We start from the raw sequence: 1153433 nt of genomic DNA on the forward strand, positions 1-1153433 counted from the left end.
CAGGTTATTCCATCACACTTCGGGAGTGGGCATCCCAGATGAGATCTTCCCAGGAGCCACCTACCCTTTCCAGATGTTTCATGCTTGTCTGCTGCTAGGTTGTTAAGTGCATTACCTCTGCTTGTAGTTCAAGCCTATCAACACTGCACATACACACCACAGACGTGTTCTTGCACCTTAATAAAGTGCTGGTTCACTCTGAGGTCAGTAGCTGGCATAATTTTAAAAATCTGCAGTACTACCTTTGTCAGACAGCTGTTATTGCTGTTTCCTCACTTGGCTTGAGGACAATTTATCTGCAAATGATTATGGAGTTTGAAGGCAGAAAAAAGGTAATCATCACAGTAAGATCATTTACTCATCTACCACAAAAATTTTTGCTATTGTTACAAGCTGTAGAATAATTATATATTCAGTTGTACCCACACAACAGTGATTTATTGTGTTTCCATCAGTGTTTTGGGGGCTGCTGACTAAAAGCACTCTGTCTACACTGCGTGATTCCCATCAGATGTGTAACCAGGCTACAGTCGTACTGGCATTTGGTGTAAGTCAATGAAATTTATTTGCATACTAGTAAGTGGTTTTGGAGAATTCTCTCATATTTTTCACTCACAGCCTCACCACCCCCTCATGTGTTCTAACTTTTACAGATCAGTTTGATATCCCTCAATGATATTACTGATTGAATGTTTAAATAACTTGGATATATATACATGCTTATATACCTAAATACATCTATATGTATATGAATATTTCCCAGCTTATGTAGAACTTATTTATATGTTATTAAAACACAGAAAAGGAGATATTTGAGGAAAATAATTTTTGTGAAAGTGCAGACAAAAATTAAGCAAGCCCACAGTGGTTGTTTAGATTAAAACCACTAAAGATATAGCTTACCACAAATGGAGTTATCATTTGCAAATAAGGATGAAGACTTGCAGAATAAACACACAGTTTAATTTTTGCAGATTCAGGTCAGGCAGAAGCAGCTTATTTCTACAGCTATAGGAGGGAACGTGTAGCAACAGAGGTTCAGCCCTCTACCGATGTGAATTCTGACTTAAACCAAAAGTAGTAGGGCTTGTAGAAACTGATGGTAGATCTAAGCTGCCCTGTGAGGGAGCCTGATACAGCAGAGCAGCATCTGCATGGATGGAAATGTTGTCATTGCAGATGTGCCTGTGTTCCTGATAGCTCAGAGCATGCAGCCAGGAGGCCTCAGCGTACATCTGTCCAGCTCATCTCGTCCTCACTTGTGATGATTCTGTGCCCTTCACCAACTTCTAGGCCTAGCAAGGCCTGCTTCCAGAAAACAATGTTGGTAAAAGGGATTATTTAGGCCTGTTTCCAGAAAATGCTGAACTACTGAAAATGCTGAGCTCTCTCAACTGACGGACAAAAATGACATAAATGTTTCTCTTTAGGAGACACCCTCTCAACTGATCTATATAAACTACTTGCAGCTTCTGCTCTTACAGAAATAAAAAAACAATCTACCATCACTTCATCACTTACATCTTCTCAAGGCTGACCTGTGTTTCAGCACTCTTTCAGCTGGTTTATTTAATTTATTTTTACATTCTGATTAAAGCATGTATTTAAGAAGCAACCAAACTGAAGTAGAAGTCCTCTGAGATGAAGAATTGTCTGTTGTTCCTACTCCTTGCTAGGAATCCACTTAAGGCCACTGTTTTGATTGTTTTGGGGTTGGGGTTTTTCTCTGTTTAAGGATAAGACCAGCATTTATTTCATAGAATCACAGAAAAATTTAGGCTTGAAGGGATTGCTGAAAGCCATGTAGTCCAACACTCCACTCACAGCATAGCCAACTCTGAAGCTACACCAAGTTACTCAGACTCTTGTCCAGTTGGGTTCCAAACACCCGAGGGATGGCGGTTGCATGGCCTCCCTGGGCTAACCATGACCAGTGTCTGACCACGTGCATGGTTAAAAAAAATAATTTAAAAAGTCTTTCTATTGACTTACAACAACACTGCTTGAAAAAAGAGTGTCACTCTCCTTTGTAAAACTGTTTTTTAGTTCCTTGTAAGTCTTGCCTATATCCACATAATTCAGTGTTATCTGTTTACCTGAGCCCAACCTATCATGGGTCTAAAACAATGTTTAGGGTCCTCTCCACCTGCCCAAACCATGTTATGACACCCTCATCCATCTACACTACATGTGCAAATGTCATTCTCATTGTTTGGAGAGAGGAACTCTCCCCCATTTGTGCACAGCTTGTCTCTCCTCCAGGTTCTCTTTTTTTTGTCAATGGAGAAAGGAATGAAGAGCAGGCAAGTGAGAAGTTGGGGTCACAGAGTTCCTAAATAGATGTTGTGCTAGAAACTACCATGTGTGACATTTCCAGAGATACTCCAGAGCTAAGCGAGGCCAAAAAGCAAACCCATCTTCCAGGACTGTGCTGGACAGGGCTGCCACTACCTAAACACAATGTTCACTATGAATTTATTCTATGAAGGTCTGTGGCCTTCAGCATATTAAAGGTTGATTCATGATAAGCATACACATGACAGTACCTGAGAAAGCAAGTTAATTAGCTCCAACGGGGCTGGCACTCAGCAAGTTCTGGAAGAGCTAGCTCAGGGGAAGAACTGTGCACCATGGAATGCACCTTTGCTAGATTTAACATGGTTAGAAATTTTCTATGTGAAAGTCAAGCTGCAGAAGGTTTTTAGCATTGATTAGGAAAGTGATGAATAAATAATATACTGCCAGATTATATTCAGAAAGTCTAACAGCTGTTTCACTGAGAAGTTGGAAGTTTCACTGAGAACATGGGTGTTCACTGTTCTAAAACAGGTGCTGGAAATTTAGTGAGACCATTTTTCTTTTGGTTTGTCACACTACCGGTGCAGAAATGCAGTTCATCCCTCCCATAGCTCAGGAGCCAGTACTGGGGGATGCAGCCAGCCCTCCCCTCCCCAGATGTGGAATGAGCCTCACCTGCAGACAGCCACCTCTGCCAACAGGGCATCTCTCTGACTACAGCAGTCAGTCACTCTGTCACAATTAACAGTCAAAATGAAGTATGAAATGTGACATAAAAGGGAAGACTTTTAAGCTTCAAAATGATAGCTTTTAGGCCTTATTTTTCCATTTTTGAATATTGCTATCAACCACCTAACTAGAAGCCCCAGTGACCGCAAGCTCTCCCGGCGTGTCCGGCAGGGCCAGCCCCGAGGCCTGCCTGCACAGCCCAGGCGGTGCCTGCGCCGCCGCCTCGCGCGCCCCCGTCGCTGCCGCCTGGGCCCAGGCCGCGGCCGCCGCCGCTCCCGGGGTGACGGAGCGGCAGGAGAGCGTGTGCTCCTTCTTCCTGACAGGAGACAGGAGATGGAGTCGGGGGAGGTCGCGGGTCACAACCAATATGATCACAACAACATGAAACACCTTTTAATAATTAAACTGGTAAAGCAAGATAACCAAGCTGTTAGAAGCCCTTCTCCTCACGCCCGCCGCCCCCAGCCCCAGACAGCGCTGCCGAGGGGCTCCCGCCCGCCGCGGGCGCCTCCCCTGCCCAGAAGCCACCACGGGCCCGCCGGCTCCCAGCTGCCGCCGCAGCCCCTCGGCGGCCGCCGCCCCCCGTCCCGCTCCGCCCCCGCCACGGGCGCTCGGTGACGTCCCAGTCGCGTGCCGGCGGCCCCGCCCGCTGCCGCCTGACCCGTGAGGTGGCGGCGCAGGCGGCCCGGGCCGGGGTGCGGCGCGGCTCGGCGCGGCGAGCGGGGCCTGGCGCGGTGAGCGCGGCCGCGGGGTCGGCCCTTCCCGGGCTGGCGGGGGCTCCTCCCGGAGAAGTGCGGGGGGGGGGGGGGGCGGTGCTGCGGTCAGCGCGGGGCGGGGGTGGCGGCGTGAGCGGCGGGGAGCCAGGGCGCGGGCCCGGGCAGGGCCTGGGGGGGTGGTGGTGACGGCGCCCGGGTCCTCTGGCTGCAGGAGCGGTGGAGGCCGGCCGGCAGGCGCGGCGGCCCCGCATCTCGGCGGCCCCGCATCTCGGCGGCGCGGTCGGGCTGGCCCCGGAGGAGCTGGGAGTCTCCGTGCCCCTGCGCTGCGGGGCGAGCGGCGGTCGGGGCTGGTGAGGGGAAGGTGCCGCCTCACCAACGCGAGCTCTGATGCCAGGGAGAGACGGGGGAGCAGCGGCGGGGGGGTGTGATTAGGCCAGGTTAAAGTAGCCATGATAAATAATTTTTCGAGTGTCTCCTCGTGGAACTGAGAGGTTACTTGTCAAAATACTTTGGAAAACCGCGCCTTGTATTTTGTCTTTTTTGAAAAGATTCATGCCGGACAGTTTGGGCTTGAGTTGTCTGAATATGGAAAAATTGGCAGAGATTGGAAGCTGGCAGGCACACAGTTAATGAAAAAGTATTAAATAGCAATCTTGCGTAAAACTAAATTTTCCATGATGTTGACAGAATCTTTGGCCACAGATGGTAGATAGTGACCATGTCTTTGGACTTCAGTGCTGTGAAAAATACAAGTGCTGGACAGCACAGCTGCATGATGAAGAGAATTATCTGCCCTACTGGTTTTTCACTTTCGTTTTTAGGGAAGTGCCAGGTAGGCACTCAAAGCCTAAAAGCTCTGTGTTCGAGAGCATGTGATGGAAATACAGACCAAGGAGTTAGGAGGGAAGTCCATTTATTTGGACAAAAAATTGCTTGAGATAGCAGTAGTGGGTGGGTGAATGTAGGTGCTGGGGTACCAGCCTGAGAAGATGGTATGTGTTGAAATGTCAGAAGATGGGAGTTTATTGAAGTCTTTAGTAATTTTGAAAGTAAGAATTATCATGTTAGATCAGATCACTGACTTTCTCTGCTATCTAGTCAGTGATACTATCTAGCCTTAGCTGCGTAAAAACTAGCAGTAGGCCACCACTTAATGAAAAATTTAAGGTCTACTTTAAACAATTAAATAAACTAAAAGAAAAAAAGTGTGAATTTATCAGCTAGTACCTGGCTTGTATTGGTTTAAATCCTTTATAACATTTGTTTTAATTCAGCTTGTTCTCAATTCTTGAAAGTTACTAAGGCTTTCTTAATTGCTCTTTCCCTACAGCAATAAGGCTTAAACAATTCTGTCGGCATGTAGTTCTCCTTCATCCTCTTCACCTTTGAAATCAGTGGCTGATAGAAAAACTGTTGTCATATAGGGAGAGCTATTGGATTAAGGGGCTTGTTTTGGTTTTGCTTTTTCCTCCCCAACGCCACCCAGGTTTCAAAAATAGCGAGTTGGAAAGAGTGTCCTACCTCTGTCAGTCAGGATATTTAATCCTCTTAATAAGCTTTAGGCTTAATGTTTACCTTCTGGCAGTAAGATCTACCATTGAGCTACTTCTTTTTAAAATATACATTATTTTTTAATGAAGTAGGGTTTGCTGCTTCAGAGGAAGGATGGTCAGCCCGATAGTTGAGATGCTAACTTACAGTATCAAACTGAACTCAAGTTTCCCTGTTGCACTGTAGCCTCCCTTGGTCTAGTCACTTAAAACCACAGAGTATATCTGTACTGATAAATGAAAAAGGGCCAAGGAATGAGCTCGAGCACAGGATTAATCTGTGATTATCTACAGTGCCCATTAGCTCTTTTCTTAGTGCTGTTTTGGACCAGCTTTCTCCAGGACAAGTTCCTCTAAATCTTATTCAGCACTACGTGGTACAGATCTGGGCCAATCTGTACCAGCTGCAGGACCAAAGGTTGGTTTGTGGTGCTCTCATATGCACTTTGACATTCATTCCAGCTTTAAAACAGAGGAAATAAGACTCTGCGTTGTGCAGAGAAATGGATTACAGATAAATATTAAAACATGCAGGGCACTTAAATACCGTATTAAGAGCATACATTGAAAATAACACTGACTGAGGATCTTCCTTGCATATGAACAGATTGCTTCGTAAATGTTCTGTTTCAGAGAATACTTCCTGTGTTGTGAGGGAGCAATCCAGTTTGCTTATTTACCTTATACCATCCGTTATTTTGTATTAATTTTAATAAATTAATGACTGAATTAAATTCAGCTCTTCAGGATGACTTTCTGTTATCTCTTGTTAAACTTAAAATCTACTGTGAATTCCTTCCTCCATTTCCGAGTGCACCCAAATGCATAGTTGGGTGGTAATTGTACTGTACATACACTGTAAACTTGGGATGTTTCAATCAATCAGAGATGAGTTTCAACACTTGCACTCTTCTGAATTGCTGAGACAGCTTTTGTATCTCTGCCACGTACTAGTGCTGTATATACACTGATCATGCTGACATCTCCATTTTCTCAGACCTTTTCTAGTGTTAATAAAGACTGAGCTTTAGCAAGAACAGTGGTGTTGGCAGTATGATGAGCGTAGAGTGAATAGTAAATTAATTCACGATTAAGATGAAATGTAGCTATGCCTTTAGAATTTTACCTGATGTCTCTTCTTGGGGGTTGAAACTAGATGATCTTTAAGGCCACTTCTAACCCAAACCATTCTATGATTATATAATAATGATCACTAGCAAAAGAATTATTTAAAATCTGTAAAGTATCTTTGCCTTAGCCGCCCACCAGCAAAAACAAATCAAAAAACGTGAGACAGAGTAGACTATTGTGTACTGCAGTTGTGTTCAAACAAATGAATTGTTCACTGTAAGCCTTAAGAACAGACTTTTTACAGAATTGGATACACAGGCACTAAAAATGTCAGAACACTAAATTTTGCTCATAAAGAAGTAAACTGTGATGATAGGTTAAACTTGTCTGTCTCAGTCTTCTAAACATTTTCTGTGTTTTGGAAACCTACAATAATTTTTAAATCAGAGTTCTTTACTGTTAAATTGTTTTTCACCTTTAAACCCTTCTTAAAAGGACAAAGGGATTTTTCATTAGCAAATACAAGTGTTGACCCAATATGATGTGGTTTGGGAGTCCCTAGGTTTTTTTGCTAGCAAATAATTTGACTATGTATATCTTAAGTGGTCGATGTCTAGATCATAAAATATATATCACATAGTTAAGTATAATCTTTCATGTAAGGATCGAGCTGTATTTGCAAACTTGTTAGAGTTCTTTCCAGTTACTTCCATTATAATTGCTTGTTGTTGTGCTGGTGAGTATGCTTCTAACTTCTGAACTTGATGTCCTTGGTGGCTATTAACTATACGCTTATTTTTATGCTGGTAGCATTCTTCAGCTTTAATCAAAGATGCCGAGCCTGTTGGCAGCAAGTGACTGCAGTCAACCAGAAAAATCCCCTCCAGCCCAAGATCTGTTTTTCTGCTACGTGATGGGGAATGGGCAGTGAGCCTGGTGGCTTGAGTCACTGCTGATCTGCTCCACATGGGCTGCCTTCTCAAGCCATCCCTGTCATATTCCTATGACCTGTCTGTCATTGGACTGAAATCACACATTTTGTCTTTTGCATGAAATTGGATTCTGTCGCATCATAAAAATACAGATGTGTTCCAGATTACATGGCACTTCTGTCATGTGACTGCAGATGCATTAGTCACATAAGTACTGTATGCATTTTCATCATAAAGGATGTGGGAGTAGAGCACGGTATTCCATCTTGGCCTCCTTAAAATATTTTTATAACCTGCAGTTCTTAAGTTTCTCTGTTTTTGTTGGCATAGAAGGAGGATATTTTCCAGATTATATATATATATATTTACTTTATTGATAGTTAGACTAAAACAAGAAGAGACGTTAAATAAACTTAAATGTAGATACTATTTCAGGATTTTATTAAAAGTTTGGACTTCAATAGTTCTTTTCTTCTTTCCTGATTTACTTTCTTCTTTTCATCCAGTATATTTATAGAGACTAATCCAATTTGATTTAGTGGTTTATTGGGTTGGTAAGCCAAACTTACCTCTCTCAAAGGAAAAGTAATTGATTCAGCAGAAAAAATCAGTAACCTTCTGCACACCTTTTCCTATTCTGGTGCAGCTTTCTTGAATGTGGCTCAGCATTGTGTGAGGTCTCACCAATGCTGTGTTCAGTGGCATTAATGGTGTATGTGTAATGGAAGTATTTTTATTTTTTCACTTTGGATTTTACTTACCCCCATGTTTTCTGTAGCTTGCTATCATTGTGATTGACAGATGTCGCTAGATTTTTCTCCTTTCTTCCATCCAGCTTACAGCAGAGAATCATTGGTTTCTTGAAAATGCATGCTCTTTCATTTTTATATAGTATCCTATTTTTGTTGTTCATGATCATTATTCTCTTCTAGTATAATAACCTGATTTTTCTGAACTGACAATGCCTCTCAACATTGTCAGGAAAAAATACCACTGGAATTTTGTACATTGCGTGTTGTAAACACTGTCTTAGTCCAAGAATGATTTGTATTTGCTGCATTTGGCTAAGACTGAAGACCTGCATTCAGTTGAAACAGTGATTTTACGCGTTTTAGAGTTCAGATAAAACTATTGGATTATTTTTGGCTCTTCAGTTGTTGAAGTACACATGAGGCAGTTTGAGGAATACATTCCAAGATAGACAGAACCTGCAACCTTTTGTACATCTTGATACTTCCAAGTTTTTGTCACCCGGGGAGCAAGGAAGGGAAAACACCAGTTGTCTTTCTCACTTTATAAACACTGTAAAGGAAATAAGTAATTCCCTATTTTCATTTTGTAAAGCACAGCTTTAACTGTTCAGAGTATTTTCTTGCCGGTTCTGTGTGTTGATGTTAGTTGAAGTTTATCAAAATATGTTTAAATCTGTTGAGTGCTTTCCCTTAAATTATTTAAATAAAAATGTACTGAGTTCATCTTTTATTTAAATAGACAAAATGTTAACTGAACTTTTTTAATACCTTAGAGATTTTTTAAAAAATATTATCAAAAGTTAAGTTAGATTTTTAAATTATTTTTTTACTCTACTATTTCCTACTGATTTAATACTTTTTAAGATGGAAAGTTTAGTATCAGGCATGTCCGTATTCTCCAGATGTTTAACATTTAAGAAATACATGTCTGTGATGTAACTAGATGTGATGATTATAAATTCCTTGCTGTCTTGGAATCATGTATTCTAAATCTGAAGGTTGAGATTACCATAACTTACCAGACACTGTACCAAGCAACTAGATAGCTTTCTGCTAATATATACAGTATGGTCATCATTAGAAACCAATTGGAAGGAATTTTGTTCTAAGGTAAACTTTGTTTGGCTTCATCTTATGGATACTCTTACTAATTTTTATTCTAATTTGCAGTAATGGAACAACTGCAGGGTCCAGTTATGCAAGAAGATGCAAATATTAAAGCTATTAATGAAGAGTACAGGAAAGCCTTTATTTTTATCAATAAAGGACTGAATACAGATGAACTGGGTCAGAAGGAAGAGGCAAGAAGTTATTATAAGCAAGGGCTTGACCACTTGCTCCGAGGAGTTAGCATTCCATCGCAGGGCCCTGCATGTGTCGGGTCCCAGTGGGAGTCTGCCAGGCAAATGCAACAGAAGATGAGGGAGACGCTCCGAAACGTTCATGCTCGACTCGGCATTCTAGAACAAAACACCCCACCCGTACAAGCAAGTCCTGCTGCAATGGATGCCCCTGCTGGGGTGTCCAAGCTGTACCCATCCATTCCTTCCAAAGAAAAGCCAGAAAGACCCCCAGCCCCTAATTCTCTGTTCCTACCACGTCAGCCACCTGCAGCAGATGGAAGTGTTGCAACTGTGAGCCAGGGGCAAACTGCAGCTATGAGTCCATCATCTGCAAAACCTCTTTGTCTGCCAAATGAAGCACCTCCTGCCTATACTCCTCAAGCTACCAATGGCCATTTTACTGTGTCTTATGGCACAGACTCTGGGGAGTTTTCTTCTGTAGGTGAGGACTACTACAGTAAGTGTACTCAGCCACCTCCCCTTGAAAACCTGGGAGTGGATGCAGATGAGCTGATCTTGATTCCCCAAGGAGTACAGATATTCTTTGTGACTCCTGATGGGCAGGTTAGTGCTCCTTCGTATCCTGGATATCTACGCATTGTGAAGTTCTTGGATACAGATAGTGAGACGGCCCAGAATCGTCCACCTGCATTTCTTCAGGTAACAGGAAGATAATTTTCTCCTTTAATTAAATTTCAAGAACTGTCATAAAACTTTAAAAGGCAATCTTCTTAAGTTCTTGCTCTTCTGAGCCTAAATCTCTGTGTGATAATATGAAGGATGTTATAGCTGTTGGAAAAATGGTTTTCTGTAAATGTACACTTTTATGACTTCTTCTGTGAAAATCACCTCTGTGTCTTCCCAAGGTTGTCGATGCTGATTGTTCTGGTGAATTCTGTTTTCCAAAGGAGTTGACTTAACATGTATTTTCATTTCATAAAATTAACTTCCCTTTCCTCACATAGAGAAGACATGTTGATTCACCTATTGTAACACGTCAGTGTAAAACAGGGTTGTGCACTACCCACTCCAGTCTCAACTAGAGATAAGCTGTTGCAGTTAGGACAACTTGATAATTTGAAACTTGAGGGCCCGAGTTAATCCAGACTCTGAGCTACAAATAAAAAAGATGCATTATTTGGATTTTTTCAGTCCGTGCTTGCTTCATGTGGGCATGTTCTGTAACATACATTGTGTTTCTGGTCTGGTTTCTGACTTTGGATCTCCTTGTTGCTGCTAAGATTGGCTGTCGGAAGTCTCATCAGCAAAGGGGAAACTTGGAGGGAAAATAAAAACTGCTTCCTGGTTTTGGGTCTGCTGGTTCACCTCCACCTGTGTTAGCAGCTTTCAACAGTCAGCCAGTGACAGCCATACGTTCTCTTTATCCTGTCACATAAACCTGTCCTGAGATCTACAGGAAGTTGCAGGTGATGTGAATCCTGACTTGTTTGGCAGTGCCTTTCATCTACTTCTACATCTGGGCCTCAAGACTAGACCTCAGTTAAGAGAATACCAGACTGAATTCTAGTCCTGTGAAAATTAGTATTTTTTCAATATTAGACTGTCAGAACTAATCAAGAATGATATTTCCACAGTCATGTAGATTTTTTGTTTTTTCCAAGATAGTATAAGGCTTTTTTATTTTTCTTATTCAACTTTATGGAAAATCAAGTTTGTGGTGCTTATCAGTACGTTCTGCCTTTCTTTTTAAAAGGATCCTTTAATTCCTTTATGTACTTATCTTTTCTAGGTTTGTGACTGGTTGTATCCTCTAATGTGTAACCAGTCTCCTGTTCTGTGCTGCAATACTGGAGTCTACATGTTCCCTGACACGATGTCCCAGATACCAGGGTCCTACGTGGGAGTAGTGCTGTCTTCAGAACTTCCAGCAGCTGACAGAGAGCTGTTTGAGGATCTCTTAAAACAGATGTCTGACCTTCGAATCCAAGTAAATCTCTGGGCTGCCTGTTCTAAGCCAATAAGAAAAGGTGTAAATGGTCTATATTCTTCCATTTACAGTTGTGTAAAACTACAGAGTTCTGTGTCTTGCTTGTTAAGATCACCAGTTGAGAAGTACCTAAAGAGTCAAGATTAAGCAACCTAGTAATGAAACTGTGATCCCTGTGAGATGGGAGGACAGAAATTTTAAAATACTAAGTTGTAAGCGCAGAGAGGAATTGGAGACCATTTTGTGTATTCTGCCTATTTTTCCAAAAGATAATATAGGACCCAAAATGAAAATCTGTGTTCAGGAGAAAGCACATTTCTTCCTGTGTGTGTGCAGACACATGCACACGCTTTATGTGTAGTTTTGATGATACCATTCTTGGAATATTGTGCCCAAATGTGTTTACAGTTCAAGAATGTTAAGCCACTCCAGAGAAGACCTGTGAAAGTAGTGTGTACCTCAAAAATCTGCCTTCAAATGGGATCTCAAAATAAGATAATCTAGTGCCGTATTGCAGTAAGATGTTGACAGAGTAAATAGAAAAAAAAAGTAGTCTTAACAAAGGTGCAATAAGATACAGCGAACAGAAAGAAGGTGAAAATGTTACTGTAAGAGCACTGGAGCACCATTTTTCAGGAAGAATGGTAATCAATAACTACTTAAAAGCTCATAGCAAGATTATATCTTTTCATGAAAAATAGAATTTTGTTGAATCACCAAGATTTCAATGCAGTGATGATGAAGGACCAGTTTTCAGCATGCCATGTGGGCAGAGTTCTATTGAGTTCAGCAGGGAATTTCACTAGCACAGGAAGCCACTAATTTTTACTTCAAAGGAAAAAATACAACAGAATTATGTGATGTTTCCGTGCAGGACTTACTGGATAAAATTCTGTCATCTTTCCTGCATACAAATAGTTCAAATTTGATATCTCATTAGTTCCTTATTGTCCTAAAATTCCCTGTTTTTGTTAATGTTCCCTGATATGATGTCACAGGTGCCAGGATCCCATGAGAGAGTAGGGTTATCTTCAGAGCTCCCAGCAACTGAGAGAGCGCATTTTGAAGATAAATTTAAACAGATGTCTGGCCACAAAGTCCAGGTAAATTCCAGGACGGTGATTCAAACATTCTGTAGTAAAAAAAAAAAAAAAAAAAAAAAATTGTCACTGAAATACATGTTAGAACTGCTGAGATTCCAGACTTGATTGACAGCGGCAATGTATGCTGTGCTCTGTGGTGGTCTTTTTTTTGTTGTTGTTGGTTTTGTTTGTTTGTTTTGTTAGGAGCTGATTCAGTTACTGCAGGCTACCACGTTTTGCGAACTAGCAGATTTCTGGTGTTTTAAAAACTGTGATATAGCACAAATATTTCAGAGCCTAGTCTGATGGCCACTTCATATGTCTGTTTTACATAGTACTCATGAGGATCTAATTAACAACTATATTTAATGTAATTATAGTACTGAGTCACCTGTCTTACTAGAGAATCCATTTCTGCTCCTTGGTATAGTCCTTAGAAGTCTTGTTGACTGTTTTTCCATAGTGACCCAAACTGTGCTGTAACTAAATTATGTCTGGAACATAGTTTGTTGGGGTTTTGTTATTGGGATTTTTTTGTTTGTTTTGCAGCTGTAGGTGTGTATTAAGGTTATTTCTCCTGCCCACCCCCCACAGTGTTTTGGTCACATGCTGAAAACATTTTTTGAACATGAGATTTCACACTGCTGTTAGGCAGTAATTGATGATAGGGTACCTGTCAGTGATACATTGTTAACCACCTGCGTAGCAACCTTCTAAGTCTTAATCTACTCTTTTCCGTTAATGTTGGTTTTGTTTTGTATGTTGGTTTTGTTTTGTTTTATTGCAACAGTCATCTTTGTGCAATACCCTGCTTTTATTTCCAGTAAATATTTCAGGGGAATCTAAGAATTCCATGTAATATCAAATATTATATTGTGTATTATATTTTGCTTATAGGTTTCACCCATGAATGCTTTCATTTAGCCTCTTCTGGACTAAACAGAAAGGTTTTTTTCTTTCTATCCATCATTAACCACTTGAAGTGTTAGGGTTTCTTACTTTTACATTGGAAAAGTCCTAAAAATAGAATCTTAACAAAATCCTAAATCTATTACATTTTTTTTGCTTTCTGTAATTAAAGTTTAATTATACATTGTCTGTGAACTGTGTGATGTTACGCATTTTAGAAGCACTAACCAGACTGTAGTGGTGGTTGCTATATTTGAATAATTAACATCTACTCCAGACACTAGTATTTGACATGAAATCACACAGAACCTATCCACCCAGCTTTAAATGGGGAGCAGTATCATGCACAGCTTGATGTCTTCCTTGGCTGTGCCAGTCTGCAAAAGCATCAACAGCACATAGAATGAATAATGTCTTTTCTTTTTGAATTTGGGAGGAGAGGATGAGGCACAAAACAACGAGAACAGCTGCATTCTTTTAGTGCAGCTGGATTCTCTGACCAAAGACTGCAGTTCCCATATTTAATAACAACAGAGTTGACTTCCCTCTGAGAAGATAAAAATGGTAGATGCACAAGTCTTGTCTCTTTTTTGCTAGTTAACTTGCACCATAAGTTTTCCCTACTTAGCTACTTGACCATATGGCCATACTGGCAAGCAAATCTTTTCATTGTAACTGGATGAAGAAAGTGTACAGAAAATGCTGAGCTGTCTCATAAGCTTTTTTGAATGCATAGCATTTCTGTGCAAAAGTAATTGAATCACAAATTTCCCTTGGGTTTCTGTACACTTACCCAAGGAATATGCAACATTAGCATTATTTGATAATGGAGCTGTATGATTTAAACCAGAAATCCTGATGATATGTTGTGAAGTAGGTTCTCATGTATTTACTTTCACTTGTTAGCCTTCAGAAGCCTCTAGTGATACAGTTAACTTGCCTCAGACTGTACGTATCCAACCACAACCTGAAGGAGCAGAAAATCAGAAAGAGTTGCCAGAGTGGAGTGAGAAAGTTGCCCATGGAATCTTGTCAGGTACTGTTGTAATAAGAGGATTGTGTTGAATATAAACGTCTGTAAGTAACATTTAAAACTCCTAAATGCATGTGTGCTGGTAGAAGCTGAGTGGTCAGAAGTAGTTGTTCACCAGTTCCAGTTGTGATCATCTAAAGGATACTTTAAGCTTTATAAAAACAGTGCAGAATTTAAATCCATTCCCAACAGTCTTGTTCACTGCGAATGAGTTAGGCTCCTCATTTGACTGTATGTTAAGATATTACCCCCTGTGACTCAAACCACTATGATAGAACAATTTTACTCCTGTATGAGCAGTTATATTAAAGCAGGCATCTATTGTGATTTCTGCAGATAAACACTCTCTTACTTCTGAGAACCGTTGGAATACACTAATGACCAACTGTAGTACCCATGAACCTGCTAGGAGGGCTAGAGGGTTGGGTTGTACATTTTCAGAATGTTAATAGCATTGAGATGTGCAGTTCTGTCCCTTGTGACCCAGCTGGACCTTGGATAGCTATTAAAAAACTGAGTATCTCTATGAAGCTGACATTTGGATGAGGGCTGGCTGTATTAAACTTAACTAAAGTGAATTGAAAAAACGTGGGTGGTGTAGGAGCAGAAATCACTGCAGGAATTCATGCTGGCCCATTCAGGGAAGATTATAATTGCAGACTGTGTCATCAGGAATCTTTCTAAAGTCAGTGTTGCAGAGGCAGAGGAGGGAAAGCTGTAGGAATCATTGTCTGTAAAATTGTACATTCTAAGAAAAAACAATTTTTGCCTTGAAGGTGCATCTTGGGTAAGCTGGGGCCTAATAAAAGGAGCAGAATATACTGGCAAAGCTATCCACAAAGGAGCTTCTAAACTGCGAGAACACATTCAACCAGAAGAAAAACCTCTAGAAGTCAACCCAACTGTGGCAAAGGGACTTCATGTAGCAAAACAGGCTACAGGAGGAGCTGTGAAAGTCAGCCAGTTCTTAGGTAAAAATTTCCATCTCATAGTATGTTGTACTTTTGCCTTAAATAATAAATATTCTGTAAAATGAGAGCTGGTTTCTCTAGCCAATGAACTAAATAGATTGACCTGATGAAATCCAGAGATCAGTAGTTTGTGCCTAGTTACCCCCTGTGAGAGACGTGCTTTAGGACTAGTATTTATTATATAGCCTTGAGGCATCTTTTCCTTTCCTAAAAGAATAGTCCGTACATTCTTCAGTTCAGCACGCTTTTCTAAGTTTTAGACAGTTGATTCAAAATGGTGTGTCTCTTTTCTTCTTAAGTTGATAACTATGTACTGTCACTGATTACTAACATATTGTACCACTAGAGAACGTGTGTGCACATATTTTTAACTATGCACATCGGAAACAAGTCTATTAGACTATGTATAAACTTTCAGATAGAAACAGCTTGGTGTTCACAGGTGCTTGGTAACCCTAGCAGCTCTCAGTAACTTCATTCTGTTATTTATCTGCATTAATGTTTATACTTAGCGACTAGTGACTCATCCAAGTTTAAAAGCAAATTGTGCTGGATGTTATAAAACTACTTTGAAGAGCTGGAATGGTGGTAAGAAAGACTTCTCCAGAAGGCCAGTCAGGAAAGAAACAGCTTGTTCCCCATCTGCAAGTTGGGAATAACAAAGCAATAGAAACAGTTTCTTGAAATTTGAGTGCGAGACGTGTATGTATTTCTTTTCAAGTGTTTTAGCCGTAAGACCAACCTTATTTGTTTCTTAGGAATTGGAGCTGTGCAGAATCGGAAAAATAAGGTTGCTTCGGTATCAGTTGGGTAGTTAAGCATGGGTTAAAGTCTGTCTTTCAAATAAGCGTATTTAAATAAAAGTAACACTTAAGACTTCAGTGAAGCTTACTTTTAATTAGGAGTAAGGGCTCTTAAAGAAAGATGTTCTATGTTCTTACTAAATAATCTGCATACTGTTGTTTTATGGTAGTTGAGGGAGTGTGTTCCATAGCAAGCTGTGTCGGAAAGGAGCTGGCTCCACACATGAAGAAGCATGGCAGCAAATTAGTTCCAGAATCCCTTAAGAAAGATAAAGATGGCAAATCCACTTTTGATGGTGCTCTGGTGGTAGCAGCAAGTGGAATTCAAGGTAATAAAAATTCCTTATACTTTTTTAATTGCATACTTTTCAACGCTATGAACTCAAATAAGCTGTTAATTTTTTCAGGGTTTGCAACAGTGTGGCAAGGTTTAGAAAGTGCAGCGAAGTGCATTGCTAAAAGTGTTTCAACCGAGACTGTAAAAACTGTCAAATACAAGTAAGTTATGTTTTGATTGGTTTCATTTTCTACAGCATATTGTCATTGTGTTTGAATACTGGAAAAAAAAAGCTTATGGAAGTGTAGGGAAGCTAAGTGATGAAATAGCAGCTTATCACATGCTGCATAATTAGAGCAAAGCAGATAAGTGTTCAGTAATGAGCACCTCCTGTAAGTAAAAATATGAAATACGTAAATGATTGTGGTAAGTATTTTTTTAGCTCTCTTCGAAAAGTATTACAGCTTCAGGCTATCTTACAAATAATGTTCAGATTTATATCTTTGCTCTACAGTATAATGTCATGGTAAAAAAGGTTACTGGTTTAAACCTCTCAGCTCTGAACCTGAATTTATGTAAACTTGGCTAAATTTAATAAAGATGGAAGAATTTCATCTATCAGCAGGTTTGACTAAAGTGAGGAGGTATAGAAAAGAAAATTGGTAAGGAAATATATGGCATAAATAGCAATAACAGCAGTAATAGGATAGCCTCAACTTGCAAAACGCGGATGTTCTTAGAAAAAGATAATAGGGGAAGAACATAATAACAGTTGCGATTAAGATGTTACTAAGATGATGGAAAGACCAAAGTTGAGTGCATGTAGTGGAAGATGCTGTGGAGAATAAGGGAATATATTGAAGTAACTGCAAAACGTATGAAATGCACCCCTCAAAAAAGTGCAATAGTAGGTTAAATGGAATCGGTGGTAAGTGTAGCAAAAGAGACATTAAAAAGGATCGCTGAAAGTGCATACAGGCTACTAGCAGAAGGCAACAAGGTAAACATCAGCATACAGTATTAAGTGGACTGGCATTCGGGGTTGTGTTGTGGTGCATTTCAAATAGGAGGCTAGACAGTGAAGTTCTAGTCAGTGCTGCTTTATTAATAATGTTTGTTTTCAGTAGGAATGTCAGAAGGTATTGTACTGGTACTCGTTTCACATAAATTCACATTAATGTTTTTGTTTTAGATATAAAAATAGGAAATGTGGAGATCTGCAGTCAACAGCCACTAAGAGTGAAAAACAATAAGTAATTAAACTGCAGTTAATTACAGTTAGAAATATTTGATATGTGATCTTTAAAATCTGTCTATATAAATGTATTAAAATTCTACATCTCTTTTGGAAGCTAATTTTTGCTTCAGTGACAAAGGTTTCTGCCACTCAAAATACTTCAGTGAATAAGCTAAATTCCACTTAATGGAAACAAAGCTAAAGGGGTATCATCAGAGTGTCTCTAAATCAACAAAAAACTGAGCTAAAACTTAGCTACAATACCTTTGTGGATGGAATTATAAAGAGATGCTTATCATATGATCAGAATTGGGAGAAAATGTAGCTTCAGAAGTAATATTTCTGCCAAAGTATCATGCTTCTACCTTGGTGGGTTTTTTATGGCAGTTTAAATAACTGCAGTATCAACATCTGCCCAACTTTTTTCTTAAAAAAAGAAGTAAAGTTACAAATGATGCAATTGAGGTGGGCAAACTGAAAAATCCATTATCAAATATTAAGAAATTGTTAATCTAACTGTATTGGATAAGCTGTAGTCTTACTTTAAATGAGGTTACCTATTTTACTAATGCTATATAAAACTGGCTTCTGATGTTCCTGAGGTGAAAATAACTAATAAATTGACAAATACTACATTTTGCTGTGAGATTAATTCTGTGATCTGCAGATCTGATGTTGGTGATTCAAGGCTGTTACTCTATGAGAGAATTAAAACCAACCAAACAAAAAAGCACTAATTCTTTTTATTAGGTTTCATTGTTGGTTCCAGCTATTATGCTGTGGCTACTGCACTGATAATGTGATAGATTTTTGGATTCTTTGATGTTCTGTGCTTCTCTCTAGCCTTATTTTGAGGTCCTCAAAGAATCTCTGGTCATAAGAAGCACAGGGAAAAAGTAACTCTGCTAACTACTGGGATGCTGATGCTGCCAGAAATACTTCCCTTTGGCCTGGTTCGTCCAATTACAGTGCGCTCTGGGGAAATGTCTGGCTGCCTGGAACAACTGGAGTTACTCTTGTCCTCCTTCAGTATGCTCTCTATACTGGTGTAGATGTGCACCTTTCTTCACTGTTTAGTAATTAATATGAGACCGCTGACTTGCCCCCTAGAGCATAAAGAAGCTGAACGCACAGCCCAGTGGAGAGACCAGAGGTTTTATCTCTTAGTAATTTTTATTATATCCTTAAGATAGCTTTCTTGAGCCTTCAGGGGTTTCGTATCTCCTTTCCTCCCGCGCTTCGCTTCTTCCCCTTTGCCACTCTATTGATTCCCGGTTACTTCAGATAAGCTTTCACTGCACAACGGAATTTTTTTGTAGGCACCTTGCTACGTCCAACATACGAGCATAGCTGTGTCAGCAATTCTGTGTACCCAGGAGACCTGTTAGACTGCCTTGAGTTAATTTGCTTGAGCACAGTGGTGCGCTACCTCAGTGAGTCTACTTCTGTGACTTTGAACTAACGTGCCAACGTGTTGCTGTTACACCAGACATGGTATCATGTTAAGCCATGTAGACACAGGCAGAGGTGATACAGGACAAGTACTGACCAAGCACTATTCTGGCAGTGGTGGTACCAGTTCACAAAAAATATGCCTGAGGTGGTTCTGGTCCCTTTTTCTGTACAGGTGAGGAGGTAGGACAGTGTTTGCCCTCCCTCCTCAGTGCTGCCACCTTTGATGCAGACTGAGAAGGTTTAGCAGCTGCAAGGGTCTAGCTGTGCAGACTTAACATGGTGATATAGAGGGTATCAGGAATTTTACCTAAGAACTTAAGTGAAAAAGTACTTGGGGGTTATTGCACACAACTTCTCCCACGCTTATGGTTCTATAGATAAGCCTTCTACTCTTCAAAATGAGAGAGGAAGGAGGGAGAAAGACTGGAAGGTTTTTTGAGGAAAAAGGGCAGAAGCATATTGGTATCTTTAAAGAATAATCTGCCTGATAGAGGAGCAGCCCTTGCTCACATGGCTTGGTAATTTTTAATTTTATTCTTTAAGCATTCAGGCTGTGTGCTCATTATTTGTTCTTGGTAATGCTTGCATTTTTGCTTTCAAAAGAATTCCAGTGAAGATTAAAATACTAAGTATACAAATCTACAAAACTGCTGTTTTTCTTAAGGTACGGAGATGATGCTGGCCATGCTACAGACAACGCTGTGAATTCTGCAATCAATGTTGGTGTGACAGCATTTAACATTGACAATATTGGTATCAAAGCTGTTGTAAAGAAAACTGCAAAGGAAACCGGCCATGCTGTGTTAGATGAGTATAATGTATTGGATGATGAGGATAAAAAATTACACTGATGAAATACTTCTCAAAGCCTTACATTAGAGATGAAACTTCCTATTTAGAAGTAACTATATTGCTAATCCGCGATTTAACACAAATCACACTGTACTTTTCAAGCAACTATTACTTAATTTGACATGAAAATGTAAAAGTAGGGAGGGCATTTGTAGAAGGACAAATGAAAGTTGTCTTAACTCCTTGTGTATTGAACAAGGGTTTTAAACAACTGATCAGGGCTTTAGAGAACTGGAATGATAGGAGTTTGCAGTTAATAAACTTGCCTCTGTAAGCACTTTTTCAAAATATAATGTGGAATAATAAATTAATATAGAAATACTGTTGTGAATATTTTTGTAATACTTTATATTTATAAAGAAGGTGGTGATATAGAACAAATAGGCTTACTAATTCTGGAACAAGTAAGATTACTAGTTTTGGTTTTTAACCATCCTTAAGAATTAGTTTTACTAAAACAGCCTTGTCTTATTTAATATGCACTACTAAAATAAGCTTTGTGTTTCATTGTTTGGTAGAGAATTGCCCTTTTCAGCTACCAAACAGCTAATCTCACCCAAAATTCATGTTAGAAAGATGAAAGATGAACCTCAGGTTACTAGGTAGTTAATCCCTTTAAAACTTTTTTCCCTCCAGCATATAAGCAAACCAAAGATACCAAGGATTTCTTCTAAAAGAGGGTATTTACAACTCTAGAAAAATGTATTCTCCAGTTGACTCCGTAAGGAATATACAAATTTTCTTTGAAACTGAGATTTTTATTAAGAGAGGATAAGTATGTTTTTTTCATAAATTAAAGTATTTTTCTGTAAAAAGTTTCTATAGAGGACACTAGGAACTTCTATGCATTCTGTACTTTTTGGCCAATCCAGAAAGATTCAGAGTATATATCATGGCCTCCTAATGGAAGACATTATGTATTTGCTTCAACAAGTAGTTCTAACAGTCAGCATCTTTATTCCATTAAATTCATAGTTGCACAAGGTAGGTTTTTAGAGAGTATGAAGACAAGCCCTTCTAATGAAGAGATGTGTGTGGAATAGAATAGACACTACTGTGTAGGTTTTTCATCCTGTTCCTAGTGCAGTGTGAAATAACTCCATACGTAGAACCCTTGAGATGCTTTTACACTGCTACTTTAACAGTTCGGTATTGAGTTTTAAAGCTGCTACACATCATAATATTGGCTGGACCTGCAGCAAACAGAACACCATCAATTTACAACTTATCTCCATTTCATGTAAATGGAGAACATAACTATAAATGGTTGTTAGCAAATGATATTTGCATCATATTGAAAAAATACAGTAACAACTAATGTCTATTAGAATGGTAATAGGTGCACATTTTGTGGTAGCTACTGTAGGTGTGTACTTAGGCTGAGAAATGTGAAACAAAGGGTCTAACCACTTAAAATGTACCTTTGATTTGTGGAAATAAAGATGAAATTAAAGTTGGTTAATCTGTGCTTGGCCTTTTTATGATGTGAAGCTACTGTATGGATCAGTGAGTGGAAAGACTCGGACTTCTGAAGTAATAAAAGAACAGTATTGAGGTATGCCTACTAGAAACAAGCTCATCAATTAGAGTTTAAAATATTTCAGACTAAAAAGGTCCATGAAAAGTACACTACAACAATTTCTGTTACTACAGTCTGTCACTTGCCAGCAAGTGTAACCAGTTCAAGGCTACTTCACAGTAGCAGAAGCATTTTTGTTATGAACTGCATTTACAATCAGGATGTATGCATTTGTATCTTCCTTCTCCCTCCCATTTTGGTTTTGCATATAACTCATGCCCTTTAGTTTCATCTATAAACCATCAGAACAGTAAGTTCTATTAAAACAACAGTTAAGATCAAAGTGTTACTGTCCTCAAGAGACCAAGTTGTAGCATACTGAGGAAAAAAAGACTTAAATGCCCTCAGTATCAGGCAAGCATTGTTGTCCTGTTCAACCTGCTGTTCTCTTCACATGGACTCTCAAATTTGTCTCAAAGTAGATTAAAGCTTTTTTTTTTTTTAAATAATACTACCCCATTTTACAGTTTTCTCTATGATACACCCTTTTACATTGTTCTAAAGTTCAGTTAATTCTCACTGCTGAAAGTATTATGCTGTTGAACTTACCCTGCTACAGCTGTCACTACTTGGGCCCAGGTCAGCAAATCCATAGGCTTCTCCCCACTTCCTCCACCATATACAACAGCCTTCGCACACTTACTGCCTTATCTCGGCTCTCCCTTTTACACACTATACACACTAAGCTCCCTAAGCCTCATATCTTAGGTTTGTTTTCTACTCCCAGCTGGGGTTTGTTTCTTCTTTGAACACTGAACATCTGATGTATGGCAGTCCTAAAAGTAAGTCTTCCTAATGCTGTTTACCAAGTGAACTGCTACCCAATTTCCTAATGCATTGCTATTTCTAAATTAATTTATTCAGAGTCTTTTCTTCTAGGATATTGATCTCAAATCCTGTCTTGAGAAGGTTACTCTTAATGACCTCCAAGTCATTCTAAACTACTGCTGTCTCTGGCATCTTCATCATTCTGTAGGTATAAACCACTGTTGCCTCAAGTCTAAAACCCTGCATTTGAATGGATTTCTCTAGATTCCAAGGGTTGGTTAGTTTGTTTAATGCTGATTTAAAAACACCTTGGGATAGCCTATTTCTTAATATTCCCTAACAAACTAAATCTGTAATCCTTTAAAAAGAATTGGTAAAACTACCTTCTAGTAAAACTACCTTCCACTAAAACATGCTGACCAGCTGACGTGGTTTAACCCTAGTCAGCAACTAAGCCCCATGCTCGCTCGCTCCCCTCCTGGTGAGATGGGGGAGTAAATGGGAAGGGTAAAAGTAAGAAAACTCATGCGTTGAGATAAGAACAGTTTAATAATTGAAATAAAATAATAAATTTAATGAAAAGGAAAATAACAAAAAGAGAGAAATAAAACCCAAGAAAAACAAGTGATGCAAATGAAAAACAATTGCTCACCACCAATGGACCAATGCCCAGCCAGTGCCTGAGCAGGTTTCCACCCAGTTGATATGCTGAGCACTATGTCATATGGTCTGGAATATCCCTTTGGTCAGGTGGGGTCAGCTGTCCTTGCTGTGTCCCCTCCCAAGTTCTTGTGCCCCCAGCAGCCTCATTGGCAGGGCAGCACGAGAAGCTGAAAAGTCCTTGACTTAGTGTAAGCACTGCTCAGCAACAGCTAAAACATTGGTGTGTTGTGAACGTGATGCTCATCCTAAATCCAAAACACAGCACTATACCAGCTACTAGGAAGAAAATTAACTCTAACCCAGCTGAAACCAGGACACCAGCTCACTACAGAATGGTGTAGGTTGGAAGGGACCTCCAGAGGTCCCAGACTACAGAGGTCTGTATCCCACCCTCCTTCTCAAAACAGGTCCAGCTGGAGCACAGTGCTGTGCACTAATTCTGCTCATGTTTTGATTATCTGCAAGGATGGAGATTACAGTCTCTCTGGGCAACCTTTGCCAAGTTTAAGTCTGGTAAAGTTAAATATTTCTCCCTTATACTGGGCCAAAAATTTTTATATGCACTCGGGTGCATTGCTGCTTATCCTTCCGTAGTGCATACTGGTGAAAACTCTGGCTTCTCTGTCTCCTCTACACCCTCCTCTTATGTAGCTGTTGACAGCACTATCTCCTTATGCCTTCTCTTTTCCACACTGAACATAGGCCACGTGTGCCAGCCCCTGACCTAAGGCAGCCCTTAGGATTTGTGTGGGAGCCCAAAGCTGCAGCACTCCAGCATGTGGTCCCACGGGCGCTGAATGGAGTGGAAGAACCACCTCCTTCAACCTCCTGGCTATGCTCTTGCTAACGCAGCCCAGGAGGCTGTTGGCCTTGTTTGCTGCAGGGTGCATTGTGGCTCGTGGTCAGCTTGTTCACTGGGGACCCCTGTGCCTTTTCCTGTAAAGTTGCATTCTAGTTACTACCCCCAGCCTGTACTTATCCATGGGCTTTTCCCACCCCAAATGCCAGACTCATTTGCTTTTTGTTGAATTTCATTAGGTTCCTTTCAGCAGCCTGTTTCTCCAGGCTGTATACCCCACTCTGAATGGCAACCCCACCCTCCTGCATAGTGACCGCTCCCCCACAATTCAGCATCATCAGCAAACTTGCTGAGAGTGCGCTCAGTCTGTCAGGATGTTAATAAAGAATTAAGAGTATCGGCTCAGGTATTGAGCCCAGAGTCAAGCAGTCATACTGCGGATCGCCACACTTTAAGCCTGATGGCCCAGCCAATTTTCCAGCAACTTTATTTCTCAGTTACCCAATCAATAACTCACCAATTCGGCTATAAAGGTACTATGGGACACTACATCAAAATCCTTGGTAAAGTCAAAATACACAACATCCACCAGTTTCCCCTTGTACACACAGCCAGTCATCATACCCTAGTTACTGGTGCCACAGAAATAACTACTTTGTAAAAATTAATTTATGTCATAATCCAAATGTTTGTCTTCAGCAACAGGTCTACCTTGCTTTTAAGCAACTGTTTATTGAATTCACATAATCCAAAGATACGTATTTAAGTATAAAATTCTGTTTTCAAACCACATTGTGTTGTGATCAAGTTTCCTAAGTTTTCTTACTAAAAATTTCCATCTCAAAAATAACATTAAAAGCCTTATAACAATGAAAGTACCTTTATAGGTATCCATATATCTAATTTTAACTGATTTATTTGGTATAAAGAAATGGAGGAAAAATCTCATGTGTTGCAAGTGTAGCTATGTTACTGCTGTGATTGTTAAAAATAGTGATGTTTTGAAGTTTTACACACTCACACAAGACCTCAGTCCACAAAACACTTTCACTCTTCTCCCACTCCAGTTCCCAAACCATGTGGCAAAGCACGCAGTTATACCAGCTGTCCTGTGCCAACCCAACCCGTGTGGCCTGGGCTCATCCTTATATGCACTGTGACCTAGTTCCTGAGAGCTTACCTACTTAGTTTACCTAGTAATCCCGGAGTTGAGGCTGGGACCTGAAAGTATCCTGGAGAGGAGGTCAAAGAAAAGTCTCCTGGGGCAGAGAGAGTACACTGTGGCCGGGATACAGCCCTCAGTTACTCTGTGCATTCTGTTCTCAGACTTCCTTGTGATTCCAGGGATCTTTCTAAGTTCTCTAAATGTGCCCTCCAGTTGAGAACTATTCGGAAGGCTGGTTAAGTTAATCTTGAAGCAGTTCTTCACAAAAACTAGTAACAAGAAAAATGGTTACTGATTAACACCTTTGCTGTTAAGATTCAGCACACTCAGTTATGAATGCTAACCTAGTTCCAAGTCATTACTTAAATTATTGGTTTGGTATGGAATGTGTTTTCAATATGTATCATAAAAAGGTAGCATTCAGTAAATCCTGAAGGCAAAATGAGCAGCTAAATTTAAATGCAGTTACACTGCAGCACTCTTCTAAAGTTGCTTCTTGATTAAAGTATTTCAGATAATTTTTAATTCGAACCACACCTCAAGTGGTAATTCACTGATTAGATGATAGAATCAGTTATAACTTGAGACTGTCAAAAATCACCTCCTGCTCTAATATGTATCACCAAACAAAATTAAAATGACAACTTCTTATGATCAAGCTTCTCACTCTCCATCCTTCTGTTTTACCCCCAGACACTAGATCCTGCCGGATCAGTGACCCTGCTGTTGCAGTATCAGTAAGGTGTTGGACTGGCCCATTCAGTGTCACACACTACCACTTTAGGACTAAAATTCAGGACTGACTTTTGGATGGCAATGCTGATTTATGCTATGTTAAAATAATGCTAATACATAACTCCTGTTTTAATCTTTGAAAGCAATGCCTCTGTTACCCAACAAGCTGTAGGGCTATTGCATTTGGCTTGCTACTCATGCAGTGGAATTCCTTGAACTGAGAAACTACACCCTTTGTTTTTTCACAGTATACCGGTAAAGCAAAATTACAGTCTATCTCCTTCCTGAGAAAGTGAACTGCTAGTTCCTCTAGTGAGCACTAGGGCCCATGAAATCGTGAGTTGATCTAAGAGCACACTAATCCTTCCCAGTTTGTCCCTCTTATCAACTCTGGTGCTTTTCTGAGCAGCTGGTGAACCATGTCAGCTCACTCATCAACAGAAACTGCAAACATTAAACATTTTTCCTGATGTAAGTTTTCTAGGTTTCATGAGCTGTACTGGCTTGTTGGGGAGTTACCTGAATGTCAGAGCTGGCACTGAAGCAGACAGAGAAGGTAACAGGGAGAACCTGACAGCAATGCCACTCTTGTGGCATTAAGCTGTTAGATTAATGCAATCCACCCCATAAAGCTTTACCTTGAGAAAGCCATGAACCCAGATGAAATCCCTTGTTTGAAAAATGCAGTTTCAAAGCATGAATCCAGACCATTGCAAGACAATTAAAATATTAGTATAGATTGACTAATTGACTCCATTGACTTGATCAGTGATGATTAAGATCCATTATTCTAAACTCTTCTGTCCTGTCTCAAGTTAGGTTCTTGCAAACTAGTTTATGCACAGCACAGATCACAATTATCAAGGGTGATAAAATACAGGCTAGGCACTCTTTTAAGACCAGGCCTCGCAGTGCTGTGCCTGCCTTCACATGTGGGTCAAAGCATTTATTTAAAACCGTGCTACTTTCCATCCAAAAGAAGTGTTTAAAAAAAAATCTGCACATAATTGTGTTTCCCAGGTCATGAAAAACTTGGCCTACACGGTCGAAACTCTTTTATTGGGCCAAAACTGTATTGTATTTGTCCCATTAATTTCTGGTGCTGCTCCAGCCACATGGTGGGGATTTCCCTGGACAGAGGGAAGGAAAAACCCATCGAACGAGAGGCAGTTAACAGCGACGGACGAGAGCTGCTACAAACGCGGGCAGGTTGAACGGCAACGGCCACAGGAGGACAAGGTGATGCCGGCTGCCAGGCGGGCGTTTGCGCCGGCCCCCGCCTGCCCCGAGCAGCGGGAGTGCCACGGCGGCTACGGACACTGGGGTCGCCCGCCCCGAGGGGTGATCGGGCCGCGGCCCGGGACCACCACCCGCCTCTGGCCACACCGCCGCCGCGGGAGGGCGGCCGGGCCGCGCCGCTCCCTCAGGCCTCCGCCGGGCGCCCGTTACCCCGCGCAACGGCCACCGGCGCCGGGGCTGCGCGCGGGGCGGGGGCCGGCGGCGCCATGGGGGAAGACGGCGGCCGCCGGGCGGCGGATCCCGACCGCCTGGGGCTGGAGCTGGGGCGGGAGAGGCGGAAGAAGTGAGTGCCCGGCGGGGGACGGGGCTGCGGCCGGGCACCGCAGTGGCCGGCGGCTCCGGGCAGCCGTGCCGCAGGACTGCCCTGCCCGGGGCTCCTGCCGCCTCCCTGCGGCAAAATGGCGGCTGTGGCCTTGGGCGGGTGCTGCGGCTGATGCGGTGGGTGGGGAGCGGCCGGGGAGGCCGTGGGTGCCCGGGAGATCCCACAGCTCGGCTCGGCTGTGCCGGGAGCTCGGTTGGGATTGGTGAGGTGGCGTGGGGCAGAGGGCGCGGTGGGCAGTAGGAACAGCTGGCCGAAGGGCTGGGACTGGCACAAGGAGCCTGAAGAGGTGGGATAAATAATTTTCTGAACAGGCAAGGAAGATAGGACAGGGTGTCGAGGTTTAACTGCAGTAAGCCACTAAAGACTACAGAGCCACTCTCATACTCCCTTCCCAGTGGGATGGGGGAGAGAATCAGAAGGTTAAAAGTGAGAAAATCTGTGGGTTGAAACAAAGACAGTTCAGGCAGTAAAAAGAAAAAAAGGAAACACAAAACCCCAAGAAAAGCAAGGAATGCAAGAAACCCAAGTTTTTCACCATCAGCTGACCAATGCCAATCCCCAAGCAAGGCAGCCCCAGCAAACCTCACCCTCCCAGTTTTTATTTCTGAAGATGACATTCCATGGTATGGAATATCCCTTTGGTCAGTTGGGGTCAGCCGTGTCCCCTCCCAACTTGTGCATCCCGAGCCTGCTTGCTGGCAGGGCAGTGTGGGAAGCAGAAAAGGCCTTTCTACTATATAAGCACTGCTCAGCAATAGCTAAACATCAGTGTATTATCAACACTGTTTTCATTACAAATCCAGAACAGCACCATATGAGCTGCTGTGAAGAAAAGTAACTGAGCCAAAACCACTGGGCCAAAACCAGTACACAGGGACTGGAAGCCACGATGGGGTAAGAACAGAAAAGACCTTACGTGGGTGTGTGACTGTTTGTGGGAAGAATCAAATGGATAATGAGGTGCTCTTTAAACACACCTTTCCACGATGTTGAATAAAACTGGAAAGCTGGATTTCGCTCTTACTCTGCTATCAGTAAATAACAGAAACCTACAGGGAAGGTACATTATCTCTAGAGCAGTTTGCAGAAAACATGAGAACTTGTTAGCGCTATCAGTTAGTCCCCTTGCTTAAGCAGCAAATGTTTCAGTGCTCTGATGATTGTTGATGCTCATGCAGTGGTGGGATTCTAGGTAGGGGTTTTTTCCCAATTTGCTTAGGAAGTTACACATTTTTCCCTGTGTTAAAGAATATGATTGCCTTTTGAATGTTAATAAATTAAAAGTTAGAAAATGTTAGAAGCTCCTGTGCTGCCTTAAGTTGAACCCTTAATAATTACATTTCCATACTATTTTTAAACATTGTATTCCATACTGATTTTTCCCCTGAACAGTGTTTCTTTCTGTGTCTGGGCTGCAGATTCTCTTCAAACTAGTCCTGCCATTGTAGACTTTATAAAATGTTTATTCACTAATGGAAAGGGGGAAGCCAAAATTAACAGAGACAAAATAGGCAGCTTCTGTGTTCAGAATGGCATAAAAAGGAGCTTGCACCAATGTGTAAGTAAAAGTTACTAAGTCTCTTGAACAGTAGCGTGTCAGTGTAATATATCAATTATCCTCTGCATACACCAATTCTTTTACCTAGCACACAGTCCTGGTATTACAGGTATTCAGGTAAAAAGCAGAATGTTAGTTGCTTTGTTTCACTGCCCCGATTTTTTTTTTAATTAGTAAAAACCTAGATTCTTTGTGCACCTTAAGTTCTTGCTAATAGCCCTGAGAATCTTATGCAAGTCTGGGCCCAAAGCCCAGCACACATTGTGAAGTGGTGACTTATTTGATGATGAAAGGAAAATATATATTTAATGAAAACCTTTATTTTGATGGCATGACAGTAAAAGACTTGCAGCTCCAGGTGAATTCTGCACCTGTTTCCCGTGTGTATCTTGTCTGTACAAATAGACTATACCATTATTGTCGATTTCACAGAAGTTATTTATTCAACCTAACTGATAATGACCAGGCTCGTTAGACATCTACATGTAAATCAGTGGCATGTGTAGTCAATGAATACAGAAGGGCTCTTTGAAGGTGTGACTCATCTGGCCTACTTTGGCTGGCTGTTCTAGCCTGAGATGACTCACACCCTGGGAGGTGCCTGTTTCTCTCCATTGGGTATAAAGCAAGTTGAGGATGACTGGCTTGCAGATAGATGGCTGCATTCCTTCACAGCCATCTCACCCTTGTCTTTTTACTTACTTTGGTTATTGTGCCAGTAGGGCAGTTTGCTAACAGCCCACCTACCACTCTCATTTAACACTCATGAAGAGGTTTTTACTTTGAAGGGTAGATTGAATCATCCATGTCCATAAGGGGTCTGTAGCTAAAGTACCTGCTGATTCTCAATGATTGTGGATGTAGTACTGTGAAATCTTTCAAAGGCTTTAATGAAAGTCAGTTTAACTGTGACTCCAAATTACTGTAATCAAGATTCAGTACAGGTTTTGATTAGGAAATGTCATAGCAAATGTTTCTGAGAGAGAGAGAAGGCATGTAATACTGCAGTATACTTCTTAATAGCCAAAGAGGTCTTAAAGCCATATATTTATGCATGTCAGCTACGTTGATGGAGTTTTGTGTTAATTCAGCTTATGAGATTTCAGCTTCTGTGGCTTTCCCAGCAAGGAAAGCTGCAGCATTTTCCTCACATACTGCTGACTGCAAGTCTCAAAAGTCTTTCAATACTGTATATGCTCTTCCCTGTGGTGCCTTTCGCACTGCGCAGTATTGTTTCTGCTTTGTTCATAGGTTCTAAAGGCATCTATATATTTTGTCTTCTACAGGAATCAGTAAAGATCTGCCATGTTATAGAGCTGGTGCCGTATGACTAATGATTTGCCTTGAGCTTCTTCTGTAATGTTTCACTGGTTTCTCTCTCCACTATAGAAAACGGCTTCAAGCAGCCTTTTGCCTGATACATGTATCACATATCCAGATATGGATAGCAAAATGTGCAGGAAAATGGCTTTCATCCTAAATGGCTGTCACTTTCAAGTGAAATAACAGCTGTACACTGTCTTAAAAAGTGTCGTGGTTTAACCCCAGCTGGCAACTAAGCACCACGCAGCCACTCGGTCACTCCTTACCACTCTGGTAGGATGGGGAGGAGAGTCAGAAAAAGTAAAATTCGTGGATTGAGATAAGTACAGTTTAATAATTGAAATCAAATATAATAATAATAATAATAGTAATGAAAAGGAAGATTACAAAAAAAGAGAGAAATCAAACCCAAGAAAGAGAAGTGATGCACAATGCAGTTTCTCACCACCCACTGACCAATGCCCAGACAATCCTCAAGCAGCGATCAGCTCCTCCCAGCCAACTCTCCCCGGTTTATGTATTGAGCATGACATCCTATGGTATGGAATATCCCTTTGGCTAGTTCGGGTCAGCTGTCCTGGCCATGCTCCTTCCCAGATTCTTGTACATCTCCTTGCTGGCAGAGCATGGGAAATTGAAAAATCCTTGACTTAGGATATGCACTACTTAACAACAACTAAAACATCAGTGTGTTATCAACATTATTCTCATTTTAAATCCAAAACACAGCACTGTACCAGGTACTAAGAAGAAAATTAACTCCGTTCCATCCAAAACCAGGACAATATCCACCCCTATTCTATACCATTTACATCATGCCCGGGTCCCACACTTCCAATACATCCACCACCACTTTTCCTGTCTCTTGATATATACACACACAGATATCATTCCCTTAGTTGATGGGCCATCCCTATAAATGTCCATTGAGTTAATTTAGTTCATGACTTTGGGCTCCATCTGTCATAACAGTCTTTCAGAGCAGGAAAGATGGTGTGTGGTGTTGCATGCTGAAGCCGGTTCTGGTTCCATCACTGCTGCGCTTGTCTTGTTCTATCATCACTGCACTTTGCTTGTTGCATCAAAGTTAATTCTTCATTAATCTGGGTGATATTACTGTAATACCCTTGATATGGCATGCAGCCACCACAGAAGTGATGATATATAGTGTTATATAGGAATTAGCATCATACCATTTAATTCAGTGTCTTTTCTCACCCAAAATCAAATCCCTTTGAGGCACACATCAGACTTCCCCATCCTCCCGCATCGCCCACCAAGTGCACCCAGGTCCTTGAGCAAAAGCCATCCCATGAATGCATTTGCCTTTTCCTGAGGCAGGAATAACCCAGACTGTCTTCCCCAACATATATTTTATGTGTACTACAGGGACTTTATCCCCTTCTACAGTACGTGGAAGTTTTGATTGGGCAGGGCCAGCCCAATTGGCAGATCTAGTGTTCACTCACACGGTGGCTTTTGCTAAATGTGTATCCCAATGTTTGAAGGTCCCACCCCTCATTGCTCTCAGTGTAGTCTTCAGCAGTCCATTGTATCATTCCATTTTCCTGGAGGCTGGTGCACAACAGGGGATGCAATATGTCCACTCAATGCCATGCTCTTTGGCCCAGGTGTCTATGAGGTTGTTTCGGAAATGAGTCCCATTGTCTGACTCAATTCGTTCTGGGGTACCATGTCACCTTAAGACTTGCTTTTCAAGGCTCAGGATAGTGTTTCAGGCAGTGGCATGGGGCATCGGATATGTTTCCAGCCATCCGGTGGTTGCTTCCACCATTGTAAGTACATGGTGCATGCCTTGCCCGCCAAGGCATACTTAGCAATTTTTTTCTTTTGTCATTTCAATCACAACCTTCTTATCTGAACTGTGCTTTTTTCTCCTTCACAAGAGCTTTCTTGTTATGCTTAGTATGCAAGGATGTAGTTAAGTTCCCCTGATGACTTAAACGTGAGCTTCCAGAATTTTTGGGCTTTCTTTTGTGATGACTATAAATTGTCCATTGACATGGCAGAGATTCATAGGCCTTGAATGTGTCTTGATTATGTTTAACCCTGTGAGGTTGCAGGTTAAGTCACGCCACAATCTCTCTAAGTACAGACCAAGGCTCTGGTCAGGCACCTATACACAGCTGCATTAAATTCACAGCAACAGATACATGGCGTGACCATCACTTCCTATCACAATTAGATGTAACTCCAGAAATGCAAAATACTCCAATACATTAAGAAGCTGAAGTATTTACCAAGTTAGCCAAAGTGATTTATTGCTACATCCCTTCTCTGTCAGGGCAGGGACTGTAATTTACTGCATATACACTGACTAAAATAGAGAGGTTCCACCCTGACTACTTTCTGGGTGCTATTGGAGTATTAAATGTTTAATAATAATTAGATTTTTAAAAAAACTGTTTTCAGTTGCCAAATGAAAATAAGACTCTCTGTCAGGGTAGCAATTACAGTCTGACACCTGACAATTTATCATTTCTGTACACATTTTCATCAGGACAAAATATAATTGGAAGTTGGCTGGCAGTTTTGCTAATGGTGCAGAAAGAATAATAAAATCTAATGTAAGAAATGTTGTATATAGTCTAGGAATGGTAACATAAATTAAAAACTGAAAACACTGGATTTAAAGAACTCATTCTTCCTGTGTTATCCCTCCGCATCCATCTAAGCACCAAGTATAGGGTTTCTTTGAAAAGGAAAACAATTTCATTTTGATGCAGCCCAGCTCTAGTTACACCTTTGACTGTGTCTAATTTTCAGTGTTATTTCCTTCCAAAAACCCCATTTTAGCACTCACTGTCATCATAATTTTCTTTTCCAAGCACTGAGAGGTTGATAGAAATCTACTTTACAGAAACCTTATCTACTTGTATTGGAATGACACCAGCAACGTAGTAAGATTTTGTCTTCTTCCTAGCCATCTGCTTCTTTCATTTGGAGTGGGAGCAAACAGGCAGCAGCAATCAGGTTTCCTTTCTTGCATCTAAGCTTTTTGACTCACGTGTTTCATGCCTATCTTTTGCTGAGGCTTTCAACACATCCTTTTTGTCTCCAGCAAGTTACCAGTACGTTCATGATTTCTTTCCTATGCCCCCCCTCTCTAATTTAACATTCATAGGGACAAAAAGCGTTGGAAGACCCAGCTCTCCCCTGCCATTCAAGATATCTGTCTTACTGTGCTCCAGTGTGTTTCTTGCACTGAAAACTTACTTGAATTACCTTAAATTACTCTTCTTTACATTTCTTTGCTATTTCAGCTCTTCAGCCCTCCTTATTCCAGGCATACCTCTTCTGTTTCTTAAGATTGGTTGGTTTGCTTCTGCAGCTTGCAGTTGAAATCTGATGTTTCAAGCTATGGAAAATAAATGTCACCAATTGAATGTGAACATCAGGAGTGCAACAAGTGATACCATTTCTCAGTAATCAGTTCTATCATCAGAGTTTTGATTTCTCGTGGGCTAATTAACTATCTCTTGAAGGACATTCCTCATTATGAACATGCTCAGAAAGAGAAGATTCATGTTGACATGGAAGGTCCCCTTTAAAAAAAAACCCAGACAACAGGACAGCACAATGATTTTCTCTCTTGCATGTTTTAATGAACTAGCCTAAGATTTAAAAGATATCTATTGTCATATTGGTACTGTAAAGCATTTTCCAAAGGGCCTTATTTGCAGAGTTGTGTTGTCAGTTCTTTTTAAATATCTCAATTTGGGCACTGAAAAATGGAGGCACCCAAGAACCATTGGGTTTTTTTGAAATCTTGGCCTTTCAGACTTAACTGTAAAGGACAAAACCACAAACTGTGCTTGCACTGTGTTGTGCTGTGTTTTGCTTGCACCTATGCTGATGTGGGCTGACTTCCTGAGATCTCACAGGCAGGAGCATTTCTCCATAGACATCTCTGAAAAGAACCGGGCTCTTGGCACAAATATGATCAATAATTTAGTTAACAGTAATTTCCTCTTGGCATGGTCAAGATCATAAGATTCATTGTAGCACACTAAACTGTCATCTTACCACTTACAAGGATGAGAGTCATTCAGCAAGTTGTCTGGTTCATGCAGCTGGGTTGTGCTCTCATCAAAGTCCTCTGTTAGCTTCTGCTTCTGGTCATACCGTCCAAGGCAGAAAGAGCCCAGTTTCTGTGGTACTTGTCAGCTGTCTGGCTGCCTGACCAGTATACAGAGGTAATCAATGGACAAAAATATATTTTCCCACAAGATTAACTTTAAGGTACTGAAAAAAAATGGTGGCTTTAGTGCCCATTTTTTTTTTTTTCGTAACGCTCATCTTTAATCACTGGCTTTCTTTTCTGATAATCATAATACATGGTATGCTTTGGTTGGTTTTGTTATGGGTACAATTTAGAAGATGATTATTAATCATTGAGCAGTGAGTCAAAATGAAGAATTAATTCAGAATTTCAAATAGCACATCTCTCAGGCATATTCTTTTTTCAGAAAACATATTCCTTGGATACCTTCTTTTGAATTAAAAATTAAGGCCAGTGTCTTCTCTACATTTGTTTAATTCTGATGATCTGTTACACAGTTATTAAATTTTAGGAAAAGTTGGTCTTGTTTTTTTATGGAGGTAATTTTATTCACAAACTAGAAATGCTTCATTTGTTTTTAAGGCACTGTAGTATCCATAAAGAAAAATACGTTAAAAAGACATGGGCAAGATGGTGTAATTACATGGAAAGACCAATAAATGCTTCATTTGAAAATATATTCAATTTATTCTTTTTCATTTTAATAATAGGATTAATGCAATAGCCAATTTATTGACTTCTCTAAATACCACAGGCAAATGCTTGAAAACTCAATACTTGAACTGAGAACCACTGTAACAGAACTGGAGAAAAGACTTAGCAGTGTTGAAGATGAAGGTAAGTGAATTACAACAGTCTTGCTAATTGATTAGGAAACACAGAAAATTAATTCTTTTGGGTAGGCCCTACAGAGATACAAACTTTTATTTAGAAATTTGTGATGCTGGAAATGTGAAATTAAGGAATGCTACGTGCTGCCATGTTAGCTTTTTTGGTAAATTATTGATGGAACTATAGATAACATGAATTCATAGAGTTGGCTAATATTCTGGCCACAGTAAGCTCAGTGAAAAATTCCCTTGATTTATATTTTCAAACTTTTTTGTATGCAAAGGTCCTCATTATGAGGATTGCTAACTGAAGACTTTCTCAGTCTCCAGAAGAAAGTGGGAACAGCTTAGCATTGAGAAAATGCTAACTTTTACTTGAAATGGCATGAAATAATCTGGGGAATAGAATAACCCTGTATTTGTTTTTAAGGTGATGAATGGAAAACCAGATATGAGACACAAGTAGAATTGAACAAACAGCTGGAAAGGCAAATTAATATTCTTCAAGGCAGGATGGAGCTTATTCGTGGAAATCCAGCAGGTGGAAATGGGTATTCATAACTGTTTTTCAATAGAATTAGTGATTATATGTTGAAATGATATCAATGGGTCAAATTTTCTGCTTATTTGTAGATAAATTGTCCATTGTTCGCACCTTTGATCAAATGCCTGTGGTGAGTACTATGGCATTTGGTTGGTTAACAACAAATTGCAGTGTAATTGAAGAACTTGTATAATCTTTGTTTTTTCATGACAAAAAATAACAGCAGCCTGGTATAGAAACCAAAACAATCAGTCCTGCTTACTTTTTTATTGTTTCAGATATGAAGTTGCTTATAAATTTATAGAGTAAAATCGTTAAGTAAGACCTGAATGTTGGGAAGAATTACGTAGTGAAATTTTTAACTGAGTGAAGGTGATTGAATGTGCAGTAAGGCGTATGAGATGGAGTAGCTGAGTTCTATGATTAAATGGAAAAATGTTAAACCTTGATCACAAAATCATGGGATTATTTAGTGTTTGGCCACTCTCACAGTAAAAAAAAGTGCTTTCTTCTGATCAGATGGAATTTCGCATGTTTCAGTTTGTGCCCAATGCCTCTTGTCCTGTCACTGGGCACCACTGAGTGGTGCCTGGCTTCCTCTTCTTCATTCCCTCCCATCACGTATTTATATGCATTGCTGAGATCCCCCTGGGCCTTTTCTTCTGCAGGCTGAACACTCCCAGCTTTCTCAGCCTCTCCTCATCTGTCACATGCTCCAGTCTCTTAATCATCTTCATATCCCTGCGCTGGACTGGCTCCAGGAAGTCTGTATCTTTCTTGTACTGGGGAGTCCAGAACTGGATCCAGCACTTTGATTATGCCTCACCAGTGCTAAGGAGAAGTGATGGATCACCTCCCTCAATCTGCTGGCAGTGTTCTTGCTAATGGAGCCCAGGCAGCCATTGGCCTTTTTTGCAACAAGAGTGCATTGCTGGCTTGTGGTCATCTTGTCCACCAGGACCCCAAGGTCATTCTCTGCCAAGCTGCTCCCTAGCCAGTCGGCCCCCCACTGGTGCCTGGGGTTGTTATTTCTCCCCAGGGGCAGGACTTTGCATTTCCCCCTGTTGAACTGAACTTCATGTGATTCCTTTCTGCCTATTTTACCAGTTTATCGAGGCCGCCCTGAACGACAACACAATCTTCTGGTGTATCAGTCACTACTCCCAGTTTTGTATCAGCTGTGATAACATAGATTAATAGTTGCTGTAACATTTTGCATAATATGGTTACAGGAAAATTCCTTATTGTACAGTAAATTTTTGGAACACCAAAGAAAGTATCTGTTTTCATTTTTTAAATTTTATCCCTTAATACACTCATATTTCATGACCTATTAGTGGAAATGATTATTTGTTGTAAACAGGGTGTGAATTATTAACTGCTCTTTTGGATCTGATCCATGGTTTTCAGATAGTAAACATTCTTGCCAGTTTTAATACTGTCGTAAAGACCATGGTGTTTTCTAGGTTGGCAGGGTATTTTTTTTTAAACAGCTAATTAAAAAGAGAACAAAATCTTTCCTATCCCACTTTCCTGTTTCATGGAGTTGATTTGAACATAAATTGGGATTATGTTTGAAGAAAAGTCTTGAAGACAGAACACTGATCTAGAAAATTTACAGTAGAGTCTGCTTCAGACAATATTATTCCTGTCAGCCCGTAAATCACAGACTGACATGCATGCTTATAGTATCAGAGGTGTTTATTTCTGTCCAGTTGCTAGTACTCTCTTAACCAATCCAATTACACCTTGCCAAGCACTTGAAGAGTCATTATCAGTGAGATAATCTCCTTTACCAGCAGCTGGACTGCACCAATCCAGTTTTTCTAATCCCTACTAAATACTGCTTTGCCTCCTCACCTATGAGCTATGGTTCTGAGAGGTTTGATTACTGTTCCCATAAAGGAAAGAATGTCAGCACAGCTGAAAGATTCATACTGCCAGAAGGAGTCTAGAAGACAGTTTGGAGAGTCCTAGACTTACTCAGTGACACCTAGTTCTTCTGTTTGCTAGCCAGAGGGGGGAAAAAAGTGCTTAGGGATTTAGTGAAATGTTTCATTTTTCCTTGTTTTGATTTTTGGGAGATGGAAAGAGGGGAAGAAAGTAGATGTATTTTGTGGGCTTTGCTGTTTTTTTTCACTGAAGCTATCAGAAGAGTCAGTGTATTTTTACAGATACTCTTGGAGAATGCAGAGCTGTGGGGTTTTTTTTCTTCTAAATTCTAGGAGATAAAACATTGGTAAAAAAATACACAGATTATTTTGTGGTGTTTAAGCATATAGGTTTATCCAAATCCTTTTTATGTTTTTGAGAGTTGTTCATGGAAATAGGGGGGAATATTTAGCTTTTCCGCAGATGAGAATAAAGAGCAGATGTGGTGAGTGGGTGAGAAAAAGCAAATAGCTTTGCAGCCAGTCATCTATCTACGTTTGCTCAAAGTAAAAATGCTGAGAGTGGATATATATAAAATCATGTGTGTGTGTGTTAAATCAGAAGTACACTATGATATTCAGCTTTCAACTTGCAGTTCCATATGAAGTTCTGTGGAAAGATAGCATAATTATTCTTCCAGCAAGATGATACAATTTCTATAATGGCAACTGTAGACAGTAGATTTTGTTTTGAGCAACATATTTAGAAAATTAAATAGTATTTGCAAGTCTTTTTAACCTATGTTCACAAGGAAGTTAGACTTATGCAGTTAGAGTTATTAGAAGGACCTTTAATAATTCTTAACTTCCTAAGGAATCTCAGCTGTATTTAACAGAGAAGATATCTCAAAGATGCTAAAGAGATTTATCTCACTCTGCTAGTCATTTAAGGTCCTACCATAATCAACAGAAGGAGAAAAACATGTCCGTAGAGTAATTCATCCCATTTAGAGATAGGTAGCATAAAATATTTTCTCAATATCAAGCACTACAGGGAAAATAAAAAAAGATTAGTCATCAGGGACCCTGGCAGTCAGCAAGCTATAAAAACCTGAATGAAGGAGAAGAATACAAATGCAAATTCTGGAGTGATGAACAAGGAAGCACAGAGGATTTTCTGTGTTGATAAATTGCAATAATTGTTGCAGATGGTTTGCACTATTTTTGCTTTAGAATTGTATTGTGAATGATGTCTTGCTATTAAAAACACCCCTAAACCATTTAAATATACAATTATCATTCTGAAGTCCTTTCACTGACTTGAGATAATCCTTTTTCTCATTTCAGAAAAATCATTTAGGTGTTACATGACAGTAAATGCAGAACCCATACCTTGAACACACAAATTTTACAGCCAGGTTTTAGAAAATAATTTTTGTGTACTGAGGGGTGATTAAAAATAACCTAAACAGTGACAAACACAGGGGAGTTCCAACAGTGAAAACTGTTTAGTCAGTAATTTCCTTTATGTCCCAATGAATAATACAAATGTCATATAGTACTTCAGAAATAATTACAGAAGGATGCCTTCTCTCTAAAGTATAACATGATGTGAATTTTACTTGCCTCTCCTAAACATGCTGCATTCTCAGTTTTCGTTAAATGAGTTTTGGTGAAATACATGCTCTCTGTTAAGCATAATTTCCCATAAAAGGAAAAAGAAAATTATTCCTTTCTCTTTCAACATTTCTGCAAGAAAGAATCCCTAGATAGCGGCTTTAGTATGCAAATACTGAAAAGCATACTGCAAATTCAGTTCAGAAGAGCACACTCCTGATAGCATTGCCTTAGCAACGCTCTAGTTAAGATTAGCCAAGGAACCAAGGTTTCTGTGATAAATCACCATTTTCAGGAATGTCCAGCAGCACAGCTGAGGAAATTCTGACATTAAGGGCCAGATACTTGCTTTGCAAAGCTGCCTTTCTGAGAGCAGTGACCACAGAACTAAGACCTTCACACAACCACCGCAGTGTTTTTTCTGTCAGTTTTAAACTGTAAGCAGAATGTGTGGCAGTGTCACACTGGAGAAAGCACTGGCAACATGACAGGAGGGGAATCTTGGGTTTATGAAAACATGCAATGTAGACTTTGTATTTCAGTAGGTGTTGATAACTGCCTATAGGGAACATCAGCACTTTATAATGGCATAGGAAATGTTGACAATTCTCCTAGCAGGTCACTGTTAGATGAACCTTGTTGCTCTCGCTGGATTAAGTCACCAGTAGATCTATGGAAAGAAGAAGTCTGGTATTGTCTTTTTGTGAAACTTGTAAGTATTTTGGAGAAAGTTCTGTAGTCTGGTCTAACTGCCCTAAACTGTATCTTGCCTTCTCACAGACTTCCCTGTCCTACTCCTTTCATCTGACCTCAGACAAGTATTTTGGATGCCTCCAAGAGGCCTCTTTGATTTGCATTTCTGCCTTTACTTGTCATGTTGGTATTAGTTGTTCCTTCTGGTGGCCTTGCACAAACCAGCAGATTATTTTACTCAGATCACTTTGTGGTATTCCCAGAGGCAGAATACACTTTGTATTTCAAAGAAAACGATCAGGGAAAAATCTTGCAGTCAAGTGGCATTATTAGCTGGCTGTTCTCAAGGATTCCTTAGCAATTGGTTGGGACCCTGAGATCTCTTCCAGAGAAAATGTATAAGGAAGCAATCTCCAGCCTTTTTCAGGCCTACCAGGAGAGATACTAAATGAAATGTTTCAAAGTCAGCAACAACTTGTTCTGTTAATCTGAACCACAGCAATGGTGGTCTCAATTTTAACTTCCTTCTCCCCAGGTCAGCAGATAACCTCTATGAGCAATGCTGTGGAGACCATCGACATAAGGATTTAGGGTAGCAGTGTCCCACTCCTATTACACTGAAAGAGCCTGAACTTTCCAACAAGTCTCCAGGTTGATTTCTTTACCCTGGGCATTGCCAATGTCTGGTGCGAACAGGACACGCTGGGTTCATGTAGTTCAACTCTCGGTCTGGTTTCGCCTATAAAGATGCTGCTAACCACAAGGGGGCACTTGGCATTTAGACAAGTGCAGGGAGCCTTTCTTCAGCTGCACTGAAGCCCTTCTAGGATGTAGTGTATATATATCAAGTGCATATTGTATGTAGAAATGCTAAATAATTTTTATGTATCAGTTTTTCAGTAATACATGATGAGTGAGTTTATTGATACCAGCTTAAAATCAAATTCTGTTACAGTAAAACTAAAGATGTGGTATTGCTTTTTGCCTTGATGAGTTTAAAATGATATGTTAAAAGATGCAGCTAAATCAGCTGATGAATGTCAGCTCCTAGTGTTGGAGAGAAGGGAGTTTATTTTCTAAACAAAACTTCACTTGATTTAAAATGTCATGTAGAATGGATTGCAAAGGCTTCTTGTGTTGTTTTTTTTCTATACGACTAACACATATTGCTTCTGTTCTAACTCATGGAGAAAAGTTAAAGAGGATTAGAGCTGAAGCAAATTGCCCTAAGGGTCAATAGTCTGCATGAGCTGGACTCTGATGAAGGCAAGTTTGAGCATCTTGATGATGTCATGGATTTGTCACCTTGTCTGTTGTGAAATGATTGATAGAAATTTTCACCTCTGTTGCCACTGGTAGCAGGGCAAGGAAAAATCCAGAATGAGAGCAACTTATGTGGGTGGCCTTAAAATTCAGCTGCAGTATCATTCTGTATAATTTCATTTTCTGGCAAGTGTTAAGCCAAATATGTAACTTCAGTCGAATGAAAAGGAAATTGTGTGAAAAAAAGAAGAACTGGAGAATTGGTGTTCCCTTTGTGAAACTCTGGGCTTTGGTCACTGCTGGACACAAGACTTAATGTATCATTGCTCTGAGAGTGAATCTTGCTAAGCCCTGCAAAATTCTGTTACATAAAGAAAGTATTCATTTAAAATCTCAATGTGTCTTTTAGTTTACCAGCTTGCTCAGAGTGGTTTGACATGGACGACTTATTGAAAACTAAGGATCTTAAATTCAGGTTAAATCCCGTAGTCAGCTTATGTCTCCTTTTCAGGAATACATTGTCCAGCTATTCAAGGCTTAATAGAAGAAACTGTAATAAATCTAACTTAAAAAAACATTTGAATATTCAGTTAAAGCACTTCTAAAAAGCTTTTTCAGAATTTATCTTACTGGTTCATCCTGGAGTTTTGTTGGCAATTTCTCCTTCTGGGGGAGTGCTGCATAGCTGGGAGGCTTGTTCTGGTCTCTTGAGCTCTCACAGGCCCTTGCTTTGTATTGAGGCTTTTCTATGCTCCAAGAACTGCTACAAGTCTGTGTTACTCTACGCTTTAAGCTCTGTTTTCTGTGAGCTTTTGCTTTTGTGTTGCTTTACCCTATTAAGCACTAAGCTGATCATACAAACATGAGCATCAAGAATTGATTCTGTTTCAGTGAGGTTTCTTTCTGCTTTCTTCCCACAGAATTCAGGAAAGGCAAATCCAGACCATAATGATTTGGCTGAGTTCATATGCTGGGGTTTCTCACTTCTTGATTTGTATTGTTGTGCAGCAGCTAAAGACTTCAGATATATAAGGTCTCAGCTAGTTCTTCAATTACTTCCTTGAAAGGAAGGGTGGGAGGTAACTTACAACCAGTCCTGGCTAAAGTGGGACTCTAGAACCGCTTTGAAATGTTACTATTTAAAATTTTCTTGTGTCTGACATTGCATTTTATAGTGATTGGGGTCTTAGAGAGATCTTTTAGTTGAGTAGGAACATCTGTGTTGCTAGATTCCCATGAGAACTTCAGTATTGCCACAGAGCTCTGCATCATCAATTAGGTGCATGGATCCAGAAACAGAAGTCAGAAGGCTGAGTTAGCTGCCTAAGTTTCCTGGGTATTAACTGGGAGAAAGGCAGCTAGATTGGGATTCACAACAGAGTGCGTAATAGAGATGGAGAACCAATGGGAAATTGGTAAGAAACACCCAGGAATTCTGTCTGAAACCCTGCCTGCTTTCCAGAAGTAGACATGGCCTTCCAGCCTTTCTCACGTGTTCCTTCTCCATCCATATAAATTTTGCATTTCTGACTGGTTAATGGCCTAACTTCAAAAATTATCTCAGCACTAGTTAAGTATGATGACAAGGGCACTTTCAGGATATGAGATGCTATGAATTCAGGCTCTTAGGGTGGCAGAGGACTAAAATGTAACTCATCTAACTTTCTATGTGCATTAATTTTGAGGCTGTTAGACAGAAGAGGATTCCTTCCTCGTGTAATATGGGTGGTTGTCATGCTTCTCAGGTTGTGCCCCATTAGGGAGATGACAACCAGGAAGCTTTGCTTTGAGACTCAATACAGGCTTTCAGCAACAAACTAAACAGCTTTATTAAGCTTGTACTTATGGGCAACCACACTAGCAACAGCTCAGATGCCTGCCTAAGTTATACGACAAAACCAGATGTGAAGAATGAAAGACATTGCATACATTGCTTTATTAGCATTAAGGTGTTAAATTCTGCCTGAAATGCGATTTAGACTCTAGTCCCTTTTTGATTTTGGGCTTCACTTCCCAATATGTAAATTGGGAGTAGTTTATAACTTTCTTATTTCACAGGAGAATTGTAAGCATAGGTACATTACAAATTATGATGGTAACTGTATCCTTTAGTCACATTATCGATCTATTTCTGTCTGCTTGCTCATCAGAAGCAGTGTAGTGCACCGTTTACTTGTGGTTGGATATCATCCTTGCTCCAGAGCTGAATGATTGCCGAGACATCTGCACTGGACCAGCTGCATTGGCAGCAAAAAATAGACAGCGCTCTGAAAAGATTAAATTAAAAAAGATCTAAAAGTAGTTTAGTTCATAGGTGAAAGAACTCAAAGAAATTAGATGAGTACCATCACCAAGGAGATACCAAATTGCTGTGTTGTGAGTAACAGCTGCAACACCACATCTTGCCATCTTATATAACACTGATGGACAATCTAGTGAGGAAATAAATAGTGGGCTGTGGATTTACATAGAACAGATCTGGAGAGCAGCATGAACTTCTGTATTTACTGTATTTAAGCTTACTGTGGTGGTACAAAATATGTTGTAGGTGGTAAAAAATATGTTGTACAAGATATGCTGTCACATGGCTATAATCTTTAATGTGCAGTCAGGTCAAGAAGGCAAAAAAACCTAGTTTACTAGCTTGACAGTGCTGAGGCCTTCTCTATCTGTCTTGTTTAATACTGTACAGACACTGATGTTATAATGAAACAGCACATGACCCTAGCGGAATTTAGCCAGATCTCTTTAATCTGCAGCTTACTTTTTCTCCTTGAATTGGCCAATGTTGACTGTAGGAACCTTCTGTATTAGGACAAAGTTTTCATCTGCATCCAATGTACTTCTGATTTAATTAGGATAAAACCATAAAAAACCCAATTCTTTTAATGTCTCCAGTGTGTCTGTTATAACAGATTAAAGTTAATAACAGTTCAGTCATGTGTGAAACATTCTTGAAAGATACAACTCTTCTGTATCTCTTTTTTTTTTTTTTTTCTTTGAACAGTGGGAGGGGTTCTTCTCTCTTGGCAACATCTTTTAAAGGTGCTGTGTCTTTTGCCATGCTCCTGCAAAATCTTGACTTTAATGGAAATAATTTCTAGGGAAATCTCAGTAACAGCCAGAAATGTTTTTGTGAAAAATAAAATTTGGAGCCGAATAAGTAATGTGTTGTACAGAAAATTATGAAAAAGAATAAAAGATGCAATGATCTGCAGATGTTAGAAAGGAGAAGACTGGAGATTTCAAACAGACAGGTGTTAAGAGGCAGATGTATATGTTTGGTGGCTATCTATTAGAAACCATTGGTAGGATTATCACTTTATACATCCAGAAGATAGAATGGCTTGATGATGTCCAGAGTCAAAGATATAAGTTATGGCCATGAGATGAAAATGCTCTTATAAGAATGACATAATCTTTCATGTAATGACAAATGGCATTTTCAAGACTGACTGGATGCCCAGAAAAGTGGAAGCTGAACTGGTCTGACCAAGGTACTGACTGAGAGATGAAAGACACAGTTGTAACAATAAAATGAAGGTCACAGAATTGTTGAGGTTAGAAGGGTCCTCTGGAGGTTGTCTTGTTGAACCCCCCTGCTCAAGCAGGACCACCTGAAGCCAGTTGCCCAGGATCATGTCTAGATGTTTTTTTCACTCTAAGGAGGAAGACTCCACAACCTCCCTGGGCAACCTATTCCACTGCTCAGTCACTCTCACAGTAAAAAAGTGATTCCTCATGTTCAGAGAGAACCTCCTGTGTTTCAGCTTGTGCCCACTGTCTCATGTCCTGTCACTGGGCACCACTGAAAACAGCCTGGCTCCATCCTCTTTTCACCTTCCCTCCAGGTAATTCTATATATGAATAAGATCCCCCCTCAGCCTTGTCTTCTCTAGTCTGAACCGTGCCATCTGTTTCAGCCTTTCCTTGCAGTAGAGGTGATCCAGTCCTGTCATCATCCTTGCGGCTGTTCATTGAACTCTCTCCAGTATGTCCACGTCCCTCTTGTATTGGGGAGCCCAGAACTGGACATAGTATTCCAAGTGTGGCCTCACCAGCTCTGAGCAGAGGGGAAGGATCACCTCCTTTGACTTGCTGTCAGTGCTTTGCCTAATGCAGCCCAGGATAACATTGGGCTTCTTTGCAACAAGGGCGCACTGTGGACTGATGTTCAATTTGTTGTCCACCAGGACTTCCAGTCCCTTTCTACCATGCTGCTTTCCAGCTGGGCAACCTCCAGCATATATCAATTCATGAGATTGTTCCTCCCCAGGTACAGGGCTTTGGACTTATTCAACTTCATGAGGTCCCTGTCAGCCCATCCATTTTTCCAACCTGTTGAGGTCCCTCTGGATGGCAGCACAACCCTTTGGCATATCAGCCACTCCTCCCAGTTTGGTGTTATCTGTAACTCTCCTGAGGGGACACTGCCCCATCATCCAGATAATTAACAAAGATGTTAAACAGGACCAGACCCAGTATTGATTCCTTAAGGCTTAAATTAGGTTTGGGATTTTTCACCATTAGCAACCATTCATAAACTCTGAAAAATAGACCATATATGGATACTGGCCTTCTGGATCTGAGGTTTGCATGATAACTAGGGAAAAAACCCCTAAATTTCCATGGAAAAGAATGGAAGAATATTTGGAGAGAGTCACATTATCTTCCTTTCCATGTTTACCAGGAAAATCTGGTAAATAAAGGCATAGCAAAGCATTAAGGTCATGAGAAGAAATAACTGATTATTAAAGCAGTGATCAGGTAATCAGTACAGAAAGTGAAAGGATTCAGCTATTCTGACTAGGGAGATGCCTGAGTTAGAAATAAAAAGAAACAAAAATTCTGAGACAGATACTTATTTTACATAGGGGACCTAAGCAGACAAATGGAAGAACCTGACTGGCCTGAAATGTAATAACATTGATAATGAAAACATGAAGGGATAACAAGTATTAAAGGTATGCACTTGGCAGAAAAGATCAAAACAGAGATAGATGTGTTATGTAGTAGATGTGAGAGACTTTTACATCAATGTTTTTTGTTCTTTCTTCATCACCTCTTTGGATTAATTAATCTTGATGATGGATAGGAAAACAAACTTCAGCCCCAATAATATTTGAAAATAATATTAAAATCTATATTGAAACAATATGACTTGAATATTAGGACACCAATATTTTATTTTCTGTATATAGATGTCTACCTCTTGGCTAGGTCTTTAATTCCTACTACAGGCAGTGCAGGTCTCATTAATACAGTCAGCTGAGTACAGAGATTTGTTTTCTAGATTTATCTGAGTAGGCATCTTCAGTGAAATAGTTGTGTAAACAAAGAGACTTGCACATGTTTCAATGCAGAATAGCCCACCGCTGCTCCGGAAGGACATGTGTCTCCTGTAAAACATGTCATATCTGCCACACATGAATGTCTTGGACCCTCTAGGGCATCTCAGATGGCAACTGAGTTGAGCTCTTTGGCTGCTCAGCTGAATGAATTGCTGCACATCATTGATTGTATTGACTGTGACTCTTAGTAGGAGCTTAGTTCACATATGGACACTCAAATGTAGATATCCTCACCTCAGACTGAATGCCATCCATACAGTCAAATATAGATATAAATGTAAAATTTGGATGGATGATTTTGGATATAATATTATATTACTTTCAGAAATTGTATCATATGTGATACTTGTAAGTAAAGACTAAAAACCAAGTGCTCGTAATAATGATGAGGCACAGATCTCAGTGGATGTGATAGTTAGCACATTTTATCAGAAAATACTGGATAAAATGGCGGGAATACTGGTTTAGATTTTGAAAATCTAGAACATTTCAGAAAAGTCAGTCAAAAAACCTGTCAGATCAAGTGATCATGAATTAATTCCTTTTAAATTAAACATGTATATATTGCCTTAAGTTTTCAGTAAAGGCAGAAATAATAAAATGCAAGACAAAGGAAGAAATACCTAATGTCAGCAAGTGCCTGGAAGAGGAAATGACAGCAACCAAATCCTAAGGAAAACTCAGGAGCTGGATATGCTTAAACTGAGCAATATTTGTAATCTGTACTTTAGGATTCTGAAAGAACTGGCTTGCTACATCACTGATCTGGTATCAGGTGGTTTTAATAAAGCTGTGGATGATGGCATTATGTGCATTGGGGAAAAGCAAATATGTTTTTTTAGTTTTAAGAGAGAGAAAGAGAGGAATAATTATTGAGAATCCAGACTGAAATACAGGTTTATTCAAAGTGGCTCGTGGTGGGCAAACCCATTGACATCCTGTGATGAGACAATAGATTTGTTGTCACAATAAATATAGTAATCTTGCTCACTGTGACCTCTGATAAAGATACCATGTCACGTGGGAAGCAACTGATTAATTTGGAAAAAATAAAAAATAGCAGATTTGTTAAAGGAGTAGAACTGGCAAATGGAACATGATAGCGGTGACTAGTGAAGGAGGCTGCTGAGAGAGTACAAGTGGAGTTCTTCCAGGACTAGGTTTAGGACTAATCTTAACATTTAATACATGACCTTGACACATAAAGTAGAAATAGATTATGATATATTTTTTCTGATACAAATTATGTAATATAATAGGGATTTGGATGTTGTTTAGAAAAAGAATGACACTGAAGACTAAATTATTAAAAATAGGATTAAAATTTAATAGTGTAGACCGAAGGATTTAGGAAACAGTAAACAAATTCTGTTATGAATTGAGAGCTGATCATCTGGACTTAGATGCAGAGGAGAATCTGAGTATTCTAGCTGATCCCTTGTTGACTGTGAGCCATCACTGTGCACCTGTGAAAAAGGAAAACACAAGCCTAAAATTTCTCTATACAGACAAAGAAGTATTCCTGACGTTGTTCAAGGTAGTGAGATGGCTTCTGGAGTAGTGCATACTCTGGTACAGTTCTGTTCTCCAACCATAAGAAGGTTGAGCTCCAGGCTGGTGTACAAAGGGGTTACTATGATGGTTAGATGAAAGAACAGCCTGCTGTGTGAGAGACCATTTTTAAAAGCTCACCTTATTTATCCTAGTAAAATGAATGTTGAAAAAAGATGTTCCTGTCTTCTGTCTATACATGCTGGGGGCAAACACCGGGGAGAAAGAACAGTTATCTTAAAAATAATTTGAATACAAGAACCAACAGGTATAAACTGACCTTGAATAATCTGAGGCAAGGAATTAAAAAAAAGCCATCTACTATTAGAGCCTCCCAATAAGAATGGGATGAAGTGAATCTATTTATGAAAGGGATTATAAGAAGCAGTTTTCTTTGTTAGAAGTGGAGGAGGACCTGCTTGGGTATGCATTCTGCTTCCACTACACAGCAAACAAAGAACTGGCCAGTGCCACTAACCAAAAATGAGCTCTTCACTGTTGCTCTAGCTCATCCCAATTGTAGACAAGATAAATGGCTACATACCTAAGACAGTCTCCCCACAAAGTGTTGCTTTCTAGCCAAGTTGTTATGGGTTACCTTTGACATCCCATGTGCCACTTCAGCCAGTCCAGCAGCTCTCTTGGAAAGTGGTTTGAAAACGGATGTGCAGTTGAGATCTGAAATCTTCCTCCCGCTAAAAAGGAGCCATCAGAGTGAACTTTGGTTAGAAGTAAGGAGCAATTCTGGCTGGTCACCACAGGGTGACTTTGCTAATCTATCAACGAGCAGCCGTGTGGAAAACATTATCTGTATCATTTTAACACAGTGAAAATGTGTAGTGCATAACTGATAACTGCAGCATATAGTTAATCGCTTTTCTCTCTGCAGTGTGCCAGCCAGAACCATGTAAACAAAAAGTACACAAGAAGCAAATAGAATGACAAACATCATAATGCCCAAAGAATAAGGACTATGGTGATGATATCTTTATGCAGAATGGAAATATTTGTAAAACATTTTTTTATTTACTATAACCACAGAGTTCCTTAAAGGAGGTTCTTAAACAACTAGAAGAGGAGAAGCAAAGTCTCCAGAATCAGTTAAAAGACTATGAACTTAGACTGGAACAAGAAACAAAGGTTTGTAATCACTCTATGCCTCTAATCTGTAAAAGCCATTATGTTGTCTGACAAACAGATAATGTGTGTGCAACACACAACAAAATAGTTCCACAAAATATGTCAATGGAAAAAAGCTCTGCTGTATATTTGTTTCATCCTGTATGACTCAACTTTTAAAAGATTTTGCTTAATGGTAGCCTATATCCCTTATTTTAACTGTAGGCTTACCACAAAGCTACTGATGAGCGGCGCATGTACCTCTCAGAGATCTTACAGGTAAGAAAAATGTGCGATTCAGTAACTTTTAAAAATCATTATTCTTTCTTAATATAGCAACAGCATCTGTTAATGCCATTAGGTCAAAGTCTTTTATCACTTAATTCATGTACCAAATACATTACAAAAGCTGCTTTTTAAAAATTTTAAGAGCTAGAAATTGAAAGATTACTACAGTTTATTTATTTTTAAATACTTTTTTTGCTTTTGTATCAATTGGAGTTTCATTGTTCTCAAGGATAGTCAAAGTGCCCTTAGCTGAGAAAGCTGAAGCGATTTTCTGATACTTGCTTGTCCATCCATTAGTCACAAGACTGCTGTGCTAGTTTAATGTTTCAGTTGAAAAGAACAGAACCAAATTATTAGCAGTAGTGAAACCCACCTTAGGAGCAATTCCTTTTTCATATTTCCCCTTTTTTTCTTTTAAAGACAAACGAGCCAGCCAGCTCAGAATGACAATACAGCACATATTTCAATTAAATTTATAAGGGATAAGATACCTTGGTTTTGTGAAATCAGAGGTTAAATTTTATTGCTGCAAATTATATAATACATAAAAATTGATACTACAAACTGGAGGAACCTGTAGAGGAACCTGTAAAGATTTCTAGTATTTATTCTGTAAGAGCTCTTAATTCCTGAATAATGTAAAAGTAATAGTTTAGTGTGATACTCAAGAATGGCTGTCACTGAATCCCTGTCACAGCTAACTGGGGCAAAAGGCTGTAATTAGCAGTGTTTCCATGTGTTTGCACAGTGGGCAACTGATTCTTTTATGTGGTTCATTGCTGCACATCTGAAAGAATTGCTTAAACTAACTTTCCAGCATGAAACCAAGAAAAAGCCCAGGAAATGCCCATAGCTGTTAATATGTATTAGCAGTGAAACTGGGAACTGCTGGAGGAAGAAGGTACAAAATAAAAGATGATTTTATTACTGAACATGCTAGCAAGAGGTGTGCCTATGTTCAGCTGCCTAGAATATCACTTAAACATGCTTAAAACATTATTTGAAGTGAGGTATATGCACTGATATGTTGCTTAAATGGGCATTAGGAACTAGGATTTTGCCACCAACACACAAGGTAGTTAGTGCATTGTATTTTCAGTAATCAGTTATTTGCCCCTATGATCTCAGGATCATATGAGAGCAAAATAATCATCTTCAGATTAATCTCCTAATTTTTAGATCTCTGAATGTTAAACAGCCAATCTAAAGAGGCTGCAGAGGGATCCTCTGTGGAGATCTATGGAGCAAGAAGCATGTTTAAGGTGCAAGCCATCTCACCTGTTTTAGATGAGGATGAAATTAATTTCTCAGGGACTTATCTGTCCCTCTTCCTGAGCTATAAGCAGAGCCTAGGTGAGTAGTTTAGATTAGACATCTACCTTTTACGTTGCTAATCTGAACATGGCAGTCAACCTAATCATGGTTGACTGTTGGCCGCAAAAGAATCTGCCTCATCTGGTCCCTTCAGGTCCTGTTTTACTATGACTTTGATTTGATTGTTGCTTTTACATTATTTTAAAATCTGCGTATGTATGCCCACCCATTTAACAGTTCATTTTTTTAACAATATGACAGAAGTAAACTTGTATTCAGTGCAGACTTTTTCAGCTGTATTAAAATTTCACTATTCTAGAGTCTGCACAGTAATGTTGGCAGCAGTTGAGTTAGAAAGATTTACCCGTAGGCTAACATTTTCCATACATCCCAAAGTAAATATACTACAGGATATTGTTATCCTGTGACAATATATTCCAGTGACACTCTTAGCTGCAGAGAATGGATATAATGTCTTTTTAGGCCTTTTTTTCCTTATTATGTTTGTGTTTTTCTGTAGCTCCCAGTTAAAAAAATAATCATAGAATAGAAGTTTTTACTGGTGGGTGTTAAAAAATTCCAGATGCTCTGGGTTTTTTTCTACTTTGTTTTGGATCCCTCCTGAAGCCTGCGGCAGAAGCAAAAGAGAGAGATGCTTCTGAACAGCCATTTCTTTTATTTACCTTTTTTATTATCAAGTGCTTGTCTGCTTTTTTACAAAATATTTGTATCTTCTGAGTGCTTTTGTTGTTTGTCTTGTCTGGATCCATAAGGATATAGTCAATTTTAAATGATAGTTTTAAAATAAATTAAAGATTTCACAAACTTGAGAACTCATGCTAGAGGCCCTGATGGTTTATGGTGTATTCTTGTTTGCTTTTTTTGTTTTGTTTTCAGTCTGAAAAATGTTGGTTTGGGATTTGGACTCCACAAATCTCAAAGCACTTTCTGGTGGTATTCAGAAATCTGTCTGAGAAGCAGGCAAAGAAGAATGATAGCAGATCTTTAAAAGGGCCATTCTTCCAGATTTTTACCAGAGACTTTTACTAGTGTAGTAGAGTCTGACATGTGACTGGGATTTCTTTGCAGAAAAAGCCCACAGTTATAGATAGGTACAGCTGGAAAGCTGCTTGTGCAACAGCAGCTCATTTTAGTTGGAATAGGCCTGGAGTAAACTGTACCAGCAAAAACAGTGCTATGGATAATAATCGTATATATTGGCACTCTATATTCATATAAATTGAAAAAATAGTGAAGGCAATCGTAGCATAGGTCTTGCCTTGCATCACAGAATCCCATCTGCTCAGAAAGATGATAAATTATACTAGCCGTCATCTTTTGTACTGGAGTTCCTTGAGTGCAAACAATGTCTTGCCTTCAAGAAAGTGAATCTGTGCAGATCCTATTCCATTTTTACATTTGCACTCTGAAAAGAGTCTGCTTTAGTTATAGCTGACTTTGCTATGACTGGGCCAGGAATACTTGCCTAGTGCATTGTATATGTGGAAACACAGTAGAAACCATTGTCTTATAAGCAGTGAGACAGTCTTTTTTTCAGTGCCAGATTTTTTTCTCACAAATGCAAGATGTTTTCACACATGCTATAAAATGTAATGTTGTGTGGTAAGGTAATGTAATATAATAATCCAAACCTTGTCCCAAGGTCTAGCTCTAGACTTTCACAATATCTTCACTGGTCTGGTGTAGCTGATACTTTGAATATCAAGATTATCATACATTTATTATATGTTCCTGATGGATCTGTTTAAAAGGGTTGTGAAAATCCCATTCACTTACACTAGACACCCAAGTGTGCACAGCAGCCAGACAAGCCCTAAAACTTCTGCGTTTTCTGGTTTTCTGTCCCTCTGAGAGGTAGCTCTAGTAAAGGCAGCTGGATGAGCCAGCAAGTGCTGGGTGAGAAGGAAGCCCTGTCAGCTAAGGAATAGGAGAACCAACTGATTTAATCCTGCTCAGATTCTGTTAAATGCAATACCAAGGGTAACAACTGGAATTTCTTCAGTATGTCCAGTAATACAGACTTCCAGAGCATGCAGAGATTTCCATGCTGTGTTAATTTTTTTAGAAGTAGTTCCTGTTCTTAATGGTCTAATAATTCAAAAGTACAAATAAGTGACTATAATTTGTTTTGTTTCTCATTCAGGGAAGTATGTTAGAAATATAATGCTTCTTCATTGAAAATACGGAGTTATAGGCAGTATGACCAAAAATATGGTGATTGAAATTACATATTCTCTGATTGTCTAGCTTAATAACTAATGGTATTTTTGCACAGCAAAGGATTTTGGCATGGTATCAGTATAATATGTGCTTAAAGTACTTTATGGCAGTAAGACCATCAATGGGTCAAAATTAGTTTGGAACTATTTTACTTCCTTAACTGTGATTGTGGCTAGGATTTAACTTGTTTTGTAAAAATTTGGCTATTGCAGACCTCAGCTACACTTAAAATTGTTGAAAGGCAAAAATCAGATGCTCTGACATGCAAGGGAGAAAACCGGATACTGAGGTAAATTTCCTTTATATTCTCTCTGTTTTCTGGTTTATTAGTTTTTACTAAGTACTATGTTTTGAATATTGCAACTTCCTCTTCATGGTAAATATCACTGAGAATAATCTTATTAACAAAGTATTAATCTTAACATCATTTTTCATACTGCTTTTCAAGCAGTTTGGTTGAAGTTGGGTGCAACAAGTATACCCTTTAGTCCATTAAAGGTAATTCAATTAAAATAAAAGCCTTGCTTGGTCCTTTTTAGCAAATAGATATTGTAAAGCTTTTTGTGGATGATAATGTGAGTGATTTTAGATGACAACCTATAAAGGCTGCATTGTTTAACAGATTTCTGTTTATATGGGTTAGAAATTTAAATTTGAAAAGAGCCCACCTGCTCAGAGCCATATAGAAATAAAATGAATTTCTGATTGTGGTGCTTTTGAGAAAGCTTGAAATTGGAGGAGATTTATTTTTTAACTGAACTGAATATGTTAAGAATATAAAGTATGAAGAATATAGGCAATCACATCAAAAGTGTGTTGGACCCAGTATCCTGCCTCCAGTGGCTGTAAGTAGATGCCTACAAAAGTGTGTAAGCAGGCAGATAGAATATTTGCTTTTGGAACTCTCCCAAATACTTTATATTTGGAGACTTCCTGAGCTTTCTATGTATTTAGTATCTCAGTGAATACTCTTCCATTAACCCACTTACCTATATTATTAAAATAAGCATACACAATACATATTGGGAACATCTGAAAATGTAATGAATAAATTATAAGCATGAAATTGTGTAGACATATTTGCTTACCAGCTTTATCCTTTCATTGTGTGTAAGCACAGAATCACAGGATTTCATAAATCGAAACACTGGATCTTCATGCTCCAGGAGAGGATGTTAATAGAATATGAATTAATATAGTACAATATGAATTAAAGTCTATAACTGAAATTTCTCAATACAGAAAAAGCGCTGTATGGGTCTGAGGTACTCCACCTGTAGCCAGCGTATCCCTTCTGGCCCCAGTGATGTTTAAAATAGTTCATGTGGAAAAGGTCAGGAAGCTAGAACTAGGAGAATTCACTGTCTCTGCTGGGAGATTAAATATCATCAGCCAGATATTGAGATTTGTTGAGGGTTAGCACTGATCTGTGATTATGTTGGAGTTTTTTTGTAATTTATTTTAGTGAACCATTACTTACCCTGACATTATATGACAGTGTGTTTCTGTAATATTCTTTATATCAAACAAAAGAAAATAAAGTGTCCTGTAATTGCTGGTCTCAGAAGAGTTAAACAAAACAGTGTTATACAAAACAAAACATCTCCTTTCAACCCCTTTCTCCTCAGAGGATTTGTTTTTTTGACTTTCCAAAGTGCTTTATGCACATGAAGGGAATTGTTCATCTTTTAAATTGTCCTCAGTAGCTAAGGACCCGGTTTGCAAAGCATTGGCTTTTATAACCAGTGACTTAGAACTTTCAGGTCACTGAAAGGACTTTGGTCTTAGTTGCCAACATGGAGATAAGAATGGGAATTTGGCATAGTTTGTATTTTAAGGAAATACTAGAATGTAAGTAAGCACTCCTTGGTCATCACAAGGTTAACACAGCCATTGTTATATTATTCCTTTTTAATTATGTTTTGATTTACAGCCTGAAGGTTGTTCATTCAAGCTGACATTAATGAGAAATAATTTCATTCAAATAAGAGAAGACCTCCATGACTGAAAATAAATGTGTTCTTGAGAATAATTTGAAAATTTTCTGTCCAGAGTTCTTACCTTACTTTTGCTGGCTTTTCAGAAAACACCTGCCTTCACTGGATTTCAAACCATACTAAGAAACTATGCTTAATGCTTGTTTTAACTATAGGTACAGGTATGGAAAACCTAACCTGTATATTAAAGCAACACTGAAACATTTTTGAGTAGTAATTGTGAACAGTAATTGTTGATGTATTAAGTTTCCTGGCCATGCAAACATAGAAGCCAAGTTCAGTAGAGGTCCTTTTAATGTTATTTCACAGGACAAGAATAAGATACGCTAGCTGAGAATTAGGAAAAACATGGATGCCTTGATGACTCATTTCTCTGATGCAATCTGAGCGCCAATGTACTGTCATTCTGAGCCCTTACTGTTAGACTGAGGCATATAGCAGGGCTTATTAGCTCAGCTGCAACTCTGCACTGGCTGCAGCTACCTGGCTCCTAAGTCCATAAATCCATCTGGTTTTGAGTGGAAGGAGGTTTTGCTGCCTGCAGAATTCCATACAGACACACACTGTCTGCTTGGTCCAGCTCTACAGTGATCTACAGATTAATCACTTGATTTTGAGTAATCTATTGATTTGAATTTGAATAATCAATTGATTATTGAGCAAACTGGGGCCTTGGGTTCTGATCTTCCAAGTTCTGAGTAGAAGTAGCTCCTTACCTCTATGGGGGCAGGTCTCCCTTCAAGACCATGACTGATTGTAAGAGCTGGAACAAAGGATGCGTCAGTCTCTAGAAGACTAGCTAGCCCTATAGACAACTTTGTTGGCTGTTTGCCTAGAAATTTGAAACTTACACAGATCGTGTCATCACAGCTTCTACTCCATAACAAAATATTTCTCTGGCTATCATCATGAATATAATTGTGTGATGTTGTGATATATTTTCCTTCAGAGTGCCTATTGCTTGAGAAAGACATTGAAACCCTGTATATTGTCATTAGAGTATGTGAAGTGCTGTTCTGTCCACTGTAGTAATTAACAGGGAGAGGAACAAATGTATGTTGCATAAGAGCAGAGATGCATGCTGCTTGATCATAAGAGTTTGTGGAATCACCATTCCCCGCCTGGAGATTTGTTTACATTCCTGCTGATTTCTCTTAGAAGATCAAGATGAAAACAGCTCTAGTAGGTTTCATGTAGATGGTGTATGTATCCATGATGAGTACCACTTCAGAAGTCGGCTGACAGAATTTCCTCTGTAAGATCATGGGCTCAAGAGCATGGGTCTCCAGAGTGGAATACCTTGCAGAGAACTGTAACTACATGAAGTGTTTTTCCATTTCCTAATGGGGACACAAAAATGTCTCCTTAGCCAGTTATCATTCTCTTTGTGCGAATGTTTAGTATTCTAATCATGTTCTTCAAATGCCATCATTTAGGTAACAGGAAGTAGTCAGGAATTGAGATGAGGCTTGAGTTTGTATGCAGAATAATTAGATGCTCTGCTAGCCTGCAAAGCCAGAAATATACTTGTTTTTCCTCTCTCAGGTTTATTAATTCACAATAGTAATCAGTTATGCAAATATAAAAAGTATGCAAATTTCTAGCAGTTGAAGCTTACAGGGAATGTGACACTTGATGACTAACTTCACCCATTTCATTTCAGAGGGAGATACAGTGTTCCAGGAAACCCGAAGATGGTTAATCCTCAAAAAGGATCGATTAAAAAGACTGTAGGAGTGAAGCAGCTTCCAAAACTAAAGCACTGATTTAATATTAATGCCAAGAATTTCCAATCACTTTAAAAAAAATTTAATTTAACTGAAAGTTTCTAAATTGAAAATGAATGTATTTGTGCTTTATTATAATACCAAACCCAGGCTGGCATGTATTCTTGGCAGCCTTAATGTAAGTGTTCGTCTGCCTAACAGAATTGTTCTTCTAGTTGACATCTTTGTGCTGGTGATCTCTGACCCTTTCCATTCTGGTTCTCATGAGTGATTCTGGGTGTCAGGGAGTTGGAAGCCTTAGAGAACATTTAATGTCTTGATACACTAGGTAGATCCTTGAACTCTTTGACTGCACAGCAACCACTGAAAACAAATAAGCCTCTAAGATTTTTGACCTCTCAGCCAAGAAGAAGAAAAAACCAAACTGATGTAACCTGAAGTGTTATTTCACCATCCAAAACAGTAAATCTCAAATAAAATTCCATCCAAGAACATCCCCATTCACTACAGGCAGCAAAGAGAGACTCTGAAGTAGTCTGATGTTGGTACAGCTGATCATGCCTTTCATTTGGCTTTAAAAAAGAACGACAGCATAGTTTACTAGTCAGTCTGATTTCTTACATGATACCATACAGTAGAGTCCCTTTACAGTATAAAGTTGGTTTATATTCCATGATCTTTCTTACTATAGCAGAGAAGACAAAACACCTCCAAATGTAACTTTTTTAAAAGCTGGCTTGCCACAGATCCTGTTTTGACCATCACTTTCTGTCTGCATGGTTTAGAAGCATAACACTGTTTCCAGCTACTTTAGACACTAGTAATGGGTAGAACTGAAAGAAAAATTGAGCACTTTTTATTAACGATTCTTCAGAGCCTATCTTGTGGAGGGGTTGTTTCTTTTAAACACTACATACACAGTATGTTTCCTTGTACTTGTATGTTGCTATTTGAAATCTCAACTCTCAGTCTGGGTTCCATAAAATTCTATGTGTATTCTCCAGTGGCACCGATCCATGTATTTTTAGGATCCAAAATAGTGCCAGTCTTTAAAGTCATCTCTTCAATGAAAGTAGAACTACTTTGTATTTTCATTCTTAAGTGTGCAATTATTGTTGCAGTTTCATTACCTACATTTTAGTCATTAAACTTCAGCAGAATTTTTTTAAGTGGCAACAGGAAAAATGTTTTGGTAATGAAGTTTCAAGCCTCTGGGTTATGTCTTAAAAGCTCTTGGCAGAGCAAATGTGATTGATTGACTACCCTTTATTATTTTTAAGAGCATACCTAGCTCTTTGCAGTATCTAATAAAGCTTTTTGCCTCTTTAAGAGCAATACTAATAGTTCCTTATTACTGGCAGCATTAAAGTGAGGCTGTAATTAAAGTCATACAAAAAGATCAATTATGTTATTCTAAAATTCAGGGAAAGAAGACCTACAGTATTGTACAGCATATTCAGTGTGGAAACCCCATTTTTTTCCTCTTACATAGCATGTATTACAGATTTATTACAGATATTTCTAATGTCACCATGATGCACCTCGTATTATTCTTTCATAAGCAGGGTGCTCTGCCTGGCAATTTTTTTCCTCACAGTTACAGTTGAAAGCATAGCACAGCTGATTAGGTTAGCACTCTTCTGTTCCTGTTTTTCACATGGAAAATTTCCAGACTTTGATTGTGCTGGCATTTGTCATTGTGGAGAAGGAGAGGGAAAAAAATCACCATAATGGTCCTGTTGGCATAAGAGACAAGGGACATCTGCAGGAGTGAAGAATATCCAGTTCTTGGATTCATGCAGCAGACATTTACTACTGCTGCCTCTGAATCAAATGTTGGTTAATGCACTCAAGTCCTGTAGCGCCTCAAAATAACTAGAAACATTCCACAAATGTGGCAGAACAGCATTTATTCACAGCAGGAGACATGGACACCTTCCTCATGGGTAGTCCTCACTGAGGACTTAAACAGAGACATTTTTTTCTGAAGGCCAAGAAGATACATTTATTGGTACAGTTTGGTACAGTAAGGACCTGAGGAGAGGAGCCTATGTCCTATTTAGTTTCAGCTTGCCAGGAACAAGCTCAGGATTTGAAACTCCGTAGCATGATAATTAATCTCTAAAACACGTGTTTGACCGTTCTAATTGTGTGTCCAGCTGTAATGTTTTCTGTGCAAAATGGCTATAGTTCTGTACTCTTTAAATTACTTGGCAATTCATTTTCGTCCTGCCTTTCTGAAAATAAGGACACCCTGATGATTAAGTATGATGACTCAAGTTTCTTTGCAACAGCAGAAAGGTAGTTTTTAGTTTCAAAAGTGTGTATTTCTTTGGACCTGAATAAAATTCCCAAACCATATTGGATTGTTTGGTTTGGTGATTTTGGATGGATGAGTGTTTTGAAACTCCTGGATTTATCTTGCATGGATGTTTCTCACTACTATTATGCTGTGCTGTGAAATGGGGTTTGTTTACATTTGCAGCAATGAACAGCTACATGTCTTTACACAATATCTTCTATATGAGTATTTCAGCACATTTAGGAGTAATTCATCCTTCAAAGCACAGTACGTAGTATTATTCTCATTTTAGGCATAGAAAACTGAATCACAGAGCTAGGTTTATTTAAATTAGAGATGAGAGTGTAGTGATGTCTGGCTTTTCCCTGATTTCATGGCAGAGTGATCTTTTGTAATGTCGGTAGAAGGTAAATTTTGTCTCCTCTAAAGTCTCTGTGCATCATATTTTAAACAGTGGACAAATCCAAAGACAAAAATGGGAAACTGAATTGCTGACAGTTGTGGTCAGTGAGCAAATGGAGCTAAACATCAGAGGAAGATAGAGCTGAAGGTCTGAATCTGACCAAACTTCTTCCTGCAGCACAGAATGTAATTGGGATTCCAGATGTACTGGTTGTAGTGTAAGTGCCTTTAATTGATGGACTGAGAAATTTGATATCCTAACTCTTGGGACTTGAGAGTATGCTTCCCTTACATGGTTACTCATCTAACTCCACTGATTCCAGATGAGTCATGGTTTTGAGGTAACTGTGGCATTTTAAGTATTTACCTGTATTGTTGCTGGAAAATATGAATTAAAAAACTCACATGCTGGTAAGCAAACATTTCTTATTTCCTGAAATACCTTTTTTTTAAGACTCATGGTTTAAGAGGGTATTGAGTTGTGATTTTTCTTTTAAATAAATCAGTGTAGCACCGCTGTATTCCTCTATGACAGAATAATATTAAAATGTTTACTGGATAGGCATTGACTGTGTGGTTGATTATTATGTAATTATGCAGCATAACCACAGACTCCAGAGAACTTGGGTGATGAGCTTCCTCATATTCAGGATATTATTAACAATAAGCAAAATATTTCATTGCTTAAATACTTTGTTTAATGGGTTCTCCATATAAATAACTGACTAGGTGGTACAGTTCACAGCTTCCCCAATTCCTATGATATTTATTCTTCACTGGTAAAGATGAGACGCATAATTTAGTCTTAATACATTTCCAGTAGTGGAAGATGCTGCACAGGCATTTTTAGAAATGTGATGCTGACACAGTAGCAAGCAAAAAAATAAATAAATGAATAAACAAACCTCTGTGTTATTAAGCTTCTGCTGTTGCTGCTGGACTGGTGTCAAACATCGTGATTTGAACTAACTCTGGTTGGAAGCAGAAGCAAAGTGCGTGGATGAAAATCACAGCTAATGGCAACAGTTTTATCTCTTTACATACAGGTGTCACACTAATGGCAGACAGCTCTAGATCGGATAATGAGGCTTTTCAAAGCTGGCAGTATGTCATTTAGCTTGGCAGATCGATTTAACCCTCCCTTTCAAAGATGCAAACATTGTATGCAGTTCCTTGTAGGTTGGAGCTACTAATCTGTGCCATAAACTGGTGACTAAGAACAATGTAGAGCCCAAATGAGTATCTCACATCTACAGGAGCAGCATGCGGATGGGACCAGGCTTTCCCTCTGGTTCTGCGTGCAAACCGATGCACCACTCCACAGAAAGGGCTCGCCCAGGCTCTGCTGTTCTTCCAGCAAGAACCATCAACAGCTGAGCTATTGGAATGGGTTTAAACTCTGAAGCCATTTTGGGCGCTGCCTGTCACACAGGTGGCTTCCCCCACAGTCCTATCCTCCATGTGGCAAGCTCTGTGTAGCTGGCAGCATCCTCTTAAGACTGTCAAGACTCCAGAAGTTTTCTCATGAAGGAGAATCAAGGTGTGTTTTGTGTCCTCTGGCTGGCAGAACAGGTAACAGCTGTCTGGCTTAGCTGTGCCCTTGACATTATTTTATAGAGATTTCCCATGGTGCTTATGACTCTCTTTACCAAGCTCTCAGACATCCTTTCCATGACCAGAGGTGTTGGCATATGACCTGATAGCAATGGGAAGAGCAATGTATGCCTGGTGGTAGTAGCACAGTAACAGGAGTTGCACTCTGTCCACCCACAGGATAGAACTGAGGGCTGAGAGGGACACTAGTCTGCTCCCCTTAGCCCAGTACTGGTTTGAGCATCTTCAGTTCTCCCTCTAGAAAGGCAGGTTATTTGAGGGGGACTACACCCAGCTGAAGTTCCTTTGCCCATTATGATCAGGGACAAAAGAGGGCTGAGAACACAGTACTGACTCGTTGCAGATGCTTCAGTGCACCTAGCTAGGAGAGGCTCATCAGCTGCTTGTGCTCGTGCCCAGGGGTATGTGGGCAGTTCCTAAGTTAGAGCTGGGCTTCCAGGTGTAGGCAGTGCAATTTCTTCAAATTTTGCAGCTAGGAGTGCTCTGTTGCTGCAGTCTGGCCCATGTTTGAGGATTGCCACTACTCCATCAGGTTTCCATATCAAAGACTTCCTTGGTGCTGTCTGGCCTGATGAAAGCAGCAGAGCTTCATTTCCAGGCTGGTAAAGTTCCAACGCTCTGGTTCCCATGTAACTTCCTCATCCCTCCCTTTGTTGCCTGGGAGATGAACTCTGCTTCAGGAACCCATCTGTAAAGTGGGGAGAATAGGATGTTTCTGGTGCTAAAAAAGTGATACAAAGATAAATACACCAGTGCTGGAAGGAGGCCAACTGGTAAAAACACAATTAGCCTAAGTAAGCCTGACCTAAATCAAATGGGTTTTCTTTTGTCTTACAATGAAAATGAGTAACTTTGGTGCTGTGTTGGCGCAGAAACTTAACAGCTGTGGCTGCTGCATCTTACTGAAAAGAATTACCAGTGAAGATTCATGTCGGGGTATTTCCCAGTGAACACAGATCAGCAGTGTCACCAGTTGCTGTGCAAATCTTGTCAAAAGAAACAGTGTCAACCACAAAAAGAGAAGGACCCCTTGTGAGGTGTGGCCAAGGGTATGCCTTGGTCCCCCACCACTTTGTACAACAGACGCTTCCTCCTGCAGCTGTCTAATCCCTCCTCACAACTAGCAAGTGTCCCACAGGGAATCTGCTGAGGAATGATGTGGTGTAATGGAGCAATGCAGGCTGGGGAGCAGAGAAATCATGCACAGCTGAAGGGTTATTTTGGGGGAAGGATGAAGCAACAAGGGTGTGCCTCCTTGACTCGTCCTGTGCTGATTAGGAAGAGGATACTGAGACATCTTTTTTAAGAGAGCAGAAGAGGAAAAGGTAGAAATATAAGCGTGGGAATCATCTGTCCCAGCTTGGGGCTTAAAAGTCATACATCTAAGTCTGAACAAATCACTGTGTACTCCATGTGCAGTCAATGGGAAAAAACAGACACCTTCAGAGAGCAGTTCCTCTCATTCGAACAAAGATGCTTAAAATGGATCAGATGACACATCTACTGGATTTCTCTCCACTGACTAGAAAGAGAATATAGGATGACAAATTCAGAATAACCTGTCTAGCATGTAACTAGGTACACTGAATCCTGTTCATGAAAATGTCTTTATTTTTCTTGCTCTGGTTAGGGAGAGTGACACCCAAGATCAGTAGAGGGTCTGAGCCAAGAAGAAATACTGAGCTGCAATTTGATTCTCTGTTGGATTGATCTTTTCCTCTTGCAGCAGCCCAGCACACAACAGAGGACCTGTTCTTTAAGCACCGTATTTACAAGGCCCACAGATCTATTCTCATGTTGCATCAGCACTTACAAGGACAAATTACCTTTTTTTTTCCTTCCCTTTGAAGAAAGTTGGCAAGCTCCATGCTCTTGTGAAATCAAAGCAACAAGCTGCTGCATTATTCTAAAAAGCTCTCCCTAAAACCTATGGACCTCCAATATACAGGTGGGAAAATATAGCCCATAGATCAATTTGCTACAGACCTTAGAAGAAATCTGACGCAATCGTGATAAGAATCAATAACCTAGAGATCAATACTTTTTTGTGTGCCTGTCTCTTAAAAAGCTGAGCTAGGAATTTACTAATGAGAAGTCAAGTTATTGGCTGGGCAAATATGTTCTTGGAGGATTAAAATAGTTTGCAATTCCTGCCAGGCCTATAATGGTTGACAGCATAACTTAATTAGTATAATATATTTCTAGGGCAAGAATAATTTGTACAAATACACTTAAAATGTTCAGATTAAATCATCTGCCTTGCCTTAGACTGCCGCCAGAAATCACATCTCAGTCCAAGCCTCTGGTTTCTCATTGGTGAGGACGAACGCTGCTCCTGTGCCACTGTGGCCATCCTGGCTTGGAGGGGTACGAGAACCATGTGTCCTTCACATGGCTCATGAGGAGACGAGAAGAGTGGAAGACCATATGTCTGTGCTGTGTTTTCTGCTCTGGACATCTGCAGTGAAGCATCAAGCCTGAAAACTTACTGTGTTGTCCTGTGCGCATTGCTGCCTTGGCTAATGTTTCTTAATTTGTATGAATACTTCTCCAGTGACTGGTGTTTCTGGGTGTGCCCACAGAAGTGCTAAACTGGGCAAAATAATGGGAATTCCTAACAATCCAAATCAACAAAAAGCTTGCCAGAGACAGAAACAATACCTCTTTCCAACCCAATCAAAATTAGAAGACCAAAAACTTGATACTACAAAGCCATACTCAAATTCCTTGGCTATGCTTTGATGCCTCAGCCATCCTGGGCTGGGTCTGACCCTGGTTCCCCTCTCCAGGCCTGATCCCCAACCCCGCCTGCGGGCAAATGTCCTGTCCTTGCCTCAGCTGTCCCTGTCCCCAGGGAAGTGCCTAGTGCTCAGGTCTGGGGCTGTCCCTGGTGTCACCCCACCTGCCCTGCTCCTGGCTGGGGTGGTGGGACGGTCCCTGCCTGCCCTGCCCTGCCTGCCCTGCCTGCCCAGGGATCCCCTGCAGCTCCCAGCCCTCTGTAGCAGAGGTCACTGGCTGCCACCAGTCCTGTCAGATTTGCACTTGTTGATAGCGGTGACATAAATAACAACTCACTAAAATGCAAGAGTGATTTACTTTAAGCACTTTAGCACCTGCTGTTGCTCATTAAGGGATTATCATGCCCCAGATTGTTCCTGGCAGTCCAGGGTTTACAGTTTTAGCACATGGCACGTGTGTACAAGTTACCTTACCGTGGTGGGCTCATGCTCTTACTCTGTCCTCCCTCCGCCCCCCTCCGCTGGCCTTCATGTTAAGATCTCACATGTAACTTGAAGCCACACATTTTGCAGGTGGGATGATTAGGAGAAAATCCAACAATTCAACATGCATGCTTTTAATGTTATATATGAGCATTTGACAGTATCTCATGATTCAGAACAGTAGAGCATTCTCCATTGTTGGCTTGTTTTATCACTGTGTGGACATCATAGCATTTCCTGAAACGGCAAAGAAGAATACAGAGGTGGAAGAGTTGTGAACTTGTGCTAAAGCCTCTTCAGAGATCTGGCATTTCACACTGTCCCCCTGGGCTGGCATTTGGTGGGGGGAGTTGTAGCAGTTTTCATGGTGGATATTCCAAAAACCTTGGCAAAAATACTTGTCTCACTTCTCCTAGCAGTCTCCCCTGCTTGCTTAATTGCTTTAATTGCTTGTTCTTCTCTGGTATCTGCAGCACATACTTTCTCACTATAGCATTTCACAGTACGGCAAACTTACTCCTTCATCACATTTTATTAAAATTGGTCACCTGCAAACCTGAGCCATAGTAGAGTTCAATTATTATTTCCTGGCCTGGTTATTTCCCAGCACCATCTGTTTCCTAATGTCAGCACTGGCTGCGGCAGTGCCTGCTATGCCCTTTTTGAACTGTCTGCCCTCTTTCCTCTCACCATCAAAACTTTAAATGGAAATTACTTGAATTTTACTGCTTAGTATTTGTCTGGTCTCAGGGAACCATAATTTAGGAGTAGTGCCCATGGCATTTCCAAGAAGGAAAGAAGGAATGGTCTGTGCCCAAAGATACAGAAAATGGAAAAAAGAACATGTTAACACTACAGAGGACAAACAGTACCCTGCTGCTTTCGCAGCCAAAACTCTGAGGATGTGCAAAAAAACTCCCTACCACCACCAAATAAAACCCCAATCCAAACCAATCCCCCCTAAAATCTAAATAACATATTTATGCAATGAAAGACAAAACTGGTCCATACAAGCTTTGGCTTGAGTTATTCTGAGGGAAAGTTCAGCATTTCTATAAAAACATTGTAGTATCAAACTTCATATGAACTTCAATTTAAAACAAGCATTGGTACAAAGCAGAGGGAGAGGCGTAAGTTTGCCCTATAAAAGCCTTTGAAAGATTTACTTAAGAAATACCTTTGACAGACTACTTTAAATCTAAAATTGTGCTCAGAGGCAAGGAAGATACTTCTGCTACAGAAGAAAAGAGGCTTGCTGAGGGTATCATTTATTTACTTGCAAAGATACAGCTTAACAAGTTTAATGGACTGATTGAATTCTCATATAAAGAAAAAAGAGAGAGAAGATGTTCTGAAGTATGCCTGCATGCTTTTGGCATTCCTTTTGAGCTGTGGAGTGTAAGCATAGCTGAGGTATTTGCCCAATATATCTGTGCAAAGACTGTCTAGCGGTATCCAGATTCCTGGACCTTAAAAAGAGGGCAAACCAGAAAATAATACAGAATGTGTTGTTAAGGTTTACATTAAGAGCCAGATTTTCAAAGGACTTTACAGAGTAGATTCAAAGAGGCCCCAAATTATATAGGACTTGAAAGTTAAGTTCCAGGAAGGGAATCTGCCACTGATGCTCTCTGTACATTAAATGGGAAAAGTTAGAAATCAAAGGATGAGATCTGTAGCACTCAGATGCTGAATGGGGGGGACTCTAAACCAGCAATCATCAGCATGATGACCAGGAACAGTGGAGAGCTCCCATCGACTCTGCTTTATCTTATTTCAAAGTAGGGAAGCTATTTCTGGGGAAAGCTTCCATTTCAGTTACTGGCCACTTCATGATGAAGTGCAGTTTAACCAGAAAATTCTGTGCTGTACTCCATTTCAAATCCTTCAAATGTCTTCAGAACAGTTCAGCCTTTTGATGATTTCTTTTTAATAGAATTTTCTGCAGTGCAGAAATAAATGCATCACTGATGTCATTGCATGTACATCACAACATACATGTATTCTACAGTCATCCAGAATTCATCAGTGTTTTACAAACAGAAAACACTCTGATGAAATGGTTAAATAAAATAGGTTGTTTTTTTTTAAATACCACTTTATGTTATGAAATGTATATGTACAAGAAGACTGAGAGTAATCATAATCAAGTGAAAGGAAAAGATGTCATTTTAGGAGGAGATAGGAATGCTGAAGAGGTTTTGTGTAACCTTTTCACCCTCTCCCTGGCAAATTGACATTTCTAATATGTACATCTCGGGGGTGATGCTCTTACCACGTTAGTTCTTTCTCTTTCTTGTTGTCTATGAAGCATTACTGTAAATGTAACAGGTCAGTCTCCCTCTTCTGCTTTTTCACTGACCGTAAACACAACTGATATTAAAGACCCTGAAGTGATTGTGACAGTTTTAACAAAGCCAGTGATATCAAAAGTACTCTGTCTATGAGCTGATTAGTCAAGCTGGTGACTTCCAGGAAGGATAAATTTAGGCTCCTTCAGTATGTGCAGAAATAACAGAAGATCTTCTCTCCAGGTATGACACTGCTATCAAATAAGCTTTTTCTTTTTGTACATGTTGACCTCCAGTTTTAAACCAAGACTGTGCTGAAAGCATTAAAGGTACTATTATCATAGTTGCATGCTAAAGTTACTTTGAGGCACCTGGCTCTTAAATGGGTAGTGGAATCACAAACCTGAGAAATGTAGATGTTTTTTGAGAAAAGCTGCTTGAATTTTCTGGTAGGAAATCAAAGTCAGCCTACAGGATATGTGCCATGTCTATGGTTGCAGCTTCCCTGGAATAAGGACACTATTTGCTATGGAAAAAAAATGGAAACACACTACCAAATGTTAATGCTTGTTCTTCTAATACAGGTATTTTACTTTCAACAAAAAAACCATGATGAGAAATCTGTGGGAAATACTTCGTACCAAAGTTTTTTGATGACTTTGAATGACTTGTATTCTATTTGTGAGTCTTGTTGTCTTTGAATTTTCAGGTAGAAGGCACCATGTCAGCTGCTGAAAGCTCTGTTTTCAGCATGGAGGAATACAGGTATTGCTTTCTGTGAGTATTGATCGCCATCACTGTTACCAATGTTCCCAGTGCAATAGCGCTTGGCGGGGAGCACACATTCAGCATGCCTGAGCACTTGGAAGAGATTTGCGCCGTATGAGAAAACCTGAGGCTAATATATGACAAACCACAGAAATCTGCAATACCTGTAATTTTGTTCTTAGGTGACAGTTATCTAACCAAACAAGGATTTTCTTGGGTTTGTAATATGAGGATTTTCTTTCTTTTTGCTGTATTGTACCTTTAACTACCATGTACCTTCTGCAGGACAGTGGGTGGAAATTATGAAAGGCAGGTCCTGCCTGACAAACCTGATCTCCTTCTATGACAAAATGACCTGACTATTGGATGAGGGAAAAGCTGTGGATATTGTCTACCTGGATTTTTGAAAAGCATTCGACACAGTTCCCCATAGGATTCTCATAGAAAAACTGGCTCCCCATGGCCTGGATGAGCGAATGGTCTGCTGGGTCAAGCACTGTCTGGATGGACGGTCCCAGGGAGTGGTGGTCAATGGAGCTAAATCCAGCTGGCGGCCGGTCACAAGTGGTGTTCCTCAGGGCTCGGTGTTGGGACCATTTCTGTTCAACATCTTTATTGATGATCTTGATGAGGACATAGAGTGTATTATCAGTAAATTTGCAGATGACACCAAGTTGAGCGGGAGTGTCGATCTGCATGAGGATAGGGAGGCTCTGCAGAGAGACTTGGATAGATTGGATCGGTGGGGCAACGTCAACAGGATGAGCTTCAACAAGGCCAAGTGCCAGGTCCTGCACTTGGGCCACAACAACCCCATGCATCGCTACAGGCTTGGGGAGGTGTGGCTGGAGAGCTGTCTGGAAGAAAAGGATCTGGGGGTTCTAATTGACAAGCAGCTGAACATGAGCCAGCAGTGTGCCCAGGTGGTCAAGAAAGCCAACGGCATCCTGGCTTGTATTAGAAATAGTGTGACCAGCAGAAGTAGGGAGGTGATAGTCCCCCTGTACTCTGCACTGGTGAGGCCACACCTGGAGTACTGTGTCCAGTTTGGGGCACCTCAATACGAGAGAGATATCGAGGTGCTGGAGCGAGTGCAGAGGAGGGCAATGAAGCTGGTGAAGGGCCTGGAGAACAAATCCTATGAGGAGGGATTGAAGGAGCTGGGACTGTTCAGTTTGTGGAAGAGAAGGCTGAGGAGAGACCTCATCACTCTACAACTACCTGAAAGGACATTGTAGAGAAGTCGGTGCTGGTCTCTTCTCACAGGTAATTAGTGACAGAACAAGAGGGAATGGCTTTAAACTGCAACAGGAGAGGTTTAGACTGGACACTAAGAAAAAAATTTTCACAGAAAGAGTGGTCAGACAGTGGAATAGGCTGCCCAGGGAGGTGGTGGAGTCACCATCCCTGGATGTGTTTAAGGGTCATTTAGATGAGATGTTGGGGGATATGGTGTAGGGGAGAACTTGTAGAGTAGGGCTGATGGTTGGACTCGATGATCCCAAGGGTCTTTTCCAACCTGAATGATTCTGTGATTCTGTGAAATTGCAGGCAAGCCGTACAGCTCCATGGACAACATCTCATTCATCTGAGCTGAGCTCTTGGTAAAACATTTTTGAAAGGAGAAATGGTTCAGCTAAGAATAGGTGATTACTTTTAAATTTTACTTTCTAAAGGCCATTAAGTAATCAAATTAGCTCCTTTGATTGGGAGGAAATCTCAGTAAACCTATGTAGCACTGGGTCAGTATGTGTAGTGAACAGAAGGGAGGGAGCTCTTCATGGCTGGGTGGAAGGTTCCCAGAGATGGCCATGCCCTGTTTGCTTCAGGATAAAGCAATTCATCGGGTGAATATTGAACAACCCCTGCTTTGGCCTACAGTACCTCCTGAGGTCATCTTGAAGGTCATGATCTAGCCTAGATGTCCATAATATAAATGTGAGACAACTTGTTGTGCTGGCAAGGCTCCGCAATACTACAGAGGTACTTACCTTTAAGGCTTCATTTTAGTTAGATGATTCTGAATAGGGAATGATGTTATAATTAGGACACTCGGCTGGGCTGTAGGAGATGATGATGATGATACGGTGACTCAATTTCTCACTTGCCTGTGGGATAACAAGTGTTTCCTGTGGGTGTTGTAAGCACTGTAGTTCTGTCGTGTTCTAGAGGTGTCTCCATCTCAGCGTGACAGGCATCACTGATAAAAATCTGCAAATGAATCTGTGCCTTCTAACTCAGAAAGTTGAAACAAGAAAATTGAATGAATGGTGCAAATTGTGCATGCTTACAGTTTTTGTCCACCAAAAAATAGGATTATTTGAGTTTATTGACTGGCCATCCAGCAAGGTGTAATAGCCAGATTTATACAATGACAAGTTCCCTGCAGGCTATTCAGGCCATAGACTGCTTCTGCAGCACAGCAGAGTCCTGATCCTGTTTCTTTGTGACAGCCATTTCTACTGTCAGTCTAGACCAAGTGAGTGAGAGAAATAGTGGCAAGTTAATCAGTATTTTTCATTCTCCCTTCCTGAAGACTAAACCTCTTGTCTGTAGGCAGAAAGACCCTCCAATGGGTAAAACAGACCAGTCTGCCTTTGCAAGCAAAAGGACAGCCACAAGTGGAAATCCTTACTCTCTTCTGCAGCATGCCACAGGCATAATTTTGAATTAATGGCTTCAAAATCTGTCATGTTCTGCTTCAGAAATTGATGGAGGAAAGGGACCTTTTATCTTCCTTTTTTTTTTACTGGCATGAGAACTGGACAAAATGTGCTATTTTGTCCTAGCCGAGATTGTTACAGAACATCTATTATGACTGAATCATTGCCAAACAGCTTTGGATTAGAGAGACAAGCCTGAATGAAGCTGTTGACTGTACTGGGAATATTTTGAGTTCCCTTCTCATGACTGGCTCCCCTGCTCTGCCTTTCTCCATAAATTTTCAAGGAAAAAGATCCGATATTTGGTTCAGATTTCAGATTTCATCCAGCTAGATGCAGTGATGGAAACCTCTTCTTATTGCCCAATGTGAGACAAGCACAAAAATTAAAATACAGAGAATATTTGTATGTTATAACTGCTTGGGAGCAAATGGAAAGAGGTAATAATGATATGTAAAGTGACTTCACTTTGTAAGTGGTTCTTCGCTTGAAGAACTTTTAAAATAAGAGTTTATGCCTTAGCTATAGCTGATTTCAGTTTAAATTCTGCAGGCTTCTCAATCTAAGCTCAGAGATCCACCCACAAGAAACAGCTTGTAGACTCAGACCTTTAGCTGGAAGTGTTAGCTGACTTATGTCAATCTTAAAATAGCAATAGCTAGTTGAAAATTTATTTTCATGGGGGTGGGGAGGTGATAGGAATAATAAAATGAATTCATAAGCCTAGCTGTGCATCATGAAATATATCTCTTGATTCTTATGTATATTAGCCATTCACATATGGTATATGACTGCAGAGTTCACAGTAAATGCCATTCAAATGGATTTTGACATTTAAAGGTCAAGTAGCACCAACACTCATTGAGAGAGCATGATCAGAAAAAAATGTATGTAAAAGTGAGCCTCAGAAAGAGAAATTAGGAGAATGATAGTGTGATAGCTTGCTATTTTGCTTGTAAGTTGTTTTGAAGATCAGTAGGGAAAGTTTGTCTTGCCATTCACTATGAAATATAGTTCTAAAAGTGGCATATAAAGATAAACCTTTTGCTGAAAAATGGCTACAGCACCTATCTGCTAGTTATCAAATAGCCAAGGCACTTTGAAAAGCAGAGTAAACAACAAAAAAATTATATGACACAGCTCTCCTTTTGCTGTCTTCTGCTTCCTTCTTCAAAGAGCCGGCAAGTGAACTAACCTTGTCTATGGTCCATGCTTTCCTCCCTCTTTGCTTCTTTCTTTTCCTTTGATTTTTTTTTTTGTTAGACAGATAAATGGGTAGTTTTAGGAGAATGTGGTTATTAAGCAAGAAGAACCAACTGAGTTGTAAAGGGCCTCTTATTCAGCTTAAAACTCACTGAGTTGTGCTGGCAGAGGGGACTGGATATCCACACAGTGCTGTCATTTGCACAACATAAGGGAAATGAAACATTATTTTCTAAGCTCTTGTTGTTATAGCAGTTTTATAATAGCCATAGTCAGAGCAAAAACCTTCAGGAAGAAATGTAAACATTTTTCTAAAACTGTTCTGTCGCATAAGAACTGAAAGGTGAAACCAACTTTTCCCTCATTCCAGAACAAAAATAGACCAAAAGTACAAAGAGGAGATTAAACTTTTCTTGAAGTTCATTTGTGATTAACAGAGGAGTGTGGTTTCTCAGCTTCATGGTCTCCATGTTTTTATGTCTGTAAGTCTCTATTTGACATCCACTTTCCCACACCATCCATCTCACCTGAGAATCTGCCTTTGACACTTGTTGTTAAAATGAAACTTTAAGCCGGATTTTTAAAAGGCTGACATTCAGCTAGATGGGAAGAAGAAATGCATGACTGTGATGATAGTACACACTCTTTCTTCCTCAACTTTTGGAAGGATGAAAGGAGAGGGCTGTCATCTTTCAAGGCATTTTCAAACTTCCAGTAATGAGTTAGCAGGAAATGTATCTCCACGAACAAAACACCATGACTGCCACTGCAGAGTTCCTTACAGAACTGCCATGTAAATCAGCAGGACTGGTTTGAAACTTTACCACATGTTGACAGGGAAAAGAGACAATGCACCTTAAATAACTTCCAATATGCAAGACTTCTAGGGGGAAAAAAAATTCACAGTGAAAGGTGTCCCACTGATAGATTATGATTTGTCACGGAGCATGTAAAATGAAGGATAAAGTATTTTCAAACTCATAATTGATATGGCTGTTATTTTTACAAAGTTTCTAAATGCTGGTTTTACAATACCATTATTTAATAATGAAATGGTGAAGAGCAAACACTACAGATGAATGTTTCAATATTAGTGTCTGCTTTGTATAAGACATAGAAGAGGAAGCAATATATTTAAGTTATCTTGAAAACTGTGGATCATGCTGAGTAGGGAAAAAAGCAGTAAAATACATGGAAACAAAGTAAAAGAGGAGTAACGAGCAATTCTTCTAGAGGGTAAATGTTTACTTTTTCTTATAACAGCGGACTCACTTTGCTTTCTGATTTTCTGATGCATCTCCTCAATTTTAAGACTTATGCCTGGATGAATTAAAGAAAATATTACCAATAACTAGTTAATTCAAATATTGTAATGTACAACTCCTATGAACTTTAGTTTTCAAGGAACATAACAGTTTTATCTATGAGCTTCTCCACTGTGGTACAAAGCCAGGCACATGAAGTGAGATGGGACTGTGTTCCTTGGGAAGAGCTCGTGCTGCTTTCCTCCTACCAGAAGAAGCCAAGATGGTGAGTATTGTTAATGTATTAAGCAACTACTGCAACACAGCTTGCTTTCAAGGGAAATATACATTCTTCTAACTATTTTAACTAGACAACAAATTAAGTTATTACCATGAACAGCTGTTTAATCTCCCGCAGTAAATAAAGGGGGGAAAATTGTGTTATATGAATTCTTCAGGCACTATCTGGTTATACAAGGTATATCTTGGATTTCTCAGGCACTCTGAACTGCTTCTAGGATGCTTTACAGTGTTGTACACCTACCTAAAAATACTTCCCTGTGCTTAACTGATTTTTTTTCCCATATTTACACTGCACAAACACTTCAAAGTGATGAAAGGACTCATGAGAGGCATCTAATGCTTGGACATCCATCACCACCAGCCTGTGTCATGGCACAGAGGTATTCCTGACAGATGTGGGTCCTTCAGGACTGATATCTCAGTCATTCGTCTTCACTTCTGAGTGTCAATACACCAAGTGTATGTAACATGCACAAGAAAAGAATCTTGGCAAGTATATAACTTGTCCCTTGTCCCTTGTCAGGAGAAATTTTTCTTAATCTTATAATAACCTGGATCACTGGTCTTCTGAATGCTGTTTGTGTGGCTATACATGACATTATAAAGGCACCAAATATATGTAAATCTATCGTAGATGCTCTCTGAGACCAAGTCCCTTGGCACCCTGCTATGAGTTACCTGGAGGTACTCCCACGAGCAGCTCTGACAATTGTATATTTATGTGTGCACGGTGCTTTGCTCTCCAGAAACCGGGGCCAGACTTCTGTCTCAGGATTATCTATCTACCTTCTCCAACAAGCTGGAACACACACTCGAATACAGCACTTGGAAATTTAGTAGAAAATGACCATGCAAAAGCCACCAAGGGAGATTTTTCACTCATCACAGCTGCCAAAGGAGCTGCATGCCAACAAGAAAGGCAGTGTGAGACTGCAGCAAGTCACTAGCAATACCCTAGTCAATGTTGGTAGTTTACAGCACTACTTCATGAGACTCAAACCAGATTTGACTTAAGTGACCTTTTGCTTTCCATTCATGAACAAGCAGGAATAATCAAATTTAAAGATGCTTTGAGTACTGGTCTGGGCTTTCAGATGTCCTGAGGATCTTGCTGAGGACCTTGGCAGGGCTGGTTTATAGGCAGTGGGTGGCTGTCTTTTATTCTTTACGTGGGCGCCTATCTTCACTTTCCCATCAGCTCAGCCAGTCAGCTTGCAGCCAAGCTCTGTGGGAATACGGAGAGAGGAGTAAAGCAGTTGCAGTTAAAAAGACTGTAAGTTACTCTTTACTCTGGTGGTGGGTGAGTGCGGGTTGCACTGATCCAGTTCTTCATTCCAGAATCCCATTTTCCTCAATGACTGTCTTAACTTCACCCCTCACCCCTGCCTTTCACAGGCAGCTTTTAAAGGATGCAGAACTACAAAGCAAAATCTTCTTGTTTCTCCATATTTGCAAGTTGAGCTTTACTAAGACAGAGTTTTTCATGAATGAAGGCACTCTGTGACTCCAGCATGACACAGTTGTCAGGGATATGCCAATATCTGACCGGTCAGGATTTGGTTGCTTGATAGTTTTTTCTGAGGCTTTAAGCAGAGATGCACCATACTCACCATTGGGGCTGGGGTGGGGGATCAATGTAAGGTTCAGAATATGGAGGGAACGCTACTTCACACTGCTGCAAGGTCTGCTCATCATTCAAAGGCAAATATCTTGCTGGTCTGAATCTAGTTGTTCACAGCTCTTGCTAAGTTTCTGCAGCAATGTGATTCAGGAAGGAGAAGGACTGCTTGGGACATGCATCTGGAAAGAGTGAAGGGAAGAAAAAAACTGTTCATGTACAAGAAGAGTGGAAGGGTTCTGGATCAACCACATGAATACGCTGTCAAATTTCCAACCGCCAGGCCAGAGTGACTTGCACTATAAACAAGGAAGGTAACTATTTTGTTATGCCATAGACTTCTCTTGGCTAAATACTGTTACATTAAATCATGTTTCAAATATAACTTTGGTGAACTCCAGAAATTTTAGAGTTAGAAAATCTGGGTTGTTTTATTTTATTTTATTTTTATTTTTCCCATGTTCAGGAAATCATCCAAATTATCAGCCTGTAAGAGACATGATCCCTCCCTAAGTGGGGGAAATAGTTTTAAGATTCCCTCTCAAGACAAGAAAGAGAGAGTTGCTCCTAGAAACTGTTTCAGTTTTGAGGCAAGTGCATTCTTCACTGAAATTTCCCTCTCACCTTTGACTATAGAGAAAACTCAGTTGAGTGCCTAAAATTATTGGTCATAGGATGTGTGGAATGAAAGGGTATATGCAAGGTAAAAGACACAGGGAAGGTAATGGCTTTGTAAGTACCTGGCACGGAAGGACATCTGTTTTGTGGGGATATCTGGTTAATTGTTATTCAGCATAAAAAACAAGAGTGAGAGACATGAGAAGTAATAAACCACACCCAGATACACAGACCCTAAAGAATAGGAGATAACAGAAACAATCCTGAAGACTAAAATGCTCAGATCACTGATGGATGGGACACACAGGAGTTTCAACCAGGACTTTGTAAGTGATAAGAAGACGTGGGGAACAGGTTTTCTGTGGGTCTCGTGGGAAACAGCAAACTTATTTTGGGATATCTGAGGGGGCTTGTGAGATTGTGTAAAACTTCTTATGGGATGCTGAAAAGGAATTGTGGAAAAGTGTGACATTTATTATGGGATGTTTAAGGGAAAGGACAAAGGTGAGAAAAGGAGGGACCAAGATGAATGTGGAAGGAACAGGCATGTGCAAATGGAGAGGAGAGGTGGATAATAGGGGCCAGCTGTGTATAAATAAGTTGTTGGTTGTATCCCCGTCTGCACAAGCCCAGCAGCTGATCACTGCAGTCTGTCCTGTATTCTTATTAATCACTATTCATAACTATTTTTTCTGGCTGAGGGTGCTCTCCATTCTGTTTTTGTGTGTTTGTGTGTGTGAGACACCAGGGAACTACAAGCCAGAACAGGGTGAGAGGTCTGGGAGCCAGCTGCTGGAAAGGCCATAGGTCTGGGGACCAGGCATTGAGAGCCTGGGGGTCTGAGAGCTGGCTACTGGAGGGACCATAAGTCCAGATTTGTGTTTGTGTGAGTCTGGGTGTGAGCTCTGCTGGCAAGTAGAACAGGATCAGATCATTTGCATCGTGTGTGTGTGAGAGCTGTTTGTGGTGGGCTGTGTCAGCAGCGCGTGTGTGCAGCGGGGACACTGCTCAGCCTGGCTGCTAGCTGTCCCCGAGGTCAGGGAGTGTATCAGCTTGGCTGTAGGCACAGGGACTGGGACGGGGTGACTCCTCAGTCCTGAAGCCATCAGATTCAGCTTCCATCTAGCAATCACAGCCCAGATGCCTACAGACACACAAGCCACAGGAATGGACTCGTACAACGCAAGGGTTCTCAGGAGAAGGTGAGACAATGTTCTGCACAGGTTAGACCATCTCCACCAGAGTTCATGCCATGCGTGGGGTATGCACAGAAAGGACTGCAGCCATAGTTTCTAGTATAGTATATAGTTTGCTCTGAATTATTTAACAACAGGAAGAGTAAGAGTGAAAGTGGAATAAACAAAAGGTAACAAAAACACACAGTCTCTGTCCTGAGGCTTCAGCTAGGCACAAAAATGTAAGCATTAGTAAGAGGTTATGAGATCACTTAATTCTGCTTCTTCTGGTGCTGCCAGCAGTTCTTGTCATTTGAAAATGCCTCACCAGTGTCTCTCAAGGACCTTCCTTCTCCCTTTGTTCTCCTCAGGGAATACCTCTTCTCACTAACCTTTAAATGGCCTTACATCTTTCCGCAGTCAATGTTTTGAAGCACTGTAGAACAGTATGAAATATGCATATGCATAGAGAGAGAGTTTATAAGAGTAAAGCAAATTTTGCAATTTGCTAAATTAAATTCTTAGACATTATCATATAGATGTGTTATGTTAAATGTCTGACTACCTGGGCAGGGTAAAATATTATGGTTTTTGGTTTACTCAGTTTATATATGGCATTACCAACCTGAATATAAACCAAGAGCCAGATTTTAAAATGTATTGAATTTTCATTAAAGTAATGGAATTATATGCCTAAATTAATCTTAAATGTAGCTTACTATTTGGGTAACTTTTTTTTTCAGTTGAGGTTTATCTAAGTTAAGGAGTTCAGGAGTTGTCACTTGACATCTTTTAATACACTGAATGAGAATTAAGTGTGTGGGTTTCCATCACCTTGATTACCCTTGCCATCAGCAGGAGAAACTGTGCTGCAAGTAATAATAGCGATAATAAGACCATTTCCTTTTTTTTTTTTTCATTTCAGGCACAGCATTGTCAGTTTGCAGAGGAGTATAATTCATGCCAATAAGAAGATTAAAGGCTGTTTAGACTACCATCATTTGTAGTCCATGGAGAACTTGAAAGCAATATATTCTGCTGGTGATACCTGCATAACTGGGATTAAAATACTAGTAACGTCTTGTTTTCCTGAAATGGTTGTAGCTACCCATGCCTACAGGCAGTAAATAAAGCTAAGTATCACAAAGGAGAACAGACATCAGGTTCACAAATAAGAATGTCTGCTTTCAGTATGAAAATGCCTGATTTGACATTTCAAAAAATAGTTGAGATTTATTCAGCCCTACATTTCCTCCTGAAATTAAGTATCTTTACACACGTGCCTTGTCAAAGCAAAATAGTGTGTTTGATGCTAAACTAAAGAAATGTATCTGAGTTACTGACCTCCTATCAGTTGAAAATACTTATCGCATGGGGAGCTCCAAGGGTTATTTATTAGACTCACCAGTTTCATTCAGACATTACTCAGTGGTAAGTAGAATGCAGCCCTGCAGGTTTGCAATTCTTCCAAGAATGATCTGAATGAAAATCTCTTTCCATTGCTTTTATTATTTTTTTTTTCAAATCTATGAAGAATTCGGTTCATTCAGGGTTGAATATAATTTGACTTAGGGATTTAAAAGAACATCAGGAAGTTCAACAAAAGCAAAGGCAATCTCCAACCTCTGAAATAGAAAAACCCCAGGCTGGGCACCAACAGCTGGAAAGCAGCTTTGCAGAGAAGGACGCAGGGGCTCTCGTGGACAACAAGTTGACCAAGAGCCAGCAATGCACCCTGGTGTCAAAAAAGGCCACCAGCCCCCTGGGCTGCATCGGCATGCGAGTCCAGGGAAGAAAATCTGCCCATCAGTTTGGCACTTGTGAAACCACATCTACAGTACTGTGTCCAGTTTTGGGCTCTCCAGGACAAGAAGGACATGGACATACTGGACTTGGAGAAAAAAGGAATACTGTAGGATGGAATCCATCTCACTTTCCCTACCCTGAAAGTCTGCATGGAATTCAGGTGCCCACCATGGTTCTGAATGAAGTTTACATAGTTCTCTTTAAAGAGGGTTTTCTAGCTGTTAGGGTTTGAGCTTTTTGAAGGAAACCCAGTGCTCTACCCAGTTTGATTTATCTAGAAGAACTAATCACACTAGAAATGACATTCATCGTCAATGCACCAGCTCGTACTGGTGTTCAGACTTTCTTTCCTTCGTGACTGTTTTGTGTCCTTTGCTTTTGGCTGATTCGTTGCACACTGGCAATCTGTTTACTATCACTGAGTCCTCTTTCAGTTCTAATAGCTGTTGTCCTGTTTCTTCAATTAACTTCTATTCTGGACTTAGCTCTTCAACTACTCTAAATAGGGATAGTACCATTTGATTACAAAAGCTATGTGATTACAGCAAAGGCGGACTATCTAAGCATTTTTCCTCCCTCTTCCTTTCACTGTTGAAGACTTTCACACACCAGTTATGTGTGCAAAGGCTCTGACATTTCCATGAGCTAATCAGAATATGCATAAGGAGACTCAGAGGATTTTCTTCCCTTTACAAATGTTTAAGTGACACAATCACATTGGGGTGTTTTATTCTAAGAAACAGAAAAGAGTACCTGAAAAAGTAGTTTATTTCTCATACTCCAAAATGTTACAATAATGATTTTCTGTTTAAAAATATTCAAGAGGAATTCTTGCTGTTGTAGGGTGAAGTCAGTCGTTAATTATTTACATTTTCTCCTTTATTCAGCTATTCTTTCTACATAATTAAAAATTCCTTCCCATCCAACAAGTAGTCTGCATTCCAGCTGAGTTTGAGTCTCCTAGAGGGAAAGGGTTTTTTTGTTATTGCTGGTTTTTAGTCATCCCCTGCTGATATCCTGTCGTCCAGTCAAAACAGAATGAATTTGCAAGAGGCTTCCAACAGCAGAAAAGTCTCCGAAGCTTTGCTGTAAAATAATGCATACAACGTACTGGAAAACAATTGAGCTCACAGTGCTGGAATATAAAATCATACTAACAAACCACTAATCAGTACAACACAATCCAATATTGATTTGAAACAATTTCATGTAGTTCTTGTGCATCATCAAAGTGGAAGTAATAAAGAGGCTAACACAATTAACTTATAAAAGTGTATAGAGCGAAGCAAATAACACAGAAGTTTTAAATGACCGATAAATATTTGGTCAGGTTTCATCTTACCATGGTGAAAGCCTTGTCTGTTTTGTCTGAGAATATTGTGAAATGCCTAAGAGCAATTAAGTATCTAAAATGACTTAGTATCCAAAGGAAGAATTTTTTTAAAAAATACATTTCCTAATTAGTTTAACTCGCTAGATTGCCTGTGGACTGTCAGTGCTGAGGTGAGGAATTGGCAGTTTCACATACAGGTAGATATGGATTCTTCTAGAAGACACTGAAATGGAATCTGAAAATAGTCTACAGTTATGTACAGCATTGTCACTACTGAATCCTGTGGAAGTCATCATGAAAGCCGGAAGGGCACAAAAGACAATCTGGTTGGAATGCAGGATGGAAGGCTAATCCGAACATTACCTGCATTTTAAAATCAGTTTAATTCAATTCATGAACACAGTTGAATGGACACCTTTTTTTTTTTTTTTTTAGTATATAGATAAGGCAGTATGGTAACACCAGTCAGAAAAGTAATGTGGGAGTCTCATATATACAGCATGTTTATGCATCTATCATGTTCCAGGGAATGTGGATCCAATACTATTGAGTACATCTATTCCTTGTGACATTGTGATGGGTGCTTTTTTGATCTTTTTTTGCTGTAATATTGTAGACCACGGTCAGAGATATCAATATTTATTTTGATGTCTCCTACATGGAGTCCCTATCAGAAAACAGCATTAGCAGGATGTTCTCAAGGGGCTGCTTCTGAACGGGCTGCCAATTTAAGATAGCCAAAAGGACATACTCTCTATTATCTTATGTATTATTGTGAGCCATTTTATTCAAATGAAAAGTTCGTTATCCTGTTTATTCTGTATTATCTTTCTGTCTTTCTGTCTTACTGCTTTGCAAAGCTTTTTATATACTTCTCATCCTTTTTTAAAGATTTGTGTGAAGAATATACTCTACAGAATACTGTTGTACTGAAAGTTTTACTAAAATATTAAGATTTTTGTGGTTTGTGGCCAATTCAGACAACTAACCTGTTACACTAAATATTCATTTCAAATTGTTTCATACAACCAAAACATTTGGAATACACAAATGCTTTTCAAGGATCAACTGATACTTGGAATAGGCTGCCCAGGGAGGTGGTGGAGTCACCATCCCTGGATGTGTTTAAGGGTCATTTAGATGAGATGTTGGGGGATATGGTGTAGGGGAGAACTTGTAGAGTAGGGCTGATGGTTGGACTCGATGATCCCAAGGGTCTTTTCCAACCTGAATGATTCTGTGATCTGTGATTCTGTAATTAGTTATCAAATTATTTTTCTGTCCCTGTTAGACTGTAAGCTTGAAAGTGTATGTTAAGAGCCAAACACATTTATGGTATTAGACAAAAGCAACAGGCCAAATTCTCCCAGATGACGCTCAGCCAGATTGTTGTGTATGGCTCGGTCAGCTGTTATTGTCTAATATGTAAAATATATCATTTAACAATGTTACTCTATTAATCTTTTTACAAATCTTCCTTTTCAAATGTGAAATTGTTCTTTTCTCTCTGGGGACCACATAAGCATAGATCTGAGTTATTGGGAAACAAAGCTAAGCTTTTGTTAAGAAAAACTACAATGGAAGAGTGCATGTTAATGATTAAGAAATGTAGGGGTTCTGCTAATCTAAATTACAGCCAATCTGTTATCCAAACCTGATATCAGTTACGTGAGAAATTGTATCTCGAGCCACCTGATTTACTCCACTTTTTACAATGCTGGATTAATCTGAAATACAGATATTTTGTTGGTGTCACATCTGGTCACAAGGTTGGAAGTTGAATACTATCATATACAATTTAAATTCTCATTACCTTATTTTATTCCTGAACCATTCTTGATTTGGGGACTGGAATAGCCCCTGAAACTGTTGAATAATCCAGTAAAGAAATCATTATCTCTCTTTTTTTTTTTTTTTTTTTCCCTGTAGTGAAAGTCTAGCATGAACAAGCAACTCTCTAAATTATTTTTTAAGTTATTCAAGCACAGCTTCATTTATCTGAGATTTAATCTGGGGAAACCACAATTTTCAAACAGTTCATAATAGCACGGAAGTTCACATGCTCCATAATGTGTAATCATTTTTGCCTTAAGACTGGTTTCTCTAAATGTTGTTTTCTATAAATATTGCTTCATCTAATGGAACTTATTTTAGAGCTCTACTGGAACAAATCAATTACCTCTTGAAATTTTTTCCAGTATGTAGCATACTAAAAACATCAATTTTAGTTTCTAAAATAGATCATTTTGTATAGTGCTCTAACAGTTTCTGAAGATTTCTGTAGTAACTATAGCAGAACTTCCCTTTATAAAACAAATTATTTTTACTCTCCAGTGGGGCCTTGTTCTGCTAAAATAGTCAATTTGATAACAAGAGTTTTTATTAGGAAATAAATTTTCAGTAACTTTGAAATATGTGAATTAAATTTGCTCTGTAAGGACTTGATTCACAAAACTTTTACCTAATTGGTAAAACATGAACATTTAGGACCAGCTTTTAATAAGATTACAGTTCTGTTATGCTAGGAAACATTATTACTTAAATGCTCCTGAGCCTGAAGGACTTTTTTTTAGTTTAATTTTATTTTATTTCATTTTTTTATATAACTGTGAAATACAGTATCAAAGAACACAGTCAGTTGTGTTTCTGCACCTGTGGTATGTAGTTAAAAGCTTTTTTTCTGTAATCTACCCCATCTCTCTTGAATTCCTTGACAATGCTGCTTGTTTTCTCACAGGTCACAATGGTTTTTCTTTAGTCAGTCTTCTCCTCTCATTGAGTATGTGGAGGACAGAAAGAAATCCTGATCCCAGCAACCCCCTGTTCAGCTGCCTTTTAAACACTGAGACACCTAAAGCTGACTAACATCCTTTCTCTTTGGCGTGCAGTGCTTTCAGTGCATATCGATAATACCCCGTGTCACTGCATGTCTGGAAGTATCAGCCTTCACCGGGCCAAGTACCCCAGCATGGCTCATATGGAAAACCTACAGAGGTCTAGAAACTTAGCATGAAATTAATTTCACCTAACTTTGCAGTCTGTTTTGATGTTCCTCATTCCCCACATGCACTTTCTGGGAAGCACAGGCACCTGTGAAAGGGTTCAGATGCCTGGAGCACAAACAACTGTTTAAGCTTCCACCTTCTGTATGACTACTATTCTTAGGTCTCCAGACAATGTGTTCCTACAGTTTTGAATGAAGTCAAGGGAGGATGTCCCAACACCAGGCTTACACCTTTTTGTGCTTCTCACACCTACTTGTATGAATAAATTAATTTTTTTACTTCTTGAAACAAGAGCTAAAATATTGCTTCTTATTCACACAACTGGTGAAGCTGAAACCTAGAACCCATGTGCTGTTTAAGTGGTTGATTCCAAACAATGTGACCAATGTTAAAGGAAACAATCGGAATTAATTTAGAGCAAGCCATTAAGCTTGATTTCTTTGCAATTGTATTTCTTGTTAAAAACCAGACTTAGCCTGTGATAAAAGGAGATGGCAAAATCATTTTTAAATGCATTTATTTTTCATACTAGAGAGACTGTCAGAGAGAGACTGTCAAACAAAAAGAATTTTACATGGCAGAAATTGAATGTCTGAGGAAGAGCAATAAGATTCATATTTCCATTTTTCACAGGTGACTTGTTTATATTTTTCCAGAGAGCTATTAGACTCTCTGAATGGTTAACAGAGAATTGTGTATTCATAATCTGTTCTCAAGGGGTACTTCCTAATTACCAAATATCTTAGTGCCCCAGTTGTCTTCTGGGTCTTGGCTCCCTGATCATCAATACTGTATACATTAGTTCAGTGGTAAGCACTCTTTTAGTCTGAAACATTTAGTTCCCCACAAAACAAAATCTAGGTGCAGTTCTGGGGATAATTCAGTCCAAAAACCATTCTCCAAAGATGTTTATATGAGCCTGCACAAGCTCTAACTCCTGCATTACATTCTCCAGCCCACTCTCAGTAGGCTTTGCAGCCTCAAGCAACCTTACATATCTCCCCCAGACAGGTAATACGTGCCTTCTGTGTCATGCTATAAAAATACTGCTCTTGATAGGCTGAAACAAGATCCTCATATTTTTTTCAGGCAATTTCAACTAGAAAATACAAGATATTAAAAAGCAATTACATCTCTGAGCAATCAGGACACCATATAGGTCCTTGAGGAGGAAGCCCAGGGCTAGTGTGGATGCACAGGAGAACCCTGAGTGTGGACATGAGCCATTCTGTACCATGTAGCATAGGCCCGGGGATCTCCCTGTAGTGAATGAATTTAGCAATGTAGGTACGGCCAAAGAAACTAAGCTTTACCAATTATTCAGGCAGCTGATGGCAAAACCAATTGTGTTAGTGGCAACAAACTACAATCAACAGAACTTCTGCCCTGCCCTGCACAAAATATGCCTGCTTTGGTCCCACCCATATTTTGTGTAAGTAAGTTTTTTGTAACTTGCTGAGGTATTCAAACACCTTAATGTGTATCATTTCACAAAAATGTTTAGACAAGTCTAAATATCTGTCTTTGGCATACACTTCTGCATATACATTAATGCCAATAATTAGCTTCATTTGGTCTCAGTGATTAACCATGTACTTATGCGTTTTTTGCACTGGGTCCCAAGCTGTGTTCAGAGTTTAAGTGAGCAAGACAACTTTGTATAGGCCTGCTCCACCATGACCTCTAAATAAAAATACCTGCAGTCTAGTGACTTCAAAGACCATTAGTCAGCCTCTTGGATACATTATACTTGCCTATAATAAAATAGATGTCTTTTTGATTTGGGGAAACAGTGTCCAGTCATAAACTACATTTTGCTATATCCATCTCCAGGTTTCATTCATATGTCAAAGGTCTACTGCTCCTGCAGCCCTTGAAATGATCAAGAATTTTGCTACTGTTAGCAATGCACTAAATCAGGATGAGATTTTCTTTAATAAAAATGTGCAAACCTAAGATGAATAGCTAAACACAGCTTTTCAGCTCTGCAAACTTGGCTATGCTTTAGTAAAGCTGAGTTCATTCATGAGAGCTGTTCTCACAGTTTTGAGCAGCACATGTATCTTTCCTTATGTAATTACACTTTTTTCTTCATTCCCTAGCACTGTCTTAAAACTACTCGAGTGTGTCCAGAGAAAGGCAACGAAGCTGGTGCAGGGTCTGGAGCACATGTCGTACGAGGAGCAGCTGAGGGAACTGGGGTTGTTTAGTCTGGAGAAGAGGAGGCTGAGGGGAGACCTCATCGCCCTCTACAGCTACCTGAAAGGAGGTTGCAGAGAGCTGGGGATGAGTCTCTTTAACCAAGTAATAAGTGATAGGACAAGAGGTAATGGCCTCAAGTTGCTCCAGGGAAGGTTTAGACTAGCTATTAGGAAGTATTTCTTTACAGAACGGGTAGTCAGGCGTTGAAATGGGCTGCCCAGGGAGGTGGTGGAGTCCCCATCCCTGGAGGTGTTCAAAAGGCGGATTGACATAGCACTTAGGGATATGGTGTAGTTGGGATCTGTCAGTGCTAGGTTAATGGTTGGGCTAGATGATCTTCAAGGTCCTTTCCAACCTAGATGATTCTGTTCTGTTCTGTTCTGTACTAGGCATACACAGTACTTTGTGTTATTTCTGAACACGGTAAAATTCCATGAATCTTACAGTTTAATTAAAGGAAGATATTAGGTGAGTACTTAAGTTTATTTATTTCTAGGGGGTTTAAGTATACACTTCAATTAGCATATAGGTAAATATGCTACTAAATCATAATCTTGGTTTGTTTGATAAGAATGGCATTATCTGTCCTGTATTAATCATGCCCAGCTCTCCTTCATCTCACCCCTCTAATATTTGTTCTCTATTTGTCTTGTACTGATTTAGAAACTGTTTCATTTACTTTTAGAAAACAAACCTTTCCATGATACAGATCCCCCACCTAAGCACTCTTCCCATGACTAGCTAAAGATAAAACATCAATATCTGTATTTACTGAGGAAGATGCTTCAAGTCTAAAGAGATTTGACCTGAGTTTTTTTATAATTAATGTGATCAGCAGCAATATTAATTTGCAGACATCTTCAGTCTGATGATATCTTTTTGCTGTTGTGGTCAAGATAAAACATGAAACATTAAACATGAACATAAAACATTAAACATAAAACATAGCTCCTCATCTCTCTTTCAAAACCAATCTTAGAAAGTAAACTTTCAACAAAGTTCTTTAGAAGATCCTTCATAGCAATCTGTAATGCAATCTCCAGAGAAATCCCTCCAGTCCTTGCAATTTCATAACCAAGGACTATTACAACAATCCCTAGGGGTGGAGTGGGGACTTACTTTCATTTCCTACTTAGTTTTAATTTGTCCCTTTTGGGTGAAATGAGACAATATTCAGAGCCTGTTATCACTGTTCTTTATTTTATAGTATGATGACCTGTGTCTGCACAGAAGGCAGCAGAGACCCTTTGAGCCTGACATCAAGGATACAGAGGAAGCCTGTGCTGACATATTCTACCTGGATGATAGAAGCAAGAGAGACAATCAGACAATGACTGAGGACCACAGAAGCACAGCAAGGTGATGGACAAGCTGAAGTATTAAAGTTTTATGAGTATTTAGGGTAGAAATTAAGCTGAGAAGGTACTGTCCATCATTACTTGAGACAGACCTGGTATCATGATTCTGTATTTAACTCCTTTAATTCAGAACTGTACCACCAGAAGGGTAAAGAGTTTGGCTTCTGCTGGTCATGGCAAGACACAACAATGTTCCCTCTGCCAAAGCCCGGGCATTTTGACTCAACAGGGTTTCCAGAGCACTTAGCAGGGAGAGGCAGAGACAAATGTGCAGACATAACCCTTTTCCTGTTATCACACAGTACTAATTTCCACAGGTTACTGGTCTGATTAACAGATAATGACAGTTTCCAATCGTCAGTATAATAGAACTGTTAATTTTGTAAATGCCTTAATACTCTACACATAACCTAATAATTGCAAGAGTAAGAACTCCCTGATTACAATCCAAACTGGGACTATAAAAAAAAGGATATCTTATATCATGTGACCCATTACATTCCCCTTCAGATTTTAAGGATTATTTATATGCCATTTGTGTTACAGTCACATGTGAAGGGCCACCACTGTACCTTCTCTCCACTGCACTACACTGAATCATACAATAAATGGCAGTGTCATGGTATAAACCCAGCTGGCTTTTTGCTAGAGACTCCAGGTAGGGCCATTCTCCCCAGCTGTGGTGTAAAGCACATTTTTAACATCTTGTCCTGCCAAGACTGGCCCAACGGCTGCTGCATTTCCTGTTCAATTTGTTCAAAAGCTCAGAGCCCCGTGTAAAATCATTCTTTTTTCGGGTCACTTGATAGAGAGGGCTTACAGTCTGACTGTAATTTGGAATATGCATTCTCCAGAATACCACAATGCCTAAGAAAGCTTGTGTTTCCTTTTTGCTAGTTGGTGGGGACATGGCCATTATTTTGTTAATCACATTCATTGGAATGGATGGTCTTTAAGGTCCCTTCCAACCTAAACCACTCTATGATTCTGTGAATCTGATGACATCCGTCTTGCCATTTTATTCCTAAAAACTAAATCGCCTGTGCAGGTCTCTCTTCACCTTTGCTTTATGGCAACACCAGCTCTCAGAAGGGTTTGGATTATTTTCTCCCCTTTCTCAAAAACTTCTCCATACGTATTACTCCATACGATGATATTATCAATGTATTGCAGGTATTCCATTTCTTCTTTCCAAGAAGAAAAAATAGCTCTATCCCAGCTGAAACCACGACAGGCAGTTTTTTCTTTCACAACATTAAGATAGAAAGCATATGCTTGCAAGTATTGCACAAATCACACCATGGCAAACATTTTCAAATGAAAGCCTGAGAAACCAATGGGCTGTACCTCTCAAAGAGCAGGTATATTGCATATGTTATAGGTTTCACCCTGGATCTCTGAGAGGTAAATTTATGATTGCTTGGAATAGGCTAAATTCCCTTTGAGGATGCTGCCACATATTTCTATTTTTTTAAAAACAAGGCAATTTGTTTTCCTACATTTTAGCTCATTCTTGTATCCAAGGGAAAAAAAAAATATACACAAGAAACTCACAAGAAAAAGAGGATGGAGAGGCTAGGATATACAACATAAGAAGATCTGTACAAACACTAAACAGTTAACCTCCCTTGACTTATTTTGCAGTGTGTCTGATGTGTGTACATGGGTGTATGTATATATCCTTTTATTTTCTCATTTGTCTTTCATTATCACTGAGTCTTCCAAAGTATATGTTCTTATATCTGGCTTGTAGGCAGTACCTTGTCTTTCATCTTTATATAACCATTCTCCCCCTCAGTTTTCAACACAGCAGCCTGTTTCTTCCTCTCAGCTCCCACATAGCAATCACCTCCCTTTGCTATATAGATATGCAGTCCCTCAATTCTCAGCTCATAAACTTATTTAACTTTTCTTAAACTTGGGAATATACCTGTTCTGCTTTTGTTTTACTGGGTTCTACTTCTGGGAAGATGTGCTAGGACTCCTTATGCACCTAAGGGAGAGTAGCAAGTATTTTAAGCTATATTGTCTTATAATAAAAAATCAGATACATTATTTGTTTAGGATATCATCACATAAACTTGCTCTACTTAGAGTTTGAAAGACATACTGCACCTTATTGTTTTAAGTTGGCACACTGTGAAATTAAGTGGGACAGATCAAACATGGGCAGTAATTAGTGCTCTTTAAAACCTGTAATCACAATTTTCATTTTATCTTGCACATAGCTATAAGAGAATACGATAGCAGTTTTATATAAGAGCATACATTCCCCCCGATAAGACCAGTGACTTTTTACACCCATATTATAATCAGACACAGTCATAATATAAGAACATGCAGCATATGTTTTAAAGGTCTATCTTTACCTTGTTTCTTCTTTTTCTTCACCTAGCTTTCTGTTTGTTTTATCCTTACTCACCCAGAAGCTTTGTTTCTCCTCTCTAATTTGAGAATGAAAAAGCATGAACACCAACAAACTCTGCAGGGAGTTCAGGAAAATCGCTATTACCACTTTGTTTCCTGCAGTTTTCATGGCTTCTTACACAGACAGAACCACAGAAAAGATGCTGAATCTATGGCAATTCTTCCAGCTTTGCGCTACGCACTATGTGGCAGTGGGGAAGCTGAAGGACTCACTATGCATGTCCAGCAACAGTGAAGCAATCTGTGTTTAATGAGAAAGGCGAAAAAAGCGTTTTTTATCCCAGATACTCAAGTATTCATCTTACTATGGAGTTTGGCCTTAATTTGTTTAGGGACAATTCAGTTCCCTTGCAAAATAAAACTGTCAACTTCTAACAGTATTATTTTATCTCATAAGCTTGCCAGAAGTACGTATTTTGCTATAGGTACATTTTTCAAAATTATTCACACAACTGAAAAATAATTATTATTCTGATTTTTTCTTTCTTTCTAATCCATCTTTGCCCTTTCTTTCCATTTCCCTCTTGCTCCCTATTTTCTTTTGAAAATGGAAAGGGGAGAAAACAGAAAACAACAAAACTTGTGGATGTCTTCTGGGTTGAGATACCCACTGTTTGCTGGACTATTTCTGTATCCAGCATTACCAGGGATCGGAAAAAATAGGGAATCCCTGGAAACCACAGTCTAGGAATTACATCTGAGTAGTAGGCAGTAGGGTTATGCTCCTGCATGCTTGTCATGGTTTGACTGGCAGCCAAACACTACGCAGCCACTCGCTCACCCTCCTCCTGCCCAGGGAATGAGGGAAAAAATTGGAGGTATAAAGGGAGACTCGTATGCTGAGATAAAAACCAGTTTAGTAATGCAATAAAATGAAACAATAACAATAATAGAAAGTGCAAATGGGTAATGCACAATGCGATTGCTCACCACACCCACCGACTGCTACCCAGCCTGTTCCTGGCTAGTGATCCCAAAAAACCAAGAACTCCTGGAAGCGAGAGAGAAGCCCCTTCCTTCCTGGCCGCCCCTCCTTTATATACTGAGCATGACGTTACATGATATGGAATATTCCATTGGCTAATTTGAGTCTGGTGCTCTGGCTTTGTCCTCTCCCAGCTTCTTGTACACCTACACATGGACAGGACATGGGGAGTTGGAGAGACCATGATCTCTTAGCAACAGCCATAAACATCAGTGTATTGGCATTCTTCTCATACCAAATCCCATACTAAATCCAAAACATAGCACTATTCGAACTACTAAGATGAAAAATTAACTCTATTCCAGCCAAAACCAGGACAATGCTATCTTCCTGTAAACATACCTTCAGCATGCAAGAGGGGAGTGTTGAGTATTCTGTAGTTTCGTTCTGGAATATGAAGTAGCATAAGAAGACAATTTTCCTGCTAAGACTACAGATGTTTGGGGAATATGCTGAGCTGCCCAAGGAACAAGCAGGCATTGCATAAATGGATGTGCCTAGCAGACATTTGACAAGACAGAGGTTTTCTGCACTGGTTTAGCTTTGTTTTCTAAGGATGTGAAACCCAGATAATTCAGTGAGGCTCAATGCAAAATTAGCTCCTCTAAAGTACGGAGCAAGTACTGGCAACCTGAGCACCTACATTTCATTGTCTGAACTTTCAATATGTTTTTGGCAGTGCTGAGGTGGTGAGCATCCATCCTACCCCAGAGGCTCTTCAGACTCAGAGGATCACTGCCAGCCTGCTGCCTTTGGTGAGCAAGTCATATCCATCAGCTGCCTTCTGATCATTTGCCACCACTGGAAATTATAATCAAATTGGACAAGAGGAGAGAGCTCAGGTACGCTGAATTCCTTAAAATGTTATGAAATTAGACAGCTGAGTAGAGAGAAAGAGTATTTGTATCCGTGCTGAGGAAAAGGTTAAGAAGCTCATTCACCACTGAGCATCAAAGAATCAATACAGGCAAGATGTGCTATTGACTGAACTCCATTCGTTCTTGTGCTCTGGGAACAATTTTTTTCAGCATCTGTCTTAAGTGTGAGGGAACTTTCTGCATCTGATGATAAATTGTGTTTAATCCCTTTTACATTATTGGTGACTTTCACCTAGCTAAAGAGATCATCATGGTATTGCACAATGGATTTATCAGTTCTGGATTTATTCCTTTTTGCAGGTTTGATATAGTGTTTTACTTAAAACAAAAAGTATAGGTTCTTTACTAAGACTGCAAATTTAAATAATTCCTGGCTAGTACTTTTCTTTTGCTTTTGAGGCATATTTTTTTTCCACTGTTCCTTGAAACATATTTAAATAGCTCAACTAATATGAAAAACAGGTAAAAATGTTGTAATTCCTCACAGCTGCTATCAACCAACTTCTGTTGTGTACCAGCTTATATAATCCTCAAATCTAAGATGCTGAAACTGGAACTAATACTCCTCATAACATATGTAAGATATTTTAAATATCAAACCAATAATGCTAAAGGCCATTATATGTAAGTACTTAAGAATAAAGAAAAGTGTTTTTTCTGAAAGATCAGCTGAAAAATTTTACATTGTTTCAATTTTCAAAAAAAGGCTTTAGACCACTGCCAGACAGCTATGCTGACTTTAAGAAGGAAGCTAGAACAGAGGAAATAGTATTCACTTAGTAACTTGAAAGAATCATAGCTAAACCATCTGAAACTAATACATACACAGAATACTGAGGTTGCATGTTTTTCTCTGCTGTGTATAAGAAATAATAACTTATATTAAGTTACTTGCCATCTTAAAATGATTGAGCCTCATGTTTTCTGCATGGTTTAGTACTTTCAAAGTGGGACAAGTAATTATCTCTTACGTAATAAACCATCTGCATGGATATAATTAAACATTTGCTCAGTTGTATTTGATATTAAACCAGAAAAATAATGTGGTTAAGTAGCATTTATCATGAAAAAGATGCCAAAATCAGCTGAAAATCCATCTATAACATCCTGGTTAGTTGCTAAGCTTTTGAAGGGGTCTTGAATAGATCTCAAATGTGATGCTGCATAACTCAGGTTGACATGGTAACATGCATAGTAAGGAAAATCTTAGCTTTATTAGCAACTTCATTTTAATTCCCTCCTCTTTTCATATGTTACCCTCAGTTTCTGGAGTAAATGTATCTTAAGAGTCTGATTATAACTTGTAATTATTTGGCATAATTAAGAAGGTGTGCTAGTCTTTTATTTCGCAGGCAGCAAAATAGTAGCAGGTCTATGAGATGAATTCCTAGCAGCATTTTTTAATGACCATGTTAAATTTAGTGCTGTTCTGAGAGAGATTATGTGTATTGCTTAGTTAATGGGATGTTTGCTATATTAGGACTGATCTGGCAGCACTCTGGCAGAGGAAACAGGCACAAAAGAAGAAATTTTCTCAATATAGCTACTCCAACAAGCATAGAAGCCGTTAAGGGTCAATGGCCAGACCCATAGGCCCTGAAGACTCTTGATGAGCAGACAAGACAAGGACCATAGCTTGAGAACACAGGCTAAAAGAATGATAGCAGGGTAAAAAAGAAACCTGTAAGACAGAGGCAAGAGCAAGTTTGCAAGAACAAAACTGACACATAATCAACACTTTTGGGATATTTGTATAAATCTGAGTTTTTATGAGTAATATAAACACATCTTTAGATTGTTTTAAAATAATTCTCTCTAAAAGCTTTATTTCTTCTGCAAAGTAAACCATACTTTGTTTTTAACAAGGATTCACATCTTTATGCATTCCTTAATTATCTTCTTCTGTGCATGAGGGAGCACTACAGATTGGTGTATGGTGTGGGATGTGTCTGGCACCTTATAGCATGTGATTGAGAGGAGGGAGGGAGGGAAGGAAGGAACGGCAGAGCTAGGATATCATCTGAGGAACATGATAGAGCAGGAAAGCAAAGTGCTACGCTGCATGAATGCATGAGGTACGGACAGAGCTAAAGAGGAGAGGCAGGATCTGTTTTACCATGTGACACTTGACAGGTCTACTGGATACAGAGTTGTAAAGGTACTCACTCATCAGACCTTTTGGGTAAGTCATGGATGATATATACAGTATTTCAGCTCCAAGGCTGATTGAGGGATATGAGAACAGCAAGATTCCACAGAGGATAAATAAAGGCAAACTTGGAGTGACCAAAAAAAACCTTAGCTGAAGCTTCCCCTGCAACCATGTCCTTGGTCACTATTTAAGCCTCAAAATAACTTGCCACTTACAAACATGAGATGTTATCATCACATAAGGCAGCAGTGTTATGGAGTGAGAAATGCGTATTTGTCACCTGGCTTTACAGGGGAACCTTGATTTACCATGAAATACTGACATCACTGTGAGAGATCTCTGACAAAGGAAATCTAATCAAGGAATTAGAAATACCTGAAAAGAAGCCTGACATATGATATAACAGAAAAAAATCTTCCTCTTCTCTGATAACTGTGTAATTAACAAGATTGAAAAATGGTTGAAACTGGCTTTCATGAGAGCTTCTGGGTCCATGGTAGCTCCACACGTCTACCTGATGTCTGATTTCTTCTAAACTGGCATTCCAGAGCATCAAAAAACCCAGCCATTTTTAAACCGACAAGCAGGTTTTCTGTTGTTCAGATAATTCTAAATCTAATAAGCCTGATAAAATTAAAGTGAGGAGACAAAACAAGAATAATTGTTTGGAGGCAGTTTCCCCGAGGCCTACACCATCCAAAAGGGAAGAGAGAAAAGAGGAATTTTAATGTCACTGTCTACTGCAATATCATCAATTGTTAAGCTTAAAAAATTCTTGTTTTCCACATTGATTTGCTTTACTGAAGCTTCACAAACTTAAAGCATGCATTATTTAAGGTTCTTTATTTTAAAGCTATAAAGAGGTCTAATTCTGTTTATGTAAAACAGCCCTTCATAAATTTTCAAGAGATTTGTTACACTAAACTTTCCTATACTAAAGCAAAATTAATTAGTTCCTCAAAACAGGAGACTGTGAATTCCACTTTCATGGCAAATTAGGTTTTGCTTTGTTACCATCTAAGAGCATGTGGATTAACTTGCTTAATACTACTTTCCTTCCTATAAACAATGGTTTGAATGTAATCTTAAAATTTGTGTTTGAGTTCTTTCTGGATATTAATGGAAACAGCCTCTTTTTATCAAAATTCATGTTTAAGGCCATATGTGAATATATTTCACACTGACTGCACCTAAACTTTCAAAATGTAACCTCATGTACAAGCAGAAGAAGAGTTATCTGGTCATGCAAAACTGTCAGCTACCCTATTCTCTTCTAGGTCTCATTAGTTTCCCCAAAAAACATAGTTACTGTATAGATAACAATGGCCCTATTTCTTATCAAAGGACTGAGCTGACAATCCACAGAGTTTTAAAATTCAGAAAACATCTATCTACCCCAGCCCAGAGATTTTGCCTTACATTTTCTAATGAGTAATTCTAAATAGCTGCTCTTAAATATATTTAATTTTGTATCATTGCAGATCATTGTCATTTAGACTGGCTGAAGAGTTTTCAAGGTCAAGTTTTTAATGAATTTTGGTGTAATTCTGGTTTGGTGCAGTAGAACTGGAGGTACCTGGAACTGCCTCGAAGGGTAGTGTGTTGGGCAGATTCCAGTTTTGTATTTAGGCTTGTAAAGTATGAGTCCAGTTCTAGGCATTTAAATTCTTTCTTTGGGGGAAGGGGAGAAGACTGTCAGTTATGTTTACTTGCCTTCTCTGTTTACTAGCTGCTTAGTTTATCTCAAAGACAGGCTCTAACTTTCATTCTTTTTCCTCTGTGTATACTGTTTTGGTTATCAGTGCATCCCTGACACAATCCCTAACTACTGTGGGAATATTATACTTTGATCCGATTTTACCTTGAGCCATGTTACCACAAGAGTCACAATACACTTACAGTATCATTGCTAATTAAAACAGTCTGCTCTATCAGACATAAAACTATTTCCGCCTGTATATTTACCTTCATTTTTCTTTAGCAATAAGGCATTTAAGATTGATACCTGTGATCATTTTGTTTGTCTTTTACCTGATGAACCTTACAGCAGTGCACAACCTTATGATGGCTAAGCATAACTGAATTAGCATCAACAGAGATGTTATTAAAGAGTACTTCTCTAGACCTTATATTTTCAATAATTTGGAGATAAACTTATTTGCTGCTCAGCATCTTAAAACAATACTCACTATTTATCTGTGCATACTCACTATTTATCTGGGCACTAATTGTACTAGACAGTCGGGCTGAAATCTTGAAGATTACCACAGTAGTTTGGAGGTTGAATGTCCTCTAAATTAATGAGAATTAGACTTCTAGCCATATTTTAGATAAATCTTTAATTAAATGTCATGAAATCAATTCTACCTGCTGCTGTGCTTAGCCATAGGCTGGTCGAGTGGAAGGACCATCAGCAAAGGGGCCATTTCAGACCACATAAGCAGTAGACCAGGATCCCTCCATAGTACACAACCTGCATGAGGAGAGAAGTCTAGTTAAAGAAACAGCCAGTGCCTTACACCCCTAACCTGCGAACGATCTGTGGCAGAGGATGGCATCCAAATCCTCACTCAGAAAAGATATATGCTGCCCAAAGGGTTTGATTCTGGTTGTTAACAGGTGTGGAACCCAGCAGATGTTGCTTGACAACCTCATAGTGCATCACAAAAAATAGCATCTAGAAGGTGAAAAACTACTCTTAATATAGTGAAAATTTGAGACACCTCTCAGGTCACTATTGTTTTCCCACTTCACTTCTCCTCTTTGAATGACCTGAGATTTCCCCCGTTGTTTCCTGTTTTCTGCCCTCAGACATCCTTTAGTGATCTGGGACACACTGGCTGATTACTTTCTTGAGACTGAGCTAAGGTCTGTCCCTCCCTCTCCTCGCAAAATCCTGCCTCAGCTACTGTGATGTTCCAGCCCTCTTCTGACTGTCAAGACCCACATGGCAAAAAAATTATTTGGGGATTTACTTCAAAAGTGCCAATAGTTGGTGTAGAATTTCACCCTCTAAATTCTTTTGGGAAGCAGGCCCTTCTTAAAAATAATGTTTGTAAAAATTGTGTCCCAACCCTAGCTCCTCTAACTTATTTTTAAAACACTGGTAAACAAAACTACCCCATATGTTGTTCTTAGGTTGTTCAAAAAACTGTGTACAGTTTGTGCATTTATATTCATAAAACATTCCAGCTTTCTCTCAAAATGAAAAAGATGGTCCTGAAATCCTCAGTTTAGAGCATGTGAATACTATTGAGATTGACTTGAGGTTATTGTGAACATACATATTCTAAATTATTTAAAATGCTTCTGCCAAAGGTTAGCAGTCAGCAAAGAGTATCAATTTACTTTAATTAGTTTGAACTAAAGACCAGCAAAAATTCAGATCCTGCACTTCAGAATTATTCTAATTCAGCTTCTCGGCAATCTGGAAAGGAGAAAGATTATAGTAACAGTTTACTTGGATATACATCTTGCTATACTACATGACGATGTAGAATATTTTGGAGATGGATAGAGTTGTTTCACAGGTAGTATTTGGCCTGCCACACGGATAGTTCATTTATAATTGGTAATCCCAAATGACAGGGGTTTATGTTCAATTTGTTAACCAATACGGGCAAGCAAATCAAATCAGACAAACAGCTTTTTAAACATGCCCTTAATAATATCTGAAATAATCGTACCTGGAACATATCTGAACAATATCTGAAAGAAAAAGAATTGAGTCATAAGTCTGACGAACCATGCTGGAGGTCTTTTGTTGACTTAGTTAAAATATCCATGGAGTATCAAAAAGTGAAATACCATAATTTTCCAATACAAAACATGTTCACTTTACAATGGGACCTCTTTCCAGTGGACTAACATGTAGAAATAAATTTAAGAATGTTTTACCCATAGACCAGCATGTATTTATATCTACTGTATGCAAAGAGAGTTAAGTCCTGGTCTATAGCCTGTTTTTAAAAGGATTAATTTCTTGAAGAATTCAGTTATAAGCAAATAAACGAGACAAAAAAGAGTCTTTATCAGTGAATGATTTTACCAGATTCAGAAATCCAGTTGTGCACTTAGAGAGAATAGTGTCTTTTGTTAAAAATATCCTCACTGAAGAGAAATACAGAAGGACAGATAATACGGCAAAAACTTTTATTTACTTGTTAAGTCTGGACAAGTGAAATATGAACAACAGACAAATGAGAAATCATCAGTGAGAAATTTTACAGCCAGAAATACTAAGGACAAAGAGGAATTAAAAAAAAAAAAAAATTGTGGACAAAATTAATCCTAGAAAAGTCATAGGTCTGTTATTAGAAACGAACAGTTGAAATTGTCAATAACAGATAGAAGTATTCAATGAATATTTCTGCATAATGGAGTCTCATCCCAGCCATGAATGCCATATGTTTTTGCCTAAAATAAGATGGCAAATGATTTTTAATACACGGGTAGTTTAACCCTAAAAAGAATTTATTACGGGGCTGCCTGAAGGATTAATGTTGCTATTCAAGAAATTAAAGAATAGTAAGGAAGTATTAAAAGCCTGGATAAAGCCAGGGTTACATTTGGACAACATAAAAATATATATAAAAATATTATATAATTCTAGCTATCCTGGAATCAGTAGCAGGTAAAAGAACTGAAGGCCTGATAGGTGATGTAATCAATACAGAAAATGATTGTGTAATTAGTGCCAGTGAGCATGTCAAATTGGGTAGCTTTCTGGGTGAGATTGCGGAATATGATTGATAAAGGTGACTGCATCGACATGTGCTTCTGTAAAGCAACAGACATACAGCAGTACATCAATCTAATTAAGTGATAAGCGTTACACAAAATCAGTGTAACACATAGTAATTAATTAAAAAACGGCTAAATGACAGATCTCCAAAAACAACTATAAACAGCTAATCATTATCCCTTGGGTAGTTCTTGAGGAATTCGTAGAGTTCTGTCATTTTTCATGAGCGAGTTTTTCCCAGCGCGTCTCTGGTGCGTGGCGCCAGGGCTGGGTTGCCCCACCCAGGCCTCTGCAGTGCCCAGCTGGCTGGTGCAGCTCCAGCTGCTCAGAGCCCTGCTGGGAGCTGGCACAGGCTGTTTGCTGAAAGGGGCACACGCCACCACTCTCGCACCAGTTCCGTGGCCTGGTTTGGCACCCTGAGAGCTGCCGGCCTCTCTGACACAAAGTGGAGTGAGCTCTAAACACACCCCTGACACCACTGCCTTGGGGGATAGAGCCCCACATGTTAGAAAACGCTGTCCTCTGCTACTCCATAAATTTATGAGTGATCTGCAGAAATACTTAACAGCATTAATGGTAAAATTTGCAGATGACATAAAATGCATAAAGCACTAAATAATGCAAAGAAAAGACAGTATTTCTGTGGGGAAATTGACATCCTTTAGTAAGCCAGGATCATTTGAACATGCTTTTTGAGACAGCTGAATGCAAGGTCATTCAGCAGGAACAAAGAATGTAGGTCACGTTTAGAAGACTGGAGACTGTGTCCTGGAAAGCAGTGACTCTGAAAAGGATTTAGGGGTCACAGTGGTTAGCCAACTAAAGAGAAGCTCCCAGAACAATGTTCCAAGGCATTTGGTACAGCCTTCAGATACGGGAGCATTGGGTAGTGCCATAACTGTATCCAATTCTACTGTACACTTTTGACAAAGGTGCTTAAAAATTATAAATGTTCAGAACAGCACTGTTGGAATACTGTTAGATCTGAAAAACCTGATTAACAATAACAGAGATGAGAAGTCCAAGTTACTTACTTTATCCAAACTGGGATTAAGAAGTGACTGTATTGTGGTTTATAAAGATGTGTTACAAAGGGATCAGGAAACACACAATATTCTGAAGTCTGTCCAACGAGGAAAGACAATTTTGCATTAGTAAAACAGTATGCCGTTTTACAGGGTGACTATATAACTGTTGAAACAATTCACGCAAGCTTTGTTTCTATTTAGAATTGCATTGTTTTAATTTGAGGACAAATACATGAAAAAGGTGAAGGAAAAGCATCTTTTAAAGTGCTTTAAAAAGAAAGGCACGGCAAGCATGCATGACAGGCAAGCAGATTGTACAGTATTGTGTTGTGTCTTCATGTTAAATACAAAACTCTAAATGAGCAAAATAACACATTTTAAATGATACTTTCTTATTGGGTTTATGTTGTATTGTGTAGTATTATGTTGTATTCTTTTGACTTTTTTTTTAACATAATCAGAGTGAAGGTCTTTCTTGAATATCTGTGAAACATTTTGCACACTTAGGCTAGACATAAATAATACATGTCAGAGAGATGTAAACACCAATGGGAGAAATAAATTATGTACGTGAACACAGGGCACTATAGCTAAAGTAATGAGCTGAAACATAAGAAACTTCCATTAACCTGATCGTCAGAAGAAAATTCCTTACAATTGGAGGAATTCAACTTTGAAGAGATGTCTCCTTTGGGAATTAGAAGCCCCATTACATTTAAAATGAACTGGACAAAACAGCACTGAAGAATGCTAAAGAACAATCCTTTGTCAGGACCATAATAGTCTTTTCTATCTCTAAGCTTTGTGATCTCCTGTTTTTTCTTATCATTTAAGACTGTCATGAATATTTTATTTGATTGTTGACCTACAAAAGAAGTGGTTTAAATAGAATTTTATTGAAAGATTACCAGAATTCTTCTAAAATTAGTTTCCATTCTCCTGTCAAGTATACCAACATTACCATTATCGCCGTATTATCTGTTAGGTCTAAACACAGACCAAGAGATTTGCAGAAACAATAGACTAAAAAGCAACATGGCTGGTGAAATACTCAGTGTGGAGGTGCTCAATTTTTAGGAACTCGAATCTGAAAAATGACAATCCTTAGCAAAGTGCCTCAGCACCCCATTGACCATAGGGGAAGAATCAAGTGCCTTAGAACAAGATCCACGAAAGCTAAGCTAGGCGCTAAGAGCGTGCTGAGGACAGAGCTGTATATTGAATTATGAATCTTCAGTGTTTGGGTATTTTAATGCTATTACTCCTTTGAGCAGAGGTTTTCCTGAAGGTTTCAGGTGTTTGTTTCTCTTTCAAAAACTAACGAAAGAAGTGTAGCCGCCAGAAGACTCCTGTCTCTGCTCTGTACTTCGTGATTAAAAACCTCCTCCAGGATGATGAAGACAGCAACAATTAATTTTTCTCCTTTAGGGAATCTCCTGCCTTCTAAGACCCTATCTGTGGATGATTCTAGGGGAATAGAAAAGGACTGTTCCATTCCCTTCTTCTTTTGAGCCTCTTACAGGTTTTGTAGACTGAAGGCTTCGTTTGCCTTCAAACAGATTAAGCAGGAGCCTCTATTCTGATTAGAAGTCTATCACTGGGAGCAGGGCACCATGGGCTTAAGTCCCTGCTCCACTGATTGTTTCTGGATTTATGGATATAAAACACATAAACGGTCCGTAATACAGACACACAAAGCCATCTTTTGTCCTTCCCAAATGAGTGCCATAACCACGAGGTTACAGACTAATTCCTTCTCTCTGATCTAATGCATTTTTAATTCTTTCAGAGTATGAAGTGGAGCAGCTTCAACAGAAGGGATGGGCTGTGTTTTCTTCCCTTCTACGTCCCCCTGGACTGCGGGCTGTTTGCCTGACAAGTAGAAGAGAGTTGAAGTCTTTGTTGCACAAAGGAAAGCAAACCAGGTGCTTCACCTCGAGAATGTTTTAACCACTGAGATTTTTATATTAAAATGAACAGTAACCAAGCCTTTGAGAAGAAAGCATCAGTTCAGGCTGAATTTTTGTGTGGAGGTTGACCTAGCAAATGCAGTCTAAGACCTGAGGGGCTCGGGCATAGGAGGAGCGAGTCAGACGAAGCCTGAGACGCTTTTGGGCAAATACATCTTCTGGGAAATTTAAGCATAAAAACTACAGCATCTCTGGAGGTTAGTGACCTCCAAGGTGAGCTGTAACTAAGTCAGTGGTGTGAGGAGGCCTGGCTCCAGATTTACTACCTAAATTCCATGTCAATCCCACCTTCAGCACCCAAGCCCAGTCATAGGGCTCTGGGGACCGGGTGGGCTTTCAGTACTTCGGGACCAGGCAAACCTCACAGAAATGCCAAGCGACACATTTGGTAAAAATACATCTAAAGGCGTTTTCTGGACTCCGGGCCAGGGCCTCGTAGGGCCAACTGCTGTCCCCCGCCAGGCACGGCCCTGCCCCGCGCAGTCAGGCCCCGCGCGGGCACATCTCAGCGGCCGGGGCTCTCCGGGGCGGCGGGAGGCGGCGGGCGGGCAGCCGCTCGCGGTGCGGCCAGAAATTACCTCAGGGGGAGCCCGCTGGGAGCGTAACCGACCGTCCCAGCGCGGCCTCCCCCGCCCGGGGCTGACGGCGGGGCGCAGGCGGACGGCGGCTCCACTCGCCCCCCCCGCTCCGCGGCAGGGCGCGCTGCCGGGGGCGGCTCCGGCGGTCGCCCCGCAGCGCCCGGGGAAGAGCGGGCCCGCAGAGGGAGAACGAGAGGGGGAGACGGCGGCGGCGCCGCCCTCTGGAGAGAGCGCCAGGGAGAGGCTGGTGTGAAGAGCCGCATTTCAATGAGGGCCGGGCTAATGCAAATCACTGCAATCGGCAGCAGCGGCGGCGGCAGAAGAAAGGCGAAGCAGCTGCAGCCCGGGCTCCCCAGCAGCGCGCTCCAGCCAGGGGAGGCGTAACAAAGGCAGCGGCGCCGCTTTCTGCGGCAACTCCTGCGCTTAAAGCCGGGTGGTCGCCGGGGGGGGGGGGAGGGGGGAGCTGCCCCTCTTTGGCCGCTTCCCGTTCCGAGCCGCCGTTTTCCCTCCGCGCCCCGCCGGCAGGTCTGAGGGAGGAGGTTGGTCGCCAGGCTGCGGACAACAGGTAAGGGCCGGGGCTGGGTCCGTCCGTCTCCCGCGCGGGGGCTGCGGCGCGTGGGGCCGCCGGGGCGCGGCCGCGGTGCACCTGTGCCCATTGTGTGGGGCGGCTGCGGCTCCGCCGAGCGCCCGCGGCGCCTTCCCCGGGCGGCTGCGGCCGCCGGTGGCGTGGGCCGGGGTGTGTGCCCGGCCGCGGGAGCGTGGGGCGCCCGGCCGCGCCCCGGCAGCCCGGGGGAGCGCGCGAGGTGCTTCCCCCTGCGCCCGGGGGCGAGTGCGCCTCGGTTTTGTCACCGTGCGGTTCGCGCTGCGCCGCCCGCCCGCCCGCAGCGGGGCTCAGGTGCTTGATGCCGCTTGCAGCGGGGCTGGTCCTGTTTCAAGCACGTTTCCCCTACCCCCAGCAGCATAAACCCTCTTTTTTCTTGGAGCCGCTGCCGCATGTACCCACGTTTCCCCCCCGCCCCCCGCCATGACTAGTAGTCAGTCTGCTGCTTAGTCTCTGAATGATCTTCGCCGGGTCCTAGTCACATCGCTGCATGATGTATTCTTTTTTTATGTCAGCATGTATGATTGTTTTATGTAATTGCTCACCCACACCTGCATTATAAATAATTCTTTAGCAGATGTATAGGGTGTGAAGTGTTGGGCATGGTGGTTTTCCAGGGGTGTGTCCTTTCATTTTTCTGTATCTGTATGGATATGGATATATATTTATACACACAGGGAAACGTCTGATCAGATCAAATTATTTAGGATTTCTTTGTCTGCTCTGACCTTGTGGTTTGAACATGCTTTTCTGTAAATAGCAGGACTGTGGTGTTCAAGGGGAGCTCTATTTCTGTTTTAAAGGGCGTGATTGGGAATTACAGCCGTTATTGATTAAAGCGTAAGTGTGCGGAAGAAAGGGCAGTGACTCGCAATTCTTCCTCCCCCCATCCAAAATTGGTAAAGCTGAAAGTATCTTAAAAAAGTATATCTTCATGTAAACTTGCTTTTCTTTTTTTGTGTGTGCGTTTGAGATGGTTTGAGCAAATGGAACAGCAGACCTAAGAAAAATCCATTTGTCTTGATACAGGCATTGCTTTTGAGATACAGTTTCTGAATTGTGAGTTCTGGGATTATTTAAATCTGAATAACAGGTTCTAATTGGAATCAGAAATGAAGTAAAACAACTGGCATAATTTTTTTAACATGGAGACGGTAGTGGTGTAATCTTGATCCTAAGCTGTGGCCACTAGGTGATATTTTGTATTTAACCTATAAAGAAGTGTCAGTGAAATGTCACAGCAAATGTTCTTTCAATTGAAGTGAGGGGGGGGGTGTGTGTATTTATGCTGAGGAGGAAAACGTAGATTAGTCTTTTTCTTTTATGTGTGTGTGTTTATATATGTGTACACGCACACAGATACTGCACCATAGGTACCTTTTAAAGTATTTACAAATATAAATCTTGCATATATACATAAGCACATGATACTGTGCCAATGTAACAAAACAAGTTGTGAGCTGTAACTGAAGCAGGGTAAATAATTTCCACCAAGGCCCTGCAATGGCAGTGCTTAGCCTTAGGTGCTTGTTCTAGTCAAGCACGTGAATTGCTCTGAGAAGTTGTTGAGCACATCCCCTACAGCTTTGCAGCATCAGGGTCTAGCTGTATAATTATTGGTTTAATACAAACTTCTGTAAACTAAAGAGCATCCATAAGTCTTTCTGTATTTCCTCCTACTGTTTTACAGCTGGTCTGAATATATTTTTTTTTTCTTAATGGTCACACAATTATGAGTGGTTGAAACAAAGCTTCTGCTTGCTAGTTTTTTTTTCTTTCTGTTGGAAATCAATAAGAGAGACCACTTCTAAATTAGATCTGTGTATGTGTGCTATAAATAAACTTACTGTGCTTTGCTGTTCTGGAGACAGCTGCAAACCTAGGTGGCTCCTAAATTAAAAGAAGTGTGTTTTCAACATAATGACCTTTTGATCATTGTTTGTTTTTTTTTGTATTTTTGTTTCTTTTATTTGAGAAGATTAGTGAGCAATTTGTTGTATTTACTCTTGTGTTGGTCACAGAAAGGAACAGAAGTATCTACCTCCTTGATTATATTTCAGAACACGAGAACTTCCAATTATGTGAACTATATTGAGAAACGGATCATTTTGGCCAGAGCTGATGGGTTTTTGTCACTGTCAAGTATGGGAGACACCAATAGTGAATTTGCCCATTGACACTGAATTTATCACTCCTTCAGTGATAGTTTTGTAGGCAAAAAAAGCTGTCAGCCTTAATCAATTTGAAGATCGGGCCTAGGATATTAATAATACGTCTTGCAAATGTTACAGAGCACTAAAGTAGCTTGCTCATTGAAAAATACCAGTTTCCTGTCTCCCTCTAATAATTTTTTTAATTTCATGACATTTGAGCACTCCAGTTAGTTCAGAGTGTGCAGAGTATTTGCAAAAGGACAACTGAAGTAATTTATTACAAATCTTAGACTGTAGGGAAACTGGTGGTTGGAATACACAAGGACTTTTGAACAGTGGTCTTGACCCACAGAGTGGTAGTCCTGATTTTCATCACCAACCTGCGACATCTGTTTCTCTGAGAAGTTCTTAATTGCTTGATTTTTGGCGACTGGTTGCCCTTCTGAAATGGTACCTCTTGAGATCACAGTTGGAACAAACAGTTTAGTGGGGCTGAACAGTCTAGAAGGTAGACCGGACTCAAATAGCACCTGAATATAACATGAGAAAAAGTAGAAAGCTTATGTGTTTGTCCTCTTTTTCCAGTAGCTCAATTTTGTCTCCTCATTTTCAGAGTTCGTACTGAATTTGAACTAGCACTTTTAAATGTTTGCATATTGCTAGCAGTTGGTTTCGTAAGTGGCATTTCCATGGTGTATAAAAGCCTAACTTATAAACTAGGTATTATGGCATGGCAAGAGCGTTAGCGGTAAAATTAACATGTGAATATAGCACAGTTTCATTAAAATATTCTTCCCAACCTGGAAGGCAGTCCTCTGTAAGTGCCGTGTATAGAATGTGAAGTCTCAAAGTGAGGTCCCTTAAAATGTGTCAGTTTCTTAAACTTTTTCTTTTCTCTTGTTCATCCCTTAGGTTGAACTTCAAGATGTCCTTTGGGAGAGATATGGAGCTGGAGCATTTTGATGAGCGTGATAAAGCGCAGCGATATGGCAGAGGGTCCCGGGTAAATGGTTTGCCCAGCCCTACTCACAGTGCCCACTGCAGCTTTTACCGAACCCGTACTCTACAGACCCTGAGTTCTGAGAAAAAAGCCAAGAAAGTTCGTTTCTATCGTAATGGAGACCGGTATTTCAAAGGGATTGTATATGCCATCTCCCCTGACCGATTTAGATCCTTTGAAGCTCTCCTGGCTGATCTGACCCGAACTCTGTCTGACAATGTGAATCTGCCCCAGGGAGTGAGAACAATCTACACGATTGATGGCTCCAAGAAGATTTCCTCATTGGACCAGCTAGTGGAAGGTCAGCAGTAAGATTTGGAAGTGTAAATTTATGTTTGAGTCAGTGTTTGTTTGTCTAATCTGTTAAGTCTTCTGCAAATAGGTAATGGTATTGTTGTTCTTATTGATAAAGAAAGGATCTTCAATGGTATAACTAGAATTGTGAATATCTTAAATTGTGCCATGAAATGTTGTTGCCTTGCTACTTATTTCCCTCTTGTTGAAAGTGTCTGACCTTCCCCTTATCTGTTAACCTAGCGTTGATAGTCCTAGATCTCAAAGATCACATCTGCTGCTTTTGAACTTGCGTATTTAAAAATGTCAGTGAGTTAAACTCAACAAGGTCCCTGGTGCTGATGAAACCTACATGAAATTCAGTTCTGATTTTTTTTTTTTTTTTAAAGTCTCTTGGTACCTCTAGTGAAGAGTTCCAATTCTTCCCTACAAGTAAATATGCCTTAAGTAAAATATTCGCCTCTCATGGAGTGACATAAATGTAGGCAGTCTGTTAAAAGAGTAATGTTGTAGCCATGGTCAGCTGGGGTAGACTGTAAACTTTTCTCCCATGTAGCATTTCCCTTTTCCTCTTCCTCAGTCCATTGGCATCCTTATGTTGTTTTTAGATAGGGCTCATGTACCTGTAGCATAATGCATTACCAGTGATTTGGTCAGAACTGGCAGGTCTTGGTCACCGGCAAACATTGGAGATGCCAGTCACTAATTTGCCCATCAACGCTGAATTTATCACTCCTTCAGTGGTAGTTTTGTTGGCAAAAGAGGCTGTCAGTGTTATCAATTTGAATATTAGACCTAGGATATACTAATATCTTTTACAAATTTTACAAATCGCTAAAGTAGCTTTTCCAACATAAAGTGCTTCTGGTTTGCAGTGGGTTTCTTTTTGTGTGTGTAGGCAGTAGTTCCTAGTATGAAACGTCAGAATGTATAAGGTCTGAAAGCTTTAATTAGCACGTGGCCATAAATGAGGCTGATTTTTATCTGTAAAGTTTAAATGCAGGTGCTTGACTGTACTCAAAGGAAATAAAGGTAGAAAAATTTTTTCATCATGCTTCCATCCTGCCCCTGGCCCCAGTGTGCCATGGGCAAACCTGGAAAGCATGGATCTATAGCCACTGGATAGCCAGTTTAGAATTGTAACAGAGATTGTAATTCCTTTATGATTTCCATTTTTAGAACCGGGTGAGAGAACTTGCAGTATCAATACGTAATGAGATGGTCAGAAGGCTAATGTGGGGAGAGAAGAAAAGGGTAGTGTTGAATAAGACTCCAGAAAGGGGAGCACATCTTGCATAGCAGCTGTTCAGCCACTGTTGACTCCTTTAGGTGTCATAGCAGAAGAAAGCTTTTTAAGGGGAAGTTTTGAGAAGAGGATGTTCTTGATTATCCTCGTTGCATAAAAAGGAGAGTAGGACACAACACGAAGATGCTCAAAAAGAAAATTGAAGTGGTGGAATTGTCCATGTAAGGGTTTTGGGGGTTAGGACTGTAGGTTTAGTGAAATGAAAAGCAAACTGGTCTTAAGATCAATGTTATGAATTCCAGACAGAGTTAGAACTGTATTTGTCAGGACAGTATTTAATTGGTGGAGAAAATCAATTTCTGGAAGGAAAGGCCAATATTAATCAACATCTGTTTAAAAGCAGTGTTTGTGCATTTTCTTCTCAGTAGTTGTATAAATAATTGTGCTTATTTGATTGGTATGCTCATCAAGAAGCAAGTATCATTGATGTTAATGTTGATTTGCACAGTCTTTTGCTGCCAGTCAGAACCAGCTTTTGAAAAGAAAGAACTGAATGCAGAAATAAATTCAGCAACCTATAAGATAGGGTGGGGTTTTTTTTTTGCAACCTAGGGAAGAATAATACCAGTTATAAATCAGTCAGTCAAAATGAATGACAGTACAAGAGCATAAATTTATTTTAAAGAAGGGATTTGGGAATTCTTTTAGTTCTGTGGGACTTTATTCCTTACCTTTTCAATGAACACATTCTCCCTTCCTGTGTATAGTTCAAGTTGGACAGTCTTATTTTCTTGTGCCATTAACACTGTGGGATTTACAGAAGTCAGTCTTTGTGTGCAAGTAGAGAGCTACATCCTTGTTTCACCTGAAAGAGGGCTTCTGTCTATTTGTACAAGGTGGGTTATTTTGTTCTGTTTCCCTCATAGAGCTTCACTGTAGAGTACAGGTTCATATATTGTTAGCTCAGGGATGGTTTTTATATAAGACCCTTCCACTCCACAGTACAAATTTATTAGAGTTTGGCTAGTCTGGTACAGCATTAATTAGCTTGAAGCTGTGCTTTGTGTTTAAATAGCTTGAAAATCACTTCATTTTTGCCTCTTGCCAAATGACATTTGTGCTCGAACTATTGAAATATGAAGCATTGCTTTCTTTGTGGTGAGACTATTCCTTTACTTTATGAATTCATTTAATGAGATTGGTATGAATTGAAATTGTTTTTTTAAATCTCTTTTTTTTGGGGGGGGGGGCGTGTCATTGATTTTAGTGTTTATGTTGTAAGGTAAAAGTGTAAGACTTTGATTTGGTGGTGGTTTTTTGCCTTTATGCCTGTGAGGAAGTTAGTGTACTCTTACCTTCCCACATGGCATGTGAAGACAGAGAAGCAACTAGCTCCTGGGGAAAACAAGACAGCAGCCACTGTCTTTCATCCCACAGCTAAATACATAGAACTGCATGAAAGATAGTCCCAAAGGAAAAAGATTGTAAAGGAGCTGTTTTGCTTCAGTAATATTTAGTTTATCATAAAGTTCAGAGTTGGCATGGCTCTATGCTGGTGCTGTAGATTATTTTGAGGTGCATGGACACATCTTCCCTTTATTTGAAACTAGTGGCTTCCCTAGTTTTTTGTTGTGGTCTTTTTGTTTGTTTGGTGGGGGTTTTTTGGTGGTGTTTTTTTTGTTGTCGTTTGTTTAGTGTTTTTTTTTTTTTTTTTTAAGACTTGGGGCATTGAGATTTGTTGGAATTTGATAACAAGGGGTATATACTGTTGTAAAAAGTTTCACATGCTCTACAACTTCTCCTGTCACCTTAGATGAAGGAAAGAATGCAGTGGATTCAGGTTACCTTCTTTTTTGTCAGCCCTGATGTTCAGGACCCTCTTACTTTTGAAGAATGGTTTCCATATGTGACAGGACTTTATTCCCTAGGGATGACATGTAATCAAAGCACATAGAAACAATAAAAATGAAGTTGCTATTAAGGCTAAATTGTCTAGCTGTAAACAAAGTCTCAGGAAAGGACTAAATGCCATTTGCTTTTCCAAAAGTGTACCATATTTAAAGCTGAAGGCAGAGGTCAACTAATGGGTTTTACCCCCAAAATTACCACTGAACAGTGTAATAAGAACAGTAGTAGATTGGAATAAGCAGGATAACTCTATTTCAGAGTATTATTTACAGTTTTTACTCATGGGGTCCTGTTATGTGGAGCAAAGACCACAGAATCAATCCATAGCCAGAACTGCATCCCTTTCTCATTAATTTTTATTATAATATTACCTCAGAGTCTTGGATATTAATCAGAATCAATTGTTTTAGGTTTCCACGTTACCTACCACAAAAGATGAACCCTGCAGCAGAGAACTGGCAGTCAATGACAAACCAAAAACCCCAAACCACAAGGCTGAGAGAGTACTGGAAAACAATATTGTCACATGTCAATATTGGGTGCACTGCCAAACTATTGTAGAGACTTGTATGCATGCGTGCACATTTTGTGTAAGCATAATGAGAAAAATGGGAATAATCTGAAAAAGAAAAATTAATGTCTCTCAGAGGTTATCTTGGAGCTGCAATCCTCATTGAAGGAGCAGTTTGAAAGAGCACAGATATACCAGTTTTAAAATCTGGGAGTAACTGGTTAATAACTTGGGAGATCTGGACCTCATTCCAGTAGCAGAGATGGTGGGTCACATGAGGACTGCGAGAAGGCTCTTGCAAGTCTTGGAGACTGGCAGTTTGTTTTATGCAGCAGAGAAACTGCCTGCCAGTGGAGGGTTTGAAAGGCAGTGTCTCCTTGCTAAAGTGGTGGGCTGTGACAGAGTTTTTGACTTTTTTTTTTGTATGTGGGTCTTTCTACTCCCACCGTCACCTCATTCTTCTTATCTCAGCTTTTCCCTCTCCTACCTGCTACTACTGCTGCCTCCTTGACTGCCACCCATTCCAGTGGTGCTGGTGAGAAGCCTAGCCAGGCCAGACTGTAGGAGCTGATTGATGTGGTTTCTGATGCGCTCTGGAGATAATGCTCTTTCTTCTAAGTCATGCCTGTCTCAGCAGCTGGGAATTAATGGGCTGGAAAGATTCATATGCATATGTAATATATCAAAATAATAATAGTAAAGTATCTGTTTAAATGTTTGTAGAGCTGGATCTATGTGGACATTTGTTTATAGGATTGAATTTACAGTGGATATTTACCATGGACTTGATCCAGCGCTATCAAAGTTAGTGAAACTTGGATTGGATCCTGTGGCAGAAATGCCTGCAATCCTTACATTGTTTAATAAACAAACAGCTGAATAATCCTGTTGGATAAAATGGTACAAGGTTGTTCTGGCACTGTTTATTTGATTATTTTATTTCATGACTTTGAGAAGATTCATCCATTAGCCAGTTGATTCACTTTGTCTTCCTTAACAACTCTTGGAAGGTCCCATGGTTTTTTATTCTAGGCGCTTTCCAGTTATTTTTTTTTTTTAAGCATGTACAATGCCTATCTTGCTTGTAGCAAGACTGAGGAAATTCATGGGGGCAGAGGGGGAGGAAGTATGTCTTTATTTTTTCATTTGGCTTTTGATGAGGGGGAAAAAATAGAATTTTTAGTCTGAACTGAGCAGAAAGAAGTCCTTTAAAAGGTCTGAGGTGATCTGATCTAAGGTTTCTGGTGCATCTGATTGCTAGGTGAACATGAGTAGGTCATATTTATTTTCTGTAGATGCTCCATCTCTTTTGCACTGTTGCATTTTTTCAGACACTGCAGAAAGACAAGGCAGCAGTAGTGTAGTTTAAGTAGGTTATTGCTCTATTAACTAACACATTTGGGAACTATCAGGTAGTAACTTATTTGGTTCAGGTCATCTTCCTTTTGCAATCTGCTCTGCATGGTGAGGGATAGTCAGAATTCTCTGTCCTTTCCCCTGAAAGATTGCTCTTCTGCCTTTTGTATGTACAAAAGCAAAGGGTGGAAGTGAAGAAGGGTAGGTTTGCCTGTTGCACAGGGTACTGGAGGTGCCAGTTCTGCCCCTGTTGTCTTCATCTGTTTCTTACCCCGTCCATTGGGGGAAATGGGACTGCAGCGAGTGCTGTGCTAAACACCGTCATCACCGAAGTGTGCAAGTACTGTGGTTCCTCCATCTCTGGTGGGCTTGTAGATCAACTTTTCCTTTCCTAGTACATACTCTACTACAAGGAATCAACAGTTTTCAATGAATTGGCTGTCCTGCTGCTTCCACAAAGAAGGGTTGGTTGTTCCCTTTCTGCTTGCATGATTCAAACAGGTTCTCTATTCCTTCTTCAGGGTTTTCACCTAAGACCAGCTGGCTTCTTTATGAAGCCATTTTAGGCCAAGTCGCTTTTAGTACAGAAGAGAAATGCAAGTAATTCCCTTCAAGAGATAACGCCTTGATCATGCTTGTAGTGAGAATATCAGCAAGCTGAAGGTAACAAGCTAACTGCTAATGTCAATATGCCAAAGAGGGAATCAACACTTGCATCAGGAAAGCTCCAGTACTTGGAGGCAGTGATTCAATGTCTCCTTAGCAGCCACCTTGTACACAGATATTATTTTTTAAATTATATTTTTAATACACGAAGCATGTCATGAAATTCTGTTGTGACCTATAAGAACTATCCTTCAGTGTTACATGGCTCTAGTGGTTCAGCCGCATTGAATTTTGACTGAGGTGTAATTGCAGGTAGTAGGCTTTTGTCTTTTTTTTAGCATAAACCATGTTTTGGGATCTGCCCTTCTACATGATTAGCTTTCTGACTAGCTTCTCAATGCTAAGATTTATTTCAGTTGTTCCACATGGAATTTCCTGAAGTGTTGTGCACTTACACAACTTAAATTGTAGGATTACTAGTTCGAAACTGGCAAACAAGCATTGTGTATCTTTTTTTTTTTTTTTTTGTTGAACATTTAGTGCTGTGCATTTCATTTGCACTGTTGCTGTGAAGAGGTAGGAGGGCTGTCAGGAAAGGGATTCTTTCTAAGGTTTTCGTAATTACTTTTTTCCTAGATGTCAGATATCCCAAAGCAGCTGCATGTCCCCCTTTTCTTTTTCTAATGGCTATTGATACTGTAATCAAGAGTCAAAATTTCATTAGTGACAGCTGACTGCACTGTGAAATGCTTGCTCCCCTCTCTTGGGGACCTTCGGTCAAATAGACACTTTAAAGGCTGTCTTTTCTATGCTTTTGTTTAATCCAGTTAGCTCCAAAGATTCCTTCTTCAACACATATGTTCTGTTACAAATCTAGTGTTTAGAGATTGTTACTTTCTTCCTCCAGCTGTCAGTTAATCAAAGCCGATGTTTGTGGGCTGTATTTGTGCTTAGGCCTGACCCACAGTAAGAGCTGATGGTGCGCACTGGGATTACCCCAGACGTGTATTTTCCTGGTGCTTTGGAATTGGGAAAACCAACTTGTTGCTGGTATTGCCTGTCTGCAGATCACAGCTTCTCTCTCCCCTCAGGTACAAGTCTTGGGGGTGAGGCTGTTGTCTGCGAGGCAAGTTGTTAAAAATAAAAAGAAGAAAATTGTGTTGTCACCTAATAGTTTTGTTGAGGAAGCAATGGTTTAGGGAGAAGGTGGATTTTATTGACTAGTAAGTCATGCCACTTGTGAAACTTCTTTGCAGTCTTCTCTCCTTAAGGTAACAGCACAAAGGAAAAGAGGATGAAAATCTAGGTGAAGGCTTTTTGTCCTTTTCTTTGAGACTTCCTCTGCGTACAAACACCATGGGCACTAAAGAATTAGGCTAGACATCGAAATTTCTGGCTGCTGTCAGGGTGGGTCCCATGTTCAGGAAACTTAAGCTTGTATTTGAGCGATGTAAGATACTTTTAGGACATAGGGGTTTTGTCCATTCACAGAATCACAGAATCAGAATCACAGAATCAGAATCAACTAGGTTGGAAAGGACCTTGAAGATCATCTAGTCCAACTGTTAACCTAGCACTGCCAGTTCCCATCTACACCATATCTCTCAGCGCTATATCAACCCTACTCTTAAACACCTCCAGGGATGGGGACTCCACCACCTCCCTGGGCAATCCATTCCACTGCCTAATAACCCGTTCTGTAAAGAAATACTTCCTGACATCTAGTCTAAACCTTCTCTGGCGCAACTTGAGGCCATTGCCTCTTGTCCTATCACTTGTTACTTGGTTAAAGAGACTCATCCCCAGCTCTCTGCAACCTCCTTTCAGGCAGTTGTAGAGGCCGATGAGGTCTCCCCTCAGCCTCCTCTTCTCCAGACTAAACAACCCCAGTTCCCTCAGCCGCTCCTTGTACGACGTGCTCCAGACCCTTCACCAGCTTCGTTGCCCTTCTCTGGACATGCTCGAGTAATTCAATGTCCTTTTTGTAGTGAGGGGCCCAAAACTGAACACAGTAATCAAGGTGCGGCCTTTGTTCTTACAGGCTTTTTGTTCTTACAGGCCTGGCCCTTAGGACCACCATGAATGAGAACTGCAGTCCGTGGCTAACATCCCTGAAGGTTTATAAGCCCCAGCAGTTTGCTTGAAGTATAAACAGTCTTAAATAACAGCATTATGGGAGAGCTGTCTGTATTTCTGTTTTTCTATATAAAATAGCTCTTACTAAAGGTATTTAATTAATCTTAGGTGACCTTGGATACTCTTACCTCCAAGATATTCTGTAGCTAAATATGAGCCTCTTCAATGAGAAAAAAATATATCTTGGTGCGAATACTTTACTAATGTAATATAGTACTATTGGAAATGAAGAAAGGGAAAAAAGTCTCATATTAAAGCAATCCTATAACTTCAGTGGTTGTCTTGGTCTTTTTTTAGGATCATTTACACAAAATTAGTTTTGTAATGTAGCACTGACATGTGCTCTTAGATGCTACGAGGAACCCAGCTGACCTTTAAATATAGCTGATATTAAAAATCATGTGGAATGCTATCCTTTCAAGAAGGGGAACCAAAAGAGTTCTTAATAAACTAAACGTAAATCTTCTGGGTACAACATGTATGGCCATTTATTTATGCACCTACCCTTTGAGAAGTAAGTTTTAATATGAAAGCTTTTTAAAAATAAATGTTATTTCATGCAATGAAACTGAACAGTTTCTCTGATAGCTTTGAACCTGAAAATCTGATTTTTATTCCCCCCCCCCGCCCCCCAGTTGTTATTGGATTTTAAGTCTTACAGCAAACACAAGTGGAGACAAGAATAATTTAAAATTATAAAAGAGACTTCTGTAAAGTATTTTATAGAACAGGTATTTATTGTATTGAATGCAGTCCTATTCATAGTAGGATCTTTTTTTTCCTCATTTTATTAATGTTTTTTAAAACTTGTTAATTTTATGGAGTGGTGTGGGTGCATTCTGACCTTGCAGTAATTGAGTAGCTAGTGCTAAAATATTGGACAGGGACATGGATAAAAGAGAGTACATACTGTTTGATCACTCTTGGATCATTACTGTGGCTAAGCCTTTCTGTTCTGATGTCACCCTATATATATATCTCTCTCATATATATACAGTGGATAAAAGGAAGAGCTTACCTTTGTCTCTTGTAAGGTTGATGTAAGTGTTCCATCTTAGATTCTTAACACTTCAGATGTTGCTGCAAAGTGCAGGTTAACTTGAATTTAAGTGACGACTAGTAAGCATTGGAATGTCTTACTTCATCTCCCACTCTGTATTTTGTTCTGCTTTAAAAGAATGATTAAAAAAGAAAAAGGAAAACCAAAAATCTTTTTATGGTTCTTGCTTGATCTTATGCTGTCATTGCATTTATCTTTTCTGCTCAGTGGTCCATCTTCACATGGTGCTCTGAATTCTTTGTCTTCTTTGGAGTCTTTCTGCTGCCTTTCTGGTAATCATGGTACAGTGTGTTACTGTCTCACCTTTGGATCATCATGCCAACAGACTTGAACCTCTGTTGCATCCAGGGCCTCGTGTCCCAGCAGATCTCCCCCCATTACTAACTGTGGTAACTCTGTATCTGCCAGCATTCCTTGTGTGCTGTATTGTCTGTGGAGTTGCATTGGGTGCCCCAAAACCTTAAAATTTGTGTCCAGAAGTAAAATTTAAATACTACTTTTTCTTTTAATAATTGAATTGTGAGTCCTCTTTCCTTCGGGTAGGGATCATTAGGAAAATCTTTAGTTCTTATGTGCTTTTTGGCATAGGAGGTACATCACTGAGATTTGCTTTGTTTTTATTTTAATACCTTGGGCAAAACTGCTAACATGAAGGCCTCTATGCTGTTAGCATACACTGAACTACTGAACCCAGAAGAATTAAAACATCTCAGATGTTTCTGTGCTATTGTTCAGGATAGGATTTTGCATTATTTGTAATGGAGTTTAACTGCAGGCTGCCAGAAGGTGTGGTCTTGCTGGATCTAGTATTGTTTTCCTTGGGTTTTTTTTTGCAGCCAGAGGGTGAACCAGATCAGCTTGTTGTAAAGTTAGTATTGTCTTTGTTATGTTCAGTCAGATCACCGAGCTGATCCGATTCACCCAGTGCGACTGGCAGTACAGTCACTCAGTCAAGCTCAAGGGAGAGGTTGGGAGCATCCAAGCAGGTGCCCCTTTCACAGCAGCCTGCAGCTGGACCCAATTAAGGTGTTAATCAACAGGGATGTGCTGATGTTTTCTGTCTATCTTCTAGTGCCCCAGAAATTGTGTGTGTGTGTGGTATTTGCAAAAATATTTTATTGTAGATAATGCTCCCATAGAAATATGAGCTATAATCCACTTTTTAAAGTATGGTAAATTTGTTGTGAGGAGAACTCTCTAATTATTATTCTTTGCCTTCCTTTCCCCCCTGTATTATATATTGAGTCAGTAGAATAATACATCGAGATTCCTTGCCTATACATATCCTGGGTTTATACTACTTAAAGCTTTAAACAACCAAATGTTAACAAATCTCCTGTGACACTTTCATCCACCTTTTACAGAAAGTTATTTGTAACCTATAGTTTTTGATAACAGTTTATATTATTTCCTCAGAAGTGTTTGGGGCCTGCTCTTTCATTAGGAGTGGGCCATTTAAGCATAAAGGCTGGGGGACTATTGGGATGATGTGCTGGGACTGGACAGCTGATTAGTTATGAACACTACTTACTGACAGCAGCAATCCCCACTGCAGATGGTGTTTTCTGAAAAGAAAATTGCTGCTTTCAAGGATTTTGTAACAGCATTTTCTGAACAGTTAGCTGATGAGTGATCTTTAAAAGATATTTTATAGTCTGTAGCATCTGAGAAGGGAAGAGATCAATACTGTATACACTGTAGATCAAGAACGATAAGAATAATGTTTAATAATTTGAGAAGGATTTGATTTAATATTTTTCTGGTTTTGTGGTGTGTTTTTTTCTTCCCTCTCCAATCTGACTTGCTGGTCTGGAATTTTTGTTTCTGCAGGGGAAAGCTACGTATGTGGTTCCATAGAACCCTTCAAGAAACTGGAGTACACGAAGAATGTAAACCCAAACTGGTCAGTGAATGTTAAGACAACTTCTACTTCTCGTTCAGTGCCGTCTCTTGCCACTGCTAAAGGAGGTACTCCAGATGCAAAAGAGAATAAGGATTTCATTAGGCCTAAACTAGTCACTATCATCAGGAGCGGAGTGAAACCACGGAAAGCAGTCCGGATTCTGCTCAACAAGAAGACAGCACATTCATTTGAACAGGTTCTTACTGATATAACTGATGCCATCAAGCTGGATTCAGGGGTGGTTAAACGCTTATACACACTAGATGGAAAACAGGTAAGAATTTTCATGATGCTCATTCTCATCATGAAGAAAATACAGTTTTCCAAAAGGAAAAGAATTGTACATTAGTAAAAAATTACTTTTTTCTAGAACATAGAACCAGGCCTTCCACTACTTACAGTGTACTTAAGATCTGTGAGCAGTTCAGGAACATATAATGAAGCATTAGTTGGCCTCAGTGACGGTCTTGTCATTTATGATAAATAATAACTCTAAATCTGTCAGTCGAAAGTGTGGTGTGGTTTTGGCTTTGCAGGCTAGAAACATAGGATGAAGGATGTCATTTTAAAGAAGCTCATTCTGTTAACTTGTTTCAGCTTTTTCTTGCAGCAGTTTTATGAATCATTGTACTTGCCTTTCCATGAACTTTAAGAACAGTGAGGACACATTCCACCATGATAAATGCAGGCCTGATGCTGTCCAGAGTGACCAAATGATGAATCTTACTGCAGCTAGAATGGACTATGAAGAAGGTGCAAGCTTACAAAATGAGTGAGCTTTTTCCCTTTTGCAGGAAAACAGGTAGGGTTATGTGTGGTGCCCACATTTATTGAGGAGTCTCTTGCAGGTTACGTGTTACTTCTTCTATGAAATAACTTCAAGCAGTGTCTCTTTTTTGCTGACTTATTAAATTGCAGTAGGGTGAGATTTTTGAGAGGCTTCTTATTGAACATGGGGATGGAGGGACAGGAAAAAATATTACAGAGTAATCCTACTTCTTTTTTGTCTTTCACTTTATTTGTAATTTATCTACGGACATATATTAATTATAGCAAAACTGGAGAAGCTGTTAACCTGGTGAAGGGCAAGACTAATTTCAGCATGACCTTAGACTAATTTCAGCATGATTTAGAGCAATGGTGACTCTAGAGAAATAGGCAGATACTTGCATTTAGAGATGTAACTTATTAAATCAAAGAAATGATAGAGGTATAAAATGTGGGTAGAAAGATAAGTGAGAAGCTTCTCCCTGAGAAGCTAGAGGCTGCTTGAGACCAAGATATCTCTGCTGTAATATAGCTGTGTTTTACAGATTCTAGGCTCAATGAATCACAGGTATACAACTAACAGTGTAGCTATCAGCAGATGCTGCAAACTATGCTTGATACAGGTAAATACTCAGCTAGATCTGGTGGTGATCCTAACATGGTCTGCAGTTACTGGGGTTAATATGCAGGCATAGCTCAGGGAACAGCTACAGCAGCACCCTCTGATCTCAGAGAGGGCTGGTTAATGGACAGGCTGCTTATTCAGAGCACTGGTTCAAGTCAGGGCCAAGTCTGGCTTGACCAGAGGTCCATTCCATCTTCTGTTTTGTATTAGTAACTGACACCAGACACAGACAGTAGTTCAGTTCCTGATGACTGCATACATGCCTGTAATGATCTCATTACTGTGACTTCGTTGGGAACTTTGACCTGGAGCAAAAATGTGCATGTGAAGTTCTTTTTGCCTGCAGCAAAGGTAAAGTGTGTGTCTGGGGAAACTCTCATTTCCTGTCCTCCTTACCTTGCCTCATGCTCCAGAGAGCACTAAGGCTACTAAATTTGAGGAAAGAGTTGGGATTTTAAAGCTGCAGAGATCAGTAGTGGTCTCTGCTGTGACCTTGACAGAAAATCTTGAGTGACTATTCCAGTTCCTGCAAACACTCAATAAAAAGGGATGCATATCTGTTTTGTATTGTATATGTAAATAAACTTGTGGTTTAAGTATGAAGAAGTGCAGCCTGGAAGGATGCCAATGTGGACTGTCTCCTGGATAACGTGCTCACTTTTTTTATATTCCAAAGTCCCCTTTAATGGTTGTGCATAAAATGGAAAAATACCTTTACACCTGTTTTAGAGCTCTAATTGCTAGAAGTAAATAGTACTATCCTACTACTGGGGGAAAAGGGAGGACCAGGTTTTCTTGGCCCTGAATCAGTGGTGTACTGGGATATTTGTTACCTACCTTGTAGCCTGAAACCCTTGTGTCTAAAGGCTTTTCTAGGAGACTGGTATCTCCACACTCCTTCCTTTTTTGGCTATGCAGTAAAAACTGCATAGCTCACTGCCTGACCCTACTGGTAAGGACAGGTTTTGAGGGAAGGTGTGTGTGTGTCCTTCCAGTGAAATGGAGACTTTGCTCACTGCACGTACAAAGCAGCTTTGCTGGCAGAAAGGGAAATGAACAATCCTGCGCTCAGCAGGAGTAGCCTGTTGCTCACCCCTGTGCAGGGAAGTCATTGATTTCCTGTGCTGCTAGACAATTGCTGCTCCATTTTTCTCTGCCAAAAGCCTGATCTCCCAGATGGCGTTTGGGGCACGATGATGGATTTCTTTATTGCTAAACTCAAGCTGTGAGTGATTACTAGGAGGAAATCCATGGTAAATCCAAAATTTTTCCAGCAGTGTTTATAGTTGGGAATTTCTACTGTGAGTCCTGCTGCAGCTTTGAAGGTTCTGGTAAAGCCTATGTTCAGTGGCTAAATCTAACAAATCTGTGATTAAATCTTTCATCACTAACTTAAAAAAGCAATAAAATCTTGAAGCTCTGAGCCAAGAAAAGTAATTTACTGTAAGGATAAAAGAATAAAGCTCTCCTAGGATTATTCTTTGGGAATGCAGCTTGGAGAAAGGCTATTCTGTACAGTCATCTCTTGTGAGTTATTTTATGAGGCCAACAATGGTCAATTTTTGCTATGGATGGACATGAGTCCCATGTGCAGGTGGGCAGTGAGGTATGTGTACTGTTGTTGGGTATTATCATTAGATGCCTCAGGCTAATAAAAAGAAAATAGTAGGAGTCGGAGTCTTAACTTGGGCATCCAAGTTACGTGGTTGTCTCATACTGACCCTACACATTGAGGAATTGAACTTAAATGCTCTCCCTCCAGCAGCTTGGTTAGTTGTGAAGTTTTGATTTGTGTCTCTAAAAGATGTTAATAAATATAATGTTCAGTTAAAAGGAATGTAAATGATGGCCTATAAAATTTGATGACAATGTAAAGAGCTTGTCTTGATGAGAGAGGTAGTGATTGAACAATCAGTTCCTGAGGAAAGTTATGATTACTAGGGAGAAAGCTCTTCCATGCCATCCAGTTGCTTCCCCCATCACAAAAATTCCTTCTTGGTTTTGGAAAATTCAGGATTTTTTGGTGCTCATGATGCTTTTTGGGTGTTCCTTAGAACTTGAGAGAGCTTGATTAAGCAAGTGTGTTGTAGTAGCCATTTCAATTTTTTAATGCTGGAATAGCAGAAGAAAGGGGGGGGAAAAGCCCAAACAAAACCCCAACAAAAAAACCCACAAAAACCACCAAGAAAACAACCTTCAAGAAAGCAAACCCCAACAAAATTAAGCAATTTTGTCTCATTGGGTCAGTGGCAGTTCAGGGACTGATACTTGATGTTTTCTAGTATTGAGTAGGTATTTACTTTGGATTTCATGCATTCAATTCAGTTTTCTTAAAATGTGTTTCTCCGTATTACAGAGTGACTAGTGGTTTATTTGCATTTCCTTATAACTTGTCCAAACCTGTATTTTGGCTATGAGGTTTCTGAAAGTTTATAATTTAATTTGTGCTAGAGGGGGGACAATATACAACTGCAATCTGGTTGTATAGCTTATCAGTGGCCTGTGTTTAGTGTACTCTTGCAGTTCAATTATTAATGATTCCTCAAAGCAGGATAGGTTTCATACCGTGTCTGGCATAGTATATTTTTATGGATATACTTATTTTTTCTACTGGTACAAGGAACTGATGGTGTTTAGAGGAAGAGATGGAATCACTGTCCTGTAACATACTCATGTATTTGAAGATGGTGGGACTCTCAGAAGTGTTTAACAGTCTTATGAGCTCAGGCCAAAATTAAAATCTTTCCAGGGAGAGGTCTTGAGGTGTTTTCCTTGCCAACTTTGCTGTGTTAAGAAAATAGATTGAGTAGGTTTAATGGCTGCCTGTAGGAATATGTATCATGAGGGCATGCTCTTACTGTATTTATCTTTTTTTTTTTCTTAGATCAAAAGGTTTTTTAAGTGCGTGAAAAGATAGTGTTTATGTTGACCCTTAATATTATCATGTACTTGTGCAGAGAAGGAACACCTCATAGCTAAAAATATCTCTTGCTTTACTGTAGCTGCACCGTTGCAGTTTGGTTTTTAACCTTCACTTAACAGAAGGTGTCATTTTTAGTTTGATGTGCATTAAAATATGGTTTTGTAAAAGACAGTGTGCGGAGACACAATGCAAACATTAAGGATACAAGCCGCCCATGGAGATAGAGCCTGGTTGCTGTGTTGCAAGCTTACTTCTCTGGTTTCTGTTTACTTGGTGCACTTCTAAAATGACACCAATGACTAAAATGGGAGAAAACTAATGAAGGTCACACGTAACAGCTAAATTGTGAAACAGTGTCATTTTTAGAAGTATTATGTGTGCATTTGTACAGGGTATTTACAGTTTGCATGTTTAGACAAAGACTAAAATTTGGACAAAGTGCTTTGTTACCTTGTAAGTCCTCCATTAGCTTTTGGTAGAACAAACATCTGGTTTATAATGGGACCTACTTATTTGAACATGTGGTTTGTTTAGCTTAGCAAGATGCAATCATGCAAATTATTTTTCAGTTTATGCGTTATGCTGTTGATTTGACTCCAGAGAGGTAAGTTGTCAGTGACAGAGATACCAGTCACTATCTGATTTTTTTTAATTTTATTTTATAAATATGTTATTACAAATCAAGTTACCTTTACAAATACGAAATACAGCTACTATTACTTAGGCATACCTTACAGAAGTGTGTGTGAGAGGTGTAGGATGTCTCTCAATAACCTTGCTTTAAGCCATTGAAATAGCTATTAGAAAAACTGGCTGCAAGGATAGGGAACATCATAGTGCTGAAAAGCTTGAAGCTTCCTCATTGAGTGTAATTGGGGTTTTTTTAATTGGAACCCCGCTTTAAAGGGCGTGTCTTATGTGATACAAACAAACTCTCTTTTCTGTGGACTCCTCTCTGTGAAGGCACCTAATATCTTAAGTTTTAAGAAAGTACTCTCAAGAAAAAGAAGGCAACGGTTTGCACCTACGCCTAAACTGAGCATGTGCTCTTTTTATTGTTTTGTTCTTAACAACTGGAAAACATTTGATAATAATGTCTGTATTCTAAAGTAAATTCTTGGCGAAATCTACCCTTTTGTAGGATGGATTAAAGATCTCAAATGTCTTTCTCTAGACCTGGATTGTCCTTGGTACAGAAAAGCCTACATAAAGCAAGGTAGGTATCATTCACAAAAAGACATTCTCTATTGAGCATTTGTGTAGCGTATGTTATACAACAATCTAGACAGAATGAATGTTAAACAAAATAAAATTTACGTGCAGCAAGTGACTCGTTTTGTGTGTGCTCTGTAATTTTGATTCACATCAGCATTTGTAATCAGTTCCATTCTTAATATAGAAGGTGCATTTAATTTTAAGGGTGACTGTACATGTTCTTTTTATTTGTTCTTCAGTTGTAGTAACAATCCACTCGAGATGTATGCAACTTAAAATTATTCCTAGTTTGAAAAATGTGGACAATAAAGTGCTATTTTATCTTCTGTATGACCTCTCTTGAGTGCAGTAACTTTAACTTCTCTCTTTTGTTGAAGGCTTTGGAGCTCGCTGCCAGCCCCAGGCACGCAGGGGTGGTGTTGCTCGAGCAGAGAACCGTGGTGAATTCTCTGAGAGATGTAGCTGTGCAGATACTGACTAATTGGGAGCAAACACTAAGTAAAATGGCTTCTGCAGCTCAGGCAAGCATTTTAACAGGGAAGCAACAGCTAAGGAGACTTATGCTTATGTTTTTGAGGTGGTACTTTAATACTGTGTTACCACCTGGGGACCTGCAACCCATTGTGCTTACATGGTACAAGCTGTTTCTTCCTAAGGGGCTTCTAATGTGAATGCTCGATGGTCACACCCCTCAGAAAATTCCCTAGCTGCTTAATTTTAGACATGAAGTTTAGTGCCCTTTCTGGAAGATGCTGACAGACCAGCACACTCTGTAGCTGTGAAACACTCGCCAAGAACAAAGAGTGTCTCCAGCTTTTAGTGCATCTCACTTTGCTTCCTTCCTGCCTGCAGTACATTTAATCAAAAACTTTTTTCTTCCTCTGGAAGATGTATCATTTCTGGCTTTGGTGTTTTGAAACTGATTTTGGGAAAGGACTTAAAAGATGAGGATTTTTTCTCAATGCTGGGGAAAGGGCCCCTTTTTGAAGATAAAATAGACTGGAAAAAAAATCAGTGCCTGTAAATTGGCTGTCTCAGCAGGTGGTGATGAGCTCTGGGGGTCTTGGAAGATTTTTATGATTCCTATTGAGAGAAGTGGCCTTCTACTACAAATTAGACTGTACTTTGAATTATTTTGAACCAGATTTTTATGCTTTTATTAAAGACATCCTAAGGTAGACAGTTTGCTGGCAATTGGTATTATCCTGGTGTTAGAGGAGGTGATAGGTCCTTGAACCCTTGTGACTCTGGGTACACTGTTTTGATGTCATGTTACGACATTGACTAACAATTTTAATTGTTACTTGAATAAAGTTCTGTAAAGGGGTGAACAGAAGCCCATTCCTAATTGAAAGCAGTGTGTTCATTCATTTGTCTAGGGTCGGTTCCTATTAAGCTTGAGACTAACTGTGTTGCTCTGTCTCTAAAAGGTCTCTGACAATAGGAGTTTCCAGGGTTGCTAACTGGCATCCCTTAGGAACTGTAGGCTGACTTTGAAAATTAAGAAGAGAAGATGCCATCTTCTCTTCTGTGACCTTTAGATTGGCTTTCATGCTGTGCAAAACAAAAGCTGTTATTAATTGAGTAAGACTGAAAACTTGCGCATCTGCTTCAGTATGCTTTAAGTATCATATAAGTTGATCTTAATGTCTTATAAGGATATCTAGCTACTCATTAGAGAGTTTATGTATAGTCAGAAGCCTTTTTTTTAAGGAAGAGTAATTTCCAAATCTTAAAAGATGGAGTATCATATTGTGTAAGTGTGAGGAAGGGTGTCTTAGTGGTAAGGAGATGGTGTGGTCATTCACAATGATCAGTTACTATAATAAATGTCCTTTTCCTCTACATCTGAACTTTGTTTCATTGCTTTAAATGCTCAATATACCTAAGAAGAGCCTCTCATCCATTTAAGTTCTGATTTGTGTATTGCTGACTAGTGGGGGCAAGAGGAAAGAAAATGGAAACATCCCCAACTGTATAGTCTTGTTGGGGGTGGCTTTGTGTGTGTCTTTTTTCCTTATTTGTTTGGCAAAAGAGGACTTGGAAAAATGCTTTCAGATTTCTCTGATGATGCTGTACGATTGTTTTGTGGAGACAGGCATGAGGTTATTGGTGATCATTGAAAAGAGTTTCCACTGCTCAGTAACACGCAGTCCTCAGGACCAGATAGGTTCTCTGTCAACAGCTGAAATCTTTTTGTGATGCTTTCAAATAGTGGTCATCCTAAACTTACTGTGTTCTGCTCCTCCATCCTGTTAAGATACTGCATTTCATGACTTTCACGGAACAAGCTCAGCTCAATAGTTTGAGAGTTTGACAGTGCACACTGTAAAGTCTTCATGTTCACTGGGACAATTTTATTTTTATTCTCTGAAACTGTTATTGTTAGTAATATATTTTTCATTGGCATAAGTAAGTGGTGTGTGTGTATTTCCTTTTTCTGAAGTGGTATGATGTAATAAGACTAAAAAGGATAATGAATCTTGGGTTTGCTGGGTTGTTTCCCGTTCCTTCCAAAACTAGTTGTTACAAAAGGTTGAAGATTTTCCAGCCGTTTAGCAGAATTCTAAGCATCATCAAAAGAGAGAACATTTTCCTCTCATATTTTTTCTTGCAGCACGTGTTTTTGCTAAGAAATTAAATTATACTATTCATAGGAAAAATTCTTAATACTGCATGCAGCTTATTAGAGTTTAAATATTTGCTTTTTAATGTAAGCATTTTAGTATAATTCTATTCTTGGATTGTTGGGCCTTGAATTTTTGCACAAACACTTGGAAAATCCTCACAATCTCTCTTTCGAAAAAGTTGAATTGATAAACTAAAGGCTGATAACTTTTTAATCAAACTCAAGTTTGAACAGCTACCTGACACTTAGTGCAAGTATGTCCTTGAATACTCACTCTTTCCACTTACTTGTCTCTTCAACACCTTTTTGCCAGGCTGTTGTGCAGAAGAAAATTCTTCTGTGAATGATGAATTTTGAGAGGGCAAACTACATAAATATTCTGTCACTAGATGTGTTTTTCTGGGAAATCTAATCCTTTCATTTTTCTTCAAGTTTATAGGAACCAAGATCTTTAAAACCACAAAACATAATTCATACTGGCAAAATAGTCCTGAAATTACTGATGGTGGAGGAGATGGTAGTGACAGCCCAATTTTGTACCTTGTTTTACTAATTAAGCTATTATGAACCCAGTTTCTTTTCTGAAACTGCAGTTAACTGTGAAGCATCTTAACTTCTTTTCAATACTTTCCAGCTTCTCAAGCCATGCATTTTACTGTCCCTTATAGAGAATGGCAAGAAACACAAATGTCTTTGGATATTCTACCTATTTGGTCTGGAATTGCCTCTCATGATTCTTTTTCTGTAGAAAGTGAGTCTAGGGCAATGACATACTTCTCAGGTGCTCATCAATTTAATCAAGATGAATCCAGGTCTCTATCTTTAGAAGGATTCTTTCTTAAATGAACCCTGCTGTGTATAGAAGTTGGAGATGCAATTCTGTTTCCTTGCTCTGTGTGTCTGACGATTTCTGCTGTGAATTTCAGTAGAGGTGGGACTGAGACTTAGAGGATCTTCAGGGACAACAATATTAAATACTATTAAATCAGTGATGTACAATGTATTCTGCCTCTTTCCCCCTCCATTCCTCTTTAAGCTTGAAACTAATTTGTTCAATCCTGTAGGAAGTACTGACTTAATCTCTTCTGAATCTATGTCCCCAATAATGTGTGGCAGTTCATGGGGGGAGAATGTCCAGACTCAATCAGATTTAGGAACTAATGCAATTGCTAGTAAGCTAAAATGTTTCCATTGTACTGAATGAAGCCAGTAGTACTCTGAAAATGGCTTTATTTACAAAAATAAACCAAACTCTTTGAGGCTGTTTTCCTGATGGTACTGGTTAATGGTATGCGAAAAGGTGTATATCACTTATAGTTTGTTCTTAAATTTTATTAAGTACTTTCTGTTACATTTTCCCCCAAAAAACTTTTGAAGTAGGTCAGACCACCTGCTACAAGGAGGTGTTTTTGCCTGAGAAGGCAGCTAAGGAGGGAATCGAGGTTCTTCCATAGGATTGAATTCTTGAAGTCATAGACAGAAGAGCAAAGAAGTCTCTGGGGACTTGAGGCATGCAAGACAGAATATGGCACTTCACACATAAATAAAATTTACACATAAATGCAAATGAGTGTGAAATTATCAGAGGGAAGTGAGTTAAAATTCAGAAAGCCAGACAGAAGACTGTAGTATGCTCACACTGGAACCAGCAAAGCATTATAGGTTTGGAATTCAGAGTTGGATGTTACTGAAAATAAAACTCCTGTTAAGTAGTTAAGGCTGACTGCCTCTCCCAAATCAGTTGTTCTGGTGGATTTGGTTTTCCATTAAATGTTGGATCTCAGAAACTTCTTTTATTTAAAACTCCTGAGTTTTAATAGCTTAAAACCATAAGAGACATTTACTCATTGAGTGAAATCTCAGTTTGAACTGCTTTTAATTATCTTTTTGGCTTGATTTAAGCAATGATTTTCTCAAAGCAGCCAGGCAGTAGGGGAAGATTGGGGGCATGTTGTGGAATAGCCAGGGCAGAGTGCCTTTGATTAAAAATGAGGGAAGGCAGAAGTTGCCTGAAATGCACATGCTGACTTTTTAAATAGAAAAATGTTTACTGTTCAAAATACCTTCACCTGCCTTTCCTTGCAGCCAGGTTATGTGTCTGTTTTGCATTAATTTGAATTGCAAACTGCAGCTGCTGCTATATATCATGCATCCAAAAGCTAAACCTTTGACACTTTCTTTATTCTAGTTGTCCCTGAAGTATCCCGCTGTCTCATGTTCCCTTTCTTGATTGCTTATATGCCTCTGAATCATTTGTCTGTTTCTGAAGGTTTTCTAGGAGACTCCTTCATTTTCTTTGAGTTTTTAACTACTTTTCTTGTGTATTTCGGTATTACCTCCTTTTTTGATTTCTAGTCACAACTCCTGTTCATTTAAAATCTAGCAAATTCTGACAAATGGTGTTTTCTGTGGAGCTTGTTCTGTGTGTGAAATGGTCTCCTGAGCACATCTAGACTCCATAGTCCAGCTCTTTTTGGTTCTGTTTGTATATCTTGTATGCTATAAGCATATCAAGATTTCTTTCACCTTCTGCTGTTTCTCCATGTATGAAATCTGTGTTTGCAACTTACACCCACACAAAATCTGAGTTAAAGCTAATGCAATATATGGAGTCTTTAAGTGGCATACTTACATGCTCCCTGGAGAGGAAATAACTTTGAGAAGGAGGTGAGTGTAACACGCGTGTGTTGTGGGAAATGATTCTGGCACACTAGACACTGATAATGAGAAACCCTGTGTTCACATGAGAATAAACTCATGCATGCTATAATTCTGTCTTGGTGCTTAAGAATAAAAAGGTTAAAAATATAGAAGTTCATGATCATAAAAAAGTCCATATATGACATTGTTCATTCTGATACAGAGTAGTTCATTTTCTGTCAACTTCTTACTATAGCTACATGAGCATGAATAGGGTCTGGTAGCAGAGTTTATAGCTGAGCATTTGGGTTTAGGGTGAGAGGACCTGGAATATAAAAAGGCACCCTATTATTTCCTGTTGTCTGAGTAGTCCATATTGCTATCTGAAATGCTATTGCACTTCTTTTATTCTTACTGCTTAAAAGTACCTCCTGTGCTCTAGCACATTCAGTTTTCTATACGTTTGTGAAACAGAAGGTGACTTATAGGTCTTAAAGAAAAAAAATGTATTTGGATGTTTCAGTTTCTAAACCAGAACACATCTGTTCTGGGGCAGATTGAGGAGCATTGCAAATACTCTGGAGGAATCTGTTTAAATAGTGTGATCTTGATGAATTGGGAACACAGACTGCAATCAGTGTAAAATTTAATAAGGTAAATATGAAGCAGTTAATGTAGGAAAGAATAATCAAATGGCCTATCAGAACTAGAGGAACAGAAACCAGATGAGAGTGCCGTAAGCATGACGTGAAGGTTTTTAACAGAAGGAGTGTTGAACATTTCATTGCTTGAGATGGTGGAAAAACCTATGTGTGTAGGAGAATGGGACATAGAAGTAGTAAGTGTTTAGTGGTTGTGTAATAGGATCTTTGTGAAAACAGTTGTTGACATTGCTTTTTTTCATCAGGGATAGGCATAGATAATTTCTGTACCTTATGTAAAGACAATTGGACTAATACTAGCATTGACTGCTCTCAGTAGGGTGAGCAAAGGTTGAGAGAGACATAGTATCTAAAGGGATGAAATAGGAAGAACAGGGCTATTCTAACTGGCTGAGAAGCAGCAACATTGATACTTGAGCTTTTTACTTTTTTAGTTAAATTTAGCAACAAATAAATTTGAGATGAACATTCAGTATCTGTAGTATGGAGATGCCAAGCAACTAGGTAAAGTCTGTCTGAGGCTCCTTTTCTATAACACAAGTTTGAAAGGAAGTAAAACCTTTATAGTCATGTATAAGTGTTCCATTAGTTAATAAAATGTCTGACATTTTCAGTTAAAGTATTTCTCAAAATGAATACATTTACCTAATAACTTCTGTTTTTGACAAAAACCTATTCAGTTGAATGTTTTTTTTAATTGGACAATTTCATTAAGACATGAGCAAGAAATAATGCCATGAAACTAAAATTAGTTTTAAAACATTTGCTAAATTTTAAATGTGAGACCAAAGGAGCAAATGGGTAAAGATGTATAGGAGTCATTAGGAGATGAATAGTATTTGCAGGAATAACACCTTCCTGAAAAATGCTTTCAACTGAACTTATATTGCAGCTTTATTTAAATCTTGTTTAAGCAGCAGTATCTTAATGAGGGGTCCTTGTATATAGCCTGCTGTGTTTTATACTTTGGTTGTTTGCGGGGGGAGGGAGGTGATGAGAATGAAAGGATGAGACTTTTCTTTCTCTGGCAAGTCTTCAATGACACTGTAGGAGGAGTAGCTTTTAAATGTGGCATCCCTGTAAAAAATGAACCCTTCTATCTGCAGATGGAGGAGGGCTGTCCTAGAAAAGAAAATTAAGCTCTGGTTTCTCTTGTGCTGAGTCCAAGTGAATGCCAGTCATCTCTCACAGCATACAGTAGGAACTGCTCTCTTAAATGTTACAGAAGGAAGGGGGAGAGGAACAACTGAATGTCACATTGTAACTCTGTAGGAAGAGGAAAGCTTTAACAGTGCTTCTTCTCTTATAGGCAAATAATCAGAAGGATCACTGAAATAAGAGGCGGATGCTCTGAAAAAATGACCTATATTGTGACTATACTGTTTGAAGCTCTTTACCACTGCCTCCAGCTCCTCCCCTGGGTATGGGAGGCCCTCTCTTGCCTTTAGTTTCAAACTGTGGCATCTTGTCCTGCTGCAGCATTGAAACAGGAATGTTATGATATTATGTGGTGATCAAGCTTACTTTTTTTTTCTTTTTTTTAAACAGCCTCTCATGACTTAACATCATCCTGAAAAGATAGGCAGCTCCAAATTTTCTCCTGAAGAACCTAGGTAGAGTGTGTGGGAAGTTTTTGTATCCCAAATCAATGGCAGTCTGTCTGTACAGTAAGTGTTTCCATTCTTTGGGAACAAAGCCTCGCTAAAAATGTATACCAACTTTCCTTAGCTTTTATTCTGTATTATTTTAGATTACTCCCTGGAAATAAGTCTTTAAACTTGGTACAAAAAGCTCTAAGCAGATTAGAAAAGGTGACAAGTCATTTTTAGCTTGTCAAATAGGGCTGGAACAGTCTTACAAGGTGCAGTGGGTGTGTGCTGCATTAGAAAGAACAAAGACACCACTTCTGCCTGCAGTCCTAATCAAGGTTAGGCAGCAAATGGTGGATAACAGTTAACTGAGAGGCTTATGCAAAATAGAACTTGAGATGTTTTGCCTTTAGTAAGGTGTATTGGGTTTGCATAGCACAGTTTTGGTAGTGGAGGGGCTACAGGCGTGACTTCTGTGAGAAGCTGCTAGAAGCTTCCCCCCATGTCTGATAGAGCCAATGCCAGCCGGCTACAAGATGGACCCACTGCTGGCCAAGGCCAAGCCCATCAGTGATGGTGGTAGCGCCTCCGGGATAACATATTTAAGAAGGGGAAAAAAACCAACCTGGGCAATAGTAGCTGGAGAGAGAAGTGAGAATATGTGAAAAAACTCTGCAGACACCAAGGTCAGTGAAGAAGGAGGGGGAGGAGGTGCTGCAGCTGCCAGAACAGAGATTCCCCTGCAGCCCGTGGTGCAGCCCATGGTGAGGCAGGCTGTGCCCCTGCAGCCCACGGAGGTTAACGGGGGAGCAGATCTCCACCTGCAGCCTGGGGAAGAGCCCACACCAGAGCAGGTGGATATGCCCAAAGAAGGCTGTGACCCTGTGGGAAGCCTGCACTGGATCAGGCTCCTGGCAGGACTTGTGGACCTGTTTTAAGATTTGATTTTTATTTCTCATTGTCCTACTGACTTGATTGGTAATATATTATACTAATTTCCCCAAGTCGATTCTGTTTTGCCTGTGACAGTAATTGCTGAATGATCTCTACCTCTCCTTATCTCGACCCACAAGCCTTTTGTTATATTTTCTCTCCCCTGTCCAACTGAGGATAGGGAGTGATAGAGAGGCTTTGGTGGGCACCTGGTGTCCAGCCAGGGTCAACCCACCACATAAGGTGTACATAATTCCTTTTTAAATTAGTAGTTAATCTCAATCACTTAGAAATAGAGATGTAGAGATGGAGATTATTTAGCAGTGGACAAGAAGATGATCATGAGACTGGATCATCTGTCCTTCATGAGGGGAGATACAGAAGTTGAGAGGACAACGTAAAGTTGTTATGGATGCTACTAGACTGGAATGGTGAGGCCAAACACAGCACAGAAGGAACAGCAAGGAGAGAAGAGTTTGTAGAAGGCAGTACACAGCTACTGAAGGGACTCGAAAAGATCACTTACTGCCTTTACACAGGAGCCTGTGTTACTTGTAGGTCAGGAAAAGGAACTTATTTATAATCCTGTGAAACTCTTATGGGAGCCCTGGGAGTAGAAGGGTTATTGGTAGGCATTGCAGAGGGAATAGTGGCTGTCTCCTGGCAAATCCCAAGTAATGCATCGCAAAGAAGGAAGAGAGGACTCCAGAAGGGTAGATGCTCCGCCATTTCCAAAAACATAACAAGTAATTTAGAGTCTTCTGCCATCTACATAAGCCGTGATGTAGCCAAGTATTTATGTTAGATCTTTAGCAAGTCTGAAAAAATTTTATTTGCAGACATATCTGAAGAGTTCATTTGGTGAAGCTGTAGAAGATTTTAGCAAACAAAAGATTTAGTAGCCTAAATTTGTTTTCTGTTGTTGGTGAAACCATAATTTGGGTTTTTTTTCCCTTTAGGCAGCTCTTTTCTGTACAACTTTAAAACTTTCCGTAGACTTTATGTTCTAACTTCCTTTCTCAGAAAAGATTTAAGCACTGTGAATAATACCATTCTGAGTCAACTGGCTAATGCTAACAAGTTTCAAGTATTGTGACACATCCTTCAACAGAACAATAAACTAAATTAACCAGGGTTTTTTTGGTATGGCTCTCATTCATAAAATTCATACCCTGTGAAAACTCTCTTCAGATGTCTTATCTCATTCACTTGCTTCTACATTGTCATGTGGAGGAGAAGCAGCACCATCAGCTACTTACCAACACTGCAAAACAGCTGGGGAAAATCTATTCTTCCTACTTTTCTCCCTTCCTATATGGAGGATGGTGTGTAGGAAGGGGCAGGGAGGCAAAGGGGAGATTGGTTAGGGGGTGCTTTTTCCTTCCCCCAGTAAATGTGAAGTTATTTCCTGAATGAGGATACAATGAATCTACACTGAAAAGAGTTGATTTTTTTTTTCCTTTCTTTTATGACCCTGCATAATTCAGGTTTTGTTTCTTCAGAGATGCTTCCGTAAATCTCTGCTACTTGGTAATTTGCCTATCTGGGAAGGGCAGGTTTGAGCTCTTTTATGTGTTTGTGTACTCATATACCCACGATCCAGCGCTAACATCACTTCTCTTGAGAAAAAATAAGGAGTTAGAATTTTTTCTGCCTTTTTTTTTTTTATTATTTTTACCTCTTCCAGTTGGTGGTGTCTGTGAACAAAAACTGTGCTATCCCAGTTATTTTTTCAGGTGGATTTTCACCCCTCATGTTCTCCCTTCCCCTTGCTAGTATGGCTCAGATTTCCCTCAGATTTGTGAAGCTTGGTCCTGCTGGGAACTAGTACTGAGCAGAGCCTGTCTGGACTAGTCCTTAACTATGGCAGCTGGCTTTATAAGGAAGTAGTTTTCATATATGGGATAGCATATACAGCTGTCTTTGGAGAGGAAAAATGATTTATCATTCTAGAACTAGAAAGTTTGGGGTGGTTCCTCCCTGATCTTGCTCCTTCTCATATAAATGCAAACAATCTGTCGCTTGTTTCAAAATATTTGTTAAAATCTTTTCAGGCTGTGGAAAAATTGTCACCAAGACAGTCATTATTTTAATGCCGTTGCTGATCTTTAGAGCTATTGGAGTGTGTTGCTTTCATATGAAAATGTGAAAGTTCTTACTTTCAGAGGTACTGGGTAAATGTTTTGCTTATAAAATCATAGAATCATTTAGGTTGGAAAAGACTTTGAAGATCATTGAGTCCAACCTAAACCGAACACTGCCAAGTCCACCACTATACCATGTCCCTAGGTGACACATCTGCATGTCTTTAAAATACCTCCAGGGATGGTGACTCAACCATTTCCCTGGGAAGTCTGTTCTAGTGCTTGATAACCCTTTCAGTGAAGAAATTGTTCCTAATATCCAATCTAAACCTGTCCTGGCACAACTTGAGGTTACTTCCTCTCATCCTATTGCTTGTTACTTGGGAGAAGAGACTGACCCCCAGCTCGCTACAACCTGCTTTCAGGTAGCTGTAGAGGGCGATGAGGTCTCCCCTCAGACTCCTTTTCTCCAGGCTAAACAACCCCAGTTCCCTCAGCCGCTCCTCATAAGTCTTTTGCTCTTAGACCCTTCACCAGCTTCGCTGCCCTTTGGACAAGCTCTAACACCTCAATGTCTTTCTTGTAGCGAGGGGCCCAAAACTAAACACAGTGTTCGAGGTGCGGCCTCACCAGTGCCGAGTACAGGGGGATGAGCACTTCCCTAATGCTACTGACCACACTGTACCTGATACAACCCAAGGATGCTATTGGCCTTCTTGACCACCTGGGCACACTGCTGTCTCATATTCAGCTGACTGTTGACCAAAATGTTTAGAATGATGAAGGATCCTTAATCTAAGGGATGTTTTAGGATGAAGAATGAAGAAACTGTTAAACAGTAAACTGCATATTCTTGATTTATCATATATCATGACAGATACCTTCTTCCAATAAGTTAATAGTTTGATGAGCAATTGGAGTTACAATCTTCTCTGTGGGCAAACTGAATTCATTTAGTCAGTGAAGAATGAATTTGTCACTTACCGTTTGGAAAATGTCTTCAAAGTATAATGCTGTCAGATATCCAGGCAGAGTTTAATTGATTGACTTCCTGAATTCAAGGGAAGTTTACTGGACTATCTCTTCAGCAGAAGAGAATTAGGACTGCTTCGTGGAGAGCGTATCTTCACCTGCCTCTTCAAAGAGCAGAGAATGTTCAGTGATGTATTTCAGTGACATGTTATTTAGCTGACGTGCTAATAAAAACTTCTTATGCTTTGGGATACAGCCTGTAAAGAGAGAAGAATGTATGCTACCCCCCTTTTATGGCTCTTTGCTAAGGTGATAGTGCCTCTAACTCTTTCAAGGCTTCTGACTGGCCAAATGATTGAAGTATAAAACCATTTCTGAGATAGCTGGGTAAGTTTCTTACGTTTCTTATGCTTCTGTCGAGTGATAAATTTGGTCTGCACTCATAAATCTTCTGCTGTTCAGTGTCTGGTTAAAAGAACTCAAATTCCTCATGCCTTGCTTTATGTTCCTGTTTTTTTTTGGAGGCTAACTCAAAAGTTACTGTAGCTCTGTTAGGGTACTGTGGTAGAGAGAACTTCATAGGCAGTATTTGGTACACCAACCCGTCAAGCTCTCCAGAGGAGCTGTGTGCAGTAGTGTTTGTCAGGTTATTAGGGTGAGTCTGTCTGTGGTGGGAAATAGGCTGTTGGTGCATAATGCAATACACTGGAGAAACTTCTTACACGCACCCTATAGCTCAGAAATGATTTCACTATTGCATTAAAATTAATGGAATCTCTACAGAATTTGTTTGTTTACATAGCAGGTAACATGTTAAACTAAGGGAACTCAGTTCAGTTGGGATGTATATTTATTTTCTTTTATAATTCATGATAACTGATTGGTATGCACCATTTCTCCAGAGCAGCTGCTTTGCTTAGCTCCACTGGGTTTTACACACCTGACAATCTTGGTGATAATCACCAGTAAGAATACTACTTTTCACAGTTCATTGAATAGCTGAGGATGAGTACGGTTGTATGACTGATTTCTTTCGTTTGCAGAAAGCATCAAGAGGATGGTTTTTCTTTTAAATTTGCTGGTGTCTTCAGTGCCAGTCTAGTTTCCCATGGGAATAAATTTTATGGACTATCTATTTCAGTCGTTGGCTAATACATTTTGAACCTATGGGTCTGCTTAAGTCAAACTTGAAAGAGCAATAGTAACTTTGAAGCAGTTCCAATGACTTTATGAAATTTTATGGTTGAATAAAGCAGGCTCAGGTTGGCGCCCTCGGTGCTGCAAGTGGACTTTTGCTCTTGTGGAGGTGAGGCAGCTGGGACTCTTGTCACTGATGCAGTGTTTGGCAGTAGCCAGCTGCTCAGCAGACAAATAGTTACTGTCTAAGCTAACTCTGTGGAGGTGTCATGGTGAATTGGAGAGTGATGAGGTTAACATGGCAGGAGGAGAATCCATCCTGTGCCCGTCAGTGGGAACCTGCCATCAGCGAGCCTGTCTCTGAGCAAATGTACTCAGGCTCTCTTCATCTCTCTCTCTCTTGAGTATATCATGCTGAGGAGTTAGGTTGCCTGGCTAGACAGCAGAACGTACTGGTTTTCTATTTGAAGATAGGACTTGTTGTTATATTGGTTTACTTTCCTGGGAAATGAAGCATGTGGTGGGGTTTCCCCCTCTTGTTCTCTAGTAAAAATGTATGCCTTGAGCCTGCTCTCCACACGTGCACATGCACAAAATGTAAGTGTGGTTAAAATGCATTAAGGAGATGGCTGTCTCTGGCATCTCTCTAATTACTAAAGAAGATAAAATATTTTCTATTAATAAATATTTGTTAATGAATAAGAAACTTGAATATGCGTTCCTTAACTCAAGTGAGCTATGATGTACAGTTCTGCCTTTTCACTATGTGAACACTTGCTTTATCCAGCTTGCAAATATTCTGGGCACACCCTTCAACAGTTGTTCTGTGCCTTTTTGCCTCAGCCCTCTTCTTCCCTGAAAGAGAAAACACTGTCTGAAATGGGAAGCATTCCTCTTTGACTGTGTTAGAAATCTTCAGGTATATTTGCCAACCTGAACTAAAGGGAGAAAGGGGCTACTCGCTGCTGATGCATTGAAACATTAGCTCTCTGTAAACCCAATTTTAGAGAAGGAATGAAAATTGCAACTAGTAATTTAGTGTGTTATTTGGTGATTTTTTTTTTTAATGGTGGGAATGCTGTAGGAAGTAATACAGAATATACCCACCCTATTTAGGGTTGCCTTTACAGTTGCTTTGTTTCAGAGTTTTTATAAATTAGTCTTTACCGTTTCCGTGGCAACTCAGTTGTCTGCATTGGTTGCCAAGGAACAGCTTCTGCCGCACAAAGGACAGGGACACTGCTACAGAGTGATTTCATTCTTGGCGCTAATAGGCAGTGGAAGCAAAAGCTTGATATTCGATGGAGTATGGCCTCCATATTGACTGTTAGCAGGAACTTTATTTTTTTAAAAATGTAATTGGGGTGTTGGCTTTTCTTTGTAATTCAGCCATCACGACCTCCTGTTATACGCAGCTACAGGACTCCTGTGGAAAGGTGTAATGGTTGCATAGACATAAAGCACTGGGAAATGCATGTTTTCAGAAGAGTTTACAATACAATTGTGTTATTCTCTGCTTAAAAAATGAATGCAAGATAAGTCCCAATTCTGTGATTTGCAGAGACCAATTAAATATTCTATTTCTATGTATACCAGCAAAGACAGGATTAAGAGTGAGCACTGTTAGGATAACTCTTGGGACACATGGCTCCCTACGCTCTCTGGAACTCCAGAAGTATTTTCTTATTTGACCTCTGGTAAAACTACAGTCTGGGTTCCCATCTGATCTTTCTTTTATGAAGCACAAATTGACACCTGTCATCAGCTCATCAGCTTTCTAAAATGAATGCAGATAGAGGGAGCATATTGTGAGTCATGATTCTGTGTTAGTGTAAAATTTTATTTTTGAGGCTGCCTTGCAGCCGTCAGTTCTATGGCTGTGAGTTTCTGAGTGCATGGTCTCAAAGTAGCTAAGGAATTAATTTGGAATTTGTTACAAAATAATATACATATTTTCAAAGGGAATATTAATTTGATTTTTAGTTTTGTAAGTGGTAATCAGGACAAAATATTGTACATCACACATAGACGCTAATAAATCCAGTTCTGTGAGAGTGAAATAGTGAGAGAATTGGACTCTTTCTCAGAGGCTGGTGTAGACACAGAAATAGGATCTTTTGATCTTAGTATAGAATCTGTAACTCAGATTTAGTCTACCTCTTCTCATTGATTCTCTAATGAAGTGCCGTTACTATACAGTGTTACATGAGTACTGCTCATAAGTATTTTTTGTCAGTATTTGGAATAGCTGCAAGGAGGGTGAAGTGAGTATTGTATAATGCAGATTAGTTTGTTATATGCAAAAATGCAGATACTTCTGTGAAAGAGAAAAGCTATTGCATAGTATTGTCTGTCCACAGGTGTGTAAGAAAAGAGGCCGAGAATAGTTCTTTTCACCCTTAGCTAAAATGCCAAGGGTTTGCAATCGCAATGCAGCTTACAGAGTACAAGGAGAAGCTGAGTGTTTACAAATTTGATAGCATCTCTAGTTCTGTGGCTTAGGCAAAAAGCTATATTACCTGCAGCCACTTTGCTGTTATAGATACTGAGCAGGGCATATCATCTTAGGATAAGTGTGGCCAAAAAGCACTGTTACTACTTTCTACTTTTTGGACACTTTTTAAAGCCCTTTGTCACCCAGTACTAGCCCTCCTTATGTGAACTGGCATGCCTGCAGGCTAAGTCACAGGAGTTCTTTTGGACTTGATTTAGTTTAGATTAGAAATGCTTTGGCCTTGGAAAACTGGAGTTCAGTCTCTGAAGCAAGTCAGTGCCTCCACATGGTATTCCCAGCTTGATGGATTACTGAGTGAAGTGCAGTTTTATTTCTGACTGTTGTTATCACCCTTATTACTGAATTTATTATTTTTTTATTTCTAATAAATATGGAGAACTGCTCAAACCTTTCCTGTGTTGTAATAAAAATAATCTGTTGTTTCATAGTGAAGATGTTTGTAATGAAAGCTATTATGCAGTCAGCACAGATAAACCTACTGGAAATCAGAGCGAGCAGTAACTTGATTTAGATTAATGTTTGAAAAGCTAGATGCCAGATTTCAAATATTGTATTGCACCTTAAGCAAATCAGATACATTTTGTAAATTAGGAATAAAGCAGTGGGTATGGTGGTGGTATTTCATAGTGCAAAACAGAGAGCCCTCAACCCCTTTTTTTGCTCCTAGTTAGCTGTAATCTCAAAGCTTTGAACAGAGAAGAGAGAATGCACTGGATAATAGAGGAGCAAGTTACCTATCTTTTAATGAATGCCATAAATAGTAGCCTATCCTTTGTACTTGCTCTCTCTTTCAGATACGGTATGCCACGACACAAGCCCTACAATGTTCTTTAAAAACCATTTGGGGATTATTAAATGGGGAACATTGAATTCTCTTTCTCTATAATGTACTTACAATAATTTGCAGTTGCCCAAATAGCTTTACAAGTCACTCGAGGCATGATTTACTTAAAAATTATATGAATCAATTAGATACTAAAACATACTTAATGTAAAAGATATAGCACAGACTGATAAAAGCCAGGCAACTAGATTAAATACTTGACCTAAACTTGTCCTTTTGAACCAGATGCAGGGCAGCACTCAGGCTGTAGGCTGAGTGTAGATATTCTGAACTGTACTGATGTTCTAATCTCCAACCAGATAGGTTGATTGGAGAGCCTGTGATCACTGTTTAAATATTTATTAAATAAAAATGTTTATTATAAATACCATTTACAAGGGAGTAAAGGACATTGCAATACAATTGAGCACTATTTCCTGAGTTGTTATTAGACCTTTATTTAAATGAGATCAGTCATCGATATTGTATAGAATCTGGCCAAACTGGGGATCTTTTTTTTTCCTTTTCTTATACATCAGACTTTAACATCCTGCTCTGATACAGCAAATCCACACAAATGTGTTATGTAAAGTGCATGTCCTATTCCATCTCTCTTTATTGCCTGCCCTGCCAAAATCAAATAAACTGCTGAATGCACACATGAATATCTATTTCTAAAAAAGTCCTTACTTTTGCTAGCTCTATAATGGCCGAAAAGAATGTATTCTAGAAGAGGGTTTGAATGGGGAAACTCTTTATTGTGCCCAGGTTGATGCAGCTTTGATGAGATGGGGTTGCTCTGTAACTTGTTTACAATTCCTGGTGTGCTCACATTGTCGGGGCTTGCTTTCCAGCCTGGCTGTGGCTCTGCAGCTGTAAGCACAAAAGCTAGCCCTATCCTGGATATTCCTCCCAGCTTTTGGTACTATCAGAGTATTCTTCTTGATTTGATTCTGGGTTGGAGAGAGTCTGTTTATGTTTAATAGTCCAAGTTGCTAATAATTCAGTCTCATAGGAAGGAACTGAATGATGGCTTTAAGGTGTTTGTGCTACCTAACGTAGTTTACAGTCATCCCAGTCTAAGCTAAAAAACAGTCTCTTTTTGCACTGCCTCCAAAGTATCTGGAAAGAGAAGGAGACACTAAATTTAACTGACTATTTCACATCATATCTTAAAACTAACAAAACTAAACCTTAGCTACAGTCTGTGCCATGTGTTGGAGCTGGGCTGTGAGAAAATTCTGTAAGCATACTAATATTGCCTTAAGAAAGGAGTTCATCTGACCAAGTAAATTTCCTAGAAATTTCATAGAAATCTCTTTGGGTAGATTTCCCTGTAAGGGTAATTCACAAGAATGTGTGAAGAATATGGTGGTGATTCGTGTTAAAATATGATGACTTTGTTAAGAATTTACCATGTACATAAGTTAAAGGAGATATGTCATAGTTTTATTGTTAAAAGGGGTTTGGAGGTTTTTTTCCCTCAGTGACAGATGCTAAGCAGGTGGAAAATTACCGGCGGGACCCCTGTCAGAAGTCCCCAGCAACACCGGATTGCGCAGGTGAAATATGATTGGAGGAATCCCTGCCAGGAGCCCCAGCAACATCAGAAAGCCCGGGAAAGTTTAGGGGGCTCTGCTGATTGGAGGAATCCCTGCCAGGAGCCCCAGCAACACCAAAAAGCCTGGGAAAGTTTGAGGGACCCTGCTGCGCATGTGAAGGAGGGACTATAAAAGAGAGTGACGTAGCACCACCCGGTGCTCATCGGTGCGGAGTGGGAAGCCCCCCCTGCCCCCCGGCGTGCCTAATTTTTTTTTTTTGCTTGTTCTTATTGCAAATAAATTTATTAAAGATATTTTCGCCTCTGCCTCGGCATTTATAACAAATGTTATCACAGAATTGAGACTTTTCTGAAGTATTGCTGAAAACCAGCAGGTGACTGGAATTTCCATTTAGTAAGTTGTCAGTACTTGCTGTCTAAATAGAGATTTACATAGTGCACCATTAAAAGAAAGTTACTCTCATACTATATTGCTGTTGATTTAACAAAGACATTGACACCAACTGTGTGATATGGGGAGTCTATACACTTAACAGGTTGTTGACCCTTTTTAGCCTTCAATGAGTAGACCAATCAAGCCTTGTGTTAGAAGAAGGTAGAGGATATAATACTGGGTTTGCATATGAATACACAAAATGGCACCAAAAAAAAGAAGTCCTGTTTTATTCTGCTCCTGCAAAGGGACTCTCTGCTTGAGGTTCTTACACCCCTTCTTTAGTCATTGCCTGTGTCCAGAGCTGCTCCGTTTTTTGGGGAAACTGTTTTGTCTATTTTTTTCTTAGACCAACCCTTCAAAAATTAGGTAAGCAAAGAGCATGGCTTCTGTGTTTCTTCGTGAGTTGCTGAAAGTCTCATGAGCCATACTTAGGTATTTTTTTTAGTATTTTTTTTCTTTGTGAGTCTGTTCTGTGTGCTACCTTGTTATTTAAAACTCTGCAAAAGTGTGTTGAACTTCTTTAGGTGTTCTATATAGAAGGACCTTCTATAAGTTCCTTAAATCTAGCCTGCCCAATGAATGCATACAGGTAAGTGTTAGTCTTGCTGGTTTTAAGTGTCACATAGTGACACTGATGTTCCTTTACCTATTACTCATTTTCCTGCCATTTTAAACAGCATCTAAAAGTTTGGGCTTTTATAAGACCTCTTGTTCTGATTAACAGAGACAATTCATAGTAAATTGGGATGCCTTTGGCAAGATAAAGAACAGGAGGACATAAATTTATTTTCTTACTATTAACTTGTGCAATTTTTGCCTTTGGGACTTTTTTTTTCTATATATACATTGTGAGGCCTTAATAGCTTTGGCTCATTAGTCACACAAGCTACACCTAGTAATAGTGACATTTGAAATATGCACACAAGGAGAATATAGTTCCTGGGGTTTGAAGTTGGTTTAGAGGGATTAAGCCTAGTTTAGTTCAACTTCCAGGGTTTATTAAAGTGTATGTATGTGGAAAAGCTCCAGGGTAGGGTATCATACTGCTGTGTATAATCACCCAAGCTGAAACCTATACTGCCCACAAACCTGATGCTTTGGCTGATGGAGCAACAGGTATTGGTAGTTTTTGTGCCCACTTTGAAAAGGAGCAGAGAAGGGTCACAGTCACTGCAAGACTTCAGAGATACTTGCTTTCTTTTGAACATGCACAGGCATGGATATATTTTCACTGCAGTGGCAGGATCCCATCCTGCGATTTGAAAGTGAAATTATATTTATTGTTCACAGCTGCTGTCAAGGAGAAATCTTGCAAGAATTGTGTTTTTCAGGCAAAATGCTCACTTTTCTCATTCACCCTTGTTTCTTAAGTTGGTGGATTTTTTTAATTGTGGTTTTAAATTTGTGGAGGACGCTAGCCTAGTACGCTGTGGCTCAGTTTGCTGAAGTTAGCAGCAGCAGGCTAGTCCCAGGAGCTATGCGGGGCAGCCTTCATGGGTACGGCTGCTTGCTGCATCTTAATAAGCACATCTGCAAGAGCTGAAGCCAGCTGCAGGGAGTTCTGGGGAGGGATAAGTTTTGGACTGTGTTCACCATCAGCAAATGGCAGCTTTGGGAGGGTGGTGTTGGCTCAGGCCGAGAAGCCCAGCGTGGAAGGGCAGTGAACATTCTGAGCAATCTGAATGTCCCTTGGCAAGGTGTCTGCAACTGCCTCTCGTGTTCGGGGTAGTCATCCTTGGAAGGTTTTTTGTATAGCTTCAGTGAGTTAAACTACATGGGTTATATGTGTATCTTTAGAGCTTGGGTTGGATATTTTTTTAGTTGGTTTACAGTTTCTTGTTTGCTGATACTAGAAAGGGAGAGCATTTTAATCTGTTGCTTTGTGTATTAAACATTAGTCATCATGTTTCTACATTAAATCGATCAGTTGTTTTACCTAGGGAAGAACAATAATTCAGCCTTGATTTGCCTTTGATCTATGCAGCAAACTGTAATGCATCTCTTGATTGCTTTCTTGTGATTGCTGTACAATATTTTGAGCATTCTTCTGCTGTGAATCATTGTTTGGCAGGTACATGGAGAACTGCAGGATCTAGCTGAAAACTGACAACTTTTCCACATCCTGCTGATCTTGGCCATATTGCGGAACAGTGGTGGTCTCTTGTACTTATGACTTTTGAGTCTTGTGTCATATCTTAGATAAGCTTTTAATCTTGGTTTTGGGCTTATCGTCAGAAAAAATATTTGGATTGAATAAAGTGTCTGTGCAATATATTAATGTATAATGTCTCTTGTTATAATGGTCCTCAGGTACAGTTCCAGGACAAGAAACTGTTTATATTAGCATGGCTACTTTCTCAGCATTCAAACTAGTAACTATATCAATATCTTTATCCCAAGCACTTGAAAATGAAGGACTAAATGATCACTATCAGCTTACAAACCTGTATGCTTATTTTAAAAATGGAAAAAAAGAAACTTCCACTTCCTTCCCCTGCCACCCCCTGCCTTTTTTTTTCCCCACCAGATGTTCTTCCAGACTCTCAGCTGCAGATAGTTAAGAGCTCCCTCATACTGCACACTTTATGCTGAAATCTGAATTGGACAAGTATCGCATAATTGCCTGAAACCAGGAGCGGACGCTTCAGGGAAATTACAAAATATTGCATGATTCCCAATTAAAATTGTGCATTGGCATTGAGGAGGAGTTAGATTCCCTAAAGTCCAAGCCAGGATTATGATATGGAAAATAAAGCATCCTGCATGTGCAGTGCAAAAATGAAAACCATATGTAATACTGCAGGGCCTTGAAACAATTGTAAGTGAGAACATGTGAGACTGCAGTAGAGTTTAAAATGTGTGTGAGTAAACATGGTGTGTTCTTCCATCTCCTGCTGGTAGAGTACCCCTTGATGCAATTTCATTTCATAAAGCAATTTGCAGTTTACAAGCCCAAATAATTATTTTTGTTTGACTTCATTTCTAAGTTTATCCCCTGTTCCCATGACTCTAAAATTTTGCTCTAGAGCAAGAAAGTTAGTGTCCAGTCAGAAACAAACTATTAAAGATTGCAGAGGTCTTGAAATGGTAACTTTAGGTACACCAGAAGCAAATGCTAATCAGGCAACACAGTGTTTGCAAACGGATTTGGTGGCAAATGCAGGATACATCAAGCCTAGTTAGTGACCTGTAAACTGATGCATAGGTGTGGAATTTATGAGAGTCTAGCAGCTACTTTTCAGAAACATCTCTACCCTCCTGGCAAGATTTTTTTAAAGGTGTTTATGTGAATATAGCTGCCCACAGCTAGTATTCATTGGAAAGCCTTAGCCACCTAAATACCTTTTAAACTGTTCATCTTTGCCAGAAGGATCACAGACTTTGCTGGGGTGGGTCTTTTGAACTCAACTTTAATGCTTAGCCTGTGCTAAGACAGGTAATGTCAGGTAGAAGATAAGTATAAGCCAAATCAGACATGGTTTTGGGAACAGTACGATGGGTTTTTTTTCAGGGTGTACTTCACAGAGACACTTGGACAAAGTACGGGATTTGCAAGTCTCAAAAGAGATTGTCAAGCAGTTTGTTCAGTGAGCCATATAAAGGCTCCCCTTCAGAGAAGCAAGTAAGGAAAGCCAGTAGGAAAACAGACAGGTCTTGGAGCTTCACAGAATCATTCAGGTTGGAAAAGACCCTTGGGATCATTGAGTCCAACCATCAGCCCTACTCTACAAGTTCTCCCCTACACCATATCCCCCAACATCTCATCTAAACGACCCTTAAACACATCCAGGGATGGTGACTCCACCACCTCCCTGGGCAGCCTATTCCATTGTCTGACCACTCTTTCTGTGAAAATTTTTTTCCTAATGTCCAGTCTAAACCTCCCCTGTTGCAGTTTAAAGCCATTCCCTCTTGTTCTGTCACTAATTACCTGTGAGAAGAGACCAGCCAGCACCAACCTCTCTACAATGTCCTTTCAGGTAGCTGTAGAGAGTGATGAGGTCTCCCCTCAGCCTTCTCTTCCTCAAGCTAAACAGTCCCAGCTCCTTCAATCCCTCCTCATAGGATTTGTTCTCCAGGCCCTTCACCAGCTTCATTGCCCTCCTCTGCACTCGCTCCAGCACCTCGATATCCCTCTCGTATTGAGGTGCCCAAAACTGGACACAATACTCCAGGTGTGGCCTCACCAGTGCAGAGTACAGGGGGACTATCACCTCCCTACTTCTGCTGGTCACACTATTTCTAATACAAGCCAGGATGCCGTGGGCTTTCTTGGCCACTTGGGCACACTGCTGGCTCATGTTCAGCTGCTTGTCAATTAGAACCCCCAGATCCTTCTCTTCCAGACAGCTCTCCAGCCACACCTCCCCAAGCCTGTAGCAATGCATGGGGTTGTTGTAGCCGAAGTGCAGGACCTGGCGCTTGTCCTTGTTGAAGCTCATCCTGTTAACGGCCCACTGATCCAATCTATCCAAGTCTCTCTGTAAAGCCACCCTATCCTCATGCAGATCGACACTCCCGCTTAACTTGGTGTCATCTGCGAATTTACTGATGATACACTCAATGTCCTTATCAAGATCATTAATAAAGATGTTGAACAGAAATGGTCCCAACACCAAGTTCAGTTCAGTTCTGAGTTCTGGTTCAAATATTCTGAATGAATGATGGTATGTCCATCGCACTTTCTGTAATAGGGTCAGGGGCTGTTTCTAGCCCTCTGCTCAACATTCTCACCATAGCAAGTGATTCCTAATCTTAACAGCAACATAGTACAATAGAAATAAGAGATTTTTTCAAAAAACAACCCATAGCGCTGAGCAACAGAAGCTCTTTAATACAAAGGGACCTCGGATAGCCACTTGACTTCATGGCATCTTCCCATTGGTTTCTACCTAGAAATTCCTGGAATATCCCAAAGTCTTCTCTCCTGCAGTTCAGCTTCTCAGCTCTGCTGCTTGCCTTCCCAGCCTTCCTCCACAGCCTCAACTCAAGCACTGCATGGGCACTGCAGACTTTCTACCAGACAAACTGCCTCCGTTTTTAGAAGAGGATGTAGGTTGTCTTAAGCAATGAATCACTTTGTATTTTTTCCAACATACATTAAGATTCATAATCCATCCCTAACCATGACCATTTAACAAAGCAACACATAATTTGATCATTTGCAGAGAGGTTTGCTGGAGAAACTTTTTTTAATGTGGGACATGAAGGATAACAAGAAAGGATCCTGCAAGTATGGTAGTTGCAAGAGAAAGTTCAGGGGAAATGCGGTGCTGTTCAAGGATGGAGGAAGGCAGCCCGATGACAGGTAACACACAAAAAGCTGAAGTACTCCTCCACTTCCCCATCAGTCTTTGTAGACAAAGTTTCTTTCCTAGCAAAGTGGTTTGGGAGGGAGAGGAGCAGCCTGCAGTTGGGGAGCAACAGTGTAAGGATTACTTCTCTTAAGTAGTTGGACACACCTAAATTGATGAGCCTGAAAGGCTCATCAAAGTCTGCGAAAAAGTAGTGTGAAGCAAAGTAGCAAGGGGAACAGCTCACTTGGGAAGTTCAGTTTGGACGTTAGGAAAAACATTTTCACTAGAAGCGTAGTACAGCACTAGAGCAGTTTGCTTGGAGTTTGTGTAATCTTCATCCCTAGAAGTTTTTGGAGCTTGACTGGATGGAAACCATCAGAAATGAATGGGGCTCTGGACTAAAGATCACCAGAGGTAATTTCCAACCAGATATCTATGGTTCTGTGAATACTTCCTAATTTTGTGTTTTGTTGCATCTATCCTTTATTTTTTATTGGCTGTTTGGATAGGCCAGCAAGCCGAGCTTCTGTCATGAACTGGTGGTGAATGGCAGTTTTCCATTCATAGCCCACAGTCAATGCGACGGACCATGTTCCTCAGCGAAGAGTGTGCCTTTGAATGTTAGGTACATGGCAGCTACTCATCTTGAATCCTGAGTATTAGCCATGTAATAATTCACCTATGCAGAGGTCTGATGGTCTTGAGATTTTATTCTCTTGTATGCTTTGTAAATCACAACTGTTGATACTTCCTTATTGTTTTGCTTGGGACTAATTTTCTTACTGGGATTAGTATTTCTCAGGAGACCTCAGTGATCTACATTACAACTCTGTTTGCTGATGGATGAACATGTGCAAAGATTCAAGATTTGTGCAGGTGTGTGTGGTAAAACTTTATGGAACATTGATCAAGTAAAAATAAGAGACAGCACAATAGCACTGGTGTTCTGTGATGCATCGATTCTTAGATTTTTTTTTTAAAGGTTATAATAAAAACTTCAGTCTTGCATTCTTTTTGAAAACTGTTTACCTTAGAAAGAAACAGCAACAGCTCTCTTTGCCTCAGAATCATAAAAATAATTATTTCAAATTCAGTGTAAATTTGACTTCTAGGCAGATGAGTTTCTGGTATTTGTTATTAAAGTCAAATATGTGTAAAATATTCCTTTTTTTTAATATGACCTCTTGACATAGTATGTTCATGTAAAAATAGAGAATACATAGATATATCTTGTACAGAACACCTTATGTTAAAGCTTGTTTGAATTATATATATAAGCATGAGATACACTGGTACCCATTTTCAGTGTATTATAGGAATATTGTAATTTTTATTTCTGTTTAAAAAATGTACATTTACACAATTTCTAGGAGATGGCATACACAGACGATAGTCTATCTCCCTTTCTTTTTCAAATGTTTCTGTGAATTTGTCTAGCTACCCTTCAGTCCTCTGCCAAAACTGTTTTGAATAAGTCTCTTGGACTAACTGTTGGTTAATAGTATGTCAGTTCCTAGATCTGGAGCATCATATGTTTATGCATCTTTCCCTTCATGCCATCCTTGTGGCCCTTCAGTATATTCTTATTTTTGTGCTTATCTTTATTTTCCTATTTATCTCTGAGTAGCTATGGTAGTCATTACAAATGTAATAGAGATTAGCCTGCTTTTGAAACTCAGGGTGATTTTTAAGATGCTAATGTTCGGTGTCATAGAGAGATGGGATTTTTTTATTACCAGCTCAAGCGAGCGTGGTATAATTAACATGTTTCATCCAGATCGAATCTCCAGAGCTTTGCTGTTGACACAGAGCAGCACTGTAGAAAGCAGTTTCCTGTTTGGCTGGGGGTCTGTTTGCAGCACTGCCAAAAGATGCAGTTGTGTTTCCTCCTGCCTCTTCTGTGCTAGCACCAGGACTCAGAGATGGCTGGCTGGGATCCCAAAAGTACTAATCCCAGTACAAACTGGGGGATGGGGAGAAAGTGCTACAGCTGGCCAGAGGTGGAAGGGTGAGATGTGACTAGCCACATGACTGCAGCACTAATGTGGGCTGGCTGCAGTTGTTCTTGGTGAAACCACATCCTAGCAGAAAGCTGCTGAATATATTTGAGTTATGTTCATTTCAGAAGCCTGTAATTTGGTCAAGTTCAAGAGGGTTTTCACAAGAATTTAAAAATTCATGAACTTGGCTTTAGCTTCCTAACCAAATGGCGAGTCTGTGCTCCAGATTGTACAATTATAAGAACTTCTCATTGAAACAAGTGTTCAAAGAATTTTAATATGAAGTAATCTCTTCATGTTGGACCTGTAGTTAATGAGGCTTCCCACATCAGTGTGATGTGAGACTGCTACATGGCATGGGAAGTTTTACTCCAGATACATCATACCTTGCCAAATTTTGGAGAAGTTTTCTATTTTTAGAAGTGGATTAGTATCATTGTTCCATATAAAAAGGGGAAACAAAGGGGAAAAAAGGCAGGAGGAAGGACAGGGTTCTTGTCACAATATGATATTAATCGGTCCCTTAGCCTTGATGGTGTGTTACATACCACTACTGGGCTCACCTCCATGTATGGAGGGTAAGCAGACTTTTCCTGCTGGGGAAGAGACACGCTTCCAACTCCATTCCCTTCAACTGCAACTTCTGAGGGGGGATTTCCCATGTGACTGCTAATGTTCAGTGTATGGTGAAGTCATGTGGGGTTTGCCTTTTATATAAAAGCTTCTTGTTTTCCTTTCATCGGTCTTCAAAAATTATCAGTTTATTCATCTATTTGTCACTTTGTGCCTTAGGGGAGAGGACTTCAATTTAGAGATACTGCTTATATGACCAAAACAAATAAAGGTTATTCAGCAACCTCTGTTTGCTAGCTGGGTGCCCTTTTCAGCTTCTGAAATGAAGTTGATGTGCTAGGTAAAGCATTGTACTGGGGTAGCAAATAACATTATTTTTAGAAGATTATGTTTTGGCAGCAGGAAAGTTACATGAAGATGGTCTTAGTTGTAATCTTGTCTCTAGATAAAGCAGTGTTTAAGTGATGAACAAGAAGGAAAAGTCTTCTATGGCTTCACAGAGCTCCCTTGTGGAAAGTTCTTTACTTGTGTGCATTTAATGGTTCTTGAAGCTCAGGGAGTTTGCAGCCCATTGGAATAGTTGTTTCTGCCTAGGCAGGAGAGCAAGTTGCCTGCCTTGGGCCACAAGCTGACGATGGCAGGATCAGCATGGTGTGGGTCAGGTAACAACAGGCATACGCTGTCAGGGCTTCATATGAACAGTTGCTTTCATGATTTACTTTTTATACCACTTGATCACCTCTGACTGTTACTGCAGCACATTGGGATTTTAAGGCCATATAAAAATCATTTTTCTGTTGCTAACATAGGAGACTGAAAAATGCATTGTGTGTGGCCTTTTGGGGTAAAACCATCTTGATCCAATATAATAACAAGAGTAAATTACAAAATACTTTAAAAGTTATAACCTTCTGTCCCCTGAAGAGAAAGGTAGTATCTGCTAGCATAATTTTTATTTAGATGTTTTAGTTTTCCCAGGGGTAAAAAAGTCTGTTTGGTTTTCTTGCTTCATTTTTAAACTTAAGGTGTTCTACAGAGCTGGGTTTGGTGGCTCTGTGCGGGATGTTTAGCTTTGAAGTTAGGAGTAATGGTTGTTTTTGTGATTGTTTTAAAGTTGTAGAATAATAAAAAATCAGGGAGTCCTTCCCTCTTCAGTTTTATAAAAACAGATATTTAAAGTAAATTTTACTTTGTTCTATTTTGAAAGTAAGAAAAGACAAAGCAAAAGGGAAAGCTAGCTTTCTGTAGTGGATAAATGGTGTGTAACAAAACAACTGCTGAAGGCTTTTCAATGGTTGTCTGCAACCTGTCTTGGCAGTGCAGCCTCTCTGATAAATGGCAGTGAGCTCCTATGCATTCTCCCCCTCCCAGGAGTTGTTTTTATATCTTTCTTTATTAAGAGTATCATACAATGAGGAGATATGTTAAATAGCTGAGACCTTTGCTTCTCTGTCAAATTTGAGTGAAGCCAATGATTTTAAATATTGTGGAGATAAAAATACGTGGTTTGTAATACACAGTATGTTTGCATAAGGCCTGTTTCCTTACAAGATTACATTGTTTAGGATTTTTGGATTTTTTTCTTTTTTTTTCTTTCCTGGTTTTACCCAATTACTTGAAAACCTCCAGGTTCAAGTGCATGTGGCCTTTAGTATTAGGTTGTACTTAGGTCTAACTTTGTATTCTAGATGTATGGTTTAGTGTTCTGTCACTGCTTTCTAAAACTGAAATAGCTGTGGACATGCTGCCATTGCTCTTGAAAAGGAGGGAGAGAACTGCATGCTGTTGAGAACCATGAGTTCACCATGGTTTTGACATTACGAAATCCCTACATTTCCTTTCTGCCTTCAGATTATTTATTACTTTCGAAAAGGTTTTGCTCTTTCTAATGCTGCTTGTGGCCCAAAACTTACCAAGTATTTTGGGGTCTTTGAAATTCAAACCAGAAGAGTAAAATGTTTCCCTGCGTGAGTGAGCAGAACCAGTTAACACAGAACCAGAGAATGGAATAGGTGGAGCACCTCTAGGAGTCTCACTGGCTGAGGATACAGACAACTGCATGTGTCTGCAGGTACCATATATGATAGTCAGAAAAAGTTCTCACAAGATAGGAGCTCTAACTACGATTTTTCAGTACACTCATTTTTCAGCACAGTTTCTCTAAGACGTTCAGAAAAAATACTGTATTAGGGCCCAAATAGTGGGGCCCTAATTAACTGTTGTGTTTTCTGCCCTTTAAAAATTTATATCTCCCTCTGGAGTATGTTGAACTGAGAAGTTACATTTTTGGGATGTGGACAGTCCATGACTCTCCAAAACTGGAATGTGAATGGAGGCGCAGTCAAGTGAGCATGGTGTTGGTGTTTGTTATTTGCTAGGTTATGATGTTTTATAGACAAAGGTGATTCCCATTTCAGGTAATAATACTGTTTGGGTAGAGAAATGAATCAAATAAGAGTTCCTTAGATGTATAGCAGAGTTGAGTAAGTCTTCAAGTAATTTTTGTGAACTACTACTTTGGTAATGCTTTGTGCTGATCTGCTGTTGTAGAAAACCACTTTTCTTTTGCTCAGAAACTCGGTGTAAAGGTCAGTAGCACAGCTGTGACAGGCCATCTCAGACAGGAGTGGCAGTTCCCGCAGTATCTGCTCTCCCTCTGTACCAGAAGGCTGGTGCATCTGCTCATCCCATTACCAGCTGCCCTTCTCACTCAGGAGCTTTTTAATACAGACCTCCAGCGACTGCAGCCTTTGTGGAAAGTTACCTGAGCTAGCAAACCGTAGGGGTTTCTGCTTCTTGCCATTTGTATATGTGGTATCAAAACATAAAGGGGGAAAAGAAACCCGTTGAAACTAGATCCTATGCTGCTCTTCTAATTCTTAAATAAGATATGCCATTCCTACTAACGTAGAGTGATTTTGCTGTTTCCACTTACTGGATTTCTGTGGCACTGAGGTATAGCCCTTAGCAAATTGCTCAGGATGTCATAATGTGGTTGTACTGTAATATCACCAATTTGTACTGTGAAACCTCAGCAGTATGTAAGGTGTCTGCAAAAATGTAGAAAATGTATCTGTTGATGTTAAAGGGAGGTGATCTTTTTACAGCTGTAAAAGTGAAGGCATTGGGGATGGGGTACTGTCTAACTTCGGCATTTAATTGATGTACTTTTGGTACAGCCTCTCACCTAGCTGTAGGAGACTAACTCCTGCAGTCCTGGACAAGAGACAAAGGACTGTTCAGAGCAGAAATTAACCAAGGTTCTGTTAATCTTTCTGACTTTTGGAATAGAATTTACAATTTTGTTTTGGATGTTGAAGTTTTCTAAATCAGAAAGGGGAAAATTAAAGTGGCAATGAATGGTATTGTCTACTGTATCAGAGGGTGGAGAGAAAGGGTCTTCTGAATTAGAGAGGGCAGAAAAAGCTTATATACAAAGTAAGCACTGCAGTGGAAGAGAGTGTTTGTGGTTTTGACAAGCAGACGAGAGAAGAGGATCAGTTAAAGGTAAAACAATGAAGTTCAGAAATAGTGAAACAATAGAGGAGTTGAGAGGAAGTTTCTTAAAGATTGATACCAGTGAACAAGAGGGGGACTGAGAAGTTACAGCTGTGTGTGATGTTTTGCTGAGACAAGAAAGAAGTGAAAAGGAGCAGAAGGTAGGATCTGGATAGTGCTGGATTTTTCAGGTAAGAGTACAGAGCTGAATCAAGCTCAGTATCTGTTGGATGACTGAGTCTTTATAAGGATGCTGGAGAAGACAGTTCAGTTCTGCCCTCTTCTTTAGAATAGGGTTCCTTTCTTGCTGTTGCTTGAAACGATTCAGTTGGTGGGAAGCACCCACCTTTAACCAGGAGTATTTCTGTTCTGATTGAAGGCCATTTTCCCCTCTTGTGACTAGACATATCTTTTTCCATTGCAAAGATAACCTAAGTTTAGCATACGATCAGGAACATGCTATCTCTGGTGACAACTCTTTCACTGAAGGGGGGCAGTTCCTACACTGTCTTGCCACACACCTTAGCAATGATCACTGGAGCTATTTCATAGGAAAAGCTCCTTCGTAAGCATCTCTCATAAGAAAACGCTGTTGAAAAGTCCTGTTCTGTTTAGATTCCCCTTCTTTCTTAACTGCCTGACAAAGTTCTATGTAATGTCAGATTATTACCTTGATTTGGTAATTTCTAAAGTACTCCCAGTGATGGTGGTAAGATACTGTTGACTTAAAAGCAGCAGAACTCCAGATAAGGTGCTGAATTTATGCTTCTTTGTGGGATTTGACTTGGTTTGCTTATTAAGGTGAAGTTACTGATTTGGGGGTGAGTACAACAGTGATAGTGGGAGTTAGCAAGTTCATTCCCTTAAATTGCTGTTTCATTTCCTTTTTCTAAACAGGAAACTTCAGATTATTTAATTCTGCCATGGATAAGCCCATTTATTTTAATACATACTTTTTTTGTACTTGATTCTTTATAATGGTTAACGAACTGGAATTTTTTATGAAACGAGGAGATCATTAAGGATTCAGCAAGGAGATCATTAAGAAGTTAAGTTCAGCTCCCATGATTTGTAGGCTGAGGACTGGCATATATCAGAGAATGCAAACAGGAGCTAAGGTAGCCCAGCCCAGAATAGGAAGGGAAGGAGCCATGCACAGCCGTGAGTCTGTCTCTTCAGGTGGGATTCATTTGCTTCACTTCAGGTGTTTGCTCCCTCTGTTTAAGCTAATTGTCTAGACTATTGTAATAGCCAGTGAAAAGACACAGGCATTTCTAAGGCATGACTCATGGGATCTTTTGTAAAATGAGATGAACTGGACCTGCAAGAGAGGATTGTTTCTTTGTGAAATGGAGCTTGAGGTAACCAGAGTACATGTAGATGTTTGCATCATGGAAAGCCACCTCTGGGGCAGAACATCACTGTGGGACACGCCTGGCACTTGACACTGCTAGAAACAAAACGAAGAGAAAGGGGCTGGAACTCTATGCTACCTGGGAATCCACCCCAAAACCAATGGTGTAATAGAGCTCTTAGATGAGCATAGCCTATCTGAAAAACTGTTGGTTTCTAGTTTTGAGGGTGTTGGGGTTTTTTTTAATCCCACTTGGGAGTGAGGAAGTTATATAACAGCCATGTCAGCACACCCACAGCGTCAGAGTGGTGACACAGTTACAGGGTGAGAAGAGCAAACCATAGATGCTGTTTGCCCAGAAATTTTAAACAAAATGGGCTGTTCAGAGGTGTTTAATTGCAGTGTTGGCAGCTCTAATTTTTCTGTCCTTAATTTTGTGGTAGTCATTGTCTGTCTTGAAAATGTGGCTTCAGAATTCTTGCAGCTTTGTGTGAGAATCTCTATTGCTTTTTTCTTCTAAGCTGCTAGATATTATGCTTTGGAAGCAATTCTAGAAATGTGATTCACAGCATTTTATTCACATGCTGTTTTTTATTAACCATTGAAGATCTTCCATTTGCTTCTTACCTTAGGAAGTTTGGGGCTGCCTTTGTGGATTTTGAGCATACTGATTTGACACTGTTGTGAGAATTGTAATTGATTTAATTACTTAGGCAGAATTAATTTGAATGGTTTAAATTTTTTGCCATGTATAGAGTAGCTTTTTGAGATGCTTTTGGGCAGATCACTCCAAACTGAGTAGAGCAGAAGAGAATGGAGATTGGGGATGGCTTGCTTTTTTTTGATACCATAAAAAAAGCTGGAAAAGTTTTATCTTTCAGTGGAAGAATAACAGGTAATAGGGTGGAGGTGTAGGTTATTTCAGAGTTTCAGTTTTTATTCACTGTGACTATATGTGTCTCAAAAGAGTAATTGACAACAAGTGAATTAGATTTTCTGGTAGCTTTTCTGGCCTGAGAACATCTAACTACATTTGTTAACCTGCAGTAAAAAACAATTGCCAGAACACAGGACATGTTGATGTAATTATTTTCACTGTTTATCTTGTGATAGGAAAATGCATACAGACAGATCAATATAACAATCCCTATTAAATGTTTCTGTTCTGTAAGACTTGGGGAATGATGCTAACGCAAATGCTCTTCTGAAACTATCCTGTTGATAGTTTCTCTCTTCTGAAACTACCCTGTTGATAGTTTCAGAAGTTTGCTGATTGTAGTGAAAGAGCCAAGGGTAGGGAGGGGAAATCTGCTAAGGGCTAAATTATGATCCATTTTTGCATGGTGAGTATCAGGGAAGGTACCCTGTAAACCAGCCTTTCTGGAGAAAGTTTCTGAAAGCTTTCCTTCAAACAGTTCTGAGTGTCCATCAGGCCTCAGATATTGTGGAGAGTAAAGTGTCGCTGAATTGATAATTCTTGCCTTGGGCTTTATTAGAGAATGATGTCCATGGACCACAAAATCATCTCTTCTTTGTCCTTTTGAAACTCTGTTAGGTGTTTATTGAAAATTATTTCCTATTTATTCCTGACACTTTATTTCCTATTTTAACCGCTTGCTGAGCAGGGGGCTGATATTTTCATGCAGCAGTCTATCATAGCTACCAAGATCTTACTGCTAACAGGTGATAGTTTACTCAAGCTCACAATTTTCTTTCTGAAGTTAGGATTGTTTTTCCTATGTGCATTATTTGAGATTTAATTACACTGAATGTTACCTGCTATTTTATTGTCTGTTCAGTCATTTTTCATAAAGTCTTTTTTTCTGTAGTTTGCCTTTGCATTTATTACCTTGACTGATGTCTTTGGTGGATGTTGTTGTCAGTGCACTCACCCCTTTATCTGGAGCAGAAAGGCTGTATGTCCTGTATGTTCCAGAACTCCACTGGTGACGGTAAAAATTGGAAACATGAGTAGGAGTATGTGGTCAATTGATTATTTGCCTGTGCAAGAAGGGCCTTTGCTCTTTTGCATACCTAGTCTCCTTAAAAGCCTTAATGAAGGTCTTTGTTGAAAGTCTTTTGAAATTTGAAGGAGAGGAACTGGATTAGCCTTCTCCACTGGCTTGTGGATAGAACTCCAGTAGACCTGTAAATCAGGATATCCCATTACAGAAACAAAGATGACTCTTCCCAACTGGATCATATTTACTCAGATATCTCCTAATTCCATTCTTCACTGCAGTTTTTATTAGTATGTACAGCACATATCTCAGGCTTAACATCTTGCCTGCAGTCTTTTAAAAGTCAGTTACCTCTGCCACTACACAGTCCTCTACTACCAAAATACTTGTAATTGAGAGGTGACATACTGTTGTGTTAGTAATTCACCAATTTCATGCTTGAGTTCCTTTAGGATTCCTGCGTTGAGTGCCTTCTGGTCCTGGTGAGTTGTTAGCACTTGTTTTGTTGGTTCCTGCTGTATCTGCTCATACAGTCATTGTAATTTCAAACACATCCTTGGAGTCCCCTGCAAAGAGGGGCCCTCATAGGGGAATCCTGAGAAACAGCATTACAATATTGTAGCAATAATGTGGCAAAACTCTGTGAGACTTTATAGGAGGGAAAAGTGATTTTATTTTAATACAAAGCAGGTTTCATTCCACACTTTCACACCTGTGTACCTGTAGGCACTAAGATACTTCTGCCCACGCAGTTTAGCATTCAGGCACCAAGATGTGTGTATCCACGTCTTTGGTCCAGGATTCCTTGCAGTAATGTGGAAGACAAGGGACTCCAGCTATTGAGTTCTCACCACAACTTCTGGATCCTTAGTTTGGCAGGCATGTGATTAGTCTCCATCTGGTTAGTGGTTAGTCCATTCTTTCTCACCTGCATCATTACGAATTAGTTGCAGTTCTTTGTTTTTAGACTTCTTTTGCTGATTTGAGTATCCCAAAACTCTACATATAAATGTGCTGCAGTTTTGCTGGTCTGCTAATCTTAAATGCCATGAACAAATGCCATTCTTATATTCCCTCTTCTGCTGCTTTTCCTGGTGTTTCTGTGCTCAGACATTACCATTTAGTCTCTATTCATACCAATGTTAGTATTTCTATCATAGTTCTTTACAGAGGCTCCCCAGTGGCTCATACTGTTGCCATCACTGCAGTGAATCTGGTGTATTTTCTGTAATGCCTTTATCTTCTGAGTGTGCCTTTACTACTCTGATCATGAGTTGCCTCCTGGAGTTTCTGGCAGGCTTCCTGTTCCTGATGTGCTTGAAGAAAGATTTATCATTAGTCTCTGCCAGTTGTTCATCAGATTTTTTTGTTTGTTTTGCCTGCCTTGCTGTGCTTTTACATTTGATTTGCCAGAGATCATGATCTATTGAGATATATTTTTCTATTTGTGCTTAACTTCGGCTTTTTTGAGGTTAACCTCACTCCTACACTGTTGTTCTAACTGTTATGTTTTCCTTTCTTCCTTTCTCAGGTTTTACTTAATAGGAAATATGTACCTATCTTGTCTTTTCAGTCTTATCACCATTTGTAATCTCCACAGTGCCTGCAAAGATCTAAATTCTTTATCTGGCCTTTCTGGATTCTCTTAACAAGCTTGCTTACGTTTCATGCTTGCACTCTCTGAAGCTGGGTGCAACTGTAGGTTGAGTTTTCGCTTCCACTGCTCCTGATGGGAAGCTATTGCGTGGAGGATTTTTCAAAATCTTGTAGTTGAAGAGCCACTCTATATTTAGGATGATATCGAGGGTTGCATTTTCTTTTGTGGGCTTCCTACCCAGCTGCTCTGTGAAACAGTCACTGATTTAATTCAAAAAAAAGTCACATCCTGATATGATGGGAAATTTGTGATCTACATTGAAAAGAAGTGAGCTGAAGTTTCCCATTACGATACTGTACTTTCATCATATCACATTAAGTGTTGCTATTCTGGTTGGGTGGTAGTAAGGACCAAATACCTTCCTGTTTCAGACTGAAATCTAGTCCATGAGGATGCTGCTTTAATTATGGAAATGATAGGTTTATATATTTGAAATAAGGGGAACTGAACATACTTGTAAATCAAAGTTGTACTTTATTAAGCATAATCATAGAATGGTTTGGGTTGGAAGGGACCTTATCTAGTTGCAACCCCCCCTGCCATGGGCAGGGACACCTTCCACTAGATCAAGTTGCTCAAAAGCCCCATCTAACCTGGCCTTGAACACTTCCATCCACAACTCTGGTCAACCTGTTCCAGTGTCTCACCACCCTCACAGTGAAGAATTTCTTTCTTGTGTCCAATCTAAATCTACCCTCTTTCACTTTAAAGCCATTACCCCTTGACCTATCACTACAGGTCTGGTAAAAAGTCCCTCTCCACCTTTCTTTAAGTATTGAAAAGTGACAAGAAGGTCTCCCCAGAGACTTCTCCAGGCTGAAGAACTCCAACCCTCTCAGCCTTTCTTCATAAGAGGGCTGTTCCAGCCCTCTGACCATTTTTGTGGCCTTCCTTTGGACCCGCTCTAACAGGTCAATGCCTTTCTTGTGCTGGGGACCCCAGAGCTGGATGCAGTACTCCAGGTGAGGTCTCATGAAAGCAGAATAGAAGGGGAGAATCACCTCCCTCGATCTGCTGGCAGCTCAAGTCAAGTAAGTGGAGTAATTTTTGTGACTGAAGTGCTGAATAAGTAGTTTACTTAAGGATAAACAAGGACAAGTAAGAGGAGAAATTATTCCTTTGTGTGTTAAAGATGCCTTTACTTAATCCACTAGGCAGTGCTGAAAGCCTTTAAAGGTACAATGAAGAAAACAGTGATGCTAGTTCTCTTTAGATTCCCCAAGTAGGCTATTTCTCATCCCTCTGTGTTTCCAAGTACAGGGTATAGTATTCAGGGGGACTTCAGCTACTCTGGCAACTTCCAGAAAATAGTGTTTTAACATGCACAGTCTAGCAAAATTTCAGCACTTCTTTTGATGAGCAGTGCTGAAAGCAACTCGGGGTGAAGGTCTTCTGTATTTGCTTCTGACTAAAAGGAAGGAATGGGTGGAGGAGGGTGGTGAATTGGATGAAAGTGGCTATTAAGCAATGTCCTGGAAAACATACTTCAGAAAATCAAAGAATTTGTTGAAGTCTGAGGACAGAAGATTTAGTGGTTTCTTAAAGACATGCTGTAAGGGCACAAGTACAAGCTGTTTTTTTGGGAAGAATAGATAGCCATAATTGCCACTGCCTAATTACAAATTACTCATTAGTCTGAAACTGAAGGAGCCATGCAAAAAAGGGATACTAGGTCAGCTTTTGAACATGTCTTATAAAAGAATAGTACTCATATGTAGAGACATTATTAGAAGGACTTGGTACAAAATAAGACAGAGCTGGCAAAGCTGCAGCAAAAGAAAGCACTAAATCACTAAAGAAGAACTTGTCTGTTAGGCAGAAAGGCTAGAAAGTTACCAACAGATATTTCTAAAGAAGTTGTAAGCACCATTTTTACTTTACTGATCAGGATTAACTGAGCAGACAAGCACAAGGGCTAAGATGTCAGAACACAGCCTAGCATACATACACAGAGGCTAAAGCTTGGGATCTTATGGCAGGTAGAAGGTTTAGGCAAATGACTAAAATAAGTTGATACTATTAGGGGACCTTATTTGAGAATGAACAGAAGGTAACTGAAATTCTGGAAAACTGAAAAAAGACCAACTTAGTGTTTCTAAAGGGAACAGAGTGTAGAAGTATAGAACAGAACTACAGGCCAGGCAGATTAATTCCTGGAAAAATACTGAAACAAACAATTTGTAAGCATTGGAAGAAAGTGAGGTGGTAAACAACAGTCAACATAGATTTGTCAAAGACAAGTAATTTTGAATCAATTTGTCTTCCTTTTGTGACAGAGCAACATGCCTGCTGGATATGGGAGAAGTAGATTAGATGTATCTTGACTGTAGGAAAGCTTTCAACACTTTCTTAGTGCTCCTATGAACAGGGTGTAAAAATACTATCTAGTTGAAGCTTTGTACAAAGGAGACATAGAACCAAGTTTAGTGTATGATTATGCTTGTTTGTTTTCAGCTGCAGAGAAATTCCCAGTTTTGGAGTAACCTGTCTCAAGTCTGCTACTAATTAATATTAATGCTGTTAACAATAAGATCTGTCCTGCAAATCATATCAGAGATTGAAGCTATCTTAGAGAACAGATTTAAAACTGAGGATTTCTTTTTTAACACTGTAAAAGCTAAGTGTGAATTTCTGAAGAATAATCAAATACCACATAGGAATTAGTTGCTAGTGAAGCAGGTCTGAATAATTTTGAGGTTGTAGTTGATTCCAGCTGAACACTAACTGGGAACGACATCTTGTTGGAAAACATTGCCATTGGCTGTATAAGCAGAGTGGTTATATGCAGCACTGGTCTGGCTCAGAAAATAGAGTAAGGAGTGAAATGAAATGTGCCCTGCATGGGGCTTCAGGCTTCAGAAAAGATGTTTGACTGATTGGAGACAAGCCAAATACAAGAGCACCAAGACTGAACAAAGATCTAGAAAACTTCCATGACATGGCCCATGGCTGTGGCAGTCTTTGTCTGCAGTTCTTGTTCATATTACTGAACTCCCTGTGCTACTGTTGACTGTGAGTTACAGTAAGTCTTGTATATAATCATGGGGTTTATTTTTACTTTTCATGTAATCTTCATAAAATTGCATTAAAAAGGAGCAGGGAAAAGTCCTTATTCTGAAAAGGTCCTTACTGAGGTTGCAAAATCTGGTACTTAATTTGAGAAAGGCCATTTCTCGTGTGCATAAGCATATTCAGCCTCAATGTGTGACCACAGGCTGTCTTTTTAGTTACGCAGTTGCATATCGTTTTCCTCATACAGGTTTCTTGTCTTATTTACTGCATGTCGTGAACGCACACAAAATCAGCAATGGTGTGTGGTCATCATTAACATATCTGCTATTGCCAGTGTTTGGTTTGGTGCAGTCCAGTGTTCTTAAGGTTTGGGGTTTTTTTTAATTCATGTGGTTCTACTTGTATAGCATCCAGTATGGATCAGTTCAGCTTACTGCAAGGCAGTAAAATGAGTTTTAGCGATTTAATATCCAGTTGTTCACGTTGGTCTTGTTGAAGCTCATCCTGTTAACGTTGCCCCACCGATCCAATCTATCCAAGTCTCTCTGTAGAGCCTCCCTGTCTTCATGCAGTTTGACATTCCCACTGAACTTGGTGTCATCTGCGAACTTACTAATAATACACTCTATGTCCTTATCAAGATCATCAATAAAGATGTTGAACAGAAATGGTCCCAACACCAAGCCCTGAGGAACACCACTTGTGACTGGGCACCAGCTGGATTTAGCTCCATTGACCACCACTCCCTGGGACCGTCCATCCAGCCAGTGCTTGACCCAGCAGACCGTTCGCTCATCCAGGCCATGGGCAGGCAGTTTTTCTATGAGAATTCTATGGGGAACTGTGTCGAATGCTTTTTGAAAATCCAGGTAGACAATATCCACAGCTTTTCCCTCGTCCAATAGTTGGGTCATCTTGTCATAGAAGGAGATCAGGTTTGTCAGGCAGGACCTGCCTTTCATAAACCCATGCTGACTGGGCCTGATCATCTGGCTGTCCATTATATGACTTTTAATGGCACCCGAGATGACCTGCTCCATGACCTTCCCTGGCACCGAGGTCAGACTGACAGGTCTATAGTTTCCTGGATCCTCCTTTCTCTCTTTCCTGTAGATGGGTGTCACATTTGCCACCCTCCAGTCCAATGGCACCTCCCCAGTTAGCCATGACTTCAGGTAAATCATGGACAGCGGCTTGGCGAGCACATATGCGAACTCCCTCAGCACCCTTGGGTGTAACCCACCCGGTGCCACAGACTTGTGTGCATCCAAGTGGTGTAGCAGGTCTCTGACCACTTCCTTTTTAATTGTGATGACCTTAATGACCATTTAAAAATAGAATGTTCACCACTTGCAGAAGATAAACTTGGTGTGATAGCTTTTGTTCTTCCTAGTCATGCCATAAATAATATTTCATTACTGTGGTGTAAGAAAATTAATTTAGTCATATGCTATGCTGATAAAAAGATGATTACAGTGATGTATATGAACTCATAGGTGAGCAAGGTCTTATTCTGATCTTTCTTCAGCTGATGTAACTCCAGTGTAACTGGAAAGAAGTCCTGGTATGTATTTTCTATATAGAAATGGATAACATTTGTAAGAGACACTTACGCTGTGTGCTGAAGGGCAGGGGCTGTATATTTTTGGAAGGTGACTTCTTGAACTGTGTGTTTTGAACTCTGTTTCAGTCTGACTCCCTGCAGAAGAGAGAATTTTCTGTTACCTTGTAAAAATGAATAATTTATACTTGCACTGTGCCATTCAGCTCAAAGAATCTTGAAGTACCTATAGAAATGCAAAGAGAATCAAAATTGCAGGTTACCATGAAAGTATACTAGTCTGAGCAAAAATTGGGAACAACTGCTCTATAGTTCACAGCTCTCCTGGATAAGCATATTTGAAAAAAAAAAGGCAAAAAGAGAATCTGTTTCCTCTTTACCCCTTATTATGTCAACCAGTTTCAAACTGGAGCTGTGCAGTGAGAGGCTATAATTGCTTGTCGTGAGGGATAGAGGAGTTTAAGGAATACCTTTCCTGTGAATCCTTTGTTGAGTAACCTAAATATTTCTGATTGTTAAACTGAAATCCCTAATTTCAACCATCTTCTGTATGAAATCCACAGACTGAAAAACTCAGGAGTGGCGGTGGTTACAGCCATGCATGTGCTCTCTCCAATATTTCTCTGTAAGCTTCCAGGGGGTTGTACTAATGAAAGCTCCTGGCATGTCTGCAATGCGGTCTGAAGTGTGACTGCAGTTCCTTATGCATACTGAGCTAACTCTAAGCCAGGTGGAGGCTGTTCTCTATCCACAGCAGCACAGGTTTTAACCACTCCTTGTAGCAGCCTCTGCTTTTCTTCCTTCCCAGTAAACTGCCTCTGGTGCAGGGAACTGGAGGCAGTGAACAGAAGACTGGAGCTTCTATCTTAGCAATGGAAATGGAGTGAGCATGCAGTGGAGAAACTCCCACACTGTCTCTGTTGGCAGGAAGAATTAGAAATTGTTGTATATTAAACAGCTTCCTTTCATTCCTTCTCTCCCTAAACTTACCTCTCCACAAACGTGCTTAAACTTTCTAATGGTTAAATACTAAGCTTCACTTATTCATGCAGATTGTGCATGAAGGCATTTTAATTAGCCTGTCAGCTGAGTGGCCTATGAGAAAAGGAACTGTGGCTGTTCTTGTAAGGTAACTTCATAGATTGTCCTGCAATAAACAACAGCTGAACAGAAGAGGATAGTGTTTGAGTCAATAATGCTGCTTGATTTTGTCAGCTGGCATATGGTATTTGTAGTCCTTAAATTGGTTTAAAACATAGATCTCCTGCTGTGCTGATAGTTAAATCTGATTATTCAATGATCTGGCTTTTCCTGTAAGATACCAGAATTAAACAAGGCAGCATATTTATTACGACATGCACCAGGACTGCGTCAGTGCATCCTTTAATGACGAATTTGTGAAACCAGCTTTGTGGGACTAGAGTACTGAAGGTGAGATTTGACTGTTCCAATGTGCCTGGCATTTATGAGGAGGTAATAAAAGGTGTCTAACTTGCTACCCTAGATTTTACTATAGCTTCACTCTGAAGCGGCAGCAAATATCTGCTTAGTGACTAACTGTAGTTTAGTAATCCTCACTGCAATATTTGACACAAAACTATTGCTGCAATATTTGACTTTCCTGCAGTGTTCAGAAAGAAAACGATGACTAAGTTCAGTTCTGGTTTCAGAAGAATTTGCAGACATGGAAAACATAGCATATTTGCAATTTAAAACACTTCAGACTATTTTTCTTCCACAGCATGTTGTGTTTCTCCAGTTATAAATTCATTGAAACTATATTAATCTTTTCTGTCTTTTTCTTATGTGTGGTAGGTATCTGATGGTATCCATCATCATCTGCACCTTAGAAATAAGAAACGTAATAGAAGTTTAGCTGCATAGATCAAAACTCAACAATGAATCATCTGTTCTCATGAGTTGCTGAACAGTTTCAACCCATTCAAGAAAAAAGTAGTATATCTCTAATGTGGGAAGTAAAAAGGATTTAACTAAAGAAAATGCTGTTTTCCAAATCAACTATTGATTATGCCCATTCACAGTATTTGGTTGGTAGTTTAAATCCTTTTAGTGTTAGAGAAGAGCTGCGTGGCATTCCTGCCACTTGGTAAACCCAGTGCATATCCACAGTGGTTTTGGATATATCGGATTTACAGGTCTTGACAGGGCATGTGTATTGCACCTCTACAGAAGAATGGTTAGTTCCTGCTTGCATGGGATTAACTACCTATTCACAGTACTGTTGTTCTGTGCTTGTATGACAGCTTCAGTGTTGCTGGGGGGCCGTGCAGGTGTAGGTTCCCAGTGACATGATAGGCTTGAGGGACTGCAAGAAGGCTCTATCCAGGTTAAGCTGATGCAGCAGCTGCCAGAGCAATGAATCCAGCCTTTGACCTGAAGACCCTTTTCTTACGCTTGCAAGTTGCCCTGAGGAAATGAAGCTGTCTGGAGTATAACTAAATGGATTCTCCTGGGGGACCAGATCTAGCCTCTGTACTGAAGGTTGAACAGAATGAAATCCATGTGTTTCTTCCAGCCTGTTTCTGTATAATATCTAAAGCTTGTAGTGAGCAGAAAGATTTGCAAATACTAGTTACAAAAAAGTATACAGGAGATAGAGGAAGCTGATAGTGATGTTGATTTTAACGTAAAATATCTGTGTATGCTCTGTGTGCCTGATAACTTCAGAGTATTTTTGCTGTTTCATGAGAATTTTTCCAGAGTTGGCTTTGGTCGATGACCGTCAACACTGAAGCTGTGTATCAGTTATGTGCTCAGGCTGAAACATTATGGCATTTTTTTCCTGCAGTGTTTCTAGCTTGTTTTGAAAGTAATCCAGGAAGCAATTGCTTCTTCTGCAAGGTTTGTACCATGATTCTGTGTGTGTTAGCACCAAGAAGTTATGACTGTATCTCTTCTCATGACTGTAGTTTGGAGAGACAGACATGAAATTTTATTTCTTTAGTGTGCATATAATTGCAAACTAGTTCTTCCTTGTATTAAAGAATGGGTTCTGAAGAGTGCAGCTGATGTTGATTGCAGACCTTTTTCTTATCAGATACTTCAAAAACTTGATTCCCTCTTCTGATATGTAGAAGATGTTTTCCATAGTTGGCCGTAATACCAGTTAAGGGACTTGTCCAATGCTGGACTCAGTGTCAGAGAGGGAGGGGGGGAGGAGACAACTTTTCTCCCAAATTTAGTTCCCCAAAACCAGAAAATACTCACCATATGAATCAAACCTACTCTTTTATAGTTCTGGGGAGAAGGAGAGGAGAAAATCCAGCGGCGCAGTCCTTTGGGACATTTGCTAGAGGTGCAGGTTTCTCAGGGTGAAGTCTCTGACGTGACTGACTGACACCAGTAATGGCTGTGCTGCATCCCTGTTAGAGACTCACCCCAGAATCCTTGTTTTCTCTGTTGAAACTCTCCTGCTGTGTTGCTCAGATCCCAGCTCCAAGTGCCTCACCTCGGTAGGGAGCATGTTCACTAGATAAGCAAGCACTTCACTCAGGAGGTGCAGACGTGTCGTGTCCAAACCCAGTGGGCAGCCCGAGTTAATAAGCCCTGCTGGATTGCTGCTGACTCTGTCATGAAGCACAGTTTGTAGAGATGAAAAAAACTGAAAAGTGAGACTCTGCAAAAATACATTGAGACTCTTGGCAGAGGAGTTTGTAGTCTAATTTGATATCTGTTAACTGAAACTGTTTCATTTTAAATAAACAGGAAAAACTGATCACCGAGGTTCCTTTCATGGTTGGGAGTTTTTTAGCATGCAGACTTACTGTAGGGAACCTAAACAGGATCAAAGTGGGTGCTCTTCACTTTCATCCATGTGTGATTCCTAGGTGCATATTGGATTTGGCCCATGAACGTGACCCCTTACTTCCAAGTATTTGATAGCAATTAAAATATTGGGGATGAGGAGGGAGGTTAGCAAAGATTGTTTACATTCAAAACAAGTTGGAGTGAAGAACTATGAACTAGATGACCTCTTAATTTGTTAAGTCTTTTAAAGTCCTTTATAAATATGGTGATAAACTTGTTTCATAACTTTCCCTGGTTGTTTCTGTGTTTGTGTGTGTTTTTTCTCCTGAAAACATTGAATTGCAGGAAATGGAAATACTATTCCTGAAATTGCCATTACAGTCTCAATAAATATAAAGACTTTCTGATAATCACAAGTAAAAACAAGGAAAAATTTAATGACAAAATGAGACTTGCTCATAGAAGGAATAGCATGGATTCTTGTACTGTGATTACAAAGAAGAAACCAAATTTACATTGCTTTAAGTCAGCCTAGGAGCCAAACACCATCCACTTATATTTTTAAAGGCTATATATCAGATGCAACACATCCAAATGTCTGCTGTTCAATTTCTTTTTTTGTCGTTCTGTAGAAGTAACATCCAGTTTTCAAAGGACAAATATTTATTTCCTGAAAATCAACAGAAAGGTATTAGTTACTCTGACATCTCTTCAGGTTATCTGAATCTATCAACATACTGTTCACTGTGGTTAGTAACACACTCAAGTTATTCATTGTGCAGTGGTGCATTTGCACAAATACCTTATGTTGAGGATTTGTGGACGTTAACAGGGGTATCACTCTAATAATGTAATGCCGTTGCAGTTCCCAGAATGACATGTCATGCTCTACAGTGTTGACATTTGTCATACAGCAGTGATGTTACAATCAACCAAACTAAATAAACAAGCTAAACTAGTTTAGTGTTTGTTTCTTCAGTTCAGTCAAAGAAGTAAGAACTTCTAAATAAGATCTGATATCAAAACATTTGCAAACTAATTTTGTTTCTATGCTGAAGTTTATTTTCAATGGCTCAGACATGGATCCAATTTTCTTGGGAACAGCCTCTAATTCCTTATCACTTTCCCACCCTTCTGACTGAAGTATTCCAGTTAAATTTTTCAAATGGAATTTCCAGTTGTGGGCAGGAGAAGTACGGTATGCCCAGCCTGCAATTGCTGTTCCCTCCTGGCCCTGATTATTGAGCGTACGCAATGTCTTACAGATTTAATGGAACTGAGAACCTCAGAAGAACATGGTCTGTGTGTCTGTCTGGGAACACCAGGACTGACACCTGCAACAAGGCTTTTGTGGTCTGGGGAAAAAAAGCAGTTAAGGAGAAAAATCAGAAGAATTAATGGGATTTGGTAGGTAATCCTCTCTCAGAAGAATCCTTGTAGGCTGAGGGGGAGTGTTGGTGGTTGTTGGAGGAGGTTACGGAAGTTCACTTTCCTTTGTGGAAAAAAACCCCTGATGGTTGACCCTTGGTGGTGCAGAGGTGCTGTTTGTGCTTCTCAGGAATCCTTCAACTTCTCTGAACCTTCTAAGATTTTGCAGGTGCTTACCATATGAAGCATCTCAGACCAAACCTACCTTCTGAACATCGTTTCTTTTGAAACACTTGGAGTTTTGCAGTTGTTGACGGGGGCTTCCTACTTCATTTAATAACATTGCGTTGAGTACTTGTTCTTTGCGTTTACGTATAGGGGTACTAATGAATTCATTTTGAAGATAGTCTGAATTGACAGGGCTCTTTTTATCCCCTAGAGCAGCGTGTTAAATATTCAGATTTCCTGATTGCTTTGAATATGTTTGCTTTAGTGATTATGCAATATTATTCTAATATTCCTGATATAAGGAAATAAAATTACATAGAAGTAAAGCAAGTGGCTTGGTGATGCAGTAGGAGACAGACATCTCTGGTGGAAATTATCTTATTGCAACCAATGCTGCCATTAAACTAATGTGTGCCTCCAGTCATGTCAGTTCTGTACATTCAGATATTATTAGGCAGGTCTGGCTGCCTGAACATCACTTCATTAAGAGTGAGAGTCCAAAGGTCAAAGCCAGCCTTTGAAAGAATATGGATTTAGGATCTACACCCCATGGAATTAATCAGAAATCAGGGTATTTTGAAACCTGTATTTCGTCTGCTGAAGATACTGTAGTGCTGCAGTTATTATTAAAAAGAAATATTTACTGATATTGTCTTCTTGGATTCAAAGTAACTCAGAAGGAAGAAACTAAGAAATACTATTTACAGAAATTTTTTGTCTTGCTTTTGATGCCTTCAGTTTCAAGGATGTATTAACATGGTATGTTTTTTGTACTGTAGTGAATGTTTCAGAGCAGAGAGTGATTGCTCCGTCTTCAGAGATAGGACTGCAGCATTTTAGCTGCTTGTCTATACATCTGCCTCTTGGCCATAGTATTTAGCTTAAAATAGCGTGTCACAGGGGTGAAATGAGTTATCATGTCTAATTATCTGTAAATCCTATCCATCCTTCTCAGTGCCTTTCAGAGAAAAGATGCTCATCTTTTAAACCCATCTAACTTTCCCCTCAAATACCATGAACAGAAAGGGTCCCATTCTCTCTCATTTCCACATGTGTTGACATGCCAAACTTGCTGGTTATTGTGAAGTTGCTCAGCATGACTTTACTGTGATGACTTCAACTTTCTTTTCCTTCTCTTTCATATTCTCAGTGTTTGCTTACTAAGCCCTGCATTTTAAGCATCAGTCCCACCAACACTGAGACACTTGAGTGTCATCACTCAGCAGGTACAGGACAACCAAGTGATCGGGCCCAGTCATTATGGGTTTATGAAAGTCAAGTCCTGCTTGACTAACCTGATCACCTTCTATGGCAAGGTGACCCGCTTAGTGGATGAGGGAAGGGCTGTGGATGTTGTCTGCCTGGACTTTAGTAAAACCTTTGACACAGTTTCCCACAGCATCCTCCTGGAGAAACTGGCTGCTCATGGCTTGGATGGGCGTAGACTTTGCTGGGTGAAAAACTGGCTGAATGGCTGGGCCCAAAGAGTTGGGGTGAATGGAGTTAAATCCAGTTGGCGGCCGATCACAAGTGGTGTTCCCCAGGGCTCAGTATTGGGGCCAGTTCTGTTTAATACCTTTATCAATGATCTGGGCAAGGCGATTGAGTGCACTCTCAGTAAGTTTGCAGATGACACCAAGTTGGGAGGGAGCATTGATCTGCTTGAGGGAAGGAAGGCTCTACAGAGAGACAGGCTAGATTTGAAGGGCTGAGGCCAATTGTATGAGGTTCAACAAGGCTCAGTGCCAGGTCCTGCACTTGGGTTGCAGCAAGACTACAGGCTTGGGGAAGAGTGGTTGGAAAGCTGCCCAGTGGAAGAGGACCTGGGGGTGTTGCTCAACAGTCGGCTGAATATGAGCTGGCAGTGTGCCCAGGTGGCCAAGAAGGCCAATAGCATCCTGGGTTGTATCAGAAGTAGTGTGTCCAGCAGCATTAGGGAAGTGGTCATCCCCCTGTACTCGGCACTGGTGAGGCTGCACCTCGAACACTGTGTTCAGTTTTGGGCCCCTCGCTACAAGAAAGACATTGAGGTGCTGGAGTGTGTCCAGAGAAGGGCAATGAACCTGGTGAAGTGTCTAGAGCACAAGTCTTATGAGGAGCAGCTGAGGGAACTGGGGTTGTTTAGCCTGGAGGAAAGGAGTCTCGAGGAGCCCTTATAGCTCTCTACAACTACCTGAAGGGAGGTTGTAGCGAGATGGGTCTTGGTCTCTTTTTCCAAATAACAAGTAAGAGAATGAAAGGAAATGGCATCAAGTTGCGCCAGGGGAGGTTTAGATTGGATATTAGGAGAAATTTCTTCACTGAAAGGGCTGTCAAGCATTGGAACAGGGTGCCCAGGGAGCGGTTGAGTCACCAGCCCTGGAGGTATTTAAAAGACGTGTAGATGTGTTGCTTAGGGACATGGTTTAGTGGGACTTGGCAGTGTTAGGTTAACAGTTGGACTTCATGATCTTAAAGGTATTTTCCAACCTAAATAATTCTATGATTCTGTAATTCTAAACTGCTGAATAAAATTACAATTCATTGCTTATATAAATTACCCATCCGAGAGGACCTGACTTGTAGACTCTGTTTGGCTTCAGATCCTAAGTCAAAAATGGTTGAATGTGATTCAGTCCTTGGTTTCCTCAATATCTGAGTCAGTTCTGAAAATGTGCATTAGGAGACTGTGGTAGTATTTCCTCTGGCCTTTATTTCATATTTACTATGTGCACTGCTACTCATGTAAAAAGCAACATAGTAATGAAAAATAAATATGGTAGTAGATGTGTCATTTTTTCAATAAAAAGTTCACATTATGGCATAGTACAAGTATTTTGTGATACATGAAAGTTTTTACTTGCTTCATGTATGCAATTTACTACTGACAAACTTTTTTTTATCTACTGATGGGGGGAACCCAGGTGTGAAAAAGTGATCTTTTACAGGTTTCATAAAGCTTGAGTTGCTACCCCCATTTCATAAATTTGCCCTCTGTGTGTTAACCAGGAAGGGTGAGTTCTGCCCGGATAATGTAACACAACAGTATTCAGGGTTCTTACTGGATTCTGGCCTCCTAGACAATCCTTGATTAGCTTGAGATACAATTGATTAACAATAACATACAGATAATGTTTATACTCTTTCCTCTCTAAAACAACTTCATCAGGAGTTACCAGTTTTGCCTTGGAAGTCAGTGGCTTTTGTCTAGGAAAACAGAAGCTTCATCTAATCTCAGCTTCGGGAGTAGATTTTAGGTAACCATGTTTGGTTTTTCCAAACTGCGAATCTGCAAGTCCTTCCCACACCCAGATCTGCACACACAGATATGTGAAAATCAAAGGGCATAATCTGGTAGAAATTCTGCTGTTACTATAGCATATACAAGACGATGACAGTTTTGGCTGAAGTACACTTTTCTAACAGGCAGCATCTGGCTTTTAGTATTAAAAGTAAGCCTGTGAATAAAATTCAGACTATTCACAATGTGTTATCATAAGACTATTTTTCAGCAACATTTGTCTTTTAGGTGCTGGTTGGAATGATTCATTTCTAATGATAAACATTTTGCCTCTTTTGCAAAATCCATTGTTTTAATTCTAAAAATGAATCAATGAGAACAGAGCTTTCTATTTACAGCTTGCCCAGCTCAGGTTAATGAGCCAAAACAAAAATATGCACGGTGTTGGCTGTGAAATAATCGTTCGCTTTGAACAGAAAGCACTCTTAGAAGCAAAGGAGTTGTTAGGACTAATCAGATACTTTTTTTTTTTTTTTCTTTTTATATAGAAAAGCTTTCATATAATTATAAGTCCCAGAATGAGGTATATACTAATTCAGGAATGAAATGAAAAATAGTCATGTGAGCTATGTATTTTGGAGGACAGTGTCTGCTCCATATTCTGACCTTATTTGCTTCATTTAAAAAAAAAAGAGAAAAGAAGAGTCTTACGCAACATGAAAGAAGATACTGTTGTCCTTTTGCTTCCCAATGCCTGCTAGTTTTGGGAAGGAAGAGGGCTGCAGGATCTTTTCTTAGGTTACAATTCTGAGTCTTTTTACTCTGACCTCCCAAACACCTTGTATAACGTTGTTTTGGGGGGTGGGTGGGGTGTGTGTCTGTGTGTGTGTCTGTGTGTGTTGTCTGAAGGTGCAAGATCCTTCACCAGTCAGTTTTGAGGCACTGTGTTTCAAACTACTGACAGCTGACTTTGGATGCCCCATCACTGGAAGTCTTCAAGGTCAGATTGGATGGGGCTTTGAGCAATGTGATCTAGTGAAAGATGTCCCTGCCCATGGCAGGAGTGATTGGACTAGGTATCTTTAAATGTCCCTTCCAACCCAAACCATTCTGTGATTCTATGACTTATTCGAAATATATAGCTCCTGTTCATTCATGGCAGTTTACATGAACCTCCCATCTCAATTTGACATTCAGTACTGCTGTAATACATTTTCAGAGTGATCTTAGGTTGACCTTTCTTATGGGACATTATAGACCATCACTTCTCTTTGTCAGTACTTTCACATTTAGATGCAGGTGAACCATTTTAACAGTAGTTTCTGTCTTCTCATTGATACCTCTGCTCAAAGGGCATTATCCATAGCTTTGTGCTCTGATTAAGTCTGCCCTCTTCTTGAGGTTAGGCACTTGAAACTAAAAGTGAGTAAGGAAATGAATGTGAATAGTTCTGCATACAACAAATAAATACTGTATCAGCAACTGTGAGTATTTAAACTACATCTTGGTCTAAGTAAGGTAGTTTATGCAGAGAAGTCTTGTTCTTCATTATGGCTGTTACCACAGTGAAGAGCTTGTCTGTGATGGAGATTGCGTTGCAAAATAGGGGAGGGGGGAGGAATAGGAAGAGATGTGTGTGGCAGGGTACTGTTACATTTCTGGGTCACATATGTAAATGTCTACACCTGAATTATCAGTGATTAGTTTACATTAAACTTTGGAGGAAAAAAGTTCATGTCAGTATCTCTAAAAAATTTCACTAGGGTCTTGCAGTAGGTTGTATTATCTTGCCATTAGTGAGACTGGAGACAATTATTCACTTTCTCCTGATTCATCCTTTTTAGACTTCCTCCAGGAAGTGAACTGCAAACAGGATTTTCACTTTGCCAGCAGTTTTTAAAATAGCTGCCTTTTCCATCCTCTTTTGATTGTAAAAGAAATCAGTCTGAGATGTCTGAGATAAGTTTGGGGTTTTTTTTAATTATTTTTTTGTTTTCTAAGATTCAGCATTTTAAATAGTACTCCAGTATGAGTCAGTGTTTGGTATCTGCCTTTTATCAGCACCTTACCTTGCTTAGAAAAAAGAAAAACTGAATTTATTGTGTCATGGATGCTAAATTTGCAGACGTGATACTGAGGGCTGAGCGCTTCCAGGTGATTTGTTAGCAGCACCTTATAATAACAAAAGAGTTTTTAACTGAAAGTTAATTTCAAAGACTGCTTAATAGAGTTACAGAAATATGAAGAGATGAAGGTGTCCCATGGGGTCCTTACAGGTAAGCTTGTGGTGGGTGTGAGCTGTGTGGCAGATCAGAGGCAGAGGACTTGTAAGAGCAGGGGGACTTCTGGCATGAACATACCATGTCATTACATAACGTTACCTGTGATGATGCTGCTTTTTTCTTTGTGGTTTTGTGGATGAGTCATCAGTTGCAAGTATGAAAATCAGATACTTCCCTGAAAATCTAGGGACAAATAAAAAAAAAAAAAGCACCTGATCTTCAGTTTTTCAACCCAGTACTCCCCGAGCATAGATGATTTGCATTTTTATGCATGACCAGAGCGCCACAGGCTTACCAAACTATAAATTAATAACAAAAGCATAACATGGGTATAAGTAACTGACATTTAGGTTTTCCTTGCTCTTGAGTATGCTAATATCTGGGCTGGAAAATTATGGTCCTTCATGTTAGCTGGCTTTCTAAACTAATAATGATCTGTGTTGTGCTTTGCAAAGCAAAACAGCTTCATTATGGGGCTAAGTGCTGCTGCCCAAAACAGTTTGACCTGGTGGTTAGAGCACTTCCCTGAGGAAAGGGAAATATTTTCTTTAACCATTAGAATATTGCTTGTCTGCTACCTTTGATGATTAAAAAGAAGTAGTCTTGCATTTCTTTCCCCTTATGGAAGGGCTTTAGCTTGTGGATAAATGCTCAGAGGAAGCATTTAAGATTGGCAGAGGTGGCATTTAAGGTACATCCTTCCCTCCCCCCAGTTCTTCATGTTTCCTGTTAATTGCTCATACTCCATTGAGTGCATTTATTCATTTCAGACCCTGTTCCTGAGAGATCTGATGAAGTAACGTAGAGACATCATACAGAGACTTCTATTCTTTCTACTCTGGAAGAGAAATGCCTCATTAGTCTCGGCCAAGGTTTATCTTTTCTTGAGTACACCCGAGTTTACTTTTGTATTCACAATTTTTGCCTGCCTACCATAAGCTTTCTTCTTGCATGCAGTTTCACTCCCCTCACCACATTAATAATTTTTTGTTTCCTTTGCCACTAAAGGCATAATCACCAAAACAATGCACTGAAGTCAAACTTGTCTGGTTCTGAGATATTGGAAGCCCAACACAGATCTTGGAAATACTGCAAGGATGGTATTTCTGTGAGTTGTCCATGATGTGCTTATGTACCCAGCAACATATGAGTTCATAGTTCCTACCTGCCAGTTCAATATCTGGAAAAAATAAATTGTTGCAACTAGGCAATGTACACTTGGGAGTGTGTTTATGTTCATAAAATCTAGAAATATTTTTACTACATTATAATTACACTATTATATTACAGATCTTGATCTCCTCCATGCAAATTTTCAGCAAAAATTTATACTGAAAGTATTATAGTTAGGGACATTCCAAAGTTGAGACATATCTAATATATTGTTTTCCATTTAAGGAAGATGGGGCATCATGACAAATGGATACCACAAAAATATTAGATTTTCACTATTCCTCTGAGTAGTCCCTGACCTTTATTTGGTGCATATTTTTGTAACTGTGCAGCACTGAAGTATTTTGGGTTTCGGATTCCATGTTAATAATGTCATATAATCATGGTATTAAAAGAAAAGGGAAAAAAAAAAAGTTGGAGGTAATTAACTGCCATTTACTTCTGTGACCCTTACAAAAGTTGTAATACTCCTGCTTCTGCAGTCTGCAGTGCTTGTTTCCTCTTGTGGAAACTCTTGCTGTTTGCTGAAAGTAGGAGCTGGAAACCTGTTCCCAAGCACTGATTATATCCCACAGATTCATCCAGTGCTATTTATCCAGCTCTGGTACAACAGCTGTGTACCTACATAAACCCTACCCTCAGCATTTCTTTTTCCAAAGCACAGGTCCATTAGTCAGTTGGCCTAGCAGGCCATGAAGAACTGTTACTACTTTAAAACTTCATTGACTTTTCACTGAGAAATCAGATGACTGTGCTTTATTGGGCCTATGATTAGACAGGAATGCAAATTCACTGTGACACTTAGCGAAGGGTTAAGAAAAGGTTTCAGTGTGGATAAAAGCAGGAAATAGAACCTACAGGAACTTGCTCAATGACACTGTTTTCTCCTAAACTAAAGAGCTGTCACTTTCTATATGTGAAATTTTTTAATATACAAAAGGCAGATGTGGCTATAGGGAGAGTGGTAAGACGTTTTAAGATAATTTGATCAAAATCTGATAGGCAGAGAAGTTAGGGCAACAGAATTCTTTCACAGTTGTTTGACTTTTAATCTGTTTACTGGTACATAGATATTTGTGCATTAATTGAATAATAAAAATTCAGCAAGGGATTTTTTAGATAACCAGGTCTGAATGTAGCTATATATATTTTCTGTTTGTTTCCTGAAATTGAATGTTTTCGTAAGCAAAATAGCAATATAGACTGAAGTTTTGCTTGTCTCAGCTACCTGCTCAGCTACCTCATTTGCAAAAGCCTGTGGGTAGTCTAGCTTCACTGGTTGACAGTCTTTGAAGAGGTACTTCCATTTGAAATCTCTGGGGGTTTTTTCCTTTGTGATGTTTGGAGATAGGGAAGAACACCTGTAGACTAATATTCTATGAACAGATGAGAAACTCAGTTACTGGGATTTTTTCATTTGGCATTACTGTTTTATAAAAACCAGCTATCTCTGTAGCCTTCTGGTTCCCTATAGGCTAGAGACACTCAGGGATTAATACACAAGAAACTTGAGATGTTGAGTAGCGTACAACATGAATTATAAAAAGGGACTATTTCTCTTATGTTTCAGCAGGCAAAGGGAGGTACAGAGGTAGAATAAAATAAAGGAAGGGGTGATTCATCTCACCTAGCTCTAACTGTCTAAAGTTCAGTGTCTAGTCTAAGCCAATTGTTTAGAGATAAGTAGGTATTTCCACAGGGCAATTCAGTTTCTCTTGAAACAAGCTGATACGACTGATGCAATGAATTACCCTTTCAGGTTTGCTGTTCTTCGTTAACTATGCTCTGCCTTCAAACAACAAACTGAGACCATTCTTGACTTGTGTGATAAATTGTTCTTAAAGTCATAGGGTAGTCTTTTAACTTCTAATTCTTTCATTCTTGAAAAACAACCCTCACTGCCCTCCCCCACACCCAACCCCAAAATACCCTGCCCCACCCTCTCCTGTAAGGTCTTATAAGTAGTGAAAATATTAAGCAGATCTTAAAATCTATGGTTGTATTGTTGTTTAAGCTCTGTTGGAACTGGATGCTTGAAATAGCATATTGGTCCTCTAATGGTAAGTAGTCCGAGTCTTCTATCTCTTTATTTGTTGGTAGGTTTTTTGTTTTGTTTGGAGAGCTGGGGAGGGATGGATCAAGGCATCTCCCTAGGCAGAGATGCAAATGCAGTGATGGCTCACTGCATGCTCTTAAGTCACTTTTTTAGTCACATTCTTTAGCTTTATCCAGAAATCTTAGTTTCACTATTGTTTCTGAAGGAAAGAGATGAGTTTTCAACCTTCATCATGATGAGCTGCAAAACTGGCACAACTACTCAAAGACCCTGGCACCTCTCTGAAAAGGTCTAATCCATACTCTGAACCCAGTCAAGGTGGCAGATTATGGGTTCCCCAAATAGGTCTCTTGCTGCTGCCTTGCTTGTGGCAAAAGACTGTTAATAAGGGGTACTAGGAAATCTCTTCTTAAAGCTTGTCAGCTCAGTATGAATAATTGCATGGAGAGCTTTGGGTTGAAAGGTCTGGAGGTAAATTTGCTCTGATGCTGCTGCATCCCTTGAGGTAAAGCTCGAAGCCATGCTGGAGGCCAAGAAAGATAAAAGGAAGCTCATACAGAATCAATTATCATGATCCAGTCATCTCATATATGCATAGTTGACTTATCATTCTACATCTTCATTACAGATCTGGACCTTGTCACAGACTGACTTTAGTGATCTGAAAGTATTTACAAAAAAAAGAAAAGAAAAATGTGCGGAAGATTTGATTATTAATTGTGACAATTATGTGTGTTATGTTGACTGATTATGTGGAGATAAGAAGATAAAAGGACTGTTTGGAACATAGTAGGAAATAAATAGTGAATTAAACTATAAAAAGAATTTCAAGAGAATATTTTTTAGATAGAATGTGTAGTAAGGGGGAGGAATGAAATGCTGCTTCCAAAGAGCAGTATTGTGGATTAAGGCAAGGGGCTCTGCTGGATGTCTGGGATATCCTGGGTGATAGAAGCCCTAAGAAAGGGGATGAGCTGGAAGCAAGTTCCAAGCATTATCTGCTTAACCTCTTTTCCTCTGCTTTTTCAGCGCTTTGGGGGAGGATGAACAATGTTGATTTGGAAGGAAGTTGCCATTTTGAACTGTTTAATCAGTCACTGGTAAGAGCTAAGCAAGTCTTACAGTTAGGCTTGTCACAGATTCCCCCAAGAGCTGTAGAGGTGCAAGGTGGTAGTTACAAAGATATAAAGGCAGAAGTTGTCTTTGAGGAGCATATTGATAACAGAATTCTTATTAGAAGTATGGCATCTAAACTATAGAGTTACACACAGAATCCCCAGCAGCAGTAAACAAAAGAACGCGGATCTGTATTTCTGTCGAACCTTCATGGCATCCACGCTGCCTCTGATGGTATCATGGTATATGAGTTAATTTCTCCTAGGGTCAAATTTGGTTCTCCATCTTCCCTCTTGCCTTGTCTGTTGACCTATGGGATGTATTTGAAAGAAGGGCATAAATGAATCTGGTCCTGAATTTAATGCAAAAATCTCCTGAAACAGAGACAAGATTTCTTAACAGGGCAATGTTGGTTTTTTTTTTTTTTTCTTCATGAAAGAAAAGATGTCTTCTAGCAAAGATGACCTTGAATTCTTTTGAAAATTCTTCTCTTACATGCTAATGTGGGATTCTGCATCCCTTATTCAAAACTTAGGGCATATTTGAAGTATTACAGATAATTAAAAATACATAATATTTCAAGGATTTTATGTCAGTCAGAGGAATGGCTCTTTAGAAGTTAGTCTTGTATATCAGTGCCTGTATGTATCACATTGTCCTCACATTGAAATAAATCACAGCATTATTACAAATATGACTTCTTTGCCACTATGGTACATTTTAAACAGTCATTTACACTCATATTTAATTTTTTATTGGTAAAAATTGTACAGTTTCTACAGTAGAATGAGAAAAACCATGAACCTGCCAAGTAATGCTTTTTTTTCCCTTTTTTTCTGCATGCACAAATCTGAAAGTTGTTCCCCTCAGCAGCTGTCATTTGGTTCATTTGTGTGTGTGTATCTTGAATGACAGTTGGCAACATTGAAATGTTTAAGTGAAGACTGTCTCCATCTTGCATGAATGGGGAACGTAAAAACCATCATTGTATCGTTTTACTCCCTTCCAGATACCAGAGTGCTGAATGACTAGCTATAACCAGGGCTGTGGTTACTCTCTCCTAAATCAACCCACCCTGTATCCAAAAAAACCCCACCCGAAAACCCTATAGATCCACAAATGGTAGAAGCTACCTTACTAGTGGGAACCTTCTTGTTTGCATGGACAAGACATCTATTGACAGAATTATTTAGCAGCAGTTCCTGTAATACTGTAGAGATTGACAAGCGGTGTAGCATAATGATGGGAACAATTCTGAAGCTGTTGGCTAACATGTCTTCTGCCCTTATTACATTTTGAGCAGTTTAGTTTCCAAGGCAACTGCTCATGTCAGCATACAGATGTGCTTAAAGCTATGGGAATACATTTCCCAACAAATCCTTAATTTAGTGACAAAACATAAAGGACTGACTTCCGACCTTCTTTCCAACATCTGCAGAGAATTCAAGATTTCCTGTGAGCCAGCAGCATGTCACGTTAACACAGAGATTTACCAGAGGGGAGTGATTGGGACAAATATCTAAGTGAGGCATGGTATTTACTGATGGAAAAAATGTACTTTTGATTACATCTCTTTACTGTGAGGACTAGAAAGTGAATAATGAATACATCGTAACCATTGTTGTTAAGACGTTGTTGTGGTGAGGTTTGGTCTTGGTCTTGATTTTGTCTTCCTGTTGAAAAGAGAAGACTGTATTATTGTAGAGAGGCACGTTGTGAACACTGTACACAGTGCCGTGGAAGGTGCAATGCTTGCTGATTTTGCCGGACCTATATTTCTCAGTCAGGTAGGTCACTTTCTAACTAACTGGGGCTGCTTTCTTGAGGGAGTAGAATAAGGCAAATAAGCATCCTAAAACTGTTGAGCTGATGAGCTGTTACCATAATGGTTTTAGTTCAAAACTGCAATGAAATACAGAAGAAATACTATTTTCCGTGCCTTGTGAACCAATCAGAGGACTTTGTAACAGAGCATAGTGGTTATCTATTAAAGAAAAAATTAGGGGAAATTATCCATGGGTGCAGAGATGAAAAGATCAGAATGATCTGTTGTGGTCACCTACCCTGATCTGCCATGTAAAGCAGAACAAAGGGGTTTGCTGTTCTCATTTTGGCTCCCAGGCTTGTAGCTATATTTGAATAGCATCCACTATGGCATAAACACTGATATTTAAAGAGTTCCCAGGGAGTGAAAAATCTACCATAACCCTTGGTAGTTACTATAAGTGGCTTAATATTTTCCTTTGTTGAGAAATATGGTGCACTTTTTATCTGAATTTATCTAGCTTCAACTTCCAGTAATTTGTCTTGATTAGGCCTTTGTCAGCTAGACAGAAATTCTTAAATAATTAAGTTTCTTTTTCAGGTGTAGCTGCTTCGTCTGTAGTCCTTTTTACCTTCTCTTTGACAAAATGAATGGATAGGTCTCCTTGAATGTTGTTGCAAAGGGGTATGTTCTGATCCCTCAGTTGTTTCACTGGCCATTCTCTAAACTCTCCAACTTACTGCCACTGTCCTAGAGCAGACAATGTGCCAGGAACATCTGTGTTAGACCAAAACACAAAAATATCATCATCGCCTCTATACCACTACTTGAGATCGCATTTTGTACATCCAAATGCTCTTTTTGCTCTTTTTGGCCTTAACATTACAGCAGGCACAAATATTTACCAGATCACCCATCAGAGGTAGCACACCTCATTTAAATCAACTATTTCCATGTTCACAAAATATCAGTGTAGTTTAACAAGACCAATTTTCCATAAATCTGTCCCAGTTGTCATTATTATATTTCCTTCTTGTACTTGCTTGAACCCCATACCAGCTACCATCTCATTTTCCAAGAACCTAGTGTCTGATTGACAAGACTTTTTAATTATCCAGATAACCCTGTTCAGTTCCCTTGATTGTTGGACTGGACCCTTTTCCCAGTCTTTCTGGACTTTCGTTGCTTCAGAGCACCTCATTCATCCTCTTTTACAGGTCTTAAATGTAAGTTATCCCCAAGTTTACTGATTTAAAACCCTTACTGGACCAGCTGTTGTTTAGCATCCTCCTTTGATGGTAATGGTAGGGGCATTATTTCATCTTTTATGATGAAATGTTTCAGACTATATCCTATTTTGTATCACTGACCTAGTTAAGAGCTTACTTGCAAAAATTCTTCCTTTTTGCCTTCTTTTTGCTTTGGCAGTAAAAAGGATTCTCAAAGAAATTCACTTTATTGTTCCTTTTTCATGGTATCTTCTGTTTCCATGCTGAACCAGGCTACTAGGTTGCAGATTGACTCATTTCTTAACCCTATGATGCTATTAGTTTGTAAACCTGCTTGTCAGAAAATTCTTCTATGGTTCTTGTAATGTTAGTTCTTATCCTTTCAAACATTAGTTGTCTTCTAATATATAGCCACTAGTCACTTCTCTTTTTGGTTACTGCCCAGCAGCATACTGAGAAGAGGAGGGAAGGCCTCCAACTCTGTATCCAACAAAGCTGTTTGCTGCTCTCATCCATCCCACTGCTCAAGCCAAAAGGGATGAGCAACTGGCAACTGTTCCAGTTATTGAGCATAGTCACCAGTAGTCAGGAGTACAGAATTTCAGGGATAGTTCTGGTATGTATGTTGCATTGTATCAAATACATATTTGAGAAAACCGATTACTAAAGAGGTGTTCCTCAAGGAAAACATCTGCCAGTTAACTAGAGGTATAGGTATGGGGTACTTGCTTTGGTTCCATCCAGTAGAGGAGCACATTCTTTTTCTGAGCAGATCAAGTTCTACAAGAATTCCTGTAAATCAGGAATGATCAGACTGCATCATCTTTGCTTCTAAGAACTTCACAAATGTACATTGGAAGATGGTTTTTAAATCCTTCTGTATCTGTTATACAAATATTTGCTAATGGAATGAAAAGTGTATTTCACAAGTGTCAGGGATATTAGGAAACATGTAATCAGTTGTACCAACTGCATCAGTTTACACTTATGAGAGGTAATGTCTATGAAATTATTCCTTCTGTTGAAGAACTCATTGAGGAAAAAAATGGCTTTAGGTATGGTGGGATGTTTGCTTTCAAGAGGGACAATTTTAGTGTCTTTCCTCAGAATATATGTGTACCATGCTGGGTGAAGGGTAAATTAAAGCCTAATTCCTATTCTTGGAAGAATCATACTTTGGTTATGATTAAATCCCACAAGAAATCCCAAAAGTTTGAATAATTGAAAAGGTAGTGCTCAGAATACTACGAGTAAGTAGAGTCTCAACATGAAGAGGGGTAGAGGGACTTCATGCCCCACATCTCTCCTAATGCTACTGGTACTGAATACTGTGATAGATTCAAGTTAAAACTTATAAAGGAAGGTAGAAAAAGACTTCCTAAAGTTGATTGTTGAGATTAGTTGAAATGAAAAAAGTCGATAAATTGAGATTATTTGAAATAATTTCAAATAATAATATAATTTCAAATAATTTGAAATAATCTCAACTATTTGATTTAAGTTGATAAAGTTGATAAATTGAGATTATTTGAAATGTTTAGGAAGTGGTGAACTTTTAAGAGTGTTTCACTATCATGTTTTGCTTTGCTGTGAAGATTGCATGGCTGTGTTAGTTAACATTTTGCCCTGTTCATTCCCTCAACTGCTGTAAGCTGGTGATTCAGGATGGTTCAGTAGTGTCACTGGAACAATCCTGTTTACAAATGTACAAAACTGAAGAGTCAATACTTTAAAAAATACATGCTTTTTTGGATTTTCTTGAAAGAAATCTTAGTTTTGCTGCAAATGGGATGTGGACCATTTTAATTTCGAGGAACAATAAAAATACTGTTGAAGAGCAGAGAGTTTACATTAAGTTATTTTTGTGGTGATTTTTTCCAAGACTTTTACTATTCATATACTTGAAGAATTTTTCTGCTGTAAATAAAAGTAAGTACCATTTGAAATGGATCATGACAACCACTTGCAGACTCAAGCTTCAAACCTGTAACTGATCATGGGGAATTTTCATTCAGCAGGAAATTCTGACATGTCAGAGTTCTGTGCTTAATTGGGAAAAAATATCAATCTCATTTGAGGATGGAGCACTTCAAAAACATTGGCACTGTTTTGGTTTAAAATATTGATGAAATGCCTACATTCTCAAAAAATGTTTTAATTAAACCAAATCCTCATTTCCCAATGATAAAAATTCCAATGTTTTTTCAGCCTGTTTTACACAAGAGCACGAAAAGTGAGTTAAAATTCACTTATTACAGTAGGAATTAATTTTTGCATGCATGACAGAATTTGGGTACTTAAGGAGAATCTCTTTATCATGCATAAAAAATAAACCATTCTGTTGCAGAGTTGTTGGCTTGCAAAACTAATATGACCAGGTTAGCATTTTGCTGTCTGTTTTGCACCTCTATCTTCAGTCCTTTATCAAATCAAATAAGATTAACTGAGCTCCTTTGGTTAGGAATCTCTCACTAATATAATGAATTTCCCTGAAAACAAACACCAGTGTGTTTTTTCAAGTCTTAAGCAAGTGGTGTTGAGGAAGCAGATCAGCAAAGCCCTGTTTGGAGCTGTTAGGTAGGCAGAGGGGTAGGACACATACCATTAGACTTTCGATGCAGCAGGGGTATGGAGAGAGAAATACAATCAGTTGGCACTGCTTCTGGAGTGTGTTATTGCTGAAGGCACCACTTCAGCAGACATCCTCAGCAGACATATTCAGAGTTGTGCCTGCTAAGTTTACTGACTAAAAATACATTCTTTATTTTCTTCTGGCTGTTAAAATTCAGGACTGAACCCAGCCATCCTGTGAGCAGGGAGAGGCACAGCGAGTACAGCACATCCACGCACCTGCAGCTTGCTGTCCCCTGAAGCTCATGGGCTGCCTGTCACTGATGGGCCCAGCTGGCTCGTAGCTGGGCATGTGTGCACGGGTCTGCTTTGGTTCGGCATTTGCAGTGAGATTGATGGCTCACATTCTAGCTGTAGGATCTCTTTGCCATCAAAGCAGGAACCAGAAATACTTGGATTTGATTATGTTTACAAGGTAACAGTTAGCAACAGTTTTCTGTTAGGTTAGGGGGAGATATTCTGGAAGTTTAAAGCAGCTTTAGGCATGAGTTTTAACTGTTCCAATACAAATGATATTGAACAACAAGGATTTTATAACATGAATCCAAACCATGCTACTGTTCTGCTTTGGCGTGTAACCATTGTAGCTAACCCTGTCTAGTCATGTTGTCCAATATAACAAAATCCATGCCAGGACAGCTTCCTGTAAAACTTTTGCCAGGGAGCGACGTCAGTGCCAGGATCATACTGTTTCTTCTATCTTAAGAGTAATTCAAGAGGCCGGAGCCTCTGCTTCTCTCTGCTGAAGCCTTCCCTGAAGGTAGAAATTTTTCATTTTCCTATTCCTTTGTAGATGTTCCTGCTTGCATATGTTTACCACATCTACTGGAAAAACATAATATCGCCAAGCATCAAGCAGCTGCTCTCTGTGCTCTTCTCCAGGCCACAGAAGGAGCAAAACTGGAGCTGAAAATTGTAGTGTTTAGGGACAGTCTCCAAGAATGGTTTGTCATTAAATGCAGATCAAGTAACTTTATTATAATTGCAAACTGCTGTTGAGGACTTCTGACATTCTTTAAACCTCCCTTGCCTGTGTAGTAAGGGGACCGGACCATATGGTCACTTGTTTCCTGTGTAGTTATGAAGACTTGATTATTTATTTTTCAAGCTACATCTCAACACTTTAGTTTTGTAAGCTTCAAAAAAAAAAAAAAAAAAAAGAAAAAGGGGAAAAAATAGGCTGGACCACCCAGTGGACTAATTTTTAGTTAGGCTAGGTTAAACAGGTCCACTCAGAAATAAAAATGTATTTTTTGATGACAAACCAAGGATTTGCTAGTGTATTATTCTTTTTTTTTTCCCTGTTAAAAATGTTTATTTGCATGTTGATTTTGCTGTGTAATGATAAGATCCACCTCTTCCACCTGCACGTATCAGATATTGGGCTATGCTTACACCACCTTTGCATTGTTTTGCTAGAATTTTTTTTCCTTTCTACTGTGCTCTTTGAGGGGTTAAGCCTTTGCTGAAATTATTTTTCATATATGCATAGTGGTGGTAATTTTTTTTTGGATGATACTACTCTTAAATCTTAGAAACAATGTGTCAAATTGCAAGGTTTAGATTTTTGGAGTCTTGGAAATAAGACAAAACTGTTGGGCAGTTTTTAAAGGAAGGCATATGGAGTGATGGTGTAAAGTGCTATGGAAGAGAGTATTCTTCCAGACTTGTATGCCAAGTAGCTGCTACCATTGATTTATTAATGTGATGCTGTGATTCAGTGCTGTCTTTTGGAAAACCAAACTGTGGCTTTGGGCTCCTTCTAGAGATCTGCACAGTTTAGCTTGTCAAAGAGTATGAAGAAGTTTTCTCTCAAAACTAAAACTAGTTGCCACTTTTCTTTGAAGGCGTGTGTAGGATTTGAAGGGACCAGTATTCTGGGTTTAGACCGAAAGCAGAAAGTTGCCTTAGACAGGGCTTCTGGAGAAGTACAAGACTGGGAATGGCACCCAAATTGGATGTGTAGCTGTTCTTCAACCACACAAGTGACAGTGCTTTGGACTGAGTTGAAATGCAGGCAGTCTGGCTACAAAATAATCACAATTAGAATCTCTTTGGAGTAGAACTGTTGTTCTGTGTTAATTCTTTGCACTTCTTAATATCCTTGTCAGCTACAGTGAACACCGCTGCAGATTAGCCTTGCTGCAGCTTTCTACACTGGCAGCATCTTCTTTTCAAGCTGGTGTTCAGAGTCTTGCTTTGGTAAAAAGCATAAGTTATTTGTGTACATAGTACTTAGAGGGACACTAAAGAGGGCCAGAGTTTGTGAAAGTCTTATAGACCTTCACATGCGATGGACTAGTTTAAAAGATAGCCATCCAGCATAGCTCAGCACCAAGGGTGAGGATTTGGGGTTAGTGGTGTTACCCAAGTTGCACAGTCATCATTCCTCTAATATCTTTTATATTTCATTTTCTGTCAAAAAAACCCCCACAAAACTGTCACATTTTTGTCATTGTTTTGGGGACTCTGGATTAAGTTTTTCTGTATTATTTCTGGCATAAAAGGTAGTCTTTTTAGACTTCAGAACTGCTGCAGTTGCACCTGTAAAAGTGATGGCTATGGCTGCACCCTGAGTTACTCAGTGGGTAGCAGTAGTTGATCACAAGCTGCCCTCGTGCATCCATTTTGAGACAGTGCTTTGTTTTAGAGCTTTGAAGTCTTTAATTTCATCCATAGTCTCTTGTTCTGACTGTGGACAGACAACGTAGAAAAGTCCTGGTAGACTGTTCATTGTTCAAATGTATGAAAGATGTGGGGTCTGCTAAAATACCTTTTTATTTTTACCTTGTCACGTGATATCTGTTTGTGTTAGTGGTCACTGTTGACTCCCCCTAGAAAAAAATGTGATTTGAGACCATCAGAAATAATAGTATTTTTCAAGTATCCATAAGCTGGACCTGACTAGTATACTTCGCAGTATTTTTTTAAGACTTCTTCCTGGGAGCTAAGAATTTTGAATTGATTTTGGAAGGTGCTGTTAGAGGGTAGTTACTAGTGGAAGTTCCAAGTAAAATGGAAGTTTCAATTATTCAGGCTTCTTGTAGGAGGCAAAGCTGTGGAGGAGGAATGGTTGTATTGGTAATTAGTATTTTTGAAAGACCATATAAAAATAGATAAAAATAGATAAAATGCTTTACAGAGTTACATATGGTGAATTTTGTAGCATTTGAAAGAAACAAGCTGTATACACCGATACTTTATTTAAATGTAAGCTTCAACTTTAATCCTGGTAATGCATTATTCTTACAAAATGATAGTGGGAGATACAGAGCATTAATTAGAGAGAAATATAAATACAATATGGAACTCAGGATGGTTAATTCTAAAAGGAATCTTGCCTTAAAACTTCCCCGCATTGCTGGAAACCAGTGGTTGTGAGGGTCATTTGAGTAACATCCGAAGCACAAGACACGCGTAATGAAAGATCAAAGAAAGAAGAAAGCTTGGGGAGAGAGAGAATGGGAAGGATTCTGTGCAGAGATGCTGACAAGTTTTAGGTGGAAGTGAGCAGGTAACAGGGGAATAAGGGAACTGGAAAAAGGCCTTTAATATGGATTTTGCTTTGAGGTAACACAGTAATCCAAGCCGTAGGCCTTCACCTGTGATGTTTCTGTGTGCAGAGGATTTGTCTCTGAGGTGGCAAGTTCTTAAGGAATGGATATAGGGCTAATGAAGGCTAAAACAGTTTAGTTTGAATTCCAGAAGTCAAGAAGTTCAGACTGAGCCAAGATTAAATTAAAACTAAGCCTGGAGTATGGATGGTTTCAAGATTTTAAAGATTTTTAGATTATGGTAATTGGGGTCGCTAGGAAGAGGTTCTGTACCAACAGCTATGCTGAGAAAATAGATTATTTTCGCCACAGGGGTGTTTCACGACCATCACCATTGAAGCTACAATGAAGAATGGTAACCGGCGATGAAAAGGAGAACCTTTCAAAATAAAATTATTGGCCTCTGCATTGATTAAAAAAAATAACCATTCCTGACTCCCATCAGCCTTTATTTTCTTTATCTTTTCCCTGTTTTATAGTTTTCTGTAGTTTTCGTAAATGTCATCGTCCACATCTTTTTGTAGCTCCTAGTGCTTTAGCAGGATTTTTGAATGTAGAATACGTTTCCAGGAAAGGATGAGCCATGCCTTCTCAGTGCTGTTAGACAAATAAAAATTATATTTATTCATTTTTTTAATACATTCCAAAAGTTATGTATCAAAGTGTAGCATGTCTGCGTTGGCTGCCTTCTTTATGAGACAAAGCTTGTTATTAATATTCCTCAGTCTATGCACGTGCCTGGGTTGGTTTTGGGATAGGTGGGACCTTAGGTGGTTTCATCTGTTCTTTGACACATCTTGATGTTCATTCTAGAAACACATGAAGTACATTTACTAAGCTATTGATGCTTTCAGTTTACTGCTTCAAGCAGTGTTTGTTCGTGTTCTGTGGAGCATTGATGAAAAGTCAGTCCATGTCAAGGTGAGAACAGCTTCCTGGCTTTAATGAAAAGTAGCAGTATGTGTCCAGGTCTAGTTTTGTTTTCAATGTTCCTCACACTTTACAAGATCAAGAAACATTTTCTATAAAAAGTGTCTGCCTCCAGAAAGTAGTGCTGTAGATAAAGCACTGGACCAGGCAAAATATGGGAAACTTCTCGGAACATACTTCCTTAACAAGTCAGTTCATTTGTCTTTCTGTTTCCTAAGTCACATATTATGTATATAAAAGGTTAGCTTTACAGACCAGAGGCTGTCCTATATATTTCTACAGAATTTAAAATACTTGTCATAATATAAACCCAATTAACTCATTTCTGGTTCAGTGCAATTCTAGGTTTGCAGGTTTTTTGCCTTTTCCTCTGTGTGGGCTTGTTGCCCTGAACTGGATGGGAAATGGATGTAAATTGTTCTGGAGTAAGATTTAGGAAAGTTGTTCTCTGACCAGATGCCATTTATATAAAACGTAACAGGGGTAGATTGTTCAGGACTACTTTTTGTAGTGCTCTGCTTAGCTCTTTACTGAAGTGCACAAAACCCCGAGTGCTTTTTTCAGGACTGTCCAGAGTGGGACACAACATATTAGGGCTTCTGCCCACCGCCTGCCTTCTCCCCTGTGCAACCTTCGTGGAATGAACCTGGCTCTTTGTTTAGCACAGGAGGGATCTCCACTGCTGTGCCCCTCTCAGGTTGGGGTAGGGGCTTCAGTGTTGCCCATGGAAATCTGTAACCAGAGTTGTGGGCTAAAACTGCAGTTATAAGAAAATAAAAACCTATTGTGAGCTGTAATTACTGACTAAACACCCTGCTTTTCTTTGGTTAGTTAAGTATGTTCTGTTCTGGCCTGTGGCTTTGAAATGTGTTGGGTATCATAAGGACTTTCCTCATAATTTGAATTGTAGAGAGTTGATTGCACCATTTCTGCTAAAATATGACATCTGCAACTTATATCCAAGGTTGTGCAAATGTTGTGGTCAGTGTTCAAAGTATTAGTTTTACAGGATTTTGTTAAGGCTGTCCGTTAAAGCTGCTCTTTCCCGTCATCGTAATGAGGTCTACAAACCTAAACTTCAGAAAACTTTTATCTTTGTGCTTTCTGAAATCAAGTAAAATCACAATTAAAAGCAGTTAGCTGATAGCCGGTGTTGAATGTTGTAATCTCTAGAGTTAAAAAATTCTCTGTAACCTTTCCTAGTACGTAGAAATCCAGAGTAAAACAGTGAGTGGGATGTGACTGTGACAGCTGACATATATCATAGTCTCAGGTCAGTCTTTTCACTTGGGTCCCTAGTGCTGTCCTCAACACCTGTGTTTATAGGCTTTTCTCTTGCCTGAAGCTCTGATAAGCTCAGCTGTCACACTCGAATATGTGGAGCATATAAATCTAAATGTTAATGGCAGTGTTTGGAAATTTTGTGAGCCTATCTTTTGACTGCCATGTTCTTCTTCTGATGTTACTGGGTCTGTCTAGCTAAGTTACCCTCCCTTGTTCTGCTCAATGAAGATCCAAACAAAATGTCATTTCTGCTTCCTACATCTTTCCTTCCCCTGGAACTAAAATAAATGCTACAGTATAATGTGTTTCAGTTACATAAACACTGTTCTTCATCTGGTTAATTTTACTCCCCTTCCCCACTTCCTACTGATCTCTTCACCAATTTCTGTCTCCAGGTAGAAGAATTTGTGACCTCCACTTCTTATCTGCAAGTTAGTTAATTATGGCCTAACATCTAAGAAGCAGGAATGCAACTAGAATAATTGCTCGCCTGCATTATTGTGGAAAGGTCTTGAAATGTGTGCCAACCTAATTTAAATGCTTTCCAAATAGGTTTAGTGTGCGATGTTGCAGATACACGATTACTTGGCATACAGCAGCAGCTTAGTGGTATGATGTTGGAGCTTGGCTTAGGTTCAACTAGTGCATTGTATTATCCTGGATCATGCTGATATGCCAATTGTCTTGCATTCCAAGCTGTGAATGCTTTTGAAATACAAGGATGATGCTCTAATGCAAAAGGATTTCTCTGTGCAATTCTAGCACAAAAATTTTAGTAACTTGTAGATGTCAATGGGATGATGAGAGCTGTACATTTAATTTCAGAATTTTTTAAAATGAAATTAAATCTACTTTTCATGTAAATTTCCTTATGATCATACAATGCATTTCAGCAGAGGGACTTCTGGTAACCATCCAGAAATTTAGGATCAGGGTTCAGTGTTGCTGCTGTTCTTTAAGTTTGTATGAGGTACAAAATGTGTGTGGACCACCCCACTACTCATAAATACACCATTGCATGCCTGGCCAGGTCTGTTAGCTGGGATGCAAGTGTCAAATATATCAATATGTATTTAGGAAAGACTAATCTACATTCCAGGAAGCAAAGAGATACTACATGGTATGTAGGCTGTGAAAAGTGTGGTGGCTACTTGCTCCATCTGTGCACTTGAGAAGGGTTGATCTGAATTTGGCATACTATGTACACTGTGGCATCTTGCAGGATGTCACATTGCTTGTGCTGACTCAAAGACTAATCTCAATAGCAATAGAATGGTCTTTATTTTCAGTTTTTTAAAAAATTGTTCTTATTGACTCCATTTGAATTTTATTCATAATTACAGAACTTTACCAATTAAAAAAAAAGCACATTACTTGTCTTTATCTCCAAATTTGTAATGTGTTACATTTTGAAAATCATATTTTGAATAAACATGCAAGATAAAAGAATGATAAACGAAATAGTAAGTAGCAATTTAAAAGTTAAAAAGAAAAGGATTACCTGCTAATCCATTGGATTAATCTAGGAGATGGCAGCAGTTTCAACTAGAATTAGGACTTTATATAGAAAATATACAAAAATTTCCCATTAATAAGATTCAGGAGGCAAAACTGCATTGCTCACATACTCAGAATGTAACAGCTTACAAGGTGTTGTAGGTCTGTTTTACAGACAGAAAGGATCATAAATTTGACACCCTTAAAATTGCCATAGGAGTAAAAAACCCAGGGGAATCTGTCAATCCTCTCTTTCTGTTTAGGAATGCCTGCATTTCTGAAAGCACATATCTACTTTTGTTTTGACTTTGGGATGTCAAGTGTTTCTAAGGATTGAGACATTTAAAGAGATAATTGGGGGTATAGCAAGGAGGACATGGATCATAAATAAGGGAAGCAGAAATTGCCAACAAACAGAGACAAAACCAGCAGTATTGTATGGAATTTTACTTGGTCAACATAGAAATCCCAATATAGGATGGAGGAAAAATGCTATTGTTTAAAGCAGGAAAAGCATACTGCCATACCAGTGAGTTTATACTCTTGGGGTGTTTCCCCTCTATGAGCACTGATGGGAAAATGTAGTCATGTGATGCTACTGAGCAAGAAAAAATGGTGAGTAGATACAGAAGAAAGATTTGCCTGCATTAAAGGACTGCCCTTCAGCAGGTTTTTTTTCAACAAGATTTTCATGTTAGATTTTACAGCTGAGTTAAGACTTTTCAGTAGGTAGCTGTTATTTCAGATAGGAAGGAATGGTCCTCCTGGATGTGCAATTTCTGTCACAGAGACATTTAATATAGTTCAGAATATACTTGGCAGAACTTTAGAATCAGTACTGACTTTTAATTTATTTTCCACTTTTGCATCAACTCTTACAGTGAGAGTTGATGAACCTATATTTCTTTATGCAGCCTGCAGCTTTCAAAGCTGTAGCTGTTTTAAAGTTCATCACAGAACTGATCCAGCCATCTCTGGAAAGGGACTGTATAATGGGGTGGTGGTTTCCCATGAGAGACACAGTTCATCCTGAAAGGCAAAGGTACATGTGCAGGGCAGCTTTTTCAGCAAGGGGTGGCCAACAGAGGACATTGCTGTCACGAGATCAGATGGCACTGTGTTACCCTCTCTCAAGACTGAAATACAAAAATGACTTTGAAGCCCCGTGCCCTAAGAAATGCATATTAGGGCCAAGTATCTGAAGCCTTTCTTGATAGGGCAGACAGTTACCAGGGAGAGAAGCTCTCAATTAGAACTGTGAAGGTAATTGGGTACTGGAGGGATAGGCATGGCATAAGTTGGCATTAAGAGTTGGAAGTGGTAGCTGTGGTGAAGCCTGGTGGGAGGCTTCCTTGTGGCTCTGATGGTGATGCCTAGGACACTTAATACAACTCTCTTTTCCTCTTTTCCTGTTTCAAAAACAATAAATGTTTCTTTCATGCTGCTGCTATTGTGAATGGCTCATGAGCTTCCTCTTCATATAAGGACTGTACCCCTTTCTTTCCAAGCAAAATGACAACAATTCAAGCCCTGTTCCCTGAGAAATCATCTACACAAAACTCTGGGTAAATGTGAAACGTGAGCTTCCTGTTGGCTGCAGATATTTTGTTTCTTGCTGGGGCTTGTGCAGTTTCTTTCCAGCTTTGCCTCACAAGAAGTCTTACTGCCTTCATTTTTGCTAGTATATGTACCCTTGACTAAGATAAAATGCCTTTGCATTGTTTTCTGATACCTGTCTGTGTACCTGGTATTATTTAAATAACCCTTATAAAATAAATACTATCACAGTGAGTCCGCTTTTCTGTCTGGTTAAAAAAAAAAAAAAGTTGATGAAATACCAATCCCTTTTTATCTCTTCTGCAGCCCAATTTACAAGCACTTTTAAATGGTGTTTACAAACCTTGCACGACTGCTTCTTGATGCAACAAATTATTAAGAAGATACAGTGATATGTAGAGGACGGATGGGGACAAGGAAGAGATCCTTCGAGAGTCTGGCAAGAGTGTGAAATTACGAATGTCAAGAGGCAAAACTGAAAGTGGAGTAGGCATGGAGATGGGGGTGGGAATTCCAGGACTGAACACAATGAGCAAATGCTTCCTGCCTGTGAACTTGAAGAAGGACAGAAAATGGAGTAGTTGCAGAGGCAAGAGAAACTAGGGTATTTGATTTTACCTTCTTTCTCTTCTTTTACTCTTTCTGGAATGCCCATTTCAGATCTTAAAACTAAAATCATCTGTTTACATGAGTTTAGTCTTTGTGTTCCTCTCTTTCTGAACTCCTGCCTTTGACAATGCTCCCTATGGAAGCTTCTCCATCTCAGAACCGCCCAGCCTTGGAGCAGGCAGGCAGTGGTAGCTGGTCACCTCCATTTCCCTGTTCCTGCCTTCTCCAATAGACCCCCTCCCCAGCATCCTCAGTCTTTTCTATTAAACAGCTTGAGAAATTTCACTGTTTAACCTCTACCTTGGTTAACTTTCCCCTCAGCAAAAGGGCAATTCATTTGACTTTTGTACTGTCCAGTTTCTCTGTAACTATATCCATCTTTTCTGATTGTCCTGATTCACCTTGGTATCCCCTAAGAATCTTCTGCCTCTGATCCTGTCAGTCAGCTTCTCTGTACCGTGTAGTCCTTCAGCTCTGTTGACTCCACTGCTGCTTTTAATTCTTCTTCCTTTGGTTATCCTGTAAGGGCAATTTGTTTAATCTTTTTCCCATTTAAAACTCCTTGTTCAGTATTAATTAAAAAGTAATGTAACACTTCGAGTCATGTGGCAGGCCTGGTTTTGGCTATTAAATTAATTTCTCTGGATCTTTGTTATTTAGTAGGTCTGAGCTTTCTTTTTTGGTCCAAAATGATGGTAAAGCATAAGACTATCAGGAGATACTGATAAAAGTGGAAGGTGAGGGAATATGCAGAGTTGAAAGCATTGGTTGCTACAGAACCAACAAAGCAACTTTCCCAAACCTCTTTATAAATAGACTGCAATTCAGTTCTTAAAACTTAAAGGTGGGTATGATTAAAGTGTCTATGTATAAATATAAGTGGTAACAACTAGTTGTAGTGTACCAGCTAGATACGAAAAAAAAAAAATTCTTTTTTTATTGGGGAAAAAAGTTTTCCTTTTTTTTTCACATGGGAAGACACAGAAAAACAATAGCTTGAAACAGCATTTCAAAAATTGTATTTATTTTTCTGAACAGTAAATGTACTCTATCAGAATTGAATGTTTCTGTGACAGAGTTTGAAATACACGATTACACAGACACATGCCCTGTGCCAGCCGTGTTACTTGTAAGCAATAAATCAGTTTATCTTCAAACAAATTAAATCTGACAGCTGGCCTTTCATCACTGCCTATCAAATGAACATGTCAGACTGTTCAACTCATTAACCTCCTGCTTAAGTCAGAATCCAGCCTGGGTTTCATATGAAGTGAGGTCATGGTAGCCTTTTAGCATCCATTCTTTAAGGAAGTTCCTAAGTGTTCTTCTAGGAAGAAAGATTTAAAATCCCCATCCCACTCAACCCCAATCCTTTAACCCTGTGGAGAAGTTTGTGAGGCTGTTAGAATACTTTGGTTGTAGTAACAACAGGGAAATTCAAGCAAATGGCTTTGGAAACGTGTGTGTTTATCTTGTTGTTGTCCAGATATGGAACTGTAGCATTATGATTTATGCTATTTAAAGAAAGGTTGAAAATAAATTATTTTGGAAGCTAAGCTCTGCCTGCTGAACACAGAACTTAGGCTGAGGAGTTTTATTTTGCAGTACCTGTTACCTAGACACTGGGCATATGGATCAATTGCCCCTTTTCTGTGGGCATATGTGGGTGGATGCTAGGGTACAGGGATATAACTTCTGCAGATGTGAAGAGGAAGCAGAGAGCACAAAGGAAAACGTATCTAAGAAATGATCTGGTTATAAAGAGTTTTCAGCTGAACTGTGTTGCACGTGGATCAAGCATTATTGACTTTATTGTGATAGGTTTTGGACAATACACAGAATAGTCTTTTCCCAAACCATTTGTAGACTAAACTGGAACACAGACTGATAAGATAAAGAAGTGGAGTATAGAGCGCTTCAAGTCTTTTACTGTACAAGTAAGACTTGCAGAACTGACTCCTATCTCACACTTCCCTGCAGTCCTCTGCACTGTTTTGTGTTCTTTGACCCTTCTGCTTTCACTTGACTCAACCTTCATCACAGACATGAGATCTAATGTGTGAGAAGATGCCTGAGAGGTCTGCAGGTAAGTCTGGAGAATAAAAACATGTAGAATTGTAGCAGGCAAAGAGTAGACTTGAATGCAACAAAACACTGCTTTTATTCCTGGCAGATGCCCCAGGTTAGCACAAGTAAATAAAACGTCATTGGTGAAAAAATAGAGGTAAACTTGATTAAAAAAAACAAAACCAAGAAAAAAAAAGGCAATTAGTTGACCTTTGGGAAGCTTGTTTCCATATCCAACATTTAAAAATCTTTAGTTATTTTGAAATTATAGCTCATAAACAAACAGGCTTATGGTTATGACTCTGTCATTTCTTGGACGTGAAATACCTGATATGAATTGCCCGTAAGTTTTCTTACCTTCTCCAAGTTCAGATTTCTTTTCAAGGTTCATTTTTATGGAGCTCTGTATGTCAGCCAAGAAACAGTGATCTGAATTATATTCAAAAGGTTGGAGTAATAGTTGGTTAAGTAAGGGAGCATCTAAGTAAGGGAGCATCATGGAAAGAACAGGTCTGCTTAGTCTGTAATTAATGAAAAAACGAGAAACAGATGGTGGGAGTAGGATCAGATTCATAATTAAGTCCCAGAAGGTTCTGTGCTAAGACTTGTCCTGTTCATCATGCTCATAAATATCCAGGAAGAGGGATGCGTGTTGGGTTGACGACGTGTTTTATATTGGGAAAGTCAGTACTAAAGCTTGTGGCAAAGACTTACACAGGTATTTTATGATATTAAACAACTGGCCAGGAAGAAAGCACAAATGTAACTTCTTGTCAGCAGGTGAAAAGTGATGCACCTAACTAGGTATTCAATCATTTCTAAATCGGCTGTTTCTGTTAGGGAAAAAGATCTTGAAGTTGAAATGCACTGTATTTTGAAAGCCTCAGCTACAATACTCAGCAGTGGTCTTGGGTGCAACTGGGGTATTAGAAGTGGTTTGGAGACAAAACAGCAGATGCTGCTGGTGCCCACAGCACTGTAGGGGCATGGACACTTCTCAATTTGTGCATGCAGTCCTGCCCAACCCTGTGTTTTCTCTGATATACAGAGAAGAGACCTGCAGCTTTTTCCAAGACTAAAACTTTTTAGCAAGGAGAGGAAAGACAACAAAAGGGAAATGGAGTTGAAGTCCATACAGTCATGAATAATGTGGGAACTTAAATAGGGAGTTACAGTTCACTGTTTCTCATTGCATCAGCAATAGGTGATAGATCGCAAATAGAAATAGGGAACAGTTTTTACATTTAATTCTGAAGTCTATTGTCATTTATCATAGAAAAATGTATGCAGATTCTAAACACTGTGTACTCTTAATGCAGTGAGTTAAACTAATGTGACAAGTGGACAGATAACTGTCATTCTGAGCTAGCCCAATTGATCATGGTTTTCAGTTCCTTCTTAGTTTCCATCTCAACTTTAAATTAAAATGCTTATGACTGTAATATACAGGTCTTATGTGATGCCTGTTCTTTAAGCTGAAGACATACTTGAAAAGTACTGAAAGTTACAGTTGTATGTATAAACAAGTGTGTGTGCATGTGAGGCTTAAAAGTCCTTTTTCTATTTACAGATAAGGCCAGAAATTTTATTTGAATGTAAAGCTACCTTCTCTCAGAGGCTGGACTCTAGGCTGCCCTAGTGTTATCAGTTTCAGAGTTACCAAGATCTAATAGGTTTAGACTGATTCTTCAGTGATGATACTCAGTTTCTCAGAGAGATTAGTATCTCTCATTAGCTTCATGTGGCATTAAAAATATGTTTTTTAATTGAGGTTGGGTATTCTGAGGGAAAAAGAACAGTTCCTGTTCTTACGTTGTTACAGGCATGCTGGCTTAGGAGATGCTGCTGTCATTTACGTACTCTGTGTGGCACAGAACGATGATTCAAAGCCCTTGGCTCTATTCTTTCCTTTTCTTTTAAAGATGAATTGTAAAAGGGGAATATGCAGGGTTGTTTGACATATCCGGGGAAGAGAGTCCAAATGTAGAAACAGACTCTGGCTTTACAAACTATGCCAAGTGTATCATGTTTATAATAGTCCTCTTAAGAGATGTAATAAATATTTTCTAAAACTTGTTCTAAATCTATGTTTTACTAGGAAAAATTACCTTGTGTACAAAAGGAAGAAGTTGCTGCATCCTGTCCTCTTTCTATCCAAAAAGTTTGTATTGTCAAGAAGAATAAGAATGTAAAACCGGTTTCTTTTTCACGCCTCATGTCTGCTTTACACATGGAAGCTGAAGATCAGCAAACACGAAGGTTGTCTTTGTTACGGATAACTTCATCTTTACAGATGAGGTGACCAAAAACCCCTCAATTTGGAGGTAGACTTTTCTCTGCACAACAAAATTGGGAGTATCTAGAGATCTAATCTCATGACTCAGAAAAGTGTCGAAGTCTGTAAATTATTTTCGTCAATACAAGAAGGTACTTGAGCAGAACTCACACGTTTCTATCTAGGCCTAGCGTTTCTGTGACTTTGCAAACATTCTTATCTGTGCTGGTTAAAAGATATGCCATAAATACGTTAGGTTTTGGCAACATAAGAGGGAGAAGGATATTTTCTCTCCCAGAGTAGGCAATTGTATTCATTTTTTGTGTGCATACTATAGTATTGGGGGAGAAAAATATTTGAAAGGGATCAGTGGCCTGTTGAGTCAGCCTTTCTTTTCCAAGGCAGGACCAACTCTTTGCATATGTCTGTCTAAACCTTCAACCACCACGAGATTCTGCAACTTGTCCATGGAATCTTTTATAGTATTTTACTGTTCTTCATATCAAAAAGTTTTTCCTGAATATTAACCTAAATCTTCCTTGCTTATAATTAAGTTTCTTCCTGTCTTAGCAACATATGCTTTTCCTATGCAGTAGTCCTTTCTATATACAAATGCTTATGACCAAGCCATTTTTTCCTTCCAGAGTAAACAATTCTAATTTGCTCAATTTTTTCCATATGTCACATTTCATACATTTTTCTTTCTTCTTTGTCTTTCTTGGACTCTACAGCATCCGCTGTCACTGCAACTCTGTTGTCTGTAACATTAAATGGTTTGAAGGCTCCCTAGAATGCTTTTTGGTCTGAGCTAACTAGCATACTCCTGCATTAGGGAAATGTTCAATTTACTTGTATAGATGTCACCTGAGGGTCCAAAGTAGCACTGCAGAATGATTAGAGATCTATGAAATGTAATTTGCAAGGCACTTCTTGCATATGCCTATCCTTGCCTCTTGCAAATCTCATCATCAATGACTTTATTATATTTATTTTGGGGTCATGGACTGAAAAAAAAATACTGTTAAACATCATCAGGCCCAGTGGATCCCTGCTGAAAATGATGCCTTTCATGGTGATTACCCAGTTGCAGCTACTGTTTGAGAACTGTTATTCAGCCACCTAATCCAATTATCATGTGCTTATATTGTAATTTTTGAATCAGAATGTAGTGCAATAACAAATGTCTCATCTAAGTTTGTCTGTAGCATCTATGTAGTTACCTTTATCAACCAAATCGTTATTTCATTGGAAAATAAAGCCAGATTTATTTGACAATGTAGATTTTTCCACAGAATTGCATTGACCAACACTAATGATATTCCCATCCTCTAGTTCTTTATTTCCCAAATGCATTAAATTTATCAGGACTGGTGTCAGGCTAACTAGAGTATATCTGCCAGTGTTATCAGAAATTACCTTTTGTTTTTTACTGGTACCCTTCCAGTCTTTAAAAGATTCTGTAGCAGCCAAAGATTTATGTATCAACAAGATAGACTATTTTTCAGCTAGTCTCTTCTAGGCTTTTGGATGATACTTACCCAGCTCTTCTGATTTTAAACGGTTTGTTTTTGTAGTAGATATTTTCTGATACTCTCTTCAGTTATCAAGGGACTGGAACACACTCTGTCATGACTTGATGCAGTAACTCTTCTGATACTTCTGAAATGCAGGATAGACAAACATTTCCTGCATCTTTATTAACAACTTTGCCATCCTGATCCATAGACAACCTGCACTATTGCTTTTGTTCTTAATTTGCTTGAATATTTTCAGTATCCTGAGTCCTTGGAGGTGAGATTTTCCTTTGTCTTCTTTCTTTACTGGTTTTCTGTCCTTTTACAGCTTTTACCATGCTACTATTTATTTCTCTTTTTTTCATTTGTGTGATTTGATAAAAGACACCTTAAATTGCTTTTGTTTAACCACCAGATGAAAGGTTTTTCGCCCATGTTATGTTGCTCAGCCAAGCCACAGGTTCTAGACAACTGAAAAAAATAGTTGTGATATTTTTTTCCAATCATTATGCTCACAGTTATGGAATAAATAGGTAGCCACTCAGAGCTGGGGAGCATCTTCTTTTGGAGCCACAAGTGTGTGCTCATGCGTTCAGTTCAGACTCATTTCAGTTCTCCAGTAATTTTCAGACTGTGGTTATTACTTCAAAGGTAAAGCGCTTACACTGTCAATTTACTGTTCTTTATACAAAAGGCAAATTTAGTATGCAGTAAGGTGTTTTTTTTTATTGGAAGGTTATTGTGTAAAATATTTTAAAAATGGATGCCATGAAATGCTGCTGTTGGTTTCACGAAAAATCAGTCATACGTTTCCTATCTTGAAGTGTGGGAAAGTGAAAGCTTGGTCACTGTGCAGTGGTGAAAAAGAGTATTGTTCATTCTAGTGGAAGGGAAGAAGAAGAAAATGTCAATGGAGATAAAGTCTGATTACATACTGATCTCTGGAGACTAAGTGTTTGGGTGGCTGGCAAGGCAGACAGACAAAGGAGCAAATGAGGTTGAGCTACACTAAAATGTCAGATGTACCTGGAGAGGTCTTGAATCAGAATGGCACTTTTTGGCATTTTAACTGCTCTTCTAGAAGAAATATTGCAGAGGGGAAAAAATGAGAATGAAAATGCCTTTCAGTAATGCTTTGTTGCCTGCAATTATGTTTTCAGTTAGGGTTGATCAGAAGCTAGTATTAGGGTTGCAATTAGATTACTTAACAAAACTGAATTTCTGTGCTTGGAAGTGTTTATTGCATTGGAAAAGAGTGTAGACCTCAGAACTGGGATGTATCACAAAGGCAGTGAAGAAAGATGAGTGCAAAGAAAATTGGCTAAACCTCACTTAAGGTATAGATGATTGAAGCCCTCACAACAGACTTCTGCTCCTTAAAGTAGCACAGATATATAGGAAGTTCCTCTTGCCAGTGCATAAATTAAGCTTCTTGTATGTGAAAGCAGTCAGGCCTGTAACATCTATGTGTGTTCTCACCAAGCCATTTATTGGCAGGCTGAAGGAGTGGAAAATCATGACCGTTTTCCTTGAGATGCTTGGATGAGATTGTTGCCTTGGGAAGTGTGAATTTGATGGCACTGTTTCACAAATCAACCATTTGAAAACTAGCAGATGAGCTCCCTAGTCCTCCAAAGGTCTGTGAAGGTGAAGAAGGAAGGAGTAGTCCTTCGGGAGCTGGAAGGACAGAACACAGCCTTCTGCTGTGGAGCCCCTGTCTCATGGGCCAGTCCTCGGTGCTGTTCTGTGTCTCTTTCCACATGAACTGTAATGGGACATGTCTGTCCTTCACAGGCACCGACTTGACACCTGTAGGAATTGTGGAAGGGCAGAGAATTACCAGTGTTTAAGTAGTTTAGCATACCCTCACACAGCAAAGCAATGTGTATTGTGCTGGAACGGTAGCTCACTGACAGCTACGGAAAATCTGCAAGTGCTCTCTGCCTCTTTCAGGCACACGGTAGTCACTGGGTAAGCTAAAGTCAGCAAGTTTAGGTGTTTTGAATTTATCATTGCCCGTGTACATAATGATGTGTAGGAGAGCTCTTCTGGCGTTGTCCTCCATATCCTGCTTTATTAAGAGTATTCTGGTCATAGGGGAAGAAACAACTCTATGATCAGCAAAATCCATCCAAATGCAACTGCCTCCACCCTCGTCCACAGTTTTACTATTGCATGAAAATTAAAATTGATGTAAGGATTCCATTTTGATCCTGTTTCCTCTAAAGGGTACCTTTTGGAAAATGCTATTTTGACATGCACGTGAGAGCCTCAGTATTTGCGCCGCCATCACAAGAGCACACAGTAGAGATTTCCACACTAGTTTTAAATTAACAAACTATTATTGGAAACGGTGTCTCAGCAGCAGCACAAGACTCGATAGGGGCCACTTTACCTTCCCAGGCAGTCACTGTTTCCACAGGGAGGCATGTTCCTGCTTACCACCGCAGACAGACAGTTGTGATGCTGTCTGCCACGGACTCTCAGCAATTCCTTTTCACCTATTGTGGTATCATATTTGGCAGAGTTAAATAAATATGGAAATTCCTTTGAAGCGGAAAAGTGAATGTACAGAAATTAAAACAGCCCTAAGTTCAGGGTCAATCAGTTAAGATCCAAATCTTATGCTTAATTGTATCAAAATAATGTCACACTTCTCTGTCAATGTATCAAGAAGTAGCTGGAAGCCTTACTGATAATGATGCTGAAATGCATAAGGAATACCTACTGCATGTGCTCTGTTTTGTTCTAGATTATCTCTCTAGCTATTTTAAACCTCATTATAACTGGAAAATTACCTTGCATAACAGCATGCACTGCAAGAACTGAAAGGGTTTATGAATAGCAAATGGCAGTTAAGTTCCATTGCAATCAGCAGTGCTGTTTTTAGGCCAGCTGAGTACTCCTCTCTGTGGTTAAAATGTGATTGCTATCAGTGTGATGGTAGAAGCTCACAGAAAGAAGTGAAATTTCTTCTGGCAATGCTTGAAACAGCTTTAAAATGCTCTTGCTGAACTGTGTTGGGAGTCCAAGCAGAATTTTGTGTCAGGTGATTAAACTCCATCCAAGTTTAACTTAGTGAAATGATCTCTTCTCTCACCATTTATATTCTTTTTAAAGAGAAACAGAGTCTTCACAAGAAACAACTGTTGCTCCTAATATTCCTCTCTTTGGGAAGCGTTGGAATTTGATAATATTCTGAACATCCCCCTCTTTAGGAAGACTTGGAGTTTGATAATGAACCTAGAGGCAGTATTTTCTGAATAGCTACCCCTTCTGTAGGAGATGAGCACCACTGTAGGTGCTTCTCAGGCCTGAAGATCATCTGAGGCACCTACACAGTCTGAGAACTGCAACCCATACCTACCAAGCAGAGGAAACTGCAGCATTTGTGCTTTTCTCCTGAAGCCTCCAGCTGCTCCGCTCAATCAAACAGTAACCACTTCTGGAAGGGTAGGTTGGGAGTCTCATTTTATAATCTGGTATACAGAGAAAATGTCAAGAAGATCAAGATCCCAGAGAGGGCTAAGTGGCATTCACTTATAGGGCTAGATTTCAATAGAAAATGCTTGGCAGTTACTCTTTCTGGTTTCTGATGTGGAGGAGGAGCCAAGACTGGAACTGTGTAGAAGTGAGAGCACTTGTTATTAAAGCATTGGTTTTCAGAAAGGTTGCATCCCATGGTAAAGAATTACTCCTTGAAAATGAACTTCTGACAAATGCAGTCCCTTGGTTGTGGTATGTTTCTTAGCTAGCAGCTGTCCCTTTTATTTCCAGAGACATGTTGCCTGGTCAACACTACAAAACTAACTTTTCTTTCCTTTATTGTGTAGGGATGTCTTTGTGGGAAGGTAAATTGAGCTCAAAATCTGATTCCCATGTCTCTTGTTCTGTCAAGAGACTCTGTCAAGAGGTTCCCTCATCAGCACACAAAAAGTGACACGTGTTTCTCTCTTTGGGGGTGGGGGCTTATTGCACTGAGTGGTTCCTACACAGTTCTTGACAGATGCAGTGCCCTGTACATGGCACTATCAATGTTTCTTCACCTCTTCCGAGAACATACTGCATGGACTAGATGAAGGTAGCTCCTGTCTCTCACTGACTAGTCTCTAATCCCATGTCCCCATGGATAGGGAAGGAACATTTCAGGTGATGTCTCCTGCTCTCTGTAGTCAGTATTATTTGCTCTCAGTTAGCAGCTTCCTTCTTATCACAGGTTTTCAGAGCAGCCATCCAGTACTTGTCCAAGAAGTAATGTCACAAAGCCTGTGGTCTCCAGTTTACTTTAGTGGAGGGGAATTGTGTACTATGCTGCAGAAACTGCTTCTGCCCTTGAGATCATTTGCTAGTTCATTTGACAGGACTTAAAACATTCACTGGATTGACCCCACCTAAGCAAAAAGCAGGCACTTATAATTTACTTCATTAGACTCTGCTTTTTCATGGTGGTTGCATCTATTTTACTACCAGACCAAAAGATTAAGTTCTGCTACCCTGTCCTGCTCAATATTACACTACTTTGTTTTGAATTACCCTGGTTTCAGTTCCAGCTGTGACTGTTTCTGGTGGCTTGGTTCCTCTCACTGTCCTGCCTTTGTGATCTTGAAAATTTGAAATTGGTAGGATCTCATGAGGACAAGTGTCCTAGCCATGCTTATGCAGTGATGGAGCTGATGACTTTTTCCACAGGGCAAGTGTTCAGATGGTTCAAGTTTTGAAGCCACTGAAAAACCCTAGGCTAGTTTAGGGCTTTATTTGAGCAAAACAATAAACTCCATATGTACTATGTTTAAGGTGTCAGTAAATTGTGATTTAGTAGAATAATAAATCCTATTATTATGTATATTATAATATATAAAATAAATTTTATTAATCTTTTATTAATAGAATAATCAGTAGATTAATCAATAATCAAAACTCAACCTGTGATGCATGTAGTTGTGATAATGTAGAGGAAACATTAAGATGCTGTTGCTGTTCTCTCTAAATACACATGAACTCACATTTATATTATCCTTTCATCCCCCTGCCTTTGTAAACTCACTGTGACTTACATCAGAAGAATAGTCTGCAAAACTTACTGAAGAAAGTAGAGTAGAGCTGTCCTGTTGCTTCAAAAAATCTTTTGAAACATTGGTAACATTCCAGATAAAATGATAAACGCTTTCCTTCTTAGTCAACCACAAGTCAGTCCTGACAGTAAGATCCAGATGAGTAATCAGTGGAAAATGTTACCAAACCTGAAATCATCCAGAAAGATCTTGGCCTTAGCATCCTCTTGTGCTTTTGAACAGCGATCTTTCACCCTATTGTCCCTTTCTATCTCACTCCTTGTCCTTCTTGTTCCTGTCCTTTACTCCATCCCAGTTCTGCACCCCTCAGCGCTGTGCTCCAGCCACTTGTACAGGCAAAAGCAATTCCTGATATTTGCTCTGGTTAGTGATGCCAATTTAGCAACATGCCTTTGAGAATCTATCCGAATGCTCTGTGGTGCAGAACAAACTGGCAAATACGTACGGAAAAGAAAAGGAGGAAACCTGGCCTGTGTCACAGGCTCCTGTTTTCTCTGATGGAGGAAAAGGGAGAAGATGAGAGGAGAGGTATCTGTGTGCCATACGTTTAAATGGCTGCAGGCAGGGCTGAAGCTCTGACAGTGCAGGACAGTTGCTGGAAGGCAGCAGACAGTAGGACAGCAGCCCTGCTTTGAGCTTGTGGGTTGACTGTGGTTCTGTAAAGGAGATGAGAATCAGGTGGGGGCGGGCAAAAGGACTTATGCTTGATGAAGGAAAAATGCTGTCTAAATTAAATGAGATTGTAGAAAGGGACTGTAGATTCTGCATGTTGAGCTTAAGTGTTTGAGCCTGATTGCTTATCAGGACATTGCAATCCTAAGATTAAAAAAAAAAAAAAAGAGAGAAAAAAGCATAATTTCTCTCTCTTGTGGTATGATTACCTTCAATTCAGTGATAAGATGACTTTGCTTTGAATGAGTTAAGCTACTAACTCAACCCCTGTGGCTCTCCTCCTTCCTTTTACCCTGTGGCAGCAGAGAGCATCCTCACAGACAGTTGCTGTTTTCCTGCTGAGCTCCTCTAGTGTGAGCAGGCATGGACTGCTATACAAAACACAGGTCTGGTCATGGAGAAAGGAAGAGTTGGAGGGGTTTTAGTTGTCTCATCTCTGCATGATTCAAACTCTTTGGTTGATGGTGCACAGACTTCAGGTTTTTGTTGTAGCAAATGGGGAAGGAGATAATGCAAAGATTATTGGGCATTCATTGAGGCTGCAACACAATGGGGAAAATGACTGCAAATGGCTGAAGGGTTAAGTATTAAATCTAGGCTTCCAGTGTAGTTTGGATAATTGTTTGAACTATTTACTGTGAACTTCCTCACCCATTCCTGTTCTCTGCACCCCATCTTCATAATGGCCTCAAGTTGCGCCAGGGAAGGTTTGGACTAGATATTAGGAAGCATTTCTTTACAGAACGGGTTGTTGGGCGTTGGAATGGGCTGCCCAGGGAGGTGGTGGAGTCCCCATCCCTGGAGCTGTTTAAGAGTAGGGTCGACATAGCGCTGAGGGATCTGGTGTAGTTGGGAACTGTCAATGTTAGGTTAATGGTTGGACTGGATGATCTTCAAGGTCTTTTCCAACCTAGATGATTCTGTGATTCTGATTCATTCTTGTCATCTGGCCATCCATAAGATACCATGGCCATCCTTCTCCTCATGCCAGGCAACCAGAGCTCACATTTTGTTGCAGTAAGGAAGCAGTGGCCATGGTGTGCTGTCTGCCTTACAGGTATCCAACTGGAGGGCCTCTCCTTAACCGTGGCTTCTGAATTTTCCTTCCAGTGTGCCTTGAAGGAGACTGGAGTTTAAGTTGTGTCTCTGCATTTTAAATATGTAACGTTGGATAGGTATCCTTTTTTGAGTTTTGTACATATTTGGCTTTTTTTAAAAAACAAAACAAAATTACCTGAATGACTGTATATTAAATAGCCATTTTTTTTCTTCTCTGTGTGCGATGCTGAGTCCTACTGCTATTAATAGTTCATGTATAAATGCATTAATGCGTTAGAACCACTATTTGTTTAATACTCTTAAAGTCACTTCAGAGACATTGCAGGGGTTATACCCATTTTACAGAGGAAACGGAAACATGGAGAGATGCAATACGGTGTCTCACGTATTTTCTGATTCTGGGTAGCCAGAACAGTGTGTCTGTATCCAGGCTCCCTATGCAGCCCTTTTCAACAGTCCCTTAACAGCACAGCTTCATTGTGTTTAGCAGCCTCAGCCGCAACACCCTCTTTTTCCCCTGCAGTGTCATTTTGTTCAATACATACCTGCTAACTTTTCTGCCAAATGAAGGAGGATCCTACAGATAACAGCTTTCTTCATTTTCCTTTTCCAAAGGACACCTGCTCGGGGAATGAGGTAGTGTATGATCATGTAATTAAAGACTATATACTGTCCGTTCCCCACTAGGGGACTATGGGGAGCGTGGCAGCCACAGCCCCTGGCTCCCATTCTAATGCCGCAGTAGCATCTGGTGGTTGGAGCAGCAATTACACATGCAAAAATGGGGCTTTTCTCTTTCTTGTGCCATAGAGCTGGGAGGGGCACATGCTTGTTAATGTTGCTTTGTGCTTTCTGGGGCTAAAAATTGGCCTATGGAGGCAGAGCATTAGAAAAAGAGATTGTCTGGTTATAATATGCTTCTATAGGATGCACATTTGAATAACGCACACCCACCTTAAAATCTGAGCAAATTGGAGTTTTCACAGGGAGAGAAATGATGCTTTTCTTTGACCTTGATGTAGTCCCTGCTCCAGAGAATGGAGGGGCTAAATATTCTGTATAAAGCACTTGAGTTGTTTGAGTTTTATCCTAGCTGATAACAGAGAAATGGCTGAATAGCTGCTGCTGTTTTCTGGGACTGACACTGGTGTGAAAAATGTCAAATGGTTTAAGAACTCAACATGATCATCAAGGATGTTGATACATAATACTATCTATACATAGTGCAGCCAGCTCTACACAGGCATAAATTCTCCCTTCTGCAGAGAAGAAATTAGGAGAAGCAGGTTTCATGTGACAAAAATGAGATCTCTTTCAGAAGAGAAGTAGTAATTTAAAATCTAAGTGATTCTTCCTTGCAGTGGTGCTTTGTCTGTTCTGGTTACAGTTCATCATCAAGCAGGTTGTAAACTGCAAAGAATATATGTATGTTCTGAAAATGCCCAGTGAGCTGCTTAGCCATGGAGCTTGACTTCAAAGCTGACAAAACACTGTGGTCAAAAGCTGTGTGCTTGGCCCAACTTATGCCTGGTGAGAATGGACTGTGTGAATGAGGGCTTGTGATTGCACTTACGGGAATGTCATAGACTCTGAGTTTCTCTCCCCTGGCTCTCCATAGGGCTTCTTCCACCATGAGATGGCAAGACAGTTTCAAGTCTGGTCCTTTGAGGGGCTTCAGAACTAACAGTACCATAGATAGCCCTGACCTTCCCATCCTGTTGCCACTTCTTCCACAATTTTTCAGCTGAGAGATCCTGAGTCCTTTACTTGCCAGCAGGTTGTGGGGGATCACCCCAAGTATTCAAGTTGGGAGTGAAAGCAGAAAAGTAGATAAGCTGCACTAATGTGGTCACTAGGTAGAAGCATAGGGGAAGAAATGCTGCAGTGTGGTTCTGCAAATGAGTAGTTCCTAGTTTCAGTATGTTTCTCCTGTTTTTATAAGTTTGGAAGGATCTTCGCAAAGTCATAGTTGAGCCTCTCACTTTTTCTGCCAAGCAGACATTGGTAGAAGGCTTTGGTTGCAATGCCCCATAGTTTTGATGGTGCTGCACACTGAGTTTGACTTCAGACTGTGGGAGGATGACTTCCCAGCGGTGTGACACAGCTTCTCTGGGCTGTCATCTGCCTTGTTAGGCCGTGTTGTATAGACACTTGCTGCTTTCTGTTAACTGTGCTTGGCTGAAGTGGGAGGAATAAGCCTATTTCTCCCCATGCAGTCTGACTTCAGCTTGAGTAAATCAGAGTTCCTATGCTTGAAATGCTGTTTTCTGCCCTAGTATCGCAGTACTGTACAACTTAACAATAAAAACTGTGTTCTGTGGACCTTAGTTACTTCCTAATAGGAAAAGGGATAATGTTAGTGCAAACTTTTTTTGAAGATCATGTGTTCTTGCTTTAATATCATGTCCTTGAACACAAGCCAAGTAGTTTTCAGTGATAAACTTTTCATATCTTATTCTAGGTTTAAAGCAGAAGATGTAGGTTCTTCTTCAGTGCTCAAGAAAAATTAACTTCCTTCTCTGCATTATGCTTTTACTGAACTCTCTCCAAACTCAGGACACTTTGTAAATGTGCAAAAAAATATACCTGTTTTGTGACACATTGACTAAACTGAAACAAATCATGTGGTGGCTTCTGGAAGGTCAGACTAAAATTGAACTTGGAACAGAACCTATAAGAGTGCATTCGTAGGCCTAGGGGTTAAATCTATATAGCCCAAATGCTACAGGGGTATGAACCTTTATTCCCTTTTAGGACTCAGTACATTAATTAGTTTGTTATGGCTGCTAATTATCCCTTCCTGAATCTAAGTTTCCAGTCCTGGATGGGCTGTGATTTTCAAACTTTGCTGTCACCTCAGAAATAGTCAGTTATATAAATGTATGTCTTCTTGTTTTCCCATGGACATAATTTAAACTTGCAGATTTTTTTTATGCTGTAAGGTATGTAAAAAAGTAGTAAATATAGGATTATGTTCATTAAATGAATTGGAAGCTGCAGATTTCAAAGGGTCAAGTGTATTGTGCATGACAGCATCCAATTGAAAATAATACTAGAGGAAGCTGTCAGACAGCAAGACTTCCTTCTGCACCAGGTGAAGTGGGCTGGCTGCAGTGACTTTCCTGCTGAAGGACTGGGTATGCTCGTTTATTAGTGGATTCGGGCTGTCTTGTGCTGTCTGCCTGCAGTTACTTCTCCATATCCTGTTGGAGAAGGTAAAGGCTGTAGCAGGAAACAGTGACAGTGACAGGCACACAGTGACAGGTTTATATAAATGCATGAGAGAGCAAGCAAAGAGAAATTATAGGTTAAATAAGTATTTGCAAATATAACACTTAATCACACTGTCTTTCAGAAGATCCAATGTACTCTATAGCAGGTTCATAGCAGTCATTTTTTAGCTCCAGTAAATATCATGAAAAGTATGTCTTTTGTGTGTTTATCTTAGGAAGTTACAAAAAAGTACTCCATGACATTTTATCTGGAACACAGTGTTCTACGCTGGGGTTCCTTGGTTTTCTTCTCAAGGAAAAAGAGTGCGTGTTTCACTCCATTGGTCATATAGCTCGATGCTGGAATCCTGACACTGCTGTGGTGAAAGGTTTCCATGGCTTTGTCTATCTGCCTGTTGCTTTTATTTCCTCAGAAAGTTACAATTTGTGCTTGTGTGTGAGAACATGCTGTCGTGGTTATTATGGATCTGTGCTCAGAGGCAAATGAAGAGCATGATGAAGACAGAGCTTTTCTCATTTCCTGCTAAATAAGAAAAGAGTTAGATCTGAGAGACAAATCCATTTTCTGACAGCCTGTGTCCCAAATGTCTCACTTCAAACCTTAGGCAGCTCCAGACCTTAACTACTGTGAATTGCAATAATGGACAGATTAAATTGCAACTTCTATTTTGAGTTCAGAATAGAAAAGCTCCCTAAATTAAATTTGGTGGATCAAATCCTCAGAGGTTGCAAAGGCTGGGCAGTGGTTTCCTCTTCTCCCCTTCTCCCCCATCCTCATCTGTGACAAAAAAAGACCCTGGCAAGTTTGTGTTTCTGCAGAAAAGGTCATTTAGGAGACGTGCTACTCCGTGTGAGGCAACCTGCACAGGAAGAGCTCAGTGCTTTGTCTAGACTGTCTGCATATTTCTTGCCATGAATAAGAGTTGGCCTTTATTGCTTGCTTCATCTCATCCCTATGTTATGCTTGCGTAAAGCCTCATCTGCGAGATAGGAAGAGACTTTATGGTGATGGCTGTTTGTGCAGTGGAGCATGTGGTTGTTCCAGGTTCATGTAATCTGAGAAAGTAAGTAAGATAGTAGTAGTATGAAAATGGCATGTAGGGTTAGTGGGAAAAATGAGCTACTGCTCATTGTCCCCTTTCCATATAACAAAGTAATCTCTGTTCATTATTTCTTGTTACCCTTTGACCTCTTGTCACACTGGTAATAAGCCTATTATGTGAATGAAATGTGTTCTGTAAACTCAGGTCAGTTCTTAATGGACAATAATTCAAATGATGAGACACGTAATTGGTTATAACTTACTCTAATTGACATGCTTTTCCCAAGACAACTCCAGTGCTCAGACAGCAGGAGCATGGATGTTATTAACCAGGACGAGTGTGAAGGACGTCCCACTTTTATATGTCCTGTTTTGTTTCCCTGGATCAGATGCATGATAACTTTCATCTGGACAAAATGTCTTTTAGATCATGTACATAGAAACACCTTCAACCTCAAAATCAGCCAGAAAATTCCTTCCTACCTTAATTATATTAAATTTGAATGCTGTTGCAGGCAATGACAGATAATAAGCAGGCAGTAAAAATTAGGTGGCACTGCAGTGCATGTGTCTGCTGTGTCTTTCAAGCATTGGTCACTTCTTCCAAAGAGGCTAGTCTTAGGCCAGCATTTAAGAAAGAGTATTTTATTTTCTTTGAATTACCAAAAATTTGAAGGCCTCAAATCTGAAAGGGCAGAAGATAGAATGTTTCTTTCAGAAGGTGCTACTTGTAGCAATAACAGTGCAGTGACTTTTTTCCTCCTTCTAGCCCGGGAGTAGAAGACTGAAAAAATGTTTTCAGATGATGGACTGCACTGATATTGTATGTTAACATAATTTCCCATCTTAAAATTGTACTGCCTTTAATTTATTTAAATAGAAGAATAAATATTTCTCTAAGTTGAGCAGACAAAAGTAGACATTTACTCCTGCAGAGTGGAAAGCTCTCATGAGCTTTAAAGTCCTTTTTTAAAAAATAACTGCAGCAACTACGAAGGTTTTTGGTTATGGAAAGACTGAAAATATTTTCTCCTTCTCTTTCTTAGACTCCCTCAGAGGTGCCAACGACTACAATCACCTGTCAGCCAATGATAAAAGAAAGATGTTTTCTTAATGGGAATCAGATACTGGTTTCATACACAGGAACAGTCAAAAAGCACAAAATTTTACATGTTCCTATTAAGCTATTAAGTCAAATTGTTGATGATTTATATTTGTGCCTGTTCATGAGTTTCTGAAAAGCATTTAGTTTCATTCTTACAGTGTGAAAAAGTTGAATGTCACCTACTGGTTTTTCCTCCTGAAAGTCCCCTTCCTGCCTGAATATTTAAAATATGTCTTAATTTCCACACTTTATGTAGGCACACTATTAATTGAGGGGAAAGTTTTTGTAGGCCTTTAGGACAGTTTCTAGGATCACTGTTTTAATCCCAGGCTGTTTTGTTCATTTTGTATGATGGCAAATGCACTTTCTTCTACACTGTATGCACAGATTTTAATCTGCTGTAATGCTCTGGGTTTCAGCCATTTCCTTATTGCAAATGAATAATGAATAAGCTGTGGTTTGAAAGCTAATGGTTCAAGATGAAATCAGAAGCTCATTGCAACATGGATGATATTCATTTGTCATCTCCATGGAAACATCTATTTATCAAGACACTGCAGCTAAGACTGTAACAAGAAAGTAAGCAATTGCTGGAATGCTGGGGTTTTGCTGAGAAGCAGATTTAGCAAACAAATGATCACATATAGGATTACACAGGAGTTCAGCGTTATTTTTGAAATTGGATTTTTTCTTAAAAATACATAAATCTTTTGCCTCAAAGGATATAGATTTTGTTGTGCTTTGAAAAGTTGAAAAATACCAGTAGAATGAGGAACAAGAAGTGTAGATACCCTGGAAGTTCTCTCCCATTCTCACCTGTTGTGGTCCATGTGCCTGAGAGCATGTGGTAGTTTCAGAGCTACAGAGTTACATGGTCCCCTTGCATCCAAACATGGCAGCATGGCCCCCTGCAGATAATATGCCAACTATAAATTTAACTGCATTTAACAGTGCTGCTTAGCAACAGGCAAAATGTTACATAAATTTGTGATAGAACAAACTTCAAAGTTCTCTTTAACTGAGTTTGGGTTCAATCCTTTATTTCTGTTAGCGGGAAACAGGGGCTTGTGGAAGAGGCACAAAGGTACAGTAGGTGTCATTCCTCAGGACCGGACTCACCATTTCTTCTCTCAAACAGATTATTCTTTTCTCATTTCAATAGCTATAATAGTGCAAGCCCCCATCTTGAAACACTGTTTAATATGTCATTCCATAACAAGCTTGAGTTTTTGGGTTTATGGATGTAATGCAGTGGACTCAATACTGTTTTAGTACTCTTAAGACAGCTTTAATTGTGTGCCAGGAGGTAAGCTCAGAGCTTGAGAGGCAACAGAAGGAGCATTGAAGGCTTTTTTTTAAACTTTTATTTATGTCATGTTTCTTCTTTTTGAAGCAGGAAAAGGTTTCCCGAGCTGGTGCTACTCTCTCCCAGGAATGCCACATGCCCTCGCTGAGGCAGGTGATGCAGGAGGGAAAACAGCCTGTTTTTTCTCCCCAGAGTTTCCACAGCCAGATTAAATAGTTACCCCTCTTCCTCAGGAACAGGGTCAGGGATAGTTTGGCTTCTGGGAGTGAGGTTAATGAAGACAGATAGGTTTGTCATTTGATGTCCAGGTAAAGTTGGTGAGGAAAATGTTCACAGGGCATAGGCAAAACTGAGAGGGATTGGTGGTAGTGAGGTTTGTCTCCTGTAAATTATGGACACACAATTCACACAATCTGTTCTGTTATTTATTTCTCTTCCACTTGCATTTATGAAAGTGACTTATACTGAGGTTGGGTTTTTATTTTTTTGCTTTTTTAAGGGAATGAGCTATTTTGGAGCATGCTCATAGCCCCCCTGTCAGGGGTTTTTGCTTCTAAACCTATATAAATTCTGCTTATTATCCTTTACAATTAGTTTCAAAAATCAGTTTGAAAAAAAAAATCAGAAATTTCAACTTGATTTTGCAGAATATTTACCATGTATGTGTCAGTTCCACAAATGAAGCATGCATTTACTTCCAGTGCGTTAGCAGTCCTTGTGACATAGGGAAGCATTTTTATGTTGATACAAATAGTGCAATTTACTGGTAACACAAGGTATGTATGATAGTATGTACACCTGAATCGATGGCCTCTAGCCATGCTGATGATGTTCTCCTGTAGTGCCTCTTGTCCCATGTTACTATAGAGATGGAAAATGCTTCAGTAGGACCTGATCGTTAGCTCCAATTGTCAAACATGTAGCCTCTCCTCTTACTTCCCAAGGGCAAAATATTCTTTCACTGTCCGAGAGTGAAAAACAAGAGTTGAAGAGTAAGCAGAGAGACAACAGGGTGGGAATAAGGCAACCGAGGCAGTGGGTATTAGCAGAGAAAAGAGCGAGAGAGTGATGGCATAAGAAAGTGAACTGAAGGAAAAAAATCACAAAATCAGAGTGGCTGAGGCTGGAAGGGACCTCCAGAGGTCATCTGGTCCAACGCCTCTGCTCAGGCAGGGTGACCTAGAGCAGGCTGCCCAGGACGTGTCCAGATGGCTTCTGAGTGTCGCTGAGGATGGAGGCTCTACAACCTCCCTGGGCAACCTGTGCCAGTGCTCAGTCACCCTCACGTTAAAATCTGTTTCCCGACGTTCAGAAGAAGTGGGAGAAAGTGTGAAAAACAAATTTCACACTATGAGCACTAGCTTGGGTGATTGCTCATAGGCGAGCATAGCTTTAAGAAGAGCTGAGTTCATGCATCTGAAGTGTTAGAAAGGGAGAAGGGCTTTCTCCTGGGTAGAAGCAATAGATTTCTCACCCTTTCAAAACCAGAATTCACTAGTTTTGAAGTTCTGCAATAAAAGCTCCCTTGAGGATGGAGTAGAGTTCGTTTATGATCCTTTTTCCCCCCTTTATTTCTCCATTTATGTGCTATTTTTCCTCTTAAGCCTCTCTGGATATAAAGATGCCGAGTACGAAGCTGTCTCTTTGCTAGAGAGTGTACAAAAGTAAAGTAAACCAAACCCAGCGGGTGCTCGGCTCTGCCCGCGGAAGGTGGGCGAGGAGCGGGCTGTGGCGCGGGGGAGCGGCGGGGCGGCGGCGGGGCAGGGGCGGGGCGGCGGCGGGCAGCGGCGGGGCAGCGGCCGGGGCTCGGCGGAGCCGCAGCTCCCCCGTGTGTGCAAGCGGGAGGTGGCAGCGGCGCCCGGGGGCTCCGCTCCGCTCCGCTCCGCTCCGCTCTGCTCCGGGCCGGCCGAGCGGCCGCCTCCGTTCCTCTCCAGCCTTTCTTGTACGGTACATCAGTGCGCCTGCGTTTTCTGAGAGTGCTGTCAACAGGCATCACTGCTTTCAAATAAATATTCAAATTTAAGAACGCTAACTTTTAACGTTAAATAAACTCATGATAAACTCATGATAAACCAAGCGAGTTTGTCATCTGTGGCTGAGCCTGAGTATGCAGAGCATTTGAAGTCTGCACTGATAATTAAAATTGAATGAAGACCTCTGGAGCCACTTCAGATGGACAAGGAACTATTTAGTCTCATTTAAAAGCAGTATTCAGTTCTCTGAATATTCAGGGCTGGTTAGGAGGGAAGGCAAGGCCTGCCATTAGGATGATGTCTCTTTCTCAAGAGTGAATTCATTCTGAAGTGGCCACTAATGAACTCAGTAAGGTAGATAATAATCTTTGTACAGGAAATATTTTAAAAGATGCCCCAGATAGTGATTTAGAGCTTTATGTTCTTCCGAGCCTTCAGGTTGGTTGAGTCATTGTGCCATTCCAAACAGTGGGTAGTTTTTCCCCTCTTGAATATTTTTCCACCAGCTTTTGGGTCACTTGAAAGAAATTAATACATTACTTGCATGATCAAGTTTCTATTTGCAGAGGCAAGTTCTAATCTTGTCTGGAGGATCTTTAGATATATCTTATGAATCTCTATTAGTGCTCCTTTCTTTTCCATTGCTGTGTCTCTATGTTGTCCCTCTCCTGCATTAATTTGCAGGTTTAGGAAGCTTTGAGACAATTAGGGATGCCCAGTGAGTGTATTTATTAAGGTTAACTAGTAGGCCTGTTTTTTACTGAGACTAAATTAGTACACTGTCAGCAGTGAGGAACCTCTTGAAGGCAATTCAAAGTGCTGAAAGTGTTGCTCCTGCTCTGAACCACCTCTTTAAAACTCTGTCTCCTTCCATCAAAGAACTTTCTGTCCATGAAGTTAACTTTTGGGAATACATTCCCTCTGTGTATAATAGCAGGAGAAAAGAAATACAATTTATTATAACTTAGTTTTAAAGGAATATTAATACTTATGCTATGTCCAAATCATATATTGCCAAGTAAAAAGACCTATAAAACACCTATCCGAGTCCTAACATTGGCCTGATAAAGACGCATCACTGGTGGTGCTAAAGTTTCTGGCTCCTACTAAGAGCTTATTCTGGGTCCTTGTAGGTTATTTCTATACCAAGTTACCTCTCTGAAGCAGACAAAAGGAATTTTGTATTCTTTCAGGTTCATTTTTATTATAAGAAGGGAAAACATGCCCACAGCCTCTTGGCTTCTGCAAAAAAGGGTTATACTAAAGGCTAACCATCTTGAAGAAAAGTCAAAGTAACTACCTCTATAAAAATGCAAAGTGATAGAAAGAAGTATCTTGGGGATTGAAAGAGTTAACTTGATTTCAAATGATGGGGAAAGCTCAAGTAAGGGTGTATGTTTGAGGTATTTTTGGCTAAGCGAGTCTGTTGCCTGTTATAAATTTGCTAGAAAACTGTAATTACGTAGTTAATACAAAACAAATGCATCTCATACATTGCTGCCTAATATACATTGCAAAGAGTTACTATGCCGAGTGCCCTTGAACAGTTATGCACTTGGCAGAGCACTGCAAGCATGGTTGTGAAACTCTGATTTTTCTGTGTTCATGTTCCCCTTTTTCAGGGTTTCCTTTAAGTGACAAAAAGAGTTAAAGTTTGGATTCAAATATCAAGTTGTTACTGCAGTATCTCTTAAGAAAGAAAAGCATCTCATATTTTTTCTGAAGCATTACCTGTGCTTGCTGAAAGTAATTAACAACAATTCCAAACTAATGAAGCCAGTTGGAGTAATTGGAGCCTTGCCATTAATATAAGTGAGAGTGCTTTTCCCCTGTCTCATACCTAATGCTTGTGAATATCGTTCAAGGACTCCTTGAAGAGTCCCAGGACTAAGACTGGCTCATAATTATTTCCATCCCCATCAGAGTGTGTCACCATCTGTGAGCTGTGTAGTCAGTTCCTTCTTGCTGCTTTTGTCTGACTTGATAATTATTTTTTTTTTTAATTCTGCACAAATGATCCAGCTTTGACAGTTAGTGTATCCACAGCTCCATCTTTGCTCTAAGGTGGTCAAGCTACTTGCCTTTTCCCCTTTTTGCTTCTGAACTGGCAACCCTGTTCTTTCAGTTCCTTGATTAACAAAAAAAAAGCCCCCCAAACCCAACAGCAACAAAACCGTATGCAAGCACAGGAGAGAGATTCAGACTATGACATTTCACAGACATACCTAAAATTAGGAGACATCACCAGTTTGGACAAACCTTCATGTGTTTTTTTTTCTTATAGGCCAGACATTTTGTGGTTCATTATGTTGGCAGTTACAAATTGTATCCTGGGATCTTTAGATCTGTTGATATTGATGCACATGGGATGTGTAGAGAAACGTATATGGTTTTAACTCAGTTTCCTGAGTCATTCTGGATGCAAACACTGAACGTGGGTGCAGTGCGAAGATCAGCTGTCCTTCTGGGGATCTGGCCCTTTGTGCTGCAGAAAAGTGTCAGTGAGTGAAATGGAAATTCAGAAATGCAGCAGGGCATTGTCACAGGTGAAATTGCTTTGGGTGCAAGTTTCCCTTCCCAACATGGTGCTGTTTTCTGTTATTGTAGCTTTCTCTCTCGAAGTTATCTGCGCCTAGCAGCCTTCTGAATCACAAATGCACTAAATTCTTCTTCGTTTTGTAGCCTGACTTCTTTCATGTTTCTTTATCGCATCATTCCCTAAAAGGTGCAGGATCTCAAAAGTAAAGGATTTTTAGCTGAACGCTGTTAGGTTTGAGTTCATAATAGGTAGTAGAATCAGAACATAGATGATACAAGTCGAAATATTGTAAAGTTGTGTAAGGAACAGCCGAAGTGCTGTATGGTTTGATGGACTTCTGGCCCTCCCATTAAAGTTCTTTGGCCCCAGATGAAGTTATTTGGGGCTGCAGTGCCTGAGCAGAGATTGCTTCATCTTTTTGATTTCATTTGGTTTTTGAGTCCGTTTTCTTCAAATGCATGTTAAATTGCATATTATTTCCAGGCGCATCTGGCAAATATTTTTGGTACGACTATTGCATGTAAGTGATGCACTGCCAGCAGAGATGTGCATCTGCATCAGGGTGTCAGTTTGATATATCTTATTATGTCAAAAAGAATCAAAACACTTCCAAATTCCTTTGGCAGTTATTACATCTCCACATGTTTCCTCTAAGCTCTGCTACAGCTTAAAATAAGTCACACTAAAGGTGCACAGATGAGGATGAACTTTCTAATAATTAAGCATGAATGCAATGCTCTTCGCTTGTGGAATCTATAAATATGCAGCTGTCAGGTCAGTGATGAATGCAAGAGGTTTTTATGGCAGCCAAAATTTTCCTTTACATTTTCTTAGGCAACAAGTATATTTTAACAATATTGGTATTGGTACCAGTATTTTCTAATAATTTTAATCTTAAAATTAAAAACTCTGGATATCTATTATTAATAAAAAGTACCTCCTTTCACAGTTTACAGCTGAGATTAAGATTACAGTTTAAATATTAAAATTTTTTTTCTAGCAAAATAGAAGGGATTTTGAAAGAATTGTTTTATGTGTCATTGTGCTAGAACTTTCTGATGTGCTTGAGAAAGCTCCTCTTCACTTTCCATTGCTATGTTAATTTATTCTGTGTTTTGCTGGCCTGGATTTATTTGATACTTTAACTGACTGCATCTTTTTGTTTAGGTATCTCTTAGCAGGTTTCTTTTTAATTCTCAAATCTTTGAGTAGTCAGTTGTGACTCTACCACTGCTTGTAAAATACTTTTTCCAAGTGTCAAATCTGAGTTTTTTGCTTGCTTTCTTTGATGACAGCTCTATTCCTGATGGTTCGTGTCATATTCATGGATTTGTAAACTCTATTCATTTTTTACTTACTAGATTTAGTAATGTCCCAGAACTCGCTGTACTGAAAGATTCACAAGCAATAGTCTGCATTTCAGTAAGAATCGTTTACATGAGAAAGCAATCTCCAGGTTCAGTGTACTTCAGAAAACTTAACGGTTGTAATCAGCCTGCCTGCGTAGTGGAGACACTGTTCTGACCGAGGTGTCTCTTCCACAGAGCTGGGCTTAAAATTCCAGATTTTTGTGATTATTGCTTGTGTCTGCTCTTTCTCCATCGTTAAGCTTTTGAACTCTTTCACATTGTAAATTTTTGTAAGTTAGATTCTCTCTGCACATTTCCTAGCTTTACTGCTCTGTCCTAAGGAACCAAAGCCCAGTGAAAACAGCTTTCCAGTTACGAGAATCACTTCACCAGAGTCCAGTTATGGATTGCACATGTAGACCCTATTTACGTTGCTTAGTAATTTTTCTGACGACACAGTCTTTGTTAATGGAATTACCTTGAATTTATAGCACTTACTAGCAAGACAAATTCTCTGATTAATTTCCCAATAAATGCTCTTGGGGAAGTATATAATTTGAACAGTGGCTTTGCTAGATAGATACTTATATATTAATTTTAATGTTTATTTAACATGCTCTCTATCCATCTTGTTAACATCTGTTGTAATAATGGAAACTATTGCCAAATAGTTTCAAGAGTGATGGTGATGAGACAGCATGCATCTGAATGTCTGTTTGGATTGGACTTTAGATTTATTGTCCATATTCTGCTCTTAGAAGAAAGAGAATCTCTCAATTTTCACTTTTCTTGAGCAGAAAGAGTTGAATCATTTGATCTGGTTATTGAAAGGATTACTATTATTGTTCAGCCCAACTGACCCTCTGGAATTTGAGGAAGGTGTTTAGCCATTTGAGGTTTTGCATTTTCTGCTATTTTATTGCCCTTATCGTTACATGAAATGCTACATTATCAGCATACTTGTGTTGTTTTTGTACTGGTTCCAGCTGCAGTGTGCAACGACTTGTTGAAACCTTGACATCTGTTTTCCCTTTTCCTCCTTTTTTTTTTAGAAGTCAACCATGTCGCTCTTTTTCAGTGTTGCATGCTGAGCCTTAACTAAGCATGTGTATCTAGCCAGAAGGCATCATACATCTCAGTTACATTCCAGACAGTATACGATGGAGTGCTGTCCCGCATACTTTTTATTAATGATTATGCCTGAAAGAAATGCAGTTTACAGCATTATCACCAGAGTCCACCATTAGTCAGTAAGCTAACATGAGAACATTGTGACATGGACATTAAGGTGATGCCTGCATTGTAGTACTGGGATTTTGGAATTAAAATGCTTTCAAAGAAGGAAAGATACGTTTCCCATCTCTAAGTGTATTTGGGTAGCTATATGTTATTGCACAGTCCATCTGCTACTTGAATCACTGGTTGAAATCTGGTGCTGCTGCAGGCATGAGGTATGATATGTTCAGTTCAGATATTAGTAACTCTTCCAAATTCCATGTTTCTACCTGCTTCTGCAGTGCACGCTCTCTCACAAGAACAAGAAAGCCAGAAATATTCCCACATTTGACAAAGACATACTGTGAGGCAGGTTGCTCTGAATCCAAAGACCGGTCCAAATGAAAGGAAATCTTTGGTTTTAGGGGGCTTTCCAGAAACTGCCTCCTTGAATGCCACCGGGTGGACCTGATGACATGGTAGTCTCTAACTTGGATGCTTTCATAATGGTGTGTAGACTATAACTTTGACCTTTTCGTGTATTAGTCAGTGATGTATATAATACAATTTCTGTTATACAGAAATTTGCAGTATCTAAAGCAAAATTACAAATTGAAGATTTCCATCTGGATTTGGATCCAGACAACTAGTAAATTTTATTCAGACCAATTCCCAGATAAGTGGTGTCTTCTGCAGTCTCCAGGAGAAGACTCTGTGATCTCCCAGGGTCTGAAAAAGCGATTGCAGCTTGCTGCCACAATTTGCAGCTGGGAAGGTAGAGAGCAGCATCTGGCCAGCCAAGTAGAGCAGGACCCAGCTCATAGCTTCCTGCTGAGCAGAATTTTGCAAAAATAAGAAAACCTCTAGAAAAATACGTAGTGGACTGTGGTGAAAAGTGAATCCAGTGCTTCTGCTCTCAGAGTTAATTTAAGGACTCATACTTGTCTTATAGCATGTGTTTGATAAATGTCTTAATTGAAAACAGAAATAATGGTATTGTACACTTTCAGGTAAAATGAGGAGAGAGCCTTTGGTTGAAAAATTGTATTGAATTCAAAGAATGATTGTGATCAGAACATTTTACTGATCTGCAAGTATTTGGAAAAAGCACATTTTGAGAAAAATTGATCATGTGCTCCTTATTTTTGAGATTTATGAATGAAATCCAAGTTTGCAAGATTTTTGGGGAAACACATTAACACTACTTCAGAAATGGCAGACCCACTAACTGCCTTAGGGGGAAATGAGCCAATATAATGCATTTATTAAACACAGTGAGCATGACTGAGTACAGTGTTTAATTTCATCAGCACTGGAGGCTTACCCTAAAAAATATTTTTATTTGTACTTTAAAAAGACATTTCCTTCTTGTCTCCAAACCTGTAATTATAATTTGCAGAAACTGGCACCTGACTACATTTTTCTTTTGAATTAATTCATTTTACCTAGCTGGTCTCTGCCCCCTCATTTACCTGCTCTAAGCAACTAGAAGTATAGGATTAAATCATCAGCTACAATTTGTCATGAAATATGAACAATGAAAATTCCTGATTGATTGTTCTGGCTTATTTTAGAAACTTTACACACAGACGTGCGAATGTATTCCAGTGCTCTGCTGTTGATTGCAAACATAACAAAGCTGTGGATTTTAATTTTTTAATACATCTGGCATGGTATTCTAAAAAGTAATATTATCCCAACCAATTAAAAAAATAGCATTTTCACTTGTAACATGATTGATGATTGAAAACCCACTTGGGTTTTCTACTACGTGGCCTTCAAATCATAGGTTTTTAGTTCGTAAGAGGTTTTGTCATACAAAGGCCTTCTTCAGCCAACAAGCTCTCAAGTATCACTGCTTTTTGAAGAATACACTGACAAGTGCTTAAGATCATTTAAGAGACTGCTCTGAAACCAGCAGCTTTTGTTCAAGTCCAGTTGCAGGAACGCGATGATTTGAATGGCAAATAAGTAAAAGTAAACACCATCTTGATACAGAGGATATTAGCCATACTAGTGTAAGTGGATGAACAAGCTTCCTTAGGATTCCTCATTCATTAGATCATGGGCAACATATTCTGTGCCTAATTTTTCTATTCCTGAGTCTTTAATGGTAGAATTCAGTAAAAATCATGAAATAAATAGCTCACAAGGGCATGGTACTGCATTTATTTTTTTTTTCAGCAACAGACAGCTTGTATAGTTGCATAAATTGTTTCCCTTGAAGATACACATTCTGAAATTCAGATACATTTCAACAGAAGTCCACAGAGTTGTGTGAGATAGTATAATGGGTTTCCTGGTAATGTTGCAAATGTTTCTGTTTTGTTTGCCTAGTCTTTGAAACTATTTTAGTATCTCTGACAAGGGTTTACTCAAACACCTAATATCAAAAAAAAATTATTTTGTTTAGTGATCAGAATAAAGTAGTAATATTAGAGTAATATTAATTTCCTGGTGCTTAGCATTATACGAATACACTATTTAGTCTTAAAATAATTGCTACCTGTTTGGACAAAAATACAGGAGGCCTGCTGGATTCTGCACTTTGTGTGTCTGACCACTAAATGGTGGTGTTGTATTGCAGCTGAAAAAGGAAAATACATGAATATGGCAGAGAGAAAAAAAAAGTCCAGATGTAGTTGAACTCTGCCATCAAAGTCTCAAGTGTTTTTCCACTGGCCCATTAATTACATCTTCTGCTGTTAAATCAGCCATTCTCTCAATGTTTGATTGTTCTGAGAAACCATCCTCTGTTTAACACTGATTTATTTTAAATGTGTGAGGAGTTTTTTCCTCTCTGTCCCTCTGTGAGCTTTGTTCTGCTGTTTGAATTGTCCATGACAAGCATGCTGATCTGTTGTGCAATTGCCATGGGATTAACAGGAGCATATTTTACGGTGACTAGCAGGATTCTGTTTCCTTTGATGCAAAAGAAGACTGTAGCTGATGTGGCGAAGTGATTCATTATTTAGGTGGAATGTTTAGCTGGCCTATGTTTGACTTTTATGAGCAAGATTGTCAGGAGTCTGGGACTGTGAAGTTATCTCTCTCTTAATTGTGGTGTAAGAATATGCATCGTGTATTTGACGGGGAAAAAGAATGCTTGGAGATGTGCTTGTGACAGATGGACATCCCACTTCTTAATCCAGCTGGACCTCTGAACCTGAAGGTTCACTTTCCTGTTTCTTTGCCAAAAACATTGCTTAGAAATTGCTGCAGTTTTTATATTGCTCATAAGTATGCCTTTCTGCTTACTTGCTTGAATAATCTGATAATTCAGCTTTATCTTTTGTGTTCTTTATTAAAAAAACCTTCATTATAATCAAAATATTAATTTAAATATAATGATAAATAATACTATGAATAATAATACATTTATTTTTGAGATAACATCTGTGGTGTTGGCTTTCCCTGTATGCGGGAGTAGTTCTGACTTGTGCTGCAGCGTACAGATACATGGCCAGCTGCTGCTCTCAGTAGGTGTTACTGAGCAGAGCTGCTGGGGTAAGAAAGCATGCCTCTATCCTTTCTCAGGACGAATACAAGAGGCAATAATAATGCCTGATCCTGCTTTCTGTATCACCCTGGGGCAGACAGTAGAGGACTTTTGCCTTACAGCTGCTTTTGCCTTGCTTTATGCTCTAGCAGCCTCCTGTCTTCCAGGAATATGCAACGGGCCGCGTGTTGGACCACAAAACACTAGGATACAGCTCTGATTCAGAACCTGGAGCCAATGTCTGTCTTTTTCTTGACTCTTTGGGGGAGTTGGATCAAGCATTGTGTGACTTGTTGTATGCAAGTCATTGCCTGTTTGTCATTGTGATTCACTAGACACTTTACAGTAGTTTAAGGAGTAGCCAATGCCGCAAGGTACTTCCAGTCAATATATAGGATATACCTGGCTGGAAATGCAATTCTCATTTTGTAGGAAATGCCAAACAATAAAAATTTTTAAGCCACAAAAGAAACAGAGTTAAAACTTGCTATTCAGAATTTTTAAACTATTTGTAGTCCTGGGATGTTGCTTTGGAGTTGAGCAAGATATGGGACCTTGAGTATCCATATAAACAAGTACCAGTGTGATGTTCTTAATGTGATGCTCTCCTTTGTCAGTTCATCTCATGCCTTATTGGCAACCAAATAAACATAAAATATAAAGAGAAAATGTACAAAACACAATGAAAAACTATTGCTTGCTATGTAAACTGTCCAGGTTTCCCTGATCTAAGTTGTGTATGATAGTCATTCTCAAAACAGATATTGCATAAATAAAAGTGGCTCTGAAGAAACTCTACTGAGAGTTGTGTTTTTCTGTAGATAACATGAACCTGCAATGCACTCCAGTTTTGCAAGGGCAAAAGCTCATGCTTCACTGGTCTTCAACCGTTAGAGGGTTGGGTGAAGCTCGTAAAAGTGTTCACCTCACATCTGATAACTGCAAGATCTGAAATACTCCTCTGAAATGCCTACTCTTAGTTGCCACAAGGCAGGAGCTGGATAGTTAAAAGTAAAAGATGTATACTGGCTTAAGGTTTCCATAATAGTAGCAAAGTATTTGAGACCCCTTTTATATACAGAGTTAAGGGGTGAAGTATTATCCTAAATTTAGGATGTAAAGAGAAAGAGGAACACAATAAGATTATGGACTTGGGAAGCCAGTAGTTTTACAGCTTGTAGTGTAGTCTCTGAAGTTAGAACTATAGAAGCTGTAGAGTTTCCTGATGGCTGTAATCAAGGACATAGTACAGAATAAGAGGAAGGAGCCAAAGACTAAGCCACTCCAGAAATGAAAGAGTAGTTTGAAACTGCAAAGAAATGCATTGACTTCAGTCTTTGTGAGCAGGAGAATAACTAAATACGGCACCATGAAAACCAGAAGGGAGGTTTCTGCAGAAATTGTGTGGCTCTGTTAAATTGGAGTTAAACTGAGAATGAGCGAAAAGCATTTCAGAAGGAGGCTGCTGTTGAATTTGCAAATGCTGTCCTTAGTGGATTGATGGAGAGATTGTAAAGAGCCACAACTTAATGCCTGTGGTGCTCTTTGGAGGATGCTGAAGAGGAGAATGTGGGAGGAAAATTACATTGTGTTGCTAGAGTATTGTAGCCAGGGTATGGAATTAATGAAAAGAGTGTGCTCAAAGAATTCGTATGTAGGAGAGAAAATGGAGTCTGGTAGAAAGGCAATGGGAGTTGCCTTGGGCAAGATATATTGTTGTGGTGTGTGGTGTAGAGGGCTGAGTCTAGAAGAGAGACTGAAGTGAGAGGGCAACAGTAGTGTTTGAAGTTAGAGGTGGGTGCGAGAACAGGCATCAGCGTTAGAGACTTTCAGAAGTAAGAGGTGCAGAGGGAAATGAAATTTTAGTTCACTGAAGGATTTGAATAGTGGAGTGAGGGGATGAAATAAGCAATGAGCTGGCTAGAAAACTGTAGAGCAGCAAGTTTGTATTTGATTCAGGTAATGAAAAAGTAGGTGAAAGGAGGAGATGCCCACTCTAGGCTTGATGATGCTGTCTCCACGTTTCCTCTTTCCCACGTGAATGTGTGGTATCTTGCTCCAAACTAACTAGTCAGCGCAATTGTACAATGGTGCAGCTGCCTAAGTAAGGTAACATTTGAGGAGTCATTTTTGGGTGTGGATAAGAGCCATGTTCTCACTGCTTTTATCTTGTCTGCCATGAAACAATTTTTGACAGAAGTTTGAACAGGCCATGTTAGTGGTTCCCACAGAGAAACCTTTCATGAAACTGAATACTAGTGCTTGTCAGCATTGCATTCATGCCTAAGCCCATGGGTTCCCTGTTGGGAAATATCCCCTGCTCTCCTCAAATTCTGTAATAAAGCAGCCTGTTTGCTAAATTAGTTTTAATCTAACAGAGAAATTGTTCAGGTCTCACCTCATGTTTCAGGCCAAGGTATAGCAGTTTCAGTGTATTAGAACTGCCAAGTTTCTCTTGTCTTTATCTGAACTTTAGAGGATTAATTTGGAAGTTTTTAAAAAGATCTGTCACAAATTAAACACATTCCTCAAAAAGGTGGTGATGGCACAGTTGCAAAACCTAGGATCTTAATTTAGATTGATTTTCTTTTATGCATGTCATCATTTAGTGCAACATAGAAAAACAAAACAGAGGATATTAAGATTAGTATATAAAGCATAGTGTGGAAAGGTTTTCTTGTCCTTATGTGAAAAGCCCTTACTGACCAAGACAGAAATATATATTTTAACTCATGAAAACAGATACTTCGTTCCTAGTGATTTATTTTCCAAGTCTTAGCTGGATAAAGATCATGAAGGCTCAGACATGTATAACACAGAATGGATGTTGGTGAATACACAAACTGTAGAATTAGACTGATACTGTATCTTCAACAATTAAAAAAGTAGAGCAACCTCAGTATTAGTGGCAGAAAGAACAAAACGAAGAGTAGTCAGTCCTGAGTCGGTGCTAATCAACAGGCAGCTGAGGCAGAAGGTGTTCATGGGGTGAAGCATGACTCCCCGGGGCACAAGGGTGCTGGCTTGCTTCCCATCTGCTCCTGTGAGGCAGCAGGAGAGCAAGATATTTTTGCTGTGTTTGAGTATGAAAATTTATGTTTTAACTATGATGGTGTCTTGTGTTCATCTGATTTGGGGGACACACATACTTGTTTCAGAGGCATTAATCTGCAATGTGGCCTCACAAGCCAGTTGGTAAAAACTAGGTTCAGCCAGTTTGAACCCCTACAGTAACATCTCTTCATTTACAGAAACCCCTACGGTAACATCTCCTCTTCATTTACAGAGGGCACTCTTGTAATGAGAATTTCTTGATAAAATGCTCTTCTTCACTGAAAAGTGCTCACAGCTTGATGATGCAGTTGTCACCATGGAGATTCCACTCTGACAGAAAAGAATGAATTAGGTGTCGTTCAACTTCAGAAATGTGTAGCAGATACCTCCCAATGCCTTTGGATAAGCTACCACCTGAGGAGACAACTTGGACTAGAAGCTGAGAAAGGAAGTATATATATGCTGATGATAAGTTATATTTTTTGTAGATGATCAGCACAGGAAAGACATGGATCTGTTGGAGTGGGTCCAGAGGAGGGCCACAAAGATAATCAGGGGGGTGGAACACCTCTCCTATGAAGAAAAGCTTGAGAGAGTTGGGGTCCGGCTCCAGGCAGAATTACTGTGGCCTTTTGGTACTTTAAAGGGGGTCTACAAGGAAGAAGAGGACAAACTTCTTAGCAGGGCCTGTTGCAGTAGTACAAGAGGTAACTGTTTTAAACTAAAAGAGAGTAGGTTTAGACTAAGTATAAGGAAGACATTTTTTACAGTGAGGGTGGTGAAACACTGGAATGAGTTGCCCAGAGAGGTGGTAGATGCCCCATCCCTGGAAATATTCAAGGTCAGGTTGGACGAGGCTCTAAGCAACCTGATCTAGTTGGAGGTCCCTGCTCATTGCAGGGGGCTTGGACTAGATGACCTTTAAAGGTCCCTTCCAACCCAAACTATTTGATGATTCTATGATTTATAAGCTCTTAGGAAAATCCATAGCTGTCACAAGACTTCTTACTGACTGCCAGTGGTAGATGGCAGTGAAATCAGTTCAGGATCTAATCTGAGATGTTCCTCCATGAAGCAACAGGCAAAGTGTGGGGAAATGGATAAGTACTGCAGAGGTGGTGGTTAGTGGAAAATATAGTTTGATTGAGAAAAACAGAGGGAAAATATCAATAAAGATCAATTCATATCTTAAAGCAAGGAGGGGCTTTGTTTTGTTGGAAAAATCAGTCAGAGGGAAAAAAGAAGAGAGAAGTAGTAGAACAGAAGTATAGCGAGCTTCTTTAACATATGAAGAACTAAAGAGACCTGCCTAGGAATTAAACATTAAGGCTGAGTGAACCAAAAGTAGCAGGAAAATGAAAAACAGTTCCGTAATTAAACTTGACACAAAATTAATGAGTCAGAGTCCTAAAATCATGAGTCATGTAAACACTGAGGTTTTTCCAAGGATAAAGTTTTTTTTTAAATGTCTTTTTCACCATCAGGGAAATGATAATCAAAACTCAACATGAGATTGTTTCAGGTTCAAAAAGGCTACTTTAAAATAGTTTTTAAACTTCCCAGCTGGCTGGCTACAGGATGAAGTCTAGAAGGTACTTGCCACTGACTCTCTGCCTGCCTCCTCCTTTGGGCTGCTCTTTCCCCACCAGCACTCCGTGTGTGCTCCTGCCTTGCAGCCCACGTCTCCTCCTTTCTTAATGCCTCATGTTTTCCTTTTGTCATCTTTAATTTCTCTTTTTCTTTTTAGAAAAGCCCTATATCCACTTATCATTTGAGTTCTTAAAAACTTCTGCCTCTTTTTTGTTTTACCACCTCATTTCTTTGTCCTCACTTTTCTTTCCAGCTCTTCAACAGCCCTGATGCCCGAGGGCACCCCAGCTGGAGGTTTTCTCATTGCTCATTCAAAATAGCTTTCATTTTTGAGTCTAATTAAGTCGTTGTTACTAAAAGAAAACAAACACACAGAACACCCCCCCTCCTTCTTTTCTGTCAAAGAACCCAGCATTATGAAAACTGTAATGAAAACGTGAGAGTTAGTAATCCTGGTGGTGGTGGTATACTGTGCTGGTGTTGTGAGCTATTCCTGAATGCAGAGGAAAATGTGAGTTTCTGATTATTTTTTATTTAAAAATTTCAGAGTTGGTATTAACTTGATACGTGGTCAATTTTAAAACAATAGGAAAGTATTCCATTTGCTGTGACTGACATATGCAAAGAATTTTGTTCTGGGTTGTTTTGTGCATGTGTTTGTTTTAAAACATGAATTCAAAAAGGTCCCTGATCCCACTTTAGCTAGAATACAACAATTATAAAACGTGATTTCATCTGTAGCTTTCAGTTCATGCTTTTAGAGAAAGGATTGATTCTGTCCCTCCCTCCTTCCCTCCCTCTTCTCCCTCTCCCTCTCTTCCCCTTGCGTTTCTCTCTCTTTTCCCTCCATTCCCCCTTCCTTCCCTCTCTCCCTCTGCACCTCCACACCACTATCAACTGCTCTTTCTCACTTGTAAGAGAATAAAACCAGGTAATGGCTCTACAAGCTGCTATTCTTACTCTCTGGTCATCTGTGCTCCAAAACCTAAGGCATAATTTCTCACATCTTTTGTAGATATAAGAAAGAGGGTCTTCATAACAATGTTACCAACTTCAAAGAGGTGAATATTGAGAGCTTAAATGTTTTGGGCCAGACAAGGGAAAACAAAAGGCTCCGCAACAGTTAGGAGATTTCTCATTGGTTCCAGGTACTTGTCTGTTTAAAAAAAGAAAGAAAAATGAAGGTAATTTTTAAGGTGCATATAGTGTCTGTGCTATAGTGCAAAGTCAGTCCTGAGGCTGGGCTGGAAGCCAAATTTGCTGCTCTGTTCCCTGTTCTCCTGGGGCAGTTCAACTGATCTGCTTCGTGCTCCCCCGGCGGCTGTGGGTGCCTGGTCCAGCTGGGTCCCTGTGTCCCCTCTTGAGCTTTTAGCAAAAGCGCCACAGCAACTGCTGAGATATGAAATAATTTGGGGTTCTTCCTAGGCAGACACCTGTGTTTCCCCCTGGAGGGGCATTGGAATGTTGTTTACTAGGACAAGGATTTGGGGGGGAGCCAGGCTTCAGCCTGTACAGCTTGCTCAGGTGAGTTCAGGCATGACAAATTCTTCTGCCTCTCCTCTGTTTTGCATCAGCTATGTACAGGTCAGGTAGTCTTTTTTATGTGACTTGCGTATAGCCCGAAGCCTGTACTAGCGATCGATTTTCTTTGCTGTTGCTTGTTGTTTTTCTTGCCACCGATGCAAAGGATTGTAATGCCTGAGACTCCCTGGTCTCTGGTAACATTCCCCTACAGAGTGTAAGAGAGACACCATTAACTTTAAATATCACCTCTTTGCCAGAAAGTTTTTTGTTTACAAATGTCACAATATATTTAGTATCAGGTGTGTGGTAGAAAACATTTATTTTTTCAGTTTCTTTTTTCTTAAGGAGTATATTTGACTGCTCCTGCATAGACTTTGTTTTCCCCACTGTGAGAAACACCCTGATGGAATATGGAACATAAAAACTCTTTTGTGAAAAAGGAAAAGATGGATTCTGTGATTTCAAAACAACAAAAATGTTAACAGAGGCTTTTATAATTCGCTATTTAAAAAATTTACTAATTTCAAAGCTGATCACATGCAATAGAGCACACTGGCCTCTTAAGCACTGGCACAGTCCAGTATAGGTGATACAAATCCTTGATCTTCTAAACCATAACTTCTGAGGAGCTGTGTTCTCCAGAAGTGAAAATGTGTAATAAAAAGCAGGTCCTGTTGCTTAGCTGATGACTGAGTGTGAATAAGAAAGTGCTTGCAGATTTCTCTCCAAAAAAGCCTGGAGGGGGGTGCTGTATATTTGTTAGATGCCTTCTGGAAAGGCCAAAGTAACTTCTGAGGAGTGTGAGCTGGGGAGTGGAGTGGGCCAGGAATGCTGAGACAGAAAGGATGGGAAATGCAGACAGTGAAGGACATCGCAAGGCTTCCAATAAATAATATAATAAGATACTGGAAGCCTGAAGAGAAGTTAGTCTGGAGTGGGATGGGTTTGGAGGGAACTTACACTCCTGCTATGAGATTTCTAAGAGCTAGAATTATAATTCCCAAATTAATAAAATCTCAGAAGGCAAGAAAAGCTGTAGGAAGTGTATGTAGTTTTAGTTAGAGTAGGAAACTGAGAGTCTGGAGAAAGAGGCAAGCATAAGAACACTTTATATTGTAAACGTAAAGTTTGATAAAACCCAAAGATATCTAAGTACAAATTATTTTTCTATTGTGCTAATCCTATTTTCTTTATTTGCATATAAATTACACTGATTGAACCCAAGATGCTTTAAATACTGGTGTAGTTGAGCCTGGTTATGTGTTGCTGCCTCAATTTTAATGTCTTGTTTAGGCTTGAATGACACCCTCTTAACTGGGGAGAGCCAAGCATTTTTGAGTTTTAGTAAATCCATACAATTTTTTGATTCAAATATGAATTTAATTTTCATTCATGCTTGTTGTCAAAATAATTCAACTTTGTGCCTAGGGTTGCTTATTATTCATTCAGTTCTAATAGTGTGCTTAGTATAAACACAAATGTAAAGGTTATCACTCCCCAGAAGTGTGTCAAACTTAGGAAGCAAACAGGAAATCACAGGATTTTTCGTGTCATTCTGCAAATTAGTAGTTTTGTACATTCTGTGGGAGAGGTGGCAATTTCAGAGGAACTTGACTGAAGGGAAGAGATGTTTGAAGCTTGGTGGGAGTATGGGGTGGGAAGACAGGCAGGATATGTCTTGTGGACCAAAAAAAAATGATGGGAAGTAAATGAGTTTATATAAAGGTTGCTGAGGCTGATACACTAATAGAACATAAACTGAGTAGGAACATGGTAAAAAGCTCCATCAAATATTTACATTTTTGATGCTGGTGTTCAGGTACTGTGTGGTGTTAAGATGACAATGATGATAGGAATAGGGTTGTGGTGGACCTGAATTTAAAATTACGTGCATTGCTTAAGAAAGGTTAATTTGGGGAGTACGTTTGTCCTGTTTTGGGTATTTATTTCATCTGGATCTTTTTCTCTCAATTTCCTGTTTTTTCATTTGCTACTGCTCTACCTTTAAAATAGTTTTAATGACAAATCTTACTCTGCAAGCAAGTCACGACATGTGCCACTGTTTTTCTTCCTTAAGGTTTTTCTAGCGTAGAGGCTCATAACTGTTGTAGATACTGAAGCCTTCAGGCATGTTTCTGGGAAGCATGAGATGAATTTTATAACCCCTAGACACCAGTCACTGCAGGTTGGAGGGGTGCTTATTTTTTTATGCCAAAGTCTGGTAAAATCTTATTAGCTAATTCTTTTACTTGTGTTTTTGTAGGCTTTAAATGCTGACTTCCCCCCCACTGCTTGTTATGAGGCTGGAGGTCTGGTTCAGCTGGACTGTTCTCAACTATTTTGTCAATTTGTAGAGATTCTTTATGTGTTACTTTCCTGTCTGTAGACTTGAAACTCTATTTCTGAAATTATCCTGTTCAAACATCAGTGCACTACTTCATTACAAAAAATATATAAAAAATAAGCAAAAATAGCCTTTTAAAATCTTGTAAATGTGAAGCAGGAACAGAATTTACCAAGTGTCTTTGTTTTTTATAGAGGTAGTCAGATATCTAATTTGGTTTTAAAATTTGTCAAAACTGGATCAGTAAGTCCAAAGTCAGGTTTTTGGAATGTTAATGATTTTTCTTTAAGAATATTAGTAAAAATAGTCATATGAATGGAAATATTAAACTGTTCAGTAGTGCCTTGCGAACTAAAAGCTGTTGTAAAGAAACCATAGAATCATAGAATAGTTTGGGTTGGAGGAGACCTTTAAAGGTCATCTAGTCCAACCCCCCTGCAATGACCAAGGACATCTTCAGCTAAATCAGGTTGCTCAGAGCCCCGTCCAACCTGACCTGGAATGCTTCCGGGGATGAGGCATCCACGATCTCTCTGGGCAACCTGTGCCAGTGTCTCACCACCCTCATTGGTAAAAAACTTGATCCTTATATCTTATCCATATATCTAGTTTAAAACCATTACCCTTTGTCCTATCACAACAGGCCCTGCTAAAAAGTTTATTCTCATTTTCCCTATAAGCCCCTTTAAATATTGAAAGGTTGCAGTAAGATCTCCTCGGAAATCTCATGTATGGACATAAAACTACACCAGCGTAATTCTGACTACTCATATTTGGGAGTAGAAGGGATTATCCTTTTACTCAGTATGAGAAGAATCATTCCGAGCTCACCTGATTGTTCACCTTGGTGCCTTTGAAGAGACTTCACATCGACTCTGTTGGCAAAGAGGAAGAGTGTGTGATGGAGCCTCAGTTCACCTGTATGAGTTTCATTCCCTATTAGGGAGATTTTGCTGAAATAACTACATTTCATTCTGCATACACAGCTGTAACCTCGTTTCATTGCAGTCAAAGGATAGAGATGTGGACTCAAAAGCAAATTAATTATCCACTAACTACTGAATGGTATCTTGGGCGTAAACAAAAGGCATTTACCTCATACACCACTGATGCATCATGTAATGAATGTGACAGTTATGGCTTTTTATCTTATCTCTCTCTTCCTGCAGTGTCCATGAAAGTGTTTCTCACTTGTAACAGATGGTCAGAGCATGGCTTTGAAATTTATCTGGAGGTGAAGCCCTGTTGATTCCATTAAAAGTGAAGAGTTTTCATGCAGATGGAGACAAAGAGGGATTTATTGTTCTGACAATTCTGATGATGAGGTATTTCATACAATGCCTTCCTTTCCTTTTTGCTTGTAGGTGATGTGCCTTCAGGATTTCTTTGGCGATGATGACATTTTTATTGCATGTGGACCAGAAAAGTTCCGTTACCAGGATGATTTCTTGCTGGATGAAAGTGGTAAGAAGATGTGCTTTTAAAATGTTTACAACCAGAGTAGAGGGCAGATTTTCATATCATGCTAATTAAGCCAAAACTTTATCACCTAAATTGATTTCAGAAAGAAGATAAATATTTTTATTCTTTAAATTCTGAATACTGAAAATAAGAAATAACTGAAAGCGATAATAAAGCTGCGATAATATGCAGCATAAAACTTAATTTCAGCCTGAATTTCATATACTGTAAGAAACAGTCTTGTGTTTGGTGGAACTCCTTTTTTGCAAGGTCTTTCTTAGTGTTTTGTCTTTATTTTCCCTTTGAATTTATTCTGCTTCTTTATCACAATCTTTCAACCTCATAGTTCTTACACCTGAGATTTAGATAATGCTTCATAGGTAATATGATAATGGAAGATAGATACAATTCTGTATGGAAGATAAATATATTCAGCAAATGCAGACAAAGTCATCTGAGAAAATTCAGGGAGTCATCTGTTTTCCGAGAGACTGACTAATACAATAATGTAATCAATGTACATAATCCTCTAAGGAAAACACTTGTTTGATTTGCAAATACCTTTACTGTTACAAAGAATATTCCTAATTTAGGAACCACAATAGTAAGAAAAAAAACGTAAGCTTTGTGCGTTTGGAAAAAAAAAAAAAAGAGCTACCATTTAAACTGCATTTATTTTTGTGTTGAGCAAGACCCAGCAAAGGTTTTATTGCCCCTGCACTCTCTCTCAGTCCAGGGTATGTTTGTAATCCATTGGTATCGGCTCCTCTCATCTTTTTTTGAGACATTAAAGGTCTCAAAGAACAGCTGACTGAAAAATTAGTCAGAAAAGAATTTGTTACAGTAGTAACTACTTCATAGTCATCATGTGCGTGCTTATTTAATTTCACCACTTCATCACTGTTTTTGATGCAAATATACATTCAAAATGAAAGATGGTGCACTTGTATTTCCCTGACTAACCTGTGAAACTGGAAGGCTTCTTGGTTTGCCTGGATGCAGAGAAATGCTTCATTAGCTTGTGTAGGAGCAGAGGAAGCCAGCTTGCACAGACCTTACATTGTGAGCTGAAGGATGAGTCTGAAAAAGGAGGTATCTTTGCTTCTGGGCGAGGGAATGGTGTTTTGTATCAGGCAAAGACAGAAGCAAGCACACATTCCACTTTCCTCTAGAGGACCTTATAATACAGAAATAAAAATCGAACAGTGCACCAGATTTGTTCTTTGCAATAATCAAATTGTTGTAGTTGCCTTTAAGGTAAAATGTACTAACCCTGGAAAAGTAACTTTAGCCATCTTTAGGACAGGAATTAGAAAGGTAAGAGAAACACATTTGTGCAGCAGGGGAGTTTCCCAGGTGGCATTGTGGCCAGCACAGCCGTCCTTGCCTTTAGTAAGAGGAGAGACAGGTAGTTGACAGCATCATCTGGATTCACTAGTGTCTTATCTGAAAAATGACACTGGCGGCTGCCCGGTGTCTCCTCACAGTGAATCCTGCAGCAGTTTTTCCAGAGCTGACTCAGGGAGAAACGCTGACAACAGATTTGTCTAAATCCCTTTTTGAAGTAGATAGTTCTTTTTTGGAGGTCTCGTGTCAAAGTACAGACATAGCCTGACTCTGCCTAGTCTTTATTTGTCTGACATATCGTCATCTCTTTGAGTAAGCACTATCTTTCTCTGGAACATTGGTGCTTAAAATCATATCATGCTGAGCTGAAAAAAAAAAAAAAAAAAGCTTAAAATCTAGGTTGAAAATACAACTTTAGCAATTTGTTGTGGTGTTTGCTTTTCTACTAGATAAAGCTTCAGTGAACATTGACTGTTTTGACTACAGGAGTGAAGAAAGAGCAGAAATTCAGACTCCAGACTGTGTCCCTAATTCCCTTTCAAAGTGTTCATCAACTTTGTTCTCTATTTTTAGGGAAGCTTGGTATCAGAAAGCTTGTTTAGGTTGCTTGTCATTAATAGCTGATGTACCAGCTGATGTGGATCTAGTCAGCCTTCTCTGAGGTAGGAGCAAGATTTGGAGAGATAACTAAAAAATAACTGAGCTTTTAGTTTGTTTTACTTGGCAAATGAAGTTTGTGTGATCATACTGTGTGTCTGTGTGTTCCTCATTGTTAATCTAAGGACATTAAAATTATTAGTTAGTGCTGTCCAACTGTGCAAGGCTTGGAAAGCCTGTCTGCTTTCCTGAAAAGCAGCTTGAAGCAACACTGTTAGTCTCTGTCACTACATCTCTCCAGTGTTTACCGGTTTCAGCCAGATGATAAGAATAACAGTTAAGTTGTTGCAGCTAAAGGAGTAAAGAAAAGCAAATTTTGAAGGTGGGAAAGAAAAAGCAGAGAGAATAAATACTTAAACAATAAAGGCTCCGGGCTTTTTGGAATTACATACCAGGGAGGAAGAATACCCTTGTTCTATATTCAGAGTTCAGAGCTCCTGATACTAGAGGTGAGCAAGAGACAAAGTTTTCTGGGATTGGAAATCACCTGTACTGGGATTCATTTTAGCTAACGCTAGATATCAAGAGAATAGGTACCTGCAACTGAGCCAGTCCCAGTAGCTTTCTTTCCCAGTAAATAAAATTTAGACCTATTGACAAAGTAGATGGTAGATGTTTGTTTGACTTAGTTGAAGGTGGATGTTTAGAACAGTTCATGTGACTTATACTGCAGAAGTGTCTGGTTTGCTTTTTAAAGGGATCTATATGCCTGATTTAGCTGTTCTTATCTACATTGTATTTCTCTGAAGTTGCTGAAAAAACTTTTAGGATGAGATTAATTCCACCTCATCAGAAAGGCAAAGTCTAAAGACTCGTCAGTCTGCATTGTTTCTAGTCATCTTTCTTTATCCTGCTCCCATGGCTTGCTCCTAGCATAGGATAACACCTTCTAAACACCACAGATTCAGAAATTTAGAAAAACCAATGTAGAAATCAGTGAATCAATCTCCCTAAGTGTGGGATTAACATTCCTCATTTAATTTCTGACATACGTGTCTAACGAACCCCTTTAACACCTCTGATGAGGAGGAATCTGTAACCTCCTGAGACATTCTGTGCCAGTGGTGAGTTCTCCTTATTGTTTTTCAGCTATCTTACCCCAGATTCCCTTGCTACAAATGAAGCCCATTACTACTTTTCTTATCTACTGTGAACATTGGAAACAGATGATTCCTTTTTCTTTGAAAAAATCTGTGGACTGCCATGAGCCTCATCAATTTTCTCTTCTTTGGGCTGAACTAATTGTTCAGCCTTTCTTTGTTTTGACTTCAGGCTCAAACCTGTCCTTGAAGGAGGGAGTGTTTTCCTTCTTTGTATCATCTCCCTTGTCTGTTTTATGTCTTTCAGGAAGATGCATTGCATATCCCCTTGGCAATCAGTTAAGAAAAGTCAGTTAATTAGGGATCCATCAAAGAGAAAAACAAGCAGTCAGCACTATACTTTGTAGTTTCTTTCTCTTCCTTGATGTACAGATGTTTTTCATATTAAACATGCTGTTTATTGCATGAAATACAGAATCAATAGGCACCACCCCCATCATAATTCCTAGCAATCATCTCCATATCTGACCTAATTGATAGATATAATAGCCACACACACTTCCATCAAGAGAACTGCAGGTGGGACATGAAGATCATGGGAATTACCATAAAATCAAGGAGTAAATACTCCTTGTTTGTCAAGCATCAGTGGCAATGCTATTTTCATAGAAAGTTTTTGTGGGAAATGTAAGCACAAAAACATTATATTAATGAAGCACACATTACATCAGCCAGCTTGTAAGAAGAAAAATTCCTCAGCGTAGAATATGGCAGTGTCTGCTTTAGGCATTGTTAGCTTGCAGTTCTGGAAACTTTCCCAGAAATCCCAGGTTTTCTTTAACTGATGATGGTTCAGTTTTCAAAGAAGATAAGTCAGAGGATGGTTTTCCATAGCCCTCAGCTGCACGTTGGCAGAGATTAAGGTTTAAGGGCCATGCTTACAAAAATATTTGCCATCAGATGTTATTTAGGCACCTAAATAGGATTTGGCAATTGAAATAACTCATGGGATAGGCCCCAAATGAGAACATCTTCTTGGCTTATATGGATATTTCTCTCTTAGCACTGTAAAATATGAGTGTTTTTGAGGCTGACAGTATCAGACTTAAAAAAAAATTTAATTTTTAAAAAATTATGTTTAGTTAATATTGACTGGGTGCTTTGGAAGCTTGAGTCGCACAAACCTAAGTATGACAGACTTCATGACAGACTGTGAGATGCATCATGTAAAAAGGCTGCCATGTCAGCTGACCAAAGCCAGTGTCTGCCTCTAAACAGAGCGTAACCAACGTAGAATGTCTGGATGTGAAAACAACTGCAGATCTCTTGTCAAGAGCACGTATTACTGTTGTGGAAACAATGACGAGAATTACTTTCTTCTAGGGGAAAATTAAGACTGGAATCTTTGAAACCCAATTTCACTTTGACTTTGCTGGCCTGTGTTAGTCCTCAGCTCGTCATCTCTGTGCCAGCAGTGTTACTGCTTCATCTTGCCAGCAGCAGACAACTTGCCAGGAAAATCTGAGTCCTGTGGCGTCCGCACACATGCGTGTGTCTGTAGAGGCATGCACACGCATCTGATTCAGTAACTGCGGTTAAGGTCAGGAGTCTCATGTTTATCCCTGTTAATAACTGTCAGGTTTCTGTAACCTCCATTACTCTGTCCTTCCTAAAAGACGGAGGAAGGGGAAATCAGTTATAGTCCTTGTCTACCCTGATTTATAAGACAGAGACTGATGTGTTAAGCAGCTTTTGGCTGGACTTAGGAGTGGAGAGCATGCTGGCTGACTTACTCTGCCCTCATCAAAAACTCGTGCTTTGGCAATTGGAAAGTAATGGTGGGTTCTGGGGACGTGGAGATATAACTTTGCTTTCAACAGAGGCATAAATATAAAGTGTTCCAGTGCAGGGTGATATTTTAAAATGTCAACAACTGGTGGGCCTTGGAGACAGATATTCTGTGTATGAGGCAGAAACAAACGAAGGCAGGAGGGACCAGTCCTCTGGCTGTGTGTACCATTTAGACTAATGGTTCAGAAAGGGCAGAAGGAAAGAAGCTATTTTTCCTGTGGGTTAGCATCCAGTGCCTCCTTTATTTTCCTACTCCAACACCTCCAGTTTAATCTCTACCCTCTTATCATGCCTTAGACACTTGCACATTACCCTCAGGTCCCTCCCGTTTGGCACGCTGCTGCCTGTGCTCATTCTCTTCCTCACAGTAAGGACGTTAACAGGATTTCTCTTTTATCCATCAGTGTGACAGTTGAACAACTTTCCCCAAACCGATGGGAATATCCCCTCACTGAGACCACCTGCATCCAGCTGCACTGCAAGTACCTCCATCCCTCAGCCCGGGCGCCAGGCTCCGCTCTGGCTGTGCGGAAGTACGCGGTCCTATGGTAGCATGCGAGTGACTCACCTGTTTCTGTTATGTTAAACTCTTAAAAGGAGGATGCTGTTCTGCAGTTAAATACTAAGAACAGGCTGTTAGCGTGATTATCAGGTGGCTGTTAATATAATATCATGTGGCGTTCATTAAATAAAATCTGTAGTAACACTTGAGTCAAATGAGCTGTTCACATGAAAAATACATTTACAGAACTTAATTTTTTTTCTGTGCAGGATTTCTTTTTTAATATTTGGCTTTTTTATAGATATGTTCTTGATTACGTAAGTCCATTTCTTTATCTGTTGTGTGCAAGCTATTTGCTCTGAATATTCTATATTCTGTCTCACAGGTCTACTTATTTGAGACATTGCTTCTCACCTTTCTGCCTTAGCATCTCTAGCAGTGAAAGTTGGGTCACTTAAATCATAATCTTTGCTCCCCCTGGCTGGCAGATTTATAGACATGAATAAGGATGGACATTATAGCTTTCAGGAAGATTACATATGTACTTTCCAGTCCAGATTTACATTGAAGTGCCTCTCTCTTCTTTCCCTTTCCCCACCTCCTCACCATGCATGCATGTATATTTGCATAGTTATCACTTTTCATCAATGTTGCTGTGAAAAACTTGCCTGTATGTATAACCAGGAAGAATCGTGATCACTTAAAACTTAAAAAACAGTCTCTCATTTAAACTAGCCAAACAGTAAGGCTGCAGTTGATGCTAATTCACTCTGCTCATTGAACCAAATGTTCTTCAATATGCTTTCTGCAGTATTTGCTTTCTCTGATGTCTATTAAAAATAGCATGAATGAAACACCATCCAATAAATTAGAACTGGTGGAAATTCCTACTTCATTTGCATAAGGAGTTTTGAGTGTGCATATTCCTTCAACATTTTTCCATGTTAGAGCTGATTTGTGATATAAAAATACTAAAAACTTTCAGTCCAAAACCATCAAGCTTTTCTCAATAATACGTGTGTATTATTTAAATAGCATTTTTATTGGGAATTTATAAATATAAACTTCATAAAACTTCAGCTTGTTTTAAATAAAAGAAAAATTGTTATTAAACATCAGTAGTATTATCTTAATGTACAGGTTTTAGTCATAACAGGTAGTGTTAATATGTAGTTAATAACAGAGTAGACAGAATGTGTTTATTGGTTTTATATAGCTCGATATTTTTGCTCTTTTATTTTATTTTTGTGTTGTAATTTCTTGAACTGAATCTTGCCAGGTTTGGATTGGTTTGGTTCAGGTTGGTTCAGGAGATTGGTTCAGGAGAATCAGATTGGTTCAGGAGAAAAGATTTTTCTTACAAGACATTTTAAGCTAGTTTCCCAAACTATGAACATCTCAGTTTTATATCCAAATGCTAAGGGTGCAATTCCAATTTTTATGACCAGTTTTATAAACAAACTTTCAGTTCTGGGGAATTAACACAGAAATGTGATAGACCTGACAGGCTAGATCTTGACGCTTGAGTTCTCTAATTTGACTGTGTCATATCTCTTCTTTCATTGAAGTTGCTTTATTTCACAGCCTTTGAGCATAGTCCACAGTTTGTATAATACTTCATTCTAGACCACAGGTTGAGTTTTGAGCTTGTACATTCAGTCTGTATCCTCAGAAGACAGCAGTTTCCAAAATATCAGCTTCCTTAGAGTGCTTTTTAGGAGAGACTATTTTTCACTTTTCCAGTTCTAGTGATGGTGGAAGCAGCAGATAGTAGCTGTATATTATAACCCCCCTCCACTGCATCTGTTAAGTAGTTTGATGACAAGTGTAGGGGAGTTTAATATCAGAGATGTTTAGAAATCACCTTTCCTATATGTTTATCTTTGCACTTTTCCTTGTCTTGTTAATTAGCTTGGTAAAGTGGAATGTACAGTGTTGGTAATCTTGGCAAGCCTATTTGTATTTGTATTTTTCACAGTTTGCAGATCCTTTCCAATGCTGGAAACTGTAGTCCTATTGCAGGAGATCCTTTGGGTGAGCAACATAGTCCCATCTTCTCCAGTTATTCCAAGGTTGTGAGACAGCTTTGAGATGAATAGTTGTTATAACATCAGTGCTTCATTATTCAGTTTGCGTACCCGAACGAACTGTGCCATCTGCTAAACTGTGTTAGGATGTGCCCTGGAGACCTGCCTGTTTGTTGGATAGTATGGTTGCATCAGAGAGATTTTGTATTGAGATTAGAGTCTACTCATCATCAATAAATTTGGACTGACTTGTTAAATGGACCATTGTAATTTTCTACTTCTCATACTAGATACAGGCACTATACCTGGAATTGTGTCACGTCTTGAGTAAGTATGTGCACACATTTTTAATGCCAGAGCTGTCCACAGGTTCTCTTATACTGGCAAAATCTTTTGAAAAGAGAATAATTATTCAAAATCCAGAGTTCATTAGCTTTTAGAAAGCAGAAACTTTCTGAAGGCATATGAGGAAATTGTATTCATCCTTAATATTCATTAAAAGCTTTTTCTGTTAAGAAATGTTATCAAACACAAACCACAGTACAGCAGCTGAGAGAGAATCAAAAACAGCCTGGATTATATTTCAATTTGGTAAAATCGGAAACTGAGTACCTCATATTTATATACTCATACATATTTAGTGAGATGCTGTGTATACAGACACAGATATATCAAGTATAAAGGGTTTTACTGTCCTGCAAGTACAGCCAGTAGACCTCTGTATAATGGCTGCGTTGGTCTGTACCGCAAAACTTATGGCTCACAATATATGCTGCAATAGTTGCTCAATGCTGTTATTTTCAAAATGTAACCTACAGAAATTTGCCAGTGAAAAACTCAGAAGTGTTACCTGACAGCTCGGGTTGCTTCTGTGAACAGTCACCTTCGAATAAACTTTTTTCATGGCATAGCTGCTTGCAGGAAGACTGGATGCTAATATTATGCATAAAGTAATCTAAGCCTGAGTAATCGTTAGGAAGTCTCATGTTGCCATGGAATTGAACACCCGTAGGTGGTAGGTCATGGAGCTCTGATTTGGATTCTTTTATTCTTCAGTCAGAGCTTTTTTTAAATTTTGTTCTAAAGGAATTGTAACACTTGGTTTTTTTTCTTCTGGAAGAATGTCTTCTAGGGTCTTAAAATTTATTGAAACAAGAAGAAAGGTAGCCTGAGATCTCATTCTTTTAAGTCCTCTGAAGGACCTGGGTCAAGGAAAGTTTTTGGAAGGTTGTTAATTATCCTAACAGACTGGAGGGTAGTTAGAAGATGAAGAAATTTAAATCGCTTAGTTTTTTCTGTTACTCTGGAATAGGAAGGAGAATTTTTTCACAGCTACTTAGAACTGCTCAGATTGTCTAGAAAAAATGGGAAGGCAACTTACAGAGCAAGGCAGTTTCTGATGAAGGCACCATGTTTAGGAAGAAGAAAATCCTGCAGTAGAACATATTTGATAAAGCTTTATAAAAAAGTATTTCTGTCTTGAACTTTACATGCTTTTTTTGTTTTGCAAGCACATATTAATGTCTACAGAATAAGTGACTTGAGAAAATGGAATAGATTGATTTTTGCATAGCAGTTGCTGTACTGCAGGGCTAGAAGATAGGATATATTGTTTTCTGCTTAAAATATAATTGGGAAACCATGGGGAAATACACACCAGGGAGCTTAACTTTAGGATCAAATAAATTGCTTGAAATTGTCATTAAAAATAGAATTTTTAAATCCATACATAAGCATTTAATAATAAGGACAAACCTATGCAAATAAAACAGGATTGATTTTTTTTAAATCACTTTGGGGAGGACTCTTCTCCTGAGATTCTGCTGGGAGTCTACTGGGATCACAGCTCAGACTGGATGCAGAGAGACAGCTGCATAGTTTTTACCAGTGGGACAAATACTAACATATTATGAGAAGCTTTAAACTTTCTAGATGCAGATTAGAGACAAAATGCTGCTAATGCTAACTGGGAACATTTATTCCACTTAAATTTAGTGCTGTTAATAATAATGATATTACGGAGAGCTGTCTTAGAAAGAGCATTAGATGTTGTAATTGTGTGTTGATTTCATTTATGTTCAATAGAGGATTAAAGAAAACCAAACCTGTCCTTCAATTAAGGGTTTTTTTATATTAAGAGAGAACACTTTGAAAAATCAAGAGAATTAGTCAGTGAAGACTGTTGGACTTAAGAATTTGGGGACTTGAACACTGGAGGAGGTTTGGAATTTCAATGAAAAACTAACCCAAAAGCTCTCTTAGGTTTGCATCTGTCCAAAATATATTGGTAAGGATCCAAATTCAACTGGCAGGAAATGGAATGCCTAAAAAGAATTGGTCAGTAAAGAAGTCTACACCAAAACATAGACATGAAAATGTTCACATAGTCACATTTGCCAAAATTATGCTGATATTGACCTTGCAAAAGAAATTAAACTAGATAAAGGTTTTAGCCAGATGAGGAGATTAAAAAAACCCAAATAAACCACCGTGAACTGAAGTAATGATACAGTGTGGTAATGACAGATATACTATTTCAATATTTTGGCTTCTGTATTCAGGGAGAATGAAATATGTAATGGGAGAAAAGCACCCTGTCTAATCAGAGTCTTTGGAGAAATGCAAATGACTGTCCCAGAGAAGAATGCAGAAGTCAGTCAGTTGCAAAATGCATCGTTTTGTGCAAGTAAGACCTGTCACGATGGAGGAAAAAATAAGTTTGTATGCACTATTAAGCTAGTAACAGAATTTAATGCTATGCACCTTCCTGTAAAGCACAAGAAACTGATATTAGTAACGCTTGTCTGTCATTTATGTACTGATCTGATTTCCCATACTCAATAAAATGAGTTTTCAGATAGGACATCAGCCTTATGAACAAACTCATCTGTAAACTTCAAACCACTCATCTGAACAATCTCTGAAGTATGCTGTGATATACAGAATGAAAGATGGTTTCATGGGCTATTTCCAGCCTAACATGCATTTTCAATCTGCGATTATTTAAACTTTCTCAGAAGAAAAAAAAGTCATTGAGACTTTACACACCTCAGTAAGTGTTGTGGTGTTAGCAGATATTCTTAGTAAAGCCACGTTTTCCAGATATCCCACTGTTAGCCTATTGCCAGGATGACTCAGCTTGTTTACTTTAGTTTTATCTAAATAATTATAGCAAAATTTAATTGCCTGAACCAAATAGTGTTGAAGGAGAACCCGTTAATATTAGAGGCAAAAGCTGCCTAGGGGCTTTTAAATTAGAGACAGTCCTGGAGTCCTTGGTATTTTTTAACTTAGGAAGCTAATTTTTGGATTTGCTGTTAATAGGTACAGTAATGTTGCACTAAGTCTGCTTCAGCTGAGGGCAGCGGTAGCATCGTGGAGGTAGAAGAGGCAAATATGTGGGTGGGCTGGCAACTGCATGTGCCTATGGGTGGCAGGCGGGTTTTGTTCCCCACATTGCTCAGTGTGCAAGGCATGTGTGTTCAGGTGTCAATGTTGATTTAACGTCTGCATATAAAAGTGTTTTGCTTTAGTAAGAGTGTTGTATTAAATTGTTTCATGCATGAGGATTTTATCTGTAAAAATACTGTTAGTGAGATCTGAATTGTGGTAGGCTTGTCTGAGTCTCCAGTTTTGCCTTTTTCCCTGCATCCATTTGTAGACTCCTTAGACTCTGGTTGATTTGATATTTCTCTTATGTCACAGCTCAATATTTTTCTTGCGTGTATGAAAATTTGATAAAAATATTCAAAATCATTAATATTTGACACTGTAGGCATTCTTTTTGTTAAGGGCATGCCAAGTAATGTTGTTATTTTAAATAGCCATTAGAACACCAGGTGGCTTTATTTCTTCAGACAACATCACTTTATGGTTTTCTTATTTGAAAATTGCTGCCTGCTAACTTTAAGTACTCTTATTACAGGCAGGTTTGAGACACTAACTAGAAAAAAAAAATCAGTCTGTAATATTCTGAATTCCTTGAGGTATGTTAAATAACTTTATCTGCTGCAAAAGACCCAGTGTGTGCCTGTTTAACTTTTTTTAAAACAAAACCTACTGCAGTGGACACTTACATAACAGATTGTGTTTAAATGGAACAAAAATACGGTTGTTATAATTCCTTCTCTATTTATTCCAACAATGTTGTGAGAGTTTCATCTCTTTTTCCTACCCATTACAAGCAATCTGCACTACTTACATGTTCCTGCCAACCAAAACCAAATTCAGACTGGTTACACAGGTCTGAATTTGGAATAATTGCATTCTTTAAGGAAGTGCGTGATTGGTGATTGGTCAGCTGGACTGGATTTGGATACAGCTTTTCATAGTGAAGACAGAGGAATGGTGTGAAAAGAGCCTACAGCTTCCACACACATGCACACACACACTTCCCGTGATATAACACTGTTTTAAGTGTATGTATAGATTATTGGTAAAGGACAAGATGAGAGGAAAACCTGCAAGAAATGCAAAGTAAGTATTGTAGGTACGTAGCAAGGTAGTGCAGAATAGCCAACATTTTTGACAGGGTTCCAAGGTACCTGCTATTCTTGTTATGGGCAAGTCTATAATTAGTCTAAAACCCTACACATTAATTGAGCTATACTACCAAAACCAATGACTTCCTGGTAGGCTAAAATAGTCTGATTCTTACTGGCACTGGTCCACATTTTCCACCTCCAAAACAAGTGTCTTGATATTTTGCATGCAGGAATACGAAAGCCATGAAACTGAAGAGGTAGGAAGCAAGAAGGAGCATGTGTCTACAGTCTAGGAAGTAAGGACATATACCAGGGAGAAGAAGCACTTCCATTCAGCTCCCTCCTTCCTGGAATAGTTTGTAGTGTCTGTATCCACCATAATTTATAAGCAAAAATGCATAGACATTAAACCTTAATTGTCATCTGTTTTAAGTTAGTGTCCTAAATGCCAGGTAATGGAACAAGGCACTGTTGCAGGTGCTCTTGCTCACCTGTGCTGTCCACATTGACTGGCATGGTCATGTCCCACGTCACTTTGTCATCCAGGTGAACCCCAGTCTGGGAACCTGTTTTGCATTCATGAATCCCCTTCAAGAGTGAAGGAACCTTAAACTTTGGAAATGACAATCCAGCCCCGGGAGGCTTCATCCTTTCTCAAGTTGCATCCATAAACCAAGATGCAATAGGCATAGCTCCTTAATCATGCCAGTGCTTTCAATTTTGTATTTATAGGTATCTGTCTCCTTATTATCAATGGACTTTAACTTAGTCATTTCACATATATTAAGTAAACAGTGATCTTCAGTTAGTACAATGCCTTTTTTTTTAGTGATAGCATCTTAAGTGACAAACAGAATATAGGGTTACTTTTACTTTTAAAACTGATTAGACAATTTCCCTTATGCTATGTTAGATAAACATTTTTCTCTAAGTTATTAAAATTGTTTCTAGTTTCATGATCTAGCCCTGTATTTGCTTCTCTGTGAGTCGGACTGCTTTGTTAGCAGGCCTTTGTGAGCCTATATCCAACTTTAAGTCATTTCTGTTGCAAAAAAAGCCCCACCAACACTAGAAAACTGTAAATTGTAAATGTCTTAAGAATGACCATGTTTCACATTATCATTACATAATCACATCTTGTCCAACGAGAATGTCACTATAGTAGTTATTTAACTGTTCTTACAACTCACTCAGACATTAATATTGCAAAGAAGGATTTCCTTACAAACTAGTGTTGTACAGATAGTCCAAAAATCTGTTACAGGTGATTTGAAGAAAGTTGTGCTTAAGCATTGAAAAAGTAAAATAAAGAGTCGAAACCTAATATAAATAGTGTGCTGTAATTCCTTTTCTACCTTATGATGTTTAAATACATACCTTACTCTTCGTCTCCCCATTTATGCCTAGAGTTTCTAGAGTCTGGGTCAGGTTGAAAGATGTAGTTTGCGTTTAAAATTCAGAACTTTTTTGGCACATGTGACCTTACTAAAAGACACAGAATTGTTGTTGCATTGCACTTATATTTCGTAACTGGTCTGAAGAGTGAAATAGCTTTGGAAGGAGCAAAGCCTTTGTCAGTTCATGTCAGGGTTGAAAGTTTCGTAAAGTGAAGAGTTGATGCATCAGCAGACTCTTTACACAAGAACATGGTTATTCATGAGGTCTGGTGCTGAGAGTCTTATCAGTTAACTGTGTGTCTGAACTCCAGCACTGCTAAAAAGTTTTCAGTCATCTCAAGTGCCCCAAGGATTTGTGGAGAACATGCTTTTTTTGTCATCTTGATCCTTTTCCTGGGTCCTCGGTTAAGCATAGCCTTCTCAGCCCCAGAGTTTGGTTCCAGTTGAGGTCAAAGTGGTTAACTCCCATTCCAGAAGTGATGCTATAGTTTTCTAGCTAAAATAAGAGGTTCATTGATACTGTGTATTTCTGTGTTGTGTTAGAGGTGAATCTAATGAATAGCTTTGTTACGAGATTTTGCATTCCTTGGATTTTTATTGCGTTGAGCTCTAATATAATTTGCATTGCATTGTGTGTAAGCTTTCATCTTTAGTGAGGTAGGATATCGAGTATTTCCTCTTCTTACTTTTATAATGTTATTTCCGACTCTGAATTTGATCCAGGTGCTTATTAGGTATTTTGAACTCTTTATAGATGACAGGCACTTATTGATGGAGATACAACTATATATAGCAGGAATTGCTTGTAGTACAGAGGTGCAATAGGACTTCTTTAAGTTGTGTAAAAGTAAGTAACTGGAGTATATGGGTACAGGGGATATTTACCAGCTTGTAGGCAACTCTGTTTCTGAGACCGAAACTCCATAGATAGTTACTTGTTCAATTGATATTGCTGAAGTCAAATGTAAGTGAGGTTTCCTTTTTAAAGCACATAAATAGTCTCCATTAAACTACAGGCATTTTGTTAGCTTTGGGAGTTTTTGCACTTTGGGGAGGGCTTTGCCTGCATAGGGCCTTATTTCTTCCAGCAAAACAGTCATCTGGAAGATTTCAAAAAATGCTTGCATTCTTATAACTCATGTTTCAAATTATCAGTACTGTATACTGAAGACCACTTGTACAGTTTTTATTGCTGTTCCAGAATATTGACATACCTGTGGGTTTTTTTCTTTATCATCAGAATGTATAAGGGGGGATGCGGGACACACCTTCTCCACCCTCTCAAATGGATGGCAAGAGACCAGCTTTCTGTGATGTATAGTAAATTGCAATAGCAATATCCATGTTTTCACATTAACTCTTCATGTAGTCTTTATATATTTGAATGGAACAATGAATCTCACTTTGCAGTAGTACATAAAGTTGTTCAAGAAACAACAGAATAGTTCAGTTGGAAGGGTGTGAACATTCCTGCTTTCCTAAGAGACCAAGTTTCTGCAACAGGTTTCCTGCTTACGTAGCAAGTTTGGAAAATAAGTCACTTGTGGACATAATTTGATAAAGGATGTCCATGATGAATAAAATTATTTAAGCATGTTAGCTATGACAGAGTTTCCAGATGAGCAGTTTCTCTTCTCAGCAGATAACAGGGAAAACTTCTAAACATGCTTACCTTACACTCACAGAATGGATTTTTTCTGAATGAGATAGATTAGAACATAACTCTCCTCTAAATGACTTAGAAGTCCCTTAAGAGCACCTGCCTTTCTTCTGAACAGCTCGTGATGTTACCTGCTCTTCCACAAGTATTCCTAGCTTTGCTGGCCATTTCATCCATATTTTCCAGAACTTTCTTTCCCTCTTCTCCCTCAAACATATGAAATAGCCTTCATGGACTCATCCATAAGACTTCTGTTTCAAATCTTCGTTCAGTGATACTACTTACCTTTCTTCTGGTGAACCTCATGATGCAGTTATGTGGACTGGCAACTGAAAATATTTGGTGATTAATGTGAGGGGCAGGTCTTTTTCTCCTCCTTTTAAAATAATCTACATGGATATTTCTCAAAAGTACTGAAAGCTGCTTCCATGTCTTTATCTCCCTTTTAGGGAATATTTCATGATGCTCCATCAAGTTCACCATGTCCTTTTTAATGACAATGATACTTTAAAATACCATTATTCAGCACTACCTACAATGAGCGGGGCTGTTCCTGTTTCAGGGCTCTGTACAAATTCAGGCAAACGTATTCAAATTATACATGGGTGTTTTCATGTCTGAGAAGGCTGACATGAAACTCTGGAATCATAGAATTGTAGAATGGTTTGGGTTGGAAGGAAACTTTAAAGGTCATCTAGTTCAATCCCCCTGCAATGAGCAGGGACATATTCAATTAGGTCAGGTTGCTCAGAGCCCTGTCCAACCTGACCTGGAATGTTTTCAGGAGTGGGACATCTACAACCTCTCTGGGCAACCTGTGTCAGTGTCTCACCACCCTCATTGAAAAAAATTTCTTCCTTATATCTAGTCTGAATCTACTCTCTTCTAGTTTAAAACCATTACCCCCTTGTCCTGTCAGCACAGGCCCTCTTAAAAAGTTTATCCCCATCTTTCTTATAAGCCCCTTTAAATATTGAAAGGCTGCAATAAGGTCTCCCTGGAGCCCAGGATACAGTTGGCTTTCTGGGCTGCAAGCGCACATTGCTGGCTCATGTCCAGAATTTTATCCACCAGTACCCCCAAGTCCTCCTCTGCAGGTCTGCTCTCAATCTCTTCATCCCCCAGTCTATATTGATACCGGGGGTTACCCTGATCCAGGTGCAGGACCTTGCACTTGGCCTTGTTGAACCTCATGCAGTACACATGGGCCCACTTCTCAAGCTTGTCCAGGTCCCTCTGAATTGGTCTTTTCAAGTGTACCCTTTAAATCTCTGTCTCCTTTCCATTATGCTCCAGCAAGAAGTAAAGAACAGAATTTGGCATGTGGGACACAATAAAAAATAGAGGATACTGAGTTCAATGGTCACAGATTACTGATGCCATTGCAAATTCACAGTAACAAACAGTTCTTGCCCATTTCCAGGCTCCAGTTTAGAAAACTATTTCCAGAAAGACAGCAGGTTCACTAAGTCTTGAGTAATTATTTCCTAAAAACACTTCCTAGAAGATGACTTGAGTGGTCTGTTCAAGGATCATCCATCACATTCATCCTGTGGGTTAGTCTTTTACTCCAAGTCTGAGGAAAAGATGATTTAGGTGGTATACATGGGACATCTGAACGCATTTATGTATGATTCTGTCTAGCCAGCTTATTACTTCTTTCCCTTACTGACAAATTCTTCGGGACAAAGATTGCGTATTTTTGTGGTTATGGTTAGCACCTCTTATATATGGGAATAACTTCAGTAAACTAGTAAACACCTGGACATATATGTTTAATGTTATTCTTGGATATACTGTGATGAGATCTGACACAACAGCTGTGCACGTATTGAGAATGGGAGAAGTGAGAGAAAAAAAGATCCTCATCCCCAAACATGATTTTTAAAAGTTCGAGTGCATTCTTCCTACTGCAGCATACACTTGCTGTGTATTTATCATGAGAAGTAGCATAGCTGTCAGGCCTCCCACTTGGAAAGTGATTAGATGCACATATTGTGTGTATTAGAAGTGCCTAACTAGGCAGAATATGTGACTTCCACCATTGCTACTGTAGTTGAAGTTGGCCTCATTTTCTTTAAAGTTGCCTGTGATCTGCAAACCCAGTAATGAAGAAGGAAAAAAGAAACAAAATGAAACAGTAATATGTATCTCCTGGGTATTTCAAAGCCACAGAGCACTAATTAAAATCTCAGACTTAAATATCTGATACTTGGGGGTATAAAACAGCGCATAGGTTAGCTAGAAACCATAACTTCACAGATAAACAGTGGCAAGATAGAAACATAACTGTCTGGGGCCAGTTGACTTGGGTGTTAGTAGAATTTGATTTGAATAACTGTTGGTTTATACATCTGAAAACTGTCGTTTATTTTTCCAGCATTTGCATATATTATCTGGGGTGTTAGATACTTGAGCTGTAAGATGCCAAGAGATTATCAAATTACTGGTGTGCTTTATGTACAATGTTCAAGCTGTGTCACCTTAGAATATAACTCCTCACGCAGGGAAAGCATCCCATCTTTGCTGGCTCACCTCGTCACAGGACAGGGGATGATTCATACTGTGCAGAAATGATAGTGAGAAGCTGTTAGAGCTTGATGCTCAAGAAATTTCATGCTAATACTTTTTAGCCTGTCTTCTTTACCTTCAGAGTATCTCCAAATAAATCAGTCAGTGCACTTGTTTTCCTCTACCCTCATGTTGTAACCAGCTGAGTGGTAATGTGTGGTCTGATAGAGAAGGGCAGGAATAGAAATGGTGTGTGAAAATAGCAAAAATGGACTATAATAAGAGCAGATACACTGTATGGAAAGAACTAAAAATACATTCTGGATAGATGTATGTGTGTGTGCATACACAGATGGGAACAAAACTTTAATGGTCAGTATACAGATTCTGTTGCTTGGGGGTTTTATTCCTTTAACGATGTATTGATTTCCACTTCCCCTTTTCAGAATTTTTTTGGGGGAGTTTGGTTTTGGGTTGTTTTTTTGTTGTTTTTTTTTTTTTTTTTTAACACCTGAAGTAATTTATTTCTTTACTGTTGTTTAAAAACAGTAAAATCTTAGCAAATAAAGATCTCTTTTATATAAGTACATGTAAAAATCCACATAAATGCTTCAACTAAACAAAAAAAGGAAGAAGGAAAAAACCTCTCAAAATCCAAAGCACTATGTAATAATACTGTGCAAATATTAAGCAAATCAGGCTCACATATGTTAGGGAATTCACAAGTTATGGTTGCCTATCAAACTATGTTTTACTTCATCATTATTTGGCTTCCTCAGTGCTTCAGCATGGCTGTTCCCTCCTTCCTCTGCCATCCCTTACAGGACAGCACTGGGAGTACAAAACAGAGAATCTCCAGTTCTCATTTCCGTGTCTGGAATAGCAGTAGCCTGTGGATATCAAGAAGGGAAATTGGAAAGAAAGTCCTGCTTCTCCCCCAATAGCTCCAAGTGGGAGATGCTCAGTGGTGGTTGTACAACATGGCACAACTAACCATGCAATCAGTGGGCAGAAGCTGTGGAGGTAGGTCCCCCATGATGCAGGCAGGATATTCAGAAAATATCTCTGTAAGGTCTGAAGACCTCTAAAGAAGTCTTTTAATCACATGAAAACATGTCTAGAGGTTTGTATTTTGTCTGGACCTTTGCTTTTCTGTGTAGCTGTGTAAATCACAGAAAAACTAAACTTGATCAGTAAGGAGTTTTATGGAATCAGATGGTTTTGGGTCTCTTCCAGTCCTGATTCCTCTGGTTTCTTTAACCTGACAAATAATAAACTTTCCCCTAACCATGTGTACCTTTTGGGAATCAACTGAGGACTTACAAGTTGTGTAAACTGGCCTGACGACAGACAGTAAACATGGAAAATTTCAACCCACAGTTAAAGTTTTCATGAAGTTATATAAGCAACTGGTAAACAACATTTTATAATGGGAGGTATCAAGCAGCTTCAACTATCAGTCAACTGTATTCAACTTCAAGTGAACTGTAATGTTCCACTTAATGTAAGCTCAATAATGTGTTTTGCAGTAGAAGGGAGGACTCACGATGTGATTGGTGTAGACAACATTATACACGTGAGTTGTGAAGAAACAGAAGTTCTTGGCACCAAATATCTTACCTTTTAGATGTGGCAATGTGCAATATGAGTCACAGAATGGAATAATTTAGTGTTTCTTTGTGCATTTCTTGACATGCACTTCAGCAGAAGTACAAAATTTTAAAATTGCTATTTTATTTTAAAAATTTATCTTAAATACTGCTACTAATTACAACAGCAAGAAAACCATTGCATGTTTTACATTGAGATACCTGTTAATCATGGTATTTGGAGAACAATGCAGCTGTGCTATCTAGGACTTCTCATGCAATTACTAGCCTGAGGGTCTAAGTCCTCACAAAAATCAGGTGCTCAGAGATGTCTGAACATATAAATCATTAAAGCAAAATTTAAAAAAATCAATAAAATTTACTGGATATCTTTTATGTCAAAGAATTTTATGAAAATGTTCAAAAATTTTCTATATGTTATCAAGATCTAGGAGTATGAGCTGGTTTTGGTAAAAATAAATTTTAAAAATACCTGTGTTATAAAAATATTTTATCTGGTATGACTTTATGGAAGGAAAAAAAAAATTTAGGTAGCTTGATGTTTGAACTGTTCAAGAAAAGGTCATTTTATAAACAAGCTACATTGAGCTAAAAGCCTTTGGAAGACTTAGAAATGAGAAGGTAAGTTAGAGCCATACAGATCATGTTATTAAATCTGGGCAAGCCTGGCATTTGGTTTTAAGCCAATAGAAGTTTCGGACTGAAAAAGTAAGTTACATCTGGCCCTCTACTGAACTTTGGTCTTTAGTACCCTTTCCCATATTGCAACATGGCATGCATTTGAAGCAATGAAAATTAGCTCCATGATGAAAGGAGACTGTGTTTTCTGTGCTGGCAGTAGACTTCAGCAAATACCTGTGGCAACCCAGTGGATTCAAAATAACACCAAAAGCAGTCAAAAAATCCTATAATAATAACAGCAGGAGAAAGCTTGATGTTTGCAGTCTTCTTAACTTGTACTGGGAAATGTAAAAGACTGGTATCTCCCTTAAACTGTGACGACTCCTTTGCCAGGACACCACTGGTCTTACAGCTGGCACTGGTGGTCTTCCCGTCATGGTCTTCTCAAATTCTCTATTTGGGGTCATTTCTTCATTCTCCAGCTGCAGCCCCAGTGTTGCTTGTGTTATTCCCAGCTCATCAAATGTGGTTTCTCAGGACTTCCTAATTGTCCATTCCTGGCAGGATCACGAAGCCTCTGCTGCATCCTTCTTCTCTTTGACCCTTTTCAGATTCTGCACTGTTTATCACACCTTCTACAGTAACATCTTCACCGTTAAGTCCTGTATTTTCCTCTCCCAGTTTCTCTTCCTACTCCCTCAGAGCTTCAGTGTATCATCACAAAAACAAACAAAACCCCCACCTACTCCTAGGGAAGAGGGGAGAGAGGTGATAGAATAAGCCTCAGGATGTGATAAGATGCTGGTAGACAATATTTTTGTTTCTAGCTGAGAAGTGCAGTTAAGGATGCTCTTCAAAATTGTTACTGGGTCCAAGCTTCTGTGTCCTGGAAATTTCTCAGGAATGCCATTTCTTAGATCCACTTCATTTTAACATATTACTGATCTTTGAAACAAAAGTATCCTGTGCCCCTTTCTTCTTACTGATGAAAACTAATTTGTTGGAAATGTGAAAATGGAATTATGGGAATATGTATTTATGTTGATGGGAGAAACTCTATTATCTCAAGGTCTTTCAGTGTTTTCTTTTTTTGTCCTGCAACTCTTAAATTAGATTGGGCCTTTGTTGTCTTTTGTGCTTTGACCTTGGAGGTCTTATGTGTTTGTAGTGACCACCAGGATTTCCTACTTATGCTGGTGGTACTGCTTGTGGTAGAAGCAAACTCACTGTCAAAAAAAGCAGAAACTTGATTACGAGATTGGACTACTTGACAAAGGTAGATATTTAGGCATTCACTCATACCCCTTAATTAAGATGTATTTTCAAATTTCATTTTTCCTGTCCTGTTCAGAGTAAAACCACATAATTAAAAAACCCTAAAATATCATTGCAAAAATATGTATGATTTATTTAAGAAAATATGTGGAAAATAGGAACTCTTGTTAGAAGGTTTGTGTGCAGCCAAATACAATTCAAGAGGAACATCATCAGCTAGTATATATTGTCATAGTCCTTTCACGGTAATTCAATTAAAATCAAGATGTACAAGCTGAGAATATGCACTGAAGTGTGCATATTAAACATCTGCTGTTCAAAAAAAAAAAGATTTAAACTATCTGAACAGTGAAATAAACTGTGAAAAATCTGTTTTCCCTTGTTTTGTCTTTTAAAACATTTAGCCCTCTATACCATATATTTAAATTGAAAATATATCAAGGTCATTTAATTAGAGAAACCATAAAACCTGAGATATAAGATATAGTATTAAAAGAAGGCTATCTGCTAAACCAATTCAGTCAGTTTCTTTCAGGTACTCAATATGATGTACAGGTAGAAAGTTATGGAAATTCCCAAGATATGAGGGGAACAGTTTTGTAAAAATGATGGAAAAAAAAATTCATAGGACCGGATTGCTTCTTGGTTTGTTTTTATAGCATGCTTTGAGAATAAATTTTCTTTACTGATGCATATACTAAAAGAATCCTTTGCTGCAGCCTCTCTGCATTGCTTCCCAGAATTTGAGGATGAAATACATAGCTCTGTTTTTCATACAGGTTTGTTTTAATAAGGGTGCAAAATGACTAGGTTTTTGGTCAGGTAGACTTGCAGAAAAATTACCCAGCTTAGGGAAGGTCAAGCTTCACTAGTGTGAGTACAGGAGTTCTCATTACTGTGTGCAACATGGTCCTTCTTACTTCACGTCATGTAGCTGATGGTTTCTGAGGTGAGCATCTTAATGTGAATCTAGGTCCTGTATCTGATAACAGCTTAAACCAGTTGTTTAGGTTCTTTCTGTGTAAGATGAAAAAGAGGAAAACAGGTAAGAATGTCCCTTGTCTCCTTTGTTGCTTAGTTGGTTGTAGAATAAATCCAGATAAGTGAAGCATAAGGCTTTTGCTTTATGTAGGTGTTCTCCACTTCTGTAGTACCAATACAGTAAAATCACCACATATTTTCCCACCCCCTACGTACATAAAGAAAAAATAGCTTATGCCTGAGATGTAAAATTAATCTTGTGGAGATCAGCAGCACGCTGCTATGCTCAAATTCTATTGCTTCCATAGAGATTCATTTTCCATTTCAAATTGCTAGGGGAGCCATAAAATATTTAGATACCTACATATGTATAAATCTTTTGTTGGATACAATTGTGTCCAAATATAGAAGATCTGCAGTTAACTTTGGGGGCTGGATCTATTCAGATTTTAAAAAAACCCAACAAACCAACAAACCAATGCTAACATCTAAAATTAATGCTGTAGAACTTTCCATGTTATTTAAACTAACCTTCAGATTAAAATGAAATTAATTGCTCATTTACCATAGTAATAAAAAGCAAAGTGTTGTATTAAACCAAGGATGGCTGTAGAGTTCTATTGATCTAAAAAGCTTCCTCACCAAGCTGAACTGGAAGAACAATGCACATCTCTTGTGTAACTTCTCCAGATTTTATTAGCTCCTTTATTCTCTCCATGGTGTAATTTAGCAAAAGGAAATGTAGCATACAGCCTCTTAAAATATATTAACATGTGGCAAGTTGTGCAGAGATAGGTGAAGATAACAGATCAGGCCAATTCTTTTTAGTACTCTTTGGACTACAGTCCATCCACCAAAGCCTTGCAGAAATTCTCCCATGAAAAGGGAGAATTTCTTCCCAGGTTCATCCCTACTTGCTTAGGTGATAGTTTATTTCTGCCCTTTCCCTCCAGTATAGAAGGTGGAGAGGAATACCACACTGCTGTGACAGCTGCTACATGCTTCACCAAGACTCTGGTATCAGTGGTAGATCTTCACACATCCAAGTAATACGATTAAATATCTGTCCCCAAGAATCACAGTTCTGCATTTGACTCCTTGACTTTCTCCTGTCCTTGCTCACATACACTAACCTCTCCTGTCTTAAGAGAAGTTGAATGTTTCCTGTGAATTTTCTTCAAACAATGAGTCCATTATTTAATCCAGTGCACCCAGATGTTCCAGTTGGACTCTGGGAGGGGGTGGGGGGTGAAGAGGAAGCAAGATTCAGAAACAGTAAAACTTTCATAAATGGCTGTTCTGTTGTTATGTCTTTTGAAAATGGTGTATGTGCCTGGTGTGTTCCATAAACACATGCATTGCATTAGGTACAAGCCAATGCATTTCATTCAAGGACATCTAAATATTAGAGGGAAACCATCAAGCAGTTATGGCTGAAGGGAAAAATTAGAGGGAAGAAGAAAGAGTTCTGCCTAGTTCAATGAGTAATAACTTGATTGGTAGACATTTATAGGGTAATATTGAAAGAGCAAACAAATGTAAGTCATCTAATTAGGAAACTGAAAAAAATAAGAATAAAAAAGAGGAACTGAAGAAGACGTATACAGTAACAGCTATAAAAGTGTCTGTTGAATTGCTCTTCATAGTGAAGAATGGGGAGGACAGTATCTGATTTACACAAGGGTTCTCTCAAGTTACAGAATGCAGTATTTGTGCCAGTGTAAAACTGGGAATTATGTTGGTGTTTGTGTTTGGCATACTTTGCGCAAAAGTTCTGAGCAGATGTTTGCAATAGTTTGTCATTAGTGGATGTATAACTTTCTCATAAAATGATTATGTTATCCTCACAATGAATTAAAATAAAATGTATCGGTCAGTGTATGTGTGTATGCTACAATATTAATAATAATTTGCAGGATGATAGAGATTGTTTCAGCTGCCAAATTCAATATGGAAAGTCAGTTCATGATCATAAATCATGGAACAAATTATCTTTTATCTTAAAAGAGAATGAAAACACTGCTGTTAGATTTATGTGAATGGACATATGCTCTTGCACCTAGCTGTTCTGAAAGAGAATTAGTCAGTTTTCCATACAGATGCATTTGAATTTTCAGATCAATAGTTAGAACAGCATTTATACTTTGTTGGGGTCCTTCTTCATTTTTTTGTTGTCATGTCACTCATTAAATTAATAAAATATTTTAAACCCCTTTAAATTCAATATTTTTATATTCTAAATTATTTGCTTGGCTGGTAGACTTTAAAGTTTGCATACACAAGCAATTTCAGTAGCTTGAAAAGTAATCGCACATCAACTCAGCTGTAGCAATTGTCCATGTGCACATAACTTCATCTTCTATTGTAGACTCAGCAAAGCCACGTTGCATTAACTCACTTTTACCATGCATATATGCAGATAATTTCTGTGACTCAGCTGACACTCAGTAACTCAGTAAGCTGCAGTAACCTGATCATCTGCTTGAGCCTTTTTTTTTGTTTTAATTACTGTTTTAAACAAGACCTAACAAAGTTTCTCTTTCTTTTGCTTTTTAAAAATACTATTTCTTGTTTGATTGGGCATGGATCCATTTTTTTTTTTTTTTGTGTGGTTGGATCAGCCAGGTTCTGCACATTAATTTGGGGCCACAAAGTGAGAGGGGTTGTAGAGACCTGTGTCCACAGCTGTGGCTCATACTGCTGTGAAAAGAGAAGTCAAAACTCCTTCTCTGTCAGAGACATGGGGAGCAAGAGCCCTCATCAACAAGCTCAGCACAGACGAGCACTTTGGAGCCACGAAACAATCTCCTGCCCACATGGGAGTCTGCAGGAAAGGGTGGGAGGTTGACGGCTTTTTGGATCTGGCCCCATTTCATCTTAATCTGCTCTGGCTCCTGATCTTTTCAAAGTCTCCCCATTGTGCGTGTGATTTCTGCTAAACACGCAGAGAAATTTTTAAGATCAAGACCATATGATATAGCAAGATTAATCTACCCTTTGGCCTTCACCTCTCCCTCCCACTGGGGGAGAGGTTTGGTTCTGCTAATTTGTCATGTTACTTTTTTTTTCTCCTGCCATCATTTTTTTCCTCCTCATGGTTCACCTAAATTGGGGATTTTGGCCCAAACACTCTCAGCATATAATGAAGATAAATAGAATTCTTCATGTCCACTACATGAATTTTGAAGAGATCATTGTTTATTTCACCCAGTTTTAATGTGGAGAATTTGTAACTCATTTGTAGAATATAAGTGTTTTTTCACTTTTATTATATATTGTAGCTGAGTGAATCCCTGTAGGTCTGTGAAGCAGATGTGTTAGTACAGCCAGTATAAAAGCTTCATTCCTTCCCTCATCTTCTGCAATGCAGTCAAGTTTCGAATTGTTATGATATGCAGTAATTAAATATGAATAAATAAAATATCACCAGATAATGAAGCTGCAGTCCCCTCTGTCATGTTAAATCATTGATGAGGTGCCTGTGAGTAGGAACTGTGTCTGATAGTGTCTTCTGACTTGAAGTCTCTGATTAGTTTTGGGAGCATTTGTGTAAATTTTTCCATCATCTTTGCATCAATAGCCAGAAAAAAAATATTTTGCCACAGTGAAACATACATGGATCCTTACATCCTCCTACCTCATCCATCCGATCCTTTCATGTCTTCTGTCACCGGAATAATAACTGGAAGTAGACCAATTTTGCAGATAACAACTATGTAATTCAACTGTGTTACCTTGTTAGGTACATAATTTGCAAGATTGTTAGAATAAAGAGTTAGGTTTTTGGGAATAGATGCAGAGTACTTCTATTTATCTATTTCCATTTTTGAAGTCATATATATGCCAGAAAAAATATTAATTTCAGTGACGGAATGGAAGAAATAATGAAGAAGATGAAAATCATTGCATTTGTCTGTTTCAAAGTGGCCCAGATGTTAATCCAGGTATTTTAGATCCTACAAATCCTACTCTGTGGGAAATAATGTATGAATTCAGTATTTGTACTCTTCTGAAAACTCCTCCTGTCCCCATAATGGCTTTCATCTAAAACATTGCTTCTGTATCTATTTCTATTACTTTTATATCTATAAATATCTCAGATTTATAATATTTAATTTCAGATTCTAGAGACCCAATTTCAGACTCCTCTGCTTGCACTGTATTCCTCTCACCCATGAGAGAGCTATAGAGTATCTAGTTTATAAGTTATGAGAAAGCTGTCATTTGGTTTCATCAGATGCGAGTACTACAGAAAGGAGCTTGTCTTTGAGCTGGAAGGTGATTTATGCATCAGGATGGCTACTTTAAAAGGTGCTGCTTGTTTGAAACAGTTCAGGCAGCTGCAATGCTACTGCTCTTCAGCTGTTTCAGTTGGTCACTTAAGATGTATAGCTCAGTCCATCAAGTGTTCCTTCCTCCCGGCTTTAGACCATAATTGCTGTGGAAACGCCATGGTCCAGTCGCAGTCTGTAGGGTGATGGGTTGAGACTGGACAATCAAAGCACTTGAGGGTTTGGTTTACCGTGTTCTGTTGGGATTTGTCATTGCATTTGCATGGGTGTATCTTTATAATACTTGTATCTTTTTTCCAATATTTCCTTATCGTTAGAATTACTTTTCTTTGAAGCAATGTCTCTGGTACTCTGCTTTTATATGGTTGATGAATTGCACCTTCTGTCACATAAAGATAGCATAGAATATAGTAATTAGGAAAGAAATTGGACTTGAACTGATTATTTTTCTTCAGTACCATCACAGAATTCCTCTTAATACTAGCTACGCCCAAGTGAGATTTAAATAAACCCTCTCACACAATCAAGCAGTCTGTTGTAGCAGCACAGAAGTTAGCATATGCTAATTTACCTTTGCAGGCTCCATTTTCCTGTAGCTAGGTTGCTACCAGTACTCAGGTTAAATCTAGGATGGTACCTCCAGATCTCTACACTGCAATCACAAAGTAAACATGCCTCGTTAAAAGACTCCTATTTGTTCGTAGCATTCTTTCAGCGTAGGAAGACACGCCTGATCTACACAACAGAGTGTTGGCATCCAGAATTATTTTTTATCTCCACAGGTTTGCATGCAGGCACATGTAAATGTGGAGTAAGCAAACAAAGCTCGGCTTGTGGCACCTAAATAGAACCACATGCCGCAAACCTCAGCCAGCAACGCAGCTGCCAGCAAAGCTTCAGCGTGCACACATCCCAGGAGCAATGTCAGCAGCTGTGAGCCCAACAACATTTCTGGCAGTGATGTTTTCCAGTTTAGGCCTGACCACGCTTTACATCTCTTGCCCATCTGTTTGTTTTGCATTGTGTTACATCATCCTGATTGCAATATTTAAACTATAAAATCATCGGGGGATCATACAGAGGGGGAAACTGCCTTGTGCAGGTTGCCTCAGGGAGAGCTTTCTATTCATAGAAGTTGGTGTCAGAGAAAGTGCAGAGGCTTTTTTGTGGGAGGAACAGACATATGGGAAGCTGGGGCTGACACAAAACCACGGGAAGGTTAGAAACAAATTGGAAAGTTAAGGCAAGGATATTTTGTCTTCAATATTCTACATTTTGGTTATGAGGGAGATTTATTATGTTCTTCATTAGCTTCTTGGGTTCCAGGTACTGGTAGAATGGAAATGAGGAATTCTAGGGACTATATTTCATCATCAGCATTGTTGTCTAATTCAGTATTTTGTGGCTTTGAACAACATTGCTATATATGTGCTTAAGTTTGTGAGAAAGAGGTCAGATTTTCTCTTAGAATGTCTAGAGGGAAATAGAATCACACACAGAATCACACAGAATCATCTAGGTTGGAAGGGACCTTGAAGATCATCCAGTCCAACCATTAACCTAGCACTGACAGATCCCAACTACACCATATCCCTAAGTGCTATGTCAACCTGACTCTTAAACACCTCCAGGGATGGGGACTCCACCACCTCCCTGGGCAGCCCATTCCAACACCTAACAACCTGTTCTGTAAAGAAATGCTTCCTAATATCTAGTCTAAACCTTCCCTGGTGCAACTTGAGGCCATTCCCTCTTGTCCTATCACTTATTACTTGGTTAAAGAGACTCATCCCCAGCTCTCTGCAACCTCCTTTCAGGTAGTTGTAGAGGGCAATGAGGTCTCCCCTCAGCCTCCTCTTCTCCAGACTAAACAACCCCAGTTCCCTCAGCCGCTCCTCGTACGACATGTGCTCCAGACCCTTCACCAGCTTCGTTGCCCTTCTCTGGACACGCCTGAGTCATTCAATGTCCTTTTTGTAGTGAGGGGCCCAAAACTGAACACAGTAATCGAGGTGCGGCCCTACCATATATAGGAGTATGTCCTGTGAATAAACCTGTTTTTTAAGTTAACTTTTGGGTTCAGCTGTGTTTGGAATTCTTGGTATTTGTTTATTTTCAGGTATATTTGAGTATATACATAAAAAGTATATTGGAATGACTTTCCACAGTAAATTAAGTGTCTTTTTGAGAATATTTATAGAAAATAAGTTAGTAAATGTTGGCTTTGCATCAGGTCTTTACCGGTAGCTGTTCCTTATCTGTTCAGAAACGGCTTCTGAATGTTGCATCCCTTCCAAGACTAGGAATACTCTTACTTTTAAATATTGAATCATCCCAAACTTCTCAATGCATGTTTGAGAGGAGTAAGACTTTAAATAAAGAACATATCTGAGAAGATTGTGGGTGACTCCCAAAGAATAATATGACAGAACTTGTTAAATTAATTATTTTTTCATCTTTCATAGTTGCTACACAGCTTCAACTCAAAAGCAGCACAGTGTTTTGTCAACCCATATGACAGACCTCTTCAAACACTTAGTACAATTTCATCTTTATTAAAAATATTAGCAATGGATATGGTTCCACATTTGAATTTCTTTAAAATGAATGGATGAGATACAGGGCTAGGAATGTTTCTTGGACACCGCCTTGAAGAACAAAAAATTACATGGGTCAAAGAATTAAAAAAATGAGACACCACTACAAAACATTCTTGTCTACTGCACTTTTAGGTTTAGCATACTTTCTCAGTCTTAGTAATGGCTTTCATTTCATGGAAGAAGGTCAGCTCCTCCTGTCCCCCTTTGCCTGCCCACTTTTTCTTGACTATCATTTAAGCATCAGCTACATATTAAGCTGTGATCCTTGCTTCAAATGTTGAGACTGCTTCAGAAGGTGGTGTGGACTAACATGTTTGTGGTTGGTTGGCTTTTATTTTGGTTTTTTATGACAGGTTTTCTTGAACTGTGTAGTGTGTGTGAGTTTCTGCTTTCATTTTGTTTTTTTCATCAGGACATGGGCTTAAGAATGAAAGACCTGTTTCTAGATTGAGTTGTGGAAGATGTAGATAGAGCCATGCCCCCTCAAGCAACTCTAGCATCACAAAATCAGTTTAGATCTGTCCAGTGAGAGTAAAAAAGGATGTAATCCATGAAGTCAGTAAGACATGTCTTCTCTCAGTATTAAGTTCCATCATATAGTTGGTTTGGAGGGAATGTACATACATTAGCCAACAAGATTCTGAATTGTCTGTGAAGGAGAAGATCTGTGGTTTTTGGGAGATACCAATCCTGCTAATGTCCTGCTGAGAGGAATTCTTACAGCTAATCAATCTGTCTTTTGAAGACAAATAAAAGATTTATATCTTAATAGTCACCGCACTCAGGAAATTATAATGATTTTAATTCACCCGTTAAGCAAGCACTTTTCCCTTGCTAAAATGTTCATGGACTTTCAACCAGTGCCTCTCTTCCTTTTACTTATCTTTCAGCTAAATCCAGACAGAAGTGCTGACAGTGGAAAACTTTTGAGTACCTTCTATGAGTCATACTAGGAAGACTTAATCAAAAGAATCATAGAAGGGATCTGAGAGGTCCCAAAGGAGGACCTGCTGTATCTAAATTGACTTTACAGGTTTCTGGCTAACCTGTCTGTGTGAAGTTGTAGTTAGGAAAATTCAACAGGTCCTCCACATGATCTGTTCCAGTACTTATCCTTGCTGTTAAAAACATGTTTCCTTATGTCTGAATTAATCTACCTTTTAGAAACTTAAGATCACTCTTTTTTGTCCTATTTGTGATACAACTTACAGTAGGAATTTATTTTCTTCTTTTTTTTGGCAGTCTGTTAAACATTGAAGGCTCCTATTTTGTCTCATCTCCTCTTTTCTGAACTAAAGATCCTATTTATGTTAGTTATCCTCCATTGGTCATGTTTCCCAGAGCTGTGATCTTCCTTGGTATTCTCTCAACCCTCTGAAGGTGAAAGCCTTGCTCCTAAATGGGAAACACAAAAGTGGATTTGTTGTGTAAGCTTACGCTGCAGTAGTCCTGAGGAGAACAGAGTAATTCAGGTGTCATCCACGGAGTGGTCCTGATCATAACAGCAGGATAATGATTTTGCTGCAGTAGTTTGCTTCAGATTCAGCATGTGACCCACTGCAAGACTTATGTCCCTCTTTGCAGAACTGCTGTTTAGTATTTATGCAACTGACTCATGTAGTGAGCTGGTTTCTACCTTTTTTCTGTTGCTTATTCTTTCCTGGTGGTAATATTTTGGACTTGCTGTGTCCTGTTTTTTCTAATGACTTCTCCAGTTTTCAGGATTCTTCTAAATGGCATTTATGTTCTTCTGTAATGCTTACAGCTTTACCTGTGGTAGTGTCATCTCCAGATTGAAAATGCTTACTCAATTTATTAATAAAAATATTGACTAGTACCAGTCTCAGAAACAAAATGCTGGTGAGCTCTTCCACTCATTCTCTCCTAGTTTGACAGTAAACCAATGGTAACTAGTGTGGTTTGGTTTTCCAATACCCATCTTAAAAGTGGTTTCTGTAGGTGGTATTTTACTAAGTTGCAGCTTGGCTTTCAAAATCCCAATTAGAAAAGTTTATCATCTATACTGTCCTCTCTGTTATCCTTTTATAGGAAGACTACGGTTTGTTCTTGACAAAACTATTTAGACTATTATATATAATTTTAATATCTTTATTGTTTTGTATTGTTACAGAATCACAGAATGGTTGAGGTTGGAAGGGACCTCTGGAGGTTATGTGGTCCAGCCCCCCTGCCCAAGCAGGGCCAGCAGGATCCTGGTGCCCAGGATCATGTCTAGATGGCTTTTAAATATCCCTAAGGCTGGAGACTCCACCACCTCTCTGGGCAGATGTTCCTCTGATGTTCAGAGGAAACCCTCTGTGTTTCAGTTTGTGTCCATTGCCTCTTGTCTTGCCACACCCAAAGGGAAAAGAGCCCAATTCTGTCTTCTTTATACCCTCCCTTTGGATAATTTTTTCCATAATCTCAAGTTAGGCTGACTGTTCTTCAACTCCCAGTTTTCTGATTGGTCTCTGTTTTAAAAATCAGCACTTGCTTTGACTTTTTCTAGTCTCTTGTAACTTTACTTGTCCTTCACAGTTCTCAAAAAATAGTGTCTGGTAGCTCAGAGATTGTCTCAGGTGTATCCCTAATTATTCTTTGCATCTAACTAATTTGAAAATGTTATCTAAGGACTCTGTCTAACCTGAACTCTTCTTAGTGTGTCATGTCTTCTATTCTTGCTAAAGTTATGTTCTCTGCCTTTTTAATGAAAATGGAAACAAACAAAAAAGATTAAACAGTTGGCTTCTCGTATTCATCTGTTTTTAATGGATAGTTTATATATCCTTTTTTTTTTTTGTGCAAGACTCCTTGCTAATCTAACTAATTAGCTGTGTAAGTGCCATTGGAATTTGGTTTATGCTTAACTGTTGTGACTATAATCTTTAGCCCAGGATAGTGTATTTTGTTTCTTTGAAGAAAAGAAAAAGGCTTTTAAAACTTAATGCTGCACAACAAAGTTGTTAGACTGGTAAATGCATTATAAATATGCAGATTTACTTGAGAAAAAGCATCAAAGCTGAAATAAATAGGACAATCAGTTTAAATACATATTTTGTCCCTCACCACAAATCAGTTAGAAAAATCTGGAACTTCAGGAGACCTGGTTAAAATGTCTTAAAAGTTAACTATTTTGAATGGAATTTTCTCGGTAATACCTTTAGCTGATGCTTTCCATGTGAAGCCAATGTTCTGCAAATGGGGATTTTTTCTTTTCTAACCATGGAAAGGACTTGAGCTTGTAAACTTCAAAAAGAGTAATTTGAAATGGAAGATGGTGGAACACAAGTGATACTCTTCAGAGAGGGAGTAGTAGTACCAAAAACCCAGAATCTGTTGGACTGCAACATTGTCACTTCTCAGACTGGAATAAAAAAAAGTGATGGAATGCCTCTGTACTTGATGCTTAGGATGATGTTAATATTTACCATATGGATTGGATAGGAGGTCTGTTTATTCTCAAAATAAAGAACAAGATGATTTTTAATGGGTAATACAATAAATATTACCTCTTTGTGTGGAACAGCAAAGTAAGCTGTTGACCTTGCTGAACAGAAAAGTTAAGAACTAATTAATTTGTACCATCCTCTCATTTAATCTCCAATTTCACGAATAAAACAATGCCAGGAAAAACGCCATCCAGATTGTGCATATAAAGTAAGGCACTTCAATGATGAATTTTTCCCCTGACTTCACCAGGGGTATTTGAGGGATATCTGCTGTTAGAGTATATGCCCAGTAAACAAGCTTTTGTTACAGAAAGAAAAAGAAAGCTGTAAGCAAAGGCATGACACATTTCTTTTTTCATTAAGAATAATGCTGAGGCCAGAAATAAAAATAATACAGTTGATTGAAATTATAATTAGTTGTGTCATCTTAACCATTTCCGGTTAAAAGTAACTCTCTGATATTTTGGTCAGTGCAGCTATTGTGGTAAACCTGCAGAAGTAGGGGCAGGGTTCTGAATATAGGTGCAAACTAATGAACATTTATATCAGCATTGAAACAACGTGGGTGAAGCATACTGAACAAACAGTGATAAATTAAAACTCTGGAAGTGAAGCAGAGTGTGTGGCAAGACATGCAAGACATACATATTAAAGATTACATGTGTGCTAGTGGTGTGTTTTAGCTAATGACAAAAGTCTTTTTTCAACTCAGTCTTCGAGTTTCTTAAAAATAATTTCTGATAATGCAATTTCAGTTTCAGAAATTAATACTTTACACATGCAAATTCATTCACATGGATTCAGTAGGAAATATTTCAAATTCATTTAGGCAAGCAGGTTTTAAGGAAGCCGCCTAATTTTGGCTGCCTACAAATGCAGAGTTGGAAAATAATTAGATATTGTACCTTGTCAGAGAAGCTGTTGCAGTAATGAAAAATGGTTTTTAACTCCTTATTATCACTGCTGTGGGGTGGAATTTTTCATGATAGCAGATTCCTTCTCTGTTGAAAAGTAAAATTTAACATCATAGTGTTTGTATAGCCAGAATATTAAAATGGAGGTTTGTGTGAGACGATTCTGACAAAAAGGTTAGCACTTGGAGAAGGCAGGAAGATAAAATATACTCATACACAGTAAGATCATGAAATATAGTAAAAATCTTGTGTTAATTTTTGTATTCAGTGAAAGAGCCCATCCCCATCCAAAGATACTGCTTCCAGTTAGGGTATGTTCACCACTACTCAAAATCTGTAATTTCTAGGTCATTCATGAATAAGAGTCATCTTTTCTAATTTACAGGTTCCTAAGATAGGTCACAGAAGTGAAGATGTTCCATTGCCTGTAGAAGGACCATGGGATGAACAGTTCATACATATACATCATATTTTTAGTTATCTAAATGATAGACTAGATGAGTTCAATTGTCTCAACAGTGTCTTTAAGTTACGTAGACAGGGGCATGTTTGAAGATAAAGGAGGAAATACCTGAAGAAAAGTTTTGATTATACCTAAAATCTATATACCTTTTTAGAAAAACTTTCTGGGTGACTTCACTGAATTTAGAAACAAATGAGGACTTTGAAAGTTATACAGGAAATAGTATAAAAAGTTATACAGGAAAGTTATACAGAAAGCAGGATGAGATATTAGTGACAATACATGAATTCATGAATACCGTCCTTATTTCTAACTTATAAGGCATTTTTGGAGTAGTACATACACCTGAAAGTATTCTTAGTTTGGGTGAAGCTATTTGGGTTCCCAGGAACTTGCAAGATTCTCTATTTAATTGATTTGCAATAAGGCATAGATGGCTTTAATTGTTTGTATTTTATTGTATGTAGGTTTTGCCTTGTCGGTGAATACTTATCCCAATTTCAGAATTGGAGAATGATTTTTCACATGAAAGAAAATCTAGCTTTTTCTATATTTTATACCGCAGTCAAAGCATGTTTCTTGGCAGAATAAAAAAAAAAAAAAAAAAAAAAAGGAGATGTAGATATTTGCTACCACAAATATCTGGCACACCGTTGAAATAGTATTCCTAATTGTTATCATGAGTGGAGGACTGGTTACTGGTAAGAAAACAAATCAGAAGATAAGATGCCTCAAAACCCCAGATAGCTTAGTGCATGGGATAAAACTTTAAGATTTTGTATTCTATGCACACATCACTGTCCATCTGCATCAGGAACATGCTGAACAGGAAGACATGCAGAACAAAATTGAAGTAGGCACAACCATGACGATAAAAGATTTGAAATTTCTTAAACCTCTGTGAAACACCCTGTTTTCCTTTCATTTCTAGAAACTGTTTGATAGTTACCCTTTCGAACATGTTGTAATTACAAGTCATAGCTGCCACTGATTCATCAGTAGGGTTGGGTGAATTGCAGTGTATATCAATGCCACTAGACAGGATGGTACCATTTTCCTTTTGCTGGAGAGAGTGAAACTTAGTTCTGCAAACAGAAGGTTACTGGTTTTAATTGAAGGCATGAATGCAACTGAAAAGTAAAATCTTATTAGCTGCATTAAGAATTAGCAACATGGAACAAATTACTCTTAACATTAAAAACTGAAATCAGTACTGCATTTGGGATAATGATCTGCTGACTGGCCTGAGAACATTGCTAGTGAGGCCAATGTCTTTAAGCAGTGGTAAAAGGTACCAGCCTAAGGCTTACAGTAAAGAAGTGGCTTACCAACGGCTGATATCCTTGATCCTCCCTCCTTGCTTATCTGGCGGATACAGCTGTTGCATGAAACTGATGTTCTCATCTTAGAGAAGCAGATTGGCAGGGATACTGGAAAAATAAATATCTGTCCCCTACACATAGACCTCAAAAAAAAAGCAAAACACAGCAGAGAGTGATATTTTAGCTCAGAAAGAACTCATGAAACCCATACAGTTAACTTCTGAGTATCTAAAAAGTAAGCCTTTTTTGATCTCCTGGTAATTTAGATAACTTTTCCCAATCTTCTCTAGAAACACATTAAATTTGTTCATTTTATGACACATTTTTTGCAGATTAGTTACTCTCTGTTGCTTTCTTGCCATTGCAAATTCTAATGAACGTAGAAGCTAATGAAACATTTCAGAAATGAAACATCACAGAGCCGGAAATTGGAGGTGTTATGATTCTGCGTGGTAGCATCCCTTAATTACCTCATAGTTACATTTTGTCCATTTGACAACAGGAAAAATCAAGAGCTCACAAGTGAGTATGTTGGGGTTCCTCCTAGTTGTACCAGTTCCTACTGCTCATTGACACCACCATGCAATCTCAGGAGCTTTGTGCTCCTTATCTTGTCCCTAAGGTGTCTCAATGATGTCAAATTGTAGCCTTGGGATATTTCCTCTTTTCTTCTCAGCCTTATTGTTGTTAATGTCCATTAAATGCCTCAGACCTCTGTGGTAATATTCAATGCTATAAAGGGACTGCAGTGTTGCATTGTTAGTCTTGTTGCCAATAGTCCGTACTTCTCTCTCCTACCTTGTAGTTCTTTCTGTAGTTATATAATACAACATCTTATTGCAAGATGTTTTGGCTGGAAAAAACATTCTTATTTATCTGGTATTACAAGTTGGAAAGCATTAAAGCTTGTAATCAGACCTTAAAATTGAGTTTCACATTACCACCTTTAGTCTTAGTCAGTGGTGAGAGGAAGGACTGAGGCTTCATGATACATTTATTTCCTCACTGAACATACTATAGAAGCACCTGGTGTTTCTTCTTGGCTGAGCATGCCCACATGAATGAGAAAGCCAGTATAACTCTCTTCTGTCAGGAGTTCAGATCTATTTCTGATATAGTTTTGGCATCAAAAGAAAATCAAGGGAAAAAATGCTCTTCTATTTCATGGTTTACGAAGGACCCATTGTAGAGTTATCAGAATACTGTTGGTGAGGAGAAGATATGTATTTATTTCCTTACCAGTATAGATTCTGTATAGAAAATACGGTTTTAAAAACCACGCATTTTGATTTTGTTTTTCCTTCCTCTTTAGGTACACATAGTTCTCCTACAGCAACAGGCAGATTATGGTAATGTCTTAGAGGAGACAAGCAGTGGTTGTGTGGTTACTGAGTGGGATATTTGCCTGCAGTAAAATTTTATTTTCCAAACTAAATGTGATAACAGAATTGCATAAATAAGCTGTTCATGGGAGCTGAGACCTACTTACAACAAGCAGCATGGTTACATTCTACCCATGACTGGAAATCGTTTTAAACTCTGTAAGTAGTCTTGCCACAGTCTTTGAAGACATGAGTTGCCTGACCCTGGTGTGCGCGGCACTGAAGGCTTGCCCACATGGTTGTCCACAGGCCATACCGTAGTCCGTGTCATTTATGAGTAAACTTGTAAACCCATAGGAAACATGGCACTTGACAAGATTTCCCTTAGGGTTCACAGTGGTATTTGAGCAGAGAGAATATATGCTCAATTCGAACTATGATCTTTTAAAACTTCACAACCTGTGAATTATTTTTGAGAGAAAAAAACAAAATTGTGCCAAAGAAGTTAATAACTGAGCTCAAAAGGGTTTGTACAAATAGAAAATAGGGAAAGACAAAATTTCTGTGACACAGACTGAAGAGTTGCCCTGACAGCAGAGACTGCTAACAGCATCCAGGGCTGTATGAACAGGAGTGGACTCAGTAGAGACAGGGAAGTAATTAGTCTCTACTCAGCACGTGTGAGGTCACATCTGGAATACTGTGTCCAGTTTTAAGTCCCCCAGTTCAAGGAAGACATCACTAAATCAGAGGCAGTTAGAGGAGGACCATCAAGATGGTGGGGAGCTGGAGCACTTGCACTGTGAGGAGAGGCTGATGGAGCTGGGCTTCTTCAGTCTGGAAAAGGAGATGGCTTCAGGGGGACCTGCCAGTAGCCCCCAGTGCCAGTGGGGCAGCATCTCTTCTCCATCAAGATGATGGAGTCAGGCTCCACACAATGATGCATGGTAACAGGATGAGAGGTGACAGGTATAAATTGAAACAAGAGGTTCAGACTGGATATAAAGAAAAACATTTTCACTGGAATGGCAATCAGGTACTGGAATGGGTTTTTCCGGGGGGCTGTGCAGTGTGTGGGGATTTTCCAGAAATAACTGGACAAAGCCCTGAGAATCACAGAATCTCAGAATGGTTGAGGTTGGAAGGGACCTCTGGAGGTCATCTGGTCCAACTCCCCTGCTCAGGCAGGGCCACCCTAGAGCCAGTTGCCCAGGACCATGTCTCCAAGAATGGAGATTTTACAACCTCTGTGGGCAACCAGTTCTAGTGCTCAGTCACCCCCACAGTAAAAAAGTTCAGACAGAACATCCTGTGTTTCAGTTTATGCCCATTGTCTCTTGTCCCATCACTGAACATTGCTGAAAGAGCCTGTCTCTGTCTTCTTTGCACTCTCCCTTTAAGTATTTATATACATTGATAATATTCCTCCTGAGTCTTTTCTTCTTTAGGCTAAACAGTCCCAGCTTCCTCATCTTTTCCTCATAGGAGAGATGCTCCAGTTGCTTAATCATCTTAATGGCCCTTTGCTGGACTCTCCCCAGTACCTCCATATCTGGGGAGCCCAGAACTGGACACAGTACTCCAGGTATGGCTTCACCAGTGCTGAGCAGAGGGGAAGGATCACCTGCTGGCAACGCTCCTCCTAATGCAGTCCAGGATACCATTTGCCTTCTTTGCAGCAAGAATGCATTGCTGGCCCATGGTCCTCTTGTCGTCTGCCAGGACACACTGGTGTTTTTCTGCAAAGCTGCTTTCCAGCTGAGTGATCCTCAGCATATATTGGTGCATGGAGTTGTTTCTCCCCAGGTGCAGGACTTCAGAGTTCTTGTTGCACTTTGTGAGGTCCCTCTGGATGGCAGCACAACCCTCTGGTGTATCAGCCACTCCTCCCAGTTTTATGTCATCAGCAAACTTGCTAAGGGTACACTCTACCCCATCATCCAGATCATTAATGAAGATGCTGAGAAGGACTGGACCCAGTGTTGACTCCTGGGGTACACTAATAGTCACTGGCCTCCAACTAGACTTCATGCTAGTGATCACCACTCTCTGGGCCCAGCCACTCAACCAGTTTTCAATCCACCAGTTTTCAGTTTCAGTCTGCTCATCAAGCCCATACATCAGCAGCTTGTCTACGAGGATTTTTTGGGAGACAACACTGAAAGCCTCACTGAAGTCCAGGTAGATGATATCCACTGCTCTGCCCTCATCTATGAAGCCAGTCATTTCATTGCAGAAGGTTGTCAAGTTGGTCAAGCATGACTTCCCGTTGGTGAATTCATGCTGACTAATTCTAATTATTTTCTTGCCCTTAATGTGCCTTGAAATTATTTTCAGGATTCATTGATCTGTCAGTTTCCCAGGGACTGATGTGAAGCACACCTGTCTATAGTTCCCTGGGTACTCCTTTCTGCCCTTTTTGAAGATATGAGTGACATTTGCTGGGTCTTCAAATGGCTATCCCAATCACCGTTATCATTCAAAGATTATTGAGAGTGACTTTGCAATGACATCAGACAACTCCCTCAGCACTTGTGGGGTGCATCCCACCAGGTCCCATGGACCTATGTATGTCTACTTAAGTATTCTCTAATCTGACTCTCTTCCACCAAGGGTAGATCTTCCTTTCTCCAGGCTTTCCTCCTGATTCTGGGACCTGGGATTCCTGAAAGTCAGTCTTGCTAGTAAAGACTGAGGCAAAGAAGCCATTCAATATTTTAACCTTTTCCATGTTCTGTGTCACCAGGGCCCTGCCTCGTTCAGCAGTGGGTGTGCATTCCCTAGTCTTCCTTTTGTTCCCTTTGTATGTAAAGAATCACTTCTTGTTGCCTTGACATCTCTCATCAGATTCAATTCCAGTTGGTCTTTGGCTTTCCTAACTGTCTCTGCATGCTCAGGCTTGCTGTATATTCCTTCCATGTTACCTGTCCCTGCTTCCACCTTTTTTATACTTCATTTTTGTGTTTGAGTTTTGCCAGGAGCAACCTGTTAATCAATGCAGACCTCCTGGCATTTTTGCCCAACTTCTGCTTGTTGAGATTTTGCTTGTTCTGGAGCACTAATCAGCTTTCTTGGGTCCCTCTTTCCTCCAGGGCTTTATCCAGTGGGACTCTTCCAAGCAGATACCTGAAGAGTTCAAAGTTTGCTCTCCTGAAGTCCAGAATTGTGATCTTGTTTTTTGCCCTGCTCCATCCCCTCACGATCCTGAACTCCACTGTCTCATGATCACTGCAGCCAAGGCTGCCTTCAGCCTTCACATCCCCAGTGAGCCCTTCCTTTTTTGTGAGTGTGAGCAGAGAGAGAGAAACCTCACTGGTTTCTCTATCACTTGGATCAGGAATTTGTCATGGATGGTTTCCAGGATCGTTCGGCACAGGTTATGCCTTGCTGTGTTGTTCCTCAGGTTGGTTGACATGTCCCCCAAGTGGACCAGGACTTCAAGCTTTGAGCAGAAAATTGAACCAGAGAACTTCTCATGTCCAGCCTGGATTATCCTATGATCCTGTGATGATTGTTCATTTCTGAAATCATCATTTGGACATATATTTTGTCTGTGTTTCTGCTCCAGTGGGGAGATGTTCAGCTAGCTGCGAGAGGTGGGTTCCTCATAGGATAATGTGCCACTAGTATAGGGTTACTCTGATAATAGGTCATGGTCTATATGTAGCCCATCAGAACAATTTGCAGACCACTCCTAACATCACCCTTTTTAAGGAGACTGTCAGCAGTGAGGGACTGTCAAATGCCCTAGTGGGTGCAGCCAGCTGCCATCCTTCCTCTTCTCCAGAAATGGTAGCACCTCTCCATACCATGTGAGCAGGAGCACTTCTTGCTGGGAGAGAAGGAAGATGGTGACAAGATGCTGTTAGCCTCTGCAGTTCAGGTCACCCACACTGTTCTTGCCCATGTGTGACAAAACCTCAGATGAAGAAGAATTACTCTTTATTAATTTTTTCATTCCTGAATGGGTTGGGTGAAAATGATATAAGGGCTGTCTTGAGTACTGTCCCTAACAGCATTATATCCGTAGGATGGAAAAATAACCTGGATGTGCATTTAGTTGCCTCTTCTTTCCTTTTGTACTGCTTTCCACCTGGTCCTTTCCAATACTATGAGAGGAAATATTCAAATATAGAATCATATCTCTAACATCATTCTAGCTCTGGCTGCTTATAATGTATCGAGAGAACTTGAATGAGTGTTAATACTTGCAACAAGAGAGTTAAGCTTTAGTGCATAACATGAATTGCAAGAGAGGGATGTAGATAAGTCAATCATGGGTTGGTATACAGGGCACCAGACCTTTTGGCATTAAATGGAATGCACCTGTCCCAGAGGGGGAAGAGGATCTTGGGGCAGGAGTTAGCTGGGCTCATTGACAGAGCTTTAAACTAGATTTGAAGGGGGAAGGGGGCAAAACATCAGCCCATCTGAAGTGCATGTATACCAATGCACACAGCATGGGTAACAAACAGGAGGAGCTTGAAGCCATGATGAAACAGGAAAATTATGATGTAGTGGCTATTACAGAAACATGGTGGGATGTCTCCCATGACTGGAGTGCGCCTGTTGATGGCTACAAGCTCTTTAGGAGGGACAGACAAGGAAGGAGAGGTGGTGGGGTGGCGCTGTATGTTAGGGACTGTTATGATTGCTTTGAGCACAAGTGTAGCGAAGACAGGGTAGAGTGTCTTTGCGTTAGAATCAGGGGGAAGGCCAACAGGGCAGATGTTGTAGTAGGAGTCTACTATAGGCCACACACCCAGGACAGAGAGGTGGATGAAATATTCTGTAGGCATTTAGGAGAAATCTCACGATCACTTGCCCTTGTTCTTGTGGGAGACTTTAACTTCCCAGACATCTGCTGGAAATACAACACAGCAGAGTGGGACCAGTCCCGGAGATTCCTGGAATGTGTGGGAGACAACTTCCTGATGTAACTGGTGAGAGAACCAACCAGAGAAGGTGCCCTGCTGGATCTCCTCTTTGTGAACAGAGAAGGACTGGTGGATGATGTGGCAGTCGGAGGATGACTAGGCACAGCGATCATGAAATAATAGAGTTCTCTATTCTTAGAGAGGCCAGAAGAGGGCTAAGCAGTACTGACATCCTGGACTTCAAAAGGGCTGACTTTGTCTTGTTTAGGCACCTGCTTGAAAGGATCCCTTGGGACATGATCCTGAAGGGTATAGGGGTCCAGGAAGGCTGGGCACTATTTAAGAAGGAAGTGTTTATGGCTCAGGAACAGGCAGTCCCCAGGTGCTGTAAGAGAAGCCGGTGCCAGAGAAGACCACCGTGGCTAAACAGGGAGCTTTGGCTGGAACTCAGGGAGAAAAGGAAAGTTTACAGCCTTTGGAAGAAGGGACTAGCCACTCACAGTGATTACAAAGAGGCTGTGAGGCTATGCAGGGCAGAAATCAGGAGGTCTAAAGCCCAGCTGGAAATTACTCTGGCTTCAGCAATCAAGGATAACAAGAAATGTTTCTATAAGTATGTCAGTAGCAAAAGAAAGACCAGGGAGAGCCTCCATCCCCTGCTAGATGCAGGAGGAAACATGGTAACAGGTGATGAGGAGAAGGCTGAAGTCCTTAATGCCTTCTTTGCCTCAGTCTTTAATAACAAGACTAGTTGTATTGAGGGAATCCAGCCTCCTCAGCCAGAAGACTGGGAGAACGACCCCCCGCAATCCAGGAGACAGTCAGTGACGTACTGCATCACATAGACACACACAAGTCTATGGGCCCTGATGGGATACACCCGAGGGTGCTGAAGGAGCTGGCTGGGGTGCTCGCCAAGCCGCTTTCCATCATTTACCAGCAGTCCTGGCTGACCGGGGAGGTCCCGACAGATTTGAAACTGGCCAATGTGACGCTCATCTATAAGAAGGGTCGGAAGGATGATCCAGGAAATTACAGGCCTGTCAGCTTGACGTCAGTGCCCGGGAAGCTGATGGAGCAGCTCATCCTGAGTACCATCACACAACACATGTGGGACAACCAGATGATCAGGCCCAGTCAGCATGGGTTTATGAAAGGCAGGTCCTGCTTGACTAACCTGATCTCCTTCTACGACAGGGTGACCTGCTTATTGGATGAGGGAAAGGCTGTGGGTATTGTTTACCTTGACTTCAGTAAGGCCTTTGACACCGTTTCCCACAGCATTGTCCTGGCAAAACTGGCTGCTCGAGGCTTGGATGATCGCACGCTTTGCTGGGTAAAGAACTGGCTGGATGGCTGGGCTCAAAGAGTTGTGGTGAACGGAGTTAAATCCAGTTGGCAGCCAGTCACGAGTGGTGTCCCCCAGGGCTCGGTTTTGGGGCCACTTCTGTTTAACATCTTTATTGATGATCTAGATGAGGAGATCGAGTGCACCGTCAGTAAGTTTGCAGACGACACCAAGTTGGGTGGGAGTGTTGATCTGCTCAAGGGTAGGGAGGCTCTGCAGAGAGATCTGGACAGGCTGGAGCGATGGGCTAAGGCCAACTGTAGGAGTTTCAATAAGGCCAAATGCCGGGTGCTGCACTTGGGCCACAACAACCCCCATCAGCGCTACAGGCTTGGGGAGGAGTGGCTGGAGAGCTGCCAGTCAGAGAGGGACCTGGGGGTGTTGATTGACAGCCGGCTGAACATGAGCCAGCAGTGTGCCCAGGTGGCCAAGAAGGCCAATGGCATCCTGGCTTGTATCAGAAATAGCGTGGCCAGTGTTGGGGTCACCATTAGCCAGGGTCCTTACTTCTCCGTGCAGGAACAGGAACAACACAACACCAATATGATGATCAGATTGTCCTCTGTTTATTTCCCAACCCTGGTTACGTTTATATTCCACTAAGTTCCGTACAGGCGCTCATCTATCTTCTAATAGGCTACAGGTTATCTGCATGCACTGTTCATACGCCTCTACAAGCATTTGCATTGGTTAATTGCAATTAGTACGTAAAGACCAAAACTTGCCAAAAATTCCCTTATCTCATACCCTGTTTTGCTCCGACTCGTGTGCTTTTGCTGACCACAGATGTTTCTCACTTATCTGCTATCTTCTGTGTTTTTGCCAGCCTTATTTTGCTGGCCTTGTCTTTGTCCTTGCATTCTTCTGCCTACACTAACTTCCCTCCAGCGTGGCCCAGACTCCTACAGGCCAGCAGGGACAGGGAAGTGATCTTGCCCCTGTACTTGGCACTGGTGAGGCCGCACCTTGATTACTGTGTTCAGTTTGGGGCCCCTCACTACAAAAAGGACATTGAATGACTCGAGCGTGTCCAGAGAAGGGCAGCGAAGCTGGTGAAGGGTCTGGAGCACATGTCGTACGAGGAGCGGCTGAGGGAACTGGGGTTGTTTAGTCTGGAGAAGAGGAGGCTGAGGGGAGACCTCATCGCCCTCTACAACTACCTGAAAGGAGGTTGCAGAGAGCTGGGGATGAGTCTCTTTAACCAAGTAACAAGTGATAGGACAAGAGGGAATGGCCTCAAGTTGCGCCAGGGAAGGTTTAGACTAGATATTAGGAAGCATTTCTTTACTGAACAGGTTGTTAGGTGTTGGAATGGGCTGCCCAGGGAGGTGGTGGAGTCCCCATCCCTGGAGGTGTTTAAGAGTCAGGTTGACATAGCGCTGAGGGATATGGTGTAGTTGGGATCTGTCGGTGCTAGGTTAACAGTTGGACTAGATGATCTTCGAGGTCCCTTCCAACCTAGATGATTCTGTGATTCTGTGAACAATTGTTTTCTTTACATGTTTGAAACAGGAAAGCTTTTTACACAGTAAAGTATATTACAGAAAGTAGCTGTCTTCTGCATGGACTCTTTAAGTTTTTCTATTACGCAAATGACCATAGTCATTTAGCTTGAGTGGGTCATTCTACTTTGGTCGTGTTTGTTGATGGTTAGAATATTCAGCTCCCTTCCTGACTGATTCCTGTGAATGGGGCCCACACTGGGATAATGTTATAGTTTTACAAGATCAAACAAGTTGTCTGTTAGGTGTTTGGACATTTAAATTCTTTGTTTACAAGAAAGGTAAAGAACCTGTTTACATTTGACCTGTATAGATGATTTCTGGAGCAGCTGTTTATGTCGATACATCAGTGTAAGGTTCTTGCTGCAGTTACCTAGTGGAATCTAATTGAAAGCTTTCATCTGATTCCTCCTGTTTTCAGTTGATAATTTCCTCTTACAACAGAGGAAATGTTTTTCTCCATTTCCACTCATCATTCAGTATAAAGTGAGAGTAGTCATCAATGAATCACATAAAATGTCAACAGAAAGAAATTAGCTGCTATTGGGCATTAGGAAGGTGGGAGAGTTTGGGAAGAAAAGCTTCTTTGGGAAGACCAAAGCATTTCTCTGGTCCTCTCAGCTCTCAGCTGTGCTGTATGTTCCCTCAGTAACGCATCAGTTCTTGCTTCTATTTCCTTCAACAGCTTGATGAAAGACAAACAGTTAAGGCAGCCAAGAGAAATACATTTCATGACATCATTCTCTGGTGGATACGTTTAAGTTAATTAGTTATGCTCAATTTTATTTCTTTGTTCTCTAATCTGTCTAAACTATGTTACAGGCTCCACTGATCATCTCTGTGAAGACTAAATAATGTGCAGGCTTGTACATGGTATTTTCTGACTAGGGAGAAAAAATTATTGTTTATTTCTCTTAACCTATGTTAAAGAACCTTAACCATGGGAAGAAAATGGGCAACAAAATTCTGATACAGAACTAAATGTTTACTGATGTATTTTTAAACAAGTGATGTATACTGACATCATCAGGTGAAGACAGCATAAACATTGCTGCAGGCTTCTAATTGTATATTGGCTAAGAAATCTTTTTTTTTTTTCCTTGTCTGTATGATATGCCTGGTGATTAATTTACTATCCATTATGAGTGCAAGACATCAGCATTATACACACTAAGTTCTTTCATCCTCAGGCCAAGAACCATTTTGCAGGTGTAATGCAAGGATGCCTGTGTGGGTGTATATAAACTCTAACCTGAACATCTTGCAGTGTTCTCAAGTGGGAGGGTAATTTCGCCTCTTCATTGATTTTACTGATGTCTCTTATGAGCAAGTAGTGCCATTTCCCTCAACCTGTGATGAATTGCGTGTGCTATACAATGTGGGCTGTTGCTCACCAGAGGATTAAGCAGGAGCAACAAACCTGCTTCACTTTCTTCAAAGCTTTCATGAGTGACAGACACCTGCGTCATCTTGTACAGTTTTAACATTTTGATATATAAAAGCAGCCTTCCAGTTCTTCTAGAGGAGACTGCCTAGGTTGACAAAAATGCTTACATTGCATTTGGATCGTTTACAAAAAAACCACTGCATTACTTGTGCTGAAATCTTCAAAAGCAAATTTTATGTGTAGTCTCAGCACTGTTAAATTAAGCTGTCCTAAGTACCTGCAGTAACCATGGTATTTAAAAGTCTGGATTACTGCAGCAGTTCTTTGTCTGGGATGTGGTACATACTGTACTTGGATTTTAATGGAGCCATTTATACAGATTTTATATTTTCCCATAAAACCCCTCAAGATGAATGAAAACAAGTGTGGGCTAGATGTTTGTGCTTTTCAGTGCTCTTTCTGTTACAGAATCTTGCTGACTTTCTTAATTGCTAACTTATGCAGTTTCTTTGTCTTTTAGAATGTCGGGTGGTGAAATCCACTTCCTATACCAAAATAGCTTCGACTTCACGTAGGAGCACCACCAAGAGCCCGGGCCCATCCCGACGCAGCAAGTCTCCTGCTTCTACTAGCTCAGGTAAAGCACTCAAGAAATCTTTCTTAACAGCAACCACTCTGTTTCAATACAGTGCGCAATGTACTTAAATGTACAAGTTTCTGTGGAAAACATTGTATGTATGAAACAGTTGATAGTAAAAATTCACTTGTTTTCTTAGTTGCATCTGAGATTAAGTCTTCCCAATACAAAATAATTCTTCGGTGTTTTATAAATCGTACTCTGGCATTACCATGGTTCAATTTACTTTATTTTCCATACATGATTTTGCTGCCAGTACCTAAAGAGTGACAAAAAGAGGTATTCTTTGTACTAGGAACTGAATAATCACAGTGCAGAAAGTAGTCGAAGTTATGCAGCATAGAATCTGTGTCTGCAAACGGCTGATTTCACAATCTTTTTCTGTATTTTGTTTCTGAGGGAATTAAGAGGTAGCAGTGAGGAAAGGAGAGGTTAAAGACAGTGAGGATATTGAGGAAAGGGGGGCAGGGAAGAGAAAGAATGCAATTACAGATGTGAATGTGAGGTGCAAAGATAGCTGAGGAAGAAATAGGTCAGAGTTGACCTAACAAGCCAGTAGTAAAGGCTGGAGAAGACACAGCAAAAAGCTTTAGAAAGTTCTGTCTGAAGGGCCTTGCTTTGGCTGCCTTTGCAGCTGCTCCCACTAAATAGTCTATGACTAGTTCCCCCCTGCAGCTTTTTCCCAAGCAAAACAAATAAATAAACAAGAAAAGTGCATTAGATAATTTGCCAGTATTGATGCCTGAAAGCACAAATAATACTTGGTGTGGGCCAGTTGAGTAAACCCAATCCAGCATTTGCAGCATTGCTTGTCAATATGGATTTTGCAAGAGGCAAAGATTAGAGCTGTCTGAAAGCCACCTCACTCTTTCTGCTGTAAGTCTTCTACCAACAGGGAAGCGAATGTCATAGTGGGACCTGTGTCCAGCACCAGTCTTTACGGGGAGGTGGTGATCAGAATGGCCCCGGCTGCTAGCAGGTTGCAAGGAGGGGAGGCATGCACTTAGTCTCTGTTTTTTCACAAGAGATGAAGCTGAGAAAAAAAGCATCCTTGCTCAGAGAAGGAGGGGAGTGGGAGAGACACAATGAAAGACAGAGGTGTGGGTAGCAAGCAACGTGCCTCCTACACATCCTAAGAACAGCTAAAATAGAGAAACCTGAAAAGAGGGAATGGGAAGAAGAATTGTGAGGAACAAGCCCAGAGTAGCTCTTCCTTAAACATGTATTAAGTAGCTTTATTTGTAGCTAGGTAGAACAGAGTTAAATTAAACTGTAGCAAGGGAGGCCCTGTTTAGTGTGTGAATGTTATGGAGTCTTTCTGTTTTTTCCCAACGAATATTCATTTGGGAGTATGAGTAATGGACACTGAACCTGTATATGTTCATTTCTATATGGAATAACTGTCCTGCTATGCATAACAAATGTTTCTGCCATGGGACTAGCAACATTTTTGTCATGTTGACTATGTGATACATTGTTGGGTTTGGTCCTGAGAGAATAGTACTGTTTTTACTTAAACGTGCAGGGGAAGCGTAGGTGAGTAAATCTTAATTTCCTGCAGTTCAGTTTTACAATAGTTTGAGCAGAATACCATTACATGTTCAGTCACTGCAAAAGATCAGGAGATTATTTCACAGCTTGTGAAAAAAAGGAATGTTTTCATTGTGCCACAATAATAATTAATATATCATTAAATTTATATCATGAAAAGAAACTGTGGTGGAAATATTAATGGTTGGTTCTCTTCTGATGACCGATTTACCCATCTTAAAAATATCTTATGTAAAAACAATAAATTTACAGGAAATAAGTACATAATAGTTTGTCAAAAGGTGGTCCATGACCTTGCCTATTTGACATATTCATTTGGACACTGTAATTAAGATTTTCTTAGAGAAAGACATCAGATGAATTCCTACAGGAATGTGTAGGTTGACAGAACAGACTGTCAGCTGGCAGGAGCCTAGGTGAAGAACTGGCTGAAGGGCAGGGCCCGAAGGGTTGTAGTCAATGAGGCTGCAGCGGTGTTCCTCAGTCCTTAATTCTAGGCCAGTTCTGTTCAATATTTTTATGAATGATCTGTATGAAGGAGTTGAGTGCACCATTAGCAAGCTTGCTGATGATCCCAAACTGGGAGATGCTGTTGACTCTCTCGAGGGACAAGAGGCCTTGCAGAGGGATATAGATAGATTGGAGCATTGGGCAATCATCAATGGGATGAAATTTAACAAGAACAAATGCTGGATTCTGTGCCTGGGCTGGAGTAATGCTGGGCACAAGTATATATGGGGAGAGTGACTGGAGAGTAGCCCTGCAGAAAGGGATCTGGGCGTGCTGGTCACCAGCAGGCTCCATAGCGGTCAGCAGTGTGCCCTGGCAGCCATGAGGGCAAACCACATCCTGGGGTACTTCAAACACAGCATAACCAGCCAGTCAAAAAGAGTGATTATCCCAATGTATTTAGTGTTGGTACAGCCTCACTTTCAGTACTGTGTGCAGATCTGGACCCCACAGTTTAAGAAGGATGTGAAGGTACTCAAACGCATCCAGAGGAGGGCAACAAAGCTGGTGAAAGGGCTGGAAGGAATGTCATATGAGAAGCAGCTAAGGACTTTGGGCTTGTCTAGTTTGGAGAAGAGGAGTCTGAGGGGTGACCTCATTGTTGTCTACAGCTTCCTGAGGAGGGGAAGTGGAGAGGGAGGTGCTGGTCTCTTCTCCCTGGTGATCGGGGATAGGATGTGTGGGAATGATTCAAATCTGCACCAGGGGAGGTTTAGACTGGACATTAGGAAGCATTTCTTTACCAAGCTGTTTGTCAAACATTGTGTGTTGGGTTGACCCTGGCTGGACACCAGGTGCCCACCAAAGCCACTCTATCACTCCCCTGCTCAGCTGGACAGGGGAGAGAAAATATAACAAAAGGCTTGTAGGTCAAGATAAGGACGGGGAGATCACTCACCAATTACTGTCACAGGCAAAACAGACTTGACTCGGAAAAATTAATTTAATTTATTGCCGATCAAATCAGAGTAGAGTAATGAGAAAATAAAAACAAATCTTAAAACACCTTCCCCCCACCACTCCCTTCCCAGGCTCTACTTCACTCCCAATTTTTTCCACCTCCTCCCCCTCAGCAGTGCAGGGGGATGGGGAATGACGGCTGCGATCAGTTCACAGAATCACAGAATTGTCTAGGTTGGAAAAGACCTTGAAGATCATCTAGTCCAACCATTAACCCAACATTAACAGTTCCCAACTACACCATATCCCTCAGCGCTATGTCTACCCGACTCTTAAACACCTCCAGGGATGGGGACTCCACCACCTCCCTGGGCAGCCCATTCCAACGCTTAACAACCCGTTTTGTAAAGAAATGCTTCCTAATATCTAGTCTAAACCTTCGCTGGCGCAACTTGAGGCCATTCCCTCTTGTCCTATCACTTATTACTTGGTTAAAGAGACTCATCCCCAGCTTTCTGCAACCTCCTTTCAGGTAGTTGTAGAGGGCGATGAGGTCTCCCCTCAGCCTCCTCTTCTCCAGACTAAACAACCCCAGTTCCCTCAGCCGCTCCTCGTACGACATGTGCTCCAGACCCTTCACCAGCTTCGTTGCCCTTCTTTGGACATGCTCGAGTTCATCAGATGTTGTCTCTGTCGCTCCTTCCTCCTCAGGGGGAGGACTCCTCACACTCTTCCCCTGCCCCAGCGTGGGGTCCCTCCCACGGGAGACAACCCTCCACGAACTTCTCCAATATGGGTCCTTCCTATGGGCTGAAGTTCTTCATGAGCTGCTCCAGCCTGGGTCCCTCCCACAGGCTGCAGTCCTCCCAGCGACAGACTGCTCCAACATGGGCTTCCCTCAGAACCTCGGGCTTCCCTCAGAACCTCGGCCTTCCTCAGGCACATCCACCTGCTCTGGCATGGGCTCCTCCCCGGGCTGCAGGTGGAGATCTGCTCCCCCGTTAACCTCCGTGGGCTGCAGGGGCACAGCCTGCCTCACCATGGGCTGCACCACGGGCTGCAGGGGAATCTCTGCTCTGGCGCCTTGAGCACCTCCTCCCCCTCCTTCTTCACTGACCTTGGTGTCTGCAGAGTTGTTGCTCTCACATATTCTCACTCCTCTTTTCTGACTGCTGCTGGTCTTGTGCAGGTTTTTTTTCCTCCTTCTTAAATATATCCCAGAGGCACTACCACTGTCACTGATGGGTTCAGCCTTGGCCAGCGGCAGGTGCATCTTGTAGCCGGCTGGCATTGGCTCTACCAAACATAGGGGAGTCTTCTATCAGCTTCTCACAGAGCCACCCCTGTAACCCTCCCACTGTCAAAACCTTGCCACGCAAACCCAATACAAACAGGCTTCATAGAGAAGGTGGTCGATGCCCCAAGCCTGTCAGTGTTTAAGAGGCATTTGGACAATGCCCTTAATCACATGTTTTAACGTTTGGTCAGCCCTGAATTGGTCAGGCCATTGGACTAGATGATCATTGTAGATCCCTTCCAACTGAACTATTCTATTCGTTCTAAGCTTGTTACCGCTTAAAAAGGATAAACAATTGAAAATGTTTCTATAGAAGTTAATTTTAGCAAGGACAATATATCTAATTTGTCTGTCTGTATCTCTTGTGTTTGGTTTCTGCAAAAAGTGAGGTCAAATTGTGTGAATGTTACAGGAAGCCTATTTCTACCTTTACATACATGAGTATTTACATCAGTATTACTGTCATAAAAGGAAACAATATTGTACTAAGTGGGCACTTGCCCTTGAGAATTGTTTTAGATCACGTAAAACTAAAAACAATTGATTAATAGATTTTTAAAATATGCAATTTGATATTAGACACTGCATTAAAAAAAAAACAACAGCGGAAAGAAAAAGAAATACTCGCTCTTAGATGTTAGACAAAAAACCAAGTTCTCCCATGAAATGCAGACAATATGTACACATTTCACTATTCTGCCATCCAGTAGGCCTAAAAATACTGCCTGTTTATTGGAATTATGTACCCATGACAGTAGCAGAATAGAGAAATTACCAGTACACATATGAGCAAATAATTTTTTTCATGTTGTCTACATTAAACATCTCAGTATTAGAGAGTCTCCTAAATGACTGGTGCACAACTGTAAGTTATGCTTTTGTTGTCATGTTGTTACTGCTAAGTGTATATATACGTGGGGTTTGTATTCTGTGCTTTTAAACTGCTTTCAGTTCATCTTTAAACTACTGTTAGGGGGTTTTCTTTCACTGGGGATAAACATAAAAAATACTTGAGAAAAACAGTAGATTCTTTGCTCAGGTCAAAGGTAATACCTACACATTCCAAAAATAAAAAGATGTATCATTTTGTGAAGAATTGTATGATAAAAGAAAGTTGAGAAAGGTAGGGATAAAGGGCAGGCAGAAAGAAAGCATTATTGATAGTGTACCCTTGAGAAAAAGCTAAGTGAGCTGTTTGGAGAACAGTGTGTTGCTAATTAGAAAGAATCTGATTACTCTTGTTTGATTCTTGCTGTGTTTTGAAAACTCTGTACATTCATGCAATGCAAAAGGATCCGATGCCTGCCTTGGTCATCAATTCGTGCCCATATCAAGATAATACACATAGATAACTACATGGGCCAAAAAAGGAAAGTTGCATAGACAAAGATTATGTTAAAAAAATGTAAAAATCTCAAAGTTGGATATTAAAACTGATGAAATCCTAAAATGAAGAGATATCCTTGAGTTACCCTTAATTCTCTCCTGTATGCATCTATAGTATGGTATTGTCTTTAATGTAGGTATTCAACATTATTTTTCTTCTCATCCAGCACAGGATTCATCATTTTTAGAGTTAATGAAGGTAGAGTCTTTGGGTCATTTTCCCATTGTTAGATAAATGGATGTGTAAATGAGGGTAGGAAATGTAGCCAGTCTGCTTTGGTTTAAATACCATCCTCAAGAACTGTTTCCCTTCTTTAACACAGAACTTCAAGTGGTAAGTGAATTAAGCCAAGCTTCGGCTTGAACTAAATGTTTATAAATGCAATAACGTCCATGAGTCCCTTGTTCTGAGGAAATTATGGGGTGATGAGCTTTCCCAAATTTGTCCCAATAGCTTCTGAAGTTGCTTACAGAAATCAAAGGGGTTATTTTGAGGGGTTGGTCAGTTTGTTGGTTTTCTTTAATGTCTGTGTCTCATTTTCACATCTCTAAGTTTGGAGCAATAACATTTTACCAAAACCAGTGCTTTGAAGATGAATTCCGTAATGTTAACAAATAATTTTCAGAAAAAATTCTGTTTGAAGGCCCTCACCCCTAATGTGTAGAGCTTTCTGTTTCAGTCTCACCTTGTGGTGGCTCTGGCTCCTGACTACGTGAGGGAGCAAAAGGACCCTGAGTGTCCCCTGTCCTTGGCAAGCCCCCAGCCACTGCTCATCTGGTGCTGGGGGCAAAGGGCTCTTAGTGGCATTCCCAAGGGTCTTGGATTACTTTCACCCTTTGGAGTTGCCTTTCTCCCTCCATGCCTGTAAAGGCAGCATCTTTGGTGAGCCTGAAAGCCCCATAACAACACTGTTGGGCTTTGCAGGTACATGGCCATGGGAATAACAGCATGGGAACAACAGGATAGAAAATACTGTCCCCCAGGCTTCAGGGTTGCAGAGAAAGACCCTTAGTGATACCAGAGGCTACACTAGTGCTCAGTGCCATGCAGGTTCAAATCTGTACTCTGGTTAACTGAGGGCAATGAAATATGTGTCAATTGGGAATGGGAGACACTGTCCTCACTGTTTCTTGAGCTATACAATCTACAGTGATCAAAAAGGCTACATCTGCTTTTACACCATTTCTTGACATATTTAAGAGGAATGTATGCCTCTCCATAGGTGATGTTCACCTTTCTTCTGTCCTTGCTTTTTCCTTTTTTTTCTTAACAGAGCATATGCTTAATGTGCTTATATTTTCCTGGTAACCTCCCTGGCTCCTGAGAGCAGATGCATCCTATTTTTATGTAAAAACACAGAATACTTTTTTCTTAAAAGAGTATGTGCGACCTAGGAAGGTCTGTGGTAAGAGCTGACTTCTCCATTTTTATATGTTTTGTTCAGTTTTTTATTTACATCTGACTCTGTTTCAAAACAGTACCACAAGACAGAAATCTCGCTGCAGGAGGATTGCTTTCTGTTTTTTTACAAATGCGTTTGAGGTATTATCTGCTTCAAAATGCTTTCAGTCTAGTTAGAGAAGAGAAGCAGGGAACAAGGCAAAGAAGAGAAACAGAGAAAGGTAGCGTGACCTCCCAGGCAGGCAGAGGGCTGAAGTCTGGTTCCAAGTGCAATAGATAATCCTGCCTCTATTTAATTTTCCTGATGCCTTCTTAAAGCCTGTAAAACACTTTGATGGGTTTTTTTGTTGGCAGCAAATATTATTCGGGAAAGGACATCATAAAAGAGACGTTGATTTTCAGTGAGACCGGGTATTGGCCTGTTGCTGGTAACTGAAATTTATGAATTTCTGACGGCTATTCAGTAACTGTAGGCTTCTGTCCAGCTACTAATTAACACCATTGGTGGCAGCCTCAGTGCAGGTAAAGAGGTAAGAGATTCAAAGAAAGCAGCGCTTACTTCTTCATGATCATTGCTTTTAATCAAATCAAGAGCAGCATGAGATGGCTGGAATTATTGTACTCTTGGTCCATTAAATTAAGAAAAGATACTGCATTTGGGTGAACTATGTTTTAGCCTCTGAATTCCCAACTCTAATTTTCAGGACTTGCTCTCAACAGAAGTAACTACTTTCTTTTTTTCAGTTGGAGCACCTCCTTCAAAATTATTTCCTTCTCAGTTCTCCTCACTTCTGAGCTATCTCCTATTGCCCTCAAAGTATAATCCAAAATATTTTGGATGCTTGAAATCTTATTTGTAACAGAGATTCAGGTTTGGTGTTAAGAAGAGTTATTTAGGAGTTTCAGTTATTTAGTGCACAAGTATCTATTTCAAGAGTAACGGGATTGATACATACCTATTCCGAATGATGAAGGGAATGTATGTGAAGAATGGATAGAGTAGGTTATATTACCAAAGGCTGTGTGTTTTTTTAAAAAATTGCACCTGGGAAAAGAAATTGTGAAACTACATGTCAAACTAAAGCCTGATCAAAACTGTAGATGGTCCCTAAAGAGAAAAGTGTTTTAGGATATGGAAATTGGATCTTACTGAAGGCTTCTCTAGAGCAGATGCTTGTGCTTTCCTCAACTAGTTAGAAAAAAAGAGGTAGATGTGTTCCTCTGCGAGAAGATATGTTTTCATTTAGTTTGATAGTTCATCCCCAGACCATTATCCAGAAACAACTCTTCTTCAGCCACCTGACTCAAGAAGGTCTTTTGGATCCCAAAGGAAGGAACATGATGTATCGTATTGTCTTTGGTGAGGTCACGTGTTTTTATTCACCCTGTTATAGGTACTCCACTGACAGCTTTCGTAATAAATACGCTGAAGTGAAAATTTCCTGAAGCCAAGAGTACAAACCCATGGGACCGATGGAGTCATCCTACAGACCCAGGAATTTCCAGATGATTTTTACTTTGATCCTGGCTTCCTTTTAATTTTTTATTTATGGTGTTTGTATTTGATACTAATAATTAAAAAAATAAGGTTTATCATTTTATAGCTTTCATAAGTTAGTAAGAGAAATAGATTTGGTTAGACTGAACAGTTTGACCCTCTTAAAGGATTAAAAAGTTAAATACTGAATGAAGAAACATCCTCAGAGTTGATACTTCATTCACACAGACTGATTTGCGAATCCTAGTCTTTCTGATTAGGCAAAACAATTCAAAAGAGACATTTTTATTAAATCTTACACACGTGTAGGTGCTCCTCAATTAGGTATTACATGAAATTAGCAGCCAAGATCATAGATATCAGCTGTACTCTGATGAAGTGCAGAGAAAAAAAACAAGAGGCACTTACCCACCTTCTGAGGCTACAAAAAAAAAATATTTGTGGATTCCAGGGAGTTGTATTTTCAAGGAAGGCTCCTGTCTTCTGAGATATTGGGCATGTCTGCAACGTCTATGTGTCTGCAGGACTTCTCTGCCTGATAGTGTGGACATGGCTGACTTCAGGATGAGATAGAAGTGCTATAGTGGGCACTCCATGGAGATCAGTGAGGGCTGAGCATGTGGCGGGTTTACAATCCCTGCTGAGCTCTGCACTGCTTGGGTTACATTGTGTGGCTACCACAGGTACCAGTTACTTACAGGGACTTGGGTGTTGGTGGTTCCTGGGATGCGAATGTAAACCTGACCTGAAGGTGATCCTTTCTGATGACATTTCTAATCTGTTGATCTGTTGATGCGGTGAAAGCTCTGTATGGGTCTGTTAAGCCTTGTCATCATGGCAGTTCTTCTTGTATCTGCCTAACTTCTTGACGTAAACTGTAGAAAAGATTGAATGTATAATGTGCAGTTTAGCACCAGTTAAAACTAAGGTAGTACTGATTATTTGGGATTTTTCTCAACCAGTTGCACGCTAAGGTAGAACCTACAAAGCCTTGTCTTTACTGGGGAGTGATAATGAGGGCACTTGCTTAATGTGGTGCTCTGGATAAACTGTCTTTTGGAGTGAAGACAAAAATGATGAGATGTATACAAGTACAAAAGCAGAAGGAACGAAAAGGCAAGGTATGGTTTGTTCCCCAACTACTCTGTAACTATATAATCTTGCTAACACAAAAATGTTTTGGAAATGACAGTGACAAACTACAGGAGTAATTGAGACAAGGTCAAGTAGTGATCTCACATCATCTTTTTCTAGCTAACAGTTGCTGACACACATTGTTGTGACTTCTGTAAATCATTTTTTAGTTTAGGCTGTCCTAGTCATGAGTAAGTTGTGGGTGCAAAAAAGCCTGCACCATTCCTTTCCCTTAGTCTCCTCTTTCCACCTCACACACACTTTTGTGTTTGGCAGACCACTTTTGTAAACTCACAGAGTCATCTCTACAAGTTTTATAGAGTACAAGATGCTAACACATCAACAGGCAGTTTTATAGAAGAGCATGATTTTAATACAGTGCAGTGACATTGGCAGCTTCTCAGACTGGCACTTGATACTTTAATTCAGCCTTTCTCACTTTTTGTTTTTATTACTTAACAAAAAGATACTGTATCAAAATTTATTTATTAGAATGCCATCAAAGTGCTTTTTTTACAGCATTTTCACTAGTTTATAAACAGTATGATATGAAGACCTATATTGCTTTTATCTCAGTAGATGATGGTATCCAGCTTTAGTGTTCTATATAGTGGGGTTTTCTACCTTCGTGTGTGTGCCAGGTGCTGGAAAAACAAATGCAAAGAGAGGTTCTTGCCCTGTTATGCATCCTCAGCAAGAGAGGACAGTAAGGAAAGGAGTTCACAGCTAAGCAGTTGTATACCGCTGCTCAGAGCAGCCACAATAATTTTGTTGTTGTTGTAGCTTTTTAATATATATTTCACCTGTGAAATTTTGAATGGATAAATGTTTTTCATGAGACGATGGGAGGGCGCTGTGTGTTAAGCTGAAGTCCCTGACCCCTGCAATTCTATGAATAAAAAGTGACAAGAAACCTCTTGCCTCACTTAATAACATGATTAATCACAACAGTGATTTACCAATTTCAAATGTCTTTATCTACATCAAGGTTCCTTGTGGGAACATGTGCTGTATCAGTCAGTGAGAAATGCAGTGCACATACCAGACAGGAATGCAGTTTCCAACCAGAATGCATTCAACCTAAAAATGGATTTTAGGTCAGTTTAGACTATATTCCTGTACTTGTCAGGAATGCATTATTATTAAACATTATAGATTTTATTCACATATTTGTTTCCGTGTTGTCTGGTCATGAGCGACATATGTGAGAATGGTGTTGTGTTTGTAAATGGAGTTCAGGAAGGGGATCAGAATCAGTCCAGTCTCTTTGTGCTACACAGCACCTAATACCAACTCTGCAACCAAATTTGCAAATTCAGTACAATGACTCACAAGGAACTAGAGACAGAGGTGGAATGGCCAGCAAGCCATAAACATGAAGATAAAAATGAAGGGCCCCTGGAGTGGACTGGGGAATTATTAGGAATTACCATTTCTTACCTGTTGTGATGTCTGTCTTAAGCATTACATTAATATCAGTAGTAATAGTTATATATATCTACAGGTATACAGAGCACCCAGAAGATAGACATGATGTCCACAGAAAGTTAATTCTGACAGAACTTAAAGCCTAAGTAGGCAAGTGGTAGAGATTACATGACTTGTCTGATGTTGTGCAGATGCATATAGAAAGCTGGGCATAGAACCCATGTCACCCAAGTCCCTGTTCAGGTTGACTCCAGTGTAGACTCTGTGTGTCCATCAGTCATCAGAGGTTATTTAATGGAGTTCTGCTCTTGGAATAAAATCCACCAAAATTGGTAGGTGGGGAGAATTTTGATGATTTTGCTTCATTACCAGCATATCCTAAACCTCTAGGTATGTGGGTTTGTATTCATCTTGCCTAGCTTTAGAAGTCTACACTGCAGTGGATGCTCGTAGTACATTCTTCATCAGGTCTGTTTTAGATGGTTGCTTGGGGATGATACAACTCATGCTATGACAACAGCTGGGTTAAAATAAGGTCTGGAAGACTACTTCAGATTGGTAAAAGTAGTCTCATCCCCAGTGCTAATTGTCATCTCTAGAGTTTCCCAAACAGTTCTCCACGGAGAGTCCTTGTATACTCATGGAAATCCTGGTATGCGTTTTAGGTACTTAGCACCTTTGTGTTTTGGATTTGGGTAAGGAGGTGAGCAAACTCCACTTAAATCTCCTGAGGGTCTTGATCCGTTAATTGTGCTCTTGATTTCACATATTACAGATGGCCTACAGAAGCACAACTATCATAATTTTCCTTTTTAAAAAGTGCTGTTGGGGAGAGCATTGGAACTTAGCTTAAATGCTCTGGATACTTTGGTGGTGGCAAGTGAGTAATTTTTAGGGTTTATGATACTTTGTGGTTTCATCTCAAATAGATACTCATTAACATGGTACATGTGGGAAATAGATCAAGAGTCAAAGACAAAATTGCATCTATTTGTCTGGTTCCAGTTGGTCGCCTCAAGTCTTTGTCTTCAGGACAGAATCACGGCAATAGCAATTCTAAGTAAAACTAATGTTGAAAGTTACGAGGAAGGAGTAGATCTCTAAGGAAAAGGAACCAGTACCTAGTGCTACAAGGTTTATTAAAGTGTATCTGTTATCTTAATTTTTCTCGTAATAATAAGATGTAAGAATATCTTCTTGGTTTAAAGAGAAGGCAGAGCACTAGTCTTGTTAATCAGCAGTCTTGAGGACTAGCTCCATGTGAATAGTAGTAGTTTAGTATTAGTTTCTAAATAATGTCATAATTGTTTATAAGAAGCCCTTTAAAACTTCAGAAGTTTGAGATTCCAGAAAGCTCATTTTTAATGTCCTCATCTTTCCCTTTTCCTAAATGATTTCAGAAGTATTGATAATAAATTTTATTTTAGTCATTATTGGCCAGACCTATGGGGTATTTTACTGAATACTGTATGAACATCAGTGACTGTGTCCATATGCATGTGCTTTCCCCCACATGCTTAGTACGATATTTGAATTAGTGCTGATAATGTGCAAACCATTGTCCTCTGTAGAAAGAGAATTTGAAGCCTAGATGAGTGGAATGGTTTTCTAGAAAAGCAGCCTATTTAATTCACTTAGTGTATCTTCTTGTTCCTATGTGTTCCAATTAGTGTATCTTGTTGTTCCTATGGTTATACAAATATATTGCACATTTACCTTAAATAATGCCTTGCACAAAGTGATGTTGAGATTACCTTAGCAGCTAAGCACTATTAAGTGATCATTATTTATCATGCAGTATAATGTGTTTTATTGATGTGTATGGTGTGGCACGTGTACATTATGTGTATGTGTACTTATAATGTGCGGGCCCAGTATTAGCCAGTGAGAACAATGTATTACGTAAAAAGTGAGAAAAATCTATTAAAAATACCTATTGTATTATCCAAAGGAATTAGCATTTGCTAGATTGCCAGTCAGCCAAGGTTTTACAAGAGTTATTGTCATTTTGATTTTCAGATGAGTCATTTGGTATATTGCCCCCAAAGGCACCTCATTATGATTCAGTGCACAGCATTAAAATTGCTTAGGCTTTCGGGGCTCCATGGAAAGCGAGTGGGGGTTGCAGTGGCTCAGCGTTGTGAAGCAGCAGCATTATGCTTAATTGACACCTTTGATGTAGCCCTAAGACAGCACCTGCACCTCCCACTGCTGCTCTGAAGACGTCAGCCTTACGCAGAAAAGGCTTCTGCTTATGAATCCTGCATCGCATTCAGCTCATTCTGTGAGCAGCCCCAGCTATCCTTAGCTAATCCCATTGCTTCTCAGTTTGGCTACAGCTTGGCTTAGTAGAGAGCAGGAATTTTGCTGCTTGCTCTTATCAGGTTAAACAGTAAGATTTTGTCCATGTTAGAACTCATAGAAGGTAAGTCAAATGCTTTGTTGATATCCTAGTATGTAAATATTCTCCTAAGATTCAGAATCTGGGAATCTGATTGTTGATTCTTTTTTTTCTGGTGCTGACAAATGTGGACTGTGATATAACAGTTGCTTGTTTAAGAATATTTACATACATATGTGATACACGCTTTGTAGTGTTTCTATCAGTGCTTCAGTGTGAACATTATTGATAGCCTCTTGTGTGATTAGTTTGTAGTAGAATTCTGTCCTCTGCTGGTATTGTTTTGTTAATTTAATGGATAATGTCACATGCATGCAAAAGATGCTTCTAAAATGATAGACACTGACATATATGAAGGAACCTACTTATTTGAGAAAGTGGTGCTTTGCTGTAAGTTAGACTTGAGGTGTTACATCCAGTTTATTTGCCTCTGGAAAGCTCTTCTGGGTTTAGTCTGAGGTGATGTTTGGGTCAGATAGTATTGCAAAAATCTCTTCAGATGAATGAGTGAGAAACAGCAAGCAGCTGATTTGTTCCTGCAAACAGTACTGCTTTTTATTTTTGGTGGGTAGCACTTCAAGCCATAACTAAATGGAATGCAAAGGTTTATATATGGCAAGTGTCTGTTAAGGTTAACAATGCACCTTGCTCCCCATCAGTTTCAAGCACAAGAACAATGCAGTTTAAGAAAACAGGATCATGTTCTCTGCCATTGACTAAACAGTCTTTTCAGGTTTGTTGATAATTTGCTTGCACTCTGTGTAAAAATTGGCTTCATGAGCCAAACTCTGAGGAAACAGTTCTTTTGTGAATTACTTTATTTAATGTTTAAAATACTAAGTAAAACCAAATTAATATATTCAACAAATAATTAAAAGAAATATGTTGATTTAACTGTTTCTTTGCTTTTAATAATGCCTTGTGTTTATTTTTTTCAATTTATCATCCTTTTAGTGAATGGAACCCCTGGTAGCCAGCTTTCTACTCCCCGCTCTGGGAAGTCTCCAAGCCCATCTCCCACCAGCCCAGGAAGCCTACGGAAACAGAGGGTAAGGAAATAAGGAAACTGATTTCTGAGCATGGCTGGGGAGAATCCGGCATAACCATTATCCAATAGCCTTCTCCCCACTGATTGCTTATGTGTAGAGTCATAGGGTGGAAGAGCATGGATACAGTCCTTGTTGTGTTTGTACAACACTCTGAAGTGGCATACATCTGTTCTGTGTCTGTCAAAATGATAAGTATGCTGGGACTTGGTTTATCCTTGAGGGGAAAAACAGGGGTACCTTTCTCCTTTGCAAAACGGGGGTTTTTTTGTTTTTCATTTTCCATGGGCATTATATCACTTGCAAAACCTACAAACAGCTTTGATTTTGAAGTGAGGTGAAAGAATGTGCTGCGGAATTTAGCTGTGGATTAGCTGTGATATCATAGCCTTGTGCAGTGAAGATACTATCAGTACCAAGGCAGCATGAGACTTGTCAGTCACTTTGCTGGACCAGAGTTGTTAGTAGCAGTAGGTTCCCTCTAGTTATCATGTATAGAGGAATCTACAGTGTACCTAAGCATCTAGAATTAAGGTAGTACCTATGTTATTGCTGTAACCCGCTGACAAAATATTACTTGTTCAACCCTAAAGGCTTCACATGTTGATTTAATTAATTGTATCTGTTCAAAAGCAATGGGACAGATGTCTATGTTATCTTCTCTTCTGCTATTTTCTAAACTGTGATCAGTTCTCAATGAAAGCTTCCCTAAGGCAGTACTCTGTATCTCAGACTTGTTTATAAACACAGTTTGAACACATGCTTTTTCTGCCTTTTCAGTTTTTAAATAAAGACATAATTTGCGTGTCTCAAAGTAAGAGGATTATGAACAAAATTGGCAGTGCTTGACTTTAGGGGCTGGTGCAGACGTGATTCTGCAGATATCGAGATCAGGAATAGCTGTAGCATGGCACGACTCCCTTGTAGCCTGTGTACCCTTCTTCATGTCTGGTGGATACCAGGGAGCTGAGGAATTGTGCCTGCCCAAGTCTTACCTCAGGCTGGGATACAACCATGGTTTATGCCATGTCTTAGTTTATAGTTATGGAAGCCAACTGTGATCTTGCAGTACAGAGATAGTGAGTGAGCGGCAACTTGAAGCCTCAGGGTAGTGTCATAGTTTTCATCATCTGGTACACAGAGAGTAAAGATGCAAGTTTCAGTTGGGTAAGCTGGTACTAAAACCCTCTTGAATGCAATGCCTTCCCTACACTTGTTTGTTCCTACTGTCAAAGCTTATTAATGAATCATTAATAAGTCACTGAAGAGGGAACAAAGTGTCTTCCAAATGAATTATACATTGGTGATGTAAGGGTGTCTGTTTAGATCGATGATACCAGTATACAGTGGATTTTCATTTGCTTTTCATTGGTAACTTTCCTAAACTTCCTTCCCCACTGCTGATGCTTCTCTTCCTGCAGTGAAGAAATATTTTTCTGTTAAGGTTTCTGGATGGGTGAGTGGGAACTATGTGGTCATCACCATTAGACACAAGAGGTTTTTGGCCACAAGATTTCTGACTTTCAAATGTGAAGAGGAGAGCATATGGGCTTCTTCTTACCCAGGTTCCCTGTGTGGAAGTGTAACAGGATCACTGAGTGGCAGTATTACGGATGCAAAGGGCTGTGTAGTGGTAACGTAATCACATTGCTAATGGTATAGAAAATAAATATTGAAGTAAACTACAGGAGAGACAAGACATTGTTAAAGAGTTTAATTCTCTTCTTGGATATTCATATCCAGTCCCCTTGACCTCGGTAGAGGACTTTTCGTGCTTGTCTGGCTTTATTTTAGACAGATTTTTTTCTTTTTACCTGACAAAACATGGAATACGTTAATGTAAAAATAGATTGCAATCATGTAAAAATGCATTGCAATAATATTATTTAGGTTACAAAATCAACTGCTCAGAAGTTCAGGGATGGAAACCTTACACTTGCTCTGAGAATTTATTTCAGCTCCTTTCATGTTTAACTTGTGAAGTGAATGAGCTAGAAGTTCAGTGTAAAAACATATGACTCTGGCATTATAGGTCATAATGTGTTTTCCAATGACTAAATTAGTTCTATGAACAGGCATTAAATAGTGTTTACTAATCTTAATTTTCTTGTTAGCAGTATAATTGGTGTTCTGTTTTGTCTTAGTACCATCTTTTGTATGTTGCTATTTAAATTTTATTTAGAGGATACGTTATTTTATGTACCATATTGTCATAAACCAAATTTGAACCCAAAGCATTTGGCTTTGTCTTCAATGGCTTCAGCTACAGGGCTGACAAGCCAGCTGCAGGAGAAGGTTTATTCCCTAGGAGGTTATGGAAGTGTTGGTATCATGTGATAGACCTACAAGAGAGAAGAGGAGACTGATTTCAGTGCCTGCCTTGTCCCCAGTGTTGAGAGGTGAGGTATTCCCGCCCCAAAAGAAACGCATTGACTGCTAGAGCCACAGTCTGGGGTTGAAGTTGATGGCTGGGTTTCTGACTGGTCTGGGTTTCCCTCTTTACATGGAATTTGAGGGAGCTACTGCTTTAGAACTGAAATAAGTTGCTGGGTCCTGGGAATGCTAGCTCAGTTGTGTAATTTGTTTTTTCTCTGCCCCCCCCCATACAGTTAGAGTTAGAGGAGTGCCTGTTCTCTTGTGCCGTCAGGTACATGGGGATGCCAGTGGTGCGTGCTGGGTCTGGAAGGCGATAGGGAACGTTGACTTTAGCATAGCCTGATTCCCCTTGACGTAACTAATCAACCAGCAATTCAGCATCCCCATCCGAGTGCTGTGAGGAGTTGTAGGCTTGGAATGATCAAACTGCTGAGGGGTCTGGGCAGGCTGCCAGCATTTTTCCTAGGAAGTACAGGTGAGGGCAAGTCATGCTTTTGAATTTAGAGGCACAAAAGCAAGGTATATCCACAAACAGAGACATTTCTCCCTGTGAATAGTAAGGAACTGTAAAAATAATGGAGATGGTAGAATTTTCTGAAGAAAATATTCCTTCTAACCTTGGAGTGCATTAGACAATTTAAAATAAGGATCAATCATCTTGCTGACATTTTATCACTCACCTTTTTAAAAAAATAAATTATGGCCTTTGATGTAAGCCTTTCCATTGATGTAAATAAAGCTAAAATGGTGCTGTGGTAGGTACATACTCAGGAAAACATCACTCTTGTAACCCTACAGATAAAATTTTGTACCCTCAAAAGCCAGAACATAAAAAGATAAAGTTTTATCCTTTCTCACTTGCATATGTATGTGGCTGAGTTGTTTCCAGAAATTCAGAAATCAGTGAAAGTTACAGTTTTATAATTTTGGGTGAAATTCAATCTATATTTGAGGGAAGTAAGATTTGAAAGATTAATTTCATGGGTGTAATATAAGGACTTGAAAGTGAACTAGAAACCATTTATCAGCTATCTGAGCTAACTGACAACCAGTTACCAGCTTCTGAACATTTTAACTTGCAGGCTGTGTACTATAGTTATGCTTTCTTGTAATTTAATTCTTTCTTTATTCTTAAATAGGAAGTTAAAATTTTTCTTTTAAAATTGTTATGTACTTAATTGTGTGTTTCCACAGAGGATTAAAACACCTGAAATTCAGGTTTATAGCAGTTGAAGTACAGCACTATTGTGTTGCACATTCACATAGTTCCTACCACAACACAGTACGGTTAATGACACAGACTCAGAAAAGGTGACGTGGCAATCATAACAATAAATATATACATAATAGCAACCCCCACATTTTATTTAACTAGACTTTATAATACTTTATGAGCTTACTTGCCTACTGTCTTGTGTTCAGAGTCATTACTTCAGTGGACACATTCTATACTTTATACCTGATTTTCTGTTGCTCAACATTATTTTAAGTGTTTTTTCTACTTCCCTAGAGATTAATCTATACAATAATAAAAACCTGGATTTAAGGTACCTCTTGACTAATTAGACAAAGAAGTTGAATTCTATGTATATAAGGATTTTTTGAGTTGTATCTGGCCAAGAAGTCTTACTGATTCAGCAAGTTTTGTCTTTTTATTAATCTATGCAAAATAATAAGTATATTCTCCTCATATTTTTCAGAAATACAGCTCTTTGGATAATTATAGGCAAGGAAAATTCTTGCAGAAAGGAAAACTTTAAAAACATTTGAAGTATTTAAAAGTATAAGAAAAAGCAGAGAATATGATCCTGATATCTTCTGCATGATTTTGCTTTAAAACAACCATAGAGTTATTAAAATAAACACAGAAATATTCCCTAAATATTTAAAGTCGGTTCTCACAAATATCTTCTTTGTAAGTTCTGAATGCATATTTTTTATATTCAGAGGAGTGAGCAGTCACCTGGAAGATACTATTCAAAAGTTTGGGGTGATACTCTCGCGAGCAAATCAAAAGAATTTTTTTCTGTACTATATATTAGAAATTCCCAAACTGTATATGCTCAAAATAAATTTTAATAATTAACTAGTTAGTATTCAGAATGAGATGGTCTTATCTGTTTAAAATTCTTCTTTTGTCTAGATTGTTCACAACAAAACAGAAATGTATTTAAGATCTGAATTTTCACTCTGCCAGTCTAACATGTCTGCTACTGTATGTACAGATGCCCATTGGCAGAATACATGCAGAATAAGCATTCTAAGGGAATTAAAAACCCCTTTAAGGGACTTAAATCTCCTTTATATCATGCCTGCAAGTAAAACATAAACCTGCATAGATTACTGAGATCCTTGTAAATTTGGAATTTGTAAAGCATTCATTTTAGGTAGTCCTTATTTTATAGTATAGCTTTTAGTTCTGTTTATTTTTTGTCTCAGTTATCTTTCTGTGATTTAAAAAAAAACAAAAACCCCCAAACGTCAACCCTAAAGCTGGATCCATCAGCCTTCCCATTCCCACGTGCTCTTGTATTTCGTCTTGTAGTTGTTTTGTTGTATTTCATAAATGTGTTCTGTACTTAAAAGATCCCCCAAAGCACCTTAAAGATATCAGAGCTTGGCTATGAGGTATGCTGGGCACCTGCCTACTTGGCACCCACCTACTTGGCACCCCTCTAAACTGTCAGTTATGCATAATTCACCTTAAAAAGATAGTACTCTGTCCTCTACCACATCTCTTTGCTGAACTTTCTCTTTCATTCAGTGCCACCGTGTATCTTGGCAAGAATTATTGTGCTGTGTAGGTTGGATAGGGCAATGTATCATTCCCTAACACCTCTGGCATTTGAGGATTATCTGATCCATCAGAGGATGCTCGGAGTGGGTGTTGAAAAAACGAAGAGGATCCGTACACTCAGACTCTCCCTCTGCTGTCATGAGCTGGTTGCTTGGCTACCATCAGAAAGAGCCAGTGACAGGGGGATTTTACACGTTGCCTTTTTACACATACACACAGAGACAGAAAAACTGTGGAAAAGAGATACCATTGTCAGTACAGTGTAGGTAACAGCAATATTCAGTATCAGCATTCTGGGGCTCAAATGTTGCTGGATCCATGATATATCACCAGTGGGTGGCAAGTTTTGATTACCTTATATACGGTAAGCACTTACTTTCCTACTGCTGTTTGCAAAACAGCAAAAAGGAAAATATATTCGCTTTAAGATTAAACTCATATTGCCAAGTTTCCAAACAATTAGGAGATTCTCCAGAATGGATAAATACTGTTTTAATAGTGTTTAGTAGGAAAGAATTAAAGAAAAAAAAATAATTGCCTCTTTGAATATGTTGTACGTTGAAACTACAGCTTTATTTACTAACCATCTATTTGTTGATTAAAAAATGATTATATGACATTAAGCTAAAAATCTGAGTATCTAGAATATGTGTATTTTATGTTAAACAATATCTTCTGGTCCACAGTAACAAAAAGAATGTAAGACAGTTGCAGTGCAACAAATCAAACACAATAAACAAATCTATACTGCACTTCATCTTACAGGACCTGTATCGCCCACTCTCTTCGGATGATATGGATTCAGTAGGAGACTCAGTGTAAAAGAGAAAATGGAACAATGTTTATGGTTTGTGATTTGGTGAAGGTTTAACATTTTTAAAGAGAATAGCTGCTAATTTACAGTAATAGTGAATCGCACAAAAGAGTTTTGCATATTTAATATTGAAAACATGGGGCCAAATTAATTCTAGTGTGTGGGGGTATTTTTGGCTTTACCTCTGCATTTTAATGCAAGAATTTGAAATGAACGAGCCATTGAATATGTCTATCAAATACAAAACAGCATTGTGCACACTTTAAGGAATGAAGATTGGATAAAGTGAATATAACGCACAAATCTGTAGTGGGCACATTTATGAATAGCACTCTCTTTATCATCTAAGGTACTGATTATATGTTCTGTTTTTACCATAGGTATCTTTATTCATTTTGGTATGAACAGTTAATGAATACTTTGCTTTTACCAACGAATAGGTAAAATGCAGAAAAGAAAAAACCTGCCATATTAAACTGCTTGCACCACGCTGTCTGATCCCAACATGCACATTTTGAGCACTCTAAATTTAGTCTTTTTATCTAAATGAAAACTAAGAAATCCCGTATGGTCACAGGACAAAGAGTAAATTCTTTCAAAGCAGTGTCCAAGTTCTGTTCACCGCATTACCATCTGACGACTGTAAACAGAAGGGTATTCACAGGCAACATGAATGTTTTACCTGGCAAGAGCTGATAATACTGATCATCTGTGTGTTGCAAGTAAATATGGACAGAATTCTAAATGAGGAAATACGGGGGCCTGCTGGCTAGCAGCGTCATCTGACACACGTATGATGACACCTTTTGGAAAAACACATTTTGCCTGAGAAACTAGTGATTATTTTCACTTAAGGACAGGAACATAATTTTTTATTTGCTGTAATAAGACATTTTATGCTTTTTAAAATGAAAGCCTGCAGAAATGATGGTACTGTAAATCATCCTCCTATTGACCTAATTTCTCTGTTTTCATGATTTCTAGAGGTGGTCATTTTGTACAGCATGAATATGCAAAACTCCTTTAGTGTTAAAGTAGGTCACGCATTATAACCAGTTGCTTAACAAATATTTACTAATTTTATTTGTTTTCTGCTGCTTTATTGTGAGAATCTTAGACTAATTTACATAATAGCAATATTTCCTGTCGTATATTGTATATTGCTTTAAAATTTATCTGTTGTATTTAAGCCCATAGTGTAATGATCACACACTTTTACTGTCTTATACCTTTCCTTTCAGTATCTCATATACTAATGATTTAAGAATTAGAAATTAGTGTGATTCTGATCCTCAACAAAAATCTATAGAGATTATATTTTTGAGCTGCTTAGTGTTAATATATTTTGAAATCAGCAAAATTTTCTTAATAGCAGAAAATGTTTAGCTGCCACATGCCAACTTTTAAATGTATTGAAATAATTCCTTTACACTGATCTGTCCATAATAAAATTCAACACCTGGAAAACGTTGGCATGTGATGTTATGGCTTCACTGTATCAATACCATTTTCTTTATGGAGGATATTTGCAAAGAGAACAAAAGGGCAGCAGAATACAAAACTTACCTTCTCTGTTTTCAATACTTGGTTCCAGTATCACCTGGAGAAAAAGTCATTGATCTGGCAGGTTTGCTGAAGCAGTTAGGTCATTCCCTTTTAAAATGCATGTTTCGCCATTCTTGCTTCAGACTTCAAATCTAAAACTGTTCCCAGCAGCAGGAACAATCCCCCCTCACCATCCATGATCCTAAGGCTGTCCTGTTCTACTGAAAAGGTTCGCAGCTGTGAAGTTACTTGCATTTTTGCCTGTTATGAGAGAATGTCTTTGTAAAATGCATTACTTAATCCCAAGAAATGCTTATTATGTAAAAGTGCATTGGGATCAGTTTCCAAAAATTCAGACGACTCCACCAGACTGAACAAAATACTTACTGACGTTTTGAAAATTGTTTTTTCCTGTAAAGAAAATAAATTGCAGGAATTTTATTTTTCCTCCCCTCTCCCATATAGGCTACTGCTGCTTAAGGCAGTTTATTAAGAATGTTTGTTCTGCGCAGGGAACACAGATCGCCAGCAAACCTGAATCCCATGGCTTTGCTTAGCTGTGGAAAAGAAAAATGGACCGTATATCAGTAATTGTTATCATAGCAAGTTCTCCATCAAGACTGTTTCAAAGAATATGCTAGTCCATAACATTTAATCATTTCAACATATGACTTGTATTAAGGGGCTATTCAGGGGCAATATGTATCATTAATATTTCATTTAAGGAATGAAAGTCCCTTAGAGATTGAAAAGGTACACTGTTTATAGACTTTGAGGTCCCTTTTGTGTGGAATGTAATTCCCATTATACATGAGCAGAAATGAAATGTTTCTTTTGAGCAAGACCAGAAGGTTTCAGTTTATGGGTGAAACTGAAATTGTGTTTCTTGATGCTGTAGTTCTGCTTGCAACAGCACAGGTTTTAGTTTGTTCCTAGATCTCATCAACTTCATTAAATAATGGAATAGCTTAAGCAACTTTATAGTGTTTGAACCTCTTATAGTTCTCTGTATGCTGCATTATTTATGCCTACTCTAAGGTGATTATGATGTAGCTGAAGAGTCTTATATAGATTTTGAATGCTTTGCTTCCCTCTGAGCTTTATGAATACTTGTGATTACTTCCCTCATGCTTTCTGCAACTTTCTGGGGTTTTTTTAATCTCTTTTCTTCTTCTCTTATGCAAGAAACAGTTCACATGTGAAGCACAGAATGTGTATGTTTATATTTATACACACACACACACATAGATAGATTAATGACTTTGAAACCCATGCACAGTTATGTCACATTTGTGGCTTTAAACAAACACATGGGGAAAATGTATTAATGGGATTATCTGGTGGGATTCGTATAGCTCTGTTAAAGTCAGTGGAGCTGCACCAACCTGTACTTGCTGAGGTTACTCCCCTGAGGAAGTCTGTACAATTTTAAGAGATCTCATGTACAAACAAGGGCTAAGTTCTGCTCAGTTTGAAGTTAGTGGCAAAGCAACAATTGACTCCAAGGTGAGAAGGATAGGACCTTATACACAAACACATATACAGAGACAAAATATTAATCATGAATCATAAATTTGAAATGGTATTATTTTGACATGCTCAGACTGTCTCCTCTTGAACTGCACTGTTCTGCAGTGTATTGTCATGCAATATTAGAAGTTCTTTTGTTGAAATCAGTAAAATCTTTAACATTCATTATCCAATGTGAAAATTGCTTTTCAATTTGTAAAATAATTCAGCAACAGCACGTTATATTTAGTTATTTTTCTCTTTAAACCATTTTCACAGGGCATATATGGCTGTCAAATGAAAATTCTGGGGCATTAATATTGTGGCTATAAATGTATATTATAAGAAAGGATACATAATGTTAAATAGCCTTGAAGAACACCTGAGTTGAGATTGTGTGGTGTAACAATTGAAATAAATAATAGCGTTTGCTTTTACAGTTTCATACTTCACAATGCAATGTGAACTTTGTATAGTGCAGTACGTTACAAAAAATGTCCTCCAACTCTAAATGTTAAAATGAATTAACAGTAATACAGAAAAGAACCTCTGATCAACCCGTTTACTGTTTTATCAAAAATAGGACAGAAATGAACAAACAGAAAATCTTCATGGTGCTAAATTACCTGGTCACTCGATGAATACTTAGACTGATTAATGTTGTCTGTGCTTTTTGTTGTATCCAGTAATGGTATACAACCAAATACAAGATTGTTCTTTATTTAATCTTCACTTTCAGTTTATCTGTTAGTGATGGTATAAGAACATGTAACTATGAGTGATCAATAGAAAAATAACCTTACTTCATGCAGCCAGCAGTAGCTTTACAGGCAGAGCAAAGCAAGCAAATCACGCTCTTTGGAAACGGGTGTGCTGTCCCCCCAGGAAGCCCCTCCATTCAGAGAGCAGGGCTTGCTGAGCAGAGCAGAGGCTATTCTGAGCCGTCTTTGATGTCGTAACACCTTTCAGCTGGCTTGGTTTGCCTCTTTCACCTTGCACCTGATCTCAGACTGGCTGAGCACCCTAACTCCCCACGGAAGGCAATGGATATGTAGATACATGTGTTGTGTGTGCACACATTAGCAAAGAGTTAAAAACACACGCAGTGGACACATACAAATTTGTATGCATTTTAATGTCTGTGTTTACGCATGTTGATTATATTCAAATTTGCTTAAATTAACCCTCAGCAGTGAAGTATGAAAAGAGCTGTACTGTATTCAGCATATACGTGTTGTCTGATGTTATATGAGGTAATTAGTTTGTGGTTTGCCCTTCAATACAGTGTTTTGGAATTTGGACTCTAGTGAAAGAGGAGCTAATGATGTTTGTGCTAAGGCCTCTTCATTTTGTTAGTTGCACTATGATATTGTAAATATTGGCACATTTACAACATAAGTTTAAGGTTTTACAAAGTTATGCATACAATTATTTTTTTTAAAGAAAAGCTCTTGGATATTTGCTTTTTAAAATATACCATTTTTGTATTAATGTGATGCAGGAAACCAAAAAGAAAGTTGTTGTTTTATCAACAAAAAATGTAAAACTTGCAAAAATAAATGCCGATGAATGTTTTATTTCATATAATCAGCCGAAGAAAATCACCGTCATTTTTATGCCATTTTTCATCATACTGTGTTGAATTTGTGTTTCATATTTGAACATGTCATCCTGGTTGCAATTTGTTGTTTCGCTAGATTTAACATAACTGTAGATTATTGTAAGCGATGTAATAAATATATTTAAAAAATACACACTGTTCAGTGAGTTTATTTTGGAAACGTGATTAACAGGCTTTAAAAAAATACTTTCAGGTGGTATTACTTGTTCATTTTGGATCAGCATTGTCCATCTAACAGTTCACTTAGTATAAACATATGGGATTCATGCATCCTAATGGGTTCCTTTAAATAGTAGATGCATTCAGTGCCTTTTTAAATAATAAGCTTTGGGCTTTAGTGTGTAGATGCAAAAGAACCTTCAAGGAAGAATTTGGTTTCTAATGGGTCTTTTGGAGACAGTAAATATACCTGCCTTGAATTGCTTATGGGTAAGTTCATGTGCATGCAACGGGATAGATCTGAAGTATGAAGTGGGAAATTAGTAGACTATCCAAAGCAAGGTACCAGCTCCCTGCTGACAACTCAGCTACAGCAGCACTACTCTTAAGACAAGTATTAGGAGAATAAGCCTGTGAAAAGCTAAGAGTACTGAAACATACCCATGTTGTTTTCTTGATATATCTTTCCACTCTTTAAAAATACATATCTATAGCTTAATTTTATTTTTTGTTTGGCGGGGGTGGCGGAAGAGAGACGTTACAATTTCTGACATGTCACCTGCCAGATTGATGCTTTAGCTGATGTTCAGTCACTATCCTAGAGGGATCTGTGACCCTGCTAAAAGTTCTAGTTTTGAAACCCTCTTGGTTGCTAGTAAGTAGGACTGCATAAATAAGGTATACAGACATGGAAAAGAAACAGTAATATAGGAATGAGGAAGAGTAGAAATAAAATAATTGAGGTTTCTGCCTCTACCAAGTAACAGTTAAGAATACCAGGAGAGCTTTTAAAATACAACTCAAATAGATTAAAAATAGAAGTGCTGATTTTGCTGTGCCCTTAAGCAGGTGGAACGGATAAGAACCTCTTTTGATGGCCTTTCAATTTTTATTCTGTAGTTGAGTGGAAAAGTCTACCTGTATATAACTTTAGAAAAGAAAAAAGGAAACATTCACATTGTATCACTGCACATGTAACTTTTTATGTTAACCGCAGTATGGATACAGTAATGACAGGACAATTTCTAATACCATGAATCTGATACTCTTTTTTTAGATCATCAGTCTTTTCTGGAGGATGACAAAGGTTGAGTGAGCCTACAGTCTGAATTATGGCTCAGCTTTGGAAACAGCTGTTAGGAGCTAGTGGAGGTTATGTTTAACTTTACTGTTAAATACCATATAGGAAACTGTGTTGGCCTTTCAGAATTGCCTTGTTACACAAATTGAATGAGTGTATAAGCAGTCGCTGCAGTTTGATAAGAGGATCCTAATAAAACAAAGTGCTCCAGCTTGAAAATTTAACTTCAGTCTGTCAACTCCATTTCCTTGCAAACTCTTCCATTTGTACCTCTATCCCTCAAAGAAGAAAGCCAACACAAGTTCCTGAATGACACATGCTGGATTCTTGCTTGTGTCATTTGAACTTATCTCTTCTCCAAGCTGTGTAAATTCTGAATTGCATAAATGAAAGAAAATCATTTCCCTAGTAGGGAAAGTGAAATCAAGTGTCTAACAAGAAAGGGCAGGATGTAGAATTGTGGATAAGTAGCAGGTTTGCATACATTTTTTATTGTTTCTTTCCAGATGAAACAGTTTATAAATAAATTTGGAGCTTATGTGTCAGGTTAGTATAGTGTCTGAATTTAAAAAGAAAACAATTGCATCATTTCTCTTTCTATACATTGAATTCCATTGGTTTCTATTATTTTGGCATGAAGATTGTGGATTTGATGTTTCTCCATGAAGTAATTTTTTTACCAGCTCTGTACTGTTTACGTGAAAAATTTTTTCCCTATCTCAGCTGAATGGGCCAAGAAATGAAAGCGATTAAACAGAAGAAAATCAGAAACATTTTTCTCTGGATAGATTTGGGAGAGGGAGTTTCAGTGTAACCTTTTGCTTCTCTCTAAATTGAATAACAACAAAAAAAAAGAGTGTGTTCTTAAAAGTTGCATCAAAATATTACTGTTTTAAACCAGCTGTCCTCCGCTTTACCTTTTGTTCTCTGGAGGTGTACCATTTTGTAGTATTGACTCACTTATTTCTTCAACACTGTTACATATGACAGGATTTTTTTGAGCCCTTCAAAGTCCTTCAAAGCGAATACCTGCACTGGACTGTTGTCTTTATTTTACCATTAACCATGATGATCTTTAGGCTAAGAAATTGACTGTGTCAGGAATTCATGATGGCTGTCTTGAAAAGGTTATTTATAATCAAACTTAATACTAGTATGGGCTCCAAAAGATGTGAGCATGGTTGCTTAACTGTTTAGTTTTGGTTTTAATGCTATTTCTCCTTGCTGAGTTTAACTTCATCTTACATGTATTACTGACACACATAGCTTTTTATGTTTTTTAAATTCTGTAGAATTCTTCGGAATAGGAAAAATCTTAGGAGGCATCATTTAAAGATATTAATAATTACCTTATCCTGAGCCTCCTTCCTGAATTTACAATTTGTTTACTAATTATAATCTTCACTTCATTAAGCCCACTTCTAAAAGAGCAGAACTCTGCATGAGATCCAAACTTAGTGTTACACCTGTGTGCATTTCTGTTACTTGCATTTCATCCAGATGCTTCCTTCATGCTAGGAAAATACAAAGGAATCTATTGTTGAGAGACTTTGTAGACTCCATGTGCTGTAATAAAGATTTTGAGAGGTTTAGAAAATATAGTGTAGTGTTTGGGGTTTAAGATTCAGGAATCTGAATTGCATTAACAAACTTCCTAGTCATACTAATTTCTAAAAAGTTTCTTTTCGTAACTGCTGATACTGGTAGTCCACAAGAATAATTACTGCTGTTTAGCTGGAGTGGGATTTTAAGATTAATTTACGACAAAGGTGAGTATGGGGAGAGAGAAATTACAGTAATATTTATTTTACTGCATTTTTTCCATGCATTTAGCACAATTTCCACTGAGATACAAACTATTTACAAAACAGTTGCTAAATAAATCTCCCAGTGAGACATGGATGAAACTCTATAGCACTAATGTTTCTATTCACATCAATGAGATGTGTGGTGTGCTGGCCATCTGTTATATAAACCTGAATAGGATCTGAAATCCTTACACCAACGATCTGATTTTTTTTTTATGCCATCGCTTTTATGGAGGTGTGCCATAAAAATGGCCATGTGCTGGCAACCTGTGCAACTGGACTCCTTTAAGACTGGGTAAAAGTGATGACATTTCAAGCACCTCAGCATCTCTTAAAATTAAAACAGCTAATTGCATTAAGGTCTGTGTGTTGAAGAGATTATACTCTTGCTTAGAGTTTGTTTTTCCCCCCTCCCCATCTGCAATATCCCTGATGGGGTCCACAGCTGTGAGAGGAACAGTGTGCACGACAGACTGCCTCACGATTGGCAAGCCAACTGGAAAGAACACTGAGACCCACAAGGATTGCTGGACCCGGAGGGCTTTCAGCGTGTGAGAACAACGAGCTAATTAAAGTCTAAATAAATGGAATGTCCTTCTAGCTGAAGTAAAGATAAATAAATAAATGCCTACGTTTGTTCCAGAGGACTGAATAAAGATTAAAATATTAGTGTTGTGTTTACCTAGTAATGTCTCTTTAATTGTTAAAGGAGGTCTGTCAGCAGACTTGGTGAATATATCCAAATGTACAGTTCCTGGTTTGTTTTTAATCTTCTGTTTTAATAGGAGGGGTTCAGCAAAGGTAATGAAAAATATGTGTTTTCTTCATAATTTTCAATTTGTTTAAAAATTTTAAAGCTTAACGTTTTAAAATCTCAGTATGTATTTTTAGCAAATGTCTTCTTAGCTACTGCTTCCTTGTCACTGGTGAGCTCTGCTTCTGCTCACATGCTGGTACTTCACACTCAGATCTCGCTGAAGGGGCTGTAGGCTTTGTTTGCACACCTATGGTATAGTATGTGCTACTAATGCATCACTTTAGTTCTTCAGTTATGAATATCACCTTAGCATTCCCATCTTTGTAGTGTCAATAAGAAAAGAAATACGACACTTAAAAAATTGATCTCATACTGATATTTTATTCCTTTTCAATTTTCTATGGGCCACTTTTTTTTTCAGTTTGTTTAACTAAACCTAGGTTAAATACATATTTAGGGAACTATACCTAAGGCAAATATTTAGGAGTGAATTTAATTTCAGTCGTGTGTAGGCCATTAAGGCTATTTGTATTTAAAGTCAAGCACTTGCTGAAGTTCTTTGCTGAAGTGAGCCCTCAAAGGAGTCTAATTTTGGAAGGTCTGAGCAATCGCAGTTCTCAGCTAAACCTTGTCTTGAGGGTTCTTGAGAAAGTAGGTTCCCAAATAGAAATTTGAGTCTCTCTAGGCACCCATTCTGAGAAGATGTGGCCACTGAGTTAGGTCTCGATTTTCACATCTCCCATTCTCACAACTGAGAACAATGGGTGCAAGACTCCATAGAGACCATCAGACTGCTGAATAAAGCTGCAGTGCTGTGTAGTCAGCAGTCTTGACCTAATATCTGTTGAAAAGTGTAATCTCACTATTTAAAATTTAAAAAAATGAATAAAGTAGTTGTTTGATAGTCTATTGAAAATTTAGCGCTAACCTTTTTGTGTTGTACCCCTTAAATGTTGTAAAGATTCATTCCTGGTTGTATATGTAACAAATATTAAACATTTAAATTGTAATTACTTTAAGAAAATACTGTGAAGTGGGAAAAGAAGTAAGAAATTGGATGCCTGGTCTAGGAAAACAGACACATTAGAATGGGTAGAGAAAATGTTTTTCTGCTTATTTTACAAGCAGGAGTGTAAAGGAAACAATTCTCTTATTACATGTGTATAAAAATAGACTTTGAGAGTGGCTTCTCCAGGCATGAGAACTCCTAGCATTTTCCTGTTACCTTGATCCTCATCTGCTCATTTGTTCAAAAATGAACCTGAGAGGTAAGTTTTTACTGAGACGTCCTGCAGAGTTTAGCACAGGAATAGCACATACATAAACACATCCTAATCATGAAACAAGGGCAGCAATATCTTAGTGAACTGTATAAAATCAGCCAGTGCTCACTTCTGTGGTCAAGAGGCAGCAAAAGTAGTCCAAAAACTGATTAATGCAACTTTTAATTCTGGTCAAAACTCAGAAGAAATGCTTGGATGGATGAAAAGAATGAGCTGGGATTGATTAAAAGAAAAAACTGGCAAAGAATCTCTTGGTAGATGGGATGTGCAAGCTCTCGGAATTATTTAGTGAAAAGTAAGCCAAGTTCAGCCTTTGTCTAAATCATCTGACCTTAGTCTATTGTGGGAGAAATTAAAAGTTAGTCTGTTCAAATGAACTCAGCATACTGGCCAGCTTTTAACTCTGCTGACTGCCTTCTCCCTGCCTCCGTACTCTGCGAAAATCCCAACTACTCCATTGTTAGTTATTCTTGCTCCAGTCATCGACTGTGCTTTGCAGTGGCAAAGGAGAGAGATCATTCCAATGAAGCTGTATTAAATTTGTAAAGTGGATTGGCACCCTGATTGTGGGCATCTAGATACCTTGCAAACACAGATAAGGAACTGATAGTGTTAGTTACATGCAGTACAGCCTGAAATTTATGTAATATATAGATTGAAGGAGGTAATTAAATACCGCAGCACTTTGTAACCTTTCAGCACGTGAACTATGTGAACCTGAGAAAGTTTTAGTTTTGGAAATCCTCTGAATACTTCTCACTTATCTTGCCACAGGAGGACCCGAGGAAATGCTCAGTTTTGCTGTAAGTTTAAAGGGCCACTATTACATTTGTAGCTTCTTCTGATTTCTTTTGAAGATGGGAGAATCCTGAAGATATGTTTGTATAATCGTTATGCAGCACAGGATAAAAGTTTTGGGTGAAATCCAGTCCATATCATATGTCTGTGTAGTTTCATCCATCTAGATGCGTGGTGAAGCAGTCTTCATAAAGTACATGCCTAGAGTCCATATGTAACTGATAGACATTGATAGGTGCTTTGGAAGGCTTCCCTAGTGAGATCCTGCCTGCTATACTTTTGGCATCCAAGCTGGGTGGCTACAAGTCTCCTTCTAGAGACTACAGACATACCGTCCTCCCCCCATTAACTGTATAGGCAGATATAGACACTTGCTGTACAAGTACTTAAAACAGAGGTACAGACTCGTGCCTCAAGTGAGTTATACACAATCAAATGCTTTTCCGAAAAAGCAAATGTTACTCACCCTGACCTTTTATTTTCTCCATACATTGCCATAATGATTTCTCCCTTCTAGAACTGGAAAGGATTTCACCAGAGGGAAGTTTGCAAAAGTGAGGAATTCTGCCCATAACAAAGCCAACTTCAGTCAAAACAGATGTTTGTGCTTCTAGTGCCTGCTGGGTTAATGGTGTCACTGAGAAAACAGTCTCCTGCCTGCAGAGGGCATAGAGCTCCTTAGTTTTCCCTGCCAAAATGTGTGTATAATAGGGAGAAAGTAATGGACCATACATAAAAGCATTGGATCGGGGATATCACCATGTACCAAAATGTGTAATTTCAGTGGAAAAATTGGACTCTTCCCAAGCATCCACATTTCCCTCCACCAGAATAAATTGATACTTTACATAGGGAACACTCTGGGATGTGTGTCCAGCAGGAATGTGCTGCAGATACTCATGCTTCTTAAAAACCATCTGTTTTCATTTGTGTCTCTCCATTTCCAGAGTTCCCAGCACAGTGGCTCCTCTACCTCATTAGCATCCACCAAAGTTTGCAGCTCTATGGATGAAAATGATGGACCTGCAGAAGGTAACATTCGAAGGCTGACATTTCAAAGCAGTCAATGTAGTGATAACAGCAGCTGTGTAGGAAATGAGTCATTCTTCCTGCCGGAGAAGGTGGGAGCGTTGCGGGCTGGATGACTCTCTTTGAGGAGGCTCATCGGTCTTAGCAAAGCAGTTAGGTTCACTCTGGATCAGATTTGGTCTGGACATTGCTAGTCAGAGGTGTTTTTGTTGCTGGATACTCAAGATCCTAGTTTTGCAGGTGACGTAGTGCTGACTGGATTATTCCAGTAATTTTTTGTCTCATCTGTTATGGTACTAAAGAACATACTGCAGTCCTGAGTCTTTACTTAAAAATGATTAGTCTCACCCCGTACTAAGGCTTTGAGCAAGTTGGCTAAGGGATACTGCCTGCTCGAATACTGCCAGTTCACACGTACATATATGTAAGTGTGTGTGTATATTCCCATCTGAGAGTAACTCTTCATGCTGCCTGTGAATTCAGGCAAATCCCAGCCTCCTTGTAGCATAACATTCACTTTTAATGCTAAAATGGAACAAAGGACAGATAAAGATACAGTTAAAAGTACTGTCTTAAAGAGTGTAAATTCAAGTCACATTTCTGAGAGGCATTTTTTTTACGTTACGATATTTATATAGTAGTTTGTATCAGCTGCAGTTTATAGTCAGCTTTTAGAGGCATGTTAGGTATTTGTAACACGCTATTTCAAATACATTTAAAAATAATAGTACATGAATGAGCACTAAAACACATGAAACTACAAGTTTTTCTTATGCTTAGACACTGTGTAATGCAATTTTACCTAAACATCTGGTGCCCAGGTTGCATGTGAGGTAGTATTATTGAGAACATTTGTTTAAAAACTAAATATTTAATATTGGGGGAGGGGGAGAACTAGCACTTAGCACATGAGGAGTTTTATGGATGTCTCAGTTTACAGGATGTAATAAAATAAGTGCTTGAGTGTTGGACTTCTTTGGTACATATATTTAATCATGCTGTGTCAAGGAGTTCCAACCCTTTTGGAGGCTGGTCTGCGCTTGTGCAGATCACAGAGGCCTTTTCATAATTAAAAAAATACAATTTTGGTTTTGTCCTGGGGGCATATTGCAGTGGGAACGGTAAACTATGTAACACTCGAATGGTGGTATGTTTGAGCCCCCAGAAGTCTTATTTTTCATTATTGTATCTGTGTGAAACCTGTTGAGTATATACAATGTCAGCAGCATGGTTTCACTGTACAGTAAGTGAGATACCGACTCTGAATGGTTTCCAGGCTCCTAAACCGTAGACTTAAAATGCATGTTATGTGCAACATCTGTGTTTCCTTCACTAACAATAAAAATGTACTAATGATTCTTTCAGAAGTGTTGGAGGAAGGTTTCCAGGTTCCAGCATCGATAGCAGAGCGATATAAAGTTGGAAGGACTATAGGAGATGGAAATTTTGCTATTGTGAAGGAGTGTATAGAAAGGTGAGGAGGATAATATGCTTATTACTGTAAAAATAATCATTAATGTCATGCTTTTTCTAGATCATGTCTTTATTTGTAGAATATAGGACATGTAATAAGGTAATGTCTCAATGCCAGATGGAGAAACTAGTCTAATGCCCTCTCGTATTAAAAAAAAAGTGAGTCCAGGGGACAACTATGAATTTAATACTTTGTGGGTTTTATATGGTTTGTTTTTTTTCTCCTGCACTCCACATGATTTTACCAGTTCTTTGCATTAAATCTTTCTTCTTGCACTGAAATAACATCTTTTCTTGCAGTATATTCTCACAACTCTCCCTTTAAATTAGACCAATGAAACATTTCACATGTAGGAGCATTCTGTAAAGATGTCAGGAAGTTTTTTATGTGCGGTGTAGTGGTGGTAGTCAGCACAAAGAGTTGACTTTGGATCCATCTATTCTGCCTCTGACACTGAGGAGTAACCTCCTCTATGTTTATCTTCAATTAAATGAGCACCTAACTCCTGCTTGCCTACTTTATGCCATTATATGAACTCTATCCAACTTTAGGAGCCTGCACTGCAGACATCAAAGTCTAACTTCTTGAGTGCCCTTTACTGTTAAGAGGTGAGAACAGTCACCCTTAAAGACTGATTTTAAACATCCTCCAGATTAGAGAAGTCACAAGTCACCTCAAATGGCAGCGTTGCTGAAAGTGTCCAGGTTGACTAGCTCAGGCGTCGGTTTCTAAATCTGGTCAGGCAGGTCATGAACCAGGTTTGAGCTGGCTCTACCCAACATTAAGAGTGTAAAAAATAGGGAACAAAGGCATAAATGCTCTGAGCAGAACTGCAGGTGATATTGTTAAAAATAGGAAAATACGGGGTAAAAGAAGGCAGAAAGTACCTGTATGTGAAATGATTGTAAGATTGCTCATGTTAGATCGTAGCAATGCAGAGAGGGCAAAAAACTGCCAGAGCTAGAGATATGCAAAAGAAAGAACAATAGAGATGTCAAGGTCTGATAATGAAATTCCACACGTGAAGTTTTATATTCCTTATTACCATTTCCTAGAGAGAAAACTTACAGAAGACTGTAACCTCACCTTTTGGCTCTAAGAAAGAACTTCTGCTCTTTAGCCTGTAAGAATGTGATATTAACCCTAGAGAGTAAGTCAAGATTAGATCTCATGGCAGATGATGATAAATTAGCTTGGCTGGTTTTAAAGTAGAGTCTCTTTGGAAAAAGACAGGACCTGCTCTGCATCTGAAAGAGTCTGGCAAGTCAGAGACCATGAAGACAGCTGTTGGGAGAAGGGGGAAGAGTGGATTTTGTATCAGTTGACAATGTGCTTGTGGGACTTGGCCAAAGCTCTTGTGAGGCCTTTAGAGCTCTGTCAGAGCGAGTTCATGGTGGAGCTGGTCATCTGGAGGGTGATAGCTGTTCAGATCAAACCCCAGAGTCTGAACACAGAACTGGGGAATATGGAAACCTAAAGGAAGCAAAGCAAAACAATATGAAAACAAGAAAGCACTGTAGAACCCTATGGAGAGTGCATGACTGATGAAAAACATGGGTGAAAACGTATTACTAAGAAAAGATGAAAAGGCAAGCTAAAAGTAAGTGAGTAGTGACAGAGAGAAACAGATTACAAGGCAAAATAAAAAACAGTTAAGGTTTTGATACACTGTCATTCAGCTGAAAATGCCAGTTGTGCTGAGAGACAGTTCAAATGTGCTAGTGTGCATTTTACAACTCTTTCTCAAGCTGAGAGAAAAGACATGAACAAAATTAAATACAGGTCCCACCACACCTAAAAATAGTACTGATTACAATATCCTCAAGAGCTTAAATGAAAACTGTTTCCTGTCCTCTTGTCTATCCCACTGGTCCCAGAAGTATCCGATAACACAACATATCTAATGAGTCTGTGCTCAAATAGCATGATTACTCAGGTATTCCCAGATATATACTCTTAAGCTCTCCATTGCGTAGATCCCATTCATATCAGAGAGTTACTACTTTGGGAGAGCTTGAAAATTAAAGTACAATTATTTCTGTTAAATTTCCACTTCTAAAGCAGTATACCCTTACCATCACAAGTGTGGAAAGAGAAATTAAAAGTTCAGAGAGTAAATTAAAGCCAGTACATGTAAAACCCCTTCAAAAACATTCTTCACAGTCTTTCTAAGCAAAAAACACTTCACTTCAAAGTCTGATATGTCCATCATTTGCAGAGCCAGAATTGATGGGGTGATATTTGGGACAGAGGACTTTTCCGCTTTCTTCTGATGTACAATTCCTGTGTGCATTACACTTCAAAGGAATAGTGCCATGAGGTGTTAAGCAAGTAGGAATGGGTCCTGTTACACATCTTCACTGATCACATGGATACTTCTACTCCATAGCTGTGGAGACCAGCCCATGTGCACTGGTTAGCCACTCTAACACTTCAGATGCGTTCACAGGCGTTTTCCTCTGGCAACAAACAGTCCAAATAGAAACAAATACCATCTTCAAAATTTTCACGTGAGGACTTCTGAATCCCATTCTATGTATGGATGAATGCATGGACATACACACTCACACACACACAAATACATTTAATGCACACACAAAAATAATGAAGATAGATTTTTGTCTCCAGTGCAATGGAAATCTCTGTGAATTTTGCAAAAAGTTAAAACAGCCAGGGAACATGGCACAGAGCCCTGTTATGAACTAGGGGTCTAACTCTGTGCCCTGCGGTAGTGCTGTGGGTCCAGAATTTTATCCAGCCATAATGTGTTTCCTACTTTGTGTGGCACCTTTTTATTGTTTGGGCTGAGTGATAGGTGAGAGGTGATATGCCTGTTTCACTGTGAGTTTCTGGCATGGCCATGCATATTTTTTGGCAGGTGTGTAACTTGCAGCACTGTTGACAGCCTGCGGTTCTGCAGCTTTTTAGGGGAAAGGATTTGCATTATCTTAGCTTTAATTTTCTTTTTACCAAAACAAAGAGCAGTCAGAGTTGTCATCTGCTTGTTACATATCTGCTCCGTCATATGTGCAATTTGTCCTGCGGTGTTTTCATATGTGTTCGTTTTTAACTTTCAGATACTTCCAAATTCTGACATTTCCTCACTAGCTCAGATTTCCCAGTGTTTTGGAGTACATGGAGTCTCCTATGGCCAACAAAAACCATCAATTTCCTTTCTCATGACAGAAAGGAAGCATTCCTAGGGCAACCAAGCAGCTTGAAAGAGACTCCTATTGAAAGAGGGCATATTTTATCTGAGTTTGAACCCCAGATATGTTAATTTCTAATATTCCTTCTCCTACCTCCTCCTTCCATTCCTCAAAAATAGTGTCCATATCTTTTCCAGTCCCCTCACTGAGCTGGGACTGTAGCCACCAAAGAGCAGCACCGGGAAGGGGCACCGCACATGGAGTGCAGCCCATTTCTGTGGCTGTAGCATTAAACCCATTTGTGGGGGAGTACAAATATGAGAAGTTTTGAATTTTTCTCTGCTTGTCTCAAACAGCCATGCTGTACTTTTTTCTCAAGTCATAAACTTAATGATCCAGTGTGATTTCTTTGCACGGCCTTTTAACTGATGTCTTAATACAGGCTGTCTTTGCTCCCTGATGACCTGGGAACTCAAACAGAGTTAATATTTTGGGGTTTTTTCTTTCTTTTCACTGAAGTCCCCATTTTCCTTTAATACCTACTGGTATATCATTGGCGGAGGAGTTCTCTATGCTTAAATGTGGCAATGAAAATGCCCAGTCATTTTCCTAATGCAGTGCTTTCAGTTTATGACTCACTTTGCATGTCCTGTTTGACAGACTGTGCACACTTTTAGGCATGTTTATTTATGTATTTAACTTATTATATATCAATATAATGTATCAGTTTAACTATGTTTTACTAAACAAAGAATGAAAAAAATCCCCCAATATGCTTCAGAGGTTATTTTTTTCTTTATTTTTAACCAAACGTATGCCTAAGGGCAATGTAATAGACTTTTGTAAACTGTTTAGATTTTTATTACAAAATGAAAGCGTTTCAGTAAGAGCTTTTCCTTATATTACCCATTCTCCATTTAACCTTATAGTGAAACTAGAGCTTGTGAACAGAGCTTATTGGTTTCATCCTTACAGACTTCTTTTGGTTTTCTAACTTGATCAAGAAATGGAAATTGATACTGTTAACTTGTACAAGCTTATTTTTCTATGTTAGCATTCTGCATAGTAAATATCCATATATATGTGGTAGTGATAAATATTATATGGTTTTAAAAAAAAACACTTAGAAGGAAATGTGTTTTCATCCTGAAATAATTCTCTATAATTTCTTACTGTCTCCAGAACCTTTCATATTCTGTCCTATAAACATTGTATTTAACTCTGCTAAATATCATAAACTTATGAATATATAAAACATTATTCTAAGGGCTGACTTTTTTGTCATTGCAGTTGTGAGTGCAGATATGCAAACAAATGAATTTTCATTTTAAGTAAAAAGTAAAACTATTTTCCATAGCTTGTGTTTTTTGTATAATACAAAAAAACCCTTTTTGTTTTTGAAAATACTTGGATCTGTAAATACGATATAATAGTTTTACATAAAACTGCAGAAGTAACAATTACCACTATAAAATTAAAAACTCAAGATACTTTGTTTTTAAAAAATTGAAATGATTTCATTTTTAAAAAAAAAATGCTTAATCCTTTTTTCTCAGGCACATGTATTCAACAAATTTGGCTTAAGTTCACAATTCCAGTCAAATCCAAGCTTCATTTCTTGACAAAACAAATACTTGGATAAAATTCTTGCCCAGACCTACTGTGCTCAAATGACAAATATAAACTCGACTGAGACAAATATTTAATGTGATTGAACATATGATTTTTTTCTTTTCTCTTTCCTTAGATCAACTGGTAGAGAATATGCTCTGAAAATAATCAAAAAAAGTAAATGTAGAGGAAAAGTAAGTACAAAAAAAATCATATAAAACCAAAAGATTTTTTTTTAAGAAACATTTTGTGAGAGAACAGTTTGGGAAGCTGTCAGTGTTTGTCTTCTTCCTGTCAAGTGTTAGAATCTTTTTGGTTGAAGCCTTTGCCTGCCCTCTGGAGACCCTTGGTGTATCAGTATAAAACACTGCAATGTGTCCTTCTAGATGCATGTGTTGATTCTCCAGTTGGTTCGTTGTGTGGGGGCACTCCCCTTGCTCTTCACCCCTGTAATTATCATAGAATCATAGAATGGTTTGGGTTGGAAGGGACCTTAAAGATCATCTAGTTCCAACCCCCCTGCCATGGGCAGGGACACCTTCCACTAGACCAGGTTGCTCAAAGCCCCATCCAGCCTGGTCTTGAACAACTTGTCTGGGCAACCTGTGCCAGTGTCTCACCACCCTCACAGGAAAGAATTTCTTCCTGATATCTAATCTGAATCTACCCTCTTTCAGTTTAAAACTGTTAACCCTCATCCTGTTACTACAGTCCCTGATAAAGAGTCCCTCCCCATCTTTCCTGTAGACCCCCTTTAAGTACTGGAAGGCCACTATAAGGTCTCACTGGAGCCTTCTCTAGATGGAACAACCCCAACACTCAGCCTGTCCTCATAAGGGAGGTGCTTCAGCCTCCCCAGTCATCTTCATGGCCCTCCTCTGGAACCACTCGAGCAGGTCCATGTCCTTCTTATATTGGGGGCCCCAGAGCTGGACACAGCACTCCAGGTGGGGTCTCATGAGAGCAGAGTAGAGGGGGAGAATCACCTCCCTAGACCTGCTGGTCACACTTCTCTTGATACAGCCCAGGATATGGTTGTCTTTTGGGGCTGCAAGCACACATTGCTGGCTCATAGTCAGTTTTCCATCCACTAATACCCCCAAGTCTTTCTCCACAGGACTGAACAACCCTGTCCTCTAACTTTCATAATTTCAGATGCTATAGAAAACAGAAAAATACACTAATTATAACAACACTGGTCACTATGTCTAAACAGTATGCAAGGTTAATCAAATCAATATCAGTTTTATACCAAGTGACTGTTAGCTTTTGAAATCTATAACAAAAGATTCTCTGAGAAGATGCTATCACATTTTTAAATCAGAAGATTCTGCATCAGAGAAAAAATTTTATAAAATTTTCCTGCGTCAGAAACATGTCTTTTCCTCCATCTCTTTTTCTGCATTCTACTCTCTGTTCTTTCAGTTATTACACTGATGTTATTTCTAGACATATTCCTTCCATATTTCTGGAGGAAACCTTCGTTACCTTTCCAAAAACCCTGGAGAATCCATGCAGGTCCAAATTCTCTCTGCTTTTTCCACTGTGAAAGTTTTTTTCTCACCAACCCATAGTCATTAAAGATTTCTTTTGTGTGACAGGAGCACATGATCCAGAACGAGGTATCTATTTTAAGACGAGTCAAGCATCCCAATATTGTACTTCTAATTGAGGAGATGGACATGCCAACTGAGTTGTACCTTGTCATGGAACTTGTAAAGGTGAGTATTTTAGAGACAAGCTGTTTATTAAGAATTCTTTCAACCATATTGAGAAATTTCATTGGTACTAACACTTACTAAAAATCATGTAATCACAGAATAATTTAGAATGAAAGGGGTCTCTGAAGGTAGTCTTGTCCAGCACCCTACTGAAATATGTGTAACCCACTGTCAGATATTTTTTTATAGCTTTCAAATATTTCAAATATTTGTCTAACTTTCTGTAGGACTGTCCTGGTTTCGGCACTCAGAAGTGCCCTATGGACAGTAGTTTGGAGATCACCAGTTTTATTTGCTCCCCCAAAAGAAGTCTCTAAAAAGTTTTATCTTAAAGAAAAGCATCTGCCTTGAGGTGAATTGAAAATAGACCCAGTCCAAATAGCCGTAAATGCCAGCCTTCAAAATTCAATATTCTCTAATAAAATAGTTTAATTGAATGTTATTAATTTATGTTAAATTTAAACAATATTACCTGTCTTTTTTCTCTCCTGATTTATATTAACACATTGTCAGGCTTGCCTCCTTGATAATAATCTAAATGTAAGCTGGAGGAGGGGAAAGTGAAAGAGAAAAACTTGATATTTAAAGCATGGTTCTATTCTGAAAAGTAGGTTTGCGAATGCAGTGTTTTACATTTGGGACCCTATTTATTTCTTCGTAGTAACTTTCAGATCTCATGCATTTATTTCACTCACTGGTGGAATTACATATTCAAAATGGATTATGAAACTCAGACCAGGTCATCTCTTGCCCCCATACTGTCAACAGTGCAGTGCAAGAAGTATGAATTTAGCTCTCAGTTCTGGTACTAATACACAAGTATGTCACCATGCATAAAAGGTAGTAAAATTCCATTTGAGTAAATTGTACAAATTAGGACAGAAAACTGTTGAGGACATCTTGTCCTCCATACTTACTTTAACAGAATACACCCGTTTTTCACATTCACTAGTGTGATTAGTGATTCTCCTTCCCTCCTCAACTATCCTGTGGGAAGGACATCTTTCCAGCAGCTACCTCCATTTCCGTATTTTGATCAGCATGTTCTTCTGGGGCAGCCTATCATGCCTACACCTGGGAAATCCACAGTTTTAAGTGATTAAGGACAAAGATTACAATAAAGCTGTGCAGCAGCGGCGTTTTTGTGCAGGCCTGTTGTATGTGCATGCTCAACACTTGTGAGTAAATCAGGCACTCTGAACCCTGACACCCTGATCAATTCCACTTAAATTAAAAGTGTGGTCACCTTCGGTAGACATCCTCTCTGTCCATGGTTAGAAACAGGCACCACAAGAAGTCATGAGAAAAAGTGATTTTGGCAAGCAGGATCGTTATCTTCTTTGCTGTGGTTGTAGGTGGAGATTAGGGGATGCTCTTAATGTAGGCACCTCATTGAGGTGTTAGATAGGATGATTCCAGGTCCAAGTATTTCTTAAAGAACTTCTCAATCGCTGGGCTGGAATACGAAAGCAAGGAGAATGAAAAGATTTTTGGTTTATTCCATTATCCCCTGTGCTCCATGGCAGCAATGGTGGTGCAAGCTGTGTTCCCAGTGCAGAGCTGGGTGGCTGTCAAGGGTGGCCTGTGGGTGGATGGCCACATATTTTTCCTGTCCTTTGTGGCAGGCTGGGACAGCCTTGTTATCCCTGAGAAGCTCAGCCCATGCCCCACAGCTTAGGAGATAGCAACATTGTCCTCTGTGTTTTGAGCCTGCCAGATGTCCTACATGGCTTAAGTGGTGCTATGGAGGTTATGGTCTCACTAACACTAGTGTCCACCATCTCCAAGCTCTGAGGAAGCACACTGGGACGTGCTGGTGGCAAGGACCTGACAGGGTGCCCAGCATCCCCATTTTGTCTGTGATGGAGAGGCTAAATCCTAAGAAAAATGGAAAGTACTGGCACTCTTCCATGCCACGAATCTCTCTGTGTAACCAGTCCCAGAAGAATTTCCCCATGTTCTTCGTAGTCACAGCCCTCTCTCGCACTGAGGAGTGCAATGTGGAATAGCACAGCTTCAGATCAGATGCCATTAGCCATCTAACACTATTTTAATCATAATTATTGCTCTTTCCTATGATAAGTAATCTCACTCTGAGATCGATGCTGCTGCGGATTTTTCCAGTGTCCATGAGAGCTTGTTCAAAGGTACCTCAGTACTCTTGCACAGCATTGCAATCTAATGTAGCCACAGCTTCAGCCTTCATTGAGAAATCCTTCATCTTGGCCCCATGAGGTGTGCTAAGAAGTAAAAGCTGTGCCTTGTCTAACATGCCAAGACATAAGCACATAGCTGGTTTTATGGGTGCAACCTGCTGTGCTGTTCATACTTGGAAAATATTCAAACTGTAGTCTCCAGTGGATTTTTAATCAAAGTCCTACACAGCTAAATAAGAGAGGAGGGGACTGACAACTCTTACAAAATAACTAGCCTAAAAGACGTATATAAATAAAACCACCTATTATATTCACTTTCTGGAAAAATCTGTCTTCTTGCACTCTTTCTTGTTTACTCTTCAGGGTTACTGCACATACTGAGATATTTGTGCTTTTAGTTATGCTATAGAAGGGTTTTATAGACATCTCTGTAGTACAGATATCCTAGAGAGCACTGTTTTAATGTTCTTTACTTTTATGTGGAATAATAGAAGAAATTTAGAAGTACCCTGATCCTGGGAAGTCAACTTTGTTTCTTTGAAGCAAACATCTATTCCTTAATGTTTAATCTGGAAAAAAAGCCTTGTTATACTCTATGGGCACCAGGGAAGGTATTTCTGGAAATACATTAATTGTTAATTCACCAATCCTGTCTGTTACCATTTCATAGCATGCACTGTTAGAATTGATTAACCATCTGTTATTGACTGACTTTTGAAGACCTGACTTTAAATCAAACTCACAGACAGGAAAGAAATTCAAGGAGAAAAGACTTGATACTGCAGAGCACGGTTTCAGTTAATACCACCCTGCATTAATTGGCAGTAACATGTTTGACATAAGTGGCTGCTGCAAATACTGCCCTCACTTCATGGCAGATAGGCCATTCATTGCTTTGTAAAGTGTAAGAAAAAGCACTTCATAAATACAAATATAAACACATTGCAAGTGGTGCTTGTAAAAGGAAGCAAGAACCTGGTTTCTGGCACGTTGCCTTTTTACACAGCGAAACAAAATTGTTATTCAAACCTAACAGGGGTTTGGCCAATTTAACAAGCAAGATTTATTGCAGAGTTTCCTTTACTGCTCCAGGATATGATTTCACTTTTGCAGAAGAAAAGAGAGATTATATCATTTACATAACAAGGTAATAAATAAATAATTGGTTACTGTACTTCCAAGTATACTTCCTCATGTGCACAGATGATAAAAACTGCATTCAGATGTTTCTGGTCCCATTTCACTCCAGAACAGGGGATTTAAGACTGAAATGTCATCCTGAACTCAACCCTTGTGCCTGAATAAATGATAGTGACCTGCTGTGTGAATTGGCTAAGCAGAACCTTCCAGGTTAAAGTGCTCTTCGGGGAAAGGGAAGTCTGAAAACAATTCTGCCTGATATAGCTGTCAGCTCTGTTAACTCTTTCCAGGATATTACCTCTCTTTTACCTGCAGAGAATCCCACAGACTAAATATATGCTCTCGTTCCTTAGCAGGCTACCTGGTAAGAAATTTTACTGAGTAAAGTAGACTGCTTAGATGGAGAAAATTATTCTGCTTCAGATTGGTTTGACTGTCTGTTAATGTGCTCTGCAGCCTCTATCTTGTTTTGAGTTTAGGTTTCTCCTGCACATGAACATTTGTACATTTGTACTTTTTCTTCTGACTTTAGGCCAAAATTTTACCTTCTCTTTTTAAGATTCAGCTTCATTCTTTCCTGCCTCTCATATCTCAGCTTGCACTGTTTTCTTTGTTTGGAGGCAGATCTTTTGCTGATGTTATTGACACTTCTTCTGAGCATCTGGAACATATTAGATAAGACCAACAATCTGTCTAATCCACTACCTCATGTTAAAAAGCAGCTGGTACAGGGTCTTCACAGGAAGGAGCTTAGGGAAGATAGATTATTTATCCCACATATTTTGCCACATGCTGATATCTAATACTTAGGGATCAGATAATGCCATGAAGTACATGGTATTGTACTTTTGCCAAATATTTGGCCTTGCTCTCTAATCCTCTATCTGGTTTAGCTTGGCCTTTTATCCCTCCTTTTCCTTGACACTATGTATCTTGACGTATCTTGATCAGTCACTAGCCAGAGCAAGAGGTTTTGATGTGGTCCAGATTTGACAATGGTTGGCTGCAAGCAGTTTCCAAAACTGGGGTTTTGCATCTGCAATGGGAATAAACATGCACTGGTAGACTTCAGCTGCACCTCAACAATGCAAAATTTACAATAGTTTGTTTGGGGTTTAACAGGTAATGTCTGCTTTCTCAGATTTGAGTCTTCGGTCTTTCCCTTTTTCTCTGTAGCTGTGATTCCTGGAAAAAAATCTGGTTTTGTTTCTTTCCCCTCCTCCTTTCACTAAGAATTGAAAACAGTGTTTACTCTGGAGCTGAGCCTTAAAAAAACCCCAGCAAATAAATTGAGGCTGTTGATAAAATCATGAGAGTTGGCAAAGCTGGGACTCCTCTGTTGCCTTCAGAAAATACCTACTTTTTTTAAAAAATACATTCTCCTGTGATTTTTTTTCTTCATGTTTTGACTGCAGCAGGGATTTTTTGCATTGTTTTTGCAGAATTATCTATCCCTCCTCTTTTTTTTTTCCATTGGTCTGTGTTTTCTTTGTGGTGCTGCTTTGATTTTGGATGAAGGCCCAATACTTGTGAGTAGTATCTCTCAAAAGATATTTGGTTTTTCCTCCACTCTGTCAGGCTTCCTTTTTAATCTCTTCTTTAAACTTATCTTTTGGTCTTTCTCCAAGTGCTTACATGTTCTTCTTCCCACTTGCCAGCTCAGCTCTGGAAATACAGTCCAAATGTCATGGCTGCCTCAGATCCTGGTGAAGATCATTTCAACTTTGACGACTTCCACTTAATTTTCCTTCTTTTCTTCTCTCTTGTTTTCTTGTGGTGGTTTGTTTTTTTTTTTTTTCACTGGCAGTAGCTTTTAGCTGAATTAAACAGCACAAGCTGGAAATGGCACAAGCTGCCATCTGTATTTGTAGCTGTGGTGCAATACTAATGTTAATTCTTAAGTGTCTTCTAGTATGATTGTCTGACAAAGATGCTGGAAAGTTCTTCAATATTAGCTGCAAGAAGCATTGCACTACCAAAAACTTCACATCTTATGTACAGCAAGTGTGTTCTAAAATCCACATTTCAAAGTTTTATGAGATGGAAACAGACTTTTAAAATACACTAGCAGTGATGACAGGTAGCTGGTTTGAGTTTTACTCAGAGTTCCTATATCCTTCTGGAGTTCAGTCAGGCTTTGGGCAAAAATTTGATATCAGCCTGTTTGTGATTATAATAAAGAGTGGCAAGAGCTGGTACACGGCATCATGACAGGCAAGCATGTAGGCATGCCAGAAATTTTCAACAGGGTCTCTGAACACACAGGTTGGCAAGTGCTGGACATGTTACAAAAGCAGCAGCAGGTGGGAACAGTTTGCAGTAGAGACTCTGGCCTCTTGGATAACCAACTAAGCCATGACAAATGGTTTTGAGTTAGTGATATGTTCAGCTGCCATTATGGGGGATGTCATCACAGTACCCATAGTTTATAGCTGCAAGGAAACTGTGCTGCTCCTCCCTCCTCCTGCTCCTCTATAAATGATGCTCCTTGATCTTCCCAAAATTTTCAGTCATTTCACAAGCAGTATTGCTCATATGCTATGGTCATTTTGCTCCAGGGAGGAGATCTTTTTGATGCTATTACTTCCACCAACAAATATACAGAGCGGGATGCCAGTGGGATGCTTTACAATCTGGCCAGTGCCATCAAATATCTTCACAGCCTGAACATTGTCCACAGGGATATCAAGCCGGAGAATCTACTGGTAAGTGAAGATTCAGCTTTCAGTACTGTTGATAACTTGGGAGTGTGTGAGAGAAGGCCTGCTCTTCTCCCTCCTTCCACATACCCACCAGGTTTATTTCAGTCTTTTAAGTCATTGGTCTTTTAATTTTAACCTTAGTATTGTAAAGCTCTCCTAAGAATAACAATTATCACAAAAACTACAGTAACATAAGCTGGTATGTCTAGACTGTTCCCCAGGAAACAGCAGCAGAGTTGTTCCAGTGATCACTAGAAGTGACCTTTTAGTAAGCTGCAGTATAATTTCGAGCTTCTCATAAATACAAAGGTGTTCTGTCCTCAATAGACTATTCTGTACTTCCGCAGCTACCTCAGTAATTAGCAGCAGTTCAGTTTTTACAAATATGGTGGGTGTAAATGTTGTGCCCTAATCATGTAGCACGTCAGAGCACAACCAGGAAGATACTTCAGTGTCCTTCCTTTCCATGCTCCATCTTCCAAATAATCCTATAGCACTTTTTATTAAGCCACTTTCCCAAATACACAGCCTAAATCTTCCTTTTCCTGACTGAATCTGTATGAGCCCTATCTACTGAAGACAATGAAAAACATACCCTGGCAGTTAGTCCTTCTTCTGAGAATTTTGCACTCGTGAATGCAGCAATTGTGTTCTCCAACTGACATAGTTTTATTTCTTCTGAGAAATTAATTTCCGATGATTATTTCACTGTTCTCTGAGCTTTCCTGAATTTGGTGACATGTTCCAGTATCAAGATGTCCCAATTATCCATATATTCAGCAACCATAAAACATTGTTTAAGATGCCTAGAATATCAGTTCTCTCAGTTGTGTGTTCTCTGCCATGAATTACTGCACTTAGTCCTGGTTGACCCTGAAGAGGTTTTATGGAAAAGTTGACTCAAGTAGATCTTACTAAACTTCCATTTCTATAGTTGAGGTTACTCTAGAGGCAGGTGCCTTTATAGTTCTGGGTGAGGAAGTAGCCTGCCCTCATTTTCCAGAAACTGCTAAAAACTTGTTGGGTAGAAGTTTCACTAGACGCTGACAACTGATACTCCTTTTGCAGCCCTTGTGCTGATGTTCATAGATGGCTGCATGCAGAAGTTATAGCAATCATATGCCAGGATTCATTTATGCTGTAACTTGGAACATGCAGGAGGGTCATGGTCAGGGGCAAGGCTTGCTCTGCTGCTGTCTTGGCACGTCTCTAAATGCCTGAAGTCTGACAACAATAGAGTTAAGCTTTTGGGGTAAGAGAGAAAGGTAGGCAGGAGATGGGAGCAGCAGGAAGAGGATTAGATTTGCATGACCAGCCATCTCTGGTAATTACCCATTACCAGGAATGATCACACTGTTTGCATTGTAGCTGAAATGTTTCTGAGTGATTTTTTCCAGTGTTGTGCATATGTAAAGGTCCTACATTGATATTGATACTGAGCAGTGAGGATACAGCGCTTAACCTCTGGCAGTATCCTAACTCTCAAAACCCAGCATTTGATTCATAGATTATATTAATTCTCTAAGGTTTATTGGGTCCTTGAAAGAAACGAACACTGTGTTAGAGGAGTGCTTAGGAACCAGCCTTACCTGAGTTCTGACCCTGTCTCTGATGTTTGCCTTAGTGTCTCTTGACCTTTCTACTCTTATCTTCATATCTGTGAAATGGGATGGGTAGTTCCTTCTATCGCAAGACTGCAATTAGGGTTATTTTCGTGGCATTTATAAAACACTTGCAAAATGCCATATGGGTCATAGCCTTTCTGTTGCTAAATACCTTCAACTTGCCTTCTGTAGCCTGCCTTTTGCTTGCAGCTCTGTAACCTCTCACCTGGTAGTATTTTTCCCTTGTTCTTGTGCTGTTGTTTTCACACCGTTACTGTCATGGTCTTGCACCTGCAAGCCCTGTAGTGTTGTTACAGCAGGTTCTTCTGACCACCGGTGTGAGAATCAGCCCTTTCCCAAGCTCTTTTCCTACCTGCGGGTTGTAGCTTTAGGTTTAGTGGAGCCTATAACAGACCTGCCCAAAGCGGAGCAACAAACCAGGGGGACAGCATCTGTCCTGATCAATGCATTTTCCAAGGCTAACAGCCCCATTATTAGGAAAAAGCAAGGGGGATGAGCAAGGCCTGACAAAAGCTGTAGAGTTACTACAGGAAAAATATGGGAGGTGAAGTAGAACATGATGCTCTGGAGAGGGCGCCCAGAGGAGGATGCTCATGTAGAGCCTCCCCTTATAGCATCTCTTCCCGGGCTCCTGAGACAGCTTTCCCTTTCACCTCCCTCTTTCTTTTCATTTTTCATCTTCCCCAAGAGTAACTTTCATGCTAGAGATGATGTGTGCCATTGGCTATAGACCCTGCTGATAAATGTTCGTGTGTGTGACCCTGTCTCAATGTCCTATGTGCAACACCAGTTATTTCTGTAAGTGCTTAAATATTCGGTATCCTCAAAGCATGCAAAGCCCACCTAACAGTCAACTGTCCAAGAGTTTAGGGTATGCTGAATACCTGTGATTTTTTAGCATTTTTTTTGTTCTCTAGAGAGTGTCTTCCATGTTTTAATTGGAACATTTTTCATAATTGCTGCTATTTAGCACGTTTATTTTGTCAAGTCATGGGATGTCTTTATAGCCATATAATAAACCCTAGAGAACAACTTCTCTGACTGTTGCCATCTGCACTGATCACAAGAGCAGCTTAGAAAATACTGACAGTCTTTGTAGTAATAGGATACATATGGTGGCACACAATTATGTGTGGCTGCATTCAATTAGTGTTGTACAATTACACAGTTTTATTGCTTAGTTAAAACAGTGAAAGCACTACATAGTGGGTAATTTGCACTAATCCCCATTTCTTTAATTGCCCTTCAGTATTTAAATGCAGTGGAACATATATAGTGTTTGTTCTGAATAACATGAGCATTAAATTATCTTTCACATTCCTTGACTGGCAAGTAACATACCACAGCTTCACATTGGGCTCCTTTTTATATGGAGTTATAAAAGGGTGAGGAAAAGTTACTTTCTTCAGTTTTACAAGTCAACTGAAGTAGTTTTCAAAGGAAAGTAATTCCTGGAAACAGATGGGGCAAAATACTGGAAAATGCACAGTACAAAACCTTCTGCATTGGTAAACATTGCCAAACAAGCCTCTTCCATAATGAATTTCTAGGATATTTGAGTCATACAAGGTACGGTCTGTGGAAGGAAGGAACTTATGAATGTTCACTAGGTTAACACAACTCAGAGGGCTTTGTAAAAGATAACCACATGAAATAGAATATGAGATGCTAATTAGACTGGATTCAGCTCTTGATGTCTAAGTGTACACTTTACATTTTTCAGCATGTGAATATTTAAAGCTCTAGTCTCTAGCTTTTAATTAAAACTGTTGTTGAAATTAGATTTATTACTGCCATTTCAGAGAGCACTTTCTTTAGTTTCAGGAACCAGATGTATTTAACAATCTGTGTTTTTAATAAAACCATAATTGCTTTTTATCCGGTGCTTTTCTATAAGACTATCTTTTTTTCTGGCTTAGTAGCAGAGAAATGTGAATCCGTATCAAATTGCTGGTCCTCTTAAAGATCCAGTTGTAGTATTAAAAATAACATAAGGGGGAAGAATTTTGAGTATTCTGAATGTCTGCTTGTGGCTGTATCACCTGGTAGTAGGGATTCGGGACAGAGAGAGGTTTTCTCTCTAGACATGACTAACATTAACAAAGGAGAAACTGGGGGGACTTTATAATATAAATAATTATTAAGAGCTATAGCAGATCTGTAGCAAACAGTGTCAAGAAGCTTCAAGATTTCTTTTTTGTACCAAGTGAACTGTTCAGGTGTCCATTTTAGAATTCATTGTATTTTTGTAAGAAAAAAAAATCTAGGATTTTCCTCTGCAAACCGTTGTAGATAAATGTGATTTCTGTTGTAGGAGTAGCTGGTCAAGATGGGTATTAAGGATTATTTTGGTTTTGATTGTGAAGTATGATGTCTTCTGGTTTTGCACAGTGTTACTGCTAATTGTTGTCAGGATATCACTATTGGTGAGCCAGACTGCATGGAGCTTCGAATTGGGTTGCAAAATAATAAAGTGATGTATATATACTTTAAGAAGGCCTCCTGTAGACTGTTTCCATTTTCTAAGGTGCTGTTGTGGTAAACAGCATTAAATTGCATCATAAGCAATTCCAAAATGGGAAGCAAGAACCCAAACCAGCAGTTAGATTAAAGAAAGACTCACAGTCTAGTGTTTAATTTAGATATATTTTAGTCTTTTTTACTTTAAACATTTTTTGGTATTTTTTCAGTGTTTGCAGGTTTGGGGTTGTTCTTTTTCATTGACCCAGCTTTTAAAATTGTGTATTTTTTACTGATGTTCCTAGCTTTTTTCTTGTGACTGTACCTTAATCTCCCTTTGCACCCATTAAAACCCATGAAGGATCATGTTGCTGTGGTGAAGACCATGTCTTAAAACAGGATTTTCAGGTATACTCATTAACAGCCCTACCTATGTCTGTTGGTGATGGTAACATACCACTAAGACACTGATTGGTGTTTAACAGTCATCCAAGGAGAGGACAGTGTTTCTAGGTGAAATAGTCCACCCAGGTTTGCATCTTATTACTTCAATACACAGAGAAGAATCTGTTGCTGCTATCAGTGCAGTCACTGTTGTATTATCTAAGAAGTTGAAGTTCCTGTGCAAGCCTTTAAAGTCTGTGCAAGTAAAAGGTATAAACTCAAAAACCCTACACTCTGAATTGACTGTCAGTGGGGAGTTAACCTAGGAATGTCACTGCTGGAAGGTCAAACCTTTTCTTCTGGGCTTTAGATTCTAGCAAGTAGTATGTCCTTTGTTGGCCAGGTACCAAGGTAAGTCTTTCCCAAACATCCTGAGCGCATTCAAGGGAAGTTGTCAAAATTGTCTGTGAATTTTCAAAGCAGAGAAGTATGTTATAGGTAAGGAGAGAAAAAAGAATGTAAATTAGAAGGAACATTTCAGGCAGTTAGTAAATGATACAGTAGTTACCTTGATGGTATTGTGTTAAACCTTTGAATTTTCCTCCTGGTTTAGGTTTATGAACACCAAGATGGAAGCAAGTCCCTGAAGCTGGGAGACTTTGGCCTAGCAACAATTGTGGATGGACCTCTATATACTGTTTGTGGGACCCCAACATATGTAGCTCCAGAAATCATTGCTGAAACTGGGTAAATCAGTTCTAGTGATGATTCATTGATGTGTACACAGTGGAGCATGTTCTCGACAATGTGCCTGACAGGAGTTCTTGCAGTTAAGATTTTTATGCTACCTTTGCTTGGGTATGACGCAGAATGGTGGCTCCAGAGTTGGAAGGGTCCTCTGGAGGCTATCTTGTGCAAACCAGCTCAGAGCAGGACCAACTTTGGAGTTATATCAGGTTTCTCTGCCAGTTGTTGGCCTCAAACTTCTCAGCTTAACACTGAGTTATTAACTACACATTTGCAGATACATTAATTCTTAAGCTGTCCCCAGAGACTGCTAACTACTGTTAACTTAATTTTATTTTGTTATCACACACTGTCTTCTTCTGATTTGTTCCACAGAGTAAAATGCCTTCTGGCTTGAGCAGCCTGTGTCACCTTTGCAGGCTTCTTGTTGGTAGGCGTCACTGTCTGTCTCAGGAATACAGCACAATATCTTCTGTTCACTCCTATATTCTGATCTAATGTAGTTTTAAGATGTAAATGTTAAAAAGATTTGAAAATGGAATTAGATAGGTAGGTAGGACATAGAGAAAATTCAGATGAGAATATATAGGAAATTATTAATAATTCTGAAAATGTTTCCTCTGTTCTTGTACTGTAGTTCATAGGAGTCAAATGTCTCTAACCATGTCTCTCACACTTCTAGATATGGCTTGAAGGTGGACATCTGGGCAGCGGGTGTGATTACTTACATCCTGCTCTGTGGTTTTCCTCCATTCCGTGGGTATGGACTGATCTATTCAACGATCCTTGTTCTGTGAATTGGTCCCTGTGCTGCTTTTGCATTAAGCACAGGGATTCCCACTGGAAGAAGTTCTCTGCTTGTAGGGTTTGGTTTTTTCTGTGCTCTGCATAGTATTTGACACAAACCCCATAAATGTCTGTGATTTTACTGTAAAATCTCTGTCTCATGTTTGTTTATTTTAATTTAAACTTCATTGCATTACAAAACAAGAGCCTCCATTATGGGTTCTGGGTGCCTTTGCCTGATGTTTAAAATACACAGTGAAATAACCATCTTCTTTCATGGACCAAATACAACATATTTTGTGGTCGGTAAAGGTAATTAAAAAGTAAGCCACTTAATAAGGACATGTCAGATCTTTTGTCCCCTCAAAGCAATTGCAAAGTTGTCAACAATCCTAAAGACAAGCAGGTTACCTCAGAAAGAATGCACCAAATGCACTTTGTTTTATGATCTCGCCATTCACAGACATGGTTGCATGCCGGAGGGGAATCAACAGCTTCCAAAAGTATACTAAGGGATTGCCAGTTAAAACCAATTTCAAGAAGCCCATTGAATCCAGCTCTGGAAATAATTTCTTTGTGGGTTTTGTTGTTGTTTTTGTTTGGTTTTTACTTTACAGAAGTGGAGATGACCAAGAAGTGCTTTTTGATCAGATTTTGATGGGACAGGTGGATTTTCCATCTCCGTATTGGGACAATGTTTCTGACTCCGCAAAGGTGGGTTTTATAGTTGATGATACTTTCTTCTCCAATATTATTCCCAGTGCCAGTATCTGATGCGTGTTGTTCTTTCACAGTTCTGTATTTGACATGTCTCGTATATCTCCTGCTATACCCATAAGTTCCTCTGGGTCACCAAGTACGTTGTCGTTTGATCACTGGTCTGTTAGACTCCAGGTGGTTCTGAAATGGACCCCATCTCTTATGATGCCTCACACAACAGAGGCACCATCAGCCCTTACTGATCAAGAAGACATTTCAGTACCTTTGCTTGACCTACACTTCTTAGCTTGAAAGCTCTCTGGGACTTTGCTTTATATGTACTTACGATGGGGACCAGTTACCAACCTGGAGCCTTTGAATATTATATAATAATATTATAGGGATACTGTTTTCCCTTTATTAATCCTATTAGACAATCTGTCTGTTGTTTCTTTCTGTCAAAGAACCAGGCCTCGCATTGCCTGTAACTCCTTATTGTTGTCATTGTGGTATGAAATACAGACTTGTTCTGGCCACCAGTTCATGGGCCATAGGCTCTTAGAACATGACACAAAGGAGGTAGAGCTTGAAGTGTGCTAAGGCAGATACAATCCTTTTCAGGTACAGATCCTGACAGAGTTCATTATACTTGCAGAGCAGATCAAGTTTTTTAACTCTTATTAGTGCACTGGAGCAACAGTTTAACTCACAGAATTTCTAGGGACCTGACATTCACTATAGTTGGGGAAGGGGTGGAGAGAGAGAGAGAGAGAGAGAGAGACATACATGTATGGAAAAAAAATAAAAGCCAAAACCATAAAACTATTCATATGATCATCCTGTACATAAGTGCTTCATTTCTGCCAGTTTACTTCTGTAGCCTGTAAGGCAAAGCCAGGCAAAACTGTCTTCCTGTTTCTTTCAGTTTAATTAATCACAAAAAAAAAAAAAAAAAAAAAAGAAAAGGAAATTTGGAGGTAGATGCAGGTAATGAGAGTAGTGTTCTACATTCTGAATCTCCATTCTTTGGAGAGTTACATCCTGCTTTTACAGATATGTGGAGGGTGATCAGGACTAGTGTTTTAGCCTGTTAACTAATGAGGTTAACAAATGGGATACAGTCACGGAGTTGGAAGAAGTCCTCTAAACCACATCATTGTGTTGTAGCAGGCTTTATTTTGTAGCATCATTAATGAGAACTCTGCAAGTCCTTTGCCAATCGTGTTACCCTGTGAAACTCCTTCTTCCAAATAGTCCAGTCTAAAATTTCTGGTTTGAAGCATTAGCCTATTCATTTAACTTCTCCTTGTCACTCAGAATTATCAACTTTGGCCTTTGGTGATACCTCTTTATTTACTGTCATACTGCCCTCCTGTTTTCTGTGCACTGCACTCACTGGTGGAATTAGATATAGGTTTATTTACATGCTAGTTGAAAACTAGGTAATTGCAGAGAAAATCAGAGGATGAAAAATAATGTTTTTAAGTGGGTTTTTTTATTATCTTTTATGTCATTTATACAAGAGCTTAAAGTAAAATTCTAGATTTACTGGCTTTTTTCCTACTGAGGAATTGGCTTTTTCTTAATGGGAAGCTAACCTAATTTCATGCGACCATCTGTTTTGTAGATTATGTGTTAAGTGCTTTTCTCTTAAACAGTGGCTACAGAACTGTAACTCAGAACTGTCTTCTAGCTTTCCAAGATACTGTTAGATATTGATTTAAAAGTTCATCTTGAAGTTCAGCAGTTCATAGTTGTTCTTTTTTTAAAATAATCTTAATATATTTCTGCAGTTGGTAGTTCACTCTCTCTTCGAGCACTCTTACATAATCAGTTGAAGAGCACTTTAGTGAATTAAATGTTGATTTATTCTTTAAAAATGTTTAAATTTGACCCAGTATTCCATTTCTCAGGAACTTATCACAATGATGCTTCAAGTAGATGTAGATCTGCGATTCTCAGCCTTGCAAGTTCTTGAGCATCCATGGGTTAATGTAAGTATTTTTAGGCTTGTAGATGCTGCTTGTAATTTGGCATCTTTGAGCTCTTTTCTGTCAAATCCTTTCTGTGCCCTTCTGGAGCCAGTACATTCTAAAAATGCCATAGGTTTAACTGGAAATAAACTGGGTTACACACATACCTTGGAGTATTCACTGTTTTATGTATGCTCAGCTACATTTTCTCTGAAATATTTTGGGCCAGGTTTTCAACAAATTTCAACCACACTTGACAAATTTATACCTCCAACAATCAGCTTGTGGGTTCAGTGACACATTTTGCTCTCCTAAAATCAGATGGACTCAAAACTCTGACAGTTGTGATTAAGAACTATTGAAATATAGTCCATAGTGTTAAGCCTACTTGATCCAGAATGAAACAGGGAAACCTTTAGAATCATATTTAGCTTCTGATGTTGAAATATACATATATTTATTTGCAGCCATATCCATTTAATCTGAGTTACCATGAAATAGCTATTTATGTATCCTGGCTTGTCTCTAAGCAACTGGACTTTTGCCATAAAAGTCGTTATCAGTGAGGTGGCATACAGATAAATCTGGCAGAGAATAAAGAGATTTCTCTTTAGTTAATGTTGAGACAAGGACACTACTTAATATTGGTTAATTATTTCAGGCTATTTAATATGTCTTAAAATATTTGGGTGACAAGAAAGAAAAATTGGAGAAAATCCAGATTCAAATTCAGAAGGGAAGATTGAGAAAAGAAATACAATTGGGATGAACAGAGAAAAAAATAAAGAAGGAAGAAATAACATTTCATTTTGTTTGTTGCACGTTTGAGTGTGCAGTCTTCCTTGGAATACTATTCGGTCCCGTAGCTGCTGTATCCAAAACTGTTTTATCACTAAAACACTATTCTAAAAGTTCAAATATACAGTAATCTCAAATACTAATCTTTTTTATGAAAGTGTCCTCCAGATAGCCCAGAACAGTGGTGATCAGTTTTTTACCAAGTATATGCTTCTGTCTTGGAGGCTCCCTTTTTGCCCAAACCATTTTTTTAAAAATTGTAAATGCTATTATCATGCAGAGCACTTCTGCAGTGTACAAAGAGTGCAAGGATCCAGGACAATGTCTGATGAAAATCTTTTCATTTTCAAGATGACATTCAAGCAGCTGAAATATTAATTTTCCTTGGTGCCAGGTGCTGTCCTTGGATATAGCGTTCTGTCACAGTTTATAATGACTTCTGGTGACTGAGGTGTCTCTCTGTCTCCACGGGAGAAGGACGGGTGGGGATTTCTGGAGTGCTGCTGATGGAAGTGACTGATCAGAAGCCACAGAGAGGCCAAGTCACCCGTGGTATCACTCTGCATACTGCTGCTGAGGTTACTAAAACATCACTTGTTTACACCACCTGAGGATGTGGTCACTAATCTTCCTCTGTTTCTGAAAAATACATTGGAACTGTTAATGCTCCCCCCAGACACCTTTTTTTTTTTTTTTTTTTGGCTTCAGTTACACAGTGATGTCTTTTAGGAAGCCATTTTAGCAAGATGTATTAAGAAGAGATGCAGCTCTTTGTCAGTAACATGATGGTGATGATGTCCCTGCTGATGGGGAGGGACAGGGAGAGGGGCTGGGGGCTAAAGTCTTTTACCACTCGAGAGCTCCGTTAACCAAACCTGAGCTCTGGTTACTGGAGCACCCTGGAAAATTCCTGAGTTTCTGTGCAATAAGTTAAAATATGGAGCCCTTTACCAGAGGATGCTGTAGAGGCCAAGTATAAATGGATTCAAAAGGGAGTTTGATACATTTTTAGAGGATGAGCCCATTGGTGCCTATTAAATATGGGAGTCTGGATATAGCTCTTGGCTCACAATCTTCTTAAGTACTTGGTTGGCAGAAACTGGAGGATATACCAGGGAAAGTTCACAATCTACTTGTCTTCGTTAAATGTACTATTTCATAAACAGTGACTATGATGCACTGTTGGAAACAAGATACTGTGTTCAATTCACCTTTGGTCTAGCTCTGCTGCACTTCTCATAGTTTTGTGATGATTATAATTCTTTGCAATCAAAACCTATAGCAGTTCCGTCCATAAATAAGTGAAACAAATATTCCATGACAGCTCTGTAATTTCTTCTTTTCTGTCCAACTGCTGCTTTTAGCAACTGAGATGAACCAGTATTTTGTCTTCAGCAATACGCTAACGATAGTTCATAATGCAGATCAAAACCTCTTTTGAATTCCTCCAGATATTTTTTCTGGAAGGAGAAAGGCCAGCACTGGGACCAGTTCAGGAAAGTGCTTGAGCACATTCCAAACATTGCTCCTATTTCAAGGCATCACACATGGAAGCACTTAGTATTAGGCATAAAATTAACTAGATGGCACTAAAATTCTAGTTCACTTCAGGAGAAATGAGAACATGGCTGAGTTGAAACAGGTGCTTAAATGCTTTTGTGAAAAAGGACACTTTCCTGAAGTGGATCGGGGAAGTATGCAGTAGATAGCCTAGCAGGGACAGCCTGCCTGTGTACAGAGGCAGAATGATACCTGGTGTCAGATCTGACCTTGCATCCCCGTACCATGACCTGCTTGGGAGGTCACACAACCTCCCCGTACCTCATTTTCCCAGCTTCAGGACAGGGAATTAATATACTCAACCCTGTTTATAAAAGGCTCTGCCATCTATTTGTCATAATTACCTGATCAATTATCTGCAACTTCCATAAAATACTGTCTTTCTGAGAAGAAATGGCACATGGAGTTTTCACCTAACACTTCATTTTCACAGATAACCTGTTTAAATACTTTTCCATGGCATCAAATGCTGGACTTTACTTTCCCTTTTCTTATTTTAGTTTTGAAGCTATTAACAGAGTGGTAAACTTGCAGCTAAAATACTGCATAGGACAGCTGGCGTGAAAATCAGGCATGTGTTTTCTTCGACAATTTTAAGAAACATTTTCTCTCTTTGATCAAACTTTTGATAGAAGTGTTGTAACTGCTTACACTGTATAAAAGCGTTTTGTAGATTGTAAATAACCATTCTACTTTATAGCTGCTTACTATGTGATTACTTGGTAAATTGCTGAGATTCCTGGAATGTGCTTTGACAGTTTCAGTAGGAGCCAACCCTCATTTCAGTTTCAGTTTTTGCTATAAAAATAGCTGGAATCCTCTTGGAAACTGAAAAACTTGTTATGGTCAGAGTCAGACCAGTAAAGCAGTTCCTATGTCAATAATATCCCAGCTGTTTTCAATTCAAAAAAACAGAACCTGAAAAGATGTTGGCTACATGCCACTGCCACAGATGGAGATCTTGAATTCTAAATGCAATTCGGCAGCAGTTCCTTGCCCCCTCCCTTTAGTTTATTTGGATTTGTCTCTCCTATGCAGTATACCTGGAAACAAATCCATGAGTTTATACTTCCCCTACAGGGACCCCAGCTTTTTCCTTTACCTGCTCAAATTCATTGCAAAACCAAAGAATTATAAAAGAGGCTGGAAACTTGAGGTCTGGCATTTTAAACATTGATGCTATTGATAACCTGAATTGTACTATACAAGTTGCAGGACAAACCTACTCTTTTTATTGTAGAAGTAGTAAATATTTCCTGATACAGCACTGAGTAGTGAATGCTGAAAAGGATGGATTGCATTCTGTAAATCCTTCTCTGCTAAAATCATCAATATAAAATGTGGTGTGTTGTTGCTGGAGGAAAAAGATGGCACACACAAGCATAAAAGACAATTAGGGAAACTGGAGTTTTTACATATTTCCTTAACCATGTCTGCCTTGGAAATCTGTGTGCAAAAGAATTGAATAACCAAGTAATAAATAGTAATGAGCTGAACATTTGTAAGGAAGTTAATTTAAAAAGACATTTCTTATTTGGCAGCTGCACTACTTTTGGTTACACCCTAGGACACTGCCCAAAGAAAAATTCCTTGTAATCCTTAAAGGAAAAAGAGTCCAAAAGCTCTTCCAGCACTTCTATTTGCTCTAATTTTCTGCTGTTATTTATATAATGACCTGTTCATCTGATGCTTTTAGACCTGGAAAGTAAAGCTCTTGTGACAAGCTTGTGAAATGGATCTGAGTGCTTCAGGGCAATAGGAGTCTGGAAATCCTAAACTTCATTCCATCTTTTAACACTTCTTTTTTCTTTGAGTGGGAATGTCTCCTGCCATACAGAACAATGCAAATATGAAAACAGTGTTTATCAATTACTCAAATGATGCCAAGATCCTCTGCCTCTCTTTTTAAAATGTTGATTTCTTGCAAATAAACCATGAAAGGTCTTTTGTGGAGGCTGATCAAATAAAAAAGAAATCTTAAGATCCCAAGTAGTTTACATTGTCCAGGTGAAAACTCAAATTCTGGACCAGAGTTTTCAAACTGTCAAAGGATTTTGACTGCCCAACTTCTGAGACATGCTCGGGAGAGCGATTCTTTCAGACCATTAGCAGTCAACATTTTCTGAAGCTCATGACCCTTGAAGTTTCCCAGAGTTAAGCATGAAAAATCGCTAGTGATCTTTAAAAGATCTTGTCCTGTCTGCTAAATCTGAGATAAAATTCTGTGATCCTAACCCACTGCAAGAAGTAGTTCCTAATACAAAGGTTAAAATAGGGGAAAGGAGCAGTTAACCTCTTTGGGGACTGACATCCTTCCCATTACAGCAACCTGATGAAATTCTTGTCAGCAATGTTTAGCCTGTTCGCCAATTCTACAACTTACCCTGCTGATTCTGGTGAATCTGATGGGGTTTTTTTCACTTCTTGCCTTTTTAAACTGCAGAGCAGCTTGTTTTGTATGTAGTTAAACATCTGTCATCTTTCACCCTCAATATCTATCTATTTTATTGTTGGCTGAAGTGATTCCAGGAGCCAGCTAATGTATATTAGCTTGTTTCTAAAGCACGTTGGAATAAAAAAAATAGCTACTAAACATCAGGTAGCACCAACAGTAGTAAGAAAATTTAATAATGGTAGAGTAATTCCCATATATCCCTATGCTGCATCTTAAATGGAGCTGGAAGATATTTAATCTAAAAGCTGAAGCCCAAACTGTGTGTCTCTGGTACATTGCCACTGGAACGGTGAGTGTGGTACTTCAGCAATAAAATATTACCACAGTGTTGGTAACTATTGTCTTCTCCATAATTTAGTCTTTTGACAAGATGACATGAACGTTTGGCACACTTTCATGTCAAGAAAGCCAAGGGAATGATTTTTCTTCTTTTTTTTTTCCCCCTCTAGTGAAGAAGAGTTCACTTTACAGGCTAGCTTTCTTCTGGGAAAGGCAAGGTCAGCAGAAAGCAGGTTATTTTTAGGGGTCATATAGCCCTGAGCCAAGACTCCCCGGTGCTAGACAATAATCAGCTACTGGGTTGTATTGTTTTGTTTTGTGTTTTGCAGCTGTGTGCACTTGACCATATTTTGCCGGCTGAGACATTCTGTTAAGGGGTGAGTGAGGGATCTCTAAACACAAACTCCCCAAGCTAAATGAATAACAAACCCTAACCAACCTCCCTAAAATTCCCATATGCTTGCTGAGCTCATGATTTACTGCAGTGACTCTGTAACTCTTTAAGTGCACTCAGAATTGCTGCAAAGCCAGAAAAAAAAAAAAAAGTGCCTGTCATCTCTCTGTATTCTGATCTTGTCTCTTGCCTGTATTCTAGGATTTCTCTTAAGTGGAATTTAAGAACTTTTCCAACGATAGTTACACATACCATGCAGTACCAGCTTGGGTACTTTGTGGATGACCATTGCGGATGGCTAGTGACCTGATATCCTGCATATTCTGCCTATTTTGTGTTTTGTTGCCTATTCTGCCTATTCTGCATATTGTTGCCTGAAATCCTGCATATTCTGTTAGCAGAGAAGTCTCACCAAGCAGTGGCTTTTTGCACTTTTTTCAGGCAGAAGGATCTTATTTGCAATTTCTAAAAAAAACTCCTTTCTTCTCTTGGGCTTGAATTCAAGCCGCTGACTTGTGCAAAACTGCAAACTCCCTTCTGTCAGGGTTTCACTTCAGCAGCGAGGATGCCTGCATGCCTAGGTGCAGATAGACAGGTTTGCTCTGCACAGTGGGATGTCTCAGCCAGGAGAAGGCACCTCCCGGCCCAACCGCATGGTTCTGGGCTGGAGGTCACGCACAGCCAAATCGCTTGGTGCGCACAACAGCAGAACCTTGCAGAACCATCCTTGGCCATGCAGTTGTGTGCCTACTTTTAGCTCAGGTTAGCTCAAGTTGAGAACGTGTCTTTCGGCAAGGAAGAAGAGGCCATCCACAGCTGGCTCCAGCCCTTCCCTGCTTTCCCAGGCAGGTTGTACCTCTGTCTGTCCTTTCCCTGCAGCATCCCAGGCTTGTGTGCCTTGGGACTGGGGGAAGGAATTGCAGTCCCTTGTTATTAGTCAGTCAGAGATTCGATTTGCAGAGGTGGGTTTGTTTAACTATATGGTTTTAGTACGGTACAGTCATAGTCTGCGGGGAATGCCACAGCAAGCCGTGAGCCTGCACCTAACCTGGCCTGCAGCCATACACAATGATACACCCCGGTGTTGGTGAGGTCCTGTGCTCACCTGTCCCGAGGTCTCAGCTAGGATATGTCTCAGCTCCCATCTTGCCTGCGTTTCCTCACTGTGGGACTCACTGAGCCATGGCTGGAACATTCACCGAACACCATAGTCCCTGAGTTTGTCACCTTTATGACGAGGCAAGGACCTTATTGGTGTTTCTCAAGGCTTTTGGAGGTCCTTTCCTGCATCCTCCCAAAACACGGCCTCTGGTTTCCATAATCTCTTGGACGCTTTCTACTTTTGGGGTCATTATCTTTAAATTTATGTGATGAGTAAACAGAATCATAAACAGGTCCAAGCCTATCAAACTTTGAAATATTAATGAACCTAAAATAGCTAGGCAGTGGTAGTTAAGACATGGTAGAAAGAATAATAAAATGCTAAACAATTATTATTAATTAACATTCCCTAAAGTTTGAGAGGAAGATGTTGGGTAAAGAAGAAGTGAGAGGCTGGTTCGTGACATAATGTGATGTTCATCTTATAAATACCTTAGATATATCGATGGAGACAATGATTGACCCGTATTTCATTACAGACTTTTTGTAAACTTTTCTATATTGACAGGTGCTATCAGAATCACCTTGCAATTCCTTTATTTTTCCTTTTCTCACTGAAGTTTTGTTTTGCTTTATTTCTCTGCAGGATGATGGCCTTCCAGAGAATGAACATCAGCTCTCAGTAGCTGGGAAGATAAAGAAGCATTTCAACACAGGCCCTAAACCGAACAGCACAGCAGCTGGAGTTTCTGTCATAGCAGTAAGCATCTGAAATACACAGCTCAAACACTTAAATATGTGTCCACAAGGTAGTGTGTGTTTAGGACATGCCACCAAAAGAAACCGGAGAGGGTTAATCTTTAGGTAATTCTAGTGTTTAATTAATATAAACATAGTTAGACTGGTATTCTGCACAATTATCCATTGATTCTCCTTGTGAGTCATATTGTTATTTAACAGCCCTAGGAGATATAACTGTACACACACTTCCACATTTTACCAGAAGATCAGTGGACCTAACTCCAATGTAGATTCAACAATTTGAACTCTGGGATCATGACATTTTACTTGGCAGCTGAATCATCACATGGATTGAGGCCACACAGAAGTTGTAGCAGAAGGACAGCAGCACTTTAAAATGGAAATTAGTTCAAAATTTTAACAGAAAATATGTATGGCAGCCTTCTCTTCTCCGAAGACATCAAAGAGAGCTATGATGTCTCACTCCTACCTTCATAGTTGATATGAGTCTAGCCACTTCAGATTTAGCTGAGCAGCAGCATTTTATTGTACTGCCACATGCAAGCTGCTTCCCTTTAGGCAGAAGGACTTAACTGGGTAAAGACTTAATGGAGCTCCTTGTTGCCTTCTGTCATGTTGCAATTCCAGTCCAGGCTTTCCAGGTTAGAACGTGTTAGAGCTTCTGAAACCAAGCTTGACCAAACTTTTGACCAAGCTTTACTGAGGTTTCAGTGGCATCCTCAGTGTAGCATACATTGCATACATTTGTAATTTTTCCCCAAAGATGAACATGTGTATTAGATATACATGCACACAGAATATATTCAGTGTGTTATGAGATTATTCATACTAATGGCATTGAATAGTAACGCACATCCTTCACATTTTTGATACATCTGCCTGTGTTTGTAAGCTTTTCTTTATTACTCATGGTAGTGTTAACGCTCCAAATAGTCACTAAAAATAAGTGACACGTTAAGCATAACCATTCCCATATCAGATTACTCAGTGTTCATTCCCAGCTTCCATAAATTGCAGGTGGTGTGACTGCATATGTACACTTTCTTGTACTGTTTCCACTTTCATGTTTCTCAGCTCAGCCCCTCCAGTGGTGAGTTAAATCAGCATGAAGTAAACTCAGCTCAGCACATGCAATCTGGCTCACAGGTGTGAACTGTTTGTGCAGCAAAACGGATACTCTCTCAAAGTTACTTGGTATAAGTACTTAAAATTTCAAGCTGTGCCTCTCTCATATTTTTTCTTTACTCTTTCCAACCCTGAACGTCCTCAACATGGAAGCAAGTTGTTCCTCATGCTTTTCCTAGATTTTCTCAGTCATCAGCTAACATAGTCAGCATTTATTTATTTTCATTTTTAAGCAATAATACTGCAACAGCTCTCCCACAACTAAAACATCACATACCCATTGCTCATCTGAAATGCAGGTATGTTCTGTATAGACTAGCTGAAACCGTGTTCCTTTCGAATGGACTGCCAGCACGCTTGTCCATGAGAATTACTGCTCAGAACCTCCATGCTAATGACTTCAAAGCTTAAAAGTGAGAAATGATGCCTCTGTCCTCATCCATCCCTTGCCTCCTTTATGTTTTTAATTTCCCCACCCTCCTTTTCTTTTTCTTTGTCCCAGTTCCTCTGCCAAGGAATTGTTTACAGCAGTTTGACACTTGAGTAATGAAAAAGGCACTGTAGTGAATCTTTCCACTGCAAAGCATTATACATATATATAAAAAGTATATGTTTAATTATATTCTTAATGGCTTTTATTTATTTTTTAGTGTTTGGAAATTTAACAGATCATTTTTAGTGATCATCCCTATGAGTGAACATCATACTCTGGCATGATTAATCCTGCAACTTGGCCTATGAAGTAGAAATGTTTACAATATTTTCACAGAATTCAGAAAGTGGTTTCATTAGCTTATGTCAATTATTTTCTAAAAACTTGGAAGAGATGGGGAAGTATAGACCTCTTTAGTGTTTTGGTAATGTTCCAGAAAGCTAGATAATTTTGATTTTGATAATAAATTACCTTTATTTTCTACAAAACTAATAAGTAAAATAAAGCCAGAAGCAAAACAACAAAGCCTTTAACTGTTGTTTCTGCATTTGAAAGCATACTTAATATACATTTGACATGCATGTCATCAGGGTTTTATGTTTGGGAATCTTCCTTTAACTGTGCAATCTCAAATATCATAGAAGTAAATCTTATTAATGAAGACTGCTCTACATTTAGAATTTTCAAAGTATGTACAGATGCTGTAACATTGTTCAGCACTAAAGATGTGCACTAAGTATATTTTCTACAAAAATACTGTTTTATTGTGCCTGCCTGTATGTTTACTGTAACTTTTTGAGAGAGTGCTTGTGTATATAATATAGAGATGCCTTCTATATATTATATAACACATCTGTGTCTGTGTGTGTTTGTGAAAATGTGTTAATATGTGCATATATTTATATAGCTTACTTAATAGTATAAAAGAGAAATATTAGCATTATTTTGAGTTTTATAACTCTGTTTATGCACAAAGATAGCTAATCTGTGGTATTTAGTTCTTAATTTGTCCTCTCATTGGTATGATATTATATGCCTATTTTCTTCGGTGGTGAGAAGTAACACACCTCAAAGATCTCAAGCAGTATTTATCATGTGCACCAATTAAAACTATAATATAAAAACTAAGTTCCTAAAGATATGTTTGTGGTCAGTTTGACTGGGAGGAAGTTTGAAGCCACGTGTATTTTGTATATGTCTACTGTGGCTACTACTTCCTTCAGCAATGTCCAAATACATTGTACTGACTCCTTGGTTCAGACCTACATCTGCTTTGTTGATGTGGTAATCCTCAGTAAAAGTTGTCTCTGACTATTCAGGGCAGAGACATCCTACAAGTTCTCGTGCATGTGTCCAGACTTCAAGTTTGTCCACATTTGAAAGGATTTGTCAGTTTGGACAAACAACCATAATGAACACGTTGTGCCTGCCTAGCAGAGTAGTTCCTTTGCTGGTATAGCAGAAGATGATTCCTCAAACAAAATTAACTGTACAGGCAAAGAGACTTCTCTGTTGATACATTAATACATCATTAAAAGTTCTGCCAGCATAACTACGTCAGTTGGGAAAAAATTCCCTTAAATCAACATAGCTTTGCCAGCAAAATTTTAATTGGAGAACTAGCTTTTAAAACAGCAAGAGAATTAACAAGTCCCTGAAAAACAACCGCTTGCTGATGGGAGAGTAGAGATCAATTTACTTGCCCTATTCTTAAACTCTTGTCATGGGCACTGACAACCAGTCTCTGTAGGAGATGGGCTGGGCTAGTGCCTCCCCAGTCTGTGTCAGAATGGCCACGTTACTGTAAAGTCTATGCCAAAGTATTTGCAGAATCAGGTTTCTCATACAGCTTTCCAATAGGAACAGTATTCTGTAGTTCCATGATGGTGTTTATAAAAGATACTGCAGTAAAAACATAAAATCAGACTTTACTAAATAGTCTTTTTAAAATTTCAGGATAGATTTTTTCCTTCAAGTCTCCAAGGATGTTATCCCTTTTTTTTTTTTTTTCTTTTCCCCTTTGGCCACGAAACGATACTCTGTGGCTGTACCCTCTGGGTTTTAGTGACAGTGGCTAAAGGGACCAAGAGCCAAAATAATTTTTTAAGAATGCTTCTGCAATCCAGAGGTGTGCTGTAATTCTTTGTACAAACTGAACATCGTTGACTATGTGTTCATGTCTGAAGTGTTAAAGCTTTGCCTGCATGTTGTCACTTTTGTGCTTGTATTTTTGCCATTGTTAAGACAGAGGAAAGACTAATGATAATCTTCTGTTAAGGTTGTATGAGGTCTCTGTCTTGGCAATGGGAGCAAACTCCAGCTGGAGACTCAGAGGAATCAAGTAGGACAGCAAAAGAGAAAAGCTGCTGAGAAAGTTGGTGCAGCTCTCTGCCTTTTGCAGAGTCCTAGCTGGGCTGGTGAGGCTGCTGCAGGCAGTCCGGCAAGAGGAAGGCAGCGGATGGGTCATTGCCCTGCTTTCTGCCGATTTTAAGACAAAATTACAAAGTGTTATTTTTAGCGGTGGGATTTCTTGGGTCGTGTGGAAGAGAAGCCAAGTTTAGTCTGTGAGTTTTGCTTGGCTTAAAGATGAACCGGTGCCTAGGCTATCACTTCCCATCTATTGTTTGTGTTGTCCTGGGATCATTGTCCACAGTCAGGTTTCTCATGGCAGGATTTCCACACCAACGAAATTGTTTCAAGTCATGTTAGGAAGCAACTCTCCCGATCTTCTCTATATCACTTTTTAGCTGTCCAATTTTAGGGCAATATTTTTGATCTGCTTTTTAAGAAAACTTCCCTTTTGTGTATTTTATGTGCAGCATACAAGGAAGCCAGTAGATGGCAATAGTAGACCAGTGTAGTTAAGCCAACAGAAAATTAACTTTAGGTACAAGGTCCTCATGGTTTTAAACAGCAAACCTCCTTTAAATAATTCTAAATAAGATGAAAGAGGCATTGTTTTAACAAAATGGAATAAATTATTAAATTCTACACTTGCAGGAGAGTCGTCAAGAAAAATTTAAATTTGCAGTTAGCTCCTAGCTACCCTTGAAGTGCTTGGTAACTGGAAATGTGTTGAACTGCTTTTCTGAATTTAGAATTAGAAACTGTCATCAGTATTGGAAATACATGCCACGCTCTTATTGAAGCACAAAATGGCCTTTTCTCTTCATAGGGCAAAATGTGAAAATCATCGCAACTAACAATTTTAAAGCAAGCAGAGTGTCTCCCTCAAGATAATTTCCCCTAAATTTTATTTAACTCGGCTAAATGATGTCTCCATCGTCGGTTAGTGCAGCACAGAAGGGTTAGAGAAAACAACACATTTTCTTTGTTCCTATGCACATGATTCTGCTAATGATAAACTAAACTTAAAAGATCTCTATTGCTTAAGTAATGTCATGAGCATACTTTCCTGGACACAATGTTAAATTCATTTCCATTTTGACTTTAATTGGTGCAATTTTAAACCGAATAGTTTTGTGCTGTTATCTTTTTGAGCATGAGGTGTAAGCTGAAATGATAAACAATGTTATTCATGACTCTGAGTAGTCCTACTCTCCAAGGTTAACGCATTTTTAGAAATGAATTACCATGATTGATGGGGTATCAAAACCTGATTCTTTTCATCTTTACACATTCCATGATTATGAAGCAGTCTAATTTAAGCCTTGTGTAGTCTGTCTAGCCTGCTCCTTGTGATGGTTGCACTGCATTTTTTTAAAAATTATTAAACCTCTCAGTTTAATTGCAAAAGATAATTTTCCATTACTGGTATGTGCAACTTAAAGGGGCACTTCTGTCTTTGGAGGTAACAAGATAATTGTCAGACTTTTAAATGAGTGCATTATGCATTAAGTAACCTATTTCACAAACTCCATTTTAGTTTGAATAAATTGGCTTCTAATTTAGCAAGACCGAATCTAGAGTTAGTATCTTTTTCTTTTATTTCTTCACTTTTTTTTCTTTTTTGTCTGAGGTACGTAGCTTTAGGATGTTAGATAAGTGCCTTCTGAAAGTGAAAACAGTAAATATGCACTAAATAAGGAACAGCTTGCTCTGGAGTCTGAATTCTTTAGCCTAATGTCGATCCACTGAGTTGCCCCATTTCTCTCTGCTCAGCTGGACCACGGGTTTACCATCAAGAGATCAGGGTCTTTGGACTACTACCAACAACCAGGAATGTATTGGATAAGGTATGAGATGGTGCAGCGCCAACAGTCAGTGTTTCCATGGCAACGTGCTGGCAGTCTCCATTAACCAGTTCCTTCAGTGGATAAACATGCTTTTTGATTTGTTATCCGGTCCATATGCTGCTTTATCAGTTTCGTTTTAATCTTGATTGAGATGCCACACCCCCTCATTCCCTTTCTTCACCCATCCCTCACACCCACATCGCCAGCTTTCTCTTCATCGCACATGCTCAGTATCAATTTCCCCTATAGTTAAAAGGACAGTGTATATAGAAAATCTACTAGATATGCTGAAGTACGCACCCTCCCCCTCCTTATTGCTTGTTAAGGCATCTGCTTCGCCTGCGCTCCTGTGTTGAGACACATGGAGCAGCAACAGGCTCTCAGCATATATTTTCCTCTTTTTCCGTGTGAGATGTGGAACTATATACTGTCATTTTAAACCCACTAAACACAATCCTTACCTTAGATTGAACAATGCATTTACATAACACGGGCCGTAGAAACTCTCCCAAGTTCAATGAAATACAATGCATTGTATGTGCTGGTAAGCTTGTGTTTCTAACAATGCATTCTTTCTCTTTTCTTTTTAAAACCCTTCTGATACCTATTTATTTTGATTTTATTTTTTTAAATATTGCATGAGTCTTTTGAATATATTTTTCTTCATTGTGTAACTGTGCCAGGGTTGTCGTTAGCTGGCTTAACCTATATGATAAAAAGGGGGTCTGGGTGGGAGGGGGTTATTCTGGAGCTGGGGCAAGGAGGGATCCAGGTCTGATAGCCCACACGAGGCCCACACACCTCCTCAATCAATCCAGAGCCCCCGAATTTCCATCAAGTGGTTATTTGCTGGCTTTTTTCCTTCTTATTACTCACAAGACCCACATTTTGATAGCTGGAGAAATTTGTATAAGTTTGTTGCAAAACCTGCGTTTTCTAACACTGCAGTGATTGAAGCCTTTAAAAACTCCTCTGTGAGGTATTTGGAAAAACTCAGCAAATTAACCACATTAGTGAAACAATAAAGATGGTCACTGCAAGTGTTTCCAGTAAAGTAAAACTCCCACCCTGGATCATTTCACTGAATGCATGGATCAGGCTCCAGCACAGTTTCCTAGAGGTTCCCTGAGCACACACCAAGTGTTAAGTAGATTCTGATATGGATGTTCTGGGGAAAGAAAAAACAAAAGTAATCCTATTTTTTAGGCAAAAAGTAGAAAACTATTTCCCATCCATCAGCTGAACGCTGGCTAGCAAGAATTGAAAAACGCTTTCACGTCAAGTGCTCGAGTGTGCAGCAGGATGTGTAATTCCAGCCTATAGCACTTGCATTGGTGGCTATAAACCTACCGTGACCTGCAAGGACATAGCAAAACCTTCTTGGTCTGTGGTGTCACTTGGCATCACGCTTCGCAGGTTCCAGCCCTGTAACACAGCCGAGAGACAACAGCACAGCATCTCTGCTTTTTGGTTTTGAAGAAGGGGGGAACAGGGCCTGAGTGCCCAGCTTTAGCTGAGTGTGGGTTTGATGGTACTAGAGCAATTTTTCTTTTCTGCTTATGAAGTAAAGATGGCGTTTTGGGTCAAGCAGGACTTTGCCAAATAGTTGCAAATTTAATGCCTCCTCTGTAAACTGGGAGAAAGCTCTCATGAGCTTTATTTATCTTCCTGGAGTTTAGATGCTCTCCATGATCAGCTTATACTCCTTCTCTGCTTTACTATTTTTATTTTACACAAAAAAAAAAAAAAATCTGGCTTTCCATTTGCTATACACAATGTTTGGCTCTTTTAAAACCCCAGCTTCAGGGGGAGCAGACCACCAGAAACAGGAGCCTGTGATAAAAGCGAGCATCTCCTCTCAGATTGGCCTTGACTCAGTTTAACTGCATAGCCTAGATTTTGAAACAAACCATATGCATTTTGAGGAGGTAGGGGGGAAGACTCTAATTCTGCAAAGTGGTAAATAAATAAACGCTATAAAAAAAAAAAAAAAGGAGGGGGGGCATTTGACTAAAGCACTAGTAATGGCTGCCATCAGCATACAAAATGACACATCCCTGAATAATGGGCTGGAGCAGATGGGCGATAATCTCTCTTATTCATACATAAACTGCTCTGTTTTCCAGCTGGGGGCAGTAACAACAATGTTTATAATTAGTGCTTTCTAAACAGGGCACCTAGTGTGGAAAGGCAAATTGGGAGAGCAGGGCTCCTAGGTGTAGATGCTTAATTAGGAAACGCTGTAACAGGGTACCTCCGAACAAGCACTGCCTTGTGTTTGGTCCTCTTTCATCTCCAAGAAATAAGCAACTGCTGTAGTGACCAACATTTTAGTCTAAATAAAACCATTTCGATGTAGCAAGAGTTTACTTTTTAGTAGCGCAAATGCAAAGCATATGAAAAGGTTCATCAATTCCCATCTATAAAACAGTTAATTTATCACAGGCCCATGAAAATCAGCCTGAATTCACAAGTATAGCGAAAAATGAAAGCAGGTCCCGAGGAAAATGCAATGCTCCTTTTGTTAGTGTTAAACTATTCATCTCTCCTCCACTCTTTTCATCGTTTTCATCCCTAGTTTCTAGCAGTCTTCTAAAATATCTTTTTAAATGGCACTATATCCTCCCTCAATCAACCAGAAAACCTTTTCCTTTCTCTGCCTAAAAGACTTTCCTATTCAAAGTGCCTCAAAATCCTAGGTTTCTGAGCACTCATTCTACATCCTGTTTTATTCCCTTTCAGTAGGATAATATATGCAAAAGTGACATGACTTTTTGAGATACTAAAATAGAACAAACCTTATGTTCAGTAATAGTTGTTGTAGCAGGTATGAGATACAATGCCTGGAAAATCTTAGTGTTCCTTGAATATGAGGAACAGAAAGAAACACAGAGGCCAAATCAGTAAAATCATTTGGATCCTAGACTGATAAATGTTTTCAGGGCAGCCAACCTAATGCTGTCGAGACATCAGCACTGCAATCAGAAGTGCAGCAAAGGCCAAAGCAGCGTCAGTAAGGGATGAGACCTGGAGGTCTCAGTTAAACCCCTGCAGTCTGCTCTGCCCCAAGGCTGGTGAAACTTGTTCTTGATAGCCAGGAAAACCAGCCTTGGTTCAGGTGGGTAATGCCTATGGTGCAATCACACCTTCATTCACTCCTAATTATCAGTGTCAACTCAAGTCAAAGACAGCACAGATCACCCATCTCTGAGCAGATACTATGTTTGGGGTTTCTTTTTTTTTTTTTTCCCTCCAGTCAGCCCATTCTCTGATAGATCTCTTTAAGAAAGGGTTAAAGCCAATGCATTCATCTTTTTAATTTCCATCTACTGGAACTTAGCAACAGTGACCACGAAAAATCCAAATGGCACCTTCATTGTCCAGAAATATCATAACTGATAGATTTACTTTCTTATAAGGAACTTTTCTTTAAGATGCACTTAACTGAGACTTTTAACAGTTTGTTGCCTCCAGTTTTTTGGCTTTCTTGTAAGTAAGCCAGAATATTAAGAGTGAAAGTATTTCAAGCCTTTTCTTTAGCCCCAAGTGTTGCAGTGTCCTGCCCATAGCCTTCCTCAGCTGCTTTACCTGTTCCTCCTAATGGTAGCACATTTTGAAGACAATACTTGGCATAATTTACCAGTGTTTTCTTCGATCCTGAATTTCCTTTCTCGTTCTGGTTTATGTCTGAATCTTAACATTACTTTAATCTGCTTCTGACAGAGTGGCCTGAATTTTTTGCCTTTTCTGGGCTGATTCAGAATATCAGGGGAGCACTAGAATGGTTGTATCTAACATAAAATATTAGTACAGGTAGTATTGCATATAGGATTAGTATAAAATGTTAGTGTATGTTGTTTTCTAGATATCCACAGGCACTGTAGAAAAGCTAAAGGAGCAAAATAAAACCCAGGAAATGTACAGGAAAGTCATTAATGATCTTATCTATGTAATGACAATAGCAAGGAGATGAGTTACTTTGGATGCTTAACAAAGTCATCAATCCAGTCAGTACTGAATTAATAAAATATTGGATTTTTAAAATACAGTTGTCACTGTCACAGTTAAAAAGTATCTGAATAGCTCATTTGAAAACCCATAGTTCCATCCTCTGTGTTTGATTCCTAATTCCCATTACTTTGCATCTGTCGAGTTACTTAACACCTGTCCCAAGTGAATACAATACACTTTCAAGTCAAAAGTTACAGCCAGACAACTTGACAAAGGGACAAGGAAGTTGGGAATCAGACTTGCTATCTGTAAAGTGCCATTTTTAATACCGTAAAACCCTCTGTAAACTGAATATTGGTAAAAACAGGCAAACATCTAAACTCATTTAAAATATCTTCTGCTCTTTGACTAAGAAAACCACAACTGATTTACAAAATATAAATAAAATTCACCCATGCAAACAACTTGGCACTAACTCTCTCCCATCTATAATTGAAACCAGCTGAGGAATCGTGTCTCTAAAAAGGAGGGATGTCAAAGAGTAAACACGAACTTAAATATAGCAATATGAATGCAGCAGTTATATGTGTAGCATACTTGTCTTTGTATTCACTCACCAATACAGTACAAAGCATACATCAAATTGATTTGGTTTTCTTTCTTTTTTGCTTTCATTTTAGTTAAATTTCATGCCAGAAGTTACATGGTGTGCTAAAGCACTGGCCTTTTGCATTTGGAGGTCTAGGTTCAAATCCACTCGATTAATTTGTCCCCTCGATGTGGTCATTTGCATGTCTCCAAATCACCGTGTAACTTGACTTAGTTATAGCTTGTGCCTGAGAGGCTAAAAATAACATGTGTCTTTCACTCCTGGATTGAGGTGCATTGCTAAGTTTGAAGTACTCTCCAAAAAGTGTCTTGAATCATGAATCAATCACATGTGTATATATATATATATATATATATATATAACCTGAGGAACCCATGGAAAAAATAAAAAAAAATCAGACTGAAAGGCTGCCTGGCTCTGCCATGAGCATTGTTTAATGGTCATTTTTGCAGTAAGGAAACCTGCCGTTACATATCTCAATGTATTGAGGTCACTAGCCAGAAGCTTGAGGAAATAAGATAAAATTATCTAGGTGTGAACATTTAAATATGTACATACACATACATGCATATAAAACAATGCACTGGAAGAAAAATACCAGTGTTTCAATACATAGTCCATGCAGTTCCACACACTAAACAAAGCATCACAAAAACTGCAAACAAATTGCAAATATGCTCCTGCAGAATGAAAGCGAGTGAAGGGAAGGGTTTCTTAGATTAATGCATGAACAGCTGCATCCCCAGTTTGGTCTCCTGGCTGATATGAATAATGGATGGGCTAAGAGGCAAAATGCACAATAATGTTCTTTTATTAATGAAATGAATATATATCTATATTTGGTGACCAGCAGTAAATTAAGACAAGTGAAAAGAAAAACAGTCATTGCTCGCATTCATAAAATGCAGTTACTTCAATCCAATAATTACTGACCTGACAGAAAATATCACCCCACAGCTAAAATAAGGCGCTTCCCACTGCAAATCCAATATATGTATCAAAGCAGTTGTAGTTTTTGAATGTCTGTTCACAAACACAGAGTTCAACATTTTCCAAGATAAAAAACCGAATTTGCATGGCTCAGGAGTCCTGCAGCATCAAGAGGTAGAAATCAGAATAAAGACACTCCCTATGGCAAAATCCTGGGAAAATACTAACTGCACCTTAGTATATAGGTGACAGAAACAGTGATTTTAAAATAATGCTCTGTCACTTCAAATGAAATGCATATTCAAAAATGGCTTGTTAACCATTTGGTACTGAGTGTCAGGATTACTAAAGGTTGATGCAAAATACATTAGTGCTTAATGAAGTGCTTCAGACCCATCAGCACCAAACTATTAGAGGCAATCCACTTATCTGCTGCTGGATAAGAAGCTCTACATTTCCTCATATGGATTGTAGGAGGACAGTCTCATATCTTATTTAAGAACACTATCCTTACATTTTAGTTGCCATTACTATCATATAGTGCTCAAAGTTCTCACTCTCTCACCTCGAGCCGGGAAAAAAAATGTCAAAATGTGATAATGAAAATCTGGGATTTGCAGTCCTGTGAAGCATAAGTGCACTTCAGATCCTCTTATTATTTATTGAAAGAGAAGCTTAAAGTAGAAATGCCCTGGAAATCCATAATGGACTGGTTCATGCACCAGCGAACCACCCAGCTGAATAGTATATGAAATAATACAGCTATTAAACCAAGGCAATGTGTATAAGAGGCCTTTGTTACAAAACCAGTAATAATAATGAAAAAGCTGATTTTTGGAATATACCTATGTGCACAAGAGGGTACAGTGGGTGAAAATTACACTTTCAAAATGTATGCAGTCAATACTCAAATGTATCTTACCATCTGCCCTGCATTCCAAAGCACTAATCTATCGTATTTTGAAATTCTTTACAGGTAAAAAATAACCATGACCTCATTAAATGAAAAATAGCATTTGTGCAGAGTGACAGTACTGTCCAGCAGTGTATTAGTCACTGGAAGTGCAAAATGTCTTCATAATATTGAGCAGAATAAGCCTGCTCTTGCAAGGTCTGTAGGGCTTGTGAGTGCTCTGTCTGTGGCCAGAAGGGACCCATTTTGTGGTTCTGACATGTTAAATATTAAACGTTAGACTATGACCTATGTATTTTTGCTTTCACTAGATAAATACTCCCTTCTTTGGCTCTCTGTGACTTTATACATATTTATTCAATAAGTTCTTTGGGTGAGAAAGGCTCTGAATATCTCTCAGCCCAGGAGAGTGACCACAATAATGCCCCTGAGTCTACAAGCATGTCTTTACAGAAACCGATTGGATCAAATTCACGGGAGACTTTGGATAAAAATGCAAAGAAAAACAAAGTCTCAAAATATCTCAGGAAGTTTCTGAAAGGTTAGGAAGCCCGAAATATTTGGTCCTACAAACTACAGCATAAGGTGCTGGATTAGGTGAGATCATTGGGGGTTTTTTGCTTAACATTTTTTATTATTGAGGCAGGAAGCGCCTTTATGTATTCTTAAACAAATACTTTTAAACAAAAGCCCCCAGAGCTTCCCCAACAATAGTAGAAAACTGGTATCTTGGGGTTTATTTTTTAAAGGTATCTTTAAAAAGATGTCCTGATATTTAATTATCTTACTAGTTTTGCAATTTTAGAATTCTGTACTTTAAAAAAAGCAATATCCTAGGCTAAATTTCAAAACCAATCTTTTATTCAAGAGTATTCTCTTCTGTGTAACTTATCTGATTTTAAATACCTTCAGTTTTTATATATACATTTACCATTCCATGTAGTAGGTTTAAAAATAAATTTAGAATTTAATACAAGTATTTTAATTATTCGACTAGAAATGTTAAACTTTCTCAGAGGAGAGTATCTATTACCACAGGATGATGTGATGTGGTTTAAACTTTAAATAAATGCTTATTTCCTCTAAGCATAAAAAATCTTTTAAATGGAAATCTGTATTTTATAGAATGGTAATATATGCCATTCTTTGCAATTTTCACACAGCATTACATACTGTATGCAGTATATTCACTGTGTGTAAAAGATCTAGGAATTCTTCTGTTTCACATTAAAAAATAATCAAAACCTGAATTGGTTCAAGGCTAAGAAACGTAGAAGGCATTGAAAATACTAATTGGAGCTCTTAACCAAAATATTAGCAGTAAACAAAGAATTTCTCAGCAGATTAGAAGTGTTGGATTTTTTAGCAATTTTTGTTTAAAATACGGGGATGAACTTATCGAAGTTAATTATTTTACCCCTTTAAAGTAGTGATATGTAGGTCCTAAACACAAAAATAACAGTTCAGCAATTTAGCCTAACTAAATCCATTTGCTATAGTAGCTCTGTACTCTTGTCCATCTTTCTGTCTCTGTTACATCATTATTGAATGCTGATTGCATTATTTTAGAGCATGGATTGCTATAATGCTATTCTGCACTGGTATGATGGATTTAGTTTTCATTTTGTTCTCAAAAATATGTTTGCTATAAATACATCTCTGCTCTCCTATGAGGCTCACACTATAACTGGTAAATTTTCTAGAGAAATCAGTCATGTATATCTCAAGAGAAAACAATAAATCCTTTGAAGCAGAATAACCTTTTGGCTGCATTCTTTTAAATGAAGATTTTCATACTAGGGACAAATTTTACAAGCCTTAGCAGTTAAACCTATACAGTTCTCAAAGCTATCTTTGCCTCCAGTGCCATGATCAGATATTTGTTTGCATTTTGTATGTCATCTTACTAGCCACCTGCCTTTTCCCATTTTGCTTTTTCCAAAAAAATCATGGGCCATGTTTTAAGAAGGCAGCCCTGCTTCAGAAGGCAGTTAACTATGTGTCAAAGTGCTCTTGCTGAATCAAGGCCATCCTGTCGAACTTGTAATTTTACAGTGATTTCAGGGACTTCAGTCTAATGCCCCGTAATTATAAAAACAGCAAAACCCAGTCCTATGCTTGAAATCATTAGTCAGACTTGGGCTGCCCTTACCTGGGTTGCAGTTTCACCTTGTAAATGTGCCAGAAGAGCAGAAGAAAGGATGTGGCTAGAAGTTACAGCCATCTTATTAAGACTTGCATTCTCAATAGTGGCAGAAACTGATCAAAAAGTAAAGCCCATCAAGTAAATGTTCTTCTTTCCCATTCCTAGATACTCAAGATAGGCCTAGATAAAATTAGCGAAGCATTTCATTTGATAGACCTTGGTTAACAGGAGGAGACAGGGTGGTCAGGTTAAACGGGTCTTTCCGTCAGAGCTCTTCAGCGTTCTCCCTAAGAACATCCATTGAGTGGCATGAGGAGGTGTCAAAGAGCTGGACTAGCTCCCTTCGGTGTTTGTTTTTTTCTTGTCTGACAACTTCATCACAATCCATCTTTGTTAGCCAATTGCACTGACTTGAACATGGGTGAGTGTGTATCAGCCTTCATTAGGTCAAATCAAAGACAAGCGTACATCTCTGCCTTGCCTGTAGAAACAGATTTATACTTTGAGAAGGGTGGGGGGAAGGTCAGTTGGTATTTGGCTTGAAATTTGAATCTATTAAAGGATGAAGTTAATAGCATCCAGAAGTAGAACATATGGCATCCATATATATGGTACTGTATCTGCTTGATGATGTCACGCCACCTCTTAAGGTTTGGGAAATGCACTTTTTAAAGCATTTAGCTATGTTGTGGGCTCAACCTTTCAGACCTGACTGAGACAGAGCAGGTTTAATTTGGTCTGAACATTTATTATCCCTGATATTTGCAGGCCACATAAAAACTCATGGTTTTCATTAGCTTTGCATTTCACACACAGCCTAATTTCATTTATTCTTATTTTATGCCCCTGCCAGACCACCGCTCTTGATAAGGAGAGGCAGGTTTTCCGACGAAGACGCAACCAGGATGTGAGGGGACGTTATAAGGCACAGCAAGCTCCACCTGAACTCAACTCCGAATCGGAAGACTATTCACCAAGTTCATCCGAGACTGTTCGCTCACCTAACTCACCCTTTTAATAAAACACTTTTACTCAAAAGTCTTGGCTTTAACCCTTTGAGACCCTGAAAATCCTTCAGACCTGTGTGAAGTGATTAGAGCTGATCTATCCAGCAGTAAATGCTGGGATGGTGGAATACAAAAGGGTGCTCACAGAATCTTTGTAAGAATAATTTCCTAATTGATTGAAATACTTGTTCTCTGTTTAGATTGCAACTTGCTGCTAATATGATCCTCAAAGGGTTAAGGCTATTTTGCTTTTTTATTTCAAGATAGAAGCAGTGAATGTTTTCATCAGTGAAGCTAGGAACTGCAGTATGTAATTTTAGCACATGTTAACCCTCTGAGTAAACAATCAACTTATATCTTGACAACCCACATCAGGGCTTTATTCTGGCTTTTTTGCTTTTATACGCACATATCTTTTATAGTACCCTGAAGTTCCTTGCCTGTTTCTGGCCAAAACAATATCAAACACACTATTGCTTAGGGGTTACAAATATAGGCTTTAAAAATGAAAATAAAATTAAACAAACAGCATCTTCTACAGCAACTTGTTCTAAACTTGCATCATACTTCCGCAGGGACTGACTGTTGTTGGATGATATTATTCAGGCTAATTGGGATATTCAGTTCAGGGCAGCCTCATAGTTTACAGAAGATGACCATGATGATGGCCACAAAAGGTTGCTTCCATATCGTTTGCTGCTAATGACAATGCAGAGTCTTGGGAAATGGCTTGAGGACACATTCTGTCATGTAATGGTATGTAATGATCTAGTTAAGAAGTTCCTGGTTCCTTTGCCTCACACTCAGAAATGTACAGGGATCCTCTCAGCATGACCTGGTTATTCCTGGAGAGTCACTTTTAAAGATTAACATTGATGAGAATTACCCTTAAAATAGCTAGAGTACTTCTAAATCAGGGAAAATACAAGTAATTTAATATATATGTAAAGCGTAAACTGAATTAGCAAAAGTTTTGTCTTAGAATGGAGATCTAAAAATGAATCACCAGTTCTATTTGTAATATTTAATAAAATGGGCATTTACACAGAGTATACATATTTCTGGTTTGTTAAAACATCAGCACAGCATTATAGCATTTTATTTAACCATTATCCCAAAGTTGGGTACCACAGAAATATTACACTTTGTAGACTTTTGCTTCAGATGTGATAATTTAAAAGAAAAATTATTATAAAATAACTCGAAATTTCACTTGAATGAAAAAGGCAACTTTGAAAATCCTATTCTAAAATAAAAATCAACATTGTGAAATTTATACTTTTATTACTTATATAAAATGGAAATTTTATCCTCTAAAGTTAAAATTTTCTCAGTGTTTTTAAAAAGTCACATAAATATGACTCTCTCCTTGCATTTTTCCTTTTCTTTCTTTCCCTTCCTTCCTTCCTTCCTTCCTTCCTTCCTTCCTTCCTTCCTTCCTTCCTTCCTTCCTTCCTTCCTTCCTTCCTTCCTTCCTTCCTTCCTTCCTTCCTTCCTTCCTTCCTTCCTTCCTTCCTTCCTTCCTTCCTTCCTTCCCTTCTTTCTGTCTTTCTCCATTTTTCTTTCATATCATACAGAAATATTAATATGCTGCCCCAAAACATATGCAGACTTTTCTGATTTTGCTGGGAACTATAAATAAATTTTGGAGGAACGGGGCAAGTTGCCCACAGTGCCGTTTTCATTCTGAGTTGTGTGTGCTCATGGAACTGTCCCTACAAGTAGTTGTGGCAGCAAGTGTGTACCTGCAGCTTGTTAGAGCTAGTGTAATGCTCTTTTGCATTTCTAGTTGAACTGTATTACAAGAAACATTGAAATTCTTTTGTTTCTCCGTCCTTTAAAGTGCATCTTTCATTGCTTCAGTCATGAAAACTTATATATTAAAAGTTCTGAAGATTTTAAATACAGGAATTTGTACACAAGTGGTACAAGTATTTCATACAGAATGCTTTTGAATTTACCCAGTGTCAATAATCTAGAAGTGAGATATTTAGTAGAAGAAACTAGATCTCCAGACTTCCTTGGTAATAAAGAGAGGTGAGTGTTTCCAGGTTTGATTCATCTCACCTGTCATGGACATGCAGTTTAGACAGGACTCATGCTTTAATTCACCTGTTGCTCTCACTCCATTGACTGTAGAAGGAACTGCTGCCAAACTTCAGATTATGAATTTAGTAGAATGAATCTCACCCTAAATCATCAGGAGACTCTGATCTCTGAACGTATGTCCATGGGCAGAAGACCTGTGCACGGCCTCAGTTACTCTGTCTGTAACCTGAATAACAACCTAAGTTGACTCCTTTCTTCATTTCCCTTTTGAATCATTGCATCGTATTGGTGCTAAATGTGACAACAATTTTTTTTTTTTCATGCTTATTACATATACTAGGTTGTTAACAATCTTAACCTAAGTGAAGCAAATAGGTGTCTTGTTGGCAAAATCGACAGGGTCAAAAGGTGAAGGGATAAAGGAACTGCCTTACAAAAGTTCTCAGGTTTTGGGAAAGGGCTGCATCTGTGGCAGATCGTAGACCATGCCCTTCCAACCGTAGAATCATTGCAGAAAGAAAACCCTTGGTAGATAGGGCACAGCCACTGCCATTGTGATGTTAATGGTGTAGTTTGATAACATTTGGGTAGGACAAGGATTATTTTCCATAGGATCAAACCCTCAGCCAACATAAAGCCTCCCTTGCCACTTACCTACATCAACTTACAGTAGGTCAAGGCACATGTTCTTCCAGCATTGTCCTTCCCACATTATATCATAGCCTTCCCTTTAGAAGAGATAGAATTCAGCCATGTAAATGCAAGACATACATTTGGTAATAAAAAAGTGTCCATTAACATCACATGTTCCTTGACTATTGGGAAAATTTGGCAGTCTTAAAGCAAAGGCCAATGTTCATTCTTCTTAATTAGAGCGGGAAGTCAGGAGAAAAAAAAATAAAAATGCTTCACTTTATGCATGAGAAATATTATTCAAAAACCCATCTGGGATTTTCCTATCACCTTTTCTTTGCTTTGCTTTGGAATACAGGGTTATCATTAAAATAAGATGTTTGGCTCCTTCATCTTACACCATCTTGTACTACTTTAAATGTATGTAAAAATAATCCTAGATCCTGAAAACCCTACTCATCCCCAGCGTCTTATATGTTTCTGATCTTTGGTTCATGTTTTATGAACATAACTATAAAAATACTTTTAAAGTTATTTTTAGGTCTGTGAGAGATGAGGTTTCAAATTTCTGATAGCCTCTTTTCAGGCTTCAAGGAAAGGTATCTGAATATTTAAGCTGTTTAAAAAGAGTTTGCAATGATGGTTTTAAATACATCCATATATATTTTTTAATATAACCATATATATGAATATATATATGTATAGTTTCATGGAAATAATAATGGTTCAGGCTTGTTTGGCAGTGAGTGCCCTTTTTCTTGTCTAACCTCTGAATTCCTGGGGGTAAGTGAAGACAGAATATGCGGCCCTAAAAATACTTGAAATAGCAGTGAAAAAAAAAAGAAATCAAAGATAACAGGCTATTTCTAATGTGATAATCTGGGAGACCACATAGCACACTGTGGTCATTTTACGGTAAAACATACCAGTCCTCCTGACTCCTTTCTTCATTTCCCTTTTGAATCATTGCATCGTATTGGTGCTAAATGTGACAACAATTTTTTTTTTAATGCTTATTACATATACAAGGCCAACTTCCTACCACCAAGCCTGTGTAGTTATCTGACATGGAGGGCAGTTGTGGTAGGCACAGTCTATCATCAAGGAGATGGAGAGGAGTGCTTCCAAAGGATGATTCAGGTCATCTAATATCTAATAACATCTGGAGATGCCTGACAGTCTGATCTCAGTATTTACAGGAGAGTAGAACAGGGTCACTTCCAGCTTGATTCATCTCAAATATAAGTGGGGATAATATGGACCCCAACCTAAGTGCAATATTCTAGTGAGCTTACATGCAGTAAGCAAACTCTGATATGAAAATGTAGTACTGATAGGTGATAGCACACGATTGGTTAAACGGTACTGAGTTGGGCATTGTCTCATCTAGAGTTAAGCATCTAATTTAGCGCAATCATCTAAACTTCCCTTATAGTTGCTAGAGACTGGCTTCTCTAGTGGATAATTAAAATTCTAGGATGGATGACTCACTCACTAGATGAGTGCCTGGCCTAATATATTTAGAACATGATTTATTAAGTCATGACATATAAATTAATATTTCCATAAATTACAATTTTCATAGCATTAATGTACAAAAAATCCAGAATACTATGGTTCTACTCAGAGGGTTAACAGAAAAGCACTAGGCATGCTGATTACATTGGTGTATCCAAACTGCTTTGCTTTTTTAGCCAGTGTTTGCTGATTTTTTCAGAGAATTCTTGAAAAATTTCAAGTTTGAAATAATTTAAGTGTTGTTGTTTAAGGAATTTCTATAACCAAATTAATCTTATTTTTAGCTTAACTTATCACAGGAATAATATGTATCATTGATGCAGTGTAAGTCTGTAGTTATCAATTTTATTAATTCCACAAGTGATTCCAGAAATCTCTCTTTTTTTAAGTACTTACTATAGAGCTTACAATGGTGGCATAGGTGACTGAGACTGTCTTTCTTATTGGTAAACAAACAATATTGTAATTTCAAGAAAGTCCTAAGAATCAGCTTTTCAGTTTGGTAGTGTACTAGTTAGGGGAAAGCTATCTCATGACATGCATTGTGTAAATCATCTTTGTAGATGAAGACTGTTCATATTAATGAACACATTCTTTTTCCTTGACATTGTAGCAGAAACTGTTTACTTGTTAATGAACAACCAATACATTAATTTGCTTCAGACTGTTAGAGGGGAAAGTGAGATTCCAGTCATTGACAATGTTATTGCTTTACAGTAGCCCTCATCTAATTTAAATGTGGTGCATACTACAATAAGCAAAGCCAAACCTGTGAATAAACTCCTGAAAAAGCCTGGTCGGTCTTTATTCAGTTGGGTACTCGCATACAGTAGCGTATGACAGCAGGAAGGCTTTCAAGAATTGTTGAAATGAAAGCGATATATCCACAAATAAGAGCTAAATTGCAATCCTTTCCCTATAGGGCATATATGTTTAAAAAGAAAAAAAAAAAGAAAAGAAAAATTGGCTCAGAGGTTTGCAGTGCTACTATATTACCACAGGGCAAGTACATTAAATCATTGTTATTTGCTAGCCTGGGGTATATGTTAGAAAATGGCATCTTTTTTATTTAGTTTAGATTGTGGGCAGGGAGACCTTTCCTAATATTATTGCAGTGCCTGCTAGTGCTGCCATGGTTAAAGCTGTGAGTATTTCCATTATAAACTCTTAGTCTCAAAGGTTTTTAATTTGATCGTAAAAATTTGCTTCAGGCAGAAACTTGGCATACAATTTTTCAGCTCAGAGTGATTCTTTTCCTAAAATATGAGGGAAATCAGCTTGACCTCTTTGACATTTATTTTCTAAGTGTACACAAACGTTCACACACACAGACACAAAGGCGGGTTTTATGCAGCTCATTTCAGATGTGTTACATTTTTCAAGCATATCTCGCAGGTCTTAACTATGAAGGTGACAGCTCAGAACTTTTGGACATTTTGAAAACCAGGGAGAAAACTCAATGATCAAGAGCAAAATGTTCCACATGTGGGAGAGTTTTATTTCGACGTGACAAACATTTAAAGTTTGAGCAGTAACGGGTATGTATATATGCCCTGTTGAGTGCTTGTGTAATTCCTAAACCCATAAGTTTAAATCATTCCATGTCGGAAATGCACAAATAAATGTGAATATGCTGAATTTCCCTGTAAAACTGGGAGAAGAAGCAGGTTCATCTTGTGTTTTAGAGTAACACCACGGACAAAGCTGACATTACACCAGCCAAAGGGTCCACAAAAAGAAGAATCAAAGGAACATTTTCTCTTAAAGGGAAAAAAAAAATCCCCCGAATAAGACAGGGTTGAAAGCTTACACTGAAAAAGAGAGGTATTAAAAGAAGTTTAAAAAGCATAAGTATGGAATCATTTGAAAACTAGAGAAGTGCAAGGGAGCCACACAGTGTAATGAATCCATATGCGGAGCCAATCAACTACTAATCTGGAGCAAATTTACAGCTACAAACAGGCATAATTAATCTACAAATCAAACACACCCAGCAGCAGGTGGAATTGAAATCCTAGTTCTTTTAGCAAACATAATGCAGACCTCTTTCTCATATATTCACTAAATGAGACCGTGTGTAGCTGTTTGAAGTAGTGTTACATACACGTTAGTGGAGAAATCAGGTGTTTAAAAAATGACAGTAAATTAATTTTTTAATAAAAATTCTGCAGCATGCTTCTACCTTAATGGGTCCTTGGGAAATGACTGCTTTCAAAAAGTGATGTCTATGCATTTTATACTTGTCTACATATATACTTCGATAGCCCATGCCAGATAGCTTCAGTAAAAGTTGAGTTGCTATACTGAGGCTTCATATTACGTGCAGTTTTCTGCAGCAGGGGGCAGAGGAAGGAACAAAGCGTCCATGGAATAAAGAGTTCATGGAATGACCCACCTGTAATGGAGATGTCTTCCTTAATCCTTCTTAGTGGTTGACTTGAGTGATTAAGTACAGTGCTCAGTCATTTCCAAAGGTGTTAACCTTACCTAAGTGGGTGAGGAGGGTGTTGTGCCAATTTTCTTGGTGTCCACCTGCAGTGCTACGCATTTTGTCAAGCCATGAGTAAATATCAGTTTTGGGAAAATAGCTGTTTATGCTAAATGACAGAGACAGAAAAAAGCATATAGGTTGAGATTAGCCATGACAAATGTAGACTGGCATTTGGAAGATGGTTTCCGACCAACTAATCAAACAGATTTTGAGAGTTTTTTCCAGTAGAATCATTGGAGCCAAGAAACTCCAATTGATTTTCAGGTGGAACTTGATCTGTTGATGCGAAACTTTCTTCTTGAGGTGTTTCTGATATGTCTTCATATACATTTCCTGTTATAGGAGGACTTTGGACTCAGAAACCCATAAGATACCTTGTATTTCTATGTTCCTAGTAGATTTTAAAGCTAGTGATGAGTTATACACATCCAATTTTAAGTGCCTGGAGAAAAAAACAGTGATGAAGAAGAAGCGTAGATTACTTCTCTAGAGTAACTCTCAAGAAGAGCTGGCATTGCTACTATGACTGTTACTGTTACTGTTACTGTTACTGTTACTACTACTACTACTACTACCACCACCATTGCTGTTCAGAGGTAATTACTTTTACCTACTCATCTCCATTAGGTGCCTGGAATGCTTCAACATCTGCCAATAAGACCAGAAGGGTCTTAAATGAGTAACAGCACCTATAAATTTATTTTCTTTTCAAACAAAATGCCCAAAGCTATTGAAGCTGGGGTGCATAATATGGTAAGAGTTTGAGAATTGGTAATAGAGAAATTGGTAAATTGAGAGAGAGGATTACTTGTAAAATATAAATGCAATGGATCATATGTCCAAGGGAATTCCTGTTGCTGTATCTTGCAAAGCAGAGTGATAGATTTTTTTCTCTTCAGCATATCCAAGCACATAGGAAAAGGCAAATAAGCTTTTAAGTTATGAACTTCTGACAATCTGGTATTCATCATGAATCTTAACTAAGTGTAGTCTTCATGAAATTACCTTAGTGTGATAGGGAGTTAAAATTTAAGGTGGGTAACATCAGATCTTGACAATTTTTGCTATTGATAGTTAAGGGGTGGGAGGAATCAAATTGACTGACTGATGCTAAAACCAGAAGTAGTTCAGGAGAGGCATTTCCAGAGAGAGTTGATGTGAAAAAAGGGAGGAGGAGGACTCTTGAGTAATTCCCAGAGGCCCATTTATCACTTGCCATTTGTGGTGGTCTTCGGTGTCTTATCTGAGGGAGAAAAAATTACTCAAACTGCTCCAAGGTTAAGGACATATCCGCTATAACTTATTTTTTATTTTATTAAGGAATTAATAATAACCTTTTATATTCTGCCTGAAAGAAAATTGTTAAAGGATTAGTTGAGTGTGAAATTAAATAGAACTTTTGTCATGCATGCTAAAAAGCTATATAAAGAAGTGGTGACCTTTAAACAATTTTCTAAACTATTTCAATTTAGAAAAATTTTCAATTCTTTTGAAACTTAGGAATTACTATGTGGTTTGAATGGCATGGATGACTCTTTAATATTCAAGGTACTAATTAAATAATTTCTAGATGATACATATTCCTGCAAAAATAAGGAGGGAGGCCAAATGGCATTTTTCAAATCCTGCCATTTATGCTAATAAATGTAAATGATCAGGAATGAGATCTGATATTATCCCCTTAACTTATGAGCTAAGTTTTTAAGTTGTTGCTTAATTTTATGTAAAATATTTGCTCTATAATGGTAATAAAAGTGTAGAAAAGGGCAAATCACTTAATACTTCAGCTCTAGTCTCAACTTCTAATGAGCTCATGTTTCTCGAGCTGAGAAGCATTACAATATATTTCAATTCAGTCATCACAAGCAAGCCACTAAGGAGTTACATCCAGCTGCATTCCTGAGAAGCTGTGCACAGGCTTTAAAAATTAGTCATGCAGCCACATCCTAGTTTTCCCACATAAACCTCTGCACCAAAGTGAGTCTTGATGTACATGCTTATATAAAAAAAGAAGCAACTATTCAAAAAATTCACACTTCATGTGTTAATTTCCCAGCACAGGAGGTGAGTTTGGATAAGCGTATGGAAATATAGTTGTGGACTGACAGCCTTTGTATCTGGTGCCCTTCAACACTATACATACCAACTCTCATGAGAAATGTGAATACTATTTTACAGTGGAAGCCTGCTAAATCCCACTAATGACTGGAAGTTTCATTGTAAATGGCTGGATTTTGGAATTAGCAGGTGAATGAAGAAATACAATAAAAGACCAGAGGATAATGCATTGCATAGTGTACTTTTTCATTTGTTCTGACATTTGATTTAGTTTTAATTTCATACTTCATACATTATCAGCAAGTGTGCTGGAGTGTAAAAGCTACAAATAAGGAGTCTGAGTAATATGAGATCCCACCAGGGGTCTTTGATTATTTTTGCTGAAAGGCAGAAAAAGTGCTATTTTATCTGTTGATAAAAAGTGTGTATTTTATCCTACCTCATTTACAAGTTAATAGTTGCTATTTAACAGCTGGTTCATGGAACAATTCTTGATGCAGTAGATAGCTGCAAAACTAAAGAGTCTGTCAGAACATGTCTGTCTGTCTGTCTAGAAGATGAATTTTTATGTTCACAGAGATTATAAACTGACAACAGGGTTACAGGCATGTGGTACTTTCCCTTTTGGACTTTGTCTTCCCAAAGCGTGTGCCCTCCATCTTACTGACGGCACAAGTTTTTGGCATGCTGAAATGAAAGCTAGTGATTTGTGAACACAATAGACCTTCATGAACCTTCACTGTCTTCAAACAAAACAGCCCCCTTCTTCTGTACTCCTTTTCACACACCTCCAGCCCCTCCAGGCCCCTTGTTTCTTTATCCTTCCTACACTCCTCTCATGCAGTACAAATGTACATCCATGCAGTAAAACAGATCAGGGAAACTGCTCCAGTGGAATAAAAAAGTTTTACCCTGCATTAATTACCTGGTTCTGTTCATTGCTCCGATACAGCAGGATGCAAGGAAAAAGGGTATGAAAAAGGAACTGCTTCAGTGGGAAAATGGGACTACTTTCAACAGCAGTGGTGGCTTAAATTGTAAATGAAAGCAAGGGATAGGGTCTAAAAAGTGTGTATTGTGTCTGTTGGGATCAAGTTCTACATTGTTGTTCTTTATATCTGGATCTTTCAAAGCATTTTTATTTTGAATAAACTGAAAGAGTGGGGTAATGTGAAAAATATTACAATAACAAAAGAAGATAGTCTTGGAGGAAGTTGGGACACCACCACTTATGTGTAAACATTACATATGCTCAGTAAGACGGAATATGTGAAGAGGGGGCATCATGTGCTGCCTTCAGATTGCCTACATGATCTAGGTTTTTCTGATGCTTTCTAAAGGACAATGATGGAAGACACACACAGACTCTATCTTGCAGTCACTTGCCCCAAGGTGATAAATAACATATAACTTTATTATTTGTTGCCATTCAACCTTCAAGATGGGAAAAGTCGGTTGCTGGAAACCTTAAGCCTAGATGCTGTCCTGGTTGTAGCTTTTTGCTCTGTGAAAAAACACCAGTAGCCTATGAGGCTCCTCTGCACTGTACAGTCACCAGCAGCTTCCAACAAGGTAAAAATTTATGATGCCTTAAATACCATTTAGTCTGGCTGAATGAAGGCCAGTGAAATCCTCTTTTTGAAAGATAGTTGAACCAATGATAATTATGGAAGACACACTTCTGCAAAGGGACTGAAAAATGCAGCTATTGGGGTGCTGGTCTGTTGCTTCTATACTGGCTGTGAGCACATGCCAGGCATCAGGCAGCAAAGAGGGACCCTGTGGGCAGCTTGCAAATCAGTAATCATAACCAAATCTTCCCTGGAAAGCAGATGGATTTAGGGTTTGGGTTTTGCTTTCATTTTTCTAAACAGGAAACTTGTTCAAAACTCATACTTGCCTCCTGTTACTTGTTTCTGTTATATTCAGGGTAATGGGACTTTGAAAACATTAAAGAAAAAAAAATATTAGCAGCATTACATCAAAGAACTATCCAAATCTTATCGTGATTCTCCTGTTTGGGCAACAGGCAGATTGGGAAAATAGAATCTATATTATGTCTAGCTGCTCATTCTGAAGTACAGACATACTGTACTCCAGGCAGAGAAATCACCTGAATGGAAACCTTGGTAATTCATTATTTATTTCCCTTCATGTAACATGGAGCTTGGTATTGTTATTTTATGTGCAATTGCCACATAGTCAAATCTATCATACCACAACATTCCAGGATATCCCCAAATTGTATCTTTTTATACCACCTCTAGGTAGGAGAAATAAAATAGAGATGTAGCAAATTTAATGAATGACATTACAGTTAGAAAGTTAAACTTTTAGCACTGAGAGAGTTTCCTTTTGTCAGAGGTTGCCTGATTTTTGATCAAAAACATGATTTTGCATGTATTTGTTTGAGCAAATACTGAACTTTGAAATATAGCAAGTTTAATTATGCAATATGGTAAAAAAAAAAGACATCTCTGGTCCAAGACTTCTCAAATCACCTGCATAGAGAGAAATCAATTTATTCTTTTCTGTTAGACCCCTGAAAAGATAAATCCACTGACCCTGAAAATAGATCTCTTTTTATTCTTGGCCACATCCATAATCCTCCTTTCTTAATAGCTGAAAAGAAAGTCATAATTAATATGCCACTAGAGAGTTTTCATTATTTCCTCAGAATTACCTCTTAATTTACTAGATTAGCTTGATTAAGTAATGAATTTGTCAGTTCCAGTTTTTCCCTAAGAATATGAAATATCTCATTTTTGACCAAGTGATGCTGAATTAAACTGCAACTGAGGAAGACATTTTGGCCTAGATTTCTTTTGTTAAAAATTCTTTAAAACCATTTTCTTAATGCACACTTAATTACTGAAGGCTACAGAGCCCCACAGGCCCTCTCTACCTGCAGACTTTGCAGCCACAGAGCTGGAAGCAAAGCACAGTGGCCCAGCAAGCTGTTTCCCTGCGCTGAGAGCCACAACACAAAGGGAGGAAGGGTGTTCTAGACCACAATCCTGCTGCTATGTCACAGCAATTTGGTCATTTACTGAAATGCTGGGTTGAAGTGCCACTAAAGATAAACAATCACTCTCCTGCAGAAGTGGTCTCTTCCATTGGCTGGAGAAGAAGAAAATCCTGATTTTCTGACTAATATAGGTCAAATTTTCTGTACATCAGTGAAGAACACCACCCTTCCTTCACCAGTGCGTAGCAGAAAAGTTTCGTGTTGTTTCTGGGTTCATTTTTTGAGAACTGTGGACTTTTCTCTTTGGTGTTTTTGTTGCTAAGTAAACACCTGTCAGTAATTAATTGTAATATTTTCTTCTAATTGTGAGTCTGTAACAGATCAGAAAGTGTCAACCTCTCCTCTTTACATGTCAAGAGAGACTGGTCCTCATTCCTTGCAGTCCTTCCCATTTCACCCAAATGAATCAGTTAAGTAGCTAACTCACTGACTGCATATATTAATGTGCTCAGTAGCCTAATTTGTGTAAAATATGCAGTGGTTGCCATTAAAATGTCAACCTTTACCCTTATAGCAGTTATAAAGGAAGGGAGAATTGTAGATTCCTGCCTGCAACTCGAGGTTGATAGTACCATAATTGTCATAGGTAGAAATTTTCTGAGGCCATTGGAAGGGTTTAATGACCGTCTCTGTGCCTGTATGGGAATACAGACTGGCAGAAACTGGCTTGTTCTGCCCTGAGGCCGCTGGTAAAAACGCTAAGAGAGGCTGAGAAGTCAGTCAGTCTTAGGAGCTGGAGTAGGATGGAGACAGGTATACATATATATATATATATATATATAAAATGATAGCCGGAGAAAACCAAACCGCAAATAACCATGTGGCACTGAAATTCCTAGAGACCAGCAGTCCACAAATCAAGAGAACATACCCAGTGAAGAGTGATGAGCTGAAAAGGAGAGCACAAAAGCCTGACACGCCATGAGCCAAGCAAAAGTTTCCAGACTGTAGGATTTCAGTGACTCACAGTCTAAAATGTTTGGCGGTGCAGGAGCTGGTGAGAGCCAGCCAGCTGCTCTGGTTGCAGGGAGTTTCACACTGCACAAGCATGCAAATGATGTAGTGATGACGAAGTGTAATGCTATAAGGGGAGAAGTGGTCAGCTGGCTCATGTGGACTGTGCCAGCATGGGGGCAGGAGCTGGCTGTCCCACTTCCCCACTTTGAAGGACTAAACTTCGTGTTTTCTGCTTGATTCCCAAACCTGTGGATTTTTCTTTTAAACCAAATGAAGAGATGACAGCTGCTTTTATTTTAACCTCCTGTCTGCAACTCTGATGTTGTGTCTCCGCTACAGGGTTATGCTCTGCTCAGGGGAGACTTCACTGCAGCTGGCACAGAGGAAGCCCTGAAACACATCAAACCAATGAAGATTTTTAGAAGTAAAGCTCTAACAGCCTCCGGTGTGCATGTGCAACTATTGGTGTCCAGAAACTTTTCAAGTTGCCCAAATCACAGGAGGAGCATGTGGCCTCTCTCTGACCCCAGCATCAGCTTAGTGGCCAATTTTATGTCCTTGCAGCAGAGCACAGAGGTACTAGAACTCTTCAAAGAAACAACAGGAAAATAACCCATCAGTTTGAAAAGCCAAGGCCTATGTGATGGCCTAGATCTGGTTTATTTGTTAATTTTTAGCTTGCATGAGGTGTTCTTTAGAGAGGTGGTGGTCTGTGTGAAAGGGGGTGGCAGCCAACTCCTCTGGGAGCAGTGCAGGCTGCTCTACCAAGCCATGGAGCTGGCAGAAACGGGGTAGCTGATGAAAGCAGCAAGGAACAGACACGGCCCAAGCTCGGGAGTGATGGCAAGAGCATCCAGAGGAACAAAATGGGCTGAGCAGAGTTTGCTACAACCAAAAAGCCATGGAGTTGGCTGAAGTGGAGGTTGAGAGAAAGGATCTGTCTGCAATGACACAATGGACAGGGGGAGGTGCATTAATTAATCCTTTTTTTTCTAGTCTGTCTGGCATAATCAGTCGGAGCTTAAAACAAGTTGACTGTCTGAGTTTGTGTTTGAATATAGCCTATCTGGGTGGTTCAAGGTCCCCTTCTGGGGTCACTTCCTGAAAAGAGTAAGTTTTGGTGGGGCTAGCTCAATGCTGTGCCTGACTTGAGACAGAGACATTAAGGGAGACCTTGACTGTCTTTAAAAGTTGCTCACTTTCAAGCCCTCGTGCCCTGTTCTCCTCTCTGCCATCCCAGTGACTGGATGCCCCTGCCCAGTTCAGGGAGAGGAGCAGGAGAGTGTTTCTTTGCTCTCCCATTTCTGAAATAAAAATGGAAATCAGACGAGGGCAAAGCTTTCAAGGCCTGTTCAGCCCAAGTGCTTTCAACTACAGCAAAGCACAAGGGACAGAGGGGCGATGCACGCAGGCTACTGTGCGAAGAGGATAAATTCAAAGCACTTTTCCAGAAAGTATTACAGTACCAGGAGAGCTAATGAGGAAAAAAGTAACAGAGATGAGTAATACAGAGAAAAAATGAAACAAAATCACAAGAATTTGGAGGCAAACTGGCCACACATTTCAATGTGGACACACAAAAGGCCTGCTGTGCCACAGTCCCTCACCCAGGCATTTCCCTGGGACACCGGGGCTCTGTGCTTATTGCTCCAATGATTTGGGTTACACTGTAAATGAGGTAATGGAAATGTGGGCCAGTCAGAAAATTGAATGGGATATCCAGAAATCAAGTGTCAAACTTACTTTACTACTTACTTGAGGTCCAAATGTGGAAGAAAAATCTCCCATAGGACTTTCATTCAGTCTCCTGTGTGCTGCCTTTCATGTGTGTCTTAAATTACACTCAAATGAGGCTCCTGTGCCCACAGAGCTGTCAATGTAACACCGCTTGCCTGCGTCTGTGGAGAAAAATTCATTAGTTTGGGTGCCAGAATACCATTAGTTAAAACCTTACCTCTTTTCCTCTCTAGATGTCCCACTGACATCAGCCTGCTCCTCACCCACTCCTCCTTTCACAACTTCTGTGTCTGTTGGCTGATTTCAACCAATTTGGAGAGAAGAGGCAGAATTCTCAAAAATAGTTAAGGATGTACATGTATAGTGACAAACAGCTCAGTAGCTGAGAGAAGCCTAAATTAGCTGTTGGCCCTTGTGCCAGAGAGAAATGGACGGGAGCTGGCAGTGGTCCTGTCTAAAGGGGCAGCTTGGTGGTCGTATCTGGCTGCCTTTCTGCAAGGGGTGCTGGGCTGTGGTGGCTGAAGGGATGGGTGGAGAGCTGACTTGATGCTGCTTTGAGCGTTGGGCAGTACAATGGACAGCACTGATGTCACCTTTTCACACTTCCAGCTGGAGTACTTGATCTCACTGCCCTGCAATATAGCTGAATGGCTGGAAAACCCTGAGAGGAAGCAGCAGGTCTCTCATCTTCTTCCCTTCTGCCTCCTACCTCTGCTTCATCCTTCATTTTAAAGGGATGTTATTATCCCTTCTCTTTTTCTGCAAGAGAGAGGAGTACCCTTTTGCCTTCCCTTTTTTTTCTCTTGATGCACTAAAATTAGAAGTGAAAATGGCTGCTCCTAGGCTTTCTGTCCTAGGTTGAGTTGTATAATTTTGATCTTTTTAATACAAAATATTCTGTTCTGAAATCTGTGATGATGAATGTAGCTCCCATTGAAACAGAACTCTTCAATATTTGAGTCCGGTGAATATTTTTGGAAAAAAACATTCCCTTATTTCATAATTCTAATTTTCTTCTCAGAAGAAACATTGATTTTCCAGTTAGCTTTCCTTAGAATCTATTATTCAGCTTCTAAGCTTATAGAAGAAAAGATCTTACCAAGAAAATAAAAAGATTATGGGAGGAGGGAAACCAACACAAAACCCATCCCCTGAATATTTTACACATCTTTAACATTATTCTTTAAAAAAAAAAAAAACACACAGACTGACTATGCAAGTGACACTGTCTTGCAAGTCTATGTGAACATTTCCTTGGCTAATGTTCATCAATCTGAGGAAGGAAACCAGGTGACACATGTGAAATGCTGATCCTGCTGCTTGTCCCCATGCCATATGGCAGCAGAAGCTGGCATTGTTCTTTGGCATTTAGACCAGAAAGCTCTTTTGCCCCAGTCCACTGCTGTTTACAGAAATAGTGCTTCAGCCCTGACCATTAATGATGTGCATGTGTCGGACGACAACGCTGTAACCTGCAATAACCTTGTAAAGCCGGGGCACAGCACAAACACTCTGAGGACAAACACATTGCAGCATTTAAGTAAAAAAGATTAAGTTTGATGTGGTTTAATTTACTGGAAAAAGGAATTCCATTCTGGTTTTTATAGGAGAAGATTGGCTGGAAAGAAACACAGCTCTGTCTAGCCTGGGCCGCTGGCTTTATCAGGGTGAATTCACCCCATATAGAAATGTTATAAGCCTCTCAATGCTTTTTGGTTCCAGTGTTAAATTCTTTGATAATTGTATCTTGAACTATTTCCCTTGCCAGCCTGATCTTTAACCCAATAACCTTTTAAGTCGGATTTTTTTTCCTGTCACTCAGTTTAAATCTCGTCTTCCTTAAATTTAAGTATATGTCTGTTTCCCTTGCCTATGTTTTTCCTGCTGAGCCCTCAGGTTTATAGGCTGAGTCATTCCTATGTGAGGTTTCTTCCCATTCTTTGCTTTGTTTGTTCTGCTAACTTAAGCAGTCTGTTTCTCTTTTGTTCATGTACAAGAATTTAAAATTTAAGAAACTCTTGTTATCCTCACCATTCATTTTCCCACTTCATCATCTGTCTAACCTGCCATGTAATTCAGTCCTTCTCCAGTGGCTTCAATTGTTTTTATAATGAAAAACTGTGTATGGGATGTGAATGATCCAGAGCTTCAAAAGCAATTTCTTGAATATTAATGACTGTGCTTTTTTTATCTCCAGGATTATAGACTGCCAATATCCATGTCTTTGAAAGCCTTCCTGACAGGAGGTTAACCATCCACTTCAGCTTGGCATTAATCATGCTAATTTGATGACTTTTGTTTGCTTGTTTACTTGTTTGCATAGTGGATCTTTTCCCTCTCTTCCCCTCCTTCCTTTTTTTTTTGACTACCCTTTTGATCAGCTGGTGGATTAATTAGACAACAATTGTTCCCCTGATTTTCAGCAAATCCACTGTTTTGGAATCATGATCTAATAGGTACATAGCACAGACTTGGGAGCATTTGAGTCTGTTCAGAGTTGCATAACTCAGCATGTCTTGTTCCTTTGTGCCCCCTTTTTTTCTACCTTCTGTAAGGTGTGAATTGGTCTACATGACTAATCTGAAGCAGTGGACAAAAGCTATTTTGGTCCTTAATCCAGTTTGAGCAAAGGATTGCTTTCCCTCACTAGTGTTCTTTAACAAAAATAGACCTTCAATCCCTGTCTTGTGATCTCCTGGTGTGCGACAGGTCAGAGCACCCACTTCCTTCTCATAATTAAATGAATGTGTCAACAAAATAGGGCTTTGTTACAAAGGGAAGAAAAATAACTAAATAGACAAAGCTTTCTGCTCAAAAGCAAACAAATAACCAATGAAACCAATTCTTCTTTCTTCTAAATCTATGAGCACCTACAAAGCTCAGAATATGGAGATGCATTTCCCCATTCTCACCTTCCTTTCTCAGATCCATGTGCAATATATGCCTCATCTTTCTCTGTAGATGTTCAGGACCAGTCACCCAAAACCCATTGCAGCCTCACTGTGATTGATTGCTGTCTTCTCTAGGCAAACATTAGTAATGAATTATATACAGCCAGCGTGCTACAAGCATGCAGGTTTCTAAGTACAAAATGATAGAGGATGCAGGGTTCAATGAAAGATGTATTCCTCACTGAGTCACACCAACAAGCTGCCAAGAGGAGAGGGCAAGAGGTTCAGACCACATTTAGCCACAGTCCTTTACTCACCAGTTAAGAACAGCAGGTGAGTCCTAATGTAGTATTCTTTGAAATACTAGTAAATTATTAATATAACTACTAATACACTATAACTGATCCGATAAATTACTAGTAAAACACAATAACAGACGGGTTGCTATAACATTGCTCTAGTTGGGAAGCAACCTTTATTCTGCTCATGAAGGTGAACAGCCTGTCTCCTACTTCAGGCACAAAAAGAAGCGTTTAGGGGTAAAAGATTAAGCCAGTCTTTACCGTTTAGGAGGTTTCAAAGGGCCTGTTGGCTATAAAAGCTGAGCTATCCTTTCAGAAAGGAGGCATGGGCAACAGCAGAAACTGTCATCTCATCAGGAGGTAAACAGCAAATCCGCTGAATAATGGAACGAGAGAACTTTCTCGTGTTACCTTAGTCTAAACAGATTAAGCATATTTTTGCTTTTATTTTTTCTGCCTACATCTTTTATAAACATTTGTGGCTGCATTGTCTGTTTTGAATATTATGAATAAATGCATGTTTGTGTTTTTGATTAGTCTGAGGTGAGGGAAGTGTAGCTGGCTCACACTGAGTTTCAGGTCACCTGCCAGCGGCAGAGAAGCGTTCTTCTCTCTGGCCTGTGGCAGGGCCATACTTGGCCCTCGACAAATGATCCCTCTCTCCTGCATCCTGCATCCAAGAGATCCAATAGAACAGGCCCACCTGAACCACACGGGGAACTAACACAGGGGTCAGGAAAGGCAGAAATACCTTCCCGCTCGCTGTCGGTGAGGCAAAAGCTCTCTGCTATGCTGGAGGGTGTCAACAACATCCCTCTAGCCCAGGCATCACTGTGGCAGAGAGCATTGCACTGGGAAATGAGAGGATCAAGTTTTTCTCCACCACAATAGTAAATTTATTAAATGGCTCAAAGCATAGACATACTTTGACGCCAGCCTGTGTGGGAGCATAGGTTGCCTGGCTAAGGGAGAAAAAAGACCCACAGGAGGCAGGGCACAAGGAGTAAATGCACAGTCCAGCCCTGCACCAAGCTGTGCTGCCTCACCGTGGGGATGTCAGACTTTGGCGCAGGCTGAAGAAACACTGACCGGTTGCAGCTGCTGCTAAATAAATTGGTGCTCGGTGGATTTAAGGAGGGGCCTCTAAAGGTAGAGGTGTACAACAGTCTTTTGGGAGGCTCTGTGGCCCAGCAGCAAGGTAGGTCTGACTGCTGCATGAGGCAGGATCATGGAGAAACACTGATCGGCAGTGAAGGAGAAGCCAGATGTGTGTTTACATCGGAGCCCGTCACTCCAATCAACATTTGTCCTCAATGCAGAGAAACGGGCACTTAAAAGACATGGCTTCTCATCCTAAGGTCACATGAAATATGTCAAATGAATCATTAGCTGTATGACCTGCTCAGATGTAGGCATCTGTAAGGCTAGAATTACTTGGGAATAATTCTTTCCAATTTCTCTGCTACAGTCCATTATACTGTTTATCTCCTGAACTCCTCCATGTTGTTCCCATAATGTTTTCCTGGTGACAGAATTCCTCCACATTTCTTGGTGTCAGGCATTGTGGCCTCAGTGTACAATCAGATAGAGCCTGTTCAAACCACCAATAGCTGAAAGCTTTATTTCAGGATTAAAATAATTTTGCATCCTCAGATGTGATATGTCATATGTGCAAATAACTAATATAATTCAGTGATTGATACTGATTATTTAGATACTAACAGGATTTCCTAAGCATTCAGTCAGCCAGTATTTTGAAAGCATGGTGTGAAAAATTCATATGTCTCAACCAAAGATCTCCAGAACAAATGACATTCACAAAGCTGTGGGTACTCGTTTGCTCAACTGCTTTCACCATAACTTGACTCTCTGTTTCTCCTTTGCTAGTGCATTTTAGGAAACCTAAAAAACCCCAAAACTAAAAACCTAAACAAGAAGGTTCTTCAATTCTGGAATTTCGAGAGCTCCGTCAAGGAAGGAAGAATAGCAGGAGCAGCTAGGATGTGCCAGCTGCCCTAGCCTGGGACACATATTGCAATGCAGTGAGACAGGGAGCTAATTGTGGGCATCTAAGTAGATCTGGTCCCTTAAATAAAAGTAAATTGGGTCCTTCTTGGAAAGAAATGCAGAAAAAAACACTTTTGGAACAGATACAGTGCACAAAGTAAAGGAGTGCTATGAAGGGGAATGGGGGAAAAAAGCAGGTAGTCATTTTCCTGATATCTCTGAAACAAGGCATGCACAAACCCAGGGAGAGACTTAGGAAGCAGTAGAGCTGTTTTGGGATCAGGGAACAGTATAATGTCTAGAGGACAAGCGAGGCAATGGGAAAGATGTGCTGTCCCGCTCACAGGTGTGACAGGCATGGCAACGCTCTGGTTACAAAGGGCAAAGGAGACACCGCTTGAGGTCTTGGATCTTGTCCTGAAACCCTTTCTGCCAGCAGTTCTGACAGGGCAAAAGTAGGCACCAAAATATTTGTGTGCAAGCCTCTGAAAGGAAACATGTGCTGAATAAGCCCTGTGTCAGTTAACACAAGAACCTCGTGCCAGTGAATTGCCCAGTAGCACTTTTGCCTTCTTTAATCATATTGGTTGGGTTAATAAAAAAGGTATGATTCCTGTATAAATACTACAGTAATTTCTGGCTCTCACAGCACTGATACCGAAATGTGGAGTTATTTCCTATCTCTTTAAGGCTCTTTCAAATATTTTTAAGATTTTTTCCTGTGTAATCTTATTTCACTCTTAACAGGTCATGACGTATGTTATATCCTGGCTGTACAAAGAGAAATAATACTATATCCTCTTCTACCAATGCATCAACATGTCATTTTCTCTCAAATAAAAACAGAAAGAAAAATTGTTAAATGAGAGAATTTGAAAGAGACTTCATCCATATTATCTAAGGTATACTTTTGTGAGGAAGGTATAGTTTCCCGCCACAAACATTCAAGGGAAGAGTACTTCTGCTTTATTATTTAGAGACCTACAAATCCTACAGCTCCAGGGACACTGGGGCTGGAAAAGGCATGCCAAGGGGAGCCCAGCATTGTACCAGCATTGGTCTCTCCATACATTTCTAATCCTTGCCACCCATGGTGTTGGGGACCTCAGCAGCATGACCTCTGACCCATGCAGCAACTAGAGCTAGGGTTAGGCTTAGGTTTAGGGCTGAGAGAGTCACAAAGCCTACAGCTCCAGGGACACTGGGGATGGAAAAGGCATGCCAAGGGAGGCACAGCACGTCAACAACATTGCAGCCGCCACACTTTTCTAATCTGGGACACCCATGGTGCTGGCAACCTCAGCTCCAAGATGCCATTAGGGTTAGGTTTAGGGTTCAGAGAGCCAGAAACCTTACAGTTCCAGGGACACTGCGGCTTTTCACATCTTGATCTGAGCAAAATGTTTCTTTGCAGAGGACACTGTGCTCATCTCCATGATGGAATTTTTTTTTTTCATAAACATGTTTAGCTACCCATTAGAAACTTTTGCTTGAAAACTGTCATACAGCAAGTTTTAGGGATAGATAGAGGAAATAACTTTAAGGCACTGCCTTAAACATCTTGGTTTGTACTTTATCTTGTGTTATATTGTATACTAAATTTCTATTGCAGAGATTCACTGGATCCAGAAACAGTAATTAAAACTAGTATCTAGAAAGTTTATTTTAGGGAAGGGGGGATGCGTGTCTCATATCCCTATAGATGCACCCAAGTCGCTATTGCTTGTACAGGCAGTTTGCAGAAACAGCTTGATGGGTGAGTACTGTAAAGTGCTTTAGTTGCCTCACAAGTTGATGAAGGTGGCAAGTTGTGGTCCATGATCAGTTAACCAAAGATGCTTTGTCAGACATTTTCATTAGTGAATGCCTCTGAGAGACTGAAAAACTTTTGAATGCTGAAGAGCCAGGTTTTGTTCACATATGATAATTAACTGCCTTCCCAAGTAATGAAACTCCCAGTGATTGGGTCAGACTAACAGAAATAGCAAAGATGTGTGGGTAATTCTCCCTTATCTCCTGGGGTCCTTTCTTCACGATTCATTTTCAGTCATCCCAGGGACTGTCTCTGTTGCTACCAGCCCTGCCCAGTGATCTCTGGTCCCTAGGAAAGATCCTCCTGTCATCTTGAAGGTTGGACTCTGTTTGTCCCTTGCAGCACTTTGTCTCCATGCTTGAAGACAAGCAGACTCACCTCCTGTCTGTGGCTCCTCTCATGCCAGCCGAAGCTTCAGGATGCTGGCCTGCAGCAGTGTCAATTTCTGCTCTCCTTGGGGGTCCTACTTGGTTCAGTCTCCTTACAGGAGTATCAAGGAGTTGTGGACAAGAAGGGAACAACCCCAAGTACTGTCTGTCACAGTACTTTTACAGTATAACTGTAACTTGTTTACAAAAAAGTAAAGAAACCATATTTTGTAGTCATCTGTTTCCTGATTATTTTATATAATAGCTACTGGGTATTGAGGGCAGAGACTATAAATGATCTAAACTTGAGAGGGTAACAAATAGTTTTAGGGAACGCAAAGGCCTCTGCACCTAAAGAGTATAAAATTAGCAAGGGAACGTTCATTTTAGCTGATATATTGTTTTGTGACAAGAATATGGCCTGATCTGAATGCTAAAGCTGAGACACGAAGCTACTTTCTTCAGTTACTGAAAGGTAGTTTTGAGCTTGGATTGTGTGTATCTCCTCATGAATGAGAAACAAACTCAAGTACATCTGGTCTAGTGTAAGGCTTAGGTTTCAAAAGGCATCTTCTTCATGACAATTTTTTTTTCTTTCTGTTAAAGTAATTTTTCAGATTGGCTTGCCCCTGTATCTCCAAACATAAAGGAGAAGATTGAGTTTTACAGTCCTTCCCAGGGTTCTAAGAGATTTGGAAAAACGTAGATAAATATTTCTTGTGATTTTTTAATCTTCATTCCTTAAAAACTATAAAAAATAACAACGAAAACTCCAGGCAAGTTCCATAAGGAAAACAAAGTTTCAGCAGCTTCTGGTGAACATGGGCTCACTTTTGTGAGTCAGCCATGGATGATTATGGTTTCATGTGGAAATTGGGCAAAACTCTGCTTTTCATGATGTCATGCTTCACACCTAGATTAACCACAATGTGTTTAGTTGAGTTTAATTTAGTTTCTGGTTTGTTCAGTTCTGAAGCGCTATAAAAACAAAGCACGACAAGGGGCATGACCCCCATAGAAAAGAAAACACAACAAGGTCTTGCACTAATAGCTGTAAAATACTACTGCTGAGTTCAACGTTGGTTTAACAAATTCCCTATACTTTACCAGTCCTTATTTATTAAAAAATAAATAAGGATAACTCTGTTCATTGCACCTGCTACTCCTTTGCAAGTAATATATATATACTTATACATGTGTGTATATATATACACACACATATGTGCATGTGCACACATACATGTTATCTATATGTATTGATTATATATATATGTATGTGTTTGTCTTTCTACTTGAGTAGATGGGCAAAACTCTTTGATTAAAACTTAAAGATTGGCATTAGAAGTTCACGTTAGCTATTGATGATCCAGCCTACAAAGAACAAATGGCCAAGAGAGGTACCTGGAGCACAGATTTCGGGACTGGAATACAGCTTGTGTGTTTAATACCTATAAAATGCCATGATATTTTTAACTGAATTCATACTCTGAACAACTGAGCAGTCATTTGGTTACCCTTTCCAACCATTACTTGGTCTATTTATCAATGATACATACAAACACACAAAAAAGAAGTGCTGACTTACATGTTGCAACTTCTTAAGTTTCTTGATGGCTTCTCTCAAATACATGTTATTTTGTTATGACTCTGGATTGATGCTGACTTTTCACACAAACTAGCTCTCTTGGTTCTAACTGAATTATTTCTCAGAGGAGGTTTTCAGTGGGTATATACCAAAAAGTTTGTAGTCTTACCCAGCATGTTTGAAGTGTGAACTAAATACTTAACGGTCTGTTCTGTTGATGATACACATGTGTCCTGGTTTAGCTAGGATAGGGTTAAGTTTCCCCAGAAGTGGGGTGGAAGCTCTAGCTGGGTTATTCAATACCATGCTGACGTCACCTCTGGGCTCCGAAGCGCGGGAGCCGGGAGAATCGGTGAACGCGTGTGTTATGTGATCTCTCTGCTCTCACTGCTGTATCGGTACATATCTTGCACTGTTCGTTGTTATTACTGTTCTTGTTATTGTTATTGTTGTTGTTTGTTCTGTTGCTGTTGCACTGTTGTATTAAACGTCTCCTTATCTCAGCCCTGGGGCTTTGTATTTCACTCCCTTTGTGGGGGAGGGGCAGCAGCCACGTGGTCTCAGACCCCGGCAGGGAGTAAACCACCACAACATGTATACTCCACTAAGACCATGAAGCCTACTAGAAAGTAAAATTGAGCTCAGGGGAAGCATCCATGTATCACATAGCAAACTGTAATGTTGCCTAAATTGGCTAAAAAATCCTCTGAAACAAATATGAAATGGGAAGCTTTTGCTATTGTCATAAAATAGTGCAAAGAAACACCAACAAAGCAGAACCTCGTTGCAACAGATGCTATAAAAGAGAATAAAAAGCTCATGACTGAGTTCTGAAAAAGTCAGAGGTAACTGTAAAATGAATGTTTTATTGTATATTTAAGTAGAAGTCTTGGAGCAGGGGACAACAGCTAAGAAAGAACTGAGATTTCAGTTTACTATGCAACTATTTGCTCGTTATTCTTCTCACATACAGCTTCTTTCACGCATCCTTTTCCTGCCCCATCCTCTTGTTACATTTGTTAAGACAAGGTTCTAGATTTAGAAGATCTGAACTTTGATTTCTTAGTAGTTTTTGTCTCATTTTGCTGATGCAGTGCTCTTTAAGGAGCAATAAGAGAAGTCATTTTTACATTAGTCATTGATTTCATATATATGCTTAGAGATGAGTGAAGTTGAAAAGGTGAGAAGAGCAGAAAGCTTCACTGCATCAGTGCATAAGGAGTGGAAAATCATAGTAGTTCCTCCCTGCATGCAAAGGAAAGGAAAATCTCTAGACTGCTGGAAAAAAAGGTCATTTGTAAGTAAGGGCTGGGGAAATAATTTTCAAAAGGAGAAATCATCAATACATGTTTATGTGCATGCATGTCAAGGCTCTGTATTTATCCTATTGGGATGGGTAGCTAAACTAATTAGAGTTTAAAAACTCTAATAAACTAATTCTGCAACTTTTTTTTGTTCCCAAATCGTCTGAAGAGTTATTTTTTATTACAATGGGGACTGCATCATTTATTGTGTTAGAGTGATGCTGTAGAGTAATGGACAAGTATAAGGGGGATTGAGTGAAGGCTGCGTCAATTTTCCTTATTTTTGCTACTTGACTTTGCAAGCTTACTTAGATTATTTTAATACCCCTTTTGCTTTGTTTTATCTATGTTTGCATCTTTTTAAAGATTTGATAAAAACACAGTGTTATGGTGCCCAGCACATCTCTGTTTTCCATTTCAGTCAGTAAGTTAAACAACAGTTTCCGTCTCTTCTAGCTAATATCAGAAAAGGCAGTAATGTTTTAGGAAACTTGGAGATCAGATGAAGAATGCTCTCTTGCCAAAACACCTGGCTTTGATGGAGTCTCAGCAAGCTTATGTAAAGATTTTTCACAGTTGCTTTTCGATCTGATAAGGAATAAGTTCAGTAACTCTAGAGAAAGTGGCTGTTTGCCATGTAAGAATTTAGCATTTAAGCTAAATCTAATAAATGCCCAGAATGTGATGCTTATTTCCTGATTTCACTAAGTAATGTAGATGTAAAGATTTTTATCAAGGATACTGGCCACTAGTCTTCAAGACACTATCAGAAAATCAATTCACCAAGACAAGATTGGTTATGTTCACCCCAGACATGTGTTCTGTAATGTCAGACACTTAATTAATATACCCCAGGTCTCCCGTAGATTTAATCTCCTCTCCGTCTGTGTCTCATCTCCACTGATGCTGAAGAAGTATTTGACAGTGAATTTCTATTTATAACTTTATACTCCTTTTCAGTTCCAGACTCATGTTTTGTTACCTGCAGGGTTTGTAATCTGAGACTATAAGCAGGAATCAAATGATTGTATCCCAGACCAATCTGGCTTTAGATAACCACATTGCATAATCTCTTCCCTGTATTTTTCTTGTAAAATTTACCTCAACAGTTAAAATAACTAACATTAGTTTGAGGGTTATGGCTTCTTCATTTACTTTTTTTATTTACACTAAAAAATATTTATCATCTGTTGCTCATTCTATACACCCAAAAGTCTAAGGTAGAGGAGGAGGATATACTTTTAAAAAATTTAATTGCTTATCAGGCAGCAAAGGCATGGAGCAGCTGACATACTCCACAGATCATTTTTCTGTATGTTTAAAAATGTCATAAAGTCATTTATGCACAGCCCTCAAGAGTATCTGGTTCTAAATGAAGTTTTAATTAGTCATACGCCTTGCTGAATTCTAAATTAACTCAGGAAAGACACCTGGGTACTATTATGGGAACATAATTATGACTTCTAGCCAATGTGCAAGACCAGTAAAAAACCACAACCTCAGCAATATTTTAGAAAAGGGACAATGATAATTTGGGAGGTATTAAGTCATCTACATAAACCAGTAGTTATTTTAGAACAGAAATATTACTATATAATATGTTTAGTTCAAGTTATCTCATCAGGAAGGGATGTATTCATGACAAGTATTTAGAAAAAGGAAAGTGGGTAATTCATACTCTGACCTGTTTTCTTTAGGGCAGAAGAGAGAGAAAAGTCATAATAAAAATGTACTAAGAAATAACTGATAAACACGAAGTAAACACTCAGTATTTTTACACCCATTCTCAGAAATAAGAGTATGTTCAATGAAATTGGGAGACGGTACATAGCAAATGGACACAAAAAAGTATTTCCTCTTGCTGCACAATCTTCAGCTGTTCTACAAGGTGAGAAATACCTGGAAAACCTGCAACGACTTTGGAAGTGGAGTTTACAAATCATCTCAAATAGAGTAGGAAGCTTTTAAAGAAATATCTGAAATTCTCTAGGGAACATTTTTAATAAGGTTTGAAGGCATATTTCTGTATGCTTCAAAGCATGAGCCAATTTTCAAATGGTGGTAGATAGAAATAAATGTCACCAGTAAGTTAGGCCATGACTGCTTCCCAGAAAGTTTCTTCTGTCTTTCTTGACTGGTATGGCCCTACCATCGATACAATCTGTTGATTAATTTCTTTCTAATCTTTCTAAGCCCCACCTGTCTTGAGAAAACCCAGAAGACTCAGTGAGTGAAGGAATTTGGTAAAATCATAGAGTCACACAATTGACTCCAGTGTTAGAGAATTTACTAGGATTCTACGAGAATTGACTATAAAAAATGTAAATACTATGCTTATTGTAGAAGAATTTGCTATAAATAATATCTGAAACTGTAGGAAAGGCATCCTATAGGTATTAGGTGGTATTATCAAGAGTTATTCAATATATATATCTTTTTACACAATTTCTTCTTTTCAAACCTCACAAAAGTACTCTGTGGTTGATTCTTTCCACATTACCATCAGATGTTGATGACAGTCCAGCATTAACTACCTCTGAATTATTTTGTTCAGAGGATACCCTCCTAACTTTTGTACACTATTTAAGCCTGTTTTCGTTTACCTAAAAAGGAAAGATTGAAAACTGATTAAGTTTGTACATCATAATTAGAGAACAAGGTTCACTGCTGTAGGATCTGCTGTAACTGTAGAACAGAAGTACAGAATACAGCTGCCTATTAATTGGAAATCCTTGCAGAAAGTACTCTACGCCTGTTCTCTGTAGCATTTACTAGTTTCCAAATTGTTTATAGCAGTATTGTAAGGAATTGTATTTGATGCTGTAAACTCCTTGGAAACCAACAATTCTGGTTATTCTGGGGATTGTTTTTTCTACCTGTCTGATTTCAGTATAGTTGCAACTCATTTAGCATGAGAAGTGACTGTTGGTGCATAAGAGTTTCTGATGAGGACTCTTTGATCTCAGACTTTTATCCCACCTTTTAATCCCATTGTGTCTTAGTTTGTTTACTTTGTTAGCTTGACAGCAGAATTTGCGTGCCTTTCCACATTTTCCTGAGTCAGTGAGATTTAAATAATGTTACTGGTTCTGTTTGAACAAGCAGTACCCATACATGACATTCAAACCCAAATTATTGACCTAGCCAAAGCCATTCCTTTGCAAGATACTTACCAAACCAGCAGCTCTAATGATGCATAATTAGTGCATCACCTTGCTGTCCTTTGCAGAATGGCACATTGGAGTAGTTTACTGAGAGCATAAGTAACTGATTATTTGATAACTCATTGTGGAGACTGTTAAAAAGGAAAAGATTCATCATGTAATTGCAGAAGTTAATTGAGGTGAGTAATGTGGAAGGCCCAACTTGCTTCTAATCAATGGAAATTCTTCCAGGGAGATATAATGGTTGTGAACATAAGGAAAAATGGGTAAAAATGAGGAAAATATTTATTAGAATTCTTAGTCATTCTTTTTCTGAAACATTCTACCCTGAGAAATGTGGAGGATAAACACTATACAGAAACTTTGAAACTATAAAGAGACTTTGTGTCATATAAGTACAGGAAAGTTTTGTCTAAAGTGCAAAAATATTTCCAAGCCAAGAAACTCACAAGTACCTGTTAGTGTTTAGAAAACTGCATGAGTGACTGTGCATTATTAGGCAATGAGGAGTCAGCTGGAAAGGAGGCTTAGCTAAGAGTGAAGTCAAACAAATTTCCTGCATCTGTGTTTTCCATGGAAGGTGCTATTCAGAGGGCATTTCCTATGGGAAATCAGACATTGGCCTTAAGAGAGATTGTAGTGTCTCAGGAGGAAGTTATGAAGCAACTTGAGAAAGACAAATGCAGTGAATTACCAGGAGCAGATGGTATTAATCTGAGGAATTTGAAGGAAATAAACTGTGAAATAGCAGAGATACTGATGAGGTCCTTCCATGTACAGTGTTTGTTCCGGGGGACTTCAAAGTAATTTGATTCAATTAATTTGATTTTTTTGCCTCATCAGAGGAGGGTTTGTTCCAGGATCTACTGCCTGGATGGGCTTCCTTGTGGTTTCTGCTCTGGGAGGATCACTAAGGTGCAGGATGTGAGGAAGACTAATCCAGTTGTTTTAGACCAGTGTGGCTACTGCACAGGAAAATCTTTAGTGCTTAAACTTACAGGCAGACAAAGGAAATAGGGAAAAACTGATTCCCAAGTTAAGTCATGGGAAAAGATTTTCAGTGAACGGCTGTTTGCTAGTGTCAAGATGTCAGTAGTGAATAGGGAGTTGAATAAATCTGTAGAAGATATGCAATTGTGGGAACTAAAAATTATAAAGAAATGGGAAATACTCTAAGCAGATTTACATACGTATATATGGGCTGAGAAACAAGATGTCAGATAAGGTAAAATCAAACAAAGGTTAAGGAGTAGATCCAATATAAATAACATATATCTTTATAGAGCAATAGCTGGTGAATTCATAAAAGACTCTGTGAAAGAAAAATGGAAAATGTCAGGTAAGGCTGAAAAATATATCTGTGGATTAGAAACTTGAATTGTAGCAACTTCTTGTGTGGAACACATTAGGTGAACACACAGTACTATGCAACAAATGAGAGTGAGAACTGGAAAGGCAAAGGTTTTATTCTGACAGCTATTCACATAGACATTTCCTGTGAGCAGGAAAACCATAGGAGTGAAAAATCTCAGAAATTATTTTCACTGAATCATTACAGTGGCAAGATAGTGATAAACATTATATTTATAAATGATATCAATGTGAATGTTTCCTCTAAATGTTCAGCTGTGACATTAAAAGGAATGGTCCTTATATAACTGTCATTTTGTTATGCATGACTTCGGATTATATATTTTTAATGAGGTACCATACAGAAAATAGGAAATGGGATTAGGTATCTGAAAGACTCTAAGAAATGATTTGTGGGATTTTCTTTTCTACTTTAAGAGCAGGAATTAAGAAGAGAAAGGAATGTGACTACTGAGAAAAAAAAATGGAATGGATCTGGGGGAAAAAAAAAAAAAAGAAAAAAGCAGAATCCATGGGGTCAAAATTCTTCTGAAGTGGGTTCCTAATACACATTTCCTAGGCAACAGGTGCTCCAGAAGTAGATGGAGGAGGTGTTAGGACAGTGGATTTCATGGAGTTTAGAAGAGGGTCTGCAGACAAGATAAATCATCTTCCAAACAAGAAGATGTGGAAGTCAGACAGCTAGCTAAGGAGAGCTGCATGTGGAAAAACATGGTTATGGGGAGAAGACAGAGTTTGCCTAGTGAGGAGGAATAAAAGTAATGGATAGTTTTGCTGTGCAGAAGAATGACGGGGACAACCAAGAAGAAGATAGGTGACAAAGGAAAAAGGGAAACCAGCTGCGGCAGAAAAAGAAGATAGAACAGCTTACATAGTCTGAGACTGGAGTTTAAAGAAGAACACAGATACTTATTCAGGTAATTGTGACACCGAGAGAGATGATAAGACAGAATGATCTGAGGACAGACAAAAAAAGCATTAGAGAAGAACATGAAATTTGCTTGAACATGAAGAATAGAAGTTTTTATGAACCAAATGACAACTCATTACTCTGAGATGCTAGGCCTGCACTGAAGCAGAGAACAAAAGGATGTGCTGTGGACACATATGAGGCTAGAAAGGATTCTGGAAGAAAAATCTGTGGGTCAGCCTTCAAATTAGGGCAGATGGTGCTTCCAAATTCTCACTGAAATAGATGAAAGAAACTTGCGTGGGCAAAGTCACTCAAATAAACTCCACTGATCCTCTGAAGAATTCTCCTGTTCAATAGAAAACAGGGCCAAAGTTTGACAAAGCTGTGGAGATGGTATCCAGGTCTTAATTTTTAAAGAAGCTTTGTGATATTGACCATTGAGAAGAATCCATAGAGGGAAAATATTTTACATTTCTGTGAACTCCCCTTAAATAATCAGATTTCAGGCTTTTGGAACTCAGGCTAACACAACTGGTAGGGAGATCTCGAACCTTTGAAACAGAAAAGCAAATTCAACAGACACTTTTATAGTCTCCAGGCTTAGATTTAATATACACAAATATGAAAATCCAGCCATTAGGAAAAAAAATATAAAGAAGTCCTGGTGTTACAGTTGCAAGCAGATTTCAGAAGCATAAGAGAAACATGTTTTTGAACAGCTATATTGCTTAGGTCAGCCATTGAAGAGTGCATACAGTTAAAAAAGATGTAAAAGTGAAGTTAGAAGAGTAGATTGTATATGATGATATGGTTCATAATGACAATATATCAAATGATAGTATGGACAAAGTTTGAATCAAAATTATGCCAGTCAAATATACCATCAAAAAGGGGTATTTTCTGAGGTTCTACTAAGACTCTTACAGTCATCCTCTAAGTGGTACCACAGTCTTCACTGCTTTTGATCAAAGCTGAGAAAAATAGCACAAAACCTTTCTGTTTCCCTTTTTCCCATTCCCTTTTTCTCCTAGAGTGCTTCTCCCTGACTTTACTGAAAAGTTTCTTGCTAGTTACTCTTTTGAGACCATTGAGTATCCTGCTGGCCATAATGGTCTTGCTCTTTGATGGAGTCCCTTGGTTTTGCACTTGTAAGGTCTGTTTCTTATGTTACTGAGTTTGTGAGCTTTTTGAAACAGTCCTTATTTGTATGTGACCGAGTGCAGCAGGATGCTGCCCTGTAACTTTTAGGTATGGGGATCTCTGGGTTGTTCAGAAATTATTGTAACTTGTGCAAGGTCATGCACAAAATCCTAAACTGGGAGTTTCTGGACTCCATTCTTGTGTGCAGTCCATCAGCATACGGCAAACCTGAGAGAGAAAGTAAAATAAAGTGATGATAGGTACTTCCTTGTGGCTTCAGAGATGATGTGCAACTAACAATGTGAACAGCTTAATTTTGTGAGTTCCTGAAACCTTTATCATAAAGCTAGAGATGGTGAAACATTTGAAATGCTGCATCCTGTTACTTTTAATAGGACTTTCTAAATCATTTTGGGTCATGTCCATGCTATAAAAAGGCTTTCTTTCTTGAAATTCTACAACTGTTCACATACTTTGTCTGACTGATTTATCTGTTTTGTTCTATTATAGCTTAATTTTCCAAATAAAAAACTATAAACCTGCATTTGTATGATGTCAGAATCTTCTGCAAGAGATTAATAAAATGCATCTGATTGGGTTTTGTTATAAATTTTGGTTGATTTGTGGATTTAAAGCATCCTTTGACCCAACAGCTGTGAGGTTAGAGAAAGGAGGAAACAACCATACTTCTCTTGCTCCAAGGGGACTATAGAGATAGCTTGCTGAATCAACCAGCAGGATGCTCAGTACTTTAACTAATCCAACTTGCTTGCAGTCCCACCCTCAGGATGCACCACTTTTCTCCAGATACATGCTGTATCTGCAGGAAGAAGGAGGCCTAGTCATCACTATGAGAAATCTCTGAAATCAGTGTATTTATTCCCCTGTGCAAAACCAGCTGCTCTTACTTTCTGTGCTTGCACTCTACCTGTGAGGGAGCACCAGCTCAACGTATCATGAATTGTCGCTTACCCCTTTGTATAGCAATGAAGTTTGGCTAAATATAAACTATTTCCAGATCAGTCAAGTAAATTCATGAACACATTTTGTGGCAAGTGGCTGATATTGCTTAGGAATGGTAGAATTTTAATCTAATCTCTAGTATCTGAAACCTGTAGATTTTTAGGTTAATCTGTGTGTCTGGCTACCTCATCTGGACATTTTAATCAACTTTGAATGTAAATGTTAGGCTGGACTGTCTTTTGCTTGGTTATCATCAAGAAGTTAACATAAAATGCAGGGTTGTCTTTTGGGATGTGACATGCATCTCCTTCTGTAGTGAACGGGGCTATTTCCAGAAGGGACATTTTTTATGTGGAAGTTAAAACTGCCTCTTCTACACCCAGCTCAGACAGAAATAATCAGTTTAATGTAAGTATGTATTGTCATGTGGTCAAGCTTTAGGTGAGAGCAGATTTACGCAGAGAAATCAAAAGGAAATGGCAAGAGATGTCTCTTGCTGGATTGTGTGACAATAAGTGGCCACACAATGGAGAGCTGTCAGCTCTAATCTCTAGTCTTTTCTCCATTCTCAGAAAGTGGTCTTTCATTTTATAGAATATTAGTTTCCAGTGTACTCATCTGTATCTGTTAAATATTGATTATTTTTTCATTTATTACAAGGGACGTATGTAAACAAAGAATCCATATTCTAAGGACCTTAAATGTCTCAGAGAATTACATTTAGAAATCTAAGTCTCACACATTAGTTGTTAGAAAACAAGGTATTCGGACAGTTAAGATGGATAGACATCTCAAATCTACAAATACTTTAAGATGTATATATGAGGATGAATGGGGAGGTGCACTTTAGGTATATCAAAAGAGGCATAAAAAGGAAAAGAACAGAGTGGAAAACTGTGGCTGCTGAGAAAAATTTTGGCAGGGTATTTGGCTGAGAAGTAATCTCCCCAGAGAAAGGTCCTCTGAACAAACAAAACCAGTCCAGACAAAGGGCTATAAAAAGTTCAGAATTATGTGCTGAGATATAATGGCTGTAATTGCATTGGTTTTCTTGTTTGTTTTTCTTTCTCGCAGCTCTTGGAGTGGGTTTTCCTAGAGAGCACAAGCCGATTCTGGTAGGGGCAAGGACCCAACATTGTCATCCGCATGTCACTGGCAGCGCTACTCACTCAACAGCACATAAGGGAACGTGGGGATGGGAGGCCTGTGGTAGGATGGTAACACTTTCTTCCCTCAGCTGGAGGGGGCTCCATGGTCCTGGCTGCAAGCAATGCAGATGGAGAGAAAAAAAACAGCATTTAGAAGGGAGTTGTGGGAGTGGAGATATTCGCAGGACCCTACACTAGCTTCAGAGACATGTCCTGGGAACCTGCAGGCAGCTCATTTGAAAGCTTCCTGGCCAGCTTTCTTTAGCGTGTCTGTCACATAGCATTCATGAAGCCTCTATCCTGCTCCTGTAGGAGCACCCGGGGATGTCCTGGCAGCCCTGGCAAATGGCAGTGGGAAAGGCAGGCTGTTCAGGAGCGCTGTTTTCCTTGGGGCAGGGCTTGGTTTTCAAACCATATCAGAGGCAGCTACGGTCCCTGCCGCAGCCCTGTGCATCACAGCTAGCAGCCGCTCTCAGCAAGCTCTGCATCCCTTGCCAGCTGTTTGTCGCAGATGCCAGCAGCTGGCTTCACGCCTGCCCTCCCCACCCTGCCTCCAGCCAGGTGGGCATGGCAGGGATGGGGAGCTGGGAGAAGGTGGCTGGGAGCGGAACAGTGGACATGTCCCACACTGGGCAGAAATGGGAGTGTGGTCAGGGGGCGGCAGGAGCAGTTTGAGCAGAGTCTGTGCAAAGAGAATGACAAAAATGATAGGAAAAAACAGGGCAAGAAGGGAAGTGATAGTATTGCAATAGATTTTTGGTGTGTTTTTTTTTTTTTTTTAATTGCTAGTGAGTAAATATTTTTTATGTGTGTGGAGGAAAGAGTTGCAGATCTATAAGACATAGCTCTCTACAGAGAGGTCTGTGTATAGGGCTAGTGTGGAAAAGGGACTGTCATCTCCTGCAATATGTTATACGCAGTAGGAATGACAAAAGGTCATGTCTTCTGAAAATAACTTTGGAGGAGATCTAATTTACGCATTTGGGTACTCTGATACAATGCTGCTCAGTGTGGCATCTGAGCGCATTTCAGATGTCTTCAAATCTGAGACTGAGACATTCACAAATAAAGTGAGACAAGTGGAAGTTGGGGGGGGGGGGGGGGTGTCTTAGGGAAGACTTTCCAAAATTAGATTCTTCCCCTGCCTCACATGTCACCCCACCCCCGTGCATTTTTGTAGGGTTTTCAGTCTAAATCCAAACATGCACCAGAGAGAAGAAGCAATGAGATCTCAGGGTCAAAGGGTGAACTCTGCTTGTTGTAACATCTGTTCTTGCTCACACAGGGAAGTTACATGGGTGTGAGGAAGAGAAATCAAAAGAAGTAGTTAAAAAATGATCATGAAATGCTGGAGAAAATAATTTCTTGTTCCTGTCAACTCTCTCCTCCCCCCTGGCTCTGCCCTTTTGGAAATCCTTAGTCACATATTTGACTGAAGAGTAAGAAGTGGATTTGAGGAGACTGTGACTAAATGCAAATTGGCAAAAGAGGGAAAAAGGGATTTTAGCAAAAGAAGAAGAGTTCCCATTTTTAACAGAAAAAGTCAAGCTTCCCTCTTCAGAGGATTTCATTAATGCATCCAACTGAGGAGACGGCATATGGTTTACATAATGAGTTGCAGCTTTATTAATATGGAAAGCAAAATAAATGAGACAGACTCATTTTTTTTTTTTTTGTGGCTCTAGGTGGAGTTCAGCCTGATACTGCACTCTGATTTTCATGATCCGTCTGTGCCTTGCCACCCAACCCTCTGTCCAAGTGCTGGACTGTCATTACAGGGAAACCTTTGAAACTAACACCACTGGCTCATCCACTGACTACTGAATTGCTTTTAGCCCAAATCAGTGAATTCTAGAGCAAAGGCAGGGCTGGTCTGCAAGACTAATCGAAAAATCTGTGACCTTGTCTCTGGGAAAGGTAAGATTAATGAAGAGAGCAATTCAGTGCAGTAGCCAGTGACTAGATGACAAAATAGAGTTATCTGCAATGTGATTGCCAGGAGAAAATCCAGCAAATGACTATCTGACATGACAGTCACTGTCAGGTGTCCTGACATCGAACACTTGCCTGTTATAGGGCCGGTTAAAGGGCAGGACACAGCTTCACGGTCCTTGTTCATAGGAAGAGATGCAAAATCAGATGGCTTTACCACACTTTCAGATATTAAAAAACTGTGTTCTTCACCCAGAATTGAATTGTTTTACCTACTTAAATTCATGTTGCATCTTCAGTTTCCATCATAGTTTCATACTTTGCCATTGAATTCACCAGGAGTCACAGGCCTGTTTAAAGGCTTGTTTCTACTATTAAACTTCTGCTTTATCTTTCAAGTGTATGATCAAGTGTACGACATGCAAGAGCCTTATCCCAAGTACCTGGTGTTCTAATTCAGGCTGTCTGGCTCGGTTTAGTCTATGAGCTATGCCAGAATGAGCAGAAGATTTCTTTTTCCAAATCAACCACTCTCTGTATCGATTCTGTGATTGTTACTACTATCATTTTTTTAGAATTGAAGGTTTTATTTAATTTTAAAAAAATCCAGTAAGGCTCACTTAGATTACCTCCAACACAGTTGTATAGGAAAGAAAGACTTAGGATAAGTCCCTTGTACCTCATTTGTTAACTGTTTGATGGCATCATACTCTCTGAGCCAGTCTGTCTGATCGGTCACCAGTGACAGAGCCAGTCTGCCCTGCCTAGGTACTCTTTCAGTGGATTTTACTTTGTTTCTCCCTTGATCCTGTAGCAGTGGTGCTGAGCTGTTGTTCTCACTTGGTGCTTGGCTTGAGGTTTAATGCCTGCCTTTCAGACTTTTTAGTCTGAAAGATGTCCTAATGGCCATCTGTTTCCTTCAAGGTTTTGAACTGGCCCAGTGAAAGACATTACATGTCTTCCCAGTGCTACATGATAACATACAGGTGACTTAGTGAGAGTCCTTTGGTTGCCTCTGTGCAGTAGCCCTTCAGAGCACCACAAGTGATATAGGCCTTTTATATAAGAACTCCTTTCTTCTTTCCCCCCATCTCTTTAAGAGAAGTAGAGATTTTGCCTCTTAGAAAAACACTGCATTAGGCTGGGAACCAAGGGGTCATAAATTGATGTAGCCTACAAATTGCAACCAATAATTCTGTGCTATTCCTACATTTATTTTGCTGCAATGCCTCTAACCCCCAGCTTGCAAGCATTTTTACCTATTTTGCAAGGTACATAATGCACAGGTTGTAAAAATGTAATTTCTGGCAAGAGTGGAAATAAATTCTAGATTTTAACATGGACACACCCACTGTTCACTCAGTTTATTACAGTATTCCTCAGCCAAACCTCTGCCTGTCCTGTCTGAATGCCGGGCTGTGTTGGCCTTAGCAGTTGTAGGACTTGGCTTTTCTGTATGCAAACATTATGCAAAAAACATCCGGCCAGCAAAGCCAGAAATAGCAACGGGCCGATTTCCTCAGTTCTGCCTCACAAAACTCTGCATAGTCCATTAACAAAATACGTGCCATGTTTCCACTTAGTATGTTCCAATAACATCTGCTCCATTAGCTTCTCAGGAAGAGATCTGCAGCATGAGTTTAATTCAAATAACACCAATGATGTGTGGGGAGAAATAGAAATGGCAACAGTTGCATATATCATCACATAATTGAAAACTGCCCTTGGATAACAGTAACAAATCCCTTCTCATCTGGCATTTTCTGTGAAGTTTCATGGCTACATGTGTCTCTTGAGGGACTGCCCAGGAAGCTGTAATCTGTGAGATTTGGATGGAGGTGGCCTGAGTCACTTGTACTAAGCAGCCTCAGTAGTTGTTATAACTGAGAATATCTCCACACAGAGAGAAGCAGACTTGGATTCATGGCATCAGAGAATATATCAACTTGAAACAGACCCACAAGGATCACCAAGTCTAACTTCCTGCTCCTTGCAGGACTACCTAAAACTAAACCACGCGACCAAAATCATTGTCCAGATGCTCCTTGAACTCTGACAGGATTGATTTCATGACCACTTCCCCAGGGAGCCTGTTCCAGTGACCGAGCACTGTCTCAGTGAAGAACCTTTTCCTAATGTCCAATCTGAACTTCCCCTGACACACCTTTATTCCATTTCCTTGTGTCCTATCGCTGGTCACCAGAGAGAGATCAGCACCTCCCCCTCTGCTGTTCCCCTTGGGAAAGCTGTAGGCTGTGATGAGGTCACTCCTCAGCCTTAAGCTGAACAAACCAAGTGACCTCAGCTGTTCCTCATAAGTCTTGCCCTTGAGGCCTCTCACCATCTCGGTCACCCTCCTTTGCACACACTCTAATAGTTTGATGTCCTTCTTATATTCAGGCACCCAAAACTGCACACAGTACTTGAGGTGAGGCCACACCAGTGCAGTGCAGAGTGAGACAATCACCTCCCTTGACCGGCTAGCTATGCTGTGCTTGATGCAGCCCAGGGCACAGTTGGCCCTTTTGGCTGCCAAGTTTGGCTTGCCCCTTTTCAAGCTCGGTTTTGCTGCTGTGCTACCATGGACTAAGCAGTTTTCAAACTACAATTGCTTTCATGTCTAGGTACTCTGGAGTGAAAGCAAGGTAGGAAACAAAAACTCTTCACTGAAGAGTTGTTCCTGCATTGTCAAAAGCTCAGGTTAAGGTACATGGGCGTAATTTCCCTGGTGCAATATATTTTTAATAATCACAAGCCCATAGACATAACTAGGAACTAGCTAAATGTACATAAATGTGCAAATGCACACAGCTACAGACAAAACCCACATCCCTAATGGTGCACTGTCACAAGGAGGAGAGGAAGCGGCACCAGGGAAGCCCCCCTGTTTGTAACGAGGTAGATGAGAAGGTGGGTTGTACCTGCTGTCATCTTGCTGCTCTCTGCAAGGCCTCTGGGCTCAACACAGCAGCACCCATCTCAGCTGCCAGCTTTGGGTTTGACTGTTAAAATGTACAGGGCCTGAACACTCAGCTTTGTGTGTGCTGAGATGGGGAACTCAATATTTTCAATCCTCTTCCTTACACCTCCCAGAATGTCCGCATCCCAGGTGTCAGGGAGGGGTGTAGAGCATTTTGTTTTGGGCCACCTTCTCAGTGGCTATAATATAGGTTTTCTTCTTTTATGATTTTTTTTTTCCTCCATCTTGAGAAATTGTCTATCTCCAGGTCATTGTTCTGGTTTAACCTTCTCATGCCTGCACTGCCAAGGTAAGCTCCATTTCAGAGTAGATCACCATAAATCTTGTATTTTAAATATATTGACAAAAGTAGGAAAGAGTTGGATATCTTGAGCATCAGAGAGATCTAGCAATCTCTTTTTTCTTTGAGATAAGAGTAGGCAATTGCATGATCCTACTGGATATTCTTCTCTTTGCTTGATCTGTTCATCTCTGTGTCTATTGCTCTATTATAATCTCTTGTGTGAAGAAAGTTTGAGATGTGAAGAGAGATAATAAATATATTCCATTGTTCACTGCTACTCTTCAAATGATTTCTATAATTTAGATTAAGTAGTGTGGCTGTCCTTTCCCCATAACTCTCCCTTTTCACGTTCCCTGGTACCTGTGTTTATCCAGGTTGCCCAATGGCTGAAGTATATGACAAGGAAAAAATGTATGATTGTCAGTGTCTTACTAAATTAATGCAGGGCCAAACAGAATGGAGAGATAGATATTTGGAATAAGGGGTTGATGTTTGCAATCTCTTTCACTAGCAATGTTTCTTTAATGTAAAACAAAACAGCAAACTTGAGTTTTGGTGTAGTTACTTTACGATCTATCTCTGTCTGTAAACCCAGCCTGTTTTTTTCTCAATTCACAAAACTAATCTTGGGGTCAGATTCTAAATTGGGAAGACCAATGTTTGAAACTGCAAAGTGCTTTCCTGTAAAAGTGGCTAAATATTAATTTTACTACTGGTATGTGCATTCAGTTGTTTAACATGTCTGTTCAGTACTGAGTTAGTGTGGACACTAACTGCTGTGAGTTTCTTGGGTCTTGAGGGCTTTCTCCCAAGGAAAGCTACTGAAGAAGTGCCCCAGTCTGCTACTAAATAGAAATTCTTGCTGGGTAGGCTTTTTAAAAAAGGCTTTGGGTGCTGTAAATAAAAGTCAGCTTCCACCAGCTAAACACTGATTTGATTTTAGTAAGGTTTCAGTTCAGCACATTAATATTTCCTATGCAGAAAACTGACAAAGTTGGAAAGTTTCATCAGCTATACATCAGCAGGTTTTTCAGTATTTTTCGGCTACTTTTAAAACCGGCGATGTTCCGTCTTGTGTGACCTTTTGCTCTGACTAACAAAAGTAAATTGAAAATGTGAAACAAAAGGACAAAAAGATAATTGACAGTTGTTAGAGCCTGAGACACAGATAGAAGATGGTGTGATAGGTAAATATTTAAACAGCAGAAGAAGATGGACTCCATGTATCACACCTTGCAGTGGCCATACAGAGGAGTAAATGCACAGCCTGAGCTCTGTAGGCTGCCTGCAAGCCTTGGAGCCAGAGCTGACCTGAAGCTGAAGGCTGGCACTGCTGCAGTGGATGGCTGAGTGAGCTCCAGCTTGACCTCGGGTGACAACTGCACAGAGAGCAACACTGAGAAATGCATCAAGACATCTATTTTAATACCATTCTTGTAGACATGGTCAGGCTTAATGCACTGGTGTCACAAGAAATATCTTCTGGGTGGAATCCCTGAAGCAGCTATGGGTGCTGTAGGTAGAAGCCAAGAACCTCTCCAGGTGCAGTTTGAGGTCTGAGCCCCTCTGAGAACCACATGTGCTGACATGGGACTTGCAAGTGGGTTCGTGTGGTCTGAAGTTCATGTGAACTGTCACTTGCTCAAGTTGTAGTTTTGCCGTTGTTTCCCTTAATTCTCTTTGTCACACCCTCTGAATTCCTGATTGGGTCTTCTCAGCACAGCTTTTGCTAAAGTACGTTTATTTTGTCTCTCCAGTGCTGCTGCTATAAGTCATCATTTTATTTTTATAAAAACAAATTAGTTCGCATTTATTCTGTATGCAACAACTCATTTCCCCATACCCCCCAAATTAAAGTTGGTTCCATTTTAGGCATTTTAGTTTACTTTAGTTCTCACAGGATGACATATATTGAGGTAACCTCTATGTGTCTCCAGTTTCAAGACTCAGGTAGCACCTAGATGCTCAAGGATTTGTCCTTTTTGCTGGGGTGGTGACCAGAAAACAAGCAGCACCATTTTCAGTAGGCTTTCTATAGCCAGTGCCATGAGATAGGAACTGTCTCAGCTAAGGTCCAAGGGACAGCCACCCACTGCAAGCCCCTTGCAGTGGCCGTTTGCAGATGCTGGTTATGGTTATCATGTTGGCTGACCTGCCAGGTATAGTTTATTCTAATTCTGCCAAAGTCTTGCTAATGTTCCTTGGTTCCCTGCTGAACAAACATGCAGATTTTAGTACTTGTCCTCTTTAACAAAAATGACATTGTTATAGGTTCAGCTGCTGTTTTCCAGCTCACCCTGCAGCTGGGTGAGCCAAAGGCACAACATCCTTTGGGACTGACAGTTGCACATGTTGTTCTGATCCTCTCCTGGTAAATTTAGGGCCCACTGATCTGAACTTTTGCATCTACAATACTGCTGATTATAAAATGTATGTGCTACATCACTGCTGCACTGTTTCATCACTCCCAGTGTTGAATGGATCAGTCAAGCACAAGTTGCTGGAATTTCAACCAATCTCATGCTTCCTGGCATTTTGGGGGTGGAGGGTTCATTTATGAGTAAGTTTCTATTCTTAGCAGCTATCCTTGTTTGTGCAGGATAGCACATCCCTGGAACCACTTTAGCAATATGTATAATGAACGATTCTGTAATTTGAATATTAGATCTTTAATAGTTTAAAAGTAAAGGGTAGGGCTTTGTTCTGGAGTGACACTCTTCCCCCAGTGAGAGGCATAGATTGTCTCTTTGCCTTGTCATAGCAAAGAGAGATATATATGAGGTAGGAAGGGAGGAAACATACTCTTTAACTGCACCTGATTAGAGATATACCTGAGATACACATGTGGTCCTTCAGGAGGAAGGAGATGAACTCTTAAATCACCTTATCCCTTCCTGATTTCAGATTCAGTGAGTGGAAGGTCTTTGTCCTACCAAAGTGTTTATACCATGGCAATGTCCCTAGCCTTTGCCCAGCTCAATCTGTGCTACAGTCCCACCTCCGAGAAAGCCGATGGGCAGACATGTGCACTGAACCTGTCAGGGGAAGTCAGGCTGGAGGGAGTTCCTCTTGCCTGACTTCTGATATCCACAATTCAGACCTTCTTTTTCTCTGCTGACTAAATTAATTCTAAAGTAATTAAAGTCGGGTGAAGCCCACCTGGTCACTCTCATTTGCACAGTGGTTGTGCTGGCATAGGGTCCTTCTGGGTGTATATGAGGTTGTTATAATGTGTGGAGGGATGGACACTGTATGTTCTACATTGCATTCAGACATACCATGAAATTTGCTGATTACCAAATATCATCAACTCCCAGAATATAGTTAAAGATTGAAAGCTTATGTACAAACACTTTTCTTCAATAGTATATATGTATAATGTTGATTTGGAGATCAGTTGTTCAGATACATAACCTTCTGCTTGGGAATAAGTAAATTTTCTTAAAGTAAAAGTTAACATCTCAGTGAAAGGAAGATATTTATAGAAAGCTGATTACATGTAGACTTAACACAGGCTATCTGCTCTAAATATTTCTCTTCTTGAAGGCTAACAAATAATAAAAACTCAAAACAGAAATCCAGGTAGAGAATTCATGTTTACTCCTAATAGAAATGGAGAAATTGTTTTGGAAAACCACCCACCATTCTGGGTTTTGATACCATGTCTGAAGGTTTCATGGGAGGTCAGGTAGGTGGCAGAGGGGAAAATGGTGATGAAAGGTCCTGATTTTTAGAAGAGGTCCAGAAAACGCCTTAGTTTGAAATTTAGTGTATCAATGTAACTACTAATCTGTTCTGAAAGATAGTGCATCAGGGATTAATAAATCAGTGTTTGTAACCCATTCATTCATCTAGTCTAAAAGAGCTTTCAGAGCTTTTTGTTCACTGGAGAACAAAGTATATCTGTATGTATTATATACAGATATATATCATATCTGTAGTGAACAGGCATATTCATAAGGTAACCGTTTTTCACTCTCTGTTTTAGAATCATAGAATCATTTTGGTTGGAAATGGCCTATAAGATCATCTAGTCCAACAGCTAACCTAACACTGCCAAGTCCACCACTAAACCAAACATCTCTGGGATGGTGACTCAACCGCTTCCCTGGGAAGCCTTTTCCAGTGTTTGATAACCTTTTCAGTGAAGAAGTTTTTCCTAATATCCAATCTAAACCTGTCCTGGCACAATTTGAGGCCATTTCCTCTTGTCCTATCACTTGTTCCTTGGGAAAAGAGACTGACATCCACCTTGCTACAACCTCTTTTCAGGTAGTTGTAGAGAGCGATAAGGTCTCCCCTGAGGCTCTTTTTCTCCAAGCTAAATAACCTGTTCTCTCAGCTGTTCCTCATAAGACTTGTGCTCTAGACCCTTCACCAGCTTTGTTGCTCAATGAATGTTGCTACTTCTACTTGTCTGGCATCCTTTCTCTTTTGGGAGCTTGCAGGCTCATAGAGCAGCTCCCCTGTGGAGTCAGCAAGAATTTTCCATGGTGTCCCCATTACAAAGTGTGGAACTGCCACCTCTCACTCCTGGTGTGATAGAAACTTCACTTTTGCAAATCAGAAGCAATACAATATTTGCTTTGAGAACTGTGCCACCAGTCTTCTAACTGGGCATTTCAGTGGCTTGAGAGTATGAAGCCTCAGATGATAAAATAATAAATTTGAGATCATCCTGGACTTCTGCTACATGTAATGTGAAGGATCCCCATTAGCTTATTCAAGAAATTTCCCAAAGCAAAAAAAAAATATTTTTAGCAGCATTTTAACTGTATGTGCTGTAAATCATTCACATATATCACTTCTGTCATGTAGTGATTAGATCTGTGGCTGGTCTATGACCAAATATTGAGATATAATGAACAAAATGGAAAATATGTTTGACCTGTTAAACAAAAGTGAGAACTGGATCTCACAGTGTAAGTCTGCTCTCTGTGTTTGCCTAGAGCAAACAAGCAGGAAAGGGAAAGCATTCATGTGGAATGTGGATGAAAATAATTCAGCAAGGGTTACTGTAAATACTGTAGGAAGCACTGGTGAAAGCAGATTAAATTCACATTACAGGCAGGTCTCAAATGCTGTAACACTAAGACATAAAATACAGAGAAGAAACAAAATAGTTTGGTTTAGTAGCCTTGTGTATACCCTAAGGAAAGAAGTATGTCTTTCTACTGTCATAGTACCTTCAACAGTTTTCCGAGCAGATACAGAAGCTGTTTCCACAGTCCTTTTTCAGGGATGGCAAAAATTCTTTGCAAATTAGCCTACGAAGTTTCTTTCCAGAAGAAAAGTACATTAGTTATTGTTCAAGAAGAGGCAGACATCTCTTTGTTTGCAGGTTCCACAAAGCCACTGTACTGGATTTTTAATATTTCCATATATTTCTTTTTATATTTCATATATATAAATATTTATATATATTTAATATTTCCAATTATCAAGGGGGGAAAATCCAATATTAAGAAAATTATACCTGTTTTATTCTCCACGGTTTAACAAAAGCAGTATAAAATCCCTTTTGACTACACAGAATTGCCTTTAATTTTCATTGTTGTGGAACCCATGTAGTTCATTGCAGTACCTTAATTATTTTGTGTACACAAATGAATTGGCTTACAGTCTAATATGTGCTTTTGATAAGGAACCAATAGAATTAACTAGAATTACTAGATGCCTTCTTTGAAGACTTACAGATGCTGCCTGCTACATAGGACTGGAGATACTATTTTTACAAGAAAGGAAATCTTTTTGACCAGAGTACTTTATTATGGAAGCATTGCAGCTGCATTTTGGTAGTGGTTTTTGTGTACCTGCTCCATGTTATGGTCAGCAAATGTGAAAATACATCTAGCTGATGCAACATGAGATACAGAACACTTCCAAAGGACACAGAAGTGATACTTAGTAAGATGTGTGCTTTGCATCACAGGCCACTGGTGTGAGCAAGCCAGACGTAGCTGACCACAGCAACTGCTACGTGAGAACAAAATGTGTCAGTCATCAAATCTTGTTTGTAATTTTATTTTCTTAATCTTGAAAACAGTGAACTCTCCTCTGTACACTTTTTCTTCCTTACTTCCTTTCTCTGTGTTCATCTACATGTAATTTTAAAGTGAAAACATATGACTTACAGCCTAACTCTGTCCATTTACTCAGCTGTACCTATTTAATCAATTTAAATTGGAAGGAGAGTTTACCAACTTTCAAAAATAAATCCAGGACCAGTGCAGAGTATTGTATAAACAAAGGTCTAATTTCATTTTTGCTTATTTTTTTAAAAAAAAATGTGTGCAGGGAGAAAATTTTACAAATGACCTTTCTGCTTGAAAAAGAAAAAAAAAAAAAAAGAAAGAACATGGTGGTTCTTTACTTGGATTCTTCCTCTTCTAAGGCCACAACAATATTAAGAAGCCCTGAAACACAACGGAGAGTTTAAATTAATAGCTTCTGGCAAACTGTCAACTGATATTAACTTTATCATTCAACACAATGTCAGTTTGAAAAGCTTCAGGATAGGGCATTTGAATGTTAGAATCCTGATTAACAGATTAAATGAATTCTGCTTTATCTTTCAGCCCAGTACTGTGGACCAGAACACCTGATTTACTAATCTTCCCTGACTTTTGGGTAAGTATCACTAACTGCAGCTTGGACTCAGACCATCATAAGACACATGAAGACAGCATGGCAGATAGTTGCTAGAAAACAGCAGCTAAGCTATTTTGTTATTTTGGTTGGCCAGTTTAGATCTCATTAATGCTAATACTGGAATAGGCTCATAAAACACAATCCGAATCTGTGTTTCATGTGGCCTGAATTTTCTTGGAATCAAAGTTTCTTAAATAATGTTTGCATTTGGTGTCACTAAGCTCCATGGGCCCGTCTTGCTATGTTCTATAAAATTATTTCATTCATGCAATCCTTCTCCTAAGGTGCTGCTGCACTTTATCAGTGGCAGAAAGCAGTATGCACTCTAGCCAGGCCAATGACTTGCTTGTTAGTATATGCTCATTCCCACTTTTAAATGTGAAAATTTTATAGCTTGCCAGCAAATACCAGCAAGTTTTGTTTATACCATTGTTAAGCAGGTGTTGCTTCATACCTAACATCTCAATGAAGTTTCCAGTTTTCCCAGAGATTTATTTTTGTTTAAACAACAACCACTTGCAGATTTGAGATCTTTTAGGATTTCAGATGCACTTAGAATTGAGATGCACAGTTAAATTTGAGGCTTTCATGCAGGCGTTCAAATAACTGAGTGCAAAAAAGCAGATAATTTTCACAACCAATTTTGGTGTGTGCTTGGAACAGGAATGTGGAATTAATAACACATAGAAATGGTTAAAACCATTCTGAGGTCCAAACAGCTTTGTTTGCAAAACACCATTCTCAAATTTTTTTTTCTTTTTGTAGACATAAATATTCCCAACAACTTCATTTCTGTAAGGAATTACCATGTCATTGAGACAGGTATAATTGTGGAAGGACAACTGGAAGAGGAAATTAATCTTGGGATGAATTTTAAGATGGGATTCCTCATACCACCTTAAGCTGTTTCCATTTGAGTTAGTCATCCTGAATTCTCTTTACAGACAAAAGAGATAAACAAGTATTTAAAACAGTAGGTCTCTAATTTAGGTGTTTGTTTTAGAACAAGAGGAGTTTTGTTCTTTAAACTCTTGTTCATCTCCTTTGTCAGTAAAGGGAACTGAGGACAACTAGTTCTGCTGTGCATATGAGTTGTGCAAACTGAGTCACACCTGTGCACCTTCTGTTTCTTGCCCCGTTGCCTGTTCCCAAGGACAGATAGGTCCCAGTATATTCTTCCCACCTTCCTGTTCCTTAATTGATCTGTTGCTGAAAACAATAGAAGCTTGAAGTTGTTGAACAGGTATTTCCCATTATTCAGATTTGTCTCTTGCATGTCTGGTAAATGAGATCAACATTTTCACCAGTGACAAACTTGCTGGTTTTGCTGTTTGCTGTAGAGCTTCTCTTTCAGGAATATGTGCCTGAAAAACTGTTCCTTTTTAAGGCTGATTTTTACCCTCTCTTTCCAAGGACAGTAGTATGTGCTGGTGAGGCCATGACAGTTGATTAACTCTGGTTATCAGGATGCTTTCTTTATTCCTGTTAAGTCTCTTGCAGACATGTGGTTCCAGCTTATCACATCACTTTGAAGGCAGTCGCATTGTGCTCTTTTGACCTTTTGACTATTCTTCATTAAAAATTCATTGTTATGATTCCCCCAAGAAATATGCATTTCTCCTCAACCATGTTTCAGCTCTGTAAAACACTAAAATGCCTTTTAAACCCATTTTTGTCCATTCAGAAAAGCATTGCAAAACCATGCTTCTGCAGCACCTCCTACCTAAGAATGCCAGAGCCCTTCACAGGCATGAATACATGAGAGTAAAGTAAATATCATACTCAAAAGATGGACAATGCAGGACAAGGTTTCTTTGCTAAAGCTCAGACAACAGCATCATAATGGTATATAGCACCTTCCGCATGATGCTCTTTTTTTTGACGTCCACTCCCATGCCTTAACCACAGTAGCCCATAGGAGCACATTCCTCTCTCTTTTCTGAGAATTGATTTATCACCATAAGGATGGTTTATTATACAGCCTCATGCTGTAAATTTTTCCTGCTCTAATGGCTGATAGAAGTCTGGCACCGCAATGAGTTCCTGCTCATTTACTGTCTGGATATCAGGTACGCTGCTGATGTGAGAATGAGCTTCCTGGGAGGACTCTCTTAGCATAGAAATGTGAGAATCAAAGAATTCAATTCTGTTGGGATTTTTCCCATTAATCAGGGTTCTGAATGATTTCATAACCCTTTGTTTCCTTCATCTTAATTTTTATTGCATCCCAAGTTTTATAGAGAAAATTTTTTTAGATCAAAACCCAGGAAATAAAGAACCAAGCAATAACTGTGAACTACTGCCTCAGTAGGACTGTTTGTTCAACACAGTCAAACAGAGCCAGTCTGCTTTAAAAATGTGTACAGCTTCAGTTTTATTAAATTTAATTTGTCTTAATGCAGGCGATAATCAACACTGCATACATCTGTGAGGGAAAGAGGAGGGCTGGGAAGGCAAGGGATCCTTTGAGATGATTTCTGTAGTCTCATGAATTTATTTAGGGACTTGGAAGGGATCTTTAATTCACTACAGGAATTGCTTGCCAGTGGAAGCAAGGCTTAATTCATAAGCAGTCTGGTGTTGTAGAGTGCTTTACAGTCCTTACATTGAAGGTGCCCCTGTAGTGCAAAGTACTGTCACCATGGAGAAGTGACACAGTAATATGAAAGATGACTCTTGGAGGCTATATCTGAATGGAAGTCATAAATGTAGCTGCAGCTCATGTAACCATGCCTGAGCTAATTGCAAATAGGCTGTTTTGGGTAAGGCTGGCCCCATGTCTGCTCCGGTCTGAAAGCTGAGTGAGCACAAAGTAAAATGGTAATGGCTTTTCCCTCTCTGCTATTTGAAAGGACACCTGTGTAAAAAAAGTAACCAGTTAAAGTTCAACTCCAGAAAAACTGAGACAAAATTATTAAGATCTACAGAGTATCTCTTCCATAATATCTATATTATGGGATAGTTGTTCTCAGTGGGTTTCTTGTAGATCCCTCCAATACAACTTGTTACCAGACAGCAACAGTCTTAATGTCTGTGTCTGTTTATGAGTGTCCCAGTGCTAACCAAGCACAGACCTAAGCACAGGAACATGTGCATTTTCACACTTAATCATTACCATTCAGTCTATTAAGAGGAAAAGTCTCACCCTGATAAAGCTCCAAGAGATCCAATTACAGCAGGTTGTCCACCAAGTAATATGTTAATGTGAACATGTCACTCCTGGACTCAGTTTCCTCTTCTCAGTCTTTTTTTTTTTTTTTTCCCTTTTTTTTTTTTCCTTTTTTTTTTTTCCTTTTTTTTTTTCCTTTTTTTTTTTTTTCCTTTTTTTTTTTTTTTCTTTTTTTTATAATTCAAGTTGTGTTTCAAAATGTTTATCCTGTGTTCAGAGCTGCCTTTGGGAACAGCCCCTGTTACCTTTCTCCCACAGCAGCTGCTTTCGCTGGGAAAAATGTAAGTGGTAATGAGCTCGGCGGGTGTGTGGGAGGCAGCCCTGTTTCCACCGCAGCTAGGAAGGGACTTTGGAAAAATTCCTGCAAGACACATCGTGATGGACTTTGTCATTCAGAAAGAAAATGTGTTTCTTGACCCTGCAAGCAGAGTTCTCTGCTAGAGTCCTACTTAACCAGGTAAGGTTCATGGTGAGAGGGAAGGATTTACAGTTTGTTGCTATAGAAGAGGTGGCCCCTCTGGCACCCTTTCATTTCACAAGGGGAGAAGGGGTGTCCCCCTCTGCTGAGAGATCTTTTACAGGTGCTGAGTCTCCTGGAGGGTTTTTCTTGCTGAACACTTACCTCAAATAGCCTTCTTTTCCCTGGTTCAGTGTGGTTTCCACTTTGCTCCTGCCTCAGCCCTGATGTACTGAACATCTCGATCACATTAGGTTGCCTGGTAAAACAAGGAAATGGGAGTGTTGGGACATAGCAGCTCCGGGTTAAGAAATGGTTAGGGAGAAAGATTTTAGGGAGGCAGGCTCCCAGGTAGAAGGCTGCAGCCTTGGGAACAGTCAAGGTACTTCTGAGGCGGAAGGGTTTGAGACTGATTTTCTCACAATGAGGGCTGCAAAAGAAATTGGTGAAACCTGTGTGGAAATACAAGGTCTTCATGTGCAGTCTGTTCTTTGTGCCCTCTACACATACGTTGCTTTTTGTGGAAGTCAGTTTGGAAAACAGAAGTAACTATCTTGGGACACCTCTCTAGGGCTCTTTAATGAGGTGTATTTCTGGGTGGGGTATACACAGACCAAGATGCCTCTTCACCTTCCTTTAAGGCTCTCTTTCTGTTTTGTGTCAGACTCACGGCAGCTCTCCGCTACACTTCCCAGCCACAGACCCTGCTATACCTTCCCAGAAGTTGAATTTTAGCCTCCACTACTCTAGGTTCAGTTAGCTTAATCCCTTAACCTCATAGCTTGCCCTTTTTGGGTCATGTAGTTGAAGCAAGTAACTGCAGATTTCAGTGAAGGACCTCTGAAGCAGCTCTGCGTTTCTTCAGACAACACAGCAGGTAACACAGAGATAGAGGAAGCAGGGACTCATCTACATCCTCACTCCTGACTGCTCATCAAGGTTTTGGTCCATTTCCATTCAGTATTAGTGGTCCCCTCTAATTATTTCATTTCTCCTCATAAGATTCTTCCAAGTCCAGGAGCTGTTTAAGTCCCTTTGATTTTGACAGGTTCCTCAGGAAACTCTTTGCTCAAGAGGCCAATCACATCAGTCTGAGAAGGAACTTCAGTTTCTCTACACCAGCCTTTGTTTTTTTAAAGGGTTTTACCAACATCTCCAGCTCTTTCTTTCCTCTTTGATTTTCATATACTGAGAAAGCAGCCTCCTGGGACATTTGAGTTGAGTTTGCTGCCTTGGAAGGCAAATGCATCATGGAGTCTCCACTCTGTGATTGTTAAAAACCTGATTTACAGTCTAAATTAATTTACATAATGTTTGTACCTTTTGAATTTTCTGCCAGAATCATCCTTTATTTTAAAATAGTTCCTTTGTGCTTGCCCTCCTGGTTTACTTATAGACTATTAGACCTGGTAATTCTTGTTTGTACCCATCACATTTTTAATTGATTTCTCCTAAGAATGGTCAACCAGGAAGCTGTATCACACTTCTGATGAAATCTCATTGTAGTACTTTTTCTAATGGCGGTAACAGTGTCTTACTCCACTGGAAGCAACTCACACAGGAGGTGAATTTGAGATTGTGTTTATCTCTTTTACAGGTATAATACATTGCATAAGAACAGAAAGATTATGGCAGCTGGGATTCGTTGGGGCAGAAACTCAGCATGCCTTGGCTGTCTCACCTGAAGTGCCCCATCCTGTATGTATCCCTCAAGCAGGCATGACAGGCTAGGCCTTGTGCCAGGCAACACATGTCTAACTCCCTCAATCAAAGTGCTATGGTCTTGTTTGACCAAATCTTGAGAGGGAGAGTTGTGTTGTTGGTGGGGAAGGTGTATATATATGAATTTGTCTGATTCACTTGTTACTGAGATAGACTTTCCTTACTAGCTTGTGCATTAAATAGGATTTAGGATGGAATTAAGCATTATGAAGCTTAGAACTGCTCAGGCAGAGGCATTTTGTTGTGTGCACAACAGCAGAAGGGTAAGCACCAGGAGCAGTGGAAACCTAGGTGTTAAGAGAGAGCTGGTATCTAGATGTTTGGGAATGGCAGTAGTAAGGGTGTAAAACTGTAGATACTAGTGGTTCGCCTTAAGTATAACGGAAGCACTAAAGAATAGATCCATAGTCTAGTCATATCTGCTTTTGTGCATATTTGAAGTATAAAGAGAAAAAAAGTGAATTGAGTTCATATGCAAATGTAGATTGGTACAGGATTTACTATGGATTACTAATTTCCCCTCAGGTTTATCCTTATTTCATGAACCATCAGGTCAGAACATGAAAGAATGAACTGCTGCAATGGCAATTACTTCCTGAAAAAAAACACGTGTATTTGTGTGATGGTCACAAAGTTACAGATGTTCATTTCCAGTATTGTAATGTGTAGGACCCTCATTACCTGACATAGACCATGGTGATGACACTTCCTTTAAAGGCATATTAGTAGTTTATTTCATTTTCTGCTTAGACATGCTTGCTGGTCTTCATCACTGCTGGAAATGTGCACATGTCTTAATGTTCAGAGTTTCTATGTTCAGTGGTATGTATAGCATGAAAATTATGAATGTAAATAATAAAAGTCAGCAAAGGCATGTACAATTTTGTCTATTTTTAGTGTTCCATCCAAATGCTTGTTCAATTATGTTTTTGTCCTTTCCACCTGGCCTCCCTCCCTTTTTATGTTATATATGTATGTTGTGTGCCCTGCCCAATAGTGCTGAAAATTGTTAACTCTTGACAATTTGAGGGCAGACAGAAGGGGCATCTGTTGTATGTCGCGGGGTTTTTTTGATGCCTGGTGATAATGTTGATACAGATACTTTGATCTTTAAGCAGTTTGACTTCATGGAAGAGATTCTGACCGTGTGGATGTCTAAGTAACTTCCATCAGCTCATAAATCTAAATAATTCTCAAACTCTCCTACTGGTTTTATGGTCTCCTAAATTATACAGTCTAAAGTATTTTTCAACTGTTCCACATTTCTGGACAAGCCTTTGGAGATGGTGAAAGCTGAGCCTTTAGTGTCCTGTTTCTATGGCAGGAAGGATGCAAGCAGCATTTGTAGGCTTGGGCAGATGAAGATGGTTTTCACCTGCTTTGTTCTTGGGCAGATGTTTGTCATGCTTAGCATCCATTCTCCTTTAATGCCTTTATTAAAAACCTCTCCCCCACACAGCACAAATTTTGCAGCCTACCTGATCTCTCATTGATGTTGCAAAGGTCTTTCCATGGCAGATTTGAATAAAGGACAGATATTTTAATATTTTTTTGGTAATAACTCCTGTGGTTTAGGAGAGGTTTTTTGTTACCACTGGAATGCAATAAAAGCCTCTTTTGAACACTTTTGATGAAGGGTGAACTCTTTCCATGCCTGTATGTGTGCAGGGGTATGTGAGGAGTACCCGCCCGGGACTCAGTCTTCCTCAAACTGGTCTTGACTTTTAAAAACTGCTCTGAATTAAGGACTCCCTCTCACCTCAAATCAGCACCTTGCAGGCACAACTTTGGGCTTCCTTTCTCTGATAAAATCTCTATTTGAAAAGATATTTCTTCCAGGCTTCTCACATTTCTGAAAAAGTGTGATTTGTAGAAGAAATTTCACTTTGCCAGTAATGCTCTGATTAAGCAGAGGAGGAAGACGAGGAGGAGGACCACCTTCACATTGCCCTCTCTTCCTCTTCTGAGGTCTGTGTTAGGTACTAACTACTGAGTCCTTCTGGTCTCATTCAGACCAAATGCAAGTTTTGGCCAGATTTTCTCTGTAGAATGGCTCCAAGTAGGGCTATTTCATTGTATTGTGTATCAGCAGGTTAAAATTGCTGCGGTATCTGTTGGAGCACAGTAACGATCACTGCTTTCCTCTTATCCAAATCCTACATGGCCAGCAATGGCACTCTGCAGCCAGAGGGAAACAAAGAGCCATTACTTTCAGTGTGCGCTTCTGATCAGGATATATATTGATAGTTTGTGCTAGGAAGAAGGGTTTATGCGTGCCTCTGGCAACTGGTGGTGTGAGCTGTGCACCTATAAATTCTAAGTTGGCAATATCAAACAAAAAATATTCTCCAGCTATAGCCTGAGGTAACAAGGAGTGGGAAAAGCCAAGTTGCACTACTAATCCATAACCACAGAAATGACCTCCATTCCAAAACAAACACTACATAAAATCTTAAAAGCTGGCCAGCCCAATATATGTAATAAAATGTCAGTAGTATAATTTAAACCAACCTTAGAAATCGTGATATATTGTATTTGGCCATTTATACACTTCTGTATCAGTGTTAGCTAAGAACAAAGGTCGACAGCCATTCAGGAGCTCATTCCACCCAATGAATATTATCATCAAACCATTCTGCTTTGATGGTAATATTTGCTAATTACCAGGCAGCACCTACACAATAACACAAATATACTAATTTTACAGAATTTAGTTTCATTTAAAATGTCATAAAGAAACATTTGTGAATTACAACATAGTTATTGTGGATTTCACAATGTTATAGCTGAGAGAAAACTCTAACCTTAGAGATTTGGCAGCAGTTGCATTTGAGAAGTGATAAACCCATTATATGCTCAGTAGACATCCCCCCATCTGTTGACAAAATAAAATTATAGGAAACATTGGACTGAAATCAAATGTTTTTAATAACCATTTTTCTTCTCCCCCCAACAATAAAATAAATTCAGTATAACAAATAAAATGTAAAATGCACAACAGTTTACACAAGACAATTTTTACAGTTTCATGGGAGATTTTGAAATTTTCTCTGTGGAGTTTCTCCAGGTATTTCAGGCAGGTGTTTGTGCTATCTGTATGGCCCTCTTGCTATAATGAATTTAATTTTGTGGGAACCTACTTAACTCACCCTGTTTAGTTAAATTATTTAACAAATTAATTCTGCTTTGTCTCTGTTTGCTGCATCTGTGCTCCATAGCTATGGAACAGAAAATGGGATAATGTTGAGCTGTATGCTTCGTTAGCCAATCGAGTTTAAAAGGCAGATACAAAATATAGAAAATATATGTTATTTTATGACTTCTCATTAGGGCATGATGCTGTAGATTTCATTTTTGTCCTTCGAAATGCCTCCTGTCTTCAGATCAGAGACCTGTTGGAGCATGCCGAGGCTTCTCTCCTGTCTATGTTTCCCTTCCTCTGCCCAGATGATGGGTCTGGCTGCAAACTCCTGCTGTGGACACAGTGGTTCCCAGTCTGTTAATAAAGACATACCCTTAGATGAATGTTTTGAATTGTCAGAAATTGCATAAGCTAAGGACATATCTCTGAGTCCAAACATGCTTCTCAAATACTGCTAGAAACATTGGGGAATTTTTCTGACTATTACTGGTATCTGGGAGACACTTCTTCACCTGATCCCCAGATCTTAGCCTGGCTTGTGCACCTTTTACTGATGTGTGCTGAGCAATTCTTTAAACACCTTCAAGAAGGGCTTTGGTGAGTTTGTCACTTATTCTTGTAGCCCTGACCTTGTCGTTTAGATTTGTTGTATCCTGTGTAAGGAGTTCTTTGTTGTAAGCAGGTTGCATGAAATCATCCTTAATTCAAATCAGGATACAGTAAAATGCAAATCCATTTATTCATTTACAACATGCTAACAGAAATCACAGTTACAGGTGCTTAGAAAGAAACACAGCAGAAAGAAAATCATGCTGAAACTACTGCCACCAAGATGCAATCGGAAAAGCCCCTCTCCTTTTATTTGCCTGACTTACAGTAGATGCTTCCCAATGTACAGAACCTGCCCCTCAGGCTGTGATCCCCAGGCACAACCCACTCTCAGCAGATCATACCAGGTTTTATAGCTCATCCCTCTCTGGGGGTCCTTTGTATTCCTTCTCCGTTTCATCTCCCACCTCTCTATACATTATCTCCTTTAACCTTATTCCAGGGATACCTATAACATGAATCAGAGAGGGTATGGTTGGGCAGTGTGGCCCCAAGAACTGATCCAGCCAAGAATGAAGCCAGTGGGCAACAAAAAAAGGGAAGAAGGTATCTCTTTCCAGCCTGATCCACTTCTTGACCCACTTTACCTGGTAGGTGGGAAAAGAAGCCATACCCACAGGGCAGGGAGAGTCCAGGTTTGGCTGGACCAAATGGAAAGGAGGGGCTCAGTGGTCAACACCACTTTGAAATGCCTTAACTTGTACAGATGAGAGGTATTTACATTTGAGCCAGTCACCCCAGGGTGCATTTGTTACCAGTGGAGAGAAATAAGTATGTATTACCACAGGAAGATTTCTGTCATTAGGTATCCTAGATATCTAAGACAGGTATCTTAATAGTTCAAATGACTCTCTCTCCACAAGTTCCTGTTTGCATCTTTCCATTGATGATAAAGGTATCCTGAGGTGACATGTATGAATTTGGATATCTGATCTTAGACAGCCAAAGCATTGGATGAAACAAATCCTGGGTTTAGTGGGTGCATTTCCATGCTGACAAGGTCCCAACCAAAGGACTTGAAACCCATCTGCGTATGACACGAACACATGTACAGGCTCCTTACTGACTTGTCTCAATGGGAATCAGTTCGTTTGGGAACACACTAGACCAGAATCGGTACTTCAGGAGATGTTTTTACAAGATGTTACAATTCAAATCCTAATGAATCAGATATTTAATTCAGGGGTCACACCAGACTTTTGTTAGAAACTCAGACTTCAGACTAGTTTTCTTCTCCCCTGGAAGACACAGAGAAAACTATGATAAATTAAGTGTCAAGTGTGATATACAGATAAATGTTGCCATGAAGTGTGTTTCTCTGGAATTTAACCAGGCCTGTAAGCCAGTGTATCACTGTAACCTAGATTTAGTAGTGGTAAAGTCAATTCAGAATGTCTTCATTCTGTATCTAATTACCTGTCAGTCTTCTTTTGCATGAGATCTGTGTGATTACAATTTTTTGAAATGTGTGAAACAATTTTAAAATTTCAGAAAATATTTTCTCACAACTAACTTGTTGGTAAGTGTAGTTTTCTACTGTAAATAGCACTGAGCTTAAGTGTCTTGTGTAATAAGTGTCTTGAGTCCCTTTAGCCTCTGCATTCTCAATTACACATTGATTTTTAGTGTAGTGGATAGATAAGGAAAAGTGAAGTTGTTAGTGAAACCAAGGAATGCATCTAGTGTTTCCTTAATTCAGATATAGACTTCCTGAGAAGCGTTTAGCCTAACATTACCAAGTGTCACTTTCTACTTATCCGCTGGAACCAGTGCAAAGGTGGGCTCTCCAACTCTGCTTTGCAGTTAGAGTGACTGGTTTCTGAAGATAGAGTTCACTCAGGTGATTCACTCAGGGTGTTATGACAGCTGTATTCTTATTTTTTTCCCTGATTTCACAGCAGTCTCCCTAGATAAGGCTTTGAAAGACAGAGCTAATAGGTTGCTTGTCAGCAACATGGCTTTACCTGTTAAGAAGCTGGGGATGCTTGTGTTGTCAGACAACAGTGGTGCTCCTCCCAGCTTCTTTCATCTGGATATTCCTACTTCAGGGAACAACATGTTGAACAGCAGTGTTTTGTATGATTTCTGCAGGGCAACTTGATTCCTCTGCTTTGAAGAGAGGACAATATGGTACTTTTAGCAAAGCTTTGGAAAGCCATGAGGGAGTGTGAGTTGTCCCTTCCCATTATCTCATGGGAAAATGTGGTTGCTGAAGCACCTAGTTGTGTGCTTCCAGTTCCCTGTGTTTGTCTTCTGTCTGATATGACCTAGTGATGCTCAGCCCAGCTCCTGTTGGCACATCTAGCCTTCTCGGGAAATGTCTTGGGAATCAGAGCTATATAAATTATCTGCTGCTGCTTGACAATCTTTGCTGAGTAGTTTGTTGATAAAGTTGCTCCTCTTACTTGTCCAGTCCATCACCATCACCAGCAGAAAATAATTTTAAAAGATTGTCCAAAAAACTCCATGAAAATTTTGCAGTATTTGATGACCCTGCACTTCCATGATAAAACCAGTAAGATTGCACAGGTTTTTCTCTAGACAACTGCCAATCATGAAGGTAGACTTACTGATCTTATAAATTTTGAGTAATCTTGGCTCAAAAAAAGTTGCTTATAATTGTAACATTTAAATGTACCTGTTTCATAACAATTTTTATACCAAGTGCACCTTAGAAACTCTAGGTGCATGGCTATTAAAAACAGAGACTGTGATCTGAAGTATTTTCAATGGTACATGTGACTTGACAAATCTAGACAACCTTCTCAAATAGAAAAATGCTTTTAGTTGTTTTTAATTTTGTTTCAGAAGTTTGGGTTACACTTCTTAGGTACAATTAGGTATAGTCTCTCTAGTAGTAGCTATTCTAACCAATAATAACCTTAAGATATAGTGTAACTAACCTCTTTGTTTCTGTTTTGCTACATTATATAATATACACTATATAATTATAAGTAATATTGCACAAAACATATGTAAATAGAAAGAAAGGCAGAATTTAAAAGGAGCTTGAGTTTAAAACTTGCTTCACCAAAAACATGGCTTTGAGCTAAAATTGGCTATTGGAGTTGCTTGAACACTCTTGGGAAATACAGAAGCGTGAGGATTCCATGTTTGACGTACTTTGCACATTTAGAAGTAGTTTGCACATACAGACTTAGGCCTAAGTGACAGAAGAATTCTAGATAGCACACAAATGGATAAATGGTTAAAGGTAAAAAAATAGTTGCTAATGAACCCTGTATTTTTGCTGTTGTCACTCTAATCCTTATTTAGCTGTTGTCTGTACATGAACAGTAGATATCTCTATAAAATCCTCCTTAAATTTCACAGTCTTCTCAGAAATTACTTTATATGTAAAAATATTTTTTTACATTTAAACTTTTTTTATAGGAGATCCACTTTATTACAGAAAATTATGTTTACTAAACTTATTAATACATTATGTAGTAATAAGTTTAATGGTTAAATAATGATGTACTCATTATTTGACATTGTATTAGATGTATTTTAAAATCCAGGTTTTATATAAAGTCTCTTCCCTTCAAACATCAAAAGGCACTGAGATCAATATCAGACTGAAAAACTAAAGGTGAAGTATTCTCAAGTTCACTGAGAAGACAGTGTTAGACAGGAAACACCATTGCGCCTCCTGAACCAGTCTTGAAAATGAGTAGTTTTATTTCAGGCTGCAAAGGGATCATATGCATTTGCTTATTAGTGTCTGTTGCCCACTGTGTGTTACTCTGGACAATCTTGGAACATATGCAAAAGATCTCCAGTCAGTATACATCATCACTGGCACTTAGGACACTCATTAAACTGGACAGTATCTCCTTTTTTTGAGTAACAATTCTTCTGTCTAAAAGGTTGCTGTGTATTCATCTGCAGTGACATTTATATGATTGCCTTTTATATCTTCATGGTTTTCTCCCCAGTCATTTATTTTCCAGTCAACCACTAAGTACATTCCTATGAGTCCTTTATTTTTTGTTATATGAGCTAGCTAGCTGCCTGTAAATCCATGAAAGCTGCTTTTTATTATTTATTGTCACATGTGGTTGAAAGGCCAGCCTGTACCATAATGTGTGTGACTGCTTTAGTCCAACAAGGAAGTAGGCGAGCTCCAAATTAAAAATAAGGTGGACTGTAGGTGTTGTCCCACACCCACCCCTGGCAGCCCCAGGAAGTGTCCAGTGCACAAGGAACACACTTTTTATATTAAATTTCCCCATCATATGCTCAAAATTACTATTCTCTTCCTGCCTTGAGTGGGCACGTATCTCCCTCAGAGGAGGGGTTTGAAGCCCCAGCTCCTCTTCCCCTACTTTCTCATGCTGTTGGCTTAAAACAGCTACAGGATTAATAACCAGATGGGAATGAAGAAGCAGAGAGGGTGTCAGTAAAGTAATTTGATTTAACTCAGGTGTTTTGGCTCCAAACCTTATTGCTGCAGCCACCATGCGTGAGGGCTGCTGGTGCTGCGCCTTGGTGGGGAGCAGCTGGTGCCTCTCACACGTCATCAACATAATCGTCTAATGAGTTCAGGCAGCAACACCCGCCTGGCCCCACCACCGTGCGGGGATTACACCCCTATCACCGCCAGCCTAATCTGTGGCCCAGGGGAGCACAGGTGTAACTGAGCACCTAATTTGGCCCTGCAGCACTGTTATTATTGGCGATGTGGAAGGTGGTTTGACCTGACACGTGAGGTGCAGAGCCTGGGAGTGAGTCAGTAACTGTAATCCTCCTCATTTTGGCCTGGAAACTAAGCGTGTTTGGAACACAAACATGAAATCAGTCCTTGTAACATATTTGTCAATGTTTTCTCGATTTCCAGCCTGATATAAATCTTTGTCTCCTATCATGCAATATTTGTATATTCTTGCCTTTGGTTTAATAAAACAAGCATTTGAGTCTGCAAGTAACCCTTCTGCAGATTTTTTTTTTTAAAAAAGTTCTATCACACTATCACAATAAGGAACATCTTGGAGAGATAGGACATCTTCAGGTTTGCTAGCAGAAGGTAAGTACTCTGGATGTCTCTGCACTGTAGATTGACAGGAATTGGTGTAATCAAGCACTACCTCTGAGGAGGACAAAGTGTTTTGGTTTGACTTTAGCAACTCTTGTTTTCCATGTTATATCAATAAAGCCCATCGAAACAAAACATGGGGTCTCAGAAGAGACAGGCCCTGTGTAGCTGCATTGTCTCCTCAAGATACAGTGTCATTCAGTGTTGTCCTAGCTGCCATCTCTGCCCCTTTTTGTAAGAACAGGTTTCTTTCCAACACTGTTTCCACTCCCCCATCCCCATTTCTTTAGTTCAGGAAATGCAAAGAAAAGACTTAATTGGAACAGACTTCTCTATGGGACTGTGCTGGTTTTGGCTGGGGTAGAGTTAATTTTCTTCATAGTAGCTAGTATGGGGCTATGTTTTGGATTTGTGCTGGAAACAGTGTTGATAACACAGGGATGTTTTTGTTGCTGCTGAACAGTGCTTACACAAAGTCAAGGCCTTTTCTGCTTCTCACACCGCCCCACCAGTGAGCAGGCTGTGGGTGCACAAGAAGCTGGGAGAGGACACAGCTGGGACAGCTGACCCCAGCTGACCACAGGGATATCCCAGACTATATGAGGTCATGTTCAGCAATAAAAGCTGGGAGAAGAAGGAAGCGGGGGACGTTTGGGGTGATGGTGTTTGTCTTCCCAGTAACCACTACACGTGACGGAGCCCTGCTTTCCTAGAGATGGCTGAACACCTGCCTGCCAATGGGAAGTAGTGAATGAATTCATTTTCCTTTGCTTATGTGGGTGGCTTTTGCCTCACTTATTAAACTGTCTTTACCTCAACCCATGAGTTTTTCCACTTTTAGTCTTCGAATTCACTCCCTCATCCCACTGGGGGGTGAGTGAGTGAGTGGCTGTGTGGTGTTTAGTTGCCAGCTGGGTTTAAACCACAACAGGGAGAAAACCCTATCTCAGCTAATATGTCAGGGATGGGGATCACCCTTTTCCCCTCCAAATGTCTTGTTTGAAAGTCTTACATTTTCATGAATTGGTCAAGCTAAGTCCCATACATTTGTGAATTATCCACACCAGAGAAAGACATTACTGCTTCAATTCCTGGATGAAGTGGGTCTGTTCTCCCCACTGGCTGGTGGCATTCTGGTCCTCTGGAATGACGAGGGAGCTGAGGACTTGTAGAAATCCCTCTAGCCTGGAATGTTACACAAGGCAAAGAAATGACCTGTGGGTCTGTAAAGGTGGCACTATATTGTTCTAGGAGTTCTTAATGAAAATATCATATTGGTTTGAACACTACAAGGAGTCACTTTCAGTGAAAATTTTATAAATTAAATAATAGAGATTACTTAATTTCCACATGTTTGAGATTAAATGTTCTGCTGATGTAAAATATCTCAAGGCAGTGTATTCTGTAATTAACCTCAAAGAGTTTAAAGGGTCTGAATGAAGGTGTCTTTTGAATTATTGATTTTTGCTTTGTTTATTTTTTATAAACTGATTAAAACACAAAATTTCTTGCCAATCTATTAGAAGGAAAAATGAATCAAACTATGACAGGCCTGTCATCCTGACAAGATCCCGTGGAAAATAGTAGTTAGTAAGGAATTTACAGATGAGTTAAAATAATGACATAGTTTGTTATCACAATAATTTGTGAAAAAATATACAGACGATATAGTTTTGGTGAGATTACAAATCTATTGAAAAGAATAACATGGTTTCATTAAAGGCTTTTATTTTATAATGCATAACACTTTGATGAAGAAATAACAGTCACATCCATGTCAGTATTTGAAAATGTAGTTGTTTCCACTGGAATCCTGCAGAAACATTTTTCTGTGAGAAACCCACTTCCAAAGGCTAAAAGCAATGGAAGATGCAGGAAGAGGACACTCTGATTGTCCCACACTTGCCCAAGGCAGAATCCTATCTTTTTATTTTTCTGTCAAAAATTGATTTGTTTTTGAGTTCATAAATTTCTCGTTGATTTGAGATTTCAAATATTTTCTTCTGGAAAGCCTTTCAGTGGGTCTACTTTGCAGTTATATTAATGCTTGTTTAAAGTTTCCCTGTTCTCTTAGCCTTTTATGCTTTGAAACATGCATAGTTTGTATTTAAGTGCTAATTTTTATGGAAAGTGACAATGAGCATTATTAAGGAGGAGGACCTTTACTGAAGATACGCTTAAAAGAAATCACTGCAAACATTGATGTCTGAAAAGAAAAACAGTCTTCAAGAAGGACTGGAGGTTTTATGCACTTATAACTAGATCCACATTAAATGCCTGGAAATGGACATTTCCGGGAGTTGCAGTCCCATAATATGATTTTCTACAGGCCAAATATATAGAGATATTAGATTCTAAAACCAAGATTTGAGTATAATTTAAGTAGTGGCAATATAAATACAAGTGTTTTATCCTTCAAACCCTGCTTTGTGAATGACTGCATCTGTTAATCTGGAAAGGTTACTATGAACATCTTGTTTATTCTAAGATTGTTAGTGCAGGCACCTTCCTTCTTTTTGCCTTAGATACAAAAAAATGGACCTGGGGTTGGGCTCCTAGACTTGCCCTGAGCCCAGGTCCTGCCAGATTCCCTGACTAGAATTTTTACCGGTCTCTTTCTTCTCCTTGGTACCATCTAGCGTTGCGATATAATGATTTGGTTTGTTTTGGCCTGTTTTTTGCTAGAAAGTTCCCTAAGTAGCAAAATGAGTGATCCATAGTTGAGCTGCCTTACACACACATACATGCATGCAGGCATACTTGTGCTGTGAGTGCCTCTGAAAGGCACAGTGGTCCCTTCCCTCCCCATGGCAAATACATGGTGACAAAAGGGATCCCAGAAACAGGGAGAGATTGGGGAGAGAGAGATTGAGCAAGAGGTTGAAAATGTCCCTACAGGCAACTTACCTTGAAGAAAAGTTGCAGGCAAACAATCTTTTTTTTTGTTTTCTATCCTTAACGTACATTCAAAATGCATCCTTTTACCCCTCCCTCAAATAAGGAATTGCATTTTACAGAAAAACATCATCTTTGAGCTGTCTACTTGTGTATGTGTTGCCTCATCACATTCATTATGGGCTGCCATGGAACTCAGAAGGCATTCCTGACTAGTGTACTGGGCCAGATCATCCATCAATGAAGAAGGATCAGCAACCCTTGGGACACTAATCCCAGCCTACATAGAATGGGGTGTATGTGATCACGCTATTTGTAGTCAGCTCCTGCACAGGATCCATATTCATTCATTACACATCTGGAGATTTATGTCCCAGCTGAATCCTTCCCACCTGATATTCATAAGTGCTGCAGTAGGTGTCTGGCTAGCAGGCTTATCTCCCACAAGATAGCTTCTTGCTATTGAGGGACTTATCAAGTTAGGGCATAAGCCTCTGCAGTGAGGCTCTGACAACAGAGGAAGCTATAGCAATGGTGATGGTAGCTCATTACCTCTTTCCAAGGTAACCAGTTTCATGGATCTGAAGCTGGTGTCAATGAGCTTCATGGAGAAATGGCCAAGGAGGTCCCTGACCGCATACCTCTTGAGGGCTACAAAGCAAGCAGAAGCTCTTGCCAGTCAGTGTTGACGTTCACTCATGTAAAGGTATACATAAGGCAGCATGCAAGGGGACTGTGAGTTGCCTGCCAAAAAGCACTGAGGTCTTAATGAGCTCAGCACATTTCATGTTAGTTATTGCAACAGCTGTAGTCAGTCATCCAAAAGCTGTAGTCTTAGGGTATAGTGTTCAAACAGGATAGAGCGGTCTTGTGCATAAACTTGTAGCTGGGAGTTATTCTGAGTCCCAAGTCCCATCTGTCATGACTGTGTGATATGGTTGATAGGCTAATGAGACTCCTTGTAGGTGTCATGACTACATCTAGCAACTTGAGCAATGAAAGGTGGAGGCTTGGGCACTGTGCTGTGTGTATGGCACACATCTGTATGGCACACCATTAACCTATCGCCCTCTAAACAATGCCCTGCATTGTGCATGGGCTAGGATGGGTTAAGGACTGGTCCCAGGCAGTCTGGCAGCATGGCTAGAGGCTGTCATGCCACTTGCTTTCAGGTCAGAGAAGGGCCCTGACCTATGCTAATTACTAGGAGAAAAATACTCCCACATGAACGCTGGTTCTGCTCGAAGACACCTGAAAGGTAGGATACCCTTTTCATTTCAGGTTTTTACCTCGTGCAACTCACAGTGGGACAACAAGGAACTTGGTGAAGAGATTTGTATGGGCCTTCTGAAGCCTCACATGTGTGTGCTTTATGCTGAATCTGCTCTAGTTCTCCCTGGCAGTTAGGGTGAGTGAGGGCATGTGATGGGTACCAGGAGGGACATGGTTGTAGGAGAGACAAAGTCCAACTTACAGCCTGTTCTTCATGGCAAGTTAAAACAAGGGGGACAGAAGGGTTTAGTAGAGGAAAGAGGGGAAAGCGACATTGCAGGACCAGAGCTGGGCCAATCTGTTTGGGCCTATTTGGAAGAAATGGACCAAGTGTTTTGTTTTAGAAGAAATCTGTCCCTCTCTGACTTTTTCCAAGCCCCTGGCGCCTTCCAGAGTCCTGCTGCCTTCCTACTGAAGCAGTCACTTTTTTCTATTACTATTATTTGAAAAGATGTGCATGCAGGGACGCTGGCCACCAGGCATTATTTTATTTCCTGTTTGATAGCTCTGTACAAACTAATGCATCTGAACAGCTATGAGCACTGTATTTATATATATATAGCTGTACAACAAGACTGGAAGATCACTTTCAATTTTTCTGCTGCCTTTTCTGGTGATCACTAGTTCTGCTACACAATGAAGGAAACGAAGTGCATCATTCTTAAATTTGCATAGCTATGATACTAGGATTAGTTTTGCCATAGGGCTTGGTCACTGCAGCATCCTGTCAAGACTAAGTCTCTTCAAAGTATAAACAGACATGAAAATTTTAAACCAGATCCACTGGTGCTGATAGCTTTTAGCTCTCTGTAATCTTCTGGCACCAGAGGAGATTTTTTTTGCGTATTAGTTTTCTGCATAAAAGCATATTCTCTGCTCAATGTTAGGAATGCTAGGCTGAAGGTAGCTTGGCATTGTGTCACCCTTAGGCACACAGAGCCCTTACACCAATCCTTTCATGAATAAAATGCACTCCAGCCTCTGAATTTTGCAGGTAGGTACCCATGTTAATTCTCCAGGTCCTTGTTTGTGCAAATGCGGTGCTATTGAGAGAGGACTTACTTCTAGCTAATGATGCTGAGCTGTAGTGCTGTTTAGGCATGATGTCACCACAGAGGGACACATAAACTGAGTCAGCTGTTTGGCAGATTTTCATCTTCATAAATTCCTCTGTAAACTAATTATATGGCCACAGCTTATAAATTTTACAAGAAAGTAATCTACAGACTTGTTTTTCTTGTCAGTTGCAGATCTTGAAACTTAACTGTAGATGTTGCAAAACTAATCAGTGGGGTTAGAGAGTCTATAAACTGTACTGTATTGCATAGACATATAAATTTCCAGTACTTTTCTTCTTTAAATACCAGCATAAGTTTTAGTCCATTCATTTTTAGTGTCTGCAAGTAACACACACACACAAAAGCCTAAATAAAACCACAGTTAAACCCTTGGAAAATGTGAGCATAAACTCCAGCTAGAATTCTCCACATGAAATATTTATATGTACTAGACAACTTGTATCAGGAGGTGGTTTCTCTTGCTGTTATCAGAAGTCAGCCCTTCGCTCCCTGTTTCTGCTTCAAACGCTTTTATCCCCGGCAGCACGAGGCTTGCTTCAAACATCCTGCTCGCTTGTCAGCAGGGCTGATGCATGATATTATAACAAGCATTCACCACAACTGTTGTTCACAGGCAGCATTTTTAGCTCTACAAGCACAACCCATGAGATTCTCTATCAACATAATCATTATTTATCCAAGTTTGTTCCAGTAAATTGAGCCTAACTAGTCTTTCCTTGGGGTAAAATGCTGCAGCCTTGTATTGTTGTTTGTTTAGAGAAAGCAGCATCCTCCTTAACAGTGGTAGGATCTGGACAAGACCCATAGCTGTTGCATCATTCTCCTGGTATGGCATTGGCTTATAGTCCAATTCTTAATCAAGGACTAACTGGCAGGAACATAGTCAATAACTGTGCATTATTTTCATTGTAGGTGTATTTTAGTTGCACTGTTATGTGACTATAAAAGCCTGTTAATACATTCTCCTTGTCCTGTGACTTTGTGGAAACCCCCATTTTTGTAACTTAAACCATAATGGAAATGGCACATTATTATTGTTGTTACTACTACTACTACTACTACTATCATGAGTCTGACTTGTTTGGATACCCTTACCTATGAATGCAATACAGTAGGATTTTTTTTTTTTCCTTTTGTAACCCATGGACAATGTCTCATACAAAGGTTTGCTTGGGCACAAAAACTTCTAATTTGTTACTAAATTGTACTTCTCATAATGCTGAGAGACTTCATGCAAACTGTATTAAGATAATAGTGATATTAATTTTTTGTTTAACTGCAATGGTGCATTTTTTAATCATTTTTTTTGAATAAAATATGAAATTAGGGGTGATACTTGTATAATAATGGAATGGACATTGTGATGTATCAATAAACTGTTTCACATGCCAGTATTAACATACCAATCCTCTCATCTCCTCTCCCATCTCTCCTCCATCCCCAAAACAATCAAGTCCGGTTAGCCACTTCAAAAGCTGATTGATATAAAAAGATACCTGCTAAAATGTGTACTGTATTCTAATAAGGTTCTCAAATATTGGTTTTAGTTCATTCTGATAATTGTTTAAAGTACAATCCTTCTAAATGGAAAGGCAATGAGTGGGGCAACAAATTGAAGTGTTGGTTGTTATTCTGCTTTTTAGTCAGTCAGGAGTTTTCTAATTATGAGGAAAGTATTTTGCTTACCATTACAACCTTAAAGTAGACATCTGACATTTAGATAACTACCAATCTCTACTCACTTGCTATAATCTTTGTAGGGACCTCAGCATTTCCAAAAGGCAATTTATCCCACCTGTTTTGTTCTGCTATGAAAGGAGTGTAGATATCTAACTTTCAATGCCCAAAATAAGATGAAATTAATTTCATCTTATCACATATTGAGAGATACTCAAAATGGCTCTCATCAGATCTTTGCTTTTGCGAGGTTTACTATACAAGATTATTGCCTGTTCACAAGGACCCTAAATATCCCTTAAAGGCTTTGATTTTTCACTTCTGCTGATCAAAGTATCTTTAGTAGCTTCTTTTCATGTACTGACAATCAAAAGAGTTGCAAAACACACTCTGTAACCTCCATTTTATTTCCTGAGACCCCAGTAAATACAACCACCCAGGCATGCATAATTTTTGGCATATATATAGCATATAAGAGAGGATTTCTTAAAATAATTGTTTGTTCCTAATGATAATGTGAATGTTTTGATGAAAAGTTCATTGAAATGAAAAACAATCACTGAATTCTTTGCATATTTTATTTTTCTTTTTGATTTCCAACTCACACACATCTGGCATATTTTACATCTTTGCAATAAAACATGGTTACAATAGCTTAAGGAATTTATATATCCAAAATATTTCACCATGATCTCAAGATGAAATGAACTTGTCTTCCAGATGTTCAATAGTCTCCCAATTCTAAGCTACAAACTCAAGATATTGCTTACAGACGGGTGATGAATAACTTAATCATTACGTTGATCCCCATGATTTCAGAATCTTATAAATACAAACAACAATGAAGAAGGAAATTCAGTGCTAAACTTACTAATACAAGGTGGATAACAAATAAGTAATCACATCAATAAATAATGATATGTTTCTGGTGCAAAGTGCCAATACAAAGAATCCATTATCTTTTTAAATAAATGACTGCAAGTGAGTGTAAATTCTGAGAAAATTACATTCCTGTTACATGCCTCATAGCCCTACCGACACAATATGTACATCTATGACAATACAGTCACCAAATATACAAAGAAGAAACATGAATTAAAGTGTATATACCCCTGGGTGTGTAATTTGATCAGTACAATGTGCAGAAAATTATTCCAATAGTTATCATTACAGTATTGTAAAACATGAAGTGCCTTAGTCTGAGTGGCTTCAGGTAAGATTTTCAGAAGAACCAAAAAGAATAACCTCAGTCACCTTTACAATGAAGCTAAGGCTGTCAAATAAACCAAGCTGCTCAGAGGAAAAATAAGTGAAAAAAACACTGGGGGCTCTCTTGCCCATGATTTATATGCCAAATGTTAATAATCCAGAAGTATAGCACTTTGTCTGTATTGGGAGTCATTAAGCATTACAAAGCATTAAACTGAACTTCCCTCTTTGCTCCCTTTCTGTCTAGCCTTTGAATTTAAAAGGGAAGAATTTAATTTCTATTGTATAAAGTATAAATATGGCAAATGATGGCTTTTTATCCAAATGCTTCATGAGCAGAACTCCACTTAAGAGGGGTAAAGTTTAGATTCAAAAAGTGAAAAACACGTTGGTGGAAATGTCAAAATTACTGTTTGCGCCCAAATTCAACCCTTTAACACAAGCTGTACCCTTAGGCAGATCTCCAGTTTGATTTGTGTGAATGCACCTGTTCCTTCAAGACATCAGGTTTAAAGTACATGCAAGTTGTAACTCCACAATAAAATTAAGAAACAGTTTTGTTCTTTATACAAGGTTTTACTTTTACAAAAGTATCCCTTTAAAGTTAAGATGTGCATCTGATGTACAAAGTATCAAACGTATTTTTTTTTATCTCAGCTTGAAAAGAGGCTGGAGATGGGATGCATGTTAGGTTCAAAGCCTAAACATTGAAATAACTGGACACAAGGTTCCCCAGAATTTTCAAAAGTCTTTTGTGGCGCATCCTACTACCTTTTCTCAATAAACAAAGATATATGAAATAATTACCAAAACATTTCCTAATTCATATAATTTACATGATACAAGCTTGCTTTTCAGCAGCTGGTGTTCAGTTGTGAAAAAACACACAAAGAAAAATGGTTGCTGACTACAATGTACAGCTATTGCTGGGTGTAATGGAATGTACAACGGAGGTCAATGCAGACGTGGTTTTCCACCAGAGACTACACCTTTCATTGCAGCACTTGTGCTCTCAGCTCTACCTGGGCTTTCAGTTCTTCATTCCGCTTCAATATCTGTTCTGATGTTCATAATGCCACCGATTAAAATCTATATTAAAAGCTACAATGCTGCCAGAAGCCATGCCAGTAATCAGAGTTCTGAAAAAGATAGGAAAGATGGTCCTGTTAATCCTCTTTTACCTTTTCAAGCAATGGGTTACCATAAACGGTAAAAAATCTAAAAGAACAAGGCACTTTTTGCAACACTGTCTGAAGATTAAGCTCATGGGGGGGGGGGGGGGGGGGCGGGGGGGATTCAGTTTGTGATGGGATTCAGTTTGTGATGGAGACATTACATTTAGGTGCTGACATATGAGCCAAATTTCCATGTTCCCATATAGTCAAGGGCGATCTAGAAGTCCATTCAGTTGCCTTCACATAGGTAAAAGCATCATGGTCTCGCATATCTTGCCTAGCCTCCAGCTGCTTCTCCAGAAGGGAGTGGGTCTTCACTAGGTCCTTTGTCATATGTGCTACCCCAGGTATGTATCTCAGACCTCTGAGTCATCTCAAACAGTACTCACTGGCTATGTGTAGGCAACTGAATTAGGCCCTAACCAGTACCCTCAGTGCAGTCTAAGACCAACTCTCTACAGGTCACTGGGCATGTACTTTAGGGTGATTGTCCTCTAGACTCCACAGTCTGTAGCAAGTAAATTATTACAGGGTCTTCTTCCTGTAGCTCACATGAAGTTGTCTATGTCAAAACACCTTCCTTCGGGTGTTGTAGAACCCAGCTGCCTAATTTTGGGCACCTTGTGCCACTGGAAGTGCCCCAGTTTGGCTGACATGCCTATGCTGACTGGCAGCTGGGACACAGGACCTCTGCACTTGGGGCTGCAGTTGGGATCTGCTGGATATCCTTGGGCCTCCCAGACAGAATGAGATGCCTCTGCAAAGACAACTGAACTGCTCCCTTAATCACAAGCTGATCACACCTTGGTACTCCTAAAAAGCTTCATGTTGAAATGTAGCCCCATATTTGTGTTGTTCTGGTGGCAATAGTTGACGTGATTTTCCAGTTATCACATATCCTCTACTTCTGGTAGCTGAGTTTTAAAATTGGATTTAATCACCACTTCTATCAAACCATACATAAGCCATTCTCTGCTTAATTATGTGACTAAAGCTGAGCAGGTACTTAAAGCACTTTGCACAGTTGGGGCTTCCCAGACTGGTATTACAATAAGGGATAGAGAAAACAGGCAAGCTGAAATTTTTTGCAGTGTAAATAAATCTCTTCAAACAGAGCACAGTACTGTATGCATAAATTGGCAAAACCCCAGAAGCGAATAGGTCTCTTCTAGTAAGTTAGTTTCAATTAGACTAAGTTTGAGATGAAAAACTTGTTTCAAGTCATCTACTCATACATGAGTAAATTAGGTACGTATTTTGTTTATAGGTGGTTTTGTTGCTTTACAAAATGGGTATATAGCATAGGAATGCTGAAAAGTGTAAGAAAAATAAACTGAAATTAATGCTGTATGATTGTTCTAATATCCTATGAATTCTTTGCATGTCATGAGTTTGTATATTAAAAAGAAATACAAGACTGATCCATGATGTAAACAGCAAATCCACTCATAACCCTGTATAAATGCACATATAGGCTTACATTATAATCACATTACAATAGAAGACTGAGGGACCAGTTTCATATATCTTCTACATTTACACTGTGCATTTTAGTGCCACAGCAATGACTACAAAAATCTAGGCTTGTACACTGCATCTCCATTGCTCAAGGTCAAAGAAAAGGACCACACTCATTCCTTGTGGATAGATCCACTGATAATATTACACATTATAGTCTAGATGCAACCCCAAGAAGTTCTACACAGCTGAAAATCAGAAATGTACCACAAACTTTTGTAATTGGTTTTAAGACATTGGTTAGTATGCACTACTGCACTCCAATCCAGTCTGACTATTCCTATGTTCTTAAGTTAATGCAATTTTACTCATATTTTGCTAACTGAGTCTCTGGCTTACTGACTTCAGTGATATAAGATCTCGCCTTAATGTTAAGTAATAGCGCTATGAGGGTCAAGGATCAGAAAAAATGCTGAGTCGGATAAATCAGCAAGATAACAACTGGGGTAATGGTTCTGTACCATATCCTGTTAATGACTGCATATCATAAATTCATACCTTAAAGTTCATTGATATATATACTTTGTGTAATTCTACCATTTGCATACAAATATTAATGACAAACTCACCTCTGATCATGAGACAGATCCATAGCTCTTATGCCAGCATCACAGCCAGGGTAAATATAGAGCTGCTTGAAGTCACAGGCCTGCCATACTTCCACTACACCATTGTCTCCCCCTGTCACCAGGTTCTGCCCATCGCTGCTCAGGAGGATGGCCTTCAGGAGAAAAAGACAAAACCCAAGCACACAGTTAGCTTTTATGGAAATGGGTTAATACTACAAAAATTTAATCAACTTGTAAGCATTTCTTTAGCTCTGCCCACTTTAAATTTGAAGAAAAAGGCTCCCACTCCTATTTCTCCCCAATCAGAAAATAAACCAACAAATTTTGAACTTCCAGATTTTAAATAAAGCAATTTTGTGCTTTTAAACATGATATATAACCAAAAAGCTCTTTAACTGAATCTTCCAAGACTTGAGTTCAGCGCATAACATTTCAATGTTTGTCTTACAATACTTGGTGCCATCACTAACACCTAAAGCAGAGCAGCAATCTGCATTCCTAATGCTGCTTCAAGTGATAGTGACAGAGCAGAGCCCTGAAGGCACGAATTCATGTCTTGGCTAATAAATGAAGAATGGACTCTTTTCAGAGCATTTTGTTTTAAAGACACATTTCCCACTAAAATTTAATTCCAAACAAAAATTCCAGGAATCGTGTGGGATCATAAACAATTTGTTCTTATTTATTCTGGAAAAGCTCAAGTGCATTTTTGCATTTGGAGATGGAGACGAGAGGATCTGTGTTTGAATATGACTTAACCAGGAGGCGGCAATTTTACATATGTGATTTCCTTTAAACTACATGGCAAATATATTCAATTTATTTTAATAAATCAGGGTGAGACACAACAAATGTTTGTTTGCATTTAGATTTACCCTGGTTGAATCATTGATCTCCATCTGAGCTAAGAGTTTGCCATTAATGCTGAAATTGCTGAACCGTCCTCGTTCATAGTAGATGATGCAGTGACCTTCACTAGATACTGAAATTAAGCGAGGATACAAGCAGTTTTCTGTTCCTTCCAGGGCTCTCAGCAAATCTCCAGTAATTGTGTGTACCAGACAAGGACCTTCTGTACATGAAAACATAATATATCATACATTTGCTGCTTATACAAAACATATATGCTGTGTACAAAGGCAATGCATAATACACATTTATATCACATTAGTCCTGCATAGATACAAGAAGATGCAATGTCTGCTTAAAGAATTTAAAATATGCAACAGAAAAGGAAATGCAAGCATATTAAGAAAATAGATACAACATGCATAAAAGTGGAAGTTTATTATTTACTTAAACTGGTAGGAGTTGTCATCGATCTGTTTTCTAAAATATTCTTTCCTCCTTCCAAGCATTCAGAAGCCTCAGCCTTACTGCCTTCCTCCAACAGCATGAACTCTCTTTAGCCTGCCTGTTCACATTAAACAGATGGGGCCCTACCAGTGACTAGTAGGAGCAACTCCCAGAGGGCATATAATCGTATCACTGCATATTTCTCCTATAGACAATGGCAGTTCCTGTAGGTCCTTTCCCCCAATGAATATGTTATATGCAGAGATTTCAGTCCCAAATTGTTTTAGCAATGGGAGTCAACCGACAGTCAACAGAGTTACTAAGCTATCTGGACTATAAGAGCTTTTAGGAGTCCACACTATATCTGCATTTACTTCAGAGAGATTTTAATACAAGATTTTAATGTCTTTTTATTAATACTGATGAAAGAAAAAACCAAGTATGAAATCTACAATGTACATTTTAAGACACAAAACTAGGCTATTTCCATTTCCAGACCTATGAGAAAAGCTCTTGTGAAAGTGAGATCTGTATTCCTACTAAGAAAAAAGTCTCTTCTGTGATAAATGTAATGAGTCACGGTAAATACTAAATTTTTTCTTTTATGAATCATAGGATACTCCTGGACAGCACAGTAATCTCTTCCTTATACAACTGGCTCATGACCCTGAAAGTAAATTCATACTGGCAGACTCAGCCACCTCATGTTAAGTCCTTCTAACTTCTCTGAAATTCACACAGCAGCTGGGTTTGCCCAGGTAGAATGAATCACAGCATCAGTGCATTCGTCTGTGGGCCCTCTGGTACAGGTTTTTATCTGTATTTGCATAAAGACTTATGCAGAGAGACCTCAAGCCTGACTGGGACCACGGGATACGACTTCAATGGAATTATTTCCTCAAATACTTGAGTTTCAGCTCTGGAAATACTGAAGTGCCAGAATGTTATAAGAAATGATTCTTCCACCTTTAGAATAATTACCGTGTTAGATTTTTCAAAAGAAAAGTGTAATGCCTTCATAGCCAAGTGGTCATGGACATGAAAAGGCACAAAGAAAATCTGATGTAGGATGTTACTGTAAAGACATAGAGACCAACCGCTCTTTTTTGTGTTTGTTGGATAAGAACGTGCAAACATCAACCTGACGCACAGGATTTTTCTCAGAGGAGTCCTGCATGTGGTGTCTCCCTGCCTCAGCAGATTCTCGAGTGCTGCATGTGTTATCACAGTGCCACAGCCAGCTCCGGAGGGACAGCGTCCCCACGAGGGAGCACAGGCAGAGCTCAGGCAGGATGGCAGAGCAACACAGCACTGCCATGAAATACAATCTAAGAAGCTGGAAAGGGAGTGGAAAGGTCAGAAACTGAAGAAGAAGCTTTAAAACAGGCATCTGCTGGAAACCAGCAATAAAAAAGGGATTTTCTGTCTGCATTTATATATGGACTAGAGTTTGAAGAGAAAGAATATGAGAAGAGTAACTCAGGGGACAGACTGAGCCTCCAGTTCTCTTGATCAGTTACAAACATATTCTGGATTTCATGTAAAAGTCTTTCATCCTCCAGCAGCCTTTACCTCTAAAAATATGTAAGTTACCAGAGCATTATATACTTAGTGAAGCAGAAGATAACTGAGTACAGATTCCAGCTATTTTAATAAGAGGAAATTTGCAAAAAATATAGTTGGAAAGGGCACACTATTATGTCAGTAAGAGTGTATAAAGCTGCCTTAAAAGGTAAGAAATAGCAGTGCTGCAAGAAAAAACTTTAGGTTCAGCATCACTGTAGATTTTTTTCATAAATGTCTTGACTTTGCCTACAACTGTTATGTACTATGTCATTATGAGAGTTAATGACCCATTAGGATTTCCTGGTAAAAATGCCTTTACTCAAAAGTTTCACACTCAGTTTTGAAAATAAATGTTGAGCTCCGAGGCAGTATAAAAGACCATAACCCAGGAGCTCAGCTGTGAGCAAAAGCGGGCAGAACAAGCATCACATCCTTCTTACCCTCAGAAGAAGCAAACTTTTAAAAAATGAGTACAAGAATATCCATGGGGATGAATAAAACAGACATCACTGTAGACAGAGAAAGCAAGTAGCTGGATGTGGATGTAGGAATGGATTAGAAATGAGATAGGAAGATATATAAGGAAGAAGAACCTTAAGGAAGGACAAGGGTAATGTAAAGAAAGGAAATAAGAGAGGAGAAGAGATAATGTAGCACAAAAGAAAGTAAGAGAGAAAGGGGAGGAGGGGGAGGCAAATAAGAAAGGAAAAGGGAAAAAGATATGCAGTTTGCCAAATTAAGAAAATAAGCTGAATGAGAGAAGGCAGTGGGGGAAGAAGAGTGGACATGGAATTAAGGGGAAAAGGAGAAGGTGGGCAGAACAAGTGAAATGGACCAAATGCAGGAGAAACAGAGTAAAGAAAGATGAAGCAAACAGTCATTGAGGTGGGTGCTTTATTTACATCGATTACCAGTTACACAGGAGACTGCTGCAGGTTTGGAAAGCTACTTTGAATATTTGTGTTAGCAATTGTTGGATACTTGGATTCCACAGATAAGTAACAGGGAGAAAGAGTGAACAGATGGCTCTGTTTAATAGAAGAGAGGTAACAACAAACCTGCAAACTCCTCATTATTTGGAGTCCACTACAAAAAAAAAACAACTACTGGATGAAATGCTGTCCACAGATCCAAACCCAAGCAAACTGACTCTGCTTGCCTTGTTGAGGACACTGACATCAGTTCTACAAACTGCCATTCAGTAAGATCAGGGTGGAGAACTTGGAGCTGGGCCTCCCTTAAATACAGGTCTCTATCAACAGGTTTCTTCAAAATTGTGTTATTGTATAAATTTTTATCAAATTCTCTTCCAGAGCTGGGGGGAATAGTAGCACAGGCTAGCAGTTAGAAGGAATGATCAACTTAATTTGTGTCTAAACCTTGTAAGTCCAGATAGTAAGTAATAGCGTTTAGAGTAAGCTGCTGCAGATACCCCCAGAATTATACACCTTAGTAGAGGAGACTTTAGATAATTAAAGTATATGTGGCTTGAGGGAAGACTGAGAAGTACAACTAAAAAAGGCTCTAAAAATGTTAAGAGTTAAATCATAAAAACATTTCTGACCTTTAGCACCACTGATAACGAGTCCCAGCTCTGCACAGACTGACACGCAGACAACTTCATGGTCATGACCAGTTAGAACAGCACGAGGAGCTGGATAATCACCTGTTAAAAAAACACACAAGAAGAAAAACAAAAAAAGGAAACAACAGAGGAATGCCAAACCACACCTGTTTCATCAACAAAGGAACTTTGCTGTAATTTGCCTTAAACGAGGAAGCATCAAAGAGAGGTGCAGTGTGCTTAAATATCTCATACTTAGGTTTCTGAGTAAAATACATTCAGATATCATAAAGTTTCATAAGCACAGCATCTCAATGCATTAATTCATACATTAACAAAAAGCAAACTTTTTTGTTTTAGAAATTATGGACTACATGCTGTTTACAATACACAAATGATAACTACATCACTGGTTTATGACCTAAAAATACTGAAAATGTGTATTTCAGATAAAGAACACAAAGCGTGGTGGTATTAAAAGCACTGTAATGTAAAAGTCTGCTATTGAACATACATGTCTCGACTTCTGCTAGGATGCTAAAGAATAGCATGAGTTGAGGATGTTCCTATATTAATGATTGTAATTTGTTTCATGAAACTGGGGATAGAAGAGAGGAGGAACAGCACTGTACTAGAAAGATATTAATGTTGCACAGACATTATTGATTCAGAAACACATTGAATGCTTATAGATTAAAATTATACCTAAAAATGGTTATGGATATACATAATTTTATATATATCACTATGGATACCTGTGCCTTTTTCAACACATTTAATTTATTAAAGAGTAGGATAGACTACTCCCTAAATACTTATCTTTTACATTCAGGAGATAAATGTATTTTATTTTGGGTTCAAACAAGTGGGTATTTGTGGAGTGTTTATGAGACAAATAGCAACTTTTCTGTTGTTTCTAAGAATAACAGATGCTGACATCTTAACAGTGAAACTCTTATATGCAGTAAGGAATTGCTCAGTATTTGATACTGCTTTGCCAGGCAGAGACTAACTTGCTAAAAGTTAGCAATTTGCTTGATAACACATATTTAATCTGGTTATATTTACTTTGCAGAAATGAAATATAGAAAATTGGGATATTCCAAAGGACTGGAGTTCTGCCAGTGTACTTCAAATATTAAAAGGGATAAAAGAAATGATCTAGGGAACTGCAGATGAATTACTGTAACATTAATCCTATGCAGAATAACAAAATGGTTAATCCACAGTTCTGTCAACAAAGAATCGGAAGAAAAAATCTCATTAATGCCAGTCACCATGTTGTACTGGAATGGTAGTCTTGTCAAGTGAGCTTCTTATCTGTTTTTGACAGGATGACAGGTATAGTTGATAAAGATGGCTATGTTAAAATGGCCTCCATGTATTTTTTTCAAGATATTTGTCTTAGTAATACAATGTTTTTATTTAAACCTGGTTTATATGGAACTGACTATGGACAACACAGAAGCTGGTTCAATGACAGAGCTTAAAATTTTTTGTCCATAGAAAGGTATCTACTATGCTAGGACATTGGAAATTAGGGTGTCCAGTAAGGAGCTGGGAATTGATTCTTGATTGAATACTAACCAATAATGGTGTCTACAGGATAATATAAAAATCTTTGCTGGTAAGATATGCGTGTACATAGAACTGGTACAAAGATAATGGAGAAAGTCATTATTATAACATTCTCTGCGCTGCCTAGTTAAATAAAAAGGTAGTAAAATGTGTTTTGTTTATTTTATTTATTCTGAATGAAGCCAGGTGGAAGGTTGATGCTCCTGGACAAGCACAAGCTCTGCTCACTGGAGAGGAGATTCTGTTCTGGAAGGCAGTGAGACAGAGAAGGATTTATGGAGCGAGAAAGGAAAAGTCCCTCAGCATTAACTTTCAATGCAATACTCTAGAATAGGAAATAGGAATCAAGACCTATCTTGCCACTGTAGACCAGAAAGATTAAAGTCTTGTACCCACATTTACAGAAATAAGCTTAAAGGAGGGTCACAACTGATACAGAGAATAAGAGGAGGCTGCACAGTGTTTGAAGTGTTTTCTCTCTTCACTGCACAGGCAGCAAAGCAGTGACTTGACCACCATAGCTGGGAGTCACAGTCATAAAAGATGTCCAATAGCCCAGAAATTTATCTTGCAGCTAATGGCACAGCAAGGTCCAATGGGTGAATGACTGCACACTTTTCAACTCTGCAATAAAATGCAGTTTCCTAACTGGAAGAACAGTTAAACACTAAAACAGATTAAAAAGGGAACTACCTGAGCAATATCGCATGAATTTCTGAAAGATATGCTTTAGGAATGGAGGCTTGAATAGACTTTTGTGTGTCAATGAATTTAGTCTTTTTTATTGCAAACACTCACATCATATAAACCTGTTCATAAATTAATGAAATGGCTATCTGGGTATGTGACTTGGAACAATGTTCCAGACCTTTGTTATTCTCAAGGAGAAATATTGTGATTTTCAGTCTGAATTTATTCCTGTCTACCTTGTATCTCTTTGTTCTTGTGTTAGCACTGTCCTTTAGCTTCAGGTCTTTTCCCTCTCTTGTGTTTTCCCCACTGATGTACTTACAGAATAAATCAGCCCTCTCGGACTTTCCTCTTGACTCTGTTAAACAAACCAAACTCTTACAAACTCCTTTGCAGTGACAGGCTTGCCATTTTTTAGTCATTGTAGAAACACATTTCTGTGTCTGTCTAACTCCAAGTTCTTTCTTAAATTTCAGTAGCCAGAACTGTATGTAACAATACTTGAAAATTTAGCATGAATCTACAGTATTTCTTGTCAAACCCTAATGTCTCCTGTCATCAAAATTTTAATAATAATTCCACATATTATACTATCTTTCTGAACCAGCTGAGAACCATGGATTTACAGACTTCAGTTTTGGACCCAATAGTACAGGGAGTCAATCTACCTGGTTTTATCATTGCATTGTACAGACACATTAACAATTTCCTAGCTCTAATGAAAACAGCTACCCCAATAAATCCTATTTTCCCAATCTTTAACCTAGCCTGAAAGAAAAGAATCTTTCTGGCCTGGAAACTGAAGATGTGAAATGAAAACTGGGCTTTACTGCTAGGAAAGGATGGATGTTGGAAGAAACAGAGAAAGATGATTTGTGTATCTCATCAAATACTAGCTGTATTTTGAGATTTAGATTTTTATCATTTCCTCATCAGTGTTGCTGCTGAGAACCTGATCTCCTTTTGAGGTTTTCTCTTCTCCAAGTGCATAGCAGAAAAGTGAAAAAAAAATGCTATTCAACTAAATTCAGAATTTCCCACTTTTTTTTTTTACTTTTTTTTTTTTTTTTTTTTCCTGTTTGTCGCCCTGGAAGAGAGAGGAATTATGCTCAATGTTCATCCTGCCTTAAGCTCTGATTACAGAGGTGTATACAGTCATGTCATCAGACTGCAAGGGTGAATGACTGAAATTATTAGATAGTTAGAAATTTTTTAATGGAAAAGAAATAATGTAATTTTCAAAAGGAGTTTCCTCAGTGTTTCGTAGGAAAACACTATAATATCATGAAACTGTAAAATGTCAGAATATGAAAAAAGAGCATATTTCATTGACTTCATTTATAAAGGAAAATGCTTATAAGAAACAACTGCCCTGAAACATAGATCTTTGAGTCCTGCTTTTCAATAAATACAAATTAATAACAGAATATCATTATTTGGAGTAACAGTCCGACAGTAATTGAAAATAGGATTTTTCCCCTTAGGGCTCAAACAAAAAAAATTATTCAGTGATACTTTCTACAGGAAAAGCTGTGGCATGGGGAAGAGAACCTCAATCATATTACATTTTATTGCTAAGGACAGAATTTGTGAACTCCAGGAATCATTCAAAATCTAGCAAAATATTCTGTCACTGTCACATCACTACTGATAGATGCAGCCAGAGGTCAAAGGCTGAAACTCTGAGGGAATTGCAGGTGAAAAAATCCTACCTATGAACTGAGATACCATCACTGTAAACTCCATGTAATTTCCCCAAAGGAGCACCTTTGAACCAATTTACTAGAGGGCAGAAGGAAAAAAAATAATAATCTGCTGTATTTCCAAACAAATAAGTTTTTCTACAAAGCCTAAAATAAAATACATCTTCCCTTCTCTCTGAAAAGTATAATGCTTAATACTATTGTAATGTTCTTCTGGAACAAATGATGTTCTCGCATTGTAAGGAAAAAAAAGAAGAAAATAAAGAGAACAGACAGGATTACTATTTCTCTCACATTGTTCTTTTCCAGGAATTATGTAGAGATTGCTATGGGGACACATCTAGGAGTCTTCTGTATAAAGAAACATGAGGCAAATCTCAGCTTCCATTTCATCTTTGACTTTGATGGATGCAAGTACAAGGCTATAGCTGAATTATTTGTTGAAAATAGTTTACTTTACTATTTACTTTACTATTAGCACTTTTGAGGGGATACTCATCAGAAAAAAATATCATAGTGGCTTTCATAGAAGTGAAATGCAATAACCTTGAATTTTTCCTGCCCGAAAAAAATATCTTGGAGTTTGATGAAAAGATAAGGTTGTGACCAATAAATAGGAATATTTCAAAATAGGACATAGCCATTAACAATGTCCACAACATGAGGGAGCAACGGTTGTAAAAGAAAGATTGCCTACAGAAATATATCCATATATTAAAAATATTGTCACCTCCAGCAGAACTGGTTTATTTGCTGAGGAATGTGAGCAGCCTTGTACATATCTACAAACAATTCACCCAGATGAGTAGACTTTCAGGTACCTTGTACCTATCCAGACCCCAAAAGGAAAATTACAGTGGAGGAAAGGAGAGTAAGGATTTGCTGCTTCTCTTCCTATTTCTTCCACTAAATTGCTTTGGGAACTTTGGCAAGCTGCTGAACCACCCTGCACTGTACAGTTCCAAGCAACAAAGCATAGGCACAGACATCTGTTGATAAAATGCTAGATGTAACTGCATTAGTTCAGGTGTATTATTGGCTCATTTACCTTTCTGTAGCAGCCTTAGGAGAGAGATGTCTTTGGCTACGAGAGTAGAGATGGTGCCAGTAAAAATTATACACTAGTTTTCAAAGAGCTTCTACTCTGGCAGAACAGTGCTAAGATACTGTATTTTAAAAATTAATACCTAAATTGCACAAACATACAAGTACCATAATAACTCTTTAAACAAGCAAAGCAGATTGCATGTGTGCCAACGTGCTTCCGCAGGACCTTCACACGGCTGTTCAGTCCACTTTGTACAGATCACACTGGCGGCTATTTCTAAACTGCTGCCTTTTCAAGGTTAAACTAGGGCATTTTATAGGGTATTAAAATGTAGAGGGATATAAAAGAATAAGTGAATATTCTGAGTTCAGAATATAACTACTCTTTCAAGACATAAACTCGTAAAAACTGTGATGTTCACAATTTGAAATTGTTTCAAAATTATGTTATGTAAAAGGAATACATAAAGGTATACTTCATGACAGACCTTAAAAAAAGTGCAGGTTAACCTGACAAAGATTCTTCACGGTAGCGCTTACCCTCCCTTTCAGGCATATACAGAATATACTCACTGGGATAGGATGAATTGTTAGCACCTCTGAGGATTATGTTATAATGTTAAACAAACCCAGCTTAGGGCTGATAGACACAATATTTTCCAATGGTCAGGACAGTTCCTGTTAGAAAAAGCAGGGTTAACTCTCACACCTCGTGTGACCATCCTCTTGGAAGCTACAATAGGTAATAAGAAATGTCAAGTCCCAAGATCAATGAAATTTCAGGCTCTAGGGACAAAACAGGAATAGCATTGATCCTTTTAAAGAACACCAGTCAGAGGGTGAATGTAATATATTGCACAGAGAGGCTCAAGAGGATAAGCGGCCAAGTCCAACATACTTACCTGACAAAAAATTCAATCAGCTTTTAGCACAAGCTGCCTACTCTTCCTTTCTTTCATGCAGGAGTCTGGTTCCAATTAAAGTGTGCAAATTAATTTTTATCACTTCCAAATTAGTTTCTGAATTTGTGTCTGTTTCAGATGAAAGCATCTGTCCCTCACTTTTCTGCAATTCTATCATCCACTTTGGTATCTGTTCAAAGACTCAGAGATAATTCTCATTTTCGAAGTCACTTGTTTGAAAGAGACATTCAATAAAGCAATCATAAAATATAAAACAACTATAACGATACATGTTGAACTCCAGGGAATATCATGTACTCTCTTTGCTCCTTTTTGTGATGACTAATACAGTTGCTATGTGAGAAGAAATTTGTATACAAATTAGCGCTCAGTTAAAACAAATCTCAATATATCATAAGAGAAAAAAAATCAAAACACAGATTGTCAAACTCCATCTCAATAATTTTTCTATTCAGTCTCTTAGAACTGTAAAGATTTACATTTGCCAGATCACTTCAAAGAATTAAAATAAGCAAACTATGTCTTTTGCATGTGCCGTGTCTTCCTAAAAGAAAACAGATTCCTTTCACTGTTCTCTCAACTGCAGCTGATTTATATAACGTGGTCATCAACTTAATAAGGTGCAGATTCAGATCACCTATTTCAGATGGGCAATTTTGGCTTAGAAACTAGGTATCTGACCCTGGCAAGATGACTAACCTTCATTCAGGTCAGTGTTTTTCTCAAAGGTGGTACTTACCTAAGCAAGGATAAAGAAATAAGGGGAGGCTCAAACGTACATAAAAACCTGCATTCAACTGCCCCTTCAGCCTAAATGAATTAATGCCACATCTCACACTTTCCAGGAGCATCCCCAGGCACCAGCCTCTAGTCTAGGCTGGATAAAGACAATTTCTATCACTGCTATCAGAGCTTAGCCATTGCATAGCCATGAAACCAATTTTTGTTGGACCAGGGAAAGTATGAGTAGGGAGAAGATTTGCCCTACATACTGCTGTTGAAGGTACGCAGTTTTGGTTCCTGGTTTCTTGATTTATCTCTATTTCTATCCAATCATCATGTCACAGAAGATGCATAAACAAGAGCAGAGAAAAGAATTTTGCTTTCCACCAAAGCTGGAGGTTCACACAGGGCCCCTCCCACATTAATTTATAGCCTGATAGTCAGCATATGCTTGTGTATGTGGGAATGCAGGTTTGAATTGCCTCAGTCTCTGGAGGCCAAGAACTTAGTCTCCCACTTCCTGGACAAACATTCTAGCCAGAAAGATTTTTTACAAGCTATTTTTAAAGCTACTCCTTGGAAAACATTGTATTTAAAATCTGGTAAAAATTCATTCTTTTCACAGCAATTGTGAGAAGTGTCAAGACACTGTGACAAGTGCAAACTGAACCAGAAACTCCTTTTTGATACTTATTGTAGAATAAAAGTGATAACTTAATAAACACATTGATTGGAAAAATTATTTTAAAGTTATAAAATGAAGATCATCATGCTCTCATAGGCTAGTTTTCAAGACACTTGGAAGACTAATCCAAGACACAGTTTTTCTCCATTCTCCTCTTTAAACCAAAGCTGGTTCTGTATTTCCCACAGACACAGCTGAGGTCACCCTCTGAGCACATGCTTACACACGTATTTCAGCAAAAGGCTCTACACAGGTCTGACAAGTTACGTTATTGACATCCATGTTGTTTAGTAAAGATTTTATCGAACTCATGAATTCTAGAAATTTTAGCAGAATCGGTAAGGGGTTTGTTCTGACAATCTTTTGCCCCAGAGTATTTCACAATAAATGATTGTGATTGCTATGTTTTCTAATGAAATTGTATCTACATTTGTCTATACAGATGTTAAATTACATAAACTGTTTAGGACTGGGGGCTTGCTTTTTAGCCCCCGTAACATTTTCTGAAACAGCTGAAGTTCCTTTTGGTAACTGGATGCATCAAAGTTGAAATTGATAATTAACTGTCTTTCAGCTTAAAAGATCATTATAAAGTCAAACATCTAACCCAGATAATTACTATATCTGACATTTTTCTTTGAATTCTTCACCTTCTTACAGTCTGTGGTGTAAAATATCTTATCTGTGTCTCCAGATGACAGCTTTTAAAAAACTAATCCCCTTTTTTTCCACTGCAAATATCATCTACATCTTTCTGGAAATTCATTCTAAAGATGTTAACTGATTGGATTTGACCTACAGTGAACATCTCACTTTCATTTTTCCTACAAGCTAAATCTTAATCTTCTACCAGTAAGTATAGAAGAAGATTAGATTAGGAAATATTTCTTTACTACTTTGGTGGCTTTAACTATGTAAAACTTTAAACATATTTTCATAAGGAATGTTGAGAATGCTTCACTCCTGAAAATTAGTATACAGGGAATCAGTCGTACAACAACTACCATGTCTGTTCATGGTAGGGAACAGAATCTAGTAGTCATTACTTCAGCAGAAAGATTTAGTAATTGTAGAAGTTTTGAAAGGCAGAATCATAAAATCATAGAATACCAGCTTGGAAGGGACCTCAAGGATCATCTGGTCCAGCCTTTCTAGGCAAAAGCAAGATCTAGACAAGATGGCCCAGCACCCTGTCCAGCTGAATCTTAAAAGTGTCCAGTGTTGGGCAATCCACTACTTCCCTGGGGAGATTATTCCACTGGCTGATTTTTCTCATTGTGAAAAATTTTCCTCTTGTCCCCAATCAGAATCTCCCCAGGAGTAACTTGTACCCATTACCCCTCATCTTTTCCACCTTTTAAAAGTGGAGTCTCCATCTTCTTTGTAGCCACACTTTTAATACTGGATCATGTTGATAAGGTCTCCCCTAAGCCTTCTCCAGGCTGAACAAACCCAATTCTCTCAGCCTTTCCTCATATGACAGAATTCCCAGTCCCTTGCTCATCTTTCTGGCCCTTCTCTGGATTCTCTCCACACCTGTCCACAGCTTTTTTGTATAGTGGGGACCAAAACTGAACACAGTATTCCAGGTGTGGCCTGATAGGCTCTGAGCAGAGTGGGATAATGACTTCTTTACCTCTGCTGGTGATGCCCTTCATGCAACCCAGCATTCTGTTGGCTTTCTTTGTGACTGCATCACACTGTTCACTCATATTGAGCTTGTTGTCCACCAGGAACCCCAGGTCCCTTTTCACAGAGCTGCTACCCAGCTGGGTAGAATCCAGCCTGTGCTGCACTCCTGGATTATGTTTTTCCAGGTGCAGGACCTTACACTTGTCCTTGTTGAAATTCATAAGGTTCTTCTTAGCCCACTCTACCAGCTTATCCAGGTTTTCCTGCAGGGTGGCTCTCCCTTTTGAAGTGTCCACTTTCCCTATGTTCCTCAGGCATGTGATCTACCCTTACTGATATATGTTCATGAAAATTCAAGTATATGTTCATGAAAAGTCAAAGTATCTGTCAATAAGGATATGTTTACAACATGTGAAGTTCTGGTATCCATGGTAACTTTAATCCACTGAGTAGAGATAGCAATAATAGTGATGACATCACTCTTCTTCAACATAAGTCTTCAACATGTCTTCCACATGAGTAGTAAGAAATCTGATCAATGTATTTTGAAGCTACCAGAGTGGACTTGGGTATTTAACCTTCCTGAGTTCTGCTACCTGTGCCTGTGAGATATTTGCCTGGACATGACTATCTGCGGCACAGTCTCCCATTAATCTGACTAAAAGGCCTTTTCTTCAGCAAAACAGCACCTTATCCATATAGAGTTAGAGACAGAGAGCGAATAATACAAAATTTTTTTTTCATTGATTTCGTCAGCCGACTGATATCCTTTCTTTTCATAAAATGAAAGATCTCCAAGGCAGACACTTCCAAAGTTACACAGCTAAGATATAAAACCTGAGATTCCAAAAAGTACCACTTTCTTGCATTCAGATATGTTCATGATGTCAAAAAGGTATCAGAACTAAAATAAGTCTATCTGCAAAAGAATTGGAGCAGTTTGTATCAGCCAGTAGGGAGATGCTAACGGCAAGGCTGTCCAAGACCCATATAATCAAATGAAGTAAAGGAAAAGTCTTACACTTTTTCTTCAATGAAAGGAGCAAGCTCTTTTTTTTTTTTTTTTTTTTTTTTTTCCTGACTCTTAGCATAGAAATTACTAAAACTTGGTATGAATGACACAGGCATTCAAGGAAGCAAAATGGTGTCAAGCTAAACAGAGTGTCCTGACATGAAATTCCTTTTCTGACTGAATTCCTCCCTATCTGAGAATTAAGAGCTAAGAAATCCCTGTAATATACATAAAAAATAGAGAAATTTGTTATGGGAACACTTTTTTTTTTTTTCTTCTCTCCATTCTCTGTTATAAAAACTAAAGAAAATCAGGTGAGAAAGTCAGGTTTTATCTGTCTCCGCTTTGTTCATAGACAAATGGAAGAAAATTAAAGCACAATAAAAAATCAGCTGCTGCAAAATAAACAAAATTTTTACTTTGTAACAAATAAAACACTTTTATACCAGACATTCAGTTGAAGAAATTATTTCACTTAGATGTCTGTAACTGACAGGTCTACAACTGCTTCCAGTCAGTACTTGAACCAGAAATCAAAATTGATAGTGATGGATTCTTCCATGTTTATCTAAAGAGGCAATATCCTTGTGCTTAAAATAATCATCAGAATTCAGAAACTGTTTTGAATGAAATGGATTTAGTGTTGTACAAAACAGCTATCGTACATGGATAAAAGTTGCTCTTGTCTTTAGCTGTGGTCACATTTCTGGCTTGGGTGAAGGGATCCTGTAAATTAGTAGTGTACTTTAAGTGCCTTCTTACATAAATTAATATTACTATTTTTGTGTCCCCTTCACTCTGCAAAGCACTGATAGTTAGTCCCCAGCAAATGAAATGTAAACTCCTCCTGACATTTTATCTTTTTCTATTTTTATTCAGTCACATTGCTTCTCCAAAGGTTTGCTTCCTATAGAAAGACCTTTCTCAAAGAGACTTATTTAATTCCATGGCATGTGAGACATTCCTTTTTTGAAAAGGCAAGCAGCTGATATAGCATGCTGTAGCACAAAAGGAGTAAGCTAAAATGCCAAAAAGTATTTCTGGGGAAAGGAAAGTCAAAATATAGTGATATACGTCCTGTCACTTAAAGGCCATAACCATCTAGTTTATGATGACATGATGCTGTAAGTGATAAAGGTGATTATGAATTTAAGAATTACTCCCATACTATTAACTGTTACCATGCATGGACTGTTTAAACTTTTTTTTGGCTAGTATTTAATGAATTGCTTAGCATGTGGTGCTCTTCTTATACCAACTTTCAACCTGTAAGTTAAGTAATCGATATATTTGGTAATACCTTCTGAAGCTGATGGAATGCTAAAAATCAATAGGTGTGACAGAGGACCTCTCAGGAAGGTGTTTTTTACAGGATACTTACTGCTATTTGGATTGTCACCTATAATATGATGTCGGCCACTCCAGTACCAAAGCAGCAATGTAGCGTCACGAGACCCAGACACAATGTAGCAATCACCACCGATATAGGACTCTGATCTGGCAAGGCAAGTCACGACATCCCAGTGGCCAAACACAATCTGAGTTAATTTTCCTGGTGGGAGTGCAAAGTGATACAAATTCAGGTTTTTTAAGTACTTGCAGCATTTAGAAATCACTAACTAAATCATCAACAAATATTCAGTTCAAATGTAATTTTTGCCTCGTGTCCCTTAATTAGAGTTCACTACATGCTACAACAAGATTAAAATATCACAAAGATAAAACTTTTTTTTTCTCTTTTTATGTTCCTACTGAGGGCTGTGCTCTGTGTCAATCCATAGCCTAACCCTTATCTCTGAAAATCCAAGTCAGTGCTGCAGTCACTGAATATTAAGTGGAGTTGCTGCTCCATCAGTATTTAAGCTATGCTGTTAGAACACTATTTGTGAATTTAATGAATGATATGCATAAGACAGCATATGAACTTTTCCATAATGGTGTTACATGATTATATTAAAAATGTATATTTGTGCCATGTTAATGTCAAACTAAGGTTTACTATGATTATCACCTCATTCTTTCTATTATTGCAATCAGTTTTTTGCAATACACTGATGTCCTGGTTTCAACCATGACAACTGAATGATATTAGGCTAAGCAATCAGACAAAGAAACAAAATATTAGTTCCCCGTAGCAGGGTATGCAACCTACTTCCTTATTACATTAAATAAATAGAGATGGAAACAATACAGCCATGAAAATATTGTAACAAAAATTTTGATTGATCCTTTTGATATGATCGATTCCCTGAATACAACCATGGTATTCAAAAGTTACCGCTAACAAAATTGTATGTCCTTCTGTTTCCTTTTAAATCCTTTATCTTCAAAAAAAAAAAAAAAAAAAATCTTAAAGCTATTATGCCTAAACAATAATGAAGAATTTTATAAACTGCCCTTTATAATTTATCGAATGGTAAGCACAGGCATTAGATATGGTAGTATTAAGACTTTGTGACCTAAGAAGAAAAAGATAGTTGTATTTAGGGTCACCTGTTTCCGTAGAATAAACTCGAAAGCTCTTGTCCCAGAAACCACAGATAAGAATGTAGCGATTATCTGCTGTGACCACGAAGCAATGTGCATTGATCTGGATGCTCTGATCCACAAGGTCTGTGATCTGCCGTTTGTTCACACCAGAGTTATTGGCTGTAACGAAATGCAAAACACATTTTACAAGTAAGCCATTCCAACACCTTCCTGTCATCCACTTACAGGAGAAAATGAATACGTTTAACTTTCAATGAACTGTGAATTTGTTGTTGAGTAAGCATTTTGAATATGAACATTTAGAGCTGTCTATATGGGTGTCAGAAATATAAAATTATTGCGAGATTTCTGGTTTCCCTTTGAATAAGACAAAAGATTTTACAGGGGATGAGAATTTCTTATGAACTGCCTGATGCACTGTGTAATATGTGGTAATATTTTAAGTGCTCTGCTGAAGTACTCTCCAAAACCAAACTGAACTAGGGGAAAGTGATGGAAGTCCATTTAAAATACCAAGTCAACGCTAACAAGACTGCAGAAAGTAAATTCCTGCTGGTTGGTATCTCTTCTACAGAAAATATCCCAGCTCGTATTGTGTGACCTTGACATACCCCATACCTGCAGATACTTAACTGGATCAAAAATATAAGGATTGAACCAATAAAGCTATTCAAATCTAATGTGATTTTTCAACACTGTCTTATCACCTACTCCTCAAGCAGGGAGCCAGGCCATGGGCAGTAATGTTAGAACTGGCAACGCCACCTGGAAATTCCCCCCGAGAGAGGGAAAAGGAATGGTTCATGAAGAATCCCGCCACCCTGACTGTCAAACAGAGCTGTTAGGAAGGACTGGGAGTAACCAGCTAATGTGCTCTTTACTTCCTGTGACACAACAGACAGGATTCGACAATACAATAAAGGTGTGTTCCCTCTCACCTAATATTAACTTTCTAAAAGTTCAGTATATAATCTAAGTTAATTATCTACACTCTCTCTGTACTCACTGGAGAGAGAGACTTTTCACATGGCAAGTCATCTCATGCTGTAATAGCTATCCAAGTGCTAGACAACTCCAGAGGATGGTTTCTCTTTCTACAGTAGCAATGGAGGGAATCTTGACAACTAACTTCAGCTAACTGAAGTTAGGTGAGATAAAACTCACTCTGAGAGGCAGATTTCTCCCAACGTAGGAACACGACTTAATGCAGACAACATTCTGAAATTTCTTTTGTCACTAGTTTTGGTTATCCTACTTAAATTGCTCACCACTGCATGAAATAAGAGACTCAACCAAAAAGACCCCTTATTTTAAATTTGCTTGTAAAAGCTAATACCATGTTTATATACATTCCAAGAACACATATTTAAATTACCAGACCCTCTATGTCCATTCACTGGAAGATAATCAATAATAAATTACTCAGATTTCCAGAACAGGTGGACACAATAGTTGTGCCCTAGCTTTTGAGAGAAAATCTGAAAAGAAAACCGTTGACATTATATGAGCAAATGAAGCATACAGAATGAGGAAACTAACTCTCCTGAGGTGCTTGTATATAAATCTTTCAACTGTGAATATTGACACAGGAGAAAAAGGAACTTTTCATCTGGAGATGTTTAAAAATGCTTTTTTTTTCTCATCAATGCTACAAAATTGTCTCTAAGAACCTTCCCTATCCCCAATTTTTCTCAAAAATATGCCTATGGCAAAATGTAAACAAACCACAAAGCAAATAGTTGCAATTAAAGAGAAATAAGGGCTGTTAGTAATACAAGTCCTGCAATCTAATGGTTTTAGCAGATGCTACTTCTCAAAATACTCAATTCTCAAATATTTTTGGATTTAAAAAATACAATTATGTATCAATTTAAAACCCAGTCTTTATTAATTTAGTAATGCCGTCTTGAACAATCCAAACCATAAATTGAATGAAAGGAAATGAATCTGCATCTGCACTGAGATACACACTACTGGCTGTAAGAAATGAAAATATGTGAACTCTACCAGACCCTCACATTTTATTTTACTAATGTGACCTGATAAAAGAACAGAATTATAGATATGGACTGACAATGTAAGTGACTTAATTGGTTGTTTCTTAAATACCAATTGCTGGTGATGTTAATAACAAATAGCACTCATGTAATTCATTCAGCATCAATAGCTAATGCTTTTAGTTCTCCAGGACTGACAAGAATAAATATTTTCCTATCTCCTGTGTTAAATGAAGCATAATATACAAATATAGCTTAATCAATAATTCTTGAAAATGCTGTTTTCAAATATACTGCAACATTTTCATTTTGACATACCAATCAATGGATCCATTTCGATTGGAAGATGATGGGCTTGATCCAAAGAATATCCTGGGGCTCCTCGAAGGCCTATGCATGAAAGGAAGAATAAAGCACATGACAACCTTGTTGTCTACATTTCTTATATGATTTTTCTAGGTTCTGAACCACATTATCGCATTATTACATATGAAAAAAAGTAACTTCTTACTAGTTCTATGAGTCTTTTAAGATTTCTTCTGTGCTACACAAATATGCATTTGTTAATTCAGTTATATAATAGTAACTACAAATGCATGAGCACTAATTTCATCATGATTTATGCAGCCACAAACATTCACTAAATAACTCCTTTAAAATAGCGTAACAGAGAAAGTTTTCTACGTTTTATCACTGGGGGAGATCTTATAATAGCACAGAAAAGAAAAATAATTGGATTAAACATTGTTATGAGTTTCTTACATATGGAAACCTGTAAGTGACAGAAACTTGGACCTTTTTACGGATTTATCTAGAATTTTTAGCTGGGAAATTGTGGGCTACAGTAAATTTGTCACAATTATTCCTATTACTTCTATCTTGAGCAGTCCTTAAGCTGTTCAAGTGTGTATCAGGGGATGCATATTTAGTGTTACCTGCTGTCATGCATGTATAGCATTGTTTTGGCTCTTCTGAGCACCTTCCCTAGCATATAAATCACAATGGTCACTACTAAAAACAGAATTTTTGTCAGGAACTGCCATGTTGCACAAGAATATCCTCCATAAGAGGACATTCTGGAGAATAAACTCAACTTTCTACTACTGCAACTATTGCATTTTCTACTACTGCAATAGACAACCAGAAAAGGTAAAAGAAAACAGAGTCTACAGCTGGCCCTGTTAGCTTCTGAAAAACATTGTTTTGAGAACTTTTCCTTCCCTCCTTTCTCTCCTTTCAAAACCGAACCTGTTTGGGACAGATCTTTACTGATATTAACTTCATTTGCTTCTACTGTGAGATGACTATGTAAATGCCTTCTACTGGTAGAAACCCTAAAGCTTTACATACACCTCACAACAGTAAAAGTGGTCTGTACACATTTCTGCAGATGAATGCATCCTTTATACTAGAGTTGTGATTTTTAAAAATAGTATTATGGTAATAGCAGGAAATTGCAAAATAAAAGACATTGCCAGGCAGGATGTAAAATCATTAGAATGAGTTTTGATTCTCCAAACAGTTTTGTTTTCCCGTCTCTTCCTGTTATAATATATTCAGAAAGTATTCCTCTCTTTGAAATCTACACCAGAGGTTTTCAAATGGTGTGAAGTTTAGTTCATGCTTGGTTCATGATGTGAATTCTGCATGTTTGCAACGTTATATGTTTTACAAGAGTATATATGAAAAGCTAAAACCTAACAGTCACATGCATTGTAAAGGTCAACATGACTTTTACTAAACTAGATGACTTCAAATAACAGTTAAGGAAACCCTTGAAATCCAGGAAACTAAAACATTAGTGACCTTGACTCCGTCACAGTAAAGTATGGATAGGAATTTTGGCTTCCCCTCACTGGACAGTCTGGATGAGAAAAAGCGTACTCAAGGACTAAATAAGCCTTCTCAAATGGAGAAGATGTGAATGATGATGGGTACAGAGTACTTGGGCAGCATCCCTGAAAAATCCAGGGGAACTAATTAGGAATTAGTCAACCAATGTTAGGCAAAAGAGTATTAAAATACCAGAGGACAGTTTCTGTACCTCTGAATCATTTCTGACATTGGGGTCTTCCACTGAGGACACTGTCACGTAATATTTTTTAAAAATGTTTTGTTTGTTCTTCCCTCTAAATTTTCCTCTTTCATTTTAAAGAAATGGGCAAAACATTTTTACATCTAATGCAGTTGCAGCTGATGGAATATCATAAATGCATGGATTTGTGAAAGTCAATCAGATATCCTGGTCTGTTCCTGTCATAGTCTCTAAACCGCCATGTAAAGTTTGTTTACAAAAACAGGTACATTCAGAATACATGCAAAATTTAATATTCATACTAAAATTATTTAAATGTTCAGAATAATAGTAATATTAAATCTTATATTAGTATTCAAGAATTCAGAGTGATATTAACTTTACGTGCTCTGATAGTTCCTCTATCATCTAACGCATGCCTGTGTGCCATTCATTCCTCTAATTATTGCTTGTAACACCAGTCTTTGGCCAGCCTTGTGCATAAGAGGTGGGATCCATTTCACCTGACTTGAATTATTCACTGAGGAGATGTTTACATGTAAATCAGTGAAATCCTAGGTAATCTAGAATGCCTTTATGTCTATTGGAGGTAGACATCTAACCTAAATATCACAAATCCTTTTCCAGGAGGACCTACTTCTGCCCAGGGGTTTGTCCTGTATGTAAAAAGTGGAGGATTCTTCTTTTTTTTTTTTTGCCTAGTCCCTAAAAAGTTCCTGAGCCAGCTACTGAGTCACACTCTCAAATACCAGGTACCTTCTTGTTTTTCTCAGGTGGTAAGAAACCTTCAAAGGTTCCAGATACTGTAGCATAAGGGATATCACAGCAGGAAGATACCATAGAAAATGAAACCTGTTCACTCCCTCATGTACCTCAAGGCCCCACCACTTATTCAGTAATGCCTGGGACAACCTCAGCACCTACATGTCCAGGTAGAGAGACAGGACAGTCCTAGTGGCAATATGGAGAGGTGAGCAGAGGGGCTGGAAGGCAAATTTGGGATGACCCTGCTGGGCGGGTTTTTGGGAGGGAACGAGGAAACTTCTCTTCAGAATAGTTCAGTGTCTGGCTGCTTAGGTTTGCTTAGGGACCCACATTATCTAACGGTGACCCAGGGGAAGGCTTATGACAAGCTCCTGGACAGACCTGAAATCTCTCTCAAGCAGGAGACAGTGATGTACACCCTGTAGTATGTCAGTATGTATTCCTGAAACCTGGGACATATTAATATCAGCTGCATCAAGAACAGCAGCACTCTCCTGAAAAGCATTATATCAAAGGCTGATCCTGATGTAACCACAAATCGATTGGCTGCCATGGTGATGTGCTGCTGTTAGGAAGAGTGTTTCTAGGAATGACACCAGAGAAAACACAAACTTTGATTATTTGACACAAACCAGAAAAAACAGTAATTTTTTGTGCACAGGCAGGTCAGTGAGATTAACCCACATCTGGCTAAATTGCACTCAAAATTAAAGCTGCACTGTTATGGTCCTTACATTTGAATGAAACAAGCCTGTGAGAACCTACCTACTGTGTTGTGCCACCGATTGACTGCAAACAGCCTGCTGCAGGTGACAGTCACCACGGCAGGAATGGTCAGGTGGGGCAGCGTGTTGGCTGCCACGTGTGTGACGGGGGAATTTGATGGGAACTTCAGCACCATGATGACATCCTGCTGCATCTGATCTTTAAACATGAGTGGGCTCTGTGGAAGGAAACACTGTTGAGTAGAAAGGAGAAGAGAGCAGAAGAAAACAGAAGGGATAACACAATTAGTGAGGAGGTCTGAGGGAAAACGAGGTTAAAAAAGAGCAGGCAAGCATGTGCACATACAGGGAAAACAACACTACCTGCACATCTACACTAGTGATGGAGGAGAGCAAGATCAGAAGCTATTATTGGATCATTACACAAGGACAAGCAGAGAATAGGTATGGTAAGGGTTATCATTACAGGGCGCAAAATGACTGTTAGCATTAATTAATATACAGCAAAATGTAAAATTATACAGCAGTTAATATTCTTACAATAGAAGTACGAGTTAAATAAAAGAGTTAAACAATTAATACATCATAAATATAAATGCTATAAACTACAATGGTTGAAAAAAGAAATTTTAAGAGGGACTCAAAAACTCACAGATATTTAATTTTTCTTAATGAATTCTTTAATGAAATACAGCACTTTCAAACATAGACAATTTAATTTTATGTAAAGTATATACTTATTAGGGAGTCTGTAAGTAATTATAAACCTGTTTGATGATTCTAGAAGTGACAGTTTTTTGTACATAGAAAATAATAATGTTATTAAGTACTGGTTTTAATATGTTTTTTTTCAACCACTGTTATAACAAATAGAATTCTTTCTAGAAGTTCAAATAATCCTTTCTACTTATCACTTTAAATTATTATTAAAAATATATTATCCATATCTTAAGAATATAAGTATTATGTATGTTTGACATCTATACATTACTTAAAATAACACAGCTAACACTTCCAGATCAATTCCCACTTTTGCAGTGTACAACTAGATAGAGTGGTTTCCTTGTAGATAGATAAAATGATTGAAACTACTGCACGTATTACTGTCGATTTACAAAACTTAGAAGAAAATATCTAGCTCTAAGCATTTAATCAAAGGCACCGAGGGGCACAGAGATTCGTCTCATTCAGTTTGGCTATTTCATATCATTCTTTGCAAGAAGCACAGAGAAGAATGCGTTAGGAATGAATTCTGGAGTTCAAATTGAAATTCGAAATATACATTGTATTCTCCCAGGGGAACAGGCAAGAGGATTCCGGCACAATTTGAACTCATATACTTCATTTTTGTCAAGCAAGCATTGTTCATAAATCAGCCCCTAACCATCCTTTAAAACAAAACAAAACAACATGCTCACTCTAAGAAAAGCCTGCAGTCATTCCCAGTACTTGCAGAAATAAGAATGCAGACATGTATTTATCAGGCGTATATTTAAGAAGGTAGGGCCTTTTAATATAATATTAGACAGGAAAAGCCAGGACTATAGAAAACTAAAGCTCCACCTTGTTCTGCTAGAGCACTGCGAGCCGTTGCTGCCAGGAGAAAGTATGGCTGCATGGGCAACGGAGGGCATTAAAAGTGTTGCTTAATGGGTACTTTATGACCTACAAAGGATCCTCAGGTTCAAAGGGAATGCATTCCCAGCCATCAGTTATGTCTCACCAGGTGCATGGCAGAGCTCCGAGGTGGATGGGGCTCAATGAGCAACTGCGATGGCGTCTGTCCAAAGTTCTGTATCTGCGCCTCCATGGCCTGCGGGCAAGGGAGAGGGACTGTCATGAGCAATATGCATCAAGGAGAGAGGTCAACACACTGTGTGACAATGCAGGCATATCCCAAGTCAGCCATGAAAAAAGTCCAGAAAATTCACCCGGTGCTCTCCTCCCAGGCTGTGGACTCATCCAAGTGTTAGTATTTTGTAGACAAGCTTTGCTTCTCCTTTCAAGCATGCTTCAGTTAACCATCTAACCATACTCATTTCCAGTAACTGGCGTTATATGTGAAAATGTTAACCTGTGAGGACATGCAGTTCAGGTCTTGGGAGAGCTTTTTTTTGTACTAAAAAGAACATATATACCTTAATAAAGTCCTTTGTAAGGAGGAAAGTATGAGGATCTCTAATAAAATAAGCCTCTGGAATCTTAAATGGGGGGAAAGAAGAGCAAACTGAGAAACAAAATTCATGAATAGAATAGAATAAAACCAAAATAATTACTATTTCAACAACAACATTAGTAGGTTAAAACAAAAAAATGCCAGAAACAAATCTTGCCAGGCACATTCAGACTAATGTAAAAATCCTTCCAAGTTGCATACATTCACTGAGTATTTATTTAATGTTTATTTTTATTGTATTTTTTCATGAGCTTTCAGGCTTCACAGGTTTGAAATAAAAACTTAGCAAATCCAATGCATTCTTCAAGACTTAAATCTACTTTCAGAATAAATCTGGAGTGATTTGATAGGAAGTAGAATACAGCCCATATACTGAGATGCTTCCACTACTCAAACAGTCCATTCAAACAAAAATATATTTAAGATATATTCTTAAGAACTTTGGCAAAATATTGCTGCTTGTAAAAGCAATACTGTTAAAGAACACTCCTTATTTTTCAGACAGGTACTATTTTATTTGACCTTGTAAAACTGAGACTAAAGCATTCATAGAAAACTAAACTGGCAGATTTTGAAATGCACTGTGCATTATGTACCTATATATATACTGTAACCTGCACTACTGACCCTTATTTTTCTTGAGAGCTTTATGAATTTTTCATTCGCTACCACACAAGAAACATGGAAAAACACTGAAAACATTACTATCTTGGTAAATCATGTTATCTCTTTCAGACATAAAATGGTAAGAAGCACAACAAATACTTCATGATACAGAAGAATCCTTGCAATCTACATATTTTATAAGTCTTACAAGCCAATCTGTGTTTTCCTCCACTTCACAGCATAGATGCAAGAACAGATGTTAGAGAGAGATTTCCTAATAGGTCACTAATGTCTACCACTCTTGATGCCCTAGATTGACAGGTATATAATGAAATACCACAAACAAGCATTTGGCAAGAAAAAAACTTAATGCAAAGTCCAGCCAAGCGACTGAAGGTGTTTCAATGGATCGTAGCCCTAGCGCATTTGATGCTGTAATTATCCCAGTACAGGTGATTTCTTGTTTTTTTGACTAATTCAGAATTAACTTCATTCTCCAAGGCACTGGGTGTTTCTTGGGAACTGGTGAGCATCTTGGGTTTTATCAACATAATTTAATGATGAATTAATTTAAAATCATAGAGTAACTTTATACAAAACCAACTCATTTGTGTGGGCATATGTGTGTCTGTGTGTACACGTCTATACAGCAACTATCTATATGTACCGTACAAATAGTATCTCTTCACACACCGTAGATACCTTTACTCATGCAGACACTTTTTATACAGGAACACAAAATTCACTTCAAGTCAAACCGAAGGTAGTATTTTCTATTTACTTTTAGTACTCTAGAACTGTTTTGCCTGGTGGGGAGAAGGGAAGAGAATTGCACTTGTTTCTGAATTTAATTTTCAAAATGACAAAGACTAATATTAACAATATCAGGCACTCTGTGATATATGCTTCCACACAGATCTGTCAATAATATTTTCAGAAAAGTAATTTCCATTTTTCTTTTTCCAAATAATTATCAAGGTTAATTTAATTTTAATTTTTGAAAGAATTCTGTGCTGAAATAAGAGTGTGAATTGTATTTGGCAGCAATACTAAACAAAAACCAGATCTTCCTCTCCCACCCTTTATAGTGATCCTTTAAATTATACTTCTGTTCTCTCACTGGCACACTGAAATGAATTATTAAATTTTTTTTTCAGTGTAGCCCAATTCTAATTTACAAGTTTACTTTCATGTTGTCCGGTCTTGGCAAATTCTGATTGTTTGGCTGTAAATTCTGCACATATAAACTTTGCTGGTTCTGCCTCTCAGTTCAGGTAGATTTATGATAGTAATAGAGGAAGAGAAAGAGAAGCAGAATATGATAATAAACCAGCATGAGTTTTTCAGATTATGAGGAATGGACACTTAAAACACAACTGTCAAAACTAACTATTATTTTACAGCTGAAGATGTCCCGGTAAATACTCACTTGCATATTTTACACACCCATAATTTTAAAACATTTGAGTTAATGCCAAGTCCTTCTGTAACCAGAACAAATGCAGAATCAAAACCTTGATATTCAGGGAATATTGAATATTTTTGCTGGCTTGCATTTACAAGACAACCTCCTCTCCCCCACCCTGTGGACAGTAATGTTATCCTTTTCTTTAAAAATACCATTTGTAAAACTGACAACTCTTAGGAGCGTTAAAGAAACTGAACAATGTTTCTGAAAAAGTACCCATAATATTCAACTACTGCACTGAGACTATAGTTTGCATAACACCACAGCTGTGCATAGCTACAACTGCTATTCCTCTCTGGAGCTCACAACACTTAAAAAGGACAGAAAAACCTTGTCAAAACTTAACACAGAAGATAAACATAAGCATACAGAGATAAAGTGACTGGCCCAAGGGTATTCCTAATGCTGCCTCCCATCAGATCACTTGACACAAAATGAAAAGCAGGTACAGAACAGATCTGTGAATGATAATGTAATACATTGATTTGTTTACAAGAGAACTCTAGCTGTATCTGAAATTAATCTGAAAACTGGTAAGTGTACACTGCAGTTTTTCTTGAACTGTAAATCACCAAACTTTAGATTTATTTAATGGTCTTAAACATTTCATTTGAATTAATCAATTCCTTTTCTCCCATCAGATCTTGAGTATTGTGTGCAAAGTGCTACACCACTCCCTGAGACACACATTCTAGTCAATTTAATACAAATTTTAATAAAATAAAGTTTATTCTCATTTCACCTTCAACTGTCCTTTGTGCAGAAACAATATAACCTTGGAATTCAGTGGCTGCCAAATTTAACGCTTTCAGAACAGCAAAGTGGCAATTATATTAGTTTTTACTTTCTTAATAAGGTGTTGCAGAAAAGCTATTTAGTGAGCTGATTTGAGATTTCCCACTGTTTTTAATACACATAAAATGAGATTTGTACTCCAGACACTTCAGGGAGTATCTGTTGGGATATGATCATGTATTGCAGAAAGAGAAAATGGGTCTTAGACTATTGTTTGATAATCATAGGTCAGAACAAGGAAAGAAAAAATATCTGCAAACTTGCTGGCAATTCAAAATTTAAAATGAGTTGATCTCACACATCCTAATTTATGCAATCAAGCAAAACACAACTTAACAGCACTTAATATTGGCCATTTCACAATATTATAAAGAGATATTATATATTATATAAATTCACTTATAAGTTTACGTACATTTTGGTTAAGAAATCAATATATCAAATCATCTGATCTTGTGAATGGTACTAATCTTAGACACAATGAACAATATCCTCAATGTATTTTGCTCCAATGAAATAAATGATTGGGTTCCAATTTTTATGCTTAAAGGCAGACTGTACATTCACAAGGACACTGGGATGCTCTTCTGCAACCTGGAGGATCAGTCCTTAGTGTCAGCTTCCTGTGGAATTAAGAGTTCAATACATCTGCTTTGCTCATTATGCAGTCTACTGAAGTATTTGTGGTTTATTTCTTAATTCTGGTCAAAAGAAATACAAATCTGTCATTAAATAATTTGAGCAATCTGTTTCTTTAGGTGCAAGAACTATTTTTAGTGGTCAAAGGCAATGCCTCCATCAGCAGGCAGTGTAACTCAACAGGAGCAGAGCTGCAGAGCAGAAGACTTGGTCGTAGAATAGAATAGGATATTTTTTTTCAGTTGGAAGGGACCTACAATGATCACTCAGTCCAACTGCCTGAGCACTTCAGGGCTGACCAAAAGTTAAAGAATGTTGTTAAGGGCATTGTCCAAATGCCTCTTAAACACTGACAGGCTTGGGGCATTGACCACCTCTCTAGGAAGCCTGTTTCAGTGTTTGATCACCTTCTCAGTACAGAAATGCTTCCTAATGTCACATCTGAACCTCCCCTGATACAGCTTTGTACCATTTCCATGTGTCCTATCACTGGATACCAGGGAGAAGAGATCAGTGCCACCTTTCTCTTGAGGAGCCCATGCTGAAACCGTGACCACTGCAGGGTTTTCCCATCAGGTTGGCTCCAGCGTGTGCTGCAGACCCCAACAGTGGCTGAGCTCTGCTAGCTGCACCCCTGGAACACACTGCTTCTGTGACTTAGAAGCCAGTTCACACACTCCACATACTGCTCGGCAGTGTGAATGAAAGCATGGCAAATGGGGACAATCGGCAGATTCATTTCAGAAGCACAGCCCTAATCTAAGGCAAAATGCTTCAGTTGACTCATCTAAAACATTACAGAAGTGAAGGGTTTGTTTGCTCTTTGACATACCTTTGTAAAAAGGCTAAGCCATGAAGCAGTTTATTTTAACATACTTTTTCTCTAAAAAAGTTCTTTAGAAATGCAGGTAAAATCACCAAGGAAGGTATTAATGGTCCATCTCATTTGCAAACTTCCTTTTTACTGAGAGAGATGTCTGGTGACTACAAAACACAAGAAACATAAAAGCATGAGCGCTTTTACTTTGAATCATGAAGGGAAGAAAGAAATTCCTAAAACCAGACTGCATTGCAGATAGTAAGACAATGTTTTTATTCTTATGTGAAGTGGCCCTGTTTTATTCATCTTCACTGATTACTGACATAATCAGTTATTTTTTCTAAACTACGTATTATCTGACTTTCTCTATGTTTTTATTACTTTTTTTTACATATTCAGTTTTTTTATTACTAATTCCCATAATCCTGGTGTGTTTTGTTCCTCTTGTGTACCACATTCAGGTTTTTCTACAATCCATTTTCCCCTGTGCATGGGGACTGGGTCCAATGAAGAGCGAAAATCTGTAGCCATTTGAGAAATATGCTCCACAGCAATAGTCATCCAACTCTGCCTTTCCTGAAAGTTTATTTCATTTTTTCATCCAAGTAAACACAGGAATCCTTTATGTGCTCTCCCGCCTATGCAGCCAGCATGCTCAACAGCCCCCAAACACCATCTTCTTCAGAGTAAACGTGATTGACAGCCCTTTGATGGGTAGCATAAGCAGCTTGAAATGTTATTGTTTTGTATGAGTGGTGTGAGAGAGTGCTCTTTTATTTGCATCCACAGCTGTTAAGTAGCATCAATAACTTCAGGACTTTTGATAAGTTAGATTAAGATTATTGATTTCCATTTTATTATTGTATGTTTGGAGGAAAGAACTGCTGTAGTTTAAACACAAGCAATGACTCAACTAGTCTGGAGGCTTTGATACAGTCGGTTATTTAATCAGGATACTCAAGGGACTGAAAGATAGGCACAGAAATGGATTTTCTCCACAGGTCACTACTTTATTAATTTAACAATGGAGAAGGGGCAACCTTAAGCTCCTTCCCCTCACAGGAGGTATCTCATTGGATCCAGTGTGCAATTAAATGGCTCCCCAGCAGACGACCAATAGCTCAGAGCTGACCTTCAGCCTCCTCCCAGAGTCAGTCCACCCCTGAACTTCTTCCTCATTCCTCTGTGAAAGGAAATAGTACTACGAAAGGAGTAAGAATGTGAAAAGTAAGCTCTCCCATTCTCTTTACAGGCATGAATCACATGGGTGACAGAGAGCACTGCCTTTTAACTTTCACACTTACCTCATTAAGCTACTAATTGTGATGCCTAGTTCTTCCCTCTTTCACCTTTATATTTCTCCCATTCTTGTCCCTGGTAGTCCAATACATTGTGTCTCATGACACAAAAATATTTTAAACACTCTGCCAGCTTAAGCAAGCATTTGGTTAATACACTGCAAATGGGAAATAAATTCAATACCTCTCACAAACAGAAACAGAGAAGCTGAAGCAAAAATACCATAAAGATGGATATCCTGCAGCCCAGGCAGGTTTAGCTGAGAGTGACCCTTACCCTTTCAGGCATACTCTCATGTGAGGTTCCTGTGTGCCTGAGCACAAATACTTCCTTTTCCCCTCCAGCAGCCCATTCCCCTGAAAATCACAGAAAACTTACTACACTGAAAAGGGCTGATGTCAAAAAGTGAAATGCTCCCCTCCCTAACTATACCAGAAGGAAAAAAAAACAATTTTCTATAGTTTTTCTCTTTCTTGTATACTTCCAACTCTGCCTGGAACAAAGGAGTTTACCACTGATATAGTGAAATTCTCTCACTAAATTACACTAAAAACTACAGCAAACACTGTTATGCTCTAAAGCAAATAGCTTTAACTCCCAATTTCTCTGACAAGGTCTATGTTGTTATAGGGGCTCCTCGGGCCATGCTGCTCAGTTCATCACTTTCTTTTTATAGTTGCGATAATTTTTAAAACTGTGGGTTTTGCTCACAGCCCATGGCAATTTTGCTGCCTTTTCTTCCCTGCTGTTTGCCTGTATACAAGGCAGATAGGGAGCATCCCTTTGCTTGTAAAGTCAAAGCCGTGCAAAACTCTAAACATAGGCTGGAACTGAAAAAAGTAATATATTTATTTATAGTTTGTTTACAATTACATTCAAAATTTTATTTTTCAGAATAGAATAGGGAATAGAATAGAATAGAATAGAATAGAATAGAATAGAATAGAATAGAATAGAATAGAATAGAATAGAATAATTTCAGTTGGAAGGGACTTACAACAATCTAGTCCAACTGTCTGACCACTTCAGGGCTGTCCAAAAGTTAAAGCATGTTGTTAAGGGCATTGTCCAAATGCCTCTTAAACACTGACAGGCTTGGGGCATCGACCACCTCTCTAGGAAGCCTGATACAGTGTTTGATCACCCTCTCAGTAAAGAAATGGTTCCTAATGTCCAGTCTAAACCTCCCTTGGTGCAGCTTTGAACCATTCCCATGTGTCCTGTCCCTGGACACCAGGGAGAAGAGATCACCACCTCCCTCTCCAATTTCCCTCCTCAGGAAGCTGTAAGGAGCAATGAGGTCGCCCCTCATATAAAGAACATTTTATTATTCTCATTTCATGCCATTATCTTTTTCAGTTGTTCATTTGTAATAATTCCTGTCCCATACAGATTGGTAACATTTACTGAAACTCTTGTGTGTTCATTGATGTCATGCCAAATGAAATCATTGCTCTGTCATCATTCTCCCAAATCTGTATTAAGTTTATAAAAGAAAATGCTGCTTTCTTTGATCATTAAATTACTGAGTACAACACATTAGAAAATATTTTACTGCTAAATTGCTTTTGTGAGAGATGCAATAGCATCATAAAGTAATTCATTAAATATGTAACTTCATGCCATAAATAGTTAAGGTTTTGAAACCTGGGCAATCAGGATTTTTTATTTGTAGATGACTGATAATTGCCCTGAAATAATTTTCCTATTGTTACGTAATGGACAATGTCAGAAACAAGGATTTCTCTCGATCTGACAAGAAATTTTGTCTTTTCTGAAGACATTCAATCTTGTTTTTTTTTTTAAAACAGTAATTTTTGTTCTTGTTTTTAAATGATAAGTCTTTAAGGTGACTGACTGAAATAATTTATCACCTAAACTCTACCTATATAAGGAAACACTTCCATATCCTCTTTTCATTATTCAGACACCAACACTTACAGTTACATTCAAAAGGCTACATGGACAAATGCTCTGTGTGATTTGTTGGGTGAGAGGCCAATCTAGATGATCTTTCCCATCTGGTGTTTAGGTCTATGGAACAAGCTTGTCTTTGACATCTTGATTCTGCAATGCAAATTACTAAAATGTACACCTGCAACACAGAATTTCTCTGTTGATACCACTCCTTTGTATTACTCCTTTATGTGATGGTAATCAAAGCATCACAATATGCAGAATTGCAGATGTGTCCTGGCTAGTATTTGCAAACCAAACCAAACCAGTTCTGTTGCCTCAATGTTGTACCTCCTGTTGTATAAAGCCTGTTACTAAGACAGAGTCCTCACTCTTAGGTGTTAGCAAGATCTTGCTCAGAATATCATCTTCTATTCTGGCCAAACTGTTTCTTTCTTCTTGAGTTTGTGTCGTCAGGTTCAAGTTCCAAAATCTTGAAGCTATCCTTGCCTGCATCTTTCTGTTTTCTTTTTTTTTTTTTTTTTTTTTTTATTTTAAATCTACTATTACAGTCTTAGATTTGTCACACCTCTTATTTCTTGACACCCCTACTCAGGAGTTTTTGCTTTTAAGCCAAGCGTTTCCTTTCCTCTCCCTTATGTCATCCTTTAACTAATTTATTTTTCTCTTTTGCATATGAAATACAAGCCAGGATGCTGAAATCTTCATTTTTGTTTTTAGATCTTTGGGATGGAATTTTTTTTTCTTGGAAGCAGAGCAAACTTTTGACACAAACTTTCTTTTCTGAAAAGGCTCCTATGATTCCAAGTGCATTATCTCCAACAATGAAAGTTATTTCAAGGCTTTTCTAAAGCAGAGATAAATTTGTTACATTTCCTTGAATAAGAACTGAACTATCCTCTGAATTTTTCAATGTAGCTTCTTTTCTGACTGGAACCACTACAGATTTTCAAAGTCTACAAAAGAGGAAGTGAAGGAATAAAAAAATTACATGAAAACTGTCATTAGCATCCTTTAGTTGGCAGTCACTAAAATTTAGAGTAATTTTAAAAAAACACTGCTGCTGTCTGGGATGCTAAAATTGTTTCCACATGTGAAAAGCAGTGAGTAACAGCCAGAAAGCCTGAAGTTCCAGTTGTGCTAGGCTAAAAATTGCCAGTAGTATTTTTCAAAACACCATCAACTGCATTTAGAAACCTGCTAAACTTCACAAGTCAAAAGTACAAAATAAAGTCTTTTTTGTTTAAAATGCCTAACTAGATTACAATATCTCAATGAATTCACTAATGAAAAAAGTGAATTCATTGAAAAGTCCCAAAGGTCAAGACTAAAAAATCCCATAAAGCTCTGGGAAGGCTGCAAACATCATTTCTCTGCATTAACAACCATACCAAGAGCTCTCTATTCCTATGAATCCTTCACTTCTTCTACAAGGCTCCCAAGAACTGGCTTCCTAACCCTTTCCCTTCCTCCTCCTCTCCATCAAGAGCTCCAAATGTTCTTTCTGTCCTTTTCGCCTCTGTTGTTCACCTGGCTTCTCATGCTCCCATTGCACCTTGGCATCTCCCTCCCCCAAGAAGACAGGAGCTGTCTAAATGCTCATCTTCTCATGCAATTCCATTTCGCCTCCATCCCTCATTTGTATTTCTTTTCTTCAGACATGAAGAGAAGCTTCTCACCCTGACCTGTTCAGTTAAACACTACAGCACATGTAGGGCTTTATTCTGGGCAAAAATTGAAGGCACTTTTGGTTTTCCTATTATATAAAAAAAATTCAAACTCACATGTCACTGATCCATCACCAGAATACTGAGCTGAAAGCAGAAGCTAGTGATTTTGTGGCAGTGAAGACAGTGGTATTATTATACCTTTATATTCCTACAATAATAAGCTCCAGATATTGTCCAGGAGTAGAAATGTTACAAAACAGAGAAGGTACTTGTGAAAAATCTCTTGTTAATCTTCCTCTCCGTTGAGGCCGAAGAAAGAAGAAACTTCTACTGTTCATGAACATCTCCTGGGGAAAGAGACATGGAGCAACCTCTAGTCTGGACAAAACAGCAAAACTGAGCATCTGTCTTTATTCCATGGCATGGTCTGCAAAGCAGAAGCAGTCAACCTGACCTCCACTCACAGCTCTCAACAGGCCAATGCATCAAGCGAAAAAAATGGGGAAGAGAATATTTCTGAAGGACCCTTGACTTTCAAGCTGTGTGACCAAATGGCTCATGACTTCTGCTAGCCAGGTAAGGTCACAAAAGCAGAAAGAGCCTGGTTTTGTTGGTACCTGCACAGCTGCCAGAAGAAAAGGAAAAAATAACCAGGATGAGAATAAAATACAAGCACCCTAGACGTGTTAAGTGCTTTGGGGAGTAATTGGGAGTGGAGCCAAGGAAGTAGCACTGGGCTACTTCTCATGGTTTTCAGGGAAGCTGATGTCATTGGAATAGTGCACTGCCTCTTACACATAGCAAAATTTTACTCCGTACTGTAGGAAGGGAGAATTTGTTGGGGACCACATCAAGTTTAATACTATTTATTACCTCCCCTTGTCTTTGGTTTTGTTTAAGACACCATATATGTTTTTAATTGTAATTTTTAGGAGCGGAGAGGCCTTTAAGCATAGGCATCCTATCCATAAAAATGCAATAGTAATATCAGCAGGAGGTTTCATTGAAACTTTGAAACTTCATCCACTCTTTTCTAATTAATTTTTTTTCATTGTGACTAAGAGCTTTGACAGTGAATGCTTACAGCTGGTTTTAACTATGCTTTTTATTTTAAAAGCTAAATTGTGAGCTTTAAAAATTCACAGTTAAACTTTTTAAAATCAACAATAAATGTATGTGAAGTTCCTGCATGACAAGTTTATTTCGGGAGGGAATGATTTTTTAAAGAACAAAAATTCTTAAATTCCACCACCTCTTTCATTATTTTTCTGTCCATCAACTGAATTTATCGATTTTTTAAGAAAAATGTCTCAAGTTATTTCCTTACTTTTCTTCCACTTCAATTACACTTCCCTCCTCAATACTGTTCTCTTGCTCATGAATTTACATTGTATTCTGTAAAACTACTACACATTTATACATTTTGTGTAACATTCTGACAAAATTGGCAATATAAGAAATAAAAAAGGGAATGTGCATATTTAGGACAGTATTTAATTTCTGTGACTTGGCGTAAATTAAATGCAACTGGGTTTGGTTGTAGAAAGTGTAGTAAACTCTAACTCTGGATAGCAATCTATACATGGCAGGTGCTCAGGACATCTACTGACTGCATTTTTTTCAAACTATTGACTTTAGCAAAGGACCAACCCCTCAGACAGAGGGACTTAAACAGTGAAGAGCTCCGAAGAGCTAAATTGACTGTCTTGAAAAATTTCCACCCATAATGTAGCAATTAACCATTAATTTGTCAAAAATTAAAAATTTATAAAGATAATCCTGAATTAAAACAAAAAAGATGCAAAGACTTATGATGGAAGTTAGTGTAACCATGAGGCACAGACTTAACATAGTTAGTGACAAAGTACTTGCATTCATATGATGCTTACAGCTATTACTATAACAGAATGTAGCAGAATAAAAGATATAGATTTAAAAGTCCCAATTTTTCTATCTGCCCATAGTGTACATTCTCCCTAGCAGTGCATTTTTACAGTATTTGCCTATTCTAGCTTGAAATGACCCATTTAATGAGGCTTCTACAATTTCTCTTTTGAGATTTGAACAGTCATATTACAGCCTATAGACCTTAGGAAACTTCTGCCATTAAACCTGAACTTGATCCTGTAACTGTTAGTTAATCTGACATCACACCAATTAATATCCCTATCTCAGTTGGCATGAGCTACTCTCTATATTCCTGCTTTTCTGCTACACACCCCTTTTCACTCTGTCCTCTCATCAATAGGATGTTCTTCTCTGAACATTTCTGGTACACCAGCATAGGGACAAACACACCATGCTCATGAGGAAGTTCAACCAAAACATGAGAGAAAAGGGATCTATTAGCAACTGTTCATACCCCATGACAATTTGGCCAGTAGTTGACAAGAATTCAGATGATCATAAACAGATAGTCTTTTGAACTACTGGGACACTGATATCTTTTGATGTACAAGTAAATAAATGAAGGTATAGGATCGAGTCTAGAGAATATCACTGTCATGGAAAACATTATTAATAGCTCAACTAATGAGTAATCTTTACTGACAGAAGGATAACGTACACATTTCAGAAAGCCATTACACAGAACACACACATCATATTTAGTTCTACTTATTTTACAATTAAGAACTTCCCCTACCAGAAGAAAATGAGGAAAACGGGGAAGCAAACAACAGAACAGTCCTTCTGAAAGCTTGCAGTAATAAAAGAGGAAAGGGTACTTAATCATTAAAGAATGCATTTTAGCTGTGACTTTTTTTCTTCTGGTTTATTACTGAAATAAAACATGATCACTGAAGAAATTTTTTAATGCTTGGAAAGCAGAACAGACTCAGTAAATCAAAGTATCTAGCAGGCGTATTTTGTTCTTGTTTTATAAATATAAAACTATATAAAATTAAAAGTGTGACTTCATGTTCTACTTCTGCTTTGTCAAAAAAAAATAGCAAAACTCAATGAGTAAAATCTTGTTAATGAAATAAAATGCATTAGATTAAGAATGTGGTAATATAACACTAGTGGTTCTTTTTTTTATCTGAATGGAAAGTAAATGCTGGCTTATCTCTTTGCTCTCAGTTTCATCTTTCTATCACAAATCTTCTGCCTTGTTCCCACCTTAAGAAGGTGCTCTGAGATTTGAAAAACACATACTCTTCACTACAAACTGCGGTTATGATGAGGCTCCAACCATCTGTCAGCCTTCAATTTATCCACTGCAGGACACAAGAACTACCTCAGAGAACAGGCAAACCTTCAAAACTAAGAGCTGAAATAGGACTGACAGGGAAGTAGGTAAAACATACATACTGAAAGGTGTTGCATATAGTATTCATGAAGCTTCAGTGTATATTAGAATTTCAGTTTTGGAAACAGGTTATACTGTTATATTTAAAATAAATGTTCTCAGTTATTTTCAGGGTTTAGCTTATAAAGAAATAATTCTGTTTGGATTATTTCCCAGAACGCATACTTCAAAACTTCACTTTGTTCTTGACATAAATTGAAAACAATAATATAGATATACTGTACACAGGCTTCAAAATGGCATTAAAGAGGCACATTATCAATATGTTTAAAACATTTAGAAAGCTCAGTTTTCCCTCTTTCTAAGTGAATGACTACATACTTAGACCGAGTAATATCTGTTCCAATAAACTGCTGTGTGTGAAATGTTTTGAATAATAGTTAATTTATGCTGAGGTAATGACACCATAGTCTAACTGAAATCTGTGCTAATAGGAAAAAAGAAGCCCCTTCCAGCTATTTCTGTTACAATCAGCTGCAGTAATTTTCACCCCATATCCCTCTGTCTCTCTCACATAAAATACTACTTCAAGTGTATGTTAAAATTGTTGCTAATTTTAAAAATCAGTAATTGGTACCTGTCATCCATATGGAGAAAAACAAAATAACCAGACAATAAAGAAGAAATTTTCATGTGCAAGACCTATATTTTATATATTTCTGCAATAAAAGAGAGCAATTGTGGTTAATGATGTTCTTTTTATATCAGCAAAACATTAAACTCAATTTGGGTAAGACTCCAGGATGTTCTGACAAAAATGGATATGAAATTTCTAATGTAGATGAGAACTGGCCAAATAATTTATTCCAAATAGTATTCAAGGTAGATTAAGACATTTTTCTGGGCTATGAGTTATTTACAAACTCACCCTAGTATTCCTTTGATGAATGAATTACCTGAAATATTTATCAAATGGGTTGGTTGATGTCTCATCTGCTAAAGAAGTTATCAGCAGTTCTTCAGTTTGAATGGTTGGTGATGTACAGAGTGGCAGTGCTTAGCTCTGTCTGGATGCTGAGGTTTTTAATCACAAGTACAATGAATAATAAACAAATCTCAAACCTTCTAATATGTCATTTTGGACCAAAAAACCACCTGTATGCCACTTTTTTCTTTTACTTCCAGGGACTGTGTATTTTCTTGACTATGAAAGGATTCTGAATCCCCATAAACATATAACAGCAGAATCCAGGAATGGTTGTGAACTCAGATCAGCACAGATTCACTAAAATACTGATTACCTGATCATCTCTAATACATTAATTAATTGGAGATATCATGATCAATCATTAATCTAACTGTAGATAATTGTTTTAAGCAATGGTAGAAGGATGTTATTGATTTGGAATCCTATGGATCAGATCATGATTTCTGAGTTCTTGTCATAAATGGCTTGTGTTACGTAGGGTAAGTACTCCCAAAAAGTTATTTCATAGTACAATTGGATGCACAGATAAAATGCTTCAGTTATTCTGCAGTAAACACCTTCTCAAAGCCCTTTCCCCTGAACAAGAAACAAGAGCACACATTAATTTCAAAATAAAAGCCTAAGAATTGGGGAATCACTGGATGGTAAGTGACCTCATGCAATTTACACTAATTCCTTATTGAATATCTGATTTAAGGTGTCTCCTCCTGTATTCAGTGTCTTCTGCAGGAATCTTTACCTACAGAAATAAATATCTTGCCCTCTAAAAATCCCTGTGTTTTTCTTCTTGATCTATAGAGAGCTGTCATAACAAAGTGACAGCAAGTAAAAACTCTTCCTTTCCCATTTGCAGAAGAGGATACTGAGCTTTGAAACTCATTGGAAAGACATAAAAATTATTATATCCAAAAATGCTCCCAGAGTGAAACATAAAAATCCATTTAGTTTTCTGCTGATAATCTCTTAATGCATACAAAACAGACTCACAGACCAGAAATACTATAAAATAACCAAGATGTTTTTCCTCAGAATGGTATACATTCAGAAAAAATTCCCTGTTTTGTATGTCTGGGAAACACAGTGTTTGTGAGTGAAGGAGATGTAGACTTTCTGACAAAAATCAACAGGATGCAAATACACATTTCTTGGAGAAGAACAGAGCTCTTAGCATATAAGAAAATAATTTCCACTTCAGTGACAGCTTTTACTTGAATAACTGTTCTTGCTATACAGATTCCTTCAGTTAACTTTGAAAAAAGTAGATATTGATGCTACTTGCAGCTTCCTACTTATTTCACCACTATCCATATTCATGCCTATGCAGGACTGCTCCTAGAAAGGAAGCAAAGGCTAGCCCTTGTATGGAGGCAATTAAGCACAACTGAACATGTAAGTGGCCAGTGCTGCGGGTACAATTCAATCAAGCAGATCCATAGGGGTGGTTTTGATATTTTTGTCACATCAAAGAAACAGTGTCCAGAAGAAAAAGATCTAACAAAAATGAAATCAGAATAAATAAGAATAACTCCAAACGAAAACAAGAACAAGCACATGGTTGCAAGGGCTGATATTACTTTGAAAGCATTATATAGTGCTATTAGAATAGTGTGTTAATTTTTTCCTCATAAATTTGCCAGGTTCAGCCACCAGGGAAAGGCTAGCATTCCAGCTCCCTTTGTTAAAGATGTATCTATCTTGCTGAGTCTTGACAGCCCTATCATGTCAGCCCTCTGTAGTAGCAAAGAGTGTTTCAGCAAGGAGGGGGGAAAAAAGGAAAGGGGGAAAAAAAAGAAGTGAAAACTGATGTGATCTACTCTGCTTCCTGTGGGCATATTTCACTATAGCAGATCCAGAGGGATGCTTTGTTATTCCTGTCAGATCAAAGAAAGAGATAACAGAAGAAAATATAAGAGGAAAAATAAAACCCAGAAATGAGGGTAACTGAAAAGCACTGCAAGTCTACCACATCATTATGACTTTTCAAATTATTTAAATATGCTAAATATCAAGTCACCACCAAAGAAATAAATATTGCATAGGCCATATGCTCTGTTAGCTGCCAGCAAAACTGTCCTACTAGGATTAGTTTACGGGCGCAGCAACTGCCTGTCAAACACTCACAATTTTAATCATTTTTCAATTTGCTGTGAGTTGCAAGTATGCTCAGGTATTTTGACAGGTGGCTGCTCGGAACAAATATCTGAGCCCAATAGCTTCACACCGTCTGACTTTCCTACACACTTGCAATTCCTTTTGGATTGGGGGGATGCAAGCATTTGGTGAAGATGCAGCAGTCACAGGAAAGTCTGTACTGCACTGCTAAGCTGTATTTGCAACTCACACAGAACACAAGTATGACACAAAGTTAGTCTAAAGTCTAGTGCAAACCAATAGCTGTGTAATATAATGTTCCACTTGATTTTTCAAAACATTTCTAATCACAAACAAGCTGAAGGTCTAAAAAAAAAAAAAAGTAAATAGAGATCTGGCTATGATTTTAAACAAATAAACAGAAAACATGAAATAGTACTTTTCTGCACACTAGATGTGCTTTCAGTACTACATGTGCACTAACTGCCCACTTAATTAGTTTGTATTTAATCTACAAGATAGTACTGAAAATAATTTTAGCTCTTCTGTTGCATTTTCTAATGACCAGTATAACTGCGCTGTTCCCTTTCAGCCACAACATTTTGTGTCATACAGGAACAAGTTCCTAACTTGAAAAAAACCCAACTCTATGGATTTTTGAGTGTCCAGATTCCAGGTGTTTGGGAAAAATGAGGCTCCTAAAATCTATAGACACTTGGGGAGAAACCAAGGGAGGATCTATATTTTCCTAAAGAAGTGAACCAATAACATCAAAGCACCATAAATAAATCACACTTCCGATATTGTTCTTTAGCATTCTCAGCATCAACCCCCTGAAGTCAGCAAAATCTGTCCAGTGGAAAGGATTTGGATTATGATGTAAACTAACAGTAAAGACAATTCCAAATAACATCTAATGTCCAATATAACTACTGTTTACATATTAAAAAGAGATACAGGCTTTGTACCAGGGATGTTCTGTCATGTTTCTCCACAGGAGAAGACTGTCATGGTAAAGTTCATTATCAATTACTGCTTTACAAGTACAAGATGAGTTAAGCTGTCATAATTTTCTCAGCCAGAGATCCTGTGCTGTCAAAGAATGTCAATTTTTAATCTGACAAAAGGAAGAAAATTATCTGTTATTCTGACCTCTAATTTCTTGACATTTTAATGCTGTAATTGCTGTGGTTAGTGCTGCAACCATGATTTCACCTGTCAAGTAAGAATGAATCAATACCCTTAAGCTATTCTTCAAGTTTTAGCTTTCACCTCACTGCTTTTACTTTAAAAAAGGAAAAATCTACAAATAGAATACAAAAGGTTGCAATAAAAAAAACTAACAGAAGAATAATTTGGGGCTTGAAAAATGTTTGTTACACATTTTTTTCTTATTATTACAAAATGAAAACGACTTTGCCATGTGCAGAATAGGAGAGACCATTAGAACTGATAGAACTGGAGAATTTCCTAATTTCTAATCATAAAATATCTAAAACAAAATTTAATTTTATACGTTCTGTGGAGCATTTAAGTCAGCACTTTCATGTTGCCCTCATCACTACTTGAAAGAAATTATAGTGATCAAGTATTTTTTGTGGTATCAGAAAATTACAAAGTTGCTTGAAATATCAAAATCAGTATGTTTAAATGAAACAAGTATATTTTACTCATCCAGTGCAGATCTTAAGTTGCCGAAGAGTTATTACAGGGGCAGACATATGTGATTTCGTAGACTTTAGTAAACTAAAACTTAATGCTATCCCAGCATTCTGGTTTCACCCACTGTGAATTTGCAAAATAGAAAATTAAGAAAGCAAGTCGGATGGAGAGTCTTCTACTAAATAGGTCCAAACAGAACAAAAGCACAGGTTGTCCATTTTCCCAGTGTTAAACAGTAGAGAGTTCTTAGAGGGCTCCCCCCTGCATGTGAGAAAGATTGCAAGGAATGGCAGGGATGAGTTATCCCATCATTGAATATATTTTTGCTCCAGCTAGAAGGCTACTGAAGTGACTCCTTTACCATTCTTCACAGAAAACCAAGAACAACATATTCCTCTGTGGTTAAGTGAGGTGCTCAAGCAAATGGTGAAAGTGAAAGGGCCAAGGTATAGCACGAACAGGTCATGGGGATCTGCCTTTACAAATGATGTCTTTCAATCAGCTCAGACCTAAATGGCAGGTTTTTTTTAATTTGGAGCCTTATTTCACCAGACAGGTTCTGCTGGGACTCAGCTCAGTATGAAATTAGTTACAGCCACAGTTTGAGGAGGCCACTGCCGTGTTTGAGCCCATTGGTCTGATAATGGTCACTGCCAATAAGGTTGTATTATTGGCCTATTTTACAGTCATTTATGGAGAACATTCACCGTCTTCTGTGTGACAGAACAAAAATGTTTCAGTTTATTTAGAAACTAATAGTGAGAGATGCATTTTCCTGGATAACTGCAAAGCTCAATTAATTTTAAATTGCAGTGTTTCTAAGTTAAGATGCCAGACACCACCACCTGCTGCTGTGGAACATACTAAACAATAGTTATCAGTATTTTTAAAGGTGCTAGTGTTCCCATCCTTATATTTCTGTATTTATAAGTGGTCTTCAGAGGCTTTTAAAAGATCTTTTTGATTTTAATTTATTTTCTGGAATATCTAGTAAAAGCCAGAATAAAGTAAAAAAAACCAACAACACAACAACAAAACAATGTATATAGAACATATATACTTGTAACAGAAACATGACATCCAAATACCTGATCTACTAGATCATCAAGATGTAAGATGCTTTATTACTGGCCAGAGAAGGTCTGCTAGTTTAATAAATAGAGCTCAGGGAAACAGAATAAGGCTCTAAATCTGTCTATATTTACACATGTATTGTAATTTCTAATTAAAAATTAATAAAAAATATTTTTAACCTTTTTATAACAAACCACAAATGACCAATGTCTGAGATCTCTTGGAGGAGAAAGCATTCTATTTTTAAATGCATGCATATAACTTTATGTGTCTATATATAACAAAAATTAGGAGGATTCGTTTTTCTAAATATTTTGCCTTCTCATTGCTAACAATGACATTTATTTACTCGTCTAATTTGTGGCAATGAAGATAAAATTGTGCTTTTAGAAGTTTACACAGCATAAATAGCCTAAGAGGTTTATATGTTATTGACTGACAGGACATAGGTTAGATGTACGAGTGAACAAAAACATCTCCATGAATTTCTTGAAATTTCTGATGACAAGTTATGCATGTAAGTAGAGCCACAGGAGAGCTGAGGAGTCTCATCATGTCATAAGATGTTAAATAAGGTGCACAGACAGACAGATAGACCTCAATCCTACAAGCTGCCCTGTGGGAGTAGACCCTTAAAGTCAAGACATAGGAGTCTGCCCATGCAAATCAGGACCTTAAACCATGCAAATCCCTTGTATTCATGGTGCTTGACACCTGTTTTACACTTTAAAAAGCATTGCTCCTTCATATCTCCAGTTTTGTACTTTACTGACTCTTCTCAAACTCAAAGTTTTAAACCCAGAAAACCATTATGTAGATGTTAACATTAAAAATTTGAGGCAGTGCAATCAAAGGAATTCTGCCCATTCTTAAAACTAAGCAAATACTAACTGTTTACTAAATACAAGCTTTGCAGTGCATGGTGTGAAAATCCAGCTCTAGGAAGCTAGAGGTCCCAATGTTTTTTCAATTCTGCTCCTCAAAAAGCACCAAATGTAACAAGATGCAACAACACACTTCTAAAAAATATGCCAAAACCCAATATATAGCTGAATACGAACGCTTTCTAGAATCTATTTCTTTCAGAAATCTGTAGATTTCTAACTTCAAGATCGGAAAACAAACAAACAAACAAAAACTCAGCGCCTGGCAATGTATAAATTATTACTGTTTTGCATACAGCAGATGGCAGCTATCTGGGGGAATGGAAGATTGTGTGTACAGCTTCATCACAGCGGTACTCATCTAGCAGCTGTTGCTTCTTTACACTTTTCACCAAATTTCAATTGTTTTAGCCAACAAATAGATGATATTAGAAAATGATCATTCAAATTAATATTCTAACTAAAGACAAATACAGACACTGGAAGGAAACATTTATCAGGATAGCTAGCACATTTTTTTTAAAAATTTACTGATGAATTTAAAACATTCACTTGTATATATGTGCATGTATATATATTTCACACATACGTATATACAAACATAAATACTTGTATGAACAAATACCATTTTTTATTTTGGTAAGAGTTTGATTATACTTTACATGATTATGTGCAAAAGTAATCTGAATATTTGCTACTGTCACTCTAGAAAATATATTCTTTTTCAGATGCATATTTTCATCAACATTATCTGACTGAAAAGTTTACATTTTTTCCCTATGACTATGATGCAGTTTTTTCTTTCAGCTTTTCAGTTCTACTAAGTGAACTTAATAAAAGTAAATCAGAAAAAGTAGCAGAATATATATTACATTATAATTTCCCACATCATAACTGATCATTCATCTATGAGTAACTTCAAGCAAACAAAATACTTTGGGACATCTGTTTCATTGCTAGTTTATTAATCGTTGCTTCTGAAGTCACCTAGGGCCCAAGTTCTGAATCAAGTCACACACAACAATTTTCTCCAGCAATGAAAGATGGAAAAAATACCATTTCTTGTGAGATGACAGCACTTTTTAGAACGAAATGGCAGTAAACACCTACCTCCCTGAGGACAGGATCAGTGATACTGTCCAGGTTCACAGAGCCTTCATATGTTAGGTAGTGGAAAACATTGAGTGCACGCACTGCTTCTGGTCCTCGTTGCTTGTAGCCAAATATAAGGTCAATCCACTGATGAAGTTGACATGATACAAACTCGCTTTCCAGGGCCTGCAAGTGAAATTCAGAGATAGGAAGTAAATTCCATCTTGCAATTTCATGCTTAAATTATGTCCTACCTTTTCTTATTAACTGAGGAAACATAATGGGTATCATTACACTTCCTGTTCAGGCTTATTTGAAATATTTTAAATCCTTCAAATATTAAAAAACAGAACTAATTATATTGAGAGACACACTAAAAAGATATTCCTCTTTCCTTCAGCTTTATATCATGCTAATTTTCTTCTCAGCTACTGGGTTTCTCCCAGCTGCAAGGGTTTTAACTATTAATTTTTGGGCTTGTCAAATAAGTTAGGTAATTTGTCAAGAAGAACTTATGAAAATGAGAAAACAATTTCAAAAACCCAATCTTCTAACTTATTTTCCAACTAGTTCTAATTAGTCTTAAATTTAAAATGGAAACTTGAGGATTAAAAAGCTGTATTGGCAAAATAAGGTTCTGAACTCTATGTGTAAATTGTGACTGATTTCTCAAAGGAGAGAAGTATTTTTCACACTCATTTTTGACATTAGGTTGGTTCACCAGAGAAAACACAGGCTGTGACTAGCCAGTTTAAAAATGGGTTCAAGGTTTGCTATTCCTTTGCTCAGCATATGGAAAGAGATTAATTCTAGAGGGAGGAAATGATAGTATCACCCTTGAGCTTGATCCAACCAATGTGCCTTTATCAGACATGATTGGCATCCTCAGTAGATATCATTGCCTGAAATGAAGCTTTCAAAAGCTGAAGACATTACACAGTTTCTCCTTACCCCTCTACCAGACTACCTGTCTTAGTTTCCCATAAGCCTGTACCTGGACACACAAATCATTCTCCTATAAAGACTCATCACGTATTTAAGATGGCATCCTGGCCCACTCATTCCTTCTTTCCTAATGTTACCTTTGAAGAAGAACTGTGATAAACAGGAACTGGTATTAAAATAAAGATTCATGGTTCATTGACCAAATTTTTATACATGTCCTTGCCCAAACTCCATCACAGTCTTCATTTTGTACAGTGTCATGCTCCTAGTTCCCTTTGATCATAACAAGTGCAGTTCATTTCCCAGATCTGGAAACTAACTTCCGATTAGAAAAAAAAAAAAAAAAAAAAGTTACAGAATCACAGAATGGCGGAGCTTGGAAGGGGCCTCTGTAATTAACAGGTTCAACCTCTCTGCTCAAGCAGAGCCACCGAAAGCAGGCTGCCCAGGACTGTACCCAGACAGCTTTTGAATATCTCCAAGGTTGGAGACTCCACAACTTCTCTGGGCAACCTGTGCCAGTGCTTGGTCACCCTCATAGTAAAGAAGTGTTTCCTCATGTCCAGAGGGAACCTCCCATGTTTCAGTTTGTGCCCATTGCCTCATGGCCTGTCACTGGGCACCACTGAAAAAAGCCTGGCTCACTCTGAAAAAAAATACCAGCCTTAATACTATTTATTATGTTAACATCTGTGTCAAGCTTACTACTACTCACTGCATACAGGCAGAGCTGGCAGCAACACTCTATATTACAGTATCTAATACTTCTAATTCTCAAAGATTGTTGCTTTTCTGTTTTCTTCCCCTGAGAAATCCTAATTCCTCCATTGTTTCTAGCACTACACTTTCCAGAATAAACACTTTCCAGCTAGGACAGAGTTTCATGCCTGCCCCAGGAAAGTTCAAATTTTACAGGGGGATAAACTTTGGAAAAAATGTATTTTTATTTTATTCAGCCACATCGTGAGACTGCTTCAGAAATAGTCATCGGACATGGTAGTACTGTGCCATGCACTGCCCACCGGCAGCAGCCCCCTGCCCACCACCCCACACACAGGAATAGCCACAGACAGGGCAAGACACATGGGTCTGTCTCCCTGAGTAATCATGCCGTCGTTCCTCAGACATTATCCCTGTAATGCCCCATGTGGAAGAGGAAATCTCTGTGCTTTGGTAGAAAAATGGACCCTTTCACCATAATGGTGACTGTTATTTCTGAGGAAAATAGATGGGAAGGCTCATGCTTAATAGCTGACATGTAGCTCAGTTTTCAAGGGCTTAAGTTCAGCATACCATAAGAAGCTATAAAGAAATGTTGCAGAGAACCGTATAAAAATTTGTTGTTTCCTTTTCAAAATCAGAGGCCTTCATATGCAAATTGTGACTAATATTATCTAAATAACATTAAAGCCACTTAAACATACCATTTTGTTTCAAAGCATGTCTCCCAATAAATAATTAAGAAATGCAGGTCCTTAATTATATTGTGTGTGCAACATGATATACTCAGCAACTACAACATCCTGTATAATTTTTTTCATAGGACTTTTACCTCATTTAGCATTCAGAATGTTAGCATGCAAGGATAAATTAAGTATGCCACAGCAACCATAAATAAAGCATTTCCTAACTTTTAAATACTCAATTTTTAATGTTCCTTTGTATGTAATAAAACTTAAAATAGAATTTAAAGCCTGTTGTCTTTCCAGCATCCACTCTGACCAACTTACAGCAAGCAGCCTAACTGTTCTCTTCCTCCTCCAAACTCTGCATATTTATAACTTTCTTTTGCATTGGCATCCATTATTTATTTATTAAAAAGTAATGAAAAAAAATGTTAGACATTTGCTTTGGTCAAAAATAGCACTGTTATTTCTAGAATATGGAGAGCATTTCAGGAAAATGGCAAAACTTCTGACTCTTTAAAGGTGGGACAATAAATTTCAAAAAATAAATGCTTGGGCCAAATGAGCATATTTCACCCATTATCTCCTCCAACATCCTCTCCCTGGTGTTAGAATCATAGAACCATAGAATAGTTTGGGTTGGAAGTGACTAAAGGTCATCTAGCCCAATGCCCCTGCAGTGAGCAGGGACATCTTCAACTAGGTCAGGTTGTTCAGAGCCCCATCCAACCTGACCTTGAATGTTTCCAGGGATGGGGCATCTACAACCTCTCTGGGCAACCTGTTCTAGTGTTTCACCACCCTCATCATAAAAAGTTTCTTCCATATATCAAGTCTAAATCTATCCCCTGTTAGTTTAAAACCATTACCCCTTGTCCTATTGCAACAGGCTGTGCTAAAATATTTGTCCCCATCTTTCTTATAGGCCCCTTTAAATACTGAAAGGCCACAATAAGGTCTCCTTGGAGCCTTCTCTTTTCCAGGCTAAACAACCCCAACTCTCTCAGCCTTTCTTCATAGGAGAGCTGTTCCATCCCTCTGATCATTTTTGTGGGCCTCCTCTGGACTCACTCCAATAGGTTCAGGTCTTTTCTGTACTGAGAGCTCCAGAGCTGAATACAGTTCTCCAGGTGGGGTCTCACGAGAGCAGAATAGTGGGGGAGAATCACCTCTCTCAACCTGCTGGCCATGCTTCTTTTGATGTAGCCCAGGATACAGTTTGTCTTCTGGGTTGCAAGTGCACATTGCTGGCTCATGTCCAGCTTTTCATCCACTAGCACCAAGTCTTTCTTGGCAGGGCTACTCTCAATCCCTTTATCCACCAGCCTCTATTGATAGGAGGATTGCCCTGGCCCTGGTGCAGGACCTTGCACTTGGCCTTGTTGAACTTCATGAGGTTCATAAAGGCCCACTTCTTGAGCTTGTCCAGGTCCCTTCAGATAGCATCCCATCCCTCAGGCATATCAATTGCACCACTCAGCTTGGTGTCATCTGCAAACTTGCTGGGGGTGCACATAATCTCTCTGTCTATGTCATTGGTGAAGATATTAAACAGTACTGGTCCCAGTAGGGACCCCTGAGGGACACCACTTGTCACCAATCTCCACCTGGACATTGAGCTGTTGACCACTACCCTCTGGATGTGACCATCCAACCAATTCCTTATCCACTGAACAGTCCATCCAGTAAATCCATATTTGTCCAATTTAGAGAGAAGGATGTTGTGGGGACTGTGTCAAAGGCCTTACAGAAGTCCAGAGAGACAACATCTGTAGCTCTTCCCTTGTCCACTGAGGTAGTCACTCCATCATAGAAGGCCACTAGGTTGGTCAGGCAGGACTTGCCCTTGATGAAGCCATGCTGGCTGTCTCAAATCACCTGTCATCCACGTGTCTTAGCATAGCTTCTAGGAGGATCTGTTCCATGATCCTCCCAGGCACAGAGGTGAGGCTGACAGATTAGTACTTCCTGGGGTCCTCCTTTAAAAATGGGTGCAATGTTTCCCTTTTTCCAATCACCAGGGACTTCACCTGACTCCTGTAACTTTTCAAATATCATGGAGAGTGGCTTGGCAACCACATCAGTCCATTTCCTTAGGACTCTGGGATGCATCTTGTCAGGTCCCATAGATTTACATATATTCATGTTCCTCAGGTGGTCACAAAGCTGATCTTCTTACAGTGGGAGAGACTTTGCTTCCCTAGTCCCTGCCTTGTGGTCCATCTACTCAACAGGTGTGGAGGTGTGAGAAGAGAGGTTGTCAGTGAAGACTGAGGCAAAAAAGTTGCTGAATACCTCAGCCTTCTTGTCCATTGTTACCAGTTTGTCAGTCGTGTTCATCAGGGGGGTACACCTTCTTTGACCTTCCAAGTTAGGAGAGTTAGAAGAGTTGAATGCCTATGTTATGTTTCCCTGAGGCAGTTTCTACTTGCATGATCAGCCCTTACTCAGCAGTAACACCAGAGAAGGTGTTACTGACCCTGGCAGGTTTGGAGAACTTCTATTTCACATGGATGAATGGTTCTTTAATAACTTATTAAATAAATGATTTACTTTTTAATTGCGGCATGCCATGTCTTCATCTCCAATTCTTTAAGCAGATCTATTGTACTATTTTTATAGGTCTAATGGTTCTTTAAAGAACCTTGGGGTCGGTCCTTAGGCGCTTGGGGAAGAACCTTAGTTTCTTGGGGAAACTTTGCAGAAATTTGTAAGGAGTGAATTTAATTATTTTGAAATATAAATTTCAGAATTCCACACAGAATTGGAAGTCAGAAGAACTGCTGTCAGGGAGGCTGTGAGGATGCTGGTGGTAGCAAGGAGACTAACAGCACTGTGCCTGCCAGGCACTGTGTGGTGGAAGATCAGTGTGGTGGGGGATCTGGGGCAGAGACAGGAGTGGAAGGTGGAGAGAGGAGCCAGAGTTGTGAAGGACCGTGGCTCTGCATGGGTCTTAGCACCACACAGCCTCCAGCTGTGGGCTGTGATGGGTGCTTGCGATGTTCACGTCTTCCCCATCGGGGTGTCCTGTGGGGTATGGCACTGGGCACGAACAATAGGTAGGGTGCACTGAAGAATGGGCCACCAAAAGGCTACAAAGTCCTAACTGGCTCTCGGTGGGGACAAGGCTCCTGATCTGTGCCTTATAACCTCGATTTGTTTTAGTCAGGAGAAAGCTGCTGATGTCAGGTCTGACCTGGTTTGCTGGTGTTTCTTCCAAGTACTTCTGCAACGCTACTCATGCGATACTTGCAGAATTCTCTTCCTAATTTGCTCTAATGCACAGGCTGCTCCCCCTCTATGTAAGTGCCTCCTGAAAATTTATGAGCTGTTCACTGTCAACGGTACATCGTTTGGTTCCTCAAGAATATGCAGTGCTCAGTAGGGAATAGGGTGAGGGAATTTGCTGTGTGAAAAATAATTTGTAGGTACAGTAGGAACAACATACAGAAAAATATAACAATAATATCCTTAAAATAGGCTGGTGATTGCCCTAAAGAACATCATTTTTCAAGAACATTTTGGCTTTAAAGCATTTTGGAGGCTTTAATTTTGTGAGCATATTTTCAATATGAAATATAAGGAAACATTTCTTTTAGAAAAGCAATAATAAGTAGTACTTATATAATATTTATGTTTTTTAAACATTCTTACTGATAAACAGAAATGAGCTAATATGCAGCTTGTTTTCTATTATAACTAAAATGTACAGAAAACAGAGTTTTATTCAGGCACTCTCAAACTGAACTTGTTTGAACCACTGTTATTAGGGATTAATTTTCAAATAACAGCATTCCAGTCAGTATTTTTTCATGGGTTTTGTTTTGAGGAAGGGGTCTCTTGTTTCTGTTTACAGTGGAGTGACCTACATATTTTGAAGTAAAAGTACTGTGTTTTTTGTGTGTTTGCACACATGTTCCACAGGCTGAAAAGCTGACCTGTAGCTATCGTAAAATATAAATAGGCATTAGTAAGTATAAGTTTATGTATATACTAAGTAAAGTTAATATAAGCCAAGTTACTGCTTAATGGGATCAATCGCTATAGCTCTTTTCAGACCTTTGTGGAGTATGAATGCTGTACATCTTCTGCTCATCCTACTTTGATGTTAACATTAATTTTTACAAAGATTCCAGTAGGAGGCATTGGGTTTTATTTTAATGCACACTATGTGCTGTGTAAAGTATCAGGAGCTCTGGATTTGTAAAATATGCTATTCCAACCTCTTTCTAACACAACGTTTTGTGTTATCCAGGTATTTTGTGTCACCAGACAAGAGGAAAGCTCTAATGCTGTCCCTCATCTGGACCACAGCTGCACCTGCCCCTCCTGTTTCTGCAGTTCCTGCCTTGTTTCCCGCCCCTCCATAGCTATATGCTGTTTGCCTCTCCAAGAATTCCTACCACAATATCTTGCTACTAACTTCAGTATATTTAAAAATGTTTCTTCAAACTGCTCTGAGACACTTTTGTTTTGCAAATCTGCTCAATAACAGACCATTGGCTGTCTCAGCCTGAGCTGGGTTTTTCTTCTCTCCCCTTTAGATCTGTGCCCCTCTGCAGCCATTGAATACACAGATTCTCTCCACCTAATATCTGTTTCATTTACCATTTCTTGTACTGACTATCAGAGCAAAATCTTTGACTCTTGTAATAAAGTAAACAGGCAATACTGATATCTGAAATTAGTTATATTCATTTAAACAAAGTAATTATTTTTAACAAAAGTGACACAGAAGTGCATTCTACAGATTTGGGTTATTCAGGGATGTCTGCACAGAAACTGATCCTTTATGTGAGTGTCTTCAAGATGTAAATGAGATTCTTCAGCAATAGAGAAGGTTTAAAAAAAATCACTACCATTTCCAAATTAGGTTGAAATCTCTGTTAGCTGAATGAGTTTTAATTGCATTGAGAACAAACCTTGGCAATACACAAAATAAAATCAAAGCTACTACTGAGGAAGTAATATCAATCTTATCTACTGTTTATCTGCTAAAAAAGGAATGTCAACTGCTTCTCAATGGTGAGGAGAAAAGATAAATGATAAATCTTCCATATCCTCATAGCACAGAGATTTCATAATAGACATTTCTAATGACTATTCAAGAAGCTTTTTAATTATGAAATACTATGCATGCTTCTGAATAGCCAGGGAACTGTACAAAAATGTAATTGGCAGCAGAAGAGTGCAAATAAATCATTCAAAGACAGAAAGAAAATTCAATCTTAGTAAGTTATGTAATAGGAACAAAATATGTATAACAAAAACAGGACACAGTTTAGTCTCTCAAAAATATGATTTATAGTGAATGCATTTTACTCAACACTGTAATTTGTAATTTAATATGTGCATAAGCCATAATGAAAATATCATCATAATTAACTTTGAATTACACAATCTTGCATCTTTTGTTTCAAAACTAAAGAATGCTTATTATAAAAGCTCTGCTTCAGTGTTTCACAGTGGTGTTCCCTGCCTTGATTTAACATGCTTGACTTACTGACTGAATCTGTTCTATTTCTGGCTCTCAGGACCGCTCTAAGTCTGTGGGGACTGAGAGGCTGAGTAGGACTACAGATGCACATCTGTGGAACATTTTATGCGTGGGTTTTTTTTTTCCTGGTAAACTGGGAGATTATGATTGATGAGCCCTGCATTAGGGTAATGTTATCAGGGACACTTTCTGCCTCTGTCCTTTGTGCCATTGCCGAGGTCAGACCATAATCATGTTAGCATTGAACATAGTGCTTTATTAATGTTTCATGAGTAACTCCGTAGTAATCAGTCTAGCTTTGTTTGGATAAATAAAACTGCTACAACAATCCCTGATGTATACACTGAGTGCTTTAGAAGCTACTGTAATAAGTCTTAAAAGTAACTTGACTGAATATCTTTTCTGGTCTTTATAGTAAGCCTAATTTTCATAAGTTTAAAGGAATCTCTTTTGATGGAAAACCATTTTCATTTCCATTCCTGTGTTTAGCTTAAGTGTACAACACCCAGCTGAACAAGCAACTAAAACAACACTAAAACCCTGCCTGCCATTTATTAATTTGTACAGAATTTTAGTAAAGTTTGTTAACCAATTGGTTAAATTACGCTGATTTGTGTCACTGTGCCTCTGTGATGTTTTCTAGGCTGTTCTCTACTTGCTTTGGTAAATCTCAGGATGAAATGCTGAACGTCTTGTTGCTATTTAAAGAAAATGCTCACATTCATATATGTGCAAGTTGGCTGTATATAAGGATTTTTATTTACTCCCACATTAAATTACACATTATATATGCCTGCAGCAAGCAAAAACAAGATCCCACTGTATGTTACACAGTATCACACAGGATCCTTTCCACTGAAATGAAATGACTACTGCTGATTTCATTAGACAAGGGATCAGGACAACATTTACTTGAAATATTCCTCAATTTTCTGTGGCTTTCCTGCAAACGTGTTCTCTACTTGCTTTGCTAAATTGCTGTAGAAATTCCAGGCTTGCACAAGCTTGCTGTGTTTTACACGTCAGCACCACACCCAGGCTGTTTTTTTTCTCAAGATAGATTCTTGTATAACAGCCAAAGCTTGGCCTGGGGATGACCTAACTGAATAATACATCTGCTGGCCAGTTCAAAACATGGAATCAGACATGAGGTAGAGAATGTCAAACTTTCCAATCCTTTTATATCTGTTCCTTACTTTGAACAGTCTAGTTCTAGTGACCAAAACGAGAGAGTACTGGCAGTTCACTGTATGTGCTAATAAAACCCTATGTGAGGAAGTTTTCTGAAAAATTATTACACTTTGAAAACGTAATTCCATTACTTCTTACTACACATACTATCTGCATTTTTGTGAAAGAGATTATCCTTCTTTAGCTACTTGTTAATTTATTATAAGCTTTATAAAAAACTATGCATATATCATGCTCTTTAAACATCCCAGTTATTCATTTTGTTACTATCTTCTGAACTCCATCCAAATGTGAATACTTCTTCTGTCTTCTAGTCTCCCAGAAGTGAATTCAGTATTCCAGGTGCAGTCTCAAAAGGACTATACACAGATACAACTGTTTACATCCTCTGTGATGCAATGATTCTCCATAGATGGCATCAAAATACACTTATTTTTGGTGAATATAGAATTACAGAGTTTTATCTAATCTAATTGCTGCTCATTGTCACCCTTACCTCGCTACTGGTCTATTTTTGGTACTATTTTTTTTCCAGACTTCTGCTTCCTATTGAATATCTTTAATTCTTTCCTCCCAAGGTGATTTCGAGTGTATTTTCTGCATCTAATTCAAATAAATCTATGCTTATTTCTCCTGGTTTCTACGCAATTCCCAACCTTATTATCATTTGTGAACTTCACCAGACTGTTCACTAGAAGATAGCATGTATCTGTGTAGAACTGAATTTTAGCTGTTGATCATGCTCTTGCTAAAAGTAGATGCTGGGATGAATAAAGGCCATGCGTAAACTGCCTCCAGGCAAAACTGTATAATAACAGCATGATGCTGTATAGGAAGGGTATGATACATAAGTGAGATCATTTCTGATTTTAGAAATCTGAGAAGTACTCAATTAGTTGAAGCCTGTAATTCTAATAGTACTTGAACCTTAACATCAGTTTGTCTGTCTATTGGCAGTCTGAGCATACTTACACATGTATGGAATCAGTCATTAGTGCTGTTACAGCTTAATATTTAAAAGGTATTTCCAGCTTGTAACTATTGGTCTTTCTTGAAAGTACAGTCCTGAAGAGGCATAAATGCTACACCCTAAATTCATGCAAGCAGCTGTTTTCTTCAACAGCACAAAAGTTTTCTGTAGAGAGCTTCTATGCTATTTTCTAAAAAGAGAAATTGCATGAGAGAAATCAAATAAACTAAAACTAAAGCTTTTCTTCAAGTGATCTCTTATCACATAGTGCCTTTTATCCTGCTATTAATCATTCCATCTTCGTGGAAAGGAAAGATGGAGAAAACACAATTTAGGATACAAGAAGGAATATTCATTATAAAATTTCCTGAAGGGAGTTATTAATATGCATCTCTCATTATATTCCCCAATAGGTGGCAGCTTGTTTATCCTTTTTCAGTAAGGTATCAGACTTCTGTTCTTACAGATGTCAAAACTAAACCTCTTGGTCAACTTTAGTGTGCTTACTCCTGCACCCAGTTTGGGTTTAGCCACAACCGCAGTCCAAAAAAGGGCTCTGTGCAGTGACACGGGCACTCTGGAGTAGCTGTGATTGTGCATCCCACACTTCAGAATGCTAATGGAGCTTTGAGGCCACCTCCTTCTTTGCTAGTAAAATTGCACTTGAATTTATTGCCACCAGCTGTGACAATTACTTGTTTTGAGAATGTTATAATGTATGCAGCTATAAGATAAATCAGCCAAGAAAAAGAAGGAAAATGTTGTTCAGCTTCTTCCTGCCAACAAAGGACCACTCCTTGGAACACTTTTCTCATGCTTTGTGTAGTTCATTTTGTATGTCTCAAGTGATAGCTTGCTATTACTTCCTTAGGAGACTGCTGTACATATGTCAAGCCATTTACTCTTCTAAATGGAGGACACTTCTCAATCATATACATCTAGGAGTAGGTTTGTTTCTATAATATTCTTCTATTCTTTCAAACTTCAAATGGCTATTTTTTCTATCAACTCCTGAAGAACAATTTTCTTTAAATAGACAGTTCTTGAAATTAAATTGCCAAACTGATTAGAAGAAAAGCAACACTGCTAGACTTATAATCCTACAACAAAAGCACTGTAGGGAGTAATGCACAAGCTGAACAGTTCTGCAACTGTATAGAAACACATGGCTTATTGAAAGTATAGTCCTGACTCTATAAGCAAGACAAGCAATATGCATTTTAAGAAAGATCCATTTCCAGGACAATACCATAAATTGAACTATTGCTGGCCAAAACATCAGAATATACCTTGTTTTTCCTAAAAATTACTAGAAGCATTAACTATGTATTAACTCTATCATTAATAAAATCATTATCTATCAAATTAAAGCAAAATATATACAACATAGATAAATGGGTTTTCATGCTTAAATTCTGCAGACTTGGTGTTTTACATCAGAGCAGTTCTTTTGCAAAATTTCTCGCAGTTGTTGGCTTATGTTCATATTTCTACACTTCCAGCTCATCCCTGATGTGTATCTTCATAGTGCATAGCTTCAGTCGAGTAAGAAATATAATATATCTTGCAGGATACCAGCATTTATAATAACCTTTTATTTTTTGATGTAGAAGGTGGTGAGGAGGAACAGACTTAAATTTTCCAGGCTATCCTGTATTGTCCAGCTCATGCCCATCTGATGCTTTCTCATGAGAGAGTAAATAACTGAATTTCATTTTCCATGATTTGGGCACATGGAAGGAAAATCCGGGGTAAAATAAAGGGTTCTGTCAAGCAAGACAGAATACAAATCCTCCTTCATTTTTTATTTTGTTTCTGTAAATCTAGTTACAAGGAGATGAAAACCAGCATTAGGTTAGCTTGTTAAAACACAGAACTTCTTACTTAGGCTGAACTAAAGTGCAGCTTACCATCCTGTTGATACGGACGAAGTCTTCAGGCTTCTTGGCCCATGGGGGGAGATCAACATCGTTCACAACAACTTCATCTTCCCTGATTCCTAGATTATAGCCATTACTGTTGACAAACATCTCTGGTAGGTAGTAAAACTCTGGAATTAACTCCTAGCAAGGAGAAAACACACAATGAGATTTCACATTTATACAGAGATTCTAAATGGTGCTGCCAGAATCAGGCTCTGTTGTAGTACACATTAAAGCATTCCTGGTTTTGTTTATGCTTCTGTGCACTTGTTTAAGAAATTTTATAGTATGTTTTCTTGTACTTACGGTCAAACATATTTTTCATAATGAAATATTCAGTCTTTGTTTTTCCCATATCTGGTTTTATGAATAGGATAACTTTGGACAGCAGTGCATATCAATAAAGGAGATCTCTTCAAAATAACCGGTACAAGAAAGTGTATACTAAGCCTTCAATACTATAAATATGTTGGATTTTGTAATCATTATTTAACTACACTATTTAAAAGGGAAAAAAAAGTTGCTGATATACTGTCTTGATTTTACTTTCTCTATATTCTTTAATTGCATAAGAAAAGTTGGCAATTTGATAACCTATATAAGGAAAAAAAATTCAGGGTGAATTAATTTTTCTACTGTAAGAAAAATTCAAAAATACATGGATATAGAAATGTCAGTACAACAAATGTCCTTAAAACAGTAATACATGATATTTAAACTGTGAAAGATCAATAGCTGAGTAGCAAAGATCATCTGAAGTGTATTAATACATTATAGATAAGTTAGAGTGTGAAGTTTTTCCCAGTTTCCAGGATAGCTAAATAGAAAGGCATTTTGACATAAATATCACCATTTGTTGCTATCATTTTAGCAATAAGTATTGAACTGCAATAACAAAAAAGCTTTAAAGCCCGCTATCTCTTTTCTAATATCCAGATATGGATTAAATTCACAAAATTACATTGTTAAAAGCATTATGGCATTCAGTTGTGTAACATGATCAAAACTGATGACACAGCACCTGAAACTTGAGTCTCTTTGTGGTCCTTTCAAAGGCTGCAGACATGAGAAGCATAAAAAAAATCACTGCAGACACAAACTTATCTAATTAAATCTGATCTGCAACTCCATAGAGAGTAGAGCAGTTAAAGCATAGATGGTCGTTCCAAATTTATTAATTTAAATTTCAAAAAAACCAAGAATATTTATGTTACAATTTTAAGTATGTTCAGAGAGGCAATTTACTTGCTTCTTTACATCATTTTTAACATACTATAAACAGTCTGAATTCAGATTAGACTACAATGCAATGCCAATTAATATCTAACCAGTGCAAAACACTAACCAAGTGAGACATGCCTGAGCTTGAATAGCTCATTATGAAATGAGCTGTAATTAAAAAAAAAAAAAAAATACATGCAGTAAATAATAAAATAGTTGCTAGAGCAAAGTCAAACTAAAAGCAATCCTGAATATCCTATAAGGTTAAAAGAAAAAAAAAAAAATTTACTGACAATCCTAAATTTCATCATATACCTCTAATTTACTCAGAGTATTTCTAACTCTCACATTCCCGAGGTGTTCTCTAATGAAGCCCGAAGAAGAATGAATGATCCTCACAGTTGGAGAAAACTAGACACTAATCTTTCTAGAGCTCAACAAACTACTACTAACTTGGGACTAAAAACTGGCCAAAACCCAACATGTGCTACCATAGAAATCACTGACAAACTAAAAGCATTGCCTTAAAGAAAAGAAACAGTCATAAGGACCTCAGAATGATGAAATATTAATGTCAAAATTGAATTAAACGTCAATATTCAAACGAAACAGAACTTATTAAAGGAAAAAAGTAAGCAAAGTTTATTTCTATTTTGTATAAAAGCCTTGAAACGCATACCACTGCTTTTAATTATCACCATTTTTTATGCAACATGGTGGTGTACTAACCTGCAATGTCAAATAGCAAGCAAGTTTTTGATCCCATCAAAGATACGTTAACTCTTAAATTTCCTTTTTCAGTTTTAAATGACCTAGGATCTAATTGTGAACTTTTACATCTAACGTATCTGAAAGATTTGTGCTACCTAGAGACACATGTAGCGTTAACTGAATTCTACTAAAGTTCTGACTTCAGGGGTATCTTGAAACAAAGGGATTTAAGTAATTAAATATTTTTAATGGTATTTCCATTTAGTAATTTTATCTTTGTTGCTATTTGCTTTCAGTGTAATTTAATGTTCCCTTGTCTGGTATAACAGAAAACATAAATAGAAAGCATGCGATTAACTTTCTTCATAAGATTTATTGTGTTGTATGTGTTTAGTTTGACCTGTCTTATTCCTGTGCTCTGGAAACTAACCACTGCCAGACTTCTAAATCCTCTTCAAATAACACTCTCTCTAGAACCTTAATCATTTCAGTTACACTTCTCCTGTTTTTTTTTTTTTTTTTTGTCAAAGTAATGAAACTAAACACAGTATTTCAAAAAAATTTAATAAATCCACTTGTTATAGTCTCAAAAGTTTCTTCGATGTTATTTTTAGCACAATTTTGTTTGCTTTTTTGAGTACTATTTAGCATGAATTGAACCTTTTCTTGAGATACAAACAATGTTGCATGTGACCTTTCCCAGATACTGACATATTTCCCATACTTTGCATTAACCATTCCGTTTTCTTTGGTAGCTTTTGATATTCCCCTTGTAATTTTGGGGTCTCCACTATTAATTAGACTAAGAAACCACTCAGATAAATCCATCCCCTTCTCATTTCTAGAGAATGAATGAAAATATACTAAAACATAGATCCACTATGAAAACTTGTGACACGCTGTAGGTACGAACTTGCTAACATTTGGAAAAATCTTCAAAATGTGTAGCTACTTAGAAGCATGGAAAACACAATCTAGAGAAGTGTGATAGAAAGGGGTTTTTTAATGTGTTCACTGTTTATTCCACTGTGAAAAAATAAAGAAGCTGTCTCTTCTACCTCATGCCAATGGCAGGTGCTGGGTGAGGATGGAAAGGTGAATACTTCGTTCCCCAGGGCCCCTAAGCGTGCTTCACTTGGAGAAGTACAGCTGGGAGAAGCAGAGAGAGAAGGGACTAACAAGGACAGAGCACACAGCAAGGACAGAGCCTGGGAGCTGGGAAAAGGAAGGAGCAGACAGGAGTGAACCTCAGCAGAGACAGCAAGATGACAACTGGGGCCCAGTGAGAATTGCTTTAACCAAGAAGTCACTGAAAATTGCAAGAATGAACACAAGAATGAAGGAAAGGATAACACTAGCAAGGGCTAGAGTTATTTTCAAAACCTATTTACATTTTTCTCAGACAGAGTTTGGGTTTTCTTTGTTTCGTAAGTGGGCTTGTACCAGTTCATATTCTAATAAAGATTATAGCTAGAGAGAGACAGCTCTCTTGGTGCTTTTACTGTTAAGGACAAGGAACAGATACATCAAATATCTGTTTCCAGGGTCACATTTGGAGAGATGACCTTGCCCATTCCTCTGCTCCAGAAGAGGTTCAGCTATACCATCTTTCCTGACAGATATCTGTCTACCCTGTTGCCCCAGAATTGGAGTGACAGGAACTCCACAATCCTTCCATCAACTGACTTCAGTATTCTTCATCTGAGGAAGTTTTACCTAATGCCTGGCCTCAATTTTTCTTTACACAATCTAAGTCCATTTTCCCTTGTCCTAGCTATCAATCCATCCCAGATACAGAGAACAAATTACTGTTTTCTCTTTCATAGTTTATTACATGTTTGGAAAGCATTATCCTACCAGCTTTACACCCTTTCAGCTCCTAAAAATCTGAGTGAAGGACAATGATTTTACCTTCTGTATTGCTACATTGTTTAAGTTTTAGTTACAGATATGTAAAATATTATTTTAACCTCCCCAAATTAGCTAGTAGAATTATTCCTAAAAAGTGCATAACTTAATTTACTCCTATATATACTTTGGCCTTGTTATATTTTATCACACGTTCATCACACAGAAGCCAAAATAAATGTTTTTATCAACCTCTGTGGTCTTTAGATCAGAGATTAAGATTGCATGCTTTTCTGACAGGATCTGCTATTTCTCATTCATTTTTATGCACAGTGTAATTTGCCATACAACATAGCTTCTTGCAAATCACCAGCTTCATACTTTAGAAGGGTCATTGTTAAATTCCTCTGGAAGACAGGAACAAGGAGACTCAGAAATTAGCAAGGGAAAAATGTATCTCAGGGATGGTATTTACACCAGGGGATGGGACACAGAGGACCTTCTGTCTCCCAATTTGCTTTCCACTTGACAGACAGAATAGCTGATAAGGGGATCCTTAAAACTCCTATTGCACTTTCAGTGGCACTAGAGGTAAAAGGTCAAAGCAAAGCCAGGTCTATGCAAAGGAATGCTTGTTTGAAGCTACCATGATTTTGAGAAGTTTATGTTTCAAGCTAAAAATGTTCATGAAAGACAAATCTCAAAATATTTTCTTCCTACACTAGAAACATTGACTCAGCCAGTGTAAAGCAAGACATGAAGGAAAATATCAAAAATAGGAACATTAAAAAGCTGCCCCAGAAGTTGCATCAGTTTGCAGGCATAAAATGAGGGAGTGCAAAGAAAAGACACAGAAGATCAATATTTTTAAAAAGCCTGGTATTTTTAAAATATTCAGAGACCAATTAAGCATTTTAGATGCATATTGTTATTGTATGCCATTCAGCTGATATATAACTTTGCATTAATTGATACAATTCCGTAAATTTTATTGGTTTCTTTGCTCTTGCCAAAACATATCAAAGGTTCTAAATAAATCTTTCTGACTACATAACCTGTCATGGGTAATTTCTTACCACAATAAATATCTAGAGTTCAAAGAGTTAATAAAAATAGGGATTCTAGTGATCTAAACCTATTTGCAGTAATTTCTGTCTAGTTGTCCCTGACATTTCACAAGCTGGTAACCTCCTCTGCTCCCCTTTCATTCACACTTCTAATAAGATAGGTTAGCTTTCTATCATTTAATAGTCAGCTACCTTTCAAACTGCCCGAGAAGCTTGGCTCTTCTCAGACGAAGAACGATGCAGTAAAGCTACTGAGGGGTGTAAAAAAAAGTAAAATGAGTATTATAACAGACATTTCTTGTCTGTAAATGTGATCTCTAGTTTATTTTAATAGCTATACTAAAACCCCAAGGTATAGTTAACAGTATTATATGCCTTGTGTCTTTATATAAGAAAACATCCCCAAATGCATTTTCTAATTTACAAGCCTGTGACAAATCCAAGCTGCTGAGAAATTAAACTTTAAAAATATGTCTTGGGGTGATAGAGGACCACTATTAACACTATCATAATTGTACACCACTTGCATCAAATCTGACGTTTCTATTTAATATGTTTTGCTAAGGGTATACCATTTTATGGCCTCCCAATGAAATCAAATCCAACCCAGACGTTTTCACTTTTCTAATATATTTCACTTCAAGGTTTTAAAGCTGCCATTTCTTTTTCTTTCTTTCTTTTCCTCCCAAAAGGTTGATCCCCTGGCATCCATTAATTCCACAAGAGCCTAGTACTGGGTCAATGAGTCAGTCATGAGTACCTCCATTAACTGTGTTAATTCACACTAAGGCACCTTAATGACATTTTGTCAGAGCTACCTTTCTAACTTCTAAACACACTATTCAAAAAGTAATATAACAAGTTTGAGAGGCATTAGGAAAGATTAGTGCCTGAACAGGAGGTTCTGGGGAAGTCAGTGTTACCAGAGACTGGAGCAGGGGGGAGGTGAAAAGGAAAAAATGTGAAAGCTGACTGGCCAAGTTATGGTCATTTCCGGGTGACTTGCTTCCTCAAAGGTCACTCCATGAACGTTCATTCTTCCTCCAGCTTGTACTGATTATCTCAGTAGAAGGTCAATGTTGAGAAAGGGAGACACAATAAAGTAAACTCTGTTATGCAGGTTCTCACTTGTGTGTTACCACCCTAACATAGCACATACCATATTAATTCTGCTTCAGCCACTCTAGGTGAACAGGTTTCTTTGAAAATGAACCAAACCAGCTCCAACAAAAGGAACAAAATTGTCTATGTAGATAATCATATATTAAGCAATGATGTACCATACACTACATTTTTCAAAGGTAGTGTACCTTTTTCCACAATTCAAGATGTAGTAATTATAGCTTGTTTTTCAGACTGATCAAACTACTGCCACAGCCCTATTTTCATTCGCTCAGTGTGAAACAATTTAGTTCCAGAGGAGACTACACACACACAAAGGGATAGAGGGAAGGAAGGAAGGAAAGGAAAGGGAGAAAGGGGGAACAGAGAGAGCGACAGCCAGAGAAGACACATGTATGTGAAAAAAGGAGACTGACCCACAGAACTGCAGCTTCCTAAAGAGATGTAAGTTCTTTTGCAAATATCAGGTATTTGTTTTTTAAATTTTAATGCAGAATTTCTTAAAAGTGGTTTGGATGTTTCTTTTAAAACTACGTTGAGACTGCAAAAGAACACTGTTGTGGGAAGTGTCTGCATTGCTTAAAAATCTGAATTTACTAGTTAAAATTGACCTACTTCAGAAGTGACTTAAGCACTTAAGAATAAAGCACCTCATAGTCTTCTTTCTTAAACAATAACTGATGAAAGAAATCATAATACAGATTTTACTTTCCTAAAAAAATTAATTTTGAAAGTATTTTTTTAATTAGACCTTGCTAATAAAGAATTTAGGCAATTCATATGATTATTTAATACAGTACTTGAAAGCAAAAATTGTGGCCATCTTACAATAGACACCATTGAAGAATGTCAGATTAATTCATTATACACACTGTTTTTAAATTATTTTATAACCTGTGCCACAGTAATTAATGAGATTAGTGAGATCAGAGATTAAAAGTATTTAAAGCAGCTCAGATGAATTTCAACTATATGATAAGGAATACATGAATAATGAACACTTGCTATTCTTAACAGTTTTCAAAGTTTGCTACTTTGACGGATAGTCCATATTCCACGCACCTAATATTTACTATAAAGATTCAAAAATCTTTAGACTGGGAAAACAATTCACAGCATGTATATTGTGTGGGAATCCACACTGCCAAAGACCCCCATTTATAACTGTGTGTGCAGCCAGAAGAAGCTACACAAATATGCAGAACACTTTGACAGTGAACATGCTTTAAGGTTTTGTACTCACACAAGCTCTATACATCTTCTCTTTTGCACACTATCTACTTTCTCACAGGACTGCTAGATAAATATTACAAGATGCCAGACAGCTGAACATGGATTTTTGGATGTTTCACACTCTCAGAGGTGAAGGTCTTTTGTTGTGCAAGACAGTGGTTGCAGTTCTTAGGACAGTGGGCAAAATGAGTAGAGATTTTGAGGGGGTTTCTTGGTGATTCCCCAAACCTCACTGCTTTTCCAGTTCCTGAAAACTTGATTAAAATGCTTAAAAAGCCTGTAAGGCATTCCAAGCAGTAGCACAACTGATCTGAAAAAATGAGGTATTTGTAGTATTAATAATAGTTCAGTTTCCCATCCTTTTGCAGAATGAACTCCAAGGCCTCAGGGAAAAGTTGGGCCTGTTGTCATGACATTGAGAAATGCAGTTCATTAAGATCTTAAGCAACAAACAACAGCAACAATTAGCTGCTATACTCATTCTTGATTTATCACTAAGAAACACAGACTCTACAAATGGAAAGGGCCTAAAGGGTCAGCTAGCACATCCTCTTGCCAATTCATGATTGTCCCTGATGCTTTTTCAGTGCTTTGCCAGTCTATGTTTCTAAGAAGCTTCAGAATTAAGGGGTTTAGTACTTCCCCTTGTGAGGATATTCAAATTCAGAATACTCAATTTCACTTTAACTTTTCATACTCTGTTAGCTAAGTAAGTGTTTTTCAACTCTGATCCCTTTCCTCTGAGGTCTACCTCTTCGTTCCCTGACAAACAATTCTTCTCCCTTTCATATGTTTGCATATTTCATAGCATTTATGTTACCATGTCTTCACGTTTAGACATTAATTACCCCACACATACACTCATTTTTCTTCCTGTATCCAACTCCTTAAACACATTTGCTGCTCTTCTTATGGCTCCCTCCAGTTTGGGTATATCCTTCCACTAGCTAGTTCCCAGCAAAGAAAGCACTAAGAATTTGTTTTATCCAGCATGAATACATACTAAAAAAACAGAACAATGAAAAAACAAAAAACTTGTGCTCTCCAAGAACATGAGAGCTCTGAAACGAATGACTAATCAGACTGTTTCATGTGGAATTTAGATGCCATGAGATATTCTAGCTGTTATAATGCTAAGGATATAGCTTCGGTCTCACTACAAGCTTTCTGCCATCCTGCTGATCTTCAAGTTTCCCTGTTCAACTGAACATAAAACAGCAATGCATTGACATATATTGCTTAGACTACTGAAGTGTACTTCAGTAGACTTATTCCAGTAGTGGTTTTGTATTAATATATAACAAATTAATTTGATGATGCAATACATTGAATGATGGTGTTAAATACATTAAAAAAACTCCTCTCATTTCTACCTTTTTTTTACTTTTTTATTTAGATAGCTGATGAACTTTTTCTATTTGCTTTAGCATCCCTTAAAGATTCAGCTTTGAATCTGCTTTTGTTTATCTATTTTTATCTTAAGATGAATCAACTCATAATAAATCAATTCAAGGTTAATTTCTAAACCCACCTTCCCTGTATCTTCATTAATTAACAAAACTGTATTTTAAACAGCATCTTTAATCCCTAAAGTATCCCTGAACAGACAGGTCAGGGATTATCTGGAGAAAACATTTATTGGCTAACATACCTCATCTGTGCCTCCCATATTAGATTTTCTGTAATGACTTAGCTTCAAGTAGTATTTCTCTTTCTAATGGCATAACAGAAATGTATATATATCTAAATCTGACTCTGGGTCTCTACAGCAGACTCCCAAATGTATTCTAGAATACATTATTTTACAATCTTTTCCCCAGTGCAACTCTGACCCTTAATTGTTACTATTTTATCCAAGTTATCCCCAACTCCCTTTTATACTTTCAGTGACATTAAAGTACATAACTAACCCACATCTTCACCTTTTGCCTTCCTTTTCTGAAGGTATCTGGTTTTGAACATCTTTTTAATACTTGTTTTATTTTAATAACTTGACATTTTAAAATACAAATACATTTTTGTAATGCAACTCTTATCCCTCCATAATTCCCACATCCTTGCAATAGCTGGGAGCAGCAGTTTAAATTACCCCCACTTGGTTCACAAGACTCCTGGTATTTTCATACAAATATTTCAGCTCTTTTTTACTGATAATGCGTTCGGTTGCTAGTTTAGGAACAATCCTTTCACTAATTATATACCCTATTTGAATACCATCCCTCAGTCTGTCCACAGATATTCCTTTATCTTTTGCAATGCCTTCATGTATATAACTGCCCTCCTCCTGAGTACTAAAGCCAGACAAGAAGATTACAGTCACTTCCAACTGTCTTCCCCTATTCCTCAGTTTAAGGCTCTTATCTCTTGTTTCAGCCCCACTCTTAGGAAGCCATTTTCCCAGATATTTTGGTGGAATTCCAGGAAAACCAGATTTCATTGAAAGGGAAAAATCAAAATGTCAGCACTCTGAATTTGAAGAAATGGCTGCTTTTCATATATAGTAGATATTAATTCAAATTCCTTCCATGTTCTGAAATTTCCTTTGTTTTTCTTACAAAGGTAACAGTGATAGTACTTAAAATATTACTGATTTCCAGGGGAGCACAAATAAACATGAAATGCGTTTTAAGAGTTTTACGTTAATTTCTTTTCTTTAAAAAGCATTTTCTCCCACATGTTAAGATGGCCATACAATTTACAATTTGTTATTCTAACTAGTAACTGAATAATAACAACATAGTTTGTCCACATACACTTCTGAGACTGCTGGAATACTTATGCAAACAGGAGCTCTGGAATAAAAACAAAACGACAAATATACTTCTCTTTTTGTCAAGTTAAGTGAAAAATATAATGGTAATGTGACCTTGACTTTTGCATTTCCTAGTATGAGTGGCAGTATCAAAACAGAAGAGAGACATATTCACTTTAAAATTAAGTATAAAAAAAAGAACAATTAATGGTATACTGCAGCTTTTGCGTACTTCATTACTAGAAAATGAGAATCATGAAAGGACCATATTATTCAAAATATTATTAGATTTTGGGTTCTTTCTGATAAGGTCCTATGTATATGAACAATAACCCTTTGTATTTAACAATAGGTAAGGAATAACAACAGTAAAATCACCCTGCTCTCCGGCTGTTTCTGTATATCGTGTAGAAGTTGTTTTAATCTAATGTGTATTGTTGCATAATATCCCCAGGCACATTCAAGTAAAAGCTAGAGCTGTACAGAAAAGCCAACATTTTTAATGGGTCTTGTCATTAATGCTTTATTAATTGCCCCAGGCAATGCAAACCCAGAGCTAGGCAAGCTATAACAATATGACACTTTAAGGTCAAATCCAATTCCTGCTGTGTTTTATGGAGTGGGCCAAATATTGAGTTAACAGCAGGAAAGAACAATTTATTGGGCTTTTCTCCATCTCCTGATTATCTGATCTAAATTAGATCAGTTAGTTTTTTTTTTTTCTCTAAAAACAAAACACCTTTTGTCCACTCAACTTCAAAGAATCTTTGATGGTTTCTGTTAGAACAATAATCTTAGTAACATCTACCTTTTATTTAAACTATATCTAGTGTACTAAATATAAAGATATGAAATATAAACCCCTCTTTGTCCCTACATAAAACAAAAGACCATAAATGAAAATGCACATTTATTGATTTATTTAATGTATATATTACCTTCACATCTGAGGTATCTCTTTGGCTGTTCCTCCAAGACCTGGCTACTGAAGAGAAGGTTCGATCTGGGTGGTCAAACTTGCCATCATTTGCATTTAGAAAGAACGTTGTAAAGGGCTCCTGTAGTCAGCGAAATGAAGACGGATTAAGAAAACAGCAAAAGGAATCATGCAGCAGGTTTCTAACAAAATCCAAATTACTGTTGCAGACCAAAATGCTTCATAAAGGCAGAATTAAAGAAAAATATGGCACCTTAGTTGTATCTATGCATAGGTATTTGTACTGAATATCTTAGTACATTTATTGGCAATAACACATTTTACACACACAGAGATCTTGAGTTCTGGCAGGAAAGGTTATTTTATATATTCACTCTTCCATAAGACTAACTATTCATCAGTGGCAGATCTATGGAGCTTAATTCCAGTTCACAATGGCTGCCTACTTCACTGCAACCATCATAAACACCCTCTGTGTTATTTATATTACCATGCTTTGCCTACCCCTTGTAAGATGGTATGCCAAAATAAAATCTTAAAAAATCCCCTGCCTGGATTTTCCTTTTGTTTTCATTTAACTTAAAAGAGCTCAGTAGGTTCCACTTTGCCTCACGGTGGGCAGAATGGCTCTATGGTCACTGTGAGACAGGCTATGGTTACAGGATATCTAGCTTTATCATTACTTTGGGGCAGAGATACAGAGCTGAAATATTTAGAGTTTTTACTTTTGCTAATTCTATCTGAAATCACACTCCCAATACTTACTAAATAGAAATAGCTATTAACTTTGGGTAGGAAGAGCTCAAGTCTTAGACAGTCTGGAGAACCCATTTTTATGTCACTGCACTCCACTGCAGGGAAGGGGTTGACAGGGGACCAAATCCTTAATTTGACAGCAAAACCTGAATACTGAGATCACTGCCAACTCCCTGGTTTTCCAGCACCACTCCATTAGCTCTCTGATTCAACTAATATTTGGCAATATGTGTACATGGATGGAAACTATGTCTTTCTCTTTGCCAAAGTCTGATGGCGAATGCTTGAAAAAGTGTGCCTTCCATTAAATTCACATATAAATTTATTTCCTTGCATGTCCTGATCATTTGGAAATTTTGTTAATCAAAGCAATTCATAATAACCAGATCATAATTCTTATTACAGTATTACCCATCTGCTTTTTGCATTTTATTCTATGTATCTTCTATCTCCTTTTCTGAAACTTTTGAACAAAGCAGGGAACTCCTCCATTAATAGGAATTATGTCACACTATACACCTTGTGTTTAAATTACCCAAGATTAAAGAAGATTCAAGCAATTCATTTTCCATAGCATTTAGGAGCAATTAAAATATACGTAAGGAAAACATGGATGCAAAGGTAGTGAAAGAATCCAAAAAGGAAAATAAAAGAGGGAATTCAGACTTACAGAGACCATTCTTTCTCTAATCTTTACTCCGCATGTCTTCCTAATTAATTGTTTCTATCATACACAACAGTCAACACAGGCTACTTTTTTTCAAAGACAAGAAAAACTCTAAATTTCTCTCTCTAAATGAGAAGGAATGGGATCTCTCTCTTATTGTCATCATAGTATGCCAGTACCTTTGAAGTAGCTTAAGGGAATTGTTTATATCTGAACAAACACTTTTTTTTATTTTTTTTTTAGCCAGGGACAGTATTTTATCTTTCAGTGTCTGTCAGTGCAAATATGGAATAACTTTCATTATAATAATGCAAAACATTCTACCGCTAACAGAATGGTGGGGGGGTTTTCAGTATTTTTTTTTTCTCTAAATACATTGGGGATTTATTTTTAAAAGATATATTCAAAATAATAGGTAACAATTTAAGAAATATACTTTCATCAGTGCATTTATTTCCATCAAAGAATCTTAATATGTGTTAAATAATTAATTAAAAATAACTAAATTAAATACCAAATCATCACAATATCATTTCTTATTGGAAGACCCTAAATCCCATTGTACAATGACTATGTTTGCACTTGTGACTATTGAAAGAGTGTGTGTCAAGTGAAGAAGAGGTTTATAATTTGAACAGAATACTAACATTTAACGGTAGCTGAACTTGATGAGCAGTACAAAAGTATCACAATGAATTGAAATACTGAAAGAAAAGAAATTAAGTTTTTATGTGTCCAGATTTTACAGTGATCCATATAGTGAACTTCATGTAAAATATAAATGAAAAAGTGTATGATTTGGACCCAGAGCTAGCAAATGGCAAACAAAATACACAGGAATTGGATTATAATAATTTATCTTAAAATCCTATTAATATTATCATTTTAATATTGAATTTACATAAATTCTTTTAACATTAGAATTATTTTGGTTTTGACTGAATTCTTCCCCCCCAGATCCCTGTATATATTTGCAATAGCAATCTTTGCAAATTATGCTACTTTTCTAGCTTACCCATACTAAAAGACTTTATACATTGTTGATCTGAGCACAAATAATTCTGTCTTCTACCAACCCCTATCTATCACTTTTTTCTTTGTAAGATATGTGTAATTTGTTGTGAGTATCATTGTGAAGCAGACTGTGGGTCACTGCTGAGGTTCTGAAATAAGAAGCAGTTGATGGATTTAAAAAAAAGCAGAAACCAGAAAAATTATTTCATTACAGTAAATTATGTAAAAATATTAATCCAAAATTCCATTAATCCACAATTCCACATTATTTTATAAGCATCTGAGACAAATATACAAAAGCAAAAAAATTCATAATCAAGGATTAAACTTTTAATAGCTGAGCACTACAGGGTGCCCTATTATGCTATCTTGCTATGACCTGTTGTGCCTATCTTTTTAGATTTTTAATCCTTAGAAGAAATTCAGAGCTTTCACTTTCTTTATCTCAGACCTCTCACATAATTTTAAGGTAATTTTTATTCTCTGGAAAGTCAAGTGCTTATGTTATATAAATACAATTCATATCTGTATTCAATATACTCATTTAAATACTGTTACTCTATGATACCGATTACTGTCATTTCATGTAAAGGTTTTGTTGCTGTGAAAGCTATAAAGCTGCACAATGTTTTCATTATAACCCCATCTCGCTCATTCCTAATATTCTGAATAAAATTTACGCCTTGTTCACTGCCAACAAGAAGATAAATTTGTGGGGTACTTGATTACGATGAATACAAGCTTGAGCTGTGGGAACAAGGAATTTTTCCGTTCGACAGCACTTCTCTCCCTCCATCCCCTTTTAACTGTGCCTACTCCCATTTGAAACATTTATGGTGGAAGTAGAGGAGGGAGGAGGAAGGGATGTGTCATTCTAAGACATCTTATGGCAAACAAAAATGTCTTTTCAGTCATTTGTAAGAGGACAAAAAGAGAGTATTTGGGGTTTCAAGTCTTCCCCACCTTTGAATCTCACCAAAAGATTGGGGTTTCAGCTCAAATCAGACCTGACTCATAATAAATCCAGAATTTCTTCTACCTTGTACAAGTACTTAGTCATTGTAACATTAACTGGAAACCAATTATTCTCTACAACTTCTTAACTACCACCTTAGAGAATCATGCTCTCTAATACTGGTCTCTCTTTCAATGAAGATATAACTGACTCACACAAACACAACCTCTTCAACAGCAACTACTGAGAGCATCCAATTGCACCACAACTCTAGTCTATTTCACCCAAAAATCTGAAGAAAATGCTGATATTCACATTCTACATTATACAAGCCAGAATTCATTCAACTGTCTACTTTTCTGTTTCTTCTGTCTACTTTTCAGGTTGATATTCAAGTCACTGGAGTATATGGCATTCTGATGTAGCATTCTGCAACTTATATACTCAGTGGTCCAGATGGAAAGCATGTGAAAAAAATGACTCTTGAACCAAGTGGTAAGGTCACCTAGCCATAAACTATGAATATTTAATTTCATTTATACAAAAATGGAACTATGTCAACAGAACAGTGCATCCCTTCCCAGAACACTTTTTATTCTGTTTGCTGAAGCAAACTTGTGGGTGATGTTGGCTCCTACGGAATAAGCAGAATTTCTTGGGTTTGTATCTAAAGATGTGTGATGTGCAAAAATGTTTAACCATGGTTTGATGTCAGTTACACCTCAAAGGAGGGGAAGACATTATTATATAAATCATGGCGTTCTCTGTTCACTTTTATCATCATTGTTAACCTGAACAATTGTTAACTCAACAATACGGTAGACTTTGACATTCATTAGCTACCTCTGTAAAGTAGTTATCTAATCTTTAATCTACCCCTCAATTTAGAAAGAAAGCTGATCACTTTCAAGAAACAGTTGATTTTGGATATAAACCTAACGTTTCTGGAGATCATGTGGAATTCATTTGTAATTATAGCATTAAATATTTCTAGGCTGTGGCTCAGTTCATTTCTTATGTAGCTAATTAAAGGGTTATCTCTTGACCTTTCAGAATTCTAGCATGATGTAGTCACCTGAAATGTACAATTGATTAGTTTAAATAAACATGTACAGGTAAATTAATACATGTACAGGTAAATATAATTTCAATTCACATATGAGTTTGTGCATGCACACATGTATGTGTGTGTGTGTAGAGCGGTTGTACAGAAGGAGGGTGCATGCATTATCTTGCTTTGGGAAAGTTTCAGGGTCAGCTATATAACCCTCAAAATGACCATAACCAAACTGATATATGGCCTGGTGAGGCTGAACCATTGCTTATCCTGAAACTGCCTTCATTTTTTTTCTAGCATTCTTACAGAGAAAATGGAGCACACATAGACTTGTACAACCAGCTCACAGAAAATACAAACAGAAGCTTTGCAGATGCAGTAGTAGCTCACAGCTTCAGTTAAGGATTACACCCTATTCTATTAAGTACAATGAAAGGCAGAAGAACAAAAATTAATATTAAAATTATTATATTAGCTGCAATTATCAGTAGCCTCAGCATATTATATGCTAAGCCACTGTCGTATGTTTGAAAACATAATTAAATGGGTCACTTTTAAAGATGGATTTTTACTGGACAGTCTTAGTATACAAAAGAACTCAAAACCCTACTACCGGTGAAAAATTTATTAATGACAAAATGAAGGCAGAGATTGATGATATCAAATTTGATTAAACAGGACAGAACTGAGGCTAAGGCATAAAGTGCCTTTTATAAAAGTAGCCTGATATATCAGATAAAGGAAAGCAACAGAGGGAAATATAAAGCAGTAGGGAGCAGATTATCAGAGAATTGACTCAGAAATATATTACAAGCAATGTTTTGAAGAGAACTGACAGGAACCAGATTGCATCTGTCAAAGCCAAAAAGCAAGATTCAAAAAAATTTTTAAGGTTTTATGGCAATTACACAACTCTATACATACATACTTCAGAGTGACTGAAAGGTCCTCTCCTACTGAAACTACTGTTTTCTCCAATCCAAATGCCTAGGCACATAGTTTCTCCCCCTGGATTCCCATTACTCTATACTGGTTTGTTCTGTTTCTGTCTAGACTATCTCATTCCCAGTATACTCTTTGTCATAGCTTTTTGTTTGTTTGTTTGCTTGGTTGCTCTCCATTTCTCTCTTTTTTCTTTCCCTTTTCTTTTATTCTTTGGTCTATGTAGTCTTCTCCCATGATTTTACTTTCCACTCCTCTCTTTCACTCTGTTTGTTGTCACCTTCTACCAAAAGCTCTGCTGTTACACACCCTTTCCCATGAATATTCTTCAACCCCTTAAAATACTGAAAGCATTTTTCTATCTGAATCTCTGCATCTCTTATTGTCAATTTCCTGCACTAGACTGTAATTTGCCTTTTATAAAATGTTCTTACACAGTCTTCTTCGCAAACTCATACCAAAACACTAGCTCAAAAAATTCACGAGCATGAAATCCTACTTTAACTTCCAGAAATCTGATTTAGCCTTATCTATCAACTTCATTGGCATAATCTTCTCCCTTAGGATTTTTCATCCTTTAATTTGTAGCCAAAAATATCTCTCTAAGGATCACTATGACTTTATAATCCCCATAATCTTTTCCTGTCTCTATACACACTTATTTTCAAATCTTTATTTTGGGTTTCCGTATGCAGCCTTATCCGATTTCATCATGTTATTTCCTTTTTCCCTTTTCTGAGCTTTAAACTTTCCCCACGTCTGTCTCCCTCTCACTTCTGTTGTCTTCTCCCACTAGTGACTGCTTTTTTTTGATGGTCACTCCTATTTAAATAACCTTTAGAATACCTGTCTAGGTGTGCCCCGTATTTAAATTGTCCCTTTGTTGTTTTCACCTTCTTGCCATCAGCAATCTCTTCCCTGGAAAGCACTGCCTTTCCTTTTCTGCTTTCTATTCTCACATATATTGTTCACTCTAACAAAAATAATTTGTCAGGTCTATATTGCAAGGCCATCAAGGCAGAGACCTTGTTCTCTCGCTCTTTTAGGTCAGAAAAGAGAGAGCAAGAACACCTACGGTATTACATAAACAACAGTAGTAAAAATGACACAGCATTAGCCTAATACAGGAAATGAATACTCCTTGGTGTGTTGTACATTCAGCCTGTAAGCAGACTTTTAGACCTAAGAAATTGCCAAACAGCAAGAGGGGATCTTTTGTTGAATAGCAGCCAAAATTAATACATAAACATGCAAATAAACCCACTGTTTTTAATATACTTTAAGGCAACAAAGAAGCACATGTGAACCATAAAATGTATTCACAGTATATGAATAATTTAGCAACATTTAAAAGGAGTACAGTGATCACCCCATATAGGAGTGTAATCAACGTTTAGTTTCCCATGGGTTAAGAAGTATATCCTGAACTCATAGACACATGAATTCTTCCCTTCTGAGCAGAAAAGCAGGACATGTCTAAGGGAAGCTGAGATGAGTGAAAAATCAGATGTCAAGCTTTGTGCAGCTCTGCTTTGCTTGGTTGTGCGCAAAACATACTTAGAATACACCTTATGCAACCGATTTTTATTGGCGGGGTATAGTTTAAGTTCAGTAATTACACAGTGACTCAACTTCTCATTAACTCGGGTTTCTCTGTTAAACTTTCAGTCTCTCATCAACACTCCTTTTTCTGTAATTCAGTGTGTTAACATGTAAACTGAATTCAGATTCATTCTATCTTTGAAGTTTGGCCACCTTCCCTAGATCTGATTGTGAAGATTGGGTTTAAGTATGAGGTTTCCAGAACTGAAACAGCAGCTTAAGTTAGAATCTACAATTTTACATTTCTGAAAACTGTAAGTTATTAATCCATTGAGAAACATTGTCCATTTGCATAAAGTATTACTCCATACTGCTTTAATATAAAACTGGTTCTATAATTCCCCTCTCAGTTTGACACAGTTTAATGTGCTTTCTACAAAAGATTTTTCTTTAATGTTGCATATATCTGTCCCTAGCTGAAAAATAATGAATATATGAATAGTATCAGTTTCTCTATTATGTAGAGACTTTTTTTTTTTTAGATGGATTTAGTTTTAGATGTATTTTCTTCATCATATGTGACCTTACACCACAGTTTTGTGTCTAAACATATTTCAGATTGTTTGGGTTGGAGGGACCCCCTGATCACTACAAATGAATATACACAGTATATCTAGAGAACTTCTGAGATTTTAACGTAGGGAAGAACAATAAGATTTTGATAGAAAGGTACTTTCATTAAAAAAATTGAAATAGTGGCAAGTGACAGAAGAGATGCTGTAGAAAAATATATTAGTAAAAACCAGGGTACAGAAATACTCACAATACGAACAAGCCAAGCCAATGTAGAAGTAGATGTAGAGTAGTGGGTGTTGTAATGATAAGGTGGAGTCTGATCATCTTCCCATGTCTCATACCGTTCTGCATAGAAGACTGCTCTCTTTGGGTTCAAAGCACCAATAGGCTGCAAAGGGGGAAGAGGTCAAATGTATTATCAGCTGAAGGGCAGCATGTCTGATATGTCATGGGTTAATTCTGCATTAAGATTCACTACACAGGAGAGACTCTGCAACCAAACTCATTCCATGCTGTAGTAATCCCTTCAGATTGCTGTAATCTTAGATTTTCTTTTGAAAGGCTTTGTGTACTAAAAGTCTTATGACTTTATTTATTTTAAATGACAAATACAAGTGATCCACATCTGCAGATTTTTCAAGACCTTCTTGAAGTATGAGTTGTTTCCCAATTAATTCAGTTAACATTGTTCTGGAAATAGACTTCTAAAAATGCATTTAAAATGCATCGAGGCCAAACTAATATTTCTGTCGCTGTCATTCACCATAATCACACAGCTAATGAAAACTGACTTTTGCTCACACAGGATACTTTGTAACGCACAGTTCATGATGAAAAGATTTCACGCAGAACTGCTGATGGTGTCTGGTGATCCTAAGCAGAAATACTTAAAAACCATGCATAGTCCTGCAGGACTGGATGTATTTTCTGACTGAACAAAGCCACATTTTACTGAGCAAAACAAACAAGCTTTGTACCTAAAAACAATAGAATTTGGAAATTATTCACAAAGTCCATTCTGAGCACATGTAACAGACAATCTATACAAATTAGGTAAAAACCAAAAGAAATGTAAGATAGTAGCAGGAACTATTACTTTTGGTGTGTCTACTTAGCTGATACATGCTTTTCTGTGATTTTTTTAACCTACTTTAGCTCAGAATTTTTTTCAAAATGTATTGGTCATTGTGTGTCCAGAAGTCCCTGGGATAAAGAAAATACAACAGAAAGTAACTAAAATGTTGAAATAAATATATAAGTGATCTTAAATCTGTTTTTCCAGATGAGCTAGTAGTAGTGTATTTATTACCTATCTGCAAAGAATCTTCAGATTTTAGCTTTTGCAGTAAAATTGACCAAACACACAGAGTTTAATACTTAGAGGAGAGCACAATTCCACACATAATAATTGTATAACCTTAATATAATTTTAAATGATTACTTGATTTGTATTAATCAAAGATTAAGAGTTAGAATTCATATTATTAAGGGAATTACAACTTGACAACAAACATATACTCAAGGACTTTGACACTTTTCAAAATACTACCAGGTATTATGACATTTCATTTTACCGCATAATTTTTCTACTGAGCTAAAATGCAAAGTAATTTGGAATGGAAATAGCAGTACAAGGTCAAATCAGTTTGTTTCACTATTCTATGTATGTAACCGAACTATTTTAAAGCTACAAGTATTTTATTCCTTCACTGCTGCTATGTTTTTTGAGATGGCTGTTAAAAAGGCTGACGTAGAACATCACGTTTTCCAATTTTACATATTAGAACTTGTTTTTAAATAGCAGTGTTTGATGAACACTTAGATTTTAAAACTATGATTTCAGTATTTTTCACATGAAACACTTGGGATGCTTAATACTTTGCTGTGTCATGGAGATGTTAATAGCTTTCTCATAAGTGTAAAATGTATGAGTAATCCCTAAGGATCAGTGTTATCTGGTGCAGATTGCACTGCAAGACCTCACAAAACATTGTTGAAAAAGAAGTATGAGCCATTCCCTAACACTCTCCAGGCTTGTTTTCCAACTACTGGAAAAAGAAGAAATAAATATTTGCATTTTTGTTATACTCAGTTTTGCTACACATCCTGCCACTGTCAGGAAACATGTTGGCATTATTATAGTCTATAAGCTGCCAATATATAAAAATGGTTGTTCAACCACTTTCTTGAAAGAGTAACTTATTAAAAGACATTCTTTTCCTATTAGACTGACAAACTGTGTAGATATATGTGCATTTAGCTAAGCTGTATCAGGGCTCTGGGTTGCTTTGGGGACTGCATGGGACCTCCTGATACCACCCTCATTAAGCTACTGTGAATCCACTACTCTGGCAAAACAAATTCCCATCCCCAAACGCACATTTCAAAAGCTAAAGCAGTAATTCACACCCTAGTCTGTTAACAGAAAACGTTCACCCCCTCTGAGAAAGAAACACAAAATGGCAGACAAATCAGTGAGATTGTATTTTGTAATGGAAAATACACCCTGCGAATATCTCTTCCCTCCACTGTGAAGGTACCTCTTACCCTACACTGCAGTGAATTTTGAGGCTATGGAAGACAGAGGCATCATCTGTCACAATATTACTGTATATATATGTTTGAAGGTACAGTAGGGAAGCGATATGGTGATTAATTCAAGACTGAAAATCAAAACTCTAGGCCTTTCAAAATATATTTGAAGCTAATCAGATATCTTTCATCAAATAAACCATGTGTTTTCATTCTTCACTGTAAATTGATTACAGTAAGAAGAACTGTGATGCATAACTGATGCTCAAAAATAATTACAAGGTATTTTATTTTATAGACTAGCAAAAATTTAATGATGGTTTAACCCGTAGCTTTAAATAACTCCTTTTTTTTAAAAAAAAAAAATATATAGTTGTATTCAATGAAAAAGGTACTTTCACTCAAGAACTTGACAATGATTTTCCAAAATCACATAAAACGCTAATGCAAACACACCATCATGTTTTCTAGGTTCTTCACGGAGAAGTGTTATTTCAATTTAAAAGATAAAAGATGTAAGATTGTAAGATGGTGCATTCCCATTTTCATGTAAAAATGCCTGCACAGTAGCTAAAATAATCTACTTTCAGAAGACACATGTTCAATTTATTAAATGATAAACCTAAAAAGCTGTATTCTGAAGATTACCTTCATCCTCATCAATATTCTTTTCAGAGTCTGAATCCATTTTTCTTTCAATTACTTTAGGATTCATTTGAAGAAAAATGCTGAAATGCACAAAATATCTGCTGAATAAAATGGAATCTTTAGAGAGAAATATCACGAGAGTCATCTCTTTTCTTGCACGGCATGGAAATTTTCATGTGGAAATCTCTGGGAAGAACCTTTTCTGGGAATTACCTGTCCTTGCAGATAAAGAAAGGAGGAGGTGAGGTAGAGCTTGTCTTCAGCTAGAAAGTCTCACCTCGACTTCTTGGGACAGATCCTGGATTTGAGGAACTAGTGATCCGGATGGTAGCCTGGGATTCGGGAGATCCAGGTTCATTTCTGCCATTCCACAAAGATTTCTAGTGTTCCTGGGTAACTGCTTAGGTATGACTATCGCTTGCAATACAAAGGTGTGCTAGAAATCCCTGAGCTAGCTCTAGAGGAGCTAACATGCATACACAGCACCATTTATGCAGAGATGACAACTGGAGTCTCAGAAGTAATGCAGCTGCCCATGCTTGTACAACTCTGCAGCTTCTGGTTCAGCATTACATCAGTTATCTCTGGCCTGTGGCAAATAAATACAAGGAACATCTGATCCCCCTTTTCTCCTTTTCTGTGCAGTAATGGTGACCTCTATGTGAACCACTTCTATGCACATTAATGGAAAGTACTCAAATCTCACATTTTTTTGTTGTGTAATTTAAAAACTTGTTGATTAACCACAAATAGATCAGCTTCTGTATTCCAAATGCCCAGGCATTTTCTGAAAGCAAAAACTTCCCTAAATGAAATGCCACAGAGTAAATTCAGAGAAGTCTGCCCCTAGCTTCCTTAGCATTTTTTTTTAACGTCCATGTGGCAAAATGCTGTCACCCAAAGAAATGGTAGAAGTTCATCCTTCAGTAAAGACATGTATTTTCTGTAAAGATTTTAAAACTCAGTTGTACAGACTAGCAACTAACTCAGATTTTCTCTGATGAGGCATGTGTCCTGCTAGGTGACATGTTCTACAGTAATAGTAGTCTGACATTTCTTGTGAAATGTGTAGGGTATATGCAATTTTGGTCACTTTTCCATAGTGTTACAGTGCCATTCTCAGTCCAGAAAGTCAACTACTATGGTTTTAATTCTGACACCATGGGTATAAAGTGAAGATAAATTTTATTTATGGATCAATCCCCGTACCTTCACATAATGGGAGAAAATTTTATTTCCATTTCAGTGAGATTCTACTGCTGTGTAAACTAGTTAAAATGACTTGCATAAACAATACAAAGGCAAATATCAATCCATATACTATGTCTCAGTCCAGTACCTTAACCATAAGACTAGTCCAGAAACTGAATTTGAGTCAAATTGTTCTGAACATTAAATAAAATGTTCTTTCTACAATGTTTTATAAAATGCTTTTTCCAAACACACTATTTGTCTTTTTATTAAAAAAGCCCTTTGTAAAGACTCATATCAAATAGTATTAACTTTTCATAAAATGGTATTATAAGATATACTTTACTCCGACCAAGCAAAAGAACTCACTTTATGACAATGCCTATTCAGCCACTTCACTTCTGATGTACTAAAAGCTGCCTGAGTTTATTTTATACTTCTTTTTCCATTTAAAAATAAAGTAAGTATTTACTTTAACATTAAAAACACACTGTTATTCATGACATTCTTTTTTCATCTGGCTAATCTCTTTAGACATCTGGCCTTTGAACCAGTGTATTGTCAATACATCTAGTGTTTATATCCACTGGACATGTTATGTTAGCTCATGTAATATTTACTGTTTTGCCAGCAATCTTCATAGAACTACATTCTCTCATGAGAGCATAACTGAACGTAGCATCCCATTTATGCAGCCACTGAAATAGTCTGCTTATCTTGACTCTAATTCATGCAGCTGTTATCTGTTTATGTGGTTTTTTTTGTAATGTACTGTGCAAAATAGTAGCTAGGTACAAAAGAAATCTTGAGCATGCCTTTATGTGGCTCTGGCGGAATACAGACTGAGCTCTTCCTGACTGCTTGCTTTTTTATTAAAAAAACCCACCAAACAACAACCTTTAAGTAGAACTTCTCAGGAGGGTACTTTAAAGTTTAAGATAAATTCTAATTTTATCCAAATTTGTAAACAACTTTTCTTCAACACATCAATATCAACATTATAAAATACAAGAGTTCTGGCAGATTCAAAGTACCAGAGTTTCACAGAGTAAACAAACTTCTTATTTAAAAAAATAAAATGTTTAACTGTGTGGCTTAAACCAAATGAGAATCAAACTCACTTTTCTTCTGATGGTAGAGTTGCATGCGGTAAAGAGAGAAGTTACAGAAACTGATTTCATTTTTACAGTGAGAGTGGCTCTTGATAAGTCCATAAACTCCATTCCACAGCTTACACATTTTTGGAAGTATTAAGTGTGGTTTGCCTTGAAATATTCACACTTCGATGTGTTCATTTGCATTATTACATTTAGAAGCCTTGGGGCTTTATCACTTCCTTTTCTTGAAATGGCACAGTAATAAGGAAAAGTGGTTATGCTTATCACCACCCGTCAGTCAAACACCTTCTATATTAACAAAATATAATTTTTTCCACTCAATGAATGGGCGTGTGATGTTTCATACACATGTCAATATTAGTATTACTTTGCCTGGTGAAGAAATCATTTTATTTAACAGGAGGTATGACTGGAAGTAAATGAGAAGAAATTCCCATTTACACTTTAATGAGCAGGGACAATGCAGCATGTCAAACCGATGCACTCACTATAATTTAGGAGTAAAAGTCATACAATTTTGCACAAACAAACCATACTACATTTTAAGTGTGTTGAAATCCCCCAAAACTCAGTGTACAGTAAGGGCTGCATACACATTTCCTGTACTAATGTTTAATACCATGGGTATTCTTCCAAAGGAAATCTCAATAAAGAAGAAAATAAGCAGATCACCTGGTGGTTTGATAGTGAAAAGATAATCTATGTATCTATGACAGCCTCTTTCATTAGCTTTTCATCCTGTCAAACAATAAATATAACCTTTAACCTTGTATATGTAATGAATAAAACTTGAGCCTACACTGTCTAATCAAATGAGAGGTCCAATATATCCTACTGCTATGGCACCTTCTATGCCCATGGGCCCTGGTTTTAAATCTCAAATTATATGTAAAAGGAAAAAAAAGCCTTGATAGGGGAATTTCCAAACACTTCAAAGAAAAAGGACAGAGGAATTCTCAGACTAATATTTAACTATAATTGTTCTGAGGCAACAAACAACATCTGGAAGTAAAAGTACCACAATAAGGAGTGCTACATAAAAACAGAATAAAATAGAATAGAAGGAAAGGACAAGTTACATGTTCCAAGACAGCTTTGCAGAAATGTAAATATTTAAGTTTGAGTTAAATGCAAAAGGCATATGTTTTACTCTGTCACTAACATCATAAGCAAGCCAAACACATCTAATTTCATTTCCACAAAACACATGAATTGCATTTGTTGTGTATGTTCACTTAGGAGTTGTGATATTGCAAAGGTGGTGTATCACATTTTATACAGAAAGCCTAGGAATCAAAGGTTAAAAAATTTCAAAAGAAGTACTGTCAATTATCATAATTGACACCAGAGCTTTGTACGAACTTTGTGTGATAATACACAAATTAATTATGTTTTAGAAAGTTAGATTTAGCATCTACATTTAACTACCAAAACTATTTTCAATCAACAAAACAAAGCATGATAGATGTTTTCTCTTTTAATTTCATTGCTTTTGTGTGCTTTTACCACATATATAATAGTGTTAAAATTCTAAATAATTTCAAAAGATTGTTTGAGAGGTATTAATTACTAAACTTTAAGGACAGAGGCTTTGTGAAACCTAAGAAGAGCAAACTTGCAGGAAGAGAGAAAGCCAAGAATCGACAAAGGATATTTTATCCATCAACAGATTAGCTGGAGGTTCTGATTTGCCATCAAATCTGCAGGAATATTTCTCCATTGCAAGGTAAAATCTGACAGAAGGAAGTGGCTCCTCATGGAAAGGATACTGTGTGTGCCTGCCCCAGAGGTCTGGCTGAGGCTTAATAGCACACCCCGGTTCAATAATGTGAACAATAAATCACTAACTCCTGCTTTTAAGCACTAGGCTACTCAGGATTCACCTCTCTAACAAGGAAAGAAGGGGCTTACTTACAGATACAGGACGATATCAAAAATAAAAACAGAATTGCCAAGGAAATACTTCAGATATGTTTTGATTTTGAAGATTTTTACTGATAATGCACAAATTGAAACAGGATGCAAGTAATGCATAACAGCCCAAGTGCACAAAGAGGGGCATTTAATATTAACTGGCCACTGTCTTCTACAAAAAAATATTAATCTATTTTTCCTTTTAAAACCATTGTAAAATGATCAGATGTTATTATAGTAAACACTGGAAAAATTTGACAATTACACTCCTTTTATCCTGAGGGATCCCACAACACTTTACAGATTGCACGTGTTTTCTCACGCATCCATGGGATAAATGCAGCCCAGATATTGCCAGAAAGGAAAGACCATTCTCCTTAACTAGTTCTGTGTAGGCTTTTTTTTTAGTGGTCAAAACCCTAGCTTTTCCAGAGGAAACCACTGGTAGCTTTTGAATAAAAGAATGCAGTTATCAAATTGGGTAAGAAAAAGTCCTCGGGCAAAATACTGCTGTGCACATTGCACAGATTCTTGAAGAATCATAAATAACCAGGGACTTGATTTTATATTTCCTTTCAAGGGAGAGTTCTACTAGGAGTGCAGTGATACTGAATAAGCTATACAAGCACTAATTCCATAATGAGTCTTTACTAACTCATGAGGAAAACCTATCTATTCAACTATCATGCTACTTCCTGTAGCAATTACATACTTTAATAGGCTGCCATAAAAATTTGGATTCAACCAAAACTAAGTACCTAATGAAGGACTCCTGAGACGCTGTCTTAATCATGTTGCACTTCACCACATGCAGTGCTATTAATACTAGCAAGAAGTGAGTTTGAGAGATTTTGAAAAGTGTAAGCATCTTAATGAAAGGTTTATCACTACAAACAATTCTAAACCAGAAATATTTTTATACATGCTAGGGAACAAGCCAGTGCAGGATGATCACTGGTCTTTATTTAGCTCATGTCTGTGGATTTTCCGTTATTGTTCCTGGCACAGATTACAATGGTGTTACAGAATTGAAAAACACATTTGTGAAACATACCTATAATATTGTGAAAGGTCAGAAGTTTTACATAATGTAAGTAGAGTCTCAACTAATTTTTTTACATTTGAGGCATACCATGAATGTAGATTAATTTCTGGTTTTATTTAATTATTTATTTATCTAAGAAAAAAAGGGAGAGAAAACTTAGGTGTCTCTATCTGCTATTATGCAATCAAGTCCTACTTGAATTATTTTGGAAGCCTCACAAAAGCAGGCTTCCAGAAATGGTTACAATACATCTGGAGGTATTGCAAGCACACTCTTTCCAACAGGGATATGAGACTATGAGATACCCAAGGTGGGATCTCTCCGTTGCTGCCCAGGATGTGTGTGTGCAGGAAAAGGAGGAAAGAAAAGCAGACTTAAAGGCAGAAGCCACAGAAACTCTCATCCCTGTCCAGCAACAGAAGGAAAAGCAGGGGCTGCAGCACAGGACTGCAGCACAGGTCTTGGGGGTCATTTTCTACTCTCCAGCCTCATTCCTTAAGTCAGCAAATGACGGCCCCCTATGGTTTTGAGACTCACTCAACTTGGACGGGCAACTTCTCCCTCCTGGCTGAGGAACTGTGGCAAGGATGAAAGAAAGCTGTCCATGTCCAGACAACAGAAACGTCACGCTGGGGATGTTGCAAGGCTACCCACCTTCACTAGTAAGAAAGTACATACACTTTCTTAGTTGATAGGCACCAGGAAAGAGACTTCCCACAACCCAGTTTCAAACCCATTTTTTTGTGTAGAGCCCCTCCATATGCTTCTGCTATGCTTGGCCAACACACCTTCTCTCCAGTCTGTTGACACAATCAGAGGACCACAGCTGGGTATAGATGGCAGTCTGGTGCTATTAGAGAAACAAATACTAGGAACTGTGTAATTATAAAGCACTAACTGCCCAAGTCTGGCTGAAGGACAAAACCAACAAATAATGAAAGGGACCAGATACTCCAGGGTCTAAAATACAAAGTACTTGTTTACTGGATAATTATTAAACCAAAAGGAGGTGCTGCTATTACATTACTCATCTAGTCACTGCAAAATAAAGTGAAAAATTAGTTCAAGCTTTTTATTTCCAAAGGATCAGCTTTAAAAAACTAAGGGAGATAATTAGTGAGATGAAGTGGTCTGATGTGATCCATATCAGAAAGTACAGAGGAGTTACAGGTTTGGAACCAGATCAGTCAGGGACATGGAAGTAGCATAATGTAGAGATTCAGTACAAAATTATTCTAAAATAGAGAAGTCTATTTCAGACTTTTCCGACTTTAAGATAAAGACCTAACTTAACCAGACTATAAATATAAAACAAAATTTCTTCCTGAAGGGGCTGGCTGACTGTCTTTAACAGAATTGAAGCATACCTTTGAAAGATCTCTGAAGTTCCCTGGAAGGGTCAGGTCTAACTCTTCAGATTCATAGTTTGTTAAAACCCATGGAAATACAGGGTATTGGTTCAGATCATTGTATGTTCGTCCTATTAAGAAAGAAAATGTTTAAAGAATTAGAAAAAAGTGTCCACTTCTCCAGCTGAAAAGCAATCTAGCGGTTACTTTTGTTGCATCACATGTTCTCAGTTCCCACCACTTGACAGAATCAGGTGTAAATCTTCCAGACAAAAGTATTCATTTAGATGCACTTATCTTGAATCAGAGGTCAACACAGAAATCAGCATAATATAAAGAGCACAGTATCTTTTAGGACCAACTAAAACGCACCATATGCCAATAAACACTTTCTTTTTTATTTCCATTAAGCTATTTTCACAGCATGAATGTTGAAATGTAAAACCACTAGACTATTATTTTCCTAACAACTGTATGCAGTACCATTAGCTGGCAAAGATTAAAGGAGACTCCAAACAGCAAGGGGCTAAATTTGAGGTTTTCAAATCTAGGTCTATCCTAGATAGACCATATTAATCCATTATTCCCCATGGCTCTTCTTCACTGAAGAAGTAGTGAGATTTCACAGCAATCATGGAATCAAAGTGGAGGAAGTCATGTTTGCTTTAATACTATTTTGTAACCACTTTGAAAATTAAAAATATTTTTCTCCCTCCTAAAAGACAGCTGACTGTCCCAGGCCACTCCCTCCAAACTTAATGAAGGAAACATTGCTACCATCCCAGTGCCTCAAATGTGCAAAAGCCATCTTTATAGTTTCAAAAGAACAATCTGCAACTGAAGTGAACTGAAAATTATGAATTCATCACCAGGACAAGTGTGTTTGGGAAAGTCTGTTATTTCTATCTCAGCTGATATTTAGTAGTATCTAACACTTCAGTGATAGAACAAATGAAGTTGCTTAGTACAGAACCATCCACCATATTGATTTACTGAGAACCACACAATATGCAACATGAGTCTTAAAAAACAAAATCAGGTCATAAATATATGTGTGTGTGTATTTATATAATATAATTAGCAGACTGAAATAACCCAGGTTAACAATTCCCAGTCCTGCAGCAGATTTACAGCCCTGTCTCACTAACTGCTTCCTTCCAGATTCTGAACAGATTCCTGGGGTACAAAACCCAGCACAGAAAAACACAGGCTTCCTTGTTCTGAATAGCATTTTCAATTCTCCACAAAAATCAGCTCTGCCTTAATGAAATGTGAAACTTTCACTACTCTACAAACACCTTATTTTTTCAATAGAAGTTGATGAACAAGAAGCATGTTTCTATTTTGTACATAGTTTCACTGAAAACAGGAAAAGTGTATCTTTTTAATAACTGTGTGTCCTCATTTTTACATTTTGAACACAGATGTTCACAGGATTATAAAAAAAAAATTGAGTTGCAATTACAGTTTTGTTAAAAAAAGTAATACCAGCACTGTGTGCCACACACAAATAAAGACGGATAGAAACAAACCCACTTCTTTAATATCAACAATGAATGAATGCAAAACCACTCTTGGACAGAATGAGAATGTATCAAATAATTAAATCAAGAAATACACCAGAATTTATCCATGTGAGCAAGGAAAAGGAAAGGTACTCTCTAGCAGAATATTTATTGTTTTACATTTTTCTGGAGGGGCTCTATATGTCTTGAAGTAGGACAACTCTGCCTCATTTTCCATATCTGTCAAATCAGAATATTATTTTCCTTTTTGGCAAGGGATTAATTACATATGATTTGTAAAGTTTCTTGAGACTGTCAAATTTAAGGTTCTATAAAATATGGCCTTTATAAAACTATACCGTTATACAATCAAACTTTTTCTCACCATCTAAATCCTCAATTAAAGTAAAAGAAGAATGTGCAAAAGCTTCCACAAAAGGAAGACATTTGTGTTTATGTAGACAGCAGACTAAAAGAAATTTGAGATTCAGGAAGAGAATGACTGAGATGACTGTAGTCTATTACAAAGCATAAGCAAAAATGATGATTCTTCAGAATCAAAAGTTTTATGGAAAAGAGTTCACAGTTATAAAGACCTTCAACTGAAAACACTTTATAAAAACATTTGGAAGGGTGAGAACATCTTTTTGCAAAATTTTGAAAGGAAATTTAGGGTTATCCAAAATGATGTTTTATTTCAAGATTGAGATTTTCCACATTGGGGTTTTACTTAATTTTGATATTCATTTCATTCATTTAATTTCAATTTCAGTATTCAGTCAACAAGATTTTGACTTTTTGTTCCTATTCCACATAGGAAAATCATAAATATGTGAATAGCGCAAGAAAAAAAGCAATCCTGAGCCTAGCTGCTGTACACGAGTTCTCCTTTACTGTGTGGTTTTGATAAGTTACTTATTGTATGGACACATGAACAAATTGTCATGTGGAATTAACTCTACGTCAGGACACTGCAGTAACTCTTGTGTGCATTTTTTTAATCCCGCAGTGAGAAATAATTTAAAGCAGTTTATCCTTCAGTTTAAGTAGGATAAATTACAAACAACAGAGTCTTCGTGATCATGTATTTGATAAATATAATCATAGTCTTGTGAAAAAATAAACAAAATATTTACTTCTCTCCTACTTGAATATTTATAAAACATATTTTATTTATGAAGAGATTAACTACAAAGAATAGCTCTTAATTTATTTAGTAAAAAAAAGTTAGTGGTTTATTTTTCTCAATTCAACAATTTTCTTTTTAATATCAACAAACAAAAAAGACTTGAGAAGATGAACCATAATTTAAATTGTGAAAGGAGACCAAACCTAAATGATGAGGTAAGACCACACATCTATGCTTATCTGAGTGGAAGACAGTGATCTAGGCCTATAATGGGATTACAGATCCCTAATTCTAAACATGCATAAATATTAGTGGTTTAACTTTATTAGGAATGCTTTCTTGATCAGTTCTGGATTCACAATGACTACTTTCAGAGTAAAGTCACCAGATGAATATATTTAGCCATCTCATCAGTTGTCTGGTGCTTCCAGCAAGAATTATTTGGTTCTTTCTGTAGCTGAATAAATATAAAACATAAACCTGTACCGCTATTGGTAGTCCCTATACCTTTTCAGAAGCTTCAGATTTTCCCCCAAGTAGGCTTACAGAGATTAATATTAAAGGCTGAATATTAAATATCGCAAGCCTGTGACACTAATCTACTTGAACAATAAAACTGAGGCATAGTAAATGAGATCTCAGAAATACTGGATATGTTTCTTCATTAAAAAAAACTTTTTAATTAAACCATCCAATTTAACGTTTTTATATGGCACTTTAGTTTTGAAGGTAAAGTGAGCTAGAGACAGCTGACAAAGAAATTATAACTGCAATTCCTTGGTGAAAATGTTAATGACAGCAAAATATTGTTTAATTAGATGATTGCAGCATCTGGATTAACACTCTTTAAGAGCGATGTTCCTGTGCTTGTCTGCTTCTTCACACTTTACAGACATTTTGTCATCTCTAGGTCATTAGGAAAGAATTTTTAATGATTTTTCTAGAAGCAAGTAGTTCGAGTTACATCTAATTAGATGACAATAATAAGCCCAACACATGCAGTAGCTAAATATATACATAATTAACCAGTGAGGGCTTGTACATCACAGAGTAAAAAAGTGGAAAATGCTAAACAGGCGAAAAAAAAGAGGGAGGGGGAAGAAGTTCATCTGAATTTATTACCTGACTGAAGATGTCATTTTTTTCCAAAAACCTTTAAAAATAATCCCTTTCCACTATGAGAAATGACTTACAAAAATTATGGATATAATTATTCTCCACTTCTTTTAAAAGCTGTGGCAGGTAGGATTTAAAAGAATTAAAATTCTAATAAATACAAATGCAAACACTCATTCTGCAATTTGAAAAGAAAAAAACCTAGCAGAAATCAGTTAAATACTGAGAAATAGATTTGAAATCTAGACTTCTAACTAAAACAGTGCGTACTGCAACCATATTACAAGATGACTTCCTGTTCCCACTCTTCTTGATTCCTTTTGCTGTAGTGGGATTAGTTTTAAGTACTTTTTTCAATAATCTTGTAACTGAGAATAGTAAAAATTATTTGCTCCCTATATCACCCAGAGGGTTGACATACATGCTGATCACATGCAATATGGCCTTTTCCTGTGCATCTAAAGAAAGGACAATTAGAATAATCATAGATGCTTCCAAGCATTCAAAGCTAAAGGATCCCTGAGAAGGCAATAGGTAGGAGGAGGGGGAAGGTGGCCAGGAAGGCTTATGTCTACATAACCAGGACAAAAACCAGGGGCACAGAGAGTATAACACTGAGACTGATTGATAAGTAGCAGAGTGTAGTGTTTACCTTTGGGAGAAAAACCCAGAGCTGTAAACATGATGAAATATGCTCAAGTCAGAAAAGAGGGCAAGAAAGAGGTGAAGACCTTGGAAACAGAATAGGGAGGCGAGAAAATAGTTGGCTAGAGGGCCAGACAAACAGGTTGAAACAAGACTTTAAAGAGTTTTGAAAATGGAGAGTAATTTCGAATTGAAATTGCAATGAGACATCAGGCCAGTGCAAGTGATGGTAATCAGATATCCTTGGGTAAGAAATTATCTAGAAAGAGAGAACTGTGATAGCTGAAGTAGACAGTTATTAAGTCATGAGTACAGATCACAACAGAAACAGTTAAACTAAAAATGAAGTCAGGCAATGTTTCAGAGGTGGTAACAGGGTGATGTAAAGATTTTTTAAAAAGTCATAGAAAGATGGATTTTTTCCAAGGGGACACTTCAGTATTTCAAACATTGATTAAGAACTTATAGAATAGCCAGGGGCCATGCTTGTCAAGACAGACAAATTGGCAAACCAGAGAGAGATTTAAGGAGAGATTCATATATTTATTTCAGAGGTCCTGTTCTACAGAGACCAACCAGTCTGTGTAATTAACAGTATTAACAAGCAGTCAAAGGACTTCTTGTGGGAAAGGACCCAGTTGCATGTCACAAATGAAAGAAATGAGTTGGTGTCAGAAGCCTCACTTCTAAATGTCTCTCTTCCAAGGCTGCTGTTTCTTGAATAATTTCAGAAAAGGATCACAAGAAAACATAAGTGATTTCTTACTGTTTTGTAAAAAGGGCTAGATGCTACTTAAGGACCATTGTAAGAAGAAAGAAAGCTACAAAGAATTGGCAAAAAAGTGTATTAAAGCACTTCGTTAGTGGAACTCTATCTATTTGGAAGAGAAGAAAAATCAACAAAGGGACCTATGTATCAATTACCAGCAGATAATCCACATAATCCACAAGTGCCAAACCTCCACACCTCTTAACTGACTAAGCTATAGCTCAGATATGCTGAAAAAGCCAGTAGGAGCTAAATGGCAACACGAATAAAAAAATTTTGAAGCTTGTATTTCTCAATAGCTAAAACCAATGATATTGTCAAAAAAGAGGATGCTGATTAAACAAACAGTTATAGTCTAAAACTAGGCCATTGCTGCCTACACGAACAATTACTGGCAAAGAAGTTGTATCTTCTAAGGAAATATTTCTTATGCGGTCTCATTACAAAAGAGTGTAATTAAAAATTTATTTGGAAATTGGATTTCCAAAGAAGAAAGAAAAGAAAATACATGTCTTGTCTTTACTTGGCAAAGGAGGTCATGAATATAGTCAATACTCTGTCTTTGTATACAAAATAGAAAATCCTGTATCTACTTCTGACTGACAAGGGTCCTGTCTACAGTCCATATAAGAATTTGTTTCTGTTTAACACAGATGTATCTGGACAGTTATCAGTTCAGTGTTATCAAAACAAGGGCAACATGTAGTAGAGATACTTTGCTTCCAGTACTGTATTTCTGGTAGATATATTATTTTTTTTAGTGCTTCATCAAAAAACACCTATTTGTTGTAAAGGAAGTATTTTGGAGAAATACCTTTCAACAGAAGATTTACAGAAGCACAGGCACAGCTGTAAAAGCAGTGGTGTCAATCAGGCTGCCTCATAGCTCTCAACCCCGCAGTTTCCCAGATCTCAAGCCCTGGCAGTAGATTGCCATGCAATGGTGGAGCCAGGAAACAGGTTGGGGATGTGAGAACCTCTAGGCTTTATAACATATATTTATGTTTTGATGCTTTCTCCTCTGCCACTGGACTTGGAGCTCACATACACTCCATTGTGGGTGGGTTTCTGGTTTGCCAGGAATTTTATGAAGAGATTCTTTGCAATACCCCCAAGTTCTTCATGAGTTTTTGGAAGTCAGCTTCCTAGCTGAAGTTCTGACTTCATTAGAACTACAAAACAAGGTTATCTTTCAAAAAAAGAACTTTGGGGGATTTTTTCTTCTGTCAAAATGTTGGAAAAATTTAGGGTTTGTTCCAAACTGGAATAAAAAGCTTATTGCCATGTGTAGAATCGCCTGTTGGCTTTCAGTCAGTTTTAATTCTCTTATGTTGTTTTCAGAAAAGTTTTTATGTGTGTGTGTCACTGGCAGGGAGTCCAGCTATTGACAGTAAATTTTATTCTAGTTTTCAAAAAAACTTCACAAGTTTCTATGAGAGTGCATCAGTGACCGCAGATGTTATAATGACATTAGCAACTGAAATCTATTTATCTGTGTTCATAGAGGCTACAAATCTTCAAAATCTTCAAGAAAATGAAGCAGAAATAGGAAGAACATAATACAACAATGCAATCATGCTTTCTTACAAGCTCTTTGCATTGAAGGCCATTCTAACCTGCAATAGTCATAGGTGATGTCAGCAGACCCTTTACTTCACTAATCCTGCTGGAACACTATCAGATGTGACAGCACTCTTGCTGATTGGGAAAGCACCCAAGAATCTCAGCTGCTTTTAGACATCCCTCCAAAATCTTTTATGAGATCGTACAGTGATACATGAACATGATGACTGTTACCCTTCTTGGAAAATGAAAACACAGCAGAAAATAAAGAGAATGGTAAGGACCCATTAGCAAAAGCCAAGCAATGCAGATGGGTTTGAAATAAAAATCAGAGTAAGGGATATTCTTTGTGGCAAGGAAAATGTCTTCAAATGTTACCCAACTTATTGTTGACATCTTAGTAGAAGAGTATGCATGGTATTAATTTTTATTTGACCAATACTGGTCACTTCCAAAACTTTTAACAATCAGCATATTGGCTCTCCTTCAGAAAACATATATTTGTTGATCCATGTGACCTCAAAGCATCATTAAAAAGAATGACTTTACAAAATGAGTCAGTTAATACAAGATGGAGACAAAGAGTTAAGCTGAACTGCTTCTAGAGACTCAAATTTACCTCCCTCTCTTTCAGGGAATATGGTCTTTACCTAAATTAGAATTTGAATTTGATGATGCACTGCTGAAAGACTTCATAAAATGGTAGGTAATGCTGTGAAAATGAGCAAGTGAGGTTATGCAATTAACAACAATGAGATTATATGAACAAATGAGATTTACCAGTAAGAAACTGATAGCAAAAAATCTGCCAGAAAATAAGTGCTTTGAGTCAGAGAGAGACACTACTAAGGTACTGACCAAGCTGCTGTAAGCTTTTCCAAATACAGTACAAGCTCATAGACACACAAACAAAATAGAGTCAATAATCCTCCAAACCTTTGGTATAGAAGGTGGTACCTGGAGTGCAAATGTCAGGCCATCCTGTTGTAAGGCAGGTGAATGACACTAGACAACATTAAAAGAAACTTGCCTCATGCAACTACCCAGGTGTTTGGCTATAAAGCCTGCCTACCAGTACTACTGTCAAACAACAGGTCAAAAAACATTTTTCCTGAGACCTCTGAGATATTCTGAAAGGAAACTCTTTAGGCTGAAACTTGTTTATTGATGGATACTTTAGCATAAGTGTCACTGCAATTCCTAATTGACTTCAGACATAACGATGTCTTTCAGGTTTGGATGCTTTGGTGATGTACCTAAAAATAAATGACCTTGGAGTTTTAAATTGATTAAAAATGAAAAGTAATTTATCAAAAATTGGCTCCGCTCTTGTCTACTCTCATTTAAAGAGTTTAGACATGCTGCTTACAGAAGAAATGAATGCATAAAAAGGAAATTACAAGTGAAGGACGGTTCTGTCGGTAACATATTGGACAAGGACTGAGGGGACCTAGGCTAACTTCCCAGCTCTCCAGTAAACCCTTCAAGTTCAGGTGAGGCAGTCAGGGAGCCTGTGAGGCTCTGCCTGCATTTCCTCATCACCAGAAGGGCAGCGGATGTGAGAGACACAGAGCGGCTGGAGGCAGACTGATGTCCAGGAGCAGGATAGCAGCATTCCTGTGGTGCTGCGCCAGAGGTAATAACCGCTCAGCAGGGCTCCTTCCTTCAGCAGAGATCTGCGGGACGGTGGCTATAGTGCTCGTGAACCAAGCTGGTGAGCCTGTGTTGGGCCGCACCATATGGGCTTTCCAGCCCAGGTCTCCAGTAGCTTCAGGGACTCTGCTTTGTGCTCCACTGCACAAGGTAAACATGCTCTCAGATTTCCAACTGTTCAGCAGTAGCACTTCTGTATCACACTGGGATAATTTGATGACACATTTATTAATGTCTGTAAGACTGGATGCACAGAAGATGACTACCATATAAGCACAGAGGCAAAAGCCTAAAGGTTCAAAGCAAGTTAGTTTGACAGCTCCTGAATTCTGCCACTGACCTACTGGGAAGAACATAGTGACTGTCCTCAGACTGGTCAGCGTAACAGGTACTACCTTTGGGTTTCACACTTAAATTTGTCTTATGTCTGGCCTGAGGATAACCTCAAGTATAAAAGTCAGGACCAAGTAAAGATGAGACTTGTAACAGTGGAGTACAAAATGCCTTGTGGAATTTAATTTGGGTTTCAAATTAAAGATCACTGGAGTGAAATGTCTGAAGAAGGCTCTCTGCAGGCAGGTTCATAAGCAGCATGTGTGCTACAGGCAGGAATCGTAATAGTAGACAACCTCCTGGAAATCTTTGTATATGGTGTAGAAAACCGCTGCTTTTTACATTTAAAATTGCCACGGGAGTTAGCACATAGAAAAGGGAAAGGTGAAAGGAATAATGTCATTGTGAATGTTTAATTAATGACAATTGCCAGAAAAGCTCTTCTTTTGCCAATAACGATTGGATGTCTATGGCAGTTATTTCTCATTTTAAATACCTAATCTGATATTATATTTCAGCTCAAAGAACTAAACGAGAAAAGATGCTGTAATCTAATCATACCACAATCCAGGTGACATCTGTACTAGGCAGAATACTGTTGTTATTCTGCTGTCTAGTTGCTGTTGCTGAGAATGATGAAGTAGCGAAATTACATTTTCCCATTATTATTTCCAGACACTCTCTGGCAATGGTTTGTTGACTCTAATAAAGCTTCAGACAAAGCTGTCAGCAGAGGAAATGGCAGAAGGGGAGCAAGGAACAGCCTCCACAACAATACATGAATCTAAAGTCTCAGTGATAGGTTGTGCATTTTCTGACAAAATTTAATGTGTGTGTTTCAGAATCTATCATAAAGCTGCAGCTGAATTCTAGAGGGATAAATGTATTCTATCAAGTCATGGTGCTTAAGACTTTAACAAACATAAACATATTATGAAGGATTAAAGAGTCGGAAGCCTTACCTGCTATAGTGTTGAGGAACATCAAGTATTCAAAGTTAGATATCTCCCGTCTCTGCCAGCGCTGAGTCATGTTGGAGGATTTATAAAGCTGTCGGGGAGTGGCCAGAGAGATTCTCCTAGGAAATACATTTAAAGAATTATTTTTTTAAGAGCCTCATTAAATGTTAAGATGTAGGGCAATGTTATTAGCGTGATTAATTTCAGATTCTCTCAGAGGCTTTTTTATTTCGTTTAATGAAGTCAAGAAGACACTATTACCCTTATTTGAGAAATTACTAAAATTAAAATCTGTATTTAATTTTACCAGTACTACAGCACTGTAATAATTCAGAATAATATATTTGGGGCCTTATTTTATTCTGAATCTGGTTAAAAGACTAGAAGTAAAAGAAACTGCAGACCTCCTGGTGCCTGGCTTGTCCAGCAGGAATAAAAGAGGAATACCATTTCCCTGTTTCAAAAGAATACATTGAGATAAGTTCATTAAGGTGAGTGAGTGATAGATTAAAGTGCCATGTATTTCCAGCACATGGGTTGAAGATATTTATTCCACAGTTTGGACACCTCCTCCATGGTGAGCTACCCATGATCCCTTCCTATATCGCAGTAAGCTTTGAGATTTCTATTTATAGCCTGGTTTCTGAAAGAAACAAGGTTTATTCAGTTATCTGCTCACATGTCCATCTGCCTGTCTCTCCACAATAACTTCTGAATTGCATTTCATTCAAATTTGGAAAAGGAGTAGAAGACTCTAAGATACTCAATTTCCACACATTTTCTAAAACTTAAATGACTGGATAAGGGAGAAAGAACCAAACTACTGTGCCAAGGAAGAGAAAAGCAGAAAACTTCAGCTCTTCTATATTGAATTTGACAACATCACAATAACCAAATACTGTGCACCAAGTTCTAAATTACCCATTGTATATACTGCCCCTGGCTGGTAAAATATAGGGGACTAGATTCAGTCTACACTAATGCATTAAAGAAAAAAATCTGCAACAAGCAGAAATAGTCTCACTGCTCACAACACGTTTCTAGGGAAAACAGTCCTTGCTGAAAAAAAGAAAAGGAAAATCTTTGGAAGAAGAAAAATTCATCTCCTCATATACTTTTTGTTACAGAAACTTAAATCTTATAAATGGATCAAAACAGAGAAAATGTTTATACCTGTTAAAAAAAAAAAAAGAGGATCTCTAATGTGTAGCCTATTAATGCATTTAAAGAATGCACCTAGTATTTATATAGCTTGTCAAGAGTAAATAGGGACCCAAAGCTTCAGCTTTCAGCTGCACACTAAGCACACTAAGTGTACTATTTCTAGACTCTCAATGCTGAGTATTTTCTTAAAATAAAGTCATATACAAGGTGTCAAATTACAAATTTGTGGACCATCTATTTCTAAAGATACATGTACATACTCCTACCCACGCACTAAATCCTACTTCTGGAGAAAGAATGATCACAATTAAATTATCACAATTAAATGTCTAAATTGTCAATGTGTAGGTTGTCAATGTCTGCCATACTTAGGCTTACAAATTGGGCATACAAAAATGACCACTCAAGTGTAGGTACACTTCTCTTTTTAAAAATCTCTGTTAAGTCTTGCCAGCTTGGTTAGCTTTATTTTACAGTAGACTCTAGGATGCCAGTGGTAAATACACTTTACTAGTATACAGGAGACATTACAAAAATTTTTTAAGTTGTTTCTATTATGCTTCTTCTGAACAATTTATCAAAACAATTATCTGAATGTAATCATACTTTAGATTGAATTTTATAGGATAACAATTACTTTTACAGTGGAACTCTCAAAGACATATTGTTCCCAGTAAACTATGACTAATGCTACACACAAATTAATAAATACAGAAAATAAAAATACTAAAGAGATCATTAAATTTACAAAGCATTTGTCACAGACTTTCTGTTCCTCCCATGACAAAACAACATTTATGTATCAGTACAGCTTAGTAACTGCTTTTAGATTTTACCCACAATCTCCCAGGGAGACTCAAAAATCTATAAACTGTCAAGTGCTGGACTTTGCATTTGAATGCCTGATTTGAGCAAACTCTACAGAAAATCAAAATATACTAAAAAAGCTCCTTATTTACTCTATATCTAAGGTGTTTGAAAGATTCATAGTTATTTCAGCAGAGACTGGAAAAAATTATGCACAATAAATTGGTTCCACACCTGCTTGTTTCAGTTAACACAGGAAGACCCACTGTTTTGTGTTTTGCTAAATCCACCCAACTTTGATCAAACCACTTCTTTCCTTCGATATGCCATCACCAGTATGAAGATGTATAAATGAATGTGCTTCCTTTGCTAGTAGAGAACCATGAAATACCTACTCAAAATGGAATCTGCAGAAGACTCTCTGATGTACAAGGGGATGATCCAATTTTTCAAGCTTTGTATGCTTTAAAAATGTTTAGAAAACACGTCATGGCATTTTGTTAAGGGAAGGGATGTTATATATCCCATATGTGGAGCATGATCCACTCCCTTTCACAATTACTTTAAATTTAGTTAGCTACAATACAATCTTTAAGTATCTTGTAAAAAAAGTAGCACCTGCATGTTTTCTGTTGTGTTGCTCCTGTTCAGAAAAAAAAAAAAAAAAAAAAAAAGACTTGGGAAAGTCACTGGCTTCTGCCAAGAGATTCATCAATATTCACTTTTAATCAAAGTTCTAAAAGAGGTTTTATGCTTTGATGACATCAAATCTTAGTTTTCCTACCTCTCTCCCTTCCCAAAATCCAAGCTCTGCAACCAGCTACACCAAGATCTGGAAATCCATCATCAAGCTACTGATGTGGAATAAGTGCTAGTGCTGAGCTGACGTTGAATATAGTTACCATACCAGCCAAAATATGCTTTCTTCCAGCAAAGCTTCTTTATTTGTATTTCTTAGCTTTAATAACTGGAGCCATTGTTTTACCCAATGCATTAATAGCCCACAGAATTTCAGTGAAAGGTGCTAGCACATGTTTAGTGGTGAAGTATGATACTGTATCGTTTACCAGTTCTTTGATCTCTGTACACTTACAAAATCATCAGGCACCTCACAGTTGGTTTCTACGCTGTGATGTTACCCTCAAGAAAGTGCATCAGTAAATTACACCTGAGGTGTTAGAACCCTAAAAAGTGGTCTGCTAATAGTATTGTAAAGATGCGGATATTACTCTACCTATGTAGAATCATATGGAGCTGTAGAAATAAGTTAAATAAAAGGCACAGTACTGTCTGCCCAGTTGTATCATATGGCTAGGTCATAAGCAAACTACAATCAATGCAACATGTTTCAGGAACAGTGAAAATGCATTTATCAAAGACAGATGAATTTGATTACCAAATCAGACTGAAGTCTTCAACATGTGACTAATTTTAAGGATGTAATTACTTCTTTGTAACATTAAGTACAGGTTTGGATGTTTTGTTGAATCAAAGCATTAGACAGGCTGTTGGGAAAGGTAGCAAAGAAGCAAACTGGAGACTTGCTCAGAACAGCAGGTCTGTAACAGTCTTGGGAAGAGATACCAGTTTGCCTGCTTCTAATGCTTTGTGCCATTAGAATATGATAAATATTGGTTTTTCCTTCAATTTCCTTCCATCTTTGTTAATTGCAGGATTTCCCTATGAAAACAGAAATGCACTTAAAATCCATGTACTGCATTAAAAGTAAATTACTCCTTCAGAATGTTTCCATCATGAATGCAATTCTTTACGATAATGTAATTAACTTTAGATGAAATGTTTATCAGAGTAGTATCCGAGAGGAAATATTAGTTACAAAAATAAAACTAAAGAACTTAACCAAAACAACCAGAAAGACTTGTTTTTTTAAAAATATTTTAAAGTACAGCTTAATCTGGAAAATGGGCCATAAAGAAAGTATAACATTTTACTCAGCATAGCAGCTCCTTTTGGTTACTCAGCATAATTTCTCCTTATGTTAGTTATACAAATAAGCATATTTTTAAAAATTAGCATTCCAGAGCATATTCATAGGAAGGAAAACTATATTCTAACATCAATAAAATATTAATTGCAGAGCAGTTATAAAGCCAGATTTTCCCTCAGTTACTTCACTTGCAATCCTACTGAAGACAGTAAGGGTATGTAGACAGAAAAAAAAGGAAAAAACATGATTACAGGGTCTTTATTGTGCATAAATCATACCATGATTATGCAAAAACAAGAAAGAAAAACGAACTTTGCTACCATATGCCAGATTTATTCTGAAGGCTAGCAAGCCCATTTTCGATTCAACTTGAACTTTAATCAAAAAGGTATGGAAATAACTGCATATAATATTGAAGCTGAAACTTTTCCAAATAATTATGTATCAACAAACTTTTTCAGACAATTATTCACTGAATAATGCACAAAGGATATGAATTTCAAAAGTAAAAAATGTCACTGTAGATATGAAATTCTGATTGAGAAATTTGCATTTTGTTTGTTCTAGAACATGTGGCCATTTTTATTTCAGAAAGCAATACTATTACTTTCCATTTAGAGACAGCAATTCCTTTAATTTGAGCATTTGGAAGAGCAATGCAAATATTAACAAGATGCACCTTCCAAAGAAATGCCCCAACTTCCCCTTGATCTCAGTGAAAACTTGAGAAATTTGGCAGTTTGCCTAAGAACTTCAGCACATTCAGGAGATCAAGCCTTAAGCATCATGAGACTCTTGAGCTCATGACAGGGAATGATGTTCAGCTGGGAATGAAATAGTTCTCCAATCCTACAAATGCTTTGACATTTCAGAGTATTTCCACATTCTGCACTGGGATAAAACAAGGACAATATGAAGTTTTAGTTTGTAGGAAATGACTTAAAGAAAGAGAAAGACACATCCCAGGCATTACACTGATGATTAAGTAATTGGCTTTTGGCCAAGTCAAGCCAAATGGAGATCTGAACCCAAAGCACCACATTTTGTGAATTTCCTGCTGTTTCCTCACTCCTTTATATTTATTTGTTCTTCTTTGATTTTGACCAGAAATTAATCCTGTGCCTAAACATTTTTCACCAAACTTTCTCTTACACTCTCAAAACAATTTTAGGTCTAAAAAAAAAAAAAAAAGGAGGCAGGAAATTTTCCCTCCCCCCATCTCAATGAAGTACACATGAAGATCATTTCACCCATCACTGAAATATGAATGCTTTTATAGTATAGGATCTGACAAGTTCCAGCCTTATTTCTGACCAAAGGCTGATTTGATATTGATGTTGATGAGATAATAAAAACTGTACTTGTCCATAGTATGTGAAAATCTCTAAAACTGAACCTTAGTTGGTCTTTTACAAAATATATATCCTCCTTAATTTTGGAAACAGAAGAATAATGCATTATACTAATGAATGGAAGAAATTTGGAAATTGCAACATAGCTACTATACTGATGAGCAATGAAGTAAAACCCTTACACATTCATATAAAAGGTGAGTGAGAAGATATATATAAAAAATAATTTTCAGTCAAGTTTAGTACCATGTCCTGCATAACAATCACAGCAAGATCAACATTTGTCTATACATTTATAAAACCTGACTGAAAGCAGACTCTGAAGAGATAAGGTGTAAGTTTTTTTCTGGTCCTTCACTGGAAGGTACTTATTTCCTGTAATTAAAAAGATATAATTTACAATACTTTTACTTCTATTCATAATAACAGGATGTATAGTAAGTACAGCGTATTGTTTCTCAAACTAACCTTAAGAATGACAAAATCTGTTTTCATGACAGGAATAATGTTTTAGTATTGACATGTTTAAAAATATCATTTGTATAACATAATAAACACAAAATATAGAAACTATTTTAATTAAATTACCTGGCTTGTGGCAAACCATAGCTGGTTCCTACTCCAACACGTGGTAAACTGTACACAACTTTTTTCACTGTTGCTTGGTCAGGAAAATTAAACATAACAGAAGCTAAATGAAGAAGAGAAAATACGGACTAGTAAACCACCTGCAGAAGTATGTTTCTCCACCTGCATATATTTAAAAAATGCTCTTTGGTTTTTATTTAGGAAGAGAAGTCAGTTCCACTTTTATCCTCCTGAAGATCCAAGTTAGAACAGAAACTCCCAGCATACTTCACACCTATGTATCATTAGCTGGTTAACGGCTTGGTAATAAGTCTCCCCTTTTGCAGAAAACCTGAGTAAGGTATGCTTCAGAAGAACCGCAGCTTACCATTAACCCATGTAACCTTTTATCAGGCTGGGAAACTGTTCAGTAGATGGCATGGCATTCGGTCTTCTAACTGGTGCATTACAAAAAAGAGGACCAGAAATTGTTTAATTCCCTCTCCAGTTTAAATCAAAACTTACATTAGAGCTCCCTGGGGCAAAAGACTACTGACACACCTCACCAACCATTCAACTGGGATTCAGAGTAGCGCACAGAAAAAACTGAGTGGATTCATTTATTGATCTGGTCCTTTTTACTTTAACTCAGTTTATAATTAGAAAAGGAAATATCCTTTTAGATATTTCAGTAAAGTATTTACAGAAAATGAAGGAGAGGGGTAAGATCATAGAAAAAGCAAACTTCCTAACAAATATTTGAAGAATTTACCAATTTCAATGATCTGTTTTTATAAATAAATCTCACTGCTGCACAGAAATCAGTGAGATTGATTTATGTGATTGATTTTAATACAAAATGCAATGAATACATGCAAGAGTAAGCATTACTGAACACAGACATAAGCACTTCACCAAAGGAAGCACAGAGTTTAAATTCTAAGATTAATAAGTAACACACAAAATAACTACTAGTACATTTTAATGCAACAAAATAAACAAAGACATACTTCTGTTTGCCATAAACACTTCCAAAGCTGTGTTCTGGAGAAGATAACGTCTTGAAAAAACAGCCCGAATCTCACTGAACATCCATTTTCCATGAAGGCCTTCTGTATAGGCAAGGACCTTTAAAGAAAGTCAAGGTGACAGTTATCAGCAGGAGTTTTTCATTAAAATATTGCATAAGAACATAGTAAACTTAACCCATCAATGAAGTACAATTAAGTTATCATATCTCTTTAACACTTAAAAACCGTGAGTTAAAACATGAACTTAAATGTTTTTAAAAAATGCAATGAAGTATAGCTTTTAGAAGAGTATCAGTAAGTACCATAACCTGATATTCCTAAGACCTATTTCTTATGAGTCACATCAACTTATTTTCCTCAAAAACCCACAAACTCTACAAGTAAGCATAGGCTAATGGACACAGTTGCAATTATGCTTAGCTGTATTTTCTTCCAACAGTGTGCATGACACAGTTGTCAGTTATGTATTGCATAACAGATTTACTTCTGAGGCTATGTGCAAAGTACAACCAAAATAATATCATTTGCTATTCACATCCATTTCAGGGTCATAAATTAGATCTCCCTCCGTTCCATTAATAAATACAGAAATTAGCTATAACAGTATGTCAATACAATAATTTTTCTGAAGTTAAGTACATCTAATATTCCAAACCATGAACAAAATTTAAAAATTTGTATTTTTGCATTTTAAAATTAATGCAAAAATATTTTAAAATAAAGTAGTTAAAAATCAGCAGTGCTTTTTCAGTTAGTAAGTTTCTCAGTTGAAGTTATTGGTCTAAGATGAGATACTAGTACTTAAATGATCTTTTTCAATCTTTCACTGTTCTGGATGTTCAGGAAAACAGACAAAAAGACACAATTTACTGAGGTAACAGCTTTATTAACTAATTTCATCTGTGAGTTATCATTCTAGCAGTATCATGCATTGTAGAACAACCCTTTTCCAATTCTCCTCATCAGCTGGAAGGCTGCCTTCAGCCCTCCACCTCTGCTCAAGTGGGTTTTGCCCATAGCTGAGACCCTGACACTTCATCCTACGAGGAGTTAGTTGTTTGGTATGGGGACCATGCCCTCACTACACCCAGCTGCATTTCTCAGGCTCTGTAGACTGTGCCTTCCCCTAGGCTGCAGTCACTAAGAGAGTTGCAGCCTCAGTGAAACAATGAAATGCAATGAACACCTTCACTAAAGGGAAATGCAAAAAGAAGATTTCAGACTGGAGAGACTACTTCTCTGTTCACCATTAGTTACACAGAAGCTGTTGGTATACCAGCTTGCGGTGCTTTAGTCACTCAGTTGAGGTCTTTGCTTTCTGTAATCATGACCTCCCCCAACTTCTGAATAGGGAAATGTTAGAGAGACCATATGTTGCTGCTGTCAACGATCCTTCATGCTTGAGGTAACAGAAATTTTATTCCTTCAGCTTTTTCACTGATGTAGCTTCAAGTTAGTAACATGTCTTCATATATGAAAAAGCTAATTTAAGTTTGTACACTTGGTGTTAAATGAGTTCCATGGATTTTTGTTAATTTGTTCTCCGTAACTTTTTTCTCATAACCATGATGAGTCTATTTCGGAAATGACAGTAACAACAGCAGCAATACAAATGTGCTTCAGCACACTGAAGAGCATTAAATGTTAGTTCTGTCCTTGACAAAAACTGGACAGAGGAACACACTGTCTGTAATGTCTACATGAGAAGTTACAGACAAAACTTAGAGCAACATTGTGGCTGATGGTACTGTTTCATTCACCTCAGCTCTCCACACTAACTAAACACAGCCCTGAATAAGGGAAGGGGCTTGATTTCTTTGAAGATCCCCCAGACACATGGAAGAGACTATACACTCCCTCCATTCAGTCACAGGCCAGCTGTGGAATTACTACTTCATATGCTAAATTCTTGCAATGGTTAAAAAATCTGCACCTTATTTTTAATTTGAACTCTGTTGACTTTAGCTTCTAGCCACTAGATCTCGTGACACCTTTTTTATATGAGATTAGAGTGTTCTGGTATCAGATAACTTTTCCTTGTGTCAGTAATTACAGACTCTGATCCAGTTACTGCTTAGATTTCTCTTTGATGAGCTAAATAAACCAAATTTTCCTTCAGTCTTTCATTGAGATCAGATGCTAGGATACAGGTGGTATCGTGCATGTGAAATTCAGATGGTTAAGAACAATGACTGTGAAGATTTCAGCACCCTTCTTCTTTGAATGTATTCTGCTGCTATCTGATACGTAATTTTTGTAAATACATGGGTCCTTAAGACACAGAGAGGAAACAGGGAGGAAAACACTCAAGTTTGAAAAGCTAAAAGATGAGAACAGTCTCCAGAGAGAGGAGTTTGAAATGTATATAGCTGTAACCAGATCTACAGCAGTCAGCAGATTTGCTAAAGAATTAGTTCCTTGACAAAACACCATGCTTCAGGAATTCACATTTTGTTTCAAAAATGTTTCTAGTTGTCCTACTTTTTTCTAAAGAAAAATGTTTAATACTAACTATATCCTCTGTATTAACATTTTAGATGATTCACAGTAATACATTTCCAATGTTTTGATATATACCATAGTTTAGTTATTATAGATCAACACTAAAAGCACATTGTATACTGACCACACACTGGTTGCCTCTTTCTTCCTCCTCTTCTTACTCAAGTATAAAGCAATTGTAACTTCATAGAGTTACATTTACCCCACTATGAAATGAATGACTTAAGATAGCACTCCATTAAAGCAGTAGAAAGGATAGGAAATCAGAGGAAAGGAAGGAGTCTATAATTCAATTACTGTCCTCAATTACACTCTTCTTAACTGTCTATTAGTCCTACAAATATCAGATTATCATGTTGATATCAAATCATCTCAATTATTTCGGTATTTCTGTTGTATTGTTTTCCTGTACAAGATATACTACCCATTTTTGTCATCCTCCATAATATTCATCTAACACCATTTTCAACCGATGCATTAAACCCTCCGTCATTAGGTATCTACAGTTCACAGCAGAAGTTACTGACACTGTTGCAGAATTCTTTCTTCTCGTTAAAACAACCAAAACAAAGTAATTTCATTTTTCTGAGTTAGAATCCTTTAAAAGGTTTATACTTTTGTTTCTTATTCCAGGATGATTTTTAGCATTTCACTTTTTCATATCACATGAATGAAGTCCTGGCTATTTTACGTTTTTTACAGACTGCACGTATTGTATATTTTATTATTCATAAAAGGATGGAAATAACCACTTCGTTCACCAAAAGACACTGGAATTATGTTACCTAGTTATCTGAAGCCAAAATTACCATGTGCTCCATCCAATATTTCATTGTTGTTTATATTTAGAGTCAGTGCTCGTTATTTTGATAGCTTTATGAGTTTTTCTCCTAAAAACAGTTGTGAAGACTTCTTGTTCTAGGCATGTCTTAATGGTTGAAACTTCATGATTAAGCATGGAATTCTAGATATGTTTCAAATAAGCTGTTTTTTGTAAAATAAAAATCAACCAACAATGTCTACATGTGAACTGAGCACACTCTTCATTTTTCATATCGGCTGCAATTGTTTGGTTTAAAGGTTACTTCTCCTTGTAAAACCCTTTCATTTACTCAGAAGTATGAGTATGTTTTAAAGATAGTAATAGGTCCACTGGCCAGATGGTAGACCAAGAATAAAAATTTGCTAGGATACACTGCAGTAAGATGAAGCTGTCACCTTAACAGGTGAATGAGAAGTCTCTAAATCTCAGGGTTCTGTAATATGGAAAAACATCTATTGGAACACTTACTTAGATTAGATTAGTAAAGCAGCTTGGGATGTTCAGATGGAAAGTTCTACAGAAAAGAAGCAGAACCATTACTGAAGTGCTTTCCTACTTGGCTCAGATATGAAGGCTCCATTATTTTAATTTTATTTCTGAGGTAATCAAGATATCTACTTTTTTTTTTTTTTTCCAATTAAGAGTCAAGACATTTTTAATCATAAACCTACTTCAGTAATTATTCAATTATTGATAACGAATTAATTGTTAATTAACAGCTGGAATTTTGAAGCACTGCATTAACCAGAAGATCAGAAATACTAGTTTCCATTATGCTAGAACCCCTGATAGATTATGTCCACAAGTGAAACACTTTAGTATTGAGGCTTATTTTTGCTGCTTTATTCCATTTCTTGGTATTTCATAGCAACAGACACAGCATGTAAAAGGATACTCTGGTCCTTTTCTTTTGATTATTGCTTTTGGAAATGAAATAATTACAAAATCAGGTGCTATAAGGAAATCAAGGAAAACAACCTGTACAAGTCTTATCTATTCTCAGTCACTAACTTTATGGTAAGAATGGTCACTTCTCCAGCCTGTTGTAAAGAATTGTTGCTTACTGCTTGTATTTTGCTCAGTATTTTTTTAAAATAGCCCTTTGGGGTGATTCACCAATGCCTATGTATGTGAATTTAATCTACTAATTTTCAGTGGGAATTCATCATTTGTCTTTTAGAATCAGATTTCTGGTTCATGGTATTTTAATTCTAACCTGATTCCTCAATGAAAGTATCAGTTGCTACTTGTAACATGTAACATCAATTGATACTTGTCTAGCTTTGCTTATATCTAGTGCAAAATGCATATATACATTAACATAAAATATAACTTTGTTGTTGTGTTTTATGGGGTTTTTTATTTTCAAAGCACTTATTCCCTGATTTCCTTCATTATTCTTTACCATTTGTACTAATAATGTCAAACAACAAGAGCAGTAAGGGACATGGTTGCCTTGCACTTATGTATAGTAGAGCTGGTTAATTTTTTGCTGCATTTCCACAGATACATTCCAAAGTTCCTATAGATTTTTTTTTTTGCACAGTCTGAAAATGATCCCCAGAGTCATGCTTTCTGAATAAAATGGCCATTTCCTGAAATTAAATGCATTTTTTTTCCTTTATCAATGACCAGAAGAACTTCCAAGAATAATGTAATTTTGCCACTGAAGATAGTTTTTCATTTTACAAAGACAGTTTTATCCAGTGCTTTAGTGTAGCTACTCTTATCTGTAACCTGGACACCACTATTTTAGGTAGAACATTAAAGAAAAGAGCTCTGGCATGTCCTTAGTTTAGACATCAAAATCCCACTTCTTCAACTTCAATCTTTTGCGTTTCAAAAAAATTATTCACTCTGCATTTTAACAGATTTGTCTTGACTGAGTAAGGTCTAGTGGGATGCTCCTGCATCCTGGTGGCCCAACTCAAAGCAACCCTTCATCTTTTTATTTGATTCAAAGGTTTGGAGACATATGCTTAAAAGCAATGTATTGTATATTCACAATCTGCCCCTCCAATAGTCCACTAACCTTAATAATTTTTTAACATCTCTCTATTTTCCAGTGTTTTAAATGTTCTGAATTATATGTGTCCAGTGATACAATTTTCACCAAACTCAACACTGGCAATTATAGCTACAACTAATTTATGTATTAACTATACACTGTACCCTTTTTGTCTTTTTTTTTTTTTTTTTTTTTTTTTTTTTAACTAAGCTTGCAAAGCTTCCAATACAAAATAAGCCCTTGTCATCCCCATATACAGTGGTCCTTTTGTCTGAATAGGATTTTTGTTTGTATTTCATTCCTCGTTCACCATCACCAACTTTTGGAAAACAGATTACCTGCAAGAGCCAACTATAAGTCTATCTATCTCATGTGTCCCAAAAGACAGAAAGAAGAAATCTTGGTTCATTTCAGTTACACTGCAGTCCTGACACCTATGTTATCAAAATGAACAAAAGTAAAATAGCCTTGGTGTTCCAGATTTCCAGGTCAGGAGCTCACATACAGTTTCTCATGACAGACTTTTCTGTGAATACAGTTGCCAAGGAGAGAAGAGAAACCCTCTGAAGCTCCCTCGACCATCCTTGTCAAATGAATATTTAATATTCCCTAAGGTTGAGAAACTGTTTTTTACAATGAAATCCTGTTGTGAACTTTGAAAAAAAAAAAAAAGATGTATTTTTGTCGGTCTGGCACTACCCTCCTGAAAAATAACCAAACATAGTTGTGATGGGCATGAACTATCCAAAAGGTTCTGCTTGGGTCTTTTGCCTCTCTATTGTCTGGTGGAAACTATCTCCTGCTTTCTGTATAAAGCGAGCTCAGAGGTCCATAATGAAAAAGTTAAAATCTAAATCTGTGGTCACCTCATCATTTTTTGTATATGAATAGGCAGGAAAGAAAACAAAAAAGATGCCAAGGAAGGGAAGAAAAAATAAATTATCATTGTGGGAAAAGCTACTACCCTTTACAGTTATAATTGAAATAGCAAGCAATAGAGCAATAGTACGCTTCAGTCACAGAGCATCAGTTGATTTCACATTAACCATTTCATAACAGCCTGGTAACCATAAAAGTCATGGAACTTATCTGGTTGTGCTGGGTTTGACTGGGATAGAGTTAATTTTCTTCATAGTAGCTAGTATGGGGCTACATTTTGGATTTGTGCTGGAAACAGTGTTGATACTGCAGAGACACATTAGTTATTGCTGAGCAGTGCTCACAGAGTCAAGGCCTTTTCTGCTTCTCACCCCACCCCACCAGTGAGCAGGCTGGGGATGCAGAAGTTAAGGGACACAGCCGGGACAGCTGACCCCAGCTGACCAAAGGGATATTCCATACCATATGATGTCATGCTCAGCATATAAAGCTGGGAGGGATGTTAAAAGTTATGGCATTTGTCATCCCAAGTAACTGTTTTGCATGATGGAGCCCTGCTTTCCTGGAGATGGCTGAACACCTGCCTGGTGATGGGAAGAGGTGAATTAATTCCTCGTTTTGCTTTGTTTACGTGTGCAGCTTTTGCTTTACCTATTAAACTGTCTTTATCTTAATCCACAAGTTTTCTCACTTTTACCCTTCCAATTCTCTCCCCCATCCCATCAGGGGGGAATAAGTGAGCAGCTCTGAGGGGCTGAGCTGTTGACTGGGGTTAAATCACGGCACTGGTACATTCCCAACATCAGTGTGTTATAGGATGCTTCCAGATTTGCAACCTCAGCACTTAAAAGAAGATGCCTGCCAGTGAAACATGGAGTACTTCACAAAAACATATCACAGTGAATAGATGTTTCATCAGATAGCTGTCTAGAGCCAGCTACAGAAGTGCGGTTATGCACCTGACCCAGGTACACGATAGGTATTCAGAAAATAATTTAGCATCACTGTACACTTTTAGAGGTTAGAAACACATGAAAACAATTACTAAAAATCATTCTCTCCTGTCGGGATTTGGATTTCCCTTTTACAACTGTTTGCTAGCATCTCCATTTGCTTCAAGGAAAATTTGAAATTTTGAATGCAGTTCTTCATCGGTTAAAAAACATGGTTCCTGTGCACATACAGCAAACTTTCTTCTCCAGAACCATCTAACAACACGGAGCTCACTACGAGTACGTGGCAGACTGCATGATTGCTTCATGTATTCTAAATACAGTTTGAAATGACAGACATTAATGGCATGGAACCAGACTCTTAGAGTTTATGAAATACCATATTGAGTAAGCATTATGTAATTTCAAAATGTTTGATGAAGTACTGAATATAACTTTCAGATTTAGCAGGAAAAATATGCATACACTGTAACAAGGGATATATCATGTTAAGATATGTAAATGCATAAAGAAAACATTTATTAAGAAATTTCAAAATCAGGTAAGTTCAAATAATGAAACACCTTGTATTCTGCTTTTCTGAAATGGAAAATTGAGAATGTAAGTAGACAGAAGGGCCAATTCAAATTCATTTAATATCCTAGTGTTTGACTGAGTTCTTACTATTTTCTTTTTTGGTATACATTTAAGATACTTCAAGAACATCCTTTTTGCCTAATAGTCACATAAGAGTAAACAATTCTAAAATCTTATCAAAATACCACGTTATCATTTTTTCTTTGCATACTTTGGTCTAGTAAAACATTCTCAATTTCTCTTTACATTAAGATCTGCTTTCCCCTTCTTTATAATATGTTTCTATGTAAAATGTTTCTTTATTTGTAAGCTTTAAAAGCTTTCCTTCAAGTAGCTCTTTGTGATACTATACTCTGCAGGATGAGTTGAGTATTATGTGCCATTATAATTTCTCCATTCACATCAGTTTTAAAAATCTTTTTTAGAACTTTTTTTAAAAATAAATATTGGCACTCCTGCTTCATTTTTCTCCTCCTCTTCAGGGATCTAAAAAATGCAGATATTATTTTTGTGGTTTTGGGCTTTACTTCCTTGCCAAATTTTCTCAGCTTATACTTCTACTTCCAATGTTTTTTTAAGCTTTCAAGAGGCCCCTTTTCTTGAAACAGAACATGAGGTTCTGTTCACCCCAACCTTTTTTAAATTTGATTTCTCTGGTCAGCATACCTCTTCAGTATCCATTAAAACAATGCCCTCTCAGCTGACAGGAACTGACGCTCTTATTCCCACATTCATTTTCAGTCATCTGAAAAATTATTTGAAGCTGGCCCATTTTCAGGCCATTTTCCTCTTTGCATTGGTAAAATGGTTTTGCATATTGTGATTTTGTGTTTGAGGGAAGCAATGGACAGGATATGGGGACTTCTTGAGAAGCAGCCGCAGTAAGGTTATTAGAGTTAAAAAAACCTTGCTCCTAGATACGGAAACACTGTTGCTAAATGTTAACATCTGGATTAAAATAATCTAAAGAGAATATTTTATGTACTCTAAATGCATTATTTCTAGCTCTGCCTTTGTGAAACACCCATGCATAGTTTTAAATATAAGGATAAGTGGTACTGACGTGGGAAAAAAGCGAAAACAGAATTCTGAATAATAATTATTATTAATCATTCATTTTATGGGCATTACACATCTGTGTGCCTTTGCATGGTTTCCCTTCTATGCAACATGCAAACAGATTGTCAATTTAAGAGAGCCCTAAAATGCCAGCAAGGGACTGAAATTCTTTGGAAGAGTAGTATCAGGAAGAGGTAGGTAGCAGATTTAGACATTACCACTTTAGAAAAGGGAGGCAGAGGCCTTTTTTAGGCTCTACTTCCAAACTACATTCCAACAATTACTGTTTTAAGCAGAAGTTTCAGCTTATTTAAGGATTCTAAAACCGGGAATAAAGCTGATGGTGCCCACTGGGTCAAGAGCACATGTGAAGAAGCAAAAGGTAAATATATTCTAGTGCCACAGAAAGCCATATTAGAGCACAGTCCAACTCAAAACACAGAGGTTGAGGAAACAAATATTGGGGCAAAATCTGAAGTAGAAAAGCTCAATTAGTTCTAGTTAACAACAGGATTGAAGCAGATTGTGCCTGTTACCTCACAAGGTTTAAGATGATTTTGTGTTGACTTTGGCAACAATGGGATATCTGACTAAAATCTAGTGAGAAATCTCAACAGAACTGTTGTTTCCATTCTCACTCTACATCTCATGCTTAGAGATTAATCCAAACAGGCGAATAGTGATCTCAGTATTTACAGTCAAATTGCTCTGAGAAATTCTGCCTCAGCACCACATTCAGTGAAATGCAATCAATTTTTTTCAATTAGAACTGTGTAAATTACATTTTCAGTGGTGTGGACAAGCCAGAACAGACATAAAATTGATATGATCTGAGCAAAAACTAGAAATATTTTTCAGGATTAAAAATGGAGAGCTTGTTTTTCTGTCAGCTGGTTCATTCTGGATCTCCTTGGCAAAAGTAAAGCTATGGAAAGAAAGGACTTGTAATATTCACAAATCCAGGGAGAAGATAGTGTTGATAAATGCTTGTAACTTGAAACCAAAGCTGGACATTTATTCATTAAATAGTTACTTGACAGAAAAATTCAGTTTTATTAAACTTGAAACAGTGGTGGATTTGACAGAATTTCTGAGTTTTAGCTGAGAAAAGTTGCAGGACTAGATTCAAACACCAGCACGAAAACAAACAAGTTCTCTGTTGCCTAAAGTGAGAAGTTGGGATAGGAACTCACATTCAGTTCCCTTTTATCTCAAAGGTATGTGAACCCAAATGACATCCTTCCCCAAGGGTGTTGCCAGCTCCACCTCACCGCTGTGCTCTCCATGAGCAGCTCGCAGCTGGAGGAGTGTTCCTCACTGGTCCAGGACTGGAGGAGTGCTCCTCACTGGTCCAAAATGGACAGTGCATGAGTGAGCTGCGTCAGCTGCCTCAGCTGTGTGCTGCCCCAAGAAATGGCAGTGACAAGCAGCTCCTCACAAGCTCCTGCACATGTACGACCAATTAAACAATTGAAAGGGAAGCTCCCTGACTCCTGCCATGTTTTTGTAGGGATTGCAAAGTAAGCACTGCTTTCTGGTCATAGTTTACCAACATACAAGGCAACCTGCTCCCTTCAAACATAGGAAAGAAGTGAAACAAGACTCCCTGGTTTTCAGGTGAGTGTGCTGACCATCCAGTTATTGGAAAGGACTAGAAGAAGCTCACGTTCTTCTACATTCTAAAATTGTGTCTTTGGGAGCTTACTCCATCCTCATGTGCAATAGTTTTCCCTTTGCACTAAGTGACTCAATCAAGTTTTAGGACTCAGCAAAAGCAAAAAATGTAGGAATAGTTTGAAGAATAAAGAACGTATGGTATCCACAAGAATGTTATGCGTTCTTTCCCAAGAATAAAGCCATCACAAAATCCTCGGGGTCTTTTTTTTTTTTTCTAGAACTTGCATACTGATATATTTATTCAAAAGTGCAATGCCATAAAAAGTATCTAAAGACTCAAATGCACCATGATGCAAATCCTTAACATTATAATAACTGAAGACACTATAATTGGTCTTAAGAAAAGTGTATATACAGAGTTTTGTTAAACATTATGCATTTCCTACCACGTGACAGGTAGAAAGATAGGTTTATGTCCCTCTTTTTACAGATGTGAACTCGATGTCCTATAGAAGATATGTGCAAGTGTCTTGGATTTTAACAGTTTCACTTTTGATTTACTCAGTGCAGAATGCACATGATCTAAGATCTATAAAAGTAATTAGAAGACAACATTTTTCCTACTACAGAGCTTAATTTTTTTAAGTTTCTGTTCCTAATATCTCATCCTTTATAAGATTGACAATAAACCAGTAATACTTTGTTGTTAACTTCATACACAAAAGCTGTTTTATTAATCCCAACATTTGGGAATATAATTGGAGTAATTTCTACTACTGAAATTTTAGCAATAAATTTAAAATTTATTTTTATCAGCAAAAATATATATATGAATTTATAAAGTGATAGATATTATACATCTACAAGACCCTCACTATCCCCAAACTTTCTGTATTACAGTTTGTAACAGACAAGCATAATCCTCAAGAAATTCAGAATTCTACAGCTGCCACATGCTCAGCTGTGCCTAGAAGTGTGGGGTCTGAAGCACTAGAGACTCCTGGAAGTCAGTTTGCTTGGTGTTGGAATTTAGAGCAGATTCAGGGCTACTCTATGTTATGTCAACTTCTAATGTCCCCAGAGGACAATTACACTGCCTGTGAATTATGATGAACATACATCAAAATATCTTCATTTCCTGATATATTGCCATACCAACTGATTCCTTATTAACCCACTTAAAATGAGTTTAAGATGAGTTTCTTTTGCACTACTGCAGAAGACAAGGAATTATAGCACTGGAAAAGACCTAATCCACAGCAACCAAAATTCTACTATACCTTTTATTATTATATATGGAACATTATCTCATATTACTAAGTCTGTGCAAGGAAAGAATAGCAATGTTTCCTCTGAGAATTTTAACTTGGAGTGCTTGCAAACTTCCTGGTGTAACTAAATAATAATTTAATTAGTTTGCATTTCATTACACATTTTGCTTTATTATTTCAGAAGTACCTATACATTCTATATTTGCTTTAAGGAATATTTCTTTTTATCAGATACAGTAATTAAGCACTGAAAAATAAATCCACACAAAATATAAAAACTGCAGAAATTAATATGTATCAAATATAAACTGAATGTAGAAACCCCATAAATTATTTTTATGTCAATAACTGGAGCCAAGTTTACACAATATTTTTAGTACGTGCATTCTGTATATTCTATGTGTATTTTCACATAGTTATCAGCTTGTTTAATGTGAACAATGTAAAGGTCAAAATGATAGATAGATACAACTTTTTTTGGGGTCTAATCCTATACAAAAAATTCTCAAGAAAACTAGGAGGAATTTTAAGAGTCTACTCAGCTGGCTACCAAAAATGGATTCTGGGGCACACATATTGTCTTCTGATGTCTGCAATAGATAGGGGAAGAAGTGCTATAGCAGATTAAATATACAGTTCCCTCCCCTTCAGATTTCTAGCCAACTGGAATGTAAACCTGCATGTCATGAATTTGGGCATACTCACAGTCTTTCCTGTGGTGAACTCTAGGTTCCCAGTATGAAATTACTGCAACACCTGTCAGCATATGGAGACACTTTGTGTGAATGTGCCTCTGTTTTTATCCACTACAAGCTACTCCACCACAGAAGGTATTTAGATTTTATGGACTTCTGGGTACTATGCAACTATGAAAAAGTGCGCCAAACCCAGTTGAAGAGGGTTCCTTCATATAGCCTCAATTAATTTATTCTTAACATTTGTTTAATTTCAAAAAATTATTAATAAAATGGAATTTACCTCAAGCTTTACAAAGAGATTTGATATTTCCACTTTTTTTAATAGATTACAAAAAAAAAAAAATTAATAGATAACAACAGCCAGCTATTCAAATTCTACTATTAATCTAGATTCTTACCTTTCTTTTATGGGGGTAACAGGCTAATTGCTTTAGTAGACAATAAACCCTATTAACTTGTATAGACAGATTACTGCCTGTACTGTGATTGGTTCCATTCCTACCACCATTAAGTCTGGATTTGATGCATATCACATTCCTTCTAAAGAATACAAGCACCCTATGTAATAGTCTATCTCTGATATTGCAAGATGCATCTTTTCTTTGTAGCTGAGTATCCCAGCTCATACTGTTTGGAGTAGAAGCTGAGAGTACTGAGCAGCCAGAGAGCTCAGCATCTTGCAAATTTGCTTTTCTTTCACTGAAAGCCAAGGAAGTCAGATATAAAGAGAAGAGGGAAAAAAAAAAAAAAAAAAGGAAAATTAAAAGCCAGGAAAATGAATGTTAAAACATGTCTTAGCTCTCTAACAAGCAATGCTGTTCAATGTATACTGAAATACTGGCAAACATACAGTGATCCTCAGGCTGGCTTTATTATTATGAAGTTCCTTCATTTTAGAAGTTTTTTGCATGTGTACAAATTTGTGAGTGAAAAAGAAAATGGTACAAAAGGATCATATAGTTTAATTAAATGAAGCAATCATAAGAGATTTTAATTCAACAGTTCAAAAGTTTACAGTGACCTTCTAATCTCACTGTGTAAAACCAGAGAGAAGTCTGCTAATTGCTATTGTTATTGTAATTGTTATATGACTATTTTTGGCTATTATGCACAAAACAAAAAAAACCCACCAGCCAGTGGATACATGGACACATAGCTATAAAAAGAACCTAGTTTTGTTAGTAAGACAGTCTACAATGAAATATTTGCTCTTCTTCATTTACATTACAGGGAATTAATGACGAAACCAAGCTAAAATAAGTCACCACTCAACTTTTTAGCACAAGGATGGGGTACTTTTAGAGCAGTCCTTAGAGAGAAAATCCAACACATGCCATTTGAGTGTTGCTAACTAATCCTCACTCTGCTTCTATTTCTTTCTATGAACTGCAATACAAGGTCCAATAGACAGCCTTAGATGCGTCTCAGGTCCAGTACATGCTTTTCAAACTTAATCAAGGGAATATAGAAATGTATATAGAAAGATGAAAGTGTCTTTGCCTTTATACGTATTGGAAAAAAAAAAAAAAAAAAAAGAAGAAGAAAAAGCTGGGGGAAAATAAAAGTGAGATGTTTCATAGGGGAAGGTTAAGTCTGATGCTAATGCTTATTTAAAATGGTGACAGTCTGGAGTAGTGAAGCCTTGCTGGGCTGCTTTAATTTCTCCCTGGAATAGCTCTCTCCCAACCTTCGGCAGCACATCAAAGTCTCTGGAGCTCAATTAAAATTGGATTATATTGAAATGGTCTATCTATGGAACTGTGTGCTCACTAACACTTTTCTTTCAGTAATACTCCAGATGACAGTTGCCCATCCCAATTTAAACAGTTGTCATAGAGACCATGAACTAAAGCAGCAGTAACTAACAATACAAAGGAAAGGTAAGTGGTAGGATTTCTGTGAATGAAGGGCTTGGTTTCCAGCCACAGTGCTCACACTGCAAGCAGCTAAATGCAGAAAACATAAAAGGCTGTAACGCTCTCCACAGTCCTAAGTAGAAGGGCAAAGTAAGCGAAATAGTAAACATTTTCCTTTTTTTCCCAGTAGCTAGAGAAGTGTTTTACACACCAGCGTATTGTAGCTACCTAAAATGTCCAGAATCAAGTGACACTCCCTCAGAAAAACATCAGGTAACCCTGGAGTCAAACTACAGTCACCAGTCCATAAATTAAAGCGGTCAATAGGTACTTTAGAATTGCAATAGGAAAAATAGGGTATCAAGTGTCTTTTTCTTTTCAAAAATATTTTATAGGAGATTCTTTAATTATAGACAATGTACAAATCCTTTGTCTTTATGATAAAAATCTAAAATGAAGATCTGATATAAATCTGTAAGAAACTCAAGAGTATGTTAACACTGTGACATTCAATGTGCCTAATGCTTTCAAATAACTTTATTACTGGTTTTAACTGTTTTATAATCTACAGCCACGTAGATTTTTGATGTACTGAACTAAAGCCTGACAGTACCACCTGAAAACTCTGGCAGTTTCCAAAATATCCAAAATAACATAAACAGCTCACATTTCTGGCAGCACCAGACAGCAATGTATTTAACAGTGTAGATTGCTAGCAATGATACTATTTTCTCATGTAGATGGCATGTTTCTGGCACTATAAAACTCTTAACCTTTCTTGTAATTGGCTTATTGAGAGTCCCAAGGTTGTTTTTTGTGCCATTGGGCTGATCACCATGGAAATGAACACTTATTGCTGTTTCACTGTAGTGCTCTATTTTTCTTCCAAGCCCTCCGCAAGCATCCTCCCTGCTCTCCTGGGAAGGCAGTGTTAGGATTTTGAAGCAGCAACAAGGCAGAGTGCAAAGAGCGTAGGCCAAAGGGGAAGAAAACAAAAATGTGTCAGAAAATCTAAAAACTGCACAGATCAGAATTTGTCAAAACAAGGCCTTGCTTTAAACCAACAAGAAGGGCCCTTACAGCTTGGGCCTTGACAAAGCGTGGCCTCTTTTTTTTACTTTATTATTATTTTTTTTTATTTTTAGCCCAGCTGTAGAAAACACCATCTAATGAACCTGTCTGGGGCTGCTGTCCCCATCCTGTCAGGCATGTCAGGAGATGACAAGCACTGGGGACAGGCCGCCGCCAGTCACAGACAGGCCTGCCAGCTGGAGAGTTCAGCCCCAATCTAATCACACCACCAGAAAATAACTTTCACGCTTGCAGCCTGACAGGATGGGCTCAAGGAAAAGAAAAAGAAAAAAAAATTAGGATCGAAACAATGCTTTTTGTTTCAATTACATACCATATTGGGGGGCAAAAAAAAAGAAAAACACTTTTTAAAGCTGCTAGCACTTCATGCTGGTTTCCATCAGTGGAACTGTTTCTGTCTTTCCTTTAATGAAAAGAAGACCAATAAAAACATTAATGCCAGCAGTTACAGAAGAAGTGAAAATGAGACAGTATTTGCAGTACCTAGATATGCTTTTGTTGCATTTATTGCTATGTATACACACTCTTTTCCAACATATATATAGATACAAAAATACCTGCAACCATTGGCAGAGCTACACTTACAAAAATGTATGACTGATGGTATGTGCTTTTATTATTTCAAAGAAACTGGGTTCATTGAATAATATATCTCTTCACAGCCATCACTCTAGAGTTTGTATTATGTCAAAGTACTAATGGTGAAGGTGTTAGTGCTTCTGAAATGGTAATGAATATTCATACCTAAGAATAATAATTCAAAAAAAAGTATTAGAGCCCACAGCCTCAACACTGGTAGTTCTTTCCTATTTACACACAGACCATGAATAAATAAAAAGGAAAGTCTTGAACGTGTACCTTCAAAGGGGCTATACTGAAAAGGCAGTAGTATACTGGTAGGCATCCTATCTTTCTCATTCAAAAATTGCCAACACAGATCTCTGCTATAGAAATTTAATAATCAAAAATTGCTAATGTAGATCTCTGCTCCAGAAATCTAACAATCAGTAAATCCACAGAAAGAGAGGCTAAAAATTATTATTTAAAAAACAAAAAAAGTAATTCCCCCAACAAGCATTAAAACAAATTATTAGGTCTAGACACAAACAAAATTACTTAAAAATACACATTCAGCTGAAATGAAAGTGCAAAGTGTCAATTAAGTGTACCCTATCTACTCCTAAATGTAAAGCAAAATATATTTCTCTTCTAGTACATGCATCTTAATATGTACATCTTAGTAAACAACTGCATTATCTGGAGGGTAACTGGGATGGCAAATGATTGGTTCATGTAGTACTTAGTAATTATTTTAGAAAGAAATTATGAATGAATGTAGGTCCATCTAATCCCTATAAAATAATAAAAAATTAAGATTTGTTATTGCATCCTGCCATTCATTCACTCTCTGCTGACATTATAGATGTCAGAAAGTCTGTTTAAAAGCTTGCTATCTCTATTCATCTTTGTTTCTGGCATGAAATACAGACTATAATAATCTTGTCAAGCCCACATTTAGACACTAATTCATGACCCTCTGCTACAATTTAGAGAAAATTCATACATAACCCTTTTAAAACAAACTATGACCCCAGACAGAAGGGTAATATCTAGATCCAGCTGCCAAATATACGCTGACTAAAGCCACGGCCATGCTGATGTTTCTGTATGGATGAGATGGTCCAAACCAGTAAGATGTATTAATTTTTTTTTAACCTAAAGACTAATCAGATAGGGTTTTTTTTCCATTTTGAGATATTAGGTATTCAATTAGGCATCATCTTACTTTCCTGGAAAGAGAGAAGTAATCATCTCTTTCAATATTTAAAGACTATGGCTAGAACTGTGAAAAAGAAAAAAGAAGTTGAGACTGGATGCAGCCCCCACTGCCCATGCCAATGAGAAATGGGGACCCTCAACTTTTCAGCAAAGCCTAAAACTCACCATCAGGGACCCAGCCTGCAAAACTTATGCAGGAGGATACATAGTGGAGCTGACCATTACTCAAAACCTATCTGTAGACTTGGGAGGACAACCTCAAACGGAAGTGGGTTACTGCATACATACAAATGAAAACATCTTATGGGAGCAGACTAGATACAAATGCACTTTTGCAAGGAACCTGGATACAAATGTAAATATACTTCAACCTACAATCCCCTAACCATGTTTGAAATCTGAAAAATGAGACAGTAGAAGCAAGTGCTGTCACAAAATCTGTTAGTATTTTGATACATATGCTACCTAGATTACAAAAATCTTTTAGAGAGCAGGAAATAAGAAACCTGTTTGGGTTTTCTTCCATGTTTTAGGAATTTTATTTTGATTAATTTGATAAAGAGAACGGAGAAAAATATGCTTATTATTAGGGAAACAAAGGTATGCCATACTGGTCATGATGACAGTAAACTAGCTGCCAGCTCTGCGTGTTGAAGGCATAGATTGACATGATGAAAGGCAATGACATTGATAGATTTCCTGTCTCCTATATTTGGTATTTTCATATGACTAGTTACAGATTGATGCAATGTCTTATCTTCATTCATATACACAGGGATTACTACATTGACCAAAGAAATGCAGTCAACTCCTGTTGATTTAAGATGTGGAAACATCATCTAATATCACACACGAGTTGGGTCATGAAGTGGTACAGAATAGTGCACCCACCTGAAAGGATAGAAATTTCTGCTAGACAGAATGTAATTATTAAAACTGTAATTTTCTCTGAACATCAGCATTACCACCTTTGTTAATAATTAAATGTACTGCATAAATTTAAAAGCCTCCAACTGAAAAAAAAAAAAAAAAGCTGCTCTATCTGAAAACAATGGTAATAATTAAAAAAAAACCAAAACCCACTGATTTGAAGCAGCATTTCTACAGATTTTTTTCTCATAGAGAGTATCTTTCTCAAAACCACCATGTATTATTTTATCATCAGCTTACACACTGCTGCTTTATGGTGGTATTATTTAATTTATTTCATTCATGTTGAAGCAGAGAGCTCTAGCCTCTTGACCCCAATTTTCACTTAAAGAAACAAATTTCTTTTTTGCAAACTAACTCAATTTTTCTCCTGTCAACCTTTAGCCTCACTTTAAAATATTAACCTTTTTCCTATCATGATAAGCATCCAACTTTCTTCTATCCAAATTTAATGTTAATCACCATATCTTATGATAATGTTATATTCACTTTTAGCTACCTCTGTCAAGCACACAGAAGTAATTTAAATCTATACATCCTCTTGGAATGTAGTAGCACTTGAGCATTTTTGTACATGCTAAAACTGCACAATACCCTTTAAAAAGCAGTATTTCTTTTGAGTATTTGCATTTTTCCATTTTGTATTCTAAAATGGTAGCTAAAAGATGTGTTTCTCCTTTGAAAACAGAACAGGAAACTGAGACAAGGCTGAAGATACACTTAACAGAGAGCAATGCAAAATTATCACAATCGCTTGCCTGCCTTTTCTGCCAAAAATCATTAGGCAAAATGAAGATACAGCAGAATTAGGGAGAGGAAGCCTGAACTGGAGGGAAATTTTGCCTACATTTATTTTGATGCTATCCCACCAAACTAATTGAATGAGCTGTATCAGTGTTGCTGACAGAAAAATCCACTTTATATAAAATACTGTAAATAATTTAAAACTTCCAACACTACAGAAAATAAATTAGAGAAATTTTTACATCATCTTTCTAGAAGCAGCATCTAAATAAGATACATTAGTTATTATAAATATTAATGCTGATTTTGGACTTGTTTGCAGAAATGTTGAGTGCTCTAAACAGCTGTTACCTTTGGAAGTTTGAAGCAGAAGCTGCAAGTACTTCAGAGAGTCCAAATTTGTTTTTACACACAGGTGCCCACTATCAGGAACCTATAGAGTGACCTTACTTGCTTTTCCCATGGAAGAGTGTTTCACCCATGTATAAGGAACTGCTGAGAAGAAACACCTATTTGCTCCAGGAGGAAGACTAGATATGTACATTTCTCCTTCCTGGTATTAATCACTTATCCATAAGAGCCCATAGTATTATTCATTTAAAAGATTACAAAACATAAACAAAACAAGGCCATAATAATTTGTGAAATACTTCAATGAATGAAAACAGTGACCCTCTCTTTGGCCATTTCAATCTTCCAATGCAACTGTACAATACTGACATGAATTTCCTACATCACTGCATTGTAGCATGTTTACCATGGAGAATAAGGTAGTCAGGATGTATATTAAAAAAATCTAGTGAGAGCACTATTCTTGGAAGAGCTTTTTAAAAATCAGTTGGTTGCTGTTGGAACAGCTTTCTCTACCAGCAGGAAAACTTTGGGTATTTTTAATATTTATGGAAAAACATAAAGTTTTTACAATAGAAAATGTCAACTAGTTCAATAAAAAAACCACTTGAAATACTTTTTGTCATTTTATAGTGGAATGAATCAACAAATATGACTTTTCAAACTTATTATTAAAAACTTAGAATATGGGAAGACTCAGTCTGGTCCTGCTGAGGTCTTTATGACACTGAACAAAATACTCCTAAAAAGATTCCAATTTTTTATAAGCTTACACCAAATAACACCAGGAAGTAACATTTTCCTACCTCAGTATAGAGAAACTAAATTGATCCTAACGAAGAGTAGAACAACCCAATACGTATTTTACATGAAAACATCACTTCATGTAAAGAAGAAAACCTGCTTATGGGTAATTGCTGTCCCAGATGTATCAGGCTCTGACAATAATGAGCTCGTTTGTCCACTAGAGGGCAAGGAGGTGGAAAATTAAAATATTGAACTGAAAGATTACATATTTCAACAAATATTTCAAGTAAAACTCCTGATAGTATAGACAATAACATAACAGAAACACAATTAAAGTTAGCTGGAACTTGTATTCATTAACTATCGGAATTTTCCTCTGTGATAAATGACCCCATTCGGATGAGGATGGCAGTACTTTTACGCCTCTGGAACACACTAATGTCTAAGGATTTTCATGGACATTAAGCCGCAAAAGGTTTGATCGGAATTGCAGAGCTGCTTGATTTTAGAAGGACGGGGCCTTCTCCAAAACCCACTGAAATTATTCCAGGTCTTTCCACTGATTTCAGTAGCTTTGGATTGAAAGGAACTCTGATCAGAGAAACATCACTAAAAAGTGGGGGAGCAACCCTAAACACCACAAAATGGAGAGAGAGTAAAAAAGTAAACACATCACTCTGTTCAAATGATTAGGTGCTAAAAGAAAGGAGGGCCACTGGACAGATAAAACATAACCACAATACCCTGCTCTTTTACAGTATTACTGCATTCTGTAAATACATGCAGAAAGGAGGTGATGCTGTACAATGAAGGCATCACTATGTATTGTCAGGATGTCCCTCTGGTTCCCTGGGCAAGAATTACTCCTCAGTTTAGTATGAACACATCAGTTCAGATACTTGTCCAAAACTTTCTATAAAGCCAGTTTTGCACAGTCTGTGTGTTCCACCCTGCTTAGTTCAGGCCATGTATGAACAGTCTGGGTGTAGAAGAATGAGATCTCTTTTATAAAAATTAGTCAAGCAAAATCATCAGAGAATCTCATTGTCAAGCTGGATTCTCTCCTGGTTGCACATAATCACCAGTAACTGTAAGCCACCTGAGGCGTATGCCACATGTTGACATTGTAAAATTGAGGTGTACAGAATTTTCAGTAGACTAGTAGGTCAACCAGTAGAGAAAAAAATGCAAACTTGTTTTTGTTTGAATTTTCCCTGCAAAGCTAAATACATTTCTTGGTGGCTTAGGTTAAAGATAAAAGTCATGAAAAATTCCACTGTGCTCTTTTGAGCATCACTACTCATAGCAAAATCAAATCTCTGGAGGCAAAATGCTTTCCTCTCTACCTCCTTCCCCTTTCTAATACACAGGCTCAATAAAGTCAAAGAAACATTACACTGAGCAGTGATGGGACAAGGGGAACACAATTAGATTCCCACTTTCTCCACGATTCTTGATCAGTTCTGCAAGATATTACACTGCTGAATACAGGAACAGAATAGGCCAACCTAGGGGAAAAGTATTGCTGATGGACTGACTGACTTCCCTCCCTCAGCACAACAGAGGTGGGTGTGAGGACCAGTATCTTTCCACCCTCTCACAGAGTGAAAAATTTACCATGTGTTCTGGGAGAAGATTTTGCTGATGCTAAGCAGTCTAACCACTAGCACTGTGGCCAAATCACCACAATACGAATACAATTTTTTATTTAAATTTAAAATATAAGATACAAGGCTGACATTAATCTCTCCAGTCAGATAACTTGCGTAGCCTGAATTTGCTTTAGTAACAACTGCTTTGAACATTAATAGCAAAACTCACAAGGATTATCTGATCACTGCCATTATCTATTGATTATTATGTCTTGATAATGGCAGTGATTTTAGACTTTTAAACATAACTGTATTATATACTATGAACAAGTAAAATCCACAAAAAGGAACGTGATCTGAACTATCAAGCACAGAAATGTGTTCTGCCTGTAGGATGACCCAATTTCTAAGTTGCATTGTTCAGGCAGGTCATTGTGATAGATATTGTGATAGATCTAAGCATGAGATCCTGTAGATTACTAAGAAAAGCTTTGTAATGAACCTGAACAGAGTCCTCTGGTCCTGTGAGGCTCCTCACAGCATCATTTGATTCCTGGGCAGCACAGCATTCGCTCTGCTGAAACAACCTTCTCATATTCTTGTTCTCATATTCATTGCTAATGTATCAAAGCATAACACTGAACAAAATTGCTATCTACTCTTTTCACACACATATTTTTCAATGATCGATAAACATACAGCAATAAAGTGCAGCCCCCTCCCAACCTAACCCAGCTCCCAACCCCCTTCTGTCCTCCAGTACTCCTCTCTGTTTATCTTGCTATTATGCATGAGGTAGCAGAGAAAATCCTTCTCCCCCAGTGTTTCGGTTTCAGTCTCTGCCAGTGAGTGAGCCTGTGCTGTTGACCTTAGCTATTCTTTCTGAAATCCTGTATATGAGCAGTTCAGTTTAAGAAATACACAACTTTATGTAATCAAACCCAATTTTCACTACTAGAAAAAACAATCAAGCGAGGCATATTCCTCACTGGTATTTTTTCTTATCAAACTGCAGGTTTTCATCTGTCTCCCTTACAGTACTAAGTTCCTAAAAAACCTCCTTTATTTTTCCCTAACAGAAAGGAGCTGAGAAATGAATTTCCTTCCCTTTCCTTTGGTGTCAAAACTTTTGAATAATTTTTATCAGTTAAGAAAAAAACCCAAAAAACCAATTTTGTTTACTTCATCAAAACCACTCCTTATCTGAAATAAACACAGAAAAGAAAATCAAAGTAGCTAAATACTTTTTTATATCTATGAAGGCTTAAAACCCAGAATACATTCTTTGAATACAAATAATTATATGTTCTTAATTATCCAGGTCCTTGACAATTCTTTTGAAACTAAAATGTACAAAGAGAAAACATCATTATCAGGGGAAAACATTTTATATCTATACAATATTTAAATATTTTTTAAAAATTGTATTATATACCAAGATTTTTAAAAGCAAATGGAATATTTTTAAAACTATATTCTGCAGTAAAATCAGCTGCTACTTGAAGAATGTACAGAAAATAAGGATAGTAATTGAATTTATTGACCCAGTGATAACTCTGAGTAAGCAAAACTTGACTTCAACAGGAATTATACTTGAGTTAACACTGCAGGATTGGTCTGCACAATTGCCAAATGACTTCCTGTTTCTTCATCTTGTATATTAAAACCTAGTAAAACCTTGATACCTTGACATAATTCTATGTTGTCACTAACGTTACAGGACACTCCAGCTTGCCTTTGTGCTCGGAAGAAGCCCTTCTGCTGACATCTATTATGTACAGTCTGCTTACATTTGCAACTGTGCAATGCAAACAATGCATAGGGAATGACCTGTTCAGTTCTACACCAGCAACAGATAAAACTGCCAAGTTTGGAAGCACAATTAAAAACAGTAGCTGTGACAAAAAAAAAGAACATCCCACCAGCTTACTGTTCTGACCACAGGAAGACTCCAGGAGAAATAGCTGTTGTGTGTTTACGGAAACAGGGAGGTGACTAAAAAGTGCCCTGTCAGTTTTCAGCTCTGTCTTGCCAGCTGCATTAAAATGCAGCCCTGAGCAATTTTTTTTTTTTTTTTTTTTTTTTTTTTGTCTGGAATTTCAGGAGCTGAGAGTACAAAAGAGCTGATGAGCAATGAATGCTTCACCCTTCCTCAATTAATCTTGTCTCTCTACCTTTGCTTTTGCTTTCCCTCTACATGAAGGTAATAATGACACCCTCATCCATTATCCTTTTATCCCTGTTATTCTCGTGAAATTGCTTAATAATATGTTACAGATTCGTCTTCACTCACATAATTCTTCCTGTCATTTGCAGTATATCATCCTGCAAACATACAGCCCACTTTCACTGGCCGTTCTTTGAAGATTATTGTCAGTGACATCTTCAGGATGCGTTTGGAATCTGGAGCATCATTTCCGTTGCGATGGGGAATTACACTGACTTATCTGTCATTGCCAAAAGCACAACAAGCAATTCAGTGTTAATGCAAAGGTAACACAGGTTTTTATCATGCCGCCAGAACAAGAGCTCTTGTAAATTTATGCTAATATGGCCCTTTTATAGTTTAATAACCTCCTCCCTTACTGGAAAAAGGGGCACATGCACACGCACGAGCACACACATGCACACACACACGCACCCACACATGCTGGTAGTTTAATAATCTGTGTCACAGTGTGGTAGGTAATTTGTAGCTGATCCTCTTGTAATTATTTATTTTAAATCTTTTTATGAATGCTAATCTTATATAGTACAGCGGATCTCCAGTTTTGTTAGATACACAGAAATTGTAAGAAGCAACTGAACAGCTTCTAACAGTAGGTATCAACCATAAATAGTTCCCACAACACAAATTCCCTATTTCTCAACAAAATAATAACAGATCAGTTTTTTTGGTTGACTTTTTTTTTTCTTTCTTTTTTTTTCTGTAAGGCTATGGCTGCTGATTCCGTTTGCCTTCCTCATCAAGAAATCCACAGTACTAGAAATGAGCCCTTCTCCCTGATCCAGGGTGGCATTCCAGAGGGACCCTGGCGATCCTGCCTGCATGCCAAATCTGACAACACATGACAAGCCGGTCGGCGTGCAGTAATTTGACTAATTATACCGGATTAGAGCATATTAATGCAAGCTGTTTTCTCCAGAGTTAATGACCTGCTGACTGGGTTCTGTAAGGCCCCACTAGGTCTACAGACAGCTAAAAAACAAAACCCTGCTTTCTAAGCCCTCGTCATTTCGCATCAGCAAATGAGTATATCAAACTACTGAGCAGCAAAATTCAAGCGACATTTTGTGTGCTACAAACCCATACAGCCTTCCCTAACTTTCCACCTCAAGGGTTTCTTTGATATAAAATTAAAATCTACTTTTTTCTTATTTATTTCCTTCCTGCAAGGCAGAGTCCAGAAATTGAGGAAGATTTTTCTTTTCTAGATTTTCCCCCCATTTTGTATTAATGAGCACAGAGAAGAGAAAAATAACTTATGGTCACTGTAATACTGCCATGTGATTTAATTATTATGTTAAGTTTCTACACTTCTCAAATAATTCAGTACTATAAACTTTATGAAGTGATGTTCTCAAATTAAATGTGTTTTTTTAGGAGGTTACACTCCTTGGGATAATTATTTTGGGATTGATTTTTTGTCTACTTTTTTACTAGCTGAATAACTTTTTCATAAAGAGATTGTCTGTTGTTTTAAAATATTTTAAGTGAATGAAAAATATTTTCTAAACTTGAACTGGATTGTTTAAAAATAATTTATTTGTAAATTTTTGCTGGTTTTAAATACAGAGTTTTAAGAACATAATCATTTTGACAAATATGAAACAATGGGCTGAAACTAAAGTTTTTTCTCCCAAGAGCCATGGATAACCTTTAGCAACATGACAAGGGCTTTGCATGTAGCTGTGTGTATACAATGTAGATTCTCATATTCTGAAATATAGAAACATGTCTTTCATTTAATGATACATAACTGAATTATCTTACCATTCTAATACATAAATTCACATGTGGAGCTCTTCATATGTACAGGCTTGTGTATTCTTATTTAGCGCTTGGAATATTTCAATACTCCACTGAATACTGAAAATATGCCCATTCAGCAGAAGACAACAGTTAACTTCTTTTCCTTCTTTTTCTCATGTCATTTTTTTAAACACATGTATGTGTTACTTTCTGGAATAACTAGAAATATAAAATCATATGCCTGGTACGTTTTTCTCAAAATACACGTGAAAGTAGGCAACTGAATTGCAGCTCAGACACATTGAGCATGTATTTCCAGTATAAATGTATCACTGATGCAAAATATGATAAATTTATTGCAGGGAAAAAGTTAGAATTTCTGTTAGCACTATACTATTATTCCATTATAATTCTGCATGTACATTTATATGTTATGTCTCATAAAGGACTAATCACATATATCCAGTACGTAAGTTATACACAGAGAATCAAGTACCGTGCTTATGCCAACGTGTGTATCTTAGCATAACTCAAAGGGAATTTAAATTTACTTTACCATAAATGAGATCAGAAACAAACTCAATTAGCCCGTAAGGTCTTTGAGTCAAATTAAACTTGGTACAATCCACTATCAAATTAGTTATGCTTTGCATTTTGTAAGCCAGAAGAAAACCAGGCTATTTGTGACTTGTGCTTGCAGAAAGCATTCTTTCCTTTCAGTGAGTAAAAGAAGAGGGTCTGAGGAACATTAGTAATGCTGTAAAAAGTCCTAGAGGACTAGCTCAGTCAGGAAATTGGTAATGGACTAGAGAACTTGACTCTAATTTACTAGACTATATACGGTAATTGAACCCCGGTCTTGCTTTTAATTACCCTAAGACCTCTGTTTTGCCATTACCCTGAAGAGCCTGAAAGTTATCACCCTCAGACTGCTGTACAATAATCTATGGAAAATGAGATGTCTACTGCAACCTGAAAGGCAGTTACCAAACGTTCACAGCAAAAAGGCACCACCAGCCTGGCATTCTTGTTGGCACTCCCAGAATGGGACTGGAGGAGTGAATGGGTATGAAGGCTACTAAGCTGTCACTTCTAAGGGAGATCCTTCAGGTCATGGGTGAAGCATATCAGGAGGGCAGTGTGGGAAAGGCAGAACTATTGCTGCTCATGCATAAATAAAGGACTTTGGTCTTCAGGGCTGTCAATCCAGCATCTTTCAAGAGAACCAAATTCATTATACACAAAAAGTGTAGATAGTCCTTCTAAAAGCAATAAAGCTGCTATCTGATCCTCCTCTGGATAACTATGTAATCAATTTTATACTGAAGTTGCTTTAACAGTAAAACTAGGTTTAGTAAATGGTTTTGTATGCTAGAGGTAGGAAGGAAAAACAAAACAAACCAAACAAGGTATATGGTGACTTTGTTACAATAAGAATTCAAATAAATTCACATTTTAATATAAATAGACATTATGTTTTATACCAACATACAAACTGAAGAAAATACAAATTTTAAAATGAGGAAAACATCTGTATAACACTAAATAGTAGCTAAAATGTACACACTGATAGAGAAAATCTCAAAGTTTAGATTAACAGCCTTTAAAGCTTTATTGCTTTTAAGAATTTATGCAGTACAGACTTACTGTGATTGAGAAGAAATATTTAATTCCTGACATTATGTAAGTTCTGAGTCTGTTTATCTAAAATTCCAACCTTTGTAGCTGACAGAAATTTTTAGGCTTTACTTGAACAGCCTGATTACCATTCACACCTTCATATCTCTGTGACACTGGCACAAAATGGCGACTGGGTGATATCCCAGAAACTTACACGGATGCATAAATCATGCTATCATTTTCCTCTTATGGCTATATAAATCCTGGTAGAAAGGACAGAAGGTTTGTCACACTAAGGTCCACTCTGATAATTTCCCAAGACCTCAAAGGTTGTATCTAGTTTACATACAAATGTCCATATGTACAGTTGTAAAACACCCTACCGAAATACAGAATTGAAATCTTTTTTCTATCATTGTGTTTTCTGGTAGATAAGTAAGAACTAATGACTGGCAATGTTCACTGATCTTAAGTCCACTTTTCCTTCAACTGTAAACTCTGGCATTGCAGCTGTGAAATCCGTTCTCTTTTCTTGCAGACTACCTATACACCAAAGCATATAAAGTGAAAAAAAAACTATAATAAAAGGATCTAGCAGGAAGGCGAAGTGGACATCTACTCAGAATAGGAAGGTTCAATAGTTTCATTCTGAAGAAATAATAAAGCACTTTTCAGCCTATCAATCACAAAATATCAGAGTGTAAAATATATTTTATGTTATGGGCGTTATTTCATAACCACTATGATTCTTTATTTCAGTTTGTTACAATTTTTTAAAGGGCATCTCTCCAGGCTGCAGGACACTGAAATTATAAAATCAAATACCTTCCTGAAAATAGCCAGGTTAAAAAAACCAAAATGGTATGTGTTGAATATATACATGTAATGGTCAGTCAGGAAGACAGAGTACTACAAATCAGTGATGGAAGTTTTCTGTAATATAAAAATATCTGTTGATACCCTATTTTACCTGGGCATGGCAAACAATACCTGGAATAAATGCTTCTATAGTCAAGTGACTGGGTTCCCTTTAGACTAAAGAAACTGAGTAATAAAGAACCAAAATCTGTGACATTCTAAATCTCGTATTATTCTAATCCTCTTGGATATCTAGAGCTCAGAACAGCCTGAACATCTTCAAACAGGCTTATATCATACAATTTACATTCACTTCATTCGTGATACTAATTTATGCAAAAGCCTTAAAATTGGGGTAACTGAGGGAAAAACAAAGCAAAGCAAAATACACTCCCCCACACCATTTGTTACTACTGTAACTCTCTTGTTCCAGAGTTAGACAGTGTTTTTGAGGAAAAAAAAACCACCACAGGAGACATACATTATGAAAAGAATTGGACAGTCAAGGCTTTTATTTCACCAGTCACTATGCACACTGTGATCCAAACAGAAAATACATTCCCATTTGATAAAGAAGTTGACAGAACAAGTTTTAAATTATTTCTTGTTACTTCCATCAGACACATCATATTAATATTTCACTGAGAGCTGAGCATTTAAAAAAATGTCATTATTTATGGGTGTCCAAAGCCCTAAAGCCAGCTATTCCTGTCTAAATGTAAACAAAGATCTGATTGACTACAAACACAGACTACATTAAAATCAATCACCATTTATTATGCACAGTTTATTGTTGAAGCTAAATTCTCATCAAATGAGATTCAAGAGATAGGTCAAAACTTTTTTTAAAATTATGTTTTAAGTGGCATTTCCTAAAATTTAAATTCAATGAACAATAATATATGTAGAGTTTTTGATCTGGCTTAAGTATTATTTAATAATGATGGTACTAAATAAAAATCACTAGAAAGCTATAGCATCTGCAAGACAACAAAAAAGGCTTACAGCAGAGACTCCATGAAACATTTAGCTGGTATTTTCCACACACTGATCCAGTGAAAAAGGGTAAGCTGTAAAAACGTGCTTCTGAGAGTTTCAAACCATATTGTACAGAAGTCACATCAAATTAATACTGAGGACCATTTAGAGCTTTTATTCTGAAAAGCTTTTGAAAAGGGATTAAACTATGAAAACTCGCATGATACTAAAGTACCTATTAATGGGTTTAGGGGGGAAGGAACAATGAAAGTGTTATTTTTAGATAAATCGTTACTTTGTATGTAGCAGCACAAAGCATTTGCTAAAGAGACACTGCAACAGTTCTCCAGCAATATCCCACACATCTAAACACTGAGTAGCAGGAGAATTTTTCTTGTCATTAAGAAGAATCTTACACAGAAAGGAGGGTCTTATGGTTTTCTCTCTAATTTTCAACAACTTCTATAAATAATTCATTAGGAAAATGTAGTTGTACTCGAAAACTGTATAAGTAAAACTGGCGCCGTTTTTAGAAGATTACTTGTTATTGTCGAAAATATGACTGCATGTTTGTAGTCTTCCATATGCACATCTGATTATCGAAAGCCTGCTAACAAACTACTTGTATAAAAAAAGTTCACATTGTACAATACACTTAACACACAGAAAAATTACGTTTTCAAAAAATAACAGGAAACAGCATGAGTAGTGAGAACAAGAAACTGGGGTAGTTGTCATCTCATCAAAAATAATGAATGCTCAAGAGATTTCTAACTTCATCTCTTCCCAGTCATTTGTCCGATAACAATAGGCTACCAGGAGAGAAAAGACTAGGCACAGAGTGCGCTCTTCTTCCTCAGTTCTAGCTAGCACCTGTAACCTCCAAACAACTATGTACCAGCTGAAATCCACATGACGACAGCCCCAAAAGACAACTGGAAATGTTGTTCCTAGCCTGCTGTGCCTCCATTCAGCGACGGGATGCACCACATGGTGGATGACAGCTTTGTGTCTGCCCCATCTTGCAGCCTCCCCTCCTCCCTCGACACACAGTCGTGCACACACAAAACAGTCTTATGGCTAATGATGCAAACATGAAGTGTAAAGTCTCCTTAATTTGACCCTTGTTAAACTCCTAATTGGATTGAGGCGGTCTCAGAGTGGAAAGCAACCCTGGATTATTCAAGAAAGCTTTTACAAAATGAAGACCAAATTACAAAAGGCTTCCACTCTGGCTGCAGGACACCACAAAGAACAGGCAATGAATTGCAGCTGTCACTTAAGTTAAAAATCTAATCAATTGCCTTTTTTTTAAACAGGTAACTTTTTGAACAGTTTCTTCATTGTGATACTCTTCAGAGTGCGCTTGACCCAAATTTAATAAGCTGCTATTAAAGCAGAAGAGCAGCTGTAGAGCAAACACTGTAGAATGATACCGTGCATTCAGGCTCTTAATGATTTTAAAATGACTACAACCATTGCTTCATTCAAGAGGAACAAAGCTCAGGGCTCTTTGCTCAACAATGTCTTAACACAAACTGTCTGAACAGACAGCATTCATTTGTCCTTCATGAACCCAAAAGGTCAGCTGCATTGCTGAGAACATCTCAACAGTTTAATTGTGTTTCTCCTGTAGGAAGACTCAGAGGAGAAACTTGGGGATTCCTTGTATATGAAAACTAGCCCTTTTTTTTTTTTTTTTTCCTTCCAAGGAAATATACAGCTTAAGTACAGAGACAAGGGGTGCATGATATGCAGACAGGTGTAAAACATGAAGTAATTATAGAAGCTCAAATTAGTTCCTAGGCCTGAGGCAAAAAAGAGAACAGTGCCTTGACAAAAGGGAATAGCAAATAAGGATAGCAAACAAAAAATGGCTTGAATGTGTAAATTAGCAAGAAAAATGAGACAGAAAAGCAGCTTTACTCTACTATTATTCACCACATGAGAACAGAGCAGCTGAACATGATCAAGAGGGCTTTGGAGGAGAGAGGCAGGCATCAACACCGAAACGAAGCCAAAGAGTGGCAGCTCCGCACTTTCTAGTCAGTCACTCATTATGTGGTGAAGTGCTCTTGAGAAGTGCCTCTTATACTTGACCTATCATATTACTTCTTCTGTAAACACATAATCCCTGCTTGTTAGGTGGTGTCAACACTAGCATTCATTCACTGTGGTAGTCCTTTTGTGTATAGACACTTTAGAAGTGCTGCCAAAACCAAAGAATTGACACCATAATAAAACAATTTGAATTTCAACCAGGTAAACAGATCCTATGCGCTTCTGTAAAATGTACTGTGCAGAGCACTACATACAGTGTCCCTTATTTGCAACAAAGCTTCTTTCTTATCACAAAACTATTTTCTTTGTGTGTCTTTTAGCCAGATTAACAACCACCTAATGATTAATATTAATAAATGAACAAGGTTTAATAACAGGAATTACAGCCACTGCAACTTATTTGCTTCATGCGTATATATATATATATATAGAAAGAGTTTCCATATTTTTACCTCCAGTCAGCTAAGCAAGAAGACACCAAACAAAACAAATTGTGGTTGTGTAAGTCTGACCGCCTCCTATATGCAACATATTATTACCATGAAGGTCACAAAAAAGCTATAAAACTGGTCAGCTTTTATGCCAGAATTTCATCCTTTTGCACAGATATTTTATACTTCAACCTTTGTGGAGACTTATGTCTGATTATTAGAATTAGATATTTAGACCTTCCACTTTTTGCTGTTAAAGGCACAAATTCATACTGAAGAACACCTTTTTTTTTTAACCAGTCCATAAGTATAAATAATGGATTCTGTGCTTCTGCATTAACAGAGGTATTCTAGACACGATATCACCCTCACATTTATGAAGTGCTCTGAACACTTTTGCAGCCTATATGACTAAAAAGATGAATCATTCTTTCACTCAACACTCGATCAAATATGAGTGAACTTTGCGATGTATCACTGAGTATCAATGAAACACAACACTAGAATAGTAGTATTTGGTTAAAATGATAATTTTACAAATGAGTCCACAAAGATACACAAAAGGAAGACTCAGACACGTAGCACCCCACCTCTCAAAGCTGAAGAGCCATGTTAGCACTGGGTACATCAAAAGGAGCAAGAAAGTAACATTACAGGCCCGATATGGCAACAAGGTGAGGTGATGCATTACTGCAGCCCTGTCTACATAAATAACATATTATCATGTTACACCAATGTCATCATCCTCCTGCCCAGCATTGCCAAGACTTTTTTGTTGGGTTTTCTTGGGCAGGAAATGGAGCCTACATTCCTATCCACACGTAAATTCTGCAGCTGAATGTTTTGTGTTCATGCACTGAACTGTGCATTTCTGGGAAACCTTGACAACACTAGTGTTTGGCTCAGTTGGCTTACTTAGCAGGCAAAAATAGGCAGCTTGCCTACCATTTGGTCTATAACACATCCACATGGGAGCAAGGACAGTGAAATATTCCTACCTGTACTAGCCACTGCACCTCATTCAAACACCTCTTATTGAATTCTCAGCAGCCTCAGCCAACCTGAACACACTCACATCAAATGAAAATCTAATTTTCACACCTTCTACTTTTGCCTTTCAACTGTTGCTTCTCCCAGTCCTGACCCTTAGACAGAACTGCACTACATCACTGTCCTTTTAGAAATTCCATTTTATACTGGCTTTAAAAAAAATCAGATATACAAGCTTCCTACATAATATAGTAGTAGCATTATTTATTACAACCTTTTTACCTTTTCCACTACCTCTTCTATTTTTTTCCGCTATTTCTTCCATTTGCCAAAATTAGACTGTAAAATGAGGGCAGAATCATAATTTTTATTTCTCTAAGGCAACATGGAAATGTGTGTCACTCTATAAATATTAAATGAGACCAATAACAAATAATGTAGGCTCGTGAATGGTCTCATAAGTCCCATGTTTAGTAACATTAATTTAAGAACATATAGTACCACACAATACAAGCAAGTTCAGCAGTTTGTGCATCCAAAAAGGTCTCATTCAGTCCTACTCATCAGGACTTAATTTAGAAGGTAAAGAAATACCAGCCAAGGTGTTAATATAACTATCTACAGTTTAAAGATGTGCCAGGAACTTCACTATACATGTTCCCTCTCAACTTCTGGAATCTCTCTGTTGTCTCCTTCTCAACATATCCTGTTTCCCATCCTAATAAAGCTCTCCTTTACTGTATAGATTGCATAAGCCTCTGGACAGGTTAACCTCTAGGTCAGTGAAGGATGCTGAAAAGGCTGCTGTTTTCACTGTCTGGGGCTCTGGAGAGCAGCTCTTGGAGAACTGCCTTATTCGCTTTCACAAAGCAATGACTTCTGCCCACAAAAGCAGCAACTACATTGAGGCCAGCTCAGTTAAAGCACAGCCCAGAGTAAGCCTGGGAAATGTTGACACTTTCCAGCATGATTCACAACATCAGAGTCACCATGTGGGCTTAGGTGCGCTGGCAGAGATTCCTTAAATCTGGGATTTCTCCTTAGTGTGGTACTTTATATGAAGAAAACCCTACATGTTTCCACTTTAATTCAAACTCTTTTAATCAAACTTCTTCCTTCATAATTTGTCCTCTGATTTTCCCCTTTGATTCTTTATATTGCTTTTGTAGTCCACTCCCTTCAATTAAACAAATATTACTATAAGTTTTCAAATTAATTTTTCCTGAAAAGTTTTAGTATCTCCCATTTCAAATTAATTCTCTTTGATCTTTTTGCCCTGATCTTCAGTCTGTCCAATCACTTTTTTTTCTAACCCAAGCACAGCATATTTTTTGGTTGTCTTCTTGTTTGTGATTTATTTCTCCTATTCCACAAAGCTGTATAAACGTAACTAAATGGATATAAAAATTGGGGGTTTAATTGAATCACTGTTATTTTGCCTGCACAACTGATCATCACATACAGTACCACAGGGTCACTGTGGGGTTGGAGTTCAAATTCCTTATGTATTCACTAAACATTTGCTTTACAAGCAGTCCAACATGTCCACTGTGTGACTGACTGTCACATGTGGAACATGGCAAACACTCTTCCGTCAACATTTTTTCAGAATTTCTAGAAAACAGACAGTCCAACTGGGCAGCCTGGTCCCATAAATCTGGGAGACTACCAGGGAAAATGGAAGGGTATGTCTTACCAGCAGAAAGGAAAGCCCGCTTCTAACACTGGTGAGCTTAACAAATAAGAATTTAGCACCCAAAAATCAACTCAGATTCTTGGTTCCAATTTCTGCTAAATGGTTATTACTGTAGGTTATGAGTATTATTTTACTACTATTTTTCTAGATACTAATAAGAAAAAATATTTTTGCCTACCCATAACTGATAAGCCAATCATACACACTAGCCCTAGTGTGGCATAGTATAAATAAGTTTCTAGGTTCAAGGTGACTTAAATAGTCATTCCTGTCACAAAATTCATGTAAAGTAGCAAAGGAATGGAAATTAATAACATGAATGCATCTTACCGAAGAAAGGAAAGTAGCACAGAGGGTGAAATTACAGCTCTCAGAAGGCCATGCTCTGGTCTGATGCAAACTCTTGCAGAGGCTGACTAACATGAGACATGAGTTCATGCAAATGAAAAGTTTGGTCAGTGCAGAAGAATGACATGTAAGCTTCACTGACCCAACTACATCTGATGTAATTAGTGTCGTTGGTTTAGCTAGTGCTTGATTTGGACCATTAATCTTAAATATTTTATGAAATGTTTAAAATTATATAGAACAGATGTACTCTGACTAAACATGAGTAGATTACTCGGAAAACTAAACTACACCTAACAACTGTAATATTTGAATAAGCACAAAACCATAATTCCAGCTAACTATTCTTTCAATGTGTGACAATCTTTCTCCAATTAAAACAACTGCTCATTTTTAGGCATTTTCTAATATACCAGTCATTGTAGTTTGTCACAGTCCTTTAACACAGAACAAAGAAAAACCCAGAAAACCTTATAGAACGTGGAAAATTCTGATTTTCATCTGTAATGTCTAACCTATCTAAGGATTTTAATGATAAGTACATGCTGACAATTTAGCAAACCTCTTGCAATATCTGGGATGGTAAGCAGGTAATATGTGTGTTATCCCAAAAGTCAAAACCTATAATAATTGTATCATCAGTGAACCCAAATCCAGGCCAGATTTAATATCGCCATAAATCATCATGTAAAAATTGTCCTCAGAACATGCTTTTATATATGGAGGAAATACAGAACAAGCATAAAGCTAAACATCCTTACTGCCACAGTCCAAAAGCAAATTCTGTTTATTTCAAACAACTCAAGCGTAACTGCTACATTATAAAACAATTGTTCTCGGCAAACCAGTTAGTTTTCAAATTGTGTGTTTCTCCATGTACATTACATACAGGTATATTCATACCCATTATATGAAAACAGCTTTTCTCCAACACTCTTACCTTCTGATGGTTATCATCTTGGGTATATAACACTGCAAACTCTTCCTAGGAGAACATGCTCCACACAAATTCAGGAGCAACAATGAAGTCACTGGCAGACCTTCTGTCCTCTTTTATCTTCATGGTTATGAAGATCAAGGTTAGCTTGAAATTTTGTTTTGTTTCCTTTTCTTTCCCAGTGAAAGTACTGATTTTGAAAAATGCTATTGATACTGTAAACTTCACTACTGGGACAGGTTAGGACACAGACAAACTTCAGGTCTGCTGGTGACGACATCCTCTTGCTTAACATACTAGCTGAGGAATGTCATCTTATACAATTCACTTCTGAGAACTAGCAATATCTTCTCACCCATCATGCTGTTAATGTTGTCATAAGCACATCCCAGGTTGTTTTCACAAAACCAGGTTAAAACAGTAATTCATTCTCAGTAAAACTATTTTTCTAGTCATGCAGCTAGTAGGAAGGATGTGAACTTTTCTAAGCAGTTGTTTTCCAACCTTACAAAATGCTTTTTATAAAATGTACACAACAATAAGGTTGTCTCTTCTCCCATTCCTACAAGCAGTACTATAACTTTTAATCTTTTTTTCTGGGAAGGAAAATTTTGTTTAAGCACTGAAAAGAAGATGCAAAAGTCTTTCAAATCTGGATACAGAGCTAGGGGGTGAAGATGGGAAAAGCTGATATAACTGAAGACAGATATAATTGAAGACTATTACTGCTGAACACCGATGCTGAGATACTTGTAAAAACATCCAGCCTGCTTGGATATCTGTGAATCTGGTAGATGAAGTGATAAACCCTGGAGTTTCTGTGCACCCCATGACTTCATGACTTCAGAGGTATGTTAGCATCTTGGAAAAAAGATTTTTAAAACCATCCTGGCAAACAAATGTATGAGTACTTGTACAGAGGAGGAGGCCCACTAATGTCAGTGGATTTACTTGCCTGAGAGACTGGTGAGTCAAGACAAATTAGAGTGAGAATGGTATATCTAAGGTGAAATAAAGGTTGACAACCAGGCTTCAGTAATGATTTTTTTTTTGTTGCTATTTCCTTCCCAACATTTAAATCCATCTTTCCACAAAATATCATCAATTATCAGAATTCAAATTGCATAATAAAATCTGCTTTGCTAAAAGCTATAAAGGGAACCTAACCTTAACTTATGGGGTTCAGAGAAACTCTGAGGCATTTAACACAAGTACATTTAAGTGGGTTACTGCAAGTCTGGGAAGAGTAAACAACTAGACAAGAGCCATACTGAAGTCAATATCCCTAAAGTTACAGATCCCATTTATAATTTTCAGTTCATCCCTATATTTTTAAACAGATGTACCCAGCCAATATCTTTGTAATTAGTCTGTGGTACACTGAATAGCAAATTTTCTCAGATGGACTCAATACCACATGCTCCCATACATGTCCAAAGTGGAAGGCACAATATAACCATTTTACAGAACTCTCAGGAATCAGACAGGAGCAGAATAAATCACTCTGCGAACAAGCTGTGTACCAGGCTTCATTAGTTATAATTACCCCCAAAATATGCTCAGCAGAATGCGCACGTGTCATCTGGGAGTGACACACAATAGAGTGGGCAACTTATAAACTCCTCCAAGCACAGAAAGAGTCCATAAAACAACTGGCTTGTGCATTTGGATTCATGTGATAACACCTCCTATTGCATAAGCCACCAGATGACACAGATGGGGCAAATACAAACAAGGAACATTTCTTTTGTACAGGCATTGGACTTCATTTGATGCCTATTCAACCAACAAGCCGAGAAAGCTGAGTATGAAACACTAGATCTTTGTCTTTTTTATTTCCCAGATTGTGCTACACTTGCTCAAAATAATGAAACATGTATAGTTTTAAATACTTTGAACATAATGACTTAAAGAAAAAACAAAGTGAAACAAAACAAAACAGGATGTTAAATTTAACATAGTTATGCACAGGCAAAACCAAATACTCTTCCCCAAACTTTAAATGGAAACATTTCTAATATAATATTAACCAGCATCTCCCTTTCATACATCATATTACCAAGAGAGTACTGCTATGGAGATTTGATAATGTGAAATATGCTTTACTCAGAGGGAAACTGATATTCATATACAGTTCACTGTACAGACTGATTTAATGGCAAGTATGTGCAAGTTAAACATGCTCATATATGTCAGCATTTTAAAATAAACACAGAAATATATTTTGTTTGGATGTTACATGCGTAGGCTACTCCATGTGTGCACATATTGATACGAATGCCTATACATCTGTTTGCTTCTATATTTAAGTGTACAAACACATACAAATAGACCCATATAAAAATACAGACACATGTATGTGTACACACTCAAAAAGCACCCTACACCTTTAGGCGGCATATATGGTGCTTATACTGTGTTACATTTCTGATGTGCTGTTAAGGAACTATGTAATATCCTCACATCTGTCAGCTACTTCCAAGAAAACCCAGAAAGTAACTCCAAAACTCTGACTGCAGAATATGTTCAGATTAGTAACTTAACGTTAACCACATGAAACTGCTCATACCCACAAAATAAATACCCGGCTATTTTGATACATTGGACTCTAACTGAGGTTCACAGACTTAGAGTGGTAACATGAACTGTCATGGAGAGAGTTGAGTATATCCACAATATGTAAGATCAATTAAGGTCTATTATAAAATACCATCAGTTAACCTGTGATCTGTCAGATCTGTGCATCAGTAACACTGTGTAGATGTAAGCAAGGACAGAATTTCACCCGCTTGGCCCCATTTCCGTGTAGTGCAACCAAGAGGTCAGCTTCAGTATTCATGCATTCAGTGCCAGCAAATCCATATAGTGCTCACAGGCACAGTGGCAGCAATTTCCTATTTTTAAAACATCAGAGAAGCATGAGCAATTTGTGAATAGGAGCTGCTACGGTATTATTTGAAGTCACTGTCTTCTTTTCTTTCTTTTTTTTTTTTTTTTTTTTTTCTTTTTTAAAGAAACAGATATTGAAAGTATCCCAGCTAATAATTTCATTCTGACACTTGAGTTTAAAAGGTTAAGTTACTATCTGAAGAAAGGTAATCTGGCTGCCTTTCATAGCAGCCTGCAAGCTCTGCAATCTGCATAGAGAGGGGCATTTGTCATCATTAGCTGAGCAGTGACAGCTGGCACCTAGGGTGTCCCAGATTCAAGAAGTGGCAAAGGCACTCTTTTACCTTAAGTTGCCATTAAGTATAGCATGCTTCATAAGGAGCGTATTTTCTTTTTGTTACATAGCATGAAATAACAGCAGTGAATGAATCTGTATTTTTTTCGGCCTGGAGAATGGGCTGATATACAATTAGCAGTTGCCTTTAGACAAGACACCAGGTCTATTATATGAGAAAACATCCAATTCGTTTCATTTGAAAATAACTACAATTGGCTCAAAATTAGGGCAGTATATTTTCCTTCAAAGATATTTCAGACAGATTGATTTGTAAATTTTATTTATGGACATGACAAATTGTGAATAAAACACAGTTTTTAACTAGAGGTATTGTACTGTCACTTCAAGCTAGAAATGCCTAATTCCTTAAAACAGACAGGTTATTAGATATAGGAAAAAAAATAGTCCTACACTGGCATATAAGCTAATGCAGTTCATTAATGCTTTGAAAGAATACCTGATGGAGCACTATTTTAATAGCAGGATTCAAAACTTCAAGTATATTCTTAGAGTGCATTTAACAGTTAAGTTTGCCACATTTTTTTTTTCAGAACACTTCCATGAGATTTTGCAAATGTTTTCATATTTAAGACTGTATTTAATAAACAGAATGTGTAAAAGTCTATGAAAGAAGTCGTTTTCATACTACCATCAATTATTAAATCTATGAAAGACTGAAGAAATAGTTTATAAACATTAAAAGACCCTGATTTGGTTAGTTTTATAGAAACAAAATACAAAGCTAAAAACTAATATGCCTTGAAATTAAAAACAAACAAACAAACAGAATTTAAAAAAAAAAAAAAAGAAGAAAAAAACCTCATTTCTCCACAGTCTCTCAAAGTTGGAAACATAATCCATAATGCTAGATTTTGCATTATTATGTAAACTAGTTTTTCACAAATAAAACTAATTTTTGTGTTAATGTAAAATCTATGCAAATACATGCAGTCATTTATCAGGGAAGCTGACAAGCATTCCATATTGGAGAGGGAAAATGAAACTGCCTCAAGAATAGAGGCAATTAATTATTTCTGTATTTTCTCTTCCTCTGTCTTGAGGCACAAAAGTTATCCATCCAGTTAAAACAGCAAATGAAATAAAGAGATTTTTTTTTTATTTAAACACATATGGCTTTTGCCTGCAATACTGATCACCACAAGGTCTACAGATGCCCGTGGCTAAATTGTACACTGGCAGATGCACACAAGGGAAAACTGTGTTAATGCAGCGTGGTGAACAAAACAAATGAAGAACTGAATTTTGGGGGGGGGTGAGGGAGAGAGGACTTCTTTTACCCCATCAAGATACGCAGTTTACCTACCAAGAGTGGATTAGGTTAATTATAAATTTATCCTGCAAAGTTTTTTCTTATCTCCTATGTCAAAAATCTGAATAGCACGTGTAAAAGAAAATGCCCGTGCAGATCCACACAATTTTGTAAGGTACAGATTATAAATAATGGGCTTGCCAAGATAAATGGTTATATTATTTCATCTTTACAATTAAGGACTAATAATACATAATGAATGTACTCACAGAATATAATGAGAAAACTGTTGTCCAACATACTTGCTGTCATATTTTACCTACTTAAAGAAGCAGTCTCTTGAAGTGTAGCTAAAAATTGCAAGCATTATGGCACAACCTAGCATGTGTCATATACTCTTCTGTGCTTCAGAGGGCTAGTAAGAGTTCTGCACTTGTTAACTGTTCCTTTTGATAAGGTTATTTTAAAAAATTTAAGCCATAATTAGCCAGTTCATTCCTGGAAATATTTTGCAGAAGAAAGCAAGAAATAGACATGGTAAAAGATTCACTGAAAATAAGACAGAATCACATTGATCACAGTAACCTCTCTCTTAGTGGGCTTGTACACACCGCATAACTTTAAAATCACCACTGTAATGACCAAATAAAAACTAGTAAAGAATATATTTACAGTCTATTCTTGACATGTATTTTGAGTATGTCGCACAACGTAAGTATATCCACCCCATTAAAACCAGCATTGACAAAAAAAAAAAAAAACCACACCACACCACACAAGAGTTTTTTTTCCTGGAAGTTTCCTTTAATTTTACAAAATAATTATTCTGTATCAACTGAAACTGTAAATAAAGAAGATTCAGAAATGTAAAATAATAAAGATATCTCCTTTACCTCATCTGAAACCAAGAAGACTTAAGAGAAAACATTGTCACTACCCTAATAGATACACTGTAGGTTTTTTCTTCTTTCCAATGGCACTAATGTATTATAAGCGATAACATGCTCAAAAGGCAAAATCTATTTCTACTATTAAGAAAAATTGATAGTAGTATTCCTTTAAGATAAACAGATATTTCCATAAGCAGCTAGTATTTCTCTGTCAACAACTGTATTGGAGATTTATGAAACTACAAGACTATGTGTTATTTTTGTAGTCTTTCACATTTCAATGACACCGGCACTATGCCACAAAGCATCCAATTCTGTATATTCTGTCCTAGAGCTCGGCTGAAAAAATGTTAGGGAAAAGTAGGAAGGACAGTAGGTGGTCTAGGTTAAATTTCCAGACCCAAGTAAAAGGAGAACTAGCGCGATTTGCTGCTTTTAATAAGAGACTCATTTCTCCCCCAGATAAAATATTACACTCTACAATGACAATGTTCCACTAGTTCAGGAAAAAAAGTTCAGAGTGGTGGTGGGAAAATCAATACATTTTAATCTAAGTATCAAGTTTTTCCTGAACAGATCTCTTCCCTTCTTCCTTAAATAATAAGCTGGTTGACATGTTTATATTACAGTTATAGCTAGGATATTTTTAGGAACAATGAATAAGTGTTTTTAGCAAGTAGGTTGCTTATATTCAAGACTGTTAAAAGATTCTGTACCTTTTGGGAGTTATAGAAATAATCCTGAATATGCAAAAGTACATGAAGAATACAGTTGTAATAGAGATTTTGAAAGCATGATCTTTCACTCATTCCTTTGAATAACCTCACTCTCCATGTAAGGGGTTTAGAGCAGATTAGGGAAAGCATTTTTGTGGGACCATCTTGTTAAAATATGGACAAAACAGCACTGTCCTTTCTCAAGAAGCTAATTCAATACTATCGCTAAAACACAATGAAATTAATAGGGAAGTTCTGCTTGACAGAAGAGCAGATACTTGGGCGCAAAACATATTTCCTCACCAACGCCTGTATTTGATGCACTAGATATTTTAAAGACACACCGTATTTCAGCCTATTCAGATGTTAACCTCCAAGTATTACCCCACTTTGGCCCTGATCCTGCAAATAACTCCCCACGCACTTAACTGTGAGCCTAAAGAAGCCCGTGACCTCACCAGAACCAGCTGAATGTTTCACTAGCCATGTGTGCATTGGCAGGATCAGGGCCTTCATAAGGTTCAATGAAACTTATTAATCACTCACGACCAACTCACTCAACTCTTCACTGCTATTTGGAAAGAAAATATCGGAGCACTATACACTACATTAAAAAATAGAAGTCTGCATTGAAATATGTTAGGCATGTCTTTTTATAGCTAAATCAAGATAAAGTGAGTTACACAGGTAATGTACCATAACCATGCTATTGTAAGGGGAGAGGACAAGTTTCATTTTGCCTTAGGGGGACTTAACATGCCCCAAGTATTGGCAGAATGAAAATTATCAGTAAACACCTAACATGACAAAATGTATATGAAAAGATGGTGCTTACTTATAGCTTTATATAGGCTAGTGTTCAGAGATGTTAAGCAACATGTTTTCTGCTGATTTCAAAAGCTCCATCAGCTACCTACAAGATGATGTTTTTAGTTTGCTAGTTGATACAAAACCAGTTTACAGAAAAACACCAATCACAAAAATAAGTATGTTCAAGACTTACCACTCTCCCATTTCGACTGGACTAATAAGATGCTGGGTTACTCATAAAACATAGTATGAACAATCTGAGTGATGCCATAATTTATATAATGATGCATTTCAAATGCTCCCACACTTCAGTTTCAAGTTACATTTGCTACTGCTCTAGTCCTCTCTCAGACAACGTTATTCCAGGGCTAGAAGTTACCAAGGGGAAAGGTTAGTTTAGACATAAAGTCTTCGGAAGCTGCTCATCCAACACATACGGCTTTATTTTCAAGGTCAATGTTGAATATTTTCAGTCATTTAATCATATACAGCATGAGAGAGTAATGAGAGTTCTGCAGTGGTGGATGACCCACTACAGATGTAGTAGATTAAAAGGCGTTAATCCCCACTGATTCCACGCTCCTCTCGCAGTTCAGTAGAAAAGAGCATTCTCCAAGCAGATCGCTTTTTTTAAAAAAACAACAGTGTTGGACTGCTTAAATAAAACGCTGTACTTTAAGGAATGTCTGGCTTTGGAGAAGCTGATGGAGAAGTAAACCAAATGAATAATTCAATGCATTTTTTCCCTGCTTGAATGTTTCTGCAGTTCAAGCTAAAATTACAGTTGTGTAAACTCCATGTTTACTTTTGAGATGTAACATTTTAAAGAAAACAAATCAATTATTGCTTTTTTCCCTTAACAGACTGCAGAACAGAGGAATTTAAAGCATTAACAGTTCATCTGTAAGACCTAAGATGACGAAGTCCGACACTAATGAAAACTCTTTTCACGTTGTTTTGTTTTTTTTTTTTTATCTTTAAGGGGAAGAGAATACATACGTGCATTAAGTTTAGCACTGATGAATGCTGTGTGATGCAAAAAGGAACTATATCACATTTTTTTAAAAAAGGAACAAAATATTTGCAGAAAACTGTAGATAATGGAAGAAAAATGTTTGCATACCTAATTATACAGAAACTTATATGCAAAAATCTAAGTAATGAAATGCGTAACATCATTAAAGTTGAACTTTTGCAAACACGGCAGCAACTTAGATTTAAACAACTTTTCATTTGTTGCAAAATGTGAAAGTGAAGTCAAAAAGTAAACTACAAATAATAATACAGAAAATTGCAAGTACCATCAACTATCACAAAAAAAAAATGATGGTGCCTATGTTATATAATCTGACACTTAAAGCAAACGCGGCACAAATATCTGTCTTTAGTTTTCCTACTTGAAAAAAAGTAAATTTATTGTTGCTGGCAGGATGATATGGATGAAATAACCAGGATAAGGGGGGAAGGGGAGAAAGAGGAGCCAAGAAATCAGATCCATTCAATGAGCCTTCAAACTCACTTCAGCAGTAGGGATAAATAATTTAATCAACTCAGCTTCATTTTTTTTTCCAAGCTCCCTAGCGCAATAGGCAGATATTAAAAAATAAAACTTTAAAATTCATGAGTAGTTGTGTGTGGAAGAACTATCACTATATAATAAGAAATACAAAGTGATATCAATGCAAGCACTTTTTTTGTGCATATGCATTTACATGTGCATTTTAACTCAACTTTTCACCACATGAAAAGGAATTATTGGTGAAATTTATATATGGAACTTTCTTTTTTTATTTCTCTTTTTCAAATTACACTTTGGGGGGTGGGCGAGTACCTGCAATCAAAGATTTTCAACACCATTTGGCTTTTTGGCTAACATGAGCACTACGTGACAAGGTGCTGTAGTTTGAAAGATTTGAAATAACAAGCAGAGTTCAACAAATGCTGCTATAGTACTCCCTAATTAGGGGAAAATATGTAGAAAACAGTAATTTGGTAAAAGTCACCAATATCATATGGTACCATTACCATGACAAATGATCAATCATCATTTTAATGAGGTGATTTTAATCTCAATTTTCCAGAACAAGTCAATACATATAAAAATAAAACTCGGTGATGAAAAGGTGTTCCTTCCTTTTATAATTTATGAAGGATATATGAATAAATACAGAGAAAAACTAACTGCAGTAAGTGGTCAGAAGCTTCGAAAATATTAATATTTGGTATCATATATAGTCAGATAGGCAATAATTTTTGGAATCTAAATCAAACCACCGACTTCTTGCCATGTGAAACAATCAGGTCACCTCAGCAGTTACATTTCAGTGGTTGACTGGTGTCAGCGATGCCTAAATCCACAGATTTTCAAACTATCCAATGTTTACGGTGTGTGTGTGAAATGAAATGATGTAGTGAAGTTAACAGCAACCTTTAGTGCCAAACATCACCCAGCCAAGACTAAGGTTAATATTTCCCATAGCCACCAAGATACAATAAATACATATAACCTGCATTACTTGATATCGTAGGTTAATCTTAGCATTATATATTCAAAGCTCGGATTTAGGGTCTAAAACGTAGCTTTTATTTAAGTTAATTTTGCCACATTATGAAAATTAAGATTACTGGCAGTTTAAGGGTACGACCTATCGCCTTTTGCCTTTAGCAACTGGATTTACGGAGCTAAAACCCACGGGGCAAAACTAAGCAACACCTCGCCCGAAACATTTCCATGGTTAATGTGTGGCTCTGCTGCAGCTGAGGCGATGAGAAGTTGGCCGGGGCCGCTGTGCCCCCTCCGCAGGAAAGGGCTGTTCCCTCGGCGGAGATGGGAGGAAGGGACAACCTTTTGTCCGCCCGCTTTAACTTTCGTTTTTACACGGCGCCGGTATGTAACCTCGCGGGGAAGCAGCTCTTTCTTATTTAAATCGCAAAGAAGCCGCCCCCGACGAGGCAGGGCCGGAGGTTTCACGCCGGCCGGCTCCGGGGCCGAGCGGCTGCCGCCGGGGCGGGAACCGGCCCCGGAACCCGGACTGGGACCGGGACCAGCTCCAGCCCCGCCGAGGGCCTTCCCCCGCCCTAGGCGGTCCCCGGGACCCGCCCGCTGGAGTTGGACTCAACTTCGCCGCTTTTCCTTCCTCCGCGCAGCCCAGCCGTGCCCTGCTCCGGCCGCCGCCGCGCCTGAGTCTGAGGGCAGGGCGCGACCGGCATCGCCCCCGGCCCCGAGGGGCGGGCGGGAGCGGCGGGGAGGGGGGGTCGTCCCGGGCCCCATCCGCGGGGGCAGTGGGGCGGGATGTGCCGGGCCTGCGGGGTGCCTCCCCCTCCCCGCCCGCCGACGGGGCCCGCGGCGGTGCCGCCGAGCCGCCCGCGGCCCGCGGAAGGGGGGAGAGGTCCGGCCCCCGCCGCCGCGGCAGGTTCCCTGCGCGCTCGGGGGCAGCCGCCGGTAGGAGCAGCGGGGGACGGCGGCGGGGAGGCGCCCGCCTGTCCGCTCGGACCCAGCGAGGACCCCTGTAAGTGCCTGCTCGGGGGAGGCGGGGGGGAGCCGGCGGCCCCGGGAGCCCCCCGCACGCCGCCGCCCCGGGGGGGGAGGGAGGCGGCAGCCCCGGAGCCCGGGCGGGGACGGCGGCAGCGGCCGGCGGCTGCGCGGCTCGGGGGCGGCTCGGGAGGCGCCGGGACCGGGCGTGTTTTGCCGCCGCCGGACCCGCCGCGGCCGGGGGGCTGCGGCAGAGAAGAGGAGAAGCTTCTCCGGGACGACCTGTCACCTGCAGTTCTTCAGCGAGGCGCCCCAAGGCAGCCCTCGCCCCGCTTTACTGACGGGCAGAAAATGATTCCCGCATCAGCTTCCTCCTAGGAAGAGGCACGGGGAGCACCGTACCAACGGCAGACCGAGCGAGCCAGGCACAGAGTCAGAAATTCTTCGCGATGCGCAATAAAGTTGGTCGCATTAAGACGTTGAATAAATGTCGTGAAATGTTCTTTGCGGTATGACTTCTCTTTGGCGATGGATGTGCCTGTGACAGTTACTTTAGGAATTAGTAATCGGGCAGTAGATTGAAGATTCCAAGTGATTAAAAGCTTTGCTTTTTTGCTTTTTTTTTTTTAATTTTAAATATGTATAATTCAGGGCTCTCTTGAAGTGAAGCTCAGTAAATGCTGCAAAGCAGCAGAGTTTGCCACTCCAGTTTATTTGCAAATAAAGGTCCTGATTACTAACACTTAAAGTACCGAGGGCGAAATTTGCTAATTACACATCACACACACGAAACCCCAAACTGTCAGATTAGTAGCATGCCAGCATGTTTGCAGTCGCTAGCATCCCTCCCGTGTGCACATTTACTAAACGCAGCTTGCTAGCAGAGCTCGCTCTACGGTAAATCGTCCAGGTTTGAAATTAATAGATACTTATAGTGCGTCTCAAAAAGCAGCTGAACATTCACTCTTCACAACATATTGGAGCGCTATACGGAACATAAAAACGAAGCTAAGAATTGGCAGATGAGATTTACCGTTCATATCTGCTACTTGATTTCTGGAGGGAATGTGAAAAAGACCTGACAGATACGTTTAGCGATTGATTCTCCCTTCATAAGGTACAAACACAAAAAGCAAGGCAGAGACAATGCCGAAATGCATTAAACCTCAAAATCGATTAGAGCCCGTCAGAAGATCTTTTAAAACAATACAAATCGTGAACCTGTGCGTAATATTTTATTCCAAAGGACACTAAATTTCCCGTGAATCTGCTGCCTTGTTCACTGGCCGGTTCATGAGAGGAAAAAAAAAAAAAAAAAAAAAACCAAACAACAAAAAACCAACAAACCAAAACACAACAACTTCTCGCTTGCAGTTATAGACAACTATCAGGAGGAAAGGACAGCGTGATGTGACGCCAAGTGTGAGTTAATGAATTTACGCCTCTGCTCCTGCAGGAGCGAGCCCGGTCTGTAGCTCCCTAGTTGATGGATGCCCATTAATACACCTGCATTCCCGTCTCGGCCGTGGGGAGGCACGCAGGGAGCCAGTGCGGAGCGGCACAGTTTTGCCAAGTCCTTTCGAAACGTCAATACCCTTCAAGTTACACCCAAAGGAGAGCGATTTCTCTTGATTTCCGAGCGTACAGATGACCGGGGCGGGTTTTCTGCCAGTAACCTTCTACCTTCCTATATGTGCCTGCGTGCGCGTGTGTGTGTGTGTGTGTGTCTGTGTATACATATCTATCTCCTAGAGAGGGATTAATTAGCCGGGTTTGAGCTGAAAGAGGCTGCAGTGACGAGCCCAGTGGCGATTGGCCGCCCGCCTGGCTGGCCCTGCCTTTATAATTTCCACACGAGTGCATCTGGGCTCTTATACAAACCAACAGCCAGCTTCTTCTGACATATACACACACACACACGGCACTTTTTTCCACCATCTGATTAACCACCCTGCACACACAGAGTGATTACTACGGGAAAACATAAATAAATACGAAGAGGTTTTATTATTTTGACTACTGGAAGCCTCGCTGTGTCTCAGTGCAACTTTTGTTTTTCTTGCTGCTGGGGAAGGTGCAGCTCTCGATGCTTTCCTCTCACTCACGGACCCTTTAAAAAAAGGGGGAGGAAAAATATCGCCCCCTCCAGTCCCCCGCCCGCCCCCCCCCACCCCACCCCACCCCCACCCCCCCCGCCACACACACTTCAAGACGGCTGATCTAAAAAAGCAGGAAGAGAGCATCTGAGGAGCAGCAGCCCCAGCGCATTTTGAAAAACATTTGTTACATTTCAGAGTGCGGCAGCCTGTTTCTCCTCTGAAGTTGGCTCCAGCCTTAGCAGCCGCATTGGATCCCACAGCCTATTGCGAGACTCCGGTATACAACCCGGATCTCTGCCCCAACATGATCGCGGCCCAGGCCAAGCTGGTGTATCATCTGAATAAATACTACAACGAGAAATGCCAAGCCAGGAAAGCTGCCATCGCCAAAACGATCCGAGAAGTCTGCAAAGTGGTGTCGGACGTGCTGAAGGAGGTGGAGGTGCAGGAGCCTCGCTTCATCAGCTCCTTGAACGAGATGGACAATCGTTACGAGGGGTTGGAAGTCATCTCCCCCACGGAGTTTGAAGTCGTGCTGTATCTGAACCAAATGGGGGTTTTCAACTTCGTGGACGACGGCTCCTTGCCGGGCTGCGCTGTGTTAAAGTTAAGCGACGGGCGCAAGAGGAGTATGTCCCTCTGGGTGGAGTTCATCACGGCGTCTGGCTACCTCTCCGCTCGCAAAATCCGGTCCAGATTTCAGACTCTGGTGGCTCAAGCCGTGGATAAGTGCAGTTACAGAGACGTGGTTAAGATGGTGGCGGACACCAGCGAAGTGAAGCTGAGAATCAGGGACAGGTACGTCGTGCAGATCACTCCGGCGTTCAAATGCACGGGCATCTGGCCGCGGAGTGCTGCCCACTGGCCGCTCCCCCACATCCCCTGGCCGGGACCCAACAGGGTGGCGGAGGTCAAGGCGGAAGGCTTCAACCTCTTATCCAAGGAGTGCCACTCTCTGGCCGGCAAGCAGAGCTCGGCCGAGAGCGATGCCTGGGTGCTGCAGTTCGCGGAAGCCGAGAACAGACTGCAGATGGGCGGCTGCAGGAAGAAATGCCTCTCTATCCTCAAAACCTTACGGGACCGTCACCTGGAGCTGCCGGGCCAGCCCCTGAATAATTATCACATGAAGACTCTGGTTTCATACGAATGCGAAAAGCATCCCCGCGAATCGGACTGGGACGAGTCGTGCCTGGGGGACCGGCTCAACGGGATTTTACTGCAGCTCATCTCCTGCCTCCAGTGCAGGAGGTGCCCGCATTACTTCTTGCCCAACTTAGACCTCTTTCAGGGCAAACCTCACTCGGCCCTGGAAAACGCGGCCAAACAAACGTGGCGACTGGCTAGGGAAATACTTACCAACCCGAAAAGTTTGGAGAAACTTTAGAGAGTAACTATAAAACCCGCCCGACCGATAAATCTGCTTATTTCCCGATGAAGTTGAAGCTGCCTCTTCGAAAAGTCAACTGTTTCCACTTGACAATGCAAATAATATTCTCTTTTAAAAAGGAATATAGCTTAGGCTCTTCACAAAGAAAAGCAAATAAGAACAGCAAGTATCGTTCCTCTAATCCTCGTCAGAGTTTTGCAGTTCCCCGTGGAAAGAAAAAAAAAAAAAAAAAAGAAAAAAAAAGAAAAAAAAAAAAAGGAAGTATGTTACCTGGAAAGGAAAATTGGCCGTAATTTAACATGATTGTTACCATTCTGCCTAGAAACGGTACCAACGGATTATAACAAAACCCGGTATTTTTATGTAAACCCTCTGTGAGTAAAAGCTATTCGGATATGCCACCTGAACAAACCCTAATGTACCTTTTAATTTGTATCAAATATTGTGATCTCACATTGTCTTTGAAATTGTGGATGTTGGTGTTTTGTGATTTGGTGAACAGAAGTTAAATTGCCATTTTGGATACTTCAAGGACATTTTCTGCTAAAGAGAAGATACCATTTAAAAAGGTAGATTTTATCATGGTACTTTTGTTAATTGTCTTTTGAAGTGTCTGAACTTAACAAGTTTACATTTTTCGTTTCATATATATTGCTTGTTCTATTTCTAACATTCCATAAATATACTTGAAATGTTATTTAAATATATTCAAAAGAAATTTGGATTCTGCTTATATAATAACGCTTGAATATTGGAATTATATATTTGAAAATGCACTTGAAATACACTGGATAATTACCTTTTGTGATTTAGATTTTAATTTCTGTTGCTGATTTATTTAATTACAAGCTAATAAATGAAGTAAAATGCATATGGGTAAGCGTTTCAATACTGGATCAAGTTTTCTACTTGAAAAAACAGAGGCAGCTATGTTTTGTGAATTTTGCCTTTCTGTGGATAGTTGCTTAAATCCTGTAAAGCAGAAAACTTAAGGGCAGGCGCCTGGCTTTGCATTTTGAATAGTTTTGTAGAAGGGAAATATTGGGGGTACAAACACATTAGAATTTAGCTCCAGATGACCATCAGCAACTGTCAGACACCGATGTAGTTATTAATGCAGTAACACTCTTTCAGCCGTCAGAAAAGAAATCTATTTTCGGAATGTTTACTATACGACGCTGGTGTGTTTCTGCTGGGTTTTGAACAAAGCTGAGGAAACACAAGATAGCCCTGAAGCAGCCAGTGTACTGAGTAAGCAGTGAGGCTGATACAACTAGCATTTCGGCACAAGTAGTAATAAAGAAGAAAATAAAATTTATAGGTGAAAGGTTCAAGCCGGCACCAATAAAGTGAACAACAATATTACTTCTGACCTACAAATCCGTTATGAATGTGATAACATTGCCAGTTGCACTCCCAGAAATCAAGCCCCTGCGCTCCCAGGGCATTCAAAGGGAATAACATGTGTGTGCCTACAAAACTGCAAGCGATCCAAAACTGCCCATCCATACTGCAACGCCTGGTCCTTCTCAGTATGCATTTCTCTAAAGCGGCTTTAAAATCAAAACGCAAAATACCAGCGCGGATTTTGTGTAGTACCCTAACAGTCAACAAGTGCTGAAAGAGGCCGATCGCCTGTGTAGCACCCACTAGCAACTATTTCCAGTGGGTGCACTTTAACGAAACCGTTATACCCAACGATTCTGACAGATTTTTTTTTTTTTTTTCCCCAGCACTGCGAAGAAAGTTCCGAGTTTGAGAAATTAGTCGTCAAAGAGAAATCGCCTTATTACAAACATATTCAGACGAGGTCGCTAGCATTTTCTTGTAAATTATTTATGATATTTCTGCAGGAAAACAAAACAAAACAAACCCCAAGGTCTTTGTAAGAGTACCTCCCCTATTTTCTCTCTTCTAACATTTTCCAGAGCAGTAACAAAGAAATAAAGCAACAGCGATATGAATAAAAAGAGATGCAGGCGGGAGGAGCGCCCTGTAGCACCCGTCCCTTCCGTACGTCCCCTCCTCCCCCCGCGGCAGCCCCCCGCTCCGTTCCGCGGGGAGGAACCACGCAAAGGTTTCTGCTCAAGTCACGCACCCCTGCTCTGCTCTGCTGCGGCTGGGCTCGAGGTTTTCGCGGAGGGGAGGGTGGGGGACGGCGCTGGGGAATTGGTAGTAGTAAATGACTTCAGAAAAAAACAGAGCTTTCCCAGGAATCAAGTCTTGGGTACATGCCTATTTCCTTTTTTTTTTTTTTTTTTTTTTTTTTTTCCCCCGAAAATTAGCGTTCACTTGCATTTCAGCAATCAGAGTGTTTACAAAATGCGCCGTGTTTTCTTACATGGAAATAACGGGATTCTCCGATATCCTCGGAAGGGGTAAAACCTTCCGCTGTGCCTCGGGAAGGCTGCGGGCTGGGACTGCTGCTCCCTCCAGGGATTTCAGAGCAATTGGCTTAACTACTAAATCTGACCACGTTCATACAAAGGCACCGAGCGAAAGGCTGTTGGAAAACGCGCACGCTGCCGTAATAGAGGATTTAACATCATTAATACATTACGCTTTTTTCTTTTTTTTCTTCTTCTTTTTTTTTTTTTTTTTTTTTCTTTTAAGTAAAACGCAGCGAGAGGCGGCAGACGGGAGCGGAGTTTGGAGGGAGGGGGCGGCCCGGGCGCACGTGTGCCGGGGCCGGGACGGGGACCGGGACCGCCTGCCGCACTCACCTTGGCGTCGATCTTCTTGAAGGCTGGGTCATCCTCGTCCACCTCGAAGTAGATTTCCGTGGTGGTGATGGAGAGCGTCCCCTTGGCCACCACCACGGGGGCGATGAGCTGTGCCGGCGTGCTGAGGACCACGGGGCCTGCAAGGCAAGGGCAGCGGCGTCAGGTTGGAGGCGCCCGGCCGGCCCATCCCCGGTGGCCCTTCCCCTTCCCTCCGCCAAGCGAGCGCCCGGCGAGCCCCCTAATAAACTCTGTTTGTAACCCGCCGAGCGGATCCCCCTCCTGCCCGCGGTCAGCGCTTTGAACTCCGCAGTCAGGACAGAGGCGAGTCTGGGAGCTCCGGGGTTGCGAGATAAATCAGCCAGCAGCGAAATGCAGAGGGGTTAGAGTGAAAAATAGCTGCCTCTTAGAAGTAGGTCCCTTCTCTTTTCATGCCCTTTTGCTCCTCGTTAACACTATCGCTGTTTATGTGCGATAGCGGCGACTCGTTACACACAGCTTGGACCCGGCAGCGAAGGGTCCCCGCGGGGGCCGGGCCGGGCCGGGCCGGGTGGGCGGCAGAGCAGCCCCTGCCCCTGTCCCTGCCCGCCACACCGACCCTCCGAAGCCTGCGGGCATTGCTTTTAACTCTGGGTCCACACCTCAACTCCGAAAGTACCGCGAAAGATCATATATATATATATGTATATATATATTTTACCTACTTCAATACCACACGCACACAAAGGCTGGCATCGTTAAATATATTTACGGCAAGATCATTTTTACTTCAACTTGCTGTCACTTAATGCTTTTAACATTACTGTAACAACATTTTGCTCAAATATATTCCTTAACGAGACGCTTGCACGGGCACTGAAAAGATGGGATGGGAAAAACCTATTGTAAAAGGCAGCCTGCACCGCACAAATGGTTAGGTTTTAATTCAGGAAAAAAAACAACTGCTTTAATGCAAAAGACACCAGGGGATCACTTTTTCACCATCTCATCTTCAATATGAATGCAATCTACTCTTAAAGCCGACAGTGTCGGTGTTTAGGAAGCTCACTGAAAAGAAAAGATTAAATATAAAACACTCTTCTAGATTTAACCACTAAAGCGTGTAGGGTAATTTGTATACACATATATAAACACACACATCCACACGCATGCACAAGCACACAGCTGACACGCAAATAATAAAAGCCTCAGCACTGAGAAACTGGGTACAACATCCAACCCATACACCTTTTAGAAACCGGCAAACTGAGCATCTCAGTGAATGCTAAAGAGGGGTTGGCTGGTTTATGCAGTCAAAAATCTCCTCTGCAATGAGGAAGACCTTGCTGGGATGGCAGAGGGTGCCTGTGTCCGCTCCCAGCTGCCGTCCCCAGGCGCTGCCCTCTCCGGGGCTGAAGGCAGGGTGCGTTCGGAGGGCCTGGCGGGCGAGGCAAGGCCCGGGCTGCAGAGAAGCATGGGGGGCAACCTCTCCTCCTCCTCCCCTAGTACTGCACGCACACTTTACTACCAGATCTTGCAAGCAACACTTCAAATTACTCGCTTAGCCCAAATTAGTCCTGTATCGGCACATCTAACTGTCATGTTGTTAATGTTTTACTGTACTGTAACACCCAATTTGAGACCGTATTGCACAATGTTTTGTCATTTACGCTGCAAAACAAATAAAGAGGAAGGCAGGGATTACTGTGTGTACAAGGGGAAGCTAAAACGCACAGTTTCAGTGACAGCTTTCAGCAGCCCAGCATGGCAGGCTGGATAATATTGATACAAACTCTATTTTCTTTCATTTTATTGTTTTCCATCTCCTAATAAACCGGGGTAGCCTCTTGACCCTAGTCAGCTGATCAGAATCACATGCGCCGGGCTTGCTTTGCTGCCCTCCCCGTCTCGCCTCCATCTTCTCTCCCTCCCTCCCTTCGCGGTGAGAAAGGAGCCGAGCCGAGCCGAGCCGAGCCGAGCCGGGGAAGCCCGGCTGCAGGCTCCAAAGGGCAGCGTGATCGATCCGAAACGCCGCTTTAAAGCCTCATCAATCTTCATCTAGGTTGCTCAAGTAATTACGCCCGATTCTCTTGTACGATTACAAGTGGATTTGGGTTTCTATTCCCCAGGCCCCCTTTCTTTGTGTTTACAGAAGGGGGGTCTGGGCAGACAGCGGCTCCCTGCCCTGCAGAAGCACTTGCCCTCTCAAGCAGAGCGTCCCAGCCCTCCCCTCGCCCTTCCCCGCAGGGCGGCCGGGAGCCGCCGCTTGGCCCGGCGCACGGTGATGGGCTCCCGGGCCTTTGTGCGGGGAAAAAACCGCCTTCGGAAGATGCGTCCTGGAAACCACCCGATATTCTATCACTTTAAGGAGGCGTCTGTGGGCTTTGCTGAATCCCAGAAGGAAGACCATCAATTTAATCCAATTACCCCTTTTCCCTAGTGTTGTGTGGCTAAAATAAAAATAAAGCCACCGCTACTTAATGGTCAAAAGGCCAAAACCCATAATCTGACATCCAGGAGAAGACAATAGGTGCACCCCGGCTAGCGGGTGTGCTAGCGAAATGCACTCACGTCCTGGAGGCGGGGGCAGCGCTGCAAAAGCGGGGGATGGATGTGGAGGTAAAGGGGACATTCACTTCTTAGCTTGTTACTGAACGCAGGGGAAATCGGGGATTTCTGGCTTCCTCCTTCTCCTCCCAGGAAAAAGCTCTGAGCTCCCAGACCGGTACCTTGGCATCTGCCCTGTGTTCTGCTCAGATGACACCCTAGATTTGTTGCAATGTAAACATGTCAGAGGTATTAAAACGCGACAAGGAGTAAGCGTTATTGTACCCTGCAGATGAGAAAACGTTTGCTTGTGGGTTGTGTTGGGGTTTTTTAAAATTTATTTTTCTTTTTTTTTCGTAAAAAAGAAACAGCATAACAAACAGTGGTCAAATTATGGGATTTCGGGGCAGGGAGTGTTCAAACTAAGTTCCAAAAATCTTCGCAGATTTTTTTTTTTTTTTCCTCCTGAAAGCACAAAATGAAAAAAAATATTCGGTATTAACAGTGTGTCATTTTTACACTTGTCCTTTGGAAATCTCCAATTACAACTTCCAATTCCATAGCATGTTTAAGGAGCACTGAGTCTTTTTGTTGTAGCCTTCAGGGAGCAAGCCAGCCACTGAGAGAATACGAAATTAATCCACTACAGCTATAGAAAGAGAGGATTATGTTTTAATCCCCTTTGGGATAGTCTCTGGATTTTAAGGATCCGATATTAAAATGTTTACATAGAGCATAATCAAAATACTGCAGATTTTCCATATGGCAGCCGAGCTATCGGGAAGCTTTGGATCCCCTTCCCGCACCCAATTGATAATCTAATGAAACAAAAGCCGGGCACACCTGAGCCAAGAGCCGCGGGACGGGCTCATTCGCATGCGGGAAAGATAACGAGCTCCGGCTACCAGCCGCACCCCGGCCCCTCGGCGGCAGCGGCGGCGAGCTGCGCTTTTCCAGGGGGGTGTAAATATTCATTCCCAGCGCGGCTGTAGCCGCCGAGAAGGGGAGCGCGGCGGAACGTGCCCGCGTCCGGGACCGGCACCGGGGCTGCCGCCGGGCGCTCCCCGCTGGCAGCGCCCGGGGCACGGCCAACCTGTGGCTGCTCAGCCGCGCCCAGCGGCCCGGGGCTGGCGGGTGGAGGGGACGCGCCTCTGCAGAGCGCCTGTCAGCCGCGGGGACCCCAGCGCAAGAGCATCTCTTCTGAAGGAGCGTTTCTTGCCTCTTCCCGACCTCTCTGAAGCGGTCGGGGCGGCCCACAGCAGAGAGGCAGCGACCTAACAAAGACGTTCTGGCCTTAAAACCAGACCAGGGATCACTTCAGATCCACAGGTCTTGTAATCTGTTCGAATGGAGAATTTTCCGCTTTGCCTGGTCCCTGTGGTCGGCACATGTGATTTACATTTCTAAAATAAACGCTACCGCGCATATACATTTTAAAATAATATTTTCTTTCCGAAAGTAAATGATTGTGGGATTAGAAGGTCCCAGTGAAAAAAGGCAATATGTAATCTCTTTCCTCCCCTCCGTTAATTTTTGTTAAACAGAGACCCTCACTCCTTGTATTTTGTTCTTGTACTAATACCTAGCTCTTGTATTTTTCAAGTTCAAGTAAAGAAAGTCAATGCAAGTGAAACATTCTATCAAGTGAAAGAGTTTGCTATCTGCTAAAGCAACACCGGTAAAATTACACCTCTTAAGGAAAGCTCCAGAAGACTGGTATTTTGAACTTGTTATTTCAAACATTTTCATTTTCATAAACTGTCATTTTTAACTTCAAGAGCTAAAGATGTGTTATATTTATGAGCTTGAAAATTACACCGGAGGTGTATTTGCTGAAATGATTGGGCATAATTACTCCTAAGTAGGATAAGATATATGCCTTTATATGCTGAATTATGAAAACAATCAATTTACCTGCTGCAGACATAAAAGTCTTAACTTTTAAAATAATATTTTGGTGATTACTTATAGATCAAAAAATACTAGCTGGGACAAACACTTTGAAAACATATCCAATCAGCTAGACCAATTTAATTTTATAATCTACTGGTAATTATTCTGAAAAAAAAGTGGTGAATATTGTCATGTTTAATTTTTAGCTGATGCTGTTTAAAAGAAAAAACATATCAATCTTTTTTCATATACCATTTAACATGGAAAATACAAAACAGATTATCTGAAACTAATACATTTACTATGTAAAATAGTTTACATAAACTACAATTTGTAATTTGACATGATACTTAAGCAAGAATTTTAAATTTAAGAATAGTTATTAAAAATCACTCACAAGGTACCTGAAATTAGACAACTGAAACTCCCTCAGCACTTCACCTCTAAAGCCAAGTGTTTCTGGCACTGACTTGCATTTAAAATGACTACAAATCCTTATACTTGAAACAATTTACATGTAACACACACTCTCGCACACAAAAACTTCAGCTTCTTGTAATATAAATCATATAGCATACAAGCAGAAACAGGTATAGGCATCAGAAGCCTTTGGGAAAAGCTCTGTAGTCAGGAAAATATTTCATCCAATTAACATCATTAATATAATACATGCACTGCCATGTAAATAACAAGTAAACAATGTAAGATTCCTAAAAATCAAATCACAGAATTCAGTCTTTTTTGTTCCTATTCTTGTCAGAAATCTGATCCAAACTACCCTTTAAAAAGACTTCTGCAGTAAATATATTGAACTTACATGAGGATGGTTGCCCCCAATTTGTTCTCCACTACAGCAGATACAGGGAGTAACTCCTTCACTCAAGCCAAGGCTTTTATAAGAATGTATATATACAGCTCCCTTTACATATCACTTTCAACAGTTTCAATAGAGTAATTTGTACAACTTTCTGATTGCAAAAACCAGAATCTAAGTCTAAACATGACTATAATCTTGTTTTTCTCCTCCGCCACTGAATAACAACCCCAATTCATTTCCCCTGTTTTCAGAGATATCCAAGCTTACTTTGTTGGCTTTTTACTCTTGCACAATCATATGTTTCATATTGTGAGGGAGGGATTGATTTTTATTGTTTGTTTAAATGTCATTGCCAGTGTGGATAGGCCCTGATATCCAAAATTTTCCCCACTTTTCCCCCCTTTCCTCCATAAGGCATGTAACACTACTACTAACATCAAAGATCAACTTCAATGGTCTTTTTCAAGAACAGTAACTAAACAATTACAGCAACTCAATTCTCTTAAGTGGTGCCATAACAGCAAACAAATGTGTTCGATTAAAAAGTAAGTGTAAATAAAAATAACCTTACATATTATAACTGTGAATCAAATAGTAAGAAATAAATACATATTTTTAATGAGATTGTGAAAATAGTTAAAGATAGTGTTGCTTAAGAAAAAAAAAAGTAATTTTCTCTTAAACATATACATAATTTTCATACATTTGAATCAAGTGACATGCACCTCCACAGGCAAATTATTATTTGAATTCCATACCTCCCTGGTCACACTGAAAGAAAAATATAAAATAGTACTTCTTGCTGAGGGAAAATGTTTCACAATATTCCTAGGAATAAGTATCTCTTTATATTGTTCAAAGTGCGATAGAAAGCAACCACTTAATAGAATGGTTACAGAATATGCAGAGACAAGCTCAATACTGTACCAAAGTCAATCTTATTAGGTATCTTCTCACTGAAGGTCCCACGGAACAATTAGCTGGGTGTCTAACAGTCTAAAGCAACTCATAAAATCAACTTTTGCCCCCTTTTGCAGGTAAAGTCTGATTTGCTCTGTGACACACATGAGAACCTCTGAACTGTGTTCAAGCTCCAAGTGGCTTATGTGGGTTTAGTATTGTTCCAGGACGTGTTTGAGCACCAACCTGCCAGATGATCAGGTATTAATAATAATCAAGACTCCCCTTAATGATTTACAGCTGGCCAGAAACTTAAAATATTTGGGATAGGGACCTCACTACTGCAATGCATACATTTGCCACTTCAAAATTAGATTCATTCGGTGTGCTCTGCCTGAAGCTATACCTTGGAAAGACTGAGTAATTTAAGCTGGTTTGGAAACTAAGAACTGGATTGTTAAGCAGTGCATCCAGATGTGAGTATACTGCACTAATGCACTATGACCCACACTAGCTTCCTCCTCATTTTCAGGTAAAATTTAAGGTACATTTTTCAACCTAGAAAACCTTAAGTGATGTTGAACATGCCCACATAAGTGACAGTTTTTCTCTCTGAGAGAGCCACTACAGCTGTCTATTTAATCACAAGCTAACAGAAAAAAACACACCTTAGAAAAGCATATTTAATGTTGGAGGAAGAAAGGAGAAAGCAGAGGGAGCATCCTGCTATAGCAGTATACCACCGAAACAGGAACTCATTGTAATGAGTCAGGAACACGAGGGATCAAATCCCAGTTGCCAGTCTGAGTGAACCAGACTTGACAGGTATCTTATACAGTCTAGCTTGTGTACTTTGTCATGCCAATAGAGCTCAATTGATTAGAAATGAAATGAAAGATGTGAGCCCTCAGCTTTCATTTCTTCTAGTCTCCATGCTGGAAAAGCTCTTCAGGATAAACTGTGAGCCTTATACTTCTTGAGACCGTAGCGAAGGGAAGTGTTATGTTCAGATAGCTTGTGATAGTTTAAAGTTCAGTTATTTGGTTAGCTACTCCTATATGTGTGTGGGAAGAAAGAAAGAAGTTGTTGAATAAGCGTATAACTTGCTAGGTATATTTGGAAGAATCATCTAAGATGCAATAGTTGCAACTTCAAAATTTTCTGAAAATACGAGTATCTCTAAACACCACCAGAACCAATGGAGGATGTTTTGTAGTGTAACTCTGTCTACTGGTTGATTGCATGTTTTGCTTTCCCACAGTCAGGGAACTTCTGAAGACTCTCCCACAAAGATTCTCTGGTACTTAATAAAAGGAGAACCAATGTGACAGGCTCTGTCATATAGGCTTTTTTCCTTAACAACCTGATTTCCTTGCAGGAATTTTATTGCTTCTGAAATACTTACTCCTGTGTTAAAGTTTGTTCAAAATGGCTTCCAGGTTCAAAAGATGCATAGAGGCTGACAAGGATACTCACATAAACCTTGTTTCTTTAGAAAGCCAAGCTAAAAGCTCTCATGTAATAGGCTGCTAGCGAGGACTGTCCAAATGCACTGGGTGAGGCCACCTCTTGTACAATTTCTGGCTAATGAAACCAGGACTAACCAATCTGTCCTCTTGACTGAGTTTTTAGCTTGCTTCTATAACACTAGTGGGAAAAAAGAGAAAAGGCAAAAAGCAAAAATCTTGTCTGTAGGTCAATGAAAGTGCTTAGTTTAAACATAGGTACTGTTGATACAGTTCTGGATACATTCCTACCACTAATCTGTATAGGTTCATCCCTATACATTCTTATGAAGCTTACAGGGATTTTTATATGGGAACCAATTGCATAGGGAACATGAAATAAGGCGCAAAACAGTGGAGTCTGGCTCCTTATGACTAGATATGTCTTTCTGCAGTCTCTCTCCTATATATCAGGTAGCTCATCGGCTTGACTTCTGATAAGCTAACCAGTTCCATCCAGGTTGTGGTACCACAGGACAAGGGAGAAGCTACACACCTATGCACTAGGCAAGTGTGCAGTCATAGGCTCCACTGTAGTCTAATTTTGCAGACTTAGAAATTTCAAATAAAAAGAGTTTTGCAAGTTATGGAAAAAAAAATAGACTGGTATGAGTGGTAAGAGCACATGAAGCACGCTCAGAACGATTCATAAATACCAAACAAAAAAGTTTGAATTGACTTAATTTTAAAGCTTGGAAAGCAGGAAATCCAGCTGCATTTTAAAAGCTGAAGATGCTCAGAGTGGGGTGTAATAAGGTACAAAGAGAAGAGCTCTTCAAAGCTGTGCTTAGCAGCACTATGATATGTGACTGACAACCACCTTATAAAATATTAAGCTATTTTCGATAGTAATGTGGAAAAAATTATTAGAATAAACACTGAGATGTCTAAAAATAGTATGTTATAGAAACTGTGGGCTTTTTTTTTGTTTTCAATGTGAAAGCCAACTACATATCAAAAGTGTAACTGTTTTCAGTTTATGCCTGAATCTATACTCTAAATTAAACTCATACAAATATGCTTTTCTTTTTTATACTTAGACTTGAGGATCAAAATCTGAATATATAATGAGCAGAAACTATGGAAATCTGGCTGAATTGAATTTCCATGTTTGGAAGTACAAGGCTTGTGTGGTTATGTGTCTACCATAAAAAGGGAAAAAGAATATTCTTCTTCCACATTCCTGTCCCTTCCTCAAATAAGCAGTTCTCCCCAATGAAATTCCTATCTTGAATGCTAATTTGCAAGAAAAATGGAGTTCGAGGGGAGAAAACTACTCATTAGTACATGCTGAATTCAGTGAACAGTTTCCATTGAGAAGTGGAGAAGTATTAAGACTTTTTTTGGTGTTTTCTAATGAAACTTTGATATTTGTTATTTAACTGACGTATTTGTGTGTGCACATATACATACATACTTTCTTAAAGAAAAAGACATAAACCATGGAAAAGCTTAAAGTACCTTTGCCACCTCCATACAGAGGGAAAAAGAGAGTGAGAGAAAGATAGTGCAAGAGGGAGGAGAGAGAGAAAATGGAAAAAAAATGAAAGAGAATAACTACTATCTCTGACTCTGGAAGCCTCAGAGGTGCAAGCTGTTGGAGGCTGAGAGAGAATTATTAGGAAGCATCACTGTATACTTGTTACAGTCCTTCCTGGGCTTCCACTGTGGTCGCTGCTTTCTGCCCCCTTGGGACCCCCACAGACCATCAGAGCCACTGGAGCACGGACAACAACTGCTGTAGTAGGACAGCCCATGATGGGCGGCAGGGATCTCCCAGCCTCGCAGGACAGAACATACCGGGGATGGAGGAGAAGGGTTGGGGAGGGAAGATGAGACCACTCTTGGAACTGCTATCATAGAATCATAGAATCATTCAGGTTGGACAAGACCCTTTGGATCATCGAGTCCAACCATCAGCCCTACTCTACAAAGTTCTCCCCTACACCATATCCCCCAACATCTCATCTAAATGACCCTTAAACACATCCAGGGATGGTGACTCCACCACCTCCCTGGGCAGCCTATTCCACTGTCTGATCAATCATGCTTTGCTCTCCAGGAGTTGAGAGGGATGAAGATGATTCCTATCCTCCAAAACCTCCTGGGTAGGCTGTGGTTGCTGCTGGAGACAATATAAGTGCTATTCGGTCCTTTCTTTCAACCCATTACTCTGACAGCAGCTAATGTAACAAAACTTTCTCTGGTTGACCCCAAACGAATTATGGATTTTTTGCCTGCAAAATCTAATAATTTGAAAATCTGCCTCTCAGTAGAGGCCCAAGTTATTGTTCTTTTCTTTAATTAAGAAAATCTACTGTTTGTCTAACTCCATTAACAAAAACAATAGAAATGATCCTACCTTAAAATAATTTTGAGATGGCAACAGAAGAGAAAACAAGAAAATATGTCTCTCCAGTACTCCTTAAGAATAGGTAAGAAAAAGTTGCAAAACAGCTTTGCTTTGCTTACCAAAGATTGTCTGGTCACAATATCTGCTCAGAGATTTACTGGTCAACTCTTGTAAAGAAAATTCAGTGTCAGATTTTGGCCATAAGAGATGTCACTGTAACTAAATATGTATATGTATAAATATTAAATGCATATTTTATATATATATAAAGATGAGTCAATTCTATCTAAGTTTTCCATCCCAAATACTTATTTCGTGAGCTTTTTGTGACTTTATATGCAGTTTCTTGGTGTGTTAGTGTTTTTATTACTGCATCTGGCCCTACGCAAGGCTTCAAAATAATTTCAGAAATGTAAATGAGTCCTTTGTTAGAACCCGGAATAGAAAATTTCCCTAAGGGCTAAATGATTTACTTCTCTTTTTTAGGTACTGCTATACAATTTTAACTGTAACTCTGTGTAGTAGAACTTTTGGCACTATTCCAATTTCCTCTAATGACAGTGTCAAATATTTTTTCAATTGGAAATTGCTCAAAATCATAATGATTTCTGTTAGTTTGTCTAAAATGAGACTAAAGGCTTATTTTGCTTAGGCCACAAAACAGATGTTGATAATATTTGGTTACCACCAGTCTTGTCTGGACTTCAAACAGATGACCTGGAAGTGAAAGGTCTTATATCTCATTAATAATAATACAAGCTGTCAAATCCTCATGACCTAGTGTGCTCCTTAGCACCGGCCAGTAAGTCAATACACTCAGCACACTACCAAGAAGTCTGGATAGAGGGCTTATCACATTTAGCCCCCAAGCCAATGCGGACTAGCTACCCATGCTGGTTTGGATGGAAGATCTGCTCTTGTTTAGCAGTAGTATTGCTGTTTTCTAGAAATATTTCTACACTGAAGTTCAGAGTTGCTAAAAGTTAGGGCAGTGCTGGGATGCTGCATCTCACTCAAACCTTCCTGGCACATTCGCATTGTAGGAGGTCTCCTTCCACCTAGAGACAGAGACATGTCCAGGAAGAAGGGAAGATTCTGTACTGAAGGTTAAGATATGTTAAGACTAAGATGCATTAAAGACAGTTAGTGGCTTTCTTTGGGTTTATTTGGATGAGTTGCTCAATCTCCTCGTATAATGGAGTGAATAATATGTATTAATTCTTGCAAGACTGTGTGAGGCTGTAATTTACCATGGAAGTCAGATTCTGAGTTGATTGAGCCCATGCAAGTAACCAGACAGATGCCTGCCAAAGCCTTTTGTCTTCCTAAAATAACCCAAAGCCTCATATCCTCCTATCTTTACTTCCTTTTTTCTTTCTAGAAACTACTTTTTAGAGAGTAGCAAAAGACTTTGTCAGGGATATTTTGCTTGGCTGGGGCCTATTTGCTGTTGCCACCAGACATATGACAAAATAGATTAAATGTGCTCCAGTTACTCAACATGTATCTTTCAAGATTGTCATTAAGACTAAATTCTGCTCTCGGATGTGCACAAACAATTCTCAGCAAGTCAACTGCACTTTCACAACAAAGAGAAGAGAACGTATTTCTAAAATGTAAAATTCATAAAACCTGAGTGGTTCAACCTGCATTCTGTGGGTGGTGGTTTTTTTGTTTGTTTTTTTTTTTTTTTTTTTGTTTTGTTTTGTTTTGTTGTTGTTGTTGTTGTTTTAATGCTCTATTTTAGGGCAAGATCAGTGCTTTAAAAAAAAAGTTTTGGGAAAGAATATTAATCATCTGTTAAAACATATTTCCATTTGAGAATGCCAGTTTACGATATTAAAATACATCCACATATTTTTCATTTTGAAAAAGTCACCTACTAAGCAGAAGACAAATTGTTAGCAAATTTGCATTCTTGGGCTCTTAAGAGAAAAGGTAAGTATTTAAGAGCCCTACTGCAGCATTAGAAAATAGAAAAGGAAATGAAAAGGAGAAGAGTTAGTAATGTCAACTCACTACAGTGGATTTGATTGTACTACCCACAGATTCACAATATATTAGAAAACTGTTAAAATTGACTGGGCTATCTCAATCATTAGTTCTAAGAGAGATGTGACTTGCCTCTTGAAGTGAACAGTCTGGGAAGAAAAGGAGCTAAAACTGAAACAGAAAAATGTAAAATATTTTAATATGCAAATGCTAAAATAAGAACAACATCTTTTGATAACATACTGTAAGACAGTCAAAATACTGCTTTAGTTAAAAATCTTGATGCAAACTTAGAAGTCATAATTCTAAAACCATAATAACATGGAATCTGATTTTTATATTTTATTAAAATGCTACTTAAGATAATGAAATCTGACCAACTGCCATTGCCACATATGGAATACTAAGATTATACAATAAAAATATTCAGACTATAATTATTTAAAAATTCTCTATCCCATATGTAATTTATCAAAGTGAACTTTACATTGATTTGTGCCACATGGTTGATGAAAAACTATAAAGAGTCTCTGGAACAAAAGGTATGTACAGATAACTTTGTACGAACAGTCTCAATCTGTTTCAAACTTTTTTTTTTCTTTTTAGTTTAACTTCATAAATCAAAATATTGTAATATTTATATTCTCTTAGTTAAAAGTCTCCTAAAACCTAAGGTCTTGTCTTTTTAAAAGGTGCCTTAGTTTCATGGAATAAACAATGTTAAATTGTTTTAGTTAAATGTGGACAATCTTAAATCAATTTAAACCTGGTTTATAAAGATTTTGTTTAAATCTTATCCCTTACTGAGACAATCCAAATTGTTGTAAACTAGGTTTAAATTGATTTAAGCTTTAAAGTTAAATTGGAGGCATATTTGAATATAGAAATGCCTATGTGCCATTCCACTCTGAACAGTAACTAGATATAAATGATGCTGTGATATACCATAACTTGATATATCTCAAAGATTTCCAGATCACATACACTGAATCTACATAACTCTTTAGAATTAGACAGAATGGACAGTGTGGCTTTATTGGGACTTGCTCTTCAGAGCCGTCAGAGGTTGTTCTAACTTCCTTAGGCATAAAACCCTCTTTCCTTGGCTACTGCTTTTCTTGATTTCAGTTATGGGACACAAGTTCCAGAGTCACATTGTATATACTGAGAACTGTGGAAAACAGTGACAAAAAAGTGACTGCAAAATCATGCAGTGAAACAGAGGGTATGGCAGGATTCAGGTTTTTTTCACTGATGGGGAAAATTTGTAGAAGACATATATGACACCATTAACTCTCAAAATAATTTCTGCTCCAAAAATGAGCAAGAGTTGAGTAGCAAAGGCTGGAGTGAATCTAATAGAAAAAATGAGGTAGTGGAATGTGGGTTCGAGAAGTTCAAGGTTTTTGGTACACATATAGCAACATTACCACATCACCTCACCAGACTTGGAGTTGCCTTGCTTGCCCTGTCAGTGTCAATAGGGAACACAAAGGCTGATTTCTGACAGTGTTAGGACAGACATTCTGTCAGTATTTCAATAGTTAATTTGTTTCAATTTCTATAATTTCTGTTTTTCTAATACTGGCAGTATCTCCCAATTTCTACAATCGTAAAAGCCAAGGACTAGAATTACCGTGCCATGTCCTGAAGGAGCAGGGGATGTCATCTATGTAGTGATCTCTAGTAAAAGGGTACATTGCACATTAACACATAAGGATGCATTGAAATACCAGTTTTTTGAAGAGAGATGTAGCTATAGGTATTGTATTGCATGGGCATGTTTTAACGAAATGGCAGTGTGGGGGCATAAGAACTTCATAGCTGACTGGGAGATTTTCCAGACTGGGCAAGAATTTTTCACGTCCACTTTGCAGTTCTAATTAGTATTTCAATGTAAATGCAGCCTTTAAACTATAGCTACTGTATGTATATTTAGTTGGAAGCACTCTTCTAAGTATAAGAACTTAGCCAAAGCAGTACCGAGTTTTCCTTCTAAAGGAGAAAGGGACATCGATCAAATTATCCCACTAATAGTCCTGCTTGAGGCACTATTGTACTGGCTTAAGACAACAGTGTCTCAGCAAAGGTTAGCTGCAGATTGAGAAAGCAAGCAGATTTACATATTAACTGTGATAATCATATACTGAAGGTTGCTCCCACATAAAAGCATTTACTTCCCCCTCTGCTCTGCTCTAGTTTCAAAGTATGAGAGGCATTTTTTTGCTTTTTTCATTTGATCATTTATTTTTTGTTTTACTTTAGTTTTGTTTTATTTTCTTTTACCATCCATTTATGATCTTATCTTTGCTACAAATATCCACTATGGCATCAGAAGAAAGTGCAGGAGCAAAGACAGCTAGTTTAGAAATTCAATTATGCACAAAAAATCCTGAGACATCACAAAACTTCCCCTGAGTGGAGTAGTTTAATAAAAGTATTCCTAAGTAAATTAACCTAAAAAAATTCATACTGCATTTCACAGTTCTCACATTTTTAACTTGTCTGAGAGTGCATTTTCAACTTTCAACATGCCTTTCTTTCCAGACTACTTTCCCAGGAAAGGTAATATTGCCTCAAGACAGGGCTGTAAAGAACCTGTTAGAAGATGGATAAAACTGAGACCTCACTGCATACCTTCACCGAGGGAGAAAGGACCAGAAGGGCTCTCTCACGTACATATTTACAGAGGATTCATTCCCAGCTTGTATGCTAATTAACAAAGTTCATAGCTCGGTTACAGTTTCATTCCTTCTTAGTCCTTGCTTAAAACAGTCAACTTTTTCCCTCGCTGTGACAGATGGGTTGAGATACTGCAGATCCCCCTTACTCTATCACTGAGAGAACTGGGTGCCAGCAGGAGCGCAGGTGTCTCTCCACAAGCTGTGTGGCACTTGGGATCAGGTCATGAATGCACACAACCACACTCTGATTCACAAAACCCTGAACTGTGGAATTAGCCCACAATTCCATTTTAACCAAAAGAGACGTTCCACAGTGGTTTTACAGAATTTTCAACAAGTCACAGGCAGTAATAAAAGCACCTCAGGTATTGCTATTTCTCACATCTCTGCTGAAAGACACTGCAATGGGCATATGCTTTGTAATCAGCTCCCCTAGGTCATGGAAGTAGGACATCATACTAAATCTAGAACACAAAGAATCTATTCATACTGTAATTGTATGCTTAGCTGTCAATATCAAGACACTAACCACAAAGGTTAAGAACTAACAAGTTTAAAAGAGCCTTTTGGCTCATATCTTAGTTGTAATGAAAAGTATAATTACCTGCAAGGTTGTCAATCTCTTTCTCTTGGAGCAGACTAACAGCATCATCATCTCCTTCCAGCATAAGCTCTGTTTCTGCATTCTGATTTACCACAGCTTGACTTCGGAAAGTTTTCTTTGACTTCACTACATCCTCTTCAGTGCCTAAAAAAGTTACAAATGTTGTGAATTTAGCTGAGTAATATTTTAAATATAAACCAACCACAGTCAAGTAGTAAAAAAATACAGTATAAATCACCTTTATCAAAAAAGGGAAGGAACATTTTCTAAAACTTTATGAAGGTTTACAAAATATGCAGCCTTATTCTGTCTTTCAAAATGTATCTTGAATAAAATAAAAACTGTTTCACAAAGACTCTCCTGCTTTTAATATTTGTTATGTACTTTATGTTCAATGTTGTTCCATTAGTTTTCCGCCTGCAAGAAATTCAGCAGGAGTTTCTCTTGGGTTCCTGGTGTCTTCACTCAGACTGACATCTGAGAGCTCAAACCACTTAGTCTAAAGAAAGGACTTGTTTTCAGGAATTCAAATCTGTCATGACTTTTGTCTTAGAAATAAGGAGGGACAGGATGGTGAAGTAGGAGATGGGTTATCTCAATACATGGCAATAGGCTATGCAGAGATTCAGAAAAGACTGAAAAAAGACAAGCATGGTGAGGGAACTTTGGTGTGCATCTGTGTGTGTGGTGTTTAAGGAGCACAATAAAAATGTCAGTGTATGGACATGTGCCAATTACCTCAAAGGACTTCACAGGTAAGTTTTACCCTTACCCTTTCTTCTTGCCTACAACTGACTTTTTCTATTCAGACTGTTGGTTCCTTACGGCAGGAGATACAGAATCATAGAATCGTCTAGTTTGGAAAAGACCTTTAAGATCATGAAGTTCAACTGTTAACCTAACACTGCCAAGTCCACCACTAAACCATGTCCCTCAGTGCCACATCTACACGTCTTTTAAATACCTCCATGGATGGTGACTCAACCACTTCCCTGGGCACCCTGTTCCAATGCTTGACAGCCCTTTTGGTGAAGAATTTTTTCCTAATATCTAACCTAAACCTCCTGTGGTGCAACTTGAGGCTATTTCCTCTTGTCCTACCGCTTGTTACCTGGGAAAAGAGACAGACACCGACCTTGCTACAACCTCCTTTCAGGAAGTTGTAGACAGCTATAAGGTCTCCCCTCAGCCTCCTTTTCTCTAAGCTAGACAACCCCAGATCCCTCAGTCTCTCCTCATAATATTTGTGCTCTAGACCCTTCTCCAGCTTTGTTGCCCTTCTTTGGACACACTCCAGCACCTCAATATCTTGTAGCAAGGGGCCCGAAACTGAACACAGGATTCGAGGTGTGGCCTCACCAGTGCCAAGTACAGGGGGACGATCACTTCCCTAGTCCTGCTGGTCAGACTATTTCTGATACAAGCCAGGATGCTATTGCCTTTCTTGGCTACGTGGGAACACTGTTGGCTCATATTCAACCGTCTGTTGACCAACACCCCCAGGTCCTTTTCCGCCAGGCAGCTTTCCAGCCACTCTTCCCCAAGCCTGTAGCACTGCATGGGGTTGTTGTGACCCAAGTGCAGGACCCAGCACTGTGCCTTGTTGAGCCTCATACAATTGGCCTCGGTCCAGCAATCCAGCCTGTCCAGACCCTCTGCAAACCTTCCTACCCTCAAGCAGATCAGCACTCCCCCCCAACTTGGTCTTGTCTGCAGACTTACTGAGGGTGCACTCAATCCCCTCGTCCAGATCATTGATAAAGATATTAAACAGAACTGGCCCTAATACCAAGCCCTGGGGAACACCACTTGTGACCAGCTGCCAACTGGATTTAACTCCATTCACCACAAATCTCTGGGCCTGACCATCTGTCCAAGCCATGAGCAGCCATTTACTCTAGGAGAATGCTGTGGGAAATGGTGCCAAAGGCTTTACTAAAGTCCAGGTAGACAACATCCACAGCCTTTCCCTCACCCACTAAGCGGGTCACCTGGTCATAGAAGGAGATCAGGTTAGTCAAGCAGGACCTGCCTTTCATATACCCATGCTGACTGGGCCCAATCACCTGGTTGTCCTGTACATGTCATGTGATGGCACTCAAGACGATCTGCTCCCTAACCTTCCCCAGCACCAGGATCAGACTGACAGGTCTGTAGTTCCCCATATCCTCCTTCTGGCCCTTCTTGTAGATGGTGTCACATCTGATAACTTCCAGTCAACTGGGACCTCCCCGGTTATCCAGGACTGCTGATAAATGATTGAAAGTGGCTTGATGAGCACTTCTACCAGCTGCCTCAGGACCCTTGGGTAGATCCCATCCGGCCCCATAGACTTGTGTGTGTCTAAGTGGTGTAGCATTTCCCCTTGGATTACGGGGGCTTCATTCTGCTCACTGTTCCTGTCTTACAGTTCAGGGGGCTGGGTACCCAGAGAACAACTGGTGTCACTATTAAAGACTGAGGCACAGAAGGCATTAAGCACCTCAGCCTTTTCCTCATCCTTTGGCACGATGTTTTCCCCTGCATCCAATAAAGGACAGAGATTCTCTTTAACCCTCCTTTCTTGCTAATAGAAACATTTTTTTATTGTCTTTTACAGCAGTAGCCAGATTAAGTTCTAGCTGGGCTTTGATCCTTCTAATTTTCTCCCTGCGTAGCCTCATGACATCCTTGTAGTCATCCTGAGTTGCCTGCCCCTTTTTCCAAAGGTCATAAACTTTCTTTTATTTCCTGAGTTCCAGCCAAAGCTCTCTGTTCAGCCAGGTTGGTTTTCTTCCCTGCCGGCTCGTCTTTCGGCACATGGGGATGGACTGCTCCTGTGTCTTTAAGATTTCATTCTTGAAGAATATCCAGCTTTCCTGGACTCCTTTGGCCTGCCATCTTAAGTTTTGTGAAGATCCTACTAGCGCTTGCCAGAGTTATTCGCATCATGTAAAAAATTAATCATGATGTGGACAAATGATAAAATCACAAGTAGCTTTCATATCATAAACAGCTTTCATGATACTGTTGTGACATCTGTATGGTGTTTGTTTCTTAGCTGGGGAGAGGTCATTAGTTTTATTTTCAGTACTACAGGCTCATAGTAGCCTTAGGCAAGAAAGCTTTCTGTTTTTTTTCCTGAACAGAAAATCCTGCATCTCACCTTGGACCATACAAGATCTGGACATCTCCAGTTCTGCCAACCAGGAAGAAAACCTGAAATGTAATCTCTCCTTTCTGTATAATTTGGAAATTTGATTCCTAGTAAGCTACAGAATGATGGGTGAAATCTCAGCAAAACCAGGCATGTGTGGATTTTGCTCATCTTCCACAATGCCTGAACTTAAACATGATGAATACTATTATGGCAGATGTAAAATGATGAGGTAAAGCCCAGTAAGACTTATGGCCTCATATTAATACAGGACAACTCAGTGGAATATAGTAAGCAGATAGGTTAGTGAAGATAGATGCATGAAATGGAACTGATGTGTAAGGCAGTTTTGTTATTACAGTCAGTGGGGAAGGTGTTATGCTTTTATCGCCTACTCTTATATGATTCTTTTAATTAGTTTGTGCACAGGAGAGTCACACCATATAAATAAAAATGCTGGAGGCATATTTTTCTGTGAGTGTGTTTACTCGGTTTGAAGATCACTGTTAGCATGCCACTATTATCAAACTCCACCACAGGCTGAGACAACCTCATGTTTTACATTGTCTAATATTAACCTTTTGTATACTATTGCTATTATCCCAATTGCTATTTCTGAAACTACAGAGCAGGTAAAGACAAAGTAGAAGTAAACAAAATCCCATTTTTATCACCAAGCTCAAAATTAAGAACAGCATCTCTAGTCTTCCTGTTTGTTGCTCTCTCCAGTAGGACCATACTGATACCAATAGTGATTAAGACAATACTGACACTGTTATATACTTATACACTGTGTTTTGCTGTGTTCAGTTATTAGGCTGTGATCATTACTTCACTTGCATAGGTTGCTACTTAGTACAACTAACTGTAATTATTTAACCAATTTAAAACTGAATCAAGTAACTAACGGTTGGAAAAGTTTTCAGTACTGTGTCCAAACTTTTGGTTTTTTGTTTGTGGGTGTTTTTTTTTTTTCTTTTTCTTAATTCTCAAAAAGGAACAAGAATTGTAGGAGCTTGGAAAAACACGAAGGAGTAATGTGCTTTAACAGACCTTCAGTTTTATTACATCAGAATTGTCCTGAGCATTTAATCACTAGATCAGGATCTTGTTACACTTGTGTTTCCTGCAACGGAGTTTAGCATCATTTGACACAAGTAATATGTCCTGCTGTGAAGCATTTGACACTAAAGGAGACCAGGCCCGAGATGAACTAACACAGTGGAGGAAGGAATCATGAAAATACTGTTCTCTTCCTTTTTGGTAGGTTTGGTGAGAGTTTTGAAAGTTTCTGAGCTTTATAAAATGTGATAATCTTCAATTTAACTACTTAAAAAGTACTAATCTGGAGTAATAGTAGAGTCAACCATTTCTGTAGTAACAGATTAGATTAGTGACAATCCTTTAAAATTATGTATGCATGAAGATGTATTTTTAAAATTACAGGAAAAAAGTTCCAAGCCTCAAATCATTACTAGCATTTAAAATGCATCACAAGAACCTGAAATTTAGTGTATTTTAAATCCCTTGTGATGAGAGTTCCAGTTAGCAGATTACAGAAATATTGCCAGACACCAGTGTAAGAAATGTGGTAGAGTAGAAGGCATTAAATTAGTTTGGCAAATTTGGAGCTTAGCAACAAGACAAATGTTTCTAATATTCATTCTGGTTTATAATATTAAACATACATTTATCTAAAAGAAATATTGTAAATGGCACTTCTTTGTCCTGATGGAAAAAAGCTCTGGTTTGGCTGTTGTTTAAATTTATCACTTTGTTGAGTGCACCTCAGTTTTGCTGTACTGTACCAAACATTTATCTAAATGAAAGTGTACGAGACCCAGAGTTGCCCTTCAATCACTATATCCTTTATGAATTAGAGTTCCATTTATCAAAATTACAGCAAGAAGAGTAAGGTCTCACAGGGCTGTCTCATTACAAGGCTTGTAAACACTGTCCTTACAAAGAAATGGTTTAACACCTAACAAATCAAAAACTGATTTGGAATAGAATTTATTTGAGATCATCTATCTTCGGAAGACGTGCTGTACTGAGTGCACTTCGTGGCCTTTCTACCCATTCATCAAGAAATTAACAAGCGAATACCACAGACCACCAGATCTCCTTGGATCCTGAAATGTGAAATATGTTCAAAACAGATCTGTCACAGATGTTCTATTTTTATATTTCACGACAACTTCAAAAAGGTTTTAAAATAAGAGAACCTCTCCAAACAAGAGTAAAAAGAAAAACAACTTGTCTCTTTAAAACCAGACAACAAACTGAATAAAAAATTATATGACATAAAACTATGTCTAGTATTGTTAACAGTGATATAAAAAGGAGAAATGAACACTTGATATTTCAACATGTTTGAGAAAAATTAAAACTGAAATTATTTTTTCAAAGCCCCAGCAAAATTACTATGAAATACAATCCATTTCCTGATAGTTCATTTAAAACTTTTTTTAGGACACAAGGAGTTTGTATTTTAAAGACACAATAAGGAATTGTATTAATGTCAGTTCCTAAGTCTAATTAGAAAATGTTTCAAATCTGTTAAAACAGGAAAAAAATAAAATGAAACTAAATATAATTTCAAGAAAGCAACATTTTGACATTGGTGTGCACAGAACTGGAACTGGCAGATGCTATCAGTTCTTGTCCTTACCAAACTCCTTCTTAATGGATATTTTTCTAGACTGAGATTTGGAAAGAAGCCTTGAAATAAGCAGCTAAGTATTTCTTAAAACTACATTTTGTAAAGAAGTTAAAGGAAATAAGTTAGTCAGCTCACACTGAAGTCCAGCAGAAGCTGGTGCCCTAATTTCTTGAAACTTGAGGCACCGTGTTAAAGATATTTCAAGAGAATGTATGTATAAGATTAGATAAACCGTTTTAAAAAAAAAATCCATATTTTGTTGCACTTGTTACCATCTAGGCAATTTTTTTTTAAATGTGCATGTTAAAAACTGGCTTCCTACAGTAGCTTCACAATAACTGAAAAGATCTCATCTTTAAAAGAAATTAAAGAAACCAACCAGCACTCCTCTACAAAACCCAAACTTCCATGAAAAGGTGTGCATTTTATATGTCTGAAAGGTTATATGAGCTGCACAGTAAACTTGTACAGTATTGCCAAGAATTTTCTCATCTCTCTTCCAGTAGCATTACTTTTCCTTAAACAGAAATTATTAAGCAGACAAAAAAACCCTGTACCAAAATTCCACAAAACCCTAGTAATTTCCCAAGAACAGGAGAATCTCATGCTATTTTGCAGCTACAGCCTCTAGAAGTATTTAATACAGACAATATTTAAGCAATTTGGTGGGGGGGGAGGGGTATTGTTATTGTAATATCTGAATTTTTGCCTCTCTATTTTCAGTTAAATGGATAAATTCCCTGTTGGCTTCTGTAGGTCACAACAGGTTCTATGGATGCAATCTAAAGTTCAAAGATGCTGTAACTGTCCAGACCCACAAAACCTGTTACTAAATAAAAAATTAAAATTAGCAGTACAAACATAACATATTGATTACATTTATGTTTATGTAAGCTTATTTTATTAGACATTACACTAATTACTATGATTTAGTTGAACACAGGAAGGGAGTTTCCAGTTCCCTCTTTACTTCTATCCATTTATTATGTATTCAAATATAGTGTTTTAAATTTTTCCTCTCTGTATTTGGTACAAAATGAGGTTAAAAATATGGTTAATTTTAAGAAAAGTTTGCTTGGTAATACTGTAACCAACAAAAGGAGACTACTGCTTCTTATAAAGTTGTTTCCATAGTTTACTTCAACGAATTACCGATAAGGCAATTTATGCAGTGAGTGCTCTTTGATCTCTGAAGAGACATGGCAGAATGGAAAGTTAACCTCATTTTAATGTTACCTAAATATACTGACAGGAAATTCTAATGTTTCCAAACATCTGGAAATCTGCTTCATGGGATGGTGTTCTTCTTTTCTATAAGAAACCTTTTTCATATATTGTCTTTTACAGTTTTATGTGGCTTCTAAAGGAACATTTTGACATAAGTAAAGTCAGTTCTCTTTATAGTAAAATGCTGCATTTAATTAAAAACTCTCTTTTATAGCATCTAAAGTACAGTTTTTGTGAAACTTAGCTCTACTCAGAAACTTTTAAGGGTAAAGTTGCTTTTTCCTCCTTACAGATCATTAGTATGTACTGTTCTGTAGAACGCTGCTTTTGTTGCTGAATTTTAATCACGTAAGCTAGTTTTTAATATTTTATTAAATGAAGGAATTCAGAATTAGTTCTTCACAAGTGGGTACCTGATAGGTCATGATGTGAATCATGGAATTATATCACAGGTAAAATATAATTTATCAACAGAGCTTGAAAGAACTAAGCTTTTTCCCGGAAGAATTTTTTTGTGTATTTACAAACTAACTTTTACAGGAAGAACCCAGCTTACATGTGCACAGAATTAAAATGCAACACTATTATCTACCTTTTCTGTTCATTCAACATTATTCATACTTGAAAATACTTAGAAAAAAAAGTTTTGCTAGATAATCTTCCTGCTTTATGTATTCTAACAGTTTAAGCCCCTGCTTTTATTGCTAATCTTTACTAACTTGATTAGGCACCGGGACCCTCGCAGCAGTCACAGTTATGGAGAGCAGCTGCTTGGGAGTCTGTAAACTGACCTCTGCAAAACCCAGTAAGATTAAATCATCGACATGGTGACCACTCCAGCCCAGGCTAATATCTTTCCGCACGGCTACAGAACCAGCCCTCCTAGGACTGCATTCACTCCATGGGAAATGTGCACCAGGTATCCCTGGGTCTGCTCAAGAGACTGGCCTTCTGGCTTTGAGTAGCAGACCGGTGCTGGCATATCATGATGAACTGTCCCCACCTGTGTCTGCTAGAATTGTTATATAAATTGCAATGTGTTTCTGGAACTGGCAGCTTTGACTGGCATATAATTTAGTTTCCCCAGAGAATCAGAGAAGTGACTGTTATTAAAGGAAGGCTGGTTTTAATAGATTTAATAAAAGCCAGAGGAATCTAAGTCATATTTTCATTATTAAGGATCTTTGAAGAAATGAGGGAGAAAAACTATGAACATTGCATAGAAATTAAAAGTTGCATATATTTGTATTGGAAATTACTTCCACCAAAAGTAAAACCAAATCACATTTTTGTTTTCTATAACAGATAAAGACCTGAAAATTTTATCATAGACATTCCATACATACATTTTTCTCCAATTTTTATGCCTAATATCTGACCAAATTAACTTCTTTATGTAAGTCATTTGTAAATAAATACTGTTGTACTCGTTTTCCTCTTGAAAATTCTCAGATATTTTGCGTTGTAAAAATGAGACTGACACAAACTATGCCAATGAGGAGACTGAGAATATGGACAAGGCCAAAATGAACACACTTCTCAGATGAGGTTGAAGGCTTTTTAAACAATAAATACTTGTAGTTAGTCAAAGTGTTGTATATTAATATAAAAGGACCTACATAAAAATAAAGATGAAGTTATCATGTTGGGCACTCATTATTTTTTTAGTTTACAGATAGGAAAACTGAGATTCAGAGCGGTTACAAAATTAATTTTTAGAAGCTGTCAATATTATATTTATTTGAGATTTCAGGTGTTCTAAGCATATGAGAAAGGATCTTGCACTGATTCAGCACTGACCATAAACAGTCAGTGGGTGACAGAGTCAGATATGTCCAGTCTAGCAAACATTACAAGGCATTTCAGGCTCCTGAAGGGCAGTCTTCATTCTGACTGGAACCAGAATTCCTTCTAACAGGAACTTAAAACAGTTAAATGTTTATATTTGGATTAAGATGTAGTTTGCCACTGTAACTTGTACACACAAGAATGGATTCATATTTCATGACTGATGACCTTTACAAATGCCTGTCAGTTTGAAATGCAGCCTCTCGATGTATACTGTAGTTTGATGAATTGCAAAAAGCAGCCAAATTCTCTGCTATGTTGTGGATCGCTTAAACAGGCAAAGATGATACACAATGAAAATAATTAAGAGCAATAAAAATTTCCTAACTGTGTTTCCAGCCATTTTACAGAAGTACAGTAATAGCTGAGAGAAAAATAACTACATCACACCACCAGTTATTGCTCAGTGGAAAGGACATCAAGGACACTTGCAAGTAAGAGAATTGGATCAATATTAACGCGATTTTCATTTCATGCTTCCCCAACTCCAGTAAGCTGACAATATACTCTGATTATGTGAACTGCCTCTGAGTAACATAGAAAAGGTTATTAGAGCAAGAGGTGGAAATGGAATGCACTTTTTATATTGACAGGTCTGCTAATAGAGTGTACTGATTTTCAAAGCCGTGCAATGCATTTTCACAATTTGGTTTTGACAGCAAAAAGGAATTTCATTTATCCTTAATTCAAAATATTCACATGTAAGCAAAGGTTTCTTAAGACAGGCCACTGAAGAGGGTAATCAAACTATTTCAATAGGAAAATGTAATTAATAAGGTAAGAAGCAAAAGGTGATTGAATTTAAATATGTATGACATGATAATGAAATAATGAAATAAATCTGCTAAACGATGCATTCTATGCCTTTGAAATAGCATCTGATAAAAAGTTTTTAAGATAACATAAGAGTGAAAAATACATCATGTCTTAAATTCAGGTCTGGATTATGTCTGGAAAGTTTTAGATTAGTTCTGAATTTGAAATACCTAACCCAAGCACACATTCTCCAGGAAAAGTCATGTTCTGACTCTATCTGCTTGCAGAGCCTAAAGACAGGATCAAAGTTATCAGACTTCTGAAGAGGCATACCCCATACTAAGGAACTGTGCCCACATATGCTAGCCTCAATTTTGCTTTCTGCTCACAAAAAATTCTAATTGAAAAGGCTAATAATGATAAAGCCTTGGGAAGCAATAAAACACTCTTTGGAACTACAAACACTTGGTGTATGTACCAGCCCAATGGTAATGCACTGGCATGTGAGAAATGTGATCTTACCTCTCATATTCGGGGATTCTACCCCAACATTTCTAAACCTTGCCCAACATTTAAAAATTAAGTCTTCAAACCATGAGACTGACCCAAACCGCAATATTTTAAAAAAGAAAGATATAGTTGTAGTATTGTGGTCTGTCTTCTAATTTTTGAATTCTCCTTCTCTGTGGCCAAAGCATGGGCAATTATGTCTGCTAGAAGGCAACTTTGTCCCCCATCACTTAAGCTGTTGCTATCAGATCCAAACAAGATCAGCTCTTTGGAAACAGACACTGTACAGAGTCGTAATAGGACAGCTAAAAAATTAATTCTTTAGTGCAGAGAATGAAGGTGCAGGAAGTTTAAAATTATTTTATAGTAGCTATCATAATTCCAGTAGTTAGGTAAGTCTTTTAATTTCTATCGAGACTACTTAGAGAAGAAAGACTCAACAGCTCATGATCAGTGCTTTGAGGAATCCATTTGCCAACATGTCTGAAATTATTTTTGCTGTCTGGAATGGTAATCTTTTAAAATGAAATTCTGTTCTTTTGAGACATACAGAAGGAAGATTTTATGCAGTCTTTACACAGGCAAAATCTCCTATATACGACATAATGTCTCCTGTAACTGTTTCTTAAAAGGATTGTCCCCATTATATATAAATAATAAATTTGTCAATATAATAATGTCATTAGAACATCTAGATTTACTCTCCATTACACTGTCTTTTACTGTGCAATTCCAACTGGTTCAGTGCGCTGCACTGTTTTGTTTTTTTTTTCTGTGCAAATTTCATTTCATCCTCACATAGATCACCACATCTTTAGAACTGGCATGCATCATTTTCACTTCAGCAGCAACAGTAACTGGTGGGAGGAACTGTTTCTATTTCTGCGTAGATCAATGCCTATAGCAACACCAGACAAAGGGCAGCACCCACAGGATATACACATTTGTGAGACAGCAGTGTGGCCCTAATGCTGGGATATTTGTGTTTAACTCTTAGGTCTACTAAGGCACTGTGCTTTAGTAGCAACAGACAGCACTTCTATTTGGACCAGGCTGTTGTAAAAACATGAGCTCCTAGTTCTTGAACCTAAAATTGAATTATTTATCAAATTAAAATCAGAGCTTTGCTATTTGCTTGATTGGGCCAGATTTTTATATACATATATTTTAAAAAAACCCAAACAACCAAAATAGCTGTAGTTATAAAACATCTATGTTTCATACAGTCTAGCAGATGAAAAGTGAAACAGTAGCAGTACACAATCACTGAGATAAAGCAGAGTCTGACAGTCTATTACTAAAACAGCTCAATGATATCATCTACAAGATTTCATTATTTTGTCTATGAAATAGGTGAATGGTAACACTGTCCCAGGTAGTAAGCCTGTAGCAGCAGTTGGCAGTAAAGAGAAAAGGAGAGCAGTATTTTATTTCACCTTCCATTAAGCTGCGGCGTGGTGTCTGTGCCGTCTTTCATTCCGCTTCACAAAGATCACAAGAGAGCGCAAAGCTTCTATGCAACTGCAGGGATACTTGCAAAATTGCTACATTTATGTTAAATTTGCAAGAACTGTCAATACTATCTTCCATTCAAACTAGACCTGAGGTGGTCTTTAGACAACATGATCAGCTTTTTGAGGGCATGGGATTGAATAACTTGTGCTATATGAGACACCAATAAAACACTCTTCAAGCATTATGCATAGACCTTTCAGCTGGGAAAATAGATCTATTGTAGATGATGTTCAGGCCTCTATACAAATACACTGGGAGATACACTCTTTAGGCATACAATAAGGATAAGAAAAAAGTCATGTCAGGATGTAGCATGCAGGATATGAAAAAAGAAATTAAATATATAATTGGAAACATGCATAATATGCTGGCTGATAGAATTCGTAACAAGGTGTCTTCCTTGTCCTGCTGGTTAGTGGTATATTTGAGAACTTTTCTATAAAGTGTATTTGTTTTTTAATACAGTGCTTTCACTAAGTGTTTCTGCACCCCTGCCTGTACCTTGCACAACACCGAAGCTCATAAAATCTTCCAGTTTGTTTCACTACACTGGTACTTTTTGTGTATGTTTCAAAGCTAACACTACAAAGTGAGAAACACATAAAATAAGTGGTATTGGAGAACTCACTGTACTTGTGTACATATGATATGGATAGCCGGTGCACATATGCATAAGTCTTAGTTTCTTATGTACCCATCTTACTATTTACATAAAACCTCTATGATAATTTTAATGTGATATAATAGAAATATATTTTCTGTGATAAATATAAAATAGTGCAATGTAAAAAGATGAGTAAAAATACTTTGGTATATTAAAAGATATATTGTCTCTGAAAATTAATTCCTTTATTTTTGTAATCTATACATAGCGATTCTGTTTGCTTTGCGAAAGACAAGAAATCACCTATATCAAAGAGATTTCCACAATCTGCCTCTGTGAACTTAACTCATCTTTACCTTGCAAGTAGCCCAGAGGCTCTCAGAAACCTGTGCCCATTGCCTGAAAGCCTGTCATGCCTCCTACTGGCTGTCGGAAAGAGTGGGAGAGTAGTCTTTTTAAATCTATACCATGATCTAATTCTAGGCTGCAGTGGTTGCAGCACTGCTGAAATAATGGCCCTCCATTCCAGCCATGCGCTTGGCAGGCTGTCCTAGCCAGGTCTTTGGAAAACACCTTCCTCTGTATAGGCAGAAGTGGAACTTCACCTTGTATTTTTAGACACATTTGGTCCAGCTTTAGCTTCTTTACTCAGTTATTGGTGTTATTAAACACCTTTTTTCTTTAACAAATGACATGCATTTCCACTTGTATACAAGGTGGAGAACAGAGTTCTGCAGTCAAGAAGACATCAAGAATAAGAAAAGTGGAGAAAATTTAAAAACGGAATATTTTGAGCTTTTAACTATAGCCAAAGAAGATTTAAAGTGCTATTACTTCTTAATATGGAGTCTTAAAGCGTAGAAACTAGAAAGTAAGAAAAGCACATAGTAAAACCTGGGTCCTAAGAGTTACATTCACTCAGCTGTGAAAGCTGTCCTGAAGGACTATTATTAGACTTCCACTGCCAGAATGTTCTTCCAAAATGTTTCTATGAGATGCACTGAATATACATGGGTCAATAAATTCTATTTCTTTGTCAATTAGTGACAGAACTGAATTAATAGAAAAAATACGCCCTTCACACATGGATTTGAAATCATTTCACATCAAAATAATTTACCAGTTTTGGTAAGTAAATGACTTTCATTTGGCAGAACAGACAGATATCGTGTACTGTTTTCAGATGAAAATATAACAGTGGAAGGAAGAAAAATGCAGATAGAATTCTAAGACTGGCAATGGTTGTGATTTTTAGGTCTTAGGAATGGCTTTGCAAGCCAATTTGATTACTTCAAGAACATTCCGAAGTCATATGCTTTCAGATGAAGAAGCAAGAAGCAGAAGTAGTTATGTTAACTGCTGGTAAAAAGCCAGAAAGTTCTGCAGTAAAATCTATTAGCTCAGAGCTATAACAGCAGCTAAAATCCAGGTCATGCCAGATAACCTGAAAATCTCAGAGGAAAGGCATTTGAAACCCAACACAGAGGTTTTGAGGGGAAAAAAAAGTTTTCGTATCCTATTTGGCTCTGTGTAAAGATTGAATTAGAGTCAAGATAGAGATTCTGACATTCAAGATTTCAAGAAATCATTAAGAAAAATTGACTGTTTCTTGAATCTGTACTTAAAACTTATTATAAAGCTGCTATGAATATTCCTACGCTAGAAACGGCATATAACAGGGAGCAGATATTTAGACTGCAAAGGACTGCTAGGATACAATTGCAACTCATTTCCATCACCTAGTCAGACAGCAGAAGCTCAGACACTGAATGTGCAATACAATTCAGCACAATAGTGTTCAATACCTAAGCAAATTCCATTACAGTTTACACCTTGAAGGTGTCTTTCATTACATTACAGTGGATTCTAAGAATGAGGATCATCATAACAGTAGATATATTTAATGAGAAGGGGGGGGGGGGGGGGGGGGGCTAAGAATATTAGAAAGAAAGCCAAGTTAAATCTAGTATTTTAGAGTTATTCTCACAATTAGGATTTTCTTTGCAGATCATTCTAGTAATACCTAATGTAAGCTCTTATTCCTGGACTTTCTTTAAACAAATTTCATTTTCATATCTATCTGACAATTACCATGTAAAATATTGAGAAGACACAATTATCATGTCATGTTTTCCCTAAAACCCTATGAGGATGAAATATTTGGATGTTTATTTGGAAAAGCAGTGGATGGCACTGTTGGGCTACAATTATAAGACTGTAGATGCAAAACTTAAATTGTTATGCTTAAAAAAATACACATATTTTCATGAATCCTTCAGGCATACAATTCAGATGTATACTCATTCAGAGTACACTGGAGATTTCAGAGTCAATGTGGAAATTAGTTCATATACTGAAAGGATGTTGTGTAATAGGAGTAAGATTTTAGGTGCTCCAAGTGAAGCAGAATGGTTTACACGCTTGTCTCACATGGCAGCATGATCGCATTTAGACTAAAGAACAAAGAGGACTTACTTGATGACACATGGAAGCATTGTTATGGATTAATTTAATGATTGCATATGTATTCTTAAAATACTCACCACTGAACATCAAGTAACATACACGTGTTTTCTGTCCATAAAGTGGATGCCATTTCTTAAAACTGCTCACAATTAGTTGTCAACTTGTGTTTACTTACAGACTAAAATTAACTGTTCATGAATGGGGTGAGGGTTAGGGTTTCTTCTTAGTCAAGGGCTTTTGTTCTTTAGTTTCTCTTCTATATTCATACTTAAGACATTACTTAAATAAATATTAGTTTGGGAAGTTATTTTGGATAAGGGTCATCACCTGCATTTCCCCAGAGCAATGTATTTTATGATATTGTGTGTGTTACTAATTTTTCAGGATAATGTATTAACTAAGTAAAAAAAAAAAAAAAAAAAAAAAAGACTGCCAAAACCATTTTTGTGGCTCATGTAGTCACAGCAAACTCAATTTCAGTAATAATAAGTATTATACTGTCCATGAGCAAATTGATATCAGAAGTGTTTTATGATGATCCATACCTATTCAACAACTTCATTAATGATCTGGATGATAGGGCACAGTGTACCCTCAGCAAGTTTGCACATGACCTGAAACTGGGAGGAGTAGCTGATAAGCCAGAGGGTCATGCTGCCATCCTGAGGGACCTCAGCAGGCTGGAGAAATGGGCTGACATGAGCCTCATGAAATTCAACAAGTGCAAAGTCCTGCACCTGGGGAGGAACAACCCTAGGCACCAGTATATGCTGGGAGCCATTCAGCTGGAAAGCAGCTCTGCAAAAAAGGACCTGGGGGTCCTGATGGACACCGAGTTGAACATGAGCCGTCAATGTGCCCCTGCTTCAAAGGTTAATGATATCCTGGGCTGCATTAGACAAAATATTGCCAGCAGGTTGAGGGAGGTGGTCCTTCCCCTTTACTCGGCACTGGTGAGGCCATACCTGGAGTGCTGTGTCCAGCTCTGGGCTCCCCAGTACAAGAGACACATGGACATACTGGAGAGAGTCCAGCAAAGGGCCACAAAGATGTTGAAGGGACTGAAGCATCTCTCATATGAGGAAAGGTTGAGAGAGCTGGGACTGTTCAGCCTAGAGAAGAGAAAGCTGAGGGGGCGGATATTATCAATATACATAAGTACCTGAAGGGAAGGTTTAAAGAGGATGGAGCCAGGCTCCTTTCAGTGACAGGACAGTGACAGGCAGTGGGCAAAAACTGAAACAGAGGAAGTTCCCTCTGAACATTAGGAAACACTTTTTGACTCTGATGGTGACCGACCACTGGCACAGGTTGCTCAGAAAGGTTATGGAGTCTCCATCCTTGGAGATATTCAAAAGCTACCTGGATATGGTCCTGGGCAACCTGCTCTAGGTGGTCTTGCTTGAGCAGGTCCCTTCAACCTCAACCATTCTGTAATTCTGTGATATGTAAATCTGCATTTCTTAAAAAAGTTTTATGAAGATTAAAGTTGTGGTGGAGGATTGCATTTCTAGTATCAATCAAATGTTTCTGCTCTGTTTTTAAATCCATGAGAAATTATGTAAAATCAGTCTTTAACATTGAGATATAAGTAATCTAGGGTTTTAAAAATATTACTGAAGACTAAGTTCTGGCAACTGTCTACGTTAAGCTCTGGCTCCATTGTAAGAATCACAGAATCCTTGAGGCTGGAAGGTACCTCTAAAGATTGTCTAGTCCAACCCTCTGTCCAAAGCAGGGTCAGCTAAAGCAGGCTGCTCAGGACCTTGGCAAGCTGGGTTTTCAGTATTTTCAAGAATGCTGACTACACAACTTCTCTGGACAACCTGCTCCATTGTTTGATCGCCATTAGAGTAAAAGAAAGTTTTTACTTATGTTTAAATAGAATGTTCTGTATTTCAGTTTGTGTCTGTTGCCTTTTGTCCTGTCACTGGACACCACTGAGAAGAATCTGACATCATCTTCTTCATTCTCTCCTAACAGGTGTTTATACACAACTATATGGCCCAGCTTTGAGCATTCTCCCCACTGGGCTAAACAAAGAATATCTAAAGAATATCTGGATCAGCTTAGAAGTAAATGCAAAAGAAGCCTACAGAAAAGATCTACAAACTCTACCCTGACAGCAGAGCTGTTCATACAGATATAGTATAGAAAGCAATTATTTCATAGACAAAACTGAAAGCATAATTTGGTCTTCTCTTACATGGTACATAGAGAATGCTCTCACTTCAGGTACACCTAGAAAAGTAACTGGGTTTTATACATCTAGTGAGCCTGCTAGCAAAACTCTGATAAATGATGATCCAGTATCAGTTGTCTTCAGTTTGCTTTCAGTTTTGCATTAGCTACTGAAAAAATAATGCTTTCTTAAAGATAGTTCTGAAATTAGTGTTGAAACTGTTCTGGAAACATGGTAGACATTGTCAGTAAGTATAGACAAAAGATAGCATGAAGATAGTGAAGTCAGAGGACTTTATGAGGCTGCGAAAAAGTAAATTAACGTTTTTAGATATACACAGTTTACGCAGTAACTTTGACAGACAATCTTGAATTTACTGTAAACAATAGTGGTATTTTCACCAACAAAAGACACCTCTAGGTTGTTAGCAATGTAATTAGTGTCAACAACCTAATATGTCTAGAAATGAAGACTAGCTTTTAGGTGGGCACTCAGGCTTCCTAGAATAAAGCATTTGATTTTACAGCAAAGCTTCTGAACAGAGATGATGAAATTGAGCATCTCCAGTTCATGGGACATTCTGATTTCTTCAAATGTCTTATCATCTAAAAATGTCAAGGTACATTTGTTTGCAAGACACTGACTTAGCTTTCTGGAACATTTGGTGCATGCTAAATGAAACCAACTTCTTACCAGTTTCTCTGGAGTCTCCTCCCACTATCTTGTGCTAACACTGACTGAAGAAGGCAGGAAGCCCAGCAGTTCAGGAGATGGAAGTGAGGAGCTGTGGGAATCAACTGTTCTGGACTTCTCTTCACTGAGGGGTTGCTCTAGAGCTACAGTTACTGAACATTCATCTTGGTACATTTTTCTTTAACACTGAGGACCCTCAAAAACTGAATCTTCCTTTAGAGTCCATAGGACACCAGAATCCCTGTTCTGAAGACAGTCCCCTGTTTGAGTACAGGTTCCCATGGATTTCAGACTCCCAATTTCATAATGGGGAACCCACACAACCTTTCTTTTAAGGTAGTGCTTGCTTCAAGCTAAATGTTCTGGGAATGTAAGTCCTTCAGCAGCCTGAAGGAATGCTGCCTGCAATTCTTTGATAGTCTATCAAAATCCAGCAGCTTTCATGAAAGTAGATTTCCGGTTTGAACATTTCAGATTTCAAAACCTGATGCTTTTTAATCCTGTTTGTATAATGAAACCATATTTCTGATGATGAGCATGCACAGCATTTACTAAAACTGAGAGCACTAAAGACAAGTCCCAGAAGGAGCTATATACAGTCTGCTCCCGCTAGAACCACTCTTGAAATAAGGTTGCTAACTGAACGTCCAAATACATAATGGAATGAATAATTTAAATATGCAGGTTCAAAAGTAACCGCCATATTGCATAAGCAAGATGTATCTGTAGTTTTGTTTCAAAACCTGAACATATTACAATTCAAAGGCTTTTTTTTTTTTTTTTCTTTCTTCTTTTTCATTCTAGGCATTCAGGATCTGTCATGATAATCAGTTTAACAGGCCAAATATTCTTGAGCACAGACACTAGAAATATTTGACCGGCTTACATATATATGTTTAGAACATGGGCACTGAGTTATTCACGTCCATTTCCTCCAGTGCAGACTAGAAAATGTGGCCTTTCTTGGACCTCCTCTATGTGCAAATGGTTTGTGGACCAAAGTCTTTAAAGACTGAAGGACCAAAGCTTAATAAATTAACTATTTTGCTCTTAAGATGACCTTTGTGGAACAGTCTTCTGTCTCACTGGTAGGGTGGTACAGTAGTGTCTCATCTATACTAATCTCCAAAAAAACTGTTAAGGTGATTAAGTGGAAGAGACAGTTCTTTCACCACATGTACAAAATCACTGCGAATTGGGTCATATCTGCATATTTCATGCATCTATTGGTAGCAAAATTTGGGAAAGAAGTAGAGTTTATAGTCTTTTATACAATCTTTTCACTTTCTTTCTTTTCAGTCTACAATTTAATCGATTTCATTGAAACTCCATTTAAACTTAAAAAAAGAACTGCTTAAAATCCATCAACACTATAAAATTAAAACTCTACTAAAAGTTTCCAGGTAGTTCAAAATCCCATTATAGCTTGCACTTTGATACTGCAAAGTAGTATCCCTTCAGCTTCACAAAAGGGAGAAATGAATCTATATTTCTATTCAAGTAAGAATTTACCTAAAACAAAAGGGCACAGCAGATACAATGCTGAACTACTTATGCTTGAATTTTAAATCTAGATGTGAAAGTTGTTTTAACAGATTACAAACAAATCCAATGCCTAATACCAAAAATTTAGAAGTGGAGGAGACTAATCCAAAGTGAAAAATTCTCCAGTCCATCTCCTGTAAATGCTGCTATGAGTCCGACATACCTACAGGCTCAAAGGACAGCTGATAGCCATTGGAATAAGCTATAATTTTTTGCACAGTTGTATATAGCTATTGGAATGAGTTATAATTTCTCATTCCAATATTTTTTACTTGTCAGGTACTTTGAACATATACATGTGTATATGCACACACACATACATATATGTATGCATATTATATTTTATTAAAACCAGGCATCTGAACATGCATACAATGGCTGACTAATAGACTGTAGTTAAAAAGAAGCTTCACCCACTTGCCTTGTAGCAGAAGTTTTTTGAAAGAATACTATTTCCCAGTAGTAGATAATATAAAATATTTCCTATAGGAAGAAGTCACCAGCTAAAATTAACACTTTTTGTTTTAGCTCTTCAAAGGTAGAATTTAACATATGTGGTTACTTCTCTAAAACAAACATATAGATCACAGACAGTTTTAATTTCCAAGACACTTCTATTCCTTGATGACTGCAAGTATTATATAATTACAGTATCCATACCTCCAACATCAACTCTGATTTAATACTAGAGTAGCTCTAGAACACTTTTTTATTTATCAAGGTCATATCTTGATGGCTGCACAAGCTTAGATAAATCAGGTGTTAGGCACATCTCCAAGGAATCTGAAAATTCTCTCATCTGCAATCCTCAGCATATCTTATTATTTACTGCCAAAGAAATGACTGATTAATTTTGTCATCTTTGCTCTGTGATTTTTGCTCAGCTGAAACTGCCTGCCCTCTTCTGCAATGCCTGATCAGACTTATTTAAGTTGATGCCTTTGATCGTAGACACTGAGGAGCTTGCTGACTTAGGCTTTGACTAAACATTCCTCCACTGCAATATTTATGCACAAAATCCTAAATGATAACTGACAGTCAATGTAGATAACAAAAACTTGTAAGATGTTTCCACTATTTTACTGATGCTCAAAATAGCTTTACTTGTACTAGAGGTATCAGTCAAGATGAAAAATTGTTATTAATATAACAAAAGTCCAACAAATAATGCTTTGATGAATAGTTTATTTCTCACAAACAAAGTATCTGAGGTCAGGTAAAAATCTGTTACTGGAAAACTATGCCGTATGATTTTTTTAAAATGCTTTAAATTCTTTCTGCAGTGTGATATCATGCTTAGTTTTGGAAGCTAGGTGCATTTTACTATCAAACTGTTCTAAACAAAATTATCAAAACAAAGCTCGTAAAAAAACCACAATGAAAGTTAAGCCCTATGGAAAAAAATCTGCCTCCAGCTCTTTATTAATCACATTCCAACACCAGAGGCTAAAAGTACATCAAACTGCACCAAATCCTTTTCACATGACAACCTCATAAATTATTCAACTCATTAGTAACACCAAGAGGCATAAAAATAACATCAGTGTTAAGGATGTTTTCTTACAGAGAAAGGTCAGCTAAAAGTTTCAGTATGAAAATCCAAAGCTTTAAGCCTCTGAAAAGTAAGTACACCTAGATAGAGTCCATTAATTATAACTTTAATGCATGCTGGTTTAAAATTCCAGATGTTAATTTCAATACATATATGAAAAATTAGAATTTTAATTCTGCAAACAAGACAGCGTCAGTCTATTGCAATTTTTATGCAACCACTAAGTTCGATGTGTACCATCTCTAAACACACCTGAGCTTTAATTTTCCTGTATGTTGAATGCACTAACAGGTGAGTAGCATGACATTATATAGAAACAATCCTATATGAAACTATAACTACTTCAGTTTTTCTGTTTCTTCTGGTTGCAGCTTTGTCTTGCAGGCTAGCTCTACTACCAGGCAGCTGCCACCTGCACTAAAATACTAGAATACAGAAACTACATAAATGGAGGAAATCTTTGCAACATGCTGAAACTGTTTAAGTGCAACTTGCATTATAGTTCTTATAAACCCCCCCCACCCAAAACCATTTCCAGAATCCTCTGAGTACAGTCTTATTCCAAAGATACAACAATCCTGCTATAAAGGCATGAAACAAAGTCCATCTAACTAAATGGAAAGCTCCTGTTATTTTAAAAACAGGATAATAGCAAGGCTTAAAACTTTGTAATAATTTATAAATCAGATTTCTTCCTGTTTTAATGCTAGTTTCATATCCACAATTAAAAATATTAATAAGAATATTTTTATTTTTGAAAGGGTTCTTATACCTGTATAACACATAAAGACCGTGGTTTTGATGATAATTTGCCTTACAAAAGCCACACAGTAATTAGTACAGTTTCGCATCTGCCTCTCATAAGATCTCAATTTTGATGTTCTGGAAGATTGTGGAGAAAATAACCCTTTGTCAAATATGCAATACTATACACTACTGGGGGAAATATCTTCCTTAACCCAACTTATGAACAGTTTACGACCTGAAGTCCTGCACATGATGGCCTTCATGTTTAAATAAGTATTAAATTACACTAGCCAGTATAACTGCACACACAGATATTCATTTATATGTCTAACCTTGTTTGAATCCTGGCTATTTGCCTCAACAACCTGCAAAGTTGGTGAAATGTGTAGGTCACACAGAGTTAGCTTTATATCTATCATATTCAGAACTTCTGGTAACATTAGCCTTTGGCTACACATCAGCTGAAAAGTTCAACTTGCTTTGTGTATAATTACTTCCATTTTTAACTCCTAAATGCTAAAGAATCCCAGGATTTTTTTTTCAGTACTACAGATTAAAAAAAAAAAAAAAGACAGAAAAACATCTTAATATTCTTTAAAAAATTCCTGTCTTTGATATGTTAGAGAGGTACCCCAGCTTAAATCTGAGAAATAAATTTGCTTTAGACTTTTGGAGTACTCAGGTTCAGTCTGCTATACAGAAGTCACTAAACATATGAAACATAAGAAACTTTTAGATGATATAAGGGAATTTGTATGTTCCTTATTTGTCTTTTACACTGCAGCTACCTCTCTATGAATATCAAACATCATCTAATCCTTAAGTTCCTAGACTGAAGCTACTATGGAGTCAGTTCATTATTCAAATCACAGTTATACTGAAAATAATTATTTTAAACAAGTTGTTATGTATTTCATATGTATTTGCAGAAAAAAATACTTTTGGCTGAGATTACACATGCCAGGATAAAACTTCTGATATTTTTTAACAACAGTTAATTCCTCATTCACGGAAGGTCTCCAATGGAACTATTACGACACATTAGTTTGATGGCCTAACAGTTTCATTCTGTCACTCTGGAGAGACAAGTTCAGTTACTTTTACAGTGTCTCAGAATTAGCATCTGGGAACGCTAGAGGTATAATGTGAATCCCTTGGGGATCAGAAAATTTAACAGCCCACAAGCTCAAATCTTCTGGTTCATTAAAGTGTAAGAATTGAAAGAATTCCTTTTCTAATAAGTTGTTCTAGGAATTCTCAGCACTGTCCTTAGAAAAAAAGGTACATGATTCTCAGGGATTCATGGACACCAAATAAGCATAAGCTATATTTTTAAGCAGGAGTTAGTACTGACCATATTCCACAGCAGCTTTCAGGAGAGCATCAGAATGAGTAGACCCAAAAGCATTGCGAACAAATCGTCTCCGCCGGCGCAAATCATCTTCCCAGTAATCCAAGCGCCAGAAGTCATGCAGTTGGCTATGAAATAAAGAACACACACATCAGCGTCTACCACAGCTTGAACTGTATTTACATACATTATAGTATAATTTCACTGCTGCTTTTCTATTTCAGGAATACAATCTTGTAAAAACATATATTACTACAACTTACAATATTCTAAAATTTCTTCACATGCATTTATATATTATAAACCTCAGCACTGCCTGTCTCAAAATGTTCTGCCTGCTGCTAAAAACATTAATCACACTGAGCCCATTAACAAATGCAGCATCAAATTACAAGTATTAATGGCACAGCTTGCTTTCTTTTACAGTGTTTTTAACAAGGCTTGTAAATCATAGAATGGACCTCAGTGCAAATAGTTTGCAATTTAATGACTATGGTCCCTTAGCAGACTGAACTTAGAAGTATAAAATATTGCCCACTTGAATTTTGTGGAACTATGATTAAACTAATGTGCTGAAATATTCATTGAAATAATTCCCCACTGCCCCTAGCAACCTGAGAAAATTGCAATTTTATTCATTATTAATAACACTGAATTAGAGCAGCAAAAAAATTTCGCCATGTGGTAATTGTCTTGGTAAATTATTATTCCAGCACTAACAGAGTACTAGGATGACTTTATAGCTTCCAGCTAATACAAGCCATTAACAACCATGGCCATCTTTGTGTTACATTGCCTTTTTACGTTCAAAAGCAATATTAAAGTTCTGTAGAATGATATAAGCCATTGTTAATTGAACTATATTAAAGTCAAAACATACACATATATAATCATCTGGTATTCAACTTCAGTTCTAAAGAAATGACCAGCTCCACTTTCAGAGAACTTCCTGACCTTATCAACTCAAACATCTCCCACATCAATTTTATAAGTATGCTGTGGGATATTTGGGCAAAGCTGTACTTTAAGCCAACATTTAAAAAACTTTCTGGATCACTATCAAATACCCAATATGTTTGTGGATGCATCCTTATCATCAAACTCATAAGTGAACACACTATACACTTAAAATGATTCTGCAGATCATGACCTTGCACACCATAACTAGGGAACCACTGCTTTAAACCAGTTGTTTTCAATCTGCCTGCAGAACTTTGGAGATGTGTAGTCAAAAGGCAGATGAAAAAAAAGAGAAAAGTTTGCAACTCATGAGTATGGGCTATACATTTGCTGGATTTTTCAGGTGTAACTTTAGCCACTGTTTTCTATATTGCCTTCATTTTGAGTAGCTATGTGCTGGTAGCCATTTCCAGAGGAAATGCAGAAATATGCTAATGTAGAACAGACTTTAAGTTTTTACAGTCCACTTAACCACTTTTTTTCATGCTTGCATGAGTTCTTGTCCAACTATTAACCACTGTCATGAGATCTGTATCAGTTCTGGAGGGCACAGCACCAAGGGGAGTGGATGTAGCAGCATACCTTCTAGCCACTTACAAATTTTCAGAAGCAGCACACCATCATTTTTAGTCAATGCTGGGGTTTTTTGGATTCAGAATGACATTTTCACTATATGCTGCTTCTTGAGTCTGTGTGACGGTCCTAATTTCATTGCTGCCTTGCAGAACAGGCATTTTGCTTATCTACAAGCAGTGAGAAGGCAACTTCAGGAGTTCAGTGGGAGCTGCTTCCTCACTGAGAATAATTCAGAGCATCTTGTGTAAAGGTGAGGCGCTGACTCTGAGCTCCCATGGTGGGAAGATGCAGCATTAATGGCCTGGCCTGCATGCTATGAGACATGCTATGAGACAGAAATATTTTGCTATCTTGAGTACCAAGTATCTTTTGCTAAGTAAAATAGCCTGCTTTGGTTTAGTACTATGATACAGTTTTTGCTTACAAATGTGAGATTTCTCCTCCTGCACCGAGCACTGGATAATTTTATTGCAACTGCTAAATCCCCTTGACCCTTATACGATATGAATGCAAAAATGTGCAGGTGACTGCCCCATGGTTTAAATAATCCTTATTTCCACAGCCAACTAGATTACACCTAATTTCTTATTCCCCCATTTTATACCAGTTAAGTGACATGTTGAATCAGGTTGTTTGAATGAAAAAGTGCATATTAAGCATACTATAATGAATTTTTTTTTAAGAACTAGAAGTTCATAGCATCATTCATGAGCTACTTCTACATACTTCAAAAACAAATATATCTGTATCCCTTTAACTGAACAGTTCTTTAAAATGCACCCTAAAACACATGACCCAAAGAAGTCTGCACCATGAGTTCAACTGTTAAGATAATTTCCTTACAAACTGTAATATAATCCAATACAAACCTTTTTCATCCTTATCATAGTGAGGGCTGGTATGAAACTAGTGATATTACAAGGTTACTAACAATGAAAAATTTTATTTGGAGTGGTGCACGTGTTGCACACTTAATCCCAAATTTCAGATGTGCAGTATTTCACATAGCTAATATAGTCACAGAATGTACATGTTTTAATGGAACAAGCCCTATTTTACTACAGTTATTGAAGGATTACAAATTCTGTTTCACTGCCACTGTCATCATCGGTGCCTGCTTAGAAACTCACTGTGTACATTCTCCTACTTCAAAGAGCATTTTATCTTGTTAAAGGCCAGCATGGGATGGAAAGGCAAAGTGGTGTTATGCTACCCCAGATAGCCAAGTTGGACTTTGGGAAGTTAGAGCAAACAGCTTTGAAGTCTACCAAGGGCCTGTTGCTCTAAAACTCAACTGCCCAGAATTCTGTGTAACACTCTTTGCTACCATACCACACACAACTTCCATACATTTTGGGACAAAGACTACTGAGATGGACTAAAGTATTTCAGGTAGCCCAATCTATTACCCTCTTATAGGAGAAATTGTGTAGCTCTCAATTTAGAGGAGTATCAAGCCAGCCTGCACAGCAAAGTCCTCCCTGCCTTTTCACAACATCTTGATAGCTTGGACTTTTAAAAGACAGGTTTTGAAAATATTTTCTGCTAACTCCTACAGCCACAGTTCTGATGAAATGTGTGGGAAGGGTTTTTTCTTTTACTTATGAATATTAGCTGTTCTAAACAGCTTTGTCCACCCTGTGGGCAGTCAGTGTCCATGACAGTAGCTCCATGGCTGTGAAACCCAGTTCCTGTTCACGTACAAATGCAGTTTTCTGTAAGTCACCTACAGTTACAGCAACTAGAGGCAAATACAAACAGTGGAGAGTAGCAGTACACACATCCATGAATGATCTTCAGACTGCAGCCCAAAGGATGGGCTGCCAGATGGAAGAGATTAAGTTCGAATGAAGAGGAACAAGCCTGCAGGCATGGGGGAAGGGGAAAAAGTTGTTTGGAAAAAGAGGTGGGTCACAGAATTGGAAGAATGTCAGAGAATCCATAGTCTTTGTAATACTGGGAAACTGCATAGAAAAGGCAAGGAATTGATGATCTATAATTTCAAGAATTAGTCCTGGTTGTTTTTATGCAACATTTTAAAAAGGAAAAACAATTCTTTTCACAGTGTGGAATTATGATTGTGTTTTGAGAAATGAGAAAAAAATGTATATTGGAAAAGTATAAAGCATTTCCCTAAGGTAATATGAAGAACAGAAAATTTGTAACATTAAAAAAAAAAGAAAACTTGAAATACAAAAAATAGGAATTATTACTTATGTAATATTTATTACAGTTAAAAAGTACAAGCCAAAATATAAACATATTTGCCAGAAGATCTAAGTAGTAAAAGTCTTCTGTAACAACGAAAGAGCAAATACTGTTCAGAACTGGTATAGCAACAGATACAATAATTGTATTAGAGTGAAGGTTTTTTCTGACTGTGCTTGAAACAGAAATCGTGATTGCTGGTTCTATCCAGATGGTGAGACAGGTATGCAAAAATCACATCCCACATTATAGTGGCTAAAAGAAAACAAAGCCTTGTTGTACATGAACAGAAACAAATATCAGAAGTCTTAATTAACATAACTAGTATAGTTACTCTACACAAAAAAGACTTCTTTAGTTACAAAAATCACAAAGCTCCATTATGTTTTTCCAAAGAGCATGCTAGAGAATCACAGAAACAAAACTAGAAATACTGAAAACTAAAAATAAGACCAAACAAATAATACCAGTAATACTAAAAACTGGAAATACCAACACATGGGATAAAGATGTCAATGAACCTGAGAAACATCTAATGCAATGAAAATTTAAAAATATTATAAATAGGAGTGAAAAAAATCTTTAGGCATTCTTATAAGCAGCAACATCTCTTCTTCTCTTAAGTATACAATCATAAGAATTACTGTTAAACATCAGGAGTATATCTGGCAGAGTTTCAGGGTAGAAGAGAAAAAGTCTCAGAAAAAGAGCTTACCATTTAAATAGAAGGATGCTAAACACTCAGGGAAATTTAGGTAATATTTAATCTTTTAGAAGTTTTTTTACGAATACGATGTTGAGTGACTCAATTCTTGCGTGAGAAGTTTCATACTGTAATTGTTGAAAGAAGCTGGGTGGACGCATCCTAGGGAAGTCACATGGATAATATATGGATTGCTGGAAGTAGGGTTACATGGCTTAGGATATCAGTACAATACAATGAAGTTATGTACGCAAACTGGTGAGGTGACATAACAGCAGGAAGACAGGCCATGAAGAACATAAGAAGCTGGTAGAGAGGGCACTGGCAATAAATATTGGGGGATGGTGGTTGTGGCAGTAGGCAAATAAGGGATGTCTAGACTGTTGGTTAGGGTTAGCATTTCCTGGGGGATGGCTGGATGGTCAGTGACCACTGAGTTTTTCTCCACTTTATCTTGTATTTGTAATCACTGCAGCAAACTAGCATGGGTAAAAGTGAGACAGAAAGCAAAGGAGCTCCCTGTGAATTTGGTTAAGCAGTCTGTCCTGGTCACTGACAGCTGGAGGATGTGGTGTGGAGAGCACAGCAGTCCAGCTAGATGACTTACATCCCAGCAGCATGGCTGGAAGGCATGTCAGCACTGCCATATTCAGAAGTGTCATGAGAGATGAGAGGTATTTTTGTACCTCCTCTGTAGGGCTGCCAAAATGTGAAAAATTAAAATAGGAAGAGACATGAGACAGGAATGATTGGTGAAATTTGAGGAGAAATGTAGACAAAGTCAGAGCCCTAAAAATGAAAAAGGAGTTGATAGAAAAGTCTACAGTTAGGCAGTGAGGAATTAAAAAAAAAAAAGTAATAGGGTCTACTGAATAGATAATATTAATTGGAAAATTTTCCCGGAGCAGGAGTGAAACAGAAGGACAGATTAAAAGGTTTCTTCTAGCAGTATTCTCCATGATTCTGGGAAATGGGAAACCATAAACACAACAGATTGGGAGGCAAAGAAATTGAAAAGCATAGATGAAAGGTTTGAAATTTAATTATTGATTTGTGAAGAAAAAGAAACACTGAGCTGGAAAAAATGGAGAAGTAGTAAGTTTGTAAGGAACAGAGATGTGAGAAGAAAACCAATGACTATGGAAACTAGTGGAATACAAATAACTGAAAGTGGATGGGAAGAGAAAGAAATCCATATGAATAATTATGGGTGGATAAATGGATAAATACTGGGTTATCAAAAATATCTGTTAGATAATCTATAATATTTTGAGAGTTGTGAATTTGAGGTACTTTTGTTTATGACAGTGAACTCCAGAAATCTGTGAAGTTTAGGGCTGATCTCTGGGATTCTGTGATTATGAACAGAAAAAGGGAAAAAAATGGTTCATTTTAACACAGTTGGTAATATATACAGCACAAGTTCCCAGCAGATTACATACTAGTTGACCCACAGGTTTTCCCTGTGGAGACCGGAGGATGGTCAAAGTTTTTAAAAATAGGAGAGAAAAAGTTTTGAAGTTGTTTACACTTGTGAAGGATGAATGCAATTCATAAACCTGCAGACTTTTACAGAGGTTGGTATTTGTGTGTTGTCCCTTTGCAAGGTTTGGGTGGAGGAGAACGGCTTTCATGTAGACCTTGATATAAGGGTGAAATAGAACACGGAGGAACTCAACAGAAAATAGTGCTGCTGATCATCAGAACAGGAGCAGAGGAGTCACCTTTGAAAAGCAAAAAGAAAAAAACTGCCAACAGTTTATCTCCTATTATCATGTTACTAATGGTCTTGCATTAATAATGAAGGACAAAGCTGAGAGGAAGAGAATTGCCTACAAATGAAAAGAGAGCAAAAACTATCAGAAGACAACTAATGATTAAAATCCACCAAATTCCTAGAGAAGAATTTTCTAAGAACAACCTTGTCAGAAAAGAGGGAATGATTTATGTGGCTTTTATTTTCTTCTTAAGGCACTAGAAAAGGTATATTTAAGACACACTCTTAAGGAAACCCTCCAACTCCTGAAGCTTTTATGACTTAATTTCAGTGAAAAAATTGAGGACACTTAAGTTCAAAAGATGAAAAATAGAAAGGGGAAGCTGAAAACAGAAATCTCTCCACATGTATTAATCTTCAGTTAGATGAGACATCAGAAAGGAGAGTAACATCAGTAGATGTGAAAGGGAAGCTGTGGCAATAGAGGTGTTCCTTTTAGCTATGGTAGTACCTGAAATACAAACTTCTAAGGCAGTTAACTCCCAGATTATATTGTATGGTCTGACAACTTGCTTCTGATCATCAGGAAAATTTATATAAAATGCATACAATCTGTATACAGATTGAGGAATTTAGTATATTGCATAGAGTCTGAAGGAACAAATTGATAATGAACACACAAAGACTAACAATCATCCTGATTGCCTAAATTTTTTATAAAACTTAGATCTCCAGAATGAGATGTTCATTTTGGAATGGCTGCTATATTATTAAAAAGTAGTAAACATACCAAGCAGCAGTAGTTTTAGGGAAATAAGACTAACCATGCATAAAGCTATATGGGAAAAAACAAGAAAAAACCCATGTACCTCTGTCCTGGTTTAACCAGGATAGGGTTAAGTTTCCCCAGCAGTGGGGGGGGAGCTCTAGCCGGGTTATTCAGATACCATGCGGATGTCACATCCGGGCGCGTCACATTTCCTGGCGCGGGAGCGCGGTGCACGCGTGGTTTTGTACATCTGCTCCTCTCACTGCTGTATTTGGTAGCTATTTTGCTCTGTTAATTGCTATCACTGTTACTGTTATTGTTATTGTTGTTGTTGGTTGTGTTGCTATTGCATTGTTGTATTAAACCTTTCCTTATTTCAGTCTTGGGGCTTTGTATTTCACTCCCTTTGTGGGGGAGGGGTAGCGGCTGCGTGGTCTCAGACCCCGGCAGGGGCTAAACCACCACAACCTCTTAAACAAATTGCAATGGAAATGACAATAACCCACATGTCTACAAACTAAAACTAAAGGTAAGTGGAATTTTTTGAATTATTAAACCGATTTAACATAAAACATAAATTTGAAGTAATGCAAGATAACTTGGGCAAATCTATCCAAATACTAATGTGCAATAGTAGGACAATACATGTAGTACAGCTAAATGAAACAAAACAATTTTTTGACGTTTTATGGTCAGTTCCTTTTAGTTAATCCAATGACACTGAATGAACAACTGAGGCAACATAAAAAGTGGATACATAAATTGTCAGCGTTTGACCCACCAGAATCACAACAGGTTTTTTTAGTAACAAAATATCAGTAACAACAGAATGCAAGTGCACCAAATTCTAGGAATAATAAATTGAATCCCTAGAAACACTAAAATGAAGTAAATTTTAAGGTTAGTAAAATTAAGGCATATAGTAATATTATCTTTAAAGGAAATGAAAAGAAAGTAGATGGAATAATACTCTGTGGTTTAACTCAGATTTCTAGTTTGGAACATTTATTCTATTTCTGAATGTGTGGTCATCACTCCGAGCAAAGAAGAAACAAACCCTCTAAAGCCCAGAAAGCCTTTTTAAAGTTTCAAATAAATGAAATTGTGTCTAAAATTCACTTTTGGAAAATGTCTTGAAAGAATTACAGTATTTTAGGAGATTTTTATTTGTAATGCATTTTTTGTTTATGTCATCTCAGCACAGTGGCGTACTCACTAAAATTTCATAAGTACTACCATGGTGCCACAGTATAACAAACTCCAAGATGGAATGAATGGTGTATTGTGGTTGCCTCTTTCTTTCTTAACTGACTGCAGAAAGAGACAGACAGAATGGTTTAGATTAGAAGCATAATTGTAGATGGCTAAAATTAAGTAAAATGTATTCCATGCTAAGTGTGTAGCTTTTCTTAGTCAGCATATCAAAGTTCTCAAAGTTTCACTTCATGTCAAAGTTTCACTGACACAAAAATTGAATCTTTCAATTTCAAGAAAAAAAACCCTATTTATTTTACATTTTGACCATTGTTTTTTAAAATGTCACATCAGAAATACATGACATCAGCTTACACACTCCTGCTATGAAGAAATACAGCATGAAAATAAAAAAAAATTGAAGGCTTTTATTAATTTAGAAAAGTGAAAGGGAAAACCATCATAATTTTTCACTAAAAGATTTAACAAAATACTGTTTTCTGATGAAGAAAACTTTCAAAACAAAATTTCCATTCAACTCTTCTGTTTGTACAAGTATACCACCTGCTGGTAGCAATAATATTTTGTTTAAGCACCTCATGTGTCAAATTAAAAGTAGAATAAAAGTGAGTGCTCTCTGAACACAACAAACAGGAGTCCACCTGAAATAGTAAAACTTTTTGTCAAAATAATCTAGAAAGTATTGTGCCATTTCACAGCTATAATCCATAAGAAATCTGATAGGCATCTCAGAAAATAACATCTTCATTTTGAGAAAGCAAAATGCCGATTTAATAAACTAAATGGAAAATGCTTTAAGACAACTATTTTTGCCATAAAGATGCTGGATTTTGAACAAGGTTAACTTTAATAGATAAGGTTCTTATGATACTACCTAAGGTATTAACAGAATTAAAGTTCTTTTTTTAGAACCAAGTATTCAATGTAGTTCATCTCTTGAGCTTCAAACATTAAATATTCTTCCAGCAACAATTCTGTAAACCACATTTGTCTGATAATACAGCTCACTACTTCTGTTCAGTTTTTCAGCCGAGAACATCCAAGCGCATTTGAGTCAGAAGCATGGTGACTCAATTCTGCCTGGGGAAGGTGAACAACTGGTTGCATAAAAAACGAAATAAGATGGTGTTATGACCACTGGAAAGTAAGAGAACTCCTTCTTGTAGTTATGCTTTGCCTCTAGTATAGCATCTTATTGTCTGACTCTCTTCTTGCACAGAAATTCATTTAAAAACCCCAAACCCCAACCTCCCAAAAAAACAACCCTTACCCATCTAACTCAGGTGATTTTAGTATTATTTGCTTGGTTCAGGTGTAGTACTGAAAAGGGAAGACAGAGAGAACAATTTATTCAAATCTCACAGAGACACTGTCCTCCTTTGCCTTCTGCATGAATGCTATCTTCTCTATTTATGTAAATGAGGATATTTTGCTCCTGAGTGAAATGAACACCACTAGATTCTTTAGGTAGCTTTTTCTACCTTTTCTGCAAAGAAAAAAAAAAATCAGTTTTCCCTTTAAATTCTGAATGGCAATAATACCGCTGCATTAAGAAACCCCTATAAGCAAAACTGGAGGTTGGGGTTCCTCCTCAGTTTGTTGTAAATGTCACCCCCATACAGTCCAGATCAGCCCAATGCAGAAGTTCTGAGATTCTGCAAATGTTCTGATGAAGCAGGCACCTTTTACAAGAAATAAAATTTACTCTATTTCAAGATTGTTATGTATCATATTAAATATATAACTAGGGACAACAGGGTCCTAGCTTCTCAAATCTAGGCTTTTGTGACTTATCTGCAATTCTAGAAGAGTTAAACACTAGCTAAAAGTTGCTTCAGTTAGGGCTGCTGTGCTTGAACAATGGAAGAAACAGTCCCAAGTTTTCAAAGTGGGCATCCAAAGTCAGAGAGCTTGTGGAAGCCTTGAAAACTTTGGTGTCGCACTGGCTTCCTTAAAGGTCAAGCACTAAAGGCTCAGACTTGTAAGTAGGGATAACATATGTGACTGCTGATAAGGCATATGCTGATATGCCCCAATGGTCTTCTCCATTCCAGATACACAGATTAAGGTGTCTGAATTTCTTGTGAAAGAACTACTGAAGAAGCTCCTGAACATCCAAATTACAGTCCAGTTTCAAGGCAAACCAGCAATCACTTGACAAAAAATCTAGAGCTGTACTTTTATCTCATTAGTTACTCCTGTTTGTAAGTCATGGCTCGAAGGCTATGGCATCCAGGAATAGAAATTTGGTGTCTCAAAACCTTTAATTAGAAGAAAGAAAAAATGTTTTATCTAAATATTTTCAAAGCGTTATTCTAAAACTAAGACACACAGGTTTTTGCAATACTGTTTCTTAAAAACCCATAATGAATTACTGCTTCAAACCTTTATAAATTATTCAAGCTGCAACTGTTTAAAGACAGCTAACTTATAAATGTGGCATTGAGATTAAATAATTAGCTTCCTTGAGCCTATCAATGAACAGCAACAGTAATCAAAATCTAATAAATAAATAATAAAGTTTTACCTAGGCAATTATTTTAATTTCCATCATGCAGACCTGTTGATTAAAATGAAAGTCTAATAACACACTATTTTAACAGAACAATTATTTTTGCAAAATTCTGTTTCGAGCTTGGTAATTGGAAATATTTGAATTCAAAATTTATAGAAGTCTGAAGTTTTACACTTTCTGCAAGTTTCTCCTTTTTCTCCTAAGTATCATCTGGAAGTACCACATAAATTAAGACAGACACCTAGCTTTAAATCCACTATTGTTCTTAAGAACTGAAATAAAGACATGCTGGCCCAATTAGTGGATATGTCTTGACTGGTGTATAAACAGTTATTCCTATCCACAAACACAACTTGTATTGATGAAACAAACATTTGCCAAGTGGCATAGTCATGAGTGCTATAGAATTTTTAATAGAGACCATGTTTACAATACTATCAAATAAATGCTGAAATAATCTTAACTTTGATCTTTTTTGTTCCTGGGAATTTTTGTAAAAGCTAAGAAACCAACTTGGCAAGTAAATCAAAACTGTTCTATTTATACTTTATTTCTGACAGTCAAGAGGTTCTTTAGAAGTATAGAAACAGTCTTCTATAAAACATCCCAAAATATATCAGCATGACCTAATGATTTATTTTTGGCTCTGCAAAACTCATGGGAGAAGAAGCAGACATGACATTAAAAAAAAAGACAACACAAAATTAAAACTTCCTTGTTCTCTGCCTTGAAAAAAAAAATCTCTATTTTTGTGGGTGTTGAAAAACAAGCATCATGGGCTTCAAACAATGTTTGCATACGAAGTACTTCTGACAATCCATTATTCTGGATATATTTTTTAAAGTTTCCCTTCCTTTTAGCTACTTAATCTGTTAAGCAATTCTGTGTGACAATCATGAGACACAGCTGATTCTTCCCTTGTCTGTAGCACAAATCTGTGACATGACCACATGTATCTTTTGCGTTTTCCATGTACTTTCATAGTTCAGTTGATATTGTATAGTATGATTTCCTATAGGGATATGCTTTATAAATATAATATAGAATGTATATTTGGCTATATTTGGCTGTATGTTCTTACTTAAATGAATATTACAGTTAAAGAAAAATCAGTAGCAGCAGTTTAATAAACTTATACAAAACCCCACTGCTTTTCTGTGTAGAATCACCATGAGGAATTACAATCCTCAACCTTGCTAATTAAGATGATTTCATCCTTTACACGTTCATTGTAGGGTTTTGGTCTTTTTTTTGTTTTAAGACTTTATTGCCATAGTTGTCATGGAAGATGAGAAATGAGAACAGGAGTTCAAACCCATCTATTACTACATCAGAAAGGAAAGCTTACTGACTGGATAAGTACTGAGGTAAACAACTGATGGGGGAAGGAACCATATATCTGGTAACAGAAGGATGTGCTGCCCTCCCTTCAAGAGCATGGGTAGCCAAATTTCCTGATCCAAGAAAGCAAAAATCAAAAACTTCACATGATTGTGAAATACAAGCTACAAGTTGAGAAGAGACAACATTCTAGGAGTAGTTCAAAAGTGGGAAAAAGTGAGACAAAATGGAGCTTGACTCAGTCTGTACTTGGGATTGAAGGCAATTTGGTGATGGTAGTTTTTGGCTTACTTTCTCTGAGCTGTGAATCTGGATCATCCAGAATATTTTCTACCAAAGTTCCTTGTGCCATAGGCCCTGGGAAAGAGTTGACCTTGAAGTGCTGAAAAGTCACATGTGTCTTAAGAGCCGTGGAGCAGGTCATGTCAGCCTCAGAGGTTCTCCAATCTCTAACGACCAACCTGGGGGAAAATGCAGTCTGCTCTCTTCCTTCTTCAAGAACTTCATTCTTTTAGAACTTCTTGCTTCATTTAGCTGCTTCAGATCTTCGCTGTGCAGCTCAACAGAAATTATGTGTGAAGATGCTGCAAGGTTGACTATTACCTTATTTTTGGCAACTGCTTTTTCTACAGGGACCAAACTGCCTATGACCTGGTAGAATTTGTTTTCCTTTCTTGCAATTTGGGAGGCACAGTTCAGCTATTGGGAAGTTAATACTAGCAATTAACAGTTGCAATTTACTGGAAGATTAAGGTTGTCAAATTATGCCAAATGATAGCTGAGTTGAGTTCCTTTTATCTAACTTAAGATGTCAACATTACTGAAATTTAACTGATCAAACCAGGCCCGTTTTATAGGTGATGGAGAGAACTAGTTGCACCTTGGGAAAAGTTGGGTGATAGGAATCCTACTGTTCTTTTCTCAAGTAACAAAGGTCTCAACAACAGAGAAAGTAAAAACCTGGGGTTCTCACAAAAGAATCTGGCATCTAAGACTTGCGTTGAATTGTCAAGGGAAGGATCAGGTCTGAGAATTCACATGACTGAGTGAAATCCAAGAGGCAGGATAGAGAAAATGAGATTTATAGGCTATATGGATCCCATTAAATGAGAGAACTGGAGAAAGTGGCTGATTGACTTCTTCCAGTCTTATACTACTACAAGTAAAAGTTACACGGAGGTGTCTTTTTCACCACCTGATTGACTTGCTAAAGGGAATCCTGAAATATAAAATAGACAAAAATCAAAGAAATCATCTTCTCTGTGTAAATAAAAATATTTTGAAGTTCCTCTTTTAAAGAACAGGCTTATGATTTTATTGCTATAAAAGCAACGGAGAATCAGAGGGTCAGCATTCAAAATCCCCAGGTTCAGACTGTAAATGGCTTACTGGAAATAAAATTCTTTTGGACTGGTACAAAATAATGAACATAAAATTATATACATTCAGGAAACAAAAACTGTATAAATTCAAGCAGTGGAAAAAAAAAAAGCTGGCACAAAAATCAGACTATGTTATTAAAGCAACTGAGGAAGCCTTACAGTTAAATACTTAAAACCAGAATACTCTGTTATGCATAATACAATGTTAAAAAAATCAACATTATTTTAGAGAGTCTGAATCTGTGTTGTAGAAGATACATTTTTTTTTTTTTTTAAAAGAAGTAATTTATGCCCAATTCTAGAAAGAAGCATAAGTTTAAGTATAAGCCTATGAGAAAGCACATTGAAGTCAACAACATATTTAAAATGAGACATGTTTCAGGACATATGTTGGGGGCTTAAATCCACCAAAATTTGAGAAAATGCTTTAAAGCTACTGGTAGAATATCAATGTATTTTTTTACACTACAGATTGAACACTGATAGGCAGATACATAGAAATTGGTATTTATTACATACAAATAAGACTTTAGTTGAGGTTACTTCATTAACTTTTTTTTGCTTTCTAAACCAGACCTTTTTTTAAGAAGTAAACAACCAAACCAAAAAGCCAAACTAGTGAAAAGCTTCCACCATGCCTAGTAAGAAATAGATCAAATTGACACCAGTGTGAGAAGCTGCTAAATCACTCTGAAAGATTATTAATCTTCTATACAGAAAATGAATGTAGATTCTATTCTCATCTCATGTTTTATAGGACTTTTCATTAAATAAATAACTCTAATACACTTCTAGAATTGGTTTGGTCTAGTATCTCATTCTTTATTTAAGCAACCAAAGCAACATGGAACTAGGTGTGTGAATATACACATCAGGTCTGTATTCTGTATTGCTCAACAGCTGTTTTTTTTTTTTTTTTTCCTAATGTTTAAGTGAACTGGCATAAGGCTCCTTGTCCTATCAGCAAAAGACCAAATAGTTCTGTTCTTTCCTCTATATGATTTTGCTGATGGATATTTATAGATTAAGACCTTTCGTGAGTCTTTCTTTTTCCAAACTACCTAAATTAAGTTGCTTTAGTCATACTCATATTACCATTGACTTGAAGCACCCTTGTCTTTCTGTAGATGTTCTGTAATCTCTGCAGTTAGTGATGAGGTTCCAAACTGCACATACAAACCAAGGCACAATATATAATGGATCTATTATTGTTTTAATATCAATAGCCTCACATGGAGTAATAAAGCTGAATTATGGACCAAGAAGTCAGCTGCTCTTTCTAGTTCAACACCGAAACTGTCAAAAGCTTCTTGTGTGGTTTTGGGAAAAAACAAAACAAAACAAAACACAAAATTGTGTTCTTTATTCACAGAAAAAAAAAAATTCTTCTTCAATTTATCTTATCCCTTGAAAAAATATGTAATATATCCATTATTTAGCTTCAGGGAGAGCTTAGGAAAATGACACTGTACCATGACATCTACATACAATGCTTTGAAAATACTCTTGCTTTACACTCCACCACACTTACAACATTGTGTTAAGAATTAATTCCTGATACCAGCAATATTATCTTCTAAACAGGCAGTGTAGCTCAACAGATTGATAATGAAAAAAATACCATTAACAACAACTGCAATGTGTCTGTGACTGTAGTGATTTGGTGACTACTGAGAAGGCAGTATGATTCAGAACTTATTCCCTATCATTAATCAGATTACTTGCCAAAATTTCTTTACATGATAGAGTCTTGTTGATCCTGTCTGACCAGCCTTTGGCTAGCAGAAGGACCATCAGTCCTTGCACAACAAAGACCTCTTTGCTGATAACTCTTAAATTTCTGTGCAGCCTTTATCATGGCTAATGTGGTAGAAGCGAAACACACTAAAAATCTCACACTCAAGGTAACACAAAGTTCGAAACTGACTCTCAATAACAGAGCCTTCTCAGACACTAATTTGCTAGAGTTTTATCAGTCACCAGTTAATAGTTACAAATGCATAGACTCGGTCATTTTTTCCCTTAAGGCCTATTCTGCCATGATGAAAATGGCTAATGGCATGGAACCATTCAGAATCTGCCTTTAGAGCAGACAGCTTCACAACAAACACTGAAAATTCAAACAGAGTAGAAGGAAAATACAGGAAACATCTCCAAAACCTTCATTTGCCTGTCACAGGCCTCTGAAATTAAGCAGGAAGAAAGCAATCAGATTAGAGCATTGCTCTTTCTGATATTAAATGCTTTTCTGGTGTGAGACATAAATTTTTGAAAAAAAATCTGTGTTCTACTTGTGTTCCATAGGACAATGTTGGCAGCATACCAAAATAACAAAATAAAATGAGCATAACAGTCATAATGCTCCAATGATCCTAAGGCAGCAGTAGACCCAGCACTATGACTATATGGAAACTTTTAGAAAGATGAAGAGGAATCTCTTCCTGCTTTGGGAGGTCTCTACTCCCCAGATTAATTTTTTGCCCAAGAGTCACTATATGTCGTTCAGTGCTCAAGTTGTATGCACTAGGGGAAGAATCATGGTTGCCCTCCTTAATTTTCAAAATAAATTTGCAAGCAAAGTATTTTTAATTTGTACGTTGAGTATCAAAAAATAGAGAAACCACTATTCAGTACTGCGAAATACACATATACTCTAACTTCACCAACATCCAAAGACACCAGAATGTAATTCACTATATAGCATTATGCCTGCAATATTCCAGAGATACTCTGAAAGCCTGTGACAGGAAATCAAAATTTTTTTTTTCAGGCTTTGTCAACAAAATGTTTCTCTCTCAAACATACACACCAATAATAATTTGTGCCTAGACTGTTACAGCTGATTCTATCTGAAGGTGAATACAATTATGCAATAAAAGTTATGGCAGACACAACATGCCTCCCCCCCATGAATCACCAAAGTTTTATGGAATGGACACTTTCAGCCTTTTCTGATGATCCTATCTCATTTTACACTAGCAAAACACTAACTGGAATGGGGAATGAAAGGACTACAACCATATGGCTCAGGCCCAGGCTCATCTCTTGCCACATTGCTCCAATTCAGCACCCAAACCTTTACTATTTTTCCCCTTTTGAAAATATTGAGTCAGCATAGATGTGTGGATTTGGTTGAGGAAGCTTTAGTCATCCCTGGTTAGCTTCCTAATGGCAATAAAGCTACAACCTGGCACACTGCAGATGGGGGAGGGTGGGTGAGGAATGAGAGAGAAGCAAGTACATGTGTATGTCATTCTCTTCTCTCTGGCTATTACACAAAGTAAAATAGCTCCAGCTGGAAAAATTAACAGAAACTTGCTCCAGAATAAGTAACAGCCTGCTAGGAGAGCCTCCAGGAAGGTGGACAAGGTCATTTCAGACCTCCCCAGCTAAAGAACAGAGCCATAACTGAGGGGTATATGACAGTGATCTTTAACATTATGAATGGCTCCAATATGGTGAACCAGCAATAAGGCCTCACTATTTCTCATAAGAAAAGACCTAGGTAGAACACACACTTATCAAGCAACAAGTTCAAAACAAATGAAAGTGCACTTTGTGTGAATTTCTCACACAAACAAATTCAAGGTGTGGAACTCAATGCTATGCCATATTATGGACAGCAGAATGTTACATGAGTTCTTAAAGGGATTAGACATTTCCTTTCATATTGGGGAAAAAAACCACCAAAAGTTATTAAACTCAAAACTCTGACTCAGGAAGTCACTGAGCTACAATTTGCTGAAAGCTGGGAGGATATGCTGGGGGAGTATCATGATAAAGTCATCTGGGGAAATACTACACTCCTCCCTAGGCCTCCTCTGCTGGCAACCAACAGATATTGGAGTAGCAGACTTGTAATCTGATTCTTGTAGTTTGCTGTTATATCATTTTCCACTGTTATTCTGGGGCTGATTCCCCAGTGCCATCAAAGTAGCCCCATGTCAACTAAGTTTTAGTCAATTAACTCTCTTCCCCAGGTTAACAGCAGTGCTAAGTATCTCATGCCATTGGTCAGCTAACGAGGACAGCACATTCTCAGCAGGAGGACTGAGGGTCTGTAATTATTCTTTAGAAGAATGCAAATTTGGTTCAAACCTTTGAAGGTGTTCATACACAGGGTAAGACATACACATTATTGCAAAATTCATTGGTCCTGAAATATAAACTAATTTCTAGTATAAAACCTCCCTACTTTTATGAGCTTTTAATTTTTTAAAATGTCATCTGGTACTTACATTCACTGTCAGGTCGCAAAGAGTATTCTGTAACATTTGAATAAGATGACTGATTTATAATCTTAACATTTACTCTTTTGGAGTAAGTGCAGTAAAGACAAGTCTACATTGTTAAATAGGAGAAATCAAGATAAACATGAAAGAAATTCACCAAGCTTCATCAATATTATGGTATTTTGCTAATGTAAAAGACAAATCACCCTAGCTGCACTTCAACTGATGAAATATAGAATTCACAATGTTTTATACATTATTTTTCATCAACAATACTTTTTTGTTGCCATTTTTTAAATGGAGATAATAAAATCACAAAGCAGCTGTGTAAGACAGTACACATTCTATGATATGTATAGTTTAAGACCGTGTATGTAAGGAATGTCTTTAACAGCTAAATTGCATAGAGTTAGACTGCAATGAAAATGTTATAAATATCTTCAAAATTTGAAAAAAAGTGACTTCTTTAGTATGTAACTGAAAACTGAAACAAAAAGTGAAGTTAAAAGAAAAAAAATCAGTATGCTTAGGGAGCAGTTGATCCATTTAAAAAACACCACTTTATCTGTTCTCTCTTCCTTGGCAAAATCCAATAAACTGCCATTATATTCCTTTTAAATGGTTCCATTACAAGGATTCTATAACAACAGACTAATCTCTTGATAATTATAATAAATGCCTGTAATCAAAGCAGGAACCATTTAAAATAAGGAGAAAGGCTGTTTTCCATCAAACTCATTGTAGTTCCATGACCTTTGGAGCATTAAGCTACATCATACGCTGCCACCTCCAACTGCAACATAGCTTTCCTACCAATCCTGCTCAAATAAAAATAAAAAGGATGAGAGATCAATGGCAATGTGGATTGACACATGGTAAGAGTTCTTACTTTCCAGCTCTGAGACTTGTAGAACATAAAAACCTCAATTTGCAAGATTCCAAAGGCTCAAAGCTGGCAGGATTCAGCCAGCAGCTCTTTGACGGGCTTTGATACGTAGTGCTTCCCTTCAAGAGGGAACAGGGGAAGGAGCAGACTGGTGTTTTAAACAGTTGTGCTATGGCAATGTGAACTGTATATCACTACTAATGCTTAAGAAAGTATTACTTTTCAGAAAGACAGGACATTTTATCACAAAATTCGATATTGTATTCACATGAACAAACAATGATTTCCAGAGATCATTTAAGAAACTGAAGGCTGATAAAATTACGGGAAATGACTATATATGATCAGAATGGCTTTCATCTGCATTTTGTTAGACCCAGCATTGATTTCACTTTTCAGCTGTGAACAGCAAGAGGCCAGCTGTGGCCAAGGGAGAGAGCAAGCAATGAACCAGGGTCACAATAGAGGCTGAGTTGTCAGAAAATTTAACACTTTTAATGACTAAATCTCAACAAAAAATATTCAAGTTACAACCATTTGAAAATTATATCCAGCGGGTCCCACAAACTGTCAGGAAATAGAAGATTTAATTTATGACAAAGTAAAACCTTTGAACTCTAGTTATGTGAATAAACAGCATTATAAGGGGAAAACAAACAAAGCAAGGAAAATATAAAATACATTGCCTTCAAGGCAGAAACAACTACATTTTACTTCGTATTCTCAGATGTGTTAAAGGGAAATTTATGACAGCATACTGAAAAGCAAGATTCCCATTGTGAAACCCTTCACATTTATTTAACTAAGCACAATCATTGAAAATGACCTTTATCCAAACCCTTCACAGCTGTCTTAAAATGATCTAAAACTATTGCCAGATTTTCTTTAACTAACATTACTTAACAAAAAGTCATTACCCCAGGGCCATATTACACTACTGGCAAGTAAACACAAATCCATTTTCAACAACATGCTACGAAGTTTTAATGAAATATTGATAACAAATTGAAAACTCCCCATTAAAAAGGTGCCAAACAATACGAATCATCACAGTTTTCTGCTCTAGCAATAAATACAACTTCCTTATTTCTGATAAATATTTGTCAACTACTCGACGTACATGCAAACAGAAAAATGGCTAATACTTTAAAAAAATCTCACATTTAAAACTGTTATTAAATGAGGTGCAAAATTATTATAAATGAAGCTGTTCTAGCAGCATATTGTGAAAAGATATCCTCATCTGTTCTCAAAAGACAGCACATCCAGAGTGTACATTACTCTATAAAATTAAAGGGCTACTGACAATAAATTCATATGGCAGTTTTCATTGCAGTACACTAATAATTTACCAGTGTGTTAATAATGTTTGATTCCAAGACTTAAAAAGCAGTGTGCCAAACCAATGAACACCTTAATCTTTCTCCTTTTTCTACATAAACACTAAACATAAAGATTAAAAGATTGTTGCAAGAGCTGGCCTCTTGCAGGTCTAGGTCGACTGACAGGGGTTAGGGAAAAAAAAAAATCGTGGATACAGAACAGAACAGTTTAGTTTTTAAAACAAAAGTATAGAGCCACAATTAAAGGGGGCATACTGTGGGGAGCAGTGAAAGGACTTTAAGGGGTTGGTTAGTTCTCTAAATCATGGCTTTCAGATAAAGATGATTATGGTGGTTCCTTGGTGTGAGAGAGAGAAGGGTACAGGAGGTTCATTTCACCACCAAGTAATTATGCTGACCCAGAGTGTGACCATTTATCATGGCTGAAAGATGACACTCACTGTTAGTCAAGGGAAACTGCTAGTCAAATGCTTCCATCTAGATCAATACACACCACATTTTTCTACAGCCAAAAGTAATTATACAACAGCAAACTTCACAATCAATACCTACTCGAGCTAACTTATATTCTGCTGTACAGACATGAAGGTATGGCACTGTCAACTGTCACTGAAGACTGCTGCATTTGACCCAGATTAAAGGGTTTCCCCCCACCATTATAAAGGATTTTGCTATCTATATTCTGAGTAAAAGCAAATGTATCCTCTTTTCTCTATCATTAAAACCAATGAACAACCATGCAGGTTTTCAGGACATGTTGCAACCTGCAGCTGAAACTGACATTCTTGTTATAATTTCATAAAATCTCACTTAACACAAAATAAAAAAAAAAAAAAATCAGTCAATTAAAGAAAAATCAATCTTCCTAACCACTGAAAGCTAAAATAGTTTCTGGAGCATTAGTTTCTAAAAGCTGCAGTTGAAGACCTGACCTTTGTGAACTCCAGAGATCAGAAAGAGAGAAACATACATACCTGAAGTATTAAATCAATGTCATTTTCAGTATTAAACATATATTCATGTTTGTTTACACAAAGGTGTACACATAGGATTACCAGCGAGCAAGCTAGTAGACAAAATTAGGCTTTAAGAGTTTAGGTTTTGTTTCAAAATATATCTAAATGTCAGTTTTGACAAGCGCTTTCAAAAAGGCAGAGCTTAGTCTTATAAACCAATCTAACACATCAAGAAAGGTTAGAGGGCAGAAAAAAATCACTACTTCAGTAAAAAAAAAATATTTGACATCCAATTTTCAAGTTGATTTATCAGTGGAAAGCTAAAATTGATAGTTTGCCATTACTGGGTAGCAGGCTGTCTAAGAAAGCTGTTACAAAGCCTTTCATTTTGATTTAGCCACATGGATCAATACAAACCTATACTGTTTCAATTTTACAAATATTGATTTTCTGATATAACCTCTGTGGAAGAACATTCATCACCTGCCATACTAGAAAATATTGAAATTTATTTTGTAAACTTTGATTCTCAACAAAATACAGTGCTTTACTGAGTGAAGTGAAATCTGTTTTTCCAGATAACAGCTAATCACTTTTAAAATGATATTTTGAATAACAGATTTTTGCCTTTTCATTTCAGAGTCTGACTTATATTGTTAATCGTTTAACTGGATTCATACTAAAGAAGATCATAAAACTCCCCTCTGTTTTTGATCAAGTATCTTGAGATTCTTTTCAGTTTTAATGAATAGGAGGACAAACTAGAACATCAAGTTAAAATATTCAGTTACAGTGAATACTAAATTCTTACACTAAGTTTCTTCCTAAACCTAGAACCACCTAATGCTTCAGGGAGGAGGACTTTTTTTTTCCAGATATCAAAGAAAAAACAAATTCTTAAAGTAGAAACAGCTATTTCATGAAACAAAAATCTTTACCCTATATTTACACGACAATACTATTTACACAAGCACATTAGGTTTTATCCTCTTTAGGCTTTTCTAATCTTTTTGTGATATCTAAGAGCTCTCTTGTTCCTCTGCATTCAAAACACACTATGTTTTTATATGTTACTTTGCTCATATGTAGTTATTGAGTTTTTTGACAGCCCATTCAAACTAATATAAATACTGAATTACAAAAATTGTGTGCATTCATAAGAAAATTTTTAACTGTGCAGCTTTTCTGGTTCCAAATTATTTCATCAATCCTGAGTACCTTATTCAATTGAAAGAAAAAGCTTAAAAATAATGCACAAGTTTGAACCAAAGACTTTCTTTACCCCTTTCTTTCCCATTCCCGAAAAGACCCTTTGTGAGCTGCCTAACAGGACCACAAACATTTCTGAGTGCTGCACTGCTGCTTGTAAATACAGATACACTATCCAACTAGGGCATCAATACAGAAAAGACACTAAACAGGTTTTAGGAGGAAATATACCCTGGATAAAAGTGTAAAATAATTTTGTTGGCAGCATATGAAAAATAAATGAGAAAAATCATAATCCTATGTTGGAAGCACACAGTCCAGGAATGAAATTCAACACCCAAGAGGGTTTAGATTAGTAAATGCACACTCAGAACATGTGCTGGTAACACAATGCCATTCCTAAACAGGACTGTGAAAAATTCCTAAATGATTAAGTTAAACACTAAGTGAAATTCCTGAAATAAAAGCAATATTTTCATAATGGAAAGAATATAATAAATTCTAAACTTTCTTGTGAATGTAATGTCATGAAACCAGGGTAGAATTTCTTTGTAGTCTTAGGGCTCAATATGGATAATCTGTCTATTTATAGAATACAGAATGTTATATCTAGCATTTGGATACTAGATTAATCTTCCTATGTGTACCTGAAATCAAATAATACCAACATAAAAATACCTGAATTTGAAAAAAAATATTAGTATCACAAAAATTCTGTAAGATAGAGACGTGGGAGAGAAAACTACAGAAAAGAAACAAAATAATTTGACTGAATATAGAAGTAAGGTCTCGCTAGTCAAATCAGATGTGCCTTTTCTTCCTGTTCCAAAAATGCTAGAATCGGATCTTAAGTGCAGTGGCAATGGCTACATGCAGCTAGAAAGGACTCTGTGAGCCATTACACAAATTCATCCTGTTATTATTCAGATGCTGGTGATTTTAACCATCAAAACAGTGAACACAACAGAAACTCATTACAGGACTACACGACTAAAGCATGTTTAAAAACAAAGCAAAGCAGCACTAAATATTTTAAACCTTTCTCTTAAAATAAGATATTAATTAAGAACTATTTTTAGGGATTTTTCTTCCATCAACAGATCTCAAATCACTCTGTTAGCAAAGTACCATAATTCACGTATTACAGATGGGGGAAAAAAGGAGGATAGGTAAAGACTGAAATGATTTATTCCACATTGAGGTGTCACCTCACTGGCACCACCAAGATTATAACTTCATTATTTAGGGCATAAAGTGACTGCTTTCACAGCTGAAGAAAGAATCTTGCTTTCCCATATAAAATGTACTGTGAATTCTGGAGGGGAGAGTGGATGGAATGGTTGGTATGTCTTGGTCGAAAGAGCCATGAATTGCTGCTCTGATTTGTTAATGGCACTTATTAAATCCACTATTCCATAAATACATATATTTTCAACAAATATTTAAAAAATACAAGAAACCTGAATAACTATAATTGCAATCTCCATATATTATTCAGTTAAAAAAATTTCCAGCATTTTGAAAATGTTTATTACATAACAAAAATTTATCTTGGTGCAAAATAACATTTAATAATTTCTGAAAAATAATATACCCCATAACAGGATTGTTTTGTTTCATTTTTTTTAGGGAAAAAAAATAGGTCTTTCGTGGTCTCTAGTTTTCTTTGGTTATTTTTTTTTAATTTAATGAAGAAAAAGAAAAATCCAGAAACAAAGCATCTTGTTGACACTTGGGCTGCCGTCATATAATCATAGTGGCAAATAACTAAAAAGACAGCATTTGCAGTGAATATGTTTAAAGACCCTTTCATTTATTAGGGCTTTTCTGTATCTAACTATATTCAGAATGAGAATGACCTTCTAAAAAGTAATGATGGTGATTATCCATATAATGGTTGTAACATGCAAATATACAGCAGCCATGTAAAGGAACAAAAATCAGGCAGCAACTTCACAATGCTTAAGGGCTTCATATTTTACAGCACCAGCATTAATGGAAAAGTTAATGTAGCATTGAATAACAGTGAGTTGCTCAGCTGCTGCTACTGCTGCAGAACATTTAGATCATGGAAATAACACATCATTTTTTCACTCCTATTGCTTTCTTGACCCACAAAAACCCAACTCTCACCCACCCCCAAAATCATATGCAAAATATTCCTGCATTACTCAGTTGCTTAAGAAATATGCCCAAGCATATAATTTGTAAGACCCAAAATTCAAATAAATAATTAAACCACAAACCTCAAAATAATTAAGCAACAGTGCTGAAGAAAATCTCAAAAACTATACATTGTGACTTAACTCATACTATGGTACAAATGCATGCATGAGAGAACAATCACTTAATGCAGTACACAAAATGAAACAGCATTTTACAGTACTTTTATCTCTTAATTCCTGATCTTAATACATGAAATATCTAGATAAATTATGCATGTTAAATTCCCTTGTTTTCCATATACTAGAGAGTAAAAACTACTGAGCGCACTCACTACAGTGACATTTAAAAACTTTTCATTGATCCAAGTCTACAGGAAAGTTTCAGAAGGTAGGCAACACCTAGATACTGTAAACTGAGACACATAATTAGCTCTGAATTGAATGGCACTGACAATTGTGTTTAGGGAGAAAACTAAGGAAGGTGCCACAGACCCCACAACTATAAATCCTGTAAACCATGTTCCCCCTTTCTTATTGCTGGCTGGTTTAGAAAAGAAAAAGAAGGAAAGCTGTTATGTAAATATAGAGTAAATGTTGGAATATACCAGCAATCTTTCCCTGCTTCATAAATTCATGCAATGACCCTAGAAGTTTTGCTCCTTCTTGATGCAAACTGTAAAATATGAAGACATATCAGAGTTTAGAATTTCCATTAAGGAAATTAATCCTTCCTGGAATTCCAGCTCATAATGGACATCAAACTTTAATGATTCTGCACTGATGCTGGACCAGGAAAACTTTTTGATTTTGTTGCTGATTGCCTTTTTTTTACCATCAGAAGCAAAACAAAGTGAAGAGTGGTGAGCATGGTAATGGAAAGGGAGAAGATTCACCCCTTTATTTTTTGCTCTCAAACTAATCAAAAAAGGCGCCGCTAATTTGAAATTCAGGCAGCTCAAAAAGTAACACAAATGCTTGAACGATACTTTATAGTTTCACTGTTGATGTCATACCAGAAAATAAAAACTGAAGAGTAAGGACCACTGCTTCCAGATCCTTCGAAATTTGGTTATCTGATAGGTCTAAACTCAAAGGTTTTACAAAATGACTCTTCAGTCACACCTACAGCTGTTTCTCAGTCAGATAGTATTTGTCAGTTACTATGAAAACCTTCATCTCCCTACCTTAATTCATCTGCTCTAGATGTTCAAGTGACTGCAAGTTCTGGAACTGATATAATCATTGAGTTATACATATGCCAATTATATCATTCACTAACCTTTACGCTTCTATAATGTCAATGATGATATTAGCTATGAATTTCTAATAGGGTTGAAAAAGTACCAAGAGAAGGTATGTATATTGCCTTTACAGCTGGTAATATTAACTGATATGGGGAGAAAAACGACAATAAAAAGTTCTGAGTATTACAGCCAATGGAAGACCTAAGAAGCCAGCAGCCAGGAAACCAATTATTTACTAAAAGCTACCTCAAAACCTGCTTGTGATTTAACATCTTATAAATGTTTTGGAAACCATGAGTGACAACAGAAATCTGTAGAAGTTCTCTTGTAAGGGAATGTCCACTGTGGCCTTTTCATTTTTACAGCAGAGATTCTTCCTAAGGAATGTATTTCTTTTAGAAAACAGCAGCATTACAACTTTACAGGGGGATTATGAAAAGTCAAATTTAACAAAAGAAGGAAAAGTAAATATATTTTCTTAATCCTAATACTAGAGAACAAGAATTTAGAAGTATATTTTTTTGCTTTCATGTGCAGAAATTGAGAATTCATTGATTACTTTTAAAGAAGGGGAATCCTCTAAATAAATATTGCATTGAAAGAGCCACCCTTATTAATTTGGCACTGTGTCACTGAAATAAAGGAGCTATTCTAGTACTTTCAGAATAGGACATTCCTAAGAAAAGGGCTCTGTTTAAAATTTAGTGGTGTTCAGCAGAACCTCTTAACTTCTCTGCACAGTTGGCAATAACACCCCTTCATAGCTCAGCTAAAGATTATCAAATGATCCAGATATACAGAGAACACCATAGCCAAAACCCAAGATATGATCTGTAGATTTAGCTTCTGCAACACACACAAATTGGTGTACTTGGCCTCCACTGGATGTCTATTCAGAAAGAAACATGTCTGTTTCTTTCCAGGGAAGAGAATATATTCATCACCAAACAAGAGCAGCAACATACACAGTATCATTAATCCAAAAAGTAACTTGAAAACTAAGCCTGAGTATATCTGATATGCTAAAGGACAATTTACACTAATGGAAAAACATAAATTGTATGTAAAAAGTAATTTCCTTGTTTTTAAAGACAATTAGTAATATTCCTCTAACTCCACTGAATTGTACATAAATTCCAACCCATCTTTTGTACTACATTTAATACTTTGGTTTTATTCCATCAGGCCTCAAACTTTTATAATACCTTCTTTGTTAAAATTTAGCAGACAGTATAGTTTTCATTGAGGCTATTATAAGAGAAATTGGTGGCCACTCCCACAAGTTTCCAGTCACAGTTTTTCTATATTTTTAATTCCAAGACTGTTAGAAATTAAAATATACTTGGGAACAATTAAACAGTGTGTCCATCTAAGAATATACAAACAGAGATTTTCATTAACTCTTCATTATGATCTCAAATGGAAAGACTATTACAAAACAAACTATTCTTTTTTCCTTATTCAACCTTGCCTGGCAGTAGGCCAAATAACATGGGGTGTTTTTTTATTTTCTCTCATGCTTCTCAGTGGTATTTACTTGAGATTAAATCAGAAAGGAGAGCAGATTCCATTTTATTCTGGTGTATACATATGGCATCCTGCTCCTGGCTGCTCGTCTTTTCTGACAGGTTTCACTCAATTAATTTTCATAGATTTTTAGCTCAACAGTTCAGTATGAAACTCTACCACTGAAAATACTGTCTGAAGTTCACTAAATAAATTTCCTTCACAATTAAGCTGTCATCAACTTTGAAAACATCACTTTTTATTCAAGAAAACACAAGAGGTTGGGGTACTATTCAGTGTAAAAAACTACTATGTGTCTGAAAATAATGCCTTGTTAGCTAATAAAAATTGGAAACTTGAATGTCTATACATTAAAGAAATTTTAAAATAAACATTTTTTAATAATACCAAAACAACGCTTCTGCTCACCATGAGGGAAATATATCATGTTTTACTTCCCCCCATGTTTTCACATAGCACAAGATATATTATGCATAAAAATTAAGGCCCTCTTATGGCAAAGTATCCCAAAGGCTTCAGTAGTATTTCTAAATCGGGCCTAAGAGATGTCAAATTTAGCTTCCTCTTTATGTACATTTTTATTGCTTCCTACCATTAGTGCAAACATAACTTCTAGTAAATCATCAAAAGAAATTTCTTACACATTAATCTTTCCTAGATTCAGATTGTGACTTTAACAAAACCAAAAAGCATTCCCACTCAATAAATATAATTTGCTATCAGGAGAGAAGAGAAAAAACCCAATGAGAATCTGAAAAATTAGTACACTTAAATTTTAAGAAAGAATTTTAATTTTAATCTATTGGCATTGTGTATACAGAATATTTTTTAAAACTATGGTTAGCATTCTAAAATTGAACAGCAGAAGTACATGTGGCTTATGCATTTTTTGTGGATTTTCTAATAATCTAGACAATTGGCTAGTTTGCCACATTATTGAGTTTTAAACTAGTTCAGTGCCATTGAATGTTTAAGAAATACTTACGGCATAAGGCAGTGTATTCCTGAAGCTGAAATAAACATTAGACTCTGATGTTCATCTATGTTATTGAACTACCCGCAGGGAGCTTTATGGGCATACTATCATGTCAAGGTCACAGGATTAAGTGAGCAGTGATGACAGTAAACAAGCCTTTTCTGTATATTCTAAAGGGTCTTACTGAGTTACTTAAAATGCCATAATCATAAATAGTCTCCTATCTCTACCATACATCCATGACAGATCACTTCAAAATATAACACTCTTGAGCAATGGAGCTTTACAACCTAACCAACAGCCTATATTATTGACAACACATATCAATATACTGGGGAGCACAAATATTGGGAGAAGCTTGCAATCTGTCATGGTCAGATATTTTATGTCTGTAAGTGTACAACAAATATATTGACATATGTGTCAAACCTCTATGTGAACAGATTAGTGCTGAAAAAACCCAGAGTTTAGAGGTTAAGAAAAAACATGATTATATAGAAAAAGTAAATGCTATAATAAAAAATTTACCTAATATATACAAGCCATGTAAAAACAGATAATAAAATCAAACCTACACAGTACTTTCAATACTAACTTGAATGATTTAATTAATCATTATAAGTATACTGTGCATTACCATATCTATTTTATCAATGAGGAAAGCAGTATAATCAAGTACAGCAACCTCCTTCAAGTCATGTCAAGTCTATGACAGACATGGTGTTCCTGAATCAGTCAAAATAAACCCGTGTAAACTTAATTTTTTCACTCTTTTAAAAGAGCAAATCAAACCAAAAACCCCAGATTGTGATTAATGGAAGTGATTAATGGAAACAGAAATGTCTGCTGGGAATATTTTTCAGAAACCAGAAAAGTGAATTGTTTAAAGATGATCTTTGTAGTTTACTATCTGTGAACATACAGACTGTGCATACTGAAGCACCAAACCCAAGGAACTCTCCTGCTAAGCTATATTAAGGTAAGAAGGAAGGGTCAAGGCTTTGGTTGCTGGCCTCTGTGTCCAACAAACTATGTTCCTTTTACACACCTGAAAACAGGACCTCTTATGCGGCACTTGGGAGCAGCAGTTGCACATGCACTTGCTCGTCACTCCCCTGTAGTAATACTGCAAGATATGACTCCAAGCAGATTAGAAATTACTGCAGACAGAGTGAGAGGAGATAAAGTGAAATAGGCACAAGCACAGAGTATTTCTGGTTGATGGTAAAGGTTGGATAGATGAAAGCTGCAGATGATAAGGACAGAACACATACTGCTAGGAGATCTTTGATCTCCTCAAACATGGGACTATGAACCGAAAGAAAAACCTGCTATGCAGAGATAAAAGTTTTTCTTTTTAGCATTTGATGACCTCTATGATTGACGCATTGACTTAGGAAAGCTCTAAACTAGTTAAGAAGGAGGATGATGTTGTATCACAGAGAAGCAAAAATGGGAAAAAAAAAAAATCTCTAAGGTTGATTTATTTTTTTTTTAACCTGGGGGGAAGAGGGGCAGGAGAAAAAAACAACTGAGGACACAAGAAAAATGGATCAGTCTGTTACATATCTTAGCTGATTACACATTGCAGTGATGCAAATGGGCAATACAGGAACTAAGAAGTCTTAGTATCCAGAAGATAAAATTTAGGCTGGCATCAGAGAAGCTTGCCAAGACAAATCAGCATTTGTTCCTGTGAGAAACAAGAAGTACTTTTTGTTTAGCACATAATAGTTTACTTCCTCTGAAGTTCAGAAACCGACATGAAACATATTTATTGAAACTCTCGACAATGTTAAAAGGACTAAAATGGTAGTACTGCACTTTGAGATATAACATAAAAATCTCTACTACCACCTCTGAAAGAGGATGGAGACATGATATATTTTAGGTTTTTTAAACAATTAAATGAAAACAGACCAAACTTGGTGTTAAAGGGCTCATTGATTAAAACAACAGATCTTAAAAAAAAAAAAGTTATGAAAAGATGTATGTTTTGTATACCTCTGAAAAGTAGCTTAAGTTCACTAAGGTATTTTGGATTTGATCCTGACTAATTCAAGGGGTTTTTTTGTGAGAGTATCTAAGAGGAAATACATCTAGACTGAAAATAATCACTGAAAAAGAGAGTTCCTATTTCCAAGGAAAAACATTAAAGCTACAGAAAAACTAAGTTAAAATCCCTCAAACTTAGAAAATTTCAGGAAACTGGTGGATAGACCCCTGGTTAAAATAAACTTGTCATAATTTGTAAATCTGAAAGTACACACACAATGCCAAACAATTCTGATGTGGAAGGAAGATAAAAATATACTAAAATACCAATGTGGTTGTAATCAAGAGCTCTTTAATAATCACACATAATCAAAAAGGAAATGTAACAAGAAAAAAAAAGAGGAGAACAGGGCAATTCCTGATCACTCACTCAGCAGTTCTCTGCAAATTTATGAAGGATAGGTGTGATTCTAGATGACTGGAAAAGAATGCTATGTGGTCTTAAAAGGGGAAAACCACACTAAATGCATTATAAACTAATGTTTACCTTTGATACCTGCAAAGATACTAGAAGAATTTATCAATCAGCTAATTAACCTGAAACAAGTAATGTGCATTCATTATGAACAAATAATTTCCTTTACACCTTTGCCATTTTATTTATTTGTTTATTCATCTACAGCATAATCAGAATAGTGATCTTTTAACACAAGAGTACAAGAGTACTTGCATAGACTAAGAGAAATATGGAGCAATATAATAAAGGAATACATGACTGATTAAAACCAGTAAAAGGGAGTATCAAAAGTTCATGACCAGATTGGGAATGTTTTCAAGTGGGAGATGGTATGGGTTGTTTCCTGAACTCTGCTGTATTAAATATTTCATTACCAAATTTGATGAAGAATCAGAGAAAATCCACAATAAAACCGGAGGTGACAACAAGCTGTGAGAATTGCAAGCATAGTGCAGGAGAATAATAATTCAAAATTACTTTAAAAAATCTAAAATCTGTAAGATAAAAGAGAAAGACAACAGTCTTAAAAACAATTAGAAACACAGATATAAAGCAGCAAGTGATTACCAATGAGTAGAAGGGAGTAAGAGCCTGCAGAGTGGTTCTGGGAAGTACTGACTGAGCCTACAATCTCATTTAACATGCATCAGTAAAGCTATAGTGTGAAATAAACTGAAGTAGAGTTGTGCACTGTTGAGGGCTCACCTGCAATCAAGTGCCCAGACTGTAGTACCTCTTTCTAAGGAAGATGTAGGCAAACTGCAAGGAATCTAAAGCAAGACACCAACATTATACAAGATATAGACAATTTAATGAGTAAAGGAAGGCTGAAAAAACTGTGTTTGTCTAGTCTGGAAGTCAACAGCCTGAAAGGACAGTATCAGCTTCCAAAGATTTTGAGAAGGGCTAGGTTTAAAACCAGGTATAATTAATCTAATTTATAGCAAAGAAAATGATCCTGTAATGCACATGCAAACTAAATTATAAAGCTATCAAAGCCATACAACAGGTTTTCTAAGGTGTTTGCAGAATTTCACTCTTCCCCACTCAAAGAAAGGGGCTGCAAAGTATGATAGGGATGTACCAGACTACACCTGCCTCAGTGCCTGAGGATGATTTAATCTTCAGTTCCTTTCCAGACCCTAGTCTGAATGTCTCAAATTATTTTACAAACATACGGTTGGACATAAATATATTTCAAATAAAAAAGTACAAGACACATCAGGGTTTTGAGAGGAGGGGAATCAAAATGGCTCCACTGGGCTTTCACTTCTGGTTAAACTTTGCATTTCTGATGTTTCCAACAAAAACGTCTGACAAGTCTGTCAAAACACTACAGATGTTTCTCTTAGAAAAAACCATTTTCTACAGCTTTGCATTAATCTTCTGTAATCTACTTGAAGCATCACATGGGAAAGAATCCTGGAGTGTAATGGTACTACAACAGCTTACTGTGACTTAAAAAGATGTCTCTCACCCATTTTATGTCACAAAATAAAGAATAAATCAAGGAATTTCAATTTCTGAGAAAAAAGGGCATTCTTAGAAACATAAAACTTACTTTTTCAGAATCTTCGAATCTATGGCTTTTGTTCCTTTTTTATTCTTTGCCTTCTATTCTTACATATGGAGAAGATGGCAAATGCACTGCTATATTGCACAGGTATTACTAGATAGACACTGGAGAACAAGTGAGAATCATGTGAGTAAAGTGTTATCTGCCTAATGAGAAATTCTTCCCTAATGGTTTCTACTGAGTTTCTACCTCTATCTAAATTGGAGGTAGGGAAAGAAGAAGCACAGATACTGGGAACATTGTCCAATACCAGCAACTGTTAGTCCAGTCTGTTTATACCCACTGCAGAGGCTGTTTCCACTACAGGAACTAGGAGGAAAACATGAAGAAAGGCAGTTGAACTTGCAAGCCCTACTGAGATGTGGAAACTTCAAAATCGAGACTGATTGAAATTGAGATTCCTCAGGAAATCCTGAGTTGAAAATTCAAGCAGTCTGAGTATTAGATGGACCTATCATGTCTACTTGTCCTATCTTTCTGTTTCTTCAGCATTCACTTACAGTTGAAGGGCTAGATGGACCACTGGTCTCAACCATTATGGCTGTTCTTGTGACTGGTATCCTGGAAGCTGAATGGCTGCACGGGCACATGCTAGCTCTATGGCTAGATTTAAGAAGAAGCAAAAGTCCCTCTTTGTTAAGGCTGGCCTTCCTCTTAATATAAGTATACTTTAAAATTCCCTTGTTACTGTTACATTAAAAACATATATAGTAAGTTGACTGTATGCAATTTGGATTTGTATTCTGATTGCTGTTCCAGTTAAAGACTCTACTGACATCTAAAGATCTGTTATTTCTAAAGCTTAAAGAAAACCAACACTGGCAAAACTTTCCTCTTTGTGTTTGTCATGAAGCAGAAGGAGAAAAAACAAATTTTAGGCAGGAACAGAGAACATACCGAAGAGAAGTGAGAAAAAAGAGTAAATAAGAAAAACTAATTCTCTTAATGCAGAAGTAATAATGTGAAAGAAAATGCAGAAGCCTTCCTTCTTTAATATGAAATTCAATGTACTGTACTTCTTGGAGATAAACAAGTCCTTCCACAGTTGAACAAGTCTTCCCTGAGTACCATGTCTTTCTCAACATTGGAAAAAGCTACTTTTTTCCAAAGAAAATATTTTTTTCTGAGGTTTCTTCCAGCTGTGGAAAAAAATCTATAGTGAACAGCACACAGTTCAAAACAACCGAGTAACCTTGCACAAATACAGAACTGAATAAATCTCACGGAATCAAACTGTGCACTCACTCGTACAGCCCATCTCTGGTTATACAATAGTCCTTTCTTGGCAGGTATCTCTATGCTGCAAATAGCATCCTACATCTAACTTCCTATTATTAGACACGGATGCAGAATTCTTCTATCCCCCTTTTCCATCATGCTTGTCAAATGCCACAGCACCATTAGCAAGAGCTCCTTCAAATAGACTTCCATCACAGTGGTAAGCAATCAGGGAGGGAGGAAGAGGGCACGCAGTGGCTAGGGAATGTAACATAATGGGTGCAGAGCAGCAGGAGCAGCACAAAGTTGAAAGCACAGTATGAAAGGCAAGAAGGAGATTGAAATAGTAAAATAGTATAAAAGAGCGAGCAGATTAGAAAAATAGTCTCACTCACATTTATGTTTAAATCCTGTTACAGGAGGCTGACTAATAGTGGACGTAAAATGTGAATAATGCTGACACATTTGGTGATCTCAATGTATCTCAAGTAGTGCAGTCAAGTAAAAACACCAGAAGACAGAAAAGCATTTTCTTAACGTTTTGTTGTGATGAAATCATCTCAGAACTAAATATTTGAAACTTGCAATCAGGATAGCTAAGGAATGAGCTGAAAAGTGCACAGTTCCATCAGATCAATCTGGAAGGATCTATTCTGCAAAGAAAAATAGATTCCACCAATTCCAGAAGCATAGAAAATTCATAGTTCTTACAGAGTATGTGGAAAAATGCAGAACCTTAACAGTCTGTCTAACAACGGGCACGTCAAACACACTTCTGGATCCAGTAGACAGGATCTGGTCCTACATCTTTTCCACTGTTCTAAAGTTCCCTTTGTAATTTATGTCTAGCAGTTAAAATGAGCCAGAAATGAATGAATAGCTAAACCAGATGAAGCTGATTTGCAGTAGGGGACAGGATAGGTTCTGTGTGTCTCTGAAGTTCCTAAGACAGCAGCTAGTATAGAGATGGAGTCAGAGCATGCCAAAGGCTGTCTGTAAAGGAAACTCCTTCTGACTAAATTCCTGTGTTCTGGTCTCCCTTGCTGTAAACTGGAAACATTTGGTTTAGAAGCAGCGTCGTCCCAGAATCAACTTATTTAAGTGCCAAGCCCCATAGGCTCAGAAAAGGGGAGTTCTCTTTCCGCTCTCCCCTCCTGGCCCCCAGCAGAACCCAATCTCTGCAGAAGCACATGCTGTAGTGAGAGGCAAAACTAGCTGTCTGGCAAGAAACTTTTTATTTCCAGCCTGTCTCCCCAGACGAATTTGGTCTTCACCACAGAATGAGTTTGACAGCTCTGCCCTCCACCATGAATGATTAATTTGTTATGGGTGTCTAGTTTAACCAAAGATGGATTTGAACAGAAAAAGCCCTTGTATACTTGCTATTTGGTAAAGCTGCTTTAATGTAGGTGGAACCTCCTTCATCAAATCATGGAAAGCAAGAGAACCAAGTCTCATTTTTAAATGTCATTTTTCTCATTATAGTAATCCTCCTGTGTATATCAAAACTGATCATGTGAAAATATGTATGACAAGTATTTCATATTTAGATTTAGAACACAAACTGGAGCTAAGAACCCTTTGTATTTCCCTAGATTGCCTAAACCCTACAGAAACTGTAAGGTAGAGCTATATATACAGCACTCTTGAAAAAAAGTTTTTGAAAAGTTGAGAAATCTGATTAAACTAAGAAGCTGAAATAAGAAAATACTCCAAATAAACACAGTAACAGATTATGGCCCAAAACACAGGCTTGCATATGGCTGATAAGGAATTTGAACTGTGTGTACAGACAGATTTCACTAAACTTCTTTTTTTTTTTTTTTTTTTTTTTTTTAATGAAAGATGTGTATGGGGAGAGAAGCAGATGGGGAGGAAGAGAAGCACCATATGAAGCTGACAGAGAAGACAGGAGGAAGCATATGTTGTGACATGAAGACTATAACCCTGAAAAAAGCTAAGGGTAAGTGCTGGTTTAAAGAAGCTTTGAACACTAAGCTATGAAACACCCTGTTTGATTCTTCCTGAGTTCAAGGAAATAGGATGTTGCATATTCACTCTGAATAAGTGGCAATGCATCAAAGGAATAACCAACTCATCAATTTCTCATCTGAATGGGAAAAGCCTGCAGAATTCTAATTTTGGTAGAATGCTGAAATTAAAAAAAAAGAGAAATACAGTATATTTAGGGTAAGCTATTAGAAAGATACCTATAAGTGTCAAATTGCCAAAATGAGGAAAACAGAATTTGTTTGGTTTAAGGGCACGAACAGGATTTATAACAAACTAATGAGATTTATTTTGAAATCTATTATTCTTTATCTGAGATATGTAGGAGAAAATAAGATGATTCAATAACTTCCTTTTGTTGTAAAGGAGTTGATGCTCACACCTGCAAGAAATCGAGCAAAAGAACTTTGGGTTTCACTTGAAGAGGTGAAGGGAAAATATTTGTGAAGGGAGAAAGAAGTTAACACTGATAAGCAATACAAAATATAGGTTTTTTCAAAACTGTTATTTACTGTTTTAGACAGAAGGAGATGAAAGAGTAAACAGGTTGTCAGACCAACTCAAACTGTACTGATTGATTAATGTATGGACAGGAATAGGCTGTACAATGTTACTGTGTTTGTAGGCATTTATTCAAGTGGCGGAGCACTTGTATATAAATAATTTCTCCTTCATATATTAACAGCTAATTAAGAAGGTAATTGAAATGCAAGTCACCTACAATTTTATGTTATGTTTAATTCAACTATATTTATAAAACTATAGTCTGACTTAGAACTGAAAGTTTCATATGGTATTTTGTTGACTCACACCATTCAACTTCATTCTCATTTCCTCAGATATTTTGAGAAGTGTTTATGATAATCTATTTAAAATTCATAATTTACAAATACTATAGAATTTCACTCATTAGACCTTGTTTTTCCTCTCAGTGCTAAGTTTCTATGTTTCTTAATAGTCTCTTTGTTTTTCAATGAACAAAGAGTAAACTTTGTGGCACCTACAGATTAAACACAGTAAATGCTGGTTGCTGCTTTCTTCAAAAACAATACAAGCAGACACAAAAGCTGGGGAGGCTTACAAGCTCATTGTGTTGAACCACAAACACAAGGAAAAATTTTCTCTACAGCTGGGTCATATTTCACAAAATGAGACCTTAATATTTTATAACGTGGGCATCTATGTTAAAGAACTTAAAAATTGTTCTCTACCTGAAGAGAGAAACAAAAACACATATACATGTACTATATGCTACAATAATTGTGTATGTGATAGAGAATTGAAGCTTTTAAGAATTACAGTCATTCTCCCCCAGTAGTTTCTAACCTGTCTTACCCATTTTGGACATCAAAAAGCATTGCTATTGCTCAAGTATTTATCATGTGGAAGTAGTTGCCTATTTCCTCCCCTGCCCCTTCTGAGCCTAAGAACATTCTCCCCCTAACTCACCATTTCAACAAATGGTCTCCAGATCCTGAGGTGGACAGGAGACCAGCAGTGTGCCTTCAGAACTGGGAACACTATCCCTGATGGAAATGATGGAGTCACTACAGAGTTCTAGAGGTCTGGCGTGTCAACCTATTCTTTTTTAAAGCAACTCTGTATTCCAGTCAGGCTGTATCTCCTGGGGCACAGAGAAGCATCAGTTTATAAAGAGACTGGTAACACTGTGTTTGCCAAGAATTAAAAATGGAGACATAAGGCCTGTTGTGTCTCCTGCCAGCCAAGACCAGAGGTCTGTACAACTTTAGAATCCATCTCAATTTCCATCATATAAAATGTATTGGAGGAGCTACCTAATTAATAACAGTTTTTGCTTTCTGTGCCTAAGCAGTTTAATGAGACCCCTCTCTACTTTTTGCACTTGAAGCCTTTTAAATCTGCCCACTGAGAACCAGTGACCTTGGTCCTTAACAAGGCTCAGAGACTCTCCCACTGGACACCTCCCGCCATCCTAAGCCTTTCCATTCACAGTCCACTAGGTGTCATGACAGAAGGTGCACTTGTGTGGCGGATCACACGGCTGCCACAGCACACATGGCAAGACCTGCAGTGCAAGGCCATTTGCTTCCCGATCGGCTCCTGCAAATGGAGAAGCCCACTTGGAGACCTTGTGCTGTCACCATGTCCCCACTTCTCCAGGTTAAGGAGCAGCCTCCAGATAAAATACAACCGGGCCAACAGCTGTACCTAACAGGGCAAGCACCAAAATGGGAAAGCAGCACTGCAAGTAACTGAGAAGAAGACACACCGGGGAAGTGGCGTGACAGGAGTAAAATAAGAGTTTATTTTTTTTTGATGTAAGAAATTTGATAGATTTCTCACAGGTGTCAAGCTTCTTCCATGGCCCATCAAAAATTACCATGGACTGAAGAGCAAAAGAAGCTGCAACAGTGGTCTGTTGCCATTTAGGATGCCATCCAGGAGAGGAAAGTTATAGGGCCCCAAGAAGAGATAGTCTCCTGAAAAAGTTAGTGACCAGGAACTGACTTAAGCCAGCAAAGTGTCTGCAGCCATTCACAGACTTGAGCAACAACATTATTCAAAAAGTCACAGACATTAAAAGGACTGAAAATTGCACTTATTTTCATCAGGTTCAAGTCTCCAGACACACAGCCTTAAGCCTCAACTAGAGATAACATGAGTGTCCATTATGGACTAAGGCTGTTTTGAATTAACCATATCACAATCTTCTACTTGTCATTTTTGTATTTTCCACCAGAATGCCTCTGGTGTTAGACTAAAGGTTTTTCACAATTTCTACCACCTTAAAAAATAAATACATCTCGATCATCATCCAGAAAATAATGATTTCTTTGGAAGATATAAGGATGATGAACATGAAAATTTTCTCTTTTTTTTTTTTTTTTTTTTTTTAAACATTGTGTAACTGCAAGAACCAACTACACAAAATTACAAAAAGAATAAACATTATTACTGACATGTCAAATTTATTACTTGGCAACTTTTCTAATAGGCTTAAGCCCTAGATATGTATTCAAGCTAAATCCAAATAGATTTTTTTTTGAAAGAAAATATTTATCTAGAGAAAAGCTTTTGTATTAGTCTATCAATCTCAACTAGATTTTTACTGAAAAGGTTTTTCAGAGCTAAAATGGAACTTTCTGTTCTGCTCTGCCTGACTCAGAACAGACTTAAACAGGATTTAAGTAGAAAATCAAGCAGTAAAAAATTGGATATTTGGGAGTAGAACTTTCTTGATTTCTCTTGTTTGAGCTGCTCCACTCCGAATAAATAATCAAGTATTTGTGGCTAGAATGCACAAACAAGAAAGAGACTTGGCAGTCTCTAGTTTTGCAGACAGGGTACTCACATGGCAGACCCAGGTTCAAGACCTTGCTCTGAATGAAGGAAAGGAGTGATTTCAGCTCAAGTCTTCCACTTGAGGGTCAGCACCTTAGCCACTGGCTATTTTTGTGATTCAGAAGAGCAAGGCTCTGGGTTTTGGTATCATATATGAAAATGTTTAATTTGACCTCTATGTTGAATAGAAAGAACTTTTAAATGCAGTACTCAATACAGGTCTGATTAAAACCTCAAATACTACAGTATCACTTACATACAGTAGAAATGATATATTTTGGACCTTTTTTTTAAAAAAAAACCCCACATTTTTTTTAACAGGATTGCCTGCAGAATAGAGTTGCACTTTGATTATGTTCAGCTTTGCACACGCTGCTTTTAAATACAGTGTATGTTTTGCTTTAAGCATATGGAATTTGTCTGCGCATGGCTGGCACTGACTACTGTTTTGTTGTAGGAGAGTTAAGATTTACCAGTGGATCTTACCAGTTCATTACTTGCACAGAAAAAAGCTATAAACAGAAGAAAGCATTAGACAGATACTAAGTGACCTAGTTCTGCTGGTTATTCTACTACTGACTTTACAATGCTAGACAAGTAATTTCTCTTCTTTGTTTCAGGCTTCCCCTGTCTATGTCTGTATGGAAATCTCTACATCTCAATATCTCATTCAGAACACTTCACTCAGATTCTAATACTGGTAGGAGCCTCAAAACCTACTGATATACTAACAGTAAAACTGCATTACACTCAACAAATACCCATTACAATTTATTTAAAATATGGTAAAATATTATGTTTGCAGTCTGTAAAGGAGCTTGATCTGTGAACCTTTAGCAAAGGACTTCTCAAGAACCAGTTGAAGAAAAGACTAACAGAGAAAATATATTTTAGCAATACTAGCTCCTAATACATTCATATTTCAGTTATACTATGACTGCTTCTCTTAACCTCTGAAAAGAACATTTAAAACCCATGTTTGCAGCTTACCTGTGAGAAACAGCTCCCCAGGCACCATGCTTATTTGTGAGTATATTGAGTATCTTCTGTTTCAGCTGATTAGCTGTAACATGATCTCGATGCTTAGCAGCACTGATAAGATGATCACACATCTTCTCCTCCTCTCTTCTGTCAGCAGCATACTGAGCACACTGTGACTAGGAATGAAAGTACATCTACTTCATAAAAGATAGGCTATTTAGAATTGCCTTAAAATTATTATTTATTAAAACTCTTTAAATGTGACAAGAATTCATTAAAATACTTTTAAGAGAAAAAGGACACACTTTTCAATTGAAATGGTTCTACTACTATATATTGTCTGTGAAAAAGCACTCAGAATACTTAAAAATTGAAATATCGAGGGCAAAGACAACAGAATTGCAATTAAAAACATTTAGCTATACGTCTCTGTCTGTATATGGGTGACCATGGATATGCCTTAAAAGTTGGTCTTCATTTGCAAAAGTTTCATGTGTTCCCATGTATAAAATACAGGTATAAGACACATAGCATAATATATAGAAAAAATTATGTACACTGGTTTTTAAATTTTTAAATTGCAATAAAGCCTATAATTAAAAAGCTATTTGATAATTTTAGTATTATGGAAGTCCCTATGAAATCAGGGAGTATATTTTCTATTTCATATCACAACATAAAAAAATTTCATAACATATCACATCACTTCTTAACCACACTTTTTAACCCTAATGGTTAAAAAATCACACATCTTTTAAATTGAAAAAAGATCTAATGTTTTCATCATGTTTCTTGTAAGAGATAACTACCTCTAAAATAAATGCTGTGGTTATTGACCTTCAAGTAAATTTGTTTCTAGAACTGTCCAAACTCTATAGTGTATTTATAGTGTATTATAAATCCTTTCTTTATGTATAATAAAAACAATATAATTTTTCAATTTCTTTTCTCAAAATTGTGTTAAGTTCAAGTTCAATTTCTCCTCCTAGTAAAGATCTTTTCAAAATGTTTAAACAAAGGAAATGTAGCCATATTAATTAAATAATTTTCTAGATATAAATTACAAAGATTAGATTATTTTCAAAATGGCTAATTTTAAAATCACCTTTTAAGAGAGAATTTTGCATGTACAGTTATTGTGCACCGTTTTAGAACGTTTAACCAACACTCAATGCTGTAACAGTGTTGAATAGAATCCTATTTTCTAGTACTCAAAAGAGCAATTAAAATTAAGTTAACCTCATACTAAATTGTAGTTTTTTCTTCACATTTCTGCACACTACCTTTTTAGTACAGATCACATAAACATTCAGTAAGATTTCAACAGTGGTCTTTCCACTGTATTACAGCCATTATTTCAAATAATCTATCTGGAAAAGAACAATCGTTACACTAATTCATAAAGGGTTAATTCATTTTTCAATTTATCTTCTTGTACAGGGAAGCACCAATTAGTACAATGATCTGCCTTAGTAATGAGGTTAATATTTCACCAGATCATTGGACAGTAAAATTAAATTTTCATTTTTCTTCCTGAACAATTACAAAGGTTAACAAAATGAAAGTTAACTGTGAAGCACCCATTCTGGGAGGAATTTCACTGGCCTTGACTGCAACTGGAGTTACAGGATAAAATTTAGATGCTGGTCTATGGCCTCCCCACTATGCAGGCAACGCAGTAACTTGGTGCAGCTTGGACCAAATCATTTCACCCATAATGATTCAATTAAGGTTTAAAAGGTACAAATAAAATAGCCACTCACTTCTCTGGCTGAGAGCAATGATTAACATGTACTAAAACCTAGAACATATACCAATACAGCTTATTAAAACAAAATGACAGATTTACAATTATGCAACAGAAAACTACCAGAAATCTCTTTGTCCCTACTACTTTCAAGTAGGATGAATAATAAAATGTTCAGTTATATACCTACCATTATTAAAGACAATATATAAAACATTCTTTCAGACTTTAACCATCACCTTATTTAAGTACATCTGAGTTTCCTATTTAACACAGGCTACATTTCATAATTTTCTTTTATGACTTGCAGATTTTATCTTACTCATCTAAAACGTGTAGCTGAGGTTTTTCATGTGACAAATATAATGAAAATTTTCATATATGAAAAATGTGTTGGTTTCTTTACTAGACAATAAGACTGACTTAAGGCTATTCCTTTAGGGAATTTAGTTAATATTCTAAATCCTATTTGCTAACAGAAGCTGGAAGTTAATTGAATATTCTCATTTTGTCTAGAGTTCTGACAGATCTTATACCTCAATGTATTCTTCAAAGAGCAGATAACTCAATCTTCTATTGTCATCTTAGGTTACCGCATGATGCTCTGATAAATATCAAATGTTATTTATTGTTGTGGCAATATGAAACTTCACTCTGACACACATTTAATTGTAAATGTGATTTTATCTAAGTTCAAAATATCCAGTATATGCTTCGTAATAAAGTTGTTGCAATCCCATATGACAAGTGTCTGCTGTCTGCTCTGACAAAATGAAGTAAAGGTTATGTATATTCAGAATGACAACAGATATCTCTGTGTCTCACACTTTTCAGCTGGGTCAAGGAGCACAAGAACTAGTACATCAAAGTGCACATTTAAGAGAGCTGTTTCAAGGAGATAAAAACCTAATCAAAATTAAGATTACTGGATCCTATTTCTAGCCACCAGGTGCTTGTTGACATTTTCTGACAGATGAATAAATTGATATAGCTATTTATTATCATCAATACTAAGTCAGTCTATCTTAATCCTAATGTTAGGTCACTTGAGCATTAAAACGTGGAAATTTATGTTTGTGCATATATACTTACATACACACAAGTGTATGCAAGCACAGGCAGGTTTGGAAATAGTAAAAACCAGTGATGCTGAAATGTTGCATAAAACACCATAAAAATGCAAAATCATATTTGATAATGTCATGTCAAAAACGAAATTTTAACTTTACTCCATCACTTCTGCATGAAAATTTTTTTAATAAGAACAAAATGAATCCTGAAGAAATAATCAAAAACATGTTAAACTGAACACGTTTTAAAAATAGGTTTTTTTGTATTTGTATAATTTTCAAGCAATGTAATTTAAATGATATACTGCAACTCTCATTGATGAAAAAAGCAATTGAATGCTGACTACTTTTAGGAGTAAGAATTATAGACATTAAAGAGTTATGGGAGTAAACTGCTCTGTTACTTCTTCAATACATAAAAAGAATAGACATTTTAAACAGTCTTACTGTTAATAGTTAATGATTCCTAACTAGCAAGAAAGATATGTAATATCATATTTTAATATATAAATTATAGCAAGTAAATGTTTGAAAGTGCTCCAAAATGCAAAATGTTCTAACAAAAATACCTTAAAATATTAATTCTGTTTAACACATTTCTATTTCTTATTTTTCATGAAGTGGCTTAAGTGCATTACTGCTTTTCTTTCTTAATGAACTCATATAAACTGTTAATAAAATCCAACAAAAATAATTACTGATGTGATTTGCATTACTATTTGCAATAAATCAGAAAATTCTTTGTAAACCTAAGGGTCTGCCATTTCAGTTTAAACATTCTAATTAAGGGATTTCTTCAAGCTGTAAATGTTTTCATGAATTTCAGTGAGGAGATGAGAAATTAAACCCATTCCTTGTGTTTGACATTTACCAAAGCTTTTAAAAACTAGTTTTGAAATGCCTTCAATGTAAATTTCTTTCTTGGAAGAAAAAAAAAATCTTTATTGTATGGGGTTACAGTCTAGGTGACAACTGAGAGAAAACAGAGAAGCAGAAATGCACTAACTCAGGCTTACCTCAAACTCAGCATGCTTGTGGACATCTTCAGCTCTTTGTCGGTTCAAAATAAATTCTGCTTCATTTGCGACACGCACTATATGGTCTTTCATTGCATGACACAGTAATCTAGAATAAGAAAAATCAATATCAACCTTTGCATATGATGTTCTTCAAATAAGCTCTTTCAGCAGATTACTTAAAATGGAAAAAAATAAATTATTGAAACTACTGTAAAAAAATTGCCAAATTAGTTGACAAGAAAAATGTAATTTTATCCAAAATTTTCTGTATTTGTGAAAGCACAAACAAATCATGTTATATGCAAAAAGCTTTCTGCTTATTATTGAAGGGAAAAATTCTTTTTGGAAGTATTATATTTTAAGTATGTTTTTAACAGCAGTCTCAATATGAATATGAATACATTCATATCATTAAAAAAATGCTAGACAACCGCTTAAACTCTTATTGATACCATTATATGATTAAATAGAAATATTCCAGTTTCAAAGTCTTAAAAAATCATGAGATTAATGAAGATTTTAAATTCTATTGAAATTGCAAAATAATATAAATATCTCTTGTATTTTTTTCAAACACAAGAGTGAAAAGTGCATCAGATTTCCAAGTTTTCATGGCATCAGAACTAGATAAATCTTACTTAAAAAGAAGGAAAAAATAGATTAAGATTGGACTGAGACTGAGAATGTCAGACACCTTAAAGTAAGACTCTTGTAAAGACCTCCAAATACCGTGAGATGCATAATAAAATTGCAGCATAAACAACACTGTGTTGTTAATGCCAATGTCTTATTGGGCAGGAAGAATGGAAGCAACTGCTTTCTTGTCCCTACAGTCTATATGTAAGGTTGCCAGTTCTATTAAATATTGCTTTGCTCTTCTTATCAGCAGGGAGGAAATATCTTTCAGGATGCAAAGATATGATAGGTCTGTTTAGGATCAGGAAGAACTGTTTCTCTTTGTGTCAAATTGGCACACAGTCTGGGATTTTCCTCTTGCAGCATCAGGGAAATGCAATTTCAGAGATTCTTATATTAAGAATGCAAAATTTATAGCAAATTCCAGCCTAAGGTTGGTGTCTGATGCTTAGAAGCACCACAAATAAAAGTGATAATTATTAGAAATTAAAACCATGATTACTAGACCTTACACCTATAAGATACAAAGATCTGAACTCTATTCTTGCCTCCCTTGGTGTGTTCTACCATCTCTGAAGGAAAGAAATCACTTACCCTGAGCTAATGTTTAATATGGATATGTGCATGGGAAGACAAATGTTGGGGCCTCTGGTTAGAGATAAACAAGCTTGGATCAAGGTTTCACAGTGGATATTTCCATGTTTAATAAGCCTTTTATTATATCTAATCCTTTGCTATTCTTGAAAGCAAAAAGGTTTTGGCAAACTATAAGCTGAAAGACTAAAGTTGCCTCCACTGTAGGTTTAGGTTTATTTTTTAATTTACCTTGCTGGAAGATAAGCTTTAGTATTTTATTACTGATATAAGTGTTCAGATTTTTATTGCTACAATGTAAGTGCAGAACTACCCTCAGATATGGATTAGGAGTGAGCATTCATGACTTTAACAAGCTTCTCTAAAATGAGAAAATACTAGAAGTCAGTGTTTAACATCTTCAGTCAAATTTTGCATCACAGATCTTCCTGAACTTTTCCATATGACATTAATGACCTGGAAGCCACTAACTAGGATTTCAAAACTGAACACAGATTTCAAGTGTCTACTAGCTGTACATCCCTTCCCGAATGAATAAACTATTGAATAAATAGAGCACAGTGCAAAATCAGTATCTTTGAGTCAGCTGTGGTCCAGGCAGGATTTCTAGTTCCAAATGACTTTACGTGAGGTCAACAGGTTTCTTAGACACTCCCTGTCACCAAGAATTTGGTGACAAAAGATCGAGACTAACTTCGATCCGCTGGGTTTATTATTTGGAACAACTGGGCATAGTTTTTATACTTCAAAAACAAAACTAAGCTGCCTCTGTTCATGAGCAATGATAAATACACACCATCTTCACCTTAGTTGTATTTATCTGTAGTAAGACGTGTTCACATTCTCTGTGCCCATTTACGCACTAAAACACCTACAAGGGACTGCAAATGGATTCCCAGAGAATTCTAATTTCCATAAATTATAAATAAATCTCTTGCCAATACTCAGGGAAAAAATATTAAATAAAAAATAAAAAAAAATATCTGTCAACACTGGTCGCTAGCTACTTTACAGAAAACAAAAACTTTTATAGACATGCAGCAGATGATTCAAATCAGCTGACTGAAACTGCTGGTGACCCCAGCTGTACCTCCCACCCCTCTAATGGACCTTTCTTTTCCAGAGACTGGGACCTGATGCATTTGGGAACAACTTCGGAGCTGCTGAAGTTTTTGGACAGCACATCAGGCAAACTAAGTCAGATATCAGGTAACCTTGAAATGCCACAGGTCTTCAGGCTCCAAAGTCAAGGAGGTGACAAATAAGAGGTGACCAGGGAACGTGTCTGAGCACTGGGTCCTGACTGCCTACAGCACTCAAATCATTAGCTTGGCCCCAACTAATTTTTTGGCTCACTCTAACTTCTACCCAGAAAATGTATAGGCATGGTCCAAGGGACAGTTCACTGAAGACACATTCATGAGACTGAATCAAATTAAACTCTCTCCAGTGTTACACAAGAAAGTTGTGCAGGTGTTTTCATGCCATACCCCAGCACACACAGAACACATCATTTTGTGGGTAGCCCTCAGATTCCAAACAATCTGAACTAAACTGACAAAATAGTAATGATAACTTAAGGTGAAACAGGAACCATACAGGCTTCAGGGAAGAGCTGGACTAAGTGCTATGTAGGATGAATGAAGACACTCTGCTCTAGCAGGTGCTAACCTTAGCAGTATGAACATTGGCCAGTCCCAGCTATTTGATTTTATTTAAAACTGCAGACATACCTGCTCTCTCCCGTTTTGTTTGTTGTCAAAAATCTTATCTATGGGATATCTCAGTATTATTTCAACTGTGTCTAGCCAGTTGTTTCATGCACTCTTGTATGTCTATCACTGATCATGACTTCTTCAAGAAAAAGATGAAAATTTTTTGTATGGTGGTCAGCACGTTGGGATTATGACAAAAAGTGAGGCCAGAGCCTATCAACACTATATAATAATTAAACAATAGTGTATTAATGTGTGTTAATAAGAGACATACTGTGATTTGCTTACCTTAGGAGCTTGTATGCACCTAAGATAGAACTTCAAAGACAGGTAAACTATGTTTTTGCATCTAGAAGACTATTCAGAATTACACTAGTCTTAAAATCACTTGCCAGAGAGACGTTTCAAAAAGGGAAGGGTTAGAATCTAAGACATCATTTAGAAATCTTGCATGCCTCTAAAAGAAGCCTTGGCCAGGATGTTTTGATTTGCACATGCAAGAACATAGGGCAGCAGACAGAGGCATAATAAGTTAAAGCAGTTAAATATGTCATCTTAGCTTTGAAAAGAAAGGTAGCTACTACAAGCTCAGGGAAGCAGTGCCTTACAAATATTTTTGCAAAGGAACTTGCTTATGTACTTTCTGTATGTGTTCAAGGAAACTTGTTACTTTTTGAAATATAAAAACACTATTTAAAAATAATATTTTGGTACTGATTTTTACTTCTAATAGAAAGCTAATTTGTATTCTCAAACTATATTTCTACTAAGCAAAAGATGTCAAAAGTGTTGTTACTGTTATATAGGGATTAAGTCATAGCCAGCTAAATCTGATTGATTCTCAAATTCTTAGAGACACAGCACAACTCAGCATACTGTCCTAACTGGGTTACACCTGATGAATATGCATGGTAATGTCATCATCCTTTGAATACTTACCAATTTATCTAAATACTTACTAATTCAATCACATGCATGACATAAGATTTAAAAAAATAGAACAAGAAACCTTCGACTTTTCTGTCATGAGAAAAAGTGCTTACAACTATCTTTTTGATTCTCATAGAAAAAACAATAGTAATTATTCAGAAAGGATCACAAACAAGAAAAAATCTCACACAGTAGTATCAAAGGCTGCCAACACATCAAAAAAATCTTTCACACACTGCAGATAAGAGAAAGGAACAAGGACCTCGAGGGCAGCAAATTCACTCCTTCACTGTAACATGTAGCTACATCATACAAGCTCTTTCATAAACTATCTTTAGTTTATGAAAGGATTTTCATGAAACCTAGCTCATGAAATGTGTATTCAGTTTATGAAAATGTGATCGAGTTGCTTGCCTCCAACACAGCTTTGGAAGGTCCTCTGAAGGTTAAAACCCTTTTACTTTCCAATCCAAATGTATTCTTCAGCAGTCTTTACTGCTTCATTTTTTGCAAACGTTGCCCTTAGGTTTACACAATTCTTCTTCCTTCTGTTGACCTTTTGATATTCCAGCTATCCCTATTTTACTAGGCTAAGTAAATCAGCTCTCTGGCTTTTCTTATGTGGCAAAACAGTAAAAGAGATTGCCTTTTGGGTTTTTACTGATTTCATACACTGATTTTACCTTTTCTGCAAGTGCATAGCCAAAACTGTCAGCAACATTCTAGACAAGTTCTACTCACTATTTGCATAGTAACGTTAACGTTACCTTATTTCAATGGAAATACCTCTTCTGATGTACTTCTAGAACTGTGTTTTCCTTTTTCTTAGCTCCATATTCTATGATTTTGCAAAAGAAAATTTCAGTGATAGATGGTCTTTCACCTCCTCAGGCATTTCCAAAAGATGAACCAACAGTCTCTAGCATATATTCTCAAGAACATGAACTCCATGTACTGTTATGTTATAAAATATTTATGTAACATATTACATTGTATACTATTTATACTAATGCAGGTTTGAAACTCATCCAGTACATCCTGATTGGTATTTCAGTCACCTGCCCAACTATATTTCCTATCCACAGATTTTTACAGAGCACTCCCTTTTGGAGAAAAGTGTATTCTCTGCATCTTTCCCAAACCATCATCCTGTGCTGGAGTGACCAATGAAAGTAAGAAGGAGCTTGAGGCACAAAATGCATATATACTTGCTAAACAGAGGGAAATTTGAGAGCAGTACCGTTTTCACTCTCCTTTGGAAATAAAACATGTTCTTTAGTGAGATTCCTTATCACTGACAACTGAACATTTGTTGTGACTGAATTATACCCACTGTTCTCATTCACTCTTGTAAATCCTCATCCTGCCTTAGAAAGAACCACCCTCAAAAGACCTAGTAGATAGATTGATGTTGAGACAGTGATGAATCAGGCCTTCTGTTTTTTATCTCTACACAAATAGTCCTCCCAAAGGACTAAGGACTTATATGAAAAGTGTCACCACAGGCTTGCTGTACTTTTTATACTGTTTTTCAGTAATTCATTATTTACCAAAAGAGAAAAGACACTGACCTAGAATAACGTTTGGCTTTATCCTGTGTGACCATTTCTTCAGTTGCACCACTGGAACTTCTACCAGAATTGAAGCCAAGTGTGCTGCTGTGTCCTTCCCCAGCTGAGCTGATCTCAACCAGGAATTGATGACCAAGCAAAAAGCTTATCCTCTTTGAGCGGCAATTCTTATTGCATAAGGTAGAGATTAAACACCAACTTGGTAATTTATGGTTTCTTTTTACCAAAACAAGCTTGATTTCTACTAATGCTCACAAATTTATGAACCACAGTTAAAGCTCCCTTACTACAAAATGGGTTTGATTTGTTTTTAGACTGAATCAAAGGACTTTCAGTAAGGAATCCACCAACAAAGCAGTCTGAAATCAGTTGTGACTCAAATCCTGATATACTTCTATAGGTAAATGAGCTTTCTGTTCAGATAGTTGTAAAGTTTCTAGCTGAACATATGAAAAATGGAAGTAAAAACTAGAAGATATGCTGGTAGTTTAAAATAAGCATGACAGGGCTCTATAGCAATAAGCGCAAATGGCAGGCTCTCTTTACCTAAAAATTGAACAGTCTCAGACTTATGAACGAGAACAGACTGAATAAGAGTATGTCTCGGGACATGCCAATTCATAAATATGAGTTATTTGCAAATGTTATTTAGAACTAGGCAAGAGGTTATTTAAAATCCATGTGGCTTGCTTTCCTGAATTCTGTCCTCAGCAAGGTTACTTTAGAAGTCCAGAGTATTTACAGGTTAAAGGAAGTTGTGAAAAAGTATGTGCAATCAATCAGAAGTCTCTGTTTTTCAGATACTAGAGTTTAAAAAGGCTGGATTGTGGAATTTCCACATTCCAAGAAGTCATTCAGGTAAATAGCCAGAGCCCGGAAGAGGGTTTTTTTTTGGTTTTTGAATTTGAGAAATAGAGATAGTGATAAGACTTTACTCAAACTGTCTTGGAAACATGTAAAAAGCATAAAGTGTTTGCAACACATTCAGATATGGATTGGGATAGGTTGTGACAAACAGTGCTATCTGTACATCTATCAGAACTGAAGGATGAAAACTCATATCTCACTAACTATTCTATCTTGCAGTCAGTTCTCCCTAGTAATAATCTCACACAGAAAGAGGGCTCATAGCTATTATGTTACTAGATAAAACAATTGTGCTTATGTTACCCAACCTTTCTTTCATTTGAGATAAACTAAAAAAGCAGATCATTCCCAAGCAGCAATTTTCAAAACAGATTACAAAATGAACATTTGTTATAATTTAGCTGAGGTCTTGCTTCCTCTACTCATTCCTGAAGTTCTGCCAACTCACATGTCCAGGGAAACAGATGTTTCTCTGACTTACTTTCATCAGATGCCCATAGATTAATTTTTCCAAGAAGCAGCCTGGAAATATGCCACTTTTTCACCAAACACAGTTGTTTTGACAATTATTACTCTTAATGTCATTCATAAGAAATCAAACCTATTGTTGCACTTAGTATCTATAATAGGATTCACAAACTGGTCTAACTTGGAGTTTGAAGTTCTACAAGATGCAGTGCTGCTATAAATACTTTGAAAGTAAATTCCTATAAACTTTAGAAGGTAATGTCTAACACAGGGGTCTGTTCTATAGCAAAAGGATAACGAAGAATTTACTAGAGAAATGCTCAAAATTATAGTAAGACCAGCAGTTACAACTGAGATTGCCTGCATCTCAGAATCAGCCTCCCCTTTGAGATATGATTGGATCAGGCAGGGCTAGAAGGTCAGAGGATGCCTCAAGACCTCTAACAGATCTAAGAACTCCAGCTGTATTGACCCCACAAGATGGCTACCATAACAATGTATGCTTTGTCCAACACAAGCCGACTATTAGTCTAGAGGTACGGCAAGGACAGCTGTAGTAAAGAATATGAGATTATAAAAAAGCACATCTAACAGGGAACTCAAGCTCATGCCTCAGCTGGAGCAGAGATACAGACATTCAGTGCCCAGTTTTACAGAAGTATCTATGATAGAAATCCTCTCCGATGGAAGATGACATTTAGAATCAATTTCCACAAAACAGCCACTCGCAGTGGATAAAAGATTCCTCCAATCAAAAGTTACACTTAGTGAGGGTGACAATACAGCAACAGAATTTGGTTACATCTGTCGAAGACAGAATAATCGAACAACTTTGTTCTTACTTATAGATTGTATCTGAGTGCTACAGCTTCCCCAGTGCTATTTTCTGCCTGGATTTGCATGTATTGGATTTTGAACATCAAACCAGAATCCTTTGAAAATTGTTCTGGTATCCCTCAGCTACATAACATCCATGATGTCTGAAGACCACCTATCTTGCATTCTTGGATGATTCAGATGAGACATCCATTCTGACCTCAAGACTCCTGTGATCAAGATAATTCTCAAGACAGAAACAAGGAACAGCATCCTTTCTCCCTCTTTCTTGGACCCAACTACTAAATGAGTTCTTCAAGGGGTATCTAGGGACCCAAGCGTAAATGCACGTCATAAACCGAATATGGCAAACGGCACCATAGATACACCTTTTAACACAAGGCCTGAACATTTAAGTATTACAGACAGTGAATAATGACTGTGAGCTCATTTACCACAAACCAAACATATCAGAACTGCCAAACTGCAACAGAGGATGTCCAAAAGAAAATTTGCTGCAGTTACCCAACAATCCTAGTTGAGGTAACATGGAAAGAATGTAAGTCTTTATTAGCCTCCTTTCAGGATTTAATCAGCAATTCATCTAAATTTAAACAAACACAAATTTCCAGTCTATTTAAACACTCTGCTACTCTTTCCAGGAAATTAGTGAAACCTATCATCAAAACAAGATTTAAAAGAAAAAAGCCTCCTGTGAATTTTAAGTATGCTTGGAGGTTCAGGTAGGTGGATGTGCAAAAGTATGTATTTTCATGGCTAAAGGCACAAAGCAGACTTAGGTACAGAGATGAAACTACAGAAACAAAGCTTACAATTTTAAATCTCAGATGCAATATATTCTCATGTTTCCTCAAATTTATATGATGATCAGACTGCTCCTGATATTTAAAATGGGGAAATTCTGTATAAAATAAAGGAAATTAAATGAAAGGACAAAGTAATCTCTTTAAAGAGATGAGTTTTGTGAAAACATAAAGGGGGAAGGAAATTGAAGATGAGGATAGTAATCCAATTTTGAAAGACTAATAGATAATGACCTGCAACATTCATCTCTTTGGCAGGATAGACCCCTGAGATACTTCACTTGTGAAAGGCATCAAGGTAGAGTACAACCAATTAACCACAACACTCAGAGCCCCATTATGTAGCCAGTTTTCTACCTATTTAGTTGTCCGTCCACTCAGAATGTAGTGTTCTAACTCTGATACATGAGTATTATGGGACACAGTGTGGAAACATCGCCAATGTCAAGGTAAATTACGTTCACTGCTCTCCCTGTGTTGACAAATCTAGTTGTTTTATCATAGAAAGCAAACAGGTTGGTCAGGGATGATTTAGCTTTTGTAAATCCATGCTGACTGTTCTTAATTACCTTCTCCTTCATGCGACCAGAAATGTGTTCCAAAAGGACTTGCTACATGTTTTTGCAAAGAACAGAAGAAAAGCTGACCAGCTTATGGTTGTCTGCTTTTGTGGACTGTTTTAAAGGTGGGTGGAACATTTGCCTTTCTCCAGGCACCTGTGACCTGCCCCAATTTCCTTGCCCTTTCAGAGATAATAGTGATCGGCCTTTACAATAACTATGTATTATTGACTAGTATGGGACAAGTTGCCTCAAAGAATCCTTGATTCAATCCTCATCCACTTCTGGTAGCTCTCCATGAACCCCTTCATTAAAGACAGAGGCTTGAGAAACCCTGGTGAAGACTAAGGCAAAGGAGGTATTGAGCATCTCAGTCTTATCTGTCACTAAATCAATCATCCATCCCATTCAGCAACAGGCCACATTTTCTACTAATGAAGTGGTAGAAGCTCTTGTTGTTCTTATTATCTCTTCCAAGTCTCATTTCCAGTTGAGTGTTGGTCTTCCTGACAACATTCCTTACATGTTCAAGCAATGTTTATAAATTCTTCCTTTCTAGCCTGCTTCTACTTCCACCTCCTATGTACTCTCTTTTTGCGTCAGAGCTCTACTATAATTTCCTTGGTTAGCCAAACAAGTGCCTTGATAAATTGACTTTTTTTTTCCTGTTCTTGCACGTGGACAATGCTGTTCTTTAAGGCCTGCCACGTTTCCAGACCTCCCTTGACCTCCACGTATGTATGTGGAGGGATCCATGGGATCCTACCTATCAGTTTCCTGAATAAGCTAAAATCTGCACTCATGAAGTTTGTACTCTGCTACTCTCCATCCTCACTTCCCTCAAGATCTTGAACTCCACTATTTCATGGTAATTACAGTCAAAGGTGCCATTACTACATGCAAAAGCAGTTCTTGCTTGCTAATGAATAGCATATCCAGCTGTGTGTCACTCTTAGTTGGTTCATTCTGTATTAATCTTGACTGCTTGCATCCCACTTTGTTGCACTTCCAGAGGATGTCAGGAAGGCCTTTAGGATCCCCCTGAGAACCAGGGTTTGTGATCCAGACATTTCCTCATACTGTTTAAAGAATGTTTCTTCCTTTGCCTCACCCTGAATGGGTGGTCTGTAACAAACTCTCACCATGATGTCACCCTTACTGGATTCTCCTATCATCCTGTCCTGGAAGTTATCAACCAGACTGTCATCCAACCCATTGAAGAGCTCCACACATCTGAGCTGCTCCTTCACAGAGAAGGCAACACTCCCTTCCTTGCTTTCTCTGCCTATCTTTCCTGAGGAACTTGTATCTGTGCATCACAGCACTTCTGTCATGCAGTGCAGGCTGTCTCACCAAATCTCATTTACTCCAGTGACATCATAGTTTTGTGATTGCATGTGGAGTAATTTCTACTGCAGGTTACCCAAGCTGTACGCATTTGTGCACATATTTACTTGAGGTGGGTGGTTCTGTCTTCTCTCTTGTCTTGTCACCCTGTACCCTTTTCTTTTGACCTCATCCATCACCACTCCACTTAAATGTGCATTGTAATCTCCCTCCCACATAATTCCTAAAGAACTCTTTTCATGTCTCCTTTTACAGCCAACATTGCAGATGCATCCAGCTCTTATTAAGAAGCATACTTATGTGTATACCCTAATGTAAATCTGAAATCCTAATTAAGCTGCTATCAGTGAAGCTCTTGACATGTGTGATACCCCCAACATCATATTCGTAGCATGAGACTGATTAAACAGAAGCATAAAGTTCAAGATCATAACCAGGTTGTCTCTAAATCTTTCAGGTGTACTATAGACAGTGTTATTCTATACTTCCAAATTAAATATCTTTGCATATGTTTTCCCTTAAAGTATTAATTTAAATCTGTAGTCAGATAGTCTTGTTATACTAAAAACTGTTATAACAGTTCCTATTTTTAGAAAGCTGTATCAGTGTTTGCTGAATTCTTACAAATATGTGTCATTCAGACCTTCCTAACAAAACATTGTCTAAACCAAGAAAAAACAGAAACAAACACAATAAATCAACTGATTTAAAATGAAAATGCAATTTATTAAAGTGACAGGAATATAGATTTTTTTTTCCACTACAACTAAACCAACATGTTTTATTTCAGAACATTTCTACTAAAGTCAAAGATCAGAAAGGCACTTGAATTATTTCAAGCATAAACAACAAAAGTTAGATACTCAGAAAAATCACCTTATAGCATCCATATATAAAACCAGATAGACATCTAACTGAAGTTATTAAGAACTATGATCCTCTGCATTACATCTAAACCTTTTCCTCCATGCTCAAAAGAAAAAGCTTTCTCAAAACTGTTGATTTATTACCCATATCTCTCAAAATCTTATCCATAAACTCCTTCAAGATATTCTTAGTCTTCATTTTGCTTTTAATAATTTAAAATTCAATCATTATTGCACAGCGATTATATGCAATTTTACATCCCATTAACCCTGCTTTGTTTTAATTATAAAGATCCTTTGTTAGATTCCTTTAAATGATCCAGTTTATAATTTCAGGTTATCCTAGGGAGCACTTTAATTCAGCTACACATTCATCAACTGTTTATGTCCTGTTAATTGTTGACAACTGCACAATTGCATTCTCTAGCTATGATTGATGAACTGCATTCACAAGTTTAGCTATTAAGCAGAATAAATATTTATAACAATTTCCAGTTAAAGGATTGTTATCTTTATACCCAAAAGGGTAAATTAAAAACAAATGGGCTGATTGCAAAGGAGAGCATTCTAGTAATGCATACACACTTGGTTCTAAAACACCTTTCTGAAAAAAGTATATGGAGGAACATGTGTCTAAGGGCAGTTTGATTAGACATTCCTTTGGATTTAAGCAGCAGTTCTTAAACACTACTTTGTTTTGAAAAGTTATTTTTAGAGGGGAGTAGAGGGTCCACTAATACCTGACCACTAAAACTATACAGATGTAGGATTTGTTCAGAATGAGCATTTTATCAATAGTGAGCATGAAATAATATCTGAACTCACAAGCCTGTCTGAGAAAATAAAAAAGGTCAAAATGGCATTGTATTACTATCCAAGAACATAAGCTTACTATAAATATTCAGTCTATTACCATGTAATATTTATTGCATAATATGCAGTACATGACCCACTAAAGTAAGACCTATTATGGTGTAAACTCCTATTGCCACTTCGTAGTAAGAAGAATTTCCAGTGAAAGGGCTACATTTCCAAATGCTATATTGCAGTGTAATTCCAGTGTGCACAGGGAATCTAAGAGAATTTACACCAACCAAAAACTGGGTAATAAGCTACATGCTGCTGTTTTCTAAACTTCGTTTTAAATGAATGCATGATTTAATGACGGAAATATCAGCTAGACAAAAAATATTCTATAATAAAGAGAAGATCTGATACTCTGGTAATGACATACCATTGGTGAAAAAAAGAAACCATACATAAAATGAACATTTCTTCAACAGGCGTATTGCTATTATTTTTTTTTTTTTTCAGCTGCACATATCAATACATCTGTATTCAAATGGATTTAATGTATTGGCCAATACAAGTCACACACATTACCCACGTGGCTCCATTTGTCTTTGTCATTCCACTACCAGGAAGGCCAAAGAGTCCCCCTTTGCTGCCCAGCTTGCTGGCTGGAAGTACTGACAAACATTGCACAGAGTAAAAGATAGATATAGCATTATAATAACCTGAGGATTGATAATAAAGTATCTTAACAATTTGCAAAAGCAAGGCAGCTCTTATAAACGTAATATCCTGTGTGTTTTACAGGACTCAAATTGGACCAGAAAGTCTAGATAAAATAATTCCTCATGAAACGATAGTATAGAGAAGTGCATCTGTACAATGAATGCTGTGCTTCTAAAACAGATGGAGCAGCAGATGGGTTTACAGATTGGGCTCCCTGGACTGTCTGGGTAAAACAACCTTCCTGCTCTGGAAAACGGTGGTTCAATCCTCAAATAAACCAAAACCTCTAACAGTTCATGGGAGCTGTATTTCCTTCTGTCAATAAACAAAATTTTCAGAATTTACACATTTCCAAATTAAATATTTACTATATAAAGTAACTATACAATAAATCTCTTAATTAAAATGGCGTTTTCACAATCTTTTTTGAACAGATGGTGAGGAAGTATTATCACCCAATGGAATAAATGCAAAATGACTACTTGTTCAAAAGCTTTAAAATGAATTACCTTCCTTCATTGATGAGCTCAATAAATGCAAGTCCTGCATTCTTCTGAATAGAATTTTGCCATTCCTAAGAAAATAAAATATAACATGATCAAAACCCAAGGATTTTTAACCACATTTCTGAAGCTGACCCTGATGACTTCCTAAGGAGCTTGAATTTAGGCTGAACTTCTTCATGCTTTGCTTTTTTTTTTTTTTTTCTCTCAAAGAAGAATGACCTGCTCATTTAAAAAACGTAATTCATTCTGATTTTCAAATAAATTTTAGGTGGTTATGTTCTCTGTTTCACCCTTAAGCAAGCTTTGGTTTCCTTGTCTAGAGAATATGAAAACACATTTCATTTCTCCAATTCATACAGTTGCCCAACACGAACATATTAAGTGCAACAAAGTGAGGCAGCAGTAGTTTCTTCACATTTCTTCACTGTTACACCTGTACATTTTATCATATAGGGCAGGCAATAATCTGTGTACTGTCCATCCCTCTTTGAGTTCAATCTTTGTTCCTTCTTCATTATAAGTGAAAACAAAAACAGTAGCTAATGACAAACTGAGGTTTTAAAATTCTTTTACTATTAACATGGATTTCCAACATAAACTTTCAAAACTGATTTAAACCACCTAATAGATATTAAAAGATAACAACTTTTACTTCATATATCACTAAGTTAAAGAGAAAATTCTCAATGCATCACAAACAGCTTTTTGCCATGCAACCCACTGCGTCTATCATGCCAACAGACTTCATACTTGAGATGAAGAAAGGTTGAGATATCTCTCAATTACTTTTTTGGGGCTAATTCCTTAAAATTTTTTTAAAGAGTAATAATAATTTCCTTTTCATCATACAGGAAAAAAATCAAAATGCAGTAGCTGGATTACAATTCAGAGAGACATTTTCTAGTCTGAGACTTCATGCTATAAACAAAAATGTGTAGAGAGAGTTAGTGTTACAGAACTATAATCCTTTACATTACATTTTTTTCAAGACTAAAAGATCAGGCAGAAACTCCCAATGCTTTTTTCCTGATATGGGCAAAAAAGAAGATAGCTTTGCACAGATAAAAAAAAATTCTCAATGAATAGTTGTGAAAACTAGTCACTAATCAGCAAGGTGCTTCTTACTAATCCTATGAATATTCACAGATTTGACCAAGTCATGCATCTTAAAAAAAAAACCCAACAACAATAATCTTGTACACATGATTGGTTTTATGAGAGGCAAGCTACTAAAATAGCCAAATAATGAACATACTCTTAACCCATTACTGAGCAGGTAGGTCCTGATTAGGGAAGATAGAGTATCAGCACTCAAGCCTTGAGCTTGTGGGCTAGAAAACCATTGTAACATGCCCTTTCTTCAGTGCTGATGAGTGTGTTCTCTTCCAGATCCAGTAACTGAAGTGAGCCTAATGATCTAATTTTTGGAAGCAATTAAATCACATTGGTATAATACAAAGTCACTCTGAGAAATTAAGAAGGAAAGGATTCAATTGCGTAAACATAGGCGCCTAGCGCCATTTTTAAAAACAATAATCTGGGTTAGAGATAGTATTTGAGGTGTAGCATTATTATATATTTTTTTTAAACACAGCCTTTTACTGTACACTACAAAAATCCCTATTAGCATTTTCTTTTGAGGTGCTTTTCTGCACCACAGCTGCTGACTTTGCAGTCAGGAAAGCAGAACTGGTGTCACTATGATTCAGGAAAGAAGTTGAAAAGAGAGAAGCAGAGGAAAAATAAAATGGCTTCCTAAAACAGCTATAGGACAGCAGGCTAATCAACTTTTTAAAGAGAGACAGAGGGTCTACCTGTGTCTGTAAAAGACCAAGAGATTCTTGCAAGTCTTTTGTCGGATCTTCCTGCTCACTGCAAATGTCTCAGATACTGCAGAACATCCAAAATGTCTAACTGGATTTTAGGTGAGAGATTTTAAGGTACTTAAAGAGCCATTAGTATCTATGTGGAAACAAACAAATCTCTCCTTAGGTCTCCATAGGTGGAAAATCTCATCAATTTATCCAAAGTAATTATTCATGATAAAAATGTGTGAAACCTGCCCAATTATCTACCAAAAAGTAGTGGAAAATAATGCAGAACCAGAAAGAAACCAGGATTCATGGTTCAGGCACTGCTTCACTACAAACTTGCTACTAAAAACTTCAGTACAAACTCCCAACCCTCCATTAATCCACAAACAAGGGAATAGTTATTACTACAATTTCCCCTCAGTTTTAGGCATAATTTAACAGATTCACAATGCTGAGAGGTGAACTGCACTTGAGAAGAGGCACCTGGTTTTCTTTTTTCCACCAAAGACCCAAACAATATACTGAAATACTTAGAAATGCCAGCAATACAGTTGCCTTTGCAATGGCCATTCAGGTCACTGCATGCACTTTAAGAACTGGATTAAGTTGCGGAGTTATATGCTCAAAGAATGTGCAGCGATTTTGTTTATATTATCTTAGATTCGACAGAAAAATCTTTCTCACACTCAAGATGCAAGAAGCAGAAAGATAAACTCCAAATGTAATGGATGTAGTGATGGTGGTTGGAAAATTTATGCTATAGGCAAGTAGAATCATGGCATAGACATTCGGTTATTAGCAGCTAAGTGCTTGAATGACTACACTACATCTCAGGTGGCTTTAGTGTAGTTTATATCCTGAATCTTCTGGGCCTTAAAACAAGAGCTGAGAGACATTTCTGTGCCTCAAAAATGCTGATGCCAATTACATGCTGAAGTAATAGAAGACTTTGACAAAATCGTGTACCAGATTTCTTCTATACAAGAAGAATGCATTGACCTTTCTTCCCTTGGGGGTCCTGCTTGATAGGGCAGGGGGGATGATTATTGCTGCCAGCAGTGCACCTCTCAGAACAAGGTAGGGTATAGAAGACTTGAAGATAGAGGCACATTTAGAGACTAACACAGGCAGTGTTCAAGAATGATAACACTTACTACTTCTTTGTACTGAAAACAGAATGAAGATATCAAATTTCATTTTTAACTTTATTCATGTTGAAACAAATTAAAAAATTGTCTTCATACACAATAATGAAACATTATAACTTTAGACAGTCAGTTCAATTACTGTCCAGTATGGTTATGTTCTAAATATTTTATATTATGCAAACTTCTATTGAAGACATCAAAAATGTACTAAACTATTAGGATACTGGCAATTGCCACCTCCCTGCCCCCAACCTCTTGTTCTCCTCCTCTATTCCATCATTGTTTGAGAAACACCACTTCATCCAGAAAGCATCAGTACATGTTCCCTGACAGAAGGTTCAGACTGAATCCAGTTATGAAACTGTCCATGCAGAGAAGGGCAGGAGATGAATAAAACTGGGATGAGAGTAAAAGACTAAAAATTCTAAATAACAAACCATAACACAGTACAGATATTACTTGAAATTTAGTTGTTTTTCTTTTTTTACATTTTTCTTACTCTCTGATATTCTTACAACTTTTAGTTTTCAGTGAACCTTCCTAGTCCCATTTCTTTAAAATTCTCCAATCCCCAGTACACTAAAAAAAAAAAAAAAAGGCCAGACAGTATTAACAAATTTAACATATAAAATTGATACCAGAAAATCTGCACAGGTAAAAAAGAGTAGTGAAGGAGCAAAAAAGGAACAGCTAAGCTTGGCATGCTAAGAACTTTTTTTAGTTTATATTATACTTCTTTCCAAATCAACTTTGGTTTACTATTTTTAAATTTTTATTCATAATCATTAGAAAATTTCTTTTAAAATATATTGTGATAATATTAAAAATTAAATAATAAATCTGACAGAATATCTTTATAAAAAAAAGAAATAATCATTTCTCAGTTTTCATAATTTATATGACAGCTCTTGCCCTTTTCACTTTCTTCAAGGAAGTCTAAAATTGTGCCACAAATTACAAGTTCCTCAACAAACTGCAGTTACTGAATGGACAGATACCTGGTGTAGTAATCACCCCGCAATTCTCCTTGCTGCTTTGGCAATTCTCTCTTCCCCAGGTCTTAAACTAATCTGAGTATTTTTTTTCCTTTTGTCATATTGAATAGTTATTGTATTTTCTAGTCTGAGATATTAATAACTCAGTTGATAGCTCAATTCCTCAATCAGTGTAGTTTAATCCTAACTTCTTGAGACAGATGGAATTCTATTATATTGGCTCTCTTCCTTCTAGACCCTTGAATATGTTTGGAGAAAAGTCTTGTATGGAGCTGAACAGGTGCTACCTTTTATCAGGAGAAGGAAGAGGAAATTTTATAAAAATGTGTTTGCAATTCACAACATGCATGTAATTTAGCTTGGGTTTGAACTCCATTTGTGAAGTTACCTTCTAAAATCATCAATAACGTGCTTTGCTTCATTGAAGAGGAAACATTCAAAGGAAATGTTACAAGATTGAAGGAAATGTTTCTTTATAGCAGAAAACCATGTCTGTTAAAAGTAGGTAAAAACAGAAAACCCAACTGATTTCAAGATACAGCCTCATAAATTTTTGAGCAGATTACTCATAAATTTCTGAGAAGATTATAGAGTTTTTAAGATCACAGGACTGTCCCTACCATTCCTAGAAGAATTTATCTAAAGATATTGGAGTCTTAAATCCTTCCATTATTGTTTGGAATGAGAATCAGATCCAAGAACTCAAATTTTACTGCCTTTATCCTTCTCTTACACTCACATGTATACTGCTGATATATGATAAATAAAATGTATGTTTGGTCTACTCTTTCAAGTAAATTTGGGATCAGTTTTAGGATTTTATGATAGGTCATCCATTTTAAAAGGAACTATGTCCCACGATAAGGAAATTGCAAAATGACTGACGACATCCTCCTGGAAGGCAAATCTGCCAGTATTGGAATACACCAGGCTTCTGGCCAAATCACAGAAAGGAAAAGAATGTGAAACTTTCACAACACTATTTATGTCAATATGAATTTAACAATGCAGCAAAGGTAATAGGAAGTTTTAGATTTCACTTTCACAAGACTACAGCCTCATCTTTCCTCCGTTTTCTTCACTTGAAGTAACATGTTAATTTTTTGCTTTCTTGGAAACATATAGACCCACTGCCCTTCTGACCACCTGTGGTAATTGCCCAATTTATCTTGGAAATTAAGTCAAACGTTCCTGGGGGAACATTTCATTGGTATCTTAGAAAAAAAGAAAAAAATTTCACAATTACAAAAACATTTACATTATCTAAATAACTCTAGGGAAATGGCCAAATTTATTTAGATGATACATACCATATTAACATTCATCATCTTGTAGAAATTCTGCCTATCTTCTAATACAGACAGAAGATATGTGTTAGAAGATACCTGCATCTCCACAACTTCTAGAACTTACTTCCTGACTGGAAAAATAGTTCTTCATTTAAGAGACACTAAAATTATTACTAATAACATGTGTTGCTAGGTATGGCTATTAGTCCTAAAAGCCAGTCCGCTTATTATTCAACCAACCTTTGATATTAAAGGTGGACAACTAATTTGAAGACTTCCAAAATGCATCATTAAAGAGAAGACATTTTGATGTACAGAAAAATACTCCTCACATTATCTCTATTTTATATATATAGTGAACCCCATCAAAACTATGGTAAATTTATTAATAATGATGGTCTTGAATAATGAGCTTTTGCACCCTTTCTCATCTCTTTAAGAAGTACCAGCTGACTTTTTCTGACTTTCTAGGTGTTTTCCTCTGATCTAAGATTCTTCTCAATTGTAGGCAACTTAATAGAGAAGTCAGGGGAAGACACCTTGCCATATATGGGGAAAGTAATTCATACAGTTTTCTGATCCAGCCTGTTTTGCCATGAATCTAGAGAAGGTTCAGATCAGCATCTCATTGATGTGTAATAAATGTATTCTTTGACATTTTTTGTCAAAAGTACTCTGACAGGGACAGGCAAGAGAAAGGACCAGAAGTTCCACGATGAGTCTGGTGTAAGGAACGTACTGAAGAAGAGATCATGCTTATTACTAAGGGCAAAGCACAGAAGGAGTTTTCTGAGTGCATGGGGATCTGGAAGGACATCTCATGGAATAATCAAGAAAGTAAAATTGCCCAACAAGTAGGAAAAAATACACTGATGGTTTCCATTTGAAAGACAGATTATCAGAAGCAGATAGCAAAGAGATGAAGAGTGAGATTGGGCTGGAAGACATTCTACACATAAACAAGGAATTAATGCAGGAAAATTCTCTGACCTTCCACACAAAAAAAAAGGATAATACAAAATGATCATCTTTTGGAAAACTTCCAGAATTCTATAAAGCAAACGAGAAACACCAAAGGAAAACAAAACAAAAAACAACTGCCCCCCAACAAACCACTTAATTTCTAGAGTAAAAAAATATAAAGGAAAAACTTTTCTACTTCTCCTATAGCTTGTACTGAAGTTCATTTCTGATTTTGGAAATTACACTAAGTGTGTATAATAACCTATTTGTGTATAGGCCATGTTCTGGATTGTGAAGGGCCTCAAATCAACAACAGAACATAAGTACATGTTTAACCTGTACCATATTTGATAATGGATGAGGACACAGTAGAAATATTTCTCTCTTGTTGGACATTTTTATAGTCCAAATATGATTAAAATATTAGAGAAAGTACTCACTTCAGCTACAAAGACTTTATTTATTGAACTTAAATTTGAGCCTGTGGTAAAAGTGGAAGTTACAAAGCCTCAATTTGGAGCTACATGATGACATTTTCATACACCTTTCTAGTGCTTTGTCCATTGTATGACAATCTGAGGGATTTTTTTTTTGGTTTTAACTTACTTCTCTCCCAGCAAATACCAAAATTCCCTTCTTTTTTCTTGACTGCCACAGAGGCAGCCTTTCTTTCCTACAGCCCCAGACATCCTACCTGTCACCTACTATGAGCTGTTGCTTTCATAGCTACTCTAGAAGTATAATAATTTAAAAATTATTATTTTATTCAGAGTTACTTTTTATTTTGATGTGACTGTTTCCACCATTGCATGTATTGGTGAAAGGGAGCAAGCAGGAATATGGAGCTAGGCATGGAGAAGATATGATACCTCTACGAGTGTGATCTGGGCCAGAGAGAAGCCTAAAATGATGATCGAAACTGCAGCCATGGCTTGCAGCCATGAAGACACAAGTGGTGTTTTCTTTCTTCTTTGTGCTCCCAGATTTGCAGTCCTCAAATTCTCTCAGTAGCTCTGTTGACTTTTGAACTAGGGTCTCAGTCAGCTTAACCCACTAAACCAGGAAACAAATGTCTGAACAGTTTTCAGATGTGTTTGTGAGTCTTATAAATATCAGCACTGCTACAAAAGTGGGGTTAGCAAAAGAATAAGCTGCAGGACAGAAGCAGTGTAGCAGATCCAGAACTTTGTTAGGAGAAATGTTTTCAAGATATGCTGGAAAACAGAATTACTAAAACAATGAGTTTCTGTATGTTTGCATATGTGCTTCTGTGTGTCTTTCCCTTCTACATCAAATTTTAATTCCGATTTTTGCAGTGATACAATATGCAGAATTGTCTCCTCCTAGTTGCACTGGTACAAATAAGAGACAGTGGATAATCCAACAGGACAAATGGGAAAATATGGCCAAAGGTAAAACACCCAACTTGTTCCATGATTAGGAAAAAGAAAGATTAAAAAATTCCACCTCCGTAGAAATTTGCATAGCCAACCTTAATTTCATCACTGAAGTTATATCTGACTTAATTTCCTAAATGGATTAAGTCTGAGGTTCATTGTTCTTGAGGTTTAAGAGAAACAGCCATTATTTAACTTGTCTTCAGCCTTCCTACTGCAGTTGGTGTCAAAAAGATAAATAGCAAACAATTCTGTTAGAGTGCTACTATCACAGTTACTCTGAAAGACCTATCATTTACCAAACAAAAATTAGGGAGTATAAGAACTCTAGGAATACATTTGGAGGGAATAAATAAGGACCAACAAGCATAATTAACGTTGAATCTAATACTGGCAACAAGAGTAAGCATACAAAATTATTACAAATAAATCTATAATGAAAATTAAAAGGTTTCTAATAATGTATAAAATTAAAATGTAACATAGACATACAAATAGTGTAGTATAGAAATAATGCTGTCTTAAGATGGAGCCTGGTAAAAAACCTGTTGAGGATGGTGCTTGATAAGAAGGCACTGTACAGCAGAGCTGGAGAATTCTTACTTAAAATTTCCTAGAAAGCCTTGAATAGATTATGTTTAGTATCAAGCATGGATTGTGTTTCTGTTATATGAATCCCACATTTCAGGGCTTCTTCTGGTCAGCTGTAGGGACCAGAAAACCTTTTTTCTGCTTGGTTTCTGTGTTGGGCAGCTGCCAGTTTTTGAAGCCCAGGAGCTGTCTTGTATTCCAAGGCAGAATGCATATTTAGATGTGCTAGTGTGTACTGAAATCTCTCCAGTGTCTGGTTGATGGGTCTTCCTATATTCTCAGAGCTAAACCTATCACAGAATTTCCTCAGTGAGAATTTCCTTGGAATTTGCACTGGCAAGGCACATCTTTCTGTTTTTTTTGTTTGTTTCTTTTTCCACCTCTCCTTGGAGTGGGATTAATTGCTTGATATTGCTTCAGATTTTTTCTTGCCACTTAGGACAATAGGCAATGCACTCATTTGCCATGCCCTGTCCCGCCTTCTGCCCCATTTTGTCACTTTATGTTTTGATTGCTATAGTGTATATATAGTAGTATAGAACTACGATGTTTTACATGTGTCAAACTGCTGGGGAGTATTTTATGGATTGTGCTGCCTGGGAGCAGATCTGTCACAGATCTTTTTTTGGTTAAGTATATACTGAATGGCTGCCTGTGATATGAAGAGACAGACCAGATTCAGTTCAAGTAGCTTCTAAGTTTCCAGGTTAATGGATAAGACAATATGGACAGACACAACTCATTTATGAGGCTCACAAGGTTAACCAATGTTTGAAAGGCTTATCTGAAGCTCAGTTTACCCATTAGTTACATACTGGAGCTTGTCAAGTTATGGATATACTCTTGGTATAGTTTGCTTAATTAAGGCTCTTTAAATTCTATAATTTTTCACAGAAGTAAAAAATTTACAGAATCTACTTATACCTTAATTATAAGAGGGACTATGTGTTATCACTTATTTGAGATTCTCCTAACAGTTTTTAATTGCCAGTTTTAAGTAAAGCATTTCTTACTTATGTACATCCTTTTCCTCACTCAGAGTTTTTCTAATAAAAGCCCATTTATAAGGGACAGCATCTAAAAGAAATCTTCTTCCTCAACATAGTGATTCAGAAGCAGAATATTTTCATTCTAGCTTTGATATTTCCTTTGCAGGCTCCTGAATTACATTCTTGACCAAACTTCCAACAGGTGGGGAAAGGAAATCAACAGAGTGAAGGATGAATTGAAAACTACAAAATCCTAAAATTAGGCAGATATTCTACATGCATTCTACAATCACAAATGACAGCATTTTTTTCCTAAAGTAACCATTTTCCCATTATAATAGTTACATTTTTAAACACATCAAGTAGCAAGATGTCTTAGATACTGAGAGAGTATTTTCTGTTTAAGAAATTAAATTTCTCCTGTTAATAGATAAGATACAGAAAAATACAAGTGGCATGAGATAAAACTCCTTTGGGATAACATCATTCAGTTTCTGCAGAAGCTGTATCCTCAAAGAGAAAAATTTGCAAAAGATCTGGAAGTAATTAAAAACTACTGTAGTGTTTTGGCTAGGGAAAAAAAAGAAGAAAGTAATTGAAATCTAAATCTGATGTAAGAAGAAACTACCTTGCAAAAATTAATGTACTTTTTTTTAAAAAAATTTATGGTTTATTGAAGAAATCTGCCACTCCAACAGCAACACAGCTGTGACATGCTCAACTAGGCTGAGGGAACAAAGACCAGCTAATCAAGCACAGATCTTGTCAAACATAACACATCTTCATCCATTTTATGTTAAAATAGGCCAAATCCAAATGCAAATGCCTATTTTATGATAAGCAAAAATCATTACATGTTTATTATCAATTATCCAGAAAAAATATATTTCAAGTACTTGGATGTATGCTTTTGGTTTATATAAGAAATAAAGAAAATAAAGCCTTCAAATTAACCTAAATTTTAATCTAGTGAAGTAGGTGATACTAGGAAAAAATAAAATGGGTGCAGGAAAGCAAGTTACACAAGAGAGATTCTGAAAATACAAAGAGTAGAACTTTTTGTTCTTCCCCAAATTCACAAGTGACGCACTTTCCATACAGGAGTTCCTTTAAAATTTAAAATGTATTTTTCACAGAAACTCCAAATTCCTTTGGGGGAAAAGCTTGATTGCATATCCCTCAGAGTCAAAAAGGCTGCCCATATGAACTGAATTATCCATGACATGTACCTTCAGACATTTGTAACGTGATATTTCATGTAAATTTAGACCATACCTTGGACGTGAGCCGCTGGCAATGTTGATTTTATTCAGGAGCTCAGATAAGAAAAAAAATTCTGACATCCTTGCTAATCTGTAGTCGTTAACATGGAATTTCCAACATAAAGAGCATAAAAGCATCTAATTTGCTGTAGCAAATGAAAGGAAAACAAACTTCGCATTTCCCTTTCCTCTTCAATGTCTAAAGTTACTCCATTCTGTGCAAACAAAATTGTACTTTTCAAAGGTTTTAATATTGTCATCTATCTTTTGAATGACAGATTTCAAACTTCCCCATATAATCTGTAAAATGTAATTTAATCTGAGTATGAAGGATTTACCCATGTTAGGAAGAAAACCCCTAGTTATATTAGGATTACTGCAAAACCACAGTACTTTATATAGCCTTTCCAGTCCATATTACTCAATTTATCATATAGAAAAGCTCAGGTAGCACTATCTCTTTATTTATAGAGATGACTTAACCTCATTGGCTGCAGACATCATCTCCTATACTCCTAATTCCAAATTCTGTGAGCTATAGGCTGGATTACAATATTTGTCTGTCTGCCATTCTCTTCCTCTAGACATTTTATGTATTAGTACTCTTATAGCATTTACCTCATGTTTTATTTGACAAATAGTTTTAAAATGTAAATAGAAAAAAACTAACAACGTTTTTCCTGCAGATGAATAGAACTACAGACCTGATTGTTTAGTACACCTATAGGATTAAGCACAATATTCTGTGGAAATGCAATTTACAGAAGCAATAGTTAGAGTTAGGTGAGGGGAGGAGAATGCAATTTGCACCGCTACAGCCCCCTGTTGACCAATTCCTGTAGAAACATCTAACATCTAACACCACCAGCAAACATTACAGGATTAGCTTCTGAAGTACTTGGTAATAAATGGACAGCAGGGCACAAAGTCTTCCTTACTTAGAAGGTAAGGAAAAAACCCTGAAGTATCAGATGGGGTGTAAAAACTAAAAGCTTGCAATTTCCCCAAGTAATTGGGTAGAGGGAAAATAGCTCTCCCAAACAAACACTGAAGACAATGAATAGATGTTCAAAACTTCAGAATGATTAGGCTCTTCACATTATTTCAGGTATAAAATGAATCTTATTTTTAAAATAGCTGAATATTTTTAAATAATAAATTACATGTATAATAGTCATAAAAATAACAAATTGATTTAGCTGCATTTGTTACATAGCTTTACTGGGATGTCTAAAGCAAGCATTGCGGAAAGAGCTTAAATTTCTCTCTCTTCCTTTCAATCAATATTTGAGGCAAAGTTTCATCTCTAGGGCCCTTAATGGCAGGAATTCCTGGAGCCAGCAAATGAGTAATGTTAAACCTATGATTAGATGATGAGGCCATCAAAGACACTAGACCCTAATGCTACATTCCACTTTATTCCTGAGAACTGCAGTAAAAACAAAGGCTAGAGAAGAAAGGACTGTAAGTTATTCCTTCCCTCAAGAAAATGTTTCAAAAGCTGCTAAAAAAAAGTAAAAAAAAAAAGTTTCATGACATGAACATAGAGCTCAAAAGCCTTAATGGATGTTTTGGAATTTTCCTGGAACCCAGGACTTCACCATTAGGTAACAAATTTTTCAAGTGCCCTGCTGGATAAGGTTTGAAGTTCAAATCCCACTGAGGATTCCTGCCAGGGTTGTATTTTTCTTTTACTTTTCCCTAACCAATATCCACCCTGGCTAAAAGAAGAAGGAAAAAAAAAAAAGGAAGAGAAGAAAAAAAAAAAAGGAAAACAAGATTTAATGATATCCTTATGACAGAAGCTTGAAGAAACGCAACCTATGGACTGGCAAACAGCAGGTAAGTTGGAATCCCTCAAAATCAGTTGTAAATGCTTATTATTTACAGATAGATTCCTCAAAAGTAGATCTTCATTTCAATTACCACTAGAAACTAATTTGTTTTCAGTACATTTTTGGTGCATGTTCTCAATATGCAGCAGTAAATGCTCAAGTAAAGCTACAAAAAAGTAATTTTCCTTGGTAATAATATAACAAGTTAACCTGGGCATTTTATATACTAACTTGGTTTGAGTTTAACTGGTATTATAAATCTGTGGGGAACTTCGTAAATGAAACACTGTTAATAAGTCTTTAGAGAAGTCTGAAAACCTGTGAAGTTATCCGGAACTGTTAGGCCACTGTATTTTTCTTATATTTTACAAAATGAGCAAAACCCTAAAATGTTGATAACTTACTACTGGCAGTTTAAAATAAAAAACTATATACATGAAATTAGTCAATAACACTTCTGTCAAAACAAGGAAAATTAAAATTGAGATATAAACAATTCAAACACTATGAGGTATTGTTTTAGTTTTGAATATTTTACTTGTGAAAGCAATTCAAAATGTTGAGTCAGATTTCTGAAAAACCCATTACTGCTAGGCTGAAAACCCAATAATTAACTACAACAATTTTTAAACAGAAATATTATGCTACTGTCACCTAAACCATGTTCTGCTACCTAAACCATGTTCCTCTGTTTTTTATATAGACAGCTACATAAAATATCCAATGAGTTATGTCACGTATATCAAAAGTAATAAAGTTACCACAAAGTAAGGTTTTAAAAAATTACTAATTCAAAGACAGATTTCAACATAATATTATGACAACAGTATCCTATTTACGTATTCTAAATACGGACTGGCTTGAAAGAGAGTTCATACACAGAAAAAGTGCATAATGTACATCCATTCACTTTTACAAAATGAATACAAATAAAGATTGTATACCCTGTGAATATAGACAAACTATGGAAAGTCCGATAAAAAAAAATCTACAATTTATATGCAACCAGAAGAGATTAATTTGTATTTTCTTATACTGAAATGGAAGAATGAAACAAAGAGCAAGATACAATTCTTAGGCTGGCAGTAATCCAGCACTACACAAAGAAACTAAAACAATTAAAACCAGAGAATGTCTTACCTGTGAACAAAGTAGCATAACAAGTTCAACCACTGAAGTACTTGATTTCATACAAACCAGACCTGCAATAAATAGTCAAAAATGAATTTAAAAGATTGGTGATATTTAGTTATTATAGCTCCAAGGTTTCAGAAATTCCATAAAATATCTGTAATATATATTTTTTTATCACTCAAATTCACTGAAACAAGTTTCAAGCACAATTATCTGAGCATTTCACATTCAAATATACTTAAAAGTTCAGAAAGCATCAAAGAATCACCTAGAATAATCTATACCAAGTTCAGGACAGAATATTTTTTAATTCAGTCTTTTTGACATTTAACTTAGTTCACTATTTAGCTAAATAAAAAAATAAATACCTACCTATCTATATCATACAATGCCATTTAATATACAGCAAACATAAGAAAACAACCTTTGAATATTAAATCCTGTAAATTCTTAAGAATAAACTAATCAGACATTAACATGTAAAGAATAAAGCCTCTGCTTAGAAATTAATTTTTATTTGGTAATTGATTTTCCTGTAATTGAAAGCTTGAGTATTAATGAAAGAGGAATTAATGTAAAATCTTATCTTTATTAGAATTATAACCCATAATTTGCAGGCCATGTTTCTTAAAACAAACCTTGAATTATGCAGTTACTTATTGTTTTTTACTTACTTTAAATAACCAATACCTAATAACATTGTCGCTATTGTAAGTACTCATTTGCAGCTTTGCTAATGGAAATTTACTTTCTGAGAGAAGGATATCATATCTAAGTATTTAAAAGATGCATTATAAAGAAACAATGAGGAAATTACACTTCTACTGTTATCTTTATATCTGGTAGCTTCTGTTATCTAAAATCATATAGACATTGATATGAGGGTTTAGGGCATAGAAAGACTTTTGTTTTATTACAAAAATTATAAACTCACAAATATAAAGCTTACAGCTAAGGACTAAATAGGAAGCTGAAAAGCAAACTGATGTGCTTTAAGTAGGTTTCTACAAACAGCGATTAGAGACAAAAGCACTCCTACACAATAGCATGTATATTTATTGCAGGTAGTGGATAAATACCCTTTTGTGCCCATTTTGCTAACAACCCCATCCTTATTGTATAGTAACACAGAACAAGCTGTAAGAAGCCACTAGGCTTCCATTCTATCAGATATATGGGCAGACAGTTAACTAATGAAATAAGAGGCAGATGTGCAGAGCTCATTTAGGGAGACAATTGCTGTAATTGATCAGCTATTCTTATGCTCAAGTGCTAGAGGATCAGAAAGATTAATGGGATACTTATCACCTGCAGGCTACCTCCTCTATTTGAAAGCTGACAAAGAAAATCCAAACAGAAGACTGAACTCTACAGTTAAGCCAATGCAGGTAGCACAGACATATCAAATATTTTACCATAGGATGTTCTCTGGTTTAATATGAATCCACCACATATTCTGTAAAACTAAAAAAAATATATTTTTTGTCACATGTTCACTTATCATCTTTCAATATCATAGAACGGTTTGGGTTGCTGCAGGTACCTCAGGTGTATTAAAATGTGATCAAGGCAAAATAATGCTCTTAGAAACATATTCCCATGCTACAGTCTTCTAAATTTGTATGTGACTTCAGCTTCTGAGTTTAAATCAAAAGAACAAATGTATCCTGAAAAAGCATCACAGCTACAAAAAATAAACCAATTAAATTACCTAACAAATGTTTATGCATCAGCAGTAATTACTTTGTATCTTCACCAGGTTTCCAAAAAGAACAGAAAACTCGATGCAAAATAGACACTTTAAAGAGAAACACATAATGAATATTTCCTGGCTTAATTCATTAAATTAGAAGTTCTTAATTTTCAAAGACAGTTGGTGGTACTTATGCCACCTGTGTAGCTTCAAACAATATGAAAAAAAGTTTGGAGTGTGGACCAAACCAAACATGCCTAAAATGGCACAAAGCTAGGATAAGTACTCATGATTATTATCCAGATCACAATGATGGTCTAGTTCTAAAGACACAAACACTGCATACATAATAAAACAGGACACTCTGTTTGAAGGAAGTCATAATTACCTTAGTGCAAATATTTCTATTTATTTACCATAATGATTTTTATATATTTTATATCTAACTTTTTAATAGCCTGATGATTCTACAGGCTTGAGTAAAGTGGTTGTCTGACCTAAAATCGATGTCTTTATTTGTCTGGACATCACATCTAATCAACTGCAAGCTTAGATGTAGCATTCTAGCATCAGAAAGGAGAATTGAACGGATTTTGGTGAAATTCCCAAAAAGAAAAAGAGGAGGATACAGAACTGACATCTGGTTAGCACATCAGCACACACATCACTTGTAACCAGTTCTGTAATTGCCTGCTGATGAAACAAGCCACTGATAAGAGCCATTAACACCTCTCATAACCAGTAGTATTCAAACTTGACATTCTAAGAGGCTGTTTTTCATGTCAAAAAGAAATAAATAACTATGTTAGAGACTGTAGCACTTTTCACACGTGAAAATACAGAGAGAGATAGGAAAGCCTCATAAAAGAAGTTCATAGTGTCAAAGATGGATGCAAGGAATACCCTTTGCAAAGCGCTCAGTCTACAGTAGAAATTAAGTGTGCAGCACTCTAGTTATAACTAAGCAAAACCAGGAGTAGCCATGACACAGAATGGGGAATCCCATGCATCTTGATGGGTAGGAAGAAGGAAACAGAAATACTTTCTATTCACCTTTAAGTATTCATACTATACATTCCTTGAAGTAAAACAGAATACAAAAACGTGAAACATTCATAGCAGGGCTACAATTTCACGTTGTAAGTTTCTTGCTTATCAGCCTCCTACTCCCACTTCAGGGATTCCTGCCACTCAAATCATATGAGGGAAAGTGTGTGCCCTCCATTACATGCTTCATTTCCCCCTTCCTAGCTGCCAAGGGCTCTATTTTTGTGTCCCTTGTGCTTCTTCCCATTTTCACTTATTCCTGATTAAGGAGTTAAGATTTGAAATAAATAAACTTTTTTTTTTTTTTTTTTTTTTTTCCTGTTACTGAAAACACAATTAATCTTCAGTTTACTGTCAGAGCTGTTGTGGAATCAATAGTAGAGAGGGGCAGATCCTTGTCTGCCTATTAGGAAAATCTGTCAGAATGCAATCTCTGGTTTATGAAGATCCCACATAATCAAAACCTGTAAGAGTAAGTTAAGCAAGAATCACCATCCTTGTTCTGTTTAAGTTATCCTACATAGACCAGAAAAAACGTCTTTTTAATACTCTTTTGCTTTTTAAATTTGCACGATCCTCTGTTCCAGGAAGTCCAACTTGTGTGAATTGCCTCACTGCTTTTGGCTTGGTACAGACACTAAAATAATTTCCTTCAACAGACAGTACATAACAGACAAAAATAAAAAAGGAGGAAGAAAATGTTCTGCTCCCATTTTACAGAAGAGAAGACACAAACTGATTGAGGTATCTTCATGAAATCAAAAATAGAATTTGCAGCATGAATCAGAATCAGTTTCTTAAGTCCCAAATGCACTAACAACTGCATTTATTCTTCCTCTTTACTGTTTTGCAGGATTTGACAGAGATTTTTAAAGTGTGCAAAGTTTTATTAGTTTTAACACAATGAGAAACAAAAATGGTAACAAGCTTTGAAAAATAATGGCTTCTCTGATTGAAGAGAGCACACAAATCTATTTTCAGTTCTCTTTCCCCTCCCACTTAACTCCAACGAGAAAAAGTATTTGCAATTCAAACTAAAACTGTTGCCTGCATTCTTCAGCTGCAGATAAATTCTTCCTATACCATCTGTATCAAATGCCATTAAGGAAGCTAATGTAATTACTAAAATACAAGTGGTTATTTCCTGCATACAGCAAGGTTAAAAAGGTCATTGTTGAACTGAATGGAGTACGTGCTCTTTATATTTGCTGTTCTTAGTACTTTTCTTCATGGTCTATTTTCAGTCCATTAAATATAGCCATCAAAATTCAGCAATTTGATGGCAACAATGACCACATATATGGACACAAATACTGGGAGCATCAAGTGCGTGACCTTAGCTAATCTGGAATAAATGATGTATGCCTGGCAATTATCTTAAAATGCTCTGGTTTACTTGACTTCTTTTTCAGTGTTCTTCTGTTGGCCCAAAGATATGCTAATTATTTCTTTTCACTATGACTTACTAATGTCTAAAAAAAGATTAATTTCAACTACACTATTTTAGTCATGCCTATGGCATTAATGAAGTCATGGGTTCAAAACCTTGAAGCCACCATGCTGAACTAGTCAGTGTGAATTTCTATTTTGAAGAAATATAATGTAGGCTGATAAAATCAATTTTTAAAAAATCCTTATGAAATAAGATCATGGTTTTGAACTTCTTTATATTATTATTAATACAGTGTGTGTATGAGTCTAACTGAATACCAACACAATTTCATCTGGTCTTTATCAAGGTTTGCCTGCATTTTCTTTCAATGATTTTACTTTGTGTCAACTTAAACCCTTATTGGAACTGGAATCAATTGTAATATTAGCAAAACTAAAAGTTAAATGTTTTTATATCTTATGTTCAACTTAGAAAAAAAGATGCAATTAACTATACTTTAGAGCCTGCAGAAATCTTTCACTCAATTATAGCTTCTATATATCTGAAAGTCTCAGGTATGGCTAAATAAAAAGCATGAGAGAGTTTAATCCATTTAACCCAGTTCACAGAGAAAACTTGGCCTTTGTTACTCCTGTACAGTGTGTCATCAAAAGAACAGGAGCTTTGTATAGAAAAAAATGCTTATGACAAAATAAAGACATGTCATTATATGCATTATTTGTTGATGTATGAAAAATGCATAAAATGTACTTAGAAAGGACCATAAGGTCCTAAAACTAGATCAAAAAAAAAAATCAGAAAATACTAGAATTCTCCTTTTTAACTTGTATTTTTGTTAGGCTATCTATTTTCTGTTTGCTACTGATATAGTCTTCCATGTACTGTAAACAAAACGGTATTGTTTCAAATTGTTCACTATAATTACTGGTAACTCATACTGTGGTATCTCTTCCCACCATCCTCACTGACTTCTGTGCCAAGAAACAGAGTAGGAATTTTCCACCAGTAATTACCACTCACAAATTGTGTCTTCATATTTGATAGACTATTCCCTTATACTCTATTCAACATTTGTTAGGAATGACACAACAAAGTTTGAGTACAGTTCATGCTGATGACAGAAACTAAAGCATATTTTGGCTGTGACAGTACTAGGAAAAAAGTGATGGTGATATTTTGGTTGGAAATGTGAGTTTTCCTTCAAGTTTATTTGTTCTTGTAAAATGTCTTTTTTCTGTTAGCAGAATCTTATGGCAAATTTTTTCTTGAAATATTTTGCTGAATCTAACTTACAGTCAAAGAAATAAAGTTAGGATTTATTTTTTGATCATTAATTAAAATTACTTGGATAGTTTAAATCTACATTATTCCCTCTCTGCTATATGTTGTCATTCAGAGAAACCTAGATTCAAATTGCTATTTTAAACCAATTATCAAGTTGGTGGTGAGTTCAGTACAGCTCTGAAAAGAGGTAGTATGGAGGGAAAATATAAAGATATGTGAAAAGTTTGAAAGTAAATGCTAGGTGTGTAAAACTATTAACTGAAATAACAGATGTTCTTATTCCAATCAAAGTAATTATTAGGGGGAAAAAAAAAGATGTGTATTAAACAGAATGTAATGTTTTGCAAGATTACACTCAAAATTGGTTTTAGAGCCATACATGTGTCACATATTTTGTAGGCATTTAAATTACACTAATGGTCTTAATTTATGAAAAGCAAAGGCTAGCAAATATTCAGGAATTGCAGAAAGTCTGCAGGTGGAAATCACAGCCATGTTGCAAAATAATTACAACTTCACTTTTACTAGATGAAAGGAAACACTATTCCAAAGAACGTAACTCACTAAAATAACAGTCAGGGTTATGGATTTAACAATTCCCTTCAACAGCCCTGACTGGCAGAACACAACATTACCACCAACTCTAGGGACCATGAAGGATGGCTGTATTAGTACTCCAGACCATCCTTTGTATGGGTAGATCTCCTTTACAGATCAGAAGAGTGACACAGAAAAACATGATGAATGTGAATTTGGCTCAGTGCTTTTGTAGTTGATCAAGACAGTTATAGGATTTTTTTGTTATGGTGAAAGACACTGCACAACACATGCAGTATCATTTATATCTGGTACCTGAAAATCTAGGAAAGCTATCATCTTATGTTATCAAATGAAATGCCTTTCACATCAGAAATCTTTGGAACTCATATCTTAAGATAAACACCTCAAAATAAACACTGATAGGTCAACATAAAAAAAAGACATTTTAATGGGTTCAAACCCAACTCAAATGGTTTGGCCCTTTTAGCCAAATTAGTAAAATAAAACAGATCTTAATACTACGATAATAGTTAAAAGAAAAAAGAATGTTATATAAAAGTTTCTTAAATTATTTTATGGAAGTAAGAAAACCTATATTACTTTACCACTGCAGTTACTAAAAACAAATCTAAATGAGGACCATAAAATATCCAGATGGAATCACAGAATGGTAAAAACCCTTGAGAGCATACCCACAGAGAGGGGATTTATTACAATGTATACATGATTTACTTTTTAAAATTACAGACTTTCGTACTGTGATCCCATGAGCTGTAACAATATTGACAAAACTGATGCTGGTGCCACATTACTCTGAAGAGTCTAGCCTTATACCAACGTGTAGAATTTTTGTCAATTTTCCATTAGTGTTAATGTGATGCACAAATTCTCATTCATCAAATGAAAAGAAGATCGCTTAAACTATAAAATAAAACCCACCACCACTGTTCAGTTTAATATATCACTGAAGATTTTCAAAACTGATCCAGTTTTTCATTTACCGCCTGTGGGAAAATGCATTTGTGTTTCTCTGTCCTTCTGTTAAAACAGTATCTCTTTGGATGTCTTTTCAAATACCTGTTGTGACATAGCGAACTAATATGCTTATCTAATTGCTATCCCAGAAGAGATCTAAAATTTGTATCAATCATGTATCAATTGAGAAATTGTTCTAATTAGCATTGATAACACTAAATTATTCTTTTCATATAAAAGAATACAGTGCAAATGTTAATTATTAGAAAACAATTCCCTGTTAAATTTAAGTGAAGCAGAATTCTTTTGAAACAACATACTTACTAGATACTATAATTTAATTTGGAAACAAAATGTGTTTCCTTCTCTTCTAAAGTCCCCTTGTAAACAATGGGTCAAAACAACCAAACCAGTGATCACATTGCACAGTAGCTGATCAAATTAAAACACCTCTAATCTTGAAATTGTCTATGAAATCGAACTATTGCTTTTCTGTTTAAGTCTACTTCAGTTTCAGATAGACTTGAATAACTTATAAACTTTTTATTTTGAGGGAGCCTGGAAAAACTAAAAAATAAACTACACTTAGACAGAGGTTCTGGAAAATCAAAACCTGTTATTTATCTAGAAAGAATCTCAATGAAAACCATTCAAAATTTTTTCCAAACACCCAACAGTCCACTGTGAAAATTAAAATATGATCCTGAAAGTCTTCTGATTTCCCCCTTTATCCTATGGTGTTACTAAATAAGTGGCTTAAATTTGTGGCTAAATTTCTGCTACAGCTGCTGCCCTGGATATTTTATTTCAATGGATGGAGTAAAAAAAAATTAATGGAAAAGCCATAAAAAAATTAGTTTAAAAGTGAAAAGTTAAAAGATTTTTCAAGTTTTGTCATGTGATATTTTCTCAAGATTCCATTCATTTCTTGACCAAGTTGCTATTTTTGATTACATTTGTAGAAAAACTACTAAATGAAAACAACCGATACCAAACAAGTTGCCACATATTCAACAAATCTGAGAAAAGACAACTATTTTGAGATTTTATGTGCTACTGATCCCTCACGACTTTGTTATTTAAATCAAGAAACATCTATCCCTCCCTTCTCTTTTTTCTCAGTCCTTCACCTCCTCTTAAATCCGTGTTACAGGAAATACATTTCAGAAGAATTACCTCAACAGTGAATTATTTTCAAAGAAGTATAAAAGCAGAAATCAGAACATTAATTTCACTCACTAACAGAAGCAAATGTTTATACCTTCACTACCCCTATGATGCTTTCTCTTCATCTCAAGAACTTTTCTAATTCTTTCTAAAGCTGTCAAAAGTTATATCCTGGGCAAGACAGATCATAAGTATGATCACAAATGACAGTGTCTAGAATATCATGCTTTCCATGAAAATGCATTATTTAATGTTATTTTTTCCTTAGTTATGAGGTTTTATTTTTTTCCAGAAATTCATCAACTTCTCCTTAGCTTCAGTCTATAACTTATTTCTATTTGGTGCCCATTTTACTGTGCTTTTTCATGCTTTTTTGCTTCTCTCTCTTTAGGAATTGCCTTTTGTTTCCTTCTTTCTACTACTATGCTTTAGTTCTTTGTTACATTCTTTCCTATTATGAGGGGGAATATTATCATCATGGAATGACACAACTGAAATGTGTGTATGGTGAATGACAAAAAAGTAAGGCAAGAAAAGGATAAGCTGCACAGCAGTAAAACCACTTACTTTTTACTGGTCCTCCTTACTTTCTTATATTTCTTCTCTTTGGCAACCCTGAGGCCATATTGAGAGAACAGGGAGTGAACCAGTGCAGCTACAAATAGGAAGTATAACAAAACCTCACAGAACTCATGCAGCTTCCTAAATTTCTAAGGCCAAGATGACCATTATTTTAACTAGGTGTGATCTCCTAAGTAGCATAACCCACCAGATATTTTTTGTTTCTCACTGAGCAAACTGTTGGTGAACTAATATTTTCTTTAGTTAGTAATTGTTTTCTGAGAATTTGATAACAAGGAAAAAAAAAAAATCTCCATTTCCACACTGAACTTTGCTGACCTTAGTTGGCAGCCATCAGATCTTGCTCTTATCCTGAAGCCCTTCTGACAAATGATAATCATTCTAAACCAATGTCTCTCAAAACACAGAACCGTACCACAGTCGTAGCTCTCTTGAAACAACTTGTATTTCTTGTGTTTCAGTTTTCTTTATTTACTTGACAGTAACATTGTTACGGGCTCTCCCTAGACCTGCTTTGACATCACTTTGCCATCTTAATTTGACATATCACAACTGTCTCTGTTGTCTGACAAGTTTTTCAGCATGAGGGTTTCCCATTGCAAGAAAATCTCCACAGACAACATCACTATTAGTATAAAAAGATTGGATCATAAAATTCCACACACCGACAGACAAAAATAAGACATGATATAAGACAATATATGTTTAGCAGGTTTGTTTTTTGGGGGGGGGAGGTAAATTTTAACACAAAGTTAGACTCAACACTGTAAAGACGTAGGCCTTGCAAAAATAATCCCAGGTCTGTAGGGAGTCTGTTAACATCTAGATAAATCAAGCTTGACGGTTCATTAATGTTTATGCTATCGTTAAAATTTTCTTCTATCAAAACCAAAGAGCTCTATAAATAGGTATATTTTTAAGATTCAAGTAGTTTCTCAAGTTAATTGATTCAAGAGTTTTTGTGGAATATTATTTGTTTATGCCTTGAAGGAATGGAAACAATCACATCGATATCCAATAGGATGAACTGTAGAAGTGCCTTTAAGTCATCAGGACAAGTAAGGAAGTTTTGTAAAATCGGTCACTGATTAAAAGGTTTCATTCTGGGTTATAAGAGCAGGTGATAAGTAGACACAGAGTTAAGGAATATAGAAGGAGAAACTGTGACCAGCCCTAATGAGATTAGTTTTGTAAAGAACCTGGATGCACAGCTCAGGCTACACAGAAAAGGATTATTAGACTATGCCTCATGAGAAATACATCTTTCAGGGCAAAATCTGATACAGAGATGTTATTTTCACCCTATAGTTTATCAGTTAGGTAGTTCTCTGGAAAATACTGCTGGGATAATAAAGTAGATTGATTCCATTTTTAAGCCTTTAGAGGACAAAGGGTGGGGCAAATACCAGCCTAACTGTTTCAAGTCCAAAACCAGGCAGAGTCCCCTGCTGAGTTCTGAATGATGAATTAAGTGGAATAAGAACCAGAGAACCTCTGCCTGTGGGGAGCTTCAGTCACAGCATGAACATCCTGTAGATACTGAATACCTTTTTGGCATACCACCTCGTTTTTCTTTGGACCTGGACAGTAGAGGAGAAAATAATAAGGAGGAAAAAGGTAGCTGTTCTGAAAAAAAAAAATTGTACAACTTAGTCCAATGTTACCATGCAGCACTGCTGTATACCTGATATGATGAGTCCACCTACAGGCTATGCTACAGTAGTGCCCGTACGTGTTAAGAACTTTCTCAAGAATCTTTTAAAAGTTATTTCGTTGAAATAACATTAAATAGATCTCTTGCTACTCTTTCTGTAGTAGGAGACAAACATACTAAAAAAAAAGGAAAAAAAAGAAAATTATTTTCCATGAAAGCTGAAAGTTAGAACAAGAACGAAGACAGAGGGACATCTGACCTGGATGGTATTAGGACAAAGAACAAGTATGAAGTCATCAGGGAGGGTATTCTTCTAGAGTTGTAAGGCAAAACCACCAGTTCTTTCTAGACCTTATGGCTTGCAACTGGAATATAGGCTACTATGTTGAAAAAGAAACTTGTGAGAAAGTGCCCCATACTGCTGCAGGCAATTGTGACCTGAGGACCACAAATTACTCCTTTTCTCATTCTTTCAGAGCTCCAATATTTTGTGCATTTCTTGATGTACTTTAAAAGAACAGCAGTTGGTATTGTTTGGTTTCTAATATAATTTTTGTAGTAGCACTTTCAACAGTAATTTAGTAACTTCAAACATCTAGTGGCTTCTATATTTTCAAGGATAATTTTCAGACCTTCTTTTCAGCAAACACGACTACTTTACACTGTGACCAACTTTTGTTTTCCTGAGGGCATATATTTATTTATTTTTTTTACTGCTTAACACCTTCTGTTGAATATAGGTAGTTGATTCTAAACTTTACAATTAGTCTCACCATTTTCAGTCATTTTTTCTCCACTGGCAAAGCAACAGAACCGCCCCAATTTCTGCCTAATGGGAACTCCATATATTTTGGATTGTAAAGATATCTTGATTATTAATTAATGTCACAATGATAATATAATCAAGGACCCATAATCTGAGTGCCAACAATTTCTACCCTTAAGTTACGTTGGGACCACACAAGCCAAAAACAAAGGAGAGGGCATGAGCAGTTAACCTCTGTTACACAGCCTAATACATCATAGTAAGTGTTCAATTCATTAGACAGGGATAGAGTGGCTCATATGTGTAATTAATTATTGGCAGGTTTACTTTCAAAAAGGTGCCAGATGCTATGTATTTCCTAGTTGCTATCTGGATCTCTGATCTATAATGCTGCCTGCCGTATTAAGCATCTGTTCAGAACATACTTCTGCACACAGGAACTTCAGTTATTAAAGAGTTAAATCTTCAAAATCAAATGAATGTCTATCCTCTTCACTTTCTGCTGTTTGTAATGATATCCCTTTAAAGGAATCATAAAGGAATATTATATGAAAGAAAAATGTTCTGTAACTGACATGAGGGTCATTATAGTTCAAAGATTTCACTGTGGATAAATAACAGACTTCTGCTGTGGCACCTGCTCTTCAGTTCCTCCTCTGAATGCCAGTATTGGGATCTGTCTTGTCACTAGTAGCATATTCTGAAAAACAGTGTGGAAGTTGCAAAGCTTTGAACCTTGACTCTGCTGGAGTACATGTAAATAAATAGGCAGATTTGAATATCCATTTAACCTTTCATTATTTCTTTGTTCTTACCATACAGACTTCTGGAAAACTGTTGTTTTCTGTATCCATGTGTATGTATCTGACTCATCGATGTTTTTTAGTAAGAAACACTTTCAGTCCCGAAGTGTTTGCAGAAACATGAGCATACTGTGGAGCCTTTCAGTAAGATACTAAGAGATAATAATAGATAGTTTCTTAAAACAAATTTCTTACAAACCTCTAAATAGCAGTTTGAAATTAATGAACTTTTTTTTTTTTTCTTTTTTTTCTGTCTATAAAGAGATTACAACATGTGCAGGCAGGATTTCAAACAACAGCATTTAAAATCCTCTGTTTTCCAGAGGATTGAGTCAGACAATTCAGTGGCTTTAACTGCACTGTGCTAAGCCTGAGCATCACCTCTTAGTGGACACAGAAGAATGTACACTGGGACTCCTAGGGCACATGGAAAGAAAGGAGTGGGAGGTGGCATGGCAGGGAAGAAATATATTATGAATTCCTTAGCCTTAAAAATCAGTTCAGAGTCCCTGTCCCAATACAAACCAAACAATCCGTAAGATTCCTGACACTGACTGACCAGAGTGATCACGTCCAGTGAGACACACACTACAAATGACACTAGCCTGATCTCCCCACAGAAACATTTTTAACATTCACCTTGATTTCTAACAGGGATTCTCTGATGTCTAGTAGGGTTGAGATCCTACTGCTCTCTCTCTCAGTTCTGCTTTATCAATTGTTTTCATGTTCCTTACGCTGCAATATCGATAGTGTTGTACCAACACTATATTACACAGATGCAAATGAACCAGATTAAATTCTTTGGAGCTGCTTTTCAGTTTTCTGTTTATTCACTACATGATGATAGCATAATCCAAATGATAGTGCTGATTAAGAAATATACATGTAACTACTGCCTCAGCCAAGACATTATAGGGTTTTCTTTAAACAGCCAATATTCATGAATATCGTGTAAAAAATGGTAATTTTTAAGCATCCTCTGTTAAACTGGCTGAAACTGACCAACACATTAAAAAGTTATCAAGGGAGTAAAAGGCTGATCCTCCTCACCCAGAGTGATCACATAAGTCTCATACCCTTAAGAAATCACATTAAAGTATATGTATGGCTATGCATTCATATGCTTGCAAGGGCTCTCTGAAATCTGGGACCAAACAATAGCTGGCATGAGCCACATGAGACTCGTCTGAATAGACAAACTTCAGAGAAAAGAGAAGATGTCTCATACAAAAATGAGCTTCAAGGTAATGATTAAAGAATTTATTAAATGAAAAATAAAAATCAGTTTTTATACATATATACACACACATGAACACACACACAAAAGTCTGAAGAAAGGCTTATTTCATGCAGTGAGTTGAACACTGCCCTTCTTTGATTCCTCAAGGGAAGATGATATATTCTTGACTGCATCTGCAGATGAGATGCAGTCAACTATAGCACCAGGAAAAACCACTTTTTTACTGATCCCTGCAGGTGGCTAGCTGACACTGAAGTACATCTATCTATGACCATGTGAACAAATGCAGTGACGGCAATGTTAGCGGAAATCAAGGTTAATACAGACTATCATTCCTTGCAGGGTATTTCACAGACAAAATGGGGATTCACAGGTTCCAAAGTCACGCAGAATCTCCAAAACCATTCAGCAAATGCATGACATTTTTCCTCCTGAGAAGCTAGACTGAAGACTACCATTAGAAAGAATGTTTAAAACAGTCATAAAGACTACAAGTAACATGTTTTCCAATGTTATTTAACCTCATTAGGCATTCTGTTCATAGAAAGGCTAAGACATCCTGTAGTATATAACTTCCTATCTCTTCTCTTTGGTACATCGAACAAATCAAGCTCCTTACATTGTACTTCACAGAGTTTATCTCCCATCCATCAGTCACTCTTGTGCCCTGTTCTTCTGTTCCCCCTGAAATGTGTGCGTATCATTCTTGAAGTGTTGACTACAGAACCAGATGGTAGGAGTTTTATTGAAGTTGTGCACAGAAATGAAATCACCTCCTCATCTATTCTCCTAATCATCTTTGCTGCCTCAGCACTGAGCTAAGAGAGCCCAGAGTATGCTAATTATTACAATAATCCCCACATTCTTTGAGTGGCTTCATCCCTCATTTCCTACCCTCTGGATATAGTCTATACTATTTGTCCTAGGGATTGGACTCAGAATTTGTCTGTGTTGAAATTTGGCTTTTTTTTTAGAGTTTTTTCTTGAGTTATTCCACAAAGTAATTCGACATTTCTCCAGTGGAATGCCTTTGCTTCTCAGTTTGTGTTTCTCTGTCTAAGCAGTTAGCTTTGCCAGGAATAATTCTGCCCCATAATCAAGACTGTTAATAAAAATATCGAAGTAGGATCAAAAAGTGGCTCATAGAAATTTCAGCACTATGAATAGCTTCAGGTTTTACGTGTATACTGTTAATTTCAGTTAATGCAAATTTTAAAATCATAACACTTTTTTATTCCCTTTCTCTCTTACTTGCTAATATTTATTCATTTATTGATTTTGTTCAGAATACTGGCTACATGCTGTGCTGCAGACTGGTAAGTGATTACCAAAAGTCTGATTAGATGAAAGAAAACATGCCTGGACACACAAAAATATTTTGGATGTGGCAGAGTGAGACAAAAGAACGAGAGAACAATATGAATAGGAAAATAAAGTTCTGCAAGAGCATGCAATCTCTCTGCTTTATAGCACCTATGCTCCTGAGCACAAAAATAATACAAAGGTTCTGAAAAGTTTCTAAGACAAAGCCAAGGGCCATGATAAGCACCAAAAAGTACCTTTTTTCCCAGAAAGTCTAAGGGATTTCCAGACTTCTACAGCATCTCAGCAAAATGGTTACTCTGTTCTTCCTAACACAAAACTAGGTATTGTTTGAGGAAATCAGAAACAAATTGTGCTAGCATTGGTAGATGCCACAGTGATGTCACACTTGTGGTCTTTGGGAGGTTTTAAAGTAGTGTCATTTAGCACCCACGTTCTATCTGTGGTTTCCAGAGGAATGTTTTGGACAATTTTTCAATTGTTTCAAGAAACCTCCTGTTAAATACCATACAAAACTAGTCCACATCACCACTTCTACTGCATATTTTCATAGGGCTATGTGGTGAGTTAATGAGGAGAAACAGACTCTACTCATATCAGCAGTTTCATCTGATTTGAATTGTGAATGTATCAGAAACATATCAAATGTACGCCATAGCCAGGATACCTGGCTGACCTTCTATCCAGGTAACGACACAGGAAAATTAAAAGCATTGGTAACATTTATTTGGTATCTCACTGGTGAGAAGGGAAAGCATTTTATGTGACTGTGTTTCGATCCTGGACCTATTGTAACAGTTCAGGACAATCCAAAATAGCTGTAGTGAAAATACTTCTACCCATCTGTGCTTGACAAAAAGAGGATGTAACTTTTCTTTTGGATACAGATCAGATTACACTTGCCTGTAACATTTTCACCTAAAAGCTAGAATGTTGTAATGCACTTTACATGGAGGCAATTTGCAGACCATATGGAAACTAGAGTTAGTGAAAACATATCCATGCAAGTGTTAAATGGAACTCCACAATCAGCATTGCTAAGCTTAAGTATGTGACCTACACATATTGCATGTTTGTTTCCAATTAGATTCTATATGGACAATTTTAACCTTTGCAACTTCTGTTCTCTGAGGCATTGAAAGAACCTCAGTTGATGAACCACAGTAGTGTTGGGATGGCTTTGGTATACTCTGTTTGAAACTATTTGCATTTGATTGCAAATCAGTCCTTTTTAACGTATCGTGGTGGACACTTACTCTGGTGGGGAGTTGAAATATTTGGAATTTAGAAAGCTACCTCTGAAGAAAGAACTGGTTCTGGAAAAAGGGGCAAAACTGACTACTATTCCAGTAAGGAAACAGTAGAAGAGTTTTATCAATAAATAGGTTCTGCAATGACAGATTACTACTTGATAGAGCTCCTCTGCTACCAGTCACTTTGGAATTTACATAAACAAACATGAAAAATTAACATTTTTGAGTATGAATGGTCAAGTTTTTGGTCTAGACTGACCAGATGATTGCAACCAGTTCATTTCAACTCCACTCAAGAGTCAAGAAGCCACTGCCTTAGATGTTAAATATAATTTCCACAAAAAATAAATCAGCCAGTCTTCCATGGGACAGAATGATGATACAGGCTTAAGGAAAATGAGGTGGCATGATATGACTGCAAGATTTTTCACTAAAAGTTCCAGACAGCTCAACTACGACAAAAAGGTGAAATCATAACTAAATTGTATATAGATTTCCAAATATATATTAACAACACCTATCTCAAAGCATCAGATATTTTGGAAAGTTTTCATAATTAACCTGGTTTAAAAGTTGTTTGTTTTGTTTTGTTTTGTTTTGTTTTTTTTCTGTTCCCATTTCCTTTGTGGTCTCTCTTCAGCATGCAACACCTCAGCTACAAAACTGGATTTTCTTACTAAGTCTGAAATGATTTAGTAATTCTTACACACACGCATGCACAAAAGCACTAGAGAGTGCTTCAAAAAAGCACACACCATCAAGAATGCCTGCAGTTATTCAGGTTTTAGCAAAATCTGATAGGGAAAAGGCTTCATACCATATGGAGGTTTTGAAAGACAGCAAGAGGAGGGAAGGTATTTTTATGTTTCAAGCTTGAATAGTCAGAAGAAAAGGGCATGCTTTAGAGAATGCAACAGATACTTCTGTGGTAATCAATTTGAAAAACAGACAGCACCTTCAGACTTGATTAAATAAAGTTTATTTGCTCCTTTTTAATTGCTATAACTAAAACATTTACACATAAAGCAACGATTGAAACTATTTCATATAAAACTGTCAGGCTAATTACTGCTTGCCAGTAAAAATCAAGTTTAAATTATCAAAGCCCCACAGGAATTCTGCATACTCACATACCTTAAGTCATGCCACTAAAACCCTGTTTTGCAGAGTCATTACATGGAGAGCCCTTTCAAGCACTTCAAGGACCACCACTGGCTTTCAGTAAACAATGACAGGAAATTTATCAAAGTAAATCAGGTAATGGACTAGGAGAGAATCTAGAATTCCCATTTAAAGGGAACTTCACTAGGCAAGGATTCAGTTTAGTTGAGATCAAGGGTCTCATACAGGCAATGAAGAACGAAAAGATGAGAAGTAGTACACAATGACTATAAAAGCAGCTGAGATCTCCATTAAAAAGAAAAAAAAAAATTATTTTAGAGAGAGAAAACAGAAATTCAAGTCCTGAGGCATGCAGTGAAAAAATATAAACTGTGTTTAGATTTTTTTCTTTACAGATTGTATTCTTGGGAAGAAAGGAGTAGTTCTTAGAAATCAGAAATGAGGCAGTGATTGAAGAGAAGGTTAGACATAACATTAAGGAAAAATGATGGGAAGGACAGTACTTATTTTGAAACTTGGTGTTTGGTTCATAAACGATGATTCCTGAGACTGAATTGGATGGCTGAGTCATAGATGGGACAAAATTTGGAGCAGCAGTCCAAGTGGGTATTGGAAGAATTATACAGCCAACAATACCATGTCTGTCTGGACAGGCAATGAGATAAACCCATACTGCCATATAGTTGTGAGGTTCCTGTGGCCTCTAGCTTTTCAGTCTTTGTCATATACTGGGAACTGTTGGAGCCTTGTTCACACCATGAATCTGACCAAAAGACAAAGTCAGAACAGCATCGGCGAAGAACATTTTTAATCCATGAAAGAGTTTCGGTGAAACCAAGACAATTTTATTTGTATTGTATAAAAACTATAATGCAATTAATCAATTGTCAAGCAGAAAAGGATAACACTGCTACAAATTTTGAAATCAACTTCACTGAAGTAAGAGACTTAAGAATGGAATCCATCAAGTATCTATCTTATAGCCATCTCAATGTTCTCAATGAGAATCTTAGACCATTAATTTCAGGTGTCATTATGTGAGAACTGCAACTTACTCATAGCTATAAAATAAACAGTATAAAAACCCTGAAGCTTCTGAGAATTACTAAGCTACTACACCGTTCCTTGGTATTATTAAACAATAATATTAAACAATAATCAGACAAAAAAGGAAAAGGCTATTTAGAAGACTTCAGTTACAAGGTGCAAACATTTCTAGCATTAAGAATAAAAGAGGGCCAATGTTGTGGGGTATGACAACTGAGACCACAGAAAGACTGTACACTAATATTTAGATAAAGCACATCCATAATAGAAGGAGTTTTGGAATTTGAACACAAAGCTGTGTTTTCTCTATGTACTACTTAATACGTTATAAGCTTTGCCTTAATGAGAATTTTTCATAGAATCATAGAATTGTTTAGGTTGGAAAAGACCTTTCAGATCATCAAGTCCAACCATAAACCTCTCATTAAACAGCAATATTGTGTGTAGGAATGATTCTGGAAGGAAGAAGTTTACTTGACTGAATATGTTTCTCTGGATATATGATGTGGGATCAGTGCATGTTCATACAAATTTCCCCATCACTATTTTAACTGCATTAGCACTGATTCATTACTTTCTGCGTGAGCTTGCTGCATTTGCTCTTTCTGCATAATTTCTGCATTACTTACTGCCTCACATATGAGGATTAATTATTTTCCCCAAATTTTGTAACTATGAAGTAGTAAAGACAACACATAAACCACCATAAAAATCCTTGAAAGTGTTCAATGATACTTTACTTTAAAAAATAATCCCTTTCTATTCCTCTCTAGGGACACTCTTTATCTGCCCATGTGAATCCAACTGACCCACTTGAGCAAATAGTGTCCATACCAAATCTAGATGTACATATCAATAATGTTGGAGCATAGTCTTCAATTTACTTTCTTCCACAAGAATTGATTATACTTTTAAATTATATTTTTCACTAGGTTATCAGTCAGGCTGAAAAACTTACACTAATACAATTATTCTTAGGAGGAAAAAGCAAATTATAGAGACGTTTTTGCATTCCAAGATGACAGGACATATCTTTACACAGCACCTCACTTAGGGGGAAAAAAAAGAGTACAAAAGCTATCTTTTTTAATTTCTTTAAATGAAATTAAATGCAAGGAAGTGAAATCACAACACATTAACAATGGATTCATTTATTTATCAAAAATAGTTATATAAAGTCTAGTGAAACCAAAAAATTGTTCATGTCAAATGACTAATAGCTAAAATAATATAAGAGAAACAGTACCTTCAATCAACAGCTCTTGTCCATGACTGCCCAACAATGTTCGGGACAGGAAGGGGGCAAAATCAACAAAAATTTCTCGCAGGAGAGGGGCCACCTTTTCTAAGGCTCTTTCAAGCTTTGCAGTGATACTGTGAAAAAACAGATACCATGATTGGAAGAATACTTAACAATAGGAGTTAAATTATGTCAAAGCATACCTGTTTTTAAAAGTTGCTGTAAGCTTCTTTAGAAAAGAGGATGATCATAATTTGATTATACTTTACAGTGTTTAAATGGCTTTAAGTAAATGCAAATGTCATGTCAGAGTCAGCAGTGTGTCAGCCTCATAATTTCTACAGCATTTACAGAATACTCCAGAACAAGTAAAATTTTTACTCTCATTTTCAAACACGGTAAGAAGGTCAGATATTCAAGTGTAAGTCTATTTCACCTATCTCAGCTTATACACATCTAATCATTTTATATACATTTGAAACCTTAAAACAGAAGTTTTCACACAAGGCAATCACCAGTAACTTGCTTTTTTGTTTAAGCTTTCAAAGAACTAGACCTGGCATTGCAATGCTAGACAAGGGAGTGTATGAGGAAGCATTCTAGTACAGGTATCAAGAAAACCAATATTATTTTCTTCAACTTTGAGGAAACATGATGCCAGGTATTTTCTTTTGCATTTATACTTCTTTGCCTGCTGAGACTATTACAGAATCACAGAATCATCTAGGTTGGAAAAGACCTTGAAGATCATCCAGTCCAACCATTAACCTAACACTGACCGTTCTCAACTACACCAGATACCTCAGCACTATGTCGACCCTACTCTGAAAAACCTTCAGCGATGGGGACTCCACCACTGCCCTGGGAAGCCCATTCCAACACCTAACAACCCATTCTGAAAAGAAATGCTTCCTAATACCCAGTCTAAACCTTCCCTGGTGCAACTTGAGGCCATTCCCTCTTGTCCTATCACTTATTACTTGGTTAAAGAGACTCATCCCCAGCTCTCTGCAACCTCCTTTCAGGTAGCTGTAGAGGGCGATGAGGTCTCCCCTCAGCCTCCTCTTCTCCAGACTAAACAACCCCAGTTCCCTCAGCCGCTCCTCATACGACATGTGCTCCAGACCCTGCACCAGCTTCGTTGCCCTTCTCTGGACATTCTTGAGTAATTCAATGTCCTTTTTGTAGTGAGGGGCTGAAAACTGAACACAGTAATCGAGGTGCAGCCTCACCAGTGCCGAGTACAGGGGTGAGATCACTTCCCTGTCCCTGCTGGCCATGCTATTTCTGATACAAGTCAGGATGCCATTGGCCTTCTTGGCCACCTGGGCACACTGCTGGCTCATGTTCAGCCAGCTGTCAATCAACACCCCCAGGTCCCTCTCTGACTGTCAGCTCTCCAGCCACTCCTCCCCAAGCCTGTAGCGCTGCTGGGGGTTGTTGTGACCCAAGTGCAGCACCCGGCATTTGGCCGTATTGAAGCTCATACAGTTGGCCTTAGCCCATCGCTCCAGCCTGTCCAGGTCTCTCTGCAGAGCCTCCCTACCCTCGAGCAGATCAACACTCCCACCCAACTTGGTGTCGTCTGCAATATACACTCTTTGAAACATGGAGTGCTCCTTAATTTCTACTTGTACAATGAGAAGAGGTGTTGTGACTTCTGTTTGATTCTTTACCAGAAATAATATTCCTTTGCCTGAGGATACAAAGCAAGCAATAGAATGCAAAGCTCAGAGTGTGCTAAGGATTGTTCCCCTTAAGAGTCCTTCTTCCCTTTTAAAACTTGACAGAGCATAACACTTGTGTCCTCTGAAACTTTTATGCCAAGATTAAAAACCTGCTGTGTTATCTTAAAGATGTGAAATATTACTTAAAAATAGGAATGAAATTATATACATATTCTGGTCTACCAAGAATTTTTGCTATTCTTTTTTGGCTGATGGTGGCTGTAGGGGTTTTCTTTGTGCTTGAATTACAGTACCAAAATATTCTTGGTATTTAAAAGCACAATTATATGAAGAAGTTACATATATTGACAGAATCTAAGAGAATGAACACTGACATTTAAATTTTACACTGTATCTACTATCTATAAACACTAAATAAATGTGGACTTTTAAATTCAGGTCACATGAAGACCCCTACATTTAAAAAGAAAGGTGACATTATAAACAAAATGGAAGTTTTCCTTCATTAGCTTAAAATTATTTTACTGTCTTCCTATAGCTTATTTTCTTTCAATGTGCTGCTTTCCCATTTCAAATTCATATATTGATTTTCTAATATTCTAAAGGATGGATTCATATTACCAGCCTTTTTTTTAGATGATTAGCTGAAGTGAATTTCACTGTGCTAAAGCCTCTATTGACTACTTGAAACAGGCAACTAGCTTAGAGTTGATAATTTGCAACATCAACCTAACCCAAGCTTTTGCTGCTAGAGATAAAAAGCCTACTAGATTAATCCAGACTTCTCTAAACCATGTTTTAAAATATGCTTTCACTGTAAATTGGTTTAAAAGACCTAATTTTAGAGTTCATTTAACTCTGAAAACTACATACAATTGAAAAAATTACAAGTTCAAAAGTTCTTAACTTAAGATCAATTTTTAAGAATTAAGTAATACAGGAGGTGTGGATGTACTATTAATCAACACCTTGCATAAGCTATTAATAAACTTCTTGTTATGAAATGGATACCTGATTGATCTTGTATATTAGAGATTTATTCATGGGCAATGGGAATAGTATACTGTGAAAATGTGAAATCAAAGTTTAGCACTGTTTAAAAAAGCATATCAAAGGACAGGAATTAATATTTAAATTGAGAAAAAAAGAAGAAAAATAATCCATTTTCCTTCATATAAATCCCTGGTGAATTTACATGTTGAAAACTGACTGGAATTGTTGTCCTTCAGTTTCAAAAAGAGCAAACAGAACTCAGAAAAAAACCATATAGACATCCCCAAAAGTGCTTTAGGGAAGCAGGTAGCCCATCTTGTCCACATACATGCACAAACAGCAGCAAAAGAGAGACACTGATCTGATTCTACAGCTGCTTCTAACATCTATTATACCTTAGAATGCATCCTGCAATCATTAGGGAACTCCTTGTGGGATTAATGTAATGAGTTTTCATGAGTGAAGTCAGAGGTTTTTGGTTTGTGTTTTTTTTTTTTTTTTTTAAAGAATGAACACTGTGTTTTTTCCTTTCCATTTGTAGACATTCAAGGCAAATAAACTCTTAATGGCTTTCAAATTCAAGATTATTTATTCTGCATATTAAAGACAATACACAGCAGAAAATAAATTATATATATTATATACAATTTCTGTGTTTATAAATGTGATAAACCGGGACAGGAAAGACTGAAAGAGCACAGTAACAACATCAGATTAAAAGAAATACTTTTAAAACTGTGAGCAAAAAACCCAAATAATCCTGTGGACAGTACTACTTACTCCTTGAATTGGTCACAAGAAAGTACAGAGTGGCACACACTGTCTCAGTCCCAAGTATGCTACCTTCCCAACCTCATTCCAGGCCAAACTTCTACCTCCAAATTGATGATTAAATGTCTAAAAGTCCAAGATCATTCTCCTGCTTACTTTCCTCTGCTGAGTCTACAGCCATAAGCAGCTATTTTCAAATGCAGCTGCTATAAGGGAAGGCTTGGATAAGTTAGCTTTCACTTCATGCTCTCTGATCTCACAAACAACTCTGATTTTTAGTCTCATAAAAGCTGAAGCACAACGAATTCGAAGTGATAAAACCAGAAATTATCTATTATCAAAATAAAAAAATTTTTAGTTGTTTCTTGGGAGGGGGGTACAAAAATGAAAAAAAGCCCAAAAGACATTTTTTGGGTTGATTAGATTTTAAATTATCTACATTTCTGATATTGCGCTCCACATAAGCTTTTTCAGCCACTAATTTCAGTTACTACTCAGAGTACAACTACTTCTAAGTTCAAAGTCTGAATTCAAAAGTTGAATTCTAGATTTTGCAACTGAAGTTTTTCTTTGACACCAGGACCAAAACTTTCAAAATGTTTGTGAAAAAACAAGAACATTGCATTGGTTAAAATAAGTGAAAAACAAATCAATTAGTGATCCAGTTTCATTTTTAACATACTTCCATATCCAAATTTTAAGAAAGATCCCACCCTTAGCAAAGCACTCTCCTAACATATGAAGAAGACAAGAAGCGAAAGAAGTAGTTTAATTATGCCACACATTCTCTCCTTGATCATTTGCACCTTTTTGGAGTGGAGCCAACAGCCCTCACTTTCAGCCTGGGCATGAACCCATTGCACCTGCACCATTCACCTGAGACTTCAGATAGGACTAGCAAAAAAAGGCTTTTTTTGCATGGTGTGTTAAACCACTGAAGCACCAACATTTTTTTTACAGGTTATCCAGGGCCCTTGATTTAAGTTTATTTCCTTTCTAGTTTGTAAGGAAATGAAATTCTCTTGTTTATGAGCTTGGTTGCTGCCTCCACTCCCATTGTCTTAAAACCATAACTCGAAGTGGATGGCCAACTAAGGGACACTTGGCAACTCCTTAGCATATCCTGTGTCAGCTTTTTAGGGCAGACGAGTGTGCACCTTGAAAGGGTCAAAAATTTGTCTTTGAAGTGTGCTGAGGCACAACTGAATACCTTTACAAAAGGTGAAGGTACCTATTATACAAAGATATTTAATAGGAATTTCTGAGGACATTTTCCTGGCTGCCAGTCAGTGTAAGAGGGGTATTAGCTATCCCACGGCATGTGTCTCTTGCAACACCAACTCAAATATGGTGCACCATTTACTTAGCTGCATGCATACATGACTGGTTTCATCCTCTCCAGTTTAAACAGGGCTTTCATTTGCTCAGAAGAGGTTATGACTCTCTTTCCACTTGCTAATGCTCCATTGCTAAGTTGTGCTTGTGTTCCAATTCCTACAATGATTGTGGAGCAATGTAAAAAGCCCATCAACTAAAAAATTAATTTTAATGAAGCTTTAATGTCTGGCATAGTTTCAACAAGTCAGACATTTCAATAAAGTATTATTTTAGTATATACATTCTTAGTACCAAAAAATTATATAAATATACACCGTATTATATGAATAACTACAATAATGCATATTAAATGAAGTAAAATAATTTTTCATATATTTTTCTTTTTACACTATTTTGTATGTATGAAGTTGTTGTGGGAGGAGGAATTATAATTAATATTAAAAGACAGAACTTGTGTACCTCATGTTTTCAGCTGAATCCTCTGGCATTGGAGCAACAGTTTGGACAGCTGGGAGATTTTTGCTGGTAGCACCATTCACAAAGCTGGATGACGAAGAGGAAGAAGAAGATCCTGAGTCTACTGCACCTGTCCCCCAAAAAATACAGGTCTTAATTCAGTCTGAAGAAACAGAACTTTTAGAGACTTTTAATACAGTCCTTGTCTTATTCATCTACTTTTAAGTAAGGAAATAGTATTATTTATTCTAAAACAATTAAAACCATTCCATGTGATTATCATATAAATTAATACCTTATTTTGCTAGTGTAAAAATAATAAGCTTAAAAAGCTATTGAAAATCAGGCAAAATAAATCCTTACCTCATTTTCATTATTCCCAAATTATATTCCAAAGATGAAAACATTTTTACATCATCCTGTAAAGCAAGATCTTTCTAAAATAAAGGTATATTTATGAGGCGCTTGAGTGGAGAATAGAATTTTAACTATGTATTTTTAATATATATACACACACACTTCTTGGCTGCCCAGTTGCAACTAAAGGCAGAAAATAAAATATAAATTTAAAAATCACAGAGAAGATAGAAAAATGTATATTCCTTCAGGAAGTAATGGGGGAAACCAGTGTCTGAGGAGTATTAAGACTCTAATTGTAGTTTTTCTGTTTCCTTCCTCGAGTCAAGGAGAATTTTAAGATCTTAAAAGTAGTGAGGGCAGTGGGGGTATCATTTCAATGGGTTATGAACAGCTGCCCAGAAAAAAAGATGCAGACAGAGCATACATTAATACTTTAAGTGATCTGGGTCAGAGCTAAGGGCTAAACTTAGACTCTAAATGCCAATCTATCATGTTTGCTGAAATGGCACCGTGAGCTCAGCCTCTCTGAAGCAAACTAGCAAAGGCTCACTGGCCATGAACAGTAGTGAGAGCACTGTGATAAACGCTGTCCCTGTTCTGCTGCATAGCCCTTGTGCAACACGTCACTCCAAGAGAGGTAGCAACGAATGGTCTTGTAGTTGAAGTTCAAAGCCTAAAGGACTGCAATATTACCAGAGATGAGGGTGACACGCCAGATTTATCCAGTTAGCCATGAGGGGTGGAGAACCCTAGTTTAGAGATCAATGGCATTATTCTGACAATTTTTTAAAAGGATAACTGGTAACTCCCCATTGCTGGTCAGATTTAGCAGTTGATATATCACAGGTTGATTACACAGGTATATATTGTTTTTCAGTTTCCTGCAAAGCTCTCCAAAGCATTTATGGTTTCTTAACTGCTTAAGCAGCCAGCTGACAGTGAAGTAGAGGTCAAATGCTGGTAATGGTGAAAAATTCTCTGGCAGCAGGGATGATTTTTTTTTTTTTTTTAATTTGCCTTTAAATAATTTTTACTGATAACAGAATTAAGGTAAGGATCAGAATTTTGACTGGCTGATTTAAGAAACTTTACATTCAAAACAGTATCAAAATGCAGAAAGATTTGCTGGGCTTGCTGACACTAGAGTAGGTGGTGACGTTCAGAATTTAGACTAGGAACTGATTTAGTCTGTTGTTTTAATAATGCGAGTGAGAGGTGCATTGTAGCTTACTCTGCGGGTTCCAACTTGGACTAAATACAAATTGTAAATGTACCCAAACACACTGAGAAGGAAACACAAAAAATGCAAGGTAGGCTATCTTTCCCAAGCTAGGAATCACAGCAATTTAGCTGGGAACAGGGTAGCTTAAAAAAGGTTAAGGTTTCATACACGTGTGTGTGTGTGCGCATACGCACGTGTATTCATATTCTTTACATATCTATATTCATATATACATAGGTAACACATATTTTTATTGCTTCTTCCATTTTTCTTCCAAAGTAAAATTTTCTTCATTAAGGTTGTTGTCTAACAATGCAGTTGCTAAGTTGTTTAACCAGCTAGGCTCCCAGAAGAGAACGTCAAACAAACCTAGATCTACTGGATTAACACAGAAGTGAGAATCAGGGTATGAATTACAGATATCCAATCTAAAAACCTTTATAGGTTTCTTACATAAAAAGATGAAGGAAGAAAACCTATCTCCCAAAAGATACATTCAAAGCACCAAAAGGACTTCAGTAACATATATCTCATTACATCGTGACAGTGACATTGACTATGACAGCGATGGCAGATGGAATGTAAACACTGACTGCAATCCATGAATAACTGAAAAAACCACCTTTTTTCACAAGTCCAGCACAGAATAGACCTCAAAGATAAAACTATATTTCTAGAGTATCTGTGACATACTGTAAAAACAACTGTAAATAGGTTTGGGGGGACATCTAGTGTTTCTAAAAAAATTGTATACTGTTTCTTTTTTACTGTATTAAAAAAAAAAGAAGTTCTGCTCAATGAAATTCTATACACTCCTTTAAAATTATTAATAACATAGATAATTTCACAGACTACAAGTATATAAACCAGAAAGTATCTGGATACTTCATGTATATATCTCAAAAACTAACATACATGATCACTGTTTTAACCACTGTAGGCATAGCTTAATTTAAAAAGGCAAAATTAGGATTTTTATCTAATAGATATTTATATTTTCAATGTGATGCTACTTTTTTTTACTGTCATTAATGTGTTTAGCATTTCTAAAATGTCAGTATAAAATTCAAGTCTTTAAAAAAGGTTGGGGGGAAGGACTTTTCAAACTATTTCTTAAGAGATTTCATCAATAAAGCCTTTCAGATGAATTCAGGCATAAAAGGCTTTACTAAAGAAGTTCAGTACACATACAGTTCTAATTAAATCTGATACTTGCTGAAATTCTATTGAATCAATACTTTTCCTTTAATCAAGCTAATCCATAGACTAGCAGACAAAAACAGTTGCATTAAAAAAAAAAAAAAAAGCTCTAAAATCTACCAAAAAAAAAAGCAGTCTTTAATCCACAGTGAGTGTACCATGGTATCTGCAATACTGTCCTCTACTAAGAACAGTATCGAGGAAATGACTGATTTTTAAATGCAATTACTTACAAAGAAGAGCTACTACATTCCAGCCAAAACAGTTCAGATCTTTAATCAGTGAGAAGACTGAAAAGCTTACACTATTCAGTATCATTTGGAAAACAAGGTTTCCAATGTAGGATATTTTTTGCATGACATAAGAGTACCTAAAAGGAAATCCATTCAAGATTAACAGAAATGGCTACACAAATGGAATTATTCATAGAAGTGATAACATTATTCAGAGCATTCATTCCTCCCATCTGCCTCAGGATAATTAGATTTTAAGATTATTTTTTTTATCCTTAGAAAAATCAAAGTTCTATTACCAGGTATTAAAGGTAATCTGCAAAAGGAAAGAAAAAAAAAATGAGTGTGTCTTCATATTATTCCATGAATCAGAAGGATGCCAAAAGCTTCCCCTTCCATTTTCTGCAACCCCAGGGAGATTTTCACTTTCTCAACCCTTGACTGAAGTTGTGATATCCTTGAAGAGAGCTCTTCTCTCAAGTGCTTTTGCTTAGTTTAGAAAGAAAACAGACCATAGCCAGACATTTCAAAGTTTAAGTAAACAACAGTTGCTCTCAGTAAGGATTCATTTCTGAATGGAAACCACAGTCTCCATGGTCAACAGACTCCTTTCATGATAGCCAATCCCGTTATTACTATTACAATTAATTAAAAAAAGAAGGTCTTCTCCCTCTATAGGTCATAACAAACAACTACTGATAAAACATGACTACAGTTAAATTAGATAGGTTTGTATTGAAAAACCTTCCAAAAATCATAGCATAATTTTCATTGACAAATATTAATTGCCCAAAGTATTAACCCTCCACAACCTATGATATATTTATTAAACAGTTAGTTGTCTTTACTTTCTTTGATGCATAAGGAGGGATTAACTGGTGTATATCATATATACATCCTCTACCGCAGAGCACTGGAAAAGTTAGCTCATTTCAACTCTACACTTATAAAACAGTATGAAGACTATTTATTCACTTACTTAAGGCTGTTCAAGTCCAATGTGCACTATCAAAGATTATAAACATACCCTAAAAGAAAACACTGGCTCTAGTAATGGCCAAGATTTAAACTTTCTAGGTTTTTATTTTAGAAGTACAAAAACAGTAACAAAAAAGATGATAAAAAAACAAAACACCACTAAAAGTAACAAAACAAAAAACAAACAAGAAAAAATGGGGGTCACAAAAATATTTAAGGACAATACCTGTTGTATTAATCATACTTTTTGGTGTAGCTCCTGTTGCAGCAAATATATTAGGTGTACTACCCGGTGGTAGTCCACTCCCAGCTGTGGCAGCTCCAACTGTGGTAACAGCCAGACTACCTGGAGGGGGTTTCTTTACTGGTACAACCACACTCCTGTGGAAAAAGAAACAGCAGATTACTAAAACTGCACAACTGAGTCAGCAAGAGTTTTTGTTTATGATGGGATTATGCTGTGTTATAATGTTGTTGCTGAGGAACACATAATAATGTCAATTTTCCTGACCTTTCTGATATAGGGTAAGACTATGTTAACAGACCTTAAAACCATACTGCTATCCTTTGCAGCTTCATGTGATTCTGAGAAACTTGTCTTTCAGTGCTCACAAAATGAAAAGATCCCACAACTTCATTGATACATTGTGAATACCGCTATCGCCTGTGTTCTAGATTTGCAAAGATGATGTTACGTGTTGGAAATGATGCCAGCATACTTGCAATCTATATGCACACAGTATTAATGAGTATATTAAATTGTTGATCTTACTGAAGTTGTCTAAGATGACAATTAGTACTGTTTAACAGCTTTGTTGGCGACATGGACAGTAGGATTGAGCGCACCCTCAGCAAGTTTGCCAGCGACACCAAGCTGTGTGTTGCAGTCGACATGCTGGAGGGAAGGGATGTGCCATCCAGAGGGACCTTGCAGGCTTGAGAGATGGGCCTGTGCAAACCTCATGAAGTTCAGTGCAAGGTTCTGCACATGGGTCAAGGCAATCACATGCACAAATACAGGCTGGGCAGTGAGTGGATTGAGAGCAGCCCTGCGGAGAAGGACTTGGGGGTATTAGCGGGTGGAAAACTGACTATGAGCCAACCATATCCTGGGCTGCATCAAGAGAAGCGTGGCCAGCAGGTCGATGGAGGTGATCCTCACTTCTACTCTGCTCTCATGAGACCCCACCTGCAGTACTATGTCCAGCTCTTGGGCCTCCCAACATAAGAAGGACATGGACCTGCCTGAGCAGGTCCAGTGAAGAGCCATGAAGATGATCGGGGGCTGGAACACCTCTCCTATGAGAACAGGCTGAGAGAGTTCGGGTTGTTCTGCCTAGAGAAGAGAAGGCTCTGGGGAGCGCTTATAGCAGCCTTCCAGTACTTAAAGGGAGCCTACAGGAAAGATGGGGAGGGACTCTTTATCAGGGAGTGTAGTGACACAAGAAAGAGTAACACTTTTAAACTGAAAGAGGGTAGATTTAGATTAGATATAAGGAAGAAATTCTTTACCGTGAGGGCGGTGAGACACTGGAATACATTGCCCAGAGAAGCTGTGGCTGCCCCCTCCCTGGAAGTGTTCAAGGTCAGGGTGGATGGGGCTTTGAGCAACCTGATCTAGTGGAAGGTGTCCCTGCCCATGGCAGGGGGGTTGAAACTAGGGGGGTTGTGCAAGTATAGTTGACTAACAACATAATTTTGCACTCAGCCTTCTGGAAAAATGTCATACTCATTTAAATCAACAGCACATGATATAAATTGAATGCCTAAAATGCAACACAGTAAATAAGTGCTTTCACAATATTGATATGTCCATTTAAAAATAAGATTTAAAAACCCGTCTTAAGAGTTTGAAGCTTTTAAGAAAAGAACAGGGCTTTCATACAAAAAATCGGACATCATATCAGATATATATAGACAACATTGCATTCAGACAAACACATTCTCAACTAAAATTAAACCACTCTCTTTTTTTCAAATCTCAAAACTAAAAGACTTGCTCTACATGTTAACAGGGAAGGATAAGTAAAATATTACAGGGACATTTAGTTAATATTTTTTCAACACTGGACAGCTGTCATAGTGTAGACAACTATATTTACATTTTTCCATTAAGTATTTCCATTTATCTATAAAAAAATGCTTCTAAAAATTCTACTTCAGTAGAAAACCTGAGTGAAAAACAAACCTGAAACAAATCATATCTGCAGATGTTAAAAAATATATGTTCATCATCACACACATGTTTTCTGGTTAAGCAGATACACTTTTCTTTAAAATTAATCATTGTGATCTAATAAAAGAACAAGAAAATGCAACTATTTAGGGTAATAAGGCCACATTTCACTCTAGAAGTTCCTTTGGTAATTATTTTCTTACACTTCTGTGTAAATATGATGGCACATGATGCATCAAAAAGTATGGAACAATTTTTTACAGTAATGTAGTTTGTTCATATATATCTAAATCCTCAGTCTCCCTGGATTTTAAAGACTGGTGATGTAAATTGTACTGATGATACCATTGTGAGAATTATATACAAGTGTTATTTTTTGTGATCTCTTCTTATATGATGACAATGTACAAAACAATCCATAAACAATTTTTTTCTCACTCTTTTTACAGGTGTAACAGTGCCAGTTGATGTCTCTGCAATCTGAACAACGGTTTTATCACTACCCTGAAGCATGTACTATTAGAAAGGTAATTCTAGGCATATTGATGGTTTTCTGTCTCCTTCCATTTACATTAGAAGACGAGTTTGCACAATGCAATACCTATTGATTAAGATACATGACCCTAAAATAATTGCTTTTGTCAATAGTTCATAATCTCTTACAAATGTTGCTGATAGAATTGTTTACATAGCAGCAGCCACAGGTGAATAAAGCCAGGTCTACATGGGTTAGATTACTCTGCTCCATAACACCATGAAATTTCCTAAAATTAGCTCCTATCCATGCACAAATATCTCTAGTTCAATTAATACTTCAATGAAATACTTGAGTTCTAGTCATTCAGGAATACTGAATAAGTACTCAAAAGCAGAGTCCCTGTAGTGCCATAGAAATGCAAGAAGAAATTAGGACTTGTATCTTAAGTGGGAGTATCTCCTGATTATATTAATTTCATATGAAATTACTATCATTACCTACAGCATCTTTGTAGAGAACTAGGCTAAGATTGGTGTGAATGAAGAATGAATGGGAATATTTAGGTGCTGAGGCACAAGAAGGAAAGATTCAGAAGGAAAAGGCATCTTAGACTGGCCTATGCTAATGGCACACAGATTATCAGGTCAAGACCACAGGCATGTGGCGTTGTTTCACAAGACAACCAGACCCTGAAGACAAGAACAGGGAACAGTGATGACTCAGAGAGGTGGGGAAGGACAGAAAGACTGTTGACAGCTCCATAAGGGTAAAAAAAGGCATATTCAAAACCTGAAAATAGTTGCCAACCTATGAAGAACCAAGAAGATGTGAGGAAGACTTGACAGCTAGCGTCCCATGCTCTCCATGTCATTGCAGCAGATCCTGGACCTAGGATCTGGACAGAAGCATAGTGGGTGCCTGACTGCTGGATAGACTCCTTAGACATACAACCATTCTAGTGTTTGCAAACATGAGACAGTGTGAGTGAGAGAGATCTGTTTTGGTTTCAGTTTTATTTTAAGTAAAATAACTTCTCCCTCCTATAAGGTCTGGTATTGGTATCTGCTAAATCGCTGATACAATTGCTGCAAAAGTGTTTACTATTTTCCTGGTACTTTTCCATAGAAGATGAAGCTAAACTTAAGGTCTTCCTCCTTATCTTCAGACAGCTCAGTGGTCTTTCAGAGTATCCAAAAGATCCCCTAACCTTCCGAAGCAAAGACCACATATGTCAATGTCACTTCTCTGGCGTAACAGAATCATAGAATAGTTTGGGTTGGAAGGGACTTTTAAAGGTCTAGTCCAACCCCCAAATGTATTGGCCTCCTATAAAGGCAAAGACTCTTTCCTTAAGAGTGTAGTTTAAGATGGAAAATCAGCTCCCACGGCAAGAAAGGACAATCCTGCTCAGATCCCAGAAATACTAATGCTCTATATACGGCTGACATACTTTTGAAGGTCTGAATCTGGACATTAAGACAGGTCAGGTCTTACTAAATTACAAATTATCAAGAAACATCAAGAGAAACCTCTCTACCATAAGAATAGGCAAAATCAGTGAGACATTAGCTGCATATTCATTCAGTCTGGGATGATTTCTGACATGTCATACATGGTGACCTTGTCAAAATGTCTCATTTCTACTGATAAAACAAAATACAGTGAGCGAATACAGAATGACATCTAGATGAAGGAGACTGAGAAACTGTAAGAACAACACAGAGTGGCCAAAAATGTGCAGAACAATCAGAGGGACAGCAGAACAAGAAAGGTGAAAGAGGATGACTGTCTGCTTTCAAGTAAAAAAAACCCTTTTAACAAATCAAACCACTCCAACAACACATACAGTGAAAACAGGCAAATCAAAACAAATCAGATTTATGAAAGAAGTATAGCTATTTACCTGAGCATAATGTGAATGGAGGAAAGAATTTAATACAATAGATGCCTTACAGGCATTCAGGTATTTCTTTCATGGAGGAACAGAAATATACAGACTAGAAGAAAAGGTTATATACACTTCCATCATTTTGCTTTATGTCTTGTTTTATACAGTGTATTTCAGACTTCCTAAATCTTCCAAACTGGTCCACATTTTTCTGAATCATGTCATCACAGTCTCAAATGATCCCAAATTATTTAGTCAGCAAAAGCTTAGTAGTAATTGGCTGTAGCAACTGTTTTTATTTCTCTGTTCATGTGGTTTACAATTCTAAAAAGAATTGTGACTGCTAATCACTATTCTGTTACTCTATGAGTGTCCTTTTCAAATTGTAAACCTAAGCTTGAAGTCATGTAATTCATATCATGTTTAAGGTAAGTATTGTTGGTTGAACCTGCATACCACTTGTGCATTGCTGGTTCATTAAATAACCTCAGCAAATGGCTACAGGATTCTTCTGGGTTTTAGAAATTTGCATGAAATAACTACTTAGAAAATAATACCATCAACAAGTTGAATTCCAAAAAAATAAAATGGAAATTTAAAAAAATACTTTCTCAAATTAACTTTCCTTAAAATTTAGCTACCCAGGGTTAGTGACAGCACTATATTTTCTCTCTCCTCCTCTGTGATCCATATTCCAAATCTCTTCTCCATTTTAAAATTTAAAGGCCTTCCAACATAATCACTCTGGTCAACCAAGAGGTCAGAGATAAACCTCCAGTACTAGATATGTGTGCTACCTATCTCAGCAGTGGCAATTAAATTAGAATCACTTTATGCTCTTCTGGGATATGTGAAATCTCTTAAGGCTGAATTAATATTGTTGCTCCTCCTTTCCTCCCCCACAGCAGCTGAAAGCATGAGGATTTTCAAGAAGTGCTCTTCAAAAAGCAGTACAGACTTCAGGCAAATTTTTCACAGAAGCACTCTGTGTCAAACAGCAATTTCTGCCAGATGTTTCAGAAGACATCACACAGAGATTAATTTAATCTCTGAAAAGAAAGCTTAGTACTTCTTCTCTGAAAGTTATTCATATTCTCCATACCTATGTACATGTCCAGTCCTTCATGAAATATGTATATTGCTGATTACCCACTCTTCTTTCTGATTTCAACTCCAGATTGCAATTTGAGTCTGTAACAAGCGATCGTTAGTACGTACTAACAACACATTTTGAATTCTACTTTAGACAACCTTCTATTAGGCTGACTGCATTAAGATAAAACTCATCTGAAATCAAGGAGGAAAGACACCGTAAGTCAGAGTCAACTGCCATGGAGAAGAAAAACTGGATTAAAAAAATGTGAGGTATACTGAAGATATATAGAATGCTCACAGAAGGATATAATCTTTGAGATTTATGCAAATGAAATCCTAGTGCTGAATGTCCAGTTATTATGAATTCTTTCAATCATTTGATACCATACATTCATCAAAACACCCAAATCTTAAAGTACATAAAATGATCCTAATCTACTAAAGACAAATTGTCTGTTTCTAAATAGATGAAAACGAATCATCTCAGGTGTGGTTTTAGGGTAAGGACATGAAGATCACTGATCTTCGCTCTTAGATCAAGCAGGAGAGTGAGTATTTACCCCCAACAAAATTCCCAGTCACTAGTACTTCCTTTGCATTCAGGATAAATTAGCTGAAGCATCTAAAATGATCTAAAACACTGACAAGAAACAAGGAAAAACTGTAAGAGTTTTAAAAGCTAACAAGAAAGATGAATGGTCTTGGCTGAACAGAGAAATTGGAAATACTGGAAATTTAATAAGTTTGAAGAATGTGCATAGAATATAAATGAAAATGCCATGTATTAAATGCCAGAATTATCATTGAATAAAGAAAAAAACATAAAGAAACAATCAATATGAGGTATAGACTGGGGATGAGCGAGGAACCTAATCCTGTATATATGATGCAAAAAACCCAAAAAAAGCAAGAGCTAAAAAGCAGCAGTCAATACAGCTTTGATAGTGATTTTACAGAGGCCTACTGGGGTAAAAAAACAAGACAAAAATCCAGTACAATTTTTATCTGCATACCCAGCGAATCATATTAGAGGGTAGAGAGATCCTGGTTTCTCCTGATAAAACATACATAAAAGTTCAGTTGAGACATACCTACAGCTCCATGCATATGAATATGAAAAGATGGATATCACACAGGTTATAAAAGAAGTTTTGAAAGAGCTACCTGTGTAAAGATTGCTAAATGATGGACAAGGGGAATAAGATTACAGCTTGATGAAAAAAACTGAGGATTAATATACCCAATTTCAGTTGACTTGAACCTATTCATAAATTTAGGATGAATTTGTTCTAAACATACAGCTGAGGTGGGGGTGTACTTCCACCTTGTCCCCCATTTTATTTAGCAAATGAGTGGCTAAGACACTCTCTAGGAATACAGACAATGCAACTTCAGCTCCCTTCTCCATCTAACAGGATCTGAAACCACATCTCCCATTCCCTGGAGTGTATTTTAACTGCTACCTTAGAAAATGTCTCTTTGGACCACAATCTCTACTGCACAGAAATGAGGAAAATTACTTAGAGTGAACTGGAACCCCAGCTGAATCACTTAATTCCCACAGTTCACAAACTACTCTGATACCCAAAGTAATGGGGAATGCAATGACTAAGTACAGACAGCACCTGCAATTGTCCTTTCTTGATTCATGGGAAAGGTGCTCTGTTTTCTGCAATTATTTTTCATTATGGTCTTTAAAAAGTAATCTTTTCTGTTGGGAGAAGGCTGAAACATACTTATTCATAAGTCATTAAGTTTTCAGGAAAATCAAATCTACTTTTCAGCAATCATCTTTTGGAGGATCGAATGACTCTTAACACGAATATAACCTCCTAATTTAGCTATTTTATTTAAACATCTGTTGTAGACCAGTGCATATCAATGATCTAAAGGTGGGCAATAATACAACAGATAAATATTGAAACTCTCTATTTGAACCTTCAGTGCATCTTCTCTCATAGTTTCTTTTCTGTATTCTGTCAGTCAGTACTAAAAAAAAAAAAAGTTTATTCAGTTTATTCTAGTAAAACACATAGATACTATGAGTAGTCCTTCTAAATATAGCCTACATATGTAAAACATACTAACCACACTTTTTGAACACCTTCTTTCTCTGTACTGACTGTCAGGACATGTATCAGCTCTCACTGGATTTCACAAGATGTCCACCTTTCCTAGCATATAAATATGTTTAAAACTGGTCCCAAGGACCTTCGGGGGGGGCAGGGGGAGACAACACCAAACCAAAAAACAAGACTAAAATACTTCAAAAGCATGTCCTTCAAAATGCTTGTAAAGACTTCATTGAATACGTAAACTATGCAAACACATATCGTTCCAATTTATGAAATGATAACGGATTAAAAGGTAATAAGGTATTTAATAGTGGCAACAATAAATGATCCTCTCATTTCCAGGTACTCTAGTTTTCCCACTTATGCAAGCATGCATCCTATTGAAATGATTCTAAGTACAGAAAATATATGTAAATTACCTCACTTTGAAAAAACAATGAATGAGACACAAAACCACGAGCAACCTGAATTTCAATAAAAGCACCCCTCTAAAAACTCTCTATTAGAAAAAAGAATGGAACAAATGTAAGCTTCAGAATGCAGTACTGGGTAGAATCAGAAATAAATTTGCAAACGTTAATGGTCTAGGTTGTGTCTAGTGGGACAAATGCAAATTGACAAAAAAACAGAAACAAGAAATCCCCAAACCCTAAAAATCAATAACAGGCACTGGTTTTTGTCAGACAAAAGATGAGAAGGCAAAAAGGAATTATTGGTGAGTTATGCTCCATTAGTTGCAAATCTAGGTGAAATAACCCTTTGTGTTTGCTTCTAAAAATGTCATCCTGGATGCCATTTTCAAGGAATTCAGGCTGACGTTAAAAGACATGTCATAACTTTGAGGATTCAGGCTCCAGTGTCCCAGAAATCTGTTTATATAGCCCATAATGTAATTACAGCTACCTTAAGACAGATGAGGCAGAAGGCAGCGATATATTGAAAACTAATTGAAAAATGCAGTTGTCCAGAAGCAGTTGTGGGGAAGAGGTCTCTGAAAAGCTGCTCAAAGCTTCAGAGTTTGAAGTGAAATTTTTGATGTTGTCACTCTCAATCTATTGAAGAGCTGACAGACAATCAAACCCGTCTGGCTGGCTGGCAGCTCATTTTGCTGGCAGGTGGCAAACAATTAGACACACCAATTTGTGCCTCCTGATGACATTAAAGCATGAAACTAAGTTGTATGCAGGGCCTAGTGATTTGTGTGAAAGCATTTCAAAAATAATACTCTTTGCCGTGGCAACTCATTTCAGACTGCCACCTCCCATTACGGCTTTGAGCGGTGAAGACGACAGACTTGAGTTACGTGCGGTGCAAGGCCGCTTCTGTTCAATCCGTCATCAGCGCCCCCTGAGACCTCAATCCCCTCCTTTCATCAATATCACCTCATCATTTACATTCGATAGTACTTGAACTGCCGCATACATTAACAACACACAAGTCCTATTTGATAAAACATGTTGGGACACATTTTCTGCTTTTGTATTTCATTTATGACTGCACAAATTCTACAGAAGAATACACCGTAGCCTATTACATAATGACTCTTATGAACATATTAGCAATATACCATTAAAAGAACATGTAGGGCAAAACACATCATAGTAAATGATAAAACAGAATTCTTAAGTTCGGTTCTATTTACAGGAGTTTGCTTTATAGGGCGTTTACCTGCATGTAAGATCAGCGATTATAGTTAAAGAAATACTTTAAAACAACAAAGTTAGTGTTATTTTTCTACTAATTACTTATTACCTCAACTCTTCTTTTACAAGGCACTCAGCCATCCAAATGCAACAATAAAATAAAAGAAGTCCAGCCTCACAAAGACTATCTTTTGATTAAAGTGAAAACTACATTTCTCTAACCTTAATTTGCTTATAAATATGGAATCACTGTGTGTATTTTATAAAAATTGAAACAAATAAAACCTGACAAAACAATACACTCCATTGCTCATGATTCTCCCTAGAGAGAATAAACATGACCAATAGCCACATTGCTCAGTGAAGTTCCAAAGGCTGCATAAACTACAGCAACAGAAGATCCTACAGAAATATGGTCCACAGGCATAGTGTTAGCTTTTAAAAAATATGCAGTGTATGTTATTTATTTGTTATTTTTTATCAGCAAACACAATTATATTTACATGAGCAATTATGGAAAAACAATCATGCTGTAATTTTTTTCTGTTTTTCAATGACAATTGGGATACTATGGGCAACACAAAACGTGCATATACCACCACAAGCTAAAATTCATGTTGCTTTCTCAATATTTTAATTATTTCTAATATTATTTCAATATGCTATTCAAGGTTTTTCTCCCGTAACCTTTGTTTCACTCCCCATGAAAAGTTATAGGGTCAGGATCTCAATCTGCTCCTCCTTTGTAAGTCAAAAAAGAAAAGCAACATCTTTTGCCTCCAAAGATTGCCACAATGGTCAAGTAAGTACTTTGAAATTATGAGCAAACTGCACAGAGTATTTGCCTGAACAGTGGCCATCATTCAGTAAGGCAGCTATGTCATGCAACCAGCCAGGTGATGTCCTGTGGGCTAGGAACATCAGTATTTTTATCAAGATGCTCAAAGATCAATAACATCCATTTAGTTGGAGGAAAGAATTTAACACTTCCTGATCTGCTGGGACCTGCCTGAACCTGCAATTTTCCCTTCATAGTTGCTAGTTATATTAAAAAGCATGATCTACCTCACGCACCAAAATCAGATAGCAGGATTATCTATTTAGAAGAAACAAAATATCCCAACAAAATTGATGTAAATGGGTCTTTTGCCTGAACTTCAACCATTACCACTTTTTTGCTGAATTAGTAAACAATGTCAAGGGCTGACATGGTACAACATATGCTACCAGGATACAAACACAGCTGTACGCTTTGTATAGGAAATCATGGAATCACAGCTTGGTCAGCAGGGTAGCAGGATAGGGAAAAAAAAAACCACTAAACCCTCTAGCTCCTAAACAAACTTACAAAGTGTGAAATGCCTATGAAAATCTGTGAGCTCTAGACATGAAGCACCTCTCAAATAATTCCATAAATCTGTAATAGCAACTACTAATAATGATGTTCAAAATGTACAACCAGTCATATTGTTGCAAAAAGAATCTCATGGAGGCGTTCTCACTAAATACAGGTTATGGCCAACCTACTGTAGCCCTTTAATGCTTTCTTATAAAGCTATAATTTAGAAATGCAGAATAAAACTAATCTCTTCAATTAGTTCCCCTTAACAATGACAAAGGCATCTCATAAGGTGATATGCTCCATTTAATTTAAGTGTCTAGCGTTTTGTGAATTAACAACCCTCTGAATGAAGCATTTTTCTTTATTGACCCAGGTAGAAATTTAGCTGAATATGTTCAACTGAAGTAACCTTTTGGTGGTTACAGTTGGGTGCTATTAATTGTACAGACAGCACAAATTTTTGTACTGCTTAATGTACAAGAATGCATTCTGGAACATGATAGTTCCTCACAGAGAATGAGGAAAAATTCATAACTGTACAGGAGGAAAAAAATATTTTTCACTTTACATTGAAATCACTCTAAATCAAAACATGCAGATTGATGGAAAAAAAAAAATCCTCTTAATGAAATAGTTGCTAAATGAGCTTTATCTAGAATGGCCTTAAGACCTAAAACATTATTATTATTTTATTAGAAAGGGATATATTCATTGAGTCTAAAGCACATTTCACTTTTCCTATCTTGATCCAATCTTCTTTGTTACACATATTCTGTTTGTTTATTGAATTATTTCAGAAAAGCACCCTCAGTACTAATATATATACAGACAAAAAGGTATCAGCTTTTCTATGGAATTTATGATGAAAAAATGGCTCTTTTATTCTAAAATTCTCATGTATCTTCTTGCAATTTACTGTTTACATTACACTGAAAACACTGATTGCATATTGTTTTACTTCAGACTTTAATGAAGATATTTCTGACATTTTTACAGGTTTTATGTAAATGCAGATGGATTTTTCTTATAAATCACAGCATAGCCATTTTCTTGTTTTATTTATTTCCTCTAGAATTTTAATTCTTGTACCTGCATGATGAACTAATACATTTCCACAACTTTGCTTAAAATTTTGAGACATTTTACCATATTTTTGAGTTAAGTCTTTATTCCATTTTTTACTTTTAAAAAACATTTTAATGAAGAAACTGCAGGGATCTTGTCATACTGGAAAATGTAACCACATCAACACTCATAAGAGTTAGCTCTTTGCACAGGTTAAGATTGAACCCACAATGGATTAGGTTACCCTTCTGGAAGGATGTTGTCAGTTGCACATCTTATCACAACTTCTATGTTTGGAATAACTGAGATGTACTGGACATTTAAAGAAAAGTATATTCGTTAGAAGTTGGGAAGCTACACCCTAAAAAGAGAAACAATGGACTCTTTGTGGAAATATTCAGCAGTTATTTTTAAACACTAACTTTTGAGCTTATTTGCTGTTTAAAGACCTAAAGGAAACTGGTTTCCACCATGACCATGCAAACAATTTGCCATGGTCGAAGCATTTCAATACCAGAAAACAGTGCAGTGATGGATCCAATTAAGACTTAAGCCTTTGAAAGAACAGTCGACTGAATTTCTGCACAGTCTGTTCTATATCAGCAGATATTACCTCTCCTCCTCACTAAAATGCTGTTTTAAAGGAAAAAAGATCTTATTGCAAAAATATTTCTTTACAACAGGCTTGTTTTCCAAGTACCTTGTAGAGCTTTATTCACTGCTGACAGAGAAAAACAAGGTGAATTACTTTTGTCTATACTATACGGTCCATTTTGGTAACACAGAAAGGAGAAGTAATGCAGCTGTTTTTCAACATAGTCTAATACAAACCAACAGAAGAATAACCGTTAAAAAAAAAAAATCCTTCAAACTTCTGAATTACATCAATATAAAATAATGAATCCAGCCATATACCTGTCAAATGAATGAAACTGCATGGGAAGAATAGCCTGAGCTTCTCTCTTCAGTGCAGGATCTGGGTAAGGGATCGGATCCGGACCACATTCTGCAATTTCAACAGGGGCTGCCACAAGACTTTTCAGTATTTCCTTGACATTGATGCCTTTACTTTGGCTGATACTGGATATTGATGATGCGGGTTTCAGGATTTCACTGGGGCTTTCTGTTAAGCTCTCCTGAGATTTCTTCACTTCCGAAGACAAAGTAGACAACAGCTCACTCATAGCATCAGGGCCAGTGCTGGTCTCCAAGTCTGTCCCATTCAAAATATTGGGCATCTGTTCATCTCCAATTCCAGAATCTGTATGAGGAATAGAGCTTTCCAGCTGAATATCTTCAACTGGTGTCGGTGTTTCTTTATCTTTGATATTTTCTGGAAATACAGTTGGTGTCTCTGCAGTGAAATAGAGATTATGACAATATTTATAACTTAGTTTGATTTTTTTCCTAAATATATGATCATAAGGTTTTACAAGACAGAAATGTGTTAGGAAGCCCACAAATCTTGGTAGTTTAAACCTTAAAACCTCATTTTATATACACAACATTTTGCTATCAACAGCTGCTTGGCATATATAAAAGCTTGGAAGAGGGAGCCCACAGTTGCATTATGCAAGCTCAGTGACATTTAGAAATTACAGCCCACTACTCACACAGTAATCAAATAGCAAAATACTGCCAGCAAAAACAATGTTAAAAATTATAACCTATTGACTGCATATCTATACAATCTGTGAGACTACTGGAAGAGAAAAATGCAATCACTTATGCTTTAGGATGACTATACAATTTAGTCTTTTTATTGCTGTCAGCAAATATGCTTGCATTCAAAACAAAACTGCTAGACCTTTTGTTTGCTCTGCTTTTTGTTTAAAATGTGTATTATACACATTTTTCACACATATTATATTGAATACAAATTTATTTATACATGAATTAAAAAAAAGTATTATTGTTGATTCTTTAGATAACTCCCTCTTCCCCATGAAACGTAAAATTCAGTAATTCTTTTAGGCAAATGTTAAGAACAAAATAAACATCTTCATAGAGATTGGCAAGTAAAATCTGTTATGTCTGGAACATTTCCAGATTGAAACGGACTCTACAACATCTTGTAACCGAGAAAAGTGTACCTCTATTAATCACTTCAGTGAAACAGACACAACTATTAAATAAGAATAATTTGCGATGCTTAGTGGAAAGTTACCTAGAGTTGTGAATAACTTACACATTCATCTTTTTGGTTACATTTTTTTAAAGCAACAGACTGTGGCTATTTTTAATGACAAAAAGCTTGCACTCAAACTGATTTTTAAATTTATTTTCAAACTCCTTTATTTCTATTGGATCACTTGTCTTGATTATAAAGTTTAGCTGGCCTATGTATGAAATAGGAACACTTGTTTTTTTATTTGATGGTTTTGATATAGCAGTTTAGATATTATGGAGAATATTTTACAACATATTTAGATGAAGGTCTGCCCTTCTGACTATTCCAAACAAAATGTGCTTCAGCAATGTAACTAATAACTTTAATCACATAACTTATTACCAGTTGTTTGATACAGTCAGGTGTAAATATCTACCTATTTACCACACGGGCATACGTGTGTGTGTATGCATGTGCACATAAAAAATTCTGTCAGAGATTATTTATGTATTTGAACTAATGGTAGTGTAAACATCTTCATGTATATAAGTATTAACCAACAGATATAGATAGAACAGAAGAGGCTTTTAAAAATACGAAGTAGAATGACCCATTATAAGGAGTGACGTGACAAGGAGTATTGTTTTCTTCTTTTAACAGCCATAAATGCTGAAGCCACTTCCTTCTTCTCTTTCTTCTAAGTGCCTTAAACACATCTTATCAAATAGATATGAGCATTGCTTTGTGAATCAGGAAGTAGAAACTGGATTTATGAGCTGCATAAAATGCACTTAGCATCTGCCAGGTCAGGAAGTAAAAAAATCCGTATCTACTTAGAACTGCCTATATTTGGCACAGAAGGACATCTGATCCACAGAATGATCCTAATGAATTTTCTGCTTGTTTGTATCTTTAAAATTCATCCATACAAAGACAACACTTTTCAACTGAAGGGAAGAGTAGGACTGGACTTTCAGTCAAGCAGATTGTTGCCCTTGTAATGTATTGTAAGTAAAATAGCGTAAGGTTCCATTATTATGTAAATGAAAAGAGGACACTGAAAAAAGAAGACGGCCCACTGCATGAACTTAGAGTACACCTAACCTCAATTTTCATTAAGGTCAACAATGATGAACAGAAAATTAAAGACAGGAAAGCTAATAGAAATGCAGTTGTGGAAATTCGAATACCCTAAGTAAACCAGAAGAAAGATTTTAATGTATTAAAACCACAGGAATAAACTGACTCCAAGCCAATTTTGAAAGAAACTGTCTATGAAATTACTGGCATAGTAGCACGTACTTTTTCCAACCAGGTAAGAGGAGATAGCAACATATGACTGGAGAAAAACCACACATGGTTTCTCTTTTTAAGGAACGGGAAAAAATACTCTGGACAACTACAAACCTTCCACAGTAAGCAAGATTTCAGGATTTATTTTGGAGTAAAGAATAGTAATGGAATGACAGATTACAAAATGGCCTTGCTAAAAGAGCTTTTTAAATATTTATTGCTCAAATAAAATAAGGGCCAATGAGGCAAAATTCAGTAAAGCTGGGGTTGTCACAACAGATAGTAATTTAGTCAGAACCTGAAAATTAATAGAATGTGGGAAAAGAAACTGGCTAAGGAGCCATCAAATAATTTCAAAATTAAAAACATCAGTCTGAGAGAAACTACCATGGGAGTTACCTCATTTAAAATATTAATAAAGTTTTCAGGTGACAAAATAAAAAATTCTGGTGGAATTTGCTGATGACAAAGTTACAAGGTACAACTGACAGCCACAGGATGATGATTATAAGAAGGCATTATGACAGAACTGCAAGTTACATTTAATACTGAAAAGTTATGCATCCAGTGACTAATACAGAAATTACCATTATAACTGGAATTCATCAACTGGAAATGACTGAAGAGAAGGATCTGAATACATCAGCCACTGGGTAACTATTCAGTTACATTATAACATTGCCATGGAAAAGGCAAATATGATTCCAAACTTTTCTGAAGAAATAGCTCCTGCAACAGTTAAGTATTAATGACATTAGAGAAGGGTTCATTATGGAATACTGTTTATGCTGTTATATTTGAGAAAGATGGAAGTGCCACTATGGAGATCTACAGTGATGTACTGTTGCAGAAAAAATGAGTTTGGCTGATATAGTCTGCCAAACTAATACTGAGTTGGTATACAATAGCTATCATACATGTATTTTCAGGATGCAAACTCAAAAAAAAGGATTTAAGATAAATTTAAGGGTTGCCAAGATAAAAAGGATTTAAGATAAATTTAAGGGTTTGCAAGATAAAAAGTATTTAAGATAAATTTAAGGGTTGGCAAGAGCAAAACTGAGTGCAAATTCACCAGGAATAAATTTAGTTTGGGAAGTGACAGCCTTCAATATGGAATTAAGACTCTGGAATACCTTTCCAATCAGAGTAGCAAGTTCAAAAACCAGAACTAATTTCAAGACATTATAAATACGTCTGTACTTAATTACTCAGCAGGTGCCTTGTAATCCTTTGTTCCCAAATGAGAATAAAATGCCTAGAGGATTGCACCATTTGAAGCTAAAATGGAAAATTAAATTTGTGGATATAGAATTTAGATATATACTATACAATGTATAACACTAATTAAAATGATCTAGGAAAAAAATATCAATGGAAGTTATTCTATATACAGGTAAGTGTATGGATACTTGATCTCCACAGAAACCAGACTTACACCTTTACTTTTCTTACTGTGTCTTCAGTATCTAATATGAGTACACTGCACTAAGCCAATTAAGTTTAGTCTGATTTATCACTATGAATAACAATCTCTAAAAACTACCTAAATCCAATGCATTAGCTCTCATTTTAAAAACATCAACCAAGCTAAATGAATAAGGTTTTAAAAGGTCCAATTTACTTTTTGTAAATCAAAGGTAAATAAACTTAGAAGAGGTAAAACTGCTTAATAACTGCCTCTCAACTAAGAATACTAGCAAATTAGTATTTATGAAATTCAGATAAATATGTCTGAAAGACGTATTATAAGACCTTCTGGGATCAGCATTATTACTAGTACTATTTTAGGTAAATTATAAACTCCTTAGCATGGGTCACAAAACCCAACCAATTTTAGTTACAACAGTGCATATCCACAAGCTTTATTCTATGTTCATTTATACTGTGTCATAGCACTTCTGCTGCCTTCAGAATTTGGGAATAAAGAATACTTCTTCATAAAGTTATTTAGAAAAATCACAAACCAGTAATGCGTATGCTTTTATGAAAATCCTAAATACTCAAAGCAATTTAGCAAAATTATAAACATGAACAGAAGCAAAAATATAACTGATTGCATCTGTCTATGTTATAACATTGTGACAGTAAGCCTGTAAATTTTCAGCAAACCTCATCAGTTTTCTGCAGCACAAGGCCATGTCAGTAGACAAAGCAGAAACATTTCTAGATCTAGTGATCTTAACCCTGTCAGAAATAGGCAGTTGGAAGCCAGATGCCTCCTTCTTACTGTTTTTCATTGTAACTAATGAGTTCATCTACTACATTATGGGAAAAATATGGGCTTAAGTTAACTAAATGACATATTGTATATCTGGTGACCTCATCTGTCACGCTCCTTCCCTACAATATCTTGTTTGCTTGTGATTTATGAAGTGTATTGTAATTGTTTTAACCTACTGAGTTACCTAAATAGCTCTCGCACTGCTTCCATATGCCTAAAAAAATACAAAAAACCCCCCATGTTTAACTTAATAATGAGACATTTCATATCTGTGGTAAACATACAAAATTTGCCATTTTAAAAAATGACAAGACAAAATATTCTGCTTTTAATCTTTATTTACTTTTTAAAAATAGAAAAACCGTGTGTATATGCCTGTGGTCTTTTGATTTTTAATTTCATTAAACCTCCCTACTTGATAAAAATCAGCTGAACGTTTTCAAAAGTAAAAACATATGAAAATTATTATTTTTAACTGCTTACAATATGGCTGAAAATTTATTTGAAAGTCATACTATTCCAAATCATTGTCAGATTTCTGCTGCAAACAATATAGCAACATTTGGCAACGGGAAGTTTGGGGCAATCTTGATATAGGAGCTGTTGTCACCTTTCAGTCTGCAGGTGCATTGGAAAATTTATGAGTTCTTTTCTATACAGCTATCTTAAGGCATTGATAATAACCTTATTAGCTGCCTTTTATATACCCCTCTGTAGTATTCTACAAACTTTCAGGGACAGTACCCTACAAGCTGAAAACTTTCAATCCAACGAGGCAGTGATATTACAGCTTCCTCCATAGTTGGCAGAGTCAACTAATCAATTCCTAAGCTGTAGGCTATAAAGAGAGAGTGAAAAAATTCTTCCTAGCAAAGTCAATCTACTACTTTTCATGTATGAGAAACAGCACAATTAAACTGAGATGAGAAACTACGTATGGGGACAGAATCAAAGAGTAATATGGGTTTGATTTAAAAGTACATTGAAAGGAGTAACCAAGAACGGAGTTGCAATGGAAATGTCCTCAGAGTTTGAGGCACAACAGTGAGAAGAATCACCCTAAAAGAAACATTGAGATGACAAACTGCTCTATATCTACTCAGGACCTTTTGTCCTGTTGGCACTTCTATTTCTGTGTGAAAGTTATAAAGAGACCAGAGTAAAAATTCCCTGTATAGTGATGCTGCTCATGGCCCAACCACACATAGTGTGTACTTATTTTGGCAGCCTGGGCAGTATTACTCTTCATGTAATAACTAGGCATTAATAGGCAAATTTGGTCGTGCTCCAGTAATGGAGTTCACGGGGTTCTGTTATTTCTGAGGCAAGGCTATCTGAGCAACACTGACTTTTGTTTTGCAGAACACATTTGCTCTTCTAAAAAATTTTAAAATAAGTTTCCTTGTTGAATGAATTATTTAAAAAGTGATGAAAAAGAGCTTGGCTTAGGGTTACTGTTTGTCATTCTTGCACTATCAGGCTTTCATCTAGGAAAAAATTTGATAAATACAGCCTGCATTTAGCCTGGATCTGTTATTTAGCCAGACCTTTTATCCAGGTTTCTGAAATTCCTGCCAGACCAAAAGCTGTCCCTTTGCTTCTGCAAGGATAGCAATGCAACAGCACAGATTCAGTTGCCTGTCTAACAGAGTGCCAGTAATCGTGCACATGAAGAGTTGGAAGTGGAGCACATGCCATGGCAGCATCTGGCTGGGAAGAATGAAAGCCACAAGCAGGGATATCCCAGGGCTCCGACATGGAACGACTGAGGGCAGGAGGAACACAGATGAAAACTGGTGGACTGGGGAAGGTCAGATATGAAAGACTCTGGGGTGGGTTGGCAATTGGAAGGGTGCAGATCTTGAGACAGGAGATTTAAGACAGAGGGTTGCGAATTACCTTTCAATCAGACTGGGTTTGTGAGGAGAAAGGATTTAGCTCTGGACCAGGGAAAATAGAGAGGCTCAGAAATGGGAGAGAAATGGAGCATGAGAGACCTAAGTGTGGGAAAATCGAGGCTGGGAAGTGATTGAAGAGGACAGAGTTATCATCAGCCCCTTTTCACAGCTGGACACCTGTAAGTGCATGTCTTCTCTTTTTGCTCACTGGAAATTGCTTCTATTTGCTTAAATTCCTCTCAAACTTAAGAAAATTGAAAGTTGTATTACAGAAAGGTCAACTTCAAAGTATAAAAACAGCTGTTTATATTTGAAACAAAAACCATACAAATTAAGAACAACATGGTGATATGTATTCTTCCTAGGTGAATTTTCCTAGTTTTTGTCAGTTTTTATTTTTGTCTTGTATAAACTCAAAAGCAGATAATGAAGAAATAGATTAGTTGGCAGTTATCTATGATAGTATCTGTATTTCTGACCTGTGCTGAGAAAGCTGATGTTTTTGTGATTAGACATTTCTTGCAAAAGAAATAGAAAAAATTGTCACTTAGATTACAGCATCCAGCAACAAAATTTAACAGTGAAGCACCGAGTATGTTCCATACATATGATGAAATTTACACTAAAAATGTTTTAAGCACTACTCAGAAAAATCAAAAACTTTTAAAACATCTGTAATTTGTGCAAATGAACATAAGTATTGATGTTACTTACAAAAAAATCCCTATTACAACTGTTTCATGCGTAGATAATGACTGATCAATTAATCATGAAATATATATATGCAAACCTTTCTTCTGATGCCTTAAGTAGTTTGTGAAGGGCAATAAATACTAGATCAAGATGTACGTATTCCTATCTCATGATCTTCAAATCTATGTCCTCTTGGAGGCAGCATATATTTCATCAGGAAAGCAGTATGATAATTTTGAGCAGCAGACAGAAGTTCAGTAGAATTTGAAGTTTATGATTCTCATGATTATCATCCACGTCCCTTGTAACATTTCCCTCAGTTTCTTGAAAACATGTACAACTAGATTTTGAGGAAGATGGAGCCACAACTTCTGTCAGGACTTTGTGGAAGCAAAGGATATTTTGACAGGCAATGGAAATTAGTACTTTAGTCCTCTTGGCATAGTTAGACTGCTACCCTTACGCGAACTATTTAGTTTAAAAATAAGATGGAAATCTCTATGCTGCTATATTAGGAATACAAACAAGAGTGTAGCAATGTACAATACCCAGAATACTATGATCAGAAATACTTGATGCTTGTTTTCAAAGAAAAAGCTGTTTCTGCAACCTTTTAATATAGTTTGTTCTGTAAAGAAAATAAAATCAATAGCTTCCAGTCCATCTACAGCACGTATTTTTAAGAAATCTTTTAATTTACAGTGCTTTGGGAAAAATACAGACAGTGATATCAAGGGAGTTGAAAAGCCAATCCGTTTTTGATAAAATGTTGTGATAAGCTACATACCGATTTTCTTCGCACAGCATGTTATAAGGTGAATTGCACTGTTGCAATGCTTTCATTTCCGAAACACACCTGAATAATCCTAAGTGAAAACATCAGTTTTCAACTAAAAATATCTTTCCACTATTTGGTTAACATTAATTGTGTTCTCAGTAATTAATAGGCTGCCAGCTGAAGTGTAAAAAATGGATTATTTACACTTTTCCACTGCTGGAGATGTGGAAGCACTGCTGAAAGAAACAGTAGTCCAATAAACCTTCAAGGTAATCAAGGACAGCTTCAGTAATGACCAGAATTGAGAAAATTCATCTTAAGTGATCCTGACCACCATAGCTAAAACTACTTCAAATTTGCAGCTGTAATTTGAACAGGTTGCTTGGTTTTATATTATAAGGCTCATTAACTGCTATTAACAGAAAATATGCTCCTCTATTTCTCCTGTGTCTTATTCCAATGACAAGATATTTCTGCTCTCAAAATACATACTGATTACCCTCTAAGTGGTACGAGAAAGGGCTACTCTCAATTTTTCAGTCTCAACTTCCACACCGTCCAGACATAACAGAGATATTTTCATACTAATTTTGGGAAAACACCCCTATCTTACCGGAGAAATCAGCCGAGAACAAAACATTATTCTCTAAGCTATTCCATCATTGTACAAAGGGAACATGTCTGCCAATCATTAGGTTGAAGACATTACGTAGTTGTTTAGATAGCTATATACTTCCTACTTTCAAATCAGGTAGTACTCAAAGAAGAACATGTATCTATGAACACATATGTAACAAATTATAGCTATCTATGGGATGGGCATATCATTAGGCTGGATTAAGTGCCTGAGATTAAAGAATTTCATGCCATCTTTTGTCATAAAGGAAGTTTTGTGTCCAGAGTTCAGTTAAGCCTAGCCAAAATAGCCAGGATTACTCTGACCAAGGCAGAGGTCTACAATGATATCTACAGTGAATGGAAAAAGACAGAGATTTCTAGTGTCCAATTTATCTCTCTTTTAAGTAGATCTCTAAAGCAGGCCAGACAAATTGTACCCTAAATGTGCCCTAACTTCTCTCCACCTATTATAAAGGGAGACCAGGACGACTAGCTCTAGGCATTGATTCACTACCGATATTTTCCAGAAAGTAGAACTCACGTATGACTGATGATTTTGCGATAAAACCTGAAATTTGCGATAAAATCTGAAAAACAGAGCTTTTGGTTTTACTGCAATACCCACAGTCACAGACAGTGAGAATGATAAAGAACGTTTCTATCATCTTTGACTAGTTAGGTGAAAACAACTCTCCCCTTCTGGCAAAGATATTTTTAATGCTATTCCCACCTTTACTACACCTCCATATCAATTACGTTGAAGAACTTTATCACAATCAGCTGACAAAATCTGATGAACCAAAAGGCCTGTAGGCCAGGCAACATTTTAGACCACTTCATAGGCTCTTGCATTTAAATAATTCTGAGTTTAAAGTCTCCATTTTGATATCTTCACAAATGCAGAGAAACTGAGCCATCTGACATCCCCAAAGTCTAACTCATTCTAATTTTTTGGTGTTGTGAACAGAAAGAAGTAAGTCTGGCAACATATACTTTTGTCAGACTGTTTCTCAGACATCCCTCGGATGCAAGAGAATAGTTTTGATCTGCTATTTCCGTTGAGACTGTGATAATAAATTACTCCAAAGAGTAATACTATATATGACCTAAATTGAAAAAAGAGGGAGCTTTCTTTTAATTTTGCAGGTTATGCTTTGTCTGACTAAGCACAGAGTATTTTAGAAGTACTGCAGACCCTTTAAAGTTATCAGAAACTAGTAGGAGAAACCCAAGCAGATGCAACAAACTTACGACAAGGAGTAAATCTAAAGATACAGACACATTATCCAGTAGATCAGTTAGAAAGAAAAAATAAATACAGAAGTATAGAAAACTATAAATAAATAAGCATTTTTATTGTTAAATGGTAGTCAGGGATACCATTGGTTTATTTTTTCATTCCTGGGTGTGTCCTTTCTCCTTTAAGCACCATAAGATAACATATAGCTTGTAAACAATATTTGATTAACAGTAAAAGAAACATTAAATCCTTATTTTATCATCTCTAAACATTTGTAAGTAAAAGTAGAATATATTTATCTGCAAAGCATATTTTAAAGTCTTTTATTTCAATACTACGTTTTATTTGTATATAATATCATCAGTAAACTAAGCAAAGGTCAACAGTTGGTATGATGAGAACCAAAAGGTTTCCTATCAAGTATAATGATGTTTAAAATTCTTTTAACCTGCTGTAGTTACTCATAAGAAGCATACACCAATCACTGTAATGTCCTGAGACAAGTAGGGTCTCATACAGCCTTAAATGTATTTTAACTAAAGATATTGCCCCGTATAAAAAAAAAAAAAAGAAGCATCACTAAGAACAAAATCAGTATCTTAAATACCAGTAATATACCTACTTCTATCTTACCCTTCCCTGGAGAAGTTTCCTGGTCAGATAATTAGATTCCATCTACTAAAAATGGATTTCTTTTAAGCAGCCAATCTTTTTCCCCTAATTCATAGAGATCTGTCCCAAAGAAGTCTTGTACAGTTCTAACAATAATGACACAATTTGCTGCATTGAATTGGACTGACAAAGAACAAATACTTTACATCCATTTAGTGTCATATGGAATGAATAAAATATAGAGACTTTACTTCCATGTAACAACTGAATTTTTATCCTTTTTTAATAAATAGGATTTTGCTTTAAAAATATGTGTTTACTTCTAAATGCAACATTAAACCACTCTACAATGTGTTAAAATACCTTGAAATTTAAAATAATATTAAAATATTACATGCTTGCTGACAACATCTGAAAGCATGTCAGATCACTAAAAGGAAACCAATTGGCTTAGTCAATGGAATGAAAGATTTTTGAAATGACAAAATAGGTTTTGACTTCTAGCCTCTTCTGACAGCATTGACAATTTTTTCCATTTCACTTCCTGCTAATGTTAAAAACTGAGAAACTGAATTCAGAATATAAAAAGCAGAAACATTTTTCTTCTCTAACAGGTGAAAGAGTTAGGTGCAAGAGGCCAAGACCTCACAGAGGTAAAACCTTGAAGGATGAGATGATATCAACAAATAAAATAACTAGCTACAGATAACATTTCCTTTATTGAATAATTTGTTTCTAAAGCCAAAACACTTTTCTGTTGTATCCTGCTCACACTTTTACTATAGTTCTATTGAACTATTTTAAAAACAAAACTGTATTTTACTTGTACTCAAGGTAAAACAAGTACTACAGACAACAGTATAGAAGACACAATGCTTAAAAAATGCTTTATCTGAAATATTTTGGTGAGTTTGTATGACTGCCTCCATTTGTTCTTAAACTTTTTTTCTGCTTTCATTACATATATTTTGTTGCTGTACTATATGTGGATAAGAAGAAAAACTATTTGTTTATCCCCTCCTTTTGCCACCCATTATATCAAATGTCAAGCTTTGTACAAATAGCAATATAATCTCATTTATGTTGCAGTCTAGTTTTATTGTATTAAATTTAATAAAAATTAAAATGTCAAAATTAAAATGTTAAAATTAAAAATTAAACTGCGTTTTGAGGCAGTCTAACCAATCCCAATTTTCAAGCAAAGGTGGTTAAAAATAAAATATCCTATGCCTGATACACTGAAATATGTTCTAAATGCAAATAAAAAGATGAGAAAGCAATATCTAAAGAAGTTTTAGGGGTTTATTCTGTAGTATCACATAGTATTGTAGTAGTCTTCTGAACTAAGAGCAAATGATTCCTTTTTTTTATCAACGATGGATTAAATCATATAAATGCAACTATGACACAACAAAGAATATTACACCAACAAATTGAATGATCCAAAATATTCTTTTTTCAGACAATAGTCTTATTAAGCAAAATCACAAATGCTTGCTTACTAGTTGTTAGAATTTAAAGCAATTTATAATACACATATATGCCCACACCAAAGTTTAAGAAATGCCAGATTAACAGTGATAGTTTAAACTGATGTAATGAGTATTTTAATATAATGCTCCCAGAACAGCATATGATAAAAATAAGTTGCATTATTACTAAAATAGGAAGTTAACTATTTTTGTTCTTTAGAAACAGGATGCAATTTTAAATCTCTTAGGCTTTTTATAAATCAATCTTTTTACCCACTGAGATTTTTCAAAATTATACCAAGAACATTTTCATCACATTACATTTTTTAACCTACGTTACATTTCTGTATTCACAGCACAGTGCATGCAAATTAGTGGCAAAATGTACATGCAAACTTGGCTAAAGTTACATTCAGGCAACCCTTTCTTTTTCAAGTAATGACATCTGAAAAACATATTCCCTGCATTATACAGTATCTATTGAAACAAACAAATGAACAAACAAACAAAACAAATCAGGTCCAAAACGTATAATAGTTGCTCTGGTCACAAAAGCAGTTTTCTTCAAGAAAAGCACAGCACATTAACTAACAGGCATAAAATAATTCACAATACATACAATATCAGAGGTTTACATACCATCAAGAAGGTAAGAAAAAAAGCGAGAAAGAAAGGCAAAAGAACAGGAAAAGATATGGGGAAAGGGAATACTACAAAAGTACTCCATACTTTAGGTGGTATGCAATATTTTTAAAATAGGTCTGATTTTATTTTTACGGACCTAATATTGTAGCAGAATAACCACAAACCAAAAGCACTTGAAATTGTCTACATCCATTCCCTCCTCCTGACTGCTTTTATTTTTTATTTTATTTTATTTCATAATAAGTAAAGTTAATAAATGGTAGTAAAAGTGGGAAAGAGATTTCCTAGAGAAATGTAGTCAGGAAGTGAAAGTTTTAAAGGTATCATCAGGTCTGATCTCCATGTAACCTGAGGCGTATACTTATTTATAAACAATTACATCACAGTTAGTTCTTGAATTACATGACATTAAATAAGAACACCCAAACAGGTTAGGAGATGATGTTAATATTACCTTTGTAAAATGAGTGGGCAAAGCTCTGTTCAGGAATTAACTTGGCAAGGAATCCATGGTTCAAACTTGGGTGAGGGATAGATGGTATGACCACAACTGTGGAGAAAATCATGGAATCAAATGTGAGCCAGCTAGTATTCATGTGTGGCCTGGTCCACTGTGGATCCATGACAGATATCCTATCTCATTGAAACATGCACATATGGTATTATCAACGAAAAAACGCATTTCTAAAGGAAGAAAACAAGTTCTGTATCAAGAGATAGGAAACAGCGTACCTATTATTTGGGCACTTCAAGAGCAACAATTATGGGGAAAAAAACACAGATAGATACAGATATATATACACACACACAGAGGCAAGACAATCATGATGAAATTGTTCACTGAAACTAGCAGTTTCTTAGCGCAGAACCATAACATAAAACCAGGGAGGCACAAAAAAATTATGACTTCTCATAACTAACTACATTCATGTATATTTAAAATGAAAAGCCTACAAGCACATGGACTTTAAAAATTATGTGTAAGTAGTAAATTAAAACATCATGATGAATCAGAAACTAATGACTAAATGTAAATATGACATGAATTGGAAGATAAATTCTATGAAGAATGAAAATTAGCAACTCCATAAATGAAGAAAGTAAATAAAAATCAATACAAGAAGAAAAATATACATAGCTTCATGGAGAAATTCAGTTACTGTTTTCAGTTCTTTTAACAAAGAAGGTACAGTTATAATCAATCCAATCTGACTTGAAAAAACCTACTGAACTGACAGTGTAAAATATTTGAAACAAAGTGGAGTAAAGTTTGGATCTCTAATTTCTGACAGGTTCTGACAGCTAACAGACTCCCTCCCTCTCAGGCTGAAGAACACATGCTAGTAAAAACCACTTACTACTAATAAAATTCATGAACAGTTCAGACAAAGAAGGCAATAGAAATGTTTCCTTTTTATTATACTGTTTCCATAGGCTTTTAAATGTAGCCACCAACACAGCAGGATCCCAAGAAAGTACTCAGTCCTCCACTACCCTTTCACAAACCTCCTCACTCAAACAAAAGGAGTTCACATGGGCAAACAGCTGGGTTTGCTGTTTATACATTTCATGGTATAGAGTTAAAGATATCTGTTCTTCCTAACAAATAACAGATTCAGAAAGTTGTGCTGATCAACTATCTTGTACTTTACATCTTTAACTCCATCAGGCACCCTGTTTCTTTTTAATTATTTTAAAATTAAAGAAAAAAAGGCATAAAAAAGCAATATGCAAATGAAAATTAGTTATACCCTATAAGCAAATATACAGAATAACTGAAAGATGTCAATGTACGTTAAAGAATCAAATGATTACAGAGGAAGAAAGTAGCAAATAATTTCTTATTAGGATTTTAAGCTACTCACTAAAAATACTTTGCAGTAAAATAATTACAGTTCTAAAAAAATCAAATAACATTTGAAGAAAACAAATGTACCTGTACTTGTTGGTGAATTTATTTCTTGTCTGATATTTCTACCTGCTTGGCTCCCAGACCTTGCAGTTTCTCGTTGTGGTTCTAGTATATCACGGTATTTGGAAACCATCAGAACAGAAATAAAGTAGACTACCGCCAAAGCTAAAAACTGAGCTTGTTTGCTGTCATCCTGTGTTGGAGAAAAGGGAACAGTTCTATAATATTGGACATTTCCACAGAATTTTCACACAAGATCATCACAAGGCTTAATAAATAATACCTTTCTGAAATGTATCTGTTAGCGTAGTAGCAAATGGATTATGTAGAAGATTTAATGTATTCTCAGGCGAGTACTATGCACACAGCATGTATTAAGTACTGAATTTTACATGTAATTTGGCAACTTCACAAATCTCTTAGACTGTGGAGTCAGTGGGCTTTTCAGAACAGAGGCCTGACTGCTCTGAGAGTGCTTTCAAGGCTTCCCAACAGCAAGGGCAACTGACTTTTGCTGCCCCAAGGATGAGACCTCCTGCCACAAGAAGGTAAGGAGTACTACCACTGAGAGGGAAAACTAAACTCGCTGATGCTTTTCTAGCTAACACTGGATGCATAAGCAGGCACAACAGATTTTGCTAACAAGTAAAAGCAGGAGGGATATGACAATTGTTTTTCTTCCAGCAATAAATCCCAGCTTGGACATTTTGATTCTTCAGCAGGATGGCCAGCAGCAATCCCAGTTTTCCAGGACTCTGATTTAAGTAAATGCCAGAACCACAACGACTTTGCTGTCTTCTTTTTCTCCCACCTCACATAGTCTGCTGTTCTATGGCAAGTACCATCTATGGTTTAGGTATCATCCTGCTTACATTCCGGTAGTTCAACTGAAATACCTTCTATTATTATTATGGTGCAAAATCCAACATGATAGAATTAAGACTTCAGCCTCTATCTACTCCTACAGCGGTTTCACCTTGTCTTAATTCCACAAGTATGCATTTTCTATTACAAATCCCATGCTTGCTTTCCATGTTTTCTAGTTGTTACTTAATTTGGCTGCACGTCTTTGTAATTCTGAAAATAATTAGAAATCCTCTTCTTACTTCATAGAAATGTCAGAAACAATATTTCCCCTATTCCCTACTCCTCCAGTTAAGAAAAGAGTTGGTGACACAAGATCTCCATCCAAATTCAACTTTGCCCTTTCAAGATGATCAGGTCAAGTTGACAGATAAATTGTTTTTCTGTCAAGTTCTACTTTCTTCTTCTTAAAGCTATTTCTAACTCCAGTCTTCACTCCAATCCATTTGAACTTAGGTTGGAGAAGTTTAACCTTATCATATGGGATAAAGCTCTGGAGAGAAGAGAGGCCCAAGAAAGCGGATTGATATACAAGGATCGCCTCCTCCAAGCTCAGGAGTGATGCATCCCAGCAAAGAAGTAGTCAAGTAAGAATGCCAGGAGACCTGCATGGATGAAAAAGGGGCTCCTGGACAAGCTCAAACAGAAAAAGGAAGCCTACAGAGGGCAGAAGCAAGGACAGGTAGACTGGGAGGAATACAGAGAAATTGTCCAAGCAGCCAGGGATCAGGTTAGGAAGGCCAAAGCTCTGATAGAATTAAATCTGGCCAGGGATGTCAAAGGCAACAAGAAAAGCTTCTGTAGGTATCAGTGATGAAAGGAAGACTAGGCAAAATGTGGGCCCTCTCTGGAAGGAAACAGGAGATGTGGTTACCTGGGATGTGGAGAAGGCTATGGTACTCAACGGCTTATTTGCCTCAGTCTTCATCGGCATATGCTCCAGCCACACTGCCCAAGAAACAGAAGGCAAAGGCAGGGACTGGGAGAATGAAGAACCACCCACTGTAGGAGAAGATCAGGTTTGAGACCATCTAAGGATGCTGAAGGTGCACAAGTCCATGGGACCTGATGAGATGCATCTGCAGGTTCTGAGGGAACTGGCAGATGAAGTGGCTAAGACACTATCCACCATAACTGAAAAGTTGTGGCAGTCCAGTGAAGTTCCCACAGACTGGAAAAGGGAAAATAAAATCCCCATTTTTATAAAGGGAAGAAAGGAAGACCCAGGGAACTACAGGCCAGCCAGTCTCTCCTCTGTGCCTGGCAAGATCATGAAGTGCAGCCTCCTGGAAAATATGCTAAGGCACATGGAGGTTCTTGGTGACAGCCAACATGGCTTCACTAAGGGCAAATCGTGCCTGACAAATTTGGTGGCCTTCTACAGCAGGGTTACAGCGTTGATGGATAAAGGAAGAGCAACTCACATCATCCACCTGGACTTGTGCAAAGCATTTGACACTGTGCTGCATGACATCCTTGTCTCTAAGTTGGAGAGACATGGATTTGATGGAGGAACTGCTCAGTGGGTAAGGAATGTATGGTCGCACTCAGAGAGTTATCGTCAATGGCTCAACGTGCAAGTGGAGAGCAGTGACAACTGACGTTCCTTAGAGGTCAGTGCTGGGACTGGCACTGTTTATCATCTTTGTCGGTGACATAGACAGTGGGATTGAGTGCTCCCTCAGCAAGCTTGCCAGCAACACCAAGCTGTGTGGTGCAGTTGACAAAATGGAGGGAAGGGATGTCATCAAGAGGGAACCCAAGAGAGGTGGGCCTGTGCAAACCTCATGAAGTTCAACAAGCTCAAGTGCAAGGTCCTGCACATGGGTTGAGGCAATCCTATACACAAATACAGGCTGGGCAGTGAGTGGATGGAGAGCAGCCCTGTGAAGGAGGACTTAGGGGTATTAGTGGATGGAGAACTAACTATTAGCCAGCAATAACGTGCACGCAGTCCAGCAAACCAACTGTATCCTGGGCTGCATCAAGAGAAGAGTGGCCAGCAGGTCAAGGAAGGTGATTCTCCCCATCTACTCTGCTCTTTTGAGACCCCACCTGCAGTATTATGTCCACCTCTGGGGCCCCCAGCATAAGAAGGACATGGAGCTGCTTAAGCAGGTCCAGAGGAGGGCCATGAAGACGATCAGGGGGCTGCAGCACCTCCCTATAAGGACAGGCTGAGAGAGTTCACGTTGTTCAGCCTGGAGAAGAAAAGGCTCCAGGAAGACCTTATAGTGGCCTTCCAGTACTTAAAGGGGGTCAACAGGAAAGATGGTGAGGGACTCTTTATCAGGGAGCATACCGATAGGATGAGGGGTAATGGCTTTAAACTGAAAGAGGGTAGATTTAGATTAGATATCAGGAAGAAATTCTTTACTGTGAGACTGCTGGGACACTGTAACAGGTTGTCCGGAGAGGTTGTGGATGCCCCCTCCTTGGAAGTGTTCAAGGCCAGGTCAGACAGGGTTTTGAGCAACATGATCTAGTGCAAGGTGTCCCTGCCCATGGCAGGGGGTTGAAACTAGATGTTCTTTAAGATCCCTTCCAACTCAAACAGTTCAATCATTCTATGATTTCATATTTATTTGCATATATATAATCTCTGCTCATGGCTTGGATGAGCATACACTTCGCTGAGTAAAAATCTGGCTGGATGTGCCCAAAGAGTTGTGAATGGATTTAAATCCAGTTGGCGGTTGGTCACATGTGGTGTCCCCCAGGGCTCGGTTTTGGGGCCACTCCTGTTTAACATCTTTATTGATGATCTAGACGAGGGGATCGAGTGCACCCTCAGTAAGTTTGCAGGTGACACCAAGTTGGGTGGGATTGTTGATCAGCTTGAGGGTAGGGAGGCTCTGCAGAGAGATCTGGACAGGCTGGAGCGATGGGCTAAGGCCAACTGTAGGAGTTTCAATGAGGCCAAATGCCGGGTGCTGCACTTGGGCCACAACAACCCCCATCAGCGCTACAGGCTTGGGGAGGAGTGGCTGGAGAGCTGCCAGTCAGAGAGGGACCTGGGGGTGTTGATTGGCAGCTGGCTGAACATGAGCCAGCAGTGTGCCCAGGTGGCCAAGAAGGCCAATGGCATCCTGGCTTGTATCAGAAATAGCGTGGCCAGCAGGGACAGGGAAGTGATCTTACCCCTGTACTCAGCACTGGTGAGGCCGCACCTCGATTACTGTGTTCAGTTTTCAGCCCCTCACTACAAAAAGGACATTGAATTACTCGAGCGTGTCCACAGAAGGGCAATAAAGCTGGTGAAGGGTCTGGAGCACATGTGGTACGAGGAGCGGCTGAGGGAACTGGGGTTGTTTAGTCTGGAGAAGAGGAGGCTGAGGGGAGGCCTCACGGCCCTCTACAACTACCTGAAAGGAGGTTGCAGAGAGCTGGGGATGAGTCTCTTTAACCAAGTAACAAGTGGTAGGACAAGAGGTGATGGCCTCAAGTTGCTCCAGGGAAGGTTTAGACTGGATATTAGGAAGCATTTCTTTACAGAACAGGTTGCTAGGCGTTGGAATGGGTTTCCCAGGGCAGTGGTGGAGTCCCCATCGCTGGAGGTTTTTAAGAGTAGGGTTGACATAGCGCTGAGGGATATGGTGTAGTTGAGAACGGTTAGTGTTAGGTTAATGGTTGGACTAGATGATCTTCAAGGTCTTTTCCAACCTAGATGACTCTATGATTCTGTGAATAATAACTGCTATTGTACTACTTTCAAAAACAAACACCTTGCAGTGAAGTTTTATGCTAAAAACAGTTGCAGACAAATCAGAAAAGAAAGTATATATTTATATATAGTATATGTACATATATGTTTAGCAGAAGTAAAAATTGTCTTTATAAATCAATTTGGTGCAGTTCTGTAATACATATAATAATTCTTCCTCCTACTCTGGTTGGACAAATAGCTGACACCTTTAGTAATACAGTTTTATCCAACATAGGCCATAGCTGATTTATTCTGACTGTGATTATTTCACTAATATAAGATCAGGTCTGACTGTTAAACACAGTTAGCTACTAGTCTCAAATAGCTTACCAATATGATTTAAAGTGCATAAAGTGGCTGGTAGTTACAAAGCCACAGGCAGATGGTTTGCAGATAATATATGAAGCGCAACATATGAAGGATATTTTTAATTCCAGTACAATCAAAATCTCTTTCAAAATATAAGTGATGATCTTGCAGAAGAATTACAGCACATATTACTCACCACATCACGAAAAACAACTGCTCGTAGCCGATTAATATCAACATCCTGAAGAAGCCTATCAGGGTCTTTTATAGGAGAAAGATTGCCAGGGACATTTTCAAGGGGAGTCTAAAAACAAAAAGTATTGAGATATTCCCCCCCCCCGCAAATATCACAGCATTTCTGTTAGAACCTTAATTTAACACCTTTTTTAAATATTGCATCAATCTTAAATGCTTTTTTACTAGCAATATACTTCCAACATAATACCCAGACAGGTTTCTAGAAATAAAGCAATACTTTGAATTATTGTCTTAATACTATTTAGATATAAGTAGTTACATCTTCCCAGTACCTCAGAACAACTGTACCACTTCCCAGAGTTAAGATAATAGTTTGCACACAAAAGTTGTTTCAGATTACAGTTGTTTCACAGAAGTACAATAAATTATTTCTAATACATGTGTTAAATTTAAAAATTATGAGTAGAAATGCTTTTAAAAATCAGTTTATATTCATTTTACTGAGAATTATTACAGACTACTTAGAGAATAACTGCTATTGTTACAAAAGCATAGAGTAGTATGCTTCCTTTAAAAAATTATAATGTATTACAAATGATGCCTAAACAGCTAGAAGTCTCCTTGTACTGATTTGCTTTGCACTGAATGTGGTAACGTGGAGAAATGTAATGTTTTTGTGAGATTTAATGAAATAATATTGCGAAAGGAGCTGAGTTTGTAAATGCTATCTGAAAAAGCCTTTAGGGACGAAAACCCACAGAATTTAGCAATGAAAATATAGTAGCAAAAAAAGAAATCCTTTACATCATACAAAGTATTGCATTTTAGTCATGGACTGTGCTAAATTCTTTGAGATTTTAGTTTCAGGACTCCCAAAGGCTTAAAGCTGTAAACAAGTAAAAAAAAGATGAGCAATGATTAATGAAACTGCAAAAACTAAGCTGTAATTGAATATTAAACAAGTTTTATTCCAAAAATCAGATAGAAAATACTGATGTGTAATATGCATTTAAAGGTCTGTTGAAGTTACCAGACTCAGATGTTCCACCAACAAAGATGTGATTGCAGAGTTTCATCAAAACTGCAAGTGCCCTGACAGATTAAAAAAGCTGTGCAGGTACATACGACAGAAGTGAGTAAGGGGACTTGCTCTTTGAAGTAGACCAAGCAAGAGAAGAAAAGCTGTTTAAAATTATGCAAGTCATACTACTGCATTAATGTCTTCTTGTTTCAAATAAATCCCCTCACATACTTTTACTTTACACCACTTAATAGCAAAAACATAAGATTTTGCCAAATATTTGAGAAGGCAGTCACAATTATTTTCTGATCCTATAAAGCAGTGGTACAGACTTGTCACTGCTGCTGGTAACTGAAGACTGGGTTACCTTAGTCGCTGCTGACGCAGTTACACCCTGAAGAGCCTCCTGAGTTTTACTGCTGATTAATGATGTCTTGTTCACTCTCTCTCTCTGCCTCTGCCGACATTCTAAGCAGTTCCTCACAGCCACACAACAAACTAAGAAGTTATGAAAATGCTACAAATTAGAATATTTTCTCATTATTATATTCAGAACATCAATCAGCAGACTGTACATCTAGTTTCATATGTCAGTAACCATGTCCAAATAGGAAATGCAACATAGTTCTCACATTAGACTGTCGGTACTAAGAAAGCATTATGGTGACTTACTCATTTCATTCTTTAGTTGAACAACTAAATGTTTTATATAACTGCTATATCACTGTATTAAAATTTGAAAATTATTAGTCCTTGACTGGAGCTCTCATATGTTATTGATCAGTTATCAACACTTAAAATCTGGAAGTACTTATGTACAGCTAGAATAGAAAAAAATAGTAGGCAGTAATTTAGAATTTGATGAAAATTGATCATTTAGAATAAACCACAAGTTTTATACCAGGAGCAGTATAATTATCAATGACCTAATAAGTCATAAGAATAATAACAGCACAAAATCTGAGTACAAAAATTATTCATCATTTGAGAGATGAAAAAGTATGTGGGACATACATAACATTAGCAAAACAGCGTCATGCCAGATGACAGTCAAAATTTAACGCTTGCAAGGATAAATTGATATAGTTTGCACAGAACAGTTTGAATTATTCATAAATTTTTAAATTTCCTAAATTAATTCTAACTAAATATAGCAAATACTAAATAGTGAAGAGAGGTGCCAGACTGTTGCAACATACATTAAGGTCTACAGAGTCTGCACATGCATCCCATACTTTTAATCTTACATAGACTATAAGTAGTCTTTGAAATCCATGGAGACTTGGATAAGGAGATCTGCCACATGCAGGTAGCAAAGTAGTTTTAAGGAAAAAAAAATAATTCTCCATTTACTTATATATATTTAGTATTTTTACTCCCTGAAAATACATACAACTTGAAATACACAAGAACAATTTCAGACATGTCATTTTAACTTATTCTTGTGTCTAAATTGAATCAACTTTAAAACTGTATCAAATCAATAATAACCAGGATTTTTATTCTATCACATCATAGTCAGTACAAGTCCTTTCCTACGTGTGTCACCATTTGATCCATCTGTAGCTCGTTGATCTGTAAGTAATTATTTAATACATACTGTCTGCCGACTTACCAAGCCTTAGGCACTGTCGCATTAGACCTCCAGAAGACATGTTTTTTTCAGCTTCAATCTCACTAAAATTTAGAGAACTGGCAAATACTAGTACATCAACCATTGCCATCAGACGGCTGAGAAAAGTTACTGCTGTCTCTGCTGACATTCCTTGTGTCACTTCAATATTTTCCAATTCAGTCTTTAAAAGGAGATAATTGAATTAAACAGTTTGAACACAACTGAAATATAAAGACAGCACATACACATACAAATCTAAATTGTTATGTTTAATGGCAAATACATTGAAAAGTTATTTAAAAATCCCCTATTACTATAAACTGTGAGTGAAATTTAAAGTAAGACAGCATGAAGAGTGAGAAAATTATTTACATTTACATGCTGTAGTAGACGCAAAAAAGTTTAATATAAATGAGAAAGTTATCAGCATTTACATAAAGACAGAGTGTGGCCAGATAGTAAAACAATGCATGGTATATAAGGGTGCAACATACTCTTACATTCTTCCATAGGCTAAGCAAACTGACAGGTAACAGATGAAAGTAATTACTGTATGTATAGCTTTTACATTCCTTTAGATATACAAATAAATGTGAGGAGGGGAGTGGGAAAAATCAGACAGTTTTGCCCTGTTTCCATGAATTGCTTCTCCCTGGGAATGCCTATACCATATAGGAACCTCACAGAGTCCAATTCTCCTGGATATCAGAAGACAGTATGTTTACTCTCTCACAACAGCAATGGGAGGAAGCAAAAATGTGCCAAGTTACATGGCGTGCAGCTCGTATTTCCCAAAGAAAGGCCATTTCTTTCCTAATGTAGTGTTGGACTATCCTTAATGGGAATCCACAGAAAAAAACTGAATGAGGTCAATATTTCTGAAATCTAAATGGGGATCATGTTTTTCTCCAAAAACATAGTTAAATGTCAAGAGTCATGTTTTCAAATGCATTCAGGTGTCTAACAGTGCAGATAAGTGAGAAAACAGTAAGTTTAATTAAAAAAAAAAAAAAATCTGTTTAAAGATTTTACCTCTGGAGCTAGGCAAAACAGAAAACAGGATTTAGTACTTGACTGTGACCACATTTATATACCTAAATACTATTTTAAAAATTGTTTACAGATGGCTGATTCTTATTGTCAACAAGATCTCAGACTGCAGGGCTCTTCTGAACACAGAGTTCAGTTATTTTGAAAATTATTACTTCTGTTGTGTTTGTTTATTTGTATTCATTTGCTAAGAAGTATCTATAAAAAAAAATCAAAATATGTTTTGTGCTCTTAAGGCTATTTCCTTCCAAAGAAAAAGAAATTTAAAAAAAATGCAAAATGCTTTATTTCCATAGTTTAAAAAATTACTATCTTCACTCATGAGTCACTTTTTAGAATATTTTACATCCAAAATTATAAAACTGTGCCAAAAAGGAATCAAACATTTTGAAAATTGGATACAATGTGGCATGTGTCACCACTTTATTTAATTTCTCTTAAGGATGTAACATGTCGGTTACATGAGTGATTTGGGAAAGGCTGTCATCTCTCTGATCTGCTCAATAATATCAGAAAAATGGTAAAACGACAATGCTCAGAAGAATGATTTCCAGACTATCTTCTTTAGCCAGGTCTCCCTTGCTTAGTGTGTGCTGTGTTCGTACTTTTTGGAAAAATAAGCTGCTGTTTTTTTATAACAGACTGGAACATCATTTCTGAAACCACTCATCCAAAGAAAATGTATTTGCTAAAATCTATAGCCATAACAGTCTGCTAGAAAAACTCACAGGTGGTTATAGAAACTGGAACTTCCAACTCATACTTGAAATAACATCAGGCTTGCTAGAAGCCAATTGACTGCTTGATGTTGATTTTTCTCAAGCTTCAACTGTATTGCATAAATCATAGTATTAAACCTTCTCAGAATATCTATTGTTTTATTTTGTTTGCAAGTTATGTAATAAATTCAATTTATATAATATTTTAGTATATTTTATCAAGATTTTTGCAAACTTTGAATTGAAAAAAAAAAAAAAAAATCTCTTTTTTCACAAATCTCCCTAAAATTTTCCTGGATGGAAAAAAAAAAAAGTGTGTCATTTTTTACAGCAAAACTTACCATCAGTTCTACCTGTTAGATACAGCACACTGATATTCTAATAACATTTAAAATAAACTCCATTGTTGATCAAGCTGCCTTCAGGTTTTAGCAATACTTTAGATAGCTGTAGCTCAAAAATTCTTTAAAAAGTGACCTGATCACCATTTCATGACTACTCAGCATACTTTAAGAGCAGTAACAAGTCTCCCATACAATTAACATGTTCAGGGCCTAAAGAGCTTTTCTACTGACAACCACATTTATAACTTAAATCATCTCACGGACCTGTCTACATTCAGTCCGGTAGCTGAGTAAGCATCATACTTGACAATGCATTAAGTTAGTCAAGGGAAACATGTTAGGAAAAATTAATGATTACACCCAGTACATTCCTATTCACATCCTACTATATGATATAGGAAAATAATAATAAAAAAGCCAAAATATTAAATGATCAAAAATAAGGTATTTTTGAAAATGCAAAAAACTGAAACTTACAGCAGCAATACTAACCTTAGAACCCTGGACATGCAACAGACAAAACAGACAACAGATCACAACAATAAAAGAAAAAGAAAATTATTTAAGTTAACTAAAAATACAATGTAAAATTGAAACAAATTAGTATCTTGGAATTATACATTTGTTTAATTTATAATTAGAACAGCAAAACATTTCAGCTCAGGATGAACATTTGAAAATAAAGACTTCTAAGAGGTAGTTATGCACAAGGAAAACTGTAAATCTTGTATTATTATGGAGTTCATGTAAACAACGATTCTTCCAAACCAATGTACATCTTTCATATAGTACATAGAGCAATTTTCTGAAGCAATGTAAACCAAAGTAATGTTTTCACTGATTATACAGAAATAAAATGAGAATTTTACAACAAGCTATTCAACTGAAATGTAATAAAGTAATTAATCCTTGTATGAGGAGGCAAATATGTTTAAAATGATTTGACAAAACAAATATAAATCACAAAAAACAAGCTGGTTCTTCATGCATAATGCTCCTTCCTTTGAAGCAATACAAGATAGCTCAATATATGTATTACTTGTGGGTGTGATTTCTTCAACCTAAACCAATATCATAGTGGATATCTGTATACTTTGGAACCATAGGGAAAAAAAAAACCCAAAGATTCACTAAGGCCCTGGGACTGAGTTAGTCTTCAAATTCCCATGTTCACAATTAAATAGGGGTGTTAAATTTTTATGTTTTAGTTTTAGGTAGATGCACTTTCTCTCTTATCACAATGGGCTAGGAACTAATCCTTAAGTTTTCACTGGTTACGTTTTAAAAAGAGAAAAAAAATGAATTTTCAACAGTATGTCAGTATTTTTGTCATTTAAATAGTGGAAAACCTAATTTAACAGAAAGAAAAAAAAAGTTGAAACAAACTGCTTGCTTTCCTTTTGGAACAGAAAACACCATGTTCGACCAGTTTTTAAATAAACATGTTTTCCTCTTTTCTAGATGGATGCACCTCAAGAATTAACCTGTGGCTATTATCTCTCAGTTACTAGCTGACAATTTTTACATCAGTGTGCCACCGATGATTCTCAGAATTGTAACAGATCACACAGCACCTCATGTGGAATCACATGAGTCATGAACATGATAATGCTAACACTATATACAGTACATACAAAAGAATATCTTGTCTTGGCTTTTAATAGATAGACCTAATAAGACTGTCTTTAAATGTTTAATTGAGCTTTGTAGACAGCCGTTCATATAACACCAGCAGCTCTCAGATCACAATTTGAGAGCTGCTGTTTTAAATGTTGCAAGCAAGAATTAGAATTGTAGACTTCACAGACTAAGTTGAGAAACAAACTAATTGCAAGGGGTCTGGAAATTTACTCTCAATTGTCACATATATTTCAACTCAGATTTCTACTGCCTTACTCAATGTCCTCAAGTCCTTGTCACAGCTGCTATGCTTGTAGTAAGCAATGATTACTTCAAATTCCTAGCTTGTACACAAAGTTTTTTTTCTGCCAATCAGCTTCTATTAACAGAAAGCATCTTCTGCAAACCTTTTTCCTTACAGCTCTCCACTTGTCCACCATCTTAAAAATGTCTTTCTTAGAGCTGTAATTAAAAAGCCTCAAAGACCTCCCACTCAGAAAGGAAAAAAAGAAAAAAGGAAATAGGTATTTTATATTTTATGACCTCCCTATAATATTGGCAGTTATCTAATATCCCCAATTTAATAACCAAGACATCACAATCAATAGTGAAACACACTCCAGCTTATACTGTAAAACAACAAAACTGATTATATTTTTTTGTAAATATTTGCTTCAGTTTCAAATTGTTTCATATATACAATTGACAGCCCTTTCAAAACACCAGCATTTTAAGCAAGTCCTTGTACAGACCCTGAGACAGAGGGTGGTACAGAATTGAAATCAAGGGAAATATTAAAACATGGGAATAGATTACTGTGAATTACAGTAAACTTCCCCCCCGTATGTCATACAAATGTATAACCTTCACTGTGTTCCTGAGTCACAGATTTGTGAGTGGTTTGTTTTTACACAGAATGCATTTTTTTTTTCTTTTTTCTATTCATACATAAAGGCTCCTGTTCACAGCACTATTCAGAACACCCTAGTCTGGATTAAAAAAAGCGAGGCAAAAGGCAGATTTCTATTACAAGAATTTAACAGCGAGGAGACTCCATAATTAAGATTTCCTGTTCCACAGCAGACAAGGGATCATGGAGTAATCTTCCACCCAGCCCAGAAAAATTGCCATTTCACTCCAAATCCTAACTATGCAAAGGAAAAAATCGTCTTGAAATGGGAAATTCCCCAAACATTAATCTTTTTAAAGAAACTGTGACAGTACTGCTTTTTCAGCAAGGGAGGGAACACAATACAGAATCTTTTGCACAAAGGAAAAAAAAATCTGCAATCCCTCCAATATTCTGAAAGTCATTTTGCTAAATTTATCTCTTGGTTCTTTTCTGCATATAGACTTAATTCATTCAAGCATCCAGTATTCAGCATCTATTCTATTAATGAGAAATAGGTGAAATGCCTTTAAAAAATGAAAGGCAATAGGGCACGTGTAATAACAACTAACTCTATAGCAGACTGTTGAGACAAGAGTTTTGTAACAGACATTTAGGACTCTTTATGAACGAACAGTCCAGGATGAGGCCTTGTTTGAACTCAGACCGACACACTGAAGTCAAGGAACTGTGAATAGGTAGGACTGTGAGATCGATAAAGGAACTATGTGTTTCTGTCTGTCATTTTCAACGTTAGAAAACAAGCTACATCATAAAAAGAGGCTGGATTCAGCTCTAGGTTAACAAACATTGCCATCAATGGACCCTACAGGGGTCTGGCTCACCAGGCACTAGAGGCTTACATTAGAGATAGCTGAATCATTCGCTTCTACTGAGTAGATCTCCATTGGCTAGAAATTTAGTCCACATGTAAGTACTTTCAGTGGATACCTAAATTTACCCTAATCTTTTCCGAATTCCATACTGTTTTATCATCTCAAAGTAAAAGGGTGGAATGACCTTTACTGTCTGTTCTATAGCCTTTTTGCTCTCATATTTCCTTATTCCAGACCAAAGAGTAATTTTTATACGTAGATGCAAATACATGTCCTATGCTGCAAATACAACACTCTAGGAGGAAATAAGTAAGAACTATTACTTTAAAATTTCAATATGGGCCCAAAAGGCCTTCAGTGGGAATATTTGAGAGTCACCATTCATGAAAGTGAGAAAGGAAGAAATGTAGCAAAATGAGCTCATACTTGTTGGTAAACTGAATATACATACTCTACAGGATCTACAAAATGTGGGGGTTTTGACACCCAGAAAAGCTCTACAGAATATAGATATGGAGGATCAGAGGCTTCCAAAGACAGACAGGCTAAACAAGATGAAGACTATGGATTCAAACAGGCATACCAGGAGATATGACTCAAGCCTACAAAGTCATAAATGATACGGAGATGAATAAAGACATGACTAACCGCTACATTCATAGCATAAACAGTAAGGCACATAGTGACTTTATACATTTAAGCAGGTTTAAAAAAAAAAAAAAGACAAGAAGTGCTTCAAAGATTATATAATTACTTTGTCAGACTCAATGCAGTAGGATATTATGGAAGCTAAAAGTGTAAGTAGCTTCAAAAAAGATTAGATAAAGTCTAGAAGGATAAATTCCTCAGTAGTTATTAAACATGACAGCCTGGACACCCTCTCTGGCTGTTAAAATCCTAAATGCTGAAAAGAAGTATCATTAGAGCAATCAATATGCTTGCTCAGACTTCTGTATATTGATGTAAGGTGCAGTCACTTTTGGAGGTAGAATGCTAAACCAGCTGGGCCCTTGGGCTGACCCAGTAAAGCAACTTATGTAACATGGGAACAGCTTGCTTTTGTGAGAGTAGTACAGTACTGCTTGACTTGACTTCTAATACCATGCCCAATTTAAATTACAGAATCACAAAATCATACAAAAACACACAATGGTTGAGGTTGGAAAGGATTCATGAGATGCACCACAAAATTTGGACTGCATATCTTGTGGAAAAAAACATTCATTAATGTAATTAACTACAATACAGCAGGTTCGATCTGAAAATCAAGAAACACTTTTTCACTGTGAGAGTGACTGAGCACTGGCACAGGTTGCCCAGGGAGGAGGTGGAGTCTCCATCCTCAGAGATACTCAGAAGCCATCTGAACACAGTCCTGGACAACTGGCTCTAGGTGGCCCTGCCTGAGCGGGGGCACTGGACCAGATGACTTCCAGAGATCCCTTCCAGCCTCAACCATTCTGTGATTCTTTGAATTGGTGACGGAGAAAGCATATTGGCTCTTTCCTCCCTTGAGAGTCACTCTGGCAGACAGTATCACTAGAAAGTCTGCCGTAAGTATTTTTATGCAGTGGAGACATCATATAAAATCTTCCAGTTTCAGACCTCCTTGCTTTTCCAATTAGCAGCTCTTGGAAGGATGAGAGTGAGAAAGAGCCTTTTGGTACTCACTGTAAGCACTGGACTACTTTGCCCTTTCAAGACTGAGAAGAAATATATTCCTAACCAGCAATCCATCCACCTTCTCCACAGCAGTTCAAGGATGCAAAAGTATTAGCAGTCTGAGAATCAGTGTGAAACTTCTTTTCATTCATCATATGATGGATATTCAGAAGTGGTCTGATGTCCAACAGGGGCATCAGTTCCCTTCATAACTGTGATCCAGAACAATATCAAGGGAGAACACCTTCTCTAAGAAGGAGGAAGGATATGCTGGGCTTTTTGTATCTGTCACAGATTAATAAATCCACCTTCCTGCTAACGTTTATGGATGGGCAATGATGGAACAGGGATGGGGTTGAATGGGAGGGAAAAAGCTCTCTGCTAGGTGGAAGTGATTATGAAATCATCATTTAGATGGTAACAGTTATTTCCAGGTGAAGGTAATATGTGATTTTACCAATTACTTCTCCCCACCTTCCCTGTACATCTGGGACAAAAGTATCCCTTTTTTTTTTTTTTTTTTTTAAATTTCACAGAGTAGGATTAATTCAGTTTGAAGCCAGCTACTGATCTTTTAGTGAATTAGTTTATTTCACAATTTATTTTTACTTTATTATCCTAAACAGATGGCAAAATGGATCATTTAAGTAATACACACAGTCCCCATGTAGTGGAGAAATTCATGCATAATACACAAATTTGAAAATGTAAAATTTTGTATCAATCATGAAAATCACTGCTATTGTAGCAAGGCAGTATCAACACACAGTATTTTAACAAATGGATATGTAATTTATAAAGCTGTTTCAGCTAGCTATCTATACACACACATATATATATATATTTGTTATCCAGAATAAATAGAGGGAAATGGTGAACTGCAAAATTATTATTCTATAGAATGGCTCTGCAGTGTCATAAACCAGGATAAGAGCTAAAAAACACAAAGACCATTCAATGGAATTGCAGCCTAATTAATGCTGTGCCTGGTTTGTATTTTTATATAAAAGATGGTAAAGAAAACATCTTCATTTATAAATGATACCTGGAACATTTGTTTTAAAAAATATCTCCCACTGTCCTTTTATCTAAAGACTGATAGTACAGCCTGCATCTTAAGATGGCTTGGTGTGCACTCTCTCATACTTGTCAATATTTGCAATAAAGCACTTGCAAAATCTTTTATTCAGCAACTCTGACATCATTGTTGTGACTACAGACAACTGAAGTCTTTCCTGTGAATCTTGCACTTTTACTTATGTCAAATATTTTCTCAGTAAAGACACATCATTTTACCATTAATGGCCTGGCTGAAAGTTATGTTAATGTTTCGACAATTGCTAGTCCATACATTCATATCTTTCAAATAAAATCATGCAAAATAGGATTTTTGCTAGCTAACTAGAAGTAATAGTAGAGGCAAAGTAATCTTAGTTGCTGAACGGCTAGAACAAGGAATTGAGCTTTTATTGCCAAAATACATTTGTAGCCTTCAGTGCCTACTAGCCACATTACCTCAGCAAAGCCTCTTTGTCCCTCCTGGGCCTTATTTTCTCTCATTTCAAAGACCAATATTAACTTGCTTAAGGGATTAAGATGCTTAAGGGATGCTCAAGATAACAGTTATAGTATGAAAAAAATAGTCACAAATATTATATCCACAGACAAGGCATCACATTCAAATACTGTAATTACTATTGTTGATGATGCAATATCTACAAAATATTTCTCCCTTTTTCGTGAAGCATTCTATTAGGCTACTCAGCCTGCCTGAGCTGTGATCACCTAAGAACTTACAACTTCCTAAGAACATTGGAGTGGATAAAAATACCAGCCTATTTCAATACAAGATTAAAAAAAAAAAAAAGGAACAAAGGTCAGAACCTACTGAAGGAAAAAGTAAACAGAGTAGTGAGGGGATGACTTGGTATCATTTGGCATGCAAACAAATGGTGGCCATGCAAAATAGATTTATGAATATCAATGACTAGCCATCATAAAGCAGGTAATTTTGTTACAGTAATCACGATTTGTAACCATGGTCCTAATGGTCTTCTATTTCAAATGAAATATTAAATACCTATGAAATATTACCCTTATTTAGTAAATACCTATGAAATATTATCCTTATTTAGTACTACTTCTCTAATAAGACTAGCATTTCAAATGCAAAATGTTATAAACGCTCTGTATATCAGAGCTTAATGGTTTCAACTATAAACTTACATTTTTTGAGGGAATTAGCAGAGAGGGGACATGAGTCCCTGAAGAAGAAACGTCAGCTGCAAATAGTGGTTTGTATTATTGACAACATTTTCTAATATAACCACTAGGTGGAAATATTGTACTTACAGTTGGGGATGTGGCTGCTGACAGCAATGGTAAAATTCCTCCACAAGCAATAATAATATTGTCTACCATCTGGGAAATGAGGTGTATTGTGTTGTGTACAAAAATAATATTTTCATTGCTATTGACAAAGTCCATCACAGACTTTGTGGAGTGACTGCAAGAACAGAAGAAAGAATGAATTAAAAACAAACAGTGAAAATAAGTTTAGATAAATTTATTCTTTACAACCAGACCGCAAATGTTTCTTTGATATAAAGGCAGAATCTCGTCTACAAAACTCTGCATGTAAACTGTCTAAAAATATGAACAGGACTAGTCTAACGAACAAATTGATTGGTATCTACTTTCACACCAGGATTAGTTTCAGATACCCAGTTGAGAACAACGGCTTGTAACCTTTTATTCCCATCAACCAGTACTTCACTTCACAGGCTGTTCTGCTGATAGCAGTAGGGTTGTTTCTTCAGCACAAAAGTTCTTACTTAATATTAAGAGATCATCATAATGCACTACTGACATTTGAAGCACCCTTGATAACACCTAATGATAACACTTGCTAGTGTTTCAAAGGAGAAATTTGATAATATGGTGACATCTTGGTCTAATATAAATTTTACTAACTAAAATTTAGCATTAGCCACAGCTTTGCAAGCCACTGATGCTAGTAAGATTAGCTGAAATCTCAGCAACTCCTGATTTTTGAGAAATTGTCCCATGAAACAGTCACTCCCCAAAATAAGACACTGTGAAAATATTGAGGAATACTCAGTCTATAAGTATGTTGTTTTCCTAAAACAACAGTGTTGCCAGCCAGCCAAGAAAAATTAAAGGCTTCAGTTGAAAATATACAAACTGAATTTTAATCTCCAAGAATTACCTAAATACAAAGTACAAACCCCTCCCACACATTTGGAAAAAAAAAAAAAAATATCAAAGTTTTCTATTTCTTAGTGACTATCACAGAACAGTTCACCAAACTGTAAATGAAATGCAATGTAGATTGGTCCTCAGATATAACTATGCTCAAGTTTTCTGAAAATGAACTATTTTGTCCTAGAAATCAGATTAAATAGTGTCTGTTATACCTAAGGGCTCTGATAACAATAAGTTATTGAGTATCTCTGTTAAAGTGTTCAAAAATCCTAGGAAATCCCATCGCTGTCATTAAATATAATATAACCACAAAGACTAACCACAACCAGAAGCTGGCATACAAAAAAAAATTGTCAACTAGAAAGAGTGATTCCTTAGAAAACGTTATAGGAAAGAGGTTTTATTTATAAGGTTTGCAGGTAGAGAAGCTCTCTTAATTGATCATTTGGAGAAAATAGCCATTAGCAGACACACAAGTCTTCCTCATGTCTGAAACAGAAGCAGCAGATACTAATGCTAAACATAAGCTGAAAGAGCAGCTCAGTTTAGTTAGGTATGTATGAGTTATTCAATCCCTCGAGAAAACAAAATTGTTACCTGTGAAATAGAGCTGTTACAGGCTGGGAAGGGGTGAAAAGAGAAGATACAAGATACAGAGGGCCACTTCAGCCAACACTAACTCTTTCCTTTCCCACTATCCCAGTAAGATCCTCTAAAACACATCTATTTTTCCTTTGTTGATGGAAACACAAATCAGGACTTAAAGAAGAAACAACCACCTACCTTCTCCAAACATGTACATCTGTTTCTAGTGCAAAAAGCAAGTCTGTCAGGAGCCGCTGGTGCATGGGAGACCATTTAAACTCTGGAATACGAAACATAGTTGTGCGTGGACCTGGACTAAATTGTCGTCGTTGCTCTTCTGTCATTGGCATTCCTCGAAATCCCAAGTCAACACGTAAATCCCGGTCTTGCTGGGTGACAGATCGACCCTGTACCGCCTACATCAACAAGAAGTTCAAAAATCATGTTAACTTTTTGTATAGTGTTTTTGAAGGGATCACAGAATTTGAGAAAGGATGGGCTAAAACTGGACTCAAGCACAAACTACAGGAGATACTGATATTCCAAGGCAGGCAGCATCCTTCAGTAAAGGAGCAGCTCCAATTCAAATCTATCAGCACTGAGGGGCTACAACTGGCTTTCCTTTCAGCTATTCACCGATGTTTTACACTCAGGTTCTTCACTTGAAGTATTACAGAAAAGACCAAATGCAGCCATATACAAGGTCAGCAGTGACAAGACTTTATTTATAGGAAACAACTATTCTTTTGTGCTGAAAACACAATTTTCTTTGAATATTTGACTCAAAACATGGACAAATTAAACACTGATGGCTTCAATGAATTAGTGTACTTTTACACAGCTCATCATTTTCCAAAACCAATTTATTTATCTGGTCTTTTTAGCAGAATCATTAGAGAATCAAGTCTCAAATCTCATTTTGCCAATTTTGTTACAGTTTGTTAATTGTTAACACTTTTATGCATCCTTAGGACATTCTTTAGATTCTCCCAACAGGTGGTGGATGTGAATTTTATTCCCTTTCAATACCTACATCCTCATGACTATTTCCACTTGGTGATCAAAGACAAAAGTAAAAGATACACATAGAGGATATGATTGAGAATACTGTGAAGGAAAAGGTAGTAAAGAACAAATATTTTGACTGAATTTGAGGCAAATACTTATAACATCGAAATTACTTATAATACTCAACATCTCTGAAAGGAAGAAATACAAAGTTGGACCCTTGAAATTATTTTAAAGTGACTTTATATTAGCTTAAAACTGGCAAAATAGAAAATATACTTGATTTGCTCACATATTCATTTCCTGATTTAAATCTGGACGTTTAAAGAAAAAAAGACATTTATAAAATATTTGTGCTAGCAATGTAAAAATGGACATGGCACTGGAGTTGAGCTCAGAAGTTCTTAGATATTTACTCTGATTTTGATCTGCTGTAGCGAGCATTTTGAGAGCAGGGCAGGTTCTCTTTTGGGTAAAACTACAGGTAGTTGTCATGTCAGCAGCAGTAATGGTATCATAAATGTACCATAACAGGAAAGCTTTTATCTAGCCAGTAATACTGTATTTGCAAGAATAGGCTTTGATGTGCATTGCATAACCCCCCATGAAACACAACTATCTACACTTGGGTGGCCAGTCTTTCAGTCATTTTCAGTGTTTTCAGTGGTCTCAAAGAGATCAAATCTAACGTGGCAGTACCCACACATGCTGCAATCAAAACTTCAACCTCTGGCTCCACTGCAGACATGTTAAAATTAACATTGCTCTTTACTCATGAAAACAATAATGCTTGATTTATGTTTTATTTAATATATATTTCCATATTTTTTTTGTTAACATTAACTTAATTTAAACAGAAAAGATTTAACTATGGACAGCTTACAGTTCACAGGGAATTTCGCAACACCCAAAGAAGATATTGGAAGATAACAATTCTGGTGGTTAGACAGTTGATAATTGTTTTTAAGAAAATTATTTAAGAGAGATATTAATGGCTACAGATTTAAACCAATTCATTGTAGTTTATCATTGATTTTAGTGGGAGGGAACTGTAATTTAAGTAGTATATGGAGAATCAAGGGAGGTAAATAACTTGTAGAGTCAGACCCTTGAAGAATACACAGTTTGTAGATAATCTGCGGATCTAAATAATATGTTAGGAATTTTGTGAGTAGCTAGGAGTAAAACATTTGGAAAGCATTTTGTTTCTCCTACCTTACAATGATCTGATAACAGTTCATTAAGTTTTATGTATCATTTTAAACCTAACAAATAATTATAGGCTTGAGGAATTTACATTTTTATAATTCAAGTGTTACAGCTGAAATTCATCAAGAGAAGAGGTAAAGGAACAGAAAAGTCCCAAAGTCACACTGACAGGATTTTCTACAGTAGCTAGTACAAAGTCATATTATATTTTTCATTAAAGATTTATCTTACAAATTCACTGTGTTTATGGGTGCATATAGGTATATAGCAAAGGAATACTAGTATTTCACTTGTCTTTTACTCTTTAAACAACAATCCACATTTCAAAATAAAAACTGACTGCTCCTTTTTCTTGCTATCCTCTAATCATTCCATTTATCAGTTTCCATGGTAATAACAGGCTTAATTTTAAGACTTAAAATAAGGTGTTTGGGAACTGATAGTAACAGATACACTATTCCTATTGAGAACTTTAAAGGCTTGATCTTTATCACACAGAATGCTTTTAAATATAAGGATCCCTACACAATGTTTGATAGTCCGTCACTGATGTTACCAGGATTTTCATAGTTTTGAAAACAATACTTACAAGAGAACCCCCAAGTTTTCTTATAATACCCGTCTAGGGAATGCAAGAACTCCATCTGCTTTTCTCTTCATAACAGAGGTTCTTACCATAGAAGAGAGACTTAGGAGAGTGTGTTCTTTCTGTATGTCAGAACCCACTGGTCTGAGTAACCATTTTTTTAAAAATAGTTTTTTAAAAGGGAAAGTATCTGTTTTGGAAACTATATTGTTTAAACAAATTCAAATGTCCATTCACTGGAGTTCTTCTGAAAGTATTATCTCCCTGAAGAACAAAGTGGGCAGGCTGATCTGTGTTCTTTTATCAGATGACATGTACTTTGAGTGTACGCGAGTGTATCTCTGAAACTTTCTTCTGATGATTTGGTACACACTAAACAGTACCGGGCAGAGCAATTTTTGCAATGTTTGTTTGGCTCTTCTTCCATAGTTTCAGGAAGTCTGCTTGACTTTAAAATCCTAGAATATAAATACTGGTGTACATACTGGACATCTAGTCAGCTAGTAAAATCTTGAAGGTAGTCAATTCTTTTACCTGATAACATCCTTAAAAGCAATCTTTGATTACCTGCTACAGTCTTTGAACAATGCCAGTGAGGAAATTAATCCTCTGCTTTAAAAGTTCAAAGTGATCCTATATTTTGCTGTGTATAAGGAGTACAAATTTTCAGAATGCTATGGCTCTCACAAAACCACTAATTTCTCAGAATTTTTCAGAGGGAGACCTAGACAAGAAAGGATCTCCAAGAAGAAAGTACATACTACTTCTTTCATTAATCATCTCTGGTCTAGAAATCAAATCACAGTTTTCCTTCTATTATCCCAAAACTATTTCTTTTCTTGTGTTAGGATCAAATGTCAAGATTACTTAGGCCAGCATTCCTGTACAGGAAGAAAGACAGTGTACTAAAGTGATGTAAGACTACCTCTGAGAAAGGTACAGTAAGAGTAAAAAACACTTCTGTGTGTATTTCATAATAAAGTATAAATATTTCTAATTTTAAGACATACTAATAAGAAAGTCTAAAGCCGAATTCTAAGAGTATCATTTAATCTGTCCAGAAGCACTAAGGAAAATGTGTGAGAGATTCACTTAGCAAGTTTTTTTTAAACCAAAGCATCCACAATTGCAATACATATTTTCTATACAGATATGAAAGACTTCACAATCCTTACATGTTACAGCATTTTCAAAGCACATAGGCTTGGAGGACAGACACCTTTCATATAATTAAAGAAATATAGTTCAAATGTCTCTCAGACCTCATACTATCAATTTATCAATGAACAGCAATTACATCAGACATATACATGGCTACAGCTCTTGAAACTTACCTGGGTTGTGGTAGTTGTCTGGATCTTCCGTATCTCCTTTCCTGCTTCCTTACCATCATCAGATCTTTCTGTATCTGATATTATACTTCCTGCATCAACACTAGGTACAGTTTTGCTACCAGAAGACTCTGTCTCAAGAGTTGTGGCAGTCATTTCAGCATATTCTAATCCTTTAGATGACGAAGCCAACTCCCTCTCAGAAATGCTACTCATTCCATCTGAAGTTGTATGAATCTTGAACTCCTTGTCCTCTATTATACTTGAAGCACATGTTATATCTACACTACCTGTCATATGTGCAAGCAATCCCAAATCATCATTTACACCAAGATGCATCTGTGTCTCTTGCACATTTGGAATAGAAATGTGATTACTTGAAAGTTCAGGTAGAAGTTTCTCCTCTTGACTAGGTATTTTATCAAAGAGAAATGAGGTACTGTTATTAGAAGGTTCATCTTTCTCATCAGCCAGAGTTATTAATGGACCATTATCTTTTTCTTCATTCTTCTTAATAATACCCACACTTCCATGAACATTATTTTGGAGCTTCTCAACAGCAGCACTATATACATTATCTAGAAGCGATTCGACTTCTACAAGTGCACCATTTTCTCCAGTTACCAGTGTCTCTGGTGATAAATCCATATCATCAAGTTTTACTTCAGTAGCTTCTACCTTTTCAGCTTTTATATCAACTAAAAGGTCATGAACTTCCACATGCACTCCTCCTCCTGGTCTCTCAGCACTTCCAAGCACATCATCTGACACCTTTGTAGCCATAAGTAAGTCCCTCGTATCTGTGCTGACAGGGTAATCTGTTTCACTTTCTGGACTTTGACTTTGTGAAAGGTCTTCTATCTCTCGAATTTCCATTCCACCTTTTGCTCCTGTTGTCTGAGAGGAAAGACCTGAGATGGTACTCACATTCCCCTTCTTCCCCTTTTTTATGTTTTCTTCCTCTTGCCTTTGATACTCTTCATACATTTTTGCCAGATACTCCTTGTGAGCCTCATATGTGACCTTAAAAAGAAAACAACAGATTATATAGATAAATATATGCGACATGAACCTGGACAAAAACTAACAAGAATCTTAATAACATATTACATACACCTTACAAATTGTTTCACAGCAAAGCACCTACAATGACAAAAAAATGCCACCTTGACATGTATGGAGACAGCCACCAGATGGCACTAAATCACTTTACATCTTATCTTATTATATTCCTGTAGTCCCTTTGGAGGAGTTACCAGTATTAAAAAAACATCCACGAGCCATTTCTTACCTTGGAATGAGCTATAGAAAGAGTATCCACCCACACTCTCCATCCTCCCCATTCATATTTTATTGCATGATACAAGAGAATACGGAAAATGTTGTAAACCATCTCTGTGATCTTCTGCTCTTCAGAGTTCTTAGGGTTAATGTATCCCAGAGAAAACATCCAGTCCTGCCACACTGAACACTGAAGTAAACATCTAAAGTGAAATAATTAGGTCAAAATATATCCAAACAAAGCTTCTTTATTTTAACATTATGATGGCTAAAACGGGAGGAACATCTCTGAACATCAATCCAGTGGTAGGAAGAAACTTAAAAATACTTCAGAATGAATAAAAATTTGAAATATATTCTAAACAGAAGAACCCAGTATTAGTTGCTGAAGTAAGAAAAGTTACCACAAACCTATTCCATTTATTTTTTATATATTCCATTTAATATACAGTATAAAACCACACAGTGTATGAACAGATCGCTATTACCCACAAATCAAGGTTGAGAAAATACTATTTGTAGTGACATACCTTCTGTTTTCACGGCTATTACTAAAGAGTTTTATCATATCAGATAAGAATAAACGTCGAACTTCCATCAGCTCTGCACTTGGCGTGGAGTTTTTTAACAGCGTTGCCACCACCTTAAGAATCACTTTGAAAGAACAAATTAGTTACGTAACACATTTTAACAACATTTTAAAAAGTCGCTGACAGCAACTAATGTAAGCAGTAATTGAAACCCGTATGTATCTGAGATACCCTAATGAATTGTTCTAGCTTCCTGAACCATATTCTTTCAAAAACCCCCACAACCTCCAGGCAATACATTTATCATACAAACATAATATATTTTCCTTACTTGGATTCTGGATTTTCACTGTAGAATCTGGCTCTGGATGCGGTTTATGAACAACTTGAGTGCATACTTGTTCTGTCAAAATCTAAAACAGAATTTTAAGTTTCTTTTACCATTTTTAATTAAATGCTACAGCATTTCTTTGTTCATTTTTAAATTTGTTAAGAACGTTTACCATGGTCACACTGTAACTTCATATAAAACATTTTGGTAAAACATTATTATTCTTGAAGAATGGAAATGAGCAATTCCTCTATGTAAGAATCAAGATTTTCATGGTTGTACAGTGGCTGGTTAACTAACTTTTTACTTAGCTGACTAAACATATAATATCAGTGTTTTAAAGATATTTCATTCATATTCCTCATAGTGTTATACATTTACAGATCAAACTTCTTTCACGAGCACTGTACATCAAAAGATACTCTCATACATTCCATTCATATCCAAACCAAATAATTCTTAAAAATGGGTTTATCTTTCTCCAGCTAGGGAAGAGGAATAGTCACAGACAACATTCCGTGGGAATAATCCTGGGGCTTCACATAATGATCAAGACAGATCATTCTGTTTCATGAATTGTACCTGACAAACTAATTAATCTGTATTGAGTCAACACCTTTCACACTGGGATACCTGTCACTGGTTCTGTGCATGCAACTTTATTTCTAAAAACAAGCTAAAAATTTAAGGATATTAACACAGGAATCTCAATAAGTATATTCAAGTAAATGTATTTCAAAATAGAAAAATTTCACTAGTAATTCTTATTTAGTTTAAAGCAGAACTTTAGCTCATTCATTAATCAATAATCAAACTAAAGTCTGTTGCAAACACAGTATCTTTGAATGGGTCTTCATGTATTGGTATTTAAAATAGAGTGCAAATACACCTTAGCTTTTTATGAGAGAATATGGAAAATATCTGCATCAGTTCCTTGGAAAATCTTTTGTACTTATGGCATTAACTCCCTTTTCTCCTGCTCTGTATATTTTTTCAAATGTAAATGTCTGTGGATGCTGGACTCCATGAGGACTTTAAATTTGTCACCGAGTTATATATTTTCTGAGAATACCAATCACAGAAGCTCTCAGAAATCTGAATGCAGAGACATGTAAAACTGTGAGACCCAAGTGGTCAAACCACACAGGGTAACCTTAGATGTGTGCAATGAAAAAGAGCTTGATGTCTGAATAAATCATTGGCAAATAGATGACATTTAGGTTTTTACAATCATAGGAGAGCAGTTTCTACATCACTCAGACTCAGAATCCTAAATACCAAGCACTCCTTTAGTCTTCTGTGTCTTTTCTGGAACCAATCCTGAGTGTGTCTTGTCATTACACCTATTTGTGACTTAAAAAAACGCAAAAACAACCACAACAACAAAAAAAAACAAACAATCAAAAAACTTTCTAGTCCATAAGATCATCAGAATTTGAAAGAAATTCAATTCTAAGTCACCATTTTAAAAATAATTGAAGATTGGACACGATATTTATGCATTTGCAGGCATGAGGACATCAGTTTCGACCAACTTGATGTTGACAAAATTTTGCTTTAACAAAACTGCTCATCATCAAAACTAAAGTTTGTACCAGAGCCTGATAGAACAGTTGAATGCTTCGAGGTTATATTCACTCACCTCAAGCAGTATCAGTTACATAAAAGTGGCTGTGTTCAGTTATCATTTTGGCATACTATCAGCATTACTAGTTAAGAAAGAAAAACAGCACTTTTCAAAATTTTGTAAACTTGAAAGGAATGGCACAAAAAAGAAAGAAAAAAGGCATCTCTGGCTCCAGACTTTCCATTGCAATGAAAATGAACTCCTCCAACCAATGGAGGAGTAAGAGCAATTGGAGGTCTGCAGTAACTTTTTTTTTGTGGAAAGTGCTGAACATCTTAAATAGCAGGATCTCTTCCATCACCCTTTGTAATGCTATACGTGGAAAGTTTTATAAAGACTATGTAAAAATTATGATATTGTAATAAAAATATCCAAAGCATGGCAAAATACATTCTGAACCAAGAAATCCTTTCTTAAAATTTCTGTCTAAAATTTTCTCAAAAGTCTTGTGAATCAGGATATTGTAAAGCACAGAGTCAAAACAATATAATTAAGTTATAAATTTAACAACATAGATGACAATCTCTATGTTTAATAATTCGTACCTCATAAAGCGTGTTGTATGTTGTAACGGTCACTGTGTTTGTATGCAGCATCAACCTTTCTCCAAGAAGTGTGAAAAGACTGTGAGTATGCATGATTTCAACCTTTCGCCTGGAAGAGAAAACAAAAACATTAGGAAAATGCCAAGCAAGTTGAACATTTTAAGTAAATGCAAAAAAAACAAAAGCCAAATATTTTCATGTTGTACTAAAAAGTTCTCAAACTTGTAATTCTGTAAATATTATGAAATAAACATAATTTAAGACCTTTCCCAATATGAATGCAATTGTAGTAATAAACAAACGTTCTCAGAAAGTAATGTTGCATTTGGGGTGGACATTTGTATAAAACACACCGTTCTCACCCTCCATGATTTTCACTGTGGAAAAAGACAAGGCATCCCATTCTATCTTACTCAGGCTGAGAGAGTTCAAGATGTTCACAGGCTGGCTAAAATGTGATCACTGCAAGAACACATCTTTTGTTGCTTTCTCAAGGACTCAGGACAATCCAATTCCAGATCTTCCAACAAAATACTAACACATACAGATTTAGCAGTACTGCCATTCTCTTACATAGCATTCTCTCATGTAGCCAAAATAATTATATACTGGAATAACATACGTTACAATGCAAAGGAAATAAAATCCTGAAAATTTATGAAATGCCAAATGGTTGAAGTGGATTTTATAGCTAGGATCAAAACCTACTCAAATCTTAAAAAGGGGAGAAGAAATCAGCTCACATCAGTGAATTCCATCTGTCCCAAAACACTACTCTTTTAGACCAGACATATCATAAATAGAGTACTTGTCATAAATTACATCATTAAATTTATCTACTAGTATAATGAATATGAAATACAAAACATTACTCAAAATAATTAATAATCCATATTAAAGAAGCAGAAAAATATGAAATAAGATAAAATACAGCAAAGTTTCTGTAAAATTCAAAAGGTAAGAAACCCCCTTTTCATGATTACTGATGATAATAACACAGGTTTAAATTATATAGATTAATTCTAGAAGTTTTGAAATGAATACATTATATTATAATTTTCAAATAACCACAAAGGACAGTGGCAACAACTTAAAACAGTGTGTACTCTTCTGTGCACAGAACAGGGTTCATGAGTTACTTATGAGAAAAACTACAGCTATTTACATTGTGTGCTGTGATGTAGCACATGGAAGTGAAAATCCATTGGAAGGTTTAAATGTGCAGATAAAAACCAAAAGTAAATAATGGACTATGATTTCAGTGGTGGCATAGAAAGAGTGAAAGATGGCAGAGAAGGAAAAGAAGAGGATTTTGCCAGTTGTTAAGGTTAGACAAAGTAGTCTATCATCACAGATCACAAAGAAAAATCAATTAAGTTATTCAGGCTCTCATCCACTGGTCACTTCTGAGAATCAATTACCTCCACTCTATAGCTTAATCTGTGATGAATATATATGAACTACAGCAATGGTAATTGGATTTGGTACCTATAAATTTGTTAATAATATAGTATTGGTTCAGATTTCATAAACCACATTATAACATCTCTGTATGCAATTTTGCTTTACTGTATTAAAATACAATGTCCATTTCCTGTACCGTGAAACAGAAATTTTAGTACTTAATAATTTTATGTATTTTACAATTTTATAGTCACTTAAAATTTCCTGTAGTTGACTATAATTTTATAAAATCATGCATATGCACACATATGTATGTGCACAAATAGGCACAACTCACAAACGCTAGCTGCAAGATATGAAAATGGGAGGGGGCATTTTTACTTGTTGAAATCTACATAAAATGTGAACATTTACAGATGTTTGGAGGTTTGAAAATTAAAAAAAAAACTTTGAAAGTTGCACAATATTTACGTGGATTTCATTGACTTAAAATGCATGAAAAATAAAGTTAATTTTGTGCTAAGTACTTTGATTCAACAATGGAAACTACAGATACATCCATAATTACAAGTATATGCTAAGGACGAGGAAATTAAATTTCAGCTTCTGAAACATCTCACTTTTCTTTTTCTGTAATGTTCTACTGACAGAGTTTGCTACTTGACTTGCTGGATAAGCAATAAATATTTTAAACAAATGTACTTATTTGGACACAACCAGGCTTCTGCACAAGTCAAAGCAAACTCCTATCAATGTGAATGACTTTTAGCAAGTAATGTTTGAAAAGCCCTTGGAGATTCTTGAGTGGACTATCAATTTTTTTTATTAATTCCCAGAATGCTGTTTGGCTTGCTGGATCCCAAAAGAAAAATCCCATTTGGGAGCATATTCTCAGATAACTGTCTCTCAATTATACAATCATATTTTATTGATCTTACTGAGAAAAGCGTGTCTAGCAATACTGCACTCTGGCTGGACTCCTAGCTCTGTTACCTTCTAATGAGGTTTTACATGAAGTTGTCTCTTGTGAAGCGCACAGCTAATTTTCATACTGCACAGTCTCCTACTGGAATATCATTTTGGGTTAACCCTAGCAGGAAGCTAAACACCACATATAGAAGGGGAAAAGTGAGCAGCAGCAGGTTATGCAACACTGCATGCTTTTTAACTCTTTCTTAACATCAAAATATGGAAGATGAGACTAAGTATGTCTATTTCATGACACCAGTTCTTTCTAAATGTGAATATTTCTTGCATAGAGGTACATCCTTACCTCCCTTTTTATGACTATTAGTCTGTTTGCTTTTCCTTCTGAAACTTTCCCATGTGAATAACATATTTTTCTATTCCATTCTTCCCATAATTTTAAAGCTATTTTAGAAGTACTGCCCTGAAACTTTTATTGCAATGACACTGAAAATTCCAGGAACAAATTTTTGCTGACACTCATATGTTTCCTGTTATCCTTAGCTGAACATGCAATATAAATTTATAAAATATATTTTTGGAAAATGTTTTTCAATCATTTTAAGACTTGAATTTCAGCATATCATATATTTGGCAGATAATTCTGTATCTTTTCAAATGTGACAGTAGTGACAAGTTAACTGAAAAATTTATTTTATCCCAATGTATAAAGGTATCAGAGTGTACAAATTATTAATCAGAAAACTTAACAATTTTATTTTAAGTCATTTGTAAAGACTGTCAAAGAATATACAGTAATCATGACAAAAAGACAATAAGAATTGTGAACTTAAATATATCACTATAAAAATTTTAAAACTCCACTTACTTATGACCCAAGTGTTTAAGAAAATATCCAAGGACCTTCAAAGCTTGCACCCATATACTCTCACTTTTGGAAGCCAATAACTTATATATTACTCTAAAAAAGAAAAACAAATTCAACAAGTCCTTCAGTTTATTATGAAACATCATATATATATATATTGTATTTCACTGAACGGGGATATTTCTTAATAAATAAAACTATAAAAATAGCAATTTACACAAAAAGGAAGGATATACTGAAAGCACCATGCACAGCATAAGAATTTGATTATGAATTCTTTAGGTTAGAGACATGGTTCCATTTTGTTGAGTTCAATGTTTTATAATAGAAAATGACAACCTTATCTTATACTTCTACCTTGAAACAACCAAACAAAACACAGTCTGAGCATTTGTAGCTTCAGACAAGGGAAGCAGACTGGAGCACATTAGGTGCTCCATCCTGGAGTTTCTTGGAGAACTTGGATGCTACTGAAAATTTCCTTTCATTCTTAAAACCCCTACTCAATAATATCTTTTCTACACAGGATAGTCTACCTGCATTTAGTCCCAGGATGTTTATACTGAAATCTCATTTAACAAAAGTAAAATATGGCAATATGTTACACAAAATCCCATATACATCTATGAAGCCACATCCTCATTACATCTAGGTTTGAAGTAGAAAAAAAATACATCCTGTTTTTAAAACCTGGATAAAAATTTAACTAATTTAATGTATTACTTATTTAATTAATATTATTGCCTTAAGTACAAATTCTACAGTCTTTCAGAAAGGAAATCAGCTTTGATTTGAAGGCACCAAGAGACAGAAAACACTACCCTTCCACTGGACTGATCCTCAACAGATTTTTAAATTTATATTTCAGTTTCCTATTTGAATTAGCTGAGCTTCAGCTTTTAGCCATTCTTTTCAGTATTTCTGCACTAAATAGTTCTTTAATAGACAGTATCTTCCTCTTTTGAAGGGACTTTCAAGTGACCTCTGAGACTTTTGTCCTCTGATAACCTAAGCAGATGGACCCCTAATTCTACATAATGCTTTTCTTTGAATACTTAAATGTTTTAATTTTGTGAATTCTCTCCAGTTTTTCAACACAGACTTTCAAACACAGAGACTGCACCATCAAACATTTTAATATTGGTACCACTAATGTTACAAAAATATGTCTTAAATGCTCTCAATCAGTCTTACCCTTCTTCAAAAGGTGTGAGGAATTCTGTCTGAATACAGACAACTATATGCAGAAAACAAAGTCCTAACTGTGAGTACAATGAGTTTTCCCTTCAACTATCATTGTCATTCAATGTACAAGTATCAGTGTACATTTTCTGTACAAGTATTTGTATGAAGATCTTAGTATTTTGGAAAAAGAGAGCTTGAATTTATCAGGTAGTAAATGTTTTCTTTTTCCCTCCCCTGTTTTACAAACCCCTTGCATTTTCCAAAGTATTTTCAGAACAGCACAAAATAAAATTCTGTACTAAATATTAACATGAAAATTATTAATCTCTGAAAAAAAAGAATTAAAAAATTAGGCATAAGAAAACAACAGAAATAGAGCTTCTCTCGGAATTATCAATTATTAATTTTACTGTCAAACAGATATGAATTCTACACATAGTATTTTAATCTTTTCAGAGAGAATTTGAGAGGTTAGGGCATGATTTCTCTTGTTTCCTCTTCTTCACTCCAGATTGTGAAACATCTGAAGACAGAATATTCAAAATTATTCTGAAATAGATACTTGGCTTTTTGATGCATCTTTGTTAATTACATATTCTATTTGAGATTGAGAAGCAAGAACAACAGTATGTTTACCTTCAAATATAATGATGAACTTAAGTGGAAAATTTTTCCTCTAAACTATCAAAACCACTCTGTATTTGACAAAAAATATAGCCTAAATTATTAAATTGTAGTTTGAAAGATCAACAAGTGTGATATTCAGGTGAAAAAGAAGCAATCTGGAGAGTGATGATACTGGAACTACTTTTAAGATATTTTCTCACTTCACTGTCTTACCGTATCCCATTTCTCTGATCAAAGGCAGGTATCATGGATGCTGGATGTTCGGACATTAGTGCCACTAGCAGCTGCAGCACATCGTGAATATTTTCATCCTGTATGACAAGCATCAATGTTATTCTACAAACTAACCTGAACAGCAGGCTTCCCATAGAGCTGTTACAATTGTTTACAGTAAAAGACAGGTAATTACAGAAATGTACCTCATGCATTGTTAATAAGTAATTTAATATGCTCTGCAGTTCATCTTCTTTCACTCCTCGATCCTAAAAAAAAAAAAAAAAAAAAAGAGGGGCATTATCCAGAGAAAATACATTCTTTAAGTTTGGCTCAAGAAAAACTTGGAACACGTCAAATAATCCTACAATTTTTTTCTACTTAAACTCAAAAGACTAATTTATGTCTTTCATTCCATTGCTTTTCCTTATCACACTGACGATTTAAAACAGTACGAAGTCAGCCCTCTATTCCTGCTAGAAAGGATTATTAGTGTGGGCCCTCAGATACTACAAACTATTACTGTCACTCCTCCAATCCCTGAGACAGAACAGAGGAATAAGCCAGGCCAGAAAATACTGGTTTTCAGTCTAGTCTTAAATGGCAGATAATACCTCAAAGACTAGCATTCAGCTGTAACAGAGAGAAAAAGTCCTACACCATTTCAACCAGTGGTAGAACCAAAAAAAAAGGATGAAGCAATAACTAATTTAACAACTGCCATTACTTTTTTCATTTGATGAATCAAGCAACTATCTACTATCACCCCCCCCAAAAAAAGCCCAAATACCTGAAGGTTCTGTAGTCTCATATACTACTTCTGCAAGTACATTTAATAAAATATATATGGCATAATTTGGTAAGGTTAATAAGAAACACTCTGCACATTTACTTCCTTTATGTTGTTTAGAAGTATGTGCATTAACATTAGAACTAACCAGAAACACATACAATATCTGACAGGTATACATATGAGAGATCCTATTACATGCACATAACAGATCTCAAATGTTTTCGATCTGGAATAGACTTACCTTCAATATAAGTTGTTTCAAAAACAGAAGCATAAATGCCCTTAGTGATATGATTTCTTTCTGTGAGGGCCGAGGACCATCTGGAAGAAGCAAAATATACCACTTTTAAATACAAATTCCTTTAATGACTGCAGCTTCTTAAGGAAATCACAGCTCCTACAACAGATCTAGTATTCTATTCATCACATTAAAGTTCATATTTACAAATGATATCATTTATAACTTTTCAGAATCACATTTTACAACACCAATATACATAAGTGATGTTTCATTTGGAAAAAAATAAATCCATATATGTTTTGGTTTTTTAAACAGAGACAGGAAGATGAAAGTAATCAGGTCTATACTCATACAACTAAATTGTGTATGTTCTGTAGGTGTCTTCATATGAACTAGGAGTTTCAAATCCCAGTATGAGCACCTACTCTCTTTATTGACTAGATCTACTCAACTGACCCAATGTCAGTGCCCCATTCAGGATAAAAATTATTAGTTCTATTGACTACATTGAGTTGAATTCCACTGAAAACAATGGGAGTTTAAACACCTAGCACAAGCTACACTGTGGACATGTAAACTTAAAAGGGTCTGAATACAAAGTTGAATATTGCCTAAAATATGTGGTAACAACTTGAGATAACTAAGCCACTATGTTAATACCACCTGAATGAAAACCAACAGAGAAAGAACTAATGAAATATTACTGTTGGCCATTACCTGTAGCAGAAACTGAAGTTATTTAACCAAAGAGAAACTACCATCTACAGAAAATATTAAAGTTAGATCAGCAAAAAAAATAAATCTGTAATTCATAATACTTTAAATAATTGTGCTTGAGGAAATATATTAGGAAAACAGAAGTATAAAAAAAATAAACAGAGCCTGAAAAACTATATTCACTTGAAAGCTGCTCTACTGTATTTTCGATTCTCCCCTTTCGTAAATAGTTAAGGTTGAACTGGAGATTCCTTTGTTAAATTCTTACTTTTCAAACAATGCCTGTCACAGACAGTCTTAAATTTGGCACGGTAAAAATAAACGTAGCCTAATTTTTTTTTCATCAATCATTTCATCTTATGCTGATAAACACATATCAAAGCTTAATAACACTCTGTGTCTCAGTATTATTTCCAACCCAGATGAATGCAATTTATGAAGACTTTTTTATAGTCTCCAGTGCCACTTTTTGAAGTGAAGCCACTGATGTACACACAGTAATTCAAGTTTGCAATGGCAAACCTGAAGGTAAGTTATATTTATTTGACTAGCAGGAACAAAAAGAGTGGTTAATTGTCTCAGTTTTCTTCCCTGTTTAGAAGTGGCAAGAGGAGAATTAGGTACTTTTCAGAAAGAAGCAAATAAATCTCAACCTCTCCCCACCTATGTGTAAAAACAGTACGGATACTGTTGTAAGAAAACTATCACATAAGTTTTAAAGATATAGAAACAGGATTATAACCATACATTCTAACAGCACCACAGAACATCTATTTCCCATTGTAGAAACAGAAGTAAGTACTAGCTGCAACTACATTAAATATGGTTTTATGGCAATGGTGTGCTTCTAGCCAACAGCTATCTTTTTCCCTAATTCAAATACAGATTCAACTTCTCTAACTGCATCACAGAAATCTGTTTCTTTGCACACCCTCTTCCCTCCTACATCTTATTGGGATTCAATATTAGACAATATCTGAAAACCAGGGCTAAAAACTGAGGCATTTTGTCTTTGCTGGAAGACTCTAATTACGGAAATAGAACACAGAACACTAAGGCAATGGGGAGCTCTGCAAAGCATTTCTGTAACAGAAATTTTAAGGAGGGATTAAAAAGGAGATATCCCAAAGTAACTGGGAACTTGGTTAAAGATACCCAGGTTTCATACTTCATATTCATATAGCCACTAGTTTATCTGAGAACCCTGAAAAGGGTTCTTCAACATCCAAAAGATACTGAAGGAGGTGTTGCTTGCAGGTTATATGCCAAGCAGGCAAAACAGTGCTTCTTCCTTCAGTCCTCCAGTATTTGGTTGTCCTCTTGTATTTTGGTTCTGTCTTGAAGCTTCACTGCATTAGAATCAGAAAAAGGGGACAACCTCTACCCAAAAGACTACATTAGTTTGAAAAATCAAGAGGACCAGTAGAGAAAAGTAAGACACTGGAAAAATTGGAGGCTATGTAATCACTAGGCAGCTACAAAGAGTGGAAGAAAGGACTGCAGCAATAGTAACAGAACAGTCATATGATACAGATTGAATGGAATTAATTAATCTGGGAAGTTTTAAAGCTACATAAAATGGATTTGCCACTATAACTGTTATGTCATCACACTTTTTGGCTTCATTACTAATTGAAGAGCTTCATTACTAGTTGAATAACTTCATTATTAGTTGAAGATTTATTTTTAAAAAATGCATTATTGACCAAACAATGGTATAATTTATGCTGTAATTAAAAAATATACATTATACTTAGGTTTAATGACTATGCATTGTACTGAGGTAAATAGAGACACGTAGATCTTGATTTTCAACTCAAACATTGAAAAGTAGTTTTCTTTATTAATCTTTGTGCCCATCACTAGATATAGACAATTCAGTGTCACCATCACTCAGAAACTGATAAAAAGCACTGCTAAAGACTAAAACCAAACCCAAACCAAATCAACAACAAAGATAATCCTTTTAAAATTTGGTACAGCAACCATAAGCCCCTAAACCAAAATAGCTACATTCTTGTTAACTGGCAAAGAGAAAGGATGCTTCCCTTATCTCACACCAGGATGAGTCACTAAATCATTTCCAGCTTTTAGATTCTTTATGTATGTATTTATTGCAGATAGCACATGCTTTGCATCAGATTTTTTTTAATATACACTCATAATGAGACTTAGCCAGCTTTATGCAGACAAAAATAAATGAAAAAAAATTATTCAATTCATCTTTGCAGCACAGAGCAATTATAGGGGCATAAACCAGAACTAATTAAGAGGGAATAAGTAAACATATTCACAGAGTAAAGTACAATCAGTAATGGTGTAAAAAAATGATTGGGAACTTTGAATAACAAAAATAATGATTTCTAATCCTGTCTTTGGAAATAAAACGTTGTGTTACCAGCAACAAAACACATTCTTCCATCTGGCTTCTTTATATGTGAAAAGCATGATTTTTCTACTCCTTAAATTAATAAAACATGATACAGATAGAAGTATCTGATCTCCATGCATGCATAAACAACATCGCATGTTATGTGGATCACAGAAGGATCTACTTTTTCTAACTGTTGCAAAGCTAATGAGAACTGAGTTCCACTCTAACCCAGCTCTCGAAATAACTCTGCAACTTTTTCTATCCACAAAAGGAAAAACTATACTTACTTTCTCCTTATAATAAATTTCACAATTCCCACTTTTCTAGCTCATCTTCAAAAACATTGGGCATTAAAAATGTTCTTGAAAACTCTATTTAACGTAAGTTAACTTGGACATTAACAACCACACATTCTCTAGCAGGAGGCAAGATGGATCTCATAAAGGTCCATTCAGAGTAAGAGTTGGGAAGCACACAGGAAACACTAGTGGAGAAAAATAAATGCTTGGCCAACAGCTCAAGAATGAACTACACTACTCAGTAGTCTGGAACTTAAATGCACATTTCTCTCATACAACAAGGACCTTGCAAGTATTTCATAGCGATGCTCCACAACAAGGTCCAAAATACCTTTACTGCAATAAATTTCTGAGTGTTGTTAACAGTATGCATTCTGTTATTTTGTCTTAGGAAAAAAAAACTCCACAATATTTAGTTTATTTTTCTGTTACTGCCTTCATTTTATGCTTTCTCATTACTGCACCGCTGCCGGTCCATCAGTATTTTCAAAGAATGCCATGCAGTTGGTAAGTAATTCCAATAAAGATATTTCAAGGCATAAATATCGTGGTGGAGTCTAATAAGTTCTTTCTTAAATTTACAGAAATTGTACATGAAATTAATTCAGCAACATAAAGAATTTTTTAAGTGCATAAATGTTTTATTTTTAATTAAAAGGGTTAATAAAGAAATTAAACTATCCAACAGTTAGTAAACATCCAAAGATGAAAATAAAAAAGCGTATTTAATTTTTTTTCTGTTGCTTTGATATTAAATATATGTGTGTTTTGCCCCTTCTGAAAGACAATCACAGCTTGGCTTTTCTTTAAATATAAGCCTGGTATGTATTTTTAAAAGATGAAACATCAAAAAAGAACAAAGACTGGCAACATAATGCTAAGATGTCTCTCGCAGTTTGAAGTATTATCATCGAAATGCACCATCTACCACAGCAAGATACAGAGTTAAATCTCTCCCCATTTATCTTTTTATTCATTCCCAAAATCCACAAAATGAAATAATTATGGAAAGAAGTGATGTAATTTTAAATAATTTTTACTCAATTGCCTGCTTCACTGTGTCTTTAGATGCTGCAACTGTTGGGCCACGCTATCATCTTCTCCTGATTTCACATCTTATTCTGTATGAGTTAAAGGCATGAAAGTGGCAATTCAAGAGAATAGCTATAACCATAGTTCAAGTGTAAAATGTAAAATATAATATTGTTTAGAGATTCTTTCCTGTGGAAATTGGTTTGATTTTTTCTGCTCTTCCTGACAGAAGAATTATTTCAGAAGTTTACTTTTATATGGTCTTAATAAAACACAAGTCACTTTTCTCTGCCACTTATTTATAACTGGTAATTTAATTTTAAAAAAAACCCTACAAACACAACACAAAAAAGTAAGTAAAGCTTATAATTTTAAACAGAAAACTTGCTTCCACTATGTGGATCTATATCTAAAATGTAAAAACTATTAAGAATAATCATCAAGCAAGCTGATAAGTATACTTTTTGAAAAAGTGTTTCTAATACTTCAGAAGGAAACAAAGCAATACAAATTTAGTATACTGAATCCAAGAAGATAAACCAGCTTAAAACAGGAGAGCAATAATGGAAAAGAAGATACAAAACAAAATTTGAAACAAATATTTGAGCCTTTTAAATACTTTCAAACATTTACACCTCCTATTTTATAAGCTGAATACCAGGAGATGCAAGAGGGAAAGTTTCCTTTTTTAAAGAAAACAGCATTAGCCAAATGGGAAGCTTCAATGGCTTTAAACAAGGTATACGAAATTGTCAGTACAGAAAAACCACACACTGTGTTTTATTATGTGACGGGAAAGCAATAAAACCTTGAAGCAGAGTAACTGTCTGCAAGTAATAGTAAATCAAACTACTAATGTTAAATTAGTATCTCTGCATAAAAAATGATATGCCTAGAAGACAAAAAAGCATCACACTACTAAAATGCATGAGTAAGCTTACTTTCTAATGACAGCAAATTATTTGAAGGCACTGTAACATAAGCAGTCAAATTTCAGATATTGTCAAGATTTCCATTAAAGTCTTCTTCAGATCTGAAAAGTCTGATGTCAAGTTAGCTTAGCGTTTCAGTTGACTCTGATAAGAGAATATGATCTGCCATTTCCTCACACTATGCATTTTTCTGTTTCTTACAGTAAAATTACTGTTCATAGACAATGGGTCTTGTTCTTTTACCAAATGCTACTTAAAATGCAGTGTAAGTTTCTTACTTTTACAAACTTCTTTTTACACATTTTTCTATGTTTTAACAAATGATAGGTTTGCCAGCTACATGTGACTGCATGCATGCTAATAAAAACACAAATCCAAAATCCTGGAACAGTTAACTTTTCTTAAATATTAGGATTGGTGAAGTTATGAGTTACTGAAAACTGAGCTGGAAAGAAAAAAGCACTAAGCATATTAACTACAGCTACTTCTAGTATTGTAAGACTATAAACCTGAATCAGCCAGGCCTGCATATCACATTGGCAAATTGCATTTAATGTTAAAAGAAAGAGCATCTGGTGAAGAAAAGTGATTTAATATGCAGCTGATTAAACATTTTGAAAAGTTTTCAGGAATTTTATCAATTGAAAGTAATTAATCTGATTTTGATAAAAATCTAATATGAAAATGAGCCAAATAAGGAGGAAGATGAAGTTCCACCAAGGCTGGGTTGCCCTAGACCGTGTATTAAAACCAATTCTGAAAAGAACCCCAGAAGGGTCATTGTAATGGCTGACTCTATTCTGAGGGGTGTCGAAGGCCCAATATGCAGACTGGACCCAAGCAGGTCTGCTGCCTTTCTGGGGCCCAGGTAAAGGACCTCACTGTAAAACTCCCCACTCTAGTGAGACCTAAGGACTACTACCCCCTCTTGGTTTTTCAGGTGGGTAGCAATGATATTACCATCCCTTCAGTTGCAGGGATGGATGACGATTATAGGAGAACTCAACAGATGAACTTGTGGCTCCGAGGCTGATGTTACCGGCAGGGCTTTGGATTTCTTGATCACAGGTTAGTATACAGGACGCCAGACCTTTTGGCAAAAGATGGGATGCACCTGTCCCAGAGAGGGAATAGGATCCTGGGGCAGGAGTTAGCTGGGCTCACTGAGAGAGCTTTAAAGTAGATTTGAAGGGGGAAGGGCACAAAACTGGAACTCCCTGATATAAGCCCCAGGGAAGATTACCACAGTTTGTGGGCTGTTGTGCCAGTGACGACCCTCACCTGGCCATCTCAGTGGAGGCAACGGATGGAGACATGCAGCACAACAAAGATGCAAGGGATATTGATGAATCAGTAACTGTGGTAACATCTGTGAAAGGTCAGGCTGGAATTAAGACCTCTAAATGAAAAAAGGTGTTGGGGACATCAGCCCAATTGAAGTCCATCTATACCAATGCACACAGCATGGATAACAAACAGGAGGACCTTGAAGCCATGATGCAACAGGAAAATTATGATGTAGTGGCTATCATGGAAACATGGTGGGGTGTCTCCCATGACTGGAGTGAGCCAGTTGATGGCCACAAGCTCTTTAGAAGGAATAGACAAGGAAGGAGAGGCGGTGGGGTGGTGCTGTAAGTTAGGAACTGTTATGATTACTTCGAGCACAAGTATAGCGAAGACAGGGTGGAGTGTCTTTGCGTTAGAATCAGGAGGAAGGCCAATAGGGCAGATGTTGTAGTAGGAGTCTATTATAGGCCACCCACCCAGGACAGAGAGGCAGATGAAATATTCTATAGGCACTTAGGAGAAATCTCACAATCACTTGCCCGTGTTCTTGTGGGAGACTTTAACTTCCCAGACATCTGCTGGAAATACAACACAGCAGATAGGGATCAGTCCCAGAGATTCCTGGAATGTGTGGCAGAAAACTTCCTGACACAGCTGGTGAGTGAACCAACCAGAGAAGGTGCCCTGCTGGATCTCCTCTTTGTGAACAGAGAAGGACTGGTCGATGATGTGGCAGTTGGAGGCTGACTAGGGCACAGCGATCATGAAATAATAGAGTTCTCTATTCTTAGAGAGGTCAGGGGAGGGCTAAGCAGAACTGACATCCCGGACTTCCAAAGGGCTGACTTTGATTTGTTTAGGCACCTGCTTGACAGAATCCCTTGGGAGATGGTCCTGAAGTGTATAGGGGTCCAGGAAGACTGGACACTCTTTAAGAAGGAAGTCTTAATGGTACAGGAGCTGACTGTCCCCAGGTGCTGTAAGAGAAGCTGGCGACAGAGAAGACCACCCTGGCTGAACAGGGAGCTTTGGCTGCAAGCCAGGGAGAAAAGGAGAGTTTACGGCCTTTGGAAGAAGGGGCTAGCCACTCACAATGATTACAAAGATGCTGTGAGGCTATGCAGGGTAACAATCAGGAGGTCTAAAGCCCAGCTAGAAATTAATCTGGCTTCAGCAATCAAGGATAACAAGCAATGTTTCTATAAGTATGTCAACAGCAAAATGTCAACAGCAAAAGAAAGACCAGGGAGAGTCTCCATCCCCTGCTAGATGCAGGAGGAAACATGGCAATGAGTGATGAGGAAAAGGCAGACATGCTTAATGTATTCTTTGCCTCAGTCTTTAATAACAAGACTAGTTGTACTGAGGGAATCCAGCCTCCTCAGCCAGAAGAAAGAGACTGGGAGAACGACTCCCCCACAATCCAGGAGACAGTCAGTGACCTACTGCATCACACAGACATACACAAGTCTATGGGACCGGATGGGATACACCTGAGCGTGCTGAAGGAGCTGGCTGGGGTGCTCGCCAAGCCACTTTCCATCATTTACCAGCAGTCCTCGCTGACCAGGGAGGTCCTGACAGATTGGAAATCAGCCAAAGTGATGCCCATATATGAGAAGGGTTAGAAGGATGATCCAGGAAATTACAGGCCTGTTAACTTGACTTTGGTGCCCGGGAAGCTGATGGGGCAGCTCATCCTGAGTACCATCACACGACACGTGGGACAACCAGATGATCAGGCCCAGTCAGCATGGGTTTATGAAAGGCAGGTCCTGATTGACAAAACTGATCTCCTTCTACGACAGGGAGACCTGCCTATTGGATGAGGAAAAGACTGTGGATGTTGTCTACCTTGACTTTAGTAAGGCCTTTGACACCGTTTCCCACAGCATTCTCCTGGCGAAACTGGCTGCGCATGGCTTGGATGGGCACATGCTTTGCTGGGTAAAAAACTGGCTGGATGGCCAGGCTCAAAGAGTTGTGGTGAATGGAGTTAAATCCAGTTGGCGGTTGGTCACATGTGGTGTCCCCCAGGGCTCGGTTTTGGGGCCACTCATGTTTATTGATGATCTAGACAAGGGGATCGAGTGCACCCTCAGTAACTTTGCAGACGACACCAAGTTGGGTGGGAGCGTTGATCTGCTCGAGGGTAGGGAGGCTCTGCAGAGAGACCTGGACAGGCTGGAGCGATGGGCTAAGGCCAACTGTAGGAGTTTCAATAAGTCCAAATGCCGGGTGCTGCACTTGGGCCACAACAACCCCCAGCAGCGCTACAGGCTTGGGGAGGAGTGGCTGGAGAGCTGCCAGTCAGAGAGGGACCTGGGGGTGTTGATTGGCAGCTGGCTGAACATGAGCCAGCAGTGTGCCCAGGTGGCCAAGAAGGCCAATGGCATCCTGGCTTGTATCAGAAATAGCGTGGCCAGCAGGGACAGGGAAGTGATCTTACCCCTGTATTCAGCACTGGTGAGGCCGCACCTCGATTACTGTGTTCAGTTTTGGGCCCCTCACTACAAAAAGGACATTGAATTACTCGAGCCTGTCCAGAGAAGGGCAACAAAGCTGGTGCAGGGTTGGAGCACATGTCATACAAGGAGCGGCTGAGGGAACTGGGGTTGTTTAGTCTGGAGAAGAGGAGGCTGAGGGGACACCTCATGGCCCTCTACAGCTACCTGAAAGGAGGTTGCAGAGAGCTGGGGATGAGTCTCTTTAACGAAGTAACAAGTGATAGGACAAGAGGTAATGGCCTCAAGTTGCTCCAGGGAAAGTTTAGACTAGATATTAGGAAGCATTTTTTTACAGAACAGGTTGTTAGCCATTGGAATGGGTTTCCCAGGGAAGTGGTGGAGTCCCCATCCCTGGATGTATTTAAGAGTAGGGTTGACATAGTGCTTATGGATATGGCGTAGTTGAGAACTCTCAGTGTTAGGTTAATGGTTGGACTAGATGATTTTCAAGGTCTTTTCCAACCTAGATGATCCTCTGATTCTGTGAAATGAAGTTAAAATGAAATTAAATTTAGCAACCCATCACCTCAGCAATTTTTATATTTCCACAGTCATTTGCTTGTAAATCAGCACAGTTATTACAGCTGTATTAATCAGAAGCAGAAGCTACCTGTGAAATAACAGCAAAAATAGTCCTAGTCCTGATTTGCATGGAGAAAACTCCATAGCTATGCTGGATTTGCACATCCATTGCTATGTCACTGATCTTCCTCCCAGATAAGCCAACATTCTTAAGCTCAACATAAGGAAAGCCATTTTTACAGACAGGAAAGAGAGTAGTACAAAATACTTTCTTATAGTTGTATCAGTTACATGGGACTTTCTGCAGTCTAGCAACAGGGAGGAAGGAAGAGGATAAGGAACAAGGAAGAAAGTTGGTATTAACCTTTAAACAATTCAAGTTTATCTATAAATCTAACAAGAAAAAAATGGAGAAAATTCAGATACAGTGAATAATAGTATGTATTTTGAAAATCTGCATGGCCTCACAGTTTTTCAAACACCTTCCCAACTACTGTATGAAGACCTTAGTAATTGTGATTTTTGTTGTCATACTGCTACAGCAAACAACCAGTAATTTTCACTATCTGATTACCTTTCAGGGACCTACCTGGTTGCCTTCCTGAGAAAAACAGAATATTGTCTGGAATTGACAGAAATGAGAAGAGAATGTACGATATCCTTAAAGTAGGTAAGAATGAAAGAAAAGGTAGGGAAGAAAAACAGCCATATGTATGCTAATTTAGACTTAACTGATTCATTTCTCATTCCTAATTTTGTGTCCCAGTGTACCTTCTGTTCAGATTTTGATAAATACATTATATGTTTTTTTTGTAGCTATTCAACTGGCATTACACATACAAATACTCCAAAAATACAGCTAACTGCAGAGAGGCAAATCTGGGCAGATAAAAACAAGTCATACCTCCTACAGAAAGAAATGTCACACTGTTTCCACAAAAGAGCAAGCCTAGCCAGAGGGAAGTCTGTAATATGCAATACATTTTCAAACTGTTGTTAGGTACTAGTATCATGACACAGAAGTACAGGAATTCTTTAATAAAAAAAAAAAAATCAAAACCTCAAAAAAACCCTTGCAAAAAAACCAAAACTCGAAAAGAATTACAGCAATAACAAGTAGATAATATTATCGGACTTATAGTCTCTAACTAGTTGAGTATTTTTCCAGGTCTCTTCGGGTGTAAATATGGTTGTCACCTGAAAACTTTACCTCCCAACAGCTGGTCATTCAACAGTCACAAATACAACGAACATATTATAAGCTGATCAGCTGAGTTTTTAACATCCTAATTCCTCACTGAGCTCAGATATGGTTAACATGTCTGATGGTAAAATTGTGCCTATGCAGCACCATGGTGTAACCCTCAGTGGAGTAGAGCTCTGAAAGCATGAAGCTGGATAAGGTCAGTCCTAGGGTAGGATTCAGCTCATACCCTAATTTCAGACATCTACAGTGTAGTTGCCATCACGTGAGACCAGCTTCTAACCTTCCGTTGAAGTCAATGGAGGTCTAATCAATATATCCAATAGAGTTTAGAGAGCAACTACCTTTCAAACTAAATAGCTCTCAAGGCTCTGTTGACTAGGGGTAGGACACAGCTTCCAAAACATACTTATCAGTGTGATTTGACATGCCATAAGATATCAAAAATATCTACACAGAACAAGCAGATTTAATGCAGGATGCACAAGACATCAGCATCCTTCTGAAAGGAAGGTGGGATGCTCGAGAGAGACTAAAATGATGCTAGAAACCCATACTCAAGCAACTGACTCCTGCATTCCACTGTCTATAATCAGCATATGTCTAGCTCAGATGAAGACACCTCCACTGTGGGTACCAAAAATGAACTTCTATTTTGGCAGAGGGAATCCGGAATCAGTGTAAGTGGAAAATATATTTTATCACTGACAAAAATTTCAAGCTAATTAAGTAACCAGCACAGTTAATTTTCAAAATCTGATATTACAAACTTTTCATTCAAATGAACAGAGAACAGTGTGCTTTTGTTACTTTTTTAAAGCAAATTTTAATAATTTTATTAAGAGTATCATTCATCTAATATCATACTATGAGAGAACTACTAATGAGGTCCCAGCTCCAACAGCAGCTCTTTCTGTGAGCCTCAACAGGTTACAGCTTCACTGCCTATTAGCATTCCTAACTGAGGATAAGAATTGTTCCTTCCATTTTTATTTATTAAAAAAAAATATTGAAGAAAAACCCTATGCATACAGCTCACAAACGGAGAATTATCCAATAACTTACATGTTATATATGTCACATTCTTAAATATGTGTATATGTGACTAAAACATCCCCCAATTATTCAATTTCTCAGCATGACAGTAATAGTTACAGAGTAAAGATAATTAATAAGGTCTCATATCAATTAATTTTTTAAGAGACTTTCAGCCAAATCGTCCCTGCTTACACAAGTAGTCAGCTAAATGTAATGACATTACAGCTGGAGTGTATAGGATTAGAATGATTTGATGCTCTGATTAATACACATCTGTTACACGCAGTGTTTAGCCAATATGTATTACTGTATTTTGTTGTTGCTGTCATTCAATGCTTCCTGAGCTAAGCAAAGCGCATGACTATAAGCAAAGCTAAATCAATACCTATTTTATAAGGGCAGAGAAAAGGTATTATTAAACTAGAAATACAGCTTCAGAGATCTCAGCAGTGAGAACTGGAAGTTTCCACTCTATTTTCAAGGTCACTTAACACTACCATTCATTCAAACCCCACAAAGCTTTCTTTGGCATATGAAATACACTTAACATTTCCTCTTCTTCATAGAAGAAAAAAAATCAGTGATTTTAATACATTTCCTAAAAAGTATGCCCACATAAGCATATGCTGTGCAAGGGAAGACCAGAGCTGGAATCTTCTGGGAATACATATAAACATAAGGAATTACCATCAGAGGTTTATGATATACCAATAGTACTTGCATAGTCCTTCTGCTTTTGACTATTGGTACTGACTATTGCCATTTACTTACCTCCTTGTCTACAGATCCAAGGAGCTTTCACAAATTTACATCATAAATCTTCCTATACAAGAAATGCATATATTTTCTTTCTTATGCAGTGTACTTACCTAATCCTTTAGGAGTAATTCCACTGCTATCAGCAGGATTAACCACCCAGTAGTAGTATTTCAGCGTGTGCATTAACTGCAGTACTGTTCCTACTCTGCGTATAGTGTTATAGATCGTAGCAGTTCCAATGAATTCAGCTGACAAGTAGGTATACAAAGACAGCTGCACCTGAAGAATGAAACAGTTACCCACATAAACTTAAATTCTGTATTAGTCACCTTAACTTGTAAATTTTTTTAGGATTTACTTTGGACATGACATAAAAAGCTAAAAATTAATTACAACTTTAGTTAGGGCAGGGACTGGACTGATACCTGGAATGACCTTGAGAGGTCCCTTCCTAACTAAATTCTCTGATTCTATGATTTAGGTGATGATAAATGTACTGGTTTGCTTTCTATTCTGTCTTTTTATACTAGAAGTATATATTTTCAGATTTTAGGACATGCCTCTTTTCATTTTGGTCCACATTCCTCAACTGTGATTACTTAGGAAAACAAATAATTTCTTATCACCAGAGATAAGCAATAACTTTTTATAGTTTTTATCAAACCAGAACACATAATTTAAATTAAAATGAAAGCTTATGTGAATGTGTAACAAGAGATATCTCACCTTTTGCTTACAATTAAAAATACATACCTTTATGCTTAATCTTTAGGAAAACAATGTAATGCAACCACTGAAAAAGGGACTGGGTTTCTAGAAACACTCTTTTAACAGAATTATCCAGAACCTTAAGCAAGAATGTAAATGCTTTTAGGAACTTATAAAAGACACTGGAGAATATAGTTAAGCAGGCTTAATGATCTAAAAAATCTTTGCTATTACCATGTTTTAAAACAAAAAAATTAAAAACCTAAATACTGTGGTATAAAAGAACATTAGTATTTCACTTCATTGTAGGAGAGTCGTAACGTCATTCAAGTGTACAATTACCTTTGCAGGGGTATGTATCCAGATAGCAGGATTAAAAAGGATGTGATCACATAATTGCTTCAGTAGAGGTGCTCCATGAGACAATCCATCCAAATATTTTGCAAATGACAAAAATTGTTCCAGAACTGCTCTGGTTATATGAACTCTAGATGACTGGGGAAAAATAATCAGAAAGAACAAAGATAAACCTTCTTCCTTAATATACTTATAGGAGAAATATGAAGTTACATTTTCACCAGGCTCATCTTTACTAAATACATGCAAAGTTGTATGTTTTTATGTCACTGAATATGAAAGGAAAGTAAGAAAAAATTATCAGCAACTTATTCTTTCTAATAATATTCATTTCTAATGGCTACATTTAACAGGTTAAAAATAATCATCAATAACTGAGGTTAAATCCTTTCTTTTTTCTTTCTTTTTTTTTTTTTTTTTTGCTTTCTTTATTTTTATTTTATTATAAACCAGCCAGGATTCTACATTTCCAGCACAGTGCCTTGAGAATTTCATCTGAAGTCCTTAACTCATTCTTCAGTTAATTATGCGTCTTGCTGAAACTTTATGTGAATACACATTACAGGTAGACTTGCTTTTGTTTCATAAACATAAGTAGGTATTTGAAGGAGTTGAGTTCAAGGTTTCCTCAAATTTCAAGAGAGTCCTTCAGTTTCATAGCATGTGCTGTAAAATCACTCTTGAGACCTGCTCCTATGCAGTAACATGACATGCGGACTTTGACTTCTTTATATACTAAGTTAACAGAAGTTAATAGGAAAAACCACTAAACATCCTTCCCCTTGCATTCTCTACAAAATGTTCCAATTACTTTTAATGCTGTAAGTACAGTCTGGGACTATGCAGATTTGTTATTTTTAGAAGTGAAGTCCATTTGTCAGTAATACAAGTTCAGCGTGGATGCTGAGTTTCCTTTGGTTTGTACATCACAATTCACAATAAATAGTCTGCAACTAGTAAAAACAAAAATTTTATTTTGAAGTCCAAGCCGGAAAAAAAAAGCCTTCTGTCCTCTCTGAAGTATTTGATCACATGAAAATGAACAACAGATAATTTACAAATAATAAAATTGAGCCTGGCTAGGAAACAAAAGGATTTTTTCCTGCCGTGTGTGCCAACTGAATATAAGCATATACTGAAAAAATAAAATGCATCCTTTTGAAAAACTGCAGCTAAGGAGAATATAGCATAAAAACCCCAGAAAACAGCATATGCTGTAAGAATTATGTTGTGACAGAAATCAATCAAAATCCTTTAAATATTCACATACCCCGAGTTTAATGACTGCAGCAGGTGTTAATTAGAATAGTATGCAAACTTTTTTTTAAATTCCATGTACAACATTCTAAATTAATGTATTCAATGTGCATAAATCATAGTGCTCTATTCAAGAGAAAGGGGTGCATACTCAAGAGAAAGTGAGCCCCCATGAGGGCTCACTAGCCTGCCTGTATATAACTTACAGAATTAGAGCTCACAGCTTTGTAAATTCATTCTAGTTATGTCACAGGAAAACCCACCACTGGAAAAAAAAAAAAAACACCAAACAAAAAACCAAAAAACCCAAACCACCTTAGACTAGTTCTTTGACATTCTAAATCACACTTGCTTAGTACAGAAAATATAGAAACAAATAATCCGCTTTTAGGTATTACTTCAGTGAAGGTAAATTCTTATGGTAGAAAGGCTTTATTTCCCTCACTGAAAATAACATAGGGAGCAGATTGAGAGAAATTATTTATCGTTCTTCTTCAAAATTCAGTAAATTTTTAAAGGTGAGATTATCGTTACTTAATTTTTACCATCAGACAACACAAAGCTCTGGTCATAAATTCTTCTCAAATGATTGTTATACTGACCACATGCTAATGAAAAATACAGTAGCAGACTTTCAAGAATGTCAGAGCCATAAGATTCAATCGCAAGAGTATTACTATCTTAGTACAGCTGACAGTAGTTTGTTTTCAGATTATTAAATCACAGTAACAGGGTTTTGTGAGGGCTTTGGGCCAGGAGGCAGGTAATGTTCCTCAGACAAGCATGTGAACTGAACCTCAGTTTTGTTATAACTGCTCATCATGTCTGAAAACAAGCAAGTAAAAGGAATGCCCCTTGCGACTGTTTCTTTCAGAAATGAAATTATTTTAGTGTTTTGCTTCTTCAAAACACAGAGCAACTATTTCAACAATTTCAGAACTGAGCCACAAAGGATTAACTTAATTTTTATTAATGTACACAAAAAAAGAAATTTAAACCTAAATTATAACATGTCTGTGATATGCTTGTACAAACTGGGAACAAGTGAACTTTCCTAAATGAGAGTTTGGGGGACAGAGAGTGGAGAAACACAAATGAAAATATATTAAAGTGATTCACAAACAGATCTAGAGTAAAAGCATAAATTAGACAAACCGGATCAACTCCAGAAAACTGATTCTTTGAATATTGGCATCTAATAATAAGGAAGATGAAAAGACTCCTGTAGACAATCTGTAAGTATTACAAATCAAAAATATTTTATATCACAAATATATTTTATTCCACCAGTCCTCTGAGTTAAGTGATTGAAAATATCACAATGACAGTTAAAATACTAAGAACAAAGATTAAAAAAACCTCCAAACATACCTTTTCAAGGAGGTAGCCAATGACTAGAAAGCCTTTTCCACCAAGCATTTGTTCTTGCATGGCTACTGAACTCTTAAGAAGCTCAACCAAGAAAGCCAATAGGGTAGCACTGCACATAAAGAACAAGTATTTTTTCAGATTACAAATGTAGAAAAATCAATCTGTTACATTCTGAATATTCACCAGCTATTAAGTGAACAGAAACAGACTTAAAGTGGTGACCAATTCCTTGAAATAACACAAATCTTACTTTTTCTGTTGACAAATTTCTTTAATGATTATTCACATATTACAACCGTAGGAGTGGGAATTCATATTCAAACAGAAGTGCAAAATCATTTTGTCAGCTCTCATGATTTGAACAGGGCTATCCCAGGTTTTAAATATCCAGTCCTGCAGCTTATAGTTCCAGCCAAAGGTGTTGCAGTTGGAAGAGGCAGGAGATGATGAGTGGGATACAGCTGACAGTGCTAGAATGATGCAGGCAGGGGCCATGTCAACCGTTTTACCATCCAGCCTATCTATGCTAAACAGCAAAATTTGCAGCCACTAGGTATATCATCATTCCACACTTTCAGTCCCTAGAGTTATTACTACCATAGAAATGAGGCATAACATGGCTGAACATGCATGTAGGCAATGATGCCCACCACAAACCACAGTGGAACAGCAGAGTGGAGAGCTTCCTTCATAGTTTCTCCAAACCAAATATGAGAATAATATCTAGGCCTGACCAATAAAGGTTGAGAATCACTTTCATCCAGTTAGGAAAGAACAAAGACTCCAGAGGCCACATGGAAATCACCCAGCAGCCCATGCCAGCAGTATCTGTAAGTGAGGTGTTCAGAAGGCACAGGGAGGGGGAAAAAAAAAGTGTTCAGAAAAGGCTACAGTTTAGAAACAGAAGGTATATGAAAGACTTAAGTGGACAGACTTGACAAGAAAATGAAACTATGTTATGAAAGCCAACAGCGGAAACGTACAACAGATCAATGCAGCAAAGCAAAACCAAAAGTCACGATCAACTCTTGGGTGGTAAGTGGGAAACAAAAATACGCTCATCTGTTGCTGAAAGACACAGAGGAAAGGCAGAAAGAAAAAAACCCACCACATTTATGACAGAAATGAAATATTTAAAATGATTTTTCAAATATCTCCACAAGGTAGACAGAATGCATTATACTGCATATAAAATGCTTACATAAAGTCATTATTCCTTTTCTAAAAATAAAATAGGTGTAACAGTTCCTAGCTCTACAGACATATATCTTCAACCATGAAAGTTCTCACACAGGTGGTGGGTGCAGGCAAGGGTGAAAACTGTGGCTTTTGCAGCTATGGAAAAATGAATTAAAGGAAACGTCCAACCTGCATTTTATAAATTTCAACTTTATTTACAGTATCTACTCAGCTAAAGGTTCACTTGCTCTCCAACTACAATCTTTTACTTTGAAATAAATGTTGAGATTGGTTAATCCATGCCAGCACCAAAAAATAATCAATGTGCTGAGGAAAACAAGATTTATTCTATTTGGTGAACAAGGCTGCCATGCGAAAAGTACACAGTGTAGGCAAAGTACATGCTGTGAACATGAAATAGTGCCTTGTCTTGCTTCATTGTTGAATGGTCACAATAATCAGTCTCAAATCACAAAGAGAATGCTTCACAGAGTGTCAGCAGTAAAAGAACACAGATAATATCCATTTACAGTACTCAAAGCTTTTATCAAAACAGCCTGTCAAGCTGTCACATCAATTTCAAACCAGGTTATATGCATCAATTTTTTCTTTACCCTGACTGAAAGTTTCTATTGTATTTGTCATCTAAAATAAGATACTCATCATTTTTGCTACATGACAATCCATAAGAAGCTCATGTAAAGGATTGAAGATTTATATTTAAAAACTTTTTTAAAAAAATTGAATAGGTCAAAGAAAATTCCATATAGATACCCTTTATGAGTAACCTTATGACTTAGGAGGACAATCAATTATGCATAAAGTTAAGAAACAGCATACATCTTTGCAGGATTATGACCTAAATGACAATAATAAATACTATTAATATTGTATTGAAAAGTCAAAAAACATTCTTAAAATGGATTTTAAAAGATTGTTGTAGCATGAACATGGCACCAGACTTAAGCTTAAAAGGTTCTACTTCCACTTCTATAAGCGATTTATCAAAAGCCCTTTTCTTTGTATTGCAGTTTATTTGTCCATTCTATGAACTCAGATGGAAACTCATGGGCTGGAGTTATTCTTATCTCATATTAATACAACCTCTATGCAATTGTTAGAAATTCTGATAGGACTCTGGATAATAGAAGACACGATGACATCATAACAATAAAGATTTTTCTCTCCTTTTAAGAACACATAAAACACACCCGTCAACTCAGAAATAATCACTGGCTAGTTAATATTTAACCATGCCGCAGAAACAGAAACATACAAGCTGGTTCTATGCAAGAAAGACTGAATCAACAAAGTTTACTAATTCAGATCCAGATAGAGCCCAACTATCACTTTTTAGATATTAACCATCTTTATGCGGGGTATAGCTGAACTAATTAATCCTGTCTGCCCCCATTAGCTCTGAACAGATCTACCTCAGCTGTCACTGCAAAGTGAGGCCAATGTTTCTAGTTCCAGTAAAACATATTAATTCAGCCAGTGACTTTGTGAATGAGCTATGCCTTTTCCTAAATCCAAAACAGCTTTTAGCATCTATTGAACCAGACACAAAGACACCACAAGCCAGCTCTGCAGTCAGCTCAGGTCTGCAAACAGTAACTCTAGCTTCTAATCCTTCTGCATTATCCAAGATTGACACCATAAATAACAGAGTTGACTGTAGCATATAGTAATTCAAATCTTGGAATAGCACACATGAATGAATCATTACACTTTACACCTTCCAACACATAAAAAATTCGAAGTACCAGAAAAAGCAGCAGTTAAGGAGAACCACCTGGCAGTCACATAGAGAGAGACACAATGAAGTTTGATGTGAATCTGTATAGGACCACAGTATTGATAGAAATTAGCACCATAATTAAATGTAACTAGCCGTTTGTCCGCATCATTATGCAGGAAATGAAGTAATTAAAACATCTGTAATATTTTAACTGATAGAAAAATTGTAAAATTAAAATAGAAGTATTTTTAAAAATCTCACTGCATGTACAGTACTGAAGCTATTACTACCTGAAGATGATGATCAGAGACAGGGAGAAAACAGATTACATGCTTAGTCTGATTTTTTTCCAGAAATCTTGCTTTCACCTGTTTGAGGTAAAACTTTTCTGGAGGAGGAAGGAGGGAATGAAACTGCACAAAACACTGCTTTTACATGTTGTTCTCTATCTTACACAATTTATGCTACAGAGCATTCAACCTGCCGGAAAAGTCCCAACAGTTAACAATTTTCAAATAAGCTTTCTCAACCTCTTCAACTTCTCTTTCCTCACATGTTCAGACTGACCTCAAGCAAACATTTAAAAGTGTGTGTGTACACATATATACATATATATATAAAAATCCATACTGACATAATGGATCTTTTCACCTTAATATCGCATCCTAAGAATTTAGTCTTCTAGAGAACTGACTAATTTAGAGGACTGTATCCAGAACTTTTAACATATTTCTGAGGACAGTCAATTTATGTAGTTATTTTGGCAGCTGAAAATAAATTAAACATGAAGATTTTAAATATAAAATTTTTTATCAGCAGAACCAGGTTGCCAAAATTATGCTTTTAAAAACGTTGCTGTTGAAACAGGGGAAATAATATTGATTAGAAGACTGTCTTCTAAGATGAACAATTTTTCAAACAGAATTTAACAAACTTACCAGTAACTAAAATGCATCGGATTGCTGTAGGGCTCACATTAAACTTGCAAAATTCTGTGCACTGCCATACAAAATTTCTCTCCATTCTTGCCTATTTTCAACTCCCCTAGATACAAAGGCAAATATAAAGGATACTTCAGCCCATTCCTACATCTCCTCGATACCACACCCTGCCTAGAACAGATCAGTCTGTCTGCAGTGCAGCTAAGATACAGATACAAAATGGAAGTATATATGACAACCAACACTAAGTCAGACAGAATTAGGATTTCTACTGAAAATAGAATTAATTTCAGGACAAAATTTTTCCAGCAGTTTTCCATTATTAAGAAGTGGGAAAAAAAAGGCTGCAGATCAAAAAATAATGTGTTGCCAATGGTTATGATACTCCTTATTCTATAATATTGTAGAGACAGTTAGTCTCTAGAATACTGTTATGTAAAAAACTGAAGATTAATTACACTGTTACAGCATTGCCTGATTTTCCCCTTAAACATACATGTCCCTTGTGAAGACTTTACAAAAATATATTTTTATTGATAAATAAAACAGAAGCACAGAATTGGTGTTCACAGCATACACTGTCTGACTGGAAGATGTCCTTAAGTATCCTTTCAGGTCTATACATAACTATTATATTTGTGAAGTCCCTACCTTTATAATCCAGACAGTTATTCTTATGATGTGCACTGTGAAGTTATAAATACCATCTAGCTTATTTAATTTATCTAAATATATAAACAGAACTATTATGTTTCAGTAGCGCATCATTATGTTTCAACATTACATTTCAGTGTCACAATCTTCAGTCAACACTCATGCAATGTTACTCCTTAAATAAAAAATATACTACAAATATTCACAAAACCAATGGCTTCTGTAGATAAGTCTTCAAAATTCCAAAACATGACACTTCCTTCTTCATTAAAAATAAGAATAATCACACACAAAAATAAATACTTCATTTTCACTGCCCATTTATATCTATGGTAATTTTAAAGAACCTTTTCATATTACACATAAAAGCAGCTCACAGTGGAAATCCCAGGACTATAAAGTCTACATGCTACGACAATCATTGAACAAGAAAGATCCACCTTTGTCAACTTCTAAATTGACTGGTAGTTCCCACTAAGCAAACAATTATTACTGTTTTGTGGAGCTAAAATACAGGACAATTTAGATAAACTACTCTTATGAAATGAGTTTCAATGACTTCACTTACAAATGAAGCATCCTATGAGGAACATTAGTCATTTATTCAAATAAAGTCAGATAAATGCTTTGGAGGAATAAAGAAAACCCTAAAAGTCAAGAATTTGCACCACTAGGATACAAGTGAAATTTGTCTTGGTCTTTTTTTGTTGTTATTTATTTTTTTTAAAAAAAATCACTACATAGATCAATTTCTCTAGTCTACTATTTTCCATGACAATTTTCTCTGAAAAATTTACTTTAAGTTTCATCTTGGATTGTGTATTACAAAGTTATCTGGACTGTGCTTTACAAAAGGCACCTTTAATTACAGTAGGCATGTAGCTATAAAGATCTAAGCATGTTGATTAACAACAGATGATTTAACTTGAAGAGGCTATGTAAAAGAGAATGATACAGGTATTTGTTCTGTCTGATTATCTTTGGGAAGGATCCTTTATAAACTAATTCCATGTGTATTTCCAGCTTCTCCATAACAAGACAAAAGGACTTTATGATTAACTCCATCACAGGCTGTTAATATGACAACTTTTGAAAATCAATCTTAGTATAAACAGATAAAATGATATTAAGCAAAATCATATAACAACAATTAATGTTTTCTTTTTAAACAAAAATTTCCTAAGGTACTTGCCCCTTAACTTCAATTCAAAATGCAACAGTGGCTGTATTGAGATAAATAATAATAATTATTAGTATTGGTATTAGCATTAGTATTACTTCTCTTCATCTGCTGGCTGTCCATTACATCTCATTGTTAGCAAACAGTTTTAAATGAGTTTGGGTAATTCATGAAGTAATTTGTTATTTCATTAGAATATTTAAAAATGTTTCATACTATGGGCTTAGAAATCCTCAGAGAGAAGCACTAGCAATATATTAACATGATATTTTGATTCACAGAATATGGGAGATGATATCCACTTCCTTACTTCATTCCTTCAGGAAGAAAATCAAAGGACAAAGGGTAAGCATGGATTTCAGAAACTGTTTTGACTGCACTTATGATAAAGGTTGGGAATGCAAAAAGGGATTTTCATCAAGGTTTATTCACTACTAAAGCATGAAATCAAACACTTGTGCATGTTTTAATGCAATCAATTGCTCTGCTGCTACATTACTAATTACTCATATTCATTCATTCATATTTATGTAGTCATGGCTGCTAAAGCCTGTGTGTCGCAAAGCTAAGAAGGGTTCCCCTAACCAGTCTGGAGGTAATATAAATTCAGAGCAGAAGAGACATGGACAGATGGTGGGGATGGAGAGGAAGCTCCCATGTGCTACAACAGCTCTCTAAAGTGCTTACTTAGCTTCCAGTTTAACTACCTTTTTTGTTTCTGTAAGCTTGTTGGAGAGAAAGGGGAAACTACTTCCTTCTTTTCCCTTCTCTACTTCTTTTTCTCATATGATGAGGACAGTAGGAAAAGACTATTAAACAAGTTTCATCCAAACTGATGCCACTAAACACAAGTCAGATGAATAGGTATTGCGTGGGAGAACTAGAGGCAAGTCATTAGACACCTCTGCTTACAGACAACATTTTGGAATACAGACTCCAGTCATAAATTAGCCACCCTTAATAGTTCCTGGATCTTCTGGAGTATGTAGAGGTATCACAGTTTGGAAGTTTACAAAGGATTTCAACCACAGGACACAGTGACTGTATTTTCATTATAAACTATTGCCCAGGCAGTCTGATTTGGCAAGTCACATTCCTGCTGTCACAGTTTGGGAAGATTCCAGTACAACTGATTTCATCTGAGCACTGCTAGGTTATATTAGAGATGTGAAATTTTGGGTGCGATATTGAGCCTTCTTCCCTTCAAAATGCATGAGGGTTATCAGCACCCAACTCTGCAAACTCTAAATTGTAGACTGGAGGCAGCGATGGACTGGGACCTTAGCTCTCCATTACAGGCATGAAAGGAAATGCAATGACCTTGGAATGGATGACTTTTGTACTTACTCTCAATTTTAAATACCTGCGCCACCTGTGGCAAACAAGAAAATTCTTGAAAGACACTAGGAGAGGACAGGTTAGGTAGGTAGGATACACTTGGCATTCATCTTATTTGCTACCATGATATTCAATTAAACAAATGACATTATTAAGAATTATTGGAAACTCACAGATTTTTCATATTAAGCTAATAAAAAAATCAAGACATCAAATTGTACTTCCAGCAAGCTGTGTTATTTCCTATCTGTGGAAACTGATAGGAAAATTGTCTACTTCCTATCAAACTATTAATCTATCAAGAAATAGATGCAGCAACACTACTAGTTACAGACAGGAACCCAAAAAGTCACCATCTGAATATAAAAAATACTAATAAAATGAGTACAAGATATTAACCGATCAAAGCAAAACACACAAAACTTTTATAGGAAAAGATGAAGAACGGGAGTTGAAATATTATTCTTGCCCACCTCACCAATGTTTCCATTTCACGGATTTACAATAGGTGGGCAATATACTCTGTAACAGGGCTACCTATATTAAAGAGTGAAAATAATACTGACTGAATAATAATAAACTGACTGAAAATATGCCTATGTTTACTTTGCTACAAATTTTAGGTGGGTATATATATCACCTTTAAGAAAGTTAAGGTGGACCTAGGCATTGCATTTATTTAGTATGATAAACAGTAAAAGTATTTTCAATCTTTATTGTATAGTGTATGTGATCTAGCAAATCCAGTTAGTAATTTATAGAATAAGTATATAAAATAATTTTTTGAATTATTTAATCTATTTAAGCAAACAGCCACAAGTCCTTCTACTTTCAACTATCTTCCCAATATGGTACAGTCCCAAAGGAATTCAAAACCATACACAAGAGACTGCAAGTGAACAAATCAAGTCCTTCCTATCATGTTGCCCATATAGTATAATCAAAGGTAACAACAATAGTATCATAACAGAAAAAAACACTGTATGGAGTTTGCACGGCAAAGTTTTGGTAGCGAGGGGCCTATAGGGATGGTTTCTGTGAGAAGCTGCTAGAAGCTACTACGTCCGACCAAATCAATGCCAGCCAGCTCCAAGACGGACCTGCCGCTGGCCAAGGCTGAGCCCATCAGCGATGGTGGTAGTGCCTCTGGGATAACATATTTAAGAAATAGGGACAAAAAAAAAAAAATGCGCAACAGCAATTGCAGCCAAAGAGAAGAGTGAGAATATGTGAGAGAAACAACTCTGCAGACACCAAGGTGCACTGCTCAGATGGAGGAGGTAGAGAAAATTGGGAGTCAAGTTAAGCCCAGGAAGAAGGGAGGGGTGGGGGGGGAGGTGGTTTTAAGATTTGGTTTTATTTTCTCATTATCCTATTCCGATTTGATTGGTAATAAATTAAACTAATTTCCCCAAGTCAAGTCTGTTTGCCCGTGATGGTAACTGCTGAATGATCTTGTCCTTATCTCAACTCACAAGTCTTTCATTCTATTTTCTCTCCCTCGTCCAGCTGAGGAGGGGGAGTGATAGAATGGCTTTGGTAGGTACTTGGCATCCAGTCAGGGCACCACAAGCACTCTATATTTCTTTTTATTACATAAACATCTTATTGACCTAAACTGCTAAATTTTCCATACTATCCGGAGTACTGAAAAGCAGGATGAAACTAACAGTCTTGGCAGCTGAGGGACCACCCACCTGAATAGCAGGTGCATCACGTAATCTAAGAAAACATACTTTTTTGCCTCAGTCTTTACTGGAAAGTGCTCCAGCCACACTGCCCAAGACACAGAAGGCAAAGGCAGGGACTGGGAGAATGAAGAACCACCCACTGTAGGAGAAGATCAGGTTTGAGACCATCTAAGGATCCTGAAGGTGCACAAGTCCATGGGACCTGATGAGATGCATCCGCAGGTCCTGAGGGAACTGGCAGATGAAGTGGCTAAGACACTATCCACCATAACTGAGAAGTTGTGGCAGTCCAGTGAAGTTCCCACAGACTGGAAAAGGGAAAATAAAATCCCCATTTTTAAAAAGGGAAGAAAGGAAGACCCAGGGAACTACAGGCCAGCCAGTCTCTCCTCTGTGCCTGGCAAGATCATGAAGTGCAGCCTCCTGGAAAATATGCTAAGGTACATGGAGGTTCTTGGTGACAGCCAACATGGCTTCACTAAGGGCAAATCATGCCTGACAAATTTGGTCGCCTTCTACAATGGTGTTACAACATTGGTGGATAAAGAGCAACTCACATCATCCACCTGGACTTGTGCAAAGCATTTGCCACTGTCCTGCACGACATCCTTGTCTCCAAGTTGGAGAGACATGGATTTGATGGAGGGACTACTCTGTGGGTAAGGAGTTGGCTGGATGGTTGCACTCAGAGAATTACAGTCAATGGCTTGATGTCAAAGTGGAGAGCAGTGATGAGTGACGTTCCTCAGGGTTCGGTATTGGGATTGGCTATGTTTAACATCTTTGTCAGCGACATGGGATTGAGTGCACCCTCAGCAAGCTGCTGATGACACCAAGCTGTGTGTTGCGGTCGACATGCGGGAGGGAAGAGATGCCATCCAGAGGGACCTTGACAGGCTTGAGAGGTGGGCCTGTGCAAACCTCATGAAGTTCAACAAGGCCAAGTGCAAGGTCCTGCATATGAGTCAAGGCAATCCCATGCACAAATACAGGCCGGGCAATGAGTGGATGGAGAGCAGCCCTGCGGAGGAGGACTTGGGGGTATTGGTAGATGGAAAACTGACTATGAGCCAGCAATGTGTGCTTGCAGCTCAGAAAGCCAGCCATATCCTGGGCTGCATCAAGAGAATTGTGACCAAAAGGTTGAGGGGGGTGATTCTTCCCCTCTACTCTGCTCTCGTGAGACCCAACCTGGAGTACTGTGTTCAGCTCTGAGGCCCCCAACATAATGACATGGACCTGCTCGAGCAAATCCACAGAAGGGCCGTGAACATGGTCAGGGGGCTGGAGCATCTGCCTTATGACAACAGGCTGATTGAGTTCATGTTGTTCAGTCTGGAAAAGAGAAGGCTCCAAGGAGACCCTATAGTAGCCTTCCAGCACTTAAAGGAGGCCTACAGGAAAGGTGGGGAGGGAGTTTTTATCAGGGACTGTAGTGATAGGAGAAGGGGTAACAGTTTTAAGCTGAAAGAGTATAGATTTAAATTAGCTATTAAGTAGAAATTCTTTGCTGTGAGGGTGCTGAGGCACTGGAACAGGTTGCCCAGAAAAGCTGTGGCTGCCCCCTCCCTGGAAGTGTTCAAGGCCAGGTTGGACGAGGCTTTGAGCAACCTGATCTAGTGGAAGGTGTCCCTGCCCATGGCAGGGAGGTTGGAACTAGATGATCTTTAGGGTCCCTTCCAACCCAAATCATTCTGTGATGATTCTATTAATTTAGAAGATTAAAATTTTAAGTGGAACATGACGTTTAAAAAACAAAGTGTTCTCTCATGGTCCTGTTAACAAACCCCTTCTAATATTAAAAAAAAAAGAAACTAAATAATTGAGAACCTTGATTTTGGAATGTGCAGGAGAGAAGGAGGTGAGAAGGATTCAGAAAAGTAGTCTGGATACCTAGGACACTTACACTGGGATAATCAAGCTATTTATACTTCCCAGCTCTCAAGAACACATTAAGACAAAAGGCAGCACAGCTATTCAAGGGACAACTTCTTAGTGCCCCCAGTTGGCTACCAGAAAGAAATAAATTCTATAGGCATAGTAATCCTTTACAAACATAACTGTCTACTGTCTTCAAGCATCATCTGGACCTTTTTTTTTTTTTTTTGGCAAAGTGATATAAACATTATCTGCTTACAAAAATACATGTATTGTAACGGCTGAATGCAGCCTTTGCTGCTGTTGCAGATATATTTCATAGGTAAGAAGGGTATAAACAAGTATCAAATACAATTCAACAACTGCATTTTGGAAAGGTACAAATAAAGAGAGAATAGTCTGAAAAACAAGGGGAAAGAAGGGAAAGACTCAGTAAGTCTAATTCTTCCTTTATTCCACTCTACAAACGAATCTTAAATGTATCCCTAGTTTTCATGTTTAGCCCCCTTTCCCCATTATTTCCTTTCTTCGCCAGAAGAAATCTTTTATTCCTTTATTTGCCTACTTCCTTTCTCACTTAAACTATTATTTTTCTCAGTATCTACATCCTATTAAATATAAGAAAAATAATGCACATATACCAAAACCATGGCAATTCGATGTTTAAGTTATATCTCATCAAGCAGCCATGGGCTTAAAAATCTTTTGAATATGTTTTTCAGTTAGGATCACATCTTCTATTATGCATTTGTACAATCATATAGCATAATGAATTACAGATCTCTTTTTAGAATATAATCTAATTATAGGAGAAGAGCATTGATTTATTCAAGAACAACTTTTTTCTTCCTACTTAGAGTTCAACTAACTCCAGAAATGTTCTGTACATTTTAAATTGAACTTTATGAATGTTCTCACTCACTGGAAAGACCACACACTTGGGAAGAATTAGTCTTTATCTCGATTTATAAAACTTACATTATATTAGCTCTCCATTTTTAAACAGACCTAGTTACAGCTTTATCACCTATTACAGACTCAGCTCATTAATGAATTTAACATGTATTTTATTCATATCTATGGACACATACACACATAATCTTCCTTAAATTTGAATAAAGCATTTTTGCCTATTGTCCAGTAAATAAAAACATACAGGGATACTTTTTTTTCTAAAATTATTTCAAAGCAGCATTGTTTTTTCTATTTCCCTTACTTCACAATACTTCAATGCAAAGTACATACTGGAAAACAGACTGTGAAAAAGTAAGTATCCCACATGAGCCAATACACAACCAGCTTTTCTGTCTTTACTACGGAATGAAATAATTTGCATCACTCTACTGCTTGGAAGTAAAATTCATTATTCTTAAGAGTGGTATTGCTTCTAACATTTTACTAAAATACTCTTATGAAATACATTAACTTTTCACACTATGGAAACAAATAAAACCCAGCATCCATCTTAACTACATATATTTGGGTGACCTAAGGGAGAAAAAGATGACTGACAAAATTTCACCAAATTTATTAACTTCTTAAATTAGATTGAGACAAGTGATCTTTCATGAGAAATTATACCAATGTATCACTTTCAGTTAAATTTTTCAAAATTGTAAGCAATTTAATTATTTTTCAGTTAACTAACTTATTACTGAACCATCTAATTCAACAGGAAATATCCAAAATAATAGCAGAGTTTTCTAAGTAGGAAAATAAGCCATGTACTGAGAATTAAGCACCTACTTTATAAATTTATTCAAATACAAAAGTCAGTTTATGCTGCCCCTAAACACTGTTTTCTAGCAGGTTTTGGTTACATATCATCCTACAGGGAAACACCATACCAGTTCTTCAGCATTACCTTTTCAGTTTTGTTACCTCCAAAGGTTTAGGCCACACACTTTGTTCTGACAAGTTTACACACTTTGTGTTGCCACTAGAATAGGAGACTGCCCTGACAAGCAGGTGGCAAGAATCTTTGCAAAAATAACTGCAGGTGAACTAGCTTTGAACATGTCAGTGTGGGTACTGACAGATTCCTAAGCAGTCCTTTGCAGGCTACACATGGAAGCATTCATTTAACTTCTGTGCAGGTTTTTCAACCTAGGGGTTACTTCCATAATATCAGAGCAGAGACTTCATGTGCCCCTGTTTAAAGCTCTCTTGGTGTGTACCCAGCCACTGTTGAAACTGTAACATGGCCGCATACCTCTATGACTTTCTGACCACTTATTAATATAGAGGGAGATATCTGCCCTTAAATTTTGAATGTTATTAAATAGGAATATAACATAGACTTTGAGAAAGTAAACAACATTGCATTGTCAAGTAAAAGCACATTGTTTTTTTCAGAATTTGCAAGAACTGTCACAAAACTATCCTTAAAAGACTCTAGAGTGATTTGAATTAATTATTTAATCCAATCAATTTTATGTCAGTTTCATCTGGAATCTCATCAGCTTAATACAATTTACACCTCTCTACAGTAAACTCATTTTTTAAAAACAGTATTACTTTCAAAGAAACAAGGGTAAAATGTGAGTCACAGCATTTACAAAAGAAAACAAAAGAAACATTCACACAACAAAAATGGAAATATTCTTAGTTTAATTTAGTTTTTATCTTGCTTAAAGGAGCTTACCAAACTGTTGTTTCCACCTGACTGTCGTGCAGCTGTCGATTGTCTAACTGGGCAAAGAGAGGAAAAAGAACTTGAATCCCTCCAATGGAATGAATTGCACTGTGAATGGAGTGGGTTACGATAGCTTTCACATCCTAAATTAATAAAATAAATAAATAAAAGGAAAAACATCAGTTAGCCTCAATTTTAAAGGACAGTTACAAACATAACTTGAGAACACTTTAACACTGAATTGAGTGCAAACTAAATCAGACTTGTTTTGACTTAGTTTCATTACTTATGTTTCAGTTATATACTTAAAGGCAAACATTAAACAGAAAAACTTCAGTATCGTGGCAAACTGTGCCTCATGGTATGATGTATATATTTCTTAATGAAGAAGTAATTGTCTTTTGCTCTATAAAGTGAGCAAAGAACAAACAGTTCAAGTCATAGGTATATTAAGAGCTGAAATAATACAAAATAATGTCTTTGTACACTAGCACACAAATCCTCTTATTATCCAAATGATGTTGAGCTAACAGTAATCACAGAACATCAAATTAGTAGCACAAACCTGAAGCATAAGAGCATGGGGGGAGTGTACAAAAATTGAAGGGTTTTCCTTTGGTGAGGATTCAAGGCATAGCTGAGCATCAGTAGCCTTTGCATTATAAGTAAAAGCAATGCTACTTGCAAGTTTACCATCATATAGCACTTGTTTATGATGCTCAGCCAGATGAATGTCACTCTCAGATTTAAATTTGAATGTGCTCTGAAAAAAAAAACAAAACAAGTTTTACCACGTAAATATTTTAAACAAAATACTTGCCACAAAATGTGCAGAAAATACATTAGACTTGAGAGGGAATACAGAAACTGTTAAACTTTAATTTTCCAGTAGTTTAATGCTACTGAAGAATGAGACTTTTTTTTATTTACTCCACATCGACAAGTCAATATAACATTTGGTATTTTATGTAGCATAATTCCTCTCTGCTTTCAGCATCAGTGTTTCAGAAGTAATTATTTGGAAGAAATGTGTCACACTAAACAGCTATAAATATGTTAAAAAATTGAGCATGCAACGCATTAAAAATAAAGCACAAATGAAATACCTTGTATTTTACTTTATATAAACTCACTCAAATTAGAATATGAAATTGTATACCATTTTGATTAAAGGAATAGTTACTTTTAAACAGCATTAAAACTCATGCTTCATTAACAGTCAGAAGTATATATAAACAAGCTACTTACACTTAAAAAAAAATCCAAATAAAACTATAAATGCCATATTTCAAATTAATGATTCTCAAACTCAAAGCTTTTACAAAGGAAGATTGAAAATTTCTATTATTCTTAAATGTACTATGATTCATATCTGATCTAAAACTAGGTTCCTGGCAACACTGACAAATCAATCAAGCACAAGAAGATAGATTTCTGCCTTTCTGCAAAGCATTGTCAGATTTACTTATAACTATTGCATGTAACAATCATTTGACAGTGGCAAAAAGACAACTAGTAGTAACACAGTGCTATACTGATAAAAGTAAAGCAAATTTGTTAGAAATGACCACCATATAATTAATGCAATATATATATATATAATGTTATATTTTAAAATCTTTATTCAGTTTCAAATAATTTATTGTTGAGGTTAATTATGAATCATTTTTCTTGTTTTCACTGCATATAGCCATGATAATTCTCTTTATCCCTTTGGTCCCACCAAATCTTTCCTTCTTGCCCCTCCCCCCCCCCCCCCCCCCCCCCTTCAGTAAGAAATCCGACATCATGAAAGTATTGAAAGTACTATCACTAGGGTTTTGGTTATCCAGGTGAAGCAACTTTGACATCTGGTACAAGCAGTGTGAGAGCATAAAGACAGCAAAAAAGAGCCTTAGATTTAACATATTCTATATATGGTATAAATATATACAGGATCCATAAAGAAGATTTAAAGGATAGTTGTTGTTCCTACATGAATGGCAGAGGGAACAGAGAGCTGAGAAATACTCCCGTACTGTCTTCTCCAGTAAAAGCAGCTGTGCTTGATCAGGACCACTACTTAAACATCAGCAGCTCTCCCCTTTCCTTTAGCAGCAAGAGTGTTGCTTTTTGATTTACCATTCACCCCATTTTGCTACTGTGATTCAGTGATTGTAAGTATAAATTATTTTATACTATATAATTGGCTTAAGCAAATTTGAATTTTCAAGAGTATTTTGTGTTTGTATGTGTGTGCATGAATGCATTTTTACTCCAATCTTTGTACATGACAAGAAGATTGATACTGCAGCACTGATCAAGACCAAACTCAGATGCAGCAACATATGGAATAATCTGATAACCCTCCCATACACATTTCAAAACAAGTTAAGAGGAGTGACACAGACTTGACAGGGCTATTAGGACAGGGCTTTGTTGAAACATCCCTTTATAAACGGCACCAAACTCTGCTATCAGATGCATCTCTTCCTCCCACATTATCTTCCTTGCCCCACTATTCCGTGCTTATCAGCCCCTCAGGATCCCAGCTGAGACATGCTTCTCTCTTCTTTGCTGCCTGGGAATCAAGATGGGTAGCAGAAAAAGCACAGTGAGAGCAAGGATGATGCTCTCATTTCCTTTCTCTTTCTGCAGCCTCCAGCAGCTGAAAGCGTCAACATAGTAGGTAAAAGTCCTGTTCAGCAACTGAAAGACTCAAAATGAACATGCTTTATTACAGATAAAACCTGGGAATGCAAATACTGAATTCTACTATGTTTCTACTAAATATAATTTAAAATTTCAAAACACTTTATGGATGAATCCAGGAAGACTTAACAGGGAACAGGCAAATCGCATAGTTCTACTGCCAGTGTATTTTCCTCTCTTCCCCTCTTAAAAGTTTGATCATGTGTAATTTCTATGCAATAGTTACTAAGTGTGGCAGCTTTTCAATACTGCTACTCACACAGTCAATGTAACATTTTTTGTTAAAAAAAAAAAAAGAATAGGCCTTTTGCTACAACCGAAAATTTACTATTTCACAGTAAAATATCTATTTGCTTAATAAAGAAATTTTTATGCTAAGGCATGCTGGTTACAACTAGATGCATTCAGGACGACATATTGAGCAAGACCAGCATGTAAGTATTATGAACTGTTTCTATGTTACAACTTTCTGTAATAAGCAGGTAATGTGCAATAAATAATATATTCTATATATAAATTAATATAAATATTATATTTAAATAATAAACAAAGATTATTTTAATGAATTCTCTAGTTAATCTTAAAATCCATTGCTTCTACCTGCGTCACTGGATGGGCGTGGGACAAGGTGCAACTGATTCACTTTTCTGTGTAGATCAAGATCTGTCTTTCTCAAATTCTGGCTTTGGTGTTATTTGCAACATTACATGCTACATATATTCACAGATGTGTGTCTACTGCACTGTCCTGAGCTCTGGTATGTTGGTAGAGTATGCAGATTTCTCTGTATTTCAGAAGTCTGAATGGCAGTCATTGTAGACTAGAGGCATTACGAATGATTGTGAGGGTAGCTGAATGAGAGGTAAAATCATAGTCTCTTGTCATGAACAAAGCAGGTAGAGCACTAAATAAGGGAAGGTCTCTTTCCCTAAAGAATCAGAATCCTGGGATATAGTGGACTAAAGTAAGAATTATAAATCAAAGGAACTACCACAGGAAAGAAAAAACACCTGTATGAAGACATTCTCCAAAAATTCTCAATTATTTTGAATAATACTCCTTTGGGAGAAAAGCTTTGGTGCAACGGGTGTTCACAATGCATCTAGAATAGTTGCTCTTTTGGAAAACTTGAACAAGTGATTCTCCCAGGTGGCTAACAGTATCAATATTTAGAATGAACAGGACATGTAGTGAACTACTTAAGAAAAGCTTCTGAAAGGCAATTTTGCATCAGCAAGTTAGGTAAGGGCAAGAATGTGATCTCTAATGTCCAGCAATTTGAGCTACGTGTCAATTGAAGCTCCCTTGGACCATGAAATACCATACTGAAGTGTTCTGAAATGATGAACCTTTGCACCCACACAGAATCTGAAAGAACTTATGGAAATAAACTTAACTGAGACATGACAGAGGCAAGCTTTGAGTGAAAGCCACAATCAGTGACCTTCATTTTTTCAGTCATGGGTAGATCTTGGGTTGGAAGAAGGTGAGAAAAAAGGGTTCTGTTTTGTCTTATTTTTTTGAAATAAGGAAGTTAAAGAAAGAAATTGTGTTATTCCTAGGGTCCTGCTCTAGGAACCTGCTCCTTTTAACTGCTATTAGTAAAATATACTTTCAGATTCTTAGACAAGGAAGGAAATGACTTTACAGAGGAAGGAGGCATTAACTGTGCTGGGAACACAACCTAAACCTAAAAACATGATATGCCAAAGAAGAATATCCCCAAAGTATTAAATTTAATCTAACTGACATTTTACAATAAGCAGTAAGAAGATACAGGTGTGAAGAAATGTAGTTTAAAGGAAGCCTATGAATCAAGGAAGGTAATTTGACAACACTGTAGTAGGGTTAGTGCAGTAACTGCTGGAAACATCATTTAGCGTGAAAGCATGTATGCCTTATGAACCTTTTCAATACTCACAAAATATTACATAATAATTTTCACTTCCTGAAACCAATGAAAACATTATTCCTCTTTGATATCATTTCAGTATGCTGCTGCAAATCCAGGAACTTAATAAATTCATAAAGATGTATGACATTTATTATTAAGAAGTAAAAGGTTACGTTACTTTCTTCTGGATGACCAAAAAAACATTTGCAGAAATATTTGTTCAAACAAAATACAGTATTAAGTTTGGAATAAAGTACCCCTTGTTTGCACAGGTGATATACTTCTCTTGACTGACTAAACATTTTTAGTTTCAAGGCAGGTTTTAACCATCAGCTGTATTCAACAGACTTCCTCTCTCCAAGTAACCTTGACATATATTTGGCTATTCACACTACATATACCATAAAAGATATTTTCAACTGTCACTGCCATTCAAGTGTTAGCTTTCATCAAATGATTTAGAGCAATCATTTTCAGCACAGCAAATTAATATTACTAGAATCTAAATGTTGATTTTTACTTGCTAATTTTAAAAGTTTTTATTTTCAGCGTATATGATATATACTAAAAAACTGAAAGTCTACTTCAGATGATACTGCAAATTTCAAAATTGGAAAAAAAAATGGGAAAAATTGATGGTAGAAATTCAACAGTTTTTAACTGGGGTTAGATTCATTTCCAAGCCTTTCCCACTAAGCAGTTTCTGCAGACTTCTGCAAAGTATCTGCATTTTTTTTCTTGATGAAATAATACTGTACATAGCCATTCCAAGACACAAGTGATTGTTCATACTAGAGATTCAAGTTTATGCATGCACCATTAATTTGTCCAAACTGTCCCCTAAATGTCTCTGGCAAAGCATGACTAAAAAGCTCAACTTTTACTTCAACGGAACCGTTTTAAACTGTGCAGTTGAACAGAATTGGTTTATTATGCCCTGTGGAATGTTAATCTGCCCTAACTCAGGTTTTAAACATGAACAGTAAAGAAAGTTATTCCCCTGGTATTCAGTACACCAAATACAAAATTGTTCTAATCTGATTAGGATCCAAAGTCAAATTTGACATACAAACAAGTTTCAGCTATGCTTTAAAGAAACAACTTGCACCTTTCCAAAAGCTGGTGGAAATTAACGTTAGTTAGGATACTTGAAGAAATACTATTCTTCTGCCGAAAACAAATCAAATAGCTCTACATGAACCTAAGAGGAATATCTACATGCATACGTATCTTCCAATTATAACTATCAATTATTTTCTTCTTCCAGTTTTTAAGACCCATTATTACCTTATATCCAGGTCCTAACTGATGTATTGCAAAAATCTGTGCAGGGTTGAGTGCTTCAGTGAATACATACACTGCTCCAAGCTGGCCACAGAACACTCTATTAGCATCAGCAGTCTCCGAAGAGCCAAGAAAACATTTATCATAGCTCTGTATCAGAAAGAGGCAATGTTAATGAAGTTTAGTCATACAAACTATACAATGAAATAATATTAATATACAGCTACTGAAGCCAAAAAATAAAGGGAGACTGTAATTAAGAAAATAAATCAATCACTTGTTACTTCAGTACCTGATTCTCTGTAGTTTTTAATATCGTAGCATTGTTTCACAGGTCAGTATTACAATGCTGTTATGACTGGCTGCTAGGATTTGGTTCTTATTAATTTTTCAACATACAACAGAGAAAATTAGAACAGTACATTCAACTACCAAATAACCTTCACTACTGCCTTCTAGGAAATATGAAAGCCTTGAAGTTCCTTGTAATTATAATCAGAACTCCCACTGCTAACACATGAGAACACGCACCAAAATGCACTCTTCTTCCACTGTTGTGCTAACAGAGCTAAACATCTCTAGCAGAAAAAAACAATTACCAATTTTTCTAGTTTGCAACTGGTGCACAGTCTTTCTCTAAGATTACAGCCTATAACGATTTGGTTTGACCTTAAACTCCTCTTCTGTCTTCTTCCACATCATAAGAGTTGTTATTTTCCATTCCTCCTTCCATCAACTATCCCTCTGCACAAAGACCTTCTGCAGTTCTCCATCTGTCCAATTCCTATTTCAGTTTTGAAGTATTTTTTGTGGCTTTTTTTTTTTTTCAATTTAAATTTATTTTTCAAGAATTAGCTTAAGTTCTTCTGGTGCTTCTGAGAAAAAAAGGCTTTCAGGTGAAATAAAGTTTAGAACTTAACTTTCTAGAATAAAGATCCAGGGAACTGGAAAACAAGATGCAGCACAAGAGAACAACAGGAAGGGCAAGGATGTTTGCAAGGTTATTCTCTCAGCTTCCTTGAGTCACATGTACTTTATTTAATGGACACGAGGATCAAGCATCACTTTTTGACTTGAATCAGCATCCAGTAGAATCTGCGTTAGGAAGTCTGCTTTTTCATCCTGCTTGGTTGCTGAGTCTTCCCCTAAGAAAAACTTTTTTCGCTAGAGAATGGAGTCAAATACAGTGATTTGCTACAGCAACTGATCCAAGTGGATAAGCTATTAACAAGGAAAAGAGGACTCTGTCTAAAGAGTTCAGGACGAAGTCAAAGATCTGGAGCTCAGCTTTGCAACAGGGTGAGGGAAGAAGTATCCAGAATTGTATCTCTGATTTATTCTGCTTTTGAGCAAATACCTCTTCTAGCTTTTTTCCCTTGGAATTTCTAAATTTTTTTATAATTTTTTTTGGACAAAACTAAAAAAACTACAACAAAATTGATTCACAAAGTTATATTCAGGATGCACAGTGCAAAGACGGGCTATGAGACCACTTTGACTACTGGTAAATCTAATGGTGAAATTTCCTAACAATTTGCTGAGACATACATTCCTGCCTATTACAGGGTATTTTCCTCGATTCTTCTAGTTATCATTAATTGTACAACAGCCATTGTAGCTCTCAATGGATTACAAGTTTTACATATAATTACATTCTAGGTCTGTTAGCCTGTAGTAATTTCCAGTTCTGTCTTTTATCATTCTGACCAGATTATTACACTTTCCCATTTTCTGGTGCTTCACTCTGGATTAAGTGTTTCCTTTAATTTTAACTGGAGGGGAGGGCTAACTCCTGATCTTCTGGTAATTTTTATTCACTTCTGTTCCAAATGCCAAACAATCTATAAACCTTATTTAATTATTTAATAAATATTTATATAATTTAGACATATAATTTATATAATACATATTTGTTTATTTATTTATTTAAAACCAGCACCCAAAATTTATATAATACATATTTATTTATTTATTTATTTAAAACCAGCACCCAATACTCATAGCTCATTTGGTCTTCCTCTAGCTATCTCACATTTCCAGTTTTAAACCTGATGGACACCAACTGATTCAAGTTTGTTTGCCTATTTCTGTACATCCCTGATAGCATGTCATTAATGACCCAAAGATGAGTGGACTGCCAGATCTGCTTCATTCAGTGCCTTGGTCCAAATCCTCCTATTTTGTTGACATAAAAAAATTAAACTCTTAGGACTTATGGACCTTGTTACTTAAGGACATAACTTTATCCTTAATATTCTTGATGCTTATAAGCGTTCTTTCAAATGCAGACCAAGTGTTATTGATGTCATCAACCTGTTTGCTTTTCACCAGTTGTGTCAACTATTTAAATCCTACAGCTTCCTTATCCTACAACAGAAATGCAAAGTTCTGTGAAAGATGTCAGGACATATTCTGACATCCCCATATTCTACATCTTGAAGAGAAGTTTTATGCTTTCTCTCATGTTACTTCCTACAGATTAGGAATTTTCCCCAGTTAAGAGCTATAATAGCCAAACTCTTCCAATTTAACTTCCATCTCAAAGTGTATTTGATCTCTTCTAAATAATTAACTCCATAAGGCATCTGGAGCTGATCATGACTACTGACCAGCTAGCAATTGCGCACATATGGTTATGTTATAGCCTGTCATGCATTACACTTCATCTTTTTGTCATAATCTTTAGCTACACTTACTCCTTGGAATATAAACTCAATGAATTATTTACCACTTGTATTTTATTTTTTGGGAAAAAATAAAATAAAATAAATTCACAGTCTCTACCAAGACAAACCTATGCTTAAAAAAAAAATATAAATTCAACTCAGTCCTTTAATCTTAAACTTAATAATGCAAATTTAATGGATGTTTTATTAATCTAAAAAATATTTAATCATAATGCATTTTGTTCGGTGGTAGCTTTGGCACAGTGAGCAACTGAAAAATCTTGTCTTAATTATATTTAAACACTAGATCTCAATTATCTTATAATGTTCTTCTATAAGAAAAGACTGAAAAGAGTAAGATGTACTTAGTCAACAATATGCAACTCCTGTCCCTTTCTCAGTTTTCACTAACTGTTTTCACAACCTGTACTGTTAAATCTATCAGTATAATCTACATGAATAGTTATGCACAATAAATGATGTAAAGGAAGAAGAATGAGTGGCTGACTTGCATAGTTTTTTCTTTTCCCCAAAAACTGTTATGGTAAGGTATTTTCTTGTCATTTTGCAGGAGACTAAAGTTATATACAAGTGGAAGGGTATGAAGGTCAAAGTTAACAAATAAGCTGGATAATTGCTCAAGACTTTTCAAGGGAATACTTTTAACAACTTAACATTCATATGAAACATATACAGTTAAAACAAGAGCTTTTCTTCCTAGCTAATATATAATAGTCCTAAGGAGCCTACATATGCACTCACCTATTTTCCTGTTTTATGCCTTTTACACAGTTGCATTCATACATCTTTCCTGAATTTCTCCTACTTTCTATTCTATTTCCTACTTCTGATAAATTTTTGTTATTACAAAATAGAGAGCTAATGATAACTAGTCTCTTTCATAACTTACTCTATTCTCCAGCAGACAAAGTAAAACCTTTGCAGAGACTTAAAGGACTTACAGTAAACCATCTAAAGCTTGGTAAAACAATTCCACCTTAAGAAAAGACTGTACTTCTGTTACATGATAAAGTAGAAAGGAATACTGTGAAGAACATATGAATAGAAGGAGCAGCTCTTCCTGCTAAGCATTTATCATCAAGGATTACAGATGCCCCCACCACATAACTAGTAACTCAGCCCAGATCCTTTGAGACCTCAGCTGGCTTTTCAATCACATTCTCACCTATCACAAACATGTTTATATTACCAAGGAGAAACCATGCTCTGCAAAAACTGAAAGGTTTGCCTTTTCTTGCAAGTATAAATGCTACCAACAAAACAAAGAATGGTGATCAGATTTGGCAAGCAGAGCTTTAATTAACATGTAGTATTTAAATTCTCCCTTTCAATCCAACTTTGCCTCTAGAATTTAGCAAAAAACAGTTAATTTCCTTAAGTATAAAAGAGCTTCCTTATCCAGGCCTTATACAGGCAGTCAGAAACAACTGAGAGTTATATTATAAAGAAATAACAAAAGTGTAGCAAGCTGATGAATCAAGTACCTCTGAAAGTCTAGCACAGCTTCAACTGAAGGCAAGGCACAAGAGAATCATTTTGTCTGCCTTTCCCATCCAAAACTTTGGGCCAGAAAGAGTGCCTGTTTTCTGCATCATTAAATGCAGACTCTTAAACATTCCAAAGCAGAAGGTACAAATAAAGAGCACCAAAAAAAATTTTTGAAACTTATACAGATTTCATTAAAACAATTTACATATAAAAATGGATGCATTTCCTGTAAGAATATACTGTTAATTTGAACTCAGTCCAATTAATAGATACAGATGTATTTACAGGTATACATGCAATCTTCTCCAGCTAAAAATGAGTGGTTTCTGTCTGTGGGACAAGCAGATGCAAGATCACTGCGTCTTTGCTCTGAGCTGACTAATGTTTTACAACTGTACGTCTCTCAGTATCTTTTAACTGGTTTGGATGGCCAATAAGGGAAGACATCTCTGTGTAAAAGTTTACTAAAGAAAATTGCTGAGTATTTCAGGGATGAAATTTTGTAGCAGTTAATTTGTACTTGCTAACAATATTAATTAAATATTAATACCTTACCAAAATATGCTTGTTACTGGGAGACAGATGTAAGACTTCAGACTTTGCTTAATACTATAAATCTCTTGACATTCCTCCATGCTTTTGCTCTCTAGCTTTTACTTTTTGTCTATCTTATTTTTTAAAACTGTAAACTCTGCATAGAAGAAATGATCTCTTACTATACTTACACAGTGCTTAAAACAATATGACACTGATCATAGTTCAGGCTACTCATTTCTACTGCAATTAAAAAACCTACTTAAAATTTAATGTTCAATAACACAAAGAGCATAGAAATGTTTTCACCATTAACAAATATCTCCGCTTGAATCCAACATAGAACTTGATGTGATACAAAAATGAGTACTTCTGTATGCACTGGCAGTATGCATAGTCATTTGGCAGAATAAATCAGTTTTTCTTAAGGCCTTTTCTCAAGCTAAATGTGTAAAACCTGTAACTCTATCATATTTTCTTATGGAAAAAGCTAAGTATTAATCCATTGTTATCAGTGTCCTCTATGCAGTATCACATATTAAAAATATTAGTTATAACAGTCTCTCGAAACAAAATATCTGAAAATTTCATTAAAATAGCTATGCAAAATACAGCAAAAAAATTCCCCAATATTCTAAAAAATATTATTATAAAAAATTAATAATGTTACACTTCATTAAGTACATAACTAAGGAAGATAGATAAAAGGAGAAAGTTAAAAAAAGAAAATTTGCAAAGATCTAGAGAAAACAAATGTACTTTTTTTTTCTTTTTCAATTTACTTTAAAGTGAAAAGCTATGAGAAAGGAAAAAATAAAATCTTACATCATTTGTGTTAACATGCCAGGCCATGTCACCATAGGATACCAGTTGACCATTCACGTAACATCGTATTTCACTGTTTCTCCATCGATTATAGATGTGTACAATGCTTATCATGTACCACTGGAAAGACATGGAAAATCAGTACATAGTGGCAGGTTTTGTGCTATAAAACGTAAAGTTAATGAAGAGCATTAAAAATAAGTGACCAGTCTCATAAAGTTGTACAAACAGAATCCTTGCAAACTCATGAAATTAAAAGTCAAGTCAATGGAACTTCAAGTCCGGTCAGCAGAACTGTGCCTAGATGTAATGATACACCTACCTGCATCCCCTTTATGGGATTAGAGCCAAAAATGCTTACATACAATTAAAAAGTTGAATACATGTCCATTCCTGAAAGTGTAATTTAATTTAAACACTATATGCTGTAACACAAAAGAACACATAACTGAGTTCTGATGGGAAATCCAGTTCTATGTGCACTTACCTTAACAAATTTGTATCATGTATCTCTGCCTTTTCATCATAGCTCTCTGTCAGAAATTATTAAATAAAAGGAAAAATTTCACAACAGCAAATTTTACAGCCCAGTTTACAGTCCTGATTGCTTCATATAATTTTCTTTACCATTCCACCAATTTTTGGACAACTGTAATATCATTAAAAATGCATTTATAATCAAACAGAGAAAGCATCACAGTAAAATGCTTCCAAGTACACTATAGTGATCTTTCAAATAATCTGTTCAACAGGAATCATTATGTATATGATGAGTAAGTTCAAGAAGAAAACCTTAAGCTTCCTTTAAAACCAAACCTTTAAACTCATTTAAGACTAGGAATGGAAATTTAATCTTTAAGATCTACGAATCAACTCTTACTTAACTATAACGGGTGTCTGTATTATTTCAAATTATATACAAACCAGATGAAAATGGATATACTGGAGAAAGTCCAGAAAGGGCCACAAAGATGATCAAGTGATTGAAGCCTCTGACACACGAGGAGAGGCTGATATGGGTCTGTTTAGCCTGGAGAAGGGAAGGCTCAGGGGAGAATCTTATCCATGTGTATAAATACTTGATGGGCAGGGGATAAAGAAGATGGAGCCAGAGACTTCTCACTAGTATCCAGTGACAGGACAAGATGCAATAGGCAGAAATTGAAACAGAGGAAACTCCATTTAAACATACATAGGAAGGGTGGTAGTAAGCAGGAAGGACTGTGAAAACACCAGCACAGGTTGCTCAGAGAAACTGTGGAGTTTCCTTGCTTGGAGATATTCAAAACTTGACGGGACAACATCCAGAGCAACCTGGTCTAGGTGTTCCTTCTTTGAACAAGGGGTGAGACTAGACTGTCTCAACATGTCCATTTCCAATCTTACTGATTCTGGGAAAAAGTCAGAGCATCTGCCTTGAAAACACCACTTCATATTTTAATAATTTGGAATAGTAATTTACAATTTACTTGTCTTCCCTTTCTTGGTATTTGTTTCAATGACTATCTTTTGATTTCTATGTTCAGCTAAGTCTCTTTTTTTTCAAAGCAGAGAACTGCATCCCTCAGGGCATTATTTTAATAAGTCACTTGGTGACTCTCCCTGAGCTGAGGTAAGTAGATACAGTGCCTACTAATACAAAAATCTTCCTCTCTGTATCAGAGAAAATAAACGTAAAAAATTTTCACATTGATTTTGAAATCAGACAGAGCACAGAATTACAAATTAAAAAAGCATGCAGCAAAATATATTTTGCCTCCTGCTCTTGAATTAGCTAAATTTACATTTTAAACTGTAATTTCTTTTTAGCCAGGGAAATATTGAAGTATTAAAAAATGGTTTACTCTTTGTGTCATATTTGTCACTAGTATCAATCTAGATCAAATGAGTAACACAGGTTTTCAAAGCTAGTTCCTAAAATAGAGGATGACAAACTCCACTGAGTTAAGTCCATAATGCATTCTTATCAACAGGAAAATAAAGGTCTTTCTGACATTCCTGCTTGCTCACTTGATTCAAATCCTGTCATCCCTGTATTTTAACGATATAAATTCTCTTATTTCATGACAACATAATTTCTTTCAGGCTTTCAGAGGAGTATAATGCCTAAAGTTCTTGGGGAATCCACACAGAATGTATCAACTGGCTCACAAACCTCCTATGCAGAGTTAAGAATCCTTCAAATAATTTGACAGAAGTGGGGGAAGAGACTTCCAGTGCAATATTATATTGCTTTGTGCCTGATATGTTTATCTATGTGTTTTCTAATTCTTTCAATTTTTCTAGCTTCTACAGCATTTTAATGGTTAAGAAATCATGCCTGATAATATGTAATTCTAAATATCAGCAAAGCCTTTTTCTACAATTTGTATAATTTTCCATCACCCATTTGTTTGAGAAAATAGATTATACACCACAATTAAAAGTTTGGCAAATTTCATATTCAAAATTCATTGGAACTTGGGGGTGCCTGCTGTAAATTCCTGGCAATTAATAACTCTTATATTGATTTCTATACCTCTTCTACTGACATTTCAATTTGAGGCACTTCCTCTGACTCATCCACATTGACTCGTCTTGTAGTAAACAATGATGTAATTAATTCATTTAGCTTTTTTGTTATGATACTATATTCTTCAAGGGCTCCTATTAAGCCTTAGTCATCTAATCACCCCTTTGGACTGGAAAAAAAAATTGAATTGTCATAATTTTACATATAATTTGCTACAACTTACACTTTTCTAAGTATTCTTCATTTTGATACAACTTCCACTTTCTGAGCAACTTCTTTTTACTTACAAAGGTCTCTACTTTGCTATTTTCTGTGCTAAGGTACCTTGTGATTTTCTGGAGTAATGGTATATTTGCTGCCAGCCTTTTCATATCTGCATTTAAGCAATTTCTCTAGCACTATCAAACACCTCTACTTTAACTGCTCCTCTACTTTTTTTTTTTTTTTTTTCCTAAGGAGTGAAGGCAGTTTTTTGCAGTTCCTTTAAATATAAAAATAGCAAATCCTGCATATGCAAGCATATTCTGCATTTTTCAAGACAAAATCAAGCAAAATCAATGTGTGAGCTCTCTAAAAAAAAAAAAAAAAAAAAAACAAAAAAGGAAATAAATCCTTCTAGCATTTAAAAGTTTGAACTCTCATCCCAACAAGATGCCACACAGTTTATAGCAAAGTAATGCAAAGTATTAGTATGCTTTCTGATCTTCCCCAGTTCATCACAGATGCTGTAACCATCCTTATCATGTGGCTAACAATTTAATCTGAATAGTATGGTTTTCCTACTTATTTACTGATTTTCAGTGCACAGAAGCTCTGTTATTTATTGTTACAATTAATTACTTACAATTAATTAATTACAATTATTTATTTGATTAGGTTAAGTCTTTAATACAGGGCATCACTTGTCTATTGGTAAGACTCACATCACTGTCACTCATAACTGCAAGTACAATTTCAAATGAGTGCCCACTGATGGTCAAATCAACAAAGCTTCTGACACTTCTATCAGGCCAATGACTTCATTTAAAATAGACATTCTAGTTTCTCTTTTTTTAGATATGTAGAAGCAAGCATACATGTATGTGTCAATTTCCTATTACCTATGTCTCATTTATGTAGATGTTCTTTGCTGATGTTGTACAGGCATTTTTGTTGATTTCTCTCCTATTCTCTATCTGAGGACATGGTTTTCAGGACTTTACTACTACACAATGAACCAAACCAAGGTGTATAATCTCACACACAATTTTTCTTCAACTTTTATTTTAAAAATCCCCCCCCCTTTTTTTTTTTAATTTTCAAAGTCAGTAATACAATTTTCTTTTAAGTTCATTCTACAGTCTCCTCCGCTATATCATTTTCTCAAAAATGCACCAAGACCATGTCTCTCTGCCATAACAAGAGCTTCCTTAGGTAGTACTCAAAGACACTTCAGATAACAGCCTGTTAATTTTTTCTACTGCTGAAATCTTTCAAGCTTAATCCCCCACTGCTGAGTAAGGCATATTCCTACTCCATAGCACAGTAAAATCAGAGAGATGAGGCATCACACACTAAGTATTTCCAAAATGTGGAATTTAATTCAGTCTATACTGCAATTAATAAAGGTGTTCAGGATTAGAAACAACAAAAAAAAGCTGTTTGCTCTCTTGACTACAGTGCTTTCCTGTTCATACTTTTTCCAAGGATTGATGCTGAGGCTGGAACTTAAGGGAGTGAAAATTACTGGGGGTTACTAAAACACAAAAATTTCACTTTGGAGTCCCAAAAAGCAGTATAGACATATTAAACACAACACTGCCAAAATTAGTTTAGCTTAGTTGAGAGGGCAGTCTATTATACTACACCCACATTTTCTATTTGGTGATATGATGGTGAAATTTCTCCGTGTATTTTTATAACTAACTTGTTTTTATAATGTTGTTAAAATACATGAATTAAAACCTAAACTAATCACTTAACATGTCTTAAAGCTTTAAATTAAGATTACATATTATTCTGTGTATGGTGTCATATGACATAGTTAACAGTGGGAAGAAGTGAACATCTTTCTGATCTGCCTACATAAAGCTTTTGACCAGGTGGCTTGAATACGTAATTTTACTGTGATTCAACAAAAATTTTTTAAAAAATATTATTCAAAAGTTTAATGAGGATGATTCTGGCAAAAACTTTGCTGAAATGTCTATGCCTGTAAGCAAATGGCTAGAATATAGTATATCTGATGACAAAAATCACACTTCTCAAGTTAGTATTTAGAGAGTAAGCTGCTTCGTAAATGGGTACAAATTTTTTAATACGTATCTACACATTCAATGCTTACACAATGGAACCAATGTAATTAGGACCTAAATAACATGAAGAAAATAAATCTACATGTTAAACAGGATATGTTTTGATTTGTTGGAGCCAGGAATTGTATTTGACAGGTTTTCTTTCCTCCATTAAGTGTTATGTACCTTCCCACATACGCATATACACACAGATTATTAATGGACAAATATCATATGAAACCACTTGCAAATATATTCTAGAAGATTTATTTCAAATACTTTCTAAATCTGACATACAACCCAAAGTGTATGAAGCACGATCTTTGAGAAATATAAAACTGGCATGGAAGTTATATTTGGACGTACTTCAACAGATCAGTAGATTATGATTTGAAACTGATATTCATATAATGAACTATCCATGTACTAGTATTTCAGAATTAACTATTTTAAGTAGAATAGCAAGCGCTAAAATTCTCCAGGGATGGCATGAAGGAAACTAGTCATTCATAATAAAAATTATCAAAAGAATATCTTGCTAAAAAATGAAAGACTGCTTCTTCATCAACAACTAAAGAAATGATTAGCTAAATCCCAAAAGTTAGTTATCAATAACATTATCCAAAAGTTAACAATTCCATTTGTTCCTAAGCTGAGTGTTTATCAGTAGCATCAGATGTGCTACGTTAAAAGAAAACTGAACTGTCATCAAAACTCTTTTCTGGCTATGAAATAAAATAAAATTTGCAAAACAGAATTGATTCATTTCAGTACACTCAGCAGATACATATTTATAAGGCTTTATACATCCCTGAGTAATATGTTAGAAAAAGACATTACTATGTTTTAAAAAAACACAAATGATCTCAAAACTACATTACAGAATTAGAATCAGTGATTTTGAATCACAAATACATACCAAGAATAATAGTAGAACATAAAGCTGATGAGCGAACAATGGCATTCTCTCCCTAAGAGATTGGTTTCTCAAAACAAAACAAGCACTGAAATTCAATATACAAATTCTAATGCCATAAAAAAAGAAATGAGCTTCACAGCAAAATATATACAAGGCTGCTATCAACAACAAACACATAATGCTCACTGTACAGAAAAGTCAATGTTTCAGTCAGCTAAGTGAAATATTGAAGCTGCAGAATCATCGTTCTCATAGGACTACTAGGCATACAGTAGAAATGAACACTAATATGATCTAGAGAAATAATCAAGATTTACTATGAAAAATGAGAAGTCCCAAAACATCACTGACATAGAAGAAAGTTTAGAGCCTTATATTCCTCAGCAACAGATAACAAAACTCTAGCATTACCAGAAAAATTGTTCCAGACATTGGCACCAAAGTTACCAAGTACAGAATGTTCAGAAATAGAATGATGACCTTTTAAAAATAAAATACATCCATTTTACAAATACCCCAAATTCTTCCCTATCTGAAGCTAATTAAGTGGTATTTTTTAAATTAAGTTGATTTTACAGAAGTGATTCTTTATAAACTATTACATTTTCTTGAATTGATTCTGGTCTGTAACTGACATAAAACTTTGCATGACCATCAGAGAAGCTACTTACAAATAAGAAATTACTAGTAACACTATGGCACTAAAGAAATTTTAGCTCTTCTTCCCAGAAGCACTTTGTCACATTTTCAATGTTACTCTTTACTGTAAATACCACTTTGCTTACCTTGCGTGGCTGAAAGTCATACTTCACACAGTGCTGGAAACCTTTGCCTTTTGACTTCAGTGATGTAACTATTAAGCAGTTGCCAACAAAATGAGCAGAATACCCAACACCTTTGCTAGTGCGGAAACTGAAAAGAAAGAATTATTAATGAAATTTGAAAAAGAGGAATTACTGCATAATAAAAAGGTCCAAATATTACTTTAAATTACCATGAGAAAAAAAAAAATAGTACCTGTAACTTAATTTCCTTTATATCTTCTCTCCCCACCATTTCTTTGGGGGAGTTACTAACCTTCATCACTTACTTGATTTCAGGCTACATTCTAGAAATCAGTACTTTCTTTTTCTTTACAAAAATTCAAGATGGTAAATACTGTATCTATCAGGTTTTTCCCTCAGTTTCCTAAATCATCATCATTTAAAATAAGACATCTGATTGGCTGAATGGCCGGGCCCAAAGAGTTGTGGTGAACAGAGTTAAATCCAGATGGTGGCCGGTCACGAGTCCCCAGGACTCGGTTTTGGGGCCACTCCTGTTTAACATCTTTATTGATGATCTAGACGAGGGGATAGAGTGCACCCTCAGTAAGTTTGCAGATGACACCAAGTTGGGTGGGAGTGTTGATCTGCTCGAGGGTAGGGAGGCTCTGCAGAGAGACCTGGACAGGCTGGAGCGATGGGCTAAGGCCAACTGTAGGAGTTTCAATAAGGCCAAATGCCGGGTGCTGCACTTGGGCCACAGCAACCCCCAGCAGCACTACAGGCTTGGGGAGGAGTGGCTGGAGAGCTGCCAGTCAGAGAGGGACCTGGGGGTGTTGATTGACAGCCGGCTGAACATGAGCCAGCAGTGTGCCCAGGTGGCCAAGAAGGCCAATGGTATCCTGGCTTGTATCAGAAATAGCGTGGCCAGCAGGGACAGGGAAGGGATCTTGCCCCTGTACTCGGCACTGGTGAGGCCGCACCTCGATTACTGTGTTCAGTTTTGGGCCCCTCACTATAAAAAGGACATTGAATTACTCGAGCGTGTCCAAAGAAGGGCAACGAAGCTGGTGAAGGGTCTGGAGCACATGTCGTACGAGAAGCGGCTGAGGGAACTGGGATTGTTTAGTCTGGAGAAGAGGAGGCTGAGGGGAGACCTCATCGCCCTCTACAACTACCTGAAAGGAGGTTGCAGAGAACTGGGGATGAGTCTCTTTAACGAAGTAACAAGCGATAGGACAAGAGGCAATGGCCTCAAGTTGCACCAGGGAAGATTTAGACTAGATATTAGGAAGCATTTCTTTACAGAACGGGTTGTTGGGCGTTGGAATGGGCTGCCTAGGGAGGTGGTGGAGTCCCCATCCCTGGAGGTGTTTAAGAGTTGTGTTGACATAGCGCTGAGGGATATGGTATAGTTGAGAATGGTCAGTGTTATGTTAATGGTTGGACTAGATGATCTTCAAGGTCTTTTCCAACCGAGATGATTCTGTGATTCTGTGATTTAAGTTGTAAAGAAAATCCACCACAGAACAAATGTGAAATGACTTCAAATTTTATGGGGTTTTAGAACAATGTGGCCAGTATAACACAGATATTTGGATTCAAGGTAATTACTATGCACAATAATTATTTCTTTTTCAAGACTTATGATTTAGTTAACCTAATGATTTATTAAATTTAGTCCTCTGAATTGTGGATTTATTTTCATTTGTCAAATTGATAAAGGACTACAATTTTAACAAAATAAGTTTACTAAGTGTTTCCAGCTTTCTTGTGAAAAATATCATAAAGACAGATAATGCAGAAAGATCATACATTTCTCTACTTATATTTGAAATCAAAACCACTGTGAAGAGAAATTCTGGACTTCTTAAAAAACATTTTGCAAGGTATCTTGTGGAAATTCATGAATGACATTACACACAGCATTTTTAAAAATGTAAGTCTATATCTACAGCTATGTCATTTCCTTCTGAAAAGCTAAGTACACTAAAGAGAAGTCTGGTGTCATTAATATGGAGCACACTTTATACAGTTTTTAGTTGGGTTTTGTGTTTGGTTTTTTTTTTTTTTCATTTAAACCCATTACCAATCAGGTTATAAAAATAACCGGTTGCTGAAATACAAGGTCTAAATGGTGAACATCCATAAATTCTGAAATGAAGCTTTGCAAGTATAAGAAAAAAAAGACTACTAAATTTGAATGTTTGTATATTCTCCTGTAGCCCACAATTAACACTTTTTCATATCTTTAATGTAGGCAACTTCTAAAATAATTTTATATTATTACAATAATGATGATTTAAATGGTTTCACTGTAACATTTTCATCAAACACTTTTACTAGGTTTTTCAGAGTAACATTAAGAGGTGAAAGACACATGCAAATACTAAATTCAGATTTTATCTTACGTAATAGCTGCTGAAATTCTACATTTTTCATCTACCCTACTACGCAAATACAATCTTGATTTTAATATGCAGAAAAATTGCATAGTTATAGATCTAATTCCATCTTCAGAAACTTAAAGTTAAATCTGCATGCGTACATTACTGAAGGAGAGAATCAGATTTTCCTCTTTCCTCACTGTCAAGAATATAGCTGACAAACCACAACCTTCTGAAAAAAATAAACACCTTACAAGACAGGTGCTGTGACTATACCCTGAGGTGGCCAGAGAGTAGATGTTCTTTTCCTATGAGGGAATTTTTAAAGGAGGTCAAAAGGAATCATTCAAATTCTAGAAATACTTATATTAAATGTGAAAAACAGAGTGATCAGGCTAAACAGAACAGGGGTAATAACATTTATAGACAACTCTCCACCCTAATGGGTCCTTGCACAGAGGCCCTTACTTCCAGTCTTGATTTCAGTCATGTCATGAGTTGCAGCATACTGTGCCTCATGACCTCTGATCATTACGGTGGTTCTGTTAGCACTGAGTCTAATGTCTTGGTTTGCTCTTTTGCTTTAGCAACTTAAGGTGCTGCAGAAGCTACATTTTTCCAAAGTCAGGCTGTGGTTTACTCAGTCTTCTATCTGTCTCTATCTGTACACAATTTTCTCTCCCCTCACGCTGCTGTGTTAGAAAGGAGCATTATTCGTTGTCACAGCCTTTTGTACAGTCTTCTACACAACTCTCCTTGCAAATAAAGGGCACTCTTTTTAATAAACCTAAAAAATCTTCTGTAAATAAACCTAAGATATAATCTACGAATGAGAAGAATTACATACTGTCCATCACCAGTGACCTCAACAGTGAAGACAACTTTTAACACTGCCATTCCCCTGAGTCTTTTGAAGACTATTTTTAACACGGATCATTTCAATAATCTGGTTTCCACAATGACCCCACAGGCAGCTATACCCCATAACAAAAGGAACACCGAACAGCCTCATCAAAGAATATTACTCATATACATATTTAACTTGCATTACCCACATACACAAATAACCTGCACGACCACAGTACCGAATTTTGTACAATAAGGTTACAAACCTTAAAATACAGCTTTTACAATAAAAACAACTGAATGTGTTGTGGGCTAGTTTGAGACTTTGATTTACCTCCTTGGAGCTTTATAACATTCAAAGAAATTTTCACCAGGTAGTTGCATCTCTTACAATGCCAACTTTGTTTCTTAGCAACATAAGTCATCTCTACAAGCTAAAATGGTTTTGGCTAAGAGAATCCTATTCTGAAGGATATTGAAAAAAATACACAGATTCACTACATTCTGCCATATGGTGTAACAGTATTTGATGAGATATCAAATAATTTTTTTTTTAAATTACCAACAGTCGATCATTGTAAATGCCATCACATTTTTACACCACATTTTTACCTAATAAAACATTATTAAAATTGTGTAAAATGCATCCTACTACTTTGAACAGGAACTAGCAAGCATTTTGGTATATACTGAGAACACTGCAAAAAAAAAACCCCACAACCCCAAACAAACAACAAAACAATGGCTCTTGAAGAAATATCTACACCTTAAAAATTTTTCCCTTTCCTAAGCCCCCAGTTACTGGGCTGATTTGGTCACCATTATGGTCAAACCAGACTGTTCCTGAAATTTTAAACACCAAATTGCCCTTACGTGTGTAACTTCCTGGACTTCAGCATGCGAAGACAATTAAGCAATGAAATAATGAAAAAATAGCTCATTTCTTAGCAGGACTCTTCATCTTGGAATAGAATGAATGAATTTGTAAACAAGAAGCTCAGCCAAGATTTTACCCTTTTTTTCCCAAATGAATTAACATTCTAATACAACACTAGGAGAGAAACTGAGAACTCAAATATGTTCTCCGTTTACCTGAACATTATAATATACAGATTATGTTAATCTTCACATTTTATTTCTTGCCAAAGGTAAATTAGGCTAGGACTGGTCTCTAGGATACTGCATAGAAAGATGAAATGCACACAGACAACAGGAGCAGTACTGTCAATACCCATATGGTTTTATGAGCCTTTAACTACCTCCTATAGCAGCTGGTATACAATTTTACTACAGATCATTCATAAAACCCTTATAGTTATGTTTCACTTCAATCAGTTTCTCAACGCAGCTACTGAATGTCATTAAACTTCAATAGCAGGTAAGCATTCTTCCATCCACTGGTGAAACTGTTTAGTGATTTCAGTTTCTTTAGTTTAGGATTTTATAAGCAATTTAACACATGATCATAGTACTGAGATTGAGAAGATATTAATTCATTATTGCCTGAAGAAAAAAAAAAGGTTTCTTTTCTACTAACTTTGGAATTCCATTATGTGATTTTGCAACTGTTCCGCATTATCTCATTATTATTGGCTCTACAGAAGGACTGAAAAGTCTAGACAGCTTGCTTTGTGGCTTTTTTGGTTTTGTTTTTTTTCTCCTTGTCCCAAACTCAGTAAAAATAAAACTTAGAAGGCTCTTTTAGAAGTTTTAGCCATTCTTCCATTAAATGGTTGTGGAAGCATTTGGATGTTTTAAGGACAAAAAGCAACAATTATAACAACCCAGACTCGGTTCACCCTCCAATTCTTTTACAGAGCCCAACACATAATTTGAAAGAAAGCATTTTAAAAAAAAAAAAAAAAAAAAAAAAAAAAAGACAAGCACAAAAAACCCCACCAAAACCCAACCTTAATATCTAGATTGATTTTATCTAATTCCAGGCCTTACTTAGAAGTAATATCACCCCATCTCTTTTCTTAGCAGAAACAAATATAGGGATTTAGAGGATGGAGACTTCCCAGTTGAGATTAAGGTTAGCCCTAAATTCCTAAATTTGCACTGTCTTTATGACAAAGAATCTACACTTCATTTTTGAGGAAACATTTCCAATGATCTATTAAACTGCGATTATTATTATTATACTGTGCCTCATTATAATTGTGATAAAATGATCATAGTATTGTGTGTCTAAATTTTTGAATTTTCCTGTTTTGCTGTCTACTCACTGGATCTCAGGCTAAACAATCCATCAGCATCAGATTTTGCACAAATTCTGAAAACAGAACTCAAGAGCATTCTTAATTTCATCCCTTTTGTTTTTTTCTTGGAAGATTTCATTATAAAATGCATTTTCCAGAGCACAGTTCACTCCAGAGGTTCTCTGCATATTACCAATTTTTTCCATGGTTTCATAAAAGTAGCAGTTCTTAACTGTAAATAGTATTCCAGCAATGCTTTTGCCAAGATTTCAGGAAGCAATCACATCACCTTTACTCTCTTCTCTGCTTATTCAGACTGTCCTTGAAAAGATCACATTAACTTTTTCAGCTAGAGCAATGAAAATGCAGTTTATGGTCAGTTCATTACCTACAATAACCCTTAACATCGTTCTGTAATTACTGTTTTTTAATACATAACTACTAATTCTGTAGGCATGGCACCCATTATTCACTGCTAGGTATATGACATTGGTTTGCTTACACTTAAGTTTGTGCTATAGAATTCTGAATCTTACCATTTGAACCTGACTGCTCTGCAACAAAGCCTTCTCCTTGCTGTTATTTATCATCCATGTAAATGTCAAAGACTTCTAATTTTTCTTCCAGAATTGTCACACTCATTTTGTAATTGGTAAGAAAGCTACAGTACTGTTCCAATACACAAGTATTAATAGACTGTCACTTAGCAGCTGCCCAACATCATTCTCAGAGATAATTATTTTTAAAAAAACCCAACAAATTGGCTTACAGTTCTCGAAGCAGCACTTGTCATTTAGCTAATCACAGAACAGTACCAGTTTTCCCTCACATCTGGCAAATGTGAAAGCATGTCTTTGCTTCCCTTGTCCATTTTTAAGCATTAGTTTTCACATCATGGTCAAGCTGATATAGCGGTGCTCTCCCATCAGAAAGATCTCTGGCCACTTCCTTCCATACTCACTTAAAGGCTGAATCAGACCTAAGAAGGTGATTGGGAATAGTCAGCATGGATTTACAAACTGGAAATCATCCTTGATCAAGCTGATAGCCTTCTATGATGAGATGACTGGCTTGGAGGATGGAGAGGAAAGCTGGAGATGTGTACCCTGACTTTCTAGCAAGACTTTTCAACACTGTAACAACCTCAATGATAAACTAAAGACGAATGAGCTAAGTAAGTGGACGGTGAGGTGGTCTGAAAAGGAACTGAACTGCTGGGCTAAAAGCACTGTCATCAGTGGTATGAGTCCAGTTACTAGTGAACTCAGAAGGTCCAGCACTGGGACCAATCTTGTTCATTAATAACCTGAATGGTCAGAGTGTGTCCTTCAGCAAGCTTACAGCTGATCCAAAACTGGAAGGAGGGGCTGATACACCAGATAAGTGTGCAGTCATTCAGAGGGACCATAGCGGGTTGGAGAATCAGGCCAACAAGAATCTCATGAAGAACAACAAAGGGAAGTGCAAAGTCCTGCCCCTGAGGAGGAACTGCCCCAATCACCAGTATATGCTGGATACTGACCAGCTGGAAATCAGCAAGTTCAATAATGTGCCCTCATGGCAAAGGCAGCCAGTGGTATCCTGGGCTGCATTAGAAAAAGTATTGCCAGCAGGTTGAGAGAGGTGATCCTTCCCCTGTCCTCAACACCGCAGAGACCACATCTAGATTGTTGTGTCCAGTTCTGGGCTGCACAGTACAAGGAAGACATGGACATACCAGACTGAGTCCAGCACAGGACTGAATGATCAAAGCATCTGACACATGAGAAGCGGCTGAGATATGGGACTGTTTAGCCTGGAGAAGAAAAGACGTGTATAAATAGCTGATGGGTAGAGAGTAAAGAAGACTAAGCCAGAGACTCCTCTGTGATATCCACTGAAAGGACAAGACGCAATGAACACAAACTGAAACTGATAAACTTTTTCATTGTGAAGGTTGTCAAAGACTGGTACAGGTTTCCCAGTGAGGTTGCGATGTCTCCATTTGTGAAGATATTCAAAAACCTGACTGGAGAAGGTCCTCAGGAACCTGTTCTAGCTGACATTGCTTTCAGCACCTCTGCTTCAAATCAGAGTCCTCTTTGAAGTTGTGCATGCTACTCAGTTATTGCTTTTAAAATAAAGATTGTTTAAAAGACAGATGACTTAAGAAGAAACTATGAAGAAAGAGTTAATTTATATGACACATTTTTCACCTAGTTGAACAGGAAAAGATATTACAGGCCCAAAAAGCACACTGAAAGAAAATAAATCTTTGGTATCGTCCTCTTGGTGGTGGTTGTGTGTGACTCAACCTTTCATGAGGCAAAGTCCAAAATCTGCGTGAAGAAGTTTAGATGGATGATTTAGTTTGAATATTTTTCTTGTTTTTAATTATTATGGCTTCGTTTAAGCTGCTATATAAAAATGACAAGCTGACTCCTAATTTCCTTCAGAGGTTGGCATATTCAGTTTCTCTTATGTGTATTACATGCACATTACATTTACACAAATTCAATTTTGGCATTTGACTTCTGTAAGACTGACTTCTTTCTGTGGCCCACAGGAAGCATTTGCAATGTTCCACCTTGTTAGTCAAGAAGTTTTATTTCCCACTCTTGATAAATACTCTCCTTTTACATATATTCCATAACAAGGGGTAACGTAAGAAAATGAGACACTCAACTATAATTAAAGATTTGTGCATGCAGGTGTCTGTGTGTGAGATAACAAGTCATTCATTCAGCATAGAAATGCTCAAAGATTACTTGAAGAGTCTGTGCATCCAGGAAAATACCTATGCTTACTAGAGAGGTTGTCCTTTATGCACTACAATAAGAGAGTTGAAACTCCATATGTTTGGGGGCTATACTTTCTCTCCATGTTTGCAAGCGGCAACGACAAAATATAAAAAGACATTATTTTGGTATGTTCTGGGTTATGAAAACAGAAAAAACCTGAAAACGAAGAAAAGCACACATCAACCATGGGGAAAGATAAACTCAAAGAAAAAAAAAGTTTTCTTACTCTGCTAGACTCTTTATTTTAATCAAGCTAATAAACAGATACTATATTACTATATTAAGTTACTTACTATAGGTAAATCATACTGTCAGTGGACGTCTTCTAAGCAAACACAGAATTGTTACAATTGTAGCTAATAAGAAGTATGCTTATTAAAAAAATATTCTTTATAGAGTATAATATTAAGGTGAAACCTAGAATTCTTTTGAAGGAAGAAACTCAGGTTTCTTTGGTAACTCGAAGGGCAGCTTTGTGGGGTTTATTCATTGACATGTTCAAAAACAAACTAATCAAGGAAAAATCTGTTTATTAAAGACAGATGTCTGAGAATACGTGGCAGTTATTCTAAGCTATACCACTTCTTTATAGCAAAGCGAATACAGGCTAGAGAAAAGGTCTAAATCAATATACTTAAAAATGGAACCAGAAGTAAACTCCCTCTGACACAAATATGAAGTATCCATAAATATTCAGGAAAGCTTAACACATGAAGGATTTTAAACTATTTCAGTGCAGAACATATGTTAAAAAGTATACTCAAAAATCTTAGAATTCAATAAGAATTGTAATCACATCATAATAAACATCAGGACTACATCACGGCAAAAAATATGTACAAAAAAAAAATCAAACATCTGAAGTTATTCTAAACTAATGCCATTGATGCTTCTGCATTATATTAGAATCAGAAAGAATCATATTTATCACTCAGACTAAAGGTCTTTCTACACTACTTAATCATAAGAAAAGCAGCATACATCATGGGCTGTACAACTTTGGAGTATACTTTTCTTGCTCTGAGGCAGTAATAAATTCTCAAATCAAATACACCACCTAAAGTTACCAATTCTGAAACATACATTCTGGCTGAGAAACAAATTATCATGTTAAATTTCTGTATGCATGTTCAGTCCTATAATTGTATTTTTTACTGTCCTTGATAGACTGAAAATATAAATAAAATATAGGTCACACTAATAAACATAGCTATAGCCAACAGCTTGAAAAAATCTCCATGATAGAATAACTATATGACTTAGCAGAAAATGGACACATGGAAAAGCATTATCCCAGATGGTAATTTAGGGAAAATTTTCTTCAGAATAAACCTAAATTATTTTTAATCAGATATTTCTTCCATAAAAAGTATGAATTAATTTGATTTTCCAAGTAAATGCACAGTAAGATTTTTATGTACTGATAGTACAAGTACCTTTCTGAGACTACATCTACTGGTCCTCTCCTCAGCTGACTACTAAAATCTTCTGCTCTTTAAACTACCAGGAATGACTACGAAGTGAGAAGCATTACTTTTGGTTACGTTCCTCCTTGTGCTACTGCTGTTTTCCTGAGCTGATAAAACTTGATAGATCTTGCTAATATCCAATCCTCATCTGTCTGCACAACTGATATACAGTCTAAGAGTATGAGAAAAGGTAAGTCTACTAAATAGCAAATAGATAAACAATGAACAAGGGCTGAAGAAAATACCAGCATGTTCTGACACAACAGAAGGTTCCTTATTTTCCCTATTCCTTTTTTTCTTCAGCTAAGACAACTATACTTGAGCAGATACATAATCAATTTCTGAAGTGAAAAAACTTTTTTCATCATTGGCCAATAGAATAAACATTTTTACTATTATAACATAATCTCTAAATATCAGAGGACAGCAATAAATATTATTTCTATTTTTATCACAACAGCAAACCTAAGCAAACTAAAATTGTCTCTCCTGCAATTAATGTATTATGAAATATAGCTTCTGTTTTTGGGAACTGGTGATCAGTGAGCCATTTTTATATTCACAGATCTACTTTCTATTACCTCTAGCTAATGTGCAGACAGTATGCTCTGGAGTAGAATAGATTTGTTTTGTACTACTGACATCAGATAAGAAACTCAAACACCAAACAGAAAATATGACAACATTCTCCGTTTATAGCTCTATGAAATAATGTGTTTTAAATTTTAAATATTTTTAATACATATTTAATCAATTTTAAATATTAAAAATTTTAATTATTAAAAGATTCATAAATTTTAATATTTAAAATTCCTAAAGAAACCATCACAATAGATTCCATGGTTTATCAACAAGGCATATGTCTTCCATCCATGGATTTGTAAATTGCAAAGCAAAAAGGACGTTTGATTTTGTAAGTGTTTGTAGACAGTAAGCAGCCATTAAAATCTGCAGATAATTGGGGGAAAAAAAACATGTCAGAAACTAAAAACAATGAGAAAGATTAACTGTTATTAGGAAGCCAAAATGAAGTGTAACTGCAGTGATTTAAGTTACTTACCAATAGAGATAGGGTTTATCCTTATCTACATTGATATTGTTTAGCGGATCCATCCGAAACCAGGTGTTAAGAGTAAACCCATTTTGATAAGGCCACTTAGCAATAGGAGGCAATGCAATTGCCTGTAATGAAAAAAAAACAAAAAAGAAAAAGGAAACAGAAAGTCAAAAAGTGAATTTTCAAGAAGTATTGTTAAAGGTAATAGCTTTCTAAAATCCTGTCGTTCTAGATCTTCAGATCTGCTTTAACTTTCAAGTATTAAAGAAGAATATTAAAAAAACCACCTTCAAATAGTTTTTGACCAAATGCATTAATATTCCATCTATTTTAAAATACTTTAATTTTTAACTACATAAATTCTACCAATAGAGGACATGAAATTAAATTTGTGAATGGGCAATATCAAGAGAAAAAAGTAGAAAAATTACTTCTGCAGAAATTAAACTATAAATTCAGCTTTCAGTAGTATTCATCTCATCAATAGTCTTAAACATTAAGAACAAATTAATCTCAACAGATAGTACAATAGAGATTCACTGTTAAAACTACAATATAAAAAAGGTTGTTCTCTGAGATTTAAGAGCTATTATGTTTTTTTCCTGTGAACACTTAGTAAGGTAAGAGACTGAAAATTTTAAACCCATTCTCAGTTAAATACATTAATAGTAAGCCATGCCCTGGGAAAAAAAATTATTTTTCAATATTTTATTTTTATGGGCTGACTGATTAAGAGGCTTCAGAGAACTCTACCCCTGACCCTGAATACCTGATCTAACTTTGAAGTTAGGTACTCTTTAGGGAGGAAATTAGACAAGATGAACTTCAGAGGTCACTTACAAAGTAAGTGTTTTCTATGATACCACTTAAAGATAAAACAATTTTTCTCCTCAGTAGGAGAACTACACACAAAGTTAAGTAATTAAAAAAATTTTAGAAATTAAACGTTTGTAATAATTTAGAAATTACTGTGGAGATTATTGATTACAAAAAATTCCTTCACCTTCCATCAGACGAAATATAGAATATTTTACACAAAAGTAGTTAAGGAATAATAGCCTTTAATACTACTACTTGAAATAAGTTGTATATTAATGCAAAGCTGAAGCAAATAACTTTATAAATAACAATAGGATGTTATTTCTAAGTGTATCTAATTGATATTTTTCAGTTTCAGTAAGATAATTTAAACTCTTACTACACTTTAAAATAATAAAGACTAGTTAATGAATCCATGAACTGATGGTATTAGCAAGGCAATTGCTGAAAGAGTTTTAAGAGCAGAGAAACACTTTATTAAGAATGATAGGGAACTCATAGTAAATTTTACAGTTAGATACAGCAGTATGCTCAGATTATGCTAGTATTTGACTAGGCAAAAGAAATAACACCAATTCTGCTGAAGCCTAACTTCTCAGTACTAAACGTTTTAAGGAACTCCTTTGGGATATCACTCCTGCCTCCTGAGAGGGAGTTCCCTGCCTGAAACAGGAAAAGTTTGATGACAAACAGGAACACCCGGGAATAGTACCACCACAAAGCATCCTCCTAAGGAAGTGACTAATGTGCTACTTATACAGACTGGCAGGAACATAACACAGATATGGGCAGAGCCCTTCAGTTAGGATAGCAAAGCAGCGCTCACCAGCAGATCAGCAGACTGGCTCAGTAGACTCTTGGCTACTTCATGCTACCACTGAAATCTTGCTTATACAAGGAGCATGCACCCAACTTTAAAGAGGGCCAAACTGATACTTATCATGCCAAATAAACATTATGCTGTTTCTCTGTCTGATGTCATCACTGTGCATCACACCTGAAAATCTGAAATCAGTGCTAGTAAACTCTTATCCAGTCTCTTTCTTCTACTGAAGTACTTCATTGTATAGGTCATTTTGTAAGTAATCACCCTTAGTCCACTTCAGAGGATGATCTCTCTCCAGAACTTCATACTGTAATCCAACATGCACTACTCAAGAAATGCAAATTTGAAACTCATATTTCTTGATTTACAGGTGCACAGTCAATGATGAGTGGCATGTGGAACAAGATCCTAACCGAGGAAAGAGAAATGTCTATTATGCATTTCAGTCAAGAAACTTCATGCTCCTGTAACTGATGCACCTCTTTGGACAGGGAGGAATATTTGAAATTTTTCCCCTGAAAAACGTTTTTTGAAGCTCTGATACAAAATTATATTTAAGAGAGCCATTTCATCAGGGTTTGCCTCTGAAGCCCAGAAATGTCAAAGTAGTATGTGCTATTATAGACATTCATATTCTGCAACAGCTGTCTTGCTGCTGCATGTACTTTCAAGAGAGGTTAACTGGTTTTAATTTAGCAGTAGCAAATGAAACTCTCTCTTTCAAAACTCAGTAATTAATTCCTTACACAATATGCCCTATGCATTTTGCTGACACATCCGTCTGTGCAGCTGAATATGAAACAAGATCAAGGAAGTGATCTAGCAAAAAATAACTCAGGTGAAAACCAGTGATTTTTAAGCCAGTTTATTTACCTGATGCAATCTGCCACACCAGCTGTATTCACACAGAACACAAGGCAGTGGTTTATGCTTGAAGAAAACTATTAGTGCTATTGAGGAAATACAAGTAGAACAGCCCAAGAGAAGCTCCTAAGACCCTTCATGCCCTGGCATGAAAAGACAGGCTTCTCAGGATTATTTCCCCTTAAAAGATTCCAAGTTCTACCATAAGCATGTACCATTCCATACCAGAATGAAACTGAACCTCATATCTGGATTTCTCATTTTTAAGCATTTGTATTTACTGCCTTAATAATGTATAAATCTGTATACAATATTTGAATTTATTTGTAGGTTTTTTCTGAACATACATTCAGTGAACAGAAGAGAGAATATCTATTCGAGAAAGTTTAGAATGGAATACAGTTTCATTGTCATAAGTTATCCCAAAAAGTAAAGCCAAAAGAAGACTCCATTTAAATCACTGCCTTGAGGGAAACAGCTGATGGAGCTCAGTCAAAAAAAAAAAAAAAAAAAGATAATAAAACTTATGACGAAGTTGCCACTGTAAACTGTGATTACATGGACGAGCTCATCCCTGTATTTTTCTCAAGCCTCTGCTTTACATAGCAATTACATTATTGAAATAAAATAAAACTGTTCATTGGAATTTTCAGGTTTCACTTTTATGATAACTTCCCCAGATAAAAATCTGCTATTTGTCATTGCATCCTCACAAGTGCAACTTCTCAACACTACAATTACCTTGCAACCCTATGGAAGGCAAGGTCTAGACTACTCAAGCATGTATTTCCCCCTCTCGTTTCCTCTTCAAGAATTTCCAAAACCAAATGAAAGGAAATGCAAATGAGGAGCAATTTATTTGTTCCGCAAGTTGTATTTTTTTTGGTTGAAAACTTACTGCAGCACTACAGCCTGGGAAGTTGAAAAAGGTATCAGGCCCATGTCTCTGTGGCATCTGATTAAGGACTGATAATAGTTTAACCGCATGTCTTGGCTGTGAAAACAAGAAAATTGCACAAAAGTCAATACAACCATTTTTGTACTCTCTAGGCTACAACGGAAACTGGACTGTTTTCAAACAACATAGCAAATTAACTCTAAAGTAGTTAGTAAAAATACTTCATAAACATATGTTCAATCAACATGAAAAAAAAAATAAAATTCAAGTTTATAAGTCCCAGGAGACAATTTATGTTAACTTCAGGCTCTAATGGAATGACACTTAATGCTTTATCTGATCACAGCTTACCCAGATTCCATTTTCGCCTCGAAGCATGCTGAACAAAAGCTTCAACTCTTTGACAGTGATGCTGTAGCTGGCAAGAACCCCCAACATATCAACTAGAAGATCTTCAAAGGAAAATAAAGTTATTCTGAACTCTGAATTTCATTGTTTTGACAAAAAAGCTGAAAAAGTTAATACCTTTAAAAGTAAGTGTATTCACAAATTCTAAAAATCAAACTCAGTTGTCTTAAATATTTTACAAAGGTTTTCATATTCAAGTTGGTTTAGTTATTTTCAGAAATAAATTTACATATGCAGTTTTATATTTTGCATCACACTTTGAACAACGTGTCTGTTAAATTTACGAAGAATTAGTTCTTTCCATTTCACAATTCATCATACATTATGAACAGTTTGCTCCTTTTTGTTACATACTTTTGGGATAAGGGTTTCTTCATTCCTCTGAAGTTAGCATTTTTCAAAAACTTCTGACCTAAAAGATGCTTGACATTATTCTTCAACTTAAGCACAGCACACTATACTGAGAATTTGTATGGTTCCCACAGTTTTGCTACAGTAATAATGCTTCCAATTTTTACCAGAACGAAAGGAAGGTCAGGGGGGAAAAAAAAAAAAAAAAAAAAAAAAAACCACAAGCAAAACCCCACAAAAAAACCACAGTGAGAAAACAATTAAAAGAAGTGATCAAAATTGCTAATGAATTTATGTAATACAGCTTTCATTAAAACATCTCAAAATCCATAAACTTTTAAAGTAATGACATGAAATAGCCTGCCTCTCAGAGAATATCAGGTTTAAATTTACTGCTAGTGCTTGGATCTTTATAACACAGAATTTCACTTTAAGAATTTGTCAGCTTGTGGGATGATGGACTCCACACTTTCTTCTTGAATAAAGCGCACTACTAGGAATTACTACTTCCTCTAGCAGGGGAAAAACAATTTGCTTATCTTCACAGACGTGGCATATGAAATTTAATTCAGAAATAAAGCAGTGAAATACAGAATTTCCAAAACAAAAAAGCTATGACACAAGAGAACCAGCATTAACAAACTTTTTCAATCTGCTCAACAATCAGAAAATTCTCCCCATAAAAGTTGTAGAAAACATGAATAAGCTTACATCTGATTTGCTACAGAAGACTACATGTTTTTCTTGTTCATTAGTGAAAGGATGACTCTTGAAGGTGCTGACAAAGAGTAGTCTTAAAAAGCTTCCACCCTTTTCAAGGACATTTCACATTGATATTTTGTTTTAAACCAAATTTTCTCTCTGCAAATCCCTTATGTATGTGTTTTTGAGTAAAACCATCAATATCAATTCAACTTGTTCCACTATGAAACCAACCTCTGGTCCTCAGTAAGCAAAAGGCATGTGCGATGAATGAAATACCATTTAATTTACAGGAGACATAGTAAGCTGTTCAGTGAGTGAAACTGCATGTCAGGAAAGGCAAAAGAAAAACACTGTATCCTGCAGACATTTTCACCATAAGATCTGAATATATTCCTAATGTTCAAGTATAGACTTTTTTTCCCTTTCTTTAAAGGAAGGATTTATTTAATCTTCCCTTTAAAATTAGTGCCACATTATATTTGTAACAGAATTTCTTAAGGGAAATCAAAAGAAAGCTAAGAAAACTACACCCCCTATTCTTTTATGAAGGTGAATTCTATGACTCAGCTCCTCCTCTGGTACCTACGAGCATCTGTCCCCTTCACTGTACAGTCTCCAGCCTGCAATGCGAAGCTGGCAGTGATTGCACATATTGTACGTGATTAGAAATTGAGAACAGTAACACACTGAAAACTCAGAAATGGAAATCAACACAAGTGAATACCAATCCTTGCCTGACAATTTCCCAATTATTATTTTGCATCCTTAACTTGCTTTTTAGATCCAGCTACTTCAAATTTTGCTTCCATTAAAAAGTGTTGCGTAGAAGCAAAGCTGTTTGGTGAAAACCAGAACATCATTAAAAAAAACCAACTTCTAACCTAGATGACAAAAGTAAAAATTAATATGGTCAAACACAGAAATGATTGGCAGGTTTTAAAAATTACAGAACATGTGCTGCTTTGTTTCACTGTTATAGCCCTGTACTACCTTATGGCACAGAAAATTTCTTATTTCTACTGGAGATGTTGATAACCCACAGACATTGGAAATACTTATTTATAAATAATGAATAAAACATCGATGGAGAGAAAAAAATGTAAGCTCCCTAACAATGTTACTCTGGGTAAAACAAAGACCTGAAAGATCGAAGCTCAGTAGGTAACAAGTAACGACAAAGCAAAGAACATCTGTGGAAGCTGAAGCACTTAATGCTACTTAAAAATATTGCTGTAAACACCTCTAAAGAAAGTTTGCTTCTTGTTTCAATCTAACAAGACTTAAAAAGAACTGTACTCTATTACATAGCTTTATTCATAGTTATTAGAAATCTCATATAAAAGAGTCCACATCTGGTTTATAAATCCTAATAATTCACTCATCTATAAATGGACAAAGGTCACAAAACATACTACAATTAGGTTTTTTTAATTTTTACTTCATTTTTTTATATTAAATAAGATCATATATATATATAACTGGTATCTATGACCTCATTTCAGAAACATGATTGTGTAAAATAATAGTAAGTGCAGAAGAAGAAAACAGGCATTATTTCTCATATTTAATGCATTTCTAAAATGCACAGAATGCAACAGATTTTATTTCTGTTAATGGCAGCTTCTGACTACTTTCATACTAAGCAGTTTATATATGATCTATAAATTAACCAGAAACCTTGAATGAATGTTTAATTCAGTCATAGAATACGAAAATACAATGATAAAAGAGCCTGCCTGTCTTTCAAGTAACCATGAGCACCTATCAAAATGAATTGTATGGCATTAACTTTAGAAGACATATTAAACAGCATTGGAAATGCAACTTATGGAAAACTACCCTCATGACTCCTTAACCTTTTAATAACAGACAGCCATGAAATTGTGAATTTTAACTCTGTTGGTGAAGTAAATTAATTTCTATAGGTTGGCAATAATGTGATTATTTTGCAGTTTTATGGAACCAGTTGAAAGATAAATGCTTGTTAACAGCCCATTAATGACAGAGCAGTCAAAACCTAACATTTTTGCTTAAAAACTAGGAACTGTTTCAGTGCTTAAGAATTCAGCTCCAGCAATTTTAGAACAATTACCTACAGCATCACAACAGAACTGCAGGAAATAAAATGGGGCTCAAGGGACACATATCCACTCGGTATGAGTTCAGGCTACTCTCTCATCCAGCATTCAGACTTCTCTGAAGGTACTACAGACACACTAGCCCAAAGACTGCCTCAGAGCAGATGATCTGCTTCACTACTCATCACCTGGAAATAGAGAACTGTAAAAAGCGAATCCCTCAAGGAAGATCCTGTGCAGCTGTTAAAAAACAAAAGTGCCAATCATCTATGCAATTATCTCAGTAATCTTTCCTCCTTAACCATTGATAAAATGGCTCACCATCCCCTATCTTAGTATAACAGACTATCACAGTACAAAGATGACTTCTGACAGGTGGTGCTTCTGGAAAGCAAATTAGAATACAAGTGGCAACGACCCCATTTGGATTGCAACTGAGACTTTCAAGGTGATTAAGCTTTTATTCTTGACCACAGAATCTGTAAAATCTCAAGAAGATATTTAAAGTGCTGAGAAGCCTCATGAATCTGATAGTCTTCATCTAAACAGACAGACAAGTTCTCACTCCAAAAGATTGGGTACATGTTTATTTGCTGTTGTCTTACTTTCATAAAACCAGAGAAGAGTGGCTTCAGACTGAGACTGCTCCTGAAAGTGTGCTGCCAGAACATAAAACAGAGATTACGCCTGTCTTGTCTATTTAAACCTTATCTAGGTCTAATCACAGTGTTTCACAAAGGAACAAGTGAGATGACCTAAAACCAAACAAACAACTCCCCCAAAACCCTAAAAAAACCAAAAAGCTGTACCTTTTACAGATGATAAAAGCCAACTGCAAAACACTGGGCTGACAGAGTATTAGCAACTCTTTTGGGAAGAAAGTGGTACTAACTTATTAGGAATAAGCACTAACACAGCTCTTGTTCTAAACATCTTCCCTGAATGTTAAAAATCATTTTGCCACAAAATTTCTTACTTTATTCTCTGGGTTTGGAAAGATCATAGAAATATCTGGGGCAAAACAGTTCTACAGTCATCTGGTGTCAATTATGACCTCAACATCTGCATAGCAGATTAGGGAAGAGAGATACTGCATTAGTTGTCACTGATTTTGTCATCAGGTGCCTACCACTGAACTAGTTATTACATGACCATATTTACTACTTCTGACTTATTACCAACATTGTTGCCATTTGTAAAGGGGATGTGAGGTGCTCACAGAAATCAAGAGATAAAAGCAAAATTATGAATTTGGTTGCTTCCATGTCTTTGTCAGAAAAATTCTCAAAAGAAACCACAATCTCATCTATTTACAGTTATCAGAGAAAGAAAGACCCTACAAAGCATTCTGTCAAATCCCTGCTCATGACATACAGAAGACTATTCAGATAATCTGACACACATAGCAGAGCTAAAATGCCATCAGAATTCAAATTTTCAGTTTTGTTTTTAAATTAAATATGTGCTCTCAAAAGCAAGCTTGCTGATGTCTTTTCTGCAGAAGGTCTCTTTCTGAAGTACTGTGTGACCACTCTTCGAAAAAAATTAATAGGGTAGAAGCTCCATTATTTTTTTTATTAACGTACTACCCTTGGCCTATATTAATAGCTGTAAATTCAGAGTGATTTTTCAATTCTCAGATGCTCCTCTCAGATGCTCAGATCCTATACTCTTGATTTCTGATTTCTACAATTAGTGGAGCGTTTTTAAAAATTTCTCTCTAATGGGGACATCATTACAGTTATATATGCCACATACAGAAGTATTATTTAGGGGAGCCTAAACCAGACAAATTTTATCGGTATGACTACTGATGCAAGCACATTATTTCCATGAGTGAAACCCGGAAAAACTTCAAGATAGAAATGTTTCCATCAACTAATATCTTATATTTAAACTGGAATAAAGCAGTATCTTTGCACTTATACGATTCTGACATATTTACAAGTCCTGCAAAACAAAGCATACTTGGTGAAAACCACTGGTTTATGAAGCTATTGATCTGTTATACTTCAGTCTGAATCTCGCAGTACAATATTTAGCGTAACACTTCTGGTTTTAGCATTTACACACATATTTCTAATCAACAAGGTGTGTGCTAAGACTTGCTTTGAAATACGGAATGCAGCTTTTTCAAATAATATTACAGATACTTTTATACTGAAAAAAAAGCCAAAGACAAAAACATTCCCGAATAAGCTAGTTTTCATGTAGCTGTTACGCTTTTCTTGTTTCTGGTCTGAAATCCTTGCTGGTTTACTGTTCCACAAAGCCTATATATGTCAAGAATCAGATTATCAACTAAAATCTTACAATTATGGAAGACAAACCTCTTCAATCTTTCAAAAATGCCTCACAATTTAAGCATTCTACTATCAGCTCCCAACTATATAAAAATTAAGAACTCCTTTCACACTGAGTTGAAAGAAACTGACTAGCTTAAGTTTCTCCCCAAGAAAAGTAAGGAGTAGATATGTAGCTCTCAGCTGCCATACTTAAATGTGATTCAAGTGTTTTAAACATAATTACTCTAACCAAGTAATTCAGGATTACAATCCATACCCTACTATTGAAAGGACATAGGATGGAATAACATAAACTCCTTCAAAAGTACTCTGAAAACCTTAGCTGTGCAACAACATAATCACTTATTTTCAGTAAGCAAACAAAGTATGTTATTTCTTTAATGCTGTAAAAAATTATAGGACATTAAAAAACACAGGTATAAAAACTGAAGAGATATTATAGGGAGCACAGCTATACATTATGAAACGATTGTTTAATATAATCCAAGTGTCCAGCATTTAAAGCTATGAATAATTTCTGATATGCTGTCAAATGTAGGTTATGTTTAAAGTGGATCATAATAACAATTCTAACATCTGAATAATTCAAAATGATCAATGTATTTAAAAACTAAAATATTACCTTGACAGTTAAGAAGTCTAACATGTACTGTTCTTAATTATGTTCAAAATTGCTTTTTTTTATCACTCAGATAACATTATCTTCTGAGATGAATTAACAGGCAGTTATTTTAAACAATGTATCTACACATATTTTAAACTAAGAATACACTTTTGTCATTTTTCTGAAACTGATAAAAAAGTACTTCTGACTCAATAGCAGTACTAACCAAAATATCACTTTAAGTAAAAACCAAGACATCCCAAACCCTTCCATAATCACAAAATGCTGACAGTTCCAAGAATGCAATAATTATTTTATCAGTTGGCAATTTATACCTGCAATCATGTCGTCCACAGTACTCATCTTCAGCAGTACCTGTTCAATTAAACCAACTTCCGTGCTAGTCTGTAAATTACGGACACTTTTACGTAGAATTGCCGTGAACATACTCCAGATTTCTGCTTGGCACGTTACATCACAGTGCTCCAAAAGCTCTGACATGCACGTAATGCTCTCTGCATCCTGGATTATAAAGTTCATCTCTAGATCAAATTCGCCACCAACCAGCTACAAAAGAAAACAAGAGCAGCATTACAATGTGAAATACATAGTTTACTGTTTTTCATACCTTTATTGTGACCAACACTGACTATTTTTTGCATGATGACAGAGGTAATTTTGATAAACTCACAGCCATGATCTGTAAGACAGCAGATTAACAATCATGCTATGCAAAACATATCTTGTACAAAATATACACACTAATATCATAAAATACTACCTTTAATTTTATGACAGTGCTGAATACAACACTTTCATAAAATAGAATCAAAAGTTATTTGAAATATTCCTTCCTATAAAGTAATTGAAATGGCAGCCTGGCCCAGAGAGATGTAGTGCAGAAGCTGCGGAAACTGAAAAGCTCAAAAGCAGTTGAGGCTTTCCTACAGTTCTCTGAAGAGAAATTTGCCTATTCAGGAATAAAAAGACACTGATAATAACTTAGCTATGTTTTCTCCTGATATAAGCCAACATTTGCCCTTAGTTACATGTTTGTAAGGCCTTACTGCCCTTTCCACTGTACCACCAAAACAGTCATGCAGTCATGCTCAGAAAAAGAATCAGTGATCTGCTGTGGACCAACGCAAACACGCAAAACTTGCTGAATTATACCACAGATCAGTTCATCATGTGGCCAAGGAAACCTACTGCTGGTGCAAGGGAGAGACAGCACTGGGAGAAGAACAAGCACTCAGATGGAAAGTGATTTAACAGCAGCACTGATGAGAGTACAGCCTGACTTCTATCTACCCAGATACTTGCAAAATGCTATCCAAGGTCCTGAGCTCCAATGAAATAGCACAACTACCAGGCACATTTTAGGAGGGGGGAAAAAAAAGAATTAGCAAAAATTTGCAAAAGATATAGTCAAGACCAAGTATATCTTAAGGAATGGAATTCACCAATTTCAATCAGTCACTTGCGTAACTTAAAAAAGATGAACTCAAAACACCTTGCTGAACTGAATGTGAAACCTAGTTCAAAAAATCCAATCCCCTTTCAATTTTCCATTCTGAAGGAAACAAAGCCTGACTCTTATGCATCCTACTTTACCCTAGTAACCTTGAAGAATTTTGAAAGCACCACTGTTAAATTTCAATAACTGCAAATATATTACCTAATTCAGAAAGGCAAACAAACAGAATAAATTAATTCTAAAATAATTTTAAGACAGTCTTTTCTATTTGTTTCAGGAAGTTATATAATTAAAATTGTAAGAACATGTTTTAAATTGAAGATATTAAAAAATTAATCTATTATAAGTGTATAATTTCAAGAGTCACTTTTAATAGAAAGCTATTTCATAGCCTATTTAAAAGCAGTTGGTATTGCCTTCAGATTAAACTCCAAACAAGAAGTAAGCTGAACTACTATGCAAACTTTTTTTTTTGATGGTTAAACCTATCCAAATATTCAAAGTCTTCTTTCACACCCAATCTTCAGACAGCATTAATACAACTAAGCAAGGACTTGCTTTGGCTTCTACCCTAATTCATACTTTTCATCCACTTACAAATTACTTTTTCTCTATCAATTAATTGCTAATAACCAATTTATAATTTTCTAACATAAAAGCTTCTAATATACTAAATATATAAAATGACTACCTCCTCAGTTCTCCTTAGACATTTAATTACATAATTATCATTATCATAATTATGATTAGTATTTTGGCTTAGAACTTGTGACTGCATATCATATATTTGCATATTTGGTAAACACATGATGTTTACCTACCAGGGACAGGCAATAAAATTGTCAAAATTAGAAGCACAGTATTTCTATGGTCATTCTTTAGAATCATGAAATAGTTTTACAGAGGAAAACACCACACTTTTCAAGAAACCTAGGTGGAGTTTCTATTTCTGAAAACGGCAGTAACTGGTGCACACTTCACCAGCAATCTGGGTTGTTTTTTCAGATATCTCTCCACCTGGACGAGCCTCACTGAGATTATCTTAGAAACACACAGAGGTAAGCCAGGCACCTGTAGAAGACATTCAATTAAACTCTCATATTGTTATCCTGAGATGAAAGGAAGGACCTTCTGGAAGTATCTACTTTTTCCCATTTCTTTCCATGTAGGAAATCTAGGATGAGAAATTGTATCTGTGGAGTCTCCATCCTTGGATACATTCAAAAGCCATCTGGACACAGACCTGGACAACTGGTTCCAGTTGGCCCCGCTTGTGCAGGAGGGTTGGATCAGAGATCCTCCAGAGATCCATTCCAACTTCAACAATTCAAAGATAATATTTCAATATACAACTTTCAGATACCTAATTTAGGTGAGATGAATCCCACCATTTGGTTTTGGTAACAGTTGGACCTAAAAGCAAGGAAAAAACTAGTAATATCTCAGAATACAGAGGTTCAATACAGACTGAATCCCTTTTCTCATACACTATTCATTGTAAAATTCTTGCTAATGTAAATTAACATAGAATGGTTAAAACAGACTAAAATAATTCAAACTGTATTTTCTTGCTAATGTAAATTAATATACTAATATGTAACATTCAAAAGACTGAAATAGAGCTCACTGTATCAGTCTGAAGTGATAGGATATTTCAGTATTATTAAAAACAAGCTGTCTCTATATAAAACATCTCAGCGAATCCGCATCAAAAAATATCCCAACTGCTAATAAAATTGGGTTTATGGAGAATCTTCTAGTGGGCTATGGACTATCCAGTAGGTACTACAATTATTTTATTTGTCCATTTGACAGCAAGAGATTTATAGTTCATCTCAGAGTGACTGCTTATTATTTAAAGAAAACATTAAAATGTACCTGATTTGCCCTTAACTGCAATTTAAGCATATTTCAGCTAGTAACAATGATCATGAAAACCAACTTCTTCAATAAAAGAAACAAAGTAATTAACTAATTAACATTGATGGTAAAAATTTAAGAAGGTGGGGGGAGGGTTACTTTTTTAAAGTAGTCATCCTAAAAATCAACAGTCCTAAAAATCTTAAATCCTAAAAATATTAACAGTCATGATAAAAAGAAGCCTAAGATGACAAGGAAAATCTAAACAAAAATGAAGTGAGTATACAGAAATAAATGATCATGGTTAAATTGTGTTCAAGAAGTAATTAATACAAAGCAACCTCCTCTGCTTTAAAACAGAGAACTAAAATATAATTCAGCCAAGAAGTAGAACATTCACTACAGAAAAAAACATTTCTGCACCTGTATTTCCCAAGCAAATGACAGTAGGTAAAGAGGAATAACCAGTCAGTCTTCACAACAGAGGGAGGTTATCAGTGGAGAACCACAGTGATATGAGCTGGTAACAAGTGTGGATACTAATGAAAGGACAAAGTTTGCTGTAGTGCCAAAAATCATTAAATGCATTTAAAAACCACCAAATACTGAAGGCTGGGAAGATTTCTTTGATATTAAGTGGCTGGGCAACAACATATGAGTTCGAAGTTAGTAAATGCGAAGTAATACAACTTTATTATAGTTTTACTCATATATAAAAAATGACAGGCTGTCAAATCTGCTATTATCAGCCAGAAAAGAGATCTTGGAGTCCCTGTGGGTACTACTTTAAACAACTACACCACATTAAAAACTGTCAATAGGCAAATGTAAAAATTTGTCATGAATTTGCAACTTCATAACTTGGGTAAAATTCTGGATGCAATACCACACAAAAAAAGTTAAACCATACTGTCATAAAGTAAATTATTTTTAATATAACATATGGAAGATTTCTGTAGTAAGATAAATTTCAGCTAGAGTCCAATATTTACACTAAAATAGAAATCCTTACAGGAACCAGCATACCATACCACAAATCAGTGCTCTTTCCATATCATAGATCTGAAATACAATCTTTTTTCTTATGTCAAACACTCAGTCTTAATTTGCATTCTTCAAGTGAACATTTAATATTCAGTGAAGACAATGCTTTCACTGTGATTAAGTATCCTGAATTATTGCTTGTATCTTTGTCAAGATCATGTATCACTTTTTAACTATTCTGCATCTTTCACAGCACATCTGTAAGGCACATCACATCAGATCATGGTTCCAAGCCAGATGAATATGGCCAACAAACATAACTCCTCCTGAAGATATACTGAACTGGCAGTTATAAGCAAATTAGGCTGTCTTCCCTATTCTGAGGTTGTTTACAATGACAGGTTGACACTCCTTGCAAATTGCTCCAAGAGCCTATCTTAACCTACACCACAACCCTCAAAAGTAGCTGCACGACTCAGAATCTCAGTTTTTCTGAATACTGTGGACATTGCTCAGTAAGATTATGCCATTCATTATGCTACGCAATAAAAGCGTTTCTTCCTAAATTGCCACATCTATGCAGAACTTAGGCTGGTCTTTTACAACCTTTTCTTCTAGAACAGATGTCAAATACTCCCCCAAAATAGAGAAGTTGTCTACATATGTCTGATAGTATATTCAGATCAGTTCTCGAAATAGAGTGAAATATGTGCGGCTGAACATCTAGAACCAAATTGTTTACTTGTGAAAATCTGAATTTTTCAGGATCAGATTCTTCAAAACAAGTTCTGAAGAATGAATTGAAATGAAGAGAGAATGGAATAGAATGGAATAGTTACAGTTGGAAGGGACCTACAATGATCATTTAGTTCAACTGCCTGACCACTTCAGGGCTGACCAAAAATGTTATTGAGGCCATTGTCCAAATGCTTCTCAAACACTAACAGGCATGGTCATCTCTCTAGGAAGCCTGTTCCAGTGTTTGACCACCGTCTCAGTAAAGAAATGCTTCCCGATGTCAAGTCTAAACCTCCCCTGGTGCAGCTCTTAACCATTCCCACATGTCCTGTCCCCTGGATATCGGGGAGAAGAGACCAGCACCTCCCTCTTCACTTCCTCTCCTCAAGAAGCTTTAGAGAGCAATGAAGTTTCCCCTCAGGCTTCTTTTCTCCAATAACACATGGCTTCTCAACGTGAAAATTCATCAAATGAACACAGAAGAAAGATGGCGGTCAAATGGAACATCAGGATGATAATGCTACTGAATGGTGAAAAAGTCAAAGAAAGCCAAGGTCAGAACTTATTCTAGGAGGATTTTATAAAAACAAACACCTGAAGACATGAAGATTTTTCAACCCAATTTCATCTGTGATTAAAAAACCCCAAACGACTGCCAAGCATAAGGATCTTAAGAAGTGCATGAGATGCAAAAAGATATTTTAGAGGCATTTGGTATTTTTTTGGTTAAATGAAAAACATGAATGCACTCTGCTAAAGAAAGAACAACACAGTAATACATATACATGGTAACAACAATAAAATGTGAAAATCTGAACTAGAGCAAGATCGAATAAAACATTTTTCTTTGCAATTATTTTGCTAAATAGATGAAGTATCAAAATGTTCTCAGAATAGTCTATTTTGCCATGTTCTGCACGCATACTTAGGAAGAAGTTTCATGGTACCTAAACTGGACATTTTTTAATATTTTTAATATTTTACACATATTTCTCTCTATTTCTCCTCTGATTCGCAGTCTTAAGAACTACTAACCCATACAACTGAATTTACGTTTAATTGTTAAGAACACTTTTTGGCAGAGTTTTTGGTTTCTTCAAATGTCATCTTAATTACAAGGATACGTACAAGGAGAAAAAGGTATAATCTATAACCATCTACGACTTCTTGTCTTGTATTTAATCTCTATACACTTTTGGGCAGGCAAAGACATTTTTTCAGTTCCACATTTATCCATCATAAAACTGAAATTTGATTGTACTTATCTACAACAAAACCAAAGGTCCTTGTTGTAACCCCTTTTTTCCCTATCTACATTAACAGACTTGTATTTTATGTATTTGTCTTGATCAAAGAAAGTGTATTAGAACTATATAAACCAAATTCTTCAAACATTTAAATATCCAAATTTGCTGTTCATTACTATTAAATAAACACTTCTTTCTAGGTTCCTTCAAGTTTGATTCCTATCTGCATTTTTTTAAACAAAAATCAAAAATATAAATTCCAGAATAGCAGGCAGACAGTGCCACTGAAAAACTGAATTATCACAATGGTATAATTACTACAACCCTAACAACATCCAGTTCTGATCTGCACCAAGGCACTCTTTTTTTCCCTCTCCTAATTAACTACTGACACAATTGCTCTACCTTTTCTAAAGCCAAGAATAAACGATGGCATATCACAATCAACATGACATCTGGTTTGGACTAGTTTGTGAGAACCACTTCAGATTAAAACATATATATATATGATTAGAATAAACAATCTTGCCTTGTAAATATAGGAGGCAAGCAGTTTGGAAACAAAAGTATTAATTCTCTTCCACTCTCTCATGTTCATGTATCTTTCTAGGCATTGCAAAACAGCTGACTTGGCTTTTGGCACAAATTTCCACAGGGGAAGAGCTGGAAATAACCAGCTGGGATAGGAGTGAGAATCTCTTAAAATCCCAAATTAATTAGTTGTTTTAAAAAGAAAATGAACAAACTTTTTACCCTTGATAACTGAAGTCATCACATAACATTCATGAATAATTCTTGTTCAAACTGAAACATCTTTTCTACAAAACAACTTTGAATTGATTTCATAATCACCAGTCAGACAAAATCCGTCCAATCAGAGCTACTGCTTCTATTATAAAGACAGGGCTCCAATTCAAGCATTAAAACACAGTAGTCTGACAAAAGCTGTGGTGGACCCAGGCAGAAAAAAAAACAGGTAACTGTTTTCTGGTGATTAACTAAACCATTAACTTTCTAAGCAATTAATTCAGGTGTTCAGGAAGATTCTCCTTCACCTGCATGAATGAAGATTTCTTTAGGTAAAAGTGTTTAGAATGCTAAATGAAATAAATTAAACTTTTCAGGGACCAGTATGTGTGTTGATCATATGCACTTGTTAACCCAAATATATCCATATAATTATGGAGAAAAACACAGATAACAAAAACTTAAAGCAGATATTTTCTATAACTTGTACAGATTCATTTTTTTTTAAATTATTTTATTTTTAAATGTTTAATTGTTGAGTGGAGTTATTTAGAGATCTGAATTACAGGTATGTGTATCTAGGTAATTTTCAATATTCTCTTTACCACAAATGGAAAGTAAAAGGAGCTTCTGGGAAGTGATTAACCTCACTGGTTTTAGAGGCGACATTAGAATGAAATAAATCTTTCCCTGGGAATGTAGGACTTTTCACTGACTATAAAAAGACAACTAGTTCAGATATGCACATCTAAAATTATGTCAGATTAATCTTACCCAGTGTGCTCACAGTATGGTTTATAAGCAAATGACAGCACTAAAAAGACTGATTCTCACGTGAATCACTAAAACAGCACATAATTCTCCACATTACCATATCACTTTTAAAGGAGCCTTCATTCATTTTAGCCTCAAAAACATTTTTATCCTGAAAAATGTATAGTATGGACACAGCAGTGTGCCACTGGGGGAATGCTACCCAATAAGTTTATTGACAATTTTAAAGTATTCTGAGAAAAGAAAATAATTTAAATGTCTTTTATACCTGCTGAGAAAATACAAATGAAGTAACATGTTCAGCTTCACTTTTGGTACTTTCAAGCATGAGCTTGTTATTAGGCAAGCTTAAAAATTTTCAGTGAAAGATTTACCTTTAATGTCTTACATTTTCTTTTGGGGGAGGAGGGCAGTCCTGTAGGTTTGTGTACTGCCTCTGGCTGAGATGGAGTTAATTTTCTTCATGGCAGCCCATATGGTGCTGTGTTTTATGTTTCTGACTAAAACAGTGCTGATAACACACCAATGTTTTTAGCTACTGTTGAACAGTGCTCACACAGCGCCAGGGCTGCCCATTTCTCCCTCTGCCCTCCCTGCAAGCATGCTGGGGGTGGGAACAGGTTGGGAGGGGAACAGCCAGGACAGCTGACCCCAACTGACCAAAGGGATATTCCATGCCATCATGCTCAGTAAGAACACTGTGGGATAGTCTTTCCAAACTAGGGGTTGTACAAAGACTGGATGGGCATCAGTTTGCTGTGGGAGGTGGCAAGTGATTGCCTTTGCATCACTTGTTTCACAGACACACACACACACACACACACACTTATTAAATTGCCTTTACCTCAAGCCTTGAGGTTTTGCTTGCTTTTGGTCTTTTGATTCCTTCCCCCATTGCACTGGGGGGTGTGTATGTGGAAGGAGTTAAGGTAGCGGGTGCTTATTTGCTGGCTGGGATCAACCCACCATGGTTTAAAACTTTTGGCTTCTGTCCTCAAATTTACTTCACACAGTTTTGCCCACTGAGCAGCACCGCTCAATTCAGTAAACTCTAATGAATCTTGTATAAGTGAACTTAAGAAAGTGCTGAAGGGGAAATCTGTAAATTACACAGTGACAAACCATAATCTGATACAGCAAACTTAAGAGTATGAGCCCAACTAACCTTGAGCATGGCCTGCTGAGTTCTTCCAAAAACATCACACTTCAATGTTTGTCTCAGAACAGCAAAACCCAAAATTTTCTGAATAAACAATAAAGCATGTTTATTCCCTAATTCAAACAAGCCTGCATGTTACACCAGTATTATACAGGGAAAGCATTTTATCATGCTCTTCCCCATCCTACAGTCATTTTCTGTAAGTCAGTAGTTTAATAATACCTAGTTTTTCTTCTTTTTTTAGACTTCAGATCTTTTCTCCAAGCATGAAGAGAAACAATAAAAAACTATTTGAAATGCTTGGAAGATAACATACGTTGTGAAAGAACAAAGGCTATATAAGCAATGAAGATTGACTTTGTACTTACCAATGTCCTCCTGTTGTCATTGTTACCTGCCTCAGGATATCAGCTTCCTTGGGACATAAACCCGGTAGAGACAGTAAAAATTATTACAAGAACTGTCTACTTTCTTTTAATTTCAGGAAGGACAGTTCTAAGTAACATCACTGGAACCAGCAGTAAGATTTTCTACAATTAAATGACAAAGCTAGCAACTGTCAAACTGAAACTGCCTTTGTTGTAAAAAAAATTGCATATAGGTTTATTAGGCACTATTGCTGCTTTATTTAAAAAAATGCTATTGTTATCTAAACAATCATCCTGTAGTTTCACATGGCAAAGCTGGTACAATGCAGCTCTAATACATTGCTTAAAGGGGGTGTGAACTTTCATCTTTGGAGGGTTTTCCAAATGTAAAGTAACAGACAGAGTAGACATAGATAGTAACAGACACGAGGTATATGTCTGTCAGGACCCATTCAGTCCAGTCCTATGACTCCAGTCCTATGATTCCAGCACTCTCCAAGTCCCAGAAGAAATGTTTGCTCATGTGATAAGCCCTGCAACATAGTAGTTGTCAATATTTATCTAATGATAATGGTAATACTTAAGTAATGGCGATGGTGACATTAAGTCACTTCAGCAAGCTGTCCCAAAGAAACACCCTATAAAGGAACTGTTTCTGTGTATTTAAACTGTTACACATGTATTGAGATATTGTTTCAGACTCCCTTCATCAATTTTTAGTATCAAAAACTATAAGCTGCTTTGATGCAAGAAAGGGAATAAAAATCATTTTGTTGTGCTGCTCAGAAAACCTGTCCCCTGTACTAAGTCCTGATTAGTGTGATTTTTTTTATCATGATGAGGTGTTGAAATTCTTTGACTGAAACCTCATGGCAAAAAAAAAACCAACAAAAAAACCCCCACACCAAACCCTGATGGATAGAAATGTCAGTCTTATTTAGTTTAAAAAGAGCATAGCATCAAAGCATGGTTTGAACTGTATTTTACAGTAGGAATGCTGTAGTACTTCAGTATATTAGAACTGCGGTAACATATATAACATGTAATTATCCAGGTCAGATTAGTTGAGTTTTACTAACTTGCTCCTCTGATAATAGAAACATCAAATAGAAATTTAGAAAATAAAATACCAAAGATGTTTCAATGGAAAAAAAAGTCACAGGACTGCTTTTCTAAATGGGGCACAGATCTAAAAGTCAAATCAAAAGAAAAATCTTGTAGAGGTATGTTAAGAACACGTTAAAATTAGAATTATGGGTACACTGTTATACCATATTCCACATACCAATATTAATGCAACTATGCATTAAACCAAAGCATCGAAAACAATGGTAGATCAACTCCAGTCAAGTATACATATGACAAGTGTCAGTTACACTCAGATACACCACAAGTCTGCATTACTTGGAGTTAACAGTTTGACTTAATAGTTTGCGAAGAAAAAATTTTAACTCCTCTCCCCTGCTTTTTAAACACATACTTGACAAAGCCAGACCTTTCCTAAGTATCCTAAGCAGAGAGAAAAAAGAAACCACAAAAAAATATAAAGTGGGCTATTTGGCACAAAGTTCTCTAGATCTTTCTTACTTAACTGTAAAGAATGCTTGATCTGGGAGTAGGACAGAAATTAGTCTGATACAGTTCAAATGTCTGCCCCCATAAAAGTTTCATTAGCACAAGACTAACTCCTTGAAAGAAAAAGTCCTACCTGAGAAGGTATGCAAGAGGAGTGTTTTAAAGTGTGACACAGGACAAATTTTACCCACTTAGGAGAGCTGGAAGAGCAATCCAGTCACTCCTGTCAGAAATTAAGACTGATAAAGGCATTTTACATACAAGTACCTAATTCAAAACACAAAACCAGTCTAATGTTCCTGTGTCACCAGGAGACCCTCTTCCCATTTATTATACCAACCTCCAACAGATCTTTTTGAGCAGAATATGAGCTTTTAGTTCAAGATGTTGAACCTAAATACTGAAAAACTAAGAAACTGAACCTGCAGGTTTGTTTTCAGCAAAGTAAAATCAAAACTATTCTCAAGCTTGCAACTAATTTGTTTTCACTTTGTCTGGTTTAGCTCCTCTTATATATTCCTTTTGATCTAGACTTAATCAAACAAAGATCTGCCGGTTAGATAAGGGGACCTCCTTACCTCAAAAAAGGGAGTAGTTAATGACCACTTAGTATGCAAAACTAAGTAGCTTAGGTTTGCCATGTCTGTGAAAGCAAAAATTCAAAATTTATTTTTACAGACTATATATTGATAAATGAGCACAGCTTAAGAAACTTGAAACATGGTATTACTAAACAGATATTCCTAATTCATTTTGTTTATAATAATTCATAGCCCATTCTTGGCTCTCTTCTCTCATTTTCACAAACTTCACTTTAAACTCAAGATACAGATGCAAGTACAGTATAAACTCATGACATGTCTAATAAGCTTCTAATTTCCAGATTTCAATAACCAGTTATATTTTAAAACAAGTTCTTTGGTGGTGCTTTGGAGTTGTGCTTTTTTTTGTTTGTTTTTGCTTTAACCTATCTTGTTTTGTTTCCAAGACAGAAAAGAAGAAACAGAAATTCAAATAACTAAGAGGTACCAAAGTCACAAACCAAATGTATTTTGCAACTACTTTTGTAGCCTCTTCTAGCCTCTTCTGCTAATAAGGCTATGCACTTACACAGGCAAATCTAGTAAGTCACCAGCATCTCTTACTTATTTTTCAGCCATTTACAATTTAGCAATTTACAAATTTCTTTATGATGGCATAAAAACCCCAAACTTTTTCAAGAGTCACAAGGTATATGTACTTTTTTTTTTAAAGTAGTTTGAATAATGTATTATCTCTGTAAAGCAAATCTTGCAGAGGTTTAATATAGTTATCAGAGAACACCACCAAAAGAGTTGAAAGACTAAGAAACATTAAACTTTCAATAATTACACATTGATTTTAATTGAATTTGTACTGCACAACTAACAGTGTCACACAAAATGTTTGTGCAGATAGCAGTATCTGTTTTTAAAGAAAACAGCTGAAAAATCCTACAACGCACACACTCCTGCTTCCCCAAGTTCACGTACAGAAGTAAGAGAATGTATTTCCTATAAATACTAATAGATGGTTTTAGTCAACAGAAGTCTCCAGTAAATCAAAACATTTGGGTTTTATTTTCACAGATAACAACATTTGTTATTATTCAAATGTACTTGTCAAAGCAATTTTTTTTTTGTTAACTCACAGAGGCATTCTGTGACTAGAATAAATTGCAACAATACAGTTAATGGAATTTTAGTCTTGGAAAATGGTGGATTTTATTTCAGAATAGTCTGTGGGATGTTTCCCAGGCACATCAAGGACACAGAACCTAAATATTATAGAAGAAAAATATGATAAAGGATGTTAACCATGAGAATTGTGGTGTATGTTTTACCTACACACTTTGGCTAAGATCATAAAAATAGCCACATAGCTTCAGGACAAAGAGCTACCTAGCCCACTATCTTCTTCTAAACAGCCATCATGTATCAACCCTTGGTCTGTAAATACAAAATGAATAGCCTGCAGGCTGTCTTACTGTCTCCTTTCCCATGAAGTAATTGGAGAGGCAAAGGGGCTGCACTCTGCTGGCACTACCTGATTTTTCGTCACTATTAAGGAGCCTTCTTGCATACCCCTCCCCATTAGCACCTCTTCCGCAAGCTCCTACTGGACAAAGCAGGCTGACTTTCCCCAATCCAGGGCCTCACCTTTCTGCTCTGCATCCTCTGCAAACTTATACAGTATAACCTCTCGCTCGATGGCCATTACAAAGCAGGTCTCTATCCAATACACTCTAACAGGACTGAGACAGCATTATATCCTGTGTCCTCCTAAGAACCTATGGAGAAACGTATTTCCCTAACTACCTGTTCCATTATATTAAATGAAATTTGGTTACCTGAGATATTCAGCAGCTAACCAATAAATAATCTACTTTTTATTCTAAAGGATATGACTATTGAACATAAAGAAAAAGAAGTTTAACCTAAGCAGCTTTCATATTGCAAACAGGCTTCTATAAAACAATCAACATATGCAATTCACTTACCTTGCTAAATATCACTTGTCATTTACCCAGTTTGCTTTGTTTTTATACCACTACACTGGTGTTTGGTAAGGAAAGGAATTAAGATTAAGCTACGTGTTAGCTATTATAAAATGAAACAATCCATTTTTTAAGTGTCCTATTCTCATGTCCACCTTTCTCTTAAATTTTGATTTTCTTTAGGGTCCTTAACTGCTTTTATTTTGAACTGAAACACTTCCCTCTTGTCACAAAACACTCTAAGACACTGAAAAGCCTGGAAACTATAAATCATGGCTGTGCAGTATTTAAAAGCAGAACAATTCCAATGAACTTAGTTATGATAGTGCCATTTTCCAACTTATAGGTGTCAAAAGTATCCTGTTCGCATTAATGATTCATGACAGAGTGAAAGCTCAGGAGAACCACAATACCAGGGACACATGATCTCAAACAATACTGAAGTTAGAGGTGCACAATAGTGGTCTTATCCTCCACTTCATGTTGCTGAAAATCAGGAGCTTAATGGGAAGAACAAAGAAGTGTTCTTAATTCTCAACGCCTTCCTGCTCACTTACTTCAATAATTTTGAGATACCCAGTAATATTTTTGGTATCAATATTTTGAAACTTTCCAATGGCAATGATCATCACCAGTTGGTGAAGCTCTACATTCAATTTCAACATGCTCATTTTCAACAATCTTCCACTTTTAATTAGATGCCAAAAACATTAATTAACCACACAGTCTTTTTTTCCCAGAAGTTAACATGGGAGAAAAAAACCCAGTGTTTAGGCACAGTGAAAAGCCCTAGCTCATTTCTGTATAATGACACTTTATTGATTATAAAACAAATGTTGAACATGTGATATAGTTCCATTTAATTCTCTACATGTGACATAACTAGGTAAAAGAGAGCCAACAGCAAATGAGAAAGTCCCAGTCAGCATGCCCTCTATTAAAAAGATATGTAGATTCCAGCAAATAACAAAACCCCATATAATCTATAATTGAGTTAAACTTATTAATGGAGCTTGAAAAAACTCTTCCTGTAGAACCTACCTAATTCTTGTTAAAGACTGAAATGCCTGTTGACTATATTTTACAAATAAGCACAGTCAAATGTGTAAACAAGCATGGTTTTACCTCAAAGCTTACTCTGTTCCCTTGATAAGTGTATTTTGTCATATAAATTTTAATTTATAGCTAACAATGCACTTCTAAATCTAATTAATACAAAAATCACTAATAATTTCTCAGAAATACAATATTTTGCAACAGCATATGTTGTTTACTATGTGATAAAATGCAGAAGAATACCACCACGTTACACATACACATGAATTATAAGGTGTCAGGGTTGGGAAAATTAACAGCAAGATTCCATATCAATGGCCATATAACTCCTGTGGCTTCTTAGTCTTGTAGCCTGAAGTTTGTTAAATAATCATGATCATCTAAATTTTAAAGTAAAGAGAGTCCACATGTTCTTTTTTTAATTTTGTTTTAGAAAATCAAGAGATGTTATGTTTGTTACATTTTTCTTGTTCTCAAAAGTGAACAAGATACTAGTAAAGGACAGTGATCTTGCTTTAAAAAACTCTTTTAAAACTTCTCTAAGCTATTTTTTTTTTAAGTCCTTACAAGAAGCTCCCCTTGGTTATAAAAGTAATTGCTGATACTTAGATTTACAAGACTCAGATTTTTTTAATCAAATTTGTCAATATTTGTCCCCTTTCCTTCTCTAAATAACGCTCATGATAGTGTAAGATAATTGTTCTGGTTTATGACTGATCTCCCACAGGGTTTTAGCTATTAGTGTCATTAATGATTTAAGACTCTTTTTGTGCAAGGATAAAACCTAAAACCTCAACCGTTAGTTGAGACACCACAGAGACCACAATGACAGCTGTTTTACAAAGCCAGAAGTGCATCCTAATTGCCTTTCTTCCCCTTTTAATTTGTTATGCAGTTTTTCATCCAATGAAATATTTTCTTTAACCTGTAGAAAATAACACAGTCAAGAACAAGGGCCAGAATTATATAGCAAAATAAGAGAGGTCAATAATGCACAAAGGATAATTTTAAAGGAGGAAATTGAAAGGCAGAAAAATAAGCATAAGGACCAATTTATCAGTGGTCAGAGAATTTCCCTTATGTAAGAAGCTTGTTGGATCTCTTAATTGTTCTGCTTTCCCAAACTGAACACCATTTTATGTACAACTGCTTCCACTTTTCACCTTTTTACATGATCCAGAGGCAAGGGCAACATAACTAGTGTTAGGTGCAATTATGAACCTACAGCCTAGATAAGCATGAAAATTTTTATTTATTCTAATACTGTATGTGTTACTTCCCTATTTTTGTTTTGTAGTATTATGAATTTAGTTTGTTACACAAAGTATTTCAGTACTTGAAAAATATATATCCACCTTTCTAAAGATGAAACCCATAAAGAAACAAAACCAAATTATTGTAGCAGGAAGTCCCTGTAGAGAGAACAAGGTTATCTCAATACTGCACTAGTGCTCCCATTGTGTTTGCCTCATGTCACTGTTCAAACTACTGTTCAAGAATATAAAACCAGCTAAAATGTCTATCTAACCTATCCCAGTGGCAAAATGTCAAATATCTACAAAAACCATAAGAACAGGATAAGCATATACTGAATTTCCTTCATTATAGAGTCCCAGTCTCCCACTACTTCTGATACAGGAATTTCTTGATCCAGAAATAGCATCTTTGTTTCACCAAACTGGTAGATTTCCTTCTATTAATTTCTCTGATTAGTTTCTGAACTCTCTTATTTTTGGAACCTTAACATTGTATAGTAATGAGTCCCACAGTTTCCTCATGATTTGTGTGAAAATATCTTGTCATACATATGCTATAGGATTATTTAATTTCATCCCTCTAGTCCTTGCATTTTTGAAAAGCAAAGAACAAGTTTTCTGTCACATTCTCCCCTTTATTCACCTCTATCTCAAATGTCATCTCTTTCCCAAGCTGAATGATCCTACTTTGTTAAGTCACTCATCATCTGAAATCCATACTTAATGATCCTTCTTATCCTTCATACTTTTTGCTAGTTCTAATATATTCTTTTGAGAGTGGAAAATACCAGAACTTCATACAACATGCAAAATATGGACATATCATTAATTCATACAGTTGTACAAAAATGCTTTGTTTTGCTCTTCTTTATTAATGATTCCTAATATTTAATTTGCTTTTATGATTGCTACTAAGAACCAAAATGGTTTCTCACAGAACTAATGTAACTGTGAGGCCATTTATAAGTGCATTTGTGTGAGAGCACAGTTAATACAGGGTAGCAGATATGAAATTAAGTTAGACCTTCTACTACTCTTTATGAGAAAAGAAGGAAATAGACTTCTGAAAACCTTTCAAAATATTAATTTCACCACATACTCATTCTTGTAAATATGTACACAACATAAATGCAGTATGTAACATGACTACCATACTTCCCTGTAAACACCAAACGTCTCCTTCCCCATATATGATTCCCATCATAAACTATATACATAATTACTAAATACAGTTTTAAATGAAAGAATAATTTCACTAATAAAGAATTAGGATACTAAACCCTGTCCTCTCCCAAACAACACTTAAAAAAAACCCCAAACCACTCTTTCTCAGCAACACATTATCCCTTAGTTGGTTTACTTAAAAAAACACAGTCATGCTTACAAAAAATATGGTTAACAGGCAACATAAATTTTAAGCTAAATTCTCCATCCCATTTTGACATCTCTTCCATGTTTTGATACTATACTTATTCATCATTTACTCAACTAATGCAGGCTGAAGCTTGAAGGAAACACTTGAGGATGCACTCTTATACTCTCTCCAAGACTCAGACCCAGATTTTGAAAACAATATTCTGTGGTCTGAGTTTCAAACACTCCATCTGCAAAACTAATTCCACAGCTCCAGCTGTACTAAGCATTCTTTTTAAGGCATCATGATTTGAATACAAGACAACCACAATTGATGTGTCAATAATCACAAGGATTATTACACAATGGTGGAAAAATCAAGTGTTCTTTACGGCATTAAAAGAGAAATTTCTTAGAGATATGTATGATTATTCCTTTAACATTATGTTTAGTTGATATTTACATAACTTCAATATAATTTCAAATCACATAATCTATGGATCAAGGTACTCTTCTTGGTTAAAAAATTTTTATGATAATTTTTTTCTCAATAATTAAATAAGAGTTCCTCCACTCAGAAGTAAATTCTTAACTTACTAGTAAAAAGAAAAGTCTCTGATTCAAAGAAAAAAAAAAAGGGGCAGGAGGGGGCTGTAAGAAAAGAGGGTTTTAATAGGATTAGAACCCATTTTTAATTACACACCTATGTAGCCATGTCTTATTAATGAAGACTTGGGTTCTAAAATAATCAGTTTTCATTTAAAGTGATTATGTTTGGAGATGCCTAACATATTCCTCAATTATGTTTTAGAAAAGAAATTAGAATACAAAGAAGTTTAATACACCTTCTTTATTAAAAAGACAAAAAACCCCATTCTACTCACCTAATTGAAATGAGAAAGTAAAAAAATTAAATTAGAAGTAATTCACACAAGGCACCAGTCAAACTTGATATTTGGCTGGGTTTGCATCATCTTAAAAGCACTCAGACACTGTTTATTTCTGAGGGAAAAGTATAAAATACTAAGTAGCAATAAAAGCAGAGGGAAGGCCTTCTACACAAGGCCTCATCCTATGGCTGGATTGAGTTACTTTCCCTCCCGTTGCAACTTCGGGGAATAAAATATAGAAAGGAACTGTAGCTACAGTTCACTCTTTAAAAATATTTATTCAATACCGTAAACCCATCAGAATCTATCAAAAGGATTTTCCAGATCTCATTTTAAACATCCCAAATTGAATCTTGAATATGTGAAACATAAGAGCAACAAAGATACTTTGAGAAAAGCAATCTGAAAGTATTATTTTGCTATTCAGTATTTTTACCGTATTAAATGTATTGGTTTGTATTAATGCATATTTAATATTAATTTATATTATTTAATATATTATTGAATATAATTCATAAAATATAGTAATTTTAATTTATATTAAAATGTTTGCAAACATTTTCAGAGACCTATGTCTTAGTTCATTGTGATTAACACTAAGAGTATGTTTTTTCCCTCTTAGGTGGTGTAAAACAGAATCAGTACTTGATTTAGCTGAAGATGTTACTCCAGAGGAAATGGAACAGTTACATAAATGGAAAAAACATAGCTATATAAATCATAATCCATAAAAGCTCTTTCAGAAGAGAGGTGTTCAGAAACCATTATCAACTGGCAAAATAGAAAATGTATTCAGTTGCTCTTTAATCGAATGGATAGTAATCAGAAGTGAGTATGCCAAGTTAAATGATAATTCAACCCATATGTAAACAGATGAGAACAATTTTGCAGGAACATAGTCATTAAAATGACTGCACAATCTTAATCAAAAGTTCAAGCGCTTCCCTTTCCAGTACTCCTCCCAAGTTTTATTACATGCAAATCTTATTATATCCTTGACTTACTGAATACATGCAATAATCACAACTCTATTCTGCAAATAAACTATTTCGCTTTCAGTTGTTTCAGTTAATAAAACAACTAATTATTCCACTAGTTCTTCTTGGGGTATTTCATTTTAATACATAGTCAGGGCTTACATCCTCAAAAATTTCACATAAAAATCCTCTCCATAATAGAAGTTACAAAAGTACATGGAGGAGGAAAAATAACTTTTTCCACCATGTTAATAGCACAATCAGAACTTTGAACTCCAGTAGCCAGTTTAAGTTTTTCTATTTTTCATAATTTATAAACAATGAGTTGCTTTGTTCTGATTCTGAAGGCCTAAGTAACTAACCAATTATTCTACATTTCTGTATTTTCTGTACATTTCTCATTTGTTTAGGCAGCAGGAAAATCCACAAAAGAAAAAGTACCTACTCATAACTAGCTAAACAGAATTCAAGCAGAAGAAAACTTGCAAAACCAAATTCTGACAGCTCTTAACAACTGGACGAAAATTAATAGCTCAATCGTAAAGTGGACATCACTTCCAAAGAAAAAGAGTACATGCTCTGGGAAAACAATTTTTTTAACAGGACTGTTACACCTACTCAGAACCATAATGTTTGCAAATGAAGTATGGCAGTGTCAAAAATGTTTCTTACTTGAAAGCACCTGAATCTATATCAATTTGTTCCCCAAGAAGTGCCAGGGAAATTCCTGGTGTCAAACTTAACCTTAATTTAACCTTAAGCAGAATACATCACTCCCTTTTCAGTCTCACATGAGACTTGAGGGTTTGTGAATGCTTCTCCTATGGAGTTCTGTGTGGAAAGAAACATCCGTTGAGATACTGTCACACAACATTCGTATGTCTCCTCTGTGTTGAAAAGTAATCTCTAGTACTGTAACTAATACTACTTTCAATACCAGTGACAATACTGAACTGATGCAAATTTTATCTAGTTTAGACACTTCCCCCTCCCTCTGTTGATGACTCAGAACAGCATTTTACTAACACACTCCAAGTTTGATTGACGTGGAGAACTTTAAATTTGATTTTTCCCTCATTAATAAAGATGCTTCGTTTTAACAGCCTCCCTCCCAACGTGAAGTCAATCAAAGCTAAGTTGTTACTGAAACACAAGAGCAGCTTAACACATGCAAAATTCCCCCCACTGAGGTTCTCATCGCAGTGGTGATGCTGAAAGAGCCTGTGCAAGCCAGCAATCCGACTGCAAAAAGGCCCCCTGTGCCAACATTGGGAGAAGTCAGGAAGTGGGAGAGAGGGATAACCACCGCCTGGTCTTGTTCCACTCCGGTTTAAGGGCCATTTTCAACCGCTCTATACTGGCACTACAAGAGAAGGGTTAATTTAGAATCACCAAAGATTGTTAAGATTTCAAAGGCTGATTTAAGATTATATTGCCTTGGGTGGAGTTTTTTTGGGGGGGTGGAGATTTTTTTTTGTTTTGGGGGGTGTTAAAGATCTGAAATTGAAGCATTCTGGATTGAATGCTGTAAGATCCCATCTTGCTTACCTGGTAGAAGAGAGAAGTGGGGAGGGCCATGGCTTCCCTAGTTTTTACAGACTTGTACCAGAACAAACAGGCCCACGGAATATGCTTGACTAGAATTATCCACTTAGGGCACAAGCACATTTAAAGCAGACACCATATTGACAAATACTCAAGATCCCTTATCATTTGAAACAGTTTTATTAATAGCATTTGCTCTGATTTTAGTTAGAATTTTAACAAACTTACTGTGTTGCCAAGTAACAAAAATCACATTAATTGCATTTTTAAGAAGTGACTTCAGAGTTACTCCAATTAAAATGAAAATTTTAGCACAAAAAAGCAGCTTTAGTATAGCTGTAGTAGTCTAAGCATATAAGAAAGACTAAGTTTACATTTTTTTTTTAAATATTTTCAGAAGATGTCCAGAATTCATCACATTGAAACAGGAACACAGTCAACACTGGGTAACTGAAGATGACATACAAAAGGGACACATACTAAAAGATCAGGCACAGGAACAATGCTGGGAAAGCCCCTGATAATGCTCCTCACATGCTCTCTGCTAGAAGACAGCTGTCTATGAAGTGACCACACTTTGGTGTCTCCTCAGTTACCGCATGCAAGCTCAACTTCTTTCAGTTCTGCTCAGGCTTTTATAAATATTTGTCCTGCATAAAGTGCATTTATTTAAAAGTACGCAAACTAGAAGTAAAAATCAAATTTATACCAAAGTTTCAATACAGTGTCGGTTTTCAGAAAGAACAAAAAGCTATGATTCATACTGTGGTTAGGTGAACCTTCAACCAGATAACAATATAATTCTGGTTGGGGACCACAAAAACAGACTGCAAGCAAATCAGCAAAGGACTGCCAAAGAGTGAGCTTCAATCAAACAAAAAAACGTTACCACACAATCTGGAGTATCAATAAACATTAGAAATTCAGTTTATGCATGCCCTTGTTCAACTACACTTAGTACTTCACATAATGTTCTGTAATTAACAAATCAAAATACTACAGTTTCACAATTTTATTTAAAAGTCTACCCAAAAGTCTTTGCAACAGGCAAGAGAGGCAAATTTTTGGTTAGTGAACTTCAGAACAACTGTTTAACCAAATTTTATAAACCTGTCTGCAAGAAAAGACTAATCTTTCCTTGCAGAAGCCTTTTTTAAAGTATAACAGATAAACTACATAGACATTTCAAAGCCAGTTTTAATTAATTAGCAGAACCAAAACAAACAGTAACAACAACCACAAAAAGATGTTATTATTGCTCTAATTCAAATCTACTAACACAGGAGAAGACACCCAGATGAAGCACAAGTAACCACGGAAGTACCCACAGCCTCCTCACGATATTTCATGGCAGATAAAACTGTTTGAGTCATACAGGCTTACTCATCTGATTCTTAAGGATTTTGACTATTGTTATAAGTAAATATTTCATAAATACATGATAGTTGTAACCTCTTCTCACTATTTGCTAAAGAAAGACAAAGTTCCTTCAGCTTCAGGAGTTTAATGTAACAGAGTCCAAATGAACAGTTGAAGCCTGAGAGCCACTGGTTGGACTAACCCAATTCAAACAGCAGGGCAGGAACACAGCCAGCATTTGAGCTGAATGTCAGGTAGTAAGAAAAGTCATGGCTTGCACCAAACATAAGCACAAAGAAAAAGGATGGCTGGACAAAGGTCAGACACCAGGTACTTCAGCTGCTATTCAGGACACACAAGCCCTGCCTTAGCTACAGAACAGGACTCTCAAAAAGCACTTTCTCAGTGACACAGTTGCTGAAGCCCCAGGCATCTCCCAAATCTGTATGTACCAGACTGACTGGAAACAAAGGAACACCAGATTGGCCAGATTAAATATTTTACAGTGACACAGCTGGAACAAAAATCAGCCACTACATAGTGCTCAGGATACCTACTCTGTAAAATTTTTTAAGTCATTTAAAATAATCAGTTAAACATCTGACATTAAACTTGCATTGCTTTTATTCTGCAAGCTATAAAGAATATGTCTGGGAAAAAGGTAATGAATAATCCATCTGTTATTTTCTCAGATTTCCTGAAGTTTCCTTTTTTTTTTTTTTTTAATTACTGCTACTGTGTTTAATAATCTGATTACATATTCTAACATGGTGCACAAAGGCTACCAGTCTAAGATTAAAAGTACAGAGGAAAAAAAGCATAAATTGCTTTTTGTTTTCTTCTGATACCCAGTGCTGTAATACAAACTACCCACTTTCCTAAATACAGATCAGAATCTGCTACTATGGAGTAACGCCTGTGTTAAGACCTTTCTTTTCATTACAGAAGATACACAGCAACCTTTGGGCCAGAGCTGGGAAAGAGTTTTAGGGGGGTGGAGACAGTGGAGAGTGAGAAGCTTATTCCCTAAGAAACAAGAGGTCCCATGGGAAAAGTACATACCTTCCCAGTCACTGATGACCACAAAACAGCTGATGATATTTCAAACCTTTAGACGGACTTCCACAGCTGAAAACACATTACACTTTCAGTATCAATGAGTCACCTTCAACTAATCTTCTTATGTTGAAAAACAACTACTAAAAAACTATCCTAAAATCATCGCCACGTTCAGGATTTCAGTTTCAGGCTCTTCCATCCTGAAAGTTCATAGAATAGGAGATTTGAAGTGCTCAACTCACTTTCAATATTTTTAAGAGGGAGTATCTTTTCTTTTTTTTTTTTTTCCTTTTTTAACATCAGTTTGGGAAATAAGCATGCTCTTTGGGAAGGAGTGGCTGGAAAGCTGCCTGGCAGAAGTTTTGGGGGTGTTGGTCGACAGCAGTATGAATATGAGCCGGCAGTGTGCCCAGGTGGCCAAGAAGTCCAATAGCATCCTGGCTTTTATCAGATATAGTGTGGCCAGCAGGACAAGCGAAGTGCTCATCCCCCTGTACTCGGAACTGGTGAGATCGCTCAGTTTTGGGCCCCTCACTACAAAAAAGACATTGAGGGGCTGGAGCGTGTCCAAAGAAGGGCAATGAAGCTGGTGAAGGGTCTAGAGCGCAGGTCTGATGAGGAGTGGCTGAGGGAACTGGGGTTGTTTAGCCTGGAGAAAAGGAGGCTCAGGAGAGACCTTACCGCTCTCTACAACTACCTGAAAGGAGGCTGTAGCGAGGTGGGTGTTGGTCTCTTCCCCCAAGTAACAAGTGATAGGACGACAGGAAATGCCTCAAGTTGCACCAGGGGAGGTTTAGACTGGATATTAGGAAAAATTTCCTCAATGAAAGGGTTATCAAGCTTTGGAACAGGCTGCTCTGGGAAGTGGTGGAATCGCCATCCCTGGAGGTATTTAAAAGACGTGTAGATGTGGTGCTTAGGGACATGGTTTAGTGGTGGACTTAGTAGTGTCAGGTTTACGGTTGGACTAGATGACATTAAGGGTCTTTTCCAACCTAGAAGATTCTATAGTTTGAGACATCCTAAACAGCCATACAGAGAGCTACGAACAGCTTAATCACCCCAAACTTTAAATAAATATATAAACCCCAACCCCACCCCATACACACACACTCCAATTCCACATCTAGATGAAACCAAAACTTTTTCCAAAGAGTCCAAGTATGCTTCTTAATGAACAGAGAAATGTACTCCCCCAGACTCAAGCATCCTGGGTGTCAGTGCACACCTCCTGTAGGTGAGAGACTGTGGGTGAAGTTACCAATACAGTATTTATACACACAAAGTGAAGTTCCTATTGTGGATGGGTAGGATTCAGGGGAGGAAGGCACAGGGGAAGCATTTGCTAAATAAAGCTTCAACAAAACACAAACTCTCCTAAATTTTACTTTTGATCAGCTAACATTTTTGTAACAAATTATTTAATTGAAACCACCTTGACCAGATCAAGTGGAAAGTTCCCCAAAGTAGCCCTAACATTCTGTTCTTAATACCACCACACTGCTGCTGAGTTATTTTCGTGCTAGCTCCATGGAAACAAAGACATAATCGTTCATTCAAAAGGCTGCTAAAATTTCCATTACAAAATGCGCTTATAAAAAGCCTTTACTTTGTGTTTTTATTATGAGAGTGAGAAGAGAAACTAGGTTATTTTCAGTACTTTAGTGCAAGCTTCAGAGACTGCTGTGCAGATTCAACCAACACCACTGCTATAGTAAAAAATTAATTCTGATGAAGTTTAGTAAATTTGGTGCAAGTAAGAAGACCAGTTATGGTTCATAACCTCCTTTAAGCTTCAGGGTTATTTGCTGTGTCAATCATCACATTGAGGAAACATTCAAATAAAAACATGTATCTGACTTTACATTTAATTTACTTTATTTGATCATAAATATTAAATTATTAAACCATAAGCTAGTTTTACAGAATTGGTACAAAGTATTAATATTTATGTATTTTTTCTGTAATATTTGTATGAAAAGATATTAAAGTTTTCTTGCAAATTTAACTGATTTAAATTTAACTTCATTTAAATTTAAATGATGTCCCTCCTCATCAGGAGCACCCATAAGAAGGCCTTTTATTCCTCTTGAGTCTTCCACCTTGCAAAATGAAGATAATGTTCTTTTACCCCCTTACTTTGATTTATGTCCCTCTTCTCAAGTAAGAGGTTCTGACTAAAAGGACAGATGACTAAAAAGACTATCCATTATAAAAATGCTTTCCTCTGGTTGCTGCACACAGAAGAGGGAATACCATGTTATCATACAAAATTGCTCACCACACCATGGTTTTATCAGATTGGAAGACACCAAGAAAAAATACCTTATGTCACAATATGGTTCATGAATATCTCAAATCAAAGGATGTTCTACTACTCTACAAGAAATACATTAAGAACAAAAACAGAGACAGTGAACGAAAGTTTACATCCTCAGATGCACAAACCTAACAAAAATAATCAGTGGAATGTGAGCTTTATTTTCATGTGACAGCTTGATTACAACCATATTCAGACCTCCACTTGCATGATGGTTACACTGTAACACTCAGAAAATCTCCATTCAAATGGGGTTTTAAGTTAAGGTCCTGATGCTGAAATTAAATGTAATTATTTCATCAAGTATCTGCTCTGGATTGAATACCTTTGATAGTGTAGTGCCAAAACAGAGATGGGAAAAAAAATTTGCATCCCCCAAGTCACTGCTTTGAAAAGCTCTAGTCTACTCTTTGGAAAGTATCTTAAAATGCAGCAGTTGTCAGAATGCATTTTTGGTTTTGAATTCAAAATTAAGCAAATTATAAAGTTCTTCCAAAAGAAACATGAGTTTGCCTGTGCTTAGGTTTGCTAAAGACCATATAAAGGCATCCACACTCTTGATTTAAATATGTGTAGTAAGAAGACATGATACTCTACAGATGCTCTACTACTACTTGTGGGTAAATTCTTACAGTGGCTTTTCATTCTATTAAAAATGTACATCTCATTTTTAATTTGCCTGGTTGCAGCTTGTGGCCACTTGTTCTTATGATTTTTCTTGTCACTAGATTAACAAGATTTTAATACCAGAAACTCTTACCACAAAGAAGTCCCTACACGCTTCAAATCAAGTCACACCTCATTTTTTTTTATAAGTTCAATTGACTGAGCTTTATGTCCTTTCCTGCAAGATGTTCTCTCACAGACATAAAACAAATTACTTTTGAAGGCCAGTAGACAGGGGAAAAAAAATTAAAAAAGGAGAAGCTCTAGACATACCAGAGAATTAAAGAAAAAAGAAAAAAAAAAAAGGGGAAAAAATTAAAAATGCATGATATATGTATTGTTGTAGAGAAACTTACATGAGCATACATTTTTAAATGATTTATGCACAAATATTAGTCAACAGAGAGAAGTGAAAAAAAAGAGTAGGAGAAACCTAACAGCATTTACTTTCAGAACTTTGTATTTCCTTTAACAGCAAATAAAATATAAACAAATTGAAAAACTTGTTCTCTTAAGCAGCATTCAAGTTATCTTCCAAGAAAATAAACAAGAAAAAACCCTCTCAATCACACTTTTTAGTTTTGTTCTTATGAAAAACAGTTCCATCATGGAATTCCTCACTCAGCACAGCAAAAACAAAGGCTTTAGTTCCATTTAATTTTGTCAAACAAGTGACTCAAGTATTTTTCTTCCATGTAATCTTAACAAAGATATAAAGGAGATGCTCTCTTCAGTCCCTACTCCCCTTGCTCCTACTTAAAAATTACTCTTTTTCCTTCCTAATTCACTCTTCTTTCTTCATCATATTATCCTCCCATTTGTCATTAGTTATGCAAGTTCTTTTTGTTCTGTGAAAACAGCTAAATAATAGTATTCAAGATTTGTTTATAAAACCAACTTTAATGCTTTAACCTAAAGTTCTATTATGTTCTTAATGAATACTAAAATAGCTTTCTTTTTGTATTCATTTGTTGAACCGGGAAGAATATTTCTGAAGATGTACCAGAAGAATCACTGAAATTACTGTAATTACTGAACACATCTAATTTATGTAACAGCAATGTATAAAAATATGCATGAAAATACAAGTAAGAAATAGGGGATTTATGTGGACTGTCCTATATGTTAATGCTCAGTTTTACCTGTATATTGGTTTCTAAATGCTCCTTCATTAGCTATTCCCTGTTCATAAATTTAATTTTTCTTCCCTATACATAGGGAATTCCTCAGGCTTTTATCTGAACAAAGGTTATGTCTACACAGGTACTTTGCCTCTTTTCCAAAACACTGGAGGAAATTTTTCAAAACCCTGAAGAAAATTTAAGATAATTCCAATATCATAGAACCATAGAATACCAGGTTGGAAGGGACCTCAAGGATCATCTGGTCCAACCTTTCTTGGCAAAAGCAGTATCTGGACAAGATGGCCCAGCACCCTGTCCAGCTGAATCTTAAAAGTGTCCAACCTTGGGGAATCCACCACTTCCCTGGGGAGATTATTCCAGTGGCTGATTGGTCTCACTGTGAAAAATTTTCCTCTTCTGCTCAATTGGAAGGTCCCCAGGAGCAACTTGTACCCATTTCCCCTCGTCTTTTCCATGGGACTCCTTGTAAAAGTGGAGTCTCCATCTTCTTTGTAGCCACCCTTTAAATACTGGAACACGGCAATAAGGTCTCCCCTAAGTCTTCTCTTCTCTAGGTTGAACAAACCCAGTTCTCTCAGCCTTTCCTCATATGACATACTTCCCAGTCATTTGACCGTCTTTGTTGCCCTTCTCTGGACTCCAGCCTGCCCACATATTTTTTGTGTAGCGGGGATCAAAACTGAACACAGTATTCCAGGTGTGGCCTGACAAGTGCTGAGTGGGATAATGACTTCTTTATCTCTGCTGGTGATGCCCTTGTTGAAGAATCCTGTTGGCTTGCTTTGCCACTGCAGCACACTGTTCACTCATATTGAGCTTGTTGTCCACCAGGACCCCAGGTCCCTTTCTACAGAGCTGCTCCCCAGCTGGGTAGAACCCAGCCTGTGTTGCACTCCTGGATTATGTTTTCCCAGGTGCAAGACCTTGTCCCTGTAGGCCATTCTTTCATCACCTAGGGGTTTTTTCCAGGTGTTTTATTTCGTATTTTTTCATTGCTATAAAAAAATTTACATTAGTCTAAATCTTACTTCTGGTCTACAATGTCTCTTTCAAAATAGTGTAATTGTCAAGATTTACCACAGAAAAAATTATTAGAATTTTGAATGAAAATACAATACATGCTCTTCAGTTCATCACAGTTAACTAGCTCAGAAATTTAGGACCTAAAGGAAGTGTTGTTGCTTTACAGGAATCTGCTTTTTCTATACATTCACTACAGATTCTCCAAGTTATCTCTGTGATGTAAATGCTCCACTGTGCAAATGGTTAATTTCCTACGAGCTCAGGAGTCAAAAAATATGCACTATATTCAGTAGACTTGTCACTGAGTTACAAAATAATTGCAACCTTCTTGGTTTTATATGCTGTTCATGCTCTTCCTTTGGAAAAGGATCTATAAACATATGCAGTATCTCACCCTGCAGAGCTCTAATATTATTAGGAACATATAAAAAGGACTGTTATCTTCACAGAATCATCTAGGTTGGAAAAGACCTTGAATATCATCTAGTCCAACCATTAACCTAACATTGACAGTTCCCAACTACATCAGATCCCTCAGCGCTATGTCAACCCCACTCTTAAAAACCTCCAGCGATGGGGACTCCACCACTGCCCTGGGCAGCCCATTCCAACGCCCAACAACCCGTTCTGTAAAGAAATGCTTCCTAATACCCAGTCTAAACCTTCCCTGGTGCAACTTGAGGCCATTACCTCTTGTCCTATCGCTTGTTACTTCGTTAAAGAGACTCATCCCCAGCTCTCTGCAACCTCCTTTCAGGTAGTTGTAGAGGGCGATGAGGTCTCCCCTCAGCCTCCTCTTCTCCAGACTAAACAACCCCAGTTCCCTCAGCCGCTCCTCGTACGACATGTGCTCCAACCCTGCACCAGCTTCGTTGTCCTTCTCTGGACACGCTCGAGTAATTCAATGTCCTTTTTGTAGTGAGGGGCCCAAAGCTGAACACAGTAATCGAGGTGCAGCCTCACCAGTGCCAAGTACAGGGGCAAGATCACTTCCCTGTCCCTGCTGGCCACGCTATTTCTGATACAAGCCAGGATACCATTGGCCTTCTTGGCCACCTGGGCACACTGTTGGCTCATGTTCAGCCGGCTGTCAATCAACACCCCCAGGTCCCTCTCTGACTGGCAGCTCTCCAGCCACTCCTCCCCAAGCCTGTAGCGCTGCTGGGGGTTGTTGTGACCCAAGTGCAGCACCCGGCATTTGGCCTTATTGAAACTCCTACAGTTGGCCTTAGCCCATCGCTCCAGCCTGGCCAGATCTCTCTGTAGAGCCTCCCTTGAACAGTAATGTGAATTTTGAGCAGATTTTTCCTTTAATAAGTAAACAGATATGCAAAAATTAAGAATGCCCCGAGATTCAATTCTATTCCTCAGTGGTTAAGGAAAACTTCATTTAGAAAATGGGACTGATTCTTCCTCATACAATTTGCATTTAATTATAATAGTGTTGATGAATTGATCATGTCAGAGTCTGAGTATTTTAATAAACACCTAATTAGTAAGCTTAAAATGCACAGTGTTTCCAAAGAATTTCTGTGTTAATACACTTATCATCCAAGCAAGAAACCAGTACAGCAAGGTTTTCAGAGCTCTTAGCTTTGAATGTCAGCACACTCAGCTTTTAAGGTTGGAGCCTAAACCATCATAAAACTGACAACAGACAAAATAGGCATAGACAAACAAAATACAATGAATGATAATAAACCTACGTTATACACTCAAATCGGAGACATTGCCAGTCCCAGGGATACTATTACATTAATGAACATCACTTCTGCTACACTTGCTATTCTCACATTTTATACATTCTGCAGTAATGTCTGGTTTTCTGGTTTTGTTTGTTAAAATGCTCCCACAAGTAGGAACATTAATAATTTTACCCCCATTGCAATGCTAGAATCAGTATTAAACAGTGGTATATTTTGAAACAAAAATATAGAGAGGTCAGTCACATTCAGTAATATGGCAGAAAAAAAACAGGCCTACAAAAATTCAAACGTAACAGAACAACCCTTCTGCTCTGACTGAAGCTAAAATCCCCAAAATCCTTAACCATCTATTCTTACATAGTATTAGCTCCAGAGAACTGGACCTCCCTCAGTTATGCCCTTTAGGATGACACAAGCTGCAACAGCTGGAGAAGTAAAGTAGCTTAACCTGGAGAAGGGGTGTCTTACTTCAGTCAAAATCTTCCTCTAGGAATTTAACACTTCCCAGAATTAAGATTTAAGGAGACTTATGGTGGCGCCAAACAGCGTTTGATGGAGCATAGTTGGCATGGGCGCTTATGTAAGTTTTAGGCACAAAAGCAAAGTTATGCAGAGGATGCTGGAGGGAAGCAGCTCTCTAAGAGGTCAGGAGCAGAAGACTATCAGCACAATACTTGATTATGCAAGCACAGAGCTTTCTGAAGCCCAGCAAAATGAAAGTGTACATAAACCCAGAATCAGGGTGACAGACAAAATTCTCCAACTTCTGACAGACCCTGAAAGTTAAAGCAACATATTTACCTGGCAAGTTGCTGGCGCCACGCTTTGAAACTTCAATGAATTCACACTTAGTCTTTGTACGAGTATGGGCCTCAGACTTCTCCATTTACTCCTGCACCTCCTCCTCCTCTCATCTCATCCTTAGCTTCCACAATAAACAACACAGAAATCCTACTGACAAACACTGTATGTACAGGGCATAGCTGTGAGCGTTTCAGTATCAGAAGGCTACAGGAGGCCTTGTGTGGGAGCAGCTGTGAACTGCCCTGGGCTGGTCACAGCCATTTCCAGCAGGCTTCAAGACTGCTGTGAGTAATCTGTCACACCTCAAAACAGCAACTCCCCTGAGTAGCATGCTGATCCTCTGCTCGAGTGTCTGTAAGCCAGAGGCAGCAGCCACAGGGTAGGTGACACCAACACGCTCTTGGGGTGAGGTACAGCTCACTACAGCAGGTGTGTGCACCCCCAAGGGACAGCAGCCATGGGCGACCCACGCTGAGGCAGTGACACCCTGAGGGACAGCCACTGAGAAAAAGTGTGTTGGAGGAAAACCTGGAGAAGCTCTGCGTGGCAGGAGAAAACTATTAATAAGCAAAAAGCCACAATAAAAACAAGCAAGCAAAGTGCAGCAGGGAAGAGCACTAAGAAGCAAGAAGTGTCCGACAGAAATGGTCACACAAATGACCCCAGCTGTGCTGCCCATGGCCTGTTGGAGGAGCTGGGATGAACCCAGTACGACGCACAGTGACAGCAGGGGAAACTTGGGCTGGGGAAAGGATAGGTGTCCAGGTTGCCTCCATCCTGGGTCAGGTGGAAGAAAGTGTGTAGGCATTTGATTATTTAGTTCTCCTCAATATTCAAATCAGTGATGAAAGCTTGTGTTAACTGGCAACGAATTAAGTAAAAATTTGCCAAGTCAAGGCTGTTTTGCCCATGACACCTGATTAGAGAAGCAGACCCCTGCCATTTACCCAGGTTGCTTGAAGAAATCTACATCAGAACGTGCAATATGCAAGGACACCTAAGGTTTTTTATTTTGTAACTGTAAGGAAAACTACATTAATAGTGGAGATAATATCCTTTTTAAAATATCAACAGTCCACAATCCCTTCTCATACTAACTGTAATTCTATATGCAGTAACAGATTTGAAGGTGTGGTTGGTTAATGGGACAATCCCTCTATGCAAGCTGGTTCAGTTGACTTCAAATACTTCTCTGCATTAGAAAGATAACACTTTGAGGAGAAAGGAAATCAAATAACGGTTCAAAACTGAGAACACTATCTGAAGCAAAATAAGGAAAAAAAGGTAGAAAAAGTACTATGACAATTGCACAGATGTGTCCAGAGAACCAGATGTCAGAGAAATGGTTACTTTTTGTCTTCATTATTTTGTTACAGAGAATTCCATAATCCTGCCTCAAACTCTATTTTCAGTTACCATCACACAGCCATTCTATTTTATTTAGAGAAAGGTCATATCAAAGTAAATGATTTGTGCATTGAAAGACATTTTAGATTGCTGATAGCAGAAACCGTCGGCAAAGTGACTTAACTATTGAGCCTGCTTTCTTGGTCTTATATAAGCAATTCATGATTTAGTTTTCAGAGATAAAACCCAGTTTGTGCCATTCTAATGAGCACCTTATTTGTGAACTGGGGTATTTGCTAGGAATTTGTAAACTAAAGCATAGTCAAGTTATGTATGCATTCCATACAGAACTGCAAAGCACCACTCAATGATGCATATACAGATTCTAAATACTACGTGACTTTAGTTGAAGGGCATAAAGATTTGTTGTTCTAGCTTTTCCTCTGTTTTCATCATAATGGACTTTAAAATTCTCATGGTAATACATATAAAGTATAATATTCATGTTCTCAATTTATTCACTATCTTTTACTACGGCAATTCTCAGATCTGTGTTTGTAATTACTTCCAGCATTTCCACCTGCTTCCACTGTCAGCTGCCCTTACATTACGCTTATTAAGCATTAACAAAAGAGCCTCTAGTATCCCACAGGCCTTTGTGTCTCACTGCTCTGTGTCTGTTCCAAACGACCTTGGTGTAATGCAACCAGAGATACACAATGGTGCATTTCGCCCAGGCCCAGCTGGCTTCCTTTTGACTCCCTTCTCTGTGCACACACAATGCTGAAAGAATGAAAATTTTTATGCAAAAATTTAACAGATTTTTCATAGGTAACAAAACTATTTACATAGACACGGTCATGCATTACTAAACATACAAATAATTATTTTGTAATAATTTTTAAAAGATCTGGAAAGAGAAACACTTCTGCAATGAAAATATATTACTGTATCTTTGTATTAGAAATATTATTTACTAAATGTTTGCATTAAACAGAATTTGGAATCAAGTATAAGTATTTCATTTAACTTCAGTACATTTTCAATATTGAAAAAGTAATGTTGTCTTTTTTGAGATTCCATATATATTGGAAAAAGGTTTTGCTTAGCCTATCCTGCCAGTGGATACACTGTTTGGACACTCCAAACAAGGAACCAGGCATTTATTCAAAGAAATTATTTAAAGAAATAGAAGATTCCCTCAAGGAAAAGCACACTTCTTCATAAGGTACTTGAGATTTTGTCCTTTTCTTCTGTAAAAACTATCCATCTGGCAACCATGCACATGAAAAGGCTTTGAACTTATATTCTTATAGTAGAGCCTTACAAGTCCCTGCATCAATAAAATGATTTCTATTCCACACAGACTTGGAGAGTGTAACTTCCAATCAGGACTGATTAGTCTGAGTCTTTTGAAAAGTCTACACAGCAGCTGATAAACACTTGGCTTGTCAAATACAAGAGCTTTGAGAAAAACATATGGAGATTCTATTTCATTTTTAATATCACAAAAAAAATTAAGAATAATTGGAAAAGTCAAACTAAGTTCTGTACTTTACCAGCAAACTCTACAGGCAACTCAGTGAGTGGGCAGGACCACCCAAGCAAAGCATGGCAATGGTGAGCAGTCCAGGCACTGGCAGCTAACCCATCTAGTTTTCATGTTCTACCATGCGTGAGCAGTCCCCTTCTCCTATTTCTTAATCTTTCTGCATACTGGGCAGTGGCAAAGCAATTTAGGCCTAACGGTCTTTGGCTAGATTTAGTGACAAGTACCTGGAAACTGTGTAAGAAAGAAAAAGGAAAAAAAAAGCATAATCCCCACCCTCTCCCTATTTTTTCTTCTTTTACACTGTCTTCCTTTCCCTTTAGCAATACAAGTAAAAGTTTAGTAATATTCAGCTATACATAATGGAACAAGTAAAAACAAAAATAAAGGTTTGAAAGATTTGGAAGCAATAACATTTACACCATTTTTTAAGGTAAGTGTGAAATCCCCTAGCGTTCTGATGCAATTCCCTTAAGATATCTGATCTCAGTTAACATTTTAAAAAACCCACACAGAGCAACTGCCACCTTGAAGAAGACTTAAAAACCAAAACACTAAACTTTTCTCACATCTTTGTAAATCAAATACATTCATAATCTGTAAGACTGTGTTCCAGAAACAAATATCTTTAAAATGAGTAATAAAATGAAGTAATTCACAGAAATTTTACAGTTCTAGTTTATGGATTTTACAAGACAGGTAAATTAAATTATATCACCTAGAAATTCACTGGAGAGTAAAAGCAAATATCTTAGAAAACCTACTGTGTTGCAAGCACTTACATCCATTGTAAGACAGTAAAATAGCAAGAGCTACAGTCCCAGATTCCCTTAGCAACAACAAGGAATTATATCTGAAAATTAAGTGCAGAGAAAGGCGAACCTGAAAATGAGAAGCAGCGATACCAAAGCAACGGGCCAAACCTAACCACAAATTACAAAGCAAGTATCAAACAACTGCCATTACTGAAAGCACTACAAAAAGAACCCCCAAACTAACCCCTCAAAATACTGAAGAGCGTCAGTCCTTTCAGTGTACTTCCCAACACACGTATTGGGGCCACAAGGCAGCACACCTTTGTCTACAGGATTCTGAGCTTAGTGCTGTCAAAAATAAGACAAAAAACTCAAAAAAACAAAATCACGTTATTAAAATTCCTATTAGACTGCCCTTTCAGTTAGGCACTGGTAAAAATATGCAAGTTTCTGTATTATTTCCTGTAATGATCATAACAAGCCTTCACCTGAAAGCTAAGGGCTTTGTCACAAAAACTCCATGTGACTTAAATATATGCTAAGATTTTGTTCTTTTTTTTTTCTTAAATTGCATGAGCACACAAAATTATTTTTTAATCTTAAAATATAGTTTAGGCTAAAGGACATATCACAAGTTGCCTTGTGAGGTACTCTGCAAGCTAGAAATCAGCAGTGTGCTTTGAGAAAAGTCAATTCTAGCTATACAAGACTGGGAAGAAAACAAAATAGTACACTAAAAAAACAGAAGGGGCCATTAAGAATAAAAGTCCAGTTGTATTAATGACAGTATGCCAGTCAGACAGTTGATGCATAAGGAAGTTCATCATTAACTGTTTTGTCACTAAACTGAGTTCACATTTAAAGAGAAAAATCAAACTAAGCTCACTAAATGGGCATAAAATGGTGTAAAATATGGCTAGAATAACTGGAACACATCTGTACTAAACAACAAAGTTTAAAGAATGTACTTTAACACATCAGAGATGAGGTTACAGTGGTGTCTTGGCACTTTGGTTAAGACAGGAAATAGAAAGAAAAAACAGTTAATAAAAATCATTTTAACAATGATAGAGAAACAAAGAGAAAAATAATTTCAAAGAGAAAAAAAGGAAAGAAATACATAAGCATAAATTGTCAAACAAGAAAGGAGAAAAAAGTACAGGGAGACAAGTTTTACCCTCTTGACTATGAAAAATATGTACCAAAAGGAAAAAAATAGTTTTGTGCAGAAGTGAAAAAGAGATCTATGATTCACCATAAATACAAAAGAAGCAACTTGGAAGAGATAAACACAAAATCCTGAACAGAATTTAGGCACACCAAAAAGAGAAGTTGTTACAAAATGGGACTCTTATGCAAAGTCAACTGGAGACCTCTAATTTACTATATCAGAAACCTGGATGGGCACAGCTTCCGGAATGGAAGCAATACTAGAAAGAACTCTGAAGTCTTGTAGGAATGCCAGGTGGAACTTCAGTACAGCTTAAACATGCTCTTAATTTAAATATCTACATGTCAGCTGTCTATGTAAGCATTCATTCTTGACAGTAAAAATCTAGGCAACTCAGTCAGTGAAATCCAAAGGTCCATTCAGCACATCACATGTAGGTCTGTATTTTATGATAATACACACAGGTGTCCAAATGATGGCAGGGGTGACAGAGACAGTCAGTCATACAGCTTGTCTTCACTGAAATTTTGCAACATTTCACTGCTATCACTTAGGGATTTTAGCATGAAAAGTAAATTCTTCTTTTTCAAACCACCTGATCAGGGTTTGTTGAGAAGGCTGGGTTTGCGGGTGTTTTTTGGGGGTGTATGGGTCATTTTCATATTTGTTTTAAAGCTACATCATCCCAGACTAATTCTATGACGAAGTCAAAAGCTTTAAAATAAACACTACCTCAATGACTTGGTTAAAACAGATTTAATCAAGAATCAAGGCAATCTAGTATGGAATTTGCTTTTAGGCTCCTAAAAGTAACATGTTTACAAGTTATCCCTGTTTTGATTGTCTATTATTAAAAATTCAAAAGCATATCGCAGAACCACAAAATGGTTAAGGCTGGAAGTTGGAGGTCATCTCAGCAAGAACTCCTGGCTCAAGCAAGTCCACCTAGAACTGGTTGCCCAGGACCATGTCCACACAGCTTTTGAATATCCCCAAGGTGAGAGATTCCACCAACTCTCTGGGTAACCTGTGCCAGTGTTTAGTCACCCTCAGAATAAAGAAGTGTTTCCTTATGTTCAGAAGGAACCTCCTGTGTTTCACTGTGTGCCCATTGCCTCTGGGCACCACTGGAAAGAGCTTGGTTTTGCCTCCTTTGCACCCTCCCTTCAGGTATTTATATACATTAATAAGATCCCCCACTGAGCCTCCTCTTCTCCAGGCTAAAAAGTCCCAGATCTCTCAGACCTTCCTTACAGGAGAGATGCTCCAGTCCCTTCATTATTTTAGTGGCTCTTCACTGGACTCCCTCCAGTATATCCATTTCTCTCTTGTACTGGGGAGTCCAGAACTGGACACAGCACTCCAGGTGTGGCCTCACCATCACTTAATAAAGGGGATGGATCACCTCCCTCAACGTCCTCGCAATAATCTGACTAATGCAGCCCAGGATACCATTCACCTTCTTTGCAGCAAAAGCACATTGCTGATTCATGTTCAGCTTGGTGTCCACCAGAACCCCCAGGTCCTTTTCAGCAAATCTGCTTTCCAGCTGACTGGCCCCCAGCATGTACTGGTGTATGGAGCTGTTCTTCCCCAGGGGCAGGACTTTGCAGTTCTTGTTGAACTTCATGAGGTTCATGTCAGCCCGTTTCTCCAGCCTGTCAATGGCGGCATGACCTTCTGGTGTTTCAGCCACTCCTCCCAGTTTTATGTCATGTGAAAATTTGCTGAGGGTACACTCTGCCCTGACATCCAGGTCATTAATGAAGATGCTGAATGGGACTGGGCCCAGTATTGAACCTTGGGGTACACCATTCATCACTAGGCTCCAGCTAGACTTTGTGCCATGGATCACCACCCTCTGGGCACAGCCATTCAGCTAGTTTTCAATCCATCTCACTGTCTGTTCATCCAGACTGTATACGAACAGCTTTTCTGTGAGGATCTTATAGGAGACAGTATCAAAAGCCTCACTGAAGTTCTGACAGACCATATCTATGGCTCTCCCCTCATCTACCAAGCCAGTCATTTCGTAATGGAAGGTTATCAGACTGGTCAAGCATGACTTCCCCTTGGTGAAGCCATGCTGACTGCTCCTGATATCTTCTTGTCCTTCATGTGTCTGGAAATGGTTTCCAGGAATAGCTGCTCCATCATCTTCACAAGGATCGAGGTGAGACTGTAGATCCCTGATCCTTCTTCCTGCCATCCCTGAAGATAGGAGGCAAGTACAGCAGCTGTATTTGTTCATGCTTTGTCTTGTTCACATAGAATCTGAATACAAGACCCAAAGTCTGAAGTATGTAAATTAAAAATATAACTTCAGAAAACACTGGCGGTTGCAATTCAAGGAATAGCCATGAAACCAGTAACAAAAAACAACAACAACAACAAAAAAGTATATTCCTCAAATGCAGTAGTTCCTGCTATATTACAGAATCACAGAATCATCTAGGTTGGAAAAGACCTTGGAGATCATCTAGTCCAACCATTAACCTAACACTGACCATACCCTATACACCATATCCCTAAGCGCTGTGTCAACAAACATATTCTGTTTTTCTTATGCAAAATGATTCTGTGGAAATTCTTGTCATATGCTGGAGTAAATGTCCTGAATAATGAATTTCTCAAAGTAATTCCTAAAAATTAAGAAGGTTGCAGTTACTTTGCTCACTATTTTCAGAGTAGTATAGCACTTTGAAAATGTTTTACTACGGTGCAATATAAAGGAAGATCAACTCAGGCTAGTATAATTCTCCCTCTAAAGGTCTTCAAATCATGTGAAATACTGCAACTGTAACTTTTTATTGGTACATGTAAATAAAAACAATGCCAATACAAACATTTTACCTAATACTGAATATTGCCTCTCCTTCCAAACATATACAAATATGCCTGCAGTAAACTTCTCTACCCAGTTTTTCAGACAGTTTTCGGGACTTCAAAACAATCTTCTGAGATCCTCTTGTGTTCCAAGGTCACTGCTCTTTCAAGTAACTGTCGCACCCAATTACCTGAAGGTTTGTATTGCTCTCTCCAGCTTATTCCTCAACTCAAGTGGTTAAGTACATTTCCATACAACTGTTAGTGAGAGAAATCTTTACATGAAGTTCCTCTAAAAACAGGCATAATACAATTAAAACTTTGTAGAAAGCTGCTCAGGATCAGAGTAAAGAAGGGCAGAGGCAATATGACAGAAAGATGTTACAATGATTCAAATTAAGTCATTATTAAAGACAGCCTCGTGACCAACTTCAGACAGTCCAAGAACACACTGTCACTGAAACAAGCAGTCTTATCAGCCACCTCTCTCTAGCCATAAATTCCTATACCCTGAAATGGGTGAGTTTTCTAGATGCATCTGTCTGTCTCACCACATGACAGGAAAACTGTTAATTTTGCCTGCAAGCACAAAGTCAGAAGCATTTTTCAACAGCAGCGACGCGTGAGATTGACCGTAATTTACTGTGAAATTTCATCATTTGTTGACATACATGCCAAAAAATTGCCAAGAAAATTCTTAGCAACTGCTTTTGATCAACGTTTACTTCTAGTTTTATTTGTTTTTCATTACATTAGTATAAGCTCAAAGTGTATTAACTTCTCTTACCAGATTTGGCTCATTTCTCAGTTTAGGTCAACTGACTGGAGTTCTGCATTTCTCTGCAATGACTTCGCCAGTGCCCACACATACAACTTAGTTACGTTATGACAGGGGTCAGCAGATGGCACTATTACCTATTTTTTAATACTATACTTTTTACTGATAAATCTTTATTTAACAGACACCTTTGCTGTGTGTGCATGTGCAAGCATGCACACAAAAGAGATCAATTTCAGAAGAACAACTCTAGCATTGTACTGATGTTTATTAAGGCTGCAGGTTATCCAAAAAATTGCCTATATAGCATCTAAGAATTACCTCTGTTTCAAGGCTACTGTGTGTTAAACACAAATTATGCCTGGCATACACCTAAATTCATACCACATTTTCTCTCTATTAAGAAATAGACATAAAAGCCACAATAATTATTACCACACTGAAAAAAAAAAAAAAATCATATAACTCACACTCCGGAATGGGATTTCCCCTTTCCTCTATGAGGTGGACTATCTAGCAGACTCTGATGCTTGTATTACAGAGCACAAAAAGAAAGGTAAGTATTACTTACATTCTCTTGCACTCATGCAATCCACCCCTTCCTTTATATAAATTAACAAAGTAATTATCACATCACTGATTTCAGCTTTTCCCCTAGGTTAATTTCAGGAAAGTCGCTCTGACTGAAAGCAGTATATTTACCCTGGGAAAGGTTTCTAATCTCAAAGTAAAGAAGTAAGAGGAAAAAATTAAGAGATGTCTGGTGAAAGTTCTAATTTTTTTAAAGTGAGATGCCAAGTACTTATGCTGCCTTTTACATATGCATCACTTTCTAGAAATTTACTCAGCTAAAACCTTACCTACATATATCAAGCTGATTGACAGCATTTTTCTCTTTAGCTATATATTTCATCCTTGTTTACTATATGCTTTCTGACCTCGAAATTTCTGCCTATTCAACTATTCTGAATGAATTCAGCTCTTCCATACTGCTAGTTTACTGTAAAATATGTGTAATCTGGAGAAACCAGACATAATTTCTATTTAAGAAAAAGCCACTAACTGTGTAAACTAATTCAATACTCTGTAAACAGAGATATATGAATGCATTTTCTTGATATTAATGCAGCACCTCTTCCTGCAACAGTCATAAATCACAGAGGTGTTGACCCAAAGCAGAGCACTGTAAACCTCACCAGACCAGAATTCTCTTCCTCCTTGCTCACACAGCCCTCCACTCCTCCAACCAGCTTCATGACTGTTCAGTCTTCAGTAATCCCCATGATGAGCAACGCTACATCTAAGCGACACCGATACTCAAAGGGAATTCAGAGTGGCAAAAGGGACTAAACTTTAGAAGTTTCTTCAATTCCAGAGGCAGAGGCCCAGGGTGGTTGGAACTATGATGCTTTGGCAGAGGACAGCACAGATTTCAGGATGATACTGATGTTGAAGCTGATGGTAATGGCTAGAATGACACCAGGATGAGGGGTGATCACCGATCAGTGGAAACCACAGCAAATTGCTGGGATCATACGAAGCAACCTACTTCTCTGGGCTGACTGTGCTGCTCTACTTTCCCTATCCTCTCAGGCTTTCACTCCTGCTCCAATCACTGAAGAGGAACTTGCAGAAGCAGTGCAGGAACTCATTCAGAGAACGCATCTTGCCAGGTTTAGCAATGCAGTCTGCTTTGTTTCCTCCACCTAGTTTCTTATACTAGAGTGAGGAAGTAGTACCTGGAAGTGAATGAACGGAGCCACCAAGTCCATAGAGGTGTTCCTCTGTTCACACTCCACTTAAATGTTGTAATGACCTCACGAATTAAAACTGCCTTGTCTGACAAGCAGTCATAGCACACAGTTAAATCATCAACTTACATTTGCATGCCTGCGTGGAATTGTTACTCATTTTAACTGAGCAGACTAGAGCTAGAGTACAGTCAGTCAATTCAGGTGATATTTTTAAGCCCTTCAAATAATCAATACATTCAATAATGCATTAACTTCAAATATCATTAACATTTAATATAAATAACAGTTTTCAGTTTTCACATAAGGTAAAAGCTAATATTCAGAATTATGACAGTATCAAAATATTGGATTTAGGCACCTCTTTTCATTTGCTACAGTGTACAATCATTTCCTTCAAAATGTCAATAAGTGACTAAGGAGAATATTCAAGTAAGTGTTTACAAGACTTATATAGACACCTTGTTAAGTATTTCTGGATGCCAGGGACTAAAAGTAAATGTAAAATGTAAAACTATCTAATGTATTATGTGGTTTTGGAACCAGAACCATATATTACAGAATGTACTTCAAGTAAATATGTTAATTTATGTTTCAGTATAGTAAAATAGAATATAAAATATATCCATCTGTAATTTAAAAGGCAAAATTTCAAGCCTGCATTTGAAATACAAAGCAAAGACATTTCTAACATTTTCCTGAACATTAGATACTTTTCAGGCTTGTATATTAGTATAATGTCTAAAAATTTCCAATAGCGTAAAATTTGAAAGACTCTACCTGTCTTCATCTAATGAAAATTTTGGATGAGAGTTTGACCAATTAAACATTCATAACTTTTCTCCTCAGTTTTATTTTATTTCCCAACAAATACAGGAACTGTTGGCCAGTTCTTCTTTTAGCTATTGGATTATTCTGGTTCTTTCCTAATACAATAAGGCCTTCCAAGAGTGATATAAATCTTTCATTAAGTATTTACTTCAATGATGGAATAAACTAATGGCATGCTCCTTTGGCCAAAATTTCTACTTTCAGTTCCAAATTCCTGAAAAACACACTTACAACAAAGTCTGTACCCATTATTTGAACTAGACTCACCCTTTTTTTTAATTTGGAACAAAAACAGAGATCAAAACTCAGCTATTACAATATGCAAGAGTTTACTAAATTTCAGGAGCAAAATAGAAGTGACAAATTTACTTGTTTCACTTAAAGTCTTACCCAGTTTCTCTTCTTAGACTGATTAGTAATTTCATAGTCACTTACTTTTCTTCATCTACCTAATCTAACTAATCTAAGGCTTCACTTTAAGTCTTTAATCAACTATAATAACTGAACTCCAAAATGAAGCTACATCAGGGACAGCGTAGTCTAGAAAAAGTAGTCAAACTGCCAAGTTTAACTGCCTAGCATGTCTATTATGGTCAATGTGAGAAGACACCATGACTTTCAGGTTCAGTAAGATGCATCTAGAATCAATATTTTGCCAGAGACCATTTATAAAATTTTGCATATTGTCCTGGTTTAACCAGGATAGGGTTAAGTTTCCCCAGCAGTGGGGGGGAGCTCTAGCCGGGTTATTCAGATACCATGCCGACGTCACATCCTGGCAGGTCACATTTTCCTGGTGCGGGAGCGCGGTGCACTCGTGGTTTTGTACATCGTGCTTCAAACTGCTGTATTTGGTAGCTATTTTGCTCTGTTCATTGCTATCACTATTACTGTTATTGTTATTGTTGTTGTTGGTTGTGTTGCTATTGCACTGTTGTATTAAACCTTTCCTTATTTCAGTCTTGGGGCTTTGTATTTCACTCCCTTTGTGGGGGAGGGGCAGCGGCCGCGTGGTCTCAGACCCTGGCAGGGGCTAAACCACCACACATATTTTTGAAGATTTTGTGACTTGATGAAAACCTTTTCTAACTAATTAAATAATACATTTGAAATGTGAATGCAAGAAGACTCTCTGAAAGGAAGAGAAAAATACCATCTCAGAGTATGAGACAGGATGGAAATGTTCTGTTTATTACATCTGCTTTTTTAATTTTTTCATTTCATCATGAAATTGGATTAAAAAAATAGATTTTCATAGCCAGATGCAGTATAAATCCTGAAGTGAGACGCTTATTTGGCACAAAACATGAAAGTTAAGATCATCTCATGACAGTGTAAAGATACAAAAAGCTCAAAGCAACTTCACCAATAGTTGTTTTCAGCTGGTAGATCAAATGATGAAACAATGATTCAATCATTAATCTGAAAGTCAAAGCCTTATTTAAAATTACATTTTTCTATTTTGTCTTCTTTAACTATATTTCCAGTTTTGTAATACAGAACAACGTATTCTATTTCTAAAAGGAACTTCCCATACTTTTATTCTTACTTTTTGTACTGTTTATCATAGTAAGGAAAGTTTGACAGGTATAGCCCATATTGCTCCTCAGAAATTCCAATTTCAAATGCTGTAGTGTTTGCTCTCTAAGCAAACAGTATTTGTCAACACAGATGCACTTCAGGACAGGGTATGAATGTTTTTTTCCCACCTGATGTCAATGGTCAGTGTTAACATTTTTAAGTGCAAAGTCACTAGGAAGGTCCTCCCCAAGATCCCTTCAATAAGCAAGAGACAGGGCAAAGACACACAGCACAAACTCCTAATTCACAAAGATCTGTTAGTGAATTTCCCCTTATCACCAAGACAGTTAAAAAAGAATAAATAAAAAACATCTCTGAAATATCAAAGCAAAACTAATTGTTGAGTCATTTCTCTCAAGAAAACACTACAAAAATGCTACCTCTAGAGTGCCGCATATGGAGGGGATTAGCACAATTTATCTCCTCCTCTACAAGGCGCAGATTGTGCTTGATTAAAATCTGTACTTTATATATAGTTGGCTCTCCTTTTATTTCTGCTAAAAATTATAAACATTGTTGGGTTACATTTTGTTGTCACACCTTGTATAGAGCCTCAGCACCTTGCTAGGTCGTTCTCCTTTTTCCTCTCTCCCCAGACACCTACTATTTGTCCTTGCAGTAAGAATGAGAACAGCAGACAAAGCAGCAGCTTATACTAGATTATGACAACACAGGTCTGTTTCTGAGACCTACAGACGCTGTGCCCTGAAGGATCATTATCAACACTTCCAGCAGAGTGAGATTCCCTGTATGTAAAGCAGCACAGTAATTGCTCAAGTGACAGACAAAAATCAGCCAGCAAACACTAACAGAATTTTCTGTTATTCTTTCCTAGTAGTTGTTGCAACAAAAGGCTCCTTTCTATTGTTGTAAATTAACTGCTTGTATTTACATGCTTAACAAACATTTTGCTTTATCAAAACGTTACAAAAGGAACTCAAACCACCAGGAGTGTGATCACACTAGAAAAATCATTCCTACCTTTAAAGAGCCTGGCTTGTATTTCAGCAAGAAGACAAAAGAAGATAATGTCACATGTCTGTAAGTCATTCAAAACTAAACCAAGAAAATATCACATATGTAAATCAGTTCAACTCCTGGCATCTAGAACTGCTTAAATATTTGAGAAACTTTTTTTTAATAGTAAACTATTAAAACTAAATTTAAAATTAAATGTGAAATTATCACATAAGGCTGGATTTCAAGTAAAATACACTGTAGTAATGTAGTAGCATATCGGAAGTTTTAGAGATAAATGTAATTAAATGGACCAAAGCCATTGGTTAACTGTCAAAGTCACCCTCAACACAGAAGTCTCTTTTGTGAAGAGAAAAATTTTGGAAAATACCTAATTTTAGTCTATTTATTAAAGTTTATTAGTATCTTCATCTATATCATTATCAGTTCATTAAAACTTCTCAAATGGGCTAAAATACAAAAAAAGTAAACCCCACTTCCCTTTTTAATCTCTGAATATAGGTGAACAGGTGGATCTACTAGTTCTAATGTCATGAAGGACCAGGAACTCAGTCAACTGAGTCTCCAACCTCCTGCACTATTTCTGAGGCTGCTTTAAATGAAAAGCTGATTTTGAGAAACTATAATCACAACACCTAAAATTATACATATTTACCAAAAAAATCAGTTCTAAAATACTAGGCTTTGATGCTCACTGACAGAAAGGCAGCATCAGGCTCAGCAATGAGGGGCATATTAGAGTATCTTAATGGCTACCAAGCATTGAGCTTTCCTTTATGAAACATAATCGAAAAAGCAGAAAGTAGAAGATACACTGACTGCCTAAACACACTTTATTTAATATGATTCAAATACTCTGAAAATATACATTTATTCCTCTAATAAATTAATTTAAAATAAGATTATGACCTAATTTTATAAGTCCTTACCAGACTCACAAAGGCTTGGATACATACAGTCCCCCTCCAAAAACGTCTCCAAGAAATTAACACTTCCAGCAAAGTATACCAAATCACTAAATCATATTCAAATTGACTCTGATTTCTCAAGTTACACATTTAAATAAGAATTTACATTTTTATTTCAAAGCCATCAACATTTGGGAAAAAAAAAAAAAAAAGACAGGACCATTAGAAATCCCTGTGATTTCTGTCTAGGGCTGCAGTCAGTCAACTACTTCTAAGCACCAATTTGATTTTTAGATGCAAGAAAAACTGCTCTATAGGCTTTTTCACATCTCTTGTGAGTAAAGGAACAAAAACAAGCTAAAGCTCTAAAAGCTAGGCCCAGAAAACAACAATGGATTTTTATGCAAGTCTGACAAAGATGATTTACCGGTGAAGTTCGTCACATCTCTGACTTGATATACAAAAGAGCAGTGATCTTTCCCCCACAGACACCATCAGCCTCTTCTTATTTCTGCACTCAATATTCTAAAAGGCTAAAGATAAACAAGTCATTTAAGGAGGGAAATCACATTTTAAAATATTTAGAACCAAAAATTATTCTTTTGTTAGATTTAATTTTCCTGTTTTGGAAAACTGCTATAACGATTGTTCAAACTACTACTTCATTTGATCTAGAAATATTTACTGTCTGTATCCTTTAAATGAGAAAGTTAACATGAACTCCTCTTACTGAAAACCATTTAAAACATTTAAAATTACTATCCTATTATCTGGAAGGAATCTGCAGGCATTTCATAGGATGTGTTTAAATAGTCAGGTTGTTGAGTTAAAGAAAAAAAAAGAGCATGCAAGAGTGCATTCTAACAACTGGGGGCGGGGGGGAGGCCACTCTAGATACTTGCAACAAGCAATAATTACTCTTACATTTTGTAGTACACAGACATTAAAATATTGACAAACCAAGACATTAGCACCATCAATTTAATCTGATATGACTTGTCTCAAAAAGAAACAAGTCAGAAAATTTATTTCTTAGCTTAATTTACTTTTTCCCCTGATGAAGCTGACTTTCCCATCTATGGAAAAGGAGTGCAATTGCTTTCAACTAACATAGACATTCTTGACTTTTCTGGAAGAATTCCAGCTGCCTCACAACAAGATTATTCCATATCTGGTTCAACCTGTGTCCACCACATATCGCACCACTGCTCTGGGAGAAGGCTGATCAGAGGCCCCTTCTGCTTTTGAGGTCTTTCTGGCAACATCTTTTCATTATGAGTAATTCATAAACTGAAGAGTATCTGCTTTGCCCTGTGAAACTCTGTAAGCCACTCCAGATATACTTCAGGTGGACTGTTTTCTCTGGAGTACACAGCGACTGTGGAAAAGAACCTCTGGATACGCATATATGTACATTTCCAAAGCAAATTCTAGAACTGCTATTAAGTCAGAGCAAAGGACATGTAAATATTTAAGATAAGGGATTGGGACAGAGCTTTCAAGCACGATTACCTTCACACTTCCCTTTCTACCATGAGTGAATGACTTTATTTTTGCAGTGTTATCAGTGAAGCAGACTATTCTTTTTGATAGTTCGCAAAAGAACATCCATGACAGAACAAACACCATTCAAAACATTTTCTAATATTGTGTTTCTTATGAAGGATTTGATTAAGAAAAGATGTGTCATAGCATTCAAGAACTCCAAGATCACAGAGATCTAGATGTTATGTAAGATCCTTATAAAAACAGAAATGCTGGAACAGCAATGGAACAGAGCTCTTCTGTAACCAGACTGGAATTTCCATGGACAAGTAATCTGCTAATAAGTATGTACTAGTTCTGTATACAAAATAGGGATTAACCTATTTCCCTTTATGTACCATCTGGGTGCTAGGCAAATGAAAAAGTCCATTTTCACCTGATACAGAATTTAGACACTTAATCATATTGTGCTAATATCTGCATTAGATATGCTGAACTTCATATCCCATTGTATTAAAACTCACAGCTATTCCTGCACGCTTCATATTCCCAGACACTAACTTGAATGCCCTGCTTTGATCAAGAGGTGAGCATTACATGAGTTAAAACCTTATAAAATATATTCACTGTTTTTATTGCAGAAACAAATACAGAGAGAAAGAATCAAGAAATCAACTATGCTAGCTTAGAGCTTTTTTTTAGTATGTTCAGGTTCTAGCTAACATGAATTTTCATAAGGTAAATGGGCCAAATCAAGATGCACATTTCAAGAGACTATGAAGTCTTACAACATCTTTAAAAATAATCACCAAAGACTTCTGCTAGTTCCGTAGAATAATTTATGTTGATCTGTAAGTGCCAGCAGAGAATTTAAAAGCAGTACTCTATTTTAGCACAAGCGCTGCCACAAAAAAAAAGCTGTTCTTTTGAGACTGTTTGATAGTTAGTATTTCTTTTTCACCTCTCTTCCACATAAGACACGCCAACCACTGAACCATCTCTCTTTCAAAAGGAAAAGTTACCATGGATGAGCTTCACTCTCTGTGAAGAGGAACTGATATCCATAAAAGACATCACACCTACCTCTGCTAAAATCTTTGAGGTGCACTAGAAGACCATGTGAGCAATTATGACTTCTTTTGTGTTGAATTTGGAATTCAAGAACTTTCCCAGTTTCCCAGCAGCATTTAGGTTTCATTTACTGTCCATTTCATGCAGGAAAAGGAAAAATGCAACTGGTACAGCAGAGTATTTCTGCTGGCCATGACTGGAAAGATCCTCTTTCAGGATCCCCTGAACTTTAAATATGTTATTCAGGTGATAAACATCTTTCAAGATCTTGCAGTATTTGTACAGAAATAATTTCTTTATGAAGCACGGAGTTGCTATCAGTTAAAGGCTTTCCACCAGATGAAAACTGTTCTAAGCTCTTGTGTTTACCAGACTGCTGTTGTGCTTATTGCCTATGTTATGACATCAGTAGATCCTAGATGTGTCTCCTGAGTAGTGCTCATTAGAAGAAATTATGCCCCATCTTCATATACTCATTAACCGAGGTGGTATAACAAGTTAGAAACGATGAAATCCTTTAGTAAGCTAGCTACACATCCATCGAGGCACTGATGAATGCTCAGCTATAATGAACTAGGCCCATGATCTGGATGAAAGATATGTAAATACTCATGCAGTTCCTGTACAGGAAACTGCATTCCAACAAGACATGAACATCTGTCCAAAAAAGTAATCGAAAGGCTGAAACCGGAAAACAAAAAAAGCTTGCTTGGCTACAACTTGTCCGATACCTCCTTTGAGCCTTCTGTGGGAGCAAGCAGTAATTGAGCACCCAGATGATACAAAATACAGACTTTCTTGACCAGAAGACTCTGTGCTTATAGAGGAAATGTCTTCGGACAAAGGAGGCAGAGGCAAAACAGTTCATCCATTGAATGGTACAGTGAAGTGTGTTAAACAGTGCTTATCCCCTCCTTCTCCCACAAAGGGAAAAATCATATTCAACTAGGAAAAACACTCATATGATAACAACTTTATTAATCACAGCATTTATCAACATTCTGAAAATAGTGCTGGCCAATTAATGGATGCCTTGCACAAAATCATGGAAATATGATCCCATGTCTTCCCGTATTTTCAGTAAGGATCCCAAAAGAGAAGAAAGAAATGAGATTTAGGTTAGTAACAGTATCTATGAAAAAAAACTGAGGAGGTGGTTCTTAAGTGCAAAATGGGATGACTGCAATGATACACAACTTCATGAAGGAGATATGAACACATCTTTGATTTCACTGCATTGCTACACTTTATCCCAGAACACTGCAAAAACATGCATATTGCTCTCTTCACTAGGTATCCCCTTAGCAATTCTGAATGATGCTCTTGCACTTCACAGTGGGTTCTACAGCCCACATAGTGTTGAAAACAGAAATTTTAACTGATATTGAAATTGTCCTTAACTAATGAAAAATAATACTGATCTCTTTCTACTGATTCATTCTGAAGAAAAGTAAAAGCCAGGGCTTAAAAGACTGGAAAAACTATATACAGCATCAATTAACACAGAAACTGTTGGATGCTGCAGGACTGCATCTGATGTTAAAATGCTAGCAAGAACAGTTATGCAAGTAATTTGGACTTATATTTGTATCACATACACATTCTACCCAATTCAAACAAAAGAGTCAGAACAGATATAAAAATAGCACCTACATGCGCTGAACACAACCAAGGTACTGAACAATATACTTAAATGTGTTGTACTGGGTCTGGCTGAGCCAGAATTGGTTTTCCCCTGTAGCAGCCCTCATGGTGCTGTGTTTTATGCTGGGAGCTGCCAGGGTGTTGATAGCACACTGGTGTTGTGGCTACTGCTGAGTAGTGCTTACACAGCACCAAGGCTCTTTCTGACATTTCCCCCCGCCACAGTGGGACGGGGTGGGCAAGATCTTGGGAAGGGACACAACCAGGACAGCTGACCCAAACTGACCAAAGGGATATTCCAGACCATATGACGTCTGCTCAGTATAAAGCTGGGAGAAAGGAGGAAGGGGTGGGGTCACCCTTGGTCCTCTGAGGCAACCACTACGTGTATTGGAGCCCTGCTTCCTGAGAAGGCCCGACATCGCCTGTTAATGGGAAGTAGAGAATAAATCTGTTTTCTTTTTTTTTGTTTCCACGCGTGGACCTTTGCTTCGCTTTGCTTATATTAAAACTGCTGTTGTTTTACCCACAAGGGTTGTTTTGTTTTCCTATCTTATTTTCTTTCCCCTCTTTGCCCTGTTGAGAAAAAAAAGGGGAAAGCGGGGGAAGTGATAGAGCGACTTGGTGGGTACCTGGCATTTAGCCAAGGTCAAACCACCACATGTGTATATATAAATACTTTAATGGACAATTATGTGCAACATAATGTAACAATACATCATAAATATAACATAGAACTACTTAACACTGATGTAGTTACACAGTACTATGCTGTGGCACATGATGGAAGCCATAGCTAGTGAGCTTTACATTCCAGCTGATGAGTAATTAAGATTTACTGACATTACACCATGAGTTGTGCTATTCCACTGCTCACTATACTACTCAAATAGCCACTAGAGTGACTGTTCAGGTATCCATAATTTGAAATGTGAACCCTGGGACAGGATGGGGATACTTAATAAAAATATTAGAAGTTAATGCAAATTCTTCATCAATGGCATTCTTATCTGAACACTGAACAAATAAAGTCTATAATCTGCCTTTTATTAAAGCAGGATAATGAGTCTCCTGTAAAAATGTCTACAGAAATTACGATATATACATCTCCTGTGTTTCAGTGACCCTACAAAATAATAAGGTGAAGTAATCCTTTGTTGAACTATTAATTTTAGAATTTGATTTAGACTTTTGTTGTAGTTTAACCCCAGACAGCAACTAAGCATCATGCAGCTGCTCTCTCACTCCTCCCACCTCCCAGTGGTATGGGGTAGAGAACCAAAAATAAGTAAAACTCATGGGTTGAGATAAGAACAGTTCAATAACTAAACCAGAATAAAATATAACAATAACAATAATACATAATAATAGTAATGAAAAGGACTACAACAAAAAAAGAGACAAATAAAACCCAAGGAAAGACAAATGATGCACAATGCAATTGCTCAACCACTCTCTAACCAATGCTCGCCTGTCCCCCAGTTTAGATACTGAGCATGACATCCTATGGTATGGAATATCCCTTTGGCAAGTTTGAGTCAGCTGATCTGGTTATGTCCCCTCCCAGCTTCTTGTACACCTCTTTGCTGGCAGAGCATTGAAAACCGAAAAATCCTTGACTTAGGAGAAGCACTACTTAGCAACAACTAAAATACCAGTGTGTTATCAACATTATTCTCACACAGAATCCAAAACACAGCACTGTACCAGCTACAAGGAAGAAAACTAACTCTATCCCAGCCAAAATCAGGACAACTTTTCACTTCAAGGAAAAAAAAAAAAAAAAAAAAAAAAAAAAGAAAAGGCAGCCACATACATGCATCCACTTATGATTAAAATTTCTAAGTTGACTTAACTTCTATGGATGGTGAAAGTTCAAACAAAACCAAAAAAACCACTGATACATTTAATCTAACATAAGCCAAAATATTCCCAGAGAACAGACAACTTTGTCATTCCAAAAATAAATGATCTTTTAGAATTAAACACTAAACTTCTGTTAACTTTAAAGACACATTATTTTGGGTGTAACGGATAATATTTTAAAATATTACGGTCCTAACTCATGTTTATCTAGTATGTTCTTAAGCAAATGACACACCAGATAAAGTTATACAACAGCAAACAAATCACTACCATCCACAATTCAATACAGTACCAAGATGAAGTGAAACATTAACTAGAACGAATTTATGGTCCATTTAACAGCTTCAGTTCATTTTAGATTAACATATTGATTGTCTAGACATGAGGGGTTAAACTCCTTAATTTGGACTGCATGCAAACCATGTCAGATTTTTTTTTTTTCTAAAGTAGCCAGATCTCTCAAGTAGCTCTTCAAAAACCCAGAAAAAATTCTATTTATATTGTAAAGACATGTCAAGCAATAAATGAACCATTATGTAATAAAAACTCAGGGGTGTCCCTGCTCAGGTAGGAGTTGTCCATGGGCGTCTCAGTGATGTCTCTGCTCTGGGCACCCACAGGCCACAACTGCCTCAAGCATGTACATAGTCAAGTACAAATAAGTTATATGTATACTAAAGGCAAAGTTTACTTTTGCCATATTTAGCAAAACTGGAATGCTTAAGAGATACACATCTCAAAATATGAGACCCATTTCAGATTTAAAAATGGTTTCCTAAGTAGTATGATTTCAAAGATGTTTTCAAGATGTATATTATTGTGCACACACATGCAGACACACTTTGTAAGCTGCACACATTTCAAAATTTGTTGAAAAAGAGCAGATAAAATACTTAATCATTTAATTTACTCAGTTACACAGTGTAATTCTGAATGCTTCAGCCCAAGGAATGAGCAGTAAGCTTGTCAAATACTTTTAGGTAAACTTCTCTAAACAAATATGGTAATCATAGAATCATTTAGGCTGGAAGAGACCCTTAAAACCCTAGTCCAACCATAAACCTAACACTGCCCAGTCCACCACTAAACCTTGTCTCTTAGCACCACATCTTTTAAATACCTCTAGGGCTGGTGACTCAACCATTTCATTTGGCAGCCTGTTCCAGTGCTTGACAACCCTTTCAGTGAAGAAGTTTTTCCTAATACCCAGTCTAAACCTCCCCCAATGCAACTAGAGACAGTTTCCTCTCATCCTATCGCTTGTTACTTGGGAGAAGAGACCAACACCCACCTCGCTACAACCTCCTTTCAGGTAGCTGTAGAGACTGATAAGGTCTCCCCTCAGCCTCCTTTTCTCCAGGCTAAACAACCCCAGTTCCCTCAGCCGCTCCTTGTAAGATTCGTGCTCCAGACCCTTCACCAGCTTCATTGCCCTTCTTTGGACATGCTCCAGAACCTCAGTATCTTTCTTGTAGTGAGGGGCACAAAACTAAACAGTGGTGCAGCCTCACCACTGCCAAGTACAGGAGGACAAGCACTTCCCTTGTCCTGCTGGACACATTATTTCTGATACAATCCAGGATGTTATTGGCCTTCTTGGCCACCTGGGCACACTGCTGGCTCATAGTCAGCCAGTTGTCAACCTGCTTTTCCACCAGGCAGCTTTCCAGCTACTCTTCCCCAAGCCTGTAGCATTTCATGGGGTTGTTGTGACCCAAGTGCAGGACCCGGCACTGAGCCTTGTTGTACCTCATACAGTTGGCCTCAGCCCATTGATCCAGCCTGTCCAGATCCCTCTGTAGAGCCTTCCTACCCTCAAGCAGATCAACACTCCCGCCCAATTTGGTGTCATCTGCAAACTTACTGAGGGTGCACTTGATCCCCTCATCCAGATCATTGATAAAGATATTAAACAGAACTGACCCCAGTACTGAGCCCTGGGGAACACCACTTGTGACCGGCTGGCAAATGGATTTAACTCCATTCACCACAACTCTTTGGGCCCAGCCAGCCAGCCAGTTTTTCACCCAGCAAAGAGCATGCCCATCCAAGCCATGAGCAGCCAGTTTCACCAGGAGAATGCTGTGGGCAATGGTGCCAAAGGATTTACTAAAGTCCAGGTAGGCAACAGCTACAGCCTTTCCCTCATCCACTAAGTAGGTCACCTTCTCATAGAAAGAGATCAGGTTTGTCAAGCAGGACCTGCCTTTCATATACCCATGCTGACTGGGCCTGATCACCTGGTTGTCCTGTACATGTCGCATGATGGCACTAGAGATCATCTGCTCCCTAACCTTCCCCAGCACCAGGATCAGACTGATGGGCCTGTAGTTCTCCAGATCCTCCGTCTGGCCCTTCTGGTAGATGGCATCACATCTGATAACTTCCAGTCAACTGGGACCTCCCCAGTTGGCTAGGACTGCTGATAAATGATTGAAAGTGGCTTGATGAACACTTCCACCAGCTGCCTCAGTACCCTTGGGTAGATCCCATCCAGCTCCATAGACTTGTGTGTGTCTAAGTGGTCTAGCAGGTGGCTAACCATTTCCCCTTGGATTATAGGGCACTCATTCTGCTCCCGATTCCTGCCTTCCAGTTCAGGAGGCTGGGTACACGGAAAACAACTGGTGTCACTATTAAAGACTGAGGCAGAGAAGGCATTAAGGCACTCAGGCTTTTCCTCATCCTTTGAGACTATGTTTCCCACCCACGTCCAATAAAAGGTGGAGAGCCTCCTTAGCCCCCCTTTAGTTATTCATGTATGTATAGAATACATCATAACAATTAAGTCAAATTAATTCTTCAGAAATGATCAAAAAATACAAAAAGACATCTTCTGCTTCAAAGTAAAATCAGGAAAGACATACAGACACATGAACTAGGGGAAATCTTTATATTTTTTAAATACCATGCTCAACTGTTGAGTTGGTTGGGGCTTTTTTTGGGGGGCAGGGGGAAGGAGTTAATCTTTACATTGCAAGGTAACTAATTTTTATTCACATTTCATGAAAGCCAGATGCACTGGTTTTGACTACAATAGAGTTAATTTTTTTCACAGTAGCTGGTATGGGGCTATGTTTCGGATTTGTGACTAAATCAGAGCTAAGCCAGTGATGTTTTAGCTATTCCTGAGCAGTGCTTGCACAGCCTCAAGCTCTTCTATTATTCCCATGTTACCCCACTAGTGAGCAGGCTGGGGGTGCACAAGAATTTGTGAGGGGTCACAGCCAGGTCAGCTGACCCCAACTGACCAAAGGGATATCCTGGACCATATGACATCATACTCAGTAATAAAAGCTGGCAAAAAGGAGGAGGAAGGGGAACACACATTCAGAGTTATAGCATTTGTTTTCCCAAGTAATTGTTAGGTGTTATGAAGCCCTCCTTTCCTCAAAATGGCTAATCATCTGCCTGCCAAGGGGAAGTGGTCAGTTAATTCCTTATTTTGTTTTGCTGCACACATGGCTTTTGCTTTATCTATTAATCTGTCTTTATCTTAACCCATGAGCTTTTTCACTTCTACCATTCTGATTCTCTCCTCCGCCCCACCAAGGAGGAGTGAGTGGAGTGAGCAGCAGTGTGATGCTTAGCTGCCTACCAGGGTAAACTCACAACAGATATTCATGTTTTCAAAATCAAATTCTCCCATGCAAACATGGTTTCTCTTAATTTTAAGGTTCTCATGGCTCATTTTCAACATTTTGCAACAAAGTGTTACTTTTTTGTAAATGAAGTATGGTTTAGGTAAACCACAGGGCACTTTTCAGTCAAAAATCTGCAAGTCAGTATGAGTAATTTACAAATATAAAAATGATTTTCAAATAATTGCAGCATTTTCTTGCATTACAAAATTGATCTCAGAAACTTAAAATCTTTTACCAATAGTCTACTTGCACATTTCTTGGATTTGTTCTTTGACAAGACCCAAATTTAACATAGGAGTTTGTCCCACAGAGGAGAAAATTATTGTGAAGGGTGTTCAGTCTATGGTGAAGTCCCAAATGATTGAAAACAGGAAAATTCAGTCTATACTTTAGTATTACTCCTAGCACCTCTTTGATTAAACATATATGAGTGCCCAGTAGTATCTCAAATCTAGATAATTAATGAAGTCTAACCTAAGTAGATGATAAATTGCCCTTGTCTGGCTAAACAACAGCAGAGGAGCATGTCAGGGCACAGTCTTCAATGCCTGTAAAACAAATGCTATAAGCACATTGTATGTGACCTTCCACTTCCCATACTGCTTTCTCACAATACTACAATCAAAATGAAAGATTTAGTATTTATCTTAATGATGGTTTATTTTTTTTTAATTTTTAAAAGACCTCCTACAATTTTGTGTTTAAAGTTGCAGCTGACAATTTACTTTGAAGCATAAAAAGAGGTGTTTCCCTTATTGTATTGCAGACAGATTTCTAAGAGAGTCCAGTCAAGACCAACAAATGTCATCAGAACCAACAATCATCAAAAATCTTCCTAATTTTCACACCAAGGCATGTTTCTGACTTAATCTTATTTAACAGCCAAACTGTTTCGTAGCAAGCCCCAAACAACCCTAATATAGCATATGTCTCCTTGGAAAGCTAACGAGCCACGGCACTGAACAACTTCCTTGTTCGGTTCAGGGACAGCTACAGTTAAGTTCTTCTAATGGAGGTTCCCATTCAGGTCAATAATGTTTCATTAACCAGCTTGGTTATCCTGCTTGAATTTGAAACAGTTCAGACAGAGGAGGGGGAATAATATTTATAAATAGGCTGATTTACAAAATTAGACAGGCCTTTAAGTAGAGCTTCAAACCTCTGCTGCTCCACAGCAAAGCTGGAAGCAAACCTGCATTTCTAGCAGATCATTGTAGCTTCCCTTCAGTTTCTTAAATCTGACACAAGGAGCTGAGGAAATAAAGAAGCACTAGGCATGCTGGAAGTGTAGTGCTGCAGTAGGAGAACAGGATTAGCACGTTAACAGGAAAGCAAACAGAACCACTTCACATCTACATATAGTTGTATGACAAAAGGAATATCAGAAGTAAGGTCAGATCACCAAGTGTCAACAGGACTAAAGGAGAACTGTACATTAATACCTCCACCATAGGAAGAGAGGTACCAAAAATATTCTCCCTTCCCTCTCACCTCTCCCTCATGAGAGGAATTTAATTAGAGTTTTAATTGGAGCCTGAGGCTAGAATAAGAGTTTTCATACTGAAAAAGTTTGTAAGAACTGCCATATTAGGTCAGACAAAAAAAAAAAATTCTGTCTAGAAAAATACCTGTTTATTAACAAGACTTTAAAAGATATCATGGAAAAAGATACAAGGATAGGGTAAGCACTTGGCCTAATTTTCCCCTCTACAACCTCCAGTATTTCCTTCAGACTTCTTGAGCTAGTGGGTATATACTTGTATGTGATAGCTTCTGCTGCAAAAGCTCATAGCAAGTTGTCTCAGAACTTAACTACACATTATGCTGAAAAGCATCTCACTTCATTTTGAATGTTCTCTACTGGTTAGATTAATATGACATCTCCTAGTTAGAAGCAACAGCAAATCCGTTCACTCCCTGTATCATTATTTCAGCAGAACTGCACCCTACTCGTATGCTGTTCTGATCTCTTCCTTTTAATCGTGTTCGTAACGATTCCTAAAACTTCCCTTTCTGTGACTGAGGATTGAGCTAACATTTTCATTAATCTATTTCAATTACAAGGTTTCATTCTCTGAGTAGTAACAGTCAACTTAAGGACCATAGGTCTGTATGTAAAATTAGGATTACTCCTTCTCTCCATATACATACTTATTTACATTGAACTGAATTGTCATTTTATCAGATGGATTTTTTAACTTATCCTGAATTACCCTGTAGTGTCTGCAAATTTGACACTTCATTACTCATTCCTCTTCTAATGATTTATGAATATATTAAAAGCACAGGCCTCAGTTCAGATCCTTATGGGATTCCATTGGTGACCTCTCTTCAGTATGAAAACAGGGCATTTATTTTTGTTCTTTTCACTGTACATTTTAACCAGCTTTTACACATCTAAGAATCTCCCATTATATCATGGCAGCTCAAGTTCTTTTAAGAGCCTTTGGTGAAAAATCTAGCCAAATACCTTAGATGATATCAACTGTTCATATACATAGTTTCCTTCAGAAGATTCTGATCCTTAAAACATGTTGAAACTTTTCCAGTATTCACACACATGCTCTCTAATTCCATTCTGAATTGTGACTACTACCTGCTTACTAGTAAATTTATCAGATGTACTGACCTACACCTCCCCTGATCTCTTCAGGAGCATTTTCATTATTATATACTATAACTCAATTTCTTCATACTTGAATTCCTTAGAAACGCTGGGTGAAGATGACTTGGGCTTACTAGTTGCTGCTCCACATGACATGTACAGTTCCTGCTAGGGTCAGCAGAGTGGTATCAAGCGGTTCAACAGTCAAATACCAAATAAAGCAAGGAACAGTTTCTCTGCAAATCCCAGCAGATTCATGCAGTCCCACAGCTGATGGGCCCTCAGGAACACATACTCACCTTCAATGGAATCATCCTGAAATTGTAATAATACTGCAGATGTCCTATTTGGTAGGAACAGAGACCTCAAGATAATAGTTCAGGGTCAAGGAATTTCTTTATTTGTTTATTTTTAAGGTAATGGTTCAAAGGAGGGGTTCTGGTCTGATTCAGTTAGTCACCCCAGGGAGAAAACATATGCACCTCTCATTCTGCTGAGGGACAGCTCGAAGGCACATACACACTATGTGCCAAGCACTGTGCCACAAGAGAGGAGGGTGACGTAAGAAACAGCTCCCTCAAAAGTCAGAGCGCTACAGAATCAGATATGGAATCAGGTCCATGATTTTATGTTTGCACACTTGCTTCCCAACAATTAAATTTTTTATACCAAAACACGTCATAGGACATGACCTACTTTATTTAGCAAAATACAAGAACAGACACAAATGTCCCCAAATGGAACTACACATTCTCTTGATAAAAATTAAATAAAGTATGCTAGGTTAATACACAGGTCAGTGTCGGTTAAAAAACCAAAATCTTTACATTCCCTCTTTCTCCCTTTTCCCTAAGACGCTCATTAAGTAACAGATGTTGCACTCATTTATCAGCAAGTGGAAACAACAGACGACAATGATTGTATCTGTCACTGGTTACCGTAGAGGAGGACATTACAGGCACTGTTTGGAGTACTTCCAATCTGATTTTGTGACATCATGCTGCATCAAGCAGACTGCAGGCAACATTGAAACACCAGCTTGTTGTTGAATTATCAAGTCCTAGTATCACAGCAGGTGGGCCCATATTAAGTCTACATTGATTTTTGAATTCTTTGTTTATTCAACCTCTGACTCAAAAAAGCCACCATTAAACCTCTTTAGAACAAGCATTTTATGTTCATCTTACCCCAGAAGCAAGATTTTATTATTTAAAAATCACTTTACATATTCTAATACTAAAGTGAAGAAAGAGGTATCAAATAGAATCTGATACTTCTCTGGACTTTGAACATCAATCTCCTTGGACAGCAAGCTTCAGATTCTGTACATGCAAACACGGTTACATGAGTGTGTGGAAACAAACATTTTGTCTTTAGGCACCTTTTAATATCCACAGTATTGAGTGATTGAACACAGCTGGTTTACTATATATATAACATATATAAACTTTAATATAACTTTATGAACTGTAAATTGCAACACTCATGAATATATAAATCATATGATTTCCTAACATGAATTCTTTTAAGTAACTGTTCTTCACTACCAGTCTAGTAAGATCATACCTACCTCTTAACACCAATATCCAAGGTGACCTTAGGCAGATCATATCATCCTAAGTAAACTACGTCTCACCAAGATGTTTCAACTGCAGCTTTATGTAGACATATCTGACTCTTTCAGCTTCATACCAGTACAATAAGAATATTAATAATTATTTTATCTCAGATGAGTGTTTAGATGTAATTGTGATGCTCTGAAGCATCATATTGTGGTAACATGAGTTTATAAAATAAAAAAATACTTCGCTTCCTCTTAACATTTTTAAAGTCAGACGGCTATGGATGTTCCATCTTTTATGTTCAATACATTAAAGCTACTACAGCAATGCAAAACTGCTTTGGCTCAATTCCTCAGGATTGCTTTCACTTACCTTTCTAATTTTTATACCACCCATACCTGCTTTTGTCTTCTCACCAAAAATCAAACATTCCTTATTTACTTAGATTTTCATTGTAACTTTTATTAATGAACTATTAGGTAATTGATAAGAAAAAAGTTACTGTAAAATAAAATCTGAAAAGAAAGGAAGGATTACAGACCAAATAGTGTTCTTTCTCAGGATGCTAAATATGTGTAAATAATCCCCACTGCCTCCAACTACAGGTTAATCATATTACTAACAGAAAATCTCTAATAATCATCTTAGTAAATTAAAATCCTTGTTCAAATACATTACTCACAAGCAAATGTAATTTCACATTTAATTTACACTCATTCATGTCCAGTGAAAAAGCCAAATGTTTTTGTGACTACCTTATTCTTAGAACATAACTTCACAAATGAAGACATCTGGTTTTTAATCAATCAGTCTAATAACAAACACACAGTTAGATTCTAGACATTGTGACTATTTTTCCTGGTCTTTCTCAATTATTTAAGCAGTCCTTGGTGCATTTTAGTGGTATCACCACCAAAACTACTAGCTTTCCCCTGCAAAAGTAAATTCATATTTTGACTTTCAAGGTGCTCAACATTTTATCTAAGCTACTGATTCATTCAGTCCAACAGCCCATTCAACAGTGGCCAGACCTAGTTCTTCCTCACCGTAATTTTTAAATTTACTAAGTATATGCATACAAGATCTAGCAGTAGAGATTTTTTTATTATTAATTTTTTAAGTTGAAAAAAGTTTCTTCAGCTATCACTATGTAAATAAAGCCCTGGACCTCACCAGGCTGCAGTGGCAGGAGGTGGGCATATGCTATACTACAATGATAAATGGTTGTAGAAAGATGCAGAAAGACACAGTAGGACAGAAGGGTGATGCTATAACAGAAATACAGTGTGACCCAGTGGTACAAGCTCGTAATGCTCCACTGTTGTAACTGTGATTGGACTTTGATCCTGGCCAGCTGCTCCTTAAGAATAGCCAAAGGAATGCTTCCACCTTTGCAGACGGAAATAAGGTATGCACCCTACAGGTGACACATAATCTTTTCCTTCCCTATATTAAAAGCATCACAGAAATAGCAGAAGAAAGCAATCCCAACTCTAAAGGTAATACAAGCTTACTACACTCCAAGAAGTTAGAAAGAACCAAAAAGATAGTCTTCTTCCCTCCTCTTTCTAAACTCTGTGAGGAAGTGCATTGACTCAGTTGGCAGATACAGTTCACAAACAAGTTCCAGAAGTTAATGCCACAAGCTTCTTTATCCCATATAAGTGGGAATGTACAAAACCACCTGAAGAACTAACATCCTAGTTTCATCCTTCTTGAAAGTGGTTCTTAGACACCAGTCAAAAGGCAGAAGTATTCTTTCATAAGAGCCTCGAGAAACCTCTCTGAAATGGTCCAAAAGATATGGACAAGTAGGAAATTTTAAAATAAAATACTAGGTCAACAATTTCAATTTCTTAACTGGCAACTATCTGAGCCTGTATAAATTATGTGGGACTGCAGTTCACATAGCTTTTAGCATCTATGTTGAGAATATCTTCCTAAAATGCGTGCAACAAAAGATAAACATTTACAATAAAATTTGAAGTAAAAAAAAAAATGTTTGGGTTTCCACATACATACTTTTAGGGAATCAAATCCCTCGAGAACAAGGCTTACTTGTTGAAAACATTGGATTAGAAAAATTAAAGATAAGTTTGTGACCTTTACGAATTAATCAGTCTTTAATTATGTGACCGAGGTTTTTGAAGGTATACAGTTTCACTATATAAAGAAAACGTGTGTCATTTAAATGACTTATTTGCAAAACAACCATTCCAAACCCTATTTTAGTCTTGCTGGATATGCAGAGGTAAACTCCAGCTGATCTCTAAAAAGGCCATTGTTTGCAGCTGTTGAATAAGGAAAGCTTATTAAAATAAGACAATAACCATTAAAAGCATAAGCAGTATTTTTTCAAATCTATGCTAATCAGCCAAAACACAAAATACTATTTTTTCCCACAACCAGGTTGTTAGTGGGTAACAGACAATACATACAATATTTGCATATTTACCAGTTCCACCTTAAGTTGATATTAAGGCAAATTACGGAATATCCAACAACACTAAGACACTTTCAAATGACAAGACAGTGAAGCAGATAAATCAATCTAGCTTCCTGAGGACCCCTCCATGCTTTACTTTGTCTTACTAAATGCAGCTACCATAAATCACATGGACTACATGAAGAATAAAGTAATTTGAAATAAAATATTTAGTTATGCAAAGATCCACACATAAAAATGTAATCTGTATGTTGCAGAAATATGTATTTAGTCCCAATACATTAAATACCTTGCAACTATAGTACTTAAAATGTGTCTTGTAACACATTTGTAAGCTATTTTACAAGATGCAAATACCAAGTAGAAGATTAACACATATCAGCTTTCAATTACAACAAGCTATCTACTTCTGTTTAAATGTTGCATTTCCTTGATTTGGGTCAATTTCACTTTTTATCACAATATTACAGCAGTGGATCTGTGCACAGTGCAAACAGGCACATGTTCTCAGACAGGTTGCAATGGGTAGCCCACTCAGGGCTCCAGGAAGAAAGGAAAGGGTGACTCCAGAACTGCAGTGAGCATTTGACATAGTGGAGGAAAATACATAGACTAGAACCCGATTAGCAGTGTTGCCAAAGCAAGGCCTTCTTTAGATCCTATTGAAGACTACACAACTATGGAAGAACTCACAGCATGATTCCAGTTTAAATGGCTCACTGATCTAGGGAAAGGAAATGCGAGTAGCTTGGAAAACAGCTTTGACAACTAACATGTAACCCAGATTCTTCTGTCATTTATCAGAATCGCATCACATAAAATGAAATTGCAAATTAAGGATATTAAAATTGAATGTTAAGACCAGATCCTTAGACCTAACAAACTGTTATAGTATTTTTTTCAGGCAAAATCAAAGCATAGTGTTTAACTGTTCCTTCCCCATTTATCTGCATCCTTCCTTTCCTCCTCCTCCCATTCCTCAAATCTTAGGACTGTCTTTATTTTCATTCTTTGTTGTTCTTTTAGTTTATATCACTTCTCGCACATCTTCCATGTTTCCAAGAATACTAATCTTTACTTTTGATGAGATGACGCCTCTTGAATCTTCTGCATTCCAAATCCTTTCTTTACACTGTCACTCAAATGTCACCTTATTTCTCTTTACTCTCTTTTTCTCCTCTTCCACTCATTTCTACCAAAATAGCTACATTTTCTTACCCATCAGTTGTTCATTCATTAATTCACACTTCCCACAATGCCTTTTTTCCCAAACTTTCATTATCAATGTTATTAGCATATATTCTTGAATTGATAGACACAGCTGGGTCTTTCAAATATTTACCATAGTAGAAGAATTAGGCACATTATTCCTGACAATCCTTAAATTTGTCCAAAGTGAATCATATCCCACAAGGCACTTTCAAAGGTCAAAGTCCAACAAGGACACACTTTATGCTGCCAACAGTTTTATGTCAGAAAATTAATCCATCTCAGAACAGGATTACTCACGGCATTCTCCTTTAAGCAGAGACTGAAGCTTTAGGTTAGGCAATTAATTGCAGCAGTCACCTGGAGATGAAGACCTCAACATCTATCTTTTAACAAAGATAATTCCATGATTGAAACTCATACACACCTGTTAACACAGCTCAAAAAAATCTGAATGCAAACCCCTTATTTATTGATTCCAATAAGCACAAATAAATTAATATGCTGTAAAATATGGGGTATGTAAACTTTCTTTTAGACCAAGTCTGTGTATAAATACTGAGACATCCCATGTGACTTCAGGTAAAAAAGCAAACAAAAATATACTCTACCTGTAAAAGATAATTTTGGTTATGCTGAAGCAGGTCCATGAAAAAACAGTCATCCTTAAAGGGATGTCAGTAAGAACATGCTATTTGCCAGAATCTTTACAAAAAGATTTTTGCATCAGGAATTAGAATTCAGGAATTAAAAGGCAAGTCCCATGTCAAAGCAAGCAAAGACAGAAGTGTTACAACACAAGACAGTCATGTTTTTAAAGGAGGCAAAGTATATAATGGCTTATCCTATTTAATGAAACGCAGAATATTTTATCTGAACTAGTTGTAAATAAGAACACAAAAGCTGTGCTCCAAAAAACAGGTTATAAGAGACATACAGATTTTTTAAAAAATAAATAAATCTTTAGGAGATGTGGAGCCAGTTTTTCAGAGGCACCTGGCCATCTAATTTGACACTACAGGTATGTCTAAGCTGTTTTGGAACACTGATCTCATTACTTTTCAATTGCCTGATCAGTATGTTGATAAATACTAAAATATCATCATATAACTATTAGATACTTTTAAAACTTCATAAAATAATTAAAATTCATTTTAAAACTTGTTAAAATGCTGTTTCATATACTTGAATGAAACCCAGCTGCCATTCAAATTCAGTTTGACACACATCTCAGTCATCTAATAAAGGAATTTATATATTTTCATATGCATTTTGAAAATACTCATTGAATCAATGTTAAAGAACCACTAGCTTATACAGAATGGAAGATAACTTTTTGATTACCAAGCAGTGGTAAATGGAGTTCAGACACTCCTGGACTGTCATTTTAAAGCTTGACTAAAATTGGCTACTCAACTCATTTCATTAAATCACTACACTGCAGGAAACAGCAAAGCAAAGGCCACATTAGCAGTCAGCTGTAAATCACATTCACTGTAACTTATATGTTAAGAACCTTAAGACAGGGCAAGAAGTAGAAAAGGTAGCAAGCATAAAGCACTGAGTGTGAGCACAGGTTCTCCCACACGCAGAGATGGACTGGTTCCAGCAAACAGTAACGTTGCCCTCCAGTGTTCAACACTATTTCTTTTAGGAATGACTCCTAATTAATATCTCCATCAGTCTCCTTAGACATGCTCAATTATAACACCACTGAAGCAGAGAACAAAATACAAGCCTCAGGCTAGGTACTCAACGCAGAACAGACAAACAAGTAGAGACAAGGATTTTAAACTTTTTGTTGTTAAAAAAAAAATCTGTTTTTTCCATAAAACTGCCATAAGAATACATTACTTATCCTGCTTCTTTTTGTTTTTTGGTACCCAAAAGCTATTTTATTAAAGCTTTACAGCGTTGACAACACTTACTGTAAGAATCTATTACTCAGATTCTCAAAATCCATTACTTGGATTCACACATAGCAAATGGCAGTTTTCTAAAAAATGCAAGAACATATTATTACTTTTTTTTTTTTTTTTAAAGTGTTAGGACTTCTAAGGCTAATGTCATAAATGAAACTGAGTTCCAACTGATAAAGTCTTCAGTCCGTAAGGAAGGCTATCATTGTTAGTAACTCTGGGCTTGAAATCTTACAAAAATAAATGGACAAGACTGCTCTTTGCCAAAACACAATGAAGCTTGCAATAAAAGCTTTATTATTTAAGCAAAGCTAGAATCACAAAAACGACCGAGTCTGGGTCAGAAAATACACCAAGAATAAAGCCACTGATTTTAACTAGGCAACTGTCCTGTAACCAAGGAGAAAGTACCCATGAGACAGATACACAATGTAAAAATATGCATAATGCCTAAAGAGGCAAAATAATGAACTTGACATTCCAGTGATTTTATTCTAAACATGGTCTGAAATCATATATATTCATAGCTTTTCCATTAAAAACTTAAAGATACATTTTATGTCAAGTACAACAAAATTGCTCCGAAAAATCTTTACAGACACCACTATAATAATCAGTATAAGCATTTGCATAGCCAATACAAAAATAGACCATAATAGAAAAGTCTGGGTTAAAAACCCCAAAACTGTTATATAGCTTCAAGAAGAAAATAACAAATTTGAAGTTCAAATCCCAGATTTGAATATGTCAGTACCACTAACTATACCACAAGAAGAGAGACAATATTGACTGGGCAACAATGGATCTCAGATTAACTGAAAATTAATCACTAGATGATTAGGAAAACATCCGCACCAAATTTGAGAGATCTAATTTGGTTTCTAAATAAAGGGCTAATCTCTTGAGACAAGGGAAACAGAAAAAATAAGCTTTTCTAAGGTCAACTGAAAGAAAGATTCTAATTCAGACATTTTCCCACCTCTGTAAGAGTCCTTCTCCATCTCTCCCCTTCCTTAAATGTCTATAAAGTACATCTATAGAGATGATAACTTAAAACTTGGTACCTGTTACACACTGTAATCACTACCAACTCTGCAAACTCATCTTACCCTCCCCTCCTGACACATTTACAGTCATCAGTCTCAGTAAAAGGCCTGTCAGAGAATCCATGATGTAGTGCTGCATATGCTTCTAACTAAACAGTCTCACAATCTTTTAACAGGTGTATGACACAACTCCAGGAAGAGAAAAGCTACTCCACATTAAGTGGAGTAGCTTTATTTACTCATTCCATAGCCCTGCAGCAGAGTGCTTTTGTCACAGGACATGAGATACCGCCTTCTCTTTCACAGGATGCCAGTTTTGGTTTTTTACTTTGTTTTGTTTAGGTTTTGCTGAAATACAGAAAACCATGGTATTTTGCCATTCTGTCATATGGCAAGTGCCATCCTAAACACATCTTCATAATGCCTCTGGTCACATTCTTGTGAGCACTGATCAGTTAATACCTCTGTTAACACACTGTTTAGTAGTAGGACTATTCTCAAAGGTGTGAAATAACTGAATTTTGACACCAATTCATAAAAGGAAGTTAGGCTATTACAAACATCTAAAACAAAAAGATTGAAAAAAGTTCCCAAAATTAAGAGAATTAAACCAGAGAAGAGTTATACAACAATCTGACCAGATCTATATGCAACTAAAGGCACTGAAAAAGACTACAATTTGTCTACATTCAAGACTGAACAATTAAAACCAGACAATTTGTCACACCTAGGCAACAAAACCCGTATGTCTGCTTCATCAGTGTAATTTTCTTTGCAAAAATCAGATAGTAAGTTAAGGGAGCTGCTATGAGAAATACTAAAGATTTAAAAAAGCCAAACAACCTCCTTGTGAATTCTACTGCCAGTAACCAAAGGAATAGAGAAAAATAGCAGCATCTTGAGATGTTGTTTAAAAAGACCAGAAACAACACACTAGTACCTCTGTGCTCCCAAGTGGCTTTACAATAGAATCATAGAAAAGAACAGGCAATCTGACACTGAAAGCATTTTAACATTTTAAGAATAAAAAATAAACACATTGTTAAGCACCAATTAAATATATAGGTCCTAATGCCCTGTATAAGGCAAGAGAGGAGTTTTATTCTACTTTCTAATAATGATAGCTATACAACATCAGAAAAAAATTCCATTTAAATGAAAACTTGATAAAATGCAGTATGTCATCTGATAAAAAATGTCATGGTAACATATTTACAGGTAGCTAAATCCAGTCAAGAATCAAGGTAGCATCACTGTTAGAGTCTGTGGATGTCACTGTAGCAACCATCTCAGCTAACTGTAAGCAACCAATTTAATCCAAATCAGGTCTGTGTGAATTTTCCAATTAAATTTTAATAACGGCCTTCCAAAATTTCCTCAGTATCATCTTTCCACTGAAAAAATGGTCATAAAAATTAGTTCTAGTAAAACAGTCTCATCCTTACATCGTTATTGCAGTTACTTGCAACAAAAAGATCTAACCAGTATCAGCAGGGATGCAAGGCCTAGTAAGACAGAGGGAGAAAGTAAACAAAACAGATAAGGATTTGCTCCATGTATCGCATACTTAAGTGGCAGGGGGGGATGACACGACACACCAAACATGTTTTGAAAACTAGGGGATTTAAAACTAAGGGATTATCACTTCAATCTGTTCCAGCAAACTCATAAACAAGAAACCCAAAAAAACCCAGTAGTTAAGACTGGAAGGTATAATTCTAGAAAACACTTTTCACTCCAGTTAAGAACTGAAATGCTGGTTTTAAAATATTTTCCAATTCACCATTTATATTTTTTTCTGTTTAGATATAGGGTAGTTTCCAACAATAAATAAATAAATTAGAACCCTTCAGCTTGAAGAAGGCATCTGAGGGGAAAAAAAAGAAGAAAAGAGACCTATAAAATTATGGGTGGTACAGTCAAAAATCAACAGCTCTTGAAATATAAGAGCTAAGGGGTATCACATTAAAGTGGGAAAACAGAGGTTTAAAAATAAATACTACACAATCAGTTTTGTAATTCTTTCCCACAGGAATATATGCTAAAACACATTTTACATGCGTTCAAAAGCAGCAGAGAATTTCATTGGAGGGAGGAAAGAAAAAAAGAATAAAAAATGCATCGACTGATGCTCAGTATAAAGGTAGCACCTAAGAAGTCTCCAAGCCATGATTTGCTAGTGGCTACTGCAGCATTAGGAAAAGGCTTATTACAGGCTTTCCCTGCTCTTAAACCCTTCCCTATGCACCCACTCTTGAAAAACAGAATAGTGAGCTAGATGGATCTTTGGTGCAACTTGACATAAGCAGTGTTTTCTAAACCAACATATTTTAACGAAAGCAAACAAAATTCTCCTGTGAAAGGAGATGCCTGCAGTCCCAAAATAATAAAATCTGCAGTGAAAGAGGCACAATGAAAAACTCTGTTGAGGAATTAACACTTGTACTGGCAGACTCAGGCTACTTACTTTCCCAAACCACATACAAATTTCATTTGGTAAAGGCAGCATCAATTTCCTGCCATTTATTTTTTTGTAGTGGACTCTTAAGGCATGGGTTTAAACACATACCGAAGTGCACACTCACACACAAACCAGAATCTTACTTTAGACAGTTGTTTAACTCAGCACTCACTGAGGAAGAGTGCGGAAATCCATGCACACAAGGCTACACATAAAAGGATGTGTTTGGTCTGGCTGATACAGAGTTAATTTTCCCCACAGCAGCCCTCATAGTTCCATGCTTTGCATTTGTTGTCATAAAGGTGTTGATAACACACCCGTGTTTTGGCTACTGCTGAGCAGTGCTTGCACAGTATTAAGGCAGTCTCTCCAACATTCCCCCTGCTTCACTTCCAAAGGCCAGCAGGCTTGGAATGGGCAAGATCTTGGGAGGGAACATAGCCAGGACAGCAGACCCAAACTGACCAAAGGGATATTCCATACCCTATGACACAAAGGGATATTCCATACCCTATGACATCTGCTCAGCAATAAAAACTAAGGCGGGGGGGGGGGGGGGGGGGGGGGGCACATTTGTTATTATGTTTGCCTTCCAGAGCAACCCCTCCGCCTACTGAAGCCCTAGTTCCCAGGAAGGGGCTGGACATCACCTGCTGATGGGGAAGCAGAGAATAAATCTTTTGTTTTCCTTTGCGTTTGCATGTGTCCTTTGCTTCTGCTTTATTAAACTGCCTTTATCTTGACACACAAGGTTTTTTCCATCCTATTTTCTCACCCCCATCCTGCTGAGGAGGGGATTGATACAGCACCTTGGTGGGCACCTGACATCCAGCCAAGGTCAACCCACCACAAAAGAATATTAGGGGGAAAAAAATATTAAAAATCACTTTTTCCACTCCAAAAATACAGCATCCACTCAAAAATAATTTCTACTGAAAAATTCAATCATAATGGAATTAAGTTCGGGGGGTGGGGAGCTGAGTGCAGCAGAAATCACCAAATTCTCCATGTTATCAGACTTGCTTAAACATATGCTGTTTCTAGATTTTTCTCATTTTGGCCATAAACAAGGTGTTATCACTCTGAAGGCTCTGAAAATTGTATTGCCTTTAAACAATTGAGTGAAGACTGTAATGCATGGTTAGCGTGACTCTAAACATAACTTCAACTTCTCCCTCTTAAAATCCCTGTAAAATTGATTAAATCACTCCTTTACGTTTCCTTGGTTAAAAGTAGGATCCCTGCAGCAGAGGACAGTGTAACAGTTTACAGTTTTCCCAGACACACATAGTTTGAATACTTACAGTAGTCAGATGCAAAACTTCTTAGAAACAAATAAATAGCATTTTGTAGGGAATCAATTTCATGATGGGAAAATGCAGATTAAACAGAAGAAAATTTAGAATAAGAACCAATTAAAGTGATAATCTTTACTTTTGACTATGAAAAAGTATGGTCAAAGTTCTACATCTACCTTAAAAGTGCAAACTGGGCAAAAAGGTTCTTCCTGGGTATCATCTCTGCTTAATCATCAGGCAGGAAATGAGGATTGGTAATCAGTGCACCTAAATGGAAAAAAATCTATAAAAATAGATAAGAAGGGAAAACTCAGAGTATGTCTACATTAGCATCATAGTTCATGAGATCAGATATGTGCTCTTCAAGCAAATCACCTAGACTTCTCCGTTTTGAATGTGGATGCTTCAGTTCACATCACAACATGATCTTGTAGTGCACAAATTATATTTCAGATGACTAAAATGAAAGATGCACTCCAGGAGTACACACAAAAATCAACCCAGGGAAATCCAGATCTTCAAAAACAAAGTGTGTTTCAGTTGCTAACAAACAGGACCAGATTACAATTAGTCTGAAATAACCTCCCTTAGAAAGCATATCATGTGGACACTGGGTCCTCTGCACCACTTGTGCTGCTCTTGTACCAGCACTGGTAGCTAACGTGGGACCTTTTCACATTCTGATAGATGTTATCTGAAAAATAAGATGACTGTGTCCCAAAGAAGCAATCAAGGTCTACCCATAGCTAAGTATCAACAAAGATTTATAGGATCCTGACATATTCAGCCCTCTTCGACTAACACTATTGCATCACTGGGTTACCAATGGCTCATCTGCATTAGTCAAAGGACTAAGTTCATTCCTAGGTGACACTGGTCTCAGTAAAATATCTTAGATCTTGTCATGCTAGAGATGTCATAGAAGGAAAGATGAAGTTGCCAGTTTGGCATCCATAAGCTAACTATAATCACACATACAAAAGAGTATCTTTTTATAACTTTTATTTATTTCCAAATCTGTAAGGCACAAACACATTGGGTGGTTCCAAGAGAAACAACAATCTTGTGAAATCACAAGCTACTGGAACTGTTTTTCAGGATCCATGCAGAAAGTTATTGCAAAACTGCTCTGCCAAAAAAAAAGTGTTATTATTAGATATTTTTTGATTACACACGACTTGATAGAAATGGGAAAGAAGCTCCAGGTAGCAGCCTTTTGATGTCCAGTAAGGAGAATTCTCCAACTTTGAACTGAATCTATTTCCATGGCTTTGTATAAAGTCTTGACCCAACAGAATACAACTTCGATATCTTCTAGACAAAGATGGTTCCACCTTTAAAAACACATGATATTTTAAACACCTTGATTCGACACGGTAAGAAGGCAATCTCCCTGGATCCAGGATATAGAGGAATGCCTCTGCCTGAGAGGCAGAGAAAAAATAGAAATAAATTAAGCTCATCTGAGGAGATATTCAGTCATGACCCTCATTGAGAATGAGCGATCTGACTTTATTCTTACTGAAGAAAAAGCCAGCGTAACAGTAACCTGCCATTAAAGCTAGTTCTTCCAACAGACACAGAAGTTTTCTGAAAGGGTGAAACAATAAATGCATTGCAAAGGGTGGAACGTATACCAACAACCAACTGACTGTTAAGTTCAGATCCCATGGAAGTAAAAGCTACCTGACAAAATCAAGCAACTTACTATCCCTACGTAGAAGGAGTGTGGAGAGAGAGAACAAAGAGCAGATCAAGAAAGAGCTGATGTTGGGCAGCTTGAACACAGCAGACCTTAATGCAGCTCATAGCCTGAGAAGCATCCTAATCTGATAATGACCATCACCCATGAGGAAGACTCATGCTTGAATCAGGTTCACTTAGTGGAATCCATGCAGCCCTTACCTGGTTTTAAACAGGTTTAGGAAAGAAAGGTACCTGGCTTACAAAATCCATTTCACAAGGGATATGAGGTTCAGCTAAGAGATACCCCCTTTATCCTCTGACTGAGCAGGTCTTGCAAGAAAACAGAACAGATTTGCAAATCCTAGCTAACGGGCTTAACTGACTGAAACAACAATGGCACCTAAGCTTCACCACGCAGTCATAAGCAGAGCCACAAGCACTTCATCTTGCTCCTCTCTCCTCCCCTCTCCCCCCTTCAACTACATTTGAAACTCAGTCACCAAAGAATTAGGAGAAGTACAGCAGAGAACACAGATTAAGGCCCTCAGTAGACTGGCTGCACACACCATTTGCGTCCTTGATGAAAAACTGAACCCACAGAAACAGATCCTCAAGAAGGACAGCCTATAGCTCCTATTTAGATCAGCTAAGCAAATGAAATGCCCATTTCTCATTTGCCAGAGACTGCTCATAGAATCTAGAATGGTTTGGGTTGGAAGGGATGCTTAAAGATGACCAAGTTCAACCCCCCCTTGTCATGGGCAGGGACATCTTTCACTTTCAGGTTGCTCAAAGCCCCATCCAACCATTACTGAACACTTCCAATAACGGGGCTTCTACCACCTCTCTGGGCAACCTATTCCAGTGTCTCACCACCCTCAATGTAAAAAATTTCTTCCTCATATCCAATCTAAATCTATCCTCTTTCAGTTTAAAACCATTTCCCCTTGTCCTGTCACTACAAGCCTTGGTAAAAAGTCTTCCTCCATCTTTCTTATAAACTCTTATAAAGCTTTCTTTTGAGTTCATCACTTCACAAAGGAAACTTCTGATAGTCAAATTAATATTTACATGCTACTCACAAAGACTGATCTATTTCATGACACAAACTCAGATTTATTTTTTTTTTTATAGAAGTAAAACAACAGAGTCATGTTGTCATTCACCTGTACATCATAATCCTGAACACAAGACAAATGCCTGGCACATGCTCCTTACCAAAGTTACACTATACTGGTGTGCAGCCTCCTTCTATAGTGTTGATAGGCCTACATGACTTTGGCTACATGAATAAGCTTTCCAAATCAACAGATAAATGGCAACCAACTTGGAGAGAAAGGCTTATCGATTCAGATGGTCTGATGGTCTTGCCATTGTTTTGTGGAAAAAGGAACCTCAGCAGAACTGTGCCAGCAGCACTCTGAAGGTATGTGATCTCAAGAACATACAAGACTCAAGTTTATCTGTGCATAGACAGACCAGAAATGATGCCTGCTACAAGTGGTCATGCATATACAGGCTGCAGCTTGATCACTGACCCAAGCTGACCTCAGGATATCAAGCTAAGATCAGCAGCAAGATGAGTACATTCACAGCTAACAATCAGTCCCAAGCAATGAAGATCCTGATCAACAGCAGTGCAAAATATTTCCACAGTAGCATGTTGCCACGGCATTGGTTGTAGCTGAGATTTTGGGAACTTCATAGATACACTTAATAAATCTTGTGAGACCTGAAGGGGGTGCAAGATTGGCTTCACATAAATCCATTTTAGAAGCTGAATTTCCTGTTAAGAGTATAATGAAGACTGACCATTAACATTTCTTTAGATGTATATGACAGTCTTTGGGAAGGGGGGAAGAATCCCATCCTAAGAGACTTCAAAAATATCTGGGTTTAGGTGTCTTATAAAAGCATATTAAAAAAGGACTTGTAGAAATTGCACTAATACTGTAATCTGTGAGAAAGGAATGACACTAAAATAGAGCTGGTAAAAAGAAATTAGGAAACCATAATTGCACACACACAGAGTAGTGGTATCTTGAGGACAACTTCTACAACAGATGGTTGGTTATATCAAGTAGAGGCTTTCTGCCTGTGTTTTAGGGAAAATGATGGTGTATTTTGAAAAATTAAAATCTGAAAACAATTCTCAGATTGACCATCTTTCCCCCCCCCCCAAACTGTAGAAAGATATTAAGATATTATAGAAGGAAAAAAAAAATTTCAGTTTCCAGCTTCACAATTCTAAAACCTAGCCTATCTTTCTTTTTAAAAGGATTTCTTGATGTCTCACTAGAAGGGACTGAAGTTTTAGAGCATATCTTTCATAGTGATTATATAATTTAAATTTGGAATGGCATCACTCAGTTACATTTATCAGTACATTTTTTTGTCAAAACCTGATCCAAACAGCTGAGCTTCTAAATGGCCTCCCCTTCTCTGTTAAGAGTCTGCTATGCAGTCACAAATTTTCACTTTTAAGGACAGCATTATGTACACCCCATTTCAACACACATCTTAATACCAATTACTGTAGTTTCAGCAGTAGTCAGCTACCGAATATACTGTTGCTGTCAAGCTGAAAAAATTCTGATGCAAGAACCTCACAGCAGCTCAGGAATTAGTGACTGCCATATTATATAATTATTAAAATAAATAATCTATTCCAATGAAATATTTTATCACAATGAAAACAAGAAGGTGCTTCTTTTCTGCCTTCACCAACCACAAAACAAGGACACACAAATCAATGTGCTGCAGCAGCAAAGAAAGCCAGTGGGATGCTGGGTTGCATCAACAAGGGCATCACCAGCAGAAATAAAGAAGTCATTATCCCCACTCTACTCAGCACTTGTCAGGCCACACCTGGAATACCGTGTTCAGTTTTGGTCCCCGCTACACAAAACAAACTGTGGGCAGGCTGGAGAGGATCCAGAGAAGGACCACAAAGATGGTCAAAGGACTGGGAAGCATGTCATAGGAGAAAAGGCTGAGAGAACTGGGTTTGTTCAGCCTGGAGAAGAGAAGGCTTAAAAGAGACCTTATCACCGTGTTCCAGTATTTACAGGGTGGCTACAAAGAAGACAGAGACTCCACTTTTACAAGGAGTCCCATGGAAAAGACGAGAGGTAATGGGTACAAGTTGCTCCTGGGGACCTTCCAATTGGGCAGAAGAGGAAAATTTTTCACAGTGAGACCAATCAGCCACTGGAATAATCTCCCCAGGGAAGTGGTGGATTCCCCAAGATTGGACACTTTTAAGATTCAGCTGGGCAGGGTGCTGGGCCATCTTGTCCAGATACTGCTTTTGCCAAGAAAGGTTAGACTAGATACATGATCCTTGGGGTTCCTCCCAGCCTGGTGGTATTCTATGGTTCTATGACCTAAGCAGAAATTTCATGGGTTTATGACTGGCAACACTAGATTCAGGTGTCAAAATAGGCCAAGAATATCGTATCAAACCATTATTTTACTTAAATAAGAAACTTCTTTAATAAACCTCAGTGTAATACAGGCACACATTCTTACAGCAAACAGAGGAATATACCAAGTAATTTTGGAACACAGCTTTAAAATACTGAAATTGAGAAATTACTGAATGTTGAATGGGTTTTTTTTCTTTCTCCTTCCACCTTTTCCTTCCCCTAAACCATTCATTCAGGTTAAAGGAGGAGCCTTCATAGCTCCCTTTTAGCACCTATAATAAATATTTTAACCTGTTGAAGAATGTAAGATTTCCATAAGATGTTTAGCACCATACTTGAACATTTAAGACCAATATGAAATTCAGTTGATAACCTGAATGTGCAGGATACATGTTAATAGTACAAGAACTTATCCATCACTACTGGTTCCTCAGCTAAGGAAATACTTAAAAAGGTTTAAAGGCTGTCCTTTGCATTGATGACCAAGATATTTGGAAGAGATTTTTCAGAACCATTTGTAGACTATGGTAGCCATATTTTCATTCAATAAGTAACAATACTAACTTTGAAGAATGATTTAAAATAAGAATTTTGAAAAAAAAAAACCAAAACAACAATAATTTTAGCTACAGATAAGCTGTAATGGTAATGCTATGGAAGCTGAAGGGAGAACATATGTAAATCTAACCGGAGGAGCCTACAGAAGAGAAAAAGAAAACAGACTGAAAGCCTGCATCAGATACTTTGTTTCTGTTTCCTTTTCTAACAGTGTCTACCCAGTACTCCACAAATACAGTCATTGAAATGCATCTTCAACACTTGTTCTCCATGACAATTCAATTTTTACTTAATTTGAAAGTAAAGCCATAACCTACTGTTTGACATCACTTATGACAAGGATTACAGTGAACTGCACTATTGCAGATCAAAAGAAGACTTTAAAAATGCAATCGTATTTAAATAGTGAAGATGGTAAAGTATTGAAAAAGTGAATCTTTAAGTACATTAATTCAAAATTTCCATTCTGAAGAAAGTAAAGTCCAACCAACTGAAAAATGACAAAGAAATTATTGGCCAATAAATGTCTAAAACAACTAATAGTGCCTCACTAAACAGATATATCCTTTTTTTAATACAGTTTTATCTGATTACTTAGAGCAGACATGTAGCTTTTTTTATTACTTTTTTACTGTAAACAGCTCTGTAGAGCCATTTCAGCTCAAATGAGCAAATTTTATTCACAATATTTGAAGGGTATCAGATTTTTAGATCTGCACGTGTTCCATCATGCCCTCCCCCAAAGTCTACACTTGAATACATGCTTTCTCAGATTTGACTACCAGTAATAAGAGGCCTTCCATTCTAAATTGTTCTGAGTCATGATTTAACATTCTGTAACTGATCTAGGCTCTTTTTTTCTCATTTTGACCAACCTTCATAGTTCATCTTTAAGGCTTCAGAATTCTGTGATTCAAAGCTGGATAACAACATCTACATTAACATTTCTTCCCTAACGCAGAAGGGCCTCCAAATGCTTATATTTACATTTATAATGTACTGATGTTCACCATTTTCTTTCCTTTTTGCCATGAATTTTTAAAGAAGAAAAGATGATTCAATGAAACAATGTGTGTGCCGTTCAATCATAGTTTGCAATTAAATGTGCCAGACATCTGTGAAAGTCTTAACTGGCCCTGTGCAAGGAAAAAAGGAATTGAATGAAATTTTAACATTATTTAACTTTGTGTGCTTTTTACCTCACCTATACAAAGAAAATCTTATGTAGGCATCCATGGTATAACTACCAAATACAGATAAAGACAATGAAATGTTTCCAGGTATAACACAGACATACACTGGTCTCTGGCAGTCAACCAAAACAAAATATACTATATGATAGTGATAAGACGGAAGGAGTTCAAACATGGCCCTGATCCTTTCTTCTACAAAAAAAAAAAAAAAAAATTAGAAAAACCTTCTAGCCTCCCAGTTAAAAAAAGAAATCTCACAGTAACTGTGACATGGCAGTATGATGCTTAACTAAAAACTAGTTGGGTGCATTTTGAACATATCCAGAACTGACAAACTTATAAAGGTCCTGTTCATTTGTTTGTTACATTTAAATTGTAACTTACTATTCAACCACCATAACAAATACATTAAAGTTTTTTCCCATACAAAAGAGTTTTAAATAGCAGCAGCTGTTTGACAGACTTGAAAAAGAAAACACTTTAATGAACACTTATTTATAATATTCCAAGCCAGGGTAAAACATCCCAATCACTATGAACTCCCTACAAGAAGAACAGTTATACTCTTCTTTCTGTTCAGCCAGGGACTTAAAAAGCACAATAGAGCTATGAGATACAAATCCTACAAGATCCAAATTCCAAGCCTTCTGTGTGAAAGCTGGACATGCATTTCCGGTGGATGTATCACACAAGGGGTGCCACTTAACTAGGAAATAATCCCTAGATGTGTAAGTAAAAGCTATAGAGCATGAAACGTAAGCGCTTTTATCCACATCGCATTGAAGTAGAATGTGGGATTAGTGACATAAAAAGTTTAATACAAGCTGTTTACTGGTAACACTGTCCTCCAAGAAGTCTCTAAATAGCTTCAAATGTATGAAAAGAGACTTCACCAACCTGCATGAGAGAACAAGCTGATTCTTCTCTGTCAAACAAGACTTTCCAGAGGTGGCACTGGAGTTGCTGAAGAGCTGCACGCCACCATTAATTCTTTTAACTAGTCAGAACCTATCTGTGTATCAGAAATGGCAGTGCATCTAGGACAGCCAGTATGAATAACTACACCTCTAGTATCAATTGATTTTTTTTTAATTATACCTCACCACTTCAAACGTCAACGCAATGAAGAAAGTCCACAGATTTCAAAAGCTGAAAAACAGCTATTTGTTGAAATACAGAGAAATGAGTGGTAGTGCACATCGATCAATCTCTGCATAAAAACGTAATTCTGTTTACAACCATAAACAAAATTCTTTAACCCACAGGTTTTCTGTACCTCCTTAAGAATCGTATTTCAAAATGTTTCCATCATTTAAATAAAACCTATCTCTCTGTGGTGGGTTGACCCTGGCTGGACACCAGGTGCCCACCAAGCCACTCTCTCACTCCTCTTCAGATGGAAAGGGGGAGAAGAATACACTGAAAGGCTCATCAGTTGAGATAAGGACAGGGAGAGATCACTCAGCAATTACCGTCATGAGCAAAACAGACTCAACTTGGGGAAATTCATTTATTACTGACCAAATCAGAGTAGGATAATGAGAAAATAAAACAAAATCTTCCCCCCACCTCTCCCTTCTTTCTGGGCTCAACTTCACTCCCAAATTCTCTACCTCCTCCAACCAAGTGGCACAGGGGGACAAAAATGGGGGTTGGGGTCAGTTCATTACATGTTGTCTCTGCAGCTCCTTCCTCCTTACTCTCTTCCCCTGCTCCAGTGTGGGGTCCCTCCCACAGGGAACAGTTCTCCATGAACTTCTCCAGTGTGGGTTCTTCCCACAGGCTGCAGTTCTTCAAGAACAGACTGCTCCAGCATGGGTCCCCCATGGGGTCACAAGTCCTGCCAGAAGCCTGCTCCAGCGTGGGCTCACCATGGGGTCACAGCCTCCTTCAGACATCCAGCTGCTCTGGCGTGGGGTCCCCCACGGGCTGCAGGTGGAGATCTGCTCCCCCGTTAACCTCCGTGGGCTGCAGGGGCACAGCTGCCTCACCATGGGCTGCACCACGGGCTGCAGGGGAATCTCTGCTCTGGTGCCTGCATCACCTTCTTCCCCTCCTCCTTCACCGACCTTGGTGTCTGCAGAGTTGTTTCTCTCATATATTCTCACTTCTCTCTCCAGCTACTATTGCCCAGGTTGTTTTTTTTTTCCCCTTCTTAAATATGTTATCCCAGAGGTGCTACCACCATCACCGATGGGCTTGGCCTTGGCCAGCAGTTGGTCCATCTTGTAGCCGGCTGGCATTGGCTCTGTTTGACACAGGGGAAGCTTCTAGCAGGAGCCACCCCTTCAGCCCCCCACAGCTACCAAAACCTTGCCACACAAACCCTATACATTGTCTGAGACCAGGACTATATCACTCCAATCCCTCAAACCCCAACACCTTCAGAACCTGAGCACTACCCCACACTTTGTCCCCACAAAGCATCATAATATAGTTTTTTCTATGACATTTTACTCCCCAAAGATCAGTCTGATTACTTAAAGTATTTTTTCTCTACAGCTTACTTTGATGCTTATAATAAAAGACTTCAGACAAGTCTTTGTTTTCAGTCACAGTACAAATGTACTGACATAGAATGGTTACTCTTACAAATATATGAGAAGAAAAAAAATGTTGAAAAAATCATTAAAAATATTACTGGGGGAACTGAACACGGATTAAGAAGCTGGAAGCTACTTACCATATAGCAGTACCAAAATGTATTAACAATTACTGCTAAATGCTACTTTTCTCAATAACTCTCTTGGCTGTATTAATTTTTAATAATGCCTTAGTAGCCTTTCATTATAGTGTTTTAAAGATCTCATTTTGCTAAACTAAGTATAGACTATTTAGTTGGCTTTCAATTTTCTAAATAAATAGAAACACCAAGGAGTTTTTCTTAAGTTGGGATTTGGTTTTAGACCACAAACAATTCCTTCCTATCTCCCAAGAAATCTTCAGGATTTCTTAAAGGAATTTTAAATCAAAATTCACATTGGCTGCACTGTCAGCTGTAGCTTGTACCACGTCCTTCTTGTACTATGATGTTTGTGGTCTCCACAACAGCTCATACTCTACAAAATGCACGCGTAAGGAAATTTTAAACCAAATATTTTTTAAAAACTAATGCAGCAAAAACGTACATAGCCAGTTCAGATGTACCACTTAAGCAAAAAAATCCCAATCCTCATCCTCAAAAATGCCACACACCCCAAAAAGTCCTAGTACCTATGAGGGGCTGGGGGAAACACAACACTTTAAGAGATGGTAATACAGAAAGACATAACATGACCATGGACAGAGTTCAGAAAACTGAATTCCTATATTAGCAGGCTGGCACCAGTTTCGTTCAGGTTGCTTTACCAGCTTCCTTACCGAGGAAGCCTTAAAATCTATTGTAGCTCCACATATGAGTAAAACTCCGCATATGAGAGGAGAATTTTGAAATCATAATTGAAACAAAGTGCTCCCAAGATTCCTCTGACCTCCAGAAAGGACTTTGAGCTTCTTACGGCTTTTTCTGCACATCTGGATAATATCAGGTTTTGGTACAAGACACATTTAGGATTGATCTCAGCCAGAAGAAAATACATATGTGCTACTCTTTCTTCAGGGTGAAGTACATTTTGGCTAAAACAGAGCTCAACTGACTTAAACCAGTTATGTCATAACTAGTGCAGAAGAAGAGCTCAAATACAAGTATTTCCAGCCATTCTAACTTCAGAGGATAGGCTAGAATCACAAATCAAATCTGTGACAAACTTAAATCTGTACTATATTAAAAAAAGGTATTTCCTATTTACATTCTGAAACCTCTTAACTGCTTTAAGTTTAGTTTAAGAGAATGATTTCTTAAAAAATTCAACACTTAAAGCATTTTGAAGCCCACAATGTGGGCTTAGACTCTGGTATTGATGGTGGTAATTCCCTCAGACACCTCAAAAATTAATAAGACATCATATAACCAGTCATTTCAAGGTCTCTGTAAATCCAGGCAGACACTGCATCACTGAGAGAAGATAACCTGTTGTACTCAGGATTTTCTATTCATTATGTTAAGAGTTTTTCTAAATGTAAAGATACCTTTCAGCAGTATCATTTTTTAATAGCTAAACACCTAAATTTTTTGTGTGCTGATACTTTTAGGAACAAACTCAACTGGAGAAGTATCAGCTTTGACAGACCTAAAAAGTATCAGCTTGTATGGTCTAGCCTCAGTCTGTTGAAACTTCTGCTTCCTTTTGACTGTTGCTTGTAGTTATACCAAAGGCTCTTAATACATGTTTTACATGTATTTGCATTAGTTTCAGCTGTTGGATATCTGAAAAAGTGAAAACTTACATAGTAAACTACACCTTCAAGACAGAAAAAGGATTACAGACTTGAAAACTATTTTTTTAACTGAACCAGAACATGAAACAAAGCAAGTAGATCCAGATTTATTTTTAAATAGAATTTAATCATTTTTTTTAGGAACAACAAAAATCACATAAGCTATTTTACTATAATTAATTTTCCCTTGTTATAAAAACCATTTATACTAGTAACAAGGGAAATCATGACTGTGAGAAGTGGGAATAACCTGCTTCTGGATTTTAGGAAAAACCTGTAACTATCAACTCCTTCACTGGAGAACAGTCTGTTTTAAAGAGAGTATCAACTCCTATTCACTGAGTACTACCTTTAAAATGTCAAATACTATACTGTTTCAACTGTCGAAGACTGACTTCCTCTCAGTGACTAAGCCTACACATTGTTCCAGTCTCAATGTGTTTATTGTTGTACATTATGTTACTTTGAACAAAATAATTATTTTCTTTACATGAAACATGAACTATAAAAATTTTGTTACACAGTCACCTTTGCTTAATATATTACAGTTTCTAAGTTACATATAGTTATATGCACATAAAGTGCTATGGAACATTTAATCTATAAATATTAGACTATATATAAAGTCATGAATCTATTCAACAAACTCAATGCAGAACTTCAACAGCTTTGGCTCTATGCTGAATATTAGTATTTTTTTCCTTCTGATATCAAACATCTGCAACTTTGAAGACTATGCTAATAGCTCTTCTAGTTTAACTTCAATTCATGCTAATTTGTTGAAGAATGTAGTATTTATAGTATACTTTAAGAGCTACAGAGTTTCATTAACTCAGTATTAAGCCATTAATATTAACTTTATACATTTTCAGCAAAATATCAAATGTAGCTACATTTTATATTTCTGAAATCCAAGAAATAAAGCTTACCTATAGCCATAACTGTGATTTGCAGAACTGACAGACACTCTTGGGTTTGTGTGTTTCATCCAAGGCTATCTATTAACAAACGGGCACAAGAGATGAAAAGTAAACACTCACTGCTGTGGCTCACAGAGGTCTGTTTTCTTTCTTGGCTGCATGTGGTGCAAATTGTCCTTTGCTGGGTTAGGCACAGCAATATTGACTGGATTATTTGTGGTAGATATTGCAGCTCATACTGTGAGATGAGGAAAAAGGTTGCTATAATTAAAAGGCTTCCCAGACTCCACCTCCCACTTTTTGGAAAGGGACCACTATTATCTGCACAAGGAGAATAAAGATCTAAATGTGCGAATGATTAAGGGATCGGAACATCTGACATTCAAAGAAAGGCTGTAGAGAGCTGGGATTGTTTAGCCTTAAGAAGAGAAGGTTTGAAGAGATCTTATAAATGTGTATGTGTATTTATTTGCAGGGCGGGTAGGTGGGCAGGAAGTAGAGGCAAGGGAACCAAACTCAACAGCAACCAAGTAGCAATGGGCACAGGAAACTCCACTTACATTTAACTAAAAACTTGACATGGGAGTCTCCATCCTTAGAAGTACCCCAAAACCAGCCAGACAAGGCCCTCAGCAACTTTATCTAACAGATCCTGCTTTGAGCATGGATTTTTGTCTAGAGACCTCCAGAGGTCACTTCCATCCTTAACTGTTCTACAATTCTTTGAAATTTCTGTGATTCTGCTATTTTATGAAAGTGCTCTGACAATTAAGTTTCAGGAGGATGTTGTAGTGTTAGTGCCAAAGACAAGAATGGAAAGGCATGATCATTAACATGATTTTGACAAGAGAAAAAAATGTGTTGCATATGAGCAACAGGACAGTATGCTGAAGTTTCTTTTCAGATGTACTCAATTCATTTCAGCCTTGGATAGTAGATGCAACTCTAAGAGGCTCTTCTTGTAAGTCTATTTCTGCATTCACATAATGCTAAGATATCAAAAGATGCAACGGAGGCTGCAACATTTCCATGAGAGTAGATGAGAAAGTCTTTCAAATCACCTAAAAGCTGCATAAAACAAACCAAACAAACAAAAAAGACTTCTGCAGGTTGTTTGGAGGTATACGTGCCATAGCTGAACACACAGAAGCAGCAGCAAAGGAGATTTTTGGATCCCCAGAGACTAAAACATGAGACAGGGGCTCCAGAAATCTCTTTAATCTCTAATCAGAAAAAGAATTAGAAGACTGAAGTAGCTCCCACCTCCTGAGAATCTTGCTTGGAAGACCTTATTCAGTCCAATGCAGTCTTAAACAAATGTTTCCATAAGTTTCAGCTATTCAGCATACAAATATTAACAACCATGTAGTCATCAGTCACAGATATGACTTAGAAATACCACACACCTTGCCATTTACCAAAACAGATAAGGTATTCCACTGGAGTAAACAGAAGGAAAAGAGAGGGTGCTGATATTATTTTTTTGACAATGTCAGCAAACTTCTTGCTCATGGAGGAACGTGTTGAGGAAAACAATCCTATTGGACATATAAACACTGTATTTACAGTGATGGCTTTTGTTGGAACTCTCAATCTCAAAAGAAAACAGCAAAAGTCACCAGGCATGAAAGTATAGCACACCACTTGGTAAGATTCTTTACCTCCTTCCTCTTTCCGTAACTTCACATAGCCACAATGCAGTTTCCATAGGCCCCTTGATAAGTTTCATTTATTAAGATAAAAATTACAATTTTAAGAGGGATAAAGCTGCTTTCTTCCTACAAAATTGGCTGCTTCTTCTCATTTCGGGCAACAGCTCTTGCCCCCTTCTCTCAACATTCCAATTTCTGCAATTAAAAAGCTGCAGCTAATGCCCTTCTGCAAAGATGCTGAATCTCCAAGTCAATTCTCCAGACCACCTGCACAGCATCCTCAGATATACTAGTTCACATTTGCTCACATTAGGGAGATATTACACAACTGGAGATGAGAAAACTCTGTAGCTACATTCTGATGTATATGCTCTATTGGAAGGGGCAGAAAGCAACTCCATTCTGCTAGGTATAAAACATAAATTCAACTTTAAGTGAGAATGCTCCCCTGATTTCAAAGTAATCTTTTTTTTTTCTATTGTTTTTTTTAATTGAAGGCTTTTAACACTAAAAGTGACACAGAAACATTTGTAGCTCACAGTTAAATCAGTAAATATTTTTTGGATGCAGTGAGCTACACAAAGTATTGCTAAAGAGTAAGAGCAAACTCTAATCAGTTAGGCATGAGCAATCCAAGACAGGGCTTGGCTTCAGTCAGTTCATTACTAGCTTGAACATGTATTTCATGGCTACTATTCTATATTTAATGAAAGCATATCTTACTTTTTTCTATAATTCTGTAGTAGGAAAGAGTCTTTGTTTCAATAGGTTTGTACAGGCTCCCTTGTGAATCAAAGGACATGTTGTTTATAAATATTCAAAACCTTTCATTTTTACAAAATAAAAGAGCCAAAAATGAAAAAAACCCTGTTACAGTGGCTCTTAAAGCAGGCAAAAGTTAATAAAAGTTAGAAAATTTTACGTAATTGAGTATTTGTCACAGAATATAAAGATTTAAAAGTGAAAAAAAAAGTGAGATCAAGTAAAACTGATTATGTCATATTGCTGGTACTGGAGTTAGTTTAGAAATCTTTACTCAAAGAATGACTATTTCCATTCTTCTGTCTACACCGTTCCAGTACTACAAAAGCCATCAGGTACCAAAAAGCATGGTATGAATAACAATTTCACTTCTAAGTGAATACCTCGCCCTATCTCACTTTCAGCTAATTCCAAAACCTGATACCTATTCTCCATAGTTAAGAAAGGCTTCCAACTGTAAACAAAAAGGCAATGAAAGAAACATCATTTTCCAAATATAGAAGTCAAGCATTTGTAAGCTGTTGAACAGCATAAGCAGTATTCACATTTATGCAAGCTTTCAGTGAATTGTTATGCTGGAACAATTTCACTGATGCAACCCAATTTTATATTAAAGCAGGGTAGTCACATTATAGGTTTGCATTAATATAAATGAGTCAACATCACTGGTATAAATCTCAGTAACACCAAAACTACTTACCTAGCTATTGAAGATTATTATTTTCCATGTACTTCAAAAGTAGAACAAACTCTAAACTGCAAAAATTACCAGAACACAAGTTTTAGCAGTGAGTCAGTAGGTTGATTAGAAGTGGAAGTGCTTCTCTACTGGAAATAACAGATAATCTTTCTCTTAGAGAAAAACATTATTAATCTTCCTAAATTGGAAGTTATGAAACTATAGTTCAAATAGGTGAAATCCATCATAATCCTATAGTTAAAACAGGTATTTCTATCATTAAGGAAGCAATATGTGACTCTCCACAAATAATCCCTTTTTTTAAAAATTGTTTGTTATCTTTATGCTGAATATCATATATTGAATATGGTATCATTCATAGCACATGCAAGCCAAGCTTTTGCAATACAGAAATGGGAGACAGATCATCAAATTCAAAACTCATGTTTCAAAAGATCTGCTGTCTCTGACTGTAAAACCAAATTCTAAATATGATTCAGACTTAAAGCTTAAGGGTTCTGTCTGTGCAAGAACTAATAAAACTCCACAATGGGGTATTTCCAAACATATGAATGGCAATTAAGGATCAAATTCCATTATGAAATAAATAGATCTTCATCAACATAAACACAGACTACTACACTGACCTCTGGCCATAAGGCACACACAAGGTATCAACTAATGAGGTAGCTGCAATGATACTATTATGTGTAAAGTGTTACAAAATGCTGTAGTAACAGGAGAAAAACACAAGTTGATTTGAAATGGTAGGTTTATTGAGACAGGCTAAGATAGAAAAACAAAAAAGTGCCATAACAAGTAATGAAGAGGTAAGATTAAGAGATTGATTTAAAATAGCTTGGATAGTTTATTAAGTTAACACAGCTGTGTTAACACTGTGCACAGTATTTATCAGGATACAAAAGTCCCAGGTTTGGTACTAACGCAATCACAGATTTCATTCTACTTTGATTAAATTCAATATGGCATGAAAGGGGAACAGACGCTTCAGGAGGATTTCATGATCATGCAGTTTCTGGGTGTTGGTTTTGGGGTGGTGGTTTATGGATGTAATATGGACAGTAATTCATATATTTGAAGAGTATGAGCGGAGACACTGAAAAGCATTAACATGAAAGAAAAAACTGCACCACAGCCTCCTAGACATCAATCTCGTGAATGTAATGACCCACGTCCCTTGACTTCTACCCCTTTGAGTACTCATCTGAAAGCCAAGGGGCAGGGGAGACACTGAGGGAAAATATATAGGGAAGAGAAAAATTAGTGTATAACTGAGTACACAGCTAAATGCTTAGTCTTGTAAAACACATGGTTTACATAGGGAATCAGGCCATGATTTTGTAAAAATATCATCTTGATCAAGAGGGGTGCTAACCCTTTGCTTGATGCAGCGGGATAAAACATAGGTAGGGTCTCAGGTGGGAGTAGGCAAAGGCCAAAAATTGGAGGTGTTGTATTAATACGTCTCAACTTTATTCCTTCAGTGTGACAAAAATAATAAAGAAGCCTTTAGGTATTCACCTCCCTTATAATCCATGAACTGAATCCTGTAAAGACAAATAAGATGTAAAGCTAAGTAGAAAATAGCTGTTCAGAGTTAAGCGGTAAGGAATACTCGGTATGCTCACCATGACAGATTTTAAAAAGTTATCACCTATAGAAATGTATCAATCCATCATACCAGAACCACAATGGATTCCAAGCCACCTGCTGAGATATCACTAGTCCTTCATGACCAATACAGGATTGAAAAAAACTTCCACCCATAAACACCTACTGTCAAAGATTAGATAAAAGGCCAAAAGCAATCAGTTACACTAAAAGAAATTAAACGATCAGTCATTCAAAGATTTTCTGTAATCACAACTAAGTTTTCCATGAAGGTATTAGATTGGCAACAGCTACAGTACTCTTAAGTAGCCACCCATGGAATGCTATTACAAACTCTCGCATTGGATACTGCTCTTTTCATATGGCTCTGGTAGCTTCTACAGTAACACCCCACCATAACTTAGTTGGAGATAATATGAGCAGGATAAAAAGGGTCTGGTGGGACAGACAGTAACTTGCACAAGAACTGCCACCTCCAGTTAAGTACTACCTAAAACAAAAATCACACACACACAAAAACATACCAAAGGAAAAAAAGTAACAATTTCAAAATACCCACAAACTTCACTTTTTTGAATACTATCAGCAATTATACTACAAAAATGGGAAGGTTTCCACCAAGAAAACAGAATAAGATTCTCAACCCTGCAAAGCTGGCTCCGCAAGAGAAACAGAAGTCATATGATAGAGGCTACAGCTCATGAGGCCCACGCTTTCTCAGAGTACAACAGCATCCAGTGAACAAAAGTGATTCTTCCTCCCCACACAAGAGCAGAACTGTGCCACAGGATGCTGCAGCAACCAAAGCTGTAAATGGATTCAAAAAACCTCAAATATCAAAAGCCAACTTTAGCTCAAGACCACCCTCAACCAATGTTTGTGTCCCTTTACATTTTTTCTTATGACCACTACTATGGAAAGACGAGAATGATCTCTCACATAATCCAACCCATTTGCTCTAAAGCTGCAAATGCCACTCCTACAAGTACACAATGTGACAGAGCACTAAAAAAATGGCTTACCTCTTGTGATGGGTGACTAACACTGAAGTAGGATGGAACAGCCAAGAAAATGAGAAGAGCTAGGCAGAAGCGTGGGCTGTAGTCAACAAGAACAGCAAGAGACTTTCTGAACTATGCCTGGTGTTTGACCTACTTCTTATAAGCACTCTGTAGCCTGATAAAACATATATAAAAGCTTTCCAGATTGCACAAGGAGAACCCCGGTCAGCTACACCTGTATCAGATTGAAATCTGTTCAAATCTGCATTACATCATCTGTTCAAGATGCACAGGCAAAACGAGCAGCATGTGTCAGCACCAGTCACAATTTTTTAGTATCAGTCGGCTTCCTGTTCACCTTTCTTATTTCACACTGCCATAGAATCAGCACTACAAAACTGAAAATCAAAAATTCTAGGAAATTCAACCTGGAACACAGAAAGCTTTCTAAAAGCTAAGAAACAATGCAATTCACATAGTCATGTTTGATGAAAGCCGGCCAGACAAGAGACAGTTCAAAATATACACTGAAGAAAAAATTCCCAAGACCATTAAAATACTGGAAAAGCAGAGAATTAAGGAAACAAGCCAGTAAAAATAATGAAAGGACAGGCCATTCAATATATATTTTAGAAAAGCTAATTAAAGCCATGGGTGGAAATTTTGCACTAGGAAATAAGTGAAACAAAAATACACAGGCAGACAGACTGACCCACACTTCTACCTTAGTATCATATTTGCTGGAGCACATGGTGCAGAACTTTATTTTAAGCATCCGTCTAACATGTATCATAAGTACAAAAGGGTATCAGGAAGCAAAGGAACTATGGAGACTAACAACAAGCACATCTATCACAGCAATAACAACATCCTTGACAGTACCTTAAGAAAACTAATAGAGCTGTTCAAAGGGTAAAGGCCTCCTCATCAATAGAAGAATAGAACTGGTGTCAAAATATCCCCAAAGAGAAATCACTACGAGCAATTAAAGGATTACGTTATTTGCAAGGAAAGCCTTTTCCAGTTTGGTGCTTTGCAGTACACAAGGGTCAGTGAACACACATCTCTTAAACAGCATGCTGAACCTGGGACTTCATATTAAACCCATAGACCAAAATCAAAATAAGCACCATCCCAGAAGAATGCATGAGGTACAATGAGCAGTTCCCTCCTACTTCCAAAAATGTAAGAAGAATACAATATTCTATAAAATCATTCTAGAAAAGCCTTCAGCTCATAGACTTAACATCTTCTGACCTTCACAGTATTAACACTAGCAGGTTTTTTTAAGAATAACTGTAAGTAGTTCATAGGCATTAGCATAGAAAGGGCTGAACCCTCTCTCCATTATGTATTCCACTGTAATGTTAAACAATGAAAAAAATCGCACAAGCAATACTAGAAACTCTACCAAGTTACATTCCATTAAACAAATTCACCACTATAACAGAACTTTGAACACACAGTAAGTTTGGAGGAAAAGAAGTGTCACTAAGAAAAACATCAAGAGAAACAATTAATCCCATAAACAGCATAGGCATGCCCAAGAACAAAATACTGTCTGAGCTGAAAGTCAACTGTTAAAATTTGGCTAACCTGAAAAACCAACAATATATTAGATGTGGAAAAAGATTTTTGGCACTGCATAAAAAGCACTTCATCAGCTCACAGATACAATAAATCACTGTGTCCATCACCATCAGAAGGTACCACATGAAGTAAATCTGAAATGCAGTAATAGAGACCACAGTGTGGGGCCACCAAAACAAACTTTAAAGATAAAAACTGTCCAAGAGAACCTTAAGAGGAAAACTTAACAGGAAAGAAGAGTGATCATCTCCACGACAAGAGCAAGCCAAACCAAAGTTTTGTCTCAGACATTTGCTGCTGCTTCCACACAGATGCAGGAAGAATTAATAGACTTGTTTAAGCTTTAAACAGAAGAGAGCAGTAATCTCAGATAAGAAAATTTAAAAAAGTATCTCAACCTTTAACTTTTGATTCTCTCTGATAATACAAAAAGTCTCAGCTATGCAGAATAACAAAAAAGCTATTACTAAATGGCTTACAGATACCCAATACAGTACAGTATAGGTTATATTTCTCTGAGACTTAACATATCAACTGACATATCAAACTGAGATCAGCTCTTTAAGCTCTGTCCCCTCATTATCACACTTGCATCAAAAGTCATTCAGAAATAGTAAAGATAAAGGCTGAAGGAAAAGAAAACAAATCAAGTTCTCTCCACCCCACCCACATCCCAAAGAATGCTTCTAAAGTACAAAACGGCATTTTATTTGAAGTTGCTATTAAAATCCTTAATAGAGAATCAGATAATATTTAGTAGGTTAGGGATATGCCATCAGCTTTACTTTGTATCTGCCATATTCACTATGTTTGTTTCACAGGCAAGTAAATTAAGTTTCAAATATAGAAGCCTAAGTTTGTGACATTCACTGCCCTGAGAAGAAAAACATTAGCAGACACAATATAACCTCTCTCTGCTATGGGAATACTGACTATTGTATATTAGAGTCCATCTGTTAAGTAACAACTGCTCCAGAATGCATCGCTACTGCAGCAGCCTCCCAAGCAGTTCCACATTCATATACGTCTCCCAATGCTGAGAGCACTGTTAAACACTCGTGTGTTTATTTTTAAATATAAGCATAGCTTTCAGCAATAGGAACTAATTAGTAGGTAGATCTTATACGCAAGCACTGTCTATCCTCCACACAAATACCAAAACACATTCCAACCTGCCCCCCCAAAGGCAAGCCAATGTTAGTCCAGTTGCTGATGCATTAACAGCCAGAATTAAAATAAGCTTAAGTATCAGTAAGAAGAATGAAAGAAGAAAGAAAACCAAAAAAGGATTAAACATCTTTTTATCTGTCATGATCTATACAAAGCCAGTTAATCAAATAACTGCATGTCATTCCCTTATTTCGAGTGCTACTTTTAAAGGAATGGGTAATAATCCAATAAAGTTATGATGACTTGTACAACACTTGTACAAAAAAAAAATTTACAAATGACATCTCAGTTAAGTGTCAAACAGCTTGTAGAGAGGAGTGGGAAATATACCAGATTACTGTTTTGACATATTCACAAAACTATTAGGGCTTTAACCCTGTGTGTTCAGATAAGCCATAAATATTAAAATGATCTGACCACACCACATCTTTCCCTGCATGCTGCAGCTTTTCCATTCAGTCTGTGCTAGGTCAAATGCAAATAACTGTCAAACAGAAGAATACAGCCTTTTAAAGTGCTTGAAACAACATATATTCTTTACATGACTTTGTATAAAATGAGTGGAGGTTAGAAGCATTAAACTCATTTGAAACAAAGGCAGTTTCAATTAATTGCCATTCAGTTTTGAGCAGTCATTTTGCTATCATATTTTATATGCAAAAATTGAGGATATTTCATTGACTGAACTGCTTCAAAAGCTTTGCTGCAGCAAATCTTGCATTCAGGAGCAGCACCAAATTGCACATAATTGAAAGTGATTCATTTTTAGATCCACTCGTTTGGCTTCTGTAGGTTCCTCAGGCTTTGGTGTAGGTAGCGCAAAAACATTAAGTCATACAGTCCTGCAGTAACTCTTTCACTCCATGAAGTGAGCAGATGACTAAGGAGCTACATTTTAGCATGTTTCTTCTCCTTGTTTCAAGCCATTTACCAGTGTACAATAGTATTTCGCAATGCACAGACCTTAAAATTAGCAACAGAACTTACTTTGCAGACAAGAATGTGTTTTGGAAAGCATGGCAGATTATTAAGACACAAGTAACCCAATACAATACTGCAATACAATCAACTCTTTATTACAGATATTAAAGCGTATTAAATCCTTGCAAAAGTCTCCCTCCTCCCTCTTCCTCTACATAAAATACTCAACTAGATCTGAGCTAACAGGGTTAAACCCTTCACATGTTCCAGCCACTAAGAAAAGATACCAGCTCAGGCTGCCTTTTTTAATGTTTTTCAATTAAAAACAGCTACTACATTCACGCCACTCTTCTTCCAGCGAGGAAGCCACCAGGTTATAGGGCAGCATCCAAAACCCCAAATTGAAAATACTTAAATCTCCTTATTTTTCACATTGTGAATTGCACACACTCCACTTCTGCAGGAGGCGGCCGGGGGGAGGCACTGGGAAGGGGAAGAGTGGCCTGTCTGTACTAGGTAGGGTCCTGCGTGGAGTTTAGGGAGCGCTGAGGGGGCTTCTGTCATACGCACGACGAGGAGAAGAGCAGGTCGCGGTATTAACGAGGAGAGAGGAACAAGAGGAGTTTGGGAAGGAAAGATGGTTGGAGAAGGGCCGTACGTGTAGGAGGGCCACAGGGGCTGGGAAAATGAAGGTCCCTTTCGGGTTGCACAGGGGCGGGGGGGAGCAGGGAGCAGCCCCGGGAGGAGGTTGGCTGCGCGGGCCGGTGCCCAGCGGCCCTCTGCCCGCCGGGGCGTCACCGGGGCGGGGTGCCCGGCCGCTTACCAGGTTCAGCACCGTCTCCACGATGTCCCGGTTGCTGACCTCCCCGACCTGGATGAGTCCGATAAGGACGGCGAATTTCATCCGGATATTGCGGATCGGCACCGACGGGTTAATCATCCCCGCGGGGAGCACCACGGAGCCGGAGCCCGACGCCCTCAGCTCCCCCATCACCGCGACGCCGCTGCCGCCGCCTCCGCCGCCGCCTCCACCGCCGGCCCCGACGGAGATGAGTCCCGCGGGCTGCGGGTCCGGCCCCGACACCGGCTTCTCGCTCGCCATTTACCCCTCGCCGTTACCGGCACCTGCCGCCGCCGCCGCCTCCCCGCCCGGCCGGGCCGAGCCACGCATCCACCGCAGTCGCACCCGGCGGGGCCGCAGGGAGCCGGCCCGAGGCGCAGGCACCGTCCCAGGAGCCGCTCCCCCGCTCCGCTATAATGAGGGATTATTATGGGCGCCGATGCCCCGTTAGCCGAAGGCTGCCCAGCCGGGGCCGCCTCCCCGCCGCGGGGCGGGAGGAGCGGGCGCCGCCGACCGCGGCGCGGCGCGGCCCGGCCCGGCAGAGGCGAGCAGCGCGCGGAGCCGACGGCGGCGCGAGCGATCGCCGCTGCCGCTGTTGTTGTGGAGCCGAAACCGCCGCCGCTCACGCCGCCATGTTGCCGCCCCCTGCCTGCGGTAGCCGCTAGGGCGCCTGCGCCGAGCCCGTCGGGGGGAGTGGCCGGGCCGGGCCCCCCCCCAGCCGGCCGGGAGACAGGTGAGCAGGTGCACGGGGGCCGCGCTGTTACCGCGGCGGCGTGAGGGGCCGCGCTGAGGCGCGGAGCCGCCGCCTTCCGCCGGGGTGCCGCGGGCCGGCGCCCACCCGCTCCGGGGACGTTACGCACCGCCGCCTGAAGTGACAGGGTGGCGCCCGCCCGCTTCCACGCGGGGCCGCCCCCCGGCCTCGCCCCGCCGCCCCAGGGCGCCCCCCTCGGGCTGCCCGCGGGGCTGCGGGCTGGAGGCTGCCGCCGCGGCGCTTGGCGCCTGTCGCCTGCTGCAGGCCTCCGTCGCGGGGAGATGCCCCCTCCTCGCCTCCCCCGGGACCCTGCTGGTGAAAGGGCCTGGGCTGCCCCTCGGCGGCTGGGCAGGGCCCGCCTGGCCTCCTCGGTCGGATCCCACGCTTTCGATCCTCTGTGGTCTCTGCCGTGCCTTCCCCGCACTGTTGTGTGAGGAAATGTGGCTGGATAGGGACCTTTTGGTTGGTTTGGTTTTGTTTTGTTTTGTTTTTTAACGGGGGTAGCAATTTCAGCCTTAGCAAGTGGTCAAGTTTGAGTGAGAGTGTCAGGGATTGTGCAAGGGCTCCTGAGCTTTGGTCACTTGGACCAAAGCACGGGGAGGGGGCTCTGCCAACTTGAGAGCTCGTGTGATGCTTGTTCAGGGAGAGGGACATTTTTCCAGAGTTCTTGTTAATACCTGCAATCCTGGTTCTTGGTGGTGGTGTTACATCCCTTGGTTTCAGTGATGCCTCATGGTAATGAGCATTTTTTTAAGCCTCTGCAGTATTATACCAGAGAAATAGAAGTACCTCTGGTGTTTTGAGGAGGCTCAAATTATTCAAATAGTTGTTTGAATAAAGTTGTATTTATTTGCTCTATGTGTGCTGGAGGTAATCCGTCCCTGTTCTCAAACATGTTCTGTCTTCACTTTGTAGTGGCTGTCATTGCCAAGTTGAATTTTACAACAAATCTTGTCCCCCGGTCTCAGAATACCATTCATCCTGTCTCTTCTGTAACCCCAAATCTGGGAATTTGGCTGGATTGTCGGTCCTCCTTATATCCAGCTTTAGATAATAAAATGCGTAAACACAGTGAATCAGCAGGACTCAATCACTACATCCTCCAGGATTACAGCAGCTGCTCTAAGCTCCACCAAGAGAAAAAAGAGAAGACCTCAGCTCTGTACTATGAGATGCATTAGCTCTACGTACTTGTAAATACAGTATGTTACAGTTACTTGTTTGCAAGATCCATAGGTGCTTGACAGCATGCATAGCCCAGATGCATAGACATGACTAAAACAGTGACTAAAACAGTGGTTAGCTGGGAATCACAGAACCAACATTATTTCAAAAAGCTGCAAAAGACTGGGAGAAAACCCAAAAGATTGATTATGGGAGATAAGAAAGCACAAAGTTTTCTTGGAAGGAAATTCCTTTACAATTTACCACCACCACGAGCAACCTTGTATGTCTCAGAGTAAAGGTACACTTTAATTTCATACACTCATGGAGGAGCCAAAGGTTCCATTCCCTACAGCCCCACAGCCGAACTAGCAAAACTGAATACACATGCGCTTAACTGCTTTACTACAATCAGCCCATCTTAGTTTAATCCCCCAAAGAGGGGCATTTCAGTGAGCTAACCAGGCAGACTTTCAACTGTAGTGGATGAGAAGCTCTTGTACATCACAAGGTGAGTTCTGGGCACAATAATTTCCAGCTAGTGGATAATGAGGAGCTGATGGAGTAGTGAGTTTCAAATTGCACTTGCTGTTTCTATTCTTGGCTGAAGTAAGTCCTGTTCTGGAAGCTTTTGAAAAGATTCTCCAGAAAAAACGTAGGCAAAAATCCTTAACTTGGAAATATCAGTGAAAGATTACATTACTTCTTTTACTTTGCCCCATTTCCCATAAAAACCAACAAACAAAAAAGGCCAATCCAAAAGTTAAAACTTTTGACTATGTTGGAATGCTAAATTACTGTTTCGGTCTACAAATGACCAATTATGCAAATGTTCAAGTTAGCCTGCCCAAAACTGTTTATCTTGATTTCAGAAAGGAATATTTCATGTTCTTAATGATCCTGTCTGGCAACCAGGTAACCTCTTAGAGTTTGCAGGTCCTCAAGTTTGTGTAAATAGAAGTTATTTAATTATACATGTAAATATTTCTGAAAATTCAAGACTACATGACCTTTTTTGCAGAACTGAAATCTAAGCCTAGCAGTCTGTAAGAGTCACTAAAAATTATAACACCCTTAGGAGCTAACACTCAACAGTTCTCTTTCTTTGTTATTCCCGTATCCACATCTGTATGGTGAGGCATGTTGCTACAAATAGTATGGTGGATGAAAGCTTCATGTTGGCTGATAGGTTGACCAGTTTTCTTGTTCTGATTCATCACATGGCTGCTGCCTGTTAAATGGGTAGGGAACTAAGTTATAATTGCTTTTCTATGGGTAGGTATATTAATTTGGATCTCTATCCACTTAGCAACTTTTACAAATCCCAAAATAACTTTGTGGCTTAGAGATCCATTGTTAAATTTGCTTAAAATTTGTCAGTGACTTGTTCATTTTTGGGATGGAACAGATGGATCAATAGCACAACCACATAAACTTTCTTTCTCTAGAAAAGTGGAATAACAAAATATAGTTTGATATGTTTTATTATCCATTCTATACGTCATACTACCATTTATGGAAGACTCCATGATTTACACATGTAGCCAAATGCTGGGGTAATTCTTGACTACAGCTGTTCCATATACAACTATCAATGCATTCCTCCATATTGAATTTCTGATAAAGTTGCAGTCAGGAAGTTGTATTTGTGAAATCCTTCATGATATAATTTTCAGTTTAGGACTTGAACTGGCTGATTGTCATTTCCTCTGCTGAAATCACATAATATACTGTATGTAGTAGAGGAAAAAAAACTCCTATTAAAAGAAGGTAAATTCCCAACATTATGTTTAAAAGGAGAGACTTCCTTTAGTTCTTAAACTCATATTTGGTTTTACAAATACATTTTTACAAAATCATGTTCTCTTCATTTTTGTAAGATGGAACACTGTTAAGAAGTAGCTGTCTTCTCTAATCAACAGTGGTTTTGATAAGCAAACTTTCATTGAGGTGAGCCATTCATCAACTCATGTGCACATTATTGTAGCACTGGCATTCTGAAAGAACAACAAATTTGTAACACTAATTTCAGCCCAGTAGTAATTGCAGATCCGGTGTTCATTTTCTTCCATTTTAACAATTCATCAGACTGAAAATTAAAATAAGAGTACGTACACTAGAAATGCTTTCTTTAAAAATAATGTTTGTCTCCTGGATATTGACATGTTTGGTACAAAGACTGTGAATTTGTCAGTGACAATGTCATTCATGAGGTGGCAAGTTGGGTCCCAGTCCAGCAAGGTGTTTTGCATTAGCAAATCCCCATATTTGCATCATTATAACTGTTTTCAGTTTGGCTTTCAAGGTCAGTCATTGACACAGGCCCAGACTAGATGTGGCAGGAGAGAGTATGTGTGGAACGATGCTACGCAATTCTTTGTCCTCCACAAGACAAGACTGATGCCAGGATCTGACCTCGTCCCTTTCTGTACCTTTCAGAACCTTGCTCCTCACTGAAATGAGAGAAAGCAATGCCTTTGCTCCCAGAGCATACCTTTGCTTCACTTGTAATAAGATGATGGGAGGTTTCTTTTATGTATTCTTCAAATTTTCTCAGCATCCATTCACCATAAATACCAGAAGGTGGTCTCAAATATAGTTTTAAAAAACAAAGAAAAAGATATGTATCCTATGTTCCTATGCTTGCAACAGACAGATGGGGGAGAAAATAAAACTAACAAATAATTGTTTAAAGTTTTAGCTCAATTTTTATTTCAGTTGTAAAATAAATTGTAACAATACTAGTTTATTTTTGGGGTAAAAAGATTATGTAGTCATTCAACTGAGAAAGCAAGCTTGAAAAAATGTTTTAGAAGAAAAACTCTTGACTACAAATAATGGAACTACTTAAGTGAATAGGAACTGCTTTGTACAGGCATATATATACACTAAATCTTAGTAAAAAAATTTTTTTAACAGTGAAATGATGTAGATTAGGACTGAGCCATGTTTGAAAGAGTTAGAGAATTCTCATTTCTCTGCCACAGTGACATCAAAATTCTGCTTGCTTTAGCATGTCTGTATGAGGACTCCTGTTGTGTTTAATTAGACTATTCTCATGAGTAAGGATAATGTGATTTGTTCCTGTGCCAGGCTCAGGAAGTGCTATTAGCCCCTCTTTCTTGAAAAACATGATTTCTTATAAATTTAAAATAAAAAGCTAGGAAATACAAACTGAAAGGCCATCACAGCATCTAAACTTACCCTGCTGTGCATATGTATTGTGCCAAATAGTTCCATTCACTGTTTTTGAACTTCCACGTGACAGGGTGCATTAAAGCTGAAGTAAAAATCCTGAAGTTAGAATTTTCTTGCTACTCTAACTGTAAATGATTTCTACCTGCTTTTTCTATAATTCCTTTTCCTTAGTCTTGAAAGAGAAAAAACATGAAAAAAAATGCCTTGTATGTATTTCCAGAAGCAAGTTTTGTCATACCCAGTGCAATTTCAGAAACACTGTAACAGGCCTTCCAAGTGAGATTATAAACATTTCAATCACAGTGAAGCAGATGAAGCCAGTATGACTTCACAAAGTTATTTTGATTTTTATTGCAATAGGTAATTTTAAAAATATGTAGTTAATATCTATGTGAAATTTATATAGTTAAAAATGAACTTTCTCTCTGCTTTTTACAGTCTGAGGAGTAAAAATAAAACAGACATTATGATTGTTCTCATGGTTGTAAATACTACAGGGAAGAATTCATTAAATGTAAGCTTTTAGAGTAAAAAGAGGTAATAGTCTGAGAAGCAGTTAAACAGTAACCAGAGCCCCTTAAAATATAACTCGTAATTTTAAATAAAAATATGTAAATATGTATTCAATTTGTCTTTTTTTTTTTTTGCTTAATTGCTTTCATTATGGTATAATCATAGTAAAAGATGCATAGATGTAAATAGCAGGTTTCATGACATTACAGAAAACATACAGCACAATTTGTTATGGTAATGCATAGCTCTTAAGTTCCTGACTTTGAAAGGGTTCATTCTGTGATTGATTCACAAATCTTGCTTTAAAACCATGAGTTTGAGCTGCTTAATCAATTCAGCCATTTTATTCTCATCTTTTTTATTTTTTACAAACTTAACCAGGAGAGCTTTTCAGTACTGAAATGAATTTTTAATATTGAAGTTATTATTAGGTCAATTATTATGACTGTCAATTATTAATATTGACCCCTTTGTTGGTTCTCTCCATAACTGTTTTTTCATTTCATTGTTATTGATAATTCATCTCCTTGATCCATAGATGCTTCAGTCTGTATTGTTGACTCTTGCACAGTGGGAATTTGGTAACATCAGGACACACAAATATCTATTTTCTCGACAACAGTAAGGATCTTAAGAAAAATCATGTTAGTCTCTTCTCTCCCTGTATTCCCTACTCTTTGTTAAGCACTCCATTTGCATACAGCATGCCAAGATGCCAGATAACTTTAAGAATTATCCTCTGACGTTCACCACAGTGTGGCCAATTCACAAAGCAAACAGTCCATACTGCCATTGTTAGTCCAAGACGCTTTTTACAACTAGATTTACATTTGCTGGTTTTAGCAAAAATTATTTTTTCTTATAAATTCTAAACTCTAATTAGGTTTAAAAACATGTAGCTCTTACAAAATTAGTTCCGGTGTCTTAAAAATGATACAACAAGAAATTGTTTTAAGTTCCATATGTATGAGCTAAGTTATTGTTACTTCTGACATTTTTCTTTTAATGTCTTTCTAGACAATAACTTATGATGGAAATTAACTTTGGGTGTAAACGTTCTTTGCAATAATACAACAAACTAATTGTTGCTATTATACATGTCTATTTGTTGAAGAAAAAGACCTAATTCATATATGTTTGATGGCCTAATTTTATTATCAGGGAACACTCAACAGTTCACCAAAATATCGTGGATATTATCATCAGGAACCTACAGTAGCTATGAGTATTATTTGACATTATTTCTCACTCTACTCAGCACTTGTTTTCCAACTCTACTCAGTACTTGTCAGGCTGCAGCCAGTCTACTGTGTACAGTTATGGTCCCCACAATTCAAGAAAGATTCAGGCAGACTGGTGAGGGTCCAGTGGAGGGTCACAAAGATGATCAAAGGTCTAGAGAACCTGCCCTGTGAGGAAAGGCTGAAGGAGTTAGGTCTTTTCTCTGTGGAGAAGAGAAGGCTTGGGGGGACCTCATCACAGTATTCCAGTACTGAAAGGGCAGCTACAAAGAGGACAGGGGCTCTCTATTCACAAGGACCCATATGGAGAAGCCAAGGGGTAGTGGGTACAAGTTGCACTGGGAGAGTCGACATAAGAAAAAAAATTTTTACACTGAGAACAATCATTCATTGGAACAACCTCCCCAGGGACGTGGTAGAGTCCTCATCACTGGAGGTTTTCAAGATGTGATTAGACAGGGTGCTAGATAATGTCATCTAGGCTCTATTTCCCACAAAAGGTTGGACCAGATGATCTTTGGCGGTCCCTTCCAACCTGGGCTGTTCTATGATTCAATGATTCTATGATTATCTTCCTAAATTATATGTTTAGCTATTATATCTGTAACATTAGAAATAGTTTAAAAAAAAAAAAAAAAACAAAAACACAAAACCAAAAAACATCCAACAAGCAAACACCCAGTAAACATACTCATTATATTCCTGCAAAGCAACTGACTTCAGAGAAGTTGCATGAGTGAAAGTAAGTGCAGGATTTATCCCAAGGGATTTATTTAGTTGCTTGTTTTCTTGCACTAAAATGAAAAGAATGTGTTATTCAGGATAGTTCTTTTGTTTTCTGACATCATTGCCAAAAAAAAAAAAGGAAAAAAAGCCATCTATCATTTAGAAAAGAGTTATGATACACTTCTTCCTCAAGTTCCAAGTATTATTTATTTTTCCTTGCTTTAGGATTACCTTTCAGGATATCTTATTGATATTGTCTTAATCATTTTGATCTATGACTGTAAAAGAAGGGGTGTGGCACACAGCAGGGAAAAGGATGTATTTCTGGATGTTTACAGTTGCCTCAAGAAAGTCAATCAAAATTACCCTGTCATCACAATTCCAATAGCATTTATGTTTGAGGTCATGATCTTGAGTTAATTGTTCTGCGTCTTTCCTGAAGTGGTGCTTAAAACTGGACTGGCTACTACAGTTGAGACTTTACAGTACTGTGTAGAGTGGAAAGATTATTTAACGTCTTGCAGGTTACACCTTTTTAAAGAAAAAAATACCAGTGTTGTTTGCTTTTATTGCTGCAACATGACATTGTTGACTCTTATTCAGCTTGTGATCCTCTGTTGCCCCTGGATCCTGTTCTGCAGAAGTACAAACAAGCTGAAGGAACCACATCCTGTATTTGTGCAATTTAGTATGCCTTCTAAAAGTAATGCCTCACACTTGTGTCTGCTCAATAACATCCTGTTTTTCTCAGACCATTCCTACAGTTTGTCAGGATCATTTTGAATTCTAATCTTGTCCTCCAATGTACACACAGTTGCTTCCAGCCTAGTGCTGTTTCCAGATTTAATAAGCACACACTTTATTCCATCCTCCAGATCATTAATGAAATTATTATATAGTATCAAACCTTGGTCACCCCTGCAGAACACATGGCACCATTTTTCATGTGAACAGTGAGCCATCAGTATGTATTGTTCATTATAATAAAAAGTATATATAGGTTCATTATAACCTTATAATAAAAGTTACATACAGACCATGTTTCCAAGTCTTGTTTTCAAAATATGTTCAAAGACATTCCTAAAAGCTGAGCTGACAGAGTAATTTAGGCTGGCAGGGCCCTCAGAAGGTGACTTGATCTAATTCTCCCTTCTCTGACTCCCCAACCCTCAACACTGTGAGGCCTAAAGCAGGGTCAACTTTGAAGTTAGATCCAACATTGAACTCAGGTTGCTGAGGAACCTTATCCAGTCAAGTTTTGAATATGTCCAGAGTTGAAGATTTTACAGCCCCTCTGGGAATCTTCTTCCAATATTTGGCCACGCTCATGGTGGCTTTTTTCCCCTTGTAATTATCAGGAATTTGCCCTCCTGCAACTTTTGTTCATTGTCTGTTATATTTTCACTGTGCATATCCAAGAAGTCTGGCTCCATCGACTGTTTCCACCTACTGCATGGTTGAGGACAGCAGTTAACTGTCACCTAGCCTTCTTTTATTCAAAATGAACAAGACCAGTGCTCTCAGCCTCTCCTTGTGTTTCAAGTGCTTTCATTATCTAACCATCTTGATGGCCTCTGCTGGACTCACTCTGCCAGTTTGTCAATGTCTTTCTTATACTGCAGAGCCCCAAACTTGACACAATTCTCCAGATGTGGTCTTGCAAGTGCCAGCTAGAGGAGAATAAGCACTTCAACTAACCTGCTGGCTATATTCTTACTAATGCAACCTGATTTGTGTTCAAGCTTGCATTGCTGCAGAAGCGCACTGCTTATTCATGCTTATCTTCTTGTCCTTTAGGTGACCCTAGGTCCTTTTCTACAGATCTGCTTTCTATATAGTCAGCCTGTGCCATTACAGTACTCTGTCCCAGGTGCAGGATTTTACATTTGCCTTTGCTGAATTTCATGAGGCGCTCTCAGGTTCCTGAGCACATTCCCCACTTCTACTAATTTAGTTGGCTGAGTTAAGGAGTGTAGCTGGCTCAGTCCAAGGTCAGCTCCTTACTGCTAAGAGCTGTTGTGACACAAAATAGAAGTGAGGACATGCCCCTCTGTTCCCTTGGGAACTGCTTTTAAGCTGAGGCTGTAATGCTGGGTCCTGCCTGTGCTACATTGCAGTTGTGTAGTGACTACATCTGTGCCTGATCTTATACCTTCTTGATCCTGACCCTGGCCCAGAGCCTCTGGTTTGACTTTGGACCTACCTAACATGGCACTGGACCTGCCTTGTCACTGCAGACTTTTGAGGTGATCACTGGATTTGAGCTGGATCTGTTTGCTGTGTCCAGACCTGTTCCTGACCCAGGTTTAATGTCTCAACATTCTGGATCCTTGTTAGTAAGCTCTGTCCCTGCCTGCCTTGCTGCCAGTTAATTTTCCCTTGCAGGGCAGCCAGCCCCTGCTTCTCCCTGCCAGGTTCCTGCCAGCCTGTTTCTCTCCATGTTGAGGTCCCTCCAAATGGCAGCGCAGCCCTCCACCTTATCAACTGGTCCTTCGGTGGTATTCACAAAACTGAGTGCACTCATTCTGGTCTTCAATAACAGCATTATCAGTGCAAGGGCCCTGAGAGCATCCTCCCTGCTGGAGGTCTGACTTCCTGGGCTCACAGCCAATTTAGGGATAGTGCAGCTGAGGGCCATCCTCCTCCCTTTGGTGCCCTTGGACAGAGTGATCCCAAACAGCTCTGCAGGAAGGTCTCAGCAAAGGTTGACTCCTTTCTCTTGGGAGCTACTTTAAGGTGCAGCCCAACAGTTTGGCTCCCACCTGAACTATAGCTCCCATTGCATTGCAGCCACATCTGTGCCTGGTCATGGGCCGTGCTGATCCAGACTTAGACCCTGATGTGCAGACTGATTTCCTGGCTTGACCTCAGCTGTGTGTCACCACTATGGACTTGCCTTGCAATCACTGGACAGTGTCTGACCCTGGCTACCACAGCCAGACCACACTTTCCTCATTTAGGTACTGTTAGACTGGGTCCTTACCACCGAGGCCCCTGCCCTGCTGCCTGTGTTGTTGCAGCCAGCTCCTGGCTCCCCATCCCTGTGGAGGAGTGGGCTGTCACTGCTTCCTTACGATCAGTCCAAGTATCCACCCTTGAGGACTGCCACTAAGGATCAGCTGCTGGGTGGACTTTGAGCTGCTGACCACTGCCAGCTCTGCATGCACTTTGTAGTCGACCCATCCATTACCTCTGTCCCTTATCTACAAAGATACTATGGGAGATTATGTCAAAAGTTTTGCTAAAGCCAAGGTAAACAGCATTTATTGTTCTCCCTTTATCCACAGAAGGCAATTGAGTTGGTCAGACATGTCTTGCTTTGATAAATCCACAATGATTGTTCCTAATCATGTTCATCTCCTTCATGTACCAGAAAACAATTTCCAGGAGGACTTGCTCCACAATTTTCTGGGGGATTGGTGTGAGGCTGACTGGCTGGTTGTTCCTACAATCCTCTTTCTGAACCTTCTTGAAGATGATTGTGACATTCGTGTTTTTCCAGTCATCAGAAATTTCCCCTGATTACCATGACCTTTCAAAGATGATACCAAGCAGCCCTGCAATGACATTGGCCAACTCCCTCAGCAGTACTGGATACAGGTGTAAGTCCAGCTTGCTTAAGTTATCATCAGCTCACTTTTTCTCTACCATGGATAGCACTGGACTCCCACATACTCTTCCACTAGACCCAGAGACCTGGGAGAGACCAGGGACTGGGAGCAGACCTTGCCAATAAGGCAAGGAAAGGCACTGAGTACTTCAGCATTTTCTACATCCTTTGTCACTAGTTCCTTAACCTATTCAGCAACAGGTCCACATTTTTCTTATTCTTTCTTTTGTTTTACACATAAAAGCTCTTGTGACCCTTCATGTCCTTTCCCAATTTGAATCCCAACTGAGCTTTTGAATCCCAACTGAGCCTTTTCTTTCCCAATTCCTTCTCTGGACATTCAAGCGGTGTCTTTGTAATCCTCCTGGATAGCTTGTCCCTACTTCCACCTTCTGTACACTTGCTATTTAGCATTTGAGATCAATCAGGAGTTCCCCGTTAAGTCAGACTGGCCTTCTACTATATCTGCTTAAGTTCCAGCACACCAGGATGGATCCATTCTTGCATTTTGAGGAAGTTGTCCTTGAAGATCAATCAGCTCTCCTGGTGTCCTTTGCTCTTCAGGGCAGCCTCTGATGGGATCTTGCCAAGCGAATCCCTGAACAAGCCAAAATCTGCTCTGAGATCAAAGGTCTTTATTCTGCTACTTGCCTTCATTGATTCTCTCAGGATCTTGAATTCCCATCATCACATGGTCACTGCAGCCAAAGCGTCCATTGGTATTCATATCACCAACCAGTCTTTCCTTACTTGTTAGAAGATTCAGCAGATTACCTTTGTAGTTAATTTCATCTATCACCTGTGCCAAAAGACTGTCCTCAGTGGACTCCAGAAAACTCTTGGATTGCTTACACACCACTATGCTACCCTTCTAGCAGATATTGGAATGGTTAAAGACCACCCCCTGCCATGATAAACTGGGCCTGCAATCATGAGGCTTCTTTCTGTTGTTCAAAGAAAGCTTTGTCCACCTCCTATTCTTGTTGAGGCAGTCTGTAATAGACACTTATCAAGCTTCCCTATGTTGACTTCCCCTGTTGTTTTGCCTGCTGTCTTTTCCATAGCAATGTTCTGTGCATTCAAGCCTTTTCTCTGTAGTGAAGAGCCCCTCCTCCTTGCCTTGCAGCCTGTGGTTCCTAAATAGTCTGTATCCATCCACTGCACTTCTCCAGCCATGTGTGCTATCTCACTACACATCTGTGATTCCAGTGAGATCATAAATCTGTGACCACAGCTCTGTGACTGCCGATGGACTATTCCTTCTGTTCATTGCCAGTCCTGTGTTGGGAAGTTGAGAAGTTTCCCATCCCACTGGATCTGCAGTTGTGCTGCTTTCTCAGGGGAAGAGTGAACCTGCCCCATCATACTGTCCACCAGGCCCTTCTTCTCTGTCCTGCTTTCTTTGCCTTCTCTTAAAGCTTTGGGCTTTATCCCCTGACTAAAGTCTAAAGCCCTTTTCATGAGTTAAGCCTGTTGCCAAAGATGCCACATCTTGATTGATAGACACTACCTCTCTGTAGTTGTCTTCATTCCTCAAAGACAGTACTGTGGTCATAAAAGCCAAACACAGCTCACAAAACCAGCTGCTCAGCCAACTGCTGATCCACAGCATATTTCCACTCCTACCCTAGTCTATCTGGGCTTCTGTGCCCTTCCACCCAGGCCACAGAACCATGGAGCCTCCCTTGACAATGTTGGTGCTCACAAGGATGATAGAGATAATGGTCTGAGGGCTGGGCAAGCCTTGACAATCTCTTTGCAACATCTTATATCCAAGCCCCTGGAAAAAAACCTCAAATATGGCAAGCCTCATCAGCTGCCTGGTGCCTCTGTCACCTGCAGAAAATGGTCTCTAACTGCAGCCTCTTGGTGCCTTTTAATGTCACCTTTTCAACATATGGATCAGTTGCATCGCCTCACGGAACTTGTACTTCCCCTGTTTCAAGTGCCCTCCAGTTGCACATGTGTGGTAATAGAAAGAGCCTTCTTTCTGTTGATGGAAGCCACAAGTATTTCCAGCCACCACCCACTCAAATGTAGCTTCTGTCTGACCTCTGAAAAATCTTCATGAAGAACTTGTAGATTTCCTCCCATTCACTCCCTCCAACACTGTGCAGTCTGTTCATCTTCCTTGGCACTTTCACCTGGTGGCTCAGTGATCTGAGCAGAGCACACCTCATACAGATGCAGACACCATCACTTCCAGCTGAGTTTTGGAGAGAAGCAGTAGGCACTCTCTGCAGTCTGAGACCTGGATGGGTAAGTCCTCTTTCAGGAGCTTCGTCTCAGTCAAGACTTCTGTGCCAGGAGCAGTCAGTCTGACTGCTGCTGGGGAGCATGTGTTGTGGTATGCCAACATCATCACTGTGCTGACTCTTGCAGACCTGTGCAGTCTCAGAAAGAGACTGTAAGCTCCTTTGTTTTCCCTCTGGTGTGAACTGCTTCATTGACTGCAGAGTTCCTGTTTTTATATCATTTGTGGCATTCCTGGTCAATGTAACTCCCTAGGACCTGGTTAAATAAGAAGCTTGGTACAACCCTGTTTCCCTCCCACACACGCTAGATGATTACCTGTCTGGCAGGCAACTTCTAATATCAGGTTTTTGGCTGCTGGCTATGATACATCCACTGTGTGAATGCTAAATTAGTTTTTTGTAAATTACTCCTACATATAGGTGAAGGGAAGAAAATCCCACAAGTTTTGGGTGGTTTATGTTTGTCCATAAAAGAGGTGCATCAGAGGAAGAAGATTTGAAAAATTCTTCAGCGGATACATTCCCAGTTGAAGTTCTTTAAAGGATTTAGTCGGTACTCTTCAGTCTTTAGGGTCTTCCTAGGACTGCAATAAAGAGGACAGTTAGAGAGAAAGGGGGTGGGAGGTTGGTAGGGTAGACTGAGCTTCACTGAAGCAATTTGCACATTTCTGTAATGTGACAAATTTGTCTTCACTTTCACAGTTATATATAATTTTCTTGATAAAAATATACATTTTTTGGCAATCTTTTTATAAATATACAAGTTTTTTATATGTGAAAGTCCATGAATAACATTTATTTACCAAGATACCCAGTGAACTAGGGAAAGTCCCCAGGAAAACCATACTTTCCAAAATGTGTCTCATAAGGGCTGCAAAATTTATTGCAAGGTATTCTAATGTATCATTTGAAAATTAGTGGGTGATCAAGCAATTACGCTGTCATAATATGTAAGCACAAGGGAGCAGTTATAATTGCACAGGAAAACTTAATTTTGGCATTTCTGGGCTGTAGGATTGTCCTTTCTACACCTTTTTTAATTTTTTTCTTGAGTAAATGGAAGGTAGTTTTTAAGAATACATTAATAAAACTTATTCTACATAGAACTGCATCAACTTTTTTTTTTTTTACATTGAAATAATTTCAATTTATTTCTATTTATACTAATAGGATGCAGTATATCATCAAGCTGTTTTCCCTACATGTTATACAGACCTGGCAAGTAATAACTAAATTGCAATGTTTGAACAGTGCTAATGTTATATTTGATCAGAACTGTCAGTCTCACTGTGCCTTGTAGGCATTGCATCTCAAAGGTTTGCATGTTTGAAAAAAAGGGCTCATGAAGACTCACAGCTTTGACTTATTTTCTTGGGTAGCTATTGTGTTTTTATTAACCTCCACAGAGTTCAATTACTTGCAGATTCCAACTTCAGGTACACAAATCAATGCTATCTTTAATTTCTTTACAGATAGCTTACAAGGCATTTGGGTTTGATATAGGTGTGATGGAAACAAGACAGCCTTTACTTCAGCTTTTAACTTTAGTGTTGAGTATGGATAAAGGTTACGTAAATAATTTCTCCTTTCACAGAGTTTTTCTCCACTGTTTAACAGAAGAGCCCAACAGATCTTATTATAGCATCATATTTCCACTTTTATTTATTTTTTTAAGCTTTAAAGGTTCTTCATATTTTCCCTATCCATGACAGCTTTCTTTGCACATAACTTTATCTGTGTGAGCTGTTATCACCATAACTGGGCTGTCTAACCTGTATCTTTATATTTTTTCCAGAGGTAAGCAAAATTATAAGTAAGGTATCTTACATCATACCTCTTTTTTTTTTTTTTTCCCAGAATTTTGTCATTATTTGTTTTTAAGATGCTTTAAAAGTTTAGATAGTCTCTGTTCACTACTTACTACAGAGTATTGTGCTTGCTCATATTCTGGGTAGGCTCATTTGAAGTTATTTTTAGTCTCTTGAAATCAAGTTTTAGCAAGCTCATCCTGAGAAAGCTTTCTTTTCAAACGTAGTTGGTTAAGTTTTTGAATGGTTTTCACTATTGATTGGACTTTCATTCTTGCATGTAAAAGCAAAAATAGAGTCATTATCTTACAAGCTTCTGGCTAAATGTTTCGTTAGCAAAACTGATAAAATCCCATTTTGACTTGCTGGTGATCCAAGGCACTCTGAAAACATTTTATATTTACTGCCTGTTTGCTCTGCCTTCTGCCCTCAGACCAGTGTCCTCTCAACATAATTTCATTTCAGCATCTATTTTTATTCTCAGCACAAGTACTCCATAGTAGAACAGATACCTTTATCTAGTCTTCTTTTTTCCCTGTGTATTTGCAGAAATGGTCTGATTGACCAGTTCCACTGACAGATTTTGTGTTGCTCTCTGCCTGCTATTAAATCTACTGATTACAGCAGCATGGTTTGGATTATCTGTGGGCTCTGTCTCTCTGTAGAGCAAAGGAATCACCTAATAAAGCCTGCCTTGGAAGATTTAAATGAGGTGAATTGTTTTTTTGGGGTTTTTTTTAGGCAACTACCCCTGTATGTAATTGCCTCCAGAGGTGGCAAGTGTTCTCATATCGTGTGTGAAGAACAGCTTAGAGCTGGCCAATATGAAACAGTGACTAAAAGAGTGTGTTTGAATAAGAACTTAAATCAGGTAATCATCTCCATTTGACTTTGAAGTTCTCTTCAGCAGCTTTGGGGCTCTGCCTTCCTTGGGAGCTTCCTTCTCTTTGAACTGGAAAGTCAAGCTCTTTTGTCTTCTTCCTTCCCATCAAGTTTGCACTTCTTTCTGCATAATGGTCTGACAGAAAGATAAACATTGTCCCACTACTTTGTCATTCCAACATGGTGGCTGGGGCAGTATCCTTGCAACCAGAACGAAGGGTTCAAAACCACTCAGATTAAGAGATTTACATATCCTGTATATATATAGGTATAACTAGGTTATTAGGAGCAAACTGAGTAGCGCCAGCAAAACTGTCTTCATAGGATATAAAAAGCAGTTTGCACTGTATCCTCTTTGGCCTCTGATGTTAAATGAACTCAATCCTACCTGTTAGGGATGGGAGCAGTCTTCAGTGTACCACCTCAAAGACTGGACTCGTTCGGGTGTTTAGATGGTGTTAACTTGTGTGTTATATAGGTCTATAAGCTTCGATATGAGGTTTAGATGTGCAGCAGCTGCAGCTGAAACATTGACCTCAGAGCCAGGAAATGATCACTGTCTCATTTTATGTAACAGTATGTAAAATAGATACACTTGATATATAGTATCTTGTACAGAGCACAAATAATCCTTGTTCCCTAAGAAGATGGCATCACAGTTCAAAGTATTTGTCAGTTCCAAGGTGTAGGAACTTGACAAATTCAAAAGTCCCAGCTACTGTCAGATAATCCAAACATTGCAGCTTTTTAAAAAATCATTCCGCAGAAATAATTTTCAAGAAGTGATTTTACAACATGAAATCAGTATTTCCATGTTCTCTTTTAATCTTCTGCTCTCCAACTCTCCCATACTTACACCGTAGCATAAAAACAATTTATACAGCCTGCAGTGTGTATACTCTATACCATTAGGCAGAGCACTGCCTTTCATTCAGTAGTTGATCAAGGTCTATTTATCAAGGTAGCTTAAAGGACTGAAATTTCGGCTTGTACTTCTCATGCTACTTGTTGAGTTCCTGGTTTAGTAGATCCTCAGTACCTGTTTTGTTCATCACTTTTTCTTGAAGATTGCTTTTCTTGTGGCTTAGTTGCTGGAGAGTAAAGTAATTCCTGAGCTCATACTGGCCCCTCCTAGACAAGTTTCCATGTAGGTTCTCCACTGCAGCTGGTTTACCCTCAAATGAATGTATCCCTTCCTCAGTTTCTTTTCCTAGACGTCCTTTTCAAGCCAATGGACAGCTTTGCATCCTGGATATATTTATACTGATTTTCTTCTTCCTGGAGAGGTCTGGATTAGATCCACAATTACTTTTCCACCAAAACTGGTTTTGATATTTTCAGAATAGCGGATACCTTCAAAAAGTCTGGGTGGGTTTCAAACAACAAATGTACATGCCACATTTTAATGGTGAAGAACATCTTAGAATGTGTGACAATTTATATGGACTGAGCTCACATAACCTCTGCTGCAGTCTTTCTGAAAACTGATTGAAATTTGTAACTACAAAATTGTGTTCAATCTGTAGTTTGATACCACATTGTGCTGTTGTGTAATACTTTATTAGATACCTAAGATCTGATAGATAACTCTTTCTGTTGATACTACGGTAGGCTTTGTATTCATCTCCACATGTAAGACACAGCTTGCAACTCACCAAGTTTCGACTGTATTAAAAAATAAATAATCCTATTCATATTATTGTAGTTAAACATCTCAAACCTCTGTTCTGTCTTGACAAATTTGAAGTCCTGACAATGACCTGTCTTTCTTACTGAGTAAAATGGGAAGCTCATAATGTTGCCATGCCTCTTAGTTTATTAGAAAGCAATTAGCTATCTCCTAATGGGCCCGAACCATAGGCCTCGAACCAAAGTTGACTTGAGTGAACCTAGGAGTTGACTTCTGAGTGAACCTCCTAACCAGCATCATATCAGCATGAAATATGACCATGGTATTATCCTCTGAAAACTATAGATAAAGAATATATATTTTTGGACCCTAAGCCAGCTGTTTCCTAGAAGACAGGAACTCCTCGGATACATCTGGGATCCTGTCCAGATCTGTGATGCGCCTGAGTGAAGTGAAGCCAATCTACCAGATGTTTCTGTGCTCCTTTTTCATATGATTTGTTCGTTAAACTGTATAAAAGCAGGACCCTCTCACAGCGAAGATGGAGACCTCACCTACAAGTGGATGCGCTGCGTAGGACTTCCCAATTGCTGGGAGTGGTTCTCCGATCCTTCGCTGTGACGGGGCTCCCGAGCTGAAGCACGGATCTGGATGATGTTAAAGTATTAGGACAATTGGTGATGTATCTTTCTTAATCACTATAGCTAACTTTGTGTAGTAATGATCAGGTGCATTACCTTGCTTTTTCATTCTGCTGCTTTAAACTAAAGTAAAATAAACTTATCTTTTTAACTTGGTGTCTGTGTCCTTTCTGTTGACCCTGTCAATTGACAAAACAACCAGTTACTGCAAAGTGAGCAATTACTTACCTTTTCAAGCATTATTAGGCATATCTAGATATTATTCTCTACATAGCTATCAGAAATAAATTTAAGGACAGATTTTCAAGAACTGCCTATGTTTGAGTCACAATTATTCATGATAATGCTTTTCGTGGTTTACTTGTCTAGGCACAACACAATTCAGGAAGGAACGTAAAGAAAAACATAAATCCCTTAAATGCAAAGTTTTCCACCAGAATGCACAGAATTCTTCATTGCCATTAAAGTGCTGAAAATTCTTCCTGGAATAAAAAGGACTGTATTCATTTTCAACGCCTGTTTCACTTGTACATATTTATTGCTGTGAAATTTTTTTCAGATTTATGACTCTAGGTTATCATATAATCCAAATGTTAATGGGGTTTGCAGAAACGAGTACCATTATATGGTTTTACATACATTGCAACAAAGATGTTTTATATTCTTTGCTGATGTCTGTTTTATTTATAAGAATCATAATATAAATATGATTCTGAACCACTGAAATTGTGCATATGGCTACATAATGTATTACTGTCAGTGTTACTGTTATTGATAAATTCACCCTTTGTTTACAGTTTTCATAGTGTCTGATTACAGTTTTTGTTCTTTGACCAGATTTTAGGATAGCCAGGAAAACTTGATTTTCCCTTGTTTGAATAAAGTAGATGCAATAGGATCCTGATTCAAACTACAGCTTCTTATTACTAAAAAATAATACTAGTTTTAAAACATACAATTTTAGTCAAATTGTAAAACAAATGATGCACTGGTACAATGAGACAAGTAATCCTATTTCTCATCTTATTTCTGAAGCCTGCTGTGGGAATACCACCCTTAATGAATCCAGAAGAAAACAGAAGGAGAACTTATGTGACTGAGAATTTCTGCTGTATCATCACTGTTGTTTTCTTATATTAAAATTGAAGGTATGGAGGCAAATGAATATAGATGAACCTTTATGTTTAGATTTTATGTTGGCAATTGTGCTGTAAAAGTATATGTATAGCCTGGTCCTAATGAAAACTGGGTGGTGGTGCTGTGCAGCTTGTCACCTAAATATTCTTATTTATTGCTAATAGTGACTGTAACTCTTTGTAATGTAAGAGGCTAACACATGTGTTAGGTTAATACAAACCTTGACAGGACTTCTTCTGCTGTAATCCATCTTTAATAAGCAAATATAGTCTGATAAAAATGTGAAAAGGGCATCCCTGTATTACTACCCCTCCCCCAACTTTATCCTCTCTTCCATTAAGAGTTTGATTCTTAATTCATATAAGTCCTCATTTCAATGGGATGCCACTGAAATCAATGTCATAACATGTATTGCTGTGGATAAGAAGCTGGTCCAAGAGTTTTTCTATGGTAATCTGATAATACAAATGTAATTAGGTGTTAAAGAATCTTGAGGTGTCTGCAGTGTAAACATTAAACATTGATCACCTGCTGATTTAATTTATGAGCATAAATATATTCTAAGACAGTGTCTTGAACTTAGGTAGCACACTGACATAAAAAAGAAAAGTGGGATTGAAGTCATTAACATTTCTCTGAGTGACACTACAGTGGATATTCTCAGACCAGATCATTTATAACAACAGGAAGAAAATTCCGTCATCAACAACTGCAGCATTAGGAGCGGCACAACAGCCCCTTTTCACTTCTTCACTTTACAAACCCCAGTAATATATATTTCTTCCTTTTCAATGTCCATGCTATCGTGATAATTTTTAACAAAGTGTAAAATCGGTGGGTGACAGTGACTGCTTTCTTTTCATCAGGTACTATACTAAATAAGTAATGAATGCATTTATTCATTGAATTATTAAGCTACTTCAGCAAGTCTAGCAGAGTGTAAATGTTTCAGAGGCAAAAATGGTAAGTTAAACTTGTACGGTAAGCTAGGAATTGCTTATACAGAAAACTCAACATACCCAAAATATATATTTATGAACACAGTCTTTTTAAAACACTGTTTGTTATTTCTTCCACCAAGAACAAATTCCTCCAAACTAAGCCTCCAAAGGATTAGATTTAAAATAAAATTTGCTGAAATGAATGATGAATTTCCCTCAAAGTGGAAACAGAAAAACAAGGAAATGAGTTAAGCCAACATTCACATCCAAAAGATATGAATCTTCAAGTATTAGCCCATAACTGTGAATTTGGTGCATACCTGGAAATGCTCATATTTTTGGTTCCAACTTCCTAAGTCTATACTGGAAAATAACTTACCATTAACTATAACAAGCCTCTCACAATTTTATTATCTACACATAATATACAAAGAAATGACAGAAAACATAGGTGATGTGTCTTTTGTTTTTTTAAAGATAGAGCTTCAAATATTTCACACATACAAACTTCCAGGGTTACCTTGTGTACACATAAGAGATCGGATCTCTCTAGTCTGACTTTGGATATCTAAATTTTATTCAGCCAAGGATGCAGTCTGACAAGCTGTCTGACAGTGCAGGCTGAAATAGGTCCTAGCTTCACTGTATGATTTTCCCTCCATACTGTCCACTGAATTACACTATTTGTTTGTGGGTCAGTTATGACTGCTGTTAAGCTGAAACAACTGTTGAAATCAACACTCATCAAATGATGGTTCATCTCAAAGGTAGTCACCCCATGCTGCTACTGTAGTCAACAAGAACACCCAGAAGACTATTTGTTGGCTCTAGTTTAGAGTTATGACTTGTTCATTACAGTTGTCTGTGTCCATGGCCTAGGGTGCTGGCATTCAGCTGAGCAGGTCATTCTGTGACAGCTTAGTCTAAGTCAGAGGTGGGTGTTTCTAGCTTTTCTTTGCACCCCCAGCTGCACCTTCCTTCCTTTTCCTTCTGCTTTTCTGATCCTCTGATGAGATGGTTTAAACTATCATGACCACATTTTAATATGAAGCTTTAGATGCCCAAATAAAATTAGATCACTCTCAGTACCAGTTTCTAAGAAAAAACTTATTTAAGACCTCACCTTTAGTACAGAAGTAGATGTATTCTTATATTAGATGATAATGTATGAGTGATATAAGAAGTCGCCTCACTTCAATTTCCAGTATTTTGTGCACAGTTGGGAAATTTTAATTGCTGGTGTCTTAGTCTGTGCTTGTGCCTCTGTGCCTAGGATCAAGGTTTAAGGAGGAGAGGAAATAACAGTAAGGGAAAAGAATTGAATTGGGGTTCTCCTGAGAAATCTTGACCCGTCAATGTCCATGGGAAAAAGCAGGTTGCCTCTGAGGATGCAGAGTATGGTAGCTTTATCAACTCTGAATGGTCATGGAGATTGGGGCAGAGAGGTTCCTGATGACTGAAGAAAAGCAGATGCCCTGTCCTCGAAAATGGGAAGAAGCACAATCTAGAGAACTTCAGGCTGCTCCCTGAGAAAATTGTGAAGCAAGCCTGCTTGAAAGCCACTTCTGTGTGTATGGAGAAAAATGAGGTAATTCATAATAGTCAACATGGTCTTGCTGTGGGTAAATCCCTGAGCAACTTTCTCTGAATTCAGTGTTGACTTTGCTCTGAGCAGAAAGTTGGACTTGAGATGTCCCAGCGTCACTTCCAGCCTGAATGATTCTTTGTCTTATTGACAGTGACTGTATTTCAGGTGAGAGGGTGATAAATGGGAATAGTAACTTTCAGCTGAGGAATTACGATTCTTTACACTATCTGATCCTACTTGCATGAACAAAATAAGGAAGCACTTTAAAAATTCGGGAAACTTACATGTGCAGTGATTTTGTCTCAGTTTGATATTTACAAAGCTCTAAGTAATGTCAGTTTAGTGAGTGGTTTCCAACAAATACTTTGTTATATTCATACCTTAGGAAGAGAATAGAGTGCAAAATTACACTTCATGTTGACTAACTTCTGTGTTGTTTTGTTTGACTGTCTTTAAGCTACTTCAAGGCAGTTTGCAAAATTTCTACTTACAAATTAAATTAGCTACAGGAACAACATTTACTAAGAATAAGGCAAAGGTGAAAAATTTTGAAAGATTGTTACAATGATGTGGTAGTTTTTGTGACAAAAATTATGCTGTAGTTGCTCTGCTTACACTGGGTAATTTTCTTTTTCTTCCCCCATGAATTTGTTTTCATCAGAAAAAAATTAACTCAGATCAGATAAGATAGCAGAACAGCTATTTATGAATAGGAAGTTTTATAATCTTCACATTCTAGTTCAGACCTTATTCACAGTTTACTGAACTGGTGAAAATTAAGTTTAAAAAAATGCTGAAGTCATCTTAAGGGCTTGCCTATGCCTATATGTCCAAAAGATGGCTAGTTAAGCAATTAAATCTGTATTTAAGTAACTATGAGTGAAAATCATCAAAGTCATCTAACCTAACTTCATGTATCTAGAAACTGAACCTCTAAGACCTGACTATTCACTATCTTTTCTGTTCATAATCAAGTGAGAGAAACAAGCTTTTGTTGAGGGTGGAATATGTAAGCTTCCTTCACAGAATCACAGAATGGCTGAGTTTGGAAGGGACCTCTGGAAATAAATTGGTCCAATACCCATGCTCAAACAGGGCCACTTAGAGCTGATTGACCAGCACCCTGTCCAGATGGCTTTTGAGTACCTCCAAGGAGGGAGACTCCACAATCTCCCTGGAAAACCTGTGCCAGTGCTCAGTCACAGTGAAAAAGTGTTTCCTCATATCCAGAGGAAACCTCCTTTGTTTCATTTTTTGCCTATTGCCTGTGGTCCTGTCACTGGGCACCACTGAATAGAGCCTGGCTCCATCTTCTTTACACCATCCCTTCAGGAATTTATATATATATTAATAAGATCCCCCATGAGTCTTCTATTCTTCAGGTTGAACAGCCCCAGCTCTTTCGGCCTTTCCTCATATGTCAGAGTATGATCCAGTCCCTTAGTCATCTTTGTGGCCCTTTGCTGGACTCTCTCCAGTGTGTCCATGTCTCTCTTGTACTCAGGAACCCAGAACTGGACACAGTACTCCAGGTGTGTCCTCACCAATGCTGAGTAGAGGGGAAACCTGCTGGCAATGCTCCTAATGCAGCCCAGGATACCATTCACCTTTTCAGCAAGGGCACATTGCTGGCTCATGTCCAGCTTGGTGTCCACCAGGATCCCCAGGTCCTTTTCTGCCAAGCTGCTTTCCAGCCAGGTGGCCCCCAGTGCTTAGGATTGTTCCTCCCCAGGTTCAGGGATTTGCACTTTTCATTGTTGAACATCATGAGGTTCCTGTCGGCACATTTCTCCAGACTGTCGATGTCTCTCTGCACAACCCTCTGATGTACCAGCCACTCCTCTCAGCTTGGTGTCATCTACAGTCTTGCTGAGGGCGCACTGTGCCCCATCATCCAGATCATTAATGACATTGTTAAGGGTCCTTAGATGCCTCAGGATGAGTTGTTCTGCTCGCTGCAAGTTACTATTTCTGTCCATTAGCTATGGAGAACTCTGTGGTTACTAGCTCTGACTTAAGTATCTAAATTAGTTAGCTTAATTAGCTTGGTTGCTAAAGCTAGAACAGATTACTCTGACCTGAAGCAAACAATCTGGATTTTAGAGAGGTGGACCATTGTGACCTCTCAATGGCTGAACATGTTAAATAACTTTGAATAGTTAGGTTAAGAGATGCCTAATAACATGAAACTGTTTCCTACAGCACCTACCACATACTTCCTAGTACTATTTGGAATTACTCACAATGAAACCTGCATCACCCTTTTTAATGAATTATTCATGATTTATTTATTCTCACTGTTCAGTCATGTTCTTTTTATACAGCTTTCCTGTTTCACCAAGTCAGAATCTTTTGGAACAACTTCAGCTATTCCCTGTATTTACACTTTTCTGTATTTTCTGAATGCTGTTACATTTCCACTTCTTCACTACTTGCAGAAAAAGTCACATTTCAACAAAATGCTATCATACCTCTTCTTAATAATTTGTTTCTCACTTCTGAAATCTTGCAATTTTATTACAATCTCTGTAGTGTTAAGATTAGAATTAATTATTCTAGCTGATGTCATGCCAGTGCCAAATTAAAAGAAAGCTCATCCTTCTTTTTGTACGTGGTGTCTCTATTCAGTGTCAAGACTCATTGCTAATGCCAAGTTAAGGTTTCCTGGTCTTATGCCCTTCTAGAGTACAGCAAAATCAAAACCTTAGATAACCAGAAAAATACAGAGTTAAGATACAGAAAAATGCAAATTTATATTTTCTTTCCATTCAATGCCAAAAATACGTACAGTACTTGAATTTTGTTTTTTTGCAGGTAATATAGGGAATTGGGGGAATACCATAAGACAAAGGAGGACCTCTAATACTCTGATTTCACTTGTCCTCTTCATGCTTTGCTAACTGTTCTCACTAATACCATTTGGGCCAGAAAACTGCCATGTGCTTCTACTGCTACAAGGTTTAAGACTCAGTCAAGGATCAATTCCACCTAACTTTAGAGACTTAACTGAGTTATCTAGTCTAGAAGCTGAGTGTCCATACATCCTTCTATAATCCACACAGAGTGAAATGGCTATTGAAGTTCTGGGACACCCTTTGCAAATACCTCTTTTTGTTGACTAGAGGCATTTTAGGGTCATGGTACACCACCATGCACTTAGAATTCCAGCTAAAAATCCAGTGATCAGTGGATGGATCCAGGTCTTACTGCTGAAAGCAGATAGACTGGATCATAGAAAAGCAAGGACAACTATGTTAGCACTTTTGACATTGATTTTCCAGGAGGACTAGAGAAAGATTCATTTTTTTTTTAAGAAATAAGATTAATTAAAGCTGTTGGTTGGTTAAACTAACTTTAAATGCATGACAGATGATCTTCTATTCATTCCTTCTACCATCTTCAATATTTTGTCATACAGAAGGGCAGGGTGCACCTACTTCATATGAAGTAGCAACATATTCACCCATCAGAGATAGTGTATGTTGTCTTCACTGTTTGATCTCCGTTAGTCTGTTATTTTGTTTTAAGAAGAAATTGAGTGGGTCAGGTAGGATGCTTTGGAGGGAGATTACATCTTTCCTGAAGAGCAACTGAGCATCCTAGAAAGTAAATGTTGAAGACTTCTGAGTGTTGCAAGGACAAGAGGGAAAGAAAAGAGTGATGGGAAGGAGCTGCACACCATAAGTTCAGTAACAAAGAATGATGTGAAGAGCAGAAGAATAGTTGCACCTCTTGCCTCAGAGCACCAGTAACATAGGTTTAAGGGCAACTCCTTGAATCCGTGGGTTCCTGTGATAACTTTCTCATTTGCCTTGCCATGCCTATGACATTTCATCTTTTTGGTACATGTATGTTTCTTGTAAGAGCTAAAGAATTAATCTAACAAGCTGATCTTTTAAAGATATTTTCCTTTTTGCTTTTCTGAATTATAGTTGAGATATAGTTGAAGATAAATGCAGGTATGTAGAATTTATCCTCCTGTCATATGGGAATTTTAGTTTAATGCATAAAAAAAGTTAAGCTTGCCCACTCTTTATTTGCACTATACTACTGCCAAAGAGGATGTAGGTGCCCTGAATGACAGATCAGTTAGGGATAGTCTTTTTTTCCTTGTTCCTGATAATCAAGAAAAACTGGTTTCCGTGGGAGCAGAATGCTGAAACTAAAAAACGCATGGGATCTTGTTTTTCCCCAGAAACTAAATTTGCAAAAAACCCACGAACATACCCTGTTTGTACCTTCTTAAGATATCTAATAGAGTCCACACATCATAAATTGTGTCAAATGTGTAAACCTGATGAAGTGAAGCATGCAATGTATAGGGTTGTCTTTGTTGGTGAGGCCCCAGCAAGGAATATCCTTTAACAGCCCGGCATTCCCTGGGGACTTCAGAGGGACAGTGTTCATCTACCACCATCCACTGAAGAGCCAGAAGAGCTGAAGAGAATGGATTTAGCTAAAACAGGCTTCATCTGCATGCCTGATCTTTTTATTTTTCTTTTTTTTTCTTCTTAAAAGTAACAAAACCAAGAGAATGGATTTAGCTAAAGCAGGTCTCATCTGCATGCCTGATCTTTTTATTTTTCTTTTTTTTCTTCTTAAAAGTAACAAAACCAGTTGTGGGGTGGTGTGGTTTGGTTGTTTTTTGTTTTTTTTTTTAATGCTTAAGTGAATACAATACTGTTATCTGCACAAATGTAGTCTGGCAAATTATGTCCATTATGTCCTGCGTAGGGGTCATCTGCACATGGCAAGGTGGCCCTAAAGAGATCTCAGAAGTTTTGTTTATCTGACAAGAGAAGGACTGTCCAAGGTTTTCTGGTCACACCAAGAATTCTAAGACCATGTGTATTGTGGGTCCCTCCCATAAAGAGCAGGATGACAGCAGGGGTTCCTTGTTTAGGAGTGTGAAAGCAGAGATGTCAGCACAACAAACATGAGTAGTAAAAACAACAATTCAAAGTAAAAAAAATAAGTAAAGCCTGCAATATTCATTCTTCTGTGAGATCTCATTTGTAATGAAAACAGTGTTGATAACACATCAGTGTTTTCATTATTGCTGAGCAGTGCTTACACAGTGTCAAGATATTTTCTGCTTCTCAGACTGCCCTGCTAGTGAGTGTTCTGGGGGTGCAGAAGAAGTTGGGAAGGGACATAGCCGGGACAGCTGACCCCAACTGACCAAAGGGATATTCCATACCATATGATGTCGTGCTCATCAATGAAAGCTGGGGGAAGAAGGAGGAAGGGGGAGACATTTGAAGGTCTGATGTTTGTCTTCCCAAGTAATTGTTATGGGTGATGGATCCCTGCTTTCCTGGAAAAGGCTAAATACCTGCCTGCCGAAGAGAAGTGTTTTGCTTTGCTTGCACACACAGATTTTGCTTTATCTATTAAACTGTCTTTATCTCAACCCATGACTTTTCTCACTTTAACTCTTCCAATTCTCTCTCCCATCCCGCTGTGAGGGAGTGACTGAGCAGCTGTGTGGTCCTTAGCTGCTGGCTGTGGTTAAATCATGACAAATGCTTAAGTAAGAGGTTTTCAACTATAGCAGAACTCCCAAACTGTACCAACCTTCTTGCCTTACCATATCATATTGCAAAATTTGTATATATAGAAGACAGTGCAAGGCAATGCTTGGACGTGGGTACTACAATAGTTTGAGGAATTTAAATCCAGATTTCAGTTTCACCTATTTACGTTCAACTCAATTCTTATCCTTGATCTCTGTCCACTGTTATTCTATAATTGATATAAAATGTGACAAATGCAATTGATTAGGTTCAATGAATTATAAAATAGTGATAAACAGCAAATTTTGTATTTATTTGGTATTGAATTGGATAAACTCAGTATTGTTTTGATTTGGTACACAGCAGACTAAATGGGTTTGTGTTTTAAATGTTGCCAGAGACACCAATTAAGAGATATATCCTGTCATAATAGGTACTGTGCAAATATTACTTCCTAGAATAACTGTTTTTTATTTGGAAGAGAAAATTCTAGTATCCTTTATAGCTGCACAGTCTTGAACAGAAATGGAAAAAAACTTAAGCACATTGGGATTTTTGTGTGACATCAGAACCGGATTTAGCTCTTGAGACCTGGGAATGTAAAATGAAACTTGGAACTATCTATGCTTCATTTGAAGTATAAAACACCTTTTAAAATGTAAACCACCTTTTTAACTATAAAATGACATTGGTCTAAATTTTTTAGATGAACAGGTACAAATGGCATATTTTTTCCTTCTTTACCCACTCCATTTAGATTTTCTTGCATGTAAAACTGGTATTTGACTTGTTTACTGACTATTGAGCCAATATGGGCAACTAATTTGCAATTTATACCATGCTACCTATAATTCCTAAACACCCTGTGCATGTTGATATCGCTATCCATTTATATGACTGTTCATTCTGTGTGTGAAATTTTAGAGTACTGAATGTAATATCCCTGCCTTAATTTGGTCCTTGCAGTTTACTACGTATGGGATTATTTTTGTTTATATCCCTCATGAATTCTCTTACATTCCCTTGCATTATAGGTAGAAACAGCCTGTGAAATTTCTATTAGTGAGAATTCATCCATGCTTTTAGAGACTGAAGTCAGGGACTGACCCATGTACCAGTTAGAATAGAATAGAATAGAATAGAATAGAATAGAATAGAATAGAATAGAATAGAATAGAATAGAATAGAATAGAATATTTCAATTGGAAGGAACCTACAACAATCATCTAGTCCAACTGCCTGACCACTTCAGGAGTGACAAAAAGTTGGAGAATGTTATTAATGGCATTGTCCAAATGTGCCTGAAACACTGACGGGTTTTGGGTATCAACCACCTCTCTAGGAAGCCTGTTCCAGTGTCTGACCACCCTCTTGGTAAAGAAATGTTTCCTAATGTCAAGTCTGAACCTCCCCTGGATGGGGGGCTGAGTACAGCTGGGCTCCCCTGGATGGGGAGCTGGGTACAGCTTTGAACCATTCCCATGTGTCCTGTCCCTGGATACCAGGGAGAAGAGACCAGCACCTCCCTCTCCACTTCCCCTCCTCAGGAAGCTGTAGAGAGCAATGAGGTCACCCCTCAGACTCCTTTTCTCCAAACTAGACAAAGCCAGAGTCCTTAGTCATTCCTCACAGGACATGCCTTCCAGCCCTTTCACCAGCTTTGTTGCCCTCCTCTGGACACATTTGAGTACCTTCACATCCTTCTTAAACTGCGGGGCCCAGAACTGCCCACAGTACTCAAGGTGAGGCTGTACCAACACTAAATACATTGGGATAATCAGTCTTTTTGACTGGCTGGTTATGCTGTGTTTGAAGTACCCCAGGATGTGGTTTGCCCTCATGGCTGCCAGGGCACACTGCTGACTGCTATGGAGCCTGCTGGTGACCAGTACCCCCAGATCCCTTTCTGCAGGGCTACTCTCCAGCCACTGCTCTCCCAATTTATACTTGTGCCCGGCATCACTCCATCCCAGGTGCAGACTTGTTAAATTTCATCCCATAGATGATTGCCCAATGCTCCAATCTATCTAGATCCCTCTGCAAGGCCTGTTGTCACTCAAGAGGCTCTGCAGCACCTCCCAGTTTAGTATCATCGGCAAACATGCTAATGGTGCGTTCACATACTGCATCCAGATCATTGATAAAAATATTGAATAGAATCGGCTCTAGAATTGAACCCCGAGGAACACCGCTGGTGACCAGGTGCAGCCTCATTCACTATAACCCTTTGAGTTCTGCCCTTCAGCCAGTTCTTCCCTCAGTGCACCATGAACCCATTCATTCCACAGTTGGACAATTTATCCAGAAGGGTGCTGTGAGGGACAGTATCAAAAGCCTTACTAAAATCCAGAAAAACTATATCCGCTGCCTTCCCTTCATCCACTAGGTGGGTGATCTTATCATAGAAGGATATCAAATTAGTTAAACAGGACTTTCCCTTTGTGAACCCATCTTGACTGTGCCTGACGATTGCATTGTTCTTTAAATGTCTTTCAATAGCACTCAGTATGACCTTGTCCATAATTTTTCCAGTAACTGAGGTTAGACTAACAGGTCTGTGGTTCCCTGTTTCTTTCCTCATGTCCTTCTTGTAAATTGGAATGACATTGGCTAGCTTCCAGTCAGCAGGGACCTGGAATCTCATGAAACACGAAGAATTTATTTACATTTATCTGCTAGGTGCCCCAAATATGGAGGATCACCCTTAAAGGTAAAGTAAACTTTTTTAGCATACCCATTTCAGTGTTGTCCTGCCTGATGGGAATGTCAGTGGAGATAATAAATGGTGTGGACTACATCAGAAATGAACTCCAGTCCACTAAGAAATTCACTGAAACTACAGAACTACAGAACCATTTGCAGATACACAGCAGCCATTGTTTCCAAACCTAACAACCCATTTGCTCTTTTAGAAGTCAGGTGTTGAGCTAACAAACACTAGTTACCAGAAAAAAACCCTTTTAACTCATTTTTTACTCCAGAATCATATCTGTGGTGTGGTCTCATTTCTTTATGAACAATGTCAGTAAATTAGTTAGACAATTCACTTCAGAATATTTTAGATTAAATGCTATATGTATCTTCTCTAGAAATCCTTAGATAACCCTTGTGCTCCTTGAATAGGTAGTCACAGCAGTGCAAGCAGGAGAAAATCTGGCCTTGGTCAATACTTTCTGTACAAAGCAATATGCTGGTGAATATAGCCATTATACATTCCAGCGTGTTCTCACCTCTATTTTATAAACAGCTGTATTTAGAGAAGCTTCATTACTTCCTAATTATACTTACTTCCCGCCTTTTTTCCCTCATTAAAAACTGAGTAGTCAGCACCTCAGCAATTATATCATCATCACTAATTTTCTTCCTCTTCATTTATTAATTAGACTCGTTTGCTCTAGTTTTTTTTTTCCTCTGCATATAAAAGTCATTCTGACTCCTTTTATTTCTTTTGAATAATAATAATATTTTTATTAATACTTCTTTGTTTAGGATTAATATCATGGTCAGAAATGATAAGGCTTGATTCTGCTTGATTTTGTACAAACAGAAATCAGGACTCAAGTTAAAAGACTGAAATAAAACAATTTTAATCCAAACTTTCAGCAAGTCTGTTTTAATCCTGGATACCGCTAGTACCTTGTCCTGCATGACTTCTTTGGTTTTCAAGAGACATTCAGGAAACAAAATGATTCTAGAATACTGGTCATGAAAGACCCAATATTAAGCTGATTCTGACAGATTTACTAAATGTTGCATCATGCCTATGAGGGAAGCAAAGGACTTCTGTGCCTCTGTTACAATGACTGGAAAGATATTTGTCAGCAGATTTGCTCTGACTCGCATATAGCCCTGGTGACAGGGTGCCCAGAGTACCCTAGGTATATTTTCTAGATCCAAATGAATTGTCTGCATATGTGTGTCTGAAATGATCTTACATGCACGAACACAAAGAATACACCTAAAGTCATATTATTTCCATGCTAGTTGTACAGAAGTAATAAAATTGCTGTAATATAATATTGATATAATATAGTATGTATAGTAATCTTCAGAAGCCTCAGTCAAGATGAGGATCTGCAAAATACAAATCATCATACAATTCCTATTCCTTAAAAAATTATATGCATTCAGATAAACACAAAGCCCCAAATATTTTTCACATAAGATTTTTATGTAACATTTTGTATGAAAATGTACTCCATGTGTCCCTTTATCATTTTCTTCCTTTTACTTTTGAGGTCTTTCTGGCAAATTTTTTCCAGATCTTCCCACTGGTCTCCTGTTGCATTCTGCTAAATAGCTTTCCTGCTAACCACAAGGTTATTTCCTACTCTAGTTCTCTTTCTGCTCACATACTTTCAGCATATTTGTCCATTCTTCCTCAGTCTCTCCTGCTGTTGTCTAAGTTTCCACAGACCTTATCTCTGATTCATCAGTTCCTTTTTCTAACAAATGCTGCTTTGCATATCTCTCCATATCTCTGAAATATTCTCCTAACTCCTCCCTCTGATTACAGCATGCAGTTATGCAGAGCTCCTCCAAACCATTCCTGCTCTTTAAAATAAAATGATTCTCCATATCACTATGCTGCTCTCTTCAAAGATCCTTTCTTCTGTGGCTGCCACCCCAGCAGATCATGTATATGCTCTGCTCCCATTCACTGTCATTACACTGGACCTGCTTAGTAATGTAATGTTCTCTCATCGGTTAGTGGCTTTCCCATGTCTCCCAAGTGACTTCTAAATAGAAAATGGGTATGTGCTTTAAAGTTCATGCAAAGTGCTATTTTGGTATTATCAATAGCAAGCCTGCTTTTCTGTGCAAAATCTCCAAGGAGCAGTCTTTTTCCCTTTCAGTCTTTTCTTATCCTTTCCTATTTGGACACTCAAAGTGTTCATCACACCAGCTCTTATTACTTCTCTTTGCCACTGCATTCAGGACTGAAGCTAAGTGTTTCACTTGGGCTCCTCCTTCTGATGACATATAGCTCCTTTTGTTGAACTTATAGCTGTTTCTTGCATCAACAGCTAATCTTGAAAGCCTTTTAGGTAAAAGGAGAAAGACTGCAACAGGCAACAACATTTTCTGGGTTTAGATTTATTTTCTAATCTGCCAAATCACATGCATTTCACGTCTCTAGCAGCCCCGCTGGAATGCTAGACATTCATCAGGGCTGCTGACATTACTCAATAGTTCTTCCTTTCCTTTAGCATCCTCTTTTCATCCAGTCACATGTTTTTTCTGCCTTGTCTTTCACCAATTTTAGTCAGCAGCTATGGGGAAGTGCCACACAGATGAAGAGCAATGATAAAGAGAGACAACACTAGTGTCTCCAATACCAGGGCTATGTCTTTCACTCCTATTATATAGGCAACACAGCTCTTAAATACACTACCCAATATCATATACTCACATTTACTCACAACAACACCTACAGTGGCTGCAGATGTTCTATTGCAATTCTTGCGATTCTGTTATTGCTCAAGCCTGCCTGATGCACTGAGTCCTTCCATAAACTAGTCACTATTCTTCTGTCCTATACCTCTGTTTACTGCAACTAACCCAGCTTCCCTCACACTTCCCTCCCCAATAATTCTTTCAGTCTCCTGCATGATCCAGGCTCATCCTTCTACATTCCTCCTCTTTTCCTCAGAGTAGTTGGAAGTGTGAAGGTCATAGTAGCATTTCTTTTTCTGGAATATGAGGTTTGGTGGACTTAAATCTCCACTCTTATAATTTACCCTGGCTGCGAGAGCAGGGAATTAATAATCTTCATTTTTGAGGAAGAGCAGAGATGGAACTGCAAAGCTCATCAGTTCTACACATCCTCCCTTTTTACTCATATTTTCTAATTTTCCTTCCTCCCCCCACTGCCTTCCATATTTTACCCTACAGATTCTGGTAATGTCTACTGTGGAAAGACTTACTACAAAGATATTACTGCTTCTCTGCCTCTATTACTTATGTGGAAGATGAGTCACTGTACAAACGTGATAAGATTAGCATCCTGTCCTCTCGTGGCCTACACTGTGAAAGCCAATATGGTGGCCATTATCCAGATTGTGTGAGTTGTGCCAGGAAAAAACAATCAGTCTCCTGTCAGCACACTATATGTTACAGGTTTATTACACTGATCCTTTCTCCTGAATGTCATAAATATGACATGTTGCTTTAACAATTTTTGCAAAGAAGGTGCAAGATGAATAACATGATGCTGTTGTTCTATAAGACTGCACCTGTATTCCTAAGTTTGTTTTATTTAAGCAAACATAAATAAATAATAAATAAACAGGAAATATTCATTCTTAATTCAAATTCAAATGGACAACACAGAAACTGCACACTAAATGTTTGTACGCACATTCCTGCCATTTACCAAAGTGGATCTTCATTGACACTACTTCTCATGTCAGCAAATCTGAAAAAATAACCCTTGCCTGGGAATAAGAATCTCTTAGATGGTTTCTTTTTTTAGAGTTAGAAGGGCACCTTATTGTTTATCATAATAATATATTTTTCTGACATATTGATGATACATTTTACTCCTAAAATCAGTCAGTCTGAATTTCTGGAGGCTTTGATTAATGAAATACTGTAATACTTTTCTCTGTTAGCTTTTTATTTTTTCTAACAATTTAGAAAGCCACTCATATCGTTGGAGAAAAGAAGGTGGTATTTTAAGGAATGACATAGACTTTTCTATGACAAGTCTTTTCTGGAAAACTAAATAATTTTTCCATGTTATTTTTTCATGAATTTATAGATGTTTGATGCTCCCTCATCTCCAAGTACATTCATAAAGCTACCCTTTTTTTGTTTTCATTTTTATTTAAAGAAGAGAAAGAACAATTTCATCCAATTTCAAAATCCAGTAAACCTACATTCTTGTTTCTTATATTTGTGGGACTACATTCATTTTTGACACAAAGATTTCTTATTAGGTAAGACTGAAACTATTTGAAAGAAGTAATGTCATTAGAAGCTGAAGTGTCTCAGCAACTTTTGGAACTGAATATTTAGGACTTTGTTCAAACAGAACCCTTTCATATCTAATGTTTTATCTCCCAGAAAATCTGTTTACATGTGCACAAATAATTTACGCTTCCTTTTGATAAGCTGAACACCTTCAGTCTGCAACTAAAAGGTATTTTCCTGAATAGCTCTGAATAATTTGAGTCATATTTCTTGATCCTACTGTAATTTTTCTACAGCTTTTAGGGGTGTAAATGCAAGAACTACATGCAATGTTCTAGTCCAGTAATGTCATATAAGGAGGGAAAAGAAAATCCCTCAAGTTTTCTCAAACACTCTCCTGCATTTACATTGAAGAGTGATGTTAGGATATCATTCTGAGCTGCTTATTCACTGTGACTTTATTTTTCTGAGTTGCTTTCCAGTATATAGTCCTCATTCCACAGCTTTGTCAAACATATTTTTCCTTATATGGATATTCTTCATTAAGTGGTATAAGTATGGCTTTCCATCACTATTTACCAATCTTAATTGTAAATCGTAATTTGATAATTATATCTCCAATATGATATGATTTATTCCCATTAATTTCTGAAAGCACAGAAATGGCACCTTACATTTAGTAATGAATGAAATAGGCTGAAGCCTGTTCTGAGTTCAGTGGATCCTCAGCTTCTCAGTTTTAGGAGTTAAGCAACAATGTTGGCATAACAAATTTTTACATCCAGCACGCCTAACTATTTGTTCCCATCCGCATGCAGGAGCATGCTGCTCTTTTCTTTGTGTCAACTGTATCTGTGAATTAATATGGGGTTAAGATCATTCAACCCATGTTTTAAACTGAAAATCAGGAGTAGAGAGCAAGAGCTTCTTAAGCTGACCTTCCTGCCAAGCCCACTATATTGTGGATCTGTGGCCACAGACAATTCCTACTTCATTTATCATATGAATTATTGATATTTCATACTTTTAAAAAACCCAACAAAGATGTTATGCATATTTAAATTGCTTTCCAGCAGAGGTGGTACCATCACATAAACTGTATCCATGGATAACAAATGGCCACTCTTTTTGTTTCACAGAAGTGCCAGAGAAATTCTTTATGCCTAAAAGTCTTGTTCTAGGTTGTGAGACATATTAACAAATTGGATTGTGGAAATTTGGACTGCCAATGCATTATCAACCATATGAATATGTAAAGGATTTTTACCTTAAGTATAATACCTTTTGTGAGTACTAGAAAATAATTCCTTTTTTCACTATAAAACATGGGAGAATACCTGTTTTGGAGGGATAATAGGGAAAAGAGAAGGCTAAATAATAAAATTATTCATTACTATGGTATTTCATGTTCCCTATAATGTGTTAATGGTTTCCTAGTAAGAAAAATAAAGTATTACTAGGTATTTTAAATGGGATAGATTACTGTCTACTGTAATTAGCAACTATTCAGCTTCTGAAAAAAATTGAGACCATGAATGCCTACTTCATTTGTCTGCACTTGATTGCTGAAGTATATCACATAATTTAGAGTTGTCTTTTATTATATTTGCATCTCACATCTTAAATAAGATATATTCAAATGATCTGAAAAGCAAAACTGCTACAGATAGCCTCAGTAAATTGTATGGAAGTAGCTTCTCTTCCTTAAACTATCATTAAATTTTTGGCATAACATATTTTAAGATATAATCTATATAAAGTATAATATATATATTGTATAAAATATATAAGGTATATATAAAAGGTATATATATAAGGTATGATATCAGGTTTAAAGTACTTTAACCTCGTTAATATGTATCAAATGAAACGTGACATAAGTGAATTCTTAAGAGTTTTCTTTCATTTGAAAGCAAGCTAGGGGCTTGCAAGAAACAGAATTTCATTCTGGGCTTTTATTTGTCAATTTAATCTACAACTTCAGTAAAGCTACACTTTATTGAGAGTAGAAATTCTACTCTTTTTCCTCTGGTATAATGATGTGAATATCAACATTTTACGCTTTACAGCACTTTAGTACTTAAATTTGAGAAAGAAAGACTTCTATATGTGAAACAAGGGCACAAGGATAATTCTGCCTTTGGAGTTTTAAGACTAATGTCCTCTCTTCCCGTTGATGAAAGATCTTACAGATTGTGATCTCGTTCACTGAACACAGTTTACTACAAAATGCATCTGCGTTTTCAACAATTTTGCTTTTGTGTCCATAGCAAACAGAGCACAACGATTTCTTCATACTATGGATTCTCCCTAATGTGTCCTGCTATTGTGACAGGCTCATAGTTTTAATGTCACAGACCATTAATTTATCCTTAACACTCTAGTGTCCATATTGTGCACAACTTTGACACATTGACTACAGTAAAGGAAATTCCTAGATTCAAAACAATATCATATTGTTCTTTACTCCCTTGGATATGCTTCTAATTTATTTTTTCTACTACTGTTTACACAGATTGTGTGGCATATTCATTTATGTTACCAATATATCCATAAGGAAGAGGTAGAAACTTGCTGTTGGGAAGTCCCATAAATTCTCAACACTGGCACTGTATCAAAGGCTAGTCAGTTTGAAAATACATTTTTATTCATTATAAAATAGAGGATCAGAGTAGATGATACAGACATACTAACCTATGAATGATGAGTATATCTGAGACAGCAAAAGGCATTGTCAGCCGATGCTTTGCTTTCATGCTTTGTCTAGACTCAAAGTCCCATGCAGTAGAGTCAAACAGACTAATACTGACTGTATCTGAATGGTAAAACCCCGTGGCATTCTAATTACATTTTTGTGATATCCATGAGAGGCATTTGCCAATGATGTGCCATATAAGGAAAGCTTGGAATCAGGTTTTTTTAAGCCAACTGTTTCATATTTTGCTATGTGACTGTGTAAAGAATGACAGACTGTATTACCATGACAAACCTTGTGTAAATAGAGAAAAAAAGAAGCAAACTATACTTTTTAATGCACCAAGTTTTCAGTGAAATGTGATACTGAAGGGAAAGTAATTATCTGTGGAGTTCAATTCAGTTAATGAAACCAAATGGCTTTTGCCTTGTGTTTATTCGCTATCTTGTTGTTCAGAAAGGTAAAATTTTCACATCAAATAATTTCATTACTCTACTGCAGAGGTGTTTTGGTGGGGTTTTTTTCTAATAAATGCAGTGCTTTTGTTTATATATGCAACACAGTCTGCTGTTTATACTCATGTGGACTTACTTTTCTGCCTAAAAGTTCTCTGTTAATTATTCATCAGTATAGCAAAACACTATCCTCTTGTGGTGGACTGTTTTGACACAGTAGGATGTGCTCCATTTTCTTGTGTGACCACCATTTTAATTGTAAGATTACAATGAATGAATGTTTGCATTCTGTCCTCCGTCTTATTTGGAATCTCCAGATCAGCATGTATAAAACAGTAGGCTAAGACTGTTCTCAAGCATCAAATGACAACAAAAAGTAATGTGATCATTAATTTAAAGGAGTCAAATTATTCAAATGCTCACACCCTTTGACAAGATGTGCCTTAAGTCATGGAAGAAAGGCTGGAACTCCACTGAAGGAGCATCTCAACTCATTAGGCTGAATAGCAAATTAATACTGCAGTAACATTGCAATTAGATCCACTGAACATCAGATCAGAGACCTCCCCAGAACACACCATAACTACCACATGGGTTCCATGCTCCAGCTATACAATTTGCACCTGAATCATACTATGTTGTCAGACTAGTACCCAGCAGAAGACCCACATGAGCCTAAGAACTTCAGAAAATCAGTTAAGTCTTTCAGTTCAGGTGATTTTAGAGAAGTGAGTAAGCAATCCCACTTTCTACACATCTGTGAATTGCTATAAGAAGATTGTTGCATCACAATTTAGAAAGTGTAGGACAAGGCTCGATTGGAAAACCTGGCAAGGCATTGCTGGGTTCACTTTCTCCTTTGTATACCACGAGGGAGAAAATAACATGATTCTTACAGAGCAGGTAACAGAATAAACACAAAAAGGTGGACATTCATTTCACAGAATTTGTCCTTCTAAAAGTTAGGTATGCCCTTGAAGGTAATAAAGTACACCTCATACATTTGTTGGAAAGAGCCATTAAAGAGAGAGGACAACTGAGCCCATCTTAAGAAAAATGTCAAAGACAGGTAGGAGATACGTCCCAGAGGTGTCTGCCTCTTTCCAGTAAGATAGAGGGAACTGAGGTGACCAGTTTAGTTGGCTAAGGAGAGAATAAGCTGTTTAAGACTATTTGCACAATGGTTTTGTCCCTGATCAAGGAAGGTCTACAGGTGTGAAGCATTTGTACCCTTCCTGATGGACCAGAGGAAATAATTTGCTGATTGGAAACATTCAAGTGCATGAAGCAACATAACGAGTGGCTTATTTTCATACTGAAACAGAAAAGTTTCTGAGTTGACCAGAGAATGCAAGCTGATAGACCAACCTCTTACCAGTCTGTGAAGTTTAAGGGAGGAATCCCAAAGAAATCTCTGTGATTTTTTAGGGAGTCATGATTTCATAAGAATACAGTCTCACTGGATGGGATTTACTTCATTTAATGGTAAGAGAGTAATCTGCCATTCAGTCAAAGTGCTGCAGCATGTTACAGAAAAAAATATATACCCTAATTTCTAAAAGAATTTTGCTTTCATTCTTTCATGCTTTTCTCTTCTTTGGTGCAAAGAAAGTTATTCATGCAAAAGTAGAGGCTTTAATTTTGTGCCTAAAGAGAACATGAGTGATGACAATTGAGTGTAAGCCAGTGCAGTTCACGAAAGGTGGAGTGACATCCAGCTAAGAAACAGAAACAAAACAAGTAATTTATGGAGTTAGGAAAGCTCTTCATTTTATCTGAAGGGTGGAATAATTTTGGAGGAGATCTTCAAGACACTGAGAGTATATTTATGTGACTACTATTGAAAAAAAAGTATCAATACAGAAAACAGGCATTCTATACTCTTTGAAAAAATTATATTTTTGCAGTCTGCTTTTTATAAACTGAGCAAGAATGAGGTTTAAGACCTAATAAAGTTGTAGTATGTAGCAAATGAGTTCATATTACAACAATGAACTGATATCTGCACAGGGTTTTGAAAATCGAAACACTATAAATTATAATTGATGGATACTGCTATTTATTTAGATATTTTTAGTGCTTGAGGTTAATAGATATTTGTCTCCATTCCATCAGCTAGTACATGCATTCAAAGACAAATCATTGTTACAGGGCCAGATAGCTTTTACTCAGTTATAAGTGTCAAGACAGTGAAAGACTTAAATAGCATGGCTATAGATTGCTTCCATTTTTCAGAATACTGCAGTGCAGAAACTTTTCTTCTTTTAGGACATGTCTAATGTGAAAATGTGACTGGATATAGTGCATATCTCCTAAGTGTGTCAGTCCTCTAAAGTACTGACCAGCATCTATTAATCAAATGTTTTTGATTGACTACTCTGAATCATTGTCTCCTAAGGGTAAGCTTGATATACTGAGATTAAATTTTTCCTAGTCATTGTCTGAAGAACAATAAGGAATATCTTTAAAAGATTTAGTCTTTGTGTACAACCAAAGTCTTAGAGTGACCTATTGAAGAAACCACACTCAAAAGTCTACTTCAAGATTTACATACTGTCTAATGCATGAAACTACTCAGAAAGAACTCAGTACTAGTATGGATATTCACACTATATGAAAATGTCCATATATTGTGACAACTTAGGGTTGAAGTCATTCAATAGGTAAAAATCATTCTAACAGAGATAGCTACAAAACATTTTTCAGAGTCTGAAATGCTGGAAAAATTGTTCTTTTCATCATTCAGTAGCTCATGCTGTTTTAAAAATATCATCTCAAGTAAGGCAGATGAGCCTGTAAAGAATTTAAATTATTTTTTGCAAGAAGAACATAGAAAGTGTGGAATGGGGGTTTCACTTTGACATCAACAGTGCGTATTTTTCAATGATCAGATTGATGGTCCTTTTTGCATATAAGGTAATAATGTGGGCTATTAGTACAAATATCCATTTGTATGTCCAAAAGGAATACTCAGTGTTTGAAAACAGTTTTATCCTGAAGTCTCCAGATATTGAAAGCCTGTTGTGCTTAATATGGTGAAAGTTTGGCAAAGCAAACCTATGCATTTTATCACTTGGGGAACTCCATTTTAAGTATTTTCCAAATCCATGCATTCAAGTCATTCCTCTCTTAAGGCAAACAAGGCTTCGAATTCCCACCTTTTTACAGGAAGGGAAAGCAAGGTGCCACACTCCTCATGGTAGGAGTCAGTTTCTAATTTTGTTTTCCTCTTTCCAGTCAGCTTTTATAATTGCTCCTTAAACTAACTAGGCTTCACAGATGTGGTGCCTCTTCTCAATGGGTGGCCCTTTTATCCCTTTCTAGTCCTGGTGGGGAGCCTATGCAATCACAGCAGGCATTGCATAAAATTCTACTTCTGAAAATGGTAGCAGTAGGGGGAAACTGTATATAAACATGCACACAATAATTTGGATTTCTGAATTAAGAGAATTTTAATTCCTTACAGGAAATTCTAAATCTTTATGTGATATTAAAATTGCTCCTTACTTTATACCTGGTGAGGAGGAGCAAAGATCCTAAAACAGTGAAAACAGATCTGAATGAGATCTCAGAAATCCATTTCGACATGGCCCACCTATACCAAAATCATAAGTTACAGAAATTTTTCAGACTTACAGGTATAATAGTAACACTTATGAACACTTATGTTAAGATTACTTTTTTCTCTAAGCATTTATGTCCAGATTTGTAATCGAATTAGGTTAGGATATTAATTTAAACATACCCACATTAAAATTTATCTACATTCTGCTTTCCTTTCATAAGTGTATTCATCAGAATAGATCATACAAAAAATACTCTTCCTCCTATATAATATTGACTACACTGTCTGTTGGCCAAAGGCGCCTCTACACAAAGAGAATTTAAACAAAAATATCACATGGAATCCTCTTGCCACCTTCAATCTACTTCTTAACACCGAAATGGCTGAAGAGGTATAGGTTAGTGTAGCAGCTTCAGAACACCTGGAGATAAAATGGAAATAGGAAACATGAAAGAATCTTTTTATGGCACTGATTGTGCACTGCATGTCCTCCCATGAAAAAATGTATCACCAATATCAGTGTATACATATGTTTGCATATACCCTGTATGTTTATGTATAAAACTTGTTTCTCCAGTCATTGCTGGCTGCAGCTCTGAATCATTTTACAATCAGAAAGGAGAACTGCTATTGTCAATTTTCTTGGCACTGACAACTCTTTGGACTGGTAGAGTGACAATTAATGAGTATTCTATATGTAGTAACCTCTGTCAGTCAATTGGAAACCTGGTCTATAAAAGACAGTATTAAAATTTTTCTTGTGAAACACGTATAGACTTTCTCAATCTAAGAAAGACTGACGGTAAATAACATCAGCTGTAGTATGTTGATAATTATGAATCTGTAAAATTTTAAGACCAAACTGTATTTGTAAATGAATATGATTTCTCAAACTGATCTCTTATATTTTTTAAAATGTCTTTTTCTACCTTATAGAATGTCCTTAATTTCCCAGAAATACCTATATCAATATTGTATTCTTCCCCATGTAAGAATATCCGGTAAAACACTGTTTTCAGCACAATAAAAACAAGCGACTGCACTAGAATTGGAGTTGGATATAATATACCTTTATTACTAATGCCTTTAAGCCATCTTCAACACTAGCTGCTGTAAAATGAGTGCACCTTCACTATTGATGCAGTCTAAATAGGTAATCTGTGCAATGATCTGCTTGCTTTCCCTAAGACTATTTCCCTTGTTGCTGGTTTTCCTTTCTGTTTCAAGAGGGTCTCTGAGATGTGAAAGAATATGCATGTGATATGAAGTATATCAAAAATCTATCTTGTGTCTTACCCTGAAGGTGGCCAGCTCATCCTTGCATGATTATCACAGTGGTGGGATCTGTCATAGGAAAGGCAGAAGCAGGAGATGCACTTCTGTGAATAGTAGCTCTTTTCTCCCATCAGAAAACTAGTGGGAAAAAAAGCCTATGAGTTGGGCTGACATCAAGACTAGATGTTTGACCTTGATCATGTATCCCCTAGCACAGATACCCAAGTATGCTGTTGTCAGCCAGTATTTGTTAAGAGACAGGTTTCTGTAGTGCACACCAGTAGCAACCTCTATTTTAGATCTGATGGTTGCATTCCCCAGTATATTTTGTTATGGTTGTAACAGCTGAACTCAAAGGACACAAAGCTATATACCTGTCATTGTTCACATATTTTTCATGTTGGTATCTATGCTCTGCTCAAATGCTTTAAATATTTACAATTCTGTATGACAGTGTTCCCTTATTACTTCAGCATTCCACATCCTTCTAAATACCCATTTTCTTTACTCCTTTTCTAGATTTTTTTTTTTTCCTACTTTTGACTCTCAGATACCAAGGGAAAATATCATTGCAGGGAAAGGAGGAAATTTGGCAAAAAGTTGGGTATTAAATCTTAAACAAATCACATCAAGTTAAGACCTAGTCTAAATTTCTGACAAGGGCTCTACATCCCATAACTTGAATTCAAGGCAGCTCTGCAGCTAGCATCTAAATTTGGATTTCTCTGTTGTTAACATATGAAAGATATCTGTCATACCAGTTTGTGCCTAGCATAATCTGACTGCTATCTTTGAAATAATCCAACTCATTCAATGTTTAAAACAGGAAAATTACATTTTGTTTGTCCCTCTTTGCTGTGAGGTAAGAGGTGAATTTTTATTCATGCCTTTATTCGTACAATTTATTCATCAGGTATTTCATGCCTGAGCAAAAGACTCTAAATTATATTACTAAAAACTCAGAGTACACAAATAATTGCAATATGAGAAAATAACATCTCAAAACCCAGTCATTTTCATCTTTAAAACGTACCAGATTTTTTTCATAGCCATCCATTACTTGGTTTCATTTCAATTTTTCTTAAATCCTATTTACTTAATTCATACTGCTGAAGAAAGGTTATTGCAATGCAGGGTAGAAAGTTTTGCTGGATTTGGTAAAGCTACAGATATATTTGCCAAATAGGACCCTTGTGTGGTAGACAGCTTTTTTAATTATACATTGTGTCTTTGAGGAATAGCAAAGATGCACATATATTATTTGCCTATTGAAGTTTACATATAAACTAACGGTTAACTTAACTGCTTTAACTCAACCTAGACACACATTTCTGGCATTAATCCAAACTTTAGCAATTTTTTTTTTTCGAGACCTCGTAGACATCTAATGGCCTTGTTAGAAAAAAGATCAGATTCTTATAATTTCCTTTATGCACTAAGTCCTGCAGGTCCTCTAGGGTCTTCAAAAGGCTAGAAAGCTTATGAACATTATTTCCACTCTGGCAACACTGACCACCAATTTCTTATGGATAAATAATTTCTGATGTTTTTCAGCATGGATTCTTCAGTATTGTATCTAAACCAGCTTTTTCCAGCTAGAAGGAAAGTCTATCACAAGTTGCCAAAAGCAGCTGCAGCAGCACAAAATATGCATTACTCTGATATGTCCTGACTCAGTGAAAGGCGGTGGAGGGGAACACAGTGCTACATGAGAGAGTGGTTGCATGTCTTCCTGGTTAATGAAATGGCAAGACCCACACAAACAATGCAGTGAGGCTACACTGTGCTCTCAGTCAGTGATGAGCTGCTGGAGGCCACATTAATGAAACTCTGCCAGATCCAATGTTGATTATGCAGCAGAATGGTTGACCCAGTGTTTGAACAAAAATTTAGAAGATGATATGCAAACTGACCATCCACATCATTACAGGTGGGCTGGACAGCATTTCAAGGTCAGTTAGTGCTTTGTGTAAGGTGGTGGCTAAAGTGTATAACATCACAATGCTGCACTTCAGAGAGCTGTGGTGAATGCATCTGTTTCAGAAAATAAAAAATGAGATCTATTGTCAACATTGGTGTCATTGATCTGTCTGTCAGTGTGTGTCAGTGACAGACTTGTCATTTCTCCTGGGAAGCACAGAAAGAAAGCATTATTGGTGCATCTGGAAGCATGGTCTTGATGAGTGTGACTGTGGCAGATCATGACATAAGTACTGGAGGCACATCGTAGGTAGAAACTGAGACGGGTAGAAACACTAATGGCACAGCACGGTATTGCCTGCCTTGACAAACCACTGGCTCCAGCCTTCAGGCAGGAAGACAGGATGCTGCATATCTGCCACTTTTCTGCATTGTTCCAGTGCTATTTCCCAGCAGGTCTAAGGGGATGTGCTGGTGAGACAAATCTGCCTAGGACAGTTTGTTGAGTAGGTATTCAAATCCACTGATGATTAGCATCATCCTTTCTTTTGAATTTAAAAAAAACACTACCAGTGTATCTTCTTTTTTCATGGTTCTTGATATCTTTCACACTTCATTTTCAATTCTATAATTATTTTTGTTTAGAGAGGGAAGGGATGATAAAACAAAGTTGGTCTGGCTAAGGGTGAGCACCACATGTTTTATTTTGAAGCAAAAGACACTCAGGTTGTAATATAGTTCCAGTTTACTTTCAAGCCACAGTCTCCAGTTGCTTATTCTGTTTCTGATGGTGATAGTGATAACATTCCTAAAACAACTTCTTATTGGGAGTGCCAGTAAACAGCAATTAATGGATGAAAACCCAGCTTTACTGCTGACTGGCATAACATAACTGTGAGAGGCAAAGGTATGAATAAAAAAAAAAAAATCCAGCTGGTTTTCAAATATCTTAACTGAACACCTTTGTTTTAGAGGAATTGGCCCATGCTGCAAGTACAAGAATGTATCAAACCAGATTATTTTTATGAATTTTATTAAAAGGACAACCTAATCTAGAATGAAACATACATCACTGATTAAAACTACTATTACTATCTGAGATTAATTAACAATGGACTAATGCAAGAATTAAATCAAGGTAATAATTGAAATTGAATCAATAAATCAATGGTATCAAATTATCAAGTCACTAAATTAATGCAACTACTTAAATTTAATCATGAAGTTGGCACAAGAAAGAGGCGGGTTTTTTGTTTAGTTCTGCTTTAATAGCTGAAGAAGTTTTTCCCTTTCATTGAGTCCTACCTAGCACTCCAGCTTGAAAATGAGCCCTGATCAGTTGGTGAACTTTTATGAAGGAAAATTAACCAAGACAGGCAGTAAAATTTGTTTTGCCAGTTTTACAGAAGTACAGAGACTAAAGTGACTCTTTTACCACTCACCATTTCTAGTTAGAGCTCGTAGCTGCTAAAGTAGTCATTTTACTTCTGCTCTATTTCCATACATAAAAATAGAAAAATTTAGGAAACTTAAAATTCAGTGTATGCTTCTGAATGCAATAGCTACTTGGGGGTTTTTTTGAGAAGACAGTCAATAATGACAGATTTCATAGTTTTGGCTTTTAGGTTTCTGTAGGTACTCTTTTCTGTACACACATTTGCACTAGCACATAAAAGCCCTATCTACACACAAAGAGTGCAAAATGAGACCTCCCCCAAAATAAAGCAAGCAACTTCTTGATTTTCCTGGTCTCTCTGCTTTATGTGATTATTTATTAGAACCAACCTTTCATGTAGTGATAGACTAAACATGGCAAGTTACTGTATCTTTCATCCCTTCTTCCTCTGGACATCTTGCCAAGATAAGAAAGCAGTACGTCTCTACTGTATGGTCTTAACTGTTATAGGAAGGATGTTCTACATTATCTGAGATATTTTCTATGTGACTTTTTGACTCAGTAGATGGTTCATGAATTTTAGATATGGTCTGGCCCAAGGCCCGCACAGGGAGCAATCTTTGAGCTCAATGTCAATTTGGTAAGTTCCACTCAAGAATTACTAGTAATGTACAAAATCCATTATCAGAACATTGTTATAAGATGCGTGAGACCTGTACTAGAAAAACTGGTACCAATCTTCTATCTGGTCTATCAACCATGGTCCCATTCTTGGCAATTGTAGGAATTACTGGCAATTGTCAACATCTATTTAAATATGATTCAGTGACATAGTTATTTTCTTGCATCAGGCAATAAAATCATGGAAGTCATTATGTGGCTTCATTTAAGACAAAAATGTATGGATTGCTTTGATCACTTTTAGTCTAACCATGCACAGCTATGTTTATATCTCTGCACGGTGGTCTTCCATTTACTGTAGAGCAAAATTTTCCTGAGCTCTGTTCAAACATAAGCTTCTCCGCCTGATGTAGCAATTTTGTCAAGCTACTGCCAGCATACCAGTCCTAAGGTGAACTATATAATAGAGTTTTCTATTGTAAGGATGTAAATCAGAGGCAGATGTGAAAAGCGTATGAGTAAAGCATAATAATACAATGATAAAACTTTGTAGTAGCATGAAGGTTTCCTCAGTTCTCTACTGTCAGTTCAGGTCTCTATGGCTTAATAGCTGCATAAACCTTACAAACAGGAAAGAGCCATTGATTTGAACGAATACAGGCATGCACTGAGGGGGTAGAATTGAATCTCTGCAGGGTACTCATTCTTTTTTTGTTGTCTCTGAATTGCCATGATGTGCACAGAATAAGATTGGCCTCTCACAATGCCCACCTCAGCTGGCAAAATTCTGCACATTGCACAGTATGAAGTGGTGTGAGACAAGGCATGCAGATAGGGATGGGCAGCAGGTTGAGGAATGTTGTGCAGTTACTCCATTTATATTTCCAGAAACTTGTGTCCTCTCCTGCCTATATGCACTGGACATGGCCCACTGCCCAAGACCATTTAATTGCATGGGCTAAGATATGAACTGCCAACTGCCATGTTTGGCACATAAAACCAGCAATTTTTAGCTTATTGCAAAAGAACTGAAACAGTATGTGGTTGCTTTTAGAGATGATATAGAAAGCTTGGGTTAAAATGTAGCTGACATTCTCTGCATACTGTGCAAATATAGAATTAGATTTTCAAACATTTAATACTGATAGCTATGGAAAAAATGTTCTAGGTGTGTCCTTCAGCACAAAGAGAAAGTGCTGAACTAAAAAAGACCATTTAAACATGTATTTTCATCCTCATAGGAAACCATTCTCATCATTACAGAATTAGTGACAGCAGTTTTCTAGGAACTCTTGCAGGAATTTCTTCTGAAGACCAAAAACAATAGTGTATAATAAATGGATTTATTGTGTTAAGATGCATCTCATCCCTGGGTTCCCTTGGTGTAGTGGCCCCAATACTTGTGCTGTGAACGATTTTGGTTAGGCCTGGGAAATCACCAAGGAATGAAAGTAAGGGGTCTACCCAAGAACACAGTGGCTTACTGTGACACTTATGCAAAGACACACACAGATGGCCAAATACCAAGTACACAGACACTTTAAAAAATGAAATTTTTTTTTTTTCATCACATAAAAGTGTGTGGAAGTGGCAATGAAACCAAAAAATGAAACTCTTAACGTTTTTCTTTGGGAAAGGCAAACCAAAGCCTGTTACATATGTCTAACATTACCAAATTGTGCACTATTGTCTGGAGTTGCTGATTGTTAATGGAGTACCTTCATTTTATTGAATTATCTTTATCTGAGAAATTACTTCAACAACTTTTAAATTTCTGTGGTTTACTCATAGAAAAAAGTTGTCAATAAATATTGGAAGGTAGGAATCTTACACTAAGCTGATTTATGCTAATGAGATTTCAAACATTTTTGGCAGAATAGGAGCATTAGCAAATAAACATCACATATAATTTTTATGATATGGTTGCATCTTAACTACAGAATGGGTCCTCCTGCCTTAGTGATCCAGAGCAAGAGACATTTTAAAGGACACTGCAGCTTCTTCTCTTCCTATTCCATGGGTTTCCTTCCCAGACTGCCAATATTTCATCTGCTTTTCTCTAAATGAATGAAGCTTCTGAGTATTTTATCTCTTTGCTTCAACATGCTGTATTGAATTTTTATGCTGTCATTTTAAACACCAAATGAAATGCACTGTATTTGCCAGATTTCTAATGGTGGCTTTCTTTTCATGAGGAAGTGACATATGTTTAAATCATTCTATTGGTGCTTAGAGAGTACAGTGAGTTTGACTAAAAGTTCAAAACCAAGCCACAAAACAGTCTATAATTCAATCTGAAAAACCCCCTACTTCTCAATTTTGAGTTTGGGTAGCAATTGTGGAATTCAGGCCTTTTCCCTTCATTCCAACAAAGCTGTAATGGTTTGTTTCCACTTAGGATATAATGGTTCACTTCTGACTTGTATTTCCATTTGCTAGAGTTGATTTTTGAAACACTTTATCCTATGTGTGTTTATTTTGTTTTTATAAAGTGCTTTCAGTGAGGACATACTTTACAACAAACAGCTTTTAATGTCTACAATTACTTCAATCAGTGCTCAAAGAATTTGTTTTAAAGCAAAATAAACTTGAAATAAAATGGAAAAAATAAATTAAAATTTAGAAATTAAGGCACAGAAAAGAGCAAGTGATTACATTCTAGATTAAGTAGAAAGACACCCAAATGAAAAGAAATACTGTAAATTCCTTTTAGCATTAAAAGGCTCAGTGAAGAAGTTGTTCAGGATTTTGGTTAAATACATATCCCATTTTTCACTGGTCTGGGGTTATGTTCTGCACATGTCGGTATGCAGACTGGAAAAACCCTGATGATATTTTACAAGCAAGAATGGCTGTGCTTTTGCTGCCACAGGGCAGACCCAAGCCCAAATTAATTAATATTAATTAAGTAGTTATTAATCATAGTATTGGCTATAGTGTAGTTATTACTGGTGATAATTATGTTAGTAGTAGGAGGCTATGCAGCTGGCATTCTTGGAGGAAACCTTGCAGTGAGGATGTCAGATGGAACAAACAATTTGGGTCCTTTCTTGATGGGACAACAAGACCTTTTCTAGGAGCGCTTTCATGTTCCAAGCCACGAGGGCAGGTAGAGTTTGAAGGCAGCCTGAACTTGGACTGAACTTAAGCTATTTAAAAGAACAGTTTGGACACTTGATCCTGGGTTTTGACAAGAGTATGGAAGAAGTACAATATGATTCTTGCTGAGGAAAATTTCCTGCCCACATCTCCTCCAGTAATACAGTAGAACAGTCCAGTCAGCTTTCAGAGGATTTGGGTGCTATGACAAAATCCAGTCTTGATATTAAATGGCATGGATTTTTGAGGTGTGTCATAGCTGTGTGTGTTCATATTTATTTCGAATTTCTATTTCTGTCAAAACCACATACCTTTTCCTGTTCTGGAGTTGTTGCTTTTCTTCACTTGTGTCTATAAACTACAGTCTGAATCTAAAGGATAAACCCTTAGAAGAAGACATTCTCCCCCATCTATAACACAAATCCTTAAAATGCCACAAAATGATCCTCTGTAGGATGCATAGATGCATGCCCATTTATGAAATCACTGTTGCTTTTATCAAAGAATCTTAGTTAATTCCAACAAAGTTCTCAAAATTGTTTGCCTAAGCAAAACACATTGCTACCCATAACGGACTTCCTGAGATCGTTCATCAAATGCTGATTCCCTACTTACACTTTTCTTACTTCATATTTTAAATTACACTAGAGTGATGGACACAGTTGTATATTAAAATTATAAAAACTATTTCAAAATACTGAAAAAAACCCTGTGTTCTCAGGCTGCTGTTCCCGCTTGAAGAATCACATCATTAAGAATGAACAGTTTGAGCTGCATGTCTTGACACATCCTTACTTGTTCATCTACAATGTAATGAAGTTGTTTACTGTGAAGAAGAAGAGGAAAATATTGCATGTAGGAAGTTCAGTAGTACAGGCATGGGAGGTCTAACCATTATCTTCTTTCTTCAACAAATCTTCATAGGAGGGGTTCCAGTGACACTGTAAAAGAAGACAGAGGTTAAAGCTAAAAAACTGTGTTCATATAAGCAAAATTTAAAATGTCTGTAGTATGCAATTACTGGGTACCTCAGAGAGCCATATGTCTGCTGGTTCTTTTGGGATTAAAAAAGGAAAAGAAAAATGAAACTACTGAGGACATTCTCACTGGATGACTTGCACCATGTCTGGTGCATGCTTTATCATTAGCATTGTAGTCGAAGAATCCCTATTTCTCTGTAAAAGGAGCAACACTAAATGATCCAGTTAAATATTTCAAGGGTGGCATTGCTAAATAATTTGTGAGAAGCCAACCCTGAGAGAAGCATGTTCAACCTCATCATAGAACTTAAGGACTTTGCTTATGTGAAGGTAAAAGTCCAATTGGCTGTTGCTGAAGATGCCAACATTTTCATACTGAAGTTGCAGCAGGTTTGATGCATTTGTTTTGCTCCCTGACTGGATCCCTAACACAAGTGGGAAGGATATTTCTTGGAGGTGGTTCTCGTAGACATGGTTTAGATTCAAAATGCAGGAGTGAGACAACTTTGTCTGTGAACCTCATATAAGGATTATTTTATACAACAGTGCAACAGTGGCATTTCTGTCTCTTTATTGTTTAGGGGTAATAGTCATACTTTTGGAAGAACATGAGGGGTACTAGTTGTCAGTAGATCCTAAGGCACATATAAAATGAATACAAGTATTTGGATAATCCTTTTTGCACAAATTCACAGTCTTGAATGCAGCTTCCCACAGAGTTTCTCGCTATAAGAATATGTTATCTGTAATTCTACAGGAAAGAGGTTATATCTACACTTTGCATCCAAGGCTCAAGCACCATCAATGAAAATCTGTCATCAGGGCAAGCAACATATATAACATATAAAAAGCCGTTCCCAGAATCTTGATTGTCACTCAAGATGAAAACAACCATGGGATCCTCAGTCTGTTTTGTGTATTAATGAAATGCTGTACACTCTTCCTCTTTCATAGAAGTTCTTGTAGAATAAGATCTTGTAAATTGGAGAATACATTAAAAAGAAAGTGTGTTTTCACAAGAAACAGGGGGCATGAATAATCCTCAGTTTGCACATCTAAAAACTAGAAAATCTGCACAATTTGTCCTTTGTTTATTATCAGTGGAGACAAAAAAATTATGTTGTCCTGTGATCGGAGTCCAACAAAGGGCACATTAATCCTTAGTTGATAGTGCTTATTTTCCTTTCTTGATCATAAAGTATCCTACAGGGCTTAGGTCAGGCTTGACATCTCACTTTCAGACATCTTGAGTTAACATGGCTCCCACTCAACAGGTCCTCTCCTACATGCTTTGTGGAATATGGTTGGTGGAAGGAAAACATGATTTTATGATTTAATTACACTGCTAACCATCTCTTGTATAAGTATCTAATTTTACTCTTTTTGATGCTTTTCCTTCTCTAATTTTATTTTAAGTTGTATTATAGATTCATATAAGACCTTATATATTAGTCATTTACTACTTCACTGCAAAATAAAGTTTACATCCATTCTCCATAAACATCAAACAAAAATGAATGAAATAGTAAGAGCAACCTTATGTTGTGACTTTACTCTCTGCAAAATCATAAAAGTACATATTTTATACAAATTCTATATTATGAACACTTTCTTTGAATTTCTTGTTACCACTATTAATGATAACCTGAGTGTGTCATCTTGAAAATGTCTATATCTGGCTTGTGCTAGAGAAATACACTGTAATATTCTTCTAGTCAATTACCAAATCCATCAAAGATAGTAATATTTCCAATATTTTGCTTGCTGTTCTGTATATCTATAAGAAACTATGGGCATATGTCAAGTTCTTAGTCATTTGTGTAGCTGTAGAAATAATACAGAATCAATCAGTCTTGAAAATTGAGTTAAAGTTGGCAATTTTATTTTTCTGCACAGTCATTAAATATTTAATATTTCCTCTTGTCCTTCAGGGAATAAATTTAAGAAAAATGACTTCCCATCTAAATGGTCTCACTTCTACCAAGTGCCCCAAGTAAGGCTTTCCTATGATAGATTATGCTTGGTTCCACACAGCTACTACTTGCTCTGTTTGGAGACCGTAATGGGGCTTGTCCAGATGATTTTGTCACCTTGCCTGCTAGATAAGGACTCTTTGTGAGACATTTTGAAGTAGCCCATTTGCAGCCAAGGTCTTAGGTGTGTGTCAAAATCCTGAGAGCAGTATATTATTTAAAAGAAATATTAAAATTGAAGTATGTGCAGTTATTTCCTTATATTGTTTTAGGTGCAAGGGAAAACAAGGAATTGAAAATGAATGAGAAAAACAGAAAAAATACCTTTAGCATTATGGAGTGTTTTCCACCTACTAGGATACATAAGCAATTCACATTTCAAAATGTACTTAATCTAGTGAACAGATAATGACTGTCCTTCAAAATATTCTTACTATAAGTATTTTATAATTCATTTATAAACTTGGTTTTGAGTAAGATTAATCTATTTTTACTAAACACTAAAGTGAAACTGTGAATAATGAAAAAAATACTTCGTAACATTTCAAACACTTGTGAATGAGATTTAAATTTTGATTTTTATTATCTATTTTCCTTAGCTTTTCTGTGAGCGGAGAAGCAAATTCATGCTGTGTTCATATGAAAGCTCACATAAAAAATCTGTTGTCAAGATAAACTTAATTACAAATCAGTAAATGTTTTGGGACTGTTTCTTCAGGTAAAAAATATATATCATCTGATAACCTGAATGAAATATTACAGAGAAATATAAAGCTAGAATATTAAAACTCAAATTCTTAGAATTATAATCCCAGTCTCAAAATATTCCATGGGAGAAATTTCTTTTCATAAAAATTAAAACAATTATAAATGGCAACGATAATCCCTTTGGCTTGTGGAAACCTGTAGGTGTCTCTCAGCAAATGGTGAGAGAACAGCAAACCTGTTCAAAGCACGGTCTGGAGAAGAGGGGATTTGTGCCCAAGAACATACTTCACACCATCTATCAACATGAAATGGTATTGAAAACTTTGTCTCAATAGAAAACCCATCAGAGAGAGGTTTTCTTCTGAATTAAGTATCTATACCAAACAAAAAACAGGAGGGAAACTGCTCCTCTTCATACTTTTTCTCCTAGTCCTGGTTCAACACCCTGTCAAGAATGAAATATGGAGGGCTCCAGAAAGAGTCTTCTCTCTGTCCTGTGAAGGCCTGACTGCCAGGTTACGGTCTGTAATACAAGACACAGAGCAATTTAGACACAGGGAATTTAGGATCCATGACATTAGAAAGCAACTCAGTGGATGTTCAAAGAGTTCAGGGGTCCCAGGAGCATCAGATCTGCAAATAATTTGTCCTGTTAGGTTGTAATCTCAAGATAGGTAGGGCTGATGCCTTGCCAAAATTGCTTTTTCCACATGTTTATTCTATGGAGACAACAAAGAACTCTTCCCAGACAACCACCAGACAACAGAGACAGAAACACTAATACACACAAAAATGAGAAAGAGAAAGAATAAGTAAAGGTTTCATGTGGTTTTTTTGTTGGGTTTTTTTTTTTCGGAACACTCACTGCCTTTGAAAATTCCTCACTAAATATGTTCTTTCTAAAAGGTATTTTTGTACCAAAATAGAATGCATTATCCAGTCAGTCTCCATGGTAACTTTGTTTCTTATTAAATGGAAGAGGAAAAAAGCCTAATTAACTCATATGACCTTTTATTTGTTAAAGTGTTCCACTATACCTTTAGTGACTCTGTCTGCTGTGTATTGAAAGACACCATTTCCCTTTGGCTGCTTTTCTTTTTTAAGAATGACAAGTTTTTCATATTAAATTTAGATCATCATGTGCAAACAGAAAATGGCATACCAAGGGGGAGAATGATGCCTCTCTGCCTCTTGAAGCTTCTCTTAACTTTCAGATGTAAAGCTACTTTACCTTGGTGCTGCAGGAATACCCATTATGCTCCTCATTCTCTTCATAAAATCCTAAATGACAGGCTTCCAGCAATTATGTCTGGTGCTAATCAAATGCAATCCCTTAGACAATTAGTTTAACCCCTTTATCCAGGGAAATACACTAAAATAAATACCTTTATCCAAGCCTTTCAAAAGCATACTAGAGCAAAAACAATGAAAGGGAAAGATAAAATAATATAAGGACGTTTCTGAAGAAAAAAGGGCAAGAAAATCCATGGGCCAGGTTGTAATTCACACTATGGCCTCTTTACCTTTGTAATAGTTTTAAGAAAGGTATCCACTATATTTTTACATTAACACAACACTGGGAAATACTATAAACACAGAATACTGGAATCAATATTTTAAAAAATCCAAATATTCTTCAAAGATTTTCTATTTCTACAGATTTTAGTGTATAATTGAAAGAAAAAATCATTTGAGAAATGAACCTTGAATTTAGCTTTTTGAATTTTCTACAGATAGACTGAATGTTTATGAGCCTGTGTCCAGATCTTCCTGACACTTGAGGGAGAAGTGCTTAAAAGTCCAGCACTGTGGGAAGTAGCATCTGGGGTGGACAATCCTGACAGAGTTAAAAGGTTTTACAGAAGGGCTTCAGCAGCAAAGCTGCTATATGGCCCTTGGCAATGTTTAGTCCAGTCTTGACTGGGGAAAGCATCATTATCAGTAAGGAGGAGGGGAAGGAAGAGGAAGACCTGCAGGTTTTCAAATTAAGGGTATATCAAGGGAGTTACTCAAACTACAGGCATATATGTGAATGCCTCCTCTTGTCACAGGCATCCAGGAAACTACTTGCTATTTGCTAGAGACCCATTACTAGACAAGCAAGGACCAAGACAGGCAGCAGAATGATGTTCATCAGGATATGATGCTAAACCTCACCCTGTTGGGATGAAACCTGGCAGGCAGTTGCAGAAGATCACTTGTGCATCATCTCGAGCAGGGCTCCCATGGTTCCTCTGTCCTCACCACAATCCAAGTCACATCTCCTCTGTGGACCTGGGAGACATTACATCAGCACTGCCATGTAAGTGGTTCTTGGACACTAGAAGAAAGTGTTTCTCAGAGAATAGTGTGTCCCTATTCCTTGCCTTTCTTTAAATAAGCTACTGCAGCTGGTATTTAATCTGTGTATTTAGTCTGAAGGGGCACTGAGGAATTCCTGGTTACTCTAGTAAATAAAGATATTTGAAACGGCACTGCTCTGTTACAGCACTTGGCCTAATTGAAACTGGTTCGAGTAAACAATGGGTCTAGGAAAAAAATGTTTTAACAGAATCACAGAATCTTCTAGGTTGGAAAAAACATTGAAGATCACCTAGTCCAACCATTACATAACCATACATATTACATAACCAGTCCAACCATAACCTAACATTGACAGTTCCCAACTACACCATATCCTTAAGCGCTAAGTCGACCCGACTCTTAAACACCTCCAGGGATGGAGACTCCACCACTTCGCTGGGTAGCCCATTCCAACACCTAACAACTCGTTCTGTAAAGAAATGCTTCCTAATATCTAGTCTAAAGTCTATCTAGTCTAGTCCCTGGTGCAACTTGAGGCCATTCCGTCTTGTCCTATCACTTATTACTTGGTTAAAGAGACTCATCCCCAGCTCTCTGCAACCTCCTTTCAGGTAGCTGTAGAGGACAATGAGGTCTCCCCTCAGCCTCCTCTTCTCCAGACTAAACAACCCCAGTTCCCTCAGCTGCTCCTCGTACGACATGTGCTCCAGACCCTTCACCAGCTTTGTTGCCCTTCTCTGGACACGCTCGAGTAATTCAATGTCCTTTTTGTAGTGAGGGGCCCAAAACTGAACACAGTAATCGAGGTGCAGCCTCACCAGTGCCGAGTACAGGGGTGAGATCACTTCCCTGTCCCTGCTGGCCACGCTATTTCTGATACAAGCCAGGATGCCATTGGCCTTCTTGGCCACCTGGGCACACTGCTGGTTTAGAGCCATTGATGTGAAGTAGTGCTCAATGTTCTCAATACAAGTGTAAGCCTCTCTTCATATATTACAGGAGGGGTTTTCTTATTAGGTATGCTGGCTCCAGAAGGCAGCTACTCTTTATATATATTTGTGCTTTGTACGTTAATTTATGTTTCCAAATGACATAGTGCTCTTAGACATGAGCTGCTTTTTAGGATTTGCCCTGTTTATCTGCAGCCTTAGAATTTATTTGCAATGAATAGTAAAAACAGTTTTCACAGTTAATATGTGTTGGTTCTCTTGACACAATGTCATCTGGGATTAGGTAGACTGTGCCCCAAGTACCATATCTTAAGCACCATCCTTGGAAAAAGGGGCCAGTCTCATAGGGTAAGAAAACAGAGTACTCCCGAGCCATACATTGGGAAGGAAATAGAGTGAGAATATAGGGTATGGTGCTGACACCTGGCCACTTGGCAGAAGGAGCCAGGGAGGAGTGGAAAATGGTTAGAAAATGGTTAGAATATGTGTGTGGTTAAAGGTAAGCCTTGTGATATGCAGATGGAAGGAGAAGCTACCTGTGTTACTTTACAGTGGGTTCTGGTCAGAGTCCAAGGCAGCACAAAAGAATATATTTTCAAATAACAAACATTTGATTGATGAGGTGGGGCTGAAAAATTTGCCATGGTTCAATCAGGCTGTTATGACATTCTTATGGCCACAGAGAAATGATGGGACATGGAGAAAAATGTAGGGGAAGTTCCTTTTAAGTCTGGAGAGGAGAGTTTGTAAGGAAAGAAGAGGCCTCCAGAAGAGGCTAGGCAAAGGCTGACTGGTGCAGGTAGTTAAAGGCTACGGTGCTGTGTAAATGCAAATGATGTGAACATGGGCTAAGACTACAGAATTGAAAGTGTCTGCTCCAGAGGACAATGTTTAGCCCCTGTTGTATGGTGTCTGTTTTGTCACAGGGCAATGTGACAATTTTCCCTTCTACATTAAACTGACAGCTTCCACCCTGCAAAGGTTTGGCATTCTTGGTCCTCCTGTCATGCTCTGTGGTCATGAAACAGAATACATTTTTTTTGGTGTGAATTTTTTAGTTTCAAGTGTTCGTAATAATTTAAGGGCTGCATTTCAGGTTATCATACATAACTGTTGGTTTATATTATGAAACTGAGGTTGTGTTGCACAACCTGGAGCATGGCATGACAACAGGAATACAGGTGTGTGGAGGTTTTTGGAGGTGCACAAGAGTGGGCTTTGGAGAGGTACTTGGAATGATAGGAGACAAATCTGGTGCATTCTTGTCATTGCTGCTTTTTGATAGACATCACTCACCAGAACTATGCCAAGGTTTTGCTTTAGAGGAAACTAGTCCCAGGAATAAATCAACATCTGTGCAATCGGGGAACCAGGACTGGGAATGAGCTAGTAACTCCCATACTTATGAACCTTCCAGTCTCCCAGATACAAAAAAAATTCTGTCAAATGAATTAAGAAAGAGGCAGAATAGAAATAAATATGAATTTTATTGGGGAAAAACACAATCTAGAGCAGAGCAATACATGATAGCAACTTCAAACTGATGTAGGCTTCACTGATGGCTTTGAGTGTCTGCAAGAGGTACTTGACAGACACCCAACATGGAAAGAGGCTGAAACTGAGTATTCCCAGCTTGTTTTGGACCATCACAAACTGCACTATCAAAGCCAGGGTAAGTTGTTGTGCTTTTGATCACCTGAGTATAATGTGATGCAGGGGCACTGTGATGTTGCGGCAGATTTGCTGTTTCTGTTACTGTCTCCTAAACTTGTGAGTCATAGCTTGTGTCAGTGTACTGCAGAGCAGGATTGTTGTGGATGCTGAGGCACTATGGGAGGCAGTTCCCTTAGAGAGAAAGGCATGTGGGATTAACAAAGTATATGAACTGAAGACAAACTAGGGTATGACCTGGTGTCTGGAATGGCCTTGCCAGAGGTACCACAGGATGGTGGTATTCCCAAAGACTCCCCATATAACATTCAGTATGAAGATAGCTGGAAACGCCAGAAGGTACTATATGAGCCTGAAATGAGTGAGGAAGATCGGGCTCAGCCTTCCTTACTGGCATGTCCTTTGGGAACAATCTAACAGAAGGTAGCACAGATATAGTGTTGGAAAGTACTTCCCCATGGGATGCTACAGGTTGTTATTCATTATCCATGTTAGGGACAAAACTGGACCCAAACTCAACAGGAACAAAGAAGTATAGTTGCTAGCCTTTTAGTATGCATGCAATGTTGTAGCCATGTGCAAGACAGCAGTAGCTCAGAGAAATGTGCGGAGAATCTCACTGCTTGAGTTATATGACGTGGTTACTGGATATCGAGTGAGCTTAGACCAGCAGCTTGGAGCAAAATGGTGAACAGAGCTTTAGCAGTGCAGGATGTGGAACAAAACGTTGAGCATCTAGCTTTTTTCAGAACCGTTCTCCTATCCCTTGCAGAGGACCTGGATAGGAAGCCACGCTCCCTAAACAACCATCCTCAGAAAATCCATAACTGCAGCTGCCACAGGACCTGGTCACTTACTGCTCCTTGAGCCCTGCTTGATCTCCAACTTTCTGACAGCAGGGTGGTTTTAGAGTTTCCTCATTCTAAATGCTGTGCAGAGAGGCGTGAGGACAAACAAAATGTCACATTTGACATTGAAGAAGTGAACATAGCATGAGCATTATAAAATGCTGATTTTCTACAGCTCAGAGCAATTTCTGGTACTGGCAATCTAGCAGTGGTGAGAACCATCCTGAGTCTCACTGAGCCAAAGAAAGAACTAGAAAGTTAGCAAGGAACTGAATTAATGTCCCAATTATATGTTTTATGACAGAGGCCAAACACAAGTGATTTCTGCCATTGGGGAAAAAAAAGCTTGTTTTCAGTAAGCTCCACCAATCTGAGAAACACTTTGAGTATTAGAGCATTCAGTTTCCTCCAGAGTGTTGTCTATAACTCTTTGAAAATCTGGACAACTCCTTTGCCTTTCTGCCCTAATCCATCCTGTATCCATTTTAAATGGTAAATACAGAATATGATTCAGATTAGGCATGGCTCTATGAAAGAGTGATATTACAATAAAAGTTCCTGTAATAGCATTTTATGATGTTACAATAGTTTTTATCTTTTTTTTTTTTTTTAACAATGGAATTATATATATATTTTCTGTGCAAGATAGTAAATAATTTTGTCAACAGCAAATGCTGAAGTATTTCAGAGAAGTATAGTGTAAAAGATAGATTAGGAAGACAATTTTAGTCTGGTGTCCAACAACCTCTTCCTAGTATATCTCAGGTTTTTTGCTAGCCTTTGTTACCTCCTCCATACCACTCCAGGTACCACAAGACTGGGAAGGAACTCCTGAGTCATCAGCTTCAGCAGGTTCATCTCCTGTTATGCATCTATTAACCTTTTTCTAGAACCGAGAGGTTGAAAAAACTTGAAGATGTTCTCCCTCGAGACTCCAAACAACCTGTTCAGCACTTCAGTGGGCTGTTTGGAAATAATCTAATCTGTAGTAAATGTATTCATGGTCCATTCATACCTATGCCAAAGCAGCTCTTTAGCATAAATAATCTGTATCTCTTTTGTTCTTTCTCTGCTTGAGACTAGAAGCCAGGCCTGCAAGAAACTAAGAAAAACAGCCTGAGAAAGCTAAAGTTGAGGCTGATCGAAGAAATGCCTCAAACACTCGCAAGACAAAACTATGAGTCACAAGGTGGATAGTGTGGAGGTCGAAGCTGATAAGGCTGCCCGAATAACACAAGATGCAGCTGGAGGAGGGAGCCCTGTGGAGACAGGACGGCTCTGCTCTGGTGCACCTGGCCAAATTTCAAGGGCCATCTGTCCGGTGAATGACCTTTGCTTCATTATCCACGAAATGCATATTACAGTTAACACCCCTCAATATGGTAACGAAGGCTAGCATGATCGTGCTAATTACATCATGCCATGAAACACTTTACCCATCCCTGTACATGGGATATGTAGGTATGTGGGTCGAGCTAGGGGACGGACCCAAGGAAAGTGTGTATAAAGCAAGGGAGGGGAAAGAAAGGCAGGGGCCCTGGAGAGTGCAGTGAAGCGAAGAAGACGGATGCAAGCTAAAAAGATGGATGCCTCCTGGAACCCTCACTGGCAGGATCAGCATGGAAACCCACACTGGTGATCTGTATTTCCCCATTCCCTCTATCTCCCTCTTTTCCCTTTCCCATTAAGAAATGCAAGGCATATTGTATTGCTTGCCACAACTTGCTATATACTTAGCCAATTATCGTGTGTTCAATTAGTACATTGTGCGTAGTTAATAAATGCTTGGACTTGGAGACTTGTTGTCCACTTCCTTAGGGATCTGCGAATCTGAGTCACTTGTCTCCCTCATCTGAGCGGGATGTGACAATAGACAACAATGTCACCCCCACTCAACTTTCTTCCTGCTTGTCTGAGTAAGCCAAGCTTGTGTCTCAGCTAGTAAAAGACGTTTTCCATTCTCTAGAACAGTCTGGTTAATCTTCCCTGAGTTCATTTTATCTGAATTAATCTCCATGAACACAGGTAACCAGAAGTGTAGGATCTACCTGATGGAACCTCCAGAGGACTATAATATCCGTGTTTCTCTCTCTCTCTGTAGGAATGGATACACTCTAGATTTAAAGTTACATTTTTTACAATCTCATCATATCAGTGGACATATTTCCTCTGTGTTGTACTCTTCCCTGAAAATCACCTGCAGTTTCCAAGTATCAACTCCCAGTTTACAAATAAATACTCAGAGCTGCCTCTGTCTACACGGCCCTGCGCCTTGTACTATTAACCTACTGTTCATTTATTCCTCTTTCGTCTTCATAGCTATTCAGTTTTCCTGCATTATATCTTGATCTATATAGCTAACATCAAACACCAGCTCACCAGCAAATTAGTATACCCTGTTTTTTTGCATTATTATCCTTCTTCTTGTCTTGAAAGTGTTCCTGGGAGCTAACAGTATATTTTAGTCTCAACCTTTTATTTTTTTGAAGTGATGATCAAATTCTCTGTTACTTTTTCACAATGGGTGTTACTTTACTGTTCAAGTATTCTTACTGATTTTATCTAAATAATTTGCAGAGTAAGATATCACTTACCAAGAATGGATCTTCATTTTGCTTGGAATTTATAAAGTACAGTGTACATCTAGTTTACAGGTTAAGTAAGAGTTTACCAAGTACCTACAGGATTATTCCTTCTGTTATGCACTTCTGTTTATAAACCACTCCTTGATCAGAAAGAATAGATTCTTCTCTTTAAATATGCAGAAAAAATAAAGTGGCTGAGATTGTGTTTCCCACTAAACTGTAGTTTTCAAGAAGTGTTATTGGAACAAGGCACAGCCACCTTTTTTTTAGTAGAAAAAAGACAGAGGATTTATGATGTGTGTAACTATGTTAGAAGCTGATCTGAATTCATTTAACCTGGGGCCTCTAACGATAATGTAGTTGAAATAATTTTAATTATTATCATTCTTATTGGAGACAGTAGAATATTTTTTTCATTAAAATCTGTGGCTTGTTAAATGAACTGAGCCAGGCATCTTAAAACAAAATTACATTAAAAATGAATATGCCATCCATTATAAGGAGATGCATCATAGATTATATTTACATTTTTTTGACATTGTGCTATAAATCAGGGTCAAATCCTGATATACATCACCTGATTATGTGCTTCATGACTGGCAAAGTTTGCACAGTGTCTTTTGGCTTAGTTGGGAGGAAGGCATGGAGCGCCTTTGAGTACACTTGAAAAGAAAGAATGTAGCACCCATAATTTTCAGGACAGACACTCCTGTCTTTTGTTTACTTACCAGACTTTGTCATCAGAACAATCATTTGTTCTGGCTGTTGTTTTAACTTGTGCTTTCCCGTACAATGCAAGTGTCTGTAAGCTTCTTATTTCCCTTGATGGTAGTTTTGTTGCCTTTTACTGAGCCTTCAGTGTGGGATGGCGGCTCCTTGGGGGCCAGAAATGGATGGGCATCTTCAGGGGCAGCAGCGCAGCAGGTCACCACTGCACCTGAACAGAGGAGGACGGTGGTGCTAACCAGTTCAGTCATGTGTCCAGGCAATGCCAGGCAAGTCCCTAGTGCGAGGCAAGTCTGGGGTCAAGCCCAGAGGTCAGCCCATGGATCAGGATCCAGATCTGGATTGAGTGGCAAGGCACAGGCATAGCCATAACACTGCTCCAGTGTGGCTCTGGCAGTGCCTCGGTGTGCGAGTCTCAGTGTAAAACCAGCTCCTGGGCAAGGAGGCAGATTCCTCGCTGGGGCACCTTAACAGACCTGTTCAGAGGAAGCCTCTGATGAGGCTTTTTAGCAGAGCTTCCGCCAACAGCTCTCTTCAAGGCCAGGCACCTGCACCATTATCTAAGTTGGCCCTGAGCCCGGGCAGACAAATCCCCAGGAGCGGGGTGATGTGCTCGGAGTTCTGACATTCACTATCACTGTATATATTGACTATCATAGAGGAAATGATATTGTTCAGTGTGAAAAAGTGCCCCCAGATGGCAAATAAACCAGTGGTATGGTTATGTTATTCACTGAAATTAGTTGAATGTGATTGCTATCTGTCATTGAGGCTAAGTAGATTAATTAATTGCTGACCAGCTATTCTCCTCTTTGAGATGGGCCCAAAGAAAAAAATGCCAATAGAAATGTTGCAATGTAGCTACCAGGAAACTTTGGATGTTTAATTGCCTCCCTTAATTTTTTGAGAAATAATTTCCTAGGTTTGCAGTAATGTGAGCATCTTAATACTAACTTAGATCTTGTGGTTCCAGGATTTTCCCAAATGTCAGATAACAACAAAGGAGGTGAAGGCAGACTGATGTGATAAAATGAAGAGAATTACTAAAAGCACCACAGTTCACCACAAATAAAACAACAAGGAGGCCAAGATACAGAGTACTTTTACCTTTTCTCAGTTTTCTGCTATGAAAGGAACCTATTTATTAAACAGTGGTGAGCTGAGAAGGGGGTTGGAACTGCAAGCAAGGAAACTGCCCCTGGCTTTTTCATTCCTACTGCTTTGAGAGAAAAAGGACTTGTCTCCACTCTTTGTAAATAAACAGGACAACATCAAAGGTACCTGGCTCCATCCATTCCTCCTCCTAACAGAAATATGCTGCAGGACCCGAATGCTGGGGTCAACAGGGGCAGCAACTTTTATGACACCTGCCTTGGTATCTGCTTGCATTACTGATAACTTTTTCCATGTACTGTACTTGAAAGAAATGTAACTGGTTTAAGTCAAAGAACGTTTGATCATCCAACTTTCTCCACCTCACTGCTGCTTATGTTTAGGCTTGGATTATTTTGTATGAGAAAAAACAATTCTTTAAAAACACTCCTCCAGTCTTCTTTAAATATTTGCATTCCCAGGAAGATGGAGTCTCTTGGTGAGGACTCCTATCAAAAGCATATGTATAAGCTCGAGTATGTTTTACTTTTATAGATTAAAACTTCCCCCAAACATTCAGGAGGAAGAAATATGGCTGTAAAAATATTTAACTGACAGAATCACAAATTAACATATTAATATGCAATTAGAACTGGAAAAAAATTGTAAATGTTTTCCCCACTACTAACCAGATAAAGAGCAAAATATCTTAAAAAGAAATGGAATCACACTGCTGGAAGCATAAAAAGGACTGACATCATAGGAAAAAATATGACAATTTCTATAAAAGATACAGGAAAATCCCCAAAAGAAAGAACCTTTGGATGATTCCTATCACATCGATATTAATATTTCTATCAATATTCTTATTGACAGATAATTAAAAATTAAATTAAATGCTGTATGGAATACACTTAATTCTTATGAGAAATGTATTTTGACCATGCTGTAGTGTCACTATTTTCTTTTGCTTGGATATGTCTCACCTAACTTTATCTATTTTTAGACTTCAGTAACTACTCTGAACAAGTTGCTGAATTTCTCTTGTTAGTTGTCTGGAGAGCAGTCAGCATTTCTGGCGAGCATTTCTGCTCACCATTTGTTCCTTTCTTACTCTTTGGTCTAATTCTGTTGGCATATGGATTGGCTGCCTGTGTGGTAGTGACTCAAATTTTAAATCGTTAGCTAGATGTGAGCTAAACAAATAAAGTATTAGGAATTATGGTGCTTCTCACTTACTGGCTGGCCAAATGAAGCTTTGATGAAATCTATTGTATTGTGGGTATTAGGATATATCTTGCTTTCCATGTATTTGTTAAGATCTTTTTCTTCACCTTCACTAATATTAATCTGAAGTACATGCATTAAAAGGAAAATACACCCTTGTCTCTCTAAATCTTCAATCTGGCATAATTGAAAAGTACTTGGTCTTTAAATATAAATTTTCTGTTTCTGCAGCATTGTTTTTCTTGTTTAGAGGAAGAAACAGAATGTAAGATGTGCTTGTTCTATAATTGGACCTTTTTTTCTAGTATTTATTTATCTGAGAGACTTGTTTTCCTTGACTTCTTGTTCTGTTCTCAAACGTGTATGATAATCTCACTTTGCTCTCCTACTGTTACTGTTTTCAAGTGACTGCAGTTATGAGTAGCTAACCTGCTGAGACATAGTTTATTTAATACCTGAAGCTGTCTTAGGGACCAGACATTCATTAGAATACAAAAAATTGTCAGTGGGCAAACAGATCTGGAAGAAACAAGGACCTAGCCAAATCTTCAGCAGATGAGAAAAAGTGTTGAGAGATTTTGATGTATAGAAAATAGTAATCATTGAAAGTGTGTCAGGCTTTGTGTAAACTAGCATAACTTTTTGAAAGATTCTTCTGATTGCTCATGAGTTTTGCTGATTAGGTTCCTCCTAAAACACGGGAATAGACATAAGCAAATCTTGAACATTTATATTCTTTGGGAGTAGGCTTCTTCATGAGAAGGAACAATAAGAAGAGGGAATAAACATCCTGTACCTGAAATGTTTGACTTTTCAGTTTCAGTTGGCTGCCCAAATCTGGGAATATTTGAAAAGTTTTGTTTACAGTTTGAGATCTCCACTCTTGCTCATTTTGAATGTCAGAACCTGCCCTGTCCTTGGGTTCCTTCTTGTTCATTAGATACTCTTTGACAATTGCCTCAACTAGGGATGAAGATGGGGAGAGATCAAATAATCTAGCTACCTGGGACAAATCATATTTCCAGATAAAGTCAGGGCAGAAATGTCTGTATGTGAACTCGTGCAATTAAAGCATGCATTTTTTGCAGTGTTGGATTCCAGTGAACATTTTCTCCCATTGCACTACTGAGATAAGAATTGCCTATTTCAACATTTCAAACCCTGTAAACGAAGTTCCAATTATCATCAGATCAAGTTAAAAATAATGATGCTTTAAAGATTTTAATTCCTTTATTTGTTGCCTGATTGCTAATCTGTCAAGATAAATTTGAGCATGTATTCAATGTGAACACATATATATTTTTAATAAAAATTTTTAATTTGATTTTTTTCTTTTTTTTAATGTCAGTAAATGTTCAAAGAGAAAACACTGCCTCTTGAAGTGTGTGCAAATAGTTGTGTTTGTAAGACACATAATGCAGGAAAAGAGTTTTAAAATGGAATAATCTATAACCTGACATTAACTTTCAAAATAATATGTTGAATATTTCATCTCTTTTCAGATTTCTTAAGAAATTAATTTAACAAACACTTAGGACTGTATGAGATTTTCAAGTTTTAAAAACTCCATGACTTAACATTACTACTAGGAGTTCTTAGACCATGCCTCTGTCAGCTAGAAAAATGTTCAAGGTCAAGATTCATCATCTTTGCACCACAGTGGAATGTGCTAGTTTAAAAAAAAAAAAAAAAAAAAAGAAAAGGAAGAATTCAAAATATTGTAGAGACAGAAATATGATAAAAATAATGGAATTGTGGTAAAATAGCAATCATGACTGGACTGGGTTTGTTAAAACATACATATTCTTCAGAGAAAAAAAGAGATATATTAAGCTACTGGCTTAGCTCTAGATATTAATGATCTCATAGATGGTTATAAAGAAGGAAATGATTGCATAGACAAACCAGAATCTGCTTAAGTAAAAAATTGCTTTGGGGAAGAACTGTAAAAAATGTTCTAAGGATTTGAGGTGTTATGTGGTATCCAAGGACTGGATAGGAACTGGAACAAAGATCTCAGAAATACTGCTAGAAATAAATACTGTTGGGAATTCTGTAATGGTAGAAGATTTTGACTTCCTGCACACAAACTGGAGAACAGACAGAATGAATGTGAATGATATGGTCAAGGTGTTTCTAGAAATGTTGGCTCAAAGATTTATTCACATAAATACTACATGAGTAAGAAACAGTGCTGTTTAAGACTACGGTTTTAAAGCATGTGAGGATGTTATATGAAGACTGATTTTAGAATATAATCTTAGACTGAGTAATAAAGTGTTGACCTTGTTTTATGTAAATTTATGTATGAGTTAAACTAACTCTTTGTCTAAGATTCTAAGCCTCAAAGGAGCAATCTTTAAAGACTTAAATAGTACATTATAGGGTCTCTGATATGCTGTTCATTGGAATTTCCTTAAATCAAAGTTGCAAAAAGTCTTTAGAATTTGCATCTCAAGTAAAGAAAGAACCTGCAAGTGAGGTTTCTAGTTCTAACATACTCAAGTGACGCCTCTGAAAAGGCACAAGGAATAATCAGGAGTAGAAAAAGAGACAGAATGAGACAGCAAACATCTTAAAGCTCAGGCAGGAGACAACTGAGACTTGCCCCAGGTCACACTAGTCTAGGTCTTCTATTTGAAATTAGAATAAGCAGAAAAGTAATTTTTTTCAAGTTGTTTAAATGAATACAGGAGCACAGTGCCACTTCCTGAAAGGTTGATATTAGTATCTATACTTTTATTTTATTATTTTTACTATGGCAAATGCTTAGATTATTGTTGGAAGGATGATATTGCGGGAGGTGAACCTCCTGCCTGACCTGGTATATTTTTTGCTATGTTTCTAAGAAAGAAAATGAGGGGGGGAATCCTATACAATAAGCATGGTATTGAGGTTAAATGAGATTTAGTTGTTCCTTCCTGCCATTTTCCCCAGATGTTTCAATTAACTAAGTACCATGATATTGACTGAGGAAGTGAAGGCAGAGCAAGTGATGGGCATGAGTTTAAAAAAAAGAAAGTAACTCAAGGAGAGTAGAAGCCTCACTCATGAAACATGTTATGCTCCCATCAGACAATCACCATCTCAGAGTCTGGAAAAAATCACCATATGAAATCACAGATCTTGATATCAAGTTTTAAAAATTACTCTTATCAGTGCTGGGTGGTACTTCATGACTGGAAAATTACCAGAAAAATATAGAGCAACATCAGCCACAATAGATTGATTTCAATAGTAAGCAAAGCTTTAGAATAAATTTGGAAGAAATATTAATTAATAGCATTGAAATAAATGCTACAAGAACATAACATGTTTTTACCAACACTGGATAAATCCAGAATAACACAATATCTCTCTTAGAAAAGAAAAATTATTTCTCTAGACAAGGAACTAATGTATCTAACATTCACTAAAGTATATGCTATGGTCTCATTTGAGACATTTAGTAAATCCAGGGGAGAGAGGTATGAAAGTCTAAGGAAAGTAAGGAGGAGAAGACTGGTTGTATCAAGAGAGGAAACGTGAATCTAGTGAATCTTTACCACCAATGTCCCTAGAGGATGATTTTTGGTCTTTTTTGACAATTTATTAATGATGTAGGCAGAAATTATAGAAGTCTACTAGTTAAACATGAGGATGACACAGTTTGGGCATTAAAAACCAGACTATGGTACATTTCCCATCTGTGCATTCAGTCTGGAAAGTAGAGAAAAGCTTGTAGATATGAGTATAGAGAGGTTCTGCACAGCCATTTAGTGGGAACAAAGAAGACTGATTTTTAAGACAGACATAGCTGAGTTTTCAAAGACTTATTACATAAAGTGATTGTCTGCAATAGTAAACTTGTCCTTGATGACTGAGGTGTTCCCTCCCAGCCTTATATTTCTAGGCTAAAAGCTAAAACACAGGTCTTAGGAAATCTATGACAGTCAGAAGGCCATTAAAGGGATCCCTTTTAAACCAGTAAAAGTTTCAGAATGGGGAAAAGCAATAACAGAAGTAATTTCCAAGATTGCAAACTGCCTTACTAATTTGTTGCAATTAATTGCAAGTAGCTGCCATCCCTCGTAGTGAAATTCCTCTGAGAGCCTCTGGCTGCAGACAGCTGCCCTGCCTCTCACTAACACAGAGACCAGAATCTTAGCCAAAATAAATTACCATAAAGGATCCTCAGAGTTCATGTATTAACCACCACATTGGTGCCTGTTTACCACAGTAGCCATTGGTGCGGAAGTGTATGTCTAAAATGAAGTTTATCTAAAATCATTGCAATTTCTTTCTTAGCCTAAGCTAGCCATCTGAGCTCCTTCCATGCCCAGTAAAAGATGTGTGCCTTACCCTGAAACAGCTGTCCAAGATAGGTGGGATAAATTACATTCTGTAAATGCTTGTCCTGGTCTGTCAGCTATTTAGACAGTCTTGATGTCCACGATGCCTAACTTTACAGATCCTTAATGCTAGGTGGAATGGAAAGCACATTCTGGGGATTATTTACAAAGATTTACTGTAGGTGAGGAAGGCTAAGCTTTATATGCTTCCTCCAGAGTCAGACCATCAGTTCCTGTAGAGAATGAGAGAGTGCAGGATCATAAATTTAGCCCCAGTCAGTTGCTCATTTTTACTGACATTAATCTGTGGCTACTTGACCGTCAGGACTGCATCCCACCCCACTTGACATGAGTGGGAAGTGGCAGCTAAAGTAGAGCTGTCAGCCTTTTTTTCTTTTCAAAATGCTTTTGCTCCAACACATTTAATTTGGGGAAAAAAAAAAAAAAAAATGTCTGGAGGCAGGAAGGGCAGGGTGCTTTGTAAGGGAAGGGTCGCTGCAAGAAAAGACTCACAGCAAAGAAGGCAGGGCAGAGCCTCACCAGATGGGCCCATCCCACCACCCTCAGCCAGGTGAACACCTGGCAGCCCCAGCCCAGGTCATTGGGCACCTCCCTGGGAATGAGGATGGGCCAAGGCTGGGCCAGGATGTCAGCCCATGGGTTGGGATCTGGAGCCATGGGACCCATGGCCAGGTAGACAGCTGCGATGCAGTGCAGTTCCAGTGGGGATGAAGGGCAAGCGTCTCCCAGTAAAGCAGCTTCAAGAGCTCCAAGTTTGGGGAGCATAGGTTGGTGGAGCTGTCTCACAAAGCTCTCAGTATCAGCAAGCTGGCCTTGCTGGGGACTTAAATATGATCTTCAGCTCCCTGTTCACAATGAAAAAAAGTCTAATTTGAAGTTCCTAAGAATTAAAAAAATACTTGGTAATTTGGTAAATACTGTAAGTTTCTTTTTCATTTTAGGGGGACAGGTGTACAAAATGTACAGCATTGGACTAATAAGTTTTGACTCCCCCCTGCTCTACAAGAAAGGGAACAGTGTTTCTCCACATATAAATGTGGGGTATCATTCATGGTCTGAAAACAATGTGATGTTAGAGCTTTTACAAAATTAGGAATGGTTATCATTATTTGCCATAGGAATAGTATCATCTACTTTTTCAGTTCTCAAAAGTAATTGGATTATTTAGATTTAAACTTTAAAAACCCAAATTACTGTGGAACAGTAAAGGTACCTGAAAAACCTGATAGATGATAGCTCCTGAAAGTTGTTAATGACTGAAATTAGGCAGTTTGGATGGAAACTTACACAGCAGCAACCAAGGTTTTCAGTCCCATGTGTGCTATAATTGCAATATTATTCTTCAGATGATTCAGCAGTGCACTTACACAAATCATGGGCATACACCTGTATTAGCATATTCTTTCTCTAACTAATCAATTCACTGTTTTCCTGCTCTGTGCAATGTTTGTCCCCTATCAGAGGTGTCAGGAGACAGCTTCCTTTCCTGGAACACTCTAACTGTTCTGTAGGATGAAATAAAGACAAAGAAGTTCTGCCTGGAAACTGTCCTAGTTTCAAAGAGATCCCAGATAGCTTGCTAAGCTGCTTTCCATATTACAGCTAAGTATTTGTCCAAGTATAATTAACCCCTCTACACACACCATCCTTTGCATTTTTTATAAAAAGAAACATTACAGGTTTTCTGTACCTGTCATAAAGGAGCAGAAGTAGTACGTTCCCAACATTTTTCCTTAACAGATCTCCTTGGAGATTACCACACACTGCCTTAAAACAGTTTAACTGCATTGAACCCCATAATCCATACTTTCTTATGTGCATTGTGGGTTCTTAGATTAACTGTAGATTGGGCTCACAGCACTCAATGCTGATGAAGAACTATATTTGGGGTACTCTGTGCTGGACTGGGCTTTAGGTTTTTAGGCTTGCATTAAGATGCAGAGCTGTGGTCTTCATGAAGTAACTGAACAGGTAGCAGTGTCAAGGGTAGAGCCATAAGCTCCTGATCTTAAAGTGGGGTACTTGTTTGAAAAATAGTAATGTAGCTATAGCTAAGGAGCTTTCTTTGAAGGGTTTAATTCATATTCTACAAAGCTTCATCTTTTTAACCTTTGTGGTAGGTCTTTAATAGGCAGAAACTCATCAATCTTTTTTTTTAATAATAAAAAGAGATGTCATAGCTCAGTTAGAAATTTGATAAAGAAACTGAGATTTCAGATGAAAGATATTTTCTAAATATTCCAATTTGTTATGTGATGTAAGGTGTAAAAGCAATAAAATATTTTCATATCCTGTTTTGAGAGGCAGAGGAAATTGAGCAGCTGATGAATGGAAATGCATTGTGTCTACTCATGGTTTTCCTTTCTTAATATAGATATTCAATTAGCAACTCCCTCATTATAATTATTTTTTTACCAACTGCTATTTTATATTTGTGTGAGCTACTACAAATTCAAAATTTGTTTTATTAAAGGAAATATACCTCTGCTGTCACACTGATCAGCACTCTTATTTTCCTCATACAATTCGCTGGACTTGGATTTTCCTCTTGACAAAGAAATGAGGTTTGGAGTTAAAGACATCTGGCAAGGCTTCCTCATTGATTTAAAACACTGAATTGGATTTCTAGTTCTGGCTTGCATTGAGGCTAACTGTGTTTTGCAGTGGTTTACAGGTACCTGGCATCATCACAAGGTTAAGAAAATTATGAAAATTCCAAAGAACCTGGGTTTCTCAGTCTGTCACCAGCTCTGAGACCCCCCAAAAGGTGTCAGATAGAAAACAGGAGGAGTGATACATTTCTCCTAACCTTCTCCACATCTGAGTCTCTGTTTCTCTCTTTTTTTTCCATTTTTTGACATTTTGTTCTGACTCAGTTGTTGCAATGTCATAAACTGAGGAAGGTTTTACTCTTAACTTGTTAGGGATTCCAGGTTCCAGTGAGTGAATAAAATAATGAAGAGTTTTTACATAGTTGGTCAAAGAGACTTAAGTTAAAAAGAGTTTAAAAATAATGAAGTCACTTAAGTTTGCAATTATTATAGAACCCAAATGGTTAGTTAGCAAGGTCCAGCTAATGACCATGACCGTAATATGTAGCATTGTGGAACTGAGAAAACAAGTCCAGACTCCTGACCAGAAATTGTTTCAAGCCTCGTTGCTGTTCATTTCAACATGCAGCACTATACTGGAACTAATCCAATAAAAAACTCTGAAAGTTCACCTTCATCCTCCTTTTCCCTCAAGGATTTCTCTGTTGGCAGAATCTACTGTGTTCACACTCTGTTTTGCCACAGTTGTTCCCTTCGTTCAGATCCTTTGCTAAATTGGAAAGTGTTTCTCCTTCAGAACTGTAAAAATATTTGTAGCTAAAATTCCACCCAGACCCATTGTTTGAAAACACCTTATTCCACCGATGTTTAGCATGCAGTACTCAACCTTCAGTTTTTCATTTACATTAAGGGACTACTCTGGGTTTATTCCACCTTCTAATTGTATGCACTTTGGGGAGACCCACTTTTCAGAAGCCATCTGTCTTGGTAACACATTCAACTCTCTTTATGTATCACCGAAAAGTCCTTCTGCATGATTGGCACAGGCTTACTTTAAAGGACTGAGAAACTTGCTCTTCTCCCCAGGATTATTCTATGTTATCAAACTTTCATGGTCTAAGACTATATTAATTTTTCTGGTTTCTCCTGTCACATTACAGAAACCTTTGCTGAGAAAATCCTCTGGGCAGGTTGTGGGTTCCAGAGCTGGGTCCTCTAGCGAGGCAGAGAGTTTTTTTCCACAGTATCTTTAGAGACACTAGTGAGCAATCCCAACCCCACGCTAGCAGCCCTTGCAGTGTTGGAAGGAAGGAAGGAAGGAAGGAAGGAAGGAAGGAAGGAAGGAAGGAAGGAAGGAAGGAAGGAAGGAAGGAAGGAAGGAAGGAAGGAAGGAAGGAAGGAAGGAAGGAAGGAAGGAAGGAAGGAAGGAAGGAAGGAAGGAAGGAAGGAAGGAAGGAAGGAAGGAAGGAAGGAAGGAAGGAAGGGATTTCCAGGATCTATCTTTCTTTCTTTCTTTCTTTCTTTCTTTCTTTCTTTCTTTCTTTCTTTCTTTCTTTCTTTCTTTCTTTCTTTCTTTCTTTCTTTCTTTCTTTCTTTCTTTCTTTCTTTCTTTCTTTCTTTCTTTCTTTCTCTCTTTCTCTCTTTCTCTCTTTCTCTCTTTCTCTCTTTCTCTCTTTCTCTCTTTCTCTCTTTCTCTCTTTCTTTCTCTCTTCCTCTCTTCCTCTCTTCCTCTCTTCCTCTCTTTCTCTCTTTCTCTCTTTCTCTCTTTCTCTCTTTCTCTCTTTCTTTCTCTCTCTCTTTCTCTTTCTCTCTCTCTTTCTCTCTCTCTTTCTCTCTCTCTTTCTTTCTCTCTTTCTTTCTCTCTTTCTCTCTTTCTCTCTTTCTTTCTTAACCTTAAACTGGAACAAGGTAAAGGTAAAAAAATACCCAGAAGTTAAACGAATGGATCTGGAGGGGGTGGGCGGTGGTGGGGTGGGGTGGGCAGGAAGCCAGCAGATGCAGAAGTATGATACAATTCAAAGTGATGAATTGTGTATTCCCAGGTAAAGGAGAGGACAGAAAGTGGCAAAATGAAAATAATGAATGATGAGGGACAATCTCGATAAATGAAATCCCAGTTAAATAGGGCATTGAAAAAATAAAAATTTCATATAGAAATTAAAAGAAGCTAAGAAATATGAAGAGGAAAAATGGAATGCCTTATTTTAATATATTGATCTATAAACATGCAAAAAACTCAATGGGAGGAAGATAATTAGAGGAACACAGTAATAGAAAAGCATAAACTATACAGGAAACACAGCATAGACTGTAATGTAATTGATACTATATCTTAAGGAAACAGTAAAATCAAATAAATAAGATTAGTGTCTCAGGTAACATTGAAACTTGCTGACTGTTTGAAATTTTGATTCTAAATAGGAAACATCTAGTAATATCCAACTAGGACAACAACGATTTTTGTGACCTGCTCAGAGTAATCATCAAACCAAAAGGTCAAGAAACAGAAGAATAACAGAGGTTTAGCTACACCTGTTGAAATGACACGACAAAACAGGGGATGATGCTGAGATTAAGTTTTTAGACAACGTGACTGGCTGCTCTGTAGAGTAACTAATTAAGGAGCATGTAGGAAAAGTTGTAAATTGTGGCTTGCTCCTGAGCAGCACCCGAATTTTTTTGCTAAAAACTCTCTATAAAGTACTTAGATCCAGCATTTTTGCAGTCATAGCAAGTCCCCTGACCCCCAATCTGCTACCATACTATTTAATGTCAAAAAGATGACATAAACATGACAAAATGTTGTTTCTTGTTAAAAAGAAGATACAAGGAGAATGAAAGGGCAAAATGTTTTTGCATGACATGTAAAATGCATTAAATAATTAGACAACAGATAGGATGTTCAAAGAAAATGCATATTACTTATGAAAGTTAGAAAGACCAAGAAAGCACTTAAGCCTGAGATAAGATGACATCCTAAAAGAGGTCTGTTAAAAAGGATCACAGGCTACACGGATTTCCTTTGTCAAGTACTCGCCAAACCTTGTTACGGAAATAGCTCATATGAATTAAGAGGGAAAGTTCTAACATGGTTAAATATATTAAAACAGAGCAGTAATAAATGGTTAGTTTTCCCAGGACAGGGAGGTCCTGAGCGACCACTCCCAACTGGACGTGGAGGTCCCCACTGCAACTGTTCAATATATTCACAGATGATCTGGAAACAAGAGAAAAAAGTGAGGTGACAATTTGCTGATATTAGTAAGTTTTAAAGAGACGTATAAAGAGGAGAACTGATTAACAAAAGTTGCAAAAAAGGCTGAAGACAGTGAATCACAGTGTAATAAAATGATGAATAAAATTCAGTATAAACAAGCAAAATGTGATATTCCTAAATAAAGATCTCTGGTCTTGATATCTTGACCAGCTACTACTTAGGAAACATAACTTGGAGTTATGATAGCTGTATGAATATGCTAGTTCAATGCTTAGCAGCATTCAAAACCAAATAGAATGTTATTAGGAAAATACTGTGAAAAAATACAAAATAAACCTCAAAATATAGTGATCCTGCTGTGTAGACTTATCACTCTGAGTATTTTCCATTCCATTTGCAGTTCTACTCACAGCTCAGAGAGGATTTGGTAGAATTGGAAAATGCACCAGTGATAAGTGCTGTCCTTTAGGGGTCATATTGGGATGAGTATTATTTAACATCTTTGTTGGGCACATGAACAGTGGGATTGAGTGCACCTGAAGCAAGTTTCTGGATGACACCAAGCTGTGTGGTGTGGTTGATATTCTAGAGGGAAGGGATGTGCCATCCAGACGGACCTTGACAGGCTTGAGAGGTGGGCCTGTGCGAACTTCATGAAATTGAACAAGGCCAAGTGCAAGGTCTTGCACACAGGTCGGGGCAATCCCAAACACAAATACAGGCTGGGCGATGAGTGGATTGAGAGCAGCCCTGCAGAGGATTTGGGATTATTGGTGGATGAAAAACTGAAAACAAGACAACAATGTGCACTCGCAGCCCAGCAAGCCAACAATATCCTGAGCTGCATGAAGAGAAGTGTGGCCAACAGGTCAAGGGAGGTGATTCTCCTCTATTCTGCTCTCATGAGACCCCACCTGGAGTACTGTGTTCAACTCTGGAGTCCCCAATATAAGAAGGACATAGACCTGTGGGAGCAGGTTCAGAGGAGGGCCATGAAGATGATTGGGGGCTGGAGCACCTTCTTTATGAGGACAGGCTGAGAGAGATCAGGTTGTTCAGCCTAGAGAAGAGAAGGGTCTGGGAAGACCATATAGTGACCTTCCGGTACTTAAAGAGGGTTAACAGGAAAGATGGGGACGGACTCTTTATCAGGGATGTAGTGACAGGAGAAAGGGTAACCATTTTAAACTGAAAGAGGGTAGATTTGGATTAGATATTGTGAAGAAATTCTTTATTGTGAGGGTGGTAAGACACTGGAATATGTTACCCAGAGAAGCTGTACATGACCCTTCCCTGGGAGTGTTCAAGGCTGGGTTGGATGGGGCTTTGAGCAACCTGGTCTAGTGGAAGGTGTCCCTGCCCATGGCAGGGGGGCTGGAACTAGATGATCTTTAAGGTCCCTTCCAACCCAAAGCATTCTATGGTTCTATGATATTATGATTCTATGATTTTATGATTCTATGATATATGTTAACTGAACAGCTGTATTAAGAAAGGAAAACCATGAGTTGACCTAATGAGTTTCCATTCATCAGATGCTTAATTTCCTCTTTCAAAACAGGATATGAAAATATTTTCTCACTTTTACATCTTACATCACATCACTTGATGTCAGATCCAGGGAACAGGACTTGACCTGTTAGTTTACTAGTACAGATGTGGCCTAGATTGGCTCTGGGAGGTATTGGGCTGCATGAACTTGACTTGCACTATATAATCTTGGTTCTACTGAAGACTTATAAGATCTGACACCACAGAACTTTTTTTGGGCAGGAAAAAACTCTACGAACTGAAAATTAATTCCTTCACATAGGTGTATTATTGTCACACAAAAGAGGAAGAAAACAGTTCAGTTGTGAGCATGTCCTTGTTCTGCTAAGTTCCAGTCTTTGCAGTAGGAATTTTCCTAAGTAAAAAATTCAGGATTTATCTATAAGTATTGGATACAATTAAATTCAAAAGCCGGTAGGGGTTTATCAACTATGTTTACATTTTCAAGCTATAAGCTAAAAATTTTAAAGCAATTTTGTCCAGTTTTTTACTAGTGCTAGTTTGTGTCACATTATCGGTCTGAAACCAATTCTCCTGTCCTGTTTAGACTTTTTGCTTTATCTTTTAAAATTTTAACAGTAACTCTGGCTAGTGGCTATTTCTGAAAGGGTAGTGAGTATTTTTTCTGGAGCCATTGTCTAAATTTCTTATGAATTGACATTTTCTTTTTCACCTTCTACTGCTACACTTTAAAATTTTGAAGTAGTTCTAAGTGGATGCAAACTCATCTATTTTTTAGACTAGGTGTGAAAGTGTCATCATGTCATTATGTTCAATGTGATACATAAAATATCTTCTGTATTCCTGAAGATAAAATTCATACAGCTACTGCTCTGATATTTATAATTTTTTGTATTGGTTTAGTTGAAATCATCCAGTAATTTAGCACTTATGCAGAAAATGGAAGTACAACTGCTTGCACAAAATAGCACAGAAGAAATTTTCATCAGAGGTGTTCCTGAAGCTATTTTGGAAATCTTTTTTCTATATACTGTTTTAAATATTGTTTCCTACAACACTTAAATAATTGAAACAAGATATAAGAACAATTACATACACTCCACCACAGAAAGCAAGTGCAATCACATAGGGTGAACTATTACAAAAAGGGCATAATATATTTCACCTCAGAAGGTATTGTAGAATCTATAAAAATTATCAATTACTAAAAAATCACAGTTACCTTGTGAGTACATTAAAAACAGATTTGAAGAGATTTATCAGAGAGTTATCAATGCTATTTTTCCCCAATGTCTCATAAATTTATCTTAATATTTTTTCTAAGACCAAGCTAATGTTTCATAGTAAATATACTTACTAGTTTATTGAGAAAACCATTCAATAAGGGGTACATTAACTAAGATCTTAGATTTGTACTTAGCACCCTTTGGTTTCCTAAATTTGACACCAATACAAGAGGACAGTGATTTGCTGTAAGATGCTAGTGGCTAAGTACTTCTTTCAGTTGTTGATTCAAAACCATTCCACTGCTGGCCTGCAAAGGCTAAAGTACATAAAAACCACACGATCCCATTCAAAAACCGGAATCCTTCATGTATGCTGTCAAGACTTCAGTGGAGCCATAGCTGTGTAAATGGCACTAGACACTGGCTTGCAGTGCTGTTGTTCTGTCTGCCCTTTCAGTTGAGTGAACATGCACATATGTCAAAAGAAATAAAAATGGGACCACTTTTAACAGTGATTATGTCATCTCATACCTTTTACGTGGCAGAGCATAGACTAACTCTTATTATTTACCTTTCTCAGAATATTCTTTCCCATTTAAAATTGGCATTTAAAGACTACATGGCCCTTTGAAACATTCCTCCATCCCTGGTGTGTTCATATATTCCACACTTAACGCTGATCCAGAAAAACCCCCATCTGATCAGTAAAAAACAAGGTAAAACCCTATAGCCCTATTCATACCTATGAACTATATCAGATAACATCAGTGATTCATGCTTCCTGTCTAATGCATTTGTGGTTTGTGTCACCCTGCTGAGACAGTCAGGGGACTTAAAAGAGCAAGCTTTTACATCCTGACTTAAAATACCAAGATCTGGTATTTGGTTAGAAGCTTACATGCCTCTGATATCTGTTCGGGCATCTTACATACCACAATTCCTTTTATGAAAAGTGAATCAGTTTTTAACATTGTGGGGAAAGCCTCTCGTCCAGGTAGAGTTTAGTGGCAACAGCCCCCATCCCCGTCCAGATTGCTGGATCTCCATCTTAGGACCTCCTGTCCCAAAAGCGTCCAACACTGCTGAACCTGGATGCAATTGCTCAGTTCAGTTACAAGTGACATATTTCCCTGTGAAAAGACATCATTGAAACACTGGTATATACATGTAGGTTAAACCACTCTATAGCCTACAAGAATACAGCTGATGATTCAAAGTGCCATGTGATAAATGGATACCATGTTAATTATTTTAAAGTTGCTGCTTATGTGATGCAATGCTGATTAGTTTACATCACACTGAACGCAGTAGTTAGACGTAATTAAACAGTGTACATATGAGAATAACCACATCACGGCTATTTTGAAGAGAGCTCTATTAACGTTTGAAGCTCTGGCTAGCCTAATAAACATACTATTAACTGTCATGGCTAGTATTGGGAGGTTCTGAGCATTTTGTCTAAGACTGAGGTCACTGGTTTATATTCTGTTGGCGTTTGTTTATGCTAATAACTGTTTTAGTTTGCTCATCTTTTAAGGGGTACAGTTACTGATCCAGTTTCCACTGAAGTCACTGGATATCTTTTTGTCAACTTCAGTAGGAGTTAAACCACATAAAAAATGAAGACCGGTAATAGACAAGGACAATATTCCATTCTTGAATTAATATTCTTTAGTTAGACGTGCTACTACTGTTTTTCCTCTCGCCTGTAGACTGCTACCTTTTATTACCAGATCTAGGCTCTGATATATAGTTTAATAGATTTGCTGTTGTTTGAGGTAATTTGAAGGTATTTTATGGGAAAACTTTGAGATGTTGTTTGATCTTTTATTTTTCATTATTCATATGCTAATTCTTATACCAAAGCATCATGACAGCTTTATAGTTCATATATCTTGCATAACTGTACAAATATTTCAGAAATTAAGAGTACAGCTATATAAACTAAATGAGCTATTACAATGTGTGCTATTAAAGAAGCATGTCTTTTAAAAAGTGAATAGCTATGCTTTTGAAATTTAGCTATCTCATTTCTTTAAGATATTTACTGTAGAATAACATTAGTTTGCTTTTTGTTCTTAAGACATTTGGCAGTACTAAAATGTTGGCTCAGTTGTGCTGTACAAAAGTCAACAAACTATTTCCATGTAAGTATGCCGTCTGTGTTGTTATCAAATATCACAGTTTTATCATGATTGATACTATTGCAATAAATACATGAACAATCCCTGGATCTTTGTTTTAATGAATTACTGGAATTTTTGTGAATTAGCACTTCCTGATCTTAGTTCTACAAATACAGTTTTCTGACTAGATCAATATCACATCACAGTGATAATTAATCATGTGCAGAATGTATCCCTTAAAGGAGAAATATAATCCTTTTTTATCCACCGGAAAATACACTCTCTGGGACAGGATTTGGAGTCTGTCCAAGCTGCACATGGTGCAGGGGGAATTGTTTGTTAGGGATGATAAGACAGTCTTCTAAGAGCTTCTTAATACATACATGTAGGGCAGAGTTTAGAATGACTGGATTTCTTAATGCAAATTTCTGTTTATTCAAATGTTCATCATAAGAATATAATTATCTCAAATACAAATACTTTTTCCTAAGCCATAACAATATAACTAAAAACTTCTGGTTTATTTGTTTTTACTTTGAAATACATACATACATAGTTGCTTAACCTTGACTGTAACCTGCAGCTTTAAAAAGTTTATTTTTCTGCCAGCAGCATACTGAGTTTGAAAATGTCCATAGGGTAATAGAAAATGTATAGTGGTGATAAGCAGTAATTTCACAGTTAACTGATCATGATGTTACAAGATGCAGTGCAACATCCTAATCTTTCCTTACTCTTTCTCTTTCTTTTTTATAGCAGTCTAATTAGTATTGCTTGGTAGTTTTATAAAAACTAATGAACCAGAGAAATAAAAGACGTGACAGTGAAAGTGCCTGCCCCAGATTTCCAGCTGTGATCAGGTACTCAGTATACTCAGGAGGATAAGAGGATGCACCCTTCTGAACTGAAACTAACACATCTCCAACACCTTGCATGTTAGGTCTTGAGATGCGTGGTGATTATCTTCCATACACTCAGGGAAGTGTAAGGTAAAATGATTTATTTCACTGTTGTTTAGGACTATGCACGCTGACAGTTACCATAGCTCAGCTGATGAGACGTTACTTGTTACACTGCTGGAGCAGTGTATTCACTCTTACACTGCTGGAATCCTTTGTATTCATCTGTATATATCTCAAATCTTAGAAAGAGCTGAACTGAATCTTCATATGTCTGGATTCCTTGCCAGGAAAAAAAGTGTGCTTTCATGTCTGAGAGCAAATTGGTCACTGCTTGGTGAAATTCTGAATGTGATGGTTTCGTTTTGAACCTTGGGCCAGCACGATGACATCTTTGAAAGTAAGACTTGGGGAAGGATGCCTCAGGAAAAGCCAGGTAACAATTGACTCCAATAGACTGAAATGAGTATGAGTTTCTCAAATGAATTTATTAAGCTTTAGATCACGCCTTGATTCAAAAGGCTGAGGAAATATTACATCAATTTTCTTATAATGAGTGAAAATATGGCCAAGAAGGCGTAGAGCAGGTCAAAACCTGTTGACCTTCCTTTCTAGTCTATGTATAGCTGAACTTTGTACAAGCTATCAGTTCCTGAACTTTTAAAATTACCTTTGCATAGACCTTCATATGGCAATGTTCTCAGTTCAACATAAATGTGCAAACTCAAACCACTACCCGATTAGTTTTATAGCACAAGAATTTCCTTGATAGAGCTGATTATTGCTACTTTGATTCAAGCAAACAGTATCTTTTCTTCTGGGTAGGTTTTGGTTAGTTTCATTTCTTTTAGTTTCAAAAGTGTACAAATCCTTCCAGTATCTGCTTTAGGAAGACAAGCCATTTATAAAGATATAATCCCACTGTGACAGGCACCTTGCATTTTACACAAAACCAGCCTGATCTTAACTACACACTCCCATTAATATTTCCTCTGTGCTTGTAATACGGTGAATGAAATGGAACTAATTGATTATAGTAAAGTGGATGAGTTTTAAAGCTCAAGAGGAGTAAGTCAGAGATACCAGCACTGTTTCAAATGAACTTTGCCTGATCTGTGGTGGTCTTGGGGTGGAAAGCCCCTTCTCTGACTCAGAGCACAACCTGGGCCTAGAGTTTTCCCCTGATGAGCTTGGTGAGGTGGCTACCAAACTGTTCATACCTTCCACAAATTAAACAAAGGCAAGGATCTGTTTTCAGTTCCCAAAGGGCTTTTTGAAACAATTTTATTCTTTAGTAAATTATTGCAAACTGTTTAGTTTCATTCCCATTCAGTAAGAAACCATGAGGCAGCTGGACTGTTCTGTAATTAGCTGTCTGTATTAAACTGTGCAGGTTGCATTAGTCAGGAAATGTAAATATTTTTGGAGACTTATTCTGTTCTTACTGATTATATTTCTATTTGGACCAGTGCATGTAAGAGGAGAATCTGCCTAGAACTTGCAGAATGAGGTGCATTGTCCAGTTCTGACAGTCAGGTAACCCAGACATTATTATTTCTGTCGCATTACTCATGAAGAAGGTTTTAACTCAAATATGAATGGGACTGACCTAAGACTTGAGATGGGATTCATTTGTCCTAAGACAGGCATCTAGAAGTTATACAGAAGGTCTGACCTGTCTAACGTAGGTTCCCTTTCCAATCAGTGAAGAGAAGCAGGCACCCACTTAGGTAAGTGTCTCAAGCGGATGGAATGACTGGCCTGTTGGGGGTGCCTATTTGCCTCTACTCATTATGAAGGGCGACTATCTCAGACAACTAACTTGGACATGTGGTGAGCAATCACGATAACTGAATGTATATGTCTACTGACATTTTAGATGCTGTAGAATAACCAAGATGTCCATGTGGATATCACTGATATGGCACAGCATTTTTGTGTATTGGCATTTTAAAGTTCCTTTATTTTAAAAAGTGTATTTTAATATTTCAGTGAGTTTTGAAGAGGGCCTGAAATGAGGTAAGAGGTCAGACTGATAAGCACGTTTTGGAGGCCTGTTCAAAGTTAACAAGCTAATATGGTGGATATGAGGAATCACCTTGGTTCAGTTTGGCTTAGGGAAGTAAGCAGACATCATGACTGCGGAGTCACCACTCATTCCCTCTTGTCCTCAAGTTGTTGTCTTCTGTACGAGTACAGAAGTGATTGCTAAATTCATCTTACTGGCATTTTTAAGAGAGGGAGATGGAGAATGTGTCAGGATGGAGAAAGCATCAGCATCCTTGATGCTGGTGAGCCACTAAGAGGGAAAATTACATGTAATAAGATTCCTTCTGAAGTTATGAACTTCCCAAAACCAGAAAAATTAATACTGGAGAGTGATATAACATCTTTAAGGGACTAGGAGTAATAAGAACTGCTTTTCAGTTATCTTTCTGAGAAATTTTGTTTTTCCTGTTCTTACCATTGTTAGCCATGGCACTTAGTATGGGCATGGTTTCATGATATTATTCCTGGACTTCATGCATAATAGAAAAGATCTATTTTCTGGGAAACTAGTCCTATCACAAACAAATATAGTCAAGCAAATGCTGTTACTCAGGGGAAACTAAAAACAGAGTGAGGTTCAATGACCAGTGGCCTGAGCCTTTGCCTCCTGGGACTAAAATTAATGCAAATAGTCATCAAATAAGAATAATAGTTTACATTCGTGCTGCACAGCTATTAATGCAAACACAAGGTAGAGAAGATCACTATTTAGCAAACAGGAACAGACAGTTGGGACCAAATTTAGAAGAGGAATTAGCTTCATACAGGTTACATAGTGCAGTGCTTTATGTGGTAGCACTTGCTCCTGGAACAGTCAGGACTGTGCTAGATCATTATTTGCTGCATGCAGAGACTTTTGTACATTGGGATGGGAAACCAAAATAACCTCTCACTGTGTATTCTGATATGGACTAATGTCTGTGTATCAAGAATCAGTACAGTGCATGTGTGACATTTAGGAGGTGCTCAATAAGCTAAATTTTTCCAGGCAGCCTCATACTGATTGCACATGCCCAGAATACCTGTGATGCATGAGCTGTAAACCTAATGCCTCCAACAAGCATTGGGTCTAATGTGTTGTGCACTGTCCCAGAGTGCACTCCAACATTTTCAGCTGTTACACAGGTCCACCACTCCCCTCTGAGCATGCACACTGTCATTGCTGGAGGGCTGTACTGTTCCTGCAGATCAGGAGCAGCACACTGCTGGACATCTGGAACAAACACCAGTTTTTTGAACCTCTCATGGGTGAAATTTTTGGGTTGCAAAAGAAAATCTGAGAAAATATTCACATATATTTTCGCCCTTCTCCTAGAGTTAGTTGGGGATTATTGGGCTGTGAAGAGTGCATTTCAGAAATTCAAGGCTCAGAAAGAAAAGGCAGAAGAAAACTAATGTAGTAATCAGGGTGTTGACCCAGGAAGGAAGTGTATGGGACAGGTACAAACTGTTTCAAGACATTGCAACTAAGATTTTTTTTTCTCTGCCAAAATAGGCCCGTAGTTCCCAGACAAGTAACTGTCCTTTTTCATCTGACTATATTTGTTCTCTCTAATTATAGAAATCTTGATTTATTTTTCCCCAGACAATATTGTAACTTCAACAGGAGGGGAAGAGGATTCCTGCACTCAATCTAAGCTATAAGTGTCTTCTTAGGGCAGTGGAGGTGAGAGACTAAGGTTTAAACTTGTCAAGCTGACAAGGGAAAAGAAACAGGCTCCCACTCTCTGCCAATCAAGAGTTCAAGAGGTGAGGGAAGCAACCAGTGTCCAACATGCTTAGGTGGCACTTGAACACTTGTTCAGAGAAGGGAGCAATGTTAGCTATGCAATCAGTAGAGAGCATCTTGGAGGAAGTCCCAAAGGCAGGCGTTCTGTCCTCATTGTGAACCCTACACTGTGAGGACCAGAGAACAGAAGTGCAGATGGCTGAGCCAAGGCAGTCACAGGGTTATCTTCTGCTCTGAGTCCAGTTCCACACCTCTTCCCAGTGTGATCTTCTGATCCCAGGGGGAACATTTTGCTTTCTCCTGTGTCCTGTCTCTGGCCTCCTCAACTATCACCCTGTCCAACCACACTCTTTCCTACTCCCCAAATCATGTCCTTTCCTAGTGGTTAGTTAACGGTGGCTCCTTACTGAATTTTTTTGACACCTCTTCTTAAGCTTCCACCTCTGAGACTTTGATTCCAGGCTGGTGTCCAGATGTTTGAAAGTTAGTCATTGAAGCACCTAATTAGCAGGTGGCCAGACAGCTTCGTAGCATCTATTTATAGGTATCTATTGGTAATGAATGATGCACCTGATGTTTCAGATGGGAGTAATTCTGCAGAGTACTGCCTGCAGAGCAGCCTGTTAGAAATCAAATAGAAGGTTGGAGGGTGGAGGTTTAATGATTGTAAAGTAAGATTATGTGTGTTCAAAATCCTGGTTTAGATGCTTCAGCTCTTCTATGGTTATAGCTCACAATGAAGGACTTACCATTCTTATGGGATACACGCACCATGGATTAAGTGGTAATAATGTAAATGCTTATGACTGCATGTAAGATGTTTCTAGCACATAACAGCTGGTTTATTTTCTGTATATGGGCATTCAGGTGCTTTAAAACACTTAGGTTCATTTGATTAACAATGAGTGGAGCTAGAGACAAAAATTATTAGTGTTACTCTATGAAAAAGCCTTTCAGATCTTTTATGCCTTAGAGTGCAATAAAACACCTAAAAGAAATCAACAAATCTGACCAATTTACAATTGGCTTATCTTTATCATAGTGGTATGCTCTGCTCTGCTCCATAGCTGATTTATTTTCTTTCAAATTAATGTTTTGATCTCACAGATAAAGTTTCTCTAGTATTCCCTAGACTCCTTTTAAACTCAGTGGAAAGACACAGATGCCCTGAAGGGTGATTCATTCCTTCCTAAAATAATTTTCCATGACTTGTGAAATTAATATCTCTGTGGAGGTGTCACTTTCTCTTCATAACTATGGAGAAAATCTGGACAGTTAACACAGGCTACACTTCTAGCTTTTAGGTGACCAAAGTCAGGTGAAACTAAACTTGCTCTATGCCTTATTTCCTTTTCCCTTTGTAATGTTTTCCTTTTTCATTTCACCTCCAATGTTCTTCATGGGTCTGTTCTGCCTTCATCTTATATTTCATTAGTTTCCTCTATTGCATATGCTTTAAACCTATTTTAAATCAATAAGAACCGAGGGCACTCAGCACATTGCAAAGTTAGCTTGAAGTCAATGAAATTGACTGTATGAGTCAATCTGAGCACAAGTAACAGAGCTTGTCAGAGAAGGTTCCTTACTCATTTGCCCAGCTCAAATAAGCTAGCAACTACAGATCAGCATCTTTTCAGGATCGACTTTATGCTTCAAACTGGAAATATTTGTATGTCTCACTTGTATCATGAACATGCTTTCTTGTACAAGAAGATTGTCTTTCATTGTTCCTTGAATGTGGAATAAAAACACACAAAAAAAAGAAGAAAAGAAAAATTATTAAAAAACAAAGGTTGCAGAGTTCAGATCAAGTATGTTACCTAACAGCCACTACAGTTCTTAATGTTAATCAGCCTTTTTCTGCTTCTTCAGCAGAAAGGAAGAAAAAGTTAAAGGGCAGAACAATTTCCTGTATTTAGTCTGTTTCTATCTTTAGAAAAGGCCATTTCCCCCTTGTTCTTCTCGATGTTAGAAAGATGTTGCTATGATGCTAGACTGTTAGGTCTGTGCATCTTAAAATTACCTTTATGCTGTTGGTTATTGTTAGCACAGTCACTATGTTCCCCATCATGGTCAGTTCAGTACTGATAGCAATTACCTAGCTCTTTTCTTTACCTCTACTCACAATATAACATCCAGTCACTAAAGCTGAATATGTGTCTTTGAATCTTACAAGGTATCACAGCAGTCTGTTGCTTGTCACAGCTGATAAAGATTCTTTTGGTTATGTCATATACATGTAGTTTGTCCTTTACTAGTGTGTGGAGTTACGGGATACCTGTTGATCTCAGCCTGGCCATTAAACACCCTGACAGAAACTTGACAACAGTATCTGTTGGATGCCCTAGAATGGTTGGCTAGCAAGGAGGTGCTATGATCTTACATGTTAGCTTTATTGAGAAGACGCTGTCATTTTTCATGTTCACCCTAAACACTATGTCAATCCTCAAGACCTGGATGATATCACATGTTGAACAAAGAACAGTATGCTTTGGATATAGTCAGAAAATGCTGAGCAGTACTCAACCTTTGAGAAAGAAATGAATACCTTTACATTACCGTTAGAGTGCCAGTTATCCCACAGTCACTAAAACTGCTATGGCTTGTTCCCTAACATGTCTTTAATAGAGAAATATATAGCAAGAAGACAATGAAAAAAACTTGTTTACCTTTACCCCAGCCAGAAAAAAAATGGCCATCCTGTCAGACAGTCAAGTAACCCATCTATTTATGAGTAACCTGACATCATTGTAATAAACTTCAGGCTGATCATGGATACAGGAGAAACTTCAGGCACTGCTGAGAGGAATAGACTGTGCAAACAGAAATGCGATGAGAAAAGCATTTCTTCAGTAATGGCTCCTAATTAAACACCAAACTAACACTCAATTTTTGCATTTCATAACCCTTGAGAGGATCAGTCCAGACAATCTTAGAAGATGTTTTCCCATGGCCTCAATTCTTGAAGAACAGGGGAAAGTATGAGAAGAACCCATCAACAGAGGTTTGTAAAAAAGCCTCCCAGGTGACACAAAAAGGCCTTTTAAATTCTGTAATAAATAAGCATAGTATAAAAACTTCATAGATGCACAGCTATGCTGAAAAATCTATTAAACCTTCCATTTTTGCAGCATGCATTTCAATACCAGGAGTTTTATCAAAAGGAATAATAAATCTCCTTTTTAGTAGTCTTTCATGCCACATTATATGGATCACAATGGAGTTTGGCCTCACTTGTCAAAACAATCAAGGCAGATAGTGAAAAGCTTAATCAAAAATTGGGGGAACTCTACAAATTTGCAAACACAGTCACAAGAAAGCAGAAAAAGAGAGACTGCCATAACAGCTGTCATGGGGAAACAGTGATTGATGTTTTGTGTAATGGAACTCAAGCCTCATACTAAGTAATAAGTACTCAGTCATCATCCCACTAATTACTCAAACTTCATTATAAAGAACACCAGGGCCACAACTAAATATTGTATATTACCCCTCATTCTAATTACATAGCCTTTTTAGTTTCATTATAAAAGCAACACATTATTTAATAAATTTTCACTTAATATATTTTAAAACAATTTTTAAAATATTATCTAACACCCTAGGGATTTTAACTAATCATTAAAACCACTATTCATGTGTACAGTAGCAGTCCTGTGGCCACATAAAACTGGCATCCATTTCAACTTCATTTATAAAAATCAAACTTGGAAACCCACTGGCTTAAAAGGTCCTGACTCTGGGTGTCAGAGTTTTAATGGGGTTTCGCAGGTGTAAGCCAGCCTTAATTATATCTTTAAAGTATAAAAATATATCAAGAGAAAATCCTGGCCTCTTCTCTCAAGAGTTTTCAGAAAAAGCAGCTTCCTCAGAAAGTTCCACTGGGACATCTTGCAGATGCTATTCTGGTCGCTAAGACTTCCTCCAGGGAAGGTAGAATGCATGGGTCTGAAAGGCCTCATTGTTACAGATATAGGCCTAAGAATATATTATTGTCTACTAAATGCAAAGAATGCTGATGAGACAGACAAGTGAGAGGGAGATGCAGCTTATTTTGGTTTTGCTCATTCCTCTAAAATGCTCAGAAACACAGTGGTGTTTGTGGTGCTGGAGAGCACACCAGGGGATTCCCATGCTGCTCATCCCACCAAGATGAGTGGGTTCATAAATGAGATCACAGAGATAAGCTCTATGGACTGAGGGGTCCAAGTGTCTAAGGCTAGAAGACAAAAAATGTGATGGCCCATCAGCTTCCTTTTTGTTTCTGATGGAGCTGGAGATTCAGGAAAAGCTGCTAATATGAAAGTGTCTTATCTTAGTGAAAAAGATAGAGCAGGACTTTAACTTTGAAGAGCTTTTAGCAAATTTCACTGGAGTTGTAACTTGACAGCCAACATTTTTTCAGCTATCCCAAATCCTGTGGTCTTCAGATAATGCAAGACTGTTTAGCTTGACATTTAGAGATGGCAAGGATAGTCTAAAAGAAGTAGACTGTGTATTTAATCAAACAAAGGTTATTTAATGGTGTCATCTTTTTTAGACTACATGCTTTCATTAGCTGTGACCATATGGAGCTCACAGATGGCAAATAAAACAGTGACGTCCTGTTCAAATAAGAAGGGGGTAAGAACAGTAAATAAATTGCTGGCAAAATCAAGATGAATGATCTATGTGATATATATGATGTATGTCAGAGAGGACTCAAAATGTCATGTAATACTTGAGTCTGGAATGATTTTCAGTCTGAGCATCAGGAGCTGTTAGATTGACATGGGAGAATAAACTTAGAGATTAATTTTAGGGAAGGGAGAATAACCATGAAAATGTGAGAATGAAGACTTCTTTCAACTCCTCAGCTCTATTTCCACTTTGGTCCTTCCATGCTGGATTTCCTCTTTTCTTCCTTCCCTGAGGGTACTGTCAGGGTCACTTCCTCTAACCCTTTCTCTTCCATGTTTTGTGAAGAAGGATTTTGCTCTGCATTCAGTATTGCATCTAGCTGGACAAGGAGACTTTTTTGAGCAGCATGGTCCATTGTTTCTGTCTAAACCCAGAGGTACAGTGAAGGATTGGCTGTACACTACCTGTTGCACCAATTCCCCATGAGTTAGAGGAGTAGGATTTGTGGACCATGAACCCAAAGTGCAATTCTTGCCAACTAAGCTTGGATGGGTATTTACCCTTGTCTCCAAAGTTTTACCAAAACCTGCTCGTTAAGGTATATTACCTGGTGCATATGAAGTTGCTGAATATGGTTGTGGCAAACAAACACAGCATGTTAGAGTGCTCTGGTGATGGGCTGAAAAGCCACAGGCTGTGAACAGTTTCAGCACACAACTTTTACCAGCTGAAAGGTATTTCTGCTGTTTTGCCTTCTCCACATTGAGACCACTGATCTTCATTTCTTCTAATGCAAAGTCAAGCAGGAGAGCCTAAGGCATAATTATTTATAGGCACAGATGGTTTAAATTCACCCATTTGATTTGGGCAGGAGCAGAGAATAAGTGACTCCACAGCACAGGTGCCAGTTCCCCTGGGGAGGTAGCAGCAAACAGCGCTGCTTCTGCAAGAATCCAGCTCCTACTGCCTTGTGCCTAAAATGTGTACCTGAGCGTCTAAACCAGCTGACAATCAGAAGTCTCCCTGCAGCAGCCACTGAGATGAACAAGCAACATAAACATCCCCTAATTCAAGTAAACATCTAACTGCTTAATAGTCAAGTTTTATACAGAAGAAGAGTTTATGCACAGGCCTTACACAAAGAATGGAATATTGAGGAACTGATGCTACCTCAGACTCCTGAGGAGATACCAGATATTTTGGGAAGCTAACAGAGATTGGTATTCTTGCTCAGAGAAGGTCAGTTACATCTATTTTCCTCTTTTAAATCAAGCGTCTCCAACCTAGCCTATCATGAAGCAAACTAGGTGGGTCAAGAAGTTAGAGTGTGTTTTTTGTTCCTTTAATTTTCACTGATGCTTGGATCAGCTCATTTTGTTTTATATTCAGAATTTTAAAATTTTGGGAAAAAAGTTTCAAGAATGCTATTCATCTCAATTTGCCAGTTGCATTACAACTATACTCGGTCATTGGATTTTTTTTCTAATTCTGGGGTAAGAATGGAGGATTGAAAATCTTCATTGCAGGCAGGTAAGGATACTGAGGCCTAACACTTTAGAGGATGTACTTGGAAAAACAGAAAAAAGACTGGGGAACAATTCTGGATTTGCAGAAACAAACAAACAAAAAGTAAAGTTACTAACTGGTTTTGTGCTGACTTGTCTGTATTAATCCACTATAGGATTTGGTTTTTCTCTGTTTTACCTATCAGTCTTTTTGAAACAGGGATTGTATTCTTGTTTTCTCTTTGTGCAGCATTGTGCACTCTAAAAATGCTGGGCTGATATTCCCATAAGCACTCTAATAATATATGCAATAACAAGTATGATGCTTTCAATTTTAGAATTCGTTCTGATGATAGAAATGTTCGTTGGACAAAATTAGTAAAACTAAGTATGAAAATTGTAGGCATGCAGATGTGTTATCACAGAATCACACAGAATCATCTAGGTTGGAAAGGACCTTGAAGATCACCCAGTCCAACTGTTAGCTTAGCACTGACAGTTCCCAACTACAGCATATCCCTCAGCAATAAGTCGACCCAACTCTTAAACACCTCCAGGGATGGGGACACCACCACCTCCCTGGGCAGCCCATTCCAATGCCTCACAACCTGTTCTGTAAAGAAATGCTTCCTAATATCTAGTCTAAATCTTCCCTGGTGCAACTTGAGGCCATTACTTCTTGTCCTATCGCTTATTACTTGGTTAAAGAGACCCATTCCCAGCTCTCTGCAACCTCCTTTCAGGTAGTTGTAGAGGGCGATGAGGTCTCCCCTCAGCCTCCTCTTCTCCAGACTAAACAACCCCAGTTCCCTCAGCCGCTCCTCGTACCACATGTGCTCCAGACCCTTCACCAGCTTCGTTGCCCTTCTCTGGACACGCTCGAGTAATTCAATGTCCTTTTTGTAGTGAGGGGCCCAAAACTGAACACAGGAAATGAGGTGCGGCCTCACCAGTGCCAAGTACAGGGGTAAGATCACTTCCCTGTCCCTGCTGGCCACGCTATTTCTGATACAAGCCAGGATACCATTGGCCTTCTTGGCCACCTGGGCACACTGCTGGCTCATGTTCAGCTGGCTGTCAATCAACACCCCCAGGTCCCTCTCTGACTGGCAGCTCTCCAGCCACTCCTCCCCAAGCCTGTAGTGCTGCTGGGGGTTGTTGTGACCCAAGTGCAGCACCCGGCATTTGGCCTTATTGAAACTCCTACAGTCGGCCGTAGCCCATTGCTCCAGCCTGTCCAGGTCTCTCTGCAGAGCCTCCCTACCCTCGAGCAGATCAACACATCCAACCCAACTTGGTGTTGTCTGCAGACTTACTGAGGGTGCACTCTATCCCATCATCTAGATCATATTTAACTAAAGGTTACCAGTAATTTCTGCTTATTTTGCCAGACAAGGGAGATTTACATTTTCTAAGAAAGGGTTAAAAGCAAACAGGGTTTAGCCAAGGGGATCAAAAGTGTGAGATGCCAAGAATGTTTCTTCTCACCATAACCCACTAATTCTCTCAAAGCTGGCATTATGCAAGACTTCCTTGGCATTCTTTAAGATATTCAGTGTTCCAATTAATTCTCCATTCAAAAGCATGAGCACACATAATGGTGGGATACATTAACATTGTACCATTTGATACTCACTCAAAAACTGGATACAGTCTGAATTAAGAAAGATCAGCCACAGAAAGAACATATGCAAAGAGATGTGACATCTAGCAATTACAGGCCAAAACCAGAATAGGATTTAGGTGGACTGTAGATCCAAAGTCCAAAACTGCAACCTGAAATCCTCCCACTCATTAACTGCTTTACATCAAAGTTTTCTAAATGCCAGTCACTTCAAATCAGAAAACTGCCTAAGGTGTCCTTTCTTCACGTATGTACGGATCTACCTTGTCCTAATAGATTTCTTATTCCTTGTAATCCCACTTGGGATCTAGAATCTTGTCAGAGGCACACAGTGTAGGTCTACCAGTGAATGTACTGGCAGCCTGCACAGCATCCTGACACAAACATAACAATAGCTCATTTCTTGTAATTTTATGAGTTTACTAGTACCCTAGTGATACTAGAAGCTTCTGGCCACATGTGAAACATCAGTTCAATTATCTTTTATGTTGACAAATCCAACCCCAAACTTCTTTCCTCTTAACAATGTGTCCAAACAACTAAGCGAAATGTTATGTCATGACATCTTCTACTTAATCTCTTACTGTTGTGTCAAAGTGCAGGAAAGGGTGCAGCATTCATGGATGTAGAGAAATCAAGTGACAAAGAGAGTGTAGCTCAGTGATTAGGATGTTTTGGCAGAAGCTGTGAACTTTAGGAAGACTTCAGCTGGCACTATTAAAGGTCATGACTATCATATACCATCATGGTCACACTGACTACCATCAGCTTCAAGAGGTTGCAACATAGATCACATGTTCAGGCACACAATGATTTTGTAGTAGAAGTACAGGCTTCTGGCTTTTGAGAAGTAATATAAGTGGAAGGAATCCAGCATGATGAATTTAGACTTAGAACACAGACTTTAGGCATTGAATTGGGTCAAATTTCATACCAGTTAATAGCTCATAACTCAGCCTACTGAAGGCTGCTGCTGAGCATTTCCCTTCCACATCCCTTTGAGAAACCAAACCAGCTATTTGCTAACACTGGCAAACTTAAGCATCCATTAATTCCCTCCTCATTGGTCTGAAATCCACCTGCCCTGCTTAGATCAGTGCAGACACAGGAATTTCAGCTCCAGTCTGTTTGCAATATAAATGGTCCCAAATATGACAGACTAAAGATTACAAGAAGTTTCATTCTTGGGTTCTTAAAGATGGCTTTTGCTATGATTTTTCTCCTTTCCTGCTAAGATAATTTACAAGATAACCTCCAGTTTTCAACCTCACCAGCACTCACTACTCCACAAGTTGTCAAATGCTGTAAAATCAGGAGTAGGGTGCCTACCCAGCTGTGCAAAAGGCAACAAAAACTCACATTTTAATGATAGCTAAAAAGTTTGCTAGCTGCCCTCTCCATTGATCCTTTTTTACCTTTTCTGGCAGTGCACTGACAGTTAAAATTTTCTTGGCTATGGATAATTGCTGGATGTATGTCCAAATTTTGCTCTCTGAAAAGAGCTTTTGAATGGGGCATGCAGTATGCCCAAGTTACCTCCAAAAGAATGCAGTTGTCCAGTAATTTAAGCCAGCCATACTTGGAACTTCCATCTCCTATCTCTTCTGACTTTCCTGTAAATCCATATAGATTATAATCTAGCTAGTTTGGTTTTTAAATGCTAAATTTTGGCTTCTAACTTCTGTAGACTTTAAATACTCCTTTTAAAAAAAAGAAATTTTTAAACATTGAAAGACTTGCATCTTGTTGAAAGGGATGGACCTACAGATCAGATCCTTAAGTCACCAGAACATGAATTAAAGCAATTATAAAGGTTCAGCCCCATTAAATGGTTTAATTTAATGTAGTTTTGAAAGTTAGATGCAATCTTTAATCTTACACTACTTATAGTCATAATTGTCAATGTACAGATGGATCTTGTTTCTAGGTGCATGACTCAGCATGATTAGCTTCCTAAACACTTTTAAATATTTATGGGTTAGGTGTTCGTTAATTTTTTTGAAAAGATTCTTTATTTGAATTCCATTTCATCCATTTGACTACGAATTTTTTTAGGGAAATCAATGCAGCAAAACAATACTTTTAAAAGGCAACAGTGCTACTTAATTGTGAAAGCAATCCTAGTTTATTGTGACACCCATAAACGTGTGGCACATGCGGTCTCTGTGACACTAAAGAGTTATTGGTACTTTATTTCTTTTCTAATAATGTCTTTATTAATGTAGTTCTGTTCAGAAAAATTATTTTACTGTCATTTCCAAAACTCTTAAACTATTTCTTAAAATTAACTATTTTTCAAACATTCTTACAGGAGTTAACAAGACTTTTGGGGAAATTTAGTGTGATAGTTCTCTAGTGGTACTTCATGTCACCAGCACTTGTGAAGAAAAAAAAAAAACAACACAACAAGTTTTGTAATCTTTCAGAGCTCTGCTCTTATTTAGTATCCCACACTATTTATTTATTTAAATGCACTCTCAAACACAAATAAGAGCAAAACTTCTGGTTATTCTGTGGACACTTACGTGTCCACATGAATTCACAGCTAAGTATGCTGACTTAAATAAATGGGTCTTATGCAGAAATTCTTTGAAATAACACCTGATCTCTGCCTCTTTGCAAATTTCCTCCATCAGAAATCTCTCAGGCCATGTCTTGTCTCAGGCTCCTCCTTCTCCTATCAGAGTTAGTAATTTACCTCAAAAAAACCAGCACGATCTGGGAACACTTTCATATATGAAAGCGCATCCTCTCTGCAGGCTTAATCAACAACCATTGAAGTTGCTGGAGAAAGCTCCCACTGATTTGAGTGGGAATTGGTTTGAAACCTTTAACTGGGTATATAGCTTAATCAGAACAGAAAGTTGTTCTTTGAGGTCTCTTGATTGATCAGATATTATTGTACTTAAATGAATAACCCTTGGCTAGTTTACTCCAATACTGCTTCTTTTTCCTCAATTAAGCACAACACAATGAAATAGAAATCAATCCTGATCAAGAGAGTTCACTGATGTCTGAGTTTTAATGAGACTCTTTTTGTATCAAAAGGTCACTACATTTTTTCTAACAAGGCATAAACCCCAGCTTCTAACAGTCCCCAGGAAAGACTTTTCAGCCTGGGACTAGATTTAGAAAGATTTATGCCTCTTACTTTTTCATCAGTCCTACATGACTGCTGCCAATGTAGTAATCAGAAGTTTGGTTAATAAAGATAATAGGGTGAAATTCAAATTCTTGGAAATATCTGAAGTCACCATGAGGTGTGATAACTAGTTAAAAACGAGAGAACTGAATCAAAAGCAGTAATTGAGTAGAAACATTGAAAAAATAACAGTAATACTCATGCTCTGAAGTGAATCCATTACTATAAACAAGAGGGTGGTTGTAAGAGTTTATCTCAGGCTTCTTGAACAAAAATATGTGATTTCAGCTTCTGAATCCTTTTCAGCCTATAACATGATCTTTGGTGCATAGATTTTACAACACACCTGGAGAAAATGTAGAAAAAGATTGTTCTGGAAAGGTAACCATATCTTATGTTAACTTTGTAAAGATTTTCTGCAGGTGTGCTGCAAGATAGCTTGTGTGTCAGTGTTAACATGAGGTAAGGGGAGATGCTCTCTGTTGGTGGCTACAGCTTTTTCCCAGCAGGCAGAGGACATGACTGTCAGAGTTCCTGAGTCTGACATCTATCCATCGCTGAAGTGAGTGGTCTAACACTATGGCATAGCATAGTGGGTGTCAGTAACAGCACACTCTTTTTCATGTATGGTGTATTTGTCTTCACAGTTTTTTTAATGTGAGCCACCATCGCTCACAAGGAAAAAGCAGGTGCATGAGGTGTGGAGGAGGTTTTGGACAGCGAGTACCACATGTCACACATCACGTAAGTGCCTAGTTTCAGTGTAGCAAGAGACACACCAGGTTCCCACCCTAACATGTCTACCTGTCTCTCAGCTGCAAGGAAATGTTGGGGTCCAGTTCCCTCAGGATGGGTAAAAAAAGAAACAAGGAAGGATGGATGAGAAAGTAATATACTCGCAGGGTAGGTCTAATGCTTGTGTGTCTTGATGGATGCCTTGAGAATAAGAGATTTTCACCTCCCAAGGTCTGTGGCCCTAGTTGTAGCAAGGATTCCTGCTTCCCAGAAATTAGTTAAGGAAACTGTCATTAAGGGTGTTTTGGTTCTTCTTCCCAATGGTGCATGGGATTCTTCACAAAGGGATGACCTATTAAAAGAGTCTGAAAACAGGGGAAACTAAGAAAAGTCACTTGGGGAAGTGTCCTCAGGCTTGAGGCAGAGCTTGCAGGTAGAAGGAGCAGCCAGCTGCAGTGAGGAAAGGCCCTGCTGCTTTGGAAGACTTCACCAGAAAGGCATTAGAAATCAGTGGAGTAGAAGTATCTTGGTTTGCTTTTCTTAGGAGCCCTTAGTGCCTGCAAACCAAGACCCTCACTGAATAACTGCACCAAGAAAACCCATGAACACTGAGGGACTTGTGCTGTCTTATTTTCTGCCAGGCATCCATTACCACATTCATCAGAATGAAGTGTTTTAATGTACAGCTTCAGATATTAGTTCACATCTACTGGCAGTTGCACTAAACAGACTCAATCAGTATTTATTTTATTATTAGCTATTTATAACAGCATTTCTCCAAATTTCTTGACAGTTTTACTCTATGTTTTGAGGCGTTTTACTGAGTTCTCATGTTGTATGTATGCATGCATTGTATATGTGCAATCCATTCTGGGTTATTATGCACATAGATCTGTTCTGTGGATTGAAGAATAAATTTAACACATGCAATCCTATTGCCCAAATGTTTTTCATCTAGTCCTGGCTATATCCCAACAGTTACATACAGGTTTTACTCAAGGTAGGTATCAGCAGGTGTCATGCTTTGCACAAACAGTTGCACTTGCACCAGATCTGCAGATGAGACTGCACTGTTGGGGAGATGATGGTGAGCATCCATGTGCATACACATGTTCATGTAAACAGTGGGTAGTTGCCAAGTTTGAAATAGAAAATGGATTTAATACTGTGGGTACATCCTGCATTTCCCCATTGTGTTTGTTTGGGCAGCAGAAGTGAAGGTGATGGGGAATGTGCGGTTTTTCCCTTCAGCTGGAGGCTCCATGGCCTCCCTGTGATGGAGAGCCCCTGTAAGACGAGTATGTGCTTCTCGCTTAAGGCCAGACCCTGGCTTTGCCTGGGGCCGTTGCTTAGAGGTGGAAGGTATTGTAGTATATTAGTTAATAGGGAGGAAAAAAGGCAAATTAATAATGAAGTAGACTGAATTTTAGCAACACTTCTGCTCTGTTCCTCTCTCAGAGGATTAAAAAGATGGTACTGAGATGGTTTGTTAAACAAATCTGTTCAGCTCCTGACCTTCACTGCTGCTGAACAATTTTCTTCTGCCATAACCATCTCTCTCATTTTCAGAGAGATAAATAAAAAATGTGTGCAGTAAGTTATAAAACAGGCAGCATTGTTTGAAGGAGACACGTGCACTTTGTGACACTCACAGCTGACCTTGAAGCATATGATACAGGACAAATGTAGCTGCAGGGGAGCTCTTAGCTAGTCCTGCCTTAGTCACTGTCAGCACGAGTCATGTTGGAATGCCTTCCAAGGCACTGTTTGGCTTGAAAATAGCTTCACATTTTAGAGTTGCTTTGAATTTTCCTTTTTTCATTTTTGACTTTGGTTGATTTTCCAAAGTGTAGCACTGTATTAAAAGGATTTTCTGCCTGCCTTTACCCTCTTTCTGCTCCCTCCCTTCCCTGCCAGCTATTCTCTTTTCCTCTTCCATTCCTGGCTCTGGGTTGTTGCAGTACTAGTATATACTATTTAAAAAAGCTAGCAGCTGGCTCAGCCAAGCTCTGATCTTTTCCATTATTAGAATGTTTAAAGTCACTATCAGCTATAACAGAATAGTAGGGGAGGAGGTTATCTTATGGCCCTTTTGTGCAGTCTAAGATAATAAATTCAAAACCTGTAGATAGCAGCTCCCATACAGGATTACACAAATAATAAAAAGGCCTGGGAGTTCTAAATGAATAGTCAAACAGGTCAAAATGTGGATGTGAAGAAAAATACCTGATGAAACCCCAGCCTTTCCCACATTTCTCTCCTGCATAAATAACAAGTTCTGGATTAACTTTAAAGCCAATTCACTATAAACATTGAGATTAAATACATAGATTTTCAGGAGTCCCAAATCAGAATGTTTTTAATATAAACTTTGCAATCATTTCCAAATCACAATAGCCAGGAGTAAATGTTCTATTGGACTTGAAGAGGGATGTATCCATCCCTGCACCTCCATTAACACAATCTGCTAGTCTGTGTGTCTCTATTCCTGGCCACAGGAGGCAGAAATACCCCTGAGTCTTCATCTTGGGATGACTGTGTCCTATTCTCCAAGCTCCTTCTGTTACAACGAAGGCATGTGTTCCAGCCAATGATAATTCATTAACATTATAAAACCACCTACATATATTTTTTGCTAAATTCACAATATAGAATCTTCATAACTTGCATCTTTTCCATAGCCTGTTTTCTCACCCTTCATAATGTCCTCATTACTTGCTAGTGCATCATATGGGTCCCAGTCCTGCAAACTGGTTAACATCACACCTGGACCTCATGTGGACCTGCCTACAAATGGGGAGTCTCAGATATGTGTGGTTATGGTACAGGGACTTTCATGGATGTCTATACAATATCGGTGTGCATTTCACAACAGCAAAGAAAAGATCCCCAAGGCATATGTGTAAAAAGAAGCCCTCTTCTTTTCTAGAATGAGCTTTATTTGGGATGTCCTCAGTGCTAGCCTGTGCTTTATGCAGGTATAAACCAACTGGATTCTTTCCTGACATCTGGACTATATTTCAGGGGTCACTGAGGCTGTTTTTTTAATACTGTAAATTCAGTTTCAGGGTTTAAAATACCAGATCTGAGGTGCTGCCTTCACATGATGCACTAAATTAGTACAAGTTCATTCTGCCAGTCAAACTCCTATAAAATTTTTGAAGGGGTAGCTTCATTCCACCATACATTCTGCTGGCTCAGGTATCTGTCTTCATGCAGCTGACATAGAGCCAACTGAACACTGTACAGTGTGTTCTGGCTAATCAAAATGTACTGCATCACATAGACATACTATGTCTATGGGACCTGATGGGATACACCTGAGGGTGCTGAAGGAGCTGGCTGGGGTGCTTGCCAAGCCGCTTTCCATCATTTACCAGCAGTCCTGGCTGACCGGGGAGGTCCTGACAGATTGGAAATTGGCCAATGTGATGCCCATCTATAAGAAGGATCAGAAGGATGATCCAGGAAATTACAGGCCTGTCAGCTTGACTTCGGTGCCTGGGAAGCTGATGGAGGAGCTCATGCTGAGTACCATCATACAACACATGCGGGACAACCAGATGATCAGGCCCAGTCAGCATGGGTTTATGAAAGGCAGGTCCTGCTTGACAAACCTGATCTCCTTCTATGACAGGGCGACCTGCTTATTGGATGAGGAAAAGGCTGTGGATGTTCTTTACCTTGACTTTAGTAAGGCCTTTGACACTGTTTCCCACAGCATTCTCCTGGTGAAACTGGCTGCTCACGGCTTGGATGGGCACACGCTTTGCTGGGTAAAAGACTGGCTGGATGGCTGGGCCCAAAGAGTTGTGGTGAACAGAGTTAAATCCAGTTGGCAGCCAGTCACGAGTGGTGTCCCCCAGGGCTCGGTTTTGGGGCCACTCCTGTTTAACATCTTTATTGATGATCTAGATGAGGGGATCGAGTGCACCATCAGTAAGTTTGCAGATGACACCAAGTTGGGTGGGAGTGTTGATCTGCTCGAGGGTAGGGAGGCTCTGCAGAGAGACCTGGACAGGCTGGAGCGATGGGCTAAGGCCAGCTGTAGGAGTTTCAATAAGGCCAAATGCCGGGTGCTGCACTTGGGCCACAGCAACCCCCAGCAGCACTACAGGCTTGGGGAGGAGTGGCTGGAGAGCTGCCAGTCAGAGAGGGACCTGGGGGTGTTGATTGACAGCCGGCTGAACATGAGCCAGCAATGTGCCCAGGTGGCCAAGAAGGCCAATGGTATCCTGGTTTGCATCAGAAATAGCGTGGCCAGCAGGGACAGGGAAGTGATCTTACCCCTGTACTCGGCACTGGTGAGGCCGCACCTCGATTACTGTGTTCAGTTTTGGGCCCCTCACTACAAAAAGGACATTGAATTACTCGAGCGTGTCCAGAGAAGGGCAACGAAGCTGGTGAAGGGTCTGGAGCACATGTGGTACGAGGAGCGGCTGAGGGAACTGGGGTTGTTTAGTCTGAAGAAGAGGGGCTGAAGGGAGACCTCATCGCCCTCTACAGCTACCTAAAAGGAGGTTGCAGATAGATGGGATGAGTCTCTTTAACCAAGTAACAAGCGATAGGACAAGAGCGAATGACCTCAAGTTGAGCCAGGGAAGGTTTAGACTAGATATTAGGAAGCATTTCTTTACAGAATGGGTTGTTAGGCGTTGGAATGGGCTGCCCAGGGAGGTGGTGGAGTCCCCATCCCTGGAGGTGTTTAAGAGTTGGGTCGACTTAGTGCTGAGGGATATGGTGTAGTTGGGAACTGTTAATGTTAGGTTGATGGTTGGATTGGATGATCTTCAAGGTCTTTTCCAACCTAGACAATTCTGTGATTCTGTGAAAAGGAAATGTAGTTGTTCTCGCATCTAGCTATCACATTTGTACCGTGCGTTGATCTAAAGCAGGCTGATCTTCTATTAACAGACAAGAAACCAAGGATGTAGTTAGAGGTGACATTGAAAAATGGGAGATTTTTTTCAGAAGCCTGGAGATGCAACCAAAAGGTGGGTCTGCTTTAGAAGATGAGGAAGAAACCTCTTTTCTCAGCCTGATGATTGGATGCCTTATGCTGATATTTAAGCACTCCTGGTAGAGTTCCTGGCCATTCCTCCAGACTGCTGCTGAAGCCAGCTCTGGCCACAGCTCTGGGAGCACTACAGTAGGATAGGGAGTGCAAAAAAGTGGGCTACATAAAAGCTTTTTAGTGAATAGAATAAAAGGGCAACAGAATGAAACTAAGAAGATCCTTTCACAATTAAAAACTATGGTAAAATCAAGGATTACAAGGAAAGTGTTAAAATCTAGTTGTATTATTGGGCTTTAGAGAGTTAAATTTTTTTAATCCAGACATAAATAGCATAATAAACAAACCTTCTCAAAGTGTATACTTTTAGCACTTCAGTAGACATCTTGAAATTAGTTATTTTGCTATACCTTTTAGCACTTTTCCAGCAAATCCCTCCTACATCAAACTGACTGTGATCTTCTCCATTATCTAAATAAAATCGACATCTGATCGAATCCTGAAGTGTCATCTTTGATTGCAAAGATGTAGGTCACTTGTCCCTGCTGTGGGGACAGTGGGGGGAGGATGCCAGTGGGGGATGATGTTGATATTGACACAGATTTGAGCAGTTGTGAATCCAAGAAGTCTCAAAGGGAATCAAACGTACCAGAATAAATCAGTGAAATTCTGATGTCTGAGGTACATTTGAAATGGAAGTGAATTGATTCATTGTAGCATTAGCACACAATTTACTGAATGTACAGATGATTTTTGTATATATGTATGGGAGCTGGACTCGATGATCCTTATGGCTCCCTTCCCTCTTGAGATATTCTATGACTCTATGATATGTATTTTTCATGATATGCTCCCCAGTATTAGTGACTTCAATGAAACAAGGTGTTCTATTGTATTATTGACCAGCATTCTCTTCTAGAGTTTTAGCTGAAATTTCTTTTGTACTTAAATAACAGCCTGGTTTATTAAGATTTTGCAGTGAGTTTAGTTTATGTTAGTCAATTAATACTGTTGCTAGGGAGCACCAATAATGGTTTTGAAGTATTATTTGCTTAGGGGTGTTTAAATGGTTTTGTAGCGGGCTTGGAACAGTTTAAATTACATTCATGATGATTCAGGTATGGCAGTTTTAATGGACTTGCACTTTAATGACTTTTTGAAAAAAGTCCAAGAAAGCCTTGGATTATTTCCTCTTTTTTTTTTTTTCACTGAAAAATCCATAAAACTTAGAAATGGTGGGAGACATGACACTGATGGTGATGTGCCACCATTTCTTGTTTCCTCATTATTGTCTGACTGTCATTTCAATAGTAAAATATGATTCCTTTCTTAGACTTTTACCTCCTTCTGCCTGCCCCAGACTAGTTTTACTTCCACACATTTAAAGTACTTCTCTTTTTACTTGGGGAAAAATAATCCTTACAGGAAACCTTCACCTTTTCCTGTCCCAAACATTTTTTCACTTACTTTATGCATAGGATTATTTATATAGAAATTAGTAAATATGTATATATAAATGGAAGAGAAAAGAACAATGAGCTAACCTTTGATCAACATAACTTAAAATAAGAACTAAAATTTGTTCCGGTTACATCATACATCACCGGCTGAACATGAGCCAGCAGTGTGCCCAGGTGGCCAAGAATGCCAGTGGTATCCTGGTTTGCATCAGAAATAGCGTGGCCAGCAGGGACAGGGAAGTGATCTTACCCCTGTACTCGGCACTGGTGAGGCCGCACCTCGATTACTGTGTTCAGTTTTGGGCCCCTCACTACAAAAAGGACATTGAATTACTCGAGCGTGTCCAGAGAAGGGCAACGAAGCTGGGGCAGGGTCTGGAGCACATGTCGTACGAGGAGCGGCTGAGGGAACTGGGGTTGTTTAGTCTGGAGAAGAGGAGGCTAAGGGGAGACCTCATCGCCCTCTACAACTACCTGAAAGGAGGTTGCAGAGAGCTGGGGATGAGTCTCTTTAACGAAGTAACAAGTGATAGGACAAGAGGTAATGGCCTCAAATTGCACCAGGGAAGGTTTAGACTAGATATTAGGAAGCATTTCTTTACAGAACGGGTTGTTAGGCGTTGGAATGGGCTGCCCAGGGAGGTGGTGGAGTCCCCATCCCTGGAGGTGTTTAAGAGTCGGGTTGACATAGTGCTGCTCAGCTTTTCTTACCGAATACTATCAGGAATGTCAGTGCAAGTCTGCCACAGGTTTGCCAGTGGCCTTCATCTGCACAAAAGAGTGTCAAATGAGAGAAGCTGAAATTAAGAATTGGAATGAAATGATGCACTAATAGTAAAAAGATAACTGAATTAAACTTTCTCCAGACAGTTTCAATACTGCAATATTTTTTGAGTTTTCTGCAAGACAACTTCTAGGTGGATATGCATTTTTCAAAAAATGGAACTTAAGACAAAACAAAAATTTTAGGGACCCACAGTCTCAAGATGCAGCAATATTCACTAACATTGAATCCTACATAGAAAAGCTATTATTGATTTTTACTAAAACAATTTTTTTTATTGTCAGAGTTGCATAATAAAGATACTGTATGAAAAGAAAAAGTCCATACTAGCTAGCTATTTCCAAAATGAATTCTGAAGTAAGGCTTCTAAATCATTTTCTAAGGTCTCTAACATTCTCTTTTGGATAATAGCCTCAATTTCTCTGGGTTGTGAACAAACAGTGGCTAATTACCAAAGATCAAGTTACAGGTTATGGGGAAAAATTATGTATTTAAGCCCTATGTCTGGTGTCTAATATTTATGCTAGCAAAATCTTGATGCTTTTCCATGAGAAATGATTAATCCGATGTTTTAAAAGTAACAAGCACTCCCTTGCTGACAATACAAGTCTTTTATCCCAGAGTTATCTGTGAGAGTAGTTCATGAGGACGTTAGGATCAGGCAGCGTGTTTCTTATAAGTCTTTCAGTGTAGGTAAAAAAAACCCAAACAAATCAAACCCAAAATATCCAAACCCACAGCAAAAAGTAGTCCTCAATTCTCTTTCAGGATCTTTAAAGAATCTTGAAGTCATTACAGATGAAAAAATAGCATGACTGTGAAAAGATCCATTTCATACTGCATTTATTTTGTTTCCCATAAACAAAGTTCTGCAGGCAATATGTTAAATATTTCATGATAGCAGATGCAAAATACAGCATTCAGCTAGTTTTATCCTCTAATCAGAGGGGAAAAAGGTCCACTCTGTGTTTTTACCTAGGGCACAGAGAGAACTTGCAATGGTTATAATGTTTACAGAGATTACATACCTTGCATTAAAATCCATTTTAAATGAAATTGCCCTGTGTTTTGTCTACTAAACTTAAAATTAATTTAGCTGCAACATCGTGGGTTTTAAAAAAAAAAAAAAAAGGCAAAAAACAGCCCCTGGTTTGAGATCTTGTCATGCATTTTGAGGACCTTGGATAAAATCTGATTCTACTGAACTCAGTAACTTTATTAATTGTGAAACAGGGCACGCTTTTACCTTCAGTGCCTTTACCTCTGTATAATAACAAGACTCATCCTACCTGCCAGTGAAGGAGGAAAAATATATCAAAACCAGCCAAAGTGAAGAAGCTTGGTCTTCTGTCTCCTGCTGACAATGCCTTACTGCTATCTCCTCTTTTAACTGAATGTGGGCTTTCACTCCATAGCAGCTTCTTTACATTTATTGGCATACATATGATCATTTTTAGCATTTACCACTTCACTTTCCACTTGTTTTTGACCCAACAAACTCTGCCATTGTCGTGCTGTAGTTACCAGTCCAGATACTGAAATCAATATTCTATTCTTCATTTCTGAGCAGAGTCTATGCCTTTTCCTTCCATCTCTAGGATATCTAGATCAATCTCTGTTGTCTTTATCACTTACTACCCATGGTTCCCTCGAAGAATTGTTTCTGTAGTTAGTGGGAGGGAGGGGGATTATTTCCCATAGTGACTGTGTTTTACATTGCTCTGCTCTAACCACAGTAATATCAATAAGGTAATACATATACCTCTAACAAGGTATAGTACATGTCTGATAGGTGGCTGATGAGGCTGTTACTCCATTAAGGACTTCTGACAGCAAGATACAAAGTTCTACCACTGTAATGCAATTGGAATATTTCACTTAGTTTGAGCTATTATAGATTTTTCACTGACATCCAGAAGCTTAGCAGCTTTATTCTGAGAACTATTTACAGTTCCCAAAGTGTAAAAGAGTTTATTTTATTGTATACTTTGATATCATTTCCTTATTAAGTACTCCCTGAAATTACTTTTCTGTTATGACATACTGAAGAGTAATAGGAATGTAAGTATCCTTTTTATATTACATTTTTCTGATGACTTTTGTATAACCAATTTGTGCTGACATAAATACTGGATTAATAATAATAATAAGGATATGATGTTTCACAATGCTGTATTGCTCTGTGTATAAAAAGACCCTATGCTTTCCCAACTAAAAATAATGCAGGTTCTCTGGCCTTTGTTGTCAAATGATTCTCCAGAGCTTTATCAGATAACATCACTTTTTTTATCTGAAATCTCTCCCACTCCCCACTTTCAGTAACTTTTACCAGTTGGTAAAGCTTGAGCCCTCTGTGACAGAGGCTCTGTCCCTCCTGTGTCAGCTGGCTGTTCAGCAAGCTGAATGGGATGTCTGCCATTTGCTGGACGTGCTGGGAGCAGGGCAAAAGGCTTCCTTCTCTATTACATGTGACTTTACAGCAGTGAGTGCACAGCTTGTTTCTGTGCCAGAGGGTGACCTTTTCAGCTCCTTTTGTAGGTATTATCAATATTACTTAATGAAGTAGTTGTTTGGGGAATAATGACTTGACTGATATGAATAGCAGCACATATAGAAGAGAAAATACTGACTCTCTGAAGATGAAAGTACACTCTAATAAATAACAGTGGAAAATACCTTGCCTGGTTTTCATGCCACATCTTAAAAGCAGTAGTAAAGATGCCTCACACGTTCCTTCTAAATGCCATTTTCAGTTGCCCATTCCTGTGACAATATCTCACTGTTAAGACTGATTTTCTTAGGCATCTTCTCTCACTCAGTTTTGAAGTGTCAACAAAGGCAGATTAGACATTGTAGTAAAACTGAAGAGCTTAATTTCTGTCTTGTTTTCAGCCTGTTACCTGTTACCTACAGTTTCATTTGGTGTTGAGTGGCTCTGTTATTGTGAGAAATGGTGAATAATCATTCCTTATTCACCTTTTCTGCATAATTTTAAAATTATATTATAAGACTTATTTTATATTGATAGCTTCATGTTATGTTCCTTTAATACTTTTAATATTATGTTCCACCTCAGTCTTCTCTTTTCCACTTTGGAAGGTCTTAATCTATTTTGTTTAACATCCATTTCGGTCATGTATTCATCCAAGTTTCCTTTATTTGAAATTTTTCTAGTTCTCCTGTATTACATTAGGGATTACCAGCTGTAGATTTATACATATCTGTTTCAAACAACAGTTCTCAATGACTCCACGTCACTAGAGTAATTGATAATAACTAACACCGGTCAGTCTAAAAATGTCTGAATAGAGCTACTTTTCCACGTGATTGTAAATTTTCACTAATGCCATCAAAGCCAGGACACCAGTGTGGCAGGACAGCAGATGTGAGTCTGGGTACCAACTCTAGACTTCATGAAGTCTGGCTGTCCAAAGCGGAGCTAAAGGTTCAGGAACTGGAAAACCAGAGACACGGAACACCAAATCTCTTTAGGCATCCCATCTCTCCCATCAGACTCCACCATCTGTTTTCTGCAGAGATCCCAGCAGGGATGGAGCAGGATTGTTAGAATACCACCCTGTGAAAAGGCCTGAAAAGTCTCAGCACCTACATGTTGAAGTGGCTGATATTCACTGTGTGTCTCTGGACTGAGGTTGATCTCAGAGTAGAAAGATAGCATGGCCTGCACTCTGCACAGAGGACATCCTAATTAAGAAGGTAAGGAGAATAAAAAAATAAACAGACCACCCCACAACCAAACAGGGTAAGGCAGGTACTAGTCAGAGAGATAAGTGGGTTTGTAGGTCCTACAGAGTGGACACAAGAAGCCCATGTCTGTTATCTGCACAGAGAGAAATCCAAACAAGTTAAGAACAATAAGATCCCCTTGTTATGTTGGCCCCTGGGGTCTTCTGGCAACATATCTATAGATCACAACTCACATGGGCTTTGGAGCACGAACCTCCATCCTCCAGTGTCACATACATGCAAGTTAACTTGCTGATAGGTCTGTAGAAAGAGTTTAAGTGCCCCAGTGGACCTGGGTAGGTGCTGCTGATTTTGTTGTGGGAACACAAACAGCTCCTATTCAGCCATCTGAAAAACACAGACATGGGAAACACAGTAGGAATGAATGCTTGAAATTCTTTTATGTCCCTTGAGTACCACCTCACAGGTAAGAGTGTATCTGCTCCCTGTTAAATGTAAGCTGTACTGTTTTATATAAACTTTGGACTATGTGGCTATCATAGACTTGTCTGCTAAGTCTAATGTTTCTGTGGGAACACCATGATTCACTGGAAAGATGGGTGATACTCTTTCTAATTTGAATAGTTATGTAAGCCCACAGACACAACAAGCTGCACCTCTTGTCTGCGGGCTCCCCTCTCGTTTTGGGAAAGCATTATGTCTAGAGCCAGTAATGATGTCTATCATACTGCATCCTGTGCTGAGTGTAGGTGATACTGGGTAGGGTTATCCTCATGACAGTACTGGTAATGGATAGCTTTGCTCTTCCAAAGCGGTTATCCAAGATTCTCACTTTGTCTTTTTCCACAGTGTCTAGCCACCCATTTCTTGACCAAGCAATCCAGTGTTCTCCTTCCACCCTGCACCTTCCTGTGACAGCAATCTCCATTGCCAGGAGGAATCACGCTGTTGAAGTAGAAACAAAATGAGCTCTTCACAGCTCGTGACAGTGGCCCTGTGCACAGAAAGTTTTTCAATCCATTGCAGTTAATGTCATGTTTTCAGCTTGATGTGGTTCCATCACAGTGTGCTTCTAACCTAGAGGTGTTGCAGAGTGGATGCATACTGCCAGCATCCCTGTAAAGAAATGCTGTTCCATCTGGATTGTGTCCCATGCTTCAGAGTATTGAAAAGCTCCAAGATAAGGGTATCCTGTGCTGCTGGTCAAACAGAAGGCTGAGAACTGTTGTCATCTGTAAAATGCTGACCTGCAAGAAGGAGGGGCTGAAGTTCTTACTCAGGTACCTTACCTGTCCTTCTCCCTCATGATTAGAAAAAAGAGCTATAGGAATACCAAAGTCCTGCACTGCTGATAGAGGGAAATGCACTTCACATGGGCAGCAGGGAAGGCAGTAATTAAGCTGGAGGGTGGATGTGACCAGGATGGTATAAAGGTGTTATTAGAGCTGCAGTGTGAACTCAACTGGGTGTGCTGACACTCAGCCTGTGCAAATCCAACTGGTAGAATATCAGTATTCGCCTACAATAGCAATGGTAATGCAGATATAGTGACTTTCGTGGGAGCTGGATCAGACTCGTGCTTTGTGTAAGTGTAAACTGAAGCTTTTAAAAACAGTAACGGATAATGTTTTAAGAGCATAAATAAGTAATGGAGTGGATCAGTTAACAGAAATACTATCAGTATAAATGGTAGGAGAACAAATTAAGGCACTTAGTTTTGCTCCAACTTAAACCATGGCTTTGCTTATGTGCATAAAATTAAATGTGTGCACAAGCTATTGCTGAAAGACTGGACACTGACACTTAAATTTATCCACATATTGTATTTTCAGGTGCAATTCAGTACAACTGAATCACTGTGCAGGATTTCACAGACTCCATTAGCCTGTTAGCAAGGGATCAGAGGGTCATCTGCGTAAATTGCCATAAGTCAGTGGCAGTCAGGCCTCAAGAATGTAACTGAGATTTAAATTCTGACTGTGATAATAGCGTCCATGGTTTTGTGTAGGCTTTCTGCAGGGGAGAAGTCATCCAGGCTAACAGGAGATCTTTTTTATCTTTGCCTGAACAACATAATCACTCTTCAAACCTTATGTTTATTGAAATGCAGGTCAAAATGAAGCAAGTAGTTAAAAGCACAACATATGACTAGCTAGGGTTAGAAGGCAATAGAGGTTTACTTTTGTTAAAAAACCCTGAAAAATAAAAGCAGATCTAAGAACAACTCAGAGCATCATTAGGCAATGACTGAGATAATGCTATACAGCGTCCTCTCAGCTTTTGCTTTTTGTGCAAGTCTGCTGTATGCTTCAGCCTAAAGGCAGAAGAAGCAGCTTTCATTCACCCCTCCTACACTGTGTGGGACTGTCAGATGACAGCCCTTGAAAGTGATCATTATTATGACATAACAAAAGGATTTTTTAAAAAAAAAAGGAAAGCAAACATTAACAACTTATTCTAGTTGATATTTCTGCTGTTTTCATTTAAGTGTTGCCTCCTCTATTGCAAATATAAAAATTCTTGAATTAAAGAATGTTTTAAAGTGCAAATTTTACACCAAAGAGTTTTGGGGGTTTTTTTTGACCAAACTCTTTCCCTACTTCCTGGAAAACTGAAATCAGTTGGTGTAAATGTCTAGGATGAAAAAGCACAGTTTGTACCCATTCTACAATTCTGATTATCTAACACCCACATTTAATAAAAATACCCTTTATTTAATGGCAGGCTTGATTTTAAAAAAATATGTTTAAGTTTAGTTTGAATTCAGGCAATGGAAAATGCCTTGTTTTATTGGAATAAAAGTGAGGGTTTTTTGCTTGGAAGAAATTTTGCAACAATCAGGATTTTTTTTAAATGTAAAAGCTTTCTGTATTTTTCATGCATTAAGGAATGACACCTGTAGATCTAAGATCCTTTCTAACATGTATTTATTATCTTTTTATATTCAAAATTTGCTTTAAATCTTAAGATTTTGGGTCTTACAAAATGTTTCCTGGAAAATCCTAGTTTGGAGTACCATTTGGACCAATTTTTGATACTCACTTGAATTAGTCAGTGGATAGAAGAAATTGCTACTTACCATGAGAAAGAGGGTAAGAATTTATCCCCCACTGCAGATCTATCCACATACATCTCAATTCAGTTGGGCTTTCCAAGGTTTTACCGCAAGTAAAGCCTCAGTTTTGCATTTCATATTCAGATCCGCTCTTGACCATGCATTTGGTTTTAAATGCTTGCTTAACAGCTGCTAACACCAATGGAACCTAAATGTATATAGAAGTACTTTCCTGGATAGGGTTGTACCTAACAACACTTGTTTTGAAACTTTGCAGAACGATTCAAATCATACTAACTGGCATAAATTTTGCTTATACTGTTCTCAGCAGCTTCATCTGATTTCAATTACTTTATCTCACTTTAAGTGTACATACATATATCTTAATCATAAAATATTAGAAAACATCCAATATGGAGAATGATGATATAGCTCTCAAATTCCCAGGACCCTGACAGCATGTTCCCAATTTAGATCACTAAATCACCTGGCCTGTGGGCAAAGTTTCTTTATTCCCACGTAAGTCCTTCTGAGCCAGGTGTAGGACTCTGTAGATGCCTTTTATCACACTCAACTCTGTCTAGCGCAGTTCTGCAGGTCCATTTTTCTTGAAGACTGTTTCAGGGCGATGCTGATCATGCCTCCAGAAGGAGGTCAGTGCATCATGTATGCTGTGTCCTCTCCATCTGCCTAACAGTGTGCAGCGGCTGCACCAACCCTCTTGGGAGATGCCCCGCTGAGCACCAGAAGGAGCTACTCAGAGCCTCCACTACCTAAAGAAGTCCTTCATCTGTGGTGTCTCTGATTTAGCTCAACAGTGGCAAAATTAGCTTGGGCAGATTTGTAAACTTCAGAGTTTCTCCAAGTTTAACCTTTCTTTGCACCTCCTTGCCATGTATGTGAGGTTTTGGCTCACATATATGGCCACACGGGACCACTACAGCTAAACTGGAACTGTGCACAGCTTCTAAAATTCATAATTATCTGGATGGTTTTCTGAGGAAAATCACAGTCCATAGGAAATGTAACAAAAGTTATGATCCTGTTATATTGGTATGTTTTGCTAGCCTAATATTCTTGTACTTAGATTTCACTGCTTCAGAAAAGTTATCATAAGGGACAGATTTTTTATTTCTGTGTGGAAAGTGTCAACTTTAAAAAGAAAAATAAATTTAGATTCACTTTCCTCTTTACCTACACTACAAGTACTAGACTAATTTCTAAACATGCTTATCTTCCTCTTATTTTGCCATAAAGACATTTCAATTTACCTTGTTCTTTCTTATGATTAACTTCAGCTCTGCTGAAAAAGATCCCCTTTATCAAAAGGGAAAATTTTTAGCAAACTTTTCACTCTGCACCTGTTGTGAATGTGGATAGCAATTTCATTCTGGATGGAGTTGTGTTAATTTAATATTATGTTTAATTTACATGACAATGCTGTAGGACTTCAGATTAACAGGTGCTTGACAAAGAGCAAAAGGAGTGTCTTCTGCTTCAGAGGCCTTATGGTTTAAGCTAAGAATGTCAGCAGTCATCTCCTGTCCTGCCCAACAGATGACTAGAGACTGGGGCAGTTCTTCAATTTCCTGTCCAGGGAGAAGTGCATTAACAGTAAACTGTTTTGAATTGGCCAAGGATTAAAAACAACAGGCAAGGACATTGGACAGTAATTTCAACCTCCAGACCTTTAAATTTTCCTACCTAAGTTTACTCTTAAAGTTGTATTTAAAGAATATAAAGGAACTTCACAGAAACAATGTATCTTTGTAACAGCACCTATACTCCTGAGAAACCCTTAGGTCTCCTGCTATGTATTACATGAACTATACCTCTGTGTTAATTTTGTCAAATATTTCCACTGATTTATTTATTCATTAATTCATTATTTTCTCTGTTAAATTTTAAGAGATAATTCCCTGTCTGACAAGTAGTGAGAGACTGAGAGGCAGAAAGACTGGAGTCTTCCCTTTGCACCTGTAAGAGGCATGATGCAATGAATAGATGAGTTTCCACTGTTGAGCCTTTGTGCCTCATGTCAGATCTATAAAGTTAAGTACTTGAAGTCAGAGGGTCTGTTTCCACGTAGGTAGATGTAATTCCGTTGATTTCATATGTTCATCCATGCTTGCATTTTAGTTCCGAGAAGACAAGCACTGATTAGTGGAGATGTCAGTTGATATGTGGACAGCCATCTTCAGGAAGCTGACTTGATATTATTAATTTTATGAAGGTGAATGAACTCAAATAGGGAGTTTTTGAGATATTGAGGCATTTTGAGATAAGCTGCATTTGAACTAGTGTCCTGGTTTAGCCAGCATAGGGTTAAGTTTCCCCAGCAGTGGGGGGGAAGCTCTAGCTGGGTTATTCATATACCATGCTGACGTCACATCCTGGCGCAAGCGCGGGAGAATCGGTGATCGCGTGGGTTGGCGCAGCCGATTCTCTCTTTGCTGTATCGGTATATACTTTGCTCTGTTCATTGTTATCACTGTTATTCTTATTGTTATTGTTTGTTGTGTTGCTGTTACTCTGTTGTATTAAACCTCTCCTTATCTCAGTCTTGGGGCTTTGTATTTCACTCCCTTTGTGAGGGAGGGGCAGCGGCCACTTAGTCTCAGACCCCAGCAGGGACTAAACCACTACAACTTTGGTGCTCCAACGTGGGGCTGGAGAAGACTGAGATAAGGACAAAAGGAGAAGGTGTGTTAGAGCAATCTGTTAGGTGTAATTTTTTTTTTCTGTTTTTATTTGTATTGTTTGATAAGAAACGTTTGCAATGCTGGGCAATTTGCTTGCGTGGTGGAGCTGGATTAATCCTTATATCCCCTGTGTGTTCCCGGTGCTGGTGTTTGTTCTCAGTGGAAAATGTGCCAAGGGTCTTGTTTTGCTGTACTGGTTACTGTCTGCTTATAATGGGCTCGTATCGCTGTTTGTGGAGGTGAACCGCTACCTGTTTGCTGCCTGGTCTTTTGTTTGGGGTCTCACCCCCTCTATGGGTGAGCCAGGGGAAGAGATTCTCTCGGTTTTTGAGAGTTTCAGCTATCCCTGGAGCATCCTGGCCACTGTGTTTGCGGCACAATGCTTTCTAAATGTCTGCCAGATCTTGTTTTGGGCCATGCGGTATTTCTCCAACAATAGCACCACCTGGAAACCTGCCCCGGGGGCAGATAGTTATAAATGGCTAGGTATGTGGGAGAAGATGGGCAAGTATCTGAGTGAGTGGTCACCCCCAACGTTCTGGGATTTCACTCCCGAACAAGTGCAGAGTCCTGATAAACTGGTGGAGTGTTTGGAAAAGGTGTGCTGCCAATCTGACAAACCCCGGGAGATGCGACTCGCTGCGATGTGCTGGGGGCTTGCCCATGCTTACCACATCGCCCTTAACACTGATCACTGCCCTCAAGGGGGAGGAAGGGCTGCAGGGTCTGAAAGTGAACTTACTGGTGCAGCAACTGGGCCAGAGGGACAGGCAGTGCCAGTACCAGTCACCTCCACCAGCACAGCAACTGGGCCAGAGGGACAAGCAGTACCAATATCAGTCTCCCCAATACGAAAAACCAAATATACCAAAAAATCCCCTCGCAATGTACAGGGTGACAATGAACCAGACCCATCACGAGAGCAGGAGGAAGAGCCGGAGGTAACCATCCGATCTCTATCCCTGAGTGAGTTGTGAGATATGCGGAAGGATTTTAGCTGCAGTCTAGGCGAGCAAATTTGCACCTGGTTGCTCCGGTGCTGGGATAGTGGAGCTGCTGGTTTGGAATTGGAGGGGAGAGAGGCCAAGAAGCTGGGACCTTTAGCCAAGCAGGCTGGTATTGACAAGGCAATAGGGAAACAGGCTCAAACCCTCAGCCTTTGGAGGCGACTCCTGCTTGGTGTAAGGGAGAGGTACCCCTACAAGGATGATGCTCTATGTCGGTTAGGCAAGTGGACCGACATGGAGAAAGGCATCCAAAACCTCAGTGAAATGGCTGTGTTTGACATGATCTATGGTGATCTGAATGATGAGCAGTCACCAATGGATCCAGATCAGGTCCCTTGCACACAGTTGATGTGGTGGAAGTTCCTGCAAAGTGGACCAGAGGGACATTCCAAAGCATTAGCAGTAGTGTCCTGGTGGCGAGACACCCAGACTCAGACAGTGGATGAAGTGATTATCCAGCTCCGGCAATATGAGGGAAGTCTCCCTTCCTCCCAACATGCTTTGGTTTCAGCTGTAGAGGAACTGTCTCAGAGGCTCCAGAAAGTGGAACAGGACATGTCCTATGTTCCACCTGCACGGGCCGATGTCTCAGCCATTAGAAGCAGGCGTTTCCCCACCCAAGAGAAGGGCGGTAGAAGGTACACACCACGGGGCACCCTGTGGTTCTTCCTCCGTGACCATGGGGAAAACATGAGAAGGTGGCATGGACAGCCCACTTCCGCCCTAGCTGCACGAGTACAGCAACTGAAAGGGAAGACCACCATGAAAGGGGAGTCTTCCAAGAGAGATGCAGCTCCAGTGTCTAGTTGGAAATCCCCCAGACAGAATAGAATGGCCAACAGTATGCTTGACCCTCTTGAGGGGACCAGGAAGTCATTCTTGCAGGAATCACTCTTAGATCAAGCGAGTGATGGTGAGCAGGATTAGAGGGGCCCTGCCTCCAGCCAGGTGGAGGAAAGGGATAATCGGATTTACTGGAAGGTGTGGATCCGATGGCCTGGCACATCAGAACCACAAGAATATAAGGCCTTGGTAGACACTGGCACACAGTGCGCCCTGATGTCGTCAAGCCACAGTGGGGTTGAATCCATCTGCATCTCCAGAGTGACAGGGGGGTCTCAACAGCTGACCCTATTAGAAGCTGAAGTAAGCTTAAGTGGGAAGGACTGGCATAAGCACCCCATTGTGACTGGCCCAGATGCCCTGTTCATCCTAGGTATAGACTACCTCAGGAGAGGGTACTTTAAAGACCCAAAAGGGTACCAGTGGGCCTTTGGTATAGCTGCCCTGGAGAAGGTTGAGCAATTGTCCACCTTACCCGGCCTCTCAGAGGACCCCTCAGTGGTGGGGTTGCTTAAGGTTGAAGAGCAGCGAGTGCCAATTGCTACCAAGACGGTGCACCGGCGGCAGTACTGCACTAACTGAGATTCCCTGGTCCCCATCCATCAGCTGATCTGTCGACTAGAAAGCCAGAAGGTGATCAGCAAGACTCATTCACCTTTCAACAGCCCTATATGGCCAGTGAGAAAGTCTAATGGTGAATGGAGACTAATCGTGGACTACCGTGGCCTGAATGAAGTCACGCCAGCGATGAGTGCTGCTGCAGTGCCGGACATGCTAGAGCTCCAGTATGAGCTGGAGTCGAAGGCAGCCAAGTGGTACGCCAGGACTGACATCACTAACGCGTTCTTCTCCATCCCAATAGCACCAGAGTGCAAGCCACAGTTTGCGTTCACTTGGAGGGGTATCCAGTACACCTGGAATCGATTGCCCCAGGGGTGGAAACACAGCTCCACCATTTGCCATAGACTGGTCCATACTGCACTGGAGAAAATTGGGGCTCCAGAACACCTGCAGTTCATTGATGATATCATTGTATGGGGGGACACAGCTGAGGAAGTCTTTGAGAAAGGAAAGAAGGTAATTGAAATCCTCCTGAAGGCTGGTTTTGCCATCAAGCGACAGAAAGTTAAGGGGCCTGGAAGGGAGATTTGGTTCCTAGGAATAAAACGGCAAGATGGGCATCGCCACATCCCAATGGAGGTGATAAACAAGATAACAGCCATGGCCCCACCAACCACTAAAAAGGAGACTCAATCTTTCCTGGGCGCTGTGGGGTTCTGGAGGATGCACATCCCAAACTACAGCCTGATTGTGAGCCCTCTCTACCACGTAACTCGCAAGAAGAACGATTTTAAATGGGGCCCAGAGCAACAACAAGCCTTTGAACAAATTAAGCAGGAGATTACCCAGGCAGTGGCCCTCGGGCCAGTCCGGACAGGGCAGGAGATTAAGAATGTGCTCTACACTGCAGCCGGGGAGAATGGCCCTTCCTGGAGCCTTTGACAGAGAGCAGATGGGGAATCCCGAGGCCGACCTCTAGGCTTTTGGAGCCGGGGATACAAAGGCTCTGAAGCTAACTATACCCTGACTGAGAAGGAGATACTGGCAGCGTACGAAGGAATTCGAGCTGCTTCAGAAGTGGTCGGCACTGAGACACAGCTCCTCCTGGCACCCCGACTGCCGGTGCTGGGATGGATGTTCAAAGGAAAGGCTCCCTCCACACATCATGCAACAGATGCCACGTGGAGTAAATGGGTTACGTTGATAACACAATGGGCTCGAATAGGGAACCTCGGCCCCCCAGGATTAGTAGAAATGATCATGAACTGGCCAGAGAGCAAAGATGCTGGGATGTCACCAGAACAAGAGGTGAAACGTGCTGAGGAGTCCCCACCATATAACGAGCTGCCAGAGGAGGAGAAACGATATGCCCTGTTCACTGATGGGTCTTGCCACATTGTGGGAAAACATCGACGATGGAAGGCTGCAGTGTGGCATCCCACATGAGAAACCACTGAAGCTGTTGAGGGACAAGGTGAATCGAGCCAGTTCGCAGAGGTGAAAGCCATCCAATTGGCTTTGGAGATTGCTGAGCGAGAAAAGTGGCCGAGGCTCTATATCTACACTGACTTGTGGGTGATGGCAAGTGCCCTGTGGATGTGGCTGCAGCAATGGAAACAGAACAACTGGCAACGCAAGGGCAGACCCATCTGGGCCTCTGAAGTATGGCAGGACATTGCAGCCTGGGTGGAGAACCTCGTTGTGAAGGTGCACCATGTGGACACCCATATACCCAAGAGTCGAGCCACTGATGAACATCAACATAACCAGCAGGCGGACCAAGCTGCTAAGATCGAAGTGGCTCAGGTGGACTTGGACTGGCAGCGCAAAGGTGAACTGTTCATAGCCAGGTGGGTCCATGAGACCTCAGGCCACCAAGGCAGAGATGCAACATACAGGTGGGCTCGAGATCGAGGGGTGGACCTCACCATTGACACCATCGCAGAGATCATCCATGGGTGTGAGACGTGTGCTGCAATCAAACAAGTCAAACGGGTGAAGCCCCAGCGGAATGAAGATCAATGGATGAAATATAAATATGGAGAGGCCTGGCAGATCGACTACATCACACTGCCGCGGACCCGCCGAGGCAAGCGCCAAGTGCTCACAATGGTGGAAGCAACCACTGGGTGGCTCGAAACTTATCCAGTGTCCCATGCCACTGCTCGAAATACCATCCTGGGCCTTGAAGAGCGAGTCCTGTGGCGACACGGCACCCCAGAGAGGATTGAGTCGGACAATGGGACTCACTTTCGAAATAACCTCATAGATGCCTGGGCAGAAGAACACGGCATCGAGTGGGTCTACCACATCCCCTACCACGCACCAGCCTCTGGGAAGATCGAGCGCTACAATGGACTGTTAAAAACTACATTGAGAGCAATGGGGGGTGGAACCTTCAAACACTGGGACACACATCTGACAAAGGCCACTTGGTTAGTGAACACAAGAGGATCTGCCAATCGAGCTGGCCTGGCTCATTCAAAACTTCCACGTGTTGTAGATGGGGATAAAGTCCCTGTGGTGCGCATGAGGGACCTGCTGGGAAAAATGGTCTGGGTTAGTCCTGCGCCGGGCAAAGGCAAACCCATCCATGGGATTGTTTTTGCTCAAGGACCTGGGTGCACCTGGTGGGTGATGCAGAAGGATGGAGAGGTCCGATGCGTACCACAAGGGGACTTGATTGTGCGTGAAAACACACCATGAGTTATACTGTGCTTTTGTTAAATTTTTTTTTGTCAATGTTAATTGCTAAATGGCAGCTGGATGTGATGCAGATGGTATAGAATAAAGGGGTGGATTATGTCCTGGTTTAGCCAGCATAGGGTTAAGTTTCCCCAGCAGTGGGGGGGAAGCTCTAGCTGGGTTATTCATATACCATGCTGACGTCACATCCTGGCGCGAGCGCGGGAAGAATCAGTGATCGCGTGGGTTGGAGCAGCCGGTCCTCTCACTGCTGTATCGGTATATACTTTGCTCTGTTCATTGTTATCACTGTTATTCTTATTGTTATTGTTTGTTGTGTTGCTGTTACTCTGTTGTATTAAACCTCTCCTTATCTCAGTCTTGGGGCTTTGTATTTCACTCCCTTTGTGGGGGAGGGGCAGCGGCCGCTTAGTCTCAGACCCCAGCAGGGACTAAACCACTATAACTAGTGAGTAGGAAATCAAAGACAGACTGAAAATTTTTGTCAAGGACACTGCTTGCCAGGGAGAGATGAGGGCCAATCACTCTGCAGGGGAAGGGGAGCTGGGAGCTGAGACTCACAGCAGGGTGAGCAGAGGCAGTACTGTCACCATCCAGGGCTGTCACACTGCACCTGAGCCAGAAGTGCAGAGAAGGCCTGTGATAGCAACCAGCATCAGACACAGAGCAGCATTCACCCAGCAAATCCACAATGATGAGGCATGTCCAAGGTGAAGCCAGAATATCAACGCAGAGGTTCAGGATCAGAGTTAAGATCAGGGAAACATAAGATGGGGCACAGTTATGGCTGCAAAGCAGCTGAAGTGCAGCTCAGGTGAGGACCAAGCACAAGAGTTCCAGCTCCAAATTAGCTCCCAAGAGGAAAGAGAGCCCCTCTGAGGCTTTTCCAGCTCTTGTTGCACAGCAGCTCTCGTCGGTGACCCAGCCTTAAGCATGGCCATCTAAACTTCTAGAATGGGGTGGACTGTGCTCCAGATCCTTAACACTCCCATCATCTTGTGGCCTAGTGATGCAGGATACCACATGAATGGACTGAGAGAGGTCCCGAGCTCCTGGATGGAAATGAACATCCTGGCTCTGAACTGACTCCATGCAGGGCCAAGACCTGGGTGTGCTTCAGCCCCTTTCCTTCATGCCTGGGCTTTTGCCAAATGAGCATCAACACACTGACTGCAGATGAACCATGATGCACTGTTAATGAGATGATGAAATGTCAACCAGGTTTTCTTTTTTTTTTTTTTTCAGTGAATCTTATATTTGACCAAAAAAAAAAAAAAAGGAAAAAAAAAAGCAGTGTTGGAACAGCTGCAGTTGTGATAAATTCACCCTTGATTTGCTAAGTTTTGGTCACAGTGCAAATGGCAATAATGCTAGAAATGTCAAAACAGTTCATTCTTACATTTTCCAAAATATCTTTATGTGCACTTCCAAAATCCCTTCATTTCAGACACTAAATAGAAGCAAAGACATGGTGGGCTGGCTTGGCAATGTTGTCGAGGCAAAGGTGATCTCTTTCTATTGACTGAGGACAGAATTCACACAGTCTGATGAAGGTGGATGAAAGTCCCTTTTTTCTTTCACATTTACAATATCCTAGCTACCATGTTTTAAGGTATTCTGAGTTACTCTAAGACATATTTAAATGTGTGCTGAAGCAATGACAACATGCAGCCTTGTGATGGAGACATTGGCAGAATGAGATATGTGGATTATGTCCACATATGGCAGAGTGTGAGCTCAAGCACTTGTGCCCTGCTCATCTACTCACTTCCTCGATCTGCTTTGGAGTGCTTCAATCAGCTCTCCAGCATAATTTTCTACAGTGGGAAATACCATAGGCATATGGATGTGGGCTGGCTGGCACCACCTGGCCTTGTAGTTACACAGAGGTCCAGTGATCCATATCCTCTTTTGTTTCTGAGCATGGATGTTGTCAGAAGTTACTGTCTCAGGAGAGACAATTAGATGTTCTGACATCTTGTCTTTCCCGTGTTTCCAGACTCATTCTGGCAGTTCTGGATTCCTGCTCACCTTACAAAGGCTTGCACTGCTTAGCCATGTGCACCCATTTGGCTGTCCCTCAAAAGAACTCCTATGGAGGCAGATGCCCCTTTCATTCATTTTACAGCTCCTCCAAGGAATGTACTTTCTCTTATTCTCTCACTAGGGCTGAGTGAGTGTCTAAACATTCCTAGCTGAGGACGGTTTTGACAGGATGTCTTTCAAACACTGCAAAGTAGAATACATTGGGCGGTCTGGTGAGGCTTGAAGGCTATCAAGAATGAACTACCCAGACACCTTCTCCTCTGACTCCCCGCCTTGTTTTACTCTAGTCCCTCTGTCTCTTTTTGCTTTCAAACACCTGAGAATTAATTATTCTACTCTAAATTTTATACTTTTGGTTTTCTTCTTTTTATTTTGGTGAGGGGATTTTTTCATTGTCAATTTACCTTGACAATGCAGTCAAACAGAAAATGTAATTATTCTTATACCCTTAATCATTATGGCTTTGTTGCACGTATAGGACTGTGAATGAGCAAGGTAGTCAGGAGACAAAAATAACAAATAAAGTATCTAGTACATTTTACATTAACTGTTCTTTTGGAAACAAAATTTGCCAGAGCAGTGGATGAAATTCAGTTCAATTTACTAAACTGTTTTTTTCTTGGATAATGAAATTCCCAGGTCATAGAGAAGAAGAAAAAATCTCAGAACACTGGGTCTCAAATAGGAGATTGTAGAGGTAAAACATTTTATAGAATATGCACTCAAAGACTAGAAGGCCAGAAGAAGCCAGTAAGATCTCTTTCATGTAGCTTGGGCAAAATTGTCCCTTCTTGTATTATTGTGCATTTGAGTGAAAAACACAAAAATGTCTCTTGTAGCAAAAAAATCTAGTTTAAGTTTAAACACTTCCAGCTATTTGGAATTTAGCACAGGATTTAACAGTCAAAAATTTGTAGCTTGTCTGTGAGTCAGAGTCTTTCATTCTTGTTTTCTTCCCCACATAGATTCTCATAAACTGATTTATCCATTCTTGAACTTTCTCTTTAATAAGCAAAATAGTGAGTTATAAAGCGGAGCTTCCAACCCTTCAATCTTTGCAATGGCTCCTCCCTAAACTCTAACTTTTTAGCAATCTTCTGGACACCCAGAGGAGGAAGCACAGTCCTGATACATATGAAAACATAATTTTCTATCCTCATATTGGAAATTTCCTTTGTTTATGTATCCTGGGATTGTTTTAGCCCTGTGGACAGTGTCAGCCTAGGATTTTATATTCAGATTGTCCAGTGTGATCCTCAAACTTTTTTCAGACTGCTATATAGGTTACAGTCCCCAGACCTGTATCTATAATCTGCATTTTGTATTCTTTATTTATATTTATCCTTCTTGCTTTGCGTTTTGTCTGTCTGAGCACCGCTCAACACCATTCTCCTTATCAGTGACAGAGTCTGTTCACTCTTCCCCATCCTTAACAGTGTGATTTGCAAATCTTATCTTCAATGATGTTATATTTCCTTCCAGGTCACTGAGAATAGTGTTACACACCTCCAAATGAAACCCTGCTCCCTGGATGGATCCTGAGAAGCACGCACACTCAAAGATTGTTCATTTACGCTTATCTTTTGAGATCTATCAGCTCACTAGTTTTTAATCCATTTACCATGTGAAATTTTTCTGTTGTTCTAGTTTCTTAATCAAAATGTATAACATCAAGTCAAATATTTTCTTCCCTGCTGATGTTAGATTAATGCTGTTATATTTATTGATGAGCCTTCCCTATTATAAAGAGATACTAATTTAGCTGAACAAGCTCTAGTTTTCATCAAGTCGGTGGGCGGGCACTAATAAAATTAACTTCCCTTAGCAGTGCAGTGAGGACACTCCATAGCAGAGGGAACATCTTAATCTCTCTATCCATTTTCAGCCACCTGAAGAAGAAATTGGTGCACCTGAAGTTCTCTTATGAGAGAGGGAGGGTGTGAAAGAACCTTACCTCTCTGTGTGGAAGAGGGCAGAGGGGCTGCCCTACGTTGGTGGGAGCAGAATCCTACATCCCTGAATCCCTTCTTTCCAATGGAAAGCAGATCCCGTGATAGCCACATAGTAAATCTACCAGCCCCATCACAACTATTCTGACTTATTCCTGCCTTTGTTGCCTTTAAAAAGAGCCAACACAGTGAGATTATCTGAGATATAAACTAGTGATAAAATAGAGATATAAGCCCCATGCCTGAGCACCTTAGGTTCCTCCTGTCCTCCCTTACTCACGCAAAGCACATGGATGCTGCTACATCTGATGATGGCAGCAAAACCACTCCTTTGTCAGTGATAAACATTGTCAACCTAAAGGCTTGAGGTACAGAGGATGGCTAACAAGTAAAGGAAGAGGATTAAGCTATTATCAAGAGCCCAGAATTTGATCTGTAGAATTAATACATCTGCTTCAATAGATAGACCAAAGGATGTTTTGCCTGTGTAGACACTGTGAGATAATCATAAATTAAATATGCGACCCAGGTGCCTTAAGCAGCATGAGTCACAGACTGTGAATTAGCAGAACTTTTTTTGACCTTGAGAGCTGCAGAATTTGGTTCTGGACTGTTAATCAATCTTTATTAAAGGCTCGTTCTTGTATCTTGCTCTGTATCCTGGTTCAAAACCTGAAGTGTTTAAGGACCAGTTTAAATGTAAGCACATGAGTGCTGTCCATGGGACTTTATCTGTCAGCCACACATGAGTGTTCTGTTAGAGCAAAGGGAAGATGTTCAGTTTCTTGTAAGACCAAGTGCTATGACAGTGCATGGCTCCCAGTGAATTGTAAGTTTAATCACTCTGCAAAGTATTTCTCTTCTGGTACTAATTTCAGGACAGCTATTGATTTCAGATCTTTCAAAAGCTTTTCCTACTGCAATTATGACTACTTTCTTGTTCATCTGAACATAACATGAAATAGATATCTGCCAGAACAAGCATAAGTAGATATTCATTACTTTGTCAATTAATTCCCATGTATTATTATGTGGAAAGTGTATTCTGTTATAAATATCTTATCATGTGTTTGATTAACCACATAATATTTTTTTTGGTTAAAAATTGATTGTACGTGCAGGCATGCTGCATGCTGCTTGTTACTTGCCTACAAGTGATTGTTCCTCAGGAAGTGAACATACTGTGCTAATTTTTTTCCATTGGTAATCTCTTCCTTTTGAGATCTACAGCACTGTAATCCCTTCCTTTCTACATTCTATGGATTAAGTCTTCTTTTCCAGCATGACAGACTTTAAATAACTTAATGATTAGGTGTCTGCAAAATCCCTTGCCTATATTATAAATAACAATATGTAGGCCTCAGTGAACACTGAGAATGTAAATCAGCATTACTCTTGCTGTTTATAATATCAGAAAAATCCACAATTGAATTACAGCCTTATGTTCAGCCATGGACCATGAAATTAGTGGGTAATAGCAATGTACTGAAACTCATACCGTTTAAAAAGGATCAGGACTAGAAATGATCAAAAACGTGTTTTTATAAAACTGCCCTTCACATGTAGCCTGAGTCATTGCTGCATCACATAGAAGAGAAACAGGTGAAAAGTCAAATCTACATTTGATGTCCTCTGGTTATTAGCTAGCGTAAAGGCTCTACATTTGGTATTTAAACAGTTAATAACAACACAAAAAACCCACTGGGTAGTCTTCTATTAAACTTTTTCATTTTTTATGGTGACTTTTTGTGTATGTTATTGACTGTTACTGCTACATCATTTTGATAGAAAGTACCTATGGAGAGGCATAAGGACTAAATCAGATTAGTTCAGAGGATGTAAATCTCAGATAACAAGTGACTTCCAGGACAGTGCTCCAGACTTACATAAGGACAACCCCTTGCAGAAGTGTCCTCCTCGCTGTGTCTTGCACCATCCCAAGCCCTCGCAGGGTCAGCCTCGGCACCACTTCATTGCACAGCAGTCCAACAGAGCTGTGAGGTGCACACCAATGTAAAAGCCATAAGTCAGAGGGGTGGGAAGCTAGGACCAACCTTGCTACTGACCAAGGCTGGCCAGCAGTCAGGTGTGAGGTATATGCAGCCTATGGGCCAGCACTCACTCATGAAACACTGTATGCATTTTATATTTCACCCATGTATTAAACTAGAAAATTATGAGATCCTGGTCTGAGAGGAGCAGGACTTTGGTCGCTCTGTTCCACTCTGTGATTTCTACAGCACAGAACTCTACTAATGGAGGGAACCCTTCACTGATGGTAATGAAGAGTCCAAGTGCCTCCTTGCTGGAGATAGGCACCTGCCTGTTAAGTACCAGATTGAGTGTCCAAGCTGAGGCCACTCTAAATTCAGCTCCAGCCTTGCTTTACTCCTAGAAGTAATGCCCTAATAGTCACACAAATAAGAGGAAACCGACAGGGATCTGTATGCAGCTTGCTTGTCTTTGATTAGCACATCCCACAAGAATCCAGCATGGTTTTTATTACTCTCTCTCACCCTTTTGAACTTGGTTCATTTTCTTAGTTTTGCATTGGCCTAATTTACAGTACCTGAGGCCATTGTTATCCTTTCTGTACACATAGTAGGCAGTATCTAATGAGTTGCTATGAAATCCCTTCCTCTTTTTATCTCTGGAAGCTCTGTTAGTAACTTTAAACAAGCACCATTCATCCCTAGAGCAGGTCTGATCTCTCTCTGTTGTTTTTTATTTTGTAGGTCACTGTTACTCCAAAGCTTAATTTTGTAGCTATTATTTTTCATATAAACTCTTACCTAAAAAAACTGTAGTCAGGACTTTACTTTAACCTGCTAACATGAACAAATCAAACATCAGTCCTAAACATTAACGGGAATAAAACATTTAGTTGCTTTTAAAGTATATCCAAAGCCTTCTGGGTGCATGGTTTCACCAAACCTGAGGTACACGGAAAATGTAAAATGAAAGGACTAGTGAAGAAGGGCTAAATTTGGTGAAACCTTAAAATTTAATGTGCATAAATCTAAGCCAAATTCCTGAACACATCTAGAGAGGACAAAATTGAAATTCAAAGGTTAAAAATAATACTATGGTATTTGACACTATCATTCTTTTTATCTGTGGCTCTGAAAGCACTTTCTGAATAGTGATTCTTAATGTCTTGAAGGAGAATTTTTCCTCCTGTGTTTTAAGTCCAAGTAAACTGAGGCACTGAGAAGTGACTTGTCCAAGTTCAAACACTGAGTGACAGATAGCAAAAGAAGCAACTCTACAGGCTGAAACCTTCCACTGAGTCTGGATGGGATGGAGTTAATTTGCTTCACAGGAGCCCATATGGTGCTTTGGTTTGGATTTTGATTAAAAGTGTTAACACACCAGTATTTTGGCTATTGCTGAGCAGTGCCTGTGCAGTGTCAAGGCTGCCTCTTCTTCCCATTCTGTCCCTGTGAGTAGGCTGGGCATGGGCTAGGAACTGAGGACAGCTGACCTGAACTGACCAAAGGGGTATTCCATACCATATGATGGTCTGCTCAGCAATAAACCTCAGGGAAAGGAGTAGGAAGGGGGATGTTCATGGTTATGGCATTTATCTTCCCAAGGAACCCTTATACATAATGAAACCCTGCTTTTGTGGAAGTGACGGAACATCTGCCTACCAATGGGAAATAGTGAATAAATTCTTTCTTTGCTTTGCCTGAGTGGGCACATTTTGCTTTCCCTATTAGACTTTTATCTAAACCCATGAGTCCTCTCGCCTTCCTTCTATTTTCTCCACATCCTGCAGGAAAGGGGAGTGAGTGAGCAGTTGTGTGGGTGTTTGGCTGTTGGCCAGGGACTACCCACCACAAGTTCTCAGGAATGGTGTGTGTATTCAGTGCTTGAACAAAGACTTCTTCTCCAAGAGGTAGGCCCAACCAACTTCCAGTTGGCAGCTGGCACTTCAGACTTTGAATAAAACACATTTTCAAAGAATTTTAGATGAAGAGAAAGCCAATATTTTGCTAAACCATGAACCAGTCTAAAAACTTTGGTTAAATAAGTTTATTGATATCTAAGTGGAATAGTTATCCTCCTGGAAGCTATGCTAGGGCACATGGAAAATAAGAAGGTGATTTGTGACAGCCAACATAGTTTCACTAAGGCAAATCATGCCTGACAGATTTCGTGGCCTTCTACGACAGGGTTACAACACTGGTGGATAGGGAAGAGAAACTGATGTCATCTACTGGAATTGTGCAAAGTTTTTGACACTGTCCTGCATGCCATCCTTGTCTCTAAGTTGGAGAGACATGGATTTGATGGATGGACCACTCGGGGGATAAAGAATTGTCTGGATGGTCACACTCAAAGACTTGCGGTCAACAGCTCAATGTCCAAGTGGAGACCAGTGACGAGTGGCTTTCTCAAGGGTCGGTATTGGGACCAGCACTGTCTAACATCTTTGTTGATGACGTGGACAGTGGGATTGACTGCACCCTCAGCAAGTTTGTCGACAATAGCAAGCTGAGTGGTGCGATTGACGTGCTGGAGGGAGGGATGTTATCCAGAGGGGCCTTGACAGGCTTGAGAGGTGGGCGCATGCAAACTTCACGAAGTTCATCAAGGCCAAGTGCAAGGTCTTGCACATGGATTGAGGCAATCCCATGCACAAATACAGGCTGGGTGATGAATTAATTGAGAGCAGCCCTGCATAGAAGGACTTGGGAGTAGTAGTGGATGAAAACTGACTATGAGCCATCAATGTGCACTCACAGCCCAGAAAGCCAAGTGTATCCTGGGCTGCATCAAGAGAAGTGTGGCCAGCAGGTCGAGGGAGGTGATTCTCCCCCTCTACTCTGTTTTTGAGAGACCTGACCTGGAGTATTGTGTTCAGCTCTGGGAACCCCAACATAAGAAGGACATAGATCTGCTTGAGCGAGCCTAGAGGAGGGCCACAAAGACGATCAAGGGACTGGAGCACCTCCCTTATGAGGACAGGCTGAGACAGAGTTGAGGTTGTTCAGCCTAGAGAAGGGAAGGCTCTGGGGAGCCTTTATAGCAGCCTTCCAGTAAGTACTTAAAGGGGGCCTACAGGAAAGATGGGGAGGGAGTCTTTATCAGGGAGCATAGTAATACGATGAAGGTTAATGACTTTAGACTGAAAGAGGATAGATTTAGATCAAGTATTGGGACAAAATTCTTCACTGTGAGGGTGGTGAGACACTGTAACAGGTTACCCAGAGAAGTTGTGGATGCCCCCTCCCTGGGAGTGTTCAAGGCCAGGTTGGACGGGGCTTTGAGAAACCTGGTCTAGTGGAAGGTGTCCCTGCCCATGGCAGGGGGCATGGAACTAGATGATCTTTAAGGTCCGTTCCAACCCAAAGCATTCTGTGTTTTTGGGATTCTATGGTAATGGTCACAGAATCAAACCACAGCATGCCCTAATCAATGGTCTCATGACCTTCTGGTAGAAGATTTCAGTAGAGGAACTTTAGCATAACAGTGTTCCCTGGATCACCAATCAGACAGTATCATACAGGTATGATTCATGCACTTGGGATAAAGTTGGATTTTTTCTGTTCTTTCAAAGTATAGACAAATAACAAGAAAAAATATCTGTAATGAAGCAGCATTACAGATCTAGTTTTTAACCATAAACTCACAATAATAGTGAAGTGAAAAACTAAGCAACCTGTCAGCCCTACTACTTTTTCAAGAGAAAGGCAGAATAAGTGTTTGACATTAACTGCTTCCTTAAAATTCATCTCATTCTTCCAAGACATGAGAGAATGTGCATAATTCAGTTTTAGATTATAATGTTAAAGGGACATTTTCAGCCTAATAATAAAAGCAAGCAAGCCAAAACAGTCCTCTCTGAAATTGTTCCAATTTTATCATTATGATGTGTTGTAACTGAAGGATACTCCAAATACTGTATTTAGCTTATTTTCTTCATGTTATTATGAGCATTTTTCATTTAATTATTTCCCCTGTCTGAATATATCTTTCAAAATCCAGTGTAGGGTTAATAAGTGAAACAAAGAATATCAATTTCCCTCTCCTCCTCAAATTTTATTGCAACAATAAAATCCATAAATATGGCAGGAGGACCATCATGTAGAGGTAAAATTTCATTTTAACTATTTTTGATTCACTGTGTTTCAGGCTGATAGTGCTTGTACCTGGTTATTATTGTTAGACAGAAATAGTTTTAAGACAAGTTATGTGAAAACAACTTCTGTTTAAAATATTGTCGCACATTTACATCACATTGCATTAAGGTTCAATGTATAAAATGACTAATAAATTCTAAAGGTAATAAAAGGTAATTATAAAGGTAATTTATGCCATTTATGAACAGAACATCAGAATGATCAAGCGATATCTGGGGATCAGTTAAGAGTTTGTTTCTGTATCAATATCTGCATACCTCTATACATGTACACACAATTAAAGAAAATTTTACGAGGAGAAAAGGTAAAGCAAGCTAAATAAGTGTTCCCTTCTTCTGTATGCCCTTTGACTTAGTGAAACAGTTGGTTTTTCCTCATATTTTCAGAAGCACCTTTGATACACAATTCTCCTGCCATTCCATTGTGTCCAATACATGCATTGTCACACTGACCTGAAAGTGTCTTGGACAGAGGTTTCTGATGCCTTTTTCATCCCATGATTTTTACCCTCATTGAAGCAGAATACTCTTCCTAATTCCTAGCACCATCCTTGGGGGTTGAGAAGACTTTCCAAATCCCAGTAACCACCGTGGCTCCATCCAGAAATGGCACAGTTGGTCAGGTGTCTTATGGTGCATCTCTGGGAAGGTCTTCCCTCTGCTTGGGATTTATAGCTATGTAGTCTCACCCTTGTTCAACACATGGGTCAGTCTCGTCCTCCTGGGAGGAGGATTTTAAGCATGTTTTTTAAAAAAAATCTGAATTTTGAACTTGAGGACCTAAGACTTCTTGTAGTTGTAGAATAGGGAGGAGGCCAACATGTTTGGAATGAGAAATACCCTTGCCATAATTATAACTGACCATAGTAATTCAATATATCATACTGCAATTGCGGCTTAGGAAGTGGAAGCAACCTTAGCAGAGCTAAGGAAGCACTCCTCTATTCTGGTGCAAGACTACCAAGGGGCAGTATTTTTGTAGTCATGTGATAATGAAAGAAATGACAATGGGGAAGGTGGAGCAACCCATGCAGTATTCAGTGAACTTTCTCACGTGACTGCATTACACACGTGTATAATTTGTATTTCTTTGGGGACATATAGTAAGGCAAGTCTGCTTCTTCACCCACTTTTGCAAGTTTACTGTTAGCAAAACTCCAGTGACTTTGACTGAAGAAAATGAGAGTATAATTGAGTTCAGGGTTCCTGCTTTGAAGACTTCACAATCTAATTTTGGACTGGGGCAAAAAAACAAAACAAAAGCCAATTAGAGAGGAAAGAAAGACAAAGTCCCTCAGGTCATGCTCATGCCTTCACTGGATCTGTTACGTGTCTCTAAATAGAAGCTCTAAATCACCAGTTTATGAACATCATGAAAGATAGGAAAAAGATATTTGCTTTTATTACATGCGACTAGAGCACAAATACCTAATTTTTGCAACAATACCATAGCTAATTTTCTGCTCATGTGTGATAAAATTGCAAAGCTGACAGTATTGGAGACATTTGCAAAAACATCTATAATTGACACTCTTTTGTTTTTACCAAAATAAAGAATTTATTTTTGTGATTAGGTGTCTGTGCACCACCTTCTCTCAGAGCCCAGATCACTCCTCCAGACCTCACAGAAAGGTACCTGCGAGATCTCATGTACCTCACGTCTTAGCAGCTGCTACTCTGATGATTATGTCTCTAAGTGCACGTGGCTTACACTATTTGTACTGCTTTACTGAGCTGCGCTTGGAAATGGATATTAAGGTAAAACCTCTTCATTAATATGTATCTATCTTCCCTTTAATCTCACTTTACGTACTGGCTAAGGTAAAACCTCGTGCATTGCACAGGCAGTATAGAAATTGAAAGGAGAAAAATGAATTCAGTTTCTGCCTTTTAGAGCTTGCTTACTTGCTTGTAATCACAGACAAAAATTTTCCTTTTAAGATTCAATCCTCCCACGTTAGCTCAAAGCCTTTACAATTTCATTCTTGTGTGTGATATTAAAGTTTAATCTTTGAGGATGTTGAAATATATTTCCTGCAAAACGTTATGGGCATAATGCAGGAAACAGATTCTGAAACAACAGACAGCTGCTGGAGTTTTGTGAATTCAATTGTGTTTGCCTTTAGTGTCAATACAGTAAGCTTTCTTTGCTTTGGTTTTGTTTGTTTGTTTGTTTTGTTTTCTTCTGTTCTTCAATAGCAACATTCCAACACTTCAAAGTCAATAGATTTCTTGCTGTAAACTTTACCAGGTTCATCTGGAAGACAAGCAAGTGAGGGCCAAGGGTAATAATTATTGTAGCAAAAGACCTTTCACTTCATCCTGTGTATCATACTCATGAATGGCTTTTTTACAGTTGAAACTGTTAGTGCAATTTAACCAGAGCTTTGCACATTCTACAGTATTTCTTACAGTAATGAAAAAGGAATTTGCTGAACCAAAGAAAAAATTAAATCCTATCAAAAGGTTGGCATTTCACTAGCAGATTTCTCAGCCAGCTGAAAGCTAGTCCTCTGGTATATACACATTGAAACTCATTTCTATTTATATCTGATATTTTTTTACCACAGAATATGTTTCACAGAATTAATTTTTTCTTTGTCTTTCTCTCTCTCCAAACCAGAGGCTTCAAATTGCTGGTAGAGCTTGAGCAAGTGGGGGAGTGCAGGGAAGGAAGTAGGGTTAACATTGATTTAAATATTTGTGTTTAAACCTAGATTTTAGTATTTAAATATACTTAGAGCAAAAATATTCCAATATTCAGTTCTTTATCTGTGAGATTAGGATAGCTCTGAATTTGTTCTATGTACTTTTTATACTGTGATGCTGTCAACCACTGTCTTTCCATTAATAATGGATAAGTCCTGGATACTTTCCTAGCTCAAATGGGACACTTTTTTTTTGTCAGCTCTGTAAAATGCAGGCAGAAAGAGAGAAGTAACTGCAAAGAGCAGTTCTACCTATATTAGACCTGAATTGCCCTTTTGAGGTGCCTCTCTATCACCACAGACTATTGAGAGTGCTGGGGGTAGTTACCCCCTATTTTATGCATCTCAGTTAAGTCCTGAGCCCCAGACGTTTTTCTGCATAGTATATACATTCAGGATAACTATAGTATCAGTCCAACATATAGGTGCATTGAACTGTTTCACACAATGGGTCTTTTAGATTTACTCATAAGACCAGACAAGTCATAGATATTCCTACAGAGACATTTCACACTCAGTAGTAGCTATGGAAGTAAAAGAAGATGACTAAACCTGGGTGATCGCTTGTAGAAGATATGCCAGGCATATATGGCAGTGACAATGAATGTTTAACATCCTGATCCCTAAAAAGCTGTGAATGACATGTGCAGTTAAGTGCTCTAGGGAAAATGTTACAGATTTGGAAATGGAAATGGACTGATTAGGTAGGCTAAGGTTTTTAAGAGGCTTAAGGTACATTTTTACGTACAGGATCAGCTGTGGCTTGGCCATTTTCCCAAACACATAGACGTTCTGCTGTGGAACAGACTAGGAATCAGACCATCTCCAAACGGGTTTTTTTTTTTTTTTGTTATAGCCCTCTCCTGTGGCTGTACAACCAAATAAAGTGAGAGGACAAAATCCAGGTAATCCTTAAGTGCCTGAAATGAAAGCTACATGAACAAGAGGCACTTAAATTCTGGAAAGCAATCCAAAAATACCTGCCTATCCCCATTAGACACCTAATATGCCATTAGTACTGAAGCTTTTCATCAAACAAAAGATGGTATTTATAAGAACAAATGTGATCTATGCCTTTGTCATTAACAGGATGAATGAGCACTTTTGGAAAATGTTTATTTTCATTCTTATCTACATTTCTAAGATAGGGGAGATGAATCACCTATCATAGAAAGGCTTATGTCATTGATTAAAAAGACTATGTAGGGTGACCAGCCCAGTTATATTGATTTACATTGAAGATATCCAAAATATAAGGTGAACTAAACCCTGCTTAAAGTGTCTAGAAACCAGTCTAGTATGTCTAACACAGTCACTATCTTTCTAGAAAAATTGAGCCAAGTATGTATTTCCCATTGACACCAACTAAATGTTGGATTCTGCACCTGGGATGGAGTAATGCCGGGCACAAGTATAAATTGGGAGAGCAGTGGCTGGAGAACAGCCCTGCAGAAAGGGATCTGGGCATGCTGGTCACCAGCAGACTCCATAGGAGACAGCAGTGTGCCCTGGCAGCCATGAGGGCAAACCACATCCTGGGGTACTTCAAACACAGCATAACCAGCCAGTCAAAAAGTGTGATTTGCTGTGTTCAGCATTGGTGCAGCCTCACCTTGAGTACTGTGGGCAGTTCTGGGCCCCGCAGTTTAAGAAGGATGTGAAGGTACTCAAATGTGTCCAGAGGAGGGCAACAAGGCTGGTGAAAGGGCTGGAAGGCATGTCCTGTGAGGAATGACTAAGGACTCTGGCTTTGTCTAGTTTGGAGAAAAGGAGTCTGAGGGGTGACCTCATTGCTCTCTACAGCTTCCTGAGGAGGGGAAGTGGAGAGGGAGGTGCTGGTCTGCTGATCTCTTCTTCCTGGTATCCAGGGACAGGACACATGGAAATCATTCAAAGCTGTGTCAGGAGATGTTTAGACTGGACATTAGGAAGCATTTCTTTACCAAGAGGGTTGTCAAACACTGGAACACACTTCCTAGAGAGATGGTCAATGCCCAAAGCCTGTCAGTGTTTCAGAGGCGTTTGGACAATGCCCTTAATAATTTGCTTTAACTTTTGGTCATCTCTGAAGTGGTCAGGAAGTTAGACTAGGTGATCATTGTAGGTCCCTTCTAATTGAAAACTATTCTATTCTATTCTATTCTATTCTATTCTATTCTATTCTATTCTATTCTATTCTATTCTATTCTATTCTATTCTATTCTATTCTATTCTATTCTATTCTATTCTATCTCTGTGGGTTCCACAAATTGGGCAACCTTGTGCAAAAGTCTTCCAAAGAGGCTAGTTTCATAAGTTTGCTGTCAGCCCAGACTTTTTTCCAGACAGTCCCATTAATGGTGCTGCCATTTGGACACTTCTTTGTGCATTTAGTACCTAGCATAGGTATAGCACATTAGGTATAGCACATGCAATTAAAAACTGTTCAGTTAAATAAGAGACTGTATATCACTGGATGAAGACCTTTCAAAGGACATTTAAAATGTAACTGAAACACTATAGCAGAGGGCTTAATTTCAATGTATTCAAATCCTCAAAGAAAAATACAACCAAAGTCAAAACCAGCAATGACAGCTGTTATTCTGATTTACACCATTCAAAGATTTGAGCTAATTAAAATCAACCTACCAGAGTTTTGGATGAACTGATGAGGTTTGAAATACTCCTGGGTTTCTAAAGTGAAGTATCATCAGAAAATCACAATAACGATATAGAAGTATTCCTCTATATCTGGAAACTCTGAATGAAAGTACTTTAGTGATGACAATCTGAAAGAGACTGAATCCCCCTGCTTCCACTTCAGATTTTTAAAGCTGGATACTAATTAATAAAATTAAATCCTGGATAAAGAAAATGTTTCAAGCATAAGACTAACAGCACTTTTCAAATTTCCCTTGTAGAGCATTGCTGTAACAGCATCTGCATCTGTTTTTTAAAGAGGACTGTACAACTTTTAGGGTCCCAGAAGCTCAAGGTGATCTGAAATGTGCAATCACAATTGCTCAGATGTATAATCTAGATTTTGCTTACACCTATAAATTTCATAAAAGTCCAATTACTTCCCTAGCAGAAGATTGAACTGTCTCATGTATCAAAGCAGACTAAGAAAACCCAACAAAAGCTACTGACCCAGAAATATATGAAAGTAGACATCAACCTCTTCACACCTTGGGTACATTTTGCTGCACACTCAGTAAGGCTTCACCCTCAGTTACCTGCAGGTCCAAGCCCAACAGCAACTTCAGACTCACCTGCAGCACACTTGATGTGGTACTCAGGACATGTTAACAGCTGCCAAATACAGCCGACACCTTGTCACAGGCCAAGGTCTCATTTGTATAGGGAAAGTTGTATGGGATCACAGGCTGGGCTGACTCCACTATGGTCCAGTAGTCTGGAATATATCCACAGCTTTGCTTTTTTGGTCTGCATTTTTCCATCCTGTACCAGATGCTTCCTTGGAGAGGTTTGAAGATGAGGCTGTCAGAATCCCAGAACTGTGTATCCATAGTGTCTTTTCCAGTAGCCTGAATTCAGCTCAGTTTGAATTCTGTATACATCCCCCACCACTCTACAGACGGCTACGCCAGGGCCCTTCAGGAGCCAACACGAGTCTTGTCTGCCTGATATTGTCATTGCAGATAGACAGAAGGGCTTGATGGAGATTATAGCAGGTTGGATGCAGTAAACTGGCTCAGGATTAAACTTTAACCACAGAACTCACATGTCTCCAGAAATGCCAGTTGGACAATGCCACAACCCAAGCTAAGAACCTTCTGAGAGGTGAGAGGTGTCAGTACACAACTAATATGGCTTTGAGCCCACACGCAATGGGCTATAGAGCTGAAAAAAATGGGACAGGGTGTGCTTAATCCTACTCCAAGCCAGTTTGTTATGCTGCAAGAACAGTGTAGTCTGCTTCAGGGTCACTTAAAAAACAAGCATACTAATATTTGTGAGGACCTGGGAACTGTTTCTAAACTGAGAACCTTTATATATCACAAGGTAAATCCTGCCTCCACTGAGTTCACTAAAACCTTCTTGGTTTCAACTAAGGTAAAATTAACCCTTTGCTGGCTGTAAGACTAACATGTTGTTCAGAAAGATTTCTGAATGTTATAGTGTCTGAACTTTTGGAGTGTAATAATGAAGTATGACCTGCTGTGCAGCTGCAGCAGTTAATGCTTGGCAGTTATTTCAGTAAGATCAGGCTTTGCAGGAGGGCCAAGACCTTCTATTCCAAATTGTCCCAAGTTGTGCCTGCTCTGTCACATCCAGGGAGACCTGAATTTATTTTGCCTGTGATAATCCCAGGATTAGAAGTACTGGGGAGTGGGGTACAACACCCTGATTTTCTAGTTGTGAGGCAGATAGGGTTAGGGTGTGGTATTTGCCTGGGCTGATCAGTCTTCCCAAGAATCAAAGATTGTCTCAGGAAAAATTCTGGGCTAATAAAACACTGTGCGGACTTATTGCAAGCATCTCCAGCAGCTCAGGGAGCTCTGTGCTGTCCTTCATTAGGTAGTAGAAGTATGTTTCAATACAGTGGCAATTTGTAATAAATCCACTGCCTTCTGGTACACGATCAAAGCATCCAGTCCACTATTCTGAGATCTAGTTACATCTTTAATTTTAGAGTTCAAAACTGAAAACCTGTCCTGCAGTGGATGGTTGCAATCTTTTCGTTCAGCTTGTTTTCTCAAGACTTGAAGATTCTCTGTTGTATCTCCATGCTACTGTCCACCTTCAGTGCAAAAATTTAATCAAGATGGAGGTCAGAAGACAGTAGGGGAGCAAAAACCAGCTCTGCAAGCAAAATGGAGTTTTCAGCTTGAGGTAGACATGTTGAGAGTGTCCCTGGTTTCAAATATAATTTACAAGGTGTAGGTGGACACCCCCAACTTCCTTCCTGGTGAGCTGCTAAAGCTCAGCACACTAAAGCGATCACTTGGGACAACAAGGAGCTGCTGGCCGGAGATGCAATGTGCCACTGGCTGCAGCACCCAGCAGTTGGGAGAATGTCTCACCCTTTAAAATCTGTGCTGAAATTTAACACTGATTTAACCAGCTCTAACTGTTTAGTTAAATCTGTGATAGCACCCTATAAGCAGCTGAACAGATCTCTGTGCCTCCCTGTTTCTCTTATGAGCATCTCTCCTGTTTGTTGGGTTACTTGTCCTAATAATAGAGATTCATCACAGTGGTAACTTCCTACTCCGTCATCTCATTAACCACTCCTGCAAAACACCACAACACCTAAGAGTTCCCTGCTGAACTGCAAATTACTGGCATTCCTCTCTTTCAGCAATTATAGGCTCTTTTTTAAAAGCATGAAAACTGGTCACAGCTGCTGTGGGGAATTCCTACATTGTTTGTAAAGGGCCATTACACCTTTCCATCTCTAACCACCTACAGCTACTGGGACAGGCAGCTCACGTCTCTGGATTTACATTCCTCAAGTTCTTGTTCTGTGTGTCAAAAACACTTCATAGGCTCTGAATTGGCCTTTTAGAGCATGCTTTGTGTCAAATTCGCATAAAATTTATGTTGACAAAAGCAGTTGTACTAGGCTTATTGTGAAACCTAGGGTCTGCCAGGAGAAAAAAACTATCTAGTATATCTTGCATGTTAGAGACAGCAACGTGCATGCACACACACTCAGGAGTACCCTTACGGTCAGTCGGAACAGTAAGACCTGACCCAGGGGTCTCTATGCCTCCTGTCTGCTTTTGCATGGTGCCATCTGGCTGGTGGTGGACCATAATAAGGCCCTAAAACATGTGTTGCAGTGGGAGATGGGACTAATAGGCATCACACACTCTTGTTACTTACATGAGTAACGTTGCTGCACAGAGCAGGATCTCGGGAAAATGCACAGGGATTCAGGCCACTCCCTAGCAGAGCAGTCTAATTAGAAGAAGACAATAAATTGTAACACAGATGTAACCAAGGCCCCAGCAAGGAGCAACAGGAGGAGAGAAGAGCTCTGTGCAGGAGCATCAGCTGGAAGCAAATACACACACACTCTTCCTGCTGCTGCCCAGGGACCAGCTGCAAAGGCCATGACTGCACTTTTCCCTTCCTTGCCTCATCCTCCCATGGAGCAGGCAGTGGAGTCCATGAGAGAAAGGACTGACATACAGACTGACATTCAGACAGGTTCCTGCTTGCAGCTTTTGCTGCAGTATTATCTAGGGTCCTTTGCATTAGCAACTGAAATGCTGGTATCTTTGCTTTACTGGTTCCACGGGTTCCAAAGTCTTGCTTTCTAAGAATTTTGTGTTTGGCTGTTTGTTCAGTTTTGAAACAGGCTGCCTTCCAGCAGAGGAGAGAGAAGTGGAGCTTCAGAAAGCTCCTGGAGAAGTTTGTGCTTAAAACTGAATTTTTAGAAGGGTAATTTCAAAACTGCCACCAACAGAGTAAAGATACTTTTCTTTCTTGTAAAAATTTGTATATCAAAACAAATCATAACTAGACTGCCTGGGTGGAATTCAATAACTAGACTCTTCTAGAAACCCTTTCAAGTCCCTATTTATTGCTTACAAAAGGTTTATGTTGTTTCTGTGTTTTTCTCTACAACAAATAAAACTTGATAAGCAGAAAAGTTTCAAATTAGATTAAATATAATCCCAGTGACATAAATATTATAAACCCCTTGAATCTTCCCACATGGGAATGTCTAGTTTGAATGACACTTTTGCATGTATGAGATATACACATGTTTAACAGGATCTGTCAACAGCATTTGTGACAACAAAATGAGCACATAGCTGTCTCAGCAGAGCGGACCTCTGGCAACATCATGCACAAAGAATGTAGATTCAGACCTGACAATGCAGCACCTTGCTACAGAAGAGAGAGAAATGTGAAAGGTGCCATGGGTATGTAGCAGTGAGCGGATCTGAGGGGCTCAGATTGTTAATGCATTTCAACACTTAACATTATTTTTCTGTGTTTTCAAATTGACTGGAATTTTTTTAATCACCAGTCCAAAGCTCTCCAAACTGGCTGCCCACATCAGCCTGAGTTTTGTAGATAATTTCAGTTAAAGTTCTAAAATAAAATTCTGGCAGCTGTTTTGGCAACCCCATACTTTGGAGCCACAACTTGAAATACGCCCTCAGAAGTAGTAATGTCCTTGCTACCCTGAAGAAAATTCGCATCCAGTTTATAATCTTTGTCATGGTTGCACTGGGAGAAAGGAGCATGTTCTCTCCTCTGCTCCCAGTTTCCCATGCTAGATCAAGGAAATGTGGAGAAGGAAAATGCGTGTTTCACATGCAGAGGGGCCAAGCATCAGGTTTGTAGCTGGGAAGGATGCATAGCTGGGGAGGAGGCACCTGGGCAGTCACTGAAACTTGAGACTTGCCATCCCTAGAAGAAGACCATTGGTCTGTGAGTGAGACTAATTGACTAGTATGGAGACTGGGTTTGGTACTTAAAGGAGAAAATTCAGGCTTTCTGGTCACGTTAAGAGAAATAAAAAAACTGAGTAATTGATAACATGATTGATTTGGTGAGGTGACTATTTGGAGGTGAAGAAAAATCCTGAAAAATCCAGAGACTGAAAGTGGTGAGAATTGAGAAAAAGTGGGGCATGAAGTGTGTGCCCATGAGCAGCTCAGTGTCTCTGAGCTCTGAAGGGTAACTCCAGGTACCAGAGGGACACGATTCCTCTCTTCAGCAGCTGCCTGTAGTGGCCCAGACAGCCATACTTCAGGTTGATATAGAAGCCATCAACTTACTACTGCTAGCCATCACCCCACAAATACAAGGGGATACTGTCCCCCATGAAGAGTTTTATTTGCTCATTTGAAAGGTGTGTGGTGCTGGCTGTTGGACTCACAAATTTGGGAACTGTTATGTTTAAGAACCCAGATCCTAGAGCAGGGTCAGGACCAGGGGGTGGGAGGAGGAAGAGAAACAACATATTTTTACAAAGTCCTTAAGACATGTAAGACCATAACAAGTTGGATTTTTTCCCTTCCCTTTTTCTTTAGAACATAGAATTTCAGAAACAAACTCACCATTGCAGATGAGTAGAGGCCTGGTTCTTCTTAACTCTTCCATTGCCTTCTTAGTCATAAAGAAACATAATATTTTTGTCTCAAGAAACCTATCAGCTATAGGCTTCAGAGTATCTGCTCAGTATCACAACATGCTTTCCCTATTCATGTGCATCAGCATCTGCTATTGCTCACTGCTGGAGGATACCAGGCTAGATCCTAGGCTGAGCTTGTTAGCCCTCCTAGCGCCATTAAACTTTAGGTTTTTTTATACTGAAATCTGTCATTCATTAATTTTTAGTTATTAAAGAAGATAATTAAAATGGATGATTGAAGCATATTTAGAAAAATAAGACTGCACTAAGTACACAGGGACAGAGAAAAAACAAATTGGCCAAGGCAGTACAGCAGTTTTATTCTTCTACCTGCAACACTAGTTAAAAGGCAAGGGAACTATCATACGTTTTCCAGTGTAATTGGAACCATAGCTCTTGAAAGCACTGATTATGCTGTGTTTCTATAGTGCCAAACCCTTGGTTAGCTGGAATGCTAACAGCATCATTCCCTGCAGCAGTGCTTTCTTTGCAGTATTATCTTTCAGGAAATAGAGTTTCTTGCTTAATTTTACCCATGTTAATAGATATGGATTAATTTTGAGAAAAGCAGACTAAGGCAATGAATTAGAAAAACAAAACCTCACCTTATTTTGGAGATAGTCATGAACTTGACACAAATCATTGTGTTAGCATAATCAGCTTTTTGCTAATCACCGGTTTTACCCAGCCAAGTACTTGAAGACCAAGACTGGACTCAAGCTCTTCACTTTATTTTTTCTCCTTACGGACCTACATGTTTTTATACTCCTGGCTGTATGCCCAACTCAAACATGAAGGAGGAGAGTTCCCAAAGTATTAATTATGTTTTTCTCCCAGGAGAAAAAAACTCTGGATTAGTGTTGACTCCTCCAAATGAAACAGGTCTAGAAGTCAGATGTCTCATTTCTTAAGCGAGTTTATTTCTCAAGCTCTAATGTAGGAGCAATCTGAATAAGTTAGGAATGAGACAGGGCTTATGTAGCCCACACTGCTTCAGGTGGCATGGGATCATGCTCACAGTGTTGAAAGACAGTGAGAAGGCAAAAGCCCAGGGATCCTTCTGCCAAATCTGTCCTGTTTGTGCATGTTTTTACAGAGAGACTTGGATAGATTGGATTAGTGGGCCAATGTTAACGGGATGACCTTTAACAAGGCCAAGTGACAGGTCCTGCACTTGGACCACAACAACCCCATGCATTGCTACAGGCTTGGGGAGGTGTGGCTGGAGAGCTGTCTGGAAGAAAAGGATCTGAGGGTTCTAACTGACAAGCAGCTGAACATGAGCTGGCAGTGTGTCCAGGTGGCCAAGAAAGCCAACAGCATCCTGGCTTGTATTAGAAATAGTGTGACCAGCAGAAGTAGGGAGGTGATAGTCCCCCTGTACTCTGCACTGGTGAGGCCACACCTGGAGTATTGTGTCCAGTTTTGGGCACCTCAATACACGAGAGATATCGAGGTGCTGGAGCGAGTGCAGAGGAGGGCAACGAAGCTGGTGAAGGGCCTGGAGAATAAATCCTATGAGGAGAGATTGAGGGCGCTGGAACTGTTCAGTTTGAGGAAGAGAAGGCTGAGGGGAGACCTCATCAGAAAGGATGAAAGCTACCTGAAAGGACATTGTAGAGAGGTTGGTGCTGGTCTCTTCTCACAGGTGATTAGTGACAGAACAAGAGGGAATGGTTTTAAACTGCAACAGGGGAGGTTTAGACTGGATATTAGGAAAAAATTTTTCACAGAAAGAGTGGTCAGACAGTGGAATAGGCTGCCCAGGGAGGTGGTGGAGTCACCATCCCTGGATGTGTTTAATGGTCATTTAGATGAGATGTTGGGGGATGTGGGGTAGGGGAGAACTTGTAGAGTAGGGCTGATGGTTGGACTCGATGATCTCAAGGATCTTTTCCAGCCTGAATGATTCTATGATTCTATGAAATGACCACAAAGTATTCCCACTCTTATTCAAAAAAAAGAAACCTTGAAGTCAGGAGGGAGTTTCAAAGTGTAAATCCCAGGGTGGAATTCATCTGATGAAACACAGATGCCTACACCTGAGTTTCTCTATTTAGCTGCTTTTTGAAAGTGATATGGGAAATAGGCACTAAGGCATGACTCTTCTTAAAAGTAGATGTCTAAAGGAAATCAAGTGAATTGTGCCTGAAAATTTCCGGGTTTTATCTGCTTGTTGTAAAAGTCATGAGGATGACAAATGCAGTTGTAGGCTAAAATGGAATTAATTCAACCTGGTGTCACAGAAGCATTGGTTCTGCTCCCCTGCGATAGGTGTCACAGGCAATGGAAGAGAAAGAGCTACCAATACACATTCTTCTGGGCATTTTCTACTGACTGCTTGAGGTATCCTAGTCTTTATGTATCCATAGACCACTTTTTCCCACTTTTAAAAAAAATCTCATCTATTGGGTGTGCATCATGAGAATAATCAACCTCATGAAAATTATCACAATGATCCCCTTTTTAGTACATTCAGGGACTGTACAGTGTAAATCCTAGCACTCCCTGGGGTCTGACATCAGTTCCATGTGCAGTGCAATTGCTTCCAGATAACCTAGCTTATCACCTGGGAGTGTAGTGTAATTTAAATGATGTACATCTTTTACTCTTACGATGAGTTAGCCATATTGATCTTCCCAAAGGGGACACTTCAGCAGGTATGTATCATGAGTTGTGATGTAGCTGATAACTTTTCTAATTGTACAGCCTGAAATAGGTTGATAAAATACTAGATTTATAGATATTGTTGTTTTGTGCCCAGGTCTTGCATCTATAATTTCCATCTGGTGTGCAGAAAGGAAATTTGTTTTCCTCTAAATATGTCAGGCTGTTAAATGTATGTTGCTTATGATCTTGAACATAAAAGGCACATTCAACATCAGTAAAATGAACAATGTACCACCAATCCTTTTGTGTGAGAGTATTCTAACCAAAAGCTTTTGTTCTACTGAAATCAATCTGGGTTCTGTAAGGAGACTTTTGCATTTAGCTGAGCTAGTTTGCACTGATTTGCCTAGTATATTTGCAGTGTCATACTGAGCATGGCTACCACCACATGAAATGTGTCAAGTTTAAGTGCAGCAGGATAACAATTATGAGAATTACTGTGGTTTATGTATTACAAATGAGTCCAGGGCGCAGGAGTGAAATTCCAATCTAGTGGAGATTTTAAATCTTGACTCTCTTGAGGTCACTGGTGAAACTGGCCAGCTTCTGTAGGGCCAGAACTGTAGGAAGTGGTTTGTACTTGTTCTCTTATTGAGGTAACACAACTGGGAGCAGAAGCAGGATTATAAAGCACTGCTCCAGGCTCCTGTGATGGTTCAAACACAGGGATTGGAAGGGGACTTCCTCTAGGAGTCCTGCCTTCAAATGGAGAAATGGTGCTTTGAAGATGGTTCTGACTGTACAAATCTCATTTTCCCAAGCAGTCAGGAAAGAGGAATGACAAATACTCTCAACAAAACCAAAATGTTCTCATACATGCCTTGCAGTTATTATTTTTTCATTTACATCTTGGAACTACAGAAAAGAGCAGTCCTTAATGTTTAATATTTTATTTCATATTCATTGGGTTAGAGTAGAGAATCTCTGATACAGTAAAAACTATTAAGGGCATATTAACTACAATTAGGTAGTAGCAATTCACAGAATAGGTAGAAAACATAACTGGACCACACAGAAAGTAAGAAGTAGGGAACACTCATTTATATTTTTCATTATCAGGGTAGTTCAAAAGTTCTGGGGCTATAGTAGGGGCACCTCCTTTCTTCCTCACTCTGGGGACCTGGGATGAAAAGAAGTGAGGGCAATGCTCTGGTCTTACTCCTTCAGGACAGACTTGGATCAGATGACACATCCCCGCCTGCCTGAACCAGAACCAAAGAGGGCATTTCAATAGCATTTAATTTGCTCTTCAGCAGCTCCGCTTTGTAAAACTGACTCCTGGGTCAGAGTTGTTTCTCGCTCAGAGGGTACCTGAGTTTCTGCCATATCAAATGTATGTGTTTGGTAAGGCATGCCTGGGATAGGTTTCATCCGTTTCAGATCCCTGTCTCGTTTTAGTGATGCAGCTGGAACTGCAGCTCTGCCTTGTAGCTGGCTGACCTGAGCTGGAACATGTCATGGTACAGACATAGAGTAGCTAGGGATTAAGGGAAAAGAGCAAAAGGTTGCCATTGACATCTGATATTATCAGTGCCAACAAAATGGCACCTCTAGTCTCCTTCCCTACCTGAAACAGGGTGCTAAAACTACAGATTGACTCCAGCAAGACATGAGTTAAAACTCTGTATCTGCAGTTTGGAATATGAGAAAAACAAGACTGTGAGCATATTTCTGGGCCACTGACTCCAGCCCTCTGTTGTCACAAGCAATTCAGGTGCACCAGATGACTCCATCCTTTGGGTACTTGGGAGCTATTTGAAGTTATGTGCTTCCCATTCTTCCCCATTAGCCTTGCTGGAAGGCTCTTCCAGGGCTTCACTGGGACAGTAAATAGGATTTTTTTCCCCAATATCTAATTTCAATTTATTCCTTGGTCAGTCTATGTCTTTTTGTGCTTGTAAGAGCATTTCCTTCAGATTAAATAGCTCTACTTTCTCTCCTGTGTATTTATAAAAATCAATTGCGTCACCACTCTGCCAACTTTGTTTTCTTAAACTGAGCATTAAATTTTCACACAAAATATGTTCTCTACTCCTCTGATCGCTATAATAGCTCTTCTCTGCACCTGCTTCAGGCTGAATTCATCTTTCTTGAACCTGCCTATAAGGATTTCAAGGGTTAGATTTGCAAAGGGAATTGGGGACATTCAGGTACTTTACTACAGGAATGGAATTCACAGTGCTGAATTTGTCATCAAAACCCTTTTTGAATGCCTAAGGATGAGCACAAGGAATAGTGGTATATATAAGCGTACCAAAAGTAAGTGTCAAAAGGGAAAAATGTGATATTTTATCTATAGTGTAAGATTTAGATGTCTACCTGAACTCTGAATAAGCACATTTTTTGCTGCCTCCTTCCTGGTTTAATAAGCATTTGTGTTAATCTTACTCTGAAAGAATCTGAGGAACAAGTTTGCTTTCACTTTAACATCCCAGACCACTGATTGAAGGCTTTGAAGCAATGGCCTGTTGGTGAAGAACATTGCTGACTGTAGGTGTCATATACCTTTACACCTTTGCCAGCCGTCTGGATTGTTTTGATTGGCACCAGAGAAAAAAGGACACTTCTGTGGCACACTTCATCTTCAGTAGATGACAAAAGTGTTTATGTTAACCACGGGAGACTAACACAGACATCTTCATTTCAGCAGTCAGAAGCTGTGTGAGGGGAAACTCACCCAGTATAGGTCATTGGTTATAAGGGCCCTACCAAGGAAGACACCCAGCACTGCTGCAGAAGTCTCCTGGTTTATCAGATGGAAATTTGCTGTCTGACATTTGCAGAAGTGTTGCTTTAATAGTCCTGCTGTACATCTCACTGCTGTTGCATGTTATTGACAACTGTGTTTAATTCCATCCTTCTTTATCACAAATTAAAGACAGACATAATGCTGAACTATATACAGTTTAAAAAAAAAGTCCTTAAAAGATAATAAAAATCAGAGTAGTCCATGGACTGATTTAATGATGGGTTAATATTTACTTCCAGGAAGCTCTTAAAGACACTTCTCCCATATGTGCATTATCAAAAAAAAAACACATGCAAGATGACTGGGAGACTAAACTAAATGTTTGATCTTCTCCCATTCTGTTTCTTAGGAAGTTTGATCCACATGGTTGGTTGGTGTCCCAGGAACTAGAAATCATCATCTCTTTGGGATATTTTGCCAGACTGCAGAGGATTCGGTGCCTCCCCACACTCTCAGGGATTTTTGCTCTCTCTCTCAGAGACCATCTTTATGTCTTCAGACCAGGTAGGTGAGCATGGGCTGTGGTGCAAAGCTCTCTAGTCTCCTGAATTGTGATCCTGCAAAACTGGCTTGGATCAGCCTAGGCTTCAGTGCCAGTTCTCCAGCTGAGGCAAAGGAGAGGAGTACAGACATCATCTTCATAGGACAAGGGGTAATGTTTTTAAAGAGAAAGAGAGTAGATTTAGATTGGACATAAGAAAGAAATTATTTAGGATGAGAGTAGTGACACACTGGAAAGGTTGCCTAGAGAAGTTGTGGATGCTTCATCATTGGAAGTATTCAAGGTCAGGTTAGACAGGGCTTTGAGCAACATGATCTAGTGAAAGATGTCCATGCCCATGTCAAGGTGTTGCACTAGAAGAAGTTTAAAGGTTCCTTCCAACATTCTATGATTCCATCTAATTTTAAAATTCCCATCCTCCCAGTGGAGACATTGCATGCATACACTCCTTTCACAATGATGATGCCAACCTTTCATAAAATAAATGAACTTTTTACTAAAAAAGACCTAGGAAAATAGTGGGAACTCATCATTCACTTCTATCAACTCTTATCCCAAAATGATTTTTATTATTTATATATCCAGTTACAATTTAATTTTTTCCAGGTTCAACACAAATGTGGCTCCATGTTCTTCTTGTGAACAAATATTTCTCTACAGTCTATACCAGAAGAGACCTCATCAGAGCGTTTGCAATGATGTTATGGCATCCCTGTGGATTGGTTAGTAGGTCTGTTGGAAATTCAACTGAATTTATAGATTTCATTTAAGTATAAAGGACTACCCAGAAAAAACATCTTAGAGAACCCGTCAGAGATCAGCTGCCTCTCTAAAATGCACAAAATGCTTGATGTTCCAAATACAAAAAGTCTAAGAAACTGATAAATGTTTTCTCTCTCCCTTTTCTATGATAGCAAGCCAAGTCATTATCTGGAGCACTGCAACAAGTGCCACTATCAGCCAGGACTGTCATGTTGTAACCGACGTTTCATTTTACTCGTCTTTGAGCAACAAAAGCACAGGTCTACTGCAGGGAAGAGAAAACAAAATCTCCCACCTTTTCCCTACAGCACTGGCTATTCTGTTTAGAGTTCCAGATCCTACATGGATCAAAACTCAAAGTTTATTGCTCCTCCCCAGGAGCAAATACATATTCAGGGTGTATGTGAACTAACCTCTTCAAGGCTTTCTCACACATCCAGGGCAAGGGAGGAATTGTCGTTCTATGAGATCCAGGGATGTCCTGGTAATCTTCCTGTAGCAGTGTAAGAAGCACAGTTAAACTAAAACCGGTATTATAACTATTGACCTCCGATATTTTTCAAGGAGTATGTCTGGGGACTAGAATTTTCTATTGAGAACCAAACTCTCAGTTCATGTATAAGTAATTTTCTGCCTTAAAATTAAGTGGGTTTTGTTTGTTTGTTTTAATGGCTAACAGCAACATGATTCAGATGTTCTGTTTCTCTTTCAGAGTGAGACTGGTTGCATTTAACTGTAACTTTTGCAAGCAGAGGACTGCTGCTAGAGACCACTGTTAGCAGAAATGCAGACTCAGAGAGTGATTTGTTTTAGGGAAGATAAAGGCCCATTATTCTACAAAAGTGGCAAGTTCTCTCTCTTACATCAAGTTATTCCTTTTAGGAATAATATTAGGAGCCTATAGTTCATGAAAATCCTGGAGGAAGGAAAAAAAGTTAATAAAACAACTCAGTACCATCACTATGGAATAGTAAAAAGGGGTGTTAAAAATTGGCTGATAACATAGTGGTTTAAGATATATTCATAGAATATATGAAACAAGAATATTTAGTGCAAAAGCAGACTCTTTGTTCTTAACAAGTACATCTCTATGGTTTTTCTGTTGCACAGTGTCACTTCTGTTAGTGGTGTAGCTATATAAAGTTCCAGCCGCATATGGGCCTGTATGTAACTTTTTCAGGAATTCTGAAGCTAAGCAGCATTTTAGAAAAGAAAAGCAGCCTCAGAACAGTATTTCTGACAGAGTCATAAATTACTTTCTTTCCATATGTTCACAATAATTCTTTAATACTTCCTCCAACTCCTGCAGAGCAAATTGCTTAACTCCTTTTGCAGTGATGGTATTCTGCAATGACAGGATGGAACTAAATCAAGAAAATTAGTAGGGAAAGGAAACAGCTGATATAAGACCAATAGACATCACTGGAAAAAAAAAACCCTACACACAGGGTTTTGGCCACATAACCTTTCTTCAAGTCTGGAATCTGGAAGAATTTCAGCTCTTCAAACTTGTCTTTCTTTGTGTATTGAAAAAAAAAAAAAAGAAATAAAGTAGATTAAAACAGGTGGGAAAAGAGAAAACATAGGTCCCACCACATCACCTTCAGATTCAGATAAAAACACTATGTACCAAATTCCATCGATTATATTAAAAAGTTTGATATACTACTTACTGTAGTATACTTATGAGCATCTTAGATATGTATAGAGAAACTGTATATTAAAATTAATTATTAGCTTACTAATTAAAGTTAATAATAATTAATTTTAGCTTACTAAATATTTGTTATTGATTTATTTTTCCTTCTCCAATAGAGTGTGGCTAGAATTCTGTAACATAAGTTACTCTACTGAAACTTTATTTCTCCAGAAATAAACTGGAAACAAATATAATCCTCAGATTCATACAGACAACCCAAAACTCTTGATTCAGCAAAGACCAGAATATTAACAAACTCAATACTACAGGTTTCATTTGAAAATGATATTTTTGTGGAAAACATGTAAGACAAATTCAAGCACTAAACTGGCACAAATGGGAAAAGACAGAAAAACTTCCAAAGCAAGAGAAAAGTAATCAAACCTGCTATTGTGGTTGATTTTCACGGATCAAGCTGTTTGACTTTCAAGGATGACCTCCTCCGAGTTCCAAAGTGGTCATTTCCACATGCAAGAAGTCAAGCAGATGTGGCAGGAGGTCTGCATGGATAAACAAGGAGCTCCTGACAATACAAGGGAACACACAAGAGGTGAACACCCAGAGGGAATACGGAGACACTGTCCAAGTGTGCAGTAATGGAGGCAGGAAAGCCAAAACCAACCTGGAGTTGAATCTGGCAAGAAATGTGCAGGGCAACAAGGGCTTCTTCAGGTGTATCAGCAGCAAGAGGGAGGCTAGGGAATATATGGGCCTGCTACCGAATGGGAGAAGGGAGCTGGTGACAAAGGATGTGGAAAAGACTGAAACACTCAGTGCCTTCTCCACCTTGGTCTTTACCGGTAAGACCTGCCTTCAGAAATCCCAGGCTCCTGAGACTAGGAGGAAAGTCTGAAGCAAGAAAGACTTAACCTTGGTGGAGAAGGCTGAGGTTAGGGAACATTTAAACATACTGAATATACACATGGTATTTGGGACCCAGTGGGAGGTACCCATGAGTTCTGAGGGAGGTGGCAGACTGAAAGGCCATTGATTGTCTTTGAAAGGCCAGGGTAACTGGTAGACTTCCCAGATGACTGGAAGAAAGTAAATGAGACTGTTCTCTTTGGGAAGGGCAACGTGTATTTGGGGAACTCCAGGATGGCCAGTCTCACCTCAATCCTGGAAAGGTAAAGAAACAAATCATTCTGAAAGCCATTTCCAAACACATGCAGGACAAGAAGGTGACTGGAAGAAGTCAGCATGGATTTACAAAGGGAGAATAATGGTTGATCAATTTGATAGCTTCTGGGATGAGAACACTGGCTTCAGGGATATGAGGAAAGCAGTGGATGTTGTTTACTTTGACTTTAGTAAGGCTTTTGATGCTGTTTCCCATAACCTCCTCATAGAAAAACTATGAAGTGGAAGTAGATGAACAGGTGGTCTGAAATCTGGCTGAACTGCTGGGTTTAGGGTTGTGATCAGCTGCACAAAGTCCAGCTGAAGGCCAAACACTAGTGGAGGATCCCAAGGGTTGATACTAGGTCCAGTGCTGTTTAACAAATTTGTTAATGACCTGGAATGATGGGACAAAGGGCATCCTCAGCAAGTTTGCAAAGGATGCAAAACTGAGAGGAGTGGCTAATATACCAGAGGGGTGTACTGCCCTTCAGAGGGACCTTGATAGTCTGGCTAAATGGGCTAACAGGAATCCCATCAAGTTCAACAAAGAGAAATGCCGAGTCCTGCCCCTGCATGGGGAGGAATAACCCCATGCACCAGTTCACACTGGCTACTGAGCAGCTGGAGAGCAGCTTTGCAGAAAAGGATTTGGGGGCCCTCCTGGACAAAAATGCAATGCTCCATTGAGCAAAGGCCTTAGGAAGAGCATTGCCAGCAGGTCAAGGGAGATGATCCCTCCCCTCTACTCTGCACTGGTGAAGCTCCATCTGCAGTGCTGTGTCCAGTTCTGGGCTCCACAGAACAAGAAGGAGATGGAGTTGCTGGAGGGAGTCCAGTGAAGGGCCACTAAGATGATTAAGGAACTGGAGTATTGGACATACAAGGAGAGGCTGAGAGTGCTGGCACAGTTCAGCCTGGAGAAAAGAAGGTAAAAGGGGATTTTATCAATGTGTATAAATGCCTGAAGGGAGGGAATTAAGAAGATGCAGCCAGACACTATCCAGTGGTGCCAGTAAAGGGACAAGGGGCAATGGACTGAAATTGAATATAGGAAATTCAGTTTAAACATAAGGAAAAACAAGTCACTGTGGGAGTGACCAAACACTGGAAGAGGTTGCCCAGACAGGTTGTGGTGTCTCCATCCATGGAAATATTCAAAAGCCAACTGCCCCTGCTCTGAGCAGTAGGGTGGACTAGATGATCTCCAGGGGTCTCTGCCAGCCTCTGTGATTCTGTGAAATACATGAATATACAGCTGTGATCAACAGTTAAACATTTTTACCTTTGGTAGCTCAAAATAACTCTTTTTAAAGATAAAAAGTCTTCAGGAGACTTTGACACCCCTTTCATGATAATAATCTTTCAATTTATTCTACTCTTAATAGACAGCAAAATAATAAGTGCACACAATCAACTTTTCAAAAAACCAGTTTAAAAATTTTACATTTATAGTTCATGTTTTGTTTGCAGAGAGCCTGAGATATGTTTTAGCTGCAATAATTGTTATTAACAGTAACAAATGAGATGAGAAAAGAATATAGACATTCCCTGCTTCTTCCTCCCCACTTCTGGGTGAAGGGAATATTTCACTTTAGGTATAATGTCTTTTTCAAGTTTCAGTTAATATGCCCAGTTATGAGTGAGGATTTTATTTTTCCCTGCATATGTCACCTTGTGTCCAGGTTGCAGTCAATATCCTACAGAAAAGAAACATCTAAAAGAAGTATATAATACTAGTTTTTCTATCATGTATCTGAAACCTGAGGACACATATTCTTTTTCAACTTCTGGAAATATCACTGTCACAGGCCATGATCTAGAAATCCATAAAACTATCTGGCTTCTTGCTGAATAAATGAATAGTAACCTGACCTTCAGTGGGCTTGTTCACATGCTCAGGAGAGGCATATGTTTATATGCACACTGAATCAAATCTTCTGGTGGTGACATAGTGAATGGAATAGCTTTTTGAACCCATCAGCTACAACCCTGCAGGTGGGAATATTAACTATGTTTCTTCATCTCCCTTCCTACCTCATCTAGAGTCACACCATACAGTTTACCCAATGCTTCTGTTCCTTCCCTGTTCTTCCTTTCCTTCATGGTGTAATTATTTGCCTGCTATCATTTTTTAATACCATTAGCATTATGCGGTATAATGCAGTTGCAGAATATTGATGGTACTCTGAGTCGACCCAACAGTTACTGTGGAAAGGCCCAGAATGGCTACTGTGCATTATAAAAGCATTAAAGTGTGAGCACTATGCAATAATGATGGAATTATCCTTATTCACTTCCTGCCACTTTCTGAATGTCATACACAAATTGAATACTAGATAATCATATTCCTACCTGGTCATTTTCTACCTTTAGTCTCTATATCATGTCAGAATCAACTGTGTCCTTTTACTGCAGCAGTTGAGTGGGCTTGACTAACAAAAGCTTGCATAAAGAATTAAACATGTTAATACAGCAGAATACTTTTCCTCTTTTCTTTTTTTCTTCAGGTTTTGATGAACTACGTTTTTATTCAAGCTCTAGTTTGTGAATTGGAAGAGAATTCAGATTCCCACTCAGTGTGATCATTATTAGACAAAGGGCTTTTTTTTTTTTTTTTTTTTGTTCACTTGTAATGGAGTAGTTTAAGTCCACAGAATATGAATTTACCAGTACATAGCTGTATTCATGACAGAGTGAACATAAGAACAGAATAAATGCCTGTTTGGGTCAGACCAGGGGTCTATCCAGCTCACTGTTAGGTCTCTCTATTTACGACAGGAGATGCTGTTTCAGCAGGGTGCACAAGCCCCACCATTTTCTGCTGTCCCTTCTCCTTGTACTTGCCACAACCCTAGCTGGTGTGTCAGGGATGTCAGAAAGTGCATGCCTTTCTTGTCCCTTTAGTATCTGTTTATGGACCTATTATGCATGAGTTGTCTAATACTTTATTCTGATATGATCTGCATCCACAAGCTCTTATGGCTGTGAACTGCAGAAGTTAATTGACCATTGGTGAGAGGTACTTTCTTTTACATGTTTTAAATCAAGCTCCTACCGGTTTAAAAACCTGTCTGTAATTAAAAGATTGTGCAATTTGAATAACCATTCTACATTATCTTATCCACTGTTTTCACGGCTTTACAAACCTTAGTCATATTCCATCTGTCTTTCTCCTCTCCAAAGACTAAGAGACCAGGAATGTCTTCCTGGCCTTTTTAGTCTCTTCTTGTAAGTCCTGTCCTTATTGGTCTCTTCTCATAAGGCAGCTGCTCTATCCTCTTGATCTTTTAGTTGCTTCTACTGTATTTTTCTTGAGTTGGACACTAGAAATATACATACTTCCACATACTTCTCCAGACGTGGCTGTATCAGTTTTTTCATAGCATTGAGGTGTTCTCTTCTGTTTTGTTCTCAATACTCCTCTTGATGAAACCTAATATTTTGTTGGGTTTCTGGCTGCTGCTGCACACTGAGCTACTGTTTGGATGCAAGCCTGTGCTCAGACCACGCTTTCATCTGAGACCCATTTTCAGAAGAAAAATTTGGTCCTCGCTTACCCTTCAGTGTCATACCACCTACCTCCAGTGCAGATGGACCAGTCAAACAATGTCCTGTATATCCATGCATGGTCCCCATGGCACCTGTAGTGCCACCACATGGCTGATATTGGATATATGTCATTCATATGAGCTTTCTTAGATGGGGTCCACTACAGACTGTTACAAAGGCAACCAAGATTTGTAGTTTTTTTGTGCCCAAGCTGGCTTTGCACATGATGGACGTGTCAATGTAGAGCTATATGTGCCTCTCAGGGCATGAAGACATCTCAGGGAGTACACTGAGGTTTAGCTCAAACCTCACTCCCTGATTCAGCTTTGAAACTTACAGACCAGAAATAGCCCTTCTTGCAGTGGAGGGTGCTGTCAACATGAAGTGCAGGTTCAGAACTATTAAGAAGAAAAAATTGACTGAGAGCCATTCCCTTGAAAGCAGTGCATGTGTTGCAGTCTCCTCTTAGATCAAAGCTGCATAGAGCCCAGTGGAATAGGTCGACTGACCTCAAGGACATAGCACAAATAAGAGAGTTATTGACCAGAGAACTGTAGATACTGAATTCCTGAAATTATAAAATGTTTTGACCATCTTTTTATTTTTGCAAGCATCACTGCAAGAACATTTGAAACTAGAGCAATCCCCTTGACAATCTCTACCCTTCAGAAAGGAGAATAGTTGGGTGGATATGTGCACAGGCTGCTATTGCCTTGTACCACAAGAGCCGAGCATCAATTGCTTCATTTGGTGTGTTTATCAACTGCTAGTATTTACCTCCTTTGCATGTGTTTGAATAGACTGTCTAAGTATTTTGTCAGAGATTTATCTTTTCAGGCAGTTGCTTCTTTTCTGTTGAGGTTTTTAGGGATGTTTTTCTCCCTGGCTATGGTATTGTGGGTAGGATGCAGACCTGCCAACCTTGTACTATTCCCACTAAGAGAAAAATAACTGATGGCTTGAGGGAGAAATGGAGGTAATTTCAACAGACCTCAAGCACATTATTATTTCTGCATTTTATGGCTGTTATGGTTTGCTTGAGTCTACTTGTTATTCCAGCTGCCTATGTTTCTTCTGTCTCTTTATTTTTATTTGTAAAGCTCTGTCAACTTTCAAGGATAACAGCAACATGGTTCTTTATAATTTTTCACTCTTTAATTATTAATTAATTAGTTCTGAGAGATTTTTGTACAATGTTCATTACAGATCTGTCTGATCTGTAAATATGATGCGTTGTTCTTCAAACAGCTTACTGGGATATATTTTTCTTGATATGCATTGTTGAAAATGAGTACATATAGCTATTTTTACATCTCATTCCTCTGGAACAAGTGTGATGGTGTGGCTGAAGAGGTGAATGCTATCAGAATTAGCTGTTTTGTAGTTCACATTGGTTTTATAATCTGGTTTGCTGTTGCCTTCCAGCTGCTACTGGTGTGAATCCTGCTAAAGCACAGCAAACTGAGAACTAATAAGAAAAGACTTGGCCTCAGCATGACTACTTATATATGGGTTGGCAAAATCTGCCCTTCTTGTCTGGCAGAAACCTTTTGATTATAATTAGTTCCAAGAAGTAGAAAGAGGGATGTAGTTTAAAAAAATTGAACAAAGATTTGCTCCTTTGATTTAACAGACATTAACAGCTAAAGTGTCCATTGTGACCTTGCATCAATTAGAAAGTGAAGATCTAAGTGACAGTTAGATGTAGAAAGTGGTCATTTTTGTAGTAAAAGCAAAAGAAAAACAAGTTAAATATATGTTAGCCAGGAAGTTCTATTAAAATAATCCTTTCATATTTAAAAAACAAAAATCACTGTAGAGGTGGCTGTTGACTCAGTATTGCATATCCAGCTTTATAAGGGTGAGGGACCTCATGATTTTCGGAGATCACTTCCTACCTTATTTTCTATGATTTGCAAACCAAAGTCTTTACTTGAATTTTTAGAGTACACAACTAAACTGCAGTTCTGTAAAACCTTCCTGTCTCAAATCAAATACTCTGTTTTCCAACAGAACCTACCCTTTCCCTCCCAAAGCTTAAAGATTCAAACAACAACTAAGCATATGGATAAGATCTGCTCCTTTTCTGGAAGAAGAAATTATTATTAGAGTTTTTTCACATGGAATTGTAAAAAAGCTTGAGATTGTCTAATTCAGTGAATTCTGAAGGTGCAGGAAATGTTTGGTTTATCATCCAGAGATGACAGTAATGTTCAGGTGATGGTGCAGTGAGTTCTTGTAACACAAATCTAATCATGAGCTTGAAGGGACTGGTTCATTTGCAAACATGGCAAAGCAAACTGCAGCATTCAGTCTACACACAAAGCCCCTGGAATTTATATGATTTCTAAAGCCATTGTTTTGAGGAAGAGAAACAAAAACAGAGTGTACAGGCTGGATAAAGTCCATGGGAATACGGTTATCTATATAATCTGTAATCTATATGCTGAGATGTGCAACACTTCCATATGCCCCTGACCTAGTGCTGCAGTTCCATATAACCAGGGTTCAGGGCAATGGTAGTTAGATTAGATGTGTCACCAGTACTAATAAATCCCACTCTCTTAAACTCATATTTGGTCTTGCATCATATAATATCAAGCCTTTTTAAAAAAGAGCCCAGACGTCATTTGTCCACCAGAGAGCAGCTATATGATGGGGCCACAAGGACAGGTGTTTGTCTATAGCTGGGTCAGACCTCGTGTGTCCAGCCATTGATAGAAACACGTGAATTGATGGTCATCACATGGTAATACAGATTTCCTCCATATTCTGTAAGTGTAACATGATTTAGGGCTCAAGAGTATACTCGCAGCCTGGGCTTTTCATAGAGTACAGATGCATCAAGTATTGTATCTTCTTTATTAGGCAGTACTAGGTGATGAATGGAAGGACCTATTTTGTGCTATCAAATCTTTAATGTCTTCTAAGTCTATTATCATCAACTGTAGCTGTCAAACCAGTCGTTCAAACTCTCATGGTGTCACAAGCATAATAAATATTAACCAGTTTTTCAGAGCAATTTTAATATGTTGCACTCTTCAGCACAAGAACCTTTCTTGATATAGTCAGTAATGCATGGGCATTATGGGTAAAATGTTGTGGTACTTGATAAGGATTAATGTGTTTGTTTATTATGTTGGAAATTATCTCCTCCTGAGCCCCTTTAAAACTCTTCTCCTGAAAAATCACTTTTCAAGGCTCATCTGTAATGATGTAAAAGTTAGATCTCTGAATCTGAGCATATCACCCTAGATTCCCCTTATACAAAGAAACAGGCACTCAAGAGGGTGATCCTTATGACATACCTTTTAGAACAGCTTTGGACCACCTCTGTCACCATTCTAGGGAGAGAACCCTGAACCAGGTGTTGCTGACTATGTGATGCCCACATCGCTGTCACCCTTCCATGAAAACTGCACACATCCAGGCTTGGTCAGATCTTCTTTAGGCCTTTTGTGGTGCCTCATAAAATAGTGTTCTGAGGGGTGGGATACAGTTCAAAGTATCCAAAATAATTAGGGGGCTTGTTTCATCATGTGAAGCTTGATGAATGTGCTGTGTGCAAAGCAGTATGGTGTAGGATGGCTGGGCCACATAAGGGTGCAAAGCCTGCCGGTGTGGCGGTATGGGACTACCTCAGGTGCAGCATGACATACAGCCTGTCTAGGCAGGATTACCCTGCCAAAAGCAACCAGTGCCCACCTCTGAGGGAGCTGGCTGGCTCTCAAAGGAAGGCATGCAGTCTGGACAGTCTGGATTTCAGGATCTGGGAGTGAAACAGGAGCTGACAGTGTAGATACCAGTCTTGGGATGAATTGTGTCACCCCCAGAGGTATATATTTCTCCACTGACCATAAAGACAGCCTAGGAAAAGTACACAGACTTTGACTTGTGGTTTCCTAAGCTAAAGCAGATGAATTTCTCCAGGGACATGAGACACTGTTTGGCTTGTGTCCCCTTAGGCTCACAGTGTAATGCTAAATATAAGGGGCCAGGCAGAGAGGCCTATGGTGTGGTCTGGCTCATGTCCATGTTGCTGAGGACAAGCCATTTTACAGCAGATCTCCCATGGAAAGAGACAGGAATTAAGCAGGGTGGATGGTCAGTGTTTGACCTCACTCTTTCGTATAACCCTCTTTTATGCAGCAGCGTAGGCCTTCCTATAACAACTTAATTCAGGCAGCGTGCTAGAGCATGCAAGATTGTGATCCTTACAAGACACAGTGGTGGAAATTGCTGTATTTGGAAATCCTTAGGGAGGAGGAGGTGATGCTTTCCTCCCAGATGGAGTGGAGGGTACTTCTACATCTGGAAGGGATCCAAATTCATGTCTGCCATGAGTGTACCCTAACCATCAGTGTGTAGACTGGTCACAGGGGAAACTTGTATGGAGGACCAGAGGACTTTTCAATGTATTCTTGCAAGTTAGATCTTTCCTGAGGCAAAATAGGCAAATTAAATCGGTCTCTCATATACTGTCAAGTTATTTTATAAAAATGTTCTCTCCAGCTGTTGCTGTCTGCTGTTAGTAGATGTGCAGTGTTGGCCTTGTAATCTTGGTGGCAGCTTACAAGCTGTTTGAAAACTCCAGCACCAATCTTGTCTCATAAAACATAGCTTGGTAGCAAAGTCATAGCCTGGTTTTCTGTCACCAAGGCATAGCCAAAACAAAAGTACTTTGCCCAGCAAGGTGTTAGACACCTATGCCCATGACAAAGCTTTACCATGTCTCCATGTCCAAACCCTAAGTTGCATTGTTTCTGACTCCTCTTGATGCATTGGTCAGACCAACATTTCAGAATTCTCCTACCTCCCAATCTGGATATTCATATTTCACCTTGATTCACCCTCTGTTCAGTGAATACACTTTTTTTTGTAGGACGTGCACATTGTTCCACCCTTCCAACTGAGTTAGCACAATCTTGAATAGACAACTTGCCTATCAATCACAGCTGTCTCTGAGCACTGCTTTGAGTGGTGTTTCAGTGAAGTTGTCAGATGAGTATGCATACTGATCAGTCCTTCACCAGTCCTGCCCATTATCTCCTCTGCTTGAACAGTGAACTATATTTAATTTTAGAAGAAAGAAAAAGTAGGGATATAAGTTTGCAAGAGAGACTCCTGAGTTGTTAAATCCCGGTGGAATAAACCATGTTCTCAGGGTGCTCAGTGAGATCCACCCTTTTCTCACTGCCTCCCCCACCCATGATCTTAAGCCATTCAGTGTGATTGATTTTGGGGGTCCCAGTCTCAGTCACTGATTCCTTTCTGTCATTCTAAGATGAATCCATTTACCTAAAGCAGTAGACTTCACACTGGAAACCAGGTGCTTAAAAGTTAGGTCTTACAGTGCTCCATACTGCAACACCCAAATCCTTTCCTTTTACTCAGGGCTTGAGTCATATTTTTTCCTAGCCATTTAATTCATTTCATGACTAATTTTGAATCCACTGGTGTCAAACAGTAGAAAATTTCTGTATAAATCATGTGATATAACCAGTTATGAAATGCTATTGCTGGCTTTTGCCTTCTTACACATGATACCTTGGGTCCTGGCTCTCCAGCACCCAAATAATTTGCTTAGTTTGGTCCAGCTCATCTGATACCTGGAGAAGTGAGCACACTACTGTGCAAGGGAGCTGGTATGCACATTTCATAAAGACAGGCAGGAAGAAGAGGTGGTGGAGTCACGCTCTATGTTAAGGACAACCTTGAATGTATAGAAGTCAACTACAGGGATTGTGGAATCCCTATTGAATGTCTGTGGGTCAAGATCACAAGGGTCATCTCCAAGGGGGAATCTTAACAGTAGTCATCTGCTACCAACCCCCAAACCAAGGTGATAAGGCCAACAAAGCAGTATTTGTGTCACTTAAGCAAGCTTTAGGTCAACAGAACCTGGTTCTTATGGGTGACTTCAACTACACAGACATTTATTGAAAGAACAATACAGCAGCTCACATGCCATCCATCAAGTTCCTGGAATGTGTAGGAGACTGCTTCCTCATACAAATGTTAGATGTGCCAACCAGGAATGAGGCACTGTTGGAGTTGCTATTCACAAACCAAGAAAACCTGCTTTGTAATACCTCAGTTAGTGATAGCCTTGGCTGCAGGGATCGAAACGTGGAGCTTGCAATCCTGCTGAGCCTGCTTACAGTTAGTACTAAGGCAAAGATTTTAGATTTTAGAAGACCAAATTTCAGCTCACTCAGAGCTCAGTTGGGAGGGATTTCATGGGAAGGTTTCATGGATGATAAAGGAGCTAGTGAGTGCTGGAAGTTTTCCAAGAACAGTCTCCTGGAAGCACAAACCCAATTCATCCCCTTTAAAGGTAAGGGAAGTAGGCAGAGCTGGAGACATCCCTGGCTTAACTGCAAGCTTCTGAGTCTGCTCAAAACCAGAGATGGAAAAGCAGATTAATACCCATTGAGAACTACAAGGGCATTGCCAGAGTGAGCAGAGATGCAGTTAGAAAAGCAAAAGCTCAGTTCAAATTTAAATCAGCTAGAGATGTCAAAACTACAAGAAAGGGTTCTTCAGGTACATAAACAACAAGGAGAAACAGAAGGAAAATATTGGCCCACTGTTAAACAGGACAAGTTATTTACTCACCAACAACACTGAAAAGGTAGAGGTTCTCAACACTTTCTTCACCCCTATCTTTACCAGCACTACTGGACCTCAGGCCTTGGGGACAAAAATCCAGGTTGATGCAAACACAGAACCACTGTCAGTGAAGGAAAAGTTGGTATGTGAACTATAATAGGAGCTTGACCCCTACAAATCAATTGGCCCTGATGTTATCCACCCGAGGGTGTTCAGAGGGCTGGCTGATGTTGTTGTGAGGACACTTTCCGTAATCTTTAAGAAGTCATGGAGATTGAAGAACATCCCAGAAGACTGGAAGAGAAGGCTAATGTCACCTCCATTTACAAGAAGGTCTTAAAGGAGGATCCAGGAAATTATAGGCGCATCGGTCTTACTTCAATCCCAGGGAAAGTTATGGAATGAATCTTTCTGGGGGCTGTCACAAGTCAAATGAAGCATGTGATTGGGAAAAGCCAGTATGGATTCATGAAGGACAAATTGTGCTTGACAAACCTGATCACCTTCTACAACAAAGTAACCTGCTGTCTTGATGTGAGGCGAGCGGTGGACTGTCTACCTGGATTTCTCCAAGGTTTTTGATATGGTTTCCCACAGCCTTCTCTTAGAGAAACTGATGTGTTATGGTCTAGACAAGTGGTCTGTGCAGTGTGTGGGGAACTGTCTGACAGGCCGCACCCAGACAGTGGTGATAAATAGCTCCTCTTCAAACTGGCAACCTATCATAAGTGGGGTGCCCCAGGGATCGATGTTGGACCCAATGCTGTTTAATATCTTCATAAGTGGTCTAGATGTTGGGATCAAGTGTACCCTGATTAAGTTTGCTGATGGTACCAAACTGAGTGGGGAAGTGGACACTTTGGAAGGGAGAACCACCCTGCAGGAAGACTTGGATAAGCTGGAAGAGTGGGCTAACAAGAACCTTATGAAGTCAACAAGGACAAGTGTAAGGTCTTGCACCTGGGAAAACATAATCCAGGAGTGCAGCACAGGCTGGGTTCTACCCAGCTGGGAAGCAGCTCTGTGGAAAGGGACCTGGGGGTCCTGGTGGACAACAAGCTCAATATGAGTGAATAGTATGATGCAGTAGCAAAGAAAACCAACAGGATGCTGGGTGGCATCAACAAGGGCATCACCAGCAGAGATAAAGTTCTTATCCCACTCTACTCAGTGCTTGTCAGGCCACACCTGGAATACCGTGTTCAATTTTGGTCCCTGCTACACAAAAAAGATGTGGACAGGCTGGAGAGGGTCCAGAGAAGGGTCACACAGGTGAGCAAGGCACTGGGAAACCTGCTGTATGAGGAAAGGCTGAGAGAACTGGGTTTGTTCAGCCTGGAGAAAAGATGGCTTAGGGGAGACCTTATCAACATGATTCAATATTTAAAGGGTGGCTACAAAGAAGATGGAGACTCCCATTTTTACAAGGAGTCCCATGGAAAAGATAAGGGATAATGGGTACAAGTTACTCCTGGGGACATTCCAATTTGGTACAAGAAGAAAATTTTTCACAATGAGACCAATCAGCCACTGGAATAATTTCCCCAGGCAAGTGGAGGATTCCTCAAGATCGGACACTTTTAAGATTCAGCTGGACAGGGTGCTGGGCCATCTTGTCTAGATCCTGCTTTTGTTAAGAAAGGTTCGACCAGATGATGCCCGAGGTCCCTTCCAATCTGGTATTCTATGGCAATTGCAACAAGAGCTTTCCTGAGCTTTTACTGATTTGCAAGTTTAGAAGTATAGAAATATAATATATTCTAACTTAAGAAACTTTAAAAAGCAAGTTAGACGAAAATAGAAATGCCACCAAAGAATAATTTAGTAAATAGTAAACTCAGTCCACAGTACCTACTCTTTTTGAAGCACAACTTTCAAACAATAAACCAGAACTAATTAAGGACCAGAATCTCTCTGTATTAATGGATATGTTCAAAGAGCATACATTAAATTATTCTTACATATATCTAACTGTATAAAATCCCTTTTTAAAATGTTGTGTTATACTCTGTATAGATTTGGATTCCATAAGCAAGATTCAGATTTATTCCAGTGTTACCTTCTCTTGTTGAGGCAAGTGAATTTTATGGAGCCACACAAAGGCAATTCACCTGAAGGCAGCAATGCATGTACAGTTGCCCTAGCCTACTTTACTCATCCCTTTTGTCAACTTCAGGAATGCTAATGATTTAACTAAAGACGGTTTAGCACAAATGATGAAAGATATCCTTTTCTTCACATACAGATTAGCACTTCCCTCTGCCAGGTTACATGAGTTAAGTGACAGCAGAGGACCTGGACAGTCTGTAAATACAAAATCAATGTATCCCGCCCTCAGCTACATGAGTTAAACCATCTTGGTTGCAATCTTGGTTGCACTGATGTACCTCTGGATTTTCTCTATTGACAGCATTGTTCTCTTGGTGAACAACAACGATTCCTAAGGGCTGAATTTGGTCTCTCACAGATTTTTTTAAATAATAATAACTCACCTGCTTAACCATGTAATTAATTCTCTGAAGGCTTTATATTTGTAATCAAGGATACACTGTACTACAGTCCAAGAAAGAAGTAAGTAAGGATTTCAAAGGTCAATTATTGGCCAATACATGTTTCCAGATATAATACATACCAGGATAGCTTTATTGTCTCTCAGATGAAGAGAATTAACCTAGTAATCTCTAGATGGCTGACTTTTTAAAGCAAGCCTCACTAGTCTTTCACAAAATTACTTATGTGAAAGACTGGAATATTTTCTGCACAGAAGGTCCTGACAAAATTGATTGCTCACTTTTCCCTTCAAAGAAAATGAATGCTCAGTATCTCTGGGATTTCTAAATAATATAACAAATCTGTGAATTTGCAGATACGGATAATGTATAAATCTCAGCATTTTCCCTCTATTTACTTCAAAAGGTGATCTATTCTTAAGGAAAGAAAGGGAATGAAAGGGTTTATTCACTGTAGGCTGGGTAGACAAGCTCCTCTAACTCTGGTGAACAGGATGAACCTTTAAAAGAAAAAAAAAAAAAGCTAAACAAACAAACAAACAAACAAACAGAAACTCAGAAAAAAAATTTCTTTAGGGTTTTGTGAATCCTGGACATAAAGAATCCTGTAGGACCATCTCTAAGTTAGCATAAATTAAAACAGCTTTTAAATTTATCTCTAATTTTCTGGGACAATGGGAGCTTTTAAGACTCTGCCAGTACTATGCTGCATAAAGACACAAAACAATCACAATCATCTCCTGTGTTGGTTGGAGCCAAGCTCTGTTCTAACAGACATTAAGCTCAAATTCTTTAGACCTCTTTTCCTGAAGTTACATTCCCAATGAAGCTGTATCTAGTGCCATTTTTCCCTAGATAAATTAACTTATATTTCTTCCAAGCTGGATGTTATTTTGTTATTTTCAGCCTCATTTTCAAATCTTAAGTCTCTGTGTCTTACATCACTGCCCTCATGAGTATTAAGATAAAATTGAAATTACTCCTTCGAACATGAGATTGAAGGTAAAAAGAAATCCCGGATATGGTCTCCTGTGATGTACAGGAATTATATAACATGCAAGAAAAAGGGGAAAACTCAAGGAAGATCTTCCAAAGATGATATTTTCTCCTCTCCTACATAATGTCCTTCTTTTCTAAACTGTGGAGATTGTGATACAGGAATAATTTTGAAGGTAGCTTCCTGTCACAAGGAATGCTTTATTCTACTGTCTTACCAAAGCTTTCAGATGCAGAACCAGAAATAGCATCCCCAAATGAGAACCTGTTAGGTGCTGTGATTAAGGGCTGACTGAATGAGGCAACGGGATCTCTGTTCAGTGTGTGTTCATATATGGGAGGTCTAAGCACCAGCAAGCAAGTGGAGACGGGTGTTTCCCTGGGGAACTTCAATCATCTGTGTGTGGATGTGAGTATAAGTACACATAACTCACACGTGAACTTCAAGCCACACCAGCAGCAAGAAAGATAAGAGGTCTGGGAGGGCCAGCTACCAGACAGACACAGGCCTGGGGCTTGGAGACAGGAGAGCCCAGTGTCTGAAGGCTCACCACTGGGGAGACATTTGGTCTGGACCAGCCTGTGTGTGGTAGTAAGAGAAGGTCTAAGTACCAACAAAGGGAGTGAGGCAGTGAACCTTGGTGCTTGGCACGGCCAGGGGCCAGCACCTGAGGCGGGACACAGGGATCTGGGGTCCACTAGCAGACTTCCTTCCTGATCAGCAGAAGAGGAGCAATGGGATGAGACTGTCTATGTGGGTGTTGTGTGTTTCCTGTCTGTGTTGATCAGTGTGGCCAGCCATGCATAAATGTATTTGTGTACGTGTGCATGTGTGCCTAATGGGATGCATGTCCAGCTTCACTCCTGGGTGGAGCTGAGGACATGAGTAACTCACATCTATTAGTGTACTGGATTTGGAAATTCCTAACAAAATGCTGGCACTCTCTTCAGATTAATGTGACCTTGACCATCTCCACTAATACAGTAATCAGATTTCCCATACAAACTGCATCCTGGCAGCTCCACTGTATTCTGCTTCCATTCATACAGACTTACTGAAACGATAGACTTTGACCACATTAAAACTGAACAGATCTCTGGGCTACTAAAGTATGATTATCCAGGTATTGATGTGGGTGTGGTTCTCCCTCTGCAAAATGCCATTCAGTACCAACACAAACACTACTGCCTTTGGATTTAAAGAGGACAAATTTGGTTTATATTTTTATACAATACTACAGCTCATTTTCAGTTAAACTCACATTATGAAACACACTGTTGAGACCCAAAACCAGGCAGGGTGGCAGATGCCAATGCTCTTTCCATCACAGCAAGACATGATATAATATCCTTTCTGGATTTACCTGCCCTTCCATTTGTCATTCAATGCTCCTGTTGCCATAGAATTCAAGGGAAGTTTTGCCATCTAATTCATCTGTGACATTTGGAAACTGTCCAACAATCAACTGTCTAGAAACCTTTTTCTTACTAGGAAAGCATCATTTGTTCTTTCTTCCTTGTCTGAGAACTGTTTCTGTAGCTCTCCTCTCAGAATGGATGGGACAGGGTTTCAGGATTTGTGAGGGAGGAAATTATGCATTTCTTTGAATAGCTCCTTCTCAGAGGTGTTTTATCTGTGGCAGGAGAAGGATCACATCTAATCTGAACTGTTTCTGTGTCATCCTACAATTAACAGTTGAAATGCTATTTTCTGTCTTCTTAAGCTTTATTTCTTTCAGTTTACTGACTACAGTCCCTGTCTTCTTATCATCTCCCAATGGGTCTGTCTTCGAGATGAGCATAATAAGTAGAAGGGCTCCCTGAGATCTGTGTTAGGATCCACTGTAATTAGTGAGTAGGAGGTGACCCTGTAACTTACGAATCACAGCCATGTCAATGGTTTGTTCAGAAAGGAAAGATGAAAAGAGTAAGGCAGATAGTGGCTGGAGTTTTGTTTCAAGCAATTCAGAAGCATGGAGAGAAAACTTCATCTGTGCTGGGAAATGAAGGAGGGTCAAAAAATGAGCTCGAGTGCTGAAGCGCATCAACATCTATGTTGCTTAATTATTACCATGGTCCTTGCTCTCTTTTGGACTATTCAGATGAGCTCTCACCAATTCCAATGCCACCAAAACAATGAGGCTTATTTTCCTTTCACTTGTACTGGTATAAATGAAAACTCATTCCATCATTGTAAAAGTACAGCAAATCTGATTACATGTTTTTCCTTCTTCAGCTATCCAGATTGAGAAGGTCTCGGTTCTCCTGGATCAGATTTAGCTGAAATGAGACAACTAGCTGAGAATTCTTGAGTTTGGGTAACAAGGTCTTGATTTCTCCTGAACTGATCTCATCTTTAATCTAAGAAAGTTCTGCCTTCAATCTTTTTTTTTTTTTTTTGGTGGCATATGATGAGGCAGATGTATTCAAGCATTGACTTGCACCACATTCTATGCAGTATAGATTGTTGTGTAGCAGGAGGCTCTCCTGCCTTCTGGTCATAATTGCATGACAATTAGTCCTTAGAAGAATACATTGTTCTCCTTAAAAGATTCCCTGATGTTTATAAATTATATTCTTTGTAATCATCTATATTCATCTACATCTGGAAAGATTAAACACAGAATGTTCTTTTAAAAACATGGTGGGAATTTTATTTGCCAAAATGTCCATCAGGAATACTTTCTACAATTCTGATGAAAAAATACCGTTGTCTGTAACAAAGAGATGGCTTTGAAATATTTCTTGTACATTCTGCAGTATTGTGATGGATTTGTACATCTGAAATATCCTAATTATGTATTTACTACAAGTTTTCAGATTGCATTTAGGTTGATTAATATAAATCAGCAGTACAGAATGCTAGACCCTTGTCTCTACAAGTATAGCATCATTAATAATACTTCTTTCCTGTTGTTTTTATTCAGCTAGTTTGTACTGATTAGAATTGCCTATAGTAATGTGGAGTTCTTCATGTTCATTTAAGTGCTGAAATCCTTTCCGATATGTAAGGAAACCTAGGCTAGTGTAGCTTACTGTGCTGGGTCTGTAAGAACACATAGGATGGACATATGAATGTAGACTGTCTTTGAGCAAGCATGGTGTGGCTTAAGGCAATAAAAGTGAATTGAAGACTTAGAGAAGGAGGATCTATATTAATGTAAAGAGGAAAATGTCTGTGCTCTTCCCTACTACATATGGTTTCTCACATTTAATATAACCACGAGGCCTGACATTCACATGACTGCCTAAGCTATGTAGGCAGTCAATGAGGAGAATGGGAACTTTTATGGCATCATTCATTTGACCTTTTTCAGACATTCACATTCACTTTGAAATGGCTTTTGCCCTGTGTGTCAAAAGGCTTGTATCTCCCTGAACACACAGCAACAGTGTCAAGCCGATGACCTAGTCAGAGAAAATGAAACACCCTGCCCTGGCTCATGCTAGGGCTGTCACAGGGGAGTCATCAGGCCGATAGTTCAGAGATAACACCATTCAGTGAGTCAATAGGAGATGCTTTCTCGATCACCTTACATACTGAGGGGTGTCACTGCCTACAGCAGTCTGGGGCGCATGATGGGGTGCAAGGGAAAAGATCTTGGAATTGTACAAGATTTGGTATGGGATGTTTAAGGGAAGGACAAAAGGTGGAGAACGAGAGGGATCAAAGTGATTTGGGGAGCTACCAGAGTGGCAAAATAGAAGGAATGAGGTAATAAAAGGTGTAAGTCCCATGTAAACAGATTGCTGACCAGTACACTTGCCCAGCCACATGTACCAATCTTGTCTGATCACCACTTTGTGTCCTGTTTTCTAATTTAAGTCTATTTCTAACTACTTTTCTGGGCAAGGGGGCTCTTTGTGCTTGTGTGTGTATGGAGGTCTGAGTGTCAGCAACTGGAGGGGAGACAAGAAGTCACATGTAGGGGTCTGCATGCCCGTGGTGTCAGCAACAGTGGAGAACAGGGTACATGAATGTTGTGTGGGTGTGTCAGTGTGTGTAGGCACTAGTGAACATCAAGGTATACTTGCTTGGGAGTAGGAGAAGAGGATTAAAAGCCAGATATTGAGGCAATCATAAATATATGTGAGAATCAAAGTGGACTGGAGGAACCAGAGGAGGTCCTGGCTTCTGAAGACACTAGGGTTTGGGCATTGGCTGAGCGAAACAAGATGAGACCATTGGTGCTGTTTGTGTTTTGTGAGTTCTGTAGTTTCTGTCTCTGCTGATTTATGTGGCTTTCCATTAATGTAAGCATATGTATTGTGTGTGTGTGTGCGCACGTTTATTGGGAACACATGCTCAGCCTTGCTACTGGCTGGACCTGGGAACATGGAGCTGCAGCAGCCTCGCCTCTGTCAGGTTGCTGGGTTCAGCAGTTCCTAACACCCTAGAAGTGCTGGTTCTGGCCACTGACCAGAGATGGTCTAACTAACTAGTTCACATTAGGCCATATAATTAATAAATATCTACATGTGGTCAGAGAAGTCTCTTTTTGGGAACCTGGATGAGTAAACAGCAATGCACAGTGTTGTCTATGTATTGGAGACAGTGCCCTTTGCTACCTCTCACACAGTCTAAAGGAGCCACTTCCTGAACAGTCTAAAAGCATTCCCCAGTGTGCAAGCACACCTCTTCCAAAATCAGCAGCCCACCTGCAACAACAGAGAGCAGCTGGGGAGAGATCGCTTCATCGGTAACCCACAGGCTGGCCACAGAGGTTGTGTAAGGTGCTGTTCTCAACTCTGATGAATGGTGCTTTTGAATTTAAAGAAAAGTGAAGGCTTACAAAGGCTTCCAGGCTGAACTGCCATTTCTACGTGCACAAACAGTTCTCACCCAGTGAGATGTACGTGGACTTTTGTATGCAAAATGCCATGAAAAATTAACAAAGGCAGAGTATGTGCAGTCCCTGGGATCCCTTCCAGCATGTGTGCTCTGTTAGTTCCATAAGCCAAAATACCTTTCTGATCTATGCCTTACCAATTTTGCTCTAGGCTGTTAACTCTCAAGTCAGAATATCAGAAAATTCTGGTCATTATATCACACAAATGGAACCCATTTATTTCTAAAAGCTCAGGGCTGGATGCTGGATGTTGAGTGGATTTGTAATACTCCTCTGAAGTTAGAGGACTGAGTCTGGTTTAAATTAATGTAAATGGAATTAGAAACTATTGCATAGGTTCCTGTTTACAGAATGTATTATCTTCACATCCATTTTCTATTAATTCCTTTTTTCCAGGCATATGATGAACTAATAATTAGAGTATAGAACAATCATGTAAAGATTACTGATTGCCAGCTGATCACCCAGAGACATTCCTATTACAGTCAGCAAGAAAAAATATTCTATGTAACTCATAAACAATACCCTTGCTTGCAGGGGAAGGGAAAGTATTTTGAAATGGGAATTCTTTGGGAGGTCTCGGAGAAATACTCTATATTGCAAGTAAACAATTTATAACATATTTTCTTTCTTGAACACTAAGTATCTGTCATATAGTGGAAAACCTTGTGGCAAAATTAACTTGTATCCTGACCTTTTGCTTTTATTTTTTTTCTCTTCAGCTTGACCTACTCACAGCCTCAGGATAACTATATGAATATACACAGTTCTTAAAATCTCTTGACATTACAAGCCTGTTCTCTAAATAATATTTTTTTATGAATAACTCATGGATATATAGGCCTGTCTAGACCTTTGTCTTGCAAACCAAAAAATCAATTAAAATCATACACTGTAAAAAAGAAAAGTCTGTGGCATTTAAAGTGTTGTCTAATTACAGAACAGTTAAGAGAAAAGAAGTAGGGTTTGGATGATGGGAATTTTGGCAATGCTGAGCAGAAAAAGACAGATGACTAGAAAGGGCATATTATTATAGCACTCTATTGTATGAATTTGGAACAGTGGATATGCAGCAAGTATGTATATTTTAAAACTGACTCTCCCTTGGATCTTTACATTGTTCTGTCTGATCATCTTCTGCTTTAGCCAAGGCACAACCATGTCTTTGTCCTACTCAGAAAATATATCCTCTGTGTTAGGCATAGGATATTTTTCAAGGCATCAGGAAATCTTACGTACATTAAGAATAACCTTTATACATTCCTGGAAATATTAGCCAGCATACAATATTTGCTTACGTAGAAACTGTACCCTTCTGTCTAGATTAATTCCTTCCCTCCACCCTGTTGTTTGTTTTACTTTCAAGCACAAAAGTCATGCCAAAAGGATATTTTTAAATTGTCAATAATTTGGGTTTTGTTGCTGGTAGAGGATGTGGCCATTTTTTGCATACATCAGTATGTGGTACAAATACTACATGTGGCTCTATCTGTTCCTTATACAGTTTCTTCGAGGCAGCAGGAAATGAAGCCCATTTTCTGGCTTTTCTGACATTCCCTGAGTGATACTGCATGACCGATAACGCAGGGAAACAAAAAAGCAGAAAGCAGTCCTATAATGTGAATATGCAGATAGGTAATGATGCTGCAAATCATACATTGTCCAGATATTTTGACACTTCAGAAGCCTACTACCTAACTTTTTTGGACATAAGCAGGCAATTTCTGAAAGGTAATTGGTATAAAAATACACATTGTCCATATGATTTCATTAAGCTTGTCACAAGTAAATTGAGATAGAAAATATCTGTTTAGACAAATACATTTCAATTTAAACCTTATTTGCTGATGCCTATGGGAATTATGAAAGTGAAGGGTAACAAAGACATAATGAAATGCAGGAAGAAATTGGTGGCATCAAAGAAAAACCTTCTGGAACTTTCAAATTGGTTTCAGATGCATGTCCAGCTCTGCAAGTGTTTTATAACTCATTCTCAAGAGAGAATGTCAAGCTTTTGGACTTGCAGATAAATTACATGACAGAACATAACCTCTGCTTCTGAAATATTCTGCCCCTTCATTAAAAGGAAGCTCCTGAAGGTGGAGCAGAGTACAGGAAGAGAGATAAATGGAAGGCTAAGGAAGATGTCATGTGAAGAAAAAGAACAATCAAATTACTTTATTTGAGTTTAGGATGTATAACACTCCATATTTCTGATTAGTCACTGTTTAAACAGCTTGCTGCCATTTTGCACTGATGGAAACATTTTTCTTTTAGCAACAAAATTAAAAGCAGAAGAAAGCAAAAGAGCATAATATGATCAGTTGGGTAGATGACCTTATTTTTGTGATTCCTCTCTTTTCTTACTTTTCTTTCTAGTTCATTAAAGTTCAAGGACTACAAGAAAAAGAAGTTGGTCAGTAATTGTGGTTCACTTATTTTCTTTCTTAAGCAGGGTGGGATTGGAAGTTAAATTACAGAGCTTTCTGTTCCCATCTGCTCTGCTATTGGAGTCTCATCCAAGAAGAAATAGAAGGGAGACAAGTGTCGTGCCAAGAAGAGTTCACATGGATATCAACAGGATGTTTGTAGTCTGTTGTGGTTTCTCCTTATTTAATACACTGAATTAAATGTCTATCTACAACAGACCTCCCAAGATACGAGTGTTTCCTTTTCTAAATGTGCAATACATCACAATTCCTGTGAGATATCTGCACCTCTGGAAGTGCAGGGAGATGTGTGAATGTGTTTGAGAGCACTGGACAGTAAGACATAACTGGTAGTCAAGAAAAACAAAACGAAGTTAAGAAGGTTGTTGATGAAGTCTATATTTAGCTGTGAGGGTCCAATCTCTTAAGGCTCCTTCTGCAACCAAGTGAGAGGTTTCTCCCAGGGACAATTCAGACTGGGAGCCCAACTCAAGATGCTCTGAGTAGCCTCCTGGAGCAGCCCCAGGCAGTCACTAAGGGGCAAGTCAGAGAAGAGTTGCCTCCTGTGGCTGATTTTCCTTGTGGGACTCAGCACATTCATGTGTGGGCAGGTTCCCATCCTTCTGCTGCATTAAAAGGGACTATCAAAGAGCAAAAGTGCTGCATATTATAATTTCCTCAGTCAGTAGAGCTGTAATCTATTTATCACTTCTTCAAATACAACTTAATTTGTTAACTTAAAACACAGCCTTTGAATATGATTACATGTTAATTTTACTATATAATCCACAAAGTCTGGTTAATTAAATGTACTTTTAAACCTTCCTCTATGCCCCGATTTGAATGATGACTCTGATTTAATTCTAATTTCTTTTCTAGGAATAATCCCCTCATGTTTTGAATTATCAGTACCCACAAACCTTGTTTCTACTTGCATGAAGACTAAGTTCAAATTAATACATTTCTCTTTCCTTTTCCATCTGAAACATGAAATTGTCAAATTTCCTTTATTCATTTTCAAACAGTTCAGGTTTTGTTTTTTTCCCTGTATTATAATAAATCAGAAAGAAGACTCAATTCAACCAGAATACAGATTGCTGCGATGGCAACAGTGACAGTGACAAATCATGAGTTGCATTTTGACTGCATGTCTTAACCTGCCAAAGGTACACCTCTTTAACTGTTCTCCTGACAGCTGCCTTGTCCTGGAAAGGTGTGAAACCACCAACTCGGTAACAGGGCACTTAGATTTGATTAGTTCTGCAGTGTTAGTGCTTGATTATGCCCATTTCTGGCTGGCTGAGCTAAAGAAATTACTATTTTCCTTTGTCTCCACCATCTCAGCTGTTTGTTGGTGGCCCCTGCTCTCAGCTACTCTTTCCTTAGACCCATTCATGAAATCATTCCCATCCAAATGAGGACACTTAGCAAAGATGAACTATTTGAACTACCCACCTCATGCAGACAGAAATGAGGCAGAGTGGCCTCATGTGTGCAACGTACCACCAGATTTGAGTGAACAGCAGTCTCCAGGGGAAAAGTGGTGGTGAGGGCTGATGGTAGTTTCTCCAGGCAGCAAAGGGGAAACGTGATTTTTGCCTGATTCTACGCCTGTGTACAAGCAATCCCATGCAGGTACCTGCAAGAGCCCTAGAAGATGATCACACTTAAGAAAGAAACGGTGTTTCAGTTTCTAGGTTGACTGTGTTCTGCCTATCGAGAGGATGCTAGGCAAAGGCTTCAAGTTTCACAGTATGACCTCAGGTCTAGATCTAAAAAAGTATTTAGACTCAAACGGCTCGAAAAGACAAGATCCAACAGCTGTGCCTGCTCACAGCAGCCTGGGCAGTAGTAAGGCATAAGGTGCATGTTTTATCGTAAACTGGTTAGAACATCTAGCGCATTTAATAGTGCTATTATTTCAATTAAGTTTTTGTGGGTTTTTTAAGTTTTTCTTTAAAAGGATAAGCCGAATAGCTCTCTTGCCCTATAGAAATGGGGCTATCATTTCTAAGCTTCGAGCAAGCTGGATTCATATATCCTCTTCTCATTACTGGAGTCTCCTTAATTTATGGGGTGTGACTTGGAGTATATTTAGTCTTGTGGGTCAACCCATGTCAGTCATGGAAGAACATAGAGAAAATGCTATTAAAGAGACTTAATTCTGATTAGCCCCACTCCCTGACTAAAGAAAATCCAAACCAACAACCTCCTCCGCCCCCTAACCTCTTTGAGTAATACCTTGGAATTATAATATACTGAATTACTTTCATCATTTCAATTTGAGAGAATACACCTGCGGTGTGTTTTCATGGTTATTACTAGAAAGGATGAGCAAGCAAATGTACATCTAAAGAAGGACATTTCTAAGCCAAGACTTAGTGTAAAATTATGCTTAATGCTTAGCTTATCTTTTAGTACAATTTTGTCAAGCAAATTAAAAGAGAGAGCAAGTTAAGGACAACTGATATTGAATCAATTAGTGAAATTTTCACATTTTAAATTGTCATGTTCATAAAAATTATTGCAGTACTGGCAATCAAACTGAAAAATGAATTGGTAGCAGTGACAGGAACATTTATTATTAGCATGAGCTTGTGAAAAGAACATGAAGAACCGGCTTCTTTTCATTCTATCCATAGAAACTGTTCTAGGTAGCACAATGAGGCAATGGCCTAAAGGCCAGACTTTCTGATAATCTCTACATAGATATTTAGCACTTGTGGGATCTTGAACTAATTCTCGGCAATCCACAGAGGAGCTGTCTAATTCTGAAGGCTTTCTTCTTTTATTTAAAGGGCTTTTTGTGTAAATATTCTCTCAGGAGCTCCTAGGTGTTGTGGAGATAAGCATTATAATGCCAGGGACCCTTGTGGATACCACATATACCTGAGGCAAGATTTTGGATAGCTATGTTTGAATTACTGCTCAGTTTTTACCCCATGTCTGTGGACAACTGAAGTAATTGATTGGTCCCTGTTGGACGTGCAAAGTTCAGGGTGCCTCCTGCTCTGCTTCTGACTGTGAGAATTTGCACGTGGACATGAGTGTGCGGGCGCATAACATTGAATAAAGCCCCAGTAGGATCTAGAAACATAGGCAGGTGCTGCCATGGCCCATGAGAAACCAGGTGCTGTGGGTGCTCTGGGCAGGCCAAGCACAGAGCAGCAATTGCAGCCTCTACTTGTGGGGGACATTGCTCTTGTGGGGGACTTTAACCTCCCAGATATCTGCTGGGATCACAACACAGCAGAGAAGGAACAATCCAGGAGGTTTCTGGAATGTGTGGAGGATAACTTCCTCATACAGCTGGTGAGTGAGCCGAGCAGGGAAGGTGCCCTCCTGGACCTGCTTCTTATGAACAGGGAAGAGCTTGTGGGGGAGGTAAAGGTTGGAGGCTGTCTAGGGTGCAGTGATCATGAGATGATCGAATTTTTGATCCTTCGAGAAACAAAGAGAGGGGTTAGTAAAACTGCCACCTTAGACTTCCGGAGGGCAAACTTCGACCTGTTCAAGAGACTGGTTAACAAAAATCCCTTGGCAGGCTGCCTTGAAGGAAATGGGAGTCCAAGAAGGCTGGACATACTTCAAGAGCAAAGTCATAAAGGCACAGGAGCAGGCTGTTCCCGTGTGCCGAAAAATGAGCAGAAGGGGAAGGAGACTGGCCTGGCTAAACAGGGACCTTTGGCTGGATCTCAAGAACAAAAGGAGAATCTATAGCCTTTGGAAGAGGGGCCAGGTCTCTCATGAAGACTATAAAGTCGTAGTGAAGTTATGCAGGGAGAATATTAGGAGAGCCAAAGCGCAGCTAGAGCTCAACTTGGCTGCAGCTGTTAAGGATAACAAAAAATGTTTCTATAAATTCGTTAACACCAAGAGGAGGATTAGAGAAAATCTCCCTCCCCTACTGGATGCAGAGGGGAACATGGTAACTAAGGATGAGGAAAAGGCTGAGGTGCTCAACACCTACTTTGCCTCAGTCTTTAGCAGTGGAACTGGCTGTTCCCTGGACACCCAGCCTCATGAGCTGGGAGATGGGGAGGGGAAGCAGACTGATGTCAGCACAGTTGAAGAGGAGGTGGTCAGAGACCTGCTACACCACTTGGATACACACAAGTCTGTGGCACCGGATGGGTTACACCCAAGGGTGCTGAAAGAGTTGGCAGATGTGATCACCAAGACGCTGTCCATGATTTACCTGAAGTCATGGCTAACTGGGGAGGTCCCATTGGACTGGAGGGTGGCAAATGTGACACCCATCTACAAGAAAGGCAGAAAGGAGGATCCAGGTAACTATAGACCTGTCAGTCTGACGTCGGTGCCAGGGAAGGTCATGGAGCAGGTCATCTCAGGTGCCATTAAAAGTCATATAATGGACAACCAGGGGATCAGGCCTAGTCAGCATGGGTTTATGAAAGGCAGGTCCTGCCTGACAAACCTGATCTCCTTCTACGACAGGGCGACCTGCTTATTGGATGAGGAAAAGGCTGTGGATGTTGTCTACCTTGACTTCAGTAAGGCCTTTGACACCGTTTCCCACAGCATTCTCCTGGTGAAACTGACTGCGCATGGCTTGGATGGGCACATGCTATGCTGGGTAAAACACTGGCTGGATGGCCGGGCCCAAAGAGTTGTGGTGAACGGAGTTAAATCCAGTTGGCGGCCGGTCACGAGTGGTGTCTCCCAGGGCTCAGTTTTGGGGCCACTCCTCTTTAATATCTCTATTGATGATCTAGATGAGGGGATCGAATGCACCGTCAGTAAGTTTGCAGACGACACCAAGTTGGGTGGTAGTGTTGATCTGCTGGAGGGTAGGGAGGCTCTGCAGAGAGACCTGGACAGGCTGGAGCGATGGGCTAAGGCCAACTGTAGGAGTTTCAATAAGGCCAAATGCCGGGTGCTGCACTTGGGCCACAACAACCCCCAGCAGCACTACAGGCTTGGGGAGGAGTGGCTGGAGAGCTGCCAGTCAGAGAGGGACCTGGGGGTGTTGATTGACAGCCGGCTGAACATGAGCCAGCAGTGTGCCCAGGTGGCCAAGAAGGCCAATGGTATCCTGGCTTGTATCAGAAATAGCGTGGCCAGCAGGGACAGGGAAGGGATCTTGCCCCTGTACTCGGCACTGGTGAGGCCGCACCTCGATTACTGTGTTCAGTTTTGGGCCCCTCACTACAAAAAGGACATTGAATTACTCGAGCATGTCCAGAGAAGGGCAACGAAGCTGGTGCAGGGTCTGGAGCACATGTGGTACGAGGAGCGGCTGAGGGAACTGGGGTTGTTTAGTCTGGAGAAGAGGAGGCTGAGGGGAGACCTCATTGTCCTCTACAGCTACCCGAAAGGAGGTTGCAGAGAGCTGGGGATGAGTCTCTTTAACCAAGTAACAAGTGATAGGACAAGAGGTAATGGACTCAAGTTGCGCTAGGGAAGGTTTAGACTGGATATTAGGAAACATTTCTTTACAGAACGGGTTGTTAGGCGTTGGAATGGGCTGCCCAGGGAGGTGGTGGAGTCCCCATCCCTGGAGGTGTTTAAGAGTCGGGTTGACATAGCGCTGAGGGATATGCTGTAGTTGGGAACTGTCAGTGTTAGGTCAATGGTTGGACTGGATGATCTTCAAGGTCTTTTCCAACCTAGGCAATTCTGTGATTCTGTGATGCTTCTAGGATTATTGCTCCCTTTTATCGCCTACAAAATGCAAAAACAGCCCTGGGAGCAAAGAAACTAAACTGACATTTACATGTCCTAAGTGAGTGCCATAACAAGACAGTTACAGAGTCACAGCTGGCCTCTCTTGTCCCTTTCTGGTTTATAACCACCATGGTTTTGGCTGTACAATCAGCTATAACAGAAGGACCAAGGGCATCCCTACAGAGCTTACCTTCAGCTGGAGGTGACAGTAATCTAAGAAGGGAAGTAGGGTCAGATTATAAATTTGCATCTAGGTCTTGCACTTCCTAGGAAAGTGTACTAGCCAGAAGCATGTGATGCAAAGGGCAAAAGACATCAGCCCAGACATATTGTCCACTCTGGTTGCATTTTGAAAAGAAACGAGTGAGACACAAAAGAACTGTCATTCCATGGTGGAGCTATATAAACTTCTCCAACAGATTAATAAAATGAATCACTGAATGAGAACTATGGAACTGACACTGCTATAGATTTTACAGTTTTGTTAATTTTTTTTTTTTTTAGAGGAGGAGGTTTAAGTAGTTTTTATGATTCATATGAAGATATGTGATTGTGATAAGATAAGAAACAACGTAATTTGTTTCTGTATCAGAAAGTCAGAATGTCTATATCCTTTATCCTCTGTATCCACTTTGGAGGTCAAGGTTACACTCCCAACCTTAGACTTTCAAACTTAATTATCTACAAGGACTGGTGCAGCCACATAATGTGGCAGGGGAGTTTTATAGCTGATGCACAGTAAGAGAGAGATCAGTCAGACTAAATGATCTAATTATTTCTTTTTACCAAAAAAAGTTATGAAAATAAGTCTCCAGTTGTCACAGCTCTGAAAAAAGTCCCCCATGACTCATTCAAACCAGACATGACTATGCAAGCTGATTGAAAGCAAGAAGAATGACTCTGAGAGATTTAAATTTCCCCATTCATCTCAACAAGGTTTTACTCATCTGCCTCTTGATCATTTAAACGTTGGTGTGAATCACTATTCCGTTCCTCAGTCTAATAAACAAAAAAAAGCAGAGGGCCGTAGATACTGGGGAGGAAGATGTTATTCCTTAAGGCCAAGACCAAGAGCTCAAGGGAATGATACTTGTCATAGATGACAGAAATCAGATTTAAGCACAGTAGGACCGAAGAACATATACACTCATAACTTAAATAGCTACCCAACATATACCATGAGCTATACCCAGTTAGATTCCCCTTCTCTCAGAGGAATTTGATTTCCATGTTTCTAATTTGAAACACTTGCAAAAAGACAGCACTAAGTTCAAAATCCAAAGTAGTATGCTGGTCTGCAACATCATTGCCTTATTAATTTATATCACTCATTCGACTGTTAATTGTCACATTTTCCTGTACTTGCTGCATGCTCTGATCTTATACAGCAGAAAGTTCAGGATTGATCCTTGACCCTGCCATGACCTTTCAGTGCTAGTTTGGACAAACCACTTATTTTCTCTGTGATTCAATTCCCTTTATGAAAAATTCCACTTATGAAAAATGAAGATAATATTATTTCCATGATTTGCAAACCATGTTGAGGCTAAATGAAAGAATGGTAGCACATACAGTAATAAAATATGAAGGAAATTGCTTAGTTTAAGGATACTGGGACTATTATCACTTTTTGATTAAGGGAGAACTTACAGCAAAAATACATAATGCAATTTTACCTCTACGAATTTATGAAATTCTTGCTTCAAACAAGACTTAATGGATTTCTGTGAGATAAAACATCACTAATCCCAATTAAATCTTCGCAATTGCTACTGATTCTAGGCAAGCACTGTAAAACCTTAGTTGTATAAAATATATTTCTCTCAAAAGCCATTATTTTGTGAGAAACATCTCTAAACTGTGTTTTGTTTCTAAGCAGAAAATTACATTACTAAAATCTCATTTTGAGTGAACTGCATGCTTAGCATATTTGAAGAGCAGTAATGCCAGCCTGTGAAGTGCTTTGTGACAAAGAAAGCCTCCAATACATCTCAATTCTAACCAGTCTGCCAGATTTCAATCTCTTGTTTAAATCTGGGAGATTTTATGATAAATGCACATTATACAAGCATATATAACGAATGCTTAAATGTACATTTAACACAGAGATGTAATGGTCAGGGGGGTTTTTTTAGGTCATTCTAAAAATTGATTCAACTGACTATTAACCAGTCACCATCCATGATTTAGGTAAACTCAAGAGGCAGATTATCCAGAACGATCAGGTTAGTGCACTAACAGGCACACAGAAATGGAATACCAGATCATATCAGTTTTTCTTCTCGTATTTTGTCTCTAGTAGTGATCAGGGATTTTATATTAAAATTTAACAAACAATTAATACTGTAGTCTCTTTTCAAAGGTTTGTCAGTCTCCACCAGTTAACATTAACTGGATCTCTTGTTCTCTCTCAAATATATAGTATGCATTTTCATATCTATATATGTAGCAAGAGTGCTTTGTTTCAATTGTTATTACTCTTCTAATTTATATTCAGTTCTAATTTTTGGTTTCAGTCTTACTAATTATCGAACATGGTGATATTGCAGAAATAAGTTTTCTATGGAAATACATTAAGTATACAACATATTATTCATTTATTTAAATCTTTTGTATTGGAAATTGCGTGGCCAACAGGACTAAGGAAGTGATTGTCCTCCTGTACTCAGGACTGGTGAAACCACACCTCAAACACTGTGTTCAGTTTGGGGCCCCTCACCACAAGAAAGACATTGAAGCACTGGAGTGTGTCCAAAGAAGGGCAACAAAGCTGGTGAAGGGTCTAGAGAACAAGTCTTGTGAGGAGCAGATGAGGGATCTGGAGTTGTTTAGCCTGGAGTAAAGAAGACTGAAGGGAGACCTTATCACTCTCTACAACTACCTGAAAGGAGGTTGTAGCGAGGTGGGGGTTGGTCTTTTCTCCCAAATAACAAGTGATAGGACAAGAGGAAAAGGCCTCAAGTTGAACCAGTGGAGGTTTAGATTGGATATTAGAAAAAATTTCTTCACTGAGAAAGGGCTGTCAAACATTGGAACAGGCTGTCCAGGAAAGTGGTTGAGTCACCATTCCTGGAGGTATTTAAAAGACGTGTAGATGTGGTGTTTAGGGACATGGTTTAGTGGTGGACTTGGCAGTGTTAGGTTTACAGTTGGACTCGATGATCTTAAAGGTCTTTCCCAACCTAAATGATTCTATAATTCTATGCTCTTACAGTAACTCAATTTCTTTTTGCATTAAATTCAGGTAATTCTTACTTCTCTGCTTAGTTTTTTTTTCAGGTTTAATTTCTACCCAGTTTTGTCTCATTACTTTTCCAATCTAGACAGCCCATTTACTGTGTGGTTCTTGATAGTAGCTCAACATTCAGATTTTCAGCTAACACCTCATAATCTGGTTCTATTTACCAAAGTCATTTGTTATGTACTTCTTTGGACACAGTTGTGTCACAGCAGGTATTGTTGTCTTACTCTTCTATAGCTTTTAATATAATTTAATACCTCATTTTCAATTAAAAAAAAAGTAAATTATGCTATCAGATCACAGAATTTTCTGGGGAGTCAGGCAAATATTCAGATACAGTATATTCAGTGTAGTATTTGCCCTGCAGATTGGCAATAGGTTGACTAATTTTAGAATAACCTGGGCTCCTGGGCTGACACAAATGAGGGCAAACAATCTTCATGTATCCAGGAAATTAAGTAAAAAAGAAGCTTCCTACTACCTAACTGTCCCCTAGATTTTACTCAGCCCAAAACCTAGGGAGGAAAGCTTATTGAATGCATATAGTTGTGTTGTTTTCTTTCTTTGCTTTTTTCTTATGGTAATTTACAGCAACTGAATTCAGTCAGAATCCCTCCTGGCTTCTTTTGCAATCCCAGCATGTGAGCACCTGTGTTTGGTATTTTGTTCAAGGAGAGCATTAACAGTTTTATTTCCGGGGCTATCATGTGGACTGGGAGGATGGACATCCTGTTGTGTTTGCCCAGAGGGGCAGCTTGGGGCATGCAGGAACGAGGGTCCTTCCCCTGAATGCATGTGTGCACACCAAAGCATGGCACTTTTGTCAGACTCCTTTGTTTAACTGTCTCCTAATTCAGGAAGTACTATACTTCCTCCAGTCCATTTTTGGTTTGTAGCTCCACCAACAGCAGTGCTGTTGTCTACCTGTATTGCCTGAGGGCTGAATCAGGTGAAGAGGGTCCGAATCTCCCCTGCGTGCACTGACAAGACTGAGCGCTTTTGGAAGCCATCCCTGTAGACCAGACCTGCATTGCTCAGCACCTCTTACACAACATTTCAGTTTCTATTCAGGTCGTTGACCCACCAATTTGGATGCTTAAAACATGACACCTTGCTCTCATAGTCAAGAGAAATTTAGGGCTCTATTCAGTTGCCTAAACATGGGCATCTAGTGCCATTTGAGATGTCCCTCTAGTTACCACTCTACAAGTGTGGGGATGTCCTCTGTAAGTTCACATTTAGTCTTTTGAGAACTAACCAGGAAAGAATGGGAAATGGGATTCAGTCCTTTTTCCACACCATGGGCTTCAGCCTTCCCTTTCCCAGATCCCTGCCCCAGCCCACTGGCTGCTGCGTGGGTTGAGAGCAAATCCTGCTCCCACCCAGATTGTGTCTGGGCCTCTGGCAGTGAAGCAGTCCAGATAAGGTGTCCACATTTGCACCATAGACCTGCCAGCTCTCCCACTCGTAAGAATGGCTCTAGTAATAAATAAGCTTTTGCCAGGAGACAAGCAACAAAGTCACTGAAGCAGAAACTAGAATGCAGTATACATTTTATTTGTGCATAGTGTCCTCAGTATCAGGACTCTGTTGTATAAAACATGGCACGAATATAATCAGAAAGATATAGGTCCCTATTCTAAGTTATTTAGGGATAAACTATGTAAGAAAGGGAGTTTTACTGCTTTCACTTTACATATGAAGAGTGAAGAAAATAATGGAAATATTCAGACACCTACAGATAGTCAGTTTGTGGGACTATCAAAAGTGACTCATAAGAAATTTGGGATTATCTCTTTTCTGAATATGACCTACTTCTCTGTCAAATGAGTGATCTCATCATACCTCTTGTATATCTCTTGCTCCACTTCCCTAGAGGTCAAGAAGTTATTTGCTTTTCCACTAGCCTCTGCTTGCAGAAACTATCTTTACTGCTAGCACAACCAGCTGTAAATATTAATGGTTATATAAATACATCCTCTGGAATGCTAACAGTACTTCAGATGACTTCTATTTTTCTGTGTCAACATGGAACAAGTAGATACCATTTGCAGGGACTATCAGCACAGGAAAGCAATAGCATGACTGTAACAGTATTACAGCCCTCCATCCAAAACTAAGTTTGTCAGAAATCCAAATGATAGAGTTGTCATTCTTTTTGGAGCTAAACCCAGAGCTGTGACATAATTTTCCTTAACTTGCTCAACAGAAGACCAAATCCAAATATGGCCCCAATCTTTGCAAAGGGTAGCTATGAGCCAGCTAGCCTAAACTTGTTACCTGGAAAGCTGCTGGAATAAACTCCTAAACCTCTCTGATTGTAAACAGTTGAAAGATAATAAAATAATAAAAACAGGTCAATATGGATGTGTCAAGAGCAGTGACATCCTTCTAGTTCCCTCTTTCAGTGGGGTAACAAGGCCTAGTGGACAGGATAGAAGTAGATACGGTACATCTTGATTTTAGTAAAGCTTGTGGCACAGTCCCTGCAACATTTTCATATGAAAATTTGGAAAATATTGTTGAAGTGGTTTTATTAAGAATTTGCTGTCAAAGTGAAAGGCCCTGACAAATTGGGAGGCCCTGCAAAAAGTCTCTCCCCATTAATATTCAATATAAACCTTCAATATGGTGATGATGAAAGAGGGGGGTAGACCCATAAGATCTGGAAATGACAGAAAGTTGTGATGTACAACATGCACTTCAGTGGTCAGAAACAGAATTAAGAATGAACTCAATAAAGTAGAGGACTATTCTGAAATCAATATAGCGAAATTTAATAAGGCCAAGTGAAAATTTCTCCAGGAAGAAAACAGAAATTAAATTCATAAATACAAAATGAGAAAAAAAACAGAGTAACTGGTTAGCTGGCAACACTGCAAGCAAGGCTCAGGGGGGTTCACATGAGATGCTGTCACAAAAGAGACAAGTCACATTCTGAAATCTCATTACATAAAAGACTTATTGCTAGTTAAATATTAACATGTGAGTAATTATTAATATGGTACATAGTTATTACACTCCTTGGAGCAAGTGGTAGAGACTCAATGACAACAGTATATCCCATTTTGAAAACCATCATTAAAAAAGGTTATGGATAAACTAGAAGGAAACCCCAAGTCATAAACAAAAGTGATAAGTAATCTAAAAAATTTACAGGACAAGCTGAAGAAACGTTCAGTCCAGAAAAGAGAAGACTGAAACAAGACAGTATAATCGTGTTAAAATATTTGAGAATGTTAGAACAGTAATTAGCTGTTCTCAATGGCAGTGATCAACCAGACAAGAGGAAATTGGCCTAATTTATAACAAGAGACATTTAAATTAGATATTACAAAAACTTCTTAGCTGTCAAGATATTTGAAGACTGGTTTTAGTTATCTCGGAAGGTTACGGAATTCCTGGCATTGTAGGTTTGAAGAACAGATCCAGTTAGAGAAGTATCTGTCAGGAGTAGCCCAGAAACTGTGTCTGACCTTGTTTGGGAGCTAAGGAATTGAGTTAATGACCTTCTGAGGTCTCCATCTGGCTTTTTGTTTCAAATGAGTTTGTGATTTCTTTCAGGGTTTAAAGAAACTTACAAGTACTACTGGATATGTAGCTGTCATTTCATCAACCAACCACAAATTTTAAGAAGATCATATATGGCCAGGAAAAATGTACAGTGCCCACTTGCCAGTATGTATGATCTGTGTCACTAATGTGACTGTTTTGTATTTTGGATCAGTTTGCAGCATTTTCAAACTGCACATCCTGATTCCAAGTCCTTGATGCACAGTCACCTGCATCCTTTAAGAACCACTGGTACACTGATTTAACCCTACTCCCATCTGTTCCTATTTAACTGGTCACTGCCTTGAATTGTTTGCCCAGTCACAGTAATACAATTTATTCAGATACAATTTAAAATGGATATAGGAGCCATAACATATATTTTTAAATCCAATACCCTAGTATAATCATTCATCACTCATTCTCTCTTTCTCTAGTGAAACATGAACTTAACATTTGAACTCATGTTGAACTTTTGAACTCTCAATTTTCAGGAGAGCTTGTACTTAGCTGACTACTGAGGACTGAACAATACTTTGTCATTCACCCCTGACATTTTATTGTGTAGGTCAGAATCATGTTTCTGGATATTTTGAATAATGATGACAGTGAGAATATTTCCTGAAGCTACTCACTTAAGTAGTGGCCCGGCTATAGCAGAAATGAAAACAGCTATTCAAAATCTCTCATTTGGAAAAAATAAAAGAAAAATCTTGAAGTGGAAACAGTGGCAGAGGATCAGTAACGGGAGAACAGTGACTGCTCTCATTTGTAAAAGAAGCACTTGTAAAGTTGATGCAGAGTGAGTCCTTTAGAAAGAGAGAATTAAAGAGATCTCAGCTTTGAATAACTAGAAAAATCAGGGTACAGAATGTTGATATGAATGTCTTGCTGATTATAGAAATTTTAACAAACATATTGTATCATAGATATAAGGAATAACAATTTATGTCTGATAGATCATTCCAGGTGTCATGATTTGAGCCCAGAGGGCAACTGAACACCATGCAGCTGCTCACTCACCCCTTCCCCTTTGGGACTGGGAAGGAGAAATATAGCAAAAGACTTGGCAATCAAGGTAAGTACAGGGAGAGATGACTCACCCATTATGGTCATGGGCAAAAGACAGATTTATTAAGGAAAGAAAAAGAATATCTATTTAATTCAAACACTAACAACAACACTACTTAACAGACAGAGTAGGACAGCGAGAAGTATTACCACATCTTCAAAACACCTTCCCCCAGACCTCCCTTCTTCCCCAGCTCAGCTTTGTTCACAAATTCTCTACCTCCCACCCCACACCCAGAGGCACAGGGTTATGGTCAGTTCCACCACTCCTTCCTCCTCAGGGGCAGGACTCCTCACACTCTTTCCCTGCTTCAGTGTGGGGTCCCTCTCACGGGAAACAGTCCTCCACAAACTTTCTCCAACATGAGTTCTTCCCATCAGCTGAAAACTCTTCCTGAGTTGCTCCAGCATGGGTTCCTCCCTCGTGTTGTAGTCCTCCCAGCACCAAACTACAACAGTGGGGCTTCCCACAGGGTCCCAGCCTTCTTCAGGAACACCCACCTGCTCCAGTGTGGGGTCCTTCACAGGCTGCAGGCAGACCTCTGCTCCTCCATGGACCTCCATGGGTGGCAGGGGGACGGCCCTGCCATCTCACCACGGGCTGCAGAGGAATCTCTCTCCAGCACACCTTCCCCTCCTTCTCCACCTCCTTTTTCCCACTGACCTCAGTGTTTGCATAAGTGCCTCCTTCACAACTCCTCCTCATAACTCCCACTCCTTCTCCCAGATTCCCCTTCTTAAATACATTATCACAGAGGTGTAGCCACCATCACTAATTGGCTCTGCTTTGGCTAGAGGCAGGTCTGACTGGAGGCCAGGGGATCTTTGAGAAGCTTCTCACAGCTTGTAGCCCCCATCCCCTCCTACTAAAAAGCCCCACTACACTCACAAACCCAATACACCAGGGTATTAGGATTCATAGGCTATTCAAATCTTCCGTCACATTTCCTTAAAAATATGTTATTTTAGAGAAATCTACTGTGCCTTTAAAGTCTTATCTCAGAACTTCTTAGACAATCACTGAGATCAATGAATGTATGAAATTTTATTGATATATCAGTTAGGGTTACCCCCTAACCAGTGTTACTCAATATTTTTATCCCATGCTTCACTTCAGTCAATAAGGACACTCCCAATGCACTACAGGGCACTGCACTTCATCCCAGGATGAAGCTCCCACAAAATGTAGTTTTGCTTCCCTCATTTGCTTTATAACTACAAGAATGAGATATGCAGCCTCAGGCAAAATAAGGCTATTATTGCATACCTGCATATTGCAGAGGTATCTTTCTGCTACACCTTTTCGTATCTTCTGTGCAAGACATCATTTGTATTGTGTTACGTTCTGCAGTTAAGGACTGTTTGTTAAAAGTTTAGGAATTCCTGTTTTAAAGAGGATTTATCTTCATCTGGCTTGGCTAGCAGAAGCTAGGCCAGCTCTGGGTTGCTGGGCATCATATCAGATGGGGACACAAATCTATAACGATGTGCAATGCAGTGTGTGATTTATATTTCCTTGCCTGTATTCACAGTTGCTTAAATCCTAGTTTATACAAAGTATGAAAAATATAAAGGAATCATTAAGAAATTTGGCCAGGTGATTTTGCAGTTGTGCAAGTACATGTTAGCAGATCTAGACAGCTCCTTTGTATTTCAAAAAAATCAAAACAGAAAGTTATAATTGATTTTTAACAAGCAAGTAATCATTGCCTAATTCAACACAATATTTAAGCACAGGCTTAACTTCCATTGAAAATTAGATTATTTTTCATTTGGAAAAGGGGAGAGAAATCCACTTACCTAAGACCCAATACAGGAAGTCCATAAATACCCAAGAGAAGACTGATTCTCATCACAGGTGTTTATGTATAGACAAATGCCTTTAATTTTAGCCAACCAAGTTTTAAATTTTTTTTGATTGAATGTGAATGTGAATCTGAAAATCTTAATACTATTAAAAAACCACAATCACTGCAATAAAAATATAAAACAATGTCTATCAAGTTTTATCAGTAACTGAGGGCTAAGATCTTTTGAACTTATCCCTAAACTTCCCAGTGAGAGCTATAATTCAACATTTGACTGCTCTAAGAGCACTGGAAAAGTAGGCAGACCTTCCAAAGCTCTTCCCCAGTGTCATCAAGAGGAAAAATTTTTAAAACGCTGAAGAACAACAAGAAGTCAGGTATGTCAGGCTTTTCTGGATGAATACTAGGACTGGTTATACAAGGTGGAGAAGCAAACTGAGGTAAGCGACACTGAGTACAAAAATGTTGAGAGTGAACTAGAAGTCTTGTTCTGCTTAAATATCAGTGTCTGCTCAGTTTCACTGGCAATAAGATACTCATTATTCCAGCCATGTTTACTGGATAATGATCGGAAAGAAATTACATCAGGGATAATAGTAATTGATAATCTCCAGATTCCAACTGTGACTGCAGTTTAACAAAAACGCTTCAGTCTTGTATATCTGAAGAGAAAACTGAGTCCTTTGCTGTTGCTCATTGTGTATCTATAGCCTTCTTGCTGCAACCTCCTTTGGGTTTTCAAGACAACATGTTTTAGTAAAAAGAAAACAAAAAAACCCACAAAACCTCTTTGCAACTCTAGAAAAAAAAAGATATTGTGGAGGTAATTCTGAGAGATACAAACCATCACCCTGTTTACACATTGCATATCTTTCCATCTATCCATATCTGTCTGTGATATCTACTCAAATTCATGTTCTCCCTAGCAAAGGCTACTCCTCTCTTTGCGTGCTCACTGTTGTTTGTACAGTGTCTTGACAATGAGATACCATATCATCTGGAGGTAACACATGTAGAAAGAATACCCACTGCAGCTAAAATAACCATTTAAGTCAAGATTTGGGGGAGTTTATCTTGAGATTTGAGGTACCTCTTGCATAGATACGTATCTACAGATCTTACCAGGTTTCTTTCAGGGCAAACACCCTAAAAGGGAAACAGATAAAGGAGCTTGGTTTTCTGAGACCCTAACAACTGTTAAATATCTCCTTACTTTCCTGACATTCTTTTACGTGTAGAGAAGACATGAAACTACAGGCAGTTCTGAAGGTGAGAGTAGCTACACGCAGTTACCTACAGGCTGAAAACAAAATCCTCAGCTACTACTCCAGGAAAAGCTGTGGTGGCAGTGGCCCTGGTGACAGTGGGCATCCTTGTCCCTGACACAGCCCCCAAGGATACTCTGGTGACTGCAGCACTGCGTGAAAGGGACCCCACCATCATGCCCTCCTTCACCTTTTCCAAAAGAAATGGACTCCAGAAGTGGTTTTTAGGGACCATGATAATGCCAGGGCATACCTGCTGTGACCCAAGAGCCCCAGTCACTCCAGCTCCCCAGGATGCAGGATGAGACATACCCAACTGGTTTCTGGATCCCAGTTGGGGGCCATCTCTGTTGGGAGGAAACTGCGTACCTGGCACCCAGCAAACGATCTGTGTAACCACTGCACTGCCCAGGCAGGATGTCCTGGGTCTTCATCATGCATTTCAGTGTACCAAATGGAAAGCTGTAGCATTTTGGCATCCATCCTGTCTGGAATCTGGCTGCTGAGCTTCTGCCTTCAGCTGCTATCCTTAAATATTCCTAATCTAGGTTAGTTGACCTTTGTTCATGGTGTTAAACAACAGAACACAAAACTGGGATTCTTAGTTTGGCAACTGAAAAAAAAAAAAAAAAAACAAACAAAAACAACTTACTTTCATACAACAGATGAAGAACAAAGGCCTGACTTCAAAAAACATTAGTAATACCAAATGTCCAATGTGGTTGACATGAAAATTGCACAGAAATCAGGCACAGAAAACTTCCCTCAGTATTCAGTAGGCATTTGATAAAATAAATCACAGCATAGCAGATTTACTTATTCTATTTAACTGAAGTCATCACCTCAGCTAAGTGGATTTTCTCTACTTTCCAAGCCTGACTGTGGAAAAAAAAATGTGTGAAAATTGATTAAGTCAGAAAAACTTGCATGAAATAAATAATTGACAGAAATAAACTGAGTAAGAAAGGTAGCAGCTTAGACACTTCCTCTGTTGGGTTGAAAAATAAGAAATATTGGGTATCACTTCCTAAAAGTAATTATCTTTACAAAAATAAAGTGATTATTTTTTGAAGAGTGAATGACACAATGGACACATAGCAAACTGGTATAAGAAACTGTAAAATCCATAACTAAAGCAGATGTTGTTTTAGGAAAATCTGAGATTCTTTTAAGATATAATTAATAGTTGGTACTAAGTACTTGCTTCTTTGTAATTTTAAATAATTTATTAAGATTCATTTAATAATTTATCAGTGATAATTAGTGATTATGTTTATTTCTACACAAACATAATGCATTTTTTTCTTGCTGAAGTGGAAAAACCAATTCACTCTTTTAGGATTTTATCTAAGTTAAAATATTATCTCATTGAAATAAAAGAATCTGATTGACTACATGGGAATTGAGTAGATGTGTAGGAGCAGCAGTCCAGATATACAAAGTTGTTGAGGAATCAAGTTGCCATTGAAATCAGATTAAGTGAAAACTCCATATAAAATTGGAACTGTATAGGTCACTTTGGGGAAGTTAACAAAAAGTCTAAGTTATGCTAACAACCCAGCTGAAGTGCTAAAAAAAATCAAGCAGTCAAATTTTAAAAAGACATAAAACCAGACAATAACTCATTCAAGTCCTGTCAGCTCCAACTCATTTAATTGGAAAACCTCCCAGACACTAACAGAAATTGTATCCATTCCTAACATAGGAGCTATGGCAAAATGACATTTGGGAGCTGCCAAACAAAAAAACTGCTATTCCTGCCATTGAAAAATGCATGAGACCTTGTTTATACAAAGGCTCTTGTTAACTGGTGAGAAACCAGTGCCACTGCTTAACTAATCAGTTACTATTAACAATCTTGGTTTGCAAAGAAAATAATTATGAAGAAATAAAAGCTTCATTATAAATTGCATTAAGAAAGCAAGCTGGCCGTTTGAACACTAAAAGTATAAAATAACTGGTGTCTTCTAACAAAATTCTAACTCAAAGTCTGCAGTTTTTTATCTGTTACATGGTAAGAATGCATGGCATGACTTTACTTGTTTTCCTAAACTTTTTTTCAGATAAATTTACATTTTCGTTACTTTTGTGGAATGGATGCATCTCTTTCAAAGCTTTTATTTAAAAAAGTAAAATATTCATTTTCTTCACTCTTTTACAGAAGCACCTCAACAGGGTATTCAGATCACCAGTTGTAGGTACATACTGCAGGTGTAGTGTTTACTTATTTTCATAGGAATTCAAGATCTAGCAACCATACAGAGCAGGCAGTTTCAATCAGTAACTGTTCCTAGGGCAGACAGATGTAGAAGGTTGCCTGATAGAAACCTCAGTGTTTGTCTTGTAGGAAAAGCAAGAGGTGGATTAAGATCTGCTAAAGGCAATGGGAATTCTGTCTTCACCTTCATGAGAGCAGCAGAGAGGCCAGGGTGTTCTCTATAAGAAGACTTCTGCTTTGAAACCAATAAAAATTCCCATTAAGGACTTGCTCTAGTGAATTCATAATGACTGGCAAGAATTTGTTAATAACATGATGACAAGCCATGTCATATGGACAGCATAATTTACTAATGAAATATCACCTCTTTGCAACTTTATTACCCTCTCCTAATAATTAATCATTGGAATAGGTTACAAAGTGTCAGACTTTAATATTAATGTAATATTTAGATGCTTATCATCCACACTTAAACACTGTTATAAGGTTATAGCACAACTCCCTAATATTAATTTCCGCAAAATATGAATTATCTCCTCATTGCACTTTATCCATGATTTGCTTTATGCCTTTGATTATGTAGCAGTTATAGTTATTGTCATATCATGTCAAATGTATCAAGCTGGGGAAATTTTCTGACCAATCACAAGTAAAAATACCTCACTTCTTCACAGTTTGATATGCAAATGCTGGCTTCTCTTTTTTAAACTAAAAAAAATCCCACAAACATAGTGAGGACTTAATTTGCCTAATGAAGAGAGCACAAAATCTGATGGACTTTGTTGGAAAGATTGGTAAAGTTTAGTGTGGAATAGGCACATTGCAAAAATTCCTGTAGAGCTTTTCTGAAGACCTTCTCAGTGAGAGCAGTCCACGGTGGACTTTTCCACCTGTCCCCAGTTCTCTAAGTCCCAGAGGCTACTTCACTGCAGACTCTTGGACTCAGATGAACCACTTGGCAAGTTCCTCCTCCTTCTCATCCCCAACTAACCCATGCCATGAACACCCTGGGTGCATAAACATGGGAGTCTAGTGGCACTTGTAGACCCCTTAAGTTTCACAACCCTGAAGGATCTGGACCCCTATGGGCTGTGTGTCATATGTGCCATTTCTGTGGGTGTCTTGGATACTCCAGAGCATCTCAAGCAGCACTATATACATATGTGTAGGCAACTGAGTCATGACCATGGCCCAGCAAACAGCCCTTTCAGAGGATGCTGTCTCACTCTGGTCATCATAGAATCATAAAATCATTCAGGCTGGAAAAGATCCTTGAGGTCATCGAGTCCAACCATCAGCCCTACTCTACAAGTTCTCCCCTACACTGTATCCCCCAACACCTCATCTAAATGACCCTTAAACACATTCAGGGATGGTGACTCCACCACCTCCCTGGGCAGCCTATTCCACTGTCTGACCACTCTTTCTGTGAAAAATTTTTTCCTAATATCCAGTCTAAACCTCCCCTGTTGCAGTTTAAAACCATTCCCTCTTGTTCTGTCACTAATCACCTGTGAGAAGAGACCAGCACCAACCTCTCTACAATGTCCTTTCAGGTAGCTTTCATCCTTTCTGATGAGGTCTCCCCTCAGCCTTCTCTTCCTCAAACTGAACAGTTCCAGCGCCCTCAATCTCTCCTCATAGGATTTTTTCTCCAGGCCCTTCACCAGCTTCGTTGCCCTCCTCTGCACTCGCTCCAGCACCTCGATATCTCTCGTGTATTGAGGTGCCCAAAACTGGACACAATACTCCAGGTGTGGCCTCACCAGTGCAGAGTACAGGGGGACTATCACCTCCTTACTTCTGCTGGTCACACTATTTCTAATACAAGCCAGGATGCTGTTGGCTTTCTTGGCCACCTGGACACACTGCTGGCTCATGTTCAGCTGCTTGTCAATTAGAACCCCCAGATCCTTCTCTTCCAGACAGCTCTCCAGCCACACCTCCCCAAGCCTGTAACAATGCATGGGGTTGTTGTGGTCCAAGTGCAGGACCTGGCACTTGGCCTTGTTGAAGCTCATCCTGTTGACGTTGCCCCACCGATCCAATCTATCCAAGTCTCTCTGTGGAGCCTCCCTATCCTCATGCAGATCGACACTCCCGCTTAACTTGGTGTCATCTGCAAATTTACTGATGATACACTCTATGTCCTTATCAAGATCATCAATACAGATGTTGAACAGAAATGGTCCCAACACTGAGCCCTGAGGAACACCACTTGTGACCGGTATCATGTACCAAAACCCTCTGGAAGAAGGATGCAGAATGACATGGGGCCATGTCAGACCTGACTGAGCAAATGAACAACCTGCTTTCCAAGGGGAAAATCCAAAAAGAAAACAGTCATCCTTGCAGTTTTGAGGACCTGTAGGCCTTGGCCAGTGGATGTCTCTAGCACCAGCTTGGAGTCTCAGGCCTGGGGATTATCTTATGCCAAATTTAGAAAGAGTCCAGGACAGTAATGGGAAAGTTTTCTCAGAATTTTTGCAGGAAATGGTCATCTCTGACACCCCCAGACGCTAAGCAAAGCTGGTGACAGGCAAGGTGGATACAGAACTATCTGATAATCAAATACTTCTTGTGGCCTTGTCACCAGGCTGTGACCAGAAACATTACTTTTTCCAGCAAAGCAGCCCAAGAAGCGATAAATACACTGGTTTCAAGACAGATCTGGGTTGTCTGCAAACCCCAGTGTCAATATTTAGCCAGCAGGCTCAGTGGATCTCACTACAGGTGAAAGCCAAATCACTGGGACGAGTGCTGCAACCATACATCCACCAATACAGCCCTGTGTGAATGCATACCACAGCTCTGGGCTCACAGTTTTTCTTAGAACTGGAGAAATGCCGAAGTGTGCCCTGGCTCCCAACTAGCCTGTGTTAGTGGAAATCAACCTCTGTGCATGCACAGAGCAACCAATGCATCACCACACCCTAACATTGGAAAGGGCAGGAGAAAGTCTACAGGATCCACCTCCACATAGAATCTTGAATCCCTCCCAGAAACCCCAGCACAGACACAGCCTGCTTGTATTGGGCCGTGAGACCTGGGTCAGGATGCCAGCACTCTCTACCTGTGTAATGTTTCTCTAAAAAAGCATAAAGTCGTGCAGAAGTTCTGCATGGGTATGGTTCAGACATTCCTGTTGATGCAGGCATACACCCATCATTGGATCATGAACACTGCCAGAAGGGTTTCTCGGAAGATGTTTCCAGGGCTGGGTGCTACCTGACTTTTTCTATTGATCAACTGCTGCACTCTCATGGCTCCTAATTCCCTTAGGAATGCTCTTGAGGGGAGTCACAAGACAATCTTGAGAAAATTAGGCCTTGGTGTCGCACCAGGCACTTTATAGTGTCATTGCAACTTCTTTTTCCTGCTCACTGTTGTATTCACTTATAAAAATTGGTAGAAATATTGGAGATGTATAACTAGACTGTGCACCACCAAACTGAGCTGTTCAGAGATTTGTGAGGCTCTCTTAGGATCACAGAAAAACCTGAGGTAAAGGGTAGGGCTATTATTGCCATTCAGATGGTTTAGCCCATGTTTGCGGCAAAGCAGGAGACTTACCATCTCATGTGAAATTCCAGTACAAGCTTTGTGACCATACAGAAAAAGTACCAGGTACACTGGGCAAGGCAATATAGAGAAAACAGTCTTATTTGATAGGATGGTGGCTGAAAGATTTCTACAGATGGAAAAAAAAAAGGATCCCCGAGTCTCAAGAAGTCTTTCTGTATTTTATTTTCATGACTTTTAATATCAAATGCAGATATAGTCTTGGTAGCAAAGACAAGAATCAAGCCTCAGGCCAGTGGTTCAACCAGTAGGTTAGAGAGCCTAGGTTTTGTGTCACATTCCTACCCAGTGAAATCTTATTTTGAATCACATTGTGAAAGTGATAAAACATGCATATCTGAGTGCTTCAGTCTGAAAATGGAGTTGAGTCTACTTTCTAGATGAGAGGTCTAGAAACCAGGTTATTACATAAAATTTGAGGAAAAAAAATGCCTCTTTCTCATGCCAGCTTTTAAAAGAAAATTGTATGAAGCTAGTTTGATCTTCACGGAGTAGTAGGCAGCCTTTGAAAACCTGTCACAAGCTGTAGGAGAACTGGTGATGTCAGAAACTGCTGCAGTAATCACAGTAGAGAGATGAGGACAAGGAATCTGTGGGGAACGGTTGACTAGAAGGTAAAATGGGGAAAACAGGCTGACAAAAATAAAGATAGGGAAAGGGTCATGGGGTTATGGATAAGTAGACTGAAGGAAAGAAACAAGAGGACTGAAAATAGCCATGCAGGCAAGCTACTTTTAGGGTGTGAAACCCAGGCAAGTAGACTTAGATTAGATGAACTCAGAGACTGAGACCAGGATGGGGCATGCAGGAGGCAGGGCTGAGATATATCTGAACAGAAATGATCACACAGATGTGAGAAAGGCAGACACATTTATGCACACTCCTCTCTAGAACTGGTAGTGGAGCCCAAGGTTCCTGGTGTTGGTCACTCCTCCAGTGCTAGCTGGACACTCAGTGGGAAACTATGCCATCCTATATTCTGCTTATTCCCATAAAAATGATCCCCTGTTACTGCTATCAGCTTCTCCCTGAGCTTGAGTGGTGGAGCTCTCTGCAATTATTCCTAAATCTTTACCCTGCAGGATGCTCGTTCTCTGAAAAACATGACTCTGGGCTTTGGAAGTGAAACACAAGCAGCTCTCATGCTGTTGTTGTTTGTGAGTTGAATGCTCAACCATGGAATTTTAATTTTCTTTTTTTCTTTCGGTGTGCAATAAATATTATATGGATGTAATTACTGTCTATGGAGTTAATAATTGCCTTGCATATGCAAGCAAGTCAATTTGCTCAAGAAAAGGTCAGGAAACAGGCTGTAGTGTTACTTCTTCTGCTTTCTGACTTTGACCAGAAAACACTGTAAGGTTTCTGTAGATCTCATTAAGCTTCCAAATTCAAATCTACATTTTTAAAAAGGTGGATTTTCACAGGCAAGGCTCTGAACTTTCTAATTAACCTGCACACACATACACACAGAGAAGAGGATGGAAATGTTTACCAAAATCAATGTGATTACAGTCCAATTTGTATTTTTATTATAAAACTGTTTCCCTAATCCAGCTGCAAATAAACCTATACTGACCAATTTTATCATCTAAATTCGACACAAGGAAAATTTTTTTTTTTCCTAACAATAAATAAGAACAGTTTTAAGAGGGGTCCAACATGTCAAGTGGCAAGTGAAGACAATCTTTATTTGCTCGAACTGGGTGCTTTCATTCTGGCAATAAGTAATAATAATGGGGGAAAAAAAAAAAGATATAGTCATATTTTAATAACTTTACAGGGTGAAAAGTGTGTGGAAAAAGTTCTCTGGGAATTGAGGATATACAACATTTCATAGGACTACCAGACTTAACAAGATCAATCTTATTTTGACATGGGGATATTCTTTATTTCTACCACCTGTCCAACTCCTGCTTTACTATGGCGTGCACTTCCCAAACTCTCAGTGCTCAGAGCCATGAGCTGAGCTGTCAGGGTCCCCATCCACTTTTAAGTGCTGCAGGGAGGCACTTGGCCAGGAGAAAAATGCCAATGAGAGAGGGAGAGAAAAGGGCAGCCTAGGTGAAGAAAATTGTGGAGCCAGTTGATTGATAGGGGTCCTCTGCTCACAGTCTCAAGCAAAACCCCTTGACTTCATTCACACATAAAATCACCTGCTTACACAGCTCAAGACCTGGCAGCCAAACCACATGTGACATTTTGATGATCATTGTGATGATATTGCTCTGCTCCTCTTCTGCTGATTCGGACTGTCAACTCCATCTCCATGCAAAAGATCATCTAAGCTTGGAGGGTACCAACAGGGCTTGGTAGGCAGGTAAAACAAGCAAGAACAAGTGAACATAGCCAGAACATGAAGTTGTGGGATGACATCCTGCCCCTCTTACTCAAACCCCAGGGATGTCACTAGAGAGGATTAGGACATGACCAGCCTATTGGCAGCAGGCTCGTCCCAGCTGTGGGACCGCTACCAACACAGACTTAGCCTCACTGATATGCACTGTTTGACATACACAGCTCTGTCCCTCTTGCAATATCCCGCATGGAAGACACCAACTTCCCTGTTGGCCACAACCATGGGGAGGACTTTGACACCATTCCCTGCAGCTGCACAGGTACCACCCATGCTCCTAGCACATGCTATGGGAAATGGGACTAAAAAGGCACAAGAGAGGAAGGCTACAAATATATTACTCTCTGAAGAAAGTTTACATTTTCTTGATAACTTCACTTCTGGAAATTTTCTGGTCCTCAACTTGACCTTGGTCTCTGAGCAATTAGTTAGCAGTGAAACAGATTTGCCACTTTAGACAGCTTTACAGACACTGAAGGGGGGAAACTTAGACACCTTTGGGAAGAGCAGAAACTCAGCTGCAGCTTTAGAAATGCCAGCATTACCCCTAGGTGCCTAAATAACTATGGGGACCTGATCCTCAAATGCAGTTCTTTCCTCATAATAATAAATATTGCTGTAGCTTCACCCTGCGGTCACATGGAATGGCTATCACTGCCATGAACACACTCACAAGCTCCAAGGGAGTTGTGGATTACCAGTTGCTTGAAAAAGGCATTTCTAATAATGATACCTAGTTTTCAAGATCCAAAGTTAGAGGGAAGAAAACATCCATTTCATGGTAGCATGTGGTTATTCATGAAGATACAGCTCATCTCTGCTTTGAGATCTTTGTTATGGAAGTCATAACATGCATTTTTCTTGCAGTAGTGACATACCATGAAATTCAGTCTAGTTTCTTGTGGAGGATCAGGTTAAGACTTACTATCTGTGGGATTTAAGTTATATTATTATGATGATGTTAAATTTGATAACAAAGTAGATCAAAATTAAATAGGATTTGCAGTAGAAAACAAATCAGGCTTAATTACATTGCAATTCCTGAGTGTGAGAACAGCAAAGTAATAATACATTTACATTTTAGCCAAGGGAATTCACATTTCATGTTAAAACAGCAGCTTTATCTCCTCTGCTATGTCTTGGTTCTTCAGAGTTCAAATCACATTGCTAGTGAACTTGAATCTAGTTTTGGAGCTTCAATACATATTTTAAGTAAATAAGCTGTGTGTCAGTGAAGAAATGATTGTGGAATATTTTGCAGTGCAATCAAAAGGCTGTATTTCTTCCTGGAAATGTAACATGACATGGCAATGGTAACACACTTCAAAACAGATTCCAAGTAGCTTAGAAAAACATATCATGTGGGTTCATTTTTGGATATCAGCTGAATATTGCTGAATTCAAATGTCCACTCTGATTCCTCTTTGATTGTTTCAGCACTATATACTCTTCATCAAGACCTAGTTGTAAAATCAACTCTGCATTTATAATTTATCAGAGTACTGAATGAACTAGATTTCCCTATCCCAGGAAATGCAGAGTGCCTTCACTCCATTGTCTCAGTGGGAGTTGTGGAAGTTCAGTACCTCCCTGTATCTTGTTCGTAATGCAATCTATTTGCATTGTTGTTGTTGTCATTTGCTTTACAAGAATAAGGTTCTAAATTCTTGTTCAAACACAGGAGAAGGATAATTTTTGCTAATATCCTTGCTAATAGGGGTGCTGAAATAACATAAGCTAATATGAAGTCAGACAGTCATACTTTCATAAATCATTCATGTAGTAAGCAGCTGGTGGTGCAAAAGAAATAGCACCCTCACTGCTACCCAGCTGATAAAACCCTTTTGTCTTCAATGCTGAATTTGACTTAGGCCTTCATATAGTCAGATAAGGTGCTTACTAGCCACAGTGAAAAAGGCAAAGAGAAATAGGACAACCCTGAAATATATGATTAAAGAGTCAATAATGAATTTATTCTTATTCCCTTCTATCTTTTATTGCAGTACAAAGCCTGACTTGCTGCATTAGGGTAAAACACACAGTAGGAGATGGGATGGGGGTAGAATGAGCCAGAAGAAGTTCTTAGAATCCACGTTGTTCATGCAAACATGACAGCTCTCAGGTGGCAGGTGATCACTGACTCCTCTGCAGCCCTGTAGAATCTGCACCAGCTAGGCTTTATGAACATCACAACTCCAATGTGTGTACACTTTCAGGATGAACGTATGACCCAGTGGACTCTAGAACCAGCAGAAAGGATTTAAGCATAAATTTCCATGCCCCATGCTGCTATCGAGCATGAAGGATGTGTTCAGTACCTGCGCAGTAAGGTGGTGTTAGGAGGGGATGGTCCTCAACTCTCCTTTCCTTGCTTTTTTCCTGATAGCAGAGCCTTAGCAAAGCTGTATGTTTGGAAAGACAGGGGAGAGGGAATGGGCCAGGAGATACAGCAGACAGAAAAAGCAATAAATGAGTACCAGAAATGCAGAAATGCCAAATTATTTGTTAAAGGGAACAAGATAGCAGCAAATCTTTGGTCTTCTACATTGTACATCTCCAAAACCCACTAACAAGACATGTGACAATCCTTTCTTCTTCATTTGTTTGAAATGGTCCTTAATTTCAGTTAAACATAAACGTTTATCTGGAAACATATGCTACTCTCAGGATATGTGAGCCCCAGATACAAGGACTGGCCATCAGGAACTGTATAAGGAAACTTCTGGGTGTTATTCAAACAAACATTGCTGATTCAGTTGTCTTTTATACTTCCTCAGGGACCTGACCCTTTTATGAAAATTAAAAGGTTCTTGTCTGTATGGAAAACACTGACATGCAGAAAGGGAGTGAATAGATGACCTGAACCTGTAGTCACCATCCCTCCTAATTGTGGCAGTGTATCAAATGCAAGGAAAATGCACACAAACCGATAGTGCTGTGATCAATGAAAAATCACTGTAAATCATCAGGCAACAATAACAGCCACCCCTTTTCCCCTTCCCAGGTTGTTCATTCTTCCTGTGGTTTCACCTTTAGAAACTGCTGATTAAGAAAGCCCCCAAAAAATCATGACCCAAATGAAGAGGAGGAGGACAGGGAGGGAAAAGAACAGATGATATTTATGATTAAGAATCTCAATCACTCTAGCATAAACGATGAACTTAAGATCATTGGCAATAGAAATAGTTGACTTAACAGATGGCAGGCAGCTCCTGTCAGAGGAAACCATTTTGAGCGTGAGCTTAATTGAATGGTACAGATCTGTATAAATTAACATGTTTTAAAACTGTGCATATTCTCAGGTGGATTTTCAGAACAATTTTTTAGAGGTTTTCAGGTCCTTTCCATGAAATACTTGTTGTCAGAGGTCGGTTCCAAATTTTCAGATGGCTAAATGTAAGAAAAATGAATGTACTGTCATCTGTCTTCAGAAAGCAAATGCTTGCTAATACAAGCTGTACTCTGTTTCTGGTGCTCATGATCTTGTGTGCTTCTTACAGAAATTCTTTTGTTTGAGCAGTTCCTAGGGGCAAACATCTGTGTATGTGAAATTTTATTAGGTAAATAGTTTCAATATTCAGTAATTACTCTGCTTGAAGATATTGCAGTAAGATTTAAAAAAAAAAAAAAAAAGAAAAAAAAGAAGTTTCTCTACACTAACCCTTTTCTTGAAATTTTCAGTTTATGGTGGATTGCTCTGTGTATGTAACAGGACATCAGTTCAGTCAAAGAAAATGTTATGAAGACCCAAATAATTTTTAACACCAGACTGAGGCTGTGCCTCAGCATAGTTGTTCATGAGAGCTGCAAACAGATGCTGCACATTACACTGACATTTGCAACAGAAGTGTGAGCAGTGGCTTTCCATACATTATGGTGCAAGTGGTGTGCTATTCCTGCGAGATAAAGTGAAGAGAATCCAATACAGGTAGAAGAGCATGAATGGGACTTATTTCTTAGAAATCTGAAGTAGAGAATGGTGTGAGTCTACTTATCAAGTTTATAAAATCTCAAGAAGACAGGGTGGTACAATGGTCAGCCCTAACCTCCACTGCTTTACACTGTGCATAAACAATCCCTAGGCTGAAAAATTCCACTGAAATGAGTATATAATGAAAAAGCAAGGTCAAAATATCTGTCAAAATCCCCAGACTTCAAAGAGTTGTCTCATTTCAGCACAACATCAGTATCCCATTTCAGACCAAGCAAATCTGCAAAATATGCCTTTATTAGGTTTCTCCCTGGCATGGCCCTCTGCATATCTGTGAACCTTTTCATGAACTACATTCCCAATTGCTCTGATGTCTATTTCTGCCACTACTACATCCCAAATACTAAATTTTCTATTATTTTTGCAAAGGTCAAAATGACTTGAGCTAGGTATGACAGAGCAGAAAAACTGGCCTTCTGTCTGTAATCTGACATCAAGCAAAGAACCTTTTTGATTATGAAAATTCTCTTATTTCAAGGTAATTCATATTAATTGCAGGTGATGGGCCAAATTCCCTACTGGCCTAAGGCATTCAGGTTCCATCAGCTTCAAGGCACTTGTGTGCACATCTATCAGTCATATATTTCTGAAGGAGTTATTGTGAGTTAAGTGAGAGTACTGATTTATAGCAAACACTTTACTCGGAGATAGCTACCTCTGTAGCTTATTCAGCTCTGTAGCTGCCTTAATTCAATAGCACTTTGTTTACTCTCAAACATAACTTTACATTTGTAAAATCAAATTGTAAAAAAATTTGTCCAACAAATTGTAAGTTCATGTAAAGAGTACAGTCCGAATACCCCTGGCAAAGGACTAAAATCCTTATTTAATGTGGGTCTTCACTAAAATTTAATCTGATTCTGTACCTGGCTGTAGTAGAGATCCATGCATGTCTGTGTGGATAACATGAGAAGAAAGTAGATGGTTGTGACATGACCCCATGTGAGCCAGAGGTGAAATTACCTTGATTTTTCTTTAGAGCATGCACACTGAAAGACATCTAAAGATTGCAGTGGTCAAAAGTAAGATTTGTCTGAGTGCAAAAACAATAAATGAGAATAAAATATCTCTTTGAATGGCATACACTCAGCATGTCTGGGTGAGACAGAATAAATCTCCTCACCATGTCCTTCCAATGGACATCTTCTGTTCCAATTTTGCTTTCTAGTCCAGTAATTTTCAGCACATTTTTGGGCTACTGTAACTGTCACACAGTTTCTTCTGGATCCCCAGGAAAGCCAGAGGCATTCATTTTGTTCTGCATCCTGCTCTACAAACCAGTCCTCTGCTCCTCTTGGGAGCCCACGGGTTGTGCCACTGCAGCCATCCCTTGCTGGCAGTGTCTCCAGCTCCTTTATTACCCCACGACAGCCTCTGGGAGCTGTGCCCAGCTGAGCCTGCCCAGCTGCTCATAGAGAAGGCTGGACCAGTTTCCTCCTCCCTGTGGGACCAGCTACTGGACCCTCTATGCTGTAGTCAAGGCAGTGTAAGTAGTCATCCTACCTCTCAGCTGCCTAGTTACACCTCCTAGTAAAACATAATATACTGAATATTTACGTAAACTGCGCCCAAAACCAGTTCTGCCATCTGTCACAGTTGTGAATAATGAGTTGTTCGTACTTCCACACAGTTATACATGCAAAGATCTCCCCATAATCACAGATACTGTCTTTAGCCTATAGAAAAAGACATAGGCACTTCCATAGGTCTACTTATCATACATTTTCTGGATTCCAACCTCTGGAATGAACTGTCCTCTGGAAATGCCTATCTGTTCATTGACTGCATAAGGAGACTTGGTACCAAACCTTCAACCAGACAGCTAGACAGATGTCTAAAGTTAGGTGAGAAGATTTCATACATGAGTTACCACTAGAGAGTCAATTAGTGAGCTGAACAGGGGAGCCCACTCCACAACTTTGGGCTCAAAGGGCAATTGGGATGGTCACAGCACTTCAGCTGGAGAGCACATGGGAACAGGGCAGGTCCCAGCCACCAGCACCCTGAGCAACATGCAGAGATGAAGCGACATGAATTGTGAGGAGTTCACACTTTTAGTATAGCTGCTGACAGCTGATCATGAAAAGTAGTCTTTGGAAACTGGTGTCTTCTTGGAGGGGGGTGGGAATAAAACTGGAGGGAACAAATTAAAGAAATGGAGTTGAAAGGAAACAGAGAGGACTAATAGAAGCACAGCAAAGGTTTCTGAGAGCACCAAATGGACTATCATTGAAAGCCCCTGAAAGCTTTTCTATCTCCATATCAGATTGGTTTTATAGAGAGGACAGGTGGTGAGTAGAGCTGTTTAGGTCAGTCCTTACACCTGACTGCTTGGAGAGAGGTATGATCCAGATGAGCTGGTGCCAGGCTAAAATCAAAGATTCAGTTTCCAGGTCTGTCAGTGACCTGAAATACCGTTGCCACAGTCAGATACTTCCCCCTTTTTATGCTTCATTTGCTGATTTATCAAGCTAGGGTAGTTATTCTGTAAGCTTCCTTTACTAAATATTTCCAACTGACTAAAAGGAAAATCTCACTTCCTGAGCTAAAGGTTATTAATAGTGTCTGTTGTACTCACTTGAAAAAAGCCAACTTTTTTTTTTTTTAATTTTATATTTTTAGAAATGGTAGAAACCTACAAATGTAGAGAAAATGAATGACTAAATACTTACATCTATGTAAATACATATGTATAGGTAGATCTTACTGCCACAGGGAAACATCGTTACATGCTAAAGCAGAGTTCAAGCATTCTCCAGGTGAATTGAACTGCAAATTCTTACTGGTCTATCTAGTGCCAGAATTGAGCCAACTGTGAGCTGTGTGGTTTGCTTTCAGGGATGACCACTGCCAAGGATAGCAATATTTTGCATTGCAGTTTTCAGTAGAATTAGAGGAATTTGATGGCTAGGTAACAAGAAAAATTACTGCATTTGGCCCTGACTTCTCTCACATTCTCCCTCCAGGAATGTGCAAACATCCCTTGTCTGTTCTGTGCACAGATTTATCAAGCAGAGATTGAATGATGGGAGCATACCACTGAGGCAGTTTCATTCATGTAGTGGGTGTGTTTAGGCAGTTGCTGCGGCTCTTAATTTGTTTACCAAGTACATATTTCTCACCCTTCCAAGGAGTCTCTTTCAATAAGAACTTACCAGCAGCAGTTTCACTTAGGTGCTATAGTGTCTAAGAACATATGACTCCTTGGAACAAAATCCTTTCTCCACTGAGATCAGTGGGACCTTTGCTGTCAACGGAAAAGTCTTTACCCTTTGTCTTCAATTCTGATTTCATCTAGTTGTATATCCACCCACAGTATTTTCAGACCCCTTTGCAAACAAGGGAAATAATATTTTTTGTGGAGTCCTGTGACAAGTCTTGAAATTGTACTATGATATGATTTATCATTTGTCATAAGGCAGAGCAAAATACAGCTGAGTGAATGATTTGCATGTCCCAATTTTCAGGTTATTTTCCAGAAGACCATATTGCTGGTTTTGCCTTTTCCTGTCTATGATGCCCTGGATTAACAAGGAAATAAATAGTAGGTCTATATGGTCTGTTAGACACAAAGTTATAAACACTATAGAAAGCATCAGAAGGTTAAAAGTGTGTTTTCATATAGTAAGGATTGCAAAGAATGGGAAACCATGTGTTCCAGCAAGAGTCTGGTTAGAAACCACCAGACCATCCTTAATGAGGGGTATCATGATTTTTGCTATAATCCGTTACACTGTTAGTAGGTAAGGCATATGTAAGGCTGAAAAAATAGTTACCAACATACTTTAACTGAAAATAAACAGTAGAAACTTGTAGAAGCTTGTTACAGGCTGGATGAAAAGACATTCTTGGAAGCACCTTTTCTCAGCTCCCATGTGTGCCCACATCCATGTGTTTGTTCCCTAGGAATGCTCCAAAGCTGTAGGATATGTAGTCATTCATATGCACAAGAGTTACCAGCCTAAGGCAGAGAAAACTTGAATTTTTTAGGCATGCATAGCAATTTTCTTCATTTCATCTCTGTCAATGTTAATCATTTTGGTGAGGATAATCTGCAAAATTACAGTTACACTTAAAAGAAATTATTTGGGGTAAGAGTCAGTGGAATCTGAAAAGCTATTCAGCTGACCAAATGAAGGTGTCTATTTTATGGTGAGATCAATAGTTGTCTAGGCTACAACAGGAACTCATACACATAGCTCATAGTATCTTTTGCTATATGAAACAGCCTAGTGCATCTAAGATTCACACAGGGTTGGAGGCTATGACAGAGAACTTGAAGAAGACATGTGCCCTCTAGAACTGCAGATGGAGGCCAGCTGCTACATCTCCGAGCATCCCAAATGCCCATAGAAGTGTATGAATGGCCACTGAACCAGACCCTAAGGTTAAGAGTCTGAAGCTGAATCCTATTCTTAGTGGGTGACATTTTTATGGGACAATATCACAGAACCACAGCCTGACCACCATAAACTTATCAGACCCAAGACTTCTTGTAGTGTCAGGAAGAATGTCATACCTCCCTTATAAATGCAACAAAAATACGAATTGCACAGATAATCACCAGAGTTTTAAAAATTTCTGAAAATCTTCCAAGAACCCACCAGGAGATGGAGAAAGTTGGATCAAATTTCTGTTAGAAACATATTTATTTCTAACTTCATCTAAAAATGGTAAAATTGCCCTCATGCTTCAAAAACTGTTTAAGCAAAGTTTTTTATGGCAGTATACATTCTGTGTATCCATCATTGTGATGGGGTGGGTAGTCATCTTGTTTGCTCGAGTGAAGCAAAAGGCTGACATTACTGGCACTAAGCAGTATATAACTTCATTTAATAAGGACTCTTTGCAGTTTTTTAAATTTAGGCAAATGTACATCAGTACGGAATATAGGATTAAGCTTCAGTTACTGTTAAAGTCTTTGGTATCTTTAAAAAACATGGTGAAATTGTCTTTGAAGTCATGGCATTCAGAGTTTGAAAGCCTGGCTGTGCTAAGGAATTTAGTATCCTCCAAGATATTTAATATTAAAATGGAACTAAAATTTGGTCTAAAGTAGAATTCATTTGGTCAGAATTACCGTCAGGAAAAGTTATCATCATTGACTCCCATGCAGAAGTCCCAGAGAAACATGGTGGGATCCACTTCAGCGTTAACCTCCCTCCATCCCTCTGCACCTGGCAGAGAGTGCTCTGGAGGTGGTGGGGAAATTAACGTAAGGAAAAAAATGTGCAAGATGGTTTACATTGCGTGTTTGAGTTTTTAGCTGAGATATCCAAAACTTGAGGTTTTAGCCACTTCCCCCTGCTTTCCAAAGGTTGGCCCACACAACCCACTTTAGACATCTAGATCATCTAGAGGTTTGTAGAGAGAGATACCGCTGCTGAAAACTGACACTGAACAGGATACCACATAGGGATAGCCAGAAAACCTGCAGAGGTCAGATACCTTCCCACCCTCTCTGCAACTTCAATTTCTGATCTAGGCTGAAAATATTTTGCCTTTCCTCACAGCTGCCTAGGTGGGCTGAACTCTTGCCTTTTGAAGACTGACAGATGGCTGTGCTTGTGCCACTTTTATGATATTACAACACTGGCCCAAGAAGAGGATGATCTGGGTTTGAAACCTCCTTCAGATGGAGAGGGTTCAGACCTGCATTCCCAGAGGTTGCCCTGTAGAGCGCATTACTGACACTTTCTGTAGGGTGTGATGGAAGGAAGGAAGGTAGAGGGTATTTGCCTGGCCATACTTCAGTTTGCCATGCAAAATCCACATGGTTAAAAGAAAAACAGTTGAGAAAGAGTATAACTGCAAGATTTCTGTTCAAACAACATGCCCTGTGTTTCTGGTCCCTCACCTCTGCATCACTGCTCCAACTGCAAGACTGATGTGCATAAGTTGTGCACTGATACCAGCTTCTCTGAGGTTTCAAGTTAGCATGTGCAGTGCCTAACTTCAGTGCCTGGGATGCTTTTAGGTTAGCCACAAGGTGCCTATTGATTCTGAGCAGACAAGCATTATACAATGCTCCACTGCTGTCAAGGCAGAGATGCTTAATTTGCATTTAAATGTAATTGTGTCCAGAATTTTAAAGGTGTGTATCTAACACTTCGTAAGCAAAACTTTGTGTCACAGAAATTTTTTTACCCCAGCCTTTATGTATGAGGAAAAAAAAAAAAAAGCTACTGCAAAATAGGCCTTGCTAGCTCTAGTGCAGGTAAACCAACAGAAACAAAGAGAGGCCATGCAGCTCATTGCCTGGCAGGAAGACACCACACTGCAAACACTGCTTACAAATATTGAATGAAGTGAAGTACAAAGGAGCATATTAATGAAGTCAAAGTGACAATCACTGAACACTGTATTAATTAACCACTCCCAGTATTAATTACTCCTACTGAAAAAAGATCAAAATTTAAAGAGCTTTATAAGGAAACAACCATCATGGCAAACACCATGCTGTCACAGGGGCATTAAATACATTAGATAACGTGATGAAGATATTATCAGTCTCACACAGGTGCCAGAGTCACAGTGGTCTACTGGTGAATATAGTATGAGGAAAAGCTAAGTGGGGTCCAAGTTCAAACTGTATCTTTCACTGAAGCCAGTTATCATAATGCAAATCTACCACAAAGTCTGTTTAAAATACATGGTAAGGATGCTACCGGTCTGTTAGAAACTTGGCAATTGAACAAAGCATCAGCAAATTCTGCCATGTACAGAAAGTATGTATTAGATTCTTTAGAAAAAAAAAAAAAATGCTGTTCTACAGTGCATAGCAGTTGCCTTTCTCCAATGTGGGGAAGTGTTATTACGTTCATCACTGGCTCAATTTCTTTCCCTGTTGTTGGCAGCAACTACATCTGTCTTAGCAACTCAGGATATTATTAGGTAAACTATGAACACCCTCAGAGACTGTAAGCTCTCAGGGCATCAATATATCTGTCACATTTCAAAATCATCAATTACTTGTACAGAACTGAGTCTTCTTAGCATCATAGCTGGGACCTTGACAGCAGCTGCTCAGTGCTGGCAGCACAGTTCCAACTGTACAAGTCACCCCAAGTCACCTTCCCATCATGGCAGGACAGCTCACCCACCTTTCCCAGCAACCAGCACCGCTCCTGAAAGGTCTCTCCCTAACTCTGGCTCCCTGTAACCCCAGTGAGAGAGAGGTGTTGCCCAGGGTCTCATATTTTGCTCTGAGTGGCAAAATATAATGGAGCATCTGGTGCCATACAGGTGAAGGCAGGCAAGGCTGTGGGCAGGACTTGGTCCCACCATGGCTTAGAAGCTGCTGAATGTGAGGACAGGTACCCTCAAAACCAAGCTCCTTACCACTGTCACAAGCAGCAGCCTCACAACAACAGCCCCATAACTCAGACTTGTAAATACCTAAGGATATTTGACATAGTACCTTCAACACCAAAAGAAACTAAAGGGGCAGTTTGCAGCCCATGCCTAGAAGCCTGCTCAGGGCACTGCCCTACATGCAGCAAGGGTCCTCCTCATCCTGCCCCGTCTCTCTGCTGCAGTCACTGCGGGTTCCCCACAGCTCCCTGCAGCTTCGCAGCCTGCCAGCTCCATACCCAGGCCCCAGCTCCTGGGGAAGGCAATGCTCACCCTCCTGGGCCTCAGAACGGAGGAGTCAGGAACTCTCGGCAAGCTGACACTCGCACTCGTGGTGATGACTGCGCTGAACAAACCACTGCTATGGTCTGACTGTAATGGCAGTCTTCTTTGAAGAGTCTGCCATAGCAGAAATTGTTTTGTGAGAAGTACATCGTCTGCAAAGGCTGGTTTATCTGCTTGTTGTCAAAAGACTGTTGGGGTCTCTCTGGAGACATATACACGATGACAGTTTCAAACAGCACATATATTACCCCTTTAGGCAGTTTGCTTATCAATGAAGATCATAACAGCATTCACCACTCTTAATAAGCCCAGCAAATGACATCAATTAAAAAGTTTATATTTTCAAAGAAGCACAGGGAACCGAAATGATTTCTGTAAACATCTATCAGGCAATTGGTGAAGGAAAGGAGTGTGAAGTGTTTTCCAAACCTGGAAGATGCTCCGAGTACCCATACACTTAATAAGAATATCTTTATTTTCTTGTCAGTCAAACTGACTCCATAATGCTTATTGGATACTACAGCAAGAACATTACAGGAAAACAAGATACAACTTCAGTGATTCAATTGGTTTTTGTATATATGCATAATAACATTCTCTCAAAATCTATTCTGACTTCTCACACATAACTAGTAGAGGCAGTGTTGCTGAAGACGTTATGACCTTTATTGTGAATATGATGATATTAAATAAGCAATAAAGACAAAGCAAAAGACAAAGCAAAGGAAATGGAGGCCTGGCATTACCCCACTGATTCCTTTATATTCATAGTAAAACATGAATTTGCACTTGTATGCAAGCACTACTAATGAGGTGAAAGTTTCAATGGTTCTCCGTTGTAGAGTAAAAAGGCTATCATTGACAAGATGAGATTCTCTAAATGGCTGGACTGTCTATTACGATGGCTGCAGAACTGAAAGTTAGTTCTATATGTTTTTTTCTTTTGTCACTGGACCTCATTCTGTTCTCAGCCACACTGGTAAAAACCAGCATTACTGAAGCTATTTTAGCATAAAACTAGCATAAGTTAAAAAAATGAGGCCTCTTGCTTGCAAAAAAAATATATTCTTAATATGTACTGGAGTTAAGGAGAACAATATACATGAAAAGATAAATTCGAAAGTTGGTTATATTTTTGAAAATTATATATATAATTACATAGACTACATTCAGAATAAAATGTTGAAAATATTGTTCTGTTTCCTGAACTACACCAAGATCATAAGATATTTCAGCCTTCCATAATAATCAGGACACTGAGCCCTCTTATAAATATTACCTTACTATCTGACACCTTTTGCCGAGCAAGACATTTATATTGTTGAAATACACACAGCAGGCACACATTAATCAGTCCGTTGATAGTTATTAATACTGATAGACTGGTTGCTGAGCTAGATTAAGACACATTCTTATCAGCAGGAACTACTCTTAAAAAATCGTAAGTATAAAATATAAAATGTAAACTAGCATCTGATTTAATTCTGGATAGGATGTTTGAGATTAGAGACGTCACTGAAATCTCTGCTTATCAGGATGAACGTTGTGCAATGTCCTTCAGATTCTTTCCTTGTGCTAATCTATAGCCCTGGAATCAAACCATATGCATTCTAGTAAAATGTTGTTGTTTTAATTAATTAATTAGTAAATTTCTAAATGAGAACTTAATGGAGTTAACTTTTTTAAATTCAAGGAATCCCACAGAAGATGGATTGAATTTTATAGTCTCCTCATTTACCTTTCATTGTTAGGCACGTCCTTCCTTAGTTTTGTCCCATAAATTAGTCCACAGGCTTTGCACAATCCTTTTCCAACTGTTGCATTGGTATAGATGAAGCAAAATTTTTGTTAGACCACAGTTGTCATGAAATTGTGATCTGTGTCAGAAAAATATTCTCCTTGGATGGACATGTTGTCTTAACTGCATTCCCTCATGGCATTGTGGGTTTTATAATTTCATTTAGGTAGTAATAAGAAGTGCAGATATTTCACAGGAATAATAGCATATTCTGTCTTGGCTACTAGAGCCAGAGATACAAAATATGCTGAAGGCGAGAAACCAGTCTTCACTGAACTATTTCATAGGAGCGTATTTTCAAATTCAGAAGCTGATGGAAACCAGCTGCTCAAAATCTCCTCAGATTTGGCCTTTTGGATTTACATGGCTAAGTATGCCCCAGACTGTAATGGTGTATGATTGAGCATACTGCAGATTACATCCACCAGAAAATAAATCTAAAAGTAACATGGTCCTGAAATCATCTGACCTGGATAGAAACGTGTTCATAACTTTTGCAAGGCAATATTTGTATAAAATCTACCGAGTGAATAGTGGTATGTAAATTCATCTTTTCTCAATCTCTTGGACTAAAGTCAACTTTGAATGTTGCAATGTCTTTAGAAAAAAGGAATGTTATAACCACATTTACATTCCTTATTAACTTTCTTGAATTGGTACCCCACCAGAGAGTGTGTTATCATTCAAAACTCTGTTTTCAATGCTTACAAACACCACAAAGTACTGCTGGTATGATCACGCATTCAGGAAGGTGCCCAACTGTAATACATAGAGATAAAAAACTCTCCCTCATCTCAGCAGATTTTATGAATGTCCAAAGACATTACTGTATTGAATTGTTTTATGTTTGACAATAAGATCAGTTTTGCTAAATAGTTTGGTTAATTTGGTTAATGATAATTTAGAGTATTTTCTCCTCTGCTGCAAAGCCTCCTAGAGTATGTCACTCTTTTGCACTTTACTGTAATGACTCCCTTGCTGGCCTCAGCTTTTCTTTATGTACTACCTAGACCCACTGACAATATCTACACAGCTAAATAAAAGAGGGTTGGGAGCTGATTGAGCTCTCACCCTGTGAACATGTGGGACTAACTGTCTTGCATTGGCAATGCTTAGTATAAAACTCCCCTACAGTAAATATGTCTCAGACAGAGACAGTTGGTGTGAGCAAAAACGGAGCTGGGGAGTGAGCTAACAAATAAACAGAGAGTTGTTGGGGTAGCCTTCTTTCATTTGTCAGTCTAGACTTACAAACCAATGACATTCATAGTCCTGCATAAGGTATTATGCTACTTTGTTATTGATCTCAATATCCTATAGTGTGCAATCTACTAACAAGGTTATAGTGGTGCCTAATCTGTGTGCTACGTATATTTTTCAGGGTGTCTTGTGCTGAGGATGGGTGAATTTTAGAGTGACTCTTGCAGACATACTAAAACATGTCAGGTCTGTATCAAAACACAGTCAGGAAGTGTTACAGAGAATGATGGAGACATCTGTATTATTTTTTCAATAGCTGTTTTACCTGTCTCAGTTTATGTGCTTGATACATTTTCATTTGATTGCATGAATTTAAATCTGGAGTATCTGTTAGGAGGAGCATTTGCTTTAGTCAAATAGAAGTTATTGAACTCACTACAAGGATAAATGGGTGAAATTAAAGGGCCTCTGATATATAAAAGATCAGAATAGCTCTTCTAATGGTCCCTTCTGGGCTTACACTTTATGAATCTATGTTTCATTTCCTACTCGCTCAGTGATAGAGATGAGATATCTTCAGGGGAGATACCAAGAGTCCTTCAGAGAACAATGGGTAAGCTATTAATCTGAAAGTGCCTACCTGCCTGGTTCAGGCTAAGGTTAACAAGCTTATTGTCCCACTTCTATGGCTTGAGATCAAAGGACATCTATCTGTTTAAAAATCTTCCTAGAGAGAAGTGGAGAGCAAAGAAACCTGAGGGATGGCAATGTGGGGAGACAGCAAGGCAGTAACTGTAGGAGATCCTGTCCATCTCAGTCAAAAAGACATAGCTGCCTAAAGTAAACAAAAGGTAATAAAACCTAGAAAATAAGATGAGGTGTGGGTAAACCCGAGTGCTAGTTTGTGTTCCCCAGTTAGTTAAACTTGTAGAAAAAAAGTACTAAACTGTGCTTTAGAAGGTTGTCTTGGATCATTGTTAGCAGCTGCTGCTGGCAGCTTTGAAAGGATAATCGCCTCCAGAGACCAAGCCCACTTGGATCAGCCAGAAACCAGAAGCCAGCACTAGTAAAAACAGAGTTTGAAACAGTCAGTAAAAGAGTGGTTGAACTGCAAGGTTTCATTGAGGACTTACAGAGTCAGTGTGACCCAAGACTTGTTAACCTGCAGTTAGGACCCTCAAGGACTGAAAAGAGTATACAGACACATGTTTTAGCAATGCCTTTGCAAGTCACAGTGCATGGCTGACCAGCGCATTCAAAGCCTTCCTAACCTGTTTCCTGTCATCATAAATCACAATACTCTGCAACCCACTTGGTCCTACTGCTTAGCAACATATCTTTTTCTTGTTCTAATGGTTATGTCCATTTGAAATTACTAAGATATTTGCTACCACAGCTAAATATCAACCTGGAAATCAGGAGGTAAGGTTCAGTTTGCATCTTTGCTGGAAGAGGGTCTATAACATGGTATGATGTTAGCTACCAGACCCTGCATCCTCATAAACAGAAAAGTATTTGTAATACTCACGTTAAATATTCAAGATACACAGGTTATCCAAGATATGTAGGCTAAATACCTTGCTAGTACACACATTGACAATACTGAACTGCATTCAGCACAGATTATAAATTTTGTCCTGGACTCTGCATTATTGTAATTGCTGATCAAGTCCACTGTTCTCAGAACATGGGTTAGTTAATTTGCATCTAACTCATGTATGCCTAGATTAGCTACCATCGGCTTTTCATTATAGCACTGACATAGTGTAACAGAAATCACCCCGTACCCCTCCTTTGATTTCACATGTGGACCTCATAGACACCTGGGTGATCTTTCCAGGCAATATCCTCTCTTCCTGATTTGTCTTTGCTTCTTATACATTTGTGCCTCTCCTTGAGAAAGAACTGCACAGGTCCTGTGTTGTCTTCTTTAATATCATCAGTGCCCAGTCCTACTCTTAAGTTTGGTTAAGTGTCTCACCATTTCTCTATCCATTATTTTACCTGGAGCCATTCTACATGTCCTCTCGCTTCTCTTGTTCCCTGGAAGAGAGCAATGAGATGTAGCCTCAAAAGTATAACCTCAGCAGCCTCCACATTCTCACAGCAGTTCCCTTCCTTGTGGTATACATGAGCTCTTCTCCCTTAAAAGAGTGCAATATAGGGAATAGCTGCAGTTTTTAAGCAATAAAACTTTTTATAGTATTTGCAGGGATGCCTGCCAAGCTGGGTTATACTGATATGTCAGCAGCTCTGTTATGGTAGCAGGCTGTGGATATTTCAGTTCAAAGGTCGTAGTATTCTGCCAAAAAAATGAGAGATAAACTTACATTATGTGTGGAGTGTATTTGAACAATCCATCTGTAAAAGATAATGAAGGCAGAGAGAACATTAAATAATTACTGTCAAATTATATGAACTTTGATTTAACCCCTGGCAGCACAGTGCAAAAGGCAGGGAGCATCTGGAGGAGGTAACGAGGCCAACTTGGGCAGCTCCTTGCTTCTGTCCAGCTTCATGCCATTGCTTCACAGACCCATCCTTTGAGTTCCAGATATGTCCCTACATAAGGCTGATGCTAATCAATGACATAAATGGCAACATTTAAAAAAGCACAGCAGACACTTATTCTGTGTCATACCCTAGATTAAGTGCTCCCCTGCTGTTGCCTAGGACACACTGATGGCCTCAAGTGTGGCAGTGGGAAGTTTAGAAACGCCATCACTTGGCCCAATATTAGATCTGTCGAACCTTCCAGACCCAAAGAAGAAGTATCAAGTTTTTATAATTTTTGCCAGCACACCGAGCATTTCCACAGATGATTCATTTGTATGAGTAGTGTGAGCCAAAATTAAGTTCAAATTCTGCACTTATACCAATAAAGAGTGTAGGAGGTTGTGGATTTTTTAGGATCCTGCCTAAGTGATGTCTTATTTAGTTTGAAAAGGATGAATTTATAAGTGTTTCAAGTAGCTCTTATCTCTCTTAGCTACAACCTATCCCTAAAACACCACTTTCGTCTGAGGTGTTCAGTCCTGCACCGGCTTCTTCAAGTCCAAATGTCAACAGTTATGTTCAGCCAGAGAGGGCAAAAGAGACAGAACCATGTTACTTGTATAATCAGTTGTCACTTAAAGACATTGAATATGATGTTATACACCTCTCAATAAACCCATAGTCTCACACATGTGTACACTGATAAAATGGGATTCGTTTTGGATAATTACAGTATGAAAGGACATTTTCATGAGATTGCAAATAAATAATTGAGGAAAGGTTGATTTAAGGCATTAAATGATTTGCTTCCAATTGTCAGCTCTGTTCTAAATGTGGGTATCTTCCAAGCCACCAAGTGACTAAGAAAACAGTGCTGCTGGTGCAGGATTAGTCACTATGTTGGGATGTGTTTCTGTACATGCCTTATGGATAGGTTTCTGTGGGTTGAGATAAACTGCATGTTGCTGACACACTCTTCAGCATGAATATGTGTGAAGCAAGTGAATACATTTGGGTCTTCTTGTGTCTTTACCCGAAGGGCTTGGGAATAATCTCCAAAACTGTGTTTGTCATGGTGTAATGCCATTATCTACATTGGAAAGACTTAATGTGTAAGCCTTAATTTACTTATGCCTGTTTTGGCCCATAGCCAATGGCTTTCAGATAATAGGACACCTGGATGTGGAAGGCTGTCTCTGTGGATGTGGCTCTGGAGTTCACAATCTGAGTCATGTCTTTGCCTTTTCCCAGGGAACCTGATCTCCTTGCATTACCCGATGACTCCCAAGAATTAACGTAAGAACTGTCTGCGTGAAAGGAGCATGACACAAGATTGGCCAGGTTATCTTTTTTCACACTAAAATCTGTCATGGTTATTTTGTCAGCTTTCCTGTGACTCATTCCTTCAGGGCAAAGAATGTCCCTATTTTTAATGGCGAAGGGGCTCCACTCTGCTTCCAAGGTCTCCAGCATCTACATCCCAACAAGAGCTTCCTACCTTGACTCGTGCGTGGGAATTGTATAGCATGGCAATCTTCCAGACCAGATGCTTTCACTGCCAAATATGCCCATTCTCATCTCAAACACAGCCCTGTTCCTACATCATGGCTTTTGTGCAATGCTCGGTACATCTTTCCAACAGGAGCTAGAGCTCAGCAATGGTATCACTCAAACAGAGGTACCTTTAAATGTGTGTTGCACTTTTTTTCTTTGGACATCAAAGCATTTAATAGTCCCTACAAATCTCATTTCACCCACAACTGCAATGCAGGAGTACTCCGAACTCTAAGGCCATAAAAATAGTACCATATTTTCCCAATGAATCGCGACACAAATGCAATATAGATGATAGTATATCAGCTTTGTTTTCCCCAAATGCCAACCTTGCAAATTCAGTCTGGGGTTCTACAGTGAATTTGACTCTTTCCATTTTGTATGGCAGAAGGAGTAGCACAAAGCCTTTAGGAGAGTGCTAGGACCTGAGTTATCCTGCCTGATTTACTGACTTCACCTAGAGTGTCAGGGACTCTTCTTTTGTTTTGCAGCACTGATGGGTCCCTAGAAATGCAGCATGTGACCTGCACTGGCACTTCATAAACAAAAATGGACTCCAGCTTACATTCATTTATCTGTGTTGCCTCAGAGGGGTTAACACCAGCAACTTGCTTTTCCCTCTAACACAAGCAGATGTGATTATGAATATATGTAAGAAACTGATACGTTAAGTAAGATTGGGCTGGTATTATTTTTCAGGATTGAGTAATACACTGAGTGATTTACGTAAAGTCACATGTGAAAGAGAATCCCCAATCTCCGGAATTTCAGTATAGTATTTTTATCACATGATACCTCCACAAGGTTAATAAGATATTATAGCTGCTGTTCCTGTGTTGTTATTGCTTATCAACAAAGCTGACGTATCAGTTACATTTGAAATGCCAGAGTAATACTGCGGTGAAAAAAAATCAGTTTGATCAGATTAATATGAGGATGAAGACTAGATTGATTCTGTAATTTTGTATCTACAAACCATAACCTTTACCTTTTTTCTGCTCCTGAAACAAAATGCAGGTGTGTTTTTCTTGTAATTTTCACTGTTTCAGTGCACTAAGAGTATATATTTTTTTAGTAAATCTAATGTCTAATGTTTATTGAGTAAATGGATTTAATATGAAAACCCTGACACATAGTTCCTCAAGTGCTTTCCAAAACTATCTTGATGGAAACTCTCTATTGTTACATCCATCACAAGGCAGTTAAATGTGAAGTAAGAATTGGAGGCGTTGATCTCCCAGACTAAGCCACATAATTGAGCTGAAGGGATTTTATATTATTTGCACTGTGGTTGATTATTTAACCTAAAGTTCTCAGTGAAACTGATGATCTTTACACAGTCCTGTAGGACTTCAGTCTATCATTATGTCATTAGAAAGTACCATGTTCTGTCTCTGTGGAGTCCAAAATGCATGTTCTTCAGATAAAAGTTAGATCATAGTACATCAGAATACAATGCCATGTTGTCACAGGTGTTATTTCAAAGTCCTGAGGGTGTTGCAGCTCGGTTTCCTTTTTCACTGGACCTACTAATGCTTTTCAGGCACAAAATGCCTATTCTTTCTGCACTCCTTTAGTTTGGATACCATCAGCCTACCTCCAAGCTATTGGCAGTGAACTCCGGCATTCCTGCTGGGAGGAAAAATAGAGGCTACTGATATCAAAGGCAGCACACAACATTGACTCAGGCCCTGGGTATTTTATAATGTAGGTTTGCAAGTTTGCAAATGGAAGTCTGGAGTTTTTGGAATGGAGAACAATCTATGGAAACTTCCTTTTGTAACATGCAAAATAAAATACATGTGCATGCACATGGTTTTCATTCTAAGAAAGCTTTTTTTTTTTTAACTGTGCAAACTGTCCTTACACCTTTATGTCATAGACAGACTGCATAGAAGCAATCCAACTCATGTACGTGCTAGTAGTATATATCTTTGAGACTGATAAATGTGAGTAAATATGGAGCTACTGCACTTACAAGCTTAAAGATTTCTCTTTATTTTTGCTATTGCTTTTTGAAATTAAGATCAAAGCAATACAGCTACCTCGATGGCAACTAATGAGCTAAAAGTTAGTTGTTTGCTAGTGTGCTTATTATTTGTCCTGTGCAATATGCCTTGATCCAGCCACCATTCCTCCAGTTCCGCCCTGAGTGCTGTTCTCCAACACATTTCTGTTACTGTCAGATTATTTTGAATCTTTACTTGATATGAAAAGCTATTCTTTAATACATTGAGTCTACCTTTTCAAGTAGAGCACAATTGGCCTGAACACTGAAGAAACAAGCGGAAAAAAGAGGCAGACAGGCTGAAAATGCTGAAGGGGAAGAGAAAGGTCCTGAGAGAATGTGTTTAAAACAGTCTGTTAACCCAGATACTGTTTCCCTCAGACTCTCTAGTGGCTGGCTCACACAGAAATTTCATTTTCTAACATTGAAGATCAACTGAAAAGTACTTCTTAATAGAAAATGAAAGTTTTGCATTTGCAAGCTGCCAGAGAATTACACAATTAAAAATAACCTGACACAGTCTAGATGAGAAAATGTAAAAAAATACCACTGAATGGGCTCAGAATTTTTATGAAAAAGAAGACAACCTCAGCCTATCCAAAAGTGCTGTCCTAAATCCTTGAGTGTTTGGCACGTGTTTTTCCCAACAATTTTTCATGCCTTTCTAGAGGTTTTTGTAGCATATTTTCCTCCTTCCACATCAGTAAATTATGTTCAAAATTACAATCTTACCGTCCTCAAAAACAAAACAGAGTTTCACTGAAGGAGCCAGCTGTAATATAGGAAAGATTAATTGTGTGAGTGATGGGTTTAGAGGTGATGTTGGCATATCACTCATGTCAGCAGTAAGGCAGATTTAGAGCTCCAAACAGGAGTATGAGGTGCTTGCTTTAGGTAAAGAGTTGCTCTCAACCTCCTTTATTAAATCAATAGCAGGAGATGAGGACATCAAAAGAGGCCCTGAGTCCCTGCTTGCAACCCTCACAAGGGCCACATCTTTGCTATTAAATGCATCCACTCCAGCAAAATTTTTGTCACTCAATGGTCAAGTGGTGGAGAGAGTAGAGAGGGCCTTTACACTGTTCAGGGCTAGCCTGACATAGAGTAAGCTGGTCACATTGATGTTGCATAGCAGTAGATCTAGAGATAAGAGTTATATCACAGTACATCAGAATGTAACATTGTCCTGAGTGTCATAGCAACTGGCCTGGGATATAGGATATAATTATTACTGCATGTGGTTTTTTTCTCAGCACTAAGTTCAGAAATAATATAAATGCCATGTTGCAGTCCATCAATAAGAAACTGTGGCTAATGTTGCCTGCACTGAGATGCAAACACGTGGGTGTTTGTGAGAATGAAGAGCCTTCTGGGATCCCTAGGACTGTGCAGGATGGAGGGAGCCAGATCTCATACAGGATCATCAATACTGGCTTTTGGGATTGGTCCCTGTACTGAAGTACTTGTCTGCTTGTATCTGAGCATTGTTTTGGAGAGCTGTTTGGAGTGGTCCAAAGCAAAAATGGGAAGCAAAATAGCAATTTTCAGGTGTGGACAATTTGCCTCGTCCTCTCATTATTTATTAGAGTACCTGTATCAACATATGACCCCTTTGTAGAACTGTACTAGGGTGCCTCATTACATTGGCTTGCATCCCCCAAGAAGTAAAATGATTTCAGAAAGCAGTGATAGGCACTAGGGTTTGGCCTATTCACTCCCTCATTTTGATGTAAAAGTGAAATAATTTGCTCCTTTCCAACATTAGAATAGATGGCACCCTTATACAAAATGGCTGTCCCTCCAGAGGCAATGCAGATCTGTACTATCTCAGGCTGACACGGACAGAGGGGAAGGCAAAAATAGTTTGATAAATTTATTGGGAAATCTTCTGTAGAACTGGACTTACCATGAATAAAAAAGAGCACAGTGACTCATATTTCTGTTTCTTGATCCAAAACACTCTTGAATGTCAGCTAGCTGATAAGATTATAATAGTCAGTGATGATACAGGTCTAAGACATCTTATCCTTCAGAAGGTAGATAAGACAAAGAAATGCCTACAGGTACAGCTAATGAAGAAGAAGGAATCGGCTGGACAGTCACCCTCAAAGGATGGCAGTCAACGGCTCAATGTCCAAGTGGAGACCAGTGATGAGTGGCATTCCTCAGGGGTCAGTATAGGGACTAGTGCTGTTTGTTAGTGACATGCACAGTGGAATTGAGTGCACCCTCAGCAAATTTTCCAGCAACATCAAGCTGTGTAGTGTGGTCAACTCGCTGGAGGGAAGGGATGCCATCCAGAAAGAGCTGGACAGGCTTGAGAGGTGGGCCTGTGCAAGCCTCATGAAGTTCAATAAAACCAAGGGCAAGGTCCTGCACATGGGTCAAGGCAATCCCAAGCACAAATACAGGCTGGGCAATGAGTGGATTGCAGCCCTGCAGAGAAGAACTTGGGGGTATTAGTGGATGGAAAACTGACTATGAGCCAGCAATGTGTTCTCGCAGCCCAGAAAGCCAACTGTATCCTGGGCTGCATCAAGAGAAGTGTGACCAGCAGGTAGAAGGAGGTGATGATCTCATGAGACCCCACTTGGAGTACTGTGTGGCTACCAACATAAGAAGGACATGGACCTGTTGGAGTAGGTCCAGAGTGGGGCCAAGAAGATGATCGTGAGCTGGAGCACCTCCCCTATGAGGACAGGCTGAGAGAGTTGGGGTTGTTCAGCCTAGAGAGACAAGGCTCCAGAGAGGCCTTATAGCAGCCTCCCTGTTGTTAAAGGGGGCCTACAGGAAAGATGGGGAAGGAGTCTTTATCAGGGACTGTAGTGACAGAATAAAGGGTAATGGTTTTAAACTGAAAGAGGGTAGATTCAGATTAGATATAGGGAAGAAACTCTTTATTGTGAGGGTGGTGAGGCACTGGAACATGTTACCCAGAGAAGCTGTGGATGTCCCCTCCCTGGAAGTGTTCAAGGCCAGGTTGGATGGGGTTTGGAGCAACCTGGTCTAGTAGAAGGTGTCCCTGACCATGGCAGGGAGGTTGGAGCTAGATGTTCTTTAAGGTCCTATCCAGTCCAAACCATTCCATGATTCTATTCAATGATTCTATGAATATGCAGCAACTCAGGAAGCAGAAGGAGAGGGAAGGTCAGGTTAACACAAATTTTTCAGCTAATTGCACAGATCATGTCTTCTTGTGTTGATAAAGGGAGACTTTCAGGTCCAAGTGAGGATGATAATTGTGACACGTAAAGCATTCACTGTGGTGCACAGCTATGCATATGTGACACCGTATTTCTATTGTAGCAACCACTGTTATTAATGACTTAATTTAAAAGAAAAAAAAAAAAAGAAAAAATAATTATGAGAATTACACTAAAAGCTTTTCTTAACTTCCATTGATTTTACCTTTGTCTTTCACAGTGGAGAGTTTCATGGTGGTGAAACATCAGCCTTTCTTGAGCAGTCCTCTTAACTATTCTATAGACAAATATAATTAAACTTGTTTACATGTCTCTGCTCAGAGGATCATGGAAATTAGCTTCCCAATCTTACACAGGAAAGGAACAGAACACAGAATAAGATTGTTCTTGTCTCTGTAGTGGACTTCCAGAACTGTATAACATGATACTATTGGTTACTTTAACATCCAGAAAGCTTTCACCAAAGTCATGCTATCTTAAAGCAGCAGTTAACAACATCTCTTGGTATCTACATGTAGTCATCAAGGACTTTATGAGCAGCTGCCACATGAACATTTATTCTTATTATTACACAGTTGTATTTTGACTGTGACTGTCAAAACTGTCGCCACTGGGAATTTGGCAACCATAGCAAAAATGTGTTTGAGAAATATGAGGATATGTCTAAATGAGTATATGCAGAGATTTGAGTTCAGTTTGCCTGTGCTCAGAGCTGGTCCTGAAGTGCTGTGCCTGAGCTAATACAACCTGCTGAAAAGGGAAGTTATGGTTTTGTAAGCTGGACCTGGGACCATGCAAGCATGCTTTCCAAGCATCAAGGCTGGTACATCCTTGTACAAACTGTTCTGGGGCTGTGTGCTCACCCATGAAGATGTGCCTGTGGGTGTTGAACCTGGAAATTCACCACACTGGTGAACTGAAGTGATGGCTTCTGCATATGGGGAATCCCCCCTTTAGTTCTCAGGTGGATTTTAGTATCACTCTACTGATTTCCAGAATTTCAAAACCTTTCCTTTATTTTTCCCTTTTTTTTTTACTATATTTCAGCTATTTGTCTCCAAGACAACTTGCAACTTGTTTTAGGTTTATTACAACAATAATTGTCC

The 1153433-nt window shown here is 38.1% G+C and overlaps 5 protein-coding genes across 23 annotated transcripts; 4 read left to right on the forward strand and 1 right to left on the reverse strand.

Annotated features, from left to right (window-relative positions):
* The first annotated feature begins 3618 nt into the window (after nucleotides 1-3618).
* On the forward strand, nucleotides 3619-21420 carry SPART (spartin). Of its 4 annotated transcripts, XM_074859812.1 has the most exons (10): nucleotides 3633-3761; nucleotides 9219-10051; nucleotides 11142-11339; nucleotides 12338-12442; nucleotides 14237-14366; nucleotides 15140-15334; nucleotides 16308-16466; nucleotides 16545-16635; nucleotides 17607-17667; nucleotides 19771-19907. In XM_074859812.1, the coding sequence occupies exons 2-9, from the start codon at nucleotides 9221-9223 to the stop codon at nucleotides 17665-17667; spliced, it is 1770 nt and encodes a 589-aa protein (XP_074715913.1). In that variant the 5' UTR covers nucleotides 3633-3761; nucleotides 9219-9220; the 3' UTR covers nucleotides 19771-19907. The 4 variants fall into 4 exon arrangements, with proteins under 4 accessions (XP_074715911.1, XP_074715913.1, XP_074715910.1 ...); XM_074859810.1 differs by lacking the exon at nucleotides 17607-17667 and having other exon boundaries at nucleotides 3619-3722; nucleotides 19771-21420; XM_074859809.1 differs by lacking the exon at nucleotides 17607-17667 and having other exon boundaries at nucleotides 19771-21420.
* A 5392-nt stretch (nucleotides 21421-26812) lies between these two features.
* CCDC169 (coiled-coil domain containing 169) lies at nucleotides 26813-59928 on the forward strand. 2 transcript variants are annotated; one of them, XM_074861020.1, is made up of 8 exons: nucleotides 26813-26906; nucleotides 35008-35090; nucleotides 35514-35624; nucleotides 35717-35757; nucleotides 49015-49113; nucleotides 49318-49371; nucleotides 53148-53224; nucleotides 56596-59928. In XM_074861020.1, the coding sequence occupies exons 2-8, from the start codon at nucleotides 35012-35014 to the stop codon at nucleotides 56696-56698; spliced, it is 564 nt and encodes a 187-aa protein (XP_074717121.1). In that variant the 5' UTR covers nucleotides 26813-26906; nucleotides 35008-35011; the 3' UTR covers nucleotides 56699-59928. The 2 variants fall into 2 exon arrangements, with proteins under 2 accessions (XP_074717121.1, XP_074717120.1); XM_074861019.1 differs by lacking the exon at nucleotides 26813-26906 and adding an exon at nucleotides 27153-27249.
* A 40715-nt stretch (nucleotides 59929-100643) lies between these two features.
* DCLK1 (doublecortin like kinase 1) lies at nucleotides 100644-358393 on the forward strand. Of its 4 annotated transcripts, XM_074859814.1 has the most exons (18): nucleotides 100646-101112; nucleotides 104214-104602; nucleotides 115249-115595; nucleotides 229810-229909; nucleotides 275866-275982; nucleotides 290444-290538; nucleotides 308031-308115; nucleotides 309478-309586; nucleotides 314483-314540; nucleotides 315948-316067; nucleotides 321922-322068; nucleotides 327148-327281; nucleotides 327964-328041; nucleotides 328685-328781; nucleotides 330680-330760; nucleotides 337973-338086; nucleotides 343769-343842; nucleotides 353246-358393. In XM_074859814.1, exons 2-18 carry the CDS (start codon nucleotides 104227-104229, stop codon nucleotides 353301-353303), a joined length of 2190 nt encoding a protein of 729 aa, XP_074715915.1. In that variant the 5' UTR covers nucleotides 100646-101112; nucleotides 104214-104226; the 3' UTR covers nucleotides 353304-358393. The 4 variants fall into 4 exon arrangements, with proteins under 4 accessions (XP_074715918.1, XP_074715915.1, XP_074715914.1 ...); XM_074859813.1 differs by lacking the exon at nucleotides 343769-343842; XM_074859816.1 differs by lacking the exons at nucleotides 100646-101112; nucleotides 104214-104602; nucleotides 115249-115595; ... (1 more) ...; nucleotides 275866-275982; nucleotides 343769-343842 and adding an exon at nucleotides 289382-289513.
* A 61909-nt stretch (nucleotides 358394-420302) lies between these two features.
* NBEA (neurobeachin) lies at nucleotides 420303-935157 on the reverse strand. Of its 12 annotated transcripts, none has more exons than XM_074859820.1 (59): nucleotides 934505-935157; nucleotides 843174-843405; nucleotides 836738-836838; nucleotides 836387-836482; nucleotides 832983-833104; nucleotides 822261-822387; nucleotides 815772-815891; nucleotides 810241-810387; nucleotides 804934-805131; nucleotides 804378-804511; nucleotides 791132-791240; nucleotides 788489-788641; nucleotides 787549-787717; nucleotides 774765-774844; nucleotides 773937-773999; nucleotides 773731-773828; nucleotides 771706-771798; nucleotides 768507-768615; nucleotides 766335-766416; nucleotides 766004-766127; nucleotides 765484-765676; nucleotides 764196-765215; nucleotides 760257-760474; nucleotides 758601-758754; nucleotides 751719-751742; nucleotides 749129-749309; nucleotides 747881-748011; nucleotides 746491-746598; nucleotides 741440-741608; nucleotides 739958-740053; nucleotides 726836-727274; nucleotides 714403-714539; nucleotides 710169-710295; nucleotides 704926-705053; nucleotides 685794-685855; nucleotides 672374-672438; nucleotides 659150-659258; nucleotides 655326-655492; nucleotides 615775-615899; nucleotides 592978-593121; nucleotides 589822-589860; nucleotides 577707-577843; nucleotides 525724-525841; nucleotides 524735-524837; nucleotides 518879-518994; nucleotides 509222-509334; nucleotides 499654-499794; nucleotides 491899-492018; nucleotides 480995-481147; nucleotides 469094-469261; nucleotides 448368-448457; nucleotides 446685-446877; nucleotides 443438-443509; nucleotides 441126-441281; nucleotides 440014-440184; nucleotides 428640-428741; nucleotides 425089-425285; nucleotides 424214-424365; nucleotides 420303-422090 (listed from the first exon to the last, which is right to left on the reverse strand). In XM_074859820.1, exons 1-59 carry the CDS (start codon nucleotides 934781-934783, stop codon nucleotides 422000-422002), a joined length of 8865 nt encoding a protein of 2954 aa, XP_074715921.1. In that variant the 5' UTR covers nucleotides 934784-935157; the 3' UTR covers nucleotides 420303-421999. The 12 variants fall into 12 exon arrangements, with proteins under 12 accessions (XP_074715921.1, XP_074715920.1, XP_074715919.1 ...); XM_074859819.1 differs by having other exon boundaries at nucleotides 446685-446862; nucleotides 714385-714539; XM_074859818.1 differs by having other exon boundaries at nucleotides 714385-714539.
* On the forward strand, nucleotides 572546-576782 carry MAB21L1 (mab-21 like 1). Its single transcript, XM_074859831.1, has 2 exons — nucleotides 572546-575552; nucleotides 576717-576782. Exon 1 carries the CDS (start codon nucleotides 573901-573903, stop codon nucleotides 574978-574980), a length of 1080 nt encoding a protein of 359 aa, XP_074715932.1. The 5' UTR covers nucleotides 572546-573900; the 3' UTR covers nucleotides 574981-575552; nucleotides 576717-576782.
* Nucleotides 935158-1153433: the final 218276 nt, after the last annotated feature.

Source organism: Strix uralensis, chromosome 2 (assembly GCF_047716275.1).
Source record: "Strix uralensis isolate ZFMK-TIS-50842 chromosome 2, bStrUra1, whole genome shotgun sequence".
Taxonomy (NCBI): Eukaryota; Metazoa; Chordata; class Aves; order Strigiformes; family Strigidae; genus Strix; species Strix uralensis.

What these genes read in the sequence shown, in the direction of transcription:
- SPART (XM_074859810.1), top strand. Translation starts at nt 9,221, where the DNA reads ATGGAACAACTGCAGGGTCCAGTTATGCAAGAAGATGCAAATATTAAA. An exon ending in GTCCACCTGCATTTCTTCAG is followed by an intron (nt 10,052 to 11,141) that starts GTAACAGGAAGA and finishes TATCTTTTCTAG; the next exon opens with GTTTGTGACTGGTTGTATCC. An exon ending in TGTCTGGCCACAAAGTCCAG is followed by an intron (nt 12,443 to 14,236) that starts GTAAATTCCAGG and finishes TTCACTTGTTAG; the next exon opens with CCTTCAGAAGCCTCTAGTGA.
- CCDC169 (XM_074861019.1), top strand. Translation starts at nt 27,173, where the DNA reads ATGGGGGAAGACGGCGGCCGCCGGGCGGCGGATCCCGACCGCCTGGGG. An exon ending in GGGCGGGAGAGGCGGAAGAA is followed by an intron (nt 27,250 to 35,007) that starts GTGAGTGCCCGG and finishes TAAATACCACAG; the next exon opens with GCAAATGCTTGAAAACTCAA. An exon ending in CCTTTGATCAAATGCCTGTG is followed by an intron (nt 35,758 to 49,014) that starts GTGAGTACTATG and finishes CTATAACCACAG; the next exon opens with AGTTCCTTAAAGGAGGTTCT.
- DCLK1 (XM_074859813.1), top strand. Translation starts at nt 104,227, where the DNA reads ATGTCCTTTGGGAGAGATATGGAGCTGGAGCATTTTGATGAGCGTGAT. An exon ending in GTGAAGGAGTGTATAGAAAG is followed by an intron (nt 309,587 to 314,482) that starts GTGAGGAGGATA and finishes CTCTTTCCTTAG; the next exon opens with ATCAACTGGTAGAGAATATG. An exon ending in TTGAGCATCCATGGGTTAAT is followed by an intron (nt 330,761 to 337,972) that starts GTAAGTATTTTT and finishes ATTTCTCTGCAG; the next exon opens with GATGATGGCCTTCCAGAGAA.
- MAB21L1 (XM_074859831.1), top strand. Translation starts at nt 573,901, where the DNA reads ATGATCGCGGCCCAGGCCAAGCTGGTGTATCATCTGAATAAATACTAC.
- NBEA (XM_074859818.1), bottom strand. Translation starts at nt 934,783, where the DNA reads ATGGCGAGCGAGAAGCCGGTGTCGGGGCCGGACCCGCAGCCCGCGGGA. An exon ending in ATGACTTTCAGCCACGCAAG is followed by an intron (nt 815,892 to 822,260) that starts GTAAGCAAAGTG and finishes ATGTCTTTCCAG; the next exon opens with TGGTACATGATAAGCATTGT. An exon ending in GGAGCTCTGCCATGCACCTG is followed by an intron (nt 446,878 to 448,367) that starts GTGAGACATAAC and finishes TCTACTCAACAG; the next exon opens with TGTTTCCTTCCACAGAGCCC.